Source organism: Schistocerca piceifrons, chromosome 7 (genome assembly GCF_021461385.2).
Source record: "Schistocerca piceifrons isolate TAMUIC-IGC-003096 chromosome 7, iqSchPice1.1, whole genome shotgun sequence".
Taxonomy (NCBI): domain Eukaryota; kingdom Metazoa; phylum Arthropoda; class Insecta; order Orthoptera; family Acrididae; genus Schistocerca; species Schistocerca piceifrons.
This window is the reverse complement of record NC_060144.1, coordinates 300620103-301650638: the sequence shown is the minus strand read 5'-3', so window position 1 is coordinate 301650638 and position 1030536 is coordinate 300620103. Positions and strand designations below refer to the sequence as shown.

Sequence of the window (1030536 nt, the reverse complement as noted above, 5' to 3'; positions counted from 1 at the left end):
TTAAAATAATGCACTTACGCCGTTTCCAGTTAATGCAGTTATTATTAAGTAAGAATTACAAATACTTTCATAAGCAATGGCCAAGGCAGGAGATAGTAAGCTAGCTGAAGACGAAGGAAAAACTGTATAAAAACAAGTGATGAACAGCTTACAAAAATTCAGAGATAACTTTTTGTTGATTTTTATCGAAATTAGCGGTATATATTAAGTTTTCCTTCCTCGCCATGCGTGTAAAATGTCAGTCAGTTACAGATTCCTAACAGCATTTGTAATAGAAAATATACACAGCTTTAAGAATCATTTATGTATCGTTTCACTGCTCCCTTTGATTGAGGCGAGGAATTTCCTTTATAAAATTACTCCTCAGTGCTAGGAGTGTCTACGCAGGACATGTACTTCATACTTAAATGACTCATCATATATAAGCTTCACGCATTCCACTCTATTTTACCCTGTTCACTTAACATATAATACATAATTACATAAAAATTAGTTGGAATATTTTTCTAGAAAGAGAAAAAAATTGATAAATAATCAATTTATCGTTTATTTGAGGTAAAATGTAGTTCAGTCATATTGCAGTGTGTTGATGCTTGTGAGATCAGAACCGACGAATCGATAAGGGTCAGGTACTTCCAGATCACTTTGTGTAGGACTCCAGGAAGTCGCAACGACATCCAGTACTCGTGCTTTACATAGAAAAAAACACAGAAACAACGGCGTATATCTTCTTCCCCCCCCCCCCCTCCACTTCAAACTCTGGAGGGGGGGAGCGAGATACGGTTTCTGCCCCCCCCCCTCCCCAAATTAACTTTTATTCGATGTATAAGTAAAGTAAGTGAATAAACTATGCCGCTTTCAAGAAACAGGGATAAGTATTTTTGTTGGATGCGATTTTTGCTTTTGACTGAAGCATTTTATAACACCTATTACATTCTGTCTTCTCCTTTAGTCCCATTTTTCAGTCTGTGACCCCTAGTGGTGGACAGCCTCTGTATACAAACGTAACATACTCTCCACAGCACTTTCGAGCAGTAGCTGAGACTGATCGGACCCTCAGAGCCGGCTACGACATATAGGCAAACTACAGAGTGGCCAGCGCGCCGAATTTAGGGGACTAGCGCCAGACTATAATGTTCAAAACAAGTATTGCCATCATCCTTTTCACTTACTGTTCGGTTCCCCTTGAATCTAAGTCCACACACGTTCGCAGAACTGCAGGTGGCGCAAAACTTTTTCTAATCATTTTAGATTCGCGGTCACGCAGGCATACGTCATGCGCGGTCCTATCGTAAATGACAAACACCGGTCAACAGTTGTACTGTTTCTCCTGGGTGACTTGGGTTTTAAAAAAATGTAAACTAAATATTACGATAAATTTTATAAATAATCGACAAGTTCGCCAAAGAAGAAGAGATAGAACTACAATGGACATGTTATTCCATGGACTCTCGCTTCTATGCATGAACTATCTTTCCTTTGTCATTCGCTTATCTTATCTGATTGGATTCGGACCTAAGAGGACGTTCTTGTGTAAAGCTCGGCCGGCCGAAGTGGCCGTGCGGTTTAAGGCGCTGCAGTCTGGAACCGCAACACCGCTACGGTCGCAGGTTCGAATCCTGCTTCGGGCATGGATGTGTGTGATGTCCGTAGGTTAGTTAGGTTTAAGTAGTTCTAAGTTCTAGGGGACTGATGACCACAGATGTTAAGTCCCATAGTGCTCAGAGCCATTTTCGGGCATGGATGTTTGTGATGTCCTTAGGTTAGTTAGGTTTAACTAGTTCTAAGTTCTAGGGGACTAATGACCTCAGCAGTTGAGTCCCATAGCGCTCAGAGCCGTTTTTTGTGTAAAGCTCATCTTGCTGTACCGGCTGATAATGCAAGTTGTACTAAAAACCCGAAAAATATAATGGTTATTTTGTCAAAAGAATTTTGTGTATGTGGCCAATCTATTGTTAAGTCTGATAACTAGACAGCCTTAAGTAGATATGGGCCTTAACAAAGAATTTTCATTGTTAGGTGCCATCTTAGAAAAATCTTTAACATTTTTCTTTTAGCTCATCTACGAGAGTGCCGTTGGTTAGGACAATTAACTTTATTTCAGATCCCACGAGACCGGAGGCAGCTGCTAATAATTTAACAATTTTTTTTACAGATTTTCTTTATATAACGAGATAACATCCCAGGCAGAAAAGTTCAGGTCACAGGATTCCAGTTCCATTATAGAATTTCACTTGTAGATGCTACTCTTGTTATCTTATATTGGGGGATCGAGACGAAACCACGACATTAAGTTACGTACTACAGTAGTGTACATCGTACAGACTTAGCAAATATTCGCTAGTGCAATAAGCACACGACTTCTCACGAGCCTAGTTTTGGATAAATAAGAAAAGGACAATTAACTATAGACGATTACATCTACATCTACATGACTACTCTGCAATTCACATTTAAGTGCTTGGCAGAGGGTTCATCGAACCACAACCATACTATCTCTCTACCATTCCACTCCCAAACAGCGCGCGGGAAAAACAAACACCTAAATCTTTCTGTTCGAGCTCTGATTTCTCTTATTTTATTTTGATGATCATTCCTACCTATGTAGGTTGGGCTCAACAAAATATTTTCGCATTCGGAAGAGAAAGTTGGTGACTGAAATTTCGTAAATAGATCTCGCCGCGACGAAAAACGTCTTTGCTTTAATGACTTCCATCCCAATTCGCATATCATATCTGCCACACTCTCTCACCTATTACGTGATAATACAAAACGAGCTGCCCTTTTTTGCACCCTTTCGATGTCCTTCGTCAATCCCACCTGGTAAGGATCCCACACCGCGCAGCAATATTCTAACAGAGGACGAACGAGTGTAGTGGAAGCTGTCTCTTTAGTGGACTTGTTGCATCTGCTAAGTGTCCTGCCAATGAAACGCAACCTTTGGCTCGCCTTCCCCACAACATTATCTATGTGGTCTTTCCAACTGAAGTTGTTCGTAATTTTAACACCCAGGTACTTAGTTGAACTGACAGCCTTGAGAATTGTACTATTTATCGAGTAATCGAATTCCAACGGATTTCTTTTGGAAGCCATGTGGATCACCTCACACTTTTCGTTATTTAGCGTCATCTGCCACCTGCCACACCATACAGCAATCTTTTCTAAATCGCTTTGCAACTGATACTGGTCTTCGGATGACCTTACTAGACGGTAAATTACAGCATCATCTGCGAACAACCTAAGAGAACTGCTCAGATTGTCACCCAGGTCTTTTATATAGATCAGGAACAGCAGAGGTCCGAGGACGCTTCCCTGGGGAACACCTGATATCACTTCAGTTTTACTCGATGATTTGCCATCTATTACTACGAACTGTGACCTTCCTGACAGGAAATCACGAATCCAGTCGCACAACTGAGACGATACCCCATAGGCCCGCAGCTTGATTAGAAGTTGCTTGTGAGGAACGTTGTCAAAGCTTTCCAGAAATCTAGAAATACGGAATCAACTTGAGATCCCCTGTCGATAGCGGCCATTACTTCGTGCGAATAAAGAGCTAAAGTGCGCGTCATTTATGTTGGCGGCCGAGTTTAGGTTCGTTCTGCGCATCTGACGTCACAAAACACAGTCAGCCAATGCACAGAGAACGACGTTGCCAGATCTCGACTGCAGTGCAGAGCATGGACGAGTGTCTTCAATTTTAGAAACGTTCATTCATAAATAAAGTAATAGAACAAAAGCAATGTCTTGATAGCAGACTTTCTTTTATAGAAAGTTTGGAAAAAGCATTCTTTATACCAATTGCTTCATATTCTATTAATTAATTAAACCAAACAAGCAATAAGACTCCTAATTCAGGCAATAGCAAGGAAAGGTGTTTGTATCAATCTCATGAACCGCTTTTTCGCAATAAAGAACAGCGGTAATTGTTTATTTCCTATTGTACTTCGACGAAACGTGAGTAATTCATAGTCATACCAACAGTGTTTGTCAATATTTTTCGTGACATGTTAGAGTCCTCATGGCGTTCAGGAGTTAGACGAGCTGCACCAGTGTAACGGCCAAGGTGTTAGGATTCTATGCGAAAAGTTGTGAGTTCAAACCTTGTGCGGTGCTTAATATTTTCATTATTTAAAAACAATATCGAAGTGCCTTACTTCACGAATTATATTCGTTTGAATGCAATTTTTTGAAATTTCTAGTGCTTTGTCTCTTCATTAACCCTTTCGCTGCTGCAGACACGTGCTCCCCGCATTCCGCGCTGTGCGCGATTTTGTCATCACTGCACTGCTCGCCTGTGCAGACACATGGTGTTCCCACTGCTTTGACACACTTATCATTAGATTTCACAAAAACTATTTGGCCCAAAAATTTGATTTTTACACGTCTTCTTGACTGATACCTTCCCCCCATAAATGACTTAATTTTGTTTCGATGTTCAACGGAGTTGTTATGCAGCATTAAATGTAGTAAACCACTGCACGAAATTTTGAAGAGTTTGCTGAGGTAGAAGTCCATAGAGTATACTTTCCGTATGGTCGATTTTAGTTGCCACAATGTTGAGAATGAAATGTGGACAAGATACCTAAATTTCATATAAAATTTACTGTATAACAATATCTCATTTAATTTAAGTACCACATAGGTGTCGTATGTAATATTGAGAAGTATTCCGTCTTTCGCGACTGTAATAAAAGTTTTATTTACACCAGGAGCCTTTGGCTTTATTTTAAAGCACTTCAATCAATGAAATTATATTTGACATAGCTCAGAGCACTTCACTGATAGACGGTATATTAAAGTCCTAATGTTTCTGTAAGTCCACAGTTTTGTTTAATGTATTTTGTCTACTTCCTTTCGATTGATTGAAGAACTTTAAAATAAAGCCAAACATGCTCAGTGTAAATAAAACTTTTGTTACAGTCGCGAAAGACGGAATATTTCTCAATATTACATACGACACCTATGTGGTACTTAAATTAAATGAGATATTGTTATACAGTAAATTTTATATGAAATTTAGGTATCTTGTCCACATTTCATTCTCAACATTGTGGCAACTAAAATCGACCATACGGAAAGTATACTCTATGGACTTTTACCTCTGCAAACTCTTCAAAATTTCGTGCAATGGTTTACCATATTTAATGCTGCATAATAACTGCGTTGAGCATCGAAACAAAAATTAGTCATTTATGGGGGGAAGGTATCAGTCAAGAAGATGTGTAAAAATCTAATTTTTGGGCCAAATAGTTTTTGTGGAATCGAATGATAAGTGTGTCAAAGCAGTCGCAACACGATGTGTCTGCACAGGCGAGCAGTGCAGTGACAAAATCGCGCACAGCGCGGAATGCAGGGAGCACGTCTTTGTAGCATCGAAAGGGTTAATGCGGCCGTGGTGGCTTTACTTCATGAACTGCGCGCTTCCCCCTAAACGTAAGCTTGCGAACTATGTTACATGGCGCTGATTCTACACTCCTGGAAATTGAAATAAGAACACCGTGAATTCATTGTCCCAGGAAGGGGAAACTTTATTGACACATTCCTGGGGTCAGATACATCACATGATCACACTGACAGAACCACAGGCACATAGACATAGGCAACAGAGCATGCACAATGTCGGCACTAGTACAGTGTATATCCACCTTTCGCAGCAATGCAGGCTGCTATTCTCCCATGGAGACGATCGTAGAGATGCTAGATGTAGTCCTGTGGAACGGCTTGCCATGCCATTTCCACCTGGCGCCTCAGTTGGACCAGCGTTCGTGCTGGACGTGCAGACCGCGTGAGACGACGCTTCATCCAGTCCCAAACATGCTCAATGGGGGACAGATCCGGAGATCTTGCTGGCCAGGGTAGTTGACTTACACCTTCTAGAGCACGTTGGGTGGCACGGGATACATGCGGACGTGCATTGTCCTGTTGGAACAGTAAGTTCCCTTGCCGGTCTAGGAATGGTAGAACGATGGGTTCGATGACGGTTTGGATGTACCGTGCACTATTCAGTGTCCCCTCGACGATCACCAGTGGTGTACGGCCAGTGTAGGAGATCGCTCCCCACACCATGATGCCGGGTGTTGGCCCTGTGTGCCTCGGTCGTATGCAGTCCTGATTGTGGCGCTCACCTGCACGGCGCCAAACACGCATACGACCATCATTGGCACCAAGGCAGAAGCGACTCTCATCGCTGAAGACGACACGTCTCCATTCGTCCCTCCATTCACGCCTGTCGCGACACCACTGGGGGCGGGCTGCACGATGTTGGGGCGTGAGCGGAAGACGGCCTAACGGTGTGCGGGACCGTAGTCCAGCTTCATGGAGACGGTTGCGAATGGTCCTCGCCGATACCCCAGGAGCAACAGTGTCCCTAATTTGCTGGGAAGTGGCGGTGCGGTCCCCTACGGCACTGCGTAGGATCCTACGGTCTTGGCGTGCATCCGTGCGTCGCTGCGGTCCGGTCCCAGGTCGACGGGCACGTGCACCTTCCGCCGACCACTGGCGACAACATCGATGTACTGTGGAGACCTCACGCCCCACGTGTTGAGCAATTCGGCGGTACGTCCACCCGGCCTCCCGCATGCCCACTATACGCCCTCGCTCAAAGTCCGTCAACTGCACATACGGTTCACGTCCGCGCTGTCGCGGCATGCTACCAGTGTTAAAGACTGCGATGGAGCTCCGTATGCCACGGCAAACTGGCTGACACTGACGGCGGCGGTGCACAAATGCTGCGCAGCTAGCGCCATTCGACGGCCAACACCGCGGTTCCTGGTGTGTCCGCTGTGCCGTGCGTGTGATCATTGCTTGTACAGCCCTCTCGCAGTGTCCGGAGCAAGTATGGTGGGTCTGACACACCGATGTCAATGTGTTCTTTTTTCCATTTCCGGGAGTGTATTAGCGCGTGCGTCGTGTGCAACTGACAACGCAGCAATCTCCCGCGTCTGGGCGGGCATGCGCGAGCCGCCAAGATAAAAGAATTGAACTATAGCTGCGTTGCACAAGAACGATGTTTTCTGAAACCATGCTGATTACGTATCAATAGATCGTTCCCTTCGAGGTGATTCATAATGTCTGAATACAGTATATGTTCCAAAACCCTACTGCAAACCGACGTCAATGATATAGGTCTCTAGTTCACTGGATTACTCCTACTACCCTTCTTAAACACTGGTGCGACCTGCGCAATTTTCCAATCTGTAGGTACAGATCTATCGGTGAGTGAGCGGTTGTATATGATTGCTAAGTAGGGAGCTGCTGTATCAGCGTAATCTGAAAGGAACCTAATCAGTATACAATCTGGACCTGAAGACTTGCCCGTATCAAGTGATTTGAGTTGCTTCGCAACCCCTAAGGTATCTACTTCTAAGAAACTCATGCTAGCAGCTGTTCGTATTTCAAATTCTGGAATATTCCATTCGTCTTCACCGAGCGAGGTGGCGCAGTGGTTAGCACACTGGACTCGCATTCGGGAGGACGGCGGTTCAATCCCGTCTCCAGCCATCCTGATTTAGGTTTTCCGTGATTTCCCTAAATCGTTTCAGGCAAATGTCGGGATGGTTCCTTTGAAAGGGCACGGCCGATTTCCTTCCCCATCCTTCCCTAACCCGAGCTTGCGCTCCGTCTCTAATGACCTCGTTGTCGACGGGACGTTAAAACAACACTAACCTAACATTCGTCTTCCCTGGTGAAGGAATTTCGGAAAACTGCGTCGTCGGTAACAGTACCATCGGCACTGCGCAGCGAAGGTATTGACTGCGTCTTGCCGCTTGCGTACTTTACATACGACCAGAATTTCTTCGGATTTTCCACCAAATATCGAGACAATGTTTCGTTGTGGAACCTATTAAAGGCATCTCGCATTGAAGTCCGTGCCAAATTTCGCGCGTCTGTAAATTTTAGCCAATCTTCGGGATTTCGCTTTCTTCTGAACTTCGCATGCTTTTTCCGTTGCCTCTGCAACAACGTTCGGACCTGTTTTGTGTACCACGGGGGATCAGTTCCATCTCTTACCAATTTATGAGGTATGAATCTCTCAATTGCTGTTGCTACTATATCTTTGAATTTGAGCCACATCTCGTCTACATTTGCATAGTCAGTTCGGAACTATCTTGAGAACTGAGCTAGTTTACTGGGTGCTTATACACGTCGGGCTGAATTAAACAACATATTACACTGTTAATAATATTCCTACATTAGTTATTTCTCTTTTATGCTGAGCCATTGCATTAATGTGTGTTTCTTTTTTGTATAAGTCACGGCTCGTATTTTATTTTATTACATTACACTAATAGTCACAAAATAATAATAAAAAATTATTTTATTACATTACACAGTGCCCAAACAGCAGTCGGTATGCGTGACCTGGCTCGTTGCTACGACAATGTCCGCCGCACTTCACGAACAATCCAACATTTAAGAAAATAAAAACGTGATCCTCCTTTTCCTCCCTTCACTCCTTAGCTACATCGCTACGCATTGTTGCTCTGGTAACGGAAGTGAAACGTGCACAGTGTAGCCAGTGATTTTCTCCAATTTTCTATACTGAAATAAAGACACACACATTTTATTTGCAGTTTCGAGGTGATATGAACGAACCTCTGTGGTGAAAGGTGTGTAACTATTTTATGTCATTTATTTGTCATAAATTTCCTAGCTCAATACTGACTGGTCTCAGTAATTCATTGAAGAACGCATATGTAATTATTAGATACCGGATTGTATGCATTTGCATATTGCATATGCATTTGCATATTTGGCTCCTTTTCATCGGTTATTGCATATTTTAACTAAAAACTAGTGACGATGAATATTTTCCCTCTATGCTTACATTTTAAAAATTTAGACGGGCGGTCTCTAGCTCGATCTAGTTTCGATGTCTCACAGATTGACCACGACCCAGAACTGCGTGCAATCGCTAACCGAAAGGCCACTGCCTAGTGAAATCATTACAAAAGAGGAACAGGAAGAGGAAGACAGAGTCAATGCTCCTGTGCCCGCCCCCCCCCCCCAGGGTAACCTCCTCCACTGTCATACCGTACGCGTCAGCAACAATTGAATTTACTCTCGAGTGGTTAAAAAAAAGTACAACAGCAGAAGTTTTTATGCCTAAGGCCGGTATTACACTATCAAATTTCTTTGTCCAATATCTTTGTCCAATATCTTTGTCAAAGATCTTTGATAGTGTAATAGGGATCTTTGACAAATGTCGTCCAATATTTGATCAAATCTAGGCCGAGGCCGTATATTTGATCAAAGAAATCGCTTGTCTTCTGTTCACTGCAATGCGATGTTACCACGCGGAGCGCTAGCATCGCTGCAGCGTTCTGTCGTCTGTAGTGTTTTTATAACCATTGCCGGTAAATACAATTGGTGTGTGCCGACAACTACAGAATTAATAGAGATGTCTGAAGCTTATGAGGCGCTTTACAACGTGAGGCACCCTCAATACAAAAATACATTAAGAAGATTGGAGACCTAACCTAACCTAACCTAACATAACATAACCCTCTCCTGTAGCAAGGAATCGGAGTGTTATAGTGAGCCTGTCTTCTGAAGATATAGCAGTTCTTAAGTGAAAATTGTGCTTTGTGATATGAGGATACACTTCATTGAGCACATACAGAAATGTATGCTCATCCATTCTTAAGTAATTGATGTACGACTTGACGTCTTCCACTGTAAGCTCACGTAACAAGTTTTGTTGAATGCTTTTATCGTGTCCTCGTAAAACCCACGGCTTCACCCAGATTAGATTAGTTTTTCGTTCCATAGATCCGTGCTGAGGAGATCCTCGTGGATGTGGAACATGTCGATTTTTTTTAAGCTGAAATAAAAATACTAATAGTATGAATAAATACATCATTTGTTTCTATTAAAAATTTCGCCAATGGAGTAGAAGGAGTTGGCCAGTAGTAAGTCTTTCAGGCTCCTTTTAAACTGATCTTTATTTCTAACTAAATTTTTTATGTTTCCTGGCAAATTATTGAAGATGAGTGTTCCTGAGTAGTGGACCCCTTTTTGAACTAAAGTAAGTGTTTTTAAGTCCTTGTGCAGATCATTTTTGTTCCTGGTATTGTATGTATGAACTGAGTTGTTTGTTGGAAAAAGAGATATATTATTTACGACAAATTTTATTAAGAAGTAAATATACTGAGAGGCAGTAGTTAACCTGCGAGCCGGAGGTATAGTGAGACTCTGTCATTTGGGCCTACGAGAGTTTTTTTTTGTTTGTTTCTCATGCCTAGATAACTGTACAAACATATCGTTGCATGTATTGTAATAATCATTACATATAATGATCCACATGCAACAATATCTCTACGGAAGTATCTAGGCATGAAATACAAAACAAAAAAAGCTAACCTGCAAAGCTCGTACGTCCAAACGAGTCTCACTGTACTTCTGGCCCGCCAACAGTTTCATTTTCTTTCTTATTTTCCCCAGTACCAATGCAAGAATCTGAAGTACCCAGTTCTTTGAAGAGGTTTCTGCAGGAGGTCCGTGAATTTACTCCACAAATAATACGTATTACACGCTTTTGGACCTTGAAAACTTTTGTTTGACTTCAAGGTTTACCCCAAAATATTATCCCATATGACATTATGGAATGAAAGTATGCAAGCTTTTTCATTTTTATGTTGCCTATGTCTGCTAACACTCGAATTGCAAATACAGATTTGTTAAGGCGTTTCTGCAGTTCTGTGGTGTGCTCCTCCCAACTGAATTTATTATCAAGTTGTAATCCCAGGACTTTTAAGACTGTCAACCTCGTACGTATGGTTCCATTTTTTCCCCCCACTACTTTTCCGCATGTGCACACTATGCAATTGGAGTATGTAGAACTGCTGCGGTTAATAACAAGTTGTTGTCAGCCATCCTGAACTTTGACGAAAAATTTGATGACAGTGTAATACCCCTTGTAGCGCTACGTCAAAGATCTTTGTCAAATATATTGGACGGAATATTGGATCACATCTTTGATCAAATCTTTGACAAAGAAATTTGATAGTGTAATACCGGCCTAACCGATGCCTTAAACTTGAGCTATTGCGCCATTGCTGCCATGTATTCCATTGTTGATATTTTCTCGACAATGTTAAAGTGGCTTCAGTTCATTTGGTTAGCCCTCTCAGTTTGAATGATGAAAACAGTGAATAGGACCATGGCAGTGAATCTGAACTTGAAGGTGCGGATGGTGATGATCCCGAAGAGACAGGGTTCTTTATTGAAAAGAGAAGTTTCACATTGGTATAAAAGCGAATTTACTAAAAGATCAAAAACCAACAGAAAAAAACATGGTCAAATTCTACCGGATCCGAAGAGAAAGGTGAAGGGTATAACTGATGAAGTTGGTGTTTTTTTGAAAATAATTGACTGACTTTATTGATGAAATCGTGAACTATACAAATGTAAAAACATTTAATTGCAGTAATATGCTTTTAGATCATACAGAGTAAACATTTTGTCCCATATTTAGCTGGTATGCTGTATATGTTCTGAATCCATCTACAGCAGTCTCTGTAGGGGTGAAGCACTGCATCTATTGTGGGTAATTCACCAGGCTGTAAGAACATTGACAGTTAGCAGCAAAAGGATACTATACTGTAAGAACTGCAACCAACTTATCAGTTTTTCTCCTGTCGTTGTATTGGTACAATGACGAAGAACAAAAGTGAAATTCTTCCAGAATTTCTCTAAAACAAATCAAAAAAATTGGAAGTGCAATGTTTGGATTTCAGTAGGATAAGACTTTAGTTTCATATGTTCTCTGTAAAAACTGTGCTATCATTCTTTTGTCTGCTCTGCATGAAGTGGTGACAGTGGATGAAAAAACACACAAACCTGAAATCATAATTGAGTACAATATGAGAAAAAGTGGAGTTGACGTTGCAGATAAAATATGTGACTGATACTCCACTTCAAGAATTGTAAGGACATGGCAATTGGCTACTTTTTGATGTTTCTGAACACTGCTGGAATTAATTCACAAACAAATTGTCTGTGAAAGGTGTTATGAAAGTGAACATATGTCAGAAAAACTGGCTAAATTGTTATTTAAAGAACTGAAAAGGCAAAAGCTTTTATTATAAATGTTGAAGATAGTGAATATTAACTGTTTTCTTCAATAAAAATAATTGTTTAAGATAAGCTTGTTTTTACTGATATATGACCATTTGGAATTGGTTTAGATTGTAGAGTTAGCGAGAAAAACATTTCGTGCAAAGAAAAGTTTCAAATAGACCAGCACGTCAAGAGAAAACTTCATATCGCAGGTTGCAGTAGCAGGGATTTGTCCGAAGGTAACCAAAAAAAGTCGATTAACCATGGATCTATGTGAAGCATTCATTGCAAGTAATATTCCTCCTCACAAACTTACAAATACTATCCTCAAAGGCTTCCTATGCAAATATTGCTTGAATCAATACATACCAGATGAATCAACATCGTGTAAAAATAACATACTGACAATTTACGTAAATGTACTGGAAGAAATATACAATGAACTCAAGGGCAGCATTGTCTGGATTTCAGTTGACAGAACTACAGACACTTGTGGTTGTTACATTGCAAATTTAATTCTAAGTGCTTTAAAAGAAGAACCTTCTTATTCCTATTTAGCGGCCTGTAAAGAACTTGAAAAAGTAAATCATTCTACAGTCGCCACATTCTTGAATGAGGTTATTAGAAAAACATTTCCAGAACGTTCTGCAGATGAAAGGGTATCTGAGTATATTTCAAATGCTGCTCCCTATAAGATCAAAGCAGGAAAAGCCCTCCGAGTATTTTATCCCAATTTGGTTCATGTAACATACTTTACTCGTGGAGAACGTCGCCTTGCAGAAGAAGTACGTTCCACGTTCGTGAATGTAAATAAACGAATTTCATTCACAAAGAAAGTGTTTCTAAAGGTTCCTGCTCGCACCAAAACCTACAAAGAAAAGCTACCAAATGTGCCTTTACCCCCAGAACCATCTGTAACTCGTTGGGGTACGTGGATCGAAGCTGTGTTGTTTTACAGAGAACATTTCGAAGTCCTTAGAGGGGTAGTAAACGACTTCACCAGTGCAAAAGTTTTGGCAGTTTGCCAGTGCAAGGAAGGTTTTAATGATTCTGGTGTTAAAAAAGACATTGCTGTGATTAGCAGTCATTTTTCCCATATACCTGCAAATATTAAAAAGCTTGAAACACAAGGTTTGGGGTTCAATGAATCTATTCAGTTAATGAATAAAATTATTCTAGTGAACTCCTCATTGCTGGAGGTATTCCCAAGAAAATTCAAAGAAAAGTTTGGAAACATTTTAAACAATAACCCAGGCTTTGAACCCTTGTCCTAATTCGATAGTTTTATTAATGAGACAGGTGAACTTTTACCAGAAACAATAAGTGCCAACATAGCACCCAAATTCAAATACTGCCCAGTTATCTCAGTTGATGTAGAATGGTCCTTTTCCACTTATAAAAATGGTTTGAGTGATCGAAGACACAATCTTACTACCGAACATTTGGAACAGTAATTGGTTGTGTATGTTTGAAAACTTTAAGCTGTTCAAAAAAATTCGTGATTGTAGGTTGTATTTTAAATAAAATAATATATATTAACGACTTGCCACTCTATATTTATGAAGATGCAAAACTAGTTGTTTTTGCTGATGATAAAAGTATAGTAATCACACCCAACCAGCAAGAATAATGAGGAAATTTTAAACAGTGTCTTTCAGAAAACTATTAACTGGTTCTCTACAACTGGACTCTCACTAAATTTTGAGAAAACCCAGTTTATACAATTCTGCACAGTAAATGGCACAACAAAAAATGGTTCAAATGGCTCTGAGCACTATGGGACTTAACATCAATGGTCATCAGTCCCCTAGAACTTAGAACTACTTAAACCTAACTAACCTAAGGACAGCACACAACAACCAGCCATCACGAGGCAGAGAAAATCCCTGACCCCGCCGGGAATCGAACCCGGGAACCCGGGCGTGGGAAGCGAGAACGCTACCGCACGACCACGAGATGCGGGCTGGCACAACACCATTGACAAATATAGGCTATGAACAGAAGTCTGTTGCTAAGGCAGAATATTCAAAATTTCTGGATATGGAACAAGGATTATGTATGTATGTATGTATGGAGTTTCTGAGCGTGCCCCTCTGTGTGTGATGTATCTCGAAGTTGGTCCTGTACACATCGATTGTTTCGCTACGACTCACTCGCATCGCATCCGCGTGTTGCTGACAACAATAGCAAATAAGGAACAATTCTTGAAACTCGGTATGCATCCCCATTTTGCAAAGTTTCAGAAACTTACCGCAGAAAGGCTCCCTTTCTAACGTATACCAGAAAGTATTCAGAAAATGATATCAGCGTTCTAAATGTACCAATTTTTCACGTGGTCGGTGCTCTTCCTCGTAACTGATATTCACAACTTTGAGATATAATGCACGCAGTAACTGCCATGTTTTTTTAATTATTTGATCTTGCATATTTCGATTTTAAGGTTTTTTTATGATGCATAAAGTCCGGTCTCTAATAATTGTATTCCCACATTTCTCAGTAAGACTTTTATGGGAAGGGGGGGGGGGGGGAAGTGTGGAGCTTCGCGTATCCAAAAGTATTTGCAAAAAGATGTCAGTTGTTTCCAACACAGTGGAACTGCTTTTGAGTTGAAGGGGCAACAAGTCCCGATGCAAAACAGACAATGCAGTGCTTTAATCTACATTGGAATACTCAGAACCCATCTGACTATTCGTATCAGTGGCAAACAGGTCAGCCCCAAGGATTCAAACAGAAAAAAGAAAACCACTACAACAAAGCAAGTAGAGTTTCAATCAACAAAGCTGTCGGTAATAATATTCGTAACAATAAAACTTAAACAAAAAGGCGCAAACTAAGTACATATAACATCGTATCGAGAACTAACATGGAATAATTCTTGTAAACTGCAAGAAAACTAGTATTTGGACACATGCGTTTGAGCTAGGTGTAGTACTGCAAGAAAATTCCTCCCTAACCCACTGCAGCATGTCCTGAAATTAGGCATCATGACAGTGTACTCAGATCATCCTTTTATTCCACAGCAAGAGAAAGTCCACTGCTGTTTCAGGGTCAGAAAAGTGAGACGTATGTTCCGAAACATTACTATATAGCAAGTTGTTATGAAGTTCATAGTTTATGAAACGCACTACATTCACATTTCAGTATATAAATTTTAATTAATTTGACTAGTTACAAACATCGCCCGTTTATGTCTCACAGGAACAGATAGTATATTCATGATTTGAGACACGTTGCTTTGTTTAGGGGCCACATTTCTCATAGTCAACCCTACGATAATAGTCAAGCAATGCTCTCAATCGGTCGTGAAAATTATTGCTCAGATAATGTCTTTCATGCTAAAAACAGGACTAAGTTTACCAAGGCACTATGGATAATTTTATCCTGAAGTCTAGTACGCACTGATTTATTATCCAGATTCATTATCGCAATTCGTTATCCCTGGCTCATAGACCTGGTATTATTGTTGTGGACTGTTTGTGGAAAACACTTTCTCACCCTGCAACACAAAAGAACCGAAGCAAAAAGTGAACTTCCAGTCACATGAATCATTGTTTTATATAAATGAGGCAACGCTACATCCTTTGCTGAAATTAGTTTGTTCAGAAAACGTTTTACTATTTTCACATAAAAATTAAGAAAATATTTTTTTGGATTTGCGTGGGAGTTTTCTTTTCGCTATCCAACGTTTATCATGTGATTTCAGTTAAAAAATTGGTATGTTATAGCTGAACATTCGTGTTTGGCAGTGAAGTGGCTACCTTTTCGTTATTAGTCATAGTTTTTACGATGTTTATAAATGAAGTTCCATAACTCATAGAACGTAATTTGAAGAATTTGCAGTGAAGAGTGACATCACTGGCTACTTCACGTTTTATGCACTTCAGGTCAAGTACTGCAGCGTACCATCTGAAGCAAACGTACCGAACTAATTTTTTATCGTGGTAGGAAAGCTGTACCTTTCCAGTGACAAGTAAAGGGACTGTATGTGTTGATACGCCGCACACGGCAACTTTCTGCACGCCATGCAGAGTGCAGCGTGAACGTCACTACGCATAAACAGTTTAAGATACGACAATGTTTCCTGCTACGACTGCATTCGGTCCATCCACTTAATGAACAATAGAAGACCACAGAAAGAGACAGCTTTTCTTAAAGGAGGTTTCTGTAACTGGCAAAAAGCTACGGAAAAGTTCAAGATACACGAGAAGAGTCTTTTTCATCGAGAGCCTCTCGCAAGTATTCAGAACACCTGTGACTGCCAAGTTGCGCGACATCTGCTGACCGATCAGGAAAAAACTAGAACCTCTTTACTAGTAATTGTCAGTTCACTCAGGTTCCTGGGTCGTACAGGAAAATCTCTGAGAGGTCATGGAACGGTCTCTGGGAAACCTCATGACACTTCTCGATGAGAGGACGACTGATGTACCAGAACTAAAGATATGGCTGAAACGCCGTGAAACTTGGTTGGCGCCAGCGATATGAAACGAAGTATTGGAAATTATGGCTCACATGATCCAGTGAGAAATTGTGCCGCAAATAAAAACTTACTCATTTTATGGTATTATGGCAGATTCAACGACGGACGAGGTTGGCCAGGAGCAGTTCAAATGGTTCAAATGGCTCTGAGCACAATGTGACTTAACATCTGAGGTCATCAGTCCCCTAGAACTTAGAACTTCTTAAACCTAACTAACCTAAGGACATCACAGACATCCATGCCCGAGGCAGGATTCGAACCTGCGACCGTAGCGGTCGCGAGGTTCCAGACTGAAGCGCCTAGAACCGCTCGGCCACAGCGGCCAGCCAGGAGCAGTTCACTTCACTGTGTACGTTGTGTTGACCCTGAGACACTCGAAATAAAGAACCTTTTCTGGGTTTATATAGTCCACCAGACTCCAAGGTACAAACACTGGCAACCACTATTAAAGATATCCTTCTAAGACTATCATTAGAAATTAAGTTTCTATGCACCCACTGTTTCGATGGTGTAGCTAACATGTCTGGGCGGAGAAGAGATGTGAAGGAAATCCTTCTTTAAGACCAGCCAAGGAGATGTTACATCCACTGCAGCAAACATTGTTTCGTTCTAGCACTACAGAAAGTTTCAAGAACTGTGATCCATGCGATGTACTGATGACTCTGAAAGAGGTCTCAAATATAATTCTAGAATCCGTAAAAAGCAAAAACGAGTATTCACATGTTGCGCTACCATCTGGTGTCTATGAGACGAATCCAAACCCAAAAGCTCAACGACTTATTTCAATGTGTCCCACCCGCCAGACTGTAGGAGTAAAATCTTTGACACTTTCCAGGGAAAACCATGAGAGGTCCAGAAAACGGTGACCGAAATATTGAATGTACAGAGCTCAGTTAGAGACGAAGGAAGGTCCGTCCTGCAGGGCTATGCGAAGCTGTACGAGGAGATTGAAACTATTTTTTATGTATCAGAAACAACCAAAGCGTTTGGACTGTGTCAGGAACTGGCCAGATCTCTACAGAATCTAAATCTTCATGCAGCTGGAATGAACATTTTGTAGAGGTGCTAAAGGTAGCTCTTGCAAATCTTAGGACTATGGAAGCATTTGACATGTGTTAGAGAAATCAAAAGATTATTCTAAAAACCTAAATATGAGAGACCCAAAGAAAAATAGCAGCGAAATCGCAATACACAGAAACATCATCTGTTGTCTCGAACACGAAAATTTAGGAAAGATTTGTTTGAAATTCTTGATCTTCTGAATGATACTGATCAAAGACTCAACCAAGGGGATCCAAAGCGACTATCCCATCTTGAAGAGAAAGCTCCCAAACGCGCCCTCCATCTACACGACGCTTGGAAGAACTGCTTGGAGCACATACAAATGACTTTAACCTGGATAGGTTTCATGCACAGCTCGAAATTCTGCGAACCACTACGACTGGTGTACAACCATGTAATGTATCCTCTAATGGAAGGAAAGGTATTGCTGAATCTGAAAGATTTAAGGAACTCTTTCAGGAAGTTATTCGGCTCATCATTCTGATTCTGACAGTTCCAGTATCTTCAGAATCCTCTGAGAAACCATTCAGCACCCTTAGACGACTTAAAACGTGCCTCAGATCAATAATGACTGAGTCGAGACTCACCCATCTACTCCTCTTCCATGTTCCTTAAGACAGGGGTGGAAAAATTAATCTTATTGGTGTCATGAAAGAATTTGTTTAACGGTCAAAAGCAAAACTGCATTTGGAAAACGTACATAAAAAATTTTAGTCATAAAAACTAAAAAAATGCGTTCTTCTTTCTCAAACAAATTATGTTTTTCATTTTTTGAATAATATGTAATGCACAGTGTTTGTAATAATAAGAAAAGGTTTATCTCTGGCCGACTGATATTGTAGTCTACTTCGTTAATGGTCTCAAAAAAAGTAGGACCAATTTCTTCCCAGGAAAATGATGTCTTTTTAAAAATTAAAGCAAAGAAATTGTTTCCAAAGACACGACATATAAAACTGGGTCCATATTAGTACTAATGAGTTGTTTCTCTTTGTATAACAACATAATGTTGATTACCTAACACACCTTCCCATAATATCGGTATGCATGGGTCTTAACGGTTTTGCTGAAAGACGAAATCATTAAATAGGTTAGCTTACACCCACTCTAAAGAAATAGTTAGTGCGCTACTGTATAGAGACGGTAATTATAGTAATTGCATACCTGAATTATTTACAACAAAACACATAACACTAGTGAATTATTTGTTTAGTCTTTAGTGATATTAGGCATTAAACTTTATGTTTGATATGTGGATTGATTTGCATGTGACAGGGGCCGTGCTACCATTAGGTAATTACGGTGGTCACACACATTTTGTTTACAAAGTGCTGTACATAGACTTGAACTAGGCCATTCAACAGACAGCAGCTAAATAGAAAATAGCAGAACAGGTGGTACAAGTGGCATCGCATTTATACATAATCTCGTAGATTACAAAATTATCTTCGTCCTCCATTTCAACATCAAGGATGCGAACTCCATGACAACGGCATCGCCAACAATTAGAATTGGACCACCGCAACAGCCTGTGTGTTGCTCACGCCATTGTGCTGCTCCTGAATAGTATTGCTCGGACTACGTGAAACACTCGTGGGATTTTGTGTATGCACTTTTGCAGAGGTAGTCACACCGTGTTACGGGTACACGCGTGTACATTACTGTTATTTACTGTATTCTAAGCCTCTGCAAGTTAACACTGTTAGATTTTCAAATCTGTTTTAGTATTGGTTGCTTGAAAATGATTACTGTCGTAATTCCTGTGCAACGTGCCATATTTATATATTGTTTTACATACATATTGCTAGGACTCACTCACGAGAAATCCCATTAGAATATAGTTACTGACGTACCTTGTGCCTTAACATTTCATTCTAATAATTTGCGCATTTGCAGATTGCATGCGTATCTCATTCTCGTTTTACGGAAACACAATTTTTTTTACAGATAGTGCCCATGTCAATTGTTCATAACAGGGCCACTCAATAAAGTTTGGCCACACTGACCAGTCGGTCACGATCACTTTAATCGTGCAATGAACAGCATCCTACTTAAGCAAGAAATAAGGAAAAGGAAAAGTTTCATGAGTTTGAGACTTGTTTTACGTTAGTCCTTAATCTTGGACACAGATAACATAATTCTTTATACGTAATGCACACATCGAAACATTCCTATTTCCTAGAGTGCTTGCTGTATGACTTTATTTTCGTCTCTTTCTTTGGTTTATTATTATGTATTTGAAGGGGAAGGGGGAGGGGGAGACAAGGAAAGGAAAGGGAATGAACTAATGAATCAGCTGCATACGGACGGGACTTTACGCAGAATCGGTGATGACAAGTGAAAATGTGTGTCACACTAGGACTTGAATACGCGATCTCTTGCTTTTTAGGTAGCTGCATTAACCATTGCGTTACTTGGACACTGTGTTTATTCCAAAAGTGTAGACTGTCTCGGCATGCTCCCATGCCAATTCACATTCCCAACTAGCGACACCTGTCCATGAACTCCACGGTCTCTACTTTTAGATTCCCCCAGAAGGTCGAACGTAAATGTGCCTCCACACTGAAAGTTATGGATTCATTGCCCAGCGAAGCCAATCAGTGGAGGAAAATGATGGGGACTGCAGATATATGGTGTTATAGTTGGAGACGCGGACGATGGGGGTCGAGTTTAGATTCGTTCTGCGCGCCTATGTCACGCATTCTCCGACAGCCAATGAGCGTTAAGTAGTGTTCTTTGCGCACTGCTCTGAATGCCACAGCTAATGTAAGCATTTAACGTGATCGTAGTGAATTTTTGTTCTATTTTTTGCGAGTTGTCATCGCTGATGGTGCTGATAAGTGATACATTCTGCACGAGCAAGGGAGAGAGATAATTTGCAGAATATATGCTTTCTTCAAGCGGAAAGCGCGCGCATGGTCCATACTTGCAACTGTCGCTTGGAATCGTCGACAATGCAATCCTCGTCCGTGTCTCGACACGCGCGAACTGCCATCGTTCGTGGATTGGACTATGGGTGTGCCGAGATACTCTTTGCATTTGCGATAAACACTGTGTTAAGGTGGAGCAACTGTGTGGTGAGCGGTGCATTGCAGGTTTGAGGAATGGCCCAGCACACATTTTCTCTCACCGCCACTGATTTTACACAAAGTCCCGATGCAGCTGATATCGTTAGTTCCTTCTCTTTCCTTTTCTTTCTCCCCCCTCCCTCTACAATTTACATAACATCTATCACAGCTGCGGATCCCGTATGGTGTCTGTTGTTTTGGACATGCATCCATATAATTCTTTGGTTTCCTTATATGAGAATGCTGATTGATATTGTACGTGAAAAAACTTACTGTTAGTACTTACACATATTTAAATATACAAACAAACAGAGACATGGTAATTCATAAGATACAAAGAAAATCCATTGCTACCGCTACATAGCTATTCCAACACTGCAGTTATATTCTGCAGTCTATCCTTTTCGGAAGTACTGTTAATTTTATTCATGGGCTCTCCCATTTCCCTGTGGTTAACAAATTTTGCTTAACTTCTGACACAGCAGTCAATTAGTTAAATCATTTAGGTAGTGCACTATTACCACAACATTTGACCACCTTGTAGCCGTAAAAGTCTCTTCTACACACATTTCATATAACCAAGAAAGTGAAATTATCTCATCACCATTCACATTCCTCTAACATTTACTTTGATAACAGTCTACATCTACATAGATACACCGCAAGCCATAGTATGGTGCGTGGATAAGACTACTAGTCATTTCCTTTCCTGGTCCACTCGCAAATAGATCGAGGGAAAAACGACTGCTACATGCCTCTGTATGAGCCCTAATATCTCGTATCTCTTTGTGGTCCTTGCGCGCAGTGTACATTCGTGGCAGTAGAATCATTTGGCAGTCCACTTCAAATGCCAGTCGTCTAAATTTTCTCAAGAGTATACCAAGTGAGGTGGCACAGTGGTTAGCACGCTGCACTCGCGTTTGGGAGGACGACGGTTCAAACCCGCGTCCAGTCACCCTGACATCACACAATGCTTATCGCATTATGCTCATCAGACTCAAAATCACATGACAGAAAGCATTCTACAGAGCAATCATTAACTGAGATTCAGATACATGATGTTCAAATAAAATCCTTAAATTATAGGCCAACACATTTACATTTGATCTTAAATACAGATAACAAATATGCTTATAATATATTGTTTTGCCTGAACTTTGTTATTACTGACACTTAGTCCTTTAGTAGATTGTATTGTAAGAGTATAGCGCAAGGCTGGCTATCCGTGTTGCTTGTGAAGCTCGTTCACATATTGAGTTATTTTATGGAGTTATATGTGGAGTTATTATCTCTGGAGCTCGGCAGACGCGCGTATACGAAGCTCTCACTAAGTTAAGTGATTAATATTGAAATAAGTGCTAATCTAGTTAATATTACATTTTAGACTAGTGTATATAATTCTTCTCTAGGCTATCTATTGAAGTTTTTTTTACCGTATTTCGATCGAAAAGGAAGTATTTCGTAAAAGGCCGGTAGTGGCTAGTTTTGCTATCGCTGCAAAGTCGAGAGATAATGTTTAAAATAAATAGGAAATCAACTGTCGTCAATCTTTAACATACCTTAAAAATCACAAAGAAGTCAAGTTAAAGGAATTTATTTAAAATAAAAGCTATAGAATGCAGGGACCCACATATCAGCGTGTGAGCCCTCCAGCCCCTTGCCTAGTATCGTACAGAAAGGACACGCTCTCTAGGTAGCGCTCTCAAGCTCCTCTCCCCAGTTATCCGTTGCGCAATTTTGATTCAGGGCTTGACGACATCAACTTTCATCTGGCGTCCCTAGGCAAGGAGGTAAGACGGTAAACTTTCAGTATTCAGTGCTCAAAATGAAGTGGTTAGAATAATGTGTGGGATTTATAGTTGCACATCTCGTAGGCATCTTTTTAAAAGACTGGGAATTCTTACAACAGCCTCACAGTACATTTACTTACTAATGAAATTTGCTCTCAACAACATGGACCAGTTTAAAAACAACAATGATGTTAATGATTATAATACCAGAAAAAAGAAAGACTTACACTATCCTTTACCCAACCTATCTTTGGCACAGAGAGGGGTAAAATATGCAGCTATAAAAATTTTCGACAAATTACCAGATGAAATAAAATGTTTGACAGACAGCAGTAATAGCTTCAAAAATAAATTGAAATCATATCGCCTTGACATCTCCTTCTATACCATAGATGAATATGAATAAATGAATCTATAAATATAATATATGCATTTTGTGCCATAAAAGGTAATGGGGTAAATAATAGAAATATTAATCTTTAACTCTGTATTGTAATATATATATATAAATCTTATTTAATATGTGCATATCTTGTGCACTTGACACGTTCCACCTCATAACGGCTACCATACTATGCGATTGATCAATGGAACACGCCGCCAACTAACTAACTAACTATACAAATTTTGTAGAGGGCTATCAATTTTTCATCCCCTCTTAACCAATAGACATATAACCAAACTGATTTTACTCGCATACTAAACACGTCATATCCATTTACTCTGATGCCCTTAATCAATACTTACCCTAAAGTCGCAGTGGTCATACTAAGCAAACATTCTCATTTGACACATCACGTGCACGTTTTCACTGAAATGGGAGAGTAGTAGCCTATGTCCTAGCTTCTATTGCTACACCAACAGCATTTGCATAAGGATTTAGGTATACATTCTGACACAGTCATAGCTAAGACGTTTTCTCTACTAAAACTAAAACTTATGGGTTATCGTAATTTATATTACTAATTTCGACACATTATTTACTGAGCAGAAAATTATACTCACTGCAGTTAGTCCAATTACATTACTTAAGTGTATGTTCATTTTATTTTAGAGGTTCTGTCAATATATGCATTCAGTTATTGAAAATATTTCTTCGAAACATGATGAGAGTACAGACCTTTACTATTTTTTCATCGTCAGGTGGGCCAATAGGTAACTTCCTCAGCAGGGAATTTGGATTACCTGGAATGGTCCAGTGTGTAGTAGTTGCCATTCCTAATTCTTTATTAATAATCGTGAAGGTTGATAATGGGTTTTCAACACAACTTTCTCACCTACGGAGTATACTTGTACTCTACCTAGCCTCTTATTATACTGTTCCTTTTGCAGATTAGCATTTTCTGTGATAGAGGTGAACACTTGTTTTATCTTTTCCTCCAGGGTTTCCTCTGCTCATGGCATATGTGGAATGTGGTTCACCCACTCATTCTTTTCTTTTCCTCCTTTTACTAAATCAACTGGAGTGTGTGAAGTTGGATAAATAGGAAGATCATTCACTATTTCCTCGAGCATGTCTAGAAATTCAACCCATTTTGTCTGTTTATAAGGCACATAGGTCCTCATAAAATGATTAAACTCACGAAAGATCATCTCCATAGAGTTTTCTTATGGATTGAACTGTGAGACCAGTACTTGCTCAATTATCTGGCGTCCCTAGGCAAGGAGGTAAGATGGTAAACTTTCACCTGGCGAGTCCTTCCAGGATAGATTATTTAATCGCCGAATCCTAGGCACTTCTGTAAAACAGCCAGATAAAATAATTATCCTTCTTGTTTCAGGAATTCGTGTAGATTAATCATTTTATTTTCAGGAACTGTTCTGTGTTGCTTTGTTGAAGATTGATCAGCGTTGTTTTGCTCGTACTCTGCGTTGTCCAAAACGAGTGTGTAGAGATTTTCAATACTGTTGATTTTTATTTGTCATTGATTTTGTGAAAGTTATAGGGGAGATATTTGAGAGGTGGAGCAAGTTTTGGTTGCTAATTTTGTGGTTGCTATAAGGTAATGAGCGTAATAACTAGGTCACGGACAAAGAGTAACGCGAACATGGAGGCAGAAAATTTAGTCGAGTTACGTGATGTAGGCGAACAGGAAATGGCCGCCAGTGGCGACTTTCCCTCCCTGAGCGCAGGTCGTTGTCCCAACGCTGGCAGCGATCTGGTTTGTGCTGGGGAGGGTGGACAAAGGCCTCAGAGGGGTCGGTCGAGTTTACCGTTAGGCGAAGCCGCTGCCGAAGAGCGCGAGACAGGGGGACGCGCCTCACCAGGCTCAGAAACAACAAATCGTGATGTTCCAAGTGAGGCTCATGTCAGTGATGTGCCAGCTTGGATGAGCGTTCTTCTGAAAGAAATAGGACAGAGGTTTGAAGAGATGGATAAGAAGTCTAGACAGTGGTTTGAAGAAATAGGACGGAGATTTGAAGAGACAGATAAGAAGTCTGGCCAGAGATTTGAAGAAATAGGACAGAGGTTTGAAGAGATAGGCAAGCGGTTTGACGATTTGAGGGAAGAACGTAATTGTCAATTTCAGGAACAAAAAATTATAACAGATTCACTACAAGAGAGGGTCGAGGGGAATGAAAGGACAGTTAACGAAAGATTCGAGGCAGTGAACGAACGCATAGAAGGCGTGATTGCAGAGGGCGTTGTAACGACGACTAGTGTCGAAAAGAAAATTAACGAATTTGGTAAGCGACTAGATGCGCTACAGGCGCATAATGTAGTAAAAGATAGTGAGGAAGTGCAGTCGTTACTGAGTTTCCGTCAGGCACAAGAAGATATCAATCGCCAGAACAGGGAGGCGATAGCGAAACTGTTGAGAGATGAGACGGCACAGCGAAATGAGGCAAATTCGATGAATGCCGATGATTCAATGGGCGCGCATAGGCGACGCCGCGCTGAATCGGAGGAGATAAAAGAATTGGAGGAGCGTCTTTGCGAAATAAGAGAGCCAGCAGCAGGCCCCACCGTGGGAGCCCGTTCACGAGAAGTCGATCAAGATGAGGACGAATGCTGCAGGCACTTTGTGTCAGTACTAAATTATTCGGTATATCCTGACTCGAATAATCCACAACACTCGCGTGTGTGGTTGGGGCAATTTCAAGATACGATGCCGATTTCGTGGGGTGATAAAATGAAGATACGCTTTGTATGCACTCACCTTCGTGACGAAGCAAGTGCCAAGATGCAATTAGCGATAAGAGAGTGTGTGACGTATCAAGATTTTTGTAAAGCTTTTCTGAATGAGTTCTGGTCGAAGAGCATACAGGATAGGATAAAATTGAACATTTTAATGAAAGAAAATTGCCAGAACCATACTGAGAAGAATCCTGTACGGTACTTCCAGGAAATGGTCAAAGATAACCAATACCTGGACGTGCCGTATGGAGACGCGGAGTTGATCAGAATATGCCTGACGAAACTACCCTATAGACTACGTAGGGAGATAACAATCGCGGGAAGGAGCATGCATGAGGTGGCTGCCTTCCAGCAATTGTTACAAGAATTAAGGGAAGAAAGTGTGCCGAACCAAGCGCAAGAAGTGCGGAGAAATGAGCACGAACGCCATGAGCATAACGGCTATCAGCAAAGGTACAGGAACGTACATTATGTGTCATACCCGCAAAATGGTAACGGACGTGGGAGAGGTTTTGGCCCTTCAAATAACCGGGGACGAAATCAACGGAGGCGGAACTATTATGGTAGTGGAGCGAGCCGTACTGGCTACTCGGACTCTCCTGATATCGAAATAAGGCCAGCAGATCCACGACAGGATATTAGGGAGAACGATGCGGCAGTAGTGGCGAGCGAAACAATTTGACAGGCAAGCGCGGCTCCTGAGTCTGATGATAAAGGGGATAAAAAGTTAGATTTGTACATAGATTATGGTGAGATGAGGGAAGTTCTTTTGGAAGAACCGGAGGAGTTTTCGGGATTTAAATTACCAACTGTCAGCGTGGATGTAAATAACGTAATAATTCCTTGTATCTTAGACTCAGGGAGTCAAGCGTCTGTGATAAGGGAAGACGTATTTAATTGTTGTGGGGGAGATGTGAAGTGGCCGACGTTGCCACTACAGCGTTCGAAGGTGCGAGGTGCTGTGCCTGGGAAAAGCATCGAAGTGAAAAAGCAGTGAAGTTGAGTGTGTGTACAAAGAGAAAACTATTAGTGTTGTGTTCTTGGTTGTAGGCCATATTAGGGATTGATCTTCTCGGCCGGTACCAATCCACCTTGGATCTGCGACGTGGATTTGCCACCATAAAAATTGGTGACGAAGAAATTAGGATGGAATTCGATGACGCTATAAAAGTAGACGCACATATAGTCGAGTCTCTTAGACTGTCAGTGGACACAGGACATTTGGGCCAAGGCAATGCGAGAATCAAACTAGAAACACAGGATAACAAAGAATCAGATGCGATAGATTTGGAGTCTGTAATGAATGAGAAAGTGGGTCACATTAAAGATGATGGGATCCGTAACGACGTGAAAGGGATTTTGCAAAGGAACGGCCGTGTGTTTTTGGGACACACAGGCACTATAAGAGGTTTTACCTACAAGTTCGGGGTTAAACCCCATAAACCATTTTTCGTACGACCGTGGGTCGTGCCGCTTGCGTACAGAGAGAAAGTGCCACGTCAGATAGAGTCAATGTTACAACAAGGAGTTATAGAACCGGGTGTTAGTTCATATAACAGCCCGATTTTATGCATCTCCAAGAAGAATGGCTCAGTAAGGCTAGTCCTTGATTCACGCCAAATAAATACTATCATTGACACTGAAACGGATAGGCCTGAGACACTAGATGAGCTGTTGCAGAAGTTTCATGGCGTATCCGTTCTCAGCTCCTTTGACATGAAGTCGAGTTACTGGCAAGTGGAATTGGACGAATCCTGTAGAAAATATACGTCATTCATATGGTGTGGGCGATGTTATGTTTACCGGAAACTCCCATTCGGACTCAATGTGTCTTCCGTCGCATTTATCCGGGCGTTAGGTACAGTGTTTCCCGAGTCGTTGCGGCGTAGGATTACACTTCACGTGGACGACATACTCATCGCGGAGAAGACGTGGTACGACCATAATGACGTCCTGAATCAAGTTTTACAGGCTTTTGGACGATGTGGGGTGACAATAAATTTACAGAAATATGAATTAGGACGACGAGAGATCAAGTTTCTTGGGCACATAGTAATCACTGACGGGATTCGCCCAGACCCGGAAAAACTCCGGGCAATCAAAGAGTATCCAGTCCCTAAGAGTAAGAGACAGTTGCGGGCGTATCTTGAGATCATTAATTTCTATAAAAGATTTATCAAAATTAAATGAATCTCGACACCTTGTTTGTGTGCCCTGACGGGAAAAAACACTGTATGGAAGTTGAGTGGTGCTGCGGAACGGGAATTTGCAAGTTTAAAAGATGCGTTGATGTCATCTCCTCTGCTTGTACATCCGGATTTGCCCAAACCCTTTTGTACGGCCACGGATAGCTCCCGGGCGGGCTTAGGTGTTGTTCTATTCCAGGAGTGGGAAGAGAACGATGGTGTGGTGCCAAAGCCCGTTGCCTTCGCGAGCCGTGTGCTCAATAAGGCGGAGCAAAACTACGCCGTGACTGAACTAGAGGCGTTAGCGATGGTCTAGGGGTTTCACAAATTCAGTTATTACTTGTTTGGCCGTGTCACAAAGGTATATACAGACCATAAGGCTCTACAATTCCTGATGACAGCAAAACTTACTCACCAGCGATTGATTAGATGGGCGCTATTTCTGCAGGAATTTAAATTTGAGGTCCACTGCGTGCCTGGCACACAGAACATAGTGTCAGATGCACTATCTCGAGGTCCGATTGGACTCGCAGTACAGAGGGACACTGATCCTAACGAAAATGTATACGACCTGCTTTACATGAAAGGTGTGCCGTTTGAAAGGTACGTAGACGATGCTTTGTCTAGAATAGGTAGGGAACAAGACAAGGACGAGAATTGGCGGGTGATCAAGGCGAAATTGGGTGACCCGGCCGAAGACCGGCTTCGACATTTTTACCTGGTAAGAGGCGGCGTCTTGTTCTATCGAAAGAATCCGAACCAGCATCAGTGGTTAGTTTGCATACCGGATGAGTTGGTCAACAAGTTAATTTGGTATTGCCACTTGAGTTATGGGCATTTTGGAGCGCGCAAGTGCAGTGGGAAGTTGGGAGAGTCGGTATACTTTATTAGTATGGAGCGGAGGGTAGCGAGGGTGCTCCGTACTTGTAAAGTATATCAGAGGGCCAAATCCTCTACTGTATCCTGTCGTGCCCCACTACTCCCCATAGTTCCCGCGCGCCTCCGAGAATTCGCAGCGACAGACTGTTCGGGCCGTTGCCTCGCATTATGACGGATTTCAATATGTGTTCGTTGCTGTGGAGCTGGTTTCGAAGTATATAAGATTCGTTCCTTCGAAAAAGGCCACAGCGAGAACCGTAACGGCGGCGTTCATAAACGGTTTTGTGCGAGGCGCTGGAGTGGTCGAGAAAGTCATCGCAGATAACGGGCCGCAGTATAGGTCGAAGTTGTGGCAGGACACCATGAGAAGGTACGGGATTAGGACCGTCTTTATATCAAAGTACCACCCGGCGTCGAATCCTGGGGAGAGAGTTATAAAAGAATTAGGCAATCTTTGTAGTACTTACTGTAGCCGACGGCACAGGACATGGGATATGTTTCTGGGCGATTTCCAAGATGTTATCAACGAGATTCCTCATGGGAGCACGGGGATGTGTCCACTGCTCGTCTTGAAGAATAGAGCACCTCCAGATAGAATAAGAGAGCTGGTAAATTTTCCACCGACTGGTAAGGAGAGGCATCGAGCGATTGTCAACGCTGCGCTCAAAATGATTCAAAGGGAAGCGCTGAGCCGCCAAAGGAGGCAGAAAGGGAATGTACGGCGTCTGACGTTGAAACCTGGTGACAAGGTTCTTGTAAGAGGACATCGATTGTCCAAGAAACACAAGTTTCTAGCTAGTAAATTATTTAATGTTTATGTTGGACCATACCGCGTTAAGAGGAAGGTTCATGAGAACAGCAATGAGATAGAGACTCTGAGATCTAGGAAGAGTCGCGGATTACACCATATATCTAATTTAAAACTTTTCCGTGGATAATTATCCTGGTGGAAGTAGCCCATTGTTTTCCATGGATGACGTACTGCATATGTTTATGTTAAGAATTTTCATGTAGACTGTTTATGTAGCTGTTGACGGTAGGGATTGATCCTTTAGATGTGCGGGGACGAGACAAGGTCATACTCGAAGGTTTCTGGTTAATATGTACAAGAATGAAGTTAAGTTTGGTGTAGGAGTTAGCGCGAATATTGCGCATTTATTCGTAATTTATGTCTAATAATTTGATGTGTTTCAGGAGATAAGGATGTGGCGCCAGAAAGAGCGCTGATTTGTTGTGGGCCATGGGGGCCTGGGGTTTAATTCTTGAAGTTTCCAGAGTGAGAGAGAGTGACTATCAGAGGTAGTACCCGCAAGGACTAGGAGAAGCCATGAATGCAAATGGATGCGTGACTCAGTCGATGGAAAGCAGTGAGGAGGCTGCGGAGATTTGTACGTCATTCCAAGATGAACAGGGAGTACTTAAGATGATGTTACCTGTAATGTTTTATTAATATAGATTCTTTGGTGTGTCCTGAAATTTGAAACCATGAGGTGTAAATGTTGATGTAAGTGAATTTCTTTTGTTAGCAGGTTCTCACGTCAGTTTGTAGGTGGTACCAATTTAGTACAAATAAAGAGAGATTAAAGAATGACAACCAGGCAATGTTTGGCAAGGTGGAAGGAAGTCGTGTTTGCAGATCTAATGGCAAGAAGCCGTGAAAGAATGATCTAGACGTAGTTCGGAAAAAAAGGGGGGGGGGGGAAAGGAGAAGTATTTCATGACTGACAGTTGTGTTGCCAGTAGCAATGGACGTAATGTTGTACTATTTTGGTGTGTTGTGTTCTGAGGGGTTAGAACAGATTTCTCATGTTTTGTAATTTGATTTCATTGGTAGAGGGTTACTCTTCTTGTAAATTTTGGTGTAAGGACTGGAAGTAGTTAGTGGAATAATTTAACCAAGCAGCCTAATTTCTTTCATGATTGTAAACAAAATGTGGAAACGGTATCAATGTAGTGATTTGCGGTTGCGGTGTAGGATGAGGGACAACCACAATCCCATTCCATTCCCATGAAACTTCAATACCTTCATCGGTTGATGACTCAGTCATCAACCCTGATCAGGCGAACATGTGTTTAGAAAATAGGTCTAGATAACTTAAGTCTAACTGGCACCTCAATTTAATTGTAAAAGCTGTGAGGTAAATCGGTGGATGTCAAATTGTTGTAAATAGGTTTAGATTTAATATCTGTTTAGGTTCTAACTGGTACCTCAATTTTATTGTAAACTTATGAGGTGGTCCACAGGACTGCAATTGTAGTTTGTAACAGTTTGATTTTTTTTATATGGATATTATTGTTTTTGTCACCTCCAATTCTATAAAATCAGGGTCGATATAATTTTTGTAATAGGAATACTTTTAATTTTACTGTAAATAAAACCCTGTGGATAAGTTGTTATGAACAATGAGAAAGTTGTACTTTGTAAAATCTTATTTACAAAAATGTGTTTGTCTGTGTGCAAGTCGCTCCGAGTGGTGAAGCGGACGGAGAGTGGCTGGGGCTGCGTGGAGAGGGAGAGACATAACTAGACTACCTACCTGGAGCTGGCGCGTGTCTCGCTCCCTCCTGGCCCTGTCTCTGTCGCACTCTCCCACCACCTGACGGGACGGAGACGGCGAAGCGATCAGCTGAGGGCAGCTACGAGCCCTCCTCGCGTGAAGGGGGGAAGTTGGGAAGTTGCAGGGGGGAGCCTCTGCTGACGTCACTCACCCCAGCTGAGCCTACGGCCAGTCTCAGGGGGCCACACCGCGCTAGCCGACAGCTGCGTCATCAGACACGCCCCACAGCCGGCATCACAGTGGTAGCCACTGCTGACGTCACTCGCCCCAGCTGAGCGGGCTGGTCACGGCGCGCCAGTCAACAGCTGTGTCATCAGACACACCCCCACGGCAAGCATCGGCGGACACCGCTCGCCTTAAGTTGGGTAACCCCTAAAGTGAAGCAGCGGACTATGGCACTGAAGCACCTATATGCAGCGGGGAATGACGACCAGATGACTGTCACCCTGGTCTCCGGTAGCCCTCGCTGTCATCATTATAGTTGTCGTCGAGACATTATGGGACTGATGAATGATGTGTTTCAAACTGCTCTGTCGTGAAGATGGAGAGAAGGGAACTGTTTACGAGATATGATTGCTGCCAAGACTAAGGCACCTACGAACAATTATTTACTCTGTGGATCGCTAAGTAGGCATAAAGTAAAGAAGGACTGAGACAGGCGCCATTGTGAATGGTTGGACAAAGGAAGAAATGATCTCTCAGGCAATACGATTGTGATGACCAAGTGAAAAAGTAGAGCATGATGAACTCGCCTAGTTTATCGGTGATCCATAGCTCAGGTCATAGTAATATTGAAAGTTTACTGACAAAGGTTAACTGAGGAGTTTTGTTCAGAGATAATCTGGTTGGTGATAGGCACAGGTGGCGGAGCTGATGAACAGATGTAAGAGGAGTGGGCCATGCTGTTACGTCGTGTTTCGCGAGGTACATGATCACATAAACAGACGGTATATGGAGTCACCGGCACTTGGATGTGAAGTCAGGTTGTCCTCCAAGTATCTTTCGAAGAATGCCCTCCCCATCGCCCCTAAGCTGTGGTACATTGTCGATTGGCGTGTGACAATATGAAAGTAGGCAAAGTGTATTTTGTGTTTGTTTATTTACAGGTCCATCGATTTTTGTAACAACTTTTCTCTGTTCTAATGTTTGCCACTATTTTGAACGTTTGTTTTAGTGCTATGTGGCACAGTGTTGTGTTTGGATAATTTATCTTTATGATAGTTCACTTGAAGTTTTTTGTTGACGTTTTTTATCATGTTCATTTGGAATCTGTCAACAGATTAGGTTAGTGGTTCTTTAATTTTATTATGTAGCTGAAGTATGTGTCTTTTGTTGTTGTTTCTGTACTATGCACAGTGTTTTTACCATTGCAGATAACTTTAGTGTTATTTTCTTTGTGTATCTAGGCTATGAACTTAGTTGTGTCGTGCACAATGTGGGCGTTCTCCCATATAGTTTAGAGGCTTTTGTCTGTGTGTGTGTAATAAGGTGACATTTAATTTTAGTATCAAATAACTTGGGTTCTTATAACTGTCATCGTTTCTTGATGTTCCTTTATATGAATTAGAACTATTGTAATTTGTTGATGTGTGTCTACACACGTCCATGTTGGTAAGGATTTAATGAACATAACTTTATTGAAAGGTGTTCTTCTGTTTCGTGATTTTTGTGATATTACCTGGAATAAAAACTTTTGTCTCCATTATAGAAGTACAATTTTCACGAATAACTTGATATTTCACATGAATTTTTTAGTTTTGCACTTACATCATAGCTAGATAAGTAAAATTAGTTGTCTTTAAGGTGTGTTTGAGAAATCCTTTGATAATTGATTGCTAAGACACGGACGTCTTGATGTGGTATAGTATTGTGTCGTTCCATAACAATATTTTGTTTTGTTTTGCCCTTAGTGTAAAATGTGCGCCCACTGAATTTTATGCCTAATTTATTTGTTAATTTTGCACTTTTCACTCAGATTTTTAAGTGTATGTCAGCATCATTTGATTTTGCAAATGACATTTCTTTGGCTCATCTTAACGTAAATTCTTTCATTAATTATTTTAGCATTATTGGATTTGTTTGTTGATCTTGCACTTTTCACTTAGAATTTTACATGCGCTTGGCAGCACCATCTGATCTTACAAATTACATTTCTGTGGTTCATTTTAACTTAAATTTTCATCACGAAATGAAAAATTTTGAATGGTCATCACTTGTTTGCCTAGGAGGTTAATTCAGACATTTCCTAAGTTATTCACTTGCTATGTCGTTTAAAAGCCATCGCCTTATGCCAAGTGGCCGCATGTTTGATCCGCTCATAGCGGGAATATTCATTCATGCCACAGAGCAGGACGTTGCAATTTTTTTATCCTTTTCTATAGCACAAACTACTGTTTGCAATTGTTTCCATTTTTCTGTTACGTAAGCATAGAACATAAGATTGGTAAAAGAAATGAACCAGAATTGTCCTCCCATGAGAAGAACATTCCGGATCATTTCTTTCCATCCATGCATGGGGTGATAAAACGGTACAGTAGTTTCCGCTCTATAAGCAGCAGGTTTCGCTGCTCGCTCACACCGGGAAATGAAAACAGAGGCGGCTCCGCAGCCAATTTTATTACACGACGCGGCCGGCCTCGGGTGCAACAGAACCCATGTGGACGGGTGGAAAGAAATGTGTCAGGCTTCATAATACGTATTTATATGTGTCGTGTATTATGCATTTCTTGTACGTGGATGTGAATCTGCACATGAACTTTCCTAATCCTCCTCACACCTTTCCGTAAAGCGTGGCCAAATCTTTGTTGGGAAGTAGTTCTGTAGTATAGTAGTGCCAACCTTACTCCTGGCTAGGGGATGAGAGAGACAGCACAGGCAGGTAAAAGTCAAAGACTTTCCAGTGTCACAAGATTTGGGGTGGAGAGGTTGGTCACGGCCAAGTGGTCGACCACCCGCTCCACCGGGGCCCAGGAAGACCTCCGGGTGCCCGCGATATTCGGGAAGTGTTACAGAAGATGGGTAAGTGAGCAGACGTGCCCTCACTGCGTCTGTCTCAATGTTCACGCATGGAAGAGAGGTATTTGAATATTTGTACTGATTCTTTTATTTCCAGCTTCGGATTGTGTAAGGCAATTAATGTGCTAGGTTAATTCCGGAAATTTGACCCCCTGTGTTAAAGTATCTGGTCCCCAGTTTGCCCGTTATCCTCCTCACATAGTGAATGTCCTATGTAAAATATTGGGAGACTTTGGTGATATACATTTGGCCAACACAATTCCGTCTTACCCGTAGAAATGTGCGTCCAGATTAGTATATAATATACCCGAGCTATAAGTTGTAAAATTGTAATATCTGTAAACTGAAACAATTGCTGCTATCGCTGCAAAGTCGAGTGATAATGTTTAAAATAAATAGGAAATCAACTGTCATCAATCTTTAACATACCTTAAAAATCACAAAGAAGTCAAGTTAAAGGAATTTATTTAAAATAAAAGCTATAGAATGCAGGGACCCACATATCAGCGTGTGAGCCCTCCAGCCCCTTGCCTAGTATCGTGCAGAAAGGACACGCTCTCTAGGTGGCGCTCTCAAGCTCCTCTCCCCAGTTATCCGTTGCGCAATTTTGATTCAGGGCTTGACGACATCAACTTTCATCTGGCGTCCCTAGGCAAGGAGGTAAGACGGTAAACTTTCAGTATTCAGTGCTCAAAATAAAGTGGTTAGAATAATGTGTGGGATTCATAGTTCCACACCTCGTAGGCATCTTTTTAAAAGACTGGGAATTCTTACAACAACCTCACAGTACATTTACTCACTAATGAAATTTGCTCTCAACAACATGGACCAGTTTAAAAACAACAGTGATGTTAATGGTTATAATACCAGAAAAAAGAAAGACTTACACTATCCTTTACCCAACCTATCTTTGGCACAGAGAAGGGTAAAATATGCAGCTATAAAAATTTTCGACAAATTACCAGATGAACTAAAATGTCTGACAGACAGCAGTAATAGCTTCAAAAATAAATTGAAATCATATCTTCTTGACATCCCCTTCTGTACCATAGATGAATTCTTGAATATGAATAAATGAATCTATAAATGTAATATATACATTTTGTGCCTTTTAAGGGAATGGGGTAAATAACAGAAATATTAATCTTTAACTCTGTATTGTAATACATACATAAATCTTATTTAATATGTGCATATCTTGTGCACTTGACACGTTCCACATCATAACGGCTACCATACCGTGCGATTGATCAAAGGAACACGCAACCAACTAACTAACTAACTATACAAATTTTGTAAAGGGCTATCAATTTTGCATCCCCTCTTAACCAATAGACATATAACCAAACTGATTTTACTTACATACTAAACACGTCATATCCATTTACTCTGATGCCCTTAATCAATACTTACCCTAAAGTCGCAGTGGTCATACTATTTATTTATTTATTTAAATGTCAAGTTCCGTAGGACCAAATTGAGGAGCAAATCTCCAAGGTCATGGAACGTGTCAGTACATGAATTTACAACATAAAAAGTAATAACAGATAAAAATAAATCTTCATGAACCTGAAAGAAAATCAGTCCATAAGTTTAAGCAAACGCTATCAGCAATACAATGAGAATCATCTTAATTTTTCAAGGAACTCCTCTACAGAATAGAAGGAGTGACCCATGAGGAAACTCTTCAGTTTAGATTTGAAAGCGCGAGGATTACTGCTAGGATTTTTGTATTCGAGTGGCAGCTTATTGAAAATGGATGCAGAAGTATGCTGCACACCTTTTTGCACAAGAGTTAAGGAAGTCCGATCCAAATGGAGGTTTGATTTCTGCCGAATATTAACCGAGTGAAAGCTGCTTATTCTTGGAAATAAACTAATATTGGTAACAAGAAACGACAATAAGGAATATACATATTGAGAGGCCAATGTCAAAACACCCAGACTCGTGAAACGAGGTCGACAAGAGGTTCGTGAACTCACACCACTTATTGCCCGAACCGCCCGTTCCTGAGCCAAAACTATCCTTCTAGAATGGGAAGAGTTACCCCAAAACATAATACCATACGACATAAGTGAATGAAAATAAGCAAAGTAGACTAATTTACGTGTCGAAATATCACTCACTTTCGATACGGTTCGAATAGTGAAAATGGCAGTATTAAGTCTTTGAACAAGATCCTGAACGTGGGCTTTCCACGACAGCTTACTATCTATCTGAACACCTAGGGATTTGAACTGTTCAGTTTCACTAATAATATGCCCGTTCTGTGAGATTAAAACGTCAGGATTTGTTGAATTGTGTGTTAGGAACCGTAAAAACTGAGTCTTACTGTGATTTAACGTTAGTTTATTTTCTACAAGCCATGAACTGAGGTCATGTACTGCTCTACTTGAAACCGAGTCAATGTTGCACACAACATCCTTTACTACGAAGCTAGTGTCATCAGCAAACAGAAATATTGTAGAGTTACCCATAATACTAGAGGGCATATTATTTATATAAATAAGGAACAGGAGCGGCCCCAACACTGATCCCTGGGGCACCCTCCACTTGACAGTACCCCACTCAGATCCCACATCACAGCCGTTATCAACATTGTGAATAATGACCTTTTGCTGCCTGTTGCTGAAGTAAGAGGTGAACCAATTGTGAGCTACTCCCCTTATTCCGTAATGGTCCAACTTCTGGAGCAATATTGTGTGATCAACACAGTCAAATGCCTTTGTTAAATCAAAAAATACGCCAAGCGTTCGAAACTTTTTGTTTAGCCCATCCAGTACCTCACAGAGAAAAGAGAGTATAGCATTTTCAGTTGTCAAGCAACTTCTAAAGCCGAACTGTACACTTGATAGCAAATCGTGTGATATAAAATGATCAATTAACCTTACACACACAGCCTTTTCGATAACTTTTGCAAACACTGATGGCATAGAAATAGGTCTAAAATTATCTAAATTATCCCTTTCTCCCTTTTTATAAAGCGGCTTTACTACTGAGTACTTTAATCGCTCAGGAAACTGACCATTCCTAAAGGAAAAATTACAAATATGGCTAAATACAGGGCTAACATGTGCAGCACAGTACTTTAATATTCTACTAGACACTCCATCATAAACATGAGAGTCCTTAGTCTTCAGTGATTTAATTATTGGCTCAATCTCTCTCTCTTGTCTGTATCACAGAGGACTATTTGAGACATCAATCTCGGAAAGGTATTTGCCAAGAAAGCTATATGATTTCCTGTAGAAACTAAATTTCTATTTAATTCACCAGCAATGCTCAGAAAATGATTGTTAAATACTGTACATATATCTGATTTATCAGTAACAGAAATATTATTACTGCACACTGACTTTATATCGTCAACCTTGTGCTGCTGACCAGACACTTCCTTCACAACTGAACATATGGCTTTAATTTTATCCTGTGAATTAGCAATTCTATTTGCATACCATATACTTTTTGCCTTGCTAATAACATTTTTAAGCACCTTACAATACTGTTTGTAATGGGCTACTGTAGCTTGATTGTGACTACTTCTAACATTTTGATATAATTCTCGCTTTGTTCTACAGGATATCCTTATCCCACTAACCGGGCTGTCCATTACTGCTAGTACCCCGTTTAGAATGTTCTAATGGAAAGCAACTCTCAAAGAGCATGAGAAATGTGTTATGGAAAGCATTGTATTTATCATCTATATTATCGGCACTATAAACATCTTGCCACTCTTGTTCCTTGACAAGTTTTGAAAAACTCTCTATTGCTGTTGGATTAACTTTCCTACGTAGTTTGTAATTAAATACGACATTGGTTAGAGTACAAAAACCTTTTAGTGTTAAAATTTGTGCATCATGGTCTGAAAGGCCATTCACCCTTTTACTAACAGAATGCCCATCTAGTAATGAAGAATGAATAAAAATATTGTCTCTGACTGTGCTACTGTTCCCCTGCACCCTAGTTGGAAAAAACACAGTTTGCATCAGATCATATGAATTTAGGAGATCTACCAACATCCTTTTTCTTGCACAATCATGTACAAAATTAATATTGAAGTCACCGCATAGAACTACTTCCTGGTACTTCCTACAAAGTGAATAAAGAACCCTCTCTAGCTTAAGCAAAAATGCTCTGAAGTCGGAGTTAAGGGACCTATAACCAACAGCAATTAGAAGTTTAGTTTCACTAAATTCAACTAATGCTGCACAGCTTTCAAATATCTGTTCAGTGCAGTGTCGTGATACGTCTATGGTCTCAAATGAAATACTGTTTTTTACGTACAGAGCCACTCCCCCACCCCGCAACGAACTCCTTGAGAAACAGCCAGCTAATCTGTAGCCTGGTAAAGGAAGCCTCTGAATTGTCAAATTATTTAAGTGGTGCTCAGATATACCAATAATTTCAGAGTTAGCATCTATTAGCAGTTCACTAACTTTATCTCTAATACCTCTTATATTTTGATGAAATACGCTAATTCCTTCTCTACTTGGAAACATTACATCCTCTGGAGGTGAGCCCTTAGTTAGAGGCACTTCCTTTAAGAGGTATACCTATCAGCTGACTTCAGTCTAAAAAAGGTGCAGCTCTAACACCAACTACTATAGGAATTTTTCCATGAGTGATACCACTTCCACCACAACCACCCACTACACTGTCACCTATAAGCTTAGCCAGCCTCCCCTTCCCATACCTGCTGCAGGTCATGCTTAGTGAAACCCCATCTACTGGTAGACCCAACTGGCACCACTGAGATGTGATCCATGCCCTCCGCCATCAGTGCCCTCCCCAGCCCCACATTAACGCGCCTAACAGCCGCATTAAGGTGAGGCCGATCATGACGTTGAAACAGTTGCACGAAATGCACATTAGTACCACCAGTTTGAGTAGCTATCTTAACCAAGTCACCACTGATATCATATTCCCCGTCCCTATCGAGACTGTTCCCTGCTCCACCCACTATCACAACCTGATCCTCTTTCGTAAAATTCTTATATAACTCCCCTATGCTTTCAGTCACCTGAGCCAACCCTCCACTAGGCTTCACAATGCTGGTGACCTGGTACTCACTCCTCAACACTTCCTGCAACTGCTGGCCCACACCTCTACCGTGGCAACTACCTAGCAGCAGAACCTTCTTTCTGCTAGACTTTGCAACTAACCTAGGCCTCCTAATTGCTGAGGACTGCTGCAAGTTAGCTACATCTACGGCTGCACGAGGTTCCTCTCCACTCAACTCTGACAGTTGGTCGTATCTATTGCATGTATGCAAAGTAAAACTGTCTGAGTACATCTTCTTCTTAGCTACCTTCTTGCCAACTGCCAGTTCCCATTCCCCACCACCCTTCACCCTCCACAACCTATCTAGTTCCTCCTTTGCGCATTGTAACTGCACTGAAGGGCACAGATCTTACGCTCCTGCTCCTCTATTAACTTGTTTCTACTACGGATTCTACATTCCCAGGAGAGAGTCTCCCTAAAATGACCACTGGCTTCCCCACAGCATTCCCCCCAATGAAAATACTTTGAACAAATCCCACACCGTAACCCACTACTCACAAACCTACGACAGAGCCCACACTTTTCACTCATGGTAAATTTCACAGTTACTGAAAAAAACTATACGTCTACGTTACCAAAGTTCAGTTACACCAGTAGAACTATTTAAGAACTAACAATAATGGTCTCGAAATTCTCTGCCTACTAAGAAAGCAGCTGCTTGTATTAATACTACTACAACACAGCCGATACCAATACCAGCAAAACTTCACAAAATTATTAGCTACAACCAATAAATTAAAACTACCACTGTAACACTAACCGAAGTTAAAACACTATATGAAAATTTTACTGAAATATTTCACTAGAAATAATTATAAACGTCAGTTGAAAACTAAAGCACGAAAATTACTAACGACTTCAACACACTGAAAACTCTCTAAAATACAGCGAGCGAATGATTACAAAAGTTTATTAAGTCGGTATTTCGCCACAAACGGCACGCAACACCGCTGAAATCTATTAAATTTAGTAACTGTATTACAGAGCGCAAATAAGTTTGTCAGTACTTAGCTTATAACCGCTACAGCTGCAGTGCACACCGCACACTACTGAGGCGCGAGGCTTAGAAGAACGACGACAGCAGATCAAAACTAAAACTTATGGGTTATGGTAATTTATATTACTAATTTCGACACATTATTTACTGAGCAGAAAATTATACTCACTGCAGTTAGTCCAATTACATTACTTAAGTGTATGTTCATTTTATTTTAGAGGTTCTGTCAATATATGCATTCAGTTATTGAAAATATTTCTTCAAAACATGATGAGAGTACAGACTTTTACTATTTTTTCATCTTCAGGTGGGCCAGTAGGTAACTACCTCTGCAAGGAATTTGGATTATCTGGAATGGTCCAGTGTATAGTAGTTGCCATTCCTAATTCTTTATTAATAATCGTGAAGGTTGATAATGGGTTTTCAACACAACTTTCTCACCTACGCAGTATTCTTGTATTCTACCTAGCCTCTTATTATAATGTTCCTTTTGCAGATTAGCATTTTCTGTGATAGAGGTGAACACTTGTTTTATCTTTTCTTCCAGGGTTTCCTCTGCTCATGGCATATGTGGAATGGGGTTCACCCACTACTTCTTTCTTTTCCTCCTTTTACTAAATCAACTGGAGTGTGTGAAGTTGAATAAATAGGAAGATCATTCACTATTTCCTCGAGCATGTCTAGAAATTCAACCCATTTTGTCTGTTTATGAGGCACATAGGTCCTCATAAAATGATTAAACTCACGAAAGATCATCTGCAAAGAGTTTTCTTATGGGTTGAACTGTGAGACCAGTACTTGCTTAATCTACTGATCTTTAAAGATTTCCCTCATTGTACGATAAGTGAAATAGGATGCATTTTTAGTAAAAATCAAATCAGGCTTACCTACTATAGGATTATAGTAATTTCTTATTCTCCTAGTGACTTGTTGGAAATATCTGATTTCACTGCATAGAGCTCACATATGTAGAAAAGATGTCATATCAGTCAACAATACATTTAACACCCACACAGGCAGAAGGTAGAGGTCCTGAAACGTCAATACATACCATATTCAGTGGTTTTGTAGGTATTATCAGCTGCATTTCTGTCTTACTACCTATGTTCTAAGGATGTCGTTTGGCAGAGTAGAAAAGCTTTCAGAATTTGTTGAATATATTGCAAAATATTTGGGAAATAGCAATATAGGTTTAGTTTCCTGCTGCACTTTTTTTACACCACAATTCACCCATACATAATGAGTATGCCATACAAGATCAATTTCCTAGACAGTGGGAACACACAGACCACTTGTCATATTGGACATCTCTCCTGTAGAGCAAAACATGATATAATTGATAATGTTGTTGTAGCTTGCGATCATTCCCTTTCTGAAGAAGCTTCACTTCACTCCACCTGGCGTCGTTACTTTGTAACTGCATCATGTTATTAAACAAATCTAGAAAATATTGCTTATATTTTGAATCTTTCATAAGTGTGATTTTGAATTTGAAGGTTTGTTACACCAGATCTTAAAATTTGGGTAATCCCTGAGGTAATGGTGATGAGATCTCAGCAATGATATTGTCACTTCCTTTTATGTAAATAATCTCAAAATCATGTAACTGAAGAAATATTGTCCAGTTGGTAAGACAATTGTGTAGCAGGTTACTGTGGTGTCTAGGAAGCACGCATACTCGGTTCGCTAGACAAATGATCAAACAAGTTCTATTAATGAGTTTTATTACAATAAGAAAATTACAGATACTTTGGGAATTACACAGATTTGTCGCAAGCAAATGGCGACATATGAGATAATCAATCTTCTCCAGAATGAGTAATCCCAAGTCTGTGCTTGATAGAGTTGATGCTGCTATCTGAAGTTGCTAATATTGAAACTGCTATTCAACTGGGCCGTCACCTGTCAGTAGCGGAGCTTTTGTGGTCTTCACATAGGAGCCGCTGCTGTCGCATTGTCGTCCTGGAGGGAGGTCCGGTCAGTTTGTGATTGGCTGATCGCTTCTCACAGCCTTCTCTTCCCTGCCATTCCCGACTGGCGTGCTAGCGCTTCACTTTACGCCGTAACAGTTACAGGACAATAAAAAACTCAAGACTCATGATCACAGTAAACCTTGGCATGTTCCCAAAACAAATAACAGTTAAGTTGTTTTAAAAGTCCAGAAAATAGCCAAGGTCTCGACTTCAGTTGCAGAATGTGCTCGTTTGCACTCGAACAAAGTCCTACTGGCAAAACTGTTTATCCTTATTCATCTGATTTTTCTTTTTTGGGTATAAGTTGAAAGAGGTATACCCCCCTGCTCAGAAAATGAGGCATCTGAGGCAAGATAAAAATCTTATGACATGTCAGGATGGTGCAATATGTCGGAATGAACTAACACATGCGTTGTAGCCTCAAAGTTCTCTTTGAAATAATCTGTCCAGCACCATGGACTATACTTATTTGAAATGGCTAATAAGGTATTTCTGTTCAGCAACTGTCGTGGCTCAAATTGCTTAAAAAAGTCAACATAACCCTATAAAGGTTTTCAGTTGTTTATTCCTTGGAACTGGAAAGTTCTTATTAGCACTCATTTTCTCAGGATAGGGTTTTACACCCTCAGATGAAAATAAATGACTAGGAATTTGACCTTGCTCCACACAAACTTCAATTTTGATTAATTTGCAGTAATTTCAGAATATGAAAACTTCTGCTATGTTTTTTCTAACAATTCAATGTGTTCTTGCCAAGTAGGAATGGCAATTAGGATATCATCCACATACACAGTTATTTTATCCAATAATTATGACCCAAGCGCTGTGTCAAGTGTGGCTATAAAGACTCTCGAACTGATGTTCAATCCAAAGCACAACATGCGATGTTGGTAAAATCTTCCATTGCAGATAATTGCAATGTATTTCCTCGAGTCTTCCGAGAGCAAAATCTGCCGGTGTAAAGATCGTAAGTCTATGAAATGTAAATACCTAACACCGAAGGCTTCTGTGGATGTTCCTACCAGTTTTCATGATGCAGTCTTGCCAGCACAAATACGCGATTTATTTCCCTTGTGTCAAATGTGGGGTTTACTTTCCCAATGGGCTTGACCACTGCAAGAAGCGAACTACATTAAGGGGAAAACAAAGTCTCGATGAACCCTCACTCTAATATGCGTCGTATTTCTTGAATCAATGCCTCCATCTCTGACTACAGAATTGGTGTTTTTACAAAAAGTCTCATGGGGTTCCACCTCCATACTCTTTTCATAGGTTTTTAATATGCCTGGTGATTTGTCAAACACACGAATGTACTTTGACAGTAAATATTTCAATTGCTCCTGCTGTTGGAGAGCAATATCGGCGGACTCCAAGATGTTATCCTGAACTAATTTTTCATCTTCACAACTCGAAGTACTCTGATGAAACGAATCATCAACCAGTAACTCTCGTTTGGGCAAGCCGTAATTGAATTTTTTGACAGAACTTACTGCAGTGCTTAGGAAGATTGATTAAATCCACAGCGACTACCTTCTCATAAACATGAAGACAGTATTCACTTAATTGAAAGTCAGTTTTGACACATTTCTCCCATGCCAAAAATACATCTTTCTATCAAATCTTCCACTGCTAAAAAGATGCATTCTATGGCTGTGCTGCTACTATCATGTTAACATGGGTTTGGGTTTTTATTGGTTTCGACTTACTAACGACTATAAAAACAATTCTGCAATTTTTAACTGGGTAAGTTGGAAGTTTTTGAATTTTACTTATTTCATTAAATAATACCCTAGACATAACATTGAACATTGCCTCAGTATTGAGCAAGAAAACAGTTGAGATAGTTTCTACAGCAACTTTGATACATGCTTGCACTATTTCCCTTGAATCTTTAGCAAACGTGTGAAGATTATCTGTAATTCTTCTCTCAAATCTACATCTTAATTATATCTTAACAGGTGACTCAATCAGTTTCATCCCCATTCCATCCTATGGCAAACATCGGTGGTTAAATGTGGCCGATTTTCATTTGTTGACCTAGCCACTGCAGGACGAGTCACATTTGTGATGTCGACAGTATTCACTGTGGGATTTTATGCTGAGTGTCAACAACACAATTTGCTTCAGGATTCTGTTGCGGGTAAGTGTTACTGTTTCCATTAAAGGGTATCTGATTCTGCTGATTGGAATACCACTGGTTGTTTGAATTACTTTGTGTTTTACTGAACTGTGGTGTGTTTTGAACATTGGACCGGTATATAGGTAGACAATCTACCTGATTTCAATTATTGTGATTATTCCAGGGACAAACTACATTATTCTGATGACCCGGATGATGTCTATCACTAGTCCTTCACCTTCTCTTATAATTTGGAGAGCCAATGTTTATATACCAAGCAGCACCTGACATCAGAGGCGCCGGCGGCGGGGCAACAAATCTGGCTCGGGTATCAGCTGATCGGTCGTGATTTTTGCTTTACTGCTGACGCAGCAGCTTTGCTTAACTCATTGCATTCCGATTGCTATCATTATTTCCGTTATTACTAGCGCTTGCCTCTTCATTTATTAAATCAAAGGGTCTAGTAGAGATAAAAAGAATTCTAAATTGGATTCAGGTACCTGCACTAGCTTTTCTCTAATGTGAATCGACAACTTGTCTTTCAGAATATTTAACACATCATTGCTTGATACAGATTCATCCCAGAGGCGAGTCTTGTTCAAATATTTCTCAAAATACTTTCTTAGGCTTCCTTGTTTAGGATGGTATAACAGAGGATTAAAGAGTTCTTTCTCATTTTTCTTGAGCGCATTTTGACCAGTAACCTGCAAAAAGGTATTTTCGAATTTTTCATACGAGTAACAAGGTTCTACAGTCGCAGCAGTCCATAGGACAACCTAGCCCTGGACGAAGCCTGTGATGAACTGAATCTTTTGTGGGTCAGACCACATTTTAGGCAATACATTGCTAAAAGATTTAATGAAAATAAAAGGGTGTACATTTTTCTTTTCTGGTATGAACACCTGAAATTGTGTTTGTTTGAAGAGACTTTCCTCCAACAAACAGATGTAAGGTTGGGTCTTTCCACTACATTCATGCCAGTACAGTTTTGTGGCAATTGTTTACCTGAGCATACGACATCACTGCATACACTGTTTTGCGATATAGGACTATGATAGTGGTCACTGGCTCCATCTGCTTGAGATGTATGTTATGTGTTATCACCAACATGCTCTTTTCCAGTATTTAATTCCTTTTCTGAATGATCAATTTGTCTTGAACCTCTCGTTGTCATTTAGGCAGATATTGAGTCAACGTTTTCCTCACACTTTTCAGATACCTCAGTGACAGTCTGATCTATCGTTTTCCTTTGCTCTACTTCGAATTTTTCAGTAAGCTGATTGCCCTTTTATTTTAAAAATTCCTCTGTGTTGCTTTTCATGCTAGTTGCAAAGTGTAAAAAACTTCCGACAGATCTTTTACTGCCAACCGGAGTGGCCGAGCGGCTCTAGGCGCTACAGTCTGGAACCGTGCTACCGCTACGGTCGCAGGTTCGAATCCTGCCTCAGGCATGGATGTGTGTGATGTCCTTAGGTTAGTTAGGTTTAAGTAGTTCTAAGTTCTAGGGGACTGTTGACCTCAGAAGTTAAGTCCCATAGTGCTCAGAGCCATTTGAACCATATTTGATCTTTTACCTTCTTAGGAAAGCCCTTAATTTTTTCCCGCTAACCTGAAATTTCGGTATTTATGTGATGCAAATCGGATCTTAACTCTTCTGTTATGCAGTTAGACACTTGCTCCAATCGTTATATCAAACTAGAAAAATCATCAAGCATATTGTCTTGCTTATGATTCATAGAGGATTCATGGCTTCTTGTTGTTTCACGCGTTCTAATTCAGTTGAGAAGACTGATGTTACATTATCTACTCCAATAATAAAGCTAGAAATCATTGCATATGGGTCAATTACTGAATTAAAATTCATAGTATTAATTTCAGTAATAGAGCTAGAAGTCATAATTTTGAATTCTGTATATGCGTTGGTCTCAGCTGGTGACATGAAATTAATCTCTGCATCGGTGGACTCACCATTAACTGTTTGAATATTCTCAATTAAAGAAGTAGTTCGCGCCATTTTCAGCGATTGCTGGCGATTTAACACCATAAGAAGGGATAGAAACTTTCCAAAACGTTATCACTTTTACATAAAGCTGGGTTCACCCACACATTTAATGTGGCAGCACAGCTAGAGACTTGCTGTAGCGGCTTCGTGAGCTACCATTCGCACAGGACGCCACAAATTCCACGTAGTTGCATAGCTCCAACTGAAATCATATGGAGGGTATAAATTTGTGCAGGTTATGGTCTTAGAGCTGTGACAAGAGTGAAATATAGGGATGACGAAACCCAAAAACTGGATCTGAACATAGATTTCACACAGGGATAAATCAAAGGAAGCAACCATATTTATAAAAGGAATAACGCTCAGAGACGAAAATGCTGTCTGTAATGGCAAACTATCGAACATCTGGCATGTAAATATCACCTGCAGACACGCCACTCTTCCAAGATTTTAGAATCTTATTGTATTCATTAGTCCGCCGCTCATGGTCTCGCCGGTCCAGGGTTCGATTCCCGGCGGGGTCAGGGATTTTCACCTGCCCCACTTGTGTCGTCTTCATCATGATCATCATTCATCCCCACTATGATCGGAGGAAGGCAAACCACCTCCATTACGAGGTGCGGGTTTCCCGCATCGTTCCCGCTACACTCTGTCAAGAAGCATGGGACTTCATTTCCATTCCATTGTATTCGTCGATATACGCAATTTGAAAAACTTAATTCTTAGTGTAACAGTTGCCACATCTCACTCTGGAGCTATTTCCTGCATATAATCGACAATGCACACGACACTTGGTCTCAGAAACTGCCACGTTTATACGACTCGCTTTTTTGGCTACGTATATTAAGTTTATTTATTTATTCCTTCGTGGGTAGGTCATTGGTTTGCAAATATTGCGCACACACACACACACACACACACACACACTGCTATGGAATATCAAATATAAGATGCTGTTCTTGTAGTTCTAGAAGCTGTGAAAGTGTATCTGCCGTCCATTGTTTTCCTTTTTTTCAGAAATAAAATAAAAACACACTGAAATCGAATGGAGTACAGCAGTAATTACTGCACGATAACTGCGACAGAATGCCCATGTTTCACAGTACTGCCGCCAGAGACCAGTTGTGATACGAAAGTGGCGCAACAAAGTACAACCACGCTGAACTTTTTGTGGCGTGACAAAATTTGGGTCTCGTAAGCAGCGCTGTATGTTCACACATGCAAGTGCTGTATGCCACTAGCTGTGGCGACACTTTGGTTGTATGTGTGAACCCGGTTTAATACAACTAAAATATTACAGAAGTAAAGCTTGCCACTCATTAATGCAGGTGCCAAAATATATCTTTGGTAACAAATGCTGATCACACTAATCAATGGCACACACTTAACTATGCAGATATGCCATCTTGCAGGATTGATCGTATTTTTTATTAAACAGTTCTAAAAATCTAAGCAAATGCAAAAAAGCCTCAGAATCCTGGATATTTATTTCTACTGGCGCAGATCTACTGAATTTCAAAGCATGAAGTGATTCTGTTCTCTTTACCTGCTCTGTATACATCAACAATCGATATGGTGATAAATTTATAACTCTCTGATTTCGGATTCTTTTCCTTCAAGATTTTCTGTTTTTTTTTCAGATTTCAGTGCACTTTACCCTCTCTTTCTGGTCTGGTCTCGAGATCTCAGGCTCATTGATTTCAGTCGTAGCGAAAGGAAATTATGTGAAAATAAAGATACGTAGATTCATATTCCATTGCCAGAACAACAGGCTCGTAGTTTCTAATTCATGAGTGTATGAATATTAATTACTACAGCCTGACCAATATTATTTGCTTTTGGACATTGCGCTTTGTAGTGAAATAACAGCTGCATGCTCTGAAAAAGCTTGTTACCGTTAGTAGCGATCTGCATGAGATGTAAAAAATGCTTGATGATTGTTCATTGACAAACTGTTGTTCTGGAAAGTGTTACAAGTACTTACGAAAATCTCTCATTCATCAGCTGTGAAAGCAGTAGTTATTACTCTTGAAATAAACATATGTACACCATTTCCAGTTAAAACAAATTATTATTAACTAAGAACTACAAATGTTTACATAAGCTATGGTTAAGGCAGGAGAGAGTAGGCCAGCTGAAGAAGAAGAAAAATGCATAAAAATAAGTGATGAATAACTAACAAAAATTTAGATATAACATTTTGTTGATTTTTATCACAATTACTGCTACATATTAAGTTTGCCTTCTCTGGCCATGTGTATAAAAGATCACTCTATTGCAGATTCCTTATAGCGTTTATAATACAAAATATATATAGCTTTACAAATCATTTCATGTATCGTTTCATGTTGTTGTTGTTGTTGTAGTCTTCAGTCCTGAGACTGGTTTGATGCAGCTCTCCATGCTACTCTATCCTGTGCAAGCTTTTTCATCTCCCAGTACCTACTGCAACCTACATCCTTCTGAATTTGCTTAGTGTATTCATTTATTGGTCTCCCTCTACGATTTTTACCCTCCACGCTGCCCTCCAATACTAAATTGGTGATCCCTTGATGCCTCAGAACATGTCCTACCAACCGACCCCTTCTTCTGGTCAAGTTGTGCCACAAACTTCTCTTCTCCCCAATCCTATTCAATACTTCCTCATTAGTTATGTGATCTACCCATCTAATCTTCAGCATTCTTCTGTAGCACCACATTTCGAAAGCTTCTATTCTCTTCTTGTCCAAACTATTTATCGTCCATGTTTCACTTCCATACATGGCTACACTCCATATGAATACCTTCAGAAATGATTTCCTGACACTTAAATCAATACTGGATGTTAACAAATTTCTCTTCTTCAGAAACGCTTTCCTTGCTATTGCCAGCCTACATTTTATATCCTCTCTACTTCGACCATCATCAGTTATTTTGCTCCCCAAATAGCAAAACTCCTTTACTACTTTAAGTGCCTCATTTCCTAATCTAATTCCCTCAGCATCACCCGATTTAATTAGACTACATTCCATTATCCTTGTTTTGCTTTTGTTGATGTTCATCTTATATCCTCCTTTCAAGACACTGTCTATTCCATTCAACTGCTCTTCCAAGTCCTTTGCTGTCTCTGACAGAATTACAATGTCATCGGCGAACCTCAAAGTTTTTATTTCTTCTCCATGATTTTTAATACCTACTCCGAATTTTTCTTTTGTTTCCTTTACTGCTTGCTCAATATACAGATTGAACAACATCGGGGAGAGGCTACAACCTTGTCTTACTCCCTTCCCAACCACTGCTTCCCTTTCATGTCCCTCGACTCTAATAACTGCCATCTGGTTTCTGTACAAATTGTAAATAGCCTTTCGCTCCCTGTATTTTACCCCTGCCACCTTTAGAATTTGAAAGAGAGTATTCCAGTCAACATTGTCAAAAGCTTTCTCTAAGTCTACAAATGCTAGAAACGTAGGTTTGCCTTTCCTTAATCTTTCTTCTAAGATAAGTCGTAAGGTCAGTATTGCCTCACGTGTTCCAGTGTTTCTACGGAATCCAAACTGATCTTCCCCGAGGTTGGCTTCTACCATTTTTTCCATTCGTCTGTAAAGAATTCGTGTTAGTATTTTGCAGCTGTGACTTATTAAACTGATAGTTTGGTAATTTTCACATCTGTCAACACCTGCTTTCTTTGGGATTGGAATTTTTATATTCTTCTTGAAGTCTGAGAGTATTTCGCCTGTTTCATACATCTTGCTCACCAGATGGTAGAGTTTTGTCAGGACTGGCTCTCCCAAGGCCGTCAGTAGTTCCAATGGAATGTTGTCTACTCCGGGGGCCTTGTTTCGACTCTGGTCTTTCAGTGCTCTGTCAAACTCTTCACGCAGTATCACATCTCCCATTTCATCTTCATCTACATCCTCTTCCATTTCCATAATATTGTCCTCAAGTACATCGACCTTGTATAGACCCTCTATATACTCCTTCCACCTTTCTGCTTTCCCTTCTTTGCTTAGAACTGAGTTTCCATCTGAGCTCTTGATATTCATACAAGTCGTTCTCTTATCTCCAAAGGTCTCTTTAATTTTCCTGTAGGCAGTATCTATCCTACCCCTAGTGAGATAGGCCTCTACATCCTTACATTTGTCCTCTAGCCATCCCTGCTTAGCCATTTTGCACTTCCTGTCGATCTCATTTTTGAGACGTTTGTATTCCTTTTTGCCTGCTTCATTTACTGCATTTTTATATTTTCTCCTTCATCAATTAAATTCAATATTTCTTCTGTTACCCAAGGATTTCTACTAGCCCTCGTCTTTTTACCTACTTGATCCTCTGCTGCCTTCGCTACTTCATCCCTCAAAGCTACCCATTCTTCTTCTACTGTATTTCTTTCCCCCATTCCTGACAATTGTTCCCTTACGCTCTCCCTGAAACTCTGTACAACCTCTGGTTCTTTCAGTTTATCCAGGTCCCATCTCCTTAAATTCCCACCTTTTTGCAGTTTCTTCAGTTTTAATCTACAGGTCATAACCAATAGATTGTGGTCAGAGTCCACATCTGCCCCTGGAAATGTCTTACAATTTAAAACCTGGTTCCTAAATCTCTGTCTTACCATTATATAATCTATCTGATACCTTTTAGTATCTCCAGGGTTCTTCCATGTATACAACCTTCTTTCATGTTTCTTAAACCAAGTGTCAGTTATGATTATGTTGTGCTCTGTGCAAAATTCTACCAGGCGGCTTCCTCTTTCATTTCTTAGCACCAATCCATATTCACCTACTATGTTTCCTTCTCTCCCTTTTCCTACACTCGAATTCCAGTCACCCATGACTATTAAATTTTCGTCTCCCTTCACAATCTGAATAATTTCTTTTATTTCATCATACATTTCTTCAATTTCTTCGTCATCTGCAGAGCTAGTTGGCATATAAACTTGTACTACTGTAGCAGGTGTGGGCTTCGTATCTATCTTGGCCACAATAATGCGTTCACTATGCTGTTTGTAGTAGCTTACCCGCATTCCTATTTTCCTATTCATTATTATACCTACTCCTGCATTACCCCTATTTGATTTTGTGTTTATAACCCTGTAGTCACCTGACCAGAAGTCTTGTTCCTCCTGCCACCGAACTTCACTAATCTAACTTTAACCTATCCATTTCCCGTTTTAAATTTTCTAACCTACCTGCCCGATTATGGGATCTGACATTCCACGCTCTGATCCGTAGAACGCCAGTTTTCTTTCTCCTGATAACGACATCTTCTTGAGTAGTCCCCGCCCGGAGATCCGAATGGGGGACTATTTTACCTCCGGAATATTTTACCCAAGAGGACGCCATCATCATTTAATCATACAGTAAAGCTGCATGCCCTCGGGAAAAATTACGGCTGTAGTTTTTCCCCTTGCTTTCAGCCGTTCGCAGTGCCAGCACAGCAAGGCCGTTTTGGTTATTGTTACAAGGCCAGATCAGTCAATCATCCAGACTGTTGCCCTTGCAACTACTAAAAAGGCTGCTGCCCCTCTTCAGGAACCACACGTTTGACTGGCCTCTCAACAGATACCCCTCGGTTGTGGTTGCACCTACGGTACGGCTATCTGTATCGCTGAGGCACGCAAGCCTCCCCACCAACGGCAAGGTCCATGGTTCATGGGGGGGGGGGGGGGGATCGTTTCGTATGTTGCTTTAATTCAATGTCAGAGTTCGTTAATAGTTGTGGTTGGTGAGTGTGACATGCTTTTCTCTCAGCGACTTATTACCAGACGCTTCCAGTGGCTCACAGATCTGGAGCACATGCTGACGAAGGCAACAATCAAACACGACAGCACAGGGAACATGCAGTATTGCGTGATCTTGTTGAAATATAACATAATGTTAAACTCCTGGCGCCCCATACTACGAGGGTTATTCGGAAAGTAAGGAATGATCGGTCGCAAAACGGAAAATACAGTGAAAACCTGATGACGCTTTGCACAGATGCGTTGGGCACTGTGTCTAGTACACCTATCGATCGCATCATGGCACTCTTTTCAGTTCTGAGCTCATAGTGAGAAAGTAAATATGGCTAGAAATTAGCGTCTCCCACCAAGTATGAGGACCTGGCGAAAGATTTCGCCTGAAGCTATGCAATCCACATAACATATAACATAACTGTCATGCGGTTCGTTCTATACGAAAATTCTCGGCCGCACTCTGCAGGGGCAATGAAGATGCTCCTGCAGCGTTTCCGATGGGAAGTGTTTGATCAACCACAATACAGCCCGTAATTGGCTACCCCTGAAGTTCATCTCTGCTCAAATGAAACGCTGGCTATGAAGACAATATTTTGACACAGACAACGAGCTGCAGTCCAGAGTAGAAAATTGTCGAAAGGTGCTGGCGACTGTCTTCTATAACGAGGGAATTGAAAAGTTGGTACAACGCTATAACAGATGTCTAAGTCTGAGTGACGACTGTGTAGCGAAGTAGCTGGAAAGTGTAGCTAACTGTTTCACTGTGGTTTCCATTTCGCGACCTATCGTTCCTTTCTTTCTGAATAGCTCTCGATTCATGCCGGATGTTGGGTACATATGACGATGGCAAATGCTGTGTGGCAACTTTCGTTCTTCTCAAAGCTTTCACATATGGCTACATCTATTATAATGTTGTACACAGAACCGAGACTCGTCTAAAGAGGCGACAAGGTGCACACCTGTGCCCACTGCTGTTGTTATTGGGTACACCATAATCAGCTCATCCCTCTTCACTGCCCCATCATCAGAAAACGTAATGGCCACTGTTGTCACAGACTGTTGTGCTTCAGAAGTCGACACACTGTCTGCATGGACTGATGACCTGGTTGTAGGTCCCCTCTCCCCCAAATCAAGCCAGCAACTGTCCATGTGTACATTTGTCTTGCTGTAAACCAGTCCACTTTTTGACTCAAAGTAAGTGATGTGGCTATACGATGCTACACACTGAAGTGAACAGTGTGTGTGTTCTCTCTGGCGCTAGTCGCGTGTGACCATTCAGATCCTGAATGATCTTGAGTATGGATATCTTGCATCGATTGAATCCACATGCATACAGCTGTCGTGATGTCTCAATCAATGCTAACAGCAACATAACAGAGCAAGAAACTGGGTGCACAGTAGTCAGTCCATCCCTCTTCACTTCCCCATCATCAGAAAACATAATGGCCACTGTTGTCACAGGCCATAATCCCTCCGCTTTCGAATTCCAACACATACCGGCAGACGTTACTTCTTACTCAAGGGATAAAACGAAATTCTCACAAACAACCAACACTCACACTGCATCCTTTGAGTAGCTTCCGTATTCACACAGCTGTGCTTTAAGTCAGTCTATTTAGGATGGATTCATACTGAACCAGAAACATCTCCATAAATTTCCAGTCGCAGAAAGGAATCTTTATTACTCTTAAATGCCTTATTATTTTTTGCAAAATGTATTTTGGTGAATAATCTCGGTATCGGTAATTACTTCGATGTTTATGTCACGAAGCTCTCAAGTACAGCACTGCGTCGCACTTTGTTCTTGTCATGATTATCATGAACGTCTTACTCCACGTATGCATAGTATAACCGCCCCAAAACCATTACTTTTTCAGTTCCCCATTCAATTTCACGTTTATTAAAACGCCAACTTACTAATAATTGCCTGTCGTGAAAGCTGAAATGTTGCGAAACCGAATAGTTTCACCACTTACTTTCGCCATTGGCGCCATCTACTTTCGCCACTGTGGATTGAGCACCTAGCTTCAAAACTCGGTTTTGCAACATGGTGGCACCGAATAAACTAAAGTGGAGGACGGTTGAGAAACAAATGAGCATAGTGGTGCGCATTTCTTCGCGTTCTGCTTAAGTTTATGATACCAGCACATGGAGTGTTTCTGTTCCTCGATCGTGTTGGAGCTCGTAATTCTTGAATGTGGCTCATTAGTTTTGACAGCTGCTATTCCAGAGAAGAAAGCCTGTCATCTTTAAATGAAGGCAACCAGCATCAGCAACAATTACGAACTGACTGGGCGTCGTGATCTCTAAGACCTACTCAGCCGTAGAAGCCAATGGATCGAAAATTACATCTTGAATAATTGTTAAAACGTTCATTGTTTGGTAGTCGTTGATGAAATACAGGGTGTACATAAAGTCCAGGAACACTTTCAATTACTTATTGCACAAGAACCAAACAGTTTACAGATATCACACATAGGTCATTATGATGAGAAACCCTCCAAGTTTTTTTTTTTTTTCATGTATATCGCCACAGCGTGGTTTGGTAATTTGCCAATAGTCAGCGCTAATCGCAAGCATGACGAATTCAGGTGGGGAGTGAGCTTTCTGCGTTTGGAGTTCGACAAAAACAAGTGTGCTACAGCTATTCAACGGATGTTTAGACCAAGTACGGCAAGAAGCGGCCGGCCGGTGTGACCGAGCGGTTCTAGGCGCTTCAGTCTGGAACCGCGCGACCGCTACGGCACACGTTCGAATTCTGCCTCGGGCATGGGTGTGTGTGATGTCCTTAGGTTAGTTAGGTTTAAGTAGTTCTAAGTTCTAGGGGACTGATGACCTCAGATGTTAAGTCCCATAGTGCTCAGAACCATTTGAACGGTAAGAAGCCACCAACAAGGAAAGCCATTTACCACTGGCACAACAAATTCGTTAAAATGGGTTGCTTGTGCCCGGCAAAGAGAAGCGGCATCCCAGTGTGAGCTGAATGTGGAGCGCGTACGAGAGACATTCATAAGGAGTCCAAAGAAATCGGTGCGTCGTGCATCCTGTCAACTAGAAATGGCTCCAATGACAGTGTGGAAAATCCGGCGACAGATGTTTTCTATGAAACCATTCAAATTGGGACTATAATCCGTTCATCATAAGAATAAACCTGATGTAAACATTGCACTACACATTCTTCAAATGGTTCAAATGGCTCTGAGCACAATGGGACTAACTTCTGAGGTCATCAGTCCCCTAGAACTTAGAACTACCTAAACTACCTAACCTAAGGACATCACACGCATCCATGCCCGAGGCAGGATTCGAACCTGCGACCGTAGCGGTCGCGCGGTTCCAGATTGTAGCGCCTAGAACCGCTCGGCCACTCCGGCCGGCACATATTCTTCTGCATTTGCTGGAACCTCATTGGATTTCTGTTTCACGTGGGACTGCAGCTAAGATGTCTAGAGTACAGTCAAGTACGATAATAAGGGTGCCTTACCCACACATCGACTTGGCGATAATATGGGACAACAGTTACACCGGCGCATTTATCTTGGACAGCACTGGCCGGTGAGCTGGTACAGTGACATGGCCAGCTGCAGTTCACACGTAAAAAGAGACTAACAGAGGAGCAATACAGCTTCGAATGTCATTTAATTTTTAAGCAGAGTGAAATATACACTGCAAATCTCCCACAATACGCTCCTTAGACGATTAGACGAAAACCGCAACACATTATCGTTTTTAGCTAACGTTCTATTGTAATTAAAAACAAGAATGGTGAAAATTCCTGACTTAACCACAGAGCAATTTTTCTGCATAAGCTGTGATTAACGTAAGAGAGTAATTATTGAAGGATTTTGCTACATAGTTAAATACTGAAGCCACTGAAGGTATTAGGTACAGTCAGTCATTTGGTAATCTCTTAGCTCCTCCTTCCTTATTCGAATCCGAGAAATATATTTCAGTTCTGGAAATATCACTTGCTACGTTGACAACGAGCCTATCAACAATAGAATCCACTAAGCCAACCAGGCGCAGCATTTTCTCGTCTTTTATGACGAGCCGTTCTATATCCCGCCATCTTTCGACAGTGACGTGTGAAAAAGCTGCGTGCGTTAGTTCCAATATGTCTGACAACAGTCTTGTTACTTCTTGGGTCAAATCCCGCATCTTGGCTCCAGATCAGTTCTGTTGGGTTCATATTGTAATGGTTCAGGAGCAAATGTAAAAATGCGGCATTTGTATGATGTACTCGATGCTGTGAAAATGCTTGTTTTTGATGTTTCTACGATACTTACCTACCTCTGTGGTATAAAACGATTGACATAGTTCAAATAAAGAGGGTTTGGTTTCTCATTTTTGCTTTAAAAATTAAATTATTATGTTTCCTTAATTCAAACAACTTTTATGAACAGTCTTTCATTAAACGTCGATAATTAGGAATTTGTATTTGAAATGGAAACAGGAATTTCGTATCCAATATGTAATTAGAAACAAAAAGACGTACATTATTCATAAAAATGATGATGAGTTTCATAATTACGAGAAGTAGGTATTTAAAATTGATCGAGAATAAAAAGATACTTAACAGATTTGAACCAACACACGAATAACGACGTTTAGTCCAACATTCCATGATGCTATCGCCTACACTACACGTTCAATATGCATTAATTTATCAACTGCGGTATACAGGGTGGTCCATTGATCACTACCAGGCCAAATATGTCACGAAATAAGCTCAAATGAAAAAACTACAAAGAACGAAACTTGTCCAGTTTGAAGGGGGAAACCAGATGGAGCTATGGTTGGCCCACTAGATGGCGCTGCCATAGGTCAAACGGATATCAACTGCGTTCTTTTTTTTAAAGGAACCCCCATTTTTATTACATATTTGTGTAGCACGTAAAGAAATATGAATGTTTTAGATGGACCCCTTTTTTCGCTTTGTGATAGATGGCGCTGTAATAGTCACAAACATACGGCTCACAATTTTAGACGAACAGTTGATAACAGGTAGGTTTTTTAAACTAAAATACAGAACGTCGGTACGTTTGGTCATTTTATTTCGATTGTTCCAATATGATACATGTATCTTTGTGAACTTATCATTTCTGAGAACGCATGCTGTTACAGCGTGATTACCTGTAAATACCACATTAATGCAATAAATGCTCAAAATGATGTCCGTACACCTCAGTGCATTTGGCAATACGTGTAACGATATTCCTCTCAACAGCGAGTAGTTCGCCTTCCTTAATGTTCGCACATGCATCGACAATACGCTGATGCATCTTGTCAGGCGTTGTTGGTGGATCACGATAGCAAATGTCCTTCAACTTTCCCCACAGAAAGAAATCCGGGGACGTCAGATCCAGTGAACATGCGGGCCATGGTATGGTGCTTCGACGACCAATCCACCTGTCATGAAATATTCTATTCAATACCGTTTCAACCGGACGCGAGCTATGTGCCGGACATCCATCATGTTGGGAGCACATCTCCATTCTGTCATGCAGTGAAACATCTTGTAGTAGCATCAGTAGAACATCACATAGGAAATCAGCAAACATTGCACTATTTAGATTGCCGTCGATAAAATGGGAGCCAATTATCCTTCCTCCCATAATGCTGCACCATACATTAACCCGCCAAGGTCGCTGATGTTCCACTTGTCGCAGCCATCGCGCATTTTCCGTTGCCCAATAGTGCATATTATGCCGGTTTGCGTTACCGCTGTTGGTGAATGACGCTTCGTCGCTAAATAGAACGCATGCAAAAACTCTGTCATCGTTCTGTAATTTCTCTTGTGCCCAGTGGCAGAACTGTACACGACGCTCAAAGTCGTCGCCATGCAATTCCTACTGCATAGAAATATAGTACGGGTGCAATCGATGTTGATGTAGCATTCTCAACACTGACGTTTTTGAGATTCCCGATTCTCGCGCAGTTTGTCAGCTACTGATGTGCGGATTAGCCGCGACAGCAGCTAAAACACCTAACTGGGCACCATCATTTGTTGCAGGTCGTGGTTGACGTTTCACATGTGGCTGAACACTTCCTGTTTCCTTAAACAACGTAACTATCCGGCGAATGGTCCGGACACTTGGATGATGTCGTCCAGGATACCGAGCAGCATACATAGCACACGCCCGTTGGGCATTTTGGTCACAAAAGCCATACATCAACACGATATAGACCTTTCCTGCAGTTGGTGAATGGTCCATTTTAACATGGGTAATGTATCACGAAGCAAATACCGTCCGCACTGACGGAATGTTACGTGATACCACGTACTTATACGTTTGTGAATATTACAGCGCCATCTATCACAAAGCGAAAAAAGTGGCCCAACTAAAACATTCATTTTCCTTTACATACTAAACGAATATGTAATAAAAAATGGGGGTTCTAAAAAAAAAAAAAAAAAAAAAAACCGCAATTGGTATCCGTTTGACCTAGCAGGCCAACCATAGCGCCATCTGGTTTCCCCCTTCAAGGTAGACAAATTTCGTTCTTTGTAGTTTTGTCGTTTGACGCTTATTTCATGAGATATTTGGCCCAGTCACGATCAATGGACCACCCTGTATACAACACTGGGAAAACTTGAAAGCCGGTTATTTCCATAAATTTATGAAAAACATTAAGAACAGTCTTTCTCGGCGCTTTTGAACCGTGTTCTACGCGCGAGTTTTACTACGGAACGAAAGCAGCCTCAGCCATTTTCCTACTGTGCAATAATACTGTGTGGGGAAACAACTGAATGCGAAAACAAAAGCGATAAATAATTGACATCGGCGTGCAAACTTCTGACTACTTCTCTGGTGGCTATAGTTTTCTGTATCTACATCATTCATACGTAGCCTACCGCTTAGTTGGTTAAATGTCAGATATTGGCTTTAGGCCAAATGAATAAACAAATATTTCAGAGCATAAGATTTTTCTGTGATGTACCGGTATAAAAACGTTAAACGCAATTTTACATATTTCTCTCTACAGCTGACTGGAATGTACAGTTGTGGCTGTAACTGATACAAAGAAATACAAAATCTGTTGAAGGTACCGGTATCGATAATGCGATACAAATTGGATCAGTCTTTCGTTTCCGTTAATCGTATCCACAGCATGGGTGCATTCATTATAGTTTTGTGTTGCTGTTCTGTAGTTTTGTGTGGCTAAAGTGGTAAAGTTATTTTAACTAGAACCACAACTAGCGACCCCGACTTTTTCGTGAGTACGCAAAAATCGCAAACATTGTTATTCAGATTTTACGAGTTCAATTTAAATACTGGATTTCATGGCAAAATCCTTATCAAACAACACGGGCACGGAAATATCATTTGACTGTAAAAATATCATCTTTCTGACGAAAAAATCTGAAACTATGATACAACTAGCATCTCAATTCATTGCGGAAAGAAGGAAAGCAATGATGTGACACAACATAATTATATCTTGTGGTCACTAGGCATAGAAGAAGCTCAGCCAATGTAGGATTTCCTATTCAAGTCCATTATCAGCTTTCCCGTATGCATACTTAAAATACGTCTAAAATAGAGTCTGAAGAATCAGGCACGTAAAGTAAATAAAACACCTAACTGAAGTAGGACTGGGAGACAAAAACTATCTGCGTACTTTGACCAGAGAGACGCGTGCTCTAGCCGTAACGCGAGTAACCGATCATTGCGCAAGAACTAAACATTGTACAGACGTCATACATATTGCACACTGAGGAGAACCTTTGCAAGTTTTTTTACAAACATTCTATATGTAAAGAATGAGTGACCCGGCAGATGTCAATCCGGTAATCGAATTCTTGCCATACCCGTTCCAGTATGGCATCGTCGGCTGTGGCAGTCGCTTCCCGTATTCTCTCCCGGAGCTCTGCTACATCACGTGGTAGAGGTGGTACATACACCAGATCTTTAATGTGTCTCCACAGGAAAAAAGCACACGGAGTGAGATCTGGTGATCGGGAAGGCCATTTCATGAAACAGCTGTCCCCTTCTGTAGCACGGCCGATCCATTGATGCAGCAGCTCCGTGTTCTGCACTGTAATAAACCAGATATAGACAAACACAAACGCGATGATTGGTCAGAAGCCGTAGCACACGTACACTTGTGTTGTTACGCTCTTGGAAGTAGGTCCTACTTCTGTTTGAGTGCAAAATCTAAGTACATTAGGTTGCCAGTAGCCAGCTTTCTCAGAGTACACATTATATTACCAGTGAAAAGAAAGTAGGACGGATAATGAGTTACTGTGAACGGTTCAGTAATAAGGTTGTCATCAGAATCGAAAGCAAACATCCAGACGTCACAAGCGAAATGCGAAGAGACAGAGGAATTGTATGAGGATATTGAACGGGTAATTCAGTGTGTGAAATAAGATGATAATCTAATAATCATGAGGGACTGGAATGCCTTAATAAGAGAAGAAATAGCTACGGGAGAATATGAGCAAGGGCATAGGAATCAGTGAGGAAAAGGACAAAATGAATTCTGCAATAAGTTTCAGCTAGTAATTGTGAACACACTGTTCTCACAAGAGTGGAGGTGAACTCGGAAAATGCTGTAAGATACAGGAAGATTTCAGATGGATTACATCGTTGTCAGACAGAGTTTCTGAAATCAGATGCTGGATTATAAGGCATGCCCAGGGGCAGATATAGACTCATATCACAATTTACTAATGAAGATTAGCTGAAAGCCCAGCCAAACCGGGTTTTCAAAAAAGAGGGTTACTGAAGTACTGCGGAATGTTGAGATGTGTGTGAATTTCTCTGAGGCTACAGATACTGTGATAGCTGTGAGCAGACAGCTCATTTGAAGACGAATAGACCTCTCTAAAAGCGGCAGTCACAGAAGTTGGACTGACAAACAGATACAAGGAATGTAACTGGGAAGAAACTTCGGGTAACAGAAGAAATACTTTGACTGATCGACAGAAGAACAAAGTACAAAAATTTTCAAGAAAATACAGTAACACAGTTGTGGTCTGTTTCCCTAACAAAGGACTGGGGAATGTATCAGTAATACACTAGACATGATGGTTGGTTTTGGGAGAGGAGACCAAAGAGCAAGGTCATCAATCCCATCAGATTAGGGAAGCATAGGAAAGGAAATCGGCCATGCCCTTTCAAAGGAACCATCGTGGCATTTGCCTGAAGCAGTTTAGGGAAATCACAGAATACCTAAATCATGATGGCTGGATGCAAGTTTAAACTGATGTCCTCCCGAATGCGAGTCCAGTGTGCTAACCTCTGCACCACCCCCTCAGTCAGACATGACGTGCAGGTGTAAAGCTTTTATTCGCACATGACACAATACCTTGCTTACATCTCGTATCATGTTCTAGAGAAAACTGCCAGCCATAGTCACAGATATTACACTCCTCTGCAAGCGAATGTTGGTCAGCGATAAACTTAACTTCACAATTGGGGATCATGATGCACACAAAGTCAAGGATTTCTGCCACCTTGGAAGCAAATTAACACATGACAGGAAAAGTAAGAGGACATAAAGAACAGATTAGCACAGGAGAAGGGGCATTACTGGCGAAAAGAAGTCTGCTAGTACTAAAACATTGGCCTTAATCTGTGGAAGACGTTACTGAGAATGTACATTAAGAGTACAGTACCTTAAGGCAGTGAATTATGCACTGTGGGAGAAACGTAAAAGAAGAAAATCGGAGATATGGAGCTACAGTAGGATGCTGGAAGTTATGTGGACTGAGAGATAAGGAATGAGGAGATTATCCTCAGAATTGGTGACGAAAGGAACATATAGTAAACACTGACAAGAAGAAGGGGCAGGTCCATAGTACATGAGTTATGACGTTAGGGAATGGCTAATATGGTACTAGAGGTAGCTGCAGAAGGTAAAAACTATAGAGGAAGACGGTGATAGGAATACATACAACAAATAATTTACGACACAGGGTGCAAGTGCTACTCTGAGATGATGAAATTAGCACAGGAGAGGAATTCGTGAAAGTTCTGTAATCGCTTGATCGAATTTGAGAGATTTGCCGGATTTTTTAAAGTATGATATACATTAAATTATACAAGAACCAAACAATTAGCCAGTAGTGTACATATTACATGATCGTGATACAAATTTTCACAGATGGCGAAGAAAGGTAAATATTTGAGGGGGGGGGGGGGGGGTTTCTGGTTTGGTAACAAACTGAGTTGAAAGTTATAAGTGAAAGAGAATCCAAATTTATACCTAGTCTGCTGACAATGATAAAAATTCAAGTAGACACACTGCAGTAATATCATCTGCAGAAATATAAAATACTTTAAAAATAGATGCAAACAGTCTCAACTGCAAGAGCATTTATATGGTAACTGGTTTTGGTTAGTTTTTTACCACCCTCACACCATGGTTGTAGACAGTGGTGGTGAATGGAGAGGGGGGATGTTCATGGAGTTAGGATTTCCACTCCTTTCACTGCCACCACCTACCACCATGGTATGGGTGGACCTGAGGATGGTCAAAATCTGACCAAAATTTACCATTGAAATGCTTTTCCAGTTGAAACGATTTGTGTCTGATTTTAAACTTATTTGCAGAAGTTGCACAGTGTGTGACATTCACAACAATTTTTTGGCTCCTTTGTTGGCGTGACACTGCTGCACAGTAGTTCTGTAGCACCCATTATATCACCGCTATTTTTTTTTTTTTCAACAATGTTTGTGTGTTTTTAAAATGAGATTTTTCTGCTGTCAGAGATTTCTTCCATATCTGTAATTTTCTTTTTAATATTTTTGTTTACAATTATGCCTGCAGCAAAATTTTTTCCTTGCTCTGTTCCTCTGTGATAAAAGATGTCCTTATTTTCGTTCTGTTTGGTTCTCATTCTTTCAGCATAATTCTGATAACACTATTATAGTTTATCTTATGTAACTCCTCCTGCAAATTCAGTGGATTACCAGTGTGTATTATATGTTATACATTCATTTATGAACAATAAATACTAGCATCTGTATTTATTAATTTTGAAGAAATTTTAACTTAATTTATACGAAACGTTTAAACAGTTGTGTCATCTGAATTTCTCTCATTGGTAATATTATGTCAATATTCTATCATGCAGTGGGAGCTTCATACTCACTGTCAATGATAACCATTTTTGTAAATTTAATTTATTGGCCTTTAGCTTACACCATACAGCCAGCTCAAACTTACCTAAAATATAAATATATTAATAGAAAATTAGTGTTAGCATATTTGTTTGTTTGCATGCACACAAACATTTTAAACAGAACATACATTATTACAGAATACTTTCGTACAGTCCATTATCAGTGATGTGTTGGTCTTAGAGGCAGGTACCTGTGCCAAAAGCGAATCATTACATATGTATGAAAAGTCAGTGATCATGTGTTGCCAATAAAGGTGTCACACTAGTTGGCAATGGATGACCATGCTGCACAAGCTCTTGTAAAAGGATTGTAGTACTTCCATGTAGTGTGGGGCACCAAAAGAAAATGTGATCTGTATCCTCCATGATCTGCAGTTTGTGAAAATGTTTAGGGAAACATCTGTGGTTAAATCCGAGTCTGCCTGTTAGAGAGGCAAGGTCCTAGGCATTGAACTTGTACGAGTGCTTGTGGATAAGGGGAACAACAGGTGAATTGTGTGTACTTCTTGGCTTTGTATCTTATGGTTTCCTCCCATTCCCGTTGCCAGTCTTCTGCTGTGTGTCCATGTAGTATATATCGATAATCTGTACTTTGGACTGATTTTACCAAAACAAAGTTAACTTAATGGCCCTCTTCATGCACCGATTTCTGCATTTTGACAATCCAGTATACACTTCGGCCTTTAGTTAGACAGATGCTAAAATTTCTAAGTGATGTTACACCAGATAATGAGTTACTGAGAAAGAAATATAGAGATGCTGCCATCCACAAGCAGAAATGTTGGGTGCTGATGACCACGCTGTTTAGCGCCCGAAAATCTCAAACCACACACACACACACACACACACACACACACACACACACACACACACACACACACAGCAGAAATGAAGTGCTTTTAGTATCAGAAGTTCTGTTGTGTTGATTGGTAATTTGAATATCCCAGACTTCTGAAAACATGAACTGCAGTATGTGCTTCCGACAGAGGCACTAGTTTTGGAGCAATAAGTGTGGATATATATCACTTCTTGATACTGTCTTAAAAATTATGCCAAAGTTTTATTGTTAATGTCAAAGGTAATTCCGGTTGTTAAGTTCACCTTAAACAATTTCTGTGGGAATTAATTTCTACCAATAAACTGAAGTCTGCTACTTGTTATTAATCTAGGTGCTCTAATGGTCTTCTTTGAAATCTCCTGAGTAAATACACTTGGACTGGAGGAGGAAGAGTCCTAATGATCCAGAAGCATCCACTTAAGCACTGTGCAGTTAGGTTTGAGATGATCAGTTTCAGATTGTTGGATTCATATCAACTCCTTTAAGAAGAAATTTGGCGCAGAGATATCACCAGCATAGAGTGCTTCAACCATAAGTGTATTGGTAGGGAGTTTCAGTGCTTTATATTGGTATGTATTAATTCTGTTGAGGACCTGTCAGGTGCAGATCCATAACAACTACTCCCATAATCAATGACTGCACAAACCATCTTTGGATAAAGTGTTAGTGCTGTGCCAGCATTCAAGCCCCTCCAAGGTCCTCTCTTCATAGCATTTGTTAGCCACATATTTTGTGTGTGCGTTCAAGGCTGGCTTATGGTCGATGAAGAATCCCAAGTATTTGACAACCATTTTCGAAGGGATGTTGTGTGGGCCTATTGCAGTGGTTTCCAACTTTCTGAGACCATTACTAGTGCAATCAGATACTAGCTAGTAACCCCTAACCCCCCCCCCCCCCCCCCCTCCCCACCATCATCAACATAAGTGCATAACTGAACTGTAGAATGAAAAATAATTTTCTTTGCACACTTTCATCCTTAAAATGATGAAAGGTTATTTGGAATTTATTTTTTTTGGTGTTCTGTTAAAACATGAGTGAATGAGTCAGTGACACAGTTGGTACTGCTTATTTCTAACAACGACATAATGACATAATTCCCAACTACTACCTACAACCCTTTCTCAGAAAAGAAAGCTAAGTATGCACAGTGAAGCTACACACATGTTATTAGGTCTACAACTTTGCTTCTGCCATTTTGCAATAGATGGCAGTAGCGGCAAGTGGGGTTCAGATGGTTGGTCATAGGTGTAATACAATAAGCTTAGGCATCTGTAAACATAATGCCATAAAAATATTAATCGATTTGTGATTGAATCATAAGGCTATTCTCAATTAAGTACATCAACTTACGTACCCATTTCTTGCCATTTGTGGGAAGTTTTAATTTTCTGCTTTAACATGAAGAAATCTGCAGCTGTGGCTCTTAAAATGTTGGGTAAGACCAATGATGAGGAACTATTAGTGGAACAATGTGCAGAGAATGTTTTCAACATCTTGAAAACAGTGATTTTGATGTTGAAGACTGGCATGGCGGTGGAAGACAGAACGTTTTCGTAGCTACTGAAACAGACTAAGACCAATGTACACCGCTGGTGGTCATGGAAGGCACTGTAATGGCTGTACGATATGTGAATGACACCCTCCGACCAATAATGCAACCATATCGGCAGCATATTGGTGAGGCATTCTTCTTCATGGATGACAATTCGCACCCCCATTGTGCACAGTTTGTGAATGACTTCCTGTAGGATAACGACATCACTCAACTAGAGGGGTCAGCATGTTCTACAGACATGAACCCTATCGAACATGCCAGGGATAGACTGAAAAAGGCTGTTTATGGACAATGTGACCCACCAACCACTCTGAAGGATCTACGTCAAATCGCCATTCAGGAGTGGGACAATCTGGACCAACAGTGCCTTGATGAACTTGTGGATAGTATGCCATGACAAATACAGGCATGCAGTAATGCAAGAGGATGTGCTGCTGGGTATTAGAGGTACCGGTGTGCACAGAAATCTGGACCACCACCTCTGATGATCTCACTGTATGGTGGTACAGCATGCAATGTGTGGTTTTCATGAGCAATGAAAAGGGCAAAAATGATGTTTATGTTGATCTCTATTCCAATTTTCTGTACAGGTTCTGGAACTCGAGGAACCGAGGCGAAGCAAAACTTTTTTGATGTGTGTATATTGCTAGAAAATGCAGTTTCATCAAAAAAAGCTAACATTAAAAAATGCAAAATAAAAATATATCAGTACTTCAATACTTTGTTTCTGTTATTCATAAACAACTTTTGATCTTGTCAATAATAACAGGAAAATCTGCCTTTGATCATGCATGATGATGAACATCTTATTGGGTACAAAATAATAACAATAATTGCACAGATTTTTTTATGTTTATGAATATAAATGGTACTTGCATCAAAAATAATTGCTTTGATTACATAGAGAGCAAAAGATACGTGATCAGCTAAATTGGATATAAAATACACATTGGACTAATGCTGAACAATGCACTGTTCTATTTATGTGGAAAGCAAACAAACAAAAAGGGAGAAGTCGGTGGCTCCTATTTTCTCTCACACAAATTCATTTATGTTTCTCTCCCTACAAATGCTATCAATACTACTAGTACTCCTACCACTCAATAAGTCATTTATTGTACCTTACCAAAACTGCCAACCCTTAGTTTCTGTAGAGTGCAACTGTAGTAATCAGTGTTTTAGTCTTACGAAATGCAGTAATAGTAATGATCTTTTAAAAATAATTTAGTTTTATGACTAAAACATAGCAGAAAACTTTTGTTTTTACTACTCAGAAAATTACATTACATTTTATTCCTAAGGAGGTAATACTCCCAGGTTGGTAACTACCGGCCTTGTACTATTATGGTTGGCAGATTCAGTCTGTACCTCAAAAACAATACTGCATTTGATGTAGCTGTGGATACATTGAGTCCGTTTCTTGTCATTGTTGGATTGCAAGCACTGAGGTTATCAGTTGTGTCTTACAGTCTTATAGAGATGTACTTTCCACACAAATGCATATACTGTCTGCGTATTGCAAGCCAACCTTGGTTTTTACCACACATAAACTGCTCGAAATAACATTTTGTACTATCTGCATATCTAAATGTATATTCAGAGGGAGCAAAGAATGAAAGAATAAGCTTCATGAAACTAAACAGTTTTATTGTGAAACAAAAATAAAACCAAAATAACAGATGTCTTTTCAGAAGTGAACATCTGTGAAATAAAAAACTGCTGCTGGGAAACATTCAGTATTGTGTTGCTCCAGTCCATGCATTGTAACACGCTTGGATCCTCCTTAGTATGCTTCCTACTAACATGGCTCAGATGGTGCTTCTCAAGCATGTTGTACTCCTCCCTGAGGTCTTTCAGTGTCGAAGAAGATTCCTCCAATGATGCAGTGCAAGTTTCAGTTAGTCTGGCGTAAGCTCAATTGGGTGATAATATGTGGTGCAAATCTTGTTTACTCCCTCTCCCTCCCTCCCCCTCTCCCCCATGTGGTGGATTGCCACCAGATGCAAGACTCTTTTATGTAACGCCATTCAGGTGACTTGCTTGTCTTGATGATGAGGACAACACAACACCCAGTCCCTGAGCAGAAAAAATCTCCAATCTGGCTGTGAAGCAAACCTGGGCCCCTTCAGTTGGCATTCAGCCAGATTGACCCCAGCTAATGAGGTGGACATCTTGTTTACAGAACGTAATTGTCAAGCAAACTGTGCTTTGCACAAAGTTCAAGTTCATTGCGCAGAAAGAGGTGCAGGTGTAGTCGTCACGAAGAGCTAGGGAGAATCTGGTCATCACAGTAAACCGTGGCCAGTCTTTATATCTATATCCACAACTGTGTGAGTTCTGTGCAATTCACACTTATTTAAGTGTTTGACAGAGGGTTCGTTGAACCACCTTCACTCTACTTATTTACCGTTCAACTCTTGAACAGCAAGTGGGAAAAAATGAACACTTAAATCTTTCTGTGTGACCCCTGAACAACTGTTGTCATTGCAGCAGATGGATTGTAGCAGGTAGAAATGAAGCAAACAAACACAATAGTCTGCTACAGCATCACTTCACTAGCTTCCTTATATGGCTCCTAATCCTGCTGGTTCATTCCAAGTGAGCCTATATTCACAGATTAAAAATATGTGAAATACTGTCGTTGAAGGTACTGTCCTAAAAATCCAATAGCTGTGAAGGTCTTCCTTGCACTCTGTATACGAATAATCCCAGCCAATTTACCCACTCATTTTCAGTGACTTCAGTTCCCGGTCAAGGTTTATTTGCAATAACTATAAACAAAGCTTAAGGTCTGAGAGAGGGAAGGAGTTGCGGAGAGAGAGGCAGGGAGAGGAAATGGACATAGGAAGGGGGAGGAGGACATGGAGGTAGAGGTGTGAAAATTAAAACTGTCTAGAAAATATTTACTGTAAGACTGATGCAGGACTGACCCTTATTTATGAATACCACAGATGCTGGGAATGGCCACTGTCAATATCGATGCAGCACTGTGCTCGATTTAAGAAACTGTGAGCCATGCATAGCAGCTGTGCCTGTACCTCTTTCAGTACACCTGATCTTTCAAGTTGCTGCATAGATAAAAATCATAAAGCGAGAGATCATGCGATCATGGTGGCAGGAAACTGCACTGCCTCCACAGAGTGCCTTCTCCTCATCAGTCACATCATGCACATATGACCAAGTTGTCAGTGTGGTGTGTGCTGTTGCTTCATCTTGCAAAAGTATCCATACAATTTTTCACCTCTTGTGAGGTGATCCCCATATGGATTAAACAGTTTCTGGGCATATTGGTTAGCATTAACAGTTTGTTGAAAGAACTGTGTTATGTTGCAGATACCAGAAACTGCCATAGCTGCCAACCTTGAGAAGAGGCTGGCAGTAAATCACCTGGCAAATATGAGGGGGGGGGGGGCGACGAGGAGGCGATGAGCCTTGCTCCGGAAAATTTTAAAAACTAGAAGCCCGATTTAGGCTAGCATTTTGGTGTTTCACAGCATTATTATCTCTTTTTTTCACTTTCATTCTTACTGCAATAAACATGATAAATAAATACATGACTTCTGGTACTTGGAACATCTACATAAGCTTCCACCTTCTTTTTCCATGTTTGCTCCAGATATAATTTATACAAAGGGAGTTCAAAAAGTTTTGCACAGTCACCTCTAATTTTTTTTATTTTTTGCAGGAGGAGAATGAAGTTTTTTGTGAACATACTTGGAACATTTAGCTATAAGTTGGTATATAAAAGTATTTTCTTTTATTTACAGGTGAGCCATAATGGACCATGAAGTAGATGTCAGGTTGTGATAACAGTCAGTGACGGACTTCCTCTTCAAGACCAGCGATGAGTCTCCCACACCAATTCACAGGAAGTTCTCCCCTGTTTATGGGAAGGACACAGTGGATCACAGCAGTATCCAGAGGTGGTTGCAGAGGTTTAAAGACAATGATTTCTCTCTACTGGACAACCCACGATGCGATAGACCATCGATGGCAGTGAGTGATGTGAATAAGGAGACCATTGACCAAATCATCCAAAATGACAGATGTGTAATGACACAACAGCTTGTGTCAGCTCATCAGACTAGACTGTGACAATGCCAAACCCCATATAGCCCTTATGACGCAGGAGAAAATCAGGAAAATGGGTTGGAAAATTGTCCCTCATCCTTCCTACAGTCCGGACTTGACTCCATCTGATTTTTACCTCTCTGGCCGTCTGAAGGCCCACCTGCATGGTGAAACATTTGATAGTGAGAAAGACCTTATTTCCTGTGTCAAGCAATGGTGTAAAAGTCAGTCCCCAAAATTTTACCAAAGAGCATGTACATCATGGATAGAACTTTGGGCCAGATGTGTCACAGCTGATGGAGGCTATATTGAGCAGGCTCAATGTACAGCTAAATGTTTCAAGTATGTTCACAAAAAATTTCATTCTCCTCCTGCAAAAAATAAAAAAATTAGAGACGACTGTGCAAAACTTTTTGAATGCCCTTTGTACTGTTTAATTTCACATTATCATTTGTGTCAGGCTAGTCTTTACAGAAATTGTTAGCAGTTGGCCAAGGAACAATGAAAGCATAATTCCTTGCATTTTTGACAGAACAAAAAAAAAAAAAAATCCACTAATCCTTAGTGGCTAACACTACGTTACACAGTGTTCTCCATTCTAAAAAGATGAATAGAACCATCAAACACAGATAACGTCACAAAATTACAAAAATTTTATCAGTCTATAATAAGTTATTCCCAGCACAATTTTTAGAAAAACTGAAGGAGAAAGCCTTTGTAATAATTGCTACAGTATGTTGTGTATTATTAAGTGTGGATAAATAAGCGAACAATTCATCTTGTGATGACACATGGTTAGAAAAACCACAACAGCCATTAACCTAGTGACATCACTTGCTTCGCATGACGTACATCGCAAATGCTTGGCTACATCCAAGGCCAGGCAGGAAATCAGTATGTCAATGGGAAGGTACCCAACAAAGTGATTAACTTTGTTTATGTTATTGAGAGTGTGAGTCTATTTAAATGCACAGCTGTGAAGCATTATAGTGGTCTAGGGGTAACTTGCTCCCTGCTGAGGACAGTTGCTGCAACTCTTCCCAAGACCTGTGTTGTCATACGCCACAGGGCCTGATGTTCAAAAGTAGTTATATTCCTATCCTTTAAGCCAACGTGAGCAGAAAGAAAAATTTTCATCATCACTCAGCATAACCTATCTTTGTAAGTTGTGGTGATGAAAACATTCTTAGAAAGGTTGACTATGTTCGTAGGCAGGAAATAATTACAATATATAAAATATTTTAACAGTATGTAACCTGTGAAATACATACAGTACCTTTTCTGATTTTTTTAAATATATAATCGAAAAATGTTTGTTTATGCAGTTTTTAGTAACCTCCTGTAACTCCATAATTAAGTTGCTAAATATGTAACAATTATGGACAATGCATAATAGTTGGCAGTCAGGCATTTCATACCAAACACCAATCTTGAGATTATGCAATGGCTCTTCAGAGTACAGATTGGGATTTTCTGACAGATAATGGCACATGTCCTGTGAGTTCACATATCTTAACAGGCTTAACTGCACCTCATATGCAAAAATTAAAAGCTGGGGACCTGCCCTGACAGGCTTAAAAACACCTCATATGCAAAAATTAAAAACTGAGGATCCAAAAGTTCTGATCTCAAGGCATTCAAAAACCACCAGCAGAATACAGCATGCGAACATTCAGCTGAACACTTTTATAACATGCACAACAGTAAATTTGTAACGATACAGATGCAAGTCCTTTTCACTAGTGTTTCAATGTGACACTCTCTTAATCCTCATTTACACAGATAAACAGCATTGAAATTTCATTGGACTTTGTTCCACGGTTTCCTTCTGTTGAGCAATGTTTCATGGTGTTCAAACTCTTTTCAGATAGTTATGGTTTTTCTTTGCTACATAGTCTGACACCATTTTGCCAGTAAGTTTTGTATTGCAGACTTTAATGGACATTTTACGAGAACACTTTGTCTTATGCCATTGCGTAAGCAGTTTTGCACACATTTTTCACAGATGGCGAAAACCCTTGACAATGAAAATGCACTGTTTTATTGTGAGCGCCATTATGTGTTGGATTCAACTGGTTGCTAAACATGTCTGCTCCCCTCACCCACTCAAATATAATGACACAGCTAAGTACTCAGAACAGGAAATACAGGATATGCACATATGCATATATGTGACAGCAACCAACTGGTGCATTCAAATAATGGTTTCCAATATTTTCTGTGATTGACAGGTCTCTACTGCATTGAGAAGGGTCAATTCTGTATCAGTTTCACTAATATTTTCCAGGTGAATTTTATTTTTCCCAGTCTGTATGATTTCATGAAGAAATGAACAACAAAAGAATATTTTTCAACTTGGCCCTGGCCACTCTTTATGTGAGAAATGAAAATATAATGGCATAATACCTCTGTTGCATGGTGAAACAGAAACTTCCTAGCAAATGGTACAGAGCATAACTTCACCAGAAGAATGTGAAAGAAATGAGGATTATAAAATATGGAGCCTGAAGGGCTGTTACATTACATTAATCATTTTCCATGGATCCCTTGGAGAGGAGTCTTTTGGATGTGGAAAGAACCAAAGGATTTTTTTTTTAATTCATATACATGGATATTCTACAATTCTAATGCAGACAGAGTTATGAGCTACAGTCCTTGTGAAGACATTCATCGATGGAGTAGAAGGAGTTGGCTTAAAAACTGTAATGTTTGCTGATGATACAGGCAGACTAAATAGGGATTCAAACCCAGTCATACTGGACACAGATCAATTTATAGCTTAACAGGCTTATAACTGGTACTCAACGAACAGTTTACATCTTAATTTCACAAAGACAGGCAGTTTTGAACAAGCCGTTACCACAAATGGCAATTAGTGGTCATACACTACAAGAAACAATAAATGTAAAATTCCTTTGGGATTCAAGTGGATAACAAGCTAAAATGGAGTGAAAACAGAAATAAATTGACCAAGAAGCTCAGTTTCACGTATTTTACACTTACCAAATATTTACTGTCCAGTTTTTTTTCTTCTTAGTGGTACTTGCTGCTAATAATGAAAATAAGTCCCCAATTAGCGGTGCTTTACACAACCATAATGCAAGAAACAAAATTATCACAAAGTTTTGTTTTCTTTCCTAGGATCTGGAATGGCTCTATATCCTCCCATCAGACTTGAAACAAGAAACTAGTAATCTGCAGATTAAAATTAAAAATACACCTGTTTACCCACATTAAGAAAGTCCAGTATCTGATTGTCTAGATTCAACAACTGAAGATACCTGGTAGCTGCTTGCTAGAGGTATCTGTGCTTATTATAAACTGACTTCTGTTATCCAATGTAATAAGACAGATAGTTTTTAATTTTGTGTCAGTCCTACTAAATCCACTTTGTTGAAATTTAACCTGGTAAGTACAAACGGTTTACAGCATTTCATAGCAGCTAATTATTACTGAAATTCCTAACAGGAGTTCTTTATTAATGTATAAGGCCTTGCTCTACATCCCTGAACGCTGTCTTGTGATGGGATCTACAGAACATATTCTTAAGTGGCTTATCTATTAATCTATTCATAGCGATAAATGTTTTTCTTAAGTAAATAACAAAAGCCTGGAATGGGGTTGGTGAAGGAAGAGGGTTTCTTGTAATAAAATTTACAATGCTATTTGAAAATAGTATAATAATATATTATAAACACACTTCTGTATATACAAGTTTGTAAAAAGCACTCTGTTTTATTCTTAAATACAGTTCATTTAGTACATTTTTAGCCAGATACTGACAAGAGTTAGCAAAACTTTACATGGGCTGTGCTCTTCATCATAAGGAAGTGTGATCAGACACCCTGTAAAAGTTATATCTCAAGAGCATTGTGCAAGATATGTAACCTGGAGTGAAATTAACAAATTGCATTTCACCCTCATATATAGAAGAAAAAATGCATGCACCTGAGAAATTAATTTGCTCTTGACTGAGGAAATTCTCTTCCTGAGTTGGTCCATATCACTATTAATATGTACATTACGCCATGGTACCAAAAATACAAAAAGGTTATCAGTACAATTCGGTTCATAAAGTATGAAATGGTTGATGATGAATATGATGATACAAATGAACTTTATATTACTGTACTTTGAAAGTATTGTCTTCATAAACTGTTATGATCTCTGGTATTCACACTTCAGTTTTATAGTCAATATTTTAAGGCAACAATATCTGGCCAGAACTGCCAAAAACAATTTATTGATACAGTCATCATACTATGCATTAGGCAAAATAATTTTTAACACGGTCGTCACCAAATTAAATATTGCTGTATCATTTTTAAAGTCTGTATTGTATATTATATACTGATAGCACCAAACCAAAGTCACTGGTTAAAAGGACAAACAGTAGTCAGGATTTACAGAGTAACTAAGTGCTCACAGAGCATATTTATGTAAAGTTTTTCTTTAGTTACTTGTGGTATTGCCTCCAACACCACAGTAATTTCCACCATCAAACATAAAACTTTCTTGTACAAAAATGCTTTAAATTCTGATCTGAATGTAACAGGCCACATTCAAAATCCTTTTAAATAAATACACCAAAAACTAAGTACTCTAGAAGTCACTTCGGCCATAAAAATACACGATTTCTGTAACACCAGTCTAACAATACACTTTTAAATTAACCTGAAATATATTCTTTAATTGCTTCAATATCATTTACAGCAGTCCATGAAGTATAAGTGTCTTCTGATGTAATATATGTTACACAAGTCTGTTGCATATATATATATTTATATAAAGAAGATGTGTGTGCAAGAATTTAAAAAAAAGTCACTTGCTTTTAAAAAATATATTTGCTATGGCACTTTTGAGAAGGATGACAACAAGGCTGGTTTTGGCACATGGGGAGTTTCTAGTATTACATTGGAACCACCACACTGTGGTGGTCTCATCTGTCACACAGATGTCTGCATCACACCAGATGGGATTGACTTCTTTTGGTTATTCTTTTTGTGATCCAAACTTTCAAACTCAGAATCTTCAATCTCACACAAATGTGTAGAAATATCACTGTTGCTGGTGAATCCACCAAGCAATGATGCTCTTTCCCCAAGTACTGTTATCACTGATCCATCCTCGTCATCACCCTTACGGCGCTTGCTAGTAGGAAATCCATAAGGCACCACTTCCTCATCATCAGTGTCATCAGCATTATTACAACCATTAAGTGGTTCAGTCTCTGTTTCACTGTTGATGTTATAACGAGGTAGGTATGTGTTTGGATGGCATAAATAGGTGTTTGGTCTTTTAAATGAATATTCTTCTCTCGAATTATCCAAAATGTTATTAATATTCAAACTGGGGCTGTCAGGATACTGGCTTTCCTCAAATTCAGTGCCACATTCTGAGTCACCTATATACTCAGATTCCTGGTCCTCATTAAGTGTTTCAATGTCTCTCACTGGGTCCACTGGTCCATTCACTGCTGGGAAGAAATATACTTTGTAAAATGAGCAGATGGGCATATTGGAGTTACATACAATTATCTGATTTTTTACTGGAGACAAAACATTACCTGTTGGAAGAATTAAATTTCCTTGGTGGGTGTTAGATTCATTACTTTCATTGCTATGGAAACTAGAAGAATCAGGTACTTCACTTCCAGGAACCTCAGTTATATTAGGAAGTGGATTCTGACTGCGATGAACCCAGTCAGAGCAGTCCCAGTGGTAACCTGAAAAGAATTACAAAGTTAAAGGAACATGACGCCATTCAATATCAGCAAGAGATAAAATCCAAGCCACATCAGTTCAGAGCATAGTGCAGGTTGTGTCAGTGTGAGTGAAACAGTGCAAAGGGGACAATGGATCTCACAGTGGAGCAGCAGGCATTCATTGTGGAAAGTTACACGACGATAACTATTTCAAATAAGAGAATATAAGCTTTTGGAATGTGGTGCTACAGAAGAATGCTGAAGATCAGATGGATAGATCACGTAACTAATGAGGAGGTACTGAATAGAATTGGGTAGAAGGGGAATTTGTGGCACAACTTGACTAGAAGAAGGTATCGGTTGGTAGGACATGTTCTGAGGCATCAAGGGATCACCAATTTAGTATTGGAGGGCAGGGTGGAGGGTAAAAATCAGGGAGACCAAGAGATGAATACATTAAGCAGATTTAGAAGGATGCAGGTTGCAGTAGGTACTTCGAGATGAAGAAGCTCGCACAGGATAGAGTAGCATGGAGAGCTGCATCAAACCAGCCTCTGGACTGAAGACAACAACAACAACAACAACAACTACACACTTCACTTCACAATTAGTAGGATCACTGATAGACATAGCAACAAACAAAGCAGTACAACCATACAACCAACAAAGGCAGAGATGTGAAACATAATGGTGGTGTAGTGAGACACTGGCCAAGAATGGCTGACCAAGAACGGACAAAACGTGACACAATGTGCAAACACAATGTGCCACAGGTTCTTGTTTTAAAAATGACCCTCGTAATTTGAGCGAAAATTATAATTCATTGTGAGGAAAATGAACTACTTCCTTTCCCTTGAAAGTAACTGAAACAATGATAAAGAACAGCAGCAGAAAGACTCCTGTACCCGAACCAGACTATATTTTGTCTGCATATGAACTGAAATTGAAAATGTTCTTGTTTGGAAAAGAAGCCTCTTAAAATAACTAGCTTATAAATTTTGTTTTATTCCTTATAGATGACGGAGACTAAGTTACCTTTTAATTCTTTTTCAAATGTACTACTTTTTTCTATGCTTTTTTTATTCTGAGTGGTAGCTAGTTTCTTTTACCAGATGATCAACACGTTTCAAATATTTACTGGCATTTGCATGTTTCATGCTTAATTCGTAAATTATTGTCAATGACAACTCACTCCTGGGAGAGGGTACTCTTATGTTATGTAACATTGAATATTACAGAATGTACTTTTCTTAAATTAATAAGAAGGTCCCACTATTTTTTCTCAGAAAAAAAAAAGAGAGAGAAGGAGCAGGACTTGAACCAGCGAATGTAACCTGACATTTTTAGTCACTAGTCCCTTGCGAACATTAGCAATATGTGACTATGATTTTGTCTTAGACTTCCATGAAGATTTTGACCACTGATGTGTTTTTGCCTTACATTTGATTATAATAAATCGTATCAATAATGAAGTGTTTTCAAAAGATCCTTAATATTTGAAGTAGTGTGTATTCACAGGACACACGTCATAATTTAAAACCTACCAAATATAAGATTCAACCAAATGACAACATCCAATGTCTTCTCTCACTTCTCAGAAATCCAGTATTACCTCAAAAGTCAACAGACATCCTCAACGATTGAAACTGGACACGTATGCATCATAATGACTTTAGGGGAAGTGTCACTGAGGAGACATGTGGACACATGTTATCATGGACCAGAATCACTCCCTCAGTCAGCAGCTCAGGCAGTTGGCTGTTGAGAGACTTTTGTAGAATATGTTGTGTCCCATAGTACATGTTGCTGCTAATGGTTTTTCTGTGCTTGAGTAATTTGATCAGTATCAGACCTCAGACATCGAAAAAGTCTGCTGAGGGAACAGCTTTGAATTTTTTAGGGGTGATGATGATGCTTGCACAAAACCATGCTGAATGATGTTTCAACCAGTTTGCAGGTTGTTAAGATGTTTTACACCTTTTTACTTGAACACTCCTAATATACTCAATCAGCACAGCACCAGCCTTGACCAGAGACCTAACAAAAGTTTCTGGACCAATTACCTCTCATCACATGGTGCATCATCAGCTTCAGAGGACGGTGTTTATTCTTAGTGACCCGCCAGGTGCACTGCCTCACATAATAACAAATGTGATGCCTTGTGTAACAAGGAACATAGTGTCCTGTTCCTGTATGAGTTATGGCTTAGCTTTGAGAGTTACTCTCACTGTCTATTTATCCAGTGTACCATCAAGACACTTCCAGCTCACTCCATAATTAAATCCAATTTAATATGAATGGGACAATGTTGACCAAAGGACAGTAGCTCTAAAACTGTCCCACAGACCACCAGTGAAATGATGTTTTATGCTGGTATACCATTCTATCACACACTGCATTCCTTGTTCTGGCCATCTGCAAGTGTTAATGCCATTCCATAATTGTTTTCCAGCATATAGCTTTCATTGTTCTAAGAAAGGAAAAAGTGGTACCACCTGTAAAAGACAGTTTACTACTGTTTGAGCAATTCCGTTCTTGCCAGTGATGCAGTACCACCAGCTGTGGTGGTCTGATTTGTAGTAATGCATGGTAAATATTTTCATTTTGTTCACCAGAATTTGCACTTTAGAGTATTGTTTATGGTACTTCACATCTCTCACTGACTGTACTTGCTTAAGTAAAACTTGAATAACTGATGATCAGCAATTGAAAGTCACATTGTTTTTTCCAATTCATTTCTACATGCTCACTTTATGATTCAGATTATGTCAGTTCATTCTGCCAGTTTCAATTCAGTCTATAAAATTTGCAACCTAATCTGAATTTAAGAAATCAGTGTTACTGATAATTTGTCATGTGAGAGGTAACATAGCGAAAATTACCATTCTCAGCAACGATTGATAAAGAAAAATTGTCATCTAGGAAGAAAATAATTTTTTGTTATTGCATTGCTCTCCACCAATTATCTATTATTCTTCAATGCATCACATTTCAAAATGCAACCCAGTAACTGTACTCTTAGAGTCCAGTTATCATTCAGTAATGCTAATCATTTGCGTATTCAGTTGTACCTTATCTGTGGGTGTTGGGGTCTTCAGTATCAGTAAAGCCCTCTCTCCAGTATATCCTATGTCAGCTTCTTCAAACTCATAAATGTTTCCACCTACCTTCAATTCATCATACTTACTGTATTCATCCTCTGGTTTCCATCAACAATTTTTATCCTCCACACTTACCTCCATCACCAAAGTGATGATTCCTTGATGTCGCAGCAATGTTTTTTTTGGTACCACATTCCTAAAGCCACTAGTCATGTCGCAGCAATGTTTTTTTTTGCAACGAATATGTGGTTTAGTCAAGCTGTACCACAAATTTATTTTTTCCCCAATTCAGTTATATCCTTGTTAATTATTCAACCCACTCTCCTATTCTTTGGCATTCTTCTATAGTACCACATTTCTAAAGCCACTAGCCATGTCCTGTCTGAACTGCCTACTGCCCATGTTTCATTTTCATACATGGCTACACTTTAGACAAGTTCCTTCAGAAATGACTTATAATACTTAAATGTACATCAGATGTTACCAGAGTCCTCCTTTTTCAGGTATGTTTTCCTTTTATAGCCAGTCTGCATTTTATATCCTCTTCTACTTCTGCCATTATTAGTTATTTTGCTGCCCAAATAGCAAATGTCATCTACTACTTTTAGTGTCTCATTTCCTAATTTTCAATTGCTTTTCTAAGTCCTTCACCATCTCTGGTGGAATTACAATGTTGTCAACAAACCTTATTTTAGTCACAAGTATCCTTTTTGGTGTTGCAATGGGCAAATACCTGGACAAGAACTACAGTTACGAATATTGAAGTATATACACAAGCATTAACAAAGCAGAAAGGAGGATAGGTCATCCCAATTATAGAGGCAGAAAGAGCAGCTTCAAAATTTAATTACAAGCAAAAGAAGACTTACAAGATTTGCTTTTTACTAGTGGTAGATGACTGATCAACACCAAGTAATGTTGAGAAAAATATTAACTTTTAGAGCCAACTATTACTTCATCCAACAAAGTGATGATCTGAGACTATTAGAGCATTAGAAGGGAAGTGACCAAAACCTCCAGTAGCAAAGAGTCTGAGAGAAATTGATAAATGCCCAAGAGCAATTTATTTTGTTCTGTCAGATTGTGCTTTGGTACAGGGGAAAAGTGGCGAAAGTAGCACACAACAACACAGAGAATATAGTCAGCTTGACCATTTTTTTCCACTAATATTAGACTTCACTAGTTCCACAAATTTGTCTGAATGACACACTCTGGCTGCAAAAGGTGGTAATGCTTTTAAAGAGAATATCCAAAAGAAAATACAAGGAGAAAACAGATTTCATAAGAAAGCTTTAATATTGACTACAAACCTCCCATGATGCGGGGGTCCTCATCTATGGAACTTATGGATGAAGCTCCGGTCTGTGACCCCCTACCTGGCCTCCCGGTGGGCATAAGACCTCGTGGAAAATCTGTACCCAGTGAACGTTTCAGGTCTGCAGCAGAAAAAAGAGAGAGGAGGGGAAAATAATGCAGACATCTGATCTGAGCACATGTAAACAGTCGCAGCATTCATCAACAAATAGATTAACATGCACAATTATGTGGTAGCAATTAACTGATGTTGCTGAATACTACTAAGATTTTGTCTTGGAAATCAGGGTGAACACTACTTAATTCACTTTCTGTTTACTAATAGTTAAATTAATAAATAATGTTAAGCAAGAAATGCCATATTCAAAACTGTAACAAAAGTACAAACATAATGCTAGGATGCTTTTCGTTATTGAACGTAGGCATAAATCTACTAAACAAAAAAATAACATACACAAAGAAATAAGTACTAACAAGCCATGGATTAAATGATACCACAGGAATAAGGAACACAACTTACCATTCTTAATTTTATTGGAGTCAGTATAAGAACTCATCTGGTCTGTCATCTCAGCCCAAGAGGGTTTATGGAGGCTCTCTGCGTCGAGCGTGGTGACAGTGTGGTTGGGGATGGAAGGGACGGGAGTACTCCTATTTAAGTTGCGTAAGTAGTCAGGAGGCACATTTTCCAATTCGTCCCCAGCTGACCCATAACTACGCAATGTGTCAAGGTTATTCAGAACAGCAGTGTGGTTGTAAGATGTAGGATCATTGTTGGAGCTTGGAGTGTAGGAAGCAGGCCTAGGAGGGCACTGAGGGGGGACCTGCAAACAAAACATACCGTACCACTCAGACAACAAAAAATAAGAGATCTTGTGCTGCATGCTGTTTAATCTTTATCATGCAATTTGCTGATTACAACACAAAACTGCAGCATGCAAAGAGAATTTAACATTAAAAATATTAAAATTAAAGTTTAAAGAGAAGAGTGTCTATTGAAAATTGTATGTCACTTTACATGCCAATCTGCAGCAGCAGTTTCTTATATATGCAATACTGTTCCTAATGCTTTCACAGTCATGCATTTTATTTTAGGAAATGTGAAAAATTAAATTATTACCTGACTGACTTCGAGGTTGCTGAGTTTTGATCCTCTTTTGAAGTCGTTATCATTAGGTCGGGCAGAATTTAACACGATGTCTTTTCTTGTCTCATTATTTATATTGTTTGCTCTTTCTCGAGATCGTTTTACACGAAATCTCCTGTACATAATGAAGCAGATTACCAGAAGAATGAGGATTGCAACAGCTACTATGATTCCAACAAGTTCTTCACCCGTAATGTTATAGATACTGGATGATATGGATGAACCATACACTGGGTTGGCACAGTGTATACCAGTGACATTTGGAGGACACACACACCTGTAGGTTCCAGGTTCATTGTAACATGTACCACCATTAAGACAAGGTCCACGTATGGCTGTTTCACATTCATCTATGTCTAGTTTGCAAAAGTCGCCAGTAAAACCAAGGCACTTGCATATGGGTCCAGAGTTTCCTTCTTCACAAACACCACCATTGAGACAGGGGTTAGGGCTGCAATAATGCCCATATTCACAGCGTTTCCCACTAAGTCTTGGAGGACACTCACACAGGTAATCATTGCCTGCTGGTGCTGCACGACATCTACCACCATACAAACACGGTGAAGAGGCACATGGATCTGTGTCAATTTCACACGAATGACCTGCAAATCTCTTTTCGTAACAAAGGCACTCATAGTTATCACCACCGAGATCCTTGCACGTACCTCCATTCATACAAGGTTGTGAGCCACAAACACCAGGAGGTGCAAGCACTTTCAGAGCATCACAACTAAAGTCCACATTAGCAAATCTTTTAAGGATAGCCACACTGCTTGCACCACTCATATGTAAAGGTACTGATACATGGGAAATGCGAACATCATCCATGCATCCAATGAATCCTCTCTGGACATCATCATAACCAAGTATCGTAGGATGATGGCGAACTTCTGCACCAAGATACAGGTCATCTGATTGCAAGTTGAGAATATCATTCGCTCCAGGTGCTGAACCATGCGCTATATGCTTTCCATCCACAATGACCTGTGCACTATTCTTCTCCCGTTCTAATTTCACTTCGTGCCATAAACCATCACTCACATACACACTGCTGACTCTCACTAGCCCTTCTCCACTACCAAGATCAAATCGGTACTGTACAACTCCATTCACAACCTGAAAAGAAAAGGAATTTTTATGAATCATTTCTGACAGAAACATGGCTGCATGTCATTTACAGAGAGCTAAATTTCTGATAAATTTATAGCGCCGGTAATACCATAGAAAGCATAATAATAATAATAATGATAATAATTGCACCACTCATTGTACTTCGGGTACCATAAGATAAACAAAGAAAATTATAAATTCTTTATTCTTTAGGGTAATGGGATGAATAAGTTTGCTTGTATTGTAAAATAAGGTGACTGATATGTACATTAAGATAGATGATAGCCCCTTGCAATTGTTTAGTTCAATGCTGCCATGGTGTTAAGCACAATGCATTACATTGACATAAGTGATATAATCTGATAACAATAGCAACAGGACCCTTTCACAATAGATGGGTCACAAAAAAGGTAATAGGAAGCAGACTGTAAGAGAGAAACTGGAGAAAGTCAAACAGAAGGTCAGATTGAAAAGCTGTGGTACCCTACTCTTCCTTCAGATCTTTGATGCCAGCAAAACAAAGGTTTCTATCATCTAAGATCATCAACTTGTTTCTGCTTCATGTATATTTATCTACAACCTTTTACTTGACCTTTTTCTATTGGAACACTGCTGTTTGCATTCTTTGTTTTTGTTTTAAATTTTATGTTCAAAGTGTACTTTACTGGTCAAAAGCTTTCTTGGTGAAATTATTGATCAATTTCTGCACTTTTTCTCTGATAAGATCATGTAATAGTGCCACATGCAAGGCTGCTTTTCATTTTTTCCATTGGGATTTCTTGAAAGTATGTAAATGAGGTCATTGAATTTTATTCGCCAAACCTTTCATCTTAATCCTCACCCTCTGCATGTATTTTCAGATTATTTAAATAATTACAACCATTTCTTTGTCAGGTTCATTATTGTCTTCTTTTGCATTACTCTTCTCTTCATTTGTACTGAACTTTACTGGAGTGCAATCAGGTAATTGCTGTTGTCAGTCAGACACTCCACTGCTAGAAGTAAGCTCCTCTTCTGTGCATCCTCAGAAAACAAACGGTTGCTTCATCAGGAAAGAGGGAAGGAGAGGGAAAGACGAAAGGATGTGGGTTTTAAGGGAGAGGGTAAGGAGTCATTCCAATCCCGGGAGCGGAAAGACTTACCTTAGGGGGAAAAAAGGACAGGTATACACTCGTACACACACACATATCCATCCGCACATACACATACACAGACACACCCTTTTCCTACTACCGAATTCCAGTCACCCATGACTATTAAATTTTTGTCTCCCTTCACTATCTGAACAATTTCTTTTATTTCATCATACATTTCTTCAATTTCTTCGTCATCGGCAGAGCTAGTTGGCATATAAACTTGTACTACTGTAGTAGGCGTGGGTTTTATGTCTATCTTGGCCACAATAATGCATTCACTATGCTGTTTGTAGTTGCTTACCCGCGCTCCTATTTTTTTATTCATTATTAAACCTACTCCTGCATTACCCCTATTTGATTTTGTATGTATAACCCTGTATTCACCTGACCAAAAGTCTTGTTCCTCCTGCCACCGAACTTCACTAATTCCCACTATATCTAACTTTAACCTATCCATTTCCCTTTTTAAATTTTCTAACCTACCTGTCCGATTAAGGGTTTGAATTATATAGTTATATATTGTCATTTTGTCATCTGGAGATAGCGCTTGGAGCTGTGAACACTAGAAAATGGAGTGCCAAGTGGAGAAATTGGAACATTTCTGATATGTTCTTCTGTTTGAGTTCAGTACAGGGCTGACAGCAGTGGAGGTATCCAGAAACATTTGTGCCATGTCTGGGGATAATGTCATTCAACATGGCACAGCAAGAAAACGGTTTTCTTGATTTAAGGATGAGCATTTTGACATTAGTAACTCTCCTTGTTAGGGAGACCTTCGGAGTTTGATGAAGATCATAAAAAAGCATTAATCTGAGTAATCCATGTCAGTGTAATTGAAAACTGGCAAATGAGATGAACTACAATCATTCCACATTGTGTAATATTTGCACTCAACGGGGAAAAAATTGGGCATATGGGTACCTCATACTTTAACAGCAGGTGGCCACAAGTGCATCTCTGGTTGTTTGTCAACAACTGGTTCATCAACAACACTGACCATTCCCAACCTGCATTATTACTGGTGATGAGAAATGATGTCTTTATGCTAACATAAGGGTAAGAAAGGAATTGTTGATCCCAAACAAAGCAGCAACTCCCCATACACAAAGACCTGCATGCATACACAAAATACAATGTTATGCATCTCGTGGAACAGTGATGGTGTGGTGTACTACAAATTGCTTCACCAAGGTGTAACCATCACTGCAGACTTTGATTGTCAACAACTGAGACATTTTACAGAAGCAATCGAAGAACAGAGACTGGGATGGCTGAATGCGGTGATGTTACTCCATGGTAACGCCCCCTGAATTGTGTCAGACTGACAAAAAACACTATACAGGAGTTGGGTTGGGCAGTCATTCTGCACCCACCTTATTCACCTGGTCTTGTGCCCTCAGATTTTTACCGTTTTCACTGTCTATAAAACAGCCTTCCTGGATGAGAATGTGCTCCAAATATGGCTGAACAAGTTCTTTTCCTCAAAACCACGTGATTTCTACAGTCGCGGAGTTGAAAAGTTAGCCCAGTATTGGCAGACTGTTGAAAATGGTGAAGCAGAACATATTATTAATGACTTAAGTCTCTGTTATGGGTGTCTGGTGTGTTTAATAAACTTATGGGAAAACACTACGAACTTATGCACCAACCCAATATACAACAAGGGGGGTGGGTATCGCAACACGTTGAAAGAATTGCTCAACATGAATGAAAGTTGATAGGCATGTTTCTACATCTATAAGATGACGTCTATTCAAATTTTACACCAGTTGCCTAAGTGTGGCAGTAGTAGCGTCACTATGAGGATGCAAATCAGGTTTGGTTTAAATACACACTGTAATGGTCATGAGCGTTACTTACCTTTGAGACTGGACGTGGTGAGCTGATGTTAGTCAAGAATGGCTTTAAGGCAACAAAGACAGCATTACCAACATCCCACAAAGTTTGAACAAGTTGTGTAATACGGCTATGAGAAGCTGAGTAATGCTCCTTCTGGGGTATTGCCGAAAGACTTGGCAGGAATGTAGCCATTGTACATGATTACTGGCAGCATTGGCCATGAGAATGTAACATCACAGAAGATATTGTTTTAGATGGTCACACAGCACTGAAAAAGGCATGGAACACCATCCCACAAACTGACATCTGGCATCTGGACAACACAATGCATGTGTGGCGTCGATAGGTGATATCGACCATAGACAACATTAATCTTTGGGACTCAGGTCACTCATCTGAGCTGCCATGTTAATTCAGTCTGTTCTTATACCTTGTACTGTGTGCACATGTATAATAATTGTCAAAATATATGTATGTGCAGATATTAGTGGGGACAGTTTATTCCGTATCCCACTATTCGTATCCTTTTCCCATATTGGTGACCCTGAAGTTTCTACGTTTGCCGCGTCGGGTGTTGTAAATCAAGAGGTTATGTGCACGCCACCATGGCCACCTCACCCAATGCTTTGTTCGAAGATTTGGAAGCCCAACTGCGACCGCTGGGCCCCTTCAATCCTTCGCCAATGGCTGGCTCTCCATTACACAGTGATTCACGATCTCCAACCACATTAACCTCAAACTTTGTTGTTCTACAATGGTTGAGTGCTACACCCTTAACTCAAACAATGGACTCGGGTTACGTGTTGCCGGAATGTGCTCGCCAATATGTGAAGTGTGAAGTGGATCATATTCAGAACTGTATACCTACTGATTGACTGTATAATGTTCAAAGTGATCCTCATTCACACACGTACTTTGACTCTCAAAGGGCAGCAACAACAGTTATTGTCGTGCCGTGTGCAATGCCGCCATTTGTGCAAAACGCACCCAGCCACTATCAATTGCGACCTGTTCTGGTTTTGCCTCATTTGTAGACTAATGATGGAAATTTTCATGCACAGAATTCTCCTTGCTCACCCCCAGACCTGCTGCTCAACTTTTCGACCACGTCGGTTTGAGTTCATCTTTCGGCGTTTCGCCTTCCAGCGGCATCTTACCACACCACAGTGATCTTCTACAAGTTCTACTGGTAATTTATAGTATGACCCCACGGGGCGTGTTTTCAACGTGCACGGAGAACTCACACTTTTGTCACACAAGTTACCAACCCCCCCCCCCCCCCCCCCCCTGCCCCCACTCGCAGGGGGCCCTGGTTCCTACCTCTCAGCCGCTCGCCTCTCCCACAGCTCTGCCTGTGTCTGCCGTGCCAGCCTTCCGCATTATTTCTGAGGTGGGCAAATTCAAATCAGTACCTGTAACCTACGGTCCGGTTTACGGGACCCCTACATGTATCACGCAACTGCTCGTTCCCATGGTACCAACCATGCCAGATGCGTCATGTTTTTGCGACACATCAAGGACAATGCAACCCGTCGTTGCTACGGACATTCTTGCCAGTAACACACCCACACCTACTGTACTGGCCTGCTGCACGGCCTCTCCTGCCATGGACCAGCCTGTTTTCCAAGGCACACTGAAGCCGCCTTCATCCCCTCCCCCAGGTTGTCTGACGAAGCTCCCACCTTTATACGAAGACAACCCTGTATCATGGTTTCTACTTGTTAAGCATCTTTTTGAGTTGCATCACATGTTCGATGACAACTCTAAATTCCTATGTCTCATGACACACCTCCGTGAACACTCGGACTTAATTTGCAATCTATTCCTCTCGCCACCACCTCCACCGAAGTACGAGTTCATGAAGGAAACGTTCAGAGAATGACTCGCCTGCTCACCACAAGTATTAATCATCAAGATCTTGTACAAGTAACACCTGGGGGACCAAACTCCATCACAACTTTGGCGCTGCCTTCGGTTACTTGTGAGTGAGCATACCATGCCGGACATCACTCTGTGGGCAGTGTAGTGTGCCAAACTGCCTACCGACCTACAGATCCACCTGCTACCGCAATCCTTCAAGTCAATCGGCTCTCATCTCGATTAACATCCGAGCTTGCCACACCTATGCCCAACCATCTGCCATTCAACCCGCCTGCTCTCAGGCTGCCACAACGTCCGTCCTCGCTGGCTCAACGACTTCGAGGTAGGCTTGTCTCCTGTCGCTCCGCCTCTGCACCCTGCCCCAGTCAGGGTGGAGGTCCTGGTCATGCATCTACCAGCTCGTACGACCACCAACAGCGTCGCCACCCACATGGTCTTCCCTCAAGACTCATATGCGGTACTCCGTACTGCGGGGGAGGAGGGGGGGGGGGGGGGGAGCTGTGTGGTGTCTATAGGTCATATCGACCATAGACAACATCAATCTTTGGGACTCAGATCACTCATCCGAGTTGCCATGTAATTCTGTCTGTTCTTATACCTTGTACTGTGTGGATGTGTATGATAATTGTCAAAATATATGGATGTGCAGATATTAGTGGGGACAGTTTATTCTGTATACTGCTATTTGCATACTGTTCTCCTAAAAGCTATCACATGAACCCCTCAAATACTCTAGACCCGTCTTTCTAATGTGCCAGAATTTCACATTGGCAAAGCTTATCTTACACTTCCATTAATCTGTGGACTTGCAATGTTGATCACTTAAAAATATTATATAGACAAATGTACGCCTGAAATTTCATTACTCTACATTAATTAGTTTTCGGTGTTGTGATTTTTTCCTGTCATTGTTCAGATACTGGTTTTTTTCCTACTTATTTCCACTGATAAACTTTTTGGACTTTTTGAAAGCTAGATATTCATCATATGTATCTTGATCTATCTGTTTTCCATATAGTTCTAACCAGTTATTATATGCTACTTCCATCACATGTGGTGTTAATATTATTGTTTTACTTTTGTTTATTACCTTTATTCTCACAATTTAGAACAAAAAATTTGTAAATAATGAACACAAATCTGAAGCTCATCCAGTATTCCTTTATATTCCCAATGTTTAGACTTCTTGAATATTTTATAGGTGATATGCTGCAAAATAGCAGTTCTTTCCCTGATCTCAATTTGTTTTCAATTTTTCAAATTTACTTTGCAGTAAATGACAGCACAGTTAATTTACTTTTGATTTTTATGTTAAGAGAATATTCTTACCTCCAGTATATTATAGTCTATTTTTCCTGCTGCATACATAAGATTTCCAGTTGGTTGAACCGTTCTAATTCTTAAAGAGAGGCTGAGTTGATCTTCTAAGGTTTTCTTTATCAGATTTTTTCCAATTTTGTACTGTGCATAGCTCTTGCCTCCAAAGGACACAGGATTCCGAGGAATGTAGCAAGATTCATCATGACATTTAGATATATCAATCTCACAAGTTGTTCCAGCAAAACCTTCTGGACACTGACATGAATAACCTTGAAGAGAAGCATCAGGAATACAAACTTTAAACATTGGGCATGGATCTCTGGCACATTCATTTATCATAGTTTCACAACGGTCTCCTGTAAATGACAAAACACATAAGCAAAATTAGTATAGTTGTATCCAATAATTTTACTTTACTTTCTTCTACCTATAAATATAAATAAAATATTTTCCATTTTCAAAATTTTAGTAAAGCATTTAGTTTCTTTAAAAAACTGCAAATATGCATCACATGGTCTGTGTTATGTAAAAAAAGTGTTGTTGGGTCTTCAGTTACCATTACAGCAGCAAATATCTCAAGTGTATTCCACTTACAAAATGTTACGGTAATGTGTTGAAAAGCATTAACTGGGGGAGGGGTCTCTTGATTTTTTAAAAATGTTTTTTAAGAGAGAGAGAGAGAGAGAGATTGCAATTCTACATCAAGTTAAACAATGATACATACTGGAGGCACTGAATAGTGAGAAAGCATATAAACAAAACTAGAACTTTTGTGGCTTAGCTTATGAACTTAAAGATCTTTTATCTGTGTTTATTTCCTAAATATATGTTTTCAGTGTTCATCTCTAGAGTCTGCTCCCCAGTGTTCAAATTCTTATCTTCTCTAACTGTTGACACTACATTCTATTTCAAATCTAATAATACATTCATTTTCCTTTTACCTATGTCAATTCAGAAAACAATCTTTAACTAGTCTGAAACACAATGCATTTCCTGTTCTTGAAATGCTGCCTCCCCTCACCCAAATTGCCATACCCCATTGTTGTACCTTCTTCCATAAGGACCTCCTAGCTCTCATATTTCATCAATACCTGCCCCTCACCAATCTAGCCCAGCACAAACAGATTAGCATGGTGTGAGCAGACCTGAATCACCTCTGCTCCCTCTGAGAGTTAGTCAAGTTAAAGTATCTCAAATTCCTATACCCAGATTCCCACAGTGAAACCAACGCTTTCAAAAAAAATGGAGCAGCATTCTCCTAAAAGCTATCACATGAACCCCTCAAATACTCTAGACCCGTCTTTCTAATGTATTTCACCTGACAGACACCATGAAACTCCTTTCGAATGACCATTGTTAATTAAATCTCTAAAATACTTAACCTGCAGACTTTCACACCTATACTAATCACCAGTGTCTCACACAAATTCAACCACAACAGGCTATTTAAAAAAAAAAAAAAAAAAAATCATATTACTAACCAATAACAACCTATTTTTAAACCTGTTTTACTTAAATAATCCTCTTAGTCGTTGAAGTTGGCACCAGAGCCCAATAGAACAATCTCATCAGCAAAATGAAGGCGAATCAGATATGATCCATTAGCCCATAGTCCTCTATTTTCCCAGTTTAGTGGTTTGTAAACCTTCTCTAGAGCTGCTAGTAATTATTTTTGTGATACAGAAATTTCTTTCCTGATGTCTCCTATCATTTAACAATTTACCACTATCTGATGAAGTATAACGGAAGCTGCAGAATTGACATATACATTTCCAATCACACTAACTTAGGTTGAATCAGTGCCTTGTTTCTCAATGACTGTAAGTACAGTTTTTATTGAAATTTGGCAAAAGCTTTCAAAAAATCCCTGAATTACAGATAAAGCTGCAACTCGTATCCACTGCTCCATACCATGATTCCATTTCCTGGCATTCAAGTGGTCATTGCTGTCCCAAATAATCACCTCATGTAATCTTTAAAAATTCCACACTTTCAAATTTACCTCACCTGTCATCTCTGGCTTGATGGTTGATAGCTAGGGACAGGAAAATGTTGAGAAAATGTTAACGTGAAAAATAATACAAAATTATTGGTTGTTAATGAAATAATGTGAAATCAGTGACTTTATGACATATTGCAAAATTAGTAATTTTGCAGTGTATAAAAATGTTACAAAAATAAGGACGGCAATTTACTAATTTGTAACTACTAATTACTGAATGCCCAAACTGCAGTTTGACTTTTAATCTCCTCAAGGCTGGGGGTTTGTGTATGATCTTAAAATAACAGTTCATCACCCGGTGGCTAAACATGCCTTGGTGCACAGCCAGCACATCTTGGCACAGTGTTACACCGTCCGGGTTATCTGGATACTTCCCACCAACACCAACCTATCCGAACTCCGGAGATGGGAACTTGCCCTTCAGTATATCCTCTCTTCTCGTCATCCGCCAGGCCTCAATCTCCGCTAATTTCAAGTTGCCGCCACTCATACCTCACCTGTCTTTCAACAACTTCTTTGCCTCTACAATTCTGCCTCGACTGACATCTCTGCCCAAACTCTTTGTCTTTAAATATGTCTGCTTGTGTCTGTATGTGTGGATGGATATGTGCGTGTGTGCTAGTGTATACCTGTCCTTTTTTCCCCCTAAGGTAAGTCTTTCCGCTCCCGGGATTGGAATGACTCCTTACCCCCTCCCTTAAAACCCACTTCCTTTCGTCTTCCCCTCTCCTTCCCTCTTTCCTGATGAGGCAACAGTTTGTTGCGAAAGCTTGAATTTTGTGTGTATGTTTGTGTTTGTTTGTGTATCTATCGACCTGCCAGCGCTTTTGTTCGGTAAGTCACCTCATCTTTGTTTTTATATATAATTTTTCCCACGTGGAATGTTTCCTTCCATTATATTGAAACCTTGATCTGATGATACATGTAGCACTGAAACAAGCAAAAACACCACCAAATTTGGCAAAAAAACACCACAAAATTCAGCAAAAAATATAACCAAAATTGTCAAAAAAGCACCATTGAATATGGCAGAAAAACTCCAAATTTGGTAAAAAAACAACACCAAATTTGTTAAAAAACATATAAAATTTGTCAAAAACTGAATTTGGAGGGAAAATGAATTTGGCAAAAACAACATCAAATTTTGTAAAAAGAACATGTTTGGCAAGAAAAATACCAAATTTGGTAGAAAAACCCCATAGAATTTGGCACTGCACTAAACTTAACAAAAACAACAAGGTATTTGGCAAGAAATATGCACATACAGAATTTGGCAAAAGAAACACCAAATTTGATAGAAAAATAACATTAAATTTGCCAAAAAGCAACAAATTTGGCAAAAAATAGCACTGAAATTGGCAAAAAAGTAACACTAAATTCGACAAAAAATAACACCAACTTTGGTCATGAAACAAAATGATATTTTCCTTTCCCTACTGATAGCTAATGATGGCCACTGACAGTCTCACAAGTAAATAATGACATTACACCTTATCTGCAGCAAAAGGCAACCCCTTTTTCTTGATGAACCACATTAGATACCTCACAGAAGAGCTCAACATTATGCCTCATACTTTCTTCTTCCCATACATACAGGCCTTTGTGCAAAAATGCCATTCCGGAGGTTTTCTTTAACCCTTAACTGCTATTGTGGGGTCCTGGAGAACCCCAGGCAATATGAATATGATACATTGTATGCAAACGGATCAACGGATGGTGCCTGTGTTCTTGGTAGTCCACAGTGAAGTGAAGCTGTTTAACGCTGAGTATTGGTTGATAGCAGTGCGAAATAAAGAGAAAGAGGTCTCAGAATACTCCACCGGAGTATTAACATAAGTTGTTTTTCATTATCTCAATGAGTGTTTTAAGTGACTGAAGTCTTAGAGTACTTCGAAAATAGCAAAATTTCAATGATAACATCAATTTTTAAGGTTATGTGAGTACGTATGCATTATTTTTCAGAAGGTCATCATTGAAACCATTAACAGATGATGAGTTGGAAAGAATAGTGAATGATCCTGTATTTTTGCAATCTGATGAGGAAAATAAAAATGAGCGTTTGGCATCATTGGCTAGAACGCCCCTTGCGGGGCAGGTCCGGCTGCCTTGGTGCAGGTCTTATTACATTCGATGCCATGTTGGGCAACCTGTGTGCCAGATGGGCATGAAATGATGATGAAGACAGCACAACACCCAGTCCCTGAGCGGAGAAAATCCCTGACCCAGCCGGGAATCAAACCTGGGCCCGTCGGATGGCAATCTGTCATGCTGACCACTCAGCTATCAGGGCGGACAATCTGATGAGGAGAGCATAGCAGATGAGGATGAATTTATACTAAGTAATCATGCTTCCACCTCTGAAGTTACATCAGAAAGTAGTTGTGAAGAATCAGATGAAATGGCGTGTATTAGGCCCGCTAACAAATATTTTTTTGGAAAAAAGCAGTGCTACAAAGGGTCAAAAGAAGCTCCTCCTACAACTCCTATATGTGCTCACAATATAGTTAGTCACCTTCCATGTGCTAGACATGAAGCAAAAACACTTGATTCAACTGGCATATTATCTGCTTGGGAATTGTTCATTACTGAAGATTTATTACAACTGATACTCACCAATACAAACATCAAGATATATGACATGTCAAACAAATACATTCATAAAGCTGCTAGATATAATACAGCTGAGAGCATTTCTAGGTCTGCTTTATTTATCTTGAGTAATGAAATCTAATCACGAAAATGTTGGTGGACATTTTGCTAATGAACTGGTCGTGAAGTGTTTCAAGCCACTATGAGCGTTCATAGATTTTTATTCATTTTGTCTTGTTTGCATTTATATTGTGCTACTACAAGAGATGCTAGGAAGGCTGATGACAGACTTACAACTATTAGAGATATCTGGGAACTCTTTATAGACAAATGTTGAAAGTATTATATTCCAGGAGCGAATGTGACAATCGATGAAATGTTAGTACCCTTTCATGGGAGGTGCAAATTTCACATGTATATGCCTGAGAAGCCAGCTAAATATGGCCTCAAAGTTATGTGCCTTTATGATTCACGAACATTCTAATTTATGCAATTATCAATTCCAACACAAGATGTTTTGAAATTAATAACACCAATTGAGGGAAGCAATATAAATGTGACAGCAGACAGTTGGTTCATGTCACTTGAACTCTGTGATCAACTGGAAATCAAAAAGTTGACTATCATAGGCACTCTAAAGCTAAATAAACCGGAGGTCCCAGAAGAATTCAAACCAAACAGAAAGTGCTCAGTAGATCTGCATTATTTGGGCATAATGAAGGAAAGACAATTCCTTCTTATGTTCCTTGGAAAGGTCGAGCTGTTGTGTTGCTTTCATCTATGCTCCATGATCAGAAAATTAGTACTCAAAAGAGAAAATCTGAAATGATTATTGATTACAATGCCACAAAAAGAGGAGTGGACACAGTGGACCAAATGTGTGCCAACTATTCGGTATCACAGAGAACACGCAGATGGCCACTGTCTGTATTTTATGTCATTTTAAACACAGTAGGAGTCAATGCAGCTGTTTTACTTCAGTGCACCAAACAACTTGATCAAACTGATAATTTAAAAAGAAGAGAATTGCTACAGAGGCTTGGAATGGATTTAATAAAACTCCATACACAACGTCAAGATGTCCTACCCCTTTCTTGTGAACTGAGAGACATTGTTGTTAAACTTGGTGGTACCCCTCTTGCCTCAAATATCTTCAGAGCCAGAACCCATGATGAAAGCAAGATGCTACACGTCTGCAAGAAATGCGGACAAGAAAACCAAAATAGTGTGTGAAAAATGCTCAAAACTTGTCTGTCCTGATCACAGATTTTCAGTGTGCCAAAATTCTTTGTAATCATATCTTAAATGTGTAAAAATGTTTATAATATTCAGTGATAAAAGTGCAATTCAGAATAAAATTTCTTTAAATTACAGTTTTGTTTGACTTATTGTGGTACTCTGAGACCCCACTAGAGTATTAGCATATGAGCATTTCACTAGAGTAGTTAAGGATTAATCTCCAATGCCTATATCTACACCTGTCTCTGAATCTGTACTCTGCAAACCGATGTGAAAGTGGGTACGTCCCACTTTACCAGTTATTAGGGTTTCTTCCTGTTGCATTCACATTTGGAGTGCAGGAAGAATGATTGTTTGAACGCCTCTGTGCATGCTGTAATTATTCTAATCTTCTCCTCACGATCCTTATGTGAGCGATACATAGGGGGTAGTAGTTTATTCCTAAAGTCACCATTTAAAGCTGGTTCTTGAAATGTTGTTAGTAGATTTTCTCAGGATAATTTATGTCTATCTTCAACAGTCATCCAATTCAGTTCCTTCACTATCTCTGCGACAGTCTCCCATGGATCAAACAAACCTGTGACCATTCATGCTGTCATCCTCTGTATACTTTCAATACCCCTGTTAGTCCTATTTGGTACGAGTCCCACACTCTTGAGCAGTTTTCTAGAACCTGACGTGTGAGTGATTTATGAGCAATCTCCTTTGTAGACTGATTGCTCTTCCCCAGTATTCTACCATAAACCAAAGTCTAGCTCGTGCTTTACCCATGACTGAGCCTATGCGACCATTCCATTTCATATCACTGCAAAGTCTTACTAAGGTATTCGTATGAGTTGGCCAATTCCAACTGTGACTCACTGATTTTTATAGCCATAGAGTACTACATTTTATTTTGTGATGTGCACAGTTTTACATTTCTGAACATTTGACACAAGTTGTCAATCTTTGCACCACTTTTAAATCTTATCAAGATCTGAGTAAGTCTGAGGTTACTATTAATATTCCATTTTCATTCTGGAAACATACCCCAGGCTGTGGCTTCTCATGTCTCCACAATATCCTTTCTTCAAGGAGTGATAGTTCTGTAATGTCTGTAGGTCAGCTTCTATGAAGTTTAGAAGGTAGAAGACGAAGTACTAGCAGAATTAAAGCTTTGAGGACGGGTTGTGAGTTGTGCTTGGGTAGCTCAGACAGTAGAGCACTTGCACATGAAAGGCAAAGATCCCGAGTTCGAGTCTTGGTCCGGCACACAGATTTAATCTGCCAGGAAATTCCAGTATTAATATTGTCCACAAGGTGATTAATATACAACATGAATAGCAAGGGTTCCAACACAGTTCCCTGTGGCAAACACGAAGTTACTTCTACATCTGACAATGACTCTCCACCTAGGATAACATGCTGCATCATCCAAACCAAAAAGTTCTCAGTCCAGTTAAAAATTTCGATTGATACCCCATTGATCAAACTTTTGGCAATTAGCATTGGTGTGGTACCAAGTCAAATGCTTTTCCAAAATCAAGAAATACTGCATCTACCTGACTACCTGGATGCAAATCTTTCAGTCCGTCATGTGACAAAAGTGTGAATTGGTTTTCAAATGATTGATGTTTGGGTTTCAAATGATCAGTATTTTCAGAATCCATGCTGCTGCATGGCATGGAGAAGGTCATTATGTTCAAGATACGACATTATGTTTGAGCTCAGAATATTTTCTGAGATTCCACAACAAATCGATGTAAAGGATATCGGATGGTAGTTTTGTGGATCACTTCTACTACCCTCGTTGCAGAAGGGTCTGACCTGTGCTTTCTTCGAACTACTGGGCACAGTTTTTTGTTTGAGAGATCTATGATAGATTATAGTTAGAAGGGGGGCTAACTCAGCTGCAAATTCAGTACTGAATCTGATAGTGATTCCTTCTGGGCCTGGCACTTTATTCAGTTTTAATGATTTCTGCTGTTTCTCAATACCATTCACACTAATACTTATTTCACTCATCTTGAGGATTACATTGGGGCAACTCTCTTGGGTTTTCCTCTGTACAGAAACATTTGAAGACATAATAAGCATTTTAAATTATGCTTTGCTATCCTAAATTTCAGTTCCTGTCTCAATTCTCTAGGGACTGGACACTAACTTTGGTGCCACTCACAGCCTTTACATACGACCAGAATTTTTTTGGGTTTTGTGAAAGATCATTTGACAAAATTCTACTACAGTAGTCATTGAAGGCTTCACACATTGCCTGCATACATACAAATAATTATCTAACTCTACATATACATTTATACTCTGCAAACCACTGTGATGTGTACGGCAGAGTAACATGCGTTAGGACTTCTTCTTGTTCCAATCATGTATGGAGGACATGATTGGGTAAATGCCAATGCACACACTGTAATGAATCTAATTTTGTCTTCATGGTCACTATAGGAGTGATACTTGGGGGGCTACACAAATCCCTAGATTCCTCATGTAATATTGGTTCCCGAAATTTTGCAAGTAGGCTTTTGTGTGATATTAGCATCAATCTTCATGAGTGCCAGGTCAGGTTTTTCAGCATCTTTCCGGTGCTCTGCAATGGATCTAACAATCCCAGAGCCTATAATTGGAATCCACTTTTTCCTCACTGCCTATGTACCCAACTCCTCATGCTTCCCAAAATTCACACATCTAACCATCCTAGATGTGTCACTGTAGCAAGTTATTATTCTGTCTCTGAAAGGATGTCTGCATCCATCAAACAACGATACCAACCCGCTTCTAACAGGCTATCTTTCAACATTAAAGATGACAACAACTTCTTCCATCTCCTCTCTATAGTTACAACCTCTTTAACACCAGGTTTTCTGCCTACACCTGCTGACAACACATCATCCACCAACATCCCTGAGTCGAGCACCTTGTCGCTATCAAACACTACCTATCCCAGTGTCCTGCCACACTAACCCCAGCATTTCTTTTCTTACTTGTGTGAAAAATTATATCCTCACCCACAACTGTGTTTGGAGGGAAAACACACAAACTGATCCACAGCACTTCCTGTGGGCACATACATGGCATGCTCATGTGGATACGACACTTCAATGAATCCTGCCTAAGAACATAACATTTTAAAATAGTCATCTGATTCAGATTTACTGAAGGTATCTTCACAATGTGGACCAAAGACCAAGATACAGTCCTCCACAGCCTCAACACTTTCTCTCTTATCTATTACACTAGTCATCTTCACTCCAGTATGTTGGTTCCCATCTGTCTGAGGGATCTATATAAACTGGGAGTCATTTTAAGCCAATCATTAACCAACAGTAACTACAATTTGATAGCTCTTAACACTTCCACACTAGAATCTGTCTTCTATACAGTAATCCAATGGTAGAATATGTTTCTAATGATGACATCAATGGCTGCTTCATAACCCATACCAACTGGATCCCTCTCCCATTCATATAACTCTTTCTGAGAAGATAGGATATGCCCCTATAACACACATCCTTGATCTCACATTTTTCTTCTGGTCCACATTACAAAAAAAAAAAAAAATGCCATGAAGTTCATAGCCTGGTGCAAATTTTCCTAATTTGGTATCACTTTGGCAGATGATGTACTAAACCCTTTGACCTAGGTCATATTTCCCTGTTCCAGAAACCAATACAACCTCATCAACATTGATTTCTGATTAGTTCTCTTTCCATACTTTGTATTTTACCCAAAATTTTACAACAGATAAATTAACTGTGAAGATGTTGTTGTTGTTTTGGTCTTCAGTCCTGAGACTGGTTTGATGCAGCTCTCCATGCTACTCTATCCTCTGCAAGCCTCTTCATCTCCCAGTACCTACTGCAGCCTACATCCTTCTGAATCTGTTTAGTGTATTCATCTCTTGGTCTCCCTCTATGATTTTTACCCTCCACACTGCCCTCCAGTACTAAATTGGTGATCCCTTGATGCCTCAGAACATGTCCTACATGAAGATAGAATTGCAAAATAATGATTACATTTAGAAAGCAAGATTTAATTAAAATGGTAAAAGAAATACCAGAAATGCTTTTTACAGATACCTATTTAATCATGTCTCTAGCTCAAAATTTGTGACTGGAAATAATGTGAGAGCATCACCACAGCACGAACAGTCTTTTAAGTAATTCTGTAGCCAGACTATTTGTTTACCTAAATTACTTTTTATGTCTATCAGTACAGAGTTATGAATCAAATCATCCCGTCTTGAACATCTACAAAAAGCTTTGTACAAAATGCAATCCACTGATTGATTTTGTGTTTTTCTGTTACGGCAATTAGAAATTTCAGTTTTGGAGACTAATATTATTTTAAAGAAATCAACAGTTGCTTGTCTGTAACACATTTGATGTTACTCTAAATATCAAATTAATGAACTTGTGATACATTCAAAAGTAACACTACTGACTGGCTACATGGGACATCAATGCCATTTGTACAGAGAAATTGCTTCCGTTCTGCTTATTTTGTAGGCAGTGTTTCGTATTTATGAGTGAAATATACTTGCAACATTACCCTTTTGTTAATTATTTGTTAATTATGTTAATATTTAGTTAAATAATTTGAATAAAAAATTCACAGAATAACTGCTTTTTTATCATTCTCTCATAACCTGAATAGTAAATGAAACATTGGCATACTGGAAATGAAAACAAAGTTTAAAGTGTAGTCTTGTACTGAAAATATGAAATCATATTTACCTGAATATCCTTCTTTGCAATTACAGTGAACTTTATGCTGATGATGAGGGGAGACAAAACTAGTAACATCTGTTGAGATGGGTGTAAGATTGGATGCATCCAATATAATTTGATCTTCACACTCTCCATATGTGCAAAAGTTTGCAACACATTTGTCTCTTACTATTTCTTCCACAACAAGATTTGCTGAAGATTCTAGTTCCTCAAGGTGATCAGTTATTGCTTTGCGAATAGTGTTTGATGAATGAAAGCCTGTAACAGGACTCATTGGTTGTGATTTGCGAACAGCAAACAGCACGTCCAGATCAGAACTTGGGTTAGTGTGACGAGTTATACGTCTTCTCTTAGATGCAGTTTCATCAGATGGTTGCACGCTGATAATTACAACATCCTTAAGTCTTGCACTCAGTGCATTCCTCACTGCACGAACAAAACCTCTCCGATGACTCAAAACAAACTCCAAAGGGCTAACATTACGGAATCTTACAATTACTGCGTTTGATAACATTTCTTCTGACACAAGGTCGACAGATACTCTGACAGTAGCATATGATGTAAACTTTCCATCTGTAACAGATACATTAATGTGGTAATCACCAACATCTAGACCAGGTAGAGCCACGAGTGTCCCATTGTTATGTTCTATTTCAAAAAGCTGTGATGTTGGGTTCTGTACACCAGAGTTCGAAGTCGTTTTCACAAGGTTGAAGGATAAGGTATCATATTGGTCCTGGTCTGAGGCATGAATTTGGCCTATTGTACCTCCTGGAAACTCATCCATAAAGGAGTTGATGAAAACCTCAAGAGGTGTGATTGATGGAGGGTACTGAGATTCTTCTATAACCTGCAATTGTAGAAAATTATAGTAAATTGTTACAGTCATCAACAAAAACCTCAGAAATTGGAAGTATGAATGATGCACTTACCTTAATTGTAACCCATGTATCTGAGAAAAGAGGTGGTGTTCCATTATCAAACACACGTACATGAAGGAGGTAGTTGTCTTTCACTTTATGATTGAAACGACCAGCAGTGCGAAGGACGCCATCTTGCTCTAACACAAACATATTGCCCTCATTTCCAGAACGTATATCATACGTGTATGGTGCAGCATTTGGAGCAGCATCAGCATCAGTGACCAAAAATTTAATAACAGCATATTGTAATGGTTTATCCTCCTGAAATGTGTAGAAATACAGAAATTGCATAAACAATACGAAAAATAGTCTTGCTGCAAGTACCAGCTGTAGCAAACAGAATGTTGTACCTGCACAACAGCTGTGTAATTAGGCTGGGAAAATACTGGTGGATTATCATTGGCATCAGATATTTCAACATTCACCATTACGTAACTAGTCATCACAGGAAGGCCATTGTCTTTTGCATTAACTTCCAGAACGTAGCTAGAAATCTACAAGCAGTGAGCAAAGTATATAATAAAAAGTTATTATTATAAGCAGAAAGGTAATATGGTAAATTCTATATTACTATATGTAATACATCCATATTTGGGAAATTAGCTTTCTTATTACCATTTCTCGATCAAGAGGTGCTGCTACAGAGATGTACCCTGTCTTTTCATCAATGAAGAATTGTCTATGTCGATCACCTCTCTCAATGAAATATGATATCTTTCCATTATCACCACTGTCAAGATCGCTTGCTGTCACCTGAAAGAAAAAGTTGACTGTTTGTAACATGTGTTCTTCAGAATCGTATTAATCATTATTCCCATACAAGGAGATGTCATTGATGATAATAATGGAGATGATCACAATAATAATTAATTATTTGAAAGCTGGTAGCCACACCATAGTTTCTGAGTACCTGAAGTGCCTAATATCTGTCTACATCTGGTAAAGGGAGAAGATTTGTTTACATAAGTGGCTAACATTAGATTCATAAACTGATACCTCGCATGTTTCATCATTGGCTCACAACAACAATATACGCTGAGAATTTATATCACTGGTGCTAGTCCTGCCACCTACCACCAAAGGCACAACTTTATGAGGAAATCATACCCCCTCTTCTAATAATCTAAGTTACTTTTCAGGGCTGTAACTATGGATGCATACTGCTTAACTACCAGTTCTTATTCAAGCCCTACTTCTGACACTCAAGTCCACCAGCAAAAAAGATGAGACAACTGTGCAAAATGGGATCCCAACAGTAGATTTCTTTTTAATCAAGACAGCTCATTGCTCTTGCTGAACAGACTCACTATTTATGAGAACACTGTCACAACAGCACCCATCAGCACATTTAATGTACGGTAGCCAAGTATCCTGCCGAACCTGTATTTCATGTGTCAGATATTGTTACATGTTGCAGTCTTTGTTAGGCTCTACTCTGAGACTGATTATTTGGTTACACATGTGCATCTGGCTGTGACTGATACATTAAGTAATGTTTTGGACAACTGCTGAAGATGTATAAACAGCACTTTTTCAACAATGGTAGATATCAAAGCTAATGAAACTGTGTTTCAGATACATTTCTGTTGGATACATCAGTTATCTTTATTTAAATGTTATTAATGGCATAATAACTACTTAGCATAACATTCTAAGTGACAAACATTTGTTAAATAGTCTAGAGACTGAACTTACATCTTATAAAAGTCACAAAATTGTAAAAGATGAGTGGAAATGTGTAACATGACTATTTAAATTTACCTGCAAAATTTTGTCACCAATCTGAGCATCCTCTCTGATTCTTGCACTGAAAGATGCTTGACTGAAGATTGGAGCATTGTCATTGCTGTCTAAGACTGAGATGTTAACAGTTGCATGGTTGCTTAATGGTGGTACACCTCCATCGATAGCTTGAATAGTCAAGAAATAATCTTTGGCTCTCTCATAATCAAGCTGCTCAGCTATAGTTATAACTCCTAAAATTTAGAGTCATGGACAGTATTACTTTTAAAACATCTGCAATACTTACAACAAGAAATAACTGAAAAAATTGTAATAAATGTTTACATGCCTGTTTTTGGATGTATTTCAAATTTCTTATGTTCATTTCCACCAACAATAGAGTAAGTTATCTCTGCATTAACTCCTGTGTCTTTTGATGTTGCTAAAACTCTTACTATTTCAGTTCCAACTGCATCAATTTCAGGAACAACAGCATAATAATACTTGGATGCAAATTCAGGAGGATTATCATTAATATCAAGTACATGAACATTGAGAAGAGCCACTTTTGAGAGTTGCGGTGTTCCTTGGTCAGTGGCTCTTACAGACAAGTTGTACATTGCCCTAGTTTCACGATCTAGAGGTTTTGCTAAGGTCACAATTCCACTATCAGAGGCAATTTTGAAATGACCATCTGCTGAATCTACAAATGAGTACCTTATTTTCCGATTTATACCTGAAATGATTTAATAGTCAGGTGTTACCCACACAGTTTGTACCAAATATAAAACAAATATGATGCTAGCATCAGTGACCTAATATATCTGCTTACCTATGTCCCTGTCTGTTGCATGTACTTTTGTTACAAGGGAGCCAACCTCAACATCTTCAGGTAGAGTTGCACTGTAAGATTCCATGGAGAATTCTGGAGGATTGTCATTGAGATCAGATATAATTATTTCCAGCTGAGAAGAACACTGCCAGTCAGGATGGTCCCGATCTTGTACATGTGCAGTTAATTGAAATTTTGATTGCTCCTCACGATCTAAGGGTTGGGCAGTTTTGAGGTGACCTGTAGAGACAAGAGTAGTGAAAATCATTAAACTCTGATATTTAAATAAAGTTGAATAATGGAAAAATAAGTTTTCAAAAACAGAAAAAAGATTTTATTATATACCAAATTTTCTGTTTACCTAGTAACACAATTTTTAAGAATGCACTTTAATATAGAAAAAACTTAAATTTTGAAAATGGAAAACTGGAATGTTAAAATAATATCAGTTTTTGTTAAAAATATGAAGAGTGAGAATGTGATATGTGAAAGAAATAAATGAAACAACAATTTGGCTGGTGGCAGCATATAAAAGAACAGTCCTTTTATTGAAAACTTTCATTTTTAAAATAATGTATGGAAAAATAAACTGCTTGCATTTCTGACATCTACATAGATCAATATACAGTATCAATTTGTCAAACAAACAATTACACATTTGATATTTACCTCCTGCTTTGTCAAGTGAAAACTTGTCTGAACCATCTCCAGTCAGATAATATCGCAGATTTGCATTTGGTTCTTCATCTATGTCAGTGGCTAGCACTGTAAGAACATAACTACCTGGATGCACACCTTCAGAAAGAATCTCATGGTATCGGTACCGCAAGCAGTAAGGAGGATTATCTGAAAAGTTATGTTTATGAAGTACATATTGTAAATAACTGTGGCAAATTTCAAATGAAAAACAACTGTTTCACACAGAAAATAAATGTCTATTTACCAGACTCTGAAAAAGGAATAATCAAAAGCACTCTCACTGTCATGGGTGCTTTTATCCAAAAAATTATTTAATACATCTATTGCCCTTTTGTTTTTTTGTGTCCATACTAAAAATCTGGAGTGGCTTTTTGAAATGAAAATCTGATTTTTCTTCATATTTCCTATCCCTTCATTCTTTGCGAAGAAGTTATAGCAATTTGTGTGTGTGTGTCTGTCTGCCTGTCTTTTTTCAGTTGTTCCTGTTTTGCTGGCTGATAAGCTGTCTTCCATCTTGTGTAACAGAAATCTCAATCCTGGATTTTCCGTTGTTTGAAATCTCAATAATGATGACATATACTTACAGCATAATTCACAATTACACTGAGGAGACAAAAGTCAAAGGACAGTGATATGCACACATACAATTGGTGGCAGTACCATGTACATATGGTATAAAAGGGGCAGTTCATTGCCAAAGCTGTCATTTTTAGTGGGGTGATTCATGTGACAAGGTTTCCAATGTGATTATGACCACACAACAGGAATTAACAGACTCTGAACCAGAAAGGTAGTGGAGCTACACACATGGGACATTCCATTTCAGAAATCATTAGAGAATTAAAAATTCTGAGATACACAGTGTTAGGAGCATGCTGAGAATAGCAAATTTTGAATGTGCTGAGAATAGCAAATTTCAATTGTGTTGAGAATAGCAAATTTCAGGAATTATCTCTCACTACGGACAGAGCTATGGCTGATGGCCGTCACTTAACAGTGGAGAGTAGCAGCACTTGTAGAGCTATCGGTGCTAACAGACAAGCAACATTGTGTGAAATAACTGCAGAAATCAATATGGGACATACAACGAATATATCTTCTAGGACAGTGTGGCAAAATTTGGTGTTAATGGGTTATGGCAGTGGAAGATCGACATAAATGCCTTTGCTAATGGCATGACATCACCTGCAGCACCTCTCCTGGGCTTGTGACCATATCAGTTGGATCCTAGATGATAGGAAAACCATGAGCTGGCCAAGGGTTTCAAGTATGGTGCAGACTCCATCAATCTATGGATCCAAGTTTGTCAACAAGGTACTATGCAAGCTGGTCATTGCTCCTTAATGGTGTGGGCTGCATTTGTATGGAACATACTGGGTCCTCTGGTCCAACTGAACCATCTTTGACTGGAAGTGATTATGTTTGGCTAAATGGAAACCATCTGCAGTCATTCATAAACTTTATGTTCCAACAACGATGAAATTCTTCTGGATGACAATTTGCCATGTCCCAAGGCCACAATTGTTTGTAATTGGCTTGAAAAGCATTCTGGAGAATTCAAGTAAATAATCTGGCCACTCATCGAACATTTATGGGACATAATTGAGTGGTCAATTTCTGCACAAAATCTCTGGTTTGCCATTCACACCTTGCTTAATATACTGTAACATAGATACAGTAAGACAAATGTTTGAATGGCAATACAAATGGCCACTGGTCCGAGCTAAGCCAAAAACTCTTCACCCCAAGTTCCTAGCTCAAATAGGAACTGAGCATCAAGACCTCCCAAACTGTGATTCAGCACTCAGTCTTTTCATACATATTTGCTGCAGTGCTTCTGCACTATAACGATTTATTGTGATTTGGAAACTCTTCTGGGAGCTGCTGGAAACAGAGTAATAAGTGGAAGTTGGAGAAGTTTAGGGTGCTATTCATGGTTTCCAGTCACTGTTAACCTTATTGTTGTGGCTCGCCGATCATTCAAAGTGCCGCCGCGCAATTACGCGCATCCTCTACGTGCGGCGCTGTCTGCCAGCCATGCAGCAGGTGTGCCACCTAAGCGGCCAGCCAAGCAGCGGCCACTAGACTGGGACTCAGTGCTCATTCGAATGCTAACGTGTACACATGTCTTGCTTGTCAACTTACTCTGTGACTTATATGTGTTGTGTTGTTCTGAAATATACACTCCTGGAAATGGAAAAAAGAACACATTGACACCGGTGTGTCAGACCCACCATACTTGCTCCGGACACTGCGAGAGGCCTGTACAAGCAATGATCACATGCACGGCACAGCGGACACACCAGGAACCGCGGTGTTGGCCGTCGAATGGCGCTAGCTGCGCAGCATTTGTGCACCGCCGCCGTCAGTGTCAGCCAGTTTGCCGTGGCATACGGAGCTCCATCGCAGTCTTTAACACTGGTAGCATGCCGCAACAGCGTGGACGTGAACCGTATGTGCAGTTGACGGACTTTGAGCGAGGGCGTATAGTGGGCATGCGGGAGGCCGGGTGGACGTACCCCCGAATTGCTCAACACGTGGGGCGTGAGGTCTCCACAGTACATCGATGTTGTCGCCAGTGGTCGGCGGAAGGTGCACGTGCCCGTCGACCTGGGACCGGACCGCAGCGACGCACGGATGCACGCCAAGACCGTAGGATCCTACGCAGTGCCGTAGGGGACCGCACCGCCACTTCCCAGCAAATTAGGGACACTGTTGCTCCTGGGGTATCGGCGAGGACCATTCGCAACCGTCTCCATGAAGCTGGGCTACGGTCCCGCACACCGTTAGGCCGTCTTCCGCTCACGCCCCAACATCGTGCAGCCCGCCTCCAGTGGTGTCGCGACAGGCGTGAATGGAGGGACGAATGGAGACGTGTCGTCTTCAGCGATGAGAGTCGCTTCTGCCTTGGTGCCAATGATGGTCGTATGCGTGTTTGGCGCCGTGCAGGTGAGCGCCACAATCAGGACTGCATACGACCGAGGCACACAGGGCCAACACCCGGCATCATGGTGTGGGGGAGCGATCTCCTACACTGGCCGTACACCACTGGTGATCGTCGAGCGGACACTGAATAGTGCACGGTACATCCAAACCGTCATCGAACCCATCGTTCTACCATTCCTAGACCGGCAAGGGAACTTGCTGTTCCAACAGGACAATGCACGTCCGCATGTATCCTGTGCCACCCAACGTGCTCTAGAAGGTGTAAGTCAACTACCCTGGCCAGCAAGATCTCCGGATCTGTCCCCCATTGAGCATGTTTGGGACTGGATGAAGCGTCGTCTCACGCGGTCTGCACGTCCAGCACGAACGCTGGTCCAACTGAGGCGCCAGGTGGAAATGGAATGGCAAGCCGTTCCACAGGACTACATCCAGCATCTCTACGATCGTCTCCATGGGAGAATAGCAGCCTGCATTGCTGCGAAAGGTGGATATACACTGTACTAGTGCCGACATTGTGCATGCTCTGTTGCCTGTGTCTATGTGCCTGTGGTTCTGTCAGTGTGATCATGTGATGTATCTGACCCCAGGAATGTGTCAATAAAGTTTCCCCTTCCTGGGACAATGAATTCACGGTGTTCTTATTTCAATTTCCAGGAGTGTATTTGTTAAACTTGACGTTATAACACTTACCTTTCAAGTAATACTATGTGCAGCACAAATTTATTACCATTTGTTGAATGCTGTTTCACTTCACTGATATGTATTTTACAGTAAGAACCATAATTACAGAAGCATCATTCTTGAATAAGACTATTTCAGTTTTATGAGGGTCACTCCAAAAGAAATGCACACTATTTTTTAAAAAATCCATCCTTTATTCCACATGTTTGAAAGTTTTACAGTGTGTAGATACATCCTTTAGGAACAATATTTTCATTTCTCCACATAATTTCCATCCCTCTCAACTGCCTTATGCCATCTTGTAACCAGCACTGTATACCCGCACTGTAAAATTCTGGACCAACCTGTTGGAGCCACTGTTAGGCAGCGTGCACAAGGGAGTCGTCATCTTCAAACTTTGTTCCACGAAGAGAGTCTTTCATTTCCCAAAGAGATGATAGTCACATGGAGCCAGGTCAGGACTGTAAGGCATGTGTTTCAATGTTGTCCATCCAAGTTTTGTGATTGCTTCCATGGTTTTTTGACTGACATGTTGCCGTGCATTGTTGTGCAACAGCAAAACATCCTGCTTTTGCCGATGTGGTCGAACACAACTCAGTCGAGTTTGAAGTTTCTTCAATATTGTCACATATGCATCAGAATTTATGGTGGTTCCACTTGGCATGATGTCCACAAGCAAGGGTCCTTTGGAATGGAAAAACACCATAACCATAACTTTTCCAGCAGAAGGTGTGGTTTGAAATTTTTTTTTCTTGGGTGAATTTGCACGATGCCACTCCATTGATCGCCTCTTCATCTCTGGTGAAAAACGATGGAACCATGTTTCATCACATGTCACAATTCTTCCAAGAAATTCATCTCCACCATTCTCGTACTGTTCCAAAAGTTCGTTGCATACAGTTTTTCTTGTTTCTTTGTGAGCCACTGTCAAAATCCGGGGAACCCACCTGGCACAAACCTTTTTTAACGCCAACACTTTCAGTATTCTGCAAACACTTCCTTCCCCTATCCCAATGTAGCGTGGCAATTCGTTCACTGTGATGCGTCTGTCAGCAGTCACCAATTCGTTAACTCTCTGCACATTGTCCGGCGTGTGTACAGTACGAGGCCTGCTGCTGCGAGGACAATCTTCAATATTGCCATGCCCGCTTTCATCATGTAACCTGCTTGCCCACCGGCTAAGTGTACTGCGATTGACAGCAGCATCTCCATACACCTTTCTCAACCTCTTGTGGATGTTTCCCACTGTCTCGTTTTCACAGCACAGGAATTCTATGACAGCACGTTGCTTCTGATGAATGTCAAGTGTAGCAGCCATCTTGAAGACATGCTGTGACGGCGCCACTCACGGGAACAGGTTGAACTAAATTTGAAAACAAGTGGGAAGGATGTATCTATACACTGTAAAACTTTCACACAAGCAGAATGAAAACTGTATTTTTACAAACATAGTGTGCATTTCTTTTGGAGTGACCCTCATAGTTTCACTTACACAAAACATTTACCTCACTGAATCACTTCTGCTGTTGTAAAAGAGTGAAGCATGTGTCTATCCTCTTCTTTAGTACTGATGTATGTATGGGATCCTTATAAAATAAGATTGACAGAGGATAGCAAAGACTTTTATCATGAAATAGGTGAGAGAGTGTCACGGATATGCTAAGAGAGTTGGGATGTTTATTATTAAAACAGATGTGTTTTTCATTCCAGAGAGACCTCCTTCAAAATTACAATCACCAGCTTTCTCCTATGAATGGCATTTTGCTGACTGCTACCAACAAAGGGAGAAATTACCATTGTGACAAAATAAGAAAAATCAGAGCTCAGACTGGTAGATTTAGGTGTCGATTTTTCCCACACACTATCTGAGAGTGGAAAAGTATAGAAACTGTCTGAAAGTGATTTTCTGTACCTTCTATCAAACACCTACATGTGTATTCCAGAATAATCATGTAACTCTAGATTTAGATTCTTAACATTTTTCTATCACTATCAATAAAAATATCCTTAAACTAGATATAGCACCAGATGAAAACAATGTGCTCTATTAGTCAAATACATAAAATTACAATTTAGACAGCACTTTGGCCATATAATTATAATAATATCTTTCCTAGTGACACTAGGTATTGCATAAAACATCCCAACAGCATCTTTTGTTTAGGCAGACTCCGCTTACACACCATAATGAGAAAATAAGTTTTATTTCCCTAAACATTGCAAAATGCCACCTGATATCTCTTAGGAAGTACATCTGATATTTATGAATGAGTAGCACTCCTACCTGATGAGAACTAGCCTTTCAAATTTTGTATGCATTTCTGCTTTTAAGATTGTTAATTATGCTCTTTATAAATAGCTGCACTAGCCTTCATATTATTTTAATTTTGCTTTTAGGATTATTAACCTTGGGAACTAGTCCTGTATTATCATTTTCTTTTTTTGCTTCATGATATTTTAGTTCCTACTGTGGTCTATGGTTTCTTGGATGTTCTATTGAAACCACATTTTATACTTTTCATTGACAAATATCTCTTAAAGATGAGAAAAATGTATGTAAAGAAACATTAAATTTAAAATTGACATCTGATTCATTATATGTAACACATTAGCTGAGATCCTGTAAGTTCCTAATGAAAACCAATATTGTGAAATTATTACTATACTATTTCTCATTAACACTTGGCTCTGAGTTATCAGTGTTGCAGGTCCAACAGCCCATGGGGAGGCCTTTGTATTCTCTGGTGGCCAACATTTTTATGGAAGATTTTGAGGACAGGCACTCAACTCAGTAGGATTTGGGTGATATGGTGATAAAACTTTTATAGTTTGACCTCATGGCTTGAACAAACTCCAAGAATTCCTTCTACTTCTAAACTCCATAAATTAAAACATAAAATAAGGAGACATAAAGGAAGAAGATTGCTTGCTGTTTTTAGAAGGCTTAGCATGATGGTACACTTGGGCTTTTGGTATTTCGAAACACACTCATACAGATTCAGATTTACAGGCAACATATGGCACAAACCATGAGCATTCTGAAGACTTGGATTCACTGAACCCGTACCATTTCAGATCCCAGCAAATTGCAAGTGGAACTAGAACATCTCCAAACTGTGTTCTTCAAAAATCGACATTCATCTCAGCAGATACAGAGACCACTACAAGCAAACAAACAGCACACAATGAAAAGGATAAGGCCTTCAGGATGAGAGCTTACTTGCCATTCACTGGAAATGTTTCTGTGAATATAGGTAGAGTATTAAGGAAACATAAGTTTAAAGTGATATTCCGTCCTCCATCAAAAATCTCCACACTTCAAACTTCTGGACCTCTATTATTAATGAGACAGTGGAAGTATGACTGTTTGAGGACTTTATCAAGTGGGATGGCAGTTACCAGTTAAATAATACATGGAGTCCTGTTATAAAAGACCACACAGCCAGCATAATTCACTAATTTACAGCCAGCATAGTTTGCTAATTTTGTCATTGAAGATGGGCAATGCTCACAGTGGTGCACAAACCTGTAGCAGACATGCATGTGCTGTAGCAATGTGAATGCAATGACAACTGCAGACACCATGCATGCACTAGCATTGTTTTAGGCAGGAGAACTCAGTGTATTTTTGCTAGTGTATGCCTAAAGACTGCCAGGAGAGACTGTGCAGAAACATCGTGGCAGCAAGTTACTGGCATTTGGCAGTTCACCTGAAAGCTTGTTACTTAATAGTTTCCTTAAAGGCAGGGACATGTAACCAGAAAATTAGTTTGCATTACTGTAACACTTTGTCTGTGAATTCATAAGCTTACTGTTGGATTCCTTTGCTCTAGATATTTTCTCAGGTTACCCATAGTCACTTCAACACACACTGCATGACACAAGTATGACGCCAAGCAATTTCCTTACTTTCAATATTTACAAACAAATGTCCAACAAATAATTATCTTTTCATGACAGCCACATATAATAAACAGAAAACTGAATGAAAATTTCTATACTTCAATTTTGTACTTTATATCACATTTGCATAAAGTGCGACTATAAGAATTCTATCACATCTGGAGCTGTATATGTGTCACCACTTCTGCACTCAAACTGTGGCACTGCTTGCACAGTGAAACAACTCTGCACTCAGCAAGCTACCCCTGTTAACTGTTACTGACAGAACAAACACATTCAACCACTGTGTTGCAAACTGCCCAGATGGAGCCTGCACGGGAAAGCTGCAATGGAATGTACTGAAGGAACATTGCAAATGCTCAAGTAACACTCAACCTGGATGGACTTATGAGTCATGATTGCAGTGTGGAATGGAGGAAATAGAATTTTCCAAAGGAACATATGAATTTGAGGCAAGCAAGTAATGGCCTGACTCTGAGATTGGCTATTACAGTAAATAATAATAATACTGAAATTCCAGCAACATGAAGAACAGCTCTGCATCAAAAACTGAATAGTTTTCTCAATGCTGTCCAAAAACAAGGCGAACTGTAAACACTTGCTTTTCATTTGGTAAATCCTGTCCTACAAAATATTTAATAACTCTAAGAGGAGATACTGAATGGAAACAAAGGACAGCACAAATGGAACCCGTTTAATCAATGGAAGAGTGTCGTGGAAGTGCTGAAAATCCTGAACTGGTTGACATCTGAAATAGAGTTATCAACTATCCCTTGACAGCCTAACTGAAAAGTTTCAAGAATCAGTATAGAGTGATGAACCTAGGAATACACAACAGCCTCTTATGTACTGGCCCCATAGGGGTTGCAAAGACAAGATTAAACTAATTACCACAAGCACAGACACATTCATGCAGTTCTTCCTGTGCTCCAAATGTGAATGGAATGGGAAGAAACCCTAATATGCAGTACAATGCTAAGTACCCTCTAGCATGCACTTCACAGTTGTCTGAAGATTGTGTATGTAGATGTAGATCAGTTTCACTGTCACATTTTGTTTCTCCACGTAAACAGCACATGCACTAATTTTGAGTTAGCAATAACTATGGAAACATATTTACCATTTGCATCTAATATGTCAACAGTGACTTTTGTTTTTGCAATGTACTTTCCATCAGTTGCTGTAACATCCAGCAAATAGCTACTGACTGTCTCTCTGTCAAGAGGCTTTGCAACATAAACTTCACCCGTTTGGCGTATCTGGAACTGGGATCGTGCATCACCGCTGGTAATGTAGAAATCCACAGGTGTCGATAGATCAGCATCTTTGTCCTCTGTACTAAGCTGCACTACAACGGTGCCTGGTAATGCATCTTCGTTCACTGCAATAAAAGCATCCACATATTGATTTTAACCTTTATTCCTTATATATAACCACATTGACAATATTCCTAGGTGTTCTTCCTCAGCTTGTAGTCCAATATTGTTTTCCTTGCAGTTAAAACTAATTATTACTCACCTTCAGCAATCAAAATAAAATAAAACCAACTGCGAAGGATAAGTAACAGTTATTCTCATATTGTTTTCCTTGCAATTAAAACTAATTATTACTCACCTTTTGCAATCAAAATAAAATAAAATCAACTGCAAAGGATAAATAACAGTTATTCTCATCTACATTATGAAAAAGAATAGACTGCTACTCACCAAATAGAGGTGACGTTGGGCAGTGGTCAGGCATATCTAAAGAATTTAAAAGCACTCTAAGCTATTCTCAGATGTGGAAAAAACACACATATACAGACACACACACACACACACACACACACACACACACACACACCAAAAAACTGGCCACTGTTGTCTCCAGGTGCTGAAGCCCCACACACTGAGTAGGCTCTTTGCTGGGTTGGATTGTGGCACTATAGAAAGGTGTGGGAAGGGATGGTGAGCAGTAGGGGAGGGGAGGGATAACACATGTATGTGAGACTGGAGTGGAAACAGGGAAGACAGTTGTGAAGCAGGTGCTGAAGTGAAGCACACAGTGTTGGGTGGCACTCTCAGCAACTACTTAGTCAAACTGTCTCTTGGCAACAGTATGGCTGTGGCCATTCATACATCTTGGGAACAGTTTGGCAGTGGTCACTCATGCAGATGGACAGCTTGTTAGAATGAGATTTTCCCTCTGCAGCGGAGTGTGCGCTGATATGAAACTTCCTGGCAGATTAAAACTGTGTGCCGGACCGAGACTCAAACACGAGACCTTTGCCTTTCGCGGGCAAGTGCTCTACCAACTGAGCTACCCAAGCATGACTCATGCCCCGTCCTCACAGTTTTACTTCTTCCAGTATTTCGTCTCCTACCTTCCAAACTTTACAGAAGCTCTCCTGCGAACCTTGCAGATCTAGCACTGCTGAAAGAAAGGATATTGTGGAGACATGGCTTAGCCACAGCCTGGGGGGATGTTTCCAGAATGAAGCTGTGAGGACGGTGCATGAGTCGTGCTTGGGTAGCTCATTTGGTAGAGCACTTGCCCATGAAAGGCAAAGGTTCTGAGTTTGAGTCTCGGTCTGGCACACAGTTTTAATCTGCCAGGAAGTTTCATATCAGCGCACACTCCGCTGCAGAGTGAAATTCTCATTCTGGAAACATTCCACAGGCTGTGGCTAAGCCATGTCTCCGCAATATCCTTTCTTTCAGGAGTGCTAGTTCTGCAAGGTTCACAGGAGAGCTTCTGTAAAGTTTGGAAGGTGGGAGACGAGGTACTGACAGAAGTAAAGCTGTGAGGACGGGGCGTGAGTCATGCTTGGGTAACTCAGTTGGTAGAGCACTTGCCCGTGAAAGGCAAAGTTCCCAAGTTTGAGTCTTGGTCTGCCACACACTTTTAATTTGCCAGGAAGTTAGAGGTCATGACTGGATAGAATGCTTTACTGCTTGCTGTGAAGTTGGCAGACCTCATGGCTGTTTTCACAGGTGGCCTTGCCTTTGATCAGGTAAGAGATGCCAGTGACAGGAATGGAGTTCATGAAGAGGGAAGGTGTTTGGGAAACATCTTTTATCAAGGTCTATTACAATGATGTGCTCTGTGGGGAAAAGGTATTGGTAGCATAGGTGGAATGGGGCAGTCAAGAATATTCCCAAGGTTGGGTGGGGAGTAGAACAACACTGTCAGAAGAGTGGGTAGGATAGAGAGTAAGGTAGTTCTCATTTCAGGAAACTGACGAGAGGTAGCTGAAACCCTGTCACAGAAAATGTTCAGTTGCTCACCTCCTTGGTGGTACTGTGTCACTAAGGACTGGAAAGAGAGAAAGAGAGAGAGAGAGAGAGAGAGAGAGATTTCTTTGTAGCTGGTCAGGGGGAAGGGTAGGTAATTGATGACACAAAGTGCAGGAAATCTGTTTCTGGGCGAGTTGGGTAGGTTTTTTTCAGGCTATGAAGTCCTCGGACCCTCAGCATATTTGGAGTGGGACGGCTCACCACTGCAGATGTGATGAACACAGATGGTTAGTCGGTATAGAAGGGTCTTCCTGGAGGCTGAAGTGGACAGAAGTGCTAATGTAGCCATCTGTGAGGTGGAGATCAACATTAAGGAAGGTGCCTTGTTGGTTTGAGGAAGACCAGGTGAATCAAATTGAGTAAGTGTTGATGTTCTCAAGGAATGTGAATAGGGTATCCTCACCCTCAGTCCAGGTCATGAAAATGTCATCAATGAATCTGAACCATGTGAGGGGTGCCATGTGGGTACTCATGACTGTACCATGGATTTGTTTCTAGGTGATGCCTTCAAAGAAGATGTTATTGTCAGTGAAGGTTTAGGTTCACCAATGAAATTTTCATGATCTGGACAAAGAGCCAAGACACCCTATCTCTACTCCCCCATTCTCCTCAGCCCAATGTGCCACCTTCTCGGATGTTGAACTCCACCTCTATGATGGCTCCATCCCCACTATCAACAGTAAGTGCATTTTAACTGCTGTCATCCCTTCCATGCCAAGATATCACACACTCTTATAGTCTTGTCACCCATGGACAGTGCATCTCTAGTGACAAAAATTCCATTGTACAGTGTACTGAAAGTGTCATTAAGGCCACAACAGACAGCTGCTATCCCCCAAAACTGGTTCACAAACAGATTTCCCATTCAGTATCCTCACATCCATCTAATCCTCCCACCACCCCCAAAAACCAGCTCCAGCTGCAAAAAGAGCACCTCCCTTATCACACAGTATCATCCTGGAAACCAACAGCTAAACAATATCCTTCACCAAGGCTTCAACTATCTACTATCATGCACAGAAATAAGGAACATACTATCCCCAATTCTTCCCATCCCTACTAAAGTGATATTCCACTGCACAACAAAACAACATAACACCCTGGTATATCCTTGTGCCAGACTTACACTCCACCTCTTGCCACATGCTTCATACCCCTGTACAAGACCCCGGTGCAAGATCTGTCATGTGGACCCATGCACCAAAAGCTACTCCAGTCAACTCAGAGGCACTTCTTATCCTATATGTGGCAGGGCCTCCTGGAAAGCAGTCATACCTTACACCAATTGTGCTTAAAATTTCACACAGTATTTTATTTGGAGACCCAGTTTCCTACCTAACTAAATGGCCACTGCCAAACTGTGGGCAAGAACAGGACTGACCACCAAGTGCTGCTTCACAACTGATACCATCTAGCTATCTAGATCCCCCCCCCCCCCCCCCCCCCCCAAGTTTATGTAAATGGAATTTGTCCTTAGTTTCCATAATCCTCCTGGCCTCAATCTCCAACAGTCCCCTGCCCATGCCCCAGCTTCATTCAGCCTGCACACACCCTTTTCCCCACAGTCTACTCTTGCTCTTTTCTGTTGCGCCCTCCAAATCCATTTCTCCATGTCATCATCATCATCATCATCATCATCATCATCATCATCTCATGTGATGCACGGAGGTGCTGGTGATTGTGTGTCACCTCCCTATCCCATGCACATGCTAACTCTCCCTCCCACATTCTTATTTTGCACACTTGCTGCCCCCCCCCCCCCCCTCTGAGCCATCAGCCACTCTTCTCCAACCCTCCTCCCTGCCTCCTTTTCTATCCTCGCCCTCTCCATCTAACACAACTCCTCACCCAGTCAACCTGCAGAACTGCAGTCCCAATGCCTCCACTATTTGGTGAGCTGTTTTCTTTAGTGTTAAATTACAACAGACATGTATATTTCATTCAACTTGTAAGAAACAATATGCTGTAATCCATGTAAAAAGTTGGCAATAGTGATTTCAGAAAAATGGAACTTTACAGAGTATTTACATAGAAAAGCAGAAACGTAAATGAATGTTATGTGTATAGCTTCTTCAGAACTATGCTGGAGAGTAAACTAAGAGACTAATTTTATATTTTTTTCTGCAGATGCGTTTTCATACGTACCAAACAAGGATACAGAATGAAAATAGGTAATTTACAATTATATACAATGATACATGAAAAAAATTTAGTACAATATAAGAATGGATCATCATTTGCAATGCAATAAATTAACGGAACTACACAAAGAAAGATAAACTGCATAACACACTATGCCTGTGTATATTAAAATTTTAGACTAATTATAGGAATTTTCAAACAAAAATTGATACCTTTTATACATTCAATATTATCCACAACTGAGAAAGATTTTAAGGTTAGTGTATATTGCAATCCTTTTTTATCTCATTATTTGACATAGTCAAATTTGGAGATAAGCAATCTCAATTGTTAAATCTGTGGATTCAGAAAAACACTTAACAATCAAGATTGGAAATAAAATTTTAGTTTCGACTTCAGATTATAAAAAAATATGCTGATTAGTGTACAACTGCCAAATGGTGGGACACATTGTGATAATTTGTGTGAGTAGGATCATTTGTTATACGATCCAATGGAACAATGATGTAAATTATCACAGAATAAAAAGTCGTCATACAAATGCATGAATCACTTAAAACTTGCAACACAAATACTGCGGGAATGGAAAGTGCTACCAATGTGCTGTTTTCACAGAATGCATTGGTAGTCAGGGGCTTATGTTGTTAGCCACTTAGTACATTGTAATAACACTTAAAAAGTGTATTTTTTGTGTAAACATACACTTTGTAATGGAACAACGCCTAATGCCATTAACAAACTAAAAGTAGGGTAGATTAGAATGTCAGTGGTGTTTGTTGCAGGATTCTAGTGAGAGTCGTTTATGAGATATTGTATTTTGAAAAGTTCCCACACTGACTCTTGTGCAACATCTGTGGTAGCATACATTAAAGAACAACTCAAGTGCATACACTAGTTATGTGGTTTCTGACCAACAACGAGGTAATTGACCATCACAGGCTGTATTCAAAATGACCACTGGGAGTGTGGCATTACATGCTTCCAGTCTGATATGGAATGACTGCTGCACACATGCTACCATTTTAGCAGAAATTACTGAGCAGGATGCAGTAATAAGTCGTTGCATGTCATTGTGTGTAGCTGGTACGGACTATTGAATATATTGCTCCATACAGTGTACAACAATGAACTGCACTCTTCCTACACTCTCCATACACCATGAGCATATTGGCTTTTTCTGCACTGGTAAATCCCATCATCCATTCACAATCTACTGGCTGTGACGCACTGACTAGCAAATTGCAATGCACTCACAGAATACACAAGCACATTGTAAGCAAACATAACATCATCGTACCCAGCAACTATGCAGGTTGAATGGCACAAACAAGAGTCAGCATGGAAACTTTGCACAATACAATATCTCGTAAATGGAACGATTGAAATTTGTTCTCAACAACATGGACCAGTTTCAAAACAACAGTGACACTCATGATTATAATACCAGAGGAATGAAAGACTTGCACTATCCTCTACTTAACCTATCTTTGGCACAGAAAGGGGTAAAAATATGCTGCTCTAATACTCTTCGATAAATTACCAGATGAAGTAAAATGTTTGACAGACAGCAGTAATAGTTTCAAAAATAAACAGAAATCATGTCTCCTTGACAACTCCTTTGATACCATAGCTGAATTCTTGAATATGAATAAATAAATCTGTAGATATTATGTATGTGTTTTGCGCCATTTAAGGGAATGGGATAGGTAAAAAAATGTAAGCTTTCTTTATTCATATGTGCATTTATTATTCACTTGACATGTTCCACAGCATAACGGTTACCCTGAGACTGATCAATGGAACAAGTAACTAACTAACTAAACAATTTTCACTAGTTTGTTAATGACAAATGGCATTATTCCATTTAAAATAGTGTATGTTTGCACAAAAAATCCACTTTCTAAGTATTATTACAATCTGTTTGTTGGTTAACAATACAAGCCCCAGACCATCAATACTTTCCATTTCCACAATATTTTAGGTGATTCACTTTGTATATGTGTACATTGAACTCATGCTTGCCAAAGTCTTCTGCCTGCCACAGCACAGTTGCTTCCTAATCTTCTGAGGCTTATGTCATGAGCAACACATGGTGTTTATGTTCACATATGGAGGTAACATTGTACTGGTTTCCGGTGTGGGATAGGCATCTCGTTCTACATAGTCCATAACAGACATTTTTTTAGAATAACGTAATGTGGAAAGCATGATCTCAGTGTCCACATATGTAAACTGTCTGATTCTGTTCAAAAAATGTTCAAATGTATGTGAAATCTTATGGGACTTAACTGCTAAGGTCATCAGTCTCTAAGCGTACACACTACTTAACCTAAATTATCCTAAGGACAAACACACACACCCATGCCCGAGGGAGGACTCAAACCTCCGCCGGGACCAGCCACACAGTCCATGACTGCAGCGCCTTAGACCACTCAGCTAATCCTGCACGGCTCTGATTCTGTCAGTGTGCATTGTAAAACAAACAATCCTGGTCCCACAAACTGTGATGATGTATCTCATCAGTTGTAGACTAATCAGAGTATTTTGTTATGATCTGAAGATGTCTTGCAGATAAGCTGAAACTAGTAATCAATAAAATTATATTTGCAATCTTGGTTATTAAGATTTTTCCTGAAACTATGGCCTTTTTTTATGAAAATATTTTTAATGCCATAATGAAGATAACTTTCCATCTTGCATTATTAATATTATATCTTTAATTTGTTTCTAAGTAAACAATACTGTCTGTATGGAAATGTAGTGTCATGTGGTCTCTATGTTTTGACAAGTTTCCTACTAATCATCTTCAGGTGACATCTACAGATGAGGAGTAAGACTTTTTGAAACATTTCAACAACATGAAGCCATGAGTCAGCTGATAACTTGAGGAGATTTCATCAACAAAATACTTTCTGCAATTTAACTTGTGAATTATAAAATTTGGCGTACAATTCCATAACATAAAAGGGTATGGAGGTATGCACAATATGTTGATTGATACTTACAAAACTAGAATTTATTATAATGGCAAGTGTTTGTGGACAGAACCTCTTTAAATTCCTCAGCGTATGATGCTCACAGCCAAATCTGTTACTGTATAAATACCAAAAACCTTTTGAATCTGTTAAATATCATATCCAATGAAAATATTCTGTGTGCATCTATGGTCAGAGCAGAGATGAATGTAATTGGTTTGATAAAGTTTTCTGAGAGTGAATTTTGTGAACAAAATTATAAAACAATTGCTTGGCAACACTTTCTAGATTACTGTTGTTGTTTACTACAGAGATAATACCAACAGCGAACACTGTAATGAGAAATGGTAGAATATTATGGAAATATGCCTGATGGCTTCCATAATATTCAATGCCTCAGTCAGATTCCTGAAATAGAAGAAGTATATGTCTCACATAAGTTTAAGAATGCAAAGAAGATAGTTCTTTAAATATAGTGTGCCAAATCTACAGCATTGAGCCCCAATGAAGAAGAAACACTGATCTGCCCTACAAAATCTCTTGCCCACCGTAAAGTCCCGAGCGACTGGAAAAAGGCGCAGGTGACACCTGTATACAAGAAGGGTAGAAGGATGCATCCTCAAAGTTACAGACCAATATCCTTAACATCGGTTTGTTGCAGGATTCTTGAACATATTCTTAGTTCCAATATAATGAATTTCCTTGAGACGGAGAAGTTGCTGTCCATGCATCAGGACGGCTTCAGAAAGCATCGCTCCTGCGAAATGCAACTCGCCCTTTTTTCACATGATATCTTGCAAACCATGGATGAAGGATATCAGATGGATGTCATATTCCTTGACTTCCGGAAAGCGTTTAACTCGGTGCCTCACTGCAGACTCCTAACTAAGGTACGAGCATATAGGATTGGTTCCCAAGTACGTGAGTGGCTCAAAGATTTCTTAAGTAATAGAACCCAGTACGTTGTCCTCGATGGTGAGTGTTCATCGGAGGTGAGGGTATCATCTGGAGTGCCCCAGGGAAGTGTGGTAGGTCCGCTGTTGTTTTCTATCTACATAAATTATCTTTTGGACAGGGTGAATAGCAATGTGTGGCTACTTGCTGATGATGCTGTGGTGTACGGGATGGTGTCGTTGTTGAGTGACTGTAGGAGGATACAAGATAACTTGGACAGGACTTATGATTGGTGTAAAAAATGGCAGCTAACTCTAAATATAGATAAATGTAAATTAATGCAGATGAATAGGAAAAAGAATCCCATAATGTTTGAATACTCCATTAGTAGTGTAGCGCTTGACACAGCCACATTGATTAAATATTTGGGCGTAACATTGCAGAGCGATATGAAGTGGAACAAGCATGTAATGGGAGTTGTGGGGAAGGTGGATAGTCGTCTTCGGTTCATTGGTAGAATTTTGGGAAGATGTGGTTCATCTGTAAAGGAGACCTCTTAAAAAACACTAATACGACCTATTCTTGAGTACTGCTCGATCGTTTGGGATCCCAATCAGGTCGGATTGAGGGAGGACATAGAAGCAATTCAGAGGCAGGCTGCTAGATTTGTTACTGGTAAGTTTGATCATCACGCGAGTGTTACAGAAATGCTTCAGGAACTCGGGTGGGCATCTCTCAAGGAAAGGAGACATTCTTTTCATGAATCGCTACTGAGGAAATTTAGAGAACCAGCATTTGAGGCTGACTGCAGTACAATTTTACTGCCGCCAACTTACATTTCGTGGAAAGACCACAAAGATAAGATAAGAGAGATTAGAGCTCATACAGAGGCATACAGGCAGCCATTTATCCCTCATTCTTTTTGGGAGAGAAGACGCTAGTTGTGGTACGAGGTACCCTCCGCCAAGCACCGTATGGTGGATTGCGGAGTATGTATGAAGATGTAGATGTAGAAATGACTTCAGAGCTTGGATTTTCCTAAAATTTTCTATATATTTCTCTCTTTGGTAAACAGTTGCTCTTATGTTTTCAACTAACTACTCAATTTGGCCTTCCTTCCCTTCCTTCATCTCTTATTTCAATCTTTGTGTGTGTGTCTGTGTGTGTCCACAATGTTCTGCAACCTGTACTACAGAACACAGCAGACAGATTTTAGTTTTTCAAATGCAATGAATAAAGCATATTTAATGTATTCATGTTATTAGATTATATTGACCAAATCTATACCCAGTTTACTTCTTCAGTAAATGCAAAGTTTACTTACCAGCAGCCTCATAATGTCTACTACCAAATACAGGAGGGTTGTCATTGTAGTCTTGGAGTTTAATATAAACATTAGTTCTAGTAAAGTGTTTTGGAGTTCCATTGTCTGTTGCAACAATCTGGAAAACATACTCTGACTGTTTCTCTTTGTCCAGCTGCACAAGAGTAGTTATCCAGCCAGTATATGCATCAACAGCAAATACATTTGCGAGATCACCAATATCAGAACCAAATGAATACCGCACTTCTCCATTACTCCCAATGTCCTTGTCATGTGCAACAACTGAAACAAAGTACACATATTTAGCTACATGTTCAATAACATTTATTCTCTCTCTCTTTCTCTCTGTACATATGTGTGTGCAAAGTACTTAAATGCTTTAATTTAGCGCCATAACTGGTTTCTGGCTACAGCTTTGAAATAAAGCATTTTAAAAGTATTTGTGGTGGGTTGCTTTATTCAATGCCGATCATTAATGGGTGCAGAGTTTACAAGATCAAACACGGATAAAATAACAGGTTAGCTCATGTTGTACTGAGTAAGGAAGAAAATATTTTAGATAGGCCCCTTTTCTATAGATATTACCCCATTATTTTACTTGTTTGCTCCATTTTTGGTGTATACTCTTTCAACTATATCATCATTGTTTACAAATGTGTATATTCCATTATATATTAGTTTTCTGGAATTCTTGAGATATTCACTGTATAGCTGTAACATAGTGCCCAGCTGAATGACCATTGTTTCACATTTTCAGAAAAATTATATCTTAAAATTACATAAAGAATTTACTTATGAATCAAAAACTTGAAGACAATTGAGCTTAAATCTACTTATGTTTTAAATGTGTGTATGATCGAGTTATCGCCTCATTATTTTGTAAAACGTGAGCTCATCACTCGGCAATATATTACTGATCATGGCATAATGTTCATGATAATGCAAACTGACTTGACCAACATCATATTCCACGTTTGCTAAAAGATCAATACAGATACGAGTAAAATAAAGTACAAACTGTGGTGGCATAAACATCTTCACATCGTCACTGACTTCATGTGGATGGACTTGTAGAGGTATAAACAGTACACCAATATGCCCAAAAAAAGTAAGATTTTACATTTTCCATCTTGCATTTTATGCAGTTTTCCAACAGAGCTAAAAAAAGGTTTACATGTTTTCAAAAAGGCAGTTCCAAGTATTACATGAGCTTCTTTCTTGAAAGAGGAAAATGGAAAGAGGAAAATGAAAGTAATCCTAACCTTTGCACAACTACCAGCATTTCAAAAGGTGTCTTTAGTGACATCATACTTATAATGTACAGAAAGTAAAGGAATTTTATCATTAAGCTAATATTTGACTGACTTAGAACTAAAATGCTAATACACATTAATAGATAGATACAGAAAATGGAAATAAATAAGTAACATGTAAGTTTGGTGTCAGTAATGGAAATAATTATTTTACCTTTGAGTATTGATGTTCCTTCCTCTACATTTTCAGCCAAGGTTAACTTATATGGGTTGCTTTCAAATTCTGGTATATGATCATTCTCATCAAGAACTTTTAAAGTAACTTCAGCTAGTGCTGTCAAAGGAGGACTTGAATCAGTTTCTGCAAGAACTGCTATGACGTGTACGTCATGTGATTCTCTGTCAAGAGGCCGAGTCAGCATCAACTGTCCTTGTCCATCCACAGAAAATGTGGGAATATCTTCATTACCAGAAATTATGCGATAATGAACAGAGATGTTTGTGACAGTCTTCAACCGTGTTATTATTGTTCCTGCAAAATCATAAAATAAAATAACATTGTATAGATCTAAATGTGAAGTGACCAGATCAAAATTTCACAGGAGGGAAAGAAAGGAAAAGTACACACACACACACACACACCGAGATGCATACTCGATGGTTATATAACTCTTTAATTATAAAATTTCATTGTGGCCTTATAATATTATTTCTGTAATAGCAACTGTGTATGAAAAATGGACACAGATATTACCATATGATTTCAGGTAAATATTTGAAAAAGAGCTCAACACAATTCAGTATTCATCACTTTCAGCAGCCCATCCAAATAAGGGCCAGAAAGGTGGAAAAATGGGAATTCTTCTAATTAATTTGTTTTTATTTTGATACTCTCACTGCTTCTACAGCTGACTTGCATCTCTGATGTGCTGTCGAATTTCTTGGGTTGAGCCATAATTATAAATTTGTCACTAGCACTCATCATGAATCCTATGTTGATCGCATGGTGCATGATATTATTCCTGGATAGGGAATTCTGCAAAAAAAGCACTTCACTGTGAGAATCTGACACTTACAGATGTGCCCAATATAGCACAGTCCTTTGAAGCATTATGAGCCATAGGCAATTGTCTGCATGGGGGGAAGTATGCTGCAAGTGTTCAGGATCAAGTTCCGTTTCAGCAATTGGAGTCTCTCTGCTCTCATTTCTCGTCTCTGTTTTCCCATGGGTCTGTTGTGCTACAGGTTTCCATGCCCACTGTACCATGTAAGAGTCCACCTGCCCTCATTTATTTTGTGGTGTGTAGAGTGACACTGGCAAGGGCAAATTAGACCGTACGAGGTCGCTTTATGTCATTTGGCCTATTTCTTCGAGTAAATGGGCTACACCTGTAGTCATCTTTAAGAAGCTGACAGGTAAGTTTCACTTCTGTGGTGACTTCATTGTAACAATTAAAGCACAGTCTGTGATAGATACATACCCTTTGCTCTGCCCTGATGAGTTGCTCGCAAAATTGTCAGGCGGCCACTACTTTTCCGAGACTGACTTGTTGGAAGCATACTTCCAGCTCCCCTTGGATGAGGCCACTAGGCACCTTCTCATCGTCAATATCACCTTTTGGCCTATACCAATATCACTGCTTGCCTTTTGGCGTTGCTAGTGTGCTTGCAATGTTTCAGATTTTTTAATAACAGCTGACAGCCTCTGTATCCAGCTGCATTAGTTACCTCAATGATATCATTGTTTCAGGTTCTTCCACTGAAGAACACCTTAGCAATCTCCGATTGTTGTTTTCTGTTTTGCAGTCTGCTGGCCTCAAGTGCAATCCTGCCAAATCTCAAATTTTTTCAGCGGTCAATTGAGTACCTAGGTTTTGAGGTTTCTCACACAGAGATCAAGCTGTTGCATTACCATGTTGATGCAATCTTGGCTTTGCTGTGGTTGACCTCCATTAAGGAACTGCAGGTGTTTGTAAGTTGTGTACTACCATCAGTTTTTAACAGATGCATTCACTGTTGTTCAGCCCCTGCACGCACTTTTGTGCAAAAACATGCCTTCTTTTTGGTCCCCTGCTTGTGACCAAGCATTTGCTTTGCTTACATCTAAGCTTCAATCAGCCTTGTGTCTGGCCACTTTTCAGCCTGGTCAGCATCTCACGTTGGTTACAGGTGCCTCTCAGCACAGTCTTGGCGCAGTGTTGGCACACAAATACACAGATGGGTCTGAAGGACCCATTGCTTACGCTTATAAACTTTAACTCCCACCCAGCAGTGGTATTCTCAGATTGGAAAGAAGGCTTTAACGACTGTGTTCATCCTTCAAAATTTTCAAGTCTTCTTGTACGGTTCTAAGTTTTATTTAATCATGGATCACAAGTCGTTGGTTGCTCTTTTTAACCCTTCAGCTTCTGTGTTGGACACGGCAGCACATCATTTGCAGCAGTGGCTCGATTCCTCTCCCGTTATCATTACCAGATCCATTACCGGCTGACGGTGCAACACGCCAACGCTGACGACGATGCCTTATCTTGCCTTCTGATTGAGCCAGATCCGGCATTTGATCAGGATGAGTTGCTTTATTTCTATTTCGATACTGAGAACCAGAATGCAGTCGATGGTTTTCCGATCACTAGTGCCACAATAGTATCGGCTGTTGCCACGGATCCCATACTTAGATGGGTCCTCTCTTTTGTGCAGCATGGTTGGCTGGAAAAACCCCTGTGCCATGCCTCAGATCTCTTGTGTGATTAAGTCTACCTCCAGCACCGCCTTTTTGTGTTTGATGGGGTTCCTTTGTTTGCTACAGAGGATGCTGCTCCCTGGGTTGTGATTATCGCTTCCTTATGCAGTAATGTACTGTGACTTCTGCATGTCAGTCATTGGAAGACCTCTCACACCAAAGCTTTGGCCTACTGTCACATGTATTGACTGTGGCATAGATGGAGACATTACGCAACTTATCACTTCTTGTAAACACTGTGTTCAGCAACAGGTTGGTCCTGTGGGCTTGTTTTCCCCCTGGGCTGACAGGCAGACATCCTGTTGCTTTGATCAGCTGCAGTTGCGTGAGTCCAGAGCCCCCCACCCTGCAGATGCCTGTTTCTGTGTCACAGACAGTCTGGTTCATGCTGCAGTGGGGGTCACTGCCTGGCAGGTCACTGTCTGGGGTTCTGCTCCCATTTCTCGACTACCACCGCCTGTGCAGCACCTGATACTGCAGCCTCTGTCATCTCCGTTGCTAAGTCCTGTGCAACCGCTGTCTCCAATGCCCCTACTGTTGCCTCCAGTGCCAAACACGATGAGGACATCACCATGGAGATGCCATCACTGGTCCTGCCCTATGGTGTCTCATGAGAGGGGGGGGGGGGGGGGGGGGCAGGACACCAAAGTAGTCCCTCATCATTTCTGCCCCTACTTGCCGGTGCCTGCCTGCCACATGCTGCAGCAGCCATATTTGCCATCTTTTGAAATGGATGTCAGCACATTCATTGGTGTTTTCCGTGACTCATAATCTCACTGCTTTGAGATATCAGTGCTTTTTTTTCACAGTATCAGAGCTGCTAAAGAACCAGTGCTTTTCAGTACCAGTGCTTTTCTGTACCATGCATATTTCAGTGTCTAGTGCTTTTCTGTACTCGGTTTTCCTAGCCCTGGAAGGGAGGAATGATGTAACTTCACTCATGACATGCGATTTCAGAAATCGCGCATCCATGCAGTTCACTGGTCTGCTTATAGAGGTCGCCTGGGTTGGTGACCTGGGTGCCCTCTAGTGAGCCACCAAAGAAACGTATTATTTAAGTGATCATAAATGAGTGCTCAGCCTGATAGTAACTGAATTATTGTTGTCCAGTCAATAAATATGTTCAGTGCTATGCACAACTTGTACTTCACTGTACATTACACGTTTCTCTATGAATCACATTTGTTCTTGCAATAACAGTTCCTTCCACAGATCTTATATGGAAAAGTTTCAAGGATGTGGAAATCAAATTATTTTAAACATATTATCATTTACTAAGTAACACATAATTTTTCAGAAACATGTAAATGTATACCTTCAAACTGATCCCAACACCTCCTTTCACCCATGCATATGTTCACGTGTTTTCCTGGTCCTGCCTGACACTCATAATTCTATTCTCACACTTCATACCCTGAGAAACTCCCTCTACCCCTGCATGCACCATATTAACCTTACCCAAATCATTTTTGCTGACCTCCTCTACTCCTCTCTACTTTTATCTGACCAACAAACCTGCACCCTCACACAATTAGCATCTCTTTATTTCTATTTTTACTTTAATTTCACCCTCTTCTCATATCAATCTCATTTTGTTTTCATCTCATTTTTTCCTCTAGTTAATCTGGTTTCATCCTTTGTTACTGTACTTCATCTGGTTTAACCTTTCATGAGTTTTTAAGATATTCACATGTATTTTCAAATGTTTTTATCCTCCACTACAGATTCTTGTTCCTTCCATCTGTGCCAATGCAGGAAGGTGTCCTTTCCCCTAGCCAGAACTCAGTCCCACATACTGCTCCTGCCTTCTTAACTAGCTCATGGAATTTCCCCCAAATGGCCTGACCATTAAATTATTCATCTCTGGCTGCAAGTCATCCTTCCAAAATGGCTGTTCAAGTTCTGTCAGAGCATAGCCATCACTGATGTCCTGCAAAACCATGTAACTCGGGCCCAAGACTCCTTGCATTGTCTCTATTGCATTCTTAAAATCCTCCTGCTCTCAGACTGAAACCCTTTCCTTCCAGAAACTAGAGCAGCATGCACACCACCACCTCAGAAAATTATCTGATGAATTCACCTCATACTCTCATCTTGGGCTACTACTATCCACCACCACCACAATGGCCCCTATCGAACCTCCTCAACAACCCTTCATAGCCATAAAAACCTGTCCTGTAGATCTATTACATCTGTCACACTCTCAAAAACTCCCTCCTGCCACCCTACAGAAACTAAAGCTTAAATAGACTAATAAGACAATTATGAACATGTCCTCCAAAATCCTAAGACCCACAGAAGTTTCAGCAGTTTCCAAAAGCCTTACCTTTTGCACCAGTCCCAAATGTAACGATGCTGGGCTTGTTAAAGACCTTCTAGTCTTCTCTCCTAAAGTAGCAAGTTTTTTTGCTATCAGTGTTGTCTATCATACAACCAAAAATCATATTGAATCCTGTCTCACTCAGTTTACTCCCGCTTCTAATTGTGGTCCACCCTCACTTCACCAGAGTCAACCTCTGTTAAGTTTCCAGGATTTACTAATCTTAAACCTTGGCTCATTATCATTCCCCAAATACCTCAGCATGGAAACCAACCTCAGGACTGCAGGACAAACTGCAGTTCACCACCTAAAAGATGATCCTGATCTTATACTCTTACCTTCCAACAGGGGCTCCACCACTAGTGTTCTGAACCACAGGGATTACTTCGCTGGCATCTTTCAGAAATGTTTGCCTGCAAGGCTTGCCACTGTGATACTATTCAAGAAATTCAGCATGATCTCCAGTCCCTCCTCAGTTCCCTGGATTTCACAGAACCTCTCCCCTGTGTCTACCTGTCTCCTTACCCTTACCACTCTGTAGATTCCTCCCTTGTAGATGCTTCTTAAAAAGCTTAATCCCAACAACCTAAGATGTCCCATTGTGGCTGAATACTGTTCTCCAATGAGAGGATCTCTGTCCTTGTGGACCAACACCATCTACCTATATAAAAGACACTAACCATTCCCTCCATTGTCTCTCCAGAGTTCCTGTCCCTTTACCACCCAGTGCCATTCTTGTTATGATTGATGCCATCTCCCTCTACACCAACAACTCCACTGTCCATGGTTTTGGTGCCACTGAACACTACATTTTCCAACAGTCAAATGACACCAAACATACTTCACAGGCACGATCACCAATTATATCCTCACCCACAATTACTTTTCCTTCAATGCCATCACATACAAACAAATCTGCAGTATAGCCATGGGCAACCATGTGTCTCCATCACAGTCCAGACTATGCTTAGGCCATCTAGATGAATCCTCACATCTCGAAGTCCTCACCTGACTCAGATTCATCATTGGCATTTTCATGATCTGGACTGAAAGTGAGGACATGCTATCCACATTCCTTGGAAACAGTAACATTTTCTCCCCTACTTGCTTCACCCGGTTCCCCTCAGGTCAACAAGCCGCCTTGCTCGATGTACACCTCCAGTTCACAAGATGGTTCCACTAGTAACTCTGTCCTCATCAAACCTACTTATCACCAACAACATCTCAATTTCAAGCTGCCACCCATTTCATAAAGCCTAGTCAGTAATTGTAATCATCATGTCTGCAGTGGTGAGTACTCTTTAAAAATTGTGAGGGTCTGAGTCTTTCACAGAGCAAAATTACTCTCCCAATCCTGCCCAGAAACAGATCTCAATGCTTTGTCTCACAAGTAAATATCCTACCCACTGACTGGGCATACACAACACACAAAGGAGCAACCCCCCCCTTGTAACTCAGTACCATCCATGACACAAGCAAGGGAATCACATTCTTTATCTGGGTTTTGATTACCTCTCTTACTGTCACAGTAAGAAATATCCTTCTCATTGCCCTATCCACCCCACCAACAGTGTTATTTTGCTGCCCACCAAATCTACACAAATCCATGACTGTCTCTGTGTCACCTTAACTCCCAAACCCTAGCCTCATGTCTCATAATCCTGTAATAGACCTAGATGCAAGACCTGTCCTGTGCACTCTCCCGTTACCATGACCACCTGGCATCTCACAGGCAACTCTTGCCCAGTCAAACACCAAGCCACCTATGAAAGCAGCCATGTGGTCTACCAAATTAGTTCCAAACACTGAACAGTATTCTATATGGTCATGACCTATAAAAAGCTGCCTGTCTGCATGAATGGCCATTGCCAAACTGTGGTTAAAAGATAGTTGGACCACACATTTGCCAGTCGTGTCACCCAACATGATGCGCTTGACTTCAGCAATTGCTTCGCAGCCTGTGCCATCTTGATTCTTCCCACCAATGCCAGGTTTTCTGAATTGTGAAGGTGGGAACTTTCCCTACAACATATCCTTCATTCCTGTAACCCCCTGGTCTCATTCTTTGCTAGTCCCTATTCCCAACTGCCTCCATCCCCTTCCTTTCTCCTCACTTCCACCACATACGCACTGCCACCCCCCCCCCCCCTCCCCCACCCAAGTGCACCTGAATACAGGGCATTTCAATAGGACTTTACAACTTTAAAAATTCATATAAATTTAATGAAAGAAGATATAGAGCTGGGTGTAGTGTTATTTTGTAGGAAAACACATCAAGTTTTTTTACCTTGAACTAAAGATGTTGTATGTGGCTTCCATTGGTTATCCTGCACACATCCCATCGGAAGTCAGTTTCCTCCCAAACTCTCTGTAGCATTGCAAGTGTAACTTGTTCAGTGGCGGCGCAAATTCGTGCTCTAAGTTCAAGTAGAGAAACCGGCACAGGAGGTACAAACACAATATCCTTGATGAATCCCCATAAAAGAATTGAGTGTTGTCAGGTCTGTGGAATGTGGGGCCATGCAATTGGCACATCATGATCAGTCCATTGACCTGGAAAGTGGTCACTGAGGGATGGTGCACCATCTTGCATGAAGTAAACATTTCGTTCTTGGTCATCCTCATTGATATGTGGTATCCAAAATTCTAGTAACACATCCAGGCACACTATCCCGTTGATGGTTCTCTTACAGAAAAAAAGGGGCCATACACTTTGTTCTTGCTCACTGCCCAAAAAACTTTCAGTTTAGGGCTATCATGAACATGTTGCAATGTTTGATCTAGATTTTCACTGCCCCATATCCTATGGTTATGTGCGTTAACCTTGCCACTCAAGTGAAAAGTCGACTTGTCAGAAAAGATGATTTTGTCCAAGAAACGTTCATCCTCATGTAACTGATTTAACATATCTGCACAGAAGTTTTGGTGAGCAATTTTATCAGTGTCTTTTATTGCTTGTATAATCAGCAATCTGTATGGTTTCAAATGCAAACGGTTTCTCAATACATGCCAAACAGCCATATGTGGGATTTGCAGTTCACGAGATGCACACCTGGTCGATGTCATAGGGCTGTTGACAAAACATTGTCTCACTTGCTTTACGACATCATCAGATGTGCTTGGATGATGTGATGATTTCCCATGTCTTACCAAACACCCTGTTTCTACAAAACATGTATGCCCCTCATAAATTGTAGGCATACTAGCAGGATCTTTAGCATACTTTGATTCTTCAAACAAAACACACTGCTAGCACGCTCAGGTCCAGTAAAGGCAGCCATCTTTAATGCAACTGCCACTAGCACTCCTTACGATGTGATTCAGCACTAGCGAACTACACAAAACAAAACTTGATGCATTTCCGTACAAATTGACACTACAATCACCTTTGTAGGTACTATGAATTAATTTATATGAATTTTCAAAGTTGTAAAGTTCTTTTTGAAACACCTTGTAGTTCTTCCCCCCTTCTCTGTTTCTCTATCCTCCCATCAACACCCCCCCCCCCCCCCCCCCACCACTGAGCAAAGCAAAGCCTCCATTCTTCACCTAACAGCCTACCATCATCCCATTCCTGCCAAGTTTTGCACACTCCCACAAGCAGTAATACACATGTTCCCACATACCTTTCCTGCTACCTCTTCCCCTCCCTCTTATGTACCAGCATGAACCACATCAACCAAGATCATTTTCTCTGCAGTGCAGCCAGAGTGACAAAAGATGTGAGTGACCATGTGTGTGTGAGTTATGGTTGTATGAAAATGTATGTGTATTTCTTCTGCTGATGAACGACTTTGTCCGATAGGTGAATAATACTGGACAGTCTACTTTTAAATGTGCCTTTGTGCTGTTCAGGACTTCCTCTATGTGGTGAGTAGCAAACTATTATTATACATAAAAATGTGTAAGATCATTCCCGAGCTATCGTACCAGGCAATAATAACAACAACAATAAAGAAAATGGAAGGAAAGTGGCTTAGGAGATAATGTCCCATCAAGTATGAGGTCATTAGAGATGGAGCGCAGGTTCAGATTGCAGAAAGAAGTTTATCATGTACTTTTCAAAGGATCCATCTTGACATTTGCCGAGAGTGATATAGGGAAACCACGGTAAATGATCTTGAAGAGGAATTGAACCACTGTCCTCCTCAACATTAGTCCAGTGTATTAACAACAACATCATCTTACTTGGACTGGGAGGAGTTGACCACCAATAAATATGCCTTTTAAACTCTTTTCAATCCATTTTCTAGTAGTAGCCAAACTTTTCATTATTGCTGTCAAGTTATTAAAAAATTGTGTCCCTTAATAAGGGCCACATGTTTGGAAGAAGATCATGGGATTCATCAGTCTGGGCAATGCTCTGCCACTGTGCCAGTGTCCAGTGCTGATGGTCACTTGCCCATTTCAGTCATAGTTGCCGATGTCATGGTGTTAGCATTGCCACAAGCATGGGTTGTCGTCTGTGGCATATGCATGGGCAGACGGTTGAGCAGGCCCATTCTTAGGAGTGTATGGTGCACTCTGTGTTCAGACACACTTGTTCTCTGCCCAGCAGTAAAGTCTGATGTTAGTTCCATCACAGTTCCTGATTTACTGGTCTTCACAGCTTATGATGTCTGACCTCTGTAATAAGAGACAGCCGTGCAACCCCACCATGTCTCCACATTGTTTTGCTTTGATTTCATGATGTGTTGAAGATGCTCACCTCACCAATCCTTGAACACATGACAAGTCGTGCAGTTTTCAAAATGCTTGTGCTGAGCCTCCGGACCATTACAACCTGCTCTCGGTCAAATTCAGATAGCTCACACGTTTTCCCCATTCTACAATCGGACAGCATGCTCACTGATAGTATATGCACCGCGTGTGAGTCTGACTAGCAGTTATTCCTTGCCAGGTCACGCTGCTATCGCTTGAACAGGTTTATATCAATAGTAGGCCGGTGGTCATAATGATCTGGCTGATCAGTGCAAAAAACTTTAGCATGTCTTATTAAGTTATGTCAGAAATAGAATGCCATTTGAAACTACAAACTAAAAGTAAGCACCAAATGCCAGTAATTCTCACCTATGCCTGACAACATTTGCATTGCAAGCAAAAAGTTTGTTTGGGTGTTCCAGGAGTTCTGTGCTCTAATCTAAATTTTACTGTGAAGTCATAAACCCAAGACATCAATATTTTCACTCTTTTCCACTGGTATTTTGTGCATGTGCTAGGTGTTCACCTTTGCAGCATTCTGAGCTGCTTACAGTAAGTTTTTCTGAAGTTTAGTGACAATGAATTGGCTGGAAACTATTTATTAATAACCATAAAGATTTCAGTACAGGTCTTTCCAAATGAGTACTTTCTGTTTACAGAACATTTGTACAACATACAAACAAAACATGCTTATTATCTGGTAATGATATGGGAATGAAACATCGCAGTGAATCCTCACACCAAACTTTGGCACAAGAGTAAATTTATGCATTAAGTGACCCATCATGCTTCTGAAAACATCGGGCTTGTCTCCTATGGCTCCTTCACAAACCATACCATCCGAATGTCTCATCCTCCCTCAATATTAGCAACTTCTCAAAACAGTTAGATGGGAATTGTCCTAACAGCACATCCCTTGAAAATATAATTCATTTGTGCTAAATCACCACTAGCCCTAGTCCCACTGCATCATCTACTCCACACTAATTTGATCCATCTATTCATTAAGCTACACGCACACACACTTTTCTACCTTCCTTGGTTCTTTCCCTGCCTGTGTTCTATCACGTCCCCCACCCCTTTTCTCCCCAAAACTGCAGACTTCATTCTGTACCACAAGTAGGTTCCTCCCCTGCTTACAAAAGAGAGAGATCATCTATGTTACATGTCTACCCTGTTCAGTTGCTACCTTTCCCTCTCCTAGCTGTCACTTTCCTTTCCCATAAGCCCCCCCCCCCCTCCTCCTCCTATATCTTCCCATTCTACTCTAAACCACTCCTCTTCTATATTTGGTTGCAAGATTTATGTATATGTAGTGGGTGGCATTTTCTTTTATGCCAGTCTACTGCTCAGTGACTCAATTGTACCTTTAATCCTTTACTATGTGTAAACTTGTGTAGCACTGTGGCATTATCAGGAAGGTTACTTTGAATCGGTATAAATTTTTTTATCAGTTCCTTCTCCCACCCCTTTTTCTGCCGTGTTCTTCTGTACATATCTTATCAGATATCATAATTAATACTCCCTGCGCGTTCAGCAACTGCTGTTACTACTATGACCACTGAATGTATATAAATGCTGCTACATTCTATGCAAAAAGATATTAAAATAAGAAGTGATCCCAGATTTTCATAGGTAATGAGTATTTATCAGCTGTCAGGATGACAATACAGATTTTTGGCACAACATCTCTGTGCCGTTAGGTGTGTACATGTGCCATGCGTCAATCAGCTACAGATGAGTGGTTCCATTTCCACACGACCTTTGATTTTTATATATATGTCAGAGGAATCTGTGAAATAATATTATAAATGCATTCCACTATCTGAAGATATGCTAATGGGCAAAACTAGTTATGTATAAATAAATCATCCAACTGACAAAATTGACACTGGTTGCAAAGAGTTAGGTTTTTTCCTTTTTTTTCCTTCTTCTTCTTCTCCTCTCTGTTTTTGTTTTGTTTTTTAGTACTAATGTCACTGATCTAAGTATAAGTGCATGTCAACTTAAAGGTACAAAAAAATTTAAAATGCCTGTATGAAGAAAATACATGACCTACCTGGTGGAGAACTTTCTTGAAGGAAGAAGTTGTCATCCTTTCTCTCAAACATTGGTGCTACATCTTGGGAACCCATAATGAAGACATCAACTGGAACATCAGCATATAAAGAAGGCATTCCTCGATCTTGAGCTCTTACAAAAAACTGAAATACTTCATTTTCTGGAACAAAGGTACATTGTCATGTTAGTATAGGAGAAATGCTTGAGAGGCAACATGCATTTAAGCAAACATTTTCCTGCAAATAAAACTGATAAAAAGTGAAGGTTAATCTATGATACAAGAACTGATGAAATCCTAAAGAGAGAAAAAGATGGTATAAAAGCTCTGAATGGCACCTACTAATTTCAAATAGTCAACATACTTACAGGAATCAAACAAAAAATTCAGTTGAGGGACCTGTTACCATTATAAAAAGGCAGAACAATTGCCCAGATCTCATCTATAGGAGGCAAAATTCCTCATACAGCTAACAGAAACAATTAGAACACAGTAACCCCAGATTTGGCAACTAAATGTTTGTTCTTCATAGCAGAAAGAGTGGTTGGCTGAAGATTTCAAAGGGAGCTGGTGAACAGGCCACACGACTCTAGGTCGGGAGGGGCCCACCTGTTGTGAGGAGATGGGAGGCAAAGATGACAGAACAAGTCAGAGAGAGGAGGTGAAAGGTAGTACACTGATAGGCAATGTGCTTGTTTCAGTTGAGAGATGATAAACAGTAAGAGTGAGAAGTAAATTTGGATTAGGAAAAGAAGACACATGAAATGCGTAAAAGAATAATGCAGTTAAGAAAATCAAATTAGATTAGATTTACTTTAATTCCAATTGATCTGTAGTGAAGAAGTCCTCCAGAATGTAGGACATGTCAGAAAAACAATAATACATGATAAATATTTACAACTAAAACAAATAAGCTAATGTACCTACCACAGGTCCCAACTGTTATTTTTTTTTTTAAATGAACACTATATGAAAGGATCATTTTACAACACTCATTTACTAAGATCTGAATGTATAATTTAAAAAAAGTTTATTTATTTATGAGGTAATAAACATATAATAGAACTACTACACTGAAATGGTGCAGAAGGTAGATTGTACTTTACCAACAAATCCTTTAGGCTTCTCTTAAACTGAATTTCATTGATTGTTAAACTTTTTATGGCTGCTGGAAAGTTATTGAAAATGTTTGTTCCTGAATAATACACACCTTTTTGTACAAGAGTAAGCAACGTTAAATCCTTGAGAAGATTATTCTTATTTATAGTATTGATTCAATGAACTAAACTCTTGGTTTGAAAAAGTGATATGTATTTTAATGACAAATTTCATTAAGGAGTAAATATATTGGGAAGCAGTAGTTAGTATCCCTAGTACCCTAAAGAGGCCTCTGCAGGATGTTCTTGAGTTCACACCACATAACTCTTATTGCACGTTTTTGTGCCTGGAATACTTTAGCTTGGCTTCATGAATTGCCCCAAAAAATAATCTCATATGACATTATGGAGTGAAAGTAAGCATAGTATGACAGCTTTTTCATTTTTATATCCCCTATGCCTGACAGAATTCACATTACAAATAGAGATTTGTTTAGACGCTTCAGCAGTTCTGTGGTGTGCTCCTCCCAGTTGAATTTATTATCAAGCTGTAATCCCAAGAATTTAACTCTGTCCAATTCTTCTATCTGTTCGTAATCATATGTTAGGCATATACTTGTGGGACACCTCGTACATGTTCTGAACTGCATATAGTGTGTTTTTTCAAAGTTTAGTGACAAAGAATTGGCTAGGAACCAGTGATTAATGTCCACAAATATTTTATTAGCAAATCTTTCTAAGACTAGACTTGATTTGCTATTTATTGCAATGTTTCATCACCAGCAAACAAAACAAACTTAGCATCTGGTGATGTTACTGATGAAAGGTCATTGATATACACAAGAAAATGTAAGGGCCCTAAGATGGAACCTTGTGGGACCCCACACGTAATTAGTTCCCAGTTGGATGATGCCTGATAGCTTAATACATGTCTCTTTCCTGATAACACCTCTTCTTTCCTGCCAGAGATATAAGATTTGAACCATTCTGCAGCATTTCCTGTTACACCATAATATTCTAATTTACTTAAAAGAAAAAAGAAATGTTGAAGTGAGGAAATTAAATTAAAAAAGAAAGGAAAACTGGCAAATAAGTAATTCATTTCTGCCATTCTGTAATAAGAGGGAAGGGTGTGTTAATACAGGTGGGTCCAGGATAGTGGCATTATAAGAGGATATGTTTGACAGCATGTTTCCATCTCCAGATATTAGGTGACTTTAGTACTGGAGGTATCCACTATAAATACATGCCTTTCAGATCCCTACCCAAATACTAATTTTCCCAAACATAGAAATGTTAATCTGCTTTTTAATTTCTATACTCTCTTAGGCTTAACCTCCATTAACAAACACACTCAACCTTTTTTCATGTAATCTCCCTCTCTCTGTTTTGATTTCCAAATTGCTTTATTCTTCTCATCTTTCATTTCTCTTCCTCCCTCTTTACTTCTCACACCATCCCTTATTATTATCTCTCAAATGAAGCTGACACAGCACTTACCATTTTAATATATTTGGCTTTCTACTATCTCTGACACGTTTTCTTTTGTCTTTGCCTCTCCCTGTCTTTGTCCTCACAGAAGGACCTAGCAGCTGAGTGATCTGTCCCCATGGCCTCTTCCCAGCTTTCCACAGCCAGTTCCTCATTTCTCCCTCAAGGAGGAACATTTATTTCTCAGATACAAGATTACTGTTTTCTACTTTTTAAGTACTATGAATTTCACCACCTGAAGGAAAGTAGCCTGTTATTCTGTCCCTTGTAATTTTAACAATGTACTTACAATGTGACATGAAGAGGTAAACATATTAACTGAAGCAAAATATTAGATAGAGGATTTTTTATTACAATTGCCAGCATAAATATTACAAATAACTATTCTCAATGTCTAAACTGTAGCAATTCTGAGTAAATATTCTGTATTTTGATGACTACTATTATCATCCTTCATAAGAGCTACAAAACTGGCTGGCAGTAGATATGACGCTGTCCACAACAACAAGGCTGGTGCTCATGAAATACTACCTCCTCCTCTATTGTAACATGACCTCAGTAGTAAAATACAACTCTCATTCTATCTGCACTGTAGTGAACAGCCTGAGTGTTAAATTGTTTACTTAAATGATATTTCAGAGTCTCTTCATTTCCATTACAATGACTTGTTCATATAGCTTAGCGTGTAGCAGCGAAGTGTGCCAGTAATACATGGAACTTCTGCTACCAGGAATACATAGTATTTATGTTGCACATTAATGACAGTAGTCTGGTAAGTGGTTGCTGAAGCAGGACAGACAAGTAGTGTGCAATTTTCTTCATCACAATTCACTTAAAATAGTATTTGTAAACCAATAAGTTGACTTCACAGTTAAAAAATACAATTCTATTATAGATTCAGTAAATTCATTGTAAAATATACAACAAACAAAATCAAATTGCAGTTGCTACCAAACAGAATATTACATGAAGATCTTTCTCCTCCCCCAAAAATGACAAATCATAAAAATGCTTACAAAAGTTCCAAGTACTTGCAGACTTATATCATTGGTACCACCATATTGAATATAATAAAAACCGTATACTTAAAAGAAAAGTTTATAATTCAAACAACTTATGGGAATGCAGCTAAGTGATGTCTGTCTACATTCCTGTATGCTGGTTGAATACGTTATACACTGAGAGAAAGTCAAGTTTCACAAATACGATTATTTTAAAAGAAACAAAGCCATCACTTTTTTTAAGTCTCACCTGTCATTTCTAACAGCAATTGAAACCATGATAAAAACAGTTATGGGCTTATTACGGAATCCTGACTATTTCTGCAACTTTTATAGGTCTGAGCAAAAGCACTTGGTTCTATGTTACATGACACAATTATTAAAAACCTAGTATATTATGGAATATGAGATAAACTCTCCATTTATTCAAATCTTAGGCATGGTTTACACTGAGATGATATGAAACATTGCAGTGGAGGTCCCGTGATACGTACTTATTGGTGAGACACTCATGTTCCCACTGGGACTATGGGATGATTGATATGCAACTTGTTAACACAACAAGCAACAGGACAGCATGAATCACACTTCTGTCTCAGTCTCAGTTGCAGTCATGAGCTCTTCTGAAGAAGGCGGTATCATGGATTATCATTATTTACAGCTCAAAACATTGAAAAAGAAAAGGAAGTACTGGATGCATCTTTGCAATGCTATAAATACCAAACATATAGATTTATTTTTGGAGGAGGTCTGCCTTGAGAAAAACAAAATTTTATCTTTTCTTTTATATCCGAGACATGTTTCACTGAAGTTTCAGCATCATGTCTGACAAACAAAAGATAAAACTGCATTTTGATGAAGGTGGACCTCCTCCAAAAACAAATAAACAAATCTAGTTGTAAAGCAAACATGGACAAAAGAGCTTCAACCTCAAGATGATTATATCAAACATAGTTTGGCTGCAGTTTCTCTCGAGGTCTCTCAACAGGAAAAATTCTATGAATTCTACGGAATGAGTCCATGACTTCTACAGAATGAGTCCAGGCAGTTTCCACTTTTTGGAACACTAGTACCAGCTATTCTTATAAAGCAGGACACAAATTTTTAGCATGCTATTTCTCCTGTTGAGGAACTACCTCATTACAGTAAGGTACGTTGGTGAAAGAGTGTGAATGGTGTTAAAAATGCCGCCATGAAAATTTAATTTTTGTAAGACCACTTAGTATGGTACTTTATCCAAAGTGGTGCATACACAAATAATGGTTACAAATTAAGAAACCTAGGATAGTATTTCTACAACTATTCATTTATGCAAAGTAGTATATGATGCAGCTTGAGGAGTATTCAGAAAAAAACATTGCTGGATTTAAAATGATATCAGTCACTACTGATGGTGTAGAAGTGTGTAGTAGGGGAAGACAATATATCTGAAGAAATGGAAAGAGCCCATGACAATATGTCCTAGTGGACAGCCGGTTGGTAGTCATACCAACTGCCAAGCTTTCTGTGTTGTTATGATTTCCAACCAGCTGTCCACTAGGATGAACAGCCACTGCCAAACAGTGGCCAAGAGCAAAGTAGGCCAACCTGTGACACAACAAGCAGTGGAGCATAACATGCTTAATTTAAATGGCTGCTTCACCATCTGAGCCATTTGGATCCTCCCCTCCATCACCAGCTTTTCTGAACTGCACCAATGGGAGTTATCCTCGTAACATATTCTCTGCTCCCATAACCATCCCAGCCTCAACCTATGATAACATATTGATCCCACACTCTCCACCCAACAGTTTCCATCACCTCTGTCCTATCATCTCTTCTCCATTCTCATCTCTCAGCCTCTTTGTTAGCCAACCTCCGCCAATGCATCTGCCTTCCTTTCTCCGTTCCTCTCCTTTTTTCCCCACCTACGTGCTCCACAGCCTCCTGGTGCCATGGCTGTCAGCATTCTAGTCCCTGAACACTCCGCCAGACAGCTTTCCTCAGTCTCCCCACTTGTACACTACTATCCCTTCCCCCTTCTCACCCCCTCCATATTGTTGCTGTCATCCCACGTGACAGTTGTTTCGATCCACTTACTGATTTAATGTAAGTCCAGAACTTCCTAGGATTTTCTGTCAAGTCGGTACATAGAATTTTACTTTCGAATTCACTGAATGCTTCATGCATAGCCCTCCTTACGCTAACTTTGACATTGTTTAGCTTCTGTTTGTCTGAGAGGTGTTGGCTGCGTTTAAACTTGCAGTGAAGCTCTCTTTGCTTTCGCAGTAGTTGCCTAACTTTGTTGTTGAATGACGGTGGGTTTTTCCCATCCCTCACAGTTTTACATGGCACGTACCTGTCTAAAACGCATTTTACGATTGCCTTGAACTTTTTCCATAAACACTCAACATTGTCAGTGTTGGAACAGAAATTTTCATTTTGATCTGTTAGGTGGTCTGAAATCTGCCTCCTATTACTCTTGCTAAACAGATAAACCTTCCTCCCTTTTTTTATATTCCTATTTACTTCCATATTCAGGGATGCTACAACAGCCTTATGATCACTGATTCCCTGTTCTGTGCTTACAGAGTCGAAAAGTTCAGGTCTTTTTGTTATCAGTAGGTCCAAGATGTTATCTCCATGAGTCGGTTCTCTGTTTTAATTGCTCGAGGTAATTTTCAGATACTGTACTCAGTATAATGTCGCTTGATGCTCTGTCCTGACCACCCATCCTAAACATCTGAGTGTCCCAGTCTATATCTGGTAAATTGAAATCTCCACCTAAGACTATAACATGCTGAGGAAATTTATGTGAAATGTACTCCAGATTTTCTCTCAGTTGTTCTGCCACTAATGCTGCTGAGTTGGGAGGTCAGTAAAAGGAGACAATTATTAACCTAGCTCGGTTGTTGAGTATAACCTCCACCCATAATAATTCACAGGAAGTATCCACTTCTATTTCACTACAGGATAAACTACTACTAACAGCGACAAACATGCCACCACTGGTTGCATGCAACCTATCCTTTCTAAACACCGTCTATGCCTTTGTAAAAATTTCGGCAGAATTTCTCTCTGGCTTCAGCCAGCTTTTCGTACCTATAACGATTTCAGCTTCGGTGCTTTCTATCAGCGCTTGAAATTCCGGTACTTTACCAATGCAGCTTCGACAGTTTACAATTACAATATCGATTGCTGCTTGGTTGCCACATGTCCTGACTTTGCCCCACACCCTTTGAGGCTGTTGCCCTTTCTGTTCTTGCCTGAGGCTATCTAACCTAGAACACCGCCCAGACCACGCCACACAGCCCCTGCTATCCACGTAGCCGACTGCTGGATGTAGTGGACTCCTGACCTGTGTGTGTGTGTGTGTGTGTGTGTGTGTGTGTGTGTGTGTGTGTGTATCCAAAAATAAAAATGAATAAGATGCAGTTCAAATAGATAATAAGCCAAGCAGTCATTACATAAATAAAATTAGATGGCTTACCCCATGATGTAGCATTCTTTGCAAGAGAGATAGTTCCTTTATGTTTGTCAATGGAGAAGAGTTCCTTGGTTTCTGATCCTTGTGTCTCATAAATTGAATATTCTATCTCAGCAGCCATGTCATCATCTCTATCCACTGCTTTGACCTTAAATAACAATGATTATATTGCTTTACATAAAATGAGAGTTACACTGAATTTGTGTTAAAATGATCACTTTTTAATGACTATGGAGCAAGTACAAATAGGTATAAAATGAGAAGCCAGAAATACGCAAATATTCATAAAAAAATATAATGTGAAAAACACTTCATCACATTATAGGTTTATCTTTCTAAAAAAAATGATTAAACCTCCACAGTATGATTCTTCCATTGTAATCTAATTAATAAAATGGTATACATAATTTTTTTTGACCTCTTATGAAATTCTGTCTCAAGAACCACACATTTCACTGAATTAATTTCTGTGTGGAAGTGGTCTTTAGCAGTGTCACTAATTATAAAGGAGCAAAAGTTCAATGTCCGAGTAGAGTGAATCATCTGAGAGCTATAATTTGCATATGCAATGACAGGAAATTGGCACAGGAGGACACAGAGTTCCCTCACATATCTCTCCTAGCCAGAAATTGTGGAGCAGAAGGGGAACAAAGGCCACCTTCAGCATTTTCAATTAAGTTTTAAATTTTTGCTCTTTGTGAATGTTCCAACTCTAGTGCCCATTGTCAAGTGCCATTAACATTGTAGCCACCATCTATCTTAAATGTACTGATATATATGCACTTTTGTACTGCATCTTTTATTATATAATATATGTCTCACAACTGAAACCTACTCAAAGTTTGTGAACCTTACGTACCATTTATGTTCATTACAGTGCTTGAACATCATAAAGATTGTATGCCCTATGTAATTTTCACTGCGTTCACAGGGTACATTATACATATACCAAAGTATTTTCAAACTAGTGTTATCTTTCACTGAAAAGAGAATTTCTTCAATTTTTGGTTGAACACTGACTTAAGGTAGCTGTACAGAATGGAAGGACTGTTGTTAAATTGCTTATTTCTTTTAGCTGAATATGTTTTTGTATTCTTCAGCATGAAAATGCATGTCTGCAGATGAAAATGTTCAAGAACTGATGCTGTGGTGCCACATAAGAAGTGTGTCACCCCCATAAAAGTACGTTGGACAGATGCTTCAATCTGCTTTCCTTTTCAGTGTTAGATATCATTATCCAATTCTAATAATTTTTAAATTGAGCAGAAATTTATTGTGATGAATTTCAGGCTTACTGGTTCACTATATAAGGTTTTTAAAAATGGGGAATTAATAGGAAGTAAAATTAACTATAGGAGAGAGAGAGAGAGAGAGAGAGAGAGAGAGAGAGAGAGGGAGGGGGGGACGGAGGGGAGGGGGGCACTGCACAGAGTTACAATGGATTATTGTTCCCTGAAGGAAGAGTCAGGTATCAGTGCCATATAATTTATTTGTAATTACCTTAAGGAAAGGTGATTTGAGTGTCAGATTGCCAGGAATTGTGGCCTTATATTCTCGTAGAAGGAAAGATGGAGCATTGTCATTCAAGTCTCCAACTTTCACTCTAACAATGATAAACCCTGACCGTCCACCACCATCTGTTGCCATTACTGGAAGCTCATAAAGCTTCTGCTCTTCTCTGTCCAAACTCCTTTTAGTGAATATCTCTCCTGAAAATTAATAACAAGCAAAGTGGTAAGTATACCTGCAAATTATTTATTAATGATCTGTTAGATGAAACAGAGATTTGAAATTTTGCAATCCTGCTTTTAAAGAAGTCATGTAATGTAGACAAAGATTCTAAAATAATAACAATGGAGACTGTTAACTGCCTGTTATGTAAGTTACGATAAATACTAAAGTTAAGTATGAAAAATCTGTTAAAAGCACAATAAAAAGACAAAATTTTAAAAATAAAAGAAAGTCTCTACATTGTGGTGAGGAATAACCCATCAGGTTTTTCCTTTGTTTTCCCTGTTTCTAAAAACATTTTCTGCTGATGTTTCCCTCTGTTGTGCTCAAGAAAGAAAACATTCAAGTGATACAGTTCCCACGTACAAGCCCTGCCATTTTTATGGTGTCCTATAAATACACTCTTTTCAATATAAATAACAAATTTCAAGACAGCATTAATTCTATTACACTGATTTTCAAACAAGCAAAAATTTATATGGCATTCTTCTTAAAAATTCCCACAGTGAGGCTGGCCTATCCAAAATACTAATGCTTTGTATGAACTAAACATTCATTATTTCACAAAACTTTATTTTTGACCTAGGTTTGGGTTGTAAGCTCATTTTACAGTTCACAATATACTCCAAAGATGGCACTCAATGAAACATAAACATGTCATCTCCTTTAATCCATCGCATCTACACAAATTATTAAAGTTATCTCTGTTGACTATTTTAATTACAAAACAGTTATGTCTGTATAGTACAACCTCATAAAATTCATTAGAATAACATTAACTCCAAATATTGCTAAGTATACTGGAACAGAGCTAAGCGCAGATCAATCATGTTGTAGGTAAAGTAAATTAGTGTTTGTGTAATTATATATTTCTGAGTAATGATCCCTAGATTCCAAAACTGTTACCTGCTTCACTCCCAAATAGGAGTTACAACATTATCTAAAAGGGATGAAGAATTGAACTGAGTCTGCTCATTCAGTAGTAAATCATTTCAATCCACTACTGCACAACTTTTTTTAGGAAATCAATTTCAGTTTTAAACAATCTGGGGCTAGGATCTGATGCACAAAATACCACGCGAGAGGCTGAACATAGAAATTTTCATTTAATTTTGTTTTATTCAATATTTTAGGTTTTGTTGCAATATGGAAACATTAAGAATCTAACTAGATCTGTGTGTTTATGTACATTCAACCTTCAGCAAAGATTATTGATCTTCAGCTATTTCTGTCAAAATAAGGATGCTTAACACAGTGTAGCTCGATACATCCAGACTGTGTTGGTTGAGTGGGTTCTTCAACATTATACGTAAAGTTACAGTTAGTTGTCAAATAGCAACACAAAGCAATAGAGGGTTAATACTTCTAATAGAGTCATCTTCACAGCATTTCCCTCTATGTATATGACTTCTGTCTTAAATACATACTTGTGCCTCTGGTCTCAGTGATGTTCAGAAAAGAATGAATTTGACTTTTGGCTTTGCAAAACATTGCTTAGATCAGAAACACAAATATATACTGCATACCATTCCTCACATTCACCAATCTCTGTCCATATACCATATCAGTCTGTGCCAGTACTCACTTGTTGTACTGTTTTCGCATTTATAGTTACATATTTCAATCTCTGAGTACAATATAATATGAGGTTTATTTGTACACATCATACCTTCTTTGAACATATTTCATTATATTTATTACTGTTCATCATTTTCTGTACAGTACCTGTGTAACTGCATAGCGCAATATATGTAGTTGAATCAAACAGTGGATTTATGGATTTATACTCATGTCTTTAGAATCGAAAACATTCATTACATCTTCTCCTTTATCTTGTGCCTTTGTTCTGCATCAGTGCAGGATTGGCGTTGTTATTAGGCGATTTGACATGGTTAGCTCAAGGGGTGGCTGGATGTCCTTTCTGTTGCCACCCCATTACCCCTGATCAGAATAAGTGTACCCCAACTGCTTCATGCGAAAGTAATTGAAAGTTTTCCTAAATGTTTGCAAATCATGGGAAACTGCCTGAAAATCACATCCAGATGGGCCAGCACACACCAACCCTCGTTGTTAATCCTGTGGGTGGATTCCATGTGGAGCTGGTGCACCTCCTCATCCCAAAATCGACTGGCTAAAACTAACAATACATAATATTACTTGTTTTGTAAACATGTCAGATTGAAGCATTGAACTGTTGTGTTTTTCATATAGGTGCATAATCTGCGAATCATCATATATCTTTAGAAACAACAGTCTCTGCACACCTAGAAACTCTTGCTGACGAATAGAATATCTGCTCCGTCTTAAACTGTCTGATAATGGCATAGAAAACTGAAATACAATTTGCAACAAAATATGAAATAAATATTGTGGAACATTAATGCAGCACATTACATTCATAATATGTCTATGTCCCTCCAAGAACTGATAGAATATTCCATAAAAGTTGGACTAAATTTTATTGTAACAAATGTTCACAGAAGTAACTTTTTCAAAATTAAAACAGTCCACAGATATAATCTGTATAGTTTAAGTCAACAAGTGATAGATTAAAGCGGTTGACTTGTTCACCTTTGCTTGGGGGCCAGCTTTGGAAGCAGTTGTGTATTGGAAAATCTCATTACAACCCAAAAACTAGGTCAACAAAAATAAAATTTTGTGAAACAAGACAAAAAAGAATTTTATTTAGTTTATACAGTATACAATGTTTGAGTAAGTACTCACAGTGGAATCAATTAAGATTATGGCCATGATAAACACAAATACTGTTTGAGAAAAGGAGTACCCACAAATCAGCTATTAAATAGGAAGAGAGTCAAGAGATGCTCATATGAATGTACAGATACTACATTCTAACATCCAGAACCTGTAAATGGGAAAGACATTTATGAGAAAAATGAGAAAATAAATGTGATGTTTGCAGCTGGTAGAGAGAAGCAAATGAACTGACTTTAACCCTGCTTTTCTGTAAATAATGACCCTAGGGTCAGCTCATTCTTAGCCCCCACCAGAAATTTTGTAATATAATTTTATTCAGTGTATTTTTTCAGTATTACATCAAAGTTTGAGTATGACATGACACTGATGTAGTGCAAGTGATGCAGGCCCCATTTACACTGCTCTGTTGCAGAGATTCAATGTTACTCTGTGCTGTCAGTAGCTGAATCATTCAACCAGTGCCAAGCGGCACACTGCTCGTAAAACTGTAGTCACAGTGATATGATCAAGCAGTGTCACTTTCTCCACTTTGTCCCTCAACATAGCTTAACATAGGGCCAACTCAGGTGGGCTCCTGGAAAGGAAATGTTCATGCGTAACACTCCTTTCCCCACAGCCCCGTGAACCCTGCTGCCTCTTTCCCCTTCTTGCCCTCCTGTCCATTTGTCTGCACAACACTTGGGGCTAGGTGGCTAGGTCTGTAGCCAGAGTCATACCAAGGTGATCCTGCACCCTGGCAGAACTGCTAAAGCTGCACCCCCCCCCCCCCCCCACCAGCCTCCTCCCTACAGAAAATTATCTTTCTTCAATTTTTTCTAAAAAGGTAATTTGTAAAGCAGTTTTAATAAAAATGAAGCATTATTCACGAATATTACATTAATGAGCTATACAGAAAAAAATATTGCACCAAACAAATTAAATGTATGAGTGCAGTAAATGAATTACAAACCGTCCAACTTTCTACGAGAACTGAAAGTAAAACAAAATCTATGTCTTATTCTCCATGACAGCTACTGTATATTGATTTTACCATGATGTATAACAAAGAACAGTTTTTATTTGCGCCTATTAAATTATTTATAGGAAATAAAGGAAAAAGGGCTATAATTATGCATTGAGAATACATTCCTTCCCAAGATTTGTGTTCTTATTATAATTTTACTTTCTGTTCCTTGCTTTGAGTGCAGCAAACTCATTGATAATGTTATTGAAGTCAAATTTAGCAGCTGTGGCTTATTATGTCGACAAGATAGCTGAATCTGATGGTCTGCTTCACGTACACTCGACCATAAGTAGTTTTTCATCATCTTCAATTTGCTGAAAGCATATTGTAATTGTCATAAATATCCTCAATATTATTTCATTGTTTCCATAAGCATCTTTTATCCCATACATTAAAAACGAAAATTCAAAATATCCAAATGGTGCTCTGTGTTAGTGTTCTTCATCAGCTCTTTCTACTGAATTTGAAAGCAGCTATTTCATTAATTGGCCCTGCTGCATCGATGTTTCATTTATATTTGGCACCAAAATCTGCCATATGTATGTCAAACTAAGATACAGAGCTCTCATTTAATGCTTTACTGGCAGGAAATTGAATTGAGATGTAATGATGTGTTATATGTTGGATGCCTTTCCCATTTCGCTTCTTATTCTATCAAATACCCTGAAGCAGTATAGCTTAAACAGTTTCACTCCAGTCCTCAGTTGCCTGAAATCAGCAAAATTAGGAAGCCTTCCATTAAATAGCATGATATTTGCATCAATATCCGATGGGCAATCTTTGAGATCCTACAATACAGAAGTGAAGTACCAGCAGAAGCTCCATTGTTGAAATACACAAACTGTTGAAACATAACCAAAGTGATGCACATTCAGTCCTGAATTCAAACCCTCTCCCCTCACCACTATTGTCATCCATCAACAAGAAATGTTGCAAACAGGAAATGGACCGATCTTTCAGTAGTGTTCCGTATTGAAACGTGAGTATTCTACCAGTACTTTTTTAAATGAATAAAGTAGAATGTTTGCTAAAAATGCTCTTTAATTTACTAAGTAAGCAAAGGAACTAGAAATCAAATGGTTAGGTGCACATCAGCCAGCTGCAACATTACACACACACACACACACACACACACACAAAAAAAAAAAAAAAAAAAAAAAAAAAAAAAAAAAAAAAAAAAAAATTGTGAGTTCACTTCTGTATATACTTTATTATTAGCTACAGTATTTCTGGTATTAGGCCTACATTTATAAGTGTATAATTACATTCCACCACCACCTACTCCAGCCCCATCACAAACATCACATATCCCATCAAAGGTAGGGCTACCTGTGAAACCCGTCCTATGATCTGCAAGCTGAGCTGCTACCACTGTGCTGCATTCTATATGGGCATGACAACCAACAAGCTGTCTGTCTGCACGAATAGCCACTGTCAAACTGTGGCCAAGAAACAACTGGACCACCCTCTTGCTGAGCATGCTGCCCAGCATGATATCCTTCATTTCAATGACTGCTTCACAGCCTGTGCTATCTACATCCCTACCATCAACACAAGCTTTTCTGAACTGCACAGTTGGGAACTCTCCCCACAATATATCCTACATTCCTGTAACCCTCCTGGCCTCAGCCTCTGTTAGTCATTGTCCTTACCCATCTAGCCCTTCCCTGTTCCCATTAAAGCACTAAACAGCCGTCTATTTCACCAACGCACCCAGTCTTTTTACTTCTCTCCTTTTCCGCTACCCCCCCCCCCCCCCTCCCTCTCCCTCGGCCTCCATCTAATCTCTTGACTGCACCTAGATGCCACACTCTCCACCTCATCCCTGCACACTTGCAGCAGCACTTTACTGTCCTCCAAACCCTACCCTGCAGTCTCTCCCCCTCTCTGCCCCAGACTCGTCGTTACCCCCACCCAGTTTCCTCTCCAATAACACCTTTCTGCTTGCAGTCTGGCTCGAGCTGCCAGAGACTGTGTTCATATTTATATGAGTTGCACTTGCCTGAGAATGTGCATGTGTGTAGGTTGTCCACTTTTGACACAGGCCTTCTTGGTCAAAAGCTAACTTTCTGACAGTATGTTTGTTATGCGTTTCTGCAACTCAGCATTTCCACTACATGGTGAGTGGCAACTATCCTTTTCATTATATTATTAATTACCATATTCACTATTTTTCTGATGTTTTTTTAAGGAGTAAGACATAAATGAAGGTTATATAACAAACAATTTGGAGCAATTCTGTTATAAAGTTTATTGACTTTTTTCTGGGACTCACCAATGAAAATGAGAACAGATAATAAATAATAGCAATGTTTTCATTTGTTGTAACTTTATACTCATCTAATGTCAAAGGGTAAATTATTTTTTTTTTACTATCTTTGTTTATTTAAGGTTATGAATAGGTGGCCTACTTGTGTTATATAAAACTGAACACATATAAGAGGGATGTAACAGTTCAATTTAAAGAATAGTGGTGAGAAAAAACAACATGGATTAAACTTAGGAGTACAGTTATTACAAAGTTTCTGTAGCTATGTGCAGATCTATTCACTCTTCCGCAGGTAAACCCTAAGTCCATAACCATTTACCAAAACCATTTTTCATTACAGGCTGTGAAGAGAAAATTGACAATTATATGCACTTAGCTAAATATTTCAATAAAAATTTGATCACACTAGCTCCCAGCAAAGAAAAGGTCACACACATCTATTGGAAAACACTTTTTCATAGACTTACCTGTCTTTTTGTTGACTTCAAAAATTTCTTTCAGTAAATCAGATGGAATGGAGTATGCAACTTCACCATATTTGCCAAAATCTTTATCTGTGGCTGTGACTTTTGTTACCAGTGTTCCACGTGGTTGATTCTCTGGTACTGTAACTTCAAACTGAATCTTGGGAAAAGCAGGATTATGTCTGTTTGCTGGCAGTATGATAATACGTACTCTGGTAAAACTTGTGTAGACTCCATCTGTGACTGAGATATTTAAAATGCTTTCCTGTTTCTCTGCAAAGTTCTGCATATTTATCAGTGAGATCACACCTACAAACAAAGAATTTAGTAAATCCTTTTTGTACGTACAACTAAATTTATAGAGTTTTCATTGCTATTTATGAGGAAAAAAGAATGTAGACCAGGTGCTGATTCTCAGGAAATAAAAATTGTACACATGAAATAAAACAAACATGTCATCTTAAGGGTTCTGACATGATTATGTCTTCCTTTTAAAACAGACACATTCTCAGACTGTGATTCTTCTGCTTCACACAGATGAGTTAATGAAACACAAATGTTACAAATGCTAACAAACTTGCTCTTGGCCAAAGTCTGAAGTGGCTATTCACCACAGATAGTTCAGCCTATGGTATATAAGAAGCACAGCAATTCATAAATAATCACATAATAATTCCACTGCAATTATGGTACACTTTCCATGTGAGTATGGCCATCAGTAAACTATCTATCTGTAAGAATGCCTCCTGTGGGACTGCATACAAGAGAAAATAAGACCATCCGATATCAAAGCATGTTTTTCAACGTAAGTGGCTATTTCACTACTTGTGGTATCCTGATTCCCAATCAGCATCAGCTTGTCTTAATTTTATAGGTGGAAACTGTCTCAACAACACAATCATCCTGTCTCAATTGTCACTAGTCCCTGTATTGCAACATCTATCCCTGCTCTCATTCTGTTTCAGCCCACCAGGTTCTGATTTCTCTCTGCTGTCCCCCATTCCCCTAGCGAACTGGAGCTAGTTTTATGGACCTATGGATTCTCATATCCATTAGTCTCTGCTGTTTCCTCTTCAATACTGCCTCCCCTGACCCCCTACACACACACACACACACACACACACACACACACACACACACAAAAAATACACCCTCTAGCATGCTCCTATGACAAACATAAAAGGTTATGCTCCCTCTCCCTCCCTCCCTCTCTCTATTTTACTGTAGGACCAAACTGCACAGCAAATCTCCTGGCCATGGAACAATCCACTACATGAAATTAATATAGATAAAATAAAGTACAGACAAATCCTATGCAGATGACAAGCTGTGACTATATATTACCACAATCAACAATGTAACACGTGAATTAGCTTAATTTTTTCAGGAAAATTGTATATCAAAATACACTGACTGAAAAATGACGATAAAGCACACCTGTAGCGGAATCAATGGAGAATGTCTGTTGGTCATTTCCTCCAACAATTGTGTAGCTTAGTCTTTCATGATCAACATAGTCAGGATCACTTGCTTTAACAACAGTGATGAACTGTCCTCTTTGAGCATGTTCAGAGAGAGAGCATACATATGATGGTTGCTCGAATTTTGGTGGGTTATCATTCATATCGATAACTGAAACAGAAATAAAAAATCTTCACAAATGAAATTATCAATAAAATAGTTAGATATACAAATACTTTAAGTTTACTTTTACGTTTGGTTAAGAAAGGAATCAAATGAAACTAACCAGAAACCCAAACATGTGCAGTACTTGAGAGACTTGGAACCCCAGCATCCATTGCAATAATTGTAAAGTGGTGACTGTCATGAATCTCATGATCTAATGACTGCTTCAGATAGATAGATCCATCATCTGAATCAATATGAAAAAATTCTGATGAATTGCTGGAATCGCTCTGAATCTGATATCGAATCTTCTGGTTAATGCCTGTAGGAAATTAAAAAAAAGTTTCTAGATTCTCAGTGAAGTCTTCTTATATTTTGACTGTTTCTTAATAGTCTGTGCTATTTTACCTGTGTCATTGTCTCTGGCAGACACTCGGAGAACAGAAGTGCCAAATGGTGAAGCTTCAGAGACAGAAATATTATAACTGTCACTGCTAAATTCTGGAGGACAGTCATTGACATCTTGAACAAGAATACTGACTGGAACTTCTGCATAAACTCCAGATACACTGTCTGTTGCACGTATGGTCAGCTCATACTGCTTCTTTTGTTCATAATCCAGCTCATCAACAACATATATTACACCTGCATGCAAAAACATATTCTAAAACATTGAAGTACAAAAATAAAATACAGTTATTTAAATTTAAAGCACGTAAAATGCTTAAAAATATTTTTTCCTTGCAGCAGCTTTTGTATTACACACAACCAGTTTCAAATAAGCTCACAAAAGACTAGCTTGTTTAGGCTGCTAAATGTGTTATGTGAAATCCCCCTAAATATACTGCTCCCAAAGCCCTTGTGCAAGTTAATTTCTCTTGTAGAAAAAGTGAATGCATACATTTACAGAAGTAAATAATAATACAGAAAATGGAATTCAACATGCAAGGACAGATAGTAATAATCTGAGACCTTCCATTTACTGTTGTCCCATTGCTTGTATAAATATCATTGTCTACTGAGCTAGCTTAACACATTTTAGTAAAGAGGCCTACAAAGCTAGCTTCAATGTTGTAAGAAAAGAAAGTCAATTACCATGCTAGACATGAGCAAATTCATTAAATAAGTCCAGACTGGCCCTTTCTACTGCTATATCTCAACTGCTGCATCCTGCTATTAGTGAGTGTGAGTGTAGTGCCACCACGCGCGTGTATTTAAATCAACTACCAACTGTATCAGCGGGATGGCCATTAGAGGCCAACTGTAGGAAGCGTGCACGGGGCACGGTCTCTGCCACATCTACCAGTGACTCACCTTTTAATTTGTACCGCTCACATCAGTTGTTCTATGTGCCACTTATGTTGCACCTTCTGTATGATTGTTTCATCTTGTCACATGTGAAGTCACAACAGGCTTATTTCTATTATTGTTCAGAGATTTGTGAATAAAGCCATATTTGTGTTACTTGGGTTTGGTTACTACATCACCTACAGCAGCAATTTGTAAAGTAGAATCAAAATAATAACATTCCCTTTTATCACCTCCCCCTTTCTATAAATGATTTGAGATTTGACTGTAATATTGCCACATTCCACACTTTCCACCCACTCCTAGACTAGAAAAAGAGTAACATTTTGATTCATGAATGACTGATGTTGCTCAGAATGATTGTTTATTCACATTATTGCCTAACTGGCATTGGGACTAATGCCCAACTTCATTGTCAATAGTAAATATTCTACCTTTCTCAGTAAGTAAGGTGCGTTACAACATAGTCACATCATAATGACACCCAAATCCAAATCCAAAAGCAGGGTCGTGAATGAAATACAACACTTAGCACTAAATGCATCTTCATTATTAACACCAATATACAGCTTCAACAAAACTGAATTGCTGAACAGAGTTTGCTACTGTTTACACGAACATTGAATATTACACAACATGCAAACATAAGAAATTTCGAGAACCTTCCAGAAATGATAAACTGTGAATAAAAGATAAATGCTTGCGATTAGCAGTAAGCCAGCCAATGCTGTTAATGGTTATGCCACACTGCACATCCTCTTCACTAAGATGAGCATTTGAAGGTAGCATCTCCTGTCGAAGCTTCACGATTATTAAGTTGGTATTCAGTTTCTTCGAACTTCCAGCAATTGATTACACTTCTTGACTGTCTGTCATAGGACTTCATGCAGAGGACCCAGACGACATCTCTGCGCTTCTGTCTTCTTGATAAAGGGTCATTATCCTGGACTTTGTATATGATGCCTGACAAGCAATTAAGGATATACTACAGCTGACAGTAGTGCTTTGGCAACTTTTCCGCTAGTCCTACTTTATGCACAGAAGTAGAAATCCATACCAAGTCTCCCTAGCTGTATCTCATTGGCTGCTGCTTGATGTTACAACACTCTCTGTCTTTCTCCTGGGCATCCAGGTTCTGTTTGTACATCAGATGCTTTGCTTCTTTGGTTCTAGTGATAAGGTGTTTAACATAATCATATTGAGTATCATCTGGCTGACACGGGAACAGTGTATCCATGGCGGTTTCAGCCTCACAGTCATGGAGCCCAAAGATCATTGTGAAGCCTGTGGCGTCTTGCCTTGCTGTGTAGTATGCAAATGTCACAATGGGCAGCATTTTATCTTATTCTATCTGTGAGGCCATTCATGTGTGGGTGGTACACAGTTTTCATCCTGTGGATGAGATTGCAACATGAGATTACCTATGATACTAGTCTTGACTAGAAAACTTTTCCGCAATCAAGTAACTTTTCAATTTCTGGAGTTTCAGATTCACACAGCTTTGGTGAGAGCACAGGTGGGTGAGGCAGTAAGAGCAGACTACAATCCACTGAATCCCATTTCGAGACTTTGGGAACCTCCCCAAGAGGATTTCATCTCAGTGGAATGGCGCTGTTGCAGGAGGGATCAGTACCAAATGCCATGGAGGTCATTTCAGCTTGAGATTCAGTCACCGACACTCCTTACAGTGGCTCACATAGCATCTAGTGGATCGGTAGGGACCTGGCCAGTGATAACTGTATCTGATTCTTTTTAGAGTCTTCAGAAATCACAGATGATCAGATACTGGAGCAGTGAGTAAATACTTCAGGATAGTTGGCTGCAAATGAGCTGGGATGAGAAGCAACCATTTCCACTCTGTTGGATATTGGATCATTATTCCTCTTATAACCATGATCTGTTTGTTAAGTGGAATTCTTCTTTGGCCAGCTTCTCTGTCCTCAAGTTTTCTTTGGTTTTCATCAGTTCTGGATGTACCCTTATGTTCAGCAGCAATGTCATTTCATCCTCACTCCATTCCTCCAAAGGATTCCTTGAAATGCATTCATTGCCCTTGCATTTGCAACCACTTGGCATGATGTTGTAGTCCTGAAGTCTCAGCACCTATCTCACCAGTCGATGTTATGGATCCTTCAGGCTAGTCAGACAGCGTAGGGAATTGCAGTCTGTCACAGTGGTGAATGGACTGCCAAATAAATATGGCTGAACTTTTTGATGACTCAAACAGGTGCAAGGCACACTTTCTTGGTAGTAGAGTAATTCATCCCTGACCTGGGGAGTACACATGAAGCATAAGCTATCACACTTTCAGCATCTTCCTGCATTTGCACTAGTACCAGCCTTATATTTATGGGACTGTCGGCGTGAAATTCTGTCTCACATCATGTAATGCTAGGACTGGAGAAGATGGTAACATCTTCTTAAAGACAAGGAAAGCTCTTTCTTGCACCTTGTTCCAGGAACATTTGATATTTCCCTGTAATAGTTCTGTAAGGTAAGTGCCCAAGTGCAGAAATCCTCTATGAATTGCTGGTAACATGAGCCCATTCTGAGAAATCTTCTCACATTACAAATGTGTTGAGGAGCTGGAAAATATGTGACTGCTCTCACTTTCTCTGGCCAGGACAGAATCCATCACCATTCTCTAAATACCCAAGATTTTTATTTCTTGGGTGGGAAAGAGGCACTTTCTTGGATTCAGACAGAGATCTGCAGTCTGAACACACTTCAACATGGTTTTCAGGTGGCTTAGATGTTTCTCAAATGTCTTCAAAAAAATGAAAATGTCATCCAGAAAATAAAGATACATTGTTCATTTAAGGTGTTGTAACAGGTTGTCCATCATACATTTTAAGGTGGCTCTGGTGTTGTACAGCACAAACAACATGACTGGAAACTCTTAGGAGTTATGAAGGCTGTGTTTTCCTGCTCAACCTCAACCTCAATTGGCTAGTAGTCTGTCTGCATGTCCATAGTTGACAAATAATTTCCTCTTTTCAAGCAGTCTAGAATGTCATCAATGTGCCACAATGGACAGACATCGTCCTTCACAAATTTGTTCAGTTGACACATATATGCCATTCTTCTTCTTCACAAGGCCTTCAGGAGAGGACCAAGGAATCTCTGATGTCATATTGCAGTTTCTTCTTCACTTCCTCCCAAATTATCTGTTGTTCAGCTGGCAACTCTCCACATGAGTGCTGGCTAATTGGTGGGTGACCTCAATGTTCATAATTTATTTTACCATGGGTCACTTGGTCTGTTTTTTCTCCAGTCTGAATTTAAAAGCGTCTAAAATTGGCACATAACAGCTGTCACTCATTGATGTTGTCCATTGGCCGGGCCAGATTCTATTGATAATTTGATAGCAGCTTCCTACTCTGTGTGGTCTGTAATGGTGGCAGAGCACAGTTCTTTGTCAATGTCACTAAGCTACACTTCCTGGAGTGGTTCAGGTGTACCTAAGCACAAATCTTTAGGGATATGTTGTGGCTGCTCAAGACAAATATTGAGTCTGAGTAGCTTCTTGCAATTCAAGACAAAACTTACAGTTTAACTGAGCATCTCAGTTGATGACTGGAACTTGTCTCGTTGATGATGGCAGGACAACAATGTTTACAACAGCAAACAATCACCCAGAGCAATCTCTGTTATGTGTGCTTTCTGAAATAGCATCGTAAATCTGCAGCTCTGATCTTCTACAGCCTATGGCTGCTTCTGATGCCTGGAAAAAGTCCCATCTGAGAATAACATTATAACTAAATTCTGTTAAAATGACAAAATTCATAGGGCTCTCCTCTGTCACTGATAATTATTCTTGTAGCACACATTCCTGTCAGCTGGATTTATTTCCCATTTGCAACTTTTAGCACAATCACTTTTGTATCACGGAACATAGTCTTTTTTGTCTGTTAATGATAATCATCTGACAGGACAGAAAAGACAGCCCCGAGTCGACTAGTGTCTGGACAGGTTGGCCATCAATTGTGTGTCAATCAGATTTCCTGACATTTTGGTGACCATCAAGTATTTGTATATGTGATAACATCATCTTCGTAGATGGTTGCCTTGCATAGTTTTCCTGATGTCGGCAGCTAGGCGAGTGACTGGTACTTCTTTATGGCACAAAGGAGTGGTTATGGCATGTTGGGAAGCAACCTCATCCACATTATGTTGGTGGGCTTCATCCCACAGGTGACTATAATGGTCTGCAATTGACTGGAGTGAGCAGAACTGTTGTGATGACTGATGTCTTGCAGTGTAGACATCATCAAAAACTCACCTTCCCTCTCTGCAGTAGTGTACAATGTGTCCAAGGCAGGCAGAGTGGAAACACACTGGTGTGTTGTTCTCTGACCTCCAAATGTCTGTTCTTCTACATATTGTTTTACTTGGCATAGAAGTTGCTCATACTAGCATTGGTCAGATGTAGGGTTGCCATTTGATGGCTGTGGTGTATGGCAGAATTGGCTGAGCCCATTCTGTTGCATTCAGTTAGTGGCAGAGATTGGTGCTAAAGATCAATACACCTCTTCTTCAACAGTCTCTATTATCTCCTGACATATCATGTTGACATTTGTACCTACTGTCTCCTGCTTACCTGATCCGATGGTTCTGGTAGTCATAAAATGCAGTATCTCTTCGTTCACTTGGCACATGAGACAAGAAAGGTTGTCGTGGTATTCTGTGACTGCCACAGGGTCTACATTTGGTAGTCCATAGTACTTCCTATGTCCAGTTACTTTCTGTTGCATTTCCTTAATGTGCTGGCACCACATGATGAATGCCTTGGATGTTATGACATCCATTACCTGAAGAACTTGGCAAATGTTTCTGCAGCTTCTTTCATAAAGTGTGAAATTTTGTCAACTTCTATCATATTTGGCTTCACAATATGGCACAGGGCCAAAACTGTATGTAGAACTGTGTTGTTTCTCTACACCATTGTGCCCTTGTTCTTCAGTAGTTCTTCTGTAGGCAGACTTGCTGCTGATTGTTGTCAGATGTTTTCTTCAGTTCGGCCTGTAATTTATCCCAGCAGTTTAGCTTCTCTCTGTTGTTCCTGAACTACTGCTGGGCTGGGCCATCCAAATAAAAGTACACATTTGCCAAACACTTTATTTCATCCCACCTATTGTACTTGATCATTAGGTTGACTTCTTTCAGCCATTTTGTCGGGTCCTGACCAGTATCTCCCGAAAATACTGATGGATGCCATATGTCCAGCTGACTTATAGCTGGCTTGGAATCCACTGGTGTCTTGAATATGTGGACCACTGAAATGTAGAATGATATATTCTGATTCTTATCCGTTTAGGCAACTGCTATTACATTGCCTGATTGGAGCCATAGTGATGTTGATGTTTCAAACTACCTGGGATTTCCACCACATAGTGTCATGTCCCACATTCAGGTCCAAATCTAATAGCAGGATCATCAATTAAATGCAATGCTTGGCACTAAATGGCATGTTTATTACGAACACCAGTATGCAGCCAGAACATAACTAAATTCCTGGATGGAGAGTGCGGCTATTTATATAAACACCAAACATTCCAGAATGCTGGTACTTACACAAACATCAGATATTACAGGATATACAAACATTATAAACATAATATACTTTAAGAACATTAGACAAATGATAAATACTAAATTACAAATAACTGCTGAAGGTTGGACTTGAATTGGCGACCCACAGCATGCCAGCTGGTGACGTTAACTACAATACCAAACAGCATGCACCACTGTTCATGGCAATATCATGGATTTGCAAAATTGATACTAAGTGTATCATCACCATACTGTGTCAAAATTTGATTTGACAATAATGATCAATTCAATAAACTTTACCAACAGCCATATACTTTACGTTATTTTATTTTATTTCAAATGCAACCAGTTTTGGCAATTCATTTTGCCATCTTCAAGCCCCATACACTTCTTTTGAATCAACGAGCTTATCGTATAGCAGCATAAAACTGGATACCGTGAATCTGAATTGTTGAATCCGTTACACAAGCACTGGGATTCATGGTATCCAGTTTTATGCCACTATACGATAAGCTGGTTGATTCAAAAAAATGTATGGGGCCTGAAGATGGCAAAATGAATTGCTGAAACTGGTTGCATTCGAAAAAAAATAAATAACCTAAAGTATACGGCTGCTGGTAAAGTTTATTGAATTGAAAACTACATGCCAGCTGATGTCCCTGGCCATAATGGACTGACAGACACTTTGACGTGGTATGTTGGTGATGACTAATTGTGATAATTCATGGATTTGTAATGTATTTTATTTACTATAAACAATAAAATATATTTTGGTGCCACTGATGAAGGATATTAGGGCAGACAATGATTCATCAACATTGTAATAAACTTTCATTTTTAGTAAATTCAGTGGATCATTAATCAAAATGTTATTTTTCTAATATACCCAGTAGCAGAGCACACCAGACATACAACCAACTCCTAGATTGTTCTTCTTCATATGGTAAAAACATACAAAATTTCCTTACCAAAGAAGTCTCTCTCTCTTCAAAACTAGTCAACACATCTATCTATACGAGTTCTGCCTTTTCCTCCCTTCCTTTTTTCAAGATCATGTATTCATTTTTAACTTAAAGTAGTGGTGGAATTCACGGCTATTAATACTATTGGAAAGTACTACCTTCTCAGTTCTTCATGACATATAAGAAAATCTGTATGTAGGCTGATGAAAATGATTCAAAATGTAAAATCAATAGCAATGACAAATCAAAATCATAAATATAGTATGAAACAAGTAGTGTATTGAATTGGAGACAATATTTTACCCTACAGTACTAAATGCTGCAATTTATGTAAATAATTAACACTAAACTGTGATGTCTGTGTAAAGGGTTTTATTTAGTAATGTGTTGTTTGTTATCCCCACTGACATAATTTTGCAGATAGGCAGTTAAGCTGACATGAAAACAAATCACAAATGAATATTCTACACATGCAAATATACACAAGTAAGTTGACTTTAATAGACAAAAACAGTCAAAACAAGTAACAGAGAAGATATTTCATTTACAAATAAACATACTCTGCATTGAACTACTCTTGGATGCTGTTGGCTTACATACTAAATATGCAGTTTACTTCTAAATACAAAGAAATTCTCTTGTGAAACTGTACTGTCTACAATATTTGAAACTTTCTTTTACTATTAAACAATGGAAATTCCAGGATGGAATCAACCACTATTATGAAAATGAAAGCTGCTACTCGCTATATAGCAGAGATGCTGAGTCGCAGACAGGCATAACACAAAAACTATCACAAATAAAGCTTTCAGCCAGTAAGGCCTTTATCAAAAATAGATGACACACACACACACACACACACACACACACACACACACACACACACACACGCGCAAATGCAACTCACAAACACGACTGCAGTCTCGGGCAACCGAAACCACATTGCGAGCAGCAGCATCAGACTGGCAGTGTAGTTACAATTGCCTGATACTGCAGTTGTATGTGTGAATTGAGTTTGCGTGTGTGTGTGTGTGTGTGTGTGTGTGTGTGTGTGTGTGTGTGTGTGTGTGTGTGTTGTCTATTTTTGACAAAGGCCTTATTGACCAAAAGCTTCATTTGCGACAATCTTTCTATTGTGCCTATCTGTGACTCAGCATCTTTGCTATATGGTGAGATTCCTTTTCATAATATCGTTTCTTGTACTATTTGTAGCCATATGGACATCAAACCCTTCTCTACCAGCAATAGGCAGGACCAGATATGACAACAACATGAAACAGATGACACAGATCTTATATTTCCATACCAGGTGATTTCTTAACTGACAAATGAATTCATGATCACTTAAGCTCACAATTAATTACCATCTCTTTTATACTACTGCTGGTCCCTCCTTCGCAGTACCCACTCTTGCAAATATTAGGGCCTTTTTCAAACCTAGCTTAAGAGCACAAATTTAAGCTTCTGTCTTTTGCTTTCTTCTTTACACACAAACAGATCAGGTGCCAGAAGAGCACTCAAGCCAGTATGCCATTTAGCAGTCAGTCACCCAACCTGTATGCGTAATTTATAATGCATTCAATTTTAGAGGGCTGCAGACATTGACTTGCCATGATGCTTTCTGCAATGTTACAACAAGATGTTTACTTTATTGGAACAAACAACAATATGGTCCAAAACTCTGAATTGGACATTTGTTTTGGTAGCCATTTTCTGCGTTGCTGTTGGAATAACTTTTTATTCACCCTAAATATACTGCGAATTGAAAAATATTTTTCCCTTGATGGTGACTGGCATTAATTGTTTCTCTTCACATGTTGTGATGGCAGCTAGTTTTTCTTTTTGTCATCAGAAGACATTGAGAAGTTGCATAGCATATTCAGTGGTCCCTATCTTACTGAGTCATTAGTTTTCTGATTGGTTTGATGCAGCCCACTATATATTCCTCCCATCACATCTTATATCACACACATCCCAATATTGCTTTTTATATGCAAACCAAGTACAGCCATGGATTTTGTTCGATGCTATGCAAAATACAGTTTTGAAAATTAAAAGGGAAGTATATCAAACAATGGAAACTCCAGGTAGGAATATCAACAATCTAGGAAAAGAGTTTGCTTCTTGCCAAAGAAGACACATCAAGTTGCAGACAGGCATAATTAAAAGACACTTACAAAACACTTTTGGTCACAACCATCACCAGTAGAAGAGAGACAAACACACACCATTCACACACACAAGCAAGCACACACACACACACACACACACACACACACACACACACACACACAAAACGACCAACTCCAGCATCTTGGGCTGGAATGCAACAATCATGTGGGATACAAGCAGCAATATGGAGGGGGGGGGGGGGGGGAAGGGGGAGGGATCATAGTGAACAGGTGGGGAGAAAGACGAACGCTGTCTGGTGCAGTGTGGAAGGACTAGATTGCCAACAGGTGCAGTGTCAGGAGGTTGTGGAACAGGGATGTGGGGAAAAAAGGAGAGGGAGACGGACAGGGAAAGATAGGTGGATACATTGGCAGAGCACTGTAAATAAACAGGTTTGGATATGAGAATGGGGAGGAGATGACGGGTCAGAGTGGGTCGAAACTGTTGAGTGGAGGGTATGGGGATAGTATGTTACCGTAAGTTGAGGCCAGGATAATTATGGGATAGCTCCCATCTGTACAGTTCAGAAAACTGGTGGTGGAGGAAAGGATCCATATGGCTCGGGTATTAAAGCAGCTCTTGAAATCAAGTGTGTTGTGTCCAGCCACATGTTGAGCCACACAATGGTCTACTTTGCTCGTGGCCACAGTTTGGCTGTGGCCGTTCATCCTGGCGGACGGCTGGTTGGTAATCATATCAAAATAAAAAGCTGTGCAATGATTGCAGTGCAATCATTGCAGCAGAGCTGGTAAATGACATGGCTGCTTTCACAGATGGCCTGGCCCCTGATGAAGTGGGATAAACGTGTGACAGGACTGGAAAAGGACATGCTGGTGGATGGATTGGGCAGTGTTTGCACCTTGGTCATCCGTAGGGACGTGATCCTTTCTGGCAAGTGCAGTATAGTAAAGTAAAATAAAGTACATTAAAGTAAATTAAAGAAATGTAAAGTATACACAGAAGTCTAATGTAGCTCAAGAAAATGTTGGCTATAAGAGAGAAAGGAATGGGAGTATCAGTGACGGTGCACAGCAACCTTTCATTTTCAATCTCTAATGACAATGAAAAGAAAAACCTGCTGTCATCATAATACATGAAAAGAAATAGTAAACACTCATCACCACAGAAGATGCTTACCATTGAAACAAAATGAGTCTTGTACAAAATTTTTTCAATTTGCAATATGCTTTGGATGCAAAAAAGCAAAATAATGGTGGCAATGGATATTGAAATTGACACTGATCAGTTTATTTCTTCTGATAATTCTTTTCCAGTCTTATGTATGATAAATGTTTTTGGAAACTGTCTTAACCCAGTCCTGTGAATCACTTTCCACCAGTTGTTCCTCCCTCCTACTGCCTCAAGCATGATCTCTTTTCAGGATGTGCCTATACAATTGGAGTCTTCTTTACAGAAAAGTCGGCAACATTTCAATTTTCTCATGTTCTCTTATTGGGAATCATGTCAGTTCTGATGATTCTATACATCCATCTCAGCATTTCAACTTGACTTTCAATATCTTTATGATGACAACTTTATGTTTTCAACTCAATTGTACATACCCTCTAGCACTTTTTTTTTTCAGTTTCCCACATCTTTGCTCCTTCCTTAATGCAGGCCTCATGAATGTTTTATATGCCTGCTGTCTGGATTTGATGTTTATGTATCAGCCAAGTGAGCTCTAGAAGTTATTTCTGAATTTGAACTGCATTGCGTGATCTATCTCAGAATGAAAACTTCATCTTGTGATATATCTCATGCCATGTTCTAAATAGAGTCAACATTTTCTGAAAATTTTCTTGGCTTTCCTTCATTTGAAAGTCTTTTAAAGGGGAGTTCCATTTTTCTTGATTTGACCTTCACCCTGAAGTACGAATCTATCTTCATTCTTTACTTGCATAATGTGGGAGAAATCGTTGGTCACCTTATCCCTGGTCTTAGCTATTCTAAAATTGAGTCTACTTCCCTCATTTGTTTGTAGTTCCTTATAGACTTCATTCCATGTAACTACCTTTACTATATAACTGCCTGTTTGCCTGTTTGTTTGCCACTGTGAATAATTGTTTATGCTCAGCAGCTCCAGTTTCTGTCACACCACTTCTTAGTGTTAAATTTTGCTTTGACATCTTCCTGTGATTCACTGTTTGGCCACTAAATTTCTTCACCAACAGGATCACTTTTCTCTTGGATGTCTCCAACAGTTCTTCAAGCACTCATTTAAGCACACTTTTAATAACCTTTCACCTTTCTTGTTCTCCCCATGACTGGTTGTATTTCTTGTAAAACCTTTTGTTTGAAGCCACTGCTGATTTATTAGTACATTTTTCTTTGACTTTCTGTTCTATAGGTGGATTCACAGCCTGTTGCTAATAATTTCTGTTGAGTCAATATTTGTTCTCTGATTACGACCTTACAGTTCATTAACTTCCTTCCAGTGTTCCCTTAACATCTCCAAATTGTAATTAAGAGACCCCATCCCAGCTCTTGTACAGCAAACTTTTGCAGGCCTGGGTGAGACAGCTGTGGGCACAGCTCTGCTGCTCAAACATTACAGAAAACAGTCTGAGGCTTGAAGGCTGCTGTACCATTGTAGAGTTATTGAAGACCCCACTCCTATGTCCAAGTTTGTGAGATATCAATATTCCACACCCAAGTAAAAGGGGGGGGGGGGGGGGGGGGAAGGAGGAACATAGCATGGAGAATACACAGATCTGGACCTTACTGTAAGCAAAAGAGTTACAAAAAATGAAGAAAACTCAGAGAATAGCAACTTATTTTTGAATAAATAAGACATTCCATAGAATTCATTGAAAATGGAAGAAAGTAACTATCAAAGAAAATGTGAGTGTTTCAAGAAAATGATAATACTCACATATGCCAACTGCAGTCAGCTTCCTGGAGCACAAAAAAATTGAAAAATGTTCAAGAAAAACATAAGCAAACAGTAAGTTTTAAGAAAACAAAACCATAACAGATGTCAGCTAGATATTTCATCATTTCAGATGATAAAAAATCTAAGCAGAGGAAGAATTTGTCCAAGCTTTCTTAACACGTTTTTAAAGCCCACGAGATGATCCACCAACACAAGAGTGAACAGTCCAAAAGAAATGCCAAATGAGGTGCATAATACCATTTAACGTATGAAGAAAGGAAAGGTGTGTGTAGATGGTTTTAACAGAAATGATTAATGCCAGAGAAATTTGCAAAATTTACAGAACATTATTTATAGATCCTGTTTGGAAGTAGGCCTAAAAATCAACTGGCATCACAGAGTTATGTATGTTCGACACAATGAAAAAATTGTGCAAATTAACTTTTCCATCCTACTGGGCACAGGTAGAACACAGTTTATCATCACTCAGATTGGTAGTGATGCAGAGACCAGTGGAACAAACAGGAAGTTCCTGCAGTTGATGATGGCAGAGTGCATGAAGCTCACAACTAGCCAGAAGCAAAGTCCAGAGTGTAGTGAAAGTTGTCTTAAGCATGAACACATTATGAGTGTTTTGAATCAAGAAATGTAAACGTAGGCAATTTCAATCACTCTGCTATCAATGGTGTGTATCAAAGGCTTCAAGAGAACAGCAAAAACTACAGGACAAGTGCAAGGCTGCAGTATTTGCTAGCACTCACACATCAGTAGATGGGCACACAGACAAACCTGTGGTGGCAGTTACGGCCCACGCTTAGGCAGAAGCTGCAGCCATATCATGAAACTACAGTATCAGTATCAATACTTGGGATGGGTGGAGAATCCAAATCATTGTTGGATAGTAAACTGACAAAGAAGTTAGAGAACCAGTTAAGAAGATTTTACACATTTGGCAGTTGAAGACAATAACTGGACATACAGCAAAATAAATAAACAGAGAAGTAAAAACTACCCTGCATCTGCTAACCAAAAACAGTGGAAACTCCAGGTAGAAATATCACCAATGTACAAAAAGACAGATGGCTACTTACCGTAAAGAAAACTCGTCAAGTTGCAGACGGGTACAAGTAAAAGATACTAATATATAGTTTTCAGCCACAGCCTTCATCAGTAAAAGACACACACACACACACACACACACACACACACACACACACACACGACTCCCATCTCTAGCATCTCAGGCTGGAATGCAACATCTACATCTACATCTACATTTATACTCCGCAAGCCACCCAACGGTGTGTGGCGGAGGGCACTTTACGTGCCACTGTCATTACCTCCCTTTCCTGTTCCAGTCGCGTATGGTTCGCGGGAAGAACGACTGTCTGAAAGCCTCTGTGCGCGCTCTAATCTCTCTAATTTTACATTCGTGATCTCCTCGGGAGGTATAAGTAGGGGGAAGCAATATATTCGATACCTCATCCAGAAACGCACCCTCTCGAAACCTGGCGAGCAAGCTAAACCGCGATGCAGGGCGCCTCTCTTGCAGGGCCTGCCACTTGAGTTTATTAAACATCTCCGTAACGCTATCACGGTTACCAAATAACCCTGTGACGAAACGCGCCGCTCTTCTTTGGATCTTCTCTATCTCCTCCGTCAGACCGATCTGGTACGGATCCCACACTGATGAGCAATACTCAAGTATAGGTCGAACGAGTGTTTTGTAAGCCACCTCCTTTGTTGATGGACTACATTTTCTAAGCACTCTCCCAATGAATCTCAACCCGGTACCCGCCTTACCAACAATTAATTTTATATGATCATTCCACTTCAAATCGTTCCGCACGCATACTCCCAGATATTTTACAGAAGTAACTGCTACCAGTGTTTGTTCTGCTATCATATAATCATACAATAAAGGATCCTTCTTTCTATGTATTCGCAATACATTACATTTGTCTATGTTAAGGGTCAGTTGCCACTCCCTGCACCAAGTGCCTATCCGCTGCAGATCTTCCTGCATTTCGCTACAATTTTCTAATGCTGCAACTTCTCTGTATACTGCAGCATCATCCGCGAAAAGCCGCATGATGTGGGATGCAAGCAGCAATCTGGAGAGGGTGGGGAAGGGGAATGATAAGGGATAGTAGTGTACGGGTGGGCAGAGAGACAAACACTGTCTGCTGGAATGTGCAGAGACTAGATTGCTAACAGGCACAGAGTCAGGATGTTGTGGGGCAGGGAAGTAGGGAAAAAAGGAGCAAAAAATAGAGAAAAATGGGAGAAAAGCAGGGAAAGGTTGGTGGATGCCTTAGCAGAGGGCTGCAAATAAACAGGGCGGGAGATGAAAATGGGGAAGAGCTGGTAGGGTAGAGGGGGTGGAAACTTTTGGCCATGATAATTACGGGAGTGGAGAATGTGTGGTAAGTATAACTCCCATCTGCACAGTTCAGAGAAGCTGGTGGTGGAGGGAAGGATCCAGATGACTCGGATAATAAAGCAGCCATTACAATCAAGTGTGTGTCTGCCCCCCCCCCCCCCCCCATGGTAGCTGAGTGGTAGCGCAACAGAATGTCACTCCTAAGGGCCCCAGTTCAATTCCTGGCTGAGTCTGAGATTTCCTCCGCTCAGGAACTGGGTGTCGTGTCCTAATCATCATCATTTCATCCCCATCGACATGCAAGTTGCCAAAATGGCATCAAATTGAGAGACTTGCACCCGGCGAATGGTCTATCCGATGGGAGGCCCTAATCACACAACATTTACATTTTTTTATTTATCATGTGTATTATGTTCAGCTGCATGCTGTACCACATGGAGGTCTGCTTTGCTCTTGGCCACAGTTTGGCAGTGGCCATTCATATTGGTGGACATCTGGTTGGTAGTCATATCAATATAAAAAGCTGTGCAAAGATTGCAGCAGAGCTGTTATATGACATGGCTGCTTTCACAGGTGACCTACCCCCTGGGCTACAAGAAACCTGTGACATGACTGGATTAGGTAATGCTGGGTGGGTAGATTCAGCATGTTTGGCACCTGGGTCTTCCACAGGGATATGATCCTTGTGGCAAGGGACTGGCTTGGGAGTGGCATAGGGATGGGCTAGCATGTTGTGGAGGTTGGATGAGTGATGGGACACCACTTTAAGAAGGTTGGAAAGTATCTTGGGTAGGATGGTCCTCATTTCAGGGACACAATGATAGGTGGTCAAAGCACTGGCAAAGGATGTGGTTCAGTTGTTCCAGTCCAAGGTGGCACTGGGTGATGAAGGGGACACTCCAGTGTGGCTGGTTCTTGAGAGTGGTGGGAGGACTTGGGCATCTGAGGGGAAATGGCACAGGAGATCTGTTTGCAGACTAGGTCTGGGGGATAGTGCCTGTCTGTGAAGGCCTTGGTGTGGCCCTCAGCGAACCGAGCATGGGAGTTTTTGTCACTGCAGATACACCGTCCCCAGATAGCCTGACTATTTTGACAGCTGTCATACCTTTCACATCGAAAAATCCCTCCCATATAGCCTGGCTACCTGGGGACAGCATATCTGCAGTGACAAAAAGTTCCTTGCTTAGTATGCTGAGGGTCTCACCAAGGCCTTCCTAGACAAGCACTATCCTCCAGACCTAGTCCACAAACAGATATCCTGTGCCATTTCCCCTCATACCTCGAATTCTCCCAGCACCCCTAACAACCAGCCACAAAAGAGTGTACCCTTCATCACCCAGTACCAACCAGGACTGGAATAAATGAATCATATCCTTCATCAGGGCTTCGATTACCTGTCATTGTACCCTGAAATGAGGGCCATCCTACCAAAGATACTTCCCACCCCTCCTAAAGTAGTGTTACGTCACCCAGCCGACCTCCACAACATCCTAGTCAATCCCTATGTGACCCTCAATCCCAACCCTTTGCCTCAAAGATCATATCCTTTTGGAAGACCGAGGTGCAAAACCTCCCAAATTCACCCACTCAGCACTTTATCGTACCCCATCAGGGGGTAGGACATTTTTGAAAGCAGACATGTCATATACCACCTCTGCTGCAATCATTTTATATTGATATGACTACCAACCAGCTGTCCACCAAGATGAATGGCCACCACCAAACTGTGGCCAAGAGCAAAGTAGACCACCCTGCGGCACAGCATGCAGCTGAACATAACACACTTGATTGTAATGGCTGCTTTTTACAACCCGAGCCATCTGGATCCTTCCATCCACCACCAGCTTTTCTGAACTGGGCAGATGGAAGTTGTCCATAAAATACATTCTATACTCCCATAATTATCCCAGTCTCCACCTATGGTAGCGCACTGTCCCCACACTCACCACCCAACAGTTCCCACCTCTTCTGTCCTATCACTCCCCAGTCTCATCTCCTAATGTTTTTTATTTTCAGCCCTCTGCCAACGCATCTGATCATCTTTCCCCACTTCTCTCCTTTTTTGCTCCTTTTTTTTCCCCACTTGCATGCTCCACAATCTTCTGACACTGCAGCTGTTGGTGATCTAGTCCCTCCACACTCCAGCAGACAGCTTTTGTCTGTCTCCCCACCCGTACTCTACTATCCCTTCCCGCATCCTATGTGATGTTGCATTCTGGCTCAATATGCTGGTATTGGTGGTCATGTTTGCCAAACTAATATAGACTTCACATTTAAGCTTCCAATAGGTCTCAAATGGGAAGTTTGCAGTCAGTATGTATTACCATTTTGACTTATGACAGTGAGTCATGGACTTCTTTGTTAAAATGAAAGAAATTCTTAGTGTTATTCAGTAAGCAATGGGAGATGGGGGTGACAAGACTACAAATACATGGCTCAAGGAACAGTCTGGAAAGGCAGCTGTAATTATGACTGCAATAAAAATGAAATGGAGGTAGGCACAACAAGGACAAAGAACTTTTTTTTGCTGGGTTCCATGAGACAAGAAAACAACAAGACAACAACCTAATGTGGGTGGATGACCTCAGAAAGCCTGCAGGAGGTACAATGATGTATACAGCTCAAGACTGTAAGGAATGGAGGAATGGAAAAGTCTGGGAGGAGGCCTCTATGCAGCAGTGGTTTTCAAATCACTGCTGCTAATGGTGATAATTATGATGCAATGAGCCTTTCTTGAGCACAAGTCAGTTTTAGCCATTTTACTTGGCCTAAAGTGATGTTAAATCTGAAAACACTGGAGACGATAAGACCAAACTGCACTAAACATCATCAGGATGAACAAAGTGGAAAAAAAGGTAGTAAAAGGAAATAACAAACATTCAGGAAAGATCTTTTTTATTGACTTAAAAGTCAAAGAGAAGGAAAAGAAAGAAGGAGAAGAAAAACACAAAAACAGAAACAAAAACAAGAATAAAGTAGTGAGCTATTTTGAAATATACAGCATTCCAGATTCCACCTTCAAATTCTGCAATGCATTATCTATCTAATTTTCCTTTTCTGGTTTCTTTTGCAGTAAAAATCTTCTGGAGGAAAAAATTTAAGGCTTCTAAAATTAAGGGGCTGTGTCAAATATTTTGTGTTGCTGGCACCTCCACTACAATTTCACATGGTGCATACATTTTTTTCATCTCAAGCCATGTAGCACTTTTTACATTCTTTTGCAAAACTGCATATACATAACATTCATTCAAAAGCAACTGCACTTCACTCTTCAATGTAACAATGAAAAACCGTATAATAAAATTTTATGACTATTACAATATCAGTGATATGCTGTTATGTTGACCTTATAGCCCAAGTAGTGATTTATGAGTTCACATCAGAAAATTTACAAAGACATACTTTAGACAGTACAAGAAGTTTAAATGCAATAAGTACATATTATTTCCAGGGGAGAAACTTTACAAAAATGACATTCTGGTGCTCCCATATCACTCACTCAACACAAAAAAATAATATATTTCCATCAGATATTAAGTCACTATGGACAAAATCTGTTATAAAATAAGGAAGCATGTATTTATCTGCAATATATAAGTCAGACTGTAATATTTAAAAACCTATTTTCATTGACAATGTGTATGGATATAAGAGAATCAAATAACTACTTTTTCATATTTCCAGGAAACTTTTTTGGTGTTAGTAGTATGTTTTCAGCTAACTTGATTCCATTCTAGTGAAAAAAGGAAATCACATAATTTATATCAAAAGGAAGACTCACTTGAGAAAAATATAAAATTATGGGACAGAACTACTAATTACTACTTACCTACAGGAGAAGAAATTTCAGTATTGCCGATAGACATATATAAAAATTCATACACTGTTCAAGCTTTCTGAACTACTATGTCCTTCCTCTGGGAAGAGAGATGGATGCATTGTGGACTATTAAGAAGCAAGGGCAAGTCACTCAACTCCAGGAGAGGAACCTATGGACCTATTTCGTGTATGTCTATCAGCAGTATTGAAATTTCATCTGCTGAGGCTATGTAGTGGCCAGAAGCTGTATCATAATAACTTGCAGTCCTAGAGACATGCCTGTTATTTTCAGTCTTCCCTAACCAATACCTGTTTTCTCCCTTGAAAAAAGAACTCTCAGTTCCATAAACAAGAATATTTTCTTCTACTTTTAAATGTGCATACTGGCAGTACTTGGAACTTCACCTCCTGAAAGTGTGTGCTGGCTTGCCATTCTGTCTCTTTGTTATTTTAGTTTTATCCAGTGACTTTTTTAATGTTGATATCAGCTGCTCTTTTGACTTGGTGTTCTGTATGTTTTGGATGAGAAGTTGAAATGTCCAGAGTTTGGTCTTCAGTTAGTCATACAATTTTTTCCTGCAATTTACTGTGACTTTCACCTCTGGCAATTGTTTGTGATATAAAAAAATTCTAAGGTGACTGCAGTGTGCATTTAACACTAAACTGTTAAGTTCCCTGATAACTGGCTGAGTTATTCCATTCACAGATCAGAGGACAAGGGAATAACATTTATGAGAAACATAACAACTAGAGCATTGTGTGTTTTTCAAATCAATCTTCAAGTAGATATGTCACTTTAATTTTAATTTACTAATTATTTATTTCAATGTAACTATTTTTCCCTTTCATGGTAATGTAAATCACACAGTATATCTTCATCGAACGAGATAATGAACAGTAAATTGTAAGTTGACACTTTTAACAGGGTTGCAAAGTGTTCAATAATGCTGTACAAATGAGAGTTCCGTAAAGATGCATGGCCACAAACGGTTTACATCAACTAAATAAAATATTATGTTGAAGAACACATTTTGGCATTTGGATTCCTGCTCCCAGTATCAATACCATACAACCTAGAGATGAGAAATGGCTCTCCAACCAATGACTTTCATGGTCCTCCAATCTTAATTTATAATTTATTACCCTTTGCTTTTTCATTTTTTGCATCTCTCCCATTTTCTACCTTGTTTTCTCTCCCTTTTTCTATTTTTTATGTCTCTTATTTCAAAACTCTACTTTATTAACTTTATTTATTTTCAGTTTTCCCCCATGTTGTCTCTCTAATCACATACTTCTTCAGGATTTTGGCTGTCATTATTTGTTTACCTTCTTTACCATAATTTTCTCTCGTCAGCATTTCCTATTAACTACGCATTGCACTGCAGTAAATTTATGGAAAACCATGTAATTTTCCACTTTAAGTGATAGTGATTATTAGTTTCCACTTTTAGTTTCTCACTATAATTATCATCATGAATCCTGTTCTCTAGCAGTTCATCAAGCACGCAAAATTTAAATATTAAACTATTTCATCATATGGGCAAATGCATACAGGACAAGAGAAAGTAAAAGCAAGATGAAGCAAGCAAATTAGGTAGTTAAAGTCATTTCTTCCAAGGACAGTGTATGCACCCCATGCCACTTGCAGCACAACATGCTACAAATTACAATACAAAGCCAAACACAAACATACAATAATAAGAGAAATCGATACTCACAGGGACCATTGTTACTGTCGGGGGCTGTGGATGGAGATAGAAAATACATCAGTCTAGATACAGTACTTCAGCAGCATTTTCTATCATTATTGAATTAACAGTAATGTAATAATTATTTCCCATGCATTTGTATTCAACTACAGAAATAATCCTAACTATTCAGATGATCTTTATTATTTTTCTTCAAATGTCATTTGGGCAAGTTACTTACACCAGCCATGTATTTCCTAAATCCTGAAGTTAAATTCACTATTAGTTCATAGTAGTAAACTGTTTCCACTGGAAGTTAAATGCAAATGAGAAGAAGTAAAGTTCAAGCAGGTTTTGAATTTATCTATAGATTAATCCCAAACCTGGACTGAAATCTGAGGAAATAATCCCTCATCCTCAATTACTTTACAGCTCATAATGACAGCAGGGCCCATAACCATATAATGTCAGATTTTGAGACTAAAGTCTAATTTAGTGCATCAGTCAGTAAACAACATGGTATTTATATTAGCAAATGCACAAAATGCTCATAGTGAACATTACTACTATTGCAAAAGACACTCATCAGTGATTGTTACTGTAACCATGATCTAATATGCTCTTTAACTGCACTGTCACGAAGCATGTTGCTACAGAACTTCCATGCACATCACCAGTGCAAACTGAAGAGCACTTACCTGTGTTAAAGTCTAAGGCAAATTCCTCGTACTCATTTCCTTTCACAATGCTGTAAATAAGTTTCCTGCCAAGTGGAGATTCAGCCTGTATACTAACAGCAAGAGAAGAATGTAATTCAATACTTTCTAAAACACTGTCTGTGTAGAACTGTTTGTCAAAAACAGGCATGGATCTGTCAATAACTTTTATATGAACAGGCATCTCTGTAGAGCATGGCGTGATACCTTAAAAGATAATAATAATCTTGTTACACACAAAAAATTCTCAGAACAAAGCACACTTATAGCTTTGTCTTACAAACATTATGATTTTAGGAACATGTATTTAAAAAATACAGCTTGATATCAAATTTATATAGGAATACACTAGCATACCTCCATCATAGGCAGCAATTACAAGTTCATATTCCCTGTTATGCCCTTCCAAGCTCTGTTTCAGTGTAATTTCACCACTCTTTCTGCATACTTTAAAGAGCTCTCCATGGCCTTTTATTAGTTCATACCTCACTTCACCATTTTCTCCTTTATCCAGATCAACTGCATGGACCTGCAAATGTTGTATGTATGTATAAGAAAATAGTGATGTAAATACTTGCAACAAAATGAAAACAAACTATATTCTCATTTACTGCAAAGTAATATTTACAAAAGCAATAAGAATGCTGGAAGAAGCCTGTAAGCAACAGTAGGACACTAACGGCTAATGACAAAACCCACAAGAAGCATACTATTCACAAATTAATTTATTACTTAGTGTTATTTCAACAAAAGGTCCTGGTATGCATTAAGAAACAAATAAGAAAAAAAAAATAATTTTCTGTACTCAAGACCTTTGGAACTCAGATTTGCATGGTTGTGTGTGTAGAAAACTAACATAGGATAAAGAGTTGTACATATTCAATGTTTTGCAATCATAATTACTATGAAGAAGTAGCTCTCAGTCAGCTTCATACGAGCTGCAGTGCATGTCTTTAGTTTAGTGCAAGTTTAGGTAATTTTTAACTATATCTTGTCCGTTGTGTGTGCTTGTCTCTACTTCCCACAGCTCCCCCCTTCCCCCTCCCCCCTTTTCCACACCCCAATGACTCTGAAACAATATTATTGAACAGATGGAAATACGGAAAGGCTCTGAACTTTCTATATTAGACTCGACTTGATCGGTTAGATTATTTGAATAGAGGAAACAACTGAATGTAAATGTAGCTCAAAGCAAAGAGAACAGACATATCAAAAGTAGCTGAACAATCTACATCTCCAGGTACATCTATACTCCGCAAACCATTGTGAAGAGTATAGCAGAGGGAATGTTCCATTGTACCAGTTATTAGGCTTTCTTCCTGTTCCATTCAGGAGCACAGGAAGAATGTTTGAATGCCATTGTGCAAGCAATAATTATTCTAACCTTATCCTCACAATCCCTATGTGAGCAATACATAGGGGGTTGTACTATGTTCCTAGTGTCATCACATAAAGCTGGTTCTTGAAACTCTGTTAGTAGTTTTTCTTGGGATAATTTATGTCTATCTTCAAGAGTCTTCCAGTTCATATCCTTCATTATCTCTGTGACACTCTGCCATGGATCAAACACACCTGTGACCATTTGTGCTGCCCTTCTCTGTATACTTTCAATATCTCCTGTTAGTCCTATTTGCTATGGATCCCACACACTTGAGCAATATTCTAGAACTGGTCACACTAGTGATTTTTAAGCAATCACCTTTGTAGACTGACTGCACTTCCCCAGTATTCCACCATAAACCAAAGCCTACCACTGCCTTACCCACGACTGAGCCTTTGTGATCATTCCACTTCATATCCCTACTGTGTAACATCCAAGTACTTGTATGAGTTGGCCAATTCTAACAATGACTCATTGATATCTCATTCGTACAACACTAAGTATTTTTGTTTGGTGAAATCTGACTGAATATTTAAGCAGTTTCTTTCAGAAAGTACCTCATTATAGATAACTCCATCAACTGCAAAAACTCTGAGATTACTATTACTACTGTCCAGAAGGTTGCTAATGTACAATATGAATATCAAGGGTGCCAACACACTTCCCTGTGGAAAACTCCAAGTTACTACACATGATGATGTCTGTCCACCCAACATAACATCCCCACCAAAAAGATCTCATTCCAGCACAGTGTGTGTGTGCCTCTGAATGTATAAACAAAGTGTCCTACCTCTGTTTCAGGAACATTGCTGAAAGTATTATGAGTATTGGAAATTCCACAATGACAATAATAAATGATACATGCAAGTCAAAAACTGCAGTGAAACTATATTTGGACAGGTACAAGGTGAGCTACAGTTTAACACAAATGTTTTAACCTTGTATTTAAAAAAATGGAGAAAAGTTTCTAGAAAGGAATAAAGAAACATGAATTCTGATATCATTCTTTCACTAATGAGATGCATCATCTTGCAGGAAATAACTTCAACTGGAAATCACATGCAACCTTCTTTTGTTCTCTGGTGATATTGGTGTCACTGACAAATTATGTTCAGGGTCACTAATAAAAGTATAGTAAAGAGAGAGAGAGAGAGAGAGAGGGGGGGGGGAGGGAGAGAGGGGGAGAGAGAGAGAGAGAGAGAGAGAGAGAGAGAGAGAGAGAGAAGAAGAAGAAGAAGAAGAAGAAACTACGAACCAATACATTTAAAAAAAACTTACTTTTGTAATACTGTCTCCTTTTTGTGCATCAACAGATACAACTGCATAGTATGGCAGATTAACGAACATTGGACAGTTATCATTTATGTCCAAAATTGTTACATTCACCATTACATGGGCCACTCTTGGTTGTTCTTGACCTGGTTGATCACTGCGTGCCTGAAATAAAAGCAACAGATTTATTTTTTAGACTAAATCAATTACTTGAAAGGAGAAGTAAATGTGAATTGAATGTGGGAAAAAGAAGAACTTACTTCAACTATTAACTCATATTTGTCCTTAAGTTCTCTGTCAAATCTCTTTCCTGTTGTTCTAATAGCACCAGAAGTGGAACCAATTTCAAACATATCTGTTGGATTCAATATGTTAAATACAATATGTTCATTCAGTGCACTTCCTAGAACATTTACTACAGCCACAGTCATAACTTTTGTTGAATTTTCTATTATAGTTCCCAAATATACATCCTTTTGAAATTTCAGGCCTGATTTCTCTGACTGTTCGACTTTAATGTTGACTTGTGCTACACTGGAAAACTTCCCATCAGAGACTCTTAAGTGCAAACGATGAAACTGTCTAATATGTGTTGCATCTGACACTGTTATTACTCCAGTGTCCGAATCAACAGCAAACACTTCACCCCTATTACCATCAATTATGTCATATCGCAGATGTGTGCTTTCTGCAGAATCAGGATCTGCTGCAACAACCTGAACAACTGCAACATTCTGATATGTAGGCAACAACAGTGTTGCATTGTACTCAGTCTGAGTGAAGTGCGGTGGACAATCATTAACATCTGTTACACTTATTTCCACTGTTGCAGTATTTTCTGAGTACAGCTGAGGTTTCCCCAAATCTGAAACCTTAACATGGAAATGAAACTCGGGTATAGTTTCATGGTCCAAATTCAACACTGTTCGTATTGCTCCTAAAACACAAGAAAAAATTATTATGTTAAAAAAATCACCATTCCAAATTATGTAAACTGATTAAAGAACTTAATTCCAGAAACATTTTACAGTAATAATTTAAGCATGTTAAACATTATTTGAGCTGCAGGTAACAAATGATTAGTATTAAAACCAAATTTAGGTACCTGTGCTGGAATCTATATGAAAGAATTTGCGTGGCAGTGCTTCAATAATATCATAATTTAGAAGACCATTCAGTTCAGAATCATCATCCCTTGCTGTGATAACAAGGGGAGAAGTGTTGTTTGTAAGAACAAGTGAACCAATTGATGTGCCTTCACTTATGACACCTTGATACAATGGCTGTAAAAATCTAGGTGCATTATCATTCTTGTCCAGAACGTGAACAATGACACTGCATTGGGTTTTGGCACCAGCCTAAAAACAAATCCACAAGAACTGTTAGATTGACATATGTGAGTAGTCTATGAGTACAGGAAATTATTCAGAAATCGTTTGTATGAAAATAAAAATACCAATTTGAATTTTAGGATTGATTTCCAAAATGAAGCAATGGAAAATCCAGGAGGAAATAACAATATAAAAATTTTTGTTGGAAATACAATGAAAATATTGACTAATAAAATACATGTTATTCAAATTGATATTTTGCATAATACAATTCTATTAAAATTATCACCAAAGCAAAACTGGGCATTGTGCCATATAAAGTGGACAGTTATTAATAATGAAGAGAGATATCTGAAAAATGCTTAGGTTGTAACATAAAAAGGAACAGTACTGTGAAGGTGGCATATGCCTTGAACACACAACAATACGCAAACATTAGAGATCTACACTGTTCCCAGAATGATTATCAACTTACCATATTTGTTGCTTCAATAGTTAGATTATAAAATTTACAAAACTCATAATCTAACTGCCTTTTTGTTATTATAACACCAGTACTTGGGTTTATAAAAAACATATCATCCTTATTTCCACTTTTAATTTCATAAAATAGTGATGAAGTACTTCGAGCTTCCAGATGCTTTACGTATGTTCCTACTGGTTGATTCTCATATATTTCAGCAGCATGTTCTTGTTTTAGAAACCTAGTGCAAGTACATGTTGTCAGTTACTTTGTCCACATATTGTATTAAACTAACTACATTTTAAAAAATGGGTAGAATTAATTTTAGTGCTACATATACCTTGGAGGGGCATTGTCTGCCATTGTCACCATGATATGAACAGGGATCGTAGCTGACAAAGAAGGTGATCCGTGGTCAGTAGCTTTTACAACCAGCATATATTCAGACATAACACCAATATCCAATTCTCTCGCCACATGTACAATACCTAGTGATGGATCAATGCTGAACACATTTCCAATATTTCCTGAAATGAAAAATTTCAGTGTCAGACTGGAAGTTCATCATATAATATGATCCATTTCGAAAGCTTATTCAACACTGTGCACATGTATCTGTTGAAATAACATTATGAACTCTTGATTTTTACAACAGTTAACATTTTGGCTACAGTAAAAGTGGCTACAGCAAATTATATCTTCCATGACTCACTCTAAAGCACTTAGAAGAGACATCATGTTAATGTTATGCAAACCTGCCCACATCTTTGATAACGGTGTCAAGGCAGTGAGGAAGAGAGGTCACAAATTTTGTTCATGTTTGTCATATTCAGCTACGTCATGCACTCGTAAATAGATGCTGCACAGTTACCAAATTGCAGAAATGTTGGTTGCTGGGTTTTGCCCATTGTTCCAAACAGTTCCATAGTTTTCTGTGGGATTAAATTGTGTGAATTAGTGGCCCAGTTCAACTGCTACAGAGTGCCAGAGTGTTTATCAAATCAGCAGTGTATGCATGCAGCCCTGTGAACATGTGTTCCCAAGTGACCAGTGTGCTTTTGTAAGGGGGTGACTAATTTTTGTCCAGAACATTTATTTAAACAATGTCCACTGCTCTTTATTCCTAAATCCAATGTCAACTGTAACTTTTCTGACATTACTAAATTTGTACTGATGACTACTAGGTTTCTCTGTTACAAGAAGATGATCATTCCATTCTCTCAAAGTACAGCAGCACTGTATTTACACTAAAGTGTAGCACAAAGTTTTGTCTCATTGTTCCAGAGAAGATAAGAGTAAAATATGACCTAATGGAAGGTGGGTACACAACACTATAAAACATGCAACATTGATCTGTACAGCTGAAGACCTCAACACACTGAGAACTCGGGAAGAGGCCTGTATATGACAGTGGAAGTCAAATGAACGCTGGTGAGGAGGAGGAGCAATGCACACAGGTAAGTGTCTATTACAGGTGCCACACTTTAAAAACAATGTACCAGAGCTCAGATAGTCATCTTGCAAACAGCCACTCCTGATTTCAGCTACAATAACACTTTTGGGGACAGTTTCCCACCTGGAGGGCATAGGGTCGGAGTGGGGTGGTGGTGGTGGTGGTGGTGGGGAGGGGGGGGGGGCCTTGAATGTCTGTCCATACAGACAGGGATGAGTAATATCAATGAAACTACAACCACTTAAAACCAAACCAAAAAATCTATTTATTAGGTAGCAGCATACCGACATATACAGGTACAAGATGAAACATTAACAAACATTCAGAAGTTGTGGTTCTTTCATCTAAACTAAGAGAGAAAATGAGTAAAATAAATTATTGCAATGATTAGTCAGGAAAGTCACTGAAGTGGTAATTCAAAGACGACACTGCAAGCAAGTTCAAGATACAAAAAACAACAATGATTTCAAAATAACAATTAAATACAACACAAACAACAATTAAATACAACACACTGGATTTAAAATGTAAAGAGGGAAGGAAACTACAAGCAAAACACAAGAAGGAAAGCAAAAACAAAAGACAACTAAAGAAAATTTGACTGCAAAAAAGAAAGTGGCAGAGAAAACAGGAACAGTTGTACAAAAGGGGTAAAATTGCAAAGTGAGAGGGAAAGGAAGTTACAAGGGAGAGAAAGATGTCACTGCCCATGCTACTGCCTTCCGGAGCATATACCGCTGGCATAGATTGACTATCTGGATCATACTGAACATGTGCAAAGACGAATGACTTTTAGTTGTACAATAGCTGATTGCTCTGCTTTTATCTTTAACATACAACAGATTTTGCATCTGATGTCTCAACAAGAAAATAAAACATATTGTGGGACAGTAGATAAGGTCGATTATGATGCTCTACATTGTTGTGGAGACTGAGTGAGGGGTAGAAAGTTTATCTGGGAAGAAAACGCAAAGAAACAAGTGCTTGATCAGCCAGAAGAAACCACATTGTAGAGCAGAATGGAAATCAAAGCTGAAAATAACACACTTCTGTTGTCTCTGGTACACTTCCTCACATACAAGATTGGTTAAGATAGTAAATGAAATCTGCTTGTGAACCAGACTAGTGAGAAAACTGAAGTGAAGGCAACAATGCCTGCACAGGGCATAGATACATTCACCACAGGAGCTTATACAGTGAGATAAACAGTGTTTCACATGAAAAGTTATCAACTGTCAAAAGACAAATACTGTTAATAAGGCACTTTACAAAAAATTTTAGTTTCTTTTTTATGACCCCTAAACTGCTGCCTCCCTTGTATTTTCAAATCCTGTTCTTTGCAGTTTCCCTTTCATTTATTAACTTCCTACTCTGAATTAACTCCTGTGACTCCTAATATACTTTGTCAATCCTTTCATTTCTATCAGAAATTAAAGTATTATTTTCATATTACTTGCAATGATACCTTTTTTTGGGAAATGAACAATACTCTTTTTAAGGTGCATTATAAATTGTGTAACTACGTATTCCATGTTTTGTACTTCACTGCCAGTGTTTCATCTTTTCTAGGGCTTACAGCATCAGCTAATTCATGGTTAGGAATATTTTATCTTTTAATTTTTGAGCTCACTGTATCCTATCATTCTTCCATTCCTCTCCATCTCTCTGGACACTTTAGTTCACCCATTCTGCCACAAGAATATTTTTGTGACTGAATACTACCTTCTCTCAACTCATTATGTTTATGATCCACCATTTTCTCCAACTGTGACATCATCTAGCCCTCATTCTGTTTCTTACTACTTGCACAAGTAACTTTAATTTTTGTTTTCTTCACCTTCTGACAAAAATCCCTTGCTTCTATAAGACTAAGTACACGCAATGACAAACTGCCTATTGGTTTCTGTCTCAGTTCCTGCTGATTATGTTGTGTGTGTGTGTGTGTGTGTGTGTGTGTGTGTGTGTGTGTGTGTGTGTGGTGTGTTGTTTTTTTTAAGCACAAGTGGCTGTCATTGTCAAAGCTTCACCATTTGTTGCTGACAATGAAGGGTGAAACTTTGAAAATGTCAACCACATGAGCTGGCATGGTGAAACATCAGAAAAATCATCACAAGTAGCCACGAAACTCTTAAGGGTTTTGTAATACTCACAATATCAGCCTCTCCCCCCCCCCTTTCCCCCCCCCCCCCCCCCTCTCTCTCTCTCTCTCTCTCTCTCTCTCTCTCTCAACTATCATTGTTTGCTACAGAGTTGTTGTCATTAACCACATATTATTTTGGTTCTATTCAATATACTATATTAACTTACAAATTGATTACTTTAAAATTACTTGCATCATATAGTTCAAATAAATGATGTAGGTTACCTGATGTAATTGAATATTTTATTTTGGCATTTTCTCCTCTGTCTCTGTCAATTGCATACACCTGAACAACTGCAGTTCCTATGCTTGATGTTTCAAAAACTTTTCCTTGAATGAGTTGGCTTGTGAACTCTGGCGGGTGATCATTGTGGTCATGAACAGTCACAATAACTCGGGCATAATTCCTTTTAGATGGTGTCCCCTGATCTCGAACCATTACAGTGAGTACGTGCTCTTCCACAGTCTCCCTACAGAGAGAAAGAAAAAATAAATATTTTACCATATTTCTACACTAGTGTACATGTATATTTATTGCACTGATCTGTTATTATGAATATAGTGTACAGAGTGTCAATATTTTATAATGTTCTTTTAGACTGCTGGTATGATACGCACTGCTTCTTTACAGCTTACAAATACTGCAAATAATTTTTCAATCACTTGTACAATGATAAAAGGAGAAGCATTTTTGATCCTCCATTGAAATTAACTGAACATATGACATTACTGGCCAGAAGATCCCATCTGGGCATTTTCACTCGCCTGGTGCAAGTCTTTCTATTTGACATCACTTCAGCAACTTACATATCGATGAAGATAAGATAAAATGATTACAACATAATACCCAGTCCTTGACTGAAGAAAACCTCCAACCCAGCTGGTAATCAAACCGAGGGCCCTGGAATCTAGAGGTAGTGATACTAACAGGCAGTGACACTAACCATGAGCTCCACATCTACATTCCACAAGCCATCTTATGGTGTGTGGTGGAGGGAACTTTTGTGTACCAGTGTCACTTCCCCTTTTTCTTGTTTCTGTCACATATGGTTCATGCAAAGAATGGTTGCTGGTAAGACTCCATGTGGGCTCAAATCTCTCCAGTTTTATCTTCCTGATCTATTCACAAGATATACAGAGGAGGAAACAATACATTGGTTGACTCTGCTAGGAATGTATGCTCTCGAAATTTTAACAGTAGACCTACTGTGATCCAAAATGCCTCTCTTGCATATTTGGCACTGGAGATGGCTGGGCATCTCTGTGATACTTTTGCACTTACTAAATGAACCTGTAATGAAACATTGTGCCCTTCTTTGGATCTTCACTGTTTCCTCTATCAGTTCTGTTTGGTCTGGATCCGGTACTGATCATCAGAATTTAAGTATTGGTTGAATGAGGGTCTTGTAAGCTACTCCTTTGCTGATGGACTACATTTCCTTAGGATTCTTCCAATGAATCTTAGTCTGGCATCTGCCTCACCTGTGATTAATTTTATGTGGTCGTTCCACTTCAGATCGCTCCATATTTATTCCCCTACACAGTAATTGCTTTCAGTGATCATTCTGCAGTTGTGTAATCATATAATAAAGGGTCTTTATGACCAAGTATTTGCAATACACTACATTTGTTTGCATCGAAGGTAAATTGCGAGTCCCTGCACCAAGCATCGATCCTCTGCAGGTTTTCCTGCAGTTTGCTACAAATTTCTAGCATCGCGATTTCTCAGTGTACAAAAGCATTATCCATGAAAAGCCTCATGAACCTTCTGATGTTATCTACTAGGTCATCTATATGTATTGTGAAAAACTATGGTCCTATAACACTCCCCTGGGCCCAGCCCACATTTGTTTAAGGACTTCTTTTTGTTAAGAATGACATGCTGTGTTCTGTTTGCTAGAAACTCTTCAATGTAGTTGGTCTGATATTCTGTACACTCATATTTTGTTCATTAGGCACCTGCAGAACTGTATCGAATGAGTCTCGGTAGTCTCATGGATGAACAGAGTGAGCTGGGTTTCACATGATTGTAGCTTTCAGAAAGCCTGTTGGTTCATACAGAAATGGCATAATATGTGATCATAAAATATTTTTCAGAATTCTGCAACAGACTGATATCAGTTTTGTGCATCTTGCTCAACAACCGTTCTTGAAAATGAGAATGACCATGCTTTTTCCCAATCATTAGGAACACTTTCATGTTTTCACATGCTCTGTGTAGAACCAAATTGGTATCCCATCAGGTCCAGTGGCCTTTCATCTGTTGTGTGATTTCAGTGGCTTTTCTATCCTTTTGTTACTTACTTTGATATGTGTTATTTTGTCACTCCTGAGAAGGCTTAAAGGAGGAGCTACAGTATGATCTTCCTTGGTGAAACAGTTTTTCAAAAAGGTGTTTAGTATTTCTACCTTTCCTGTGTCATTCTCTGTTTCAGTGCCACTATGTTCACAGAGCGTCTAGACAGATAGTTTTAATCAGTTTATAGTATAAAGATCTGGGATAAGTGGGGCTGCTACTGTACATGTGATGAAGTGGCAGGTTGTGGTGGTGGTGGTGGTACTGGGCACGGGTTGCTAGAAAACTCAACTCTTGCCTTTGGATATGCTTCTTCAGATGTGTGGTTCACTAGTGGTGCCATTGCTGTTGGAAGGTCACAGGGATGGGATGGCCATTTGATGTTCATGTCCTACTTTGCGGACACTGTTTACCATACTCAGTAGCCCATGCCTGAATTAGCACTATGTGTCTGTGATTGAACAGTGCAAATGACATGAATGTTCTGGCGAATTCTCATAGGTGTCCACTGCTACAGTGTTAGAAGCTCTCACTGGTGTGGGTGGATGATGGCAGTACTTCCCTGACTGTGAATGGCTGCTCTCCATGGCAGGAGATCAGTTGCTACTGTGTAGCCTGGGGACGGCTCATCCATTATGTCATTCTACATCCACAGGCACAGACTTAGAAACATGAACTGGTCTGGTGGAGATGCCTGCCCAGACTGGCATCAGCCGCCGGCTCGACCATAATGAGGCATCCATGGACCCAATCTTGCAGAGGTTGCACCCAGACTGCATACAGGGTGTTACAAAAAGGTACGGCCAAACTTTCAGGAAACATTCCTCACACACAAATAAAGAAAATATGTTATGTGGACATGTGTCCGGAAACGCTTACTTTCCATGTTAGAGCTCATTTTATTACTTCTCTTCAAATCACATTAATCATGGAATGGAAACACACAGCAACAGAACGTACCAGCGCGACTTCAAACACTTTGTTGCAGGAAATGTTCAAAATGTTCTCCGTTAGCGAGGATACATGCATCCACCCTCTGTCGCATGGAATCCCTGATGCGCTGATGCAGCCCTGGAGAATGGCGTATCGTATCACAGCCATCCACAATACAAGCACGAAGAGTCTCTACATTTGGTACCAGGGTTGCATAGACAAGAGCTTTCAAATGCCCCCATACATGAAAGTCAAGAGGGTTGAGGCCAGGAGAGCATGGAGGCCATGGAATTGGTCCACCTCTACCAATCCATCGCCCACCGAATCTGTTGTTGAGAAGCGTACGAACACTTCAACTGAAATGTGCAGGAGCTCCATCGTGCATGAACCACATTGTGTCATACTTGTAAAGGCACATGTTCTAGCAGCACAGGTAGAGTATCCCATATGAAATCATGATAACATGCTCCATTGAGCATAGGTGGAAGAACATGAGCTCCAATCAAGACATCACCAATAATGCCTGCCCAAACATTCACAGAAAATCTGTGTTGATGACGTGATTGCACAATTGCGTGCGGATTCTTGTCAGCCCACACATGTTGATTGTGAAAATTTACAATTTGATCACGTTGGAATGAAGCCTCATCTGTAAAGAGAACATTTGCACTGAAATGACGATTGACAGATTGTTGGATGAGCCATTCGCAGAAGTGTACCCGTGGAGGCCAATCAGCTGCTGATAGTGCCTGAACACGCTGTACATGATACGGAAACAACCGTTTCTCCCGTAGCACTCTCCATACAGTGACGTGGCCAATGTTACCCTGTACAGCAGCAACTTCTCTGACGCTGACATTAGGGTTATCGTCAACTGCATGAAGAATTGCCTCGTCCATTGCAGGTGTCCTCGTCATTGTAGGTCTTCCCCAGTCACGAGTCATTACCGTGCCACGGCTATTGCCCTTGGTAATCCATACATCAAATGGGCATCTGCCAACTCCGCATTTGTAAACATTGCACTGATAGCAAAACCACATTCGTGATGAACACTAACCTGTTGATGCTACGTACTGATGTGCTTGATGCTAGTACTGTTGAGCAATGAGTCGCATGTCAACACAAGCACCGAAGTGAACCTTACCTTCCTTCAATTGCGCTAACTGGCAGTGAATCAAGGAAGTACAGTACATACTGACGAAACTAAAATGAGCTCTAACATGGAAATTAAGCGTTTCCGGACACATTTCCACATAACATCTTTTCTTTATTTGTGTGTGAGGAATGTTTCCTGAAAGTCTGGCCGTACCTTTTTGTAACACCCTGTATAACTGTACTAGAATTGGATGGTATTTATAGTGATTCATAGCAAGCTTGTTGTGCTGATACAGTTCTTCCAGGCACATACAGATCATCATCTTATGTCTCAGTGATGTGAAATGCTCTACAGTCTGATTTGTAGTTGCGTGGCCTTTCTGCAATGTCACCATGATTGTGCAGCTCATCTCAGCTGCCTTGTGGAGCACAAACAAGACTGCTTATGAAAGTACACCTCAGCACCTCCACATTTGCTTGCTTGCTCACATACAGCTGCACTGGATCTGTTTGTTGAGCAAAATTAGCAACAGCGTTACAACTGATATAATGGAAGACCAGAACTTCTTAGGATTTTCTGTCAAGTTGGTTGATAGAGTCTCATATTCACTGAACACTTCACGCATAATCCTACTTCCACTAATTTTGGCTTTGTTAATTTTTTGTTGTGGACGTCCCCCATTTAAATCCACTACTTAAAAATAATGCTGAACTTAGAAATACTTACAGTAGAAAACAGATCTATGGAATAGTCAACTGTACTACATACCCTAAAAGTCCAGCAATCTGCAGTATTTTCAAAATCATTATGTCTTGATCAAACCACTGTTTTGTAATAAAAGAAATTGAATGTTGAAGCTTCAAACCCTAGGCAGTTTGCTGTGTTGCATAGCTTGCAGCAAACAATGTCATGTCATAGCCATACCAAGTCCAAATCCAAAAGCAGGGTCATCAATGAAGTGCAGCACTCAGCACTGAAAGCATGTTTATTACAAACACCTATGTACAGCCAGAATGCTGATACTTACACAAGCGTACAGTACTCCAGAAGATAAAAACATTACAAACATAAGTTTCATAAATCTTCCAGAAATGACAAATACTAAATAACAAATAATTCCTGGCGTGTTTGTGTCTGAACTGGTGACCCACAGCAGGCCAGACAGCACCACTAACTTCTAAGTTACAGTTCCCTCCCCTGGAGAAACAGTGACCCACTGTTTCAGAAGGTCTTGTTGGAGATGACTACAACATCCTGGGCAGTGCTAGCACATCCTTGCATTCTCGTTATTTTGTCACATTCTCTTCATTATGACAAGCATTGAAAATAGCTCTCCCCATTGAAGATTTGTGACGTATCTGCACTTTTGTCTTCTTGATGGTCATAACCCTTAGCTTAATGCATAGTGTCCAATTAGTGTCAAAAAACCTTCAAAGGATATAATAAAGTTTAAAGTAGTGCTTTAGCAGCTTTCCCAATAGTCCCACTTCCTGCATAGGTGTAACAATTCATATCAAGTCTCCCAGGTTGTTTCTCAGTAGCTGGTACTTGGCATAATAGGAACCTTGGTCTTTCTCTTAGGGTTCCAGGTTAAAAACACAAGCCAGCTACCTTGATTCTTCCATCCTGGCAATGAGGTGTTTCATGTGGTCATTCTGAGTATCCTCCAGTTGAAATGAGAACTATGCATCCATTGTTATTTTGGCCTCTCAACAAAAGAGAAAAAAGAATGGTGCGATTCCTAAAGTGTCTTGCTTTGCTGGGCAGTACTGTGTCCCACTTTCTCTGTCTGACATCAACATACATTGAGAGCATATTTGCCAACATCTTATTAAAGCATTCTGTGAGACAATATCATATGTGGATAGTAGGCAATTGTCATCATGTGGGTGAGGTCTTAAAATGAAATTACCTCTGACACTGGCTGTGACTGTAAAAATTTCCACGGTCAGAAACTATCGTAAGGGGTGATCCATGCTTCAAAATCAAGTCTTCCATAAGGAACCTCGAATTTCCAGAGCTTCTGGAGTCAGCGCAGCTTTGGTGAGACCACACTATGTGAGGTATTCAATGCAGACTAATAACCATCAATTCCAATCTGTCACCTTTTGGAACCTCCCCACGCGATCAATTTCAGTTCAGAGGGAGGATGCTGCTGCAGGCAGAATTGGTACTAGGTGCCCAGGAGGTAACAGTAGCTATGCTTTTGGCATTGGCATTCCTTACAGTGACTCATATAATACTGATGGACCAGCAGACAACTCGCCAGTGATACCTGTGTCTGGTTCTGTCTAGAGTTTTCACACATACCAGGTGAGAAAATGTTGGAGTGTTGTGGAAATACTTCACAATAGCTGGTGATAGACGTTCAGCTATATCAATCATGTTTCCTCTTATACAATGTGCCATTTATTAGCTGAAATTCTCCTTTGATTGCTTCCTCATACTCTGAAGCAGCTTTTCAGCATAAATGTCATTTAATGGAGAAATTACTAATATTTCATGCACACTATTGTGTTCCAGCATAGGTTTCCTTGAAGGGTAGTCGGTGTCCTTGTGTTTGCTACCATTCTTGTGTACCACTGTGAAGTTGTATTCCTGAAGCCTTAGTGCCCCTCTTGCCAGTCAACCTGATGGATTCTTCAGGCTAACCAGCCAGCATAGAGAATAGTGGTCTATCACAATGATGAATTTGCCAAATAAATATGGTTGGAACTTGTTGATGGCTCAGACAATTGCAAGGGACTCCTTCTCAGTTGTAGATTAGTTCCTCTACCAGTTGGGGAGTATCTGAAAGCATAAGCTATCACCTTTTCAGCATTTTCATGAATTTTTGCTGGAAGTGCATCTATTCCTTAAGGACTAGCATAGATGTGAAGTTCTGTCTCTGAATTCTCATCACAGAATGCTAGTACTGGAGAAAATGTTATTGTCATCTTGCAGACAAGACAAGGTCTTTGTTGCACTTCTTTCATGGAAAATTTGGTGTCTCCCTGTGATAGTTACTGCACGGAATGTGCCTTGTATGGAAGTCCTTTATGAATCACTGGTAGAGCAGGTAGATTCTGAAAAATCTTCTCACATCACAAATTTGCTGAGGACTGAGGAAATTTTTTGTTTCAGTACAGACTCCATCACCATTCACTCGATGCCTCAATGTTTTTATTTCTCAGGTAGTGAAGAGGCAGCTTCTTGGACTCAGGTGGAGACCTGTTTGAACACACTCAACACAGCTGTCAGGCAGCTTAGATGTACTTCAGATATCTGTAAAAAAACAACAATGACATCCAGACAGCAAAGACACATTGCCCATTTAATGTGTCGAAGTAGATTGTCCATCATGTGCCTGAAGGTGGCTAGAGCCCAAATGGCATAATTCTGAACCTATAGAGGTTGTCAAAAGTTATGAAGGCAGTTTTTTTTCCAGTCAGCCACATCAATCTCAATCTGCCAGTAGACTGTCACCATGTCCATAGATGAGAAATATTTTTGTCTTTTCAAGCAGTACACAGTGTCATCAATGAATGGTAATGGGTAGACATATTTTGTTTAGTTGCCTGTAGTCAATACAGAAACCCCATCACATGTGACGGGTCCAGGACTCTCTGGAAGTTGAATGATATCATTTTGCAGCTTCTCCCCTGCTTCCCCCTGGCTTATTTGTCATTCAGCAGGCAACACCATGCATGAGCACTGGCTAACTGGTGGATGACCTCTGGTGTTGAAACATAATGTAACTGGATAGATAAAAAATCTGCTCACCAAGCAATGCTAGGAGAACACATACATAAAAGGTATTAAAGGCAGCCCTTGGAGCCAGTGGCTCCTTCTTCTGGCAGGAGAGTTGAAGGGGAAGGAAGAGGGGTGAATGAAAAGGAGTCTTTCTTCCCCTTCAACCCTTCTGCCAGAAGAAGGAACCACTGGCTCTGAAAGCTTGCAAACTTTTAATACCTTTTATATGTGTGTGCTTCTGCTGCTGCTTGATAAGTAGATTTTTTATCTATCCTTTTACATTATACTTTCAAAAATTAATTATTGTTGATAAATTAGGCAGTGCTGAAACAATACTTTACATTGGGCCATTTGATCTGTTTTTTCCACCTCTGGATTGAAAAGGATCTGAACATTGGCACAGAATGGCTAACACTCACCAATGTTATTCATTGGTCAGGCCAGATTCTATTGGCAATTTGAAGTGGAGAATGAATCTTCATTGATGGCTTCAGCTGCATTTCCTGGACTGGTTCAGCTGTCCTTATGAACATACCTTCAGGGATGAGTTGTGGCTGCTCATAACATTTAGTGATCCACAGTTCTCCTTGACCACCTTATGACTGTCGCTGGCACCACTTGATGAATTCCTCTGTTGTTGTGACTTTCTTTAAAAGAAGAACTTGGTACAAGTATTCTGTGACTCCTTTCATCAAATGTGTGATTTTATCAGTTTCTGTCATATTGAGTTTCATGACATGGTACAGGGCCAAACATTCTGTATGTAGGACTGTTGTTTCCCAATAATGTCACTGAAGTACAACACTTACCACTGAAAACATGTTTGTTACAGACATCAGCATACAGCCAGAACAGAAGTGACCTCATGGATGGAGAGTGCTGCTATTTATACACACATTTAATATTCCAGAAAATATGAACATTAAAATCATGAGAAATTTTGACAAACTTCCAGAAATGATAAATACTAAGTAATAATTGCTATTGGTTGATTTTTATTGACAACTCGCAGCCACACTGCATGCAGCCCAGTTTGAGACAAGTGTTGTTATGTGTGCAGCGCATGTGAGATATTTTGATGTTAGGAACTGTATCATATTGTGCACAGCTATATTCATTATTTTCTTAGACTCTCAATATCAGCCAAATTCAGACCAATCTCAAGGCACCTGCTCTCGAAGGAGAACAAATTATACATGTAGTGCATGCAATGGCTGCACACAGTGCAACATAAAAAATTTTCATACATACATTAGATGTGCATTATGCATAGAGTCCTGTATAACTACACAAAGATTACATTTATAAAGCCTATTCAGTACTCCAGAATTACAATGACTAATCATTCTGAGATAATATATTTAAGTATAGAATGTCTTTTAAGAAACATGTTATAAGCCTCCAGAATGAGATTTTCACTCTGCAGCGGAGTGTGTGCTGATATGAAACTTGCTGGCAAATTAAAACTGTGTGCCAGACCAAGACTCGAACTCGGGATCTTTGCCTTTCGCGGGCAAGTGCTCTACCAACTGAGATGCCCAAGCACGACTCATGCCCCGTCCTCACAGCTTTACTTCTGCCAGTACCTCGTCTCCTACCTTCCAAACTTTACAGAAGCTCTCCTGCGAACCTTGCAGAACTACCACTCCTGAAAGAAAGGATATTGCAGAGACATGGCTTAGCCACAGCCAGGGGGATGTTTCCAGAATGAGATTTTCACTCTGCAGTGGAATGTGTGCTGATATGAAACTTCCTGGCAGATTAAAACTGTGTGCCGGACCGAGACTCAGTTGGTAGAGCACTTGCCCGCGAAAGGCAAAGATCCCGAGTTCGAGTCTCGATCCGGCACACAGTTTTAATCTGCCAGGAAGTTTCATGTTATAAGCCTATTCCATGCTGGTCAAACTTCAAAATTCATTTACCATCAAATTAGAAATTGGGACTATAAAAATTCACCATCAGATAAAACTATGGGACATACATCAGTTGTCTATGTATTTCTCTATGTATTTATATTAGGTGCATCTTACATCACAGTGAAAAAATTTTACTGACAGTTTAAAAAATCACAAACATAGCACAATTTTGAAAGCAAATTGTACACTGGTGCAGCAGACCCAACTAGAAAGTTGCACTCTAAGAGATTACTCACCCATCAATATCTTTGTTTAAAATTGTGTCTGAAGTCTCAATTAATAAATAATGCTGGAGACTTGTGCATAAGAATGGACATTATTCTTCTATTAAAGATTATTCCAATTCCAAACAAAGGAAAATCTAGGATGGAATAATGACAATTTTATGAAAAGAATAGATTGCTAGTCACCGCACTGTATAGATGTTGAGTCACAGACAGGCACAACAAAAAGACTGCTAAACAAGTAAGCTTTTGGTCAAAAGGCATTCTTCTGAATTGAATTGCACGTGCGTGTGCACACGCACGCACGCACGCACACACACACACACACACACACACACACACACACACACACATATGATGACTGTCTTTGGCTGACCTTGGCAGAAAGTATGGGATCTGTCATTATTCGTCCACTTGGGTGTGAGTGGCATTATAATGGTGGAGCTAGGCATCCTGTACAGGGTGGATGGGGACCAGGGAGGACTCAGGGTATTGTACCAATCCTCAAAACCAACAAGCCTGAGGTGCTGTCTTTCACTGAAACTGAACCACTGGGAATCATTTTACCTGTTTTGGGGGAGCCTGTTTTGCCCAGTGTCAGGAGGAGGCAAATGTGAATGGGTAGGGGTCAATTAATCACTGGCAGTTTAAACCTATGGTGAATGATGGTACCCCTTCGGCAAATTACAGCAAGAGACAAGAAAGGACACCAGGTGCACTCAATGGGTATGCCTGTGGACCTCATTCCACGTGCTGAAGTAGCTATTCTGGTAGACACTGAAGAACAGCATGCAATCAACTGCAGACTGTGGCTCATATTGGAACAAATGATGCTTGTCATCTGGGCACCAACCTTAAATTTCAGAGGAACAGGCTTTGTGCATGGAGTTTCAATGAAGCTCACAATTTGCAGCATCGTTCCCAAAAATGATCATGACCCTTTGGTTCTGAGTTGAGAGGTAGGACTGAATGAGAGACTTCAAAGGTTCTGTGACAAGCTAGTCTGTGACTTCCAGGACTTGTGCCATAGGGTTGAGAACTATAGGTCCCCCTTAAAAGGGTAGATGTGCACTAGACATCACAGGCTGCTACTCAGGTAGCTGACTGTATGTGGAGCACACACAATGATCTTTTTAGATTAGGCAACTCCCCATCCAATGAAGATAATGTTAGCTGTAGGAAACCCAGAAGTATTGGTGTAAGATGAAAAGGATCGCCCTCCACAGATGAGAGTATTAAAATCCTAATGGTTAACTGCTGAAGCATTCACAACAAAGTGCCAGAGTTTGAAGTGCTCCTGAAAAGCAGTGAAGCTCACGTAATACACTAGACTCTTGCTAAACTGGTTATTCCTTGCACATATGGGTGCCAGATTAGCAGAAGTGCCAGATTGCTGAGAGTGTCTAAAATTTAGTATAAACTCATAGGGGTTGTAATTTATCAAATCAAAACATATATTCATTTTTACAGAAAACTTATTCCTTGAGTGTGAACATGTATATTAGTATCACTCAACATTCACTATGAAACATCTCCCAAAGTTTTAGTTGTCACAATGATGATACCCGACAGTAGTATGGTTTATCACACAACGGCTTTACAATAATTTTATAGGTCCTGCCATGTTTCTGACTGTTGCATAATGTACTCCAGGAAGACGTCTCAAGCTTCAGCACCAGCAGTTTGAGATATCCTCATGTTCTCTCCTCCTATGTCCTTCATCAGTTTCATAGTAACTTTCCTGTGAGCTTATGATTACCTCTTGTCTACTGATGTTTGGTCATAAATAGTTGCTCATCCAACACTGTTACCAGCAACAATGGTTTTCTGCAAACTTTAGTTCAGTTTATATCTAATTTCGAATTACTGCTTAAGGTCTAACAAATGTGTTTCCCTTTAGAATCCACGACAATGATCCATAAGAAAGGCCACAGTTTCAAACTGTACAGGTAGGTTGAACATTGTAATTAACTAACAATGTTCTTGCAGACAAAATTTCATTATTGTAGATGTCATTTCAGTTTGAATGACTAGAAGCTGAAAATGTGCCAGATTACTGAGAGGCCGAACTACTGAAGACTGTATTAGCGAGAGTTTGGTGTACTAGGTACAGAAAGATGGTTGTAACCTGAAATTGATAGCAGCGAGATTTTTGGGGAACATTTCAGTGTATTTCAAAATGATAGGCAAAAGGGAAATGGAGATGGTGTATTTGTCACCGTGGACAAGAAACTCATGCCCACCGAAACAGATATTGAAGCTGCATGTAATATTCTTTGGGCAAGACTCAGTCTCAGCGTTGGGTATAAAATGATAACTGGATCCTTTCACAGCCTGTAGGACTCATCTCACGATGTAGCAGAAAACTTTATAGAGAAAACCTCAGTCCACTTGTACATAAGTTCCCCAGTCATACTGTAATCATCAGTGGAGACTTTAATCATCTAACAATCAACTGGGAAAATTGCAGTTTTATTAGTGGAGGGTGTGATAAGACATCCTGTGAAACATTACTAAATGCCTTCTCTGAAAACTACCTAGAACAAGTAGTTTGGAACCCCACACATAGTGAAAATATATTGGATCTAATGGCAACAAACAGACCTGACCTCTCTGATGGTGTCCATATTGAAAATGGTATAAGTGACCACGATGCACTTGCGGCAACAGTGATTACCAAAGTACAAAGAACAACTAAAACAAGTAGAAAAGTATGTATATTTAGTAAACTAGACTAAAAAAAAACCTTATGTCATATCTCAGTGACGAACTTGAAACTTTCAGCACAGGACAGGAGCATGAAGATGAAGTATGACACAAGTTTAAAAGAATAATTGACTCTGCACTGGGTTGATGTGTACCAAGTGGAACAGTTCATAATGGGAGGGATCCTCCATGGTATACATTCACTGTAAAGAAATTTCTAATGAAACAGAGATTACGCCATAAGAGGTATGAAACAAAGCCTAGGTCTATAGATAGATATATCCTGAATGAATCATGTTTGGCTGTCAAGAGAGCAATGTGTGAAGTCTTCAATGACTACTGTAGCAGAATACTGTGAAAAGATTTTTCATGAAACACAAAGACATTCTGGTCGTATGTAGCAAAGCAAGTGCTGAAATGCTTAACTCCATTTTCAAATATTCCTTTACAAAGGAAAATCCAGGCAAATTTTCCCAATTTAATCCTAGTACAACTGAAAAGATGAGTGAAATAAGTATTAGAGTCAGTGCTGTTGAGAAACAGTTGAAATCTTTAAAACTGAACAAAGCTCCAAGGCTAGGTGGAATCCCTATCATATACTATACTGAATTTTCAGCCGAGTTAGCCAAATCTTCTAACTATAATCTATCATAGATCCCTTGAACAAAAAACTGTGCCCAGTTCTTGGAAAAAAGCACACGTCACACTCATGTACAAGAAGGGTAGTAGAAATGATCCACAACACTACTGTCCAATATCCTTGACATCAGTTTTTTGTAGAAACTTAGAACATATTATAAGCTCAAATACAATGAGGTATCTTGAATAGAATGACCTTTCCATGTCAACCAGCCTGGATTCCCAAAATATCAATCATCTGAAATCCAATTTGCACTTTTCTCACATGACATACTGAAAGGTTTGGATTGAGGCAGGCAGGTAGATGTAGTGTTTCTTTATTTTGGAAAAGCATTTGACTTGGTACCACACCCATGCTTATTGTCTAAAGTTCAATCATATGAGGTATCAAGTGAAATTTGGGACTGGAGTGAGAAATTTTTGGGAGGAATGACACAGCATGTTATCTTGCTGGAGAATCATCGTCAGATGTAGAAGTTCCTTTAGGTTTGCCACAGGGAAGTGCATTGGATTCCTTGGTATTTGTATTGTACATTGGTAACCTTGCAGATAGTATTAATACGAAGCGTGTTTTTTAAGTAAGTACCATTTTGAAATTAAAAAAAGACATGCTACGATATCTCAATAATTTTATTTTTACATGAAAGCCTGTACCTTAATCTACGCACTGATGCCATTACAGTCTGATTCTTCCTTGTTTACGGTGTGTACTGAGTGTTTAAGATGCCTCTGATAATCCTGAGTCCCGCTGACTGTGAAGTACGGGCTGTTATAAGATTTATTAGTGCTAAAGGCCTACAAGAGATCGATATACATCATGAGATCTGTGCAGTTTACGGAGAAAACATTATGAGTGACGGAATGGTAAGAAAGTGGGTGAGAGCATTTAAAGATGGCCGCACAAATGTGCATGATGAACAATGGAGTGGGCGTCCTTCGGTTGTTAATGAAAGTTTGGTGCAGGAAGTGGACAATAATGTGAGAGAAAACAGACACTTTATGATTTCCTCCTTGCGGGATGACTTTCCTGGTGTTCCTCATAGTGTTTTGTATGGCACTGTGACTGAGCACTTGAATTACTGAAAATTGTGCACACATTGGGTACTGAAAATGTTGATGGATGTGCACAAAACCAAACGTTCAGACAGTGCATTGACTTTCCTTGAGTGGTACCGTAACAACAGTGATGATTTCTTAAGCCAAATTGTTATGGGCAATGAAACATCGGTGGCCTAGTCACACCAGAATCAAAGCAACAGCCCATGGAAGTTGAGCAAGGGCATCGTTTTGCTGCAAGGCAATGCCCATCCACATGTGGCGAATCAGACCAAAGATCTCATCACATCTTTTCAACGGGAAACTCTAGATCATCCTCCGTACAGCCCAGATCTTGTGCCCAGTGACTACCATCTGTTCCTGCACTTGAACAAACACCTGGGCGGTCAGCATCTTCAACACGATGACGAAGTCAAAACAGTGGTGATGAGTGGTTAACAAGTCAGGCGGCAGACTTCTATGAGAAGGGTATTAAAAAACTGGCACAACATTATGACAAGTGCCTCAATATTGACAGAAATTATGTAGAAAAGTAGATTAAGGTACAGGCGTTCATGTAAAAATAAAATTATTGAGGTATCTTAGTGTGTCTTTTTTAAATTTCAAAGTGGTACTTACTTAAAAACATGGCTCGTAGTAACCTCAATTTTTTTGCAGGTGATGCAGTTATCTACAATAATGTGTCATAGAAACTGGTATATGGATGCATACTGATACACAGAGACAGGGAAACAGGCAGAATACAGCATTGTGATTGGCAGTGCCTATACAAGAGAACAAGTGTCTGACTGGCACAATATTAGATTGGTTACTGCTGCTACAATGGCAGGATATCAAAATTTAAGTGAGTTTGAACGTGATGTTACAGTCAGTGCATGAGTGATGGGACGCAGCATCTCCAAGGTAGCAATGAAGTAGGGATTTTTCCCATACGACCATTTCATGAGTGTACCATGAATATCAGAAAACCAGTAAAACATCAAATCTCCAACATCACTGTGGCCAGAAAAAGATCCTGCAAGGACGGGACCAACAACAACTGGAGAAAATCATTCAACATGACAGTTTAAACACTTCCACTGGCCACTTCCCAGACATGAACATTGTTGAGCATATCTGGGATGCCTTGTGACATACTGTTCAGAAGAGATCTCCACTCCCTTGTACTCATATGGATTTATGGACAGCCCTGCAGGATTCATTGTGTCAATTCCACTTGGCACTACTTCAAACGTTAGTTGAGTCCATGATATGTTATGCTGTGGCACTTCTGCATGCTTGCAGGGGCCCTACACGATATTAGGCAGGTGTCGCAGTTTCCTTGGCTCTTGAGTGTATAATGAAGTACTGAAAGAACCTGCATAAATATTCAGTCAAATATTGATAATGTTTCAAAGTGAAGCAAATAATGGTAACTTGCTTTAAACGTTCAAACAAGTAAAACTGTGCACTTTACAAAACAATAAAACATAGTATCCTATGACTATAATATCAAGAATTCACTGTTGGGATCAGCTATCTCATACAAATACCTGGGTGTAATACTTTGTAGTGATATGAAATGGAATGATCACATAGGCTGAGTTGTGGGTAAAGCAGGTGGTAGACTTTGGTTTATTGATAGAATACTTGGGAAGTGCAATCAGTCTACAAAGGAGATTGCTTACAAATCACTCATGCAACCACGTCTACATCTACATGTACATGATTGCTCTGCTATTCACAATTAAGTGCCTAGCAGAGGGTACAACGAACCACCTTCAATCTATCTCTCCCTCGTTCCACTCTCAAACGGCATGCAGGGAAAATGAGCACTTAAATTTTTCTGTGTGAGTAGTAATATCTCTTATTTTATCATGATGATCATTTTTCCCTATGTAGGTGGGTGCCAACAGAATGCTTTTACACTCGAAGGGGAAAACATGAGAAGATCCTGTCCCAACGAAAAACGCCTTTGTTTTGATTGCCACTATTCACGTATCATGTCTGTGGCACTATTCCCCCCCCCCCCCCCCCCCCAATTTTACGATAACACAAAACTAGCCGCCCTTCTTTGAACTTTTTCAATATTATCTGCCAGTCTCACCTGATACAGATCCCACTCTGCACAGCAATACTCCAGAATAGGGCTGACAAGTGTAGTGTAAGCAGTCTCTTTAGTAGATCTGTTGCACTTTCCAAGTTCTCTGCCAATGAATCACAGTCTTTGGTTTGCTCTACCTACAATATTATCTATGTGATTGTTCCAACTAAGGTTATTTGTAATTGTAACCCTAAGTATTTAGTTGTATATAAAAACAAAGATGAGGTGACTTACCGAACGAAAGCGCTGGCAGGTCGATAGACACACAAACAAACACAAACATACACACAAAATTCAAGCTTTCGCAACAAACTGTTGCCTCATCAGGAAAGAGGGAAGGAGAGGGGAAGACGAAAGGAAGTGGGTTTTAAGGGAGAGGGTTAAATATGTCTGCTTGTGTCTGTATGTGTGGATGGATATGTGCATGTGTGCGAGTGTATACCTGTCCTTTTTTCCCCCTAACGTAAGTCTTTCCGCTCCCGGGATTGGAATGACTCCTTACCCTCTCCCTTAAAACCCACTTCCTTTCGTCTTCCCCTCTCCTTCCCTCTTTCCTGATGAGGCAACAGTTTGTTGCGAAAGCTTGAATTTTGTGTGTATGTTTGTGTTTGTTTGTGTGTCTATTGACCTGCCAGCGCTTTCGTTCGGTAAGTCACCTCATCTTTGTTTTTATATATAATTTTTCCCACGTGGAATGTTTCCTTCTATTATATAAGTATTTAGTTGAATTTACAGCCTTCAGATTTGTGTGACTTATTGTTTGATCAAAATTTAGTGGATTTTTCTGGTACTCATGTGAATAACTTCGCACTTTTCTTTATTCAGGGTCAATAGCCACTTTTTGCATCACACAGATATCTCACCTAAATCATTTTGCAATTCATTTTGGTCATCTGATGACTTTACAAAATGGTAAATGACAGCATCATCTGCAAATGATCTAAGAGGGCTACTCAGATTGTCTCCTATGTCGTTAATATATATCAGGAACAATAGAGGGCCTATAACACTTCCTTGGCGAACACCGGATATTACTTCTATTTTACTCAATGACATTCCATCTATTACTATGAACTGTGACCATACTGACGGGAAATCATGAATCCAATCACACAACTGAGGCGATATTCCATAGGCAAACAGTTTGGTTAGAAGACGCTTGTGAGGAACAGCGTCCAAAGCCTTCTGAAAATCTAAAAATATGGAGTCAATTTGACATCCCCTGTCGATAGGACTCATTACTTCATGAGTATAAAGAGCTAGTTGTGTTCGCAAGAACAATATTTTCTGAATTCGTGCTGACTATGTGTCAATAAATCGTTTTCTTTGAGGTACTTCATAATGTTCAAATACAGCATATGTTCCAAAACCCTACTGCAAATCAATGTTAGTGATATGGGCCTGTAATTCAGCTGATTACTCCTATTTCCCTTTTTGGGTATTGGTGTGACTTGAGCAACTTTCGAGTCTTTAGGTACGGAACTTTCTGTGAGCGAGCGGTTGTATATAATTTGCTAAATATGGAGCTATTGCATCTGCATACTCTGAAAGGAACCTGACTAGTATACCATCTGGACTGGAAGCCTTGCCTTTATTAAGTGATTTAAGCTGCTTTGCTACAGCGAGGATATCTTCTTCTATGTTTCTCAGCTTTGCAGTTGTTATTGATTGGAATTCAGGAATATTTACTTCCTCTTCTTTGGTGAAGGAGTTTCGGAAAACCGTGCTTTAATAATTCTGCTTTGGTGGCACTGTCATCAGTGACTTCACCGTTGCTATCGCGCAGTGAAGGTATTGATTGCGTCTTGTCCCTGGTGTGCTTTATGTGTGACCAGAATCTCTTTTGAGTTTTCTGCCAGATTTCAAGACAGAGTTTCGTTGTTGAAATTATTATGAGCATCTTGCATTGGAGTACACACTATATTTCGAACTTCTGCAAAACTTTGCCAATCTTGGGGATTTTGCATCCTTTTAAATTTGGCATGCTTTTTTCATTGCTTCTGCAACAGTGATCTGACCCATTTTGTGTACAATGGGGGATCAGTACCATCACTTATTAATTTATTTGGTACATATCTCTCTTGAAATCATTCCACATCTTTTCTATGCTTACATGATAAGATCGGAAGGAGTGGAGACTGTCTCTTAAAAAGGCATTAAGAGCATTTTTATCAGCTTTATTAAATGGATGTACTTTGTGTTTCTTTTTGATGGTTGTGGGTGTTAAGTATTCAGCCTAGCAGCAACTGCCTTGTGGTCACTAATCCCTGTATTCGTCATGATACTCCCTATTTGTGCAGGATTATTTGTTGCTAAGTCAAGCATGCTTTCACAACCATTTACACTTTGAGTAGGCACATGAACTAATTGTTCAAAATAATTTTCTGAGAAAGAATTCAGTACAATTTAGGATGACGTATTATGCCTGCCACTGGTTTAAACATATAATTTTTCCAGCATATCAAGGATAGATTGAAGTCACCACCAACTATAATTGTACGAGTGGGGTACCTATTTGAAATGAGACTCAAGTTTTCTTTGAACTGTTCGGCAACTATATCTTCTGAGTCGGGGGCCGGTAAAATGATACAATTAATAGTTTAGTCCTATTGTCAAGTACAACCTCTACCCATACTATTTCACAAGAACTATCTACCTCAATTTCACTATAAGGCAAACTCCTTCTGACAGCAATAATCTATCCTTTCTGAACACTGTTAGATCATTTGAAAAAATTTCGGCAGAACTTATTTCTGGCGTTAGCCAACTTTCTGTACCTCTAACTGTTTGAGCTTCAGTGCATTCTATTAGGGCTTGGAGCTCTGGTTCTTTCCCAACACAGCTACGACAATTTACACCTAGAATACCGATCATTTCTACAACTACCTTACTGTGTTTTACCTGCCCTCTTTTAGACAGACGCCCTTTCTGTGGTTTCCCGAGACCCTCTAACCTAAAAAACCACCCAGTCCCTTCCACACAGCCCCCACTACCCATGTAGCTGCTTCCTGTGTGTAGTGGACTCCTGACCTATTAAGCAGAACCTGGAAACCCACCACCCGATGTCGCAAGTCAAGGAATCTGCAGCCTACACGGTCACAGAACCGCCTGAGCCTCTGATTCAGACCCTCCACACAGCTCTGCACCAAAGGACCACAGTCAGTTCTGTTGACAATGCTGCGGATGGTGAGCTCCACCTTAATCTTGGAAGCAAGACTGGCAGTCTTTACCTTTCCGCTAACCGCCCGAAACCAGAGAGAATCTCCACCGATCCATAGTGACACACATCATTGGTACCGACAAGGGCTACCACCTGCAGCTGGCAGCCCCCCTTACACTTCATGGCAACCGGAAGCACCCTTTCCATATCCGGAATGACTCCCCCTGGTATGCACATGGAGTGCACACTGGCTTCCTTCCCCTCCTTGGCAGCCATGTTCCTAAGGTGCCCCATTACCTGCCTAATGTTGGAGCTCCCAACTACCAGCAAACCCACCCTCTGTGAATGCCCAGGCCTTGCGGGCCATGAAGCTTCCTCTGGAACAAGATGGACAACTGCATCTGACTCTGAGACCCCCGTCAGCCACAGATAACACCCAAAACCTGTCCGTCAAACAAACCGGGGAAGCACTACGATCGGCCCCACAGAAAGCCTTTCACAGCCTGCCAGACTTTGGAATGATCTCCCACACAAGCACAGGTGAGGGGTCAACCTCAGTGCAGGCAATACCCGGTGCAACGACAGCAGTGGATCAATCGGGGGACACGTGGGTCGTGCTCAACACCTCTCGCATCCCTGAGTCCGACCCCCCATGGTGATGCCCCTTGACAGCAGCCTCAAGCTGTGTGACAGAAGCCAACACTGCCTGCAGCTGTACACAGCAACATAGTGCCTATCCATTTCTGAACTCGCTCCTGTTTCAAACTCATAAAGATATGTAATAAACAAATGGTGTATTTGCCTTATTAGCAGCATGAACGCGTGGTGCTCTCTCACTGATGGTCTAACCAACACTAAACTTATGTAAACAAAACAAACGAAAGGCTGTACGATACGAGGGTCGATAGCAATGGCGGTACTGTACGCTACACTGTTTCTAAAATGATATGAAAGGTTGCTCCTAGTGAGCACTCAAACACGCAAGAAATTACAAAAATATACTAGTAACTACAAAGGTAACTGAAAAGAATGCACTCCTGTTTGAAGATCATAATAATATGTAATAAACAAATGGTCTACTTGCCTCACTAGCAGCAGGCACTCACAGTGCTCTCTCACTGATGGGCTAATGAGTTCTAGAATATTTTGTTCGAGTGTATGGGACCCATACCAAACAGAACTAACAGGGGATACTGAACATACACAGAGAAGGGCAGCATGAATCGTCACAGATTTCTTTGCTCCATGAGGAAGTGTCGTCACAGAGATAATGGAGAAACTGAACTGGCAGACTCCTGGAAGATGAGAGCAAACTATCCTGCAAAAGTCTACTAACAAAGTTTCAAGAACTGGCTTTAAATTATGACTCTAGGAATATACTACATGAGCACAGGTGCAGATGCATAAGTTGTGTGTGTGTGTGTGTGTGTGTGTGTGTGTGTGTGTGTGAGAGAGAGAGAGAGAGAGAGAGAGAGAGAGAGAGAGAGAGAGAGAGAGAGAGGAGGCGGGGGAGGGGGGGAGGGGTTACGGCATATTTACTTCACTTTAAACTCCTTATATGATAATGTAGGTGGATAAAACTAGAATTAAACACTTACATGGATTGTTTTCATTTTAAAATTGAATGACCTGTTTTTCACTACCTGGGCATGACAGTCTTTGGTTAGATAATCCACACTAGTAATTGTTAAGTAATTTTTCTCATATCTTTACATTACTGCTAGTTTAGTTGTTTTGATAATATAATATAATTGGATGACAATGGCTGTATAACAACATTACATTGCAACTAAAGAAAGGAGTTTAAAGTGCTGCACCTTTTGCATGAACCATGGACCTTGCCGCTGGTGGGGAGGCTTGCATGCCTCAGCGATACAGATAGCCATACCATAGGTGCAACCACGATGGAGGTGTGTCTGTTGAGAGGCCAGACAAACGTGTGGTTCCTGGAGAGAGGCAGCAGCCTTTTCAGTAGTTGCAGGGGCAATAGTCTGGATGACTCAGTGATCTGACCTTGCAACATGAACCAAAATGGCCTTGCTGTGCTGGTACTGTGAACGGCTGAAAGCAAGGGGAAACGACAGCCATACTTTTTCCCGAGGGCATGCAGCTTTACTGTTTGGTTAAATGATGATGGCATCCTCTTGCAGAAAACATTCCTGAGGTAAATAGTCCCCCATTTGGATCTCCAGGTGGGGACTACTCATGAGGACACCGTTATCAGGAGAAAGAAAACTGGCCAAGATAGACACGAAGTCCACACCTACCACAATAGTACAAATTTATATGCCAACTAGCTCTGCAGAAAACGAAGAGATTGAGGAAATGTATGATGAGATAAAAGAAATTATTCAGATAGTGAAGGGAGACGAAAATTTGATAGTCGTTAGGGACTGGAATTCGATAGTAGGAAAAGGAAGAGAAGGAAAAGTTGTAGGTGAATATGGAATGGGGATAAGAAATGAATGAGGAAGTCGTCTGGTAGAATTCTGCACAGACACAACTTACTCATAGCTAACTCTTGGTTTAAAAATCATGAAAGAAGGTTGTACAAGTGGAAGAGGCCTGGAGACACTGGAATGTTTCAGATAGATTATACAATGGTAAGACAGAGATTTAGGAACCAGGTTTTAAATTGTAAGACATTTCCAGGGGTAGATGTGGACTCTGAACACAATCTATTGGTGATGAACTGCAGATTAAAACTGAAGAAACTGTGAAAAGGTCAGAATTTAAGGAGGCGTGATATGTATAAACTGAAAGAACTAGAGATTATAGAGAGTTTCAGACAGAGCATTAGGGAATGATTGACAAGAACGGGGGAAAGAAATACAGTAGAGGAAGAACGGGTATCTTTGAAATATGAAATTGCAAAGGCAGCAGAGGATCAAGTAGGTAAAAAGATGAGGGCTAGTAGAAATCCTTGGGTAACAGAAGAGATATTAGACTTGATTGATGAAATGAGAAAATATAAACATGCAGTAAATGAAGTAGGCAAAAAGGAATACAAACATCTCAAAAATGAGATAGGAAGTGCAAAACGGCTAAACAGGAATAGCTAAAGGACAAATGTAAGGATGTAGAGGCATATATCACTAGGGGTAAGATAGAAACTGCCTACAGGAAAATTAAAGAGACCTTTGGAGAAGAGAGAACAACCTGTATTAATATCGAGAGCTCAGATGGAGAACCAGTTCCAAGCAAAGAAGGGAAAGCAGAAAGGTGGAATTAGACACTCTACACAAGGGCGATGTACTTGAGGGTGATATTATGGAAATGGAAGAGGATGTAGATGAAGATGAAATGGGAGATAAGATACTGTGTGAAGAATTTGACAGAGGACTGAAAGAGCTAAGTTGAAACAAGGCCCCAGGAGTAGACAACATTCCATTAGAGCTACTGATAGCCTTGGGAGAGCCAGCCCTGACAAAACTCTACAATCTGGTGAAAAAGATGTATGAGACAGGCGAAATACCCTCAGACTTCAAGAAGGATATAATAATTCCAATCCCAAAGAAAGCAGGTGTTTACAGGTGTGAAAATTAGAGAACTATCAGTTTAATAAGTCTTAGCTGCAAAACACTAACACGAATTCTTTACAGACAAATTGAAAAACTTGTAGAAGCTGACTACAGGGAGGATCAGTTCATATTCCATAGAAATGCTGGAACACGTGAGGCAATACTGACCCTACGACTTATCTTAGAAGATAGATTAAGGAAAGGGAAACTTACATTTCTACCATTTGTAGACATAGAGAAGGCTTTTGAAAATGTTGATTGGAATACTCTCTTCCATATTTTGAAGGTGGCAGAGATCAAATACAAGGAGTGAAAGGTTATTTACAATTTGTACAGAAACCAGACGGCAGTTATAAGAGTCGAGGGGCATGAAAGGGAAGCAGTGGTTGGGAAGGGAGTGAGACAGGGATGTAGCCTATCCCTGATGTTATTCAATCTGTTTATTCAGCAAGCAGTAAATGAAACAAAAGAAAAATTTGGAGTAAGAATCAAAATCCAGGGAGAAGAAATAAAAACTTTTAGGTTTGCCGAATACATTGTAATTCTGTCAGACACAGCACAGGACCTGGAAGAGCAGCTGAATGGAATGGACAGTGTCTTGAAAGGAGGGTATAAGATGAACATCAACAAAAGCAAAATGAGGATAATGGAATGTAGTTGAATTAAGTCAGGTGATGCTAAGGGAATTAGGTTAGGAAATGAGACACTTAAAGTAGTAAAGGAGTTTTGCTATTTGGGGAGCAAAATAACTGATGATGGTCAAAGTAGAGAAGATATAAAATGTAGACTGGCAATGGCAAGGAAAGCGTTTCTGAAGAAGAGAAATTCGTTAACATCGAGTATAGATTTAAGTGTCAGGAAGTCATTTCTGAAAGTAATTTGTACGGAGTGTAGCCATGTATGGAAGTAAACATGGATGATAAATAGTTTGGACAAGAAGAGAATAGAAGCTTTTGAAATGTGGTGCTACAGAAGAATGCTGAAGATTAGATGGGTAGATCACATAACTAATGAGGAAGTATTGAATAGTATTGGGGAGAAGATAAGTTTGTGGCACAACTTGACTAGAAGAAGGGATTGGTTGGTAGGACATGTTCTGAGGCATCAAGGGATCACAAATTTAGTATTGGAGGGCAGCGTGGAGGGTAAAAATCGTAGAGGGAGACCAAGAGATGAATACGCTAAGCAGATTCAGAAGGATGTAGGTTGCGGTAGGTACTGGGAGATGAAGAGGCTTGCACAGGATAGAGTAGCATGGAGAGCTGCATCAAACCAGTCTCAGGACTGAAGACCACAACACACAAACAACAGCTATTTTCACATATACAGTCCATTATGTGCATTTGGAGACATGAAATGAAACAAAATAAGCACAGTTTGTTGCTCCTTTTCACGAGATTACTACGTTTTGCACTTTTTCCCATTATTCCGTGCTGAAGCACCTTTCTCCCAAGACATCAACAATGGCCAATAAATATTAAAATATCATTTATGGAAAACAAGAAATTATTTGTACCCTCAGCTACAATGGCCAACCTCAGCAATAACAGTCAACATCAGTACCAATGGTCAACCTGCAGCTGTCAAGTCAAACAAAATTTTGAAAAATTATGCTGAAACTGTTTAAAACTAAATTCAGTTAGTGCTGGCTACCATCTATCAACTGTGTACTGTCCGGTTGACCATGTTAGTGTTTTACTGGAAAGGATTTTTCACAACAAAATCATGCTGGAGGTTAAGAAGGAGAAGTTATGTGCATTTTCAGAAGAATTCAAGACTCAGTTTATCAAAACTGATGGCATCGTTCTGCAATATGCCGATTGAAAAATAAATATTGCAATCATTAACAAGCATCAAAGGAACAGAATAAACCAACACATCCGAACAACAAACATTTAAAGAACACTGAACTTCAACAGTCAAAAACTAAGCAAACTGCTGTGACACATGCCTTCACTTCATGATCTGAAAAGCAGTGGCCATTGAATGAGTTTAGTGCAGATCTTGCATGGCAGTAATGCAGTCAGAAATTCTGATCCACAAGTTAAACACTCCAACATTCAAATCATTTCTTGAGAAGTACACACAAAGGTCATACCAGATGATAGCACTATGAGAAAAAGTTATGCACAGTCAATTTATGAGAATGTTTTGAATAAAATAAAAGAGGTGGTTGGCAAACATTCAGTGGGATTCATATCAAATGATACTGCTGATGAGCTGCAAAGATATATTTTGAATGTGCGGGTTTTTGCATTATCTGGTGAATGGGAAAGCCTATGCTTTTTAAATGTACCAGCTAAAGTAGACAAATGCCTGCAGATTAATGCAATCATTTAACAACTCTTTTATGAACCTGAGGCCAGGCAGCATACAACACAAAAAAGTCGGGCTAGTGGTGACTGATCAAGCATACAACCTGCCTTCGGCTTTCAAACAATTGAAGGGCACGTACCCCAACTTCAAATATGTGACATGTATTGCACATAGTCTACATCATGTTTGCAGAAGCATCAGGATAAAATACTGCAGGGTAAATGACTTAATTACTGCTCTAAAGAAGATTCTGGTAAAGGCTCCCAGTCATCAAGATTTTATCAGGAAATACAGGGCTACACAATTCATAGTTTACTGCCATCACATAGTCGGATACTTGTATCAGATGTGCAGTTTTTTTCGAAAACTCTGATAAAATCAAACTCTTCATATATGTCCTAGATTCGGTGGATGCAGCAGCCATCAAACAGGCTCAACAACTAGTCAACAACAAATATCTAGAGTTGGAAATTTTTGCAGCGTATGGTTCCAAATGTTTGCCTGAGGTGACTCAAAAGAGTCTGGAAGAAAAAGGTATGGAGGAGGAGGGACAATGGAAGAAGTTGATGAGTGTTAGAGACATCCTTGATAGAACTGCTAAAATCAAATTTGAATTAAATTTGAAGAACAACCCAACTGTGGAAACCTTTGAAATTCTGTGTCCTTGGAGTCTTTCATGGCAGCAATATAAGTGGGAAATAGTGCCAGCCCCAGCAGTCTGTAGTTTTACTCCTGATGATGATGGTAGAGCTAGCCATTGAAAACTCAATAATTTTATTGGAATTGATGCTGCTTGGAAACCGAGATTTTATGCTTTGAAATTCTGACTGAACTTCCTTTATGGTACTGACAAGATATGCTCCTTTCTGTAGATGTCAAGCAGACTTTCACCATGTACAAGGAACTACTGAGCTCAATGTGGCAGAGAAGTAGTGTCAAAAACATTGAAATGATGTGCAGTCCAAAGTAGCTGAACCTGGTAAATGGGACAAACAAAGTTAATGTAGGTAGTTTAAACCCAAACAAAGTAACTTCATCACTATCTTTTTCGTACCTTTTCGTACAAATTTTCAGAACCTTTTTCCCCTTTTTCTGGCCATCACTTTTAAAGGAATAGTTTCCATTCTTATCTACTACAAGTTTCCAACATAATGTCTTTACTGAGGCTTTAGCCCTAAGAGTATAATTTCTTAGTTGAGTTTGATTCATCCATGTATAATTTGCTTTCCGTAACTGAACTATACATATTTTTAAAAAAGATGTCAGTATTATGTTTGTATTGTGATCAAAGTTGTGCCTACTATAGATATGCAGACAACTAATTATATGCTCAGTTTTCATTCATAGTTAATTTTTATAGCTGCTTGTAGTCCCATGTTGTAATTAGACACTACATGAATTTTGAAGTTTTGCCTGCTTGGAATATATTTGAACCTGTAACTTATGATCTTTGAACAACAGTAGCAAAAGACAGGTATGAAGGTCTGTTCCAGACATATTTACATAGCAAGGTGCTGACATGTTTGTTATACGTGCAGACATGTTTGTTGTACCACTTGGTATACTTAAATAGAATATTTCAAAATGGTAGTCTAAATATAATACTACAGATGTGTATTATGTAATGCAGTTCCTCACATCCTGACAGCTGTCCAAAACTGCACACAGAAAAGAAAAGCCTTGACCCTTTGAAGTTTCCATTAATGAAAAATAAATTCTTAATCATAGTTTTCGAATAGCAATATGACGAATAATTGCATACTTGAAGTGGGGCTCATATAAAATCTACCTGTCCAGTTTTTCATTGAGAGTGACTGATCCTGTGATAGAGTCAACTTTGAAGACTGATAATGAAACTGGATTTCTTGCAGCATGCAGACTGTATATCACTCTCTTATCTTCATCTTTGTCTGTTGCAATTAGTCTTAATATTTCTGTTCCTTTTTCAACATTTTCAGAAATTTCAACACTATACAGTTTCTCTGTAAACTCTGGCCGATGGTCATTTATGTCAATTACATTGACATACAACTGTAAAAAAGGGAAAAAAATGTTGAATCAGTGCATTAAGGACTAGAGACAAAAGTGCAAAACAAGCAAAAGACAATTAAAAATGAAAATCCAAACGATGCAGAGGTAGATAAAATAAAGCAGTTCTACTCCTTAACTTTGTATGAACAACAGATGCCCACAGACAAGTCATAAAGGGTGAAGAACTTTCAAATTTTGGTATGACCAGTTCACTCCTTTGAAATTCAAAGCCAGAAAAGTGTAGGAAAACATGGGCATACAATTTAAGTGTCTCAGTTAGAGGGACTGAGTGACTTTCATAACTATATTTTACACCTCCTACTCTTTCCAGGTCTTTTTCTTTTGTGTTTTTTTTTTTGAATGTTATGTAATTGATAACTATACACTATAAATTCAACATTTACGATTTTAGGAAGTTAATAATTTTACTTAAAATTGTTATTAATTCAATGTTGCCTGTGCTTAAAGAAGTTAGAATCAATTACTTCAGTCATCTAAATGCAAATAAGTAATTTAAGAACGTTACAGACACTCCTACTAAATAAGGAAAGTGGAGCCTTAAACTCACCTGGGTAAAAGTTGTATGAACACCATCTGTCACACTTATTGTCAAATTGTATGTGTCTTTTCTTTCCCAGTCTAATTTCTTTGCCAGTAGAACATTTCCTTTATCACGACCAATAAAAAATTCATCCATATCATCTCCATCTGCAACAAATAAACAAAAAATTTCTAAATATTCAGTCTCATCATAGGAAAATTACACTCTTCAATTTATTGGACTACTGGCATGTCATAACGTTCATTTTAAAAAAAAGACACATTCTTGCATTAATCTGGTGTCTTACTTCAAATAAATTTTCACTCTATACCATTATGGCTCCGTATATGAAAAATAGAAATGGAATACAGTCACATTAAATAAGGCAATGTTTAGGGAATTAGATTAGGAAATGAGACAGTGAAAGTGGTAGATGGAGTTTTCCTGTTAGGGCAGCAAATTAAATGATGATGGATGAAGTAGAAAGGATGTAAAATGCAGACTGGCAATACCAAGAAAATTATTTCTGTAAAAGAGAAATGAAAATAAATTTAAGCCTTTTCTGGAGCAAAGATAGTTGGAATGTAGCCTTGTACAGAAGTGAAATACGAATGATAAACAGTTCAGACAAGATGAGAATCAGAGCTTTTGAAATGCATTTTTACAGAATAATGGCGAAGGTTAAATGTGTAGATCACTGAACTTAACTGAGCTGGTGAGAAAAGAAACTTACGAGGTGATTTGATAATAAAAGGAATCAGTTGATATGCTATCTGCTGATCCCTTCCTTTAGTCAAGTTATTGCACCAATTGCTTTTCTCCCCAATTCTATTCAGTAACTTCTCATTTCTTATTTGATCTACCCATGGAATTTTCAGCTTCCTTTTATAGTAACATTTCAAAAGCTTGTATTCTCATCTTGTCTGAATTGTTCATCATTCACATTTCATTTCATATCTGTACAAGGCTGCACCTCAGCCTTTCTTTTTTTTTCAGAAAAGACTTCCTACAACTTAAATTTATATTCAGAGTCAACAAATTTCTATTTTTCAGATATCCTTTCCTTGCTACTGCCAGTCTACATTTTATATCCTCACTACTTCAGCCATCCTGAACCACCAGGGAACCATTAATTTGATTATGGATGGAAATTCAGGGGGGTAAAAATTGTAGAGAGAGTCAAAAGTTTCACTACAGTAAGCAGGTTCAAATGGATGAAGGATACAGAAGTTTTGCAAAGATGAAAAGGGTTGCTAGGTTAGACTAACAAGGAAAGTTACCACAAACTGTCTTTGGACTGAACACTACAAAAACAACAATTTCTGCTACAGGCAGCTGAAAAATGATCACTAAGAAGAAGTACAGATACACATGCAAGAAAGAGAGAGTTAATAAGCTTGCTAAGCTATTGAACCCTCTGTGTACCACAAATCAAGATTTTTAAATACATCTGAGGTCATGAAAAGACCTGTGTGTGTGTGTGTGTGTGTGTGTGTGTGTGTGTGTGTGTGTGTGTGTGTGTAATTTTCTTGCTATGAAGAAGAATAAGAGTACAAAAGGCCAAAGTGCAACATCTCTACCTATAAATAGTCTGTTCCTGTGATGATGACTCTCATGAACTGTATAGCAAATGTATCAAATTGTATCAGGAGCAGGTGTATACAAGCAAGTTGTGTAAAGTAAGACTGAAGGCAAAGTACAAGATCAGCAAAAGACAGACATACATGAAAACACAAAATATGTAAGAGCAAACAAAATAAAATAGCTCCACTCCTGTAACTTCACATGAACAAGTGCCAACAGAAATATCATAAAAGTTGAAGTACTCATTTAATCTACTGGTATAACCAAGTCCTTTCTCTGAAGATTGAAGGCAGAAAAGCATAAGGACAGAAGAGTGTACAATGTAATCCTCTTCTTTTGAGGCCCTTACTTGGAACCACACATGTGCATGAAGTTTAAATGGGATATCACAATATTTGCAGTGCATTAGGGAGTTTTCCTGTCTCTGTCTCTCATGAGATGCACACTGATGTTGGTAATGTTTAGCTACCTACAGTTTTAGCAACTAAGGGGATAATAAATTAACTTGTTACATTACGCAAACAAAGTTCATATGTTCTCACATTCCATGGGAGGGTATCCTACAACATGGCTGGTTTCAATCAAGTTTTATTACCTCACAGTAATACAGTTGCCATTACCCATGACGCCTAAGAGTTTGTTCCATCATCATCATAGAGACAGTACATTACTAGTGGATTATGACATGAAATTGTTAAGTACTTTGGGATTGTCACATTTTGTAAAATTACCTCATAGTTTCATAAAATGTAACCAATATATGCTTATCTCCATTTGGTCACTGCCAAGTTCATTTTCTTCTGCTTGTCTGGGATCATAAGGATAAGAGTGGAGCTGGGTGTGGGACAGGGTTTTGCAGACACTGAGGCCAGGATCAAAGGATGTGTAACAAAGACACCTCCCATCCTTGTAATTGAGAGAAGTGGGTGTTGAGGGAAAGGATCCAGATGTCACAGATTATAAAGCAGTCATTGAAGTCAATTCTGAGTTCGAATATAATAAATTTTCTTTAGACCAAGGAGCTTATGTCCACAATCAGCATGGTTTTAGAAAGCACTGCTTGTGCAAAACTCAGCTTGCCTATTTCCCATGATATACTGTGAACTATGGATGAAGGGCTACAGGCAGATTCCATATTTCTAGATATTCGGAAAGTGTTCGACACAGTGCCCCATTGCAGGGTGTCAAAGACGGTGCGAGCATGTTGAATGGGTTTACAGATATGTGAGTGGCTCAAAGACTTCTTAAGTTATAGAACCTAGTATGTTGTTCTCATTGGCCAGTGTTCATCAGAGACAAGGGTATTGTCAGGAGTGTCCCAGGAAATGTGATAGGACCACTGTTATTCTCTGTATACATAAACACTTTGGCAGACAGGTTGGGCAGCAATCAATGGTTGTTTGCAGATGATGCTGTGGTGTATGGTAAGGTGCTAAAGTCGAGTGCTGTAAGAGGTTACAATATGAATTAAGAGGAAATTTCTAGTTGGTGTGACAAATTGCAGCTAGCTCTAAACATAGAAAAATGTAAGTTAATTTGGAAAAATAAGAAAAACAAATGGTAATGTTCAGATACAGTAACAGTTATGTCCTGCTTGACATAGTCACATCATTCAATGTCTGGGCATTACATTGCAAAGTGATTTGAAGTGGAATAAGCATGTGAGGATTTCGGTAAGAAAGGCAAATGGTTGTCTTCGATTTATTGGGACAATTCTAAAAATGTATGGTTCATCTGTAAAGAAGACCACTTATAGGTGGCTTGCGGAGTATGGATGTAGATGTAGATATAACATGACTGATTTCACATGTGGCCTTGCTTCTGGTAGCATAGAATATACCTGTGAGGTGTCTGGAGGTGGTTGGGCTGGATGGGTGCAGTGGACAGGTCTTGCAGAGTGATATCACCCATGATACAAGAGGTTGGGAGTGGGTGAGGCATAAGAATATGCTACGATATTTTGTAGGGTGGGTGGGTGGCAGAATACCCCTTTGGAACATGTGAGACTGTTAGAGGGTAAGATGTTCCTGATGTCTATGTTAAATGGTATATATGCAATTACCTTCTATGCTGTACCATAACATGTCTCCATCCTCATCCTTGGCCTGGATTAGAGCAACAAGGAAACCCACCGGGTCACTCTCAGTAACTTGCACATGTTGATTAGGGTTTATAATTTGTGGAGCATTAGGTGATTCTGTAGGGACAGGCTCCACAAGCACAGAAACACGCATTGTATGACTTCTTGGTGGCTGTCCACTATCCTGTGCTCTTATCTGAAACAAAATTTAAGTCAATTATCATCAAACACTCTCAGAAGATTGATCAGTCTCAGAGTGACAGTAAAAGGAATCATACAGTATTTTCTGCTAAAAACTGACACGTAACGAAAGGCAACAACAAATTAATGATAGAAGATCCTGTGAAAGATACATTTGGATTTTATAAACTGTGGTTAAAGAATGACTTACAGATTTTAGCCCACCAGTCCCATTTGGACAGGAGGAAAGAAGAATGAAATAATTGTTAAATGGAGAGAAACAGAGATACTCTTGTACAAGTTACAATCCACAGCTCATAATATAAAAATGAATATGAATTCTACACCAAAAAGCAACACAAACAAAATAAGAAAGACAATAAATGAGGATAAGTAATGTGAACCAACCCAAAAAAGAAACCTGGAATATAAGACAACAACTGTGGAGACTCAAGACAACTATCAAACCTAAGGCAAAGGTAAAGATTTGTAAATATGACTGTGATTAGTGAGACATAAGAATATGTTGGAATACTCTGCACTATTAAGCTTTGTCTATACACTTATAGCAAAAGTGTTCCTTACAGCTATTTGTATGCTTTAAGAGGCATAAATACATGTTACTGAATACTTTTCTTTAATATTTTTGTAGCATAAAAACAGAAATCCAATAGTCATTTACTAATTTCATTTTGTGTCCATTTGAACAAGTTTTTCTACAAAATTCTTGTTATTAACTTTACAAAGAGATCTCTTGTGCAAGATCCATCCTGCAATTGTTTACAGTGCAGACCTTAGGTTTGGTGTTACTCAGTGGAGAGTGTGAACCGGTGTTACACTTAGATATTTCAGCTGTGAGCACTGATGCAGTTGTTCCACCTTGCCACATTACAATGAATTCTCACCATGCCTCTCTATTATGAGGAAGAAAGCACAGACCATATCTTGCAGGTGTTTGGCTTCGGGCGGTTAGCACCATAATAGAGGTGGAGTGTGTTCACAATGTGCATCAGTTCCTCTTCTACCTTTAAGAAGCTCAAACCTAAGATGCCACTGCTGACTGTCAGTGTATATGAAGTGCCTGGTGTGATATGGTATTAACTGGGCATTTGTGCACACACTGTACAGTATTGCTGTCATAATGCTCCCTTGTGATAACTCACTCTTCTGCATCCTCCATGTACTCTTGATCTCACCCCCTACACAGACTGAGATGGAATCTCTTGTTGTAAATAATTGTGCCAATCAACGATTTTGGATGATGGCCTCTCATCAGATCATAATAATTTCAATTAATTTATATCACTTGGTACTAACAGAAGACTAATTTAACTTTCTTGTAAGGTAAAATGCCAGAATCAGCCATTGGCTTACATTAACTTCTTCGAAAACAGGTTACCAAATATCTACTATTTTCCTGTAGGACCTTTTGGCTTCAAATCCATAGTCTTCTTCTATATCTCCCTTTTAACTTTTTCTTCTGCCATACAATCTTACCTTCACATTGTCTTTTTCAATATTTTTCTTTTCTTCTTCAAAGCCCACAATATATACATTCTGCACTCTTCGTTTCTCTGTGTATCTCTTTTGCTTTCAAAACTGTCTCTCTACTGAGTAATGCCTTGACTTTCTCCTACCTATCACAATGTGAGTTAAAGAAGAAGCAGGACATCACCACACAATTTTAAACAGAGAAACTAAATTTTGAAACCTATTCCACATAAGAATTATTTTGTTTCCAGCAATTTTACAAAGCTAGTTTGTATGTATATTTATCACATTGAAACAGATTACCTAGCCAGTACTCAACTTCACAATGAGCTATTTCAACAACTGCCAATAAGGAACACCTAAAAGTGATAAAATTTTCCAAACTTTTGGAACTGTCATGTTCCTTTGTTAGGGAGAAAACAGGGATTGGTTGGGGAGGTCAGTTAGACCATAGGTTAAGAGGGACTCTTTCCTCCCGGATGGAGGAACATAAGACTTCCCTAACCTTAGAAATCTTTTCTAATTTTAAGTGTATCAATTGGCATTACTCAAAATTTTGTTACCTGAAGTTAAGTACAGGCCATCTGTTCTAGCTCCCTATAATTTAGAAGTCAGGCCACCCATTCTAGCTCCTTATAATTTTAAAATTTTTCAATTAAATTTTCCTATAATACAACTGTTTATTAAACTGTTATTATAAGGCTTAGTCATTTGGTGATACATCAGCAGGATTATAATAACTTGAACCACAACCATCAAACAAACCAGAAATATTTAGAATTAATTCTGTAGTCAGAAAACCTGTGTCACAGAAATGGAAAGCATAATTACTTGAATCCTTGCAGCATTGAGAACACTGAGTAATTCAGGAAAGTCAGGAAATACTGATTACAGAGAACATTATTTTGCAAATTGTGGTTCACACCATTTCCACAAAGTGTTCAATATCTCTTGCAGTAGAGAGTTTAGTTTACTTATTTGCATGTTCCAGGAATCATAATTGCAATTTTTTGCCATGATGATGAACAATTGTGTTTGAAGTTAATTTTACTACATCTTTCAATTCTTTACATCACTGGATAGTAGGTCAAAGATTTTTACAGCTGAATATCTCACTTTTTTCTGTAATGGGTAGTGCTAGTCATTTCTCCTTCTACTATTATATTCGTGAATGAACACAACAATTATTATTCTTATTACACTCTTCTGAGTTACCTCAGAATATGATGCCATAAATCAGAAAAGTTAGCCAAATTTTGAGATTTTCATCTCAGACACCTAGTGTAGTTTATCATCAAAAATAATCAATTTTTAAATATAATGTAATTTGATAGATAAAAAATCTATTCACCTATAAAATGTATTATGTATGCAGGCTTTCGGAGCCAGGCCATCCTTCTGGCAGTTCCTTCTCACCCCATCTGGTAAGTCTCCCCTGACCCAGGGTTTTGGGTGACTTTTCCAAACTCTACCCCTCTTCCTAAACCCCACCAGTCCTTTTCCTTCACCCTTATTCCTTCCCCTTCTACCATTCTGCCAGAAGGAGCCACTGGCTCCAAAAATTTGCGTATGTAATACCTTTCCTACATGTGTTCTCCTGCCGTCACTTGGTGAGTAGATTTTTTTTTATCTATCCAGTTACATCTGATGTAATTTGTGACACAGGAGTTACAGAGCTTAGACATTTGAGAGACCTGTAGCATGCAGCTTCTACTTCAGGTTCTTATCAATACACACACCTAAGAATTTAGAATATTCTGTTTCATTTACTGATTTAACCTCCTACATTATTTCTAAGGGTGTAATCAGGCTTTTGCAGCACAGAATTGCATGTACTGTGTTTTTTTAAAGATCAGTGACAAATGTAAGGGTTATGTAAAATGTAGGATAACAATAATCAGAATCAATGGACCTCATACGTTAAAATGTCTCCATGATCAATGAAAGCAACAGTGGGAGAAAAATATGCAACAATTTCACTGAAGAAAGTGCATTAGCTATTGACAGATATTATGAATAACATGGCAACAGCCTTGCTGCAGTGGATACACCGGTTCCCGTGAGATCACCGAAGTTAAGCGCTGTCGGGCGTGGTCGGCCCTTGGATGGATGACCATCCAGGCTGCCATGCGCTGTTGCCATTTCTCGGGGTGCTCTCAGCCTCGTGATGCCAATTGAGGAGCTACTCAACTGAATAGTAGCGGCTTCAGTCAAGAATACCATCTTAATGACTGGGAGAGCGGTGTGCTGACCCCACGCCCCTCCTATCCGCATCCTCCACCGAGGATGACACGGCAGTCGGATGGTCCCGGTAGGCCACTTGTGGCCTGAAGACGGAGTGCTTTTTTATGATTAACATATTAATTTGGCTACCTCTACAATCTCCACTTAACTTGTCTCAAAATATAAGTAAAATGTTATGGATACAACTAGTTATCTTAAAAGAAGCATTTTTCAGGATTAGCTTAAGAGTATTCACATCTTAGTACTGACCTTCATCACAACTTTTTGTAATTAAAAATGATTTTGAATTGGTAATAGTCCCTGAGAATTCCAGGTATGGGGAGGAAGAAGGTGTCATGAAATGCTCCTGGTAAATTAATGGTGAGTGGAAGGGAATGGAGGACACCACCATAACCAATTTTCTTTCCTCTCAGCTGAGATACACTAGCAATAATCAGTAGTTAATGACACGTTTTAAACATTGATAATCAATATAGAATAATATTAATATAATTAACACTATTTGAAATATTACGTATATTAAAATTTGTGATTTATAAAACACAGTAAAATTAAATTTCCTTGGTAAGTTAAAAATATATAATTCCTGAGATTTTACAAAACCCCTGAAATTCCCTGAAATTTTCCTGATTTTTTTCCAGGTACAATGTAATTCCTAGGGTATTTCATGATTTCCAAAAGAATCACCAATCTGCAAAAGCAGAAGAAAGGGAATAAATATGGCACAAGTACCTCGAAGAGCAGTGTAATGGGGAAGAACTGACCTGAAGTGTGATAGAAGAGGAGGAGGAGGAGGAGGAGGCGGAGAAGGAGGAGGAGGAGAAAATTGATGTGCAAAGAGGTGGTTCTGTAACATAGTCAGATTTTGACACAGCACTGAATGATCTCAGCTCAAGGAAGGAAGATGGAGTCACCAATAAACCTCCAGGAAATGTCATATTATCAATAAGGGATCCAGAGATAAGTATTAAAATTACTGGGTGATTAATCCCACTCCTGCTTGTAAACAGCTGACAATATATACAGAAGAACAGAAATAAAAACTAACAGTGTGCTGAATGAAGATCAGTTAAGTTTCAGGAAGGAAAAACACACCAGATAACTAATTCTGACATTGTACTTGGTGACGGAAAGTAGAATGAAGAAAAATCGGGGTACCTTTATAGAGTTCATACATCTTTTAAAAAATCTACGATAAGAATAGGGAGAAGAATGAAGATGGAAGAAGGAACAATAGAAGTGAAAGAAAAAAAAGTATTATGAATACATGTAATATCAAAATTTATTGTGATAGTGCAATAAATTAATTTTATTAGTTCTTGCTTTAGGAACAATTTCAGTTATTGAATATTTTTTATTTGAGTATGTTATACTTCCCATCGTCTAAAAATTCTGCCACTGAACAGAATCGGTGATGTGATGGAAATGCAAAATAGTGAAAATGAGGAAATAACTTTTATTTTATGTGTCAAACCATTGTACATTTGTATACCACAATTTGTAGTGGAGGTTTTAAAGGCTGATGTCCTTACTGATTGGAGACTGAGTTTGTCCTTTTGTTTGGTATCATGTTCATGTACATTAAAGGTTTTATTTATCTATTTTAAATTCTCTTACACCTATATACATGTTTCTAAAATAAAAATGCAGGCGAGTGTGAGGGTCAGACTTTTGAAAGAGGTATCTCTCTGTTGAGCATGGTGCATTGCTCTTACAGCTCTCAGTTTTGGGTTAAGAACATGACTGAGCTAGCAGTTGTGCTACCCCAGAATACAATCTCATACTTTAGAATGTTGTGGAACTGAGCAAAGCATGCAATTCAAACAGTGTGGGAGCCTGCTTTGTGTGAAAATAAATGCAGACTTTCTTCAATATCACAATCATTTTTGTTTTGTTGTGTCTACCATTTAAAATAATCTTGAAACCAATTGCCTAAAAATTTTGGTTCCATGACTTATTGAAAGGATTGGGCAACATGTCTGGCTTAAGGATAAATAGAGCAAATATGAAGGTGATGAGGAGTAGCAGAAAGGAGAATAATAACTTACTTGACATCAAAATTGAAAATGACACACTTGTGGAAGATATGGTCGGTAACTTGTTCAACACTAATAATGGGCAATTTCAAATTTTTACCCTGATCACCTGTTATTTTGTGAAGGGAACGTCATGCATAATGTAGTAACCAAGAAACTTATGTTAATTAATTTAATGTAAAATACTGTATTAATGACTTTGAATGTAAACACTACAAAGTGCTTTGGTTCGGTTCATTAGAAACAAAATGATCAGTGAAAGCCTGTGACTATGAAATGGAGGTTTATTATGAAATAATTCTTCTGCTACCAGTCATAATTTTCTTTTTATTTACATTTTGTTTACATTCTGTTGTCTTTAGGTTTTCTTGTGGTCCACTTGTGTAGAAACTCACACATATTAAACGTCACACACAATTTTCTGTGCACAGTGCACAATGAAAACAACAAAATGTATATGGAATTCATTTCTTGAAATGTGTTGTGCAAAATACAAATAAAAATAAAATTTTGACTGATAGCAGAAATTTTGTTTCATAAACAAACCCAATGCCAAATTTTTTGAACATATACGAAGTATTAAACATTGAACATTAACTTATATCATTCAATCAAGAGGCTAATCTCTGACAAAATTGTATTTATTTAATTTCTTTTGCTTTAATCAACAGTTCCTTGTCAATCTTAACTTTTTCATAAATTTCCTGGAAATTTTAACTGTAAGTTACAACTTATGCATGTCAGGTTGAACAAACTGTTGTAGACACATGCTAGCCATGGATATTTCTTTTCCCATCTTTATAAATAAACAAACAGCCACTTACCTCACTTTGGAGGTGAATTAGACATTATTTCTCTGATGTTAATCATATTTGTACTACAAATAACTAATGCTGATTGTCATAACTGACGTCAACTGTCTATAACATAATAATAACAATAATAACATAACATATTGTTGATATTCCAACATGGAGTTTCCATTGCTTGATTCTACCTAATGGTTTATTTCCCATCCCACAACATAGTGATATTTTCCTTTGTTACTGTACTCTATAGCATTACTATTCACGGTGTCTATTCTTTCTCTTCTTTCCCATGTTATTCACTGCCTTCCAAGCCGCACACACTTCTGATCGATCTTGTCCACACATGACACATGGCTATGCAATGGTGCAGACTGTTGATGCAGCATCTAATGCCCCAAATTTTGCCCATTAATAATTACAATTATTCCTATTGATCCCACTTTTTTCTTCATCCTGGCAGATTTTAGTATTTTATTTTCCATACCTACCCACGCCACACAAACTTATGATCCTCAAGCTAACTGATCCCATTTCCCCTCTCTTCCATTATCCCAACACACGCATACTTTCATAATTCATCCATTCCTTTTCTCCCACATTTCTGTACACATTTGTGTATATTTTCATGTAGTTTAACACATTTTTCTTTTTTTACATATTTGTGTATATTTTTATTTATCTGCTGTAACCTGCTACTAATGCATGTGAGTGTTAATTGCAGTGAGTGTGGTGTTGTCACACATATGTGCCTGAATTGGCTGCCAACTGTAACAACACAGGCCAGCTGCTTGAGGCCACATGTGGAGGCATCCACGCATCATGGTCTCTGCCACGCCATCTGCCAGTGACTCATGCATGTATATGCATCAGCACTGACTGGCTCCTTTTATGTGCTTTCAGTTGTACTGTTCATATCAGTTGCCCTTTGTCTTATTAGGTGGGGATCCACTAGAGGCTGATTTCTGTTATTTTTCAGAGGTTTATGAATAAAGCCATATGTAAAAATTCCTTTCTCTTCCCTGAATCCATTTCCCACTCCCCTCTAAGGCACCCTGCACACTCACCTTCTACATGTTCTCCAACATCCACAAACTCAACAACTGTAGCTGGTTATTGTGCCCCCACTGGAAGATTTTCAGCCCTCATTGACCAACACATTCAACCAATCACCCTTAATCTAGTCTCCTATATTGAAGATATTAACCACTTCCTTCACCAGCCTTCCAACCCCTTTAACCTCCGGAACCGCTCCTTGTCACTATTGGTACTACTTCCCAATACACCAACATCTCTCATGTCCATGATTTTACTGCTATCGAATGCCACCTTTCCCCATGTCCTTCAGACTCCAAACCCACCACCTCATTCCTCACACACCTAGTAACTCTATCCAATTAATAACTACTTCTCCTTTGAAGGGATGGTATACAAAAGAAATCTGAGGCACAGCCATGGCATCCTCTAATGCCAGCCTATTTATGCGCCATCTAGAGGAGACCTTTCTAACCTCCCAAAATAACAAACCCCTAGACTGGTTGAGGTTCATAGATGATACCTTCATGATCTGGACTCAGGACCAAGATACCCATCCTCATTTCTTCACAACCTAAACACCTTCTCTCCCTTTGGTTTCACCTGGTCATCCTCAACTCAGCATGCCACCTACCTGGATGTTGATCTCCTCCACTCAGATGGCTCCATCTAGACCTCTGTCCCCATAAGGAACTGGAACAGCTGAACAACATCCTATTCATGGCTTTAATCACTTATTATCATCATGCCCTGAAATGAGGGGCATCCTACCCAAGATCTATATCACCCCTCCAAAAGTGGTGTTCTGTCACTTACCCAACCTCCAAAACACCCTAGTCTATCTTTATGCCACTCTCAATCCCAGTACCTTGCCACAGGGATCATATCCCTGTGGAAGACCCAGGTGCAAGATTTGCCCAATCCACCCACCAGCACTTCCTATTCCATATGCTTGGGCTTAGGCTTTCTACCTAACCAGAGGCTGGGCCACCTGTGAAGGCACCCATATCAAATACCAGCTCCACTGCAATCATTGCACAGTTTTTTATATTGGTGTGACTACCTGCCAGCTGTCCACCAGTATGAACAGTCACTGCCAAACTGTGGCCAAGAACTGAGCTCCCTGTGACACAACATCCAGCTGAACATAACATGCTTGATTTCAATGATTGCTTCGCTACCTGAGCCATCTGGATCTTCTCCTCCACCACTAGCTTTTCTGAGCTATGCAAATGGGAATTGTCCTAACATTATCTGCTCTAGAAACTATCCTGGCCTCAAGCTACAGTAATCTACTGTCCCCACACCCTCCACCCATCAGGTTCCACCTTCTCTGTCTTATCACCTCCTCTCTGATCTTGTTCCTTCACCCTCTTTGTGTGTCACCCTCTGCTAATGCAACCACCCATCTTTCCCCTTCCCTGCACCTCTCCTTTTTCGAACCCACTCCCTCCCTGTCCCAAGGCCTCCTGACACTGTGCCTGTTGGCAGTCTAGTCCCTGCGTGCCCTGCCAGATAGCGTTCTTCTCTGCCCCTACGTGTACCTTGCTATTCCTTTCCCTTCCCCACCCCATCCGTTCTGCATGACAGTTGCATTCTGATCTGAGCTGCCGGTGATGTGTGTGTGTAATGTGTACTTGCTTATGTGAATGTTGTGTGTGTGTGTGTGTGTGTGTGTGTGTGTGTGTGTGTGTGTGTGTGTGTGTGCGTGTGTGTGCGCGTGTGTGTGTTTCTGAGCTCAGAAAGTGAGTTCATAACAATGTGGATGATAAAGTTCTCATGTAATTTCAATCTGTACTTTGTTATATTCCCATGCACGTAGTGCATATTGAAACATGTTTTTAAATGTTGCTGCATCTGGATTTTAATTAATGACTTAGGATGTTAGGTGAAGTTGGTGCTTTCTCACAAAAAACAAAATTAACAGCCCTTCATTATTACAGTGGTGCTTGGTAAGTTAATCTTTCTGCTTTACACCAGATTGAAAAAAAAAAAAAAAAAAAAAAAAAAAAAAAAAAAAAAAAAAAAAAAAAAGTTGACGTAAGGAACTGTGTATTTAACTCAAAACCTCCAAGCATAAACACAGACATATAGTTTAATTACTCTTATGAAATTAGGATTTGAAAGAATGCTGCTTTTCATGGTAAATATTGCACCTTAATATTTCATTGTTGTTGTAATGCAATTTGTAATATCTATTTAAGCCACACAAATCTTAAGCAATTTTCTGCAAATGAGCTAATATCAAACTAGATGCTTTTCTTAATAAAAGTAATTACTAAATTTTCACTACGTGTAGCGTAAAAGTAATTATTAAACTTACACTAAGCGTAGCAAAAATATGTCTGCATGTGGTGAACTTTTATGTTGTCTGACACAAAATTTTAGACACACACACATGTGAGGATATGAGACTGTTATTCTCTTATGAAATATGCTGATCAGTTTTATGACTAAAAGGTACACAAATGACCCATAATGGAAACACAGGTGTTTGTAGTAAATCATGACTCAGTATTACAAAGTGTAATGCATGGTATAAATACAGTTAAAGCTACATATTGCTCAGAAGGTTGTAGCACACTCAGATATTAATTGAACACACAACCGATGATCAGACAGGTAAATAATCTGTTGCTTACCCTCAGATCATATTCCTGGCCTGCTTGAAAATCACGTGATGAGTAGACAATACCAGTTTTGGGATGAATCTTGAATTTTCCTATACCACGACCAGATTTAATGCTGTACTGCAAGTCAGCATTTGGACCTTCATCTTCATCAAATCCCAAAACCTGTGAAGTATTTCAATATCATACTGGGCAATTGGAAATTAAAATGACAGAATTTATACAACTTATACAACACTAACTATTTTGTAAATATTTTGATATTAATGTTGCACATTCTAAAACTTTATTGATGTTGAAGTCATCTGAAGCTTTATTTAAGAGTTAGGAATGAGTTTTCTTTTTCGGAAGTTTAGAGCTGTGTTACAAAAATGTTACGAGCAGCACATTTTAATCTGGAGGTTTTAAATGTTACAGATTAAAACATAGAAACCAAGTGTGCTTTTGCACATCTTCCCAGTTACATATTTTTATTTTTGAAGTACAATTATGCAAAGCATTCTTTAAACACAACAGCTGCATGCAAATAAGACTTTTGCTTACTGACACATATGATACATGTTGTACAAAACCAAATGTCTCTGGGTATGTTACTGCATAAATATTACACACAACTACATAACTGAACAACGTTGAGCATCAATTAATTTAACAGTATATATCTTCAGCATCAATTTAGTAATCAATGTTTTGATAAGAAATTTAAAATTCAATGGTTATATTGCACAATTCTCAAAATAAAATCTACATCCTTAGAGCAATACAAAGAACTACCAAATATCCTGGTTAATATTTCTAGTGCCATACAATAGCTCATGAAGCACTGATAAGACAAACTCATAAGCAAGTTAGCTCAAAGCACTAAATACAATCCAGTATTACAAGCTACATACAAAAATCCAAACCAATATATAGAAAGCCACTTTTTCTGCATGCTTCAACAAACCACACACAGAAGGGCTAAAGCAGGTTTTCATAATTGATTCCAAACATTCACATGCACAATACATGCAAAGCAAACACACAGTACACACTTGCATTCCTTTCCTTACCCTCAGCATAGGCTCTCCCAAATAGATGTCGGAATCGTAAGTCTCCCAAGTTCCATTTTCAAGAAACGAATCAACTGCTACGTCCAACTCCTCAGTTTCATTCTGTGTGGATGTAAAGAGAATGATATGATGGTTTATGTCCATCCTTTAGTTTTATAAGGCAGCAGTCTAATTGCAAGAGAGCCACCTCCATGTGTTTTATTTCAACAGGTATCTGAGTTTCAGATTAAGAGCATTGTAGCACGGTATGTATGTCAGCACTATTAAAGTGGTGACCTTTTTTCTTAACAATGGCAGTCACACACATTGTAAAATCAGTGTTTGGAGCATGAGTAACTGCAATGTTTATAATGATAACAATGTTGGGAAATGACATGCATTACAACAAAAAACTGAAATCACTGGAGTTGCACCAAGAGAATGCCATACAGAGAACTAAATTTTAATAAACTGTCACCCTTGCTCTAGGTGTTTTTTTCTTTTTTAATATATAGCTATATAGTCATAGGAGCAAAGTATTTCATCGGAGTTAACTGAAAAATACAGATAAAAGCCTGTCATTTCCAGAAGCATACTGGTAAAACAAGCTGGTGTCCACAAAGATTACATAATGTGTCTCAGTGAGTAGCTTGAAGCAAACAGACGAAACTATTTATAATTTACCACATAAAGTTGAGAACAGTACATCTCTAAGAATGTGCTTGAGGAGAATGGCTGGAATTTGTATTGAGATTGTAATATTATGGTGAACACTAATCCATGCTGTAGTATTTTGTGGAAGAAGCACTCTAAAGAGTGTGACCAAATAGTTCCTAAAAAGCACTAATGCCATTACTGGTATCACATTTAGAAATTTTATGAGTGTTTCCCCTTTCAATAAGCATGACATTTGAGGGAAGATGAATGTATTGTAATACAGGTTGTGAAAGTGCATCACATGTGTCATATGGAAACTATGATGTATCAAACAAGAGCTGTTACAGGTTTTAGTTTACTTTAAATACAGATAAGCATCCTGAAGTTCTTGACATCAGTAATAAATAAAATATGGATTCATTATAATACCCCAAACTATAATAACAAAGTAAAGCAAAAAATTAAATGTATTCACCTTTGCTTGTATTTGACTGCCAAAAGTGCACAGAATGATACTTCAATATTTTTATTCAATTTCAAGTGGTAACTGATTGAGATAACAAATTGAATACATTTTAAAAATTCATTTTCATGAGAGGATGAATAAAAATTACTGTTCTTGCTAAAGAAATTGTGTTTTCTCCTAGAAAGCACCTTGCATCATTATGGAAATTAACAAGCAACACTGGGGCACCTTTCACATAATATTAGATATTTATATTATGGAATTTTGAGGTGGTTTCTCAAGTCCTTTTTTCTTTATCTGGCCAGCCTGACTGAGTTTTTCTTGGTTCCCCCAAATCACTTTGGGAATGTGTCAGAATGGCTCCATAAAACATAGATGCTGTCTGTAGTTTGTCTTTAATTATCTCAACACAATGTTAAACCTCAAATAGTCTTTTTCTTCAACTTTTATTTTATTTTGCAGTAGTAAATGCAATGCTGATACACACCTCAAAAAGTGTCAGTGGAATGTCTTTGGAATATTGTGAAAGGTGATTTGAATAAAATTGAGCTATGTTGGGGTAGGGGTGGAGGCAGAGAGGGGAAAGAGTCATGTTCAGACACTTAAGCACTTTTCACTGATCTTCATACTTAATGTGTATCCTGTATATACTTAATGTGTATCCTGTAGCGCAAAAATAAACAGCTTTGTGTTTAAAAGCATTTTATATTGACGATGAAATTTTTAAGTTTAGAAGCAACCGTGAAAAATTAGAACACATAATCTACAGAGTTAATATAACATAACTTCCAAATAAAGAATATTATACACTTTTCCTATCATGACTATTAGCAACATTCACCACACTGGAAATGTGCAAAATATTCAACATATCACTCAATCACAAAAATCTCCATATATCATCATCACAACCATTAATGATCAATGAAAAACAAGTCATACATGAGGTGGTGGTGTGGTCTACAGAGCTAGACTCACATCATCATCATCATCATCATCATCATCATCATCATCATCATCATCTTGGACAGTTTCCAGCCTCTGGCTGGGTCTGTATGGAATATAAGCCTCTCCATCGTCTTCTGTCTTGCCACCATCTCTCCGTCTTCACCTTGGTCCAGTCTTCTCCTTTCTTCTGGACACATTCCTCTACTCCTTTCAGCCATCTGTCTCTTGGTCTTCCTCTTGGTTTCTTTCCTTCCAGTTCCATCTCGTGTATCCTCCTGGGTATCCTCTTCCCCTCCATTCTCTTAACGTGTCCATACCATCTCAGCCTTGACTTCTCTGTCTCCTCCTGCAATGGTTCCACCTTCATTATTTCTCTGATCCTCTCATTTCTTAAACTGCCTATCTTTGTCACTCCAATGCTGTTTCTCAAGAATTCCATCTCACTAGCCTGTACTTTGCTTTCCTCTCTTCCTTTCATAACGCAGGTTTCTAATGCATGTGTCAGGATCAGGATTTAGTTGACCGGTATACAACCTTTTTACTGATTTGGGGTACATACTTGCTCCATATCAGATTTCTGACACTCTTCCAAAATGCTTCTGCTTTTCTCCCCCGCTCATTTATCTCTCTGTCTTTTTCGCATCTTCCTGTATCAGGCTTCCTAGGTACTTGAAACTCCCCACTCTCCACTCTTCTCAATCGTTCCCCACCAATCGTTATTCCAGTTGTTCCTCTCTCCTTCTTTCTAGCTGTGATAATCATCTCACTCTTACTTATACCAAATTGCATACCATATTCCTGTACTGTTCGTTCCCACACGTCTGACTGCTCTTGTACTCCCTCCTCCTTATTCCCCCAAATCATCTACAAACACCATAGCTTTCTTCTTGCTTTCACCAATTACTTGTGCTACTGTACTCATTATATCATCCGTCACTACAATGAAGAGTAATGATGAAAGTGAACTTCCTTGCCTCAAGCCATTCTTCTGTTCAATCGAGGCTGATCTCTCTCCTCCCACTTTCACACAGCTCACACTTCCATTGTACATTTCTCTTATCCTCCAAATAATCTGTTTTGCTACTCCTCTGTTCTCCAGGGCTTTCCACACATTGTTTCTACATACACTATCATACACTTTTTCAATGTCCAGGAAGGTCATTAGTAGATGTATTCCATATGCATAGTGCTGTTCCTGCAGTTGTCTTACAACAAAATTAGTTCCACTGTAGACCTTTCTGCTCTGAAGCCATGTTGCTCTCCTCTCATTCTTCCTTCTAATTTTGCCAGAATTCATGTTTCCAAAAATTTTTCACAATGAATCATCAATGTTATACTCAAATAGTTCTTGCACTCTTTTCTATTTCCCTTTTTAAATATTGGGACAACTGTTTGCTTCTTCCAGTCTTTTGGGACCATCTTCTGTCTCCACACAATTTTCATTACTTGATATAGCCATTGTATCCCCACCTCTCCTGTTGCTCTCATCATCTCTACACTTAGCTCATCCCCCTGGTGACTGCCCTTCCTTCATCTTGCCCAATGCCTCTTCCACTTCTCCCCATGTATGTCTTTTTCTATTTGCTGTTCCTCCTCTTTTTTTCTCCTCAGCTTCTTCCTCCTCATCCAGGTCTCCATTCGGGTTCAGGAGTTCTTCAAAATACTCCTTCCACATATTCTCGATTTCCTCCTTATTCTCTACATCTTGCTCACTTTTGTTCACCATCTGAGCATAATCTGTTGTACCATTCTTTTCTTACTTTTAATCATCCCATATAACACCTTTTTTGAACCTTCACTATCCTCCTCCATCATTCTGGTCCACTGTTCCATCCACTTGCTTCTTTGTTTCTTGCCGTATACTCTTCTCTTGTCTCTGAATACCCTAAATGCCCTATTCTTCTTCTATACTATATCCTTTGTTTTATCATTCCATCTCTTTTGGTTGCTTGTCCTCCCACATATTGCTTTCCGCTGCACTTACTACTGTTCCCCTGAATCCACCCCATTCCTCTTCTACCGGTTTTGGTTCATCCTTTGGGATGCTTTCCTTTAAAGACTTGTGGGTACAATTCTGGAATAAGTTTACCAACAATTATAAAGACAGCAACAAATGAAATGGACACATACAAAAAAAAAAAAAAAAAAAAAAAAAAAAAAAAAAAAAAAAAAAAAAAAAAAAAAAACCAACTATTTGTGTTTTAGTTCACCCAGCTCATCAGAATGACAATTTTTAAGAAGAATAATGATCATGTGAAGCTGAATTATCTTTGTTCATTACAAGTACACACACACACACACACAATCTCATGAGTAATTAAATTTGAGAAGGTTGCCAACTGGGGTGAAAGTACTTTTGTTATCACAGCAAATACACATTCACTGTATCACTTGACTGGGATGTTAGCCTTGTGCTGGATGTTAGCGTGACTGTCAAGTGGAAGATGGCAATACACATGGTAACAGTGGATTTCATCACAACTACAACTTTTGGTTCCAAATACATGTGACAGACACTATTTAATCTTTAAAGTCGTCCGAGCAATGAGAGTTTCACATGCCACCAACTGTACCATGAGGATCTTGACACAATGAAATCTGTGTCTGTCATCCTATCATTCATTCACTATGTTCTGTAGATCCCACCAAGATGAAGAACCTTCAGGGATGTGTAATTAGTCAACGTACACATTAATAAAAGAAAGAAATTCATAGACATTTAATCTGCATGCTTTATTTACAATAATCTATCACTATAATGCTAGATGTTATTCACGCATAGGCCCAACTACTATGGGCAACAATTTGCTGTTAACAAGGGTTATGGTACAACTGACTATTGCAGATTATAACAGAAGGCAGATGGGCCACAGTGTAGCACACATTTTTCCATTTCAGTTATGAACAACAACAACAACAATAACAACAACAACAACTGTTTGCAGCCATACTATCCGGAATAATCACCACATCATTGAGTTCAAAAGCCACCATCTCATATGTGGGCCGTGTCTCTACTACAAGTGCTCATGAGTTCATGTAAAGTAGTATAAACACCCTTTAGTTACAACTTCATCAGATTACTATTAGTGTCAGGTTGTTGATGATGCAGCATGAAGACTGTGTAAAGACTAACTGCTTTTCATTGTCATCACACATTCATTCGTTATATCCACTTAAAAGGTATTACTTCTGATAGGCTTTGTGGAACACAAAATGTGAGGTAGCATGTATGAACACATTTTCCATGGTTTTAAAGAACCAAATACCCTCAAGTTAGCAATATTCTGTCACCATAAGTGGAAGACGGTGTTCTACAATGAGGTATAAAATTAGAAAGGAACATCAGTTAACATATGATAAGAAAATAAAGAAGGTGTATGAAACTTGTGGCCTGAAGTATGTAAAAAAATATAATGATGTATGCAATGGGGAAATGAATAAAGCTAATCAGAGAGGGATTTTTTTTAAAAAAAATTGCTAGTTTAAATAAAGCACATGATATAAAAATAGAAGAAAGTGGATAAGGCATATGGAATTGCCTTCCTTTACTTCATGTATGCATAATTTTCTCCATAATTGGCCCATGTCTTATAAATAGGCATTCTTTTGACATTTTTTCTCCATACAGTCCACTTTCCCACTTGTTCAGTGATAATACTTTTCATGGGTTTTCTTTTCAACATTTTTACTGGTTATTTTAATGGAAATTCCTGGAAAGCAGATCGATGCATGGAGCACAGTAAAACATAACAGAAAATAGTATTCATACTAGCTTTCAAGTGCTAGCTACAACACACATTCACACATAGGCTAATCATACATTTAGTTGCAGTGTGGTTTTGTGTTTCAATGTGTGTACTACTGTTGTAAAAAGAGCTAGCACTCAAAAGCTAGTGTAAATGCTGCTTTCTGTTATGTGTTACAGCACTCCTCACTTAAATCCGCTACAGGTAATTGGTTGCCTTTCCATTATTTATGTATTACTGTCCCTCTTTTTAAAATCTATCTTATGTGGTATGGTATTGTCCTATACAATTAAATCCCTTATAGGGTCTTCAGGCTAATTCTACAGTGCTAACAGCAAAAACAAAAGACTTTACCATAACAGTCTGTCATACTATTTACCAAGTGATTAGTGGAATCCAATGGTTGTGGGATGAAGTCACACAATCTTTAAAGTTGATTCTCTCTTGCTCCATAGGATATGTTATATGACATATTCATGAAAGGAAGAACCATTAAGCTTTAAACATTCTACTGATGATGATGCCAGTAGAGACAGGGCACAAGTCACATCAGGGAAATAATGGGGAATGGAAGCATCCATATACAGGGTGAGTCGAAAAGGTCTTTACAACTTTGAAATGACATAGAAATGTACTATTAAGATAACTTACAGGATCAATAGATGTTTCATTTTGTAGCAAAAAAACTTCCTCAAGGTTCACACAAAAGTGTCAAGTGTCTTTTTGATTTGATGTGTCTAACATTTATAATGTGGCAAACATCCCACAGCAAGCAGTTTCTTCCTACACTTGGTGCAGCAAATTGGGTGTAACTTATGCAATAGCAGCATAGTTTTGATTTTTCTGGTTGGTTAAATTGTTTGGCAGGGGAGGAACATACATGTGGTATTTAATGAAACCAGAGAGAAAAATCCAGTGGTGTAAAATCTGGGGAGCAAGATGGCCTTGTGACTAGTCCTTCATGGCAAATTCGCTGACCTGGGAAGCAATTGTTAAGGAAATACTGAACTTCCCTGATTAAATGAGGTGGTGTGCCATCTTGTTGGTAGTAAACCATCCCATTTCAGCTGTCATCACTGATCTGTGGAATTAAAAAGTTTTGAGCATATCCAGATACACAATACCAGTCAAAGAAGCCATTTTAACTGTTCACTACACTGGCACTCCTGATGGCAGAGGGGCGGGGGGGTACCGGTGAACTATGCAAATCTAACTTGAGGTTACTTGCCACAAAACAACAGATCTACCAATTCCGTAAGCTGTATCAATAAGTTTGTTTATCATTCCAAAGTTATAAAGTCCTTTATGATTCACCCTGTACTTTTATAAGGAATTATCCCAGTATATCCCATAAGTGATTTAGAGCAACCAAGAAAAACCTAACTCTAGATGGCCGAACACAGATTTGAACTGCCATCCTATTGAGTCTGACCACTACACAACCTTGCTCAGCATACATTTACATACTTATTCTGGAAGCAGACACAAACACTTTGTCCTGCATGCATTAAATGGGCATGCCAGAGCTTTCTCTGTATAACTAACTCATGCCACACAAGTATATAAAAGACACTGCACTCACTGTGCTTTGATTCATACAAGATGTTTAAAACATGGATGGAATGTAATGGTAAGAATTATAGTAAATCTATGAATGAAGTTTTTAAGATCAAATACAAACTTATCAGAGAAGAGAGGCCAGAGGAGGAACTTGCTAAGAGTATGTACAAAATGGAAATAAAGCTTAAGACAATGACCGAAATGAACAAGCAAAATGGTTGGTATATATATGAAGATAGTAACTGTTCTCGAAAGAACAGATACCATTGATGACCGTGCAGCTTCTCTAGACTAAATGATAATTAATTGAAACCCTCGGTGGCTCAGATGGATAGAGCATCTGCCTTGTAAGCAGGAGATCCTGGGTTCGTGTCCCGGTCGGGGCACACATTTTCAGCTGCCCTCATTGAGGTATATCAACAACACCTGTTGGTAGCTGAGGGTTTCAATTAATTATCAAAATGGTTGGTGCTTACAAAAATTGAAATGTTTACAGCTGTTTCAAGTATCAAGAAGTTAAAAAAAAAGAAACATTTACAATAAGTTACTTTTCATCACCTGACAGCCTGAAATAAAATTTCATGAAGCTGTTATGCATCTTCATTTGTCTGTAATTGTTGTATCTATGCATTATCTGCATAAAGCTGTCTAAACTATCTCAGTTTTTAATAATGTGTTACATTTCTATCTTCAAATGGCTGTGATGTCTGACAAAATCCACAAACACACAATGAGGCAGCATTTCTATAATAATTTTTTTTAAATACAGATAGTTAGATTGCACTGGGATTGATGACTTACAAGTCAATCATTATGTGATATGTACAAGTAAATGGAGTAAGCTTACAGCTTATTTGGAGAAAACAAGAATTCAACATGTGATTAATATTGTACAGAAAAGTATGAGAAAACTGAAGACATGAATAGATCAAAACACTAGTGACTTGCAAGTCATAAAAGAATACTTTTAAAATGTAAGTCAGCAAAGAATAGTACAGACAATATTCAGAAAATAACAGAAGGAAAATAAAATGTGATGTCACTTAATTTCTTTTCGTTTATGTGTAATTCAGAATACTCAAGCTACTCTTGTCAATTTATCGTATACCATAAGTTTCATATTATCCTTTTTTTCCCAAGCCACACAAGGAATTCTAATCCTCCTGTTTATTTCTTCTTCCTCCAACAAGTCTGCTTTATTATAACTACCTTCTTTAGCTACTATGCTGCTAATCTTTCAAGATTTTTTCTTCTTATGAACAAGAGACTGTCTTCACCCTTGACAACAAGCTGGAAACAAGCATTATCCTCTGATTTATTCTTTTATGTTTAACTCCTTTCACAAGCATTTTTCTTTTCTTGTAAGCCTTATTCCAGCTCTTCACACCTTTAATAACAATAGCAAAATATCTTGATTTGTGTCCTTCTGTAAAAATGCTAACACAACAGAAGAACCATTTAAAAGCTTTTGAAAAGAGGAATATGTATGAGTTAATATTAGGTTGACACGTGAATGGAAACAATGCATTTGATCTGCACATATGGACTCCATTTAACAGAACATGACTAGCTGTGCTGTACATGGCCCCTCTCCATGCGGATCTAATTTAATAACCAGCTGAAGAATATATAAATGTTTCACATATACATTTATTTTCTAGTATGCAAATAGTGCATGAAACACTCTTTGCTGCCTAACAAGCCCATGGCACAAACAGAAGAAGGAGTTACTGGTTATGTGGAAACCTATAATATGCAATTTAATTAATTATTATCTTTCTGTCTTCTCCTGTGTTTGTTCTTATTAGAAACTAAGTTGCTGACTCTCATTATTAAGCTAGGTTCCAACAAAGCATGCAACTGGAAAGGAGTGCCACACTTCCATATTAGCTTTCATAAATTTGTGGACAAGACCCAGCCAGTCATCTTCCTTAGTACACAACGTCTGCAATATCTATAAAGATGTGACTCAGTTAATCATGGAAAGCTGACTACGAATGAGCTCCTGATACAAAATAGTGTTATAGGCAGTTTAGTTTTTGCGGCTATTTTAACACAGAGAAGGAATAGAGTGATATGAGCCAAATAATAATGGAAGAATGTGGGTTAGGAAATGGATTCTGAGTAGGACCTTGTAATTTAATTGACATGATATTCACTAATAGGTACCCAGATGATTTTAAATTTGCTACAAGTGCCTGAAGATCCATTTGATTACTTTCTAGAAGACATTTCCCCACTGATTTTCAAATCAGATACTAATATGAAATGAGCAGTAAGTCCAAAGAGGGCATTCCCTGAAGAGTCAGAATTTTTTTTATTTTAATACATATAAGAGAGCTTGCTGAAAAGTATTTTTTTTATGTGAAAACTCTTAAAGCTTTTAAATAAAATAAACATTATTAACATTCTACAACTTTATTCTTCATGTCTACATATTTGCAGATCTTTGTGGCTAGAGGGCTCTGAATTGCAGTATGTAACATAGCAGTGAGTAACGTTAACTGTCAGTGCGTGAGAAGCACCATGCCGTAACTGAGTTTCAAATTTGAGAGTTTTCCCATGCTTGGAGCACCCTCCCCTTGAGCATGACAATGCCAGACCACACGCGAGTGCTGCAACATCTGCAACAATCCAGTGCCTTGGGTTCACTGTCACCAATCATCCTCCATACAGACTGGCCCCATCCTTTTTTCACCCATTTCTGAAAGTTAGAGAACATTTTCGAGGACTTCACTTTGATAGTAATCAAGAGGTTTCTTTAACAAAGTCAAACATTCTACAGTGACAGCATGAACAAACTGGTCTCTCATTGCGTGGGTAACTATGTTGAGAAATAAATATGTAGACGTGAAGAATAAAGATGTAGAATGTTGATAAAGTTTGTTTTATTCAAAAAGCTTTGTGAGATTTCACATGAAAAGTCAGAGGCAATACTTTTCACCACACCCTCGGGTAAATTCATCCACTACACTTGCTAAGCTATCCAGAAACCACTTAAACACCTTTTTACACACACTGAATTTGATTGTGTGGATTGTTGCTTAGCAAATGGTGAATGGAACAATTCATATGGTGGGACCAGAGACTTTTGGAATGTAAATGTCAACAGTGACAGATTCTGATTGTTTGTAATCAGGTATATTCGTCAACTCATGAAAACAGCTATTCCTAAAGTTTTTACATTTTGAAATTTCTGACATCTCTGTCTCTGTAACAGTTCCTGCTTGCATCATACAACTCTGGTTGACCTCCTCACAATTTCATAAACTGCAGAGCTTCGAGAAAAAATCAAACATGTCTGACATTAGACATTAGCCCTCATGCCTGCAGGTAATGTCATAATATTTACCACAGTACTTTGTTCACATGAGGTGTACTCTATGAAAATGTGGCTCTTCCTAACATGTCACACTCCTCGTGAATGTATCTTTCTATGGGGATTTCATTCTATGGATCCAAATGTCTGAAATATTTGCATATAAGTTCACAATGTCAAAACAAGTATCAATTAGTTGGGTGTAGCATTAATTGTTTGTGAATCTCAAAATGGTGAGTGAGAGAAACATAGTTGTGTTAAGACTGAATAGCACAATTTCTAAGAAAATCTTTCAAGAAAAGGACTTTTCTGTTATTTCAGTGTTTTTTCCTCAAATGTACAAAATTAATTTTTGGAGGTGCACTATAAATCCAATTATTTTAACTAGCCTTCAAACTTCCATCTTCTTAACCACAGATGAGGCAACACGGAACAGAAGTTACATGTGAAGTCGTATTTTAAGTCCATTTACCATTTATCTCTGGCTTGGCAGTATCGTTTCTAGGTTCTAAGATTATCAAATTTCATCTGCTGCTAGCATTTCATTATCGATTTACTCTGTGTTGTTTGTCTCTCTCTGGACTTCGGTCACAGGTGACTTTATTAATCAATTCCTTGCTAGTCTAATTTCTTTGACTCTTTAACTACTCTTCTGATTAAAAAAATATTCTCTTCTTCTTCTTCTTCTTCAGATATTTGACATTCACTCCTAGATAAAAGCCTCCTCTAGAGTTTTCCATTCTCCAGCTATGAGCATTCATGTTGCTCCTGGACATCTAATGTCACTTACCCATCATAATCTCAGCCTTTACTTATCTCTTGGAATCCAGGAAAGAACTTGGAAGAAACAATGGAAGCTCATTTCTGAAAAATCTATTAGTTTCCAAAAACGATTCCATGTGTGTATTTCTCTTACACCTTGAAATGTGTTTCATTCTACTGCAGTTACTCTCCGATCCCAGTCAATGCTATTCCCTTAACAGTATTATGGTGGTCCATGAGCTACCTGTGACTAAATCCTGTAACAACTGTTCCCACTTCAGCCTCCTCCTTGCAGCATACAGACAACTGTGTGCACTATGTTCTTAACTTCACCAGAGGGATAGCCACTTCTGAGACCAATCACACTATACATATATATCAACTCTGGTGAAGGTAGAAGAACCATCGTGCTTGTTTATATTTGATAGTGTGATCCAGTATAAGCATTCTTTTACTCTGTAGGCATCCTTTTATGCACTAAGCCCCCCCCCCCTTCCAAATACTTACAAAATATACAGAGTGCATCAAAATATTTATAAGCACTTTGAACTGTCACAGAAAATTTATTTTCCATTATACAGGATTCAGCTTCTGGGAGAAAGTAATGTTATACTTGTTCAACAGGTGGCAGCAGAACCATCACTCTTGCTACTCAAACTACAGCCCACTTCACCCAGGACGGCACTTACGTGCTTAGAGGTCGAGTGGAAAGGAAGTGGGGAGAGGGGGTGGGTGAGAACTGCATATGAGAGGTAGGGGAGAGCGAGTGAACAAAGTCCACACTGCCAAACTGCACTGCTGTTGACAACAGTCGGGTTCGTTTGCCTACGGTACACTGCATTATTTGTTCAAATCTATGAGGGGAGTAATAAATATTAAAACTAATTTTGATCAACTATAATGAGAGAAATATTAATTCACATTGTGTCTACTGCTCCATTCAGATCTATGAGGGGAGTAATACGAGGGCTATACACAAAGTACATTACGTTTTCGTTTGTGTCCGTTAGGGGCGGGGCTAGCGCGGCCATCTTGGTGTCATGGCATTCCGCCGCTCAGTTGGCATCCTGCCGTGCTAGTGAGAGGTTCGTGCTGTACTCCATTGAGTTACTGTGACAGTTTGAAATGTCAGCGTTAATTGAAAATGCCGCGAAGTGTGAAGTGCATGCTGTAATAAGGTTTCTGACAGCAAAAAACTGTACACCCATAGAAATCTATCGGCAGCTTTGTGAAGTGTATCGGGACAACATAATCACTGAAGGTGGAGTGTGTCAATGGGTCATAAAATTTAAAAATGGCCAAACTAACGTTCACGACGAAGAGCGAAGTGGAAGACCCAGCATAGTGACTGCCGAACTTGTCGAAAAAGTCGATGCCATAGTCCGTGAAAACCGTAATTTCACAATAACGGAACTCTCTATGAGTTTTCCACAAATTTCACGAAGTTTGTTGCACGAAATCATTACCGAAAAGCTTGGTTACCACAAGTTTTGGGCAAGATGGATACCAAAAATCATGACAGAGATTCACAAAAATCAGCGAATGGCTGCAGCGTTAACATTTTTGGACGCTTACGAGAAAGATGGCGACTCATTACTCGATCGCATCGTTACTGGTGACGAAACATTGGTTAAGCATGTGAACTGCGAGATAAAATTGCAGTCATTGCAGTGGGGGCACACAAATTCCCCCCAAAAACCCAAGAAATGCACGCAGACAATGTCGGCAAGGAAGGTGATGGCGGCTGTCTTTTGCGACAGAAAAGGTGTGGTTTTTGTGGATTTCCTGGAAAGAGGCAGTACAATAAACTCTCAAAGGTATTGCCAAACTCTGCACAACCTCAGAAGAACAATACAAAACAAGCGCAGAGGAAAGTTGGGCTCAAAAATCTTGCTGATTCACGACAACGCCCGGGCCCACATGGCAAATGCCACTCGTGAAGTTCTCGAATCTTTTAAGTGGGAGTTGTTTCCTCATCCGCCGTACAGTCCCGACCTGGCACCGAGTGACTTCCACTTATTCCGAGCAATGAAGAAGTGGTTGGCTATGCAGTGTTTTGATGATGACACACAGCTTCAAGAAGAGATAACCACGTGGTTGAAGGCGCAGGCGGACGAATTTTACGATGAAGGAATTTCCAAGCTCGTCCATCGCTACAATAAGTGCCTTAATTTAAATGGCAACTATGTAGAAAAGTAGTATTTAAGTGTGGCTTTCATCTGTATATAATAAAAAAAATTTCCAATACTTTATTTATTTTTAATTCCAAAATGTAATGTACTTTGTGGATAGCCCTCGTAAATATTAAAACTAATTTTGATCAATCACAATGAGAGAAATATTAATTCACATTGTGTCTACTGTTGCACTGATTTAATCTGCATGATGTTGGGATGTGAGACATGTGAAGACATGAAGTATAGTTACTCTCAAAATGACAACTGTCTAACAATAAGGTCATTGAAACTGCTTGCAATAATTATCATTTATTGCAATTTGAACTGCATTATAAGTAAAAATTTAATACACAACAAAAACAACTTCAGTCACAAAATGAAATCATTATTTTTGCTTAACAACTGCTTCTACTCAACAGAATTTTTAAAAATGTGTGTAAGGTGTGTGTGTGTGTGTTTGACTGTAGTTACGTGATTTCACTGCATGTAAAAAAGAGTTAGTGGCAGAAAAAACTAATGTAAAAGACTATCATGAAAATGGTCAGTAAGTTGTCATGTATTTCACTGTTAACGTGCATTATGAGTGTAAATTAACGCGTTCGACATTACAGTGACAGACCGCATTTATAATCCATTGAACACGCAAACAATTAACCATCATCTGCGAATAACTCCAGGGAATGCTGACTGATAACATTGACCGAAATGACAGTAGAAATATAGGACTTCTGACGAATTTATCCTGCTGCATTCTCGCGTGTTAAAGCATACAACATGGTGGGAGAAACTCAACTTGTCCTTGGGCAATATGTTGAACATTATAACCTACATAATTAAAAAGATATGAAGTCCTAATTAAAAGGGCTAGGAAGTTCTCATTATTATGTATGCAACTGACTGTTGACAAACAAGTTTTTAGACCATGAGTCTTTAAAGCTAAAAACTGTTATTACTTTGTTCCAAAGTCTCCATCATAACACCATTGTTACTTCTATCTGAGTCCGTTTCCGAACAATCTGACTGTAAATTTACAATGATTGGTTCAAGGCTTATATCCATCATCACTTCCTTGTTAAGGCCTTCATTCTAAAGCTTCAGGCTACAGATGAGATGTTGTCTGTTGCCTCATGTACAAACGATATCATTTTGAATATTTTTTATTTTTTTTCCTCCCCCCACACAGCCTTAAAACTCATTGCCCAAATTAATTTCATGGGGGTACACTAAGTGACGCAAGTGTAAATGAAAAACTGTGAGACCCCATTCATGAGCAAGGAAGTCAACTTGGTACATTCTGTCACGTGACTTGTATAAATTAACGAGCTGCAGATCGGCACCAGTCTCGACTATACTGTGCTTCGTATTTTTATTTTTAAGCTGGGGAAAAAATCCGCTTTTCTGGTGTTTGTACTTCATGTTTTCTCTGTAACAGTTGAATTGTAACTGGCAATACCAACTTCGAAGCAAAGTATGACCAGAATTGTGAATCACATCACAAAACTGACAGCGTTCATTTCAAAATGGTAGTCACTGCTGTTTTTCGTACACGTAAATACAAGTTTATTCTCAGAAGCAAAACCAGAAGAATTAGAGTCAGCATGCAGAATAATTATCTGAGTACCTATTCCTATGAGAACTTTGAAACCGCCAGTACCATCACTCATTTTCCAGCAGATCTTCCTGGAATGATTCTTACTGAACCATGTTTCATCAAGGTAATACACTGTTGAACTGCCTTCTTCTCCTGTATCATGAATCTTTATATTGGATGTAGTTCATGCTGCACCAATGCCACTTCTTTGAACTAAAAACTCTCTTCTTAACATATCTGGAACCAATGTCTTTTCAAATTCTTTACATTGACGAATCGCTTAGCATTGAAGCCAGCATAACTGTAACATGTTTTTGTGGTGTTGGGCATTAATAATTCACATGGAGCAATTTAAAACATCGTTGTTAAAACTATCCATTTATGTTACAGATTTCTTATGATTTCGAAGCTTTCCAGGTGACACGAAACCAACTTTTTCTACACTTCCTATAGCTCTGACACTTTTGTTTATAGTTCTCTTGCCGGCACAACATGGTTCTGGAGTCCATTCTTGTGTTTTCATATGTCAACAGTAGGAGATCTGCTTTAAAATTCACATTTGAAAAAGTTGCAAATGCGGTAAATAATCCCCCTCGCCTGCTTGTGATGCACTTCACATTTATGACCGTCACCTGTATCTTTTTTAATTGCACTTAAACATTTATGGGTACACATTCACAGCTATACTACTGAAAAAAAAAGAAAAAAAGAAAGAAAAACAGCAACAGTGCAGCATGTATGAGCAACATTCTTGCTCTCTAGCTGTACCTCTCTGCTAGGCCCCCAGAAAGAGAATGAATATTATTGGCTGCCAGTGGCTAGAGGAGGGGGATACACAGAACAGCTGAAACCTGGGTCGCCTTCTCACATGACACAAACTTTAGTTAGTGGCAAGGAAGTAACTTCAACATGGCAGAAATATGTATGAACTTTGGATCCCTGAAGCATGTGATTAAGTGGTACTGGAAGTCTGAAAATGCTGCTGTGCTTCACAGGGAGCACAGAAGTATGGTACAGAAACACCTTCAAGTTTAACAATTACACATTTATGAGGCAGATTCGAAGTTCTTGGAACATTATGTGATCCACATAAAGGGCAATCAGGGTGATCTCATACAGCTACAAGTGATGAATCCTTGGCTGTACTCATGGAACTGTTTCAGCATTCATCTCCAAAATCTCCAAGGCAAGGGTGACATGAGGGTAAAGAAGGTGTGTGCTACACACTCTGAAGAAAGGTATGTTTCATGTGTAACATGTAAGTGATGATAATCCAGGTGGAAAATTAGAATTTTGTGAATGGACTCATGAGATGAGAGATGTGAACCAGGATTTATGGGTGGCATAATTTGGTTGAATGAAGCTTGATTCAAACTTAATAGAACTGTCAACATGCACAGTTGTGTGTAATCAGCTGGTTTGGCTGCAAGGGGACACTTTGGGCTTTCCTGCTTTGAAGGTAATGTAACTCGAGAAAAGTACCTAACAATGCTTGTTGATTCTATACACTCGTCCATTACACAGTGTGACACATTTTATTACCAATGAGATGGCACCCCACTGCACTATTACAGGGATGTATGAGCATACATGGATCTAAATTTTCCAGGCCAGTGGATTGGACACAGGTGGGCAAATCGAGCTTCCTCCACACTCTCCACATCTAATGCCATTCGATTTCTTCTTATGGGGCACAGTAAAAGATAAAGTGTACAAATGTAAACCACACAACCTGGACACACTTTGAAATGAGATGCAAGTGGTGTGCACAGAAATCACAATGTACACCTTTGTAAGATGTATGGAATCAAGAGTGACTAACACTAGAAAAGTATTGATGCTGAAAGCCACCATTTTGAACATTCATAAGAAAGAAGCCCATTTACTTTTCAAATTGGACTTAACTCTTTCCTTTTCAGAAATTTTACCTTGTAGAATGGAAAATAAATTTTCTTTGACAGTTCAAAGTATGTATACACGGTTTGACACACCCTGTTGACTTTTCCTAAGCCGCCCATGGTATAACTACAACTTATAATTCTAAGAAATTGTCATATGTATCTGATATTTATGTACATGTATTTTAAGCTTTCATTCATGAGAGCCACTTCCAGCTCTTATAACTATATGTATAAATTTACATGCTGTAAAATACATATTACTTAATAGGATTTTCTACTGAGAATTGCAGTGCCATTCTTTTGCTCTACATATGTGAAAGCATTAGTCTGTGAGCATATCTACATCCTTAAAATTATAACAGGTTTATGGTATGTGCTTAAAAGTTTTTCGTTTCATTGTATGTATATAAGGCACCAAATAACATGTTAGGAATCGATTTTCAAGCAGTTTTTTTCTGGTGTCTGATAACCAGTCTATGTTTGATCAAACTGAAAATGATTTACCCGAATGCATATTTTCTAATCAGACATGCAGCTGTTGAAATAAGCAATTCCCAAAGAAATTAGTCTAATTAAAGACATCTAAAAATTAATATGTTAGTTAAACTGCACAGCAAATACCCTTTGCTGTCTAACAGGTGCAGAAGATACATCTATTTGCCATACTTATAATAACAATGATTTATATTTGCATCCTGGCAACAGAAACAGGAAGGTTAGCTGTCCATTTAAGCCCAGTACCAATAAGTTTCACCCCTAGAGTGTTGCGTACGTTTAGTGCCAGTAGATTCAGAATTTGTTTTCTGTAAAATAGTCTTAACACTGTTGCAGTTAAAAAAAACCAAAGAAAGTCTAAGCCACATTACAATTAAAATATTAATTGCTGAACCAGAAACCTGAATGCAGAGCAAGGTACATAATGATGTGTCAATTGTAGGTAAAAATTTGAAATGAAATTGTATTGTGTACAAATGTGTGGGTTTTGTGCCCTCAAAAAGAGAAAAACTATATAAATAATGGAAGTAAATATAACCACTCCTTCTTAAGAAGAAACTAACACAAAGCGAACACACACTCACAGTCCCATTGTTTTGGCAAACAACATTTTCCTAGTGGTAAAGCTTGACCACCTCAGGGAGTGTATCCATTGAGTACAATTTAGCTTTGTGTATGTGTGTTTTGTACTCATGAGCTCTGAAAAAGGGCAATGCCCCTCAGCCTTTCATCGCTCAGCTTCTCATCATAATAAGTGGTCACCTTTATTCCTTCCATTATATGTATTCCTCCCAGAACTTTTGTGTATCATATTAATAACAGAAGTTTGAGGGCTAAGCTGCTATGTTTAAGTTCCTTTTTCCTACCCTTTGTGACCAATGACCTCAGCAGTTTGGTCCTTTAGGAATTCACCCTCTATCCTTTCCCATCACTCTGTGTGTACACGTAATGGTGACTCGTTGTTCTTATTGATTCCATTAAATATAATGCAATTGTAAGTAATGAGAATAATGAGGTTGTCATAACAGAACTTTGAAGAACTTATAAATGTATAAGACTGGGTGAACTACGAGTCTATATCATTTTCCCCCTCCCTGCCTTTTAAGTGTTTCTTTGCTTTCTTAAGGGCAAGATAGCTACTTGCTATCACTAATCTGTTGCTGAAAAGAAAAGGAAGATTATTTTAACTTTCTAAGAGTAAAGATTCTCTAGCTTTTGTTTTGTTAACAGTTCTGTGACAACTGAGGTGAACAACAAAAGTAATTACAGTGCACAATATATGTGTACCTTTGTAAACATATGAGCCTTTCTGTAACATACAGTTATTTGTATCACCAAAGAATGCCTACTTTCTCCTTTACAGTTTTTTGCACAGCCATAAATGTCATTTTGGAGCAGACCTAATGAATAGCTACATATTTAGGGCACACTCAAAACTTCATTTTGTGAATTTTTGTAAGGAGAAAAAATAGAAAAATGTAGAAAATATCTCTGTTCTGATGACTGCATAAGGCCACAAATAATGACAGTTTGACACGAAAATATGTCATGGGACTGAAATATGCTGCTTATTCAAGAATTGTAAGCATTGATGGTACACTGGAAATTAAATATTTGAACAAATTCTTAGAATTTCAGAGCTGAGACTCCTTTCTTTGAAGCACTGCAATGGAAAGCAAGAAAGAGTAATGATGGAAAGTGTACATTATGTTGAAAAAGAGCAAGCCCACAGAAGGTGTGGCACAAACAGAAAATACAACTGCTTATTTTTTGTTTCTATTGCTTTGTGTGTCTTGAGGCTCATTTGTGATTGAGTTAATGTACCCTGTACTAACTTACACATTTTTCTCCACTGCCTACACCTTACATGCTTTTCCTGAACATAACTTTGAAATAAATAAATAATATTTCCTTTCAATGACTTAAAATATTTACATGTACATTCACTGAAACAATAAAAATCTATTATTCAGTGTTGTCAAATTTTATGAAAACAGTTATACCAGTTTCTGTAAAAATAAAAATGTTACAAAAGGCTTTTCTGATGGCCTAAAAGGATGTCATGGGAAAAATTTAACTCACTATTTACAGATATTTCAAGCAATATCACTTAGCTTTGCAAAACAGAAGGCAGACATGTTTTCCTAGTGTGTGTAACTACCTACTCACAAGAAGAGCAGAGGTGGGAAGTGCAGTAGGTGATGCTCCAAAATAGTGTTCAGTTTAATACCAAAGTGTGTTTGCAGGTGAAAGTGGTGTACAAAGTGGGTATAGTATATATAAACAATTTATTCATGCAAAATACTTCCTACCGTAAAGAAGTGAACATACTCACCTGGAACAAAGGTATGTCTTTCCCAGCTGACTCGGGTATGGTCACTTTGTACAGTGTACGTTCAGTGAACTCAGGAGCATGGTCATTAATGTCTGTCACTATTACAACCACCTGAGTTGTAGAAGAGAGTGGTGGAGTTCCGTTGTCACTTACTGTGACCTGCAAAAGTTCAAGAATTAATTTTACAACTGTTGTATTTCCTCAAATAGTCATAACTGTTAACAACTCATGATTTAAATGAAGCAAAACTAATTCCAGTCATAAACAATCCACTCCTCTAAATCACCAAAGCTTCACTCCCAAAGTACATTAATAGAAGGGTTGGCCAGTACGTGCTTTAAGAGGTGTCAACCCAGGTACTGCCGACAGACTCATTTAAGTCAACAATTCTGGTTCCTTTTGAAGGACTTACCTATTTCCTTGGAGAAAAGAGAAGCAGTGGTATAAATGTCAAGAGCTCTGATGGAAATCCAGTACTAAGCAAGGAAGAGAAAGCTCAAATATGGAAAGAGTATATAGAGTACTGTACAAGGGAAATGTACTTGAAGGAAATTTAACAGAAAGGGAAGATGACATAGATGAAGTTGAGTTATGATATTGTGCGAAGAATTTGACACACCACTGAAAGACCTAAATCGAAACATGGCCCTGGGAGTAAACGACATTCCATCAGAACTACTAATATCTTTGGGAGAACCAGCCATGACAAAGCTATTCTACCTGGTGTGCAAGATGTCTGTGACTGGAGAACCCTCGGACATCAAGAGGGAATGTGATAATTCTAATTACAAGAAAGCATGTGCTGACAGGTTACCGAGCTATCAGTTTAAAAGGCCGTGACTGCAAAATACTGACACAAATTTTTTTACAGAAGACTGGGCAAAATGGAGAAGCTGACCAAGGGAAAGATCAGATTAGATTCCGGAGAAATGCAGGAACAAGTGAGGCAATACTGACCCAAAGACTTCTCTCAGAAGATATGTTACGGAAAGGCAAACCCATGTTAACGGCTGTTGACAGGCTTTTGACAATGTTGACTGGAACACACTCTTTGAAACTCTAAAGGTAGCAGGCGTAAAACACAGGGATGAAAACGTTATTTACAAATTGTACAGACGTCAGACAGCAGCCATAAGAGTTAAGGGGCACGAAAGGGAAGTACTGGTCAAGAAGAAGGGGAGGGAAAGGGATGGACTGGTCAAGAAGGGGATGAGGCAGGGTTGTAGCCTATCCCGGATGTTATCCAATCTGTATAGTGAGCAAGCAGTGAAGGAAACCAAAGAAAAATTTGGAGAAGGAATTGTAGTTAACAGAGAAGAAATAAAAACTTTGAAGTCATCCAATGACATTTTAGTTCTCTCAAAGGCAGCAAAAAACTTGGAAAAGTAGCTGAATGGAATGGGCAGTGTCTTGAAAGAAGAAGATTAACAATGACAAAAGGCAAAATAAGGTTAATAGAATGCAGTAAAATTAAATCAGACAATGGAGAGGGAATTACAGTAGATTTGGAAATAAGACACTAAAAGTTGACGAGTTTTGCTGTTTAGGTGGCAAAATACCTGATGATGCACAAAGTAGAGAGGACATAAAATGTAGATTGATAATGACAAGAAAAAGTGTTTCTGAAGAAGAGAAGTCTATTAAAACTGATTATATATCTAAGTGTTAGGAAGTCTTTTCTGGCGGTATTTGTCTGGAGTGTAGCTTCGTGTGGAAGTGAAGCATGGGTGATAAACATTTCAGACAAGGGGTGAAAAGAAACTTGTGGCAGCATGGCTTGACTGAAAGAAGGTACTGGTTGATAGGACACCTTCTGAGAAATCAGTTTAATATTGGAGGGAAGAGAGAGAGATGTAGTTTGCACTAGTTGTTCAGAGATGAAGATGATTACACATGTTACAGCAGCATGGAGAGCTGCATCAAACAAGTATTTGGACTGAAGAAAACAATAATGACCCGTTCTTTTACATAAGATGTAGTACTACAACATACACCACAACTCTTAGGGGTTGTAGGTATAATTACATATGCCCATACCCTCCATTTAGTAGCCTACAATTCTTATCAAAAGTAAATGTAAATATGGTCACAGTCTGAATATTGTATGACAAGATATATTCATCAATAGCCTACATCTTTTTTTACCCTAAGGATATGAAATGTTTTTAGTGCTGGGGCAAAGACAGGGCATAATTATGTTGCTGTACATTCCCTGAGCATTAGATTGTGTGCCATTTGACTATGAAATTTTAGCATTTGGCTAATCTGTGCTATCTTGCAGTAGGTTGTAAATTAACCACAATGCTAATGATAACATTTCAGTAATGATGATAATAATGATATATCCTTCAAAAATAGGTTTTGCACCTTGTAACCCCTTTGTGTTCTGAAAGTGCTGCAAATGTCTTCAACATTCTTCTTTCTTCCAACCTGATCACAAACAATGTACAGATGCTGCATGCATTCCCTGTATATTAACTACAAATATTTTTATTACACTTAGAGCACAATATCACTTACAATTTGGCAAAAATAATATTGTGTTTTAGCTAGACCTACATATAATAATAATAATAATAATAATAATAATAATAATAATAATAATAATAAATTTATTGTCATTCGGCCATTACAGCAATAGACAACGTCATATACATACTAAAATACAATTAATAGTTTGAAAGAAACAACAGGTTTCTTGTTAACATTATAGTATTATATTACAGTTGATAAATTCTCTTATGTCATAGAATGGGTGGAGGACTAGCCAGTCATGAATTGTTTGTCTGAATAATTGTTCAGGTAATTCTTGAACAGATTGAGGAAGATTATTAAATAATTTGTACCCCATGATTTCGTAGCTGTTAAGTGACTTTGACAATCTGTGGTAAGGAATATAGAGGCACCTATTCCTTCTTGTATTGTGGTTGTGTACATATTCTCTGGTTTTTGTTCCTGGTAATTTCTTCTTCGTATAAATTAGAACATAGTATATGTACAAGTTTATAACAGTCATGATTTTCTGTTCACAGAACAATGGTCTACAGTGTGCCTTATATGCAGAACCAGTAATTATCCTAATAGCTTTTTTTTGCAGTATTAATATGTCATGTACACAGCTAGAGTTCCCCCACAAATGAAAAATAGGATGTTCTAACATATTTTTCAGGAACACAATCCATAAGTCGCCTTAACAGGTAAATAGCTCTTGACAATTTACCACTAATATATTGTACATGTTGACCACAAGATAAATTATCATCAATGTATACCCCCAAAAATTTGACATAACTTGGATCATCTGACAGAATCTTGTCTCTAAGACTACAGACCATCTGCTGTGTTTTGTTTTCATTCAACAGGAATCCATTTGCCTTGAACCAATAGGATGCTTGGTCAATTGTCTTTTCTGCACAAGTTTTAAGGCTATTGAAATCCTCACTAGCATGAAGAAATGTTGTATCATCTGCATACAACACAGTGGTAGACTTGATAAACGACGGAAGATCATTTATCATTATCAGGAACAAAAAGGGGCCCAGCACAGATCCCTGCGGAACACCTACCTTGACTTGCTCTATACTCGACATTTCTCTTCCTACACAAACAACTTGCTTACGATTCTGGAGATATGATTTTATTAATTTAAGGCTGTTGTGTCTAATGCCATAGAATTCCAGTTTTTCTAGGAGTGGCTTATGCTTTACACAGTCAAAAGCTTTGCTTAGATCACAAAACACCTGATGTAAGTATTTGACTACAAAATCTATAGCATCCACAGTAGACAACTTTTTCCTAAAACCATACTGAGATTCACTAATTATTCCTAATTTTTCAAAATAGACAGATAGCTGTTGGTAAATTACACATTCCAGTATTTTAGAAAAAGCTGGGACTATGGAGATTGGTCTGTAACTGGAAGGTGAGTCCATATCTCCCTTTTTATATATTGGAATTACCCTAGCCACTTTGAGTTCTTCGGGAAAATATCCTTCAGATATGCATTTATTTATACAGAATGTTAAGGGGTACACAATATAGTCTATTACTTTCTTTAGTAAATTACAGGATATGTCATATATATCTACACTGTCTGAAGATTTCATCCGTTTTACAATGCTTAGGACATGACTAGGTGAGACCTCGGAGAACATAAACGTACCTGTGTCTGTTGGTATTCTGCAAACATTTTTAGAAAGTAACTCTGATGAACTGATATCAGGTTTGATTATAGTATTTCCTACATTTTCAACAGATTTAATAAAGAAATCATTGAATTTTTGGGGACTTATATTAATTTTTTTGCTTCTCACATCTTTAGCAACACCATTTATTAGTTTCCATGCAGCTTTGCACTTATTTGTGGAATTATCAATGGTATTGAAATTATGTGCTTTTTTGGCTTCCACGATGGCTTTTTCATACTCATTCCTGCATTTTGTATAGGCTAATCTGGCATGTTCTGTTTTCTGATTGCTACATATATTGTGCAAAACCATAACTTGGTTTTTCATATTTGATAATTGTTTAGTGAACCATGAATTTTGTCTGTTTGTAGCCCTGTTTGTTAAGCCTTTGTCAGTTAATTTGCATTTCTTTATGGGGATGTTGTCATTAAATTGTGTCAGAAATGTTTTAAAAAATCTCTCAAATAATAGTTTCCCTGACAAATCAGCACTAAGACCATAACTTGTGTCACCATGACATTGGTTGAACCAGTCTCTCTCAGCAAGGGACTTACAGAGCTGAACAATTTTGTCATCTGTGACAGGCCTGGTGATTATAACTTTTGGGACAGGCTTAGGAATATTACTATTATCAATACAAAACCTACTTGTGTAGTTTAAAGATACAGAGTCATGATCTGAAAATGGAAACGCTGTAACAGCACATGTTTCTTCTGTAGATTTAAAGTTGACAAAAATATTGTCAAGACATGCTTTATCTCTTGTGGGCCTGTTATTGATTGAGTGCAAATTGCACTGTCTTAGAAGGTTTTTCAACTCAGTCACAGTACGTTTATGCGTTGTTATATAAAAATCTGCATTCAGATCTCCACCAATTACTATGTCATAATGCAACCATCTGGTCCCTCTTAGTACATCTAACAGCATGTCCAATTTTTCTAGAAATACATTGGAGTACACAGAAATGAAGTGAGAAGCTGTTTTGCAGCTCCATTTTTATATTAGAGGCCTATATTTAATGTAGTTCGTTTGTCACATATACTTCTTTTTTACATTATGCTTTAAAGTTTCTAATAAAATTGCAGCAAAAAAAGGGATTTGCACAGTCTTAAGGAAACAGCACATTGTCTATTTTGCTTCCTCAAGTGTATAATCCATGATAAGTAGCCTACTTAAGTCAGTAAACATGAGTGGGGGCCATACCAATGTTACCAAATTTACAACAGAGGATGCAGCACCCCAGCAATCTCTTTCTTGCTACTTTAGTAGTTGAAATTTTTGGCATAAGTACAATTTGTATTACACATTACATGTAGGTGATAATTTATGTATTGTAAATACAGTGCACACACTAAATGTCTAACTGTTAAAGGAGTTACTTCATATAAATGTATAAACCCTACTTTGACTTTAAAAAAAAGTAAATTTTCGATCATTAGGTAAGTATTCCCTTATAACATGTTCTGAGCAGAGCGGGCACACTGGTACAACTGTAGTCAAAAGTACTGTTCTTCCCATCAAAATTACCAATTTCAGGTCGGTAATAAAAAAATTCTGACAGGCTTCAGCAAAAGTAAACATAGAACTAATTGGCGCGACAGGATAAAACGCATGCTGTCGATGAATGAGTGGGCGAGACAAGTTGAACACTGTTTACAAAGCAACGACGTCGTCGTATTAATACAACAATGGAAGCCATGCAACTGAGTGCTTATCGATACGTGCAGTTCAGAAATTGACTAAATAAAGCGCCCGTTTAGTTCACTGGGTGATCACAGCTTTCTGGCGCACCGTATCCTCTCTTTGTTACCGCCATCGACGCGTTCAGAAATTCATTTTTGGAAATTTTACGCACTGGGTCATTTTTGAAGGAGATATGCATTATATTTCGAATTGTTTGTAGTGGTCGAAAGCTCAGATATTTGGCGCCGCGCGTAACTTATGCAGGACGGACTGCGATACTCTTAAAAATCTGGATAATCTGCGATAATCGAAACATTTTGATCCTCATGATGACGTGGTCGATCATTGGTAACATGCAGCATGGTAACTAGCATGCTTTAGAGACAAAAAGTCTCAAACCTTTGACATTATTTCTCTTCGGAAGCATAATAAATCGGCAGCGGGTTTCAGTTGGAGTAGTTAGTAAACATACAGTGATATCTTGGGAATACGAAGCCAAATGATTTTCAATAATTTATTACCATCACAGTGGCACGGACATAGCGTGTGTGAGGGTGGCACCATCAGCAATTAAAAGCGTGGAGCCTTTGCGAGACTACTGTCGATTCTGCAATCGATCAGCGGCACTAGAGGAAGTGCGCCCGCTTCCAGCGAAGACCTCAAACCAGTAGCGTCTCTTATTTGAAATTCAGAATGCGAGTACGTGCTGCAGTAATCGCAGCCAGCACCCGCCGCCGGAAGCATTCCCCAGCAGACGTTTCGGATCGGGCACGAATCCCGACTTCTTCCTTTGCAATTCTTTTGCGCCGCTGCGACTGAATTTCTTTCGAAGTGCAAATCGATTTGTCACCTGTCCCAGACACCTTGCTTCCGAATCCTGTTGGTCTGGCTTGGTTGTTTGAGATGAATAAACATATTATACACAAACAGTTTCACGCAACCGACTGATTACAATCTAATTTCACAAAAAAGGTGAGTACACCATCCGTCTGACGATGGACTAAATGTCACCACAGTCTATTTATCTCATATCGCGAGTATGTGTGACAGAACAAAGCTTGGTGCCCTTTTAGTAACTGAAGGAGGATTTATAGCATTCAGTCGCAATTTAAGTTATCAATTTTCTTCTAATTATTCATCGTTTTAGGATGTTTTCACTCGCATCTATGAAACGAACATGTCAAATAATTGAGCTCAAATGTAATGTGGTATCTCAAAGAGTATAGCCACCTCCATGGCATGCAGCATAGATTCGGGAAACTGTGGAACACGACTCGCTCTTTTGTCACGTGGTATCCTGAAAGCCATGGCTTAAGGCACTCAGATAGAATCAGAAGTTCTTGACTTCCGTAAAGCATTTGGCTCAGTACCACATTGCCGGCCGCTGGTGGCCGAGCGGTTCTGGCGCTACAGTCTGGAACCGCGCGACCGCTACGGTCGCAGGTTCGAATCCTGCCTCGGGCATGGATGTGTGTGTTGTCCTTAGGTTAGTTAGGTTTAAGTAGTTCTAAGTTCTAGGGGACTTATGACCTCAGCAGTTGAGTCCCATCGTGCTCAGAGCCTGATCCTCAGTACCACAGTAACGCATATTGACGGAAGTATGGTTATGCAGAGTATGAAACGAAATTTGTGATTTGATTTTATTGGATGGAAGGACGCAACATGTTAAGTAAGCTACATCTACATTACACCTATATACATACACTGCAAGCCACAGTACGAAGCGTGGCAGAGGATATCATGTACTACTACTACTTGTAGTAGTAGTTATTTCCTTTCCCGTTCCACTTGTAAACAGAGCGAGGGGAAATGTCTATATGCCTCTGCACAAGCCCTAATATCTCTTATTTTCGTAGGCCTTACGCAAAATGTTCGTTGGTGACAGCAGCATCGTTCTACAGTCAGCTTCAAATGCCTGTTCTCTGAATGTTCTCAGTAGTTTGGAAGCGTAGGCTTCCGCGGCTATTCTCACAGTCAATGAAATTCTTCTGGGTGTGTGAGCGCAGAGTCAACGTGCAAAACTTCCGACGTTTTGGCCATTATTGCGAGGGCGACGCACTTTAGGGCAATATTATGGAAATGGGAGGGGACGTAGGTGAAGATGAAATGGGAGACATGATGCTGCGCGAAGAATTTGACAGGGCAAAGAAACACCCTCGGTTGGAAGAAGGCCCCTGGAGCAGACAACATTCGGTTAGAATTACTGATGGCATTGGAGAGCCAGCTATGGCAAAAGTCTCCCATTTGGCGAGAAAGACGTATGAGACAGGCAAAATACGATTTAAAGAAGAATATAATAATGGGAATTCCAAAGAAAGCAGGTGCTGACAGATGTAAAAATTACGGAACTATCAGTTTAGCAAATTACGGTTGCAAAATACTAACACGTATTCTTGATAGACGAATGTAAAAGCTGATAGAAGCCTACCTTGGGGAAGATCAGTTTGGATTCCGTAGAAATGTAGGAACACGAGAGGCCATATTGACCCTACGACTCATCTTAGAAGTCAGATTAAGGAAAGTCAAACCTACGTTTATAGCATTTGTAAACTTAGACAAAGCTTTTGGCAATGTTGTCTGGAATACTCTCTTTCATATTCTGAATGTGGCAGGGGTAAAATATAAGGAGCGAAAGGGTATTTACGATTAGTGCAGAAACCAGGTGGCAGTTACAAGAGTCGAGGGGTACGAAAGGGAAGCAGTAGTCGACAAGGGGGTGAGACAGGGTTGTAGCCTTTCCCCGGTGTTATTCAGTCTGTATACTGAGCAAGCAGTAGACGAAACAAATGAAAAATTTGGAGTAGGAACTAAAATCCAGGGGAAGCAATAAAAACCATGAGGGTTGTCGATGACACTGTAATTTTGTCAGAGACAGCAAAAGACTTGGAAGATTAGTTGAACGGAATGGACAGTGTCTTGAAAGGAAGATATAAGATGAACGTCAACAAAAACTAAATTAGGATAACGAAATGTAGCTTAATTAAATCTGGGGATGCACAGGGAATTAGATTAGGAAATGAGATACTTAAAGTAGTAGATGAGGTTTGCCATTTGGGCAGCAAAATGACTGATGTCTCGATTATATGATGAGGTGAATTGTTAAACTGTCACACAAATTCTTCTTGTTGTAACGGTCGTGTTGAAGCATAGATACTGTTTTAAATTTTTGCATCGTCACATAAGCTTGTGCTAAAATTTTTGTGTGTCCTAATAATTACATGGTATCTCTTTATAGGAACTAAAACTTAGTGATGAGCAATCAATTCTCAAGAAACAGAAACAAATTTCCTTGCCTCTGTGATGTGCATTGTTGAAAGTATTAGCTTCCATAACTGTGACAGTTAAGTGCAAAGCTTATTTGTTGTATTTGGATATAGATATTTTCATAACAGTATAATGTGGGTCAGTGTGACAGTGTACTAAAGTCTTACCTGGACGCAAAGTGAACACTACAGCACATATTGGGGCAATACGTATTTATTAAATTCTCGTCAGATTTGTTGTTGTTGTTCCTAATGTGTTTTTAATTAATTGTTGAAACCTTACAAATACATTTTTCTTAACTGGTTTGATTGATCCTTTAAGCACAGAAGTTAAATAAATATCTTGGTCACGAATGATATTCAGTGCTTACTTGGGCCAAGTCTCCCCATCCTAGACAACGTCACGCGGTAGTTGTGTACCATTACCTATGAGTATATCTCAGCACATGGTTAAGGGTAATAATGCCAGGACTCCGGCAAGCAGATGAGGCTGCCTTCCTCATCGCTCCTTTCTCAGCGACAGTGACACTCACAGCGACTCCAGATTATTTTTTTCTGTTTTTAGCAATTTTGAAAAACGGAAACCTTCGGTAAATTTTTGAGAAGAAAATTTCGGTACTGCGGAAATTAGGGAAGTATTTTAACTTCCTACCCTTACTACTAATATTAGTTTCCTAGGTATTCACTAGATACCACTCTCTCTTCAAATCAATCGGTACACATCCTTTTGTGGGAAATATGAGGCTCACCGCAGAGCTATGTATTGTGAAGTCACTATGATGTGTGTATGCCCACTTTCGACCATTGTAGATTTTTGTCAATTTTCATGGGCCTATCGAATTCTGAGGAAACGCCATACTGCCTTTCGTCGTTTTAGTTGAAGCTTGTATTTGATAGGTTTTATATTATAATGTAAGTTCTATAAATATATGCTGTTGCAAATATTGTGGACCTCTCGAAAACCCGTCGGTACTGCCCCCCCCTCCCCCCCATGAACCATGGACCTTGCTGTTGGTGGGGAGGCTTGCGTGCCTCAGCGATACAGATAGCCGTACCGTAGGTGCAACCACAACGGAGGGGTATCTGTTGAGAGGCCAGACAAACGTGTGGTTCCTGAAGAGGGGCAGCAGCCTTTTCAGTAGTTGCAAGGGCAACAGTCTGGATGATTGACTGATCTGGCCTTGTAACAATAACCAAAACGGCCTTGCTGTGCTGGTACTGCGAACGGCTGAAAGCAAGGGGAAACTACGGCCGTAATTTTTCCCGAGGGCATGCAGCTTTACTGTATGATTAAATGATGATGGCGTCCAATTGGGTAAAATATTCCAGAGGTAAAATAGTCCCCCATTCGGATCTCCGGGCGGGGACTACTCAAGAGAATGTCTTTATCAGGAGAAAGAAAACTGGCGTTCTATGGATCGGAGCGTGGAATGTCAGATCCCTTAATCGGGCAGGTAGGTTAGAAAATTTAAAAAGGGAAATGGGTAGGTTAAAGTTAGATATAGTGGGAATTAGTGAAGTTCGGTGGGAGGAGGAACAAGACTTCTGGTCAGGTGACTACAGGGTTATAAACACAAAATCAAATAGGGGTCAGGAGTAGGTTTAATAATGAATAGGAAAATAGGAATGCGGGGTAAGCTACTACAAACAGCATAGTGAACGCATTATTGTGGCCAAGATAGATACGAAGCCCACACCTACTACAGTAGTACAAGTTTATATGCCAACTAGCTCTGCAGATGACGAAGAAATTGAAGAAATGTATGATGAAATAAAATAAATTATACAGATAGTGAAGGGTGACGAAAATTTAATAGTCATGGGTGACTGGAATTCGGTAGTAGGAAAAGGGAGAGAAGGAAACGTAGTAGGTGAATATGGATTGGGGCTAAGAAATGAAAGAGAAAGCCGCCTGGTAGAATTTTGCACAGAGCATAACTTAATCATAGCTAACACTTGGTTTAAGAATCATGAAAGAAGGTTGTATACATGGAAGAACCCTGGAGATACTAAAAGGTATCAGATAGATTATATAATGGTAAGACAGAGATTTAGGAACCAGGTTTTAAATTGTAAGACATTTCCAGGGGCAGATGTGGACTCTGACCACAATCTATTGGTTATGACCTGTAGATTAAAACTGAAGAAACTGCAAAAAGGTGGAAATTTAAGGAGATGGGACCTGGATAAACTGAAAGAACGGAACAATTGACAGGAATGGGGGAAAGAAATATAGTAGAAGAAGAATGGGTAGCTTTGAGGGATGAAGTAGTGAAGGCAGCAGAGGATCAAGTAGGTAAAAAGGCGAGGGCTAGTAGAAATCCTTGGGTAACAGAAGAAATATTGAATTTAATTGATGAAAGGAGAAAATATAAAAATGCAGTAAATGAAGCAGGCAAAAAGGAATACAAACGTCTCAAAAATGAGATCGACAGGAAGTGCAAAATGGCTAAGCAGGGATGGCTAGAGGCCAAATGTAAGGATGTAGAGGCTTATCTCACTAGGGGTAAGAGAGATACTGCCTACAGGAAAATTAAAGAGACCTTTGCAGATAAGAGAACCACTTGTATGAACATCAAGAGCTCAGATGGGAACCCAGTTCTAAGCAAAGAAGGGAAAGCAGAAAGGTGGAAGGAGTATATAGAGGGTCTATACAAGGGCGATGTACTTGAGGACAATATTATGGAAATGGAAGAGGATGTAGATGAAGATGAAATGGGAGATACGATACTGCGTGAAGAGTTTGACAGAGTACTGAAAGTCCTAAGTCGAAACAAGGCCCCCGGAGTAGACAACATTCCATTGGAACTACTGACGGCCTTGGGAGAGCCAGTCCTGACAAAACTATACCATCTGGTGAGCAAGATGTATGAAACAGGCGAAATACCCTCAGACTTCAAGAAGAATATAATAATTCCAATCCCAAAGAAAGCAGGTGTTGACAGATGTGAAAACCACCGAACAATCAGTTTAATAAACCACAGCTGCAAAATACTAACACGAATTCTTTACAGACGAATGGAAAAACTAGTAGAAGCCGACCTTGGGGAAGATCAGTTTGGATTCCGTAGAAATACTGGAACACGTGAGGCAATACTGACCTTACGACTTATCTTAGAAGAAAGATTAAGGAAAGGCAAACCTACGTTTCAGCATTTGTAGACTTAGAGAAAGCTTTTACCAATGTTGACTGGAATAGTCTCTTTCAAATTGTAAAGGTGGCAGGGGTAAAATACAGGGAGCGAAAGGCTATTTACAATTTGTACAGAAACCAGATGGCAGTTACAAGAGTCGAGGGACATGAAAGGGAAGCAGTGGTTGGGAAGGGAGTAAGACAGGGTTGTAGCCTCTCCCCGATGTTATTCAATCCGTATATTGAGCAAGCAGTAAAGGAAACAAAAGAAAAATTTGGAGTAGGCATTAAAATGCATGGAGAAGAAATAAAAACTTTGAGGTTCGCCGATGACATTGTAATTCTGTCAGAGACAGCAAAGGACTTGGAAGAGCAGTTGAATGGAATGGACAGTGTCTTGAAAGGAGGATATAAGATGAACATCAACAAAAGCAAAACGAGGATAATGGAATGTAGTCGAATTAAGTCGGGTGATGCTGAGGGAATTAGATTAGGAAATGAGACACTTAAAGTAGTAAAGGAGTTTTGCTATTTGGGGAGAAAAATAACTGACGATGGTCGAAGTAGAGAGGATATAAAATGTAGACTGGCAATGGCAAGGAAAGCGTTTCTGAAGAAGAGAAATTTGCTAACATCGAGTATAGATTTAAGTGTCAGGGAGTCATTTCTGAAAGTATTTGTATGGAGTGTAGCCATGTATGGAAGTGCTACAGAAGAATGCTGAAGATTAGATGGGTAGATCACGTAACTAATGAAGTATTGAATAGGATTGGGGAGAAGAGAAGTTTGTAGCACAACTTGACCAGAAGAAGGGATCGGTTGGTAGGACATGTTCTGAGGCATCAAGGGATCACCAATTTAGTATTGGAGGGCAGCGTGGAGGGTAAAAATCGTAGAGGGAGACCAAGAGATGAATACACTAAGCAGATTCAGAAGGATGTAGGTTGCAGTAGGTACTGGGAGATGAAGAAGCTTGCACAGGATAGAGTAGCATGGAGAGCTGCATCAAACCAGTCTCAGGACTGAAGACCACCACCACCACCACCACAACAACAACAACAACTGGCATGGTTTGTTACAATTCACAGAAGTGTTATTGATAGAGGTGTCGAGTTGTGAAGTGAGATATACAGGATGACAATTATTGAACTATATGAAATAAAATAACTTCTGAACGGTTTGCGTTAGGACGACTAAACTTCACGGCTGCCTGCGGGGCATGATGGGAATTCGCATGGTATGTACGGTTTGATTTAGCGACGAAGATCACTTTCATTTGGATGGGTTCGTCAGTAAGCAAAATTGGCGCATTTGGGGGACTGGGAATCCGCATTTCGCGATCGAGAAGTCTCTTCACGCTCAACAGGTGACTGCGTGGTGTGCCATGTCCAGTTATGGAATAATCGGTGCGATATTCCTTGATGGCAAGGTGACTACCGAACAGAATTTGAAGGTTTTGGAAGATGATTTCAGCCCCGTTATCCAAAATGACCCCGATTTCGACCCCTTCGAAGAAGGAGAGTGTTTGATGTCCTGGAGGAGCACTTTGGGGACCGCATTCTGGATCTGAGGTATCCAGAGGCCACAGGCATGGGCGTCGAATGGCCGCCATATTTTCCGGATCTGAACACATGTGACTCCTTTTTGTGAGGCTATATTAAAGAAAATGGGTACAGCACTAACCCCAAAACCATTGCTAAGCCGGAAACAGCCATTCAGCAGGTCAGCGACAGCATCGATGTTCCGACACTTCAGCGGGTCATGCAGAATTTCGCTTTTTGTCTGCGCCACATCTTAGCCAATGATGGCAGGCATATCGAAAATGTCATAGCCTAAATCCGAGTATCTACAGTGACGTTTACATGTTGAATAAAGTGTGTGCACGCCGTAGTTTGCAACTAATTTACGTTATTTTTCTTATAGTTCAATAATTGTCACCCTGTCGGTGGCGCGCTGATGGTAAATCAATATAACAACGAAAAAAAACAACGAAAAAAACAACACGGAGAACGCAAATGTGGCGCCCCGAGAACAGATTTTTTTATTTTTCTGGTCAGGCTACTGCTTTTCTTTACAAATTAAAAAAAAAAAGGCTCTGAGCACTATGAGACTTAACTTCTGAGGTCATCAGTCCCCTAGAACTTAGAACTACTTAAACCTAACTAACGTAAGGACATCGCACACATCCATGCGCGAGGCAGGATTCGAACCTGCGATCGTAGCGGCGTCGCGGTTCCAGACTGTAGCGCCTAGAACCACTCGGCCACCCCAGCCGGCTACAAATTAAAAATTTAAGTTATGTACTATAATTTTTTGATATATGCGGTAATTTTACAGCCACTGAACACACAGTTCCATCTCTTCAAGCCGCCAAGATCGATAAAAAACAATAGTTTAAAGGAATAGGTAGGTTTAACACGTTTGGGGAAAAGGAGCCGAAATGGTATAATTTTGGGAAATAGTGTGTCTGCTATGGGACTCAATCTGAAACGCTAGACATATTGTAAGTTAAATACCCCATTTCGAAACGAATACGATTCGCATGCTTGGGATGTAAAATGGCGATGTTGTACAAATTTAGTATAGGAGATCTAGACTTTTCTGTGTTACCGTAGTTTAATGGAGCCCCCCTCCGAGGCACGTACAGTTGAAATAGGGACTTAAAAATACTGAACACCTCTTTTCTCGCCTAACGAAATGTCTTGTCGTTTACGAGGTTGTTACGCGACTGCTGCTTCTTCTGCACAGAAGCCAACTACGTGGCGTAGCTCCCTGAAATTCCAATCTTTCGTTGGAAGTTAAGGGATGTAATTGCAGCACAATTAAGTACAGCGTTGTCATTATTAGCTTAGCAACTAAATTTTTGCAAAGAGCAACGTGCGTCCACCAGACAGGAATAGACTTAGTAGACCAAAGGGAAGGCCAGAGAAGAGCAGCACGGGGCAAGGGGCGAGTAATTTCCGGTGGGCTCAAGGGCGCCGGCGGAGGTGCCTGATGGAAGCAAAACAGAAGCGCGCGCCTCTATTTGCATGGAAATGCTCTCAAATGGCCTCTCGTCTGCCGCGAGACACCGAGCTGACAGCCTAGTTACAGCCTCCGCCAGGGGCGGCGCCACAGCCACACGCCGGCCGACACCTTTATTTACTCTACATGGCGCTGGATTAACTAAACTCGTTGCATTTCGTTGCTGGGAGAGAGAAAAAAAAGAGTTAGGGAACGAGAAAGGAGTCTGTAATACACTGGTGTCTTCTGTCTGGGATTTGTAACAGAAATGATACTGCGAAAACATTTTTGGGGCCGGAGAAATTAACTTACTCCCTGTCTTATGAATTGTTTGATTGTCACAAATCGTTGCTACGTATATTGCCAACACCGACTCTATAGAAGGCCCTGGCGCTATGTCATCAGTCGTCACAACGCCTAGGCATGCCACATGGCGTATGATCGTAGTGTTGGTTGTGCAGTGCCGTTCCTTTTGTGTTACTTATTGTATTTTTTCGACTACAGCAGTTATAGTGAGAGTTTTCGCCATGGTGTACAAGTGTTTTGTTCGTCGCTGTAACGGGAATTGTCCAAATGGACCTAAGGTCCAAGTGTTTTCGTTTCCTAACGACGAAGACCTTCGTCGCAAGTGGATTGCCGCCATTTACAGGGATGCATTTTCACAAACAAAATATTCCAAAGTAAGTAAATCCGAAAGCGTTCCATGTTTTCAGTTTTTGTAGTTCTTTATTCTTTATTCATACCTTGTGAAGACCCGTACGATATTGTACCCAGGCACCACTACTAGTTTTGTGTCGTCAGTCTTACGTAGTAAACGAATTTTGACCGGTCAGTTCAGCAACAAGTATTCACACTTGAATAGACGAAATCGCGTTTTCTACATTATTTTTTATTTACTCGAAGGAACGATTTATTTGATCTGCATGTAAGCAAAGACTGCTTTTCAGAGTAAAGATCATACAGTTAGCTGTGTTGTGACAAGTCAGGTTTTAGCAAAGATTTCCACTGAAAATAATAGTACGATGTGTAAATTCGAAGTTATGAGCTCTAATACAATCGAATTAGTGTTCAACTTCAGTCATTATTTTCGAAATTATTTTCAGGTATGTGAACTACATTTTCCAAAAGAGAATTCAGTAATACAGAACTATGATCTTCATTTGTAGCTTTATGATAGTAAGAAAATCTTTCATCTAAATAAAACTGCTGAATCCAAAACAATACCAAACATTTTGTCCAAAAATAAAAGCTTTATAGTGATAAGCACGCCCAGGCGTTTCTGCCTGCAACAGACCTGGCGTTCGCCGTGCCTAACTGATGTGACGTCACGAACAAGCGCCGAGGCCGTCCTTTTGAGTTGGTGTAGATATTGCGCACGACCTATCACTTGACGGGCCTGATATCAAATTGCACGGGATAGAGCGAATCTCGTTCCCTGTATTATTAGCAGGTATGTGCTTGTACGTATTTCAATGGACCTGACTACTGACGAATTTTAATTCGCAGTTGCGAACATTGACATCCATCAACTGTGTAGTGAAATGACAGCCAGGAAATTTTGGTGGGGTCGGGACTCCATCCCAGATTTCCCTCTTATCGTAAGCGGTCGCCTTACCATTTTTTCTTTTTTTTGCCCTTCATTTTGTACGTCATTGTTTCGGCATTTCGTCTGGGCGACGTCACATGACACGCTTTCAAGTTCCTCGTTTACTTCATTCAGTTTATTACAGAGAGTAGCCAGCCCTCTGACCGAAAACGCTGAGCTACCGTGCCGACAGCCATTACACTATTCGAGCACGACTCACAACCAGACGCAAGCTTCCACATGTTGTCAACCATGTGCCTACAACATACACTCGTACATTCATTATGTATATTCCCGTACTGGGAAACATTTTAATTTAGACGTTCTTACCTGGAGTAGGCGGATAAATACGAAATTACAGTGCCTTTGTTATTCAGAAGTGAGATGCAATTTTCCTTCGGACATGCCTCCCTGTTGACGACATGGAAGTTTGGATATAGCCGAGCCGCGCTCGAAATAGTCTAATGGGTCGACGCTGAGATGTGGCGTGCAGCGTTCACGGACCATCTGGGGTATGTGTTGTTGTTGTTGTGATCTTCAGTCCTGAGACTGGTATGATGCAGCTCTCCATGCTAATCTATCCTGTGCAAGCTCCTTCATCTCCCAGTACCTACTGCAACCTACGTCCTTTTGAATCTGTTTAGTGTATTCATCTCTTGCTCTCCCTCTACGATTTTTACCCTCCACGCTGCCCTCCAATGCTAAATTTCTGATCCATTGATGCCTCAGGACATGTCCTACCAACCGATCCCTTCTTCTAGTCAAGTTGTGCCACAAACTTCTCTTCTCCCCAATCCTATTCAATACCTCCTCATTAGTTACGTGATCTACCCACCTAATCTTCAACATTCTTCTGTAGCACCACATTTCGAAAGCTTCTATTCTCTTCTTCTCCAAACTATTTATTGTCCATGTTTCACTTCCATACATGGCTACACTCCATACAAATACTTTCAGAAACGACTTCCTGACACTTAAATCTATACTCGATGTTATCAAATTTCTCTTCTTCAGAAACACTTTCCTTGCCATTGCCAGTCTACATTTTATATCCTCTCTACTTCGACCATCATCACTTAGTTTGCTCCCCAAATAGCAAAACTCTTTTACTACTTTAAGTGTCTCATTTCCTAATCTAATTCCCTCAACATCACCCGACTTAATTCGACTACATTCCATTATCCTCATTTTGCTTTTGTTGATGTTCATCTTATATCCTCCTTTCAAGACACTGTCTATTCCATTCAACTGCTCTTCAAAGTCCTTTGCTGTCTCTGACAGAATTACAATGTCATCGGCGAACCTCAAAGTTTTTATTTCTTCTCCCTGGACTTTAATACCTACTCCAAATTTTTCTTTTGTTTCCTTTATTGCTTGCTTGTGTTGTAATGGTTCTTTATTTACGTGAGCATTACGGCACTCCAACCCCAGTTCTCCATACCAGTAATATCGTACTACTTTTCTGCGAAGTAACAGACATATTTTTGTGACAATATTCACATTTGGTTTTATTAATGTATAGGTACTCCGATGTATCGATATATTACAGTGATATGGTTCTTGTGTGTATTCATTCCTGTGAGACTGTCATAATCTTTTACTTCTAACCGTTTTGGCGCGAATGCGCACAGAGCAGTCTTTGTTTCACTTTGCAGAAGTTAAGTTGTTATTTCGCTTTGCAAAACAACAGTCAAGTCTTGTGTTTGGTTAAAGTGGAAATTAAATATATGAAGATTGATACAAAACTGTTTTCTTGATGATGTGACAGTTAAGAAGAAGTATATGTGAATTTACAAGCAGTTTAATAAAAATGTGGATCGTGAACACCAAGTCAAAAATTATTTCTACCATACCATTGTTCTGATCTGGGATTGTTTGATCATTAAGAATTTCCTGAAAAACGCATTTGTTAGGTCTTCAAATATTGCTAAAATAAAGATCTGGACCTTCTAGCAGTCGAAGTGGAATCACCCTAGAATCAACAAGATGAGCCATAACAACTTCGACGAAATCTACGTGGAAATCCATTCAAGTTAAGTGCCAAAATTAATGACTTTTTTTACTGTGACTTCATTATTTCCATTCTGACGACACCATCCACAGTCAATAACTTTGTTGTTGCCCGATAAAGCGAACATATGCTGCGTGGGCAACATTATTAATCTGATTTCTAACCTACTTTGCAAGTGGTGGTATTGTTAGAGTGTGTACGCTCACCCCCCCCCCCCCCCCCCCCCCCCCTACGCGTCCAATGCCGTAGAGATCCGTGGCGCCTCGGTGTGGCCCTTCTTGATGATTTAAATTGCAGACGCGAAACTGAGTCCACGCGGAGCAGATGCCAACGTATTTACCCGCATACGGTTCCACACTACAGTGGAGGTTACGGTGTGTCAAACCCGCCTTGTGCCGAGCATTAGCCAGCTGTGGACATGACAGAGCGCGCTGGTAAACCGCGACCACTGATTTCTACTACACTGCGCTCTGTGAACTGGCTGTGCAACCGCTGTCGCAGGAACGACAATCGGCAGACCACCACAAGGCACACTTGCTACGTAGCGCCTTGGTACGGCTCGCGATAGTGCGTGTGCGGGCGAGGACAACACTGATGATGTCAGTGAAGAACGGCCTTCCCTCCACCATATCATTCAAGACAGGTGACGACGTAAGAGCCAACTCATTACAGAAGTAGAGACAGAGGATGGATGAAGCGCCGAAACATAGATGGATATCAAAATGGTTCAAATGGCTCTGAGCACTATGGGACTTAACTGCTGTGGTCATCAGTCCCCTAGAACTTAGAACTACTTAAACCTAACTAACCTAAGGACATCACACACATCCATGCACGAGGCAGGATTCGAACCTGCGACCGTAGCAGCAGCGCGGTTCCAGACTGTAGCGCCTAGAACCGCTCGGTCACTCTGGCCGGCACTAATGGATATCGTCCGAGCGTTCAAACTTCTCTATGAGCGAGATTACAACATGGATGCTGGAGTCATACTCTTTTCTCGGAAACCCACTTAATGATGCTATGCTCTTTTCGGAGGTGACTTTGGAACAACTACGAGAGGTTATGTTCGCGGTGCTCCCAACGAGAAGCCCGGTCCTGACGGACTTCCTCTAAAATTTTACAAACGGTTTTTCGATCTTATGACCCCATCGAGGGTCAGGATGTACCGAGAACTCGTGAACACCGCTTTTCAAGTACCATCTCACTTCACTGGCGACCCCTTGATTCCGGTGCTCAAATCTGGCGGAGGCTGTCGCCCATTTGATTGTCGCCCATTGACAATGCTAAACACAGACTACAAACTGTTGACACGCATGCCCCGTGAGAGGCTCGAACCTACGGTAACGGCGGGCATTCACGCTGATCAAACCTGCCTCGGAGAGAACGCTAATGAGATTACTATTTTGAACACCTATAGAGACGTAGCGGCGCTGATGCAAACGTGCCGTCTCCATGGCGCTCTTGTGCTTGATTTTGACCATGCTTTCGATCGCGTCGATCATGGATTCCTGAGTGCAGTTACGGAACACTTGAGTACCCCACGTTTGATGACAACTGTTGTGCTACGTTTCATCCTAGGATTATAGTAAACGGCTATCGGTCCGCCCCTGTCCGTGACAACAGGCCAGTCAGCCAGGGCTGTTCTCTTTTTGCCAAGTTACTCACCAGTGTCCTTGAACCACTTCTCCCCTGACTGCAGCGTCGCTTGGAAGGACTTAACCTCCGCTCCAAGACCTTTCGGTGTGGCGCATACGCTGATGGTACGATATTCTTAGCACGGACCGGTGACGAAATACGTGTGGCGTTTCCCTGTCTCCAACAGTACGGGGCGATGGCAGGCATTGTGATCAACCTACGGAAATCACGCTACGTGGAGGTGGGACGAGGTATGCCCACGGAACTGGATGTTTCCTAACAAAGGTGTCAATGCCCCAATGTTAAGGGATATCGTTCCGTCGACAAATACATCGTACGGCTGCCTTTACGTATCGTTAAGTCTTACGACTCCGAACACAGGCTCGTCTCAACAAATTTAGATCGTTGGACCTTATATAACGAGGTCGGTACGTCTATGTGTACATGCCTTCTCAACTTACCCTTTAAACCCATGTATTACCGATGACAGACATGATGCCTTCCTGGACACAGTCAGTGATCGGACATGTGGTGAATGTTGGTGCAGTTTTTACGATACGTTTTGTTACTCTTACTTTACCCTTCGACAAAGCTGATGTTGGAGTCACTCACGTCAAGCACAGAGCACTGGCGCTGTGTTTTCGCTCAATGCGGCGACTCTGCCTTTCACCAACAGACTTACTGGTTCCCTGATAGCAGAAGTGGTTCTATACAGATTGTGCCCAAAGGTACCTGTTGGACACTTGTTGCCCCCTCTGTCTCATATTAGGACGTCTTTTGTGTAACACAGCTATATGTTGGGAGTTATAATGGAGACACAGAATCCGACAGTGAAGATTTATTATAGCGTCCCCCAGCGCTGATATCCGGCTACCGACATTTTACGACGTTAGCCCCTCGCGACTGGAAGTGGTTTTGGCGGGTCATCCACGAGTCCTTCCTGTCCACGTTTGTGCGGTCCACGTGGTATGTGGTCAATAACGAGAGCTTTTCGACCCTACGAAGGCTCCATGTGCTGGAAACTGATCCCCCCGATACTGGCTGTCCTCTCCTACGCCGCGATTTGTGGCAGTACATGATGGACGAGTTCACGGTCTTAACGAACAGAACGCAATACCGGAACTTTTTTGTTGTCTACTTTGGGTCGTCGTTCATGGACCCACGACCTGCTGGGGTGAGCCGGTTGTGAGAAGAAGCTTAATTGCAGAATTGAGGTTTCCACGATCCCCACACGGTAACAGAAACAGTCCCTGACTGTTCAGCGGCCCCGGGCACTTCGACGTTTGACAACTGGTGATGACCGTTGAAGTGACGACCGCCTCTTATTGGCCACCTGCTTCGATAAGGTGACCCCAGTGGGTAAGATGGCTCTCTTTAGTTCACATGAGTTATAATTTTGCCATATGGCTACACTGTATTGTTGATTTTTAATTAATAATAAAATGGTAAGGCGACTGCTCGCGATAAGCGGGAAATCTGATTAGAGTCCCGATCCAGAATAAATTTTCACTGTCATAGCATTATACAGCCTATGGTTGTCAATATTCGCAGCTGCGAACACACTTCAAGTATTTCATAACAGCTGTAGTCGTGCATGGTACTTCCGACCACCACAGGCACTGCAATTTCGAATTTTTATTCGTCATTACATAAATGTAACTGCAGGCGTTTTTGTAATATGCTTCCTCTGGGTAATCCGCAATATTTAGAGACTAATGATGAATTTTCAAATGTCAAGCCAGGTTACAGACTTTCGGGGGAAAAGAGATAATTGGCTATCTACCACTGATCCACGAGAACCTCAGAACGTTACTGTACACACGGAATTGATAAGCCAATGTTCCTAGCTGCACGATCGCTGCCGATCCTCTGAGAATCTCACACATTTGAGCAGTTCTGAAGAACAAATTGCAAAAGAGCCCTGTAAACCGTCTCCTCGTCGAAACCGAACGAGGTTGCACAATCTGTGACAATGATCTCATTTTGAGAAGGAGCGAAGTTCGAATCTCCGTCCTCTCAAACAAATTTAAATTTTCTGTGGAGCCCCTGAATGATAGACAAATTTAAGTGTTGACTTTTTACTCCTATGTCGATTCCCTAACCCCATCGTTTTCCAACTGAGTTGGTGATCCAGCGCTGATAACCTCAGTGTAGAAGGCCCTCTTGTTCCTTGTCCTTTGCAAATGTTTCTCACCTTCCAAGGACTCCCGCAAGAATTTACCACACCAATTAAACAGTTAGGTGCAAAGAGATGCACTCTGATCAACTGATGATCAGAATGAATCTGTAGATGACTTTCAGCACAATGCAGTGGACGATGTTTTACGTCTCGAAGTCCTTACCAGTGGACAGAACAATTCAAAAGGACCGAACAGACCTGAAGGACGAGGAACGAGCAGGAAGTTACGTCCTAGCCACTTCTGTCGCAAACATTCAGTAAGTCCGTGTCTTCAATTTTTATAATCCACGAGTAACTGTTAGTGCACGTTAGTCATTGTTTTGTTTATGGCATAGCCTATAACAGGTTCAACTTTCATAAAGTCTGCGCACGGTGGGTCCCAAAGCAACTCACCGAAAACCACAAGTGCTAGTGTGTTACAATCTGTCAGCAACTACTGAACCGTGATGCTAATGTAAGTGAAATATTTTTGATCATCATCGGAGATGAAATATGAGTTCATAATTTTGAACCTGAGTGGAATCGCCAGAGCACGGGACGGAAACGCCTCGGATATCCAGTCAAAGAGATATTAAAGAGTTGACCCTCTGCAGAAAAAATGATGCCCACAGTTTCTTGGGATATACCACGGGCTAGTTACGGAATATTACTTGGGAAATGGGTCAACAGAAAATAGTCAACGCTACACCGATATTCTTCGAAACGAGTTGAAGCCTGCAACAGTTCTCTGTCAGTTCCTATTTCACATTTGGACCTCGAGCACTACGCTGGTACCCAATCCTCGATCTACAAGTTGATAAATGGTTCAAATGGCTCTGAGCACTATGGGACTTAACTTCTAAGGTTATCAGTCCCCTATAACTTAGAACCGTAGCGGTCGCGCGGTTCCAGACTGTAGCGCCTAGAACCGCTCGGTCACCGTGGCCGGCTACAAGTTGATAGCTTAACAGCGTGAATTGTGTACAGCAAACTACATGACCCTATTTGTATAGCTGTTATGACTGTATCAACTTGTTCATGGATTTTATGAGTAGAGTAATTGACTGTATTATACAGCAAGTTTATTTTTATTGTGTTACATAGTAAGTTTCAGGGTTACGCTATTTATTCCTGTGGTACTGTCATCTGTGTCTCTCGCACCAAGATCTAGATCACCATGCTAGTATCTAAACGTCGAGCTACATGTTGACAGCGTAAATATTGTGATTTATATAAAGCCAGCTAAGTTGTTTTATATTGGATGGTGGCTGCACTTGTAAAGATGTCTTTGTTTTAGTTATGAGAGGAACACTTTATGAGCCCTTCGTAGTTCCTTCATGCTTCCTTAAATACACCGAGATACCGAACGGCTGTCTATGGTTGCCGAGGCTTCACGCTGCCTGCATATTATGACGTTATTTTTATTGTACCTGTCATAATACGAAGATGCCATACGGCTGACTTCGCTACTTGTGTGTTTAATGATATATTGAAGGTACAGATCTCCTCGTTATGATTTTTAAGGTTTTAAATTTTATAAAAATTTAAAAATTTATAACAAAATAATAGCAACGTACACTGATTGTTATTATTTGTCTCTTTTTTTTTTGACAGGACGTATTTTTGTTTGCAACTACAGTACCACCTGTTGGCTGATTGTAACGTCTGTGATGTTTACTTGAGAATCCGTCTTTATTCTGTTAACGTATGAACACGAGCTTATACAATCAGTGCAATATGAACTTTGTTTTATGTAGTAGTTATTTTATGCTTGATTTGCTGATATACTATTGTTCTCATGTTGATGAAGTATCGTTCGCTGAAATGACACGGTATAATATGCATTTCAGCAAGGTTCAGTGAATGTACTGCAGAAGATATGTTATATTCCATGGTACAGTCCATATTTACCTAAAGCTGTATTATGCCTCGTTGCATCTGATCCCATTGTGCTTGAATATTTTGATCTATTCTTTAAAGATCTGATGATGACAACGTAGTTTGCTGAAACTCGCCATCACAATAAAAGCTGCGCAATAGCGATCTTGGCTGTTTGAAGTTGTACTTCAGTTTCTACATTATACATTACTCTGGGTCCCCATCCCCCCCCCCCCCCCCAACTTGATAATGTCAAGCATTTACAAAGAGGTGCTGCTATGAAAAGAAACGGCACACCAGACCATGAGTTGGCTGTCGGGCCGCATGAAAGGAAACAATCGGGTTGGTACCCAACCGCTGCTCATCGGGGCTCAGTTCGAAGCGGCGTTCATCACTGAAGACAGTTCTACTCCTGTCAATGATATTCCAGGCCGAAGATTTCCCTGGAGACACGTGTTAAAGATTTCAAATAGAAACATGCTTTTTGAACACAACGTCAAACAGCAAATTCTCTCACATTCGCTACTTGCCAGTTGTTGAAGGGTGGACGTGGTTTAAGTTTTCCACTCTTATTTGCAATGGAATTTCTTGGTAAATGGAAATGCCGTGTGGCTAGGGCCTCCCGGCGGGTAGACCGTTCGCCTGGTGTAAGTCTTTCGAGTTGTCACCACTTCAGTGACTTGCGTGTCGATGGGGATGAAATGATGATGATAAGGACAACATAGCACCCAGTCCCAGAGTGGAGAAAATCTCCAACCCAGCCGTGAATCGAGCCCGGGCAGTTAGGTATGACATTCCGTCGCGCTGACCACTCAGCTACCAGGGGCGGACCATTTCTTGGTGTTCTGAAGAGAGGTTCTCAGAGTTAGATGCTCATTCCAGCAAGACGCACATTTTCCAGAATCCCTTTTCTTTATGAAGTGGATGGAAATCATTGATCTGCTAACTGATGACATCATCAAGGACAAGTTTAAAGAAGGACGCCTTGTTAGGTTTTACAAGTTTCTTCCAGAAGGAAACCACTCCAAGATCATAGACTTGGTACGTGATTTGTTATCTGTCCTGTCCACTACCTGCAGGTGTGAACAAACATTTTGTTTGCTGAAATTTACGAAAATCTAATTACAGAAGTAACCTGACTGATGAACATCTATGAGATATTTTACTCATACAACACACTAAGTTTGAGTCACAGTTTGAGAATATTTTGGATTCAAAAGACAAATGTCATACCTCTTAATAAGTGTACTAAAGAGTAATAAAGTGTACCTGGAGTTTTCACTAAGTATTGCGTGTCTGTTAAAGCAACGCTGAATTTGTTGTTACTTTCTTTCTTAATTTATGTACAAATGTATTATATGATCCACACCGAGATTCAAAACATAATATGTGGCCCTCAAGGTTTAATAATTCGGAGACCCATGCCCCAGGAAAAGCCATCTCATTAATGGCAGAAATGGACATAAAATGGAAAGTAGAAAGATTTAATTACTTCAACCGAAAAATCTACAGAAGGTCAAAAAAGGTTCAAACGGCTCTGAGCACTATGGGACTTAACATCTGAGGTCATCAGTCTCCTAGAACTTATAACTACTTAAACCTAACTAACCTAAGGACGTCACACACATCCATGCCCGAGGCAGGATTCGAACCTGCGACCGTAGCGGTCGCGCGGTTCCAGACTGTAGCGCCTAGAACCACTCGGCCACCCCGGCCGGCGTTCTACAGAAGTCTCAGAACTAAAGTAAGAAAAGAAACTTTACTTAAGTTTTACAAAACGATGTCCAAATCATCTATGACATTGGTAGTGAAAGTGGACTGTAATAAAAATAAATGGACAAAGAATACAAACATGAGAGATGCGATGTCAACAAGAGTAGCAGGGACACAATATCCGACAGAAGGGAGAATGGTTACATCAGAGAAGAAATAGGAGTGAAAAGATTAAAAGGGCAGATTAACAAATACAGGAACAACTAGAAGGACCATGTCAAAAGAATGGAAGATAACAGAATATCAAAATAAATGATGAATTATTCTCCAGCGAGCAGATCTTTACGAAAACCGATGGGAATAGTGCCAATATTAACTGTTTCAGCCAAGAGGGCGTAACAGGCAAATGCCTAACAAACTTAATGCAGAAGAAGAAGAAGAAGTTGTGCAGTTGGCTTTTACATACTCTCGCACCTGTGTATGTGGGTGTGGATACCTTTCCCGACACGTGCAGTGTAGCAAGCCCCCGCCAATAGTTAATGCCATTATCTGCAATGCCTGCAAAGGGACCCCTGTCGTGGGTTGTCTCTAGGTACGACTTTCTTAGGGAACGGTGATTAGTGGGCACTTCGCTCTTCCATGGACTTCAGGAAAATTCGTCTGTGGCATCAGTCCTTCTGAAGCCTGTTTAAGAGTTACGCTTCCGGCGCGCAGTCTTCTGGATCAGTGACGCTCCGCAGGGGCCAACTTGGGAGATGAAGAGGCCCTCTGTGGCAGGTCCCTCTTGCTTACGGCGGACTACCTTAGTTGAGACGCATTACCGAGCCGGGGCCTTCGAGGGAGCCGCAGCTGGGACACTGACGAATAAGCCGAACGACGAGACGCAGGGTTTGCATTCGTGATTTTTCGAAAAGGAAGAAAAAATAGTTTTCGAGAGCCAGTCTGAGCATTTACCGACTTGGACACGGGCGGGGAAGGGTATCTACATCTACACAGGTGCTCTGCAAGCCACTGTACGGAGTATGGCGGAGGGTACCCTGTATTACTATTCATTGCCTTCCCTCTTCCACTCGCAAATAGAGCGAAGTAGAAACGACTGTCCATATTCCTCCGTACGAGACGTAATTCTCGTACCTTACCTTCGCGGTCCTTATGCGCAATGTATGTGAGAGGCAACAGAACCGTTTGCGGTCAACTTCAAATGCCAGTTCTCTAAATTTTCTCAATAGTTTTCCCTCGAAAAGAATGTCGCCTTCCTTTCAAGGATTACCATTTGAGTTCCCGAAGCATCTCCGTAACTTGCGTGTTATTCGAATCCACCGGTAATAAATCTAGCAGCCCGCCTCTGAATTGCTTCTACATCTTTTTAACCTGACCTACCATGGATCACAAACACCCGAGCACTACGCAAGAATAGGCCGCACCAGTGTCCCGTATGAGGTCTTCTTCATAGATGAATAACAAATGGCTCTGAGCACTATGGGACTTAACATCTATGGTCATCAGTCCCCTAGAACTTAGAACTACTTAAACCTAACTAACCTAAGGACAGCACACAACACCCAGTTATCACGAGGCGATGAATAACACTTTCCTAAAATTCTCCCAATAAATCAAAGTCGACTATTCTCCTTCGCCACCACAACCCTCACACTCGTTTCATTTCATATCGGTTTGCAACATTACGCCCAAATATTTAAACGATGTGACTGTGTCCTCCTGCAGCCACAACTTCGACGCCTATCCGTACACCACAGCATCATCGGCAAACAACTGCAGATTACTGCCCATCCTGTCCGCCAAATCATGTATGTATACAGAGAATAATAGCGGGGTCCTGTCACACTTCCCTGGGGCCCTCCTGACAATAACCTTGTCTCTCATGTTCACTCGCGGTCGAGGGCAACATACCGGTTCCTACTGGCATCCGCCTGAAGAAATTTCGAGCAACAAGTAAAAAGCTAAATCAGGATATATGGATTCGGAATGCACATTCTTCCCAAATACAGGTCAGCAAAGAATACATTCCTTTATATCAGTGTCCTCATGTTCGTAAAACTGGTCAATGTTAATCATATTTGTAGCAGGCCTGTAGTGATACCAAAACATTTACCAGTATTTAACAGCCGAACTGGTTGGGATGGGGAATTAAAGCTGGGTTAGATTGTGATCAACAGCATTTGGTAAACTATTAGACAAGTGTTTTTCTAAGACAAACCGTTAAAACATAACTTTCACAAATTACAAACACAAATAACCCAAAACTGACTTCATAAAAACTAATGAATGAAACTTGCACTACAATGCTTCGCAAAACGGTGAAGCACCCAGAAGACATGACCAGATGTCAGTGCAACTTCGTACACGTACACCCCATTGGTGGGTATATAAATGATTTTAATTCCAACTCTCTGGGACAAGTAAAATGGACAAGAGAGTGCATTAATGTTGTTAATGTTCAGCGTGGTAGGATATTTAAGGGGCGTAAAAAGCGTCAGACATTGAACGATCCCTTTGAAGGACACGGAGAGGTCGCGTACTCGTACGAGACAGCGTTATCAGCATCTGACAGTATTTAAACGGGGGCTCATGGTGTATATCCGTTTTTCGAGCTCGTTGAATCGTGCAATATCCAGGTTTGCGTTGCATTTGGATGTGACAGTGATCCGATGTTGGACTACATGGGTACATAAGGGCAGGCATGCTCATCAAGATTCTGGTCGACCACATCTGACCACGACAACGGAGAATCGCCGTATTGCGGACTAACGTAGTCCATTCACATCTCCGCCTGCCGTCCGAGAACAAATAATGGATTCTCTGCAACAACCCATGTCATCCCACATCATTGGTTGGAAACTAGTAACAGTTGGACTAGGGCTCTAGAGTCCCATGCGTAGAATGCAGTAGCGCAACAACAACAATCGATGAAAGGCGTCGCAGCGATGATGGCGGTTCTGCACTAGACCGAATGACTATCGTTGGCTAATACGGCGGCGACCTTGGGAAAGATAATATTTTTCCAATGATTTGAAGAGCCACGGCGGTGATACTAATGGCGTCATGTTGTGGGGAGACATCGGGTATGACTTCAGGTCACGGCAGACAGTGACCGAGGGAACTTTCATGGCACAAAAGTAGGACACGGACATTCTGCGTCCCCAGTTGCCACTTGTTATGCGGTGGTACCATTTTTAGACAGGATAGTGCCCGTCCACGCATCCCATGTGTCTCTATGAACCGTTAGCGTGATGCAGAGATACTCCAGTGGACAGCAAGATCCCCACGTCTGTCCCCTATATAACATGTGTTGGACCAGCTCAGACATCAACGTCAAATGCTTCAAATGGTTCTGAGCACTAAGGGACTTAACATCTGAGGTCGTCAGTCCCCTAGAACTACTTAAACCTAACCAACCTAATGACATCGTACACATCCCTGCCCGAGGCAGGATTCGAACCTGCGACCGTAGCGGTCGTGCGGTTCCTGACTGAAGCGCCTAGAACCGCCACACCGGCCGGCACATCAACTTCGTCCCATTGCCAGTTTCCAGGATATCAAGCAACAGTTACAAAATCTGTGTAATTGTTTTGGCGGGCATTAGTCACGTTGGTATCCCATTCTAACCAGGGCGTCTTCAGACACGTTTTCGGCCTGGAATCTCATTAACTGGAGTAGAATTGTTTCAGTGATGAGTCCCGCTTCGAGCTGAGCCCCGCTGACTATCGAAGACGTGTCTGGAGACGCCCCATAGAACGGTGGGTTGCTAACCTGATTATCATCGATCATATGGTCCGTCAGCCAGGAGTGATGGTCTGGGGTGCCATTTCTTTTCATGGCAGGACGCCTTTGTTTGTCAACCACAGCATCCTTACAGCACAACGGCACGTCGACGATATTTTACGCTCTGTTTTGCAACCCTTCATGACAAGTCATCATGGGACTACATTTCAGCAAGATAATGCCTGCCCGAACACGACGAGAGTTTTAACTGCTCGTCTTCGTGCTTATCAAGGCCTGCCGTGGCTAGCGAGATCGCCGGCTCTCTCCCCAACTGAGAACGTCTGTAGCATTATGGGCAGGGCGTTCCTACCAGCTCGGGATTTTGACACTGTAACGCGTCAGCTGGACGAAATTTGGGACTCTATCCGTATAAGGACATTCAACTCTGTCAATCAACGCCGAGCCGAAAACTGCTTGCACAAGGGCCAGAGGTGGACCAAAGCGTTGCCGACTTGCTCAATTCGTGAAGCTCCGTCTCTTGAATAAATCCTTCAATTTTTCTGAAATTACAGTCAGTTGCTTGTCTGTAGATGTAAATGACATCTTTCAAGATTTTAAACATGGCTGAAACAGCAACTGTTGAAATTCTTCACGCTAAATGATGGCAGCCAAAGCAGTTGCAGGATAAATATTTAATAAAATCCTTGACCACGGTTTCAGTATATATAAAAATACTTTCATCAGAAGTAAAATACCTAAAATTACATCCTGCAATGGAGATTAATAAAACAATTGTGCCTGCCTACTGACGACGCCTTTGGCACAATTGTTTTATTAATCTCCATTGCAGGATGTAATTTTAGGTATTTTACTTCTGATGAAGGTATATTTATATATACCGAAACCGTGGTCAAGGATTTTATTAAATCTTTATCCCGCAACTGCTTCGGCTGTCACCATTTACCGTGATAAATGACATCTATTGATTTCCGTCCCACTCGGATGATTCCTCCGTGGTGCGTCTTTTCCTTCCTTCTTTATTTCTTTCTTTCTTTTTTTTTTTTTAAAAAAAAAAGATCTTATAGTGTGTGTGACATTCGGTTCAACAATGTACACTTGGCATCAAGTTTTTTTTTTCCTTTATTGTATTTCGATTCCCCCCCCGAAGGGGGCGGGCTGGCAGCAGCTTAGTACGCTGCTCTGCAGCCTACAGACTTTTTTAAACGTAAGAAGAAGTTAAGAAATAATTAAAGCAGGCGATAAAACGGGGACTTAAATTGTAAAACGTTGGAAAATTGTGGAAAGTTAAAACATAAAGCAAAGGGTTGGGATAACGAATAAAATACACAAGATGCAGACAGGTAACATAGTAGACACACAATTAAAAAACATGGCGACAGTCTGGTTTCTGTTCACAAGAGATATAAAAGCACACCCAGCGACAGTATGATGGCCGTTCACAACACTTCAGAAAAGACACACAACACTGAACACTCACTGTAAACATTGCACTAAAATGTCGACACACCATAGCCTAGGGCAGATGGGGGAGGGGGGGGGGGGGTGGACCTGGACAGATGAGGGGGAAAACAAGGAGGAAGATGAGGAAAAACGAAAGGGGGGAGGGAACCAAAGGAGGGAGTGGACTCATAAGAGGGGGGGGGGGAGGGGGGTAGGGCAGACGCGAGAAGGAATGGGGAAAGGCAGAGGAGGGAAGTGCAAAAGGACTCGGGGCAGAGAGAAGGTAGGTGGGGAAAAAAGAGGATGGAAGGGGGGAAAGTGTGGCATCAAGCTGAGGGGGTTAGTTTTATGTATTTCTGGGTAAGAGTTAGGCATGTTTCAGTTAGGACTGAGCCACAGAGACATACGCACACACTCCGCAAAACGCATTTCCTGTTTCGTCACCCACATTCACGATAACACCGAACTGGCAGAGTCTGAAACTGTGCCAGTGGGACTCAATAAAATACCAAAATTAAAACACTCCTCTAGTTTTAGCACTAATTGTGCGCAGCAGGTGGCGAAAGAGGGCGCGCTTGTAACAGGTAGGGCACGATTCTAATAGGAAGAACTTTCTAATTTTTCTTTTTCCGCGGGCAGTGCCGGACGCGGCAGCCGCGAGCGACGCTGTCATGCGCGGCATAATTCCAGTTGGAAGTTTTGCGCCAGTTGCTTGCCATTGCGCTGTGAAATGCAGTTGTCACAGCCAAGTTGGGTTTTCAGCTGAAATGAGGTCTCACGCGGGGCGAACCGCGGTTTTGCGCGCGTCGCCCAACCGACCGCCCCGGGCAGGCTAAAAGCGCGGCGACGCGCTCGCGCACACGCTTGTTGCAGGTCAGTAATTAATAGCTGACGCATCACTAATAATCCGCAGTTTATCAGCAAATAAGTCACCCGAAAAACAATACAGCTTTTATTGCTCTCTGTGGCGCCACACACGAGAATGTGACATTGTTTATTGATAGCTCTCGATGGACATCGTCATCTAGTTGCTGTACCACAAAGAGCTCACGTAGTATAAATTATTACAATATAATTAGCTTTCACAGTGAATGTCATTTATCAAGCTGTCTTTATTTTTTGCCTGATGTAAAAAAAAAAAACGAGAGAAATTACTTTGTATACTTGTGTATAGACTTTTACTCCTCCTGTTTAACACAGAATTATGTCCATGAGCTATAAAAGCGGACTACTGTGGCATGTTTCTTTAATGCTAGGAATACCGGGGGTACTTTGTGCCCACTCTTTGAAAACACTATCACTTCGTATTTTCAATTCTGAAAAAATGTTTATTGTTTTCAATGAAATCTTTTATCTGTTTCCGAAAATGTTTTAAATTCCTCAGTTGAACATAACCTCAATATTTTATGTCACTGTCCCCAATGAATGTCATACCCAATATTAGCAGGTTCAGAACCTTGCTTAGACACTAATACCCCTTTAAAAATATGTTGCGAATAAAAATCAACAACAATTAACAAAATTTGCATTTTTTAATTTGTTTTAGGGTGGCATAAAGTACCCTCCCCTCTTAGTAGTACATGTCATTAAAAGTGCGTTGATGTTTGGTAAGAGGATGCTAAAAAATTTTCATATTCTGGACCCTACTAACGCATCAGTGCCTCTTTAAAAAGTATGCTGTTTATATAAGCCAACAATAACTAATGATTCCGTTTTTTTATGTTTTTAGGGTAGGTGTAAAGATTTCCCCCCCCCCCCTTCTGCCCCCATACAAACCCTCCCGCCTCGGTACAGCGCGGAATGGAAAATGCTTTGATATTGCTAGGATTAAAGTTTTCGTCTCCACATTTTTCCGTAGTCCACTTTTCCTGAATTTCTTCCGCTCCAAAGTTATTCTCTCTACGTCCTACGACTTTACGATTAAGTAAAAGGTACACTTTTACAACTTCAAAGCCGTACTGTTTGCAACAATAACACGATTCTCTTTTCATTTTTCATTGCCTATCGAGTGAAAAATGTACTCTCTACACTTTTTGCTTTGATCTACTTGACAAAATGAGAGTGTCAGACACCAAGACACAAGCGCCTGCGGAATAAGGAGAGGCAAGTCTTACGGAACCGGATCTTATGTTAGAGATAATGACAAGATTACTCACAAGTTGTTGCAGTAAGCTGACCTTTTTTCATTGCATACACACATCACATCAGTGACTGCATGCAAAAACAAAAAGTTGTCTAGAGACTATGTAGGTCCATACACGCAGCGCGTGGATGCTTTTTTTGGTATGGATTCTATTGTACGTTACGGATACACGATAGAGGTCTGCAATCTTACCGGAATGTGTGAGTGATTTTGTTATTGTTCATAAGGGGAGATTCAGTGTCATATTCTGAATAATACAACACTATTTTTCAACAGCATAAAACACAGAGCCACCGACAGATTGCATTAAGCAATAATATACAAGCAAACTACTGTATACACACATGGGCACCCGTACGATATTTGTAGGCGGCCCTAGACACGGGGTAGGGAGTATTTTTAATATAATGGGAGACGAATGGGCAATTTGTTAGCAGCCATAAAAAACCTACAGTTCCGACCCTCTCAAAATCCTGCGTAATACCTACTTTCAAAGTCATTTTCTTGAAAAAGGAACACATGGCTACACTACACTTTTTTTCCTTTCCCCGAGAGCTATTAAACGGGGGGGGGGGGGGGGGGGGGGGGTGAGGTACGCGAGGGTCCCCGGCCCCCCTTGACCTTCATCGGCATGGGCGTCCATGCATCCACCTCAGGTGAGATGTAAAATCCTTAAAAGTATAGTATATTAATAATGAGCGTATGGCATTGGTGGCCGGGAGACCCCTCGCGGGGCGTTTCGACCGCCGCTCCACAAGTTCTTTAACGCCACTACGGCGACTTGCGAGTGAATGAGGATGAAATGATGATAAAAGACACACAACACCCAGTCATCTCGAGGCAGAGAAAATCCCTGACCCCGCCGGGAATCGAACCCGGGACTCCGCAAGACCACGAGCCGCGAACTATAGTATATTAATGAAAAATGTGTACCTGTCTGTCTGTATATCTCTGTATTTGTCTCTCTCTCTCTCTCTCTCTCTCTCTCTCTCTCTCTCTACCGAGCGAGATGGCGCAGTGGTTAGCTCACTGGACTCGCATTCGGGAGGACGACGGTTCAATCCCGTCTCCGGCCATCCTGATTTAGGTTTTCCGTGATTTCCCTAAATCGCTTCAGGCAAATGCCGGGATGGTTCCTTTGAAAGGGCACGGCCGATTTCCTTCCCCATCCTTCCCTCACCCGAGCTTGCGCTCCGTCTCTAATGACCTCGTTGTCGACGGGACGTTAAACACTAATCTCCTCCTCCTCTTCTCTCTCTCTCTCTCTCTCTCTCTCTCTCCCTCGTGGCGCTCTCCCTCGAGGCGCTTCAGTCTGGAACTACGCTGCTGCTGCTACGGTCGCAGGTTCGAATCTTGCCTCGGGCATGAATGTGTGTGATGTCCTTAGGTTAGTTGGGTTTAAGGAAACTGATGATCTCAGATGTTAAGTCCCATAGTGCTTAGAGCCATTTGAACCAATTCTCTCTCTCTCTCTCTCTCTCTCTCTCTCTCTCTCTCTCTCTCTCTCTCTCTCTCACACACACACACACACACACACACACACACACACACACACACACACACAGACACACACACACACTAGCTATATTTTGTGGAAATTCAGCAATGCACTTCGAGATCTCTGTGGTGCTGCATTGCATTCCTGAACATATAGGTATGCAGCGAATTTCTGAAGTCGAGCACATGGAACACTTGATGTATTACATTTGGCTGTAAGGAACAATGTCAGAATATTAGGTGCCGTGTATCATGTCGCGTAAACACTCTCTCCATCCAATTCCCCAGCCATCTCCACCCTCTCTCTCTCTGACTCTCTTCTCTCCGCCGGCAGTATAAATGATATCTTACTGAAGAGAGGAAACTATTGCGCCAAATACTTTTAGTACCACTGTAACAGTGCCGTCGAGGTCGAGAGAGACCAGTTACGATGTTAATTCTAAATAATTTTTAAACTCTCAGTCCCGCTGTTTGTTCTAGCGGGTAGAAACACTGTCAGTAAATTTTTTATACCAATAGTGTCACGGAAATGACACGATAAATCATTGCTTCACCCCACTAAATGTTACCAAAGTGAGGTAGTAACCTTCTGTCAGTCACTCTTTGAGATTAATTAACTGGCTATGATTCACTGATTACATTGATCACTTATGCCTGTATGACATAAGTCACATATAGTTGAAATATTTGAATAAAATTTGGTCGCCAGATTAACATTACTCAATGATTCTTCTGACACAATGCCGGCCGGTGTGGCCGAGCGGTTCTAGGCGCTTCAATCTGGAACCGCGCGACCGCTACGGTCGCAGGTTCGAATCCTGCCTCGGGCATGGATGTGTGTGATGTCCTTAGGTTAGTTAGGTTTAAGTAGTTCTAAGTTCCAGGGGACTGATGACCTCAGATGTTTTTGCTCAGAGCCATTTGACAGATTTGAACCTTCTGACAGAATAACCATTCTCGTTAATCATATTCACAGAAACGCTCTGGATCGGAGAGCATCGATCCGATCCTACTAGTAGGGTTTAGCAGCAATATTGCGACCTTGGTTCGAACCCAGAACGGCAAGATGAGAAAAGGGAGCAACACACACTTGTAACGGCACGAACATAACGCTAGGTGGTTCATTTCCGCAGGTAGCCACTGTCCGTAATATGCTGTTGAGGTATGGCGCAAGCGCCACAGCCTGCCTTTCGGTCGGTGACCAGCAACCTATCGAAACGAGGGACACTTCTGGACGCGGCTTGCGTGCCACATTTGTGACAGCCATATAACAACAAACCCGCTGTGCCACGTATAAATACTGGCCGAATCGGCGAGTCATCGAGTCGGCCTCTTTTGTAGCGTGGGTTCCCGCGATGATGCACCACCGCTAAATCGTCATCCTGAGCGGGCCATCTAGCAGGGGGGTTCAGCTGCAGGGTGGATCGGCCGAGATACGAACTGAGGTCTATCCAGCCAATGGGCACCAACCAACGTCAGACGCCGCCAGCCCTACTTCGAGGCCAGGCGCCGCGCGGGATTAGCCGAGCGGTCTCGGCGCTGCAATCATGGACTGTGCGGCTGGTCCCGGCGGAGGTTCGAGTCCTCCCTCGGGCATGGCTGTGTGTGTTTGTCCGTAGGATAATTTAGATTATGTAGTGTGTAAGCTTAGGGACTGATGACCTTGGCAGTTAAGTCCCATAAGATTTCACACACATTTGAACATTTTTGAGGCCAGGCGGTCGTACCCCAGATGCCTCCGCTTCAGTCACTAGCTCCTGCTCGACAGGTCTCTGCCGCCTCGTTAATATCGTAACAACTCAAGACAACCGCGCGAACACCGGACACACCATCGAGGAATGCCGACCGCACGAAGTCGCCACGCTACTGCGCCTCGCCGGGCCTGGCAGCTACTGGGTCTCCTCAACATTTCGCCGGCGAGGTCCTTGGGTCGACGCCCCCGACCTAGCGCCCCACAGATATGGGTATGAATTACTAATACGGACTTTTAGAAAGTACAGGGCTTGGTTAGAAATATGGAAATACTGCGAGACAGGCATACTTGAACAGAAGAGCAGGTGCTAGTCAAACCTGCAGGGTGCGCTCTTGTATTGGATCACGAACGGTACCTGTAAGGTGCTCTTAATTCGTTACAAGTGGCAGTCGTGGCCAGGACAGTGTCAGACCTATTCTTGAGTGCATTACGTCGGAGCTAAGTGAGTTCGAATGTGGGCAACCTGTTGGTGCTCGTATCGTGGGTCATTCCGCGACCAAGAGAGCCCAATTGTGTGGTGTTTCAAGAGGCACCGTATCGAAAATTCATGCCGCGTACAGAGAATGCGGGGAAACATCATCCGCTAATCTGCTCAGTCACAACATGTACGAAAGTGTGTATCAAGTAATCATGACGGATGGCCATTGAAGAGGATTGTGATGAAAAATAAGAACACGATAGTTACAAGAGTCACTGCACAACTGAATGTAACAGACGCGTGCCCTCTCAGCGCCAAGGCGACACGAAGAAAGTTCCAGAAACAGAGAATTGCAAGGCGAGCTGGAATTCCAGGACCACTCCTCAGCGACGCAAATGCACGTAACAGGGAAACGTGCTGCCGAAGCCATAAAACCTCGACTATGGACCAATGGACGACAGTCATTTGGTCGCGGGAGTCTCGTTTCACACTGTTTCCAACGTCTGGCTGACACTCAGGGTCAACAGTGAAACATGGCGGGATTTCAGTGGTGGTTTGGGCAGCCATATAGTGGTATTCCAAGAGCCCCATGATTACTCTGCCAATAATTATGTGACCATTTTGGATGATCAGAGCCATCCCATGGTACAGTGCTTGTTCCTCAGTGGTGATGCCGTGTTCCAAGAAGGCAGGGCTCCTCTTCACACAGCTCGCATCGTCCAGGACTGGTTTTGTGAGCACGAGGATGAGTTTTCACAAGCCTCCTGGCCACCACAATCACAAAAACTTATTATTATTGAGACTTTGTGGTTTACTTTGGAGGGAAGGGTGCGTGAGCGATGTTCACCTACATCACCCGTACCTGAACTTGCGACTATTTTGCAGGAAGAGTGGTATAAGGTTCCTTCGAAAAACACGCAGGGCCTGTGTTTATCCAGTTCGAGACAACTGGAAGCTGTTTTGAATGCCAACCGTTTTCCTTCACCGTCTTAGGCATGGTAATGTGTTTCTGGTGTTTCTATAATTTTGTCCACCCTCTGCAAATGCCGTCATCAATATGCTTTTGACTCACGTCGATGTACCATTCTCAACCAGAGAACATCACATACATTACACACTGTATCATTTGTGTTGGTCCTTCAAAGGGATTTATGAAGACGGGATCTTTGGTAAAAACGATATGTTTGTAATGAATCTCAATGGACGAGCTATGATGAGAAAAACGTACAGGATTCCGTTGTGTGTGGGATAAATCAGAGCCAGGAATTTGCTACACACGCAAAGTTTTCCTGGATACAGCAACGTAGTTTTCTGCGGCGACAATGGCCGGCGTCAGTGGCGCAGGGACATGACGTCGGGAACAGCGGATCATCCTTCACCGACACACTGTCTACCTATATGTAACCATTGTTCCACCATGAAAATCTTTGGCCTTCCTTGCACTGTTAGCTTCAGAGAATCTCTTGCATTGGTTCCTCTCGTGTTGGCAACCCGATTGGTGTTGTATCCACGTTCCTTCTACAGGAACATTAGAACATTTTTTTCTATTTTAAGTTTCCTGGTAACGCGGAATTTCCAAGAGATTTGTGACTGACACTATCTCTGTCCTTCCCACCGAGTGTGGCCTCGCTCTCATTTGCTCTCCGAGGAAGCGTCTACTGTACAGAATTCACCTGACACGCGGGCAGGAGCCACGGGTCGCCAAATGCTCGTCATGCTGTTCCTCTTTCTTTTCTGTACCTCAGGTCACTGACTATATTAAAACTGTATCTATAAATAGAGAGCTACTAAACTGTCCACTCACATTAATGTGAACACCTGTCAAAAGGCTGAAGAACCAACCCTTGAAGCGCAAGGCGTGCAGGAAAGGAGTCAGCGAGATTCTGAAAGGAACCAACAGGGATGTGGAGTCATGCCGAGTCAAGCCGACTAAAGTGCTGTGGTGAGCCAGGCCAGGAGCCATGGGTGGTGGACTCAGTGGACCTCCAGTTGCTGTATTGGTAGTCTGCCGTTGAACAGCATTCAGCTTGGATGCATAACCAGGTGCCTTCTGCGGAGACCCATATGAAACGACGTCCGCTGAACGGGCGTTGAGGAGACACTATCGACAGCTCATTGGCTCATCTGGACGGTCAGTTGGTCAACAGCTGCGCGTCTATTCGCCCGAACACATCTCGGCAGCCGCCGTTCACCCCTGTCATCTGTGTTAGGTTGCTCGGTCGAGGATCCATGGCGCGAATAGCCCCATCGAGGTGGTCCTACAGATTCTCGATTGGGTTTCAATCCGAGGAGTTTGATGGCCAGGCGAGTACGGTATACTCATCCTGCTTCTCCCCGAACCACGCGACCTGTGAGACACAATGCGTAATACTGCTGGTAGATGCCATCATTCAGAGGAAGAAGAAACTGCATGTAGATGAGGACGTGGTCCGCAAGGAGAGATGAATACTTTTGTTGATCCACTGTACCTTCCAGAAGGACTAAATCACCCAGGCAATGCTACGAAAACATTTCTTGCAAGGTGTTTGCTCTCACGCGTTTCACGCCGTACACGGCAACACCCATCTGTCCGATGGAGCATAAAACGTGACTCATCTGAAAAGACCACCTGTCATTACTCAGTGGACCTCCAGTGTCGGTATTGGTAGCGAATTCCAGCCTTCGCTCCCGTTGAACAGCAGTCAGCATGGATGCAAATCCAGGCACCTGCTGCGGAGACCCATATGTAGCGGCGTCCGCTGAACGGGCGTTGAGGAGACACTGCCGGCAGCCCATTGGTTCATCTGGACGGTTAGTTGGTCAACAGCTGCGCGTCTATTCGCCCGAAAACATCTCGCCTGCCGCCGTTCACCCCTGTCATCTACGGCCCTTCGTGCCTCGGCGCGAGGTTTGAACAGCGCCATTTTGCCACTCACGGCATGCTTTATGCACCGCTGAATGCGAACAGTTAACAGTTTTAGCTGTTTCGGAAACGCTTCCATCACCCAGTAGCCAATGATCACGCCCTTTTCGACGTCATACATATAGCTCCATTTCCGCGTTACAATGACTGCATTATTATCCGCACCCCCCCCCCCCCCCCTCCGACCGCAAACGAAAACTAAACTCCTCCCGCACAGGCCATGAAGGCCCCAAAGGTACCGACTAGCCGCCGTGTCATCCTCAGCCCACAGGCGTCACTGGATGCAGATATGGAGGGGCATGTGGTCAGCACACCGCTCTCCCGGCCGTATGTCAGTTTCCGAGACCGGAGCCGCTACTTCTCAATCAAGTAGCTCCTCAGTTTGCCTCACAAGGGCTGAGTGCACCCCGCTTGCCAACAGTAGACCGGATGGTCACCCATCCAAGTGCTAGCCCAGCCTGACAGCGCTTAACTTCGGTGATCTGACGGGAACCGGTGTTACGACTGCGGCAAGGCCGTTGCCCCCCCCCCCCCCCCCCACCTCCTCCGACCACAGCCCGCTTTATATATACCCTCCACTGCTAGTGCTCACAACTGCCGTCTGTGAACGGTTATTGCACGTTGACACCGAACATAGGGGTGAGCACATTAATGTTACTGGACCGCGTACTTCGGAAAAAAGAAGCACAACCTTTAAATCGAATGAATCATTTACAGCAGCCCTGCAAATCATATGGCCCCATTACCATACGTACAGCTGTGTGGTAATGAACCAAAATATTATTGTCACTAAAGACGTAAGCGAGCAGTTGAATACAGCTGTGACTCGCGCTCGCTATGAAATAAAAAACTTTGTAAACCTCCTTTTCCGGTGAGTATGAGGATAGTCACGTTTAAAAATAACCGTCCGCAATAGCCCCTAGCAGTAGCCACGCGTAACTAGATCCAAAACGCTTTTTACCTCCTTCTTGTAGGGAGCTTAACAGCGCAGCCGGGCGTGATTGTACTTCACGCCATAGCGGCAGTGGGCCTCCGAGCAAAGCTGATTATTCGGTCGGCGGCGGATGCATTATGGCCCACTAACCGTGAATACCGTGGTCGAGAGAGGATAGAGTCCTCGGTCGCATCGATCGTACCGGAGCCTCACATTCTGGTACCGCAGCAGCGGCAGCGGCGTTTATCGGTTCGTTCGAGCGCGCAAGAGGGTCGCCGGCCCGCTGTAAATTAACTTTTTTAATACCGGCGGGGAAATGGACACTACGTGCCGGCCGTAATGACGGGGGAGGGCCGGCGCGTGACGTCAGGGAACTGCCTTTTATAGGTCATTACGGCGCGCGCCGCGGTCGATGCGTTTTGCCATTTGGCTGCGATTGCCGCGCCGGGGTTAGCGGCGCCCGCACATCCGTCTTCATTTCGATGCGCCGCGGTAGCGCCAGTGCCGGAGCTTCGGCAAATGCAGCAGCAACAGCACGTCGCTCTAGGGCGAGCACAATACTGGCCGCGAAAACTGCAGCGCCTGTGACGTTGGCTACAGGGGAGGAAAACAACATTATCAGTTTCCTACCCCCTACTCCACACGCTTCCTGACTACACTGCGAGCCGCAAAAATTGCAACACAATCAAGGCGACATATAACAAACGTCAAACTTTTTTTTTTTTTTTAAAGAAATTTCCGCCATTTGACAGTCAATTGTTCATCGTGTTTTCGGCTTTGTAGCCATTCTCAAGTGCAGGTTGAAATGTTAAAATATGTCTGACCGGTCTGCGACATGTTATCGTTGGAAAAAACGTATTTCTGGTCTATACGACTGTAGTCCTCCAAGAAGGTAAGGCCGGCCGCGGTGGCCGAGCGGTTCTAGGTGCTTTAGTCCGGAACCGCGCGACTGCTACGGTCGCAGGTTCGAATCCTGCCTCGAGCATGGATGTGTGTGATGTCCTTAGGTTAGTTAGGTTTAAGTAGTTCTAAGTTCTAGGGGACTGATGACCTCAGATGTGAAGTGCCATAGTGCTCAGAACCATTTGAACGAAGGTAAGATCATTAACTGTCAAACCGGTATCAAGTGTACTACATGACGAGATATGAAACTGATCAGCGTTTCATCACAACCGCACAAAGTGGGCAGGAGTAAAGTCATTTTTCATTCAAGGAATGATCTTCATGGATAGTCCTGTCTACACTCTAAGGGAAAAAATATGAACAAAGCATCACGAAAGAATTATCCGAATGGGACAGAAATCAGTAGATGTGGTGTAAATGTACAGACAAACAAGTGATTACAATTTCAGAAAACTTGCATGATTTATTCAAGATCAAGAGAAAGACCTTCACAAATTCAGCAAGATAAAAACGCGCTGGTCCATCTGTGGCCATTATGGAAGCGGCTATTCGGCTCGGCATTGGTTGACAGAGTTGTTGGATGTCCTCTTGAGGGATATGTGCCACATTCTGTCCAATTGGCGCGTTAGATCGTCAAAATCTTGAGCTGGTTCGGGAGTGCCCTGCCCATGTTGCTCGAAGCGTTCTCGACTGGGGTGAGATCCGGCGACCTTGCTGGCCAAAGTAGGATTAGACAAGCACGAAGACAAGCACTGGAAACACTCGTCGTGTGTGGGCGGTCATTATCTTGCTGAAATGTAAGCTCAGGATGGCTTACCATGAAGGGCAACAAAACGGGACGTAGAATATCGTCGACGTACCACTGTACTGTAGCGTGCCGCGAATGGCAACGAAAGGGGTCCTCGTCCGAAAAGAAATGGCGACCCAGATCATCATTCCTGGCTGCGGAGCCGTACGGCGCGCGCCAATCAGGTTGGTATCCCACCACTGTCGGGGGAGGGGAGGAGGGGTGTATCCAGACACGTCTTCCCTCTTCATCGGGGCTTAGTTCGAAGCGGGACACATCACTGAAGACAATTCTACTCCAGGCAATGAGTTTCCCGTCTAAAGACGCCCCAGACAGCGGTGGGATACCAACGTGACAGTCACTGGCCATGCGCCCTGACAACCAGAAAAGGGACGCCATTTCTTTTCATAGCAGGACGCCTTTGGTTGTCATCTGCGGCACCCTTATAGCTCAGCGGTACGTCGACGATATTCAGTGCCCCATTTTGTTGCCCTTGATGGCAAGCTATCCTGCTCTTACGTTTTACCAAAATCATGCCCGCAGGCACACAGCGAGATTTTCTGCTGCTTGGTTTCGAGCCTGTCAAACCATACCTTGGTCAGCAAGGTCGCCGGATCTCTCCCCGGTCGAAAACGTTTTAAGCATCATGCACAGGTCTCTCCAACCAGCCGGTGATTTTGATGACTTACCGCGCCAGTTGGACAGAATTTGGCACGATATCCGTCAGCTGGACTTCCAACAACTCTACCAAACAATGCCAAGTCGAGTACGGCCAACTGCTGGACCAACGCGTTATTGTCTTGCTTAAATTGTAACGCTCTTTCTCTTGAATAAATCAACCAATTTTTTCTGAAATTGTAATCGTTTGTTTGTCTGTACATGTCTACATCTACATCCACACATCTATATCGATACTCTGCAAATCACATTCATGTGCCTGGCAGAGGGTTCATCGAACCACCTTCACAATTCTCTATTATTCCAATCTCGTATAAGGAGCGGAAAGAATGAACACCTGTATCTTTCTGTAAGAGCTCCGATTTCCTTTACTTTATCATGGTGATCGTTCCTCCCTATGTACGTTGGTGTCAACAAAATATTATCGCATTCGGAGGAGAAAGTTGGTGATTGGAATTACGTGAGAAGATTCCGTCGCAACGAAAAACGCCTTTCTTTTAATGATTTCCAGCCCAAATCCTGTGTCAGTTCTGCCGATTTTCGTCCTATTCGTGGTGCATCGTTTCTTTTTTGTGTCAGAGTGCATATGCAATAAATAGTTGAGGGTGTTGGATGGGAGTGCTGCTCTGAAATGAAGAGGTCAGCAGAATATAGGAAAGTCGTATCAAATTACTGACAAACTAAAAAAGAAAAAAAATGAAAGGACATGACATAATACCTGGCCGTTTAAGAAAGAAGGAAAAGATGGCACGAAAATATTCCAGTAACTTGGAGGGTTATGGAGAGGGAGAGATGGAAGAGGCAGTTGTGACGCAAATTTCTGACTAGAGGTGGCGTGTTCCAACAGGTGTGGCGTAAAGGCGAGCCGGCGGGCGGCAGCGTGCAGCCTGCGTGTGACAGCAGAGGCCGCGAGGGGCCCTGAGAGGAGGCGCGACAACGGCTGAGCGGCGCCTCTGGAAACGACGTCGTTACCTGCTGGGCTGGCCGTCGAGCAGGGCGCTCTCGGGCAAGAGCTGCGTCCGCGTGCCTGCCCTAATACTCCACTGTGGATTTCTTTGCAAGCAGAAAACGGAGCCTCTGTTCCGGAAGGACGTTGTGCCGCTGACAGATGTGACAACTTCAGCTGTGTCTCAAGAAAGCGCAATGAACCAGTATCTCTCTGCATGTACTCTGTCTTTAAAAGGAGCGTGTAACTGGCCTTGAGTGAAAATTAAAAGGCTCTTAAATTGGCTTGATGTATAGTAATTGGGAAAAATAATCGAAGTTCAAAATTTAAATACCTCAGAGCAATCATTCAAACCAAACGGACTGACCAACAACGCCAGATCGCAGAAGACTGAGAATGTTTCAGCTCTCCAAGAAAGCAGCTGTTGTGGCAGAGCACCTGAAGGAAAATTTGGAAAATATTTCGAGTAGATTTCCCCACCATGTTATAGTTCTGGATGGAGGTTTTAATTTGCCGGGTATAGACTGGCAGACTCACACGTTTACAACGGGTGGTAGGGACAAAGAATCCAGTGAAATTTTTTTAAGTGCTTTATCTGAAAACTACCTTGAGCAGTTAAACAGAGATCCGACTCGTGCCGATAACATATTAGACCTTCTGGTGACAAACAGACCCGAACTATTTGAAACAACGCAGAACAGGGAATCAGCGATCATAAAGCGGTTACTGCATCATTGATTTCAGCTGTAAATAGAAATATTAAAAAAGGTAGGAAGATTTTTCTGTTTAGAAAAAGTGACAAAAAGCAGATTTCAGAGTACCTGACGGCTCAACACAAACGTTTTGTCCCAAGTACAGATAGTGTTGAGGATCAGTGGACAAATTTCAAAACAATATGCATTAGATGAGTATGTGCCAAGCAAGATCGTAAGAGATGAAAAAGAGCCACCGTGGTACAACAACCGAGTTAGAAAACTGCTGCGGAAGCAAAGGGAACTTCACAGCAAACATAAATATAGTCAAAGCCTTGCAGACAAACAAAAATTACGCGAAGCGAAATGTATTGTGAGGAGGGCTATGCGAGAGGCGTTCAATGAATTCGAAAGTAAAGTTCTATGTACTGACTTGGCAGAAAATCCTAAGAAATTTTGGTCTTATGTCAAAGCGGTAGGTGGATCAAAACAAAATGTCCAGGCACTCTGTGACCAAAATGGTACTGAAACAGAGGATGACAGACTAAAGGCCGAAATACTAAATGTCTTTTTCCAAAACTGTTTCACAGAGGAAGACTGCACTGTGGTTCCTTCTCTAGACTGTCGCATAGATGACAAAATGGTAGATATCGAATAGACGACAGAGGGATAGAGAAACAATTAAAATCGCTCAAAAGAGGAAAGGCCGCTGGACCTGATGGGATACCAGTTCGATTTTACACAGAGTACGCGAAGGAACTTGCGCCCCTTCTTGCAGCGGTGTACCGTAGGTCTCTAGAAGAGCGTAGCGTTCCAAAGGATTGGAAAAGGAGCAGGTCATCCCCGTTTTCAAGAAGGGACGTCGAACAAATGTGCAGAACTATAGACCTATATCTCTAACGTCGATCAGTTGTAGCATTTTGGAACACGTATTATGTTCGAGTATAATGACTTTTCTTCAGACTAGAAATCTACTCTGTAGGAATCAGCATGGGTTTCGAAAAAGACGATCGTATGAAACCCAGCTCGCGCTATTCGTCCACGAGACTCAGAGGGCCATAGACACGGGTTCCCAGATAGATGCCGTGTTTCTTGACTTCCGCAAGGCGTTCGATACAGTTCCCCACGGTCGTTTAATGAACAAAGTAAGAGCATATGGACTATCAGACCAATTGTGTGATTTGATTGAAGAGTTCCAAGATAACAGAACGCAGCATGTCATTCTCAATGGAGAGAAGTCTTCCAAAGTAAGAGTGATTTCAGGTGTGCCGCAGGGGAGTGTCGTAGGATCGTTGCTATTCACAATATACATAAATGACCTTGTGGATAACATCGGAAGTTCACTGAGGCTTTTTGCGGATGATGCTGTGGTATATCGAGAGATTGTAACAATGGAAAATTGTACTGAAATGCAGGAGGATCTGCAGCGAATTGACGCATGGTGCAGGGAATGGCAATCGAATCTCAATGTAGACAAGTGTAATGTGCTGTGAATACATAGACAGAAAGATCCCTTATCATTTAGCTACAATATAGCAGGTCAGCAACTTGAAGCAGTTAATTCCATAAATTATCTGAGAGTACGCATTAGGAGTGATTTAAAATGGAATGATCATATAAAGTTGATCGTCGGTGAAGCAGATGCCAGACTGAGATTCATTGGAAGAATCCTAAGGAAATGCAATCCGAAAACAAAGGAAGTAGGTTACAGTACGCTTGTTCGCCCACTGCTTGAATACTGCTCAGCAGTGTGGGATCCGTACCAGATAGGGTTGATAGAAGAGATAGAGAAGATCCAACGGAGAGCAGCGCGCTTCGTTACAGGGACATTTAGTAATCGCGAAAGCGTTACGGAGATGATAGATAAACTCCAGTGGAAGACTCTGCAGGACGGACGCTCAGTAGCTCGGTACGGGCTTTTGTTAAAGCTTCGAGAACATACCTTCACCGAGGAGTCAAGCAGTATATTGCTCCCTCCTACATATATCTCGCGAAGAGACCATGAGGATAAAATCAGAGAGATTAGAGCCCACACAGAGGCATACCGACAATCCTTCTTTCCACGAACAATACGAGACTGGAATAGAAGGGAGAAGCAATAGAGGTACTCTAAGTACCCTCCGCCACACACCGTCAGGTGGCTTGCGGAGTATGGATGTAGATGTAGAATGTCTACAGAAAAAAAGTGTTCCGGTACCAGTATGACTCGCGCTCTGTACGTTCTGTCCTAAACTTAATTGTATATGTAGACAATTCATTCACGGTGGGAATAGAGGATCTCGACCATTTTTGCCTGTTACCGACATTGATACGGGCAAAACATCGGTCTCTGTAATTCGAAGAGTTTCGAGAACGTTTTAATTTTAAGTTTGAAGACAGATAACAAACGACAGAATAATGTCTTTTTTTTCGTGAGAGATAATTACGAATTCACGATTTTTTCTGCTTGTAAAATTTCATGATTCTACGCCAACGTGTCAAAATATGTAACACGTATGGCCGTGTCTTTTGATTGCTTTGACTTAGAAGTGTAAGTTTTTGTATGCCCATCCTTTTGAAAGGAAGGTGTTGGGGACGACGGCCGTTTGCTATTGTGAGAAAATTTAGCGCCTACTGCCGTCGTTATGATTTTACTTATTTTGTAACTACCAGTTTCGGTGCTTCAGTGTGCCATCTTAAGGCTGCAGTTGATACTGAAGGGGCTGACACGATCCCTATATATAACACATCAGTGGCCAACATAACTGGTGTGCAGAGAGTGTTGTCACGGTGCATCGGTCCGATTCGGCTTAATTCGATTCAACCCGGCTTGCATGGTGAAGCCGCCATTATGCGCTGCCCAGTGTGGTTGATAGCCGGATATTCAACACAGAAATAGATAAATTCAAGACAGGTACTAGAATAATGGAACAAACTGCTCCGAAAAAAAAGGAAAGATCCGCGAAAGTCCATTTATACTGGCGCTGGAAGTTCCGGACGATAAAGCGGCACAGTAGTTAAGTGTGTAAGGAAACGTCTATTGAAAGACATTATAGCAAATTGCATTCAGAAAAGTATAGTGAAATAAATCATATGGGACGTCAGAGAGGAATAATTAAGGATGATACAAACTCTTGCAGTAGAGAATTCTGTATCAACAAACAATGTCTCTACTGAAACTTCCTGGCAGATTAAAACTGCGTGCCCGACCGAGACTCAAACTCGGGACCTTTGCCTTTCGCGGGCAAGTGCTCTACCATCTGAGCTACCGAAGCACGACTCACGCCCGGTACTCACAGCTTTACTTCTGCCAGTATCTCGTCTCCTACCTTCCAAACTTTACAGAAGCTCTCCTGCGAACCTTGCAGAACTAGCACTCCTGAAAGCAAGCATATTGCGGAGACATGGCTTAGCCACAGCCTGGGGGATGTTTCCAGAATGAGATTTTCACTCTGCAGCGGAGTGTGCGCTGATATGAAACTTCCTGGCAGATTAAAACTGCGTGCCCGACCGAGACTCGAACTCGGGACCTTTGCCTTTCGCGGGCAAGTGCTCTACCATCTGAGCTACCGAAGCACGACTCACGCCCGGTACTCACAGCTTCACTTTTGCCAGTATCTCGTCTCCTACCTTCCAAACGTTACAGAAGTAAAGCTGTGAGTACCGGGCGTGAGTCGTGCTTCGGTAGCTCAGATGGTAGAGCACTTGCCCGCGAAAGGCAAAGGTCCCGAGTTCGAGTCTCGGTCGGGCACGCAGTTTTAATCTGCCAGGAAGTTTCATATCAGCGCACACTCCGCTGCAGAGTGAAAATCTCATTCTGGAAATGTCTCTACTAGTACTTTAGGATGTTTATTTTGGTTAAAGGTACCGGGAAATGACCTGGAGTTTGTTTACATTACTCTTAAATTTGTATTCGTCTTCGATTTCCCTTACGTTATTCCTAACACAATCTTTTTTCTCTAATTCAGAGCGAAGCACCCCCCCCTGAAGCGTGCTGCAAAAGGACTCTTAGAGCTAGTTATATAGTTGCTCTGCGTTTAGCAAGACCTGGAAAACCGTTTGTGGAAGTGCCATTAATACAGAATATTTTGTTGGATGTAGGAGAAGCAATTAATACTGCATTAGCTACTGCATACGGTAGGATAAGGCTTTCCAGTATGACAATATCTCGGCAATCGGTGACATCGCCCGGAATTTGCATGAACAATTCGCAGTCAAAATTGAAAACCGGCTAGCGTACGCCAGCGCACTTCCTGAGCCCACGGATATTAGCAACACAGCTCAATTAGCCTTTTTTTTGCGTAGCGTGGACGGCGACATACAGGTAGAGCTCCTGGATATGTTTTCGGTGGACACTGCCACAGGGCGGATATTATAGAAGCGGTCGAAATGGCAGCTGAAGGAACATGACTGACAAGGGAAAATATGTTTTCCACAACCACAGACCACCAATGCTCTGTAAAGTTTTTGGCTTACTGCGAAAAAAGCTTAACGTGCCGAATTTACCCTCTTTTTCATTGTTTTTCACTCCAAGAGGCTCTTTGTGCAAAAGTTATCAAGCTTCAAGACGTGATTAACGTAGTGGTGCATATCATCAACTATATTCGCATATCACGGGCTCATTTATCGTCAGTTCAAAGAATTTTTGATTTCATTTGTGGAGTATCCAGAAATCCCCTGTCATACTGAGGTTTGCTGTTTGAGCAAAAGAAAAGTGATTTCCTGAGTTTTTCGACTACGTGAGACAGTGTCTTAGGAAAGAGGACGTCCACAGCCACTTTTGCATGACCCTGAATGGGTAGCTGATTTAGCATTTTTAGCAAACATTATGGCTTAAGAGCGCTTCATACGAAACTGTACTTGCAGCGTAGGTAGCGCTTCTCGTCAAGTGTAGAAAATTTACTGAACAGTGCGATTTCCAACGACTGCTGTCAAATGACGGAGCACTTTGATAAGAACGTAGATTCTCTACGCTGTAGCAACCGTAAGTGGCCTTTCAGTTGACTGCTGTTCTTCGATTGTACTCTTTGACAGGCTAGTGTATACCATCCTGAGTGTAGACTGATCTGATGAATGTCCTTTCTGCAATGAGCCGAATCTTGCTTAGAAGAAACGACTAACATGCGAATGTTACCTCACGGCGAAAAAAAAAGATGTGATTTGAAATCATGTTTCGCTTATATTTCTACTTGTATCTACCGCTATCCTTTCAAAATCACTATAAAACAGCTTTGTATCAGACATTGGACTTATTTTTTCACATGCAAGTATGGAACATTAAAACCGATCGCTCATATATCTACTTCTTATTTATTTAGTTGTTTGTCATTTATATTCCCCCTCTAGGGAGCGCAGTCAGCGGCCAAGTTGGCGACACCCCAGTCTTTGCTTAACAAAAGTAAGAGTAATATACATGTAAATTTTAACGTAATGTAAGCTGCGATGATTCACCCCTTGTGATAGTACTAGGAGGGAGAGCTTAATAAGACTGTTGCATTTAGAGGAAAGAAGTTGAATATGTATTCGGGAAGGAACTAATGAATGACATATACGTTTCGGGACGCGGGTAGGGTTGCAGATAAGCAGAGAAACAATAGTTTGGAGCCTTCATTTGGGCTGGAAGGAAGAGAGTGAATTATTGAAGGGTATAGAGAGTATATCAAACGTGCATGATGAGCCGACGAAAGTGAGGTAAAGTGGACAACATTTGGGCAGGCGAGGATGGGTAGGATGAGAATCTTGTATGTGTGGGTGATAGTCGTATGATTTAGTCCCAAAGTTTAACTGGTTAGTAGCGTTGGTGTAAAGCAGACTTTCTTTTCTGTTGTTAATAGGTGGGAATTCCATGTTAGTTTTTGATAAAGTGTTAGTCCCACGCATTTAGTGTTTTAGTTAGATGGATTGGACGCGTGTAGATTGTAAGGTAGAGGTCTCGAGAACAGATAGCTCGTATGGGTTCTTCTATAATTATTGTTTATATTTTAGCAGGGTTGATGGATAGGTAAAACTAAAATCACTTGTTGTTGATGTTTCTGAGATGATGTTGGATGGATCGTTTGAATAAATGAGGGGTAGGCAGTGTCTTAAGCATATTGTAATAAGGTACACTAGAGTGGGTTGGGTTTGGAGCGTCGGTAGTACGTGAGGGATAAGGAATTACGTAATACTCCCTGAAAAACAGTGAAGCACCTATAAGGCAAGGTCGGATATCTGTGTAACTTTGTACGCATATGCGGGTTTGGTAATGGGTATGTAAATGCAATTCTTTGTGAAAGGTAGAATGGCCGCCAGAGTGCAGTAGTGTTGATCCTAATTAGTGTTGTTACCAGGCCAGCTGCGTGAAGAACTGCAACAGACGTAGAGTGAGCACTGTGAAAGACACAGATATGCCCCATACTCTTGTGGACAGCGTTATCAGCAACTGACACTGTGGACCACCACTGGACCGGTTGGTCGAAACGTGCAATATCCATATTTGTAGGGCTTTCGGATGTAACAGTGGCCCGATGTTGGACTGCATGGGAATGTGAGAGCAAGAATTTTCGTCGTCAAGGTTCTGGTCGACCACGTGACCACAGCTGCGCCTGCCATTCAAGAACAAGCAGTGGACTCCCTGCGACATTCTGTGCCATGGTACACCAATGGTTGGAGAGTAGCAGCAGCTGGACTAGATAATTACTGTGCCATATGTAGACTGCCTTTAACATTTCAATACAAAAACGGTTGCGTTCGGAGAGGTGCCGTACTGTGTTCAGTGACAAATCACGTTTGTTTTCTACTCTGGATAGCCACTGCCAACGAGTATGCTGGTGATCTGGGGAGGGGTAACATTCTTACAATGTTTTGGAGAAGTACAGGAGTGTTGCTCCTAGAGTCATGGCGTGGAGAGCCGTCAGGTATGACTTCAAGTCAAGGTTGGTAGCGATTGAGGGAACTGTGACAGCACAATGGTGCATCACGGACATGGTACCTCCTCATCTATTACCTCTGATTCGACATAGTCTTAGTGCCATTTCTCAGGAGGACAATGCTCGTCCAGACCCGCCTATGTTTCTGTGAGACGTCTGCGTGGTGGTGAGATACTCCAATGGACAACAAGATCCCCACGACTGTCGCCATCAGAACATTGGCGAGGGGGGAGGGTGGTTCGAGGCCTGCTCGGACGTCAACTCCGTAACTCCGTCCCAGTACTAGTTCCCAGGATATCAAGGACCAGTTGGCAATTTAAAGTTATGGGCGGGCTAGCACAGGACACAACGGATTTATGATACCCTTACCAGCTAAATCAGTGCTATATCCAGGCCAGAGGGGTTTAATAAGGTACTAATACACTGAGGAGCCAAAGAAACTGGTACACCTGCCTAATATCGTGTAGGGTCCCGCGAGCAATCAGAAGAAGCCGCATCACGTAGTGGCATGGACTCGACTAATGTCTGAAGCAGTGCTGGAAGGTATCGACACCATGAATCCTGCAGGGCTGTCCATAAATCCGTAAGAATACGAGGGGGTGGAGATCTCTTCTGAACAGCACGTTGCAAGGTATCCCAGATATGCTCAATAATGTTCATGTCTGGGGAGTTTGGTGGCCAGCGGAAGTGTTTAAACTAAAAGAAGTGTTCCTGGATCCACTCTGTAGCAATTCTGAACGTGTGGATTGTCGCATTGTCCTGCTGGAATTAACCAAGTCCGTCAGAACGCAGAATGCACGTGAATGGATGCAAATGATCAGACATGATGCTTACCTACGTGTCACCCGTCAGAGTCGTATCTAGACATATCTGGGGTCCCACATCACTCCAACTGCACACGTCAAACACCATTACAGAGCCTCCACCAGCTTGAACAGTCCACTGCGGACTTCCAGGGTCTATGGATTCATGAGGTTGTCTCCATATCCGACAGGTCCAACCACTCGATACAATTTGAAACGAGACTCGTCCAACCAGGCAACATGTTTACAGTCATCAACAGTCCAATGTCGGTGTTGACGGGTCCAGACGAGGCTTATAGCTTTGTGTCGTGCAGTCATCGATGATACACGAGTGGGCGTTTGGCATCGAAAGCCCATATCGATGTTGTTGATGGCTCAGCGTTGAAATCTACAACAATTTACGGAAGCGTTGCACTTCTGTCGTGTTGAACGATTCTCTTCAAGAATTAGAATTATATATTAATACCATATATCAACGGGGACAGGTGAAAATGTGTGCCCCGATCGGGACTCGAACCCGGGATCTCCTGCTTACATGGCAGACGCTCTATCCATCTGAGCCACCGAGGGCACAGAGAATAGTGCGACTGCAGGGACTATCTCGCCACGCCCCCGCGGGACCCACATTGTCACCTTATATGCCCACACACTACATTGGTAGTGTCACTATCCAAAACACTCATTACTCGTGGAAGACATTCTTACCAAGTCCCGTAAGAGTTCGGGTAAATATGTGTGCATCTGTACAAAAGAGGAAGGTCATGGCCGGTATTGTCAGAACTATATACTTATATGGATATGGTGCCTGTTCTTTCGGGTGTTGGGTAGGGACACTACGAACGTAGTGTGTGGACATATAAGGTGACAATGTGGGTCTCGCGGGAGGCGTGCGCGATAGTCCCTGCAGTCGCACTATCCTCTGTGCCCTGTCCTGTTCTTGCAGGGTCTTTTTCCGGCAGCAGAGATGCCGGAGATTTGATGTTTTACCGGATTACTGATATTCACGGTACACTCGTGGAATGGTCGTAAGTGAAAATCCCCACTTCATCGTTACCTTGGAGATTCTGTGTCCCATCGCTCATGCGGGGACTATAACACCATGCTCAGACTCACTTAAATCTTGATAACCTGCCATTGTAGCAGCAGAAACCGATCGAACTCCGACAGGCACTTGCTGTCTTATAAAGGCGTTGACGACCGCATCGCCGTATTTACATATTTCTGTATTTGAATACGCATTCCTATACCAGTTTCGTTGGCGCTCCACTGTAAGTGGGCTCCTACTGCCAAGTTCTTTGTAAATTTTACTCGATTTTCTAATCACTGAGAAAACATCACACACTTTCTCAACCCGTCAAGTACCATTTCGTTACCTCTTCCTCTTGTGTGTGCTTCACTCTTTTTGTCAGGTAGCGTATTTGATTAGTACTTACAATAAATCTAAATTTATCTTACCTATTCTCACGAAAGTTGCAGGAAATTCATTGAGCGAGGTGTTGCAGTACAGCACTTATCAGAGACTCAAAGCACCGTTTTGGAGCAGTAAGCTTTACGAAATGTAGTCTACACCATAACTCTCATACAGCTGGGTCATAATACATTTGCTGTTGTCGAGGTGGAAGTGTAGTTCCACAATGGACCTTCATTCCGAGGAGCGTAGCTCAAGTCTCCATCCACATTTAGGTTTTCTGTAGTTCCCCTTAACTGGTTCCAGTGCCCCTCCTCTGCCTCTGTAGGAAATTCTTAGAATATCTTAGATGTTAAGTTTCTCGCTGTTCTCATTTCTACTACTTCTCATTGCCTTCGTCTTTCTCCGATTTACTCTCAAACCATACTGTGTACTCATTAGATTGTTCATTCCGCTCAGCAGATCATTTAATTCTTCTTCACTTTCACTCAGGATAGCAATGTCATCAGCGAATCGTATCATTGATATCCTTCCACCTTGTATTTTAATTCCACTCCTGAACCTTTCTTTTATTTCCATCATTGCTTCCTCGATGTACAGATTGAAGAGTAGGGGCGAAAGGCTACAGCCTTGTCTTACACCCTTCTTAATACGAGCACTTCGTTCTTGATCGTCCACTCTTATTATTCCCTCTTGGTTGTTGTACACTTTGTATATGACCCGTCTCTTCCTATAGCTTACCCCTACTTTTTTCAGAATCTCGAACAGCTTGCACCATTTTCTATTGTCGAACGCTTTTTCCAGATCGACAAATCCTATGAAAGTGTCCTGATTTTTCTTTAGCCTTGCTCCCATTATTAGCCGTAACGTCAGAATTGCCTCTCTCGTCCCTTTACTTTTCCTAAAGCCAAACTGATCGTCACCTAGCGCATTCTCAATTTTCTTTTCCATTCTTCTGTGTATTATTCTTGTAAGCAGCTTCGATGCATGAGCTGTTAAGCTGATTGTGCGATAATTCTCGCACTTGTCAGCTCTTGCCGTCTTCGGAATTGTGTGGATGATGCTTTTCCGAAAGTCAGATGGTATATCGCCACATTCATATATTCTACACACCAACGTGAATAGTCGTTTTGTTGCCACTTACCCCAACGATTTTAGAAATTCTGATGGAATGTTATCTATCCCTTCTGCCTTATTTGACCGTAAGTCCTCCAAAGCTCTTTTAAATTCCGATTCTAATACTGGATCCCCTATCTCTTCTAAATCGACTCCTGTTTCTTCATCTATCACATCAGACAAATCTTCACCCTCATAGACGCTTTCAATGTATTCTTTCCACCTATCTGCTCTCTCCTCTGCATTTAAGAGTGGAATTCCCGTTGCACTCTTAATGTTACCACAGTTGCTTTTAATGTCGCCAAAGGTTGTTTTGACTTTCCTGTATGCTGAGTCTGTTCTTCCGACAATCATATCTTTTTCGATGTCTTCACATTTTTCCTGCAGCCATTTCGTCTTAGCTTCCCTGCACTTCCTATTTATTTCATTCCTCAGCGACTTGTATTTCTGTATTCCTAATTTTCCCGGAACGTGTTTGTACTTCCTCCTTTCATCAATCAACTGAAGTATTTCTTTTGTTACCCACGGTTTCTTCGCAGCTACCTTCTTTGTACCTATGTTTTCCTTCCCAACTTCTGTGATGGCCCTTTTCAGAGATGTCCATCCTCTTCAACCGTATTGCCTACTGCGCTATTTCTTATTGCTGTATACCTCCTCCTCTTGTGATTCTTGAACAAGGTATTAGCTATTACTAGCTGAAACTAGTTACAGAACTCAATTAGTCTTTCTCCTCTTTCATTCCTTGTCCCAAGCCCATATTCTCCTGTAACCTTTTCTTCTACTCCTTCCGCTAAAACTGCATTCCAGTCGCCCATGACTATTAGATTGTCGTCCCCCTTTACATACTGCATTACCCTTTCAATATCTGACCCCTACTATATCTAGATTGAGCCTTTGCATTTCCCTTTTCAGATTTTCTAGTTTCCCTACCACGTTCAAGCTTCTGACATTCCACGCCCCGACTCGTAGAACGTTATCCTTTCGTTGATTATTCAATCTTTTTCTCATGGTAACCTCCCCCTTGGCAGTCCCCTCCCGGAGATCCGAATGGGGGACTATTCCGGAATCTTTTGCCAATGGAGAGATAATGACACTTCTTCAATTACATGCCACATGTCCTGTGGATACACGTTACGTGTCTTTAATGCAGTGGTTTCCATTGCCTTCTGCATCCTCATGTCGTTGATCATTGCTGATTCTTCCGCCTTTAGGGGCAATTTCCCACCCCTAGGGCAAGAGAGTGCCCTGGACCTCTATCCGCTCCACCGCCCTCTTTGACAAGGCCGTTGGCAGAATGAGGCTGACTTCTTATGCTGGAAGTCTTCGGCCGCCAATGCTGATTATTTATCAAAATTTAGGCAGTGGCGGGGATCGAACCCGGGACCGAAGACGTTTTGATTATGAATCAAAGACGCTACCCCCCTTTTTTTTTGGGAAAAAAAAATTTTTTTTTTCAAAGCCAAACTCAAATTTCTTTTTCCTTTAAGAACAAATTGGGAGGAATAAATATACTGGTTTCTCCTTCCAGTAAACAAAAATGAGTCTCCTTCGTCTTGTCGGCGAAGAAGCAATCTTTTGGAACAAAAAAAGTTTCTCAAAGCCAAAATCAAATTTCTTTTTCCTTTAAGAACAAACTATGAGGAAGAAATAAGGAAAAGCTTTTTAAGTCGTCATGCGACTTGTAGTTAAAGTCTAGTTCTTACAGGAGCTCCTGAAGTGTATCCGCCTACAGCATGCCAGCTCGTCCAAACGTGTCTTCTCATGGCGTAGGCGTGAGTTCTGGGTAGCAGATCTATTCAGTTCGGTTCGTTTTATAAAGTTTTCAGCTTCTCAGGGCTTGGACGTTCCAGTTACTAGGTGGGTCATCGAAAGTGCTCCGTAAGAAATTAGAAAAATATTGTTTATAGCGTGGGTTGCGTATCAGGACGCAGTGTCGTTCGTTGAGATAAGTCCAATATCCTAGCGTAGACTTGTCGCCTGAAGTAAAAAGATAGCGGATCGTGTGGCCACAGATCCAATTCACAGAGTTAGTTTTGGCGGAGGGGTAGAAAGTCTTATCGGGGTACAAAAGCATGTGGACGTCGATCTGAGCCGGTGTCTGGCGAGTAAGAAACGCCAAAATTCGTCGCGCAAGTGTCCAGACGTCTAGCGCTGTGCCACAGTGGAACCGGTGGACATCCGTGTCATCCACGCCACAGTGGGTTCAGAGGGATGAATCGGCGAGATGGATGCGGTGCATACGATCTCGGTTAACTTGTTTGCCATTCACGGTGATGTACCACGCTGATTGAACGTCTGATTCGAGAAAACGCGCATGGATCGCCTTCCATATGTGTCGCCACACGTACTGTGGATACTTACGTTCGATGGGGTTGGACGGGCGGCACTGTTGTAACAATTCGGATACTGTTTTCGTGAGCTACAAACGTGTAAGTGGTAAGGACCGGTAGATATAACTGAACTCCAGGAAAAATCGTTGGATGTAATAAAAGGGGGTTGGAATGGTCGATATCAGTACTGGGGCGGACAAGGAGGCCGGTGCAAAGTTGTGAAGCAGGAGGCTAGTAAGGCTCTGCGGGCAACGATGCCAAAGTTTGAGTTGGGAGCTGACGTATAGTGCCTTGACACGAGTCGGCACGTGGATGAGTCCCACCCCGCCACGGTCTCGTGGCAGTGCAAGGGATTCATATTGCACCTTGAATAACATCCCCGAGCTGACGAAGGAGCCGAAAGCCATCAACAGTCGTCGCGCCAGGAGATTTGGGACTGGTAGTACTTGAGCCACGTGTGGTATACGGGAAGCATGATATATGTTCACGTATTGCGCGCGTTGGATAACGTCGAGAGCTCGTAGCCGGTGATCTGCGAGATTTGCTCTGATTGTCTGTAGCAAGCGTCTACCATTGATAGCCGCTGAGCGGCGCGGGTCTGCTGTGAAATCAAGTCCAAGACACCGTATTGTGGCGGCGACACTAAGGGGGGCAGCGCATCTCTCCGGCAAGCCCTCACCAATGAGCAGGACCTTGGATTTTGACACGTTGAGGCAGCTCCCCGACGCTTCGCCGTAAGTCGCCACCCATGTCAGTGCTGCTCGTACTTCATCTTCACTGCGCAGATATAGTACTATGTTGTCTGCGTAGGCTGTACAACAAAAACGGTGGCCTTGCACAGCCATGCCTTCCAAACGTTGGCGCATGCCCTGGAGCAGGGGTTCCAAGGCGAAAGCATACAAAATCGTGGAAAGAGGGCATCCTTGCCGTACAGATCGTGCGATGACCAGGGACGGTGTAAGACGACCATTGTACATGATTTTAGAGGTTGCACTACGCAACAGGCGCATAACCACTGTTACAATACCGTCAGGAAAACCCATATGCTGAAGAACTGTCCGTAAATAGAAGTGGTCAACACGGTCGAAAGCCTGGCTAAAGTCCAGTGAAGCCAAGGCGCCAGGGAGACGCTGATGATGCGCTAATGCTATCATGTCTCTGTAACGGCAAAGGGCCGTACGGATGTTGTTGTCGCCTCCTAGGGAAGTCTGGTCGCAGGATGTGACGTTAACGTGCGACCTTCTTGAGTCGCGATGCCAGTAGCCGTGTGAATATTTTCATGTCGCTGTTGAGCAAAGTAATTGGTCGATAGTCCTGGACCCTCGATAACCCGCGCGGTTTATGTACGGGGATAATAATTCCTTCTAGAAAGGCGCTCGGGACCACTGTCCTCGGTGACATCAGCTCTTGTGCGATTGCCGTCCACGTGGAAGCCAATAAATACTGAAAACTTTTATAAAATTCGATGGGTATACCGTCAGGTCCAGGAGACCTGTTATCGGAACCCGCCTTGATAGCATCTACCACTTCATCTGTGGTTACGTCATCTTGGAGGTCATGCACTGCATCCTCCGGAAGAGTGTTCGTAGTGAGCTGAGCGACTTCTGTGATCAGTGCTGCAGAATGCGGTATGGCTGCGTATAGCCCGGCAAAATGAGCATGGAGAGCACGACCGATGCTTTGTTGTGTGTCGTGCCGGCGCCCTTCCACATCAGTGAGGACTTGGATCAGAGCTCGTCGTCGTCGTTGTCTTTCCTGAAGGAGGTGGTACATCGACGGACGTTCTTGAGGGATTCGATTACAAGCTCGAGAACGGACTACAGTGCCTTCCAAGTTACGCCGCATGATCAGGGAGATCTGCGCCTTCGTGCGATGGACCATCGACTGCCGGGCTGGCGAGAAAGGCATCGTCGCACAGTCACGTAGAATGGTGTAGTAGAAGTGCAGGGTATTAGTTTGCCACGCCTTTAATTCCTTCCCAAAACTCATCAGAGTCTTCCTGAGGGTCGGCTTTGCGCAGGAGAGCCACCATGATAAGGTGGAGTCATAGGCTTCTCGACGATTGGTGGCAGCGTGCCCACGCTTCTTCGACCATACGGCGACAGTCTGAGGAGGTCAGGTGAGCGACATTGAGTTTCCACAGACCACGACTACGCCACACTTGCTGTCGGGCGAGAGTGACGTCACAGAGGTATGCATCATGGTCTGAAAAGGCCAAGGGCCAGACTTCCGCATGACGTGTGCCATCAGCAAGGGAGCGGGTAACGTAGATGCGATCTATGCGGCTTGACGAGTGAGAGGTGTAGAATGTACAGCCCGGTTGAATTCCGTGGAGCTTCTTCCATGTGTCAACAAGTCGGAGACGGTCGATGACCACTGAGAGAGATGCACAAGGGGAATGTCGCGGGAGTTGGTCCGCGGGCTCTTGTGTCGAGTTAAAATCCCCACCGAGTACCAAATCGTCCTGCGGACCGGTGAAGAGGGGTGTGACGCTTTCGGCAAAAAAAAGTTTGTCGGTCATGACGGCGGCCAGTGCCGGACGGAGCGTAGATATTAATAATACGCACGCCGAACAGTGTGAGGGCCATACCTCGCGCAGTGGGGAGGTAGATGACGTCCTCTGCAGGGAGGCCGTCGCGTAGCAGGATGGCGACGCCGCTACCGGTATCGGATGCGGGGGAAACATGGGCGTTGTATCCGGTGGGAACTAGGAAGTCAGCCACAAACACCTCTTGTAAGAGTGCTATATCCACATCCGCAGAGTAAATAGTGTCTCTGAACATGGCCAGTTTATGGGGGGCACGAATGGTGGCAAGATTCATCGTGGCGATACGATATTGCTGTGTGCGGCCATCCTCAGTATTTGCAGAACGTGCGGTAGAAGTAGCCGGCAGGTGGAGACCCGCCGGTGGTCCCGCAGTGGTGATAATTACTGGTGGGGCGCCAGCCCCAGTGTCGCCGAGGTGGACTCCTGTGCAGTCACGCTGGCAGTCTGTTCCGCTTCTTCTTCAACGTCATCGGCCCAGGAAGCTGACGACGTGGACATGTGACGGTCACGTACTTCCGGAACGGATGTTGTGGATTCCGCAACATGAGTGGCAGGGGGATCGCCGTCATCATTCGTTGAGAACGGCGAGGACACGTCCCTGGCTGGGAGAGTAGGCGTCACAGGAGGGGCTCCTGTTGCTGCCACATCGCGTGACTGGACGCAATGTGGGAGATCACCGTCAGACATCAGGTCAACATCTCGTGGGGCCGTCTGAGAAAGGGCGTCATCGGAAGGCGTTCGTCGTCGTTTCCTGTGTTTGCGAGGCGACCGCTGTCTTCTGATGTGGCCTTCTGAATCAGAATGTGGTCGCCCGTCGTCTGACGCCGAACCCGTCTGGACAAAGGCAGACGTCGGCGCGACACCGAGGTCGACGTCCATGGTTCCAACAGGAACATCGGTTTCGGTCTGCAAACCGGACGGTCCTGAAGCGAGCACTGGAGGTGACGCCGTGCTTGTGTCCTCGGCGCGTTGTGCTGCGGCGGGTGGCGTTGACGATGCTGCTGGCGCTATCGAGATTGGTACGACGGGGTCCTGTGCAACCTTGGCGTAGGTGATGGGTAAGGACGTGACCGTCGAAGCCTGGGTCTCTTCACGTAACGGCGTCTGTATTAAACGGCGGTGTAAGCATTCGGAACGTACATGTCCCTCCTGGCCACGTCCTGCGCACGTTCGTGGCTGTCCACCATACATGGCGATGGCCCTCACACCGCCAATCAGCAGGTACGATGGGACATGTTTCGTCAGCTCAATTTTTATTTGCCTGACGCCATTTAATACGGGGTAGGTCGTAAATGTTTGCCACTTCTCCGCGACGTGACCCAAGACGGTGCCATATGGTTGGAAAGCGGCAATGACCACATCCTGAGGCACCTCGAACGGGAGTTCAAACACCCGCAATGTCCGGAGACCGAATCCAGCATGGACGACTGTCACAGCACCCATATGTCCATCAGAGTGTTTAAATTTCAGTCCGGTGGCATGACGGTGAATTATGTCATTGCAAATTTCCTCCGTCGACATCTTGATGTAGACAACACTTCCAGTGATGGAAAAATGTATGCTGATTACGTCCTGGGGGTTCAAACGTAGATCCTCACGTATGAACTGTTCGACTTCGAAAGCTCTGGGTCGTGGATGTTCGGCCTGAAACGTTACTTTGATCGTTGCACGGCGGTACGAGTGCGCCATGGTGTACATTAGTACTGGACGCGATAGACACAAACACCGCGACGCGGAAGTAAACACCGCCAAGAGCGGAGCGTCACACGGCGCGCGGAGCAGCTCCGCACGCTAGCACGGCTGCGAGCCGACTCTCTTAGACCACGGTGACCTTTTCATGCATTACCAGCCCCAAATAATAATAGGTATCCTGACATCAGAGAAATCAACTTTTTCACTTCTTCCTAGCATGGTTGACAGATGGGACATTTTCTGCTGACCAGCCATGTTAACGATTCCATTTCTATCCGTTTTCTTTCAGTATCGTGTAGTTTCAGCTGTATGAGTTTACGCCATTAATTACGATACAGCCTGCATAGACGTAGAAACAACTCTATACTGACTAGATATTGGAACAACCCTTTACTGACTAGTGTTTTGACGTATACTAGAGACAGATACTTCGAACAGTAACGACAGAACTTAGTTGATTACGTAAACTTTCCCAGCTTATTAACTGATAGTGTTCTTGTCCGGTCTGCAACCGGAACATACAGTCATTTGACTCATATTTCAGCGGTCCACCTGAAGCTATATTCAGATGAAAAGATGGCAGCCTAGCCCGACGAATCGTTGAAATACTGCGTCAAAGTGTGATCCGGATGTAGATCCGCCAAGAATATAATCAAATAGTGACAGAATTTGCATAATAGTATACAAATATGTAATGGCTCATGTTACGGCGTCGACTTACCTCCAGAATATGCTCCGCCATGGTCTCCCTGTCTAGACGACGACTTGTTGTCTTTATCACGCCTGAAACAAAGAACATCGAATTATTATATTTCGTTTTTCGCTCATGAGGAACATGACAATACACCATGACCTTATCAGTAAATAATGTCAGAACTTGCACTTATATGGATACAGAGCTGTAAATATTTGTTTTTGTGCCTACAATAATTTCTGCAACCATTGTGCACTGCACATGACCAATTCGAACGATTATTCTAGCTTTATGCTATGTGGAATAAAGTACCAACGAGAAATTTCCAGCCAAAGTGATGATAACTTTCTAAAACGTGGTAAATTATGAAGGAAGAGGAGAGAAATGTGCCCTAAAGCTAATCTGAAGGAATTAATTTAAGCAGCAGTCTTGGAGAACGAAAACAAAAATACCATGAAAACAACATTTCTTTTCACAACGTTTACAGAAACTGTCCGGTCACTTCCGGAGACAATTTAACTCTTAAGCCTCAGAAAAATAATCAAGATACGATCATAGGATTTTTCAACCTGGAAGAAGCGTTCGAAGATGTAAATTGGTGCAAATGTTCGAAACTTTGACAAAAATATGGGTAAGCTGTAGGGAAAAACGGATAATATACAACTTCCACAAGAACGAAGAGATAACAATAACTATGGAAGACCATGAACGAAATGCTCGAGTTAAAAAGGATGTAAAGATAGGGATGAAGTCTTTCGCCCTAGTGTTCAATCTATACATCAAAGAAGCGATTACAGTTATAAAATAAAGATTCAAGAGTAGGATTAAAATTGAAGGTTAAAAGATATTAATGAGAAGATTCACTGATGACATTGGAATCCTCCGTTAAAGTGAAGAATAATTACAGGATCTGTTGATTGGAATGAACAGCCTAATGAGTACAGAGTATAAAATGAGAGTAAATCGGAGAAAGATGAAAGTAATGGGAAGTAGCAGAATTGAGAACAGCGAGAAACTTAACATCAAAATTCCCGATCACGAAGTAGTAGTAGTAGTAGTAGTAGCTTTATTCATCCGTAGCTCTCTTTTTACAAGGATATAGGACATGTCAAAATATTTACAAGTTTAGACCAATTTCAAATAAGCTAATTCGTATACACATACATTTACAGACTTCTAGATAGAGACAATCATTAGATTTACTCCTGGTATACAATACTTTCTTTTACAAATAACTTATTAACCAATGTAATGCCTCACTGTTCATTCATATCTCACTATCAGTCACTGCACATACTATACGCAAAGGAAAAAAACCTAGTGTGAAGGAGTTACGTGGAATGTTGGGGTTTTATAATCATTATTTTTATTTATTTGTTTAATATTTTTTAACCAAACCCCTAGTCTGTTGAGACCTGAGTTTCTGCTGCCATATACAATTTTCAAACAACTTATGGGAATTCAGCCAGGTAACATTTACAGCGACCGCCGATATCTCAGCGGGAATACACCCCGCCATTTTCAAGTTTGTGCCTTGAAAATGGCGGGATGTATTCCAGCCGAAATATCGGCGGTTGCTGTAAATGTTACCTGGCTGAATTCCCTTCTTTGTTTTATCTAAGTAAGCCTTCAATGTATAAAATGTATTACATAACAGGTACTTTTTAGCTGCCTTCTTAAATATGTGTATTTTTGCAATTTCTTTAATCTCTTTTGGTAATTTATTGTACAGTTTTATTCCTCGGTAGAAAACGCTGTTATGAGTTTTATGTTTATTTTTTCTTGGTTAAATGTATGTTGAGTCTAGTTCTTGTCCCATGGTTATGGACACAGCTATTTGTGCAGTAATTACCAATGTTATTTTTGATGTCTACAACTGACTGGTAAATGTATTCACATGGAGCATTTACAATCCCCAGTGTTTTGAACAGATCTTTAGAACGAGCTCGACTAGTATTTTTGGTTATTATTCTTAAGGCTCTTTTCTGGAGTTTAAAAAGTGTTTTTATATTTTGTGCATTTTTCGCCAAAAAAGAATGCGACAGCTAAGAATTGAGTGTACATATGAATAGTATGTAACTAAAATACACTGCATGTTACACACAAGTAGCTTTGTGTGTTCACACCACTTCAACTGAGAATCAATATTCATTCCTACAAATTTTGCCTTTATTACACAGTTTAAAAAGATGCCATCTACATTTAATTTAACAATGTCATTTTCTCTCTTCAAAATGAAATTCCTGGCATTAGTTTTCTTTATCTTCAATGTCACTTTATTGCTTATTGACCAATTGTAAACTTCCTTGAAAATCTGATTTGCTTTCTCTGCAAGGAGTTCTCTTGTTTACTCAGTGACTATAATACTGCTGTCATCAGCGCAAAGAATTTTTTCACCGTGAGTAACATTACTGGGAAAGTCATTGATGTACATGAGGAATAGTATTGGTTCTAATAGGTTAAGTCAAGGAATTCTGCTTTGTAGGCATGAAAATAAACCATGATGAACGGAGCAAGGAGGACATAAAAAGCAAACTAGCACTGGAAAAACGGCACCCCTGACCAAGAGAAATCTACTAGTATCAACCATAGGCCTTAATTTGAGGAAGAAATTTCTGGGAACGTGCGCTTAGATCATACCGTTGTATGGCAGTGAAACACAGGCCGCGGAAAACTGGAACAGAAGAGATTCAAGACATTTGAGATGTGGTGCTACAGAATAATGTTGAAAATTAGGTGAACTGATAAGGTAAGGAAAGAGGAGGTTCAACTCAGAATAGTCGAGGAAAGGAATACATGGAAAACACTGACAAGAAGAAGGGACAGGCTGACAGGGCATTTGTTAAGACACCAGGGAATAACTTCCATGGTACGAGAGGGAGCTGTAGAGTGTAAAAACTGTAGAGAAGGACAGAGAGTGGAATACGTCCAGCAAATAAGTGAGGATGTGGGTTGCAAGTGCTACTCTGACGTGAACAGCTTGGCACAGGAGAGGAATTTGTGGTGGATGGGCCGCTTCAACTGAGCCAAAGGGCTGATGAGAGAGAGAGAGAGAGAGAGAGAGAGAGAGAGAGAGACCGCAGGTCCGCTGTTTCTGATGACATAAACGATTTTGGAGACAATCTAAGCAGCCAACTTAGATTGTTTCAGATGATGCAGTCATTTACTGTCTTGTAAAGTTATCAAATGATCAAAACCAATTGCAAAATGATTTAGAAAAGGTAAGTGTGTAATGCGAAACGTGGCGCAAGTGTGAAGTCGTCCACATGAGTAACAAATAGAATTCGCTAAATTTCGGTTACACAAGAAATCACACAAATCTAAAGGCCGCCAATTCAACTAAATACTTAGGGGGCACGGTTATGAATAATTTAAACTAAATACGTAGGGGAAACAATTACAGATAATTTAAAGTGGAATGGACAGATAGATAATATTATGGGGAAAGCAAACCAAAGACTGCCATTTATTGGCAGAACTCGCGAAAATGTAAAGAGGCTGCTTACACTACGCTTGTCCGCCTTCTGGAGTATTGCTGTGCGTCGTGGGATCCGCTTCGTTAGAACTGACAGAGAACATTGAAAAAGTCTAAAGAAGAGCAACTCGTTTTTCATTATCGCGAAATAGGTGATAGCGTGAGACGGATTTGATACGCGAATTACAGTGCCAATCATTAAAACAAAGACTTTTATCGCTGCAGCAGCACCTTCTCATGACATTTCAATCACCAACTGCCTCCTCAGAGTGTGAAAATATTTTGTTATTGGCCGCCTACGTAGGGAGAAATGATCATCACAATAAAATAAGAGAAAGCAGAGCTCACACGGAAAGATTTCAGTGTTCCTCCCGCGCGTTGATCGAGGATGGAACGTAGAAAAGTAGCCTGCAGGTAGTTCGATGAACACACTGCCAGGCACTTAAGTTGTGAGTTGGAGAGCAATCATGTAGACGTAGGTGAACTAATGCCTTGTTCTCAAGTGCTGTTAGTACAGATCTAACTGAAATAGATTCAAAAGCGTTATCAAAACTACGAATATCAGACACCGTTTTATGCACCATCAGAAATTTTGCAGTAGTTACCCTAGTAGCTACGTGTTCCATGGGTCACAACGCACGATGTACCTTACGGCATAGTCAGTTTATACAATATTAATTTAACTGCTATTTAGATACTGCTACATGATCATGATCAATAGATAAAAAAATGTCGTGTGACTAGGGCCTCCCGTCGGGTAGACCGTTCGCCGCCGGGTGCAAGTCTTTCGATTTGACGCCACTTCGGCGACTTGTGCGTCGATGGGGATGATGATGATTCGGACGACACAACACCCAGTCCCTGAGCGGAGAAAATCTCCGACCCAGCCGGGAATAGAACCGGGGCCCTTAGGATAGACATTCTGTCGCGCTGACAGCTATCGGGGGCGACACGATCTATAGATGATTTCACGTAAGAAAAAAACATTTAGTTTCATCACACAAGTAATTATGTAACACTCTTGCACTAAATAAAAATAAATAAGGAAATAAAAATTATTCTGTGGAAAAAAGCAGTTGTGCTGAAGTAACTACTACTTTCACATTTAGGTTTGTTATATACCAAGCGTTTAACAGCACTGGGTAAAGGATCATAAAGGATCAAAATTTTGGTAGCTGCTATATTCACACATTTCTGAGCTATAATCAGATTAAATGACGAGCAACGACGATAGTTTCTTCTTTTAGTGCTGTAATTTCGAATGTCATTATTTCCTCCGGACTCTAAGGATTATTTACAACAAAAGTTACGAGAGTAAATACACTGAGGAAAAAATCGCAAGACCAAAAAATAATTAATGTCGAGTAATGAAATTTCGGAAATACATTTGTCTAGGTAATATACGTACATGATTAACGTATCAGGACCACAGATTAATGAACGCGCAAGCTAAGCCATTGTAGATGTGTAATGCTGATACAATATTAGCCGGCCGCGGTGGCCGAGCGGTTCTAGGCACTTCAGTCCGGAACCGCGCGACTGCTACGGTCGCAGGATCGAATCCTGCCTCGGGCAGGGATGTGTATGATGTCCTTAGGTTAGTTAGGTTTAAGTAGTTCTAAGTTCTACGGGACTGATGACCTCAGATGTTAAGTCCCACAGTGCTCAGAGCCATTTGAACCATTTTTTTGGTACAATATTAACCGGTGTAACCGCCAGAATGTTGAATGCAAGCATGCAGACGTCCATGCACAGTGTTAACATGCGCCAGATATCAATTTGTGGGATGGAGTCCCATGCCTGTAGTACTTGGTCGGTCAACACAAGGGCGGTTAATGCTGTTTGCAGATGTCGCTGGTTTTCGTCCGATGATATCCTGTATGTTGCTCGATTGGAGACAGATATGGTGATCGATCAGGCCCAGCAACATGAAGACACTCTGTGGAGCATGTTGGGTTACAACAGCGGTATGTGGGCGAGCGTTATCCTGATGGGAAAAAGCCCCTGGAATGCTCTTCATGAATGGCAGCACAACAGGTCGAATCACTATACTGACGTACAAACGTGCAGTCAGGGTGCGTGGGATAACCACGAGAGTGCTCCAGGTATCATACCGAATCGCACCTCAGACATAACTCCAAGTGTAGGCCTAGTGTGTCTAGCAAGCAGACAGGTTGATTGCAGGCCCTCAAATGACCTCCTCCTAATAAATATACGACCATCACTGGCACCGAAGCAGAACCAGAGTTCACCAGAAAACACAATAGTCCTCCACCCAGCCCTCCAATGAGCTTTCGCCGGCCGGAGTGTCCGAGCGGTTCTAGGCGCAACAGTCTGGAACCGCGCGACCGCTACGGCCGCAGGTTCGAATCCTGCCTCGGGCGTGGATGTGTGTGATGTCCTAAGCTTAGTTACGTTTAACTAGTTCTAAGTTCTAGGGGACTAATGACGTCAGAAGTTAAGTCCCATAGTGCTCAGAGCCATTTGAACCTTTTTTTCCCTAATGAGCTTTCGCCTGACACCAATGAAGTCCCAAATTGCGGTGGTTTAGGGTCAGTGGAATGCGCAATACAAAGCTCGTGGGTCGGAGCTGTTCTGAAGTAACCGATTCGTAGCAGTTCGTTGTGCCATTGTGATGCCAAGAGGCTGCCTAAACTGCTTCTGCAGATGCGGTACGATGCGCCACAGTCATACGCCGAAAACGATGCTGTTCCCTTTTTCGAGTGCTACATGGCCCTTTGTAGCCCGAACTTCTTGCTACCATACCTTTTCGTAATCACCGCTGACAGGCAGTAGTCATTTACAGTGGCTATATTTCTGCCGAGTCTTTCTGAAGTTTCGCAGAAGAAACATCCAAATTATTGTTGCCCTGTTAAACGACCTCGTTCGAACCCAGTGAGGTGTTTATAATTGCGTCTTGGCGTCTTAATGGCTTTCTTGACTAACGTCAATTCACCAAGTCCAATCTCAAAGGTAACAAACGCTCATGACTGTTACAGCGTGTATTTAAAGCAAATCTGATCTGCATCCTCACAGTGGCGCAACGAGCGCCATTCTTATGCGGCTGGCGCAAAATTTGAATAGATGTCGTCTTTTAGGTATAGAAACACACCTACGAACTTTTGTTCATGTTGCACAATTCCTTCTTGGTGCTGAAATTGTTTCCTCGTCAATGTATGTACTCGATGATGTAGTTAAAACACACAACTCCTTGAACAGTAGTAGCAAAGATAGCCGAGGGTGGGTACCACATACTGATCTAACGGCACGTTTTTGTGCACTAAACAGTTACTTTCTTAAAGACGATATCCCAGTACACAATCCCATACGACTTTACTGATTGGAAAGTGGAAAAGTGTACTAACTTACTGCTTTATGTCTCTCCAAGGCTATCAATGAAAGGAAGCGCAGAAGAGACTGAACTGAGCTACTTAAGAAGCTATACAAAATGTTATTTTTCTTTAATTGGTTTAAATTCTCATCTAAATGTAAATATATTTTTTTTGTTGATTGTGTCTTTCCTAATTTAAATTTATCACTAGTGTTGTACCCATTGACGTGCAGAATTAAATATGCTGTACTTTATTTGAATTAAGAGTAAAAGTCCATTTGTAGAAAACGAGTCAATAATCCTTCTAAACACTTTACATACAGATCGACTTTCCGAGTAGCAATAAAACATACACTATTGGTTTGTTAACTCAGACACTGTAAGTAAACCGTAATTTCTGAGTTTCAGCAACTCACTTCCTGTAATTTTTTGATTAAAGTGAAACTCATATATTGATCGTCTTATTTATGGATTAATGAGACTACGCGGGTGCTTTCAAGCACCATTAAAAACCATCCATAAAATACCAGCTGATCTTTACAATCTACAGTGGTTTCGTTAAGTAATTCTGTTTTACATGCCACTAGTGAGGTTACGTTCAGTAATGACGAATAATTAAATTAGGGCTGGAACATAAAAGGTTATCAAGAGAGTCCCTAAAATCTTATTTCCAGGATTTGTGCGAGCAGACGTTTTATACTTTCGTGTTCGGTGTGTGGGAATTTTGTGCTGTCGTGGCATGTGAGTAGTTTAACTTCCAGCACCTTAGATGTTATTATGCTTCTGAAAATTGTTCGTATTTTATGATAGCGGCGAAGGAAAAATAAAAAAAGGATAGAGAGATTTTACAGTCACGTCACCCAGTATAAAATGAGAAATTTAATAGCTTATTATAGAGGACCCAGACTATACCTGGTTTAGACTAGTCCAATTCACAGGGAATTTATTTTTACAGAGACTGCAGATTCCCATCAGAATAACTAACAAAGAATAATGGGATACAATATTACCTGTTGCCCTGGAAGGCGTTGCCGCTAATGTGGTACAGCGGTAATTTAACGTTTCTCAGAACCGTGTAAATTCTTCTTAGCCTGCGAGAGGAAATATCGCCGCTGGTGCCATTAACGGCGTTTTCACAACTTTATCACGATATGAATATCAATGGGAGCTGCATTATTAATGGTTAGCAAGTTTGTGAAGTTGGCGCATTCGCCGCGGACGGGCGGCTAACGACGTTGCACGCTGTGAAGGATCGTTTATTTTCGAGATCTGCGGGTCCAAGAAACTCCGCAAGAAATACGAAAAAAAACTTGGTCAGGAATCAGAGATAAAAGGATTCACATAAAACGCTGACATTCTCCTATAAATAGCTAACAACTTTCCCTTTACAAAGACTGATTCACGAAACAACACGATACATGTGGTACTCAGTCACTCCGGTGCCTAAAGCGATAGTTTGCTAAATTACGTTACGTAGAATTCTCCGTGAGCTTGTGAAATCAAACGTAAACATCTTGAATTATTTCTTCCTTTCTTCTGTCGGTCTTCATCAGTTCCCCTTGGGTAGACGATTTTAATTCTTTGGATGACAGCATAAGCTGAATCACTGCACTTCTATGGCACATACACTGTATGACTGCAGCCATAAGAATTTATTTTTATTTATTTATTGCGCTTTTCATTCTCTACTCTAAGAAGCATGAAGTTTGAGATCCGGCCCATTATAGAGCCGCTGCGTCTGGACAGACGAAGATCTGTTACAGCATTCGCCTGCTAACCAAGGGAAACCTTCCTAGACCTTGGTCAGAAGCGGGGCATTACGACTACTGCAGTTTATTTCTGAGACAATGTCATCAACAGTCTCAGACAAAAATTAAAACTGTGTGTGTGTGTGTGTGTGTGTGTGTGTGTGTGTGTGTGTGTGCACTACAAGAAAAGAGAAGACTGAAACAGTCAAATTGCAGCATCACCACCAATTGCAGATTAGATTCTGCCCAACGTAGTTCGTTATGGTCACCTAACGTTTCTTTCCCTTTTTCGTGTTTGTCCAAGTTTAACACCTCACCGTCAGTGTGGCTATTGTTTTGAAGAATTTAATAACTGTCTGAGTGGGGTGCCCTGTTTTTAAATTCCTACTCAGTGCTCCACATGCTTGTTTCTATTAGACATTTTTCTTTACATCTACGCTTTGAAAATGCGCGATGTCACATCCAAAGAGTCCAAAATGCAAGACATTTTGCAGGGTTTAACTGGAATATAGCGGACTCATCTACGAAGTCGTTCTGTTTGGTCGGGACCTGGGAGCGATTTTGCGGAGGTGGGGTGGCGTGGGAGGGGGGGGGGAGAGGGGGGAGAGAAAAAGGGAGACACAATATTCTTACGAAAATCTGTGACTGCTGTGTCTCATGATGTCATTCACACAGTTATTTTGCGGGGCTAGTGTAATATTAAAGATTCGTACGATGAGTCCTCAGATGTTTCTCTTCTTTTCTGCGTTCTTTAAAATCTGTAATTATTTTCGTTTCTTCCTTCTGCAGAACTACGTTTCTTATCTTGCATGACATGACCGTGATCTCATTAACCTGAAAGTGCTCTGTGAGAGTCTGAAATTATTTTCTTGTAAATTTTTCTCGCACTCCTAATAATGAATTCAACTGCAACTTCAGTGAATGTTTTTGGATAAAGAGAACTACTTTTAGGCATTTTTACCGTGTCGTGTGATGGATAGACTCATATGCATTCTGAGTTTCACAAGTAGTGACCCGTTTTGACCGTTAAACGAAGCACGAGAAGTACCGCATATTGCGTACGTGAGTAATACTGTGTCAATGAAAGTGCAACTATAATTTTCTAATGAAACAGAATCTGAAATATCATATAATGCGAAAATTAATTTATTTTCACCAACTTCCTTTCTACGGATGTGCTTAACGCCAGGCTTGGATCCCGTACCTCGTTAAAATATTTGCAGAACCGTTTGTAAATACTGCCGGAAAAAAATGCAAGACCCTCAAAGGCAAGGTCATTCTACTGACAAGTGAGGTGACAGGTAGCTCATCATTGTCGGATTATATGATAAATTCAGTCCAAATGAAACACACATGTTACAGTAAAGGGTGTCCAAGCAGTCGCATCAATACACAGCGTATCCTCCTGTCGCGGCAAGACAGTTGTCCATTTCCGCAAGGTTGTGAAGGTGCCGAATGCCATCCTATGATAGGCTACCCCAAGCATCTTGCGCCTTCTTGCAATTCGGCAATGGTTCTTGCAGTCCCTGGAAACAACTAAGTTCTCACTTCATCATGTGCCACACGTCTTCATTTAGCATCAAATCTCGTGATCCAGGGCAGCAAATGTACTGGACGTGCATTGTCCTCCCGAAAAAACACATCACTTTCCTGTCGAAGAAATGGCAGTAGCATGGGGATAACATCCTGTGCAATGTAGTGGCGACTGGTTCTTTAGCCTGCAGAAACACCAAATGTGACCGAGGGTTGTAACATGCCCCCCCACCCCACACACACACACGCCATGAAGCCTGGTAAGCGACCTGCGTGTAGTGGTCGAATGCGCCCTGGAATAGGCAGTTCACCAGGTCTGCTCCGTACACACGTACGTCCATCACCTGCATACAGACTGGACATAATGTCTTCACTGAAGACAACAGAGCGCCAATCCACTTTCCAGTCAGATCTTTCACGGTAGCCACGTTTGGCGGTGTCGTGGCGTCACGGTAGCCTGGCCGGAGGCACATGGTTCCCAATGGTCCCTGCTGAGACAATAGGTGTAACATGTGCCTGGATTTCGTCCCTGGATGGTGTTCGGTCGGCCACTGCTGGTCTCACAATTCGTCGATCTTGACGTGTATCTGTACTACGCGGACGTCCAGAAGCTGTTCTACACGTATGGCAATGGACCACAGACCGCTGCTGAAAGCACCGACACACCACCGATACACTGTGCCCAACATGTGCAGCAATCCGTGGATACGTCCATCCAGCACCCTGCAGGCCCAGAATGCGACCGAGTTCAAATGGGTGAAGCTGTCAACAGGAGTATGTACTCGTCGGTAGCGTATGGGTCTATCTTAGAATGAATGGTGCAAACAGGGTTCACCTCCAAATTCAGCACAGTTACTGCCCGCAGAGTGAAAACATATAGGGTGTACAGACAGGTCCCTGAGCGCCATCAGATTGCCGATGAGCGTGACGAATGAATCACTAGCACTGCAACCCCACAATATGCATTTACACTACTGACCATTAAAATTCATCGACCAAAAGAAATGCAGATGATAAACGGGTATTCATTGGACAAATATACTAGAACTGACATGTGATTAAATTTTCACGCACAGATCCTGAAAAATCAGTACCCAGAACAACCACCTCCGGCCGTAATAACGGCCTTTGTACGCCTGGGCACTGAGTCAAACAGAGCTTGGATGGCGTGTACAGGTACAGCTGCACCTTCAACACAATACCACAGTCCATCAAGAGTAGTGACTGGCGTATGGTGACGAGCCAGTTGCTCGGCCACCATTGACCAGACGTTTTCAGTTGGTGACAGATCTGGAGAATGTGTTGGCCAGAGCAGCAGTCCAACATTTGCTGTACCCAGAAAGGCCCGTACAAGACCTGAAATATGCGGTCGTGCATTATCCTGCTGAAATGTAGGGTTTCGCAGGGATCGAATGACGGGTAGAGCCACGGGTCGTAACACATCTGAAATGTAACGTCCACTGTTCAAAGTGTCGTCAATGCGAACAAGAGGTGACCGAGACGTGTAACCAATGGCACCTCATACCAACACGCCGGGTGATATGCCAGTATGGTGACGAATACACGCTTCCAATGTGCGTTCACCGAGATGTCGCCAAACACGGATGCGACCATCATGATGCTGTAAACAGAACCTGGATTCAGACGAAAAAATGACGTTCTGCCATTCCTGCATCCAGGTTCGTCGTTGAGTACACCATCGCAGGTGCAGCGATGGTCTCCGAGCTGATGGTCCATGCTGCTGCAAACGACGTCGAACTGTTCGTGAATGCGTTTTATTGGCAGGACACTTAGAGAATGTAACAGACCTACTAAGGAGACAGCCTACACTACGCTTGTCCGTCCTCTTTTAGAACACTGCTGCGGGGTGTGGGATCCTTTCCAGATAGGACTGACGGAGTGCATCGAAAAAGTTCAAAGAACGGCGGCACGTTTTGTATTACAGCGAAATATGGGAGAGAGTGTCAGAAATAATGCAGGATTTGGGCTGGAAATCGTTAAAAGAAAGGCGTTTTTCGTAGCGACGTAATCTTCTCACGAAATTCCAATCACCAACTTTCTCCTCCAAATGCGAAAATATTTTGTTGACACCGACCTACATAGGGAGGAACGATCACCGCGATAAAATAAGGGATATAAGAGCTCGTAAGGAAAGATATAGGTGTTCATTCTTTACACGCGCTATACGAGATTGGAATAATAGAGAATTGTGAAGGTGGTTCAATGAATCCTCTGCCAGGCACTTAAATGTGATTTGCAGAGTATCCATGTAGATGTATATTTGTTTCGTATGTACAGGCGGCAACTCGGAGCCAACGAAGTGGTTGAAGTTGGTTGCGGTTCGGTCTGCTGGCGATAACATGAAAGCGTTGGCGGTTGGTTGGCGATTGTTCCCCTCTCCCAGTGTGGAAACCGGGTCAAATGTTCGTTGGCTCAGTAGCGATTTGTTGTGTCTCTAGAATCGGTTATGTACGAGTATTTAATGTGGTCAGGACAGCCGCAAGTCGCACTTTTTTACAGACAGATTTCGGTCTTCAACAAGAACTCAGAATAACAAGTGCAGTAGTTGGCTGTTAAATTACAGAGCGAGAGGAGTGAATAAAACATACTGAGTGCGACTTGTGGCTGCCCTGAAACCATTTCAACAGTCACTGTTTCCCCTGCAGGCGACACCTTCTCTCGCTAAGGGTGTGTATTTATTGTGTTTTAAAATGGAATATAGAGTGGAATATGGAGATAGCATTAAAGCTGATACTTCTATCGTGAATGGGACTGTTTATGGGCTCATACGAACTGCGATTATAAAAACAAACTGCAAAGGCTAGGCGGTTGGAGGGAAACAACTCAGCTATTAAAAAGTGATAGGCACGATGTGAAAAAGAAAATGGTGATTTAATGGAGATTTATTCTCCGTGACCGCCAGAGAGAAACAAATAAAACTGGGAGTGACTATTAACTTCTTGATGCAGGTACAGCTCTTCTAAAGATATTAGATATTTTAGCGCCAACACAATTCAGTAACAGCTTGAAACACGTTGCTTTCATTAGGGAAAAAATTAAATAGCCAGTACTCTAACTCAGCTTTTATGCGGACATTAATTTTGCCCCACCGCGCTGCTGCTTACTTTTTAAAAGAGACGTCTCCCACCAGCGTTGTTTCTTCTTCTTTTTCTTTTCTGGTGATCAACTTCTTGTAGCAAAATAAATGCTGCTCATGCGACGATTGCTTCCCTCACAACATCGGCCGGTGAAATTGTAATTAAAACGCTACCTTAAGACAATCAACTGCGATTCCACATGGCCGAATCCCTTGGCGCCAAGCCTTTCGCGCGGTGTGGCTGAGAAGCCGACCGCCAGTGTATTGGTGACCAACGTTCGGTCGAATCCGATATCTGCGCTGGCCTAGTGTGCACGCGCCTTTAAAGGGAGAGAACTGATTTCCTACCGCATACTCGTACCTGAGCTTTTGCTCTATCGCTAGTGACCCCGTCGTCGATGGGACTTCTTCCGCCCATCCTTTCTTCCTACTTCGACCACAGAGATGGAGGACACGTAAATGTCTTGCGACTAGGGCCTCCCGTCGGGTAGACCGTTCGCCGGGTGCAAGTCTTTCCATTTGACGCCACTTCGGCGACTTGCGCTTCGATGGGGATGAAATGATGATGATTAGGACAACTCAGCACCCAGTCCCTGAGCGGAGAAAATCTCTGACCCAGCCGGGAATCAAACCCGGGCCTTTAGGATTGATATTCTGTCGCGCTGACCACTCAGCTACTGGGGGCGGACTAGGACACTTAATGAAAGCACATTACGCAGTGTAACATAGACTATTGGCCATTAAAATTGCTACACCAAGAAGAAAAGCAGATGATAAACGGTATTCATTGGACAAACATATTAAACTAGAACTGACGTGTGATTGCATTTTCACGCAATTTGGGTGCATATATCCTGAGAAATCAGTACCCAGAACAACCACCTCTGGCCGTAATAACGGCCTTTATACGCCTGAGCATTGAGTCAAACAGAGCTTGGATGGCGTGTACAGGTACTGCTGCCTATGCAGCTTCAACACAATACCACAGTAATCAAGAGTAGTGACTGGCGTATTGTGACGAGCCAGTTGCTCGGCCACCATTGAGCAGACGTTTTCAATTGATGAGAGAATTGGAGAATGTGCTGGCCAGGGCAGCAGTAGAACATTTTCTGTATCTAGAAAGGCCCGTGCAGGACCTGAAACGTGCGGTCGTGCATTATCCTGCTGAAATGTAGGGTTTCGCAGGGATCGAATGAAGGGTAGAGCCACGGGTCGTAACACATCTGAAACGTAACGTCCACTGTTCAAAGTGCCGTCAATGCGAACAAGAGGTGACCGAGACGTGTAACCAATGGCACCCCATACCATCACGCCGGGTGATACGCCAGTATGGCGATGACGAATACACGCTCCCAATGCGCGTTCACCGCGATGTCACCAAACACGGATGCGACCATCATGATGCTGTAAACAGAACCTGGATTCATCCGAAAAAATGACGTTCTGCCATTCCTGCATCCAGGTTCGTCGTTGAGTACACCATCGCAGGTGCAGCGATGGTCTCCGAGCTGATAGTCCATGCTGCTGCAAACGTCGTCGAACTGTTCGTGCAGGTGGTTGTTGCCTTGCAAACGTCCCCATCTGTTAACTCAGGGATCGAGGCGTGGTTGCACAATCCGTTACAGCCAAGCGGATAAGATGCCTGTCATCTCGACTGCTAGTGATACGAGGGCATTGGGATCCAGCACGGCGTTTCGTATTACCCTCCTGAACCCACCGATTCCATATTCTGCTAACAGCCATTGGATCTCGACCAACGCGAACAGCAATGGCGCGATACGATAAACCGCAATCGTGATAGGCTACAATCCGACCTTTATCAAAGTCGGAAACTGCTTTTTGTGTATGAGAAATCGGTTGGAATCTGTCATGTCAGCACGTTGTCGGTGTCGCCCCCGGCGCCAACCTTGTGTGAATGCTCTGAAAAGCTAATCATTTGCATATCACAGCATCTTCTTCCTGTCGGTTAAGTTTCCCGTCTGTAGCACGTCTTCTTCGTGGTGTACCAATTTTAATGGCCAGTAGTGTAAAATGAAGTTGGACTTGAGAACCATGGTCTCTCAGAGTGTAGGCACCATCTCGCAAAACGACAACTAATGCGACAGCTAGCACCTCCCTGATCCTGCGCCCATGCTACAGACTCTTTCTCCCAGCAGGCGCCGCCCCACGTTCATTCGCCCGCTGGATGGTTCTGCGCGCAGGCCGCTATCAATTTCCAGCCCTGATCCCCGCTCTCTTCATCACACGAGCTCAGCTCTCCGCTCCTGTGCGCAGTGCACGTCTTCCGGCGCCATTCGCGCAGCCCTGGCTGCTCCCACTGTGGGAAGCTGTTCCCCCGACGCGGCTGGCTGTCTTACCCGGCGCTGGATAATGTGGATCACCGGGTGAGGAACGATATGGCACATTGCTCGCATCGACGACTGACACCTCACGCCTGCAGTGAGCTAGGGACGACAGGTACTGGCACAGAACGAAAGAATCCATCGTCTCTACGTGTATGGCCATTGCTGTTTCCAGTGTATACAAGACATGTTAATAAATTTGTACCACTTCGAAAAACTAACGAAAACAATTAAGTTATTGTTTGTTTGCAGGTACACCTGGTTACAGCTTGAAATCGCCGCGTCACAGTACCGTAGACAACCGCTAAGGAGCCGGAACAGAATCGTATAGTCCGCTGAGAAATTGGAGTTTTTTTTGGTCATCAGTCTACTGACTGGTTTGATGCCGCCCGCCACGAATTCCTTTCCTGTGCTAACCTCTTCATCTCAGAGTAGCACTTGCAACCTACGTCCTCAATTATTTGCTTGACGTATTCCAATCTCTGTCTTCCTCTACAGTTTTTGCCCTCTACAGCTCCCTCTAGTACCATGGAAGTCATTCCCTCATGTCTTAGCAGATGTCCTATCATCCTGTCCCTTCTCCTTATCAGTGTTTCCCACATATTCCTTTCCTCTCCGATTCTGCGTAGATCCTCCTCATTCCTTACCTTATCAGTCCACCTAATTTTCAACATTCGTCTATAGCACCACATCTCAAATGCTTCGATTCTCTTCTGTTCCGGTTTTCCCACAGTCCATGTTTCACTACCATACAATGCTGTACTCCAGACGTACATCCTCAGAAATTTCTTCCTCAAATTAAGGCCGGTATTTGATATTAGTAGATTTCTCTTGGCCAGAAATGCCTTTTTTGCCATAGCGAGTCTGCTTTTGATGCCCTCCTTGCTCCGTCCGTCATTGGTTATTTTACTGCCTAGGTAGCAGAATTCCTTAACTTCATTGAATTCGTGACCATCAATCCTGATGTTAAGTTTCTCGCTGTTCTCATTTCTACTACTACTCATTACCTTCGTTTTTCTCCGATTTACTCTCAAACCATACTGTGTACTCATTAGACTGTTCATCCCGTTCAGCAGATCATTTAATTCTTCTTCACTTTCACTCAGGATAGCAATGTCATCAGCGAATCGTATCACTGATATCCTTTCACCTTGTATTTTAATTCCACTCCTGAACCTTTCTTTTATTTCCATCATTGCTTCCTCGATGTACAGATTGAAGAGTAGGGGCGGAAGGCTACAGCCTTGTCTTACACCCTTCTTAATACGAGCACTTCGTTCTTGATCGTCCACTCTTATTATTCCCTCTTGGTTGTTGTACATATTGTATATGACCCGTCTCTCCCTATAGCTTACCCCTACTTTTTTCAGAATCTCGAACAGCTTGCACCATTTTATATTGTCGAACGCTTTTTCCAGGTCGACAAATCCTATGAAAGTGTCTTGATTTTTCTTTAGCCTTGCTTCCATTATTAGCCGTAACGTCAGAATTGCCTCTCTCGACCCTTTACTTTTCCTAAAGCCCAACTGATAGTCACCTAGCGCATTCCCAATTTTCTTTTCCATTCTTCTGTATATTATTCTTGTAAGCAGCTTCGATGCATGAGCTGTTAAGCTGATTGTGCGATAATTCTCGCACTTGTCAGCTCTTGTCGTCTTCGGAATTGTGTGGATGATGCTTTTCCGAAAGTCAGATGGTGTATCGCCAGACAACATATATTCTACACACCAACGTGAATAGTAGTTTTGTTGCCACTTCCCCCAATGATTTTAGAAATTCTGATGGAATACTGTCTATCCCTTCTGCCTTATTTGACCGTAAGTCCTCCAAAGCTCTTTTAAATTCCGATTCTAATACTGGATCACCTATCTCTTCTAAATCGACTCCTGTTTCTTCTTCTTTTCTTCTTCTATCACATCAGACAAATCTTCACCCTCATAGAGGCTTTCAATGTATTCTTTCCACCTATCTGCTCTCTCCTCTGCATTTAACAGTGGAATTCCCGTTGCACTCTTAATGTTACCACCGTTGCTTTCAATGTCACCAAAGGTTGTTTTGACTTTCCTGTATGCTGAGTCTGTTCTTCCGACAATCATATCTTTTTCGATGTCTTCACATTTTTCCTGCAGCCATTTCGTCTTAGCTTCCCTGCACTTCCTATTTATTTCATTCCTCGGCGACTTGTATTTCTGTATTCCTGATTTTCCCGGAACATGTTTGTACTTCCTCCTTTCATCAATCAACTGAAGTATTTCTTTTGTTACCCATGGTTTCTTCGCAGCTACCTTCTTTGTACCTATGTTTTCCTTCCCAACTTCTGTGTTGGCCCTTTTTAGAGATGGCCATTCCTCTTCAACTGTACTGCCTACTGCGCTATTCCTTATTGCTGTATCTATAACGTTAGAGAACTTCAAACGTATATCGTCATTCCTTAGTACTTCCGTATCCCACTTCTTTGCGTATTGATTCTTCCTGACTAATGTCTTGAACTTCAGCCTACTCTTCATCACTACTATATTGTGATCTGAGTCTATATCTGCTCCTGGGTACGCCTTACAATCCAGTATCTGATTTCGGAATCTCTGTCTGACCATGATGTAATCTAATTGAAATCTTCCCGTATCTCCCGGCCTTTTCCAAGTATACCTCCTCCTCTTGTGATTCTTGAACAGGGTATTAGCTATTACTAGCTGAAAATTGTTACAGAACTCAATTAGTCTTTCTCCTCTTTCATTCCTTGTCCCAAGCCCATATTCTCCTGTAACCTTTTCTTCTACTCCTTCCCCTACAACTGCATTCCAGTCGCCCATGACTATTAGACTTTCGTCCCCCTTTACATACTGCATTACCCTTTCAATATCCTCATACACTTTCTCTATCTGTTCATCTTCAGCTTGCAACGTCCGCATGTATACCTGAACTATCGTTGTCGGTGTTGGTCTGCTGTCGATTCTGATTAGAACAACCCGGTCACTGAACTGTTCACAGTAACACACTCTCTGTCCCACCTTCCTATTCATAACGAATACTACACCTGTTATACCATTTTCTGCTGCTGTTGATATTACCCGATACTCATCTGACCAGAAATCCTTGTCATCCTTCCACTTCACTTCACTGACCCCTACTATATCTAGACTGAGCCTTTGCATTTCCCTTTTCAGATTTTCTAGTTTCCCTACCACGTTCAAGCTTCTGATATTCCACGCCCCGACTCGTAGAACGTTATCCTTTCGTAGATTATTAAATCTTTTTCTCATGGTAACCTCCCCCTTGGCAGTCCCCTCCCCGAGATCCGAATGGGGGACTATTCCGGAATCTTTTGCCAATGGAGAGATCATCATGACACTTCTTCAATTACAGGCCACATGGCCTGTGGATACACGTTACGTGTCGTTAATGCAGTGGTTTCCATTGCCTTCTGCATCCTCATGTCGTTGATCATTGCTGATTCTTCCGCCTTTAGGGGCAATATCCCACCCCTAGGACAAGAGAGTGCCCTCGACCTCTATCCGCTCCTCCGCCCTCTTTGACAAGGCCGTTGGCAGAATGAGGCCGCCAATGCTGATGATTTATCAAAATTTAGGCAGTGGCGGGGATCGAACCCGGGACCGAAGACGTTTTTGATTATGAATCAAAGACGCTACCCTAGACCACGGGTACTCCTTGGAGTATCGAGCGGTAATTCGTTTTCTGCAGTTGAGCATGACAAAGATGGTCGCCCAGTGGGTCCCGAGACTGTTCAGGTACATTCAAGGCGGCCGGCGAACCAAAGCCAGCAGCAGAAATGTTGACCTCTCTGGCTGCCTTGTCACAAGAAGTATCCCCATGACATGGAGACATCTACATCTACATGACTACTCTATAAATCACACTTACGTGCCTCGCAGAGTGTTCATCGACACACTGTCACATCACCTCGAAGCCCATGTTACTGACAGTTATGGCAAATAAAAAGCTTATTAGTTCTATAACTCGTATGAGATTTTGTCATCCGTCATTCCCCACTCCTTATCATTGGATACACGTTCGAGATAATCGTTATTGCTGAAAGGTCTACATATTAGGAGAAAAGGTTATGAAAGATGTACATACCAGAATAAATATCAGTTTGTTTGGTAATTTGACAGCTTATTTGGAATTTTAAAGACTTTGAGCTTTTTTGCATGCCTAATGCATGAGTGATACGTATTCTTTGGGTACCAGAGCTATTGGCTATCAAGTAGAGCTCGGGCGAGCGAAGAAGTCGGAAGCCGAAGTCGTTGTCGAGTCGTGGACAGAGAGAGAGGGAGAGAGAGAGAGAGAGAGAGAGAAAGAGAGAGAGAGAGAGAGAGAGTGGTGTAATGGCAGAGTGAGTACCTTAGATGGCGTACGTATCGCACAGAGAACTGAGAAGCTCCCTGATGTGACTGGGGGTAGAAATGGATACTGAGTGATTTCGTAGAGAGAAGACTCTTTCGGAGAAAGATAACATGCTTCTGGTTTCATTCCTTGCAAGTTGTAATAGCGAAGTATGTAATGTAAAGATTTCATTTTGTCTAAAAATATCTACGTGTTGGTAGCCAGGGTGAATAAGCAATCATGTGTTCAGTATTCTAATTACACTACTGGCCACCAAATTGCTACACCAAGAAGAAATGCAGATGATAAATGGGTATTCATTGGACAAATATACTAGAACTGACATGTTATTACATGATCATGCAATTTGGATGCATAGATTCTGAGAAATCAGTATCCAGAACAACCACCTCTGGCCGTAATAACGGCCTTGATACGCCTGGGCATTGAGTCAAACAGAGCTTGGATGGCGTGTACAGGTACAGCTGCCCATGCAGCTTGAACAAGATACCACAGTTCATCAAGAGTAGTGACAGGCGTATTGTGAAGAGCCAGTTGCTCGGCCACCATTGACCAGACGTTTTCAACTGGCGAGAGATCTGGAGAATGTGCTGGCCAGGGCAGCGGTCTAACATTTTCTGTATCCAGAAAGGCCCGTACAGGACCTGCAACATGCGGTCGTGCATTATCCTGTTGAAATGTAGGGTTTCGCAGGGATCGAATGAAGGGTAGAGCCACGGGTCGTAACACATCTGAAATGTAACGTCCACTGTTCAAAGTGCCGTCAATGCGAACAAGAGGTGACCGAGACGTGTAACCAGTGGCACCCCATACCATCACGCCGGGTGATACGCCAGTATGGCGATGACGAATACACGCTTCCAATGTGCGTTCACCGCGGTGTCGCCAAACACGGATGCGACCATCATGATGCTGTAAACAAAAGCTGGATTCATCCGAAAAAATGACGTTTTGTCATTCGTGCACCCAGGTTCGTCGTTGAGTACACCATCGCAGGCGCTCCTGTCTGTGATGCAGCGTCAAGTGTAACCGCACCCATGGTCTCCGGGCTGATATAGTCCATGCTGCTGCATACGTCGTCGAACTGTTCGTGCAGATGGTTGTCTTGCAAACTTCCCCATCCGTTGACTCAGGGATCGAGACGTGGCTGCACGATCCGTTACAGCCATGCGGATAAGATGCCTGTCATCTCGACTGCTAGTGATACGAGGCCGTTGGGATCCAGCAAGGCGTTTCGTATTACCCTTCTGAACCCACCGATTCCACATTCTGCTAACAGTCATTGGATCTCGAGCAACGCGAGCAGCAATGTCGCGATACGATAAACCGCAATCGCGATAGGCTACAATCTGACTTTTATCAAAGTCGGAAACGTGATAGTACGCATTTCTCCTCCTTAGACGAGGCATCACAACAACGTTTCAAAAATGGTTCAAATGGCTCTGAGCACAATGGGACTTAACATCTATGGTCATCAGTCCCCTAGAACTTATAACTACTTAAACCTAACTAACCTAAGGACATCACACAACACCCAGTCATCACGAGGCAGAGAAAATCCCTGACCCCGCCGGGAATCGAACCTGGGAACCTGGGCGTGGGAAGCGAGAACGCTACCGCACGACCACGAGCTGCGGACAACAACGTTTCACCAGGCAACGCCGGTCAACTGCTGCTTGTGTATGAGAAATCGGTTGGAAACTTTCCTCATGTCAGCACGTTGTAGGTGTCGCCACCGGCGCCAACCTTGTGTGATTGCTCTGAAAAGCTAATCATTTGCACATCACAGCATCTTCTCCCTCTCGGTTCAATTTCGCGTCTGTAGCACGTCATCTTCGTGGTGTAGCAATTTTAATGGCCAGTAGTGTAGTTAACTCCCACAACTGTTCGTTTAAAGTATTTCATTAGGAAAGCAAAGAGTAAATTTTACATAATCTAAACGTTTTGTGTAAATTTTATGATACATGTCAACGCTGTACTCGTAAAATGTTTATCGACCATTTTAGTTCAAGTTTCTTTTGGGTCATTAAAAGGATTAAACATAATTGCAGAATACTTTCCTATTCGTTTATAAGTATTTCCTGAAGCCTTTCCCCATTATTAGATAAAAAGACAGATTTGGCAACAGCTGCGTGACGCCGTGCTCCACTGCGTGGACGGTGTATCATATTTTCGGAATGAGAACTAAAGTTTAATTTGCTAATGTATCTTGATAAATAAAGTAATAAAGGCAGTTTGCCGAGCAGTGATTCACTACAGCTCATCATTCAGCCTATCATTCCTGCAGCGTAGACAGAGCAAAGCCGGGTTATCCGTTGAAATTTAAGAACCTGCTGTAGAGCCTAAATGAACCTTTTGAGAAAGAATTAAGTTCAGTTTTCATTACCAAAATTTCATTTAAATTCAATAGACCTATTTAATGACAGGGCACAGTTTTTGTTACGGAACAGTTGGCCATTGTGTGTGACTGATTTATGAGAAAGTCAATCTGCGTATTATTGATATTCATTCTTTACATTCATTTATAGATAGCCAGATGCAGTTCAGATTAATTGGCATCACACACATCAAAAGTAATTTGCACAGTTTTGTTCGTGTTTAAAAGTGGGTAGCAAAGGCTATCCTAGATCTGACACTGTAATTGCAATTTAAAAGTACTTTCTTTCACATCGCTACACACAGTTTCCAACTAGTAATTATCAAGAAACAGCGTATTTGTTTTACTCTGAATGTGCTGGAGTGACAGGAGATGTCAGTCACTTCTTTTTCGATTATGAACTGCAAACCAGCCAGCTAATTGAATATTACAATTAATCAGTTCTCAGCAGCCGTTACCAGCTAATATAGCAATTCTCTTTCCTAAAAATAACACAGTGGCGTGCAGAATTTCAGGACGAATGTTACTTTCGCCTGGTGTGTCACTGCCGAATTACACAGCTCTGTGAGTCTTAGACCGTACATAGAAAGAACTGTGCTCCAGTATAGCACGCAGTAAGACGAACAGAAAAGACAATTTTATTCTACCACAACAGTTACACTGATGTCACCGCTATTTGCGATGGTTCCTTGGACATTACAAAAGGCGACACATGGTTCTTAATGAGGTGTGTGGTCACTACGGAGGCAATGCCCATGTTGGACACAAAGTTGATAAGGAGTTTTTGTGGTAGGGAGTTACATTCCTCTACCAGCTGGAATGTCATTGGTACATGTGGAAGCGTTGCAATACGTCTCCCCAAGGCATTCCGCACGTTTTCGATGGGATTTACGTCGGGGGTTCAAATAGCTCTAAGCACTATGGGACTTAACAAATGAGGTCATCAGTCCCCTAGAGTTACAACTACTTAAACCTGACTAACCTAAGGAGATCACACACATCCATGCCCGAGGCAGGATTCGAACCTGCGATCGTAGCAGCAGCGCGGTTCCGGACTGAACGGCCTAGAACCGCTCGGCCACAACGGCCGGCCTCCGATTCAGCAGGTCCAACCCTCGTCCGGCCATCCTGATTTACGTTTTCCGTGATTTCCCTAAACCGCTTCAGGTAAATGCCGGGATGGTTCCTTTGAAAAGGCACGGCCTACTTCCTTCCCCATCCTTCCCTAACCCGATGGGACCGATGATTTCGCTGTTTGGTCCCCTCCCACAAATCAACAAACCAACCAACACAAAATGCGAGTTACATTCGTCCTTAAATTTTTCCCACCAAAAATAACTGTAAAATTTTTCGATAAATGCGACCGGTTGCACTCTAGAAAACTCCTAAGGCACTCATGGATAGCTGTATGCCCTTCACGAAATACAGGCAGGCCGTCACATGCTCCATCTTTTGGCTATCATACTCTTTTCTGGGGTGAAAGTACTATCGTGTGGCACCCATTTCCAGAATAACGACGAGGTGAATTTCGAGATGAAACGCTTCCTAAACAAGTGCAAGTGTCGACTTCTACAAACAAGGTCTCCGCCAAACCATTCATCACTGAGAAAAAGTGTCGTCTTGATCGGTGAATATGAGGACGACTCACATTACAACCGGGTTTCATGGTTGCAGCTTCATTTTTTCGAGGTGATACAACTTCGAGACTATCTCTCGTATTAGGTGTGTGTTCGTGGTGTTTTATTCAATCCCACTAGGCAATCTTATTTTGTGATTATAAAGTGCAGATACAGTAGCTCAGAGTGACTTCAGAGAGAGACTAACTAAGCAGACACCACTCCACCTTGTCTTAAATCTGCAGACACAGTCGCCCCTTTGAGAAAGATCAGTTCTGATGAGAAGCTGGGACCCTCCCTCACGCCTCACGCCTGCACCCTTCTGCCGCCACAACTGGATAACTGCCGACAAATAGCAAGCAGGCCAGCGGACTATACCGTCTCTCTCGCGCCGCAACGCGCGCCGGACGCACATATTACACGCCCACACTGGCTGGCATGGACGTGATTATATGTTTTCCAGGCACGTCCGGAATAACAAAATGATATCTGCTGCCAACTTGTTTACTGATGTAAATGGCCAGGTAATTACGCGCGTGCAAGTTTTCATCTCATGTCAGAACCATTTTTTTTCTCCCTTCTTTCCCCCCTTTTTTTCCTGTACTCAATCCAGCAGCAAATTGCTCGTTACGTGTTTACCACCAGTCTGCGACAAACACTAAACAACACTAATGTGCGCAAATTCCGTGAAATGAGGCCGGCAATTGACTCCGGCCGGCCAGAAATAACAGACTCAGTTGTGTGGGCCCTGGCGGAAACAGAATGTGGTGTGGCACCGGACGCATGTTCGTTCTGCGTATTTCTTCATAACCTGTCCCATCATGGCTACAAATGAAACTAAACAACGCATGCCGCACAATTATACTGCAACATACTTTCACAATTAGTCGATAAAATGGTAACATGGCAAATAGACACGTTACGTCTTGTATTAATGTTGTGTTATATTGTACATTATCTGATAAAAATTGTCCGGACAGCTATTAGTGGATATTAACGTGAGGTGTGTCCACCCTTTGCCTTTATGAGGGCTTGAATTCTGCTGGGGAAACTTTGAATAAGGGGTCTGAATGTATATGGAGGATGTCGGCCTGTTCTTCCTCAAGACCTAAAAACCAGAAAAATTGTGATGTTGGATGCTGGGATCTGGAGCGGAGTAGACGTTCTAAAACCCAAAGGTGTTCCACTGAATTCAGGTCTGGACACTGAACAGGTAAATCCATTTCAGGAAAGTTATTCTTCACAAACTATTGCCTCACAGATGCTGCTTTGTGACAGGGTGCATTGACGTGATGATATAAACAATCATCGTCTTCGAATTGTTCTTCCACTGATGCAGTACACGAGGGGTGGGCAATTTTTTTGGCTTGGGGGTCCCTCTGTGGAACCGGAGGTTGGCGACAGGTCAAACCTTTTAAAATGATTGCATTCATCAGTTAACTTTACATTTGAGAAAAGTTATAAATGCACCATAAAAATCGATAAATATAAATAAAGCAATCATACATTTCTTTATTCTGCTAACTGCATATCATCTACATCTGCAAGCAAATTTAATTAATGAGACAAATGTATCATATCACACTTTTCTACAATTTTTTTGAAATCCGTAGTGAGACTGCTTGTTGAGATCCTCATCACAGCCTGCAAGTGAATGTCTGTCAAAGAGTATCATATTTACTCTTGTCGATCTTCAAACGGGGAAAATTTTGCTCGCAAATCTTTGCAGACCCAAATATGGGGAACATTTTCCCAGCAAATTTCTTCATACTTGGAAATTTTTCAGCAGACAAAGATTTGCAAAAGTTAACTAAGGTCACAGCATTAAAAATTTCTTTCACTGTGTAATCTGACTGCATATTCAAGCTGCAGCTCTTCATGTGATGTGTCAATATCAGGAGCGATGAGACAAGATGGCAAACTAAACTGAGTTTTCTAATAGTGCTGAAAAGCCGGCCGTTGTGGCCGAGCGGTTCTAGGCGCTTCAGTCTGGAACCGTGCGAACGCTACGGTCGCAGGTTCAAATCCTGCCTCGGGCATGGATGTGTGTGATGTCCTTAGGTTAGCTAGGTTTACGTAGTTCTAAGTTCTAGGGGACTGATGACCTCAGATGTTAAGTCCCATAGTGCTCAGAGCCTTGAACCATTTTGAACGGAAAAAATTTTTGTGGACTCGTACCCCAAATTCTGCAGATGATCCCTAATCTTAGCACAAACACGTTCAGGCACTTTCTATTTTCCTGATGAAGGCTAGTGACAGTAACTGCCTACACCAGCCTGCCTTGCATATAGACCTAGTCTTGCCTTTAATGATTTTACATGCGTCCACATTTCACACGCAAACAACCTATTTTCCTGCAATGTCACATTCAGTTTCTCAAAGATTACAGATGGAAACACCATCCCATACCTCCACTTCTCACATCTTAGTTTTGTAACAAAATCGTGGGATACCTCCTTATGTGCAGAAATAAAATGATTTCATTCTCCAACGCCCAGACTCTTGTTAACATTGTGTCCAGGCTCAACCTTTTCACACTGCTGTGGTAAATTACGTCTTCAAACGCTGCCCCTACACCTCAAGAAGAGATCTGAACTGCTGAAGATGGAGTACCATTGCTCTCACTGTGTACACGGCACCGACAACAGAATCTATTACACGCTTTAGGTCCAGTGTAGCATTACAAAGGCTCTCCTAGTACAAAATGCTATGAAAATAAAAAATCTCAGTGTCTGTGTCTTGTTCTTGTAACATGTTTCTTAAAAGCTTTACCATACCTACTGCACATTTTTCCCACAGAAAGCTTTGGTCTTATCAGTTGTAATGCTTACCATTTTCTTCCAGCACAAACCACTTTTCTCCACAAGATTCACAGCACCCTCAATCAAGTCTGACGAGTTGTTCTATTATTAATTGATTCTGGGGCAAGTAATTGCTTTGTCATGACGAAAAATTCATTAATTACTCGAACAAAATGGGTAACTGTGCAATGTCTTTGATGTGTGCTCTTATCCACTCCCAAGGAAACCCAAACAAAATATTTGCTAGCAGTCTTCAACTGTTCTGTGAGTTCGTCACTAATTAATTTAATGCGCCACACTATTCTACTTCTTGACAGTGAAACACTTTCAGATATGCCTTTGGAAAAAAGGCTTGTGGCATTTAGCAAGATTATAGGCTACAGTGAAACTTATTTCTGTTGCGCTGTTTTGAAGTATTGATTTCTCTGTAAATAATGTTTGTTGGTTCTTCAGCCTTTTCACATACTCCGCAGCTTTGACTTTTCGTTATTCTTTGAAAACTTTGCAGCCACATTCGTTATGTTTTGTACCGTATGTCCTTACACACTGTGCTCATCAAACACGGCCATCGTTTCATGACACAATGAACACAATGCTCTGTTTCAACAAAGAGATATGTGTTTGGCCATTGTTTATGAAACACACGATATTCGTAATTGATTTCACGTTTTTTCGGAGTGTTCATGGTTCCAATCAAGACTGAAATTTATATACTTAATATTGCACAGATAATATGGAAATAAACCAGATCAACAGTAAATGCACTGCACGTTGTACAGCCCACGCAAGACTAGTTGACACTCTGCGCGCTGGCTGATGGGAGTGCATACTTATCGACGTGGTTGTCCCAATGGAAATCTTCGGTCGCCCACGAGAAGAAGATCGAGGTTCAAGGCGGATTTTTCTGAGTGTCTTAGCGGGCCGCACATAAACCATTAGCGCGTCGCATATGGGCCACAAGCCGCTGTTTTCCCACACCCCACGATGCTAGAAAATGTGTTCATCTTTCCTCGTGTAGTGTTTTATTGTGCGCAACCAAACCACGAGAAAAACTCCACACCATCTCGTCCGTAATACATTATTGGCAACACTTGGTGATGATAAGGTCCCATACTCCGAGGAGCATAGGGGACGATGCGGGAGACCCGCACCGCCGTACTAAGCAAGGTCCTAGCGGAGGTGGTTTGCTATTGCCTTCCTCCGACCGTAACGGGGATGAATGATGATGATGATGAAGACACAACAACACCCAGCCATCTCGTGGCAGGAAAAATCCCTGACCCCGCCGGGTATTGAACCCGGGACCCCGTGCACGGGAAGCGAGAACGCTACCGCAGGACCACGAGCTGCGGACTGGCAACACATACAGGACGACAATTATTGAACTATATGAAAAAAAAAACGTAAATTAGTTACAAACTATGGCGGGCACGCACTTTATTCAACATGTAAACGTCACTACCGATATTCGGTTGTAGGTTATGACATGTTCGATATGCCTGTCATCATTTTCGATGATGCGGTGCAGACGAATAACGAAATTCTGCATGACCAGCTCAAGTGTCGGAACATTTTGATGTTATTGCTGTACACCTTATCTTTAATATAGTCACAAAAAAAGAAATCGCTTGTGTTCAGACCCGGATAATATGGCGGCCAATCGAGACCCATGCCAGTGGCCTCTGTGTACCCCAGAGCGAGAATGCGACCCCCAAAGTGCTCAAATGTTCAAATGTGTGTGAATACCTAAGGGACCAAACTGCTTAGGTCATCGGTCCCTAGACTTAAACGCTACTGAAAGTTACAAACTAACTTATGCTAAGAACAACACACACAGCCAGGCCCGAGGGAGGACTCGAACCTCCGGCGGGAGGGGCCGCGCAGTCCGTGATATGATGCCTCAAACCGCGCGGCCACTCCGCGCGGACCAAAGTGCTCCTCCAAGACATCAAACGCCCTCCTGCTTCAATGGAGTCGAGCTCCGCCTTGCGTGAACCACATCTTGTGGAAATCAGCGTTACTTTGGATAATGGGGATGACATCATTTTCCAAAACCCTCACGTACCGTTCGGTAGTCACCGTGCCATCAACGAATATCACACCGATTATTCCGTGACTGGACATTGCACACCACACAGTCACCCACTCAGGGCGAAGCACGGATTCTCAGTCCCCCAAATGTTCCAGTTTTGCTTATTAACGAACCCTTCCAAATGAAAGTGGTCTTCGTCTCTAAACCAAATCATACTAGTGCCCATCATGCCCCGTGGACAACCGTGCAGTTTGAACGTCCTAATGCAAACCGTTCAGAAATTGTGACGACTTTATTTGATACAGCTCAATAATTGTCACACTGTGTGACAGGGGGTAACGCTCTCCAGGCATTCGCCAAACCCAATCCCTCCCATCGCATTACCGCAGGATGTGGCGCGAATCGCCACTCCTAGTCACTCGTTTCCAATCATGCACTGACCAGTGGCGTCGTTCTCTACTCCACCTCGAGTGTCGGTTAGCTTTGGCTGCAGAAATATGTTGCTTACGAGGAGCTGTTCCACCTTCACCTTCATATCCCTGTCTTTTGCTAGCTGGACTGCTGCATGACATTCTGTAGCCACCTGGACTGCTGGTAGTCCTTTGGAACTCAAGAGTGATTTCTTCCACTGATTCAACGCGATTATTTACAGCCACACTGCGCAATGCCCGATTGTCCGTGCCGTCAGTACATGGCGTCTACACAACCACATCATTAACAGTCGATCTGGGCAGCTTAAGAGGAGTCCAAACTTCCATGATGGATCTGTTACTCAGGTGGCATCCAGTAACTAGTCTATATTAGAAGCCACTGTCAGAAAATACTCTTCATACTCCAATACAAATAATGTTTCTACACATACCTGCAGAACAGGTAACAAATCTTACATTACTGTAAATATCTACAATAATCAAAACATTTTCGTGGTACTAAATATGCGTAAATTTTAATGTACTGTCATCATCAGTGTTCAAGTACCACATAATGATTTCACATATTTTCTTATCCACATTTATTTCTCAACCATTTTGCAAAATAAGCATGTAACACTTTAACCCACCGGCTTACTCAGCCGGCTCACAGCCGGTCGCAGGTTCCAAATCCGTTATTACTTTGTCGACTTTGAGACGGGCCGAGCAGCTATACCTTCTTCTTAGTGTTTCTTCTTCTCTGTTAATAGAAGGCTATGACTGTTATATACCGTTGAAAAGCTGAGAGATCGATCTATTTAGTGGTGTACAACACATTCGATTTCTTTCGATAAGTTGCGAGTTATAAGCAGTCGTTTTCAGCCTTTGTTAGGTTCATACCCCACAATCCATATCAAGAAAACACCTTCCAGAAAATGTGTAGTGGGCAAAGCAAGGAAGAAGAAAAGTGACACACGTTATGAGTGTAAGAAATGTCTAGTGGCGTTGCATATGCCTGTATTTTTTAGGGTGTACCACACCAACAAAAAGTTCTAAAACTGTATTATCTTCAATCTGCTAATCATTTCAGAAAATAATACGGACGGATTTGTAAAGAATTCTATCAAAAAATTACATAATTTTGGGAAAATTGTGTAAGACAAAGTATGATGATTTACGTAAATTTAAACAGAAAGTATAGCATCGACAGTGGGAAAAAATATTAGTAAGTCAGTGGGTTACTTCACAAAATCCCATTTATCTGTATTCAATCCTGTACATTTAACGTAAAATACTTTTTCAATTTGACGTAACAGTATACGCTTCCTTTCACAAAGTGCCATAGCTTTGTAATATGTCTCTGTAATGCAGCATCTTTGACACTCACGTGCTTTGTAAACATTCCGTATTTGTTTTCATACATTGTGAGTGAGTCATAACATGAGGTACGCATAGGAAATTTGTTTTCTGACCCAGGGAAAGTGTTTAATAATGTAACCTCGCATGTTTGGTTTGAAAATACAGCCAACATTACGAATACGATTCGTGGGAGGAAGACTGTGAAAATAGATTCTCCAGACGGACATTTCGCATAAGTTGCAATTTAACACAAGTTTGTAACGGCCATCTTTATTACATTTTTGTAACTGTGAATTTTTGATTATCCTAGGGCAAGCCACTAGTAACCAACTCTTCGTATGTCTCGACAAAAGCTTGAAGCCTGTCTCGTAATAAACTGTAAATTTGAAACTGGTAATGGTACTTTGTAAGCAAAGTAATCTAAAAACAAGCTGTGGCTGGTTGCTGTACACGATCAACATTTTCTTTCACACACCATCCACGGTCTCCAACGATGTCTTTAATTGACAAAACTCAATTACGCAAATAATGGTCTTGTATATAAAAATTGGTTTCAGTTGCTCCAGACTTTCCTGAGTTGGGCTTGTACGTCACGTCTTTCCAAAACCCTGCCCCTAAGGTAGGTAGATGATTCTTACTCCCATTGTTTTCAGACAGTAAGCGATGTAAGTAACAACTTTGGTTGAAGTCGATACAGCAGTTTAGGAGGAGATGTGGGACGTACATAATTACTACGATTTTCATAAATATAATACTGAAAACAGATTTGGGGCAAAGCTGTAGATCATAACGTATGGAGAAGTCTGGAAGACGCCTGTATCCAGTAGTGGACAGTAAACAATTGCTGATGATGGTTATGACAATCACACTGTACTGTTATTACCTACTGTGTTACTTTGTGCTTTGTATACACTTTTATAAATATGAATCATCAGAAGTACTATTATTGTAATAAGATGCCGGCTGCGTGCTCCTTATACAGTAGTGGAAATCAGTATAAAGGCAGCATTTCTACGGGAGTAACAGTCAAGATCTGTAGCGTACTGTAACGGATTTATTATGAAAATAGTAGATGCATAAACAGCCATGACGGAATTACATAGTTTCTTTCATAGCACGAGTTACAAAATAAGGAGTTTGCCACTCCTGGGTGGAAATTGGTAAAAAGGCACTCACTGACCTGTTGTGTTATTGCATTGTCAGTACTTTGTCCAACCTCCGTTCTTCCTAATTACCTCAAAAATTCTCTTCGGCATTGTTTTTTATGTTTGTAATTCTTTAAGTGAAATTGCCGCCCACTCTTCTTGTATCGCACTTCTCAGCTCGTATCCGGCCTCATTGCCTTCCATTTCGATAAACACGCCTTGCAAATATTCCCCAACCGTTTCCCACGTGCTTCATATCTAGGCTACGTGAAGGTCAGGGAAAGACATCGATCCCTTTATCTTCAAACCACTTTTTTGATGTAGCAAAAACATGCACGGATGCATTATCTTGTTGAAACATTAGACTTACGTCCCTAGGCACTCATAAATTCTAATCAATTCTGTCTAGGATCTCAGTGTACATGTTAAGAGTTCACTGTAGTGTTCAGCCAAGCAATGTGTGATTTACCTCTAGTGCAGAAGGCTCCCTAAATCATAACAGTTCCACCACCAAAATTTCTGCTCATTCTTATCTACTGCTCTGTTCTCATATCACGCCAATAATGTTGAAATAAATCCGATCCCTCAAAATTAAACTTCTTCTCATTACTGAGTAACACTTTATCCCATTCTAAAGCCCGTGACGTATGTCTTTACACCAAATTCCATTCTACCTATTTATGTTTGTGTGTTAGACCAGTTTTTTTGCAGTCGTTTCTTGATTGCAAGATGTTTGTCATTTGACAAAATTCGTCCAAGACGTCTGGTAGTTACTAACAACCGTAAATTAGCAACAAGTTGACAAGAATAACGGGCTGTGGTCATGCTTTGCCAAATGGAAACGTTTCAATGCCTCAAATAATTTTCTACTTACCTGTATTTTATGTTCTGTTCATATCGTGCGCCCAATCTAGCGAAATTATCAATCACTCCACTTAAACTGTTCAACTTCTTGGCGATTTGACTATTTGAGTGACACATTTCCTTGTACCCACAAATTTTTGCTTTTCCGTCTCATGATAACTGTTTTCCGTATGGCATCATCACAATCGTGGTTTGGTTTATGCACACAATACGCGCCGTTATTAATAGCGTCTGTTTCCTGTCTGCAGTAGGAGCACATACACACGCAACTAACACCACAAAAACCGACTGCCTTTATACTGATTTCCACCCTCTATCACCCGAATCGCTGATATCTTGTTATATACTGTAATCCGCCTGGACAGGTCTTGGAGAGCTCAACGGTGCTCATCGACCGAGTGTCATCCCCAGCCTATAGGCGTCACTGGATGCGAGCATGCCAGGGGCGTGAAGTCACCACATTGCTCTCCCGGCCGTTGTCAATTTCGTGACCGGGACCGCTACTTGTCAGTCAAGTAGCTCCTTAACTGTCCTCTCAGGGGCTGAGTGCACCCCGCATGCCAACAGCGCTCGGCAGACCGGACAACCACCCATCCAAGTGCCAACCTAGCCCGACAGCGTTTAACATCGGTGATCTGACAGGAACCGTTGTTACCATTGCGACAAGGCCGTTGGCCCTATATCCTGTAATACAGACATCATATGCGATACCATTTGACTGCACTGTCAGTTCAAATGGTTCAAACGGCTATGAGCACTATGGGACTTAACATATGTGGTCGTCAGTCCCCTAGAACTTAGAACTACTTAAACCTAACTAACCTAAGGACATCACACACATCCATGGCCGAGGCAGGATTCGAACCTGCGACCGTAGTGGTCACGCGGCTCCAGACTGAAGCGCCTAGAACCGCACGGCCACACCGGCCGGCGCACTGTCAGTATACTGAATTTCATAGTATTGAATACACACTGTGCACAACTATTCCAGCCGACAATATTAATTTTCATACAAATATCCATCCCTTTAGACTCGTTACCACTACTGCAAGGGGCAGCCGAATGAAAACGAAACATATGAAAAAATAAGTAAAATAATTGTCATAACTGTTACTATATTTATCCTACTGTGAGATAAGACGGCCAATACCTTCATGGAAAAACGTTTGCGGTTGCCTACGGAACCATGATTGCATCCAGGTGTGCATTTCTTCGTCCGAAGCAAATCAACGGCATGAATGTCTTTCATCATGGTTCCAAAAATATAGAAATATCATGAGGAGAGATGGGAACTGAATGGAGGATGTATATGAGCTTCCCAGAAAAACTTCTGTAGTGTACTCGAAACTATATTGGTTACATGTGAGTTTTGAATCCGTGAAGAAGGAGATTCACGGTCGTCGATTTGCTTGGGACGAAGAGGTGCACGCCTGCTTACAATCATGGTTCTATAGCCAACTGCAGACATTTTCCCTATAAGCCACTGACCCTCTTGCCTCACAGTGGGGTAAATGTGCTAAGAGTTATGGCGATTACTTTTGAAACAACGAACAGTTTCTTTACCTGCCTCTTTACACTAAACACCAATAAAAAGAATAGTTGTGGTAAAGCCTCGGTACTGACCTGTGTCCGAGTCAATGACGAAGAGGTTGTCCGGGTTTCCGGCGGAGATGCGGAACGAGAGCTTCTGCGAGGGGTCCCGGTCGTGGTCGGATGCGGTGATCCGCAGCACGGGCGTGCCCGGAGGCGAACCCTCGGCCATCTGCGGGTAGTACACCGGCTCCGTCGTCATCGGCGTGTTGTCATTCTGGTTCAGCACCTCCACCAGCACCTGCGTACACACAAACAGATTACCTGCAGAGTGCGCACCTCACAGCGTTCCAAATAAGCAGTTTTATGAATACTGGCGACAAGTTACAATTGGGTGTCGGACCAGGACTCAAAGACCAGTACTTGACTTTCGCGAACGATGCACACCCAGTGGGATGCAAACATAGTGGGATAAATACACGAACAGTTATGAAATTACTTTTGAAATAATATACCGTTTACTCTGTCAGAGGCACTTCGTCGTCACAATCTACGATTTTCTTTATCAGTAGAATATGCTAATTCAGGTGACACAGGCTTCAACTATTTACTGAAGCCCTCCCACTTGGAATACCAGGTAAAGGGGCCTCTTTTATTATGTAGATATTTCGTTAGTCTATCATTTCCATCTTAAGAATTTCCTTTTTGAAAATTTACTTAATGTATTACAAGCTTTTAATTAACAATGTAATTGTGTAATAGACGAGAAAAATAACAACACAGAGAAGCTGTCGAAGAAGACGAAAGTCTGTCCCTGCAGTTTGTTACTAGTTTTTAGTAGCAATCGAACCACCATAGTGCAATCGAACCACCATAGTTACCAGGTGGTGGATTACTCTGTACCGTTAATAAATAAATATTATTTTTTGGCTGCGTTTCGTTACGAGTGGGAATATTTTACATTGTGATGATGACAAGGTTTTGTGGGCGTACGACAGTAAGGTCTTTAGCGCGCGAAAAAGATGTAATGAGACGAGTGTGGAATATGTTACAACTGTATGTACTGAAACTTTGTTAATGACATAATACAGGGTGTTTAAAAGGATTCATCCCATTTCACAAGACTATATCTTCTTCATCATGGTCGGTCGCGCATGCGGTGCTTATGCAAGGTGTGAATATGTCTTGCCTGAGTGCAGACTTCCCCCTCTAACACGCCACTCTGTCTGAGGGAGAAGAGAGGGAGGGGGGGACTGCGAAAGCGCTGTGTGTGGGATGCGGGTTTGTTTCATATTCATCAGCAACACAAAGAAAACAAATTTTTAGTATTATTTAATTACTTTTGAGCGTTAATGACATAGTAAAATTTATATCTGCCACAAACTGTCAACATACGGACAGACAGACACAGACAGTTCGCAGATTTTCGTGTCTCAGGTTGCCTAGTAATCGTGACTTCTTTAGTGTTATAATCGAAAAAAGCATACGCAGCTAAGTTGATTGAAACGTTGAGATCACGTTTGCAAGCTCATTGGGAAGACATGGAAACTCTGCCTATGGAAAACAACGTAGAACTGCTGGGCAGTTTCAAAGTAAAAGAATTCGGTCCTTTAAATGTGAATTGCATCTTCAGACGCAAATGGACGCTTTCAACTTTAAAGGAAAACGGTCTCGTAAACAGTTCAAAAGCAAGTGTTAGATTGGCAGCGTTCTCAAACGTTTAAAAAACTACTCCTGTAATCCTTTCAATGTCACAATGGATTGCTAAAAATAGCTTTTTCTTTAACGCCACTGAGGTTAGGGAAATGGACGGGTTTTGGTATCAGAAGGAGTCCCTAACACAAAGCGGTTTTCTTTTTAAATCTACCCACTTTCTTCATGAAGTCAGCTTACAGTTTCTCACTGAAGGCACTCTGCAGTCTATTTAAAATAAAGGTCTGCAATTATTCCGTTCCGGATCTTCTAATATTCGTTCTTGGTTTCCTTTTTCCCTAAGATATTCAATAATAACGGGTCTTAAATGAAAATCTCGCTCCAGGCGTGAATTTTGACTTAAAGAACGCACTTTCCAGTAATCCATATCGTCTCCACATTCTTCGTTCAATTTTATCAAGAACTGCTGCAACCGACTATGTAACAATGCGTGCGAGTTCAGAAAATTTACCGTTCCATCACGTGTTCCACACTTCCTTATTTAACACAAAGTGCTTCTTCATGTACAGGAAAATGTCTCCAATACAAATCGTCTGTCGATCGTTATAAACTCTTTCATCGTCAAATCTTTACGTTCTCTCTGCGTGATGCTGTAATGGCGGTACCCATCAATTACGCGACTAATAAACTGCACAACAAAATTAAAGGATGACTTTTTCGAAACGCCGTAATGTATCCCATTCCGAAGCATAAGTTTGAAATTTAGCTCAAAGGTGCCTCCAACCATCCTGTGTAAAGGTACGAAAGCGTGAGACCCAGCGACCTCACCCCTCGGGCTTAGCGACGCTTCAAATGATAAGGTGTCGACAAATGCGAAGAAAAGATCACAGTTCAGAAGTTCATGTGAGTTTTAAGGTGGGCTGATGATGCCACGTTGGTACCAAATTTCGCCACAATTCTGTCCAACGCCACACAGTGGGGCGATCGCCACTTCCAGTACCCACGTTTCACCCCCCTTTTTTTTTTTTTGAAACCTTTGCGATGGACGTCAGAACCGCGACATCCAAAGTTGTAATCTCGTGCTTTTCTTGAAGGTGGCCGAGGGAAACATGTCAGATACATCGCAGCTCAGAACTGAAACGAAAAGGCCTCATGCGGTGGCATAATGGGCGTCAATGAAGCTATCCCTTCCGTTACGGCGTTGATTCCCGCACATTTCACTGTTGAAGACGACAATTCACAGTATGATGAACAACAGCACGACTTTTCCGACCACGTTCGGCACTGCTGTCACCCCTGGACGTTCCAACCCTACTCTAAGGATATCGTAAGGAGCAACACTCCTTTGGAATGTCATGCGACCGCAATTTTGACCCTGGCATACAGGGTGATCATGGAGGGTATAGGGCGAGGGTGGGGGGTTGGACAGAGGTGCGCTACATTAACTTGTGCGTGAAGAAAATGGCAAAGGATCCCTACACGAAACTTCGACACCGATTCAGCCTCGTGGCTGCTCTAACGCCTGAAGGATAGGCAACTTCTTCGACACCCCTTATGTGCAGTTTGCCGCGAGGAAAATTGATGTCACATTTGTCGACAGGTACATTTTTAAGTGTTCAACAAAGGATCGCTTATGGCACCGAGGGTGTTGTCGAACTGGATGAGTCTTAGAGGGACACTTTGCCGTTTTATACACGCACATGATAATGTAGCCCCCCCATCCCCCTCCTCCACCCCCTACACAATAGAAGGGCGCGAAACGGAAGAACTGAAAAAGCATGAAACCCGTTTGCTACTTTTAATGAGATCCAGATTTAGTCGAATGACTTTTAAATGTTCCAAGTGGTTCTACCCTTTACACCAGAGCAAAAATTGCGATCGCGATACAGTCAAAATGGTTCAGATCACGTTCAGTTGCGTTGCAGTCCCACAATGCCTTTAGAGCATGATTTGAAGCTCAGGGTGTGGCATCAAAGTCGAACTTTGTCAAGAAAGTCGTCCTGCTACTCATCGCACTGTATGCTGTCGTTTTCAAGAGCGAAATGTGTCGGTTTCGACGGCCTAAAGGAAGGGGCTGTTTCAGTGACATCCTTTAAGCCACCCTCTGAGGCTATTTTGTTTCGATCCTGAGCGGCGATTTATCGGAAAATGGCATGATTTCAACACTGAGCGCCGCGGTTCTGACATCTACATCTATATGATTAAGCTGTGATTCACAATTAAATGCCTGGCAGAGGGTACATTGATCACCGTCAAGTTACTTCTCTACTTCGACTCTCGAAGGGGCGCGGAAAACGAGCACTTAAATCTTTTCGGGCGAGCTCTGATTAACCCTATTTTATTATGATGATCTTTTCTCCCTATGTAAGTGGGCACCATCACAGTAGTTTTGCAGTCGGAGGAGAAAGCTTGTGATTGATATTACCTGAGAAGAGCCAACTACAACGAAAAACGCCTCGACTGCCACCCCAATTCTCGTATTATATCTGTGGCACTCTCTCCTCTATTTCGCAAAAATACAGAACGAGCTACCTATCTCTGGATTGTTTCGATGTCCTTAGTCATTCCCACCTGACCCGGAGCCCTCACTGTGCAGCAGTACTCAGACGAGGGCGGACAAGCATGATATAAGCAATGTAAACGTAGGGCCGGCCGGTGTGGCCGAGCGGTTCTAGGCGCTTCAGTCTGGAACCGCGCGACCGCTATGGTCGCAGGTTCGCATCCTGCCTCGGGCATGGATGTGTGTGATGTCCTTAGGTTAGTTAGGTTTAAGTAGTTCTGAGTTCTAGGGGACTGATGGATGACCTCAGATGTTAAGTCCCATACTGCTCAGAGCCATTTGAACCATTTTTTGTAAACGTAGGCTTCCGCGGCCGTTGTCACAGTCAATAAAATTCTGGGTTTGAGGCCGCATTGTCATTTGTAACATTCCGACGTTTAGGCGACTGTTGCAAGGCGCCTTCATCAGGGTGTACTGCGAACTGCAGTTTGCAATACACTCTAAGTAAGGCGTCTTGCAACAGTCGCTGAAACGTCGGAATTTTACAGATGACAATGCGGCCTAAAACCAAAAGAATTTTATTGACTGATATAAGCAGTCTCTCTAGAAGATCTGTTGCGCTTTCCAAGTGTTCTGCCAACAAACCACAGTCTTTAGTTTCCTTTTCACACAACGTTATCTATGTTATCGTTCCAACATTAGCTATTCGCAATTTTTATCCCTAACATTTAGCTGAATTTGCAGCTTTTAGATTTGTGTGATTTATTATGTAACCGAAATTTCGCGGATTTCTTTGAGTGCTCATGTAGATGACTTCGTACGTTCCGTAATTCGTTCGTTCGCACCATACGCATATCTCGTTTAAATCATTTTGCTATTGCCTTTGATCATTTGATGACTTTACAAGACGGTAAAGCCCATCATCATTTGCAAACAACCTAAGAGTGCTGCTCAGATTGTCTCCTACGTCATTTATGGAGATCAGGAGCAGCAGAGGGCCTACAACACTTCCTTGGGGAACGCCGTATATTACTTCTGTTTTACTCGATAACTTTCCATCAGTTATTAATAACTGTGATGCTTCTGACAGGAAATCACGTATCCTGTCCCACAACTCCGGCAGTACTCTATAAGCACGCAATTTGGTTAGAAGACGCTTGTGAGGAACGGTGTCAAAAGCCTTCTGGAAATGTAAAAATATGGAATCAATCTGACATCCCCTGATGATACCATTCATTAATTTGTGAGAATAAAGTGCTAGTTGTGTTTCATAAGAATGATATTTTCTAAATCCGTGTTGACTATTTGTCAAAAAATCGTTTTCTTCGAGATAATTCATAATTTTCTAACTAGGTAAATGTTCCAAAATACCACTGCAAATCGACTTTAGTGATAGGGATAGCTCACGAGATCATTCCTATCTCCTTTTTTTTGAATATTGATGGAACTCGTGCAACTTTCCAGTCTTCAGGTAAGCATCTTTCGACGAGCGAGCGGTTGTATATGATAGCTACGTTTGAAACTATTGTATCAGCGTACTCTCAAAGGAACCTGACTGGTATACGATCTGGAACGGAGGGATTGGTTTTATTAAGTGATTTCAGCTGCTTCACTACACCGAGGATATCTATTTGTAAGTTACTCATGTTGGCTATTGCTCTATATTCGAATTCTGGAATATTTATTTCGTCTTGTTACTCGTGTTGGCAATTGCTCTAGATTTGAATTATGGAATATTTACTTCTTCTTCTTCTTCTTCTTCTTTGGTGAAGGAATTTTGGAAAACAGTGTTTAGTACCTCTACTTTGGTGGCACTGTCATCAGCGACATTACCATTACTATCGTACAATGGAGGGATTGATTGCGTCTTGCAGCTGGTGTATTCTACATACGAACGGAATTTCTTTGGGTTTTCTGCCAGATTTAGAAACAGAGATTCGTTGTGGAAACTGCAAAAAGCGTCTCGCATCGAAGATCGCTCTGATTTCGAGCTTCTGTAAAACTTCATCAAACCTAAATCCACTTGAGCTTGTTTATTGTAGTGAAACCTTCGTCTTCCTGTATACTGCCTCCCCCCACGACTCCCGTGCCCTTGCCTCCAATTCCAAATCTCAGGATGTGTCTTATTAATACTTTCGCTTAGTCGAGTTGTGCCACTTCTTTTCCATCAATCCAGTGCAGTACCATTCCATTAGTTATTCGATCTACCCACATAAACTTCAGCATTCTTCAGTAGCAACACGTTTGAAACGATTCCATTCTCCTCTTCTCTAGTCCGCAGCTCGTGGTCGTACGGTAGCGTTCTCCCTTCCCACGCCCGGGTTCTCGGGTTCGATTCCCGGCGGGGTCAGGGATATTCTCTGCCTCTTGATGACTGGGTGTTGTGTGATGTCCTTAGGTTAGTTAGGTTTAAGTAGTTCTGGGGGACTGATGACCATAGATGTTAAGTCCCATAGTGCTCAGAGCCATTTGAACCAACCAACCATCCTCTTTTCTGTCCTGTTTCTCGTCCTTGTTTTGATTATATATAAGCTACACTCCGATCACTTAAAAAAAAAATGGCAAAGTGCAAGTAGAACTTGTGCACTGTGAGTTCCGTACAAACTAAATTACGTTTATACACAGTTCATCTACCCTGGGAATTGAGAATCTCAGCGGTTTTTGCCTATTTTCGATATCGATACTTGCAAGATATTGTTCCCGGGAATTCCAAGGCCGTATCAAAACCTCTACAGTAGTTCTTCTGATTAACCCGAACATACATTAAGCAGGGAGCAGATGACTTCAGTTCAAGTATATATAGAGAGAAGATTTAATAAAACATTTTTTATTTACTGACTAAAAGATGCTTACAACCTACATTTTGTTTACGTGCAGTAATGTTCGTATATTACTCTTTTGATAGATGATGAATGCAGTGTAGGTTCAAATGATAAAAGATATCACAATTTAACAATTTTCAAATTTTTTACTTTACTTGTATTGTGAAACCTCGTTTCTTACCAAACGTCATGATTCTAGGTCAAAGGAAAGTACCCTGCATGTTTTGATAAGTGAGTTTGCGAGTATTACAATATCTGGCATAAATGACCGTATCTTTTGATGACATTGACTTAGAAGCTTAAAACTTTTACACCGCCGAGGGGCCATAAACTTCAGTATCTGACATAAATTTGAACTTGATACGCCTAATTGTTCCAGAGAAAAAGGGCCTTGACAGACGGAGAGACAGACTGTCGGATAACGAAAGAGAAATAAAAATTTTTTTTCGTGTCACGTAATCACTAATTCACAATTTTGGGATTTTTCCGTTACTTGTACTGTGACACCTTGCTTTTTAACAAACTGCATGGTTCGTCAACGGGATGCACCCTGCAGGTTTTGATGAGTGAGTTTTCGAGTATCAAAATATGTGACATAAACGGCCGTATCTTTTGACTGAAGTGACTTACTATTTTTACACCTCCAAGGGACGATAAACCTTGACATGTGATATAAATTCGAACGTCATACTTCTACCCGTTCCTCAGAAAAAACGTTCTTAACAGTCAGAGAGATAGACAGACAACAAAGTGACAAGGGTTCAGTCGTTACAGATTGAAGCACGAAACCCTAAAGAGACTTTGTAACAAAACCTAAATCTACGTGAGACGTAGACATATCCCACTTCTTCAGAAAGGTGTCACTAGACATTTTATATGCTCTCTACTTCGGCCATCATCAGTCAATTTTGTACCCAGATAGCAAAACTTGTCTAGTACATCTACTTGTTTTCTTTGGGAATAGTGGAATTTCAGTAACTATCAATTTCAGATTCATACCTTCTCCTGGTGTGTAATATTTTGTGGGTCTCAAACTTTATAGTTTCAGTGTGTTACAACATGGCAATTAATTATCAAATATTAGTAGTTTTTGGCTTACGTACTACATGAACTCAAAATGTTAATGTTGTCTATTTCAATTTAGGCTACTTTAATACCATCTTACAGTTATGTAGCATTGTACCTTCGTAAATTAATAACCTAGGGTGCTCCAAACTGTAAATAAATTGGACAACAACTTCTGCAGAAGACAATCTATGGTTTCCAAAGTGTAGAAGTTCCATCAACACTCTCCTGGCTCTGTATCCTAACTGTAGAATGGCCATCCATGTTCTCGTATTTCAAGCAATATTTCAAGCAATATTTAAGTTTCACTATACGACGAGTAACATTTCTTTCCAGCTCCAGATATTCATCTCTAATGTCAGCCAGTGCGATTTCTTCCCTGATGTGGTTGTATCCTACAGATAATTCACTGTACTCGGGCTGTGGAAAGGAGTGAAAGCTGTCTGGAATGCCATCCGTCCGGAACATATTCAACGGCTGTTACACATACCCTGAAGCTCTTATCACACCGCTGCTGCACTAAATGTTTGAGTTCAGCCACGTAAAATTATTTTATTAGTCTAAATAGTTCCTTCGTATTACTATAGTTCATAAGTGGCATGATCTCTTCTATACCGTTTTGCACAGGCTACAAACTACAATATTACACCAGTGGTATCAATTTACCACACATTCAAGCCAAGAACGCATATCCACAATCACGCCCGAAACTGCGACAACAGTCCTAATTATCCGGTAGGTCAACAGGTTTCTTCAACGATCTGTTCTGATCTAAGGCATCTGTTTCAATTTAGACCAAGTTATTACAAACCTATTTTTGATGATAGTGGAACTTATGCTGCAGGAATTCAGAGGTCGATACTGAACATTCAGGGATTCAGACAGGTTGAAGATCTTTATCCTGGGCTGACACCCGAAATATTTTGTTCATCATCCCCGCCGAAGCCATATGTGAAATAACGGTCTTGGAAATGGTACTTTACGTTAGGGACGAAGAGAAAATATATCTCATTTTGTTACACTTAAGGGGAACTTCATTTCATTAGGTACAAGATTTCTTCAGACGCATTTGTCATCATCACGCAAAACATCACTTCCTTAAGAATCGTACACTATGTCTATAAATTAATACGGTTCTTCTCAAGAGGTAGGAGTAGCACAGGTCAGCTTTTCTATCACCAATGTATTTGTGTCTTTAACATCCAGTAATGTGTGGCACATACGTGTACAGAACACATTTTCGCTATTATATGCTACCAAGGCGTGAGGAGATCCACACGGTATACATGGGAGTAATGCGGGCTGCCTAACACCCAGGCAAACAGCTATTCCATCTAGAGAAGTGGTTTCTGCGTTAACATCGAGGCGTAGCGCTCACTACGAACGTAATTTTTTTAAATTGATTTTGCCAGTCCACTTCTAAAAATGTTTGGCAAACTTCCTTCAAGATCAGAGTCAGAATGTTCTGAGCAATTTCGGGTTGCAGATCTTTGTTTCATCCATTAAGTGGTGTAGGTTTTGTAACGTCGGCACGTGCGGTAACAAGTCTTGAATACGTTTCAGTGTACGCCAGTTTTAATCACTTAAGTACGAGAAAATTATCATTTTTTGTTGAATAACACACTTCAATTCACCACCGTTCATGGCGCGTAGATACTTTAAAAATCAACTTAGAATGTGTGGTGTACATACCGTATGTTACCCCACTAATTTGCCCCGAGGAACCTGCTCTAGGCGTGTTTACGTACAGAACTAAAGCGAGCAATATGTAGTGCTTCATTCAGGGAGTTTATATTTACTTACTTGTTAGATTGTAAGAAGTAATTGTGTTGCTGTTGTGGTCTTCAGTCCGAAGGCTAGTTGTAGCTGTTCGTGCAAGTCTATCCTGCGGAAACCTCTTCGTCTTTGCATTAACTTCTGCACCCTACACCCACTTTAAACTATTTACTGCAGTCAAACTGGCCTCCCTCTATGATTTTTAATTTCCACCCTTCTCGCCACTAGGAAACTGACCATTTCTTGATGCTCTACAATCTCATCCCTTCTTTTCCTCGAGTTATGCCCCACATTTCTTTTCCCCACAATTCGACTTGTTACCTCCTCATTAATTACCGGAGCCACCCATCTAAGCTTCAGCGTTCTTCTTTAGCTACATATCTCAAAATCTTCCATTCTGTTCTCGTCTGAAGCGTTAATTGTCCATTTTCACTTTCTTATAAGACTACACTCCGTACAAATATCTTTGGAACAGACTTCCTAAAACTTCTATTTATATGCGATGTTGACAGTTTCTCTTTTCAAGAAACGCTTTTCTTACTATTGTCGGTACGCATTTTATATCCTTTGGGAATCGTCATTTACTTTGTTGTCCAAGTAAAAAACTCAATTACAAGTTACCCTCAGCATCATCTGATTTAATCTCAGTATTTTCCATTCCCTCATTTTACTTTTGTTGATCATGATGAAAAAATCTGTTACAGGTGTACTCGACAAATCCTTTAGTTGGATCAAATCGTACACACGACCCGGTTTCCGGGTTGTAAATCCCGTCTTCAGCACTGCAAAAAATAAGGGAAACAAAGAGGGATACTATATAAAATTAACATTAAAAGGGCCCTTATGGATTCTCATCAGGTCACACCTTGATTGTGCACGAGAAAATCGTGCCAGTCAGGAAAGAAAAAAAAAATCCAGTAAACTGATCAAGTAGCATGCGGGGTCCCCTTGCAGGTGAGGCATCAAAAGTTTCTTTGAGTCAACAATTATCATACCGGGAAACTAGGCCTAACCGAAAAAAAACTGGAATGAATCAACAAATAAACACTCATTGCCAGACCAATTCAAATGGTTCAAATGGCTCTGAGCACTATGGGACTTAACGTCTAAGGTCATCAGTCCCCTAAAACTTAGAACTACTTAAATCTAACTAACCTAAGGACATCACACACATCCACGCCCGAGGCAGGATTCGAACCTGCGACCGTAGCGGTCGCTCTGTTCCAGACTGTAGCGCCTAGAACCGCTCGGCCACCCCGGCCGGCCCAGACTAATTCAACCTACGAATCAACTGCGAACAGCCCGATACGTAGCATAGCCTTCAAAAGGTAAACTGAAGTCATAAATGCAGCAGAATGCCAATTTGTGAACCTCAAAAGTATCTTACCGTGTAACTGCGAGCCCACTGAATGCCGTGCACACCCAGCAAGACCGGTCAACAGACCACCGCGCGAACCGCAATGACACGACTCAGTACAGATATCTATCTTAGAGCGGCCGCTGCCACAACTTATAACGATAAGGGATAACCAAAGAAATGATAGCTAACAACATGGTCGCACCTCCGCGTTTTCTCCCAAACGCCACATGCTTCGAACAGCGCTAAAACCATATTACCTTATGAATGACATTAACTAAGATATGCCTGGTACAAGGCAAACAATACAAGCAAAACATGTAATTTATAATGCAATTGTCGAGAAATAAAAATAATACAAGTTTATAATTACTTGTCAAGAATAAAATTAACAATAATGTACCAGGCATATCTTAGTTAATGCCATTCATACATTAACATTACGTAACTGTCATGCGTGACAGTAAAGTGCAGCAACGGTACAGGAACTTAGAAGCAGGATGCAGGCGACCCTCGTCCTAGGGGTTTAGTTCTCTCCGCCAATTCCCTACGTCGATCTGCAGCTCATCGTTTGTGTGCCAAAATGATGTCTTCATAGACAGCTGTACATGTGTGCAAGGAAGTGAAAATCAGAGGGAGCCATGTCCGGGCTGTTTGGTAGATGATCAAACACTTCCCATCGAAGTCGCTGCACGGGGCGTCCATGTGGTAGCTGCAGAGTGACGCCGAACATTCTCATGGAGAAGGACAGTGGCTGATGACAATGTTTCTCTTCGCTTGTTCTGAATTGTCATTCGTAGACGATTTTCTCCAGTCAGTTGATCCACTCACTTGCTTCTCTGCAGCATTCTTCCAGAAAAATACAAGCTGAGGTAGCTATGATCAGCGTGAACAGAGATCACTCACGCTTTCCTCCGAAGCAGACAGCAAATGCTCAAAAATTTTGAGATATGGTGACTGTGGTGGCAAGGGGAGATGGGAATTCATCCTCGTACTCACAAAACAAGTGCTCAACGATGGGAGCCGTCCGGACAGGAGCCCTGTCGTCTCAGAACACTGCGTCACCACTGAGGAACAAACTTTGAACCATGCGATGGACCTGACCAGCCATTATGGTCACATATTCCTGGACAGTAGCGTGACTGTGCAGTGTAGCTCTGGGACCCATTGAATACCACGATGTGGCTGCCCAAATCATCCCCGAATTCCCGCCATGTTTCACTCGTGAGACGTAAACTCGGCCGGAATTTGGAAACAGTGCGAAACAAGATTCACCAGACAGAATGACATTTGTGGTGTCACAAGGCTTAGGCCTGTCCCACTCCTCCTTAAATCGACCAAGACTTATACGAATAATTGTAAGAACAGTTATTATTATTATGTTCTTTAAGTTTGTTTTGGGGTTTTCAGAAATACTGTGGGAAGAAAGTTTATTTATGTTGCAGATAACGTGGAAGACTTTGCCCAACGATCACCATGAAAGTTCGACGTAGCGGCAAGTGGGCAAGGAATAAAACGAATGCTGCAAACTACTGCGAGCCATTGAAGAGCCTGGGCCGCGAGGGCGTCGAGCTTCCTAGGTCGTTGTTGGACAACGTCAAAGGAAGAGATATTCTGCTTTCTCTTTGTAAACAGATCGATCGAGTCTTGAAAGGTTCATGTAAAACGTATAGGCGGGTGACACATTAGGTGGGTCCCGATGCCTGTAATACTTCCACAGTTATTAAAAAGTTGTTAAACGGCAAAACCAATAGTTCATCATTTATATAGATAAAAAGTAGTAAAGATATAGGAAAGGAAGAGATGCGGCGTCAGAACGAAAAGTGATACATCGCTCAGCAACGAAGAAGGAAGTAAACAGCGAGCGTTACGTGGTGAAAACAAATCAACTGATAAAATAGTAAGTCTGTTATTAAGCATAAAGCCACGTAACACTGCACATTCTTCCATTTCTCTATAGTCTACGATTTTATGATTTAGGCAACATGTGTTGCTGTTACAAAAATTTGCGTCACTGATGAGTAGTTCTGGAATTCCAGCACGCCCTTCGTTTCAATGCTTATGGAGCTCCCTTCGTGTTGTTCTGCTGCTGACAGGGTTCGCGAGTGCGACATTCAGCTCTGCAGTGACTTTTGCAGCTGTTGTCCTCTATTTTTCATCACAGTCCTCCTCAATGACCGTCACAATCATTCTACACGCACTTTTCGTCCGTGTGACTAACCGGATGATGTTTTTTCTGCTTTTCTTGTATGCAGTATAAATCTTCGATACGGTGCCTCTTGAAACAAACACTTCGCTCCTTTGGCCTTGGAAACACCCGTCATACTAGCACCAACAACGCCACGTTCGAATTTCGTTAGCTCCCCAGTAATGCACTCACAACTACACAGAGCACTATTCTGTACACGACTAACATTTGCAACGCACTGAGGGCACTGCGTAAATGCTGTTCGTGGTCCAACCTGCTGTCTTCGTCAGCATCTGCACTTATGTCCAAACATCCATTTCCCGCGTTGTTTCTATGTTTTTCTCAAATTTATGTATATTGAAGCTGTTGCAGGACTATTTTTTTTTAAATAAAAAATTGATAAAATCAGACATAAATTGTGACATTGGCCGCAATCGGGGTTCAAATAAGTTGAATGGCCCCAAGTCAAAATTCGTGTTGGACTATGACTCGTAATTCGTTTCCCGTTCTATACAAACGGACAACTTAACAGCTTCGACTACCTGAGTACGCTTCCCGTCTGTCCCAACATGTCACGCACTACTTATGCAGCTCCCCACTCTTTACTCTCACCCTCGTGCTAATTTCCGCACGAGTTCGAGAGGTCGTCCGATGTGGCCGAGCGGTTCTAAGCGCTTCAGTTTGGAACCGCGCGACCGCTACGGTCGCAAGTTCGAATCCTGCCTTGGACATGGATGTGTGTGATGTCCTTAGGTTAGTTAGGTTTAAGTAGTTCTAAGTTCTAGGGGCACTGATGACCTAAGGTGTTAAGTCCCATAGTGCTCAGAGCCATTTGAACCATTTTTTTAGTTCGGGAGAGAGAGTGCATCCACGGGTGCGTTCTTTCGGACGTGTCCGGAAGAACGGTCGCCGCACATACACAAAAAAAGGAAAAAAAATAGTATCAGCAATAGTTAATACGTCTGGAGATTTAAGCAGAACATGTAACGAAAATTAGAACCTAACGAAGTTTCCGATTGTATCAATAAGCTGAACTCCGTATGCGATTTTGATGAGTGATCCCTTTCTCGCTTAGAAGGGAATAGAAAGTCGGGCCTTGTGTGTGCACAGACACTCGGATCGTGTTTGAGCGAAGTCCTGTGGCGTGTGAGACAAGAGGGTCCGGGTGGCAGGGAACCAGTCCGGCCTGACAAAGCGAGCGCGTGGCAGAGGGTTCTTCACGCGGACGGCCGCCGTCCAGGGCTATCGGCCGGTCTTTCCGCACAGCCACCGCCGGGTCTGCGGTTTCGAATTTATCGGCAACGGCCGCGGCGGCGAGCCAGCAGTAATTGTGACCAGCCGCAGGCGTGACCTGAAGCAACTCGAGGGGAGATACGGAGGCCACAAAGGCCAGGCCTCGCGGTGACGCGGTGCACAAAGGACAGGCAGGCCAGAGCAAACGGAACGCTGCCAAAGGCGGCGCCGCGCAAGAAAGCCTGCGGCGGGCGCCCGCGCGCACATCTCTGGCGCCCCTCCAGTGTGGGGCTTTCTGTACGGCACTTTGGTTAGTGGCGCGCGGTGCTAGGGAAGAGGTCGCATTTCGCTGAATCAGCATGCTCACCTTTTGCGTCAGCCGAGTTTCATTAAAAAGTACAAAAACTGGCACTGTGTATTTCGGAAGGGTATAGACACGTGCGCAGTATATTACACCGCACCGTTTTTTCTTACAATTTTTCATTCCTTACACGTGAGAACTTGGCAGTGTTGAAGTTTTTTTTTTATTTCAGCCAATTATTGTAATAGACTAGGAGTAGAAAAGGGGGGGTTCCTGATCGGGAAGGGAAATTCCAGTGGCTTCTGATAATTAACCAAATCTTCCAGAAAACCTTGACCGAAATTGGGAGATAGGAGCTGTTGTAATTCGTTATTGTCCATTTTCTCAATTAAAGTGTCCTTCCCCATAGGCGAGTGGTCACTGTAGACGACTGCAATGCGGACGAAACGAGTTCAATTCTCTGTATTGCACCAGATTTTTTCTTGATGGAAGGACTGGAACTATCTCCACTCAGCCTCATGATGGCAAGTGAGAAGCCACTTGACCGAGTAGGGCATCCAGATACGCTAACAACCATGTGCTGACACGCGCCCCTCCACACCGTATCCATTTGAAGAGCGACGCGGTGGCTGGTCGCGTACGACTGGCCCGCCTGTGACCAGAACGGCGGGGATACGTCAATCGAAGTTCATTTTACACACACACACGTGTTGTGGTTAAATTGAAACAGTTCGTAACTGCCTGATGCACACAGTCTACGCTTCAAGGTCCTTTTTAAGGGAGCGATCAGGACTGGGCGAGTGCTCGAGAGTATTTGAATTGGCATACATTCTGCGCTACGACATTTGGGATATGGGGACGTGCCTTCCATGAAGCACCAGCATCATCCCTTGGCGACCATTCACGACTGTGTTTCTGACAGACATACTGTCCCATACACATTTTTCATCCTCCGATGCATCTCTACCGGTATTTTTCCTTCTGCAGCCAGGAAAAGAATAACAGTACAGTTGTCCTGTTTTGACGCATTCAGTAACAACGTCCACACAGTTCACGTTTCCGTATTTACCGCACGCATGCCGGAAAGACACAAATGCCAAACTAATCCCTTGCCTACATGTAGAAGCTTATATTTCGTCATCGCAGTCGTGGTACTTCGCATATACGCTACATCAACGCCCTTAAACGGAAACTTTTGGCTCCACCTTTATACCGGGTGATCAAAAACTCACTATAAATTTGAAAACTGAATAAATCAAGGAATAATGTAGATAGAGAGGTACAAATTGACACACATGCTTGTAATGACATGGGGTTTTATTAGAACCAAAAAAATAAAAAAGTTAAAAAATGTCCGACAGATGTCGTTTCATCTGATCAGAAGAACAATAATTAGCATAACAAAGTAAGACAAAGCAAAGATGATGTTCTTTTCAGGAAATGCTCAATATGTCCACCATCATTCCTCAACAATAGCTGTAGCCGAGAAATAATGCTGTGAACAGCACTGTAAAGCATTTCCGGAGTTACGGTGAGTCATTTGCGTCGGATGTTGTCTTTCAGCATCCCTAGAGATGTCGGTCGATCACGATACACTTCCGACTTCAGGTAACCCCAAAGCCAATAATCGCACGGACTAAGGTCTGGGGACCTGGGAGGCCAAGCATGACGAAAGTGGCGGCTGAGCACACGATCATCACCAAACGATGCGCGCAAGAGATTTTTCACGCGTCTAGCAATACTTTTTTTTGGTTCTAATAAAACCCCATGTCATTCCAAGCATGTGTGTCAATATTTACCTCTCTATCTACATTACTCCGTAGTTTATTAAGTTTTCAAATTTATACTGACTTTTTGATCACCCGATACTTCAAGCACCCTAAGATACGTATCCGAACTTACACTATCCACACGTAGTGCACATGTAAGATGGACTGCCTAATTTAAGGCGTAATAAATACACTGAAGAGCCAAAGAAACTGCTACACCTGCCTAACATGGTATAGGGCCGCCACGAACAAGCAAAAGTGTCGCAACACGACGCGGCAGGGACTCGACTAATGTGTGAAGTTGTGCTGGATGGAATAATATCATGAATTCTGCAGCACTGTACACAAATTGCAGGTAACTTCTGTCGTGACGCAATTTTGCCTTTGGTAACTAAGTACCACGTTGCTCTACGTATGAGGGGAGATAAACGTGGTGGATATGGCGCCATACATTTGACCAGCTGATCACAGGGTACTTCCTTTCGACTATGCTGCGTGACACTCGACGTAAGAGGGTCTCAATGTCCTCGATGTCGACGATGCGTTAAAACCTAATCTTCCTTATTTTCTCCCGTAAAATATACCGAGGCGCCAAATAAACTGGTATAGGCATGCGTATTCAAATACAGAGATATGTAAACACGCAGAGTACGGCGCTGCGGTCGGAAACACCTATATAAGACAACAAGTGTATGGCGCAGTTGTTAGATCGGTTACTGCTGCTACAGTCGCAGGTTATCAAGATTTAAGTGAGTTTGAACGTTGTGCTATAGCCGGCGCACCAGCGGTGGGTCACAGCATCTGCGAAGTAGCGATGAAGTGGGGATTTGCCCGTACGACCATTTCACGAGTGTACCGTGAATATCAGGAATCAAGTAAAACGTCAAACCTCCGACATCGCTGCGACAGGTAAAAGATTCTGTGAGAAAGGGACCAACGATGGCTGAAGAGAATCTTTCATCTTGATAGAAGTGCAACCCTTCCGCAAATTGCTGCAGATTTGAATGCTGGGCAGTTGTCAGCGTGCGAACCAGTCGACGAAACATGATCGATATGGGCTTTCGGAGTCGGAGGCCCACTCGTGTACCCCTGATGACTGGACGACACAAAGCTTTACGCCTCGTCTGGGCCCGTCAACACTGACATTGGACTGTCGATAATTGGAAACATGTTGCCTGGTCGGACGAGTCACGTTTCAAATTGTATCGAGCGGATGGAAGTATGCGGGTATGGAGACAACCTCATGAATCCATGGATCCTGCATGTCATCTGGGGACAGTTTAAGCTTGTGGAGGCTCAGTAATGGTGTGGGGCGCGTGCAGTTGGAGTGATATGGGATCCCTGACACGTGTAGTTACGACCCTGACAGGTGACACGTACGTAAGCATCCTGTCTGATCACCTGCATCCATTCATGTCCATTGAGCATTCAGATGGATTGGGACAATTCCATCAGGACAATGCGACTCCACACACATCCAGAATTGTTCCATAGTGACTCAAGGAACATTCATCTGAGTTTAAACACTTCCGCTGGCCATTAAACTCCCCAGACATGATCATTTTTGAGCATATCTGGGATGCCCTTCAACGTGCTGTTCAGAAGAGATCTCCACCCCCTAAATGCTACCTGCCAATACCTCGTCGGGGATATGACCTCTTCACATGCCTACCAACGCTTGACGTGTGGGAGCCAAGTCGCAACGTAGTCGCCTACTTTCTTCGCATTCCTCCGACCATGGCTGAACCTCAGCCATACATCTTTCCTGAGGACATACACTTCCCAGCTGCCAAAACCAATGTAATACTCTGGATAAAAGACTGATCGCTCAGCTACGTTTACGGCGACAAATCAGGACTCGGATTTTTCGTGCAGGTTACAGAAAGGAGCACAAACTAGGGTTGTTTCACGTATGGAGAAGGAAAACTGCTATGTCCTTTTAAAGGATCCACCCAGGCATTTGCCTGTTGCGATTTAGATAAATAACGGAATACCTAAGTTAGGCTGGTTGGACGTAGATGTGAACCGTTGGCCACCCAAATGCGATTTCAGTGTGTTAACCACTGCGCAACATTACTCGGTACTATTTTGTGGGCCAGTTTCATTTCGGCCAAACTATACAAGGTTAATATTAATAAAACAGACAAACTGCAGGGTTGGATTCCTTACTGGAAACGGAGGAAAAAAAAATATGAACATTTGTCCGGAAACGTATCGTTGACACGATAAATGGCGCTGACGAATGAAAGTTCCTCTGACCAAGTACCGTGTGATCCTTGCGTGTTTCAAGCTGTGTGATTGATGCAGCGACTGTAAGCAGCAGAATGGTATTCATATTGGAAACAAGCCTAGATGCTGTTTGCGTACGGCCAAGAAGATGGAAACAAGTACCCGCGCAGACACCAACCACATCACACAACATTTCAAGCCCTGTTTTGGGCGTTCCTGTGATCATGGGTTCTTTCAGACAGAGGAATGTGCAGGGAGGCAGCGTACTGTGCGTACGCCAGATCTGGAGGACCGTTCTGCCTCTCGACCGTTTCCATCTGCTTGGTCGTACACAAACACCATCTAGGCTTGCTCCCCACATGAATACCGGACGCAGTACGCTGCGTCAGTCACACAGACTGCAACACGCAAGGAACACATGGAATGTGACCACAGAAATTTTCATTCGTAGACTCCATTTACCGTGGCAATGATACATTTCCGGACACATGTTCATAGGTCCTTTGTTCCTCCATTTCCATTCAGGAGTGTGTCTCTGTTTTTGTCTGTTTTATTAATGTTCATCCTGGAAATGTGCGAAACCTTATTCTTTCTTCGGAGTTACGAAAATAGTTTTAGTTATTTTCCAGACAGATACAGCAAAGAACTACATATTTTTTAAATGGTACAATATTTTATCCTAACATTTAGTTGCTGTATTTAAAGCTATTGCGCACAAGTCAATTTAAATCAAAATTGTTATCAGTTTTAATGAGTAGTGGAAGTGAAGAAGAATTACAGGATCTGCTGGATGGAACGCACAGTCTAGTTACTACAGAATTTGGACTGAGAGTAAATCGAAGAAAGACAAAAGTAATGAGAAGTAGCAAAAATGAGAACAGTGAGAAACTTAACATTAGGTGTGGTGATCACGAATCACATGAGGTTTAGAAATTCTGCTCCCTAGGCAGAAAAATAACTATGATAGATGGAGCAAGGACATCAAAAGCAGACTAGCACTGGTAAAAGGGGCGTTCTTGGCCAAGAGAAGTCTATTAGTATAAAACATATGCCTTAATTTGAGGAAGAAATTTCTGAGAATATACGTTTGGAGCACAGTATTGTATGGTAGTGAAACATGGACTGTGGGAAAATCGAAACAGGAGAGAATCAAAGCATCATTTGAGACGTGGTGCTACAGAAGAATGTTTAAAATTAGATGGTGTGACAAGGTAAGGAATGAGGTGGTTCTCCTGAGAACCGGCGAGGAAATACTGAATAGAAGGACGGATAGGATGGCAGGACATCTATTGAGACAGCACGAAAAACCTTCCATAGTACTAGAGGGAGCTGTGGAGCGTAAAAACTGTAGAGGAAGACCGAGACTGCAATACATGCAACAAATAATTGAGGATGTAGGTTGCAAATGCTACTCTGAGATGGAGAGGTTGGCACAGGGGAAAAAGTGAGGGGAGGGAGGGGGGAGGAGGTTGAACTTCTTACCCGTAGCTTTGCCCGCGTACACATATGTCAAATATATTTCACACATTTTTAACACATTTCATACGTATTTGTACTTACACACATGAAAAACGTTTTGTATCGCCTCGGTTCCGAGAGTTCCAGAACCTGTACAGAAAACCGGAATAGACATCAACATAAACATCAAGTCCGCCCTTTTTATTGCTCATGAAAACCACACTCCATTTTGTACCACCATACAACGAGAGCTTCAGAGGTGGTGACTCAGATTGCTGTACACACAGATACCTCTAATACCCAGTAGGATCTCCTCTTGCATTGATGCATATCTGTATTTGTCGTGGTATACTATCCACCAGTTCCTCAAGGCACTTGGTCTAGATTGTCCCACTCCTTAACGGCGGTTCGGCGTAGATACCTTAGAGTGGTTGGTGGGTCACGTCGTCCATAAACAGTCCTTTCCAATCTATCCCAGGCATGTTCGATAGGGTTCGTGTCTGGAGAACATGCTGTCCAATGTAGTCGGGTGATGTCGTTATCCTGAAGGAAGTCATTCGCAAGATGTGCACGATGAGGGCGCGACTTGTCGTCCATGAAGACGAATACCTCGCCAATATGCTGCCGATATGGTTGCACTATAGGTCGGAGGTTGGCATTCACATTTCGTACAGCCATTAGGGCGCCTTCCATGACCACCGGCTCCACATAATGCCACCCCTAAACAGCAGGGAATCTCCACCTTGCTGCACTCGCTGGGCAGTATTCGAAGACGTTCAGCCTGACTGGGTTGCCTCCAAACACGTCTCCGACAGTTGTCTGGTTGCGGTGGAAGGCATATGCGACACTCATCGGTGAGGAGAACGTGATGCCAATCCTGAGAGATCCATTCGGCATGTTGTTGGGCCCATCTGTACCGCGTTGCAATGTGTCGTGGTTGCAAAGATGGACCTCGCCATAGGTGTCGGGAGTCAAGCTGCGCATCGTGCAACCTATTGCGCACAGTTTGAGTCATAACATGACGTCCTGTGGCTGCACGAAAAGCATTATTCAACATGGTGGCGTTACTGCCAGGGTTCCTCCGGCCATCCACTGCAGTAGTAGCCCTTGGGGGGCCTGAGCGAGGCATGTCATCGACTGTTCCTGTCTCTCTCTGTATCTCCTCCATGTCCGAACAACATCGCTTTGGTTCACTCCGAGACGCCTCAACACTTCCCTTGTTGAGGGCCCTTCCTGGCACAAAGTAACAATGCAGACGCGATCGAACCTCGGTATTGACCAACTTGGCATGGTTGAACTACAGACAACACGAGCCGTGTACCTCCATCCTGGTGGAATGACTGAAACTGGTCGGCTGTCGGACCTCCTTCGTCTACTAGGCGCTGCTAATGCATGGTTGTTTACATCTTTGTGCGGGTTAAGTGACGTCTCTGAACAGACAAAGGGACTGTGTCTGTGATACGATACCGACAGCCAGACTCTATATTCAGGAGTTCTGGGATCCGGGGTGATGCAAAACATTTTTTGATGTGTGTATATTTCACTTGTATTTACAGTTTTATTTTCACGCATCATATTGTTTATGACGTCACATCTCCTGAACTATGGGTTGTTCAATGACATTATTTTGCTGGTACATTCATTGGTACATCTAAATACTTTATGATTGGTGGTAAGGTCTTATGGGACCAAACTGCTGAGGTCATCGGTCCTAAGCCTACACACTACTTACCCTAACTTAAACTAATTTACGCTATAGACAACACACACACCCATGTCCGAGGGAGGACTCGAACCTCCGATGGGGAATACTATCTGAGAAATGTGTCGCGTATACAGTTAGTAGTAAATATGTAATAAATTAAATGTTATGCTTCATGCGGTAATAGTAAACAATAGATATTTATCCTTTCACCATTCTGTGGTCGTAATTGGCGAGAAAAGGTTTCGTAAGGTTTGAATGATGTGTAAGGTTTGTTGCAGATCGTTAAGTGTTCTCATTCTGATGTACTGGATGTGTACGTATGGCTATTCGCGTGTCGTGGGCTACACTACTTTTACACCTCCAGCCCCATCCCTTTCGTAGGTAGCGACGATTTCCAGGCAGTAAGTGATAAGTGTACCAAGTTTGGTTGAAATCGGTTCAGTGGTTTAGCGGGAGATCTGGAACCTTCTCGATTATTCCTCTTTAGGAGAGCGTGAAAACCTCTTCATTAAATCACAGGTTCGAATCCTCCCTCGGGTATGGATGTGTGTGATGTCCTTAGGTTAGTTAGGTTTAAGTAGTTCTAATTTCTAGGGGACTGATGACCTCAGAAGTCAAGTCCCATGTGCTCAGAGTCATTTGAACCATTAAATCACAGTACTTTTTTCCCTTTCTTCTGCGCTTTTTTTTCATGTTGTTTCTTTGGTAAGACTTGTTCAATTCTCTTTTTTGTGATTATACTTCTGAATTGTTTTCTGTCCTCAATTTGCGATTGTTGCAGGTCTATCTGCGTTTCTTTCAAAAAAATTGTCTTTAATATGCTTACATTAATTTTCTTAGTGAGTCTGTTTTCATACATCATACAAAGGCGTCCGTTGAACGTTACCATTTTTTTCCTAATTTTATCTGTGTTGTTGTCTGTGTGTTATGAAGCTCCGTCGTAGGTCGCACACAGATCTCGCAAACAATTCTCATTGCACTTCATGCCGGTATAGAAATTAGGTATGATTCGAATCGTCTTCCAGACCGTGTGGAATTTTATAATAAAATGAACATATGTTCACTGTAGCAGATATTCAGTGAAAGCAGCTTCGCAGAGATGGCAATACAGACACTTTACAGTTTACTGAACTTAAATGTGTAGATTCTTTACTGAATAATTACGTGGGAAGATTTCAGCCTTAAGCAGTATCTGCACCATCGCACTGAAGAACTAAAAGGTGAACACGTGAAAAATGGGTGCCACAAAGTATTTCCTACGATCGGCAGTGAGTAAAAAAAGTCAAATTCGTGAGAAATATAGGCAACGGTACGGAGTACCTCAATGCAAGAAGACGACGACTGACACGTGAGAAATACGTAAGAAACATTTGTGTGGCAAATGTACGATACTAACATCTAAGCAATGTGTTCAGATTTCGTGACTGTAGCGAAACACAGTTATACTCTATAGTGTATTCTTATCTTAAAATGAATGCATTCCTGAGGTTGTTTTTCTGAGTTTTTTGGTGCGTCATTACGAAGTAACTGCATTTCGTTTGATTTCTTACCCTCATTTACCTTTCTGTCTGCTTCAACTGAAAGTATCTGCATAACATTGCAAATGTTGACGGTATGACCTGTTTATCTTATTTGGAAACACTTGTTCCATTCACCCACGATACTTGCTGATGAAGCAAACATTACGTTCACTTTACTCTTCGCTCTCAAGGGTGCATTCAGTACTGTCAGATCCTGTCTCGGGTTTATTAGTTGCATGTTAATAGCGGTAGGCAGCAGTGCGGATATTTTAACAGATGAACATTTGGCCAGTATGCAACTCTTGTATTCGTTCACCGACTAGAACGGCAAAACGACGCTATGCTGAACTGTTCCCGTAGCGACAGCAACCACATCGAAGTACTGATGAATTTTTGCGTTATAAATAAGTAAGAAATCTAACGAAATTCCATCGGATACTACAGGTCTCCTGTGTCTAAATACTCAGAAAATATCCTCGACAAATCTGCAAATTTTTGTCGGGGAGGCGGGGGGGGGGGATGCATTTACGGTTCATCCTGTATACAAGGAGCACTCAATGAGTGAGGCAACACATTGCTTTCCTGAAAGCAATTTGATTTTACTCAGGTTTCCAATGCACCGTATCATTTTCTACTCTTTCGGCTACAAAACCCTATTTTCCAACATAATCGCCGTTCAATGCGACGGTCTTATGCCACCTTACTGAAAGGACCTCATGCCCGCATGGTACCACTGTACTGGTCGACGTCTTGTTGCATCCGCAACCTCCCAATCACCCACGTACCGTTTCTCGCGGAGTGCATCCTTCTTTGGGCCAAACAGATGGAAGTCGAAAGGTGCGGATCGTACAGGTTTCCGCGCCCTTATTGCGATGATGACAGACGCATCGCCCAACGACTCATCGTGCTTTTGTTCACTGACAGGCATTCGTAAACATTCAGCATGTGCCTATGAATATTTGTGATGCTCTGACTTTCCGCAAAAAGACACTCAAAGACAGCTCTCTGCTTGGAGCGCACCTTCGTTACAGACGCTGTTTTGAAGGCTACGAGTAGGCCCGCCACGTATCGGAACTTCATGAAACAAAGTAAGGGCATGTGGACTATCAGACCAATTGTGTGATTGGATTGAAGAGTTCCCAGGTAACAGAACGCAGCATGTCATTCTGAATGGAGAGAAGTCTTCCGAAGTAAGAGTGATTTCGGATGTGCCGCGTGGGAGTGTCGTAGGACAGTTGCTATTCACAATATACATAAATGACCTTGTGGATAACATGGGAAGTTCAAAAGTGGTTCAAATGGCTCTGACCATTAAGTCCCGTAGTGCTCAGAGCCATTTGGATCTGAGCACTATGGGACTCAACAGCTGAGGTCATAAGTCCCCTAGAACTTAGAACTACTTAAACCTAACTAACCTAAGGACATCAAACACACCCATGCCCGAGGCAGGATTAGAACCTGCGACCGTAGCGGTCTCGCGGTTCCAGAGTGTGGGAAGTTCACTGAGGCTTTTTCCAGATGATGCTGTGGAATATCGAGAGGTTGTAACAATGGAAAATTGTACTAAAATGCAGGAGGATCTGCAACGAATTGACGCATGGTGCAGGGAATGGCAATTGAATCTCAATGTAGACAAGTGTAATGTGCTGCGAATACGCAGAAAGTAAGATCCTTTATCATTTAGCTACAAGATGGCAGGTCGGCAAGTGGAAGCAGTTAATTCCATAAATTATCTGGGAGTAGGCATTAGGAGTGATTTAAAAGGAAATGATCACATAAAGTTGATCGTCGGTAAAGCAGATGCCTGACAGAGATTCATTGGAAGAATCCTAAGGAAATTCAGTCCGAAAACAAATGAAGTAGGTTACAGTACACTTGTTCGACCACTGCTTGAATATTGTTAACCAGTGTGGGATCCGTACCAGATAGGGTTGATAGAAGAGATAGAGAAGATGCAACGGAGACCAGCGCGCTTCTTTACAGGATCATTTAGTAATCGCGAAAGCGTTTCGGAGATGATAGATAAACTCCAGAGAAAGACTCTGCAGGAGAGACGCACAGTAGCTCGGTACGGGCTTTTGTTGAAGTTTCGAGAACATACCTTCACCGACGAGTCAAGCAGTATATTGCTCCCTCCTACGAATATCTCGCGAAGAGATCATGAGGATAAAGTCAGAGAGATTAGAGCCCACACAGGGGCATACCGACAATCTTTCTTTCTACGAACAATACGAGACTGGAATAGAAGGGAAAACCGATAGAGGTACTCTAAGTACCCTCCGCCACACACCGTCAGGTGGCTTGCGGAGTGTGAATGTAGATGTAGATGTAGAACATTCCAAGATGTCCCACAGTAAATCTGAAATTTTTGCAACCGAAATTCGCCTACAAAAAAAATGTGTTGCATTACTTATTGAGTCCTTCGTATAACGGAATGTTCAAATTAAAGGCCGACTTGGTCACGCGACAAATTTCACCGCCCTCGCGTAATCCTGCATCAAAAGTTCTGCGGATCAACTGTTCATTTGAATGTGTGCCCTCTCCACTTGACGGGAATGGACGTATGACTGACGACTGATAGTTGTAAAACCATGAACCTTCATGTTCTCGCGGCGTATTACCTGATTCGTAAAAATACGGAAATTAGATCGTAACCAAATAATATCGGCTGCTAGTATTTCGACTATAAAACGTCCAGCTATTTTCGGAGCGAACCGGAAAAACTGTCGATAAAGCGCTACAGTCAACCTTCTACACCGATACGGCGGGCGAAGTGAGTGTGGGTCCACGGAAAAAGATAGTGGAAGAAATTTCAGACGTGCGGCAGAGATATATTCCATCGTGGCGTCCTCTATGAGAGAAGTCGTGTCACAAATTCTGGTCGACAGGGTTCAGTGGCGTTGTCTATGAGAGTTACCTATTTACGATGCTGGATTCCACGATTAATTAAATAATTCGTTAAACGTGTTTCAGCAGCTTCCCTGAAAACTGAATCCCAGGAGTATGAAATATGTATTGGAATCTAGGCGCTCTCGTAGTTCACAGTGTGGACTGTTTGGATGCTGTGTTTTGCCATAGCAAATTTATCAGGCTGTAGCAGGGGAGCATAGCATCGACGTATCATGCAACGTTCTTGAACTTCGTTACAGTATGTCCTATATCCGACAGACAATCTTAGACATTCTGAATTCCATAACATCCCTGAATCCCATAGAACTAGGTCAAGATTTTGACAACTGTTTCATCCTTCTGGGATTCAGTTTTTAAGGAAGTCACTAAAGTACTTGAGAAACTAAAATTGGTCACCAAGAAGTAGACCCCGTGAAGGAATTCTGCTACCTGGGAAACAAAATAAAACTTGTCTGGACGAAGCAAGGGGGACATAAAAAGCAGACCAGCATAGGAAAATAAGGCATTAGTGGCCAAAAGAAGTTTACTAGCATCAAATGTAGTTCTCAATCTAGGAAGAAATTTCTGAGAATGTACGTCTGAGCACAGCATTGTATGAAAGTGAAACATGGACTACGAGAAAACTGGAAAAGAATAGAATGGAAGTATTTTACCTGTGGTGGCTCAGAATGATGTTGAAAGTTAGACAACGATAAGAAATGAGGAAGCTCTTCACAGACTCGTCGAGGTAAGGAACATACGGAGAACACTGACGTGCAGAAGGGACAAGATGATAGAACATGTCTTAAGGCATCACGAAACAACTTACTTGCTACCTGAAGGAGCTGTAAAGAGTAATAGTTATTTAAATAAAAAACATTTAAATATAACACTTTTTTAAATGGACTAAAAAGTGTAAAATAACGTTTTAACCCTCATACTGATTCCTAGTCCCATACAGGAGGCCTGAAAACTTCTGTATTTTCAATAGCTATGGCAATTTCTCCAATGTTAAAACGAAAAACTTAGGTGCAGACAACAGATAATTGATGCATGACTAGTTCACCTAAGTTACTAACAATTTTATTGCACCACTAATGATATGACCTGTTGTGCAATTTTTCTTAACGACAGCTACTCTCTACACCTCTTACTATCGTGCACTGTATGCCACCCATGTTTTTCATCTTCAATTTTTTAAGTATTGCCATAGCTATTGAAAATTCACAAGGACAAATTTTCAGGACTGTCTGTATGGGGTTAGGAATCTTTATGAGACAAGGATAAATTATTTTATACTGTTCAGTCCATTTTTAAAAATGTCTGATGTTAAAAGGTTTTTTATTTAAGTAATTATTTGGTGATTTTTAGTCTTCTGTGTGTGGAATTTTTCAGTCGATTCCCAACATTTTTATGAGATTACGACAGAGATATGTCGTAAATATCAGGTTTATTTCAGTTTCTCTTCACCTGAGTCAATCAAGACCTTGCTTCCTTCTACGTGTATCTCGGAAAAAGACCATCAACGTAAAAATTACAATTCTCAGAGAGGCTTAACTGCAGTTGCCACTGGAACAGGAAGAGGGAGAACTACCAGCGGTGTACAAAGTACCCATACCATACACCACACCAGAAAGTGGGTTAATATTGCAATGTCATCTGGTTCTGGGCTATGATGGAAATTTTAAGTCTCTAGCTCATCAGGAAGTTAATTTAAAATCAATTGCCAAGTCTGTACTGAACAGACAGACAAGAATGTGAACAAATAAAAATGTGTTAAACCTGTAGAGGAAGACTGAGATTGGAATATATCCAAAAAATAATTGGGTGTGATGGGTGCAAGTGCTGCTCTGACATAAAGAGGTGGGACAGGAGAGGAATCTCTGGTAGGCCACATCAAACCATTCAGAGGTCTGATTCCTCTACTCCCCCCAAAAAATATAAATCTGATATGTACATACACAAGCAGAGTGTATGGGTGCATGTACAGGATATCCTCCCAAACCTGTGGGTCGATGTCAACCAAATCTGGCAGAGAAGTGGCAGGTCTCATGGGTATGAGCACTATAGACTCCTAGCAACTGTTTTTCTCTAGCCTCTGGGGTGTAGGCTACCCTGTGTGACAGGGATGCTGTGTGGGAACAGTATCGGCCTGCCAAATCAATCTGCTTTACAGGGAAGCCTACATCTCTGGAGCAAGAAACAGCTTTCCTGGCCTCAACAAGTAGGTTACCCTGCAAGACAGGCATGCCCTGTTGGAGAGGTATCAGTATTTTTTATCGAACTGCTTTGTATGGTACCTGTTTGTCAGGAACAAATAAATGATTTTCAAGCCCCCAATGTGTAGCCTGTCTTGCTTGTTGTGGGAGCAGTATCTGCCTGCTTTATTGTCTGGGGTTACAGATGTGGTGAGCATGGCTGGTTACAGATTGAGATGGATGGAAGAGGAGGAGGACAGAGTGGGGGGGTTGAGAAAACAGAAGAGAGATGCACGAGGCAGATGGAAGTTGTAGAGGGTTAGTGGCCAAGAGGGAAGAATGAGGGGGAGGCGGAGATGGAAAGAGAGAGGAGAAGGATGTGGTCAGGGGGAGATATGGTCAGAGAGACGGAATGGAGGAAATGGACAAAGAGAGGGGCAGGTGAGATGAAGATACAGAGAGAGGAGCGGACAGACAGATAGTGAGAGGAAGAGATGGGCACACAGAAGTGGAGGAGGAGGTGTGTTGAGTATATGTGGCGAAAGTATATCCGGGCGAATCCGCGGGGAAAAGATCAGTATAAAATAAAACAATGGTGAATCGGGTGCTATGGGCCCTGTGTGACCTTAAACCGGGTTTAACAGTTATTCGACTAAAGGTTTTATGTTTGCGCCTAGTCTTACGCAAACCTGCCCGCTAGAATTAGCATATATCTTGCTGACAGCGGAAGTCGCACCGGCTAATGGCATTACGCGGGAGCGTCTGCAGCGTTGCGTTCTGTGTAGGGGCCAATGTCTGCAGAGGCGGGCAGCCACGGCTGAGCAGCACACAGCAGGCGGCACGCCACGGCGACCGCACAGTGTGCGGCTGTGGTTGGCAGCACTGCGTGGAGGCGCGTAACGGCGAACTGCAGCTGCGTGGCAGCACCAGAACACGTGCGTAGGAGCAGTGCGAAACGAAGCGAGCCTCGCAAAAAGCGCAGCGTTCTGGGAGCGTCCCCGCGGCGGCTCGTTAGCACGCGCCCACAGCCGCGGTTCCGACCGACCGAGGAAATTACAAAAATTAAAAAAAAAAGAAAAGCCAGAAAGGTGTACAGGTCTGTGCCGCACGGCAGACTGGGCTGCGCTGAAAAACAATGACCTGTTGTCGAGCCGAGGCCGAAAGAGGCGGCAGCTGGCGCGGCTCGCTACAGTTTAAAACCGAATCCGCATCCCTGCGATTTCATAAACGCTCGACGGGGTTCATCAGCGAAATTTTTACGGCCCGATTGTTTCGCATCCGCGTGGGAAGCGTAGAGGTTCCCAAAAAGCTCAGCCACCTGTTCCGTTTCACACAGCCCACATCGCTTAACGATGAAAAGCAGACCCTTCTGTGCTTGTCGTGACATCCGCTACGACTACTAAGTTTCATAAAGGTGAATTCTGTTCAGTGATATGAAGACCTGTGTGATAGCTCCACTGAAAAATACATTTTCTCCTACTTCCCGATTCTAGTCCCGAACTGTACGTGAGAACGAAGATGGTTGGTGGGACCCTGTGTGAGCTCTTGTATCTCTCTAATTTTACCATCACTGTCTTTTTGCGAGAAATATATACGAGGAAGCAATATGTCGGTTGACTATTTGCGAACGTACGCTCTTGACATTTTTACAGTACACTACACCGTGATCTTTTAGAGCCTTACTGGCACTTTCCTGCCTTCTAAACAAACTATTGACGAAATGCACCGATCTTCTCTTTTTCCTCATCAATCCTACCTCGTAAAGGAGGTCAGACTGGGGTACTATATTCAATATAATTATGAAAAATCAGCCTTGATTGCACAAACTACCTGGTGTTTACCTAGGTTTCAGCGTGGGTAACCACACCTTCTTCAGAATAAATATAAAACAGCTTGCCTAAATAGGCGTAGTCAAAGACTTTGAGTTCGGTGGAGAGCCTGTGACCATCGTACGTTGGCTGGGGCGATGCAGCACACACAAGGTTGAGATAAGTAATATTATGACTTGGTACATATGTACCGTGTATTTGTAAAAAATTTTATGTGGTCTTGCCGCTGCAGGCGTTGATTTTAGCCTTTGACTATGCCTATTTAGGTAAGCTGTTTTATATTTGTTCTGAAGAAGGCATGGTTACCCACGCTGAAACGTAGGTAAACACCAGGTAGTTTGTGCAATCGAGGCGGATTTTTCATAATTATTTCGATACTTACGATTGCTGACGCGCTGCAATGACATCTTCTTCGTGCGGGACTACACTTCCTGAGAATTCCCGGAAACAGTGTCACAACAAATGCATACCAGTAATGAGACTCCTATTTTGTCAGAATTGCTGCAGCTTTGCTAATCTCCCTCTCTTGATTCGTATCTACATGCAGTATAGCTGTGGGATGTTGGAAGCACGCTGGGTGATGGGAAGGGGCATGGACCCACTAGAAGCCATAAGAGAGCCACTCTCCTGAGTGACAGATCCTAGAAAAGCCGTAGGGGGAGGAAAGAGGGTTACTGCCCACCAGGCGGCAGTTTTTGTTGTACTGAACTGCAGCGGGACATCAGGCCATTGTATAGATACGCAGACAGCATTTCGTGTAGAGAAAATGGCTGGCGAAGACTTTTTACGACCACGAATTTCGAGTGATGAGATTCGCCTACCAAGAAAGCCCTTACTTAAGAGGAAAGGGCAAGTGTTTTATAAGGAGCAGTTTGATCGTTGGCGTTCGGAAGTTCCAGAACTGAGTCAATCAAACTTCACTGACAGACGAAAAGCGCAGCACTGCAAGGTTTCCTTTTAATTGACATTCGACGGGAAGTGAGACAGAGACAAACATGCTGAGCCTCTGCCCTGGCGAGGGTTGTTGGTTTCACCAATGATCGATTCTGCAGCTGCTCCAGCTACCACCTGTAATATTATGGTGAAATCGTGTCGCAACTGCGAGGCGAGGTATAGGGAGCTTAGAGTCACTGTTACGTAATGCAATTACTTCAAGCTTCATTCTGAAGACTTACATTTTTACAGTAATGAACAGTTTGCTTTCACATTCGACCATAGGTGCAACGCGCTCCCTCCTGCGTTATTATTACCGTCAACCTTACGACAGTCAAAAGACATTCCGCAATTACAAGTAATTTTGTGCACCATTATTAGTAACTTACCCCTCACCGCCCCCCCCCCCCACCCAACCCTCCCTTTCACTTGCGTCAAGGAATTAAAGTTGGCACATGTATTTCTTTATTCAACTATGACTTTATCATGTTTATGTTACCACAGCATACCACCTGTCTAGTAATCGTTTTTATCGAGGTAAGTCAAATCCATTACAACCATTGTTTCATTTAATAGTCATTAGTTCCCCCGTTCACAATTTTGGAGGGTAAATTTTCATATTGTGCTTATTGACGCCTCCCATATTTCGTCTGCATTTTCAGTTCTGTTCGCCAACACATATCTGATCGACGCCTGCCAGGATTCGGATCAATAAGCTAGAGAGTCCGATCCATAAATCCCAGCGCCCACCCACACTTGATCTTTTTGAGCTTCACAGCTGATTGATATTAATATTAATGATTAATGAGAAGCACTAAAGCTGTATTGGCGAAACACAGATGAAGGGCAACAGGTAGACTCCATATCCCTAGATATGCGGAAGGCGTTTGACATGATGCCCCACTGCATAGTGTTCACGAAGGTCCGAGCATTCGGATTAGGTTCCAAATTATGTGAGTGACTCGAAGACTTCTTAAGTAATAGAACCTTGTACGTTGTCCTCGACAGAGAAAAATGACCTAGGGAAATGTGGTACAGCCGCTCTTATTATATATATATATATATATATATATATATATATATATATATATATATATATATATATATATATGAGCTGAGCGCCAGAGTTAGCAGCAAACTGCGGCTGTTTACTAATGATGCTTCGGTGTATGGGAAGCTGTCGTCGTTTGTAGGAGGATACAAAGTTTATAGTTGGTGCGATCAATGACGCCTTTCTCTACAGGTAGAAAAACATGCATTAATGGAGATGTGTACGAAAAACAATCCAGCGTTGGCAGCGTACTGCTCTAAACCGTCACCTCGATTACACATCTAGACATGACGTTCCAGAGCAATATGAAATGGAACGAGCACATGAGCTCCTTAATGAGGAAGGCGAATGGTCGACTCCTGTTTATTGGAAGAATTTTACGAAACTATAGCTCATCTATAAAAGAGACCGCGTACTGAACACTTTTGCGACCCATTCGTGAGTATTGCTCGAGTGTTTGGGATCCCCAGCAGGTAGGATTAAAGGAAGACATTGAAGCAATTCAGAGGCGTGCTGCTAGATTTGTTACTTCGATCAACACGCAAGTATCACAGAGATGCTGCGTGACCTCAAACGGAAATCCTTGGAGGGAAGAGGATGATTTTTTACCAAAACACTATTGAGAAAAGTTGGAGAACCGGCATTTGAAGATGGCTGCAGAATGATCCTGCTGCCGCCAATGCCGCCAACATACATGTCGCGTAAGGATCACGAAGACGAGATAAGAGAAATTATGGTTCGTACGGAGGCACTTAGGAGTAGCGGTTTTTACCTCGCTCTATCTGGAACAGGATTCCTCTGGCAGGCACTTAAATGTGATTCGCAGAGTTTCCATGCAGACGTGTAAAAGGAAATGACTTGCAGTGGTACGGGGTACCCTGTGCTACGTATTATATGGTGGCTTGCGGAGTATATATGCAGATGTAGATGTCTCTCAAGCGGTTTCGTCTCGTTAAAAGATCATCCGGTTGTCTGTAGTTCAAAAAAATAGGAAATCAAGGCAAAAACGAATAACAAATCGTTACCGAGCTGTGTCAATGCCATGACTTAAGAAGTCTAGCGTATTATCTAACAGTAATGACAAGATCTGGCAGTGACGATCATATAAACATTGTGCAGATTCCTTGGCAGAAACAGTAACTGCATGGGACACGGCATGTTGTGTGAACTATGCCCTCTTGCTTTTGTCTTTGCTATGATCAGACGATGTAGCCGCTTCAGTTAAATTGCTCTGACCCACACACTTAAAAACTTCATAGACGTTACTCTGTCCAGCGATCGCTCGACAGCCGTAGGACACACTTATTTATACTGTATTTATGTTGAAGATCAACTGCCGATTCCTGATCAGAGGTGAACTAATCCTATAAAGTGATAATTCATGCCGTCTATAGTAGTGAAAAATAATCAGTCGATTTTTGTCATTCATTGTTTACGTATTTTTTCGTAGACTTTTCCGACCACTGCACTATCTCTTCTCATTCGTTCCTCGCAGAGAGATGTTTTAAGTCAAAGTAAAATAATCTTGAAAATTGTAATTCTTCTAGCTAACTATAGTAATGGAAAACAACCACTTGTTTCCCGCAAATAAAGCGATAATAATAATTCCTGCCGCATCAATTCGCCATTTGTCCGCTGTGATTCGGAAGGTTTACACACAGGTAGTAAATGCCTTCCGAAAAGCCATGTTCTCACTGCGAATTGACAAACCAAGAAACCCAAGCACTTCTATTGCATCGACACCCAGTGAAATCCTGAGTTTATACCAATTTTTCGCTGATTCGTAGACACAAAAGGACTGATAATTCCTCATATACCCTTTTCTCGATAGTGGAACTGTATTTTTCCCTTCGGTCCTCGAAGGAGGTCTGTGCAAGGTAATTGTATTTGTATTCTGTATCACAGCTAGATTTTGTTTTTCTCCTCCGCAATGCTTTGAACTTGTGTATAATGGCACACGGACTAGTAAAAACGACAAAAGAGAAATCGCTGAACTCCCCTTTATTTACTGTTTTGTTTCCACTGCAGCGTAAATCTGATAGCCTCAATAGTTAGTGCTCAAAGTATGTGTGTGTGTGTGTGTGTGTGTGTGTGTGTGTGTGTGTTTTTCGATACCAAATTCGTTATTCTATTATTGCGGCGCTCGAAGAGCGATGGAAAACCACGGAGACTAACATCGTTTCTCTCGCACTTCGCTACTCCCTCCCTGTGCAGCGGAACAAATGCAGCCAAACTCTTAACTGCTGGGCCAGAACAATTAAATTCAAATTTTTGCTGGAACCGCGCGTGTACGCGGATCGCTCTAATTAATTGGGAGCTGTTTTGTTTCCGGTGCGGCGCAGATGTGACAGGCGCAGGCAGACGTGCGTGCCTTGTGTGTGTGTGTGTGTGTGTGTGTGTGTGTGTGTGTGTGTGTGTGTGTCTGCGCCGCAGCGGGGATCGAAGCGGCGACCACAGGGCCGACGGTCCCAAAAATATGTGCAGCCACGCGGGCCCACCTGGACCTCGCTAATGAGGAGCGTACGCAGGGATAACAACCGCTCTTTAAAACTAAATTAACAATTTGCGGCAAAACTGCTGGTGTACGTAAACCGCGAATTTAAACGTTCCCGAAAATGAAGCACCCATTTTTCAGTCTGTCGGGCTGACGCTCAAATGAAAAGCTTCACCTCGTGAATTTTCACTGACTGCAGTCACTCTCAGGGGGTTCCCACAAGGAAACGAACGGTTATTTTATGCAAAGTACCACTCTACTGCACTGTGTATATTTAGATCTACAGATTTTCAGAATCTTTTACTATCTCATGCAACGTAACCCAGCCATTCAGAAGCGATATATACGTCGATATGTCAAGGACGTTAAAAAAGTTTCCGTTTGACGGCATTGCTGCACTGTATATGAAGTGCAGCTCGACTCCGATGCGGGTATATAAGCACCGACATGTAGGCAAAGGATCAGTAGTAGAGCATTCGTGTCTTTCCGACCTGCGTGCGGTAAACGCGGAAACGTGAACTATGGCGACTTGAGACGGGTAAACTAGTTCATCCTTGGGGTCTAGTTCACTGGTGATCGCTCTTTTTTCGGAACCGCTCATTTTTACTCGTTCGCCGTTCACTGTGCTTGGTACATGGTTCTTATGAAAAATGGAAAATTACTAGCTTAGGTGACTGAAGATGGAAGACGCAAAGAGGGGACACTTGCCTCCCCCCTGGGGTACAGAGCTTTTACTCATAACAGAATTCTCACGCACTTCTAATTTTCGTGATTCTGCAAAACATCTCGTTTAGCCAACTGTAGCGTTACGTGGCTGATCGCAGTGAAATAATATAAGGTGGAGCACGAGAAACCGGCCCCGAGTACAGACTGCTTGCCAATTACGCACGATTTGTTGACCGCTACGAGCAGAATAGATAAACAAATAATAATTAGGCAGTGAGGAAATAACAGATAAGCTAATGCAAACAACTTCGAAACAACAGATGACGATCGAGAAGCAACAATGAGTAGTCTAGTACTCGGGGCCGATTTTTCATGCGCCACCATGTACCACTGAAATAATATAGTAAGGGTTATCATATTCTCTTTACAGAAAGTGACACCATACACTCGATTACGAAGCGCGGGCTTCATTCGGTTGTAAGTCGGTCTCCCTTCCATAACAATGAACATGCTCTTTTACCCTGGATCAAAAAAAGGACGGAAAATGGCCACTTGTGTGTGCCGCGTCGTCAACTTCGCATGTGTAATAAAAAAAAATTCTTGCCTTCTTACAAGTACTTCTTCTGCTGTTTATCGAAATAGTGAAGTAAGCTGACACGCCGTTTTGCTACCTGAAAATATGTATGTATTACATACCACGTAATTTTTTTGTAATTTACGTACGTGGACGCTGAATAGAATACGAAAAAACCAGAAGTTCAAAGTTCAAAAAAGGTTTGAAACACATCTAGAATGGGCGTGCGAAGCGAACGAAGCTAACAACTCGATACTGAACTATGAGCATTCGGCAGCGGAACTGCGACGAGTGGCCACGCGAAGAAGGACGAGTCCGGCCGAGCGAGGCCGAGACCGAGGGGAACGGGACAAAGGCTGGAACGAGACCGGCCGACGTGCCGTTCGGGAACGAGACCGACCGTTTCCCATTCCCGGGAACTATAAGTATAGAGCCGCGACCAAAGTGAACTATAAAGACCGTTCCTTAGAATGCGTTCATGGCTCGTTCGGTTTATCTTGGTGAACCGTTACTTTGGACCCGTTAGTTCGCGAACGACCCGTCTCTAATGGCGACGTTATTATCAAATCCGTCCAAATAGGGCCAACGTGCTATTATTATTTTCTTGGCTGCCGGAGGACAAACACTGGTAAAAACGCAACGTAGAATGAAGAATGTGCGTGGAACAGCATGTCTGTTGAAAACCACAATTAAGGAATAATGTGCCAAGTTCCGTGTTGCTGCTCCATGATAACGCATGTACACGACCGCTTATTTCGTACCGCAGAAGTTAGGCAAACTAAAGTGTGAGACACTCGAGCCCTTGCTCTATAGTCCTGATCTCTCCCTATGCGATTATTAAGCGCGATTAACACGATTGCTGTCGGACGAAGATGTGCAGCAGACACCTACGGACTTCACCACGCAGCAGAGCACCGTGTTTTGCCAAACGTATATCTTCACTCTGGTGCATCGGTGTGATGGTTCCGTCAATGATTACAGCGATTTTGTCAGATTGGCATACCGATTCTGCATTGCACGGCCTCCTAATGGAAACTTTTGGTTCAAATGGCTATGAGCACTATGGGACTTAACAGCGGAGGTCATCAGTCCCCTAGAACTACTTAAACCTAACTAACCTAGGGACATCACGCACATCCATGCCTGAGGCAGGATTCGAACCTGCGACCGTAGCGGTCGCGCGGTTCTAGACTGAAGCGCCTAGAACCGCTCGGCCACTTCGGCCGGCAATGGAAATTTTTCCATCGCCCGTTATACATCTGAGTTTTCGGTGTAACTCGGCAGATGATAGCATCTGCTAATGGTACGGAATCTGAACTAATATAGGGTTCTGATAATCTGTATACCTAAATACACACAATGGTTAGAGAGGAGGTTAAACATATCGATGTTATGTACACCCCTTACAGTATAATACTGTGTCGTATCATTTTTGTCGATTTAAATTAAGTATTCTGATCAAATAGGAGTCTCCTTACTGATATGCATATGTTCAAAGCAAATATTATAATACTGGAATGTTAATAATAAGAACAGGGTGGGATTTTGTTTCATCAAAACATTTCACCGAGATTTATAGGGGTTTCTAGTTTTAAATCCCTAATTTCCCATCATAAATCTTTGTTGCATGTAAGAGTTAGTTTTACCTCACTAGATTTCCTGACCGCAAATGAAAATTTTGCTGTGTAACGTTGCAATAACCTGGGATATTTTCCGCAGTAACGCGCTTCTGTTGTCACAGGAACATAACATCAATTGAATTGTGTAGTAACGTCGCATCATGTTTCAAAACCAGACTGCATCACCCAGTGCTCATTCGTAACTTGAAGGGCGACGCTGCTAGAAGGTCGGCAGTGTACTATTTCGCACTGAACTTAGTAGATACAGAAGCGAAGCCTGAATATTCATTGCTGATGTGCAGAACACCTGAGTTGAAATATTCAATATTGTGTATATTTTTTTCTCTTCTCCCTTATCGATTTTCTAGTGCTGTCATCCCATCCCACAAAGCTTTTATTTGAATAACGAACTCGTAGGTACATGACAAAGTCTCGAGTTCACGTAACAGTGCGTCACAATGGGAACGACAGAATGGACCTTAAACGCAAGAATCCAAGCACAATAACGAAGATTCCTTAAGTCGACGAGCGTGCCATAGGTAGTCGCGACACAGCAACAAACGTTACAACAGTTCGATATCCTTCTTCGCCTGCTGCAATCCGTTGCTTCCGAAGCAGAATAGAGGACCAATATTAACTCTCTGTATTTCCAGATTTGAATTACCATTGAACATGTGTGGGTTAGACTGAAAGGTTGTGCAATAATACTAAGCAGATCAGAACCTTTTGGAATACATTAGACTATCTGAGAAATGCTGTACTATCTGTGAGCGTTATTGAGAAATCTTTGCCATTCGACACGTCCCTGGGCTTGTTGGTATTCCCTTTAATGAGTTCATAACAGAAAATCATATCAGTACCGGAGAATCGAGAGTTACTCTTATGATTTATTGGTTACTAAATACAGATAGATAAGAGAGACGATATATTTCTAAATTATTTATGGAAAAAGAAAATTCAGGAATTTTGGATCTCAATATATCAGCCACTTTCTGTTTACAACAAAGTAGAACAACTACACAGCAAAAACTTCTTGATCGTACAACATTTCTAAACAGACTTAGGAGTAATAGGACCCAAACAGAGGGAACGTGTGAAAAAATTATCCCAGCGAATTAAATGTTCGAAGCGATTTCAGGATTGCAGCCGGTCGTCCTAAACTCACTCCACGATATATCAGCTGGACACCTGTCATTCATCTTCAGGTGAGCCCTCGAACAGAGGGAACGTGCCTCACTATAGAAAATTCACAAGCTATAGGGCGCAGTCGTCATAAGACCTAATAGAGCCGTAACACCGACGAACACAACCGAATGCAATACCTAATTACTAACAATCGAATTAGGACTGTTGATATTTTTTAAAGATATCGGGGATCCGATATACCGAATTTAAAATATATATATTATCCGCTCTCCGTACATCGAGTGAAAGTAACGATATATCGACATAAACAATATCGACTACCGACTTTAAAAATATCGGCTGCATATTGCAAATATACTGTAGGTTTTAGAGCTGTATATTTAAGCACTGTTTTATTATTAGATATTCTGTCAATCAACTAGCAGCCTGCCTATCCCTCTTATAACAAGAACTGAAAGGAAACCGATGCATGTTCAAGCTTGGAGATAACCACTCATCTAAACAAACGTAACTGGATGTCAGTGGCACAACAAAAAGTGTCCGGTTGGTCCGTCGTTCGGTTCTGTCACGTACCGCATTTGTCCGGAACACTTCATATCGACGTCCCTGTGTTTTTTTTGTTTTTCTTTTCATTTAAAGCAACACCAGCAACCTTTTAGCTGTAGTGTCAAAACTGCGTGGTGAAGCTAAACGTTGCAACTTCTATTGGTAGCGCTGAGCGCCGTTTACGTCAGCATTTCCCCCGACATGTCTCCGCCCACCGTAAGGGCCAATCTTATAACTTAGATTTTTGTTCATCATTTTCACCATCTGTTTTGTAAGAATGCCGAAGTGAAAAAATAGCACATCAGCTGTGTTAATTTTTTTTTTACGCCACTGGTATGCTATTTCTTCACATCGGAAATCTTGTTATTCTATTCACACCGTCAGCTCCCAGTGCACTTGGAAATCTTCTTTTGCACCACATATTCACTTCTTCTTTTGAACCACATACCCACAAAGTCAAAGAAAAAGACTGGGCGTGATGAAAGCTCAAAAAGTAGTAGGAATCCTTCACACAGTGAAAGCAAAATTATGTTCTACTACCACTTCAAAAGAACAACAAATACCGAAAAAGTCGTGAAAAAAATTATAGCATAAGATAAAAGTATCGGCATTCGATATTACCATCTTGATATCGATATATCTGGGAAGGTATGTCGACTATATACATCGTTACTTTTGCAGAAAATATCAATATATCGATATTTTGACAATAGCCCTAAATCGAATGCAGTACCTTCACTATTACGTCTGTAGACAAACCCCCTGGACAGGAACTCAGCCGGACATCACCACAAAAGTTCTACTACCAGAAAACACGGTTCGTAATAGGAAGCTTTAAATGTTAGAGCACCACTTGAGACTACAAAGAAACATGTTAAAGCGATCACATGTTGGAACAGAGGGCTGAAAAAAAATTATCTTTATTACATGATCTAAAGTTATCTTGCTCCCCTAACAAGAAAATATGGAGGTCTGGGTAGAAATCTGACAACTACTTCGTCAGAGAAAATATTCGCGATCCTTAAATGATAATTGTATACGAGCTCCTTAAACACAAAATAGGCCATTTGGAATCCAAACATATGCTCCTGTTAAAACAACGTAAATACTATTCCGCAGACGGTTCCAAGTGGAGTATTCGGCGAAGTTACAGACAATATTTTATTCCAGACCTCACATATATAGTAAGTGAAAGGATCTACTCAACAAATACGAAGCACTATACAACCACGATTCTTTTGAAGTAGAACTGCAATGATGGAAATGTTGAGCGAGACAGGACACAGGAAGTTGATTAAAAACCTGAACAGTTGTACATGATCCACAGTAGAAAACTGGTTTAGTCAGCAAATAGCTTCGTTGTGCCATTTGCCTTTAAAGAACTGGAGCCAGAACTAAATTCATTTCAACATGGAAAAGCACCCGGGGTTGAAAACATATGAATAGATAAAACGCTTTGACCCTGTAGCCAAATAATGGATCACGGAACTTATCAGCCAGTCGCAAGACAGTCAAGATCCGAGAGATCTGCAGAAAATAAAAATAATGGCACTGTTGGAACAAGGGGAAGAACCAGAATTCTCTAGGAACTATCACCCGACATCGCTCGTATGTCACCTATACAAATTGTATGAACGACTGAGGCTCAACCGCATCATGGACCCAAAACTCATCCATCAAAAAGTCAGTTTCAGAGCAGCAAAACCTTACACCAGCCGAATCTTGTTAATTTTTGAATAGGGATGATATGAAAATAAATAACTTACCTTGGTTGACTTAAGCAGTGCATACGACACGGCGAACCACAAGTCAATTATCGAAGCATGCCGCTGCAAAAGACTCCAAGGAGACAAGATCCTCTTGACCACTGCTTAGCTAGCCCTAGAGTCAAGATTTCGGCGAGGAGTTCGTCTTTCAAGACAATACGCCACGAGTACACCGACCCAACCTCGTGAGCACTTTCCTCCAGAAGGAAAAAACGATAACATGAAATGGTTTATGGCATCCGCCTATATTAACACGAATGGGACAAGTTGAAACCTCGTGTGCATCATCACAGGAACCCTTCAGAGTCACCGGATGACCTCAACATTCAGCATGATGCGGCAGAGAAATGGAACGGGCACGGGCAGTATCGTTTCCACCTCACTTTTTTGTGTCTTCAGCCTTGTGACTGAACTTGAACACGGTTAGGGATGCTTGGGACAAGCTGAAACCGTCAGTGCGTCATCACACGAACCCTTCAGGCTCACTGAGTGACCTCGACACTCAGTACGCCGCAGAAGGAAAACGGAACAGGCATAAGCAGTATCGTCTCCAGCACCCTTTTTCTGCATCTTCAGTGTTACGACTGGTTTAAGCCGCCCGGGTAGCCGACCGCGTTAACACGCCGCTTTTGGGATTCGGTTCCGGATCGAATCTGCCCGGAGGATTAACGCCGGATGCCCCTACGTCGGCCAGCCTAGAAATGGTTCTTATGTGGTTTCTCACATCCAACGAGGTAAACACCAGGCTGGTACCCACGTCCCACTTCACATACACGCTACGTACAACACTTTGAAAACGTTCTCGCACTCTAGACACAGATAAAGTATACGACTTCCGTTCCGATGGAGTCGTGGCACTGGGAAAGGCATCCCACTGTCACTAACACTGTAATAGCAACTTAGTTCTCAATTATACTTCAGTCTCAGTTACGCACTTTTAACTATCTCTATGGGTCAGCCGGCCACGGTGGCCGAGCGGTTCTAGGCGCTTCAGTCCGGAACTACGCAGCTGCTATACTCGCAGGTTCGAATCTTGCCTCGGGCATAGATGCGTGTGATGTCCTTAGGTTAGTTAGGTTTAAGTAGTTCTCAGTTTAGTGAGTTGATGACCTCAGCTGTTAAGTCCCATAGTGTTTAGAGCCATTTGAACCATTTCTCTGGGTCACCTCAAGATCTAAGAAATTGGTTCAGCAACCCGTCGTATCTGCGTCAAAACCTACTTAGATCTGAGGATGATCCAGAAAGATTGAAACATGTCATGTAATTAAAAACGAGCAACTGTGAGTGAAGAATAAATGAGAAGGACTGGTTTGATACGTGCCGCCACGGCTTCCTCTCCTGTGCTTACGTCTTCAGCTCAGGGTAGAACTTACGCCAAAAGTCCTCTATCATTTGTTGGGTCTATTCCAATCTGTTTTAAAACATGTTCTATCAGCCTCTCCTGCCTCTTCTCAATGTTTTCCCCATATTCCATTCCTCCTGGACCCGCCGAAAAGTCTCCTCATGTTACCAGTGAGCCCAATTTTCAACATCGTTCGATACCACCACACCTCAAGCGTTTCGATTTCTTTCATTCTGAAAAAAATCTGCTTGCACACAGATGTATAAGTCAGTTTGTTACACAACCAGTTTCAGTAATAAACAGACCATCATCAGGTAACTACATACAACGAAAAACCAAAATAAGGCACAATGTGTCATAACAAAAACAATCGTAGATGTAATACTCAAATATTCGTAACCTATTGAGAAATTACATTGTAACATCGTAAACGGATGCAGAACAACCCATAAGCACTATCAAACAACATAGCACAAGCCAGCAACTCCACGTAACTATAAATCAGAGGCACATATAGGTACTGTACATCTGTGGTTAAGCACATAAAAACACTGATGTAACATATAATCCGAGCACATATTAGCGTACAGTACATCTGTGGTAAAGCACTTAACAACACTGATGTAACGTGTAATCCTCATTCATGAATATGTCGCCAAAGATGGTAAAATGATAGGAAGAGACACTACATGGAAACAAAGAAAACTTTATATGATCAGAGATACCATCTCGACATATAGTACCTTACTATTGCTGACTCAACTACAAACAAAGTACGACTAAGTGGAAACATGAAGTCATTAACATCAGCGTCATGGTTGAACATTCAATTTTGCCAAAATCTTACAAATATTTTCCATACAACCTATGGCCGTAGAAGATTACGATAATGTATACAACAAAATGTTAAGTTTTTACCCACAGTGCATGATCCAATTCTGTACGATATTGTGCTCGAGATGTATATGCTCATAAATTCCTTCCTCAAATCAATGTTCGCTATCATCAGGCTTCTTTTGGGAAGGAGTGCCCTCTTTATCTATGCTAGTCCACTTCCGGTATCTTCCTTGCTTCTTCCGTCAGACGTGATTTTGCTTCAAAAGTAGCAGTAAACCTTCACTTAGTCTACTTCGTGGTCCCAACTTTGATGTTAAGTTTACAGCTTATCTAATTTCTGTTACTTATCTCTACATTCATCTTCCCTTTGTTTATTCGCTCACCTTGAGGGCGGCGTACTCAAGGAGGTTCCAAATATGGTAAAATGCACGAGGTGCAGGAACATGGTACTGGAAGCTCCCCTGCAGCAGATTACGATTTCACAGATGTATGGTACTCTCAAACTCTTTGTATTTTCAAACTTCCCAGCATGCTGGGATAGCTGTGGGTCAGCAACTTCTGTTAACCAGCACGACGAAAAACTTGTCCTAAGTCGCAAATTTTACTTTTTTAAATTTTATATTCACTCGATGACTAGTCCCGGACCGAGACCCATTTTCAAATCATCGTTTCGACCAGAAACTAGTCATCGCGTGAAAAAGTTATTTCGTTTTCCTTTCTTTGAAGTTTATTCTTTCATTCCCTGTGCCTATTGAATCCCAGGTCACAAACATTGGTGAATAAGCACGTGGTGCAAAACTTTTTTTGAGCAGTTTCCATGTACTGATGGCATGTGTTTTCAGACTCACCTCCAGTTGGGAGTGCAGTGGCACCACGCCGTGGTCCTGGGCGAACACAGTGAGCCAGTAGCGCGGCTTGCTCTCCACGTCCAGCGGCGCCGTCGTACGGATGTTTCCTGCAAGCAAACAGAACGAGTCAATCCAGTTGAAAACGACTCTCACCGTCCGAGTTTGTGATTTCGTCCGAATGAACATCAAAGGCTGCCAGGTATCAGTTCAGCTAACTCATGTTCGTCACTACTGCTGGGTCGCAGACTGAAAAAGATACGTTTCGCAACTTTGTGGTTGTGGCCGTTTTGCGCTGCAACTCTGTAAATATCAACGTATTCGTCTGTAAATTAAACGCGATCTTCCTGCAGCAGTGTTGGTATTTAATTTCCGCGACACGTTTCACCTTTTATATGAAAGGCATGTACATACGTTTACCTCAAGCCGTCATATAGTGTATTGCAGAGAATGCGTAATGTTCGGTCAGTCTTTTCCGTATAAAAGTCCCCTATATTTATGCAACGGTTTTCCGCGAGAACTTCTTTTTTTTAAATTTTTTCCCTCAAGGCGTTCCCATCTATGTCCCCAGAGAAATTCTTCAGCGCATTTCAATTTAGTTGTTGCTTGCCCTGACAAACTGTAAGTGATAGTGGTGTCAGTAGCACCCTGCTCTTACGGACTATAGACGACGTTGTTCCTCAGGTTCAAAGAAATGTCCTATTTGTGTCATGGTTCATAATTCTCATTAGTATTCACTATGAAGCGTGGTAGGTTATTTACAGTAAATATTATAAGACCCTCTCGCTATACTACTATCCTGTCTGGTCCACTATGACAGTCCCTCGTACCGTAGTGTAAGATATCGTTTACTTTAATGCGAGTTTATAGCTCACTTTGATTACTACTTCAACTTTGTAGCACTGATTGTTACTTATATGAGGGCTATTTTTTATCATGGTCCAATAAGTCGCGAAATTAAAAAAAAAGAATAAAAATCTGGTAAAGCTTTGCACAGAAGCGTTGCAGAGTGTCTAACTATTCAGTTCGAAGTGCGCAGATGCCTAGAACAATACATTTACGGTGCAGGTGTAAAGCCAGCAGTGGTTGCCGAGCGGTTCTAGGCGCCACAGTCTGGAACCGCGCGACCGCTACGGTCGCAGGTTCGAATCCTGCCTCGGGCATGGATGTGTGTGATGTTCATAGGTTAGTTAGCTTTAAGTAGTTCTAGGGGACTGATGACCTCAGAAGTTAAGTCCCATAGTGCTCAGAGCTATTTGAACCATTTTTTGCAAGTGTAAAGGGTGTGCTGCCGCATGATTTATTCATGCTGAGGCGTTGCTCCTCCTTTCATGCAGCCTGTGTAACATAACTATCATGGGTGACACCAAAGAACCGAGTGAGATGGTGTAGTTGTTGGACACTGGACTCGCTTTCGGGACGACGACGTTTCAAATCCGCGTACGGCGATAGACTTTAAGGTTTACCATGGTTTCCCTAAATCGCTCTAGGTAAGTGCCACGAAGGTTCCTTTGGAAGGGCACGGCCGATTTCCTTCCCCAAAGTTGAAATAACCCAAGCCTTTGCTCTGCCCCTACTGACCTCGATGTCGGCAGGATGTTAAAACCTAATCTTCCTTCCTATTCCTTTCTGTCGCAGCAAAATGCAGCAGTGGTGCAGGAACTTTGAAGCAGGATGTATAGACGTTCATGATGCAGACAGTGAGGGAAGGAAGCGAGTGTCAATAGTCTTGTTCTGCGAGTGGATCAGGCGATTCGAGAAAATCGTCTTAGAATCCAGAACAAGCGAAAAGGAATTGTGTAATTGGGCATTACCCTTCTTCATGACAATCCTCGTCCGCACACTGCAGCTGCAACAAAGATGCCCGACACTCCAGCAGAATTTTCAGTGAGACGTGTTTGTCTACTCACAATATGGTCCGGACTTGGCTACATGTGATCATCTCTCTGCTCACACGAACTGTTGGCTACGAGGACAGCATTTTGGCACAGACAACGAACTGCAGACCAACGTAGGAAATTGGCGGAAAGCCACAGCGTCTGCCTCTTATGACTGGGGTATTGCAAACATGCCAGTACGCTACGAAAAATGTTTAAGACGATCTAGAGATGCAGCTGGAAGGTATAGCTAAATGTTGCTTTCCATTTCGCGACCGATTGGATCTTAAAAAAATTAGCCGTCATACTTATCGTTCACTGTTATTTTTACATTTCACAGATATCTTCCACGGACATTGCTTCGTAGGAATATAGTTCATGTAAGGCTCTACCTGTTTGTATAGCGTAGCGCACTGGATTACGAGATAGTAAGTTGAGCGAAACTGGGATCTAATCCTTTTGGCAGATTAACATCAATGGCTGGTACATTGGTGACCCTGACAGTGGCTTTTAGGCAGTTTCCAACGCTCTTTTAGGCAAAAGCTGGTCTGGTTACCTCTTTCTGCCTCAGACAACACTTTGTACAAACTGTTAAAATACGATCATACACCAGACCAAAGTTTATGCAGTGCGCAGACAGGGGAGCACACGATTTCTCTACCTGTGCAAGTGACGGCTGTGGCGAGAGAAAGGGCATCCGGCAGCAAAGTTAAATAAAGGAAAACTGCCGAAACTTTAACCACAGAGGAGCCCAGGGCACCTGCTAAGGAAAGGAAAGAAATAGTTCAATAGAGGTTCTGTTTGATAACGTTGAAACATGGCGTAAAAAATAATTATTTGTAATTCAAAGAAATATTACAGTAAGCTCATGACACACAGTAGTCTACTACATTCCACCATTGCCGTCCATACTTTCACACTGAAACACTATAGAGGGTGTCCCACAAACGTTTCGACAAACTTCGTGGGCTTGTAGAGGATGTCTTGAGAAAAAATTGAGGACAGGAATCGTCAGAAACGTCATCCAACGACACTGGGCGCTAGCGCCTGCCACTAGGCAACCCTCTGGCAGCAAATGTGACTTCCTACAATTACTGGCCATGTTGTTTGTTGTTATTCAGTGTTTGTTATTCAGTGATCGCGTTGCCGTGGTGGACGACGGTTTCATCTGCAGTTTAGTTTCCACCTAAATACGTAAGGACTTTGCATATTTTAGAAGGTTCCAGGAAAAAAATCAATGTGGATGGAAACCTATGTCTGAAACAATCATCCACAGAGGCAACAGAGCATCGTATTCATAGGAGACAAGGCCTCTGCACGCAGCAGGTAGCCCCATCTTCTATACTGGCGACAATGAATAATAAACAACGTTGCCACACGGTCCGCCTAATGTCCGTCAACTTACGTCTGCTGCCGAAGGGATGATGGCCTAGTGGCAGGGGCCGCCTATAATTTCGACGCTCTATAGCGTCGTTGGATGACATTTCCGGACACGGGTTTCTATCCTCGATTTGTTCCTAAATAAACTCTCTAAAACCACGAAGCTTGTCGCAACATTCTGGGATACTCTGTATTTAACCACGGCAGACAACCGCATCCGTTGCAGCCACGTCGTAATGCTTTCCCACATATCTGTCTCAAACATGAGCTTCGGAAAACCGGTAACTATGCGTGAATACTAGACATAATATGTTCACACTCTTCCAGCGGCAGCCGACGACGACTTTCGTAAAAAAACTAACGGCAAGCTGCTTATACGCTTCAACATATCAGAATTCGAGGAATCTGTCTGAAGCTGTCATCTGCTACACTGATAAGGAACCGACCAACAACACCGTCTACGAAATCATCCTGTTCACATAGTTGGACGTTTGAACGCACAACAGTTTTCACAAAATCGTCACGTTTTCCTAACGCTCGCATTTGTTGCCTTCTCATCTTGCACGGGGTGGACATTTCGCCTATATTCTACTTTTGTTTCAGCGCACTTAATACACTCAACACAGAAGCTATGGCAAACTAAGACTTATTTACTGAATCTACCGTATCAGTTCCAAAGATCATTTTTTGTAAATAGTCTTCGCGCGTTTGCCGCCGGATGACGCTGTGCAAATTCCACAATATTCCCTCGGAGCAACTGTCCGACATCTTCAGGTGGCTGAACCTCGCTGGTGGCTAGGTACGACTGACAAGATCCGCACGTCGACGCTCTGTACACAGACCATGACCGCGAAGAATGCGAAGGCGTAGAAATCCCGCCTGCACAATGATTTGCAGATAGGTAGCGCCATACTCAAGCGCCCTCTCCTGAAAATCGCAGAGCTGCCCTCCTGCGCGTGCGCCGTATGCTATGTTTACTAACAGTGCGACCAGACGTCATTCACTAAAAAATTACTGTTTTCTAAGAACTTATCAAAACACCAAGCACATTCTTTTTGACTGTTTTACGCGTATGCGTTTCATTGCAGAACAGGTAGCAACTTGACACTCCTTTCTTCAGCTCTTTTAAACGAAACTGCACGAGCAATTGGGAGGGCAGAGAAGGCGACTGTTCAGTGAGATCCGAAACATTAACTGCACGAGATGAACACTTAACTCGGTATATGAAGAGAGTAACTGTTCTCGAAAGAACAGATACCATTGATGACCTTGCAGCTTCTCTAGAATAAACGATAATTAATTGAAACCCTCAGCTGTCGACAGGTGTTGTTGATATACCACGATGGGGACAGCTGAAAATGTGTGCCCCGACCGGGACTCGAACCCGGGATCTCCTGCTTACATGGCAGACGCTCTGAGCATCTGAGTCACCGAGGACACAGATGAATAGCGCGACTGCAGGGACTTACCCCTTGCACGGCCCCCGTGAGACCCACATTTACAACTGTCCACAATCTACATATGTAATGTTCCTAATAGATATTTGCCCCTACACATATTACTCGCGCCAACTAAGGTGACGATTCCCGTAAGAGTTCGGGCAACCTGTGCGCATTCGCACATACGAAGGTCAATGGCCGGGTAGCCTTTAACTATACATGAAGATAGTAACTGTTCTCGAAAGAACAGATACCACTGATGATGGATAGAGCGTCTGCATGTAAGCAGGAGATTGTGGGTTCGAGTCCCGGTAAGGGTCCACATTTTCAGCTGTCCCCATCGAGGTATAACAACAACACTGTCGGCAGCTGAGGATTTCAATTAATTATCATTTACTTAACTCGGAGATTGGCAAAAACAGTGAAAACTTTGAATGCTTTAGCGCGCCTCACTGCATCGATGTTGCTGGTGTAGCGCAAAGTAATTGTCACATAAGGTACACGTGCTGAGTGGGTTTTTGTTTACATTGGGGTTGAACTTGCAATGAACAGAATACAGATCGTACTTTCTCTCATATCGCTTTCACTCGCATCGCGCGGGTCAAATGCCAGGTGATCGATCGAGCAACGCCCGATAACCGTATCGTGCTCTCCGACGTATTGTCATGTGTATAAACTCATCATCAGCAAAATAACACCACTTGGTCATCATAGTACGTCGTAGTTACAGCGGAACTGTCCGAATCAGCGGCGGGGCGTTGCGGTGGTGCCATGTTTGGTGAGGGGAGCGTCGGATGAACAAGCCTGGCGTTAATGAACAGCGGGCCGGCTCGACTGCTCTGTGCGCAGCCCCCGTGCCGCTTATTCAGTCCGGAGAGCGCAGTTTATTTCTGGAGTCGGCCTCCCCAGACACGAGGGCGCGTCCGGATTCGTGCTCACTCCCCAGCCGGTCGGCTCATGGAGCTTCTGACAGCGCAATAGCGCTCGCCTCCACATTATTACTGCGCGCTCGGTAATCTCAGTACTTCCGCCAACGACAGTGACTCACTTCGGCTTTGAGATAGGCTCGCCACATTAATTCAGTACGGAAGGGGAGGTGAGGTCTGAGAAACTTCGCCGCGGTGCATCTTTGATGTACACTAACGTGTCGACAAAAACTTCTCGTATTAACTATCCTTTATTTAATCAAACGTTTCTAGGCTGCGAATTTGCAGTGTCCGCAAATTGATGAAGTTGCCATAGCTATAGCCGATCGTGCAGCACATAACTTCAATTCTACAGCCAGTGGTCGAGCTGCGTCACGAGATTTGTCTCTCCCCTGGTGAACAGCTTAAAAAATTTTGCGGTGCATTTTACACTGTTATCCCTACAAGATTCATAATTTGCACCAAATGAAGCTATAAGACAGGCTTCAGCGCTGTGACTTTGCCCTTCATTTTCTGGCACGCATGGAAATTAATGACATGTGGCCGGGGAATATTATTTTGACGGACGAGGAACATTTTACTCTGGAAGATGTCGCATGTTGGGTTCTACTCCACTAATATTGTGCAGGAATATCCACCACACTCAGCTTATGTGACTGTGTGATGTGGTTTCACAAGCTTCCTCATTCCCCGTCCGTTTTTCTCCGAGGAGATTGACACATCTCGGCCCTGTTATGTGTTCGTACGATATTTCACTGCCTGTGTTATACTGATTACGATGCAAAGTTCCTTTGGACATGCATGCATGTCCGAAGGGGCAGGCACTGCGGTGACAACAACCGTTATAAAATATATGAAGGGCATTCGCAATTGCGAATAAAGACAATCATCAACTGTAGTATGGAAAGACGACAATGAAATTCTATGCCAGACCGGGACACGAACCCAGATTTCTCTCTCAACGCGAGCTGTCGCCTTACCATTTGGCTATCCGTGCACGACTCACGGCCAGACAGAAACATCCATATGTCGTGAACCATGCGTCTACGATCTGTACTCATACATCCCTTATGTATATTCCCGTAAAGGTCAGGCGTCGTACTTGAAACTCGCTTGTCCTGTATTCAAGATGCGTTGCATTTCCAGATCCTGTGACCTAAATCCTTGTGACTTCGTGTGAAGATATCTGAAAGATCGTACCTACCAGGGATGTATCCGGACTCTTCCTGATCTCAAGTGCAGCGTATGACGACATCGCTCTGGTTACACGGTATACCCTGCGAGAAACTGTGAACCACACCGTGTTACGTATGGCAGCATGTTGCTGAGTCTGACTATTTGAGCACATGTTGTAACTTGTGACCATATGCCAATTATAACGGGACAAAACTGTAGGAGAACTTGTAGCAGAAGTCCGAGCCCAGAACTGGAGCTACACAGGAAATGCTGATCACTGAACTGCGCGATCAGCTCCCGCGTCGTCGGACCACAAGCGCCGAAACAAGGCCACAAGCTAAGGACATCGACCGCAGCCAGCGGTCGCTCCTTCTTGATCAGCAACCCTCGGCTGCAGCAAGACTTCCGAGACATCGTCCCTGGGGCCAGCCTTCGGGAACCCACTGCGGCTCGATTGACTTCCGCATCGTCAACGATTACTCCAGATCCCGGTCTTTGGCCTGTTCCAGATGGTTCGCTGTGGACCACAAACGCAGCCCTTCTGCGTATTCAGCGCCGGGAAGCAGCATTTAAACCGAGTACGTCGTGTTAGGGCACGGCAGGGCCACACACGGCGCCTGTCGCGTAACAGCTGGGAATCCTCGCTGTTAACTCTGCCGCCAACGGACCGCGAAGGAGGGACCTCTGCCCAGCCCGGGCAGGCAACACCGCGCCATCCGCCCTACCCTGCTCCTCACCGTCGGTCCAGACTTTGACTCCAGCCACCGTCATCGCCGTGCCACTGGAACGAAGCCACCCTCCTCATTAGAGAAGACCCGTGACCGCAGCATACCGGAGACGCCAGACAGCCGCCGCCGGCGATGTCCACTGAGACAAGACACTGACCTGTCCTGCTGCCACGCCCCCTAGCCGCCAGCACAACAGAGGCCTGTGGCGCATGGTTCCAGCTGCCGCAATAAGTCCTTGCAAGGACTGAGCGCCGCTGTCGAGGCAGCAGATTCTAGTTACGCCAGCGCAACGCTCTGTCTCCCGAACAGCGCGTGCAATCCGCTCGCCGTCCGTCACCGTCGGCAGCTACGACTCCGGAATATTACCAGGGAACTCCGGACCGCGTCAATCAGAACAGTGCCTGAACTGTATGAATTAGCAAAGAACTAGTAAAGAGTGGTTGTACCCTCACCAAGATTGGCCGCTGCCGCTGTCCACATCCCCCATCTTCGACAGAGAACCCATCCGACACCCAGACAGCCCACCTCAGTCACCTTTACACAAAGAAGTGCCATAACCACAGTTACCATGTGTTCTGCTACAGCGCTACATTTTCTGTAGTGACAGACAATAGAACTACACTCATGCTCATAAATTAATGGATAATGCTGATACATGGTGAAACAGCGCGCTGGTGGGCGGTTTGCGGGTTTAAATCACCTCGGCGTATGACCATGCTGTGCATTTGACCTGTGGTCGTCCCAAGGTGGTGCTCACAGCAGTCCACATACGCAGAGGTGTGTTGGTGCATGTCAGAGTACGGTGCAGCGAGTAAGTATGCTGACGTTTCCAGACGTGCTAATGGTTCAAATGGCTCTGAGCACTATGGGACTTAACTTCTGAGGTCATCAGTCCCCTAGAACTTAGAATTACTTAAATCTAACTAACCTAAGGACATCATACACACCCATGCCCGAGGCAGGATTCGAAACTGCGACCGTAGCGGTCGCGCGGTTCCAGACTGTAGCGCCTAGAACCGCTCGGCCACACCGGCCGGCGACGTGCTAATGGTGACTGTGTGTTGAAAATGGCACAAAGAACACACATTGATGACGTTTTCAGGGGTAGAATACTAGGACGACTGGAGGCTAGTCAAACACAGCAGGTTATAGCAGGGGTCCTCCGTGTGCCACAAAGTGTGATCTCAAGATTATGGCAACGATTCCAGCAGACAGGAAACGTGTCCAGGCGCTACAGTACGGGACGTCCACAGCGTACAACACCACAAGAAGAGCGATATCTCACCATCAGTGCACGCAGACGGCCACGGATCACTGAAAGTAGCCTTGCTTGGGACCTTACCGCAGCCACTGGAACAGTTGTCTGCATACACACAGTCTACAGACGACTGAACACACGTGGGTTATTCACCCGGAGACCTACAAGATGCATTCCACTGACTCCTGGTCTCAGGAGAGCCCGTAAAGCCTGGTGCCAAGAACACAGTACATGGTCATTGGAACAATGGTCCCAGGTTATGTTCACGGACGAGTCCAGGTATAGCCTGAACAGTGATTCTCGCCTGGTTTTCATCTGGCGTGAACCAGGAACCAGATACCAACCCCTTAACATCCTTGAAAGGGACCTGTATGGAGGTCGTGTTTTGATGGTGTGGGGTGGGATTATGATTGGTGCATGTACACCCCTGCATGTCTTTGACAGAGGAACTGTAACAGGTCAGGTGTATCGGGAAGTCATTTTGTACCAGTATGTCCACCTTTTCAGGGGTGCAATGGGTCCTACCTTTCTCCTGATGGATGATAACGCACAGCCCCACCGAGCTGCCATCGTGGAGGAGTACCTTGAAACAGAAGATATCAGGCGAATGGAGTGGCCTGCCTGTTCTCCAGACCTAAACCCCATCGAGCGCGTCTGGGATGCTCTCTGTCGACGTATCGCTGCACGTCTTCAAACCCCTACGACACTTCACGAGCTCCGATAGGCACTGGTATAAGAATTGGAGGCTATACCCCAGCAGCTGCTCGACCACCTGATCCAGAGTATGCCAACCTGTTGTGCGGCCTGTGTACGCTTGCATGGTGATCATATCCCATATTGATGTCGGGATATTTGCGCAGGAAACAGTGGCGTTTTGTAGCACATGTGTTTCGGGACGGTTTTCTCAACTTATCACCAATACCGTGTACTCACAGATCTGTGTCGTGTGTTTTCCCTCTGTGCCTATGCTATTAGCGCCAGTTTTGTGTAGTGCCACGTTGTGTGGCACCACATTCTACAATTATCCTTAATTTATGAGCAAGAGTGTATTATATTTTTCAGCGTACTCCGCGATCACTGATCGATGCAGGTACCTACGGTGTTTCAGCGTCCTGCGATGTATACAGCCTACACTCCAGCACTGGGAACACTGTTAGTTTAAATATAACCGCCCGACACATTCGAAAACAATGACCTATCTGAATAAAAATTCATACTGCATGTACTTGAAATATTTACGAGATTTTATTAAAACTGGACAATGCGATTTCTGGAAACAACCGACTTGTCTCTTACCACTATTTACAGGCTAGATTTTCATATTCGATTATCACTTTGGTTTCCATTTGACATAGCCACACCCAGTCGCTGTGGTAACACTGGGTACACACTGAACACTTTCTCCGTAGATAACACGGAAAATCGACAGCTAAAAATAAATTCTAATCCTAAATGCGTTCAAACGCTTGCCGGGGTCATTTGCGCCGCAGCGTTATTGCGAAACTGTATACAGTTTGGGTAGCAATGAGGTGGTATTCCATAGGGCCACATGGTTACCCAGAAAGGTCGCATTACTGCCAATCATTATGTGACCATTTTGGCTGATCGGATGCATCCCATGATACAATGTTTATTCCTCTGTGGGTATGCTGTGCTGCAAGACAACAGAGCCCCTGCAGACACAGCTGGCATCGTAGAGATTAGATTTTGTGAGCACGAAGATGCATATTCGCATCATCCCTGACCACCAAAGTCACAATATCTCGATATTACCGCGCCTATTGTGGATTACTTTGAAAAGAAAGGTGCGTGATCGCTATCCTCGTCCATCATCGTTACCTGAAGGTACCATTAATTTGCGGGACGGATGGTGTGAAATTCCCTGGTGTATCATACAGAACCTGTATTTATCCATTTCGAGACGACAGGAACCTGTTTTGAATGTCTACGTGTATCCTATACCATATCGGGCATGGTAATGTGTTATGTTTTTGGAGTTTCCTTATTTTTGACCGCCACTGAGGATACTTCATTACGCACTTGTTCGTTTTTATGAACAGGCGATTCACTTAGTGCAATGTGTTGCGGTCTCGAACAGTCCCCTATCAAGTTATCCGCACATGCAGTCTGCCACAGGGTGCATGCCTCGGTTACAGCAATGCGGCTGCATGTTAGTGCTAGTCTGCGAGCAATGCAGACCGATTAATTGGTAGACAAGCCGTTTACCTCTCATTGTTCTTGTAATATATGTGGATAACCTTGCACATGGATTATAGATCGTTGATCATCGTGTGCATATGATTTTGTGCGGTATCGCCCAGAGATCGCGGTGCCACATCAAAGTCAGCAATGTCTATCGACACCACAGACATTAACGAGGGCTCGCTGCAATCCGTAACAACCACTGCAAGGCACTCCGGAAGATGACGTCTCCCTCTCTTCATAGCAGCGCCCTCACACTGAGGCCAATGTGGCGTCGAGCGTGCAAGAGCTCACACCAGTTCGTGACTTTTGCTGAAGGAGTCAACATCAATGAGTAGGACCAACAAATGATACAAAGTTTCGGATGTAGTTTCGTAAGAGTGGAACATTTATTAATAAGTGTATCAAGTGACGCTTTACTAGTCACTGACAGCTATAAATTGTCAGACATTCCTACGGCAACAAAGTGAACTAATATTTCATGTGCTCTGGTTCCTATCTGCCACCTCAGCAAGCAACCAAAGAATCCACATTTATGGCCGTACGACTGTAGCTTCACGTAGTCACAACACTTTGTGATTAGGGTTTTTTTTTTTATTTTAACCAACGCAAACGTAGTATCCCTTGTGGAATTCCGATTGCGTTACTTAATATCCTGCCTAAGCAAGAATATCTGAGTCACATTTAGCAGCAACCCATTTCAGACATCAGTACTTGTCACTCAATAGCCTGCCTAAGCATGAATATCTGAGTCACATATAGCAGCAATCCATTTCAGACAACAGTAACTAATAAGAAATGACGCCTCGTCTATCACTGAGCTGCGAGAAACTACTTGGAATTGTGCTGGAGTCCATCGTTACGGAGATATGAATTCGGACGTCTGCGTGGAGGCTGCCGCTCTTGGAGGCACTGGTCGGCAACTATACCGTCCAACAACATTAATGTGACCATCACCTAAGGTCGAAACCAACGTGCAATAACCACTCATAGACGGCAGGTGGCAGCATTACCAGTGGTGGGTATAAAAAGCGCTTCGTGAGGACGCGTCATTGTCGTTATGCGGGAAAGGAGCGATTTAACTGGCATTCAAATGGCCACGATCATTGGATTTCGCGCCAACGGTGGAAGCATTTCAGGAACGGCTAATTTTTTAAACTGTTCACATGTTGCCGTAATTAAATATACCGTGCATGCAAAATGGCACATACAAAACCGCAACTTTGTTGTACAGCGGGCCTTAGATGACAGGGATGAACGACGGCTGCAGAGATGTGTACGGGGCTAGACCTGCAACTGTTGTGCAACTGACCGCCCAGATCAACCAAGGGGCTACCAACAGTGACGCCACAACGACCTATCTGCGAACGCTGGTCCTCCGCTTCAAGGGCCTGGTTCATTCACACATGCCGACTGCTGTTCATCGGCCATGAAGGCTCGAATTTGCACGTCAATATCCTAACTGAATGTCCACCGGCTGGCGACAGGTTGTCGTCACCAAACATCCCGGATTTGAGCCCAGTAGGGAATCTGTGGAACCACCTGGATCGAGCTGTTCGCGCCATTGACCCTCTACCGAGAAACCTACCGCAGCTGGCCACGGCAGTGTAGTCGGCGTGGCTTCACATCACTTTCCCCATCCAAGAACTTTGCTGACTCTCTTCCTGCACGTTTCGCGCTGCAAAAGCTGGCCATTTAGGATTTTGACAGATGGTCACCCTTTCCGTGCTCTGTGGCGGACATGGGGTACACGGCTGAAGCGAGGAGCTGTCGGTCGGCCCTTTGACTTGGTGAAAGTGAGACCTTGGTGTCTATCAAGGAAGTAGTGTGGCGCGGCTTGGGCATTGTAGGACAAAGTGTTAATGATTGCTGCCGGTGCCCACATCGTTGATCTGCAGTTTTTACACTTTTAATTCCGCACGATTTGTCACTGGTATACGTTTGAGAGGATCGTATTACAATAGTGTGCGAAATCGTTGATGCCCGGTTATTGAGTGGAGGCCATATACGCTGATTTTGATTGGTTTGTATCGTACCTTATGTTTGCTATTCAGTGTCTGAGGTAATGTCATCGCCGTAGTTGTGGCTGTCTTGTGTAGGCACGACCTAGTCGGAGAAATTGTGATTGCCGTGCAGGTGGATTTGTAAATAGGCTGTTTTGGTTTTTATATTGGTAACGCCACGTAGCGCTCTATATGCTGTGTGCGGTCTGTGGCTGGTTGACATTGTTGTAATATTCGCTATTGTAGTGTTGGGCAGTTGGATGTGAACAGCGCGTAGCGTTACGCAGTTGGAGATGAGTCTGCTAGCAGTGGTGAATGTGGGGAGAGAGATGGCAGAGTTTTGAGAGCGGATGATCTGGACGTGTGTCCATCAGAGACAGTAAATTTGTAAGACTGGATGTCATGAACTGATATATATATTATGACTTTTGAACACGATTAAGGTAAATACATTGTTTGTTCTCTATCAAAATCTTTCATTTGCTAACTATGCCTATCAGTAGTTAATGAATTCAGTAGTTAGAATCTTTTATTTAGGTGACAGTATTGGCGCTCGCTGTATTGCAGTAGTTCGAGTAACGAAGATTTTCGTGAGGTAAGTGATTCATGAAAGGTATAGGTTATTGTTAGTCAGGGCCATCCTTTTGTAGAGATTATTGAAAGTGAGAGTGCGTTGCGCTAAAAATATTGTGTGTCAGTTTAGTGTTGATCAGAATAAGTAAAGAGAGTAATGTCTGAGTATATTCAGTTTTGCTCAGCTGTTTGAAAATCGAATAACGTAAAGGTTTATCCGCACAATTATTCATAAATTTTTCTAAGGGGAGGTTGCAGATTTTGTTCCATCGTTGTTGCTACTGCGTGCGCCTTGGCTTCGCTGTTTTGACGAGGGTTCACTATTGTCTTACAACATCTCTTATAGTGAAAAGAGTTGCTGTTGCATGTGCGATGACCAAGACCGTAATTCTGTTCAAGTACCTCGGCATTAGACACTACAAATTAACATGCGCACCATCCACGGACGAGGAACAAGGTCAGTACTGTCTGAGTCTGATGCGATGTGCTAGCACGGCGTGGAGTCCACGTCAGTTATTTCAGCACTGTCGCATGGTATTGATGTTATTCTGTTCGTCTGGCTTGAGGCTAATAAAAAGCAGTGGGTTGTTCATTATCTCCCTTTCCGTGCTCATTGCTTAAGTGTCCTACAGTAACGTTGTGTCCCCTTGTTACGGATGTCGTGTGCCGCTTGCGTAAGGCAGTTTTTAGATTCCGGCGCCACAAGCGCGGTAAAAGATGAGCGATGTGCTATTAGCGGCAGTGCCTAAGTAAGTACAATGTGAGGCAAACAGGTGCCGTGGCCGAGTGCGTACGATTTATGGCAGGATTAACAGAGCAGGAAAAGACTACAGTTACTTCCAACAGGATGGAGCAACGGCCCTTGCAGCCGGCCGAACCGTGGAGTACATTTACACAGTCTTCATTCCTGACCGAGTTGTTAACAGAACTCAGTCTGGTCCCGGCCCTAGCTGGTCACCGGGTCACCTGACCTGTCAGGTGCGGTTGCTTTGTAAGGGGAGCCTTCAACTCTAAGGTGTACTGGTACAATCGTCATAGTCTAAACAAGAACTGCAACAGAGCATTTCAGATGAGATTGCAGCAATTCCAGCAGTCCAGCTTTGATCCGTCCTAAGCAACTTGCGACCAGGGTCTAAAACTGCCAAGAGATGAATGGTGGTCACTCTCAACGTCTGGTATAGTCAATTTAGTACTGTATAACCTTTCCTCTGCTGTGTTTCTTTGTACCGTGGGGCTCTATTCTCCACGCCACTTTTATTTGCTCCACCCTGTATTACACGCCTTAAGTATTCTCATGAAATATACCAGTAATTGTATTTGCAATTTGTCACATTCAGTGTGAGCAGAGGACTGATGATTTTGTAGTTTGTGATAAAAAAGCAATCGTTGCGACCTTTCGATAGTGTTTGGCAGTGTTGTATGTAATTAAATTACAACTGCTAGTATAAGAGATTTTCTTGTTCCCAATAGGGCTGTCCCTTAATTCTAAGTTAAGTGTTGTACACCACGTTCCCTTAGGTTAGCGTAGTGATGAGTTACCTAGAGTGGTATCTAGGGATATCTAGCGCTGTTACGCTGCCCTGTTTTAGAACAAAGCTGTCTTAAGGCGTGCCAAGCTCTTTAAGTATGGGCTGACGACGATTCGGAGCATAACGCGTAGAGCCTTTATCATTAATGTGGTGCGTGGCGGACTGAATGTTCTGTGTTGTGTCCTGTGCTGACTGGTGAACGGAATTCAGTAGCTTTTACATCTTCTGCAAACTCTAACTGTGGGGTAGTTCTCGTCGATGATGAACTGAATAATAATTTATTCGCTTTTTAAAACCTATTAAAGAAAAGTCAAGTACCGATATTAATCATTTGTTTGGAGTTTTTATTACCTTTCAAGTAATGTTACAGTTTGAAGTCAGTTTTACATTTTTTCTTGAAATGAGAATCTGTCGATTTCAGAGTTTTGTAAGGGCTCTATGACTTTCTTAATGTTGAAGTGATAGAATTACAAACGTAAAACGTTTTCAAAATAGCTTTGATATTAAGTCTCTAATCTTTCGATATTCATCTCCAATCTTGCGCTGAATGTCGCTTTTGGAGGGTGGTAGCATTGTAAGTGGGTCGTGGTTCTTATACTGACCTGTTTTAGGAACGCATGTGCGGCAGTTACTGAGAGCTATCGTGGATGTCTGACGTCCCTTCCCAAGCTGATGGTCCCAAAGCCACGACGGAATCTCCATTGTAGCCTCCGCCGATATTAGTGTGTCTCCCGCAATTGAATTTTTCAATAACTGCTATTCAGCTAAACCTCATCAGCTGCCAAATTCCCAACCCTCAAGTCTCAACCACTAAAAACTCGGTGAAGAGCGAAGACGCCATGTTAGCACCACTTACAGAATTCTGTGATCTTTTCCGATGCATTAAGTTCCAACTGCGGCCCCCCAGATGGACTGCAGTCTCACTACAAATGAAGCCAACACGGTGGACACCACGCTAACATTTGTAGGGCGAACATTTCCTTCACAATGAACAGTTGTAACACTCAACCCTCTCTTCATTCCGGCTCATACATATGATGCGAAAAATACAAAATACGAAAGTGTGATTATGCATTTCACGGACGAACGACGTTGTCTTCTCGCTCCTCCCTGCCCCAGAACGGGTCACGGTGGCAGCACAGATCTCTTGCCACAGAAATAGAAATGCCGAAACCAGGATGAGCAACTGGCAAGCAACGCAGACACTGAAGGACGGGATAATAATGCTGTGCAAAAACAAGAAGAAGGTTACAAAGCCAAATGAGACAGTTATTGACTTTCCTTCTCTAGCAGCTGTTGGGTGCCACACGGTGGACGTTACAGCACACAAAAGATTTTTCGCTTCTTTCATTTTGCCCGAGAAAGCTCTCGCAAACAGTATTAACACAGGGAGCACGGCGAGAGAGGCTTTTGAGGCACTAGTGGCGCAGCAAACAAGACACAAAGAACAACAAGAGAGATAAAAAGGACAAATGGAATCATGCGGTTGTCGAGGAGCGACAAGCTGTAAAGGCGCTCTCAAGTGGGCAACTCTGAGAGCACAGAAGCGGTGGTTATGCGGAAGAAACGGGCTCCACATAAAAGCCAAGAGCGCCGGGGCGGGCGCCGCTGGGTCACGCAGTTAACGCCGTGTGCAAGTTGGCAGACGTGGCAACTACCGGCTGTTGGCGCGCCGGGGTTTTACGCCTGCAGCGGCGGCACCCCGTTGCGCTAAGCAGGGCTGCCAACATTGCGCGGAGTGCACATTAGTACAACTCGCTGAGCAGCGGAGTCAAGTCGGCGGAAGAATAACAACGTTCACCGTAGTCAGCAGAGTGCTTCTTCACCCTCATCTCACCATAATCGAATTATGTAAATTTATTTTCCATATTTCACCACAAGAAAGTTACCCAAAAATTAACAAATTAATTCCTGCACGTATTTTTGGTCAAATGTTTCAATGGAGCGAAAACAATACTCCCTAGAAATTACACAACGGATTATTGTCCGGAATTATATAAGCAAACGCAAGGAGGGAAATAAACAAATGGGATATCAAACTAACCTGTGTAAGGTGTAATTAAAAAATAATTGCTTAAAAAACTTAATTAGTGGAGGGAAAAACAAAATATTTCACAAACAGCTACTGTTAGCTACGGAAACAAAGTGTCAAAAGCCTCCTTTCTTCAAGGCTTAGAGAAAATTGCGCTGGTGTAACATCTACCAGTCAGAAACGATTCCTTCCAATCAAGTACTAAATTTACATTTCGAGAACAGAAGGGTCTAGGAACACAGCCGAGGTGTCAAAAAGCCCATCACTTCAAGGCATAGTTGCTTCGCTCAAAAAAGGTTGCTGCGTGAAACTTGAAAGTAAATCAAATTAATAAAAGTTGGTCAAATGTTTTGTGAAGTGATTTGTCCAAAAGTAGGAAATAAGAGATCAGAGAAATCTTAGACAAAATTTCTAGTTGATGTTATGAATGGCATGTTTCTCTAAATGAGAGTTAAGTTCGGATACAGCATTAGTAGCGCCCCTATTGACACAGCCACATCGATTAGGTATCTGGACGTAAGGCTGGAAAGCGGTATAAAGTGGAATAAGCACGTAAAGACGGTAGCAGGGAAGGCGAATGCTCTACTTCGTTGTAATGCGAGAATTTTGGGAAAGCGTAGCTGATCCGTAAAGGAGACGGCATACAGAACGTTAGTACGGTCCATTCTTGAGTACTGCTCGAGTATTTTGGATCACCACGACGTCGGATTACAGAAAGATATGGAAGCAATTCAGAGCCTGGCTGCTATATTTGTTGGGGAAAGGTTTTGTCAAAGCGCAGGTATTATGGAGACGCTGCGTGAACTCAAATGGAAATCCCTGGAGAGAAGATGACATTCTTTTCGCTAAACACTATTGAGAAAATTTGGAGAACTGGCCTGCTATACACTACGCCCAAGAAGCGCGAAGATAAGGGCAGTTAGGGGTCGTTTTGAAGGCATATAGACAGTTGTTTTTCCCTCGCTCTGTTTCCGAGTGGTACAGGAATGGAAATGACTAGTAGTTATTGTTTCCTATCATTTAACTGTAGTTGTGTCTGCTATATTTGGGCTCGGATTCCCACAATCCATTTCACGTCATTGCCTGACTAGTTTTCTCAAGTGGCTCTTTCTCGACCTTTGTACATCTCAGATGCCATTTTGTCAGCAATGCCTGCGACGCCAACGGGACGTTTTCCTTCTGTTTTTGGGGAGTACTAGAAGGATGCGTGGCACTGAGCAGCACTCTCGGCCGGAGACGTCCCTCGGGAGCCCTGGAGTGGGTTGGCCACGTGTGCCTCAGGGCGCCACGTGCCCGCCGACATCACACGAGCGAAAGCGAGCCCGCTCACGCACGTTACGCAGTCGGCACGCACGGCTGCACGCGAACGCCACGCGCCGCGCTCCCTGCGAACAGTGCTTCGCGTATCCCCCACCATCCAGAGCTCCAGAGGACTCCCTTACTCATTGCGGGCCACGGCTCACTTGCCGTGATGCGACACGGATTCCGACTGGTGATTTGAATCGGCTTCTGCCCACGAGCGAGGAGTAGGGTGCTGACCCAACTCGGTTATGCAAATCGCTGATCAATAAGCGAATGCCGTTATTGGGGGGAATGTAAGGGACAGATTTCTGTTGATCAGTGGTCGGAATACTGACGCGGCCAAACACGATACGCAAGCTGGGGATTCTTATGCACTATTACAGCGTTTCTCAACCTTTCAGTATTCGCGATCCAATTTTCAGTCATAATTTGCATTCCGTCCCCCCACCCCCCCAACCCTTTCCTTTCCTCAGACGACAACAATATTTGTTAGTATTGACTACTTTGACTCTGAAGCTGCAATGTTACACCCCTTACAAATTACAAAGAATGCGTACATTTGTTGCTACTTTGCAATACCGATCCGGTACATTTTTTTTTAAACAAAACCGCAGTCGATGGCCCTCTATTGTCCTCCGTCTTACAGATAGCGAGCAAAAATACTGCACGACAGATGGAGAAATCAAAACACACTTTAGTAATAAATGGCTCCTTGACTTTGGGCATGGTGGATTGACGAGTTTTCTGCACTGAAAACAAGAGCATCTTGTATAGTTTACTACTGCTATTTTCAACGTCCTACCTTTGCAAAACAGGGTTTTCTGCCTTATCCGCTTTCAAGATAAAATATAAATCACAGCTAACTATGGAAAACGAACTAAGACTGTGTCTATAATATTAAACCCGCCTACGAGAAACTTTTCTTTGCAAGGCAGCCCCAAAAGAGTCCCTGATAATTATAAAACTGGTTTTTAATTTAGTACTAAAAACTTAATTATTAATTTCACTGTGCGGTACTGATGTATCCCTATTAAACGCACATTATATCAGTGTAAATGTGAATTTTCATTTTGTATTAGGTCAGAAAGTAATTCGCTTTTCTTTTCTTTCAGCAAACTGATCAATGTTGAATACATGATGCAGATATCTTGTCTAAATCGCTTTCCAATTCTTTTTGGTCTGATATATTTATTAGACGCTAAACGACACAGTCATCTTCAAACAATCTAACAGGACTGCTCAGATTGTCTCCAAAACATTTTCACATAAATTAATAACAGCAGAGGCGCTGCAACACTTTCTTGAGGAATCTCACATACAACGTCGGTTTCAGTGGATGACTTATGACTCACCATCAGATACTACGAGCTGTGACCTTTCTGACAGCAAATCACGAATCAAGTCGCAAAATTCAAACGATCTGCACGGTACACAATTTGATTAGATACCACTTGCGAGGAACGGTAACCAGAGCCTTCTGGAGTACTGGATACACATGGAATGAAACGTAGATCTGCTGTCGATAAGACTCATTACTTCGCAAGAATGAAGTGCCAGTAAGTAAACAGTTTATTATTACGTACAGACCGAGTGCAATTTTTTGCCTACTTGCAACATGTGTTTGGAACGAAATGATGTGGAACGAGTTGGTTCACAGGATATGTGTACATTAATGAACACGTTACTTTTAGTCTTGTTCATGTCGACACGCTTAAAAATTAGTTTTTAAAGGCCACCATTGTTAAACAGAATTTTTGGAAATTTGTGGTAAGTTCCTATGGGACCATACTGCTAAGGTCGTCGGTCCCTAGGCTTGCACACTACTTAATCTAACTTACACTAACGACAACATACACACCCATGCCCCAGGGAGGACTCGAACCTCCGAAGGCGGAAGCCGCGCGAACCGTGGCAAGGCGCTGAAGACCGCACGGCTACCCCGTGCGGATGTTAAACAGTAATTGGTCCATGGAACGGAAGGAATTGTCTAGGAGAAATGATTTTGGGTTAGATTTAAAACTTGCTTTGCTCTCTGTCGGGAATTTTATGATAATGGGCAGATGATGAAAAAATTTTGTTGCTGCATATTGAACACTTTTCTAGACCCCTGACACTTTCCAGAACAGGTGACAAAGGTCCATTTTTTCCTCTAGTGTTGAAGGTATGAACAGCACCGTTCTTCTCAAATTGTGACTGATTATTTGTGACGAATTTCACTAGCGAAAATATGTTTTGTGATTGTCCAGTTGAAATGTCCAACTCCTTGAAGACGTACCTCCATGACGGTCGCAGGTGAACACCAGATGTTATTCTTACTGATCGCTTCTGTCCATTCAATACATTCTTTCTAAGCGATGAGTTACCTCAGAAAATTATTCCTGAGTGAAAATATGCAAAATATGTCAGAAGGCTGATATATGTTTTCCAAGACTAGCTATTATACGAAGAGCTAAAGTAACAGAACTTAACTGTTTCACAAGTTTAGTAAGATGCTTCTGCTAGTTCAAAAGATTTCATCAACATTGAAACATTCTACTCTATTCACTAATTCCTGTTGATGTGCTACATCAGTTGTTGCTATGAATCTATTTGTTGAGCAGAAATGAATGTGGAGGGTTTTCTCAAAATGTATGAAGAGTCCATTTTCAGAGAGGCACTAAATAATCGTCTATAAAACATTATTAACAGTCTCTTCTGTTGCCTTCTACTGTAACAGTAGTGTCGTCTGCAAAAAGTACCAATTCTGCTTGATGACAGTAAAGTAGGTCGTCATTAATTTATATACACTGAGGTGACAAAAGTCGTGGGATAGCGGTATTCCGCTGCTGCTACGGTCGCAGGTTCGAATCCTGCCTCGGGCATGGATGTGTGAGATGTCCTTAGGTTAGTTAGGTTTAATTAGTTCTAAGTTCTAGGGGACTGATGACCACAGCAGTTGAGTCCCATAGTGCTCAGAGCCATATGAACCATTTTTTTAGCGGTATTCATAAACAGAGACGGCGTTACTATCGCGTTGTATAAAATGGTATGGCATTTTAGAAGCTGTCGTTTGTACTCAGATGATTTACGTGAAAAGTTTGCGACGTGAGTGTGGCCGCACGACGGGAATTACGGGACTTTGAACTCGGAATGGTAGTGGGTGTTATACGCATGGGACATTCCGTTTCGGAAATCGTTAGGGAATTCAATATCCCGAGATCCACAGGTTCAAGAGTGTGCCGAAAATACCACATTTCAGGCATTACCTCTCACCACGGACGACGCAGTCACCGACGGCCTTTACTTAACAACCGAGAGCAGCAGCGTTTGCATAGAGTTGTCAGTGCTAACAGACAAGTAACACTGCGTGACATAACCCCAGAAATCAATGTGGCGCGAAGCGAGTGCCGCTGCTAACACACGACATCGCCTCTCTTTGGTTCGTGACCATATCGGTTGAACCCTAGATGACAGAGAAACCATGACATGATCAGGTAAGTCCGGATTCCAATTGGTAAGAGCTGGTGGTAGGGTTCGAGAGTGGTGCAAAGCCCACGAACCTGCGGACCTAATCTGTCAGCAGGGCATTGTGGAAGCTGGTGGTAGCTCCTTAATGGCGTAGGCTATGCCGTGTTTACATTAAACGGTCTGGGTCCTCTCATGCAGGACGGATTTTTTATGGACCATAACGCACCATGTCGCCGGGCAACAACTGTTAGCGATTGGTTTGAAGAACATAATGCACAACTCGAACAGATGATGTGGCCACCTATTGAACATTTATGAGACATAACAGAGAGGTCGGTTCGTTCACAAAATCTTGCACTGGCAACACTTTTGAAATTAAGGACGGTTGTAGAGGCAGCGTGGCCCAGTATTTCTGCATGAGACTTTCTACGACTTGTTGACTCTATGCCAACTAGAGGTGTTACACTACGCCCGCCAAAATGAGATCCGACACGACATTAGGAGGTACCCCACGGGTTTTGTCACTTCGGGGTAAACAACAGAAGTGGACTCAAAATTGGACACTGTGGGACTCCCTTTGTCATTTCTCTCTAATCACTAAAATTTCCTACCTGTCCAACATCGCTTGAATTATTCAACACAACTTCTTGCACCATGGCGGATGACGTAGACAACAGGAACCTGTGGCACACGTTAAATCCTATGCTCCACGCCCAGAATTCTCCAAGCAGGTACAACAGAGATCACCGGCTTGCGGACAACAGCACGACGATTTTCGGCTATTCTAGAGGGCTGGGTTACGTATTATTGACTGCGCCGCAGCTAAGGCCGGAGTTTGGCTCGGCGGCGGTGATATTTATTAGGAGAAAACACAGCCTGCCATTAGCGTGCAATTAGGGGCGCTGTTAGCGCCGCTGTAATTGGGCCGGATCCGGCTGCGGCTTGGGAGGGCACGAGGGTCGCGTTACCGCCCCGCGCAGGGTCACGTCCGCGGCACCTACGCTTTATTTAATTTGTCCGCGTCATCCAACTTAATTACTTTCCTCGTTACGGCATTACAGAAATAGCGGGAGGCCGCCACATCTGTTCACACTGCAGACGATCGACTTTCCTCCTGCCTGGACACGGGGCACTATGTCCTATCAGTGGCGCCCAAGCAAACCCTTCGACTTCACCCCCACCCCCCTCCCACCCTATCCGCGCGCCAGTTTCCCTCGCCCCTCCTGTCATCCTCTACCCATGTAAATATCGTTTGGATATTGTAGCTCTTCTTATTTTCCGTGACTGCTAAAGAGGATATCCACTTTCTGTAAGACACCGTTTTGTTGTTTTTTTTTTTTTTAATAGCCAAACGTGTTTCAGTACTTTATGGACTATCTTCAATGGGAATTTTATTTGTTTCCTTTCTGAAAAATTATTGTTACATACTAACTTCTTGACTTTATGTGAACATATAGCGTATGCTGAACGGTTTCCGTGATAGAACACATTTAATATCACTTTGTAGGTTTTTCTTGAACAACTCGAAAACTACACCCTCCAGCGAAAACGTGTCGCAGTAGAAAATTAAACTAACTAAAACTTCCTACGAAAAAGGTCCTATTCATTTTTGTCTAGGATTAGTAATTTGCGCAAAGAGAGAGCGACAATATTGCAAGCGCTGTAGCTTAGGTAGGCTTTTTACTCCAATTTGAGGTTGTGTCCCTTCCTGATAGCTCACAAGTGTCCCATATGAAGCTGTTCGTCTCGGCTTCCTCTGCACTAATGTGGTGTGTTTGTAAACAATGGCAGTGATACGTTGTAAACAATAACAAAAGTACTTTGTAAACAATGCTAATGTATGAACAATACAGAAAATAAATAACAGTGTACATTATGCATGTTCTGTCTCAAAATCTATCTCAGAATCGCTAATACTTTCATCCCTCAAAGCATGTACCTTTCCTCCTGACTATAGAAAATTGGAATAGAGGTAAACATAAACATCATTTCCAGCCTTTTTACTGCTCATGTAAACCACATATTGCATGTTGTACCACCATACAGCGAGATCTACAGAGGTGATAGTCCAGATTGCTGTACACACCCGTACCTCTAATACCCAGTAGCACGTGCTCTTGCAGTGGTGCATGCCTGTATTCGTCTTGGCATATTATCCACAAGTTCATCAAGGTATTGTTGTACCAGACTGTCCCAGTCCTCAACGGCGATTCGGTGTAGTTCTCTCAGAGTGGTTGATGGATCAAGTAGTCCATAAAACAGCCCAGGTACGTTCGACAGGGTTCATGTCTGGAGAACATGCTGGCCACACTAGTCGAGCAACGTCGTTATCCCGAAGAAAGTCATTCACAAGATGTGCACGATGGGGGGCGCGAATGGTCGACCATTGGTGTCCGAACTTCCCCAGGCGGAAAATTCTCGGCCAGCAATACCATACGATCATTTCAATCCCGATATTCGACCTTTTTGGTATCTACTGATTTACATATTCGCCATCAGCGTGGTCGGCTATCTCGTTAACTCTATTAATGTAACCATGATCGTGAGGGTAATGAAAGAAAAACATCTTTTGTGAACCTTACGCTAATACTAAATATGTTGACCATGTGATCCAAACTTAACACTTACAAGCACAGTAGTTTCTTGGTCAGAGTGTCTGACAAATACATCGATATAACTGTTTATTTTGTGCTATTAAAATTCACACAACTGTCGGGTAAATTTTACACAAACGTCAATTTTACGGTTTGTAAGTGGTCAAGTATGCCAGTGGCGTAATAAGGCCGGCCAGTGAAGATCAAAAGTGGTCGAATGTCGAAAATAATTCGTGCAGTCGCAAATTTTTGTACTGTAGTAGGAGGGAGTGCCGTGAGCAACATACTAGAAGTTTTAACCGGTGGAGGCTGTGCGTGGGAGCGGGGGTGCGTTTGAAGGTCACTTCAGTAGCTTTTTTTTAATCACTCGAAAACTACGACCTCTAGCGAAAACCCGTCTCAGTACATAATTTAATTAATTTCCTACAAAACGGTCTTCATTTTTTTCTGTAGGACTTGTACACTACCGGCCATTAAAATTGCTACACCAAGAAGAAATGCAGATGATAAACGGGTATTCATTGGACAAATATATTATACTAGAACTGACATATGATTACATTTTCACGCAATTTGGGTGCATAGATCCTGAGAAGCCAGTATACCCAGAACAACCACCTCTGGCCATAATAACGGCCTTGATACGCCTGGGCATTGAGTCAAACAGAGCTTGGATGGCGTGTACAGGTACTGCTGCCCATGCAGCTTCAACATGATACCACAGTTCATCAAGAGTAGTGACTGGCGTATTGTGACAAGTCAGTTGCTCGGCCACCATTGACCAGACGTTTTCAATTGGTGAGAGATCTCGAGAATGTGCTGGCCAGGGCAGCGGTCTAACATTTTCTGTATCCAGAAAGGCCCGTACAGGACCTGCAACATGCGGTCGTTCATTATCCTGCTGAAATGTAGGGTTTCGCAGGGATCGAATGAAGGGTCGTAACACATCTGAAATGTAACGTCCACTGTTTAAAGTGCCGTCAGTGCGAACAAGAGGTGACCGAGACGTGTAACCAATGGTACCCCATACCATCACGCCGGGTGATACGGCAGTATGGCGATGACGAATACACGCTTCTAGTGTGCGTTCACCGTGATGTTTCCAAACACGGATGCGACCATCATGATGCTGTAAACAGAACCTGGATTCATCCGAAAAAATGACGTTCTGCCATTCCTGCATCCAGGTTCGTCGTTGAGTACACCATCGCAGGTGCAGCGATGGTCTCCGAGCTGATAGTCCATGCTGCTGCAAACGTCGTCTAACTGTTCGTGCAGATGGTTGTTGTCTTGCAAGCATTCCATCTGTTGACTCAGGATCGAGACGTGGATGCACGATCCGTTACAGCCATACAGAGAAGATGCCTGTCATCTCGACTGCTAGTGATACGAGGCCGTTGGGATCCAGCACGGCGTTCCGTATTACCCTCCTGAACCCACAGATTCGATATTCTGGTAACAGTCATTGGATCTTGACCAATGCGAGCAGCAATGTCGCGATACGACAAACCGCAATCGCGATAGGCTACAATCCGACCTTTATCAAAGTCGGAAACGTGATGGTACGCATTTCTCCTCCTTACACGAGGCATCACAATAACGTTTCACTAGGGAACGCCGGTCAACTGCTGTATGTGTATGAGAAATCGGTTGGAAACTTTCCTCATGTTAGCACGTTGAAGGAGTCGCCACCGGCGCCAACCTTGTCTGCATGCTCTGAAAAGCTAATTATTTGCAATCACAGCATCATCTTCCTGTCGGTTAAGTTTCGCGTCTGTAGCACGTAATCTTCAAGGTGTAGCAATTTTAATGGCCAGTAGTGTAGTTCTCGCGTAGCGAGCGAGAGAATATGACTTTTGAACGCCACATATAACATTGCGGGGTGCATAAAACATCGTCGGTAGGGGCAGCTGAATCTCCTTGTATACTTACCTAAAGCGTCACGTGCCCGCAACGCAACCAGTCGGCAAATAATTTCAGGGTGGGCACCGTCATGTTGATTTGTCACATCAGTGTAATTCCTTTAGCACCAGTAAAAGCAATAGAATAGTAAAACCATAGAAGCATTAAATTACAATAGCGACAAACTGCTCCAGTGGTGCTCTCTTCGCTAGCTTTTCACCGCGACGCTGTCTGGCAAGAATACGTGCGTCTGTCAGCGCCCTACCCCTTTCTCCTGCAACCTATCGGCGAAAGAGAGTCGGCGAGGCCGAGCTGAAGTGGCAGAGGTCTGGGTGGGATTAAAATCTGGCGGACGCAGGTAGCGGCGGCGGAGCGGGCGCGCCTATCGCAGCACTCGGGTTAATTGAAACGCGGAGAGCGCGCGTGGGCAGCGCGGAGGTGGGGGAGGCGGCGAAACGTGACCTGGGCCCCACCGCGCCACACGAGATGCTGCCACGCACGCCGACACACCACGCATCACATTTGTTGCTACCGGCCCAACACTCTTCCGTATTAACTGTGTGTCGCGTATTGCGGAGTGTGAGGCGAGAGATGGTAATTTCTTCAGCAGGTGATAGTATGACCGAATTGGAGGAAAATCAATCTTTTGTCGGGGAGGGGGCACCACTCTTGTAACTGTCTGATGCGGCCCGCCGGCGTCTTCATTTCAGAGTGCCACTTGCAGTCAATTTCCTTAGTTATTGGCTCAAATAGCTCTGAGCACTATGGGACTTAACTGCTGAGGTCATCAGTCCCCCAGAACTTAGAACAACTTAAACCTAAGTAACCTAAGGACATAACACACATCCAAGCCCGAGGCAGGATTCGAACCTGCGACCGTAGCGCTCGCGCGGTTCCTGACTGTAGCGCCTAGAACCGCTCGGCCACCCCGGCCGGCTCCTTAGTTATTCCTTTGATACGTCATCATTTATAACTTTCTCTATTCGTCTACAGTTATTGATTTCTGCGGGATCCTCAAGTGCCATGGAAGCTATTTGTTGATGTCTAAACAAATGTCCTATCACCGAAAGCCGGTGTGGCCGAGCGGTTCTAGGCGCTTCAGTCTGGAACCGCGTACTACTATGGTCGCAGGTTCGAATCCTGCCTCGGGCATGGACGTGTGTGATGTCCTTACGTTAGTTAGGTTTAAGTAGTTCTAAGTTCTAGGGGACTGATGACCTCAGATGTTAAGTCCCATAGTGCTCAGAGCCATTTGAACCATTTTTTGTCCTATCACTCTCCTTCTCGTCAGTACACTCTGTTTGTCACTTCCTAGACGATTGAATGAGTATGTCCTAATTTCGTATTTTTCAACATACTTCAATACACTGCAACTCTAACGTCATTCTCGTCTTTTCCCGTTTTCCCACAGTTCCTGATTCACTTTTCGCTTCCATACAATTCTGTGCTCCAAATGTACACTTTAACAAAAAAAAAAAAAAAAAAAAAAAAACCACCACACATCACATGTGGGGCAGTACAAGTGATGTAAATGTACAGGCAAGCAAATTGTTACAATTTCAGAAAAATTAGATGATTTATTCAACAGAAACAGCTTCACAAACTGAGCACGTCAACAACGCGTTGATCCGCTTCTGGTCCTAATGCAAGCAGTTACTCGGCTTGGCACTGATTGACAGAATTGTTGAATTTCCTCCTGAAGAGTATTGTGCCAGATTCTGTCCGACTGGCACCATAGTCGTCAAAATCCCGAGATGATTGGAGGGCCCTGCCCATAATGTTCCAAACTTTCTGAATTGGGGAGAGGTCTGGCGACCTTCCTGGTAAGCACGAAGCCATGCTAAGAAACTCTCCCGGGCATTATCTTGCTCAAATGTAAGGCCACGATGGCTTGCCATGAAGGGCAACAAAACGAGGCTTAGAGTATCGTTGATGTCTTTGATTGCTTGCAGATGACTCTGTCATTTACCGTCTTGTAAAGTCATCAGATGATCAAAGTAACTTGCAAAATGATTTAGATACGATATCTGTATGGTGCGAAAAGTGGCAGTTGACCCTGCATAAGGAAAAGTGTGAAGTTATTCACATGAGTACTAAAAGAAATCAGCTAAATTTCGATTACGCGATAAGTCACACAAATCTGAATGCTGTAAATTCAACTAAATACTTAGAGACTACAATTACAAATAACCTAAATTGCAACGATCACATAGATAATAATGTGGGTAGAGCAAACCGAAGACTGCGATTCATTGGCAGAACACTTGGAAGGTGCAACAGGTCTACTAAAGAGACTGCTTACACCACGCTTGTCAGCCCTGTTCTGGAGTACTGCTGTGCGGTGTGGGATCCGCATCAGGTGGAACTGACGGATGACATCGAAAAAGTACAAAGAAGGACGGCTCGTTTTATATTATTGGGAAATAGGGGAGATAGTGCCACAGACATGATACGTGAATTGGAGTGGCAATCCTTAAAACAAAGGCGTTTTTCGTTGCGACGGAATCTTCTCATGAAATTTTCATCACCAGTTTTCTCCCCCGATTGCGAAAACATTCTGTTGGCACGCACCTACATAGGGAGAAACGATCATCATGATAAAATAAGAGAAATCAGGGTTCACACAGAAAAATTTAAGTGCTCGTTTTCCCTACGCGCCGTTCGAGAGTGGAACGGTAGAGAGACAGCTTGAAGGTGGTTCACTGAACCCTCTGCCAGGCAATTTATTGTGAATAGCAGAGTAATTATATAGATGTAGATGTATTGTAAGGGTGCCGCGGGCGACAGTAAAAATGGGACCTCCTATGAAAAGAAATGTCACCCCAGTCCATTACTCATGATTGTTGGACCGTATGGCGGGCTCTCGCCAGACACGTCTTTGCTGGTCATCAGCGGTCAATTCAAAGACAATTCCACTCCAGTCAATGGGTTATCAGTAGTGTTCGGAGATGCCCCAGGCAGCGGCGGGACACCAATCTGACTCCAACCTTCCGTGCGGCCCGAAAATCAGGAATGACGGCGTGGCGTGCCATTTCATTTCATAGTAGTCTTTGAGTACGGATCTTTCATCGAGCGAGTGGTTATATATTATTGTTATGTATGGAGCTAATGTATCAGCATACTCTGAAAGGGACCTAATTGATATAGAGTCTGGAACAGAAGACTTGCTTTTAGTAAGTGATTTACATCGCTTCACTCCTCCGAGGATATCTACTTCTAAGTTATTCCGACAGTACTTACAGCCTTTAAGGTTGGTAGATTAGATAAAGATAGTTAATGTCATGTCACTACGTCATATCTCACCTTGCTGATGACGATGTTTATTATTGTTTTTTCTTATTTTCCCCAGTGTTCAATAGTCGCTGATGACCTTTTGGTCGCGTCTGGAGGTACCAATTTTTATCACGTTGGAGAATATTATGAGTATTTGCCAGGCAGAATCAGAACTACCATTGCGTTTCCTGCTCAAATCCCACGCGCTACCACTATTATTGTGATTTCAGAAGGAGTTGGTTTTGAGTTAAATTTAAAAGTGTGTTTCTTGTCAATCGAAATTAGCTACTGTCGTATAGGCTCTGGAAATTCTGGTGCGTGGCGATCGTATCTTAGCACCTGTCTTGTAACTACCGTACACCAAACTAATAGGAGGATACAGGGCTTCAACAATGTAGTATGCTCTTACCGGGAGACAGTGGTTTGCACACTGGACTCGCATTCGGAAGGACGACGGTTCACGCCCGCGTCCGGGCATCCTGATTTAGATTTTCCGTGCTTTTCCAAAAATCGCTTCAAGTATATGCAGGGATGGTTCCTTTGAAATGGCACGGTAGACTTCCTTTCCCGTTCTTCCCTAATCCGATGGGCCTCACTGTTTGGCCCCCTCCTCCGAACCAACCAATCAATCAACCAACCGGGATACGATGTTATTCATTTGATGGTGTACGAACCTCTTTCTGAGTTGTGTCAGGTTAATGCCACGCCAGTTGGAGGGCAGCGTTGGGACAATTACAGACCAGATAAGGACAATTTGTTTTCAATAGGTACAAGACCTGCGGTTGGATACGATTACACAGAACTTGTAGGTATCAGTCGGTCGTGTACCGCTGTTATTAAGCTGGTCATTGCTGCATACAGTTCCTTCTAACATACAGAGATCAACCAGAACATCATGATCACCAACCTGCTATCGAAACAAACACCTCCAGGTGATAGCAGTATCACCTGGTGAGGAATGACTGCTAGTCACGACAAATGCACGGTGCATGTAGTGTCAGTTATCCGGGTGTAAAATGGAGAAGGCGCGCGATCTATCGACATTTGGCCGACGACAGATTGTGATGGCCCAGAGGCTCGGCACGAACATTTCGGGATCTGCACACTGTGTCAGGTGTTCGAGGGTGGTGTACGGAATGTTTTCAACACGTGGCGAAACCAAGGTGAAACCACGTACAGACGTCGTGGGGTTGGGTGGCCACATCACAAATGTCGGACGTCGTAGGCTGGGTAGACTGATAAAACAAGACAGGCGGCGAACTGCGGCAGATCTAACGCCAGACTTTAATGTGAGAAGAGTACAAGCGTGTCTAAACACACAGTGCACCGAATACTCCTAACGATGGGCCTCCACAAACGTCGACCCACGCATGTGCCAATGTTAACACCACGACAACCGCGACTACGACTAACAAGGTGACCCTCCATACTGTAAATCACGGATTTTGTTGCGCTTCAAATATGTCGTAGGGGCGCTTACCCCAAGTACCTGGCTATCTGGTTTTTTAGTGACGGGCCTTGGTTTTTGAGAAAATCGATTTTGAAGTTCATTGCGCGATTTGTATACGTGTAACATGACATATACTTCGAGCAAGTCAGCGTAGCGCTCTGGTAAAGGTTCACGGCTACCGCGCTTGAGGTACCGTGTTCGAATCCTGCTCGTGTATTTTTTGTTGTTGTTGATAAAATCGACCTAATTTTTCAATTTTATTTCGAATAACACCAACAAACAGTGTAAGGTGTACGAAATTATAAAGATATATTCAGTTATTAATTTTTTCCAATATTCATTCCGTGTGTCGTTCGCATCATATTCTCCCAATTCATCTTCTTCGTTGAAATCTATCAATTCATCACCAATAATGATCTGTCTTTCGCCTAAGAGATCCTGTATTGTGATACGTATCTCATAGCCAATTGCAATGGAATTGGCAGAGATCACGCTAGGCGGTATATTCATTACGAGATTCAAATCGCAGAGTAGATTTTCGCGTATTTAATGGCATTTGTGATTTCGCCTTTTGATGCTTCGTTCAACTCCTCTACTTGTGTATTTTCCATTTCACAGAATTTTTCTAACACTTTGCGAGCAACAGACGCTGTAGTTAGTTACGAACGTAAAGGTATGCAATAGAGTACTGCAACGCTCAGTGTTTGACCGGTCACTGCTCGCCTGTTGACGGGGGGACCGAGCCTCTCGTGTCCAGCCCCACACGACTCGGCTCGGTCACGTACTCGTCCCATGTCTGTTGTCCGGATTCCGGACACGCGGATAACCGAGCATGACCGGTCACCGCTGACGTCTCACCTCGCCTCGCCCCGGCTCGCTGCACCGTACTGTACAAATCTAACGCCTCTCTCTCTCTCTCTCTCTCTCTCTCTCCTCTCCTCTCTCTCTCTCTCTCTCTCTCCCTCACACACACACACACACACACACACACACACACACACACACAATGTATTTATCTCTGTATTCTCTCTTTTAATACAAAAGTAACGTTTCCAAGAACGACTACGTGACACAGCTAAATTTATAAAGCACTTCGAAAGTAAAATGATATTTCATGATATTTCGGTACAATCGCAGATAGAAGACGAGTCTCATTTCCAAACAGAAGACATATTTTTCCTTTCATTAATAGGGAACATTAAATAAGTGCTGTCCCTGTCATCTAGAGGACAACCATCTTCATTAAGAAAGCATACAAAGAACATTAAATATTTACAGACGTAGCTTGTACTTTTCACTTGTTTGGAAGAGAAACAAAATTTTAGTTATTGTTGAACGGCAGTAAATCACTAACGCGTTTCGAATTTAATTGGCTGCGGCGATTTGTTAGTAACATGCCGGCTTTACTAAAGCATCTTCCACTAGGTGCACTTGTTGCTGGGATACATAAAATACGTCTTGCAACTGCAGCCAGGCCTGGCAGGTCTGTTTCATGTCTGCTCCACCACTTTAAGATGTCCTCATCATCATCTCCGGGGTGCATTAAAATGTACAGATCTACTTCACCTGCTGCGGATGATCTGTTGTTCCTCCATTCCTTGAAACGAGCTCTCTCTCTGGGTGGTGATGACTCAGTACTTGAAGGATCTACGATAATAAACAAAAGCGACAAGTAATACAGAACTGATGTGGAAATCATCGAAACGTTCCCGTAAAAGCGAGGAGTAATGAAATATTATGCGAATAATAACATTCTCGTTTCTCTATAATACAATATCCAGTAACTATGCAAAAACAATTATGTTAATCCATCTGTGGCCTCTTTAAATGGTCTCAGAAAGTCCGTAGTTTTTCCTGCAAGCTTATTATCATATCCTTGCAATCTGTAAGCAGAGTCCTTTTCCGTCAGAAAGTAGCAACTTCGTTATACTGAGTGTGTGGGGATTCCAGCATAGTGTACAAGCTGTTCCAGCGTGTGAAGACCTCTTGCTTCAACGATGATTTCAAAGAAGAGCAGACGCCACTCTTCTTAACGCACTTTACAATCATTTTACAGTATTTATTGTTCATGCGATGTTCGTGGTATGATTTAACAATAAGTTATCTTCATCGAAAGTGTTGGTAAGTGCTGTGTTTATGCAATGAGCAGCACAAGGAATCCTTTCGTGATTTTCCAAAGCGCTTACTACATTGGCACCCTGATTGGAGACAAAAACAAAATTGCGCAACATGTCCTGCGAAATGTCCCAATCAGCCATCCGCTCTTCAATTTATTTCATAATATTTACTCCCGTCTTCTTAACGTCCGGGAATTTTGTTATAAATAAAATATTGTTCACTAGAGACCAATCTGTGTTAATGTAATGTGTTGTAAGCGTCCAATAGTGCACCTGATTATGCGAATCAGTCCACATATCAACTGTCGCACCATATGTTTTATTAATAACTTCCGCAAAAATAGAAGGCATTATGCTGCCTCGTATTGCATCAGCTTGTTCTTTGACATGTCTGCTTATAGTAGAGGGATGTGGCATGACGTCTGCCACGTTAACTTCTCCATAATGCGCACCTAGATGTATTAATTCTTGGCCTAGTTCTCTGAAACCTTCGCCTGAAACAGCATTAAAAGGTCTCATATCTTTAGCACACATTGCAACACACCTTGCTGTAATACTATTTTTTGTTACTGCCGGTATCTTTGTGAGGTTCCTTGCAACTGTGTTTCTTTAAATGAGTGGTTTCCGATTGGAAACACAATAATGTGGAGCAGCTTATGCTTCGATACGTACCCAGTAGACGCACTGATTTCGTCTACAACCAACAGAAATGTACTCCATACTTGGCGTATTTCTTCAATGTGTAAACATTGGTTTCAGTCTTACGTCTTACTGCACTGGTTTCTTCGCGCTGCATGATTACAGACACACCGCAAATGAGAAGCCCGTAGTGGGTGTAGTCTCACACGGATAATGACACGTGTAATGTGATTGAAGTTGCGTACTACGTGTTCGGTCACGGCTTCTATGCTCGGTCACTAGGACTAGTGCGGGCAGCCTATCCAGTTAGGGTGTGCTCGCCCCATCTCGTATTTTGTGCTCGCTTACTCGGTCATGCAGGACTCTAGTATGCAACTCGCATCCTCATTGGCCTAGGAGTTGGGGTTCCCGTTATGGCTAACGGTATTCACGGAAGAGGGGACGATAAAGGGCGGAGATCGATTGCAGGTAATACAAGAAGCGACCGTTGTACGAACACTTGGCACTCCAGCTGCGAACCACGAACGGAATGAATATTTGAAATAATTAATAACTGGATATATATTTATAATTTCACACACCTTACACTGTTTGTTGATATTCTTTGAAATAAAATTGAAAAATTGGGTCAATTTTATATATAAAAAAAGAATTACGCGAGCAGGATTCGAACACGGTACCTCCAGCGCGGTAGCCGTGAACCTCTACCGCTGCGCCATGCTGACTTGCTCGAAGTATATGTAGTGTTGCAGGTACACAAACCACGCAATGAACTTCAAAGTCGATTTTCTCAAAAACCAAGGCCCGTTGCTAAAAACCGTATAGCCAGGTACTCAGGGTAAGTGCCTCTACAACATATTTGAAGAGCATCAAAATCCGTGATTTAAAATATGGAGGGCCCCTTTGTAAGATTGGCACGCGACCATCGGAACTGAACGTTGGCATTCCGGCAGAGCGTTACACGATCTGGTGAATCCCGATACCTTCTTGATCATGCCGATGGGAGAGCGCGAATCTGCCGTCTTCCATGGCAACAGACCCTTGACACCTGCACAGCGGGACGGGGACAAGGTGGTGGCGGCTCCATTATGCTCTGGGGAATATTCACGTGGGCATCCATGAGTCCAGTGGAGCTCGTGCAAGGCACCATGACGGCCAAGGAGTATCGTACACTGATTGGATACCAAGTACACCCCTTCATGACGATCGCGTTTCCCGATGACAATGGCATTTTTCAACAAGATAATGCGCCATGTCACAAGGAGTATGATGGAGCGGTTCGAGGAACCAAGAGGCCCCCCAACTCACCAGGTCTGTACTTGTGTGTGCAGATGTGGTAACAGCTCCCCCCAGCGATCTACCAAGGCCTCATTGCTTCCACAACACATTACATAGCCACATAGCCGCTGTTACCCGGGCCAAAGTGGGCATAATACGGGCTATTAGGTAGGTTGTTATAACCTTCTCGCTGATGAGTGTAGGTTTCAGGCTTGTTTTTGGCGTGTTACTCCGATCCTTTTTAAATCGGTGCACTAATTATTAATGGCTCTATAGCCTGTGACTTTTAGAAGTAGTTTAGTCCTTAATGGATGCACCTGTTTGTTGCAGGATTCTCGAACATATTCTCAGTTCGAATATAATGAATTTCCTTGAGACAGAGAAGTTGCTGTCCATGCATCAGCATGGCTTTAGAAAGCATCGCTCCTGCGAAACGCAACTCGCCCTTTTTTCATATCATATCTTGCGAACCATGGATGAAGGGTATCAGACGGGTTGCCATATTCCTTGACTTCCGGAAAGCGTTTGATTCGGTGCCCACTGCAGACTGCTAAGGTACGAGCATATGGGATTGGTTCCCAAGTATGTGAGTGGCTCCAAGACTTCTTAAGTAATAGAACCCAGTACGTTGTCCTCGATGGTGAGTGTTCATCGGAGGTGAGGGTATCATCTGGAGTGCCTCAGGGAAGTGTGGTAGGTCCGCTGTTGTTTTCTATCTACACAAATGATCTTTTGGATAGGGTGGATAGCAATGTGCGGCTGCTTGCTGATGATGCTGTGGTGTACGAGAAGTTGTTGTCGTTGAGTGACTGTAGGAGGATACAAGATGACTTGGACAGGATTTGTGATTGGTGTACAGAATGGCAGCTAACTCTAAATATAGATAAATGTAAATTAATGCAGATAATAGGAAAAAGAATCCCGTAATGTTTGAATGCTCAATTAGTAGTGCAGCGCTTGACACAGTCACGTCGATTAAATATTTGGGCATTAACACTGCAGAGCGATATGAAGTGGGACAAGCATGTAATGGCAGTTGTGGGGAAGGCGGATAGTCGTCTTCGGTACATTGGTAGAATTTTGGGAAGATGTGGTTCATCTGTAAAGGAGACCGCTTATAAAACACTAATACGACCTATTCTTGAGTGCTGCTCGAGCGTTTGGGATCCCTATCAGGTCGGAGTGAGGGAGGACATAGGAGCAATTCAGAGGCGGGCTGCTAGATTTGTTACTGGTAGGTTTGATCATCACGCGAGTGTAACGGGAATGTTTCAGGAACTCGGGTGGGAGGATCTAGAGGAAATGAGGCGTTCTTTTCGTGAATCACTACTGAGGAAATTTAGAGAACCAGCATTTGAGGCTGACTGCAGTACGATTTTCCTGCCGCCAACTTACATTTCGCGGAAAGACCACAAAGATAAGTTAAGAGAGATTAGGGCTCGTACAGAGGCATATAGGCAGTCATTTTTGCCTCGTTCTGTTTGGGAGTGGAACAGGAAGAGAAGATGCTAGTTGTGGTACGAGGTACCCTCCGCCACGCACCGTATGGTGGATTGCGGACTATGTATGTAGATGTAGATGTAGATGTAGATGTAGGTAATTACCGGATAGGGAGGTTCGATGATGCAAGTGATGCACTGACTACATGCTACAGAAACATTAGAGAGGTTCCGCGATAGAAGTGTTATTGGAAAGACTAAGAACCGTTGCATTACATCATTTATGTACGCCGTGAACAGAAATGGCTCTTTAACGCTTCCTTGAGATATTTCCAAAGTGTACAGGTTGTTTACCTCCAGAGTACTTTCAGCCGTTCTATCTGGGGTGATTTCCTTGCAAGTTAACTTCTGGGAGCCTGTCGGCGTGCGTGCAGCCGCCCCACGGTAGCTGAACGCTCACTGCTAGCTGGCTTCCCTTGCCGGCCGCTTGCCGCCGCCCGACAGAAACTTGCGAGCAGACGGCGGGCGCTTCCCGCTTCCGCCCCCTCGGCTCGGCTCGGCGTCGGAAGACGCCTTACGGATGCGAGGCTGCTCGCCTCTTGAGCGCCGCGAGCAGGGCGTGATGAAGTGGTCTCCGATCAAAGGCGTTTATAAATACGGGCGGCGGCTCGCCTGCTGGCACATCAAAGCGCCCTCGTGTCGAGGGCCCGACTTCCGCCATTTCACCAGCTCGAGCGCCCTCCGCCGAGTCTCAAGAGCCAGCCAGCCCTGGCTACAGTACAGTTACAGCGCGCCTCTCTTTATTACCGCAGAACAATATGCCGGGCCGTGGGGAGTGGTGCCTATTCAAAGCGCCAGCCGAGAGCAATAACGCGGCGCCCGATCCCAGCCCTGAACGATATCATTAAGAGTATTGCTACCTGTCGCATCCAGAGGGTGGCAAAATAAAAGAAACATTTGACCACTTCTCGTCTTTATTATGAATCACATTCTTGTAACTAGTGCTTAACGTAACCTCAATAGACTACTCGAGGCAATTAAGTCCACTACAGTCCCCATGGCGTATTATTCCTACATTGAGATTCGTCTGTGACAAGTGATCGTTTGTATTTGAACGTGATGCCTTAAAGATCTTGTGACTGAAGACTTCCCTAGTGTGAAGTTTGTGTTTAAACGTGATGCATTAAAGCTCTTGTGAATGAAGACAGTTGTCTAATGTGCAGTTTGGCATTTATATTTTTGATGAAGGACAATTCACCCTGGACGATAAGGAAAGGAAATACACGACGAAATGGTAAACAGGGAGGTGAAAAGAGGAAGGGAAACAGGGAATGCAAAAAGGCTAGCAAAATGTGAACCAAAAGGGGAAGGAAAAAATGGTTCAAATGGCTCTGAGCACTATGGGACTTAAACTTCTGAGGTCATCAGTCCTCTAGAACTTAGAACTATTTAAACCTAACTAACCTAAGGACATCACACACATCCATGCCCGAAGCAGGACTCGAACCTGTGACCGTAGCGGTCACGCGGTTCCAGACTGCAGCGCCTAGAACCGCTCGGCCACTTCGGCCGGCTGGGGAAGGAAAAACGGAACATAAAAGCATAAGATAAGGGGATAAGGCGGAAAAGGAAGGAAACAAAGGAAAGGAAGAAAACGAAATAGAGGAAGGGAAGGAAAGGAAAGGAAAGGAAAGGAAAGGAAAGGAAAAAAGAAAGAAGGGAAGGGAAGGGAAAGGAAGGGAAGGGAAGGGAATGGAAGGGAAGGGAAGGGAAGGAAAAAAAGGAAAAACGGAAGGAAAAAAAGGAAGAACGGAAAGGAAAAAGGGAAGAGAAGGAAATGGAAGAAAAAAAGAAGTGAAAGAAAAGAAAGAGAAGGGAAGGAAGGAATGAAGGGAAAATGGAGGGAAAAGAGAGAAAAGACAGGGAAGGTAAGGGAAGGAAGGGAAGGGAAGGGGAAGTAAGGGAAAAAGCGAAGGGAAGGAAAAAGGAAAGGGAAGGATAAATGGAAGAGGGAATTAAAAAAAGGAAGGATATGAAAGGAAAGGAAAAAAGGGAAGGGATGGAAAGGAAGAAAGGAATGGAAAAATGTATGGGAGAGGAAGGAAGAAAGGCAAGGAAAAGAAAGGGAAAAAAGAAATGGACGGGCACAGAAAGATGAAAGGGAAGCGAAGGAAAGGGAAGGGATGGAAAGGGACGGGAAGATAAGGAAAGAGAATAAATGAAGAGACGGGAACGTCATTGTTAAATGATTGTGTGTTTGGACTAGATAGAACATCAAAACAACATCACATTGCCTCGCGCTGTACCGAACGTTTAAGATTATGAGGGACTTTCATCTTACAAAACGTCGGGTTATAGTAACAGCATTAAAGAACCAGAAATAACCAATGAAAACTTTCCACATTGCTGAGAACTGAACTATAGGAAAAGTGACATCCAAACATTTTAAAACATCAACATATATTACTCGAGAACATAAAGACTTAGGAACACACACACAAATATTCAGAAAGCAGAAAATAGAGTATTTTAAAACCATCATTTCTCATTTTCTTTCTAAGTGCCACATAACGTCTAATTCATTCCTCCCACATCCGTACCAAAACTTCACTTCCTGATCTTTATTTTCATTTTTCGTTTATTCGTCACAAATAAGTACGCGTGAAGTAAAACTATCTTCAAGCCAAAAGTATGTTTTAACTCCGGAAGGCTTCACTAGAGATTATTCTATTAGACATGATGCCACGGGAAGTTTGCTTTGCTTAGACCTCTGAATTGACTTTATTGATCCTAGAGTTTGTTTTATACTGGATCATTACCAGAAGTGAAATGACGGATAAGCGTGTGAAAAATAAAAGTCCTAGGACCGAGTAAGGATTGCACGACGTCACCGAGTCACACAGTAAGTTTTCTTCTACAAATTAATCGTTTCTAATTTTTATTTTCACCAAAAGAGATTTTTTCGCACAGCTTAACTACTAAATAAGAAACAAACTTTGTATATATTATATTTACTTGGCCAGCCATTTGTGTACAGTTCATAGGATATTTTTAAATGATTCAAGATACATATGTGGTTGTCTGCATGTTATAAGCACTTGTATTAGAATAGTTTAGTTTAATGTACCTGTGAACTTAATGTATTCTGTCGTTTACTAAGTGCCCTGTTTGTCGTGTGGAATGTTCTGTGCTCATCACCTTTCTAGCCGGCTGATACGCAGCGCTGGACGTATGTGGGTGAGATCATGTCCAGGTAACATCTGTGTAAAGGAATGTGGGTGCTGGTGGCACTCTAAAGGCATACAACAGAGGCCCTCAGTTTCATTGAAAACAAGAACTCGGTACGACAGAAAGAGAAAAGAATTTTTTTCCTCGAATAATTTATGAACGATGCTCAACTACACGACAATGTCTGGTTCGGTGCTGCATGCCACCAGCGCACGGGTGCCGCACTCGAGTAATTCCGGTGTTGCTAGTCAAAGCACAGAAAACGTGCACAACACTTTCACCGCGTGGCTCATTACGGTAAAATTTTGAAATGAGCCATCTGTTCTATATAAGTACAGTCTATCCCAACCTCTTCCTTTTGACACCATCAGTTACTAATGATACAGCTTTTATTAGTAAAAAAGGAGATGGAAAGAAAAAAGTTTGCTTTGGAATGGGGCGCTCTGTCAAAAGGCAGAGATTGAATAAGAATGTAATCATACATCACTTACAGCTACCTCCTCTCTGAAGTGTTATACAACGGCAAAGAGGGACTCTGAAAAATAAAACCATTTGCTAAAACTGAAAGGTATTTAGTGTTTTAAGTTTATCTATATTTGCTGTAGTAGAAAGAATAGGTCACGCAAGAAGAGGCACTTTGGAAAGACTAGCACTACGGCAACCACAATGTTCGCCAAATTAAGTCCGCTATAGGGTATAAACAGTGAGGTAAACTAAAATTAGCCTGTCAAACTGAATATTGAGGAAGAAGAATGTAAATAAATAATAAAAAAACAGAAAACCTTACTTATTCGCAAGCGTGCTTCTGACCAACAAGAAGTATTCAGGTTTTTCAGAAAATGATATCCATGTACCCGCCAAGGGATCAAAGGCCACCATGATGGGGAGAGAGAGAGAGAGAGAGAGAGAGAGAGAGAGAGAGAGAGAGAGAGAGAGAGAGAGAAAGAGAATGAAACACCGGCATCGGCTATAGAAGCAGAAGATCGTAACAAGCTGCACAAATTAATATGTGAGGACATAACACCGGGTGGTTGTAATAAAGTGCAACTACTCGCGGAGGTCCTGTGTGGGTTGTAATTATCGTATGGCAGCGAAACTTGGTAGGTATGCTAATGCGTTAATGTGGAACAGATTTACGATGGTAAACAAATTAGTTCCAATGGTGACCAGCAGGTGCAAAACTGCCGCTGTACTCTGTATGACAGTATAACATCCACGCTGCCGTTTGACGAGCCATAACGTGAGTGAACAGTCTCTGTTAACGAGAAGAGAGACCATGGGCTGTTAGTGAAATTGTTTTCGTGAACGGTTGCAGTTACAGTGCCGCATTGAGAGTATCGCCGACTAAAAGATCTGAGGAGAGGCCCAGTGTCAGTAAATGGCTTAAAGAAGATGATACTGAAATTCGAAACATCAGTGAGCTTGGTGTGGCACCTGGAAGAGGAAGGCGTCCGGTAAAATCTAATGACGAGGTTGCTGTTGCTGTAACTGACCATGCAGCACGTGCCCCCGGTAATGCGGTGTCATGAGATTGTCCGTCCCTTGGTCAACAGTACGGAAAGTTTTGTTTTCTATTTTACACTGGTACCCGTACGGTATCCAGATGGTGCAGCGACTGAAACCTCGTCATCAGCAGCGACGTTCAAATTTGCTCTTCGGTTTGTGGCACCGATCTAAGTTGATGACATGTGTCCGGGCAATATTCTATGGCGTAACGAGGCACTACTGGGTGCAGTAAATACACGGAACTGCAGAATTTGTGGTACTGTTAAACCGTGTGTATTGCACGAAGAGCCACAATATTTGCCTTATATCAATGTGTTGAGTGGATTCACAGGCACCATTATTCTCGGTCAGTTCTTCTCTGAAGAGAAGACCCAGGGGGTCTGTTAAGTGTACCGTGAAGTCTGTACGTTTTCTAAACCTCCTTGTGCAACATGTGGTTCCTGCTTTGGAAGAGCGAAGCTGTGTGGAAATCACTGTTTTCATGCAACATGGGGCAAAAGCTTATGTCGCTCGCCCAGTGAAAGATATACTTAATGCTTCCACGAAGGTGTTACCTCGAAAGGTTTTCAAAATGCACGACATGCAATATCACCTAATCTGAATGCGTATGACTTTTGGCTCTGGGAATATCTACAAGAACACGTATACAAGGGAAACTTTCGATCACTACCTCATCATGAACACGTTGCTCACATTCCGCCGGAACTGCTCCGAACAACTGTTGATCACATCGTTTCATGGATGCAGCATCTCGTCGACATCTCGGGTGCTCATATTGAACAAATTGTGTAAGCGTCGGTTTATAACAAAATCAACATTTGCCTTTCTCACTTATTTGACATTTTCGGCCACGCCCCTTCCTAATCCATTACATATGGACACATTTCTGTATGTCTTTCTTGGATTCACAGCGCCAGATATGCGGAAATGGTAGCCAAAACTGGAACTATTTTTTCAACGTACATCGGTTCCGCACTGCATTAAGATATCTAGCAGGTTTCGCAGCCATACGATAATTGCAGCCCACGTTGGGCCTCTGTGAGTAGGCGCACTTTAATTATAACTACCTGGAATTATTATTATTATTATTGTTAGTAATAACAAGAAGAAGAACAATGAGAAGAGGAATGTTCTAAAGTCAATGCTATTAAACATACCCCGTACCCACTGTCTGGGCGGAAAGAGTTTGCTATCTAAGGGTAGGATACATATTCCGGTTTCGAACCGTGGACACAGTTGTAACCAGTTAAGGAAGCTACAATTGTAATTGCAGCTTCCTATCGATCTTAGTGTAGAGACACGAATTATTATTTCAGTGAATGTAGATTTTCGTTTTACAAAATCTTTTATTGGCCAACATCGCGTATAGGAAATCTGATAATTAGTTTCGACCGTCATCTTCAGACCAAAGTACACACAGAAATGTCTAAAGTAAGAGGACACTTTGTCAGTTGGCTGTTACCAATGCAAGGGAATGTCAGCTTCGAACTCATACTTGTCATGTGAGCAAATTCTAAGTTTTTACGTGCAGTTGCATTAGTAGGACTAAAACATTATGTGTACATTAATGTTAACAGCCGGCCGCGGTGGTCTAGCGGTTCTAGGCGCTCAGTCCGGAACCGCGGGACTGCTACGGTCGCAGGTTCGAATCCTGCCTCGGGCATGGATGTGTGTGATGTGCTTAGGTTAGTTAGCTTTAAGTAGTTCTAAGTTCTAGGGGACTGATGACCTCAGATGTTAAGTCCCATCGTGCTCAGAGCCATTTGAACCATTTTAATGTTAACACTAAACATGCGTACATATCCTGCAAACTGACTCGTTCCACATTAGTCCGGTAAGAGAATCGTTGAAATGATCTGTGACACATGTAACTAACTGATTATACGATTGACACTAAATCACTAGAAACAGCAACTTGAAATAACCAGCAATACGAATCCTGAGCGCTACAAAGCGTAGTGAATGCATAAATCTTATTTAAGGAGAAGAAGAGGCCGAACTAAGATTCAGTGGAAAAATGATAATGAAATGTAATTCACTCACGAAGGAGCTAACCGCCAAAAAAATAGTTCGACTACTATTGCCTACTGAGCATCAGTCTCGAACCCTTACCAGAAGTAGACGATGTCGGCAATATTCAAAGAAGAACAGCGCTTTTCGCTCCTGGGTTATCTAATAAATACGAGACCTTTGCTGAGACACTCCTTCAAACACTGTTTATCAACGCTACAAGAAAGGCGTTGCGCATCATTTGGATATTCATTGTTAAAATCCTGAGACGGTAAATTCGAAGGTGAATCAGACAGATATTGCTTCCCGTCACATACATTCCGCAAAATGAGCGTGACGGGAGGCTTGCCGAAAGTGATCACCTCCACACAGCATTTGCGAATTGAGAAGTTGCGAAATTTTATAGCAATTGCGAATATTTTTGATATCAGCTGTACTGGACGTGGAAATCATACCTATTGGTGACACATGATACTTTTTGCCGGATCGCGACTCGAACCCGCCGATGGGCCAAGAATCGATAGCCAAGCGCCGAGTGCGCCCAGGCAGTGTCGTTTCTGTGAGATGCAGTTGAGTTAGTGTGTGTTATGATGGTCGTAATGGCATAGCGGGAGGAAGACTATCGTACCAGCTGAGCGTGTGTCCACTGGCTTCACCCCAGAAAACCTACGCGTGCTGGCTAGTGACAAAGTTTCTTTTTCTTTTTACCGAAAGTTATCAAAATACGTACTGCCGTTGTTAAGAGTTCGCGTCTACCGGCTGGCCAATGAATTGCCGATTATTACAACAGCGTTTGCCGATATTTCAATATATTTCATCTGTTTCGCGCTTACCCGCGAACGGAAATGTGGGACGTAGTGACTGACACCATTTGTGTTTAATGAGAATATATAACTTTAATTTATACAAACTTTCGCGACCATGAGTCATGGAAAAACCTCTCTTCCTTGAATCTAGCATTATTGAGCAGCCATCATCCGACTGAAACAACTCTCTTAGTGGTCAAAACCGATTAGCGCTTGTCCATTAGGACACGGCCGTTTAAATAAAACGGTTAGGCTGCTACATCATTCGATTGGTACGAATACCATAATTTTATCGCGAGAATGTCAAGGGTTAATGAGAAAAACGAGTTCGGCGCTAATATTATTGTCGTTTTTCCCCGTGTAGGTTGTAATACTTATAATGTCTGTTCCTTCAGGTATGCATGTATGCCTGAAGGAACAGATATTGGTGACGATCTCCAGCTGTAGTAATATTATGAAATTCATACCTATTGCTTGAACAAAAATATTTGTCTTCGTACATCCATATTTAAATTGGATGATGGTGTAACATCAGCTGGTATACTTTTTTTATTGAAAATGAAGCTCCTCCAGCTGTATTTAAAATTTCATTTTTATTTGGCTACTAGTTTGGACGTTGCGTCAACGTCATCTTCAGGTCCGTACATTTTGATGATATCAATTGTGTGTGGCACGTATTGGTCTCACCGCGGACTTCTAGTACTCAGCCACACACAATTGATATCATCAAAGTGTACGGGCCTGAGGATGACGTTGACGCGACGTCCAAACTAGTAGCCAAAAAATATGAAATCTTAAATACAGCTGGAGGAGTTTCATTTTCAATAATAAAAATAAAAATTTGTGCCGGACCGGGACTCGAACCCGGATTTCCTTCGCGGGCAGTCGCCCGAAGAACTTCGGCTATCTGTGTACGCTTCCAGCAGTGGCGAAGACGCTGGCACATGGAGCTCTGAATCGCTCCTCGAAGCGTGTACGGATAGCTGAGACGGTTAAGGCGACAGCTCGCATTAAGCGAGAAATCCGGGTTCGAGTACCCTACAGAACAATTCTGCATGTGTCACCAACAGGTATGATTTCCATGCCCAATACAGCTGGTGTCAAAAATATTTGCAACTGCGACAAAATTTCATAACGTTACTGCAACCGCAATTGCGTACACGTATGTATGAAGAAACAGACACTGTAATAAAACAAAAACAGGAGAGGTTAGTGGGACCGTGAGTACCTTGCACCATTCCCAGAGAGCTTGCTTACGTATCTCTTCAGGCACAGATGTACTTACAGACGTATCGTACCGAAGTAGTTCGCGTCCTCAAACTCATCCGCAGGCTTCCCCAGTTCGCCTCCGCGATCCGCGCCGCAAATCCAGCAGAAAACTCGCGCCATGTCAACAAGAGACGGCGTCGGCGGCGGGAATTTTTTCTCATCAAGCAGAGCACGGCTGGGCGCCGGCGGCGGCGCATTACTTTAAGCTCCTGGCGACGCTTACGAGCCGCTCTTTTAATCAGAGTGCCGGATGGCTGCCTGGCGGGCGACATTAAGTAACGAGGATGTTTCCAAACGCAGCGTTTTCCTCATCGTCACGGTCACCGCCGTCATGGCTATCAGGTGTTCAACCGTACGTCATTCGGCAGACACAATGCTAGAAATACAAAAATGCCACTTTCTTTCGCACATACCGGACTGCGAGAAAGTCATTATTTTATTTGAATTGCCCTGCCTATCAGCGGCACGTACACCACAACATACGAAAGGATGTATGGTGCCAGCATGAGACAGATATCAAGAGGGGGGGAAAGTATTTCCACAAGGAGCGCCTTATTCCACAGCCCCAATAGAAATAAAAAGAATAGAAATATTAATGGTTAGATGAATGAGAATGATGGGCTTAAGGCTAAAAATTAATTCAGAAACTTTAGTGATTACAAGGTTGCAAACCTTCATATCAGTGGTGAAAGACAGCCGAGAGATGATAAACACAGTGCGCAACAGAATTAAAGGATCACTCTTTCGAAACCCCGTAATTGTCTCACATTACGACAGAAAAGGCCTAAATTTGGCTCACAGGTGTCTTCAGACTTTCTCTGTAATGGCGCGAAGGCGTGGCGCCCCGAGACGTCACCCTCGGACTAGACACGCTTCAATCAGGATAGAGTCGACACCTGCGAAAAAAAGACCAGAGCTGAGCAGTTCATGGGACGTGTAAGGTGGGTTAGGCCGCCCAGCTAGCCGCACGGTCTAACGCGCTGCTTCCCGAGCGGGAAAGGCGTGCCGGTCCCTGGCACGAATCCGCCCGGAGGATTAGCGTCGAGGTTCGGTGTGGCGGCCAGCCTGTGGATGGTTTTTAAGGCGGTTTTCCATCTGCCTCGGCGAATGCGGGCTAGTTCCCCTTATTCCGCCTCAGTTACACTATGTCGGCGATTGCTGCGATAACACTGTCTTCACGTACGCGTACACCATAATTACTCTATCTATCTGCGGGTCATCCACACACAAGTACGTAGTTGGCATCATGGTACATGTCAGTGGCGCCTTCAACAACCTGTGGTGGCCCTCGCTCTTCTCCCGCTTGCGGGAGAAGGAGTGTCCAGGGCCGCTATATGGGTGTCTTAGGAGCTATTGCTTGGATAGGGAACTCTGGCTATCATCCCCTAGCGGGAGAGTGGGCAAGAGGATAACGAAGGGGTGTCCACAGGGCTCTGTCCTGGGGCCACTCTTTCGGGATGTCAATATGGAGCCTCCCCTACACAACTTGGAGAACAGCGCTGAGGTACTAGACCTTCTCCTGTTGGTTGGTGGCCGTAGCCGAGAGGAACTTGAACCTAAAATCGAAAGAACTGTGACCATATTGTCACAATGGTGCCACAGAACCAAACTTAAAGTTGCGCCAAATAAGTCAGCTGCTTTTAAAAGGCCAATTGGCCAGAAATCCAACTGTTAGGACTGAGGGCACTCCGGTTACACGCCATTGAGAGGCACGATACCTACGAGTTATTCTGGATGAAAAGTGGAGCTTCGCACGGCATACTGAAGTGGCAACACACAGGTCGCTAGAGGTCTTGAACAATCTCATCATGATCGGTCATAGGCGATTCCATCTTCCTCCACAACTTATCAAATTGTATCATAACACCATTCTCGCTTCCATCTTGGGCTACGGGTCTGGAGTCTGGGCTCACGAGGGTCGTTCCTGCTATGGCTGTCCGTAGGGTGCAGGGCAACATGCTACTGCGATCGATTGGAGCCTACTGCACATCTCCAGGGGGAGCACTGCTGATTTTCATGGCGCTGTGCTTCCTAGACGTAAAAATCAGGGAGCACGCTGCGTGGTATTGGGCAAAAAGGGGACAAACTGAAAAGACCGGCCGGCCGCGGTGGTCTAGCGGTTCTAGGCGCTCAGTCCGGAACCGCGGGACAGCTACGGTCGCAGGTTCGAATCCTGCCTCGGGCATGGATGTGTGTGATGTCCTTAGGTTAGTTAGGTTTAATTAGTTCTAAGTTCTAGGCGACTGATGACCTCAGAAGTTAAGTCGCATAGTGCTCAGAGCCATTTGAACCATTTTTTTGAAAAGACCGGACATCTTGGGGGGGGGGGGGGGTGCGAGTGGGGGGCAAACCAACAATCAGAAGAAGGGGGAGGGGGGAGAAGTGTGGCAAGAATTCTGGGATAGGGACATAGGGACGAGACAGGCAGAAGAACCTACCAGTTACTTCCAAACATTAAGGAGCGTCTCCAAATGAAACACTTTCAACCTAGTAAGGGTCTTTTGCACTTCCTCACGGAACATGGTCCGTATCTGGCATATCTCTGCCGATTCGGGAAAAGGGCGACCCCCTCGTGTGACTGTGGTGCCGGGATAGGTACACCGGACCACGTGGTCTACGAGTGCCCCATGTTTGATGATGTTGCCACGGATTTAAAGAACCAACTACCACACACAGACTGCACACTAATTATGACACTAGTAGATAGATTCCATTAGTAGAATATAGTCCTTAGGATACTCTTGAAAGACCTGCAACAATTTCCAGTTAAGGCCAGCCAAGTGCCAGGGGCAGGCCTACTGGAATTAGCTCGGTGGGCACGGCCAAGAGATAGTAGGTTTGTATTTTGCTGGCACACTTTTAACGCTGCGGGATGTAGCTTGGTTGAGTAGTTAGCAGGCTTGCCCATAGAATAGCTAGCTTTCCACCCTGTAGTTAATACTACGTAGATAAAAGTATAGTAATTGCTGCTTGATTATCAGTACATTGTATGTAATTAGGACCCACTAATGTTTTAGGTGGTGGGTTATTATGTATTATATTGTTTTGATGTTTTTGATAAATAAAGATTTTTTTTAAAAAAACATTGGGGTTACATTCGTCTGGTATGAGACGCTTCCGGGGAGGGGGGTGGTCCACTGGGGGCCGAACCCTGGGTTCGGTATGGGGTGGCGGCAGTGGTATGGATGGTGGTTGTGAACCACTCTGAGGGATAGGGCGGGACGAAGCCTCTCCGTCGTTTCTAGGCCCCCGGTTCAATAAACAATACACACACAAGGGGGGTTAATGATATCACATTGACCCTAAACATCACCACAATTCTGCCCAACACCACCGTTGAAGTGTCACACGGTGGGAAGGTTATGAAGCCCCTCTTGGCCAAATTTTCTCCTTTTGCCGCCTCTCCGATGGTTGTTTACTTACGAGTGGCAGAGGAACACATTTCAGACTTACTGCCGCTCAGAATCGGCACTAAAAGACCTCAGGGGGTGACATAAGGAACGTTAATGAAACCATCACTTTCCTCGGGGCTTTGATTGCCACACATCTCGCTCTCGAAAACGACAATTCGCAGTGCCATGGACAACAGTACTTTTAAGACAGCTGACATCCCCGGACGTTTCAACCCTTCACTCGGTGCATTGTGGCGCTACATCCCCACTGAACGTGACTGCACCCCTTTGGAGAGCAGTGTGACCTCAATTTTTGCTCTCGGTACAACACTTTCATACCAGTTGCCTACCTGCAGGCGCCCAGGATTACTTCACAGGTTCTCTTTGTATAGGATCGTTTTTAAATGGAAGTGGGTGCGGGCTGCCGATGGTTTTGCCGAACTGGGGGATAACGCGTGATCACTCCACAGGAGGCTGAAACAGCATAATAACCGTTTGCTGCTTCCTATCACGTTCAAATTATTGCGTCGAATGCTTTTGAACAGTCACTTGGATCCAACAAGACAGGAAATTTGGATATTTGTGTTAAGTTGCTCTGGGACCAAACTCCATCAGCCCCTAGGCTTACACACTACTTAATCTGACTTACGAAAGGACAACACACGCACCAATGCCCGAGGGAGGACTCTAACCTCCAACGGGGGAAGCCTCGCGAACAGTGGCAAGGCGCCTTAGACCGCGCGGCTGCGATTACGTTCAATAGTGATGCAGCCACACCAAACGTCCCATGAAAAGGATTCAAACGTCCACGTGTTTCAGTAATGTCAAAGGTTGTCAAGAACGTCGTTCTGTTGCTTATCGCGTTGCGAATTGCCGTTTACGAGCGCGAAATATGCCGGAATCAATGCCCCAATGGAAAGTAATGGTTTCATTGACGCCCTTTATGCCACCCTATGAGGCCTTTTCGTGTCGCTTCTGAGCTGCGGTGTGTCTGAAATGTTTTCCTCTTCCACTCAAACAAAACCGTTTGATTTCAAAGCTGGAAGTCGCGGCTCCATCGCAGAGGTGTCAAAAGTAGGGGTGAAAATGTGGGCAAAGAAGAGCTATGACAACCTTCCCATCGTATGACCCGTCTACACGTTATCGAGTCCTTCTTGTACAGCATGAGTCCTGCTTTGGAAGATTCAACTGTTTGGGCACCAATGTTGTCATGCAGGATGGGGCAACACGCCAAGTTATCTTCAGAGGTTTTCCAGATGAATGACCTCCACGATCACCTTATCTGAATCCATGCGACTTTTGGTTCTGGGAATACCTAAAAGAATGAGTGTATGAGGAACACGTTCAGTCTCTACCTGTAACTCAGTATACAGGAACACGTTGCTCAGATTCAAACGGAACTGCTGCTAGTAACTGTTGATTACGTCGTTCTACTTACGCAGCATCTCGTTGATGTCCCCAGTGCTCATATTGAACAAATTGCATAAGGGGCGGTTAATAAAAAAAATCAACATTATGCCTTCCTCACTATTTTTGATCTTTTCTGCACACGTCCCGTTCCTAATCCATTAAGTATGGAAACACTTCTATACGTCTTTCTTGCATTCACAGCGCCAGATTTACACCTCGTGACCAAGATTGGTGCTAATTTTTCTCCAGCGTAAATCGATTCAGCATTGACGCATTTGAATATCTACCAAGTTTCGCTGCCATCCAATAGGTACAGCCCACACCAGACGTCAGTGAGTAGCCGCACTTTAATTACAACCACCCGGTACTACAACACTGCATACAGTCCAACCGTAGAGAGACCGAAGAAAAAATTGGACTAATTACAGCATGCACAGACATATTTAAGCAGTGATTTTGACGCACTCCATACGCGAATGGAACGGGAAGCTGTTCTAGTCAGTGCTACAATGGGGAAAAGACCGTGCCATATTCTTCACAGTGGTTAGCTGATTGTACATGTATGGGGTAGGCCTTAAGTCAGTTGTTAGTATGGGGTAGGCCTTAAGTCAGTTGTTACTGGCAATCCTTGGACTTCGTTTTGCCTATCGTAATGGGTAGTCAGTTGTGAACTTGACTAATGTGTAGTACCCATTATTCAGTTGACACTAGCAGTTTGAGTTTATGTTGTTTGTTGTTATCTGAGAACCCAATGAACAGAATGTTATCTACAGAACAACGTGTATTTGTTTTGCAAACATGGTGGAAACGTGACCATAAGCACGGCGATGTTTGTGATTTGTTTGAAGAACTCTTTCCAAACATCAAACATCCATCTCGATAAAGTATTTGCATAGTAAATTTAGGATTTGAAGAGACTGAGTCGGTAGTGAATCTTCTTGCGTTCAAGGAGCCCACAGAAGATAATCTTAACGTTTCACACTATGTTTTGTGCAGTCGCCGACTAAATTTCAAAGAAAAGCTTTCGAGAAGTGTCGAATAACAAGAAAAAGACTACAAAGGATTCAGAAAAAGCTGGAATTGAGACTTTTAGACTTGTTTTACTTGAAGGCCTAAATTATCCGGAAAGGCGGATGGAATTCTGCGAACTGTATACAATCCGAAAAGAAGCCGATTCCATGTTTTACAAAAGCATTCTTTGGAGCGACGAAGCGAGATGAACTCATTCAACTACGTCTATTGGGATTCTACGAATCCCCATGTGGCGATGGAGACAGATTTAAACTCTCCTGGCGCGAATGTAAGGACAGGGATTTTCAGCGGCGGGCTAATCGGACCTTACTTTTATTAATGGTACTTTCAGTTCTGTAAATTACCTAGATATGCTTCAAGAAGTGTTACTAAAATTGGAAAATAGTCCACTTTTTGAAAATCTAAGGCAGGTTGAGGAAAAGTTGATATATCAACAAGGTGGAGCATCCCCGCATTATGGAGTTGTTGCGAGCGATTTGGCTCTGAGCGCTATGGGACTCAACATCTGAGGTCATCAGTCCCCTTAAACCTAACTAACATAAGGACATCACACACATCCATGCCCAAGGCAGTATTCGAACCTGCGACCGTAGCAGTCGCGCGGTTCCGGACTGAAGCGCCTAGAACCGCTCGGCCACCAAGGCCGGCTGTGAGCGATTTTCTAAATGAAAACTTTAATGAATGGATTGCAGACGGGATACTATTGAAAGGCTTCCATGACCCCATTCATTCCGTTAAGACACGTGATGTCGAGCATTTACAGGAAAGAATCCAATACGAATCTGAAATCGTACTGCCCCGGAAGATTTGAGAAAAAATTTGTAAATTAATGTTAAAAAGAAGCAACCCTTGCTTAGACCAACAATGAATCTACGTTGAGCATCTAGGTTCACTGATATCTACATGTACAATGTGGTTCAAATGAAACTTTCGGCACCTGAGAGGACCGCTATGAAAAAAGGGTGGGTGTAGTACAATGACACTTTTGAGGCAACATTTGTAAGGATATGCGGAAGAGAAATAAGGAATAATCATTTAAAAAATACATTTAAATTTTCATATGAGAAGGTAAAATTTTTTAATTGCGAACTGGATTTAAGATCCGGGTTACAAAGGTTGTTCAATGCCATGACCTTTTCCATCCACGACAGTCTGTGTCCAGACTTGAGATATCATTTCACAATATTGTTCACAGCGCTTTCCGAAGGGTATGGGTGGACCATGGAAAGAAGAGGTCTCCTCCGTGTCCTTTCCACGCGTCGTTACTCGCGAAAATCAGCTGCACTATTACTGTTGTTTTGATAAAACAGCTTTACGAGTATGGCCATGCTCACTTTGTCCAGGCCAATGTTGGCTGTCTGCAACTGTAATGCAAACTGATGCACCCATGTCGCCGTCCTAGCATCAGCGCCGAACGGCAAGTCGTGACATTAACACTGTTAATTACCGGCCGCTGTGGCCGTTCGGTTCTAGGCGCTACAGTCTGGAACCGAGCGACCGCTACGGTCGCAGGTTCGATTCCTGCCTCGGGCATGGATGTGTGTGATGTCCTTAGCTTAGTTAGGTTTAATTAGTTCTAAGTTCTAGGCGACTGAAGCCCTCAGAAGTTAAGTCGCATAGTGCTCAGAGCCATCTGAACCATTTTTGAACTGCTAACAAGGTAAATCCGGCAGCGCATAGTCTAATATCTTCCTATAAAGTTTAGTACCCACACGATGAAAACACTGAGGCGACAAAAACTATGGTATTCCACCCAATATCGTGTCGGACCTCCTTTTGCCCGGCGTAGTGCTGAAACTCGATGTGGCATGGACTCAATAACTACCCTGGGGAAATATTCAGCCATGCTAGATTTATAGCCTTCCATAATTACGAAAGTGTTGGCGGTGCAGGACTTTCTGTTCTGTTATGTCTGATAAATGTTCGATTCATGTCAGGTGATCTGAGTGGCCAAATCATTCGCTCGAACAGTCCAGAATATTCTTCAAATCAATGGCGAACAACTGTAACAGGTGACATGGCGCAGTGTCATCCATAAAAATTTCATATTTGGTTCGGAATACGAAGTGCATGAAAGGCGGCAAATGGTCTCCAAGTACCCAAACATAACCATTTCCAGTCAAGATCGGTTTAGTTGGAACAGAGGACCCAGTCCATTCCTTGCAAACATAGTCCACACCATTATGGAGCCACCACCAGCTCGCACAGTGCGTTGCTGATAACTTAGTCCATGGCTTCGTGGGGTCTGCGCCACACTCGAGCCCTACCATGAGCTCTTATCGTCTTAAAAAAAACGGCTCTGAGCACTATGGGACTTAACTACTGTGGTCATCAGTCCCCTAGAACTTAGAATTACTTAAACCTAACTAACCTAAGGACATCACACACATCCATTCCCGAGGCAGAATTCGAACCTGCGACCGTAGCGGTCGCGCGGTTCCAGACTGTAGCGTCTAGAACCGCTCGGCCACTTCGGCAGGGTATCATCTGAAATCTGGACTCATCTGACCAGTTTTAATAACTTCACTTATGTCTTGACCACACTTATTTTACAACAACCTTACGCGTTTTCAAAGGCTGCAAATTCAACATAAAGCTGGTATCAGATGATATGAAAATATGAATAACAAACATTGTAAAAGGCCTTGACGTAAATTAAAGAATGGGGAGAAGTGGAACATAGTATTAATTTTGACATATTAAAAATCCTGTGAAACAAATTGCAGAGTGTACATCTACATCTATATGATTACTCTGCAATTCACACTTGAGTGCCTGGCAGAGGGTTCATCGAACCATTTTCATACTACTACTCTACCATTCCACTCTCGAATGGCGCGTGGGAAAAATGAACACCTAAATCTTTCCGTTCGAGCTCTGATTTCTCTTATTTTATTATGATGATCATTTTTCTCTACGTAGGTGGGTGTCAACAAAATATTTTCGCATTCGGAAGAGAAAGTTGGCGACTGAAATTTCGTAAATAGATCTCGCCGCAAAGAAAAGCGCCTTTGTTTCAGTGACTGCCATCCCAACTCACGTATCATATCAGTGACACTCTCACCCCTATTGCGCGATAACACGAAACAAGCTGTCCTTCTTTGTATTTTTTCGATGTCCTCCGTCAATACTACCTGGTAAGGATCCCACACCGCGGCGCAATATTCTAGCAGAGGACGGACAAGTGTGATGTACGCTGTCTCTTCAGTGGGTTTGTCGCATCTTCTAAGTGTTCTGCCAACGAAGTGCAGTCTTTGTTTCGCCTTCCCCACAATATTAGCTAGGTGGTTTTTCCAATTTAAGTTCCTCGTAATTGTATTTCCTAGGTATTTGAAACTTCCTGACAGATTAAAACTGTGTGCCGGACCGAGACTCGAACTCGGGACCTTTGCCTTTCGCGGGCAAGTGCTCTACCATCTGAGCTGCCCAAGCACGACTCACGCCCCGTCCCTAGATATTTACTCGAATTGACAGCCCTTAGATTTGTGCGATTTCTCGTACACCCAAAATTTATCGGATTTCTTTTAGTACCCATGTGGATGACCTCGCACTTTTCTTTGTTTAGTGCGAACTGCCACTTTTCGCACCATACAGAAATTCTCAAATGGCTCTGAGCACTATGGGACTTAACATCTGTGGCCATCAGTCCCCTAGAACTTAGAACTACTTAAACCTAACTAACCTATGAACATTACACACATCCATGCCCGAGGCAGGATTCGAACCTGCGACCGTAGCAGTCGCGCGGTTCCGGACTGAGCGCCTAGAACCGCTAGACCACCGCGGCCGGCTACAGAAATTCTCTCTATATCATTTTGTAATTGGAATCGATCGTCTGATGACTTTACTAGGCGGTAAATTACAGCGTCATCTGCAAACAATCCAAGAGGGCTGCTCAGATTATCACCTGGATCATTTATGTGAATCAGGAACAGCAGAGGGCCTGTGACACTACCTTCCGGAACGTCAGATATCACTTCTGTTCTAATAGATGATTTACCGTCTACTACTACGAACTGTGACCTCTCTGAGAGGAAATCACGAATCCAGCCACACAACTGAAACGATACTCCATAAGCACGCAATTTGATTAATACTCGCTTGTGAGGAACGGTATCAATAAGCTTCTGGAAATCTAGGAATATGGAATCGATCTGGGTACCACGTACGCAGCGCCGCCTAGCGGGTTAGTCCACTTGGCTCCCAAAATCTTCCCTTGGTAGCAGTTTGCACTTGTCTCGCAATCGAGAATGTTGACGCCATACAATGTATCTAACTATTTTATATGACTGACATAATACTGGTAAACAAGTAGCCTTATTCTAGTCGTTGTGATATGTCTCTTCTCAATGGTGAAATGTATCATATTTTCATATCTTCTGATACCATCTTCAAGTTGTATTTTGCAGCCTTTGAAAATGACGTATGTCGAAATGCGTAAGTTTGTCGAAAAATGAAAGGGTGTTCAAGACATAAGTAAAGTTATTGAAAGTGCATCGAAATGGTCGCGTCCTCTCGCAGCATTTTCAGGCAAATTGCAGCTCATCTGACCAGGCTGCAGTGTCCCAGTCGTCTAGGCGCAGGAGAGGCACTGCAGACGTTGTCGTGTCTAAGCAAAGGCACTCGCGTCGGTCGTCTGCTGCCACAGCCCGTTAACGCCAAACTTCGCCGCACTGTCCTAAAGGATACGTTCGGCGAAGGTCCTTCATTGACTTCTGTGGTTATTTCACTCACGGTTGCTTGTCTGTTAGCACTCACAACGCCGCTGCTCTCCGACGTTAAGCGATTGCCTTCGGCCACTGTGCTATATGTCGTGATAGGTAACGCCTGAAGTTGGGTATTCCCGCCACACCCTTGACACTATGGATTTCGGAATATTGAATTCGCTGACGATTTCCGAAATGCTATGTCCCATGCTTTAGACCCGTCGTGCGGCCACAGTTCCGTCGGAAAGCTTTTCGCATGAATCACCTGAGCACAGATGAAAGCCCTGACAATGCTCTGCCCTTTTATACCATACGTACGCAATACTACCGTTATCTGTATGTGTGCATATAGCTATCCCAAGGCTTTGTCACCTCAGCGTGGTTTCTCGTGTACACTGGCGAAAGTTTAATTATAACAACCCTATAGTTCTGTGTTGACAATAAACATATATTTTCATTTGGTTTAGCACTACTGCACTGTGTGGCCGATCGTGTAGATCATTTGTCGTCCTCCCAGTTGACTAGGCGAAGCCTTTGCCTCGCCTCTGATTATCTCTGTATCTAAGTGACATTGAATTCTGTAATTTCTCCTTCGCGTTGCTGTGATATTGTGCTGCCGCGAAGTGGGCGTAAGAGCGATGCGAGGATGCGATATGAATCACAGGCAGACCACCACGCATGAAAATTTAGAATGCTGCTACCTGACCTCCTAGAAATTTCGTAGGCACCATCCGGAATAACGTGTGTGGACTTGAAAATTCTAATACAGTTGCAAGGAAATGAAAAACGGCGGCACCGAACAATATGAAGGAACAATGGATCCACGCAGGGTGGAGAGCAACCGCTAAAAATGGCGCTGGAGTGTATCGAGAGAAAGAGAGTACAGTAAAAAACAGAAAAATAAGTGGAAAGTATTTTTCCGACGGGAGAGGCAGCAGCACACCACGATGGTAATAAGCTCCTCGTGGAGTAAAGACTAGCATGATGAGGCACACGCGGACAGCGAATTTCGCGCTCGAGTGGTCTTGACGCGAGAAAATTTGGCCCCGCCCGTGCACAATATCGGGTGCAATCCGGGACACGGGGCGCATTCCCCGGCGCGACCTGGAGCGGTATTTCTCTTAATAACAGCGCGAGCAGCATCGGCGGCGGTGTCGGCTCTGAGGTAATTTCAGCCCCTGTGGCGGGGAGAGTCGCTGCTCAGACAACAGACCGGTATAATTGAATACAATTCGTCCGTCTCCATTTTCCTAATTGCGACGTTGGCGTTTTAATGAATTAGAAGAGATAATTGGCTCAGTGGCCGACAGGGAATGGGTGGGGAGGGGGGGGGGGCGGTGGAGGCCAGGCGATTGGTGGGGCCGACGCCGGCGCGGGGGGACCCGTGGGAGGGGTTGTTATTAAACTCCGGGGGCTAATTAGCAAGTGAGGCAGGAAGAAACTACGGAAGGCATCTCAGCCCCGCACCACGCCCCACCCTACCGAATGAAGAATTCCCGACCTGGAAGCGAGGCGCTCGCCAAGTTAGCTAGGAATGTCGCCGTGGCGCAGCAGCGACGGTGTAAAAAAAGCTCACATATCCAGGTCCGACGCCACTCCAGAGGTGCGGTACACTACAATGGAAAGCCAATAAAACAGCTTACCGCATTATATGAGCGGCAGTTATCACTCGACGCAATTAAGTTACGTAATTAATTCTTCGTTTGTTCGCAGGTACATAACTGCAGTCCTGGTGCATACTGAAATCCCCTTCCCTCGCTGCAGTAACGTTGCACGTCGCTAGAGGAGCCGAACAAAATGGTACAGCCATTGCGGAGACAGCCCCCCGCCACTCTAACCCTCGCACGTGCCTTTACGAACTTTCGACTTCAATCTTCGGACCTATTCGTGCGGGCGATGCTCAGAATATGGGGGCAAACAATAACGTCGGCACTAAATGACGAACTAAAGCCATGCTCTTAGAAGCCGCTTCATACAGTCGCAACATTTCGCCAATATTTGCTCACATTGCAACGTTTCTTGCAGACTGAAGCTACGTCGGCCATGGGCTGCCTTACTCCAGAGAATTAGCGGCGAGAGATATTTATAGTCGCTTAATGCTGTAACATGACAGGCATCTGTATAGGAGACCGCTTATAAAAAACTAATATGACCTATTCTTGAGTACTGCTCGAGCATTTGGGATCCCTATCAGGTCGGATTGAGGGAAGACATAGAAGCAATTCAGAGGAGGGCTGCTAGATTTGTTACTGGTAGGTTTGATCATCACGCGAGTGTTACGGAAATGCTTCAGGAACTCGGGTGGGAGTCTCTGGAGGAAAGGAGGCGTTGTTTTCGTGAATCGCTACTGAGGAAATTTAGAGAACCAGCATTTGAGGCCGACTGCAGTACAATTTTACTGCCGCCAACTTGTATTTCGCAGAAAGGCCACAAAGAGAAGATAAGAGAGATTAGGGCTCGTACAGAGGTATATAGGCAGTCATTTTTGCCTCGTTCTGTTAGGGAGTGGAACAGGGGGAGAAGATGCTAGCTGTGGTACGAGGTACCCTCCGCCACGCACCGTATGGTGAATTGCGGAGTATGTATGTAGATGTAGGTGACTTCTGGCGTTCTGTGCGTTCCCCCCCCTCCCCCTCATCCCCCGCCATCCTCGTACTTGAACTCCACGGCTCGATCCTCATGGTATGTTCTAGTTAATCACAAGTACAGGGTGTTTCACATATCATATTGCACACTTCTAGATGTCGTAGTGGGGACAGAGGAACCTGTGTTCATAAACATCATCCAAGGACGCTGCAGAGCATCAAAATTATTGGCACCGATGCCGGTAAATATACGTATGTTCAGGGTGATTGCTGATGATGTTACGTGCTTTCTAGGATGACAGATAAAGTAGATAGATAAATGTACCAATTTGAGGCAAGCCTTCTTCTGCTGGAAACGAACGTGTCGGAAGTTTTAAGCGAAAACCGTTCTGTGGAATACATGTATTGGTACTGCTGTTGCTAAAATTTCAGGGTAGGCAACTTTCAGAGATAGTAGTACGAACTAAAAGAAGAAGAAATGTTCAGTAAACATTCGCACTAAAATGCATCCCTGAAGTGCTATTGAGCACTCGTTCAATAGAGGAGAGGCGATTCACAGTAGCGAAGATCTCTCGTTCAATAGAGGAGAGGTATGCATTTTAGAGCCCATGTTTGCTGGACTTAAGTTTCCTTGTTTTTGGCCATACTGCTACCTCTGAAAGTTGGTTACCCAACAATCTAAGCACAACAATGCCCGTACACGTATTTCACTGTCTAAGGTATGAGAAAGGTTATCTCTAATTTTCGACTCGTTCGTTTCCGGTAAAAGGACCTTTACCTATGATTGTTACATTTATCTTTTTTCCCCATCATCCTAGAAAGTTTGTAACATCTTCACGGAATCACCCTCTATATACATACGTCATTTACCGGCGCTGGCGCCTGTAACACGAGACGCTCTTTAGCTTCGCAGGATGACGTTTCCGGACATGGGTTTCTATGTAGTCGCCTCTACAGCGTCTATAAGTGTGTAACATGAATTGTGAAACAGCCTGTACTTGTGACACGCGTCAGACTACACGTAACAAACACGGCTGATTCAAACTTTTCCAAATACTGCGGCCTGATGGACACGAATGAACACCGATTAGTGTGTGGAAAGACGATGGAAATGTGGAGTCTGATACGTCGTATCATGGCCTTTCTTAGCTGGACCATTTAGACAGTGATCACACCGACGGTAACTCTTTCCTCGGATGTCGCATACTTCCCACACTTCCCTGACAAAAAAAAAAAACCAATACGGTCAACTGGATCGCAGCGACGGCAGTTAGTTGCGTACATGACGTCAGTGGAAATAACGTGCTGCAATTTTGGATGTGCATACACGAACAACACGATATGTAACTCATTATCTCAGTTTCTTAGGAAGAGTATTCACCGATCCTCGCAACAGTTTTTCTCACCGATCCTCGCAACAGTTTTTCATTTATTGTGGGAATGCCTACCTGATTATTTTGATGCAAATTTCTGCCTTTAAGGCGTTCTATACTGTTTTTGGGTCCTTGTGAAGAAATATGGAATACACTCAGAACATGTTGTTTTCTGTTGGCAAAAACATTAACAGAAAAAGAAGAAAAAGAAAGAGATCAGCACGGCCGACTGTCATACTGGGGAGGGGGAGGCGGCATCGATTTCCGGTCACGTCGTAGGTTCTCTCCGCTGCGGGACTGGACGTTGTGTTGTTCTCATTATGATTTCATCATCATTGACGCGTAAGTCGCCCAAGGGGCTTCAAACGAAAAGATTTGTCCTACACGGCCGAACAACGCCTACATGGGGTCTCCCAGTCAGTAATGTCAGGCGGTCATTCCTGTAGCGGCAAGCTACGGTACTGCAGCGCCAGTGGTGGGCGGGGAGGGGGAACTTCATCATACGTACCGCAAACAAACTAAAAATTAATTGCGTAACTTTATTTTCTCTAAGCAGTAGTTAAAATATTGTAACTATCCCTCACATTACTCCAATATGCACAAATCAAAAAACGTTTTGCATCACCCCGGTTCCCAGAACTCCTGAAGATCGACGTTGACTGTGGATATTGTATCACAGACACCGTCCCTTTGACTATTCAGAGATGTCATTAAACCTGCCCAAAGATGTAAACAATGATGCATGAGTAGCGCCTATTAGACGGAGGTACATGACTCGTGTTGTCTGTAGTTCAACCGTGCCTTTACGGTTCGATCGCGTCGGCATTGCTACTTTGGAAGGGCTCTCAACATTGACGAGACGCAGAGAGACAGGAACTGTCGATGACATGCATGAGTAGCGCCTATTAGACGGAGGTACATGACTCGTGTTGTCTGTAGTTCAACCGTGCCTTTACGGTTCGATCGCGTCGGCATTGCTACTTTGGAAGGGCTCTCAACATTGACGAGACGCAGAGAGACAGGAACTGTCGATGACATGCCTCACGTAGGGGGCCCATGGCCTACTACTGCAGTGGATGACCACTACGTACGGATTATGGCTCGGAAGAACCCTGACAGCAACGCCACCGTGTTGAATAATGCTTTTCGAGCAGCCACAGGACATCGTGTTACGACTCAAGCTGTGCGCAATAGGCTGCATGATGAACAACTTCACTCCCGACGTCCGTGGTCAGGTCCACCTTTGCAATCACGACACCATGCAGAGCAGTACTGATGAGAACAACAACGTGCCTAATGGACCGCTCAGGATTTGCGTCACGTTCTCTTCACCGACAATTGTCGGAGACGTGTTTGGAGGTAACCCGGTCAGGCTGAACGCCTTAGACACACTATCCAGCGAGTGCACCAAGGTGGAGGTTCCCTGCAGTTTTCGGGTGGCATTATGTCGGGCCGAAGTATCCTGCTGGTGGTCATGGAAGGCGCCGCAACGGCTGTACGATTCGTGAATGCCATCCTCCGACCGACAATGCAACCATATCGGCAGCAAATTGGCGAGGCATTCGTTTGGCACTGAATAACATGCTTGTTTTTGGTGATCAAGAAATACTTCACTTATATGATTGCCTCGATCCATGGCTTTCAGAATGTCATATGTGTTGGGTTTCACATGACAGAGATTTTTAGAATCCATGCTGATTGGCACTAGGAAGGGCATTCGTTGGAACTGGAAACGGTCGTCGAGAAGCTTCAGTCAGAGGCTGTACTATTGTCCTGTGTCACATAGTCTTCTTCAGAATGAAATTACGCACATCTGTAGGTAAATGCGTTTCAGCTTGCCTTGGGTTCTGTGACTTATGCACACTGACGTGACCGTGTTACTCCAGCAGCTGCTGCATGCTTCGTGCAGTAGTTATATATGTATAATTCTGTGCTGCCAGGGACTGAGGACAAACGACTTCTGATTCTCATTACGTACTCTACATATTGCTTCCACGCTCATCGAAAACTTTCTAATCTGTGCAAAACGTCATCCATTCGGCGTTTTGTATTATTACGAAACAGGGAGGGAGAATCACATATATGGTAAGCCGTTGGGGTGGTAATCATTAAAGCAAAGGCATTTTTCTTTGCAGCGAGAAATTTTCACAAGATTACAAACTTACTTCTCTGAATGCCAAAAGTATTGTTGACTCCTGCCTACACAGCGGGAAATGACCATCGCGATGAAATAAATCAAAGCAAGAGCAGAATGATCAGGAGTTCATTCTTCTCACGCGCTGTTACAGATTGAACAGTAGAGAAATTGTTGAAAGTGATTCTATGATCCCTCTGCCAAACATAAGTGTGAATTTCAGACATATCAAGTAAATATACCTACATGTTCATGAAAATGAGACAAATCACAACAATCTTCTGTCAGTCACATTTATTTTCTTCCACGAGGCGTTCAGAGACCTGACACCCTCATCTCCAGGTGTATACGTGGTTTACGGGATATGCCCTTCCCCTATTTGTAACTAATTGTCTGCGGTTTTGTTCCTTTCGAAAATGATACAAAGCATAGTAGCTCACGACACTTATCTCCAGACGGATCCGTGGGTTGCATATTCCCTTTTCCTATTTGCTGCCAACTGTGTGTCCCTCATTTCCCGTTGGATCTGTGGGTTACACGATATTTCCTGTTCCTATCTGCAGCCAATTGTCTGCCATATTTTTCCTCTCAAAATGATCCAAAGTGTAATAGCTCAACTGTGTTGTGTAATTAACGATTAGCTGTGCGATTGGAACGTATTTATTCGCGTTATTATGACATGTTCAACAGAAAATGATCCTAAGGGAAATAGATCAAATGTGTTGTGTAATTAACGATTAGCTGTGCGATTGGGACGTATTTATTCGCGTTATTGTGGTATGCACAATAGCAGATGTGATTTGGATAGTGATACATAGAATGAAACAGATTTAAACGTTATCGACGGCTAGGGACAATCTATAAAGTCAGAGCGAGCGGAGTTATTCTTTGAGTTTATCTCTCATTCGGAGAAACTACTGAATTCCCTAAGGCTAAAAGTTTATTTAAACGCTACGGCATAAGTTTATGTAGTAAAAAAAAAAGAAAGAAAAGTTAATGTTCTTAGATAGTAGTAAAAAGTTCAAATAAACAACCTGTGTTGAAAGGTGAGAAAACATATCACTTTTTTGAAGACTACTGGAGTGTTTAAGAAACTACACGTACACGCATAGACAATCGGCTCCAATGAAGACTGACTGCCGGTTCGAGCCTGCGCACGGACCAGTTCCACCGATTTAGATCGCTTTTCAAGGGAACTGTCTTTAAATAGTAAAGATGTTTCGCAGTCGGAAGCCAGCATTCAGTATTCACCGGAGGGCAATACATTGCACCTACATACGTGGTCTCCGGCTTGTTTAGCGTAAATAATGAAAAACAAGAGCTTAAGTTATAAGTTTAATGGCAACGATGCCGCTGAGCAGAAAAGAATTTTGGAGTTGCTTTTCCTTTTAGCTCTACGAATCTAAGGCAACTGTAATGTTCAAGTACTATAAATTTACTATAAAAGGGGTCAGTTAAAGTCAAAGACTCTAGACAACTTACGCTCCTTTCTTTGGGTCAGATAAGTAGTAACCATATCAACTGAACTCGTACGCCGTTAAGTAACATTTTAATTTTCAAGTAAACGAAATCAGCCATTTCTTTTTTTGCAAAGAACGATTAAATTATACATTTCAAGCAAATACTTTTTCGATGAATGATAAAAAGCGTTGCTACGATCGTTTATAAGAGAAAAAGAGCACTGCCGATCGTTATTCACTGAAGAGCCAAAGAAACTGGTACACTTCCCAAATATCATATAGGGCCCTCGCGTGCACGCAGAAGTGCCGCAACACGACTTCGCATGGACTCGACTAATATCTGAAGTAGTGCTGGAGGGAATTGGCACAACGAATCCTGCAGGGCTGTCCATAAATCTGTAAGGGTACGAGAGGGTGGAATCTCTTCTGAACAGCACGTTGCAAGGCATCCAAGATATGCTCAATAATCTTCATGTCTGGGGAGTTTAGCGGCCAGTAGAAGTGTTTAAACTCAGCAGTGTGTTTCTGGAGCCATTCTGTAGCAATTCTGGACGTGTGGGGTGTCGCACTGTCCTGTTGGAATTGCCCAAGTCAGTCGGAATGCACAATGGACGTGAATGGGTGCAGGTGGTCAGAGAGGATGCTTAAGTACGTGTCACCTGTCAGAGTCGTATCTAGACATATTAGGGGGCCCATATCACTCCAACTGCACACGCGCAACACTATTACAGAGCCTACACCAGCTTGAACAGTACCCTGGTGACATGCACAGTCCATGGATTCATGAGATTGTCTCCACACTCGTACACGTCCATCCGATCAACACAATTTGAAACGACGCTCGTCCGACCAGGTGTAGAGAAGCAGCCTACTCACGCCGTATAAAATTCACCTCAGTCTTTCCATTGTGTGCCAGCCTAGTCCGCTGTAACTAGCTCTGACGTCATAAATGTTGCGCAATACTTTAAAAACCAAGTAAATAACCTGAAACGTTTCTAGCATGTCAGGAGTAATACTAAATCAATATGTGTTGAATATCAGTTCAATAACTTTAACCATTTTCAAAATTTGGACGTTTTTCTGTAAAAATCATTGGCGCAACAGAAAAGAGCTAGAAACTTAAAAATATATATTTGAATTCCTTTTTCATAATAATTTAGTAGAAACAGTATTCTGGATCTCACAAATTAAAATTTTTGTTGAAATTCATAATTTTCTGGTTTTTGTCTTAGAAATTAAGGAAGCAAGATAGATTAAGTAGGCGAATAAATAAGGCTAGGATGTTTAAATTTAAGTAGAAGGGAGATCCGCTATAATCATAAAGATGTGAGAAGTTTCAATTGAATAACTATAAAACTATAGCGATAGCGTATCTCCAAAGGGCAAGTTCAGAGCTCATCTACTGCGTGTAGTGTAATTAAATTAATTCTCTCGCCCAAAATATTTGACTTAGCCACGTCAGACTTTTATTGTGATTACTTACCTGTGTGCTGAATGCACATTTAAATTGAGAGCTTCATCGGCCATCAGCATAGGAAGCGATGATTTATTCAATAACTTAATGTGGTGCATTACTAGCCCAGCGGCTAGTCGGGAGAGCCGATTTGATCAGGCGTTCCCTTAGCCGTCCGCACCGCGGCTTTATATATAAGAACGCTGCGCGAGGAAGGAAGGCCCCAGTTCTCTCCAGACGCTGAATAGCACACCATCTGTGTTGGGAGTCGCGTCGCGTCGGTATCATTGCTGTAAACAGCCTCGGATGCCGTATTAAGTTACTCGGGATACGCGTAACCATGAAATCATTTTCGAGTGAAGTGTTAATTCTTGGATGACTTTAATGACCTATCTTCAGTTTGCGTATGTCGTAGTTTCACGTGCCGCCGCGGGACAGACATTCTACCATTATTTAGCGTGGCGTTTGATGAACATTATCATCAAATTATGGCGAGCATTCACTTAAACATTTAATTTGGACAGTTATAGTTGCATCAGCGCATTAAACTCTGAACTGCTCTGGTAGTTGGACTGTGTGGATTCTTTTTTTGATCTGTGACTTTCAGAATATAGCGAACGTTTTTACAGGATCGTTTTTGATTATGAGTCCCAGACAATCTCCTAATTCCTCAGAGCTATAAGCTGAAGCTATAAGTGTATTTCTCAGATGAAGTGGGCACTAGGAATTCTAATTACAGGCTTCACGTTTTGTTAATCACTTTCTGGTTGCCAATATTGTAGTTAGAGAGCCAGTGTTGAGAACGGCAAAAGACAGCATAAATAATAGGAACATTTATATAACAATTAATTCCACCCGCCGCCCCACATATGGTTAATCGGCCGGGAAATGCATCTTTTCTACATTACAAACACAAAATATTATTAACAACATAATCTCCACCCGCCGCCCCACACAGGCAACATGTTTCCAGTCATCAAAAGGCCAATGTCGGTGTTGATGCGCCCAGGCGAGGCGTAAAGCTTTGTGTTGTATAGTCATCAAGGGTACACAGTCGGCCTTCGGCTCCGAAAGTCCATATCGATGATGCTTCGTCGAATGGTTCGCACGCTGACACTTGTTGTTGACCCAGCATTGAAATCTGTAGCAATTTGAGGAAGGTTTGCACTTCTGTTACGTTAAACGATTCTCTTCAGTCGTCGTTGGTCCCGTTCTTGCAGGATCATTTTCCGGCCGTAGCAATGTCGGAGATTTGATGTTTTACAGGATTCCTGATATTCATGGTACACTCGCGAAATGGTCGTACGGGAAAATCCCCACTTCATCGCTACCTCGGAGATGCTGTGTCCCATTCTATTGCGCCGACTATAACACCAAGTTCAAACTCACTTAAATCCTGAGAACTTGCCATTGTAGCAGCAATAACCGATCTAACAACTGCGCGAGACACTTGTCTTACATAGGCGTTGCCGACCGTAGCGCCGCATTATGCCTGTTTAAATATCTCTGTATTTGAATATGCAGGCCCATACCAGTTTCTTGGGCACTTCACTGCATAAACACGCAAAATTGGTTACAATCAGGTAACGAAATTCTCGCGTAATCTGCTGATTCACTTGAAGAAGAGGGTGTAGACCCTTATTTTCAGATGAGATCTTTCAGAGAGCAAGGTGAGAAAGTAACAATGTTGGCTAGGACAGATACTGGTTTGCTAGTGAATTCCAGCGTAGGACGTGGTGAATTTCGAGACTGGGCTACGTGCATTTATCCCCATCCGTAGCTGAGGGACTAGTGCATTTGAGTGGCGTGCGGGCTACCTTGGTTCGATTCCCGGTACTGCCAGGGATCCTTCCCTAGTGGGAGGCCTGAAACGGGGTGCACTGAACCTCGTGATGCCAATTTAAGAGCTACCTGATCGAGTGGTTGCGCCACCAGGTGTACTAATTCGAGAACACCCGAGAGAGCGGTGTGCAGACCTCACGCCCCTCCATAGCGCATCTCGATTATGCCGTTGGCTGAGGTTGACACTGTGGTCAATCGGGCAGGTTGGCCCATCTGTGGCCAGAACGGAGGAGCCTGCTTTCTCTCTACGTGAATAGAACCACTTCTACGGAATACAATTGTAAATTTCGCTCTCAGTCATTAAATAAGTTTATTTCAAAATGTAACTAAGACATTTTGGACTCTGTGAATTAATCTGCAGGCGGTTTGGCTATTACGGCGTCTGTGTGGCCTTTTTTTATGGACTCTTTCATCTGGTGTTAATAAACAAGCTGTTATATAAAATACATACAAATGATATTACGATAAAATGTGATATTGTTGTGAAAAAGAGACATTTATTATCAGTAACATAGTTACAGAAACACAGAAAATGTTACACTATAACTTAGTTCTATATCATAGCACTTGAGAAGGCTACGCGATATAAGCATCAAACGACACGATACAAACGTCACACAGCAAATAAGGATGGTGTACAAAGAGATTACGATAAATCGCCATACTTCATTTAAAAGGTTTCTCAAGAAAAATCTTGATACAACGTATTATCCACAATCACACACATGCAGGACACTGATTGCAAAATACATAGTGTTCTACACTCTACAGTAAAGACCAGCATGTTCGTTTTCCTAGAAGAAATGGAAATTTATTCATATAAATTTAAGCATTCAAGAAATTTGCTGAATGAGATAACCGAACCCTGCAGCGACGTCTTTTTCAGCAGCTTTGCAGACTCACTTCTGTCTGCCAATTAACCATTTTGGATAAAGAGCAAGATCGGTAATCAGATAAATTCTGCAGCGAGTCCCTTAAAGTAACGTGAATCTATATACAAGAAAACTGTGAACAGTTCAGTATCCTCTTGAGTCTATACCTTTAAATGTAAGAACTAGCTTCATCACAACATATCTGCACTCCATCTTCATCTTGGGTTTCACGACATAATATCTCCATCGTGTATACCGTCCTTAAGTGTTACGATTTCACTTTGTTACAGTTATCATTTTCTGGAGCTATTTTACTTTGCTAGACAGGAAAGAAAGTCTCCGAACACAGAAAAATTAATTTTGTCCCAACTTTCTTTAATGAACCATATGTAACAGTGTTCTTGTAAATGTGAGATGCACGAACCCACATACACACTCCGATCCTGTAAGAATCAGTTCTTCCCATGCTACATGTGACCATCCAAATTTAAATTGCATTAGGTGGTCTAGAAAGTGGAATGTGAATCTTCTGTAACCATCTGTGATGTATGTATGTATGTGTGTATTCGTCCGTATGGAGCGGTTCAAAAATGGTTAAAATGGCTCTGAACACTATGGGACTTAACATGTGAGGTCATCAGTCCCCTAGAACTTGGAACTACTTAAACCTAACTAACCTAAAGACATCACACACATCCATGCCCGAGGCAGGATTTGAATCTGCGACCGTAGCGGTCGCGCGGTTCCAGACTGAAGCGCCTAGAGCCACTCGGCGGAGAGGTTCGTCGCCAAAATTTTTGGTGAAGATATAGGATTAAATTCGTGATTACTCGTACAATTTGACTGAATTGTCCTCTGGGACTGAGTAGAAGGATGACGGCCCTAACCTGTGTTGTAATACATGTATCAAGGATTAACTTGTCAGCACCTTGTATTTTGGGGATACACTGTTGTGGATAAGAGACAAAGCTCCCGACATTGTATATAAAGGGTCTGAAACGTCGTAGTCGGTAGTTCAAATAAAGTTATTTTGTCACCACGGGTGGCATACATTAGCTTGAATGACCACAGAGTTATTTCCAAGTTAATGGATAAGATAGAAGAAACTCTTCTGCGGTTACTTCCATAATATGACGCTGGTGAGTTGTTAACTATCCCTCTACCAACCAAGAGACTTCAGACTTACAGTGTAGAGAGGAAAAAATATGACGACAATTCAAAGTATATATGCCTTCATTTCGGTTTTTTTCAACGGATGCGCTGTGTTAAACGCAAATGAGTGCTGAGTGAAGGAACACAGCGTGTCATTACGCCGAAAGCGTTCTGGTTACGAGCGGCGCAACGAGAGCCGTTTCTCTGGGCGAGCGAACGTTACTGCCGCGGCCCAGCAACCGCGAGGACGTAATGACACGTCCTTCTCTCGCAGGCACACCGGTGATTACCGTTTAAAACTGGGCGCTGGAAATAAATGCGGCGAAATTCTGCCGTAAACTACACATATTTCCATTTCGCTGACGGGCCAGCGTCTTTTGACCAATGGGCGTTCTCTTTGAATAGCACCTTTTTTGGTATTAAGGCGCCTGATTTTGCGACATTAAATCAAGCACATTACAAGAGTAATGTTTCGGCCATCTTTCCAGCGGTCCTCTTCAGACCGACGAAACACATAGGAAGCGGCTGCCATGGGTGCAGAATACCGTGGTCGGTAGATGCGCACACAGTGGGGGTTACAGGCAGGCGCTGTAGGGGAAATACTGAGCGCTGGAGGAGAAATGGGGGGGGGGGCCTTACAGGCAGACGCTGTAGGGGAAATACTGAGCGCTGGAGGGGAAGTGCCTTTCTAAACTGAAGCCACCTATGCTTACATTTTATTTAAATACTAAATGGAGCCCCTCCTTGCTCATACTTGCACTGTGGCCATTCAAAAAAATCTTCTGTCATGTCTGATTTAGTTGGTATCTAAAAAGAATTTCGTCGAAAATGTAGCGATTTATTTTTACATGGTTTGTTAGCCATTTCGGAGAAACATCATGAGAGGCGAATTTTGAGTAAAACCCAGGCATTTCCCTCATTGCCAAGTTAAAATTTGCTTCTTTTGCCAGAATACAGCAGAGTTTACACAGTCTCACCTCACAAACATGTTGTGCAGATGCAGTTGCAAAAGAATTCTGAAAAAGTGGTTTATTAAGTAAGGAACTGAGGAAAACTAAGGTCAGTAGCTTTTAAGAAAAGCACATTCTCGTTACAAAATAAATATGTTATGTCTTCACTTATGTTGTTACAAAACCTATAGCATTTCTTATTTAATCGATAGCCCATAAATTGCTTTCTTTCATAGAAAAAGTCTACAGTTAGTGGAATAATACGCTAGATACTGAAGTTTAGGATAATAACCACACAGCGAAACACTCTCGTCTGTGTGTGCTATCATTTACCAAAATCTTTTCGGTATGTCAAACGTTTATGAAATATGTTGTGGATGTTTCACTCTGGCGTTACTGCTGGCGTGCCACGATCGCAAATGAGCGTGCCATGTCAGATCAATTTTCTCGAGAGTGGTTACAGACAGAGACATCCACCCAAGTATAAAGAAAAATTCAATACGTTAGCTAAATTTTATACATTGCCACATATTATGTAATATGCACCAAACGCAGAATCATAGCGACTTCTATTTTTCACTGCAAACTTTTTCGAATTTCGCGTAGTGTCTTAGTTCTACGTAAATATCACAATGACTATGACAGTTAACGAAATGATGGGCACGTCGTCATGAACTTGACATATAAAGCTGTAAGCAAAGCAAAAATGATTTTCTTTTACCGAATAGTTTCTGTAAAATTGTTTGAGAAAGGCTGCAGGGCGTGCGTCTCGAGTGTGTCGTCGCCGACCGGCCGGAAGTTTTCGGACACTGTCGGCCTCTTGTTCCGAAGCAGCGAATGAACTCGCCCAGCGCTTTGCGCGAAAATTGGTCACTGCGCATCGACCACCGAAACCTGCGCGGGCCATGCTAGGGTAGCAGGGTATGTATGTATGACGCGCACATGTGAGTTTTTAGAATAGAGCAATTCCTTCAACGGCATGATAAGTTTTCAGAGGGGGAAGAACAGCAGCCCAAATAATTACAGGACGCAGTATTCGACATGGTAGATCGTCGTGCAGACTAATTCGAAAAAAATATTGTATATAACGCGGTGAGTCGTGGCGGCTCCCTTCTTTCAAATCTCCCGTCATGCGCACAGGAGAACTAGCGTATCCTCGACACAGAGAGAGCCTTAAAACTACCGGACGCCGCGAGCCGCCTGGCGGCTGCTGTTAGCGAAGCATGGTTTGCGCCATCAAATCGGAGTCGGCTCTGCTCGCAGCGATGCGTTGGGTGGAACCCGGTTTCGGTCACATTGGCCGTTCAGGATGTGGTAGGAGGTCTGCTGGCACAGCGGTTCACCTAGGTTATTCCTGCGTGCGCATTATTGTAGCGATCTTGGCCCTATGTCTTCATTAAGCGCCAAAATTTATTTCCTTTGTATGTTTTAACTCATTTCCATCTAACTGGGGGATTCAGTGTATACGAATTAATGTACGGAGAGTCTGGTGTTTTGGAGAATTTGAATCATTACGTGCTTTGGCCTTTGGATAACGAGATCACAGCGGTGTCCGTCGGCCCAGTGAGCTTGGAGCTGGTTATGAGCATGTTTAGCGGGCTAAGTCAGGAAGAGGCGATATTGGTGCTGCCTGGGTTTCTTTCCTGTCCCGGTATCTTGCCTCCCGGGCTGAATAGAATCAAGGGGTAGCGATGCCAGAGATGTGGTTCTAGTAAGCGTATGCTCAGCTGTAAATCTGACAGGGTAAACATATTTAAAATGCTATAAATGACTGATGATTCTGTGTGCGGAGAACTGTTGACTCTGGTGGAGGTCGCGTCTGCTAAGGGATCCCTTTCCTGTGCGAACACCTCACTGCGGCAGATTGTGAAAGGGGCTAGTGGTGACGCAACTTAGACGCTCCCCTAGTTTGATCCAGTCTTACGGCTGTTTTGACACGCGCAGAGGACATCGAACCGGTTGGCCCCACAGTTCTCCTGTACACCTGCTGCCTATGTGCATCGGCTGCCAAAATCGTCTTGCCCAAGGCTGCCGCATTCTGTGTCACGGCACGCCACAAGGAATTATGTAACTTTCCTACGGGCTTCTGCTGCAATAATTGTAATATTTTATTAATTAATGTGAGTTTTCCTCCCTGTTGGGTTAATGTTTTGCAGGGCCGCGAACAACCGTTGCCTAGGTTGTTAAATTTCCTTAAATGCAGAGCTGGCCAGAATTAAATTTTTGAATAGACATGTTTGGCCGTTTCTTAATTTGTTACATTTTTCCTTAAAGTTTTGTTATCCCACACTGGCCAAGTTTTTTATTAAAAGGGCTTTTAGATGTCGAGGCAGTATGTTAACGGGGGTGCATTTATAAGTAAATGTCTTGGTTATCCGTCATGTTCTTGATTTCATATTAGTCGGGATTCCTTTTGTAGATTTCACTTGTGGTATAAAATTCTAAAAAGCCAGCTGGTCGTCTTTGTCAGGATAACTACGCCGAATGTTGGCACTGATATATATTTTTTTCTTCTGTTCCCAAATGTGTAAGATTCAGAATTAGACTAAATTCTGTTATTTCTTCTTTAAGTTTTATTTAAGGGCTCTGTGGGATTTTGGAGCATATACTGTACTCGAACATTATGAATCACCTTGAAGAAACTCCTATCCCTCCGAACGAAAGAGCTGCAAGAGTTGAGAGGCAATTGTTTTTGTTGTCTCTTTATTCTAGTATGTTAACAGCCTTGGCACTCAAGTTGCACAAATCTTAGAGTATCCTAACTGCTGAATAATCAAAAAATTTCTTACAGGCGATTGATGACAGCTTCGATATATTTGGATAAATGCATGATACCCACTGTGCCGTCTTATAATGTATTGAAGGCAGCACATTGTGTCTCATGCATTTTTCTAAGCGCTGAACAACAGTCATTACACTGCCGTTACTGAAGGAGGTAATGAGACACAAATCATTTGCAGTCATCCGGTGGTCAGCTTGGACGATGTCTTCGACTCACTGACTGTTGTGTGGAGTCACTGCAGTCACCGGCCTGCCGCTCCCCGTTTCGTCAGCCGCGGTGTTTGTACTTCAGCTTCGTTACAGCGACAAACTACAGTGCTGACATTCACTGTTGCATCTAAGTACACATTTTTCAATCGTTAGTGATTGCGAATGGGCGTTTCAACTTCTACATTCAAAAATGTTGTCACAGAACGCTGTCAAATACGAACATCAGTGACGTCTATTTTGCAAGCGAATGCAGTACGGGCAACTGTTGACACAGAAAGTTACTACTGCAGTGGATTGGAGAAACAGCTTTGCGTAATGGAGCCAAATTCAAAATTTTCACTTAATTAACTTTATTTGAGAGGAAAAAGCGGAGGAATTACTTTTTGACTGACACTCGTAATAAATGGTGCATTTCGACTGTTAGATGTAGACGAGTGTCGCACCTATCAGCGTCGAGTCGCGCTACCTTCATTATTATTATCATTGGCTTTCGGGCCGTACCAATTCAGTCACATCAACTGTCTCAACAGTGTAATGTCGATTACGGTGATACGAGCGTAAGGACAACACAACACCCAGTCCCCGAGCGGAAAAAAGTCTCCGATCCGGCCGTGAACCGAACCTGGGCATCTTCGCTTATGAATCCTCGGCTCTGACCGCGCATCTACCGAGCTGGACATCGTGCGACCCTTATTGCAAAGTGTCGTGTCGCATACCTTATCGACTCAGTGAGAACCGCGCCTTCACTTGCACCTGAGCTTCGTAATCCAGGGCGATACTGGAGGCTGACTAGGCCCTGTTCATAAGTGAATCACGGTCTCAGCCAGTGGGATACACACGAGGTGGCCTCGCTGGGTTCGTCGACCGCGCGGCCGCACCGCTATTCCCGGCAGCCGGCTTCTATTTTCTGCAAGTGGCGACTCACATCCGCAGCCGCCGCCGCTACCGCAGACGCGCTGTAAACAATAGCTGTAAGCCCAAACCGCGGGATATTTCGGCGTCGACCGGATGCAGCCGTCACAGTAAACGAATCCGATAGCTCGTTACAAACATGATGCTAACGATGTGCCCGACACCTAGCAGAGAAACACACCGCGAGGCTTAGCAGCTTAACTCTCCCTCTCTCTGTATGTGTGTGTGTGTGTGTGTGTGTGTGTGTGTCACGTTGTTGTATCGGCACAAAAAAGTATTGCTTAAACCTACACAGTTACCGAAGCTACGTAAACTTCGCTATGAAAAGCGATGTTTTCTTCACCCGCGGAATAAAAGATGCGAGAGCGCAGCTCTGGAATGGGATCACAGTAACTATAAAAGTTCTTCTCAGCCTCGAAATGTTTGCTACCATTCATAAAAATAGCTCTGTCTCGAGGAAGCGTTAGTAAATATCTCCCTCCCCCCCCCCCCCCTCCTCCCCACCGCACCCTCGCCGACGACACCCGTGCCACTATCAATAATCTGGAGCAACATTTGCCACCATTGTTATACAAACGGTGATTTAGTATCGCGCTCACGCCATGTGAAATTATGTGTCATTCTTGAACATACTACAGCAGTTCCATGTACCAGAGATCTCACGAGTGACTGAAACTTACAAACAGCAATGTCTTCGAATGTTAAGTCATTGAATTAGTAGACACTACTAATGTTAACATGGCGGTCGCCATACACCTTAAACGCACTATACCATTGTGCTTTTAGCTGTACACCTTAAACGCACTTTATCGTTTTGATTTTAGCTATATCTAAAGCCATTGCTATGTTAACTAGACGAGGTAGGACACAGCGTTGTATCTGCAGGAAGCCGTACTGGCAAAGTCATAACTCTGCTGAAATAATAGGCCAGGTTTCATGTTTTTATTACCGAAAAACTTCTATCGTAGAATATACTGCCATTAGACTGTTTGCGTTCCTTGGTTTCATTATACAACAAATTCGAATAATTTGAACAATATAGCGCAACTGACAGCTTACTTTCGACGAAGTAGTATGGCCATAAGAGAAAGGTGAGCATGCGGAATGGATTCTAAGATATGTGAATGGCTCGAAGACTTCTTAAGTAATAGAACACAGGACGTTCTATTGGACGGCGAATGTTCGTCAGAGACGAGGGTCTCGTGAAAAATGCCGTAGGGAAATGCGACAGGACGGCTCTTGGTCTCTATATACGTAAACGATCCGATGGGACAGAGTGAGGAGCAATTGCGACTGTTTACTGCTGACGCTGTAGCGTACCGGAAAGTATCGTCGATGAGCGAATGTAGCAGAATATCGCATCAGTTGGACGCAAATTCTGTTTGGTGTGATGAATAGCAGCTGGCTCTAAACATAGAAAAATACAAGTTAATGCAGATGAGTAGGGGAAAAAAATAATGAAATGTTCGAATACACTGTTACTCGTGTCCTGCTTGATACAGTCGCCTCGAGTAAATATCTAGGAGTAAAACTGCAAAACGATATGAAATAGATACAGCACACAAAGTCGGTAGAAAGGATGTTGGGAGAAGTCTAGGAAAGGAGACAACGTATAGGCCGCTATGCGACCCATTCATGAGTACCGCTTGAATATTTGGGATCCCCATCAGGTCGGATTACAAGAAGTCATCGAAGCAATTCAGAAGCGTGCTGCTAGTTTTCGTACCGGTAGGTTTAATCAACACGCGGGTATTATGGAACTGCTCCGTGAACTCAAATGAAAATCACTGGAGTGAAGACGACGTTCTTTCCACGAAACACTATTGAAAAGATTTACAGAAATCCCATTTGATGTTGACTGCAGAACGATTATACTGCAGCCAATGAACATTTCAGAGTATGTATGTAGATGTAGAGATCAATTTCCAAACTAAATCACTTGCTCTGCAGCACAGAGAGCGGTTCTGGAACTGCCTTCTAATTTAAATCTCTAATTCAGAACCTTCCCTTCCGCAGGCAGTGACCTTACCGAATGAGCTATCCAGGATTGACACATGATCCATCCACACACCCTTACTTTTGCCAGTACCTGTCCCCGCTTCAGTGTGGAAGATTTATTCTGGAAATATTTTCGTCTCCTTTTCTCTAAGTCACCAGTCTTCTGTCACGAATTCGCCAACATTGATCTCGAGGTATCACTTACAGTCACTGCCCACCTTACTATGTTGAGGGAGAAGAAATAAAATCTCGGAGGTTTGCCGATGACATTGTAATTCTGCCAGAGACATCAAAGGACTTGGAAGAGCATTTGAACGGAATGGACACTATTTTGAAACGAAGATATAAGATGAACATGAACAAAAACAAGGATAATGGGTAGGCCGTTGTGGCCGAGAGGTTCTAGGAGCTTCAGTGTGGAACCGCGCTCCTGCTACGGTCGCAGGTTCGAATCCTGCCTCGGGCGTTGATGTGTGTGGTGTCCTTAGGTTAGTTAGGTTTAAGTTGTTCTAAGTCCAAGGGACTGATGACCTCAGATGTGAAGTCCCATAGTGCTTTGAGCCATTTGAACCATTTTTGAAGGATAATGGAATGTAGGCACATTAAACCACATGATGCTTGGGGAATCAGATTAGGAAACGAGACAAAGTAGTAGCTGAGTTTTGTTATTTGCGTAGCAAAGTAACTGATGATGGCCGAAGTAGAGAAGATATAAAATGTAGACTGGCAATGGCAATAATAGCTTTTCTGAAGAAGAGAAATTTGTTAACATCGAATATTGATTTAAATGTTACGAAGTCTTTTCTGAAAGTATTTTTGTGGAGTGCAGCCACGTATGGAAGTAAAACAAGGACAAATAGAAACTTTCGTAATGTGGTGCTACAGAAGAACGCTGAAAATTTGATGGTAAATAACGCAACTGATGAGGAGTTACTGGATAGAACTGGGAAGAAATGAAAGTTAAGTGACAAACTGACAAGGAGAAAGGATCAGTTAGTAAGACATTTTTGAGACAGCAAGGGGTCACTACGTAGTATTGTTGAGTATTGGAGGGGGGTGGGGGTAAAAATTGTAGAGGGAGACCAAGAGGTGTATACAGTAAGCATATTGAGCAGGATGTAAGTTGCAGTAGTTATTCGGAGATGAAGAGGCTTGCACGGGACAGAGTAGCATGGCGAGCTCAATCAAACCAGTCTTCGTACTCAAAAAAACAACAATACATTCCGAGACTGCAAAGAGTTGTATGACCGCTTCCAGCATGAACCTTATCACCAAAACTGTTGAAGAAGGCTAACAGCTTGAGCACATGGGGTCCTAGTACCCGGGTATATACGTCTTGAGGTTCAAGCTCACTCTTGTGCTCATGTTCACCTACAAATAAATTTGTTTTTGGATGAGTTCCGCCTTGAGCTAACACATTTTTTTTTTTTGTCTTTTAACCCAGGGGAAAAAATTGAGTTTGCTCTAGGCGGAACCATTCGAAATAAAAATTTAATATACTGGGATGTTTGATCGAAAACCTCGCCAAATGATTGCTCTGGCAGATACTTATTATTTGTTCTTTTGGTTCTTCTCTTCGCTTTACATTGTGTGTAGTATGGTATTATTACGTTATCCTCCTTCATGCAACAGTCTTACTTTGTTTCCCTTCTTTTTTTCACCACGCCGGCAGGGTTAACCAGCTGGCGATATTGCGCTCCCAATCCTGCGCTGACATTCCACGCCGTCAGGCTCGGAGCTCATTCACAGTGGTTGGTATTGTGGTGGCGGGGATGGGCTGGCAGGAAAGGAGGAGGACGAGGAGGAGGTGAGGGGATGGGGGCGCCATCTGCAGCCACAGCGTGCCGTCGCAGCCATCTGCCTTGCACTTCCCCCAGCACGCTACTCAAAAGTTTTAATTGCGCGCAAGTTGGCAGCCCTGGCCGGCTTCGGACACGGCGCGGTCCACGTGATTAAAAGTTGTAGCGCTCCCCAAACGGCGCGAAAGGCCACTCTGGGCCGCTTGCTAATTGTCAGCGGGCCCTGGTCCACGCCGAACGAAGCGAAAGCGGGGACCTCCAGAGTCGTCAACCCAGTTGCTGTTGGATTGCATTCAGTCTTGGTACTTCCGCAAAGCATGACCATTCCCTTTGAAATTACCGTTTTTCGCTCATCTCTTGACTCTCATTCTCTCTGACAGAAATATTTCTCTGCGGGAATTAGATTAGGGAATGAGACGCTTAAAGTAGTAAATGAGTTTTGCTATTTCTGCAGCAAAATATCTCACGATGGTCGAAGTAGGGAGGATATAAAATGTAGACTGGCAATGACGAGGAAAACGTTTTTGAAGAAGAGAAATTTGTTAAAATTGAGTATAGATGTAAGTGTCAGGAAGTCTTTTCTGAAAGTATGTGTATGGAGTGTAGCCATGTATGGAAGTGAAATGTGGACGATAAATAGTTTAGACAAGAAGAGAATAGAAGCTTTCGAAATGTGGTGCTACAGAAGAATGCTTAAGATTGGATCGGTAGATCACATAACTAATGAGGAGGTATTGAACAGAATTGGGGAGAAGAGAAATTTGTGGCACAACTTGACTAGAAGAAGGGATCGGTTGGTAGGACATATTCTGAGGAATCAAGGGAGCACCAATTTAGTACTGAAGGGCAGCGTGGAGGGTAAAAATCGTAGAGGGAGACCAAGAGATGAATACAGTAAACAGATTCAGAAGGATGTAGGTTGCAGTAGGTACTGGGAGATGAAGAAGCTTGCACAGGATAGAGTAGCATGGAGAGCTGCATCAAATCAGTCTCTGGACTGAAGACCACAACAACAACAACAACAGCAACAACAGCATGAAAAAACAAGTGCGAGTAGGACTCGGGCTCTGAGGGTTCGTATAAACTTATTCATGTACACAGATGATAATAATTAGGCGTGCTTCAATAGCCTGGTGTAAATCTTACTATTGGACACCTCTTCGGCGACTTGCGTCTCCTAACTACCCTAGTTATCAGACTGCGAAAAGGGTTCCAACAGTTTAACTTCAGTCTGAATCACGCGTTGTTTCTGGCGAGTCCTAAATCGTTAATAAGTGAAGGCTAGGTTAAAACTAAAACCGAAAAAGCCGTAGTACGATCGACATTCGATGCCATTACCTCCCAGTTTCCAGGCGCGCGTTTTAACCCTACTCCTATTGGACTGACACGTGTATAGATAGTTCATCCAAAGGTTTGCGATTATCAAAACATGTGACATATATGGCCGTATCTTTTTATTTCATTGATTAAAATCTTAAATTATTTGCATCGCCATGGGACTGTAGACCTTAGTGTGTGACATAAATTTCAGTTTTTATCCGTTAAAGAGAAAAAGGTGTCCCACCAGCTGGGCGGGTAAGCAGGCGGACGGATGATAAACAATGAAGTGATTCTATACGGGTCCTGTTTTTACCGATTGAGGTACGGATTCACAAAGAAAATTAATACAAAGAAGGTATCTCATTTCCATCTTACACTGTCCATATCGTGATACGAATCCACTAGACGCCAATACTCCATGCGCTAAATGCTTTCGTTCATGACTGACGTCAGAAACGTGAGAAACAGAATTGCTCCCTTGATGCTAACGTTTGCAGTATAGTCTTACGTGCAGGCGGAGCTCCACAGATCGTAAATACTTAATGAGAGTCATATTTAATAACCACGAGTACTGCTAATAAAATAAAACTTTGTCGACCAATTTTGATAAATCATCAGGTAACATAAACTATTCATTAATTTTCAGTGTTTTGGGTTCACAGTCACATATATCTTAACTAGGGACATCGATGTCGCTGTAGCACAAATGTTTGGCGGACTCCACTTGAAAGTGACCAAATAGCCGAAACTGATGTAGTGGATTTTATGAGTGAATAGTACACGTAGAAGACGATGGTGACTTTAAAAAAATGAAGTATACATTACGTTTCAAGGATGAGACAAAGAAAAAAAAATGAAAGAATGAAGAGGTTCTAAGAAGAAAGGAAAAGAAAGGCCAAGAAGCCTTGTTCTTCGCGGTCCACAATTGGCCAAATTCGAAAGACATATCAAACCATGAAGCGGGCAGTAAGTAAGTAAAGATTAGTGATAAACACCTCGAACCACTGCGTAATTTGTATATTTAGGAGTATAAAAAAACCGCTTATTTTTCATCTTCAAAAGACGACGAAAACGTGTATTTTCTACAAATAAGCATCACCGATAACTCCCTGACGACAAGTAACCATAGTTTTAATAATTTAGGAGAATGTTACTAAGACATCAGCTGAGAAAATCATGCATATCGGTTGCCGTCGATCCTATCGTTTACAACCGCCAGCTACGTATGTATTCCACACATGGTGGGCAAATTATAGAATTTATATAAAGAAATGTAATTTTTAACATATGCTGTATTCTCTTATTTTAAAATTAAATTAAAAATAGCTCGCGTGCACCGTTTCTGACCAAGGTTTCCGAGAGGCTTTGGTTTAAGGAAAACAATGGAACTGGAACTCCCCTTCCAGATATTCCCAATTGGTGCCCTCTGTACTGCACTATCAGATCACCTGGTACTTGGCTGAAAAGCCATTACAACGGGTCAAAAATGTAACAGTTCGCCCTACCGGTAGAGAATGAAACTTAGACTTGTTGAAAGCTTTCTTGAAGTGTACAGTGTAACTGTTAACGAAACCGTAAAAATGACGCTAATGAGATCAGTTCTAGAGTACTGCTGCAGCGTTTCGCGTTCTGAGGAAGGCAGTAAAGGGACGGGATGCTAGGATCGTAAAAAGTCGGTGTAGGCTGAACAAAAGTGTAATAAAGGGGGTTTAGACGAAACGCGACGATCTTTAGGGGAAACTGGATAGAGAACAACTATTCGAGGAGGACTATATGGAAATACTGCTGGCTACAAAGAATATCTCGGGTAAGGATCGTGAGAGTAAAGAGAGATTATCGTTTCAATAGTATCACGTCGACAATCGTAGTCATTTTTCGCTTAAGTCAACACGCGGATCGAGCAGGAGATAATATCGACAATACTGATGCAAATTAATATCCATTGTGAACTTGTGGGCAATATAGGTAAATCCAGTGTACTATCGAATAACCAGTATCGGCTTGACTGCAGGTAGAATGCACTAGGAGCGAGAGGGGTGGCGGCTTCCTCGCCCTGGCAGGCTCCCCCTCCCCCCCCCCCCCCCCCCCCGCCCCAAATTCCCCTGGAAATACCGTCGGTATCCATTTGGACACTAGTCTGAGTGGATCTGGTGCTGCCCTGGAAGGACTGCAACGAGGAAATATTCCTGCCCATCTCTGGGACTGAACTAGGGACTTCCAAGGCCGTAGTCTATCTTCCACCTGCTACACAACCAGGGCCACATTTTGAGCCTAGTACAAATTGTTTTTGATTCATAAACATGGATTTGTGTGTGTGTGTTTTTTCCACATCTCCTCCTAAACTACTGGACCAATTTCAACCAAACTTGGTATACATACGCCTTTCTGTCAGGCAACAATCGCTGCGGTGATAAGAGCCATCTATGTATCATAGTTCAGGACATACGACGTCATAAAACAATGAAATGCGTGAAAAGCTGTCGCGACATGCATAAAGTTCTAATACACCTATTCCTTACTACTAAGACATTTCCTACATTCGAGTCAAATTAAGTAAATCCCCGACACGTGGCACGCTTTTGACAACTTTCAATTGCGAAGTGCAGACGGTTGCAGGCGAAAACAATAACCGTCTATGGAGCCATGACGAGGCGTTGCCGTAACAACATTTACAAAATAGCATTGTAGACACGCGGAGCAGCTGTACTTACACATTTGTACATTATGTATATTTCTTTATACGACAGTTTCAAAATTTTATGAGTGTTTTCAGGAATTCATGAAAATGATTATTATTATATTTATTCGTAGTATTATTATTTTATTTACACTACCAACACAGCAAATTTCTTTTCTTTTCTAATAGAATATTGGTAAAACGAATACCCGAACAATACAATGTTTGTCAGTTAGTTAATACTATAAACAAGGAAACTATGCAGTACTACTTAGAATTTGTCACCGGAAATAGTGAATGACTTCTTACATTCTCATATTGTGTTGTTATTTAGTTCGCTCAGTACTCATACGCACTTAAACTATAAGTCATGCAAAATAGCAGTTTGACAAGTGTATCGATGTACGCATGAAGACTGTCTATAGTACTGCCTACCGCTATCAAATTTTGTTGCTATTTCCCACAGGTTGCCCATCGTAGCAGAACTTGTTCTGGCTTGCGAGTACTTTGGTGGTCATCGACAAGACAACATTGAAGCAGACAAACGTGGGCAACGGTGGACAGTGTGGTATCTCTGGAGCGAAGGAGTGACTGCTTCAGACATCCACAAGAATTTAGTAGCCTTATATGGGAAACCACACCATGTCGCAAATACGTGTTACGTTGCATATCACAGTTGACAGACGGACTGTGCTGAAAAACGCAAACGCACTCGGCGTCCAGCGAATGCACGCAAACCAAACAATGACCAGAGAGTCAATGACTCGGTAATGGGGTACATACGAATCACGTTTTATGAACTAGAGAAGGGAACAAAGGTTGATCAAGCGCGCGAACTAGAGTTTACTCTGCTGCCACAGCCTCCATACTCGTCAAATATTGCTCCTAGCGACCATACCCTTTTCGACTCAATGAAAAAAGGTCACGCCGGACAAGAAGTTCACTCCCAATGCACTTATCCACCAGTGGCGCCGGGATACTTCCAAAGAATGGGTTGCTAAGGAAATACGGAAGCTGCCAGAACTATGGCAAGAGTGACGGGTAATACCTTTAATACATTACAATCTGTATTCTTTTTTTTTCAATATATGGCTCCTGTGAACACAAAAAAGGTGCAGTGCCAATCACTTTTGAACGCCCCAAGGAACAGACTATCAAGAGCATTCCACAATACAGGATGTAGCCGATATAAGTGTAGATATTTTTGTTTGTGTCTGAAAACGGTGTACTGAACAACATTACATAAACATTTCCTTTATTTGCAGGCTAATAACTGGAGCTATTAGGAGTAGTACCTCCTAGTACATGTGGCAAGAGCAAGAGCAAGCAATTATTTCCCCTTGGAAAGCAGGTTAGATGTAGAAGTGTGAACGCAGAAGTGTTAGTCTATACTGATAGGCTTAGCCCACTTGGTGGTGAATTGACGACCGCCCAGAAAACATGAAGTAGTAAATTCTGTGACATGCTTGTGGGAGGGCTGTTCGACACAGAGAAAAAAAACAACGAACACACTATTGTTACCACATATTGAGGTTCCACATATGAAAATATCTGCATGTATTCCCGTTACACCCTGTATAATCGGTTTCAACTGCACCGGAGTCACCTTTGTATACGAGTAATGAATATAACTGCATTGCGAAAACGAAAGGAGTGTAACACAAAAAAAAAAAAAAAAATTCAAATGAAAATTAGGGAAAGAAGCAATATGGAAAAAAATTACAATTTATTTAAGGAATACTAACTGGAGACAGAAATACTATTGGGAAATAATCGTGAGAAACCTTTGAGCGGCAACGCAGTACATACATTCAACAGCCAAATTAAATAAATTCAGAAGATATTGAACTCCATAAACACAAGAAAGTACTCGACATTGTTTCGAGTGTCTTACAGCATTTCGAATGGAGAGTATAGCGGTACAAGAAAGACAGTGCTAGAAACTGTAGACAATTCACCGCGTAATATTTTTTACAGGCTAAGCGTTTGAAAACGGGAGCGGTGGTGCTCGAAGGGAGGGGAGGCAACATGACACCGCACCGTGCCGCATGCAGTAACGGCCTGTGACAGCTCGCAAACGTCTGACAACCCTGAAGACATTTCGCTGCTTATTTGGCTTGTCTGCATCGTGACGACTGCTTACAAAACATTTCCAAGGGAAACGAATACGACGGAATGCCAACTAAAATGTGGATGACGTTTCAATTAGTACAGAATGAGCTGAGCAGTTTTTAGCTCGCTGGATTCACATTTGGGAAAAGCGGGATTCAAATCCTCATCAGCCAACTAAATTTAGGATTACTGTGGTTTACCTAAATCGCTCAAGGCACATGCTGGCATAGTTCCATTGAAATGAGTACAGCCATTTTCATCTTTCATGTTCAGCGCAATCCGAGCCTTTGGTCCCTCTCTAATGTTTTACGATTTGATTGTCCTGTAGACTGTTCAGTTTCCTTTAATAGCTCCCCAATTATTATCATTCAAAAATTTTATATGCAACGAAAAATACATTTGACTTAAGAACACGTCCGAGCTATGTTTCTTTTTACGGTTTTAAGTAGTCACGAACGACTGAACAATGTGAAGATCGGCTTCGAAAAGCATTTGGCGAAGAAGTCCCTTCTCAAGCAACAATTAACAATTGGTACAGTGATTTCAAAAGAGATAGATTTTTTCTCAGTGATGAATTTCGTGATGAACGCCTAAGAACTACTGTTACTGTTGAAAATTTTGTTACTCTTCGAGCAATGCTTGAAGAAGATCGACGCACGTCTTATGAATTTATTCGGACGTAATTTGGCATTTTTATAAGGCAAGTCCAAAACATTTTACATCAACAGTCAGACATAAGAAATTTTTGCTATCGATGGATTCCACATAAACAGATTTCCGTTCAAAAACAACAATACACTGGTCCGTGCAGAAAAACGCTGGAAAAATACCGAGATGGCGCTTGAAATTTGGATAGGAATATCGTTACTAGTGATGAATATTAGATTCATTGTTGAGGTTGTTGTTGTGGTCTTCAGTCCAAAGACTGGTTTGATGCAGCTCTCCAGGCTACTCTATCCTGTGCAAGCTTCTTCATCTCCCAGTACCTACTGCAACCTACATCCTTCTGAATCTGCTTAGTGTATTCATCTCTTGGTCTCCCTCTACGATTTTTACCCTCCACGCTGCTCTCCAATACCAAATTGATGATCCCTTGATGCCTCAGAATATGTCCTACAGATACATTGTTATGATCATGAAAAGAAAAGTCAATCGGTCTTCCGAACAGCACCTACACGTACAGAAGTCTGACGAATTTGCAGTGCTATTAAGAAGAGGGTTCCTAGTCTTCTTTCACTTAGTCAGCTGTATTGTTACTACAGTATTAGAAGACAGACGTACCGTTACTGCCACTGATACACAAATTGTTACCATTAACCGGCGACCATACAAATATGCAAAAAACTTTTTAATTTCGTTCTAATCTGAATTTTGAAGCTGACTATTGGCAAAAGATCCGATGTAATTTCATAGTAATACTTGACTTCTGTGGTAACTTCACAGTTGACGTTTGTTCGTTATAAAGAAAATGTTTAAATGAGCTTATTCTCTTTCCTCAGGGAAAATTCTTAACATATTGCCGAATTTAACAGCCGACATTTCAGGGAAGAGATCACACAAACATGATGCATGTTCTTTTTATCATCAGCTTTAAATGCGAACATTTTAGGGTAGGCTTGATTGTTACTCACTAGTAGGCTGTGGAGGAGGAGGATATTAGTGTTTAACGTCCCGTCGACAACGAGGTCATTAGAGACGGAGCGCAAGCTCGGATGAGCGAAGGATGGGGAAGGAAATCGGCCGTGCCCTTTCAAAGGAACCATCCCGGCATTTGCCTGAAGCGATTTAGGGAAATCACGGAAAACCTAAATCAGGATGGCCGGAGACGGGATTGAACCGTCGTCCTCCCGGATGCAGTAGGCTGTGGAACGTCTTCCAATTGTCACAGGCTGTTTGTCCTGTCGTGTGTACGTCACAAACATTTTGTACACACCGAGCTACTTGAAGATAGCGAATTAGGAGACTGAAACACAGAGCCATATCTTTTCCAAAAAGTCATACTTATTATACACTCACGCTGTATTAACTGGATTGAATCCACCTAGTGGTGGAGGTATAATCTTACGAAACGTGCAGTGGAAAGTTTAATGAATTGGGACTGGTTACAGTGATTTATAATTACAATTAATTAAAATAACCATACACAATATGCCAGTGAAATGGTTAAAAAATACAAAACATAAGTATTAGTAACAATCGTGTAAGCTACCCACTGAAAGCATGTACCAAAATGAAATTAGAACGAAAGCAAAAGATATTGAGAGGAAGATAAAACAGGGGACGTTTGTTGCTTGAATGGTATAGGCATGTAGCAGGTAGCGGTGAAAATAAGGAAATGTGAAACGGCTAGGAGGACGAAGGAAAAGAAGATCGACGGCAAGGAGGAGATAAGAAGTACAGGAGGCTATGAATACTAAGCAGCCAAGAGACAACAGCTCCCATAGCAAGAATATTTATTATGCGTTGTATCTGGAGTGGTACATCACGGCTAGACCCGCCTGCGGTTTCCATTACGTGACCGACGGTGTCACAGAGAAATGTAGAACGGAAACACGGAAAGCTACAGGTGAGCAACCGAGGAAGAACCTTCGTAGCTCGCACCAACTAAGCCCTTGTCGAAACAGACAGCGTAATGGCTGACGCACTCTCAGTTTTACGATGGCGTAGACGGACGGTTTCCGGTTTACTGCACTATCTCTGCGCAGCACCAACGTCGCATTAAGCTTTCCGTCCTCCCCCTCTCCCCATTACTTCTTTATTTTTATTTGTTTATGTGCCTTAATGTTCGCTCGGCGTCGAGTACGCTTGATGTAAAACATTCATTAGGGGGGTGGGGGGGGATCGTGTGTGTAGCTATGAGTTCACAAGGCTGAAGTTACCATTGTATCAACATACAGATAAGAGATCACGGGAGAACATCAGAGAGGCTTTTCAGTCTAATATTTCAACAACATAACAAATATTTATCCTTATAGGAGTACCAATGTATTTTTTTTCCTCCAACCTCCGATCGCACAGCATAAATGCCAGGCAAGCGGGTGCGCAGTAGGCGACTGCAAAGTTCAGAGCTAGATCAGAAATGTAAGGACTATGGTATGACGGTTAGCATCTCCAAAACGAAAGTAATGTCAGTGGGAAAGAGATATAAACGGATCGAGTGCCAAATAGGAAGAACAAAGTTAGAACAGGTGGACGGTTTCAAGTACTTAGGATGCATATTCTCACAGGATGGCAACATAGTGAAAGAACTGGGAGCGAGGTGTAGCAAAGCTAATGCAGTGAGCGCTCAGCTACGATCTACTCTCTTCTGCCAGAAGGAAGTCAGTACCAAGACTAAGTTATCTGTGCACCGTTCAATCTTTCGACCAACTTTGTTGTATGGGAGCGAAAGCTGGGTGGATTCAGGTTACCTTATCAACAAGGTTGAGGTTACGGATATGAAAGTAGCTAGGATGATTGCAGGTACTAGTAGATGGGAACAATGGCAGGAGGGTGGCCACAATGGGGAAATCAAAGAAAAACTGAGAATGAGCTCTGTAGACGTAGCAGCCAGGGCGAACACGCTTAGATGGTGGGGTCATGTTACACGCATGGGAGAAGCAAGGTTACCCAAGAGACACATGGGTTCAGCAGTAGAGGGTAGGAGGAGTCGGGGTAGACCAAGGAGAAGGTACCTGGATTCGGTTAATAATGATTTTGAAGTAATAGGCTTAACATCAGAAGAGGCACCAATATTAGCACTGAATAGGGGATCACGGAGGGTTTTTATAAGGGGGACTATGCTCCAGACTGAACGCTGAAAGGCATAATGAGTCTTAAATGATGATGATGATGGTGATGATGATGATGATGATGAGACTACGAAGTTTTATCTTCAAAAGACCCTTCTGATTTTACAAGTGTGTATATTTTACATGTATGCACTTACACTTTTGGGACAATTTTCGTAAATGTTCTATATGATCTCCATCAGACACACACAAACATCAACCCGACCGTCAGACTCATCACGTACATTTTTAACCATATCTGGAGTTACTGAAGTCACTGCTGTTGCTGTGTGACGTTGCATTTTACGCCAAGTTGGTGAAAGGGCAGGCACCTACACGAGCTCGGCGGGGTCAGGGATTTTCTCTGCCTCGTGATGACTGGGTATTGTGTGATGTCCTTAGGTTAGTTAGGTTTAAGTAGTTCTAAGTTCTAGGGGACTGATGACCCTAGATGTTAAGTCCCATAGTGCTCAGAGCCATTTGAACTTACACGAGGCCCTTCAAGAACGTCCACAAAATATATCACATACTGTGAGATGAAGCGTCCTTGGAGGCCTGTGGTGCAATGCGAAATCTATATGGCCCTTAAGCCTGTCTCACATGGAATAAGATTCGTTGTAGGCTTATATGCTGGCTTGAACAACGGCTGCCAAGCAAGTTCCTTTGACTACTACACTGCTTCCTTGCGGAGAGCTTCGCGAATAAAACAAATGCCTAAGTAATATTTTATTATGTAAAGGTACACGCATAACAAAACATTATTTACAACGCCCCAAGGGAAAATATGATTTCACTGACTCTCTTTATGTAACCTCCTGAGGCCTTTTCGAGTCGATTGTGAGTGGCGGAGAGTCTGGAATGTTTTCCTCGGCCTCGTGATTTCAACGCTGAATGTCGCGATTCTGACCCCCATCGCAGAGGCATCAAAAGGAGCAACAAGCGGGTAGGAGGAGGTGTGACAACCTTCCCATCTTGTAACATTTCCACAATGGCGCCGGGCAGAATTGTGATGATATTTGGTGCCCATGTGACATCATTAAGCCCCCTCACGCCTCCAGTGAATATTGAGCTATGGTCTTTTTTCCATATGTGGCGACATCTTGCTGTTTGAAACATCGCCGGGTCGGAGTGAGATGTCGCAGGGCGCCACGCTTTTGCACCATTCCAGAGGGAGGCTGTAGACACCTTTGACCCAAATTTCGATCTCCTGCGTCGCATTGGAATACAACCACGGGATTTAAAACAAGGTACCCTTTAATTGTGTAGCGTCGTGTAGGAAGTCTTAAGTTCGTCGAAACTGCAACACAGTTTGAAATCGGATGCGTCCTGTTGTGGAAATTCGGTTCTGTGAGGGGGGCGGGGGGGGGGGGGGGGGGGAGGTTCCACGATTTCTTTGATCAAAGCAAAAGAATTTATCTTGAAACGTCTTGTTCAAGTAGTGGGAGCGTAAACTTGTCGAACTGGGATCAACCTCCACTTACGTTTGAACAACTCCAGGAAGCACGTACGTCAATATGGGCATTTCCTGCTCTCTGCGAGCCCTCTCTTGGGGTGATTCTTTGTTTATGGGGCACAGCTGTTTTCAGAATCAGTTTGCGTACATTTCTCCTGAAAAACTTTTGCTCAAGAAATGAAACACTTTGCGTCATCAGGAATAAAATAGGTTCACCAGTTACGTACAAATTAAGGCAAATTAAAATAGTTATACATATTCGATGTGTAAAAAATTAAAATCTTTCCTCTAGGTGAGGATGTAGACGGTTACTGGCACACCTGTTTTGATTATCATGATCTACAGGTACTCACCTTTATGTCGGCAAGATGCCTTTTGCAAATGAATGGGCATAAAATATTGTTTCGACACTTAAAATTAATAGTAGAAACTAAATACGTTTTACATAATACAAATGACAATCGTAAAGGGATTTCTTGGTGGACCCTCTTTAAAATAAAATTGGGGCTATCACTGTTCTCTTGAGACTTATTTGCCAGAAGAAGTGAAGGAGACATTCCACGAAGCATATTTGTGTTTTTATAGTAAATCTACGCTCCTATGTCGCGATGTGATTTTATGTTGGCATTTTTAAGAAACTGGTGAACGTTGTAGTACATTTTGTTTGTATTTCTTCCTTTCCGCGCCCTTCCCGCACGTAAGGCGGACAACGAATTTTGTCTCAAATTTATAGAGAAAATATTGTAATAAGTATCTGGTGACCCTGTCTATACTTTTATTCAGATAGCCTCGGTACAAGTCCGCAAATTTACATAAAATATTTTTCATTACTATTGTAATTCACAAACCAAAGTATCGAAATCTAAGTTTTTTAAGTTGTTTCAGGGAGCGTATTCTTCGCTTTAAAATAGAATGAAAATCGTTTGTTCGGTAACCGCAAGTATTTTCACGAAGCGCGGTAATAAAAGAAAGGGGGCGAAGTAGGTGACCATTGTGACAATTATGGCGTCATGTCGAGCCAAATTTATTTTACACTATTACGTTTTATCACTCATCTGAAAATATGTAACCGATTTATTGTTGTATGCTCAATCCTTTTCCAGATACAATACTTTTAACTACATGTAAATTTCATTTCCCGCCTCCAAAGTGAGTGCCTTCAAAACGAATTCGAAAAAAGCGCGACTTTTCATTGATGGTAACTAAACAGCGTTCTCGTACTGCACTCCATTTATATCAGCAGATTTATTCCATTCACAAAAAGTTATTACAATATTTCTGCTCTTACGTCAACCTCAAGCCTCCTAAAGAGCAACTGTAGCAGGTTATGATATACTGTAGCTCCATTTGGGTGTTACCTTAGTAGGAACTCCTGAGACTTCATCTCTGTCGACAGTTATGGTCCTTACCTGCAACAAAGCAGAAAACAATCGTGAGTATTGTTGGTTGCGTGCAATAATAACGATGGCTACTTTGTATACAGTTACATTTATGTAAAGCAAATCACAAGCTATTATGATTAGCAACACATAAACGTATGTTTATGTAACACTAAATATAGTGTATTCATAATCATCCCCTTAACGAAAAAATACAGTGTTGACAGTTCAAAAAGTCTTAAACGAATGGGTAATACGCAAAGAGCCACAACAAAGCTAAGTAAACGCGTTGAAAGTAGTGCAGCAGAAAAGGGACAAAGGAAGAAGGAAATAAGTAATAGAGGAGATACCTCATTGGGTACATCAGGGGCATTGGCTCCAATTCATGACTGGGATAATGACAAGCATGAATATAAAACTTGTCATGTTACGCCACCAGTACTTGACCCTAAGAAATGACCTCAACAGGAGAAAAAGATCATGAGTGTGACACGTAACAATAATCGCACGAAATTGTCTACAGATACATTAAAAATAATTATGAATATCTAAAGAGTAAAAGTGTTAATCTATTAAGCGGTTATGAGAAACCTATGTTATTGCACATACGCAACGTTTATTCGATACTTTAATAACTTAGAGACCAATAATCGTAGACTTACTATCTATGGAACAGCAGCGAATGGTTATCGAAGTTCGTCTGAAAACGATCCATATAGCGATATATTTTTATTTTGCCACCCTTTTTCAATAATGCAACCATCTTCAGACTAATTCAGTATACACAGCGAGGCCTGGCCGATGACATTAAATTAAGAATTTTTAACATGTTGCAGCCCTGTCAGCAACTGTGATAAATTGATATGTCAAAAATCCGCCTCAGTTGCTAAATGTTACCGGCCTTTACCCAGGTTTGAGCTAGAGTAACCTAGCCTTCTTCAGAAGCATAAAATAAACCAATACATGCCAGAATATGGCACCGTCAAACATAAAAAGCTGAACTACCGTGGTACCGTGTCAAGCTACGTTACTTACCTGAGGAACAGCCCGGCCCCACTTCGTGGAAAGCGGTCGGTTAGCCACGGACGCTACATTGTAACGCTTTCCACGAAGTGGGGCCGGGGCTGTTCCTCAGGTAAGTAACGTATCTTGACACGGTACCACGGTAATTCAGCTTTTTATGTTTGACGGTGCCATATTCTGGCATGTATTGGTTTATTTTATGCTTCTGAAGAAGGCTAGGTTACTCTAGCTGAAACCTGGGTAAAGGCCGGTAAATTTAGAAACTGAGGCAGGATTTTTGACGTATTGATATTAAATTAGTTTGAATCGAAACCGATCACAGAATGAAGATAAATCGCATTTTGGACTATTTTGAGGTCAGTTTCAAAACTGAGAAAAGTGTGTTTTTCTTCAGATGAGGAGAAATGGAGCTGTGACATTGCATTTTCCTGCTAGTAGATGCCATCGTGCCAAGGAAAAAACAAACTGCGTTTAGCGGCGTCCATGGTCCGCAGGGATATATGAATGATCCACTGTGCCTTCCAGAATGACTAAATCCCCCACGGAATGGCACGAAAAATTCCCAAGACCCTAACGCTCTCTCTTCCGACCCGGGCCCTTCTGACGATTGTTGCAGAGTGTTTGCCTTCAGACATTTTACGTCGATGGAGCAGAAAAAGTTATTCATCTGGAAAGGCCACCTGTCGCCACTCAATGGGCGTCCGCTTGCGGTATCGGTGTGCCAAGTCAAACCTTCGTCGCCGATGAGCAGCAGTCAGCGTGGGTGAAGGGACCGTGTGCGCGGAGCAGAGGCCCATACGCAGCAACGTTCGGTGAACGATATTTGAGCAGACACTGCTGGTAGCCCCTTCGTTCATGTGAGTGATCAGTTGCTCAACAGTTGCACGTCTGTGCTCTCGTACACATCTCCGTAGTCGTCGTTCGCACCGTCGTCTATGGCCCGTGGTGCACCACAGTTGCCTCTTCACCACTTTTGGATAGTGACATTTTGCCATGCAGGTATACATTATCCACGTCGGCACGCGAACAGTTTACAAACTTAGCCGTTTCGGAAACGCTTTCATCCTTGGCCCTAAAACCAATGATCATTGCTTTTGGCGCAATACAGGGTGGTCCATTGATCGTGACCGGGCCAAATATCTCACGAAATAAGCGTCAAACGAAAAAACTACAAAGTACGAAACTTGTCTAGCTTGAAGGGGGGAAACCAGATGGCGCTATGGTTGGCCCGCTAGATGGCACTGCCATAGGTCAAACGGATATCAACTGCGTTTTCTTTTTTTTTTAAATAGGAACCCCATTTTTATTACATATTCGTGTAGTACTTAAAGAAATATGAATGTTTCAGTTGGACCACTTTTTTCGTTTTGTGATAGATGGCGCTGCAATAGTCACAAACACATGGCTCACAATTTTTTTACGAACAGTTGGTAACAGGTAATTTCTTTAAATTAAAATACAGAACGTAGGTACGTTTGAACATTTTATTTCGCTTGTTCCAATGTGATACACGTACCTTTGTGAACTCATCATTTCTGAGAACGCATGCTGTTACAGCATGATTACCAGTAAATACCACATTGATGCAATAAATGTCAAAATGATGTCCGTCAACCTCAATGCATTTGGCAATACGTGTAACGACATTCCTCTCAACAGCGGTTAGTTCGATTTCCGTAATGTTCGCACATGCATTGACAATGCGCTGACGCATGTTGTCAGGCGTTGTCGGTGGAACACGATAGCAAATATCCTTCAACTTTCCCCACACAAAGAAATCCGGGGACGTCAGATCCGGTGAACGTGCGGGCCATGGTATGGTGCTTCGACGACTAATCCACCTGTCATGAAATACTCTATTCAATACCGCTTCAACCGCACGCGAGCTATGTGCCGGACATCTATCATGTTGGAAGTACATCGCCATTCTGTCATGCAGTGAAACATCTTGCAGTAACATCGGTAGAAAATTTTTACGTAGGAAATCTGCATACATTGCACCTTTTAGATTGCCACCGATAAAATGGGGACCAATTATCCTTCCTCCCATAATACCGCACCATACATTATCCCGCCAAGGTCGCTGATGTTCCACTTGCGCAGCCATCGTGGATTTTTCGTTGCCCAATAGTGCATATTATGCCGGTTTACGTTACCGCTGTTGGTGAATGACGCTTCGTCGCTAAATAGAACGCATGCAAAAAATCTGTCATCGTCCCGTAATTTCTCTTGTGCCCAGTGGCAGAACTGTACACGACGTTCAAAGTCGTCGCCATGCAATTCCTGGTGCATAGAAATATGGTACGGGTGCAATCAATCTTGATGTAGCATTCTCAACACCGACCGAGATTCCCGATTCTCGGGCAATTTGTCTGCTACTGATGTGCGGATTAGCCGCGACAGCAGCTAAAACACATATTGGGCATCATCCTTTATTGCAGGTCGTGGCTGACGTTTCACATGTGGCTGAACAGTTCCTGTTTCCCTAAATAACGTAACTATCTGGTGAGCGGTCCGGACACTTGGATGATGTCGTGCAGGGTACCGAGCAGCATACAGAGAGCACACGTCCGTTTGGCATTTTGATCACAATAGCCATACATCAACACGATATCGACCTTTTCCGCAACTGGTAAACGGTCAATTGTAACACGGGTAATGTATCACGTAGCAAATACCATCCGCACTGACGGAATGTTACGTGATACCACGTACTTACGCATTTGTGACTATTACAGCGTCACCTATCACAAAGCGAAAAAAGTGCTCCATCTAAAACATTCATATTTCTTTACGTACTAAACGAATATGTAATAAAAATGGGGGTTCCTATTTAAAAAAAAACGCAGTTGATATGCGTTTGACCTACGGCAGCGCCATCTAGCGGGCCAAACATAGCGCCATCTGGTTTCCCCCTTCAAGCTGGACGAGTTTCGTTCTTTGTAGTTTTTTCGTTTGATGCTTATTTCGTGAGATATTTGGCCCCGTTACTATCAATGGACCACCCTGTATAAATCGCTCCGTTTCCGCATTATTAGAATGACAACCACTACACTGTTTTCCGCGTCCCCCAACAAGCTTTACATCTCCTCGCTGCTAGTGGTGCCACATATCATCTGTGAGTGATTACTGCGCACTGACGTCGAGCATAGGCGGTGATGCATTAATGTGACGAACGTGTATGATAATCATTACTAGCGGTCACCTGTACGCAGAAACAGACGTAATAGTGACTTTGCCTTTTAAGTTTTAACTACAAGATATTGGGTATATCCGTTTATGTCCAAGCTTTTAAACCACATAATCGGTATTATTGGGTACATCCTATCGGCGCAGACTAAGCCCGACCATGAAGCAACGGAATGTGGTTTCAATTGCACGACTGATGCTTCTCAACTTTTAGTTTACGCTTATTGGGCCACGGATGAAACACCAACATATTTTAAAAGAGATATAGTCCTTCACATGTCCTAGCGTCGAAAGGGAAAAGAGGAATGAAACCGGCACCTCGTGGCGTGGATGGTGAAGACACGGCCCCGGTACGCTGCGGCTGACGCATGTGCACCTTTTGTGTGGTAAATCAAAAGAGTCGGCCGGCGCTCTCTCAGGTTCCGACGGTGCATCGCAGCTGTAATGAGGAAGTGCGGGCCGCGAGGACAGGCGTCCGACAAGCGGAAATCGATAGCGGAGGTAGCTGGAGGTAGAGGTAGCGGTCGAGGTAGAACTGGAGGTGGGCGGCGACACGACCGGCAGACAAGTGAGGCGGCGAGGAGAGGAGAGGTGAGGTGAGGCGGGCTAGGCTGTTACGCTGTATCGGCGATGCAGGCGCGTCCTGCCGGGATCCTCGCTGGACCGGCCACCTCACATATGCATATTTAAAACTCTGGAGGCCAAGCCCGAGCATAGCTCGGGCCTGCAACTTCGTGTTAAGAAGGCCGCGCCGGAGTATAGGTTGGGACGCAATTTTCTCGACGTGCGAGCCACCCGTCGCTCGAAAATTGGGCTCATTTCCCATGAGAACAATCTATGGACGTCTCGTTATCTGCCTCCTTAGCAGTGCTGCCTTCTGTTGACAATTTCTAGGATTATTTCGAAAGAATAGTTAGCGAACGTAACAGCTGCTGTCGCGAATGGCTGAGTCAGTATGATCGCATGTTCATCATTTCGCACGTGTACAGTTTTCTGTAATGGATAAAATACGTAACGTTTGTTGAGTGATTAAGAAATTTTGGAAGCTCAAGAGGCAATAACTCACCTCTCTCTTTTTTCTAGGGAGGATAATTATACTTCCTGTCATCATTATTTTAAAATTTGTAATCGATCAAACATCTTAAGTAAATATGAAAAATAAATTTTGAAGGTTGGTCTTTTTTCTTAGTACACGCTACTCTCGAGGATACATCAATTACGTACGTACCAGTAACGTTTTAAACAACGACATGAATGACCAGTTTCCTAGACCCGATCTTCTTCTAAGTGGCCGGTCTACAAAGTGTTAAACATTCCACTGAGAGAGAGGGAGGGGCACGAAGGTGCTCACTTGAGGCAAGTACATGTTCCACAATGAAGTGGTGTCAGCAACTCGTAGTCTTGTGATTAGCATTGCTGACTCTCGATGACTAGGTCCCGGATACAGTTCCCGGCCGGATCAATAATTTTCTCCGTTCGGGACTCTGTCTCTGTGTTCTTCACGTACATCACTGTTCTGCTGATCCACTAAAGTGCATGCACAGGGTTCTTCGAACCATCTTCAGACCGTTCCACTCTCTAACACCGTGTGGAAAAAATGAAGTCTTAAAACTTCCTACACAAGCTCTTATTACTCTTTTTTTAAAATTACGATGAGCATTTCTCCCACAGTAGGCTGGCTACAATAAAATAATTTCATATTCAGAGAAGAAAGATGGTGATTGAAATTTCGTGTAGAGATCTCGTCGTAATGCAAAACGTCTTAGTTTTAATGATTGCCTCCCCAATTCGCTTATCATATCCTTGAGACTCTCTCCCCTATTTCGCGATAATACAGAACGAGCGGCCCTTCTTTGCACTTTGCCGATATTCTCCGTCAACCCTTTCTGGTAAGGATACAGTATCACACAGCAATAATCAGGCAGAGGATGAATAAGCGTAGGGGAGGCAGTCTCTCTAGTAGACGTACTCCGATGCAGGTACATAAGCACTGACGTGTAGGCATAGGATTTCTGTCTTCCCGACGTGCATGTCGTAAATGCGGAAACGTGAACTATGACGACGTTATTACCAAATGCGTCCAAATATGACCAACGTGTTGTTATGCTGTTCTTTGCTCCCGAAGGACAAACACCGGTAGACATCCATTGGAAAATGAAGGGAGTATATGGGGCAGCATATCCGTCGAAAGCCACCGTTGTGGAATGGTGCGCCAACTTCCGTGCTGCTGCCTCGTGATAAAGCATATTCCTATTTTGCGAATGTCGGAACGCAGATTCTGTGGGAGACACTCGATCAGCCGCCCTAATGCTCCTTATTATCACACCTTCCGTTCCGTAAAAAAAGCCTTGAAGGGTCAAAGATTACGGACGGACGATGATGTACAGCAGGCAGTTACGGACTACTTCACGCAGCAGGACACGGCAGTTTACCACAATGTTCTTTCTGATCACACCTTATAGTAATTTCCAGGGATTTAGTTGAATTGGCAGCCTTTAAATTTGTGTGATTTATTGTGTAACCGAAATTTGACGGATTTCTTTTCGTATTCATGTATGACCTGACACGCATAGTTATTCAGAGCCAGCCTCCTTTGGCACAATATAGATATCGTGCAAAAGTCATTTTGGAATTGGTTCCGATATTGTGATGAACCGAGCGAGGTGGCGCAGTGCTTAGACACTGGACTCGCATTCGGGAGGACGACGGTTCAATCCCGCGTCCGGCCATCCTGATTTAGGTTTTCCGTGATTTCCCTACATCACTCCAGGCAAATGCCGGGATGGTTCCTCTGAAAGGGCACGGCCGACTTCCTTCCTCATCCTTCCCTAATTCGATGAGACCGATGACCACGCTGTCTGGTCTCCTTCCTCAAACAACCAACCAACCGATATTGTGATGACTTTACTAGACGGTAAATGACATCATCTCCAAACAATCGAAGAGAGCTGCTCAGATTGGCTGCTAAATCATTCATACAGATTGGCAACAGCAGACGAACCATAACGCTTCCTTGGTAATCATCGTATATTACTTCCGTCGATTACTACGCAATATCATCCTGCAGACAGGAAATCGTGAATCCAGTCGGGCAACTGAAGCGATGATCCGTCGTCCTCATCATCGTTATCGACAAGCAAGTCGCCAAAGTGGTGTCATCTAAAGTCTTGCACTAATAGGCCGAACTCCACAAAAGGGGACTCGCAGCCAGAAATGCCACATGCACAGTACATTTCAGTAAAGTGTTATCGACACCTGTGAGGACGTCGTTACTGCGTCTCTTTACGAGAACAAATACAGCCTGTGTGAGGTGCGACAACGCGTGACTGCACACATCTGGGCTCAGCAACTGCGGTTGCTTGGTTTTTCTTCTCTGAGACAAAGCGCAGTTGGTAGTAACGCGGAGTCTCCAGAAGCGGCCGATCGCGAGAAGTCGATCGGAGGAAGCAGTCGAATGTTAGCCGAGTCATATACTGAATTTTATTGTCGCGTATCGGGCGAAATGTAATAATAGTAATAATAATGTTGAGCAGTAATCTGCAAGTAGGAAATGTCCAAAGCTGAAGCATTTACCGTAAAATCTCTAGGAGCAGCAACTATCCAGAGCGAACGTAACTGAAATGACCACATAAAACAATTAGTAGTAAAAGTAGATGCCAGAGGTGAGATTCATAGGAAGAATCTTAAGGAAATGTCACTCATCCACGAACGAAGTGGCGTACAAGACGACTGTTCGACCGATTCTTGAGTACTGTTCATCAATATGAGATCTTTATCGGGTAGGACTGGTAGAAGAGATAGGGAAGATCCAACGAAGAACGGCGCATTTCGTCACGGCATCGTTTAAGTCGGCGCGAGAACGTTAGAGAGATGCTAAAGAAGCTCGATGGCCGACGTTACAAGAGAGGCGTTGTGCATCACGGATGTGTTTGCTGTTGAAATTTCGAGAGAGCACTTTCTGGGGAAGGTCGGACAGCACATCACTTCCTCCCACATACACTCCTGGAAATTGAAATAAGAACACCGTGAATTCATTGTCCCAGGAAGGGGAAACTTTATTGACACATTCCTGGGGTCAGATACATCACATGATCACACTGACAGAACCACAGGCACATAGACACAGGCAACAGAGCATGCACAATGTCGGCACTAGTACAGTGTATATCCACCTTTCGCAGCAATGCAGGCTGCTATTCTCCCATGGAGACGATCGTAGAGATGCTGGATGTAGTCCTGTGGAACGGCTTGCCATGCCATTTCCACCTGGCGCCTCAGTTGGACCAGCGTTCGTGCTGGACGTGCAGACCGCGTGAGACGACGCTTCATCCAGTCCCAAACATGCCCAATGGGGGACAGATCCGGAGATCTCTCGCCAAATGATCACGACGAGAAAATTCACCCTCCCCATGCGGCATTCACGTGTGGAAAAGGGAGGTGGGGATCAGACAATGGTAACAGATGTACCCTCCGCCACACATCGTTAGATTGCTTGCGAACTACGATGTAGATGTAGATTCATGGAAGTTAAAATTTTATTCGATTATCGTGGTATAATTTTGATGTCATAACTCAATAGTAGGTTTCCACCAAGAATATAATAACTACGTATCAATACACTGTGCTTAATGAGCTTCACCCCATTGACCATCAAATGAGAGTAATTATGAAACTACCAATAACCGACAAGTAGAGAAGTAATTATCACCGAATTGGGGAAACAGGCAGTCCACAACATCATGGGCACATACATAACTGTGCACAAAGCAACCGAGCTTAACGGCATGTATGTGTTTATAATTAAGCCCATGGCCACATTCATAGACGTAGGCTTCCTACGCCGGAGACTTTTCGGCGGCTCCATTCCCCTACATCTCGTTTGTATTCCACTTTCAACGATTTTTTACACATTTTTGTTGCTCAGCGAAAGTAGAGTATATTTCCACATTATGAAAAATATAATCAGTAACAGAACTAATTAAAAGAAATGTGTCGTGGACACCATGCTGGAAAATTATTTTTCTGCTAACGGTTATCTTTCTCCCGCGCAAATAATGTCGCGTGGGATTAGAGTTGGTAGTTGATATAACATCTTCTTTACTGATGCCGTGTAAGTAAGAGCCTACTAAATTGTTGTCTCAACGATGGATTTACATACAATTACTAACTTAAATAAATCTCAAAAAGAGTGAATAATTGTCAGATTAGAGTAGGCGGTGGACCATAAATTAACTACATGTCGATGGTAGGCAATGAAAATCTGGTAATCCCATGCTGCAAAATTTTACAGAAGAAGCAAAATGGTTTCTTAAAAGTAATATAAAGTGATATAGATAATGTTGCAGCATGTGTATCTATATAGTAAAATTCTAGTTACACTTTGAAATCTCTCTTTCATAATTGAGATACTAGTTACTGGAATCACGAGGTTTTCACAGATATATGGATTTACGAGATTTTCAATGCCTGCCATCGACATGTAGGAGTGCTTGCCAAATTGTCATTTGAACTCACAGCTGCCAACCCAAGGACTAAAACTACTCGTGGAAGTGCACCTTTTATTCTACTCCACCGAGAGTATTAGGCTGTGGATATCTCTGCGACTTGAGAAATGTTAATGTAATACAGACTACACCTTGCCTCATCACGATATGTCCTTCATAGCTGCCCAGACCTGTTTTATTACTAAGAGCATTCTAGTTTGCAAACAGTGCGCACTTCACTGCCAAAGGCTAATAAAAAGAGTAAGTTACGTGCCGCCAGTGTCAATGTTATTAGACGTTGAAAATTTACCCAAATGGACCGGGATGAGAAAGGAAATAGGAAGTTGCCTTGTTTATCCAACGTTTCCAGTATTCGCTTCAAGCGACTTATGGAAATTCCAAAAACGCTAAAACAGAATGACCTGACAGGAATCTTGTGATAAGTCATTTCTGAGACGAAAGGGACTGAGATTGAAAGCATTTAAGTATCCTATTCCAGCTTTTAATTTAGTGGTTTTAGCTACTTTGAGGGCGACGTTTAAGAGATTTGGAGCTTCAGTGAAATCGTCATGTCATCGAGACAAGTGCGGGCAATAGCTGGATATCTCAAAGACATGGCCACAACACGACTTGACAGGAATGCTCCCTATGCCGATAGTACTTACTTTCTCAACTGATCATGTAACTTTCCTGAGCATTAGCGTCGTAAACAACAGGGTGAGACGTTGTACGATGACGTAGCATTCCAGAGATGGCCAGAATTGCCGAGAAATAGGATAAAGTCAATGAGGATGCCTGCGAGTGGAACAAAAGCCAGTCAAGGGCTAAGTAGTTGTATGGCCGAAACCTTCAACAACTTGCTGAACTCAAAGACAGGCAGATGGTCTTGATCTCTCTGTCGGTGTAGAACACGGGTCCTTGGTGTCAGTGGTTCATGGAACGCGGTGAATATTTTCACTTTTTTTAAAATTTATTTTTACTCTTTTAACATCGGAGCTGCAGTCCATAAGAACCAGAAGAATTAAATTTGATCTCCATGGCGCCAGCCTGAGATTGGACTCATGGTTTTGTTCATTCTTGGACCAGAGACTGCAACGGCAGAACGATTTTCAAAGATGAAATCTGCAATTTAGCTTAGGCGATGTAGCTGTATTATGCAGGTAACAGCTAGTTGAAGAAAGTGTAGCTCGAAGAACGGATCTTGCGAGACTTGTTAAAGCAGGCATAAACCGGTTTGATTTTGAAGGTGCTAAACTCTTTATTATATGGCTCTCAAACCGTAACTGTCATCCTGAGAATTTAGTTTCCTGAGACTACAAGGGCTTTACAACGGACCTGGAGATTTAGTGGTGTTAGTTGGCTGTGTGTTAACTCTGATCAAGATGTTGCTTCTTGGAATCTAGCAGAGAGTAACACTTGCTACAGAGCTCTTCTTAGCACTGTTATTCCCAAGTGAAATTACGAAATTCCGGGGAGAATTCAGACAGTAAATTACAAATTATTATGGCAGGCCCAGTATCTTTTATTGAGTCCGGCACTACATTCCAGTGTGAAACAGTTACTATTTTTAAACATAGTCACCCAGTCTCTGTAAACAAATGTCAGGCCAGGCGGACCGCTTGTGTTCGCCGGGCGACGGCGTCACTTGACCTGTGTTTGGCAGTGCAGACGCCGGCCGCGAGAGGACAGCCGTGTGGCTTTAACGCCTCGCTGCAGGAAAACAACATCCCCTGCGTACAAGCTGTTGATTTGCTATTGCCTTCCAATCCAAGCGAGAGTTTTCTCACCAATCACAGCACAGGCAACAGGTGTGACGCAGGCACAAGCAACAGACAGCCGATACGTTGCTTCTACCAATCCCCTTCTAGAGTTGCCTTCCAATCAGCCACCAGCGTAGCAAAGGGCAATAGCGTACCATATAGCCGCCCCTCCATAAAAACCTCATCAAACTGTCCAATGACATCTCAGATATGTAACGTCGCTAGTCACCAGACAACCGAAAATGACAGTATACAGGTTCTTCTAATAATTTCCGGGTATGCAGCCGGATTTCGTCGACATTCTGCCACGATATTTCGGCCCAGAGACGTCCGGCCAGGTGAGTACACTGTCATCAACCAGCACAAACAGCCGGTGTTCTCAGTATCTTAATACATCGAGCGCATGTAATTTCGGATGATGAAAACCTCCATGCAGAATTAGAATACTTGGAGAAGGTTTTTAAAGAGAATGGCTACACTTCACGCCAAATACGGAAGGCCATGCGCAACTGTCATAACAAGAAGCAATGCACTGAGGACGCTGATGACGACTTTAAATCAACTGCGTTCCTTCCATACGCCGGGAATGTGTCGTCGAAAATAGGCAGATTACTGAAGAAAAATAAAATCGAGGTTATCTTCCGTCCACCAGCAAAGAACCGGGCCCTGGTTGGATCCGTTAAAGACGATTTACAACTGAAGAAAGCAGACGTCTACAAAATTCCCTGTGAAATGTGGCTCTGCATATATTGGCCAGACGACAAGAACTGTCCATGAATGATGTACAGAACATGAAAGATACACCCGTCTGCGGCAACCGTCAACATCGGCAGTAGCAGAGCACTATATTTCTTTGGGACATTCAATGGAATACAATGGAACAATAATTTTAGCTCCGGTTTCCGGATTTTGGGATTCCGTAATCAAAGAATCAGTGGAAATACGTCTTGCCGATAACCTTATAAAACGTGACAACGGCTTTTAGCTGGATAAAAATTGGAATCCCGTTATTAAAATTTATACAATCACAGCGGAATCGACAGCGTCGTTCGATACTCAGTGACTAGATGATCTTTTACTTACACCACAGATGGCAGCACGTACAACTCGGCTATGCCGCGCATGTCAACATCTCACGCATGCGGTGTAGCATGCCAGTACATTTCGCATGCGCGAGATTCGGCATAAATACCGCGACCGCACCTGGGCTCTTCAGTAGTTGTGTACTCACCTGATGATGGCCGGACGTCTCTGGGCCGAAATATCGTGGCAGAATGACGACGGGATCCGGCTGCATACCCGGAAATTATTAAAAGAAGAAATACGACGGGAAAATTTCAGAAGTCACACAGTATACAGGTTGCCCCATTTATCTTGACCACCCTAAATAACTGTTTGCCCACCTGCAAATTACAAAATGTTTCAAGCAAATGTTCTTTAGCCGTCAGGGGGACATCAATCAGCATGATTGCCTTCGTTGTAGCTTTCTTTTTTACAAAGATATGAACAGCTGTATGACTTTTTTAAATGGCACCCTGTATTTTTTATTCGGCAATTCATTTCCTCTCTCAAAGACCTATTCAAAAATGTATCACAATTTACCATTCACTGAAACACAACGTTATTAATTACATAAAACAACACTGACGTTGACGCTGCCAGAGCTTAGCGCAGGTACTCGGGGTAATGGAACACATCCACGTGCTGACGTTGACAGAGGACAAATGTAAACATAAGTAGAATGCACACCCGTCATTCCGTCAACCATTGTCAGTTGAAGAGTTGTGTGAGTAGAAAGTACACCAACGAAGAGAAGGTAGAAATGCTACTTATCGATGGGGAATGTAAATTAGCAGAACAGTAATTGCAATACTGTTTTCTTATGTACGGGTACATTTAGTACAGTAGTTTAGTCCTTTTAAATACTGTTGTGTAGAGTAAGCATACAGTAAAGGCTGTCCTTCCTACAAACTGCATCGACATAACGTTTCTTTTATTTTTGTTAAAGGTAGGCGAAATGCTACGTAGGCAGCGGAACTGTACAGAGAGCGATATCCTGACAAGAACCCACCTTGCCGACGGATGTTTCCTCGTCTTGCTGGGACGCTTCAGGAAACGTTAAGTTTCAATCCACGACAAAGCAATCGTTGTAGCACTCGCACAGACGAAGCTGTCGAAGTTACTGTTCTCGCTTCTGTTGCTATGAATCCACATGTGAGCACACAACAGCTTGAACACGAGATTGGCATTCCTAAAACCAGTGTACGTCGTATTCTTACACATCACCGGTTCCATCCTTACCATGTACAAAAAAAAATCAAATGGCTCTGAGCACTATGCGACTTAACTTCTGAGGTCATCAGTCGCCTAGAACTTAGAACTAATTAAACCTATCTAACCTAAGGACATCACACACACCCATGCCCGAGGCAGGATTCGAGCTTGCGACAGTGGCGGACGCTCGGCTCCAGACTTTCGCGCCTAGAGCCGCACGGCCACTCCGGCCGGCCTTACCATGGTCAGCTACATGAAGAATTGCATGGGAATGATTTCCAGAATCGTGTACAGTTCTGTTAGTAGGCACAGCAGCAAATCCTCGCCAACCCGAACTACTTCTCCAGTGTTCTGTTTATCGATGAATGTTTATTCTCAAACAAAGGACAGGTAAATACAAGGAACATGCATTATTGGTCCTGCGACCACCTACGATGGCTTAGACAGGTGGAACATCAGCGTCAATGGAGAGTTAACGTCTGGTGTGGGATGCCTGGTATTACAATTATTGGCCCTTATTTCATCAATGGTAGTCTAAACGGCACAGCGTACGCCAACTTCCTCAGACGAATTCTTCCTCCCCTTCTGGATGAAGTGCCGCTAAGAACCAGAATGCTTACGTGGTATCAACACGATGGATATCCGGCACATAATGCCTTGCGTACACGTCGTGTTCTGAACCGAAGGTATTCTGCCAGATGGATTGGTCGAGGAGTAACAGTTACTTGGCCTGCTAGGTCTCTTGATTTAAATCCTATGGACTTTTTTCTTTAGGGATGTATTAAAGACGTTGTCTATCACGATATTCCAACAACTCCAGAGGACATGCAGGAACGTACCGTGCTTGCTTGTAATTCTCTTCAGCAGGCATCACTGGAAGCAGTAAATAATTCTTTCATTCAACAAGTGCACCAGTGTATCGGTTCCAGGGCCACCCCTTCGAGCATCTTTGAATGTTCTACTCCTGGGCAATGGTACTGGAGAGTCAAAGTCAATTTTGTGTTATGTTTTTACTTGGTTTTCATTTGTGTTCTGACAACTGCAACAAGTGGACGAGTTTGTGATCCCGGACTCAAAGACCATGCTGTATCATGTAATTAATAACGTTGTATTTTAGTAAATGGTACACTGTGGTGCATTTTTGAATAGGTCTTTAGCAGAGGAAATGAATTACCGAGTAAAAAATACAGGGTGCCACTTAAAAAAGTCATACCGCTGTTCAAATCTTTGTAAAAAACAAAGCTACAACGAAGGAAATCATGCTGACTGATGTCCCCCTGACGGCTAAAGAACATTTGCTTGAAACATTTTGTAGTTTGCATCTGGACAAACAGTTATTTAGGATAGTCAAGATAAATGGGACACCCTTTATAAAAGAAAACATTCACCGGTATACAGCACAACAACACAGACTGATTAGACTTTTGCCCCCTCTCAGTACAATTTACGAGCGCCTCCTGCTCATACCCATTGAGCAACAGATCTCCTGAGAGCAAATGCCGTCAAACTTTCAATTTGGTTCCAGGCAGAAACACTCAGCCCCACAACGATTCATGAGAAAGGTCGAAGCAGCCACCAAGGTCTTCAGCTGCAGAGGCTACTATGGGACAGTGCCACTTGACGTAGCCAAAGCCTTCCACTCCATATGGGACACTGCCTTACTATACAAACTATACACAAAGGGATTTCCAGGGATGACAGTTAAATTACTGAAAAGCTATCTCTCGAATAGAACTTTCCCCGTTAGGGCTGACACCAACTGACTTTCGACGAGAAGACGCATACGCGCTGGAGTGCCGTGGGGACAGGTGCTGGGTTTAGTCTTGTACAGTCTGTATAGCGCGTCCCTGGTACATACAGCGCAATATGCAGACGACATTGCGTTCTTCACATGCAACGCCAACAGAGATCTGGTCACCAGACGACTCCGGTGAGTTCTGAATGAAATGGAACACTGGGCAAAGAAATGGCGCACCACCATCAATAGCAAGAAAACACAAGCGATCCTAATAACTCGTCGGCTAGGTAAAGGCAGCCCACAGAGGAGACTGCCCCTTCATCTCAGACTTAACGATCAGGAACCCCCATGGTGGCAAACAGCAAAAAACTTAGAGGTGACTTGACAAACGATTCACATGAAAGCCGCATATCGAAGGTCTACGACGAAGAGCCAGCGCCAGAATGAGTCTACTGTACCCTATACTGTTCTCAATATAGAAAGCTCATGGGCAGCAACCATAGGTGTAAGGGTTTACTACTCATTAATCTGGCCTATGATGCAGTACGCATGTCCCATATGGGATTATGCAGTTAAAACTCACATACTAAAACGAAATTCCAGCTTGCTGCAATTGCTGTGGGTCAGTAAGTTTTGTCAATCAGTACAACTAAAAACCAGACGAAGTTGGAAGTTTCACTTTTTTATTCACTCGATGACTAGTTTCAGGTCGGGAACCGTTTTCAAATCGTCGTAACATAGTGAAAACTGGTATTTCCGAAAATGCAAAAACTATCAAAAACTTGCAAACGAACAGGTCTGTATGTGCTGCAGCTGTTCATTTGCACATTTTTTATGGTTTTTGCGTTTTCGGAAATGCCAGTTTTGACTATGTTACGATGATTTGAAAACGGGCCCCGGCCCAAAACCAGTCTTTGAGTGAATAAAAATAATGAAATTTGCATATTTGGATGGTTGTACTCACATATTAAAACTCCGGAAATTGCAAAACAGGGCAATGAGACAAGCATTACACAACCCCTCGCAATTCCCGACGACCGATCTACACGCTGCGCCGAAGTCATTTCCCTAAAAGAAAGGTTCCAGGAGTTAACCAAAACTGCCTATGAGATAGCAACAAGGACCACCAACAACATCATAAACTCATTACGACAATATGACACGACTAGGACCGACATAAAAGAACAAAATCGATCATTTATGACTGAATAAAAAACGCACACATCATCCAACACTCACCGTCACTTCAACTTCAGCAAACACAGCCTACAAACGGGCAGTCAAGAAATAACGCATCAGGCAGACACCATTAAGACCTACCACAACATAAAGTCTCCATATTAGTAATACCCCACTCCCATTTAGAGTAAATGTCTCTAGGAGAACGCAGCAGTGGCACGTATACAGCAGTGAACAGCCCTGAAGAGGATCGCAGCAAGTCGGTCAAACCATCGGCAGTTTAGCTGTTCTAGCAGTTGCAATGACGTGGCGCTATATCCAAAACTATATTATCCAAAATGTCGCCAACCGTGGAAGCCTAAAAACTTCGAACGGTAAGGATGTTATACCAATCGTTCCATTCCTCGACGTTAGAAATCCGCTCCTACGACGCTGAACCATTCGAGAACCGCTGTGTGACCGTCATAAACATTCAAAAATCTCCTCCAAACCCCCCACCCCTTCTCACCCCCTCAGGTGTTCTTTCAGCTTGCCGGAAAGATGGAAATCGCATGCCTAAGATCTGGACTTTCCGATCAGCATCAAGTTCGTCTCTGCGGCCGTCGTTGGCATCATTGTATCCCACTTACCGCCGGAATTCCACGGTGAATCTGTGCACAAATGAAACGTTTTGTCCACAAGAATCGTACCGTTCCGCATATTTCAAGTATGGAATACGTTTGCTATTTTAAGTGCACGCTGCGATATGTCTGTTATCCGTGCTACAGTAGAAATGTCTGCGGGAAGCGCAGAATATGCATTCTCTTCTGACAATTTGCACTCTCCTTGCGCAATGGGGCTTACCGTGGGACGGCATGTGTAACTTACTTTCTGAAGGCGCTGTGTAACTTCCGCTGCCTCCGTCCACTTGCTCCAGGCGAAGAGCAGAGCAATGTAATTACGGCTCCGTCGGTCACGGAAATATTAATTGGCAGGCGGAGATCACCTTCCTCTACTTCTACGCGCGCTTTCTTGCAGCTTTCTAAGAGGAAGTCAGCCTGTTTTTATTTTATCTTTTTTCGCGAGACAGCGTTAATTACCATACGTTCACTATAACTTCATGTTTCGCGCGAGGGATGCTGCGCTCTGAGAAATGCGTAGAATTCCCTTAGATTTAGGTGCGCGTAGTGCCAAGCCACAGTGCGCCTTCAGTAACTAACCTTGCCTCGCACAGCCTACTAGTCGTAAAAAAGCAGTTTCGCTTGTGATCGAGTAGAGAAAGGTTGTCTCAGCCCACCGAATAATGTTTTCGTGACTGACAATGAACTAATTATATCGCGCTGCATGTCGCCTGGAGTAAGCCGATTGCGACAGCGGAAGTTACTTTCGCAGTTTCGCGCAAAGAGAACAGGAAAAAAGCACAACAAGAATCCGATTCAAATAGTAGTTGGTAGCACTAATATGTTGGCGCGGAGTGGAGATGAACTGAACATTTGCTTTTTTAGAACAAATAAATAAAATAAAATAAAAAAGAAACTCTAGGAATAAGGAACAACTCAAGGAGTTTCTGTTCAACACAAACAAGATCTTACCACTTGGTTATCAAATACAGTGGCACTAATGACGCAAGAGAGACAGAATCATAAGTCTGAATTACACTAAGGTGAAAAAAGTAATGGAATAAATCCTAATACCGTGTCCGGACTCTTTTAGCCCGGCGAAATGCAGCAACTCAACGTGGTATGGACTGAACAATTCGTTGGAAGTCACCCGCAGGAATACTGAGCTATGCAGCCTCCATAGCCGTCCATAATTGCAGAAATGTTACCGGCCTAGGAATTTGTGCATACACTAACCCCTGGATTACGTCCCATAAATGTTCGATGGGATTAATGTCGGATGATTTGAGTAGCCAAATTAATCGCTCGAATTGTTCAGAATGTTCTTCAAACTAATCACTAACAACTGTGGTCCGGTGACATTGCGCATTGTCATTCACAAAAATTGCATTGTTATTTGGGAGCATGAAGACCACGAAGTTGTTTATTTCTCGTCGTGCGGCCATAACCACGTCCGACAACTTTTCACGCGAATCACTAAAGTACAAATGACAGCTCCGCTAACGCTCCGTTCTTTTATAACTTGGCCGGCCGCTGTGACCGAGCGGCTCTAGGCGCGTCAGTCCGGAACGCGCTGCTGCTACGGTCACAGGTTCGAATCCTGCCTCGGGCATGGATGTGTGTGATGTCCTTAGGTTAGTTAGGTTTACGTAGTTCTAAGTCTAGGGAACTGATGACCTCAGATGTTAAGTTCCACAGTGCTCAGAGCCATTTGAACAATTTTTTTATAACTTGTGTACGTGACACTACCGCCATCTGTGTACATGCATATCGGCGTCCCAAGACTTTTGCCACCTCAATGTATTTATAGGTACTATTTAACATTTACATCAGGAGAGCTAAGCAGAAATTTGAACCCTATTACTCCTGAATAAGATACCAGTGTTTTTCGTAACCACTTCATCTCCAGGTACTCGAACTTAACGTAAGTATTTTTTTTTTCTTTTTATTGCCAACTTTATTGCACTCGTTGAGTTTCGTCATTGGCTCGATCTTTTAGCCAGCTTGACCAGTGCCCCACAGTAAAGAATACAGGCGTATTCAGCATATCATATCCTCGGTAATCACATCGTCACGTCACAATGTAGGAGAAAAAGAGACCATGTCGGAGCCTAGCACACACAATGATTCTGAGGAGTCGACAAAGTCCCTTTTCTACGCCGAACACCGGCAGTTTCTTTGGAAAAAGAACAGGAGAAGTGAAACCTTGTGTACAGCAATTAAAGTTTCGGAGCACCAGCAGCAACAGCAGCAGCAGACGGAAGACTCTCATTAACTGGCAATGAAAACACCACAGCGAGGACTGAACGGCTGCAGGTGCTGAACAACGTCGGGATCTGCTGCCGCAATTACAGCACCAAGCAGTTGGCTCGCTGCGAGTAGGGCGTGGTCTGAGGCTAGGCGGAAGGTGGAGGCAGTGTCAGGAACTGCCGGCAAACTGCACACCCATCCAGTCTGTCTTGGACTTACACGTAACTTTGCCTGGTCTCTTCCTGCTCTGCTCTCCTCTCTCTCTCTCTCTCTCACTCACTCACTCACTCACACACACACACACATATATCAAGAAAGAGTAATGCTCTCCTTAGAGCTTTTTACCCTTCAATCATCGTTGGTTCTCTTTTTGACCCTCAGCAACAGCAACAGGCATTGCTGAACTAGCAGCAACGAGCTTAAATTTGATAGAGAATGGAAAAGAAAGTTGAGGATGTGTTACATGACGATCAGTTTGGCTTCAGGAAAGGTAAAGGCGCCAGAGAGACAGTTCTGTTATTGCAGTTGATAATGAAAGCAAGACTAAAGAAAAACCAAGGCATGTTTATAGGATTTGTCAACCTGAAAAAAGCGATCGACAATGTAAAATGGTGCAAGACGTTCGAAATTCTGAGGGAAATAGGAGTAAGCTGTAGGGAAGGACGAGTAACAATACAACATGAAGAGGTTGGCATAGGAGAGGAATTCGCGACGGGCCGCATCAAAGCAATCACGAGACTGATGAATTAAGGGGGGGGGGGGTGACTATACATGGGGGGGGAGGGGGGGAGTGGCTATACGTCCGCCCTGTTTGAAGCAAATTGAATTCCCATTCGCCATGTTATCTGTAATTAAGGGCGTCGATTGGTGTGTAACGCCCCCTTGAAAATAACTTTGACTAACTTCATCACGCTAGCTTTATTTTTTCTCAAAAAACAGTTAACGACAGTGATTTCTGTGTACTTTGGCAGCAACAAGAAAGTTTTAGTCTAAATAAGGATAAAATTTTCGATGTAGATTCAAGACGATGTAAATTCAAGTTGACTCAAAAAATTTCCGTCCACCAGCAATAACTTCTTGCTGCTCGCAAACTCAATTTGCTGTTTCAGCAGATACCTCTTGAAGATGATGAAGTGAATTTCGAAATGCTTTGTTGTTAGGTAATAGAAACGTCATTTACAGACTTGCTATGTGCTACTGATGGTTCAAATGGCTCTGAGCACTATGGGACTTCAACAGCTGGGGTCATCAGTCCCCTATAACTTAGAACTACTTAAACCTAACTAACCTAAGGACATCACACACATCCACCCCCGAGGCAGGATTGGAACCTGCACCGTCCGCCGGAGTGGCCGAGCGGTTCTAGGCGCTTCAGTCTGGAACCGCGCGACCGCTACGGTCGCAGGTTCGAATCCTGCCTCGGGCATGGCTGTGTATGTTGTCCTTAGGTTAGTTAGGTTTCAGTAGTTCTAAGTCTAGGGGACTGATGACCTCCGATGTTAAGTCCCATAGTGCTCAGAGCCATCAGAACCATTTTTGAAACTGCGACTGTAGCAGTCGCGCGGTTCCGGACTGAAGCGCCTAGAACCGCTCGGCCACCGAGGCCGGTTGCTATTGATGAGTCTTTAAGAATATTATTGACCAAATTGTCGAAAGTTCGTTTCCCGTTCGCACGTAGTGTGATTTCATCCATTTTCTCGTAAATGTTATGGAAAATTATAGACAGCTGGGACTGCTTTGGGCAAAAAGCGACTCTGGTCATTTGGGTCGTACATATATTTATTTTCAAACTTATTAGCAGATTATCTTGTTGTAATTCGAAACAGTTTCTCCCATTTCATATTTGTTGGTATTTCTACGTTAGTACCTGTCACTTCAATTCGCTTGAGTGAACGCTTGACACACTTTAGACATGTTTACTTTATATTTCGCTGAAGAAATTGCCAAGAAAAATTAAAAGATTAACCAAATAAAGCAGTTCTCTTTCCACAAACGATAGACTGGATCGTCTGTGTTCTGACCATCGCCAGTATGGCGATCGAGTTAACGATGATTGCTATAAGAAGCGCTATAGCTCGTATGTCAGCGACTTTTTGCACTTTATACTCGTTGGCTGGAAGTTTGGATCTGTCGAGTTAGGGGGAAGTAGTATGAATGTGAGGCGTTTGGCCGCGTTAAAGCTATTAAAGTGGATATAACACAATTGCTCGTAGTTAACAGTTGAGGGAAAGAAACGATATCGCGATTTATATACGCAGAATCTATCTTACAAGGGGACCGCGCCTACTCTGCATCACCGATTTCGTCTGTATTCATGTATATGCAGGACTTGGCCACAAATAAACGTGACGGAAGTGAGAGCTCCAGATCGACAAGCGTTTGGAAAAAAATGGATTTTTGACGCGGGTGGGACGAGGCATAAACCGTTTATGTTATCGTTCTTTCCTGGCAGGTGTAGGCACAGTGGAAAAAATAAAGAACGGTAATACGAAGATCGTAGTGTAGGGTCCCTAAAGAGAAATTTTTTTAATTTTCAGTTTTTGCCTTGCTTACACTGCAAGTAAGCCACAATAATTCTCAGTATATTGCATTTATTAATACACTATATGATCAAAAGTAAACGGACACCTGGCTGAAAATGACTTACAAGTTCGTGGCGCCTTCCGTCGGTAATGCTAGAATTCCGTATGGTGTTGGCCCACCCTTAGCCTTGATGACAGCTTCCAATCTCGCAGGCATACGTTCAATCAGATGCTAGAAGGTTTCTTGGGGAATGGTAGCCCATTCTTCACGAAGTGTGGCACTGAGGAGAGGCATCGACGTTGGTCGGTGAAGCCTGGCACGAAATCAGCGTTCCAAAGCATCCCAAAGGTGTTGTCTGGGATTCAGGTCATGACTCTGTGCAGGTCAGTTCATTACAGGGACGTTATTGTTGGGTAACCACTCCGCCACAGGCCGTGCATTATGAACAGGTGCGCGATCGTGTTGAAAGACGGAATCGCCATCCCCGAATTGCTCTTCAACAATGGGAAGCAAGAAGGTGCTTAAAAGATCAATGTAGGCTTGTGCTGCGATAGTGCCACGCAAAACAAGGGGTGCAAGCACCCGCTATGGAGCCGGCCCGGGGTGGCTGAGCGGTTCTAGGCGCTACAGCCTGGAACCGCGCGACCGCTGCGGCCGCAGGTTCGAATCCTGCCTCGGGCATGGATGTGTGTGATGTCCTTAGGTTAGTTAGGTTCAAGTAGTTCTAAGTTCTAGGGGACTGCTGACCATAGATGTTAAGTCCCATAGTGCTCAGAGCCATTTGAACCATTTTTTGAACCCATAGTGCTCAGAGCCATTTGAACCATTTTTTGAACCCCGCCATGGAAAATACGACCACACCATAACACCACCGCCTCCTAATTTTACTGTTGTCACTACACACGCTGGCAGATGACGTTCACCGGGCATTCGACATACCTACACCCTGCCATTCGATCGCCACATAGTGCATAATGATTCGTCACTCCACACAACGTTTTTCCGCTGTTCAATAATCCAATGTTTACGCTCCTAACACCAAGCGAGAGGTCGTTTTGCATTTACCGGCGTGATGTGTGGCATATCAGCAGCCGTCCGACCATGAAATCCAAGTTTTCTCACCTCTCCCTTAACTGTCATAGTATTTGCAGTGGATCCTGATGCAGTTTGGAACTCCTGTGTAATGATCTGGATAGATGTCTACCTATTACACATTACGGCTATCTTTGTCAGTCAACAGACGAGGTCGGTTTGTACGCTCTGGTGCTGTACATGTCCCTTCACGTTTACCATTCACTATCACATCGGAAACAGTGGAGCTAGGGATGATTCTGAGCGTGGAAATATCGCGGACAGACGTTTGACACAAGTGACACGCAGTCGCCTGACCACGTTCGAAGTCCGCGAGTTCCGCGGAGCGCCCCGTTCTGCTCTCTCACGGTGTCTAATGACTACTGAGGTCGCTGATATGAAGTACCTGGCAGTAGGTGGCAGCGCAATGCACCTAATACGAAAAACGTATGTTTTTGGGGATGTCCGGATATTGTCGATCACATAGTGTATTTTCTTAAAAGGCATGAACAGGAAAGATAAATTTGGGGTTCCAAATAAAGCGAAATGATTGTAAGGCATACACCGAAGACTTTGTACATAAAATTAGATACTTTTATTATTTTACGGTTTATTTACACGCACTGGGGTTATATTCATCATATAAACAGGGAAAGCAGTAATTCCAGTAATTTTCTCGTCGTCTTCCACACGTAATAAGTGCTACACTTTTATAATCACACGGCTGTTTCAAAGTTTCTACGGAAAAACAAACGTGGTTTACATTCAGAAAAGCTTTTCTCTCATCTAACAGTTTGGCAGTAAACCATGCTGCACGAACTCATGTACGCTTGAATTACTGTCGCTTCTTGGAAAGTTATTTTCTCAGTCCTCGTGGATGCTGTAAATACAGGACCTTTCTCGAAATTTATTTGCAATCCCAACTTTTCCTTTTCATCCCTCTAATGAAAATGTTTGACTTATGTGTACTAAAGGGAGAACTTATATTTCAGCAGCGTTCGTGAAAGAGCTAGAAATCACAGTAACATATTTGATATTAAATTCCCATGGGGGCATAAAACTTTAACTGTTATCTACCCATATACGGCGATTTAGCTGCCCCTAGCTACGGGCGTTATGCAACCCGCTACACTGCAAATACCACTAGCAAGATTTTCATTTTCTCTCTCTCACTATGCGCTAACTGCTTGTCCTACAGTAAAAATGAACACCACCATCTTGTAGGCAACTTAATGTAGTCAAGAGGCACTGTGACAAATTGTTGTTGAAGACCTGCATCTTTTCCCATAAACAATTCAAACCCATCAGCCATTAACCACCAGGGTTATGCAACAGAGGTTGTCTTTCGCCAACACTACTACCCACAGAATTGATGAACAGGACTTTGATGTGAACATGGTTTGGTTTAGTGACGAAGCCCACTTTCATTTGGATGGGTTCGTCAGTAAGCAAAATTGGCAAATCTGGGGGACTGAGAATCAGCATTTCGCGATCGAGAAGTCTCTTCCTCCTCAACGGATGATTGTGTGGAGTGCAATGTCCAGTCACGGAATAATCGGTGGGTATTCCTTGACTACCGAACGGTACGTGAAGGTTTAGGAAGATAATTTCATCCCCATTATCCAAATTGATCCTGATATCGACAAGATGTGGTTCATGCGAGACGGAGCTCGACCCTATCGAAGCAGCAGAGTGTTTGAAGTCTTGGAGGAACACTTTGGGGATCGCATTCTGGTTCTGGGGTACTCAGAGGCCATTGGCGTAGGCCTCAATTGCACGCAGTATTCTCCGGTCTGAACACATGCGACTCGTTCTTGTGGGGCTATATTAGAGACAAGGTATACGACAATAACTCCGAAAACGATTGCTGAGCTGAAAACAACTAATCAGGAGGTCACCGACAGGATCGATGGTCTGACACTTAAACGGGTCATGCAAAATTTCGCTATTCGTCTGGGCCACATCATCGCCAATGATGGCAAGCATATCGAACATGTCATAACCTAAATTCGAATACCTGTATTGACATGTACATGTTGAATTAAGTATGTGTATATAACGAATTTACGTTTTTTTTCATGTAGTTCGATAATTGTCAGCCTGTAACGGTCAAACGCGATTTTTAGTTTAGGGTAAATCTTTATTCTCCATATTTAGCAAGAATTATTTAATTAGTTGTTAGCACGTTTCCATGATATTTTCTAAATAAGCATTTGACTTACCTGACAAACATAACCAACAGACCCACCCACTCACCAACAGTTTGCTCCCCATGTGAGCTTACAAGTGTATCTGCCTGTTTATATTATTTAAAACATAATTAGTTATGTTGTATATTCTTTACTCATAATGTTTCTAACACGCCATCATTACTAAAATGCACAAAAAGTGTATACTATGTTAAGAGATCAGAAATGAGCTCCGTATACTCGCTTTAAACTCTCCAGCGAGTCCTGTGACGTCGTCTCCAAACTCACTGTCTCCGTGTACCCGTTCACTTGACTCGTGAGTCTTCGCCGCAACCCACCCCAACAGTAAACTTGTAGTTTCGGGAGATGGAGTATTTTAGAATTGTAAATAAGCTAGTCGTGGATAATTTGCGCAGCTTTCCGCATCTAGCCGGCAAAGGCCGAGCTGGCCATCTCGACGGGTCGCGGAAGTGAGCAGTTAAGACCGCCTGGGTCGGGGACAGCTCCCCTCCCAGGGCGGCAATTCTGCGCGACTTCCTCGCAGCAGTAATTACTCTTAAGAAGTCTAAGCCCTGCTGTTAATTACTCCAGTCGCAACTCTCGATAATTAGCTCCGACAAGTAGAGCGTCGCTGAACGGGGAGGACAGTGCGCCGAGGTGCGGGCGGATCCCCTAGCTCCACGACTGCCTTTCAAGTTCTTTAGCGCGCCGAGAGCCTCTGCGCCCGAAGGGAAGAGCGGACCTCTCAGAGGCCTGGGGAGAGGCACTGCGACCGTTACAAAGCGCGCATCCCTGGGTGGCTGTACAGCATATAAGTATCCACGAAAATTTGATTTATTTCTTACAAGCAATATAGGTTATGTGCCGTCTTTCGCGACTGTAATGGCAGTCTTATTTAGAAAACAAGTCTTTTGTTTCGCTTTACTTCAGAGAATCTTCAGTCGTTTTCGTCACAAGGTGTTATTCTTACAAATCTGTCTGTCACGCTCGAAAGCTTGAATCGTGGGCGTGAAGCGTTCCGCTTTTATGTGGGACACCCTGTACATTTTTAATCGTTAACTATACTACTACGGCAATAGGAAAGCCATTTAAAATAGTGTGGCCATGCGGAGAAAATTTTGTAGCCAATGAGTTCGGATAATACCGCAAGCAGTTCAGTTGTAAGTCGATATATGTCTTTACACCGGATAAAAATGTCATAAACATATCTTCTGGGGTGTTACTCATTTTATGTTGACAACTGGGCAGCATCGATGTCATACATTAAACAGACCACACAGACGGTGTATGAAATATGCGTCGTTTTACAGTTCACTGTTTACCGGCAACTGTTACGGTACGCATCATATCGACTTGTGACTGGAACGCCATCACAGCATTGGACAATTACACAACAGTGCAATCTACAAAAGATATCGCGCACCTTTTCCTGTTTCTATTCTGTCCTGGTTTTGAAGCGAGTTGTCTCTCTGTGCTCCGTCACGAGGCTGAACGTTCTAAGCAACAGCGGCGTCGATGTGCAAGCCACCTTAATATCTCTCTGCAGTGTTAGATCCTGTTCTAAATTACTTCCCCAGTCCCTAACAAATTGGATAAACAGTTTACTTTTGTCTCTGATCCTGACAGATTAAAACCATACACGTCGGACAGGGACTCGACACTGGGACATTTGGCTTTCGCTGAAAAGTACCCTGCCGATTGAATAATTCAATCACGACTCCAGACCTGTCGTCACACCACTCTCCAACCTCCCAAACTACGCATAAGCTCTCCTGCGGGAGTAGCACAACTGAAAAAAAAAAGGTATTGCGGAGAAACAGCTTAACCAAAGGCTAGGGGATTGTTTCCAGGAAGGTACGAGAAAGGTACTAACACAAATGAAGATGTGATGGCGGGTAGTGAGTCGTACCAGCACAGACTAGCCAGTAGAGTATTTGCCATCTAAAGGAAGAGGTTTCTGGTTTGGTTTGCAGATCAGGCACACAATATTAGTCTAGTAAGAAGGCCGGCCGTGGTGGCCGTGCGGTTCTAGGCGCTTCAGTCCGGAACCGCGGGACTGCTCTGGTCGCAGGTTCGAATCCTGCCTCGGGCATGGATGTGTGTGATGTCCTTAGGTTAGTTAGGTTTACGTAGTTCTAAGTTCTAGGGGACTGATGACCTAAGATGTTAAGTCCCATAGTGCTCAGAGACATTTGAACCATTTTTTTCTAGTAAGAAGTTTCAGGTAAGTCCACTCTCTGGAACAAAGTGAAAAATACATTCTGGAAATTCTTATTCTACCGACTAAGATTTACCGTTTGAAAGGATTATAAGATACTCAATGGAAACTCCAGGCAGCAAAATCAACAATGTAGGAAAAGACAGATTGCTACTACCGTAAAGAAGAAACGTAAAGTTGCAGATAGACACAATCAAAAGACACTCACATATAGCTTGTGGCCACAGCCTTCGTCAGTAAGAGGCACACACCCTTTCACACACACACACACACACACACACACACACACACAAAACCCTCACGTACACAGGACCGCCAACTCCAGCATCGGGGGTCTTGTGTGTTTGTGTTGTGTGTTTGCTCGTGTGTGTGTGTGTGTGTGTGTGTGTGTGTGTGTGTGTGTGTGTGCGCGCGCGTGTGTGCGTGTGCGTGTGTCTTACTGACGCAGGTTGTGACCGAAAGCTATATGTGTCTTTTTTAATTGTGCCTGTCTGCAATTTGAACGAATCTAAGATACTGACAGATGCTTAACATCAGCTACTGTTCTGCTCTCAGGTAATAATGTACCTATTGTATTCACCAAATACTTTTGATCTCAACATAATTGTGACAGAAAGAGGACCCCCTAACACAGAAAGTAACTGCTGTTATGGTGTGACTTTCTTGCACGGAGCAACCATACAGCCGGATCGCAGTTTCAAAAAGGTGTAGGCAGACTACGGTAATACTGAAGGCAACCAAAGTAACAACAATTTACAATTCTTTATTAAGAAAAGGTCGGTTACTGTTTAACAGTCTGTCGATATCGACGTCATTACAGACGAAGAAAGTTCATTCGGACTAACTTTGAACGCAGGTCTAGTCCTGAATCCAGTGAACGATGACTAATACAACTAGTATAATGTCCAGTTGAGCTCTTCACGGCAGCGACTGTAGATAGTCTTGGTGCTGCCTTCAGACAGGGGTTTGACGCCACAAATGCCGGTTCTCCAAATTTTCTCGAAAGCGCCACATGAAAACAACGTCGTCTTTCTTTCTGGGATTCTCATTTGAGTTCATGAAGAACATCCATAATACCGGATCGAACCTTTCGGTAACAAATCTAGCAGCGCGATGTCTTCCTTTAATCCGACCTGCTAAGGATCCCAAACACTCGAGCAGTACTCAGGAATAGACCACACTAGTGCTCTACATGCCATCTCCTTTTTACATTAGCTACAATTTCCTAAAAGTTATCCACAACACAACGAAGTCGACCATTCGCCTTCCTTGCTTCGTTCTTACGTGTTCGTTGTAAGGAGTGTGTCAGAACTCTCCATTGCATTGATTAAATATTACATTGAGAATCTAAAACAATATAGCCAACTTTATGCTATTCTTTGCATTGTGTAAGATGCTGCAATTTTCTATGGAAATAAATAAGCATCCATATATCGATAGTAATAATTTGAGGGCGAAACATGTGAGCGCGATTCTAAACGTTGTTGTGCGACGAGGTCGGTCTGCAAGAATAAAATGTCAGAAGTGTCGGTCGAGAGCTCGGAGACAGAAGACATGTCACGCAGGCCTTGCGTCGGTGATGGCAGATATTACCACACTCATTTCCTGATTTCATTTATATGGCCAGGAGAGATTTAGATGGCTTAACTATGGTTGAAGATGGAATTCAACGTAAAATTAGCAAGCATGGCGTAAAGCGCAATTGCAGGACTAGGCTCGTGATTGTTAGTCCGAATTTGCAATAGTCCCTAGCCGGCCGAAGTGGCCGTGCGGTTAAAGGCGCTGCAGTCTGGAACCGCAAGACCGCTACGGTCGCAGGTTCGAATCCTGCCTCGGGCATGGATGTTTGTGATGTCCTTAGGTTAGTTAGGTTTAACTAGTTCTAAGTTCTAGGGGACTAATGACCTCAGCAGTTGAGTCCCATAGTGCTCAGAACCATTTGAACCATTTTTTTTGCAATAGTCCCCATGTTTTGCTTGTCAGTTAAAGAAGCCTCCTTATCGTCCAATTAATAATAATTATTCTCCACATTTAATTCGTAAATATATTGTGGTTATTAAATGTTAATATAACTTTGAAACTGAAATAATTTGTTAATCTGGCATTATTGATACTTATATGGTCATTGTCAGGCATTTCGCCATTATTAATATTTGTCAAACTATTACTGGTCATGATGATTTGTGAAGTTTTTAAATAGACTTAATTTATGAAATCCCTACTTACAAGTTATTTAGTAGTTAAGTAGTTAACAGGACCCAAGCAAACTCCTTTTTATTAAATTCATTTTTAGCAACAATATGCTTTAGCCGCTGCCGCTGTGAATTGCTGTAAACCACTTGGAAAAAGACAGTCATCTAAAGAGGTGAGTGCAAAACTTAGGGCCAAAACAGAGACACTGACACATCACAACATGTCATGTACTCTAATCTAGTAAATTACGTTGCACAATCCAGATTCTGTATTCGTATTCAAATACGCACTCAGATAGCGTATCCAAATGTTAGTTTTAGGTTTTTCATGTACAGATCTGTTGAGGGCTTAAATGACAGTAAAACTGACACTCATACAACGCGCACACAGTGTTATGCAGGTTAGATTCCGACTACTGAGCAGGTTGCTTATCGAGTCAATCTTCACAGACGAATATAGGCCTTATTTGTTGGAGGTACGTTACATCGTTCCCTTTAATATCGCTTTTCAGTGTCACCTACAAATATTTAATAGACCTGACTATAAAGCAGTACACTGTTACTGTTGAATCTGGTCAGTACAGGGTTGATTTTGCCACTCATCTGCATTACCTTACATTTTTCTACATTCAGAGCCAGCTGTCGTTCATCACATCAACTAGAAATTTTGTCCAAATCATCTTGTATCCTCCTACAGTCATTCAACAACGACACCTTCCCGTACACCACAGCATCACCAGCAAACAGCCTCAGATTGCTGCTCTGTCCATCAGATCATTTACGTATATGGAGCGGTCCTGTCACACTTCCCAGGGGCATTCCTGACGAAGCCCTATCTCTGATAAAAACTCTCCGTCAAAGACAGCATACTGGGTTCTATTACTGAGGAAGTCTTCGAGCCACTTACATAGCTGGGGACCTATTCTGTGTGCTCGTACCTTAGTTAACAATCTGCGGTGGGGCAGGGTGTCAAATGCTTTCCTGAAATCTAGGAATACGGAATCTGCCTGATGGCCTTCAACCACGGTTTGCATAATATCATGTGAGAGAAGGACAAGCTGAGTTGCGACGACCGATGCTTTTAAAATCGGTGCTGATTAGCGGTCAGAAGCCCTTCCGTCTCAAGGAAATTTATTATATTCGAACTGAGAATATGTTCAAGAATTCTGCAGCACACCGAAGTTAATGATATTGGTCTGTATTTTGCTGGTCCATCTTGTTACCCTTCTTATACACAGGAGTCACGCACTTTTTCCCAGTCGCTTGTGAATTTGCGCTGGGCAAATGATTCACAGTAAATGGAAGCTAAGTAAGGGACCAGTCCACTAGACCACTCACTTTAAAGCCGAACTCCGATTCCATCCAGACCGGTGTCCTATTTATTTTCAACTCTTTTAGCTGCCTCTGCACGTCAGGGAGGCCTATCACTAGGCCGTTCATACAGGAGTCTGTAGGTCGGTCAAACGACGATATCTTTGTACGATCCTCCTGCGTGTGGATGATTTCTGAAATGTGGGATTTCAAAACTTGGGCCTTCCTATTGCTGTCTTCTACTGCCACACCACACTCGTCAACAAGTGACTTGATAGAACCCTTAGACACGCTTGGCATTTTTACTTGTTGTTGTTGTGGTCTTCAGTCCAGAGACTGGTTTGATGCAAAAAAATGGCTCTGAGCACTATGCGACTGAACTTCTCAGGTCATCAGTCGCCTAGAACTTAGAGCTAATTAAATCTAACTAACCTAAGGACATTACAGACATCCATGCCCGAGACAGGATTCGAATCTGCGACCGTAGCGGTCGCTCGGTTCCAGACTACAGCGCTTAGAACCGCACGGCCACTCCGGCCGGCTTTGATGCAGCTCTCCATGCTACTTTATCCTGTGCAAGCTTCCTCATCTCCCAGTACCGACTGCAACCTACATCCGTCTGAATCTGTTTAGTGTATTCATCTCTTGGTCTCCCTCTACGATTTTTACCCTCCACGCTGCCCTGTAATACTAAATGTGTGATCCCTAGATACCTCAGAATTTGCCCTACCAACCGATCCCTTCTTCAAGTCAAGTTATGCCACAAATTTCTCTTCTCTCCAGTTCTATTCAATATGTCCTCATTAGTTATGTGATCTATCCATCTAATATTCAGCATTCTTTTGTAGCACCACATTTCTAAGGCTTCTGTTGTCTTGTTGTCCAAACTATTTATCGTCCACGTTTCACTTGCATACATGGCTGCACTCCATACAAATATTTTCAGAAACCACTTCCTGACACTTAAATCTATACTCGATGTTAACAAATTTCTCTTCTTCAAAAACGCTTTCCTCGTCATTGCCAGTCTACATTTTATATCCTCTCTACTTCGACCATTATCAGTTATTTTGCTCCCCAAATAGCAAAACTCCTTAAAGTAGTAATCTGCTTCCCTCAGCATCACCCGACTTAATTCGACTACGTTCCATTATCCCCGTTTTGCTTTTGTTGACGTTCATCTTATATCCTCCTTTCAAGACACTATCCATTCCGTTCGGCTGCTCTTCCAAGTCCTTTGGTGTCTTTGACAAAATTACAATGTCATCGGCGAACCTCTAAGTTTTTATTTCTTCTCCATCGATATTAATACCTACTCCGAATTTTTCTTTTGTTTCCTTCACTGCTTGCTCAATATACAGATTGAATAACATTGGGGATAGGCTACAACCTTGTCTCACGCCCTTCCCAACCACTGCTTCCCTTTTCGTGCCCCTCAACTATTACAACTGCCATCTGTTTTCTGTACAAATTGTAAATTGTAAATAGCCTTTCGCACCCTCTATTTTTACTTAGGGCCAGAATTTTCTCGAATTCTCTTGATGGTATTTTGCTAAGATATGAAATTGGTAGTTCAGTTGGTTTCGCACATAGATCGTTTCACAGATACACAAATTTCTACTAACTTTTGCTTGTCTTCACCTGCACGTTCTATTTTTTAAGCGAGACTGGACCAGCATCTGTTTCCTCAGCAGTTTCCGAAGTTTGTTATTAAAACAACACAGGTACGCCCTATCGTGTGGCGCTCTCTCTGTACATGGCTGTATACGGTGTCTTTTGGCGGACACAGGAGTGTGCCGATGGTTGCACTTGGCGGCCAACAAGTGAAGCATTTAGATCCGACGCATGAAGCCTACCCTCACTCCTTGAGCCTCTATCAAAGGACCGTGTAAACTTGAGAGATGAAAGGTTAAAACGTTTACCTCCTTCCACAGTTAACACCTTCGCGCTACGGGCAGTAGAGGTACCTGACGAGAGAAACTGGCGCCACCTTTCAGAGCAGCTTTCCACGGAATCCGTGGAGCTCTCCCGTGGCCGGAAATATTGCCGGTAAATTCCGGCGCACCGCCGGCGAAAATTGCGGAGGAGGCAAGGCGGCCATCTGCAGTCTACGCCCGGCCTGTTCCGCCGCAGCCGACCGGCTTACATGTTTCAGCAGACGCAGCGAAGAATGCGCCAGCGGCCCGCATGTTTCATTTAGCGCGCCGTCACCTCGTCACGCGATGCAGCGCCGAGCCCGTAAACTCCGGCGCGATGCCGCGACTGACTAATTCAGCAGCCGGAGTGGAGAGGCGAAGGTGCGCCTACCGGGCCGACGGCGGCTGCCGCTTCTTCTGACGGGGGGGCCACTCCGTGACAGCTGCCGGATGAATAATGGATGTCGCCAAGGAGTGCCGTCCCGTCCCAGAGGAGGCGCCGTCGTATTTCCGTAGGGAAATGGCGCGAGCTGTTCTCTTCTGCGGGCCGCGGCCGGCGGGAACTGAGACGGGAGTGGGGCGCTTCTCTACAGGAGCAACCGTTGCCCTACCTGGAGCCGTGCTACTGGGGAGGTGCCTGTCGCTGTGTGTCAGCTGCGCCGGCGAGCCTCACGTCCCGTCCCTAGAGGTGGTTAACCAACGCAGTACATTCTACGGATTCAGGGACTCCACGACACTTCTCCTCCTCTCTTTTTCGGTATCTATATCTATACTCCGCAAGCCACCTTATGCAGTTTGGCAGACGGTCCTTTGTGTACTACTGCAACTCGCCTCCCCCCTCCTCTTTCTGTTCCAGTCGCAGGCGATACCTACTAAATTTGATAAAATTCAAATTCTATCCACCTCCCCTTCTGAAATTAGGAAAGTAATAAACCCAATCAAAAGTAAAAGCTTGCATGGAATTGACCGGTATTTGCAACAGAGTGCTAAAGAAATGGTTCAAATGGCTCTGAGCACTATGGGACTTACCATCGGAGATCATCAGTCCCATAGAACTTAGAACTACTGAAACCTAACTAACCCAAGGACATGACACACATCCATGCCCGAGGCAGGATTCGAACCTGCGACCGCAGCGGTCGCGCGGTTCCAGACCGAAGCGCCTAGAAACGCTCGGCCACACCGGTCGGCAGAGTGCTACAAGCTTTTTACCAACAGATAAAGAGGATTCTCAGCCACATTTGTAATAGCTCACTCCAACAGGACATTTTTCCTGATACGCTGAAATACGCTATTGTTAAACCGTTAAATAAAAAGAAGGTAGGTCTAATTCCAACAACTAACGCCTAATCTTACCACAATTTTTTTAAAAACAATCAATTTCTTTCAACAGATTCAGTAACTGTATCTTCGGTGTCCTATGCAACCCTTCCATATTATCTATCCTCTATATTTCCTGCCACATATTTTTCTATTTCCAAATGTGTACCAACTGCGCTCTTACTTTGTTTATGTACAGGCCGCTTAAAACGAGTCGTGAAGTTTCTTCCCGTTTGATCAGTCAAAAACATTTCACAATCTTGGCATTTGATCCTGCAGACACTTGGTTCTAAATATTTGTTGCTGTTGTTAGCAACTTTGTCGTGCAACGTACAACCGACTGTGTCTTTTGTTTTAAATCAAGTTTTTACTCTTGTTTTCGGCCGGAGTGGCCGAGCGATTCTAGGCGCTACAGTCTGAAATCGCGCGACCGCTACGGTCGCAGGTTCGAATCCTGTCTCGGGCATGGATGTCCTTAGGTTAGTTAGGTTTAAGTAGTTCTAAGTTCTAGGGGACTGATTACCTCAGAATTAAGTCCCATAAAGCTCAGAGCCATTTGTGAACCAATATCCTTGAAAAAGTAATGTATTCATGAGTAGCTTCACATATTTGTAAAAAATCAAGTACTAAAAAAATGTCAGTTTGCTTTCCAGAAAGGCTTTTAAGCAGAAAATGCGTTACATTCTTTCTCTGATCAAATATTGAATGACCTGAATAACTGCACATTACTCATCGGGGTTTTCTCGCGCTCTCTCAGACGCTTTTAATTGTGTAAATCGTGGAATTCTTTTAGATAAGCTGAATCACTGTGGTATGAGTGGGACAGTCTCATTCATATTTAACTGGAATAGTGCAGAAGATTGAAATAAACACTTCACATAATGCGCAAAAATCAGCAGATTCCTCAAACCGGGAAGGTATCCCACAGGGTTCAGTCTTGGGTCCCTTACTGTTCTTAATGTGCATTAATAACTTGCCACTCTATATTCAATTAGATGCAAAGCTAGTATTTTTTTACTGATAATAGAAATACAGTAATCACACCCAAAAAAAGAATTAGCTCCGGAAATTGTAAATAAAATTGTAAATAATGTCATTCAGAAAATTATTATGTCGTGCTCTGCAAATGGACTCATTAAATGTTAATAAAGCCGTACATCACATCATACCATAAATAAATATAGAATTTGAGCAGAAGACTGTACCGAAGGGAGAAAATTCCAAATTATTTAATGTGTGCATTGACGAGAGACTGAATTGGGAGAAACACATTGATGATCTATGCAACAGTATGAGTTCAGCTACGTACGTTATTAGGGTTATTGCAAATTTTATGATAAACACATTAGTAAATTAGCTTACTACGCCTGTTTTCATACACTGCTGTCGTACGGCATCATATTTTGGAGTAATTCATCAGTAAGGAAAAAAAATTCATGGCAAAAAAGCGTGTAACCAGAATAACAGCAGGAGCTCATCCAAGATTGTCTTGCAGACATTTATTTAAGGAACTACGGCTATTCAAAGTACCTTCACAATATATACAATTGCTTATGAAATTTGTTATTAATAACCTATCCCAGTTCAAAAACAATAGCATTGTGCCTGGCTACAACACTAGGAGAAAAGCTGATCTTTACTTTTGTGGGTTAAATCTAAGGTGATCTATGCTGCTACAGAATTCTTTGCTCACCTAAAAAAGCATCGACAGTCTAACAGATAGCCAACATACATTTAAAAACAAATTAAAAGATTTCCTGAATGATAAATCCTTCTACTCAATAGACGAATTTTTAGATATAAATTAGTACGCACACAATTATTAAAAAAAAAAAACGCTTTCCACATAGTGCTCACCATAACTGAAAAAGATATTTACCAGAAAGATACAAACATGAGGCAGACCAGCAAACCAAGCGAAAAGTATCTACATTTTACACGAAGTCTTATAATAAGAAAAACTTCCAGTGTGCTTACTTTGTGACACAGACTCGCTGTCGTGTGCAAATTTTTGGCCACCAGGGAAACATTCCAGTCATTGGCCTATGCAACAAGAATTTCAGTAGATACATTATTTGTAATAAGTAACATCGACTATTGCGGGTAATACTTCTATAAATTAATAACAAAGAGTCAGAATTTTTTAGAAAATAGAAGGAAAAAAGTATTGGAAAGTCGCTAGACGCGAATCTGCTAGTTTCCTTTTTATAGTTTGTGAAACTATAAACTACGTTACAGCTTCATCATGGTAACCGTGTCTCAGTTATATGGTATACACTGCGTAACGGTTGTATCTACAAATGTCTTGGTTCAAATGGCTATGAGCACTATGGGACTTAACTTCTGAGGTCATCAGTCCTCTAGAACTTGCTAATACTTAAACCTAAATAACCTAAGCACATCACACACATCCATGCCCGAGGCAGGATTCGAACCTGCGACCGTAGCAGTCGCGCGATTCCGGACTGAAGCGCCTAGAACCGCTCGACCACAGCGGCCGGCACTGAGGTATTGCATCAGATTGTTTCCGCACCACGTATTCTATAACAAAAAAAAGCACCAAATACGGAGGTAAACTCCATACAGTATCTGATACTGAAGTGCTGTGTTGTTGAGGTCGATGCAGTGTTCCATCGTTCTTATTAATAACAACAGACAGCGAATTCCACTTAAATAATGTCCTCTCCTATATGAGAATTACATAATTGTGTGTATGAATACAGGTTCTTACTCAGGAACGACAACGTATGGAAGTTTGAGTCTGGCAGTGAGTAATACACGGATAGCCAAAGCGGTTAAGGCGATCGCTTGCTTAAAGCGGGAAATATGGGTTCGAGTCCCGGTACCGCACGGATTTTCTTTGTCGTAATTCTCGTATACAGCCGATGGTTGGTTGTATACGCATCTGCTAATTCAGTTCGTGTATTCCACACAATATGCCGTATACTAAGTTTTGCATGTGACGTAAAACGGATGCCGCATCTCAGTGCCCATGTTCCTCTCCAGGAGGCAGAAATCTGACTCGCCACATTCTTCATTTCACCCTTCACAATGTAGTGTAACGAGAAATTACACACTGTGTCGTCACCAACGCTTCGTCCACGTACGTTTACACGTCCCGTAAGAGGACGACTTAAAGGAGGAAGTTGTGTGTACCAGCTGTTTGCAAATAGTGTAAACCTTGTTCTGTGTCTAGTGGTATTTTTGGGATCAACCCAGCGTAGGAAACCGCCCAAAACCCACAGCCAGTGTAATATTTCTGGCTTAGTCAGCCATCATATTAGGTCCCAAGAAGTTGTTCCCAGAGCATTGGAGATGCAAGAAGTATATAGATGACGAAATGTGGTGTGAGGTACCTGTGACAGATGTTAGATTCGGTACCATTCCCGTGAGAAAGACCGCCTGCATGATGCTACTGCTCTGTGATTAGCTGCTGTGTTCGGAGCAAGGGCGCCAAAACGTTAAAGTATAGTTACTATTATAGGATAAGCTACTCATTGGAATGACTTCACTTTTTAATATAAATATCTCTCAACAACTGACTATCAATCAGTCATTTTAGAATTATTAAAAACAATTTAAATCAAAAACAAAAGACTGACGAAATTGCAGACGAAGCACTTCGGAAGCGTTCGGGTCACGCCTTTTCCGGTACGGCGCGGGAAGTGTTTCGGGTTGTTCGTCACTCTGGATTAGGCAGTCGAGAAGAACAAACATGTTGTCTGTCGCAGGATGTGTTTCCAATTTTTATTTAAGTTCCTGTTTGTCACTCTGGATTAGGCAGTCGAGATGTATAGTCATGTTGTCTGTGGCAGGATGTGTTTGCCAGTATTCAGTATTTTCACCCCGGTAGTCATGAGGCACAGACACGTGCCACAAATAGTGTAAAGATACATTTTCGTAAACATTGTGTTTGATCATGTACTTTGCTGTATCAGACGGTGTTGTATTAAGATCATGTAGTCTTCTCGTGTGGCTACATTAAAATGCGCGAGTGGCATCCCAAAAAAGTGATACAGTATTTCAGAACAGAAACTTGCTAGAAGTCAGTTTCAGCATCAAGATACAGAACCTACGACCTGCGTGCTGTTTTCTGCGCTGGGGCCATCAACTTGAAGACAGATGGTTAGTGAACTATAACAGGACCTTCGTATTCCTCATAGTGCAGCGGAAACAAAATGGCTCAAATGGCTCTGAGCATTATGGGACTTAACTTCTGAGGTCATCAGTCCCCTAGAACTTAGAACTACTTAAACCTAACTAACCTAAGGACAGCACACACATCCATGCCCGAGGCAGGATTCGAACCCGCGACCGTACCGGTCGCGCGGTTCCAGACTGTAGCGCCTAGAACCGCTCGGCCACCCCGGCCGGCGCAGTGGAAACAACTAGGCGCCTCACGTGTACTGCATGCACAGAACAAATGTGCTCAGTGACGCGTCATCTGCAGTATTGCAGAGGAGGTAAAGGAAGATGATCGTTATTAACACCAATAATCAATTCATTCTTCCTTTCTTGCCGTATCAGGCTGGTCCCCAGTGTACCAAGACGACAGTCGTCGACACACGGCGCAGAGTCGACACAGGCTGGTCTACCTCTATGTCTCGGAAGCTAGCATTCTTCGCGTTACACTATACGAGCAGCTCACGGTTACTTGAGCAGTATACACGGTGTTACAAAAAGGTACGGCCAAACTTTAAGGAAACATTCCTCACACACAAAGAAAGAAAATATTTTATGTGGACATGTGTCTGGAAACGCTTACTTTCCATGTTAGAGCTCATTTTATTACTTCTCTTCAAATCACATTAATCATGGAATGGAAAAACACAGCAACAGAACGTACCAGCGTGACTTCAAACACTTTGTTACAGGAAATGTTCAAAATGTCCTCCGTTAGCGAGGATACATGCATCCACCCTCCGTCGCATGAAATCCCTGATGCGCTGATGCAGCCCTGGAGAATGGCGTATTGTATTACAGCCGTCCACAATACGAGCACGAAGAGTCTCTACATTTGGTACCGGGGTTGCGTAGACAAGAGCTTTCAAATGCCCTCATAAATGAAAGTCAGAAGGGTTGAGGTCAGGAGAGCGTGGAGGCCATGGAATTGGTCCGTCTCTACCAATCCATCGGTCACCGAATCTGTTGTTGAGAACCGTACCAACACTTCGACTGAAATGTGCAGGAGCTCCATCGTGCATGAACCACATGTTGTGTTGTACTTGTAAAGGCACATCTTCTAGCAGCACAGGTAGAGTATCCCGTATGAAATCATGATAACGTGCTCCATTGATCGTAGGTGGAAGAACATGGGACCCAACCAAGACATCACCAACAATGCCTGCCCAAACGTTCACAGAAAATCTGTGTTGATGACGTGATTGCAAAATTGCGTGCGGATTCTCGTCAGCCCACACATGTTGATTGTGAAAATTTACAATTCGGTCACGTTGGAATGAAGCCTCATCCGTAAAGAGAACATTTGCACTGAAATGACGATTGACACATTGTTGGATGAACCATTCGCAGAAGTGTACCCGTGGAGGCCAATCAGCTGCTGATAGTGCCTGCACACGCTGTGCATGGCACGGAAACAACTGGTTCTCCCGTAGCACTCTCAATACAGTGACGTGGTCAAAGTTACCTTGTACAGCAGCAACTTCTCTGACGCTGACACTAGGGTTATCGTCAACTGCACGAAGAATTGCCTCGTCCATTGCAGGTGTCCTCGTCGATCTAGGTCTTCCCCAGTCGCGAGTCATAGGCTGGAATGTTCCGTGCTCACTAAGACGCCGATCAATTGCTTCGAACGTCTTCCTGTCGGGACACTTTCGTTCTGGAAATCTGCCTCGATACAAACGTACCGCGCCACGGCTATTGCCCCGTGCTAATCCATACATCAAATGGGCATCTGCCAACTCCGCATTTGTAAACACTGCACTGACTGCAAAACCACGATCGTGATGAGCACTAACCTGTTGATGCTACGTACTGATGTGCTTGATGCTAGTACTGTAGAGCAATGAGTCGCATGTCAACACAAGCACCGTAGTCAACATTACCTTCCTTCAATTGGGCCAACTGGCGGTGAATCGAGGAAGTACAGTACATACTGACGAAACTAAAATGAGCTCTAACATGGAAATTAAACGTTTCCGGACACATGTCCACATAACATCTTTTGTTTATTTGTGTGTGAGGAATGTTTCCTGAAAGTTTCGCCGTACCTTTTTGTAACACCCTGTATGTCAACGTGAAGCACGACGAAGATATACATTTTTACGCGTGCTCAAAATAATGTGACGGTATACTGCTAGTGGCCCCTCCTAGGGCTTATCGGTGAAGCGAACACACACACACACACACACACACACACACACACACACACACACACACACACACGCACACACATCGCGAGCCGCGCTGTTTTCGCGACACCACCTGGTAGCCTGATCCGCACGATAGAGCAGTGCTCGGCGGACTGGAAGATGGCACGGCGTGGTTGTCGGGTGCGGCGCAGCGCAGAGGGCCGGCAAATCTGGTGGCTGTTTTGTAGCGGAGCGGGTGAGGACGAGAGAGGGCTGTGAGAGCATGCAGCAGTCGGCTGTCGATACTGTGTGCGGCCGGCAAACACTCGACCGGCTCTGAGTGCAGCGCGGCGCCGCGGTGCCCCCCGCGCCTCGCCTTGCTTCTCTCTGATCTCAACTACAAGCAGTGCCGGATACCCAGTCCGGGCTGGCGCCCATAATCCACTACGAGTAACCGCACCGCGCGAGATGGGCTTTCGCTACACTCTAAGACCCACAGCGCTGGCGATCTGAAAGCTGTTCCACAGTGCGGAGAGCGCGTGCTGCTCAACTCTGCCGCCTCGTACCAATAAGGCTTGGGCGGTCACTTTTCTCAACTCGTAACCACCGACATGCCACGAAACAGAGTTTTATCGAAACAATCCCGGAGATAGAAAGGGCAGGGTAGTGCTAAAACTAGCGCACTTTGAGTGAACCGTCAATTAGGGCGGTTCACAAACAACAACTTAAGTACACATGTTATTCCAAAAACGTTATCGTGGACGTAGGGGCCAGGAGGTGCTGGCGTAAAAACACACATTGATAAGGTTATCTTTTGGCTCAAATGGCTCTGAGCACTATGGGACTTAACATCTATGGTCATCAGTCCCCTAGAAGTTAGAACTACTTAAACCTAACTAACCTCAGGTCATCACACAACACCCAGTCATGACGAGGCAGAGAAAATCCCTGACCCCGCAGGGAATCGAACCCGGGAACCCGGGCGCGGGAAGCGAGAACGCTACCGCACGACCACGAGCTGCGGACAAGGTTATCTTTTATTTCAAAAGGCTTTCTCAGTAATAAATCTTTAAGTCGGTCATTTCTTGAAAAAAATTTCAAAACACTTTCAAATAGCTTGACAATTTTTATTATTACCAGGTATGACATTAACAACTTGCCAATAATGAATTTTAACTTGACATAAGACCGTAGTTAAAAAACTCTTTTAAAAATAGCTCTATGTAAAGGATATTGCAAGGTTTGACTTTAACAATAAGAAGATTTTAAGCTTGTTATATCAATAAGGGAACAATTAAAAAAAACTTTAAGTAACTAGCTTGTACTAAGCAAAAATAGTTGCCTCTCGCCAGTTACATAACTTATATTTGTTACAAGATAAATGTGAATAAGCCAGCACACAAACCTTCACCATAAAGGCAGTTCCCAAAAAAAATTTCCTTAGCTCGATGAGGGAGTGACACGTGTAAAGGGGCCCAAATGACAATAGGCTGAATAGTTACTGGTGGTCTACAGGGCCATAGCACATCAGCCTCAAAACTTCCATTGCAAGCCGCCACCTCCCCGAGTTACTCAAAATCAGAAGATGTAGCAAGGGCGGTGCCTGCACAGACTCCGAGCCACAGAGACCCGCGACACCGACCCTAAATCACCCAATCGAGGTGTGAATGAAATCGGCCCGACCAAGAAGCAATTACCACATTCCCGCGGACAGGCAAACGAAAACTGTGGTGGGATGACCCCAACAAAACCACTGGTGAAGAAACTCATACACTTCACTAGAACTTGAAAACCTTACATAAAAACAGTATTCAACTTCTCATAGTCCACCCCAGCGCCGGGAACACGTCGCACTTCCAAATGCTCGTCAGAGTCAACAGCTGCCAGTGGTTTCAACGACCGGTAAGAAGACATACGGTCCCACGCGGTGATCTCCTGCACCACGGCTTCTAAGCTTCATAAGCCACGTACATGCGGGTAAGGCAGACTTAGCCCGTGACAATCAAGAGGTCGGCCAAAGAACGTGGAGAGCAGTTGACTACCCTCAAACGGCAGGGACCCGCTCGTGCCACCATCTCTCTCGGTCACCGCCCAGTACGTACTCCTCAATCGTCACGCGACCGTACACTTGTTCCACCTCCCGCCAGAAGGCGGTAGCGATCCAAACACCGCGCCAAAGCGAAAGCGCCACCGCAAACACTAGACGCGAAGCGAAAGCACTCCGCCTGGCGCGCTTTTCGAAGAGCCGGACACGACTACGGCTCAGTGAGCCCAAAGGATGATGAAGCCAAGTTGCTGACAAGAATAATATGCAGAGGAATGGAAAAGCAAACGGAGGCTATATCATATGACGATCAGTTTGATTTTAGGGGAGGTAAGCGCACCAGATAGGCGGTTCTGCCTTCAGGATAGATAATGAATGCAAGACTTAAGAAAAATCGAGAGGAATTCGTAGCATTTATCGACTTCAAAAAGTTAGAAAGGGTAAAAAAACCACTAAATACGAGGGTTGTTTTTTAAGTAAGGGCCGTTCGCGCGTATAGTCCCGTAGTTCGCGCGGACGCCGCAACAAGCCACCGCGCCACTTGCCGGCACCCTTCCTGTTCACACTGATGCAAGTTGCAGCTCTGTAGCTGACGTGTACGCATCGCTGTGCTACTTTATAATGTTTACGATTATTGAATCGCCCGCCGCGTGTGAGATACGGTCAGTGATACGTTTTTTGACCGCGAGAAGCCTATCAGCTGCAGAAATTCATCGTCAGTTAACAGACGTTTACGGCTTGAATGCAATGAGTGAAGGTAAAGTGCGTCAATGGGTTAGAGAGTTTAAAAATAGCCGTCAAAACGTCCATGACGAAGAATGCTCAGGCCGGCCCTCTGTGATCACTGATGATTTGGTGGCTGCAATCGAAACAAAGATTCGTGAGGACAGAAGATTCACAATTTCCACTCTTTCTTTGGAATTTCCACAAGTTTCAAGACCGGTTTTGTACAAAATTGTGTCTGAAAACCTAAACTTTAAGAAACTGTGTTCTCGGTGGGTACCCAGACTCCTCACAGAGGACCACAAAGGGAAGAGATTTGCCACTTCATTGAACTTTTTGATTCGTTACGAGGAAGAAGGGGATGACATGTTGAGTCAAATTGTCAGTGGAGATGAAACATGGGTATCCCATATCACTCCCGAAAGCAAGCGACAATCGATGGAATGGCGACACACAACCTCACCCGTCAAGGTCAAAGCCAAACAGACGCTGTCAAAGCGCAAGATTATGGCAACTGTGTTCTGGGACCGGCGCGGTGTTTTGCTAGTGGACTTTATGCCACGAAGAACGACAATCAACTCAGATGCCTACTGTGCAGCTCTAAAGAAGCTCCGCAGAGCAATTCAAAACAAAAGGCGCGGCATGCTGACAAAAGGAGTTTTGCTCCTGCACGATAACGCTAGGCCTCACACTTCTCAAAAGACTCGGTATTTGATTGATTCTTTTGGCTGGGAAGTTTTGGACCATGCACCATACAGCCCCGACCTTGCTCCTAGCGATTTTCACCTTTTCCGGTACCTGAAACACCATCTTGGCGGGCAGCGCTTCAATGACGACGATGAAGTGAAAGCGGCCGTGAACTCTTGGCTGTCGGAGCAGGCGGCCAAATTCCTTGAAGAGGGAATTAAAAACTTAGTTGTACAGTATGACAAGTGCTTACATAAACAAGGCAACTATGTAGAAAAATAGGTAAAAGTGTGAAGAATCAGAAAATAAAAGTTTTTTTACAAAAGTATTTGTATCTTTTTTTTAAAAATAAAAACAGCCCTTACTTAAAAAACAACCCTCGTATGAACTTCAGTTGTAAACGACCGAATTCAGTATGCTGTCGTCTCTAGATTCTGCTTGTAGCGTAAAACGATACCTTGCAGCTCACTGGGCAAGTTCCTCTCCACGAAGCAAAACTCCGACGTGTGTTATTCAGTCTTTCAGCGTTCGGTATCCTCTGGAACGTGACGTCATGTGATATCACAAAATTCGAGCAGCTCTGTATCTACGAACATTTTTAACGTCCCTTGAAAGGACGCCTTTAAGCCGTCCTCACGCGGGACGAGGCTGCTGACGTTGACGTGGATACGAGCGGAACATCCGACCTCATGGGAAAGAGCGCCTTCGGCACACGGAACGAGCTGCTTAACGTGATTTGCACTTTCAGCGCTCTCCAGCGGTCGTTATCGTCTTTATTTGCCTCGCAAAACCACGCAGTTTCTTTAGCAAAACGGACGCGCGTAAAATAGCACCGTTAACTCTGTTGGTCTGTTAGCGAATGTCAAAGAAGAGCGGCGAAATCCGCGGAGAAGATTCTGGACTTTTATACAGCTTGAACAACGAATTGCTGCCACAGGAACACTGCGTAATGCTGTACAGCGGTCTGAGATACAAACTAGTAGAAGTTTTTCGTTGACGCAATTGAATTTCCATGCTATTTTCATTTTTAAATTAAATGCAATTAAAGTATAGTGTGCCATATCAGTTTGCGCGTGCAGGTATCCGTATTCTTGGTGTTGCAACACTCTGAAATAACGTACTTCATCATATAGATTTCAAGATTGAGATTCGTCTCGTGATTTCTTTCGAATGGATGGAGATTTTTCTAAGCTGCTCGCCATCACTGAAAAAGAGATTTATGAGTAAGATACGAACATCAGCCAGTCCGTAAACCCAGAGACAGGTATACATTTTTTACAGAAAGTTACATAACAGCAAAACTTACTGCGTGAAACTTGTGTTTATTTTCAGAGACAGTGGCAATCACCTTAAGGTATTTTTTCCAGTCGTTGGCCTTTGCATTTTAATAAATAACATCGACTTTTGACATAGTACAGCCGTTAAGTGAATAAGAAAAACCCACAAGAGTTTAGAAAACAAAAGTTGAAAAAATAATTTGACGAGAATGGACGCGAAACCTACTGCCATTCTGTTTTCAACTCCAGAACTCACGACGCTATCAACTACGCTACAGCTTCTGTATTGCGGCCAAGCCTCAGTAAATGGCATGCACTCTGTAGAGACTGTACTTACAACCGTAATTATTTAATATGTGAACTGTACCAAAAAGATGCGATTTTGGTTCAAATGGCTCTGAGCACTATGGGACTTAACTTCTGAGGTCATCAGTCCCCTAGAACTTAGAACTACTTAAATCTAACTAACCTAAGGACATCACACACATCCATGCCCGAGGCAGGATTCGAGCCTGCGACCGTAGCGGTCGCGCGGTCCCAGACTGTAGCGCCTAGAACCGCTCGGTCACGCCGTCGGGCTATGCGATTTTGACAGATCATTATTGTGCTGCAGCACGGAAGCGCTATCTTTTCATAGCACACAAGTTATAAAACTAAAAACTTCACCTTGATCTAACGACATGTAGTTTCCTGCCATTTGATTATAACGAATCGTAGCTAAAACGGCGCGTTTTCGAAAAATCCTCAATTTGCTCTTTCTTTGGAACGGCTTGTGTTCATACCACGTACTCGATGAGAAAGAAGCCCCACAAACGCGATGTTTAACGCCATACAAAAAAACGACTTTCACGTTCTGCTTGTAACGTAAAACAATGTCACATCTCAACGACCACGTTCGTCTCCACGAGGGAAAATCTGAGACGCTAGAATCTTTACTTCACGCTCCTCAGTGTACTGGAACGTGGACTTCCACCCTTTGACGTCACCTGCACCACGTTCGCGTGCGTTTTCACGCCCAGTGAGAACACGCTTTTAGTAGAACGTTGGAGGCGCAGCGCGGTGGCGTGGAGCGCTGGTGACGTGTCAGAGCTGAAGACACGGCAGCGCGCGCGCGACCCGCGGCGAGTGGCTGAGTCAGCTGTTTATAATTGGGGCCGGCGTAACGACCAGCCAGCAGCTCTCTGCCCTCGGCTCTGGTGGCCGCGTTCGTTATACGCGCCCTCCGGCGTCCGCGACCTTTCAGTCGCGATCTCTGCCCCGCGGGTTTCCGAGTCTCCCTGGGTCGCATTCAAGCTCCCCGCGGAGGGCGCGTGACTTCAAATCAAACCCAGGCGTGCTTTTGCCGCGCGGGACGAGCGCTGGTAGAGGGGGAGGATGAAGTCACAGATCCCAGTCCGAGTAATAGACTAACGAAAAAATGCTTTGCATCATGCGCTTATCTGCGAAACTGTATGAACCTTAATTTAAGCAGTGTAGAGAACGAAAGAATAAGCCTTATCAGGGAAAAGGGTAAACGAGATAAAAACTAATGAAAGAGTTAGGCAGGGGTATTCTTTTCACACAGTCTTTCTAATATTACACTACTGGCCATTAAAATTGCTACACCACGAAGATGACGTGCTATAGACGCGAAATTTAACCGACAGGAAGAAGATGCCGTGTTATGCAAATGATTAGCTTTTCAGAGCATTCACACAAAGTTGGCGCCAGTGGCGAAATCCTACAACGTGCTGACATGAGGAAAGTTTCCAACCGATTTCTCATACACAAACAGCAGTTAACCGGCGTTGAATGGTGAAACGTTGTTGTGATGCCTCGAGTAAGGAGGAGAAATGCGTACCATCACGTTTCCGACTTTGATAAAGGTCGGTCAAATTCAAATGGCTCTGAGCACTATGGAATTTAACTTCTGAGGTCATCAGTCCCCTAGAACTTAGAACTACATAAACCTAACTAACCTAAAGACATCACACACATCCATGCTCGAGGCAGGATTCGAACCTGCGAACGTCGCAGTCGCGCAGATCCAGACTGTAGCGCCTAGAACCGCACGGCCACTCCGGCCGGTGATAAATGTCGGATTGTAGCCTATTGCGACTGCAGTTTATCGTATCGCGACATTGCTGCTCGCGTTAATCGTGATCCAATGACTGTTAGCAGAATATGGAATCGGTGGATTCAGGAGGGTGATACGGAACGCCGTGCTGGATCCCAACGGCCTCGTATCACTAGCAGTCGAGGTGACAGGCATCTTATCCGCATCGCTGTAACGGATCGTGCAGCCACGTCTCGATCCCTGAGTCACCAGATGGGGACGTTTGCAAGACAACAACCATCTGCACGAACAGTTCGACGACGTTTTCAGCAGCATGGACTATCACCTCAGAGACGCTGCATCACAGACAGGAGCACCTGCGATGGTGTACTCAACGACGAACCTGGGTGCATGAATGGTAAAACGTCATTTTTTCGGATGAATCCAGGTTCTGTTTACAGCATCATGATGGTCGCATCCGTGTTTGGCGACATCGCGTGTATTCGTCATCACCATACTGGCGTGTCAACCGGCGTGATGGTATGGGGTGCCATTGTTTACAAGTCTCGGTCACCTCTCGTTCGCATTGACGGCACTTTGAACAGTACGTTACATTTAAGATGTGTTACGACCCATGGCTCTACCCTTCATTCGATCCCTGCGAAACCCTACATTTCAGCAGGATAATGCATGACCGCATGATGGAGGTCCTGTACGGGCCATTCTGGATACAGAAAACGTTCGATTGCTGCCCTGGCCAGCACATTCTCCAGATCTCTCACCAATTGAAAACGTCTGGTCAATGGTGGCCGAGCAACTGGCTCATCGCAATACGCAAGTCACTACTCTTGATGAGCTGTGGTATCGTGTTGAAGCTACATGGCCAGCTGTACCTGTACACGTCATCCAAGCTCTGTTTGACTCAATGCCTATGCGTATCAAGGCCGTTATTACGGCCAGAGGTGGTTGTTCTGGGTACTGATTTCTCAGGATGTATGCACCCAAATTGCGTGAAAATGAAATCCCATGTCAGTTCTAGTAGAATATATTTGTCCAATGAAAAATCATATATCATCTGCATTTCTTCTTGGTGTAGCAATTTTAATGGCCAGTAGTGTATATTGACAAGGTACACAGAAGAGCGAAAGAAACTGGTACACCTGCCTAATATCGTGTAGGACCCCCGCGAGCACGCAGAAGTGCCGCAACAAGAAGTGGCATTGTCTCGACTAATATCTGGAGTATTGCTGGAGGGAACTGACTCCATGAATCCTGCAGCACTGTTCATAAATCCGTAAGAGTACGAGGTGGTGGAGATCTCTTCTGAACAGCAAGTTGCAAGGCATCCAAGATTTGCTCAATAATGTTCATGTCTGGGGACTTTGGTGGACAGTGGAAAAGTTTAAACTCAGAAGAGTGTTACTGGAGCCACTCTGTAGCAATCCTGGGCGTGTTGGGTGGAATTGCTCGAGTCCTTCGGAATGCACAATGGACGTGAATGGATGCAAGTGATCAGACAGGATTCTTACGTACGTGTCACCTGCCAGAGTCGTATCTAGACATATAAGGGGTCCCACATCACTCGAACTGCACACGCCCCACATCATTACAGAGCCTCCACCAGCTTGGACAGTCCTCCGCCAACATGCAAGGTCCATGGATTCATGAGGTTGTCTCCACACCCTTAGACATCCATCTGTTCGACACAATTTGAAACGAGACTCGTCCGACCAGGCAACATGTTTCCAGTCATCAACAGTCCAGTGTCGGTGTTCGTGGGACCAGGCGAGGTGTAAGGCTTTGTGCAGTCATAAAGAGTACACGAGACGGCCTTCGGCTCCAAAATCCCGTGTCGATTATGTTTCGTTCAATGTTTTGCACGCTGACACTTGTTGATGACTCAGCATTGAAATCAGCAGCAATTTGCGAAAGGGTTGCACTTCTGTCACGTTGAAAGATTTTCTTCAGCCGTCATTGGTCCCGCTCTTGCAGGATTTTTTGTCGGCTGCAGCGATGTCGGAGATTCGATGCTATACCAGATTCCTGGTATTCACAGTACACTTTTGAAATGGTCGTACGAGAAAATCTGCACTTCGTCGCTGCCTGGGAGATGCTGTGTCCCATCGGTCGTGCGCCGACTATAACACCACGTTCTGACTCACTTACATCTTGCCGTTGTAGCAGCAGTAACCGATCTAAGAACTGCACCAGACTCTTGTTGCCTTGTATAGGCACCGCCAACCGCAGTGCAGTATTCATTGCAGTTAAAAACCACATACTTACCCAAAAATTAGATAAACGCAGTAATCTAAGTGCATTACTGTTTGCAGATGGTAAAGTAGTTATACAAGAAAAATGAAGACGACCTCCAGTCAGCAGTGCATGAGCTACACCTCATACACTGGTACGAAAAGCTCAAGGACGAAAGTAATTTTTCCATGTGTGTCACTGACTAACATAGCTCGATGAACCTTGGACTACTGGTCCGAAGAACTGCTGCAGTGCAGTACAGAGCGTAACGGAAAGAAATGCTGAATGAGACGAAGAGAAATGACAATTTAAGTTAGAGGCAATAATTAATCTGTAGTCACTGCGATTCATGACGGTCCCCTGGACATTACAAACAGCGGGACATGGTTCTTAATACTGTATGTAATCACCACGGACGGTAGTGCCTGCTCTGCAACGTGCTCCCATGTTGACCGTAAGGTTGGTTGGGAGTTCCTGTGACACGGCGTTCCATTCCTTCACTGACAACTGTCGGATGGTCGTTGCTCCACGTGAACCATCATGAGTCGCAGTGACTTTAGTGGAATTATTATCTTTGAATAAAAGTGTTGCTGCGTATTTCTTTATGTAATCTTCTGCACTACACCTCAGTATAATGCTGTGCATCTGCAAAGGAATTTGAATAGAACATGATAGTTTGACCAATTCTAGAGTACTGTTCCAGTGTTTGGAGTTGTTATCAAGTAGGCATGGCAACATATGACAGATATCGAACGAATTCAAAGACGCGCTGCTATGAGGATCATAACGGGTGTAACGAGTAATAGAACTGATCTTGGGAATCTTTGGAAGAACAATGGTGTAGTCCCCGCGAAATGTGCTGAGTAAATTTTCAGAGATGAGTGTGCGACCATTATTCTGCCATCAACGTAGACCTCGCGTAGGGACGATGAAAAAATGTAAGAGAGGTTATTGGGCGTACAGAGATGTACAACAGGCCAATAATTTTCTATCATCCACGGTAAAATTAATACTTTATTTCAGTGTACAAAAACATAGTAAAAATTAAACAGATCAACAGAATAAATATTCTCTCTTTGTCATTAAGTACAATACGAAGTGGTTTAGCTTGTAGCCTCCACAAAGATCCATCTTTTCCCTCAGAACAGCTGCACGAACTCTTGATATTCTGCAGGTAAGATTTTATAGTGTTTCTGTAGATACTGCATCACAAAAGACTGTCAATTATTCCATAGATCTTCAACATTAGATGAAATCATTTTTTCAGACCTCCCTGCGAAGTTCACCACGTAAGAGTTCAATGGCATATGTCAGGTGAATGACTTGGCCGAATCATAATCTTCAGTTCCCTACCTTCCTCTTTTCTTTTGACATACCATCTGCACAGTTCAGAAACACATTGGGAGCATTGTTCTACCGCAGAACAAATCCACGAGCAATAAGTCTGTTGCCAGGTGGACCTGCATTGCTGATAGGTTTCCTTCCTACTTTAATGAAGCATTAATCCTCACTAGAGCACCGAGTTTATCAACCGCAAAACATCCCCACAACATTACCAACCCTACACCATGCTTCACCATTGACGTTACACAGCGACCTTCGTATGCTGTCCACGAAGTCGGCGAACGACGTTCGAAGATGGCTTCCAAATACTTCGAATTTACATTCGTCCGTCAGTGACTCCTTGGACCATTGCTGACCTCCCCAGTTTTATGTTACGGTGCCCACTGAAATCTTTTCATCTTCTTTCGCTTGCTTAATAAAGAGTTTTTGGGCGCCATGCACCTTTTTAAACGTTGTTCACGAAGGCAGCATTGCACTGTTGGGACAACAGATTGGAGATGCTCGAATACTATTCATTTCCTCGCGAATTTCAGATGGAGTGCAAGCCCTCTGATGTTCGCTCTGAACACATATGAACTGCACTTCCCTGTTTAATGTTACTCAGGGTCTTCGTCACCTCGGAGCACTTGCATAGGCACCAGGTTGCTTGCACTGCTGCAATTTATACACCACTATAGATTGGGCTACGTCAACTTTCGTTGCTATTGTGCTACTAGGATAGCCTTCCTGATGCAGACATACAATTACAACACTTAAATTTCAATCTTCTGCTTCCATTTCAGTAGGAGGCACAGACAGCTGTATGAATGAGGCCTATTCGAATGGAAGCTTCTTAGGTACAGTGACGTTAGTGCTATGTGCTATTGTGGATACTCATCACGAATCCCCCCCCCCCCCCCCCGCTACCACCCGTATGCGAACAAAGAGTCAAATGCACGACAGAAGCTCTTCAAAGCTAAATTCCTGTTTTAACTAACAATCCAAAGTTGTGATAGAAGATCGAAAACTTTTTGATGGTAGCGTATTTATTAGGGCCAACGGCCTTGCCGCAGTGATAACATCGGTTCCCGTAAGTTCACCGAAGTGCTGTCGGGCTGGGCTAGCGCTTGGATGGGTGACCATCCGGTCCGCCGAGCGCTGTTGGCAAGCGGGGTGCAATCAGCCCTTGCGAGGCAAACTGAGGAGCTACTTGATTGAGAAGTAGCGGCTCCGGTCTCGGAAACTGACATACGGCCGGGAGAACGGTGTGGTGACCACATGCCCCTCCGTATTCTCATCCAGTGATGCCTGTGGCTGAGGATGATAAGGCGGCCGATCGGTACCTTTGACCGTAATGTCTCGCACAAACAGCGCTTATTTTTATGGTGACACTTTGTGGGTATGCAAGTCAAATTTCGCGTCTCCAGCTTCGCTACTTTTGCAACTAGGATGCGTTGTATACCGTAATGTAAGAAAAATGGCGAATATCGAGAGAATCAAGAGCCGTGCTGTGATTGAATATCTTCATTTGAAGGGAATGACGCCCAAGGAAATTGCGGAGGACATGCGGAATACACTTAAGGTCAGTGCTCTGTCTTAGGCAACAGTGAAAAACTAGGTGTCCGACTTCTAACGTGGTAGAACGAGTGTGGAAGATGCGCCAAGGGGCAGAAGGCATGTCACCGTCGCCACTGATGATACAGTGACTGCAATTCATGATATAATTCTGCAGGATCGTCGAACAACGTTGCAGGACATTGAAACCACATTTTGAATCTCCCATGGGTGTGCTCATGACACTGTTGTGGATATTTTGGGAATGCGGAAAGTTTCACGTCGATGGGTTCCGAAAGACTTGAATGCAGATCAGAGACGGGAGCGTGTGTATTGTCGTGAAGAAATCGTCCGCCAATTTGAAGCAGTTGAAGACGGCTTTCTTGCGAGGTATGTGACAACGGACGAAACAGTCACAACAATGGAAACATCCTTCCTCCCCTACCCCAAGAAAATTCCGGGTGCAAAAAATCAGCCGGTAAGGTGATGCTATCGGTCTTCTGGGATGCAAAAGCGGTAATTATGGTGGATTACTTGCAAAAGGGGTTAATTGTCAATGCAGCATACTATTGCACCCTCCAGGGCTGTTTGAAAGAAAAGATGAAGAAAAAAAAAGGCACGGAAAATTGGCGCGTGTAGTTATTTTGCATCAGGACAACGCACCGGCGACAAAGCGCTCGCAACACTGGAAACTCTGCGTGACTGCGGTTTCGAATTGTTCTGTCATCCGTCATATTCTACAGATTTGCCTTCATCAGACTTTTTTCTTTACCAAAACCTAAAAAAAGACATCAAAGGACGACGATTTGACAATGATGATGCAGTGATGGATGCTGTGTAAGCTTGGTTGGACTCGAAATCTAAGACCTTTTATTTGAATGGCCTGCGGAAGTTATCTGAGTGCGTCCGTAAGTGTATTCATGTACACGGGTATTATAATGAAAAATAAATTGATGTTATGAAATTTCTGTCATTCTATATTTGTTAGGCTAGAAACGTTTCGATCCCCACTCGTAGAAAGTCATTTTTCCCTCACTCAAGACGTGAATGGAATAGGAAACCATATCTTTGAGTTGGGATGAGACACGGATTTTGGGAAGTGGAGCGTACTGGATGATTACTGATTGTCAAAAAAAAAAAAAAAAAAAAAAAAAAAAAAAAAAAAAAAAAAAAAAAAAAACTTTTAACATTTTATTTGACACTCCGCAGCCCGACCTAAATACAACGTTGCTGAACAGTTACATCATACCATATCACATCACTGTTAGTTCTCATAACTTTGCACTAACATTTGACCTTGCTGGCACCATGAGAAATTACCAAAGTTCACTTCAAGTTCTGTGTACACAAACGCAATTACATTAAATAGCATCCTTCACAAACATAAAAAACTGTTGGCAATTAAAAGTTATTAAACTGATTTATCCAAATTTTTGAAAAAATACAGGTTGAAATTAATTTTAAACAAATCAGCTTACAACGAAAATATAATTCCTTTCTTTCTTTGGGCCTTTGTCCCGCTTCAACGCGGGGCTGGCTTTGTTATTAAGGACTTGGCGGTGTGAGTTGCAGAGGGTGGACAGATGCCATTCCTGACGCCACCCCGAAACCCCTGGGACGTAAGTAGTGTACCCCAGCTGTCTGCATCTAGTGTAAGCCATGAAATAGTGCAAACGTTTCCAAATGTTCTCGAGTCGTGTAACTGAGGCGGAACGTGGGGACCAGCCCGGTATTCACCTAGTGGGATGTGGAAAACCGCCTAAAAACTACATCCAGGCCGGCCGGCATACCGTTACTTGTCGTTCATCCGCCGGGCGGATTCGATTCGGGTCCGGCGCGCCTTCCCGAGGAAGTAGCGCATCAGCACTCTCAGCTACCCTGGCGGGTTACAACGAAAATATAATAATACAATTCATTACGTTCTCGAACATAAACACTTACTAATGATGCGACGTAACATCAGTACACTTGTTTGATGTCTTCACAACGTCTTTTGAAGTTTCCCAAGATTGACGTACTTTTTGGTTACGCAACGTCATCGATCACTAGCTCCGGTGTTCATCAATCACGGTGGACGCAGTCCACCTTCATCCACTGTAATCTAGGCCTGTGGCGGTGCTACCAACGGACAGTGTCCCGTCACAATACTGGCCACCTCGCTTCCACTCAGAGAGACCACATACTGCCCTCTGTGTGCGCAGGGGGACGGCTGGTCTCACTGCGGCACTCTTTCTATCGGTGGCTACGGTTAGTTCCGGAGCTTCACTTCTTACTGACTACCCGTCTCTGTTTCACTTTGGACTGTCCTCCTTCTCTTACTGTGTTCAGCGATTACACATACTGACGTGGCAAAAATCTTGGGGTAGTGAAATGCACATATACAATTGGCGGTAGTGACATATACAATTGGCGGTAGTGCTGCGTATACAAGGTATAAAAGAGCTGTACATTGGCGGAGTAGTCATTTGTACTCAGGTGGTTTATGTCAAGAGGTTACCAACGTGATAATGTCCGCACGACGTGAATTAACAGACTTTGAATGGTAGTTCGAACTAGACGCATGTGACATCCCATTCCGGAAATCGAGATCCACAGTGTCAAGAATGTGTCGAGAATACCACATTTCACGCTTTACCTCTCACCACGGACAACGTAGTAGCCGAAGTCCTTCACTTCACTACCGACAACAGCGCCGTTTGCGTTGAGTTCCCAGTGCTAAGAGACTAACAAAAACTTTCAAATAACCGCATAAATCAATGTGGGACGTACGACGAACGTATCCATTAGGGCAGCGCGGCGAAATTTGGCGTTAATGGGCTAGGCAGCAGAGGACGGTCGCCCTGTCTTTGCTAATAGCACGACATTGCCGGCAGCACTTTTCCTGGGTTCGTGGCCATATCGGTTGGACCCTACACGACTGGAAAACCGTGATCTGGTTAGATGAATGCCGATTTCAGTTGGTAAGAGCTGATGGTGTGGTTCGAGTGTGGCGCAAGTTCCAGGAAACCATGGACCCACAATGTCAAAAAGGCATTGTGCAAGCTGGTGGTGGCTCCATAGTGGTAAGGACTGTGTTTACATGGAATGGACTAGGACCTCTGGTCTAACTGAACCGATCACTGACTGGAAATGGTTATGTTCTGCTACTTGTTCGTTATTTGCAGCCACTCATGGACTTCCCAAACAACGATGTAATTTTTATGGATGACAATGCGCCATGTCACTTTGCCACAGTTGTTTGCGATTGGTTTGAAGAAGGTTCTGGACAATTTGAGCAAATGGTTTGGTCATCTACATCGCCCTACATGAAACCTATCGGACATCAACAGGACGTAATCGTGCACAATATCCTGCTCCAGCAACACTTCCGCAATTACGGATGACTGTGGAGGTAACATGGTCCAATATATCCGCAGGTGACTTCCAACAACTCGTTGAATCCATGCCACGCCGAGTTGCTGCATTACACCGGGCAATACGAGGTCCGACACGATATTAGGAGGTGTGTCCCATGACTTTTGTCACCTTGGTGTATAAGCACCGCACAGTTCATGTCTTTGACGACAGCCAAATGACGGTTCGATCACAACTTTGCTTAATCGATAATATTACACGGCTCAATATTGGAGCGATGTATCCTCTGCTACGCATTGAACAGTGGCTTACGGAGTATATATGTAGATTTGGAACGATGTTCTCTTTCTAAACGGCGTTTTTGGAACGAATTGTACAACCAGGAATGGAACATTCCCCGGATACAAAACATTTTTTACGCCGGAGCTACGAGATGAGACCGATCTGCAGGTTGGATCTGTCAGTCAAGTCTTATCAGAAGAAACATTAGATAAACCTCCCGGTGCCTTGAACATTTTCTACACGTTATCGAAGACAGCATTTTATTTCTACTTTAGCTTCACTTTACATAGAATATTCACTGACGGTAAATTGCAATGAGCGAAGTAGAATGACAGAACAACTGTGACAGATATTAGTGGGAAGTGATATCGAAAATCACAGTATCATGCTCTGTCATAAAATATTTGCATTAAATTGATTCATCCCTAAGTTCGTTAGCAGAGTCATACATTTGTCCTGACGATTAAAATCTGTCATCTAGGTCGGTTCGTGATTTATGTGCAACTTGTTACGCATTCATGGAACAGCTAGAACAAACAAATGAATCAGGAAATCCTATAAACGATGCAAACATAGCGCACTACGATAAACAGACTCAACGCGCGAACATCGCACTATTTTCTGTCCGCGTAAATACTACCAAACACTCGGCTTCGTCCTCTGGCCGTGCCGATACCCGTGCAGACTACACAGATGTTCCCTGCTTTTATTCTCTTTATTTTGTATTTATTGACTGCTCTAGCAGACACAAAAACAGCGAAGTTTACTTTGAACTAGAGCAGCGACCGTCGTTTATTCTCGAATTAAACCGCAGAGGGGCACAAACATTTGGAAAAATACAGCACGGTAGGTGCTGTACAGTCCAGTGAAGCTAAATCACGTACTCTCCAACGGACATCCTGCTTCAGGTTTATATCAGTAGGCGTTTTACACAATATATACTATTATATTTCATTATTAATCTTTTTTTTTTTTAAAAAATTGAATCACATTAATAAGGCCACTGTGGTGAAGTTACTGGTTTTACCACGCAGTATTCAACTGTATACCTAACATTCTACAACAGTTTATTACCGTAGGCATTTGAAGGTATCCTTAATTTTATTAAGATCGGTTATGATTCTTATGAAAACCGCCATCAGATCCTGTGGTCTGTGGCTTCATGTGCAGAACCTTTGTGATCCAGACAGCAAAGGAAAAAAAATGTAAACTATAAAAAAAACTTGTCAGTTATAATAAACTACTTCACTTGTAGCACCACCGTCATGAGCTGCTAATAGAGTTGTAAAACTACCATACGTAAGCAGACTCTATGGTGCTTTTTCTAGAACTTTGGTAAGTTAAGGACGTGTTCGCATTACCTGTACATTGGGGTGTTGCATACCTTTTGGGGATTACCTCATATCGATCGTTTTCTTTATGTGTGTGACCAATGTCTAACTAGATTCACTTAAAAACTGGAAGTGGGGAACTGTCTAGAAAGCCAGTGAGGATATATAAAGGGCCAATAGCCTACAGAACATTTTTGTTCTATATAGTTATCCCCCTGCGTATTACTAAAGAATAGACAGTATGTATAGCAGAACTGAATATGTCAATGTTTAATTCAAGTTTAATTCGAAAACTGTTGATTGTTAACGTGAAGCAGAGGGAGGTTGCAGTAAAAATAAAGAAAACAATACAGATTTATAGTGCAAAGCTATAATACCCAATTTACTCAACAAAAGGTAAAAAAACCGCAAAACAAAACTATATCAAACGTCGCTTCTATAGTTCGTTGAAGTTACATAAAACATGTTTCTGTTACTCATAAACATCTTTCGTACTTATCAATAATGACAGAAAACGTTTGCCTTGATCATGGCGAAGAATGTTCCACTCAGTACAAAATAACAACAATAATTACATGCAAGTTTTTATGATTGTGGACTTAAACTGTACTTGCATCAAAACAATTGCTTTGGTTACACAAAACCCCAGAAATTACAGGATGAACTAACTTTTATTATGTATAAAATGAAATTTATATTCTATAAGTTACACATTCGTTTATGTTTCTTTCCCTACCAATACTACCAGCAATACCGGTTGTACTACTCTACCTGCTAATAAGATTTTCTTTATTACAACTGGCTGCGTCCTCAGCTCATCATGCGTCCTATAAGTAAACTTGCCCAATGGGTACACTTCGATTTTGATCGCCTCTGATTCTGACGTAGTGTAGAGCAAAGTAAGAGACTTTTTTTTTATATTGCCCATACGACCATTAAGAGGGTGAAATACCCCCTTGATAAAATTGAGGTAAATATTTCTGAATGAATACCGCTGAAACGGTAACAGGTACAAAAAGCCCGTTCAAATAAAAGTTCTATCGTTTTTAATGCATATTACAACGGTGCATACAGATTGGTCGAGAAAGTCATTTTTTTTTAAATTCCCTGTGCTTGGTGCGCAAAATCAAAATGCGTTCAGCACTTTTTGACCTGAAAAATTCCGCACTTCCTTATAATTGTGTAGATTTACAACAACATAGAAACAATTTCAAATACAAAACAGTTAAATCTGAAGATGTTACAATTTGAAAAAAATACGCTAAATATAAAAAGAAACGACAAATACAGTATAACACATGGCTAAAAGATAAATAAAACTAAAATAATATATTCATGGAACAGCCAAAAGAAACAAATGAATCACCAAATCCTATATACGAAGGAAACAGAAATGTTAAATAAGTATTTCGACAATTGGCATTGAAACGGACATATCTCGCTCGCAAATATAGCGATGTGGAGATAATTCTAGTTTATGTCTGACAAATGCGTCTTAGAAATACCTCTGCATCATATATGACAGAATGTGGACTTAATGGTGCTATATGTTTTGCTGTTCGTCAAATGTTGGAATGAAAAACAAAACAGTGGGGAGATGAGATTTCGAAAAAAATCACCGTTCAAAAAAATCTTAGTGCACGGTTGTAGCTTTAATTCGATTTTTTTAAAATATATGTTTCCGTTTCAACGGTACTCATTCATAAATATTAAATTCAATTTTTTGGGCTTATTTCACATCCTTAACGGCTATATGGACACGTATAAAGAAATACGTGTATCTTATTTGGATCGACAGTACAACAGATTCAAAGCTGACGGAAATCTAAGATTATCCTTTGGGTACGTTTATTGATTAGTCATTTCAGACAGCTTACACGAAAATATTAAACGCATGCGTCAAATGGCATAAAATCCACCCTACGTCATTGCTGTCAATTAGAAAAACACATTACATTTTCAGATAATAAAATGGAGCGCTGTCAGTGTTCGTTATATATTATTTGTATATACACACAACAAAAATCTTTTGCATCACCTCGGTTCCGAGAGTTCCGGAACCTGTACAGAAAATTGGAAAAGAGATCACCAAAAGCATCATTTCCACCCTTTTTATTGCTCACGAAAACCACACATAGCATGCTGTACCACCATACAGCGAGACCTTCAGAGGTGGTGGTCCAGATTGCTGTACACACCGGTACCTCTAGTACCCAGTAGCACATCATCTTGCATTGATGCATGCCTATATTCGTCATGGCACACGATCCACAAGTTCAGCAAGGCACTGTTGGTCCAGATTGTTCCACTCCTCAACGGTGATTCGGTGTAGATCCCTCACTTTTCAATCTATCCCAGGCATGTTCGATAGGATTCATGTCTGGAGAACATGCTGGCCAATCTGGTCGAGCGATGTCGTTATCCTGAAGGAAGTCATTCACGTGATGTGCACGATGGGGGCGCGAATTGTCGTTCGCGAAGACGAAAGCTTCGCCAATATGCTGCCGATGTAGTTGCACTATCGGTCGCAGAATGGCATTCACGTATCGTACAGCCGTTACGGCGCCTTTCATGACCACCAGCGGTGCACTTCGGCCCCACAAATGCCACCCCAAAACAGTAGGGAACTTCCACCTTGCTGTACTCGCTGGACATTCTGTGTAAGGCGTTCAGCCTGACAGGGTTGCCTCCAACAAGTCATCAACGTTTGTCTGGCTGAAGGCATACACGACACACATCGTTGAAGAGAACGTGATGCCAATCCTGAGCGGTCCATTCGGAATGTTGATGGGCCCATCTGTACCGCGCTGCATGGTGTGGTTGCAAACATATACCATGCCATGGACGTCGGGAGTAAAGTTGCACATCATGCAGCCTATTGCGCACAGTTTGAGTCGTAACACGACGTGCTGTGAGTGCGAGGAAAGTATTATTCAACATGGTGGCGTTGCTGACAGGGTTCCTCCGAGCCATAATCCGTAGGTAGCGGTCATTCACTGCCGTAGTAGCCCTTAGGCGGCCTGAGTGAGGCACGTCATCGACAGTTCCTGTCCCTCTGTATCTCCTCCATGTCCGGACAACATAGCTTTGGTTCATTCAGAGCCGCCTTCCCTTGCTGAGAGCCCTTCCTGGCACAAAGTAACAATGCGGACGCGATCAAATCGCGGTATTGACCGTTTAGGCATGGTTGAACTACAGACAACACGAGCCGTGTACCTCCTTCTTGGTGGAATGACTGGAACTGATGGGCTGTCGGACTCCCTCCGTCTAACAGACTCTGCTCAAGCATGGTTGTTTACATCTTTGGGCTGGTTTAGCGTCATCTTTGAACCGCCAAAGGGACTGTGTCTGTGTTACAACATCGAAGTCAACGTCTATCTTCAGGAGTTCTGGTAACCGGGGTGATACAAAACTTTTTTTGATGTATGTACAATCTGTATCCAGCATTTTATGTGGCAACACATTACATACTAACCACATTGTGCCCCTGAAACAAGACTAGTTTTCATAAATGGAAATAAACTATTCCAGCCATTTGGCACAATCATCTGATATTGTGCCGCGATGAAGATGGTGTCAGAACTGATTTTAGTTTGTAGTACAAGGCTACACATTGTCGATGTGCAAGATATAGCATGTGCACGTTCTTATGCTTGCACAAGCTCGCTCGGCTGAATAAAATGAGGTGGAAATCCACTGCAGAAATGCTGAGCCATTCTGCTTCTGTAACAGTCCGTAATGATGAAAGCGTTGCTGTGCAAGATTTTGTGCACGAACTGATGTCTCGATTGTGTCCGTTAAATATTCGCTGGGATTAATGTCGGGCGATCTGGCTGGCGGAATCATTCGCTCGAATTGTCCAGAATGTTCTTCAAACCAGTCACGAACACTTGTGGGCCGGTGACATGGCGCATTGTCATTCATAAAAATTACATCGTTGTTTGGGAGCATGAAGTCCATGAATGATTGCAAATGGTCCCCATTAACCGAACATAGCCACTTCCAGTCAATGACCGACTCAACTGAACCAGAGGAGAGTCTACCATATATCGTTATGTAGCCACAGCCAGCTTGCACAATATCTTGTTGACAACTTACGTCCAAGGGTTCGTTGGTCTGCGCTACACTTGAATCCTACCATCAGTTCTCACCAACTGAAATCGGGACTCAACCGACCATGCCACAGTTTTCCAATCGATTTGGGTCCAGGAAATATGGTCCCCAGGAGAGGTGATGCAGAATAATTTGTGCTGCTAACAAAGACACTCGCGTCGGTCGTCTGCAGCCATGGCCTGTTAACGTCAAATTGAGCGTTCTGTCCTATCGGATACCTTCATCGTACGTCTCACATTGATTTGTGAGGTTATTTCATGGAGTGTTGTTTGTCTGTTAGCACTAACATCTATGGGCAAACGCCGCTGCTCTTGGTCGTTATGTGAAGGCCGTCGGCCACTGCGTTGTTCGTGGTGACAGGTAATATGCAAAATTTGGTATTCTCGACGCACTCTTCATACTGTGGAACTCGGGTATGGAAATTCCCAACAGTTTTCGAAATGGAATGGTCGCTGCGTCTAGCTCCAACTACCATTCCGCGTTCAGAGTCTCTTAACTCCCGTCGTGCGCCCATAATGACGTCGGAAACCTTTTCACATGAATCATCTGAATACCGATGACAGCTTCGCCAATGCACTGCCCTTTGACGCCTTGTGTATGCGGTAATTCCACCATCTGTGTATATGTGCACATCGCTAACTCATGACTTTTGTCATATCAGTGTACAGCCATCGATATTTCTGTCATCGTCTCTCATCGGTGAACGATACACGAAATGTTCTACGCCTTACTGTGTACGTTGCCTGATTCGCGATAAGGCTAAACCCTGGAATAAATTTGGCAGTGTCGTTTCACACTATTATCAAGGGGCAAACGAGGAATCCCGACCGAAATGTTTGTACAGAAGGTTAGATTTCACTGCTTTACGAACGTGAAACGGCAGGCGACGTTACTTTTATCTAGTATCGTCTGCACACAATTGCCGTCGTTCCTGATTTCGTGCGATTTCCACGAGAGAACAGTATCCGGATGTTCTGAAGCGGGGGCGAAATAAAGAGGTTTTACAAAAGGGACGAAAACAAACTCGTGCAGCCCTGTGGACCGTTGGCCGCGCCATGTAAAAATCATACGACACGGGCGTGGCCATTTCCATCGGCGCTGACCCGCACGGCCACAAGCGTAAAAAAAAAAAAAAAAAAAATTCCCCCTGCTGCAGCAGCCCCGTGCCCCCTACCCTTCCCTGTCTCCCTCCTTTCGTCACATACTGTCTCTGTTCCTCTGACGGGATCGACGTGGTTTTATCGACTGCTGCGGTCGAGCGTGGCGGTCGCACTGTAACCCCGGCGACCGCGGCAGTGGCAGCAGATGGATGACCTGCGGCTGTACCCTGAGTGATTACGCAGTGACGTCGCGCGTCCACACATTGGGCCAGTTTTCTGACACGGAGGCGTGTCTGTCTGAAGGTAATGAAGACGATCGAAAAGCTTGTTTAGCGGTCTGCATCCGTCAGTTGGAAAGAGTTGCGGATCCAGACTTGGCTGTGCAGCGGGTTAACTATTCTGTTACTAAAATGAAAGTTTCACCCTGCAGCGGTGTATGTGCGCTAATAGGAAAAGTCTTGGAAGATTAAAACTTTGTGCTGGTCCGAGACGCGAACTCGAGACGTTTGCCTTTCGCGGGTAAATGTTCTACCGACTGATTCAACCAAGCACGAATCACGACACGTTCTCACAATTTTTCTTAAGCAAGTATATCCGCTCCTACCTTCCAAATTTCACGAAAGTCTCCTACAAGACTTGCAGAACTGGCACGCCTGGAAGGAAGTCGAATGTGGCGAGTTCTACTGTCGATCCCGAGTTCTACTGTCGATCCAGCACACGGTTTCATTTCAACGTACGTTCCGCTACAGATCGGAAGTTTCATTCTAGAAACATCCCCCTTGCTGTGGCTAAGTCATGTCTCCTGATTTTCTTTCTGTTGGGGGTGCTAGTCCTGCAAGTTTCTCTGGAGAGCTTCTGTCAAGTTTGGATGGTAGAAGATGAGGTACTGTCGGAAGTAAAGGTGTGAGGGCGGGTTGTGAGCCACGCTTGGATAGCTCAGGTAGTATAGCATTTGCGCGGAAAAGGCAAATGTGCCAATTTCCAGTCTCAGTCCTGCAAATTGTTTCAATTTCTCTTCCAGCCGACAAATACAAATTGCTGTCATGCTGACGTTTAGTACAAAACAGATGTTTAAGATTTTAATAATAATAACAATAAAAATGCCTTACGACACACCTTGTCTTTGTAGACCTAGAAAGCTTATGACTCAGTCCCGGAGAACAAGCTATGGACAAGTATAATTGATAATTACGTGTCACCGAGCTATGTGAAAGCTGTCAGATTCCTCTATCAAGGTAGTGCGGCAATCGTAAAAGTGAGAAATCAAGTATCTCAAGAGTTTGAGGTGACAAAGGGACTATGCCAGGGTTGCACACTCGCCCCTACGCTCTTTAAGATCTACCTAGATGAGGCACTAAAATCCTGGAAAAGGAAATGCGGAGGAATGGGTATCCCAATACACGATGAGATCTTGTTCACTTTAATTTTTGCTGACGATCAAGTGTTACAGTAGCTGGAGATGAGGAAGATACAAATTACAAGCTCCACAAATTAAAAGTAGAATATGAAAAATGGCATCTTGTCATAAACGTATCTAGAACAGAATATCTGAAAGTGGGAGAAAACGCTGTTAACGACTTAGAACTTGGTGCTGATACTATTAAAGGGTGTAAAAATTTTAAGTACCTGGGAGTAACACTGTCGTCCAATGGTAAAAGTATGGATGATATAAAAATAAAACTGGCCAGGGCAAGCGAGCGATGAAACAACTGAATGGTATTCTCTGGAACAAAAACAAAACGCGCAGAACAAAACATACCATCTACCACAAAATTATTGAAAGTATCACAACATTGGTGCAGAGTTGTGGGAACTAACTCAGAGGCAGAAAGATTGCCTGCTGGCTGTCGAGATACATTTCTGGAGACAGAGTTGTGAATATTCTAGGCTCGATCATATTAGAAATGATAGGATCAGAGAGGTTATGAATGCCGAAAGCACAATCCGACCAAGACTACTCTGGTATGGTCACTTACAGGGTATGCCAGACAGACGATGGCCAAAACGTGTATGGCAATGGGCTCCACGTCAAAGAAGAAAGCGCGGTAGACCTGCGAGATGCTGGAAAGACGACGTCAACGAAGCATTGGCGGCGAGAGGTCTTAATGAAAGAGGCTGCAATGACCGTGAACGATGGAGATTGGGACGAGAGAGGCGGCGGCTTCTCATGAAAGTAACATAGCCCGATTATACTTGGTCCACACATGAACCATGGACCTCGCCGTTGGTGGGGAGGCTTGCGTGCCTCAGCGATACAGATGGCCGTACCGTAGGTGCAACCATAACGGAGGGGTATCTGTTGAGAGGCCAGACAAACATGTGGTTCCTGAAGAGGGGCAGCAGCCTTTTCAGTAGTTGCAGGGGCAACAGTCTGGATGATTGACTGATCTGGCCTTGTAACATTAACCAAAACGGCCTTGCTGTGCTGGTACTGCGAACGGCTGAAAGCAAGGGGAAACTACAGCCGTAATTTCTCCCGAGGAAATGCAGCTTTACTGTATGATTAAATGATGATGGCGTCCTCTTGGGTAAAATATTCCGGAGGTAAAATAGTCCCCCATTCGGATCTCCGGGCGGGGACTACTCAAGAGGACGTCGTTATCAGGAGCAAGAAAACTGGCATTCTACGGATCGGAGCGTGGAATGTCAGATCCCTTAATCGGGCAGGTAGGTTAGAAAATTTAAAAAGGGAAATGGATAGGTTAAAGTTAGATATAGTGGGAATTAGTGAAGTTCGGTGGCAGGAGGAACAAGACTTTTGGTCAGGTGATTACAGGGTTACAAATACAAAATCAAATAGGGGTAATGCAGGAGTAGGTTTAATAATAAATAAAAAAATAGGAGTGCGGGTTAGCTACTACAAACAGCATAGTGAACGCATTATTGTGGCCAAGATAGACACAAAGCCCATGCCTACTACAGTAGTACAAGTTTATATGCCAACTAGCTCTGCAGATGAAGAAGAAATTGATGAAATGTATGACGAGATAAAAGAAATTATTCAGGTAGTGAAGGGAGACGAAAATTTAATAGTCATGGGTGACTGGAATTCGTCAGTAGGAAAAGGGAGAGAAGGAAACATAGTAGGTGAATATGGATTGGGGGGAAGAAATGAAAGAGGAAGCCGCCTTGTAGAATTTTGCACAGAGCATAACTTAATCATAGCTAACACTTGGTTCAAGAATCATGAAAGAAGGTTGTATACCTGGAAGAATCCTGGAGATACTAAAAGGTATCAGATAGATTACATAATGGTAAGACAGAGATTTAGGAACCAGGTTTTAAATTGTAAGACATTTCCAGGGGCAGATGTGGATTCTGACCACAATCTATTGGTTATGAACTGCAGATTGAAACTGAAGAAACTGCAAAAAGGCGGGAATTTAAGGAGATGGGACCTGGATAAACTGACAGAACCAGAGGTTGTATAGAGTTTCAGGTAGAGCATAAGGGAACAATTGACAGGAATGGGGGAAAGAAATACAGTAGAAGAAGAATGGGTAGCTCTGAGGGATGAAGTAGTGAAGGCAGCAGAGGATCAAGTAGGTAAAAAGACGAGGGCTAATAGAAATCCTTGGGTAACAGAAGAAATATTGAATTTAATTGATGAAAGGAGAAAATATAAAAATGCAGTAAATGAAGCAGGCAAAAAGGAATACAAACGTCTCAAAAATGAGATCGACAGGAAGTGCAAAATGGCTAAGCAGGGATGGCTAGAGGACAAATGCAAGGATGTAGAGGCCTGTCTCACTAGGGGTAAGATAGATGCTGCCTACAGGAGAATTAGAGAGACCTTTGGAGATAAGATAACCACTTGTATGAACATCAAGAGCTCAGATGGAAACCCAGTTCTAAGCAAAGAAGGGAAAGCAGAAAGGTGGAAGGAGTATATAGAGGTTCTATACAAGGGCGATGTATTTGAGGACAATATTATGGAAATGGGAGAGGATGTAGATGAAGACGAAATGGGAGATAAGATACTGCGTGAAGAGTTTGACAGAGCACTGAAAGCCCTGAGTCGAAACAAGGCCCCGGGAGTAGACAACATTCCATTAGAACTACTGATGGCCTTGGGAGAGCCAGTCATGACAAAACTCTACCATCTGGTGAGCAAGATGTATGAGACAGGCGAAATACCCTCAGACTTCAAGAAGAATATAATAATTCCAATCCCAAATAAAGCAGGTGTTGACAGATGTGAAAATTACCGAACTATCAGTTTAGTAAGTCACAGTTGCAAAATACTAACGCGAATTCTTTACAGACGAATGGAAAAACTAGTAGAAGCCGACGACCTTAGGGAAGATCAGTTTGGATTCCGTAGAAATATTGGAACACGTGAGGCAATACTGACCCTACGACTTATCTTAGAAAATAGATTAAGGAAGGCAAACCTACGTTTCTAGCATTTGTAGACTTGGAGAAAGCTTTTGAAAATGTTGACTGGAATACTCTCTTTCGAATTCTGACGGTAGCAGGGGTAAAATACAGGGAGCGAAAGGCTATTTACAATTTGTGCAGAAACCAGATGGCAGTTATAAGAATCGAGGGGCATGAAAGGGAAGCAGTGGTTGGGAAAGGAGTGAGACAGGGTTGTAGCCTCTCCCCGATGTTATTCAATCTGTATAATGAGCAAGCAGTAAAGGAAACAAAAGAAAAATTCGGAGTAGGTATTAAAATTCATGGAGAAGAAGTAAAAACTTTGAGGTTTGCCGATGAAATGTAATTCTATCAGAGACAACAAAGGACTTGGAAGAGCAGTTGAACGGAATGGACAGTGTCTTGAAAGGAGGATATAAGATGAACATCAACAAAAGCAAAACGAGGATAATGGAATGTAGTCAAATTAAATCTGGTGATGGTGAGGGAATTAGATTAGGAAATGAGACACTTAAAGTAGTAAAGGAGTTTTGCTATTTAGGGAGTAAAATAACTGATGATGGTCGAAGTGGAGAGGATATAAAATGTAGACTGGCAATGGCAAGGAAATCGTTTCTGAAGAAGAGAAATTTGTTAACATCGAGTATAGATTTAAGTGTCAGGAAGTCGTTTCTGAAAGTATTTGTATGGAGTGTAGCCATGTATGGAAGTGAAACATGGACGATAACTAGTTTGGACAAGAAGAGAATAGAAGCTTTCGAAATGTGGTGCTACAGAAGAATGCTGAAGATAAGGTGGGTAGATCACGTAACTAATGAGGAGGTACTGAATAGGATTGGGGAGAAGAGAAGTTTGTGGCACAACTTGACTAGAAGAAGGGATCGGTTGGTAGGACATGTTTTGAGGCATCAAGGGATCACAAATTTAGCATTGGAGGGCAGCGTGGAGGGTAAAAATGGTAGAGGGAGACCAAGAGATGAATACACTAAGCAGATTCAGAAGGATGTAGGTTGCAGTAGGTACTGGGAGATGAAGAAGCTTGCACAGGATAGAGTAGCATGGAGAGCTGCATCAAACCAGTCTCAGGACTGAAGACCACAACAACAACAACACACATAGATACAACTGCTGCTGTGTAGTACGGAAGGTAACAAAAAGAAATACGTAATGAGACGAACAGCAATCACACTTATAATCAAAGGCAAGAATTCCACAATCACCGCGATTCATGATGATCTCCTGGACACTGCAAAAGGCGAGACTTGGTTGTTGGTAGGGTGTATGATCAACACGGAAGGCAATGCATGCACTGCAACGTGCAACATGAGTGACAAATAGCTCTTGTCTTATTGCGTTCCATTCCTCCACCAGCGTGGCCGAAATCTGCTGGATTGTCGTTGGTAAATGTGCACCTGCGTTAGTACGTCTCCTCAACGCATCCCAAACGTACTCTGTGAGATTAAAGCCGGAGTGAATGCGCACACCAGTCCATTCGTCGAATATCCTCTCATTCCAAGAGGTCCTCTACTTGCGATGTTCAATGCGGTTGCGGAATGTCATCCATAAAAATTAAATCGTGCCCGAAAGCACCCCTGAAAAGACGAGCACAATAACGTTGACCGATAAGATTTGAATATCCGTACGCCCATGCAGCATTATCCCTCCCCATACAAAAACACCTGCACCACTATAACGATCATGTTCGGCTATGTTCCTGGGGACATTACGCATTCCCACCTCCTCAGCACTGTCTTTTATGTTACGTCAAAACCAGTCTCTATTACGTACAGTTTAGTTAATGTCATCAGCCTCCGGTAGCTGAGTGGTCAGCGTGACAGAATGTCAATCCTAAGAGCCCGGGTTCGGTTCCCGGCTGGTCGGAGATTTTCTCCGCTCAGTGCCTGGGTGTTGTATTGTCCTAATCATCACCATGTCACCATGTCATCCCCATCAACGCGCAGGTCGTCGAAGTGGTGTCAAGTCGAGAGTTTCACCCGGCGAACGGTCTACCCCACGAGAAGCCCTAGTCACACGACATTTGTATTTACATTTAGTTAATGACGAACGTAGTAGTTCTTACGTGAAACAACCGATTTAGAATAAATGGAGTGTTTGCAATAAGTTCTAGATTTATGAAAAGAGCGGCGAGTTCAACAGAAATATATTACATACTGTTGGTGCTCTACTCACCACGAAGATCATTTCTTTGTATTTGCTGGATACCTCGTTCTCCTCTCTAATCACAGTGAGGGCAATACTCCGCCCATTTCTGAGAATGTAGACGCAGTCCCGGTTTATCGTTTAGTCAAAATGGTTCAGATGGCTCTGAGCACTATGGGACTTAACATCTGAGGTCATCAGTCCCCTAGAACTCAGAACTACTTAAACCTATCTAACCTAAGGACATCACACACATCCATGCCTGAGGCGGGATTTACGGTCCCGCGGTTCCAGACTGAAGCGCCTAGAACCGCTCGGCCACACCGGCCGGCTATCGTTTGGTCACTAGTTCGTATATGGATGGCTTTTTTACTATACAGTCCCAATATTCGAAGGCTTGTACCAAAATTCAGCTGCGGTTGTATTCCATAGCGAGTGTTTTCGACAAAATTGCTTGTCTGGCTGTAGTAATCAGGTATGTTGCTGGTGTTTACGGCGACTATCTCCGACTGTGTGCACCGTTTGACCTATTTAGGATCTGCCTTTTTCCACATTGGCTGCGAATATGCTATACCCCGGTCTTACTTTTTCGGGGATCATCCTTAATTCAGTAAAATCATGTCCGTGGGCCCATACGAGCTAGCGCCACATGGTCATTGAACGAGTTAAGACATAATTTGCAGAATGCTGATTAGAAAATTTACGGAACTATTATAAATATAACATTATAAATAACACAGTACAAACAAAAGTTCTGAACTATTACGAAGAGTTCCTAGCTCCTGTACAGAACAGACGTAGCGTATCAAAAGGAAACGTTTTATTACTCATTTCTTACAGTTCTACTGGAAGTGGTGGTGAACAACATTCTAACAATGGTGAATGAAATGTTTTCCAAGTGCACTTTTTATTTTTGAGTCTCACTCTCCTGTCTTGATTGATGCGGTCCGCCACGAATGCCACTCCTGCATCAACCTCTTCATCTCAGAGTAGCACTTACAACCTACGTCCTCAATTATTTCTTGAATTTATTCCAATCCCTGTGTTCCTCTACAGTTTTTACCCAATACAGCTTCCTCTCGTAACATGGAAGTTATTTCGTGATGTCTTAACAGATGCCCTACCATCCTGTCCCTTCTGCCCTAGGCAGCGTGCATGATTGAAGCACTGTCGTCTGCTGACGTAACACCGTCGAGGTTAGAGCGCTGGTACATCATTGCTGTGAGAAGCGTTGCCGATCGGTAGGGCGTAGTGGCCATACACAGCAGGTGGTACCAGATGTGTCAAGGATGAAGAGGTCCAGTTTGCTGTTGCTGCTAGCTATCTTAAGGAGCTCGAGGGTTCTCACTTCAAGCCGTGCAGCACACTGCACGCAGCACAGGGAGAACAGAAAGGGCCCGGGATTTGTAAAGCACGCACCCAATGAGGCTCCGCACACTGCACACAGTTGAGGCGCAGGGCAAGACGTTAGCTGGGGCAGCTCTCTTTCCCGTTGTTCGAGGCGCGCAGTTTTCCTATGCCTGCGCCCGCCAGTCTCGTCCCCTCGGCGTTCGTTGTCAAACGATTGCAAAGAAACCACTCGGTTAAAAAGAAATGTTCTAGCACATCTCATAGCTTCGTTCGTCAGTTTCATGACCAACTGACCGAGTGAGGTGGCGTAGTGGACTCGCATTCGGGAGGACGACGGTTCAAAGCTTCTTCCGGCCATTCTAATGTAGGATTTCCATGATTTCCCTAAAATCGCTTCAAGCAAATGCCGTGATGGTTCCTTCGAAAGAGACACGGCCGACTTCCTTCTCCATCCTTCGCTAACCTGAAGGGAATGATGACCTCGCTGTTTGGCTCAAATGGTTCAAATGGCTCTGAGCACTATCGGACTTAACATCTTAGGTCATCAGTCCCCTAGAACTTAGAACTACTTAAACCTAACTAACCTAAGGACATCACACACATCCATGCCCGAGGCAGGATTCGAACCTGCGACCGTAGCAGTCCCGTGGTTCCGCACTGTAGCGCCTAGACCGCACGGCCACCGCGACCGGCCGCTGTTTGGTCCCCTCACCCAAAATCAATCAACCAACCACTATGAATCCGTTAATGGTCATAGTTATTGTGATATTTCGAAATTAAGTACACTTCTACATGAAATTCTTGAAGTTTGCATTCAAAAATAGTAGTTGTTATGTATTTGCGTTTGGTGCATGTTAGGCCATATGTTGCGGTGTATGAGATGTCGCTAACATGTTGAATTATTCTTTAAGCTTGGAAGGATATCGCTGTCTGTCTCCAGTCTCCCAAAAATGGAATGTGTGGAAAGTGCTCTGTACCGATCGCGCGAGTCAGCGAAAAACCATTCGTAACTAAAACATTTTAAGATGTTCGAACAGGATTTTGGTAAATGACTGAACACAAGGAGAAGAGTGTAATATCAAATGATTAACATGCGAAACTTCCATATCTACAGCGGTAGTCAACCAACTACAAATGCTTTCAATGAATTAGTGAAAGACGAAATTGGGAAAAAGATGGAGAAGAATTACATTACAGCAGTTGTAAGCATTATATATTATTTCATTTATTTACTGATTTTATTTGCATCTTCACAGTAAGTATTTAATATTAATGATGATAAGTCTTCACTTTAGTATTGACCACTTTAGTGTAGGTGCATACTTCCATTGAAACGAACCCTTTGGTGAATTAAAACACCCACTACATTTTTCTTTCGTAAGAAAAACCTAACCCGGGTTTCTGCACCTACCTTGAGCAGGCGACAGAAACTGGTTAGTACTTAGTGGTCCATTTCCTTCTCCGTGCCGACATCACTTGATATAATGTTTTCATTCCTCAAGTAATTATGCAGCACACACGTCGCTGTCACAATTCTCTACAGTCCCTAGTTTACATTCAGAAGGCAGTTTAAACACTCGGAATGTGGAACTCAGTGTACCAAATCCACACTCTACACTCTGACGAGCATCAAAAAGTCTGTAATTAGAAACAGAAATGCCTCATCACCAGCTAAAACGTAAAGAGCTCCTGAGTTCCGTATCAGAGTTGAAATCTCACTGACTCGCGGTGGACTCACTGACTCGCGGTGGACATACAGAGCGTTCTGTGCTTCGTGGGCGCTGGGTCACTACTGAGGTCCTCCGTGCTTCCGCTGTGCTGAACTGCAGAAACTCTGTTGTTCTGCCACGCTTCTGCTCTGTCCCTGCTGCGTGCAGTATCATCACACCTAAAAAGGATTTCGACGCTGTTGAACATCGCTGGGAAAAGTGTGTCGAGCTTAAAGGAGAATATGTACACTGAGGTGACGAAAGTTGTGGGATAACAATATGCACATACACAGATGGCGATAGTATAGTGTACACAAGGCATAAAAGGGCACGCATCGATGGAACTGCCATTTGTACATGTGAAAAGGTATCCGAAGTGATTATGACCGCACGATGGAAATTAACAGACTTTGAACGAGGAATGGTACTTAGAGCTAGACACGTGGGATATTCCATTTCGGAAACCGAGATCCACAGTGTCAAGAATGTGCCGAGAGTACCAGATTTCAGGCATCAACTCTCACCGCGGGCAATGTAGTGGCCGAAGGCCTGCTCTTAATGACCGAGAACGGCGGCGTTTTCGTTAAGTTGCGAGTGCTAGCAAACAAGCAACACTGCTGGAAATGGGGTAGAAATCAATGTGGGACGTACGACGAACGTATATGTTAGGCCAGTGCGGCGAAATATGGCATTGCTAGGCTATGGCAGCATGAAATGCCTGCAGTGGTCCTCCTGGGCTCGTGACCACATCGGTTGGACGACTGAACTACTGTGGCCAGGTCAGATGAGTCCCAATTCAGCTGGTAAGAGCTGATGGTAGGGTTCGAAGGTGACGCACACCCCACGAAGTCGTGGATCCAAGCTGTCAACAAGGCACTGTGCAAGCTCGTGGTGGCTCCATAATGGTGTGGATGTGTGTTTGCATTGAATGGATTGGGTCGACTGGTCCAACTGAAATGGTAATTGACTGGAAATATTTATGTTTGGATACTTGGAGACCATCTGCAGCCATTCATGGACTTTATGTTCCAAAACAACGATGAAATTTTTATGGATGACAGTGCGCCATTTCACCGGGTAACAACTGTTGTTGCTTTGAAAAACACTATGGACAATTCGAGTGAATGACTTGGCCATCCATATCGTCCGACATGGATCCGGCTGGCTCTGAGCACTATGGGACTTAACTTCTGTGGTCATCAGTCCGCTAGAACTTAGAACTATTTAAACCTAACTAACCTAAGGACATCACACACATCCATGCCCGAGGCAGGATTCGAACCTGCGACCGTAGCAGTCCCGCGGTTCTGGACTGCGCGCCTAGAACCACTAGACCACCGCGGCCGGCGACATGGATCCCATCGGACATTATGGGACGTAATCGGAAGGTCAATTTGTGCACAAATTCCTGGACCATCAATACTTTCGCGATTATGGACGGCTATAGAGGCAGTGTGGCGCAGTATTTCCGCAGGGAACTTATAACAATTTGTCGAATCCATGCCATCTGGAATGTGTGACATATTTTTATATATATAAATTTTCGGTGCCTACAGTGTCACGTCTTTCAGTGTCACACAAATTTTTATTTTTAAAGGTGATCTCTTAAGACTATTTCCATGGGTTCGCCCCTCAAATTTTTCCCTCATATCACAAAATTGTCGTCTGATGTAGTACAAACTAAAAAAAATAAATTCCCTTTAAAGCACAGTTTCGTATATAATTTATATTTAAAACCTTTTACCTGTATCACAGAACAAATCCTACATCGAGAATACTTTACACGTCCGCAGCTCGTGGTCGTGCGGTAGTGTTCTCGCTTCCCGCGCCCGGGTTCCCGGGTTCGATTCCCGGCGGGGTCAGGGATTTTCTCTGCCTCGTGATGACTGGGTGTTGTGTGATGTGCTTAGGTTAGTTAGGTTTAAGTAGTTCTAAGTTCTAGGGGACTGATGACCATAGATGTTAAGTCCCATAGCGCTCAGAGCCATTTGAACCAATACTTTACACAAGTTTAAGGGAAGAAATGCTTCCGATAATTATTACAGTATTTAAAGAACATCAAAATATGAACAGGATGAAATGAACTAACAGTACATAAGACTTTGTTAATCAATTTAACTGTAAAAAGCGAAGGAGCATATTAGTAACAAAATGAGAAATATGCAAAAGTGAAATGCCAAAATGAGCACTTCTCAATTGGAAGTAAATCAAAACAATCAGAATGGCTGAAAGAGAGCACAATAACATGAGCCATAAATGAATAAAAGCTAAGCAACTAAGCAAATAAGAGAATGGGCAAGAATGAGATGCCAACAAAATGAGAGCTGGCCGAACTCCGTCGGCCACTTATATACGGTTGCGCTCGTGGCGGCCCGTACGCAACAGGCGCACCTGCGATCGCAATGCACTCTCAGCGCTCGCGGCGGCGCCTAGCGGCCCGTACGTAAGTTGTCCGATTCCTGTCGCAGGTCGACCGTTAATCTATGATGTTACAAATGGCGACATTATGCTGGTCAATACGAGGTCCGAGACGATTTTACGAGGTATCCCAAGGTTTTTGTGACCTCAGCGTAATGTAATAAACATTTTTTTTCCAAAAATTTTTGTGTTTTATTTATTACGATGAGTACTTTTGGGACAGCCCTCGCAGTTCGCCGCAGCAGCTGAGACAGAAGAGCAGTGCGGAACCGGGCAGGCGCGGCAGCCGCAGTGGCAGCCGTTTGCGGCCGTCCGTCCTTCCTTTGTCCCGCTCTGTCGCCGTCGTCGGCATTTCTCACGCGCCGGCCTTATCGGCGCGCGGCAGGACAGGGGACTACCCTCTAACCCTCTCTACCCTCCCGCGGCCGGCCGGTAACGAATCGCCGCGAGGTTTATACTCGTCCGACCCCAATTCCGGCGGAGTGGGCGTCCATCCAGCTTCTTCCCGGCCATTGGCCACGGCCGCGGCGGCGTCGGCGATGGCAGAGGCCGCGCGGACCAGATTCCCATTACGTGGTCTGCCGGCCGCCGGCCGCCTGAGCTCGCGTAATAACGGCGCACCTCCTGAATAACGCCGCTGCTGGCACGTCCCGCGATTCGACGCCCACGGAGGCTGTAGCCGGCGAGCAAGAACGCTATATACCACTGAAGCAAGTCAAAGCACTGGCCGTGGCGAACATCCCACCCGATCCTGTGCTTCCTTAATGCCTTACACATAATTATTCACCCTGGTAATCGCTACAAGCAGAAATAAAAAAAATGGTTGCTGGGTTAAAAACCGCATTAAGCTGTCTTCAAGCGGGCAGTGAATTAGAACGCGGGAGTACTACGTGACGAAATTTGACATCGGAGCTTGGAAAACGCGCCTTGTGGAATATTTCCGAAAGTGCAGACCCATATCCAGCACGTAAGGCTCTATGCACGCGAGCGATGTGTTCTGATGAGCTCACTGAGTAATTTCCTCTAGCGTTTGAGCAGAACATGTGAAACAATTCAACCTCGCGCACTACGGCAGTGTCGCAGCGAACTCGGCTCGCCGACAACTGCTGCTTCGCAGCGACCTCTCCGATCGCGTTGTTTTGGAAGATGAATACTTCCAGTCAATGATCAGTTCAGTTGGACAAGTCGACCCAGTCCATTCAATGCAAACACAAACCCACACCACAATGAAGTCACAACGAGCTTGCCCACTGCCTTGTTGACAACTTTGGGGCAGGGCTTCGTGATGTCTGCGTCATGTTAGAACCCTACCATCAGCTCTTACCGACTGAAATTGGGACTCATCTGACCTGGCCACAGTTTTCCAATCGTCCAACTGATATGGTCACGAGCCCAGGAGAGCCACTGCAGGCATGTCGTGCTGTTAGCAAAGACACACGCATAGGTCATCTGCTGCCATAGCCCATTGATGCTAAATTTCGCCGCACTGGCGTAACATATACGTTCGTCGTACGTCCCACATTAATTTCTACCACCTTTTAAGCAGTGTTTGTTAGCACTGGCAAATTCACCAGAACGCCGCCGTTCTCAGGCGTTAATTTTTTATTGAAGAGGTGAAGAAATACCCTTAATTAAGGGACACATGTAAGATTAAGAAGAGAGCCGCATTGTTTCAAAGGTGTTAAAAGTCCTGTGAGAGTTTTGCTGAGAAACCGGATCGGTGGGAAAATTTTACAGGCAAGCATAACTGTCAAACAATTTTGTGTTTGTGGCGTTTTAGCTCGAACCTGTAAGCACTGGATACAGTATAAAGTCGAACTCCCATGCATAAAACAACTTCAAACGTCTGATTACTTTAAAAATGACTAAATATTTCACTTTAAGCCTGTAAGCAAGAAACAGTTACGAAAGGTTTATAATTATATATAAAGTTTGCTGGAAATCGGTAAGTCTCTTATTGCCAGATACTGAGTGAATACAGTCCGGCTGTTTTTCTGCCGTTATTTACGCTGCCTGAGGAAAAAGACTAGTCTTGCTGTATCAAACCTTTAACATAAAATCATTCCTCTTAATGGTTAGATTATGACAACATTTTAAATTTTTTAATTCGGTCAATAAGTACGCGAAATCTTATTGACTGCGGCCACACTGCTTCCTTTCGTTTTGCTACGTTCATAATGTCAGCCATCCAAGCAAGTACTGCTGTGCGATTATAGCTACGATAAATGATTTTTGACGTTGCGAGTACACGAGGCTATTATTCACTGGACGGCATCGAGCATAAGATAGTCTGAACGATCATCGGAACATGGACCAACGGAATAGCCGAATGCCCCTAAGTCACATGCTGGTCACTTGTCCTTTCAAAACAAAGAAGACTATTTCCGCTAGTATGTTCAAATTGTGGTATAGCTTTCCTGCAGTTTAACCCAGCTAACCTTGATAATGGTCACTGACCGAAACTAGTAGCGACTGCGCAAAATAAATGACAGTTGAAGGTTTTGCTATGTACTTTAATAATTAATCTTGGCCTTCCATTAAATCTTTGATTATGATTAAGCTACGAATAGGAATTAAGGATAAATGGCTGCGACCTCATCGCAAGCCTGCAGTCAAAGTATTCAGAATCGAATAGGGTGACTGCCAAAATTTTAATATCAACAAATGATACGGAACCTACCCCACCCAAGTACACCGATTTAAAAAAAAAGACAATCCATCCCTTATTCCATTTTAAGTCATTAGTCCTCTGACTAGTTTGATGCGGCCCGCCACGAATTTCTCTCCTGTGTCAACCTCTTCATCTCAGAGTAAACCTACGTCCTCACTTATTTGCCGTATGTATTCCAATCTCAGTCTTCCTCTACCCTTTTTGCACTCTACAGGTCCTTTTAGTACCATGGAAGTCATTCCATGATGTCCTAACATATTTCTTATCATCCTGTGCCTTCTTGTCAGTGTTTTCCACATATTCCTTTCCTCTCCGAGTCTCCGGAGAACCTCCTCATTCCCTACCTTCAGTCCACCTAAATGTCAACATCTGCCTGGAGCATCACATCTCAAATTCTTCGATTCTCTTCTGTTCACGCTTTCCCATAGTCCATGCTTCACTACCATACAATGCTGTGCTCCAAACGTACATTCTCAAAAAATATTTCCTCGAATTAAGGCCTATGTTTGATACTGGTAGCTCTCTCTTGGCCAGGAATGCCCTGTTTGCAAGTGCTAGTTTGCTTTTGTGTCGTCCTTGCTCCGTCAGTCATTGGCTATTTCGCTGCTTAGGTACTAGAATTCCTTAACTTAATGTACTTCGTGACCGTCAACCCTGATGTTCAGTTTCTCATCGTTCTCATTTCTGCTACTTTTCATTACTTTCGCCTTTCTTCGATTTACTCTCAATCCCTATTCTGTACTCATTAGACTCTTCATTCCATTCAGGAGATAACGTAATTCTTCGTCAGTTTCAATCAGGATAGCAATGTCATCAGCGAATCGTATCAGTGATATCCTCCCACGTAGAATTTTAGCTCTACCCTGGAACCTTTCTTTTATTTCCATAGTTGCCTGTATAGATTGAACAGTAGGGGCGAAAGACTACATCCCTCTCTTACTCCCGTTTTAATACGAACAGTTCGTTCTTGGTTGTCCACTCCTATTATCGCCTCTTGGATCTTATACATATTGTACATTACCGTCTCTCCCTATAGCTTACCCCTATTTTTCTCAGAATTTCGAACATCTTAACACCATTTTACATTTTTGAGTGCTTTTTCCTGGTCGAAAAATCTTACGAACGTGTCTTGATTTTTCTTTAGTCTTCCTTCCATTATCAACTGCAACGTCAGAATTGCCCCTTTTTTGCCTTTATCTTACCTAAAGCAAACTGATTTGTCGTCTAACACATCTTCAATTTTCTTTTCCATTTTTCTGTATATTATTCTTGTAAGCAACTTGGATACGTGAGCTGTTAAGCTGACTGTGCGATCATTCTCGCACTTGTCATTCTTGTAGTCTTAGGAATAATTTTCAGCTTGCAATTTCGGCATGTATACCTGAATTATTGTTGTCGGTGTTGGTTTGCTGTCGATTCTGATAAGAATAATCTTTCACTGAACTGTTCACAGTAACACTCGCTCTACCCTACCTTCCTATTCATAATGAATACCATTCCCGTTATACCGTTTTCTGCTGCTGTTGATACTACCCTACACTCATCTGACCAAAAATCCTTGACTTCTTTCCATTTCGCTTCAGTACTTGGATTGAACCTTTGCATTTCCCTTTTCAGATTTTCTAGCTTTCCTACAACGTTCAAGCTTCTGACATTCTACACCCCGACTCGTAGAACGTTAACCTTTCGTTGCTTATTCAATCTTTTTCTCGTGCTCACCTCCCCCTTGGCACTCTGCTCCTGGAGATACGAATAGGAGACTATTCTGGAATCCTTTACCGATGTAGAGATCATCATGACACTTTTTCAACCACAGGCCACATGTTCTATGGATACCCGTTATTTCGTGCTACAAACTATTAGGGGTCATGTTTTTATTTTCTAAAAATAACGTATGCTCTTCGTCAGAGTTCGAGTTATCTCCAGACAAAATTTCATCGAAATCGGTTCAGCAGTCTGGTTGCACAAACGTAATGCACGTGACAGCCTGCGTACCTAGAATGTTCCAAAACGGGATTTTCCAGTGGTCATACCTCGGGTTCTATAGGTGATAAAAAGAAAGGCTCAAGTGTTTTGAATAGTCCTTGGGCTAGGGATCATATGTAAACCTAACAGAAGATTCAAACTACGAAAGGCACTAACTACTGATAGGCATAGTTAGCAAATGAAAGATTTTGATAGAGAACAAATTTTGTATTTACCTTAATAGTCATCAAAAGTCATAATATATATAGCAGTTCATGACATCCAGTCTTACAAATTTCAAAATTCCGCCATCTCTCTCCCCACATCCACCACTGCTGGCAGCTCACCTCCAACTGCGCAACGCTACGCGCCGTTCACATCCAGCTGCCCAACACTACAATGGCAGACAACAATGCAAACTAGCCACAGACTGCACACAGCACAGCCAGTGATTTTCATACAGAGCGCTACGTAACGTTGCCAATAAGAAAACATAAACAGCCTACTTACACAGCCCGCATGCTCCCCACAAAAAATTTTACAAATTGTTTTGGGCAGTGGCCAATAGTGATTTGATAAAATTTTTCATAATTACAATAACAAAGAAATCAAATGCACACACTTATTGATACAATGTTGGTCAAAAACTAAAATTTTCTCACAGTCCATAAAGACAGTCCTGATCGTTCATCACAGTAAAATAGCAGTGTTTTTCTCAAAGTCTGAGCAGTAGAAGAAAATGCACACAGAAGTAGTGGATTTCCATGCAGTCTTGAAGAAGTAGTGTTGTCCTTCCAACAAAAAGACAGTGCTGACTCTTGACATGCAGACAGGTAATGGGCCACAACAGAGCAAACCCACCGCAGAGTCAGTCGAAGTTTTGAAGAATATTGGTAGGTACGTCATCACAGAGTAGACCCACTGTAGTCCTGGTAGAGAGTATGGTATTAGTGGGCCACCAGAGGTGCAGACCCACTGCAGTCCTTGTAGAGATTATGGTATTGGTGGGCCACCAGAGGTGCAAACCCACTGCAGTCCTTGTAGAAATAATGGTATTGATGGATCATCAAAGGTGTAGACCCACTGTAGTCCTTGTAGAGATGGCCAGCAGCCATCTGCTGCGACTGTGGAGGTGCACAATCACCATCGAAGTGTCTTGCAGACAGTATAGCAAGTCCATAACCACCACTTGTGCATTCACAAAGTTTTTGGAATTGTCCTTAGAACCAGCAATGCTGTTATTCAGTCCCTTGCTGAATTTTTAACACATGTGCAAACACTAACAGTCCATACTTCTCACATATTGTCCATATACTATGACCAACAGAAACATGTGTAGTGAAATGGAACTTACAAGTTACTTAATTTGATGAACTGGTGTCAATATCAATTTTATAACATAAGAATACAATTGCAAGGGTACAAAATACATCATTAAAGAACATAACAATACAGATAACATTTGTAGTACAGGCTTTACAAAAGAATCGAAATAACATATACATCAGTGTTATGGGAATTATGACATAAGTTCATACATAAAAGATCAGAATAACTTTTGAAACATCAAATTCACACATGAGCATTAAAACAAAACAGAATAAATAATGTCTAAACATCTTTACAAAGTAAATAACATATTATTAGAAAAATTGCACAACATAACTCAAATTAGCTAAACACATAAAGACAGGAAAAACACAAATATACAAGAGTACACAAACACATAGGGGGATAACACAATGGAAAGGACAGGGTTCGATTTCAGTGTAACATTTGCTACTGCAGTCCAACCCAAAACTTCATTCCATATATCGTCCCTCTTATTTCAACATTTGCTCCAGCCAAAAAAAAAAAAAAAAACAAAAATCCTATCCAAGCATGCTTTCTGTATTCTGTTCACATCCTCTTTCAAAAATAGTTTTTCTCCACTGTGCACTACTTTTTTGGCCAAACCATTTTCTTATAGCTTCTCAATGCATTTATTCCAATTCATCACAACTCGTTCTCACATATAGCCTACCCCATCTTAAGCTAACTTAAATCTACTGAGCTCAGATGCTAAACTAAGGGACGAGGCAATGCAGCAGCACAAAACAATTAACTAAAAAAAACAGCAATGACAAAAAAATGGAAAATTGCAAAGCAAGCTACAGTAAATCTAAATTACCAAGCAATGCAACATTACAACTAATATGAGCCAATGTGCAGCAACAAGAAAAATAAATCAGTAGTAAAACTAGCTTAACAGAGTAATACAAAGTGAAATTTAGTAGCACTATGCCTGGCAAGCAGCAGCAGCAAATGAAATAACTTATATCTAAACATGACATACCTCAAGAAGAAAAAAATATTACACTAAAGACAACACTGCAGACAAGGGAAATGTATATTCACATCTTAATGTCTATGTAATTAAAGTGGTGCACCACAAAAACTAATCCTACAAAAAATTACCAAGTACTTGAAAAGAAAATTATATATGCAGTTACTGTTATTAGTCCCTTCTTATTGTTCTTTCCATTCCAAGAGATCCTTTTTCAAAGAATGTGGATCAGAAAATAATTATTTAATAGATCTGTTGACAGAAAGTGTTCACATTAGCAAACGCATTTAAGTTTATTTTATAAAACCAATGCTGCAACACAGCTGGAAAATAGATATCAAATGAAATAAGCAACTATGAAAAGCAAAGCATAAAAATATCATTCAATAGTCATGTGACATTTCATAAGTTAGTAGAAATTCTCTTAACTCTCGTAGAAAGACACTTGTCATAATCAGGTTTGCAGATGAAAGTATCTTTCCAAGTAATGAGCGTGTCGTATTTGCGATGCTTTCTACAAAGGAATGTCAATAGTGAGGATAATGGCCTCCTTTTTTTTCCACCTGCGCCTCTGAAAGGCACACACTAATGCTTTTTTTCCAGGCGACTGTCGCGCCGCTGGGTGCCCACGACGCATTACATGCAGGTGGTCACTTAACTTTCTTACGGAAATATTTACGATACCAGTTTGCACTACAGTGACAGTCTCATATAAAAATTTCTCAGGTCGAGAATTTGCATTTCATATCTGAAGAAACAAAATCCTGTAAATATAACAGTGCCCAAAAAATTTTCGCCAGCATAGTGATACATTCTTGCATATACACACATTTCATAACTCTTAAAGTACGATTCTCGGTTTCCAACATCCTTTTCCACAAATCAGAGTCCCTAACCACTAGTCATTATTCCTTACCTTATTACACATATACATATTCATATTCATCAACATGTCTTCAATATTTCATCATAATAACTACATAGCATAATCAGATTCCTCATATAACATCAGCTCATTGATCATAAACATACCTCAACAGCATAATACACATCGTCGTCATAATAATAACATCATAACAGATCAATCACATCTCAAAATCGTCGTAGCTTTCTGAATATTTTAAAACCTACAAAAAATTCTCTGCTCATTACAAAAGTGTCATCTACCTCAAACGTACTTTAAAATCATGATCCCATCCCAAATACATCATTCAAAGCTCTCATACTATCACAATGGTTCCGAAAAAATATTAACAGTTCACAAAGTACAGACAAAATACAATTTCATAAATGTGAAGTTACCCAACTGTGTAATTGCGTAAACATGTGTCACTGATGTAGTAAAAAAAATGTTTGTTTCTGTGTTAAATAATCAGATAGCTGTGTAATTTATGTGTTAGAGAAATATGGTACCGATGTGTAAAGTTGTATAAGCAAATACCATATTAGCTAGGGCTCCTTGTGCTTGCCAAACACATGGTACACAAAGTAGGCGTGTACCCCCTGAGGATTAATGTAATTATACCCTCATGTGTTACAGATTATTGCAATGGAATGAAATGTATCACGGAAAACCCTTGTATCATTGTACTTCAAATATCTTAAGAAAATAAATGTTTTAAGTGCGAAATTAATCACTCAAATATGTGTACTGTAGCGCTAAACTGTGCGTCATGTTGTAAGATAATCTCTGTGGAAGTCTCGTAGTTATCGTCCTCCGAAAGCTAAGTTCTGCAGAAGTCATGTGGAAGTCTCGTAGTTATCGTCCTCCGAAAGCTAAGTTCTGCAGAAGTCAATGTACTTACCTCATGATAAACAAAAGTGAAATGCTTTGTGTATAGATATCGTAGTTATTACCCTTATTGTTGTGATGAAGAAAGTACTGTACTGTAACGTATTGTTGTGCTACGGAAAAGGCTGTCTCATTGTAGCTATACCACAAAAGTTACTACTACTAAAACATGTTTTACTTTCCAGAATAAAACGGAAAACTGTGCAGATATAAAACAGAAACACTGCAAAAGCAACATTGTAAATTGTCACTCATTAGAAGCGTCGTGATAAAATCGTGTAGCTGTCACATAAACTAACCACTATGTCATCTGGTATCTCACTGAAAGTACTTTAAATCCAGAATGTATTTTCAAGTATACCAAAATGTTGCATTAAAATCTCATTAGCAGTATATTTTCTAATTATGTAAGCCTTATAGTCGTTACGTAATCGTGCAACTAACAAGCAAGAATGTACATACACAGTAACACTGTGACCTCTGTTCACTATCACAATGCAGTGGTAATTTCTGTTTAAATAAGTCCTCTTGGTTCTTGACTGGATATTTAACTTCAGACATTGTTGCATGTTAACAGATTCTAAGTCTGACAAAGCATACTAGAAATGCAAAGTGAAAAATTTTATAGCAAAGACAAAGTTAAAAAGCAGATTATCTTTCAATAAACGGTTTTACATGTGAAATATGGTGCAATCCTTTACTCTTCCTAGTACGCAGAGGTTCAACTTGAACGGAATTATCATGCGGTATACGTCGGTGAGGAATGCTAAAATTTTTCTCAAGGTTAGCGTCTATGTTATTTTTCTCTGAGCCAGCCAGTGCACGCGGCTGCCTGCGGTGCGAGTCACTGTCTGTTCCTTTGTTGGCACGCGTCGTTATTGGGATTAGGAGACCTAACTTCTACAAATTCACCTTGTCGTGAGGGCCCTGCTCTGTTTGAATCCCGCCAGTTCTGATGCAATTCAGGTCTGTCGTTACGATCACATCGTCTGTCGTCATGTCGGTAGATTCCATAGTTTCTTTCTTGTCGGTCACGTGGTGGAGAATTTCTCCCTGAATCGTAACTGCGCGCTGGACCGTTGCGTCTGAAGTTATTCTGTCTGCCGTGATAATAATTGTTTTTGTTCCCACATTGTCTGTTTCTATGGTAATCTCTGTCTATTCATTACTACGGAAATGCATCTTTCTCTGTAACTATTACTCTGCCAGTGGTTGTCATATGGGTGGTGTCTGTTTTGTTCACGATTTGCGTTGTAGGAATAGCCTTGTCGTATCCAGTTATTATTTCTGTCGTCACGGAATTGTGACGGATGTGAGCTGTAATTGTTGTGTTCCTGTTTTCGCGTTCCGCGATTATCGGTGTAAATTTCAAATTCTTGTAAGAGTCCCTGAAAAGCTTCAATATCGTCTTTGCAACGTCCTGCCAAAATAATATGTCGTAAATGTTCAGGTAATTTGATTAAGCAAATGGGGATAAGTTCTGAGGGGCTGTATGGGTTTGATAGGTACTGATTCTTGTGCAACATGTCTTCAAAATATTTCACAAGACTGGAAAATTCAGATTTTTCGAAATGATTCATCATTATGATGCTATGTTTTACTCGGTCTTGTGTAGCTTGAGACCAATATGCTGAGAGGAAGGCATGGTAAAATTCTCCTTCACTGTGACAACCGTGCATGACCGATTGCATTCTCACAGCTGGTTCATTCTCTAAGTACCCACACATAAATTCTAATCTGTGTTCTAACGACCAGTTGGGAGGAAAACAATGAGAGAATTGATGGAGCCATGCTTGTGGATTAATGTCGTTGCCAGAATTCTTAAATGTTTTTAATTTACATGTAGTAATAAACAGCTTATAGTCAAAATCATCATGTCGGCGAGTCACATGTCGGTCATTGTTACGTCGTTTCGGCGGTTCCATCTCAAAATTCTGTGTGCCTTGCCAATTTCTTTCATAATTTCCGAAGTGTCCTGTGTTATTATTTTGTGGTTGTTCCGTATTTCTAAGTCCCTCTTCCCGTGTTGGAGCACGGGTGTGTCCTCTGAAACATGTAATTTTTGTATTACTTGTGTCAGCTGATCTTGTACTTCCCGGATTTCTCTTTGGTGTTGCGTATTAATTTGATTCTGATTTTGTTTGAGTTTCCTAGTTTGTTCGCACTCTTCTGTGTCATTAAAGACTACTGGTTTTGTGGCATTCAGATTATCATCTACCTTCGTAGATAAATTATTTAGCTGATCCGAAAGTTCAACTACTTTCTCTGATAATGAACTAATTTCCTCCATGTGTCTTTCTACTGTGTCCTTCAAGTTTTCCTGAGTTTTTGCAAGTTGCGTAACCGAATCGGTAGATGCAACTGAGTCAATTTTAGCTTGCAAGGTCTCATGATTTTCATGAACAATAGTTTGCAGTTCTTTTATGGCTGCTTCGTGATTCTGTAATGCATTTTCATGACGCGAAAAAATAGGTTGGAAATGCTCACAAATTTGTGTTTTTTACGTCATTACAGACTTTCTGACATTTCGATTCTATTTTATGTAACTCAGTAGTTAAATCTTTACGCGTTTGTTCAAGCATGGTGTGAAGGTTTTGTTCCATTGCGTCTAACTGTTGCTGTGTTTGTCTCTGGTGTTGTTCCATTGTGTCTAACCTTTGAAGATTTAGTTCCATTGTGTCTAACTTTTGAAGCTTTTGCTGTGTTTGTCTCTGATTTTGTTCCATTGTGTCTAACTTTTGATGCTTTTGTCCCATTTGTTTCATTAATTGTAATAACAATGCACTGGTGTCTGAAACATGTTCCTCAGTGCTTTTCGGCAGTGAATTTGCACCGACAACATTCACATTTTGACAAGCGGAAAATGTGTCTTGACTCATTTGAGAAAACCTGAGTCTACAGTATTTGCAATATTGTGTTCTGTCATTCCCGATTCCTGAGGCGAGCTGTTGCCGACCGATCGATCGATAATGCTTCCCTGTTCACTACCTGTTTCACTGTCTACACCATTATTTGACGCCCGCTCCATTTCCCTATGCACAGTTACCAAATTACTACTTTGAATGTCTGTTAATTCATTACACAGCGGTGCTGGTAAGCTACGCTCGTCGTCACTATTATTTCTCTGTTTACTTTGGAGCCTAGTGTTACGTTTTTCACACGCCATTATTGTTACAATATTTCATATGATAACGCAGAAAATAAGAGAACACATTAAAATAGCGCTGAAAATAATATCTAGTTAATTGTAAGCGCAACTGCGAAATACTTGGTGCAAATTTACATGCACGCCACACCTGTTTTACTGTACAACAATGAAAGACTGCCACTACAAAGGAGATTCTCTCTACAATTACGCGCTAGCAATAAACAAAATCTACACTAATTACACAAACTACAAGAAAAAATCAGAAGATTCCAGTGAGTTATCCTCGGCTAAGGGTCGCCATATGAAACGTCCCCTTTGAACAATTATACATGACTGTGCTTCAACTGACACTCAATATTTTTAGCGCAAAGCAATCTGACTTTCAAAAATCCCTACAAAAAATGGCCCTGGCTAACATTAACCTATGCGTTTCACAAATCGCTTACCTCACAAAAATCTTGGTTACTCGAACTACTGCAATACAGCGAGCGCCACTACTGCCAGCTAAATAAAAGATTCAAACTACGGAAGGCACTAACTACTGATAGGCATAGTTAGCAAATGAAAGATTTTGATAGAGAACAAATGATGTATTTACCTTAATAGTCATCAAAAGTCATAATATATATAGCAGTTCATGACATCCAGTCTTACAAATTCCAAAACTCCGCCATCTCTCTCCCCACATCCACCACTGCTGGCGGCTCACCTCCAACTGCGCAACGCTACGCGCTGTTCACATCCAGCTGCCCAACACTACAATGGCAGACAACAATGCAAACTAGCCACAGACTGCACACAGCACAGCCAGTGATTTTCATACAGAGTGCTACGTAACGTTGCCAGTAAGAAAACATAAACAGCCTACTTACACAGGGAATAATTATGAACATTAAACGCTTCGTCCTGCTTAGGCAAAAGGAGCAGATCGGTTAGTTCTTTCTGCGTTTGATGTGGTTTGCGATGGACTTGATGGGACTTACAGAGGCAGCGTTAATTCACGCGCGGTTACTCGAAAACCCCAAAAAAGTTATTTTCGTCGTCACCAGCGAACCAAAACGGAGCCTAGGATTTCAAAACGGCTATGCACAACAAATGACTATAATTTTTACGATGTATTCCTAAGATCCATGTCTCGAATAACCTAGACAATTTTCTTCAAATCTTTATCTTTTTGTAGGCTACATAGGTTCAAAGTTATCCTACTTGTACACATCAAATACGCACGTAAAATCCTATATGAGGCGAAAACGTAATTTATGAAGTGACGTAGCACGGAGAAATATGTTGTAAAGTGTCTCCGCTATCATCTGGTAACCCCATGTTGTACTACTGAAGCACATGCAAAATTTTTGCACTTGAAATCCGGTCTGAGGTGTAAAATTAATTCTGTGTTATTTCAGTGTCACATAAGAAACCCAAGTAAATTTTACTGACCAATAGAGTTCTTTTCATTTGAGTTACATGGCCTATTGTAACAGGGAAAAGAAGGGAACCAGCCGCAAAAATGCTCTTACAGAAGCAAAAAATGCGCATATGTTCCTCTTTATTTAAAAGACTGAAAAGTGGAGTACCAGCTACCAGCTGCCTCATTCTGCCTTCCTCAGCACCTTTTAAAATTTTTCTATTCGCGCTTTTGTATCCTGAGAGAGAAGAAGACTGTGAGAGTGGCAGAAAGGGAAAAGTAATAAATAGTGGAAGTGGCTGTGTCACAGAAAGAGTGAAGGAGATAATGACAGAGTGAGAGAAAGAGAGGGACGCAGTGGCAGTGGAACGTAATTGCCGGTGACAGAATAGTGCTAAGAAGACAGTGAAGGAGACAGTGCTACGGGGGAGGGAAGAGACTGGGAGGAGGAATAAAGAGAAAGTGGAGGCTCGTGGGAGCCAGTGACAATGACAAAGAAGAAGAGAGAGGTAGTGACAGTGAGAAGAGACAGCAACATTAGTGAGGAAGGAACGATATATTAGCAGAAAGAGAGAGCAAGAGGGAGACAATGAAAGTGAGAGGAAACTTTAGTAGCAGGAGAAAGGAAGGGATTTGGGTATGACATTAGATACAATTACGTACACAGAAAGACAATAACAGCGAGTTGGGCTGAGTGACGGCTACTAAGAGTGGGTGGGCATCAGTCAGTTTCAGGGACGATCTAGTGAGTTACAGTTTCGGGAGCTTGTGAGAGCTGCATGTTAAAAAAGCGCGATTATGTTCGCAAGGCAAAATTTTTTGTGAAATTTTGTTAAGATGTTGAGAAAGCTAAAATGAGGCAGCTGGTACCCCACTCCTCAGACACAGTCTTTTGAATAAAGAGGTACATATTCGCATTTTTTTGCTCCGATAGGAGTATTATTCCGGTGGTGGATTAGTATTTAATTACTATAATTGTCCATTATAGACGGAGTGCCACTACACTGCTTTGAATTCTGATTGTTTTTGAGACGATAGATGCGTTGCTGACATTTGAAAAGGATAAAGCTGGTGTCAATCTTCCTTGTTTTCCGCAGAATTGCACATACGTTGCACCCTTATTCTGTCGTACCGACACTTGCCTTTTGACTGAGTCATGTCTGTTTCATTTATATTAGTTACCGAAAGCTGCCACAAAACGACGTGAAAGCATTCCATCTATTGGAACCTTCTCTTCACGATCTAACATTTGTAAATCACATACGATGTAGACAAAGATTAGTATAAATTAGTGAATCAATCGACGTTTCCCATAAATATATTCAAAAATACACAGTGCAACTCTTAATACATTGTGGAATGTAGCAAGTTAAGAGTATTTAACATTGTGATGAATTAAGGTATAACTGATACAAAAGTAATGTTTAAAAATATGCAAGACGTGATGCCAGCTTGTACATCTGCTTCATTTGGCTTCACAATGTTGAGTAAATATATAGCAGAAAATACTACACAATCCATTTCTATAATTTCGGTAGGATGTTGTAACTTAAGAAACGTAGCATGAATTCCACGTTGAAATGTGCCCGTGATTCGCCTCTATATTCTCATTCTCATGTGTATCAAGACGTGCAGTGCGGAGTGGCCGCGAGGTTTGAGGCACCATATCACGGACTGCGCGGCCCCTGCCGCCGGAGGACCGAGTGCTCCCTCGGGCATGGGTGTGTCTTTTGTTCTCAGCATAAGTTAGTTTATGTAGTGTGTAAGATTAGGGACCGATGACCTCAGCAGTGTCGCCCTTAGGAATTCACACACATTTGAACATTTTATTACGATGTCCGGTGACGGCAGACGAAAATTCAGGCCGGGGCGAGGCAACCGATAAGGTCCAGTGTACCAGGTACGGATGTGGCTGGTATTTCTATTATCTTACAGTTACAAGACGTCCAATAGGTGCCTATTCGATGTTACTCACAACGATCCCGTCTACAGCAGCAAAAGCCAGGATTGCAGTGGTTGCAAATGCGGCAGCGAGAGGAATTTAAGATTACCACTACGTAACTTCGCTGCAGACCTCCGAGCACTTGAATGGCGGAACAGTTTTAGACCGTTGCAATTCGCCAGAAGGCCTCCAGCCAAGCCAAAAATACCCCAACTTAAATTCTGCATTCGGTGCTATTGAGTTACGCTACTTTGTAACACATCAACACGCATACGGAACCCACTTTCTGTGTAGACAGTGACTCGTAGGCATTACTAATTCATTAAATTAGTCACTCAACCATACTATGTATTGATGTTGTGACATTACGATATTACGGTTATTCTTCCGGGTTGAATGATTTGTTTATACACTTACACGGAACCCAGAGGAAACGGTTGTCTTCTGTCGTAACACGCCACGCGTCGCAACAGACTTACTTAGTTCACGCTCAGATAAGAGGTGAAGAGAGATTTTAGCTCATCCGTTTTTGGTACACGAGCGGCTGCATACAGGAGTGAAACGGTGACAGGTCAAGCTGAGATTTTTCAGGTCTCTTTGGCTGGAGACAGTGCAGAATGACTCGGATGTTAGGCTCAGGAGGTAGATATGGCGATGATAAGGAAATGAGACTCTTGATTAGGTTATTGGTCTGCTTATTGTTGTTTCTTCACATCTATATATCCAGCACTAGTGTTTCGAATGAACATGCAGAAGAGCAAGTACACTAATTTATAACTTTAATAAATGTAAAACATAGATTCTCCAGTCACTTACCAGAACAAAGAGCCACCCCGGTGTATAGCTTTTTACAATACGGGTATATGTAGTAGCGTATGTACTACAAACCACGAACCACGGAACTGCCAGATTCTATTGCTCTAATCGAGCCCTTAGTTTCAGGTACTCGTCACGATGAATACAGACATAGGTACTTGTAGACTAATGTAGGTACGACCGAAATCAATAACCCTGGTCCAAAGGCGCGTTAGGCAAGTTTTGTAAGTCCTTCTTAATGTACAAGCTAAATTGAGTATAATGCTCACATACATAGTGACCATTACCGACTTGTTTATCTGAGGCTGGCTGGAACTCTTCTCTGTCTGGTATTCTGCCTTGGTTAACGTTTGAGGGCCTCTGTGTACGGCATTTGGGGCTGTTTTCTTACTTGGTACGTGACTGTGTCGGCTTTTACTCCTATTCCTGGTCAGTGACCGTGAAATCAGTAGTTTCTCAATGCGTGTTACTTCTTAATGGACTGTTTAAATCTGCTTGCAATGTACATCCCTACCTAAGTTACCAGGTTTACTGCCAATATTCATACCTAGACGATTTTTCTTCTTTTCTGGCAAATCTTCATGATTCGGTCGCTACACTTCCGTTTCTCCGACAGAGAACGAGTTTGTGGAAGAACATGGAGATGAAGGTTAACCTTATAGGTGGCTTGTGCACACCGTTCAAACACAATCAGCGATTACAAAGAAATGAGTAGTGTACTGCACAATGGATTACATTAGTGGCTGCGGACATGGTGGTTTATTCACAATAGTTTTGTTCATCAGGTTTCGTTCGACCATGCGAGCCACAACTCCTTGGTACATAGTTTACAGAATGATGGACAGAAAATGTGTAAACGACAGAATAGAAGAATTAATAAAACACGAAAGAAAGTGGTGACTATACAAATAAATAACACATTATAGATAAAAGTTGTCAATTACTTCGATGTACTCCTGCAAAAATATAGAAGTGTGGCACAAGGGAACCCTTCAACTTGGAATTGAGTGCTTGGGCTTTAGCAATCAATTGTTATCAGTTCTGCTGGAAGCTTATTGACATTTGAAACAAGCTGAATGGTGCTCGCCTTTCTGTACGATGTTTAAGTAAGTGTTGTCCATGCGTATATCGTCTCTCCGTCTAATGTTCATTGAATGATGGTAGCAGTAACTCCTGACTGGGTCATTATTGTAAACAACGAATCCCATGACGGAATTCATGTTCAGAGATGGCAGAGATAGAATTCCGAGACACCTGAACAACCTCCTACATGAAGTTCACGAACTCACACCGCACGTACGAGGGATATCCGAAAAGTAAGTTCCGATCGGCCAAAAAATGGAAACCACTGTGAAAATCTAATAAAGCTTTGCACATATGTGTTCGGCAGTGTCTCTAGTATGCCTGTCGGTTACATCACTTCGCCCTTTTCGGTTCTGAGCGCATGGTGAGCACATAAAGATGCGTAGAAAATAGTGTCTCCCGCCAAGTATGAGGTCCTGGTGAGAGATTTCGCCTGATGTTACGCAGCCCACATTACAGATACGTCATACGGTTCCTACTTTGTGACTGTTCTCGGTCGTAGCCTACAGGGGCAATGAAAATACTCCTGCAGCGTTTTCGATGGGAAGTGTTTGATCACTCGCACTACAGTCCGTAATTGGCTCCCTCTATGTTTCACCTCTGCTCACATTAACTACTGGCTATCAAGACAACATTTTCGCGCAGACAACAAGCTATAGATGAGCACAGAGAATTGGCGGGAAGCATAGGCGACTGACTTCTATGACGAGGATACAGGAAAGTTGGTACAACGCTACGACAAATGTCTAAGTCGGACTGGTGACTGAGTAGAGCAGTGGCTGGAAGCTGTAGCTAATTGTTGCAGATAAAATATTTCTGATTTTCAAAGTGGTTTCCATTTCGCGATCAATCGGAACTTACTTTCCGGATATTCCTCGTATTATATGAATGCGCGGTGTCTGTCCGAAAGAACGGACACCACGCAGAAACTGCAGCTGCGAACCATTATGTGTGAAATGAAGGGGGATCACTGCAGTCAGCTGCAACGGGACATTAAGCGGAATCAGCAGCGACGAGCGAAAATGTGTACCAGACCGGGATTCGAACGCGGCATCTCCTGCTTAGCGGGTAGGTGCGGTAACCCCTGCGCCATCCGGAACACAGCGTTACGCAACTGCACAGACTATCTCGGCACGCCTCAAGGCTGATCCACATTCCCAACCAGCGTCATCTATCCACAGTCTCTGTCCACATATTAGTCTGACCGCTCTTTTCTGAGACAGGAATATTCTTGACGAGTGCGTAGAACTGTCCCAAACTATAACACCCTACGAGGTAAAAGGGTGAAAGTGAGCAAAGTAGAGAAGCCTTCACCTTTCATTGTCAGATACGACGGAGATCAGTCTTACAGAAAAGCACTCAGTGTCTGCACAAGATCTTGAACGTGTTACTTCTAAGAAAGCCTTCCACTTACACTCAGTCTTAAGAATTAAAAATGGCGGGCATCACTGTGAGTTTGACCAGCTTGGAACTATAAAATTCCGCTTTTACATGAGTTTCGTGTAAGACACTGCCTGTACTGCGTTATATATCAAACCTACATAACAGCGATAATGTCGCAACCAAATGACAAGAAACAGTTATTATAGGACAGATAATTACCAAGGACAGCCGCAGCTAAAATACTTATAAATAGTTTACGGAACTTTCAAGCAGTAAAATACAGATGTTAACATGAATAAAACTGTTGAACATACAACTGAATGAAAGCTCGTTAATCCACTACAGCTGTATTTATTGAAGTCGTTGTAGACTCGAATTACCGATATCGTCGCATTTTTAGTTGCAACTTTCGGTGCATCTACTTATACTTCTGTTACATGTCGCTATTAAACTGACTGACAGGCTGGCTGTAGTAGCTAACGATTGATAAGGTGGATATGGGTAGTTTGCAACTAACCACCGACCTTGTCATTCGTAAACTATTGTAGTTTACGACCGACCATTACATCTTGTCAACCGTAAACTACGCTAGCTACATCTAACAGTTTTAGCCGTTCTAACATTTATATTTTACTGCTTCAAAGTTCCGTAAACTATATATTGTAGGATAGTTTAGCCTCTGAAAATGCATAAGTAAATACTCTTATTCGGTGTCCACTAAAGAGACTGGATCAGCCGTATATTTTCGATGACAGCTACAAATGTCTACAGAGATGTCACCTATACATCCATCTGACTCTCATTCAGAAATAGAATAATCTCCGGCATCGGCCAGTCACAGAGCAAGTAGGCCCCTCGGTATCGCAAGAGCGGTTCGACCGAATGAAAAACAAAGTCTGCAGTTGCTGTGTCGCCAGTTCTGCGTCCCTTGCTAGTGGGTGTAAGAGAATTCGACACTAACAGGATGAGTCGGCTACTCACCCCGCCTGTTCTAGGGTTTCCGCTGTCGCAACACGTAGCTTGAAACGCTTTAGGACAGCGTGCCACAGGCATTACCATCTGGCGGAAGAGGGGTTAGCGCGTATTCCTGGATGATGAGTTGCTATTTGTAAGCTAGAATTCGCGCGACCATTGTCATTTTGAAAAATGCATTCCGGTTATGTGACCACTTGGTGTAATTCGAAAGTGCCAGAAGCGATGATAGTATCACGCATGAGGACGGAGTAATATATGCGGAAAAGGTTATGATTACCAGAACACAACACCCAACACAGTAAACCGTTCGTAGGCGTTATTCGAATGTTACAATAAAAAATCGAATTTCAGTTACTTTGCATTCTTGTATAAATCAAATCTTATAGTCGGAAAACCATGAATCCTTTATAGTTTTTGAATTATCAAACGCTGAATATTGGAATGATTCGAAGAGGGGTTCTCTATCCTCCTCTCTATTCAGAGAATAAATGATAGTTTCGATCAGTGACCTGGTTTAGAAACTGAATGAAATATTTCTGATTTATCCCACATTTCTCTGAATTCACACTGTGACTTATGCTTGGTTCAGAATACAAATGAATCACTTAATACAGTTACATGGGAAAGGTACCCTAATGCGAAATTATTTTTTGGACATTCAACACAACCCACATATAAATGCGTTCGGCGCTTTTTTGGTTTCGATGATGTTTATCTATCTTCGAAATCAATCCACGATGGAATGGAAGTTTTTTTTGCGTTGGAATTCTAAAAAATCTTGAATGTGCGAATAAAAAATACGTGAATGTGAGTACATGGAGAGTTCAAAAGCAAGGATTTTTTGTGAAAATTTAAGATTAACTTCATGTTGCTTCCAACTGTCACCCATCGAACAACAGATCTGTTTTTGTGATCGTGTTTCCAAGTTACTGTTACGTTAGTGAAAATTTGTGAACAGTGACCAAGAAAGCCAAGAGAACCACGGAAATGGAAACAGCTCAGCGCATCACAACGAGACTGCCACGCCAGAAGAACAAAGATAACAACAGCAAGACTATGTAACATGAGTATGACCTTACTGTAAAATTGTTTTTGTAATGCCATTTAGCCTGAAGATGAGGTAGTCCCACAAAACATGTCGCTAAATAAATAAGTAATACAATAATCAACAAAGTTTGTGACTGGTAGCGGTAATTTAAAAAACCTTTACACATTTCTTAAGACAGTCACGGTCGAAAAATAATCAAAATGGCTTCAAAAACTTTTCCTATATTTAATGCAAGGAAAGGAAAACAAAATTTAAAGTTGATAGTTATAATTACAATCAATTTCTACAGAAATAAAATTAAAAGCCCTTATATAACAATTTTATTACAATAGACTGCACCCTAGGTACTTTTCTAACTAAATCATGTTTCATCCTTCTCTTGCTAACATTTTTTCAGAAAAGCTATATACAGTATTTCAGCTATATAAGTGGAAACGGTAATATTTAAATGCTGTGAGCTGATGACACTCTCTTAAGTTAGACTGAATTATTGTTGTTAACAACATTCTTATACGTTGATAATAAATGCAGAACTGCAGATAAAATAGTTGAATTTTTAAACGTTTAGGAATAATTACGTTCAAAAATAGGTTAACGCCCATTAAGCAGGTTATTTATCGTAGATAGACTAGATAAAATGTGCGTCTTTGAAATATGAAACAATTTAAAGACAAAAAATCGTAAATTTTCAGGACTGTGTTTCAATTACATGTACAAAAGTCTTTCCGCTATTTATGTGAATAGCATTTCGCGACTTCGTGATGTCATTTGATTGTAGTTCAGCCAATAGAAAATTCTAATTATGAAAAATATTTTCACCATCACAATTTTGGAGGTACAAGGGATGATCAAAATATTTCCGTTTGAGAACGTTTCTGCAGCGTTATGCACCCGTCGCGCAACTACTACGCGCTATATAAGCACCGACGTCTAGACTAGGGATTAGTGTGGAATTCCTGTCCTTCCGACGTGCATGCGATAAATGCAGCAACGTCAACTACAGCCATGTTATACGCAAATGCTTCCAAACAGGACCATCGTGCTGTTATTCTTTTGTTGGCTACCGAAGGACACCATCGAAGAAAGAAGAATACGTGTGGGGCAGCATGTTTGTCGAAACCCACCGTTGTGGAATGCTGCGCCAAGTTCTTTGCTGGTCACGATTCACCATAAAACGCCGGTCAAGCTAGGAGTTACGCAGAGGTTACGCAGACTCAAGTGGGAGACATTCGAGCACCCGTCCTATAGTGCTGATCTCTCCCCGTGAGACTATCAAGCCTTCGATCCCTTACAAAAGGAAGGATCGACGGTTCCAGTCGGACGAGGATGTGGAGCCGGCCGGGCTGGCCGAGCGGTTCTAAGCGCTACAGTCTGGAACCGCGCGACCGCTACAGTCGCAGGTTCGAATCCTGCCTCGGGCATGGATGTGAGTGATGTCCTTAGGTTAGGTTTAAGTAGTTCTAAGTTCTAGGGGACTGATGACCTCAGAATTAAGTGCTCAGAGCCATTTTGAGGAAGTGGAGCAGGCAGTTACGGAATTTTTTCACGTAGCAGGACACGATGTTTTAGCCAACGGGTACCTTCAACCTGGTGCGTCAGTGGGATGGTTGCCTCAGTGCAGTCCTCATGGCAATTGGGAGTGACTGGCATACAGATTCTGGACTGTACAAACTTCATATTGAAACTTTTAAATCGGCCATTACGGGAAAGGTCATTTCGTGAGCGCTATGCTGTAACTACGGGAATATTCTGTATCTCCCGTCAGTGAAACAAAACAAAATGCTGGAGTACGATTCAAACCCCTTTCTATCCCCATTAACTTTTTCCAAGACATCATGTCCATCACTTCAAGCGAATGCTTGCGATGGTTCCCTGAAGAGGCCACAGTCGGTACACGAACCTAATAACAAATTTGAAAAAACTGTGAGTGGCAAAATTGACTTGCCGGTTAAACTTACGGTGAACAGGGCAATGTGCCAGAGGGATTGATTTCATTCCCGGTTTACTCTCTTGAGCGTAAGGTTAAGGGTTCGAATGCTGTACCGGATTAGCAACCAAATTGTATTACGCACCTGTGTTGTTTTAACTGCTGAGGGCCAGAAATTCAAACATAGAGTTGCAACTAACTGCGGCGGGCAGGACATTTAGAACCGGCTCAGGAAACACGGCTAGCCATTTTGCGGAGCATATTTGCAAGTAGATTGATTCGTCAGCTCGGCCGAGCGGCTGATATATTTTACGCGCTAATTGGGGAACAAGGTCAGTGGGAGTCTGAGGAGGCGGCAGCAAATTGAGCGCCGAAGACAGATGTGCCGGGTAGAAGGCAATCAGCGGCGAAGCCTGTGAGCGCCCACAGAGGCTCTGAGGGCGCCAACAGCACCAGAGGCGCGAGGCCGCCGCAGGTACTACAGCAGACACCCGCTGTTTTGCCTGTTGCGAATCGCTACGTTTAAGCAGTACATTAATATCTTTACCTGTATGATAGAACAGAATGGTAGGAGACGAGATTCTTGCAGAAGTAGAGCTGCGAGGACGAGTCGTGTGTCGTAAATGGGTAGTTGAGTCGGTAGAGCACTTCCCCTGGAAGGCAATGGTCCCGAGTTCGAGTCTCGGTTCGGCACACAGTTTTAATCTGCCAGAAAGGTTCACTACATCTCTTTACAGTAAAATATATACAGGATGCTACGAAATGATACCGACAATGTTCTAGGGCTTGTAGAGGGAGTCGTGAGGAACAAATTGAGGTTAGGAACCTGTATCAGGAAACGTCATCCTGTGATACTACGTAGCGTCGAAGTTACTGGCGCCGGCGCCTGCGGCTAGGCCACCCCTTCGTTAGCAGACGTGACTTTCAACGGTGACGGACCGTAGGCGGAACGTCTCGCAATGATTGATTGTTATTCAGTGATCGCGACTATTCGCCACGATCGCCCTTGGCTGCATAGAGAGGACTTCTCTGTTGCCTTGATCGGTGACGGTTTCGTACACGACGTTGTATGAGATTAACTCAATTTGTTCCTCAAGACGTCCTCTACATCCCCTCCAAATTGGTCGGTATCGTTTTGAAACATTGACGCTTCTTACGCCACACCCTGAAATTTTTTCGTGTCGGATCTGAGCGGCTGTGTGTCTGAAATCATTTCCTCTGCCACCTATAGGAAAACCGCGTGATTTGAAAGCTAATTTGTTTCCATTCTGACCTCCATCGCAGAGGCGCCAGAAGAAAGAGAGAAATGTGAGTAAGAGGGTGTGTGACTACCTTCCTGTCCTGTGACACTCCACTACCACTGTGGACAGAATTGTGTTGAAATTTGGTGCCAATGTAGTATCATTAGCCCACTTACACTTTGTATGAACTTCTGAGTTGTGGTCTTTTATTCGCATGGGTCGACACCTTACTGTTTCAAGACACACCGAGCTAGAGGGTGACGGCGTAGGCCACCATGCTTTTGCATCGCTAAAGGTTGTAGGCATCATTGAGCCAAATTTAAAACTTAAAACGTTGCAATGGGAGACAATTACGACGTCTCTAGAAAGTTATCCTTTAATTGTGTTTTGCAATGTATGTGACCACATCTTAAATGATTTATTCGTGTTAAGAGGTACCGTGAATGATACTGTACTACAGATGTATCAGATAGTTTGTTTGGAAACTTTTCCTGTCAATTGTCAAATCCTACAGCAAGTCAGATAAGAAAAATGAGTACACAACATCACCTCTAGTAGTATTAATTGACACATATCAAAGGGAGGGCTAGTAGAACTCCTTGGGTAACAGAAGAAATATTGAATTTAATTGATGAAAGGAGAAAATATAAAAATGCAGTAACTTAAGCAGGCAAAAAGAAATACAAACGTCTCAAAAATGAGATCGACAGGAAGTGCAAAATGGCTAAGCAGGGATGCCTAGTGGACAAATGTAAGGATGTAGAGGCTTATCTCATTAGCGGTAAGATAGATACTGCCTACAGGAAAATTAAAGAAACCTTTGGAGAAAAGAGAACCACTTGTATGAATATCAAGAGCTCAGATGGAAACCCAGTTCTAAGCAAAGAAGGGAAAGCAGAAAGGTGGAATGAGTATATAGAGGGTCTATAAAAGGGCGATGTACTTGAGGACAATATTATGGAAATGGAAGAGAATGTAGATGAAGATGAAATGGGAGATATGATATTGCGTGAAGAGTTTGACTGAGCACTGAAAGATCCGAGTCGTGACAAGGCCCCGGGAGTAGACAACATTCCATTAGAACTACTGACAGCCTTGGGAGAGCCAGTCCTGACAAAACTCTACCATCTGGTGAGCAAGATGTATGAGACAGGCGAAATATCCTCAGACTTCAAGAAGAATATAATAATTCCAATCCTAAAGAAAGCAGGTGTTGACAGATGTGAAAATTACCCAACAATCAGTTTAATAAGCCACAGCTGCAAAATACTAACGCGAATTCTTTACAGACGAATGGAAAAACTAGTAGAAGCCGACGACCTTAGGGAAGATCAGTTTGGATTCCGTAGAAATATTGGAACACGTGAGGCAATACTGACACTACGACTTATCTTAGAAAACAGATTAAGGAAGGCAAACCTACGTTTCTAGCATTTGTAGACTTAGAGAAAGCTTTTGACAATGTTGACTGGAATACTCTCTTTCGAATTCTGACGGTAGCAGGGGTAAAATACAGGGAGCGAAAGGCTATTTACAATTTGTGCAGAAATCAGATGGCAGTTATAAGAATCGAGGGGCATGAAAGGGAAGCAGTGGTTGGGAAGGGAGTGAGACAGGTCCGCAGCTCGTGGTCGTGCGGTAGCGTTCTCGCTTCCCGCGCCCGGGTTCCCGGGTTCGATTCCCTGCGGGGTCACGGATTTTCTCTGCCTCGTGATGACTGGGTGTTCTGTGCTGTCCTTAGGTTAGTTAGGTTTAAGTAGTTCTGAGTTCTAGGGGACTGATGACCATAGATGTTAAGTCCCACAGTGCTCAGAGCCATTCGAACCATTTTTTGAGTGAGACAGGGTTGTAGCCTATCCCCGATGTTATTCAATCTGTATATTGAGCAAGCAATAAAGGAAACAAAAGAAAAGTTCGGAGTAGGTATTAAAATCCATGGAGAAGAAATAAAAACTTTGAGGTTTGCCGATGACATTGTAATTCTGTCATAGACAGCAAAAGACTTGGAAGAGCAGTTGAACGGAATGGATAGGGTCTTGAAAGGAGGATATAAGATGAACATCAACAAAAGCAAAACGAAGATAATGGAATGTAGTCGATTTAAGTCGGGTGATGTTGAGGGAATTAGATTAGGAAATGAGACACTTAAAGTAGTAAAGGAGTTTTGCTATTTGGGGAGCAAAATAGCTGATGATGGTCGAAGTAGAGAGGATATAAAATGTAGACTGGCAATGGCAAGGAAAGCGTTTCTGAAGAAGAGAAATTTGTTAACATCGAGTATAGATTTAAGTGTCAGGAAGTCGTTTCTGAAAGTATTTGTATGGAGAGTAGCCATGTATGGATGTGAAACATGGACGATAAGTAGTGTGGACAAGAATAGAATAGAAGCTTTCGAAATGTGGTGCTACAGAACAATGCTGAGGAGTAGATGGGTAGATCACATAACTAATGAGGGGTTATTGAATAGGATTGGGGAGATGAGAAGTTTGTGGCACAACTTGACTAGAAGAAGGGATCGGTTGGTAGGACATGTTCTGAGGCATCAAGGGATCACCAATTTAGTATTGGAGGGCAGCGTGGAGGGTAAAAATCGTAGGGGGAGACCAAGAGATGAATACACTAAGCAGATTGAGAAGGATGTAGGTTGCAGTAGGTACTGGGAGGTGAAGAAGCTTGCACAGGATAGAGTAGCATGAAGAGCTGCATCAAATCAGTCTCAGGACTGAGGACCACAACAACATCAGTGGATAAAGGAGTTGTTCAAGTATCGCACCATGATATGCACTATGGTGTAGCAGTAGCATGCTCTACTAGGCGGTAGGTGTGTCTGAATGAATAGAAAAATCATCCAGTCCGTACTTCAGGGTCGAATTACTTCGCGCCTGCAAATAGGTAATACAATGAACATGCTTCCAAAACGGGCTACTCTCGTAACAGTAGCAGCAGCAGCAGGAGCAGTTACTTTACTGAATTACACGCACGTGCTCGTTCGCCCATACTGAAATGTCCGAAAGAACAGATACCATCTCGATATATAGTTAATGCTAACTGGCCACTGACCTCCTCCTTCTGTGCTGGATGCACACACATTGCCCGGACTCTTACGGGACTAAGTAAGATTGTCTGCCGCGAGTAATGAGTGTAGTTGGCAGGGTGGCAGGGGCACTACGAATGTAGTGTGTGGATATTAAGTTGGGAATATGGGTCTCACGGGGAGCGTGCAAAGGATAAATCCCTGCAGTCGCACTATCCTCTGTGCCCTCGGTGCCTCAGATGGATAGAGCGTCTGCCATGTAAAGCAGGAGATCCCGGGTTCGAGTCCCGGTCGGGGCACGCATTTTCAACTGTCCCTGTTGGTGTATACCAACGCCTGTCGACAGCTTAGGGTCTTGATTTAATTATCATTTGATACTGACGTTTGTCGCTTCACTAATGGTGCCCATATTGAGCACTGTAATGCGAGTTAAAAATTTGGATATGCTCTTCCCACCTATAAGTGTCACTTTTCTGTTGCTTTGCAGTTTCCGCGCAGTCGGCTTCTGGAACCTACAGACGTTACCTTACGAATAATACTGTTCAGCTGGACTTGTGCCCAAACCACCAGCTGAGCTCATGTGTAAACTCTTTCCTCCGTGTGCACAGCAGTTCGTCACGGCCAAACTGTTGACGTAAATGTGTGCGCGCTCCGATGTCCAGATGGCGAGGCGCGGCCGATTACACGACGTGATTAGCACGCTGCTCTCCAGCTCGGCGTCTAGAGGAGAGCAAACAGCCGGCCCCCGGTGGCGGGACGCCGCGTTAAAAGCTGTTCCGTGTATTCGCCGGCGACGCTGGACGTCACCGCCCAAATGAGTCCGTCTGCTGCATCGGCGATCGTTCTCGCGCTGCATTCTCTGGGGACGGCAGCCCCGCGAGGCCAAGTTTGTCTCCTCCAGACTGCACCCGCTGCGAGTCCGAGGAAACTCTGCCAAACTCCGACCGCCTTTATTCGGCCACTTTGATATTCGGCAAACATTATATGACCTAATACTTGTTACTCTTGCCTCTTCATAGAAGGTTTTGGCAAGTTGTGCAGTGCGTCTATTTCTCCGACAGTGCTGACGGGAAATTTCAGTTCGTGTTTTGCACTGAAAGTTAGTTAATATTCGAGAAAGCGACCCGGAGGACTCTGACGTGGAGGGGACCAACTTAGCCACCTGACTAGCTAACTACAGTTTGTTGTAACAGAGGAACTCTGCAGTATCGCCAAGAACTCTGCCGCCTACATGATACACAGTACACTGTTAATTAAATTAATAATTTCTCTTAGTAATATTTCGTTTGATGAAAATCTACAAATTATTCATTTACTTCTTTTCTCTCCTGTTGCGTGTACGTCGCCGAGATGTGGCGAGCGCCGCACACTTTTCTTCTCGCGGAGCGGGATTTTGACGCCGCTGGTTTTAGTACTCTCGTGGTCGGCAGCCATCTACAGCAACAAGAGCTGAGATTTTTAATACGAGGCGCAATACTATAATGTGTGGCAAAAATTAACCCAGTTGACATGAATGGGTAATGAAAATCAATTACTTATCTATATCTCCTGGCGTCCGTATGAAGAAGAGCATTTTTAAATTTTACTTTTGAACCGTCTAACTATAACTGAATGAAATACAGTTTTCGTGTCATACGCGTTTCGCCTTTATTCTCTACAAGGCATCTTCAGTGGCAGGTTGTGTGGACGATTTACTGCATGTTATGTTTCTTTCCGTTTTTGGTGCTGTTCATCTTCCTATAATTTCCACTTGGGATTTTTGTTTTCTACATTTCACAGCATTAGGAACTGAACTTCCGCTTTTCACTTTTTTTTTTAAACAAGTGCTCAGTTCCTAGTGCTGTGAAATGTGGAAAACAAGCACCCCACGTGGCAATCACAAGACGAGGAACAGCACCAAAAATGGAACAGAAACATAACATTTAGAAAACAGTCGACGCAACCTGTCACTGAAGATGCCTTCTAGAGAATAAAGGGGAAACGCGTATGGCACGAAAACTGTGTTTCATTCAACTGTAGTCAGATGATCCAAAAGTAAAAATTATCAATATACCATAACATTACACGTAACTGAGGAAGACAGGACTACAAAAGCTGAAGATATTTTTAAATGTACTTTTTGTGGAAGTTATCATCAACTGATTACATACACTGAGATGACAAAAGTCATGGGATACCTTAAAATACTGTGTAGGGCCTTCTTCTGTCCACCTTAGCCGGCCGCTGTGGCCGAGCGGCTTTAGCCGCTTCAGTCTGGAACCGCGTGACCGCTACGGTCGCAGGTTCGAATCCTGTCTCTGGCATAGATGTGTGTGATGTCCTTAGGTTAGTTAGGTTTAATTAGTTCTAAGTTCTAGGGGACTGCTGACCTCAGATGTTAAGTCCCATAGTGCTCAGAGCCATTTGAACCATTTTTTTTTTTGTCCGCCTTAGTGCAGCAACTCGACGTTCCGTGGACGCAACAAGTCGTTGGAAGTTCAGTGGGGAGTAATCTTGAGCCATGTTGCCTCTAAAGACGGCCATTATTGTGGAAGTGTTGCCGGTACAAGATAGAATGCACGAACTGAGTTCTCGATTATGACCCACAAATGTGCGATGGGATTCACGTCGGACGATCTAGATGGCCACAACATTCGCTCGAAATGGCCAGAATATTCTCCAAACCAACAACAATTGTGGCTCGGTGACATGGCGCACAGTCATCCACAACGAAAATTCCATCGTTGTTTGGGAACATGAAGTCTATGAATGGCTGCAAATGGTCTTCAAGTAGCCGAAAATATCAATTTCCAGTCTATGGTTATGTTCATTTGGACCAGAAGATCCAGTCCTTTCCATGGAAACACAGTCAACACTATCAAGGAGCCACGATCAGCTTACACAGTGCCTTGTTGACAACTTGGGTCCATGGCGTTGTGGAATCTGTACCACCCTCGAACTCTACCATCATCTCTTAGCTACTGAAATTGGGACTCATCTGATCGGGCTACGGTATTCCAGACGTCCAGTGTGCAACCGATATGGTCTCGAGCCTAGGAAAGGCGCTGCAGGCGACGTCGTGCTGTTAGCAAAGGCACTCGTCGGTCGCCTGCTCTCATAGCCCATTAACGCCAGATTTCGCCGCACTGTCCTTACGGTTACGTTTCTCGTACGTCCCACGTTGATTTCTGAGGTTCTTTCACGCCTTGAAGGGAAATCGTTGTGCCAAAGCCGTAAAACCAGGACTATGGATCAACGGGGGAAAATCCTTTTGTCGAATAAGTCTTATTTTTGTTTCTAACCTTTGCCTGAGTTTATACACTAAGAGTTAAATTTTGCGACTCGGTGATGGTTTGGGCAGCCATGTCATGGTGTTCCATTGGCCTCGTGGTTACTCTGCAAATCGATTTACTGCCAAGGATTATGCAAGCATTTTGGCTCATCATGTCCATCCCACGCTACAGTGTTAGTTCCCCACGATGATACTGTGTTCCGAGACCCATCACAAAGCTCCCATCGTTCAGGTCTGGTTTTGCGAGCACAAGGAGAAATTGTCACATCCGTCCTGGACACCGCAGTCATCAGATCTCAATATTATTGAGCCACTGTGTTCTGTTTTGAAGATAAGAGTGCGTGATCGCTATCCACCTTTATCATCATTACCTGAAAAGGCCAATATTTTGCTTGAAGACTGGTGTAAGATTACCTTGAAAACCATATAGAACCTGTATTTATCCATCCCTTGACTCTGCATCACAGACAGGAGCGCCTGCGATGGTATACTCAACGACGAACCTGGGTGCACGAATGGCAAAACGTCATTTTTTCGGATGAATCCAGGTTCTGTTTACAGCATCATGATGGTCGCATCCGTGTATGGCGACATCGTGGTGAACGCACATTGGAAGCGTGTATTCGTCATCACCATACTGGCGTATCACCCGGCGTGATGGTATGGGGTGCCATTGGTTACACGTCTCGGTCACCTCTTGTTCGCATTGACGGCTCTTTGAACAGTGGACGTTACATTTCGGATGTGTTACGGATGTTTTCGGATGTGTTACGACCCCTTCATTCGATCCCTGCGAAACCCTACATTTCAGCAGGATAATCCATGACCGCATGTTGCAGGTCCTTTACGGGCCTTTCTGGATACAGAAAATGCTTGACTGCTGCCCTGGCCAGCACATTCTCCAGATCTCTCACCAATTGAAAGCGTCTGGTCAATGGTGGCCGAGCAACTGGCTCGTCACAATACGCCAGTCACTACTCTTGATGAACTGTGGTATCTTCTTGAAGCTGCATGGGCAGCTGTACCTGTACATGCCATCCAAGCTCTGTTTTACTCAATGCCCAGGCGTATCAAGGCCGTTATTACGGCCAGAGGTGGTTGTTCTGGGTACTTACTGATTTCTCAGGATCTATGCACCCAAATTACCAGAAAATGTAATCACGTGTCAGTTCTTGTACAATATATTTGTCGAATGAATACCCGTTTATCATCTGCATTTCTTCTTGGTGTAGTAATTTTAATGGCCAGTAGTGTATTTTTCTTCTTCAGGACAAGTCCTTCCATCTTATACTAAACTTAGAAGTTTCCCACTATCCATGCTTTGCCGTGACAACATCGCCCGATTCGATTGACTGAAACAAACTAATCTGAATTCCGCGGACCTTGTCCGAAGTCTGTACGTTCGGGCATTGAGTTAGATTGCACCGAGACGCACACGTGCTGACATACTGATTTGAAAAGATTCTTCGTCAGCGGAATCCGCCGATGTCGGTACCACTGTGATCGCAGGATAACTCGTGACCCAGACACTGGAAGTGTGTTGCACCGGACCCGTGACTCCCGTTACGTGTGGGAGCAGTTTAGCCCCTGTACGCCAGACTGCCCGGCCACACACACACACACACACACACACACACACACACAGCCGCACGCGTGCGCACGCACATAGTTGGCGTGCTGCCTGCTTGCTGGTTGAGTATGTCGCGCGCTTGTGTGTGTGTGTGTGTGTGTGTGTGTGTGCGTGTGTGTGCAACGCGATGCAGCGAGCCGCGGAGGCGTTGCGCGGCAGATAATGGTCGCCACTGTTCTGTTGTTTACCGCACAGTGCGACAGCCGCGCACTGTGTTAAACCCTTTATTAACTCCGGATGAACACCATAATTTAATTTGTTCATTCTGCATTGAAATTCATGGATTATTACTCCTGCATCGACTGTTATATCTCTTCACCAGGACTGCGCTATTCGGGCGATGGAGAGGGGGGGGGGGGGGAGGAGAGAGAGGGAGAGAAATTATGCACGCAGCACAAAATATTATGCCATTGTCTGTGTTCGCACAGTAGTTTGACAAACGAAACAAAGCAATTGTAACATAGCTGATACAACGAGGCTGTGAAAAAAAAGTACATAAAAGAAAATGGAGCGTCTCTCTGGTCCTTTTACCGGAAATATACACTTGTAAATTCACACTGTTAATCAATCTTTTTAACTTACCTTCAAAGGTCAATACCTTAACAATAAAAATAAGGCAAGTGCTCAACCCACTGGGTAATTTAAGCAAAACCTCTTATTGCTGTAATATAGAAGGAATTACATTTACGCAAATTAATGCGTAGCTTAACCATCATCACATCCTTTAAATTATTTACGCTAAGCCAGAACTTTTGTAATTGACGCAACTGAATGTTACTATAAACTCACCCCATACATCCACGGCAGAGAGAACTGGTATAGTTCACTACAAATGGCTGACTACACGCTTAGATTATTAAGAACTTGTTTGGCAGGGTGGAATTATAATGGACGTGTGGAAACACATTAACAAATCACCAATAACGTTATTAAGAACACTAGCGTACCGGGCAGGCTTCTCACGGGTAGCACTAAGTATCTACGGCCAGACAACCTGACTAGCGCAGCGTATTTTTTTTTTTTTTTTTTTGGGAGGTGTGGGGGGGTGGGGGGGGGGTGACTAATAAAACTCAGAGAACAACGTTGAGTAAGCGAAGATCATCAGTTTCATACAAATTGACGGCATGTAAGCAGCGCACAGTAGGGAAGTTGTCTTGAGGCATGAATGATGTGTGTTCCATATCGATTTGTCGCTTGGTTTGATATCTTATGGCAATGATGGTAGCACACTGTGATCTGAGTGAAAAGTTTACAACCAATATAAATACTGTATGCGAATCACTGATGTGTGTGTGTGTGTGTGTGTGTGTGTGTGTGTGTGTGTGTGTTAGTGTTTCAATATTTATCGAAGGCTGGCTGACGTGGCACAAACAAAACAAGAAAAGTAGAAAGAATTCGCATGATATACATGTTTAATTCGTGTTACAGCACTGTGAAGCACCGCTGAGATTCGTTGCCACAATCAATTGTCGTGTGGGATTCTTCGTTGTGCCACACAAAGAATAACGTCCACATGCACGTTTTATTCAAAGGAAAGCGAAATGGTGAAAGTTGAGTCATCTGCTAGGCTGCGAGTAGCCAAGACGGGTTGCTGACGCAATTACTTAGGTAAATTCTAGATTCATGTACAATTCTGTTTTCTATTTATTGTGAAATATTAGATGGTCCACATTTAGGTTCACTTTGTTTTAGATCTGAAGATGATCCTGATTGATCGAAACATGTAACGTACTTAAAAATATGCAACTGAGACGTAACAATGAATGACAATTATCTTAAACATCAATACAGTTGCTGTTTCTCACAAGACGAATATGTCGGCTATAAAGAACGTAAATTGCTGTTAGTTATACGTACAAAGCATTTTATTTATACTTTGTTAATATCGTCTTTGAACTGCTTTAACATAAATTAGAGAGACTGAACAGCAAAATTGCAATTGTTGCAAGATTTAAGCTTTGTTTCCAAAATAAGAATTTTGTGTGTGTTTCAAGAAGGTCAACATGTAATATTTGTGTTACAACATGAATGATTTGTTGAAATTCGTTTGGAGAAAGTGACTTGCCCAATTTTTGTTATACTGAATACATAATGAAGTTACGTATTCCTATCAGCTTCTTTTCTCACACTTAAAAAAATAAAATTTAAAAGAAGCTACTCCAGACAGTGCTTTGTCTCTGTTGCATTTTCTTAGGTAGTCGTAAAACAGACTAATTTCTTTGTAACTATATGTGATTTTCCCAACTGTCTTCCCCCATCAGGTGATTGTGTCACATTCATGAATGCTTACTGTTCAGATGTTATTTTCCGTCCTTAAACTGCCTCGACAACTACACGCAGATAACTGTGCACTAGTGGTTCATTACTGGCTCCAGTGCCGCAATTATAAATAGTCGATAAATTCCTGTATATCAATGTCTCTGAGTTCGGCAAGAAAAGATTTCACTAGTCCAACAAGCCAGGTAAAGGCACTATGTTAGGAAAAAGGGGAAAATGTTCAATGAGGTCGCAAAACTTGGTGACATCTATGATAATTATTAAGAGTCTCGTCTGTGGTAGTGAGATTTTTTAAGGATTCTTTAAGAATGTAAAACGCCACACAAAGCTCCATCAGTTTCAGATGCCACCAGAAATGCTACACGCGAAATATACGCACTCAGGTCCAGGTTTTTTACTCTTTTCATGGGAGATCCAGATACGGCTGCGTCACCTGCTGCGGAGGTCGGCCGGAAATAAAAGTTGGAGACGGGATTGGGACCCGGGGAAATTATTAGGAAATGAGCTGCTCTCTGACAGCTACTTCGTTACCCGACCTTTCGCCTCGGCAGGCGATAAGAAACAAAACAAGCGCGACAGAGACTTGGAAAAGATTCACTGCATCGCGCCGCGGAAACTTTATGTTGACGAATGATTCCTGCCGTCGGCAGAACACAGTTCTTTTCTTTTTGTTAAAGAATCCACAATGGGTTCACGTGGCAAACAGTGAAAAATGTAAATTAATTTTATGAACAAAAGTCCTTCGACAGCTCTATTCCCGATACGTGTTCCGACATGACAGCTCCATCGTCAGGGTTTTCAAGAATCGCATGAGACTTTTCGTCATGACCTGCTCAAGCTGTCGCCCCTGCATATTGAGATAATCCGCTTCACCGACAGCCAATGGCGAAATTCCTCTAAGTTGTTTGATTTTTATTACACATGTGCACTACTAGCCATTAAAATTGCTGCACCACGAAGATGACGTGCTACAGACGCGAAATTTAGCCGACAGGAAGAAGATACTGTGATATGCAAATGATTAGCTTTTCAGAGCATTCAAACAAGGCTGGCGCCGGTCGCGACACCTACAACGTGCTGACATGAGGAAAGATTCCAACCGATTTCTCATACACAAACAGCAGTTGACCGGCGTTGCCTGGTGAAACGTTATTGTGATGCCTCGTGTGAGGAGGAGAAATGCGTACCATCACGTTTCCGACTTTGATAAAGGTCGGATTGTAGCCTATCGCGATTGCGGTTTACCGTATCGCGACATTGCTGCTCGCGTTGGTCGAGATCCAATGACTGTTAGCAGAATATGGAATCGGTGGGTTCAGGAGGGTATTACGGAACGCCGTGCTGGATCCCAATGGCCTCGTATCACTAGCAGTCGAGGTAACAGGCATCTTATCCGCATGGCTGTAACGGATCGTGCAGCCACGTCTCGATCCCTGAGCCAACAGATGGGGGCGTTTGCAAGACAACAACCATCTGCACGAACAGTTCGACGACGTTTGCAGCAGCATGGACTATCAGCTCGGAGACCATGGCTGCGGTTACCCTTGACGCTGCATCACAGACAGGAGCGCCAGCGATGGTGTACTCAACGACAAACCTGGGTGCACGAATGGCAAAACGCCATTTTTTCGGATGAATCCAGGTTCTGTTTATACCATCATGATGGTCGCATCCGTGTTTCAGGAATAGGGCGTTGGTGAATTTATTACAAAGGGGTGTCTGTCAGTTCAGTTTATTTTATTAAAGTTGTTTCTAACTATGTATTTTTTTGTCTTCTGAATGTTCCAGCTGACTGCTTTGCAACCAGTGGCTGTTTGATAAAGAGATAATAACAGACAACTAATCGGTTAGCAAAGGCGTGTCTAGTGCTGACCGCATGCTTGAACGTTCAAGTGGACTAGGAGTCTGGAAATTGTAACCAGTAAACAGAGGAGTGTTCCAGAATGACTCTTCACTCAGCAGCGGAGAGTGCGCTGATTTTTCAAATTCCTGGCAGATTAAATTTGTGAGCCAAACCGGGATTCGAAACTGGGACCTTGAAGTCATCGTCGGAAGCACTGACTCAGCATATAGAAGAGTCAAAGCAGCCTTCGTTGAAATTAAAAGTATGGTTTGCAACATTAAGAATGCAATGGAAATTGCACCGTTAAACGCAGGAGAGAACGGTTAAGTGAAAAGAGTACAATGAGAGGGAGGACTTGTCTTATGAATTGATAGAAGAGGAAACTGCAGTCGATAAGGAAGACATAGGGGATCCAGTACATTAGAATCAGAATTTAAAAGAGCCCAGGAAGACTTGAGAGCAAATAAGGCAGAAGGGATGGATACATTCCATTGGAATTTCTTAAATCATTGGGGGAAATGGCAACCAAACGACTGTTCAGTTCACATTGGTGTGTAGAATCTATAATGCTGGCGACGTATCATCAGGCGTTCGGACAAATATCGTTTATATAATCCAGATGATACCATTGACAGAGAAGTGAGGCACAGCGTAAGTGAGGCAACTGTCGTACAATCAGCTTAATAGCTCACGCATTCAAGATGCTGAGAAGAACAATATACAGAAGAGTGAAAAAGAAAACTTAGTATCTGCTAGGCTACGAACAGTCTGACTTTAGGAAACGTTAAGCCACCAGAGTGTCAGTTCTGACGTTGAGCTTCATTAGGGCAGCACGACCTAAAAAAGCATTTGGAAATGTAAATGGCGCAAGATCTTAACCCACTCCGGAATACATGATCTCCAAATAATTCCTCCATGTGCAATTTGATTTCCAAATGCAATTAAAAAGTTGAGACATAGATACACTATGTATCCAGACACCTGGCTGAAAATGACTTACAAGTTCGTGGCGCCCTCCATCGGTAATTCTGGAATTCAGTATGGTGTTGGCCCACCATTAGCCTTGATGACACCTTCCACTCTTGCAGGCGTAAGTTCAATCAGCTGCTGGAAGGTTTCTTGGGAAATGGCAGCCCATTCTTCACGGAGTGCTGCACTGAGGAGAGGTATCGATGTCGGTCGGCGAGGCCTGACACAAAGTGGGCGTTCCAAACCATTCCGAAGGTGTTCTTTAGGATTCAGATCAGGACTCTGTGCTGGCCAGTCCATTACAGGGATGTTAATGTCGTGTAACTACTCCGCCACAGGCCGTACATTATAAACAGGTGTTCGATGGTGTTGAAGGACACAATCGCCGTCCCCGAATTGCTCTTCAACAGTAGGATGGCTCAAAATGGTTCAAATGGCTCTGAGCACTATGGGACAGCTGTGGTCATCAGTCCCCTAGAACTGAGAACTACTTAAACCTAACTAACCTAAGGACATCACACACATCCATGCCCGAGGCAGGATTCGAACCTGCGACCGTAGCAGTCGCGCGGTTCCAGACTGCGCGCCTAGAATCGCGCGACCACCGCGGCCGTCAACAGTAGGATGCAAGAAGGTGCTTCAAACATCAATGTAGGCCTGTGCTGCGATAGTGCCACGCAAAACAACAAGGGGTGCAAGCCCCCTCCATGAAAAATACGACCACACCATAACACCACAGCCTCAGAATTTTACTGTTGGCACTACACACGCTGGCAGATGACGCTCAGCGGGCATTCGCCATACCCACACCCTCCCATCGGATCGCCACATTGTGTACCGTGATTCGTCACTCCACACAACATTTTTCCACGGTTCAATCGCCCAATATTTACGCTCCTTACACCAAGCGAGCCGTCGTTTGGCATTTACCGGCGTGATGAGTGGCTTCTAAGCAGCAGCTCGACCATGAAATATAAGTTTTCTCACCTCTCGCCTAACTTTCAGAGTACTTGCAGTGGATCCTGATGCAGTTTGGAATTCCTGTGTGATCGTCTGTCTATTACACATTACGACCCTCTTCAATTGTCAGCGGTCTCTGTCTGTCAACAGACGAGATCGGCCTGTGCGCTTTTGTGCTGTACGTGTCTCTTCACGTTTCCACTTCACTATCACATCGGAAACAATGGACCTAGGAATGTCTAGGGAGTGTGGAAATCTCGCGTACAGACGTATGACGCAAGTGTCACCCAATCACCTGAACACGTTCGAAGTCCGTGAGTTCCGCGGAGCACCCCATTCAGCTCTCTCACGATGTCTAATGACTACTGCGGTCGGTGAGATGGAGTACCTGGCAGTAGGTGGCAGCACAATGTACTTAATACGAGAAACGTGTGTCTTTGGGGGTGTCCGGATACTTTTCATGACATAGTGTGCTTGTAGTTTGAAGTATCATGTAAAGTAGCTTAATAAGCTACCTACAAAAAAAAAAAATTAACACACTTCTACACGGGCTCTTTTTGTTATCCGTAGTACGTCTGGAAGATATTCCATCTGAACCCACAAAAGTACAGGCGTATCTGGGAGTGACTGAAGGTATTGCATCCACACTTCTTCTGTGGACATCGCGAATGTCAGGTACAGGCAAGGCATGCACAATATCTCTCATACAAGCCAAAAGGAAGAATTCCACAGAGGTTATGTCCGAAGATCACGGTGGGCACTTGTTTGGTCCATAACGCCGCATCCATCGGTGTGGAAATGCTCGTTCCAGGAAGACACGAGCATATAAACTACAGTGCGGTAGTTCACCATCCTGCTGGAAGATCACATTTAGCCGAAGGGGAGGAAATTGAGGAACTGTAAATTGCTCGAGTACATTATGTCCAGATAAACGGTTTCAGTTACTGTCTGCCCGACGAAGAAAAATGGTCTAAGCTGCCTTTCATCAGCGCACACCACACATTTTCCCGCCGACTCTGACGTGCTCTCGAAAAACTGCGAGTCTCTAACGAACCCCAGATCCGTTGTGTGCCGATTAACATAGTGACTCCCTTTGAAGTTCAAGTGGAAAATTTGTTTGGAAAGCAGTGGGGGATTTCGTTTCCGCGTACCACACCGTACACTGGGCTCTCACTTAGGTGTAGTCAATTCTTATACTCTTTAGTGCCCGAAACAAAGCAAAAGGGATCGTTTGGGAAAAAAACTACAGCAAATTCACTGATTCTTAACGTGCAAACCGCAAGTATATATACTTAGTTTTCTTTCAAATGCATTATAAATCGGGGAGGCTTCATATGAACATCCTGTATTTAACGGTCGAGGAATCGCCAGTCACTGAATACCAATTACACAATTAAACAAAGGGCCTCTCCGCCTACTTACGCTCAGTACGTTTATTAAGACACTAATAAAACAAATACGCAGCAAAAACGGTTATAAAAACATTGTCATTTCACTTACCGCGCTCCTGTTGTCCTGCACTTGTTTCCTTCACATACGGAACAGACAGTTCAAGCGGCCTGCGAGATACAATTAGTGTCAGTTGTTCTCATAGTGTAGATGACAGCGCACGAGAATGGTCAGTCTTTGTCTCGGGTTCGAACGTTACTAGCATCCTACGTCCAATTTTTGCATTTCACTCTAATTTCGCGAAACCGTCTCTGGCGGTTTCTTGAATTTGGGCGCAACGGCCTGGAGGTAAGTTCAATGCTAATTAACTCTGATATGGCGCAACGTATCGATCTTTTTCTTAACAATTGTTTATCAGCACAGTGTACCCTGCAATACACTTACAAGCTTTTCACATTGTTTCTGACGACCCAGTAGATCAGGAATAGCTGTGGTCTATAATACTTTCTTGGAGAACGCCAGACATGGCTTCTGTTTTACTTTCCATCAGTTACTACGAACTGTGACTTTTCTGACAGGAAATAGAGAATCCAGTCGCACAACTGAGACGATATTCCATAGGCATATCCCCGTGGTTTCACATTTTAATGCTACTACCTCTAATCAACAACAATTCGAAAACAATTGCATCATCAATACGATAGGCAAATGATACTCATTTTGATATTTGGTGATTCATGCCGAAAAATGTTGCCCATGTTCCCTGATATTTACAAATTTCTTCATGCGGATTTTGTGTTGTGTAGTTATATACTCCTACTCAAACCGTGATAGGTAGGAATGTGTAAGCGTAGCACTGACAAATCAATTACACGCTTGTACACACCCTCCGCTTCTTTCAATAAGTCTCAGACTTCAGTCTGCTTTCTCTGTGGCGAAATGTATGTCGTCGTTTCAACTAAATTGGATTAGGTGCTTGATGAATTTGACTGATTCCCGAAATTGATCGCCCGTCGTGAATTCTATTTACGCGAATTGCAATACATTTATTAGTGTTGTGGATATAGTTCCCAGACTTTGCACGAAGCGCCGCCCCACTTTTAGAGTTTACTGCATTTCTTAACGTTTTTCCAATGGTGTATTCTTCATTTAACCCCATCAGTCCAAAAAGTTTCGAACTTGGTTTAATAAAAAGTAGAGAAAAATTTAGATGGTGATTTTAATGCTTTAGCTGTTCTACATAGACTCCCCCCCCCCCCCCCCCCACACACACACACACACACTTGGCACAACATACAGAACGTTCATACAACCACGTGAAGCTGTCAGGAAAGTTCTTTTCTGGGACGTTCTTCAACTCACGCATCACATTGGCTTGAATACCGATTCTGTCGTCAAAGCGTTGACCCTTCATGTCACTTTTTGCACTATTTTGATTTGTAGTAGTTTCATACTGATAACACCAAATCTCTTCATCAACGCTGATTTTTTCCAAAAAAGATTTGTTCGGATTTTGCATTTCTACGAAGTCGCAGCTGGCATCCATGAGTTTTTGTTAGTCAAGGTGTGCGGAACAAACTTTGGACACACTTTTCTCTTCTTCAAAACATTCCAGAGAATGTCTTTAACACTTGATTTAGATATGTTGTTACATTGTGATTTGTGACACAACACTGACACACTAAGGTCACATGTCCACTACTTGACACTGCCTGCTCACAAGTGACTAATGGAACGCCGATGTGCTGTTTACAGTTGTTAGTTCGAGCTGCCAGCGTAGCTACTGAACTGACGTCGCTTATACACCAAGAATAAAAAACAGTTTGAGAATTTTCTGGACGGGTTGTGTACGTGAGGAGGATCAATGTTATTGAGCTGGATCTCACGCTAACTGCGAAACCCGCCGTGTTCCTGCGCAACGAACACACGTGTTCGGCAGAAGCCCTAGGCGGCCGCCGGCTGATACACGGGTAGCTGTCGCCTTAAAGGGGAACATGCATAGCTCAGGCACTACCCTAGACGCCCGAGCGGTGGCCTGCAAGAACCCAGCGTCCTGAGCAGACCACCAGCGCAGCTGTAACACTAGCGATTGTCGATTGTAAAACAGGTGCGATACACACAGTAGGTGCATCGAAGTGTATAGATCCCGGGCTGAAGCGGAGCAGCCTCATATTCGGCGTACATACATACATACACACACACACACACACACACACAAGGGCACAGGCAAACGCACACATCTTTTATCTGACTTTCCATGTAATACTAGCTTAGTGTCTGCTGCTTCCCTCACGTAGACTGTCTGCACCAAATTTAATGGTTTTTTTTTCTTTACTCGAGTTTCTGTGTTGTTGAAAAATTGCAATATCTTCTAAAAGTCTCACGCTAATTAGGGCCGTAGAAGAATGGCCTTTCCCGAATATACTTCTGACAAAAAAGCGATTCAGATAGTTTGAGTCCGTGGTTTTTGTTATCATAGTTCTTGCGTTATTGTGGTGACATTTCCATAGAAGTTTTCATCCCCTAACACGCATTTCTTTATATCTAACCGCGAAGTGAAATGCCAATTTTAATTGATTTACCTTTAAAAATTTTTAATATAACGAAATATTTTCTTAAAAATTTTCATCTCTCATTTCACCCCCTTAGTGACTGAATTTCCATAAAGAGTGGAACACGTACTTTTTATTACTGAAAGAAAAGCCAAATACAAATTTTCATAGATTCAGCTTTGAAATTGCTTTCGTAATGAAACAGTCTGACAAAAATTTTTCTTCTCCTGTTTCACTTAGGGGTTGAGTTTCCAGAAACACCGACACACGTATTTTTTATTTCTAAGTGAGAACTCAAATGTCAGTTTTCATAGGTTTACCTTTAAAAATCTTTAGTACTTCTTTAATAGTGATTTATTTTCAGAAAAACTTCCACTCATTATTTTACCCCCTTAGTGGTTGAATTCCAAAACCAATGACAGACGTATTGTTTTCGTTTCAAACCGAGAAGCCGAATATCAATTTCCGAAGTTTTAGCTTTAAAAATGTCTTCATGAAACATTTAGACCCCTATTTCATCCCCATAGGAGTAATTTTCAAAAAATGCTGAAACATGAGTTTCTTTATTTCTATCCGAGAAACCAAATACCAGTTTTCGTACATCTAACTTCAACTTTACCTTATTAGCAATATATTTTCAATAAACTTTTGATACCCCATTTCACCTCCTTAGCGGTGGAATTTCGAAAAATCGCTTCTTAAGCGACGCCTACAGTATAAGATAATCACTGTCTCCAAATTTCAGTTTTCTGTACGATGAATACATTGCTAGCCTCTATGAAAATGAGGAAGAGTGGAGCACGTGTTGAATAGAAAGAACATTCTAATGAACACACTTTGGATTGAGGACAGACTGAAGAAAAAGGGAGAAAGTAATGAGGAGTAGCAGAAATGAGATTAGTGATTGACTTAACATCAAATTTGCTGACTACAAAGCAGAAGTGATCAAAGCAAAATAAAACATGAGAGAACTAGCAGAGGCTGTGAGAGCAATCCTGACCAAGAGAACTCTGCTAGTATCAAACAAAAGATTTAATTTGAGCATGGGAAAACTCGAAAAGAAGAGAATCAAAGCGTTTGAGGTGTGATACTTTAGAGTGATGTTGAAAATTAGATGGAGTGATAAGAAACTAGAATCCGCCACCGCAGCTAGTGGTCGGCGTGGTTCACCGCCACACGTAGAGCCTGGTTCGATTCCCGGTATTGTCAGGGATTTTTCATTTGTGGGAGGACTGGAACGGGCTGGACTATGATACGTAATGTCAGTTCAGGAGCTGCGTAGTTGGCCAAGCAGCAGTGGGTCCACGTCACGAAAACTGACAACGCCCGGGGGAGCCGTGTGATACCATTCGACTGCCCAGAAGTGACTCATTCCTCCCTTCTCAGCAGGACGCACCTGCTCCCCTCACATGATCGTTCGACATCTCTGCTTCAGCGATATTATCGCACAGTGGTGCCAACCCTTGGCACAATGTATCTTGATAATAATAATAATAATAATAATATCGTGTGGACCAATGTCCTGGTGCAAGCCTTTCAACTGGACACCACTTCGGCACCTTGCGTGTCCCTAACCTATTCCAGTCGTACAATCGGGGAAAGGGAGATCTACAGTTTAACGTGGAATCCGCACCACGTGCCCTTTCGGGGGCACTCTTCTCATCAATGGGAGATGAAGGGCAGGTTAAAACGAAGATCGAAAAACCCGTGGTCCGATCGAGATTCGATCTCTCTCTCGAGCTCTCGGTTACTAGGCACGTGCATTGGCACAAGACCATCAGTTCTGAAGTGTTTGTAGGTATTTCAGCGATAGATTTTGATCAGTGATTTTGCGAGTGTCAAAATATGTGAGCTAACAGGCAAATATTTTGCTTGCATTGACTCAGAAGCTTCCATGTTGTACACCACCAAGGAACAATAGACCATAGATTTGACACCTTTACCCGTTCCTGAGAAAATGGGGTCTTAATAGATGGATAGACAGGCGCAAACCAAGTGATTCCGTAAGGGTTCCGTTTTTAACGAATGAGATGCGGAACCCTAAAAGTGGTATCAGTGTGGGAGGAATCACCCAAATAAACTTTCACACGCTTCTGTAACAGCGAGATGAATTCACCAAGTGACCCTGTTAATTACAAATAATGCTGACTGAAGCATACTCTATGACACGGCATCACTTCACTCACAGTACCATACCTCAACTACAGAGAGAACGTTGGGAAATGAGTCACTTTTCAAAAACTTTTGGTGACTGTTGCTCGGATCCAGCACATTCAGCTTTAGAATAGGAGTACTCCCCAAACAGTCGACAAGCGAAAAGCTATCTTGCAACAGCCAATTAAAGAAATATAAGAAAGAAAAAAAAGGCAACACCAAAACCAATATTACAGCAAACAAACAGAAAAATTCCAGAAACGTTGTTTACAATGTTACGAAGGCATTTTCCAGTCTCTCCTAACCTTTCACGAGCGAGACATCTGCCACAGCGAGCGCTGACTCAATACAAATAAGTTAAGTAAACATTCTGAGCCGTTCGGTGAAAGGTAAATTTGCTTTGCGGTAAAAGCTGCTAACTTCTACCGTTAAGCAGTTTCCAATGGAAAATAGGGTAGACACGTAAGGAATATCATAACTTTTGCTTCTAGAATGTCGAACTTGACGGTTCAGGATATCTGCAACAGCAGTAATTGTTTGGAAACAAAATACAGTTTTTATTTTCTAACGCGACGACCGGTTTTCAGTAGTTATGAGCTGTCGTGGCGGTACACATATGATGTTTAAGAACGAATCGCCATACTAGATACGGCAGAGATAGCGAAACCATATTTTGTAGTATCACTCGGCATCTTCATACGTCACGTGGTGGGCGTAGCTGAGATGCATACATCTTTGATCCCAGGAAACATAAACAGTAGACGCGAGTCAAATATAAGCTGACTCACGTGTGTATTTAGAGAGTAATGAGCATAAATATTTTGAACCAATATAAAGACGTAAGTAATTTAGATGAAATTACAGGAAAATTTGTTGTATATGCTTAGTTGTTACACAACGCACGCAAAAAAAAAAAGCGCGAACACACACACACACACACACACACACACACACACACACACACACACACACACACACACACACGGAGTGCACAAAAATATCGAGCACCAGCCAGGAAAGCATGCTTGAACATAAATGCAAATGCTAGCTAAGCCTGCAGGTCACACTTGAATTTGACCACGAACGACACACGTTGCAACTGTCAGCCTTGGTCAGAACAGCGTTCTTTGTAGCTGTGCGTGCATTATGTCGGAGCTCAGTGCATGCGAACATTGTCAAATTGTTGGTGCTCCTATGGTGCGTGCTTCTGTAACCAAGGGAACGGAAGTGCCCGGTGTTTCAGAAGGCGCCATATCACAGATTTAAAGCGCATACACAGAAAGCAGAAGAGCATTCCCTGCTAAGACACAACGTTGACGAAAGTGTGTGTTGAGTGATGGTAACAGACGATCACTGAAGAGGACGAAAACTAAGTGGACGACAGCTGCAAAATTCACTGCAGAACCGAATGTTGGCTTGCGAACCCAGTTAGCAACAAAACAACATGAAAGAATGCAGGGTGAGCTGGAACTGCAAAAACACATATCTGTGATGAAATGCTCCTAACAGGAAAACGTGCTGCCGAAGTCATAAAAACTGGACTATCGAGTAATCGAAGAAATTCATTTAGTCGAATGAGTCCCGTTTCTTACTGTTTCCAACTTCTGCCCGAGTTCACGTCGCAAGAGAGAAACTCTGCAGAAACTTTGGGCAACCATGTCGTGGTATTTGGCCAACGGCCTTGCCGCAGTGGCAACGTCGGTTCCCGTCAGATGACCGAAGTTAGGCGCTGTCGGGCTCGGCTAGCACTTGGATGGGTGACCATCTGGTCTGCCGAGCGCTGTTGGTAAGCCGGGTGCACTCAGCCCTTGTGGAGGCAAACTGAGGAGCTACTAGATTGAGAAGTAGCGGCTCCGGTCTCGCAAACTGACATACGGCCGGGAGAGCGGTGTGCTGACCACATGCCCCTCCGTAACCACATCTGGTGACGCCTGTGGGCTGATGATGAGACGGCGGCCGGTCGGTACCGTTGGGCCTTAATGGCCTGTTCGGACAGAGTTTAGTTTAGTTTTATGTCGTGGTATTCCATGGGCCCCATGGTTACCCTGCAAGGGAGCATTACTGTCGAGGATTATGTGACCATTATGGCTAATCAGGTTGATCCTCCGATTCACACGGCTCTCATCGTCCAATACTGGTTTTGTGAGCACAGTGGAGGAGGAGGAGGAGATTAGTGTTTAACGTCCCGTCGACAACAATGTCATTAGAGACGGAGCACGATCTCAAATTAGGGAAGGACAGAGAAGCAAATCGGCCTCGCCCTTTCGAAGGAACCATCCAGGCATTTGCCTTAAGCGACTTTGGGAAATCACGGCAAACCTAAATCAGGATGGCCGGACGCGGGGTTGAAAAATGGTTCAAATGGCTCTGAGCACTATGGGACTTAAGATCTTAGGTCATCAGTCCCCTAGAACTTAGATCTACTTAAACCTAACTAACCTAAGGACATCACACACATCTATGCCCGAGGCAGGGTTCGAACCTGCGACCGTAGCAGTCCCGTGGTTCCGGACTGCAGCGCCGAGAACCGCACGGCCACCGCGGCCGGCACGGGGTTGAACCTCTGATATCCGGAATGCGAATCCACGGTGCTAAGCACAGCGCTACACCGCTCGACGTTAGCACAACCATGAATTGTCGATCTAACCTGGCCACTAGAGCCACACGATATCAATATTATTGAGCCTTTGTGGTCAACTTTGGAGGGAAGGATGCATGATCTCTATCCATCTACATCATCTTTGCCTGAACTTGCCACTATTTTGCAGGAAGCGTGGTACGAGATTCCCATGGAAACCATGCATTGCGAGACGCCTGGAAGCAGCTTTGAATATCGACGGTTGTCCTACAGCGCAATGTAATGTTTTGTATTTTTGGAATTTATATATTTTATTCCACCCGCTGTACACACACACATACAGAAATTGACACTTTAGTTGTAGAAATAAATCAAAATAATTCCATTCCTCCTGTTCGACAAAGATTTTCGGGAAGTTTCCCTTGGTCATCAGGCGAATATTGAAACTGGGAATGCCCTCACAGAGATTCCAAACGGGCATCCTCTCTGCCCCAATCCCAGGCCGGTGGTACATTTGGCTGGAAATTACGAAGTTCTGCACCAGCCCGTCCTGCTCTCACACAAACTGGAAATGTAATATGCACTAAAAAAAATATGAACAATGTCATATGTACGTTAAATAGGTGGAGCGGGTACTGTTGTGTGTATACTTCATGTATGAACATGCAGGCCAGCCAGCAGATTCCCGGACAGGTGATACCGAGATGAATTCAGATGAGCCGACATGAGCATCGTAGCAGAATGCTACAGGACGCTGTCATAGAGGGCGTGCGCGAAGAGTTGCATGGGCAGAGCCACTGACACAGGCGTTCCCCTGCAGGCGGTAGTAGCATCTGTGCGGCAGTTCTAGCACTGAATTCTCCATATGCTTAGTTTATTCATATGCTCCCGCTGATGACGTTGTGTTTGCTCGGTACTCGTCTCCAAGCTGTGTTCGGACGCCCTCCCCCTCCCCCCCCCCCCTCGCCTTTGCCCTCCGTAGATTGACTCGCGCGTCGAGTTTCGTCCCTGTTTCTCGGGTTCAGCTCAATGGTCATGTAGTCGAGAGACCGTCGCCTAGAATTGTAACATTTTGTGCTGACTGTGAAGGTTCCGCGGCGTTGTGCAGATACAAAACACACATAAACAAACACATAAACACACCATCGGTCCAAAAAAGTACTGAGAGTGATTTTTCGGCATGGTGTATAAGGTGACGACAGCGCGGTAACAACAGAGGCAGCTTGGGCTAACAAATGTAAGCAGCAAATGAGCATTCGGCCAGTCAGTTGTGAGCAGGTAGCATTACGCGGTGAACGTGCATCCGTAGTGAGTCAACTTCTTTGTGTCACAAATCGCAATGGAACAAGTTGTTATATACACTTAGTTGTTACATAACGACGCAAAAAAATGCGCAGCATTCAATAAATTGATGAGAACATTGTAAAGTAGAGAAACGTGTGTGTGTTCCTCACACCTTGATTCCCGAACGACGTGGACGATGCTTCGAAGCTTGGGATGAGTTGATGGAAATAGAAAACGCGGAAAATTCTTTTCTATAAAGAAATATCACAGATGACAAAGCTTGATGTTATTAGTTCGAAACTACCGCAAAACGACAGAGTACAGAAATTCGCATGAAGCGTCGACGTAACCGACGTTCAAGCCAGTCCCTCGCGCGTGGTGAACCACATCCCAAAGGAGGACTTCTCTGACAGCTTCACATGTTATATCGTACTGTTCACGGTGCTCAAGTGAGGTGAGATTTCTCTACTTTTTATTAATTCAGTTCAAAAACTTTTTGAACTCATGGTGTATGTATATTTCTTATCTGGGACGTATTGTCCCAGGATAAATTAACTAGAGGCTTGCCCCTCTCTCAGCCCTCCCGGTTCTCAGCAAGTTTCGGGAGGTTTCCTTTGGTTGTAAGGCTAACGTCGGAAATGGAAATTCCCTACCAGATGTTTCCATCTGCGACTCCCTTTGTCCTTCTTCCAACCTGTCTTATATTTGGCTACAAAATCCCAGATTCCCTAATGCGTTAATACTCTAAAAGCCAGCTCTACCTTCAGGGATAGGGAATGAAAAGTATTAAAAAAACGTAGCGCCTGACGAAAGTGACTGACAAAATTTTTGTGGCCAGCAATAAGTTCGTTTACGGCGTGCCACATAACAATACCACTAGCTGGAAGTGCAGAAATTTTTCAGGTGTCGATCGTCTCAACTTGAATGTTTGTGTGTGTCTTTAGAATTCAGTTTTACCCCTAAATAAATACAGGATCTAATCAAAAGTATGTAGACATCCACCAGTGGTCATTAATAAGGAATACACTCAGCCTAGCGTTTATGACGGCTTCAACTGTATTGAGGACACGGAGAAATGAGGTGTGTGAATGGAATGGCAGAACGTTGTTCCTTAAGAGACGAACCCAGACAAGGTAGCGATTTTGGACGATGTGGTTTGGAGCGAAGTCGACTTTGCAGTTCATCAGAGGTTCTTCAGTTGGGATTCGATCGAGACTCTCAGCAGGCCAGTCCATTTCAGAAACGTCATTGTCCACAAGCCACTGCCTCATAGATACTGCATAAGGCCAGGTTTTAATTCAAACTGGTCGGTTATTTTATATTTTTACTCCATTTTTGAAAGGTAAATGTGTCTAGAGTGTTGGGACGAAAAGGCCTTTTTATCCGTGCTTTACGGCCCATAGTTCGCAGCAGTGTCACGGCCGGTGTGAAACGCTCTCAGCCGGAGACGCCTGGCTCAAGTAGAAAACTTGTCATGCCGTGACGCTCGTTCACAAAATGATCTGTATTGCAGCAGATATGCAAACATATTCTACGAAAAAGCTTACGAACGACGTGTGCAGGCTGCCGAACGCAGCATATCCAGCTCAGCCAGATCGGTTTCCTCGCCAGGAAGAAAGAGGGAATTGCTCTCCAGGAACAATTCGAGTTAGAGGAAGGATTGCTATACGGTCCTGGAATTGCAGACTAAACACTAAAACACTTTTTTGGTCAAATTTTGGTAAAAATTGGTCAAAACATAATTTATGGTCTGCCACATTGGACTGGCCATTTTGAATTTTGAATATCTAATTTCATATTTGTGTTCAGCGACATCGGAAATATATAATAACACGCACTTTTTACGCAAATTGAACTAATTTCAATTCGACTAGAGACGATTTTTCAAAACTGTGTGCAGCATTAAATAAAAATGGTTCAACCTATTAACTTCTACGTTTGACCCCGAAAAGTAAACACCTTTCTTGGAAGCTTATATCTATAATAAATGAATTTTTTAAATATTAGCTATTATTGTAAGGCCATAAAGAGTGAAACAAACCTCCAAACATCGAACACAAAGTTCGCGTTAGCACCACAACATTAAATTTAAGGTTATTTCACTGTGGTTTGGTATAAGTTCGCATAAATTAATGTAGTATCTACTGATGCTATCCGTTTTTGATTTCAGATAATCTTGAGGGGCTATACTGCGCGCAGTCTGCGTACTTCAAACTCTCAGGCCCTTGATCAAACCATAATTATGGGCGCTTTTCTTATATTTAGAATCTAAAGTATAGTTCAAAGTATGACCAGTCATAATCCACAAACAGATCCTTTGCATGTCTTTTCATTGTCTCGAAAAGAATTTCCAAATTTCGCCTATATTTTGCTCATTTGAATGAAACTTGACCTTAATAACAGGGTGCATTGTTACTGTGATACAGTCATCGTCTCTGTACTGTTCTTCTGCTCAACACAGTGCATGGTTGTGCATAATGTCTTCACATGCTTCCGCATTTAGCGTTTTCTTTAGCACAATGAGGGGATCACACGCTAATCAGGAGAAACATCCGCATACCTAAACTCTATCCCCTCCGTATTTGCCTGTTGGCGCTACACGTGATGAGAAGTAACGTTCTCCAGGCCTTTGCCGAAACCAAACCCTTACATCGGATTGCAATAGGCTACAGCGTGATTCATCACTCAAAATCACTCTTTTTCAGTTATCGATTGTCCAGTAATGTCGTTCCTCACAGAGCCTAAAAGTGTCGCTCAGCACTCACACAGAAATGTGTCGCTTATGAGGAGTCGCTCGACCATCGTACCGCAATCTTTTTAATTTAGTGCGTACAGTCATTGTTGCTGGTAACACTTTCGAGCATTCGAGTGATTCCTTCCGATGATTTCACGTAATTTCCCACAACCACCTGCGGCGGGGCGGGTTGTGCTCTCACTACCATTTAAACAATCTGTCCACCTGCCTGGACAGGCTTCAGGTCGTGTGCCCCTTCACTCTACGATGGTAGATACTGATTTAGCCGACAAAAGCAGCGTTGAAGAAAATTCGACGAAATACCTACCACGCAAAGGTCACATAACTCCAGTCCATGGGTAGTAGCTGAAAATCAGTTAAACTGTAGAGCGTCCGGGAATCATGCATTTCCTTTTAGGTGATTTACTGTCTTTAATGTAAATGGCTATCAAGTGCGTATTTAACATCCCGACATCAATTATGCAGTGTTACTGATTACAGCAAGTTCGCACACAAAAGGAGCCGGAAGATATTTAGCCCGACCCAATATTTTAAACGTCCCAGACAAGTCACTGACCCACGAAGACTTGCGAGTTAACGCAATCAGTCGTTCAATAGGCTTCTTGTGAAGAAGTGCTCTTCACAGTGTGTCGTAATTTGCAAGAAACGAGTTTATGGACTACTTGAAATGTTCACAGGCAAAGTATCCTAAAATAAATCACTCACAAAGCTCAAACTTTCAGAAAACACACAACACTGCAGTCGCTTATTATCAACAACACGAGAACCGATCAATCGCGCGAATTCCTATATTTTGGTACAGCGCGATTTAACATGGTGTTTACCAGAAGACGGCTCCCGAGCGATTATCCCGAGTCCTAGAACTGAGGCACAAAGCCCTACTCAAACGCAGGGAAACGCTGAATTTCTGTAGGCTAGTGTGTTAAGCAGCCAATTTCGAGCACTTCTATACTCGTGGTATTTCTAAAGTCAGCCAATCACATTACCACAAATAATTTAGTCTAGAAATTTCGTAACTCCGAAACTACACTCCTGGAAATGGAAAAAAGAACACATTGACACCGGTGTGTCAGACCCACCATACTTGCTCCGGACACTGCGAGAGGGCTGTACAAGCAATGATCACACGCACGGCACAGCGGACACACCAGGAACCGCGGTGTTGGCCGTCGAATGGCGCTAGCTGCGCAGCATTTGTGCACCGCCGCCGTCAGTGTCAGCCAGTGTGCCGTGGCATACGGAGCTCCATCGCAGTCTTTAACACTGGTAGCATGCCGCGACAGCGTGGACGTGAACCGTATGTGCAGTTGACGGACTTTGAGCGAGGGCGTATAGTGGGCATGCGGGAGGCCGGGTGGACGTGCCGCCGAATTGCTCAACACGTGGGGCGTGAGGTCTCCACAGTACATCGATGTTGTCGCCAGTGGTCGGCGGAAGGTGCACGTGCCCGTCGACCAGGGACCGGACCGCAGCGACGCACGGATGCGCGCCAAGACTGTAGGATCCTACGCAGTGCCGTAGGGGACCGCACCGCCACTTCCCAGCAAATTAGGGACACTGTTGCTCCTGGGGTATCGGCGAGGACCATTCGCAACCGTCTCCATGAAGCTGGGCTACGGTCCCGCACACCGTTAGGCCGTCTTCCGCTCACGCCCCAACATCGTGCAGCCCGCATCCAGTGGTGTCGCGACAGGCGTGAATGGAGGGACGAATGGAGACGTGTCGTCTTCAGCGATGAGAGTCGCTTCTGCCTTGGTGCCAATGATGGTCGTATGCGTGTTTGGCGCCGTGCAGGTGAGCGCCACAATCAGGACTGCATACGACCGAGGCACACAGGGCCAACACCCGGCATCATGGTGTGGGGAGCGATCTCCTACACTGGCCGTACACCACTGGTGATCGTCCAGGGGACACTGAATAGCGCACGATACATCCAAACCGTCATCGAACCCATCGTTCTACCATTCCTAGACCGGCAAGGGAACTTGCTGTTCCAACAGGACAATGCACGTCCGCATGTATCCCGTGCCACCCAACGTGCTCTAGAAGGTGTAAGTCAACTACCCTGGCCAGCAAGATCTCCGGATCTGTCCCCCATTGAGCATGTTTGGGACTGGATGAAGCGTCGTCTCACGCGGTCTGCACGTCCAGCACGAACGCTGGTCCAACTGAGGCGCCAGGTGGAAATGGCATGGCAAGCCGTTCCACAGGACTACATCCAGCATCTCTACGATCGTCTCCATGGGAGAATAGCAGCCTGCATTGCTGCGAAAGGTGGATATACACTGTACTAGTGCCGACATTGTGCATGCTCTGTTGCCTGTGTCTATGTGCCTGTGGTTCTGTCAGTGTGATCATGTGATGTATCTGACCCCAGGAATGTGTCAATAAAGTTTCCCCTTCCTGGGACAATGAATTCACGGTGTTCTTATTTCAATTTCCAGGAGTGTATATAAAATTTAATGAAAACAAAATACGATTGCTTTCCACAAAATAAATTACTTACAAATGTTATACTCAACGCCCCTTCTGGCTGTCTTTTACAAAATCAAGCTCACTCGGACATACTTCACATATTCCCCTACCGCACAACAACTTCCTGACACATACCTCTACATATTTTTAATACAGTACCACATTCTCACTTTATCTATGTCCTCCATTCACGCTCTCAATCTCTCCAAAACACTTTTTATTACGTCAGATATGTGTGGCAATAAAACTAAATTAGATTAAATTGTGTGAAAAATGGTTCAAATGGCTCTGAGCACTATGTCCCCTAGAACTTAAAACTACTTAAACCTAACTAACACATCCATGCCCGACGCAGGATTCGAACCTGCGACAGTAGCAGTCGCTCGGTTCCGGACTGAAGCGCCTAGAACCCCTCGGCCACCGCGGCCGGCGATTATGTGAACTTAGTTATAGTTTCAGTTCCTACTATAGACAAATACATTACGTGCCTGAGTTTGACAATGCCAACACGGTTATTATGTACTTTAGCTAAAAATTTATACCTCCGAAAGTATGGAACTTACTGATTTGAAATTTTAACACTATGGTTGTATTATCTGTAGAATCTGGTATATAAAGTATGAAAAATATTAAGATTTCATAGTAGTTCTTTAGATTCATAGAATGTGTAACGTATTCCACGCCGCATTAGTCAAGTATACCGCTCGCCTAGCCCAGTAGCCACGGTCAGCTGTGCGGGCGTGAGAACCAAAATCGGCTCCACGGCAAGATGCACGTTCAATGCGAGATTGCAACTCGTAATAATTTGTTACGTCTCACGCCGTCCGCAACGTTCGACGATTCCTGCCCGTCAGTACATGATGTCTGCCTGCTCTTGGTTTCGCGTTGGTTGTTTCTTTGCGTTTTGTACTTCGCAACCACATCACCGACAGTCAGCTTGGGCAGCTTTAGAAGGCGTGAAGTGTCCCTGATGGACTTGTTACGCTTGTCACGTCCAACTTGTCCACACTCAGCTCAGCTGAGAACCACTTCTGCTGCTACTGCTTCTCTGCTTACAACGCGTTGTTTTTCTTTATTGTTATTTTAACACCTTATACAAAAGGTGGGTCGGCAGCGGCAATATTACGCCGCTCTTCGACCACAGATAGTACAAATAGAAACAAGGAAGACACAGAAAAACAAAACATAACGGTGGACAAAAAACAGTAGACACGTGAGTAAAAAACACGGATTCGTTCACAGGTGTAGTAAAATAAAAACGTTCATCACTTGTACACGAACACTGATGACTGAAATGACACACGTGAACGATGGAGCGTGGGCGGTGAAAACACTGAAGCACTAACACGACGGCACACACAAATAACCGATGGCGATGATCTCCGGCGCGCGAATGTTCTCTTTACGTGTACGAGTCCGGGGACCTGCCAAAAGGGGAAAATGTGGGGGAGGAGGGAGAGGGGAAGGTGTAGATGCCAGTGGAAGAGGAGATGGGAGGGGGAGGAAAGAAGGTACGGGGGGTAGGGGAAGCCCAGGGGGAGGAGAGGGGGTAGGAAGGGAGGAGAGAGAGAAGGGAGAGAGGGTGCCCTAAGGAAAAAACACAGGGTGTGGAAGGCAAGGATCAAAGTTGGTAGGAGGGATAGATGGAGGGGATGAGGACATCATCAGGGATAGGAAGTTGGTGGAAGCCACCTTGGGCGAGGGTATGGAGAGTGGAGAGATGGAGAGCAGGTGGGACGTGGGAATACAGGCGCGGCAGCAGACGAGGGTGGAAGAGGATGGGAGAGACAAACGGGTGATGGGGATCAAGTTTACGGGAGGTGTAGAGGAGCCGTATCTGTTTGAGGAAAAGAAGGAGGTGCGGGAACGGAACAAGATCATACAGGATCCGTGTGGGGGAGGGGAGACAGATACGATAGGCGAGGTGGAGCGTATGGCGTTCTAGGATTTGAAGGGATTTGTAAAAGGTAGGAGGGGCGGAGATCCATGCAGGGTGGGCGTAGCAGAGGATAGGGTGGATGAGGGATTTATAGCTGTGGAGGATGGTGGAGAGGTCCAGAACCCATGCACGGCCAGAAAGGAGCTTGAGGAGATGGAGGCGGGAGCGTTCCTTGGCTTGGATTGTCCAGAGATGGGGGGTCGAGGAGAGGCGACGGTCAACGGTGACGCCAAGGTACTTGAGGGTGGGGATGAGGGTGATAGGACGGCCATAAATGGTGATATAGAAGTCGAGGAGATGGAAGGAAGGGGTGGTTTTGCCTACAATGATCGCCTGGGTCTTGGAAGGATTGATGCTGAGCAGCCACTGGTTGCACCAGGTGGTGAACCGGTCAAGATGGGATTGGAGAAGGTGTTGGGAGCGTAGCAGGGTGGGGGCAAGGGCAAGGAAGGCGGTGTCATCAGCGTACTGGAGAAGGTGGACGGGGGGTGAAGGCGGCGGCATGTCCGCCATATACAGAAGGTAGAGAAGAGGGGAGAGGATGGAACCTTGGGGCACATCGGTGGAGGGGTAGAAGGTGTAGGAATTCGTATTATGGATGGTGACATAGGAAGGACGTTGGGAAAGAAAGGACCCGATCAGACGGACATAGTTGATAGGAAGGGGGAAGGTTTGGAGCTTGAAGAGGAGACTGGAATGCCAGACACGGTCGTAAGCATGCTCAAGGTCTAGGGAGAGGACGATGGCGGACCGACGGGAGTTGAGCTGTTCGGAGAGGAGACAGTGAGGTGAAGAATAAGGTCATCGGCAGAGAAGGACGGTCGGAAGCCACACTGGGTAGCGGGAAAGAGGCGGTCGTGGCGGAGATGCTGGTGGATGCGTCGGGTAAGGATGGATTCCAGGACCTTGCTGAAGACTGAGGTAAGGCTGATGGGATGGTAGGAGGAGACAGCTGATGGCGGTTTGTCGGGTTTGAGAAACAGCAGGATACGGGTCGTTTTCCGCAGATCGGGGTAGTAGCTGGTGGACAAGACCACTTTATATAGCCTGGCCAGGGTGGAAAGGAAGGAAGTGGGAGCTTCACGGAGGTGGCGATAGGTGACACGATCGTGACCGGGAGCGGTGTTGCGTTTCGTGCGGAGTGTAAGGATGATATCCAGAATGGTGATGGGGGCACTGGGTTCATTGTGTGTAATTTTGTCCAAGTACTGGAAGCCAGGAGCGAGTGGAGGGACAGAGGTGTCAGTTCGATCGTGGATATCCGGGAAGAGGGAGTAATCGAACTGGGGATCGTGAGGGAGGGTAAAGATATCGGAAAGGTAAGAGGCAAAGTGATGGGCCTTACAAAGGTTGTCAGGGAAGGGTTGGTCATCACGAAGGAGAGGGTAGTAGGGGGAGGGAGTAAGATCCGGTAAGGCAGCGGAAGGCAGACCAGTACTTGGACGAGTTGATAGGAAGTGTAGCAACAAGACGGGTTCATGTCTGTCGCCAGTCCCGGCGTTTCTTAGCCGCGAGGAAGTTTCTGACATGTCGTTGTAGTTGCTGGTGGCGTCTTAGTGTGTCCGGGTCACGCGTGTGAACACAACGCGTTAGTCCGTGCCGCCTTTTATAACAACGAGACCGCCCCTCTTGACATCTAGTGATCAATTTCTGATACTTTTGATAAGATAGTGTACTAACAGCAGGGGCAAGTAAGGAAGAATAGTAGACAGTTGTAAGCCCAAATACTACCTGTGATACACATCGATTGCTGGATACTACACACGCTGATGCAGCGAGCTAAGCTGTCTAAGCCATTAGGTAGTGCACGGGACCGGCTTCCTCGATGGGAGACTGTGCCACTGGCTTGACGCGCTCGCTCCACTGGGCCGCGGCTGCAGCTGCTGCTTTAATCTCGTGCGTAACGGGATTAGGCGCGGCGGCCGCCTTTGTCTAGCGAGCTGGCCGTTCGCCCCACACGCGGGATCTAGTCGTCGCAGAGACGGAGCTGCAGGCGCACCGGCAAGTGGATGGACGCTCCGTGCATCTAGGGCGGCGACCCTGTTCTCTGCCCACGGCCAGCAGTGTCCCTGCTCTTTTTTACCTGCTGCTGTGACTCGCCTGAAGCCCAGTTCGCACTGGCCGCCAAGTCACGTCACGTCAAGGTTTCCCGCGAAGTAAGTTTTGGTGATGTCGGCGTCTGCTAAACATCGCAAGTTTTTCTCGCAGCACTCTCTCATGTTATAGTTGTGGATTCCGTGCTTTTATTTCTCCTTAATCTTTATTTCATTAATACAAAAAGGCTTCCAAAATAGTTTTATTGCGCAGATCGCAGTTGACGCATATCCTGATTACTGGTTTCAGAAAAGCTATATTGCCATCTTCAGATCATCGGATACGTGAATTACAAAGCCACTGTGTGTTGCATACTGCCACCTGACCATTGGAAACATAGAGGTAAACTCACAGAAAAGACAGTCCCATGAAACACCAATACCACTAAAATGAAAGGTATAGCTGTACCAGCAAGGCACATAGATGTCAAATACATCAGATAGAGCACATACGCTGCTGAGCCAGTTATCAACATGCACACACCTCTATGTGCTCTACTGACGTATTTGACACCTCTGTGCCTTGCTGGTACAGTTATGACTTCTATTTTAGTGTAATTAATGTTGCATCGGAGAATCTTTTCTGTGAGTTTGGCTCTGGGTCAAATGGCTCTGAGCACTATCGGACTTGCCTTCTGAGGTCATCAGTCCCCTGGAACTTAGAACTGCTTAAACTTAACTAACCTAAAGACATCCATGCCCGACGCAGGACTCGAACCTGCGACCGTAGCAGTCTCGCGGTTCCGGACTGAAGTGCCTAGAACCGCACGGCCACCACGGCCGGCTCTGTGAGTTTACCTCCATGTTTTCAACGGCCAGGTGGCAATGTCCAGCATTTAGCGGGTTTATAATTCACATATCCAATGATGGCAATAAAACTTTGCTGGAACTAGTAGACAAGATATGTATCATCTGCGATCTTGATAGTGAGACTTCTAGTTTGGCACCTTTTTTACACTGACACAGTGATCGTTCTCTATCTGAAAATGTCAGGTAATTATTTTGTCACTGTGGTTTGTTTTCGTGGTAAATTGCAAAATGTTCAATGGCGACTTACACATTACTTACATTGTGTGTTTTTCCACAAGCAAGGTCAAATATCACAAAGCGATAAATTATTTCGGGTTTACAATAACAGAACAGAGCTGACCTCCACGCTGTACGTAAATAAGAACATAACTTGATCATGCTATTTTCATTAGTAACATTTTATGTAAAAAACTCAGCTCTGATGGAGAAAAAAGTTACGTAAAAAAAAAGATGGATAAGGTAAACACGCAATATTTATTCCTTTATAATATCGTTGATGTGTCTGTAGGTATATTGTGGTGTACGTAGGGATGCACCCGTGTATATTTCGGCCACCACAACGGAATACATTTACTGAGTTTGAACCCACTGTAAGCCTGAAGCGCAGCGACCATTGAATATTCAAACTGAAGAAAGAACAGCAGTCACTCGCGAAATCCGTAATTTACTGAAGGTCTAGATTTAACATAACACAGTCATCATCGGTGCAGGACCGAAAAATCATATAGGTCTTAAGGTGTCAGAGCATGACATATAACAAAATGGCACTGGCCTGTACATGGCAGATCCAAAACTACTATCTGAAGGTTTCTTTATTTTTCGTCTGCCACGTAAAGCCTAGTGTGGGTTTGTAATGCATTATGCTCTGAGGGGTTGGGACTTATATGACTTTGTGGTAATGCAGCGATGATGACTACGTTATAATCGAAACCTACTTAGGTGATAAATTACGGATGTTGTTACTTGACTGCTGTCCTTCCTTCAATTTGAATTAAATGTACCTCACCAAGGGGTTGTTTGTAAATACAAGAGGAGAGGTACTATGTACAGTCAAGCCGCCAGCAGCCGCCATATCATTCGGGGTCGCCACTTCGTCACTGTGTGATGCGCAAGTCTCAGCACACATCGCTGCAGTCGCGGGCGCTGTCTTACGTCCGCGCGATAATGTGCTCACACGATGGTGCGCATATATCCTCCGCCAAGGGAGGGCCAACAACGTTCCAGGCTCTGAGCAACCAACAGCTGCCTCAATTCTCCGCTACGGAGCCCGCCTGCTGCTGATGCTGCCCGCCAAGGTACCGTGCCCCTTTCATCCTGAGCGACGTTCAATGCTGTGTTTCTGCCAGCCGCCGCCAGGGATGAACATGCGTGCGTCTACCGCCACGGCGGCGATGGTAATAGCAGACAACAGCCGCCGACAAAGACCAGTTGCATTCGAGTTTTTCTCTATGCGGCGGCACGAGGAAACGGAATTTTACTTCAGTTAGTGTCGAGCTAGCATGCGCATCGGACCTTCGAAAAATTAACAACTCCTTTGAAAATATCCACCGCACATGAGGACGAAACGCTTGATTGCAAAAAGAATGCAGCGCGGATCGCTGCGAGATGTACAGAAAGGGTGTCAGTGTGGTTCCGGATGGTAACGACAGGGATGTGGAGCCATGCCGGCTGCAGTGTCGAGTCAGCTGCGCCAGGCTTCTCGGTTGAGGACTCATGGTGAAAACAGTCCCATCGAGGTGGTCCCACATATTCTCTAATGGGTTTAAATCCGGGAAATTTTGTTGCCAGTGGAGTACAGCAAGCTCATCCTAGTACTCTTCGAATCGCGTGCGTACGCTGCTTGTAGATGCCGTAGTGCCGAGGGAAAACAAACTGGTGAGTATGGTCCTCGAGGATAGATGCATACTTGCATTGATACATTGTTCCTTCCAGAATGACGAGAACACTCACAGAATCCCACGAAAACACTCCTCCTGCGGTCTGGGGCCTTCCGACACTTGTTGCAGGGTTTTTGCCACCTGTCCGATGGAGTATAAAACGTGATTATTTCTGAAAAGGCCACTGACTGGACGTCCAGTTGTGGTATTGGCCTGTAAATTTGATGAACTCCGCTCAGTATGGGTGCGTGAATCAGGCGCCTGCTACGGAGACCCTTACGCGGCAAGGTTCGTTGAACGACCGTTGAGGACGCACTGTTGGTAGCCCGTTAGTTTATGTTAGCGGTCAGTTGCCCAAAAGTTGCACATCTGTTCTCCCGTGCACATCTGCACAGCCATCGTTCATTACTGTGCACCACACTTGCCTCCGCGCCGTTTTTGGATGGCGCCATTATGCCACGCACAGTGTACTTCAACCACGGCGGCACTCGAACACTTTATAAAGTCAGCCGTTTCGGTAATGCTTCCTCCCGTGGCCCGAAAGCTAATAATCATGCCCTTTCGGACGTCAAATAAACAGCTCCGTTTCCAGATTACGATAATGCCTGCACAAATGTGAATTTATACATTTCATTACGTGACAGTGCTTGCAAGGGATAATCACTCAATAAACTTGAAAATGGTTCGTAATTGCATCAGCCCAACTGTTAGAATTAAACTGCAATATAACTGGTAATTGGAGCGTTTGATTTCAGCTTAGAAAAAGTGCATGTCTGTTGTCTCTTTTTCATTCAACACACCGAAGTGATTATTACATAGTAAAAAATGAGATGTATATGATTACATATTTTTCAAGGAGGGAAACCAAATCGCCGAGTTTAAAATCTGAAGAAAGAAATTTTTCTCGTAATGGAAGCTTGATAATTTTAAAATCTTAAGAAAGAAAAATTTTTCTGGTAATTGGAGCTTGATACCTGGTTGCCGATGACACAAGAAGACCGTTATTTGCTGTTGCTTACCTGCAACAAAAGAAAAAGGAATCCTTAGAATTACTTTTGCAATACATTAAGATATTTGGTCATAAAACAAATTCCTGTAGAAAAATGATTTCATATCAACGAGAAATGGCTTTGCTGTGGAAGACTAATTTTTTTTTTAATTTTAATAACTCCATAACGTATCTTGAACAGCAAACAATTCGTAAAAGATGGATCTTCATGGTTCGAAATACTTAGCATAATGCCACGAAATGCACATTTCATATTGCGCTCTAGGTATATGCAATATTACTGTTTCCAAATTCATACAGTAATTGTTATAAAAATGTGTGTGTGTGTGTGTGTTTTCCGCGCGTCCCCCTAAACCACTGGACCTATTTCAACTGAATTTGGTATACATATCCCTTAGTCAGGCAACAATCGCTATTGCGTTAGGAACCACCTACCCATTATATATAGTTGGGGAGACACAACGCCATAAACATTAAGATACACGAAAAAATGCCGCATTATGCATTAGGTTTTGATACATTTATTGTTTATTGCTAAGACACTCTTACAGTTGAGTAAACTTAACGAAATCCCTGACATCTGACAGCGCTTTCGACATTTATCAACTGCGAAGCTCAAACGGCTGTAGATGAAAACAATAGCCCTCTATAGAGCTACGAAGAGGCGTTGCTATAGAAACGCTTACAGAATCGCACCGTGGACACGCGAATCAGCTTCGCCCAGTTTACGGAAACCACCCGCATTCATGTTTCTTAATTTGGAACCTGTATTTACTCATTTGTATAATACGCACATTTCTTTGCACAACTGTTTCATGATTTCGAGGTCTGCCTCCACAACTGACGTTAGCATGGCAGATTTTCTGTTTTCGGGGATAGGGTGTTGTATTGTCTTCGTCATCATTTCCTCTTCATAGACACGCACCAGGCGACCGGTCTACCCGACGGAAGGCCCCAGTCAAACGCACACTTCATTCTATAATTTCAAAGGTGTTTTCTCGAATACTTGAAAATGGAATTATTTCGATATTTCTTTACAAATAGAGATCACTATTTGTTTTCGTTTCTACCAGAAAACTGGCAAAATGAATAACATGGCAAGGCCGTGATTGTCAGATAGTTAAATCATGAAATCCATTTGGTGTCTTTTCAACAGCTTATAATTCCTCAATATACTTTTTGAAGCAAAGCTTCATTATCAGGGCTTCAATTAGCTATCGAAGGACCTTCATTATGATTTCAACTATCCACACTCATGTATCTGTGAATATTCGTTTTGCTGAAGATAATGGTTATGCAAACATACTTGACGTATCAGTGAATTTCGCTGGTTTCTACGGATATGAAACTGCATCGAAACAACTTTCTCACATTGTGTGAATCTGTTAAATAGAAGCTTAAGGCTATCTGCTAGAACGCATTTGCACATACAGAAGCTTTTGCTGCACAGGGTATATTTCAAAAGAGAGCTGGAATTTTAATAGTCGCAACACTGTCACAGAGACGCAACGTAGTGAAATCGAATAGTGTTGCTTATGCCACACATTAATTACTTACACCTACTGCTGTGGCCTTCTCCACCAGACATCACGGCGCCTAGAGCATCAGCAACCACACTGACAGCCTGCAGCCGCGGGTTGCCCATTTCGCAGGAACACCGAAGCACTACACACCTGACAGAATATTGATGAACTGCCACAACAACAACAACAACAACAAAACAGCAAAGACACCAGCGGCCACCAGGGGCCACTACCGGCCTACATAAACATAAGGAAGAGGTCGCTGCAGATCCCAGAACTACACTCCTGGAAATTGAAATAAGAACACCGTGAATTCATTGTCCCAGGAAGGGGAAATTTTATTGACACATTCCTGGGGTCAGATACATCACATGATCACACTGACAGAACCACAGGCACATAGACACAGGCAACAGAGCATGCACAATGTCGGCACTAGAACAGTGTATATCCACCTTTCGCAGCAATGCAGGCTGCTATTCTCCCATGGAGACGATCGTAGAGATGCTGGATGTAGTCCTGTGGAACGGCTTGCCAAGCCATTTCCACCTGGCGCCTCAGTTGGACCAGCGTTCGTGCTGGACGTGCAGACCGCGTGAGACGACGCTTCATCCAGTCCCAAACATGCTCAATGAGGGACAGATCCGGAGATCTTGCTGGCCAGGGTAGTTGACTTACACCTTCTAGAGCACGTTGGGTGGCACGGGATACATGCGGACGTGCATTGTCCTGTTGGAACAGCAAGTTCCCTTGCCGGTCTAGGAATGGTAGAACGATGGGTTCGATGACGGTTTGGATGTACCGTGCACTATTCAGTGTCCCCTCGACGATCACCAGTGGTGTACGGCCAGTGTAGGAGATCGCTCCCCACACCATGATGCCGGGTGTTGGCCCTGTGTGCCTCGGTCGTATGCAGTCCTGATTGTGGCGCTCACCTGCACGGCGCCAAACACACATACGACCATCATTGGCACCAAGGCAGAAGCGACTCTCATCGCTGAAGACGACACGTCTCCATTCGTCCCTCCATTCACGCCTGTCGCCACACCACTGGAGGCGGGCTGCACGATGTTGGGGCGTGAGCGGAAGACGGCCTAACGGTGTGCGGGACCGTAGCCCAGCTTCATGGAGACGGTTGCGAATGGTCCTCGCCGATACCCCAGGAGCAACAGTGTCCCTAATTTGCTGGGAAGTGGCGGTGCGGTCCCCTACGGCACTGCGTAGGATCCTACGGTCTTGGCGTGCATCCGTGCGTCGCTGCGGTCCGGTCCCAGGTCGACGGGCACGTGCACCTTCCCCCGACCACTGGCGACAACATTGATGTACTGTGGAGACCTCACGCCCCACGTGTTGAGCAATTCGGCGGTACGTCCACCCGGCCTCCCGCATGCCCACTATACGCCCTCGCTCAAAGTCCGTCAACTGCACATACGGTTCACGTCCACGCTGTCGCGGCATGCTACCAGTGTTAAAGACTGCTCCGTATGCTACGGCAAACTGGCTGACACTGACGGCGGCGGTGCACAAATGCTGCGCAGCTAGCGCCATTCGACGGCCAACACCGCGGTTCCTGGTGTGTCCGCTGTGCCGTGCGTGTGATCATTGCTTGTACAGCCCTCTCGCAGTGTCCGGAGCAAGTATGATGGGTCTGACACACCGGTGTCAATGTGTTCTTTTTTCCATTTCCAGGAGTGTATTTTCACACGTCAAACCACGTGATGGAAAATAGTTCCAAGGTACTCATCCGCCCAATCGCTATAAAGGCTGGCGCTCGGCCGCACATCGGCAGTTCATCAACCGCCAACAGACGTGGATAGCTGCAGCCCCGGCAGCCCAGCTTGGATCTTTTCGCTGATATCTGGACTAGGCTTGGTATATCGGAGAAGTCTCTGGCGGAGACTATCAGGAAATTATTTCAGTTGTTTTCTATATTATTCTTGTATGTAGTTGTGATTCGAAGACGGATCACTGTTTTGTGTTGGTGTTATACTTGGAGAATTTGTTTTGGTTAATGGAACAGTCCAATAAATTGTTTTCGGACTTCGATCGTTAGTTTCTTCTGCTTACGCAGACATATCACCTACCTTACCTCAGCGCAAATGCACTCTCTCTTCTCACGCCACACGAATGCACAGTTACGGGAAGAACAAAATCTCGAGTAGCGAACGGTCTAAAGTAGTGCTGTCCCGTTGTTTTCGAACAGAACTGAATAAAAATTGAATGCGCCAGACAACGCACAGTACGACTGTGTCATCAAGATCTCCAAGAGACTTTCAAGGAATCTGCACTGCATTGGAGAGACGCCCAAGTCTGGCAGATATTCATCAGCCAGGTCGTCCCTGTGTCAATGAGGAATTGTCTGATCTTGTCGGTTTACTCCGCAGTAATCGATAAACGGTACGAGAGCTAGCCCGAGAGAATTAGCGCGTACTACTGTGCTGCTTGGTTCGTGAAACATGCTAAGCAGTCTTTCAAGGGATAGTTTGAAGTTCTCTTCAAGCATTTGCCAGTTCAATTGTTCTAGTGTCTCTCTGATGATCTCCCAGGGGTCAAACAATCCCGTGACCATTCGTTCTGTAAGTCGTATATGGTATTGCTCTCAGACACTTGAGCAATATTTTGGAATGGGTAACACTAGTATTTTGTAACCAGTCCCCTTTGCAGACTGCATCTACCTAATATTCTACAAATGAAACGAAGTCTGCGATCTGCTTTACCTGCAACGTGGGACGTGAAAAGTGATCGGAGCGCAAGCGACAGCATGCGCTACCTAATATGTTCCAAAACGCCGCGCACAGAAGCGAGACTTCCGAGGTTCATACCTCGGGTTCTATTGGTGGTAGAAATGTAGGGTCAAATGTTTTGGATAGCTCTTGAGCGAGGGACGACCATTTGTCTACCCAATATAAGAATCGTCTTGCTGTAACTATCCTACAGTATAGAGTCAAAGTATGAATATGACACAACTCTTCCTCCTTGGGCAAATGGAGCAAATCGGTTGGTTTTGTTATGCATTTGATGTGATCTACGGTGGGCCTTAAGAGGCTTGTGGAAGTACCACTAAATCACGGGCGGTACCTTAGAAAACAGCCAAAAAGATTTTTTACCGTTTTTTTGGTACCAAGAGGCAGAGGGTGATATGTTTATAATATATTCCTAAGCTCCTGATCTTGAAAAACACTGAACGTTTTCTTCATATTTTTATCCATATCCGAGATACAGAGATTCAAAGCTACCCTAGCTTTACACGCAAAAATGCACAAATATCTAGTGTGAAGCGAAAACGTAGCACGGAGAAATATGTCACATGAAGTCTCCCTTATCATCAGGTTTCTCGAAATCCCATGTTGTAATAATGAAACACATACATTTCTGTTCGCATGAATCTTGTCTGAGACGTAAATTTACATAGTTTTGCGTTATTTCAATACCACATAAGTCTATCTATCTATCTATATCCGAATCCCGCTCCAGCTACTGCCGGGTCTGAGTGTTGACGAGTCCTCTCCATTTGGCTCGGTCCTCCCACCACTTTTCTTCCTCCACTTGCTGCCAGGTCACACCTCTCCTTTCTACAGATATTCTCACTCCCATTTTCCACCGTGTTTTTGGGCGCCCTCTAGGTCTTTTCCCATCCATCTTTAGTTCTTCCATAATTTTGGGGAGTCTCTGCCCATGCATCCTCTTAACATGCCCATACCATCTTAATCTCTTTCTTTCAATTTCTTCTCTCATACTTTCTTGTTTAAGGTCCTTTCTAATCTCTACATTCCTTACTCTGTCCATTCTAGTTTTTCCCTTAACTGCTCTGAGGAATTTCATTTCACCTGCTTGCAGTCTGCTCCAGTCCCTTTCTGTCATTGTCCATGTTTCCCCATCATAGGTGACAATAGGGATGTAATAATTCTTATACATAAGGAGTTTTGCTCTTTCTGAAACTTCATTATTCCAAATCAGGTGTTTTATTGTTTGGTAGAAATTGCCTCCCTTCTGTAACCTCCTATTAATTTCGTTAGTTACTCTTCTATCCATAGATATTTCACTCCCTAAATAAGTGAAACTTTCTACCACTTTGAAGGGTTCTCCATTCAAGGTAATATTTCCGTTGATCCCTTTCTCTCTTCCAAATACCATTACTTCACTCTTATACCATTACTTCACTCCTATCTATTCTACATAAGTAAACTATCAAAATATTACGGACCATTAAAGTTCTTTTCGTATTCGTGACATGCCCTGCTGTACCAGGGAAAAGAGGAGAACCAGCGGAAAAAGGCTAATATCCTGTTTGTAAAAAGACTCTGACTGAAAAGTGGTGTACCAGCTGCCTCATTCCACCTTCCTCAGCATCTTTCTTTCACCACAGTAATATTACACTCACTACCATTTATTGAACACCATTCACGTGTCCGTCGTGAACGGGAAACACACTGAACCCATATGTCATTTTTATTAATTTCCAAACAGATTTCGAAACATCCGACACATTTATCTTCATCCCAGTCATCAAAGTTATTTTCGTAACCTTTTTAGCTTCTTCAGTGTGTGTTGTGTGTGGTAGTCTTCCTGTGGCTTTTTCTGTTTCCTTCCTTTTCTTATCCCTCTTTTACCTTACAGTTTCAATACTTTCAGCAGATGATGATGATGATGATGTTTGGATTGTGGGACGCTCAAGTGAGCGGTTATCAGCTCCCGTACAAGTTCCCAACCTTTGCTCAGTCCAATCTCGCCACTTGCATGAATAATAATGAAACGATGAGGACAACACAAACACCCAGTCATCTCGAGGCAGGTGAAAATCCCTGACCCTGCCGGTAATCGAACCCGGGACCCCGTGCTCGGGAAGCGAGAAAGCGTCCGCGTGACCACGAGCTGCGGGCACTTTCAGCAGAGTTGAGCCATTTTGATACAATTGCTACCTTCGTCTTAAAAGTAATGGTTTTATCTGTAGAAGGAAAAGGTAATATTTCATCCAAAAGTTTTGTCTGTGTTGACTTAGGAGTAGTCAGTTCTGAGGTGGTTATCTTGGAAATTGTACCAGTGAATGAATTTGATTTGTAGAGATAACTCTGCTCTTTTGATGCTTTTGGGGTCAGTAGGCCCTTTGATGAGTTGCGAAGTGGTTGGCTGGCCTGTGTGTGAGATTATGCTCTACCATTTGTTGCCACAGACTTACCTACCGAGAAATAAGAATAGTCTGGGACTGCGGTTATCTTCAGTGAGATTATTCCATGTGCTTTGAAGCTAAATTTCATTGCGCTCCATCTCTCCCACATTAAAACAAGTGTTCCATCTCTCCCAACGAACACTGGTCCATGTGTTCCTATTTTATGGGAGAGAGGACTTCTATCTGCAGGCAGCGACTCTTTGGCCATTTTAGGTTAGATTCGTGCCTACTTATTTGTCAAGCTCGCAGTAAATAAAGAATTACATCAATATTGTGCAATCTAAGAAAAAATACCAACATTATGAAACTACACGATAAAACTTTCGGCTTACCGGAACAGAGAAAATTATTTACCGCCAGAATAACACGAAAATAACAGACCCACTTTTCCATCACGTTTGTTCACAAATCAGCTTCCTCAACAGTAGCGGCAGCTGCTCTTTAGCGGCGCATTTGTGAAATATGCCACTGGTCCGTCTCATGCAGTGGTCCAACTCTCCCTACTAGACGATCGTGGTTACGCAGTATTCCAGACCTCTCCAGCTGAACAGTTCCGTTCCAGTGGTCTGAGACGGTGCTGCCGCTGCCCGAGATAGTATCGGCTCCCTATGAATTTTTATTTATTAGAGAACCTTTGCGCCTGACGGCTGCCTCTAGTGCTCCATTCCACGCGAGCCCTAATCTCTCTTTTCGCGGGTCCGAACACTGTAACGACCGCGACACGCCTCTGACGAGGCCGTGACCCCCAAATACCTCCAGTGGCGCCGCCACTGCTGCGGCCACCGCAGGCCGTATCAATGGCAACAAATTCAAAGCGAGGCGGCGCTAACTGCGGGCTAGCATGCCACGCCCAGATAAGACCGACCCGCCAGCTCCTGGGACCGCGAAACCAGCTCTGCCAGCGATACCGTCACCTTTTCTTCTTTGAAACTTATTTTTGTATTGGGAAAGCACGGTAACAACGCCAGATACGCGAAATACACGAGATAAAGCTACGGAAACACAATAGGTTCGATAATGAGCACGATTTCATGAATCAGTTCCCGGGCGGTTATTCTGCACACCGGGGCGGTGTGTTAGACACACGTAATTGAATGAACTTCGAATGGCGAACGCTTACTCGTTACAAAGGGACTACCCGTGCGTAAGTTAACTGCACATCCAATCAATAGACAAACTGAAATCTAATTTTACAGACGTGAAAACAGACCGAATGTGGTATAAATACTGTGCAGGCTGGCAATGTATCTACCTGATAAATACGGAATATTCATCTCGTTGGGATTGGAAGCTCTTGTTCACTGTTTTTGTTTCATTTTTTCGAATTAAGTTCGTATTTTTAAGAAGCAAGGACACCAACACACGGGAAATACAGAGAATTCAGGGAAACAGGAACACATTTAAAGAAACACTGCGTGTCCCATACCACCAAACAGAAATAAAAACATCCACATCGAGGGGAAAATAGAAAAGAAACAAGGACAACAAATATCACACAGCACAAACAACACAATACAGAAAAATTTCTACATTAACAACACTTCACAAACAAATTTAACGAAGTGGTCATCTATCAATTAACTTGGTAGTCCGTGCTAATCTGTTTACACAGGCCCAGCGTGGAGGTACTTTAAACAGTGTGTATTCGGAGCACCTCAGTGGCTTAAAAACTTTGAACTTTTCCAGGCCATCTCATCGAGGAAAACCAATACCCGAATAATATTGAACCTGAAAGGCTTTCAGAGTAGGCGGCGATCATCCCCGGCAGATGAGCTACAAAAACTCACGCCAAACATTCAAAATTATCTACACACTGGGAAAACACAAACGATGAACAAGTGTGTGGCGATGAAAACTGTCTCTCGATGGCTAGCAAAATCTCGTTTTAGTATATGAAAACGTATGATACTATTTGAAGGTGGAGCAAAAAAATGTGAATAAGATGTACACAATTACAACCAAAAATGAAATTACACATATCATGGACAATGGGATAGAAAACGTATGTACCGAACAAGTAACACTGCTACCCAAGGAAAGCTGTTACAAAATAAAAATTCTATGAGGAAATTCTTCCGAGTACTTCGCAAATAACACGCTGTAAAACCATAATGACGCATACCAGCAAGCCAACCTGCACAATTTCATATTTATAATTAATATAATTTTATGTGAGTAACCTAAATAAAATAAAAGTGCAGAGGTTGTAGGTTTAAGGCCTGATATACAAAACCAACCGCTAACTTTCCGTAACATTTATATAGAAGTACAACGAGATCTACTGAAGATAACACATACGTATCGAAACAAGTTTGGGCAAAGAACAGGGGGAAAAAAAACACATTATGTTTTCCAGAAGACTGAGTTTTAAACACCGCATGAGCTACTCAGTATATCGAAGCGATTATTGTGCTCCAGTTTCTTCACTAGATTGAATAGATGGAGGATCTAATTCAATTGCACATCTCACGGATTAATTTTGGCTCCCATCTTATTCATTTTTCGTCTCACAGCCACCATCAATTCAATATGCAGGGGACCAAGTTTAAGTGATGCCGAAGAGTTTTTTTTCCCCCCCGGCAAGAAGAGTGTGCTCTTCTTGCTAGTTTAATGCGACCCGCCGTGATTTCTCCATCCGTGCCAACGTCTTCACCTCTGAGACACCTGTGAGAACAAACATTTACTGACCAAGGCATCCGACACCCCGCACGACAGATATCAGAGCATTCGCCCTAGCCATTCTTTTCTATTACGCGTACTAAACGTCAGCTTACCATTGTATGTTGTAAATAGGATAGCTCTGATACCGTTAAAAATTGTAACAGTTTCTGGTGTTGTACATGTTTTCACTTTCCCCTGTATGTTAACTTCACCACCTTGCATTGCAAAGGGAATATGAAATGAACATCTTAGAAATACAGTTTTTGGTTGGGGATTTTAAACTTCTCATCTCATAAACCAAACGGGCATTTAATGTTGCTCGTCACAGAATGTGATATGACTTAGTTACGTGATAGATCGTTGCTCTTCGTATACTTTTCAACAGATTGCTGCTCATTTCAGGATAATCTGTAGAATTGCTGCTTGGTATAATTTATGCTTTGAGGGGGAAAAAAAAGTAAAAACGCACGGCGAATGATTTATCCGAATGGGACGAAAATCGCTAGATGTGATGTACAATTTACATTGTACTTGTACCGACAAACAAAATATTATAACTTCAGAAAAAATTGATGATCTTTTTAGGAGAAGGAGCTTTATAAATTGAGCAAGTCAATTACGAATTTGTCCACCTGTGGCCTCTATATAAACAATTATTCGGCTTATCATTAACTGAATGAGTTGATGAACGTTCTTCGTACGGATATCGTGCCAAATTCCGTCAATTTGGCGCCTTAGATCATCAGAATCCCGAGCTGGCTGGAGGGCGCTGTCCATAATGCTCCAAACGTCCTCACTTGGGAAGACACCCGACGACACGGCTGGCGAGGGTACGTCTGCGTTGGTCATCGAGGCTTAGTTCGAAGCGGGACCCGTCAAAGAAGACAATTCTACTCCATTCAATAAAATTCCAGATCGAAAACGTGTCTGGTGAAGCGCCAGGCAGCGGTGGGATACCAACATGAATGTCATCCACCATACTGCCCGATAACCAGGAGTGATTGATTGGGATGCCACTTCATTTCATAGGAGGATCCCTTTGGTTGTCAACAGCGGCTCCCCTCCGTCACAGAGGCCCGTCGACGTTATTCTGCGCCCCGTTTTGTTGCTCTACATGGCAAGCCATCCTGGCTTACATTTCAACAAGATAATGCCCGCCCGCATACGACGAAAGTTTCTAATGCTTTTCTTTGTGCTTGACAAATTCTACCTCTCCCCAGTCGAGAACGTTTGGAGCATTATGGACAGGGCTCTCAAACCAATTCGGGATTTTGACGAAGTAATGCGCCAATGCCGGGTAGAGTGGCCGAGCGGTTCTAGACGCTACAGGCTGGAACCGCGCGATCGCTACGTTCGCAGGTTCGAATCCTGCCTCGGGTATGGATGTGTGTGATGTCCTTAGGTTAGTTAGGTTTAAGTAGTTTTTAGTTCTAGGGGACTGATGACCTCAGAAGTTAAGTCCCATAGTGCTCAGAGTTATTTGACCCATTTTTTTAACGCGCCAATGCGACAGAATTTGGTACGGTATCCCTCATGACATTCATCAACTCTATGAATCAATGCCAAGCCGAAAAACTGCTTGCATAAGGGCCAAATGGCTCTGAGCACTATGGGACTTAACTTCTGAGGCCATTAGTCCTCTAGAACTTAGAACTACTTAAACCTAACTAACATAAGGACATCACACACATCCATGCCCGAGGCAAGATTCCAACCTGCGAACGTAGCGGTCGCGTGGTTCCAGACTGTAGCGCCTAGAACCGCTCGGCCACCTCGGCCGGCGCATAAGGGCCAGAAGTAGACCAAGATCTTATTGACTTGCTCAATCTGTGAAGCTCCATCTCTTGAATAAGTGATTATAATGGTTTGTTTGTCTGTACATGTTCATCATCACATCTACCGATTTCCGTCCCATTCGGATATCTCCTTGGTGCGTCCTTTTTTCTCTGCTCCATTTGAGTGCTCGTGGAGGTGTCGAGCCGCAGTTATATTTTGTAGCTGCTGCTGAGCTACCAATTGCTCACTTTTGCTCTGGAGAGAGGTAACAGAGGCTAAAATTGCTTCTTCATTCTCTTTCAAATTCGGTTACAGATAAATTTTTCAGCTTTGCAGCCAAAATTCAAACGCCAATAAAATCCTAATTCCCCAAGCTCCTCTGCCGAGGCCACCTGAAGAGTAGTTCTGTTCCTCCTCCAACAATATGGAGGCAAAATGCAATAAAAAGTGAAGAAAGACAATATTCGAGTTGCGATCCACTCAACCCGAGGAAGCACTCCGACCAGAGTTCCAAGACCTCTCTCCGTGAATCGATCCAGTACCCAACGTCTTAGGGTCTGACAACAGGCGATAATCAGAAGCAACGTTTTCAGTTGAAGCGATTCAGATCACTCCCGATCCAAACTATACTACGAATCTTAGTGTTTCATTTTGGTAACTCGAAGTTTCTGCAAGTACAGTGGAATTTTTCTCATGATGCGTGCTGCATTACTACCAAAGACTACTAGAAGTAAGCGGATTCTAATATTGTTTCACGCAGCTGTTACTGGCCTGCGCTTCATCTGGTACAAGATGTGTAGGCGTGTTTTAGTAGTCGTGCAGCAGGAGCCAATTAATGACAAACAAGCACTGTACAGGCCAAAGATAAACAAGCCCAGAGAGGAAAAAGAAGTTAAAATAAATCAAGAGGAGCCTCTTATAACTTCAGAGAGTGAATTCAGTCGGCGTCGTATTTATTTGGAAGTTGTGCGAGCACTTCTTAAGGAGTTGTCAGGAACACTAAGCAAGAAGGTCTACCGAGGCACACCTTGTCTTAACGTGCAGACGATTTATTACACAACCCTCATAAACACAAGAATACGGGTCCAGTAAATAAGTGAAGGCCTCTAGACACGACAAAAATAAACGGGAGAGGTTCGGAGTGCCACTGTAGGAATCAGTACGGACTGCCGCAAAAGGTGTGAAACAAGGTAACAAACATTATGTAGAGGTTGCAACTGTTTACGTATTTATCCGGCTCCAGAGAACAATAAAACATAATATAATTTAAAACTACAATATAACATTATTTACAGTTACTTTCACGCTTCATGAGTGCAATGTTCGGCGCCCAGAATGGCACCGTCATTAGCTGCAAACAAATCTTCCATGTCACAGGGTTCGCTCAGATTATTGGAAATCAACAAATGTTTAGAATCTTGCTTTGCCCCACATTCACGAAATTCATCACCATAATTCTTCAAAATAGTCTTGCATCTTGTCATCTCTTTTTTTCAGTCTGTTGAGGGTCCTGCAACTACCCTATTGATGATCAGAGTTACCTCAACAGTTGAATCTTCCATCACCAAAGATACTACACTATTACATGTATTAAGTATGCATACAGACGGAACAAGACAAGTGTTACAGTTAGAAACTATGTGCATGTCTTGGGGCAGCATAAATCACAGCGTGCAAATTACCCAGACTACATTCATCCAGTATTTGAGATTGTGAGCACTTGGCAACTTGCGACAAACTTTATAAATAACTTCAAACCATTACGAAACTTATTCTCGCCGAAACCCTCCACGAAATGAAGGAAAAAAGTATATCGTTTCCTACATTTTCGCTATTCATATAGTAAAACTTCAGCATGTCGGGAATGAAGTTTTAATTTATTACTTCTCATACACAGCATGTTTTGCAGAGCGTATCGAGATATACCACTGAATGTACTTGCAAAATTACATCATTGTACGTCACACAATTCAAGAGATATGACGTCATAACTATTGAGATCCGTAAGAAAGTAACTGGTTAAAATGGAGCGCAAATTTACCAAACTCTATTCATCCAGTGTTTGATAATGAGAGCACTTACCGACTTTTAACAAACATTAAACGTCATTTCAAACCTTTCTCAAACTTTTCTCGCTTACATGCTTAACGTAAACTATTTTAACACATTAATTTATTTTTACCACACTTTTGAAGCTGTCTTATACATGGGAGTTCGACTCTTTAAAGATTAATGGGGGGGGGGGGGGAGAGGGGGTGTGTTCACTGGTATATACGGGGTCTCTCTTCTGCGTGACATCGGACGCATTTGTTATGATTTTGCGGAAGTTACCTGTAATTTTATTTCCGCACTGCGTAAATGATATCAGACCAATTAAGTACCGTCACCGTATGTTTCGGCCGGCCGGTGCGGCCGAGCGGTTCTAGGCGCTTCAGTCCGGAACCGCGCGACCGCTACGATCGCAGGTTCGAATCCTGCTTCGGACATGGATGTGGTTAGTTAGGTTTAAGTAGTTCTAAGTTCTAGGGGACTGATGACCTCAGATGTTAAGTCCCATAGTGCTCACAGCCATTTGAACCATATGATTCATGCGGCGTGCAGTGTCAATGAAAGACGTCGGTTTGTTCCCAGTTGCAAACGAGATTACTTTTACTTTGAAGGAGGAATTTTACGTGCCTATTCGATAGGGCAGTCCCAAATTAGTCTAGTGCTATATTCGATTTATCGACATGTATTATAAGGGAGAGTAAAACATGAGGAATAGGCAGTAGTCCAGTAGCGACCCACATCGCTCTGGCCCGCACTGACGACTACCACCGTGCAGCAGCGATGGTCAGTCGCTGATGGAGTACTGGTTATTCCTCATGTTCTAAAGTTCCTGTTAGTAAAAATCGACAAGACGAATAACGCACTAGACTAATTTGGAATCGCTTTATCAAAATGGGACGCAAAATTCCGCTTTAAAGGTCATTTTGTTTGTGACGGGAAACTTACCAACGCTTTGATGTGACCCTAGACATCGCATGAAAGACGTGATGAGCAGAATTTGGTGTGATTCCAGCTACACATCACAATAAGGAAATTGCAAATATCTGCTGAGAAAAAGAGAAAAATCTCCTGACGATTCTTAGGAGAGACACGCGGTATATATTGAGTGGTGTAATTTTCATGAGTTATAACTTTTTAATTTTTTTGTAATTTTGAGATTATTCATCGAATTTTATGTATCTATAACCTTACTACCTCTCCGGCTAATTAGGCTTTCTTATATCACCGTGTACCTGAAGTCCCTAATCTGTGGGGAAAAGGCATCTACTCCGAAGAATAATGCAAAACCGAGAGAAGTAGATGAAGTTATAATCGAATCGCCACTGTTCAGTATTTTAGCAATGACGATTATAAACAAAGTTCGTTTATCTTTATAATTTTTAATTACGTACACTAGTTTTTTAATTAACAGTAGTTACTGGAAGATTTGGAAGAAAGGGGAAGTGTAAACCAATAGAGTTCTTCATCTATATCTAGCGAAAGGCCATGAAAGTGGAATTAGAGATATATGAGACCACACGGCCTACGAACAGTTGTTCTTCCCGCGGGTCGTTAGAGACTGGAACAGGAATGAAGAGAACTAAGAGTGGTTCACGAACAGCAAGATGGCGTAATGTTTTGGATCATAAACAAAGTGCGATAGATTTCCTTTTCTGTGAATAAAATTAGCTGCATGCCGTCCAACGAACGTGAGTACACGACAAACTAAGCAACAGCCTAGTACACACCAAAACTGTGCCCACAACACTACCGCAATCCCAAGTGTATAACGCTGACATACGTGAGATCACCTTTCAGTAATTGTTTACTAAAAGTCGCTCGCACAGTTGCAGATATCATGATGTATGCCGGGAAAAACGACAACAGAAAAAGCACAGAAAATATGCCGCAAACAGCGACAACAAATCTTAAAAACATACTATAACGTACAGTAAATAAGGTCGTACGAAAGTATCCACAGAAAACTATATTTAAAAAAAAACAGTAAAACTGTAGTAATGTGTTAATGTGTATGCCATTTTCTGGATGATTTAGATTTAATGAACCCACTGATGATGGCGATATTTGTCGAAGAAACTAATTTGGCGAATAAATGAGTAAACAAAAAAATGGTTCAAATGGCTCTGAGGACTATGGAACTTAACAACTGAGGTCATCAGTCCCCTAGAACTTAGAACTAATTAAACCTAACTAACCTAAGGATATCACACACATCCATGCCCAAGGCAGGATTCGAACCAGCGACCGTAGCGGTTGCGCGGTTCCAGACTGAAGCGCCTAGAACCGGTCGGCCACAACGGCTGGCAATTAAGTACACAAATAGCAAAAAAGTGTCTTGCATCAAGGTGGACTCACAATTCCCACATTTTTGTATTTTTACAGCTGAAGGTTTTCACCGTGAATTTCAACGATTGTCTAGCTGTTCCCCACCTATATGCATAGATGTTAAGATAGTTTAGAACAGCCACAGAGAACTGTTGGAACAAACACAGAAGGTACAAGGCAGGGGTGCGGTATTAGGAAGCCCCAGGGATGCGCCAGGCCAGACATAACGCCTCGGTAGACGTAAACAGCATTCCGGGAACAGCAGCCCACCGAGAAAGCAGTGGGAGCGTAGGTGTCTACGTCAGGCGCAACACATAAACACGGCCGACACTACACAGACGCCTAGGGGTGCTAACATTTCACTTCACCCTTCCGGATGGAGCCTTACCTACCCAATGGGTACCTGGTGCTCCATCGACGGGAACAGGCAAAATCGAGTCTTCGGTGGTTAAGAATCTTTCTAGCGCTTCAATTACAAGAACTGTAGTATTCAAACGAAACAGTACTCTGTATGCAATTCCCTTTTCCACAGTGAATAATGTTAATCCGTGCCTCATAGCGATGATTCGAAACCTGTATGGTTTACATGTCGCGATTGACGACAGATAGTAAGCAGATAGAGCTCACTTGTTTTGCCCGCTGAAACTTGGTCGAATCCTAACAAATGTATTCGTGCAGAACACAGTACGAGCAAATCGTCACAGCACAAACAAGCTGGTCTATTGCTACAGCAGCCTTGCATCTGTTTGGCGCTAGATTTACGAATTTCCTAGTAAAGTCACGTATGTGAAAAAGGGGTGGAAGGAAAGGGAGGAAGATAGTTGTGCATCTTCATGACAAAGGTACTTATTTTGTATTTTCACAAAAGTTATCAATCGTAAAGCACAATTATTTCTAGAAGTAATCCTGTTCCTGTTAGATATTAAAAAATTAGGTAACTGTTGCTTTTAATTAAAGTAGTTCTAACAAGGAAACTGCTGCAGCTAGAACGGCTAAAGCCGAATAAAAAAGATTCTGAAATACGAAGATGAGCCTGTTTTACAGCCCATCAAGGTCATTTATCTGTAAAAGTCTATCGATGCAGGAGCGCAAGCAACTGCAGGAAAAATACCGTGGAACAGATAATTATGACCAGAAGATTCACAAGAATCGTAAGTGAGGTGACTTTTGGGGAAAAAGTTCAACATTTGCTTGAGTACCACGAATCTTAGTCCTCCCTACTGGACTCCCTACCTTCCAAAACTTGGAAGGGGAAGAAACACTGCTGTTGCGAATGTGACATACGAGTTATCAGTTATTTCACTCTCTCTCTCTCTCTCTCTCTCTCTCTCTCTCTCTCTCTCTCTCTCTTTCTCTCTCTCTCTCACACACACACACTCTCTCTCTCTCAGTGTGTGTGTGTGTGTGTGTGTGTGTGTGTGTGTGTGTGTGTGTGTGTGAGAGAGAGAGAGAGAGAGGGGGGGGGGGGGGAGAAATCCAGAGTACCGCAGTACTTACTCTTATTTCCCAAAATATAAGATAGTTTGTTGCAATTTCTTGTCTTAGTTATCATCGGAGTGCATATGTGGGACTCCTGTGAAGCTGGAAGTTGTGTTCTGCCGTCTATGATCGGGAAGGCAGTGTGCCCTTGACCAGCACTACGATGTAGCGTCGCTATAAAAGTATCGTTGCTTATTACATCTGAATACTGCAAGGTCGTTATGGTGGAACAACACACAACTTACCTATAATCCTAGGGACTTTACAGTGTGATCAACAAACGTAATTATACAACAGTTTATATTTGTTATTAGTGAGTTTGTTGGCCATGGAAAAGTTGTAGTGCAATTAAAGGATCTTAAAATTTAAGTCATTTCTGCTTATAACAGATTTTTATTTGATCTAACTGACGAGCACAGTTCACAAAAGGTTGAAAAAGAGCAAAGTCTTCTAAAATCTCAATTGAATTTACACAAAATGACGCTAACACTGTATGGAGATACCAAATCATATGGAAGACTGCGTGGAGAAACGCAAGAAGATATCCTTTTCTGGACAGCTCGCGAATTCAAAGTTAAAGAATCAAAATAATAAATTAAAAGTGAAAGTGGCAATTCAATTTGCGTATGAGAACAAGTAAGTAGCGAGCTACTCAGAACATGGATTGCGCTATTGCAGATTGCGACACATTCCCTAAAACCAGCAAAGCGTGTGCCCACCAGCACCAGACAGCGGCCGGGAGAGGAACAGCCACGAATCTTAGTCCTCCCTACTCAACTACTTGCCTTCCAGAAAACTACTCTGCAAGGACGGGACGAAACACTGCTGCTGCGAATGTGACATACGAGTTATCGGTTATTTCACCCCCCCCCCCCCCTCCCCCCGCACACACACACAAAGAGAGAGAGAGAGAGAGAGAGAGAGAGAGAGAGAGAAATGCAGACTACCGCAGCAGAAACTTCTCACTATTGGCATATAAAACGCACATTAACAAACGCGAGGTTGCATGGTGGCAGGGACCACACATCCGATTAGATACACCAAAGTAATTTGGAACGAAAGCAACTGACTTTCTCACATTGCGCCGTCTCATCCTTTGAGGCGCCGTCTCATCATCACGCAGAAAACGTGAAAACGTTGTGCTCAATTATTCTCTGAGGATGGCAGTGGCGACAAGGCATCCTCTGCCCTCAGCAAGGACAGGCACCGGGTTTGCCCAGAATGAGATTTACTGACTGCCTTCTGTCAACAGACAGGAACCTCAGGCCACACCTGAATGCACCCTCCTAGCGAGAAAAACGCAAGGCTTTCCTTCCTAGTAGATTTGTTTACAATACTTACCATAAAATAACCAAGGAACTGTGGCAGACAAATGAACATCGGTTAGAAATATGTGGCAGTAATATCACAAAGCGATAAAAATAAATCGAAATGGAGCAGTATGCACACTTGGCAAGGCCAACATGTGAACATATGGTATTTTCAATGGAATTTCACACAAGTAGTCCGATATTAAAAGCGACAGTGACTACATCATCAAATCTCCGCCATGAGCTACTCCATTGTGTTATGTTTAAATACTCCATATTCACATTTCGATGACTGATAACAGAACAAATGACAGCAAAGAACTACAATTTAAGGAACATGGACTGTGTAAGTGCTTCGTGCATTGACACACTTTTTTCAAGCGAATCTTTCGCTTTTGCGAAATATCTCCTTAATTAAAGACTTTGAATCTACTGGTAACAACCCCCTGTTACATGTACTGTTTTTCCACAGACTTGTGCTTCCGTAGTCCTTAGACTCGTTGACCTTGAAACATCGGTTGTAGATAAATATATTTGCCTATAACTCTGTGTTTCTAAATCACGTTTTTTCGATTTTAGACGCTCCAGTTGTGTTATTACCCTAGTAATATACAGTGTCCAGTCACATTAATGCGATCAATTGTCAAAAATATGAATAATCAACTTCTGCAGCAGGTATATGCAGCCACGATGACTCCAGTGACGTGGCCCACTGCGCTGTATTTCTCGGTTGAGAATCCATGACACTAACAGCCCGATCGAGGTGGTCTCCAAGATTCTCGACTGGATTTAAATCAAGTGAGTTTGGTGGCCAGCTGAGTAGAGTAAACTCATCTGGTGCTCTCCGAACCACACACGTACACTGCGAGCTGCGTGGCACGTTGCATTGTCCTGCTGGTACGTGCCATCGCGCTGGGAATAAATAGCTGCATATAGGGGTGGACGTGGTAGTTAAGGATACACGAATACTTGTGTTGTTGATTCATTGTGCCTTCGAAAATGACGAGGTCACTCATGGATGATGATGACTGGAATCCCACGAAAATATCCCCCAGACCTGCTCCACACTAGATCCTTCCAGCGGTTGTTCCAGGGTGTTTGCCTTGTGTCCGATGGAGCATAAGACTTGATTCATCTGAGAGTAGCACCGTTCGTCACTCAGTGGACGTTCAGTTGCAGTATTGGCGCGAAAACTCAAGCCGTCGTCGCCGGCTAGTAGCTGTCAGAATGGGTGCTTGAAACAACAGCCTGCTGCGGGCGCTCATACGCAGCAACGATCGATGAACTGTCACTGAGGAGACAATGATGGTAGCTGTGGCTGTTCTGTACAGTTGCTCAACGGCTGCACGTCTTTTCGCAAGTACATATGTCTGCAACCATCGTATAGCCCTGTCATCAATGGCCCGCCATGCGCCACAGTTGCCTCGGTGCCAGTTTTGGATGCGCTGTTTTGCCATGCACGGTATACTTCAACCACGGTGGTAAGCGAACAGTTTACAGACTTAGCCGCTTCGGAAATGCTTCCACTCTTGCCCGAAAGCCAATGATCATGTCTTTTTAGACATCAGATAGATCGCTTCGTTTCAGCTTTACGACGACTGCACTGTTGTCCGAATATTCCCGATGCGCTTCGCATACTCTCCAGTTCTACTGCTGCCACGAGCCGTCTATGAGTGGTTATTCCACGTTGACAGCGAACAGGTGGTCACATTAATATGTCTGGACTGTGTAGATAGTGGATTCCTTTATTTAGGTGCTAAATTTGAGTCACAAAATTGCGAATGGCCAGGAAGTTGTAAGTTAATCTCCTTAGCCACTGCAATAAATCATCTGAGATTGACTGGTACTGCATATTCTCTCCAGCACTATAGGGTGCAAGATTAAACAGTAATAAATCTCCATCACACAGTGTGTAAGTGTTATCCACCACTTATGAGAAGGCTAACTCAGCATGTGATTAATGGAAGTTGAGTAATGTAAGTTAAAAGAAGCATTTCTAAATAATTTTTTTTGCTAATTACGTAAACACCATTTTGGGCCCTACTTATTAGAGATGGGCAATTGCCACACTGCAGCTGAATTTGATTGGTAGGTAACTATTTATTAATGGCTATTCTGGAAATATTCAATATCAATTCTGTGTTGTACTGTACATCTTGACTCATTGCATATCCCCTAACTCATTTCGAAACTACAATATATGTATATATTTATGTATATGTGAATGTCAGAGAAAATGAGACGGTATGCTGAAAAGCAGCCGTGCACAGAATATGCTAGTGGAAAGTGCGTTAGTTCTTTCGTGGCTTTTCTCTGGGGACGTTTCATTTTGTGGAGTGCTACGTTTGTGACCTCTGATATAATATTCCTTAGTAGTCAAGAAAAATACAGCTGGGTCACGCAAGTCGGAGAAGAGACAGAAAGAAGACTACAGTAAGTCAACTCCGGCCGAGTAGATGGGTCCGGGCTTTTCTCATTACAGAGAGAGGCCTGCCAACTATTCCACCTGGGCACTCACTGGCTCGTGGTCCCTCCCACAAATGGAGCAAGTCCTCGTGCATTTGAGGAACGAAGTTGGCCCTGATGATCGAAGAAATTTCACAAATACTTTTTCTTCGCTCCAACCTATTTGGTGTCCTGCTGTCAAATTACTCTCGGAAATTAGAAATGGATATAAAAAGAATGGGATACATTCTAAGGAAAAGAAAGAAACAAAAAAGGAACGACGCACCAGATTGGATGGTGATCGGTGTATGAGATACACATGTACAGACAAACAAATAATTACAATTACAGAAAATTTAGCTCAATTATTTAATTATTATTCACGAGACAAAGCTTCAAAAATTGAATAAGTCAGTAAGACGTCCGTTCAACTCTGGCCCTATGCAAGCACTTATTCGGCTTGGCACCAATGGACAGAGTTGTTGCTGGATGTCTTCCGGGGGATATCGTGCCAAATTCCCTCAAATTGGCGCGTCAGATCGTCAGTATCCATAACGCTCTGAACATTCTCAATTATGGAGAGATCCGGCGACTTTGCTGGCAAGGGAATGGTTTGGCAAGCACAGAGACAAGCAGCAGAAACGCTGACTGCCTGCGGGCGGCCGTTATCTTGCTGAAATACAAGCCCAAGATGGCTTCCCATGAAGGCCAACAAAACAGGGCATAGACCATCGGCGATGCACCGCTGTGCTGTAGGGGTGCCGTGGATGACAAACAAAGGGGTCCGGCAGTGAAAGGAAGTGGAACTCCAGAATATCATTCCTGTATGTCACGCCGTACCGCGGGCGACACTCAGGTTGGTATCCCATCGCTGCACGGTGCGTCTCCAGACACGTCTTCGCTGAACATCGGGGCTCAGTTCGAAGTGCGATTCATCACTGAAGACAGTTCTGCTCTAGTCAAAGCGATTCCAGGACCAGATGGGATGACAAGCGAAGATGTGTCTGGAGATGCCCTGTTGCAGGTTGATTTAAATAATGCTAGATGAACTACCCCGTGGTGTTCCTGCCATGGGAGAGTTTCGTGAATTTCCATACTCATTTCACAGCTACGTGTTAGTTCATCTTGTAGCAGAAGGATATACACCATTCACCTACAATTTTATATTTTTCTTCTTCCTTTACATTGTCCAGTAGTCACAGGGTTCGACTTCCCTGATGATGGATATCTTCCCTACCACCATAGTCGCCAGTTCACGTAGGGAAGGCTACAGATCATGTAATACATAGAATCTTTCACGACGATTAGTGCTCGTAAATACGAGGGTTGTTCAAAACGTAAGTTCCGATCGGTCGCAAAATGGAAACCGCTGGGAAAATCCGGTAAAGCTTTGCACTGATGTATTGGGCAGTGTCTCTAGTATGCCCGTCGATCGTGTCGCGTCGCTCTTTTCAGTTTTAAGTGAGCAGTGAGTACGTAAAGATGCCTATGGAATAGCGTCTCCCGCCAAGTATGAAGGCCTGGTTACACATTTCGCCTGTGTAACGCAGCCCACATAACTGTCGAGCAGTTCCTTCTTCATGCCAATTCTCTGCCGCACACTGCAGGGGCAATGAAGACTCTCCTGCAGCGTTTCCGTTTAGAAGTGTTTGATCATCCACAATACAGTCCGTAATTGGCTCCCCCGGACTCTCATCTCTCCTCACAAGAACCGCTGGCTGTGAAGACACAATTTTTCCACAGACAACGAGCTGCAGACCAGTGCAGATAACTGGCCGAAAGAACAGGCGGCTGCTTTCTGTGACGGGGACATTGGAAAGTTGATACAACACTACGACAAAACTCGAAGTTGGAGCGGCGACTATGTAGAGAAGTAGGTGGAAAGTGTAGCTAATGTTGCAAATAAAACGTTTCTGGTTTTCACTGTGGTTTCCAATTCGGGACCGATCGGAACTTACTTTCAGGACACCCGCGTATTTTGGGTGGTATTAATATGGACTAGTTCGAATAAAACGTTCCATATAACACTGCCAATTTTTATTCGTTACAAAAATACGATATTGAAGCGATCGTGCTTTTCAATTATTTAAAAAAAAAAGTCATCGCCCCACGACACACCATGTGTTCACAGCAAAACATACGGCTGTTGAGATGCAGCTCAAAAAATGCAAAATATATTAAGCAAAGGAAAATTTTAAGTTCAAAGTTGAGTTTCAGGAATTCCATCTCCAACCTCAATGCACTTTCAGTTCTGTTGACACCACCACGAGTAGCTCTGCTGAGGTCGTCTTGGGGTTGTTCCACAAGAGCAGCGCTACTCGTATCGAACCAGTTCGTCTATTTTGTTCACGTTTCCTTTGTACACTTCGCCTTCAATACCATACCAGCAGGCAAGAATGGTAAGGGGAATGTTACGTGACTAGAATGTGCAGGGGCTCCGACGTAATGGAAGTACAGGGTGTTTCAAAAATGACCGGTATATTTGAAACGGCAATAAAAACTAAACTAGCAGCGATAGAAATACACCGTTTGTTGCAATATGCTAGGGACAACAGTATATTTTCAGGCGGACAAACTTTCGAAATTACAGTAGTTACAATTTTCAACAACAGATGGCGCTGCAAGTGATGTGAAAGATATAGAAGACAACGCAGTCTGTGGGTGCGCCATTCTGTACGTCGTCTTTCTGCTGTAAGCGTGTGCTGTTCACAACGTGCAAGTGTGCTGTAGACAACATGGTTTATTCCTTAGAACAGAGGATTTTTCTGGTGTTGGAATTCCACCGCCTAGAACACAGTGTTGTTGCAACAAGACGAAGTTTTCAACGGAGGTTTCATGTAACCAAAGGACCGAAAAGCGATACAATAAAGGATCTGTTTGAAAAATTTCAACGGACTGGGAACGTGACGGATGAACGTGCTGGAAAGGTAGGGCGACCGCGTACGGCAACCACAGAGGGCAACGCGCAGCTAGTGCAGCAGGTGATCCAACAGCGGCCTCGGGTTTCCGTTCGCTGTGTTGCAGCTGCGGTCCAAATGACACCAACGTCCACGTATCGTCTCATGCGCCAGAGTTTACACCTCTATCCATACAAAATTCAAACGCGGAAACCCCTCAGCGCCGCTACCATTGCTGCACGAGAGACATTCGCTATCGATATAGTGCACGGGATTGATGACGGCGATATGCATGTGGGCAGCATTTGGTTTACTGACGAAGCTTATTTTTACCTGGACGGCTTCGTCAATAAACAGAACTGGCGCATATGGGGAACCGAAAAGCCCCATGTTGCAGTCCCATCGTCCCTGCATCCTCAAAAAGTACTGGTCTGGGCCGCCATTTCTTCCAAAGGAATCATTGGCCCATTTTTCAGATCCGAAACGATTACTGCATCACGCTATCTGGACATTCTTCGTGAATTTGTGGCGGTACAAACTGCCTTAGACGACACTGCGAACACCTCGTGGTTTATGCAAGATGGTGCCCGGCCACATCGCACGGCCGACGGCTTTAATTTCCTGAATGAAGATTTCGATGATCGTGTGATTGCTTTGGGCTATCCGAAACATACAGGAGGCGGCGTGGATTGGCCTCCCTATTCGCCAGACATGAACCCCTGTGACTTCTTTCTGTGGGGACACTTGAAAGACCAGGTGTACCGCCAGAATCCAGAAACAATTGAACAGCTGAAGCAGTACATCTCATCTGCATGTGAAGCCATTCCGCCAGACACGTTGTCAAAGGTTTCGGGTAATTTCATTCAGAGACTGCCATATTATTGCTACGCATATGTGGAAAATATCGTACTATAGAGTTTCCCAGACCGCAGCGCCATCTGTTGTTGAAAATTGTAACTACTGTAATTTCGAAAGTTTGTCTGCCTGAAAATGGACTGTTGTCCCAAGCATATTGCAAGAAACGGTGTATTTCTATCGCTGCTCGTTTAGTTTTTATTGCCGTTTCAAATATACCGGTCATTTTTGAAACACCCTGTACATACCCGCCTTTGTAACCATGTGAACCTCTTCTAGTAATGCTGGAAGTTCACTTTCAAGAACGTCTAGTTAATGGAATGTAGTGAGGCGTTGCAGTAAACCAACAGGCCCAAGCAGCTGATTATCTGTCACACACCAACACAGCAATTGCAGACAAACGTTCTTGAAAATGTGTCTCAAATAAAGAATTTGGGTTTTTGTCAGACTACCGATGTGAGTTACGAGTGTTATTGATACATAAAAAATATATCACTTACAATACAAGGAGCTGCCTGTTTCTTTTAACTTAACGGAAATCACTTACGCAATTACCGAAAGAAAATCGGTATGTTGTATCCACCGTACAGTAGCTTGCGGAGTACGTATGTAGAGAAAGGTGTACTGCAGAACCCTAACAGGTGGATATCGTTACAGTAATTGTTGTCGACCAGTTCAGCTGGACAAAACTGACAAATGAAACTGGGCTGCGTGCAAAAGCCGCACGGTTCAGCCAAATTCCACAACATCCACGGACTGCATTTCTGACACACACACACACACACACACACACACACACACACAGACAGAGAGAGAGAGAGAGAGAGAGAGAGAGAGAGAGAGAGAGTGGAGGGGGGGGGGAGGAAAAGAGACAGGGAAGGGGGGGGGGAAGTAAAAAAAATAACGAAAAAAAAGAGAGCGAACTGTACTGTAAAATTAATATCACGAACCCAGTGCAACGGCCAGAAAATATTTTGTCCGGTGCTCGCAAACAGAATCAGCGCACGCATCAATGAAGCCGACAATTGCGTTAGCGGCCGTGACGACTGGACGCAACGCGACGCCTGTGAACAGCGCGAAATCACAGGTTTGCCGTCCCTGCCGTTTCAGTCGCGAGCTGATCGAATTCAATTTCGCTACGGCGTGCGTTCCCTACACACGGCTGCTAGCGAAATCCACCTTTATGTACGACACAGAAGGATCTGTTCTACGTTCCCGCAATCCCACGACGTGTACGAATAACCTAGCGGTAAATCGTATTACTGTACCGGAACGGGTACTTACAATGTTAACTCAGAATTCAGCTTCAGCACTCGTTCAGTTAAGAAGGGGTGGAGAGAGGGAGGGGTACGTGTTATGCTCATGACTATTCAATACTTAAACAAGAGTTTCTTTATATTCCTATGATTGTAGAAGACATCGGCAAATACCGTAGGTAGTTCGCTGCCCTAAACAGCGCCGCAGAATACGATAAGAGCGAGTAGGAAAATGGTTCTAACGAAGATAGTGCTGACGAGTGCACCATATGGCGCGGTAGTGAATTATGGGAGTAACGAGAAGAATGTGAGTCCTGAGAGCGAATCTGGCTTCGCCGTGAGTACTTAGTGGAACCACGAATGTTTTCGCGTAAAACTCCGCATTTCCTTTATTAAATATTAGTTGTTAAAGTCCAATTTTGACATTACAGGTACTAGGAGGAGTCTAGGGCTCATCAGGACGGTTTTTTTGAGCCATCATTATTCTGACTGGCTTGATACGGCCCACCACGAATTCCTCTCCTGCGCCAATCTCTTCGTCACGGACTAGCAGTTCCGATCTACGTCCTCAATTATTTGGTAGGTGTATTCCAGTCTCTGTCTTCCTTTACGGTTTTTGCCCTCTACAGCTCCCTCTAGTATCATGGAAGCCATTCCCTGAGGGCTTAACAGATGTCCTATCATCCTAATCATCCTATGCCTTCACCTTGTCAGTGTTTTCCAGATATTCCTTTCCTCTCCGATTCTGTGCAGAACTCCATTTCTTACCTTGATAAGTCCACCTAATTTTCAACATTCGCCTGTAGCACCGCATCTCAAATGCTTCGACTCTCTTTCGGTTTTCCCACAGTCCATGTTTCACTACCACACAATGCTGTGCTCCAAACGTACATTCTCACAAATTTCATCCTCAAATTAAGGCCTATGTTTGATACTCATAAACTTCTCTTGGGCAGGAATGCTCTTTTTGCCAGTGCTAGTTTGCTTTTGATGTCCTTGCTCCGTCCGTCGTTGGTTATTTTGCTGCCTAGGAATTCCTGACCATCAGTCTTTACGTTAAGTTCACGCTGTTCTCATTTCTGCTTCTTCTCATTACTTTCATCTTTCTTCGACTTACTCTCAGTCCATATTCTATAATCATTAGACTGTTCATTCCATTTAGCAGATCATACAATTCTTCTTCACGTTCACACAGGCTAGCAATGTCATAAGCGAATCGTATAGTTCATTTCACCTTGAATTTTACTTCCACTCCTGAACCTTTCTGTTATTTCCATCACTGCTTTTTCGATGAGCAATAGGGGCGAAAGACCACATCCCTGTCCCATATACTTTTCAATCCGAGCACTTCGTTCTTAGTTATCCACACTTACTATTCGCCCTTGGCTCTTGTAAATATTTCCAGCCGTTGTGGCCGAGCGGTTCTAGGCGCTTCAGTCCGGAACTGCGCTGCTGCTGCTACTGTCGCAGGTTAGAATCCTGCCTCGGGTATGGATGGGTTTGCTGTCCTTAGGTTAGGTTAGGTTTAAGTAGGGGACTGATGACCTCAGAAGTTAAGTGCCATAGTGCTCAGAACCATTTGAACCATTTTTTTTGTTAGAAATTCTGATGCGTGTTATCCATCCCTTCTGCTTTCTTTCATCACAAGTCCTCCAAAGCTCTCTTAAATTCTAATACTGGATTCCCTATCTCTTCTAAATCGACTCCTGTTACTTCTTCTATCACATAGACTCACTTCCCCTCATAGAGGCCTTCAATGTACTCTTTACAATCATCCGCTCTCTCCCCTGCCTTTAACTGTGGAATTCCCGTTGCGCTCTTAATGCTACCACCCTCGCTTTCAATGTCACCAAAGATTGTTTTGACTTTTCTATATGCTGAGTCAGTCCTTTCGACGATCAATTTTTTTTTCGATTTCTTCACATTTTTCATGCTGCCATTTCGTCTTAGCTTCCCAGCACTTACTATTTATTTCATTCCTCAGCGACTTGTATTTCTGTATTCCTGAATTTCCCTGAACATTTTTGTACTTTCTTCTTTCATCGATCAACTGAAGAATTTCTTCTGTTACCCACGGTTTCTTCGCAGTTACCCTCTTTGTACCTATGTTTTTCTTTCCAAACTCTGTGATTGCCCTTTTTAGTGATGACCATTCCTTTTCAACTGCACTGCCTACTCAGCTATTCCTTATTGCTGCATCTATAGCCTTAGAGAACTTCAAGCGTGTTTCGTCATTCCTTGCACTTGCGTATTCCACTTCTTTGCGTATTGATTCTTCCTGACTAATCTCTTAAACTTCAGCCTACTCATCATCATTACTATATTGTGATCTGGATCTATGTCTATTCCACGATACGCCTTACAATCCAGTATCTGACTTTGGAATCTCTGTCGGACCATGATGTAATCTAATTGAAATCTTCTCGTATCACCCGACCTTTTGCAAGTATACCTCATCCTCTTGTGATTCTTGAACAGAGCATTCGCTATTAATGGCTGAAATTTATCACAGAACTCAATTAGAATTTCTTATTTTTTGTCCCAAGCCCATATGATCTTATAACCTTTTCTTCTATTCCTCCTCCGACAACTGCATTTCAGCCCCCCCCCCCCCAATGACTATTAGATTTGCATCTGCCTTTAAGCACTGTATTACCATTCCAGTATCCTCACGTATTCTCTGTGCCTCTTTGTCTTCAGTTTGCGACGTCGGCATGTGTTCCTAAGCTATCTTTGTCGGTGTTGGTTTGCTGTCGATTCTGACGAGATCAACCCATTCACTCAACTGTCCACAGTTAACCACTATCTGCCCTACCTTCTTTTTCATAATGAATCCTGCTCCCATTATACCATTTTCTGTTGCTGTTGATGTTACCGTATACTAACCAGACCAGAAATCCTCGTCTTCTTTCATTTCAATTCACTGATCCCTACCATACTTAGACTGGGCCTTTCCCTTTTTACGTTTTCTCGCTTTCCTGCCGCGTTCACACTTCTGACATTCCATGACCGGACTCGTAGAACGTTTTCGTTTCGTTGGTTATTTAGTATTTTTCTCGTGGTCTCCTCCCCTTTGGCAGTCCCCTCCAGGAGATCCGAATGGGGGACTACTCCGCTATCTATTGTCAATAGAGAGATTATGATGACACATTTTTCAATATTACAGGTCACATAAACCGTGGATACACGTTATGTGTCTTTAGTGCAGGTGTTTCCATTGTCTTCTGCATACTCATGCCGTTGATCATTGCTGATTCTTCCACCTTTAGGGGGCTTCCCACCCCAGGGGCAAGACAGTGCCTTGAACCTCTGTCTGATCCTCCGCTCACTTCGCAGAATGAGGGTGACTTCTTTGGCCGGAAGCCTTCGGCCGCCAATGCTGATTATTAATCAAAACTTAGGAGGGGGCGGGTTGCCAACTCGAGAGGTTAACCCTAGACCAGGGATCTTATCGGGGCTTTAATACCATAATATCGCTATGCGGTAAACCAGTTACCTCATTAAACAAATAAATAAATATCGTTAAAATCCCGAACATGCACGTAGAACTAGGAAATCTTATGATGTAAGCAAAAGATTTCGGTCGTCGGTGACATTTACTCGGAGCCTGTTTGTACGTTATAGTCAGTTTTACATGCTCTCGAAATTAACAAACTTTGTGATATCAATCGTTCCATACTGTTAAACTGTGACTGTTTTAAAGTGTTTATTAACAGACGCATCGTAATTGCATCCCGGCGCTTATTTCAAGTAAATTAGCTATCGCTTGTCCACTTACAATTACAGGTAGACTGCTTGCATCTTCTGAAATATCCAAGGCACGACAAGAACTGCTTCGAGGGATAACATCTACGAGAGATTCGCCGAAAACGGGTAAGAGCAGGGTTTCGCTCTACCAAAACTACGATTCAGTAGATTCGGTACAGTGCACAAATGAGTGGTAAATGGATTACCAGCACTGATGGCACTGGTAGGGAAAGAAACATAAATGAATGTGTGAGAGAAGAGTTCTCTTTGTCTGTTTGTTTGACAAATAATCAGAATTGCACGTAGTTCTTTGTTAGCCCAATGTGTATTTTGTATCATTACAAAATATAAATTGCATTTTGTAAGTAATAAAAAGTAGCTGCTCGCGTAACTTCTGTAACCAAAGCAACTACCTTTGATGTAAGTACCGTTCACATCGACAAACAAAAAAAAATCTGTAGAATTATTGTTATTTTGTAATCAACTGAACATTCTTCATCATGACAAAGTCAAGAGTTCTCTTTTATTATTGACAAATGCGAAAGTTGCTTGTGAATAACAGAAACGTGTTTTATATAAGTTCGACGAACTGTTGAAGCGATGTTTTGTGTAGTTCCATTTTGCCGTTTTCTATTATATCTTTTTGTTGAGAAATTGCGTTTACTAGCGCTATATGATGTATCTGTTTTGTTTTCTGTATTTTTACTACAGTATCCCTCCGTTCCACGTTACAGAGCAACAATTTTCGAATAATACCTAAATTAAACAGTGAAAATGTCAGCCTTGCTATAAATAGTGTTTATTCTCAAGTAACATATCCCCACTTAGTTTCTAGACGACTCACCGCTCCCAGTTTTTAGGGGAATCTGCTGATCGCAGGCATAAAGAAAACAATCGCTGTGAGACAGCGCCTGAAACGTATGCAACACGTCCTACATACAGGTAACGCGGGTACGAGCTTAACTGACGAAAGCTATCAGGAAAAATAACATAAGTCTGTGCTTTCTTATGGTAGTCTCTGGTAATCTTCGGTAGTTTTACAGCTCTATCAGCAGCTCATGGTGTTGGAATTATGGAGCTTTTAAATTCAACTTTCAGGTCTGCTACAAGTGATGTAGCGGATTATAATTTATAACGCTTTTATTTTTCTTTCTTTGGATCACAAAGGTTCTGGGCATTATACACAGACCACAGGTCTTCAGTAACCTAAAGTAGTTTCACAACTCTAAGTATATGTAACATTGTCAACGTTATGAGGTAGGGGAAGGCATCTTTAACGAAGGAGAACAAACGAGAACGAGGAAAGTTACTACACCGGAAAAGATTCTAAGTGCGGCGTGCGTAATCGCTGATGAAGCGGAGCCCACGTAAAGCAAACGACCATGTAAGAGCCGCGACTCTGCAGCTCACGAGGCCGGTTTGCTTGAACGTTCCGATTACACGCCGCTTACGACGGCGGTTATTCCCGCCGTGGCATATAAAGATGGCGGAATGGAGGGATGTGGAAACCAGCGAAGGAGGCGTGCTCGTTGCGGAGGCACTTACCAGCTATCTACGACGGGCGCGGCAATTTTCATTAAAGGCGGGGGCTCAGCTCCCGGCGACGGGAGGAGGAAAGTCTCTGGCCAGAGATAATAGCCGACGCCGTCGCCTCGTTTGTTTTTGGTTTTGTGAGAGCTGCCAGGCAGCGGCGACGAACGCAATCCCACGGCGTGGCAGACGAGGAGTCGCGGGCCGCTTAATGCCGACCAATTTGTCACGCGGACCTCGGGCAAAAGGAGAAGCGGAAATATTTACCGCGGCCGCTGTTCTCGTCAGAGCTGCTCGCTGTTGTTCATTACCCGAATGTAATCTCCAGCTACGCCTGTGGCACCGAGGCAGGAAGCCAGAAGGTTGGACCACGATTTGAAATGCTGCACGTTGGAGAGGCAATTAATTACAGCTCTGAAAGAATACACTTAGACAATTCATGCATTTGGCACGGAGGAGATCTACGACGGCCCACAGCACCGTATCTGCAGTGATGTGGAAAGACGACAAAATCTTAGGTTTCCGTGGCCTGAGTGAACTTCAATAAAATAATTCTTCAAAATCAGATCCTCCACTTATGCTAGAAACGATGGGATAATGCCCAAACAGCCAGGCGCACCGATGGTTTTCTGACAAATATAAAAGATAAACTGGCAGTGAAGCACTTGACTGCCTCAAGAAACCTGACACACTTCTTGATTTTGTAGGTCCATTTTTTTTTGAGATGGTTGCAGGACCTCGGTTGTTCAGTACAGAATGTCAAATCAAACAACTTTCAGCCGTCCAAGTTTACAAACCGTTATTTTATCGAGCTACCAATTTCGGCGATTTATTTGGTAGTGGTATGTTCCTATGGGAACAAACTTCTGACGTCATCGGTGCCTAGGCTTACACACTACTTAATTTAACTTAAACTAACTTACGCTAAGGACAACACACACGACCATGCTAGAGGAAGGACTCAAACCTCCGACAGGGGGGGGGGGGGAGCCTCGAGAACCGTGGCAATGCATCTAAGACTTTGCGGCTATCCCGCGCGGCGGCGATTTATTACGCCATCTTCAGGCCTCCTAATCGACCTGTAGGTCAATGATGGCCATTAAAAGTGCAGCATCATGAAGACCGCTTGCAACAAACGTCAAATTAGTATGGAGTAACGTCATGATAGGATATGGAGATAAACAGGGTGTCCCAAGAGAAATGGTCAATATTCAGAGATATGACAGGAACGCTCATTAGGAAGCAAAGAAACTTCACAAGGGCGCAGGACCTATTCCAAATTGTAGTGGATCGAGATAAACATTCCTCTGAGATGGAATGACTTGTAGGTGAATAATGAGCTCGCCCCACACTGGGATCAAATATTTAAGTGACATTAATAATTATCGAAACCACAAATCAAAAGGTTATGACACCAACGAAAATGACAAGCAAAGGGAACAGATTGCTTGGGTGAATAAAACGTGAAATGACTGCATTTATTTCAGTAACTTTCACACACAAAACAAAACAAAAGAATTACAAGTCTCATAACCGATATGACTGGGCGTAGACACGTCTCAGTTATTAAGAGAAATGAGGGAATGCGGGAGAATGAATCTCACCAAATTTCATAGCCATTCGTGTACGGTGATGAAGGTGGTAGGCGTTGTGTCGGGATGGCCCGTCGCCTCCTACCTGTGCGCCGCGAATCGGCATCTCTCCTCGGTGTGCCGCACCAGTGCAGTGAAGGCCTGGAACGGTCTCCACGTTGACAGGGCACCGTCTGTTGCCGTAGCGTAGTCAGGAGGCAGACGTTGGCAATGGACGCAAGAACCACCATGTCATCTTGCTTCTGCGCTGTCTCACCGACTCCCCTCCTCCCTCGATTTCTCAGCTCAACTACTCCACGAAATTTTCCTCCTCTCAACTTTGTCACTGGCAGACTAAATTTGCAGTGCCGCCCAATGGCAATGGAAGATCGCCGTTTCACGACCACGCCCCCCAGTGCACGGTGGAATTTTCCTGCCTTGCGTGGGTTGGTGTTTGTCCCGGGAATTGGTGTCTTTTTTTCACAATTTACTGTCATGGCTATTTCCAACGTCGGTCGAACATCGTTTCAATATTTTTCTGCATTCCTAAATTGCCGTGAAAGCAGCAACACAACACAGCCACGGCTATCTTTGCGTATGGTCTGGGTGTCTCAAGTTAGTGCTTCGACGAAGAACTTTCTGGTGCTTATGATTTATAAGCAGTGTCCTTCCTATACAAAAAACAGCTTCTTAAACACACTGACTTCTTACGTAGTTCTTTAGTCTCAAACACCTCCCTGTGCTGGTTCTTGTCGCTTTGTGTGTACGCTCCATCCCAGAGCCTGTGGGGTGCTTCAATTCTCTACACCTTCTTGCTTTTTAATGGAGGTAAAAACGGCTGCTCTCAGCCAGAAGAATTCACACCTTTACGTGTGCATTCTTGACGCTCCATCCCAGTGGCCGGAGGGGTCCATCAGCTTCCGGTAGGCTTCTCATTGTCCACAAGGCTCTTCGTAAGGCGTCCATTCTTAAGCGAGTTGAGGGCATCCTCTTGCCTACTCCCTGTGTGTTTGAGGAGTGGCTCCAATGTCGGCATCTCGAGCGCTCGCCACATGGAGTCAGCCTCTCTCCTAGGCCGCTGACTTTGTGCGCCAGGGACCAGTGGCCTCCGGCAGAGGTATCACAAAATGTACATTGGTATTTGTTTTCTGTATCGTTCACTACATTGTTATGTTTGCACAAATGTACATACACACACGTACAATAGTTAATAAACATTGAAATATGCGTATAACAACGTACCGATTGAAAAATACGTGTTTTTATCACATTCACCTCTAAGGGTTACCGTACTGTTCGCTGTAACTTCTCTGTTGCATGTTAAACTATCTGCATTGCCATGTGAATTGCCTACTATTAATGTTCCAAATATGCATACTTGACTTTATTTCAATTACTTTCCCAGATGGGTGGTTTGAGAATGGACACAATCGTTCAAATGGCTCTGAGCACTATGGGACTTAACTTCTGAGGTCATCAGTCCCCTAAAACTTAGAACTACTTAAACCTAACTAACCTAAGGACATCACACACATCCATGCCCGAGGCAGGATTCGAACCTGCGACCGTAGCGGTCAGGCGGTTCCAGACTGTAGGGCCTAGAACTGCTCGGCCACTCCGGCCGGCTAATGGACATAATGTCCGAAACTAGTCACCACCACCGAGTAAAGGATATTTCTCAATGCAACATACGACGGAATTCTAACCATTTATTTCAATAAAATTTCGTTGTTTGGTATCCTTCCTGGTATTGCACTTTTAGCGGCCAGCAGAGAATTCAAATGATTAGGTATGCTCCAGCAGTTATTTAGTGATTTGGGAAAAAAAATTTGTCCGAATTTTTGTGGCCAAACGAAGAGGGGGAAATGGACAAAGGGGTATCAAATTGACCAGCATGAGGTCCAATTTTACAAATAAACATTTATTTGCTTGAAAGTGATAGGCCAATTAAGAAAACAGTAATTAGTGATTTCAGGGAAAAATGGAATATGTGCTAACTATATTAATGAAGTGTCAATAAGTTTATCTCTTGAAGTCTTAGGTATCATGCACATCAAAAGTTACAGCGGTGTAGAAATTGTGGAATCCTTTCTTTCATGTTTCAAAAAAATAAATAGCAAGTTACAGCATAAACTAAAACTTCTCTGCTTTTTATTAACCTGCCTACCCTTAATAATAATAATAATAATAATAATAATAATAATAATAATAATAGAATACCGATCGTATTTAAATACATAATATTTCTGCTTTCTGAAGAAAACTTGAATGTAAAAAATTGAAAAAGAAGGGTAAAATGTTCTGTGAAATGATTTCCCAAAAAGTAAGAAATAAAACAGGTTAAAGAAACATTTCAAGCTCCTCATTTGCTTTAAGTGACTTCGAGCATCATTCAAAGGGGAGTCAAATGTTTCTCTAATCTATTTTACTTCTTACTTTTAGGCAAATTATTTCATTAAACATTTGAGATTTTTTTTTTGTAAAATATTGAAAATAACTTATGTTTTTCAGAGTTACTGCAGTTTGAGATTTCGCTACTGAAAAGACAGAAATTGACTACAGAGACGAAAATGCAAATTTAAAAAAAAAATTCAAATGTGTGTGAAATCTTATGGGGCTTAACTGCTAAGGTCATCAGTCCATAAGCTTACACACTACTTAACATAAATTATCCTAAAAACAAACACACACACCCATGCCCGAGGGAGGACTCGAACCTCCGCCGACAGTGAAAGTGCTAACTACTATTTTAAAGGTGTAATAGAGTAGGGACCTATTTGTGCTGTCGGTTTGAGAGTAAAATATATCAATTTCTTTCATACCATTGAAGTTTCCGGGAGAGGGAAATACACAGTAGTAATGAACCTAACCAGACCCGAGTGCAGCGTTTTGTAATAAAATTTTTCTTCGTATGTAAGGAGAATGGAGGCAAAAGAAAACAAATGCCCGCTGCCCCGAGCGAGCGGCCGCCTTGCAACCGAAGAGGGGCGGAGCAGAAGGAACGGCGCATAACAGCGGACCGCTACTCACCTGAATGAACATTCGCGCGGGCGGCTTTTGTGCTGCGGAGAATAAATTGAAGGAAAAGAATGCTCAGGGGAAGAAAGGACGCGGGGGCAGCGCCTGATGTGAATAAGACACGGCCCTGGGGGGCGACTGCATGAATATCAGCGTCCGTCACAACGCGCGCCTGATGGATGGTTTACCCGCGGCAGCAGCTCGGCCGACCCCAGTTTGTTTGCGCGGCAGGTGTCTGCCAGCCGAGAGCCAATGAGAGCAACCGACTCCAAAATAGCGTGTCCCTCTCACAGAACGTACTTCTCCCACCCGACCTCTGCTATTCTAAAGGGTATTCATAAGAGCCTCCGGAGTTTCAGAAGACGACTGTGCGAAATCTATTACACATAGAGAATAATGCCACATATTCGTGGATACAACATCTCTCCAAATTCCGATTCGTAATAGATACCATGATGTAGTTTCACCAGGGGACACGCATGTCAAGACTTGTAGATGAATCTTCCACTCCGTACTGTTGCATCAAATTAGTTCGCGCCTGCAGATAGGCAACCTAATGAACAGATTTCCAAAGCGGGCGGCTGTTGCGCCTTGCCAGGCAATTCAGGTCAGTGACTTCCATGAATTGCATTCACGTATTGCGGGGCCGCCTGAATTTGCATTCGCAACGGCGTGATTTGCAAACTTCGATGCTAATTAGCACGGGAACAGTGAAACTTAACGATTTCTTTCTTAACAACTAGTTCTCAGCACAAGCTAACCTGCAACACCCTTACAAGCTTTTCACACAGTTTCTGATTACCTTGCATATACATAAATGATTTGACGGACAGGGTGAGCAGCAATCCGCGGCTGTTTGCTGATGTCTGTGGTGTACGTAGGATGAAACAAGATGACTTAGACAAAATTTATGGCTGATGTGATTTTTAGATTTCTGGTAAGCTCTTATGGGACCAAATTGCTGAGGCCATTGATCCCTAGGCTTACACACTACTCAATATAACTTCAACTAACTTACGCTAAGGACAACACACACACACCCATGCCCGAGGGAGGACTCGAACCTCCGACGGGGGGGGGGGGGGGGGGGGGGGGGGGGGGGACCTCGCGAACCGTGGCAATGCGCCCTAGACCGCGCGGCTACCCCACGCGACCTAGCTGGTGTGATGAACAGTAGCTTGCTCTGAATGTAGAACAATGTAAGTTAATGCAGATGAATAAGGAAAAGACACCCATGATGTTCGAATACGGCGACAGTAGTGTGCTCTGTTACGTCGTTTAAATGTCTGTGTGTGACTTTGCAAAAGGATATGAAATGCTACGAGCATCTAAGGATTGTAGTAGGGAAAGCGAGTGGTCCACTTGTTTTACAAACAGAATTTTAAGACAATGTGGATCATCTGTAAAGGAGACTGCGTATGGAACACTAGAGAGAGCCGTTCTTCAGTGAAGCTCGAGTGTTTGGGATTCCCAACAGGTCGTGTTAGCGGAAGACATCGAAGTAATTCAGAGGCGGGCTGTTGGATGTGTTACCAGTAGGTTCGAACCACACACCATTGTTACAGAGGGAAGAAGACGTTCCTTTCGAAATACACTGTTCAGAAAATTTGTAGAACCAGCACTTTAAGTTGACTGCAGAACGATTCTAATATCGCGAATGTACATTTGACGCGAAGGCAAAGAAGGTAAGATTAGAGAAATTGAGGCTCGTATAGAGGGACGTAAACAGTCGTCTTCCCTCACTAATATTGGTACAAGGTATCCTCAGCCACGCACCGTACTGTGGTTCGGTTTATGTCAGTAAATGTAGACTTCAAAAGTTACCAAGCAGGATTAATAGAAGAAAAGAGAGAGAGAGAGAGAGAGAGAGAGTGAGTGAGAGAGAGAGAGAGATGATCCAACGAAGAGCAGCGCGTTTCGTTAAGTAGGCCAGAGAGCGTTACGGAGATGTTCTACATAGTGCACTGGCAGTAACTACAGGTGTGTCGTTATTTATCACAGAGAAGGGTACTGCTATAATTCCGATAGCGCACGTTCGAAGACGAGATGTCGGTCAACTTATTATTTCCTCCCGCACACGTCTCGCGAAATAAAGGCTACTAGAAAATCAGAGAGATCAGAGTTCATACGGAAGATTATGATCGTTCTCCCACGTGCCATTCACGAGGCCAACAGAAAAGGAGGCAAACGTTAATGATATCAGGATTAGACGCTGTAGGTTGGATTCGGAGACCTTGTCTATCCATTCTCCGGTTGAATACTTTCAAGAACCTCACAAGGGGTCTGCTTTCAAAGCGCGTTGCTCACCGACCCCTCCTTTCGACATAACTCCTCACTAGCGAGATGAAATTTTGTAACCGGAACAGACAGCAAGATATTATATCATACAACAACGCAAACTTGATTCGTTGTCTGCAGATTTGATCGCAGACATAGGGAACTGCTTATAAAGAGAGCCATGCTAGTTTTTGGTGCCTATAGGGGACGTCTAACTGCTGAAGTAAAAGATGAACTTGCTACACAAAAGACCGAACTTGTCTTAACACCCAGAGGAATGACTTCAAATATACGGGTGCTAGATGTTGCCGTAAACAAGTCCTTTCAAGGGAAACCTGCGATAAATGTATTCATATTGGCTCCTGGAAGAAGACTATGCCTGTACCCCATCTGGTAAGATTAACAAACCATCGGTCACCCTTCTGTACGAGTGGTCCTCCATATTACCAGACCCTGCCACCAAGGCGCTCCCTGGTTTGCAGCGAGGATGACGTACTGTGGGAAGAGAATGAAGAGAGAGAGTGATGAAATGAATACATGTATTAATAGTAATGAGCGTGAATAAGACAAAATATGATACCGGTATGTTAGGTGCGTAAGTGTTGTGTCGTATGTTAGAACAAATTGTCACGGTACATACCGACGACTTACTTGTAAGTACAAGTGAATTTCTGGTAATTTTTCTCCACTCACTCAGTGTACGGATTATTTTCGTGCATTTTTTTATGCACGCGTTGGTTTTTTACATGCAGTGGTGGCTTATTATCGGAACAATGCGTTATATACGTTACCCATAGCATAAACAATATTGATTTACTACGGCCTTTTTTTAACATAGGCGCGATCAAACTTAAGTGTACAGGGCCTGAAATATATTTGTAAGAACACCAATTACTTTCCTAAAATCATTTTACTCGTAGCTATTGCTGTTAAAATATATTTATGTTAAACACTACTATTTATCGGAAGATTTTCAGTTAAACTTATTAAATTAAGATTACTTTTCGTGAAATCATTTATATGACTTCAGAACTCAGTAACAAATGCTAGGGACACATTTGTTAATTTACGTTTGAAGTATGTTTGCTGCATTCGTATAACTAGGACGAAGTAACTAATTTCGTGTGTATTCATTTTCCTCCCATCGTGAAGCGCTACGAAAGATCAAGATCAAGCAGAACTTCTCCAAACGCAGATACCAGACGGGGCGGTTGCAGGTGACATGTAGACTGCCCGCAGAGCAAACCGCTGCAGCTGGTAACATAAGAAGAAGGCGACGTGCCGTAAATGCAGTACAAACTCCTCTAGGTGCAGGTTTCTGTTACTGACGGCGGTGAATGAAAGCTACTTTACAAAATGTAATGGGTTTTCTTAAATCAACACAAAAATGATACAAATAAGGAAGACTTCTATCGACTCGTAGAGTTCAACAGGGACACTTCCGGTAGCTGGTTTTTCTGTGTTAACTGCAAGCATATCACAAGAGGAGATCATAAATACTGGAACATACAAAACACACTCCCCCTGCGATTTATCCTCATCCCCCCTCCCCCAATCCAACCACTGAATGAAAAACGGCAACTCTTCGTCCTCCTCAGTGGTCTCTTTTTGTACTGCGTGGCCAAATGTTCTGCTAGTGGTAGAGAACTTTCAATTTGTATCTTTTATTTTCAATATCGGAATCAAAGCAACATTTATATCACAGCCTGAGTAAGAGATTTCGAACACTTATTCGAACACTGAATTATCTAAAAAAAAATTTGATGTGATTGGATATTTTCCACGGAATGCCATCATTTTCGTTTTATTAGTAAACTTGCATGTTTTGCTCAGCTGGTGTATTGAAATTGAAATTTGGAAGTCACCCTGATTCTTCTGAATAATAGCAATGTCATCTGCAAACAAAAGCACATTTAGGTATTCACTCATTCACTATCTTTTTTCCTCTGTTTACTGTACATTTCCACTTAAGAAGCATGTAACTAATATAAATATTGCAAAGAGTAGTCGATAGTCCACAACCTTTTCTTACAGCTTGGTTAATAACTATTACCTGTAATTGATTTCTACCAGCGTTCATTATAATACTCTACCTGTACTTGGTGATGAGGATATTGACATTCAGACGCAATCTTCCATAGGTTATGAGGGCTCACACGGTCGAAAGTCTTCACGGTCAATAAAACGCAAATAGCTTATACAATAAATTCTCTGTGTCTTTCTTTAGTGTTCTTAGTTACAAATACATTGCACACTGCATTGCACATTGGTCTCAGTAGATCGTGTTCCTCGAAAATAACAACTTTTATGAAATTTTTCATGCAGTTACTATCTCTGCGTATAGTTCGTTGACAGTGTTTGGAGGACTAATATCACGATAGTTTTTACAGTCACCGCGTTTTCCTTTCTTCAACGGAGGAATTACTTCTGCTGTATACTTCCAAACAACATTAGGAGCGAAAATTCGTATGTGGCCGTATGCTTCCGTGGATCGAAAAAAATTCATCAGCTGAATCTGATGGTTACCTGGAAAATGTAAGATCAATGACTGACATCCACACGCTTCCACATATCCACTGCAATGATGTTGAACATAGAAGGAGCGTGAACTAGAACAATATACTGATAGGTAGAAAGCTAACGGAAATGGAAACGGTGCAAAATGCCATGGCGTCATGTGGAAGGAACCTCATTCTCCGAGACAGATAAAGCACTATGCATAAAAATGGAAAACAATGGCTGACGCGGGAGAATACGGGAGCCATACACCACATATGCAGGGGGAGTCACCCCATACTTCAACCCGAAACACTTCTGAAATGGAAGGTTCTTCTAATATGTGATTTTCACAGGAAATAAGTGTTACGACACAAAGAATTTGCTGATCACTAGAATCCATGTAGTTTTTAGTAAGCCACATTTTTCTGCACGGAATAATTCCCACTGATATTAACAAAATAAAATTGCATTATTGACGGTGTTTCTTTTTCAGGATTCTCATAGAGTGTTGTCAGCGATCAAATCTCAGTTTTAAAATTATAAACAACGGCGGTTGTTTGCTCGGTGCGTTGGGACTAACTTAAGAAATGCTTTCGAGAAGGAAAAAGATAATTGGCCTTCCAAGGTGGTTTCCAAAAGTCGAGCATCACATTCTATACAAGCTTCCAGTCTGCCGTGTAAAGATTGATGCAGAGGTTCTAACTTTTCAGTCTTTAAGTAGCAGACCGGAAGCTTGTACTGTCGCTGGTACTCGACACCTTCGATTAACAGTTATCTTTCTTTTCAGCACAAAAAAATTGTTAATTTACTTCTTTTACGTAAATTATTTCTCACATAAGGAGCAGACAAATACCATTTTCAAACTGCGATTGGTCGTGGACTAGAAACCGGAAAACATAAAAAGCACCATTAACATTCTGTAAGGGGCATTCAAAAGAAAACGAACTGGAGGCTGTAAAATGAATGGCGAAGAACAGATCACAAAGCCATGGCCTACGGAAGAGGGTGTGGTCACTATAAGAGTGCTGAGGCACCAAACACGTCTCTAGAAGGATGTGGACGTATATCCACGTGCACTCGCCAACGACAATCAGCAGCGTTGAACACAGAGAAATAGAGGCTTCATAACAAGAGAAAAGGTGTGCAGTGCGTTCCCTAACAGCAGAAGAAGTGCGAAGAGTGGAAATTCATCGAAGAATGGCACAAGTGTACGGACGGAGCTGCGTACTCCTTCCAATTCCAACTGTCAATCCAACCACTTTGGTAATGGCTACCACCGTAACTCGCTGGTGTTCAATGATGTGTGTACCCACATCCACGGTAATGCGGTGCCGTGTTCCAGATCGTGCGACGTCGGCCAATGGTATCCATCATTACTTTAATCACTTGTGCCACGCCTTTACCCTCGGAATGGACATGCACTGCTCTCCGTACACTTGGGCCGTTCCTTGATGAATTCCGTTTCCTGCGCATCTTCCACTGTCGAGACACGCATTACACACCTTTTATCTTCTTTCAAAGCCCCAGTTTCATAGTTTTGAGCACAACAGAGTGCAGTGGATGGCCGATGCGTGTACGAGCTCTCTCTGTCGTCACGTGGGTGTGGGCCCGTGTCTCTCTAGCGACGAGTTTGGAGCCTCAGAGCTCTTTTAGGGACAACATCTTCTTCCAAGGGCAGTAACATTACGATGCCTTCAGCGGTTTTCATTTTAAAGTAATACGCTCGTTTCTCTTTGAATGTACATTACAGTTCCATTTTGATAGTGTCAATGGGCATTTTTCCGTTTAAAAACCGTGATTTCTGAAAAAAAAGTACAGTTTCTAGTGGAAGTCTGTATGGGCTGCAATTGTGAGAAGTCGGCTGCACTTCACTTCTGTGACAGCAGAAAACCACCTGCACTCTCCATTCCCGAAGTATTTTGTGTGCAAGTTTAGGGTGATCCACGATGTACGAAGTCGTAATAGTGCCAGAAATTCGGTATGGATCAATTCTAGAAAGCATGATATCGAAAACCAAAGTCGGAACGCAACAGTTCATCTGGAATAAGATCCTAAATCTAGTCAGATGGGCTAGAATTGTAGTCAGTCACGCCTACCTAGACATTATGTACATCAGTGAAAGGATCAGAAGCGAAGGCAACCACGTATTTAGAAAGTTATACGCTGTTAGAAACACTAGCCCATATTTTAACGAAATACAACAGTATAACCAAGGCGAATTCATAAAATTATAATGGAAGAGTACTATGAAGCTTAATAAAATCGTGTGCGTATAGTGTGTCACTTGAGTTGTGCGACTGGACCTGTAATTTCCTCTCATAAAGGTCACAGTACTTAGTAATCGATGGAAAAATCATCAAGTAAAGCAGAAGTGATGTCCGGTGTTCCACAAGGAAGTGTACTGGGTCCTCCGCTGTTCTTAATTTACATAAAGGATTTAGGAGATAATCTGAGCAGTCCACTTGTTTGCGGTCATTTACCTTTTAGTAAAGTCATCATAAGATTAGAACCAATTGCAAAATGACTTCCACACCATGTCTAAACACTGTGAAATGTGGCAATTGTCTCTCGATTAGAAAAAAGTGTGAGGTCATCCACGTCAGTACAAAAATAATTCCGTTGGATTACACGATAAATCACACAAATTTAAACGCTGTCAATTCGACTAAATACCTAAGAATTACTATTACGAACAACTGAAGTTGGAACGATCACATGCATAATATTGTGGGGAAGGCAAGCAAAAGACTTTTTATCGCCAGAACAGACTTATTAAAGAGACTGCCTACACCAAGACTGTTCGTCGTCTGCTAGAGTGCTGTTGTTTTGTATGAACCTTTACCATATAGGATTGACTGAGGACATCGAAAAAGTTTAAATAAAGGCAAGCACGTATTGTATTATCGTGAACTAGAGGAGAGAGTTTCGGATATGATAAGTGAGCCAGGATGGCAATTATTAAAAAAAAGACGCTGTTTATTGCGGCGAGATCCTTTCACGAAATTTGAATCATCAACTTTCTCCGCCGAATGTGAAAATGTTTTAGTGTCACCAACCTACATAGACAGAAAAAAATCATCAAAATAAAATACGGAAACTACAGCTCGTACAGAAAGATTTAAGTGTTGATTTTTCGCGCGCGCTTTCGGAGAGTAGAACGGTAGAGAAATAGTATGAAGGTGGTTCAAGAACTCTCTGCCAGACACTTAAGATTGAATAGCAGAGTAGTCATGTAGTAGAACAGAGTACACAATTTAGACGAGCCGTACTAGCAATAAACTTGGAAAAGAACTATTATTCTGCGCTCAGCATAGCTCAAACTCTAAATACAAGGAAAATATTAAATAAATCATAAACAATCCAATCAAGAAAAAATCTCGCTGAACGTTAAAAATTTTCAGTTCCCAAGAAAAAAAAGATTACAACGTCAGAGACAAATAGCATACAGATCAAAAACAAGATGTCTTAGAAGCGAGTATAAGGGATACAGTTATTGCGTACAATTTGGTGGAAAAGCGGTACGAACTAGTCTTAGAAAATGAGTTATTTGTTACATTAAAGGATGCGCCTTCTTAGATATGCAGCTGTTGATGGATGAAGCAATGCGAGAAATAAAGTTGCCAACAAAAGAATGCGATCAAAGGAGAAGCTCGAGTGAATGGAGAAGACACTAGGTGTGTGGATTCAGCGCCCTGGTCACGTATAAACTGCAGTCGATTGTCAGCTGCGCACTTCTTCGGCGACGGACCACAGACACCCTTAACGAAGTGCCGCCGCGCTTGCATCTCGCTCGTCGTATCTGAAAATGTTTTCTCGACAGCAGCTCTCGGGAATTCCTGATGTAACTAAAACACAATTACTATGTTTCGCAGCCACGCTGGAGCGTAAAGTTTGTCCCACTCGCGGCTGTGCGGATTAAGTTCGTAACTCAGGACTTCCTCTGGATGGCGTTGTTATGCCGCCGCGTTCCGCAATTAAACTTGGAACACAACTTTCTACATTAGTTAAATTTCTCAACAATGTGACATTTTTCAAAGCTCGGAGAACGCAAATAAGCGTCTGCAGTCAATGCATTACAGCAACGTTTCTCCAGTCTCCCTGCACTCGCGACGACCCAGTTTTCAATCCCAATTTTCATCGCTCCACCCCCCCGCACCTTCGGCATTCGCCATATATATTATGATGTGTGTTTGTGCATTTTACGTTAAATGCTACAAAGTTACAAATCCTACAGTTTACTAACAAGTGAATCTGAAACTTCTTGGCAGATCAAAACTGTGCGCCGGACAGAAACTCGATCTCCGGACCTTTGCCTTTTCAGGGAAAGTGCTCTACCAAATGAGCTACCCACGAAACACCTCTCACGACCCGTCCTCGAGTTTTACTTCGGTCAGTATGTCGTCTCCCACTTTCCATATTTCCCAGAAATTCTCCAGTGACGCTTGCTCGACTAGACTCCTGTAAGAAAGAATAGTGCGGAAACATGGCTTAGGCACAGGTGAGAAGACGAGGTACTGGCGGAAGTAAAACTGTGAGGACGGGTTGTGAGTTATGATTGGTTAGCCCGGCTGGCAGAGCAGTTTAGTCTTCCAGAGCTGACATCTCAACAAGCGTGCGTGCCTCGTACTGATCACCTGGAATAGCAAACATTACAGACGTGCTTAACATGGCTTCGTGAATGCACATTAAAGACAGAATATTCTTCAAATGTGGCATTTATTGGTAGTTCTTTATACGACGTAATTAACAGATACAATGTGTAGGTTACACAAAACTTGGCTGCGACCCTACCATCCGTATGTCACTTGTGGTTTAGTGGAACCACAAATTTAGTGCATTTATTGGTTGTCTGCACTGTGTACGAAGATCGCACCAGTTTCCGCGAAGTTGATTACGATAAAGAACACGAGTCTGCAACCTGCAACGAGTCAAGATTTTTTTTATTTGTATAGGGATTGGGAATTATAGCTAATATTCTGTATATACCTGCATTTACAAGCTGCCTGCTTGCACAGTATTGCAAAGCCCACTCGTAAGTACTAATTCGGGCGAGATGTGAATGTTTTAAAGAATCCAAATCAAAGCTAACCTTTCTACTCAGGAATTAACAGAGGCCGTAGTGACACATTGGCATCAATGGGACAAAGAGCATACGCGACATAAAGTGTTCGAAATGGTGCCAACATGTACTGATCGTTACATGCGGGTAGTGAACTTTAATTTTTTATGTCTAAATGTATTTTAATTTATGTCCGTTCCATTAAATTAATCAATTATTCAATTCATATTTTCAATACGCTTGCGCCCCCATTGTAGTACTATAACGTCCCCCATCCCCCTTCCTTATCTTCTGTTCGGGAACGCACATTGTAGAGAGAATTGCTGCCTTAGAGATGAGCCGTGCGGAAGTATTAGTGGTAATGTGTGTAAGAGTAGATATTTTTATTGGTGACTGAGAACAGTGTACTGAGCAACATGACATCAGTATTTACTTCACTTGTAGGCATTAGCAGTAGTACATTTTTAGGTTGGTTAGTACTACCAAGACATGTGGCAAGAGCAAGCCATTAATGGTTATTTTTCCCCTGTGCAGCAGGTCAGGTGTTTAAGTGTTGACACCTGGACACAAAACGGTTAGCCTTTACTGACCGGCAGGGTCCACTTAGTGGTGCAACTACGACTATGCTGAAAACGTCAGGCAGTAAATTACTTGATCTGGTGGTCGGAAGACATTTCGATAGAGAGAAAAACAACCACCACACTGATGTTTGTACAAATTAAGGGATACCAAAAATAAAAATGTATGCACTTATAACTGTTATACACCCTGTACATACAGAAAACTAGTTTTGGCAAGTTAACTTGCCATGTTCTATAGAGGGCAAATTAACTACCTAAAACATTCATTTTTCTTTACGTACTACACGAATATGTAATAAAAAATGGGGGTTCCTATTTAAAAAAAGAACGTTGATATCCGTTTGACCTATGGCAGCGCCATCTAGCGGGCCAACCATAGCACCATCTGGTTTCCCCCTTCAAGCTAGACAAGTTACGTACTTTGTAGTTTTTTCGTTTGACGCTTATTTCTTGAGATATTTGGCCCGGTCACGATCAGTGGACCCCCTGTATACATCATAGATGTTTGAGACTTTTAAAGGTTTCTGGAATTATATAGTTTAATTTGAAACTGATTAGTGTATTAGACTAGGAAATGAGACACTGAAAGTGTAAGACAAGTTTTGCTGGTTGAGGAACAAAATAAGTAAATCACAGAAGTAAAGAGGACAGGAAATGTGGACTGGCAGTAGCAAGAAAAGCATTTCTGAAAAAGAGAGACAGATTACCACGAAATATATTATTTCTCTTAGGGAGTCACTTCTTCCTTGTAAGATATATTTGGATAACAAACGCCGCAGAGAAGAAGATTATAAATGCTTTCGAATGTATGCTGATTAAGTAGTTACATTAAACGGCTAACAAAGAGGTAAAGAATAGAATTTTCTACGGCTTTCCACATTTGTGGGCTGCATCGGGTTTAGAAAGATTACCCTTTCGTCTCTTCTCCACTTATATACGTCTGTAATAATCTTGTGTCACTAAGATCCCTACAACTTCCATTATAGCAAATGGCTAAGAATACATATGGTTCAAGGTCTCATCTTGAATAATAGCCCTTTGATAGCCACACCATGATTCACAGCCATGTGAGCAGAGTCCATGGCATGAGTTATCATATGTGGATGTTTTATGAAAGAAGGTTGCCCACATAGCCTTTCTCAAAGGATGTATTTTGATAAATTTTAAAAGATTTTCTCTGCTACTATAGTACAGATAAAATTTCCTGACGTTTTTGTAAAAGTCCATACAGAACTACTGCAAAATGGCTCTGAGCACTATGGGACTTAACTTCTGATGTCATCAGTCCCCTAGAACTCAGAACTACTTAAACCTAACTAAGGACATCACACACATCCACGCCCGAGGCAGGATTCGAACCTGCGACCGTAGCGGTCACGCGGTTCCAGACTGTAGCGCCTAGAACCACTCGACCACCCAGGCCGGCTGAACTACTGCAACTAATTCCACAAACGTCAAGTGTGTACACAGAAAGGTGAATCAACGATGATGATTTTGCAGGTTATCCGGCATTAAAGACTAAAAATTGACAACAAGACAAACAAGGAATAATAAACAGAACTCTCTGCATGACATGGGGACACTGTCTTGTGTGTAGCTACTTTTAAGTTCCTCTAATTATGGGGCTTTCTTTGGAATAATTTCCTTGAAATAAACTTTTTCTTCAGATAAAGAGAATTTTTTAAGACAAAAATTAAAAACTCGATTTTTCGACACTTATTCACGTACTCGTCCCCTGATGAAACTACTCCACACTGTGAGCAGGTCGTACGAATTCTGCAACGTCTGGCCATGGTACAGTGTGGGCCGTAACTTTTCTGCTGCCAGACTCTGCGATCTTCAGCGGTAGTCTGGCACCGGCCCAGGCAGAGTAGACGAGACTCTGTGTGTGTGTGTGTGTGTGTGTGTGTGTGTGTGTGTGTGTGTGTTCGCTGGCCTGGGCGGGCGCCGCATTTAATTTCCTGCCGCGGCAACCGCAGGCTACCGGAGCAAGGTCGTCTGCAGCCTCCGTGGCTGCTGAAGCGCTGCAGAGGGAGCGCAACACGCAGACGCCAGCGTGGCCCACCTGACGACTCTGACATCATCTCCCTGGCGCTCAATAAAGACTCCCACCCACTCCACTGAAATGTGGCTGTTTTCTTTGACTGTTACATACCGTAGACGTCGTCTTAGTTGGCTTTTTTACATCTCATCTTGGTAAGCTAGACGACGTTACCCTCGAAGCTAATTTCCTTAGTTGCCTCAGTACTGCCGGTTCTAGAACCTTTACCTTGCTTTGACCTTTGACATATCCTCCCAGTTGTGCTAGCCCTGTGCGCTATTGCAGTCGCCTCAGCGTTTCCAGCGGCAGGATGAATGAAGGTTTTATTTGCCTTGAAGAAGATGGGCTGGACTTTCCCTAATCCTCCTAAATGGCTTGTGGTTGGAGCTAAGTAGACTAGCTCACAGGGAGAGTAATTTTCCTGCTATGGTCGTTGCAGGAAAAGACATTAATGTTCTGCCAGGAGGCAGCACCTCACACAAGCGCTGTAAGCAGGAGCAGGGACTAACCAATGAAAAAACCTACAATGTTCCACGTCGTTAAAATAATAAGAAATCAAATAAGGTTTATATCATATATTTGTAGAATTTAATATTACGAAAACGCAACTTCTCTTAGTAACTAGATGGCAAAAAAAATCCGTGTTACGGTGCAGACTGACAAACGGGACCGACCAACCGCCGTGTCATCCATCGCCAATGGCGTCATTTGGATGTGATATGGAGGGCCATGGGGTCAATATACCGCTCCCCTTGTCGTTATGGACTTTCTTCACCTTGGTGCCCCTGCTTCTCAACCAAATAGCGCCTCAGTTGGCATCAAGAGGCTAAGTGCACCCCTATACAGTCCTCACGCCGTGGAAAAATCCATGGCACTACAGAGAATTGAGCCCAATTCCTCTGCCTAGCAGCTAGACACGCTGATACTTAGCTACAGAAGAGGGCAACTAGGTGGCTGGTCACTTGTAACTGACAGCAAATAAATACTTCTTCTCGTGATTCTTATTGGCTGAACGGTCTTTATGTAAAACAGTTTCTTGGAGTGGTTGGAAGCTCTCGATATAAAGATGTAAGTCGTAAGCCCACGTGGGATGGGGCACCTGTGCACCATCAGGGGCGAACGTTTTGTACTCATTAAGTGTTTCGGAAGTCGAGACTAGATGATCCTTGTTCAGAAGACTGAGAAAATTCAAAGTGACTTCTTGGGCGTGGAAGAGGTATTCTGTTTAGGAACTTTCCTGCTTTTATCGGCGAGTATTATGGATTAGCGAGCGTGGACTGGATTGGTAAAGAGAGAGAGAGAGAGAGAGAGAGAGAGAGAGAGAGAGAGAGAGAGAAAGAGAGAGAGAGAGAGAGAAATTAAGTTCTCAGAGCAGAGAGTTGAGCCCTTAGTTAGCTGGAGATGGTTTGGGATAAAATTGACGGACTTGGCTGAGTTAACTGATAATCATGTATTTCATTTCTGTCAAGCCAATTTGAGAGTGGTGTTTTTGAGTCACTTTCTTTCTTAGTGACATTGAAATGTTTTCCTGTTTTGTTGTTACTGTGATTCGCAACGGCAACTACTAATAGCCAGTTGAAGGTGGTGCACTGAACTGTGAATGGTAGAACCACCAAATCTTTCCTGACAGTGGATAGACACGTGGGGGTGGACAAAATATGGAAACCACGCCTAATACGGAGTCGGGAAGTGGTTCGCATTCGAAACAGCTTCCAGTCGTCTCAGGTCCTGTATGGCTCCCAATTTTATCTTTGATTCTTAGTGTACAACAGTGGCTGATCCCTAACGATGATGAAAGTGGGTAGTGCTCACGCAATATTTTCTCCAAGGAAGACAACAAAGCTCGATGCTATTGAGATCTGGTGACTGTGATGAGCAAGGCGGATGCGACAGTGCATCTTCATGCTCACAAAACCAGCCCTAAACTATGCGAGCTCCCATGAACAGGCGGACTGTCGTGCTGGTACACGGCATCACCACATCGTACCTTGGGATGCACCTGATCAGCGAAAATGGTCATATAACCCTTGGCAGTAATGGTACATTGCAGAGTAACCTTGGGGCCTGTGAAACTCCACAATATGGCTGCCCAAAAGTCACCGGAACCTCACCATTTTTCACTCTTGGAAGTGAACCCGACCGGAAGCTGGAAACAGTGTGCAGCACGATTAACCCGACTAAATATTTTTCTTCAATAGCTCCTAATCCAGGCCGGCCGGGGTGGCCGAGCGGTTCTAGGCACTACAGTCTAGAACCGCGCGACCGCTACGGTTGCAGGTTCGAATCGTGCCCCGGGCATGGATGTCTGTGATGTCCTTAGGTTAATTAGGTTTAAGTAGTTCTAAGTTCTAGGGGACTGATGACCTCAGCAGTTAAGTCCCATAGTGCTCAGAGTCCTTTTTTTTCCTAGTCAAGATATTTTGGCTTCGGCACCAAGTTTTCTTGTTACGGGCTGCTGCATCACTGATAAAGGGTTCCGGAATTCCAGATCGCCTTGTAATTCCCTTCTTATGGAACGCCCTTTGGTGCTGGAGGGATTCGCGAGTGCGAAATTCAGTTATGCAGTATATTTTTCAGCTATCGTTCTCCTATTTCTCGTCACAATCATCTCAACAGAATCTCCGTCATCACACACATTCTTTAGCGCTGTGGCTTAGCGGATGATGTTTTTCCTATTTCCCTGTAAGCGGTATAAATTTTTGTTAAGGTGCTTCTTGAAGCACCAAACACTTCATCTACCTTGGTTATGGAAGCACGCAGCATAAGGCACCAATAAAGTGCCCATGTTCGACTCTTTTAGCTCCGATATAATGCCCTCACAAGTACTCACAACACTGTCGTGGCCGCGACTGACACTTGCAAGGTATTGAGGACATTGTAAAGGTTAGATCAGAAGTCACGATCAGAAATGTATAATGTTGCTGTACTGAAACAAGAAGCAATATGAAAGGGAAACAGGAACACGAAACGACTCCTTAGCTCTACCAAAATTGTGTTTAACAGAAAAAGATACATGCTAGAATGGAATAACAAATAACTGTATGTTCTCATATACTTGTTACATATTTCAAACTCTCTCTGTATGCTGACCATCACTGCGGTGCAGAGTTGGATTCGCCGCCATGTGCATCTGCTTTCCCGGCGCAGCATTTTGGGAGTGATCATTCTCAGGGTTGTCTTTTAGCCAAATACAAAAGTTTCTTGACCGGGAGCTAAGATACACAGCACATGCATCTGGCATCGCTTCCTCGCTGATTATGCTGGGAACGAAGCAATCCCGCATTTAAGTATTGGCTGACTTCATTATCGTTGTTATATTTCTTGGGTGCTCCACCGCATGGTGCGTCTGTCACAAACCCAGTTGCAAAGTTTCCCGCAGATTGTCCTCCGTTGTGGCTTCTTTTTGGAGAGACTGAAAATGTTTTCCCAATTTCATCATATGTCTCATCTGTTCGTTCCTTTTCAAGTACCTGTACGTTAAGGAGAAAAAGTTCTTCAATTGTGAATTTGCTTCTATCCGCCATTATAGCACATATGTTTAGAGCAGTATCAATTCGGTAGCAAAACAGAACACAACGACATGCCGTAGAATTCGCCAGAACCACAAGCACAACGACGCGATCCAATGACGTATTCTCATGGAGTGACGTCTGCATTGTTGTTACCTGACTGCCCTCTACTAGGTAACAAACGTAGTACAGGCAATGAAACTTGTTTTCAGCCTAGAAACATTTCCGGATCCACGATATCGCGCAACTGTTATGTTAAGTCACTTGCGTACTTTCAGATTGTGATTTCTAGCCCATCGTGTACAGGTGCCGTTTTCGATCAAGTACAACAGTGCAACCTGCAGACTTGACTAGCATCTTCATTTATATTTGTCACGTTATTTCCTTATTTTTGTCCAGTCCCTGTAGCTGCAACACTTTTCATAACTGACTTTCGACTCGTGTAGTTTAATCTAGTCTCGCGAGTTACAGTGAGGCTCGCGACCCTTGGATACTCGTATATTGATTTGGTAATGTAGGAGGGAAGACAATTAATCTGGCTTCGTAAATATAGGTTTCGATTTAAATTGGTGGAGCAGTATGGCGGCTAATTGTTTCGTGTGCCGCTTATCACAAAGAGTACTTGGATTCAGTCTGTGACCGCGAATGTGACTTGGCATGACGGCACGGAAGCACCGAAGAACAGACGAAGGGAACGTTTCAAGTTGTAGATGCATCTAAAATAAATGCCACGTTCAATCCACGTCGCAGTTTGACAATTCCAGAGTAATCAAAACACTGTCAGACAGGACAATTACGCAACAGATAATTTAAGAATTATTTTCAGATGAATAACATTTTCTCACATAATCAGTGGTTGGAAGTGGACTAGTGAGATACATCTCTCTTATCTCCCGCGCCCAGTGATGAGAAGCTGAACACACTGACCGCCAGAGTAATTCCACTCCAGTAGTAATACGGATAGTGGGTTTCACTATGTGCTTCGAGAGGCCTGTATACCGAAGCCACGCTGTTGGAGGTGGGCCCGCTGTTAGGCGCTATTCAAGCACGGCTCTAACCATGGACAGGCCACTTCTTTGCGATCTTTTACGGGGAAGTTCTGGTCGAGACCGATGAAAATATGGATTACTTTACATAATTTGCATCCACGAAGCATAAAGTTGTGCCCCCAATACAGGATTGTTTGATTGTGAAAGTATTTTAGGGCATGTTGAATGGATCCGTGCGCCGACCGAAATATGGGCAGCTGTAGGCGCTCGAGGAATTAGTTCAAAAAACTATTGAACCACTACGCGAATTTCTGTCCAATGGATTTGCATAAAGGATACACAGGTGCCAACACGCAAAATGAAAACCAGAACTTCAACGAGTACATTTGAAGCTCCATTGTGGAGAAAAAGCTGTTGGAAGTGCAGATATATAGCTGCAGATACATTCAACGAAGATTATTCATCTATTTTAAAGACCACGAACGTGTTGGGAATCATCACAGGGGCGAACAGCAAAAATTTCGCGGTGTTGTCTGACAGGAAACGTGTGACCACCACAAAGCGAAGAATGTCTAAGATTGTTAAAATAGCTTGATCTGAAAAAGTACAGCACCAAATTTAGAACCAGTACATGTCTGAGAAATTGTTAAAAAAGTCTGATCTGAAAAAGTACAGCACCAAATTTAGAACCAGAACATGTCTGAGAAATAGGAAGGATGCTTCTGTGGTCCCGGAATCGCAGGTTATCCGTAAGTTCCGAAACAACGTTTTTCATTTTTCTAGAAACAACATTTATCAGTGCGCGAAGCACTCTGGATCCTCGACAGATTACACGATTCATTTGAGTTTTTAAAAATGAAATATAATTATATTTAGGAGGCTTTAGCTAGATTTTTTAAAATTTGAACTTTAAATAGTAAAAAAAAATCTGAACTTAGTAAAACGCACGAAGAATGACTTGTTTTCCAAATAGCTCCCATTTCGTTTTTGAGTAATTTCTCAAAACTCCATCCTCATGACCCCCAAATTCATTTTAATTTAAGAATTTTTTTATGGATTTGGGAAATAGCCACGAGTCTGTACAACGCTTCGCGTAAATCAGGATGTGCCGCGAGCCGCATAATATGACAAGGGCTGCAGCCGCTGTTTTTAATTTGCTCTAACATAATTTTCTTTTCATATACGAATGTACGTATGTATCATATAGTGGCAAAACAACTGTTTCAGTAAAAACTATCCTTGTATGAGAAAAAACAAACTTCTCGCGTTTTTCTTGCCTCTCCACCAGAACCTCCGCTTACGCTCTTCGTACGCTGGACTGACTCTGCTACTGTATTTAAATTTCTCTCTTGGTTTGTTTTTTGGACTGTTTTCGGACTGTTCTCCTTAGCTCACGACTTTGCAGCTATCTTCACACTTTTTTCAAGTACGAGAGTCATACTTTCGTTCTCTCACATTTTCTGTCAACGTATGAAATTCAATCCTTGCCGTCGTCACAGTTCACGAGTCTCTACTCAAGTACGAGGCTGAGAGAGACCGCTTCGCTGCACTTCTGTGCGACGTACGCTCTAACAGACACGAAAGTAGCCGTCTACAAGAGAGTTTCTTTAGGTAGCACTTCAGATAAAAAATACCTCTTTATTACTTAATAGACACATAGTTACTGTCTAGGCCAATTGCGCACAAATTGAATGTACACGAAAACACCATCTCAAGCATTGAAATCTCTGACACTTCCTTCATAAGATAAATACCATTTTACGGTCGCATTATCTGAATCAACTTTTCTAGAAACAGTTAATGTATAAATCACACTAGTGAAGGAACATAAAGCAAATAGATAAATTGAGTAGTATACTGTCTGGATTGCCGGTCCCCTCCCAGCTGCCTCCAAGAAGACAGCGTGCAGTTCTGATGCTTTCTCCTCAGGCTACCTACGAACCATAATTTTATACAGAACAACCTGAGGTACGCACCCTCGCATTCCAAGAACTTTAATCTATGTTATCCAGTTGCAGAATGTCGTGCCCCGTCTGGTGCAGATGTAGCAGAGCGAATCAGTTAGATATTGCCTTAAATGAGAGCTACAAACTCATTAATGGCTGTCTGAGATCTGCAGCTTACTGTCCAGATACCCGCTGTAACAGCGTATCCAGACTGGAAGAATCTAAGGCAATCAATTTTAGAACCTATACATTATAACGGTATCAACCGACGACCCGAGTCTCAACTCAAGAATAAGCTTACTTCATGCGACAAAAAGCGTCAATGAACCATCTTCACAGTTTGGGATAAATTAATGGCGCTCAAGATCCAGATATCTTCTGAAAGCCTTCCTTCAGGTCACGGGGAAAGTTTGTCTAGAGAGGAGGTCAAGCCACAGCGCTCTGAAATTGACAGAACAAAAAACTGGGTGAGAAATTGGTGATTTGCTTTCGACTCGACATTTTGCGAAAGTGGTGACGAAGATACAGTGAACAATTTCTTTGCTACAAGTTGTGCCCAACTTCTTTCGCTAGAATGTGACTGAAGCACCAAGAAAGCATGTGAATTAGCGGCATACTGTGAACACAAAATTTAATATCTACCTATGTAGCACATAATTAGCCGATTCCACAAACTGTTAATAGAACTGATAACTCTTAAAACACCAATCTGTTCGGAGTATCTTTGTTAATGTTTCAGATGACGCGATTAAGTAAGTAAATCTACTGGCTTTGGTGACCGCAGGAGACCACTGTGCAAAAGATCACCAATATTTTGTGTTTCACGGTAGCAATGGAATATTCCATAACGTCACTACGGTGTTCCCAGTTTACCGACAAACTTCCCAAGCTAACAGATGTCCTTGCCGAATAGTGGTGAAGCGCGAAGCCCAAGCTTGAAATGACCCTTCGACGCTCATGTTAGTCCAAACAGTGTACACAATCCACATCGCTCTGGTCTTGACTGGAGATACTGTCCGCTCTTCTAAACTACACCTAGAAATCAGTTTACCGCAGGCAAAACAATACCTGAAGGACGAAGCAAAGAGGACGTAAATTCGGGTTAACAGAGACAAAGAGGGGATTCCTGGCAAGAGAAGTCTGCTAGAAAGAAATATCGTCCTTTGAGGAAAAAGTTTCTGATCTTGTACGTTGGGAGCACAGAATTGTATGGTAGTAAATTATGGACAGGGGAAACCAGAACAGAAGAGAATCGAAGCATTTGAGATGTGGTACTAGAGCAGGACGCTTAAAAATTAGGTGAACTGATAAGACAAGGAATGAGGACATTCTTCGCAGAATCGGCGAATAAAGGAACGTATGGATAACACTGACAAGAAGGGACCTGATGATAGGACATGTGTTAAAATATCAGGGAATAATTTCCATGGTACTGAAGGGAACTGTTGAGGGTCAAAACTTTAGGAAGAGACAGATACTAAATCTATCAAGTAACTCAGGACATAGGGTGCAAATGCTACACTGGAATGCAGAAGCTAGCAGGAGTGCGGAAATCGTTGTGAATCACATAGAACCAATACTCTGTACACTAATAAAAAAAATCTATTGCAGGAGGTGATATGACAGAAAGAATTAAAATTGGGGTAAAGGTTAAACTAAATAAAGCTTCTGTCTTTAAACTATTCTGTTTAATATCCATTCAGATGATTAAGTTAAAAACTACTTACAGTAAATGTGTGGCGTGACACTAGCAGAAAGTATAATAAAATGTACACTATGTGATCAAAACTATCCGGACACCCCCAAATCATACGTTTTTCATATTAGGTACATTGTGCTCCCAACTCCCGCCAGGTACTCCATATCAGCAAACTCAGTAGTAATTAGACATCGTGAGAGAGCAGAATGGGGCGCTCCACGGAATTCACTGACTTCGAACGTGGTCAGGTGATTGGGTGTCACTTGTGTCATACGTCTGTAAGCGAGATTTACACACTCCTAAACATCCTTAGGTCCACTGTTTCCGATGTGATGGCAAAGTGGAAACGTGAAGGGACACGTACGGCACAAAAGCATATAGGCCGAACTCGTCCGTTGACTGACAGAGACCGCCAACAGTTGAAGAGGGTCGTAATGTGTAATAGACATACATCTATCCAGACCATAACACAGGAATTCCAAACTGCAACAGGATCGACTGCAAGTACTATGACAGATAGGCGGCAAGTGAGAAAACTTGGATTTCATGGCCGAGCGGCTGCTCATAAGCCACACATCGCGCCGGTAAATGCCGAGCGACGCCTCGCTCGGTGTAAGGAGCGTAAACATTGGACGATTGTACAGTGGAAAAACGTTGTGTGGAGTGACGAATCACGGTACACAATGTGGCGATCCTATGGCAGGGTGTGGGTACGACGAATGCCCGGTGAACGTCATCTGCTATCGTGTGTAGTGCCAACAGTAAAATTCGGAGGCGGTGGTGTTATGGTGCGGTCGTGTTTTTCATGGAGGGGGCTTGCATTACTTGTTGTTTTGCGTGGCAGTACCACACCACAGGCCTACATTGATGTTTTAAGCACCTTCTTGCTTCCCACTGTTGAAGAGCAATTCGGGGGTGACGATTGTATCTTTCAACACTATCGAGCACCTATTCATAATGTATGGCCTGTGGCGATGTGGTTACACTACAATAACATCCCTGTAATGGACTGGCCTGCACAGAGTCCTCACGTGAATCCTATAAAACACGTTTGGGAAGTTTTGGAACGCCGACTTCGTGCCAGGCCTCACCGACCGACAACGCTACCTCTCCTCAGTGCAGCACTCCGTGAAGAATGGGCTTCCATTCCCCAAGAAACCTTCCAGCACCTGATTGAACGTATGCCTGCGAGAGTGAAAGCTGTCATCAAGTCTAAGGGTGGGCCAACACCATATTGAATTCCAGCATTATGTATAGAGGGCGCCACGAACTTGTAAGTCATTTTCAGCCAGGTGTCCGCATACTTTTGATCACGTAGGGTATAAGATTTAGCGAGGAGTTGGCACTACTGAGTGCCAACAGTATGTTAAAATAGCTGAAAACCAACTATAAGAACTAGGAATATACAGGGTGATTCAATAAGAATACCACAACTTTAGGAATTTAAAACTCTGCAAAGACAAAAGGCAGAGCTAAGCACTATCTGTCGGCGAATTAAGGGGGCTATAAAGTTTCATTTAGTTGTACATTTGTTCGCTTGAGGCGCTGTTGACTGGGCGTCAGCGTCAGTTGGTGCTAAGATGGCGACCGCTCAACAGAAAGCTTTTTGTGTTATTGAGTACGGCAGAAGTGAATCGACGACAGTTGTTCAGCGTGCATTTCGAACGAAGTATGGTGTTAAACCTCCTGATAGGTAGTGTATTAATCGTTAGTATAAACAGTTTACAGAGAATGGGTGTTTGTGCAAAGGGAAAAGTTCTGGATGGCCGAGAGCGAGTGATGAAAATGTAGCACGCATCCAGCAAGCATTTGTTCGCAGCCCAGGAAAATCGACTCGCAGAGCTAGCAGAGAGCTGCAAATTCCACAATCAACTGTATGGAGAGTCCTACGAAAAAGGTTAGTTATGAAACCTTATCGTCTGAAATTGGTTCAAGCACTGTCTGCAGCTGATAAGATTAAAAGAATCGATTTCTGTGATTTTATCCTTGCTCAAATGGAAACAGATGAATCTTTCGTTTCAAAGATTGTGTTTAGTGATGAAGAAACTTTCCACACTAACGGGAAATCTCGCTTACAGACGTATGAGACAAGTGACACCCAATCACCTGACCACGTTCGAATGGTACGCGGAGCTCTCAGCTGCTACGACGTTGACTTCGTAGCAGCTGAGGAGAGCTCCGCCTACCATCCTCCAAGGAAGCCATGGGTCTGAAGATGGTTATATAAATATAACCGAAACCGGTCACCTATGTTATTGAGACATAAGTGTTGTGATCAAGACTGAACTTTAGTTAAAATGTAATAATCTATTGATCACTGTATTCCAAAAATGTTTACCAAAATTGCAGAAGTTACAATAATTCTTAAGCCACGTATATGTTTCCCATTAATTTATTGCAACGAATCACATCGTTAACAACAGATTTTCGAGTGATTCTCAATTTGCTGGTGCTCAGAAACGGCGTATATACATATAGGCTTGAAATGAATGCAAATATGGCGCCTCACAACTCTGTGCTGAAGGGAGTTGGCGTGCATGTGACGTAGGTGGCGTAGCGCCATATCATTAGTCAACGCTCAGACGCACGCTCACAATATCTGACATGCTAGATATTGACCTGCACATTTGGAAAGACTCCCGAACGTGCTGTTCCACGCTAAGACGTCAGAAACTCGGCACGCTCAACGCTCAACGTTCGGGTGCACGGTCCGTGTGCCGACGGCTTTAGGGTGAGTGTGGTAACGTGGAGAGAGAAGGAAGGACGAGAAAATGGGCAGATAGCGAGGAGGAGGGAGGAGATAGGCACAGGAGGAGATGAAAAAAGAGGGGAGAGGAGGGAATGGACAGAGACGGGGGAGGAGCAGGAGATGGACTAATAGAAGATGGAGTAAATACGTATCCAGGCAACGCCGAGTTCTCAGCTAGTCTCTAAAAAAAAAAAAAAAAAATCATTCCGATTCTGGCCCGTCCGCCACGTTTCCAGTTCTGGACCGCCGAGCGTCTGGAAGTCCGTCGTTATTGTAAACTGCCTCCCCGAGACGTGCCGCCTCCTCACCTCGGGTCAGACCGGAGGCGGAGGCGGCGGCCACGTGCGACGGCCACGTGTCGGCCCGGCCCGGCGCTAAATATACCGGACACTGTCGCGTCTGAGGCAGCGGCCGCTGCCGGAAGGCGTCCACGGCAGCTCCGGACCAGACAACGGGGCACCGCTGACAGGGAGGCGCCACACCCTGAGGCTCACCCGTGTCCACCAGCTCTGGCGTGCTAGTCGGGGGGCGACTCGGAAATATCTCCCAGCAAAGGGCTTAGAGCACTACGCTTTCGTTCTCTAAAAAAAATAACTTCAATTATATATATATATATATATATATATATATATATATATATATATATATATATATATCGGGTGATCAAAAAGACAGTATAAATTTGAAAACTGAATAAATTACGGAATAATGTAGATAGAGAGGTACAAATTGACACACATGCTTGGAATTGCATGGGATTTTATTAGAACCAAAAAAATACAAACGTTCAAAAAATGTCCGACAGATGGCGATTCATCTGATCAGAATATCAATAATTAGCATAACAAAGTAAGACAAAGAAAAGATGATGTTCTTTACAGGAAATACTCAATATGTCTACCATCATCCCTCAACAATAGCTGTAGTCGAGGAATAATGTTGTGAACAGCACTGTAAAGCATGTCCGGAGTTATGATGAGGCATCGGCGTCGGATGTTGTCATCTTTGTGCAGCATCCCTAGAGATGTCGTTCGATCACGATACACTTGCGACTTCAGGTAACTCCAAAGCCAATAATCGCGCAGACTGAGGTCTGGGAACCTGGGAGGCCAAGCATGATGAAAGTGCCTGCTGAGCACACGATCATCACCAAACGACGCGCGCAAGACATCTTTCACGCGTCTGGCAATATTGGGTGTTTTTTTACCTCTCTATCTACATTATTCCGTGGTTTATTGAGTTTTCAAATTTATACTGGCTTTTTGATCACCCAGTATATACATATATATATATATAGTTTATCCAAATATCGATACTGGCAAGATATCGATCCCCGGAATGCCAAGATTTTCGAGAAAGTTTCAAGTTTAAATTTTTGTATAATTTCGCATTCGGTATACTAATTTTCCATTTATTTTTTAATTCTTGAGTTACATTAATATGCAGATGCTCTGACTTTCATGTGATTTCTACATCTACATGGTTACTTTGCAATTCACACTTAAGTGCGTGGCAGAGGGTCCATCGAACCATTATCGTACTACTTCTCTACCATTCCACTCTCCAATGGTACTGTGGCAAAAAGGAACACCTAAATCTTTCCGTTCTAGCTCTGATTTCTCTTATTTTATTATGATGATCTTTTCTCCCTACGTAACAAAATATTTTCGCATTCGGAAGAGAAAGTTGGTGACTGAAATTTCGTAAATAGACCTCGCCGCAAAGAAAACCGCCTTTGTTTCAGTGACTGCCACCCCAACTCGCGTATCATATCAGTGACACTCTCACCCCTATTGCGCGATAACACGAAACGGGCTGCCCTTCTTTGTCATTTTTCGATGCCCCCGTCCATCCTACCTGGAAAGGATCCCACACTGTGCAGCAATATTCCAGCAGAGGACGAGCAAGTGTAACGTAGGCTGTCTCTTTAGTGGTTTTGTCGCATCTTCTAAGTGTTCTGCCAACAAAGCGCAGTCTTTGTTTCGCCTTCCCCACAATATTATCTATGTGATCTTTCCAATTTAAGTTGCTCCTATTTGTAATTCCTTGGTATTTAGTCGAATTTACAGCCCTAAGATTTGTGCGAATTATCGTATACCCAAAATTTATCGGATTTCTTTTAGTACCCATGTGGATGACCTCGCACATTTCTTTGTTTAGTGCCAGTTGCCATTTTTCCCACCACATAGAAATTCCCTCTAGATCATTTTCTGATTGGAATTGATCGTCTGACAATTCTACTAGACGGTAAATTACCGTATCATCTGTAAACAATCTAAGGGGGCTGCTCAGATTATCACCTGGATCATTTATGTAAATCAGGAACAGCAGACAGCCGATGACACTACCCTGCGGAACGCCAGATACCACTTCTGTTCTGTTCTGTCCTATTCTGATGCGATTAAAGGTACGATTCGACGGAAGTCTCCAGAGAAGAAAACGTATAGCAGACCATGGCGCCGTTGTTGTAACCAAATGTCGATGTCGGAACCGCAACCCAAACAATGGAAGTGCAGTCCTGAATAAATTATCAACATTACAGTTGCTGTGCGAGACGTAGGCTTAGACTGTCAAGGAATGTTTGTATGAAGAATGATATTATGAGAAGGAAAGTTGCCACTCAGCATCTCCGCTCAACTTTCCTTCTCATAATACTGGTACATTCCATCCTGCATTTTCTATTGTTTGATTTTTGTATGAAGAATGAGCACCTTGTAAAGAACAAGCGACTTCGCGCGATAGTCGGGTGATCTTACGCCTCTCACCGCTAGGTGGCAAAGGCAACTTCGTCACAATGGCAGGGGACCCCACTTCAGCGTAGCTCACATAATTAGCACAAAATATTGATTGATCGTATACAAAAGTCTTTATCGTGGTTCAGTCTACCTATTATTGAAAAGGAATCCAAAAACCTCTCGAAAAACCCTTCATAATTTCCTCAGATTTTTGCCGGATTATGAATTCAGTATAAATTTGTAATGGATAAAAATATTTTTTACGTGATGTTATTAGAACTTAACGATTTTTTGATTTTTTCCTTTTACTAGTACTGTGAAATCAAGTTTTTTGCCAAATTTCATGATTGTACTTCAACAAGAAGCGCCTTATGGGTCTTGATTAGTGAGTTTGGGAGTATCAAAAATGGCTGTATATTTTATTGCATTTACTTAGAAGCTTACATTTTTTACACCGCAAAGAGACTGAAGACCCTGGTATGTGATATATATTTCAATTCCATACCTCTACCAGTTCCTGACAAAAATCGGTCGTAACAGTCAGACAGACAGACAGACGGACAAAAAAATGACTCTACAAGGGTTCCTACCAGTTGAGGTAAAGAACCTTAAAAGAAAGATACCAAAGATGATGAAGGTCAAACGGTTAAGGTGTTAGAACGTGTTCAGTACTATCGGCAAAACTTCAAAATATTGACCATTTGAGGACACTTATTTTCCTTTTGTCAATATTAACGAGCGTAATGATAGCCCAAAAAATAATCTCTGTATTTTTAATGTGTACTGAGCGTCTGAGGTCGAACGTTGGCGGTGTGACAGTATTCGCTTCTCAGATGTTGACAGAGCTTTATGATCCAGTCACGCACATTTAGTGTGCACTGTTTACGTTTTCAGTTCGTCTTTGTCCTAAATGTAGCTCAAATTTAATTTTTCAAGTAGCATTTCAAACAACAAAAAATTGTAATTGGCCATTGCAGGGGTAGTCATTTAATTTTCCACTTTATGGTGGTGACTGGCGAATTTACTATGGGACCGTTTTTTTTATGAATTTGAAAGCACAGCATTTGCTTGCTGAATTACACAACAGTGTCGAAAGAGGCTCCATCTTCGAAAGGTACGCCGTATACAGGGTGTCTCAAAGTCTTTGCATCTAGGGGTGATGGACCATGTCATGCGGAGCAGCTTTAACTTTTGTTAGAGACAAAATGTTCGGTTACGCTTCTCGGCAATTCTAGTGGTACTTTTGCATCGATGATGCCCCTGAGAGATGACAGGGTGTAACCATTCTGCAGTGTGCATATCACTTATGTGTTGTTTATAATCCAGTCATGTGCTCCGAGTGAAAGAGAATATGGCTGCAAAATTAAAGTTCTTGATGAGTTTCCAAAAAATCTTTTTATGTTAGGTTTTCTTGTTGTAAATCACTAACAATTTACCGCGGTAGGTAGTATGCAGCACACATGGTAACTACACCTGGCTAGTTTAGTGAAAGGAATAATAAAGGCGCCAAGAGTCGCCTGCAAGCATCAGTGAACGTTTCGTCAATAAAGAAAGCTGCTGCCCATGACGTAATGTATAATCCCTAGGCGTTTGATGCTAAGATTATGAAACACACGGTATACGCAATGACTAGTACGAGTCTGCCAACACATGTCAGTCTCACCAAATTCTCACAAACATACACTCCTGGAAATGGAAAAAAAAACACATTGACACCGGTGTGTCAGACCCACCATACTTGCTCCGGACACTGCGAGAGGGCTGTACAAGCAATGATCACACGCACGGCACAGCGGACACACCAGGAACCGCGGTGTTGGCCGTCGAATGGCGCTAGCTGCGCAGCATTTGTGCACCGCCGCCGTCAGTGTCAGCCAGTTTGCCGTGGCATACGGAGCTCCATCGCAGTCTTTAACACTGGTAGCATGCCGCGACAGCGTGGACGTGAACCGTATGTGCAGTTGACGGACTTTGAGCGAGGGCGTATAGTGGGCATGCGGGAGGCCGGGTGGACGTACCGCCGAATTGCTCAACACGTGGGGCGTGAGGTCTCCACAGTACATCGATGTTGTCGCCAGTGGTCGGCGGAAGGTGCACGTGCCCGTCGACCTGGGACCGGACCGCAGCGACGCACGGATGCACGCCAAGACCGTAGGATCCTACGCAGTGCCGTAGGGGACCACACCGCCACTTCCCAGCAAATTAGGGACACTGTTGCTCCTGGGGTATCGGCGAGGACCATTCGGAACCGTCTCCATGAAGCTGGGCTACGGTCCCGCACACCGTTAGGCCGTCTTCCGCTCACGCCCCAACATCGTGCAGCCCGCCTCCAGTGGTGTGGCGACAGGCGTGAATGGAGGGACGAATGGAGACGTGTCGTCTTCAGCGATGAGAGTCGCTTCTGCCTTGGTGCCAATGATGGTCGTATGCGTGTTTGGCGCCGTGCAGGTGAGCGCTACAATCAGGACTGCATACGACCGAGGCACACAGGGCCAACACCCGGCATCATGGTGTGGGGAGCGATCTCCTACACTGGCCGTACACCACTGGTGATCGTCGAGGGGACACTGAATAGTGCACGGTACATCCAAACCGTCATCGAACCCATCGTTCTACCATTCCTAGACCGGCAAGGGAACTTGCTGTTCCAACAGGACAATGCACGTCCGCATGTATCCCGTGCCACCCAACGTGCTCTAGAAGGTGTAAGTCAACTACCCTGGCCAGCAAGATCTCCGGATCTGTCCCCCATTGAGCATGTTTGGGACTGGTTGAAGCGTCGTCTCACGCGGTCTGCACGTCCAGCACAAACGCTGGTCCAACTGAGGCGCCAGGTGGAAATGGCATGGCAAGCCGTTCCACAGGACTACATCCAGCATCTCTACGATCGTCTCCATGGGAGAATAACAGCCTGCATTGCTGCGAAAGGTGGATATACACTGTACTAGTGCCGACATTGTGCATGCTCTGTTGCCTGTGTCTATGTGCCTGTGGTTCTGTCAGTGTGATCATGTGATGTATCTGACCCCAGGAATGTGTCAATACAGTTTTCCCTTCCTGGGCCAATGAATTCACGGTGTTCTTATTTCAATTTCCAGGAGTGTATAAAAGATTTTACGTCAGATACCCGAATAATAATTTTTCTTATCGTATTTGCTGATGCTGTATCTCAAAATTTAAAGCATTTGAATGACGCACCTGTCGTCATAAATCGCAAAGCTACTCATAATCTTTCGTCGACTGCAACTGCCTCTCTCATTAACCTATTCTGTCTCTCTGTTTAACGCCGTATCATAACTAATAAGTTGCTGTACAACGCAGGATCCACCCAAAAACAGTTTATAAAATCGATCGCGATCGTAGTTTTTCTTTCAGTCAGTAAATTAACAAACGACAGATCACACATTTGCAGCCATTCACGAACCTCTTCTATTTCATTTTTTCTATCCTTCTTGTCAGCTATAGGTAAATCAGTTGTGGAACATACTTTCTCTTCAGTATTCGACAACATTTCTAACCTTCTTAAGTCGCGTTGCCACCCAACGTCCGACAATATTAACAAAATTGTTGATGGTATGAGTGTCTCTTCAGTATACGAGATGAGGCTTTGCACAGATGTGTTGGTTACTGTCTCTACTATGCCAGTCAATCGCGTCATTTTGATCTTTTCAGTACTGAGCGCATACTGAGCACGTAAAGATTCCCAGAACAATAGTGTCTCCCGTCACGTATGAGGCCCTGGTGAGAGTTTTCGCCTGACGTTATGCAGCCCACATAACATAACTGTCATGCATTTCGTTCTTTTCTGCAGGGGCAATGAAGAAACTCTTGCAGCGTTTTCGATGGGAAGTGTTTGATCACCCACGATACAACCGTACCTAACTGGCTCTCCCTGAGTTTCATATCTGCTCACGTGAACCGCTATGAAGAGAACATTTAGGCACAGGCAACGAGCTGTAGACCAGCTTAGAGAGTTGGCGGAAAGCACAGGCGGTTGCCTGTAATTTGACGAGTGCAATGGAAATATGTCTAAGTCAGAGCAGTAACTATATAGAGAAGTAGCCGGAAGATGTAGCTAACTGTTCCAAACAGAACACTTCTGATTTTCACAGGGGTTTTCATTTCGCGACCAACGGACCTTACTTTCCGAACAGCTCTCGAACGGAAGGTTTGTCGAACTAGTATCGTCAATACATACTGAACGTGTGAAGGTCTCTTTAGAACACTCCAATGCAAGGTAATCTTGTTTATGATTATGTTGATTAGGCGCGCAACGTAATAGTTTCTGAAAAATCGAGGAATTAGATATTCTTGCCACCTGGGGCGGTGGCTTAAACCACCCACTAAACTGAGATGTTTGTACCACTATCAGACGTGAACTCAATATCCCATCCGGGCAACCACTTCCTTTCCTGTGCTCCTGCGATCTCACTCAAACCCATTAATCCTCAAGTAATTAGTCTTGCAATTCAGAATAGCGTCCTCAAGAAGCTCTTTGATGTTTGGACGGTCGGACAAGCGATCAGGCGGAAGTAAAGCTGTGAGGGCGAGTCGTGAATCGTGTCTCGATAGTTAAGCAGGTATAGCATTTGTCCGCAGGTTAGAGTCCTGGTCCGGCACACAGTTTTATGCAATACTGGCTGACAAACCCGACAATGCCTGGGTATTCATTTTGCCAATTTTCTATCAGAAACGGAAACAAACAATAAACTGTGTTTATAGATAAGTTTCAGCTCCATGTATTCTTGAAAATGTCTTTGACGTTAAGAAACAGTTGTTCAAAGATCCCAGACAGTTTGTCTAGGCTGGGCGCAGCTGCTTCGCATGTTTAGAACGCGATTTTGTACACGTCTTTATGGCAAAGTCTGTTCATAATTCTAAGACTGCTATTAATTTGCCTGATGCCGTTTGCGATTCGCAGTTGAAGTCTGTCAAAAGCCCTGCCAGGGGTCAGGGATTTACTTACGCTGACTCGACTGTAGGAGTGTCTTAGTAGTAAAGAATAAATGAATTGAAACTTCATGCACGAGGCGGCATTTTTTCACGCATCTCAGTGTTTATTACGTCATATCTCTTGACCTACGTATCGTACAATGATATATTCTACATCTACATCCATACTCCACAAGCCACCTGACGGTGTGTGCCGGAGGGTACCCTGAGTACCTCTATCGGTTCTCCCTTCTATTCCAGTCTCGTATTGTTCGTGGAAAGGAGGATTGTCGGTATGCCTCTGTGTGGGCTCTAATCTCTCTGAATTTATCCTCATGGTCTCTTCGCGAGATATACGTAGGAGGGAGCAATATAATGCTTGACTTTTCGGTGAAGGTATGTTCTCGAAACTTCAACAAAAGCCCGTACCGAGCTACTGAGCGTCTCTCCTGCAGAGTCTTCCACTGGAGTTTATCTATCATCTCCGTAACGCTTTCGCGATTACTAAATGATCCTGTAACGAAGCGCGCTGCTCTCCGTTGGATCTTCTCTATCTCTTCTATCAACCCTATCTGGTACGGATCCCACACTACTGAGCAGTATTCAAGCAGTGGGCAAACAAGCGTACTGTAACCTACTTCCTTTGTTTTCGGATTGCATTTCCTTAGGATTCTTCCAATGAATCTCAGTCTGGCATCTGCTTTACCGACGATCAACTTTATATGATTTGTGTAAATACATTCAGCGGCATATGTGGATACAGTCTGCGAAATATGTTCCCAGTATAACTGGTAGCAAAGAACTAATAAATTTAAACGTCATGCTCTATGCGGCAGTTTTCCACGCCTCTCAGAGTTTACGATGTCGTATCTGCTGAAATATGTAGTACCATGAGATAATTTTGTAGTTGCGTTTACCATCATATGTAGATACGGTCTGTGAAACGTATCGCGAATAGACTTAGTAGCACAGATGTAACAAATGTAAACATCATGTAGTCTACGGAGGTTTTACACGCATCTCATCGCTTATGACGTAGTATCACCTGAACTATGATATGCAGATGGTTCTTACCTCCACAGCAATTATTGCCTGACAGAAGCGGTTATGTGTAACACGTTTGGCTGAAATCGGTCCAGTGGTTTAGGAGAAGATGTTGAACATACACACACGCATACATCCATTTTTATAGTATGTTATGAATACCAGCAAGTTGCAAATCTGTAGACAGTCCACTGCAGAGTGAAAATCCATTCTGGAAACTGCGTTGCTCTTTTATCTATTTTGAGAAATGCTTTCGGTCTGGACTTTATTCTCTGTTAGTGCCACCTTTAGTTATTATCTAATAAATCGTGTTCAAATCAAATTACAATAATTTTCTACGTGTGAACAACATGAGATGTTGGCCTGGCAGCAGAGGTATTCCAAAGAGACCCTCTTTCTCCCACAAAGAGACAGACAGAGAGACAAGAGCGGCAGACAGAGAGACAAGAGCGACAGACAGAGAGACAAGAGCGACAGACAGAGAGACAAACGAGAGAGAGAGAGAGAGAGAGAGACGAAGTATTCAAAGCGAGCGCTAGTGCCGTCCGGACATCCTAATTGCAGCTTCCGCCAACACGCGCATCTCTCGGCCGATCGCGCCTCGCCGCTCGCAGACGTAAACAAACGGGCGCCCGCGTGCCTTTGAGGCTAATCTGGCGCCGCGTATATCATCGCAGGCGATTCACCGCAACTTCTGTGGAGCCGCCGCTTCGAAAATAGGAACAAAGCACCCTGCGATCCAACGCCAACTCCAACAAACAACTGCATCCGGCGGGAAAAAAATGTATTCGGAGAGGTGTGGGCTTGCACTTGTGTTCTTTCAGAACACACACGAGTTCGGTTGATTATTAAACTCACTGCTTCCCCGTATCATAATGAAACCAGCCAGGCATTCATCATCATTATTACAAACACACTTACAAAGTTACAATGGAGGCCTCTTCGGTGAACTTCACTGATGAAATCTACTGCCGGTGCCGAAGCTAGAAGCAGCGTTTCGGCAAGTGTCTTACTCTTCATCTCAAGGCTACTTGCCTGAAGATGATGAGGCCTCGTCGAAACATTTTCTCAAGCCGCCACTGTTGAGATTTAAATACAGAATTCATTTTCGCGAGTTGTACTGAATAGAGTTTGGTGTAGCGTTTATTGTTGTTCGCTGACGTGCTGCGGATGGCCAGTTCAAGCCCAACCACCACTAATTGTTTAATGTTTAGTAATTATCATATCTAGAAGGTTCTAGAAATTTCTTACGTTTGAAATGTTTGCATATTATGTTTGTATAAATAGCAGCACGTAAGCTGTCGTGCAGACTGATAACAGGTTGCTTGAAATCCACTCCAGTCGAATGTCTTTACCTCTTCGCAGGAATAGCACTACCTCCTGTTCGAAAAGAAATAACTGCGGATGAGGAAAGAGAGCAAGTGGAGCAGGAGAGAACGCATCCTCTGTACCGGCACGAACGGCACCAGCAACGACTGAAGTCAAGGAGGAGTTTCCTAAGAACATCAATGGCACTTGGAACCAACGCTGAGAAGCTAGGTAACAACTATGGAGGGCTACGAGTTGTCTCCCCTTGGCTGGAAAAGAGTTTCAGAAACTCTGCCTTCTGGCTATGATGAGAAAAGGACGACTTGGAAGTCCCTGAACAGACAGAGATCTGGAATTGGGAGATCAAAGATTAATTTGACCAGATGTGGCTACACTGATCAAGATGATATTCAGTGTGAGTGTGGAGAAGACCAGACTGGTTCAAATGGCTCTAAGCACTATGGGACTCAACATCTGTGGTCATCAGTCCCCTAGAACTTAGAACTACTTAAACCTAACTAACCTAAGGACATCACATACATCCATGCCCGAGGCAGGATTCGAACCTGCGACCGTAGCGGTCACGCGGTTCCAGACTGACGCGCCTAGAACCGCACGGCAAGACCAGACTGATCACCATACGCTTCAATGCCGATTGTGTCCAGCCTCCTGCACAGAAGAAGGAGCACATCAAGGAACAGAAAATGTTTTGGCAGTCTCCAAGTTTTGGGCAAAAATAACACTGTCATGACAGGGTACGTAAACCGTATGTTTCTGATACGAGGATAAATAAATAAAATGTACGTTGGTGTTCATAATAAACGTACTTTCAGTGCTAAGTTTGTGCTTTGTTGACGACCCTGCTTTCGAATAAACCGAATTTCGTACTGTTCCTCTCAAAGACATTATTCCAGTTCCTCAGAAGAAATGTCTGTCAGAAATACTTGTCATTTTAATTCTCGTATTCACTAAATCCGTTACGGATAATGCCATGCACTCAGTGCGTCATTATTATCATGCGAATTACATAAACGAACAATGCTTCCCTTACCGAATAAATATGGCCCTGTAAAATATTTTCACATACCTTAGAATCTACTTTTTTTTACAGTGCGATCAAAACTCCATTGAAAAACTATCGATATGATAGTCCTAGCCATTACGGAACCTCCACTACAGCTCAAATCTGGAAAAAGCTAAATTGTACCGTCCGCTTGGTATGTTCCCTAAGTAAATGCATTTTATGCTATCGGATCACATTACCGAATCTAACTGATTTTTGCCGGGAATAGCCGAGCGGTCAAAGGCACTGTAGTCATGGACTGTGCGGCTGGTCCCGGCGAAGGCTCGAGTCCTCCCTCGGGCATAGGTGTGTGTGTGTTCGTCCTTACGATAATTTAGGTTAAGTAGTGTGTAAGCTTATGGACTGATGACCTTAGCAGTTAAGTCCCATAAGATCTCACACATATTTGAACATTAGAACTGATTTTTGTCTACGTTTAGAGCTCATTTTCCTTGATCTCGGACGTTTTTCAAGAACTGTGGCGTTGGCAAATGTACGACGATTACTTTGTCTGCGCATTTCCCGATGAACTGGTTTCTTCAGCACTGTGTTCTCTAGACGCCCATTAAGCTTACCAGTCTGTTTTGAGACATTAGTCTTTAAAAATAAAAGTACCATAACGATTAATGAATATAGGTCGTGTTTCTTTCACTGTCCTACGAAGCAGACGAATTGAACTCGGTATACTACTATGATGCTTGTAGCAGATCTAAGACACCTGAAACCGTTGCGTCGTCCAAGCCGACACCGATCATTTCCTCTTGGAAGTATGCACAATATGAAATAAATGTAGCTGTCTAAAGAAGCCTAACCCGGTATAAGGTAAAGAAAAATAGCATCCTACGAAATAGTTTCTCATGACTCTTAATTTCATCAAGATACATAATTTACAACAGACGTGGAATTCAACAAACCGAAGAGAAAGTAGACCACAAGCTGGGATTGGCCTTTCACGGAGAAGAAAATCGGCCGTGTCCTGTTCATAGAAACCATACTGACACAACTAATAACAATATTAATTATGAAAGTACACTGCTTACCGCGCACCGTAGGCGAGTGAACGCCATGGGTGTCAGCCATGCACATGCGTTGCTCTTATACGCTCTCGTCGTAATAATTTCTGGCCAATGGTTCGCAGTGAACAGCATAGTACTTGAACACTAGCGTGAACATTCTTTTTTATGCTTTTGAAATGGTGGTAGTGGGAGTTTTAGGACTGGGTTGAGCTATGAATGAACAAATGCATCGGACCATTTACTGACATACCACATAAAATCCTATTTTATAGAATTTCATTAAAATAATTTTAATTTTGAATCAATCACTTGGCTAGTCAAAACAGCAACATTAAGAATTTACTGACAAGGCGATGCTTTCTGAATAGAAGCCAAATGAAGGAGACAATAGCGAGTTGTTTAAACTCCCGGTGATTGCGTGGTTCCAAAGAGTAAAAGCGGCAATAATCAAACATATTAAAATCAGACCATGAATTTATACTGTTAAAAAAACAGAAAGCGAGACAGAATTCCGCTGTACAAAATATGCAATATTCAGCAATCCACCCATATTGTGAAAATGGCCGTATATACATTGCGTGTATGTATGTTACACATCTTTTAAACCACTGCACACATTTCAACCAAACTTAGTATTCATATGACTTACTGACTGGAAAGAAGCGCTGTGGGGTATGAACCACCTACCTATCAAAGGGGGTGGGGGTGTTGGTGGAGGTGGAAAAGCAGCGTCCACGACTCGCGAGTACACTTACCATAGTCAGCCAGTATTTGAGAACGGGAGCACTTAGTGACTAGAAACGAACTTTACAAATAATTTCCAACCTTCACGAAACTCTTTGTCGCTAACGACCCCAGTAAAGGATGAAATGAAAACGTTTATAGCTTCCTACATTTTCGCTCTTCATACAGCAAAACTGCCGCATGAAGCATAACATTCGAATTTATTACTTCTTTGCGACTAACTGTATTCGCGACACATTTTGCAGGCAGTATTGACATATTTCAGTGGGACGTACCAGCAAAATTGTTTCATTGTACGACACATAATTTAGAAAATACGTCACAAAGACTGACATTCGTGACAAACTGCCGCATCATACATCACGCTTAAATTTATTAGTTCTTCGCTATCGACTCTATTCGCAACACGTTTCGGAGACAATATCCACTTATGCCAATATATACATATATACAAAATTGTGTGACACATAGTTGAGGAGATACGACGTCATAAACATTGCGCTGCGTGAAAGTAAAACTCCAGGACGAAATTCGTTAGAGATACAGGTGAAATATCTGCTGGGAAATACATTAAATTGATGTGAAGTATATTTGCCGTGTGTGTACACGGGTAAAGCCATGGGTAAAATAGCCATCCTAAACCCCTGGAATGATTTTAACCAAATTTGGTACACGTATCGGTTAAGATCTGGGAATCGTGTGGGGGTAAGAACCACCGGCCTCCTGTTGGGATGAGGGTGATAACGTGGAGAGAGAAGAGGGAAAGATGGATAGAGAGAGGGAGAGGAGGAAATGGACACAGAAAGGGAAAAGAAGGAGATAGACATAGAGGGAGAGAGGGGGAGATGAGGGAAAAAGGAGGAGATGCAGAGGGGAGAAGAAAATGGAATTAGACGATAGACAGAGAGGAGAAGGGGGGGGGAGAGATAGGGAGAGAGAGGGGGGGGGGGGAATTAGAAGGAGATGGGCAGAGAAATGAACAGGAGGAGATGGAAAGAGAGTGGATGGGGTGGAGGGGGTGGACAGAGAGGGGCAGGGACATGGACAGAGAAAGGGCGAAGGAGGAGATGAGCGGAGAGGGGGCAAGGAGGAGATGGACTAATGGAAGGTTGAAATGTATGCATAACCGGACAACACTGTGTACTCAGCTAGTAATTAAAATATTAAAACAAAGAAATTTAACTCTTACAATGAATGCGAATGAAAGCAGAGAAACAAATAAAAATATGCCAGTATAAGCAGGAAGTAGAGTATCAGTTAATAGATCCCGTGGCCCTGATGAATTATACAGTGCAAATTAATCAGAATTACCACCATGTCTGACGTATGGCGAACAGTCTTTTACTCAGATACGTAAACAAAGGAAAGACAAACAGTTTAATTTATGGAGCGCAGTTACATAGATCTACAATTGAACGTAAAGCTTCTACTCACAATCAGTCCTACAAACATTTAACGTAAATTAATCAGTCGAACTCATACAGAGCGACTGCGTATGTCCACCATGTGATTCTGCCTTTTCTTCCCACAAAAACGGCGTTCATGCAGCAGATAGACATGCAACATGTACTGCAGCCTGGAGAGAGCTGCACGCTAAACAGGTAGTGCTCGTGCAAGATAACTTAGCCCGCGCACAGAAACGCATTCTCATTCTAACCTCTGGGCGAGTCCACCCCTCTGTTCCGAAGGGGCGGCAACCTCAGCTGCCTGTCACCTACGGAGCTGTGTGCTTCATCTGTTATGAACGAAACATTCTCTGCCTGTCTCAGCTACACTTTGGGAACAGAGGCGTGTGCACGCCAGTTGCACTGTAATCTTTTTCAAACGGCAACTGTTCTCAAATATCTCCTAACCTCATCCGACAATTCATAGTGAACTGCCTGTCATTTCATTAACAGTCACAATTATTGTAATATTTCTACATTTAGTAAGGTACTGTGCGAAATTTGACTGACTGCAGTGAAAAATAGGGATCGCTATGAGTTTGCGTTTGGTGCACGTTAGATCACATACTGCTGTGTACGAAGTGGAATAACGTACTGAACTTTCCTTTCAACTTGAGACGAGATATATCTGTATCCCCATTATGTATCACCATTCCCGAAAAACTGGGCTGTCTGGAGTACATTCACTTCCGATCGGTATGCAAACGACAGAGTGGAAGTGAAATATTCATAACATCTCTAATATCTTTTAAATTGTTCGGTATACCGAAACAAATTTTTAACAAATAATAGGTTGCAAAGTGGAGAGTATTTTGACACATAGCCAACATCTGAAACTTCCTCATTGACTGCTACACGCGACTGACTGCAGATTTGTATCGATGAAATAATGTAAATTCTTTATAGGGCCATCAATAGGTGGTGAAATGAGAATTAATATGGATATGTAAGAACATAAATGAAGAAAAAAATGTTCAAATGTGTGTGAAATCTTATGGGACTTAACTGCTAAGGTCATTAGTCCCTAAGCTTACACACTACTTAACCTAAATTATCCTAAGGACAAACACGCACACCCATGCCCGAGGGAGGGCTCGAACCTCCGCCGGGACCAGCCACACAGTCCATGACTGCAGCGCCTCAGACCGCTCGGCTAATCCCACGCGGCTATAAATGAAGAAATTACACTTTTATTTTTATAACGAGTATCGGTTTTTCATAAGCTATTGACCTTATTTATTGTCAATTATTTGGTTAATGTTGAACTATTTTGCATCTGCATTAGCATGTTAGTGGTGTGAAACTGTGTAAACCCTGGAATGTTTTGGGGAAAGACGCTAATTTTAATAAGGCAAAAAGAGAAAGAAAAGAAAGTGCACAAGACAGCGAAAATAAATCACTCCCTCTGCTGCACTTTCAGCGTAATCCTGCACCCACTGTGTTTTTAATAATAAATGGTTGACCTGTCCAATAATTGGTCACCCTAGCAGACTCGCCAGTTGTGGCTCACAAGTTCTGCAAAATGTAAGTTTGCGTGAAACTTTAAGCTGCAGAACTATAACTCCCCTACCGTACTGAACCATCCACAAACGAGCCCCCACCGCTATCGTTTTCCCCTCCTCTATGAGCGGCTACGTGACATGTAATACTGTACGCAATCTACACACACACAACTCTAGCCTAATAGCAGTTTTTGCTTTTCAGTAAGTGCACAGCACAGGTTGCCCTCGACGTGCCGTAGTTGTTTCCATTAAAAAGTACATTCTTCTCCGCAGCCATCAACAAGCCAGCGACCACTGGAAAGTATCTACGAATGCTTCCTGTTTGGTGGTCAACTTTCTTCTCTCTGTAGTATTCAATAGTCTTTCCTTACAGCGGCCTCCCATACCGGTTGTAGGCGGTGATGATGTAGCGTCGGTCCCAGAAACATCGCTGGTGCACCCTAAATATAGAAATATCACAGGAATTACGACTGTTATTGAAATGACAGGCAGTTCACCATGAATTGTCGGATGAGGTTATGAGATACGTGGGAACAGTTGCCGTTTCAGAAAGATTCAAGTGCAACAGGCGTGTGCACGCCTCTGTTCCCATAGCGTAGCTGGCAGGTTCCTCCATTTCATTCGATGTTCATATGCTATTCCAGTACAGTTGAAGAGCGTCTCGAATTACTTTTGAGTTTAGGGGGAATACCAAATGAAGTGACACATGAATGGGACTCAGCTTTACTCTGTTCTTCTCGGAAGTATTCGGTACAGCGCCACATTTCGTTCAGTAATGCGATGCAGCAGGTTTCTGTCGGCACGGCTTCCCTCAGTTCGTCAGAGTCGTGGTGTCAGCGCTGTTTTGCCCTTCGCTATTTGTTCATGTTGTAAAGGAAGATCACAGGTCCAGCGGCTGTTTGCGCAAAAGGAGGCAGTCAAGCCACCTGTCGTCGCAAGCATTTACAATGAACGGGGGAATTCTCTCTATCCATTATGAAGTCGCAAAATCGACGGATATCGCTAATTTGCAATTGAGTGACGTTACAACGCCAAGAGAAAAAAATATGAAGATTTAAGTGACGATGAAAAGACAAAATATTACAGCCATCGACAGACGGGATTCACTGTTTTCTACATCAAAAAGCCCTTTCGCCAAACATGCAAGCTTGGAGCACGTTGTGAAATTGGTGGTACGAATAGTAAATTTTCTGAAATTGCACACATTATTATAGTGTCAGTTCCAACAATTTTCGATGCAGATGAATGAAGAGTGTGTGGATATAAAGTATATTTATTAAGTCTGGAACGATTTTTCGATTTGAATTTCTGATGGAAAGTAAAATATTCGGAAAGGATAGCGGGCCTCGCATTTGAAGTATAGTTGACTGCAGACTTCCCTCAGTAAGACAATACAATGGGAGAAGCAACTTATTTCTAATGTCATGGGAAAAGTGGATGCACTAAAAGAGGATTTCATAGCGAAAGTGACAACCTCTGGCACAAAACACCGTCCACCTCTTTGAGCTAATTGGCGTTAAAGAAAACTCGAAATATGAATAAAAAATGGTTCAAATGGCTCTGAGAACTATGGCACTTAACTTCGGAGGTCATCAGTCCCCTATAACTTAGAACTACTTAAACCTAACTAACCAAACGACATCACACACATTCATGCCCGAGGCAGGATTCGAACCTGCGACTGCAGCGGTCCTGCGGTTCCAGACTGTAGCGCCTAGAACCACACGGCCACCCTGGGCCGGCGAAGTATGAATAATTAATTGTGACGTAGAAATAATTAAAACAGTAAATGTTTTGATGACACTGACAATCTAACATCTGTTTTCGAGAACGTTTGCGTTTTCTGTTGAACGCTCCGCTGTACACTTGCAGATGGAACTGCATTGTACTTCCCACTTAAAACACAAATTATTTTACTTTAAATTGTCCAGGAGTTCTATGCTATTTCCGTCAGGAAGACTTCCCACCACTCCATAATGAGGTTGGAAACGTGATAAAATGTTTCGATTAAGATGTGTGTGTGAAACGATTTTTTCAATTATGATACTAGGTAAGTCGCGATTACGTGGCAACCTCAGACTGAAAATCTGTGAAACTGTCTGTATCTGTCCGTACACTGATAATTTGTACCAGGTAAAAATTATATTATGACCTCAGCATGCCGAAAATAATTAAATAATACTGAGAATATGTTTTGTTTGTGATCTAAGTTGTTGATAAATACGAAATATTAAACAAAGCCGCACGCAGGGGACAGATTTATCTTTTAAAAGCAGCACCTTTGCAGTTTTCTCCTCTTCCGCTCCCCACCCTCAAACAGCACGGTTTGGCGATGAGGGAAGCGTGCAGCCAGGCGAGGGAGCTAAGGCACTCGTGCCAGGGTATGCCCCGCGTGCCGAGTTCTTGTCCGTCCTTGTTGTAAGGGCTTGTAAATTTCATCATCTTTCGAACTGCGTTCTTCCATTTCTTTTAATTGTATGCAGCACTTTCAAACTCATTGCTTATCAAATTTTAAATTCCATATTGGCGTTTTCATAAAAACTCGGATCTTCGCAAACGATACCGTCCGTCCCATCTCAGTTAAGAGGGACGAGAGCAGGAAGTCATGTGTCCAGCGGGCAGACCCGCTGTGCAACGAGGCCCCCTGACAGACGCAACGTCTCGCGCTGCAATGTAAACACGGCCGACCGGCGGGACAGACAGCAATTACGGCGCGTGTTTCAGTGACGCGCGCCTTGTCCGCTGCGCCAGTAATTCCGACGTCGGCTCTGGCGCCAGCAACAGCGTCGCGTACTGGAAAGACAGCTGCTCCAGCTTCAGGCTGCATTGCGCCAGATCTGGCGACGGCTCAAAAAATAAAAGAAAATGTACAGGGATCGGGAGTCTGTGACGTTCGAGGATTCTAGACAGGATCTTTATCTATGCGCAGACGTTCTCTACTTTCGTTCAACGTCCTTCTGAGCCACAATTTTTCCATATTAAACACCTTACGACAGAATAATTAACGGCGGATATCTCCGTGTTAAGCCCCTTTCATCGTTTTTATTTAGACTTCAACGTTAAAGTTGCTTTGAAAGTGAGGTTATGAGAGACCGTCCAATTTACAAAAAGTTGGAACATAATACTGAGGAACTGACAATTACCGTGGAGTTTCCGTATCTCCAGACTGGCGGAATTAGAACAGGTCTGTAACTTTTAAATGATTACAATAACTGTTAAAGGAACCATCTGAAGTTGCTTAGGAAGCTTTTATTTATATATTCAGTGAAGACTATTTTCTGACGGCTTCTCCATTATCAAGTCATACATAGCAATGAAGGTTTAACAAAATTCCAAATCTGTTCGAAGGTCGATAACATTCCATGTGCATTAAATCTCGCATTACAACCAGATGTGCATGTAAGTTACTGACCACAAAACATTGACAAACAAAAATGGTTCAAATGGCTCTGAGAACTATGGCACTTAACATCTAAGGTCATCAGTCCCCTAGAACTTAGAACTACTGAAACCTAACTAACCTAAGGACATCACACACATCCATGTCCGAGGCAGGATTCGAACGTGTGCCCGTAGCGGGCGCGCGATTCCAGACTAAAGCGCCTAGAACCACTTGGCCACACCAGTCGGCCACTGACAAACACACAGGCCCTTTTGTGCAAGCGCTTCTGTAAACGTTCACTTTTTTATTTTTTTATATTTTTCAATATTTTATATTTAATGTCTGCAGTTACGGTGGTTTACTGTTCCGTTCGTATTTGATGTACAGTAAGTACATAAATACAGTTACGTCCTTTTGACACACCAAGCCCACACTATACGAACGCCTTATGTCAAGTTATATCTCGTTTTAGTTTGTTCTGTAGTTGATTTGCCATAATCCTTTTCGTGTTCCCCTCTGTGATAGTTTTAGAGTAAGCCGTGTGTGGTTTCACAGTACCTGTGTACTTTTATAACATGTTGTTCACATAGACCGATCACAACTTTTTAAGACTGATTTTTAGCAATGATTTCTGTAAAGTGTATTTGCATTACAATAATAAGTTCAAATCCTTTGACGGACGCCGCCACTGGCGGCCTCTGGCCTAGCTTCCGTGTTCGCTACAGGTACTCTTTAGTATCAGTTTACGTTTCGACTTACGACGGTGTTCATATGTGGACGCTGCTTTGTATATTGCCTCGTTTATATGTTTTGTGGCCAGTAACTTTAGTGCATGCCTGGTTGTGACGCAAGACTTACGTACATGACAAGTATCTACGTTCGCACTTATTTGGAATTTTGTTAAGTCTTCGCTGCCATGTATCGTAACATCCACTTTATTTTGTTCTTTAGGATGATTTGATAAAGGACAATCCGTCAATAAATAAATAAATAAAACTGTCCTCCAGAACTCAAGAGAATTCTTCTAACAAAAATAGTTCAAATGGCTCTGAGCGCTATGGCACTTAATATCTGAGGTCATCAGTCCCCTACAACTTAGAACCACTTAAACCTAACTAACCTAAGGACATCACACACATCCATTCTCGAGGCAGGGTTCGAGCCTGCAACCGTAGGGGTCGCATAGTTCCAGATTGAAGAGCCTAGAACCGCCTCTTTTTTTATCTCATTTTGTTCTATATTGTTTGTTGAATTTGTTCGGGGCGGACGTCCGATGACACTCATGTAGGTTCTTCGTTGATCTGTTCACTCTGTCAGAGGGTAGCTAACCCTCTCACCGAACACGCTGAGCTACTGTGCCGGCATCGCTCTGCCACTGCGGCCGGCGTTCTTCTAACAGTTCTTGTAATCACAGTAGAGTTTCTTAATAATCAAAGCCAGATTAATAGTGAAAGTGTGAACATGAGACTTTCCTTTGATGTCCGACATCATGAAGAGGCTTCAGTGACTGTACAGGGTGGTCCATTGATCGTGACCGGGCCAAATATCTCACGAAATAAGCATCAAACGAAAAAACTACAAAGAACGAAACTTGTCTAGCTTGAAGGGGGGAACCAGATGGCGCTATGCTTGGCCCGCTAGATGGCGCTCCCATAGGTCGAACGGATATCAACTGCGTTCTTTTAAATAGGAACCCCCATTTTTTATTACATATTCGTGTAGTACGTAAGGAAATATATGAATGTTTTAGTTGTTGGACCACTTTTTTCGCTTTGTGATAGATTTCATATGATTATTGATTGAATTTAAAAATCTCAAATTCTGTCATAATTTACTTACTAAGAGGTATAATCTAACGTTAAAAGTTTATCACAATAAGTGAAGTATGAAAGTTAGAAACTATGTGTATGTCCTGAGGCAGCGTAACTCATGGCGCACAAATGAGCCAGACTATATTCATCCAGTGTGAATGCGCTTATCACTTCCAATAAACTTCACACATAATTTCTGTGGTTTCATTGATCGAAATCATCACAGAGGCATATCACAGTTGACGACAATAGTGTTTGAGCAGGGACCGGCAGAACCAATGATGCGCGCCCACTGAGCCATGCCGTCAGTGCCTCTGACTATGAGCGCCCTCTGCCGCCGCGATATTGCCGGCGGCAGCTACACGGCCAGTCTCAGCGGCAGTTTTCAGTCTGTCACCCTTCGACAGTTCAGAAGTGCATTAGTAGAGGCGACTTGCACTGTGCAACGCTCATAAGTTAGCTTCTTCTAATAGCTGGGCTTTAGTGCTGTTTGTTCTTTTGTTAAATTTTCTCGCAATGTTTGGAGAAAGCTACAAATTAAGTAAAACTTCGCTAGTCATTTCTGCTTGTCTGCAGCATCCCTACGATTGCTGCTGCACCACTCTGTAGCCTACCTCTCCTTAACGTTGTGTACGATGATGTACACAACAATTTTAAACCTTTACGAAACTACTTCTCCCTGACTACGGCTACAAAATGATAACAGAAAAGTTTATCGCTAAGTACATTTTCGTTGCTCACGTGGTGAAATTTCAGCACCGGAAATGACTTCTTTTCTACTAAATCTATTCCCAAGACATTTTGCAGACTGTATCCTCATATAACACTGACTGTACCTGCGTAATTATATCACGGTATGAAACACAATGACAGAAAAAAATCGCAACGCCAAGAAGCACTTGCGTGATATAAGCGAAAGTTGGAAAGCGTGGTTCTACATCTGAAACATGAAGTCTATTTAGATTTCGCGTCAGTCGCGTACGAGCGTCGGTAATAACGCCACTGTAAGTATGGAAATCAGGTTTGCCATAAGTACACGCTGTAACGGTAGTGAGCGTGAGTTGCCTTTGAGATTGGACATGATGTTCGTCAAGAGTGCTTTTAAGGTGACGAAGACGCCATCACTAACACCTCAGTCAGTTTGAACGAGACCGTGTAATAGGGCTACGAGAAACTGGATATTCCTTCTGCGATACTGCAGAGACTTGGCAGGAATGCAGCCACTGTACATGATTGCTGGCAGCGGTGATCACGACAATCAACGGTAGCAAGAAGGCCGGACTCTGAATGGCTACGTGGCACTAACGAGAGGGAAGACCATCTTGTGCCGGCCGGAGTGGCCGAGCGGTTCTAGGCGCTACAGTCTGGAACCGTGCGACCGCTACGACCGCAGGTTCGAATCCTGCCTCGGGCATGGATGTGTGATATGTCCTCAGGTTAGTTTTAAGTAGTCCTAAGTTCTAGGGGACTGATGATCTCGTAAGTTCAGTCCCATGGTGCTCAGAGCCATTTGAATCACTTTTGAAGATCTTGTTTGGTGTAGGTCCCTGCCGCATCATAATGCATCTGCAACCTGAGAAGCAGTTAGCAGCACTGTGGCAAAACGGACTGTTGCAAATCGGTTACTTCACGGAGAGCGACAAGCAAGAGGCGCTGTAGCGTGCATTCCAAGGACCCCAAACCACCGCGATTTGCGACTTCAGTGGTGTAAAACGAGAGCTCACTGAAGGGCAAGGTGGAGGTCTGTAATGTTTTCTAATGAAAGCCGGTTCTTCCTCAGCGCCACAGATGGCCGTCTGTTGGTTAGGTGGAGGGCAGTACAGATACTGCAATCAACCTGTCTCCACACTTGACCTACACCCGGATTTATGGTATAGGGCGAGATTTCATATGACGGCAGCAGTTATTCCACGCACATTGCCTGCAAATTTGTCTGTCAAACTGGTAAAGGAAATGAGCGTTTGCCGTGTCCCTTGCGGGGCAGGTCCGGCCGCCTTGGTGCAGGTCTTATTACATTCGACGCCACATTGGGCGACCTGTGCACCGGTCGGGGATGAAATGATAATGAAGACAACACAACACCCAGTCGCTGAGCGGAGAAAATCTCCGACGCAGCTGGGAACTGAACCCGGGTCCGTAGGACGGCAATCCGTAACGCTTACCACTCAGCTATCGGGGCGGACTGTCAATCTGGTGATTCGACCTGTTGTGCTGTCATTCATGAACAGTATTCCAGGCGGCGTTTTTCAACAGGATAACGCTTGCCCACATACCGCTGTTGTAATGCAACGTGCTCTGAAGAGTGTCGACACGTTGCCTTGGTCTGCTCGATCACCAGATCTGTCTCCAGTCGAACACATATGGGATATCATCGGAAGACAACTTCAGCGTCATCCTGTATTGACCGATATAACTGCCCACGTCATGTTGTGCCGACTCCACTGTAGCTTGAATGGATTTTTAAGTTTGTCTTCTAATTTGACCACACAGGTCTCCAGGGTTGAGCAGTTATTGCCCGATGACGACAAGCAATACAGTTTCTTAAAGCGGAGTTCGCCGTTATTAATTATGTATTTTGATTTAATTTTGTTAGTCGTACAGAGACTCAACGTTCCTCTGTTTAACAGCGCGTCGTCAAAATAAGTATGAAATGCTAATGTCTTTGCAAAACATAATGTAGACTATTGGTTTAAAGTTCGTACCTATTTTGCCATTTTAGAGAAGAGAAACCTTAAGCGCTTCTGATTCTATGGTCTCAGTATCGAATGTTCACTAATTTCAATTTACCTAACACAAATTATATATCCATGTCATTTCAGAGATATTACGTCGGTCGGTTCCACACTAACAGAATAACACATAATTGTCATTTGATATCACTTTTATTACTAATCCTTTTTCTTATGACGTAAATGTTAATGAATCATCGCTATCTAGGAGGAAAGAGTGATTGATCCTAATCATGAGATAATAGCTTTTAATGGGCCCGCAATAGTTAATTAAATAAAAAGTCACGTTCGAGGATGATATGCGAACAACTTTCGTTACGTCCGTTTTCACGCATCTGTCAAAACTAATCCTGTCGCCCACAATTCAAATTAACACTGACGTTAACCACTTTTGTCGGAACATCGAATCGTAACTATTATGTGAAAGTTTATTCTAGTCCCCGAATTAATTCCTTTCAGATACGCGCACGACCGAACAGTAGAACGGAACACAAACGACTTGTTTTAACAACCGAACAATGCAATGACATTACATCACGACAATGTCCGCCCAATGAACATCTCTCTGACTTTATCTTTTCTACCCTGCTTAATTAAATTATTCCTAATTACAATTTATTCGGCTACTTAACGAAAACATCTAACAAAAAATAGAATAAATTTATTGCAACGTAAAAGATCCGTTATACCGACCAAACGCAACAGGCACGGAACTCCATCCCATGAACTACCATCCGGCACCTGTACAACACAATACATGCAAGATTGCACGCTTGCATTCAACATCGGTTATTAATGTACCAGCATTTCACCTTTGCAGTGGCTTACCTCGCGCTTACATTCACCGTGACCTTGTAATGTTAATAACTTAAATATACACTGCTGGCCATTAAAATTGCTACACCAAGAAGAAATGCAGATGATAAACGGGTATTCATTGGACAAATATATTTTACTAGAACTGACATGTGATTACATTTTCATGCAATTTCGGTGCATAGATCCTGAGAAATCAGTACCCAGAACACCACCCTCTGGCCGTAATAACGGCCTTGATACGCCTGGGCACTGAGTCAGAGCTTGGATAAAGTGTACAGGTACAGCTGCCCATGCAGCTTCAACACGGTATCACAGTTCATCAAGAGTAGTGACTGGCGTATTGTGACGAGCCAGTTGCTCGGTCACCATTCACCAGATGTTTTCAATTGGTGAGAGATCTGGAGAATGTGCTGGCCAGGGCAGTAGTCGAACATTTTCTGTATCCAGAAAGGCCCGTACAGGACCTGCAACATGCGGTCGTGCATTATCCTGCTGAAATATAGGGTTTCGCAGGTATCGAATGAAGGGTGGAGCCACGGGTCGTAACACATCTGAAATGTAACGTCCACTGTTCGAAGTGCCGTCAATGCGAACAAGAAGTGACCAAGACGTGTAACCAATGACACCGCATACCATCACGCAGGGTGATACTCCAGTATGGTGATGACGAATACCCGCTTCCAATGTGCGTTCACCGCGATGTCGCCAAACACGGATGCGACCATCATGATGCGGTAAACAGAGCCTGGATTCATCCGAAAACATGACGTTTTGCCATTCGTGCGCCCAGGTTCGTCGTTGAGTTCACCATCGCAGGCGCTCATCTCTGTGATGCAGCGTCTAGGGCAACTGCAGCCATGGTCTCCATGCTGCTGCAAACGTCGTCGAACTGTTCATGCAGATGGTTGTTGTCTTGCAAACGTCCCCATCCGTTGACTCAGGGATCGAGACGTGGCTGCACGATCCGTTACAACCATGCGGATAAGATATCTGTCATCTCTACTACTAGTGATACGAGGCCGTTGGAATACAGCACGGCGTTCCGTATTACCCTCCTAAACCCACCGATTCGATATTCTGCTACCAGTCATTGGATATCGACCAACGCGAGCAGCAATGTCGCAATACGATAAAACAAAATCGCGATAGGCTACAATCCGACCTTTATCAAAGTCGGAAACGTGATGGTACGCATTTCTCCTCCTTAAACGAGGCATCACAGCAATGCTTCACCAGGTAACGCCGGTCAACTCTGTTTGTGTATGAGAAATCAACTGGAAACGTTCCTCATGTCAGCACATTGTAGGTGGCACCACCGACGCCAACCTTGTGTGAATACTCTGAAAAGCTGATCATTGGCATATCACAGCATCTTCTTCCTGTCGGTTATATTTCGCGTCTGTAGCACGTCATCTTCGTGATGTAGCAATTTTAATGGCCAGTAGTGTATTTATCTTACTTTGTAAAGAAATCGGAATTCGGAAGCTCTTTCATACATGGTGTTAGGTTCTGTGAAGAATTGTCAAGCTAGGTGGGTGGGGAGGGGGGGCTGGAAAGAGAGGAAGGGGGGTTAGTGGTGGATCCTAAATACAGATCTGGTCCCTAGCTTCCGTGCATCGTCTGCACAGCACGGCAGATGGGTGGGTTACAGGACAGGACAGAGCAGAGCGGCCATGAAATATGGACGGCGCCTCCGGCTGAATTAAGCATTCGCCGGCCGCCACCTGCGCGACTATTTTCGGCCTCGCGGCGCGGCGGCCCGCGACGCGGACGAATTCCATTTTGCCGGTGCCGAGGACGCGCTGTTAACTTTAATGATGGAATTTTCTGAGAGGGCGCATCATTTCCTCCTCGTTCCTCCCGTCATCATCTCGTGCCCGCAGATCCTCTCCCCCCACCTCGCGCCCTCTATCGCCAACAGCAGATGGCGATCCACAAATCAGAACGACCCTCTTTAGAGGGGACTCAGTCTGCCGGAATAAGGGCACGAGCGGGGCTAGAGCCGGATCCCGCGGATAATGGAATGCGAGCCCGCCTCTCTGCCCGCCTCCAGTCGCTAGGTTTGCTATTCTCGGCCGCCATACGGCGCGACCCGTGCGCTTTGAGAGAGGAGGGGTTGAGTATTCGCTGGCGCGGAAATACCATTATTAATAGCGAATATGCATTTTCCAGTTCATCGGCTGTTTCAGACCTGTTGTAGCATCAAACAATAAGCCGATAATTTCTTCCGTAACGGACTATTGCGATTCATTTTATCACCCTCCCACACGAAAGTGTAACTGATCGGGAATGATTTCCCGCAGTTAGTTAGAGCTTTGATGGTGTCCTTCAACTTGTATATGTTTCTAAAAAATTCATTTCTGTATAAAACCACGTGCTGCTAACAAACAAACCTGTATTCTCAAGGAGACCAGCCTACGTTTCGGATTTTTGTATTTCTTTGTATTTATAGGCTGTAGAGTTCAGATCTCAAAAACCTATGACCTGGAAGACCAATCCCTCAAAGCTGTTCGATGAAGCTCCCGAATATTATCGAGATAATCACTTCGCAGTTTTCTGGGGAACTTGAGAAACTTTAATTCCCTAAAATGTACCTAATTTTTGCGACAGGAAGCGTGCCTCACTCGGTAGCGCTTGGGACTGATCATCGGGTAATCAGTGGATTTCTGGTTCAAATATAGCTATGGTATATTTCATTTATTTTTTGTTCATTTCGATAATTACGTTATTTAATTTAAAATCCATAAAATATATGCTAATTAACAAGTATGTAGTCATTGGTTTTAATGAAAAGCCGGCCGTGGTGGCGAGCGGTTCTAGGCGCTACAGTCTGGAACCGCAACGGTCGTATGTTCGAATCCTGCCACGGGCATGGACGTGTGTGATGCCCTTTAAGTAGTTTTCAGTTCTAGGGGACTTATGACCTCAGATGTGAAGTCCCATAGTGCTCAGAGCCATTTGAACCATCTGAATTTTAATGAAAAATGGACGTCATCTTGTCTCAATTACTTATCGCATACACAGCACCAGTTTTGACTGCAAATACAAGTTCTTAAGTATCATTATTATATAAAAGATTATTAGTAAAGATTGTGTAGAGTTACAAAATTATCAATTTATTAACAATCTTCCATTGAATATCGTTAACTGAGAAGCCATATTTGTTTGTGATATATAATTATAAACAAGACGACTTGCATTTTTCATAAAATTAATGATTAGTATTGTTGAGTAGTGTATATTTCATGAATTTTATGTGTAAATGGTGCAGGTATTCGAATGGAATGAAAAAAAGGAGAAATAAAGACCATAGCCGATCAATCGATTACTCAATCATCGCTCTCGAACGCTCCGGAATTTTCTTTCTAAACTTGAATTTATTCAGCTACAGTTATTACAGCCTTTTACATTGATTTTAAATACAACATTTGAATAAGATGTATAAATGGTAAGAACCTTAGTGTTTTAGATTTATTGTTGAGGATTTCTTATTTTTCGTTCTTCATTTGTTGTGTGTTTAAAGTCATGTATAAACTCTCTTTAGTTTATAAAACACTATATGAACAATGTAAGTCTTCACGTCGTGGATGCTGGAAACACTGTGATGTCCATATACATCATTTTCTTGCTGTTTATTTCGTTAACAGTTATTAAAAACAAACTTGCTGACTGAAATTTTATCCGTTTCCGAGTGAGCCACATGGCGTGTCGTGAAAAATCACCTTCATTTTGCAAAATTAAAGTTTTTCAGTTTCCTGGGAAACTTCAGAGTCGATTTTCTCGAGAATTTTTTGAGAGTTGCATCAAAACGTTTTGGGTTATAAGTATCTCAGTTCCGAATTTCATGCACCAAAACATAAAAAATAACAGGAATCAGGCTGCCGGGTGATCTCCTCCTTAGTAAGTGAAGTCGCATGGCACAGTTGGCTGCGAAACACCGAAAGACCTGATGGGACGCCTGCTTGGAAACGCTTTTCGTTTCCTTCGCTTTGTGTCAGTTGTGTGTTTAAACGTTTCTGGTAAGAGCAGTCGGACATGAGGTGAGTCTGTAGTCTGGTGTCGTCTTTGTGTTTTATGATACTGAGGGAAGGGAGAGGGTGAAACCCTGTGCAACCACGATGCCTGCTCCTCTCTAATAGCTGCAAGAAGGCCGTTGAGCTTTATGTCCCCATCCTATGGACGGATCACCGCCATCAACAGCGCCACAAGCCCTCACTTCATGAGACACCGCGGAATGGTTTTGAGCTGCAATGAGATTTTCACTCTGCAGCGGAGTGTGCGCTGATATGAAACTTCCTGGAAGATTAAAACTGTTCGCCGGACCGCGACTCGAACTCGGGACCTTTGCCTTCCGCGGGCAAGTGCTCTACCATCTGAGCTACCCAAGCACGACTCACGCCCCGTACACACAGCTTTACTTCTGCCAGTACCTCGTCCCCTACCTTCCAAACTTTACAGAACCTCTCCTGCGATCCTAGCAGAACTAGCACTCCTGAAAGAAAGGATATTTCGGAGACATGGCTTAGCCATAGCCTGGGGCATGTTTCCAGAATGAGATTTTCACTCTGCAGCGGAGTGTACGCTGATATTAAACTTTCTGGCAGATTAAAACTGTGTGCCGGACCGCGACTCGAACTCGGGACCTTTGCCTTTCGCGGGCAAGTGCATTACCATCTGAGCTACCCAAGCAGACTCACGCTCTGTCCACACGGCTTTACTTCTGCCAGTACTTCTTGCCCGCGAAAGGCAAAAGTCCCGAGTTCGAGTCCCGGTCCCGGTCCGGCTCACAGCTTTAATCTGACAGGATGGTTTTGAGCTGTTGGGACACGTCTCACGACCAGCTTGGAAAGGAAATAAGCTTGGAAAGGAAATTGCTCGCGAAAGGCTAACGATCCAGGTTGAAGACTTGATCTGGCACCCGGTTTAATTTGTCACAAAGCTTAATAAAATGAACCAGGATGTTTATTTTGACGTAGGCGACGATTATTTGGTGCCCTTCTTCAGCATGTTCACTACGAGTGGCACTCCCGTATTCAAATAAGACAAGAACCATGCTCATACGTTTCTACACTGAAGAGCGAAACAGACTGGTGCACCTAATAATGTATAGGGCCCCCACATGCGCGCTGTAGTGCCTTGACACGACGTGGCATGGACTCGACTAATGTGCTGGAGGGAAATGACACCATGAATCCTGCGGGGCTGTCCATAAATCCGTTAAGAGTACGAGGGGGTGGAGATCTCCTCTGGACAGCAGGTTGCAAGGCATCCCAGACAAGCTCAATAATGTTCATGTCTGCGGAATTTGGTGGCCAGTGGATGTGTTTAACCTCAAAAGAGTATTCCTGGAGCCACTCTGTAGCAATCCTGGACGTGTGAGGTGTTTCATTGTCCTGCCGTAACTGCAAATCGGAATGCACAATGGACTTGTCTGGATGCAGTTTATCAGACTGGATGGTTATGTACGTGTCCCCTGTCAGAGTCGTATCTAGACGCAACGGAGGTTCCATATCACTCCAACTGCACACACCCACACCTTCCACCAGCTTGAACAGTCCATGGATTCATGAGGTTGTCTCCATACCCGTACGCGTACATCTGCTCGATGCACTTTGAAATGAGACTCGTCCGACCAGGCAACTTGTTTCCAGTCATCAACAGTCCAACGTCAGTGTTGACCGGAACAGGCGAGGCGTAAATCTTTGTATCGTGCAGTCATCAAGGGTACACGAGTGGCCCTTCGGCTCCGAAAGCCCATATCGAAGTTGTTTCGTTGAACAGTTCGCACGCTAACACTTGTTGATGGCCCAGTATTGAAATCTGCAGCAACTTGTGGAAGGGTTGCACTTTTGTCATGTTGAACGATTCTCTTTAGTCGTTTCTGGTCCAGTTCTTGCAGGATCTTTTTCCGGTCGCTGCGATGTTGTAGATTTGACGTTTTTCCCTGTTCCTGACATTCACGGTACAATGGTGAAATGGTCACAAGGGAAAATCCACACTTCATCGCTACCTCAGAAATGCTGTGACACATCGCTCGTGCGCCGACTACAACACCACGTTCAAACTCCCCCATATCTAACAACTGCGCCAGACACTTGTCGCGTTATATAGGAGTTGCCGACCGCAGTACCGTCTTCTGCCTGTTTACATATCTATGTATTTGAATACGCATGCTTATATCAGTTTCTTTGGAGCTTCAGTGTAGTTTGACAAATACACAGGCACCCAGTTAGATCATCTGCTCTTATCTCTAGAAAATGTTTGGGATTTTAGGTACGGCGGGTGAGCCATAGAAATCAATATCCCAAAAGGTGTACTTACATTATGTTTCCTTTAGTCTTGTAAAATTTATGTTGCTTCCGATGGATCTGGTTTATAACATTCATTTCTGTCAGACTGCCCTCCACGATATTTATACTCTCATGTAAACATGAATTCCAAGCCAAAGTCCATTTGGCTCCACGGTGTCACGTAACAGCCTCCGTTTAATCTGTGACAGAAACTACTTACGACATATATGATAACGTCAAAGCTCTGATTAGAGCGTTTCAACTGTCACAGAGAATAACTTTTAAGATAAGGAACGGAAAATTGACACTGAGTACATTCCTTATGTGGAATTTTAGAGCGACTTCTGCCAGGAAATCTGATTCGACAGGAATTCAGCGCCTCCTTTTCTTCGAAGAAACTGTGCTATGCATATACGAATCTATTTCAACCTTCCTCTGTTAACTGAAGCAAGCTCTTCTCTCTACAGGGACTCAAAATATTTACAGCTATGAATCAAAAAGATGGGATCCACGACCTTAAACAGAGTTTTTTCTGTCTTTTCAGTCTGCATTCGCAGATATGACGGACTGATCTGGGAGGAGGGAGTTCATGTTAGTGTCACGTCGAATGACGAAATAGTTATTTCACCAGTAATGGCTCGTGACATACTTTTTTACTAGTAAATATACTGAAGCGCCAAAGAACCTGGTATAGGCATGCGTATTCAAATACAGAGATATGTAAACATGCAGAATACGGCGCAGCTGTCGGTAACGGCTATATAAGATAACAAGTGTCGGTTACTGCTGCTACAATGACAGGTTATCAAGATTTAAGTGAGTCTGAACGTGGTGTTATAGTCGGCGCACGAGCGATTGGACACAGCATCTCCGACGTAGCGATGAAGTGGGGATTTTCCCGTACGACCATTCCACGAGTGTACCGTGAATATCAGGAATCCGGTAAAACAGCAACTCTCCGACATTGCTGAGACCGGAAAAAGATCCTGCAAGAACGGGACCAACGACGACTGAAGAGAATCATTCAACGTGACAGAAGTGCAACCCTTCCGCAGATTGCTGCAGATATCATTAATGGGCCATCAACGTCAGCCAGTGAACCATTCAACGATACATCATCGACATGTGCTTTCGCGTACACTTGATAACAGCACGACACAAAGCTTTAAGCCTTGCCTTGGCTCATCAACACCAACATTGGGTTGTTGATGACTGGTAAAACGTTGCCTGGTCGGACGAGTCACATTTCAAATTCTATCGGGCGGATGGACGTGTAGGGGTATGGAGGCAACCTCATGGATCCAAGGATCATGCATGGCAGCAGGGGACTGTTCAAGCTGGTGGAGGCACTGTAATGGTGTGGGGCGTGTGCAGTTGGAGTGATACGGGAATCCTGATGCGTCTAGACACGATTCTGATAGGTGACACGTACGTAAGCATCCTATCTGATAACCTGAATCCATTCATGTCCATTGTGCATTCCCATGGGCAATTCCAGCAAGACAACGCGACACTCCACACGTCCAGTATTGCTACAGAGTGGCTCCAGGAGCTTAACACTTCCGCTGACCATCAAACTCCCCAGAACATTATTGGGCATATCTGGGATGGCTTGCAACGTGCTGTTCAGAAGAGATCTCCACCCCCTCGTACTCTTATTGATTTATGGACAGTCCTGCAGGATTCATGGTGTCAATTCCCTCCAGCACCACTTCAGACATTAGTCGAGTCTATGCCACGTCGTGTTGCGACACTTCTGCGTACTCACGTCGCCCCAAACGATATCAGGCAGGTGTAACAGTTTCTTTCGCTCTTCCGTGTATATTTTCTGTCACTTTGGTTGGAGAAGGTTTTTTGGGTTGGAAAAGGCGGGAGGTGATAACTGGCGTCCCGTGCCCCTCGCTGTGTACGTCGTTCTTAACGGATGTTAATAAGTCATTACCGTAGTTCATCCTCAGAAGCTTAATAGCTTAGTAAGGCCTGTTGTCTTACATTAAAATAAAGTAGGCGTTCAGATACACTGTATTCACAAACCACACGCCTTACTATTCTCTTTGACGTACCCCCTTCCATTCCTCTTATTTGTGACACAACGAATACAGATAATTATTAATATGGAGATGAAGTAAGCTGATTGGTGATTTGGGGGAAGGGACCACACAGCGAGGTCATCGGTCCCATGGGATTAGGGAAGGATGGGTAAGATAGTTGGCCGTGCCCTTTAAAAGGAACTATCCCGGCATTTGCCTGAAGCAGTTTGGGAAATCATGGAATACCTAAATGAGGATGGCCGGACGCGGGTTTGAACCGTCGTACTCTCGAATGTGTGTCCACTTGCTAACCACTGCACCACCTTGCTCGGTGGAGATGAAGTTGATTGTGAAATCACGCTGCCATTTATGAGCACAGAGTCGCCTACTGCGAATTATGCTAATTTCTGTGTTAGTGCAGTTCTCCATAATACACTGTACTGGGAAGGTCGCTTCATATCTGCATACTACTGCAGCTACCTACATCCACATAGACCTGATTATTGCAGTCGAACTACACTGCCGGAAAAAACTCCAACACCAAAAAATAATTAATGCAGAGTAATGAACTTTCGGGAAAACATCTCTCTAAACAACATATTTAGGTGGTTAACATTGAAAGATCACACGTTAATGTAAGCGCGAGATAAGCCATTGCTGATATGAAATGCTGATACATTAATAACCGGTGTAACCGCCAGAATGTTGAATGCAAGCATGCAAAGGTGCATGCAATGTGTTGCACAGGTGCCGGATGTCAGTTTGTGGGATGGGGATCCGTGCCTGTTGCACTTAGTCGGTCAATATAGTGACTGTTAATGCTGCTTGTGGATGACGGTGGGTTTCGTCCGATGATGTCCCATATGTGCTCGACGAGAGAGAGCTCTTGTGATCGAGCGGGACAAGGCCACATGTCCACAGTCTGTAGGGCATGTTGGGTTACAACAAAGGTATGTCAGCGAACATTATTCTATTGGAAAACACCCCCTGGAATACTTTCTATGCCGGCCGGGATGGCCGTGCGGTTCTAGGCGCTACAGTCTGGAACCGCGTGACCGCTACGGTCGCAGGTTCGAATCCTGCCTCGGGCGTGGATGTGTGTGATGTCCTTAGGTTAGTTAGGTTTAAGTAGTTCTAAGTTCTAGGGGACTGATGACCACAGTAGTTAAGTCCCATAGTGCTCAGAGCCATTTGAACCAATACTTTTTATGAATGGCAGCACAACGGGTCCAAACACCAGACTGAGTATAAGTTTGCAGTCATGATGCGTAAGATAACCACAAGAGTGCTCCTGTTGTCATACGAAAACTCATCCCAGTCCATGACTCAAGGTGTAGATACAGTTAGTCTAGGCCGCAGGCAAGTTGGTTGCAAGCGCTCACCTGGCCTCCTCATAATCAACACACGACCATCACTGGTATCGGGGCTGAACCGACTTTGACCGGAAAATAAAACAGACCTCCAATCCGCCTTCTGTCGCTTGACACCACTGAAGTCGCAAACGGCGGTGGTTTGGGGTCAGTGAAACGCACATTACAGCGGGTCTGGCTCGGAGCTGTTCTTGAAATAAGGTATTTGCAAAAGTTCATTGTGTCACTGAGGTGCCAACTGCTGCTCAAACTGCTGGTGTAGATGCAGTACGACGCGCCACAGCCATACGCCAAAAACGACAATCTTCCCGCTCGGCAGTGCCGCGTGGCCCTCCCTGGTCATCTAGCGACCGTACATTGCCCTGACCACCGCAGCTAGCAATCACGGACGGTGGCTACATTCCCGCCAAGTTTTCTATCACGGAAGGAACATGCAGTTCCTCGTAGCCCCAGTACACAACGTCCAATCTCGAAGTTTAACTAACGCTCACGACCGTTACAACGTGTATTTAAAGCAAACCTGATTTGTATCGACATATTGGCGCTACTAGTGCCACTCTTAAGCCACTTGTGCGAAATTTTAACAGACGTCATCTTTCAGATGTAGAAACAGGGCTACCAACTTTCGTTTATGTCACACAACTCCTCCTTGGTTTTGTCAGTGTATCTATATACATTACTGGCCATTAAAATTGCTACACCACGAAGATGACGTGCTACAGACGTGAAATTTAACCGACAGGAAGAAGATGCTGTGATATGGAAATGATTAGCTTTTCAGAGCATTCACACAAGGTTGGTGCCGGTGGCGACACCTACAACGTGCTGACATGAGGAACGCTTCCAACCGATTTCTCATACACAAACAGCAGTTCACCGGCGCTGCCAGGTGAAACGTTGTGACTCCTCGTCTGAGGAGGAGAAATCCGTACCATCAAGTTTCCGACTTTGATAAAGGTCGGATTGTAGCCTATCGCGATTGCAGTTTATCGTATCGGGACATTGCTGCTCGCGTTGGTCGAGATCCAATGACTGTTCGCAGAATATGGAATCGGTGGGTTCAGGAGGGTAATACGGAATGCCGTGCTGGATCCCAGCGGCCTCGTATCACTAGCAGTCGAGATGACAGGCATCTTATCCGCATGGCTGTAACGGATCGTGAAGCGACGTCTCGATCCCTGAGTCAACAGATGGGGACATTTGCAAGACTACAACCATCTGCACGAACAGTTCGACGACGTTTGCAGCAGCATGGACTATCAGCTCGGAGACCATGGCTGCGGTTACCCTTGACGCTGCATCACAGACAGAAGCGCCTGCGAAGGTTTACTCATCGACTAACCTGGGAGCACGAATGTCAAAACGTCATTTTTTCGGATGAATCCAGGTTCTGTTTACAGCATCATGATGGTCGCATCCGTGTTTGGCGACATCGCGATGAAAGCACATTGGAAGCGGGTATTCGTTATCGCCATACTGGCATATCACCAGGCGTGATGGTATGGCGGGCCATTGGTTACACGTCTCGGTCACCTCTTGTTTGCATTGACGGCACTTTGAACAGTGGACGTTACATTTCAGATGTATTACGACCCGTGGCTCTACCCTTCATTCGATCCCTGCGAAACCCTACATTTCAGCAGGATAATGCATGACCGCATGTTGCAGGTCCTGTACGGGCCTTTCTGGATACAGAAAATGTTCGACTGCTGCCGTGGCCAGCACATTCTCCAGATCTCTCATCAATTGAAAAAGTCTGGTGAATGGTGGCCGAGCAACTGGCTCGTCACAATACGCCAGTCACTACTCTTGATGAACTGTGGTATCGTGTTGAAGGTGCATGGGCAGCTGTACCTGCACACGCCATCCAAGCTCTGTTTTAACTCAATGCCCAGGCGTATCAAGGCCGTTATTACGGCCAGGGGTGGTTGTTCTGGGTACTGATTTCTCAGGATCTATGCGCCTAAACTGCGTGAAAATGTAATCACATGTCAGATCTAGTATAATATATTTGTCCAATGAATACCCGTTTATCATCTGCATTTCTTCGTGGTGTAGCAACTTTAATGGCAGTAGTGTAATAACTGTCCGCAGCTCGTGGTCTTGTAGTTAGCTTTGCTGCCTCTGGATCACGGGGCCAAGGGCTAGATTCCCGGCCGGGTTGGGGATTTTCTCTGCTCGGGGACTAGGTGTTTGTACTGTCCTTATCATTTCCTCATAATAATTTGTGACAGTGTCTACATTGGACTGTGTAAAAATTGGGACTTGGGACGGGCGCTGACGACCGCGCAGTTGAGCGCCCCACAAATCGAACAACTTCATCTACATAATAATTACGTTAGTACGGAAGACTCAGAGAGTGAGTGCTACTCGCTCTTACCCGTTTCTTTCCCCTTACAAATGTGAGATTTGGTATTTAGCACGTTTGACATTTCTTCTCTTCGTATGATCGTCTGGCATCAATTCTTACACCGTCTACATATAGTCTCTAAACCGGCCATCAGTGTGTTCCTTTAAGGCGGCGACATTTTTTTTTGTCAGGGGTTCTTAATTTTTTACTGTTTAGATTTAGACATAAATTCGGAACTACTCTCTTAGGAGTATATGTGTGAATTAATTTGTTCCTTGCTATTCCACCGGGCTTTACGGCAGGTGGTGCTCTCTTCCGTTGTAGGAACAACGGTTTGTGCCTTCATGCGGGCTCCCGCCGGCACGGCCGTCGGACACATCCACGCAGGCGGGTTGTTGGTTCAAGGCGGGCGCGCAGCCACTGTGCGGGACAAGGGAGTCGCAGCCACGTGCAGATAAAGGGGTGCAAGCTGGCGTGGCAGCGCTCCGGCCGTATACATTATGAATGAGCGCGGTATGGCAGTGCGCAACGTTCTTGCGCGGGCACGGCGCCGCGGTTAGCACAGCATCTGCAAGTTAAACTACCGGCCCCTCCTCCGGCTCTGCCGCCCCCGCACCTTCTTCCTGCTATCCTCAGATATTGAATGGGTAAACACGATGACCAGCCGCACTGCGCAGACCGGAAGCCGCTAAAAGCCCCGGCCGCGGCGCCGGTCCCCGAGCACCGAGCCTGCGGTCGCCCGGCAACTACTCCCTAGCCTTGAGGCAGCGGCGGCTACTGCCTGCAGCCACGGCGGAATCTACCGGCGTACACTGCGCTACCCTACCAGCCGCTGTGGCCGACCGATTCTAGGCGCTTCAGTCCTCAACCGCGCTGCTGCTATGGTCGCAGGTTATATGTCATTTTAAAGAGAAACCCTGAAAGTTTTTTTTTTTCTTTCATGTATACCGCCACAGCGTAGTTTGGTAATTTGCCAATAGTCAGCGCTAGTCGCAAACATGGCGAGTTCAGGTGCAGAGCGAGCTTTCTGTGTGTTGAGAGTTCGAAAAAATAAGTGTGCTACAGCTGTTCTGCGGATTTTTAGAACCAACTACGATAAGAAACCACCAACAAGGAAGGCCATTTACTACTGGCACAACAGTCTAGATACGGGTTACTTGTACCCGGCAAAAAGAAGCGGACGTCCCAGTGAGAGTGAAGTGAATGTGGAGCGCGTACGAGAGACATTCATAAGGAGTCCAAAGAAATCGGTGCGTCGTGCGTTCCGTGAACTCGAAATGGCTCCAATGACAGTGTGGAAACTCCTGCGACAAAAGCTGTCTATGAAACCATTCAAATTGGAGCTAGTGCAGAAGCTCCATGACGACGACAAAGACAAGCGTTTTGAGTTTTGTTCGCAGTTGCAACATTGAATGAGGATGGGGATGGCATTGTTGACTACCTAATTTTTAGCGATGGCGGTTCTAGGCGCTACAGTCCGGAACCGCGGGACCGCTACGGTCGCAGGTTCGAATCCTGCCTCGGGCATGGATGTGTGTGATGTCCTTAGGTTAGTTAGGTTTAAGTAGTTCTAAGTCTAGGGGACTGATGACCTTAGTGTTAAGAATTTTGTAAACCAGGTTTGACACTAGGCTTCTGCCGGACCTGAACTCAAGTCTGCTCGAGTCGGCCTCTTAATTTACATTCAACTAAGCAGGAATGTAGAGGCCGATCACGAGAACATTATAATAACACGCAGACTGTCATGTTAGTAATACTTTTAATGAGTTACAGTTTTCTATCGTAATTATCATTAATATTCATGTATGGGCCCAATAGAACCACGTGAAGTACAATCCATCAACGTCGCTTTTGATGGTTGGCTTTCCTTTGTGTCCAAAGTTGTTTCATCCTGTCAGAATGAAGTCTCTTTCCTTCACCAGACCCCTGTGTTCCAGTCCGTTTTGTAATTTCTCTCTGACCAACTTTCCAATCAAATATCTTTTGCCTAAATGTTTTTCTATGTGTAACGACTGCCTGAATTATGCCGGCTACTTTAAGTACCTCCTCAATCGCAGCGATCCATTTAACTGACTCAGTTTTGACCTTACTTCTGTTTTCGTAGAGTTCTACTATTTGTTTTGTCAACCTAGTGGGTGCCTGCCCTTTAATTTAAGTCTTCGTTTTCTCATGTCACCAGATATGTCTGTGTAATCTTCTATTTCCTCACTACATCTCAGCCTATAAGTTTCTCCATCAGTAATTTTAGGGCCTAATATTTTCCTAATAATATTTCTTGCTTTCTTTTGAATTTCTTCAGTATCCTTCTTTTTATTTAAAATTAAAGTATGTGCTCCCTAAAGACATTCAGGATTGATTGCAGTGCTGTAATGCCTAAGTTTACTGAATTTAGAAAGTGATGTTTTGAGTCAATCTCAATGCAGTTGCCATTTTTTGACAGCGATCTTCGTTTGCAGCTTTTTCCAGACCGCTTTCTTATACGATTTCCCCCAAGTATTTAAACTGAGAAACCCTTTCGTTTTTTCCATATTTCGTGTTCAAAAACTTAGGTGCTTGTTTGTTGCATGTCATATATTCCGTTTTTCCGAATGATATTTGTAGTTCTAATATTTTCCGCGACTTCTTTAAGAATTTCAATTTCTTTTTGAGCTGTGGTAATATCTCTAGTTAAAATTGCCAGGTCATCTGCAAAGGCGAGGCGATCTACCCTAATATTACTTCTATCTGACTTGATTGATTGATTGATCCACACTCCTGGAAACGGAAAAAAGAACACATTGACACCGGTGTGTCAGACCCACCATACTTGCTCCGGACACTGCGAGAGGGCTGTACAAGCAATGATCACACGCACGGCATAGCGGACACACCAGGAACCGCGGTGTTGGCCGTCGAATGGCGCTAGCTGCGCAACATTTGTGCACCACCGCCGTCAGTGTCAGCCAGTTTGCCGTGGCATACGGAGCTCCATCGCAGTCTTTAACACTGGTAGCATGCCGCGACAGCGTGGACGTGAACCGTATGTGCAGTTGACGGACTTTGAGCGAGGGCGTATAGTGGGCATGCGGGAGGCCGGGTGGACGTACCGCCGAATTGCTCAACACGTGGGGCGTGAGGTCTCCACAGTACATCGATGTTGTCGCCAGTGGTCGGCGGAAGGTGCACGTGCCCGTCGACCAGGGACCGGACCGCAGCGACGCACGGATGCACGCCAAGACCGTAGGATCCTACGCAGTGCCGTAGGGGACCGCACCGCCACTTCCCAGCAAATTAGGGACACTGTTGCTCCTGGGGTATCGGCGAGGACCATTCGCAACCGTCTCCATGAAGCTGGGCTACGGTCCCGCACACCGTTAGGCCGTCTTCCGCTCACGCCCCAACATCGTGCAGCCCGCCTCCAGTGGTGTCGCGACAGGCGTGAATGGAGGGACGAATGGAGACGTGTCGTCTTCAGCGATGAGAGTCGCTTCTGCCTTGGTGCCAATGATGGTCGTATGCGTGTTTGGCGCCGTGCAGGTGAGCGCCACAATCAGGACTGCATACGACCGAGGCACACAGGGCCAACACCCGGCATCATGGTGTGGGGAGCGATCTCCTACACTGACCGTACACCACTGGTGATCGTCGAGGGGACACTGAATAGTGCACGGTACATCCAAACCGTCATCGAACCCATCGTTCTACCACTCCTAGACCGGCAAGGGAACTTGCTGTTCCAACAGGACAATGCACGTCCGCATGTATCCCGTGCCACCCAACGTGCTCTAGAAGGTGTAAGTCAACTACCCTGGCCAGCAAGATCTCCGGATCTGTCCCCCATTGAGCATGTTTGGGACTGGATGAAGCGTCGTCTCACGCGGTCTGCACGTCCAGCACGAACGCTGGTCCAACTGAGGCGCCAGGTGGAAATGGCATGGCAAGCCGTTCCACAGGACTACATCCAGCATCTCTACGATCGTCTCCATGGGAGAATAGCAGCCTGCATTGCTGCGAAAGGTGGATATACACTGCACTAGTGCCGACATTGTGCATGCTCTGTTGCCTGTGTCTATGTGCCTGTGGTTCTGTCAGTGTGATCATGTGATGTATCTGACCCCAGGAATGTGTCAATAAAGTTTCCCCTTCCTGGGACAATGAATTCACGGTGTTCTTATTTCAATTTCCAGGAGTGTATATTTTGATTCGACTTATGTAACTAAATTTTCCAAAAAGCAGTTAAAAAGTAATGGGGAGAGTCCATCTTCCTGTCTGATACCAGTCTTTATATCAAACCGTTTAGAACTTTTTCCCATGAATTTAACTTCAGAGCTAGTGTCAGTTAACGTTTCCTTAATCAGTGTTAGAGTTATATTATCTAGTCCTTGTTCCTTTAAAATTAGCAAAAGAGATTCACTATCAACTGAGTCGTAGTCCTTTTTTAATGATTAATCGTAATTAATGAAATCCATTTTGTGAATTTTTCTGCGGATCATTTTCGAAACGTTGGGAGGTCAAATGAAACCATTACTAATAGGCGTCACGTAGTGCATATTGCCAAATGTTTGCAATTAGTTCACTCATCAAATTGCAGTTAATCTTAATATAAAATAATTTTAACGTATTTCGCTTACCAAAATAGTAAATAAACGCTGAAATATAGAGATATAACTACATTCACTATAAATATTGAGCGAGGCGCCGGTTTTATACGGTACATAATTTATGTCGTACGTAGAACAACAGGAGTCATAGCACGGAGCGAAGATTCCAGACGATAGCGGGTTCTAGAATAGCCTTCTTGTCGTTTTGTGCAGCTTCAATTAATTGCATGAACGACATGTGTTAACGCAATCGAAAAGGATTGACTCAGACATCAAGCAGCTTCTAGTAGGACGGATATAAGATACATTTGTAACAGTGCGGAAAATCACATGCAGCTTTTAATAATGCGCATACTATCGCTAGGACACTGCAATCTAGCTAACATGGTAGCATTCCATAGAGAATAAGTAATAAGTTAGACTGCATAAAATTAGCGATTAGTGTCGATTTCTGTAACCGAAACAGACGAAAATATTGTCACTACATTTTCACCAAGATGTAATTATTGTTGCGGATTACTGCAGTTGCGGATTATGCAGAGATACCAGCGAAGCCGTAGGATATCGTCTGCAAAACAGTTACTACTTCACACAGACCTTTAACGATAGGACATGTGTTATGGCATCAGGTAATAGCTACCATGGTACTAGAGATAACCGCAGACGGCATAAACTGTAGGAGAACTCAGAGAATGGAATACATCCACCAGTAAATGAGGGAGTTGAGTGTACGTTCTAATCTGAGACGAATAGATTGGCACAAGTGAGAAAAAGCGAAGTAGGATGGATCAAACAAGACAGAAAACCGTTGAACAGCCCCCCACCAAAAAGATAAAAAAAATAAAAATGAAATAATATAAAACAAAATAAAAATAAAAATTGGGAACTGTAATAAAGGTAAATGTTGCAGCGTGTTTCTGTTACGCATGACTATCAGATGTATCAAGAGAGAAACCCTCACCGTTTTTTCCCCCATATCCTTGATTGTCTAGTACACAGCATGTTGCGAAAGGATCTGAAGAAGAATCAGGGCAAATTCCTGAGTGTCTCCATTGTCTGTCCAGGAACTATAGGTTCATTCAGGGTGACAGGCACAATTAAATTTCAGACTTTCCAGTTCCAAGAAATATATCTGCCACTTAGCCGAATGAACTTAGAGCTGTAGCAAAGTGGCAGTGCTGCCGCGTCTGCCCGAAGTTGAGACAATGAGATATTTGGGCCGAGGGCAGCTCTGGAAGCGAGACCGATGTTGTGGTTGCGCAGCTGGCAGATGCATTTCTTGGGCAAGCCGTAAGTCATTTCAAGACAAGATTATTCACGCAACTGACTCTTCGAGGGAGTATCATCCAGAATGCCGTGGTCTTAATAACATCAAAGGAACTTATTCCCACTCACTGTAACAAGAATTCCTTTACTAAACCTTGCAGTAGTTAATGCTACAGACGTCAGTTTAGGGAAGACTTGAAGTCTTAAATGACAGCAATCAATAATGCGTTTACGGACTTAACTTTTATAAGATACAGTGCGTATGCATTTCGCAGCATTTTTATAACACAGGTACATATTGTAAAGTGATGAGAAAAATATGTTACTATGCGTCTTATTAAACGTATTGAAATTACTTGTTGTCCGTGCGCCGTCACATCTTCACTACAGCTTCTTTTGATGAGTAATTCTATCTCATTGTATATCGTTAATTGTGTAATGGTTAGCAGTTCGTCACATTTGAAGTAAAATGAGGCGAGAAAGGAAGAATGTCACGCGTTTCATTCAGTCTCCAGAAGCCATCGTAATGTATTTGTTGATTTTGTTCCTTGCTCAGACTAACAAAGACAACGTTTAATCTATGTAAGTCCGCAGCTCGTGGTCTAGTGGCTAGCGTTGCTGCCTCTGGATGACGGGGTCCCGGTTCGATTCCCGGCGTGGTTGGGGATACTCTCTGCCCTGGGACTGGGTGTCTGTGTTGTCCTCATCATTTTATCATCATCATTCGTGACAGTGGCTCTATTGGATTGCGTGAAAAATTTGACTGTGTAAAAATTGCGACTTTGTTCGGGCGCTGATGACCAAGCAGCTGAGCACCCCACAAACCAAAACATCAGCGTCATCAGTAATCTATATAAAGTATACCAGTAAGACACAATCACTACCTTTTCTGTTCTCCGGGAACAAAGAGAAATATCTATGTTACCAAGACACGGTATAAGACGCAAAATTCAGAGTACAACCGAGAATGCTGCTTCTCCAAAGAAAATTGGGGAATATAAGGTTGGTAGTAAAGGAGATACATAGCCTACCACAACAACAAAGCCGGCTGAAACAAGTGATATTGAGTAAACACTGACACGCTTCGAACTCATATCGAGAATATAACAGCAGCCTCTTCCCAAGAGTCACTTCTGACTTCCAACTGTGAACTATGTAACGAAAGACGGCGAAAATGTCATACAATGGGACCGTTACCTAGCTACATACATGATGAAAGCGTAGAAGTTTCTCCACCTAGCGAAAGCAGAAAGGAATGGCTCCCCGAAGTGGCCGAGGGTGTAACGTGACTGATATTAATGCTGTCAAGTAATACATACAGGTAAGCTTCATGAGCCATCGGTAATTTAATGTTCGTTTCCTAGCAGAAATTGTTGGAACAGCTCCCATTTACATGTAAGAATCAAAGTGAGGTTACCCAACTAATACAGACTGACCTTTTAGAATGCGAAATTTCCCAGGCTACGGCCAATCGACATACGGATGAACTGGATGATGCGATGTTGGAATGCGAATCGGTGCCATCAGAAACACTGACTGTTGACAAGGCACAGTACATACGAAGCGTGTTGCGAGAAAGGAGAACTATTCTCTCCTAGAGAATTTACGAGGTGACTCGTCATTCTAACAAGGTCCTCCCAGTAGAAATCACATTACAAAAGATAACAGCGCCCTAAAATAGGAGATAGAAAAAAGGATCTCCACAATGAAAGATGCCACAACTGTCTTTTGCCTTGGGAAGCGAAATGTCATATTTACTCGTGTATGTTCAGATAATCCTATAGCCATTCCGCGCTGCAACGTACAATCCTTTGCAAGATGTACAAGAAAATAAGGGTCTCTGTTAAAAAGCAAGAGTACAGGATTTCATGTGCACGAAAGGAAACGCGCCGCAGTAGTAATCGCCAACAAAGGAATAAACCCAACACTTATGAAACAGTATTCAGACGAGAACACTTTTATAGTAGAAATGACAATAGGTTACTTACGAGTCTATGGTGTTAGCATGTATTTCAGTATAGCAAGGAACATACAGTCTGATTTAGGAAAAATTGATAAAATTTTATGTACAATGCTCGACAGTTGCTATGCAACGGAGATATTGTTGGACAGGAACAATCACAGGAAATAACAGACGACATGAAACCCAATACATACGTAATAGGGGCGGATTGGTAAATTTATAACGAAAATAATACAGATTTTACCACTTGGGAAAAGGATAATACACATCAAAAACGTGCATGTTTGACACAGGTCACCCTCCTAGTACAAAGGCCGGTATCAGACTCAGAGTGAGGCATATGCCCTAAGGCATATTTTGCGCTTGTTATTCATGCTGGTTACCGAACTGTTGAACAGTGCTTAGGAGGTATTGTTTCGCTCCTCTATCAAGGTTATTTTCATTGTTTGCACGGTTCGCGGAACGGGTGTTCGTTACATGTCTTCCAAAAGCATCCCACACAGGCTCTATAGGGTTAAGGTCTGGCAGGTACACAGACGATTCCATACGTTCCAGGGTGTCCGTCATCTCAGCGGTCCTGTGTGGACAGGCACTGTCGTCCATAAACAGAAAGTCGGGACCTATCGCACCGCCAAACAGACGGACGCGATCAAGAATAAACAAACTTTCCTCCAATACCACAGTGCTGTTGGGCCATCGTGGATAAAACCTGCCCACACCATAATGCCTAGGCCGTACCGATGGCGTTCGTGAACATTCTGGGGTATGCAACGTGCTTCTGTCTCACGCCTTCGTAACTGGCGGCCAGAATCACTTGTCACGGTGAAGCGGGATTCGTCGGAAACATCACTCTGGACAACTGTTGCTGACCACAACCAACATGCCCCCTACACCAACGAACTCTTTCTCGCCGATGGCATGGTCCAAGTTGGATGCACTTAGCAGGCTTCCGACCACACACACCTTCCTGATTTAACTGCCGCGAAATGGTTCTGATAGACACACGGGCACAGGTAGCAGGTGCAAAGTCTGCAGCGATCTGTCTGGGAATGATATGTCCGTTCCTTTTCGCCACTAGAGCCACGTATCAATCCTCTTGCGGTGTGGTGGTCCGTCTACGACAACCGGCTTGTTTTCGCATAGCATTTCCATGTTTAGCGGACTTTTTTCTTTATAGAGAGATGATACTTTTGAACACACCCAATGCTGTGGCCACAGCGTCACTTTGACCACCTTCGATCCGTCCAGTTCCTCGTCCACGATCGTAAGCACTCAAATAGTGTTTGCAAACATGATAACTTACCACGCAGAATGTCAAACTAATCCGTTCAACAAAAACCTTGATCAGACACCCTACTGTACGAACTGTCGAATGCACACAGAGCGTTCGTGTACAGGCTTCGTTGCAAATAACACACCCCACCCTCTACGTTCCCTTTTACAATCTCTGGCCGGGTGTTCGGAAGCAATTGACGGTTGTTCCGTTGCAAAAGGCAGTTGTTCATTAGCAGCTGTCAACCAGTGTATTCAGAAGGGGACAGGTGTTTTAATTTCCAGAGATAGTAACGCAAGATCGAGCATGTGACATAATTCAGAGCCAATAACATAGGTAAAGATGTTGAAAAATACGCCAGATACTAATTCATTATGAATGAAGCAAGGACACAACCACGTTCGAAAGTAGCAGAGGATACTTGACCTAACAATAGGGAACAATCGCATGTTACTTGTAACACATCAATAAGAATTTTGCGAAGAAGGAAGCTGTTCATATAACAAAATCATTCGCTTCAGTGTAGGAAAAGCGTCATTTAAAACAATTAATCGCCAAAGAAGAGTAATTCAGTGAATTTGATGAGTTCATGGTTAACGTCCTAGCCTGAAAATACTTTCAATTGAGCGCTACAGTAAATACAAGGGGAATAGACGATAAGATGAGTCGACTAGTTGAAGAGGAATTTCAGATGAATACGTAACAATTTTAGAAGTAGCCTGCAATAAAGGTTTTAAAACATATTCTGCTTCCCAACGACACACGCATAACGAACATTTGCCTTGCAGAAAATTAAAAATACTATGAGATGACTTTATCAAAGAACAAAAAATGAAACTGAGATTAGCGAACAACGAAAAAGACAAAACCTCATCGAAAAGGAGCACACCAAGGTTATACAGACGGCATAATTACAGTCATGAAAGAAATATTGTAACTTAACGCTCAAAAATAACTCTTGAAGCCTAGCGTATCATCTATCATCCGGAAAAATTAGAAGCACAACGATGATGGCAATTTTAAAGAAATCAGGTAATACTTACACCTCCAACTTGGCAGACACAATCACTTACATGTTTGATTATTTTGCACCAACGGGCGAAGGAACAGCCGATAACGAACAGCAAATACGACGACAGACACAGAAAGCTGTAGAGATGAAAATTCATGCAGCAAGAAATTCTTGAAATAGTAGAAGGAACGAATCCAAATAAGAGCCCTGACGAAAACGGTGTCACCAGCAAAATACACCTTCGAATGTTCAGTCTTCTCCCAAGGTATGACGCAGCATTGTACAACACTTGTTTAAAACACTGCTGTTTTCCCAAGAAATGGAAGAAACTCGAAACAATATCAGTATTAAAACTTAGAGAGGAGACCAGTACTGACGTTATTAAATATCACCCAATCAGCCATCCGTATACAAAAGAAAAAGTGCTGGAAAAACTACTAATAAACTGAATCATGCACTTTATTTCATAAAAGGATTTGTTGAACAACAAGCTATATGGGTTTACTACGCAGAGAAGCCCTGCAGACACGGTAAAAATTTTTGTTGAACACAGCTTTTTGTATAGTTAGCACGTAATGATGGTAAGCCTAAACGTACAACGGGTCTAGTATTCTCAGTGCTCTGGAGAAATTACAGAGTCCTAATAACCTATACAGTTTAGTTAAAAGTTATTTTGATGAATGAACATCGATTCCGTCAGTCAAAATGTCAAGAGTGAGAGGGACATAACAAATGAGAGTCCCCAAGGTTCCTATAACGGGCCAGGATTCTAGAACAAACAGCATAATTCAGTGTTCAAATTACGTAAAACGAACACAAACCCCCCAGTTTGTTGACGACTTAGTAATAATAACGAAAGGAAGCGGTGTCTTCACCGCTGAGAGCGTTTCTAATACCTAAATTCGAAAAATCGAAGGAAATGCTAAAAACAAAAAGAATCGTTTCAGTGATCAGAGATGGATACCACTACTAATAACAAGAAAAAAGTGGAAAACAAAAGTCAGTATATTTTAGAACAATGCGCAACTGGAGCAAGTTGACCTACTAAATTATTGACGATAAGTTCACACTTAGTGAACATATACAGCACGTCAGACACCGTGTTATAAAATTAACACACGCATTATCAACACCAACACCGAGCGTCCTGATTTAGGTTCTCCGTGATTTCCCTGCATCACTTCAGGCAAATGCCGGGATGGTTCCTTCGAAAGGGCACGGCCGATTTCCTTCCCCATCCTTCCCTAATCTGAGCTTGTGCTCCGCCTCTAATGACCTCGTTGTCGACGGGACGTTAAACACTAATTTCCTCCTCCTCCTCAACATCACCCAGACTTAACCGAGGAATTGGTTCCGAGATTCTAAAAAATCTTCTACCTGCGTTACCATATGAACCTCGAATACGGATCAACGCTCTAACAAGGCACTGCAATTACAACAAGTATTAATTACCATCAAGATTGTCAAAGCTTATGCGAAGCGCTATATATTCTGTCGGTTCCAGCAATAACAATTATTAAAATAAAAGAACTAGTGAATAAATAAAATGAAATTAAAACTGGAAATACCAAGGAAACATTAAACATTGCTGTTCAACATAAAGAGCTGGTCTTACCCGGCTGATATTGCCACTTTAACGAAAGAAAAAACAAGAGGCTCAACTTGATAAAAGTATTCACTGCAGGAGTAAAACTAAACAAGGAGTAGGACCAGGCATAGCAATTTTCATCAACAAAAAGCCAACATACCTGATGGGATACAAACTGTGAAATGACTGCTTAATCGCGCAGAGTGCTTTTGCCATTTAATGTTTCTCGGAAAGCTAAACACATTACATGGCTTGCAAAGAACGGCAGTAAGAAGACCGGTAGTAAAATAACATTACGTTCTTTGAGAATCCAAACCATCAGGACGGCCTAATTGAAGAAATAAGATTAGAATGTTGCAATAGAAGAACTTTAAAGGATTTAAAGGTCACTCAGGCACACACGGAAATGAAATTGCATACCAGCTGCCGAAAGAGGCATTCAATCGCAATAGGAAGTTAGCTGTATCAAACGCCCCAAAACCTTTGTGAGACAAATGTCACGAAAATCAGCATTGGAAGAATGGGAGAAAGAATGGCAACAGACTACAAAAGGAATCACAACAAAAGAATATTTTCCAGTTATGCAAAAAAGACTGGCGATCAGATTAACAAGGAAAACTAAAGGCTTCCCACCATCGAACTAGAATAACCAACGACGCTATGTTCCCATGTACTGGAGATAACTAAGCTGTGGACCACTGGAATGTAGCAACTTAGACAGTCAGAGAACCACACTACTGAAAAGTGTACTAATGAAAGGTGGAAATTGACTAACTACAATAATGAAGCCGGCCATAAATTCTGTAATTTAATCAAATTTTCAAAAGTGTTATGATTTTTGCTCACAAATTGCTAAACAAACTCTGAAATAATTTTAATGAGTAAACATTGTAAGCGACACTATACAATACTTAAAATATGTTTATTTTGTCTACAACAAAAGTCGTAACTGAGTTAACCAACACATGTAGAACAATTCTATCAAATAGAGCATATTAATAATAGTAACAATAACAATACCTTAACTGCACGATCTACATCTACATTTATATTCTGCAAGCCACCCAACGGTGGCAATGATAAGTGTTAGCGACGACATTGCCAACCAAATTTTACGAAATACGTTCACCGATGAAGACGAAGTAAATATTCCAGAACTACACTCATGCTCATAAATTAAAGATAATGTTGATACATGGTGAAACAACGTTCTGGTGGGCGGTTTGCGGGTTTAAATCACCTCGGGGTATGACCATGCGGTGCATCTGACCTGCGCTCGTAGCACGGTGGCTCTGGTAGCAGTCCACATACGCAGAGATGTGTTGGTGCATGTGAGAGTACGGTGCAGCGAGTAAGTGTGCAGAAGTTTTCAGACGTGATAATGGTGACTGTGTGTTGAAAATGGCTCAAAGAACACACATTGATGACGTTATGAGGGGTAGAATACTAGGGCGACTGGAGGCTGGTCAAACACAGAAGGTCGTAGCACGGGCCCTCCATGTGCCACAAAGTATGATCTCAAGATTATAGCAACGATTCCAGCATACAGGAAACGTGTCCAGGCGCTACAGTACAGGATGTCCACAGTCTACAACACCACAAGAAGACCGATGTATCACCATCAGTGCCCGCAGACGGCCACGGAGTACTGCAGTAGCCTTGCTCGGGACCATACCGCAGCCACTGGAACAGTTGTCTCCAGACACACAGTCTACAGACGACTGAACAGACATGGTTTATTCGCCCGGAGACCTGCAAGGTGCATACCACTGACCCCTGGTCACAGGAGAGCCCGTAAAGCCTAGTGTCAAGAACACAGTACATGGTCATTGGAACAGTGGTCCCAGGTTATGTTCACGGACGAGTCCAGGTATAGTCTGAGTCTCGCCAGGTTTTCATCTGGCGTGAACCAGGAACCAGATACCAACCCCTTAATGTTATTGAAAGGGACCTGTATGGAGGTCGTGGTTTGATGGTGAGGGTGGGATTATGATTGGTGCACGTACACCCCTGCATGTCTTTGACAGAGGAACTGTAACAGGTCAGGTGTATCGGGACGTGATTTTGCACCAGTATGTCCGCCTTTTCAGGGGTGCAGTGGGTCCCACCTTCTTCCTGATGGATGATAACGCACGACCCCACCGAGCTGGAGGAGTAAACCCACATCGAGCACGTCTGGAATGCTCTCGGTCGACGTATTGCTGCACGTCTTCAAACCCCTACGACACTTCAGGAGCTCTGACATGCACTGGTGCAAGAATGGGAAGCTATACCCCAGCAGCTGCTCGACCACCTCATCCAGAGTATGCCAACTCGTTGTGCGGCCTGTGTAAATGTGCATGGTGATCATATCCCATACTGATGTCGGGGTACATGCGCAGGAAACAGTGGCGTTTTGTAGCACATGTGTTTCGGGATGAGTTTCTCAACTTATCACCAATACCGTGGACTTAGAGATCTGTGTCGCATGTGTTCCGTATGTGTCTATACTATTAGCGCTAGTTGTGTGTAGGGCCACGTTGTGTGGCACCACATTCTGGGATTATCCTTAATTTATGAGCATGATTGTAGAATCAAGAACGGCTGCCAACATTAACTGATGGTCTCAGTGTAGCCAAGCATCTTAGATTACTTAATGGAGGTAAGTCTTCAAGTCCAGGTCATGTACCAATAATGTTTCTTTTGGAGTATGCCGATGTCTTAGTCCCGTATGTAGCATTTCTTTAACAACCGCTCCGTCGACGAGAGATCAGCACCTAAAGACTGCACAGGTCTCACCAATACACAAGAAAGGAAATACAGGGGGGGACAAAAAAAAAAAAAAAAAAAGCGCAGGGGCGCGTGGATACGATTGAACGTGAATGCATGCATTTAACCAAACACCGTGACGCGCACACCACGTGTACATCCTCTACGTGATTCACACCAATTCAGAGCGTGGTACGGGCTGTCTCGATATAGTAGAGTGGAACAAGCCAAGGGGGACTATGGTACTCACAGTGGAACAGCGGGTGTTCACGCGACAACAAAGTCGCGGAAACGGAGTGGTCAGTTGTTTGCTGAGAAGTTTAATGAAGTCAAAGTGCCAGCAAAGAGAGCCATGCAACGCTGAGTCTGAAAATGGCGTCAGGCAGGATCTGTTTTGCACAAGTTAAAAAACAAAAATATTCTGAAACATGCACGCATACCAGAAAATGTGGCTGCAGTTCACCAAATCAACCCTACGCCTGTTGCAAGAGACTAGCATATCACGTCGATCATGTGGACGAATACTCCACCTGGACCTTGCACATGTTCATGCATTAAAACCAGCATATACTCCTCTACGGCTCCAGTTTTGTGAGTGGCTGTTCACTGAGATAATAATGAATAGGTTGGATACGGGTGTGTTCTTCATTTCTCATGAAACCTGGTTCCACCTGAGCGGTTATGTCAACTCCCATAACAACAGGTTCTGGGCAGCGCAGAATTCGCATACCTTCCACGAAAAAACATTTCTTAATTCGATCCACCTTCAGCAACTTGATGACCAGGGCCCAAAAGTGCCAAGAGATGAATGATGGTCACTTTCAATATCTGATATAGTCAGGTTAGTACTGTATTTACATTCCTTTGCAGTATTTCTTTGTATCCTGGAACTCTGTTCTATGGGCCACTTTTATAGAACTGGTTTTAATCGATTTACATGTCAGCAATCTATCTTAAAGAAATAGAAGGAAAAATATTTGCGAATGTCTTCACGTCGGAATATCTTAAGAGAATGGTTTCCTTAAGTGGAAAAGCTAATTTCCTGTTGTACACTTGTCTTTTCCTGTGAAATCAATCTATAGATGTAAATATGAACTCAAATTAGCATTATACTGCTTCGTAAAATTAGATTTTTGAGATTATGAAGGTGTCGAGTATGTGGAGCCGGCCATGGCACTACAACCGCTTCAATTACACAACAAATTTAATAGCTTTTTTGGATATTTCTTAAAAGAAAGACACTTCTCTCTGCATCGTGCGTACTTACCACAGGTAAAACAGAAATTTTACTGTTCTTTGTGTCTCGTGTGCCCACAGAGTCAAGGGAAAATTCAGTTCGTCAACCGCTTCACTCACCTGAAACAAAAGACAAGGATATTTTAAGAATCTAAGGCAAGAGTATGTATTACATGTTTGAAACAGTCAAATCACGAAAGCTATTTCGTGCAAATAATTTGCGGATTTAGTCGGAAACCTACAGAATGTGCAACACCCGAAAAAATACAGTTTCAAAGACAACGTCTTACTCATCATCGTTACCGCAAAGAATTATCGTTATTAACTCGGATTTTATAGCCAGATTAGTCCAAGTGACCATCTACGTCCAGATGGTACCGCATCATATAGCTTCCTCTTTCAAGCAAGACTATGTATTTTAATATCAATCAAAACATCGACAGATTAAGCGGTCTACAACAACTAAAGTTATCTTTTAACTTTTGAAATAGGTTTTCCATTTTCTTTGAAGCTAGCTTTTGACTGTAAAATGGGGACAGATTCCAAAGCTTGCAAATGAGGGCGCTTTAGAGCTGATAAATTTCTGAACTAGGTTCACTTCGATATGTGTCGGAAACGTAGGAAGCTCAAAAATCGTATGCCCATATTCAAAATCTTTAGCCATAACAAAAATTATCATGAGACTCTTACCATAATTTAGTTTACAAAATGTTGCTTTGCGTTGTCCTTTTTAGTTTCCGTTTTTGATTTGTTTCATACTTCTGTAGGGTCTCCACTTAATACGATTTTTTTGTGTGTAAATGGTTGTAGAATTTCTGACTTACGATGTAACTGGCAGCGTCAAAAATACAGACGGAAATGTCAAAACAAACTACTGAGTGTTTTGTAAAATGGGGAATTCATCACCAGATGCCCCTTCCGAACAGCTAACGTTCTACTATATGTTACGTGTGCATGAAAGTGATAAATGATTCTGACACGGACGTATATCCCCACCAGATGTCCCAACAGCCAGTACAGTCCCATCACTTCATTCTTTTTGTGCGCTTATCCTTTCTGCTGTACCAAATGTCTTCCGTAATCAGTTTTGTATATTCTGATTTCGGTCTCCCTCTACAATTTATCTCCTTATATTACGTCATCAAGCAAGTAGCAGCTGCTTTAGCACTTGTTCCTGTTATCGGAATGTCGGTTCCGCAGGCACATCTGATAAAAATGATAAAACCGTACTACCACCTATGCTCGCCTGCAGTACCTCTCTTCTACATCTACATCCATATTCCGCAAGCCACCTGACGGTGTGTGGCGGAGGGTACTTTGAGTACCTCTATCGGTTCTCCCTTCTATTCCAGTCTCGTATTGTTCGTGGATAGAAGGATTGTCGGTATGCTTCTGTGTGGGCTCTAATCTCTCTGATCTTATCCTCATGGTCTCTTCGCGAGATATACGTAGGAGGGAGCAATATACTGCTTGACTCTTCGGTGAAGGTATGTTGTCGAAACTTTAACAAAAGCCCGTACCGAGCTACTGAGCGTCTCTCCTGCAGAGTCTTCCACTGGAGTTTATCTACCATCTCCGTGACGCTTTCGCGATTACTAAATGATCCTGTAACGAAGCGCGCTGCTCTCCGTTGGTTCTTCTCTATCTCTTCTATCAACCCTATCTGGTACGGATCCCACACTGCTGAGCAGTATTCAAGCAGTGGGCGAACAAGCGTACTGTAAACTACTTCGTTTGTTTTCGGATTGCATTTCCTTAGGATTCTTCCAAAGAATCTCAGTCTGGCATCTGCTTTACCGACGATCAACTCTATATGATCATTCCATTTTAAATCACTCCTAATGCGTACTCCAATATAATTTATGGAATTAACTGCTTCCAGTTGCTGACCTGCTATTTTGTAGCTAAATGATAAGGGATCTATCCTTCTATGTATTCGCAGCACATTACACTTGTCTACATTGAGATTGAAGTGCCATTCCCTGCACCACGCATCAATTCGCTGCAGATCCTCCTGCATTTCAGTACAATTTTCCATTGTTACAACCTCTCGATACACCACAGCATCATCTGTAAAAAGCCTCAGTAAACTTCCGATGTCATCCACGAGGTCATTTATGTATGTTGTGAATAGCAACGGTCCTATGACGCTCCCCTGCGGCACACCTGAAACCACTCTTACTTCGGAAGACTTCTCTCTATTGAGAATGACATGCTGCGTTCTGTTATCTAGGAACTCTTCAATCCAATCACACAATTGGTCTGATAGTCCATATGCTCTTACTTTGTTCATTAAACGACTGTGGGGAACTGTATCAACGCCTTGCGGAAGTCAAGAAACACGGCATCTACCTGGGAACCCGTGTCTATGGCCCTCTGAGTCTCGTGGACGAACAGCGCGAGGTGGGTTTCACACGACCGTCTTTTTCGAAACCCATGCTAATTCCTACAGAGTAGATTTCTAGTCTCCAGAAAAGTCATTATACTCGAACATAATACGTGTTCCAAAATTCTACAACTGATCGACACTAGAGATATAGGTGTATAGTTTTGCACATCTGTTCGACATCCCTTCTTGAAAACGGGGATGACCTGTGCCCTTTTCCAATCCTTTGGAATGCTACGCTCTTCTAGAGACCTACGGTACACCGCTGCAAGAAGGGAGGCAAGTTCCTTCGCGTACTCTGTGCAAAATCGAACTGGTATCCCATCAGGTCCAGCGGCCTTTCCTCTTTTGAGCGATTTTAATTGTTTCTCTATCCCTCTGTCGTCTATTTCGATATCTACCATTTTGTCATCTGTACGACAATCTAGAGAAGGAACTACAGTGCACTCTTCCTCTGTGAAAAAGCTTTGGAAAAAGACATTTAGTATTTCGGCCTTCAGTCTGTCATCCTCTGTTTCAGTACCATTTTGTTTTGACATAAGACCAAAATTTCTTAGGATTTTCTGCCAAGTCAGTACATAGAACTTTACTTTCGAATTCATTGAACGCCTCTCGCATAGCCCTCCTCACACTACATTTCGCTTCGCGTAATTTTTGTTTGTCTGCAAGGTTTTGGCTATGTTTATGTTTGGTGTGAAGTTCCCTTTGCATCCGCAGCAGTTTTCTAACTCGGTTGTTGTACCACGGTGGCTCTTTTCCATCTCTTACGATCTTGCTTGGCGTATGCTCGTCTAACGCATATTGTACGATGGTTTTGAGCTTTGTCGACTGATCCTCAACACTATCTGTACTTGAGACAAAACTTTTGTGTTGAGCCGTCAGGTACTCTGTAATCTGCTTTTTGTCACTTTTGCTAAACAGAAAAATCTTCCTACCTTTTTTAATATTTCTATTTACGGCTGAAATCATCGATGCCGTAACCGCTTTATGATTGCTGATTCCCTGTTCTGCATTAACTGTTTCAAATAGTTCTAGTCTGTTTGTCACCAGAAGGTCTCATATGTTATCGCCATGAGTCGGTTCTCTGTTTAACTGCTCAAGGTAGTTTTCAGATAAAGCACTTTAAAAAATTCACTGGATTCTTTGTCCCTGCTACCCGTTATGAACGTTTGAGTCTCCCAGTCTATATCTGGCAAATTAAAATCTCCACCCAGAACTATAACATGGTGGGGAAATCTACTCGAAAAATTTTTATTCTTTTGATCGACCATTAATTTCGGTAATTTGGTCCATTTCAAAGCGGTCATATCGTAACGATGAAGTTCCATCATTAGTTTCAGTTGGAAACAAAACTGAACATTAATATTCTTTCGCTTTTGCAAATCACTCTCTGCGGTTGGTGGAAGTGACGTCACATAATGAGTGCCAGCAGGGCTCAGCAAAAAAAGGCGACGATAAGTTCTGTTCTTGTCGGTCATGAGGGCAATACGTATCCTAGGTCAGCTGCGTCATGTAACACATGAACTTTGCGTCAGTGAGAGTACTTTGACCTATAACGACTAACAATTTATAATCATCTACAGTATTCGAAAATAATCGCTAGTTTTTTTTAAAAAAATTATTGCCACATCACAAACCAACGCAAGCCTGCATGTCTACGCTACAAAAAATTTCTGCTTCACTGTTTTAGTGAAGACCTCAGAACGACCAGCACGGCGAAAAGATAGACTGAACTGTGTTTTTAATTGTGTTGCATTTTTTGTAACACATTATTTCAAACGATCGAAGTCTTACAGCTCCTTCCCCTCTGGGTTTCCAGTTGTCTGCTTTTCACTTTATTACAGTTCTTTCTACGTCTATATTATACCCCGCAAGCCACCTTACGCTACTGAACGGATGGTACTTCATACACCAGTATCACTTTCCTGCTCCAGTCGCGTATGCTTCCCGGGAAGAACGACTGCTGGTAAGCTTCCATGAGAGCTCACATCTCTCTAATTTTATCTTCATGTCTTCGATATGTAGGAGGTAGCAATATACTGTGTCTCTTCTAGGAATGCACTCTCTCGAAACTTTAACACTAGACAAACGATGATGCACTGCCACTGTAGTTGGTTGTCTCTGAGATGCTTTCACGCTTGTTAAATTAACCTGTAAGGAAACACTCTTCTTTGGATTTTATGCATCTAACAATCATGTCTGGTATGGATCTCAGACTGAGGAGCACGATTCATCCAATGAATCTTAGTCTGCCTTCTGCCTTAGTCGCGATTAATATTAAGTGGTCGTTCCACTTCAAATCGCTCTGTATGCATACTCCTGGACATTTTGTGGAAGTAACTGCTCCCAGTGATTGTTCTACAATACTATCATCATACAATAAAGTGTTTTTCTGTCTTTGTATTAGCAATACTTTACATTTGTTTGTGTTGAGGGTCAATTGACACTCCCTGAACCAAACGTCGATACTATGCAGGTCTTTCTGCATTTCGCTACAATTTTATAGTGTTGCAACTTCTCTGTATACAACAGCAACATATGTGAGAAGCCTCATGGAACTTCCGACATATCCACTTGGTGATTTATATATACTGTGAAGAGTAATAGTCGTACAACACCTCCCTGTTGCATGTCGGAACTTACTATTACGCCTGATAACTTCTCTCCGTTCAAAATGACATGCTGTGCTCTGTTCGCTACAAACTATTCTGTCCAGTAACACAGTTGGTCTGATATTCATTACACTAATGTTTTGTTCACTACGCGGCAGTGCGTAATTGTAATGAATGCCTTCCGAAAGTGAAGGTACACACCTTCTACATGGGAGCCTGCATCTCCTACTGCGTTTTGGGTCTCTCCGACGAACGGAACGAGTTATGTTTCATGATCGGTGCTTCCGGAACCCATGTTGGTGCATACAGAGGAGATTTTCAAGCTGCAGAAATGTCATAATATACTAGTATACACGAAGTTCCAAAATTCTTGAACAGTCCAACGTCAGAGATATAGGACTATAGTTCTGTGTGCCGGTTCGACGACCCTTCTCGGAAACGGGAATTACCTGTGGTTTTTTCCCAATCATCGGTAAAGCTTCGCTTCTCAAGAGACCTACGATACACTGTTGCTAGAAGAGGGGGAAGTTCTTTCGAATACTGTGTGTAGAATCGAACTGATATGCCGTCAGGTTCTGTGGCTTTCCCTCTGTTAAGAGATTTCAGTTGCTTTTCTTGCTTGGATACTTATATCGAGTTCTGTCATTTTATCGTTAGTGCGACGATTTAATGAAGGAAGTACAGCGTGATCATTCTTTGTGAAACAATTTTGGAAAAAGACGTTTAATATTTCCGTCTCTTCTGTGTCCTTCCCTATTTCAGTTGCATTATGGTCACAGAGTGTCCGCACAGATGGCTTCGATTCGTTTACTGATTTAACATGGGATCAGATCTTCTTCATTATAAAGGATAAAGGAAAACCGGGGTTTAACGTCCCGTTCACCACAAAATCATTGGAAACGGACCAGACGTTCGGATTGGAAGGGAAGATCGTCTACAATCCTCAAAAATGGTTCAAATGGCTCCGAGCAATATGGGACTTAAGTTCTGAGGTCAGCAGTCCCCTAGAACTTAGAACTAATTCAACCTAACTAACCTAAGGACATCACAACAAACATTCACGCCCGAGGCAGGATTCGTACCTGCGACCGTAGCGGTCGCGCGGTTCCAGACTGAAGCGCCTAGAAACTCTCGGCCACTCTGGCCGGCCGTCTACAATCTCGTAATTTGTTTTTCTGAGGTTTAGAGAAATTACTGTAAGCCGCAATATGGACCGATGGACTGGAGTCCACCTTTCTAAAATATTCACCATCTCCTTCTTCGGGAGACGGTTATCTCCCAACTAAAAAGATGATGAACATCTTCGAAAGTTCGAGTTTTCTCTATTCCTCTAATTACGAATAGGGGAGGATCTAAATGAGGCAAAGTCAAGCAGAAGCAACATGTTAGGTGACAGTAAATATAGTTGAATCTACCTCTTTTGATCTATTCCTATGCAGAAAAAGTCGTCCGTCCTTGTATTGCGTTGTATGAACGACAATTAAAGGGTACAACATAAATATATCGGGGTTTCTTGTTGAATACGTCGAATATTTCTTTAACAGCTATAGCCTTAGGTAACGAAAGCAAAATTTCAGAAAATAACAAGATGATAAAGAGAAATTAATTTGCCGTCTTGGTAACACTTGAATCTGTTTTAAGTGCTGAGATATGAAAGCAAATTTTTAACCCGCCAGGATAGCCGAGAGCGCTAACGCGCTGCTTCTGGCCTCGGGTAGGCGCGGCGGCCCCGGATCGAATCCGCCCGGCAGATTGACGACGACGGCCGGTGTACCGGCCACCCTAGATGTGGTTTTTAGGCGGTTTTCCACATTCTGCCAGGTGAATACCAGGCTGGTCCCCACGCCCTTCTTCATTACTAAAAAATTCTAGCAGTGTAGCGAACGCAGAGACACTGGAATCCATGCATATCGACGACTGGTACGCCTAGCTTCCGGCATAGAAGCGAACCTGTTCTCTGATGTTTACGCCTTCAGCGGAGGAGTCACAGCGTCTCGCCACCTGCGTTCTCTCCAGCGTGTGAAAGTACCTAGCTGTTTTTGCGAAAATTTCACTGAAAAAACTAACCAAATTTAGGACCGCGATATCCACATTTTAAGCTTAAACTCATTTCAGCGTGGTTGCGTGATGCCTTGTGTCTGTGAATATTGTATGACATCACTCGGCTGATCAGCCCTTTTGTCGGATGCGGAGAATGGCAGGAAGTTGCCTTCAGAGTCCACTGGTCGCACCGCGAGGGACAACAGCCGCTGCCGGTGTTTGAGCCACGCATACTGTTCTGTCGTGTTGTGTTCTATGTGTGTCACATCCGCCTGGTTTCGCAACAGCAGGCTGCAGAGCGCCTGACGTCATGTTCTGCTCTGTCACCCGAGATCTCCCGCGGTCCTCTGCGGGGGTCAGCCTGACGCTGCAACCGCGTGTGTGTTCCAGTTTAGCACAGTTGCAGAAGACTGGACCTTATTCTGAGGTATGTTTGCAGTAACTATAGTGAGATTACTATGGAGCACACAGTCTCCAGCGCCTTGATGGAATTCAACTACGAAAGAAACGTATGCGGATGTGACTAATAGTGCAAAAAAATAACCACGAATGTTTTGGTAAGTTTTGCATGGATTTCGAAAGCAGCATCCTTTTCATGACGTCGTCCAGTTAGAGAAGAGGTGGATGTATCTTATCTCTAATCAACACCTACACCTACATCTCGCAGGGGATGTGGCGGATTGTGCTAATTTTATCTTGTCGGTGTTCTTGCGATTCCGTGATGATGTTAAAAACTCGCAGGGATGATGAAGAACGTAAATGTATCATATTCATTTATAGGATCTGCAGCTCTTGTCCTTCCTTTCCGGGTCTGCAGTTAAATTGTAAGTTATAGGTTCCGCCTTTTTGCAAAAATCACTGTTTTTTCTTTTTACACAAACATGTTACAGCATCCCTGTGTCATTATCAGTGGGTTTTTGTTTATTGAAAAGTGTAAAAAGCGAACATGTCTTACATTGTAACTGATTTGGCAAAGTGAGGCCTAAAGAAAGTATTTGTTGGTTTTGCTTCTTACCGTAATTTTACATTACACGGTTTAGCAGAACCAAGTCTTTTTTTTAAAAAAATAAAAGGATGTGTTAACTCGCCGATGAAATTCACATTTACGTCGTTTGGTTTGCAGATGACAAGCTATCAGTGCAGCACACCATACTGTTGGTCCTGAAAAACCATACAATTTAAAACCATTGTACGAAGCGAAACGAACAAAAACTTTCTTTAAGCCTCCCTTTTTTAAATCAGTTACAACTTAAAATACGTTCACTTTTTACACTTCTCAATAAACAAAAACCCACTGATGATGGCACAGAGATGCTAGAACATGTTCTGGTAAAAATAAAAAAAAGTGTGCTTGCACAAAAGCGAAACCCATATCCTATAAAGTAAATGTGTCCGCTTGAGAAAAGGGACCCTCTTCCGGAAAAGGCCCAGCCAAAAGCTAGCAGCGAAAATCATTCTGGTACCTGTGGCAGTGGACATCTTCCACTGCAAGCTCTTTCCTCTCCACATTTTTGAAGGATGTAATATCGACCAAAACAAGAAAAAAAAGTCGAGTATACAACGGTGCTAAAGTGCATAGGTTAAGAACTGTAAGCACTTGTTCATCTTCTATTGAAGAAGTGTGCATTGTTCTTACCGTATGTATTTTAGAGCCCATATTTACTGGCCTTTTTTTTCTTGTTTTCACCCGTATTACCATCTCAGAAAGTCGCCTATCCTACAATCCACTCTCAGGGCTGTCAGAAAGATTTTCACCTGTAACTTCCAACCCGATCGTTACCGAACCAGAATCGCTTACTTCAGATTGATACGTGTACCCTTGTTTATCATCCCTAAAAGTTTTTAACATCACTGAATCAAATATTCAAATGTGTGTGAAATCTTATGGGACTTAACTGCTAAGGCCATCAGTCCCTAAGCTTACACACTACTTAACCTAAATTATCCTAAGGACAAACACACACACCCATGCCCGAGGGAGGACTCGAACCTCCGCCAGGACCAGCCGCACAGTCCATGACTGCACCGCCTCAGACCTCTCGGCTAATCCCGCGCGGTATGTAGAAGGAAGTTATGTATATACTGCTATGATTCTTAGGAATGTACACTCTCGAGATTTTAACAGTAAACCGCACTGTGATGTACAATGCCTCGCTCGTGGCGTCTGTCATGGATGAGCATATTTGTGAAGCTTTCGGGATTAGACAACGAGTTGAAATGAAACACGCTGCTCTTCTTTCTATCTTGTATATTTTCTCTCTCAGTCCTGTCTGTAAGTGTCTGTAAGTGTCTTCGGAGGCCGAAGGTTTTCAAACACAGCTCTTTCGTGAGTGGACTAGATCTCCTTCAGATCCCTGCAATCTAACTCCCCCTACCATTCTTTTTAGTCGTACCACTTCAAATGCATCTGTACCTGTACATCCAGATATGTCGTGGATGTCTATGGTATTATTCGTAAATGGTGTAATCAAACAATAACGGGCCTTTAAGTCAATTTATGCCAATATCTTACATTTCTGTTGCGGGTCAGCAGCAGCTCCTGACATCAAGTGTTCATTCACTGCAGGTGTTCCTGTACGTCTTTACATTTTCCCACCATCGCGACTTTTCTATATATGATAGCGTCATCCGAAAGCAGCCAAATGGAGCTTGCTTATATCGCGAACACTAATAGCTGCACAAAATACACTCGTCTGAAGTTACTTCTACGTCTGAACGAAAGCTATGTTCTATATGCTACAAGCACTTCGATTTGATGCTTGCCAGACCATGTTAATGGAAATGTAAACATCATCAACTCAGAAGAAAACAACAATTTGTATAATATGGATCCTACTTCCGAACGTCGCAAGTATGTAGAAATCTGTGAGTGTAGAGCTGAAAAACAACTGAAGACGCTTAATAGAAGAAAGGCCGTTCGACGTGGTGGGATAGTCATTACGTAGTGCACAGAACAAAAAAGTGCTAGAACTCAGCAATCCGTGAGACTGAAAACAGGAACAAGTAGCTGTTATCTTTTAAGCAGGATCTCAGAACCGATGATTGGAGCTGAAGCCCTTTCTCCCTAATATCAATTCGCTTAAATGTTTTACAACTATTTTGTGTTTGTGTATGATGACTTTTACGGAACGAACGCGGTTCCTTAACAATCGACCGTGCAAAACTCTATTTACTCAGATTCAGGAGAGGAAGGCTGTATTTCGGGGAGCACAATTCCATCTGGTGTTTCTTGACTTCCGAAAAATTTTAGCTAGAGTTCAAACGATCACCTATTACATTACATACATACTTCTGAAATTGAAGACTTCTGGTAACCAAGACCTAGTATTGTCAATAATGCGTATTAAATAAGAATAAATTTTTTTCATTTTCATAACATTCTTTATTTTATTTTATTTTACAGGTCCGCCTTGATCACACAAACTTTTACAATTTGCTATTACAAGTTTCGGCCACTGCCATATTCAGATCATAAAATATTCTGATGTAATATGAACGTCAACTAAACATGTAGGCACATAGTATGTGCTTACTATGTACCTACATGTTTAGTTGACGTTGATACTACATCGGAATATTTTATGATCTGAATATGGCAGTAGCCGAAACAGGTAATAGCGAATTGTAAAAGTTTGTGTGATCAAGATGGACCTGTAAAATGAAGTACCAAAAATATGATCACGGACTCATTTTCAGATTTTATGTCTTCAATCATTTCTGGGATCAGTCAGCTTCGTCTATTATGTAATGCAGTTTACTCGCAACGACCACAGACATTGCTACAGGAAAAACTGACTGAAATTTGAGATTTATCGGAATAAGGGCAGGGGGTGTACCACCGTGTATCTGATTTGCCAATGCTACATTTCGAAACACATCCATACCTGAATACGATTTTAATAGGAAGACGTAATATAGAGCTACAAAATCACAAAAATCTACAGGAAGGAATCTGTAGATATTACGGAGCATGGACAACATTTTTCGATACGAATCGCCATTTATCAAAAAGAGTATAATATGCCTATCAAATTTGGGTTGTTGTTGATTCAGTGGTAGTAGCAGTAAAGTGTGATATCACGAGGGTATCTCCATGGAATACCGCCTCAGCTGTGTGACTGGATTCGCGATTTCCTCCCACAAAGGTCACAGTTCGTAGTAATTGATCAAAAGTCATCGAATAAAACGGAAACGGTATCTACAGAGTGGTAAGTCTGAAAAACTTTTAATGATGTTGCAGGGTAGGTTAGACTGAGAAATAGCTGTTAAGAAAAAAATCGTTATGTTGCGCCGTTTCCGAGTTAATTATCATTGAAGTTAGCCAATCGGGCTGTTGCGCGCACAAATTCAAGCGGTGCGTCAGTGGCGGAGTAGCCAAAAGTGTTCTCCTCTGGTTGCTAGAAGCGAACAAAAGAGCGATACAAGAATTGGACATGGGACGGAAATAAGGATCGACTCAAACCTAAGCCAAAGGCAGGGCAGTCTCGTGCTCTATCATCCACGTTACGAGAACAAATGGTTCAAATGGCTCTGAGCACTATGCGACTTAACTTCTGAGGTCATCAGTCGCCTAGAACTTAGAACTAATTAAACCTAACTAACCTAAGGACATCACACACAACCATGCCCGAGGCAGGATTCGAACCTGCGACCGTACCGGTCGCTCGGTTCCAGACTGAAGCGCCTAGAACCGCACGGCCATTCCGGCCGGCTGTTATGAGAACAACTGACACTAATTTTATCTGGCGGACCACTTGAATTCGCAGTCGCAACGGCCTGATCGACTAACTTTAACGCTAATTAACTCGGAAACGACGCAACGTATCAGACTGTTTTCTTAACGATTATTTCTCTGCGTAACCTACTCTGCAACACTTCTACAAGCTTTTCAGACTCTTTCTGACCACCCTGTAAATAGCAGACAAATTGATCAGTATGCTGAGAGTGTTAGCACATAAAGCATCTAGTAATGTCATCAGAAAATCAAGACCAATTGCAGAATGACTTAGACAAATCTGTACGGTGCGAGAGGTGGCAACCAACTCTAAACAATTGAAAGCGTGAGGTCATCCACATAAGCATTAAAAGGAATCCTTTAAATTACGGTTACACGATAATTCATATAAATATAAAGGCTGGAAACTCAACCGTAGACCTAAGGATTACAATGACGAACAATTGAAACTGGGACGATGACACAAAAGGTTGGGAGAAAGGCGAACCCAGTCACCTTTTACTGATACAACACGTATAAGATGCAAGAAGTCTTCTAAAGGGACTGCCTGCACTATGCTTGTCATTCTTCTTCTGAAGTCTTGCTGCGCTGCGGCTGGTCCCGGCGGAGGTTCGAGTCCTCCCTCGGGCATGGGTGTGTGTGTTTGTCCTTAGGATAATTTGGGTTAAGTAGTGTGTAAGCTTAGGGACTGATGACCTTAGCAGTTACGTCCCATAAGATTTCACACACATTTGAACATTTTTTTTTCTTGCTGCGCGGTATGGGATAGGATTAACGGAGGACGTAGAAAAGTTCAAAGGCGGGCAACTCATTACGTATTATTGCGAAACAGGGGAGAGTGTGTCACGGATATGATAAGTGAGTTGGGGTGGCAGTCATTAAAACAAAGGCATTTTTCGCTGTGACGAGATATTTTCACGAAATTCAATCACCAACTGCTTTGTTCAAATTCTGGAATATTTTGTTGATGCCCAGAGAAAAACGATCATCGTAATAAGATACGAGAAATCCCAGATCGCAAGGAAAGATTTAACTCTTTGTTCCTTGCGTGCGATGTTAGAGACTGGAACGGTAGGGAAATAGCTTGAAGGTGGTTCCATGAATCCTCTGCCAAGCACGTAAGTGTGAGTTGCAGAGAACTCACGCATATGCAGATATAGAAAAACAAGACATTTCAATGTGTAACGTGCTCTATGTACAAACTTCACACACTCATTTCGTTTTTTTTTCAACCTTCTACTCACGTAGAACACTGCCGCTTCCAACTACTTTTCATATGAGGCTTGTTCAGCGTAGCGCAAGTCGGGCGATAGTTTTGGTGTCATTTGCAAATATGTACCATGCGTTTCCATGTGAAGCCCCTGCACGTGTACTGCTCTTAAAGGTGCAGCTTTGACTGCAAGCAAGACAAATCTGAAGCCTGTTGCCAGTGAACGACGAAACCTGCCGTCTAACTACCAACTCTCCAATGTTCCTTGTATTTATTTTACGAAACACTAAGGACAGATAAGGAATTAGAACGTCACCGACCAGCTGGCGATGCACACCGTTCCTCACCTGCATTCATTATCGAGGACGACGATTTTCGTGTAGGGCACACAAAGGATAGGACACTCAAGAAATAATTAATACGAGAAAACTGTGGATTAATTGTTTCAAAATTTATAATAAATAGATAGGTAATTATAACCCTATTAACACACAAACACACACACACACACACACACACACACACACACACACAATAACGTGTGTGTGTGTGTGTGTGTGTGTGTGTGTGTGTGTGTGTGTGTGTGCGTTTGCGTGTGAGAGAGAGAGAGAGTGAGTGAGTGAGTGAGTGAGAGAGAGAGAGAGAGTTTAAAAGGCTAAAGACTACATCAAACGTGGGAAAATATGTTGTCTGATTTATCAGAGCTGTCAGGAACATGCAGTGCAGGATTTGCCGTTGAAAAAAATACGGAAACAACTCATACAAATCACTATGGTTGCTGTCATTGCAGAGAGATCAGTAACTGAAAACTAAAACATTATGAATACGATCGTGCGCTGGCTTTTTCCGTATTGAAATGTCTCACAAAATGTACTAATTCTTAACATTGTGACCAATATGTGATACGAGTTCTGTCACGATGAATTAATAAAACGAGCCGCGATCTCATTCGCGCTTTTGTCTCTGAACTGCGGAGATTATGCCGTCGCGCTCTGTCGGATTTTCAGCGACCCAGAAAGTTACGAGTGGAAACGTGGACACGGGTAATTCCGCGAGATTAAGGCTTGATTTACGAATTTTGTTTGACACATCGGAGAACATATAATTAGCCCCGAAGGAGCGCCAGTCAGACTATATGGCTTGATTCACATTTTATTTGCTTGTAGGCAATGAAAATACTCGGAAAAAAACTAACGATCTCCATCTACAGATAGGTTGCCAGGATTTAGCATAAATCATTATGAGATTGATACACGTTAATCCGTTGTACGACAATATTCGTGATCATCATGAATTCATCATGCAACAGATAATCGATGCTATGGGAAAATAATTTGGAAACGCTAGAGTACCTCGCATTCACTTATTGTACAAAAGCTTTTGACATAGTAAAAAGACAACAGCTATGGAAAACACCTTCCGAGAATGGTTTTCCGAGCCATACCTCAGACGCTTTATAACACATTTATAGACGCACCGCTGTCTTAATAGACGTTACCGATGAAGTTAATGTTCATGTAGTTAACCAAGGGGTTAGCCAAGGCGGCAATCTGTAACCAGTGTTTCTCACATTGTTATTGAGAATATGATTAGAATATGGAAAGGTAAAGTGCCTGATGGGATTAAGCTAGCATCCTCTGAACCATAGATCAAGCAGTTTGAGTAACCTCTATATGTATACAGTGGCACAAAATATATATAAACTATTTAATTGCTCATAACTTCGAAATTTACAAACGGAAACGTCCCATTTTCGTTGAAAGTGCAGCGTCAAAGTTATTGAAATCGCTATAGGCGTTCCAAATGGTCACCATAAACATCCACTCATAGGCTATGTCGCTGAACTGCTCCAAGAACTACCAACTGCAGCTAGTTGTCTGCACAGGAATGCTCGATGCATTCTCGAACTTCATCCACTGTGCGCGGTTTTTGGGGGTGAACGACGTCCTTTAGTTTTCCGCACTGTTAAAAGTCCAGAGCCGGTAAGTCCGGAGAACCTGGTGGACGCTCAACAACACTTCTTCGGCCTATCCACCGTACGTGTAGAGGTTCTCCCTGAAACGATTATAGTAGTGGGGTGGTGCACCGTCCTCTTGAAAATAAACCCTTTCTTCCCCATTCAACCTGCAGATGTCACGTAAAATGTATGTCCCGAGCTTCTCTAGGTACACTTAAACGTCACTCGTGCCGTCACAATCAAACTCCGATAAGATACACTATACCACACATTCAATGCTGGTAAATTCACGGCTTTGTCAACACTGACGTGCGTACTGGAGGTGGCCCTGTGGACGCAGTTGTTACGATATACTGTGGCGCTGTGTTTAAATTGTGCTTCATCAGATCAAACAGGCATCTCTGCAAACATTTCATAGTTGCGAATCATGCCACTAAACCACACGCAGTACTTCATTCCAGGATCAGGATCGTCCTCGTACATTAACCTTCGCAGTCTCCAAAATGCGCTGAAAACTTGAGCGACTCAGCCTGGTTTCACGGGCACATTGTCTCTCAGACTCGTGTGGTGAGCGGGTGTATAGCTGACATAGCACTGGAGTTCGCTGCACTTGATGCTGTTACGGGTCATCCAGATCGTTGTTTGTGTACATCTGTGACACAACCTTAGACGTCTCGAATGCGTGCTATTGTCACACGTGCCGGTGGCTCTGTTTGACACTCATATCGCCGCTGGCGTTGAACCTCATTAATGTTTTCGGACTTAATGCACCACTTCAAAACTGCCTTCATCTACTGAACGTCAGCCTTGCACCAGCGATGGTTACTCACGTAACTGAAAACGAAGAAAAACCCGATCACAAAAAAAGCAAAACAACACCTATTTTGCGTCTGCCAGAACAATAAACAGTGAAATTGCACAAAATGAGACGCTTCCGTCAATTAATTTGAAAGTTGTCGACAATTAAACAGTGTAGACACTTTTTTGGGCCACTTAGCATTTATTACAATGGAAGTCAATTTCTTTACAGCCGTATTTTATTTTGATGCTTATGTCACGTTACATATAATCGATTTTAAGATAGTACTGTCTCATCTTCAGGTACCTGTTAGACGTGTTTTATCAACTAATGTCGTAAGCACTGCAATTGTTGTTCTACCAAGGAACGAACCTATAGTGCGTCTGCTACACTATTTGATACAAATCACAAAACTGTGTCCAGAATGCATTGTTTCACAGAATTTTGTTCCTGCTTCTCTTCTGTAGTGCCTTCCAGCATCTCAATGTTAACATCGTCGAAAAATTAGGATTACTGCTTTCAGAAATTCTGTTTAGAGAGCAAACGCCTTTCTAACAGTCATTTTCTTTAAATGCAATAAAAATAAGATGACTATAACAAAGAGAAAAAACCCAAATAGTAACTTGTTCGATATGGAAACAGCCAGAGTTGCAAGATTCACTTTTTATTTAAACGAAGACTGGTTTCGGTTTGCTTTAACACATTTCCCAATTATCTAGATGGATAAGAACAGTAGTTTCTTGAAAACAGCATAGAAACCATCTCAAGATTACACATATACGTATAAGATAGTACAAGATTAGTGGTGAGCATCTTGAGAATGTCACATCGTACATTTTGGGGGTAATATTAAGAAGAGATACGAAAAGGAATGATCACACAAAATCTTTATTAGGGAAAGTGAACGGAGACTTCGAAATTTGGAAGAGTTCTGGGAAAAAGCAAGGCATCTCTAAAGACAATCTCATACAAGACGTTTGTGCGACCAATTCTAGAATATTGTTCCATTGTTTGGAGTCCTTATCAGTTACGCTTGACTAGATAGAAAACGGATTCAGAAACACGGTGTAGGATCGTAACATGTCGGTACACTCCATACGAAAGTCAAATAGGAATGCTCAGGGAACTTCAATGGAAACCTTTAGAAGAAATATGACGCATCTCTCGCGAATCCCTGTTGAGTGAATATAGAGAATCTATATTCGAAGAAGACCGACCTTTCTGCTGCCACAGTCGTTCATGTCATAAAAGTACCATGAGACCAAGATAAGAGATATTAGGCCAAGTACAGAGGCAGTCAGACAATTATTTTTCCCTCGCACATTGCGCGAATGGAATAGGGAAAGAAAGGTTGACTGATACTGGTTCCATGTACCCTCCGCTAGGCATTGTACAGTGGCTTGTAGAATATATGTGTAGATTTGTTCTCGTGGAGGCAGCTATTTGCCGAATTTCCATAGTACTTTCAGCTGTTATTCATGAAAATCAAATCTTTAAAGCTACATTTCCTTGTTAATTTTGAGATTTACTTCATGTTACACTGGCGGAATAAATGTCGCAGCACCAAGGAGTTATGCGACATAAACGAAAGTTGGGAGGCATGTTTGTTCAAATATCGCGCCAGTCGCTTTGACTGGTTTGATGCGGACCGCCACGAAATTCCTTTCCTGTGCTAACCTCTTCATCTCAGAGTAGCACCTACGTCCTCAATTATTTGCTTGACGTATTCCAATCTCTGTCTTCCTCTACAGTTTTTGCCCTCTACAGCTCCCTCTAGTATCATGGAAGTCATTCCCTCATGCCTTAGCAGATGTCCTATCATCCTGTCCCTTCTCCTTATCTGTGTTTTCCACATATTCCTTTCCTCTCCGATTCTGCGTAGAACCTCCTCATTCCTTACCTTATCAGTCCACCTAATTTTCAACATTCGTCTATAGCACCACATCTCAAATGCTTCGATTCTTTTCTGTTCCGATTTCCCCACAGTCCATGTTTCACTACCATACAATGCTGTACTCCAGACGTACATCCTCAGAAATTTCTTCCTCAAATTAAGGCCGGTATTTGATATTAGTAGACTTCTCTTGGCCAGAAATGCCTTTTTTGCCATAGCGAGTCTGCTTTTGATGTCCTCCTTGCTCCGTCCGTCATTGGTTATTTTACTGCCTAGGTAGCAGAATTCCTGAACTTGATTGACTTCGTGACCATCAATCCTGATGTTAAGTTTCTCGCTGTTCTCATTTCTACTACTTCTCATTACCTTCGTCTTTCTCCGATTTACTCTCAAACCATACTGTGTACTCATTAGACAGTTCATTCCGTTCAGCAGATCATTTAATTCTTCTTCACTTTCATTCAGGATAGCAATGTCATCAGCGAATCGTATCATTGATATCCTTTCACCTTGTATTTTAATGCCACTCCTGAACCTTTCTTTTATTTCCATCATTGCTTCCTCGATGTACAGATTGAAGAGTAGGGGCGAAAGGCTACAGCCTTGTCTTACACCCTTCTTAATACGAGCACTTCGTTCTTGATCGTCCACTCTTATTATCCCCTCTTGGTTGCTGTACATATTGTATATGACCCGTCTCTCCCTATAGCTTACCCCTACTTTTTTCAGAATCTCTAACAGCTTCCACCATTTTATATTGTCGAACGCTTTTTCCAGGTCGACAAATCCTATGAAAGTGTCTTGATTTTTCTTTAGTCTTGCTTCCATTATTAGCCGTAACGTCAGAATTGTCTCTCTCGTCCCTTTACTTTTCCTAAAGCCAAACTGATCGTCACCTAGCGCATTCTCAATTTTCTTTTCCATTCTTCTGTATATTATTCTTGTAAGCAGCTTCGATGCATGAGCTGTTAAGCTGATTGTGCGATAATTCTCGCACTTGTCAGCTCTTGCCGTCTTCGGAATTGTGTGGATGATGCTTTTCCGAAAGTCAGATGGTATATCGCCAGATTCATATATTCTACACACCAACGTGAATAGTCGTTTTGTTGCCACTTACCCTAATGATTTTAGAAATTCTGATGGAATGTTATCTATCCCTTCTGCCTTATTTGACCGTAAGTCCTCCAAAGCTCTTTTAAATTCCGATTCTAATACTGGATCCCCTATCTCTTCTAAATCGACTCCTGTTTCTTCTTCTGTCACATCAGACAAATCTTCACCCTCATAGAGGCTTTCAGTGTATTCTTTCCACTATCTGCTCTCTCCTCTGCATTTAACAGTGGAATTTCCGTCGCACTCTTAATGTTACCACCATTGCTTTTAATGTCACCAAAGGTTGTTTTGACTTTCCTGTATGCTGAGTCTGTCCTTCCGACATCCATATCTTTTTCGATGTCTTCACATTTTTTCTGCAGCCATGTCGTCTTAGCTTCCCTGCACTTCCTATTTATTTCATTCCTCAGCGACTTGTATTTCTGTATTCCTGATTTTCCCTGAACATTTTTGTACTTCCTCCTTTCATCAATCAACTGAAGTATTTCTTCTGTTACCCATGGTTTCTTCGCAGCTGCCTTCTATGTACCTATGTTTTCCTTCCCAACTTCTGTGATGGCCCTTTTTAGAGATGTCCACTCCTCTTCAACTGTACTGCCTACTGCGCTATTCCTTATTGTTGTATCTATAGCGTTAGAGAACTTCAAACGTATCCCGTCATTCCTTAGTACTTCCGTATCCCACTTCTTTGCGTATTGATTCTTCCTGACTAATGTCTTGAACTTCAGCCTACTCTTCATCACTACTATATTGTGATCTGAGTGAATATCTGCTCCTGAGTACGCCTTACAATCGAGTATCTGATTTCGGAATCTCTGTCTGACCATGATGTAATCTAATTGAGATCTTCCCGTATCTCCCGGCCTTTTCAAAGTATACCTCCTCCTCTTGTGATTCTTGAACAGGGTATTCGCTATTACTAGCTGAAACTTGTTACAGAACTCAATTAGTTTTTCTCCTCTTTCATTTCTTGTCCCAAGCCCATATTCTCCTGTAACCTATTCTTCTACTCCTTCCCCTACAACTGCATTCCAGTCGCCCATGGCTATTAGATTTTCGTCCCCCTTTACATACTGCATTACCCTTTCAATATCCTCATACACTTTCTCTATCTGTTCATCTTCAGCTTGCGACGTCGGCATGTATACCTGAACTACCGTTGTCGGTGTTGGTCTGCTGTCGATTCTGATTAGAACAACCCGGTCACTGAACTGTTCACAGTAACACACCCTCTGCCCTACCTTCCTATTCATAACGAATCCTATACCTGTTATACCATTTTCTGCTGCTGTTGATATTGCCACTATGAGGATGCAAATAAAGTTTGCTTTAAATACACGCTGTACCGGTCGTGAGCGTTAGTTGCCTTTGAGACTGGACGTGGTGAGTTGACATTAGTCAATAATGCAAATCCAAGGACAGCTCCGAGCCATAGGCGCTGTAGCGTGCATTCCACCGCCCCCATACCACCACCACTTGCGACTTCAGCGGCGTCAAGAGAGAGCTCATTGGAGAGCAGGGTTGGAATGTGTTGTGTTTTCTGATGAAAGCTAGTTCTGCCTCGGTGCCATTGATGCCTGTTTGTTGATTAGAAGGAGGCCAGTTGAGGCCTGCAGCCAATCTGTCTGCTCTCTAGACACACTAGACCTACACCTGGAGTCATGGCCTGGGGGTGTGATTCCGTATGACAGCTGGAGCATTCTCGTGGTTAATCCTCGCACACTGACTGCAAATTTTTACGTCAGTCTGCTGATACGACTTGCTGTGCTGCCATTCATGAACAGTATTCCAGGAGGGGTTTTCCAACACGATAACGATCGCCCACCTACCGCTGTTGTGATGATCTACAGAGTGTGGACACGCTGCCTTCGCTTGTTCGATCACCAGATCTGTCTCCAATCGAGCACATAAGGGACATCATCGGACAACAACTCCAGTGTCATCCACAAACGGCATTAACCATTTCTGTATTGAATGACAAAGTGTAACAGGCAAGGAACTCCATTTCACAAACTCAAATCTGACGCCTGTACAACACAATGGATGCATATTTACATGCCTGCATCCAACATTCTGGCGGTTTCTCCGTTAATAACGTAGCAGCATTTCACATTTGCAATGCCTTATCTCGCGCTTACATTAACCTGTCATATTGCAATGTTAATCACTTACATAAGTTACCTAGACCAATGTATTCGCAAAATTTCATTACTCTACGATAATTATTCTTCGGTGTTGCGTTTTTTTCCCATCAGTGTACATACAATCGATTTCCGTAGAATATTCTCTCAATTTCAGGCTGAACGGTCTAAGGCGCTGCAGTCATGGACTGTGCGGCTGATCCCGGCGGAGGTTCGAGTCCTCCCTCGGGCATGGGTGTGTGTGTGTTTGTCAAAAAACATCTATGGTCATTAGTCCCCTACAGCTTAGAACTACGTAAACCTAACTAACCTAAGTCACACAACACCCAGTCATCACGAGGCAGAGAAAATCTCTGACCCGGGAATCGAACCCGGGTGTGTGTTTGTCCTTAGGATAACTTAGGTTAAGTAGCGTGTAAGCTTAGGGACTGATGACCGAAGCATATAAGTCCCATAAGATTTCACACACACATTTGAACATTTTTCAATTTCAGGCGCGGCGGATGCTTGTGGATGATCGGCGGCTGTCATTGAGAATGAGAGCAGAACAGTTGAAGATAATCGAATATAGTGTAAGCACTAATGTTCACAAACATTCGGAGATGTTGTGGATACCCAACAATGCGCAACCACGGTGCGGTTCCTGGCAGTTTCCAAGAGCTTCACACCGATGCCAGCAGTGTTTTGTTGCTGATGGTGATTACGTTGGAGGTCAGGAAAGGTATTTTCTTTGTAACTCGTGTTTCCTTTATTTTATGAGACCATTCACCGAACTTTTCAGACGCACTTTGTGTTAATAAAATATCCCCGAACAATCTCCGAATTTTTTTCGGAGGCCTTCAGGTTCACACTGCACAAAATATGATGTGGGTTGTTTGTAATTTCTACGCCACTGCACAATGGCAGTACAAGCGTATGATGGCAGACTCGTGAGGAATCCGTCAACGCCGGCAGGGCATAGTCGACACGCGATCCTCTCGTCTCGCAGCATCCCACCGCGCCACGAACGCTGGTGCCAAGAGACTCTACCATTTGCGACCGCGCAATGCGCCCCTAGATTCTCTATCTTCGGCGAGGACTCTACGGGCGCTGCGCGTGACGTCACCGGTCCCCATAAAGAACCCGGCGACACCCTCGGCCCGCGGCCCGACAAGATTTACTTCCTCTCCTCACGCCGAGTTATTATTTCACTTCCCTTTCTGCCGCAGCGGCTCCACCTTACCAGATTTTTCTTCTCCCTTTTCCGGCCTCCAGACCTCGTGTAAGTTTCATCCCCTTGTCAAAGGACGTGAGTAATAGATATCAGTGGGTGGCAGAGGGAGAGTAGCACCAGGCAACTTGCCAGACCCTCATTTCTTAGCTGCCCGTCCTCCACACTAACACGTTTATCTTGTTTCCTTTGTACTGCTCTCATAAGGCTATGAACACTTTAGGTACAAACAAGCGATGTCGAGAATTACACGTAACTGACACTTCTCCTTGTAACCCGCATAAGATATAAGGGGTGGACAGAAATATGGAAACACCACAAATACCACATTATGGTGCTTAACACAGCACAGGAAAACCGTTAGCATTCAAAACAGCTTCCAGTCGTTTCGAAATGGATAAATGCAAACCCTGTATGGTTTTAAATGGAGTCCTGCATCCATCTTCTTGCAAAATAGTGGCATGTTCGAGTAACAGTGATGGAGGTGGATAACAGTCACAGTAGCCACGGGATATGCGACAATTTATACTTGTTTTCACAAAACCCGTCTTGGATGATGCGAGCAGTGTGATCAGTGGCCCATCGCCTTGGAAAACAGCTTCACAATATTGGAGAACAAATAATGCACCATGGGATGCGACCTTGCAGAGTTTCCGTGGAGTCCAGGGTATGCCATGAGATGACTGCCAAAACTCAGCACCAAACACCAGCCATATTTCATTTTTGGGACGTAAACTCAGCCAGAAACAAGTCTCATCCGACCAAATTACGTTCTTCCATTGCTCCATAGTACAGGCTTTATGACTTCTGCATCATGTTTCTATGTCACGGCCATCACATTCACTGATGAATGGTTTTGGAAAGCCAGCTAGCCCTGTAAATCTCTTCTTATGGAGCTTCCTTCCTGCTGTTCTATAAAATTTCGAGAGAACCGCCAGATGTCTGTAACTTGCTGGTGCCATATTTCGCCGCAAAATCTTCTGGCTACCTTCAGGTGAATACTGACGAGGAATACATTGAGCTCCCCTATTTAAGAACCCGTCGACACAGGCGTGGTGTCCTGCGTGGCATTGCGCATGAGTTGCTTGAGCGCATGCGCATTTTATTCATTTATTTCATTAACAGTACAAAGTAACCCACCGCCCTGAAATGTGAGGTGGGTCGGATGCTTCTGAATCTAATAGCAAAGACTTCTCATTGTTACAATCTTATTGGTATGCAGTTGTTAATGGTTTTCATTTTCATAATATAAATACGACCGTCTTCGAAACGCTCATACCACTCGTAAACTCTTGTCTTAGTCATAGCAGATTCGCCGAAAGCGACAGTCAATATTTCGACGCGGTGCTGCACTTTATTTCATTTTTCAAGCAAAATTTAACGTAAATTCTTTGATCCACCTTTTTCGAAAGTAAAACTTCGCCGAGCACTCGGAAACGCGTATAACCTCTCCGACTATCAACAGTAAACTAAATATTCAAAACAGTTGAAAATGCAAAAGTACATCATGATCATGTGTAGTAACAAGATAAAAAAAACAAAAATCGGGTGCATAAAGCCCTCGAGATTAAAAAATTTCCCTTACTTTTTGATCAAACTTCGTAAGCCCTGTTCCGAACGGTTTCCTGGGTAGAACACATTTAATGTACATTGTTATTTATCTCCTGTAACATTAAATATAGAAGAACGGTTTTTAAAGCGGAATTTTACGTGTCCATTCGAAAAAGCCAGGGTATTTATTTATCGATATGTATCAGTAGGGACAATAAAACAAGAAAAATAACTAAATAAAATAAATGAGCATTTGGAGGCTGCGTATCAACACATAAAAAGGAGAAAAGAAAAGAAATTACGAAGAGTAGACAAATTTGGGACCCCTCCATCGAGTGGGTACGTAAAACTTCTCTTTAAAAGTCATTTTCCTATATTGAATAATGCTGCCACATTTACATGCTTGTATAAATTTTGTAACAATCAAATTTCAATTATCAGATCATCCTAAAAATGGTTCAAATGGCTCTGAGCACTATGGGACTCAACTTCTGAGGTCATTAGTCCCCTAGAACTTAGAACTAGTTAAACCTAACTAACCTAAGGACATCACAAACATCCATGCCCGAGGCAGGATTCGAACCTCCGACCGTTGCGGTCTTGCGGTTCCAGACTGCAGCGCCTTTAACCGCACGGCCACTTCGGCCGGCTCAGATCATCCTAAAGCTCAGTTTATTATACTGACATTAATTTCATTACATATCTGTTCTGGTTCGACTGCTACTAATCGATACTTGAACATATGACATAAGCAATTCTCATTTTGTAACTCCAGAATACCTTCCACAAGAGGAGAAACTAGTTTTTCATTGGCATTTATGTAAAAAAACACATATACATGTTAGCCGGCCAGGGTGGCCGAGCGGTTCTAGGCGCTACAGTCTGGAACCGCGCGACCGCTACCGTCGCAGGTTCGAATCATGCCTCGGGCTTGGGTGTGTGTGTGATGTCCTTAGGTTAGTTAGGTGTAAGTAGTTCTAAGTTCTAGGGGACTGATGACCTCAGAAGTTAAGTCCCATAGTGCTCAGAGCCATTTTTGAACACATACATGTTAGGTACATTTTCCAACTAATAATCATCGTAATACACGAAACTTTATGAAAGATATTGTTGAGAAACAGATTTTGCGAATTTCAATACTAAAAGCTAAAAACAGTGTAAAACTTTCTGTTGCAGAGGAACGAATCAATACGTTATTCTGTAATTTCAGTGTTCATGCACCAGCATGTTTTTGATTGTAGACCATAAAATTTCTGTTTGTAGTAATAGATTATGTAACCAGCGTTTGTTAAAACGATATACAAGCGGTGGGGAATCAATCATCAGGGTCTCAATCTTCTGACAGTTTTTGTGATCTAGTTTGATTACAATTCGGTAATCATATTACGAAATAAACACGTAATTCCGAAAGCGAAACATCGTGTCAACCTAAATTTCTTGAAATTTCTCTTGGCACTACCAAATTATTGGGTAGATTACCAAGAACTCAGCAAGTTGCAGCAGATGTTGGTGTAGCAGATACTCGAAAATTCTTTTAAAGCCACTGCAGCATAGGAGATCGCCGAGAAACGAAGATGAGTGTTTGCTATTAACTGTTAGCTCTGCCGCATTTGAAAATCGCGCAAACCATTTGAAATAAGGCATATACACTTATGAAGATTGTGGCTTCAAATAACCGATTCTATCACATCCCTGAAAACTGACTATTCCTCCTGGGAATCTCTGCATATGGTAAGAAACTGCAAACCGCTGTCCGCAAGTTGAGCCTACGGTGTCAAGAATATACTACGAAATTCTCTTCTAGTAAGAAAGACTTAACGGCACAAAACTGTTGAGGCTTTAGTGGCCACTTGTTGACATATTGCCTGTTAGTTTTTGTTCCGGGATCTTCGGCTGATGTTTGTCTAGTGATTTGACGTTTCGCCAAAACGAGTGGCTAGTATTGTAAAAAGATCATCCTCCAATGCTGGTGGCGGAGTTATATCCGTTACATTGTATACTGCATTCCTGAATCGATGTTTCCCTTTAATTTACAAAATTTCGGAAGCTGCAGTACGAGACAGTTCTCTCTCTCTCTCTCTCTCTCTCTCTCTCTCTCTCTCTATCTCTCCCTTGCGCGAGCACACACACACACACACACACACACACACACACACACACACACAAACAAACTTTTAAAATAGTTTTATAGTGAAGGAGGGTGCGTCAATACGTCCATCTTTGTACTGTGTTGTAGAAGGGATTACGGCATGATCCTGCCCGCTGATCCTTGAACCGTAGGACAGTGACCGTACCGTCATAAAGCCTAAGTGCCTCAACTAGAACAAAGGGTCCGACTTTTTTGTTCTATTCGCGGCATTTGAGCCCAAGCTGCCCTGGCGACCGAGACATCCGCTTTATATTGCCTCGCTGGCGACGTAATTTGAGGAAAGCCTCTTCTTTTTGCAGCCAAGAATTCGCCGTTAGACCAATAACGGGCACCTAGAAAGTCGCGTGATTCACCCGTCCTCCTTGCTAACTTCTTTTCTCTTCCGTTGCTGCGAAATTATTGGAATTCTGGTGGAGACATTCTGACAAAGGAGTGAAATAGTTCTGAAAAACGGAGGGCACAAAATACAGCTCTGCCAAAGAGAGGTCGCGTAAGGTGGAACTGATTTCACCTCCGATCCGTCCCAGACTTTGATCAAGCACAGCAGTAAAAACTATGCCAGCCTCTCCCGTTAACGACAGCTATTTTTCAGACAGTACGTTCCCACACGACAACCATTAGTCCTCCGTAATTCAGCAAGTACAAATCATAACGACCTGCGCAATGCAAACGGCGGAATAATTACAAATTTTCATGTATTGATAACACCGCCTGCTTCTACTGTAAGTTTTCTGTAAAAATTATCTACAAATCAAAATACTCAATTTTTTTCCCATAAACCCTCCTTGTGTAACGTCAGCCTTAGATACCGTATTCAACTGTTGACCAACATTGACTGTTTGTTGGCCCTGTGTTGCACATGTGAACAGTGCCGTGAAACAAAAGTGTAAACTTAGTGAAATACTGAATTTGAAACAATGAAACTAATCTAACTAATTGTGTACTCAGTGAAAATTATTCAAAAGAAACTCAATAACGAAGTAAATTATGAAAGTTGTCTGGCATGAAGTGCAATTTCTGACTTGAAATGTCCACAAAAATAAAATATTGCTCTACTCGAAAGCAAAGTAACAGTTTGAGATCACCTACACAGCTCACAGTAAATTAATTTGCTTTATTAACACAACACCTGATAATTCTGACTGTTTCCGCACAAGAAAACTAAGTCAGATCTGCCCCGAAGTAAAAGCAACTTCTTCTTTTTTGCCTAGTGTACTGAGAAATCAGCAGATGCATCAGCTAAAGAAAAAATGAACTACTCACCAGAAAATTTGGTTTTGTTTGTGAGAAACAATCTCTGGCACCGTGTGGCGCAAGGTGCAATGCACACACGAAAAACATTCAAAACTTTCCTAAGAATGATGGAGGAGGGTTTTACTTTAAAGAAAGTCGATCTCAAAAAATCAGATTGTACAACATAAGAAGACCCTCACTAAAAATTACAGACATTCCAACTAATTGCGTTCTTTGTAACAATGAAAGAAATAGATCAAATTAACGCTAATCATGAATTTTATTAGTTATGTGAGGGATAAAGATTTTCTTCAATTAATAATCATGACAAGCAAATATTTCGTCTTGAGCATGCATTGGTTACCTTGAATAATTCCTCCAAAAAAATCTTCTCCATCAATAGGATCAGTAACTATGTTTACAGACAAGTTTACATCTCCGTAATAAAATATTCCAGGTTCACAAACATCAAATCTCCATCCCTAAAAGCTCAACTGCTCGGTACTATGCCTCAAATAAGAATGCTCCAGCGCTGCACAACTGACAGGAGCGCAAGCCAACCACAGATGAATGTGGACACAGAGTCAAAGATCTTATTCACCACTCGTGCAGCGTACTCATTTATCTTTGTCCCACTCCCGTAGAGGTGACTTACATGTAGTGATAGAAAACAAATGAAAATATTACACTACGATAAACATGAAAGTATTTGCTTTCAACTATCAAAAATTGTAATAATTTTTGGCCTGGTGAAAGACGCTTTCTCTAAAAACTGCAAGGCAATATACAGCAACTTTATTATCGTTATCATAAGATCAGATATATAGCCGTACAACTCGTATTATGAAAACCCTTATTCCAACATATAAATATTCAAACATTTTCTGGAACCTCCTTCTATCGGATATGCCAGTATTCTGATAGAGAACAGAGAAACAGAAATTAATTACTCTTCCTACAAATAATGAAAAAATCAATTCTCTAGTATCTGACTGCGAATTTTAAAATATTCTCTAACGTCTCCTAACTATTATGCCGCAATGCTCCTGGACGCAACAGACAACTTACCTCGTCTTGCTGCTGCAACTGTGTGACCATAAACATGCCAAAATAATTCAAAAGAAGTACTGCACAGTGCAATGCATGGTTGAAACTACTGATGCAACTACTCCTACGGTTTTTTTATAGTAATTGAATGATGAAGAGAGGTTTGGTCAACAAGTTGCAAGCGGTGTAAAAAATAAAGGGAACCAACAAAAACTTTTAATTTACTATAATCTCTAAATGAAGATTCATACATTGACAAACTTTACTCAGACCCCTCTTTTCCATGAACAGTTTGCAAATTTTAATTGTTCACAACGTCTATAATCCATAATCAAGTATCTAGTCAGAACAAAGATACGAATACTACTCTCAATGTATACATACAGAAATTCCAGTGCGCAAGTAAGCAACAACTACGTGCAGCAAAAAGTGAAATGACCAAAAATACTCAATTAATACCAAAGTGTCCTCCGGCGCTACTAGCACGGTCATGCAGGCTGTGACCTCTCCTGACGCGCCGCTTCTTTCCACGCCAGGCACCATCCAACTACTCTCAGCAACTGTTCGATCGCTACCACTCGCGATAATAATATCTTAGAATCAGAGTTCGTGTTTGCACGTAACAGCAGAATCAGTAGCCAACTTTCCAAAAAATGTGAACGTCCAACTTTCAATCAAATAAAAGACACAAAAAGTATATTTCATTAGAGCTGTCTAAAGTGAATTTCCAAAATACTAGACACTTACATAAGACTTCTTCACACATTGAAATCGATGTAATAGTGACCGTGCAGTTGCTTCCCAACATTTAAAAGGTGTTGCAAAGCGGAACACGGACCTGAAACCTTGCCGACGGAGCAATCCATTCGCTGCTCACGCCCCCGCCCCCTTGCCTTCCCCCCCACCCCCGTGCACGCTTCAAAGCTTGTGTCAATACGCGGGAGAGCTTCTGTGGAGTTTCGAATGTAGGAGAGAGGTATTGACCAACAGTCGGCTGTTGGGCGGAAGATTCGTTTTGTAAATATCCAATATTTACGTCTTCCAGCTTATTCTTCTTGAACTAACCATTTCTCCTAAGTAATGGCAACGTACTGTTATTACTTAAAGATATTGTATAATGTGCGCCATCAGTGACGATTTATCCAGTACAATCACTTTCACCTAAAATGCAATGGCATGATTTCACAGATGGTTCAGTACAGCATACCGCTCATTTGTTACAACTTTTCGCATGAACCAAAAGGAAAAGTAAGGATGGTGGCTAGGATCTAGAATGGAGAGAGTTCCTTGCGAACGCAACAGAATCTGTAGATTTTCACTATAATTTTCAGCAACAATGGGACAGCGTTGCTTGCACGAGACAACATTGCCGATTTTTTCCCCGCAATTTCAAATATTTACAGCCAGGTAAAGACGTCTCGAGCAAAGAAATGCGATTTTTCCGGATGTAGTTAAGCTGCAGGAAACGGCTTTCGGACGTAAATTTAGTGTCCCGCCCCCGCCCCCGCCCCCCCCCCCCCCACCCCCCCGAAATTTGCCTTTGCTATGGTTGAGTTTTTCAGAGTGACCACAGAAAATAAGAAATGCTACAGGCGCACGCAAAAATAGAAATTCGTTGCATTGAGATACTGAGGAAAAGCCACTGAATAGACTGCTCGTTCTTTCCGTAATAATAAAACGAAAATAGTCTTTCGTACTGACAGTCACCTTCGAAATAAAGTGCGAGTAAGGAAAGAGTAGTTCATAATAAATACTTACACTCAAGTGTGTATAAGATATAAGATAAAATGTGGCGCCTGTCTGAAGGACAAAGATGCAGATCTTGTCCGCTTAGAGAACACTGTAATGCGATTAACATGTACGACAAGCCCGATATAAGTCGTCATGGTCTTAAACGAAGCCATTAGGACACAACTGAAGAGTTTGGAATTTTTACCCTTTAAAGTACCTTACAGCTGTTGAGTTAACGATTTCTGTAACAAAGCTATTTCCGAAGTATTTTCCGGTATGTAATGATGAAAGGACATCATTACATATGATATATGCATTAAGTGGAAGTTTGTTTTGTTGACGTTGCTGGATAAAATATTTTCCTGTGATGCTGTAACGCTGTTGATGTAACGAGAAATTTTTGCGAACGAAAGCAGTAAAGCATGCTGCTGTGGTAATGGAAGTCACTGGCGTGCAGCTAAAAAAAAAAAAAAATCTACTACGGGATTACTTCCAAAATATTTTCGCTCATAGTCCACATACATTGTTCACACTGACTCGAACGTGCCTATTGTAGTCTTACGCCATACAGGTTCATATAGAGCGTATCCACCGTCAATTAGTCAATTACTGGACCTATCCAAAGGGCCATATCTTATATCAAGGGTGAATTCTGCATGCAAAGTTACTTTGTGCCCTTTCCGATACTCAGTGAAAAGAAGCAAAGGAAAGAGTGCACGCTCAAATTTGAACAACTCTTTCAAATTACCATCAAAAAGCTCGGCCATGCAAGCTCGCAGAAAGAGAGAGGATTAGCTATACCTTTTTTATTAGCAATTTTCAGGGCAGATGAAACTGAGGCTAGAGTAACAACCTTATTATTTCGCTTCAGTTTCATAACTGCAAAATTTTCTCCCGCTATTTTCTTCACACATTTGACGCCGACACCTTGAACTAAATAACAGTTCATCTCTTCATGACTAACTGTTTCTGTAAAGGAATGGTGGATGTTCTGAGAAATATGGCTACCTGAGACGGCCTCATATAACCACGTTGTTCTGACGTTCCTGAATGTAACTAGGTGAACATATCTCTTTGATTAGAGACGTGTTGGAGGCATCATACAACTTATTATGGCATGACCATGAGTCATCCTTCATCACTTGCCATCGTCGTCATCAGGAATTGCACTATAGACATATCTGATCAAACGTTCGACAACGTTTTTCAGCGCCACGAATGCTGAAGTAAGATTCAGCCGTGACTTCATGAAATTCATAACGATACATTTTGTCTCATATGGTGATCCTATAGTTGGTTGGTTGGTTTAGGGGAGGGGACTAAACGCGAGGTCAGCGAGATCAGGGAAGGATAGGGGAAGGAAGTCGGCCATGCCCCTTTTTTAAAGGAACCATCCAGACATTTGCCTGAAACGATTTAGGGAAATTACGGAAAACCTAAATCAGGACGCGGGTTAGAAACGACGTACTCCGAATGCGAGTCCAGTGTGCTAACCAGTGCGCTACCTCGCTCGGCGATCATGTGGTACACGTGTACACTTTTCATTGTGATGACTTGCTTCATGGAATGAGGCAAGCGTTTCTTTAAGACATTCGACACGCAGGTTCCAATCCAACATCTATTCAGCTTCAATGCAGATTTACAGTCGACAACGGACCAGGCAGAGATGAAGGATGAAGGGCACCGATCGCTTCGGGTCCACCAACTCTCCAACAGCAGCCCAAATGAACACCGCGTAGAAAGGGGGAGGGAGGGGGGAGAGCTTCTCTGGGCTGATAAAAAAGTAGACCATTAGAGGCTAGTAGCAAAATTTATGATCTTATGCTAAAAGGTGCACTTCAGCATTTTTGTCGATTTTTCGTTCCTTTTAAATATAAATTTGATTGTAGGTTCGCCGATGACATTGTAATTCTGTCAGAGACAGCAAAGGACTTGGAAGAGCAGTTGAATGGAATGGACAGTGTCTTGAAAGGAGGATATAAGATGAACATCAACAAAAGCAAAACAAGGATAATGGAATGTAGTCTAATTAAGTCGGGTGATACTGAGGGAATTAGATTAGGAAATGAGGCACTTAAAGTAGTAAAGGAGTTTTGCTATTTGGGGAGCAAAATAACTGATGATGGTCGAAGTAGAGAGGATATAAAATGTAGGCTGGCAATGGCAAGGAAAGCGTTTCTGAAGAAGAGGAATTTGTTAACATCCAGTATTGATTTAAGTGTCAGGAAGTCATTTCTGAAAGTATTCGTATGGAGTGTAGCCATGTATGGAAGTGAAACATGGACGATAAATAGTTTGGACAAGAAGAGAATAGAAGCTTTCGAAATGTGGTGCTACAGAAGAATGCTGAAGATTAGATGGGTAGATCACATAACTAATGAGGAAGTATTGAATAGGATTGGGGAGAAGAGAAGTTTGTGGCACAACTTGACCAGAAGAAGGGATCGGTTGGTAGGACATGTTCTGAGGCATCAAGGGATCACCAATTTAGTATTGGAGGGCAGCGTGGAGGGTAAAAATCGTAGAGGGAGACCAAGAGATGAATACACTAAGCATATTCAGAAGGATGTAGGTTGCAGTAGGTACTGGGAGATGAAAAAGCTTGCACAGGATAGAGTAGCATGGCGAGCTGCATCAAACCAGTCTCAGGACTGAAGACCACAACAACAACAACATGATTCTCTGTAAATTATCGGAATAATAATCTCCCGCTTCTCGAGAATAACAGTCTAATTTCTATATTTTACTTCACAGAGTTTTGTGAAATCTGGTCACTCTTTCTGCAGCACCTTTCATTACCTGCGCTGGTGGACGTAGGTATAATATTCTGCATTATTGAAATATTCCTGATGAGAAAAGTACACAAAAAAGCCAAAAAGGTGCCATGACTGCGTAAAATTTACAACTATAGTAAAATGCTCTTTCGTGTGAAACTACAGGTACTCATCTGAACTTTCAGTTTAGTAGATATAATTAAAAAAAGACAACAGTGCCTTCATCATTCACATCAATTTTCAGCTCACGAGCGCGACAGCGTATTATCTTCATTGCTAGACATCCGGATAAAATTCATGATGGTCTTTTAAATTTGTGGAAATACAGCGAAAATTGAACTGTCGTAGAACAGAATATGACAGGACTGGAGAACACTTGGCTGACACGTTGCGAATGTTGGCAACAGTGCGCGAGCACGTGGCCGGAGGACAGATTACGCCGGTCGTATAACAAAAGCACCGCATTTACTGCCGCGGGGCTGGTCGCGTTTATAGGCGGCCAATAAGCGCGTGGACCGGCGAGTCCATATGAGCTACCGAGGCGCCGGCGCTGCTTTGTGACCCATAAATCCACCGTCTGGTTAGGCGCGCGGAATCCGCCCTTTAGCTGCGGAGAGCTGCCTCAAGGGGCCATCACGGCAGCGGGCGCTAAACAAGGCTGCAGTCTCGGCTTCTCACCCCAGGGCCCTCCTCGGGAGTTTCTTATTGTGGTTGCAGTTACTATTTATCCAATTGATTATTTATTTACCTTATTAGATAATGAAAGATCGGCCTTTAGGTTAAACACGACAGCCAACATATTTTTACTGAAAACTTATAAATTGTGATCGGTAATTACTACTACATTATTCTTTTATTCTGTTTGTTTGCGCATGCTGAATGGTAATGAAAGGAAGACTTCTGAATAAATTATGCAGAAACCAGTTACGTTTCCAATTAGATCTAAACGTGACCCTTACAAACACATTTGTCAAGTTACTACGTGATGGCCAAAGACACAATACGATTTAGTTGTTAATTTTAAACTGTTAACATTCACAAAATTGTTAAGTAAAATTTACACAAAAGTCAATTTTACATTTAATAAGTGCAAGGATTTTTAATATTCAAGGTCGATTTTCATCGAAATGTCGTAGAGTCCGCGCAAAATAACGTGAGCAGTAGATGCACAGTTTGCAGGGCATGCGTAGGGACAGCAGTATTGGTGGGGGTTACGGGCAGGCGCTGTAGGGGAAATGCCGTTCTAAACTGAAGCCCACGCTCACACTTTTTGTAAATATGAATTATAGCACCACCATGCCCACACTTACATGGTGACCATTCATAAAGATCTGTCATGTCTGCTTTCGTTAATATCTAAAACGAATTCCGCTGAAAATGCAGCAATTTATTTTCACCTGTTCTGTTAATCATTTGCGACTTTCAGAGAAGCACCAAGAGTGGCGAATTTTGAGTAAAACTGACACAGTTCCATTGTTTCCACGTTAAAATTTGCTTCTCTTAGCAGAAACACAGCGGAGTTTACACAGTGTCACCTCACTAACATCTTGGGTAGTTGTGAGAGAAATCTGAAACGGTGGTTTATTATGTGAGGGAGTGAGGAGTCAATAGCTTACGCAAAATGATGATGATAATGACGATGATTTGGGTTGAGGGGGGCACTCGACATTACGGATGAGGCCTGACAGTTCATAAAATTTCACCACATTGGTATCGGTATCTGCGAGGATGGTGGGCAGATCTCCAGCGAGACCGAGGACACATGAAGCCACAATATGCTGAACTGAAAGCGGCATGCCACAAACTTCACAGAATGGTGAATCCTCGCCGCGCGGGATTAGCCGAGCGGTCTAGGCCGCTGCAATCATGGATTGTGCGGCTGATTCTGGCGGAGGTTCGAGCTCTTCCTCGGGCATGGGTGAGTGCGTTTGTCCTTAGGATAATTTAGGTTTAGTGTGTAAGCTTAGCGACTGATGACCTTAGCAGTTAAGTCCCATAAGATTTCATACACATTTGGACATGTTTTTTTTGGGGAGCGTCGGAGGAAGAAGCCATGTGTGAAAGGGCTATGCCCAATGCTGGGAAGCAAACCCTCCTTCCAACGGCGAGACTGACATGAAGTCCGCCAAGCATTTGTGGTCGACTGACATTTTAAATGAAAGTCGCTGCCTGACCACGGCGGATAAATACGATATTGCATTGCCTGTATTGTTGACAAGTATGATGCGTCGGATTTTCACCGACGAGTGCATGATTTGTGTGGGGCATGAACTCCATCATATTCAACAAGGAACTGAGTCAGCCACAATTTTGGGTCAGTATCGTGTACTGTTGTCATGTGCTTCTCGCCGTTAATGGGGACTGTGCACTATCAGGGCAGGATACTTCAAAGTACTGGCCAGCCCAGCAATCGCAGTTTTGTCTTTCAGGACTATAACAAATGGGCACACAGCGTCGACCTCGTGAACATCTTCCTCCAGCAGGTACGAAACAACCGAATTAAATGGCTTCCTGTATCTGCTTGTAAGCCTGAGGCTTTGCTGCTATGTATCACACACACATGAAAAAGCCTCAGCAACTGTCCAGGCAAGTGCTACACAAAGAAAGGATGTTTAGTTACGTAATAATCACATTTCCAGTCACATGTTAGGACAGTAAACTCATCTACGATTCCAGTTATATTAATCAGAGGCCTACTGCATAGTTAACTGACAAGCCGATAAACTTAATCGCAAATTTGTACGTTACTGTCAATTTTCCTCAACCATCTGGGCCCACCAATGTGTTGCCTAGGCATGGTATCATCAGACGGACAGATCATTTTTAATTTCAGCCAGTTAGTTAAATTAAGAAAGCCACAAGATGGTGCCACTGGTAAAGCTGGCTATAGAAACGACATACTCTCGGAGCACTCACACCCCTACGCTCTCTATGCGTGTATAAAACCTTCCAGAGACGCTTTCCGTTCCTGAATTCTTGTCTTGTCAGATCATTTCGTTACAGGTATTATGAAGTTAGTACGGAAATTGGCGTTGTCTTTTTTAATACGTGCGAGCTTCCACCGCCTTGGAACCAGTCTTATATAAATTCATCTCAGTAGCAATTAGGTAGTGTCGCTATAATGTACTCGTGCCTGCTTCGCCCATTGTTGTTCCTACGCGAGTAAGTGGCTTACGCTGTCAGTTGCCAGTACCACGCACTCACCGCTGAAAGACGAATAGGTAGGACACTAATTTTAAGAACCCTGCCCTTATTGTGCACAGTTCACAGAAACGATGAGAGGCATCTGACATCTACAACACACCGACCCAAAACTGTCACAGACTCCGCTTCTTGTTGAAAATGTTGGAGAGCATAACATAGACAAATCATGCATTCATCTGATCGAAGTTCCATTCCAAGTCTTCTACTGACCATATTCTTTGTGCACCATAGTACCGAGAGGTTTCTAATATTGTCCATAAAGGAAACCTAGAGACCAATTCGATCGTGTGAAGAGGATGTAGTACCTACATTGCTTTCCTATTTCCCTGAAGAAAAGGCAGTGCGCCGTACTGTTCTGTTCTCCTGGGAGTATCTTATTTCTGTTAGCGCTTTTCTGTCTGGCTAATAGCGACTCGCTACGATTTTCTGAAGTGGAACGAATTGTCGAGATTGCCGTTCTTTGTGTCCGTATCCAGTACTTCTCATTACCAACAAGGATTTCTCTCGTTGGTTTCTCCCAAGAGTTCATCTCTTTTTACTAAATATAACGCTATTGCAACTGGACGGCTATTATTCTTTGCTTTATTGTGTTTCTTATGTTATTAACTTTTCCTACGGGAAACGACGGATAACCTAGAGTTTACTGTCGTTCCATTGTGTAACTATGCTACGTCGCATTTAATCTGTTCTTAATGATCAATACACACTACCGGAGAAAAAAACAAATACAAGACCGTCAACTGCTCAGTAACACCAGAGTACAATACGTACATACTGAGGGACTGTCGCTGGCTGCGGTGGCCGAGCGGTTCTAGGCGCTTCAGTCCGGAACCACGCGGCTGCTACGGTCGCAGGTTCGAATCCTGCCTCGGGCATGGATGTGTGTGATGTCCTTAGGTTAGTTAGGTTTAAGCAGTTCTAAGTTTAGGGCACTCATGACCTCAAATGTTAAGCCCCATAGTGCTTAGAGCCATCTGAACCACTTGAGGGGCTGTAGTGTTAGGGATTCATTTGTCAGGGTCATCGACGACCATTTAGCGCTCAGGAGGCCTTTCTGTGGGCCCTCCCTTTCGACTCTTCAGGCAGTAGCTGTGTGGCCTTTAGAGGTGAACAGCGTTTGCAACATTCGTTCTAGGTTAAAACCATGGTCCATGCTTCATCGGCCGCCATCCGGTTGGCCGCACCAACAGCCGCCACCGTGGCATGAAGGCGCTGCCCCGAACCCTTACGCTGCCTCCGACGATAAGCAAGCATACCCTCTCTGGTGCTCCAGCGGCGGATCTAGTTAAGTTCAAACATATGTGTTTGCTATTTTGTAACATTTATTGACTTTCATGGCGGTCGGGGTTCGTCATATACGTGAAGACCGACTGAATTGTAAACATTTGTATCTCTATGTACTTCAACACCCAAATGTACTATTAGCAACCGACTCTGCAACTACTCGAAACAAAGGTATGTGTTACATTTACTATTTGACATTAGATGTATAGGAAATTAATATCTGAATTCTCTCTCCACGAACTGCATCTGCTCCTTGCTCGTGTAGCCACTAAAGAACCCAAAGCGTACAAAGGAAGTTTCAACGCCATCGAAGGGTAAGGCAACTTCACCATTTGAATGAGATCGCATTGTGAACCGACGGTGTATCGATGGATTGCTGCACATGTTGGGCATAATATATGGGTGGTGTGTAGCTGCTTACAGCGGTGGTCTGTGGAACATTCCCACACCTGCAGACCAGGTTCCCTTGGTACAGACAAGAACATCGTCCAGGGACGAAATCCAGACACATATTGCACCTGCTGCGTCATGAGGGACCATTGAGACCCATTTGCTAGGAGTAAGATGAAGATTACGTATGCCTCTGGCCAGCTGCCACTGACGCCATGACACCGCCAAGCCTGCCTGCTCTGGTGTCGTGAAAGAGTTGACTGGAGAGTGGGATGACGCTGTGTTGCCTTCAGTGACGAGAGTAGATCTTATCTGTATGCGAATGATGGACGTGTACACACGCATGCCGTAGACCTGGTGAGCTACCTATTCCAGAGTGCATTCGCGCATGACACGCAGGTTCCACTCCAGGCTAAATGGTGTGGGGAGCCATCAATTACAAGCCGCGTTCACATTTGGTGTTTCTGCAGGGTAAAGTAACCAGTGCCCAGTATACTGTATAAATTGTTATCCCCGCCTTTTCTTCCAGAGGAGTGTGATGTGCTTTCTCAGAGCAAGGCACGCCCACATACGGCTGCTGTGATGCGACATGCTCCTTCGTGGTGTACAATAACTGACCTGGCCAACAAAATCACCGGAACTGTCTCCGACTGAACAGATATGGGACGCGATGAAGCGAGAACTTATTCGTTCTCCAGGACCTGCAAGAACCTTAGCCCCACCTGAACAAAAGGCCCAAGTTTATCTCAGGATGCCATTCGGCATCTTTGTGATCGTTTGCATTCGAGAATACACGCCTGCGTTGCGACCAGACTAGAGATGGGCAAATTCGTTCATCCTTGGGAACTAGTTCACTGGTGATCGCTCTATTTTGGGAACCGTTCATTTTTACTTATGAAAAACTGAAAATTAGTAGCATGGGTGACTGAAGATGGAAGGCGCCCAGAGAGGGCACTTGCCTCCCCTCTGGAGTACAGAGTTTTTATTCATTACAGAATTCTCATACACTTGTAATTTTCCTGATTCTGCACAACATCTCGTATAGCCGACTGTAGCGTTATGTGGCTGATCGCAGTGAAATAATATAAGGTGGCGCACGAAAACCCGGCCCAGAGTACAGACTGCTAGCCAATTATGCTCGATTTGTTGACCGCTACGTGCAGAATAAATAAACATGTAATAATTAGGCAGTGAAGTAATAACAGATAAGCTAATGCAAACAACTTCTAAACAAAAGATGACAACTGGTAAGCGACAATGAACAGTCCAGTACTCGTGGCCGATTTTTCGTGTGCCACCCTGTACCACTGAAATAATATTGTAGGAGTTATCATATTCTCTTTACAAGATGCCACACCATACACTCGATTACGAAGCGCGAGCTTCATTCGGTTTTAAGTCGGTCTGCCTTCCATAACAATGAACATGCTCTTTTACCTTGGATCAAAAAAAGCGTGTGCCGTGCCGACGTCCTTTGCATGTGTGATAACAAAAAATTTTGCCTTTTTACAAGTATTTCTTCTGCTGTTTATCGAAATAGTGAAGTAAGCTGATACGCTGTTTTGTTACCTGAAAAAATGTATGTATTACATACCACGTAATTTTTATGTAATTTACGTGATTATAAAATACATTTTTATTACCGGTCGTGGACGCTGATTGAATAGTAAAAGAACCAGATGTTCAGAGTTCAAAAAAGGTTTGAAACAGATCTAGAACGGGCATGCGAAGCGAACGAAACGAACAACTCGATACTGAACTATGAGCAGTCGGCAGTGGAACTGCGACGAGTGGCCACGCGAAGAAGGACGAGTCCGGCCGAGCGAGGCCGAGACCGAGACAGACGGGAAAGAGGTCGAGGCTGGAACGAGACCGGCCGACGTACCGTTCGGGAACGAGACCGACCGTTTCCCGTTCCCGGGAACTATAAGTAGAAAGCCGGGGCCGAAGTGAACTATGATAGGCCGTTCCTTAGAATTCTTTCCTCGCTTGTTCCGTTCATCTTGGTGAACCGTTCCTTTGGACTTGTTATTTCGCGAACTACCCATCTAGTCCAGAGGACTGTACACTATGTATTGATGCGACTGTAATAGCGCCCCTTTACTGAGACGTATGTGTTTCATCTGATGTGAATGTGTTATCACACGCTCCTACAAGATGAACTACCTGTCATCGGACTTATCAATAAAATGACCTTGTCCTTGAAGGTGATGCATTTTAAATTTTTTATTTATTCGCTTATTTATTTATTTTTTGCTAGAGTGTACAGTGATTCTTTTAATTGCTTGTCTGTAGCTTTCGCTCTGTCCCTTTTCAATACCATTTAATCTGACAACACATACACCTCTAGTACGAAAAGGAGTCCGTTGTCTCCACGTTCAATGGACGGAATACTTGCAGGTAGGAATTCTTTTACCTGCTAACAGATATACCGTAACAGTGATACAGCTGATTCACTCACTTAATTTCCATCTCTTCAAAATACAAATTCTACATGCTGACATGAATCCGATTGTGCCAGTTTTGGGAGATAGAGCTAAATGTTTCTGTTTCGTAGATGTCAATTTTTTCGCAGCGCAATTTTTGCGTTGTAAATTTACATTTTAAACTTGGAATATTTACAGGAAAAACTAAGTTATAGCTCAGAGTACACATGCTGCAGTAAATACCAGTTTCATCTGGACAAGGTGTTCGCTCTTTTCTAGTCCGTCGATTTCATTCCTTGAAGACGTCGAGAGGGGGAGAGAGGAGGGGGGGGGGGAGGAAGGCGAAGAGGGAGGAAACCGGAGACCGGAATAAAATGCTGTTACTCGTTTTAGATCCGTGGATACATTTTAGTACGGACGGACTGCGTTACTTCCGGAACAATAACGTTGGGGGGGACACCGACCATAAAGTCGCACTAGTCCGACTTCATAAAACTGCGATGCGATTGCCAGGACGGCCGCGTTACATTTTCGCGAAAACGGTAGGCGGACGGAACTCATAAAAGCTATTTCAAGCCAATGAATTTTATGGGGGGGAAGCGCGCGTCTTAAAACACGCCTATAAAATGGGTGGGCGGACACTGGAGACACTGCCATGTAACTCGGGCGCGCACGCCGGGACCCGGCGTAGACGGCGCTGCAGCGGGGATGCCTGAAGACGGCCGCTCTGTTTCTGCCGAATTTACGGCGGGGCGGTTCTGCCTAATGTGGGAGGCGCCACGGGCGGGTGGAGGGACGCTACTCTCGTGCCTGACCCCAGCTGTTGCGTCTGTTAAAACCTGCATGACACTTCAGCTGGACTGGTAACATCTATGTAAAGCTGCCATACATGTTGTACCGCAGGGCTCTATTTCGGGTCCCACTGTTTCTGATATAAGTAAACAATCTTCTGTTTGCATTGACATAAGATGCTTATTTAGTCCTTTGTGCATGGTGACAGAAATTAAGATTCAAATAAAAAAAAGAAACTTACACTGACGGGATAAAAATGGTAACAAAAAAGATAACTAACATAGAGTAACGAAATTTCGAGAATATATTTGTTTAGGTAACATAAGTTGGCGAGTAACATTACAAGATCAACAAGATAATGTAAGCCCTCGATAAGCCATTGCAAATGTGAATTCTGGTACATTAATAAGCGGTGCAACCACCAGAATGTTGAATGCAGGGGCGTAGACGCGCATTCATTGTGTTGTATAGGTGCTGGATGTCAGTTTGTGGAATAGAGTTCCATGCTTATTGCACCTTTTTATTTATTTCTTTTATCATCACTAAGGTTTTGTTTATCTCTTTCCAAAAACTAGCATTATTCAACTAATGGTATTGCTACTATCAGCACATTTCTGATAGTGTGCTGCACTTACCACTGTTGGCCTCTAAGTGAAAATGCTGAATTAAAGAGGAAACAATGAGTTCTTCAACATATTTTGGGAAATTCTTACAATATTAATATGATGATAATGTGAGAACAGAAAGGCAATACCACAGCGAAGCATTTTAGGACCTGAAACAATAATACATGATAAATAACAATGGTTGTCTTTCTATTTATTAGGAGGCCTTTTAGTCTTGATCAGAATCAATAAAATAAATTTGATCTGGTCACTCACAGTTTAGCTTTTCTTCATCATTACCATTCCCTTCATATTGCTTTTCTTTCTCTTCTTTTCCTTCCTTTCCTGGCACTGCTACATGCTTTTACTCTTTGTAGAATTTGTGGTGAATTTGGGGGGGGGGGGGGGATGAAAATGAGAAGCTTTTAAAGATCATTGTATTTTGCCAGTTTCATAGGATTTGATATGGCTTTTTGTTGAAGTTCTGGAAATCTTTGAAGTTGTCTGCCCAATTTTTTCGTATGTTTAAGATCTTTTTTGGCAATAGCCATGGTTGCACTGAAAAGGTCTTTAAAAAATAAGGTAAAAGGATTTTTCCAGAATGAAATTTTCACTCTTTAGCAGAGTGTGCACTAATATGAAACTTCTAGACAGATTAATATTGTGTGCCAGACCGAGACTCGAACTCTGGACCTTTGCCTTTCGCGGGCAAGTGCTCTACCAACTGAGCTACCCAAGCACGACTCACGCCCCGTCCTCACAGCTTTACTTCTGCCAGTACCTCGTCTCCTACCCTCCAAACTTTACAGAAGCTCTCCGGCGAACCTTGGAGAACTAACACTCCTGAAAGAAAGGATACTGCGGAGACATGGCTTCGCCACAGCCTGGGGGATGTTTCCAGAATGCGATTTCCACTCTGCAGCGGAATGTGCGCTGATATGAAACTTCCTGGCAGATTAAAACTGTGTGCTGGACCGAGACTCGAACTCGGGACCTTTGCCTTTCGCGGGCAAGTGCTCTACCAACTGAGCTACCCAAACACGACTCATGGCCCGTCCTCACAGCTTTATTTCTGCCAGTACCTCGTCTCCTCCCTTTCAAACTTTACAGAAGTCCGCAGTAGAGCTTCTGTAAAGTTTGTAAGGTAGGAGACGAGGTACTGGCAGAAGTAAAGCTGTGAGGACGGGGCGTGAGTCGTGCTTGGGTAGCTCACTTGGTGGAGCACTTGCCCACGAAAGACAAAGGTCCCGAGTTCGAGTCTCGGTCCGGCACACAGTTTTAATCTGCCAGGAAGTTTCCTATCAGCGCACACTCCGCTGCAGAGTGGATATCTCATTCTTGTTATCCAATGTTGTCCCTTATGTGCTAGATTTGAGACAGACCTGGTGATCGATACGGCTACATTCTGTACAGCATGTTGGGCTACAACATCGGTGTGTGGGTGAGCACTATCCTTTTGGAAAACACCCCCTGCAAACATGAACTGCAGCACAACAGGTCGAATCACCAGACTAAAGTACACATTTGCAGTCACTGTGCTTGAGATAACCCCGAGAGTGTTCCTGTTGTTATACGAAATCGCACCCCAGACTTTAACTCCAAGTGTGTCTAGCATGCAGACAGGTTGGTTGCAGGCCCTCAACTGATCTCCTTCTAACCAACACACGGCCATCACTGGCACCGAGGCAGAACAAGCTTTCATCAGAAAATACAGCACACCTCCACCTTGCCCTACAATGAGTTCTCGCTTGACGTCACTAAAGTTGCAAATGGCGACGGTTTGGGGTCAGTGGAATGCATGCTGCAGGGCGTCTCGCTCGGAGAAGTCCTTGAAGTAACCGAATTGTAACAGTTTGTTGTGTGACTGTGATGCTAACTGCTGCTCATATTGCTGCTTACAGTTGCAGTACGATGCGCTAGAGCCATTCGCCGAACACAATGGTCTACCCTCTCGGCAGAGTCATTTGGCAGTCCGGTGCCCGGTCTTCTTGCGACCGTATATTATCGTGACTACCGCTGCCAGCAATCACTTACAGTGGCTACATTCCTGCCAAGTCTCTCTGCAATGTCTTAGATGGTACATACAGCTTCTCGTAGCCCTATTATTCGACCTCATTGAAACTCAGTAAAGTGTTGACAATGGCGTCTTTGTTGCCCTTAAAGGCATTCTTGACTAACATCAAATCACCAGGCCCAATGTCAAAGGTACGTAACGCTCACGACCATTACAGCGTGCATTTACAGCAAACCTGATTTTCATTCTCGAAGTGGCTCTGCAAGCGCCACTCTTATGCGATTGCCGCGGAATTTTAATGGACATGGTCTTTCAGACGTAGAAACATGTCTACCAACTATTCCTCCGCACAACTTCTTCTTGGTGTTGCGATATTTTTTTCCGTCAGTGTAGTTACACGAAAAAGTTAACTGTCAACAGACACAGCACATTTTCAGTTATTTCTATACATAATCGTCACCCGAATTGAGGTACTTGTAATAACGTGTTATCAATTTTTGTATTTCTATGATCGAAATTCTGAGAAAAATAGGAGGACGCTATTGGGAAAGGCGGGTGTACAAGGACCAAGAGGGAAAAATAAGACTGTATGACCAAGAACGAGGAGCTGAGATTGGAAACGATGTTAAGCTTTGATACAGTCTTTCACCCCTACTGTTCAATCTACACATAGAAGAAGCAACGACGGAAATAAAAGAATGGTTCAAGATTGAGATTAAAAGTCAGGCTGAAAAGATATCAGTTAAAAGATTCGCCAATGGCATTGGCGTCCTCGATGAAAGTGAAGAATTACAGGATCTGTTGAATGGAATGAAGTCTACTGAGAACATAATATGGACTGACAGTAAACCTAAAAAAGACAGAAGTAACGAGAAGTGTCAGAAATGAGAATAGCGAGACACTTAACATTAAATCTGGTGACCACGAAGTTTAGGAATTCTACTGCCTTGGAAGCAAAGCAACCCATTGCGAACGAGGGAACAAGGACGTAAAAGTCAGACTAACAAGGGCAAAGAAGGCATTCCTGGCCATGGGAAGTCTACTGGTATCAAATATAAGCCTCAATGTGAGGATGAAATTTGGAAGAATGTGTGCTTTTGGAGCACAACGTTGTACTTCTATCGTAATGAACCGTACACAGTGTGAAAACCGGAACAGAAGAGAATCGAAGCGTTTGAGATGTGGTGCTAAGAAGTATGTTAGAAAACAAGCGTACTAATAAGATAAGAAGTGATGAGGTTCTCCGCATTATCGGTGACGAAAGGAATGTAGGGGAAACGCTGTCGAGCAGGAGGAACAGGATGATACGCTTGGAACAAGTGTTAAGACAGCAGGAAATAACTTCCATGGTACTAGAGGTAAATTTAGAGGGTAAAAACAGTAGCGGAAGACAGAGACTGGGATGCAAGTAGCAAATAATTGAGGACGTAGCTTACAAGTGCTAATCGGAAATGAAGAGGTTGGTGCAGGAGAGAAATTATTGGCGGGCCGCATTAGAGCAGTGAAAACACTGAAGTCGTTGAAATCTGCCTCCTGGGTATAGAAACAGCGTGTGACTATCTTCTCCACTCTTCTTCATTGTGGAAGTGCTGACGGAAGGACAGGAATTTCTTGAGGCGCGTGAATAGATGGAAGTAGCTCGGAGCAAGACCAGGACTGAACGGCTGATGATCAAATAGCTCCCACCCGATCTCCTTCAGAACAGTAGTTGTATGCCAGCCGTGTGTGGGCGCGCATTGTCACAGAGATCACCGCAACACTTGCACTGGCCATTTCAGTTCTCTTGTACTGAATGGAGAGCCGTAGATTCCGCAGTGTTTTGCAGTAATGGCCAGCGTTCACTGTTTCACTCTGGGCAGGAAGTCAATGAGTAGACTGCCCTTCCTGTACCAGAACACCATACTCAACACCTTTTGTACCAATATAATCTCCACTTAGTCTTGAACGGAGCTGCACTGTGAAACCAATAAATCGCCTTCTGCTTGGTTTCCGTAGTAAAATCTCATCGCTCGAGACAATCTCGTCGAGGAACTCGTTGTCACCATAGTACCGTGACGAAAATATCGACGCTGCTTCTATGCGACCTATTTAGTGTTTGGGTTTATCGGCAACCACCTGGCACGCACAATTTTGAACAGCAGGTCCTTAGTGACAGTTTTATGCAACAAGAATCGCGAAATCTGCAGAAAATCGTGGAGCGACGGGTGTCCATAATGCGCTGATGCACCGTCTGCACAAGGTCCTCGCTGACGAGTGGCGACTGCTCACGGCCGTCCTCAATACGGACACTTTGTGGCGACCTTCGGAAAATTGGCTACACCTGCGACGTACCATGTGTTTGCTCACGACTTCGGCCCGTCCGCCTGACACGTCAGAAATTTCGATCACCGCTGTGTTTTGCGTATTAACAAACTTGATCACAGATCAAACTTCGCAGTCGGAGGGAGAAAGAATAAGAACCGCTAACTTCAACGTGTGTGGCAGCAATACCGACAACAACAGACACATGAGCGGCCGCCATGTGATTTGCTAAAAAATTTAATAGCCTTGATCGTACTAAGAAATAAAGTTATTACTGTACGCGCAAACTAAGTTGACACCCGGAGCGGCGGCTTATGGGAGCGACCGTAAAGACATTTCCCATGCACAGTCACTCCCATCAGCCACAGCGCCGAGCGTCAACCTGGTTTGCGTATGTAGTACATGCTCCTTACCGTTTTCTCATCACTAGCAACCCTACTCAGATCATGCTCATTAAAGAATCAGTACCTAAATACACTCCTGGAAATTGAAATAAGAACACCGTGAATTCATTGTCCCAGGAAGGGGAAACTTTATTGACACATTCCTGGGGTCAGATACATCACATGATCACACTGACAGAACCACAGGCACATAGACACAGGCAACAGAGCATGCACAATGTCGGCACTAGTACAGTGTGTATCCACCTTTCGCAGCAATGCAGGCTGCTATTCTCCCATGGAGACGATCGTAGAGATGCTGGATGTAGTCCTGTGGAACGGCTTGCCATGCCATTTCCACCTGGCGCCTCAGTTGGACCAGCGTTCGTGCTGGACGTGCAGACCGCGTGAGACGACGCTTCATCCAGTCCCAAACATGCTCAATGGGGGACAGATCCGGAGATCTTGCTGGCCAGGGTAGTTGACTTACACCTTCTAGAGCACGTTGGGTGGCACGGGATACATGCGGACGTGCATTGTCCTGTTGGAACAGCAAGTTCCCTTGCCGGTCTAGGAATGGTAGAACGATGGGTTCGATGACGGTTTGGATGTACCGTGCACTATTCAGTGTCCCCTCGACGATCACCAGTGGTGTACGGCCAGTGTAGGAGATCGCTCCCCACACCATGATGCCGGGTGTTGGCCCTGTGTGCCTCGGTCGTATGCAGTCCTGATTGTGGCGCTCACCTGCACGGCGCCAAACACACATACGACCATCATTGGCACCAAGGCAGAAGCGACTCTCATCGCTGAAGACGACACGTCTCCATTCGCCCCTCCATTCACGCCTGTCACGACACCACTGCAGGCGGGCTGCACGATGTTGGGGCGTGAGCGGAAGACGGCCTAACGGTGTGCGGGACCGTAGCCCAGCTTCATGGAGACGGTTGCGAATGGTCCTCGCCGATACCCGGGAGCAACAGTGTCCCTAATTTGCTGGGAAGTTGCGGTGCGGTCCCCTACGGCACTGCGTAGGATCCTACGGTCTTGGCGTGCATCCGTGCGTCGCTGCGGTCCGGTCCCAGGTCGACGGGCACGTGCACCTTCCGCCGACCACTGGCGACAACATCGATGTACTGTGGAGACCTCACGCCCCACGTGTTGAGCAATTCGGCGGTACGTCCACCCGGCCTCCCGCATGCCCACTGTACGCCCTCGCTCAAAGTCCGTCAACTGCACATACGGTTCACGTCCACGCTGTCGCGGCATGCTACCAGTGTTAAAGACTGCGATGGAGCTCCGTATGCCACGGCAAACTGGCTGACACTGACGGCGGCGGTGCACAAATGCTGCGCAGCTAGCGCCATTCGACGGCCAACACCGCGGTTCCTGGTGTGTCCGCTGTGCCGTGCGTGTGATCATTGCTTGTACAGCCCTCTCGCAGTGTCCGGAGCAAGTATGGTGGGTCTGACACACCGGTGTCAATGTGTTCTTTTTTCCATTTCCAGGAGTGTAGAATGTTGACCACATTGTCGTCAAACGTGAACAGAGCATTTGAAATAAACAGAGGCGATGTATCACAGTGTTCTGTTTCGGGCCCTCATTTTTTTAAATTATTTTTTGAAGCGTGACACTGACAGTAGCCTATAAAAGCCTGTGATATTGCAATAGTGGCTAACACCATGACAGAATAAAAAGCAAACCCACAAACTCAGCCGGCTGGTGTGGCCGTGTGGTTCTAGGCGCTTCAGTCTGGAACCGCGTGACCGCTACGGTCGCAGATTCGGATCCTGCCTCGGGCATGGATGTGTGTGATGTCATTAGGTTAGTTGGGTTTAAGTAGTTCTAAGTTCTAGGGGACTGATGACCTCAGATGTTAAGTCCCATAGTGCTCAGAGCCATTTGAACCACAAACTCACAGAATAGTAAACCTCACGGCATTCATTTCGTCGAAACTCATTCTCAGTCAAAAGCCAAACCTAAATACGAGTACACTGTGATGTCATAACAGGTCCTCTATCATACAAAAATCAAAATTTAAAAAAAATGTTTAAAATTGCTTCCAAACTAATGATAAACTGCAATAAAAAGGAACCCTTGATACAAAATCTTCTCATTTTGGGCAATCATCTATGTCACACTTTCGAAACTATGAACTTTTCTTTATCCTAAGGCAACTCCACCGCAAACAAATGAAGCATGTCCGAAAGAATACTTTAAGCGAATTGTATACGACGGTTATTGAATGTTTTGAAAATAATTCACTGTCCGACACGCCATATCAATTTCCAACGAAAGGACGATTTCATCTGGAATAGCCTTTCTCGAGACGATGAAATACTGGCCGCGATTTTGTCTTACCACTGCGGAAACCAGGTTGACAACACTGCTGACGTCCACAGGTGTAACCTTAAAATACCCTGAAGTGACACCTGCGTGGTGTTGAACGAGCGACAGTGATCTGGCGGCCAGGCGTACCTTCAGAGTAAGATCTCCTAGCTGTAGCACACAATGAATCAAATTTACATCTAAATGACTCTTTTCAGGGCCACAGGACAAGGAAAGTAGAACAGAATATATCTTAAGAATACACTAGCGACGAAATGCAGTACTTTATTACACGTAAAATATAACGCAGAAAACATCATATACTGCACACAGAATTCGGAGTTATGGAGTCGAATATGGCGTTTGCTCGCTCTTTTCTCTCTCGGTCAATCGCAGCACAGACAAGTGCCAGTTGTTACTAACTGTTAAAAAGAACCTGAATCGCAAAATAACCATTTCATCCATCTCCACAGTACAAATAATCACACAATTGTTTCATGTTCAATACGTTAAATAATAAGTAAAATATAATTTCCTGACATTGTCAGTATTATGGAAGCCATCTTTAAATAAAGTGTTGTAGTCTGCTTTTGGAAAACCTTATTTGTGAATATCGCACTTAAGGATTCAATGGCTACAAATTTCGGCCAGTAAATGGCCATTTTCAGTCACATAATAGAAATAAGTGTATAAATCGATTATTGAAGCAAGGTGTTTTGTCGGAATCATGTTTGTAGTTCTAAAATTTTTGGGTTTAGAATTGTAAACATGATTATGAAAAAGCGTCTCGCTTCAATAAACGATGTAGACACTGTTTACTATTATGTCTCAAGATGGCCATTTAACAGATCGAAAGTAGGACCATCGTATCCTTCCTTACGATTTTGGCAAGTAAAAAGCCTTCCAAAAGAAGACAACAACACTATAATTAAAATAAACTCGAAATTGAATCTGGGATATCCTGACCATATGGCACCCAATAATACACCTTATTCGGACCGTATGTTCAAATTATCTCGTGTCTATCAATATCAGAAACAAACAAACGACCGACATGAATGAATTCGCAAATCGTTTCCCTTCGTCAATGGCTAACCGTTACCGTGACTACAGCATAACGTTTGCCCTGTTGCAATGATTCAGGTACGAGGGATAGTCAAAAAATGTTAGTTATAACGGAGAAAATATTAAGATATGTAGTTATTGCAGGTTCGTGTGCACATTCCTGGTTATAACCCCCCGCCCCCCACACCCCCTCTCCACACACTCAGTGTCGAAGAGTAGCTGAAACAAATTCCCTCAATTCAACTCCACTTTATCCGCCGGCTGCGTGATAATGTCTTCGCTCCTCTAGCGGTATGAACAGGACCCTTTTGTCGGAAATTTAATGTAGTTCAAAAAATGTTCAAATGTGTGTGAAATCTTATGGGACTTAACTACTAAGGTCATCAGTCCCTAAGCTTACTACTTAACCTAAATTATCCTAAGGACAAACACACACATCCATGCCTGAGGGAGGATTCGAACTTCCGCCGGGATCAGCCGCACAGTCCATGACTACAGCGCCTTTAGACCGCTCGGCTAATCCCGCGCGGCTTTAATGTAGTTAAATTTTGTACTGTGATACGTTTTCGCTGGAGACGACGGTTTTCAAGTCATTCAAGAAAAACGCGTTTGAAGGTCACTTTTTTGGATTGCGATACAATGGTTAGCAGATTTCAGCGTGAAATAAGACTACAGCCCTGTTCCTGGATAAACAAGAAATTGTTTACGTAAGTTTATTTTTCCGAGGTGATAATTAAAACCCTATGGGTATCCCTCGTATAGTGTACTCTTTGCGAAACGTGTAAGTTACGTAACGTTGAAACAGAACTTATCTCGTAATCTCAGTTGCTTCTTCGAACGCAATAAATACTGTGCGCCCGTTCATTTGTCAGGCGCCCGTCCAACGCAGATTGCTGAAGCATTAACAACGGAGCTTGCCTTTAGAGCAAAATACGCAAAAAGCGGAAAAAAGACACCAAGTGCTACGAAATACAACCTCCGGCAGCCACAATGCGTGATACCGGATTTCATTATCGTCCGCCGCTGTAGACCGCACTCGGAGGCCCGCAACAGCAGCTTGCGGACTTAAATTTCCAACTTTACGGCGGTCACCGTGAGATACTGGCACTGTCGGGATTCGATTTCCGAACTCGCCGGCGCTCAAATTTAGGACGGCGGGTGCGGTCTGCTGCCCGCCCTTTCATTTGGCGCCTCTAGTATCGCGGGCCAAAGAAGGGGGGGGGGGGGGAGGAGAGGGGTGAGTACACTTTCCGGAGACGGTTCTCTCTCCCCGTAGACCAGACCCTCGCAGATAGCCGCGCTCCTGCGCCGCGTATCAGATACGGCGAGAAATAGCCCACCAAGTGCGCCGTCGATTTGTTCTTCGTATTGGAAACTGCCCCGTATATCGCGATAAAAGGCAACTTTGTCGCTCGGGGATTTCTGTCGCGGGAAATATTTTTCTTGTGAGCACCGTTACCGAAGAGCGGCTGGGACGTGTTGCGTTTTATTTCGTACGAGTAGCAACCCAGTGAACATTAACTTGCCGTCCCTCGTACCTTTCAGCGTGATGTTGGGTTACGTATCACACTTCCAGTTTCACACATCTTCTGTTTCTCGTATCGGTAAACACCTGTATATTAAAGTACCTTACACGCGATTCTTAAGACACTGATTGCATTTAGTAAGCGCTTCAACTTGAGTATACAGGCCGATTCAACTGCCCCTGCCGGCCGGGATGGTCGAGCGGTTCTAGGCGCTACAGTCTGGAACCGCGCGACCGCTACTGTCGCAGGTTCGAATCCTGCCTCGGGCATGGATGTGTGTGATGTCCTTAGTTTAGTTAGGTTTAAGTAGTTCTAAGTTCTAGGGGACACAGTTTGGTCCCTTAGGAATTAACACACATTTGAACATTTTTTGAGGTGTTGTTAGTGCGTTGTTGTTCAGCAACATTAAGAAGCCAACAGCCGTAGAAAAAAAAATTAAAAACAAGTTAAAAGCAAATCCTATTTTAAGCCTAGCATGTTCATAAACAGCATTGAAGCCGAGGAAAGTAGGTTTATGAGATGATGACTATCGCGATTAGTAGTTTAGGATGCTGAACGGCGATCTTATCAGCCCCCTAAGGTTACGAGGGGAATCAAAAGTTGTGTATTCAGAGATGGAGAACGCTGTTATGATATAAATCTATAACTGGGGCGGAAAGAAACGAAATAAATATCAGGGAAAATTGCCCAGACTCACACACACACACACACACACACACACACACACACACACACACACTACGTGAAAGGTAATATATGACAAAATATCGTATACTTATAACACTCCTGTCTGCTACTGTTATACCTTAACCTCAAAACTGGAGGCAGTTTGCAAAACAGAATTATTTTGTTATAGCAATTATGGTATAAAGCAACAGAGCAGTGTTACCCTCTGAGAGGAATTTTGTTATGTTGACCGTGTTGTTCCTAACGGAAGTGGCTTATCGGAAATGAAAGTCAAAATTACGTACATATTGGAATAGTAACAAACAAAATTTAGCCTAGCTATATTGTTTACAGAATAAGGGAAACGGTCGCCAGCCTAATTAGGCAAGAGAAAGATTAATGTTCTCGTTTATGAAAGTAGGTATAAGTAACTATAATGGACAAACTTAACCTAGACTTAGCCACACGCGAGTGCAATGAACTCTGACACACATATGTTTTAAGACTGAAGCTAACAACTGGAGCAGCACAAACTATTTGCAAAAATTATAAGAGATACCGAAACATAAAGTGAATGGTCTTTATAACATTACTATTAACATGCACTTATAATACACAAGATACACAAACACTTAGCAAACTTGAATATATAATGTTCAACAACTGCAGCTTTCTCACTTTTACTACAGCGAAACACAATACTGACCGAATTGCAAGAACTGACTCACCTTTAAGAATTTACTGCAGACAATAATGTGATCGTTTGTCTTATAAGCCTCAGTCTTAAGAACTTTTAATATTGAAGTTAGCAACAACACTTTAAATAAGCAGTTTTACTAGGAAAATTATTTCAGCAAGCATCAATAACTTTAACTCACTCTCTTGTCACATTAACTTTAACTTTCTCTTCACTATGTTCAAAAGGCATTAACTAGCAAACTCTAGGCTTTAACTTCTTTTAGTAAGGACACTCGGATATCACTTTAGCTCAAACGGAGAGGAACCTGAGAGGTGTTATGATGAGGAGAAAATCAAGGTTGGTACATAAATTTAGATATAAATTACCTTATACTTGAGCACAATAACACATCCATTAAGCTGATCCTTCACTGTACATCATTATAGTATTGCTTTACAGTGATTGCGCAACGTGGTGGCAAATGCATGTTGGTAGGTGGATTCGCAGACTGAATTGCTGGACTCTGTTATTTCTTGGTGGCGACGACAGATACAAATTCCAGAATAGTTACAGCTAATTATCCATCCATCCGAGACCTTAGAAAGAAGCAAGAAAAGCCTCTCTCGGAATCAGCACAATATGCACACTTTGCATAGCAGTGCACAGTTTGGTAGCTCATTCCGACCGGTGGCTCGTCCCCGACTGACTGCTCGTCCCCGACTGACTATCAGTTCCACCTTTTCCACCTAGGCCAACCACAATTTGCGCGCGCTACACAGTTCCGTTCCCGAGGGGAGCCACTACACCGTTTACATACAGAATAACTAAGAGCCCTAAGTGAGGATCAGCAGTTTACATAACAGCAAACAAATGCAGTAAATAAGACAGACCATTTTCACATATTGACCTTTCTACCAAAAATTATTCACACAAAATTACAAACATATACAGTAAGTTTTGTTCCCTCCAAATGGGTCAAAGCATTTAAACGAGAGATATGCTACACAGCATAGAATCAAATCACGACATCAAAGGTTTGACAAAGAAAAGAGTATACAATTTTGTGTTATCTGTTCAATCAAACACATTTACAGGTACTCAATGTTATAACATTAAATAAAACAAAAGTAAAATAAATCTGTACAGCAGGAGAGGTATGGTGTTACATACTGACAAGCAGTAGTTCCATAACGCTTCACTTAGGGAGAAGTAGGTAACCATTTTCCTACAAGGAATACATGCATGGCTGTGGGTATCATTATCTTCATATTTCTCTTTTCTTTCTCGTTCCTAGGGCATCACTCTGTCGAGAAACAGACGCAAGTTTCCGCATGTGAATAACGACAAAATAAGACAGTTCCATACTGTAGGATTGTGTGTCTCAGAGAGCGTGGCATCAGCTTGCTGCCCGGACGACTTCCATGTTTGAACGTAATGTAGGTCCCAGAGTCCGCAACCAAGTTTTCTGCGTTCTGTGAGCTAAACATACAAAACGAGTCGCCAATAGTGACGCCATTTTGAAATCTTACCACACTTTGATTCAATATTTCTTGATACAGGTTTTCGTTGTTGCAGTACCCTTAAGCTGTAACCTATTTTACACGAGGTGGCCGCATTTTTTATTATTATTATTATTATTATTATTACTATTTGTCTGTGTTTATAGAGGAACCAGTTATACGCCGCCAGTAAAAAAAAAAAAAAGATTTGAGACTGGATTAACACTAATTTACCAACCCGTCGTAAAATTTAAGACTGTAGATCGTAGCAGTTCGCGGTTAACCCGAATCTCGTGTGGTCAATATAGAGCGTAAAACTGAACGTTTTGTATTTATTTTGTATGTGACAAAGCATTGGAGACCTTGTAACTGTAATTAAGTAGTGCGTAAACTACATGTTACGACTTCCTTTGAACAGAATATGAATAATAAAATTTACGATGGTTTAGTAACTATTTAACACTTTCTTGCCTTTAATGTTCTAGGGTTAATCAAAATAGAGAAACGATAACATGGTGGTTTTAATGCTTCGTGTGCCCTACATAGGTTCCCCCATTTTAATTCAACACGCAGATCGTCCATGGAACTATTTGGGGGTGTGAGAAACGTCTTTCTTTATTTGTTGTTAAACCTCACGCGTCACATTGGTTTCAATGCCATTTACGCTGTCAAAACTGTGACATTTCATGCAAATTTCTGCACTTTCTCGTTCTGCGGGAGGTTCGCAGTGATAACACCAAGTCATGTCATTCGTGATGATTTTTTCCAGAAAATAATTGCCCAAGTTTTGAATTTAAATCAAGTCACGGCAGGTAAGCCCACGTCGTTTTTGTTCCAGAGTCAAGGCGTGCGCAACAAACTCTCCACACACTTTTTTGTTCAAAATATTTGGAGAATACCTTGAACGTTTGATGTTGAAATTTTGCTCCCTTGCGGTTTGTGACAACAGCGTTGACACGTTACGGTCTACCGTCCACTACTTAACTCTGTCAGCTCACAACTGGCTGGTCCAGTGTACATCTGCTGTTTACATTAATTGTGAATTCAAACTGCCACCGTAATTGTTGAGCTGGCGTTAGTTATACTCCGGGAATAAAATGAATCTCGGAACTTCTTTGGACGGACGGTGTATACTTCAGTCTTCCTTTTTTTTTAATACACCCAAATTTGTTTTAAAACTCCGCCTTCTGTTAAACACAATGTTTTACCATTTATTTCTTCTTTACTCAATCATGATTCGAGAGCTCTGTGTCATCTTCTGCGGATCTCGTTTCATTTATTTCAAGACTGAACGGATAAGATACAGTTATACCGGTAAGGCACTTTGACACAACCTGTCAAGATGATAAGCGACAGAGTGATCAAGGGGATACTATACCGTACCGGGAAAATTGTGTGCTAGACCATCGTTTACTGCCATACTTCTGCGGATGTGTATGTTACCAGCGAACTGGAATACAAGACATTAATCCCCACCAGGGCCAACGCTGGCTCAAAAATGGTTCAAATGGCTCTGAGCACTATGCGACTTAACTTCTGAGGTCATGCGTCGCCTAGAACTTAGAACTAATTAAACCTAACTAACCATGCCCGAGGCAGGATTCGAAACTGCGATCGTAGCGGTCACGCGGTTCCAGACTGAAGCGCCTTTAACCGCACGGCCACACCGGCCGGCATCAACGCTGGCTGCTGTCAATATGGAACGAGAGATATTGTTGAAAAAAAGTTTGAAAATGAAATCCGTAATCATGTACGAACATGGAACAATCTCAGTGCATCAGTTTTCGATCCTTGGTGTGTGAGCGGACAAGTTCACTTCCGGTTGGTCGTAGGATTTTTTTTTCCCACGTTTCATGGAATATCACCTATTCAAATTATTTGTAAATGTCAAAGACACCATGTTTCATATTACGTGTTAAATTGAGCGAGTCTGTGAATAAATTGGAGGAAAGCACAACTAAATCTCCTCCTATAGGATTATAACTAGTAAGACATTGTGGTGTTTAACGCGGCCTTCGGACTTAACTATTTCCTGCATATTTTCGCGAACACATATCATAATTCATCAGCTTCGGAGATAGTATGAGAGAGATTCGTTGTAAACGTGAAAATGTAGTTGAATATTAAAACTAAGGAGGTTCATATATTTGCGCATAGGTAGTCTGGTAGAAATTTTGATCATACTCGGAAGTTACCCAGTTATTACCGAAGTCATAGTACTGAATACAGAAGTATGCAGCAAAACATTATATGTTCTGCAACTGTTGTCTCAGGTAGTGCTTAAGTTGTTTACGTTTTTCATTACGTCAACAGTAACTGCAGTCACTTTGGAAGCCGTTGTTAGTGTCCATCTGCCTTCCGAAAACAACTGAACATCTGCTACTTACGAAGTAATAATCACTTCCTAGCATGAAGACAGTTGGCATCCAATGCAGCGGAATTGTCTTCCATCTGCGTCGGTTCCTGGTCTTTTGTTCTCATGTTACATTGAAACGTTTTTGTGTACCACAAAGGATGCACTCTCTTATTAATGTAAGAATGACGTCTTCCGCACCCGGAACTGTTGGACAACAGCTGCTGGCGTGGCCACAATGCGCTTGACAGTAACAGAACGGTTTCCCCCTGTAATATCACTTACTCATGATATGTCTGATGACATAAGGAACTGGTCAATGGCTTTCTGTACACCACCAGAGGAATAAAACAATCATTTGGCATCGCTGTTAAATGAAGGAGACAATTTAAATTTTTATACTAAACAGAATGTAATCCATGTTTACTCTTACGTTATTAAGTCTGCTATATACGTTTAAAAGAATAAAATCTTGATTATGAGTTCTGCAATTATATTGTGTGGACAAACGTGTTTCGCATCAGTCTAAATCGGTAGATGCCAATATACTGTATCTATTAATTGCTCAATGTCTGGTTAAATGTAGTACTTGGACCTGGTTCTCTACACAGCCTCAAATGGTTCAAATGACTCTGAGCACTATGGGACTTAACATCTGAGGTCATCAGTCCCCTAGAACTTAGAACTACTTAAACCTAACTAACCTAAGGACATCACACACATCCATGCCCGAGGCAGGATTCGAACCTGTGACCGTAGCAGTCGCACGGGAGGCAGGATTCGAACCAGTGACCGTAGCAGTCGCACGGGAGGCAGGATTCGAACCAGTGACCGTAGCAGTCGCATGGTTCCGGACTGAAGCGCCTAGAACCGCTTGGCCACCGCGGCCGGCGTCTCTATACAGGATATCGGAAAATTCCCGTTACAAACTTCTAGGACTTGTAAAGGGTGTGAAATCTTATGGGACTTAACTGCAAAGGTCATCAGTCCCTAAGCTTACACACTACCTAACCTAAATTATCCTAAGGACAAACACACACATCCATGCCCGAGGGAGGACTCGAACCTCCGCCGAGACCAGCCGCACAGTCCATGACTGCAGCGCCTGAGACCGCTCGGCTAATCCCGCGCGGCCCTAGGACTTGTAGAGGGCACTGAGCGGATAATATTTTGTACTGAAACCCATGTGCGGAAACGAACCGTTTCTGTACTACATCCATCTGAAAACATGTTGGTAACGCGGCCACTTTTAGAAGTAACTGAATAAGCTCGACCCAGCACAACACTTGTTACGTAATTCCACTCATTAACAGCCAAAGAAATTACTGGTGTACTCGTTGATGCGGTCTCTTCAATGTGATGCAGCACGGCTTCTTCCAGCTCAGGAGCGAGGGGTCTCATTGGAGCACCACATTCATGCGTCCTGACGGTGAAGTTACCCTTTCTCGAAGCCCTTTCGTAATTGTGGCGAAAAGGGTGTGCGACGGAGTCGGAGTTTGTGGAGAACGCTCTTGATAAAGGCGACGAGCAGCTCTTCCACTACCGTGAGCTCACAAGGGAAACTCCCCCTCAGACTTAGTGGTAAGAGGGCCCAGTGGACAGCCAGTCAAAAGCTGAACACAGATGAAGCATGGAAATACGAAGAAGGTGTACTGAACTGTGAAAAAAAAGGCAAAACAGGAACAGTCAACGGTCCAAGAACAAGAAGTGCAATACAGAGCTGCCTGTACCAGCAACAGTGTCGTGGATAAGTGGTGACTGTGTTGGACGGCCAAGCGGGCGAGCCGAGTTCAAGTCTCCCTCATTCCAATTTTTTTTCCCACTGTTCGCTGTATTCAAATTTGTGTCTGTGCCGTGGTGTAACGTCCGTCTGGAACAGCGAGTTTTAAGGTAGCGACTTATTACGACAGTTGATTCTGCACAACTACTCTATTAGCAGCCGAAACGAAGTGGCTTGCCGCGCGGGATTAGCCGAGCGGTCCTAGGCGCTGCATTCATGGACTGTGCGGCTGGTCCCGGCGGAGGTTCGAGTCCTCCCTTGGGCATGGGTGTGTGTGTTTGTCCTTAGGATAATTTAGGTTAAGTAGTGTGTAACCTTAGGGACTGATGACCTTAGCAGTTAAGTCCCATAAGATTTCACACACACATTTGAACGAAGTGGCTTTCTAATGGAAACCGAAAAAGTTTGATGACAAGGAAACAAGTCAACCGAATCCCCCACCGGAAAACACGTCTGGTATCTCATACACGGCATTAGTGATAGTACATCTGCATATAATGGGAATCTCTTTCCGACGCACCTAATATGTACGTCTGGTGACTGAGTGACATATGCCTCCTTACCTGATTTAGTTGTTCGTATGAATGAGAATGTTATCACTCCCAAGGGAATGATGAAAACGTAGCAGTTTATCATATAAGCTGCAACAAATGAACGCAAAAATTTCACAATCACACAGTTTCTCTGTGCTCTGTCAAAACACATGTTTCTATGAAGTTGCGTTCCGTTTTGGAAGTCTTAACTCTTGAATACCTTTGTGGTAAAATAATTCGCATCAGTTTATTTGTTGCTTTCATTTTTATGAGACGTCTATGTGGTATATTGCCTGCTCTCACTATTCATCACATTTACTTGCGACGATATGGTATTCTTACCACATGCTCATATTCTACCAGTATAACGAGTGTATAGAATGACGATTGCCAAGACTACAGAAAGAGAAAAAACATTTCAGTGACCGGGCGACAGTTAATAATGTTGTGAAAAAAAAATTGGAACGAGGGAATTTTGAATAAGGCTCGTCCGATTTACAGTCCGGCACAGTGACCACTTAACCACGACGCAGCAGTTGTTCAAGTTCTCTTGATATTGCACTTGTTAAGCCTGGGGAATTCACTATTTTTATTTTGCTTTTTTTCACAATTCAGTACACCTTCTTCCAGTTTTTATGCTTGATTTGTGATCAGTTTCTGACGAGCTATCCACTGCTCCATCTTACCAGTAAATCAGTAAATCTGACGGGCGGGGGGGGGGGGGGGGCTGCGATTGGAAGTTTCCTTTGTTAGCCGTTCAAAAGGATCATGTCAGTATATTTCGCAAACTTGTAATCAACCATTCTGCTCTAACATTCACAGATACGTGAGTGATGCTCGAACCAGGTCAGAGATGATAGACATCAAATGACATCAGCCGGTCCGATGTAGCCATCTCTCACAATGACTACTCTGTCACATACCTACCTATCATACATGTTTTAAAACGGCTGTAGCATGGAAGCAGTAAGTTTCTGGACATGGGTTCCTATTCAAAATATTATCTCACTCCCCTCTACAAGTCCCAGAAGTTCGTAACGATAATTTCGGAACATCCTGTGTATGGCAACTGTGTACACCTAGACGCTGGTTTTAGTTTGCTGTCACACACAATGCTGCACGAAACAATACGGAGTATGTTGTCGATGAATAAACCTTAGAATTACGAACAAAACTGCAAGTGTTACTCATATGGTCCTGCTTATTCCGCTTGCTTTTTATGGTTTTGTATGATGTGATATTGTGATGTTATCCGCCTGGTGTACATACAGGGTGTACATAAAGTCCAGGAACACTTCCAATTATTTATTGCACAAGAACCAAATATTCTGCAGATATCATACATATGTCATTTTGAAAAGAAACCCAGAAAGTTTTTTTTTTCATGAATACCGCCACAGCGTAGTTTGGTAATCTGCCAATAGTCAGCCTTAGTCGAAAACATGGCCCACCAACAAGGGAGGCCATTTACCACTGCCACAACAATCTAGATACGGGTTTCTTGTGCCAGGCAAAGAGACGCGGACGTCCGAGTGTGAGTGAAGTGAATGTGAAGCTCGTGCGAGAGACATTCATAAGGAGTCCAGAGAAATCGGTGCGTCGTGCATCCCGTGAACTCGAAATGGCTCCAGTGACAGTGTGGAAAGTCTTGCGACAGAAGCTGTCTATGAAACCATTCAAACTGGACGTAGTGCAGAAGCTCAATGACGACGACAAAGACAGGCGTTTTGAATTTGTTCGCAGTTGCAACAGTGAAAGAGGATGGAGACGACATTTTTGATTGTCTAATTTTTTGCGACGAAGCCACTTTTCACACCAATTGGAAAGTGAACAGGCACAACTGTCGAATCTGAGGTACAAAGCATCCACACGAATGCATTGAATTTGAGCGTGATTCCTCAAAGGAATCCTTGTCACGTCGAAAACTACGGGCCAGTCTTCTTCGCCAAGAGCACTGTCTCTACATATTCCTACGTGGACATGTTGCAGCAATGGCTGATGCCTCAAATACAATCGGACTCTCCGTTCATCTTTCAGCAGGATGGAGCTCCACCCCATTTTCATCGTGAAGTTCGTGGTGCCTGAAGACAAAGCTGCCGCATCGATGGATCGGCCGTGCTACAGAAGGGGACTCCCTGATTTCGAGATCTCACTCCGTGTGACTTTTTTCTGTGAGGACACATTAAAAATCTGCTGTTTGTACCGCCTCTACCAAGTGATGTAGCAGAGCTTCGGGAGAGAATACGGGAAACGACTGCCACAGTCGACGATGCCGTGCTGGGACGGCTATGGCAAGAATTCGATTACCATATTGAGGTCTGCCGGGTCACTAATGGTTCGCATATCGAATGTTTGTAAAAAGAACTTTCTTTCGGTTCAAAATGCCATATGTATGACATCTGTACAAAGTTCTTGTCAATAAATAATTGAAAGTGTTCCCGGACTTTATGTACACCCCGTGTTTTCATTAACACTTTCGTGAGTCATGGGAAACATGCTTCTCACTACAATGAACTCGCTCCTAGTCCCGTGGGATTCACAGTTCCCACCTCCGTACGGTGCTCCCACCTAGTGAACAGTATAGGGTACTACTTTCAGTCGGAAGTTCCCGCCGTTTTTCCTGTACCTTCGCGCAGAAGCATTGTATAGCTGAGTGTTGCTCTGTAGAGGAGCCTTTCAGTGCTGTTTGGGTGACATTCTGTGAATTTTTCCTCAAAGCTATAGTATAAGGTAAATACTTTTGATTTACCCAAATTTATGAAGAAGAACGAAAAATTAGAACGAGGAGAATTCCAGTTTGAAACAAAAGGAGCCATTTCTGCAGTAAAATGGATGGATAACCGTCCAGTCACTTTACTGTCCTCAATTCATGACCCATGGGAAACAGCCACAGTGAAAAGGAAAAACAAGGATGGTGACAGTACAGAGATTTCTTGTCCTGAAGTTGTGGCAGAATACAACAAAATAATGGGTGGCGTCGATAAATTTGATCAATTACGAGAAAGGTATGCTATTGGCAGACTTTCTGTAAAATGGTTGCACAGAATATTTATTTCCTGGTGGACGTTGCTGCAGTGAACAGTTTTATCCTGTGGAAAATACGTAAAAGAGAAAGTGGACAGCACGATCAGCTCACATACAGGATCCATCTAGCTGGACAATTGATCGCTGGCTTCTCATCCCAAAAAAGGCGTGGACAAAAACTTGTCTTTCTGGCAAAAAGGGGTAAAGTACCTGAAGATTTTCGTCATGTGGCTGTAGGGGAGCATCAGTCCATTTTAGGAGAAACCTACTGGACGTGCCGTCATTGTAGTACCAAAGCTGCGGAAAAGAGCACTCGCTATGTTTGTACATATTGTCAAATACCACTTTGCATTTCAGAAAATTTCATGGCAAGTAATGGTGAACAATCAACTGTAACAAGAGAAGTAAATTTATCAAATAAATATGACATATATTGAAAAAGTTGTTTTTGTCATTTAACTCCAAGGAAGGGCAGTGGGAAGAATACTTCCCACCTTGTTGTGTGATCTCACTTTCACAGATGGAGCAAATGTGATATTCTGTATGATAAATATACCTATCTGTTAACTACAATCTGCTCTCCATTCATTAAAAAAAAACTGGTCAATAATTTTGCCCACGAAAGGGTTAATTTCTCACTGTTTTTTATCCACTTTTTGAGACACAAGGACTGACAAGTCGCTGCTTAACTATAGGACAACAGTGTGCTACTATACCTGACCAAAACAAAATTAAGTATTTTGACGGCTGACAATTTCAAACGGTTAAATGAAAGAAGATCAACGACGTTAGAGACCGTTGTTTGACATGTGTGTCCTGGCTTCAGAGAAAGTTTTAGTACAAACAGTACAGAACTCCCAAGTGAAAGAACATCAGTGTACAATCTTACATCTGTAACATCCGAAATATGCATAAAGGTTCATCAATCCTTTCAATCCTTAACGCAACCACCCAGTGAGAATTTTTTTCTCCCGCTGGCAGCCAGACCGCAGCGGTGCTGGAGGGGAGTATTTTCCCCTCCGCTGCGAGGCCTTTGTTGCGTAGCAATCTTGCACAGGTAGCACGTGTTTGTTAGGCTACACAATGCAGTGTATTGATTCAAAGTGTTTCAAGTCAAATGCCTAAGTACAATTGTTCTATTCGTTATAGAGCATTAGTTTATGATTCATACGTGCGTACAGAATCTGCACCTGCAGTAAGGAGATTATTTCAAGAGGAATTTCCCTGAAGTGCATGTTGCAATTCACCGACTGATAAATAAATTTCATGAAACAGTAAGTGTTCTTGACAGGAAACATAGACAACCAAGTATAGTACTCACAGAAGAAAATCTGGATAAAATTTTTGAACATGGCTGTGAATCAGCAACTGTACAAGAATATGATCAGTATAATACAGCCAACAGCTTGCAAAAAGACTTAATGTGATCTGGTTTTGACACCGACTATGAATATCTTCAGCAGGAAAACCACAAAACATTACATACAAAGAATACAAAATACATAGAGGAAAACCAAGAACAGATGTTTATCATATCAAACAAACTTACGAGTCAGTCAGATGCTACCTCCAACGTCTGTTTCCTCTTGCAGCCCTTAGCGGCTTACAGTACACTACGTCTTGTAGCTCTTATTTTTACTGAGAGGTACCATTGTTACGCCAGTTTCAATACCTGTACTTTTTATATGGATTTAAAAATGATTTTATGAAGTTGTTTTCTTTGACGCGAGCATTTTGCTCGTAAATTTGTTTTCATCTGTCACTTCATGTGAATATAGCCACCTCATAAATTTTTTCGGTACAATAACGACCTATTTGTAGTTTTTCTTTATGTTAATGGTTTTGCAATATTCATATACACTAAAGCTCCAAAGAAAGTGATACAGGTACGCGTATTCCAAAACAGAGGGGTTGGGTTGTTTGGGGGAAGAGACCAAGCAACGAGGTCTACGGTCTCATCGGATTAGGGAAAGATGGGGAAGGAAGTTGGCCGTGCCCTTTCAAACGAACCATCGTGGCATTTGCCTGGAGCGATTTAAGGAAATCACGGAAAACCTAAATCAGGATGGCTGCACGCGGGACTGAACCGTCGTCCTCCCGAATGAGAGTCCAGTGTGCTAACCACTGCGCCACCTCACTCGGTCAAAAACACAGACATGTACACAGCCAGAGTACAGCACTGCTCTCGGCAACGCCTATGTAAGACGAAGAAGTGTCTGGCGCAGTTGTTACATCGGTTACTGCTGCTACAATGGCAGGTTATCGAGATTTAAGTGAGCTTGAACGTGCTAATATAGTTGGCGCAGGAGCGATGGTACATAGCATCTACGAGGTAGCGATGAAGTGGGGATTTTCCCTTACGACCATTTCACGAGTGTACCGTGAATATCAGAAATCCGGTAAAACGTCAAATTTCCGACATCGCTGCGGCCCGAAAAAGATCCTGCAAGAACGGGACCAACGTCAACTGAAGAGAATCTTTCAACGTGACAGTGCAACCCTTTCGCAAATTGCTGCAGGTTTCAATGTTAAGCCATCAGCATGTGTTAGCGTGCGAGCCATTCAACGAAACATCATCCATATGGGCTTTCGGAGCCTAAAGCCCACTCGTGTACCGTTGATGACTGCATGACAAAGCTTTACACCTCCCCTGCGCCCGTCAACACCGACATTGGACTGTTGATGACTGGAAACCTGTTGCCAGATCGAATGAGTGTTGTTTCAAATTGCATCGAGCGGATGGACGTGTACGGGTATGAAGCCAACCACATGAATCGGTGGGCCCTTCATGTCAGCAGGGACTGTTGAAGCTGGTGGAGGCTCTGTAATGGTGTTGGGCGTGTGCAGCTGGAGTGATATGTGACCCCTCATACGTCTAGATACGGCTCTGACAGGTGACACGTACTTAAGCATCCTGTCTGATCACCTGCATCCTTTCATGTCCATTGTCGATTCCGACGGACTTGCGCCAGCAGAACAATGCGACACCCCACATATCATAATTGTTACAGAGTAGCTCCAGGAACACTCTTCTGAGTTTAAACACTTCCTCTGGCCACCAAACTCCCCAGGCATGAACATTAATGAGCATATCTGCAATGCCTTGCGACATGCTGTTCAGAAGTGATCTCCACCCCCTAATACTCTTACGCATTTATGGACAGCCCCTCCAGCACTACTCCAGGCATTAGTCGGGTCCATACCTTGTCGTGTTGGAGCTCTTACGCGTGCTAGCGGAGGCTCTGGACCATATTAGGCAGATGCACCAGTTTCTTTAGCTCTTCTGTGTATAATTGTTTTTGTTTTTCCTGATGAAGGCACCCATTGTTGGTATCAAAACTACTTCAACTTGGATCTTGTCGCAAACGGTTGGCTGTATTACACAATTCAAACTCTCCATAACATCTGGAAAGGTCTCACAGAAAATCAGTTCGACGGCTTTGTCAACAAATGGAAATTCTCTACGGCTCTGTTCAAACGGCTACAGAGTTATTACTCTATAAAATAACTGCAGTGCAAGAACTTAAACTTGGTGACCCAGCAAAAAAGTTGCAGCTCTGTGAATGGATTATGAATAGGGTGCATGATAGAGAAACTGATCCTCATCTAACTTTCTTTTCGGACGAATCATGGTTCCACCTGACTGAATACGTTAATTCACAAAATAACCATTATTGGTGTTCTGAAAAGCCAAACGCAATATAAGAGGATTCCCTGCATGAGCAAAAAGTAGGAGTGCGGTGCACTATTGGCGGTGAGAGAGTAACAGGCCCTATTTGTTTTTCCAGGAAACATTTTGCGGCCTTTTTTCGACTGTTGACTGAGAGAGACAGTGCTTTCGCGACCTTTCAGCAGAACTCTGCGGTGGCACACACAGCCGGCTACTCATTACAGGAAATTACATGTTTCAGGATAAGGGTTACCACTAGCAACATAAGCCTCCTCGCTCTCTCGATTAAACTACTGTGATTTTCATACGTGCGGGCGTTGAAAGAGGTGTACAAATGAAATCCACACACTTCAGATGAACTTAAAACTAATATTTGTCAAGAAACTGCTGCCATTTCTCAGAGGAAACTGCAGAGAGTAATCTGCAATTTCCTATGCAGGTGTCAGAAATGAATGAACAAGCGAAGGGAGGCAGTTCCAGCGTTAGGTTATACCGATTTTTTTCCACGCCATTTAACCTGACTGTTAAAACGGCTCAAGATAACCAGTTTCTGAAGTAAACGATTTTCGGTTATTTTATTCCGAATATTTCCTGTAATAAACGTAGAAATCGAACAAAGATTGAAAAATTTTTAGTCTCTTGGTTTCAACATACATTGAATCAAGATATTAAATTAAATAGGCAGATATAAGAAAACTTAGTTTGTCCACCGTTCGCTACTTTTCTCGAGATGTGGTAAGTGGTTGAATACTAGAAAAAAATCATTACTATTCTCCTATTGATTCTAAAGTTTTGAGGTTCTTCTCAAAAATCATGTTGTAATCGTGGATCATACAACTATTTTGGTATTATGAATAGTCAGTTCAAATGGCTCTGAGCACTATGCGACTCAACTTCTGAGGTCATCAGTCGCCTAGAACTTAGAACTAATTAAACCTAACTAACCTAAGAACATCACACACATCCATGCTCGAGGCAGGATTCGAACCTGCGACCGTAGCGGTCGCTCGGATCCAGACTGCAGCGCCTAGAACCGCACGGCCACTCCGGCCGGCAATAGTCAGTACTAAAGGGTGAAAACTAATAATTAATAATGTTTTTCGTTGTAATTTGTCCGTTTTCAAGGGCTGCAAGCAGATAAAGGCAAATTATGTAGGCACACGCAGCAATCACCTACTTGCTACTATATTATGAAGTACTCGTTAAGTCTTTTTCTCTTTTATTATTTCATAGAAATGGCAGACAAATCTTTAATCTTTTAAAGCATATGAAGCATTGTACTTCATTGTAACGTAACTTCAGAAAAATATTTCCAGACTAGGGTTGGTGCCATTCAGCACTACAACGGATGTCCAACAACGACAGGGAGAAAGTGCCGTATAAAGCAGCTGGAGCCAAGTCGTGCACACTGCACGTACACACGTGTCTTAAGCCACGACTCACGGCAACAGGAACATTATTGCTCACCAATGCCGGCCGGAGTGGCCGTGCGGTTCTAGGCGCTGCAGTCTGGAGCCGAGCGACCGCTACGGTCGCAGGTTCGAATCCTGCCTCGGGCATGGATGTGTGTGATGTCCTTAGGTTAGTTAGGTTTAAATAGTTCTAAGTTCTAGGCGACTGATGACCTCAGAAGTTAAGTCGCATAGCGCTCAGAGCCATTCCCGGCGGGGTCAGGGATTTTCTCTGCCTCGTGATGACTGGGTGTTGTGTGATGTCCTTAGGTTGGTTAGGTTTAAGTAGTTCTAAGTTCTAGGGGACTGATGACCATAGATGTTAAGTCCTATAGTGCTCAGAGCCATTTGAACCATTTTTTCGCTCAGAGCCATTTCGCTCACCAATGCTGTACTTAAGCCTTGAGTTTGCTACTCGTTTCTGTCTTTTCACATTTCCTATAACAACACAATATTTCAAACCAAATCAAATTTTATGAATAAAAGTTATTCCTTTTTTTTTTTAAGTGCACTTAAAAGGGAAAAATTTAAGCCCTGCTGCTGCGGTCAATTGAAATGTCGGTTTTTTACTCGGTTGTTAGTATAATATAAACAGCACTTGTTATAACAGAGGCCAAACAAATACAAAAATATATCAGTTATTTAGAATTAAAATACCGGTGTCGATTTTAGCCGGTCGGTTATTCCCATCCCTATCTCGCCGGCGGACCGCACGTCGCAAAAGCGACGATTGATCACCATGTATATTCTATAAATTATCACGTTTTGCAATATGGCTGCAACAGACTACGACTCTCTATGATGAAAATACGCACGAAATATTTGCGACTGATATTACGCGGTGTTACTAAGGGAAGCGTCATTCTATGTGCAAGGAACTGACCTAGGACACTCAAAGAAAGAGAGTGTCAGAAGGGAATGTGACATATTACTATACACAAACATATCCTTCAGCGGCACACGAAACGGTACGACGGGAAAAAAATAGAAATTGTCTACTGTGAGGCTGAATTTACAGCTGGTACACCAACATTCTCTCTGGCAAACACACAAAAACCAAAAACAATGCGGAGAGCACTGTGGAACGTTAGTCTCACGAGAGATTACGAGGCCACACGCAGAGGTACCTGCCAGGTTTCATGAAGAAATGACGGCGTAATAAAAAGTTAGGTGTTATTACGCGCGCAAATAATTCGCAGGCTGTGAATTTTGCGCGCTGGGTGTGACGCGCAGGAGGCTGAAATGAGCTCTGACCATCACAGCGTCGTCCGTGTGACGCAGCGAGCGTGTCCGGCGCAAGCGCAGCGTCCATTTCCCCTGCCGGCGGCCACCGCTAAAAATTAGCGCGACTTGACACGCAGCGCGAGGCGCATGCTCTTTATATTGCCGGAGAGCGGAACGTGGTTTTGTACAGCGCACACCTGTCTGCTGTATCGACTGGTTAACACTTTAAAGTTGATAATAACACCGTTTCTCACGTCACCACTGACATGTTCCCACAGCAGCGACTGTTCGACCAAAATCTCTCAGTAACACGACTTTTTACTTAAACGAGCAAGAGATATGTAACCCGATACAGTGCTGAAAGGAGACCAAGAACTGACCTGCTTAAGGTCAACTTGACACGAGGAAGACCCTAATAATGTGATAATTGTGACTTTGGTATAGGCCTATTGCGGTGAGCGGATTATCGTACACTACGCGTGTTGCTCTTGCCAAGTGTACATACTGTTCCATTTCACGGTGTTTTAATATTTTAACAGAAACTGCAAATTTGCAATTCCATAACGAGTAAGGGAAGTACACTCATATTCAGAAGAAACACCACGTTGAACGACTACAGATCGGACGTTCATAGCATGTAATGATAATTAAATCAAGACCCTAAGCTCTCGACAGGCGTTGATATACATCAACGGGGACAGTTGAAAATGTGTGCCCCGACCGGGCCTCCAACCCGGGATCTCCTGCTTACATGGCAGACGCTCTATCCATCTGAGCCATCGAGGGCACAGAGGACAGTGCGACTGCAGGGATTTATCCCTTGCACGCTCCCCGTGAGACCCACATTCCCAATTTAATGTCAGCACACTACATTCGTATTGCCCCTGCCTACTACACTCATTACTCGCGGTAGACAATCTTACATGTCCGAAAGAACAGATACCATCTTCATATAGTTAAGCCTAACCGGCCATTGACCTCCTTCTTCTGTGTGGATGCACACGCATTGCCCGAACTCTTACGGAACTCCCTTGGAAGTGCAGACAGGATACAAAGTCTTTCGTAATGTCTGCCACAGCGTGGTTTGCGTAAGAATACTGTCGATGCGCGAAAACGCGGAGGAAGCTGATATCCAAGCTACAGAGTCGATTACAGATTTAAATCTACTACAGAGGTTCTACATTTACATACTCGTGCGTACTCCTTAAGCCACCGTAAGGTGTTCCAATCGAAGATAGCGCAAGGAAAAACGATTATCTACATACCAACATACGAGTATCTTATTTTCGTGGACCTTACGTTAAACGCGTGTTGGCTGCAGAAGGCTCGTTCTGCAGTCAGCTACAAATGCCAGTTTTCTAAATTTTCTCAAGGAGTTCACTGAATACAGCGTCGCCCTCGCTCCAGGGATCCCCATTTGAGTTACCGAAGCATCTCGGTAACACTTGCGTGTTTATCGAACCTGCTGCTAACAAAACTAGTAAGCTGCTCCTGAATTGCTGCGATGTCTTCCTTTTGTCTGAGCTGGTGCGGATCCCAAACACTCGAGCAGTACTCAAGGATAGGTCCCGCTTTACACATGAACCACGTTTTGCTAAAATTCTACCAACAAACAGAAGTGAAAGATTCGCCTTCCCTACCACTCTTGCTAGTTCCATTTCATATCGCTTCGCAATGGCACGCTCCGATATTTGAACAACGTGACTGTGTCAAGCAGGACACTATTAATGCTGTATCTGAAGATTTCTAAAATCATGCAGATTCGTGGACGTAAGCTTTTCGGCCACTAGGAAACTTATTATTCTCGAACTCAGAATATGTTCTAGAATTCTTCAGCAAACCGACGTTACGGATACTTTTAGGGTCCGTTCTTTTGCCCTTTTTATATACAGGAGACACCTGCTCTTGTTTTTCCAGTCACTTGGAACTTTGCGTTGGACAAGATATTCGCAATAAATGCAAGCTAAGTAAAGAGCCAATGCTGCAGAGTACTCTTTGTAAAACCAAACTGAGATTCCATCCGGACCTGGTGTTTTGTTTCTTAACAACTCTTTCAGTTGTTTCTCTACACTATGGATGCTTATTACTGTGTCGTTCATACGGGACTCATTGCGATGATCAAACGGCAGTAGATTTGTACGCTTCTGCTGCGTGAACGATTTCTTAAAGGTGGAAGCTAAACTTCGGCTTTCGTTCTGCTGTCTTCAGCTGTCATAGAACACTGGCCAACGATTGATTCTACGCAAGCCTTGGACCTGCTTAGTGACTTTACATAGGACCTCTATTTTCTTGGGTTCTCGGCCGGATCTTTTCCTAAAGTATGACGGTAGTGGTTGTTGCATGCTTCACGGATAGATCTTTTCACATACGCACGAATCTTTACAAACTTCTGCTTGTCATCATTTTTCTTTTCAACCGAGAGGCAACAGCCTTTGCTTCCTCAGCATTTTCTGAATTTCATTGCTAAGCCACGATGGGTCTATTTCGTCCTTAATCCGCATACATACCTGTCCAGAGAACGATTTAAAATCTGTCTAAAGTTTGTGCGTAATAATTGGTGAACGGCGCCACCAACCACGTTTTTTTCTAATTGCCATAACCGGTTCTACATCTACATTTATACTCCGCAAGCCACACAACGGAGTGTGGCGGAGGGCACTTTACGTGCCACTGTCATTACCTCCCTTTCCTGTTCCAGTCGCGTATGGTTCGCGGGAAGAACGACTGCCGGAAAGCCTCCATGCGCGCTCGAATCTCTTTAAATTTACATTCGTGACCTCCTCGGGAGGTATAAGTAGGGGGAACCAATATATTCGATACCTCATCCAGAAACGCACCCTCTCTAAACCTGGACAGCAAGCTACACCGCGATGCAGAGCGCCTCTCTTGCAGTCTGCCACTTGAGTTTGCTAAACATCTCCGTAACGCTATCACGCTTACCAAATAACGCTGTGACGAAATGCGCCGCTCTTCTTTGGATCTTGTCTATCTCCTCTGTCAAGCTGACCTGGTACGGATCCTTCACTGATGAGCAGTACTCAAGTATAGGTCGAACGAGTGTTTTGTAAGCCACCTCCTTTGTTGATGGACTACATTTTCTAAGGACTCTCCCAATGAATCTCAACCTGGCACCCGCCCAGTTTCGGGCTGTCATGCTATAATGATTTTCGCTACACTGATATTCCGATCAATAACATTTCGTCTGCTCCAGAATACGTTCCAGTATATGGCGATTTGTTCTGATGTGGTCCACTTGGTTTTGTAGCTCGATGTATCGGGTATGTCCTTCAGTTGCACCACAGCACACATACTGTAAATAAATTAATGTGGCGCACTTCATAATATTCTTAAAATGCGTGTTGATCATATCACATATGTTATAGACTTGATGGTTTTTTTTCTGGGGCACAGTAGTCCGAAACCGATTACGGCACTAAAATAAAACGTTTAAAGAGTATTTGTGGCTGGTTGTGTCATTCATAAACTAACATTAACGGTCGCGGAGGTCACAAGACCAACATGGGCAAAATAACATTTGCCCATAATTCCTCTGTGTCCATTATATTATAACTGTCCGCCCCTGGTAGCTGAGTGGTCAGCGATACACAATGTCAATTGGGGTTCGATTCCCGGTTGGGTAGGAGATTTTCTCCGCTCAGGGACTGGGTGTTGCGTTGTCCTAATCATCATCATTTCATCCCCATCGACGCGCAAGTCACCCAACTGGCGTCAAATTGAAAGACTTGCACCCGGCGAACGGTCTACCCGACGGGAGGCGCTCGTCACACATTTACATATTAGAACTGAATGGCTGCAACTGTTTATCTGCTCTTTCTATCAGAAACACTCTCGTAGCGTTCCTGACGGATTTATTTAGCTTTCGTAACCATAGTCACTGTGATGGCATCATGATCACTAGTTCTCGTCTCTATATTGACGTCATCGAGAAGGTTCGCCCTTTTCGTACCTACATCGTCTGTTCCTATTGCGTGTGGTTGACGTGTCTTGTTAGATCTGTGTTACTAAATGGATAGTCAAATGGTTCAAACAGCTCTGAGCACTATGGGACTTAACTTCTAAGGCCATCAGTCCCCTAGAACTTAGAATGGATAGTCCGGGGCACAGTCCCAGTTGCAGGCTGCGTATCTAACGACTTGCAGGGCTAACGAAAAGTTGATTTTCAATATTTTATATAGTTATTGACCGTATTTAAAAACTCAAGATGCTGCCATAATCTACTCATTATAGATATAATCTTACAGTTAAAAACTGTGCATATTTTGTGAGGCAGCATAATTCATTGCGCGCGGGTTACGCAAACAATGTTCATGCAGTATTCGAGCGACAAGGCACCTAGCAACTTCCACCAAACATCACACATAATTATGACATGTAAGCTTTCACGGCCGGCGTCTTCATTAATTAAAACTTCCGGGCTGAATTGCCGTGGTCCATATATAAAACTGCTTCTCCTTCCTGACGTTTCGTTGCCTACTGCGGGCAACATCTTCTGAGGTGAGTTGGCGACTGGCTGCTAGGCTTATGTAAAGCGCTTAGATGGCGCCACCACTCATCACGTGCTTTCGACTTTAAAACTATCTCTGGCTAGTGACACCTCTCTCGATTATAGGTAATCGATAGTCACTTCGTTGGTACAGAGTCGACCGCCATATCTTGTCTAGCCTAGCAGCCAGTCGCCGACTCACCTCAGAAGATGTTGCCCGCAGTAGGCAAGGAAACGTCAGGAAGGAGAAGCAGTTTTATATATGGACCACGGCAATTCAGCCCGGAAGTTTTAATTAATGATCACACGTAATTTCCGACTTTTCCGAAACTTTTTCTCGCTTACACGCTTAATGTCAAATATGTAACACATTAGCTCATTTGTAATGTAATACGACGTTTGAAGTCGTTTCCTACACAGGAGTTCAGTTTTCTAAGGAAATGGGTTTGGAAGATTTACTGGTATCATCAGAAGCGGAGAACATTTGTGATGTAGGAAGTGTTTCTGGGAACTTGCACTGCGGAAGTGAGTGGTTTTCATTCGCCACATTGTGGTACGCGCGATTTAATATGCGTAGCGGCAACCCACCCTGCAGGGCATGACTGTTTGGTGATGCGGCACGGTTGTCTCCAGATGACGCGACCTGGATTTTCTAGACAGGCACAGACACACAAAGTGTTTCTCTCTCGCTCTCCCTCTCTCTCTCTCTCTCTCCCCGCCTGTCGCTATATAAGATCTTCGCAATCCGTTTCTCGGAACTGGAGAAGTCTCTTTCGCCTAGTTCGTGCTCAGAATCATGTCGGCATATAAAGGTGGCGGTGGCGGAGGAAGAGGCGACGCGACGCGGCGTGGCACGGGCCGGCGTATAACAAACTCCCGTGAGGGGAGCCAAGGTTGCAACCGATATTTCCAAAGGCGAAGTTGGCGTGCCCTTTCATCAAAGTTGTCGGCGCCGGCGCCGGCTCCGGCAGAAGCCGTAACGTTGCGCCTGCTGCCGGCTGCAAGTTGGCCCGGGGGTCTCCAGACGCGGCGTGCACGCTGGCGAGAACAGAGGCGGAGGATGGGTGCGCCTTATAAGCTCGGCGCGAGGCGGCGCAGCGGTGTATGCGAGGGACTCGCATCCAGCAAGAGGCGAGTTCACGTTCTCAGGTCGACTTACAGTCGGCCACGTTTAGGGTCCCCATACGTTTCTTGGTAGCAACTAGGGCTGGACAAAGATACTCGCAATTGAACGGTTCGGAAATTATCCGATACGCCGCAGCGTTCCATACAGTATCGACTTGTTCGAACAATGACGTGACGTTTGACCAGCGTGGCGCGAGTGCAAGGGACACGCAAAAACCTACGAACTAGGAACACACACAAGCTATGACTGCGATTGAAATCTGATAATTTCGTGAAACATTGGAGGAAATAGCATTAAATCCTACCAACTCTGATGCTAATTTTGAAGTAGAGGTAACACATAAAGACGAATATCGTGACAAAAAATAAATAAATAAAAACACCTACAGCCAGCCGTCCTTATGATTTTATTTTATTTTGTCGCTACCAGTTTCGACGCTTCATTGCGTCGTCTTCAGGCTGTTTTTATGCGGTACTGGTTGATACGATCCCCATGCACAACCCATCAGTTGCCAGCATTACTGGATTCGCAGATAATGTGTCAGCACTCTAACCATCAACTGTCAACCAGTACCGCATCAAAACAGCCTGAAGATGACGCAATGAAGCGTCGAAGCTGGTAGCGACAAAATAAAATAAAATCATAAGGACGTCTGCAGGTGTTTTCATTTTTTGTCACGATAGTAAACGGCAGTCGTCCCAGAGACGTCCTGCTAAAAGGATGGAAATACAAAAGTAAAGACGAATATGCTGTCCGTGAAAAAATAATACTTGATTAAACCCAGTATAGTATTTTATTTGTTTACGAGGGACGCTAATGATATACGAACTACGTTGCAAATGAGCAATTCAAGCCCTGTTCACACAGTGGAATAACACACAGAAACGATACCACTTTTTAATCATACAGTTTTGAACATGACTATTATTCAGCAACCGTATGCTGGTTTCAACATTGGTTTAAACAGTCTACCAGTTGCACATAAACGGTAGGTACATTAACCTAGGTTTCGGCGCCTACTAGGAGTGTCTTCATCCGAATAATGTTATTAAATCGCAGAAGTACACTGCTAAAAAGCAACAGACAGACAGAGTTTGGAGCAGCTATACTACCGTCAAAAGAGGTATATAATGTTCTAGCGTTTGCCACGTGTGCCGAGCTGGGAAGAACATCAAACTGAGTCTGATGTTATTCCCAGCTGGGCACACGTGGGCAATATCAAATGGAACTAGCAAAAGTAGTAGTGAAGGCGAACCGTTGACTTCGGTTTGTTGGTAGAATTTTTTGCCGGTTTGTTGGTAGAATTTTAGCAAAACGTGGTTCATGTGTAAAGCGCGACCTATTCTTGAGTACTAATCGAGTGTTTGCGATCCGCACCAGTTAGACTAAAGGAAGACATCGCAGCAATTCAGGAGTAGCTTACTAGTTTTGTTAGCAGTAGGTTCGAAAAACACCCAAGTGTTACCGACATGCTTCGGTAACTCAAATGGGGATCCCTGGAGCGGGGGCGACGCTCTATTCAGTGAATTCGATTGAGAACATTTAGAGCACTGGCATTTGAAGTTGACAGCAGAACGTTATATTCTACTTTTGACAGGAGCATAGCTGCTCCATATTAAGACCATTGCTTTTTAGCAATGCAATTTTACGATTTAGCAACATTTATTCTGATGAAGACACCCCTAGCTCGCGTCGAAAGCGAGGTCAGTGTACCCACAGCGTATGTGAAACCCGACGGCTGTTTAATCCCATGTCGAAACATTTTAATCATTTTGAAAACAAGACGGAAATATTCAGATGAAACAATTAAGACAGGTAATTAATAACTAAATGCCGAACAAACGAAATAGGTCGTAATAAAGTACTAATTTTTATCACGAGAGTGAATGACAGCGGCAAAACCCGTCATGGAGACAGAACCATAAGACGTCAATAGATCGCGGGACGATCGAAACATTCAGAACTGGATAGAATCATGATTGCAATCATTTAGTTTTGCATTTTAGTTGCCCTTGTTACGCTTGACCTTCAGCCTAGAAGGTATTTCAGATCGTGTTGCACAATTATTTTTACTATTAAAATCCACAGTGCATTAAAAACGCTAAGATAGATCGTTGCGGTAGCACCAACGAAAGTCACTAGATTGCGGGCCGATCTAAAGATCGAACAGAGCCCGATATTTCCTGAATTGTGACGTAAACTATTGGAGTAGTTAGAGGTGAGTTGAGACATAGCCCTAGTAGTCACTGGTAGCTATTCTTAGCAGAGCCCAGACATCCAAGGCCCAATCCGCACAGAAATGACGTGGTACGAACGCCTCGTGGCGAGGAGTGGGGGACGTGGTACCGGCGGGGCGTCAGCAATTCACACTGAACGGCGGTGTCAGACAGACGCTGGACAGCCTTGCACTGGATCTTCCGTAACTAGTAAATGTTGAGCAGTAAAGCAGATATTGAGTACACTCGTTGTGGCTTAAAAATGGCTCTGAGCGCTATGGGACTTAACATCTATGGTCATCAGTCCCCTAGAACTTAGAACTACTTAAACCTAACTAACCTAAGGACAACACACAACACGCAGCCATCACGAGGCAGAGAAAATCCCTGACCCCGCCGGGAATCGAACCCGGGAACGCGGGCGCGAGAAGCGAGAACGCTACCGCACAACCGCGAGATGCGGGCGTTGTGGCTTAAAAAAGGGAAGAAATATGGCACATTCGTTGGAACGAAAGAACTGAACATGTGTGTCGAACATTTTCATCCGTTTAACAGTAAATCCTACAAGTGCTTCTATACTGCTTTAGACAAAGAGGAGGACTGCATTCAGAGAAAATACATACATTTTGACAACGTAGTCCACAAAGAGCAGAGACCTGATTGTATATTTAAAAATGAACAGTCGAGATAGCAATAACGTTTCTTTTCTAACCGGTTTCGGCGAATCTACAACCCAGCTTCAGAATTTTTTGGCTCCCTATGGGTGGTGCTGGCGGCTCCTCGCCAGGAAGATGGCTTGAAGATAAGCCGAAACCGGTTAATAAAGAAATATTATTGCGATCTCGACTGTTCATTTTTAAATAAAAATTCAGAGTAAAGCAACCTAACTGGAGTGTATTGGACGTAATTCCCGTTTTTCATACGATTTTCATTTGAACCCAAGCATAAATACATTCTACGACAAAAAAATAAATAAATAGAAATAAAAATGACGCACTACCAAGAAATTATCGGCACGGGACACTAATCGGTAGGTGTGATATACGTGAACAGAGAAAGAAGTTATTACAATTCCAGAAAAGTTGGATCACTTAATTAAGAGATGTTGGATGTCCTCCTAAGGCATATCGTGCCATATCCTGTCCAATTAGCTTGTTAGGTCGTTAGAATCCTGAGCTGGTTGGCGGTCCCTGCCCATAATGCACCAGATGTTCTCCATTAGGAGAGATTCGGCGGCCTTGCTCTTAAGGTAGGGTTTGGCAAGCACAGAGACAACCTGGAGAAACTCTCACCGTGCACTGGCAGGCATCATGTTGCTGAAATGTACACCCAGGAAGGCTTGCCATGAAGGGCAACAAAACTGGGCGTAGAATATTTTCAACGTATCGCCGTGTTTGAAGAGTACCAAGGGTAACAGCTAAACGGGTTCTGCTATGAAAAGAAATGGCACCTCAGACCATCACTCCTGGTTGTCGGGTTGTATGGCAGACGACAGTCAGGTTGGTATCCCACCTCTGTCTCCAGACCCGTCTTCGCTGGTCACTGGAGATCGATTCGAAGCGGGACTGATCAGTGAAGACAGTTACGCTACAGTCTATGAAACTGCAGGCCGAAAACAAGTCTACAGATACCTCAGGCAGTGGTGGCATACCAACATGACTATCGCCCGCCCTACGCCACAATAAAGAGGAGTCTGGGATGCCATTTGTTTTCATAGCAACGCCACATTGGTTGCCATCTGCAGCACCATTACAGCACAGCGGTATGCCGCTAATATTCTACGCCCCATTTTGTTGCTCTTCGTGGCAAGACATCCTGGGTTTACATTTCAACAAGATAGTGCCCGACCACACACACCGAGAGTTTCAATTTCTTGTTTTCGTGCTTGTCCAACACCACCTTGGCCAGCAAGGTCCCCAGATCTCTCTCCAATTGGGATCTCTCTCCAAATGAGCACGTTTGGACCATTATGTGCACATCTCTCCAACTTACTCCGGATTTCTACTATCTAATGCCCCAACTGTGGGGTCATGCCACTCGCCCCAACTGTGGGGTCTTGCCACTTGTCACTAATAGGGTGCCTACGGGATGTTGCGTTACCAGAATCCTATACAACAATTCAAACAAATAACATTAGTAGTTTTATTTCTATAAAGCAATTGACAGTACTTAACTCTGGGGATTTACTACTAATAGTCGCAAAAGAGGGACGACAAGCAATGTAATTTAGAGTCCTTGATATGTGATCTGTTCAGGCAAATTGACACACTGATTACTAACGGCCGCGATCCGGAGCCAATCTGAGCGGCCGAGGGTAGCAGGAGCTGCGTTTATATTCGCTTCCAGATGTCGCTCTTGGCGCGTGCAGTTCAATTCGGCGCACCACTGGCCGCCGTTTCCTCACCACCTTCTCTGCTCTTACGTTCCGCATCTTCGTTCCAGTGCTTGTGCTTACGCCAGAACACCAACTGGACAGAATCTGAGACGATAGCCCTCGGGAGCGCATCCAGCAACTCTGTCTGTTTAAAAAAGAGACATTAGGTACTTTTGTGTCTATGGATACTAAGGTTACAAACTCATGACAGTCATTACTTTATCAACCGCTTGGGACTACTCATTATCGTTAAAATAGATTATAAATATATGTAATCTATCTTTAACACATCAAACGACGATTAAGGTGAAGAAGACCACCGCTTCGCTCTAAATGCGTATAGGAACTGAAGGGTGGTACACTATTTGCTGCGAGTTATTTTGATGTTTGTCGAATGAACAACAGGGAGAAAATTCTCTGGTAATTTGCAATTGCAGTCGTTCACTACTAAAAATATAATGGGTTCCCGGATTCTGCCAAAATTGCAATAGAATTGGCGAGTTATTTTTGTCTGAATTATTAAACCTTTCTTATTTGAAGAAGCATCATCATTTATGAGTAACGGCTATGTTTCTCTTGACGACGGGTTTAATTTTAATTCTTTCGTCAAAACACAATATAATTCAGACAAAATCAGCTTTCATTAGCTATTGCCAAATAATTCTCAAACAGAGTAATATAAAACAAGCCACTGCCGACAAGGGAGGTCAGTAGCTTACGAAAAACCTTAATGTTTCGGTTTGCGAAAACGTAAGTAAAGAAGCTTCATGTTCATTTGCGCACTAGCAAATTCTCTTCTCAATAACCGTCGAAGACTCTGAGAAAAATTACAGTTCTGGGTTAAAAAAAAAAAAAATAAAACCATAGCTTCTGCTGTATCTCTGTAGATAGGAAAGTTCTGTACGTTAACCAAATAGTAAAATACTCTCCTCTGTGCCTTCCAGCACTTGCCAAAATCTCGTATCGATATCTCGAAAGGTTTAGGATATATGAGGTATGCTATGAATATTTCATTCTCGCGGGCGGCCGTCGGAAGTGAACGTGGTGCACAAATTCCATTTTCTAGGAACTGGAGGAACAGAGATCTCCCCTAAGCCTCAAGGAAAATTCAAAATTTTAGCTACATTTCATTCCCAGCAACGTGTGGTGTAATATGCAACAAACGCAAAATGGCTGCAACTCCTGTTTTTCATTGCAGACTTTTCGAATTCCACACGGTGTCGTACTTAGATGTAAATATGACGTTAACTATGACCATCATCGAAACTCTGAAGACTTCACAATGAAACTTACATATAAAGCTACCTGCAGTATCATATCATCCCAAAACACATAGTTCAGGAGTCAGACGCCATAAACATTGAGATGCGTGACAAACTAGCTTTTGCTTATAACGGAGCGTAAATGACCCACACTATAGCCACATCCAGGATTTCATAATGGGAGTACTTAGCGACTTGCTACAAACTTTAAACATAATATCAAACTTTTTCTAAATTCTTCTTGCTTGCATGCTTTACGTCAAATATTTAACGCGACAACTCATTTCTACATCTACATCTACATTTGAAATTTAATAAGATGCTTGAGGCTATTTTATATATGAGAGTTCGATTCTTTGAATTGTCGGATAACGTGGAAGCCCTTCAGATTGTTGTAGACGACGAATTTTGCTCAAATCTCGGATGTCTGCAAAATGTATATTGAATACACTTATACAGTAATTATAATTTAATGTTTTACTATAAATGCGTAAATTTTGCGTACATCGGCACACAGGATTTTGTGTGTCGTCTTGCAAGTGTGCCTTTGGCTTTCAACACCAGCGAAGAATTTGCAAATACAACCCAAGTGGTAAAAAGAACGCTGCTTACACAACAAAAGATATATGGGGGGAAACGAAGAGAGAAGCGCTTTAAAGCTGTTTTCCAGATTAAGCTGAAGACACTTTTAAATTCCTATGCGGCTTCGTCGGAGCACATCGAAGACCGAGGGCGGATGCTGTGAAACCGGAAGCCGCGCGCGAAATACACTCCTGGAAATTGAAATAAGAACACCGTGAATTCATTGTCCCAGGAAGGGGAAACTTTATTGACACATTCCTGGGGTCAGATACATCACATGATCACACTGACAGAACCACAGGCACATAGACACAGGCAACAGAGCATGCACAATGTCGGCACTAGTACAGTGTATATCCACCTTTCGCAGCAATGCAGGCTGCTATTCTCCCATGGAGACGATCGTAGAGATGCTGGATGTAGTCCTGTGGAACGGCTTGCCATGCCATTTCCACCTGGCGCCTCAGTTGGCCCAGCGTTCGTGCTGGACGTGCAGACCGCGTGAGACGACGCTTCATCCAGTCCCAAACATGCTCAATGGGGGACAGATCCGGAGATCTTGCTGGCCAGGGTAGTTGACTTACACCTTCTAGAGCACGTTGGGTGGCACGGGATACATGCGGACGTGCATTGTCCTGTTGGAACAGCAAGTTCCCTTGCCGGTCTAGGAATGGTAGAACGATGGGTTCGATGACGGTTTGGATGTACCGTGCACTATTCAGTGTCCCCTCGACGATCACCAGTGGTGTACGGCCAGTGTAGGAGATCGCTCCCCACACCATGATGCCGGGTGTTGGCCCTGTGTGCCTCGGTCGTATGCAGTCCTGATTGTGGCGCTCACCTGCACGGCGCCAAACACGCATATGACCATCATTGGCACCAAGGCAGAAGCGACTCTCATCGCTGAAGACGACACGTCTCCATTCGTCCCTCCATTCACGCCTGTCGCGACACCACTGGAGGCGGGCTCCACGATGTTGGGGCGTGAGCGGAAGACGGCCTAACGGTGTGCGGGACCGTAGCCCAGCTTCATGGAGACTGTTGCGAATGATCCTCGCCGATACCCCAGGAGCAACAGTGTCCCTAATTTGCTGGGAAGTGGCGGTGCGGTCCCCTACGGCACTGCGTAGGATCCTACGGTCTTGGCGAGCATCCGTGCGTCGCTGCGGTCCGGTCCCAGGTCGACGGGCACGTGCACCTTCCGCCGACCACTGGCGACAACATCGATGTACTGTGGAGACCTCACGCCCCACGTGTTGAGCAATTCGGCGGTACGTCCACCCGGCCTCCCGCATGCCCACTATACGCCCTCGCTCAAAGTCCGTCAACTGCACATACGGTTCACGTCCACGCTGTCGCGGCATGCTACCAGTGTTAAAGACTGCGATGGAGCTCCGTATGCCACGGCAAACTGGCTGACACTGACGGCGGCGGTGCACAAATGCTGCGCAGCTAGCGCCATTCGACGGCCAACACCGTGGTTCCTGGTGTGTCCGCTGTGCCGTGCGTGTGATCATTGCTTGTACAGCCCTCTCGCAGTGTTCGGAGCAAGTATGGTGGGTCTGACACACCGGTGTCAATGTGTTCTTTCTTCCATTTCCAGGAGTGTATAAGCGAAGTAGAGAGACTCGAGTAATTTTATCTGCGGTGGACCGGGGCCAACCAAGTGAGCCAAGCACTTAATTACAGGAGTGGAGAAAATAAATCGCACCCAGGCGCGGCTTGCAGTTATCATTACTCATTTGTTGCGCAACGAGTTCCCCGTTCTGTACCTGCTGTCACATGGACCCATTCATACTGGATTTAGATCACTGCTGGCTGTGCTTTGTCGTTGCGCGAAATCGAACTGTGAAATTCTTAAGATGTGAAAAGACATGTTAAAGTTTTCTCACGTGCAGAGAGAGAGAGAGAGAGAGAGAGAGAGAGAGAGAGAGAGGTGGGGGGGAGGGGATAAGGTAGGAAGCACCAAGGTTTTTGCAAAGTTTAGATTCTTTGTAAGGTCAAGATCCGTACTTATAATCACCAGTCAAAATTTCGCAACTGAAAACACATCTGACTCAAACCGAAATGATTAGCCTTTGGCTACAGGAAAAAAGAAATCTGAAACAAGATGGATCTTAACTACAGCCCACTCATGATTTAAAAAAAGGTGAGTGTAATATTCCTTAGCTTGATATGCGCTGCACGTGTTGACGATCTTATCAACTTAACTCTCCTACACATGACAACAAACACACACACACACACACAAACACACTAGGCGTTAATATTTTTTTAGTGACATTTTTTATGATAAGCATAAAAATAACTCCAATGAACGAGTTCCGACAAGGTTTTCAGACTTCTCTTGGCTGGAGGACCAAACTGGATTTCCAAAAGGGAGAAATACCTCCACATAACGCGCTTTCCTGCAAATCGAAAGGTAACTACAATTTCACGCAGTCGTTTGACACGTAACCTTAGCGAGTGCAGTAGATCACAACTTTGGTCGTGAGAAAATGGAAAACTTCTTGTAATGATCCCCTTTTTTCTGCATCCCATAGAAATCCCAAAATTTTCCTCTGTCCTTCGCACCGGGCTTTTAGCTAAATCTTTAAATTTTATGACTCCATTAGAAAGCCTCAGAAACTGTAGACATTCAGTCGATCAGCATTGTGGCTAGAGACTGACTGCCTTTTGGGAAAAAGAATGGACTTTCATTTTGTATCTGCCTTCACTCCTACCGCAAGCACTTCTCTACTGGTTGCTGTCTTCCTGCAGAACTTCTTGCTAGTACTATTTTCCCTGAAGCCATCCAGAAGTCTCTAATAAATGATTTTGGGCCTGCAACCCTGTAATCCTTACCTGTGTGGTCTGCGAGCACTTAAAACGACTCCCTAGTAATATTAAATTACGGGAAATTCAATTTCCACTAAATTTCCATAGAACTGGCCTCTGCGAGTCTCATGCAGAAATGCACTGAATGCCTGCCTCTCGCGTCAGTGACAAAGAAATTCCGGTCGTACTGCAGCCTCTCCTCGCCATGATGGTAATGAACACTTTCCCTGAATTACGATCCGATCACGTAACAGACTGAAACGGAAGCAGCTCCCTGAGGCTTAAGTTTAACAAATTGCCCCTGTGCAGCTAAAGTAGCATTCTATCTCGATCGATATCTGGTGGACTGCTTCTGCATAAAAGTGCTTTGGTTCCCTCCCACTGTACTGCATTGATACCTATTATAAAAACAGGTGGCTATGCGGTTAGAGGCGCCATTCACTAATTGCACGGTCCCTCCCGCCGGAGGGTCGAATCCTCTCTCGGGCATGGGTAAAAAATGGTTCAAAAGGCTCTGAGCACTACGGGACTTAACATCTCAGGTCATCAGTCCCCCAGAACTTAGAACTACTTAAAACTAAATAACCTAAAGACATCACACACATCCATGCCCGAGGCAGGATTCGAACCTGCGACCGTAGCGGTCGCGCGTTTCCAGACTTAAGCGCCAAGAACCGCTCGGCCACTCTGGCCGGCGGATATGGGTATGTGTGTTGTTCTTAGCATAAGTTAGTTTAAGTAGTGTGTAAGTCTAGGGACCGATGACCTCAGCAGTTTGGTCCCTTAGGAATTCACACATTTGAACATAAAAATGGATGTACGTACGTGCGTGTGTGTGTATGTTCCACATAATCTCCTAAACTACTGGACCGATTTCAACCTATCTTGGTACATGCATCCCTTACTGTCAAGAAGCAGTTCCGTAGGGGTAAGAATCATCTACCTCTCAAAGTTCGGGAGATATGACGTCATAAACAGTACGATGCGTGAAGCACTGCCGCGTCATCCATGAAGTTAAATTTATTACTTATTTGCATCACATTGCGCAGACAGTATCCACAAATTCCGTATAATGTACTTACGTAAATATATTATTGTACGACACATAGTTCTAGAGATGTGACGTCATCAACATTGAGATGCCTGAAAAATGCCCGATCATGCATAACGTTTTAATACATTTACTCTTCACTACTAAGACACTCCTACAGTCGACTCAGTTATTTTAAGGTCTGATACCTGGCAGCGCTTTTTGACAGCTTTCAACTGCGAAGCGCAAACGACTGTACGCGAAAACAGTAGCTATGAAGAGGCGCTCCCACAAAGACGTTTACAAAATTGCGTTGTATAGACGCGAAGCAGCTACATCCAGCGTACAGAAACTGTCCGGAATCATGTCACACCGAGTCTACTGTACAATTTCGAAGATTTTTTCACGAATACTTGGAACCGAAATCTTTTAGATTTTACACTACAAACACAGTTCATTTTTTGTTTTCGTTTCTAACAGAAAACTGGAAAACTTAATATCCGTGCAGTGCCGCGTTTGTCAGATAGTACCTCCAATAAGAAACATTCCATTATTTGTAATTACCTGACATAGTCAGACACAGTGCAATCTCTAAATCAGTGTACATGGAAATACCGTGTGGCTACGGCCTCACATCGAGTAGACCGTTCGCCTGGTGCCAGTCTTTCCAATTGACGCCACTTCGGCGACTTGCTTGTCGATGGGGATGAAATGATGGTGATAAGGACAACCCAACACACAGTCCCTGAGCGGAGAAAATCACCGACACAACCGGGAATCGAACCCGGGCCGTTAGGTATGACATTCCATTTCCCTGACCACTCAGCTACCAGGGGGGGACTAAACCAGTGTAAAAAAAGCTTTCATAATAGGAGTTTTTATGCCCAAACGCTCTTGATACATATCCTGATTACTAGTTTCAGCAAAGTTATGTTGTCATCTTCAGCTCATAAGTGAAGCATGCAACCTCTACGTATGGCTGAGTGCGTCGGGCCATTGAAAACACGGAGGTAAACTCACACAGAGAAGACACTTCCACGCAGCACTAAGTACATTAAAATAAAGGGATAACTATATCAGCAACGCAAAGAGGTGTCAAATTCGTCAGACAGAGCGCAACACTACTATCAGATATACAGGGTGGTCCATTGATCGTGACCGGGCCAAATATCTCACGAAATAAGCGTCAAACGAAAAAACTACAAAGAACGAAACTCTCTAGCTTGAAGGGGGAAACCAGATGGCGCTATTGTTGGGCGGCTAGATGGCGCTGCCATAGGTCAAACGAATATCAACTGCGTTTTTTTAAATAGGAACCCCTATTTTTTATTACGTAGTCGCGTAATACGTAAAGAAATATGAATGTTTTAGTTGGACCACTTTTTTCGCTTTGTGATAGATGGCACTGTAATAGTCATAAACATATGGCTCACAATTTTAGACGAACAGTTGGTAACAGGTAGGTTTATTAAATTAAGATATAGAACGTAGGTACGTTTGAACATTTTATTTCGGTTGTTCCAATGTGATACACGTTCCTTTGTGAACTTATCATTTCTGAGAACGCATGCTGTTACAGCGTGATTACCTGTAAGTGCCACATTATTGCAATAAATGCCAAAAGTGATGTCCGTCAACCTCAATGCATTTGGCAATACGTGTAACGACATTCATCTCAACAGCGAGTAGTTCGCCGTCCGTAATGTTCGCAGATGCATTGACAATGCCCTGACGCATGTTGTCAGGAGTTGTCGGTGGATCACGATAGCAAATATCCTTCAACTTTCCCCACAGAAAGAAATCCGGGGACGTCAGATCCGGTGAACGTGCGGGCCATGGTACGGTGCTTCGACGACCAATCCACCTTTCATGAAATATGCTATTCAATACCGCTTCAACCGCACGCGAGCTATGTGCCGGACATCCATCATGTTGGAAGTACATCGCCATTCTGTCATGCAGTGAAACATCTTCTAGTAACATCGGTAGAACATTACGTAGGAAATCAGCATACACTGCACCATTTAAATTGCCATCGATAAAATTGGGGCCAATTATCCTTCCTCCCATAATGTCGCTCCATACATTAACCCGCCAAGGTCGCTGATGTTCCATTTGTCGCAGCCATCGTGGATTTTCCGTTGCCCAATAGTGCATATTATGCCGGTTTACGTTATCGCTGTTGGTGAATGACGCTTCGTCGCTAAATAGAACGCGTGCAAAAAATCTGTCATCGTCCCGTAATTTCTCTTGTGCCTAGTGACAGAACCGTACACGACGTTCAAAGTCGTCGCCATGCAATTCCCGGTGCATAAAAATGTTGTACAGGTGCAATCGATGTTGATGTAGCATTCTCAACACCAACGTTTTTGAGATTCCCGATTCTCGAGCAATTTGTCTGCTACTGATGTGCGGATTAGCCGCGACAGCTAAAACACCTGCTTGTTCATCATCATTTATTGCAGGTCGTGGTTGACGTTTCACATGTGGCTGAACACTTCCTGTTTCCTCAAATAACGTAACTATCCGGCGAACGGTCCGGACACCTGGATGATGTCGTCTAGCATATCGAGCAGTGTACATAGCACACGGCCGTTGGGCACCTTGATCACAATAGCCATACGTCAATACGATATCGACCTTTTCCACAATTGGTAACGGTCCATTTTAACACGGGTAATTTATCACTAAGCAAATACCGTCCGCACTGGCGGAATGTTACGTTGTTACGTAATACCACGTAGTTATACGTTTGTGACTATTACAGCGGCATGTATCACGAAGAGAAAAAAGAGGTCCTATTAAAAGATTCATATTTCTTTACATATTACGCGAATATGTTATAAAAAATGGGGTTTCCTATTTTAAAAAAGGAGATGATATCCGTTTGACCTATGGCAGCGTCATCTAGCGGGCCAACCATAGCGCCATCTGGTTTCCCCTTTCAAGCTAGACGAGTTTCGTTCTTTGTAGTTTTTTTGTTTGATGGTTATTTCGTGAGATATTGAGATATTTGGCCTGGTGACTATCAGTGGACCACCGTATATATATATATATATATATATATATATATATATATATATATATATATATATGTGTGTGTGTGTGTTTTGATAACTGCAATACGGAGCCGATGTACTTGACACGTCTGTGGCTTGCTGATACAGTTATGACTTTTATATTAATGTATTCTGTCTTCCATGGGATTGTCTTTCACGTCTTCAGTGGCCAGATGGCAATGCACCACACGTAGGGGCTTTGCAATACATGCATCCGATGACCTGAAGACGGCACTAGTACTCTGATTTTGTCCGTTACGAATGGTTTTGCGAAAGCCTGCGGCTGTGAAAACAATAGGTGTGTTTCTAAATAACTTTTCTCTTACAAGTCACTATTTTCCTTTATTACTGTCGTACATGACGCGTTTCGGGACATGATTCCCATTTTGAAGCGTGTTTCCTTTTTGTACTATGCCGTTTTTAAGTAATGTTTTCGATGTGTGATGTGCTTTGTTTTGTTATTATCAATAATTACTTTGGTTGGTTGTTTTGGGGAAGGAGACCAGACAGCGAGGTCAACGGTCTCATCGGATTAGGGAAGGACGGGGAAGGAAGTCGGCCGTGCCCTTTGAAAGGAACCATCCTGGCATTTGCCTGGAGCGATTTAGGGAAATCACGGAAAACCTAAATCAGGATGGCCGGACGCGGGATTGAACCGTCGTCCTCCCGAATGCGAGTCCAGTGTCTAACCACTGCGCCACCTCGCTCGGTAATAATTACTTTGCACTGACAGTTGTGTGTGATGTTTAACAAGTGTGAGACTCTGCACAAATGGACGATAAGCCAACAAAACAAAGCAGAACCTCACACATCGAAATATTACGTAAAAAGGGCATAGTACAGAGAGAAATATACGAATGGGAATCAAGTCCCGAAACGCGTCGTGTATGAATAAAAGAAAATCGTGACTGGTAACAGAAAGTTATTTATAAAGAAACCCATTGGAGATGGCAACATAAATTTCCTGAAACCAGTAACCAGGATATGCGATGTGGGTAGTAAAAATTCTATTCTGGAAGCTTTTTTTACATTTCATTATCTGCTATCCTTTATAGTGTTGCAATTTTTATTGGCCCTCAGCGTCAGAACTGGTTCAGCCCTTGTTCTACGACGTCAGGCGAAACACTGCATTCCGGCGGCTGCTATTGCACTTATAGCGTATGAGTACGAAGGCCAGCCGCAAGGAAGTAGTGCGTGGATGACACACGGCGTCTCCGCAAAGTATGTCAATCGCCCGCGAGTGCTCGGCGCCGCATCGCTGGAGAGCCACGGTGTTTGCGCGTCCCAGCTGCCGCTCCATCCAGCATTCCCGTGGAGCGGCGCAGAAGAGCGGCGACAGCAGCGCGGCTGGCCTAGTAAGGCCCCGTCTGGCCCTCCGCGGCCCGCTGGAGATGAGAAACTTGGGGCGGCCGCATCTCATCGGCGATATTAAAGCGCCCAGAGGACGGCCAAGTTGCGGCCGCGTTTGTTTTGTTCGGCCATGTGACCTGTCCTGCATCCCGAAGAGCTCGCGTCACCCAACTTGCGAGTTCAGAGGCGAACGCGTACGGATTTATCTTCGGCGGGCGGAGGAAACTTCTCGCCATATTTCCCGGCGGCGACGCTTATTGTATTGCTATTATTGCCGTTTCGCAAGTTTTCAGTACTGCCAAGTTTTTCAGCACTGTAGGACGAGTTCTTTACGTTTCTTACTTCTTATGAATTGCAGCAGTATGCTCGTGAACTTATACACCATCCATAATACGAATATGATACATTTTTTTGATAAGGAGAAACATTTTCACTTCTAACTATTCTTTTTTTTTGTTTTGTTGTTTTCTGTTGAAAGATTTCCGTCTATAAGACATTTTTCAGACCAAAGGCTCCACGCGACGTCAGGAGCCAGTTCATGGAGCCACTTGGTAACTGCAGGTTCTAGTCGCTACCACACCGCGGATCCGTTAATAGACTCTAAAGTCATGGGCAGCTTTTGGTGTGAAGAAATAAAGGCGAAACTGGTTACCAGAATTAATTTAAAAAGTTGTTGCTGTTTGTACTGCTTTTCATTAAAACCCGACAAAGCTTCACAGTGGCTGAATACATATGGGAATTGGATATATGTCCTAATCTCCTTCATCTTCCTCTTTGTTTATCCCTCATCACCTCCACCCTCCCTTTATCCATCTCCTCCTCTTCCTCCCTATCTCTGTCCATCACCTTCCCCTCACTCTCTGTACATTTCTTACGCCACACTCTATACATCTCCTCTTCCTGCATCTCTCTATCCATATCCTCCTTCCTCTTCTTTACATTCGTTTCCTCCCGACTTCTCTGTCCAAATTCTCCTACCACCTCCATCTGACCTTAGCTTTTGTTACTGCAAACGGAACCTTGATAGGTAATAAAAGCCAGAATGGATGGGTAATTCGATTGGAATCATTAGTACACGGGTTGGTTGGTTGGTTGGTTGGTTGGTTGTTTGGGGAAGGAGACCAGACAGCGTGGTCATCAGTCTCATCGGATTAGGGAAGAATGGGGAAGGTAGACGGCCGTGCCCTTTCAGAGGAACCATCCCGGCATTTGCCTGGAGTGATTTAGGGAAATCACGGAAAACCTAAATCAGGATGGCCGGACCCGGGATTGAACCATCGTCCTCCCGAATGCGTTAGTACACGGGGGTACGAGGGAGACCTTTCCAGCCGCTGCATCTGTGAGGATAGTAGCTTTAATCACAGTAGGTCGCATGGTTTTAATCTACGAACAGGTAGGCCGGCCGGGGTGGCCGAGCGGCTCTAGGCGCTACAGTCTGGAACCGCGTGACCGCTACGGTCGCGGGTTCGAATTCTGCCTCGGCATGGTTGTGTGTGATGTCCTTAGGTTAGTTAGGTTTAAGTAGTTCTAAGTTCTAGGGGACTGATGACCTCAGAAGTTAAGTCCCATAGTGCTCAGAGCTATTTGAACCATTTCTTTTTACGAACAGGTAGGATTATAACGTTAGCTATAAACACAACTTTCATGTTTTCTGTTAAAAATAACTTCGAAAAGGAAAACAAAACCGCATCTTTTCACAACACAGCGTGATCTTTCTCGCAGCCGGTTTTAGCAGAAAGTATTTATTGGGCAGCGTGTCTGTATGTCCAGCGATGTCTTGAGCGTTTTACTGATGACTAGTGGCATTTGTTCGAACTAAAATTAGATGAGTGCTTACATCATATCCTGTTACCAAGAACTGACAAGCGATTCACTCTCGCAACACAGAAAATATTAACTCCACCGATAACACTCTAAAATATCGCCTTCAATTGTATTCCTTTTAGGAAAAATATCAATACTGAGAGAAGAATTTGTTGATGTTGTGGAACCATGCAACAGCATAACTGTCACACTGAACATCACATTCTTTCTTATCAAAACATGTGACAGCAGTACTGACAAACCGATCGTCACATTTCTTTCACTGAGATTTTCATGCAGAAATACTATCCAAATTTCCTTTTCCGTTGGATTTTCCAAAAATGTTCTGTCATACGAAACTTCTCCTGACAACTACGTACACAAAAAATGAACAGCTAAATCTGTCGAGCCATTCTCAGATGATTTTTCATACATTCTGCAACCGATTTTTATGTAAACTAAGTAAAACTTATAGTTAACGCGAGAGATTTTTATTACAATATTAAGTATGATCGCTGTGGTTCCATAATGAATCAAAAATTACTCTTTTATTTGCTCACGAAAAGCTAATATCGGCCTTACTGTTATATGATCGTGGTGAAATTTTAGTTCATTCAAGGGTAAACAACCGATTTTTTTTCCTTCTGCAAAATTCGTAAGGGCTACGGAATACAGTAAGAGTATGTGATCTCTCAGGGTTTCTCGGCACGACTGACAAATAGGGAGTTCCCGGGTGCTCAGCCGAGTTGTAAGAATAATTTATGTGATAACACTATAACAGACTTGAGTGCAAAACTTCAGAACGAAAGTAAGTTTCGCATGCTGTGTCGCTGCTACGTAACGTAGATCGAAGAAACTTGGACCATACATAGAAAGAACCGATGTAGTATAGCACAAAAGGTAACTGAAAGAAATACCAACTGAGACGAACACAAACGACACTTTCACACAAATATAATAATTACACTTAAGTCATTGCCGTTCATGATCGTACCCTGGACACTGAAAAAGGCGAGATAATGCTCTTAATAGGGTGTGTGTTCACCATGGATGACAGTGCATACTCTGCAACACGCCAACATGCTGGCCGCCAGCTTGGTTAGGAGTTCTTATGGAGATCGTTCCATTTCTACACCGGCTTGGTTGAATGCTCGTTGGTGGACGAGTACGTGCTGCAGTACGCCATTACGCATTTGTCCAAACACATAGAGCTGTCATTTATTTTTACCTACTAGTTTCATTGATATAACTGTTTCTGAGAAGCGTTTAACAGTGAAAAAATTACATGTGGACAGCTGCAGGATGTATTTTACGTAATTTTCATAATTCGGATCTGTATAGCACGCAATAAACACTGAAGCACCAAAAACACAAAAACCAACTCTGTTAATTGTTACGGGAAGTTTTTTCCCTCTGGCTTTATGGCGTGAAGTATTCGTTAAGGTTGACGTTTAAACTAATAAAGCAATAGAAATAGCTCATAACTGCCCAGACAAAATTGTTCTAGAACTCGTTAGTGTGAAAAACTGAGGTTGTCAGCGTTTTAAAAAATATATAAAAATCACTTCACTAAAATCTAAAGCAAAATTTTGCTTTCAGTTTGCTTAGGATATTTTTCATTTAACACTCAGAAGTAGAAAAATGCTGATAACAGACGTCATTATGTAGTTTTCTCATCAATCATATCCAAGTCTAGCATTAGTTTTCAGATTTAACGTGACATCTGTTTTCCTGCAGTGTGATGCAATCTCTTCAAATGGTTCGAATGGTTCTGAGCACTATGGGACTTAACATCTGAGGTCATCAGTCCCCTAGAACTTAGAACTACTTAAACCTAACTAACCTAAGGACATTACACACATCCAAGCCCGAGGCAGGATTCGAACCTGCGACCGCAGTAGCAGTGCGGTTCCGTACTGAAGCGCCTTGAATTGCTCGACCACAGCGGCCGGCTGCAAGCTTTTCGTCAAAGCCGTTTCGAAGACAAGATTTTAGATAATTCAGTCAATGAGCGTTTGACTGTATGATAATAATATTGGCTCTACGACAATGCACTCATGTATCAGGTTGCTTTCCTTTATTCTTATGGGATTTGTCGATATGCTGTTTTGCACCCCATTCCTGCTTGTCGATGTCGGTATCCATCGATTCCTGTTTCATTATTTTATCTGATAGAACTTTCCTTCTCTGAAGAATTCTCCTAGCTCCTCTTTTTGGCTGTTAGGACCATTTTTTGCGTGTCTGTGGAAGCATAGTTATCTACTCTCAAACGATGATTTGATTTTCCTAATTTTATATAGTTCGTCATTTAGTTGTAGTCTATGTTCTCGATTCCCTTTTTCAGGAGCTATTATTTTCCTGACTTTCTCTTTTTTATAGTCTCTAGCGGTCACGTTCTGCACACGGAGATGCTTCGAATTTTATGGCTTTATGGCGCGTTGTAATATCTGAGTTCAGTACTAACAGAAATTTGTTTGCTGTAATCCACATTCCGTTTTCGATACCGGCATTTCTCGCAGCCTTGCCACCGTTATTTTGTCGTCAGCGGGAGGGATCATGCGGACTGTGTTAATTGTCCTGTATTTAATTTTCATACTTTGTCCTTTATGTCTACAAAATATATGTATGTCTAAATATCGCATAAGCTTTTCCAGTTTGACAGAGTGATATTTGTGCAACAATAACAATATATACAGTTTCTAGCTTTGGTCTGCCAGGGCGTTTCCTTATAGTCTAAACTCCACCTCAGAGAAAAAGCTGCTTTCACTTAGCCATTGCAGTTGGCTTGCATGCCTTTTTCTCATATAGAAATATGATAAAACCTGTAAACGGTTGATGTCAGATGCACACGAGTATTTCGAGTGTTGCTGGCCACACACATAATACGGATCGTTAAACAAAGTGTTGTGGCACTTGAGTAAAATGCTTTGTATGTCTCTATACCTCGCAGCTACGTCGAGCTTAATCCCAGTTTCGTGAGATACAGATCGGTAATATAACTATATCTTTGAGAATGCAGATGTAATAAAACTGAATATATTGCAGTTTTCCTTTACCAAGATAAGGATATTTTCTTTGCCCGTAGTCGAGTTTAAATCACGTTTTTTGCTTTAGAATCAAGCTAAATAATTGAAGAAACACATGTAAGTACTAGATTTGGTATAGCATCCTCCACAGTGATAGTAATCCTATGATTCATACCACACTTTCGCACATTTTTTCTTTTGCAAAAAAAAACTATAAAGAAAACTGCATTGCGTTGCACACTAAAAGGTATTAAAAATATAAAACATAAGAAATATAAAAAATAGAAAATATGTAAGGCGAACACAGGCAATCGATCCCAGCTGGTGTTCTTTCGACCGAAAGGTTTATCCGTGAGCCATAAGTCAAATGGCGGAATTTGGAGCAAAGGAAACTTGTTGAACATCTTCCCGACCATATGCAATTAAAAATACTACAAATTAAATAAGCATCCAACTGTCTTAAATAAATGGTGTCACAACAGCACAAATTACAACTATTGGCTTAAAAGATCCATGCTCTCCTGCAGCCCACCATCTCCTTAAGAGGTGGAATGAAAGATTTAAAAAGAAAAAGAAAGAAAAAAAAAAGAAAATGATTTGGGTTGCGATTGGTATCGTATTCAAGAAACTGGAGGCTGTTACTCTCATCCGACCACCCTGATTTAGGTTTACCGTCGTTCTTCTCATATTTAGACAAATGCCGGGATGATTCTATTGTCGTTCCACGGCCTACTGCCTGCCACATCATTGTCAAACTATCAATCTTTAATGCCATGACATATTCGATGCGCCTGGAAAAGTGCTCAACGGATGAATAAAATTACGATTGTTGCTATTATTGCCACTACTACTCTGGTATGTAAAACTTAAGGACGAAAGTAATTTTCGCATGATGTGTCACTGCCAAGTAACATATATCGGTGAAACTTGACCATACATAGAAAGAACTGCTGAAGTATAGTATAGAAACTGACCGGAAGAAATGAGCTGCGAAGTGAACAGAATGGACACTGAAGTCGCCGCGATTCTTGATGGTCCCCTGGACATTACAAAAGGCGGCACATGGTTCTTATCAGGGTGTGGGATCAGGAAGGGCGGCAAAGCGTTCTCTACAACGTGCACCCATGCTGTCAGAAATGTCGGTAAGGATTTCTTATGGTAGGGCATTTCATCCTTCCACCAGAGTGATTGACAGCTGCTGAATGTTCGTTGGTGCATGTGTATGTGCACGTGCTACACTACGTCTCTCCACAACAGGACACACTTGTTCCTTGCGATTGAAGTCGAAGGAAAAAGCGGGCCAGTCCATTCGCCGAATATACTCTCGTTCCAAGAACTCCCCCCCCCCCCCCCCCCGCCTGAGCTTTTCAGTGCAGCCGGCCGGAGTGGCCGAGCGGTTCTAGGCGCTTCAGTCTGGAACCGAGCGACCTCTACGGTCGCAGGTTCGAATCCTGCCCCGGGCATGGATGTGTGTGCTGTCCTTAGGTTAGTTAGGTTTAAGTTGTTCTAAGTTCTAAGGAACTGATGACCTCAGAAGTTAAGTCCCATAGCGCTCAGAGCCATTTGAACTTTTTTTTTTCAGTGCAGTCGCACGTTGTCATCCATAAAAATGAAGTCAGGGGAGGATGCATCCTCGAAAAATACACATGGGGAAGAAGTACAGTGTCATAGTAACAGTGCCTGGGGAGGATACGATGTAGAAAGATTTGGAGGTCAGTACGGGAATACCAATTTATGCCTCCCCACAACATAACACTGGGAAAACCTAAATGATCAGGTTGGACACTGCTGGACATAATGCTCATACGGCGAGAGATCTGAACACGTAACGCACTCAGGAACAACGCCGAACATGATCGTTTTGGTGGTCCACATGTTTGGTGTGGGGAGGCATAATGTACATAGGCGTACTGTCCTCCAAATCTTTCAACATCCTACACTCAAGGGTCAACTTTATTATGAAACTGCACCTTCGCGTTTCTCCAGTGGTGCATTCGGCCCTGCCTTCACTTTTGTGGGTGACAATGCACCACTGCATCGAAAAGGGCAAGCGGAGGATGTCTTGGGACGAAAGAATTTTCGGCGAATGGACTGGCCTGTCGGTTCCCCGGACTTAATTCGCATGGAACATGTGTGGGATGCGGTGTAGAGGCGTACTGCAGCACGTACTCGTGCACCAACGACCATTCAACAGCTGTCAACCAAGCCGGTGTAGAAATGGAACAGCGCGACAGACTTCTTCGGCCCAAGATGAGAGAAGAAGCAATGGCTTGCATTTTAAAAAGAAACGTCCCGTATTTTCTCATTTCCTGGCAATCGTCTGCTGGCTCTTGAAAGCAGCAGGCGAGAAGAAAAAGAGAGCGGGAAGGCATGGTAGGAGGAGGAAAGAAATGGTAGGGGGAAATGAGCATTTAATTGGAAAGAAGAGGGGTCAGAATTTCTCATTACAACAAAATAATTCCGAAAATTTTATGGAAGTTCACGTACTGAAGAGACGCAACGCATAATACTTTTTGCGGAACGTGAGATATTAAAAAATCAAGCCTCCTGATGTGGGCTAGTGAACAAAAAAAGGTCGAAGTGATTGAGCGTTTGTCACGTGTATTTGGAATCACGCTAAGAATCGTGTCGTTACGGTTTATGGAATGCACAAAAGAACTCATCTGCTGTCCAATGAAAAACAATACTTACATGGCTACAGAGGATAAAGCTGAAAAACGTCAACAACACATGACACGGTATGAATCTCTGCGTTCTTAGGCGTAAAAAGAGAGGATGGAGGAAGAGACATTTTATAGGTTCGTCTTTATGTTGCATACTAGAAGTCAGCCAAAAGACTGATTCCTAATTTGGCAGGCTATTCTACTCTTTATGAGACGACGAAAAGATTTTTATCATTTTAGTCATGCGTCCAAATTTCTCAAGAAAAAGCTTCCTACAGAAAACTACGGCAATTCGTTCATCTCTTAGAACTCGCAGAGAGGAGCTTTGGCGAGACTCCCTAGCTGAAGACAATCACATATCGGTCAAGGAGGAAATAGACGAAGGTTCACACCTGTCATACGTGACCTGGAAGACTTTGAACAGACTGCGAGTTGGGGTGTCAAGGTGCAAAGCCAACCTCAGGAAGTGGAGCTTCGGTAATGAGGAGGAGACTTGTCAGTGTGGTGACGTACAGGACGAACATCTGCTAGTCTGCAGGAACCTGCCTGCTGCATGCACTGTCTTTGATCTTGCTGCAGACAGCGAAACTGCTGTGATAACCGCCGAATACTGGGCCCGTCAAAAAATATAATCATCTTGCTGCTTGTTTATCTGCTGCTTGTTTGTATATATTATTGAATCTGTGTCATAAATACTACTCTACATATTTAATTTTGTAAATTTGTTATGTGAATCAATACTTATTTGTTTTTCTAATTATTTTATGTCCTGGACTCGAAAAATAAATGCGTCCAAAGGAACCTAGGGATAATGTAGGTAGAAGATATACACGCTACAGCTTTTGTGGAAAATCTTGAGTGACGATTTACATCGGGGGCATATCAGCACAAGACTAACTTGGTGGTTAAATAGTTAGCCAACAGGCAGTAAATAGGCAGTAAATGTCTGGAAAAAATGCTTCAATGATTATTAAATGGGAGTCGCACATTAGTGTAACGTCAAAGAGAATAAGAAATGCTGGAAGTACCTCCGACTATTCATCAATTATTGGAAGAATCAATAGAGCATAATATACAAAAATGAACGTTTATTGTCCGCAGCTCGTGGTCGTGCGGTAGCGTTCTCGCTTCCCGCGCCCGGATTCCCGGGTTCGATTCCCGGCGGGGTCAGGGATTTTCTCTGCCTCGTGATGACTGGGTGTTGTGTGATGTCCTTAGGTTAGTTAGGTTTAAGTAGTTCTAAGTTCTAGGGGACTGATGACCTCAGAAGTTAAGTCACATAGTGCTCAGAGCCATTTGAACCATTTTTTTAACGTTTATTTGTTCGTCTTATGTGGATTCCTGCATCATTCATCCGATTACGACGAAACTTTGGTGAGGTGTTGTGCGCATGCCCACGAAGGTTTATGTGGAGATAAGAACCACCTGCCACCCTAAGTGTCAGGGTGAAAACGGAGTAGCCGCGCGGGACTAGCCGAGCGGTCTCAGGCGCTGCAGTCATGGACTGTGCGGCTGGTCCTGGCGGAGGTTCGAGTCCTCCCTCGGGCATGGGTGTGTGTGTTTGTCCTTAGGATAACTTAGGTTAAGTACTGTGTAAGCTTAGGAACTGATGACCTTAGTAGTTTAGTGCCGTAAGATTCCACACACATTTGGACATTTGAAAACGGAGTGGAACAGGAACTCGAGGACGGCTGGAGCAATTTTAACCAAATTTCGTATATGCATGTTTCATTATTTGTATAAAAATACTATGGTGATAATGCATCCCAGCCAAGCCTGGACGGCGCGGGGTAGCCGCTCGGTGTCAAAACATTGTATCATTATACAGTGTGCCCTCTTTGACGGCAACGCATGCGTGTATTCTCGCATACAAACTATCGTAAAGGTACCGGACGACATGCTGAGATAGACTGTCCTAAGCATCTTCCGCCTCATGTTGCAATCCGGCATGGTTCTTGCTGGTCCTGGAGACTGAATAGGTTCGCGTTTCATTATGTTCCGTATGTATTCAGCTGGCGATAGATCAGGCGATCTTGCTGGCCAAGGTAATTGTAGTTCATCACGAAGAGCACATAGCGTCGCAGCACCCATCATGGTTTTGCACAGCACTGTTGAAAGAGTTCATAGCCTTCCTCTCGAAAAAATGGCAGTATCAGAGCGATAACTGACTGTGCAAAGTAACGGATACTGGTTACTATAGCCTCTCAAAGCGACCGCGTGCTGTAACTTACGGGCCACCGCGCCATAAAGCGTGGTAGACACATGGATTCTGGAATGGGCAGCTCACCAACTCTACACCATACACAAGCACATCCAACACCTGCACAAAGACATAACCTACACTACTGGCTATTAAAATTGCTACACCACGAAGATGACGTGCTACAGACGCGAAATTTAACCGACAGGAAGAAGATGCTGTGATATGCAAATGATTAGCTTTTCAGAGCATTCACACAAGGTTGGCGCCGGTGGCGACACCTACAACGTGCCGACATGAGCAAAGTTTCCAACCAATTTCTCATACAAAAACAGCAGTTGACCGGCGTTGCCTGGTGAAACGTTGTTGTGATGCCTCGTGTAAGGAGGAGAAATGCGTACCATCACGTTTCCGACTTTGATAAAGGTCGGATTGTAGCCTATCACAATTGCGGTTTATCGTATCGCGAAATTGCTGCTCGCGTTGGTCGAGATCCAATGACTGTTAGCAGAATATGAAATCGGTGGGTTCAGGAGGGTAATACAGAACGCCGTGCTGGATCCCAACGGCCTCGAATCACTAGCAGCCGAGATGACAGGCATCTTATCCGTATGGCTGTAACGGATCGTGCAGCCACGTCTCGATCCCTCAGTTAACAGATGGGGACGTTTACAGGACAACAACCATCTGCACGAACAGTTCGCCGACATTTACAGCAGCAAAGACTATCAGCTCAGAGATCATGGCTGCGGTTACCCTTGACGCTGCATCACAGACAGGAGCGCCTGCAATGGTGTACTCAACGACGGATCTGGGTGCACGAATGGCAAAACGTCATGTTTTCAAATGAATCCAGGTTCTGTTTACAGCATCATGATGGTCGCATCCGTGTTTGGCGACATCGCGGTGAACGCACATTGGAAGCGCGTATTCGTCATCGCCATACTGGCGTATCACCCGGCGTGATGGTATGGGGTGCCATTGGTTACACGTCTCGGTCACCTCTTGTTCGCATTGACGCACTTCGAACAGTGGACGTTACATTTCAGATGTGTTACGACCCGTGGCTCTACCCTTCATTCGATCCCTGCGATACCCTAAATTTCAGCAGGATAATGCACGACTGCATGTTGCAGGTCCGGTACGGGCCTTTCTGGATACAGCAAATGTTCGACTGCTGCCCTGGCCAGCACATTCTCTAGATCTCGCACCAATTGAAAACAACTGGTCAATGGTGGCGGAGCAACTGGCTCGTCACAATACGCCAGTCACTACTCTTGATAAACTGTGGTATCGTGTTGAAGCTGCATGGGCAGTTGAACCTGCACACGCCATCCAAGCTCTGTTTGACTCAATGCCCAGGAGTATCAAGGCCGTTATTACGGCCAGAGGTGGTTGTTCTGGGTACTGATTTCTCAGGATCTATGCACCCTAATCACGTGAAAACGTAATCACATGTCAGTTCTAGTATAATATATTTGTCCAATGAACACCCGTTTATCATCTGCATTTTTTCTTGGTGTAGCAATTTTAATGGCCAGTAGTGTAATTTCATCACTGAAGACAAGAGCGCCCTTCCACTTTCCGCTCGATTCCTTCAAGTCATCAGATAAACCATGCTTGGCGGTGTCGTGGTCGTCAGCGGTAGCCTGGCCTGAGGCACACGTGAATTTAAGCCTGCTGCAATGGTCTCTGATGACACAGCACCTGTAACATACGGCCGGATTTCGTCCCTGGATGACGTTCGGTCAGCAACTGCTGCTCGTCGATGTTGACGTGCGTCTGTGCTATACAGACGTCCAGTACCTGGTCTGCAGCCATGGAAATGTTCCATAGACCGTTGCTGAGAGCAGCGACACACCACCGACACATGGTGACCAACACATTCAGTAGGCCGTCGGTATGTCCATGTAGCTCACCGCAGACCCACAGTGCGATCCCGTTCAAATGGTCGAAGTTGTTCAACAGGAGTACGTACTCGTTGGTGGGGCATGGTAATGCTCCAGAATGATTATTCCAAACACTGTTCACCTCTAATCTCAACACAGTTACTGCCTGCGAAGTCCAAGCAGGGCGTGCACAGACAGGCATACTGAACGCTATCTAAGAAAATCGGTATGTGACCGGGCTTTGTTGCGAGACAGGATAACTGACGACTTACGACTTATATGAAGTATGTGAAAAGAATGAGTCATTCTTAGACACCGTATTGTATAATAATTTTTTTTTTTTTTTTTTTTTTTTTTTTTTTTTTTTTTTTTTGAGTTTCACAAGTGATATGTAACGTTACAAAGGTAAATTCGCGTATTTATTTTTGATCAAAAGATTCTATGATGAAATGGCTCTGAGCACTATGGGACTCAACATCTGAGGTCATCTTAGAACTACTTAAACCTAATTAAACTAAGGACATCACACAAATCCATGCCAGACGCACGATTCGAACCTGCGATCGTAGCGGTCGCGCGGTTCCAGACTGAAGCGCCTAGAACCGCTCGGTCACACCGGCCGGCTTCTGTGATGAACTGTATTGTACAACAAGCTTGTATAGGACTTCAAACATTTGGTGGTCGATGTTTGCTGTAGAAGCTGCATCAGTAACATGGTCAAAAGCATAGACAAAGTTTCCTCTGCGACAACGAACTCATTTCACTCGCAGACAATCATCGAATGGCAGTATAGCATTTCGAGAAGATCCTATAGTTTTCTTTCTCTTACATTTCAAGAATTTTACAGGCGACCGTCAAAGTCGGCAGTTCATCACGAGAGAAACTTGTCTACGTGCACGAAACTACGTACGCTGTGGGAGTAGTCGACACCGCTCTGGAAATTGATATTGTCCTTTACAGACATACAAACAGAGAACTACCACACTACTTCAGTAACAAAGAGTTTAATATTACCAGCTTAAAAACATTTTAATTTCTTCTTTTGAGCCATAATATTATATAGTACAAATGCATTGCCATGTTTGAATTATATGCTATATGTTAGAAAAATCCTGTTGTTTCCTGGGAATCGAAACCCATTTCTTTAACATTTGCAGCATTTCTTGTCTTACGCTTTACCCCGTCCCTGCCGTCAGTGTCAAGTCACTCATTATATTCTCCTTTTGGAGAATATAACTGTAAATTCACTCTGACATTTAAATTAGAATTTCTGTTGCAGTATAGAACTTGAGGATTTCTCGTGTGTTATTTAAGACTCTCCTTTTTTTTCGTTACAGCCCAACGAAGGGCATTCCGTATAGGAATAACAATGATAGTGTTGTTAAAAAAGCAAGTACACAGAGTAATGTCTTTTTTCAGAACGGAAATTAATTTTGGCGGTCATGAAGCAACAGTTCTTCAATGGACAAACAACACAGAAAGTGGACAATAGCTGACTGGAGGCATGTGGTATGGGACGATGATTCGTGATACGGTTTATTTTGGTATGATTTAAAGCTGCACGGACTGCCCTATGTGATGTTTAATCCTTACTGTGTGGAGGGTGTAGTTTAAGCTGGAGGGAATTCTGTGATGTTTTGGGGGTATTTTTCGTCCCATGACTCACGTTACCGTTAACGTGTTCAAGGAGTCATTCTGCAAAACTTTCTCAGTGACCACGCGTTGCGTTTTTATTAAAAAAAATTTCCAATCGTGATCATGATGAGTATGCTGTGGGCGCTCTCGTGGACAATGACTAACAGCGGCGTAAGGTACCCTCCGAAAAATAAACACCGTCTGATGGCGTGCGGATTAAGTACGTGGACGTAGATTTAGATGCAGATGAAACGAGCCAGGTGACTAGACCACCCCCCGCGCTGTATTTCGTGCTCCGGCGCTGCGAGTCCAGACGTACACGAGGTACAGTGGAGCGGGAGTAACGTATTGGGACGGGGGTGGACCGTGATGTACAGGGTGCGGCACGCGTCCGGTCCCGCTGTGTATGTGCGGCGGAAACAAAGGACGTCCTCTTTCGTGCACTCTCCCAGAACAGCCGTTAACGAGGGCATAAAGATACCGCGCCGTACAAATCATGGCCCGCCACCGTGCCGTGTGGTTTCCGAGCTGTGTCCTCCGAGGAGGCCGAACCGTCCCCGCACATTTATCGCGGCTTCTGCTGTGAGAAATAATTCCCCTCGCGCCAGGGAAACACGGAGGTGGTTCCGAGGCGGGGCGATTCATTAAGACTTGTCCGCCGCCTTAGCAACTGGGGCGCGCATCCGGCCACCCACGCCGGGCTTGATAGCGCGCTGCTGTCCGCACGCTGAGCAATGGCGCCTTGTGGGGGAGGGGTTGTCTTCCGAGTCGCCCAGGGAAGCGTCCTTTGCTTGGGGGTGTTTCCACGCTCCTGTGGGTGCTAGGTCGACACGCTTCTTCGTCTTTCCCGTTCCTCGCTCGTGTTTTCTTTTCCTTGTGGTGAACACTGGATTGTAACATTGGCATCGTACATACTGTGTCACACTACTGTAACCACAATAGAGGAGTTGCGCTTACAATGCCTGCTCCATGGAGTACGTGGCAGAGCAGTTATGTAAAACTTCCAAGCTACCTGTAAAATATATTAAGATTAGAGAAAAACGAAAACATGGATAAGTCGCGAAGAATGTTTGAGTAACGCGACCAAGTATGGTATATTAGAAGTCAAATATCATCATCATCATCATCATCATCATCATCGTCATCATCATCATTTAAGACTGATTATGTCTTTCAGCGTTCAGTCTAGAGCATAGACCCCCTTACAAAATTCCTCCATGATCCCCCATTCAGTGCTAACATTGATGCCTCTCCTGTGTTAAGCCTATTACTTCAAAATCGTCGTTAACCGAATCCAGGTACCTTCTCCTTGGTCTACCCCGACTCCTCCTACCCTCTACTGCAGAACCCATGAGTTTCTTGGGTAACCTTGCTTCACCCATGCGTGTAACATGACCCCACCATCTAAGACTGTTCGTCCTGACTGCTACATCTATAGAGTTCATTCCCAGTTTTTCTTTGATTTCCTCATTGTGCACACCCTCCAGCCATTGTTCCTATCTACTAGTACCTGCAATCATCCTAGCTACTTTCATATCCGTAACCTCAACCTTATTGATAAGGTAAACTGAATCCACCCAGCTTTCGCTCCCATACAACAAAGTTGGTCGAAAAATTGAATGGCGCACAGATAACTTAGTCTTGGTACTGACTTCCTTCTTCCAGAAGAGAGTAGATCGTAACTGAGCGCTCACTGCATTAGCTTTGCTACACCTCGCTTCCAGTTTGTTCACTGTGTTGCCATCCTGTGAGATATGCATCGTAAGTACTTGAGACCGTCCACCTGTTCTAACTTTGTTCTTCCTATTTGGCACTCCATCCGTTTATATCTCTTTCCCACTGACATTACTTTCGTTTTGGAGATGCTAATCTTCATACCATAGTCTTTACATTTCTGATCTAGCTCTGAAATATTACTTTGCAAACTTTCAATCGAATCTGCCATCAGAACTAAGTCATCCGCATATGCAAGACTGCTTATTTTGTATTCACATATCTTTACCTCATCCAGCCAGTCTATTGTTTTCAACATATGATCCATAAATAATATGAACAACAGTGGAGACAGGTTGCAGCCTTGTCTTACCCCTGAAACTACTCTGAACCATCAACTCAATTTACCATCAACTCTAACTGCTGCCTGACTATCTATGTAAAGACCTTTAATTGCTTGCAAAAGTTTGCCTCCTATTCCATAATCTCGTAGAACAGGCAATAACTTCCTCCTAGGAACCCGGTCATATGCCTTTTCTAGATCTATAAAGCATAGATACAATTCCCTGTTCCACTCGTAACACTTCTCCATTATTTGCCATAAACTAAAGATCTGGTCCTGACAACCTCTAAGAGGCCAAACCCACATTGATTTTCATCCAATTTGTCCTCAACTAATACTCGCACTTTCCTTTCAACAATAGCTGAGAAGATTTTACCCACAACGCTGATTAAAGAGATACCTCTGTACTTGTTACAATCTTTTCTGTTTCCATGATTAAATATTGGTGTGATTACTGCTTTCGTCCAGTCTGATGGAACCTGTCCCGACTCCCACGCCATTTCAAAAGTTCAACAAAAAATACAATCGGCTGTGCCATATCAAAGCGTAACAGTACCACTCATGTTCTCAATGCACGCTATTTGATCAAGGTATTCAGATATCTCAATGTAACACGAAACTGACCACTAGAGGCCACGAGAGCGCACCAGCCAGTAGAAAACGAGGCGGCGAGTAGAGAAGCAGTAACATCACAATAGGTCGATTAGGAGAGCTCACTGACTCCCAGCGTGAGGTACCCACTGGATGTCACGTGAATAACAAATTCATAGAGAAAACTTCAATCTTCTAATACTGCGCAAGCGAACTTCTATGATGTGACTGCGAAGTGGAAACGGGAAGGAACAAAAACAAAACTATGCATACTGTCAAGGACCGTCGACCACTGCAGAGGGTGGATGTAAAAAAATCGCACGAAGTCAGAGGGAGGAATCATTCGCCAGTTCCAGAACGCTACCAGCAGTCCAGCTAGCACTATGACTGTGCACAGGGAATTACAAGAGAATGGGATGCAATGGCCGAGCAGCACCACATAAGCCACACATACCTGTACTCAACGCTAAGCGACGATTCAGGAGATGCAAAAGGTGATGTCACTGGACAGTGAATTACTGAAGACCAGTGATTTGGATTGAAGAATCACGCTATTCTCTACGGCAGTTCAATGGAAGGGTTTGGGTTTGTTAAATGCATGGAGGAAGTTAAGTGCCATCATGTACAGTGCCAGTAGTCAAGTTGTTTTGCGTATTTCTACAGCTACATACATACTTCACAAGACACTGTACGCTGCGTGGTGGTTTCCCTGTACCAATGGTAGTTACTTCCCTTCCTGCCTAACGAGAAGAGAGAGCGAGATAATAGCTTCTGTCTTTATGTCTCTGTAAGAGTCCTAATTTCTCGGCTCTTATTTTCGTGGTCCTTACGCGAAATGTAATCGTTCTGCAGTCAGTTTCAAAGTTTTAAGTTTTCTCAATAGTGTTCCTAAAAAAAAGGACGTTGCCTTCGCTTCATAAGTTCCCATTTGAGTTCCCGAAGCATCTCCGTAATACCTGCGAGTAACAAATGTAGCAGCCTGCCTCTGAATTGCTGCGATGTCTTCCTTTAATCCGACCTGGTGCAAATCCCAAACACTCTAGCAGTACCGAAGAACAGGTCGCACTAGCGTCTTTCCCTAAAATTCTCCAAATGTATCGTAGTCGAGCATTCGCCTTCAGTACAATAGTCCTCTCATGCTTTTTCCATTTCATACCACTTTCAACGTTACGCACAGATATTTAAACGATGTGACTGTGTTCAGCAGCACTCACTAATGCTTTATTCGAACATTACGAATTTGTTTTTCCTACTCATTTGCATCAACATACATTTTTCTACACTTAGAGCCAACTGCCATTCATTACAATTACTAGAAATTTTGTCGAAGTCATCTTTTATCCTCCTACAGTCATCCAACGACGGCACCTTCCCGTACACCACAGCATAATCAGCAAAAACTATCTACCAGATCATTTGTGTGTACATGGAAAATAATAGCGAGCCTATCACAGTCCCCTGGAGTCCTGACGAAACCCTTGTCTCTGATGAACAATCATCAGAGGCGATTGGATGCATCCAATTCCTTTGTTACAAAGACTGTGTTCAAATTTTGCCTGTATACTCAGCCGCCACAAAAAGTCCACACATTCTTCTGTACTAATTTAAATCTATAAGAAATGACATGATGCAAGGCCATCAGTCTTGCAGAATACATTATTATCATTTAGATGTATTTTTTTCGATATGGCTCTGTTTCGTACATTCCAAATTATTTACGAAAATATGAGGGCATCAGTCAATGGATAACACAATTAAATACAATTGACTACAAGTGTGATTTTAAATATATTTTTCGTTCTAAGAGAGAGTTACGGTGTGTCCCTCTTATGGTGGTTAAGAAAACTCTAAATGCGGAAGGTTATGGACACATTTCACAGCTTCAGTACAGGAACAGTTTGGAGACGATAGCTCAATGTATGAGCGTGTTAATTCATCCTGTCATTAAGCAACAACTGTGTGGCAATGTTTTGTGGACAAATTCCTTAAATGGAATGGCCTACCCAGAGTCTCGACCTGAACCTAATGGGAACACTTTTGCGATGTGTTAAAACGTTGACTTCGCTCCCGATTCCAACTTCCAGCATCACTAACTGCTCTGTTTTTCCCCACGGACATTCACACACCTAATTGAAAGTGTCTCCAACAGAGTTCAAGACCAATAAAAGCAGCAGAGTTCAAGACTAATTTCCACTAACAGGTGTCCGCATTAGACAGTATACTTAAAATGACTGGAGTAGTGGTTACAACAAGGGAGGAACAGGATAATTGACACCGGAACAGAATGAGTCTCGATCTGTTTATTTAGCATCACATGACTGATTTCTCTTAAGTGAGCTTGGAAACTCCAGAAAATGTAGCAATTGTTTAGTATCTTTTTCGCCTCTCTGTTTCAGTGTGGTCCCCAGTGTCAGTTTTTACAGGATGCAAGATTTTTCTGAAAAATACTGCACCGAATAATCATACCCATACTTTTATATGGCAGCGGTACCTGAAGAAAACAAACAAAGAGAAAAGAAAGGCAGCTGACCATTTAAAAATGTTAAAATGTAGAGACTAGGACAAAATTGAAATGCTGCAATAAGTGTACGATTAAATGTGTGTTTCGTGAATGATAAAACTTAGGACTTCCAACAGAGATGGTATTAATAGATTATACAACTAGAAAACCTTCAGCTGACGTGTCTACCTACAGACTATAGAACAGACATCAGTAGGAAGAACAAGCGAGAGTCGACCGTGGAAAAGCCGGACTGTTCAACCGGAATAGACAAGATTGCCTAAACAGCGGAAAAAAAGAGATGGCCGAGGCAGCGTATACGTATATAATGTTTCCAGTTTAAATTAATTTGAAACACGAGAGGCTCTTATAATAGAGGAGAGCTCAGGCAGTCATCTCTTATTAAATCAAATGTACAGTATTTGAAAAAAACAACCGAAATAACTATATTTATTTGCCTTTTTCTCTTATTTTTGGACAACTTAACTTCAAGCTATAGGCGTAATATTAACCAATTGCTTCATACTCTCATGATATTTACACAGCTCTGTCCTATGAGAATAATTAAATGTGGCCAAATGGAGATAAATCCTGCTCATTGCAGAATCTGAGGTGAAAATACAGGTATATATATGATCCGCATCCTACACGGGTGGGCATAATGTCTATAGAGACAACTTTTGAAAAGTTATAAATGATTATTTGTTGAAGCCACAGTTGATATTTAGTAATTTTTGAGAACATTCCTCGTGGAGAAAAAACATCGGTCTGGCTACAGTACTTCAAAAATGTTTTAAAAGTAGTCTTTACTATAGTCAAATATTGCGACCATGGCAGTTTTTAATCCATTTTCAAAGTTGATATTTAACCTAGGGGCAACTACGAAATTGGGTCATTGTTACCATCTTTATGTTTAGAACACATTTTCGCCGTTCAGAATGTCATACATATTGACGAACGTGTTGTCCTACGCTGTAGCTCAGTTAAAAAGATCTTCCTCACTGCATAATGTACTGAATGTATGTACTACATTTATAACTTATGTAAAGAATGAGTAAACATGAAAGTGCTGCTGTAAAAAACAGTGACTCTAAATCCAAATGCCTCAAAGCAAATAATAATAATAAATCAAATAATTATTATAATCAATGCCGTTACAGGCACTAAAGATACCTCAAACAATTCAGTAAACATTATTGTTAAAAAAAAAAATAAATAAAATTCTGTTGGAAGTAGGAGTAATAGTTTTAATATCAGCATGACGAAAATGAGACGAATTTGTGATTAGGAAACATTCATTGACTTTTATGGAGATCGGCTGAGAGGACCACTTTATACGTGAGTTAACTTATGAATTCATGTTATGTAAATAATAAGTTACTCTACGGTAATTATGGAGCCTGTTTTCTTCATTTTTATAACAGCACAAACAGTAGGTTATGACTATCGCCCTTATGTGAATTGAGTAACATAAACGAAAAAATTGACGATATCTGTTTTTTTAAAGAAAACTCGCCCTTTGGGTATGGTTGGTTACGCTGAACACCAACTTAACACAAAATCGAAACGATTCACGCACGCTGCTACCGACCGCAGTTCTGTCGTCGCTTCGAGTACGTGTACAAGTAAAGTATGAAAACTGAAACTGCCGATTAAACTGTGAGACAATACTCTCAGCTAGGCGAAACGCAGTACAGCATTGTGTGAAGAGAATCTTCGGACGTGGGAGAACAGGAAAAGAAGTAAAACGGAGCGTTTAAAATGTGGAACTACAGAGTAATGTTGAGAATTAGATAGATAGCCTGTTAAATTAAGAAATGAGGACGTTCTCCGCAAAATCGGCAAGGGACGGCATACGTGTAAGACACTGACGGGAAGAAAGGACAGGATAATAGGACGTGTTTTAAGACGTCAAAAAATAACTTTCTATGTTAATTGACCGAGCTATAGAGTGTAAACACTGTACAGGAAGCTAGAGACTGGAAGCATCCAACAAATAACTCAGGATGTTGCGTGCAAATGCTGCTCTGAGTTGAAGATATTGGCACAGTAGAGGAAGTCGTAATGGACCGCATCAACCGAATGAGAGGACTGATGGGAAAAAAGAGAAAGAAGTGAAAGGCAAATGGAGTCCTTCTCATTTCTGACATCAACAATTTGCTGAGTTCATTCTGTAGCTTAAGTGTAAAAATATTAAAAAGGAAAGCACTTCCTAATGTTCTGCAAACTTATATTTATTTCGTCACGAACAGGCTTTCGGCTTCTCAGGCCATCTTCAGGTGACAACTGAATGCCGCAAACGCAAATAAACATGATTTGCGACATTTTTACAGGAAATACCTAAGTGACAAAGTGTTTACATAGGATACACAAGAAAAATATCAGAATAATTACAGTAATTAAAAAAGGGGTAAACAAAGCTTTTATGTGGAGATACATGATAAATGGAGATAAATGATGAGAAATAAAATGAATTTACAGTTTGAATCTAGTATTTGTAACGAAAACTTAATTTAAAAAGGGAGAAAATGGAAACTGAATTTTATAGTTTAATACTAGGCTGGCATTCTGTGTCACATGTTTGTTGATTTCTTTTATGTCCAGTATGGTAACCTTTCTGCTTTTTTGAAAGAATGTAAAAGTTCACATTCTACATCATATGGATGGTTCTCTGCAAAGAAATCATCAGCAGAGGTCGAATCTTTTTTCTTTAATCGGCAGGTTCTCTCAAGTCCACGTAGCCTAACTGCCACAGATCTGCCTGACTAACCAATATACGCTTTTTTTACAATGCTTGCAAGTGATTTTATGTATACCGCTTTATAACAAGGTTTGTATTTTGTCTTTATTATTGAATAAAAATTTTGTTACGTTATTGGTATTATAACAAGCAGGTCTGTAGCTGCGAGACTTTAAATATTTTGGAAGATTGAAGTGTTGCTAAGATATGGAATTTTCCATCAGACTTTGAAACTATTTGAGTGATTGTTGCTGGCCACCGTACAGACGTGGTGAAATTTTATTCATTTTCTTTTTTCATACAATATTATGAATAAGGTCAGAACTGTATCCATTGCCGGAAGCAATTTTTTGACGGTTTGTAATTCTGTTTGAAAGGCTGATTTGGATAACTGAACAGATATAAAGTGATACACCACTGAATGGAGAGCTGTATGTTTGTGGCTGTGTGGATGGTACGAGCTTGCAGGGATTACTGTATCAGTAGCTATGCTTCTTCTGTAAATGCTAAATAGGTGTTTTCTTGTACTAAAATCTATATTAAGGTCCAAGAATTTTATAGAAAAGACTCCCAGCTCCATTGTAAACTGAATTTACCACTGTTGGGAGCTTAAATGATGTAGTGATGTATCTGACTGTCTAGTAGTACACGCAAAACACCATCGACATATGTGAACCAGTACATCATTTTAAAATTCATTGGCTCTTTCTGTAAGAAATTTTCTTTGAAACTGTCCATGAAAACTTCAGATAGCATTACAGGAGTGCAAGGTGAATCCATAGTTAGACAATCTGAGTGGCTGTAATACTTGTTTTGACACTGAAAGTAGCTCTATTTTACACACAATTGAGCAGCGGCAATTACATCACGTAATTCAAATGGATTTACTTTCGATATGTGCAAAACATCTGTTAATATGTTTATGGATTCATCAGTGGGCACATTCGTCAATATGCTAGTCAGATCAAACAAAACTATTGTAGAACTGGGTGGGATTTGCATATCTTTAAAATTGTCTTTTTAATGCTATAATCAAGCTCTTTCGCTAGTAATTAACTTGGAGCAGCAAAGGATGACACTAATAGGTGTATCGGAACACTATCTTTATATAATTTGGGTAAGCCATATAATCTAGGAGCCATGGGATTCATATTAATTAGCCGGCCGAGGTGGCCGAGCGGTTCTAGGCGCTACAGTCTGGAACCGCGCGACCGCTACGGTCGCAGGTTCGAATCCTGCCTCGGGCATGGATGTGTGTGATGTCCTTAGGTTAGTTAGGTTTAAGTAGTTCTAAGTTCTAGGGGACTGATGACCTCAGAAGTTAAGTCCCATAGTGCTCAGAGCCATTTGAACCATATTGCCCACGGCTGTTGGTTTCAGATATAATACTTTTACATGATTTGACGGTAGTTTTTATTTGTTCATTCAAAGCTGCAGTCGTATGTTTTGTTGATGGAAGTCGGAACTATAAAGGATCTGGTTCACTTTTGTAAGTAATCACTTTTATTCAAGAGAACTAAACTGTTTGATTTATCAGCTATCGTGGACAACTGCGTTTACGTCTTCGCGGATATCACGATCAAAACTGTCGAATTCGCACGGATGCAGAACATTAGGAAGTGTTTTCCTTTCTAATGTTACTATCATGTTCTGCCAGGCACAGATGGAAAATTCAGTAAAATATGTTGAGATGAATGAATAAGAAATATGCGCCTATGAAATGTACCAGTCACGGTCATATACGCGTTGTATGAGAATTTTCGGCCTGTCAGCGTATCTACTTACTCGGCGTAATACAAAAGCGGAGATAACGCCGTGAATGAGAATCTACGAAGAGAGCCGAAGCTTGGCATTACCTTGATGGAAAAAAAATCTCCGCGTCTTGAGACATCAAAGGTGCCGTGATGGGACAGAAATCTCGTCTGCGTGACTTTATCGGAAAGCTCTTTGATCAGCGAGAAACGCTATCGAACGTTGCTCAAGAGAGAACCACGGTCTGAGGCGTACCTTGTTGTGGTAACACTGAAAGGTGGGGTCGCCACAAACTGATATTCTGCATGTTAACTCGAATCAGGTGATGATGAGCAAATTCTGTTAGGACATGACAAACTAAACGTAGTAGATGAGAAATGGTGCTTTGGCATCAAAATGGTTGACAATGACCGAAGCAGAAACTCTAAAAATTCACGCTAAAGTAGCAAGAAAGAGAGAGAACTATTGACATTGAACATCTGTATGTGTTAGGAAGCATTTTCAGGAGTGTAGGTTTATACAGAGGTGAAACATGAACGATAAACAGTTTCGGCAAGATGAGAATAGAAACTTTTGAAACGAGGTGCTGCAGAATAATGTTGCAGATGAGGTAAGTAGATCGAATAACTGATGAGGAGGTACTGAAATGACCTGGGAAGAAGCGAAAATAATGGCATAATTTCGCCAAAACAAGGGGTCGGTTGACAGGACACGTCCCGAGACACCAAGGAGTTACCAGTTTGGTAAAGGAGGAAGTGTACACCTAAAAGCTGTAGAGTAAGACCAAGCCTCTGTAATGCTGGTCGAGTTTAAGAGGAACACCAAGTGGGTTGAGGCGTGAAGAACTTTGGTTGAGGATGGGGGAGTGGGAGGGGGGGGGGGAGGGAGGTGTGCTAGGGCAGACTTTGCAATGCAGTTGTGTCAACCCACTATGCCAGCGTGGTGTAATGGTTGGTCCATCTGCCTACTGAGCAGGAGATTCGGGTTCGAATACCGGTCTTGGTAAAAATTTTCATTCTTAGCTTCAGACTTGAATACAGCAAGCGAATTCAAATGGATGTAGGCTGCAGTACTTATGCAGAGATGGATAAAAGTCTTGCACAGGATAGATTAAGGTGGGAAGCTGGTTCAAACCAGTCTTCGGGCTGAAGACAATAAACAACAACCACAGCTTTAACAACCTGCAGTTCTAATGATTTTCCCAATTTAACTCGGAGTAAATTATGAAGATTTTTATTACCAAAAAAGCTAAGAGCTGGCCAGCGTTTACTAAAAATCTGGACCAGTCCGATGAATGTCATCGCTTGCGAAAGATGCGCTCCTATCATATGTGGAATTTATTAACTGGGTGGAAAGAGAGGGACTCAACAAGTCAGTTTCTTGAACTTCAGTGTTGCAGTAAGGACGTAGCGAAAGAGAGAGAGAGAGGGGGGGGGGGAGAGCAGATGATCAAGAACCCCCCCCCCCCCCCATCACCTACATGAAATTACACACGATCTAAACGCCGTGTAGTATAACGGGAAGATATTTTGATTTTCAATCAAACAACGAAAATGGGATACTCACTATCGATAGTCAAATAGGTGATCATTGATATGAACTATCGATAGCACTATCGGCTACCGCCCATAGCTAGATTAACTAACTACTGTACATTGTTGGCCGTACTTGAGTTTAGTTGTTGTTTTGTTAATCAGTTTAGTTCTTCGTAGCTGCTGAGTTTATTGTAAGCGCTGCTGTTTATTGTTTTTGTGCTGCGTGCTGTTAAGGCAGTTTATTATTATGGATCCACTAGCCTTATGATAAGTTAAATGTATGTACAACAGCGTGATTACCCATATACAGCTGCTTAATGCTAGCAATGGAGACCGGTAGATCTTTGGGGTTGCAATATTTCAGTATTTACAAGGCAGCCGAGCGGCAAATATCATTTCAAATTACGCAACTTGAATTTTCCTGTGGCGCCCAAAAATCGTCAATACATCGATGGCTGCATTTCTTTAGAAAATTAGCTCAAAATTCTGTCATTAGTAGCCAAAATATCAGCCAATCTGGTCACCCGGGCGGTACTCAATTAATTATTAAAACCAGTATATATGGGAAGGTGCTAAAAGATGAAGTTATCACTCTACCAAGTAAAGAAATATTTAACCGTGCATTTCCATGTTTATTACGTATTATTGACAATGTATGTTACACTTTTTTAAGAAAAGCTTTTCTTGCTTCATTTTACGGAACAAATACTACTTGTAAGAAGGTTTCCGAAAACCAAATTATATACACACAATTTAAAAAAGTGTTTTCAGAATGAAAAACATGGGTCCTTTTTGACAAATCGGACCTCAGACCACCCGTTTGGCAAAATCCTGGCTACGGCCCTGCTTGCAGCGAATGAATTTCAGTGGTGGAGTGTCTACCAATATAGTTGACATCTGTTGGAGGTTTTCTGTGTCCAGGCAGGATGATGTTAATGTTGAATTACCGTCGTGTACTTCTGAACCAGTTCAGATACTCCAGAACGCATCACTCTGCAGCGTAGTGTACGCTGCTTTTAGACTTCCTGGCAGAGAAAAAACGTGTGTCAATTGTGGAGTATTGTTCCGGCGTTTGAAGTCTTTTATCGTGAATACATGTCACTTCAGAGGCGCGCTTCTCGGATCGTAACAGGAAATGGTAGCCTTTATGAAGTGTAGCAGAAATGCTCGGCGAATTTTGAAAAGAAGTCCTTGAAGGAAGACGATGTAGTTCTCGCAAAACCTTATTGAGTAAATTTAGTGCACCTGTATTCGAAGAAGACTGAGTAGTATTCTGCTGGCAGTATCGTATCTCTCGCGTAGGGATCAAAAAATAAGATAAGAACGATAAGACGGCGTACAGGAGCATTCAGTCACTTTTCCCTGTCTCAGTTCACGGATGGCACACGGCAGAAAAATGGCTAATATTGGTACGAAGTATCTTCTGCAATGTGCTTTCAGTAGCCTTCGAAATATGTACGAGGGGGAGTCAAATGAAAACTTTAGGTGTAATTAAAAATCGACTTTTCGAGCCATTGTTCTGTATGTTGGTAGTACTGCTACGAATGATGTAAGGAATGCCCTACAGGTGGCAGCGTACTACAGACAAGCGAAATACAGCCACAATACCAGTTCAAAATGGATTAATCAAGGAAGGACACCGTTCTGTTATACCTTTCCTGCGTTTTCTGAGCAGTGAAGGTAGGAAAACTACTGAAATCCATCGGCGAATGAAGGTCCATATGGTGTTGCATGTCTATAACTGCACCAAGTGCACGAGTGGAGTGGAAAATTCGGACTGTGACACCGAGTCAGACACACTGCGTTGCGACACCAGAATCCACTGCAGCAACTGAAGCTATTATGGAAAGTCGCCGTGTGCCGATGGATGAAATAGTCGCAAATCTCAACACTGATCATGGCTCAGCACATGACACAATTCATGAAGTGCTTAAGTTTCGCGCAATGTGTGCAAAATGAGTGCCACAGCAGCTCACTCCAGAACTGAAAGAGGGACGCGTTCACGTATGTGAATAACTTTTGCGGCGCTGTGAAGCAGAAGGTGCTGGCTTCTTCACGAAAATCGTAACAGGAGGCGAAAACTGAGTACCCTACCACCAATCCGAAACAAAGAGAGCAAGCAAGGAATGACGACACTGTTCGTCATCAAAATCCAAGCAGTATCGGACGCATCCATCTGAAAGGAAGGTGTGACAGAATCTCTTCTGCCGGCCGGGGTGGCCAAGCGGTTCTAGGCGCTACAGTACGGAACCGCGCGACCGCTACGGTCGCAGGTTCGAATCCTGCCTCGGGCATGGATGTGTGTGATGTCCTTAGGTTAGTTAGGTTTAAGTAGTTCTACGTTCTATGGGACTGATGACCTCAGAAGTTAAGTCCCATAGTGCTCAGAGCCATTTGAACCATTTTTTTTTTTTACTCTCTTCTGAGATGAACGAAGCGTTGTCTTGGAATACTACACTAACGGCAGGAAACACCACCATGAGTGTGTAATTATAACACGTTAGAAAATCAGTGTGGCCTGCAATAAGCTCCAAGCGACGTGGGCTTCCGACTACAGGTCTCATTTTGCAAGATGACAATGTTCGGCCTCATACTGCCAAGGCAGTTCTTGCAATTGTCGATGTCCTGCACTTCCATACACTAGATTACCACATCCACCACACTCATCAGACATCCATATTAGGTGCATTGTGCTGTCATCTACTGCCAGGTACTCCATATCAGCGACCTCAGTAGTCATTCATTAGACATGGTGAGAGAGCAGAATGGGCGCTCAGCGGAACTCACGGAATTCGAACGTGGTCAGGTGATTGGGTGTCACTTGTGTCATATGTCTGGACGCGAGATTTCCACACTCCTAAACATCCCCATGTCCACTGTTTCCGATGTGATAGTGAAGTGCAAACGTGAAGGGCACGTACAGCACAAAAGCGTACAGGCCGACCTCGTCTATTGACTGACAGAGACCGCCGACAATTGAAGAGGGTCGTAGTGTGTAATAGGCAGACATCTATCCAGACCATCACACAGGAATTCCAAAGTGCATCAGGATCCACTGCTAGTACTATGAAAGTTAGGCGAGAGGTGAGAAAACTTGGGATTTCATGGTCGAAATGTCTGCTCATAAGCCACACAACACGCTGATAAATGGCGAACGATGCCTCGCTTGGTGTAAGGAGTGTAAACATTGGACTATTGAACAGTGCAAAAACGTTGTGTGGAGTGACGAATCACGGTACACAATGTGGCGATCCGATGGCAGGGTGTGGCTATGGCGAATGCCGGGTGAACGTCATCTGCCAGGGTGTGTAGTGCCAACAGTAAAATCCGGTGGCGGTGGTGTTTGGTATGGTCGTTGATTTCATGGAGGGGACTTGCACCACTTGTTTTTTTGCGTGAAACTATCACAGCACAGGTCTACATTGATGTTTTAAGCACCTTCTTGCTTCCCACTGTTGAAGAGCAACTCGGGGATAGCGATTGCATCTTTTAAAACGTTGGAGCATCTGTTCATAATGCACGGCTTGTGGCAGAATGGTCACACAACAATAACATACCTGTATCTGAGTGGCCTGCCAGAGTCCTGACCTGAATCCTACAGAACACTTTTGGGATGTTTTGGAATGCCGACTTCGTGCCAGGCCTCGCCGATCGACAGCGATACCTCTCCTCAGTGCAGCACTCCGTGAAGAATGGGCTGTCATTCCCCAAGAAACCTTCCAGCATCTAATTGAACGTATGCCTATGAGAGTGGGGGGCTTTCATCAAAGCTAAGGGTGGGCAAACACCATATTGAATTCCAGCATTAACGATGGAGGGCGCAACGAACTTGTAAATCACTTTCAGCCAGGTGTCCGGATACTTTTTATCACATAGTGTATATTAAAGCACCATGCGAAATTAAATTTCTGACCGTTCATAAATCGTCAGATACCTCGTTGTCCACAATAGCAGAGGAAACTAAATATTGTGGGGTCATGACAATAAGCACAAATTTTATTTCATTTGTAGCAGTTTTCAGAATTGGCAAATAAGGTCATGTCAGAATTTTATTTTCTCCACCCGTTGTCATTCCATGAACGTAAGGCCTTTGCATGTTTTCAATCACTTATCAGTAAATAATTTCAAAATGATGGAGAACAGCAATCAGTCGTCCTTTCCTTTCAGGAATAAAGGAAAGTCACATCAAAGTCGTTGAGTGAATTCCTCATTCTTTATGGAAGGTAACTTGGTGCAGTAAATGTTGTTTTATTTCGTTTGCAACTGCTGTCAAAGTAGAGATGATTAAATCATTTTTATCATCAGATAAACGAAAATACACAGTGGCGATAAGATCTTCCGATACATCACCAGAAGCTTCCTTGATCGGAAAAGATCTCCATAAACGTATATCAGGGACGTGTACGTATAATGGTATTTATGTCAGAATGAGTCTATATAATATATTGCATCCACATCGCTAAATTACATATTTGAAAAGTCCAGTTGCAAAAATACCGAAGAAATAGACCTGGAAATACTATTTTACAAGACATGTGCCTTGTTAAAACATTATCCTAGAAGAAAGCTACTTCTACGCATAGAGAGTACTTACCATGAGCGCAAAATGGAAATGTTTCTTTTCTTTGTACGTTATCTATATCCACTGAAAGGCAAGGCGTGTTGTGGAAGGTAATAGGTGCCTGACGTTTCAATTTATGCCTCTGGTACTAACCTGAAACAAAAGGATAAGGAAGTTTCGTAAATCTCTTGTAAAAGAAGCAACTCAAAAGTACAAAATGAAAAGACTATTTCTTATAAATAAGTTACTAGTTCAACCAAAGTGCTACAGCTTCTTTAATGAATTCTAAATGCAAAAGCACTTAGCACTGAAAGCATGTTTATTACGAAAGTCAACCTACAGATAGAACCGATATGAACTCCTGGAAGGAGAGTTCTGTTATTTGTACAAACATAGAATATTCTCGAGTATGCAAACGTTACCAACATAGGAAGCTTTGAGTACCTTCCCGAAACGATGAACACTAAATAACAAATATTTGCCGGTAGTGAAGTTTGAACTGCAGACATGAAATGTGCCAGCCACAGACGCTTACCGCTACTCCACAATGTATGCGTTACAGCTGAAGGCAATAAGTTAAGCTTAATAAAATCTCTGCAGTCTTTTAAACAGCCATTTTCCGAAGATGCAGAGATTACACACAGATAGTACTTGAACAATGATGAGAAAAACAGCCGCTGCGTTTCAGTCTAACGTCGTTCATTCTTTCTAAAACATACTACCAGTTTCAACACCACACAGTGTCATCTTCAAGCCCCGAACGCAGCCTGACATCAACAACTGTTTCATAAGCAATGAACAGAATCGTATGCAACGGACCAAAATTAACTGGATTCCGTACCTTCCATGGCAATAACAAGCCCAGCATTATCTTCAGCAATGACTACCATCTTTTTTATGCTGACTTGCATCTTGTATCCTCCTTGCTTCTTCCGCCATGCATTATTTTGCTTCCAAGGTAGGAGAATACTTTCAGTTCATCTATTATGTTGTCTCAGTATTGATGTATAGTTAATCGTTATTCTCATTTTTGTAGCTCCTATTTACCTTTTTTCTTCTTAAGTTTCCTCTCAGTACATATTCTGTACTGATTAGATTGTTCATTCTATTAAACAGTTCTTCTGATTCTTCCTCAGTTTCACAGAGGCTACCAATGTCATCAATAAATCGTATCTGGATCTTAATACCACTCCTAAATTTTTCTTTAATATCCATCAATGGTTCTTCGAAGTACACGTTCATTTTTTTTCAGTTTTTCTCTCGCATTTGCTATCTTCAGTATTGTGTGAATGACGTTCTTCCGAAAATCTGATGGAACATCTCCTGTCTCATACATTCTACACACTACCAGCAGGGATAGTACTCTGTTTAAGATGAAGAGAGGCACGCCGGATCAGATTTTGTATAACAGTAAAGCTTCGAATAAGGGCCAGTAAATGGGATTTGAGCATTGTGGTCTGTTCTTATGTAAGTAAAATAACAAATAAGTCTGTTTCTTAGTTGTATTAGATAGCAGTTAGTCTGTCTCTCACTGCCTCTCCCTTCCACTGCTTTTGAATTACGTGTCTTATTTTTATTGCTTGTCATATACAATCTGTCTTCGGATTCACATTGTACATTTCTGTCTTCGCAATTATTTCTTCTATAAGCTAAATGCCGTAAGTAGGGAAATTACTACGTAGTTTGTTGTTAATATTCAGTGCAGCTGTAAATAATACACTGTAGACTCATAAAATAGTTATTTTCGCCCCCTGCAGTTAAAAAAATATTATATTAATATAAAAGTTCTACATAAATGGAAGGAATTTATTACTTCATTTGCTGAATATGTACACTTAAAGGATAGTATTAGTTCGCTTGTAACATTCACACCCAGCCTTTGGATGTTTCGAGGAGACGGGCGAAAATTGAAGGTGTATCCATTTCACAACCTTTAGTACTAATTAATCCATTCCATTCTGGTAGGGTGCTACAGCAATCAGTTTCGAATTATTACAGAATAGATAAATAAACAGTCTTGGCTGCGAAATTATTTAATATCAATGACGCGTTTTACCCTTTTGGGGCATCATCAGATTGTGTAAAAGAAGCTGAATATGTGACCCATCTGCCACAAAACCGTATAAAATGGACGCAACAGTAACTCGATATGTAATCCATCCATCCAGCTACTTTTATACAATCTGATAATGCCCCGAAAGGGTGAAACGCGTCATTGGTATTAAATAATTTCGAAACCAAGACTGTTTCTTTTTATTATTGTTCTGAAAAACCTTTAATATTGTATGAAAACTTTCTGAGCGTGCGTGTGATGCACTCCCGCCCCCCCCCCCCCCTCCTCTCTCTCTCTCTCTCTCTCTCTCTCTCTCTCTCTCTCTCTCTCTGTGTGTGTGTGTGTGTGTGTGTGTGTGTGTGTGTGTGTGTGTGTGTATTTCTGCTCCTGTTCGCGTAACACATTGTGTATTGGTTCATATAGTGCTGTGTCGTAATAGGCAATAAATGTCATGGTGAATGGCTGAGGACCCAAAACGCACATAAAAAGTGGGCGAAGGGATGAAAAATGAGAGAAACCCCGTTTCGGCAGCTACGGCGAACTCGTCTACATTCCTTTTTCAATTTCCACTGTACATCATACATCGCAAGCCAATAAGGCTCTGAAATTTCGAATGCATTTGATTCTCTTCCAAGAAATCTACTCGTATTTATTTCCATGCTTTTTTTTGTTTTTTCTTTTTTACTGGTTTCGAAGCCAATGAAAAGCAGCTAAGGGTCTCCATTCACAGATGACTTGATTCAAGTGGTACAGAAAAGTGAGGAGAAACTTATGTCCCTAGTAATTTAACTGAAACTGGTATTTTGTAAGTATTTATCCATTAGCTTATCCTCACGCTAGTTTTTCCAGTCACACTTTTCCAATACTGCTTCTGCAAAAGGCAGTGGTTTCACTTCCTATTATATGTGCCCCTTGTAATATCTCAACACTTATACTTACTATTTTATCGAACAAGATTAAGCAGGTCGTCAGAGAGATATTTTTGAAGGTCATAGGACAGGTAGACAATTTTTAAGCGTCGCGGCTGGGAATTACGTTGCTCTCATGTTCCTATGCGATTTTCAGCTTGCTCCGTCTTCTTCTTCCTTTTTGCTCGCGTAGACTTCGGAGCATATCGCACGAATTACACTACGCTGTATGGCTCAATCTGCACAAGAGTTAAGTCAGGGACGCAGGCAATGATTACTGTTACCTTGTTGAGCACAGTTTATTGAAAGAAGTCACAAATGCGACGTAAAAAACTATTTTTTTCGTGTTTACATTTTTTGTCACTTCACCCATGAATGCTTTCAGTTCTAATTTCCTATGTTTGAGAAGGTTATCCTATTTGCTCATATTTGCAGAAGTATAATATTACTGTGCGAGACAGATATCTAGGAAATTTTTGGAAATTTGTGCTAAGATCCTATCGGACCAAACTGCTGAGGTCATCGGTCCCTAGGCTTACACACTACTTAATCTAACTTAAACTAACTTACGCTAAGGACAACACACACACCCATGCCCGAGAGAGGTCTCGAAATTCCGACGGAGGGGAGCCGCGCGGACCGTGGCAAAGCGCCTGAGACCGCGCGGCTACCCCGCGCAGCAGACATCTAGAAAGGTAACGTTGTCAAATGCTGTCAAATGTAGAGAGAGAGAGAGAGAGAGAGAGAGAGAGAGAGAGAGAGAGAGAGATAGAGAGACAGAGAGAGAAAGGGAGAGACAGAGAGAAGAGGAGAGAGAGAGAGAGAGAATCATACATTTTCAGTGAAAATTGTAATTTTTGTTTCCGTGTTTATTTCATTAATGTTGATTGAGATCAAATAATAACATGCTTTTACATCAAAACTTAAAAATTCCAAAGAAACTAATAATAATATCTCTCTTAAAAATTTTCAATGTTTATAACTTTCAATCCCATGTTTCGCGGGCGCCATATCTTATAACAGCCGACTTCGTTACGAATTCGCTTATCTTCGAGAATGTCATTTCGGACGACCCGGCAGTAAGTGAGCTGTGTATAGAATCAATGGCTTGAGAGCACATTGAGGAATGCGATTTAGTCTGAGAGAAGAAATTAAGTCATGTGACACTGACGGACTGAAGTTAAAAGGAAGATCAAGCTTACAATTGCGAAAAAAAAGAAAAGAAAAATGCTTTTACAGTCCCACACGTTGAAATCTTTCAGTAGCAAAGTGTTTGTCTTATTGAAACGTTTTGTTGTCGACGATTGTGATATGAGCGGTATGTTGTTCAAGCAAGCACAGGGAATATCAGGTTTATTTCTGACCACTTCGCCCCGTTTTGTAGTTGCATGAGCCATCAAATGTCCAATATATTAACGGTCTGAGGTCGCGTATTGACATACTGGCGATAATAGAAATACTGACAAGCAGTACTGGTGGCCGGTCAATACATCCCGAACATGTGAGGTCGAGAATTGACAGTTTGAGATATTCCCCATTCAAATGCTGACAGAGTTTCATGAACTAGCCACACGACGTTTGTTTGCATTGTTATTTTTTCTGTTCACCTTTGCGCCTGTCATACCTTAAAGCGAATTTTTCAAGTAGTCTTTTAACACAAAAGTATTTTAATAGGACTTCCCAAGGGTAAACATTGCATATATCACTTTAGGATAGTCAACGGAGGATTCTGTATGACAATTCTTACTTCATTATTGAGCTTGTGTCTCCTTGTTTTGAAGAAGAATCGCCTTAGGAGCGCCTTTCCAGTTGCTATTACTGCGTAGGCAGGATTTTTGACATAAAACAAATCGGAAACTACTGCCAGCGAACACTTTCATTGCATTCGTTCGTAGTTTCTTCGCCATCACAGATTCCCTCTTATTGTAGTTCAGAAACAAAAAGATAACACTCCGATTGCATTGGTAAAATTCATGTGATTAAGTGCTACGCCTGCATAAGGAAATACTGCTTCCCATCTTAACTTTGGTAACATCTGTTCAGCACATTTTCTTTATCATGTCTAAGAAGGAGAGAGAGAGAGAGAGAGAGAGAGAGAGAGAGAGAGAGAGAGACAGAGACAGAGAGAGAGAGAGAGAGAGAGAGCACTTTCTTCAGTGGAATGCTGTCAGTTCGAACCGCATGATTCTTAATCGCTATAATATCATCCGAGGTCAACAAGCTTTCTCCTTTCAAGGAAGTGAAGTATGGTACACCTTCATGTTTATGGAGACGCAATGATTCGGCACAAGATATTTCGACAGCAGTAACAGCCAAACAGTACGCTTCATCATTTCCTTCTTTCCAGCGCTGGAAAGGATTTTATGAGTAAACTGTTTACAAGTTCCGGAGTAGCGACTTTGGCTAAAAAATGTCGTAGTAATATTGTAGGGAGATAGGAAGAATGGCACTGGTCGAACTGTGATAGATATGAGTTGTTATGTGGAATGAGATGGCTGTGGCACTGCGAATGTCACACAAAGTGAAATCTTGCGAACGCATCATGCCAAACTATGTGTTGTTGCTTTATTTTATTTCATGTACCGGTCTACCAAGGAATGTACAAGATAAATTCTGTGGTATTCGCATGCTAATGGCAGGTTACAACCTCTTCCTTAATTTCCATTATTAACGATAAGAACCCAAACACTACACAGTTAACGATGATGATTTACTGCTCAAAGTTCCTATTGCGAATGATGCCCTGGCTCATCTTTTGCAGTACGCGCGAATGTGACGTGAAAAGCAATGATCAGTTCTAAAGATGCTGCTGGACGTCAGGGAGGACAACTGCTTACTGTAGTCAGCAGTAAGGGCGCTTGCTAGCTATATGTGTGTTTTTGTAGTGTTCTTCTGATTTAAATTCTTCAATGTTGATCTTTTTAAATGTCACAAAATGTTATTTTGCGTCCGTACTCACGGCTTTACTCAACAAGTAGCGCGCAGTTGTCAATGGCGATTTTCGGGTGGTAAGATTGGTCGCGTCCCTTACCTTTCTCACTCAGTAGTTTGTGGTTATCTATGCCTCAGTGACCACGGAAAGTAGGAAAGGAAGAGAATCGAAGCGTTCGAGATGCTGTGTTAAAGAAGGAACCTGGAAATTAATCAGGTGGTTTCTCGCAGAATCGAGGAGGGCTGGAATATGTTGAATACATTGACAAGAAGAAGGGATACGAAGACAGAAAATTGTTTAAGACATCAAACGTGTTATAATATCTTCCGTGATACTAGAAGTAACCGGATAGGACAAGAACTGTATACAATGACAAATAAGTGAGGACTTTGTGCGTAACTCCTGTTCTGAAATGAAGAGTCTGACACAGGCGAGGGAGTAGTGAAGAGCCCCATACCAACAGTCAAAACTGTCTATCCCCCTCCCCCCTCCCCATGCCTTACCAAAACGCCTCACAAAAGAAGGGCACTCATCCGCAACAGGCGCCCACACCAATTTGGTTGGCTTTTCATCATCCACATTACGCCATCGCAGAAGATTAGTGTCTGATACGCAATGCTGCCATATCACTTCAAAAATTTCCGAGACTAGTTTCATATGGAAGCAGCCCAAAAGTTTGTTGGCAACTCCGTAAAGGCCGTGTCACCGGTGCATACAGTCAATCATACCACACAACCACTGGGAGATGCAAAAGGGGACAACATCTTGTTATATCAGTGAGTCTCGCTTGCCTACTGGGCCATGAGCCGAAAAAGTTCGGGTTCGAATTAACGGCTATATAAGTTATATGAAACGAAATGAAGACACTTCTTTAAGTTAAGCATTAAAAAGTGAAAACAAAAGTCAAAATCTTCTATGTTGTTAGGCCGCGTCATATTTCCTCTAAAATAATCGACGTTTCGACCTCTCTGCTGAGATCTTCTTCAGGATCTTCCGTTGTCCACATTGCTAGAACACTGTTCTAGCAACAGTGTTGTAGCAATAGTGGACACCGGAAGATCCTGAAGAAAATCCCATGAGAGGGGTCGGAACCTCGATTATTTTAGAGGAAATATGACTCGGCCTAACAATCCAGAAGATTTTAACTTTAGTGTCAACGGCCACGAAAGCCTGCAGACTTACATAAGTGAAAACAACATTTGCTAAAAATAGATCATACGGTGAAAAAGGAATCGTTTCCTTTCCTATGAAACGCTCCAAAAATGATGTATCATTTCACTTTTGCTAACTATTGTCAAAACTATCCGGATGAGTCGGAGAGACATTTACGTTGGTTTAATGAGTCAGTTACAGTCCTACATCGTTTCCTCTATGCAGCTTCTGAAAGCTATTTAGAAAGAATACCAATCATAGGCGACGCCTTTTTCCAGTTTGCGCGTTGAATCGCTAAATGGTATAGTCAAAAGTTTCAAACACTCGAGTGTCCTATTGCGTTAGATTGTAAGGATGTTGTGAGGATTCGCATAGCGCCAGCAGTAGGCTAACCTTTAGAAAAGTATTACACCGAATTTCGCAATACTGCATCTTCTACACAAATGAAGACAGAAACTTGGGGAGAATTTTAACTTACGCACAGTTCTAAAAAGATTTATTTCCAGAAGAACCATCCGATTTTATGAGGGTGTATGTTTTACATACGTGCACATATAACCTTGGGATACTGTTTACAGTCACGTTTAGGAACAACGTTTTCATTTACCTTTCACATATGTTCTATTTGCTGTCCATTTGCTGTCCACCGACCGCACGACAGATACCCAGACGATGGTCGAACCAGACCACTGTTTATGCTATCATGTCTGGAGTGACTACAATCACTGCTGTTGTTATTGGGTCACATTCACCCAATATCGTGGGAAGGGAAGGGACGCTGACAGATGATTTGCCAAATCCCCATAGAAAAAAAAAAAACATGAGGAAATATGAGCTCTGTGACCTTGGAGGCTAATGGTGCAATCCGATAATCCGTATTCTCCCTATTGTCGACCCAGCTTACAATCAGCTAATTGGCAACAAATGCTCTTGCGTAGAAACATTAACTTTTACTATATAGCGGCGCATCGTTAAAAAAAAAATTCAATGTGTTCTCGCAGCTATGTAGTGAATGTATGAACGCACTACCTATACCAGGAAGATCCCTACCAGTATCCACATAAGCCGTCACTTACAACTTCTGTCATGGTAAACTTTTAAAATTCACACAAAATTTCCGTCTTCAAACATGTGTATGATATAGACATGTGCAATTACATTTTTGAAACATCCAATATATTTCACGGTCCAGTCACATTGACGTGACCGCCGCCTACGGTGGACGTCAACTTGCAATAACCACTCACACAAGTCACGTGTCAGCGCTGTCAGTGGAGGATGTGTAAAGCGTGTCGGGGTGATGCGTAACATGGTGCCGCCGTTTGACTGCGGAAAGGGAGCGGTTTATCTGACGTCCAAAAGAGCATGATCATTGCCTTTAGGGCCAAGTGTGGAAGCATTTCTGAACTGGCTAAGTTTGTAAACTGTTCATGTGCCTCCGTGGTTAAAGTATACCGTGAATGGCAAAATGGCGCTAACCAAAACCAGCGCTGAGGCAACTGTGGTGAACCGCGAACGGTAGATGATAGGAATAAACGATGGTCGCGGAGATGTGTACGGGCGAACAGAAGTTTAGATCAACTGACCGCCCAGATAAACGAAATGGCTACCAACGGTCCGTTCAACAAACTTTGCTAAGTATGAGTCTCTGCAGCAGGTTCCACGTTCATGCACCCCTCCCGACTGCTGTTCATCGGCGATGAAAGTTCGAATTTGCACTCCAGTGCCGCAGCTGGACGGCCATTGAGTGGTGACAGGTAGTATTCTCAGATGAATCCTCTATCGGACTGAAAGAAAACATCCTGGAACAATCGTCGGGAGAGTCCAGGCCAGAGGAATGTGCGTTAATTGTCTGGGAAATGTTTTTGGGGCATTCCCTAGGCGACCTCGTTACTTTCGAAGGCACAATGGATCTCTTCGGCAAGATGGCATCTACCAGCAGGACAATGCACCATGTCTCACAGCTCGCAGTGTACGTGCATGGTTGTAAGAGTAGCAGGATGAGTTTACTATACTCCCCTTCCTACCAAACTCCCCGGTTATAAACCCAACGAGAATCTGTGGGCCACTTGGATCAGGCTGTTCGCGTCATGGACCCTCAACCGAGAAGCCTAGCGCAGCTGGTCATGACACTGGACTTAGTATCTTTCAGAAACCGAGAAGCCTAGCGCAGCTAGCCACGACACTGGACTGGACAGGGTATCTTCGAGGATCCGAGAAGCCTAGAGCAGCTGGCCACGACACAGGACTGGACTCGGTATCTTCGAGGATCCGAGAAGCCTAGCGCATATGGCTGCGACACTGGAATGGACTCGGTATCTTCGAGGATCCGAGAAGCTTAGCACAGCTGGCCACGACACTGGACTGGACTCGGTATCTTCGAGGATCCGAGAAGCCTAGCGCAGCTGGCCACGACACTGGACTGGACACGGTATCTTCGAGAAACTCTATGACTCTCTTCCTGCATATCTGGCAGCGATCAGCACAACAGAGGGTGGTTATTCAGGCCTTTGGCAGTTGGTCAAATTAATGTGACTCGACGTTGTATAACTGCATCAGTCATATTCGTAGGTGTATATTGTTAACCGCTTCGTGGGCGGAAGCTAACGTCGGTGCGGGAAGGCATTTCCCTATGACTGCTTTCAGGCGTCGTCTGACTACTGCTCTGCAGCAACGAGTTTCTTTAATTTAGGGAAAGATGATTGATACAGAAAGCTAGACGCGTCAAAACTAGAGTGTTGTGTTACTGACTAGTGTTTAAGACTCAAATCCGTAAGCGTGCAACATTTATATCTTAACTCCGTTGTTACTAGTTTTGATTTTCACACACAAAGGTTCGAGAATTAGTATCCTCATCCCAAGAGTCTACATGAAGGAAAGGTATTCATCCTCCAAAAGCCGGCCGAAGTGGCCGTGCGGTTAAAGGCGCTGCAGTCTGGAACCGCAAGACCGCTACGGTCGCAGGTTCGAATCCTGCCACGGGCATGGATGTTTGTGATGTCCTTAGGTTAGTTAGGTTTAACTAGTTCTAAGTTCTAGGGGACTAATGACCTCAGCAGTTGAGTCCCATAGTGCTCAGAGTCATTTGAACCATTTGATCCTCCAAAATCTAATCACCGACACATGATCAAAGTACTATGATTGCTTGTGGCTGAGCGGTTCTAGGCGCTTCAGTCTGGAACGGCGCGAACGCTACTGTCGTAGGTTCGAATCCTGCCTCGGGCATGGATGTGTGTGATGTCCTTAAGTTAGTTAGGTTTAAGTAGTTCTAAGTTCTAAGGGACTGAGAACCTCAGATTTTAAGTCCCATAGTGCTCAGAGTCATTACTATGATTGTTTGTTTTCGTACTCGAGATAAATCTTTGCTAGGCCCGGCTGTGTATCAGCTTCCTAGATTAAACTCCTAGCTCACACACACACACACACACACACACACACACACACACACAGTAATAATGATTCGTCTGTTGGAACGGAGCGGAAATCGCCATTGCGAGCTTGCCGCCTCCGGAAGGAGAAGGTTGTGTGCTGGTACCGATTTCGCGAACTCACGTCCCCTACGAACTGCTGCACCCTACGGACCTCAACGCTGGACAGCTATACAATGAACACGACGTTCATATATTGGAAACTGGAAACGGGGCCGTGGCCTCCCGGTACAAATGACGGGACGATGACAGACTGCTTGTGCCACTATGTTGACGGTATTGCCCAACGCCTCAGCCGCGGGCACTTAACATTTGCCCTGAGCCTCTATTGACACAGGGAGACGAACCATGCCCCCCCCCCCCCCCCCGTCCTCCTCACCACCCGACCACTTGTAAAGTTCACAAGTCTCGGGCAATCGCCAACTGCCAATATATTTATTGATGTCACAACACCTTTTGCACATGGTTTAATACTGCCGCGTGCTTTGGTGTAAATGTCATAGCTGCTGGATGGTGACGTACAGGTTAAAGGATCAATTCTCTCCACCTGCAAATAATTTACCATTTAATATTTGTGACTTATGGAAAGTTCATTTCGCGAGTTGTACGTGGGTGGAAGCACTATGTTGCCTAAATTTTATAGCAACTTTTAATAACCTTTCTGTAATGCACAACCACTGTCTTGCAGCCTGGTTGCGAATGGAGTTGTTGAGTATCTGCGTAATGGTCAAGCGCTTACTAATAGAACGCGTGATGAAATTAGGTCGCTGGTTTTTGCAATTTATCTAGCTCTTTTACACTGTCCAGTCACATTAATATGACACATGTGAAAAGCCTAAATTACCACCTTTTGCAGTGTCCACCGCAGCGAGATGTGCAGCAAGAGAATCAGTGGGGTTCTGAAAGGTACTACAGGGATGTGAGGCCATGCCGACTCCAGTGTTATGGCCAGTTGCGCTAGGTTGCTCGGTTGGGGATCCATGGCGCGATCGCTGTGATCACTCAGATTGTCCTGGTAGTATGGTGGTCAGGGGAGTACGGTAAAGTCACCTTGGTGCTCTTCGAATTAAGCACGAACACTGCGTGCTGTGTGACACGTTGTATTGCCCTGCTGGTAGATGTTGTCGTGCCGAGGAAAAACAGGCTGCCTATAAAAGTGAACATAGTCCCCACGGGTAGATGCATACCTATGTTGATGCATTCTGCCTTTCAGAACGACGAGATCACCCTGGCTACGTTCTCCGGCCTGGACTCTTCCGACTATTGTTACAAGCTGTTTGGTGGCAGCCGTACTCGCGAACTGCCATCTGTCTGATAAAACCACCTGTCGTCACTCACTGGATATCCAGTTGCTGCAGTGACGAGGGAATTCCAGATTTCTTCGCAGATTAACTGCAGTCAACACGGGTGTATGTACCACCATTGTAGTCCCTAGTTCATCTGGGTGGTCAGTCGCTCTTCACTTGCACGTGCTGCAAACATGTTTGCACGACGCCAATTACAGGCAGCGTCATTTGGCCATGTACGGTGTACTTTAACCACGCCAGCAAGCAAAGATTTTACAGAATTAACCGTTTCAGGAATGTCCCTCCCCCCTTTTGCCCGAAAGGCAATTATCACGCCCTTCGCTCCATTTTTAGTATTCCGACAACGATTGCACTGTTTTCCACATCCCTCCAACAGGCTTTGTATACCCTCCACTGTTAGTTCTGCCACCTGCCACCTTACATGTTTTGTCACAGAGAGTAATAGTAAATGTTTTTTCACAGAGAGGAATAGTTTTCTTACATATTATCGAAATAAATCAGAATGATAAGTGAAATTCTCTCATAGCGTTATTTAGTATCCTTCATCCATACAACTGAGATACTGACTATAGTCTATGAATTTTCAATCCAGGCATATCCATTATATGCATTATGCACTTCATGCGACTAACTGAATTCATAGTGCCAGAAAAATAAAGTCTTACAGTCCCTAATGTGCACGTATTGTTCCATGGCCATTCACCGACGTTGCGTTATCCGCTGCTTCATTTTTAGATTTGAATACTATCTTTCGTAGCGGGATTCCATATCTCAATTTATCGGGCCTAATTGAAAGAATTAGACACATAGGGGTAGAAATGGGAACCATGGAGCACCGCGTCCGCTTATATTAAAGGGAGATAATTCTTACATGAAAATTAATTAGCTTAACAAAGAAGGGGTAGACTTTCACACTATAGCAGTCCTTTCCATGTATGGTCCACGTTCCATCGAGCTGTTACTTGACAGTGATCCATCATATGTGAATTACCTTCGCCCAAAGTTTTGTACACCACGGTACAAATTGCGACCGCTTAGCGCCATCTCGTCTGCAAAAACAAAGCGCCGCCGCTGTATTCCGGCGGGAGAGAGACAAGCCCTGTCAGCTGGCGTCGCCACTTGTCGATACCTGGCGCCAGCCGCAGAACTGCGGCTTTCGACGCAAAAATAAGACGCTGCCAGCTCCGGCGCTCCGCAACGCGATATTCACGTCCGAGTGCTTTCCGATGGCGGGCCGCCTCGCGCCGCTGCTCTGCCAATAAAAGCAGCCGGCGGCGAATACGGAATGTATAAATAAATGCAGCACCAGACGAGAAACACAATTCCGTGTTCCGCCGCCGTAATGCAGTATGTTTGTTTTATGAGCACATCCCTCACAATAAAAGGCCTCTTCCAACTGTTGGACGTTATCCGTTACCGTAATGGCGGCGCTCGTGTGACTCGGCCTCCCGCCGGCCGCACAACAAACGCGAGGCAGGCGACAGAGCTACCTGTTCTCCGAGAACACGACGACAAAGCACACCCATGCATTGTGCCATCCGGCCGACGTCGCTTCTTGCTGGCTACTAAGTGCCACGGCATCGGTTTTCTGGCAGTGTGTTATGTACTTCTCTTCAACGCTTATTTAACATATGTGTCAGGGAAGTCCTACAAGAGGTCTTAAGAAGGTAAAGGGGATATAAGGGGCGGAGGAGTGGGAAAATGGGAGGTATTACACATCACCGAATCCTCTGTCTTTTTGTGCCTGAGGCTATTGCGCATGAATCATTACTTCGACCAACTGTGCCTGTATGGCTAGTTGAAACCATATACATGCATAAACAGTCGATAGATTTCAACAAATTTGATACACGATCTACTTCTTCTCTGAGAAGAAGTACTAAGGGGTAAGAATTACCTAGCTGCAGAGAGATGGGGATGGTGGTGGAAAGGTATGGTAACTGCTGACATATAGGCTGCCCTGCACAGCAAATGTGTTGTACAGGTTATACTGGAATGTGTTACAGGGTCTTGACATGCAGAGGGGCACGGCTAATTAGAGATGGGGCCCCTCCAAGCCCGCACCAGCGTGGTGACCAAAACAAAAGTTCTACTGTCACCTCCGTCAACATGTTAGTTATCTTGTAAGTGGATCACAAGATGCTGGGCTGTGATGTTATCCGTGCGTCTGGGTAAGACTACACATTAACACGGTCCATCAGGTGATAGATAGTGGACGAAACGCGAGTGAGGGTAGCAATTTGAAGCGCAGAGGGGAAAAAGTGCCAAGGGAAAAAAACCTCTGCGACGGTGGGATGGGTAGTAAGAGCAGTAGTGGCTTACTAGCTGCGATAGTTCATGCAAGGTTGGATTTGGGCTAGCAGACAGAGCGTAAGGAAGAGATGGATAGCGAGAGAAGGATAGAGGGACAGAGAGGAGGAATATGCTTATATGCATATGGTGTCTGTTCTTTCAAACATGAAAGAAAGACAAATGAAAGAAAAGACACCATTGATGACCTGCAGCCTTCTAGAACGAAATTAGAATTACATTAATACCTTCAGCTGCTGACAGGCATTGATATATATCAACAGGGACAGGTGAAAATGTGTGCCCTGATCGAGACTCGGACCTGAGATCTCCTACTTACATGGCAGATGCTCTTTCCATCTGAGCCACCGAGGGCACAGAGGATAGTGCGACTGCAGGGACTATCTCGCGCACATATTACCCGAACTCTTACGGGACTTGGTAAGAATGTCTTCCACGAGTAATGAGTGTGTTGGGTAGGCACACTACGAACGTAGTGTGTGGACATATAAGGTGAGAATGTGGGTCTCGCGGGAGACGTGCGCGAGATTGTCCCTGCAGTAGCACTATCCTCTGTGCCCTCGGTGGCTCAGATGGATACAGCGTCTGCCATGTAAGCAGGAGATCCCGGGTTCGAGTTCCGGTAGGGGCACACATTTTCACCTGTCCTCGTTGATATATATCAACGCCCGTCAGCAGCTGAAGGTATTAATACAGGGTGATTCAAAAAGAATACCAAAACTTTAGGAATTTAAAACTCTGCAACGACAAAAGGCAGTGCTAAGCACTATCTGTCGGCGAATTAAGGGAGCTATAAAGTTTCATTTAGTTGTACATTTGTTCGCTTGAGGTGCTGTTGACTAGGCGTCAGCGTCAGTTGATGCTAAGATGGCGACCGCTCAACAGAAAGCTTTTTGTGTTATTGAGTACGGCAGAAGTCAATCGACGACAGTTGTTCAGCGTGGGGCACTGAGAATCCGCGGGAAACAACTCAGTATGAACGTGACTCGCCTAAGGTGAACGTTTTCTGTGCCATTTCAGCCAATAAAGCTTTTGGTCCCTTTTTCTTCAAAGGTGCTACTGTAACTGGACTACAGTATCTGGAGATGTTAGAGAATTGGCTGTTCCCTCAGCTCGAACAAGAAGCACAATTCATATTTCAGCAGGATGGAGCGCCACCACATTGGCACTTATCTGTCCGTAACTACCTAAACGTCAACTACCCGAGGCGATGGATCGGCCGCCAGGCAGCCCGTGACAGAGCACTTCATCACTGGCCTCCAAGAAGCCCTGATCTTACCCCCTGCGATTTTTTCTTATGGGGGTATGTTAAGGATATGGTGTTTCGGCCACCTCTCCCAGCCACCATTGATAATTTGAAACGAGAAATAACAGCAGCTATCCAAACTGTTACGCCTGATATGCTACAGAGAGTGTGGAACGAGTTGGAGTATCGGGTTGATATTGCTCGAGTGTCTGAAGGGGGCCATATTGAACATCTCTGAACTTGTTTTTGAGTGAAAAAAAAACTTTTTAAATACTCTTTGTAATGATGTATAACAGAAGGTTATATTATGTTTCTTTCATTAAATACACATTTTTAAAGTTGTGGTATTCTTTTTGAATCACCCTGTATAATTCTAAGAGAGGAGGGAGGTGGAATCGGGCAGAGAGTGGAATCGGGAGGAGAAGATGGACAGAGGGAGAGGAGCAGAAAATGGAAAGAAATAGCGGGGAGGAATAGATGGGCAAAGAGATGGGATGAAAGAAGAGAGTGAGGGGGAGGAGATGGACAGAGAGCGAGGATAGAAGCAAATATGAGCAATATATGTGCCATACATGCAAGCAGGCACTTCCGCAGGTAAAAGGCTAGTAACTGAACGAAATATGGTCGTCAGATTATTCGTATCCGACGATTTCTCTGAAAGAGAAGTAGCTCAATACTTGAATAAGAAATGCTGTCGATCGAAGGGCATTTGTTCGATGCTACTGCAGGGCTATACAGCAATGTGGTGATCTTGGATCGATACCAGCCCTGGAAGATCGGTGAGGATAGCCACACCCTCTACTATTTGCGCTGGTCGTGCAGGAATTTATGAATACAGAAATTCTTATAAAAACTGTATACACTCTTAAAGCATTTTAGTGCAGAAGCTGTACCAATAAGAAAGTAGAGAAATGTGATGGGCTTGGAAAAATCAGGGGAACAATTACGCCAAGTTTTTACTACACACGATAAGTTTCCTTGCAACATGGTTTGCTGTGGCGACAATGACCTCAGTACTGCTCGGACCCGACGTCGGAATATCCTTCATAGAGACGACAGGACATGTCTCCTCTCTAACACAGTCCGTCCACCAGTGAGCTCTCGGTCTACTGCGGAACCATTGGCCTTCCTTCAATGGTTGGCTAACAAGAAGTTGCTACACTGGCCCCTCAAGGTTTCCAACCAAATCAGTGTCTTATACACGCTCCTTACACAGGAGCGGCAAAGATTTATCTCTTTAAGTTACTTTGTAAGGACGATTTCGAAGAATGACAGTATGTTGGCTTCTCCACTAAGTTTGAAGTTAATGCCGTCGCTCTCACTTTGTGGACAAAGAAGCGGTCACTGTACAAATCCGCCCCACCCTCCCCCTCTCCCAAAACCGTCACACCACCAAGAACACTGTGTCACCTTATTGTGTGTCATGCTATTCCCCTGTTGTGTCCCATGTTCCCGTCACTGACTACGTTAAAAAATTATGGCTGCAAATATCTCAAACTGCATAATTAGCACACGTCTAACTTTATGATGGCGAATCAAAATGTTCGTATCACTATAACCAACATAGCCATTTACTACTCATTGCTAAGTAAAGCCCTTCAGTAGACTTTTCTCTGCATTATGGTCTTGCGAATTCCTGTTGCTTCATCTACCCACAGGTCATCATCATGTGTATTTTACTATTCGATCTATATGACAAAATGTTTTTTTGTATTGTTCCTTCTCGCATTCTGCTGAGGTGTGAACGTAATCTTTCTTTATTTTCGCTGATCTTCTATTTTAAAAACAGTCAGTTCTGTCCTCAAATCGATATGTTTTAAATGTATCCACTCTCGAACACTCACACAGATGCCGTTTGTGAGTACTGTATCTTAGTGCGATATTTAGTATTCATTTCCCACGACTCTGAACTGAGCAGCAAAGCTGGCACAAAAATCATTTAGGACTATTCCTTTCGAGCTACTTTTCTCCTTTTCTTATATAATATTCTCTGGACTGTTCCAGATGTGGCATGGTACTTAATCTAGTTGTGATTGATTTTATGATCAATTCCTAAGTTATTTTGCAATTATGGTATTGGAAGTGAGGCTCTTGTTTAATAGGTCTACCATCAAGGGTTATTTTTGTTAGGACGGGATATTTGCCTCTAAAAGCCATTTTCTTCGTGTTTCATACAGAGATGTTCATATTACACTTCGCGCAGACCTGCTGAACAGATCTCCGGCGGTCATCCTTAGTTTGTTGAATAACAACTTGATCATCAGCAAACAGCATTGTATTTACGCGAATTCTTTCATTTGTATGAATTTCTGGGCCTGCTCTTTGCTTCCGTTCACTGATTATGCCATTCGTGTAGACACAGGGTGTAATAATATTGAGTCAAATGTCACTAGGTAACTGAAAAATCGCTAGATGTAATCGGCATAGTCTAGAGTTTCAGAAAAAATCCGCAAGATGTCGCTACGAGCGCTAACCTGGAGCGTGCAACCAGTCTCGCGCAATATGGCGTCCGCGCAACAGAAGGCGAATTGTGTTATTGAATTTAGTCGTACTCAATCTGATCGTAGTTCAGCGGGCGTTTCATATTCAATTTCGTGCTAAACCACCATCACCAAAGAACATTCGGCGGTGGTATAAACAGTTTGAAGAAACAGGGTGACTCTGCAAAGGCAAAAGTCCTGGCCGGCCACGAGTTTGTGAAATTCGACGAGCATTTGAGCGGAGCCCCCGCAAGTCTACGCGTCGTGCTCGCCGAGAACTTGCGTTACCGCACAAGACAGTGTGGCGTGTGTTACGGCGTCGTTTAGCCCTCAAACCATACCGATTACAACTGGTACAAGCTCTTCGACATACTGACAAAGTGAAGCGAGCTGACTTCAGCATTGCTATTCTAGAGGACATGGAAGATGACACTTTTATGTAACGGTTGATATTCAGCGATGAGGCAACTTTCCATATTAGCGGTGAGGTTCACTGCCATAATGTGCGTATATGGGGGCTCAAAAATACTCATGAAACAATTGAACACGAACGTGATTCACTAAAAGTGAATGTTTTTTCTGCTGTCTCGCAAAGCAAGGCTTGTGGACCCTAATTTTTTTGAAGAAGAAACTGTAACAGGACAATCATATCTTGCAATGCTACGGAACTGGTTATTCCCACAACTTCATCTGTCAGCAAGATTGAGTACCATGGCACTGGCACAACAACGTGCGCAGTTTCCTCAATGCCAACGTGCCTCAACGTTAGATAGGGCGTACAGGACCGCGAGAGCTGGCTTTACACTCTTGGCCTCCTTGGTCCCCTGACTTAGCACCATGTGACTTCTCCCTTTGGGGATATGTTAAACAATGTGTTTACGTTCTTCCCTTACCTCATGCCATTGATGAACTAAAAAGCAGAATATCTGCTGCTGTAGCTTCAGTGACAGAAGACACCTTACGCTCAGTTTGGGATGAATTCTGCTATCGGCTATGTCGTCCGTGCAGCCAATGGAGGACATATTGAACAATTATGTTGGATTTTTATAAACTTCTGTCTTTTCTGAGTAATATAGTATGCAACTTGGTGGTGTTAAGCCCTTCTTCCTACTAAATAATTCTATTTAAAATCGGGTCATTCTTTTTGGGACACCCTGTATTAAAAAGTGTAGGGCGCAGCAGTTTTCATCTTTTTTTTTTTCTCTCCAGTAAAGAGCTTCCTCGAGTCTTTTACCATCGATTCGCATAGCTGCATGACCCGCGCAGGTCCATTTCATTTTAATTACAGCCTTAATTACTTCTTCCACTTCATTCTGGTGTCGTCATCCATAACAACACAAACTCAACACTACACGGTACAAGCACTCATCACAGTCATTCGAACGATGCAGATACACACTGGAATCTTCGTGGCAGACCGGAAGAAGGCAGTACCAAACCTCCTCCACTAGATGAACAACAAAAATAAACACGGTGCAATTGGCATTCGGCTGAAATCGACCTATTAAATACGGCACAAACGTAAATACCAGGCTACAGTGCACGTCTGTCTCTTACCACAAACTTTATCTGGCATTCACATTCATTGACTTCGCCAACTCACAACCACATTAATGCCTTTTAACCTAATCTACAACATTGGCTACACTACAGGTAAGTCTTTCATCACTAGCACATCGGCCAGTTTCAGCCGAACGCCAGTTGGAACGTACTCATTTCAGCAACGGGTCTCCACTACAACCTTGCCTAGAATATCGGTGCAAGATTCTTGCATCTGCTCTCCCACGCTCGTTACTTGAGTAGGGGACTTCTTTGAATCTGACCTCACCATTGCTCGCCGGCCAACAGTCATTTATTGATGATGGTCGCAGTACAAGTCCATGTCTCACTCCTAAAAAGAGTACCCCTCAATACACGCTCATTATAAGCATTCTTTTACAAGAATATCGGTTGACAACATTTTAAACTTCTATTTAATTTTGCAAAAGTACTCCAAGTTAATTCTACTCTTCAGTTTACTTCTTAGTCAGCACACTGTCATTGTCTTCCACTTTCATAAATACCAAAAAATCACACGCTAGTGTTGTTCTTCCACTTTTAATGTGTACTATTTCCCTTTCGGCATGTTTGTCATACATTATTTGAATCTTTCTGTAATTGGTTTTTGAGTGTGCTTTCACACTTGCTCTATTAAACTGCTCCATTCTTTGTTAAGTTTATCTGCACCGTAGACAAGTAACACAACACCATCAACAACAAGAAGATGGTTCAGACATGTTGCATTAAGACGTATGTTATTTTCGTTCTTCCCTTGTAAGCCCCTGAAAACTTTCGGTGGTAGTGATGAGATAGTTTTGGTGACATGGAATCACGTTGCCGGACTCCTGAACCTATTTCGACTTTCTCACCACCACCCTGATCACTTTAATAGGAACTACAGAATTTTCTTCTACATTTTTCAGCATATTTTCATAAACAAGGCTGCATCACACGCTTTATTCTCAAGGGCAGTATGACCAGCATTTATTGTAAATGGATCAGAAGCTTTTTCAAAACTCATGAACCCCGTCACTTGCTACTTTACATGGATGAGTAATTTGTTCTAGTCTGTTACTGATCTGTATGTTACAGTCTGTGCGATACGCCGTTCAAATTACGTAGGTGGTAAGACTACAAGCTATAAACTACTAAAAAATAACTTCTTTAATTTCCTTTCATCATCAGCATCTGTATGAGTACCGTGTGAAAGGCGTCTTTCACACTTCCCAGTCCATTATGATCAAACAACAGTACCGGCTCACGTTGGTCCTACACGTTTTCTTACATCTACTCACAGTCAAGTGTCTGGGCTCCTACGTCTTTTCGTATCTGTTAAATTCCTGTAATATACACTGATTGTAAAATAGTAATACCTGAAATTTAGAAAAGGTGTGAGACAAGGATGTGCTCTCTCTCGTCCTATATTCAGTGCTTACGTCCAGAAAGCTACTGACCACGTTCGCTAAACTACTGATATGGGGATCAAGCTGAATGGACTGGAGATACATATGATGTATTGGGCACATGATATTGCTGTGAATTCGGAGATGAATGAAGATTTAGAGGAGGTCCTCAGCACAATGGAAAGCATCTTCTGTGATTAGTATAGTATGAGAATAAACAAGCGAAAGACTAAAGAGACGGTACGCACTAATGAAGTAGAATATGAACCTATAAGAATAAGAACTGGAAGAGATGAGCTAGAAGTGATAGAGGAATGCACCTGTTTGGGAAATAATATCGCAAGGAATGGTAGAGGCCGGAGAGAAACTGTTGCAACTCAGCAGGCTAAAATTACATTCAGTCTGAGAAAGAACTTACTCACCAACAAGAACATCAGTATAGAAATGAGGAAACTGATCATAAAAGCATTTATATGTAGTGTGTTCAACACAGGTGTGAAACTTGTACAATAAGAAATCAAGTGAGAAGGCGACTAAAATCCCTGGAGATATGGCGCTACAGAACGATGATGAAGAGCAGATGCAGAGACGGGAGTTACCAATGAAGAGGCGCTGGGAAGAATACAGGAAACCAGATCTTTGTCGAGGTGCATTCTAAGAAGGAGAGACGAACTCATAGGACACATTTTAGACACAGCAACGCAAGTGGAACAATAACAAAAGGAGCCGTTGAGGAAAATAATCGCCGGGGACAACCAAATTTGTCATACATGAACCAGATTATGTATGATGTGAAATGCACTACATACTCGGAAATGAACAGGAAGGCAAACTGAAGAAGTGAATGGCGTACTGTTGCAAACCAACGTCAGCAATGAACACTAAAGAGAGATAGTTTTGACACACACTACTGGCCATTAAAATTGCTACACCACGAAGATGATGTGCTACAAACGCGAAATTAACCGACAGGAAGAAATTGCTGTGATATGCAAATGATTAGCTTTTCAGAGCATTCACACAAGGTTGGCGCTGGTGGCGACACCTACAACGTGCTGACATGAGGAAAGTTTCCAATCGACTTCTCATACACGAACAGCAGTTGACCGGCGTTGCCTGGTGAAACGTTCTTGTGATGCCTCGTGCAAGGAGGAAAAATTCGTACCATGACGTTTCCGACTTTGATAAAGGTCGGATTGTAGCCTATCGCGATTGCGGTTTATCGTATCGCGACATTGCTGCTCGCGTTGGTCGAGATCCAATGATTGACAGCAGAATATGGAATCGGTGGGTTCAGGAGGGTAATACGGAACGCCGTGCTGGATCCCAACGGCCTCGTATCACTAGCAGTCGACATGACAGGCATCATATACGAACGGCTGTAACGGATCGTGCAGCCACGTCTAGATCCCTGAGTCAACAGATGAGGACGTTTCCAAGACAACAACCATCTGCACGAACAGTTCGACAACGTTTGCAGCAGCATGGACTATCAGCTCTGAGACCACGGCTGCGGTTACCCTTGACGCTGCACCACAGACAGGAGAGCCTGCGGTGGTGTACTCAACGACGAACCTGGGTGCACGAATGGCAAAACGTCATATTTCGGATGAATCCAGGTTCTGTTTACAGCATCCTGATGGTCGCATCCGTGTTTAGCGACATCGTGGTGAACGCACATTGGAAGCGTGTATTCGTCATCGCCATATTGGCGTATCACCCGCCGTGATGGTACGGGGTAGCATTGGTTACACGTCTCGGTCACCTCTTGTTCGCACTGACGGCACTTTGAACAGTGGACGTTACATTTCAGATGTGTTACGACCCGTGGCTCTACCCTTCATTCGATCCCTGCGAAACCCCACATTTCAGCAGGATAATGCACGACCGCATGTTGCAAGTCCTGTATGGGCCTTTCTGGATACAGAAAATGTTCGACTGCTGCCTGGGCCAGCACATTCTCCAGATCTCTCCCCAATTGAAAGCGTCTGGTCAGTGGTGGCCGAGCAACTGGCTCGTCATAATACGCCAGTCACTACTCTTGATGAACTGTGGTATCGTGTTGAAGCTGCATGGGCAGTTGTACCTGTAGCCGCCATCTGAGCTCTGTTTGACTCAATGCCTAGGCGTATCAAGGCCGTTATTACGGCCAGAAGTGGTTGTTCTGGGTACTGATTTCTCAGGATCTATGCACCCAAATTGCGTGAAAATGTAATGACGTGTCAGCTCTTGCATAATATATGTGTCCAACGAATACCCGTTTATCATCTGCATTTCTTCTCAGTGTAGCAATTTTGATGGCCAGTAGTGTATAAGGAAATATTGATTAATTCGGCCCACCGGCGGATCAACACTCTGGCACTGTAGGGCCTATCTGCCACGCCGATCGTGCGCAACTGTTTTGGTTCGTCGTATAGAGAACTGAAGTCGAGGGTAGGGTCAGACTAAGTAGGGAAGTCACACACACGCGCGCAAGCACGCGCGCATGCGCGTGGGCGCGCGCGCGTGCACACACACACACACACACACACACACACACACACACACACACACACGCTTGAATCGTATTTTCCAGCAGACTGGTCGGGCCTCGCGTTTTTCTCACGAAGCGAACGGACCCCAGCCACTGTTCCATCGGGACAGGCACGCTTTTCCCTGCAGCTTGTAGTTGTGGTGGTTGGCGTGGGGGGGGGGGGGGGGGGGACAGTGGAGGGAGGTGCACTGTTATTAATTTTGTGGGATTAATTCCCATCTGCATTGTTCGGCTCCAGGCAGGCAGCGGCGTCAGTAATTTAGGCCGCGCGCTTCAGAATAAACAAACTTTCCCAATATTGCCCTGTGATCCCCGCGGGGCCCCCTCAGACGCAAGCCACGGCGACACGACACGGGGCCACATTATAGTCCGTTAGCAGTTCTCCCTCCTCTCCGAGGAGCAGGGCTGCAACCCTCCCACCCTACACTCATTTTATCAGCCTAATGTATCTCGCTCCCACTGGGACAGCGAGTTAGGCTACCCTGAAGAGATGTCGTACTACTCTGACCACTAATAATTAAACTAAATTATACGGAGTGTTTCAAAAAGCATGCCGGGATTTTGAATAAGTGCTACAGAAAAACAGTTCAAGTTAATGAAACGATGTAAATGCCAAATTGAAGAAAATTTTTTTTTTCGTAACTTAATAAGTTTTAAAGTGAGCACCGTTTGTTGTTCCGCAGACTTGAAAACGATATTCGAATTCGTGCCTTGTGTTTGTAGCATGTCTGGTGATGCAGACGTGTTGACTGCCGAAATTCGCTCCCGCAGTTGCCTCACATATCGAATTTTTTCTGCAAATACAATATTCTTTACGTAGCCCCAGAAAAAGAATTCCAAAGGGGGAAAATTACGACTTCTCAGAGGCCCTGGAGTAGACTCATTCATGCCCACCCAACCGGCAAGGCCTTGCCGCAGTGGATACATCGGTTCCCTTGAGATCGCCGCAGTTAAGCGCTGTCGAGCGTGGTCGGCACTTGGATGGGTTACCATCCAGGCCGCCATGCGCTGTAGCCATTTTTCGGGGTGCGCTCATCCTCGTGATGCCAATTGAGGAGCTACTCGACCGAATAGTAGCGGCTTCGGTCAAGAATACCATCATAACGACCGGGAGAGCGGTGTGCTGATCCCACGCCCCCCCTAACCGCATCCCCCACTGAGGATGACACGGCGGTCGGATGGTCCCGATAGGCCACTCGTGACGTGACGACGGAGTGCCTTTTATGCCTACCCAACCATCTGGATATCTCTTGTTTACTGTGTTGCACACTTCCAGACGGTGATGATGCGCGGCGCTATCTTGCATTGAAACAACACGTTCATCGGTCTGTTGCTTAATTTCTACGATTCTGATACAAGTTTGGCAGATTTCTTCAGCTTTGTCCTGACCTGTTCTCGACCGGGCCGAGATACACTTCCTGTTTCTCGAAACTTTTTGAACCATCGACGAATAGCTTAATAATCGAGTGCATTTTGTCCAGAATAAGTTTCTCGTAAGCGGCGCTGCACACTAACAAATTATTTATGCTTATGGTATCAAAGTACACACTGTGCCTTCTGTCACGCCGTCAACAGTGTACTGGCATGTGAATCAAAGTGGCGACACGCCAGTGCGCAACTCTTCTGCGCATGTCAAGGTCAACGTTTGGCCATTTACGAGAAGGTAAACAGAATTTTGTAATTTTATCTTCAGTGGAACAGGTTTTCAGTAGCGGTTCTTTAATATCTCGGCATTCTTTTTGGAGTATCCTGGACAAGGGAAAGAACGGGGAAGAATTTTACCATGAAGTTACCACATATGCAAGCATATCGGATCTAGAGCATTTCAGCTCCACTGCGGATGCTAAAAATTGATTTTATTCATTTAGCCTTGCGCTAATGATGTGCAAACACCATGACAGAGCGTTATCCTATCGACAATCGAAAAAGTACAAGGGCTATTCACAAAGCAATGCCTCCAAATTTATTTTCGTGGAAACGTCAACAGATCCCCTGAAACGTTTTTTCCATCGGCGCATCGAAGCTTCCGTGGTGTCACGTGACACCACACTGGTGGGCGAGACCAGAATCGACGCACTCTCAGTGATATATGGCGCTTCGAGGCAAATTACGCGACGTACTGCTCCACGCGGGGCAGAACTGACTTTGCGACGTATCTTAGAACAGAGGTTCAAGAAAGGGAAACATAGTTTATAGAATTTGTGGATTTACAAAAGGCTTTTGACAACGTTGACAAGAATTAACTCTTTCAAACACTGAAGGTAGCAGGTGTAAAATGCAATGAGTGAAAGGTTATTTAAGCTTTGTACAGAAACCAGATGGCAGTTACACGAGTCAAGGGACATGACAGAGAAGCACTTGTTGAGAAAAGAATGTTATTCAGTCTGTATATTGAGCAAGCAGCAACGAAACCCGAAGAAGAATTTGTAAAAGGAATTAAAGTTTACGGCGGTTCATCTAGTGCTGCTTCACTTCAAGAAGCTTCTCGGTATAAATGTCACTTTAGGAAGGTCCCACACAAAAAGGGGCTTGAATTAAAGCCCCTAAGAAAGACCACTGTTTGTTAGTGAATAAGCTAGTGAATTGTCGTCAGAATCTTACTTCAACAGCTAGAGAAAAGGTCCTGATCTCGTTGATACTTTCAAAATTAACAAACTCCAAGGTGCTTACATTAATTCCAGAGTAAAATACGTAGCTCGTACTCGAAACTTTTCTTAAATATTATTTAGATTCAACTCTTCCACGTAAATTGCAACCAAGTAGATACCCAAATAAAAACACTTCAATCACTTCGAACTACCAACGTTAAACACGAATATCTGCTCTAACAAAACTTCGATTACATTCTGTACATAATATACCCAATGCTCCACTTTTCCCTAACTGGCCTTGAATGATTATTAAGTTCAACTGTATTTCAACAGTAAAATCTGGGCTTGCGCCTACACCATTAACATGACTTCAGTATGAAAACAAAAGACAAGATTATAATCAGTTAAGATTTTCGTATTAATTTCTTCAGCGACGCTTTGTTCGGGATTCCATGGTGGTCGACCCATTGTATAGCATCTACATCTACATCTACATCTACATTTATACTCCGCAAGCCACCCAACGGTGTGTGGCGGAGGGCACTTTACGTGCCACTGTCATTACCTCCCTTTCCTGTTCCAGTCGCGTATGGTTCGCGGGAAGAACGACTGTCTGAAAGCCTCCGTGCGCGCTCTAATCTCTCTAATTTTACATTCGTGATCTCCTCGGGAGGTATAAGTAGGGAGAAGCAATATATTCGATACCTCATCCAGAAACGCACCCTCTCGAAACCTGGCGAGCAAGCTACACCGCGATGCAGAGCGCCTCTCTTGCAGAGTCTGCCACTTGAGTTTGTTAAACACTGTGACGAAACGCGCCGCTTCTCGCTATGTTTTGAGACTTGAGACTCGTTTTAAAGTAACCGTTTCATGTTTTTTAGTAGCCGTCGCTGATCGCGCCTCTGTGGGCAACATTCTCGATTCACGGGTCAGCCAAGGCAGCATAGTTTTTACAAAGGATACTTCTACAAGCGTATTTGTCAACACATTAGCATTCACGAAACTTCACCCCACCAGTAGCTCGTCCAGGTGTCAGCAGTATTTGTAACAATCTCTGTTATTTACCCATGTACTAGAGAATACCAATAAATCAGGCGAACTTTCACAAATTCAGGGAGAAAGAAAAAGTTTGGAATTTGTCGAAGACATTGTAATTCTCTCAGAAACAGAAAGGGCTTGGAAGAGCAGTTGAACCGAATGGATAATGACTTGAAAGGAGGATATAAGATGAACAACAAAACCAAAACAAGGGTAACTGAATGCCGTCGAATTAAATCAGGCGATGCTCAGAGAATTAGATCAAGTAGAGGGGAGGCATTTATTAACATTTAATAAAAATTTTAGGTGTTAGTGATTATTTTATAAGCGTTGGCTTTTACGGAAGTGAAACGTGGACATCGAGCAGTTCAGATATGGAATATGGAATATGGTGCTGCACAAGAGTGCTGTAGATCAGATGAGTAGATCGCGTAACTAATGAGAAGGTACTGAATAAAATTGGGGTATCTAAAATACAGAATAACGCTGCCTTTAGGAATGTGGATTACGGTTGGAATATGGGTGCTATGCCGTATCCGCCTGGACTACCTAATGGACCGTTTTTCGCTATGTTTTGAGACTTGAGACTCGTTTTAAAGTAACCGTTTCATGTTTTTTAGTACCACAGTGTAAAAATATAATAAATATTTTTATTGTTTCATTATATTAGTTATTTGCTAGGAACAGTATACCGACAAAAACTGCTTTTTACGGTTAGTTAAGACACTTAAACCTGAAGTGTGTATTCATTTTATACACAGGTAAATTTATGAACCTCAATATTTGATACGTCAGAGATTTAAGTCCACAACTTAAAAGGTAACTGTTTATTTAGAGATTGTTCAGACTCTCACTACGGTGTTAATATTTATTTTCAAGGAATCCGACTTATTTGCGATGACATCGCAGCCACATCTTTATGATTTCCCTGCGATTCACATTTAGAAGCATTTACAGACGGTTTCTCGATGTTTCACTCTCGAATAGCGTTTGGAAAAAATGAACATTTAAATCTTTCTATGCGAGCTCTGATTTCTCTTATTTTATTTCGATGGTCATTTCTCCCTTTGTACGTGAGGGCCAACAAAATATTTCGGTAACGGGAAGTTGACAATTGAAATATCGTGAAAAGATCGCGCTGTGACGAAAAACGCAATTGTTTTAATGACAGCCAACCCGAGTCGAGTGTAAATTCCGTGACACTTTCTCTCCTACTTCGCGATAACGCAAAACGAAATCCCCCTTCTTTATACTTTTTCGATGACCATCGTCAATCGCATCTGGTAAGGATCCTATATCGAAGAGCAGTAACCGACAAGAGAACGGACAAACATAGTTTGGGCCGCCTCTTTCGTTGATTTGACGTATTTCGTGTTTTCCTTTTTTGCTTTTTTTTTTAAATATAACGCAGCCTTTAATTAGCCTTTTCCACAATTTCTAACTTACGGCTCCAATTCAAGTTGTTGTTAATCGTAACACATAGGTATTCAGCTGAATCGACATCCTTCAAATATCATGACTCTTGGTGCCTGTAGGCACTAGAGTATGTAGCCGCTAGACTGGACCATACGAAAACCGTTTTCCTACTGCGGTATACAGTAGGTTACGGAGAGGAGGCTGTAGAAAGGTCAATTTGTCATTAACATCTCGAAAAAAACCAGCTATGTCCAAGAAAAAGAGTGGGTCCTAAATTACGATGGCTGGGCACACCATAGCACCCCGGCTCATGTACCTCAGCCAATGAGCAAGTTCCTTCTTTGAATCTAGCCCTGAAGGACAGGCCATGCACGTGTTAAGTCCTTTTATAGTACATCGTAATAGTTTCTCTTCCTTTAAATATTATAACGCTGAAGATCCGAAATTTCCAATGCTGAAAATGAAAGAAAAACCAAAAAGGTAGCCATGCTACATACAGCTGTGGCGGTATAATTTGGTATATCTTGCAACGTTGAAGCCTATTGTAAAGGTGTCATTCTCTTAAATTTTTTAAATTTCTGGTAAGTTCCTAGGGGACCAAACTGCTGAGGTCATCGGTCCCTAGACTTACCCACCTCTTAATCTAACTTACGCTAAGGACAACACACACACCCGTTCCCGAGGGAGTACTCGAACCTCCGACGGGGGGAGCCACGCGAACCGTTGCAAGGCGCCTGAGACCGCACGGCTAGTGTACATCTCATACTTGTAGTTACTTAAAGTAAGTTCGCTCCACACCGGATGTCACGGGTATAATTGTAGATATTGTTATCATTGGCAGCTACATATGTATCCGCTTCAGTCTGTTGGTTGTCTTTTCTCTGCGTCTAACAGTCTCCAGGGAAACACGTCACATAATTTACTACCTGAAGTTTTCTCCACACGGTCGTAACTGCACCAGTAAGGGAACTACGTTTGTGAGTATAGACTAACCGTTCTGTGTCATCGTGTTCACACTTCAGCACCTCACCTGCTGCCCAGGGAAAATAAGCATTACCGGCTTGCTCTTCCCACATATAGGCCTACCTGGAGGTACTGACAATCCAAAAAAAGTATTACATCCAACAGCTATAATTATTAGTCTGCAAACCAAATAAATAGTGATACAATGATGTTCAGTACACTGTCACAAGTCATCAAAGAAAATATCTCCATTTATACTCTTAACACAATTTAGGGTGTCATTTTAGTGGTAGAAGGTCGACATCCATAGCCACAATTAGTTTCCTTAAAATCGTCTGCGAACATGAAGATGTTTACATTGTCACCACGAAGAAGGTAACCTGGAATAGCTGCTAAAACACAGCGACGCAGAATAATGGCACTGAGCTATAAACGTGCTCTCAGCAGGAAGTTAAAAGAAATCTGTAAGATCAGACAGCTTTGCAAGACTTCCGATCAAACAATGCAAAAGAGACAAACAACATTCCTTCGGAATTTGAGACAGTGTGGGGGAAGCAAGTGGACCTGATCGCTCACAACAGGTGTAAGACAGCATATATAGCCGAGCAGAGTGGAATTCCCCCTCCCTTCACACAGACAAGTCATATTTATTAGTAACTAGTTGAATACACGGCGTTGCCCAAGTATGCGTTCAGTTCAGGTCTATTATTCAATCTCTTGTTTCCCCCTCTCTCTGGCCCTCCTCTCTCTTCACATCCTTCTCCCCCTACTCTGTGTTCATCTTTCCTCATTGTCTGTCCAATCTCCTCCTATCCGTCTCTCTACCTGTTACGCCCCGTTCCTCTGTCCATCTCCACCTCTCCCTTCTGCTGTCGATCTGCTCCGCTTTCCTTTCTACGTCCATCTTCTTGTATCCCCTTTCCCTCTCCATCTCCTCCTCTTCCCTTTCTCTGTCCATCCTCTCCTCCCCCTCTCTTGGTGCCGTAAAATGACATGATTTTGTACGTACATTCAACGGCATATGTGGATACTGTCTGCTAAATATGTTGCGAATAGTGTTAGTACCAATAAAGTTATATATTCAAATGTGATATACGATGCAACAGTTTTTCACGCATGACGTCACATCTCCTGAACTATGTACCGTACAATGATATAATTTTGCACGTATGTCCAATGCAACATGTGAACACTGTCTGAAAAATATGTGGTAAATAAAGTTAGTAATAAAGAAGTAATAAATTAAAACGTGTTTTACTACATGAACAGCGAAAGTGTAAGCGATAATTTTTTTCCTTTCATTATTTTGTGGACTTGACAGCGAGAAAAAGTTTTGTAAATGTTTGAAATTATGTATAAAGTTCGCTGCTAGTCACTGAGTGCTCTTGTTCTCTCTCTCTTTCTTCCTTTTTCTCCCTTGAGTCATCCGTCTTCTTAAGGTTTCATGCGGCCCGTCACGAATTCCTCTCGTGTGCCAATCTTTTCATCTCAGAGAAGCAACTGCACTCTACGTCCTCAATTATTAGCTAATTGTGTTCCAATCTCTGCCTTCCTCAACAGTTTGTTTCCTCTACAGCTCCTCTAGTGCCACAGAAGTTACCCCCTGATGCCTTAACAGAGTCCTATTATCCTGTCCCTTCTTCATGTCAGTGTTTTGCATATGTTCCTCTCCGATTCTGCGGAGAACCTCCTCAATCCCTACCTTATCAGTCCACATAATTTTCAACATTCTTCTGTAGCACCACAAGGCTTCAATTCTCTTCTGTTCTGATTTTCTCACAGTCCATGTCTCTGCACTATACAATGCTGTGATCCAGACGTACACATTCTCAGAAATTTCTGCCTCACCTTAAGACTTACGTTTGAAACTAGCAGACTTTGTTGGCCAGGAATGCCTTTTTCGCCAGTGTTAGTCTGCTTTTTATGTCATTCTTGCTGCTTCCGTCTTAGATTATTTTGCTGCCTAGGTAGCAGAATTCCGTAACTTCGTCTACTTTGTGATTTCCAGTACTGATGTTAAGTTTTTCGTTGCTCTCATTTCTGCTACTTCTCATTACATTTGTCTTTCTCCGATTTACTCTCAATCTATATTCTACACTCGTTCGACTGTTCATTCCATTCAGCGGATCAGGTAATTCTTCTCCACTTTCAGTCAGGATGCCAATGTCATCAGCGGAACGTACCGCTGATATCCTTTCACCCTCAATTTTTTCTCTACTCCTGAACCTCCCCCCCCCCCTCAAATATTGGATGAATAAAATCTGGGTATTCACACGTTGTGGCCTACACTTCTTTTTCATCGCTACCTACACCCATTTAAGAGGCAGGTGGTTCTTACCCACACAGCCATTCCTTACAGACCGTAAGTGGTATGTGTGGCAATTTTGGTTGAAATAGGTCCATTGATTTCGGAGGAGATGTGGAACATACACACGTACACAATACGTAAATAATTTTACAGTATAAATTAAAATATTTTATTTTCGTGGTCCGATTTTGATGAATCGAAGCTTATACGGTGCCCCAAGCTACGCTCAAGTCACCTGCGAAAACCACATGAAAATTCGTCAAGTAGGTTTGGAGATTCTTGTCCTCAAAGACTGACAGAGACGGTGGTTTTACAGATGTGTTATTAGTGTAGCACTATATTATATAATCCACAACATTTCCGGTCTCAGAGTGAGTCTGCGAGGCGACGCCATCCGGACTGTCCCCTGAGTGTGCTATCGACCACTGCGACTTTTAAATAAATAGTTTTATTTAATCACTTTTCGCACAACGTCTCCTTTTATTTACTGAGCCAAGCTAAAAGATTTTCCGTAAGTAGGCTGTGTACCACTTTTCTCACATTATACTTTGTTTTTAAGTGTGGACGTTGCTAAAAATGGTTCAAATGGCTCTGAGCACTATGGGACTTAACTGCTGAGGTCATCAGTCCCCTAGAACTTAGAAGTACTTAAACTTAACTAACCTAAGGACATCACACATAGTCCGCAGCTCGTGGTCGTGCGGTAGCGTTCTTGCTTCCCGCGCCCAGGTTCCCGGGTTCGATTCCCGGCGGGGTCAGGGATTTTCTCTGCCTCATGATGACTGGGTGTTGTGTGATGTCCTTAGGTTAATTAGGTTGAAGTAGTTCTAAGTTCAAGGGGACTGATGACCATAGATGTTAAGCCCCATAGTGCTCAGAGCCATTTGAACATCACACATATCCATGCTCGAGGCAGGATTCGAACCTGCGACCGTAGCGGTCGCGCGGCTCCAGACTGTAGCGCCTAGATCTGCTCGGCCACCCCGGCCGGCAGGGTGCTGTTACTACATATTGTACTACATTTATGTTTTCCTGTAAGAGACGCACTTTATCCATGTTAAACCATTTTAATTAATGACCAGAGTCATTATATTGTAAATTGTGATGCTAGACACTAATGTTACGTCCTCAATAGCGCCCTCTACCGGCTATAAGAGCGAGGGTGGGCTGCAAAGTAATGCCTAAACTTTCCAAATAAAACAAATATACACCGTCGTTATTCTTCATGTCTACTTATTTATTTCTCAACATAGTCACCTTGGCGACCAACACATTTCTCCCAACGAGGGACCAGTTTGTTGATACCGTCACTGCAGAGTGATGACTTTGTTGACGCCTGCACAACCTCACCTCTGCTGGCGCCGCTTCATCACTATCAAAGTGAAGACCTCGAAGGTGTTCTTTAAATTTTGAAAACAGCTGAATATTGGATGGGGTCAAGTCGAGACTGCATGGAAGATAATCGAGGACAGTGAACGTAAGGCGTCCGATTGTTGCAGATGTCGTAGCGGTCGTGTGTGGTCTGACATTGTTATGCTGAAAGAGACGTTGGTCCATGTGTGGACCAGCTCTTCGAATTAGAAACTCGATTGCAGCCTGCTGTTTCTCACGCAGCGACATAGTTACGTTACACACAGCCATGTTACACGCTACAATCGGGAGCTCTCTAGCGGTAGATGGCTACAAATACGAAGACATGAAGAATAAAGAGGAAGAATGTAAATAACATTTGTTTTATTTAAAAAGCTATAAGAGTTTCCACATACAAAATTCGGAGACGTTACATCTCAACGCGCCCTCGTAGTCGTTCCGTATCTCTAGGACGACCTCTGGTCATCGCTAGTATTTCTTAATGGACCTGTGTGTGCAAAGAATATGAAGTCGATAGTCGTATCAGTACGCTCCTGGTATATAACGCCGGTCAGCCGTGTTCTCATTGTGTACTGTTACATCTTTTTCTGTAGACTTGGCCTTCACCCAGGTGAAGCTTTTATTACTACATTAGTGTTTCTCCATCTTGTTTTGACAGGTCCATGGATTGTAGAAAACTGGGACAAGTAATACTGTGAATTACGTAATATAATAAAGTGCTATCAAGATGAAACATAATTAATACAGAAACAAATATGAATACTGTCTCGTATATAGACGTAATGTCTTCAGTTGATAGACACGTCATAGTTACAGTTTGTTCTCAGAAGCACATAAAAGCAACGACGGAAGAACTTTTCGGAATCGCCAGAGAACATTTTATGGTAGAAACCAGGGCGTGATTTGATTGTATTTTTGAATACTTTGTAAATATTCGAATGCGGTGTCATGTTTCATCATTGTTGCAACAGCAACAGCTTTATTGTGTTGATAGTGTGGAGCCAGTGACAGAGTATGTTTCACGAGAGTTCAGCAAGAAATTTAGGGGAAAGTGTTGTAGATAGAGGATAGTGTACCTACGAACTCATGGCCGGCCGGAGTGGCCGAGGGGTTCTAGGCGCTACAGTCTGGAGCCGAGCGACCGCTACGGTCGCAGGTTCGAATCCTGCTTCGGGCATGGATGTGTGTGATGTCCTTAGGTTTAATTAGTTCTAAGTTCTAGGCGACTGATGACCTCAGAAGTTAAGTCGCATAGTGCTGAGAGCCATTTGAACCATTTGAACCAACTCACGATTTTTTGTGTGGTCGGTCTGCAGCACAGTTATCGATTTTAGAACCACATGATGGAATACACGCTGGAGACCGCCGTAAGTAGTTCTTTGCATTTTCTGCTGTTTCTATTAGACTCGGGGTTGTATTTTGCGAAGCATTTGTAAGTAACTCCTTTTCTACACATTTAAGTGCTGTATGATTTATTAAAGCTATTTTGAATATACTGTTTAATTCTTTTGGTACAGAATTTTGTAGTGAATAAAATGTTACGTATTTTTAGGTCTTGTTACACAACATGTGGACAGTTAAGTCGTACTTCGTCGGTCGGGCATCATCTGCTACCTTGAAACAGATGACGATATTTTACCAAGCAACATGTGCTATTTCCAAATCAACTAATTCTTTAACGTCTTAACAATTTTACCCGTCTTGAACATGGATACATGTGTTAGTATCCAATAGCTTATATTTCAAAATGGAGTTAAGTTTTTGATAACGCTTTTATTTGATCCTTCCACAACTGAATTTTTTCTGGAGGAAGGAAAATTTTTCTTCTTGTGGTAATGCTCCTAGGTGATTTTTAATAACTTTAGATGCAATATTTATACAAAGACATATACCCGTTTTCAAAACATACTTTGTACACCTGGCTTCATTCTTATGGACTAAAATAACTAAAAACGAAATATTCTCTGTTGTAATAAATAGTAAAGTTATCATTCAGTAATTACCATGCGAAATAATAACAACAATATTCAATTATACAGTGGAATATAGCGAACCAACCACATCCGGTCATGAGTTGCTGCACATTGCTACATTGACTTGCGGATGTTTTCATAGCGATGCCCAACAGTTGGCAGCACTTGCGCGTGGTGAAGAGATTTAACCTTCACAAAAGTGTACATCAGATTTGCATTGGGAAAAAAATACACCTGTTGCAGCTAAGACATAGTAAATGTTACTGTACACAATTGTAGCCGGAGAGTCTGAAATGGTTAAATTGATTTCACTTACTGGGTATGTACCGAGTATTTTGGTACAGTAATAATGTAACGCAGTATTGAATACAGTATTGGTAAGATTAGCTGCAACATTTTTAAATTTCGATCGAATATTTGTTGCTATGTATACGGCCACATTGTACTTTGAAACGTGTTTTAACATTTGGGAGAAAACCTTTATTTCATGGAGTAATTCTTGCAATTTCAGAAAGATATTGCAGCACAAAAAAACAGAAGGCCATCGTTTAAAAACGGGACAAGAAAGCATGTTAAACTTCTAATTTAGACTGAAAGTTTGAGGAGTGTTCCCAGGCACCACACTCTGCCCTATTACCTGGGTAAGATCTGCGTTGTGTCAACTGATGTTTTCAACAGCGAAACAGCTTAAATCCATTATTTTTAGGCGATACATATAATTTCGGTGCCTTTGTTTTGAAGAAACGTAATACTTCCACGAACAAATGTTAAATGTCCATTTATACGTATTGTCGTCACTTTTGGATTGTTTTACAGTGCCCACGTTGGGCTTCTACGCCGGTCTGGCACCGAGCGAGATATGTGGACGTAGTTCCGCAGATACAGCGCAGTTCACGCGCGTGACGGACAAGCTGTCAAAATAAGATCCCCATCTCGCGATTTGTGGGGCATTATTCAATCACGCCCCGTCACAGTGTAGCAGGGGAGGAAAAAAAATACTTTAAAAAATCCCTGCGACTATGAACACACACATTGCGCGTTATTCAACGGGAGATATGACTCGTCTGTCAATGGACAACTGAGAAGAAAATAAATATGCTGTCGCTATTCTGTATTGTTGAAATTTTAAATAAATGGCGCTATCGGCAGCACGTGAAATGGAATGCCGGCAATCGTCTGAAATGGGCACAGCCAGGCCGATACAATCTCAGATAACTGTAATTTGACGTGCCGGTGCGAACACTCGCCGCCGCTATTGCTGTGATCTGTTTACAACCGCTCATGTGGACGTGTCGATATATTTTTAGACGGTATCGATGAGACGGATTTGATATTTGCGCGGTGCTAAATGGATAGTGGCAACTGTCGAACTTTATCCAGGCTGTGATACGGTAACTACAGGCAAACAACACTATCTGTGGAACTCGATCTTTCATTAGTAATTTCCTTTACCGCACGTAGCAAACAGTACAACAAGGAATGCCATTCCAACCTCCCTCTAACTTACAACAGAATATTTAGGATATCAAAAAATTAACTATTTGTACTTCATACTTCCTAACTCGCAAAATAACCACGGCCTTCCTGATAAAACGTTGCAATAACCGTCTGTACTTCCGCAGATCACATATTCCTTGAAGCTCATTACAATAGGCGTATACCGTCAAAGTTATCGGAGAAACTTATAGCGATGAATAGCGAATGATTCCGGTACAAAGAATGGAATACAGGAACTCAATGTCCTGAGGACATCAAAGTTATTAGCAGCGACGTGCAAGCTTACTTGGGAAAGGTATGGCGAAAGCAATAGGCTGTGTGCTTTTTCAACTAATTACTCCGGGATTCACCCGAAATAATTTGGGGAAACACGGAAAAACATAAATTATAACCTCAAGTAAGTGCAGATCCCATTATGGTGGTGCGATGGGCCAATTTTATATCTCACTCAGATGCAGAGTATGTCTACAGAGTCACCTCTGTTTTCTTTAACATAATTGATCTGAAACATAATCAAAAGCAAAAACAAACAGTACGCAGTGCAAAGTTTTTTTAAGTTTTTTATTTATTACGCGCTTCGAAGACCTTGCTCCTCATCAGATTGCAGTTCGGCTTTTTATCTCATGTGCACTGCTCCTGGGAAACCACCAACATCGTCAAATCTCTAAACCTGAACGACTTGGTTGTGTATTTTTCTCGAGAGATCTGTATCAGAATTTCACACATCCACTGTTCGCAAACGTTACCAGAGATTTTAACATCTGTTTACGTAAAAGGAATAATTTGGTTTTTGTATCCAACAATGATGTTCTTCAAAGATTATACTGTCGAGAAAACTATGTTCAAAAATGGCTCTGAGCACTATGGGACTCAACTTCTAAGGTCATCAGTCCCCTAGAACTTAGAACTAATTAAACCTAACTAACCTAAGGTCATCAGACACATCCATGCCCTAGGCAGGATTCGAACCTGCGACCGTAGCGGTCGCGTGGTTCCAGACTGTAGCGCCTAGAACCGCTCGGCCCACCCAGGCCGGCAAACTATGTTCATGTGCACAGTAATTTACTGATCAGTTCATATTTTTCAATAGGCAATCACTCGGTGACTTTTGTTTACAAATTAAAAAAGAGTATATATGAATTACTGTGCTGATAAACCTCTTACATTATTTGATTTTCAAACAGCTGAGCAGAACTGAACGTACTCAGACATTTCTCTCTTTACCTATTCTGATCAACAATAAACTGACACACAATATTTTTAGCACAACGCAATCTTACTTTCAATAATGCCTACAAAAGAGTGGCCCTGACTAACATTAACGTATACCTTTCACAAATCACTTACCTCACAATACAGCGAGCGCCACTAGTGCCAGCTAAATAAAAGATTCAAACTACTGAAGGCACTAACTACTGATAGGCATAGTTAGCAAATGAAAGATTTTGATAGAGAACAAACAATGTATTTACCTTAAAAGTGTTCAAAAGTCATTATATATATATATATATATATATATATATATATATATATATATATATATATATATATATAGCAGTTCATGGCATCCAGTCTTACAAATTTACTGTCTATGTCCAGATCATCCTCTCACAAAACTCCGCCATCTCACTCCCCACATCCACCACTGCTGGCGGCTCACCTCCAACCGCGCAACGCTACACCAACAGGCCAAGCAAACAACAATGCAAACCAGCCACAGACTGCACACAGCACAGCCAGTCATTTTCATACAGAGCACTACGTGGCGTTACCAATATAAAAACCTAAACAGCCTACTTACAATATATATATATATATATATATATATATATATATATATATATATATTCTGCAGACGCAATAGACATTTGTGTCTCATCAAGTGATGATAAATCTTGTTGAAGCTTTCTGAGGGACTGAACCTATGTGTGAAACATGACCCTTAACTTTCGTGGAGAATACTTATAGGAAATTACTTTCAGCACACGAACTTCGAAAACTATTCAGCCCACTGCTTATCAAATTGCGATTTCTCAAATAAAACTAAACGAGAACTAACAAGCAAAAGGCGTACAAGCAGTCATTCTTCCCGCGTTCCATACGTTACTGGAAAAGAAGAAATTTTAATTACAATACGATAAAAACTACCCTTTGTCCCGCTCTTCATAATATTTCAAACAGTTTAGATGTAGGCCTGTCCATAAAACTCAGACTCACCTTTACAGCTTCAAATTTACGAGCGCTTCTCTCTTACTTTGTAAATTTCTGAGATCCTCTCTTCGATCCGGGGTAAAACCGTGATGTGCAAGGAAGTTTCACAAAAATGCACAATCCGCTGTACATTGTGAAGATTCATTCTGTAAACATTGTTCCGTTGATTCGAATGTTTTTTTTTCTTTGTCTCTGTACTAGTTCTTATCTGTAGGCATGGCTGATCCCGTAAATCTCTGTGTTGATAACGGTCCACAAACTGCAGAAAATTTTAACTGAGATATGTTTGCGATACAGCCACTAATTTCAGATCGTAGGTATCAGAAACATTTACGCACGTATTTTTCTTATAGCGTTTGTCTGAGACGTCTAAGATTGTTGACTTTAAAAGACTTAATGAACTTCAGTCCGCATTCAGCTTTTAAAAAATTTTTGAATGTTATCTGTTGAATGGAATGAACAGTCTAGTGAGTACAGAATATGGATTGAGAATAACCTGGAAAAAGACGGAAGTACTGTGAAGTAGCAGAAATGAAAACAGTGAGAAAATTAATGACCGAATTGGTGACCACGAAGTAGATGAAGTTAAAAGAGTTCTGCTACCTTGGAAGCAAAATATCCCACCACGGACGAAGCAAAAGGACATAAGAAGGAGACTAGCGCAGACAAAGAAGGCGTTCCTGGCCAAAAAAGGTTTACTGCTATTAAACATAAGCCTTAATTTGCGGAAGAAATGTCTGAGAAGTTACGTCTGGTGCACAGCATTGTGTGGTAGTGAGTCATGGACAGTGGGAAAACCGGAACAAAGGTGAATCGAAGTGTGTGAGATGTGGTGCTTCAGAAGACTGGATCTGTGTACTTGATAAGGTAACGCTACGTTCTACGCTCGCTGTTGTATCTTCGCAGTATGTAAAAAATATCGGTTGCGCCTTTCTCCAAATATCTGTCCCGCCCTCTACACACGTGGAAACAACGGTACCAAATATGATTATTAATACAGCGAACGCAGAGCTGCAGAATTCTGTAATATTTATGAATGTAAAACTGCTAAACCAGTTTTTATCTTGGGCTGTATCGTAGACGACTGTACGAGAGTGAAACCCGAGATGTCTATAAACTGATAAATGACTTTTTTTGCGAAGATACAACGTGCACATACAGCAGCAAAAATTTACAAAGTGCACAGGTTCTGTAAATAATACTGGTACATAATAGAAAAACGGGATTACATTAGGAAATAACATTCTAAAACTAGTGCAAGACTTTGCAACAAAATAACAACCGATGACCGAAGTACATAGCATGCAAAATGCAGACTAGCAGTAGCAGATAATGCATTTCTGAAAAACAGAAAATTGTTAAGATCGAGTATTAATTGAAGTGTTGGGAAGTTTACTCTGGAGACATTTTTCTGCGGTGTAAACTTATTCGGAAATAACAGTAATGGGAGGTAAACAGTTCAGACAAAAAGAGAACAGAAACTTATGAAATGGGTGTTACCGAAGAACTTTTATGGTTAAATGAATGGACAGGACTGTTTCGGTTCTGTCTTCTGCATAGTCTTTTAGAATATTTTTCTAGTCTCAGTGATCATATTTTTGGATGCGAATAGATGATTCTGTTCGGTGGATGTTATTCATTTAGTATACTTAAAAACAACAACATGGGACACTGGATGCGCCTTGATGCGAAACAATTTTATTATTTATTTACTTATTTATTCACAAACTAGTTTCCTCGACAAATATAAAAAAAAATGGTCAAATGTGTGTGGGACTTAACTGCTAAGGTCATCAGTCCCGAAGCTTACACACTACTTAACCTAAATTATCCTAGCCCGAGGGAGGACTCGAACCTCCGCCGGGACCAGCCGCACAGCGACAAATATCGCCATCATCAGTGGGTTCTTTGATTCTATAACACGCAGAATAGCATATTTATAAAACACTGTAAAAATTAGTACATGTGTATTGTTTTGTTTCAAATATTGTTTTCCGTGAATAATTTCATAATACCTTATTTACTATACTTCACAGCATGGTTTTACAATTGTTGCAGCTGTTTCCGGCATATTTTTGCGTTTTATGGTTGCTGTTTTTCTCGGCATACATCATGTCATGAGTGTGTGTTAGTAAACAAATACACACACGTGAACTTATGTATGTCAACGTTACACAGTTGGGATTGCGGTAGTATTGTAGATACAGTTTTGGTGTGTAATAGTCTGTTACGTAGTCTGTCGTGTACTCACGTTCGCTGGACGGCTTGCAGCTTTTTTTAGACACAGAGAAACATAACTTCCAAACCTTCTTTGTGCTCAAAAACGTACCGCCATCTTGCTGTTCGCGTGTGTCGCGAGAAATGTATCAATATTACAAGGAGGTTATGAAAATTGTAGCGGGAGTTCCAACGATTTCAGTTCCTTATTTATGTCTCTGTGAGTTATGGGGGAGTGGTTTAGCGCGCGCGCGCGTGCGCTTGTGTGTGTGTGTGTGTGTGTGTGTGTGTATTTGTGTATTTTCATGTTCTGTGTCCTATGTCAATTCTCTAGTTCTCTTAGAGCGGTAAAAAGTGTGTTGTTGGAAAGTGCCATTTTCGTTTATGTGCAACAACACACATTTTACCGCTCTAAGTGAACTGGTACAGGACACAGAATAGGAAAACAAACACACTCATATTTCGATTTTATTTATCTTGAAACTGTGTCAAAATTTTTCAGTCTTTGTTCGATTTCTACGTTTATTACAGGAAATAATGGGATTAAAAACTGAAAATCGGTTATTTCAGAAACCGGTTGTTTTGAGCGGTTTTAAAAATCAAATTACACTGGCACAAAGAACGATAGCCGAAAACCAGTTGTTTCGGCGATAATCGCCATCCCTAGAGTTGGTGGGAAACCCTTTGGCATGTTATCAACTATCTACAAATGTAGCACTATTTTCCTGCCATACCGCAAAATTTTCGTGTACTGAGGTCACGCTGCAGCAATGTTGTTGGCCGGTGTAAACAGCGGCAGAGGTAGCGTGTCGTGCAGGGTTGCGGTTCTCCGCCTTGCAGGCGTTGGCCTCGGAAGCGAGCGGGCCCGTCTTTACGACGAGGCACGGCTACGTCGGGTCGTCCCGCGGTGGCGTCTCGAGGGCCCTACAGGGCAGCCGGCGGGTAAACGCGTTAAGGGCTGCCGGAAACCTGAGGGCCAAGGGCGGCCGGGCCGTAATGACGCCGCGGGGACTTCTCCCGCGCGAAGGGACAGGGATTTTCTGGCAGGGCGGACACGAGGTAACGGCCGGACGACCTCCTCCTGCACCTTGCTGGTCCGTCTCTCCTTCTACACGGATGGCACTCGCCTCTCCCCTCCGCGTTAGGCGCCATCTTACATGAAACGGGCGCTCACTTTTCCAAAGTACCATCGCTTTCATTTTAGCGCATGCATCCCCCTGTCGCCCCCCCCCTCCTCCCCCACCCCCACCTTTATTCACATCACCACCAGTCTTTGCAACGGTATGATTACAGTTCTAAAACAACCGTACGCTTCCGTAGACTGTCGCAAGTAAGTAATCGCGTTACCTGTACTTCAGTTGTGTTGCATACCTATCTGGTGTTACCTCATTTCGATCGTTCTGTTTACGTATGCGGTCAGTATTTTATTAGATTCCAATAGAAGCCGGGAGCGGCGAACTATCTAGAAAATGAATAAAGATGTACTCAAGAGCTGTGTAAGTTGCAGAAAATTTTTGTTCTACATAGCTGTCCTCTTGTCTGTTACTTAAAAACAAACAGTATTTACAGCAAAATAAACTGTCAATATTTAATTCACGTTTCATTCGAAAATTGTTGATTTTCTAACGTGAAAGGTAGGGGTGTTGCAGTAAATGATACAGATTTATCACATAAAGCTAGAAAATGCAATTGCCTAAAAATAAATAAAAGGCAGTACGAAAACATACCAAACACCGCTTCAATACTTTGTCGAGCTTGTATACAACATGTTTCTGTTATTCACAAACACCTTTCGCACTTATCAATAACAACAGCAAACACTTGTCTTCGATCATGATGCAGAACATTTTGCTGAGTACAAATTAACAACAATAATTGGTTCAAATGGTTCAAATGGCTCTGAGCACTATGGGACGTAACTTCTAAGGTCATCAGTCCCCTAGAACTTAGAACTACTTAAACCTAACAAACCTAAGGACATCACACACATCCATGCCCGAGGCAGGATTCGAACCTGCGACGGTAGCGGTCGCGTGGTTCCAGACTGTAGCGCCTAGAACCGCTCGGCCACTCCGGCCGGCAACAATAATTATACAGACTTTTTATGTTTATGCCTGTAAACGGTACTTGCATCAAAAGTAATTGCTTTGGTTGCACAAGAGTGCAAAAGTCACGCAGTCAACTGATTTTTATTATTTGCAAATATAATTTATGTCTTGCAACCATATGAAATCCACAATGGACTAATGTTGAACGATGTGTCGTTCTAATTATGTCCAAAACAAACAAACAAACAAAAGACAAAGGGAAGTCGTCGGCTCCCATTTTTTCCCACACACCTTCATTTATGCTTCATTCCCTACCAGTGCTACCAACACTACTGGTAATCCTACGATTTACTACGTCACTGATGTACTGATCAAAACTGTTGCATCGTAGTTATGGTAGGGAACAACGTTTCCTGTCTTGTGCTAGTCTTCTGGTTTTTATAACTTCGCTTTCTCCAAATCAATTTTTTCCTAAATGAAAAAAAAAACCGATTCAGACTTGTTGCAGAATGAACGGTATAGGATCGGGAATCAGGCAGAGATGTTGTCTACTACCTATGACGTATAAAATCTTACTGGAAGAGGTCATAGGAGACACAGAACCAAAAGGGTGGGTTCGACCCTGTCCTCCGAAGTCCATGTTATGAAAAGCGTCTATATTTTCACATGCATCAATTTCCACGTTCCTTAGACAAATTTTAGAAAAACAGTATCATGAAAACAGTCTAAAAGTGGCATGGAATTCTACAAATTTACAAATTAACATCACATGCATCTTTTACTCACTTGAGGGCTAGACACATACTGACGCACTTGTGGACACGGCCGCTGCGTAGAGTACTCCAGTCAGATAAACGCGCCGGACCAGATCAAACCAGTCAGACGACTCAACCGCCCATTCACAGGACAGTGAAACAACGAATATGTGACGATGTATTTGGCCTCCATGCCACATAATGAAACATGAAAAAATGGTTCAAATAGCTCTGAGCACTTTGGGACAACATCTGAGGTCATCAGTCCCCGAGAACTTTGAACTACTTAAACCTAAATAACCTAAGGACATCACACACATTCATGCCCGAGGCAGGATTCGAACCTGCGACCGTACCGGTCGCGCGGTTCCAGACTGAAGTGTCTGGAACTGCTCGGCCACACCGGCAAAAAACATGAAAGCAGGAGGTATGCCAGCTCTGAAGAGCGGGAAAGGCGGCGGCCTGAGATAGATCTAAAGACAGAGCACAACGCTGGCACGGGAACTAGCTGAGAGCTCGTTGTTGAGCATGGAACACCGCGGGAAGATAATCTCACATTACCCTGCGTGACACCAACGAAATCGTCAGTTATGAGTGCAGTGGGCACGAGGTCATCGACATTGGACCGTGCATCAGTGGAAACGTGTCGTCTGGTTGGTTGAATCATGTTTCTTTTTACACCAGGTCGATGGCGGTGTCCGGATACATCGCCATTCAAGCGAGCGGCTGATCAAAACATTTTACTGCGTTACGCCGCAAGCTGGTGGGGAAGTATAATGCTTTTGGATACATTCACGTGGGCTTCGATGGGACTTAGAGTGGTGACACAAGGCTGCATGTCTGTGAAACCAGACACATGCTACAGTGATCTGACGAGCACGACAGCGAATTCAACTTGGGAGATTAATTTTGACAGAACTGAGCCCCATGGAACACATAAACAACATCATATGTGCCAGATCCGACAACTATCTGCACGAAGTTCGACGACGTTTGCAGCAGCATGGACTATCAGCTCGGAGACCATGGCTGCGGTTACCCTTGACGCTGCATCACAGACAGGAGCACCTGCGATGTTGTACTCAACGACGAACCTGGGTGCACGAATGGCAAAACGTCATTTTTTTCCGATGAATCCAGATTCTGTTTACAGCATCATGATGGTCGCATCCGTGTTTGGCGACATCGCGGTGAACGCACATTGGAAGCGTGTATTCGTCATCGCCATACTGGCGTATCACCCGGCGTTATGGTATGGGGTGCCATTGGGTACACGTCTCGGTCACCTCTTGTTTGTACTGACGGTACTTTGAACACTGGATGTAACATTTCAGATCTGTTCCGACCCGTGGCTCTACCCTTCATTCGATCCCTGCAAAACCCTACACTTCAGCAGGATAATGCACGACCGCATGTTGCAGGTCCTGTACAGGCCTTTCTGGATACAGCAAATGTTAGACTGCTGCCCTGGCTAGCACATTCTCCAGATCTCTCTCCAACTGAAAACGTCTGGTCAATTGTGGCCGAGCAACTGGCTCGTCAGTCACTACTCTTGAACTGTGGTATCGTGTTGAAGCTGCGTGGGCAGCTGTACCTGTACACGCCATCCAAGCTCTGTTTGACACAATGCCCAGGCGTATCAAGGTCGCTATTACGGCCAGAGGTGGTTGTTCTGGGTACTGAATTCTCAGGATCTATGCACCCAAATCGCGTGACAATGTAATCACATGTCTGGTCTAGTATAATATATTTGTCCAATGAATACCCGTTTATCATCTGCATTTCTTCTTGGTGGAGCAATTTTAATGGCCGGTAGTGTATTTTGCTTACGGGGGGAGCAGACACTGAAGTCAGTAGAAACAGAGACCTACTCACATGAGGGAAGAATCTATCAACACTCTGAATGTGGACTAAACTGAGTGTTGTTCTCAATATTACGAGAGATGATTTAGTAACTGTGCAATATTAGAATCAGTACGGCACCTATGGCAAGGGAAAATGATTTTTGTTGCAGGAATATACGAATTGAACAGTCGATAATAATGGTTGGTGTTGTGGGTTGGCAGGAGAGCCAACACCTTGTTAATAGAGGAAGCCGAAAGGCACGCGTTTTAGCTCACGCAGGCTGGCGTGAGGTCTGGAACAGGACAAGGAAATTAGAATTTAGAAAAACGGACGTAGCTGGTGGAATACTTAACTTTAATCCATTAATGGTGAACGTCGGTCTGACGGTACATGAATCACAAGATCAATAGCAACTGATAATGGCGCCTTGCTAGGTCGTAGCAAATGACGTAGCTGAAGGCTATGCTATCTATCGTCTCGGCAAATGAGGACGTATTTTGTCAGTGAACCATCACTAGCAAAGTCGGCTGTAGGAAGTCTCTCTAGACCTGCCGTGTGGCGGCGCTCGGTCTGCAATCACTGATAGTGGCGACACGCGGGTCCGACGTATACTAACGGACCGCGGTCGATTTAAAGGCTACCACCTAGCAAGTGTGGTGTCAGGCGGTGACACCACAGTTGGAAATCAGCATCTCCTGATAACTTGTCAACTTTAGGGTATAAAGCGAGTGTCGTTGAAAAATATTTGGTAATGGGAGGTATGCAAATTTCCGGGATCCCAAACCTTTTAGTTTCCACAAGAACACTTGACAAGATCCTGAATGAATGTAACCTAGAAGCACCAAGAGGTACGCATGAACTAGTATCTGTTTTCACTTTTGAATTTTTTGTGATGTAGTAACTCGTTTTCCCATTTACTTTCCGGAAGTAAATGTGGTTTCGAGCGTCATGTCTGTTGTAACGCATTTCTGTTTGCATTCCTTCTGAGGTGTCACACATGCTTCACAGTCTGTGTAACGTGATCAGTGAATCGCAGATTGTACATGTAACGTATTTCCGAATAATCCTATACAACGCGGCGATACAATACTATCGCATTTCTCACTAGTGGCTAGCTGTACGGCTAATAAATAGCACACGGTTGCAGAAGCACGTGCTACTTCCTTCTCTGCGGTACCATAAATAGCACATTACTGTTGACGTTCAATTCGATTAGCAGTAGCGGAGCCGTAGTTCTGTCTTTGAACATCAGAATCAGATACCAAACTTCTAATAGTTCCAAGAACTCGGCTACTTCATGCAGTGTCGCTGTCGCAGTACAGATGCAGCAAGTAGGTCTTCTGTCCATTATTTTTAAGGAGAGGTGCTATGGATTTACATTATAAAATGGCTTTGAGCACTATGGGACTTAACTTCTGAGGTCATCAGTCCCCTAGAACTTAGAACTACTTAAATCTAACTAACCTAAGGACAACACACACATCCATGCCCGAGGCAAGATTTGAACCTGCGACCGTACCGGTCGCGCGGTTCCAGACTGCAGCGCCTAGAACCGCTCGGCCACTCCGGCCAGCTTTACATTATGCTGACCACTGTTTTTACCTATGTAAATAATAAAGTCACTAGTTTATAGGAATGCCAGATAATTTTGCTGTAAATATATTCCGGCAGAGAAAAGAGTATACGGAGTTCAACGATGTTTTCGAGTCTTGTGTATCCCTGTGAAATACTCAGAATAAATCATCAATCAATCTAATTGATTTTTCCATTTCCTAACTGAGCAATAAATATTACTAATAGGTCGAAAGACAAATTAGAAATTCCTGATCACTTAATACAGTCTGCTTTGCTAGCAAATGACCGAGCGTAAGCACACACGTCCTAAAAAAGAAGTCATGCTATCATACTTAGTCTGTCGTGTTATGGAATATATCTGAAAAGTAGTTCACTTATCATTAATAAATGAAAATAAGAGGGTTGACACGTGGACAAAACAATAATCCCCTCTAGTTTTCAGTACAGCAGCCGATCACAGAACAAGTAGTTTCTGCTGGCGCAGTTTCCCACGCGGCCATGGTCACATGATCTCACCTCGTGACGTCATATGTCTGCTATTATGAGACTTGCTCAACTAAGGTGTAATCCCAAAGAATCATGTAATGGCTCCAAGAAGCTGAAATGCTACAATCAGTACAAATCTTATTTTTCGTTCTTGTTGATTTCTACAGTTGATGTAACTCTCTGTGCTGTCTCTCACCAAATTCTTAAATAGCATGAAGAAGCTTAACATGAAAACCCTGTTAACGTGATACGATACCACGGTCCCGTCAAAGTACCATGTATTTTCTTTCTTTTTTCGTTAACACTGAACAAAAATCGTTGACACGAAAAGATTTCGCTTCTTAGACGTACAAATACACTTACATCCTGCAGCCACGACGCCACAGATTTTTTTTTTTTTTAATTCGACCGAATAAAGTATTCAATAGTTGCTCCTGATGCCATTCACCATTTATCTTTAGGTATTAATATTCTCAATATACTTCAGTCAGTTTTACAATTCGATTATGAGCACGTTGAGTTCGGTCAAAACCGTGTCGAAATGGGTTAAATTTGTGTTAACATAATCTTTTTGTTTCTAAATGCTGGTGTTTTTAACGTGCAAGGGCAGAGAAACTGGGAAAATGAAGCAGCTGCTTAAATAAATTGGTGTAAAAGGGAGACCGAAAGAGGAAAAGTGTACAACAGTCTGGCACTGCTAAATCCACACTGTCGACGATTGTAAAGATATACATCAAATTGCGCCAACTTTTGAGCGCAGTATGTTTTAACCAGAGAAAAAACATATGAGAACGGCTAGTCACGAAGATGTAGAGATTGCGCTGTTTGTTACGTTCAGATAACTCACTTTCATGGCCGCTATTTCTGGAAAGAGGGAATAATTTTACAAAATAAATGGGTTTTGTATTTTCTGCAAATCCAGAATGGCTGGTAAATTTAAAGAGAGAGAACGATGTAGTGTTAAAAAAAGGTTTGCGGTGAAGCTAACTGATTTTTGCCTGATATGACTAGAGATTAGTAGCAGTCTACATTTCCGTCAATAACTGAACAGAATAACGTGAAAGACGAAACTGGCTTATTTTACCGCTGCTTACCTGACAAAAACAGAGCGAGGTGGCGCAGTGGTTAGACACTGGACTCGCATTCGGGAGGACGACGGTTCAATCCCGCGTCCGGTCATCCTGATTTAGGTTTTCCGTGATTTCCCTAACTCACTCCAGGCAAATGCCGGGGTGGTTCCTCTGAAAGGGCACGGCCGACTTCCTTCCCCATCCTTCCCTAATCCGATGAGACCGATGACCTCGCTGTCTGGTCTCCTTCCCCAAACAACCCAACCCAACCTGACAAAACTTCCTCGTTTAATGGACCATCGCTTTCAGCGGGGAAAATATCCAAGTATTCTACAAAGAATCAGATTCTTTGGTGCCTCAAGAATTACTGGATATTGGAAATGAAATGTTATGTCACTGGCCTACGGAGTGACTGGACGGATTTTTTGCACTCGACAACGTTTCGGAGATAGTTCCGAGCACCGATAGAGACAACGACGGATAGTTTGAGAAATGAAGTCAACATCGGTGTTAACTGTTACACTACATCAGAGATTCGGAACATCACAAAAAGTACGTACAGCTACACAGAAGCGCATACGGTAGGTGAAATGAATAAAACGATGCAAGATACGGAACAATTGTCTAAATTTTAAAGTAATGCTTAAAATGACAATGAAAAAAAAACGGTAATACACTACACAGTATTTCAGACCACGGGGGTGTAGTAGGAAGTCAAATAGCGATCCTCTAATAAACTGTGACGTGATCATGTGCCGGAACTTGTGGCTTGGGGCACAATCTCTGCACGGTCATCGTCGTGCTGAGGTCAGCTGGTTGGTGTCGCTGAGACAAATCGGCCACAAGGACAGAACGATACGGTAGAGTCTGTATTCGGCGGCAATGCGGTAAGCATCCGCAAAGCGCGAGGCGATAGTCGACGAACTGGTTGGTTGGTTGGTTTGGGGAAGGAGACCAGACAGCGAGGTCATCGGTGTCATCGGATTAGGGAAGGACGGGGAAGGAAGTCGGCCGTGCCCTTTGAAAGGAACCATCCCGGCATTTGCCTGGAGCGATTTAGGGAAATCACGGAAAACCTAAATCAGGATTGCCGGACGCGGGATTGAACCGTCGTCCTCCCGAATGCGAGTCCAGTGTCTAGTCGACGAACTGGGCAGGGAACAATCGTATGAAATTGCTGAACTTGTGGGTTACCAGTCCGCCCCGTAATAATTCCTCGGTGATCAAGCGACGGGTTCTCTTAAGATGTGTATACACTGGGCCAACGAACGGCGGAGACTGGATTCGGGCAACGTTTGTCGCCAATGCATTGGCGTTCGGCTTCTCATCCACACCAAACGAAAGGCTTAGGGACAAGGGATTCGGCTATGTGGAATTGCAGCTGGATCTGATAACTTGCCGACGTTGCTCCCGTTTTCTTATGTCATAAGGTAGCGTTTTAATAACAATTTCACCTGCAGAAATCAAAGAGGAGAAGAGGATTTAGCAGTCGTTGCATGTGCAGCATTCGTCTTACTGCAAGAAGCTGATCATCAGAAATAGGATACGAAAAAACGATGAAGATGGAACAAAACTAATATCTACCTTAAAACTTGTTGTTGAACAGCGTAGTCTCTAAAATTTCCGAAGATAGCGCTTCTTTTAGTAGAGCCGTACCTGCAAAAGAAAGTTAATACTCACTTCCGGTTTTGTTTCTTTCTTTTTGTTGCTCACGGCGAGAAGATGTCAATAGAGACACCATTTTCTTTTTGAACTCGAGCACATGACTTTCTAATGGCAGAGTTTTTCCCCCCGAGCGTCTGGTCTTTTCAGTTTGTCTTTATAATCGCCCATAAACATTCTATGTGTATATCTACACGATTGCTCTATAATTAACAATTAAGTGCCTGGCACATGCTTCATCGAACCACCTTCAACCTATTTTTCTACTATTCTACTATCGAACAGCTCGAGGGGAAAGCGAACACTTAAATCTTTCCGTGCGAACTCTGATTTATTTTATTATGATGATAATTCCTCACTGTGTATGTGGGCAACAAAAAAAATATTTTCGTACTCTTGAGGACAAAATTGCTGATTGAAATGTAGTGAGATCTTGCCGCAACGAAAATAGCCTTTGCGTTAACGATTTCTCCCTAATTCGTGTGTCATATCCCTGGCACTCTCTCCCCTATTTCGCGATGATACAACATTCTTATTCAGATTTAATGTTCTCTCCGTATTCCACTCCTTTGTTTCTAAACACAATAAATACACGCCTTTAGCGTAAGTTTTAATTTATTATCACGACCGGTTTCGGGCTCTCATAAGCCCATCCTCAGGTGTCGCAAATGTGCAGTGGCACCCAAGCGCCGCGAGGGCTCTGAAGCGGTATTTTTCAACCTCTGGTATAATGCTCAGTTGCAGATGTTCTTCAAATCGGAGTTTTCCTTAGGACATTGTACTGTGTTCCCGCCTGCGTGGGCCATAAGTCAGTCGTCAAAAATGCGTTTGGAGCTGTAATGCTAAACAAACGAAAATACTGATTTATTATCAACACAGAAATACATGTAGTCTTCAATGAAATTACGAAAGCAACTCGAAGTGGTTTCCATGCAGTTCTAAGCAAACACGCTGCATGTTTTCAACACTGAAGTAAAAATTTTGTCGCAAATCATCCAGGACTGAAGGTTTCCAGATCCTGGTCGGATTCGTTCCTTTCATTGCTCAGCATTACGAATCTTGACGTATAAACCTCATTTTTTGGTACATCACAGACTGAACAATCCATGGGTGTGTTATCTGGGCATCGTGGTCATTCAATACTGCCCCCTCTGCTGATACATTCATCAAGGTTTTCATTTAGTAACTCCATAACGCGGGAGGGCGCGACTGCCCCCTTCGGAGGTTCGAGTCCTCCCTCGAGCATTGGTGTGTGTGTTGTCCTTCGAGTAGGTTAGTTTAAGTTAAATTAAGCCTAGGGACCGATGGCCTCAGCAGTCTGGTCCCATAGGAACTTAGCACCACCACCACCACCACCAATGCGGGAGGGTTCCATCTTGTTGTTTGCCATATCAACTTTTCCTTAACCCACTGTAGACGGTCGGGAAGTGGACTATTTTTCAGTTCTAACAACACTTCCTGAAGCATACCTAAGGAATTTACAAAACTAACAGCATATATAAAAATATAAGGCCCGATTATCCCATGGATGAAAGTCGTTGCTCAGCCACTCACGCCACGAGAGTTTTTCTTCATCGTCACATCCCAGAACCCCACTAGACACAGTTGCGTCTGTTGACTCTGCCGTTCACCTTAAAAGTCGCTTCGTCGCTCTAAAGAATGCTTCTTTAAACTTGACATCGTCTTCTTGTCGGATTGTGTACAACTCGCAGAATTTCATACGGCTGTTCGTATTCATCTTAATTTAGGCCTTGAAATAAAGCAAGCCCTTGTGGTCTCAATTTTAACTTTTTCTGGATCCTTCGTAGACTTGTTATTGCTAATCAGTATTCCTTGGACGTTTTCATTGAGTTTTAGTCGGCGATTGCACAAGAGATTCTCTTCTCTAGCAACGGCCTTAGGCCTATCTGATCGACGAAGCTCCGGTACCGACTCACTCTCTTCACATCTTACATTTAATATGGGAATACATTGTCGAAATGGACGTTGGATGTTTGTAAAAACTTCCACAGACAAATCACGAACACCACTGTAATTATGGTCTTGTTTCCAGAAACAAGTACATGCTGTTCTTTAGTTAAGTTTATATATATTGTATCTCCGACAGCAAACAACATAACCTCAGACTGCCAGTGTCAACTGATTTATGGGTACTAAGCACAAGTTCACCACAAACGACTACCACTGCACTAGGCAAAACAAAAGCTAAAGGTTGCTAGTTACGACTGACTTATTGGTTACCCCGTAGTTTGAGATACCGAGCTGAATGTAAAATTAAGCTAACTATTCATTGTTTTTTATAAATAAAGTTTCCAGTACCTTTATATGTGTACGATTATTCAGGTGCTATTTGTACTAGAATCTTGAGATCTGGGTGCTAACCGCTGTATCCTTATTTTCCCAAACTTGTACAACTACCGAGCAAGATGGCGCGGTGGTTAGCACACTGGACTCGCATTTGGAAAGATGACGGTTCAGTCGACCAGAGTTAGGTTTTCCGTGATTTCTCCAACTTGCTCCAGGCAAATGCCGGAATGGATCCTTTGAAAGGGCCCGATCAATTTCCTTCCCCATCCTTAACACCATGCGAGCTTGTGCTCCATATCTAATGACCCCGATATCGACGGAACGTTAAACCCAATCTTCCTTTCCTACCTAGGAATATTTGATATGTTTAAGTAGTTTCAAAGAAAGGTTTCACATAAAATTGAACTAATTATTTATGTAAAAGGTTATATTTTAATTTCATAATTTTTTTGATTTTACGAACCGAATTTATTTTTCCCGTTAATAACAACTGGAGTGGAGTGGAGTTGCACCGCAACCTGTGTTGGCTTCGAATTTTGTAAAATTAATAAATTCTCAGCTGTGCCTCCCATTTTATGTGTTTACCCAGGCCAACCACTCACTTGCTCCAAGCAACTTAAATTCCTTCCATTTGAATCCAAAACAGTGTTGTTTTTTTTTTCACACGCATCGTTTAGCTCGAAGTTACTTTATCACGAAAAAATATTTCTGTCCCATCGCCCTCGCATTAAACATTTTCCACTGTATTTTAGTCATATGGTGATTTTAGAAGAATGATGAAGCTTTCAGTCAGAAGGTTTGTTATTTGCTTGGGAAATTCAACTCCCGCCATATGGTTGAAGCCCACGAAAATGCCATTACAGAAAAGTGGAATTTTCATTATGATCGTATTCCAGAACTCGTAACTGTTCCACAGTGTCCTCGGACACGCAGACGCAGTTGCAGCCACTGAATCCACAAGGGGCCGGTACCTGCTCCGCGTGTTGCACGCTCCACCTCATTATTCGAGATTAGATTCTAAAGTGACGTGCCCGTAGATATTAATGGGCGCCAACAGTGCAGTAGCATAATATCGGGCTGTATCTCGAATGGGAAATACTCCTTAGGGCGGTGGCAATCCATCACGCAAAGTGTCGAGCTTCCGTTTTTTTTTCTTTCTTTTTTTTTCGTACACTGGCGCAGCAGCTACCGTGGCGGTACACGTTCTCAATTAATCCACGAGCTGCTTGGAAAGTTTCCAAAATCTATTCATCGGTCGGCCGTCAGGGCCCTGCTTATCTCGCACCCGCTTCTATTTTTGCTTCCTCCCTCACGCTCCCTGTCGATCTCCGAGCGTGGAAATAAAACACGACTGCCACGAGCGTGTCGATACTGACGTGCGTAATGAATGGCGCGACCTGCACTGTGGCGTGACGGGGCGGGCACCTAACGCCCGTTCCTTAATGGAGCTGAAAGCAGCGAAAAGGGCCACCGCGAGATATGATTATATCGGCGCCTCCGTATCACTAGCGCGGCAACTTTCCGTTTAATTTATTTACCGTAGCCGCGACAGTAGGCAGCGTATAGGGGACAGCATGCGAAATCCTCATCTTTTCACTGCGCACTGTTCGTTGTAAAAAATTACGGGGATGCAGCCTTGTGCAATAAGTACAAGTCTACGGGTATACGAATGTCCGCAAATGTATCCGCGCATATCTATAGGAATTCTTACGTAATAATTTCTATTTACAGAAGAAAGACAAAAAACTATTAGAAACCGACCTCGGTGAAGATCAGTTCAAGTTACGGAGAAATGTTGGAATGTGTGAGGCAGTACTGTTCCTACGACTTCTCATAGAAGATAGGTTAAGGAAAGGCAAAACTAATGTTTATAGCTTCGAACTCTTAGAGAAAAATTTTGGCAATGTTGACTGGAATACTCTCTTTGAAATTCTGAAGGTGTCAAGGGTAAAACGCAGTGAACGAAAGGTTCTTTACAACTTGTACAGAAACTAGATGGCAGTTAGAGAGCCGAAGGACACGAAACGGCAGCTTTGGTTGAGAATGGAGAGAGACAGGATTGAAGCCTATCCCCAATGTTACTGAGCCTGTACGTTGAGAAAACTGTAAAGGAAACCAAGGAGAAATTTGGGAAGGGAATTAAAGTTCAGGGAAAAGAAATAAAAACTTTGCAGTTTGCCGATGACATTGAAATTCTGCCAGATACTGCAAAGGACCGGAAAGAGCGTTAGAACGGAATGGGCAGTGTCTTGATACAAGAATGTAAGATGAACCTTAACATAAGCAAAACAAGGGTAATGTAATGTGCTCGAATTAAATCAGGTGATGCTGAGGGAATCTTATTAGGAAACGATACATTAAAAGTAGTAGATGAACTTTGATATACGTGCAATAAAATAACTGATGATGGCCGACGTAGAGAGGATATAAAATGTAAATTAGCAATGGCAAGAAAAACTTTGCTGAAAAAGATAATTTTGTTAACATCTTAAAATAGATTTAAGTGTTGCGAATTGTTTTCTGAAAGCATCTGACTGGAGTTTAGCCTTGTATGGAAGTGAAACGCTGACGTGAAGAGAATAGAAGCTTCTGAAATGGTATTACAAAGGAATACTGAAGATTAGATGGATGGATCGCGTAAACAATGATGAGGTACTGAATAGAATTGGGGAGAAGAACAGCTATGGCACAACTTGTGTAAAAGAAGGGATCGGTTGGTATCACTCATTCTGAGAAAACAAGAGATCACTAATTTAACCTTGGAGGGAGGCGGGGAAGGAGGGGGGAGGGGGAAAATGATAGAAAGAGATCAAGAGACGAGTCCAGTAAACATGTCCAGATGGATGTGGGTCGTAGCAGTTATTCGGAGACGAGAGGCCTGCACTGGATAGGGTGGCGTTGAGAGCTGCATCAAACCAGATTTCGGAATAAAGTACAACAATTACTAGGCGGTTAAACGTTAAAGGCTAGTGTCAACATTACGATTTTCGTCTAGTTGGATTATGTATAACGCTTAGCAGTAATCATCATTCTTTTAAGTCAATATTTTAACTTTAATGACAGTTAAAAACGAGAAGGAAATTTTTCAGTCGTACTAAATGTTTCTCCACTTCTCAAGTGGTATGGAAATCACATCAGCTTTGTTGGCCCTATAAGTGTGAAAAACAGTAGCCTAAAGCAAATAGGATGTGATAAGACAGAAAACTAACTGAAGCTTAATACATCAAACTCTAGATAAGAGCGGTCAGTCAGGACAGAGTAAAGACAAATTTGGCTGTCCACCAAGTAGGAGCAGAGCTGATCACACCGTACAATGGTCTTTGCTGACGACATTAATTTACGATACACCACAAAAATTACATGTATCCTATAAAGGAAAGGCATACACGGAACTCAGTGTTAACGTACCACCCGGTCATAGCTGCACCAGAATCGCACCAGATTGACAGATCGATAAGTTGAAATGAAGCCTTTCGTAAGAGCATTGGCACCAAAGGAAGATCTAACGAGTGTTGAGTCGATGGTGAATTCGTGATTGGAGATTGTAACGTAGCTTACAGTAAAAAGGTCTACATTAATCTTGACTATCACCGAACAGTAGTTAGCATTCTGCAGTAAATTGACATTAAGGTCTTAGTTCCGATCAGCGAAATTGAGAACACACTGGCAGCTATCCCTTGTTCCTGAGAGACACCTCCAACTTTAATAGAGGTGAGAGGTCGAGGAACATAGGATCAGCAGTTAACCCCTCTGAATCTTAATAATGCGACACTATGTTGGAAGAGAGAGATAAATTAAAAAAAAAAAATTGGTTCAAATGGCTCTGAGCACTATGGGACTTAACTTCTGAGGTCATCAGTCCCCTAGAACTTAGAACTACTTAAACCTAACTAACCTAAGGACATCACACACATCCATGCCCGAGGTAGGATTCGAACCTGCGACCGTAGCGGTTGTGCGGTTCTAGACTGAGCGCCTAGAACCGCTCGGCCACTCCGGACGGCGATAAATTTCAGTATAATGTCTTACTTGAATAAAGGTGTGTTAAGCATTGTTTGTAAAAGCAGTTTCATCCCAACCTGTCCTCTAATTACTCTAATTAATGAAGTCCTGCATTTCTATGAAACAGGAGATTCTTCATTTTCTTTCATCTCTGAAAGCTGGAATACACACACCGGTCGAACGCGGCTTCCTAAGCATAACAATACGAGGGTCATTCCACAAGTCATAGAAACTATGGTATATCTTGGGATAATGCGACAACATGAGAATCCCACGATGTTGATTGAACCAATGAGACAGTATGTATCTGCATGCTGACATAAAACACGATTCCAGTGCAGGGAGTCATGACAAAGGTTGAAATGAAACACACGCGTTGGAAGTTCTTGAAAATGTATTGTGCACGAGTACAAATGGAACAAAAATGAATAAAAATAAACTGCTTTCCTTCAAAATAGTCCCATAGTCCCCCACTGCATACACACTGCGTTGCCACCGACGGGGAAGGCGTTGGATGCCATTGGCATTTCCTTTAATGTATGCAAATCGTCGTCAAAATGCCGTGAGGATACCCGCCCTGTTTGGAAAACGCCTCCACGCAATGATTTCTTCGGTTACGGAATGAGATCGAAGTCACATGGACTAAGGTATAATGATTACAATGGGGGAGGATTTCCCTCCTTCACACAATTATTGATGACGCCTCCACTAAGGGCTGTAGCTTTATCATGGACTATGACTGCATTATCCAGCAGCGGCGGACGTTTTCGCCCACAATATAGAATGCAGGTGGTACACCAGAAGTTCCGGTAGTATTAGGCATTGACAATGTGGCCGTCCTAACAGGATGACACTTCCAGAATACCGTGGTTGTCAGACGCCAGAATGAGCATGAACTTCGTCGGTGATGCCCTATCACCCACAGGTGCTTGTAATTCCGCATGACACTGACTAGCATTTCTGCCAGCGAGAAAGGCACTTTTGACATATACTTGCTGTTCCACTCTGCTTACACCTATTTTGTAGCACGGCCAAGCTCACTAGGGTGATGACACATGTTCGCAAGATATACCATAGTTTCTATGTCTTATGGAATGACCCTCGTGTATTAAGTTCCAGCTTAGCCATAGCAGTTTGCAGAACCAAAACAATATGTTGCAGATTGCAGATCTGTGCCGATTCTTTTATTTGCAGATATCTGCCGTGATTATTACTTTCCAGATAAAAGCCCACGTCGTCACAGATATTCTCCGGCATATCTCACAGATATTCTCCGGCATATCTGCGGATGAATGCAGTAATGATTACTTTATGTTTAAGAGTTAAAGAATCCACAAAAAAGTTCACAAAATTGGTTTTAGTAATTTCGACAGGAAAGTATAAGCTATAGATAATATCAAGAATATAACAGGTTATGTTGCTCAAACGTATGGTCATGAAATGTAAATTTGAAGGTCCCACTTCAGCAGCCGAAAGTTCGATTCCCGGCGGGGTCAGGGATTTTCTCTGCCTCGTGATGACTGGGTGTTGTGTGATGTCCTTAGGTTAGGTAGGTTTAAGTAGTTCTAAGTTCTAGGGGACTGATGACCATAGATGTTAAGTCCCATAGTGCTCAGAGCCATTTTTGAGCAGCCGGAAATTAAACCATGTGCAGACCTATTTCCGGGTCTCTGGCAAATCGAATGAAGTTGTTTACAAATTTTTAAGATCTGGATATGTAGATAACAGACTTGCAGAGCTGAGTGAAGGACCTCCAGATGCGGATAAGGGACTTGCAGATGTGGAAAAGGGTCTTGCAAATGTGAGATGTGTATAAGGGTCTTGCAGATGTGGATGCTGATAAGGAGCCTGTGGATGCTGATAAGGAGCCTATGGATGCAGATTGCATATGAGGATAAAGGACTTAGAGATGCGGATAAAAAACTTGCAGATGCGGATCAGGAACTTTGGGATGTGGAGGTGAAATCTGTTGATGTGGCTATGGGGCTTGTAGTGTGGGTTTAGGACTTGTGGATGTTGATATGGAACTTGTGAATATGGATATGGGACTTACAGAAGTGGATAAGGGACTTGGGGAAGTGGATAAAGGGCTCGTGGAGGTGATAAGGAAACTGTGGTTGCACATAGCCTTTTTATTATCTGTGAAAACCTTCACAAATGTGACTCCTCTGCTGCTATGTAGACTGACAAGGGTACCGTACGAACTTCCCCTGACCGAGTTCATTCATACTGACAGGGTGTGCAGAGCTCGACTTGGACTTCGACATACGTTAACAGCAAAACTCAACTCCTAACTGTTGCCGAGAAATACGAGTTTTAAAATTTTGCGTGTGCCTATATGCTTCGCATGGCTGTTAATATTCAAGGGGTCCACTGCCGAGTAAGCTCTTAGTTTCATAAGCGCTACGTCTCCGGATCGAGTCTCACTCCCACATAATTGTAACAACACATTTATTATGACAGCGCAAGTTATCAAAAACTAATGACTTTTTTGTTATATTTGTAATGTATATCCTGAAAAATGGGATTTTTTCTCTAAAATTTTATGAGTAGTTTCCCAATATAGTTACACTGCTGCAGGTATGTTCCAACTTACCTCGAGGCCATTTTCTCAGTGTCCGTGCAACTACATTTCGACCCACCGTGAACCATTTTCTTGGTATTCGTGCTGGTAGTATTACCCCAACGAAAATAAAATCAAAATAAATCTTTTATTACATTAGTAGCTATGAAAAGAGGTATCGACAGTCAGACTCGATCTAGAGACCTTTCTTTTATGAAACAAAGCACTTACTCGCTTGGCTGCGGACTCTTTGAGTATTACTAACCACAATAAGTAAATAAGCACGCCTAAAACTTCCAAACTCGATTTTTTCGAAAATGGTTGACAGTTGTGTTTTCTTGTTTACCCAGTTACGTTAAAGCTCTACTCGTGTCCTACGCACCCTGTCAACACTAATCAAATCGGTAACAAGCAGTTCGTATGGTCCCCCTGTGAGAACACCACTGATGACGTTGCCTCTAGTTCGCGCAGTCGGCGACGTATTTTCGACAGCAAATTGTATGCACTTACTGCAGGTGACATTGCCGCACGCATCGAAAAGTCATTGAGAGAAACGCCGATCATTAATGACATTAAGGACTAACTAATACTTACAAGGAAAACTCCCCACCGCACCCATCTTAGATTTAATGGTAAGATGGTCCAATGGATAGCCCGTCGAAAACTGAACACAGATAGAGCTTGAAAACAGGAGGAAGATACACTGAACTGTGAAAAAAGAAGCAAAATCACAAAACAGTGAACTGTCGACGTTCAAAATGTGCAACATCAAGCAGATCTGGTTATGGGGTCATGGTGTTGGACTGCGAAGGTCAAGGTGCATGTTCAAGTCTCTCCCCCACCCCCCACCCCCCCGAGCCACATATTTTTTTTATTTTTTATTTTTTGCACAACATTATGAACAGTCCGTCCGGTCACTGACCTGTCCGTTCCCTGTCTTCAAAGTTGTGTCTGTGTTTTGGTGGAACGACCGTTTGCAACAACGAGGTGTAAGGAAGGGACCTCCAGACCTACGTAGCTCCTATTTCTTCCACACAAATACCACATGTTAAGACTCTTGCGTTCCGTTTTGGAAGTTCTGACTGTTGAATTCTTTTGTTGTAACGTATTTCACACCCGTTTTTTTTCTTGCTTTTATTTCTGTGGGAGGTCTAAGCGGCGTCTCGCCTGCTCTCACTATTAAACATATTTACTTGCGGCGGTAATATATTCTTACCACATGACTCACACTCTATAACCAACGTATAGTATGACTACTGTCATGACTACAGATACAGAACTGACACGTCAGTGATTGGACGGAAAGTACATAATTACGCGAAAAAAAGGGGAACAGGGGAGATTCGAAGACGGATCTGCTGTTTTGCAGTCCAACGCCGTGACCGCACAACCATGACGTCGTCATTCCTTCAATTCGCTCGATATTCGCAATCTTGAGATTGCACGGTTCACTGTTTCTATTTTGCTCCATTTTCACAGTTCAGCACACCTTATTCCTGTTTTCTTGCTTGGTCTGAGTTCACTTTTTGACGGCTGTCCACTGGTCGATTTTACCACTAAATCTGATGGGGTTCAAATGATTCAAATGGCTCTGAGCACTATGGGACGTAACATCTCAGGTCATCAGTCCCCTAGAACTTAGAACTACTTAAACCTAACTAACCTAAGGGCAGGATTCGAACCTGCGACCGTAGCGGTCGCGCGTTTCCAGACTAAAGCGCCTAGAACCGCTCGGCCACCAGCGGCCTGCAAATCTGATGGGGGTTCGATGGCGAGTTCCCCTAGTTCGTGATGCTTTAGTGGCTCGGCAGTGCTTAATTTCGATATTGCTTTTGCAGCTGTAGTGGAAAACACTGGGAACATCGGGACAATGGATAACTGAATGTACTTAACAGCGCTCTCTAGCTACTGTGGATTAAAGGTCCTCGCCATCGTCAAGAATGTAGGAGCAAGTGAGATGAAGGCTGTGTATCGCAACAGAAACACAACGGCAGGTTGTTCGCGTGTTCCGCGCGCAGAATCTGGTGTGTTACCGGGGCGGTGGAGCCTTCCAGGAAGGGGTTGGAAGGGAAGCAAAGGGGCGGGAAGAGAAGGGAAGGGAAGGGAAGGGTTGGCCATTTACATTGCTAACGCCGCCGCGGCCCGGAAGCCACCTCAGACCGAGCGGCCACTCGGGGGACGCTTAACGAAGCTTTGCGGCGCTGCCCCGCAGTAGGCAGAGTTATAAAGTTTTCAATCAGCGTAATGGAACGTGACCGGTTTTGTAAGCCGTGGCGACCGCTGCGCGAATAAACACGGCCGCCCCCGCTGACGGTCGCGGCGGAGGCCCGCAACGCAAATGAATCAAACGAGATAACGGCGCGCGGCCGCGACTCCTCGCCGGCGCTAATTCCGAACCGCGCGGAAGAGGAGGCCATCTGTGATTTATTGCGCAGATAAGCCCATCAGCAGTGAGCAGCCTCGGAAAATCTAGTTCCCGGCTGCAATCTCATTAGCGAAATTACATCAATAAGGAGCGCTAGCAGCAGCGATAAAAAGTCTCCACGGTTTCTTTCTGCTTGTTTTCATCCCCTCCCCGACAGTTTGACCTTTCGCCTAATTTGACAGCATTTGCTGTACAGTCACCAGCTGGCGGTACGCAGAGAGAAAACCTCAAATGTGTTACAATCTCTCGTATACGGGGCGATCAGAAAGGTCTCGTTTGAGGGCGTTGCTGCAGAGCGACTCCGATGTGAGTATATAAGCACCGACATTTAGGCAAAGGATCAGTGTGTCATTTGTGTATATTCGACGTGCGTGCAGTAAATGCGGAAACATATCTTCACGCCTATACGTATTATACGATACAAATTTCACAGTATAGCAAACGTAGAAATACAACTTTGGTGCTCGGTACTGTATCAGGCAGCACTGTACAGGAGATGTACAGAAAGAAAGGGATCCGAAGAGTTGCTACTGGCAGAGTACCAAACAGCCAGTCAGGTATAATGTGCAACACACCCGTTTACTTAGCTACAGCTCATTTAAATAAAATTAATGAGAAAATGTCTTATGGCAATCATCAATTTTTCGAAATTTGCAGAAAAACTAATTATTTAATTTATATTACTTATATTATTTAATTTCTATTATTTGTAACTATCAGATAATAATCACGTACAAATGTTAGTGTTCAAATCAGTTCAGTCATTAAATGGGTAATTAATTGTAAAATTCGATAATTTCATAAAACAAGAAAATTAATGTTTTGGGTATATTTCTGGTTAACTGGTGCACTGGAAGTTACGTCCACTGTCAAGAGACTATGTTTATATAAAACCTCAATCAAATTCATTGTATTAATTCTGTAATTACGAGTTCTAGAACTTTATGTGGCAGACAAATTATTATTTCGATCATTTAGTGAAAAAGAGATTACTAAGCAAAATTTGAACCCCAAAATCTATTCCCACATTATGTAAAGTACTACAAAATACGTTGGCATCAAAATTTCTGTTGTAATTAACGAGATGTTAATTATTTTTTATCAAGTATTCATAGTCACATTTCTCAGGCAGAATTTCGATACTAAATTTGAAAAGAAATTCTAGAAATCACGTTAAGTTATAATTAGTCATTTATTATTTTCAAAACTGTAAATCTAATTTCTTACGAAACAACCCATTTTATCTGTAACTCAAGTAATGTGACTTTGTTGAACAATACTTTCAAAGAACTTGTTTCGTTAAGAAACTATACAGGGTGTTACAAATAGGTACGGCCAAACTTTCAGGAAACATTCCTCACATACAAATAAAGAAAATATGTTATGTGGACATGTGTCCGGAAACGCTTACTTTCCATGTTAGAGCTCATTTTATTACTTCTCTTCAAATCACATTAATCATGGAATGGAAGCACACAGCAACAGAACGTACCAGCGTGACTTCAAACACTTTGTTACAGGAAATGTTCAAAATGTCCTCCGTTAGCGAGGATACATGCATCCACCCTCCGTCGCATGGAATCCCTGATGCGCTGATGCAGCCCTGGAGAATGGGGTATTGTATCACAGCCGTCCACAATACGAGCACGAAGAGTCACTACATTTGGTACCGGGGTTGCGTAGACAAGAGAAAAATGGTTCAAATGGCTCTGAGCACTATGGGACTTAACATCTATGGTCATCAGTCCCCTAGAACTTAGAACTACTTAAACCTAACTAACCTAAGGACAGCACACAACACCCAGCCATCACGAGGCAGAGAAAATCCCTGACCCCGCCGAGAATCGAACCCGGGAACCCGGGCGTGGGAAGCGAGAACGCTACCGCACGACCACGAGATGCGGGCCGTAGACAAGAGCTTTCAAATGGCCCCATAAATGAAAGTCATGAGGGCTGCGGTCAGGAGAGCGTGGAGGCCATGGAATTGGTCCTCCTCTACCAATCCATCGGTCACCGAATCTGTTGTTGAGAAGCGTACGAACAGTTAGACTGAAATGTGCAGGAGCTCCATCGTGCATAAAAAAATGGTTCAAATGGCTCTGAGCACTATGGGACTCAACTGCTGAGGTCATTAGTCCCCTAGAACTTACAACTAGTTAAACCTAACTAACCTAAGGGCATCACAAACATCCACGCCCGAGGCAGGATTCGAACCTGCGACCGTAGCGGTCTTGCGGTTCCAGACTGCAGCGCCTTTAACCGCACGGCCACTTCGGCCGGCATCGTGCATGAACCACATGTTGTGTCGTACTTGTAAAGGCACATGTTCTAGCAGCACAGGTAGAGTATCCCGTATGAAATCATGATAACGTGCTCCATTGAGCGTAGGTGGAAGAACGAAACTAAAATGAGCTCTAACATGGAAATTAGGCGTTTCCGGACACATGTCCACATAACATCTATTCTTTATTTGTGTGTGAGGAATGTTTCCTGAAAGTTTGGCCGTACCTTTTTGTAACACCCTGTATAAGCTGCGAGCCTAAGAACTTGAGGGTGACAGTAGAAAATGGTTCAAATGGCTCTGAGCACTATGCGACTTAACTTCTGAGGTCATCAGTACTGATGCAAATTATTTATTATGATCGGTTTTTCACATTTACTCCTGGGGTATCTTCAGTAAAGCAATTAATACACAGATTAAAAAAACTTTGCATCAACCCGGTTCCCAGAACTCCTCAAGATTGACGCTGACTGTGGATATTGTATCACAGACACAGTCCCTTTGACTGTTCAGAGATGTAAACAACCATGAATGAGCAGCGCCTATTACACGGAGGGAGTCCGACAGCAGATCAGTTCCAGTCATTCCACCAGGAAGGAGGTACACGGCTCGTGTTGTGTGTAGTTCAACCATACCTTGACGGTCAATATGGCGGTTCGATCACGACCGCATTGTTACTTTGTGCCAGGAAGTGCTCTCAACAAGGGAATTGTCCAGGCGTCTCGGAGTGAACCAAAGCGTAGTTGTTCGGACATAGAGGAGATACAGAGGGACAGGAACTGTCGATGACATGCCTCGCTCAGGCCGCTCAAGGGCTACTACTGCAGTGGATGACCGCTACCTCCGGATTATGGCTCGGAGGAATCCTGGCAGTAACGCCACCGTGATGAATAATGCTTTTCGCGCAGCCACAGGACATCGTGTTACGACTCAAACTGTGAGCAATAGGAGGCATGATGCGCAACTTCACTCCCGACGTCCATGGCGAGGTCCATCTTTGTAACCACGACACCATGCAGCGCGGTACAGATGGGCCCAACAACATGCCGAATGGACCGCTCAGGATTGGCATCACGTTCTCTTCACCGATGAGTGTCACATATGCCTTCAACCAGTCAATCTTTGGAGACGTGTTTGGAAACAACTCGGTCAGGCTGAACGCCTTAGACACACTGTGCAGCGAGTGCAACAAGTTAGAAGTTCCCTGCTGTTTTGGGGTTGCATTATGTGGGTCCGACGTACGCCGCTGGTGGTCATGGGAGGCGCCGTAACGGCTGAACGATACGTGAATATCATCCGCCGACCGATAGTGCAACCATATCGGCAGCATGTTGGCGAGGCATTCGTCTTCATGGACAGTTCGCGCTCCCATCGTGCATATTTTGTGAATGATTTCCTTCAGGATAACGACATCGCTCGACTAGAGTGGCTAGCACGTTCTCCAGACACGAACCCTATCGAACATGCCTGGGATAGATTGAAAAGGGCTGTTTATGGGCGACGTAACCCGCTAACGACTCTGAGGGCTCTACGTCGAATCGCCGTTGAGGAGTGGGACAATCTGGAGCAACTGCACGTTGATGAATCTGTGGATAGTATGCCACGACGAATACAGGCATGCATCAGTGCAAGAGGACGTGCTACTGGGTCGTGCTACTGGGTATCAGAGGTACCGGTATGTAAAGGAATCTGGACCACCACCTCTGAACGTCTCGCTGTGTGGTGGTTCAACATGCAATGTGTGGTTTTCATGAACAATAAAAAGGACGGAAATGATGTTTATGTTGATTTCTACTCCAATGTTCTGTACAGGTTCCGGAACTCTCGGAACCGAGATGATGCATAACTTTTTTTGGTGTGTGTGTTAGGAATCCAAATTAACACTGAACTGGTGGAAGAAAGTCGTCCAAATGAACAAGGTAGGTACACACTATAAGCATTTCACTGAACTTAACACAGACTCGTAATGTACGAGTATGTTACTCGAACATTTTTAGCTAGAATCTGGTAAAAAGTGTGTGTTAGACGCCGTTATTATATATACGTCTTATGTATCAACCTCCCTCCCTCACGTGTCACGAGTCTCAGGAATCACAGTCGGGTGCATTATGTGGATAGCCACTACCTTCTTCTTTTCGCTGCCCAACATTGCGGAACTATGGTCCACCCACCTTCCCTCCTCTCTTCCCTGCTTTCCCCCCCCCCCCCCCCTCCCTCGACTTAATTAGAGTAGCTTTATGGGCGATTTTCACTAAATAAGAAATATAAAAATATTAAAAAGAAAAACTGTTACATGATGACTGGGTGTTGTGTGATGTCCTTAGGATAGTTAGGTTTAAGTAGTTCTAAGTTCTAGGGGACTGATGACCATAGTGCTCAGATCCATTTGAACCATTTTTGAACCAAAAACTGTTATAGTTCCATACATTCTGAAATACCCACGCGGTGATGATTATAACATAATATACTGTGCGTTAAATGTGAAGAATCAGATTTCAGAAGAATTAAAAACAGTTGTACGTCTCCATCTATATTCGGTAAATCGCCATAATTTATATAGCAGAGGCTACGAGGGTACTCCCGACAGCAATTACGATTTCATCCCATTTCATGCCTGGATGAATCTGTTAAGGGTCTAATTCAGTGATTCCCAACGTTTCTGAAACCGTTACACCCTGGGTACAATCAGGTGTTACCTAATATTCCCATCCCACTCCCTACATACTACCCCGAGCGTCACCATCATACTTCAGCAAGAAAACAATTTTTTTCAGCACATTAAGTATTTAAATGACGAAATATAAATGATATTTGTTTTTGCAGACTTTTAATAGACCAAGAATTAACGAGTTAATGAGACAATTGTTACTGTTTATTTCTAACAACCTTTTTCTACCTGCAACTCCTTCTCAAAAAAGAAAGCTATCCACATTGAGGGTAGACACTTGTAACAAAATACTTCTCGCTCTACCGACATTTGGGTCACCCGTGCACGACCCACGAATAGCCAGAGTGGTTAAGGCGACGCTCACGTAAAGCGGGAAAACCGGCTTCTAGCCCTGGTCCGACACAAATTTTCATTGTCATCATTCCCTTAAACAACTACGAACACATTTCATATATTTCATGACGGCTATAGTCGCCGCAGTGCTTTCTCCTCCTGACATGCATGCACTCTGAAAACCCCTCGTCATAGTGCCGTAATACGCCGGTACAGGTGCCGAAGCACTAAGGCGAAGCCCGTTGGTAGAGTAAAGTACATACAACAGGTTGTCATGAAGTTTTAATCAGCAGTTGGAATCACCAAGGTTACGTAATTCTTTCTTTGTTTGCAGGCTACAGTCTTAGGTATTTCAGTGTGTGCCAAGGCTGGAGACATTGCATGCAAAAAAAAAAAAAAAAAAAAAAAAAACAGAACTTTATGTTTTGAAGGTGGTAATTAAATGAATACAGCAAGCACTTAAGAGTGTCCCGAATATTCGTAATTTGCGCCAATATAGCGGGTTCCTGCAATTTTAGAGCTAATTTCAGCGAGGTAAACACAGTCTTTCTTTGGAGATTTGGCAGGGGCGCGGACGCATAACGTAGGTCTTCCTGTCGCCAAGACCACAATAAACCTTACAGTCAAGGCACTAGAAGCAGCAGCGGCGCCACTGCTGTCCAAAGGCCTTAATTTCGCACCGACTACGAGAACCGTTCCAAGAAAAGAGGTCGTTAGCGGTGAGGAACAGGCAATTCGTGATCTTCCCGCAGAGCCAGCGGAAGAGATAAGGCAAGAAACGCACGGGATTGTCAGCGTGTCAGAAACGCCGAAAATAAACATCACAGCAGAATAACCTCAGAACGCTTTGCACCACGTGTGCACTATCGTGCTGTCGGCTGACAAATGGAATTCGACGGTTTTATCGTGCGCCAGCGAATATCATCAGGAAATCTGCGGTGCTGCAGGATTCAGGGTACAAGAAACTCACAAAGGCCGTGACAATAGCCTCGACGAAGGAGACCGTTGCTCTTCTGAAGAACTCTGACGTCTCACCGGAACTGGTAAACAACTACAACGTTAGACTCTAACACCTCCTCTCCTGCAGGGGCTGTCGAAAGTTGAAAAGGAGGAATGTCACTACTTCCCATAGTAACACCACTAGATAGTAAGCACCATCAGCTCATCGCCGTATGGACTGGCCAAGTATCTAGCAGAAGTACTGAACTCTTTGCTAGGGTTCAAAAATGGTTCAAATGGCTCTGAGCACTATGGGACTCAACTGCTGAGGTCATTAGTCCCCTAGAACTTAGAACTAGTTAAACCTAACTAACCTAAGGACATCACACACATCCATGCCCGAGGCAGGATTCGAACCTGCGACCGTAGCGGTCTCGCGGTTCCAGACTGCAGCGCCAGAACCGCGCGGCCACTTCGGCCGGCCTTTGCTAGGGCACTACGTCCTCTACGTGAAGGACTCGTAAGAGTTTATGGGTTATCCTTCGTGGCGAGCCGCAACCGTGTCAAACATTTCTATTTCCGGCATTTCTGTTCATTTATTTCACACACTCATGATTTCGGCTTTATAGCCATTTTCTGTTACAATCTTAATTCTCAAAAACTGTCTGACATGTCTAAAGGACATGTCATCATCAAAACAACATTTATTTGGTATTATAAATCAGTCGTTATTTGAATATTGAAGTTAACGAAGGACATTCTAGTCGAATAAGATGACCTGCTGTTGAGCTTTGATGTTATTATTCATTCTAGTGCCGCTGAAAGATTCGTTGTCCTTCCTGGAGCAAATTTTCGAGCCACAAATAGCGAGACGTTGGCAGCATTCTCTCACTACCACTCACTTTCAGTGGGGCGGTCGTGTTTACGAGCAGGTAGACGGTGTGACCAGGGGTCTTCCCTAGCCAACGTTTCTTTTTCTTATGTTTAAGTCATGAGTCATGTGGATGGTTGATACGATACATCACATTCGAAATAGCCAGAACAAAATCACTAACTTCAGTTTTCTAAGATTTAAGTACAGTTACCCATCACATAAATCCCCAAAGCATTATCCTTAATGTACTTAGAATATAACACAATAGGACTGTAAACAGGAGTAACCAGCAACATCAACCGTATTTCACAATAAAGCCAAGAAAGAACAAGTAGTGAATATGTATTCAGGAAAAATAACAATATTATGAAAAGGATATTTTCTAAATGGTTCAAATGGTTCAGAGCACAATGAGACTTAATATCTGAGGTCATCAGTCCCCTAGAACTTAGAACTACTTAAACCTAACTAACCTAAGGACATCATGCACATCCACGCCGGAGGTAGGATTCAAACCTGCGACCGTAGCGGACGCGTGGTTCCACACTGAAGCGCCTAGAACCGCTCGGCCACATCGGCAGGCGATATTTGCTACTAATCATTTAGCGGAGATGCTGAGTCGCAGATGGGCATAACAGAACACTATCAGAAGGTGAGATTTCGGCCAACAAGGCCTTCGTAGACAATAGACAACGTACACACACACACACACACACACACACACACACACACACACACACACACACACACACGGGAAAGACGTGTTTCCCAGCAGCAAAGAAGAAGAAGAAGAAGTGCACATAGCTATTAAAGTATGCATTTTGGAGTCCATATCTACTAAACATTTTTCCTTGTTTTGGTCCCTACTACAATCTCTGAAAGTTTGTTGGCGGCGTTCTGGTTCACCTTACATAAGAGCGAGTGCAAAAAAAAAAAAAAAAAGCTCTGAGCACTATGGGACTTAACTTCTGAGGTCATCAGTCCCCTAGAACTTGGAACTACTTAAACCTAACTAACCTAAGGACATCACACACACATCCATGCCCGAGGCAGGATTCGAACCTGCGACCGTAGTGGTCGCGCGGTTCCAGACTGTAGCGCCTAGAACCGCTCGGCCACCCCGGCCGGCGCTACGGAACATTGAGCGGAAAATTGCAAGACTCATTTCTACGTCACTGCTCGATTCGACTGCAATTCAGTATTAATTTATTCATACTGTAATAGGCTAAGCCAAAGCCGTGCAAGTGCCATATCTGGAGCACCAGCTGCTGCGGCCAATGTCCTGGTGACAGAAGCATCTCTCGCTGTGTGCCAGTTTCCGTGCCGTCACACCTTCACGTGCCGATGACCTGGGATGTTGATCAGGCCCCAGGAACCTTCTGCAGTCGTGTTTGACAACAGATGGACGCCAGTCACCGACACTGTTCCAGATTTCTCCGCGGTGACACAAAAACTCCGCCTTTCAGTGAATTCAGCGCCAAACAAAAAAATTTAATTCCCGGTCCAGCCGAGTACGTCACGAATGGCACATCTGGGTCTTACTATGACATACAGCCCACGTACGTATTATGCAGCCGTGTTCACTGTCCCCAGGCAGTGAAACGGCGACCACTGTCTGAGTGCCTCAGTCCGGTCCACTAGCCATCTGCCACCTCCGCCACGGTAAGGGGCACACAGGGAGCGCCAGCTGCCCACCGCCACTCTCCAACCTACAGTTCTGAGTTCATCAGCCGGGTAGTCCCGCCGGGCCCGCCTTCCTAGTCCTTGCTACTGCTTGACTCATAGCTGCAGCCGCCTTCTGTCTGCCTGCTGCCGACACTCGTTTCTACGTTTATGATCAGACTGGCTGCCTACATCGTCTGCTCCTCCACCCACGTCCAGAAGAAAATCGATCTCCCACAACTTTCTGAAGCAGCATTGCAGCACCATACAAAGGTTGAGTCAGCATGAAAGGTACATGATTTGAGGGGGATTCTGAAAAAAAATCCAATGAAGGTATGCCCTTTTCTTAACCGTACCTGACGTACAGCTGTTTGAAAATCACTGGCGTCAGTCCCCCCCCAAGTCGTCCTCCAGCAGCACTCACATTCACATGCGAATACAACCAACGCGACACTAGGCTGCATAGTGTTGTCATTACTTTACAAGTGTTGTCATTACTTTACATTTGAATGCGCACTTCATTTGCGTATGGTGGGGCGACGACTGCTGCCAGTGTACGAGCTGTTTATCTCACCTCTCAGAAATACAGTACTTGCAGGTGTCTTATGTATAGTCAAAATAGTACGGGTCAGTGTAGTGCAAACGTCACAGGTATTCACAAATGCGGAGTGTGGTGACATGACCTTTGTCTACGAGTTTTGCAATGGTAATTTCAGAGACGCTATTCGCGAATACGAACGATGATTTCCTACTCGCACAGCTCGGGGTAGCAGAATATTTAGCAGGGTATTTGACAGATTTTGTCAGCGTGGAACGCTTCGCAGCTTACAAGTTGTATCTGATCGTCCCATCCAACAAGATCTTAGTGAAGATTTCATGGCATAATGCAGCCGAACTACCAGATCTAGAAGAATTGCTGAACAACTTGGTATTCCACAAACACGAATGTGGTGTGCACAGTTCATGAGCACGGTCTGCATCCACCTCATCGGCGCAGTGTGCAACATCTGCAAGTAAGAGATGATACCATACGAAAGGAATTCCGCCATTTGATCATTGCCAAGGTACGCTGTACTCCACGTACTCTGTTTCCTGTTCGGTCACCATTTACCCACAACGGCGCAACTCTCGTGTGGGCGGTTGAAAATCTGCACGTTGCTATGGAAACAAGTTTTCAATGACGTTTCTCAGTGAACGTATGGTGTGCTATTACTGAATACCAACTCATTAGTCTAGTTGTTTTAGATAACCATCTTACTGTAGTAATGCATCCTAATTTCCTTCAAAATGTGTTACCAGTATACTTAGATTATATTCCTCTGGCAACACGATGTTGTTTGTACTTCCAGCACGACAGAGCTTCTGCACATTCCGTACGGTCAGTGGGACAGTATGCCTTGTAACGTATCCTGGACCTTGGATCGGTCGCCGTGGAGTCATTTCTTGGCTATCGAGGTCACCCGATCTTTCTTTATTAGATTCCTGTTAGTGGAGTAAGATTAAGAGCGAAAGCCACACGCACAGAGTGATCCAAAGGAGGAACTTCGCACTCTTATTTCACATGCGTGTGCTGAAGTAAAAGAATGTACGAATGAGCTCAGGTCAGCAACACGGCAGCTGTCTAGAAGAGCTGCAAAATATACTGCAGTTGACGCTTCACTTTTAGAACATCTATTGTGAGGAAATGTACACAATTAGACAAAACAGTAGACCATGATGTTGTATTTGCTATCATCTACACTTTTCCTGTTCCCCATTGCTTTCATCAGTTTGCTTGAAAGATCTGAGAGCAGGATAACAGGAGTTATGTTCACGAGACGTTTTTTATTCAAAATTACTAATACTATCGCCCCTCAAAGTATGTAACTTTCCTCCTGACTCACCCTGTACAACAATTCTACATTTTGGGTTACAGAGTTCCATTGTCATTGTGTGATATATATATATATATATATATATATATATATATGTGTGTGTGTGTGTGTGTGTGTGTGTGTGTGTGTGTTGGGGGGGGGGGGGGGGGGCGGAGAGGGAGTGAAATGTAGACGTGGAATTCTACATAACTCCTAATAATAAGAAAATCATCGACTACCCTGACACCAACAGCTATAAAAGCGATTACACTGAGGTGACAAAAGTCGTGGGACACCTCCTAATATCGTGTTGGACCACCTCCTGCACGGCACAGTACAGCAACTCGACGTGGCATGGACTCAACAAGTTGTTGGAAATCCCCTGCAGAAATAATGAGGCGTACTGTCTCTGTAGCAAGGATCCAGCAAAGAAACACCAACGCAGATGACGTGTGAAAAGGCTGAGGTGATGATAATGATGATGATGACTGTCTCTGTAGCCGTCCATAATAGGGTATATCATTCTTTCTGGAAATCGTCTTAATTGGTTAATTACATCATTTTATACTCATAACACGCATTTTCCTCCTAGAATTACAATATTCATTTATAAAAACGGAAATGAAATTCAAATAATTTGAAAGCCCCCTAAAAAGCTCCATTCGAATCATGTGATGCCAGTGACGTCAGTGTCTAGTACGTTGCTCCCAGTGTCATAAAGCTTATTCACAGTGATGTCTTGTTTCGGAATTCATGCCTCGGAAAGTGGATTAAAAATAATGTGTAATATCACACTGTGCAAATTCATCTATAAAAACTTTTGAAAATTGTTTTTGGGTGTTTCACAGAATGAAAAGGTGCGTAAAAACTGGTTGCAGTGTACCAGCAAAATTACTCCTCGTTGATGCCCAAATTCCTTTACTTAATTAAAAATACCTTGCACTCTGAAGTTAACATAATTAACCTCCGAAATAAGCTTTTCCATTGTTACAAAGAAGTACAGTGCCAGTCGAGGAAATTGAATTCTTCGTAAAAATTATTTTTATACCCTCTTTCTTGGACACCACCGGTAGCTCGATTAGTAGAGCAGTGGGCTGTCGAATATTGAAAAATAGTTTCCATAGGTCGTTGGTTAAAATTTAGCCTGTAATAATATTTCCACTTATTTATGAAACCAATCGACAGTCTTTCGTATTAAAATCAGATCACAATTACAAAACTCGACCACACCGATTAAAAACTGACTGTTATTGTGTTTTCCTTGCCGTTTACATGCGCTTGCATTTGCAATAACTGTTCACATACGTCACGTTCAAAAAAATATTTTCTATTTAATGTGACCACATACTTTTTACTTTAATAGAAACAATTCTTTTTTTTACCTTCGCACTGTCCAGGAGGATCCTTATTGTTTAGGCTTTTGCAGTTTCATCATCAGCCGGTCTCTGTGGCCGAATGGTTCTAGGCGCCTCAGTCCAGAACAGTACTGCTGCTACGGTCGAGGGTTCGAATCCTACCTCGGGAATGGATGTGTATGATGTCCTTAAGTTAGTTAGGTTTAAGTAGTTCTAAGTATAGGGGACTGATGACGTCTGATTTTAAGGTCCATAGTGCTTAGAGCCGTTTTGTTTCATCATCTTTCATAAGATGAAGTTAAGTCTGCTTCAGATACTGATGTTAGTTTCCACTCACGAAGAGCACAGCCCTTTTCTGTTACCTGCAGGCAGTACATACTTTACAAAATGTCATCGTCCTACATCTCTTTGTACTGTGGGAGTGTAGTGATTATCTTCACTACTAGCAATGCTATCGAATAAAGGTAAATATTTGTTGGCAAAGTAGATGCATATATCCTCAGTTGCCCATTGATATCAAGCTGTATACAATACTTCCCATCATCGAAACAACTGCTACAATGAGTTCTGGTTCAAATGGCTCTGAGGAATATGCGACTTAACTTCTGAGGCCATCAGTCGCCTAGAACTTAGAACTACTTAAACCTAACTAACCTAAGGACATCACACATATCCATGCCGAGGCAGGATTCGAACCTGCGATCGTAGCGGTCGCTCCGTTCCAGACTGTAGCGCCTAGAACCGCATGGCCACTCCCGCCGGCTACAATGAGTTCTATCTGACGCTATTTTCATATTTAGCGTAAAACTTTTAAAAATTATGACCCTTTCATGGCTTCACCTGTGTTCTTCTTATCCGTATTCCCTAACGCTATCCGTTGCCACGCATCTTACAACGCTTCTGCTGAGCATCTTGTACAGCGGAAATCACCACTAAGATTTGCCATGAATAATTTTATTATGGTTTGGGTTGTATTCATGACTGGTAGTAGACAATCAAGATATAAGATACGGAGCCATTAGCAAGAGTTCCACAATCCTTAGTTTTGAGCGGGTTTAATGACGTTGCAGCGAGCTAGGAAAACGATGTCCGCCCTTGCAGAAATCTCTGCTCTAAATGAGTGCAGCATAAAAGCATCAATTTTCTTAAGGTTTCCACTATCAGCGTTCACAAAATTCCTGTCTATTATTACTTCAAAGTTGCAAAGCGTTTTCCATCACTGAGGGGGCAAACTATTTGAAGAAAAAGTACGTAAAAACCTAGTGACTTCGGTTACGACTCCTGCAACACACCTATAGCTTCGTCTTATTTATAGTCAGTGATGTCACAAGAACTCCAGCCAATAACAGAGCGTTTTCGATCACATGATCAAATCTCGATCTTTAATGATTTTTAAGCTTTAATTACATATAAATCAGATATCTTTTGTGAGAATATTGACCGTAACTGCGATTTGACTGTTATGATCACTCGGAATAACAACAATCCGAACCATATTTTTAACATAGTAATATGGCCTATTGCGAAAGTGCTGTCGGTGGAGGATTCTGTGCACGAACTGACCTCTCGACTCTGTCCCATAAATGTTCTATGGGATTCATGACGGGCAATGTGGATGGTCAAATCAATCACTCGAGCTGTCCAGAATATTCTTCAAACCAATGGCGAACAGTTGTGATCCGGTGACATGTTTGGTACCAAGAATTCCGCGAAATTAGCGCAAACGGTCTCCAAGTAGTCGAATAGAACCATATCCAATCAATGATTGGTTCAGTTGGACCAGAGGACACAGTCCATTCCATACAAACACAAACCACTCTGTTATGGAGCCAAAACTTGGGTCGGTAATCTGTTGCCATAGCTCATTAACGCCAGATTTAGCCACATAGTCCTGACAGATATGTTCGTTGTACATCCCACATTGTTTTCTGCGGTTATTTCACGCAGTCTAACCCATTGAATTACAGACCCATATCACTGACCTCAATTTGCAGTAGGAGTTTGGAGCATATACTGCACTCGAATATTATGAATCACTTTCAAGAAAATGACTTATTGATACATAACCAACACGGATTCAGAAAAATGTCTTTCTTGTGCAACACAGGTAGCTCATTATTCCCATGAAGTAATGAGTGCTGTCGACAAGGGATCTCAGATCGATTCCATATTCCTAGATCTCCAGAAGACTTTTGATACCGTTCCTCACAAGCGACTGTTAATCAAATTGCCTGTATATGGAGTATCGTCTCAGTTGTGTGACTGGATTCGAGGTTTCCTTTCAGAGAGGTCACAGTTCGTAGTGATAGACGGTAAATCATCGAGTAGAACAGAAGTGATACCTGGCGTTCCGCAAGGTAGTGTCATAGGCTCTCTGCTGTTCCGGATTTACATAAATGATCGAGGTGATAATCTGAGCAGTCCCTTTATATTGTTTGCAGATGACACTGTAATTTATCGTCTAGTAAAATCGTCAGACGGTTGTCCGCCCCCGGTAGCTGAGTGGTCAGCGCGACAGAATGTCAATCCTTAAGCCCGGGTCGAAGATTTTCTCCGCTCAGGGACTGGGTGTTGTGTTGTCCTGATCATCATCATTTCATCCTCATCGACGTGCAAATCGCCGAAGTGGCGTCAAATCGAAAGATTTGCACCCGGCGAACGGTTTACCCGACGGGAGGCCTTAGTCACACGACATTTCAATTATGAGACGATCATTTACAATTACAAAATGATCTAGAGGGAATTTCTGTATGGTGCGAAAAGTGGCAATTAGCACTAAACAAAGAAAAGAGCGAGGTCATCCACATGGATACTAAAAGAAATCCGATAAATTTTGGGTATACGATAAATCTCACAAATCTAAGGGATGTCAATTCGACTAAATACCTAGGAATTACAATTACGAGCAACTTAAATTGGAAAGACCACATAGATAGTATTATGGGGAAGGCGAAACAAAGACTGCGCTTTGTTGGCAGAACTCTTAGAAGATGCGACAAACCCACTAAAGAGACAGCCTACATTACACTTGTCCGTCCTCTGGGGAATATTGCTGCGCGGTGTGGGATCCTTACCAGGTAGGATTGACGGAGGACGTCGAAAAAGTGCAAAGAAGGGGTACTCGTTTCGTGTTATCGCGCAATAAGGGTGAGAGTGTCACTGATATGATACGTGAGTTGGGATGGCAGTCAGTGAAACAAAGGCCCTTTTCTTTGCGGCGAGATCTATTTACGAAATTTCAGTCGCCAACTTTCTCTACCGAATGCGAAAATATTTTGTTGACACCCACCTACGTAGAGAGAAATGATCATCATAATAAAATAAGAGAAATCAGAGCTCCAACGGAAACATTTAGGTATTCCTTTGTCCCACGCGCCATTCGAGAGTGGAATGATAGAGAAGTAGTATGAAAATGTTTCGATGAACCCTCTGCCAGGCACCTAAGTGTGAATTGCAAAGTAACCATGTAGATGTAGATTAGCTGTAGATGAATGTTGCTTGTCTGTTAGCACTGACAACTCTAAAGCCGTCGGCACACGGACCGTGCATCCGAACGTTGAGCGTTGAGCGTGCCGAGTTTCTGATGTCATAGCGTGGAATAGCACGTTCGGGAATCTTCCCGAACGTGCAGAGCAATATCTGGCATGTCAGATATTCTGAGTGTGCGTCTGAGCGTTGACCAATGAGATGGCACAACGCCACCTACGTCACACGCACGCCGTCTCCCTTCAGTACAGAGTTGTGAGGCGCAATATTGGCATTCATTTCAAGCCTATATGTATGTATGCCGTTTCTGAGCACCAACAAACTGAGAATCACTGGAAAACCCGTTGCTAACTGTGTGATTCGTTCTAATAAAATATTGAGAAACATCATATTCGTGGCAAAAGAATTACTGTAAATTGCGTTTTATGAGAGTAGACTATTTGAAGGCAGCGACACCTTGAAGATCCACCCAAAACGCATTGTTCTTGGTACAACTCGTTATAATTAAATTTTAATTAGCAACAAATCTACGATTAAGGTTTTCAGGAAGGGTAAGATAATATGATTAGATACTATGAGAGTGCTTTTCGTGTTTAGCGTACTGAATAGCGTCACTCTTTTGTACCGAGTTGTTTGTTGGGGCGGTGGTTCGCGTCCTGGCCCATCCAAATTTTTTTCCTAACATTCGCGTTTTTATTAGGTTCTGATACTTTATTATTAGTTTAATGTATGGATATACTATGATATTTGATGTTATGTAAATATAAGTTCACCTTTTTTGAGGGGTGACTTTGTTCGATTGGCTTAATCTACAGGACAGCTTGCGCTACTTGCATAAGATATTTTCTCCTTTTCCTATTACGCTTCGTAATTCACATGTTGCAAAGATTCTGCTACCGGGTAGGAACAGTGATCGAGTAAGACTGACCTTGGGGTTTTACTAAAATGTGGGAATGATGAAGTAATGTTTATTTTATGCGGAGAAGTATTCCAAATTTGTACCGCACTGTTTGTAATGGAACTTTTATAAGCCTGTGTCCTTACTGATTGGACATGGTGCTTTCCTTTTCTTGGAAAATGGAGGAAAGGTACGTTTTAATATAGCTACCGTGGGAATTTTACGCACGCCAGTTGAGTAAACAGTGTGATTTACAAACTAGAAACATCCGTAACTGCCGCTGGAGTGTGTTGCGATCGCGTATACCACGTTGGGGCCCACGTACCGTATGCACAAGTCGCATCGTTCCTGAGCGTTCAGCAGCACGTTGAACTTGGCACGCTCGACGTTAACGCGCGACAGCATGGTCCGTGTGCCGACAGCTTAAGCGAACGCCCTGCTCTCGGTCGCTAAGTGAAGGCCGTCGGCCACTCCATTGTCCATGGTGTGATGTAATGCCCGAAATTTTGTATTCTCGGCACACTATTGAGACTGTGGATCTCGGAATATTGACTGCGCTAACGATTTCCGAAATAGAATGTTCCATGCGTCTAGTTCCAACTAACATTGCACATTCAAAGTTAATTACCGTCGTGCGACCTTAGTCACGTCGGAAATCTTTTCACATCAACCATCTAGTACAAACAGAAACTCCACCAATGCATTGCCCTTGTACACCTTGTGTACGTGATACTACCACCATCTTAAATCACTTAATAAAAGCAAATCTTCTGGGCCGGACTGTATACAATTACGTTCCTTTCGGAGTATGCTGATGCATTAGTTCCATACTTAACAATCATATACAACCGTTCGATCGACGAAAGATCCGTACCCAAAGACTGGATGGTTGCACAGGTCACACCAATATTCAAGAAAGGTAGTAGTAGTAATCCACTAAATTACAGGACCATATCGTTAACGTCGATATGCAGCAGGATTTTGTAACATATATTATGTTCGAACATTATGAATTACCTCGAAGAAAACCATCTATTGACACGCAGTCAACATGGGTTTAAAAAACATCGTTCCTGTGAAACACAACTAGCTCTTCACTCACATGAAGCGTTGAGTGCAATTGACAAGGGATTTCAGATCGATTCCGTATTTCTAGATTTCCGAAAGGCTTTTGACACTGTACCACACAAACAGCTCGTAGTGAAATTGCGTGCTTATGGAATATCGTCTCAGTTAAGTCACCGGATTTGTGATTTCCTGTCAGAGATGTCACAGTTCGTAGTAGTTGACGGAAAGTCATCGTGTAAAACAGAAGTGATCTCTGGTGTTCCCCAAGGTAGTGTTATAGGCCCTTTGCTGTTCCTTATCTATATAAATGTCTGCAGCTCGTGGTCTCGCGGTAGCGTTCTCCCTTCCCGAGCACGGGATCGATTCCCGGCGGGGTCAAATGACTGGGTGTTGTGTCGTCACCATCATTGATCCCCATCACGGTCGGAGGAAGGCAGTGGCAAACCACCTCCACTAGGACTTTGCCTAGTAAAGCGGTGCGGGTGTCCTGCATTGTCCCCTACGCTCTGTCAATGAGTATGGGACCTCATCATCATTATCATCATCATCATCATCATCTGAATGGTGCGAAAAGTGGCAGTTGACCCTAAATAACGAAAGGTGTGTGCTCATCCACATGAGTGCAAAAAGGAACTCGTTAAACTTCGGTTACACGGTAAATCAGTCTAATCAAAAAGCCGTAAATTCAACTAAATACCTAGGTATTACAATTGCGAACAACTGAATTTGGAAGGAACACATAGAAGATGTTGTGGGGAAGGCTAACCAAAGACTACGTATTATTGGCAGGACACTTAGAAAATGTAACAAACCCACTAAGGAGACTGCCCACACTACACTTGTCCGTACTCTTTTAAAATACTGCTGCGCAGTGTGGGATTCTTACCAGATAGGACTGACGGAGTACATCGAAAAAGTTCAAAGAAAGGCAGCACGTTTTGTATTATCGCGAAATATGAGAGAGAGTGTCACAGAAATGATACAGGATTTGGGCTGGAAATCATTAAAAGAAAAGCATTTTTCGTTGCGACGGAATCTTCTCACGAAATTCCAATCACCAACTTTCTCTTCCGAATGGCAAAATATTTTGTTGACACCGACCTACATAGGGCGGAACCATCACCACGATAAAATAAGGGAAATCAGAGCTCGTACGGAAAGATATAGGTGTTCATCCTTTCCGCGCGCTATACGACATTGGAATAATAGAGAATTGTGAAGGTCGTTCGACGAACCCTCTACCAGGCACTTAAATGTGATTTGCAGAGTGTCCATGTAGACGCAGATGTAGATCTATATATGTGCATATCGCTATCCCATGATTTTAGTCACCTCGGTATACAGGGTGAAAAATATTTAAACCGACAAACTCTGGAAGGTTGTAGGGAACATCAAAACAAATATTTTTCCCTAATGTCATTCTTTCCTATGAGGAGTATTTAAACCGGTAGAGGAAGATTTCTCTGGCTGAAAATTAATTAAACCAACAAACACTTCTCCATTTTTTTATGACCAAGAGACATCATATTAACGCAACCCAATTTCAATTACAGTAGATTTTCAAAAATGCCTCCATTGACACGTAAACAAAGGTTACACCGTCGGATCATATTCTGTCTGACACTGGCAGAAACCCCAGGAGTATCCTGAATTGTTCCTGCTGCTGCTACTATCCGGGCAACCAGATCCTCTTCTGATGCAACAGGAGTTGCGCAAACAAGGTCGCGCATCTCTCCTCACACAAAAAAGTCCAGAGGGGACATATCTGGGGATCGAGCAGACCGTGGTACAGAACCACCTCTGCCAGTCCACTATTCTGGGAACCGTCGGTCGGGGAATCGACGCACACGACGACTGAAATGTGCATGTTGGATCCACATGCGATGTCTTGTAGGGAGCGGGACGTCTTCCAGCAATTCTGGCAATGCTCTGGTGAGAAAATCGCAATAGTGTCTGCCATTTAATGGCCTAGGTAGCAGATACGGCCCAATTAAACAGTCCACAACAACATCGACCCACACATTAACGAAGAATCGCATTTGATGAGCGCTAGTAACTGTGTCATGTGGGTTATCCTCACTCCGAACATGCGAATTGTGCATGTTGATGACTCCATCATGCCTGAACGTTGCTTCAGCGATAAACAACACAGAGGAGGGAAATGTAGGATACATTTCACATTGTTCCAGGAACCACTGCGAAAGCGGTGCTCTGGGTGGATAATCAACTGGTTCCAGGTTGTGGACACGCTTTAAGTGAAATGGAAGTAACAACTGATCTCGAAGGACTGTTCTTACATTCGTCTGATTCGTTCCCATGTTATGCCCGTCTCACACGGAGCAAGGTTCGCCGCAAGTTTGCGAGATGGCGTGCATGCCTGCCGGCTTGCAGGGAAAGGAGCCGGCTATCTTCTATGCCGAAGCTCTCCCACGGTGCAAGATCGGCAGCTAGTTGTGTTGTAATCGGCTGCATGTTATATCGAACGAAGATGGCTGCTTCAGATACAGATGTTCAGAGCAAACTGGCGTTATTAGCTGTTTTGGTGCTAAACGATGCAGAAATGCATGCTAATGAGAGAAGAAGAAAGAAAGCATGGAGGAAAAACTGGATTAAGAGGAGAAACGCTGGAAAACGTGTGCTCTCCATGCTTCATAAAGAGTTGAAGTTAATTCGCGTAACACTTATATTTGTTTGAAAAGTATCACCATCTCATTACTGTTTGATTTTATAAATATACCAATAATGACTGTTATATACGACTTTAATTTATAGAATAGAAGACCGTACATCCTTTGCAAATTTTATACGAATCTTGCTCCGCGTGAGACGGGCTTTACGTACAATTGCACGAGTGCTGATTGAAGGATCACGCTCCACATGCTGCAAGACAGCTTCCTCAAATTGCAGCGTTCTTACCGTGTGACGGCGTCGCTGTCCAGGTAATCTGTTAAATGACCCGGTCTCACGCAGACGTTGATAAACAGCAGCAAAGGTCGTATGATGCGGGATATGGAGATTAGGATATTGTTGCTGAAAAACCCGCTGTGCAGCTCGTCCGTTGTGGTGCGCTACGCAGTACGCACCAACCATATCAGTGTACTCACTCCAGGTGTATCGTTCCATTGGTAAACAGAGACAGTGCACTAGTACACTGGTGGACAGCAGTTGCCTACAACTGAAGATCGTAATATGGCCTCCACCAGTATAAGTAATAATTATAGGAAAAAAAGACATTAGGGAAATTTGTTTTGATGTCGGTTTAAATACTTTTCACCCTGTATAACACCGTCACGTCAGGCTGATGTGTGAATCGACAGCGGCTGTTAGCAGGTAGCGGCCTACCTTCGTCGTCGACGGTGAAGAGCCCGACGCCGTCTCCGCCGCGGATGGAGTAGGAGACCCTGGAGTCGTCGCCGCGCGGGTCCGCGTCCGTCGCTCGCACCGTGGTCACCAGCGTGCCGGCCGGCTGGTTCTCCAGCACGGCTGCGGCCCACACGAACTCGCCGAACTGCGGCGCGTGCACGTTCTCGTTGACGTCGACCACCTCGACGACGACCGTGGTGGAGGAGGAGAGCGGCGGCGCGCCGCGGTCGCGCGCGCGCACCACCAGCGTGTGCACCTGCCGCTCCTCGAAGTCGAGCGGCGCCGCCGTGCGCACCGCGCCGGACAGCCGGTCCACGCTGAACGCCTCGTCGCCGTCGCCCGCGCCGCCCACCAGCGAGTACTGCACCTGCGCAGCCGCCGCCGCACGTCATCCGTTAGCTCCCGCACGGGCGCGAGGACAGTGTCAGATGTGGCAAGATAGCGTAGCACCACTTGCAATGCAGGGTGTTTCCATAAGACCGTGCAAAAATTTAACAGGACTTACAGATACTCCACACAACAATTTGAGACGGCGAACCTGGGTAGAAATGGTTTAAATGGCTCTGAGCACTATGGGACTTAACAGCTATGGTCATCAGTCCCCTAGAACTTAGAACTACTTAAACCTAACTAACCTAAGGACATCACACAACACCCAGTCATCACGAGGCAGAGACAATCCCTAACCCCGCCGGGAATCGAACCCGGGAACCCGGGCGCGGGAAGCGAGAACGCTACCGCACGACCACGAGTCGCGGACGAACCTGGGTAGAGGAAAGGAAAAAAGGAAAGGAGGAAAGTGCGATTAGATTGGGATAGAATGGGAGACAGAAAACGAGAGGAGTTCTTGAACATGAGAAAAGAAACTTCCTGGCAGATTAAAACTGTGTGCCGGATCGAGACTCGAACTAGGGACCTTTGCCTTTCGCGGGCAAGTGCTCTACCACTCTAGGAAGGTAGGAGACGAGGTAATGGCAGAAGAAAAGCTGTGAGGACGGGGCGTGAGTCGTGCTTGGGTAGCTCAGTTGGTAGAGCACTTACCCGCGAAAGGCAAAGTTCCCGATTTCGAGTCCCGATCCGGCACACAGTTTTAATCTGCCAGGAAGTTTGATGGGAAACATCCCCTAGGATGTGGCTAAGCCATGTCTCCGCAATATCCTTTCTTTCAGGAGTGCTAGTTCTGCAAGGTTCGCAGGAGAGCTTCTGTAAAGTTTGGAAGATATGAGACGAGGTACTGGCAGAAGTAAAGCTGTGAGGACGGGGCGTGAAGCGTGCTTGGGTAGCTCAGTTGGTAGAGCACTTGCCCGCGAAAGGCAAAGTTCCCGATTTAGAGTCCCGATCCGGCACACAGTTTTAATCTGCCAGGAAGTTTGAAACATCCCCTAGGATGTGGCTAAGCCATGTCTCCGCAATATCCTTTCTTTCAGGAGTGATAGTTCTGCAAGGTTCGCAGGAGAGCTTCTGTAAAGTTTGGAAGATAGGAGACGAGGTACTGGCAGAAGTAAAGCTTTGAGGACGGGGCGTGAAGCGTGCTTGGGTAGCTCAGTTGGTAGAGCACTTGCCCGCGAAAGGCAAAGCTCCCGAGTTCGAGTCTCGGTCCGGCACACAGTTTTAATCTGCCAGGAAGTTTCATATCAGCGCACACTCCGCTGCAGAGTGAAAATCTCATTCTGGAAGCCGGCCGAAGTGGCCGTGCGGTTAAAGGCGCTGCAGTCTGGAACCGCAAGACCGCTACGGTCGCAGGTTCGAATCCTGCCTCGGGCATGGATGTTTGTGATGTCCTTAGGTTAGTTAGGTTTAACTAGTTCTAAGTTCTAGGGGACTAATGACCTCAGCAGTTGAGTCCCATAGTGCTCAGAGCCATTTGAACCATCATTCTGGAATGAGAAAAGAAGTTGGTCGCAGGCTACGGGCAAAGAAGAGGGATTATTTGAACAATCAAATTAAGAAAATGGAAACAAACAGTAAAACAAAAAAACATTAGGGAACTTTACCTAGACATAAATGGGTATAGGAAGGGGTTCAAGGCTAGAACAAATGCAGTTCGAGGGGATGCCGGGGGAATACTGACAGACCCCAGTGCTATATTACGTAAGTGGAGGGCGTATTTTGAGCATCTATTAAATGTGCACCAGGAAGCAGGAAATGAGCAGGCGTATGAAATACATACAGCAGAACCCCAGATACCTGAGCCAACGTTAAAGGAAGTAAGAGATGCAATCAGAATGGTTCAAATGGCTCTGAGCACTATGGGACTTAACTTCTGAGGTCATCAGTCCCCTAGAACTTAGAACTACTTAAACCTAACTAACCTAAGGACATCACACACATCCATGCCCTTGGCAGGATTCGAACTTGCGACTGTAGCGGTCGCGCGGTTCCAGACTGTAGCGCCTAGACCCGCTCGGCCACCCCGGCCGGCTAAGAGATGCAATCAACAAATGGAAAAACCATAAAGCACCAGGATCAGATTGCATAACTGCAGAATGAGTTAAAAATGGGGGACAGAAAATGGTGGAAGTAGTTCACAAAGTGATAACTAAAGTATGTAACTCAGAGATAATACCTGAAGAGTGGCAAGAGTCGATTCTGATCGCAATTTTTAAGAAGGACGGCAAAATGGATTGTAGTAATTATAAAGGGATATCGCTATTACCAGTATGTTCCAAAATTTTCTCTAATATTCTGCTAAGCAGGCTTACACCAAATGCAGATGAAATTGTGGGGGATTACCTAGATGGCTTTCGGAGGAACAGATTAAACTGCGTTAAATTTTGGAAAAGAAATGGGAATATAATAAACCAGCTCATAATATCTTCATAGATTTTACAAAAGAATATGATTCAGTATTGCAATCAAAACTCTATAGAATTCTGTTGGAACTTGGAATACCGAAGAAGTATGTTAGACTTATAGAAGCGAGTTTGAAAAACACGAAAGGTAGAGTACGCGTGGGGAAATTGGAATCAGAAGAATTTGTAATAAAGAACGGACTTAAGCAGGAGATGCCCTATATCCGCTACTTTTTAATTTAGTCCTAGAATATATTGTACGAATGGCAGCAGATCGTTCAGAAGGTGTGGAGTTAAATGGAAATATTAAGATATTAGGGTATGCAGATGATCTAACCATCATTAGCGATAGGAAAGAATCTGTAACAGCAAATGCGAATGCGTTAATCAAGGCTAGTGAAGATGTAGGTCTAAGGATAAGTGAAGACAAAACTAAATACCTGGTTACTACTAGAATGCAACAGCAGTAGATCAGGAAATGTTAAGAGTTGGACACATGCAGATTGAAAAAGTGAACACATTTAAGTATCTAGGCGTGGAGATCACTTCGAGAAATGAGATTGAATCCGAACTGAAGAAGAGATTACGGGCGGAAAATGCGTGCTACTTCTCACTGAATAGATTACTTTCATCACGGATATTGTCTAGGAATTTAAACATTAGAAAACTATTATTCTACCAGTTATGCTGTATGGGTATGAGACTTGGTCTCTCACTGTGCAAAATGAGAAGCCGTTTCGAATATTTCAAAACAAAATTTTGAGGAAAATTTTCGGGGCAAAAAGGGATGACATTAGCGGAGAGTGGCGAAAACCGCGTAACGAAGAGGTTCACGAACTCTATTCAAGCCCTGACATAATCAGTATTATTAAATCACGTAGGCTGCAATGGGCGGGTCACGTAGCTCGAAAGGATGAGGGCAGGGCAGCGCGCAGAGTACTGGTAGGGCACTTAGATGGAAAACGTTCTGTGAAGAGACCGAGGCGTAGATGGGAGGACAATGTGAAGGCTGATTTGAGGAGCTTAGGTATTGAAGGTGAATGGAAGGAAACAGCCCAAGACAGGGAGAGATGGCGAAAATACGTTGACGCGGTAATGTACTCTCGAGTCCGGTATGACCAGTGAGTGAGTGAGTGAGTGAGTGAACATGGGGTCGGAGAAGCCAGCTTAAGGAGGTAATGAGAATAAAATCAAAATCTTAAACATGGCTGCGAAACAGCAAGTGTGTAAATCTGAAGAGGTTGAAAAAATCAGCCAACCAGTTGCAAAACAAAGGTTTATTAGCCCTTGTCCTAGATTTCCATATTTCTAAAAATATCTTCTTCGGAAGGAGTGGGCCTTGTTACATCACATGATGGCACATTAGCTTAGCTGGAGCCTAGAGGCGCTCGTCACATATAAAACTGGCAAAACAAGAATTATCCCAAGCCATGGCTTCAGATAACAGCCAGATTACATTTATCGTACTTCAGAATGAATTCTCGTTAGGAAATGCTCACAGGTAGAAGCTATTGTCAATATAAAATTGTAACAGGAGTCACAAGATAAAATATTTGACCACGTTATGTGTACAACATGCCAGAGACTGTGGTCTCCGTATCCTCTGAGGTCTTATACACAAGTGACTTTACACCTCCCCAGGTTCAGGTGACATCGCAGGCCATGGAATACGACCTCCCTTTATGGACAAGTAAACAAAACCTGCATCGTGATTTCCTAGTGATCAGGCTCGTCCTCCTTGTTTCCTTGCAGGAAATAAAGAATGTACATGTAAATCAACAGCACAGTACATGTAAACTTGTATGCATGTTAGTTTTGAATAAGATCGAAAACAGTAATGCTAAACAAAGCGGTAGACAAGTTTACTTCCATAAGTCCTTAAGCTGGCTTCTCCGGTTCCAGGTTCCTTACCTCAAATTGTTCAGTGGAGCATTCTCTACATCCTGTAATATCTTGACATGCTCTCACGGAAACATCCTGTATAATCACTCCTAACGTAATCTATTTTTTCTTACATGCCCTATTTTCCAAGCGTAACACACCAACTATGCCTGTAAGAAATTTATAAATTCCTATTCGTAACTTAATAAATCAGTCTATATTACTGGATATCAGATACGCCGGTTATGCAAAGCTGTTCTTAGGATTCCGTACCGGTACTTCAGTCGGAACAAGCGCAACATCTTTTAGAGTATGGCTTTGTTGTCCGTCTGTCTGACTCTGTCTGTCCACCTGCTAAGACCACTTTTTCTCAGGAACGGGTATGGATGGTGGTTATCGCTGAAACAACCGGTTTTCCAACGCCAGTTTAACCCGACTATCAATACCGCTCGAAGTAACCAGTTTCTGAAATTACCGTTTCGGTTTTTTATTCCTATTGTTTCCTGTAACAAAGGTAGAAATTTAACAATGACGGAACAATTTTGACCCCTTCAGTTTCAAAATAAATACAATTAAAATATTAAATTATATAGGCAAAGAAAAGGAAACTTATCCAAGTCATCGGTCGCTGCTTTTATTGACGAATGATAAGTAGCTCACTATTATAAAATCTCCACCATTACTATTTCTATAACTCTGAAGGTGGCAGGGGTAAAATACAGGGAGCGAAAGGCTATTTACAATTTGTACAGAAACGAGATGGCAGTTATAAGAGTCGAGGGACATGAAAGGGATGCAATGGTTGGGAAGGGACTGAGACAGGGTTGTAGCATCTCCCCGATGTTATTCAATCTGTATATTGAGCAAGCAGTAAAGGAAACAAAAGAAAAGTTCGGAGTAGGTATTAAAATCCATGGAGAAGAAATAAAAACTTTAAGGTTCGCCGATGACATTGTAATTCTGTCAGAGACAGCAAAGGACTTGGAAGAGCAGTTGAACGGAATGGACAGTGTCTTGAAGGGAAGATATAAGATGAACATCAACAAAATCAAAACGAGGATAATGGAATGTAGTCAAATTAAGTCGGGTGATGCTGAGGGAATTAGATTAGGAAATGAGACACTTAAAGTAGTAAAGGAGTTTTACTATTTGGGGAGCCAAATAACTGATGATGGTCGAAGTAGAGAGGATATAAAATGTAGACTGGCAATGGCAAGGAAAGCGTTTCTGAAGAAGATAAATTTGTTAACATCCAGTATAGATTTAGGTGTCAGGAAGTCGTTTCTGAAAGTATTTGTATGGAGTGTAGCCATGTACGGAAGTGAAACATGGACGATAATAGTTTGGACAAGAAGAGAATAGAAGCGATCGAAATGTGGTGCTATAGAAGAATGCTGAAGATTAGATGGGTAAATCATACAACTAATGAGGAGGTATTGAATAGGATTGGGGAGAAGAGGAGTTTGTACACAACTTGACTAGAAGAAGGGATCGGTTGGTAGCACATGTTCTGAGGCATCAGGGGATCACCAATTTATTATTGGAGGGTAGCGTGGAGGGTAAAAATCGTAGAGGGAGACCAAGAGATGAATACACTAAGCAGATTCAGAAGGTTGTAGGTTGCAGTACGTACTGGGAGATGAAGAAGCTTGCACAGGATAGAGTAGCATGGAGAGCTGCATCAAACCAGTCTCAGTACTGAAGACCACAACAACAACAACTACAACTACTACTACTATTTCAACATTGCGAATGTTCAGTGCTACAAGGTAGGAATCTAAGCTGAATAACTCTATTTTTCGTGTTAATTGGTTCTTTTTCAAGGGTTACAAGCAGATAATGGCATAGTTAACAAAATGTTACGGCCGATTATGGCGTGGTCGAATGGATTCCACCTTAAAACCCATTGTTTCGTCCCCATCTGCGGAGGACATTTTCAAGGGAGATCGTAGCTTCTTTGAATGTCTAATTCGCATCCTGGCTCAGGAATCCACATGTCACTCAGTTTCACGCCCTCGTCCTTCCTATTGAAATTCCGTGGGTGTTTTACAATCTCTATGGTTTCTCTGTATAACATTTGGTGATATCCGTTTGTGGCTGCCAGTACTTGAATCCTATCGAAATGAATGTGGTGGCCTCCTGACTGCAAAGCATAATCTGCAACAGCTGATATCTCAGTACCCCCTCTTCTGGAATTGCCCTTGTGCTTATCTAGTCGTCTTTTTTGATCGTTCTTTTTGTAGCACCTCCCCACAACTACACAGAAGCCTGTAAGTTCCTGCTTTTTCGAGTGGTTGGCGAGCATCCTTGGCCGATTTTAGGTGAACTTGTATCTTTCGGGTGAGTTTGCAAACTACCGCAGTGTTCCGCTTTTTCAAGATTTTTCCTATGCGGTCAGTAACGTAATTAATGAAAGGATGGAAAACTTAATATTTCACCGGCGATTGAGCATCGCTATGATTTCTACGTGGTGGTCTTTCACTCAGCAAACGAATATCAATTCTTGAACATTGCATTGCTGAGATGTTTAATTCTGTGTCAAAAGACTCTGGTTCGCAGATTTTCCTTGCTGTATCCGCCAGTCGTTTCACTATGCGTCGCTTTTGTTGTGGGTCGTGATTCGAATCCCGGCGTAGGTAATGGTCTGTGCGTGGGTTTTCGGTGAACCGTGTGGCCAATGCTATCACCTTCTTCCTTTAAAACTAGCATATCAAGAAAATGAAATCTTTTGCCTGCCTCCACCTCCATGGTAAACTGAATCTTCGGACTGATCCCCTTGAGATGTTTGTGACAACGACCCAGTTCCTGCCTGCCCGCCGCCACAAAACAAACGTATCATCCACGTACCGGAAACAATATTTAGAGTCTTGTTCGAAGTTTTCAACACCTGCTCCTCGAATTTTTCCATAAAAAGTTCGCTATAACTGGACTTAATGGGCTCCACACAGTGACATCATTCGTCTGTAGATAGAACCCGTCGCTCTGTTTGAAATATGTGGCTGAGAGGCAATATTTAAACAGTTCTCTAACATCGGGATGAAAAATCCGATTCAACTGTTGCAACACTTCACTGAACGGAAACATAGTGAATAGCGATACCACATCAAAGCTAATTTAACACTTGCATGTCCTCCAGCTGTATCACTATGCCGTTTGATTTACTTGATGCACGAATCCAGTCGGCCCACATTTGGTCATTTGCAGCCAGGAGACCACCACATTCAATTGGATAGGAATCAAATACTAGCAGCCACAAGCAGTTACCATGAAAGGTTATACAGAGAGGCGATAGAGATTGTAAAACAAACCCGGAATTTCAATACGAAGGAGGATGGCGTGAAATTGAATGATATGTGGATTCCGGTGCTGAAGTAGATGTGTACCAGTCTTTCACAGTGGGGTCACAGCAACAGCGGACGACGGAGTCGACAACGGCCAGTTGCGGTCGCGCATTCAAAACCTGTGACGTCACGCCATGAACGGAAGAACGCGGAAGTGGAATTTTGCTGTAGTGAGTAGCGAGCCAGGGTGTGAATCGGACATTCAAAGAAGCTACGATCCCCCCTGAAAATGTCCTCTGCAGACGGGGACGAAACTCTGGATTTCAAGGTCAAATCTATTAGACCACGGCATAATAGCCCGGAGCATTTTGTTAATTGTGTCATTCCCGGCCGTGGAAGTTTACATTTTACAGATGAAGGCATTTTATGTAGCTACAAGCAACAGATTAGCTGCTGTTTATTTTTATTGTAATTATGAATGAACTGTTTAAGTTTTAAGTTTTCTCCTTATATTGTGTCACAAGTTTGTTGAAGCTTCTCCCGTTTTTAATCTTTTAAATTATAAGAATGAGTGGCGTCTGTTGTTTCGGACATGTCATAAAAACAAATAACTAACAACAGGATGTCGATTAAAATCAAATGCGGATTAGAGTCAAACTATCTCGAAATAAAATCCATGGTATGACGTCCGGCATGTGAAGACTTCTTACACCACCAGATGGTGTAAGAATTCCAGCATCGATCCATAACCTGCTACCACACGTCGAGAAGCTACCGAAAAAAGGTCAGGTAACACGCTATCATCATGTTCCATTGGCTCCTCCCGTTGCTCGCACATACAGGGTGTTTCAATAAATGTGTTTCCGTTCGTAAGTTACGAAGTAATTGGCGACGGAAATATTTATTGCGGTAGGTCACCATAACAAACGTTACACTGTCTGCTGACCTATGAACATAGTTTATTGTGTTATTATCCAAAGAGTTACAGCAAAAATATACAATTTTTTAAATGGAACAATAGTTGTTTGTATCGTGCTGGTCGATCTGGGATGCCAGCCCCATCCATTACGGAAAAGTGGGAGACACCCGGACACCCGCTCTGTAGTCGTGATCTCTTCCCATGTGATTATCATGCCTCCGGTCCCCTAAAAAAGGCCTTGAAGGTCGACGATTCCTGTCGGACGAGGATGTGCAGCATGCAGTTACGGACTTCTGTATGTAGTAGGACACGGTGTTTTACCAAACAGGTATCTTCAATCTGGTGCGTCGGGGACGATTGACTGATTGGCGGATTTTACCAGATCAGCATGTCGATTCCGGACTGTAAGGGCCTTCTAACGGAAACTTCTTGATCGCCTCTTATATCTGTCCAGCTCGTCCAGCACTACGGTACCTTTCCGAATACCATTCGGAACCTTAACTAGATTGATGTGTTCATTCGCCTGCGTATTTATTCATCGTTACTGGTGCACTTTTCCTCTGGTTCGAGTGCAAAGTTTTTGTCTAACTGATGAGTTAAGGAAAGATCGAGTGACCGTCTGATGGAAGTGGGTTGATTGCATTAGGAAACAATGTAGGACCACTGTGGATACAGTTCTGCACTTCCACCTAATGAACAAATTGCGAGCATACGGAATATCAGAGACTGGTTTGAAGATTTTCCAGAAAACAGAACAAAGCATGGAATTATAAAAAAATGTTCAAATGTGTGTGAAATCATATGGGACTTAACTGCTAAGGTCATCAGTGCCTAAGCTTACACACTACTTAACCTAAATTATCTTAAGGACAAACATACACACCCATGCCCAAGGGAGGACTCGAACCAGCCGCACAGTCCATGACTGCAGCGCCTGAGACCGCTCGGCTAATCCCGAGCAGCATGGCATTATCAACGGGCTCTACCTCGAGACGTAAAAATAACATCGGGCGTCCTCCAATGGAGCGTTATTGGACCATTACGTCTCACAACAAACGGTTTGTAATGGTCAATATTGAGCGATATGGCAGGAACATCCATTCGAAGGAAAAATTCTAGCAAACACGGGCTCTTCGCTACTGAACAAGTGCTCACAACCCTTAAGGTACACAAGTCAGTGTTCATGTTTAATTAACTTTTTTTTGTTTTTCCATAATAGCATCTTCCCAAAAATGGAAAGCAGAGAGCTTGCAGTAGAAGAGGCTTGTTCCACAGTATCGAAGATAAGGAAGTGATACGAGCTCTTAACGTATACATTTTAGAGCCTATGTTTACTAGACTTTACTGCTTCGAATGATACCTCCTGTTATATCCTGAATAGTGACCATTCCTCCCGTGACAACCTGTATATAAATGAGCTAGTAAATATCATCGGAAGTTACATAAGGCTTTTCACGGATGTTGCTATTGTAGAAGAGGAGAAGCCAGAAAACTGTAGCGAAATGCCAGAGGAGCTGCAGAGGGCCGACGCTTAGTGGAGGGATAAACAGAAACAAATAGAAACAAATGTAACGGCATAAAGACCCATTATTGTATCAATAAACGATTGCAGAACAATCACTGGTGGCCGAGCGGTTCTAGGCGGTTCCGTCCGGAACTGCGCTGCTGCTACGTTCGTAGGTTCGAATCCTGCCTCGGGCATGGATGTGTGTGATGTCCTTAGGTTGAAGTAGTTCTCAGTCTAGGAGACTGATGACCTCAGATGTTAGGTCCCATAGTGCTCAGAGCCATCTGAACTATTTCAACAATCACTGGAAGAAGTTATTTCCATAAAACAACTAGGACTATGCGTACGGCGCGATTTGAAGTGGAACGGGCACAAAAACTAATTGCAGTTAAGGCAAATGCCAGACAGATTCAATGGAAGAATCCTCAGGGAAAGTGTTAGACCCACAAAACAGGTAGCCTTCAGAATCCTCTTTGGACTAACACTTGAAAATTGCTCTTCAGTCTGGGATCCGTTCAGGCACGACTGATAAAAAAAAGTGAAGATCCAAAGAAGTGCAGCATTTTTCGTTACAGATTCATTTAGTATGAGCGAAAGCGTCACGGAGATGCTAAGCAGACACCAGTGACAGATGATGGAAGGACGGCGCTCTCCATGAGTGTGTGTTTTACTGTCAAAAGTTCCGCGAATATACCATCCTAGAAGAGTCATCCAATATATTACATCATCCTAGGTGTTTCTCGCGAAAAGACCATAAGCGCAAAATTGAAGAGATCAAAGAGTTCACACAGAGGCTTACCAGCAGTCGCCCTTCCCACGAACCATTCGCGACTGGAAGAAGAAAACAGGGAAGCGACAGCACACAAAGTACCCTCCACCATACACTGTAACTGCCTTGTGGAGTGTAGATGTAGATGTGTATAGCTGAAGACTATACTGAATGGAGAAGTCTAGAGGAGGCCTTTATTGCATGCTATCAAATATACAACATTATGATCACTTGTCCAAATGAGCTATCAACATCCGTATCCGTGGGGCCCTCGCAGGGAGGCGAGATTACTTGTTTCGATCGATTCTCGTGTTTTCTCTAATAATTTCGTAACTGATGACTCCAGGTCGTCATTTCGACTTGGTTCTATCAAACACTCTAATTCACATTTCATTGACAAGAAACTTACAAGCAGCCCGTACAGCTGGCAGTAACAGTAAATATGGCTTTGACAAAGGCTAACAGGATAGCAGGAAAGTCCAAATTTCAGAGACGAGCGCGCTGTTACCTTATTCCATTTCACATACGTTTCTCCTTTATCACGACTTTCCCACACGTTGGAAACTTCTTACTCAAAAGTTACATAAGGCATACGACCGTGATTTGTAATTTGAACCTCACATCAACTTCACTCTTGCAGTTGGTTCAGAATCCCACAACCCAGATACCAGCGCACTGTATTTTTTAGTTAGAAATAAATAAAGTGATGCCTTCTACATCTTGTTTCCATTCGTTTTCGCAGTATCCAGCAAGACGTCAGGAAGGGACAATCAGAATAGCAGAAACAATTCAGCTGCTGTTGAATGACAGGTGGTATCGACCTCTTTGGTGTAAGCAGTCCTCCCCTCCCCCACCCCTGCGAATGCTATTCACAGTCCCCTTTCTCGTTATCTCTGCAATTCCTTATTGTTTGAGGTCTCTTTCTTGTTTCTGACACGAGTTTATTTTTTGCTTTTTCAGTCTTCCAGTGTTTCCAGCTGTCTCTTTCATGCTTCCCTTATTAGAACAGTAATTTGTGCTTCAGTTATTTTAGGGGACCTCCTTTAATTTTTGGGTGTATCGCCAAGTTTCGTTGCCAGCCTTATCTGTATTACGTTGCATCGCCAGCAGGCTCATATACGCACGTTCTTTTTGTACTCGACGAAAAGACTTGTGCTTAATTTCCCTCTAGCGTTCAGAGGGGAAAAAGGCATTACAGATCCTCAAACGATAATTCCCAAGCGATACATTTGTATCCCGTTAAATTACCTTTTAGTTGTTAAATTATGTTTTATCATATAGATGATAAAAATAATGTATCGCGGTTCTGACAATGTTTTTGATTGATGGAAGTCTAACACGTAGATAACGGACTTGATCCAAATAAGACACAAAAAAATTTGTGAAACAACCGCAGTATGTGCAGATAGTCTTCTGTAAGTATATATAGAAAGAAAAATGCGTTAACGTTAGCAACCTGGTTCGTCCACAACACACATTAATCGAAATAAACCCTAGGATAATGCTATTCGTAAAACAACAAAGTTTAGCATTGCAAGTATTGTTAATATTTGCAGCTATTTTCCTCAGTTGCTAACTTCAATTGTGTTTTACAGTAGAGACAAGAAAAATGCCTTGTTTTGCAACGGCATTTATGTGTGTGTCCTATACGTGTTTCCCCTATTCATGCTAGACCTCTTCGGTTCTCCCAGGCTGTGCCTAAGTCATGTTTTACGAAATCCTTTCTTCAAGAAGGGTTTATCCTGCAAGTTTCACATGTAAGTTTTTGTAAAGTTTGGAGGGTAGGAGATGAGGTATTGGTGGAAGTACAGCTGTGATAACACCCTGTCGCTTGTGCCCCACTCACCTTGCCAGGTATGCATCCTGCAAATTTTTTAGTTGGCGTTCAATTGGTACTCCAGTGATCTTTCGAACCTGGTCGTGCCTTTGCACCTTAAGCCAGTACACAGCAGCTCTATATCTCATCGTGAAGTCTATTGGGTAGATTCCGAGCACCACACAGAGTGATTCCACTGAAGCTCGCGATAGTCTAGCCGCTCCTTTGTCCTCGTCTGACGAGGCTTCGGTTTGTATATAGGCTCAACCTTTGAGACCATGTGCTGGCGGCGAAGCTAAGTACCGACAACAACAAAGAAAAGAGATGAAAAGAAGCATTCCTGTGGCTTCTGAGAGCACAGACATACCTGCCCTCCGGCGCCGACGTCCGGATCGCTGGCGCCGACGACGGCGACGACACTTCCGACGGGCAGGTCCTCGCGCGCCTTCACCGTGTACGAGGGCAGCGCGAAGGCGGGCGCGTTGTCGTTGACATCGTCGATGAGGATGCGCACGATGGCGTCCGAGGACAGGGGCGGCACGTCGCCGCTGCCGCCCCCGCCTCCGCCGTCCGTGGCGCGCACCTTCAGCTCGTACACGTCCTGCCGCTCGCGGTCGAGCGCTGCCGCCACCGTCAGCACGCCGGTGCGCGCGTCCACCGCGAAGTCGTCCGTGTCGGTGACGAGCGAGTACGAGACGCGCGCGTTCTCCCCCTGGTCCGCGTCGGTTGCGTTCACGCGGAAGATGGCCGTGCCGTTGAGCGCGTTCTCCGTCACTCGGAAGCTGGCCACCGCCTTCTCGAACCTGGGCGCGTTGTCGTTGACGTCGAGCACGGTGACGGGCAGGAAGCGCGACGCCGCCTTCTGCGGCCGGCCCAGGTCGTACACGCTGATGTTCAGCAGGTACTCGGCCTCGCGCTCGCGGTCCAGGTGGCCCACCACCTTCAGCTCGCCCGTCTCGGGGTCGATGAGGAACACGGAGTCGTAGTCGCCGTCCGAGATGCCGTACACCAGCTTGCCGTTGTAGCCGAGGTCGCGGTCCCTGGCGCGGAGCTTCACCAGCGTCGTGCCTAGCGCCACCGACTCGTTCACCTTGATCCCCGTCGGAAAGTCCAAGAACTCGGGCGCGTGCACGTTCTCGCCGTAGCGGCTGGGCATCATGGCGAAGTCCTCCCGGTGCAGGTCGTAGGGCGCGTTGTTGCGCTCGCCCGCGGCCAGGATCTCCGTCAGGCGGTGAGTCACACCAGTGTCGCGGCACTCGAACGCTCCGGTCTCGTCGGTGAGGATCCTGCCCGGCGAACCCAGACTCCTCTTGGCGTTGACCAGGTTGATCAGCACGTGGACGATATCCGAGAAGTGAGTGCCGTCCGTAGCGGTGATGTTCACCTCCCGCTCGGACACTTTGACATCTGTCAGGTCGCAGGTGACGCTCAGCACTCCCGAGGTCGCGTCCAAACCGAAGCAGCTGTCCGCATTGCCGCCGACCAGACGGTAGCTGATTATACTTCCGGCGTCAAAATCTATAGCCGAGAGCGTGATGATCTCCGTGCCGATCGGAACGTAGCGCGGCACGTGGCCCGAGCAGTCAACCTTCTCGAACTGCGGTCTGTTGTCATTGATATCCCTCACGTTAATCTTCAACTGCATTTCTGTCTGTCGGCGGTACGGAAGACCCCAGTCGGAAGCACGTATCCTGAGAATGTACTCCCTCCTCATAGACTCGTAATCCAGCACCATAGTCGTCTTCACGACTCCCGAGAAGTGGTCTATCTCGAAAGGCACTGGTTTCAGGTTGGCGATGCTGTAGGAAATGTAGGCGTTTTCGCCGGAGTCGCGGTCCTTGGCAGACACTTTGGTGACGGTAGTTCCCGCCGGCTCGTTCTCGTCCACCCACACTGTCGCTTCCGGCGTTTCGAACAGTGGATCGTTGTCGTTGGTGTCCGCCACCGTCACTTTCACTTTGGCGGAAGACTGTTTTCTAGTGCCCGCGTTCCCTTGGTCTATCGCCGACACCGTCAGCGTGTACATGGCCTTTTCCTCCGCATCCAGTTGCACAGCCGTGTAGAGCATGCCAGTGTCGGGGTTGATGCGAAACTCTCCGCCTTCATTCCCTCCTACTATCTCTAAGAAAACTTGTGCGTTTTTGCCTTCGTCGGCGTCGGTGACCTTCAGGCGGATGACTGGCGTGTTGACCGGCGCCGTTTCCGGCACTTCGACTTCGTAGATCTCGCGATCGAACACTGGAGCATTGTCGTTGAGGTCGGTCAGGTGGACAGGCACGGATTTGTACGTCTCCTTCGGCGGAATGCCCATATCCGTCGCCTTCAGTGTGAGGTTGTAGCCCTGAGGCGCCGTCTCGCGGTCGAGGAGGTGAACTACGACGATATTGTACTCTCCAGGCTTCCCAGCAGGTTTTATGCGAAAGTGGCCGTCCGGATCGCCGTCGACGATATCGAGGCTCTTGATCTCGCCGTGCATCCCCTTGTCACGGTCTGTGACGCGCACTATGGCGTATATGTCGGCGTTGGAATGTTCCGCGATGTCGGGCAGGTGCCGCACGTAGATTTCGGGAGCGAACAGGTTCACCTGCTGGACTCTGACCTTGAGGGTAGCCGTGCTGGCCTTCGCCTGGGGACCTTGCTTGAGGATTGAACTGCGATCCTGCGCTTTCACCGTAAGCTCGTGCACGGATTTGGCCGTGTACCTCAGTGGCCGCGTCAGCGACACCACGCCTGTCATCGGGTGCACCGAGAACTGGTCCGTGGCGTCCAGGAAGCTGTAGTAGATTTCGCCGTTCCTGCCCAGATCTGCGTCCTCGGCGGAGACTTGGGCGATGCTGCGGTGCAAGGGCGTGTCTTCCGGGACGGTCACCTCGTACTCGGTGGGGTAGAAGAGCGGGTTGAGGTCGTTGGTGTCGAGTACGGTGACGGCGACGCGCGTGTCGGCGATGAGGGGCGTGGCGCTCGAGTTGCCCCGCCAGGACTTGGTGGCGCGCACGTCCAGCACGTAGCGGTCCTTGCGCTCGCGGTTGAGCACGTCCAGTTTGTCGGTGCGCGTGCGCAGCAGCAGGAAGCAGAAGTCGCCGACCAGCTTCTCCTCCGCTTTGAAGAACTTGTCGCGGTCGCCGGCGACGATCTTGAACCGGATGACGGCGTCCGCCTCGCGAGGGTCGTCGGGCGCCGTGACGACGCCCATGCGCTCCTCGGGCGTGGCGTACGTCTTGGGCGGCGAGTTCTCGGGGATGCTGGCATTGTAGGCGGGCCTGGTGAAGCGGAAGGCGCCGGGCGGAGGCGGCGGGGGCGGCGAGGGGCGCGGCGCGTCGGGGCCGGCAGAGGGGCTGGAGGCGGGGGCGGGCGACGGGCCGCCCGCGGGGGCGGCGGACACCAGCAGCAGCAGCAGTAGCTGCAGGCGGCGGGCGCGCGGGCTCGCTGCCGCGTCCATCGCGGGGCTCGCCGCTTCAGCTCATCGCGACCTGCCGACACAAAGAAATAAACACCGTCAGCGTTTCATTACGGTAGCAATACTGTTTCACCCTGCAGCAGGGGGTAAATTGCAGTACAAGTCTTCTCACCCAGTGATGTCAAATATAAACAGCATACACAACCATAGTGCTTTGGATGTGTGAAAATCGTGACGGTCAGTTATTGTCATGTTGGCAGCTTCGTCCGCCTCGCGAGGGCCGTGTTCTTACACTGTGCTTTGCGTGGTTTGAAAATAAATTGTGACCGACTGATTACTTTTATACATATATACCGGTGAAATATTGTGTAGTTTATAGTTGTAGAGAACTCAGAGCAAAGTGTGGTGTCGCCGCCAAACACCACACTTGCTAGGTGGTAGCCTTTAAATCGGCCGCGGTCCGTTAGTATACGGCGGACCCGCGTGTCGCCACTATCAGTGATTGCAGACCGAGCGCCGCCACACGGCAGGTCTAGAGAGACTCCCTAGCACTCGCCCCAGTTGCACAGCCGGCTTTGCTAGCGATGGTTCACTGTCTACCTACGCTCTCATTTGCCGAGACGATGGTTTAGCATAGCCTTCAGCTACGTCATTTGCTACGACCTAGCAAGGCGCCATATTCAGTTACTATAAGTACTATCTTCAAGAATGTATTCTGAACAGATAATATTGTGACTCATGTACCGTCAAGAGCGACGTTCATCATTAATGGATTAAAGTTATCAAACTAATTACGTCCGCTTTCTGAATTCTCATTCCTTGTCATGTTCCAGACCTCACGTCAGTATAGTTCTTCCCTCCTCACGCCAGCCTGCGTGAGCTAAGACGCGTGCATTTCGGCCTCCACTAGTAACACGGTGTTGGCTCTTCTGCTAACACAAAACAAAGGAAGTGGAGTTCAGTTTCATAGAGCTACCACATGGCATTTAATGTATAAATTGCACTACTGCCGACAATACTTTTCGTGTTCGATTTTGTATCTGTTTTTTCTTTATGAAGATTTCCATTTTCTCGGCAGGGAATTCTAAAATTAGGGGTACAAGCAATTCGCAGAGATAATTGGGCCCTACCTCGTACAGTACTGTGAGCAACCGGCACTTCACAGATAATTGCTACCAAGTGAGACCAGTAGCATTAATGAAAGTCTTAAAAGATGATGGCGCCCCGTCTGTCTTTAACTTTCCTCAATATTTGCAGAAGAAATGGTTGGAAGCAGGCAACTGGTTCGGAAAGAATCTGTTAGTACTCGATTCAGTCAAACACATTGCAAGCATTTAAATTATAATTGTATCAACAAAATAATAGTTAACATTCGCCATAAACGTATTCTTTATTAACACGCTTAGGAAGCTATTATAATTGCGAACTACTGTGTATGCAAAATTACAGTGTTCTTCTTCCTTGTAGAATGTAAATCAGGCAGATACACACTTCGTAACCTCTCCTGAAGCGTTGAGAGGAAACAAAAGGAACTTGTTTTTTTTTCACTTGCCGCCCTGTTTTAACGACCCACCATCTAATTACTTAAGGTGGGTATTATCTGACCTCTTAGCCGCTGCGATCGGTGTACGGGCGCTGATGTGGCTTTAACCCCCACACCAGTTCCCACATACGGTCGCAGCGTTGGGCGTTTCCCGCCTCGTGGAGGCGAGTCGTTGTACAAGAAATTTGAATTTTTGAAAAGGAAATACGAATAAATAGTTATAAATGAAGAAGAGGAAAGAAGATAGGAAAGGAACAAGTTTGTAGTCCCGCCACCCTGGGGTACTGAGGATGAACGCCTTGGAATTGGTTCAAAAATGGTTCAAATGGCTCTGAGCACTATGGGACTTAACTTCTGAGGTCATCAGTCCCCTAGAACTTAGAACTACTTAAACCTAACTAACCTAAGGACACCACACACATCCCTGCCCAAGGTAGGATTCGAACCTGCGACCGTAGCGGTCGCGCGGTTCCAGACTTTAGCGCGTAGAACCGCTCGGCCACTCCGGCCGGCTTGGAATTGGTCCTCAAGCCATTGATCCTCAGGCTTTAATACCTTTTGATTTATCTCTTAGCCTAAGAAGATCTATGCTATACTATAGCTACTACTAAGTTAATTACAAGAGCTACTACTAACATAATTATACTATTGACAGGTTTCAACTGCCGTGTTTGCCTGTGGCAACTGCGACGGTGCGCCGACACTGTTTACATCTAGGTTTTGGTCTAATTTAGTTTTATCCATTGTAATAGCTGTACTTATGTTAAGTCTAGTGTATTTCTGTCAGGTCTTTTATTCTGGCTATGCTTTTCGCCCTCCACACTATGGAGGACCCTCGGTAAGCAGCCGGCCGGAGTGGCCGATCGGTTCTAGGCGCTACAGTCTGGAACCGCGCGACCGCTACGGTCACAGGTTCGAAGCCTGCCTCGGGTATGGTTCAAATGGCTCTGAGCACTGTGGGACTTAACATGTGACGTCATCAGTCCCCTAGAACTTGGAACTACTTCAACCTAACTAACCTAAGGACATCACACAAATCCATGCCCGAGGCAGGATTCGAACCTCCGACCGTAGCGGTGCCTCGGGCATGGATGTGTATGATGTCCTTAGGTTAGATTTAAGTAGTTCTAAGTTGTAGGGGGCTGATTAGGTTTAAGTAGTTCTAAGTTCTAGGAGGCTGATGACCTCAGAAGTTAAGTCCCATAGTGCTCAGAGCCATTTGAACCATTTCAACCTCGTTAAGTTTTCGTCACCACGCTTCCATTCAAATTAATGAATGTGAAACGTAGGAAACATGTACGGGATGCGATACCCACATTATTCAACGTACCAAATAAGCCACCACAATTGCAGCTGAACATAAAACCACGAAGACTTGATAATAAAATGTCAAAAGTAAAAAAGATGTTTCCCAAGCACAGAAGAAGCCAATTCTGATATTGCTACGGCTGAATCACAAATGGCAAGAGTCGTAAACACATTCGCTTTTGAAGCAAAAGTACTTTCGTGTACAAAAATGTATAAAAATAATGACTAGAGCTTGTCTCGTTGAAAATTCACATTCACCTCACATTTTAAGCACACAACCACTGCATGAAAATTAATGTGTAGAATTTTAAATGGCCAACAGTGTTGATAAAGCATTTTTACGTACTGCTACAACTCTTTACAAGGCAAAACTTAACGTACTTCACCCGAACAGTAACGTACATACAGCTATACTGCAATCTCTTATTATTTTCGTAAGTCGAGCATATACGATGTGTTGAGTTCATATTAAATTACACAGGAAGGCTTTACAATGTTAACGTAGAAAGAACTGTAGGGTTTGGTACTGTCGCCAGCTCGTGGCTATTGTGTTTGGTTCTGGTGTTGACGCTGCAGACGAGGCCATACCTGCCGCAGCCCGCGCCGATACACTCGCGATAGACGCAAGGCAAGCTGTTTCCTCGTCCCAGTCCACCCTGGTGTACACCGTTTGAGCATCGGCCGTTTGCAACGCCAACAGTAGATTCTGCTGTGGCCGAAAAGCGTTAAGGTGTGTATACAGATATAACAGCGGTCAAGATGCACGGTTGCATTGACTAATAAGAACGGTCGCGGACTCGTGCAGTGATTTTATTTTTATAGACAAAAGTTACATTAAATTCTGCAACGCCTTCATCTGCGGTAGTGATAATTTAACATTTGATGTCAACGAAACAACGCGATAATTAAAACTGCGAAGGGGATAAAAGAAAGCTGTAAGATCATTTGTTCGATGGTGAAAAAATGGGCGTAAAAAAGGATATAGCACGGGACATCAAAACACAAACGTAATGCAATCTGACAGGAACAGTTTGGAAAAAAAGGAAGAGTAACGGGATCGACACATAGGCTTGTGTTACTTTTTATTATTTTCCATCAAAAAACTACAGAATACTTAGGTCTTCCATGGGGGAATCCAGTGCACCAACGTTTATTAAAGAAAGTACCGTGATATGACGTATCAAACGAAAGCGTGTCACTGGATACGGATTTCTTGGTCGCGATGACGCTGCAAGTTATATTGGTTGGAAAGTTATAAACAGATGCTGAAATAACATTAGGTGTGCTCCAGACAAAACGTTGGTACGTCAGCTATTCATATTGTACATTAACGACATGGAAGACAATATTAATAATAACAGACTATTTTGCATATGTTTCTGTTACAGCTAGGGCTTCCGTTTTATGATAGTAAAATAAACAGTGACGGCTTAAATCGTGATTTCGTATTGAGAATGTTGTCAGTATGCCAGAGAACAAACTAAAACAATCACATCTGAAGTGGCAGATACTTGAAATAAAACGCCATCTGTTCGGCGAAAGCCTACTCTCAGAGTTTCAGGAGACTACAAGCGTAGACCCCGAGAAACAAGACTGCATAATTATGTAGCATGCATAGAATCATTTAAATAGTCACCAGTAAAACCAGTCACCTCCGATTCCTTAGAGAATAGAGCTCCCAGGTATAAAATAGCTTCAGTCGTCTGACTACTATAGAAATGACTTAATGTGCTAAATGTCTGCCGTGCAATGATATAATTACGTAGGTATGTTTGTAGATATGTTCAATGGTATATGCGGGTACTGTTTCCCCTTTCGCCAATAGAGTTAATAGTACAGATATAATACACTGAATGGTACAGATATAATACACTGAAAAGTCATTCTTGACGCTAAAGCTTTACTGCATGAACAACGAATATTTAGAAAGCGAAAAACTGTTTTCTTTTCGTTATTTTGTGGCGTTATAAGCAAGGAAAATTTACAAAGGGTTTGAAATTCTGTTTAAAATTAGTTAATAGTCACTAAGTGCTCTATTTATGAAATGCTGGATGAGTATATTCCGGGTCATTTGCACTCCATTTTAAGAAAAGGTTCATGACGTCATTCTCCTGAACTGTAATCGTTTTATGATATAATTTTGCAAGAACATTCAGTGATATATGTTGATACCGTCTACATTATGTGTTGCGAATAGAGTTAATAGTATAGAAGAAAATTCTTAAAAAGACATGCTTGATGCCAAAGTTTTATTCTATGAATAGATATGTAGTAAACGCTATACTTTTTCCCCCTCATTACTTTTTGGCACGTGCCAGCGAGATAGGTTCCAAATTATGAATTTTATAACACTGCTGCACTACAGCAATCATTAGAGCAGCAGGTGTAATAGACAGTCAACAAGTTGCAATAAATGGTTGTTTTAAAAAATAATTTTTTACAGCTGTCGACCTCAGAAGGACTAACAGAATTCACATTAGCAATCATTAAAGCTATCTCCAAGTCACGTGTCGACAATGGTTTACATGTGTATATGTAAAATTTAAGGACCCTAGAAACAAGGGCTTGTCACAACATCACTTAAAATAACAGACCATGTTAGTGGCTACATGCGTGTAGCTGTCAACGAGGTCTGTTATTTTAAGAGGTTGGTTTTACTGATATGACAAGCCCTTGTTTCTAGGGTCCTTAAATTTTACGTATGGACATGCAGACCATTGTCGACACGTGACTTGGAGATAGCTTTACTGACTGATTGATAAAGTGAATTCTGTTAGTCGTTCTGAGGTAGACGGGTTTAAATCCGTCGAAACCATGGTAAAGGTTTTGAAAACCACCATTTACTGCAACTGGTTGACTGTCTATTACACCTGCTGTCCAAATTACGTGTAATTTTTACTGAAAGACGCTCTAATTCACAAATAATGGATGAATAGTCTGGATAATTTGTGCGCCGTGAGTTACGTGCCTGAAGACCTAGAGAATAATTTCTGACTTTAATACTTGACTTGTTGTATTACACCATTAACGTAAGATAATAGCTCTTAACGAGTAGATTATGACAGCATTTGAAATTTCTAAATCGGACAACAATTTATGAAATATTGAAATTAAAATTTTTGTTGCCCTGAAAGGCGTGACATAGATAACCTGCAACTGAAACTGGGCGATATTTTTCCCCGTTCAGTGAAGTAGGAGGGCGTGCTGGCAAGTAATAACTCCGAGTTTTTAATGTGAAAACTCTTAAAGCTTTTTAAATAAAATAATCATTATTAAGATTCTACATCGTTATTCTTCGTGTATACATATTTATTTCGGAACAAAGTCACCTTGGCGATGAACACGTTTTACCCATCGAGAAACCAGTTTGTTGATACCTTCATACCTTCACTGTAGAATTTTTGGCTTTATTCAGTTCAAATGTGTGTGAAATCTTAAGGGACTTAACTGCTAAGGTCATCAGTCCCTAAGCTTACACACTGCTTAACCTAAATTATCCTAAGGACAAACACACACACACCCATGCCCGAGGGAGAACTCCGCCGGGACCAGCCGCACAGTCCATGACTGCAGCGCCCTAGACCGCTCGGCTAATCCCGCGCGGCTGACTTTATTGACGGAGACACAACCTCACCTCCGCTTGCACCACCTCATCGCTATCAAATTGAAGTCCTCGAAGGTGTTCTTTAAGTTTTGCAAACAGATGAAACTCGGATAGGGCGAAGTCGGGACAGTACGGAGGATGATCGATGACAATGAACGCAATGCGTGGCATTGCTACAGACGTCACAGAGCTCTTGTGCGGTCTGGCAATCACATGTTGAAGGAGAGGGTGCTCCATGTGTGGAAGAACACTTCGAATTCCAAACTCAATTACATCCTGCTGTTTTCTTCACGCTACAATTCGGAGCCTTCTAGCGGCAGAGTGTTTCAACTTGCGTCAGCGAAGCAGGGAAGTCGACCAAGTAAAAAAAAAAAAATGGTTCAAATGGCTCTGGGCACTATGGGACTTAACATCTATGGTCATCAGTCCCCTAGAACTTAGAACTACTTAAACCTAACTAACCTGAGGACAGCACACAACACCCAGTCATCACGAGGCAGAGAAAATTCCTGACCCCGCCGGGAATCGAACCCGGGAACCCGGGCGTGGGAAGCGAGAACGCTACCGCACGACCACGAGCTGCGGACTCGACCAAGTAATACGCATGACACGTCATACCACAGCCGGTATTGAGAAGAGAATAAAAAGTATGAAACTTCCTGGCAGATTAAAACTGTGTGCCCGACCGAGACTCGAACTCGGGACCTTTGCCTTTCGCGGGCAAGTGCTCTACCATCTGAGCTACCGAAGCACGACTCACGCCGGGTACTCACAGCTTTACTTCTGCCAGTATCACGTCTCCTACCTTCCAAACTTTACAGAAGCTCTCCTGCGAACCTTGCAGAACTAGCACTCCTGAAAGAAAGGATACTGCGGAGACATGGCTTAGCCACAGCCTGGGGGATGTTTCCAGAATGATATTTTCACTCTGCAGCTGCAGACTCGCCGGGATTAGAATCAGTGACCACCGTCAGAACGCGGCTTTGACCCGAGGAGACGGGAGGCAGAGTGAGCCTTGGGCTGGGGTTGGGGGTTGCTCCGGGATGGCGCTGATTAAGGCCCCTTTGAGAGCACAAGTTGCGCAGCGCAGCGCAGAAGGCGGGTAGTTAGCGGAGAATCCAGCGAGCAATTAAGGCGGCCTATCACCAGCTGTATCTGAGCCGTCACGGTCGTAATACCTCTCCAGAGATTAAGCCGGCGCGCCGCTCCGGTACACCCGCGAACAACACCTGCCCTGTTTACCTCCCGCAAGAAGTGGAGTGTAGCGAAACGACGAAAGCCTAATTTCGAAGGGATCAAACTTCTTCGCGATTACTCGCTGTCAGTTAAACTGTCTGCCTTACTGAGACTGCGGCGAGGGTGGAGCTACTTTCAGTCTTTACGACATGATTCAGAAGGAAACATCACCAACATGACCTCATACCTTTTAAGGGGAAAAAGTACACTTATAAGATATCAGCCCCCAGCAATCGATCCCGAGAAATTACTGGAGGCATAATTCTGAAAGTATGCAGTTATCTTCTGAAAATACGGCGCTTCAACTTTCGCGCGAACCGTTAGCCTGTCACTCGATCCGCCCTACTACAGCAGCTTAATGCCCGAACATGAAGTACTGAACTGTGGAGTGACCAAGAGGTCGTAAATTATTGTTCTGAGACTGGCAACCTGCTTTTTTCATTGTATCAAAGTGCGCGATTTCTAACCTGTAGCTAGTGCCAGAAATCCTTTTGTTTTGAACCTTATTATGAATTAAACCTTAAAATCACAGCAAAGGGTGATACCAGAAGACATATGCCTAGGACTAGAGGCATATATGCATGCACATGAGCTATGAGTTACACAGACTGACCCTATAGAACATATGTAGACAACACTGAGAACGATGTGTAACAACACAAAATATATGGGAGGAACATACAAACTACTGACAGAGAAGGTAAAAACCCCACTAGTTCTCGGAACGCTAAGGCAGGATGACAGCACGATGACGACGGGACAGCCGGCCAGTGTGGCCGAGCGGTTCTAGGAGCTACAGTCTGGAACCGCGCGACCGCTACGGTCGCACGTTCGAATCCTGCCTCTGGCATGGATGTGTGTGATGTCCTTAGGTTAGTTAGGTTTAAGTAGTTCTAAGTTCTAGGGGACTGCTGACCTCAAATGTTAAGTAAGTCCCATAGTGCTCACAGCCATTTGAACCATTTTGACTACGGGACAGAGGAATACGGCAGAGTTTCTGCTGTACAAACTGCGCGCCGCGTGGGATTAGCCGAACGGTTTCAGGCGCTGCAGTCATGGACTGTGCGTCTGGTCCCGGCGGAGGTTCGAGTCCTCCCTCGGGCATGGGTGTGTGTGTTTGTCCTTAGGATAATTTAGGTTAAGTAGTGTGTAAGCTCAGGGACTGATGACCTTATCAGATAAGTCCCATAAGATTTCACACACATCTGAACATTTTGTACAAACTGCTTCCTGACGGCGTCATCAATACAGACATACAATATCACACAACTCTAGGAGAAGACCTACACGCCATAGAACACTGTCACGGTTACCTGTCGTTTAGCGCAAGAAGGGGTTGCGCTAGCATCTCAGACTCGAAAACAAAAAAAGCATCTCGACCAGCCGGCATCTATTTGGGAACACGGAAAACAGTACCACCGCAGATCACCCCGTTCCTAATAATGTTACTGAACTATGCCTTACGGCTGGGCAGGGCGTCTACATAGCGGAAAACCGCCAAACCAGCCATTATTAAGAGTTACGGGCCAAGATACCTCAAACATCCTAGCAAAGATTCAGGAGGGACTGCTGTGTAAATATTAGCATATTGACAGAGCTCTCAGGGGCATGAGCCAGCACCAATTCGGCTTCAGAACCAGTCTATCCATAGATGTCATCACCCACGCATTACACATCTTTAAGAATACAGGAAAGAAGAATGCCATGGCAATAACGACTGATATTACCGGGGCATTCGATTACCTCTGGAGGCCCGTAGTCACCGTACAACAGGTTCCTACACTACGGAAATGGTCGAGTAGTCGAATGACAGATGGACAGCCGGAAATTAATTAAAAGAATGACCAAAGGCTGTCTTCAAGGGTCGATCTGTGGTCCCATCTTCTGAAACATAACAAGTGATCCCCTCCTACAACTTCTAGATGGGGATGACAAGTCAGACGGAATTTTCACCTACGCATTAGTCACTGCTAACAGACAGAGTCCAACTAGAAAACAAAACCACTGGAACAACACAAACAATTACACAATGGTGTCACAACAACAAACTTAGGATAGCCGAAAACAAAACAACATACGGATTACTGAAAGGATCACTCGAAAGAAAGCCTTCAGTTAAAATAGGGCACACAACCATAAAACAAGCATATGTTACACACTAGCTAGAGTACACATAGATGAGAAATTGTATTACCACAAACACACAGAGCTAAGAACAGGCGAAGCAGAAAAAATACTCCAAAACTGAGGAGGCTAAATTTAAAACAGAACAAGCTACCTCTCCCAGTCATATGGACATACTACTGTGCGGCCTTCGAATCAGTACTGAAGCTTCGCAGCTAGCGCGTAGGCACACCGACTCATCCTGGTCACCAACAATGCATCTGTCAGACGAGGGCAGAGAAGTGTCCTACTTAGGCTATCACGAGCCTTCGTCACCTCCACAGTGGATGCACTGTGTGTAGTGCTCGAAGTATGCCTCGTAGATATCACGATCAAATACAGAGCTGCAGGTACTGGTTACAGATGGGGAGACTAGATAAGGTACACACAAAAACTGGTGTACCGATAGAGACGACACGTCACCTTAAAAGCTGACGTCTGGGCACATGGCAAGGTGAGTGGGATGTAAATGATAAGGGACGTAGATTGCACGTCTTCTTCCCCGTCATAAGGGAGCGGTTGAGAATGAAGCAAATCGATCTCAGCCACGATGGTGTACATTTCTTAAACTGACTCGGGCCTCATCCCAAGCACTTAAACCACTTGAGTGAGGACAGATACCCTCATGAACATGCGGGAAAGGTGGTTCTCCTGAACACACTGTCTCTTTCTGCGGGAAATACGTGAACAACAGACATACACGGGACTTAGTCTACACAGAAACAGAAATACACAGCAATAAGAGACTGAGAGCACTGGCACGATTAAATGCATTAACAGACAGTATTTCAAAAATAAAACATGAAGAATACCTGCTGATACGACTAAACAGACATACATGTATGCAACTTAACAACAATCTCTAGCGGGTGAACAGCGACACCCACAGCGACAGTTCAAAAAAATGTGTGTGAAATCTTATGGGACTTAACTCCTAAGGTCATCAGTCCCTAAGCTTACACACTACTTAACCTAAATTATCCTAAGGACAAACACACACACCCATGCCCGAGGGAGGATTCGAACCTCCGCCGGAACCAGCCGCACAGTCCAGGTCTGCAGCGCCTCAGACCGTTCGGCTAATCCCGTGCGGCCACAGTGACAGTGATAACAGTGACAGGGAAGGGAATGAAAAGGAAGATGAGTTGTAGCAGTAAGTAAGACACCTATAATTATGAATTAGACGTAATATGCCAAAATGCAGTGACAAATTGCAGATATAAGTCAAACGATATTTAAAGATAGATGAAATGTCGTGTGGCTAGGGCCTCCAGTCGGATAGACCGTTCGCCTGGTGCAGATCTTTCAAGTTGACGCCCCTTCGGCGACCTGCACGTCGATGGTGATGAAATGATGATGATTAGGACAACACAACACCCAGTCCCTAAGCGGAGAAAATCTCCGACCCAGCCGGGAATCGAACCCGGGACCTTAGGACTGACATTCCGTCACGCTGACCACTCAGCTACCGGGGCCGGACTAAAGATAGATAATACTAGAGTAAATGTAGTGTAAGGTGCTCGCAATCTAGCCAAGAAAGCACCAAATTTAGCAATACCATTTCTCTACTGACTATGAACTATTTTGTTGTGACTGGCGGTCAACAGCTCGAAGAAACCATTCTGAGGTATTCACCGCCACTCACAATCGGTGATGGCACTAACAAATCTCTCTTCTATCCTGTCATATTTTTACATTTTTCTTAAAAAATAGTTTATTTCAACCTCGAATTATTTCTTGTTTTTAAATTTATATATTCTGTGTCAGATGGTGCAAATGAAAACGAAACAAAAAACTACAAAAAAGATTATCTATGAAAACTGTGATACGTACGACCTGTTTTAAAACATCAGGTAAGAAGGCCTCAAATTTGCAACAAATAAACGAAGTAGTGTGTCACTGAAGAGGTAGCATAGCGCTGTTTCATTGTCAATGTGTCTGTTGTACATTATTTTCTTTGGATTTTAAAGCTGGTACTGTTGAAGTGAAATATAATTGCAAGATATGCTCTATTCTTCAATGTGATTAGCATAATTAAATAGTAAATCGAAAATCGTTAACCTCATTTAATAATAATTCTTCAGTTTTGTAGGCTTATTCGTTTTGATTTTGGGGTGTATATATACCTGAAAAATAAAATACGGAAATACTGTCAGAATAATACTGAACGTACATGTGCTAGTGGTTGGCGTATTACGTATTCATATTCATGTGCAGCTGAACAGACAAGAGGTTCTGAACAGACAAAACGGGCTGCTTCCGGAACTATTTACACACAAAATCCTGAGTGATCGATACATGTTCGGCAGTTAAAAATGTGCAAATTAGACGGAACAATAAATGAGGATTATTTTAAACTTATTATTCTTGAGACAAGTAAACAGTCCTTAGTCCGTCTCACACAGGCTCAAGCACTCATTCAGTCTAACAAAAATGAAAATTTTCAACTAGAATTTTATGTTCGAAAAGATTAACCAACTCACTGGCTCACAGTATAGCTTTTCCTAGTGCACGATAATGGTCGACGGCCACGTTAATGATATTCAGACTCCCACGTGGCATTAATGGCGGCCACTCACATAACATCCCTTCCACTTATAACTTTGATGCTTTAAAAATATACTGACCAGACTTCTTCCATATTCACAGAAACACCTCCTCCATTCGCTGCATTCCTCAAAATCTTAATAACGTAAATATTTTGTCAACGAGTAAGCTTTCTCCGACACAAGGGCCACATTCCGACCGCCATCATCGGCCTTACGTTGAATTCTGTCCTGCCTCTGCTTCATCTGCCCAATCACGCAAGGTGTAATAGTGGATTCCGCTCATGCTGCCGCGAAACTGTTCCTTTTGGAACATTCCAGAAGGCCAACGATATTCGCCGCAAGTAAGTGGTTATCCTCTTCGTCGTACCGTAGTTACATGTGCTCCTGCTATATATGCCTTTTCTCATGCCTATAACAAAAGTCTAACATTCGCATTTTGTACGGTAATAATATATGTAGACTCAAGCAACCAATGAAAATTTGTACGAAGGCTGGGATTCGAATCTGGCTCTCGTGCTCACTAGGCAGATGCGTTAACGACTAGGCCACACTTACACAGAGACTGTGCATAACCACACGTACTACCCTAGCACGTCTCCCTCCTCAGTCCAGATTCCCATTCATGCTTCAGCCCGCTTGGTGTTCCTCCAAAACTCAAACAGCAATGCAAAGGCTCTCCATGTAAACTGAAACACCACCTCAACATCGAAAGGAATGGGGGATCCCGCCTGAAACTCAGGCACACGTGCTTGACTCCAATGCCTGTGTTTCAGGTAGGATCCTTCGTTTCTTTCGATGCTGAGATGCTATTCCAATACAGTCGGAGAGCCTCTGCAATGCTGTTCGAATTTAGGGGGAATACCAAATGGGCTGAGTCGCATAAGGGTACTTGGACTGAGATGGGAGACGTGGTAGCGTAATCCGTCAGGCTATGCACAGTCTCCGTGTCCAGGTGGCCTAGTCGTTAACGCATCTGCCTAGTGAGCAGGAGAGCCGGATTCGAATCCCGGCCTTCGTACAAATTTTCATTCGAAGCTTCAGTCTGAACGTAAACTTCACAGATATCTGAGACTCGAAAAGGTCTCTGGAACTAAAAATTTTCAGTCGTACTGTGGAGTTAATTTTCTTTCTCCAGTACCAATTTTTTCTACGGATATACATTTTTTCGGTATGTTTACTCCTTCTGTCATGTACTTGTTTGCACTTCCTGTTTTTTTTTTTACTTCCTAACCAATATATACAGCCGACCTCCTATTTCGTACTTGAGATTGTTATACGTAACTTCTTAAAGTTTGGGTACCTCGTATTAATGCAAGGCGACTTCGCTCCTGCTTTTGCTATACCTCTGATGTCCTGTTCCGTCGTAATTACTTCCTTCTTTTTTGTATTCCACTCTTCTTCTACCCACTCCCGTCACATTAGCGAGACTACTTGTCTAATGGCTCAATAATGACCTTCTGCAGCGCGGACTGCCGCGGCACGTGCAGGAAGAGTGTCACATCCTGCAAGTTACCGACAGGTGTGTGGAGCCTTGCCGACTTCGCGAAGTTTCTCGGATGAGCACCCATCGCGCTTACAGGCCGATCGTAGTGGTTCCACAGATCCCATGGTGCTTACAGCCCAATCGTAGTTGTTCAACAGATTCTCGACTTGGCTTAAACCAGAGCGGGGGGGGGGGGGGGGGGAATTGGCTAGTGGCCAGGGGAGTAAAGTAAACTCAACCCGGTGCTCTACGAAACACGCACGTACAGTGCGACCACTAAGAAACGTTGTATTGTCCTGCTGGTAGATGCCATCGTGCTGAGAAGAAAACAAGCTGCATATAAGGTGCATATGGTACCCAAGGATTGATGCGTATTATTATTGATCCACTCTACCTTCCAGAATGACGGTATTACCCAGGGGATGCCATGAAACCATTCCCCAGATCATAACGCTCCCTCCTCCGGCCTGGAACCTTCTGAGTATTATTACACGGCCGTACACGGTCATCTGTCCGATGGAGCATAAAATCATCTGTAAAGGTCATTTGTCGCCATTCAGTGGACGTTCATTTTTGCTACTAAAGAACAAATTCTAACCATCGTCGCCAATGGACAGCAGTCGGCATGGAAGCATGAACCAGGCGCTTGTTGCAGAGACCCATACACAGCAACGTCCGCTGAATGTTCTTTGAGGAGGCACTGTTGGCCGCCCCTTCTTTTACCTGGGCTGTCGGTTGCTCAACAGTTGCACGTGCATTCGCTCGCATACAATTCTGTAGCTGTCGTTCACCACTGTCATCTATGGCCCATGGTGCACCACAGTTGCCTGAGCGCCGGTTTTGGATAGCGCCATTTTTCCATGCACTGTATACTTTAACTACGGAGGCACACGAATATTTTACGAAGTTAGCCGTATCGGAAATGCTTCTATCCTTGTCCCGAGAGCCAATGATCAAGTCCATTTGCACCTCAAATAAATTGCTCAGTTTCCGCATTACAACAACGACTGCATGTTTTGTGCGTCCCCTTGACACGCTTTATGTACCCTCCATGCTAGTGCTGCCATCTACTGCCTGTCAGTGATTATTGCACGCCGACGTTGAACATAGGCGGTGATTACATTAATGTGAATAGACCGTGTATTATTGATGCTTTTACTTAGACTAGGTGCATCCAACCTTGTAGCTTACCTGGGCTACATTGGAAGACGACGAGTATTTTTGGACCATGAGAAATAGCATCATGCTTTACACAAACGTTTTTTTTTTTGTTTGTTACCGGTCGTATTATAGACGTTCGTTATGGGGCCGCGGGTTGGACGCCCCTGCCTTAGCTTATTAGGACAGTGACTTGGCTCATAAGCACTGTTTCAGAGAATTTCCATTTCCTCTCATTCTGTGCTAAATTTTCTGAGTTATATTTTTTTATGTACTAATAAAATATAAGAAACTGGCGGCATATCCTCTAAGGTATTAATAAAGCAAGTAAGTCTATGACCCGGGTACCAAGACGACAAAGCCAGAGCCAGCATTCTCTGCTCACTAGGATTTTTGAGACAGCAACTTCAGCCTGCTGAGTGAGCCCACCAGGGATACAAAAAGTTCACATAGGTGTCCGTCCCATCTCGTTTCGTCTTTCTCCTCGGTCGGAAAGGGGAAAGATGGAGTCGAGTTGAGGGAGAATGGGTGAGGGGCGACGAGTAAGAATTGTCCAGTGAACTGCCAACGATTCCTAGAATAGTCCCAATCTGCAGCAGCACGCACTGAAACTGGAAACGAGACCACGCACTGAAACTAGAATCGAGATGTCTCAGGCTCTGCGGCAGGAGATCTGAATTGCATGGGCAGTTTCAGGAAACACGTGTAACTTATTGGTTGCCGCCGGACCTATCCTCTTAAATCCTGTATATCGCTGCAGAACATCAAAACTTGCCACTGACAGATCGTTTGCAGTTATTTGAGCAGTAATCAGCAGGCGTGTTAAGGGGTAGTACTTGAAGTACTATGCAAATTCTAGGCACGTTGTTAGACCAGAGAACTTCGCGGAATTCAACCGAGACAGCCTCGTTATTCGGCGGTCAGCAAACAGAACACGTAATGAGAATGCGTTCCAATCAGTCGTGCTCTGCGTAGAAGGCTAATTTTGTTTCTTAACATACAAAATAAAGCAGAATTTGTTCGAATAGAAAAAATACATTCGAGTAACAGAGATAAATGGTTCAAATGGCTCTGAGCACTATGGGACTGAACATCTACGGTCATCAGTCCCCTAGAACTTAGAACTACTTAAACCTAACTAAGCTAAGGACAGCACACAACACCCAGCCATCACGAGGCAGAGAAAATCCCTGACCCCGCCGGGAATCGAACCCGGGAACCCGGGCGTGGGAAGCGAGAACGCTACCGCACGACCACGAGATGCGGGCCAAGGCTGAACAGGGCAACTTTAATATCTATGCGTAATTTTGTTAAATGTTTTGCATTGCCATTGCAACTTGAAGACTTTTGCACCTAGAAACATTTTACGTCGTTAAATAATTTATGTTGTCCACTAACTTTGTGACTGGTAGCGGAATCTGAAAGCAACATTTTGATAAAAAAGATTCATGTATATAAAAGAATAAATGAACATACAGAAGTAATTATTTTAAAGAGAGGGTGGCGAAAAGCAGAAAAACTTTAATTGTTGCTGTATAGTTCCGCCTCATCTGGTAGTTCTGTATGAATATATTTACACGCCAAGAGGTTTATACGATAAAAATGCGGGAAGAAAGTGTTGTTACGTATGTGCAGCTCGAGATCCTACCAACTAATGCAGATGTTGTAGCAGTACGACGAAAAGAAGAAGAGAAACACTCTCATGTCCGTGGATTCTTACACAGAAATATGACCTGGGACTTAACAAAATTTATGTACGAGACATCTTACGCAGAAATAAGAACTGGGTAAGTACAAAGAACCCAATGTCACCAGTTACTGCAAAATTTTAAAACTGTTTCATATCTACAAGTGCTGCTTCCACAGTTACTCGATAGGAATGGTCCACTGTAGACCCACTCATTCATGATTCAGCCGTGATGATAGCTACGTTATACATATCCAGTTTCCACTGTTGCTCCTTCCGTATCACCTCTTCCTTTTCTGTGCCCAGTAACGCGACTTGGTTCTCCCTGTGAATCACGAGTCACGGTTCAGTTCACTGCTAGTAGGTCAATCACAAAACAATTCATTCTATCACTGTAGGTTGTTGGGATATTAATAATCTGCCACTTATTCAACTACCCTTCGTAAAATCCAAAGTAGAAGTACATAGTATGCAAAACCGTACTACACATTCAGACACAGCACACGTCATATGCTGTTTTAAAATTTAATGCCGTCGTTGCTTTGTGCAATGAGCTTGTCTTATATACATAGTAAAAAAGCAATTTTTAAATTGTTTTCTGTGGCAGCGTGATGAAGATAATTTTATTTTTCGGCCTCCAATAAATGCGGCTGCAATAAGAAGCAGCACATCTAATTCCACCTAAGTGCGAAATCAGCAGCATATTTTATTTTGCACCGAACTGTTTTCGTCGCAGTTGGCGGCGTGGAAAACCTCGTCGTGCACACCAGTAATTTTAAACTAACACGCTGGAAACTTCAATTTTTTCTCCATATGCTGTGCGCTTCTGCCCGTTGTTGAACGAATTGCAGTTGGTGCGCTTAGAAACTAGTTAGCCAAAATTTCCAGAGGCTATGCGAAAGTCCTCGTACTACTAAAATTCTTCTTTTCACAGAAGGGATTATATCCTGTAATATAATCGGATAAACAACTACCATTTCTACCTTAAAATGTGAACTACGCGGGATGTGGCTACGTTTTACTCTATGTGTTCGCCAGGCCTGGAAGAATATTCTCTCTCTCTCTGTCTGTCTGTCTGTCTGTCTCTCTCTCTCTCTCTCCTCTCTCTCTCTCTCTCTCTCTCTCTCTCACACACACACACACACACACACACATACACACACACACACACACACACACACACACACACAAATTCATTTCACTCGATTATGAAAGCGAACAGCTTATCCCTGCCACGAATCCAAAATATTCTTGTTTTTCGTAATGGTATAATTTATTTTTGTGGAATGGATGCAGCTCAGTTTACGCCTGCCATATGTTGCAAGAAGGAAGAAAGATTAGCATTTAACTTCCCGTCGACATCGAGATCAGTAGAGATGGAGCCCAAGACCGGAATGTTTCAAGGATGATTAGCAGTGCCATCCCAAAGGAACTACCCCGACATTTGGCTAGGCGCGATTTAGGGATATGACGGAAAACATGAATTAGGATGGTCGGACGTGGATATGTACCGTTGTCCTCCTGAATGAGAGTCCAGTGTGATAACCACAGCACCACCTTGCTCGGTCAAATGTCCGGCGTACTCAAGTACAAATACAGTGTAAATAGTAGTGACCCCAATTTTGCTCCGAAAACTGTTCGCGTTCGGGTAATGGCACAACAAGTAGACTAATTAAGATCCATTTTGCATTTTACGAGAAAAACGATCGATAAGCTCTGGCAAAGGAAAATACCACATATACAGGCGACCATGATCATTACCTTTCTTGTCATTACATTGCATGTGTTCTGTTTCACAGATATTCTGATGTAATAAAAACCCATAGTAACACCGAGTAAACATTTATCTTTCCATTGGTATCTCACTAATATCTTCGCAGTATCAATGTTTCCTATAGCTGTTGGTTAGATCCTATCCGTCTTTCAGGCTTCTTCCTCCCCTCCAAACTGACACACACACACACACACACACACACACACACACACACATTCACTCACTCGTAGAGAGAGAGAGAAATGAACTGCGGAAGGAAGCTAAATACTCTAAGATATTCGTGGTAATTCGATGTTTTTAAATTGGTTAAATCTTCAAAATCATTTACACATAATTCAAGTGTCAGTATCTGCACTGAAAATACAGTTATTTAAAAAAAATGGAAAAACAAATGATAAAAAGGCGCCAACACAGTCGGAAGTATTTCTGGACAGTGAACAGATGTTTTGGTCGTAGTATTTCACGTATAATAAAAAAAGTAAGATTTTATCTACCGGTGTAGGAATAGTGAAGGCCTTATAGAAACACATTTGCTGTTTGGAGAATACAATGTAGGAAATTAGTACGAATTTCTTACGATATTCAGCATATAACTGCATTAGGTGACGGAGAAATTATACAAAACTTAAAATATCAATTACTTCTTCGTGCTTCTTTTGCAAGAAAGGAAATATAATCATTTACTATCCTCTCAACGCGAAGTGTCGGTTGAGGAAGACTGTTTTTAGAGCTCCGAGTAGCACTTCCTTTATTGTCGAGCAACAGAAACTCTCTTCAAACATTACCACCATTTTGGGAAAGTTATATCTGTACAGAACGCATACTGCATCAAAAGACTAATCTAAAGGTGAAAAATTCAGCTTAACAGTGATTCAGCCTGAGGGGGGATGTTATCGGAGAACACACCGCGCGATAGTGCAGAGATGACGTAATGCCAGCGCGCTACGAGTTTTCAAAGTTTCTCGGAAAGTCGTTTACTGCGAAAGAAGCCAAAGAAGCGGCACAGTGAGAACTTCTGAAAGCACATTAAAAACGTCCCGCCAAAGAAGGGAGAAAAAGAGGAAGAAAAGATTCACTATTTTTCATCAGGCTTTGACGGTGCGTCGACAACACAGTTATTAGAACAGGGGCATAAACACAGACATGTCTTGTACGAACCGGTGGTGAAAATTTTTTAGCGAAGCATTGCGGTATTCTCTTGAAGTCACTCTAGAGTAGGCTTTCCTTAACTTTTCCTCTGCCAGAACACTTCGAGAAACTTGATACTTTGATAGAACAGCTTGTTTATTTTGAAGGTTAATGAAGACTTCTTTTATTCAGTGTTTACTTGTGTTTTAAATTGTAACTAGTAACAGAAAAATCGTAATAAACTTTTAAAAAATAATAGGTATCGTCAAAATGCCGAAAAAATCTAGCCATGTTATTAATACGCAGTTTTTCGTGGGCGCTTACTAACTTCCTGCAGAACACTAGTGTTCCGCGGAAACCATGCTATAGACTTCTAGGTGGCGGAATACCTAAACAGAGATGGTTGTGTCTGCTGAGATTGTGAATTAACCCGGCAGCACGAAAATCGAATTAATTACGTTTGTGTACTTCAGAGATACACGTTCGTTAGAGATGAGTTGCATGTAATTTAAAACAAGGAAAAGATGTATTTCATATTTCACGTCTTTTGATAGCAATATCCCTGACATTTCGTGGTCTTGCTACGAATTTTCTAGGAGCGCCTCTGCTGTATCGTTACTGGCAGGAATCCACCAAAATACCCCAGTAATAACAATAATCCTTAGCTGCTGACTGGAAAATATGATACGGTAATTCCAGCTCAAATCACATTTACGAATATTATAAAGCTGTAGCCAGGGGTACGGGATCTTACCGAGTCTCCCAACAAACGAAAAAGCACGATTTGTTTGGTCAGACAGAACGAGTGTGATTACCGTTTCTTGTGATGCTAAATATTTATCGGTTTTGGATTTTATGGAACATGGGAGTATAAAAATTTAATTAATTCGATCTCCCTGTTGTAACCATTTGAATCGTTAGCGAACTTTATACTTCTAAGTGTGAAGAATTGGCTTAACGACGACATGCCTAACACAGCCGCGATAAACATAGACCTCTGCGTTTATTCAAAGTCTGGGCAGAGACAGATATCTTGGTTTACGTATTCAGTCACAATCTCTAGCAAAACATGACTCCGGTGGTCAAAAGATGCGTTGTTTATTTTGAATGGATCTTTTGCTTTCTTAATGCCTCACAGTAAGCTTCAGGATTGATTATCCCTGTCCTCGACAATAGATTGCCACACTCAGTCCGGCGACCAAAATAAATGTAGCTTCAGTTCAAATGGTGCATTTCTGAATATCCACACTAAAGCATAGACTTTGGTTCAAGCGATTTTCACCTCTTTACGCATATGAAAAAGTGGCTTGGATCGGCCCGCCTTGAGTCCGACACTTTCAGGAGATGGCTGCAATCTCAAGATAGCAGAATAACATAGAGAGAGAATTTATCAGCTCCTTGATGGATATTACAATGCTTACATCTGGATGGTGATTATGTAGCTAAGTAATATAATGCTGTAGTTTTAAGGTTTCCAGACAAGTTCGATTTAATCATTCCAGCATTTTATTTGTAGCCTAGCGGAGTCTATTTACTGGCTGGTATTGAGTGTTCCTCTTCAGCGTGGTACACGTCTACAAGTTTTTAAGAAAATGTGTTGATGTTTCTATTCTACTTAAATTACCAGACATGCTACCACGGCGTACAAACAAAATGATGGTGGGTACAACGAAATCTGCACTGGTCTTGCTAAGATCGAAACGTGACAGTTAAATTTACATTCTGTCGCTGGATCTCAGACCAGGGAACATGCGGTACATTATATGAAATACACTGAGGTGACAGTAGTCGTAGGATACCTCCTGACATCGTGTCACATCTGCTTTTGCGTGTAGTAGTGCAGCAACTCGACGTGGCGTGGACTCGACAACACGCTGGAAGTCCCCTGCAGAAATACCGAGCCGTGCTGCCTCTGTAGCCGTCAATAATTGCGTAAGTGTTGCTGGCATAGGAATTTGTGCACCATCGAACCTTTCGATTATGTTCCATGAATATTCAATGGAATTCACATCGGGCCCTTTGGACGGCCAAATCACTCGCTCAAATTGTCGATAATATCCTTCAAACCAATCGCGAACAATTGTGACCCTGTGACATGGCGCATTGTCATCCATAGAAATTCCATTGTTTTGTGGGAACATGAAGTCCATGAACTCCATGGACTCCAAGGAGCCGAACAGACTCATATTCAGTCAATGATCGGTTCAGTTGGACGACAGGACTCAGTCCATTCCATCCTGGATGCATAGTGTCGTGGGGTCTGCGCCACTCTCGAAGCCTACCATCAACTTTACCAACTGAAATCAGGGCTCATCTGACCACGCATCGCTCTTCCAGTCCTCTGGGGTCCAACCGATATGATCACGAGCACAGGAGAGGCGCTAAGATAGATCCAAGTGAACTCAGACAGCTGACTCTGTAGGTGAAGAAGTGATCTCCCTCTCTCAGCCTGCTCCAAGAGAGCTTGTGAGCCGTGCGTAGCGATCTGGAAGTCGACGAGATATCGGAGCTCAGCCAGCCCCACCTCCCCCCATTTCGCCATCAGAGGTAACTGTTCAGGGCAATATTTGATCATCAGTGAACTCAAAACTGCCTTCCAATCAGTCTTCAGTGTGAACTAGAGTTGTCCACTCTCCGTGCTAAGAGCATACTAAGAGATATCGTTTTGAAGGTGCGTGTCTAAATAGAATTATCTCGAGAGACAAGTGACCGAAAGGCCTTGCGTGACCGGACGAATGCCTCTGGCGAGCTGACACTCCAAAACGCGGTTGCGTGCTGAAGGTTTCCCCAGCAACATCGCTGGATGGGCACGTTCTCGTCGTTGGCGCTAACATGGCCACCGTTACTGATTCAAAACCAATACTACTACCCAGTGTTTTTGTCGATTATGAAAGTTCCACATCCGTATTACGCAAGCCAGGATAGCGGATTTGTGGGGCAGAGTTCATAGTGCGCCAGTTGCCATTGCATTATGGCACGCATTGCAGGAAGAACAAGTGATTATCTGGTTACCTGACATTACGAGCAGGGTAGCGATCTCTCAATCTGAATAATATAACCTCCTTAGTACAGAAACTTTATTGGTCCAGATGGCAATAGATATACAAATAGTAACTAGTTCAATGGTCTGTATATGTACATGTACAGAGAAACAAATGATTAAAATTTGGAAAAACTGAATGGTTGTTAAAGAGAAAGAGCTTCAGAACTTAGGCAAGTCAATAACGCGTTGGTCCACCTTTGGCCCTTATGCGTGTAATTATTCGGATTCACATTGTCTGATCGAGATATTGGATGTTCTCCTGAGAGATATCGTACCAAATTTTGTCCCGTTGGCGCTTTAGATCGTCTATATCCCGAGCTGGTTCGAAGACCCTGCCTATAATGCTCCAAACATTCTAAATTGGGGAGAGATCGGAGGACCTTGCTTGGCAAGGTAGGCTTTGGCAAGCAGGAAGACCAGCAATAGAAACTCTGACCCTGTTCGGGTGGGCGTTATCTTTCTAAAATTTAAGCACAGGATGGCTTGCCTCGAAGGACAACAAAACGAGGCGTAGAACGTCGTCGACGTATAACTGTGCTATAAGGGCGCTGCGATTGACAGTTAAGGGGTCCTGCGATGAAATGAGAGGCCACACCAGACCATAACTCCTGGTTCTCCGGTGCTATAGCTGGCTACAGTCAAGTTTGTATTCCACCGAAGTCCGTGGCGTCTTCAGACACGTCTTCGACCTGCAGTCTCAGTGACTGGAGTAGAATTGCATATTGCGAACAATATATCTCGGCGATACCGTCCCGCAACACTGCCCCATGTACTGGCGACATTGGCCCGGCGGTGTTTGTTGCAAATCCGGGTCAGAATTGTTTAGACGTATTACAAATGGTACGAAAAGGACGAACACGAGCTAGTGGAAGTGAATGCGGCCTTCTTGCCTTTACATCAACAGCTAATAAAGTTAAAGAAAACAGGAGGAATCGAGCTTTGTGGGTGTGTTCATTCTGAAGTAAGCGGAATGCTTCAGAAAATTTAGCTCGTAAACTGATGATGGACACATACCTTTTAGAGCAATTTACCGGAATGTCGATTGCGAATATCGAATATCTCGTACAAACAATTGGTCAGAGAATTGCTGAAACCGAATGTTCACAAGTCTGCTGAGCATAAATTTTCAATAAAACAATTTCAGACAAAGAAATATGTACACACAGGTGTCCTCAGGGTTGTTCTTTATGTACCGCGTGTTTTAAAATTACACCTACAAACTGTGAGGGGAGCAGAAGTGTCTTGAGGAACAAAATAAGGACGGGAACCCGTGGCCGGAAACATCATCCAACTACGCTACACAGCGTCGAAGCTACAGACGCCGACACCCGTACATGTATGTAGATACAGGGTAATTCCGTGACGATGTTGCAGACATTCAGGGGTGATGGACAAGGTCAAATACGTCAATTTGAGGTAAGGGACTCAGGTCACGAAACGAACAAGTCGAAATTTATAAGCGAAAATCGTTCTGATACTTCTGACAGTGAAACACATGTACCAGTAATGTTCTTGCTAAGATTGTGGGGTAGGGAACTTCTGAGTGGTAGTACCTACCAAAAAAAGGAAAAAATGTCCAACAAATATTGGCGCTAAAAAGCGTACCTGAGCAGCTATGTGCACTTGGTCATCTTCTCCTTTATTGAACAAGTGTTACTTATTTTAGAGCCCATGTTTGCTCGACATTTATTCTTGTTTTGTTCATACTACCAACACTAAAAGATTCCTACCCCACAATCTTAGTAGTACCAGTATATGTAAAAAATGGTTCAAATGGCTCTGAGCACTATGGGACTTAACTGCTGAGGTCATCAGTCCCCTAGAACTTCGAAGTACTTAAACCTAACTAACCTAAGGACATCACACACATCCATGCCCGAGGCAGGATTCGAACCTGCGACCGTAGCGGTCGCAAAGTTCCAGACTCTAGCGCCTAGAACCGCTCGGCCACACCGGCCGGGCCCCAGTATATGTATTCAACTGTCAGATGTAGCAGAACTATTTTCGCTTATAACTTTCGACTCGTTCGTTTCTGGACCAGAATCCTTTACCTCAAATTGATACATCCTTTTCCATCATCCCTGAAAGTTTATAGCATCATCACGGAATCTACACACGTACACAGTTGCTGGCACCCATAACTTGGACGCTCTATATCGTAGTTGGATGAGTTTTCCGGACACAGGATCCTATCCTCATTTTGTTACTCAAGACACCTTGTACATCCCCTCGAAGTTCGTCGGTATAGTTTTGAAGCATTCTGTTTATCAATCACTTTCCAGACAGTATAAGACATGAAGATAAATTTCTCTTTGCCGGTGACAATAAAACATCAGAATTTGTATTAGAGAAAGCAAATGGAACCCTCAGTGACGTTCACAGTTGGACACTATGTAATAAATTAACATCGAACATAAAAAGAACGAACAGTATGTAGTTCAGCATAAAGAGAGGAAGCAATTCTGTCACTTTAAGCATAGGTGATAAATCTATAAATTATATAGCACACACAAAGTGTCTGGAGATGAACACTGACTGTCAGATAACATGGAGTGGATGTACAAAGATAACGGCGAAACGGATGTCATCAGCATCTTATGCATCAGGCTATAACAGCCAATGCCTTGTGATTGACGCATTATGCCCACATACAATCATTTCTTAACTATGGGATTCTTTTCTGGGGATCGAAGGCATAAAACATGGACGCTATTTTTAAACTGCAGTAAAGAACCATAAGAATAATAAATGGAAGTAGTAGTCGAGCGCACTGTAAAGAGATATTTAAAATATTGGGCATCCTTCCTGCACCATTTACGAATCTGTAGTGCCTATCATGGAAAATATTACTAAATATTGCACTACAGCATCAAGGCACAAGGGCCAGTTTCGAGCTACATTTACCCAGGTAAAACAGACAAAAAACTCAAAACAGCATTTAATATCGGGCGATAAAACTATATAACAAATTGACAAAGGAGGTGAAAAAGATTATTAAAACATTTGTTTATAAATGCAGCTAAAACGTTATTCATGAGCAATGTGTATCGCGTAATTAAGGATTACTTAAGAGTACTGGATAGTATTGAAAAGGGATAAACTACAGCACCTTGTCATACTTCAGTTCATGATTATGGTTTACTAATTTCACAAGGATCAAGACGTACAATACATGATAATAATGTCCGTTGGCTTAGTTTTCAGGTGGACAGAAGAAAATAATTGAACATAGAGTCCGAAATTGAAGCAATGGGCATAGCAACATCATCTCAATCCAGGAGCCATCGGCGGGTGACTTAGTGTGAGCGTCAGCGAAGAGTGGAACTACGTTTTACATTGTAAGTGACCGGAAACATTCCAGGAGTCATCCTAGCGTGGTGTGTGAGCGGTGAAGAAGGAAACTATAATTTACATTGCAAGTTACCTGGAACAATTTTCGTGTAAATGAATGAACATTATACAACAGAGAATTCCCGAATGAGGCAGTGGAGCTTTTAGACACTGACCTTATATTAGGGAGGATAGGTTTTCTGTGGTTTTCCTATATCACTAAGGCAGATGCCGGGATGGTTCCTTAGTGAAAGCCATGGCTGACCGCGTGTCCTATCCCCTATCCTCTTAATGCCAGTCATTTTTGCTGTGTGTTATATTTTGGCCTATTAATTAACACTGTTTAATATTCACAAATCCTATTTCATGTGGGATGATACTTGGAGGAACAAAGATAAATCCACATTTGAATAAAAATAAATCCATAAATATTATAAAAATGTATCTCTCGGGGGAAAACCTCCTAATTATCATTGCCCAGGAAGTATGACATCCTGAACAATGAGATGCGTGAAAAATTGCCGCATCTTGCACGACGTTTAAATGTATTACTTCCGTGCTACTAAATCTATTAGCAATAAATTTCGCAAACGGTATCCATATATGCAGCTAAATGCATCTACAAAATTATACCATGATACCGCACGTACTTCAGGAGATATGACGTCGTAAGTACTGAGACGCGTGAAAAACTGCCACATCAGGTATGACATTTAAAATTACTAGTTCTTTGCTGCCACTCTATTCGCAACAAATTTCGAAGACATTATCCACATTTGTCGCTGAATGTACCTACACAAATGTGTCATTGTACGATACATAATTCAAGAGATATGACGTCACAGACACTGAGATGCGTAAAATATGCCGCATCATGCGTGAAGCTTAAACATTTATTCTTTCCTATTAAGACACTCCTACAGTCCAGACAGCTGCAGAAAATCCCTGACACCTGGCAGCGCCTTTGACAGCGTTCATCTGCGAAGCCAACAGCCGTTTTCAGAGCTATGAAGAGCCGTTGCTATAAAGACGTTTACAGCTACACGTTGTAGAAAGTGCGAAGCTGCTGCGTCCAGCGCACAGGAACTGTACGTTTCTAACAGAAAATTGGCAAAATAAATACCCTGACAGGCTGTCGCCCTTCAGTTTTTAACTACTGGCGATTAGTACGTAAGTTAAACGTTCCTCTTTCAAGTGCATTCACTGTTCATAAATAAGCCTCTTCAACATCTACACGGATACTCTGCAAATCACATTTAAGTGCCTAGCATAGGGTTCTTCGAACCACCTTCACAATCCTCTATTATGCCAATCTAGTACTGCGCGTGGAAAAAACGAACACCTCTATCTTTCCGTACGAGCTCTGATTTCCCTTATTTTTTCTTGGTGATCGTTTCTCCCTACGCAGGTCAGCGCCAACAAAATATTTTCGCATATGGAGGAGAAAGCTGGTGACTGGAATTTCGTGAGAAGATTCCGTCGCAACGAAAAATGCCTTTGTTTTAATTATGTCTACCCCAAATCCAGTATAATTTCAGTGACACTCTCTCCTCTATTTCGCTACAATACAAAACGTGCTGCCCTTCTTTGAACTTTTTCGATGTACTCCGTCAATCCTATCTAGTAACTAACCCAACCCGCGCTGTAGTATTCTAAAAGAGGACGGACAAGCGTAGTGTATGCAGTCTCATTAGTCGATCTGTTACATTTTCTAAGTGTCCTGCCAATGAAACCCAGTCTTTGGTTAGCCTTCACCACAACATTTTCTGTGTGTTCCTTCAAATTTTGCCGGCCTTTGTGACCGAGCGGTTCTAGGCGCTTCAGTCGGGAACCACGCGGCTGCTACGGTCGCAGGTTCGAATTGTGCCTCGGGCATGGGTGTGTGTGATGTCCTTAGGTTAGTTAGGTTTAAGTAGTTCTAAGTCTAGGGGACTGATGACCTCAGAAGTTAAGTCCCATAGTGCTCAGAGCCATTTGAACCATTTGAACCAATTACTACGAACTGTGACCTCCCTGACAGAAAATCACGAATCAACTCACGTAACTGAGACGATATTCCATAAGCACGTAATTTCACTACAAGCCGCTTGTATGGTACAGTGTCAAAAGCCTTCCGTAAATCCAGAAATACGGAATCACTCTGAAATCCGTTAGCAATGGCATTCAACACTCCATGCGAGTAAAGAGCCTAGCGGCGTTTCACAAGAACGATGTTTTCTAAATCCACGGTGACTGTGTGAATAGACCGTTTTATTCGAGGTAGGCGAAAAATACTATGCTATCGCAGGAGGACTAAAGGATTTCATTATGATAAGTTTCAAAAAAGAATATAATTTTTTTTTTATTCACCACTGTTTACGGCATCAGTTCCCGCTTCAGAGACGTCTCGGAGGTAATATGAAACTCACGGCATCAACTACAAACCATGTTGATTACGAGCCACCAGCGCTTTCGCTCTTCCTATGCGACCTTTATGTCTCACATGTGCTACAGGTTTGAAAGCTTCGGAATTCTTCGTATGCTTCATCAAGCGTAATTGCGAGCTCATCGGCAACAGTCTGCTGTATTTCCTTTTTCGGATAACGATATTTGCATAATTTACTTTTGACGTCTCGTAGCTTTGGATTTAGACGAATCACATTTATCAAATCCGTAGTTCTCTCGTTTGTCCACTTTCCCATTGTCGTACACAATAAACTCACAAGGATGAAGCAGTCACGAAACAGTAATATGTGCGCGCATACACTTTCGAACAAAATCGAAACGATGTTGTGTTCTCTCAGACACATGACTAGAACACAGTGGATGAGAAAAATAGTGAACAAAGGCGAGAGTGAGAGGAAGCATTTACGGACAAAGACAAAGATAGATATTGGCCTGAAATACGAAATTACCTCCACCGTTGGTGGACCAAAATGGCAACCTCTCCGCAATACGACACCAACTACCTGAAACATTAGCAACATTGCCCAACCGTACAGCAATATTGCCCTGTATTTTAGCCACATTGCAGCAAAGTAGACTGCTATTTTATTGCGACCAAATATTGCCGAGAAATATGTACCGATTAAACGCATATACAGAAGAACCGTCAAATATTTTTTAAAATCGTGTGAAATTCATGTTTAGAACGATCTCATCTTTCGGATTTGCAATACACTGAGGGAATGTGCGTGTCACGGAATACCACCGCAGGCTCGGGAAATCAAATGAGTATCAAAGAAGATAGCGGGCGCAAGGAGTCACATGATCCCTCTGCAATTCAAATTGTTCAAATGTGTGTGAAATCTTATGGGACTTAACTGCTGAGGTCACCAGACCCTAAGCTTACACACTACTTAATCTATATTATCCTAAGGAGAAACACACACACCCATGCCCCAGGGAGGACTCGAACCTCCGCCGGTATCAGCTGCACAGTCCATGACTGCAACGCCTTAGACCGCTCAATTAATCACGCGCGGCCCTCTGCAATTCAAAATTAATTGCCTGGCAGTGGGTTCATCGAACGATCTTTATTTGATTTCTCCACCGTTCCACTCTTCAACAAAGTGCTGGAAAGATGAACACTTAAATCTTTCCATGCAAGCCCTGATTTCACTTATTTTACTATGATTATAATTTCTCCCCATATTGTTGGGTGACACTCTGAGGAGGAAGTTGGTGATTGAAATTTCATAAGACAATGCCGCAACGAAAAAACGCCTTTGTTTTAATGGCTCTACCCCAATTCGTGTATAATATCCGTGGTACTCTCCCCCGTATTTCGCGATTATACATAACGACCTGTCTTTCTTTGAACTTTTTCAGCGTCCTCCGTCAATCCTTTCTGATGCGAATCGTACAGCGATCAGCAATACTCCAGAAGAGGACGATTAAGCGTAGTGTATGCAGTCTGTTGCATTTTCTATGTGTTCCGTCAATAAATCGCTGTCATTAGTTTGCTTTCCACACAACATTATCTATGTAATTGTTCCAATTTAAGGGGGGTATGAAAGCCATACCCCGCTAATGTTAAATTTGCTAATTTCATAACCCATTTTCTCAAGACCTCCTTCATGCAACTTAATGAAACTTTTGCGGGTTACTTACGCATGCTTCGTAGTACTTAATCTTCTAGTTTGATTTAAGTATATATAACAGGTCATTTGCCTAAGAAAATTTTGCTTTTCAGAAATGGGTGTTACAAATTAATTTAAATTAAAGCACACATTTTAATAGAAACAACGTACTGCAGCCTTCGTCATCTTGTACATTGTCTGAAGGCATTCTCTTCCTCCTCTTTGAGAATGTTGCCTCCTTGGACACTTTTTGGGTTTGTAGCTCAGTATCGTTGATTCGCTCTTCGTACAGTTCCTCCAGTATGGCTCGCTAATTCCAACCGCTCTTCAGACCCAGACACTCCAAGATTTTCAGTCTATCAGTATTACCATTACTGAATACACACCTGAATGTACTGAACCGCACAAGTACGTTATTAGGTACTTTTGTCCAAACTGCTTTGTTGAATAACTCATTTACATTTTGTGTTTTTCCTGTCAGACATTTCTTGGATAGCTCTGAACCTGCCAAATCTCTGTAAACTCTAGTAGCCTCAAGTAAAGAGCCCTTGTAGGTAAACGTATCATAAGTTACAACTGATTCAGATTTTTTGTATTTACGTCACTCGCCCGAACAAAGGCTGTGGATGCCTTGTCATCTGTTGATATTTTGTAGAAAACGGTATTCTACACAACCTTTTTCATACCATCTAGTTTATCTTGGTTGCTTCTATGGCTTTACCACAATATGCTGATAGTTGAGTGCAATATTAACATGTGCGTGATGAAACGGCATAGGCTCCATCTAAGGTCTCCCAGTTCGGCAACGCCCTTCGAGCCCACTTTATTGAGCTCTTTACAAATCTGTCAGAAATATCGAAACCAATTCAGTGTGGCGGTTACTCTAACGCATGATGTTGGGCAAACTGCAACATAGTTGTGTAGAAGGGGTTGCCAAACCCTCAGCTGCCCAATGTGGCGTCAGATGAAAAGACATGCAATTCGGCTGCCGAACTTAGGAGGGCACTCGCGGGCATCAGTGTCATACGATCATTTCATTTTCACATTTGATTCGATCTGTTACGCAAATTATCTTTGTTTGTGTAAAAACTGCTTCACGAAACTTAAAAGTCTGTAATACGCTATCACCAAAAAGTACAACACGAAAGACAGAGACGTTAACACGTGCACAGTAATCGCTGCGGGAAAAGTCCAGCTTAGCGTCATTGTGTCGCTCTTTCATTGAAGCCACACACAAAGTACCTATCGGCCAACTGTTCATCAGTAAACATATCTACAGCACTGCTGTGTAGCGCAACGTGCAACTAACAATGCCGGCAAAACAAACCCGACACAGCAATACGGAACTGAGCAATATTGAACCAGCGGAAAAATGCTCTATCAGAGCAAAAAAGAAAAAAGAGCTTCCGTTTATTAAAAGGCTCTGACCGAAAAGTGGGGTACCAGCTGCCTCATCTTTCCTCCCTCAGCACCTTCAAAAATGTTTCCAAAATTTTTTGCATGCGAACATGTTCACGCTCTATATACTGAGAGAGGAGACAATGGCAATGACAAAAAGACGGAAAAGTAATAAATACTGACAGTGATCGTAGCATAGGAAGAGCGAAGGAAACAATGAGAAGTAGAGAGGAACACAGTCACAGCGGAACATAGTTGACAGTGGTAGAACAGTGCTTCGAAAAGAGTTAAGGATGCTGTGTGAGTTGGGCGGGAAAAAAGATAAGTGGAAAGTGGAAGTGGTTGAGAGCGAGTGATGACGACACACACACACACACACACACAGAGAGAGAGAGAGAGAGAGAGAGAGAGAGAGAGAGAGAGTATGTGACAACGACAACTAAGAAGAGAGAAATAATATACAGATACAAAGATACGATGAGGATCGGAAATCAAATGAACTACAATTATTCTGTAACGAGTCAAGGAAGACCACGTGTCTCTTGTAACAAAATACTATGAAAATATCTCGGATCAGCCTCGAAAATTCTGTCGTTGGGGTTCAGATTCACGCCGTATATTTCACGGGCTGGAAGTTTCAGAAGAAGTGCACTTAGAAAAAAGAAAGCATCCACTAATAGGATATCAAGGGAAGTAACCTGACACTGGGTGTGCTAAGATCGTTCTCTCTTCCAAATATCTTCTTCATATCCTGCTTCTACTAAGCGCGATTTCGTAGTTTTGGTCTACGTTTTCTCATCGCGGAATGCAAATGCATGCGAACAGCACTCACTTTCACTAGCTCACTTTCAGCCATTTCAGGGCAATACTGTGGCTGGCTCGTATACACACTTCTGCCTCGAAAAAGTAGTGCTGCAAACATTGCCAGACAACAGTCGCCGGTAACGTAGCCGAAAATTTGGCTGTAAATCGTGTGGCCGGCAGTATAGATGGGCGACACTGACTGCAAACTTTGCAACCAGCCTAATCGCAGCTTTATAACTGCGAAAAATCCGGGACAGACACTACAACGTAATGGAATAATTGTTTTAGTGTTGCTCTTCAGTACTCACCAAGACGTCAACCATTTCTCCCTTGCCTCAAAAGTGGTATATAGGTAACCTGACCACGCCCTTGTTATCCCCGCAAATTTTCTAATACGCGGCACCACACAATAAACTGTCAGGAGAAGAAACAAGGTTGTCCACACTCGTACGCGACCGGTGCCGACAACAATCAGCACTTCAGAATCACAGACTTGGCGTTTCACTCCGAAACTGAGGTTCGGTCTGCACAAATGGATTATTATCCTGACAAACAGATCACTTCACTATCACACAAGAGGCGTACAGCAAGACGTCGGAAGATGGGATCGTAGCTGCTGGATGCGGTCAGAGCAGCCAGGACCGTGAACACGGCTTGCTGAGTGTGGTATTCACCGCAACTGGGCAGCAAACGACAAGCGGAACACTGGGCTAGGCGGAGGCGTTGCCGTGAAGTGCACCTGGTGAGTCGGTGGCCGAGATAAGTGCGAGAGGCGGGGAAGGGAATGGGGGTGGGGGGGGGGGAGGAGGGGAGCGACCAGACGGTCTTCCGAGAGGCGTCGCCGGCGCCAGCTAGAGCCTTATCTGGCCGGCAAGGTACGGCGCGGCGTCTTTGATAGCGGCTAGCCGGAGGCCAGGCCACGGCCGGATCTCACCACGCCGCCACCGCCACCGTTACTGCGCTCATAAGTAGAGGTTGTAAGCCCGAGATTTCTCTGCCATGTTGTACACAAACACGAGGAGATGTCTGAACGACTGTTTCGTCCAGCCCTTGCAAAGGAAGATTACGTAATTATTAGATTAATAACGCCGGCCGCTGTGAACGAGCGGTTCTGGAACCGCGAAACAGCTACGGTCGCTGGTTCGAATCCTGCCTCGGGCATGGATGTGTGTGATGTCCTTAGGTTAGTTAGGTTTAAGTAGTTCTAAGTTCTAGGGGACTGATGAACTCAGATGTTAAGTCCCATAGTGCTCAGAGCCATTTGAACCAATAACACATTGTACAGTCACATTAATGTGACCACCCGTCAAAAGCATGAACTTTGCAGGGCAGACGTGTAGGAAGAGGGTCAAATGAGGTCCTGGAAGGCACTACCAGGGACTTGGAACCATGCCGACTGCAACGCCGTGACAAGCACCTCTAGGTTTCACGGCTCATGATCGAAGACGCAAGCAGGCCGATCGAGGTGGTCTTCCATATTCTCGATTGCGTTTAAAGTCAGGGAATTTTTTGGCCAAGGGAGTACGGTAAACGCATCCTGGTGCTCTTTGAACAATGCATGCACTCTACGAGTCGTGTGACCTGTTCCATTCTCCTCCTGGCAGATGCCCCCGTGCTGAGGAAAAAAACAAACTGTACGCAGGGGTAGACATGGTCACCAAGGATCGATGCATACTTCTGTCGATCCGTTGTGCCTTCCAACACGACGAAATTACTCAGAGTACGCCACGAAAACATTCTCCCGACCACAACGCTGCCTGGACCCTTCAGAAGACCGTTGCAGACCCGTACACGCCAACGACCATCTTTCCGGTAGTGGATAAAACGCTATTCATCTGAAAAGATCACCTGTATGAACCAGGCACCTGTTGCGGAGGCGCGTATGTAGCAGCGGTGGCTAAGGAGACATTGTTGATTGTCCCTTGGTCAGTTGCTCAACAGTTGCACGTTTGTTCGCCCGTACACATCTCCGCAGCTGCCATTCACTTCTGTTATCTATGCATGGAATGTATTCGCAGTAGCGAATACGGACAACCATCAGCCGTATAACGGAATAAGGACAATGAAACGCCATGGCGGACCGGGACTAGAACGTGGATTTCCCGCTTATCTTTTGAACATGCTTGTGTGTCCAAAGGAACATTGCATTTTATTTTTGAACTACATAGACACTGCAATAATGTATCTGTCATCCATGGCCCGTGGTAAAACACACTTGCCTCGGCGCCCGTTTTGGATAGCGCCATTTTGCCACGCACGATATGATTTATTCATGGCGGAATGCGAACAGTTTATGAACTTAGCCGTTTCGGGTATGCTTCCACCCTTGGCCCGAAAGCCAATGATCATGCCCTTTTGGACGTCAGATAAAGCTCTCCGTTTCCACGTCACCCTGACTAGCCTTATATGCCATCCAGTGCTAGTACTGCCACCTGCCATCTGTGACTGGTTACTGCGCGTTGACGTTGAACATACATGATGGTCACATTAATGTGAGTGTATCGCGTAATTCCAGTAACGCAGTCATACGGGAGGCAAAATTAGAAACCCAGTGACCACGATCAAGGGGTGACTGTATGAATATTTAACAAGTCTGAAAAAGTAATATTCACATTTCTTTAGGCATGTGTGGTATTTGTTCTTTCATGTATGTCTGAAATTACAGTCACCATATTTGATACCGCATATACATGATGAAATTAAACACAGGCGGCAATACTGGAGTAGGGTTAGACAATTTGAGTGCACGGATAGCCGAAGCGATTAAGGCGACACTCGCGTAAAGCGAGTCCCGTTCCAGCACAAATTTTCACTTGTCGGCGTTGAATTCATTCCAATGCCGGATTGCCGCTGATGTCAGAATTTCTGTTTCATTTCATCAAGCACATTTCTATTAAAATATCAATTTTCCTGAGGATTCTAGACCCGTTAAGGTGCTGCTTAGGTACAGGACCGTCATACATTGATGTCAAAATAATTGTCATATTCGCCGAAGATATCAATTAAGAAAGGAAACCGTTGGGTTCAAATTGGAGAAGCCGTTACACTGCTTTCGCAGGAATGCCGGCCTGGCGCCACAGCAGAATGGCCAACCTCAGCGCTAGGAAGTCTTCCCCAAACATAGCTAAAAAGCTGGATGAGTGGTCAGCGCTACTTCCCCCGTGAGGCTGGTGAAATAACTCCTTTTTACAGAGTATGCACTTTAGTGTGTCTTGCCCAAGACAATAGAATCATGGATACATACTCTCATAGCCTCTGATGTGAATTCTGGGCGGTGCCCATTCTGATGAAAGTTCCCGATGATGCCATTTGGTTGTTGGAAAGAAGTGCTAGGGAAGTTGCTGCCATCGTTCCTTAGCCAGTACTGACCTCCTTTACTTTGGAGGGAGTCATGTGTAGGAACGTATCAGTGCGAATCCGACCGTGCTGCTGGAGTCTGCAAGCGTCTACCGCTATCACTGTAATTATGTGCAATGCAGCTTGGTTTACGAGCTGACTGCACACCGCTCTCGGATGGTATCTAGGTAGGAATTGCCGAGGTATCCGGGCTTTGTATTCCAGTCTCATATCTTTCACAGTCAACAATTACTTCCATCTCTCTCTTCTCGCGTTTTACTAGTTAGGACTGTCTAGTGGCTAGACAAACTTTTACTTCTTGCTTGATTTCTTTTCTCTTGTAGCTTCTAATTCCCGTAGAGGACTGGCTGTAGGTCGAGCAATCCGAGATAGTGGATTGATTTCGTCCTGTACTGGAAAAGGCTACCGTGCATTCTGATGTGTTTTAATGGTCAATACATAATTACTGAATTTATTTATTGCTTTTCTGTAAGGTGTTAGTGGCCATCCCTTTGCCTCTTTTCATGTAACATTATATGGCTGAAACACCTGCAATAGGTTAAACTTCCGATGCCGCCACGGTCAGGAGACAGATGATCCTTAAGCAAGCTAGGTTTGTTATGGAGATAGCCAAGAGGTACCAGACAGAAAAGCAATTTCAATTAATTCTTCATTCAGTTTGGGTGATACTAATGACGCTTCGTTCAACATTTCACACACTACAAGGAATACATGAATGTGTATATAGCCACAGAATCTGATAAAACATCGTAGCATCTACAACACAGGCATAAACTGGCATTCCCCTCCAGCCGCGCCCCCCTCCCCCCCACCTATATATACGAAGGGCTAGAGTTGAGTGCGGATCCGGCTATATCCGCAAGAACAACTTTGTAGCTAAAAGTTAATGGATAGTGTCATATTTCGTTTTTCGTCTATTCAGATAACATACGATCCATAGAAATACTTACAGTTGTATTAAAACACTGTTATTAGCCACTAGGGACGGACTGAAACGACGCATGTTGTTTTAGATGATTTGTTGATATCTCAAATGGCTAAAGAAGGCGACATGCCATTCTACTTTCTCTTCTGCACGTAATAATAATAATAATAATAATAATAATAATAATAATTCTGTGTGGCCAAACTGCCTGGTGGAATCTCCGAGTTCAATACAGTTAAGAAATCCTCAGAGCATTTCTTTGAAAAAACTATCTCAATTAAAGTAGGTTTCTTTGCAAGACATCAACGGTAATTTCGCTGACACAGTATTCGGGAGCAAGGATTTTTCATTGCATCTCTTATATCAAGCCGTTTCGGTGCATGTAACTTAATGTTGAAAGACATAAGTTGCCTTTTCGTTCGTACGGCACTCATTTTAGAAGGTGTACGGACAAAAACATTCAACAAAGAAAACGGAACACGAGAGTGTACTTTACTGACAATGACAGACCTAAAACACCGCTATCAACAAAACATTTGCTTGTGTAAACAAGTGAAAAACGGAGGAAGCGTATGCGTGGGGTACTTGACATAGCCACAATGAAGCGGAGTGAGTGGTTCGACAGATGTGCTACGAACGGGTGGGGGAAACATATCTAGGTTCAATACGCTGTATAGTAGCTTTATTTTTCTTCTTCTTTTTTTTTTACGAGGATCGGATTTTAGAGAAACTCTTAATTCCGAGACTCGAAATACCAAGACACTACTGCAATATGTCTAAATACTACGTTACATGAGAGTATTACAAAAAATATGTCTACTTAGGTTTTTTTATCATAGTCAGCTCACCGAAAGTAAATCACGAATTGACTTGTTTTGCGTCATGTCTTTTGACTTCATCGTTTCTGGGCTGGAATTTCTTATCTCGAACTGATAAACTTGGCACTCTTCACCATACTTGCAAATTTGTGTAATCGATACGGAAACATCCTGTTCATGCGGACGCATATACGAATTTTTTTGTAAATTATAATAAAGTAATATACAGTTACTACAGTTATATTATTCAGTCTCTTTATCTCCTACGGTCTCACGACTTGTTTACAGTATATAGTGATACACACCATCCTGTAAGATGTGCGTGACACTCTCTCCCCTATTTCGCGATAGTACAAAACGTGCTGCCCTTCTTTGAATTTTCTCGATGTACTCCGTTAATCCTAACTGGTAAGAATCCCACACCGCACAGGAGTACTCCAAATGAAGACGACAAGCATAGTGTAGGTAGTCACTTTGGTTGATCTGTTGCATTTTCTGAGTGTTCTGTCAATAAATAGCTGTCTTTCGTTCGCCTTCCCCACAACATTTTCTGTGTGTTCTTAACAATTTAAGTTGCTCGTAATTGTAATTTCTAGGTGTTTGGTTAAATTTATGGTCTTTAGATTTAGTTGATTTATCGTGTAATCGCAGTTTAATGGATTCCTTTCAGTACTAATGTGGATGACCTCACACTTTTAATTATTTAGGGTCAATTTCAAATTTTCAAACCATACAGATATCTTTTCTGTAGCGTTTTGCAATTTGTTTTGATCTTCTTATGACAGCACCATCTCCAAAATACATACGACAGCTGCTCAGATTGTCTCCTAAATCGTTTTCCTGTTTCGTCAGAACAAAACACAGCCAGGGAAAAAGCACCACAGGTGCAAAGATGGGAGCTGGTCCAGTGATAGAGTCTCTCCACTCGCGCGAGTTCTACCAGCGCAAAGGGTTGCGCTGAGGACGAAGATATCGACTTCGCCTCGGCCATTTTCCGACCGAGTGCAGTTCGACAACGACCGGACGACAAAGGGCAGAAGCCTACTCGGAAGATAGAAGAGCGGTCTCTCCCAGTTGGTTACAGATCATCATCGAGGACTTAGACAGGGAACATTGTTTTGTGAACTCTTACAAATGAATAGACAGTTGTAAATTGCATTCCTGGGGCACAGATGCGTAATACTGGCAGGGAGAAATTGTCTTAGCGGTGTCCTGCACCAAAAGCCGTTTCACGAACTCATAAACTCGCCCTACCGTAACAACAGGCAATTCGGACTCGAAAGCAGTAGCAACGAGGCCTTTACAAAACTGGTGACGATGGTTTACAAAAATTTATATGGATAATAAACAGCAAAGGGCCTTCTACATCTACATCTACATACATACTCCGCAATTCACCATACGGTGCGTGGCGGAGGGTACCTCGTACCACAACTAGCATCCTCTCTCCCTGTTCCACTCCCAAACAGAACGAGGGAAAAATGACTGCCTATATGCCTCTGTACGAGCCCTTATCTCTCTTATCTTATCTTTGTGGTCTTTCCACGAAATGTAAGTTGGCGGCAGTAAAATTGTACTGAACTCACCCTCAAATGCTGGTTCTCTAAATTTCCTCAGTAGCGATTCACGAAAAGAACGCCTCCTTTCCTCTAGAGACTCCCACCCGAGTTCCTGAAGCATTTCCGTAACACTCGCGTGATGATCAAACCTACCAGTAACAAATCTAGCAGCCCGCCTCTGAATTGCTTCTATATCCTCTCTCAATCCGACCTGATAGGGATCCCAAACGCTCGAGCAGTGCTCAAGAATAGGTAGTATTAGTGTTTTATTAGCGGTCTCCTTTACAGATGAACCACATCTTCCCAAAATTCTACCAATGAACCGAAGACGACTATCCGCCTTCCCCACAACTGCCATTACATGCTTGTCCCACTTCATATCGCTCTGCAATGTTACGGCGAAATATTTAATCGACGTGACTGTGTCAAGCGCTACACTACTAATGGAGTATTCAGACATTACAGGATTCTTTTTCCTATTCATTTGCATTAATTTACATTTATCTGTATTTAGACTTAGCTGCCATTCTTTACACCAGTCACAAATCCGGTCCAAGTCATCTTGTATCATCCTACAGTCACTCAACGATGACACCTTCCCGTACACCACAGCATCATCAGCAAACAGCCGCACATTCCTATCCACCGTATCCAAAAGATCATTTCTGTAGATAGAAAACAACAGCAGACCTACAACACTTCTATGATACCCTCACCTCCGATGACCACTCACCATCGAGGATAACGTACTGGGTTCTATTACTTAAGAAGTCAAACACTACTTTGAAAGATATGCATCATAATGTTAAGAGAATGTAAGAAGAGAATCGAGGTGAGCTAAGGAGTTGCCTGGAGGCTGAAGACGCTTGTGCTACAGATCTGGGAATCTTGGCGTTGAGGGAGAGATGACGGAAGCTCACAGGTGAGTGATCTCATTTTCCGCACCGTTAATCGCGGTGTTGATTGCCCTCGGCAGTTCAGCCTCCTGCTGCCGCTTCGCCCACGCTGCCGGCCGCGGCTGCTTTCGCGTTGTCCCGCGTGGCTCGCTCGTAGCCGCTCGCCTGCTCTCGACCGGCCTTCGTTACGCGCGTTCGTCATGCCGTGCATTGCGTACTGCCGCCGCCGTCTTACATTACCTTTGCCGGTTACAAGGCTATTGTCGCCGTCGCCTGCGATGGCTTCTGTTCCATAACGAGGAGCAGACGTGCTCAGACAAGCTCCGCACGCATGTAGCAGCTGTTCGAGTCGTCAGCACCGCTGTTGCGGAGTAACATGTCTTCCTGTGACACACCATTACATACCGACAAAGCAACTTCTTTTGAAAAAAGTATTCCTATTTAGCCGTCTAATAGAAAGAGAGATTTTCCGGGACGTTATTCTATCACAGACAACGAAGAATCTGGACATCGACTGATTGGAACAGATAGTCTCTTGATAACAGGGTATAAAAATATTTTAAAAACGTAGGTCAAGTTTTTATGAAAGGATTTGTCTGAAAATAAGAAATAAAGCAGATTGGAGAAACATCTGATGCACCAGATTTGAAGCATTATTCGGAACGTGCATCAAATGTTCCTCTTATTTCCTTTATTTCTTTCTTTTAAATCATCGACAAATATTCGACCGCTGTTCTTTTTCAGTTTTTTTCTAATTTTCATCTTTTGTTACGAAAGCACAATCTAATTATACGGGCAACGTATAGTATCATTGCCACAGATACTACTTCAACGCCGCGTCAACACAAGGTTGGCAGCCCGTCGTCTGCCGAGCACAGCGCACTCTAGCGGGCTGTGCAGCTCGCCGGAACTGGAGTGTGCCTCGTTCACTCCTTAGCTAGATTTCAACCTAGGCATGCGCACTTTCATAATCGGCCCTCAGCCAGTTCTGTAATGTTTGCATTGATTCTCTGAGGAGGGCCCATCAGGCTTAGTCCCTGAGAATATGTTGTATTAGTTCATGGTATTCCATGTTACGAGATTGTCAGTTCATATCCGTAGCTGCAGTCCTACAAACTACTGAAGATAAGTAATTTCATTGTACTATGTGTTTCTTGAATAATCCTTCTCTCTAACAGTGTGTCGTCCCACATATTATTTGCAACCTGGACTCCTTCAGCTCCTATCAACTCGGCCTCCCACTTATTTGCATTTAGTAACGAGCTGAAAACACCCACGCGTTTTGTGCCTCTAAGCAGTGTGAGACAATACAACGTATTCGCTGTTGCGGCACCGTCGGCTGTTTACTGGAATGACGTCACTGAAAATTTGTGCTGAGCCGGGACTCTAACCCCGATTTTCCGCTTTACGCGAGCGGTCGCCCTAATCGCTTCGCCCATCCGAGCACAAATCACTGCCAGCCCCAAACTTATGTACAGTGTCGTCGTTCATTCGTGCGTTACGTATGTTCCAGTCCAGGCAGAATATATTTCTTGAGCGTCGAGAAGACATATGAAATAGTCGTACCTGTACTGTTAAGAAGTACGATGCAATATTCCTTCTGACATGCATGTCCGAAAGAACATTGCATCGTATTTCTTAAAATTCAAGTACTGCTATTTAACATGATCTTTGTGACACCACATTTACTTTCGTAGCATCTTCTCTTCTCAAAATGTCCTAAATTTAGTACTTTATTCCAAGGATGCTAGGCCACGAAGGCATGAACCACTTTATGTCCATAGGTAACAACATCCGTTCGTGAAAAATTTGAATTTTCCTTGAAATCACCTATTAAGTTTTTCTTAATTACCGTGATTATCTACAAGCAAACAAACCTTTTCTTGCAAACTAGACCTTACGCTTGCTTGATATCTCTTTTGTTCACTTCCCACTTTTAGTTTCGCTATGAAAAAGCGGACAAAAAGCCACCGTGTAATTTATGTGGAGCGTTGTATTCGCTCCACTCGAACTTTTACCAAAAAATAAATCAGTAAAAGTAAAATAAGGGTAATTAATGCAGCCGAATTAAATCAGCCGATGCTGATTACGTCAAGAAATGGGTGCTACAAATAGTAAGAAAGACAGGAAAATAACACGCTGACCGAAGTAGACACTACCGAAAATGAAGGCTGGCAGTAACAATAAAAATTTTCCTAAAAATGAGAAACTAGTTAAATGTTAAGAAGTCTTTTCTTAAGTTATTTGTTCGGAGCATAGCCTTAACGGAAGTGAACTGTACACGACAAGTAGTTCAGACAAGGAACTTTTGAAGTGTGATGCTACAGAAGAATGGCGTTCATTGTTTGGGTAGATGGAGCATCAAATCAGGAGAGACTGAATCGAAATGGAGAGAAAACAAATTTATGGTGGTGCAACGTGACCAAAACAAGAGATCGGTTTATAGGAAATATCCTGATGTCCATGCAATAGTTAATATGGCGATGCAGGAAAATGTGGGAGGAAGGGGAAGGGGTAAAAATTGTAGAGAATACTCAGCTTTCAGTACCGTTAGCAGGTTCAGTTGGATGTAGGTTGCAGTAGCTATGAAGACATGAAGAAGCCTGCTCAGGGTAGATTAGCATGTAGCACTGTATAAAAGCAAGCTTACAACTGAGCACATAGAAAAGTAATGGTTATCCTCTGTGCGTCTTCAAGAAATGTCGAGGTAATGCTAAGTTAACATTGTTATGAATTTAAGGTAACAGTTAACATAGCCTACTGCCGTAAATATTAAAAAGCCACACATCTTACAAAAACGGATGAACATTTATACAGGGTGGTCCCGAATTCATGGTACAAACTTTAATGGTAGGTACAGGACATTGTAACAAGGATTTATTGTATAGGAATGTATAGTCGCAGGTGACGCGGTGAGGCGTAAACAGGGGAAAGAGAAATGGAGTGATCGGTTGGTGTCACTGCCGGTAGAGGGCAGTAGATGAACATGATGTATCGCAGTAGGGACAAGCGCCATTCACAATTGTGCTGCCGTAGACGATGGGTGACTTTACGTATGCAGAAAAAGCAGACATGCATTACATGTACGGCCGTGCAAATGGTAACGCCAGAGCTGCGTTACGAATGTATCGCGCGGAGTATCCTAATCGACGAATGCCGGATCATAGAATTTTTCAACGGTTACATCGTCAACTTTGTGAAACAGGTACGTTCGACGTCAACAGACATGACGCTGGTCGATTAAGAGCTGTACGCACTCCAAGACTGGAAGAACGCATCTTGAACATAGTGGCTGATAGACCCGAGTCAAGCACAAGAACTGTTGCGCGTGACGTACATGTGAGTCATCAGACTGTATGCAGAGTGTTAAATGAAAATCGCTTACACCCCTTCCATTTTCAAAAAGTACAAGCATTGAATCCGGCAGATTATCCTCTTCGCGTGAACTTCTGCCAGTGGTTGTTGCAGCAATGTGCGTTGCAGCCGGATTTCGTAGGTCATGTGCTATTTACAGATGAAGCGACATTTTCACGCGAGGGTGTCTTTAATGCGCACAATTCCCATGTGTGGGCAACAGATAATCCACATGCAACGCGTCCACATGCGTATCAACAACGTTTCGGTATTAATGTGTGGGCTGGTATTGTGAACGACTTTTTGATTGGGCCATACTTACTACCCACGCGACTCTGTGGCGAAAGCTATCTTATTTTTCTGCAAGAAGTGTTACCAGAACTGCTGCAAGATGTTCCGCTCGCCATTCGTAACCGCATGTGGTTTCAGCACGATGGAGCGCCAGCACACTTCAGCACTGCTGTACGGAATTACCTGAATGCCACGTTTGGTGCTAGATGGATTGGGCGTGGTGGACCAGTCCCTTGGCCACCCCGATCTCCTGATTTCTCTTGCCTCGATTACTTTTTATGGGGACATCTTAAGAGTCTTGTTTATGAGACTCCAGTTGACTCAGATGAGGATCTCGTTGCTCGCATATCTGTAGCTGCTGCAGGTGTGCGTGAAATACCAGGCATCTTTGAACGTGTACGCCAATCGCTGCACCGACGCTGTCAAGCATGTATCGCTCATGGTGGACGCAATTTTGAACACTTACTGTAAACATGACACTTGTCAACAACGATTTCAATAAAATCTTTCGTTTTCCTTTCGGCCGTTATTTTCCCTGTTTACGCCTCACCGCGTCACCTGGGACTATACATTCCTATACAATATATCCTTGTTACAATGTCCTGCACCTACCATTAAAGTTTGTACCATGAATTCGGGACCACCCTGTATGTACATTTGTAGGTATGTATGTATAACATTTTCTCCTAAACCACTCGATCGATTTCAATCAAACGTGGTACACATATCACTTACCGTCTGCAAATCATCGCTATGGAGGTAAGAACCACCTACCTATAAAAAGCTGCGGGTGTGGGTGAAAAAGCAGGGTTCCCTACGACGCACGATACCCATTCTTTAGTCATCCATTATTTGGAACAAGGGCACTCACAGACTTGCAACAAACTTTCTACGTAATTTCAGACCTTTATGAAAATTTTTCTCGCTGACGACCCCCACAAAATGGTGAATGGGAAAAAGTTAATCGCCTACTACATTTTCGCTATTCATGCAGTAAAACCGCCACATGAAGCATGACGTTTTAATTTATAACTTCTACTATTAACTGTGGCTCTGAGCACTACGCGACTCAACTTCTGAGGTCATCAGTCGCCTAGAACTTAGAACTAATTAAACGTAACTAACCTAAGGACAGCACACACATCCATGCCCGAGGCAGGATTCGAACCTGCGACCGTAGCCGGCTAGCTATTAACTGTATTCCCGAAACAGTATTCACATATACAACTGAATTTATCAGCAAAATTTTATCACTGTACGACTCACACATCAGCAGACATGACTTCTTGAACATAAGCTGCTTGAAAATGAAACTGCAGGGTGAAATTCGTCTGAGATACAGGGGAAATGTGTGTACAAATACGAGATGTGTTAAATTTATGTAAAATATGTTTCACATGTGCATACACGGGTAAAGCCAATGGTGAGAAGCTCACCCTAAGCCTTCTTTAAAAGAAATTTGGTATACGAATTAGTTACAATCTGGGAAGAAATACTGTATGAGTAAGAACCACCAGTCTGCTACAGGGATGACAGTGATAACGTGGAAACAGGAGGAGAAAGGTGGAGATAGAAAGTCACCGAGGGGTGAGGAGGAGATGGAAACAGATAGTGGGAGGAGAAAGAGGGAAATGGGCAGAGAGAGGAGAGATCAAGAGACGGACGGAGAAGGGAAGAGTAGGAGATGGATATAGGCAAGGAATGAAGAAATAGGCAGAGGCAGGGTAGAGGAGGAGAGGAACGGAGGGGAAGGAGGACATGGTCAGAAAAAGGAAGAGGAGGAGATGGACACCGAAAGAAGGGAGGAGGAGATAGACAGAGACAGGTGTTCGAGGAGATAGAGAGACCGGGGGGAGGAGGAGGAGGAGGAGGAGGAGAAGTGGATCAATAGAAGATTGGAGCTCAGTCACAGCACGGATGAGACATTCAGGATTTTCTCGTCGCGTCAAATCTCGATACAACTTCGAGTCTTCGACGAAATCCTGCAACGTTTTTGTCAGAAATAACTGATAGTCGTGCCTGCTGTTGTGGTAATCATTTATAGTTCATTGACGGTTTGTGATTGATCGACGGACGTCATCATTACGTCATGCTGCAGAGATAGTGTCCATGCTCTGGCGGTGACAGCATTTTTCTCTGTCTTCTCAGTGTCGAGAGCTCGTTTCCACGCACCATCAAGATCATAGCCACTGTCCCAGTCGAAGTTGTTCTTGCGCATTCTAACTTCTACTGTTTCTTTAACAACATAGTTCTAGTATGAAGATTTTAGTTCCATCAGACATTATTTAGGCTCTGAGTTATCGTGTTCAGTATGGTTATGGCACTTGAAAATAATGTTATCGCTCTCCAAGAAACGAAACGGGAAAATGTTGAATAATCATGTGACTACATACCTATTGTAGTATTTCTTTCATGTGGCGCTACATTTAGCATAATAGGGAGGGACCTGGGAAGAAGAGGCGTAAAATCAATTTTTCGGCCACCCGAGAGCGTAAAGGAGATATTACGTCACGACAAGGACAGTCTCAGTCACAGCGTCACTGGAATTTATAGGATTCTATACGAATGCAGAAGCAACTACACAATTGCAGACATGGACACAATTTCTGGCGGCTGACGAATCACAAGCCATCTACGAGCTATAAATGGTTACACGACGACAGCCACAACAGTCAGCCATTCGTGACAATGACATTGCAGGATTTCTTCAAAAGGTCTAAACAGTACCCAGACATGACGTGACAAGTAAACTGAAAATACACTCCTGGAAATTGAAATAAGAACACCGTGAATTCATTGTCCCAGGAAGGGGAAACTTTATAGACACATTCCTGGGGTCAGATACATCACATGATCACACTGACAGAACCACAGGCACATAGACACAGGCAACAGAGCATGCACAATGTCGGCACTAGTACAGTGTATATCCACCTTTCGCAGCAATGCAGGCTGCTATTCTCCCATGGAGACGATCGTAGAGATGCTGGATGTAGTCCTGTGGAACGGCTTGCCATGCCATTTCCACCTGGCGCCTCAGTTGGACCAGCTTTCGTGCTGGACGTGCAGACCGCGTGAGACGACGCTTCATCCAGTCCCAAACATGCTCAATGGGGGACAGATCCGGAGACCTTGCTGGCCAGGGTAGTTGACTTACACCTTCTAGAGCACGTTGGGTGGCATGGGATACATGCGGACGTGCATTGTCCTGTTGGAACAGCAAGTTACCTTGCCGGTCTAGGAATGGTAGAACGATGGGTTCGATGACGGTTTGGATGTACCGTGCACTATTCAGTGTCCCCTCGACGATCACCAGTGGTGTACGGCCAGTGTAGGAGATCGCTCCGCACACCATGATGCCGGGTGTTGGCCCTGTGTGCCTCGGTCGTATGCAGTCCTGATTGTGGCGCTCACCTGCACGGCGCCAAACACGCATACGACCATCATTGGCACCAAGGCAGAAGCGACTCTCATCGCTGAAGACGACACGTCTCCATTCGTCCCTCCATTCACGCCTGTCGCGACACCACTGGAGGCGGGCTGCACGATGTTGGGGCGTGAGCGGAAGACGGCCTAACGGTGTGCGGGACCGTAGCCCACCTTCATGGAGACGGTTGCGAATGGTCCTCGCCGATACTCCAGGAGCAACAGTGTCCCTAATTTGCTGGGAAGTGGCGGTGCGGTCCCCTACGGCACTGCGTAGGATCCTACGGTCTTGGCGTGCATCCGTGCGTCGCTGCGGTCCGGTCCCAGGTCGACGGGCACGTGCACCTTCCGCCGACCACTGGCGACAACATCGATGTACTGTGGAGACCTCACGCCCCACGTGTTGAGCAATTCGGTGGTACGTCCACCCGGCCTCCCGCATGCCCACTATACGCCCTCGCTCAAAGTCCGTCAACTGCACATACGGTTCACGTCCACGCTGTCGCGGCATGCTACCAGTGTTAAAGACTGCGATGGAGCTCCGTATGCCACGGCAAACTGGCTGACACTGATGGCGGCGGTGCACAAATGCTGCGCAGCTAGCGCCATTCGACGGCCAACACCGCGGTTCCTGGTGTGTCCGCTGTGCCGTGCGTGTGATCATTGCTTGTACAGCCCTCTCGCAGTGTCCGGAGCAAGTATGGTGGGTGTGACACACCGGTGTCAATGTGTTCTTTTTTCCATTTCCAGGAGTGTATTTTATACCGCGATGCTGGCAGTAGAAATTTCGATCTCAAAAGTAAAATGCAGTGAACTGTATTAATGCAGTTCACGGCAGTTTCAGCGACGAATGATGGCTGTATTCATTTTGTTTTTGACACCACGGTAATACGTTGATCGAAACTGACCGTTAATAAGGGTTCATCTCGTCTGCAGGTCTTGGCGATTCGGATATATGACTTTTTTTCAAACAAGGTTCTGTATTCGGTACCATATCCGTCACATAGTTTCAATCCGCCAGTCACTTTCACCCCCACCCTCCCCTCCCTCCGACCACGAAGTGTCTCCGCACTCTGTAGCATCTGATTTAAAATGCGCTCTGCGAAAGGAGTCGGTATACACTTCCTGACAAAATAAAAGGGGGAGGTGAAGCACTCAGAAGACATGGTCGCTCTGCGGCATGTCGAACGGCCGACAGAGTGCATTACCGCTCTTTGTGTTCAGTATTGTTTCTAGACTTCGGAGGGTATTTATGAGTACGTGAAGAGCCTCAGACGTTAAATCATCGCTGTGGACGACATGGAAACACGAAAATACTCCGTTCTGGTAGTCAACTTTATCAGTACCTGTTCTTTCCTAAATAAAGTCTGCAAACAGAGGAAAAAAAGAGACAAAAGAAAAGAAACACAAAATTAGAACAGCTTTTGCTTGGTCACAGCAAGGACAATAATTTTGTAACTTCTACGTTTGCAACAGCCCACATTTACAAAAGATGTTCGAAAACAGAGCAGCTTATCGTAGCGATGTTTAGCACTGCTCCGTACCGGCGAGTAGATTTGACAAGCCCAATCGCTGCAAATGCGGCGAGGTAGTCAGCTGGTGACGTTACATATTCAACCCTTGTCATCCACTTCTGGGTATATTTGTGGCCGCAATTACTTATCACAGCGACATCAACGTCGCGTCAGGGTTTTTTAAACGTTAATAAGAATCTCCTTGCATACAAGGTGACAGCGAGCAACGATCATTTCTTTCAGTGCGGATGAACAGCTTCCCCGATCTCTTACGTGAATCAGGGACTGTGAGTAAGGGGTTCATGTGTAGATGTCACTACGTCAGGGGGCGAGTAAGAGGCTGGGAATTAGGCTCGGGTTCGAAGCGTGTTTGGTTGGCTGAGGCGGTGACCGCTCGTGTATCACGGGAAGTCCGGATTCGAGCCCCGGTCAGGCACAGTTTTCACCTGTTACCATACACTCCAATGCCTAAATGTGGCTAACGTCATTAATACCTTAGAAAAAATAGTCACTCTTGTAAGAGGCGATCTGTAATGTTGAAGTCTTCTCAAAAAAAAAAAAAAAATGGTTCTGAGCACTATGGGACTCAACTGCTGAGGTCATTAGACCCCGAGAACTTAGAACTAGTTAAACCTAACTAACCTAAGGACATCACAAACATCCATGCCCGAGGCAGGATTCGAACCTGCGACCGTAGCGGTCTTGCGGTTCCAGACTGCAGCGCCTTTAACCGCACGGCCACTTCGGCCGGCGAAGTCTTCTCATATGAACACTTTACTTGCCAAGATCGCAATTATGACGACTAGTTTCTGCAAGCCTGAATTGTCATTTTCGAATCACATTAGTAGGGGAGAGCAGTGCAGAGTGGCCAGGCTAAGGTATTCCTATTTTTTAAGCTGATTAGAGAAGAACGGAAGTGCACAGAAATGAGTGATTATAATCTGTAACTCGTAAAGTAAAATATCGAATAGTTTAATTACTTTAGAATCAAATTAAGTACTTTAAACACTTCAATTTTCATAAAGCCACTTTGACCGAAATGAGAGGAAAAAGTACCCACTCAGGTTTAAACTAAAAAACAAGAGATAAAAACCTGTTTTAACAAAGAAACTAAACGTATTTGACAATAAAACATTATTCGAATTAAATGACTACACTTTTCACAAATAAAAGTTAGGCTGTGTTCCTCAACTTCTGTACAGGGATCGGCGGCCCAGACAGAGCTCATTCGGCACTTAATCCACTGCTCTTATTGCCCTCAATCTGAAAGTATTTCTTTGCAGTAACGTTTTCATCGTTTTCGTCAAAAAGAACTCTTCTAGGATTGGGTTCCCTGCACTTTGCAGTCTTCTTTTTACTGCCTTTGTTCTGTTTCGCTATCTTCCATTTTTTCTTCTTATTTTCTTTTTATTCTCTATTTGCCGCTTCTGTGTCGTTCGTATAAGGACTACCTGTAAGTAACGATCTCTTCCTACACAATCGAGGCCTGGCGGGCAAAGTGGCCAGGAGCCACCGCCGAGATGGCCACTGAACCCACACTGACGCCCTCACACAAAATTTGTATACCCTCTGATAGCACGACCGAAATTTCAACAAGCAGAGTAGGATTGAAGTCAATATATGACACTTTTTACAGAATATCATTACAAAGACGTGAATTGAATTCAGTCTCCACAATACATAAAGAAACAGACCACTTACTTTACATTAAAACAACTAAAATCAACAAAAATAATTATAATTATGAGGAGCGGCAGAGCAAACAGCTTAGACTTCGAGGGGTGACTGGGCCCTCCAAGGAGAATGAGATACATTTCCCGCGCGATGTTAACTCAACGTACAGCCCTAAGGAACCCAATGGCCACTTTGTCCGTCATGGCCACTTCGCTTGTCTCTTCGCTGCAGTAGCGTTTACGACGACCATTACAGGTAGCCACTGTGCCATAATCGATAATAATGTTACACACTATATAGTAACATAATTATCGATTATGACAAAGTGTCTCTCCACAATGGACGTTGTAGAAGCTACCGCTTGTGCTAAAGTGATGTGAAAATGGAATTCAAATTTGCCGAAGACTTCAACATTTAAGATCCGGAGCACCTCACTGTTCAGCGCCGCTCCTCTCCAGCACTGGGTCCCCCGGTGTGTCTAATGGTTACTAGTCGGTCCTTGTGTGCGACCACGCCGGAGTGTCGGATGTCTCGCGAGATGAGCTGGCATTCCGGTCTCGGCTCGGGCGCGTGACCGGCTTCCACTTCCACAGAGGCGGCAGCCGCGGCGCAACTAGACCGAGGCTGGCGCCAGCCGCAAATATGGCGAACTCGCTCGCTAGCCCGAGGCGCCGCCTCCCATTTAGGCGTCGCGGGCTGCAAATGGAGGAAGCCGCGTCGGTAATTGGCGGCGGCGGCGGCGGCACGGGAGGCCACAGACGCCAGCAACGGCTCCAGTCGGATTCTTCTTCACGGCCACTGGGGCCAGCTGTGCCACTCCGTCAGCAGTTCAGGCGCACGGATGACATCACGTGCGTTCGTACAGCTGTGCGAGGTGGCACAGAGGTTAAAGAAGTCCTCTCGCGGGACGTGGAAACGCACGTGGACGAGGAGCCGGTGACGTCACTGCATGGAATTCGGGGCCAGTGAGATGCACGAGGTCCTGAACCGTGCGTCACAGAACGTGACACTTCAGGTCTTCCGAGTGCAAAGTACTCAAAATCATAAGCAATGCTCCACGATACACACACATCGCGGACCATCACCGGGAATAGCGACTTGAGACTCTCACGGAGGTAATCCACAAACTCACCACAAGACTAAACAGAAACTCCAGACATTCGCAGAACCCGTTTATTCTGAATCTGGGGAACTACGACCACAACCATAGATGGAAACATAAAAGACCACAAGACATACTTGTAAGGACCTAACATCTATGGCCAAGCAAACGCAAAGACAAAGGTACAGGTGATCCCCTGTTAATCAGACGCCATTACTGGATAACCAGCTGGAATACACTGCCGAATAACTGGCACCACCGCAGGGAAGCCGTACCGTACACTGCATGCAGACAAGCTCCACACATCCCCCACACAGTGAGATGATCTATGGCCGATCTCCCACTACTGTATAACGATCTTGATTGTTCCAGGAATGTAGCGTCTGCAGTAACTGGGATACATCGCCATCGCTTGCTACGGTAATGATGCATGATACCCATACTAACAAATCCGACCTTGCATGAACTATCGCAGCTAGTGAGCCACTACTGCTCTTACTACCAATCCCACTGTCGCAGAGGTTTTTTTCCCCACGGCACGAGCCTTGGCACTTTTTTCCCTCTGCTCTTCAAATCGCTACCCTCACTCGCGTTTCGTCCACTATCTACCACCTGATGGACCGTGTTAATGCGTAGTCTTACCCAGACGCACGGATAACATCACAGCCCAGCATCCTGTGATCCACTTACTACATAACTAACTGTCGACGGAGGTGACAGTAGAACTTTTGGTTTGGTCACCACGTTGGTGCGGGCGTGGAAGGGCCCCATCTCTATTTTAAAAAATTTAAGTGGCCGCCTCCGCCGGGGAGCGAGTTACTATTCCAGACGAGTTTAATAATTCTGAACCGCGCGTCTAAATACATGCAGGTTGTCGATGAAACACGACAAAGTTAAGATCTTTAGGGCGCACCTTTTCATTAACTTGCTGATTTCTCGTGGGCCCTTCACGGAGCCGAGAGTTCACGATGTGCACTGGAGTGACAAAAGTCATGGGGTAACGATTTGCACTAATACAGATGGCGGTAGCTTCGTGTACAAAGGGTATAAAAGGGTAGCGCTCTGGCGGAGCTATCATTTGTACTCAGGTGATTCATGCGAAAAGGTTTACAACGTGATTATCGCCCTCACTGACTTTCAACACGGTACGGTAGTGGGAGCTAGACGCATGGGGCATTCAATTTTGGAAATCATTACGGAATACAATATTTCGATACGAGTGTGCCGAGAATACGAAATCTCGGGCATTATCTCTCACCACGAACAATGCAGTAACCGACGGCCTTAACGAACGAGAGCAGCGGCATTTATGTAGAGTTGTCAATGGCAAAAGACAAGCAACACGCCCTGAAAGAACCACAGAAATCTATGTGGGACGTAAGACGAAGGTATCTGTAAGGGCAGTGCGGAGAAATTTGGCGTTAATGGGCTATACAGCAAACGATCAAACCGAGTGCCTTAACTAACAGCACATCACCCTCAGCGCCTCTCCTGAGCTCATGGCCATGTCAGTTGTTGGACTCTGGACGACTGGAAAATAGTGGCCTGGTCAGGTGAGTTCCGATTTCAGTTAGTAAGAACTGATGGTAGGGTCCGAGTGTGGTGGATACCCCATTCAAAAACAATCACCACATGTGTTAACACGTTTATCCGACTGGGAGGGGAGACGATCAATTTCTGTTTCATAGTACACGTCGGTCACTGACGGTTCCACAACCGCAACGACTCTTGTACTTACTCGTCCAAATGAAACCGACATCCAGGTATGTCTTTCTTCAGGTCGCCAAAGATGTGAAAGTCAAATGGTGAATGATCCGAACTGTATGGAGTACGTTGCAGTGTTTCCCAGCCATAAACTGAAGCGCAGCCACCAACTGATTGGCAGCGTGGGGGTGGGTGTTATCGTGCAACAGGATAATTCCATACCACAGCATTTATAGGCGTTTTCACTTTATGGCACGTCGAAGGTCCCTTCAAAGTGTCTTCATAGTGCTGCACACTGACTCTCATTCTGTGCTCCAGTACGCGAAGAGCAGAAGGCCCCTGGAGTCGAAGGGGTCATCTTGACATTACCGAAAGTTGTTTTTTATTATTTTATTTTTTGTGTGAAATCTTATGGGACTTAACTGCTAAGGTCATCAGTCCCTAAGCTTACACACTACTTAACCTAAATTATCCTAAGGACAAACACACACGCCCATGCCCGAGGGAGGACTCGAACCTCCGCCGGGACCAGCCGCACAGTCCATGACTACAGCGCCTTATGCCGCTCGGCTAATCCCGCGCAGCACCGAAAAGTTGTGAACAGCTTTAGATTTCTTTGGCTGGGAGATGAGGGATGTTTCCGGTGTTGGCTCTGTCATTTGCTCTAGGGCTCGAAATGGTGGTGACGGAAAGAAAACCATGTGCGGACGTTGATTTCAGTCGGACGAGGAAGTGCAAGAGTGGGTGTGGTTTGGATCCATCAGCCGCTGACCACGATCTACGAAGAAACAGGAATTTGATCGTCTCGTCTTCCAGTGGGATAAATATCTTGCCGTGTGTGATGATTACTTTTGAATGGAACGACTCCATGGTCATATTGTGGCGGGTGTTCGGTCTTCATTTGACTGCCCTTCACAGAATACCACTTAATCTTAGAAATCCTGTAGGTTACGGTTGGCAATACACTTTCAGGTGTGTCAGTGTTCCCTACTATTTGTGCCTGCGTCTGTGTACAAATTTGCAGCTGGGCGCCCCTGGCGGCCCTCTTACCTTGGCGACCTAGGCACCAACTACTTATTATGGTACGGCCGTTCATACGAACGTAAGTGTGCTCTCTAGAGCAGGGAAACTGGAAGTGTGTGTGATGTTCACAACAAATGCGCTTTGGTGGAGTTACTTTGCGGTCGGGCAGAATATGTAGCATTTACGAAAAGGAAATACGTCTTACAAAATTCATTTGTCGTCTTTCTTTGCCGCTACATTAAACTCTCGACTGTAAATCCATTCGAAAGTCATTTACCATCAGGTATTCGTCTTTATCCAAGGATAAAATTCAAAATTGAGAAATTGGAAAAACTGTTATCAGAGTAAACTCATGTTACATTTGTGTGGTCTTCAAATCTCCAGCTACTCTCACTAATATCTGCTTTCTTATATTTCCTCCACTCCAGTGACTAATTTAAAATAAGAAAAACATCAGGCCCTGGGGAGAAAGAACTTACCTTCATTCTACAACCTGTAAATATCACTAACGAATAACTTCTAGTAAAACAGCCTCAAGAAGAGTTATCTAACGTACCTTAGTACAGGGAAAGATATTCTCGAGCAGAAAATCGTGAAGACCAGTAATATCGTCAGCAAACAACCAAGCTTAATACTTGAAAACGACGAGTGTAAGAAATAAGGAGAAAAATCGGCATATTTGTCGTAATTTCTACGCCAGTTCTTTTCCTTCCAAGTAAATGATTAAAAAGTGAAAATGAGAGGCAGCGGCTACATAATAACGCAAAGTCGTCGATGTTAAAACCAGAACAGAAATAAAACATAGATTCAATGCCAGGAACACTTAATTAGGCTGAACGTTGTTTAATTAGCTTTTGATGATAAACATCATACTAGTCAATTCGTTAAACAACGTACGCAAACTGCAGGCGGCACTTCAAAAGAAGGTAATCGCGTGCAAACTCCAACACCTGATAAGCCGGATTTTAGCGACTGCAGATAAGAATTAAGAACTGGTGCAACCTCAGCGTTTATGTGGTAGCCCATTGTCTGCATGCAGGCGGGAAGCCTCAGGAATACAGCATTCGTTACCAAGAAATATTATTTGTGACAGGCTTTTAGACAGCAAACAAGGTTCATAGAGTCATAAGTATTTAACATGTGATACGAAGTAACGCCCTATTCGCTTTGGACTGGAAAACATTGGCAATTTGTCAAACAGAATCCATGTGATAACAACCAGAGCTGTTCCTTAAGGAAACATTGTGGTTTGCATGACGAAATAAATGAATGTGGACTCAGATGCAGAACTATTACATACTGATGCCGTGTTCCTTAACTTCCGGGAGGCATTCAATAGATTAATGAACAAATTACAAGTGATGGATACCAGCCTAGCTGTATGATTGGGTGACTGGACTGCGGTGTTCCTAGCAATTAGAATACAGCATGTCGTTATCGACAGACATAAGACATCAGATGTAAAAGTAACTTCGAGCTCTTCGCAAGGGATTGTTATGGGGCCATTACCTCTCTCTCTGACACACACACAGACACACAACACACACACACACACACACACACACACACACACACACACACACACACACACACACACACACATTGACTTGGTTACGACTCCAACAGCAGCTTTCACTATGAGCTTGAGCTTGTCTGGTACGCCCGTGCTGGATACAGCACGTGCGTAACAGGCTGACACGTAAATGGAATAATGCATCCTATCCGAAATTAATAACAGCTCGCACAGACGTATACAGGCAGTCATCGCAGGCTCTGCCTCGAAAGGATTGGCAAGAAAGTTTCATATAGAGCTAAAAATAAAGTTGAAAGCTTTACGCACAGCTGGTTGAATCATACTGAAGAAACAGAATGCAAAATGTGGAAAATTTTAATGACGGGGAAAAAAAAATTATCACGAAGGAAGTCCCACAGGGCTCAATTTTGGATCCACTCCTATTCCTTATATATGTTAATGACCTTTCACTTAACTTTCAACAAGCAGAACTGGTACTTTTCGCAGGCGATACTAGTGTTACAATAAATCCCATTAGAGAGAAACTAACAGAAGAGTTGATAAATGACTTTTCCAAAAATTACTAAGTGATTCGCTGAAGACTGACTCTCCTTAAATTTTGAAAAAAGAAAACAACCACACACACTACATTCAATATGTACAACATATGAGTCATACCAGCGATTGATGTAGCACATGAGCAGAAGTCAGTAAATAAGATAGAATTCTCCAGATATTTACGTGTACACATTGATGGAAAAGTGAACCAGAAGAAGCGTATTATTGAGCTTCTCAAATACTTAAGTTCAGCTACTTGTGCTCTTCATATAATTGTCAATCTCAGAAGCCAACTTATCAACCTCTTGACATATTCTGCATATTTCCACTCAATAATGCCTTACAGAATAATTTTTTGCGGCAATTCATCACTTAAAACGAAAACATTCATTGCTCAGAATCGAGCAGTAAGAATAATATATGGCTGTTCACCCATGGTAGTTATGTAGGTATCTCTTCAAGAGCTAGGCATTTTATCTGCGACATCACGATACGCATGGTCGCTAACGAAATACGTCATAAACAATCCATCACAACTTAAGAAGAACAGTATTGGACATATCTGCAACACTAGAGGAAAAATGACCTTTTGTCAGTGAATCGATATGCAGCAACAAAAATTTTTGATAACTTGCCCAATAACATAAAATATACGACAGGTATCGAAGCAAGTTTTAAATCTAATTTAGAATCATTTCTTCCAAAAAATAAAAAAAATTAAGTGTAGTTATATGAGACGAACCAAAAATAATAATGTTCGGGTTGATATTAACACTGATCATATATACATATCGTGTAAACTCATTCGTCCCACATTATTTCGATAAAGAGTAGTTCAAATGATCTATGGCACATGTAACTAACTAATCAATCTCTGTTATAGGCGTCACACGGTTTTTAGAAGCTTACACGTGAATTAAGACGCTTGTAACACCATCTACAGACTTCGTCAATTGTAGTAATACAGTAACAGATAGCTGATTCACGCGAATGGATTTCCAAAGGGTGCGCGCCTCACATTTTGCCCTAGAGTAGTTCGGAGGGATGTGGTGTAGAGAAGGTGGCGGGAGGGACCGGAGGGGGGGGGGGGGGGTTATAGGAACAGTTGTGTTAGCCACAGTCAAAAACGTGTGTAATATGTAGTTTTGCTATAGAAAGTTATTGGAGAGTTTTATGCGGTTTAGGAAATCCGCGTACTAGAGGATTAAATTAGTGAAAATACCTCGTTTTTACATCTCCTTAGTCAAACGAACGGTCTGATTTACGGATCGCTGGGCATTCATCCTCTAAACGACATGAACGCAAGTAAATGCAAAAGAAATATCTTTTTTCGTAAATAATATCTCTGAGTAAGCGTCCGCATCCAGAGTGGTACGTCCCGCAGCGGCTATTTGGGTCGCAGTTGCGGCGGGTCGGAATGCCCGACCAGCATTAAACGTGACCAATGGGAGCGCGTTATGCCCATTCCCGCAACTGCAGAGCCCGTGGTGGCGTCCATTAAAACGTACCAACTAACGTGAACCAACCGCCGCGAGCTATATTTTTCGGATAATTTGCGGAATTTATGGTTACTTTCCTGCAGCCTGTTTTGTTATACCGTCGATTGCTTTTGTCGAACGGAATTCTATAGCAGCGCCGGTTCGGTTGTCGTTCAGGGTGAAACATTCTGTGTCTGCTGAATGGGGCGGCGTGTGTGTGATGAGTAGCTTACTGCGGAGAGTGCAGCAGCGCTCGCCAACGAATTTCGCATTTCCGTAGCTGCGGCTTTGGTGAGGAACATACCAGAAGGAAAGAGGGACAACAACGGAAAAAAAGACTGTTGACTGCCTAATACAATGTTTAGTCACACCACATAGAAATTACTGTGAAGTTATTGGGCAGTTCCTGCGATGCAAGGGTAAAAGAATCTAGTTACGCTTTTGTGCGGACTATACCGACATGTTATCAAACACACACAATCATGACAATCCCAGTCAGTGTTGTTATGTACTGTGACAGTAGCGCTCCAAGAGGACAGGAAGTTAGATATCGGATGAGTGTCGCATACATTGATTTGTAACACAGTTTTTACAGTTGGGAGCGTATGTAGAGGCATTAATATAGACGCTAACTAGAAAACGACACCTTATTTGCCTCTCTTTAGTTTCGTAGGGACCCTGGGAGGTATGAAACGGTACATTACAGGACAACTTATCGACGATTCTCTTCTAACGCACAGATATTTACTGAAATGAAATGATCGTATGGCATTGATGGCCGGGAGTCCCGACTTGGGGAGATTCGGCCACCGAGTCACAAGTCTTTTCTGGTCACGCCACACTGGCCGACTTGCGTGCCGAGGACGAAAGATGAGGACAACACAACACCCAGTCCCCGAGCAGAGAAAATCTCCGACTTGGCCGGGAGTCGAAACCGGACCCGCTGCATGCAGTCAGACGCACTGACCACTCAGCTGAGGAGGTGGGCGATTTACTTGAGAATGTCGTTTTTCATTTAAGAACAAGAAAAAAAGCTACTAAGCACCAGGAGGTCTGACCCTTTGCAGAAAGACGTCGTATATCTACTCAATAAAGTGCAGTTTCCGTCACTACACTTCCAATCAAGTCTGTGAATATAGAAAAGTTTGGTTGTGTGCAATATCTACCTGATTTAACGTACCAAATAAGGCACCACAACTGTAACCGAAAGGACAACCATACTGATGTGGTGACAAAACGTCAAAAGCAATAAAACCTTTTCCCAACACACAAGAAATTAATTCTGCAATTGTTACTATATATTGGGAACAAACAGCAAGAATCTTAAACACATTCGGTTTTGAAGCAATAGCAATTACATTTACAAAAATTTCTGTGTATTAGAAAGTCGAGTAAAGTTTAATAATATGCGAATCATCAGACTCCATACAAAACTGTCGCGTGTCAGTGTTAAGTGCCTGTCATAACAAGAATATACAGCAGCAGAAATATGTAAGTTTCATGGATGAAGCATGAATTTAGATTTATATTCTCTTGCTTTCGGCGATTTGAGGTGCAGCTACACATACATTCGAAAGTATTTCTTCATTAATAAAGTTGCTTATGTAAGTGAATCAGTGAGTTTCAGCTGTTTTTTCATTTATTTCATGATCATTCATGCCTCGATAATTTACTAATGCTTGGAACCAAAAATATGGTAGCTGTTTCGATAATTAACTATAAAATAATTAAAAACAAGAATTAACCTTACGGCTGGCTTTCATGCTGCCAGAGGCGCTTGTGCCATTAGAGCTGTCAGACGAAAACAATTTTCACAGCCGTGTGCATCGCAACTGTGTATGTCAGACCGTGCTGCTTTGTTCCTAGAATTGCGTGTTTGAACTTTTACAGCTTTTTTTGTATGGTCTACTGGTCAAGGACTCCAAACCTTGGAGGAATACTTTCAGAACTGATCTTAGTACCGCGTTGGATGCTGCTTCCTTAACAGATGCACCACATTTTCCCAGAATACTCTCAACAAGTCCAGGTTTCCGTTTGCCTCCCCTACGACTGATTTCGTAGGCTCTTCCCGAACCATATATATATCCCAAGACACATTACGAGTGTGAAGTATCTTCTTTGGACAGTGGCTTATGGGCACAGATACTTTAAAGACAACGATTGTATACCAATACACTAATATACATATTACAGACAACGATTGTAAATAAATATACTAACACACATACTAAAAATCATGAGAGAGACGGCATGGGTACATGCATTTTAACGGCCTTTTCTCTAGTTTTATTAAAATCTTAGTCAAAGGTAATGTACGACGTTTGATCATATCTTGGTTATCATTCCACAGTGTACGATGCCTTTCGGAAACCGGGGAAGACGGAATCTGCCTCTTCTCTTGCATCTTCTGTTTGGAAGAAACTGTGGCAAAAGAAAGAAGCATGAATGCGTTATGCCTCAGTTACATGATGTTGAGGATCTACCGCGCATATTATTCATGGTGCATGATGGTGGTTGCATATATCGAAAGAAGATGGGCTTTCAAGCACGTTGATAAAATGAGTGTCGTTTTTTGCTCTTGCGGGCTGCGTACGTCCATCACGTTGAATTTTTCTCCAACAATGGTGTCGTCTGTCAGAAATACAATCTACTCATCCGTCAGGGATACCTGGTGCAGAAATGGTTCTAAGAATCCTACTAGAGTTTCATGGACAGCACATATTGTGGTTTGGTGCCTTGTCCAACTACATTCCGACACTGATGGCCGCATTGCAAGTAACAGGGCTAGCATCAGGAGAAAGACACCATACGTGTATTACTATAACCCAGGTATCTTGAAATAAAATGAGAATGTAAGCCCAGTCGAGGCCAGGAGCGGATCATAAGATTTCAACAACAGTAGAGTTAGAAATTGTTCGCCACCTTGTTGGAGGAACTACCCCGCCAATCGAATCAGGTGACTTAGGAGAACTTAAATCTTGATAACTGAGTAGGGATTTGAACACCGGTTTTCCTGAATGCGCCACCTAACTCGGCAAGGTAGAAGGACCTACACTGTTTTAGATGAGTCCAAATGTGTGGGTTTCGATCTCTCAGTCGCAGGGTTATTGTCACTCAATATGATGCAAACGCTGAAGAACGGCGACTCCAGACCAGGAGGAAGTACGGAAGATATTCGATCAGTTCTCCCATAGAGTTTGATACGGTGTCCCGTAGCAGACTATCGACAAAGGTCAGAGCATCCGGTTTAGGTTCCCGGATATGAGTAGCACGAAGACTTCCTAAGTAATAAAACACAGTACGTTGTCCTCGGCGGTGAGTGTTCATCAGAGCGAAACATATCGTTAAGAGTAGACCAGGAGAATGCAATAGGACCACTCTTGTTCTCTACATGCATAAAGGATGTGAAGGACACTGTGAGTAGCAATTTATAGCTGTTTGCTGATGACGCTGTAGCGTAAGGGAAGGTATCGTTGTTGAGTGACTGTAGGAGTATAGAAGATAACTTGGACAGAAATTCTAGGTGGCTTGTTCTAAATGTGGAAGAGTGTTGGTTAATGCGAGTAAATAGGAGAAACAAAACAGTAACGTTCGAGTACAGCATTAGTAGAGTGCTGCATGATATAGTCACATTGAAGAAATATCTAGGCGTAAAAGTAGCAAAGTGATATGAAATGGGATTAACATGTTAGGTTGTTATCAGGGAAGGCTGGACTTCGTTTTTTGGTACAATTTTGGGAAAGTGTAGCTCACTCATAAAGGAGACGGCATATAGAACGCTAGTGCATGCGACCCATTCTTGAGTACTGTTCGAGTGTTTGTGATACCCCGGGTCAGATTAAAGGAAGACTTCGAAGCAATTCATATGCGTGCTGCTATATTCGTTGTGCCGGCTGGAGTGGCCGAGCGGTTCTAGGCGCTACAGTCTGGAACCGCGTGACTGCTACGGTCGCAGGTTCGAATCCTGCCTCGGGGATGGCTGTATGTGATGTCCTTAGGTTAGTTAGGTTTAAGTAGTTCTAAGTTCTAGGGGACTGATGACCTCAGAAGTTAAGTCCCATAGTGCTCAGAGCCATTTGAACCATTTTTGAATATATGTGAGGAACCATCCAAAGGGACCTGAAATAAATGCCAGATTTAGATACAATGGGAGTACCCTATGATTATGTAATTTATCCACAAAAGAAGTAACTTGTAAAACACTTGTTTGACCGAGTTTTGAGAACTGACCAATAGATTAGTCTAGTAGGTTCCATTAACGAGAGAGAGAGAGAGAGAGAGAGAGAGAGAGAGAGAGAGAGAGAGATGATCCAACGAGGAGCGATGCATTTCGCCTTGCATGGGATCCTTTGTCTGGCACGGGAGCATTAGGGAAAAGGTTAACAAACTCCAGCGGCAGACGTACAAGAAAAAAAAAAAAATGGTTCAAATGGCTCTCAGCACTATGGGACTCAACTGCTGTGGTCATCAGTCCCCTAGAACTTAGAACTACTTAAACCTAACTAACCTAAGGACATCACACACATCCATGCCCGAGGCAGGATTCGAACCTGCGATCGTAGCAGTCGCACGGTTCCGGACTGCGCGCCTAGAACTGCGAGACCACCGAGGCCGGCAGACGTACAAGAAATGGGTTGTTCATCTGGGAGAGGTTTACAATTGAAATTCCGTTCGAAGAAGAGTCAACATAATACTTCCCCCACAATGAGAAAGTAAGAGAAATTAGACGTCATACGAAGCTTTATCGTTAATCATTCTTCCCTCTTGCCTTTTGTGAATGGGTAAGAAAGAGTGAAAAGACAATTGTATCAAAAGTACACTGTGTCATACACCGTAAGGTGGTATGCAGAGTGTTAGTTGTAGATGGCTGGGAATAGAGAAATGGCCTTAGAAACGCTGCTGGATTTGCCCGTAATCAGGGATCTGTCGGTCTCACGCTAGGATTTAAACGGTAGTTGGATATTTGCGGTTGTCAGCTGGCGTAGGCGGTGACACTTTTCTGCTTATAAGAAAGCGCTCGAGGATTTTAACTCCAGAGAGTTTTAACGTCGTCTCTCCCCCCCCCCCCCCCCCCAACCCTGTCCCCCTGCCCGCTCACGGTCGAGAAGACTACCGTCCCTCACGGCCGAGACTGCCGCACGCCGCACCAAATTTGGCGGCTGTTCGTCTGAGGAAAATGAACTTTCAACCTCTTTTCCTTAAATGATTTTCAATCAGAACCATAATCCAAACTTTTATGCTGCAGATAATCCAACTTCAAAGCTGCCGTAAAAGAATTAATGGCGAAAGCCATTACGAATATTTGAAAACTCTCTTTTAAAACTCCTTTTTTTCTGTTTCCTGCGGAAACTTTTCTCCGGCGCGATAAATTCAATTACTCTGAATTAAAAGTGAGGCTGGTGCGGAGCGGACCGAAGGATGATGACTCTGGATTCAATTACGACAGGTTTGGCAGTCGAGGAAAAGAAAGCCGGGCGCTGGGGCGCTGAGCGAAGACTTGGCTAATACCGCGAAAAACGAGGGGGAAATACATAAAAATTACCTCGCTAGAGATGGAGAGAGGGAATTACGTACTGAATTTGAAATGAATGAACTTTTTCAAGCGCAAATATTCAATAAACAAGCAATATAATTAATAGTAAGAATATTAGAAACTCTGTTGTCTGCAATGTGGACTGTACCTACAGAGTAAATCAACGTACGTGGCTTATTCGTTTCATCAACACACATACTGAAAGAAAGAAAAAAGTTCTGGAAAGACGTTTTTTTGTTCTGCGTATATTAAGGATCGCCCCCGTTTCATTTGCAGTTATACCATGTGGACCTGTGCGACCTGTAATTAATCTTTCTCGAAGGTTCTTAGCGAACAGGACCTTTGTGTACCGGGTTGCAGACTATTTCAGAAGTTCCTGTTTTCCATCGTTTCTGTGCCTTTCTTCCGAAAATGGAAATGCCGTGTGGCTAGGGCCTCCCGTCAGGTACACCGCTCGCCTGGTGCAAGTCTTTCGAGTTGACGCCACTTCGGCGACTTGCATGTCGATGGGGATGAAATGATGATGATAAGGACAACACAACACCCAGTCCGTGAGCGGAGAAAATCTCCGACCCAGCCGGGAATCGAAACCGGGCCGGGAGACATGACATTCCGTCGCTCTGACCACTCAGCTACCAGGAGCGGACATTCTTCCGAAGATTACTTACTATTAATATTAATAGTAAGTAATCTTCTTCTTGTTCTTATTCTCCATGACCGGTCATAACAGTAACAGAATCGTATATCCTCAAGTAGATTTCGGAACTTCTTTTCTCACTGGACATACATTTTTAACAGTCTTCATTAGGAAGATTTCTTATGTGTTTGTTCGCTACAAATTTTGCAGCTGGCATTAAAGTAACTTCCCTATGACCTGGAGACTTGAAAATTTCAGCATCGCTCAGAACTGGATGCCTCTTGTCTGCCAATATGACGGCAGCCGTGTCCACAGGATTGGGTACATAAGTTCATCGTGTGACGAACGCTCAGGCAGTCTAACGCACCTTGACTGTGCCCCAAAATTACAGACCAAACAGAAGTTGAGCACACCAGGTTTTTGCCTGACCACAGAGAAGGTGGCCGGTTTTCAAAAGTAAAAATAAACAGCGGTAGGTTTCACAGACCTAACAGCTGCCCTTGACACTTCGTGGAAAGAAGGGATTCTACACGAACTGATAAAAGTAATTCATACCGAACCGCACTGAGACTAGACAACAACATGTTTTCAGGTAGATACTTCCAGGTGATACGGGGTAACAAAATGATCAAACAGAGGAAACTGAATAACGGCCTGCCTCAGTGTTCAGTGTTAGCGCCGATGTTCTTTAATCTCTATATCTCTGACTTGCCTCAAACCGTGACAGGAAGTTCAGCTATCCTGAACAAGCAGTTCGAAGATACTGAAAACATTCACACAGCTGACCGAAATAATATGCCTGGGTATTTCTTTAAATGGAGGTTAATACCAAATCCCACCAAGACTGAGATCAGCTGTTTCCATTTGAACAACAAAATGAGATATGAGCTGAAGTTTCATATGAGTGACATTGACATCCACTGTCAGCAACATCCAAAACATGTGGGAATTGCTCTAGAAATGACCCTTCCCTTCAACAGACATATTGAAAACGTACCTCATAAAATAAGTTCACGCAATAATCTCATTCATTGGCTCTGCAGCATTAACAGGGAATCATAAGCGGATACACTACGAACCTCTCTAATCGCCTTAGTGTACTTAGCAGCAAAGTACTGCGTGTGTGGTTAACCAGCAAGCATGTAAAGAAGGTGGACATCCAGCTCAACGCTGCGATGAGGATTATAACTGCACGTATAAAGACTACCACATGATATTGGCTCCCAACACTTGGCGTGTAGTTGCACCTTCCTTGCAGAGAAAGGACTCTTTGGTAAATCCATCCATGAAGATGCCTCAATTTTGGGAACAAGTCGACTTCGCTCTAGAAACCCCCCCCGTCTGAGAATGGCCCAACGACTGATTGCTACTAACTTCAGCAGGGATACTAAATAGCAAGAGAGGCGAGTGATTGTGGACCCCCCCGAGAACCGTGACCTCATCAGTCCAATAGACAAAACCTAAAAGCTTTGAACGTCCACGACAGATACGGAAAACCCTAAACAGGCTCCGAACAGGACATGGAATATGTGCACACAATCTCCACGATCGCGGAAAGCTATCCAGCCCTAGCAGTTGGGCTCCAAATCAAAGTGTTCAACACATCATCCAGGGCTGTGAAGTTAGAGCCTATTAGAGTAGCCTCGGCGACTTCACCACCACACTGTCCTGCCTCGAATAAGTCGCCAATCTGGACGTCAGAATATGAAGATACAAGTTCCGCATTTCATCTGTTGCGATTTTTCGTTCATTATCCGATTTTACTCGCTATTTCATCTTACTTTATGATATTCTGTATCCTTCACTGACGTACACTGACGGAAAAAATTTTAACATTAAAAAATAATTAACGTAAAGAAATTTTGGGAATACATCTGTCTAGGTAACATATTTCAGTGATTAACATTGCAAGATCACAGTTCAATATAAGCGTGAGATAAGCCATTGCAAATGAGAAACGCTGGTACATTAATAACCGGTGTAACCGCCAGAATGTTCAATGGAAGCAAGCAAAAGTACATGCATTGTTTCCAGAAGGAAGGTGGGAAACGAGATACTGGCAGAAGTAAAGCTGTGAGGTCGGGGCGTGAGTCGTGCTTGGGTAGCTCAAATGGTAGAGCACTTGCCCGCGAAAGGCAAAGATCCCGAGTTCGAGTCTCGGCCCGGCACACAGTTTCAATCTGCCAGGAAGTTTCAAGTTACAAGCATTGTGCTGTGCAGGTGCCCGATGTCAGTTTGTGGGACTGAGTTCCGTACCTGATGCATTTGGTTGGTCAATAAAGGGACGGTTAATCGTGTTTGTGGATGACGCTGAAGTTATCGTCCAATGATGTCCAAATGTGCTCGATTAGACACAGATATGGTGGCCGACTAGGCCAAGGCACAATGTCGATACTTGTAGAGCATTTTGGTTACAACAACGGCATGTGGGAGAGCGTTATTATGTCGAAAAGTACTCCCCGGAATGCTGTCCATGGATGGGACATTGCAGTCAAGGTGTGTGAGATAACCAAGAGAGTGCTCCTGCTGTCATACGAAGTTGCACGGCACAACTTCAGGTTTAGGTCCAGTGTGTCCAGCACGCAGATAGGTTGGTTGCAGGCCCGCAACTGGCCTACTTCTAACCAACACACGGCCATCAAAGGCACCGAGAAGAACCAGCTTTCATCAGGAAACACAACTGCCCTCCACGCTGCCGTCCAGTGAGCTGTAGCTTGACATCACTCGAAGTCCCGAACGACGGTGGTATGGAGCCAATGGAATGTACACTACGGGGCGTCTGGCACAGAGCTGTTCTTCAGGTAACCGACTTATAAAGATTCATTGCGTCACTGTGGTGACAACTACAGCTCAGATTGCTGCAGCAGATGTAGTACGATGCGCCAGAATCATTTGCCGAACACAATGGTCTTCCCTCTCGGTAATGCCACGCAGTCGTCCGGTGCCCGGTCATCTTGCGACCGTACATTCTCGTGCCTACCGCTACCGGCAGTCGTGTACAGTAGCTACACTCCTGCCAAGGTTTCCTGCAACTCCGCAGAAGGAACATATGGCTTCTTGTAGCCCTTTTACACCACCTCGTTCAAAAGCAGAAAATAGTTGATAATGGCGCCTTTGTAGCCCTAAAGGCATTCTTGACTCATCAAATCACCACGTACGGCATCAAAGGTAGCTAACGCTTACGAACATTAGAGCGTGTATGAGCTGTGGCCGGCTCGCATTGATGTCGTTGGTTCTGTGGCATTTTGTAACAATCGAGTGGCGTCTATTTCTCCCTGAGTTACTACCATAACGAGTTGCTGACTTGCCTCCGTCAGTGGCAGCAGTAGCGCTTCTCGATACTAGTACTGCCGTACCATCTTTGGCGTGACCGCTATATTTCCGTGTGGTGGTGTGTGTGGCATTCGGTCGGTTGGGACAGAGCAGCGAGGAAGTCTCCGCGGCGCCAGGTCAGGCAGGGACCGTTGGGCGGCGCACACGCGCGGTCGGATTGTGAGGCGCTAGCTGCGAGAGCTACAAAGTTCGTTGCCCATCGAACCAGGACACTGAAGTTGAGTGATCAGTTAGCCTGTTATGAAACCTCAACTGCTGTGACATCTCTTCGTTCATTGTCGGCTGTTGATTCCTGGGCCGTTCCGGCTAGCAGCAACGTATGGTGTGTTGGTTCAAATGGCTCTGAGCATTATGGGACTTAACATCTGAAGTCATCAGTCCCCTAGAACTTAGAACTACTTAAATCTAACTAACCTCAGGACATCACACACATCCACGCCCGAGGCAGGATTCGAACCTGAGACCGTAGCGGTCGCGCGATTACAGACTGAAGCGCCTAGAACCGCTCGGCCACAATGACCGGCTGGTGTGTTGGAGTCGGCGAAATTTTGCAGCCGTCTTCCTGTGTGGTCTAACTATTAAACTGGTTGTTACTTATCAGTGAAGTGCACCAGCGGTATTTTCTGCCTTGTGGCCATTAACGTCCCAGTTAACTGCCCTGGTCGTTAGCGTAGTTTTCCGGCAGTGTGCTTTTTTTTCGCTGTGTTGATGCTGACTAGCACGACGTGTAGTTCGACAGCCTTTTAGGTTTTTGTTCATATTTTTTTCTTAAGAGTGGTTATTGTGGCTTGGCTGTTTTAGACGCCAATTTTGAAGACCTAGTGCGGCTGGTATCTTCGTACTCGGTTGATATTTTCCGTTGTCGTACCGTTGGTCGAGCGGAAGGAAACTGATAAGGTTGTTGGTCGGTCGTTCAGCCATCCCTGGGTCGGGTGGCCATCCCATTATTTAACCTTACTCTTGGCTGCCTGTCTCACCTCACCTTACGTTAGAGCTACCTCCTCAGACCAACCCTTGGAACGCTTCTAAGCACCACTGTTCTGTTACTTTTAGATTGTGATTTTCATTTTAGTCTGAAGTACTGTGCGAGGCCTTCCGCCGTCTATTAATTTAGTTTGTTTTGATTTAAAATAAGGCCTTCAGCCAACTTAAATTAAAATTTGAAGATTGATTTGTTTAAAAACTAAATTTTGAAAGTTTGTTCTTTCTGAAATGCTTGTTATCCAGGCCTTAAGCCCCGAGTTGTTCAATAGCCAGTGTGTGGCCTTCAGCCGAATATTTACGTGAAATATTTTTTAAGTAAGGTCTTCAGCCACGTGTATTCTTTAAACCAATTATTTATAATTGTGTTCGGGCCTTAAGCCCATGAGGTATCTCAAGTTTTCTTTACTAGGCCTTCAGCCATCTTGTTTTATTTTTATCCTTTTAAGGCAATGTGTAATTAAGTGGTTCTTAGGAAAATAAAAGTTTGTGTGTTTTGTGCAACTGACAGTAACTGATTACTGCCCCCTCCACAACCATAACCTGATCCGCTTTGTCCTGCGAAACCAGATCTCGGTGTATTTAAAGCAAACCTGATTTATATCCTCTATTAGCGCCACTCTTATGCGACTGGGCAAAAATTTAAACAGACTTTATCTTTCAGAACTTTAATTTATGGTGCGCAACTCCTTCCCGGTGTTGCGTTTTCTTTTTTTCGCCAGTGTAACTTTATAGCATATTATATCACTCGTCATATAACCACTATAAAACACGTGTGTAGTGCAATAAGCTAATAACTAATGTCACCCTAAATAATCCTGTAGAGAATGCCTTGGACTGTCTGAAACTACGGAAGAAACGCAGAAAACGCATCACCGCACTTTGGTAGTCCTACAGGATCTTATCCCCAATGAATTGTCTTCATCTGGATGTGGCTGACCTGAAGAAACTTTTAGACTTCCTTCTTCATCGAAATGAGCAGTAGTTGCGTGATGTCTCCTGATGGTGATTAATTTCTTATCCAATGTACTTGATTGGGATTTGTAGCAGAGATCGCCGGGGTCAATAAGTGTTGCAGGTATCAGAGGTGAAGTACTGGCACAGGGTTGATAATGGCATAGACCTAACCGAAAGTAAAACAATACAAAAACCATTATTATGCAGATCGGAACGGGCGTCCTCAGTGTTGAGGACATTGACTGGAGCAGAGCCTGCAGCAGTCATAAGTGTTACTCAGGGACACAACCCCAGCAAGGATCAACACCAGGAGCTGGGCAGACATATTAAGTCAGGTTAGGGCAGTCCTTGAGTCGTCGGGGCCCAGGCAAATTAATGTACTGCAGATTGTTGAAACCATTAAACTTACAGCTGCCAGCAAATTTAGTTACCTGGCGTAGATCGATCCCGCGCCTCCCCTTGTAGTAGCCAGCGTTGAGAGGGCGTTCTGTTGGTTTGTCATGAGGAGTAACATCTTCGAAGTCTGAAATCTTGGTCTTACAATATACGAAGGGAGGTCTAAATTTACTCAGTGCATCGATGCAAAATGCGATAGTCTTAATAAACCGCTTATAGAAGGCTCTTCAGACCTCTAAGCACAGCATAGCCAGGATCTTAATTAGAGAGATGGTGTCCATGTCGGCTTGAACCTCCCACTGATGTCTCAACGATTCCTCAAATGTTTACATACGTAAGAGAGTATTGTTTGAAATTCAGTTACATCTATAAAAACCGTCCTTCTCAACCAAGTTCCGCCAGTCTGACGAATAACGTAGTTTATCACTCCCTGACAAAAACTACAAGAAGAAACCTAGTGGAACAAAATTGGCCGTATTACAAATGAAAGATTATTTGCTGTAACATCTTCACTGAAATCTTGCCTATGCTGTCAAATCAGTCTGGTACATGGCGGCCAGTGACAAGATACCTACCAACGAGAAGCTGCAGAAAATTCATCTGGTGGCTTCTCCTACCTGCGCTACCTGTGGATTTGTGGACTAATTCATCGACTTATCTGTGGTCTTGCTAAACAAATTACTGATCTTTACTGCAGAAGATTGGCAATCATCGAGCGCTCCACTGACAGACTCATTGACAAGACAGAATTTCTGTGGCCACAGAATTTACTTTAACCCCCGAACGAAAAACAACGCTGTGATCTGGATGCAAGGCCACACCATTGCTTACATCATTTAAAATCGAACAGTGACTTTTACCAACTACTGCTCTTGTATTGGTAATGAACATTTTAAAATCAAATCTGACCTGTACTCTCTCCGAAGTATGGTCAGACATTATGATAGCAAAATCTTGAACTGTGTACTGAGTGATAAAGAAATTTCAAGTATGCTCCGAACGAAGGGACAAAGAGAAGAAACTCCTTCATTTCGTGGCGTAGTAAGAGGTCTCTGGTTTTAGCTGTCTCTTACATTCAGAGAATTATACAAGTATATTTATCTACGTTTTCAAGAAAATTTTTTGGTTTCAAGAAGAAGACCCACTTTTATACTGAAGCGCCAAATAATCTGGAATAGGCATGCGTATTCAAATACAGAGATATGTAAACAGGCAGAACACGGAGCTGCAGTCGGCAACACCCATATAAGACGAAAAGTGTCTGGCGCAGTTGTTAGGCCGGTTAATGCTGCTACAATTGCAGGTTATCAAGCTTTAAGTGAGTTGTGGTGCTATAGCCGGTGTACGAGCGATGGGACACAGCATCTCCGAGGCAGCGATGAAGTGGGGATTTTACCGTACGATCACTGCAAGAGTGTATCGTAAATATCAAGAATCCAGTAAAACATCAAATCTCCGACATTGCTGCGACCGGAAAAATATCATGCAAAAACGTGACCAACGACGACTGAAGAGAATCGTTCAACGTGACAGAACTGCCGCCTTTCCGCAGACTGCTACAGATTTCAATGCTGGGCCATCAAAAAGTGTCAGCGTGCGAACCGTTCAGCGCCGAAGGCCCACTCGTGCACCCATGACGACTACACGACACAAAGCTTTACGCCTCGCCTGCACCCGTCAGCACCGACATTGGACTGTTGGTGAGTGGAAAAATTGCCTGGTTGGACGAGTCTCGTTTCAAATGGTATCGAGCGGATGGATGTGTGCGAGTATGGAGACAACCTCATAAATCCATGGACCTTGCATGGCAGCGGGGGACTGTTTAAGTTGGTGGATGCACTGTAATGGTGTAGAGCGTGTGCAGTTGGACCTCTGATATGTCTAGATACGAATCTGATGGGTGGCACATACGTAAGCATCCTGTCCGATCTTTGCGCGGGTCACCCCGTCGGAGGTTCGAGTCTGCCCTAGGGCATGGGTGTGTGTGTGTGTGTGTGTGTGTGTGTGTGTGTGTGTGTGTGTGTTTTCCTTTGCATCAGTTGGTGTAAGGTAGGCTAAGTAGTGTGTAAGCCTAGGTACTGATGACCTCAGCGGTTTGGTTCCATAGGAATTTACCACAAACTTCCAGAGCCTGCATCCATTCATGTCCACTGTGCATTCCGACGGACTTGGGCAGTTCCATCAAGACAATGCGACATCCCATCTATCCAGAATTGCTACAGAGTTTGAACACATCCGCTGGCGACTAAACACCAAGACATGAATTTTATTGAGCATATTTTAAATGTGTTGCAACGTGCTGTTCAGAACAGATCTCCACCCTCTCGTTCTCTTACCGATTTATGGACATCCTTGCAGGATTGATGGTGACAGTTCCCTCCAGCATTAATTCAGAAATTAGTCGAGTTCATGCCACGTCGAGTTGCGGCACTTCTGCGTGCTCACGGGAGCCTTACACGATGTTAGGCAGGTGTATCAGTTTCTTTGGCTCCTCGGTGTACGTTTTCAAGAAATATTTTTTGTTTCAGGAAGAACATCCTCTTATTTTCACAAAATACAGAATTTTATTTGCTTTACTCAAGGAGGAAGCGTTTATCCTTAACATTGCAAGGAAGACATTACTGCATTGTTTGTTACAAGAAGAGATCAAAATGACTCTGAGCACTATGGGACTTAACTTCTGAGGTCATCAGTCCCCTAGAACTTAGAACTACTTAAACCTAACTAACCTAAGGACATCACATACATCCATGCCCGAGGCAGGATTCGAACCTGCGACCGTAGCGGTCACGCGGTTAAGACGAGATCATTTAATACTTATTTCACAGCACTTCTGTTACAGAAAAAGTAATAATAATGGCGAAGAAGCCAAGCCGATGTGGGGTGGAGAGAGGAGGTGGCGCGATAAGGGGGATGCGTATTAGCTCAATTTGTACTTGAAAAATGTCCACCACGATCACACAGAGACGACACAGTTCACTTTTGACGGATAACTAAGCCGGTGCTGCCCTAGATCCCCGGAAGCGCTCGGGCTCTGGAACACAGCAGTTTTGTTTTCCGCCGGTGCGGGACATTCGGTAATTGTGTAGCAGCGTCGGGTGGCCGGCGAAGCAGATAGCGGGGCAATGTGGCTGTCCCTCGCCGAGCGCTGATACCGTATGGCCGCGTGAAATATTAGAGGGAGCGCCGGCCTGCGAGAGGGAATAGGAACCGGCTGCGGCGGTGGCGGTGGGGGTGTGTACGGCCAGAATGAGCCGGCAGGCGGCGCACAAAGGGCGTGCCGTATTGTGCCCACCGGCAGCAGGCGGTGCGCTGTCGGAACGGGACGTACGGACGTGTCTACGGGCCCGTCTGTCCCCCTATCGGGGCGTTTAGACTGCGCACTGGGTGCCTGTGGGACGAGAACAATGTGCCGGGAAAAATCCACTGATCTCTCTCCTATCCCATCCGCTCCGTCCTATCCCGCTACCCTCTATCTCAGATACATTTAATTAAGCAAGATAAAAAAATTTGTACTTCCGGATAATACCCCTGCTTGAAAATGAAAACAGGAGTAGGATGCGGAAGATTTTAGTCTCGTTTCTTCTCTCTCTCTCATTCTTTTATCAGTCTTCTGTCTGCGGCTTGTGGTCTTGCGGTAGCGTTCTCGCTTCCCCACGCACGGGGTCCCGGGTTAGATTCCTGGCGGGGTCAGGGATTTTCTCTGCCTCGAGATGACTGGGTGTTGTGTGTCTTTCATCATCATTTCATCCTCATTCACTCGCAAGTCGCCGTAGTGGCGTTAAAGAACTTGTGGAGCGGCGGCCGAACCGCCCCGCGAGGGGTCTCCCGGCTACCAATGCCATACGCTCGTTATTATTATCAGTCTTCTGAAGGTTCTGAGCCGGCCGAAGTGGCCGTGCGGTTAAAGGCGCTGCAGTCTGAACCGCAAGACCGCTACGATCGCAGGTTCGAATCCTGCCTCAGGCATGGATGTTTGTGATGTCCTTAGGTTAGTTAGGTTTAACTAGTTCTAAGTTCTAGGGGACTAATGACCTCAGCAGTTGAGTCCCATAGTGCGCAGAGCCATTTAAACCATTTTTTTGACGGTTCTGATGCGGGCCGACACAAATTTTCCTCCACTGCCAAACTTTCCATCTCGCATTATCATTTGAACTCTACGTCCTGAATTATTACACGCATCAAATGGTTCAAACGGCTCTGAGCACTATGGGACTTAACTTCTAAGGTCATCAGTCCCCTAGAACTTAGAACTACTTAAACCTTACGAACCTAAGGACATCACACAAATCCATGCCCGAGGCAGGATTCGAACCTGCGGTCGCGCGGTTCCAGACTGTGGCGCCTAGAAGCGCCCGGCCACCCCGACCGGAATTCCACGCATCAAAAAAATTTTTGCATCACCTCGGTTCCGAGAGTTCCGGAACGTGTACAGAAAATTGGAACAGAGATCAACATAAACATCATTTACGCTATTTTATTGCTCATGAAAACCATACATTGTATGCTGTACCACCATAGAGCGAGAACTTCAGAGGTGGTAGTCCAGTTTGCTGCACACACCGGTACCTGTAATAGCCAGTAGCACGTCCTCTTGCATTGATGCATGCCTGTACTCGTCTTGGCATACTATCCACAAGTTCATCGAGGCACTGTTGGTCCAGATTGTTCCACTCCTAAACGGCGATTCGGCGTAGATTCCTCAAAGTGGTTGGTGGGTAATGTCGTCCATAAACAGCCCTTTTCAATCTATCCCAGGTATGTTCCATAGAGTTCATGTCTGGAAAACACGAGCGATGTCGTTATCCTGAAGGAAGTCATTCACAAGATCGGCACGATGGGAGCGCGAATTGTCCATGAAGACGAATGCCTCGCCAATATGCTGCCGATATGGTTGCACTGTCGGTCAGAGTATGGCATTCCCGTATCGTACAGCCGTTACGGCGCCTACAATGATCACCAGTGGTGAAAAAAAAAAAAAAATAATAATGGTTAAAATGCCTCTGAGCACTATGGGACTTAACTTCTGAGGTCATCAGTCCCCTAGAACTTAGAACTACTTAAACCTAACTAACCTGAGGACATCACACACATCTATGCCCGAGGCAGGATTCGAAGCTGCAACCGTAGCGGTCGCGCGGTTCCAGACTGTAGCGCCTAGAACCGCTCGTCCACTCCGGCCGGCCCACCTTGCTGCACTCGCAGGCGTTCAGCCTGAGGGTTTGCCTCCAAACACATCTCCGAAGACTGTCTGGTTGAAGGTATATGCGACACTCATCGGTGAAGAGAACGTGATGCCAATCCTGAGCGGTCCATTCGGCATGTTGTTGGGCCCATCTGTACCGCGCTGCACGGTGTCGTGGTTGCAAAGATGGACCTCGCCATGGACGTCGGGAGTGAAGTTGCGCATCAAGCAGCCTATTGCGCACAGTTTGAGTCGTAACACGACGTCTTATGGCTGCACGAAAAGCTTTATTCAACATGGTGGCGTTCCTGCCAGGGTTCCTCCGAGCCATAATCCGTAGGTAGCGATCATCCATTGCAGTAGTGGCCCTTGGGTGACCTGAGCGAGGCATGTCACTGACAGTTCCTGTCTCTCTGTATCTCCTCCATGTCCGAACAACATCGCTTTGGTTCACTCCGAGACGCTTGGACACTTCCCTATTTGAGAGCCCTTCCTGGCACAAAGTAACAATGCGCACGCGATCGAACCGCGGTATTGACCGTCTAGGCATGGTTGAACTACGGACAACAAGCCGTATACTTCCTTCCTGGTGGGATGACTGGAACTGATCGGCCGTCGGACTCCCTCCGTCTAATAGGCGCTGCTCAAGCATGGTTGTTTACCTCCTTGGCCGGGTTTAGTGACATCTCTGAACAATCAAAGGGACTGTGTGATGCAATATCCACAGTCAACGTCTATCCTTAGGAGTTCTGGGAAGCGGGGCGATACAATTTTTTTTTTTTTTTTTTTGTTATTTCTATATCCCAATCTCTGTCTTCTCTTACAGTTTTCCCCCCTCTAGAGTTCCCTCAATTACCATGGGAACTGCCTTGATATCTTGGTACATGTCCTATCACCTTGCTCCATCTTCTTGGCAGTATTTTCCACAAGTTTCCATCATCGACAACTGTGCGAGAACCTCCTCAGGACATCTAATTTTCAACGTCTTTCTGTAGCATATTATCTCAAACCACAGGATTTTCTTCTATTCCGTTTTTCCAACAACCTATGGTTCACGCCCATGCATGTTATCCTGAGAACGTACATTCTATAAAACTATTTCCTCGCACTAAGGTCGATATTGGCTCTGAGCACTATGGTTAAAATGCCTCTGAGCACTATGGGACTTAACTTCTGAGGTCATCAGTCCCCTAGAAATTAGAACTACTTAAACGTAACTAGCCTAAGGATATCACACACATCCATGCCCGAGGCAGGATTCGAAGCTGCAACCGTAGCGGTCGCGCGGTTCCAGACTGAAGCGCCTAGAACCGCTCGGCCACGCCGGCCGGCAAGGTCGATGTTCTTTGGATCAGAAATACCCTCTTAGTCTGTGCTCTTCTACTTCTTGCGCCCTCCATGCTTCATTCGTCATGTGTCGCTATACTTCGAAGACAGCAGAACCTTTCAAGTTGGCTACTTCGTGGCCATCATTTTTTACATCGAGTTCACGGCTAAGTTTCATTTCTGCTACTCCTTGCTACCTTTGGCTTTCTTCGGTTTACTGTCGATCCGTTGTATGTATTGTATTGTATGTTAACCGGGGGCCTAGAAACGACGGAGAGGCTCCGTCCCCGCCGCGGCCGCAGTGGTCCACAACCCCACGACGACTACCGCAGTCCACTTCGCCCCCCCCCCCCCCCCCACACAGAACCCAGGGTTATTATGCGATTCGGCCCCGGTTGACCCCCCCCCCAGGGAACGTCTCACACCACACCCCTATGTTTGCGTGGTTGAGTAATGTTGGTGTATGCGTACGTGGAGAACTTGATTGCGCAGCAGTCACCGACATAGTGTAGCTGAGGCGGAATTAGGGGAACCAGCCCGCATTCGCCGAGGCAGATGGAAAACCGCCTAAAAACCATCCACAGACTGGCCGGCTCACCGGACCTGACCAGACGCCCCTTCCCGCCCAGAAAGCCTTGCTTTAGACTGCACTGCCAACCGGGCGGGCCCTCTCAGTCCATAGTGTGACCTCATTAGACTGTTCATTCCACTCAATAGGCCCTGCAACTCTTCGTGACGATAGCGAAGTAACTGGCGAATATTATGATCGATATTCTTTCACCTTGAATTTTAATCCCGCTCCTGAACCTTGATTCTATTTCCGTCATTCCTTCTTCGATGGACAGACTGAATAGTAGGAATGACAGACTACATCCCTCTCTTGTACACTTTCTAATCGGACACCTGTGTTCTTGGTCTTTCGATCTTGTGATTTCCTGTTAGTTCTTGTACAATTTTGTGTATTACCCGTCTTTTCCTATACCTTACACCTATTTTCCTGTGAATATCAACAATTTACACCATGTTTTTTCTCGCTCAACGAATCCTATGAATGTGTCTTCATTTTTCTTAAGTCGTGATTCCATTAACAAGCGCAGCGTTAGAATTGCTTCTCTGCTGTCTCTTTCCTTCGGAAACTTAAAATAATCGACTTTTAACAGATCCTCTGTTGTCCTTTCCTTTCTTCTATACGTCACTCATGTCAGGAATTTCATTGTGTGATGGTTCGCAACCTGTCGTATCAGTCTTTCCTATTTTTCGTAAATCTGATAACACATATAGTATATCAAACGTAAAGAGTGATTATAGCTGAATTCGAGTTTCACAACGCTTTGTTATCGAAGAAGGGGGAAACGTTATGGAAGCAAAAAAGATTAAACGAAAATTTTCCCACAAGGTGGCGCTGTAGGCGTGTTAACGTAAATGGTTTCGGTTACAAAGACAGTTGAATCGGAATACGACTTCTATGGCGTGAGTTGCGTACTGTGCGACGTGCATGATCGACCAAGTTCGGCAGTCAACAGCAGTGGCACTGTTAGGTAACTCCACCTACCACGGCAAGGGTTTTAATTGTCATGATGCCAAAAACCGCATCGAAAGAAAGAATGAAATAGGTTTATAACTGTCGCGGGACTGGCACAATAAATGTTTAACGTTTTGTCGACAGTTTTATGCTAGAAGTTTAAATCGAGAAACAACATGTACACAACAGATTGGAGTGTCTCAGGGGTCACGTTCAGAATGTGCTGCGTAATGCACGCATTCAGTTGATCTACCTTTGTAATCGGAGCGCTGAACACAGCATCTCTCAGGGAACCCCACAGCGAGAAATCACACAGATTAAGATCAGGTCACCTGGACGGTCAAGCTGTAGGAAAATGACGGGTGATAATTCTAGAATTTTGAAGATGTCTCTGCAGCAACTGCTTCACTGGCTGTGCAGTGGGTGAAGGAGTGCCATCTTGCATAAAATAATCCTGCCCCGCAAGGGTTGGAACGACATTGGTACGCTAAAGATTCTCATAGTGTTTGCCACTGACGGTACGTGGTACGCTACAGACTCTCATAGTGTTTACCATTGACGGAACAGGTAAAAGAACCCGCAGGGCCCATCTCCCGGAAAAAAATATCACCCTCCGGCAACAGACGCCGTCAATACGCGGAAGACCACTTCATTCTTTGCAGAATGACGTGGTCCCTGTTGATGTGCGAGAGGATTTTTCGTTGCCCACATTCTGCAAATCTGCGTACTGACGTGGCCCTGGAGATGAAATGGCCTTTGTCTGCCCACAAAATGTTCCCTCGCCGTTCATTATATATTTCCAAGCGAGCAATAAATTATAGAGCAATCGTCTGTCTTACTAGAAGGTCAGCGTGAAGTAACTACTAAAGATGAGTAATTTTGTATTGATATCAATGCAGAATCTTTCGTACAACTTTATGCACCGTGTTCATAGACGTGTCCAATGTTCACGCAATTACCCGTGCACTGCATGTTTGCACACCACCGCTCGACACCTCCTGCAATGCAGTGGCCACATCTTCAACAGACGTCGGATGAACAGTTTTCCTCCCTCTGGCACATTGTACTACAAAAGAATCTGTCTTTTCCAATTTCGTAATAATTTTCTCCAGGCGCTTGGCAAACATCACACCAACTTCTGCAGAGATACTGACGCGCTGTCACCGTCCTCCCAAAAGAGCTTTACGAGGATCACGCGATTCTACATTGAGTCAGTCACGCCGAGTGTCTCAGACGCAAATTGAGGAACATTCGTGTACCCCGTGACTCATTTTGCATATTCTGCCGCTTACAATGCCATCTAGTGGTATAATTGTCATTACTTTTCTTTTAGTTTACGTAACATTCCACTTTTTCGATAATTTTCAGTTCAAATTTGAGTTATTCATTCCGAGCAGTTTCTTTATTTTTATTTACTTTTTTAACAGCGTTTTGAAACAGGAACATTAATTACGATCACCTCATATATGACTAATACGCTGATTTCCTTTGAAATTTTAATACCATGAAAGCGGCAGGCAACAAACTTCAAATTGAATCTAGGTGTTCTACATGTTTGCTCAGGAAACTTACAAGCATGTCAGAGAAACCGCACAAAGTAACGCCATCTACATTCTGTGTACCTTCGTTGAAGAAACATCCTGTGGCGCCTTTTTTTCAACAGGACAATGCTCCTTCACACACGGAACGTGTCTCAACGAACTGTCTGCACGATGTTGGGAAACTCCCGTGCTCAGCAAGATCCGCAGATCTGTTTTCGATAGAATGTGTGTGGGACTTTTCGGATGTCAACTCCTTCCCAGTGTCAGTATCCAAGCCGGCCGCTGTGACCGAGCGGTTCAAGGCGCTTCAGTCCGGAACCGTTCTGCTGCTACGGTCGCAGGTTCGAATCCTGCCTCAGGCATGGATGTGTGTGATGTCTTTAGGTTAGTTAGGTTTAAGTAGTTCTAAGTCTAGGGGACTGATGACCTCAGACGTTAAGTCCCATAGTGCTTAGAGCCATTTGAACCAATTTTTTGTCAGTATCCATGATATCGAGGACCAGTTACAGGAGTTGTGAGACAGCTTGCCTGAGCAGACGATACAACGGCTTTACGACACCGTTCCCAAACATGTCGGTGCATCCTTGCAGGCAAGAGGGGAGGGGTGGGGGGGGGGGGGGAGCGGCTGATGCGCAACATCATATTGACAAGTGGGTTTGTACTGCGAAGTTGTTTGCAAATTTGACTCGATTTTGTAATGACTGAACCAATATCACACATCATCTCGATTCGTGAAGTTTCCATTTAATTTCCTTCTCCTTTTCTGTCAGTGAGTGCATAGGTACGTAAAAAGCGCAACCGAGTACATCTCAGATGCTGGTCTAGCTGCACCTGTTCTCCGCCCCTAGAAACTACACTGTCGACGGCGCTTTGAACTCTGACTTACCAGCTCTAGACGACACAGAAGTTTATTGCCACTGGACAGTTTGAAAATTTCATAAAACGGAAAGTAAAACAGTTAGACCAAATATCCCAGAGAGCCGTTAATGCGCGTGGTCGAGTGTTCTGCAATCTCAGCGAGTCCGCCTCTCTTTGAACAGCATTGTAACATGCGCCGTCCTACAAACTGCACCGCGGCTCATTCCCCTAGAGCAAACTGTTTGCTTGGCCGACCTGCTCCAGTGTTGACACAATGAAACTGTGTCTACTGCCAGAACCTCTCCCTTCCGCTTCCTGCGGTTAGCCTCTCCCTAAACCGCCCCATGCTCTCTCTCTCTCTCTCTCTCTCTCTCTCTCTTTGTCTTTGTTAGGAATTACGCGTGTGTTGAAGTGTGACAGTGAGATAGACAAGAGAGAAAGGTGGAGAGACGACCACGAAGATGCAATAGATGTTGGTGAGCTGGTAATTGATTACGTTACGTCATGCAGCTGCATATGCATTCACTGTGAAAACACTGGCCAGGGATAACTTCTCAAGCAAACACTCGGCCAGGGAGATTACGTACCACAATGCGTATTGCATACTATCTCTGTGAGAACACGTATCTGCTACGAAACAGAGGATCAGCACGACGGAGGTTCCATTTCCTTATGCTCGGATCTAAACTCACCACGAATCAGTTAAAAACCATCATAGTTCTGTTGAGGTGTCTGTTATTTACATAAAATGTATTATTCGTCGCTACTGGGCAATTTCGACCTCATGGTCGTTATTAAATATCATGCGCGTGTAATCGTACGACCAGTGGAAATGAAAAACATTCTAAGTGCCAGATGTAATATTTTTCGGCAGGATAGAAATATAGCTCTATACACAACTGAATTGTATCCAGAAAAATTGAGAAGGTATTTTGGTCCAACTACATCATTTTGTTTACCACATCAACTCAAAAAATAAGGTGACAAATTAGAAAGTAAATTCTTTATTAACGACGTTGTAAGTGCTACACCAGGAAATTGACTGGGTCTAAGTGTCTGTAAGAAAGATTCACCAGATTAGTCTTGCACAGAAGGAAACAGCAACCGTCCCTTGTAAATAATACTAATTATTTACGCAAACAGCACCGTTACCAGAATGAGATTTTCACTCTGCAGTGGAATGTGCGCTGATATGAAACTTCCTGGCAGATTAAAACTGTGTGTCGGACCGAGACTCGAACTCGGGACCTTTGCCTTTCGCGGGCATGTGCTCTACCACTCTAGGAAGGTAGGAGACGAGGTAATGGCAGAAGTAAAGCTGTGAGGACGGGGCGTGAGTCGTGATTGGGTGGCTCAGTTGGTAGAGCACTTGCCCGCGAACGGCCACTCAAACCATAGGCGCCGCGTTTGTAACCCACCCCATTTACGTTAAGACGTTTGCTGCGCCATCTATTGGTAAAATTTTCTTTTTTTTCATAATGTTCATCACTGTGTCAATGATATGCGGCCGGTCGGAGTGGCCAAGCGGTTCTAGGCGCTATAGTCTGGAACCGCGCGACCGCTACGGTCGCAGGTTCGAATCCTGCCTCGGGCATGGATGTGTGAGATGTCCTTAGGTTAGTTAGGTTTAAGTAGTTTAAGTTCTAGGGGACTGATGACCACAGCAGTTAAGTCCCATAGTGCTCAGAGCCATTTGAGCCAATAATATGCTATTCAGAGTTAATGTTATCCAGTGTTTCTTTTTCTACAGCGTCTCGGAACTGGAACTTTAATTACGCATTCCCTGCACATCAGCTACATGATAAAAAATGATATTCCAATTAAAAAATGGAATTAGTTGCTGTAACTATCTGGAGAATAATTACATAATCTACGCTCGTAGCTCTACAAAAAGGCTCGAGGGTCTACAAACAAATTGACATTTCATACGTTTATCTACTTAAATAAATTTTACTTTCATTTATTATTTTGTAAGTTATGGAGAAAACGCCTTAGCTGTAACACCTTGTGTAACAACTACGACGTTCGTACAGTGGTGAGAAAATTAAAAAAGAAATTAAAAAATGTTCAAATGTGTGTGAAATCTTACGGGATTTAACCGCTAAGGTCATCAGTCCCTAAGCTTACACACTACTTAACCTAAATTATCCTAAGGACAAACACTCACACCCATGCCCGAGGGAGGACTCGAACCTCCGCCGGGACCAGCCGCACAGTCCATGACTCCAGCGCCTCAGACCGCTCGGCTAATCCTACGCGGCTGTGAAAAAATACACTGATGTCCAGAATTAAAGCAACAACCGCAAAATTTGCAATGTTACGTTTATTTTGCCAAACAACAGTATGAACAGGAGACGGTTAAGTAGAAAGAGCGCAAAGAATATAGAAAGAAAACATTTGCAATATGCATAACGATAGACAAAAACGTTCTTCGGTTTTTTCCAACTTAACGGATTTGCACTCACATTCCGACAACTTGTTAATGTGCTCAGGAAGGGGTGTGACCACCCTGGCAGCAATACAGGTATGGCAACTACAGGGCAGGCTGTGAATGATTTCATAAATCTCATGTTGAGGCAATAAAGCCCATTCCTCCTGCAGAGCTGCACGCAAGTGTTGGGGACTGGCTGGTGGATGCTGCCGTAACGCAACCCGTCTCCCTAGAGCATTCCAGACATGCTCTATGGGATTCAAATCGAGAGAGCGAACAGGCCACGTCTTGCGTCCAAAATCTTCCGTTTCCAAAGAAACATCAACCTCCTGTGCTCTATGAGGTCGAGCATAATCGTCCATCAATACGAAGTCTGGGCCTACAGCACCTCGCAACAACCGCACCTAAGGTCCCAGGATCTCTTCACGATACCTGACAGCAGTTATACCTTGTCTGTTCACCCGTACAATTTCACCAGTTTTCAACATAATGCCTGTCCAAACCATTAGTGATCCTCTCGACATCGGTCCCTTTCCCAAATTTTTGGGTCCAGGAATCGTGTTCCAAGTTCCCTCCAGATGCAAATCAATCGAGAATCACTCCCCAGACCAAATCGGGTCTCGTCTGTGAAAAGAACATTGGCCCATTGTTCGACCGTTCAGGTGGCATGTTGAAAACTTCTTTCTAGACGTTCCCTTCTATGAAGGCATGTCAGAGGTACACATACAGCAGGTTTCTGACAATAAAGGCCACTCTGCTGAAGGCTTCTCTATGCCGTTTGCCTCACTGCAACACGTCCCGTGAAGGCTGCTGGGTCAGATGCCAGTTGCCGTGCAGTACTAAGGCGGTACCGTCGTGCCCTTACAGCCAAATAAAGGTCCTTTCTTTCTGATGCCATACGTGGTCGACCCTGCGCTAGTCTTCGGAATTCAGTTACGGACTCTATAAACCATCGCCACATCCGATAAATAACAAAAGGATTCCCATTAAGCCATCGGGCCTCATCAATTTGGGACTGTCCAGTTTCCATTCTTTCTATGGCCCTCTACAACAGACAGTCTGGTAGGCGTCTTCTGTGTACCATACTGCACAGTCTGTGACTGTGTATACAGCGAATGGGGATGCGGGACTACACGGAAAACAATAGCCTGTTTGATAAGTGCCATGGTTGTCCGTTGACCGGAATTCCATCTTCCGTGCACAATGCGATCTTAAAGACATCTATTGATAGATTGAATGATTATATCGTGAATTAGACACAGGACGGAGAAAATCGGTTTGTTACTTTAATTTTGTTCACCAATGTACTAAGCACAGTGGAGGTGGCGGACACTACGTTTTCCGTGCCAGTTACGTTTGTTCTATATCGTCATAACTCCCATCAACAAGGTAACTGTGAACAGCGCATATTCTAGTGCATCGTGTTGTAAGTGATCATTGTAAGAGGAAAATTACGATTGTAGTTCATAACATGGATTACACTATTGGAATGTGTTTTGTGGGCCACCAACGTGGAATTACGACACGCCGTTTGTGAAGTCTTCGTATTCGCCACTAACATTATGTTTGCTAGGAAGCTCTCCTTTCGCCTGTCTATGTTTAAAAAAGCTCTGAATAATATATGTATAATTCTTTCCTATGAATAGACATATAAGACTCTTCACTGTTATTACCTGTCTCATACAACTTGTTTTCATATCTTTTCAATTTCTCTTAGACATTTCAGAAGATTAAACTAGAACTCGGCCGCCTCCAAAGCGAAGGTCTCTAAAGCAAGCCCGCGCAGTAAGAGCGTCAATGTTGGGAATGATTGGTTCGGCGAAACTCGGTGTCAAAACACATTTCAGATGATCATCTGATGTGAAGCATCTCGATCGTGGTTTACACACTGTTTCATTAGGGAAAATAGCAACTCACAATTGTACGTTGAGCCAGACAGACTGCTCGCATCTCGTGGTCGTGCGGTAGCGTTCTCGCTTCCCACGCCCGGGTTCCCGGGTTCGATTCCCGGCGGGGTCAGGGGTTTCTCTGCCTTGTGATGGCTGGGTGTTGTGTGATGTCCTTAGGTTAGTTAGGTTTAAGTAGTTCTAAGTTCTAGGGGACTGATGACCATAGATGTTAAGTCCCATAGTGCTCAGAGCCATTTGAACCATTTGATCCGGACAGACTAAGCATCCATGCTCCATGTCTATGACGTTTCGGATAGCGTTTTTGTGACGAATGTTTACTTTGTAAAAGTCTGCTCTGATGTCTATCTTTCAGTTCGGAGTCCATTGAAGGCTATGATTTCCGTTTGGAGAGGGTAGCTTACAGATCTATGTCCACAGACTACGGAGTAGTAAAAATTTCTAAATTTGTTCCCAAGCGCGAAATATCAGTGAGTCTTGTTGCAAATGCAGTACGCAATTTTATTTAAAGATATGTAAACTCTCCAAAATCTGCAGCAATGGCAACGTTTGTTAATGGTAACAGTTTCAGAAAGTAAGAGACGTTTCTAGTCTCCAGATGCGCCTTTCACAGAGCGATCAATTCATCTTGAACGGCGTTATTTGTCACATAAATAGATGATGAGTTTATCCTTCCCTTGAAGTGACACACGTGGCGAAGATGCCCTGCCACATCAGTTAAAAAGGCTAAATGACAAATCCATTTACCACCAGACAATTCAGGAATACTTTCTCCCTTTATTTCCACGAATAACGATATCGCTTTGCGCAGTTCCATGAAGCACTCCAGAACCTTAACACGACTGAGCTGCCGGCCTATGTGGCCGTGCGATTCTAGGCGCTACAGTCTGGAGCCGAGCGACCGCTACGGTCGCAGGTTCGAATCCTTAGGTTAATTAGGTTTAATTAGTTCTAAGTTCTAGGCGACTGATGACCTCAGAAGTTAAGTAGCATAGTGCTCAGAGCCATTTGAACCAACGACTGAGCTAGTGAACCTCTTAGCACACTGGACTCGCATTCGGGAGGACGACGGTTCAATCCCGTCTCCGGCCATCCTGATTTAGGTTTTCCGTGATTTCCCTAAATCGCTTCAGGCAAATGCCGGGATGGTTCCTTTGAAAGGGCACGGCCGATTTCCTTCCCCATCCTTCACTCACCCGAGCTTGCGCTCCGTCTCTAATGACCTCGTTGTCGACGGGACGTTAAACACTAATATCCTCCTCCTACTGAACCTCATAGTGATCTGGTAAATATCCAGATTCACAACCGATATCGTCCAGAAAGGCTCTGAACTAACCTAAATAAATCACACACATCCATGCCCGAGGCAGGATTCGAACCTGCGACCGTAGCAGTCGCGCGTTCCAGACTGAAGCGCCTAGAACCGCTCGGCCACAGAGGCCGGCATCCAAAGACAAAGAAAATGCAAAATTCTCGTTAACAGATCTTATACAATCAAATTTTCGTTGAGACATGAGTCTGAAGTTTATCTGTGATCATGATAGAAGCTCAAGAAATTAATTACAATTTGTGCCACAGCCGGAACTAGAACCCAAGTTTCCAGCTTACTAAGCAGATGTGTTAGCCATTACACCACTGTAGCAGTGTTTGTAACACCGCTGCACGGATTACCGTAGTCCAATGCCCTCCCTAACACCGTCTTCAATTCTCACCTGCAGCTTATTTTCCCCTTCTTAAATCGTCAGTATTGCCGAAGCTCTCCGGTATTGTAATAGCACTCCGGAACGTTAGGGAGGGCACTGCAATGGGCTAGTCCGAGCAGCTCTATTACAAATACTGCGACAATGGTGTAACGGTTAACACATCTGCCAAGGACTGCCAGCACGGTAGCTCAGCGTGTCGGTCAGAGGGTTAACTGTCCTCTGTAATAAAAAAAAACTGAGTTAATCGATCAACAACGAACTTAAACGGATGTCTTACAAAAAAGGGAGCAGGAGACCAGGGTTCAAGTACCGGCTATGGCACAAATTTTAATTCATTTCATCAGCTTCTGTCGTAACTGTGTTGGAGATTCATTTTCAACTGAGCCTCTGTCAGTTCGGTGCGTTACAGTAGTCCGAGACAGTGACATGGGGTGTAGCTGCAGAACCATTTGTGGGCAGTGCTCTTCCACCACTATCGCAATTCGTTCTTCAATAAATTCACCTTCAGCAAGTGGCTTCAGGTGCACAGGTATCGGATGAGAAATTCTGTAGATAATTCTCAAAGAAAAGTGTCTTCGGGGATGATCAACGTCCTGCAAATAATATGAAATATTTTTACCAAATAATATCAGCACGACGAGCTCTCCAAAACTGATACGATAATTGTTGAAACGGAACAATTTCGTCTTATTCCTTCCACTGCCACCATATTACAAACAAAAGTTATTCTTATTAAGTGGTAACTTACTTCGTTTGAAAAGCTGGCTTTCAATTAAAGGATTATTGCCTTTCTTTCGACGTCGACATACCGGGTGATAAAAAAGTCAGTATAAATTTGAAAACAGAATAAATCACGGAATAATGTAGATAGAGAGGTACAAATTGACACACAATGCTTGAAATGACATGGGGTTTTATTAGAACCAAAAAAATTCAGAAGTTAAAAAATGTCCGACAGATGGCGCTTCATCTGATCAGAATAGCAATAATTAGCATAACAAAGTAAGACAAAGCAAAGATGATGTTCTTGACAGGAAATGCTCAGTGTGTCGACCATCATTCCTCACCAATAGCTGTAGTCGAGGAATAATGTTGTGAACAGCACTGTAACGCATGCCCGAAGTTATGGTGAGGCATTGACGTCGGATGTTGTCTTTCAGCATCCATAGAGATTTCGGTCGATCACGATACACTTGCGACTTCAGGTAACCCCAAAGCCAATAATCGCACGGACTGAGGTCTGGGGACCTGGGAGGACAAGCATGACGAAAGTGGCGGCTGAGCACACGCTCATCACCAAATGACACGCGCAAGAGATCTTTCACGCGTCTAACAATATGGGGTGTAGCGCCATCCTGCATAAACATCGTACGTTCCAGCAGGTGTTTATCAGCCAGGCTGGGGATGAGGCGATTCTGTAACATATCGGCATACCTCTCACCCGTCACGGTAGCAGTTACTGACGTTTTGCTTTCCAGCGCCATCTGTCGGACATTTTGTGAACTTTTTTTTGTTCTAATAAAACCCCATGTCATTCCAAGCATGCGTGTCAATTTTTACCCCTCTATCTACACTATTCCGGGGTTTATTAAGTTTCCAGATTTATACTGACTTTTCGATCACCCGGTATTTGTCGTACTCTGCAGCGTGATTTACTGCATTATGATATCTTCTTTTTATGGTTTAGTACTCTGTGATACATTAAAGATTTTACACGACCGCAGTGTTCAGTAAAAAGACATAGATCCTCCCACGCAGCGTTACAACAAGGTGGTGCTGAGGGCCTGCTGTTGGAACCGCTTGCTGCTTCTGCCACGTCTCTAAACACGGTGACGGCTGGGACTGGCGGCAGACACGGCCCGCGCTCTTCCCGTTGCTCCCACCTGTCGCTGTGTTTACTTCTCGCGGCTCCGCGCTCCATGTCGGCTTTGCTGAACGGCCCTTCCCTACACAGTGTCTCATGAAGTGAGAGCTGTTACACTGTTGATGGTGAACTGTCCGTCGGATGGCGCCATTACGCTAGGCGGCCGCTTTGCGCTATTCGGAAAGACTAGGTTATGTGCCGGCACATCTTCATTCCCTTCATCCTAACAATGCAAGTCCAACACTCCGCTGTGCAAGTACTCATCACAGTATCCCACGTGACACCGATACGCACTTGTCACTTCATGACAAGTCGGAGGAATGTAACTGCAGACCACCTTCCCTGGGAATTCGCCTAGACCAGCGATGATGGATTCCCGCATCTGCTCCTCTACGCTCAGTTCCTGAGAGGTTGGTTGGTCGGTTTGTGGGGGGAGGGGGGTGGTCACGGAGGGTAGGGGGGGAGGGACCAAACTGCTTGGTCATCGGTCCTTAGTTCCTGAGAGCAGCGGCGTTTGCGTAGTGTTGTCAGAGTCAACAGACAAGCAACACTTGGTGAAGTAACCGCAGGAATCATTGCGGGATGTACGACGAACGTCTCCGTTAGGACAGGGGGCGAAATTTGGCGTTAACGGGCTATGGCAGCAGACGGCCGACGCGAGTGCCTTTACTAACAACACCTCCCCTGCAGCGCTTCGTCTCGGCTCGCGACCACGGCCGGCCGCGGTGGTCTAGCGGTTCTAGGCGCGCAGTCCGGAACCGCGCGACTGCTACGGTCGCAGGTTCGGATCCTGCCTCGGGCATGGATGTGTGTGATGTCCTTAGGTTAGTTAGGTTTAAGTAGTTCTAAGTTCTAGGGGACTGATGACCACAGTAATTAAGTCCCATAGTGCTCAGAGCCATTTGAACAATTTTTTTCGTGACCACGTCGGTTGGACCGTAGACGACTGGAAAATCATGCCCTGGTCAGATGAGTCCCAATTTCAATTGGTAAGAATTCTACGGATCGGAGCGTGGAGTGTCAGATCCCTTAATCGGGAAAGCAGAAAATTCAAAAATAGAAATGGATAGGTTAAAGTTAGATATAGCGGCAATTAGTGAAGTTCGGTGACAGGAGGAATAGGACCTCTGATCAGGTGAATACAGGGTTATAAATACAAATCAAATAGGGATAATGCATGAGTAGGTTTAATAATGAGTAAAAAAAATAGGAACGCAGGTAGCCTACTATGAATCGCATAGTGAGCGCATTATTGTAGCCAAGACACGAAGCTCACACCCGCCATAGTATACAAGATTACATGCCAACTAGCTTCGCACATGAGGAAGAGGTCTAGGAAATGTATGCTGAGATAAAAAAAAATTATTCAGATAGTTTTAATAGTCATGGGGGACTGGAAAGGAAGAGAAGGAAATGTGGTAGCCGGCCGCTGTGGACGAGCGGTTCTAGGCGCTTCAGTCTGGAACCGCGCGCCTGCTACGGTCGCAGGTTTGAATCCTGCCTCGGGCATGGATGTGTGTGATGTCCTTAGGCTAGTTAGGTTTTAGTAGTTCTAAGTCTAGGGGACTGATGACCTCAGATGTCAAGTTCCACAGTGCTTGGAGCCATTTTTGAACAAATAACCATATGACATATATCTATGTTAACATATCTTATGAACATTACAAAAGGGAAACCTCTAAAGTGCCTTTACATCAAATCTGTTTACGTACATTGTGGGATTACTTAACAGTTACAACTTATCAGACAACTTATTTACACTAACGCGCTGACCCATTGTGCTTAGAGCCATTTGAACCATTTTTTGTAATATGGTAGATGAATAACGATTCGGGTGAATGGAATAAATGAGAAAGTCACCTAGTACAATTTTGCACAGAGCATAATTTAATTACAGGGTACACTTGGTTTAGGAATAATGAAGGAAGGTTGTGTACACGGAAGAGACATCGGAAGCTGATTACATCATTTTAAGACAGAGGCATCGGAACCAGATTTTAAATGTAGGACATTTCCAGGGACAGATGTGAACTCTAACCACAGTTTATTGGTTACGATTGCAGATTAAAACTGAAGAAACTGCAAAAAGGCAAGAAATTAAAGAGATGAAAGATGGATAAACTGAAAGAACCAGAGATTGTAGAGCGTATCAGGGGGAGCATTAGGGAACGACTGAGAAGAGCAGGGGAAAGGAATACAGTAGAAGACAAATGGGTAGCTTTGAGAGATGAAATAGTGAATGCAGTATAAATGCTTGCGAAACAGAAGAGATATTGAATTTGATCGATGAAAGAAGAAAACATAAAAATGTAATAAATGAAATAGGTGAAAGGGAATACAAACGTCTCAAAAATGAAATCGACAGGAAGTGCGAAATGGCTAAGCCGGAATGGGTACAGTACATTGTAAGGATGCAGAAGTATATATCACTAGGGTAAGATACTCACTGGCAACACGAAAATTAAAAAGATCTTAGGAGAAAAGAAAATCACTTGCATGAATATCAAGAGATCAGATGGAAAACCAGTCCTAAACAAAGAGAGGAAAGCAGAAAGGTGGAAGGAGTATATAGAGAGTCGGTACAAGGGAGATGTACTTGAGGGCACCATTACGGAAATGGAAGAGGAGATGGAGGAAGATGAGAAGGAAGTACGAAACTGCATGAAGAATCTGAAAAATCACTGAAAGATTTAAGTCGAAACAAGGCTACGGGGGTAAACAACATTCAGTTAGAGCTACTGATAGCTTTGAGAGAACCAACCATGAAAAACCATTCTATCTGGTGAGCAGGCGAAATACCCTCAGACTTCAAGACGAATCCCAATTCCAAAGAAAGAAGTTGATGAAGGTGTGAAAATACCGAGCTATCAATTTAATAAGTCACGGCTGCAAAATACTAACACAAATCCTTTACAGAAGAATGGAAAAATTGGTAGAAGCCGATCTCGGGGAAGGTCAGTTACGATTCCGAAGAAAGGTACGAACACGGGAGGGAATAATGACCCTGCGACATCTCATACAAGATAGGTTAAGGAAAGAAAACCTACATTTATAGTATTTGTAGACTTATAGAGACAGCTTTTGACAATCTTGACTGGAATACTCTCTTTCAAATTCTAAAGGTGGCAGGGGTAAAATACAGGGAGCGAAAAGCTATTTACATTTTTTACAGAAACCAGAAGGCAGTTATACAAGTCGAGGGGCACGGAAGGAAAATAATGGCTGAGAAGTGAGTGAGACAGGGTTGTAACCTGTCCCCGATGTTATTCAATCTGTACATGGAACAAGCAGTAAAGAAAACAAAAGAAACATTTGGAGTAGGAATTACAGTCCCAGGAGAAGAAATAAAAACTCTGAGGTTTGCTGATGACATTGTAATTCTGTCAGAGACAGCAAATGACTTGGAAGAACAGTTGAACGAAATGGATATTATCTTGAAAGGAGGCTATAAGATGAACATCAACAAAAGCAAAACGAGGAAAATGGAATATAGCCAAATTAAATCACGTGATGCTGAGGGAAATACATTAGGAAATGAGACGCTTATGGTATTAGGTGATTTTTGATATTTGGTAAGCAAAATAACTGATGATGGCCGAAGTAGGGAGGATATAAAATGTAGACTGGCAATGCAAGGAAAGGGTTTCTGAAGAAGAGAAATTTGTTAACATCAAGTATAGATTGAAGTGTCAGGAAGTCCTTTCGGAAATTATTTTAAATTTTTGAATTAAACTTATTTAAATTTTAGTAGTAGATGTCACTGTCCGCAGCGAATGTAGTATGCAGTTTTTTCATGTTCAGGATCTTACTTGCGTATCGTATTGCTTCAGAAATTATGTTGTTAACATAAGTCAACAACAATTAAGAATTTCGCTTTTTTAAATTTTTTGGGTGGATATTAAGTACCCCTCCCCCGTCTCCTTGGTACCGTGCGTTATGGAGAATACTTTGGTATCGCTGGGGTTAATAACGGGTAATAAAGGCAATTTTTTCCACTAGTATCGTAATTATAGATATCACTAATTTTCTCAAATTTTGACGTATTATTTACGATAATTTTCGTTAGAGAATGTATGTCCTTGTGATGGTACAGTTGTCGAGTCCAACTCCTTTAAGAAGTATGGTTCAAATGGCTCTGAGCACTATGGGACTTAACTGCTGTGGTCATCAGTCCCCTAGTACTAAGAACTACTTAAACCTATAACTAACCTAAGGACATCACACACATCCATGCGACCGTAGCGGTCGCGCGGTTCCAAACTGTAGCGCCAAGAACCGCTCGGCCACTTTGGCCGGCTAAGAAGTATAAAGATGGTATCTTTTGATTGTTTGTTTGTTGTTACCGGCCAATGATCTTCAGTGCGGAGGCACTCACATTGCTCACAATCTTACTGGAATCGGTAGATTGACTGCACCGAGTACTGAGTACAGTGGGCAGGGGCAATACAAATGTAGTGGTTAACAGTAAGTTGAAATGTGGGTCTCACGGGAAGCGTGCCAGTGATAGGTCCCTGCAGTCGCACTATCCTCTGTGTCGTCGGTGGCTCCGCCGGACAGAGCGTCTGCCATGCAAGCAGGAGATCTCAGGTTCGAGTCCCCGTCGGGGCACACATTTTCAACTATCACAGTTAATATATATCAACACCTGTAAGCAAGCTAATGGTCTGGATCTCATTGTAATTTCATCCTTCAAGATGTAGCTACATGAAGACAAATATTGACTAATAATTGTTTACGTTTCAGAATTAATCCTACTGCAGATTTCCCAAGCCAATATGGGATTTTGCACACTTTTATCGTGAATTCGATTAACGTTCTTAGTCCAAGTGGATTTTGCACGTAACTTTTTTGTCAGTAAATTCTGGAAGCAGTCATAATTTTATTTATTCCAATAATACATACAAGAGATCTTACGCTCATTTCAGTGAAACGCATCAAATTTTCTCTCCCTTTTAACATTCTTTGTCACATTGTTTTTAGTTTCAAATATAATTTGTTTATTACGAAAATTTTTTACGGACACGGTAGTTCCTGGCAGAAGTAATGTTAGGGAGGATTATGTTTCGTTATACGTCCAACCAGTTTCAGTCTCAGACTGAGCTCGTTATTCCAGCAGAAAGCAGTGTGACTTGGCGGTTGCGTGTTGGAACGACTCGATAATTTAAATAAGCCGTTGCTGAACTACTTGAATAGCCAACAATCAAACAAAAGGTCCAAGAGCAGGGTAATCACTCTATAACTCAATCCTGTGATTACATAGCACGGAGAAAGCAGTGGTATGCATGACGTTGACAATCGCTTTCACAGCCGTGGTAAAAGCGCCTACGATACTGCGTTAGAAAAAAAAAAGAGCCTTTGTTCGGTAGTGCGTAAATCGCTGCGACCCCTGGGGACACACACGTACTAGTCGCTGTTCGCGTGTGGTTTGGCCAGGCTTTCGCCCCAAGCCATCGGCAAACACCAAGACCAACGACGATACGTCATTACGCTCAACTGGCTATTTGCGCAGCACTCACCCTTCGTTATCAGCGGACTCGCCGGCCACTCAGCTGGCCCTTGTCCGCTGCCGCCTGTCCACTTTTAACAGCCGTCTCCTGACGATGGTGACCAGCTTTTACGCCGAAACAACGGCACAGTGAGCAATATCACCGTGTCGAGCTCTGCCGAATGGCTCGTACATGGCCGTCTCTCTCTCTCTTTTTG

At 42.9% G+C, this 1030536-nt stretch overlaps 1 protein-coding gene and 3 non-coding genes across 4 annotated transcripts; 1 reads left to right on the top strand and 3 right to left on the bottom strand.

Moving 5' to 3' along the window:
- Positions 1-73354: 73354 nt before the first annotated feature.
- LOC124805643 (fat-like cadherin-related tumor suppressor homolog) lies at positions 73355-937099 on the bottom strand (the record flags this gene model as incomplete). The annotated part of the gene is made up of 44 exons (XM_047266209.1): positions 73355-75167; positions 75258-75416; positions 79807-79932; positions 80331-80634; positions 80931-82073; positions 88253-88599; positions 98801-99644; positions 99727-99978; positions 100068-100211; positions 100333-100470; positions 101479-101693; positions 101789-102175; positions 102272-102511; positions 102941-103117; positions 111621-111881; positions 121111-121392; positions 122578-122895; positions 134184-134345; positions 141242-141386; positions 142739-142947; positions 149427-149732; positions 150861-151055; positions 151171-151371; positions 151458-151694; positions 171837-171860; positions 172505-172729; positions 172880-173051; positions 175182-175340; positions 175436-176112; positions 176281-176533; positions 176982-177210; positions 177310-177496; positions 180788-181032; positions 208030-208271; positions 208840-208979; positions 212459-212672; positions 222911-223063; positions 223951-224052; positions 243890-244048; positions 306481-306542; positions 340569-340776; positions 384790-384896; positions 920816-921203; positions 934169-937099. Coding segments are annotated over 44 exons (14199 nt in total), but the record flags the coding sequence as incomplete, so codon positions are not given.
- Trnat-ugu lies at positions 231622-231695 on the top strand. The gene has a single exon. It is a non-coding gene; the product is annotated as a tRNA-Thr (tRNA).
- Trnat-ugu lies at positions 297162-297236 on the bottom strand. Its single transcript has one exon. It is a non-coding gene; the product is annotated as a tRNA-Thr (tRNA).
- Positions 763641-763715, bottom strand: Trnas-cga. Its single transcript has one exon. It is a non-coding gene; the product is annotated as a tRNA-Ser (tRNA).
- Positions 937100-1030536: the final 93437 nt, after the last annotated feature.